General features: G+C 40.6%; 7 protein-coding genes and 3 long non-coding RNA genes across 30 annotated transcripts in view; 5 read left to right on the top strand and 5 right to left on the bottom strand.

Annotated features, from left to right (window-relative positions):
- Positions 1-38923: 38923 nt before the first annotated feature.
- On the top strand, positions 38924-133268 carry PDIA5 (protein disulfide isomerase family A member 5). Of its 2 annotated transcripts, XM_061469850.1 has the most exons (17): positions 38924-39049; positions 40677-40803; positions 43882-43969; positions 57553-57636; positions 58408-58453; positions 63432-63524; positions 65023-65083; positions 69682-69749; positions 74321-74412; positions 74517-74588; positions 78996-79132; positions 99691-99761; positions 100788-100951; positions 103450-103580; positions 119599-119669; positions 128862-128996; positions 132008-133268. In XM_061469850.1, exons 1-17 carry the CDS (start codon positions 38939-38941, stop codon positions 132086-132088), a joined length of 1632 nt encoding a protein of 543 aa, XP_061325834.1. In that variant the 5' UTR covers positions 38924-38938; the 3' UTR covers positions 132089-133268. The 2 variants fall into 2 exon arrangements, 1 of the variants encoding a protein (XP_061325834.1); XR_009746333.1 differs by lacking the exon at positions 119599-119669.
- Positions 133269-139145: 5877 nt separating this feature from the next.
- Positions 139146-144369, bottom strand: LOC133277958 (uncharacterized). The gene is made up of 2 exons (XR_009746413.1): positions 144256-144369; positions 139146-139577 (listed from the first exon to the last, which is right to left on the bottom strand). It is a non-coding gene; the product is annotated as an uncharacterized LOC133277958 (long non-coding RNA).
- Positions 139413-144641, top strand: LOC133277921 (uncharacterized). The gene is made up of 3 exons (XR_009746391.1): positions 139413-139529; positions 144240-144515; positions 144576-144641. It is a non-coding gene; the product is annotated as an uncharacterized LOC133277921 (long non-coding RNA).
- Positions 144642-146349: 1708 nt separating this feature from the next.
- SEC22A (SEC22 homolog A, vesicle trafficking protein) lies at positions 146350-175468 on the top strand. Of its 2 annotated transcripts, none has more exons than XM_061469536.1 (8): positions 146350-146373; positions 149789-150016; positions 153093-153296; positions 155100-155263; positions 156527-156721; positions 160988-161106; positions 163749-163814; positions 171989-175468. In XM_061469536.1, exons 3-8 carry the CDS (start codon positions 153115-153117, stop codon positions 172076-172078), a joined length of 816 nt encoding a protein of 271 aa, XP_061325520.1. In that variant the 5' UTR covers positions 146350-146373; positions 149789-150016; positions 153093-153114; the 3' UTR covers positions 172079-175468. The 2 variants fall into 2 exon arrangements, with proteins under 2 accessions (XP_061325520.1, XP_061325434.1); XM_061469450.1 differs by lacking the exon at positions 171989-175468 and adding an exon at positions 167395-168141 and having other exon boundaries at positions 146351-146373.
- Positions 174676-397273, bottom strand: ADCY5 (adenylate cyclase 5). Its single transcript, XM_061469330.1, has 21 exons — positions 396115-397273; positions 267485-267634; positions 261301-261422; positions 235646-235757; positions 235331-235458; positions 231590-231748; positions 230397-230538; positions 220655-220795; positions 207104-207126; positions 202244-202388; positions 200990-201087; positions 198155-198242; positions 191990-192106; positions 189812-189976; positions 187550-187725; positions 183051-183074; positions 182069-182201; positions 180261-180524; positions 179713-179917; positions 178772-178896; positions 174676-177262 (listed from the first exon to the last, which is right to left on the bottom strand). The coding sequence occupies exons 1-21, from the start codon at positions 397123-397125 to the stop codon at positions 177134-177136; spliced, it is 3657 nt and encodes a 1218-aa protein (XP_061325314.1). The 5' UTR covers positions 397126-397273; the 3' UTR covers positions 174676-177133.
- Positions 397274-407310: 10037 nt separating this feature from the next.
- Positions 407311-427948, bottom strand: HACD2 (3-hydroxyacyl-CoA dehydratase 2). 3 transcript variants are annotated; one of them, XR_009746382.1, is made up of 8 exons: positions 427771-427948; positions 421961-422078; positions 421618-421636; positions 417166-417254; positions 411149-411270; positions 410303-410481; positions 407925-408106; positions 407311-407649 (listed from the first exon to the last, which is right to left on the bottom strand). XR_009746382.1 is itself a non-coding variant. In XM_061470014.1 (7 exons), the coding sequence occupies exons 1-7, from the start codon at positions 427899-427901 to the stop codon at positions 408024-408026; spliced, it is 741 nt and encodes a 246-aa protein (XP_061325998.1). In that variant the 5' UTR covers positions 427902-427948; the 3' UTR covers positions 407311-408023. The 3 variants fall into 3 exon arrangements, 2 of the variants coding, with proteins under 2 accessions (XP_061325998.1, XP_061326117.1); XM_061470014.1 differs by having other exon boundaries at positions 407311-408106; XM_061470133.1 differs by lacking the exons at positions 421618-421636; positions 421961-422078 and having other exon boundaries at positions 407311-408106; positions 427771-427906.
- Positions 427949-430581: 2633 nt separating this feature from the next.
- On the bottom strand, positions 430582-655388 carry MYLK (myosin light chain kinase). Its single transcript, XM_061469756.1, is given in 33 exon segments — positions 430582-432561; positions 432564-432695; positions 434502-434621; positions 435515-435644; positions 436854-436977; positions 438751-438903; positions 446394-446517; positions 451093-451310; positions 456400-456603; positions 457615-457708; positions 457806-457841; positions 461903-462205; positions 476409-476562; positions 479894-480021; positions 481553-481603; positions 493772-493858; positions 496155-496271; positions 506975-507864; positions 508223-508303; positions 516895-517141; positions 518325-518522; positions 520553-520690; positions 535308-535460; positions 541126-541260; positions 542387-542590; positions 543552-544126; positions 547223-547259; positions 550051-550216; positions 554243-554408; positions 557333-557381; positions 559271-559478; positions 589920-590077; positions 655153-655388. Coding segments are annotated over 33 exon segments (5847 nt in total). The 5' UTR covers positions 655316-655388; the 3' UTR covers positions 430582-432457.
- On the top strand, positions 525200-531217 carry LOC133277622 (uncharacterized). Its single transcript, XR_009746271.1, has 3 exons — positions 525200-525548; positions 526549-527442; positions 530803-531217. It is a non-coding gene; the product is annotated as an uncharacterized LOC133277622 (long non-coding RNA).
- Positions 655389-681804: 26416 nt separating the features above from the next.
- Positions 681805-691247, bottom strand: CCDC14 (coiled-coil domain containing 14). 4 transcript variants are annotated; one of them, XM_061470591.1, is made up of 13 exons: positions 691099-691247; positions 690611-690666; positions 690074-690149; positions 689306-689378; positions 689079-689219; positions 687806-688045; positions 687621-687715; positions 686049-686625; positions 685425-685566; positions 684746-684825; positions 684114-684332; positions 683908-684040; positions 681805-683215 (listed from the first exon to the last, which is right to left on the bottom strand). In XM_061470591.1, the coding sequence occupies exons 3-13, from the start codon at positions 690116-690118 to the stop codon at positions 682231-682233; spliced, it is 2730 nt and encodes a 909-aa protein (XP_061326575.1). In that variant the 5' UTR covers positions 690119-690149; positions 690611-690666; positions 691099-691247; the 3' UTR covers positions 681805-682230. The 4 variants fall into 4 exon arrangements, with proteins under 4 accessions (XP_061326575.1, XP_061326495.1, XP_061326415.1 ...); XM_061470511.1 differs by lacking the exon at positions 691099-691247 and having other exon boundaries at positions 684114-684329; positions 690611-690908; XM_061470431.1 differs by lacking the exon at positions 691099-691247 and having other exon boundaries at positions 690611-690908.
- Positions 691248-736568: 45321 nt separating this feature from the next.
- The window catches only part of KALRN (kalirin RhoGEF kinase), a 514073-nt gene continuing 97208 nt past the window's right edge, over positions 736569-1153433 (top strand). For 7 of the 14 annotated variants that reach the window (XM_061471114.1, XM_061471453.1, XM_061471545.1 and 4 more), the window contains exons 1-35: positions 736577-736848; positions 899291-899365; positions 914722-914836; positions 940222-940414; positions 945184-945696; positions 967421-967543; positions 974692-974883; positions 982198-982329; positions 988319-988549; positions 1013559-1013681; positions 1035740-1035931; positions 1050008-1050177; positions 1057435-1057609; positions 1069104-1069299; positions 1074522-1074688; positions 1080235-1080354; positions 1083031-1083249; positions 1087764-1087913; positions 1088863-1088977; positions 1091413-1091528; positions 1092132-1092254; positions 1094883-1095065; positions 1095598-1095716; positions 1096950-1097016; positions 1097931-1098040; positions 1099472-1099541; positions 1101225-1101314; positions 1106202-1106294; positions 1107670-1107781; positions 1109541-1109731; positions 1110152-1110253; positions 1110921-1111063; positions 1112433-1112535; positions 1151029-1151058; positions 1152615-1152861. In XM_061471114.1, the coding sequence (XP_061327098.1) occupies positions 736776-736848; positions 899291-899365; positions 914722-914836; positions 940222-940414; positions 945184-945696; positions 967421-967543; positions 974692-974883; positions 982198-982329; positions 988319-988549; positions 1013559-1013681; positions 1035740-1035931; positions 1050008-1050177; positions 1057435-1057609; positions 1069104-1069299; positions 1074522-1074688; positions 1080235-1080354; positions 1083031-1083249; positions 1087764-1087913; positions 1088863-1088977; positions 1091413-1091528; positions 1092132-1092254; positions 1094883-1095065; positions 1095598-1095716; positions 1096950-1097016; positions 1097931-1098040; positions 1099472-1099541; positions 1101225-1101314; positions 1106202-1106294; positions 1107670-1107781; positions 1109541-1109731; positions 1110152-1110253; positions 1110921-1111063; positions 1112433-1112535; positions 1151029-1151058; positions 1152615-1152861 (5173 nt within the window). In that variant the 5' untranslated portion in view covers positions 736577-736775. Of the gene's footprint in view, positions 736849-899290; positions 899366-914721; positions 914837-940221; positions 940415-945183; positions 945697-967420; positions 967544-974691; positions 974884-982197; positions 982330-988318; positions 988550-1013558; positions 1013682-1035739; positions 1035932-1050007; positions 1050178-1057434; positions 1057610-1069103; positions 1069300-1074521; positions 1074689-1080234; positions 1080355-1083030; positions 1083250-1087763; positions 1087914-1088862; positions 1088978-1091412; positions 1091529-1092131; positions 1092255-1094882; positions 1095066-1095597; positions 1095717-1096949; positions 1097017-1097930; positions 1098041-1099471; positions 1099542-1101224; positions 1101315-1106201; positions 1106295-1107669; positions 1107782-1109540; positions 1109732-1110151; positions 1110254-1110920; positions 1111064-1112432; positions 1112536-1112680; positions 1113337-1138473; positions 1138552-1151028; positions 1151059-1152614; positions 1152862-1153433 lie in introns of those variants that run through there. The other 7 variants (XM_061471725.1, XM_061471773.1, XM_061472007.1 and 4 more) reach the window with 6 other exon arrangements.

Genomic DNA, 1153433 nt, shown 5'->3' on the forward strand with positions numbered 1-1153433 from the left:
CCAGGGCAGTGAAGCGGCAAAGTTTTCTCATGCCGAAGCGGAGACGGCGGCGGAAAATCCGCGGCGAGTCGGGTACGCGACGCTGAGCGCAAGGGAGAGGCAGCGCCGCTGTGCGCTGCCCGGCGGCACCGCCGCGCTTCCCACGTCCGCTCCGAGCCTGGGGCCGCCCGCGGGGAACCGTTGGGGATGTTGGGGAGGCTGCATCCAACGTGGTTTTGCAAGTGGCCGATGTGCCGAGATGTCCCCGAGGTGCTGCGCACCGTTACCGGCAACCTCCCGAAGCTGAGGGATGGGCTCTGCTGATGGACAAGCAGCAGGGCAGTGAGAGGATGAAACACGTCTGGGCTGGTTACGGACATTTACAGACCGCAAGATAAGAGCCCCACTTATTTATCAGCTGAATCCCCAGATAGAATGGCCTGCACTGATGCCACTGCATATATGTGTGTACATATATAATGATACTGGGATTTTTTCCATCTGTTAACTGATCCAGTTGTTCCTGTTGACAGTATGTGATGGCCATAAAGTGTAGTTGTATGATGGCTCATCAATGTTATGACAGCCAATTGTAGTGGCAGTGGGTGTTCTTCCAATTCTCATCTTGGAGCAGTAGCAGCACAGATCCACTAAGATGATCATTATAAAATAAATAATTATTCATAATTTTTCATTTTTTCTTAATCAAGTAATGATATCACTACATCTGTTCATGCAGTAACGCTCTTTTGGATACCGCTTGTACGAAACAGTCAATACATAATTTATATGTATAGCGTTTTCAATCTGCTTTCCACTTTAAAAATTGCCCTGGAAAGTGTAGGACAGGCAATGAGTACAAAATAATTGCAATGTGGCTATGTGTTCTGCTCAAAACTCAAAACTCTTGGCTAAGCCTTAAGTCAGGCATAGTCTGGAAAGTACTAAGAAAACTGCCCCATTCATACAGTGTCATCATATCTGTCCTTCTTTTTCCACCCTCATCATCCCAACAACAAACTGAAAAAAACTCCAGCTGATTTTTTGGTAATAGCATCTTCTTAGAGTACTGTCTTAATTTACATGTGAATAGTAAATACCTTTCAGAGTCCTCCATTTCCCTAGTATGCGGGATATCTTTCAGTTTAGTAAATTCAATCTTAAATAACAATGTACAGCAGCCTGGGTGATTGGAGCAGAACACAGCGTAGGGCTGTGCTCAGCTGGGACAGTGTTGACCTGCTTTTTCAGTTTTACTGTGGAGGGAGTGGTTTGGTTATCTAGCCTCAGGGATAAATCACCTCACCAAATGCCACAACTGCACATGTAATTTCCAGAAGACTCAGCTCAACCTTTCTGTCTCCTAAGACTTGATGAGGCACTGAGCATATAACAGTGGTAGCATGAGACCATAGAAACTTAGCTTATGTTTGTCATCATTTAAAGATCTGATGGATAGTACTTTCTATTAAAGAAAAGATTGTTTGCCCTAAAATCTTATATTAGCATTTTCCTGCTACTACTTTGCTCCCCCCCCCCCCCCCCCCCCCCAAGCTGGCAGTACTTCTGCTGGTCATGGGCATACATGCATTGCTTGGAGACCCACAAATAAAAGTGTGTATAAATTAAAAACCTGTAATCTTTCCTGGTAGACTCAGGTCCTGCCACCTTAATGCCATTACACAGCACGATGTCTGCAAAATCACTGTCTGGACAGGGACACTACTCAAATCTTTTCAGTAAAGGGCTTATGATGCAAAGCAGTACAGTTCAAATTCTTTAAAAAAGAGAGGAATGCCGTAGGAAAAGTCAGCGTATTGCACGTGAAGTGATCTATATAAAACAATTTGTTTTCAATTTCTAAATCCTAAACCTCGCCAGGGAGGGGATGGACCGGGTTCCTGTCTCCTCCCCGCGGAGCCCGTCCTGCCGCTGGGGACGAGTTTTACCACTAGGTGCTGCTAGTGCTTCCCGGTGCGCCGGAACGGCCGGACCGAGCGGAGACCAGGCGCACGGCGGCGAAGAGCTGCCCTGCCTGCGGGTTTACCCGTCTTGGGAAGATGGAGGCACCCCCTTAGCTGGGTTCCCGCACACTGTGTGGGTCTATGTAGCACACAGGGTGGGCAGGCTGCGAGACCAGCGGCGGCTAGGGCAGGCGGAGGTCTGGCTGGCACCGGGGGCTGGCTGGAGGAGTGAAGGCTGGAGTGAGTAGGTATAAACCCCACCCCTCCCTATACGAGTGGGAATGCAGCTGTCTGTAGAAAAAGAGACCACCTTTGCTGCCTTCAAACACAGCGGTGCAGAGCAGTGAGAGAAACAGGAGAGTAAAACAGGAGACACAAGCTGCAGGGAAGAGGAGTAAAACTTAGGGATGGAAGGACTTTGGGGTGTAGGCATAGGGTAGCAGGGTAATAGGTACTGTTGAGAACAAGAACCTGCAAGTGTAGAGCAGAGCTTTGTGGGGTCAGAAGAGATCTAACCCAAGCTTTCTGTGAGTCAGGTCATCTGAAGACAGCACCCAAACTACAGCTAGCATTGGATTTTGCAGCGTAACTCGAGCAGGCAGTGTTAGCCTGCATTTGCACACAGCAAACCGATGTGGTGATGGTTGAGCTGGCCATGCAGGTCTTCTCGAACTTCAGCTGCTGTGGGCATTTAGGTAAGCTTTACTGTAGATGCTTTAGGAGAAGATCTGGAGGAAAACCTTGACTGGCCTCATCGTCTGGAGGCCAGGTGACAAGGTGGACCCCCATGTGATCTCTGGAGCATGATTCCACAGTAGTAGCAGTCTCATTCAGAAAAGTAATTTTGCAGTAGATGTCCAGACCATTTCACATAGACTGAGGGAAGGGAAAAGTGCACATGGCAGTGGCAAAGATTTTAAATTATGCCTAAATTTAGAGCTGAGCACATAGGTTCAGCCAGTCACTACACTAACCTACCACAAGTTTTTATTTCTCTGTAGCACTGCAAGGGGAGAAGAAGTGTTGCCATGAGGAAAACAGCCAAAATATAAGCAGCAGAACATTTTCATCTGATGTAAGTGATGACCCAAGTGGAGCCCAAACTTCCTTCTAGATGGGACAACGTTTTCTCAAAAGGGGAAAAAATGCATTTCTAAATATGATGTCAGCAAATACTCAAAAGCAATGGCATCCAGCAATAATGATAGTAAGCATTATCCTGAATACCAAAATCTAGATCTGAAACCAAGTGGCAATTAGCCATGAAATATTTAGGTACATGGCATTTCACTTGAATTTAAAATAGGTTGCTAAATAGTCACAGTTGTGGTTTCTGGGCTCAGTCTGGTGGCAACAGTAATGTTTTAATTGATACTGAAGAGAAGGCGAAGTTAAATCCGTGACATGAACTAAGAGTCAAATTACCTGAAAGCAAGAGAATACAAATGAGCTCCCTGGAGAGAAGAGGCTGCAATGAAACAAATAGAATAATACAGAGGGATGACTTGACACTTACCACTGGAGTGACTGTATTTCACTTCTTTTGAAGGAAATGAAACTAGCTTAAACTGGGACAACTGCTTTATTTTCAGAGAATTACATCTGAAACCTCTGCTGCCTACAGACAAGTGATACACAGTTGTTTCCCCCCCCGAAGCCAGATACTATTAATTGCCAATTTTCATATGTCACTCGACATGACGGAATCAGCAAATGTCACCATGCTGAATAGAGGCAGGCCTGAGTATTCCCACCAAGTCTTATATAAGTAGAAAGTTCCCTGTTTGCAGACAAAGACTTATGAAGCATAAAAGTTGTATTAACTGTATGATACACAAGGAGGGAGGGAATGTTGAGACACTTGTCGTTGTTAGCCAGTAAGCATCTACACTGAAGTCATACAGCACCTAGCAGTCCCCTGTTTGTTGGCAAATAAAAGGAGCAGTGAAAAAAACAGTTTTTAACAACACCATTAGGAAGTTTGATACTAAATCAGAAACTGCTTTCCCCTCTCCTCTAACTCAAGTTCTGAGCCTAAAGGCTGTGTTTATTGGAAATTACTTCTGTCTTGAGACAGGAAGTATAAAACCTAGTGCTGAACACCTTTATAGTCCTCCTAGACACGTGTTACACAAGGGACTGAAAACTTGTTTGGTAAATACAAGTGGTATTCTTTTTCCTGAGGAGTACCTCTTACCTGTAGGTACCTCTACAATTAGACTAAAGCTTTAATTTAAAGACATGCTGTTTGGCACATCAGACGTCTCACTGAAGGCTCTGTGCAAGAACCAGATTTGAATGGAAGGTGACTTCAGTACTGGGTACAGCTTCTCTACTGAATTTATACACAACCTTAGGCAATTCAGCTGGAAGATGAGCTCAGTTCTGAAAGTTCTCATTACAACCTTTGGAGTACCCTGCCCTGTTCTAATTTTCCTTTAAACAGCTACATTAAAAAGCATTACAGGTATCCAATTATACAACAAACTGTTATGTTCAGTGAGCTGTCCTCTACTGAAAAGTCTGGGTCTAAATGTGAGCAGGTTTTGAACGTGTTAGCATTCCTTCCTCCACTGCTTAGGTGATGACTAGTGTCTTGATAAAGGAACTTGCTTTATTTGGTTTGGCAAATGCAAGCCTCAGTGTAGTGGGAATGTGAACATGCTGGTAAAACCGAGTATCTGTACACCAGTTGTAATTTTCCTATAGTATTTGAAACTCATGACGTTTAAAGCCATATTGAGGACTCAAGAGGTTCATAGCACTCAATTAATACAGTGTCCATTCCTACTTGTGTGTTTTTAATGAACTTAACTAAAACCCATACTGTAGCTATTCAGTGTGTGATATTCAGGTGCTTGAATTCAAATCAAAGCCAACTGACTTTCAAATCTTGTCCATTTTGGCTGCAGGGCTGTTTAAACTAAAAGGTCAGGAAAAAAAAATTAAATGAAACTTTTTTAGTCTTCTCAATCAAAATATGGACTGCTTTAAAAAGCATATCTTCATCTTTAAGCAGAGACCAATCAGTTTAAATTTCAACCCTCCCTTCTGCAGATTTTCAGACATGTATCGAAAACAAAGGCTTAGAAAAGAAACTGTTTTGTAGCTTCACCTATGATGGCTGTGACTGAATCACAAAGTTTTTCCTCTCTTAAGAAAGAGGCCCATTGGAACTGATGCAGACAGATCTGTGATCTTTAGGAAATCCTGGTTTCAAATTCCTGGGTAAGTACTGTTTCACAGGTTGAGACATTTCTCAACAACAAGCCTGAATTGTAACCCTAAACCCAACAGCTCTGCCTGCTACTTTAGGGACACATGCCTTAGATCTTTATATTATAGACATGTTCCCTCTTGAACTGTGATGTACCGGTTTGTGACTCAGAAATATAATGGAAGGCCCCACATCAGGGAAACCTCCTTGTGAAGTATAAAGAAATGGAGGTCTCCCACAGAGAACCCTCTCTGCCTTCTTCACTGCCAGATTCACTGAGGCAAGGTGGCTTCCTCTCTCATACACAAAGAGAAGGGTGGTGGAAGCAGTTCTGTGATGGAGAATCTTGGGCCTAGGCTGAGCTGTCCTAAGAGAGCTAGTAATATGTGGAATATGAATATTCATTGTTATTTTATCACTGGTAAAGCTAAACACCAGGAAAAGGTTGTGTTGGATGTTACTACAATGTATGGCCAGGTTTTGTTAAAGAAAAATTTGTGAAAGACCACCTTTTTTCTTGCAGTACCTCAGCAAAGAGGTCATGGGATACAGCAAACATTGCATTAACAGAAAGCTAAGAACACTGTCGCATTGTACACTGCACTGCTTCCTAAAAGAGACTGTCTGCTTCCCTTCACCAGCACAGCTGGGGATGTCAATAAAGAAAAATGATTGCAGCAGAGTGGGCTAGTGCACTGAGAGAGCAGCTTTCTGGTTTGCATTTTTAGCAATTAAAAACCCTATAACTTCTTCTCCAAAGCATCACATCCTTCCTTCAGTTTGGGCATCACAACATATAGTGGTGGCATGTCAAATATAAGGCACAACAGCAAAGCAAGCAAGAGTTTTATAGTGACTTCTGAAGGCATGCAGTGCAGCAGCACAGATCAGGGTGGTTGGAGTGGGCAGGGCCACGAATTGAGTCAGATATTGAATCACAGGTATTGAGCAGTGCACTGTTATAATAATTCTACTCAGATAATCCCAACCACTTCCTATATATGTATATAATTATATATTACTGATTATCTATTTTTTCTTTTCCATGTAAAGTTGTTCATCAGAAATCTTTACTAAATAAAAATGTTTCAATATGTATAATCAAAATACAATTACTACATATCTTTCTAATTAGCATAACATGTACTGCAAAGTATACTGTATATTCAGTCTAGTCTAGTGCTGAGACAAAACACCACCTCTTCAAGTGACACCCAAACTGGAGGAGTGGTTGATACACTGGAGAGTGGGGTTTCCATTCAGAAGGACCTCTACAAACTGGAGGAACAAGCCAGCAAGAACCTCATGAAGTTCTACAAAGACAAACAAAGTCATGCATCAGGGGCAAAAGTACCCTATGCACCAGGTCAGGCTGAGGGCTGAGTGAACAACCCTGCAGCTGGAGTTTGGGGCTCACAGAACGACAGCTGTTGAGAACCTGGAGAGACTCCAGAGAAGGGCTGCTAAGACACTTAGAAGAACAGAGCTCCTGAGGTATATGAGAGGCTGAGCCAAGTGGTTTGTTTAGCCTAGAGATAAGAAGGCCAAGAGGGGATATAATTGCAGTCTTCCACTACCTTAACCCATTGAACAAGACAGGCACAGACTTTTCTGAAATACACAGCAAAAGAACAAAAGACAACAGTCACAAACAAGAGAAATACTGACAGGAAACATAAAAAAAAAAATCTCGGTGGGACTAGTGCATCACTAAAAGTGCTGTTCGATCTCCACCTTCAGAGATTTTCAAAACTTTTCGAGGCTTGGAGCAATTTGATCTGATTTTGAAGCTAGTCCTGCTTTGAGCAGGAGGATGGACTACAGACCTCCAGATGTCTCTTCCAACCTAATTTTTTCTATGAACATACAACATAAAATCCAGTTTTGTAAGATAGTAAGTATCCCTTCCATCAGCTGTAAAGGTGCTTGAAGGTTTTTTGGGGGTCAACAGAATTGGCTCATTAGAGCAGTGACCTATCTAATTCTCAGGTATGATTTCATTCAGTAAGTAATCAGGTTAAGCATGATCAGTTATTTGATTGCCTATGTATTATATTCAGATTGTCATAACAGGTTGAGATACACAAGGCTTGATTCTCCTCTCCTTCAAGAACATGAGATTCAACAGTCATAGGGAAGGAAAAAAGTCAGAAAAAGTGAAACTGTTTTCCCCGAATGAGTGGAACTGCTACATTTCACGTAAATATTACCACAGGTCTATGATCCAATAATTTCTACAGTAGGCCCAACCTCACTAATATTCCTTCCTCGTCAAAACACATAGGGTTACTCATACAAGTAAAAGTTTGCATGCAAATTCACTTGTAGTAAGATGGTTACAGTTCTAAATCATGTATTAAATTGCTTCTATTGTACAAGTTTAACTCCATTTTCCAAGCTAGTCACATGCAACAGAGATGCAGTAATGTAGGTGTTCCAACTGCAGGAGTGATTAGCTGCCAGTGCCTTCTAAAACTAGATTTGTAAGTCAGATCATTGGAAAGATCAGTGGCTTGTATCCCAGATGTCATAGACCAGAAAGGTGGAATATTGGCAGAAGATTAGGTTTATTTTTGTGTATGTGTTAGAAATATTTAAACAGATTAGGACAGAAATCAACCTGCAGGTTTATAAACCCTGATCCAGCAAAGCAAAAAAGTCATGAGAAAGCCCATCTTGGGTGTTCAAGGAACACAAATATCAATTTATCCTTGAACAGTGACCCCGAGTGTCTTAAAAGTTCAAGGAAGGACAGTGATATTCAAACACTTGCTTAAAGGTAGGAATGTGCTTAAATGCAGTGATGAACTGGGATGTTTTTATTTGTATACCGCTATGTAACAAACAGGGAGCTACCACCAGGTTTGTTAATCCTTCAGGCATTTCTGAATCTCCTTGTTTTTACATTGAAGCATACTGCTGACAGTTTTGATTTTGCCACAGACGAAAATGAGCATTCCAATATGAATTGTCTGCCTGGGTCTGATTAAATCAAAGAAGCTAGCCACCAGTTTCCATGGGGTCAGATTGGGCTATAAACATGTATTCTCATGCATAAATTTATTTGGAGCCTTAAGAGGCTTGGGTTGAAATGTAAGAACGTGTGAACAACCTGATTGGCACCAATATATAAGCAGTCAGACTGAGGTACCACTCAGTACCTTTCCCTCACTCGGGAGCTTTATCCTTTATTGTTTGCAGGTTTACCTGTTAAAGCTCATCATGGTTATAGGTTCTGACTCAAGAGCTCTCATTAATCACCACCTAAGAACACTGTATCAGGTAAACAAACATATCAGATGCTGAACTGAAATAGCAGTACTCACTTCTAACTGTCATTTGCTCCTGACATAACAAGAGAGAAGCTTATGCGGCATAAGCTCCAATCATTTTTCACTGAACAATTCAAAACATGAGATTGGTGCCATGTTGCTACAAATGTTGGTACTGAGGGTTCACAAAATTCAGCGGTCAGCACTGAAACACATCTTCTATCTCACTGCACATCTTGCATTATACCCACTTCGATTTACTCAAAGGTATTCAGTTGATGAGCCTGAATAACAATATTAGAATTTGGATTCAACTCCCAAAATCTGTGAATATTTGAAAGCTAAGTCTGAATAATAACGTCTCTTGATAGAGCTATATGTGAAGAGCACTGAAGGTCATCATTTTATGAAATTTCAGGTTCACTTTAATCGAGACTTTCATCTGTAATCCAACCCTAACTCTTCCTCCAAGTAGCAGGAGGAAGCCAGGCAAGATCTTTGCATAGGCATCCAAGCATTTAGCAGTTTAGTTTCCAGGCAGTCAGTTTTGCAGATTCAGGAAATGCAGTAGTTGTCAAACTATAATCTACTAAAACTGCTGCTGTTACAGTGCTAAAGCATCTGGCAATCTCAGAGCTCTCATGTCTTGATGCTGCTTGGAGCTCAAGTCAAGATTCATTTAAGATTTCCAAATGCTTTTTCTATTTTTTTTTTTTTTTGAGCAGCTACACTCCAAAATAAGGATATTTCTTTGATGTTTTTCTATGTTCAGGTATCTGATGAAAATCCGACTAAGAGCAAACTTTTAGCCAAGGCTAAAAACAAGAGGGCAACAAACAAGTGAGAAGGGAGAACCAATAAAGAGTGACCTGGGGAGAAAATGAAATGTCTGCATTCAATAGAAAGAGTTCACAACAACAGCTGTAAAGTCCCAACACTTCTGTCAAGAGAATGTTGAATGGTGGGGTGCAGCAAAGCAGATACACACCTCCTGCTGAAGGAAGCTCAGTTTCACACTGTTTCCTCTAGTCACTATTTTTTCTCAACTGCTTTTATGGTATTCTCCAACGCATGTTGGAAAAACAGTAAAAAAAAAGGACTGGGACATTGTAAGGAAAAACAGAATCTGGGGAAGATCTGAGATACAGATTGTGGTGATACAGTATTTAAAAATCACCAGTTAACACATAACTGGTTATACTTGCCATGTGGTTTCAACAAGAGACAGTATTCTTCACACACAATGTTCAAAGAGTTCAATAGTGGATCATGCAGCAGCTTCTGATTTGCAGCCCAGAAATGACTGAACTTCAGTAGTAGGCGAAGGGATCCCAGTAGCTCCTGAAGTGCTTGGACATTTTAATAAGTAGAAGGAGTTAAAAGTATATAAAGAAATATGGTTCTAGTTTATTACCTTTCACACAAATGTGTACTTTATGGAAAAGGCATGATACAACTAATGCAACCTTCTCTTTAAGGCTCAAGCAGAAATTCTTTAAGGTCACAAATTGCAGTCTGTGTACTTTGAAGAACTGCTGTTCAAATTGGGAATGGCAGCGGGTCAGCTGGTACAAATAGCAGCTTTCTTTCAATGTTCACATACTGTAACTTTTGTATCAGTGTTGTCTAAACTCGTATCTAAGTTGCCATGGGATTTCGTGCCCTGCTTATTGTTGTGCTGATACACTGGCACATCTAGAGGTAATTTTCCACATGTCATCAGAAATGTAATAACACTCGATTGGTTTTGTAAGTACAAGTGACTACCTAAGGGATGGAGGATTCCTGTCTCCTATGCATGCAAGAATAAAAAGGGAGGGCAGGGGAGAGAGAGCACAAAAGACTATGTACCGGATAAAAGACCAGGCGACCTGAATTAATTTGTGGAAGCAGTAACATTTTTGTCAGTTATTCCTCTTTCCTGAAGGATGGAACCTCACTGATTGAAAGATGATCAGGTCAGATATGCTTTCATTTGTCAGCAGCTAAGTTGGTGTGGCACTTGCAAAATCTAGTATCACATGCGCTTCACAAACACTTTTTTTTCATGGCTGCACTCTATCTAGGGCATAGGAATTGTCATATTTTATCATCTTAGCAATCTCTTCAGATCACTATCTTCTTTAATAGTATATTAAAAGGCCAGTGTCATAATCATAGGATCATGGAATAGGGTTAGAAAGGATCTTAAGATCATCAAGTTCCAACCCCCCTGCCATGGGCAGGGACACCTCACACTAAACCATGCCACCCAAGGCTCTGTCCAACTTGGCCTTGAACACCGCCAGGGATGGAGCATTCACAACTTCCCTGGGCAACCCATTCCAGTGCTTCACCACCCTTACAGTAAAGAACTTCTTCCTTATATCCAATCTAAACTTCCCCTGTTTAAGTTTTAACCCATTACCCCTTGTCCTATCACTACAGTCTCTAATGAAGAGTACCTCTCCAGCATCCCTATAGCCCCCCCTTAAGATACCAGAAGGCTGCTATGAGGTCTCCATGCAGCCTTCTCTTCTCCAGGCTGAACAGCCCCACCTTTCTCAGCCTGTCTTCATACGGGAGGTGCTCCAGTCCCCTAATCATCCTCGTGGCCCTCCTCTGGACTTATTCCAACAGTTCCATGTTCTTTTATGTTGAGGACACCAGAACTGCACACAATACTCCAGGTGAGGTCTCACGAGAGCAGAGTAGAGGGACAGGATCACCTCCTTTGACCTGCTGGTCACGCTCCTTTTGATGCAGCCCAGGATACGGTTGGCTTTCTGGGCTTTGGGCACACACTGAAGCCGGCTCTTGTTCATTTTCTCATCGATCAACACCCCCAAGTCCTTCTCCGCAGGGCTGCTCTGAATCTCTTCTCTGCCCAACCTGTAGCTGTGCCTGGGATTGCTCCAACCCAGGGGTAGGACCTTGCATTTGGCATGGTTGAACTTCATAAGGTTAGCATCAGCCCACCTCACAAGTGTGTCAAGGTCCCTCTGGATGGCATTCCTTCCCTCCAGGGTATCAACCGAACCACACAGCTTGGTGTCATCGGCAAACTTGCTGAGGGCGCACTCAATCCCACTGTCCATGTCAGCAACAAAGATGTTAAACAAGACCAGTCCCAACACTGATCCCTGAGGGACACCACTCATTACTGGTCTCCAGCTGGACATTGAGCCATTGATGACAACTCTTTGCGTGCCGCCATCCAGCCAGTTCTTTACCCACTGAGTTGTCCATCCATCAAATTGATGTCTCTCCAATTTAGAGACAAGGATGTCATGTGGGACAGTGTCGAACGCTTTACACAAGTCCAGGTAGATGACATCAACTGCTCTACCCCTGTCCGTCAGCTCCATAGCCCCATTATAGAAGGCCACCAAATTGGTCAGGCAGGATTTCCCCTTAGTGAAGCCATGCTGGCTGTCACCAAGCACCTTGTTGATTTTCATGTGCCTTAGCATGCCTTCCAGGAGAATCTGCTCCAAGATTTTGCCAGGCCCAGAGGTGAGACTGACTGGTCTGTAATTCCCCAGGTCATCCATTTTCCCCTTCTTGAAAATGGGGGTTATATTTCCCTTTTTCCAGTCATCAGGAACTTCATCCGACTGCCATGATTTTTCAAATATGATGGCCAGTGGCATAGCAACTTCATTTGTCAGCTCCTTCAGGACCCGCGGATGGATTTTGTCAGGTCCCATGGACTTGTGTATATTCACGTTCTTAAGATGGTCTCAAACCAGATCCTTTCCTACAGTGGGCCCAAGGTCTTCATTCTCACAGTCCCTGCGTCCGCCTTCCAAGACTTGGGTGGTGTGGTTAGAGCATTTGCTGGTGAAGACTGAGGCAAAGAAGTCATTAAGAACCTCAGCCTTCTCCAAATCCAGGGTAGCCAGTTCTCCCGATAGCTTCTGTAGGGGGCCGACATTGTCCCTAGTCTGTCTTTTATTTGCAATGTACTTGTAGAATCCCTTCCTGTTCTCTTTCACATCCCTAGCCAAGTTTAATTCTAACTGGGCCTTAACTTTCCTAACCTGGTCCCTAGCTTCCTGGACAACATCCCTGTACTCTTCCCAGGCTGCCTGTCCTTGCTTCCACCTTTTATAACCCTCTTTTTTCCTTTGAATTTTCCTCAGCAGCTCCTTATCCATCCAAGGAGGTCTCCTGGCCCTCCTGCTGCACTTCCTTCTAGTTGGGTTGCAACACTCCTGATATGTATACTGTTTTCTCTGCTTTAAATCTCAAATTAATCCCTTGAGAGACTCAATTCTTCCTTGTAACACATGCTTTAAAATCTCTCTGAAATCTGGCATAAATTATGCCATATCTGGGCAATCTTGCTATGACATAACTGACCAAACCCTCTTCAATCTCTTTAAGGTCTTGGCTTCAGTGGTTTCCTCTGACAATATGTCCCATGGGTGAAGTACACCCTCAGTAAAAACACTTATTTTTATCAGATTTTCCTTTTTGTGGAATTCTCTGATACCTAACTTCATTTCTCATATGGTTACTGCAGTAGCTCTGTACTGCCAGGGCCCTGAGTGCACTTTTAGGCTTGAATACTCTGACCAGCCCTCAGAGCCTCCCCCACTTCCAGCCCAGCCCAAGGCCTCAGTTCCTGCCCCAGTGATGCTGCAGCATTGCCAGTCTCAAGTTCCCCACAGATCTACCCATGGGTCCCACCAAGCTGGATGCCTTTCCCCAGGGAGGTACCCAGTGCCTGGGGCTGGAGCCGCCCCCCTCTGTGTCCCATATTGTCCCTGCCCAGGTCCCTGGCAGGGAGGCTATGTCCTGCCACCCCAGACAGCCCTTGCTGCCCCCTGGAATCGAGGGAGCTGCTAGCTCTTATGGCTCCCTAGCACCCCTTCCTTCTGAAGCAGCACCACAATGTTTGCTTTTCTTTCCCTTCCCAAGTCTTTTTTATGAAACCCATACAGAAACCTCTTACAAATAACCACCCCTTGCCCTCTGCCAGCTGGCAGCTCCAGCAGTGCTGACTGCTGCCCCAAGTGGGACATTTCCAGTAGCCCCTCTGCTGAGCAAGAACCATTCCCTCAGGACCTCTGGACTCCAGGGGCTGTGTTCAGTGCTGTTCGCTTTGGACCTTTCAGCAGTGCCTGTACATCTTTCTGTCCCTTTGCAACTGATGAAACTGCCTCTGGGTCTGGTGAGCAGTGACAGGGACCCAGCACTCGCCCAGAGAGCTCCTGTCACCCTCAGAAGGGACAGTCTCAAGTTTGCAAAAAAAAAACAACCCAGGAAACGCTTTCATAGGTGCTCTGAATCAGTTATAAATGGACATGTTTGCACTGTAAACACCATGATCTCCCCATTAACCCGAAGATGACTGAAGCCTCCAGGCCTTACCTCCTCCAGGTGACAGCCACCAAAGAGCTCCTGACATGGCAGCAGGACCCAGCTTCATGGGGCCCTCTGATGGTCACACTCCCATCACCACCACCTGGTGCTGTAAGGGTGCCACACTGAGTCCTGAGGGAAAGGCGATGTGGGGCAGGCTGAGGGAAGCTACCCAACTCACAGTTTTCAGTGGAAAAGACATCCCATGTGCAGCCCACCAGGCTGAGGAGAGCCCTACCTCAGAGCAGGCACCCTGTGGCTTCTGCTGTCCAGCAGCTCCTCAGCAGGGCCAGGCAGCACTGGCAGCTCACATGAACACTTGTATGAGGCACCTACAACAAAGTCTGCTCATCCTTTTTGTCAGTCAGCACAGATAACAGTATCACTACATTCTTCCCTTCAAAATCTAGCCACGTTCTGGCTGAAATGGCCAGAGCTGTCACCCAGGTAAATGTGAATGGGCCTGGGTTCCACATGAGTTGTCCTTCAGGCAGGAAAGGTACATGGCTTTTGCTCTTCAAAGCCTAGGTTTCATCTCAAATGCCAGCACAGCATGTCTTCACCGAAGATTTTCACAATGCAGAATGGTGAAAATAAATTTATTTTACTCAGGGAATAGACCCACAAAGAGGGGATGATTTTCACAAAAGTGAATTCAGCTCTTCTCAGTCATTCACTAAAGCCGTAGCTACAACCTCATCTTTTCTCTTTGGTGGCTGCTATCTAACTAAATGTGTTTTCTCTAGTCTAATCCAGTACACTGTGCTCTGTGCTGAGGTTGTTAGCTCATTGCAGCTGCTCCAGAGTCAGATTTTGTTCTGGTTTTAAATAACAGTGAAACAAACTCATCTGTGAGCTATGGATTAATAGCCAGCATGGACTTGGGCCAATGTACTCGAATGCATTAATGAAATTTCACTTTATCTCTGGTGTCTTATCTTCAAGAATATTTTAAATTTACAATTATTTCTTTTTTTTTTTTTCTGTTGTGTTTCACTTGCTTGTAAATACACATAATACATCCTGATTTTGCATGTTGATTGTCATTCTCAGGAAAACAAATAAATAAATACTTAGTGAATAAGAGACGGATGGGTGTTGGAATTACACCAGAGCTAACCTTGAGTCTTCTCTATTCCTTTATCATCTTTGAGGGAAAGAGAAATGAAACAAAGAAACAAGAACATTTATAGCACACCATGAATTCTTCCTTGAAACAAAGAGCATTTAGAAAAGTTCCTTTCCAAGACCACCTTTGGGGTTTTTTTTAGACAGTATTGTTGTCAGGTGCATTGGGTCATCTTGAAAGGAAAATGATAAACCAGTGTGGTTTGTATGATAATTAAATATATCTGTCTACATCTGCCAGAATAAAGTTTGAAAATCTCAGCAGCAGAAGTACAAATTCCTGCCACCTAAACCAAAGGAGGAACTCCTTTACCCAGAAATGAGTAATAGGCTGTTACAGTCTCTGCAGCCAGCCATAAAAGGAAAACATTCAGTACACTGCAATTATGCCATGCATCATAACCTCTATGGTTATGTGCGGAGTAAATGTAGATTGATCATTATTAACTTCAATTTTTTCCTGAAGAATCAGCCTAAGTACCTCACATAATAGAAAATAAACTCATTAGAAGATGATGACATCTGAAAATTGGAAGTCTAGGTTTCTCCTTTTCCCTTAACTAGGTCTCTTTTATTTCCCCTATTGTCTCTTTGAGGATTCTTGGTTAGAGCTGCCTTGAAAATGGGCAGTTAGGGAGAATTATTTTAGCTAGAATAGCCTGAAATGGCAGTGAAAAAGGAAAATATTTTGATTCCTAAACATAGCCGTGTTGCCTCTTGGGAGCTGTAGTCCAGGTGTTGCAAAACAGTATTCTTCTTTGTAGGTTGGGTGCCCTGTTGTAAGTAAGGGGATCAACATGCCCTCCTCTTTCATTTTATTTTTACATGGAAATGGTGCATCGCAGCAGTCATATGGCCACAACACATCAAGGAGGTAATGCAGCCTAAAAAAAAAAAAAAAAAAAAAAAATAGCACAAGACATCCAAAGTAAGTACATGAAAGAATGTTACAAAATTCTAACAGCTATGCTTACAAGCACTGCTTCAGCTGCAGTTTATTTGAAGAAAAAAAGTACCATTGACCAAAAATACTTTTAATTAAAGTAGTTCTGTCAAAAGCTCAGCTCTCCACCAAAACCAGACTAGAACTGTATTTTTTTTGTCAGATTGCTGTTGATAAATTGAGCAGACACTGCTTCTACCTGCTTCTTTCTCAGCCCCCTGTGGATCAGACTAAATGACAGGGGCTGCTCCCTCTCATACATGAATTGCAGTGCTGAGATGCATTTATGATCATGATCACGCCTTCTAGCAGAGATTGCTACCCCAAAAGCTTAATGGAAAAGACCCTCTTAGAGAGAAAAGAAACTTTTTTTTCTCAGAAAAAGTCCAGAGGAGAAAAAAATCTTCTCTGGGTTCTGGCACAGTAGGTTAAGTATCATTTAGCAAGCATACAGAAAAAGGCATGCCTGACTGCTTTCCTGACATAAAAATCCATGCTTAAATAGGCACTCTGAGGGGAGTGGGGTTTTGTGGGAAGCTCTTCCTTCTGGAGGATTCAGAGGAACACAGTATATTGTGTCAGCTGCCCTGGAAACTGGCATAATACTGGAAATGAAACAATGATAATGAATCAAATCTGCTAGAAACAGCAATGTGCTGGGAGAAAGGTAATCTGGTAATTAGAATTCTAGCCTGAAGATTTACAGACTTCAGTATACTAATATGCCACACACTTCCTGCATCAGTCTCTTAAACCTCAATCTTCTAAGGGATCTAACACCTACTGATGCTGGTTTTATTAATAACAGAAACACATTCAAATAGTTCTGGGTCCAAAATTAGAATGGATACTAGTATTTTTGTTAATTTAGATTAGCATACTGCTTCTAGATTTTAAGCTCGCTGCATCACTGTTATATTAAATTTGAGGGGATGAGTGAATCAAGAGTGTTCATGACCAGTCTTAAGAAGTTAAATGGGGTTCAGGATTTTGAATGCCAGGGTCTCAGCCTATTTAATGTCATAGCAACAAGGCCTGTGACCTTGGCGAACTAAGAAAAATCCTTACTAAAAAAAAAAAAAGCTAAAAAGAGAAAGATATGTAAGAAATAGATAGGAAAGAAAAAAATACCCAGGAGAAAGAGCAGCAACAGGAAGTTCGTGTTTGGGTTTTAGCTAAAGCTGGCAAAAGTAATGAATCATCTAGATCTTCCCTTACAGCCTGGCCTGCTCAGACTTTGATGCTCCACTACTGCAGCAAAAAGTGATGTAGGAAGCAGCCATTAAAAAATGTCTCACTCCCTTTAGCATATTTCCTTTCACAACTCTCTTCACTCCTCACTGGTCTTCTTTTTAATGGCCCTTCTGAGGAGTTAAATAGCTGATCCCCCTATTAATTTAACAGCAAGCAGGTGTGAGGTTAATCTAGCACATTCTTTTCCAGTTTTGTTTCTTTCTTCGTTATCACAAATTATTTTAGTAGTACAATTAGGCTTTTTGTTTGGATTAATCCAGGCCCTTTTGCTGCTTTTTATGAACAAATCATTGTTACCTTGGGCAATTTAGCTTATTTGCCATAAGGAATAGTAACAATCATCTTTTTCATCAGCAGCTAATATAATAGAGCCATGCTCCATGATGATGTCTATGTAGAGCTATCACAATGTAAATAATTAATAACAACAGTTGTTTAACACTTGAACAGGACTCTGTTTTTTGAAAACACAGAACTTTTTTTTTCTCTGCATTGCTTATTGCACAAACCAAAATGACTCCAAAGGAAGGAAGCTGTGTATAAGTAAACTCAGAACTCAGCAACACATCAAAAGTGAAAAGTCAAATGGATTTTTAAATTATTTAAATATATTGCTAGCAATGTGGGTAAATAAATCTGATATTTATTTTAACAAATTTATCTGCCAAAATGCAATTATAAATCAAATAGACCTTGTGGTAGTATTGTCTCCATGATAAGAGAAAAACAATAAACAGCTTTAAAAAGAAAGAAATTTAAAAGAGCATTTTACTACAGTATGTAAATTGTACAATTGCAATAGAAAAACTTTATCAGAAGTCAGATGTGCTTTTTTCGCACAACATGCTTCAACCAAGCAATAGTAGTTGACACTGCAGAACAATGAACTTATTTTGCTAAGTCTCATTATGTAATCTTGCCTGCCTGTGTTGTAGTATTTAAGTATTAATACAGCATATAACCAACAGATTTTGACTAAAGTCATGGTTTTGTAATTCCAGCAGATTTGAGAGTCATGATTTTCCTTTGTGTAAGTCATAGCATCCCTCTTGTGGTACAGACAGCTGAGTGTTTTGATTTATGTAACCCAAATATATCCATGTTCATTATGAAGAAATTATGTCTATATGGCAATTAGAGAAAAGGTTCTTGCCCTTAAAACCTTCCTGTAAGTAGACAATATTAAAACAAATCCATTCCTACTTAAAAGTGGCATTTATGAATACATAACCAATTGGATATGAATGTGAAAGGGAAAAGTGCAAACCCAAGAGCTGTCTGGTAAGAAAGATCCCATAGATCACACACAGTTGAACATTTTCATTTCTAGCTTTTCTGACCATCTCAAAACTGATCAAAAAGAAATGGAAAATATGTATTACTATAACAACGTTGCAATACACTAGCATGAAGGGCTTCTAATCAGAGTAGAACACCATGTGCTGGATGCTATCTAATGAAAAGGGGGTTCCTCTTCCAAAGAGACGACAACAGAATGAAAGAACTCACAGCTTAGAGCTCTTGTCTTGGAAAGTTGCTAAGTTAGAAGAATATAAATAATTATTCAGAAAAAAAATCACTGAATCCAGGATTGCTCATGTTCCCCTCAGAGCACAGTTCAACATAAGCAACGCAAGAAAATATCTGGGGTCCTTTTACTTTTGAAGGCCCTGCACATGTCGTCTATCAAATCCCCAACTACACAGAGAAGCTGCAGCCCAGGTGTGGTAACTCCCTGGTACTTACCGCACTAAAACATATGTAGCCTTCTTCCACAGCATGGGGCTCAGATAAGCCATGTGTAAAGTGAGATAAAAGCTTACACATGGCAATTCACAGTGGAGCAGATCTTGTGCCTGTGGGAAGCAGAAGTTTTTGTATCCTTGGCCTGTTAAGGAGTATTTTGACAATGCTAGGAGCAGTGTGTCCAGCTGAAGAAATGGAGCAGGGCCTGGGAATTTGGCAACAAGAGACTAAAAATAATGAATCTGGTTATCTGTCTTTCACTATAAAATGCACTTACTACTGTAAGACTACATTTATAAATTATTCTTAGGACTTGCACTTTCTGTCTTTCCATAGTAACATCTCAGACATGTGCTGTACCCATTGCCTCCTATGCTAGCTGCCCAGATGTACTGCTTTCATAAACTCAGCTATGGTGCACTTCAAATCTGCAGCATTTTTCACTGCCAGCCTTTATTCTTAGGTCACATTTGCTGCACTGGCTTACACTTTTAGTGCTACCATTTGCTGCTTGTCATTGACAAGCGCCTTCAGCAGGTACTCAGTTCTTCTGCTGTGTAACTGACAGAAGGGAAAAAGAAAGCGGCTGTTTCAGCTATGTTCCTTTTGCAGCACACGGGGAAATGAGCTTTAGGTGACCCTGTCAACCTGAGCTAAGCATCATTCTATTGCTTTTTACTAGTTCAGCTGGACAATGCCTTATTAGTGTACCAGTGCTGTCCCCCTCTTACATTTCACAGACCACAGTAGCTATTTTATTACCATGCTATCCTTCCTCTTTTTTTTTTTTTTAATGTATATTGCTTTTTTCTGGGTTGCTGCCAAGACACAACTTGTTTAAAAAATCAACCAAACCCAGATCCTGGCTTATGTCACCCTAATAACCTCAACTCTGTGCTTTTGTCTCTGGGGTCTACAGCTCATGACAGCAAGTCACTTCATAAAATGAAACTGGGCTTGATGGCTCATGGATTTTTCTCCAAAAGCCCTGAAATTAACTAACTTCCCACTGACTGCAATTGTCTTCAGATCCATCCTTTGAGCTGTCCTGGAGTCACTCAGTAAGATCTTATAAATCCTGTGAAAATAAAAATGCATGAAGTCTTCTACCACATTTCACCAGCAGTTCTCAAAGCACTGAAAAGCAAGGAAAAGTATAATTATCTCCATTTTATAGGTCCTTAACACATTTTTGCATAGGCTTGACAGAACTTTTTTGAACACATTCTTGTCCTGTCACTGCTTGTTTCCTCCAGAACTGTTTTCTTAGCTAAACAGGCATATGTTAATATTTGACAATATGTTTTTTTACCACAATCCCCTTTCACTTTCAGTGCACAAGATAAATGGTGCTCAGTACTTGTGTAGCTCTTCCTATTTTGATTTAACCTCTGTGGTCCATATATGTTCTCTGCTTCTTTAATGCGTGTTACTCAGACTCTTCTTTGACGTTACATCCTTTATCACAGGGTCTTTTGCATGTTGTTTATCATTAAAGAGCCTGAATGCTTCATGCCTATTGAGAAGCTTGTCTTCCCAATACATAGTAGGATAAAAGAGGATGCCCTTCCACTTCATAGATAGGGAATATAATGTTGAGTTTCCTATTCTGAGTGTACAGCCTAACTGTCTAAGATCGCTTATTTCAGAACAGTCAGCTGTGCAATGTTAAGTATTCACTGCACTGCCCCTATTGAATTCAGTTTCTCTTCTGTGTGCTCAGCATTTCTGCAAATCTAATCAGATACCAAGTTGAACACTCAGAAACAGAGATATGAACACTTAGAGATAATGTGGAAAATTTTTCATTTAAGCAGGTTGCCCAATGTCATAGAGGTCACACTGCATTAATGATAAGATCATCTTTTTCCTTCCTGCTATCTCCTGCCTTTAATTCTACATCTCCCAGCTACTGCAACAAACAGGTTAGGTAATCTGTGGGGAAAAAATAATTATGTACTTAAAAACTGCATCTCACAAACTATGTTCATAGAGGCTAGTACAGTTTTTCAAGTGTTCTTAATCTAGCATCTCCTAACTTTTGAGCGAGTGACTTTGTTCCCTCTGAACAGAGTTTGTGTGCATGTGATTTCCTAGTTCTTTTAAAAAAGCAATCCAGACAAAGATTTCTGGTTTGTAGATTATATTATGACTTTGACATCAGTAAAATTCTACATTCTTATCCTGGTAGTTGAGGCACCAGAGTTAACTCATAGAAATAGCAAATTGCCATCTGTAGATCACAGTGTGTTGAGGCACATACTTCCTGAGAGAAGAAATCTGGGAATCTAATGGCTCTATGTGTATACAGATTTTTCTGTCCTGCTAGCTGCTGTCTTGTTATCTTAAGCTTCATCCACTAATTTTGAAAATTCAGTTGAGCTTTCCTCATTCAACTCATCATTCAGCTCCACACTCTTGTCCTCAGTGTCCTCATGAAGTTGCAGACTCCTCATCCACCCATGACTTTTACACACCATCCCTAGCAATATCCCTACACAGACTCTTTTAGATCTGCCCTTCACACTAGTTTGTTTCCTTGCTCAGCCAGCTGTCCCACAGATTCACTCTAGTTCTTATCTTATCCTGGCAGTAGTATATGCAATCCCCAAAACCCAAAACTAAAGTCAAAGCGAAGATGCTACTGTCCAAAATCCGTTATCTGCATGTGCACAGATCCTGGCTTCGCCTGCATCTTGCTGGAGTCTCAGGCTGGCTCTTTACTCAGTGGTTTGCAAAGGCACAGGGAGGCAAGGGGACGAGAGGTGTTTTCTGGAGCTCCTGATCACACTTCTGGATACTAAGGAACTGTGCTGTTTGGCTGACCCACGACAATAGTGCAATGCCAGAGACTTAGGTTGAAATCCGAGAGAAGTATTCTTCAACTTCAGCAAACATCTGTCTGAGAAAGTTTTTTGAGAAGGGAGGCATGAGGACACCCTTGATAACGAAGATACAGACGGGAATTCACCTGGCTGTCAGAGTTCTCTCCCAGTGTTGTTATAATGCTACAAGGATTTCACTATTGTGTTACTCACCTAGAGCCATGCAGAGGTATTGCGAAGTATCCTTAAAAAAAAAAAAAGAAAGTACTCTTAAAGGCAGATTGGGAGAACAACTGAATCTTACTGTGATGGTCCATTCTCAACACAGACCTTGCCAGAAGGTTTTACAGTGGAACCTGTTTGCAAATCTCACTGTTCCACAAGTAGCAGCTGAGTAGCCATGTGTCATATTTAAAGATGAAAAAGTGAGAAAAGTAGTACTTTATAGAGTTATTAAAAGTTGCCAGACCCTTGTGACAGGCCTTTGAAACAGCATTTTGGTCTCCTAACTCCTGCTCTTGGCCCAGAAAACAATCTTGTTCTTCTAAGACCCTATCCATTGCTATGGTGGAAGCAAGAGGCAAGACTGTATTTCTCTGACACTAAGCTCCTTGCATTCCTGTTGACTTCTGCAGGAGTTCATACTTTAGGTGAGACCCAGATGCACATCAGACTTCTCCTTGTATAGGAAACCTAAGCACATACAGCAGTTGGCAAAGTGTTTTCTAAAGAAGTGCTGGCCTGGCTGGTGGAAGAGCTGGGACACAGGGCATTCCATAAACCACATCAAAAGGAAAATGTAGTTGCAGCCTCAGTTATGGCAACATTGATGTTGTGCTATGTGGACAATGAGCTTAAAAACCAAGAGCAAATAGGCTTCCAGCACAATATTTCATGGATTGTTAGCTGTTGTTTTTTCTCACTCTTCTCTATGTTTTAGTGGTGTCTGCTACTCCTTTCCTCTGCCTTTCCTCCCTTGGCACTCTACCTTTTACCTTTTCTGATTTCTTTCTTTTATCTTTAGGTATTTTTGGTTATTTTTCCTGCCTCCTTTATTTCCCTATTGTTTTTCAGCTGTTCTTCCTTTCTTTACTGACTCTTCTCCCTGACAGCTAGGGGTCGAGCCAAAGCCCACTGAAGTCAATCCATAACCTTTGAAGAGTTTAGGATCAAGGTCTTATTCCTCCTTGCTTCTCTGCTTCTTCTATAATTTCTTTTCCCATGCAGCATTGTCTGTGGTGTTTCCCTACTAAAAGATGGGTTACTGCAATATGCAGGGAAGGAAGGAGGTTCAGAGAGAGAAAATCCTAAGGACCTACTGAATCGCTAAATTGCTACTCTGACAGCACAACTGCAGAAAGCCAAGGGATTTGGTCATAAGATTGGGGTTTTTTACACTAGCTTCATCACAGGGCAGCTTTTTTCATTTGGCTGTGAGTAGTGGTCCTTGAAAAGACAAGGTTTTTCAATAAGAAAATCCCTCTCATTAAACTTTGCCTTATTTCATGCAGGTAGCTAGTGACTGCATAGTCACACACTTAATTGTTGCTGCTGATCCTGAGCCCAAACAGGCAGTACTTGATCGGAGAAACAAATTCCAGTAAAGCTGAAAAGTGGGGAAAAAAAAACATATTGACTTGATATTTACTAATATTATATAAAATCATATAAAACCACACAAAGCATCTGTTTAATATATGTAATGCATATGTGTGCACATGCGCATGTACACACATGTAAAAAAAAGTAGATATAAAATTACCTATCTATATATGGAGAGGGAAAAGTACTGAATACGTATATATTGGATGTATTGGATATATTCTCAGAGATGTGCAAAAAATATTTTGGTAGAACATTGTCTGCAGCAAATATATGCCAATGGTTGAATGCTAATACATTTTTTGATGTAATATGGAGACAGATGCTCAGCTACTGTGCATGGATACAGCTCCATTGAAGATTGAGGCCAATAGCAAACACTGTTTTATACTGAATGATATTCTGATTGTGTATTTTTAGTCATGTCTTTATATTCAGCTCTTTGTATGGATGAATATTTTCCATACCCAGACCAGAGGCATAATAACTGCTCACAGGAGAAGCCCCATCTTCTCTGTTGCTAGCTGTTAGTGTGAGGCTACTCCAGAACAGCATGGCAGAATTAGTCTCAGTATGTGAACTTGCATGTTAAAGTTGAACATTTTGCCAGCAGAGGAGAGACCTATATTATCCTAAAATGACCAGCTGGACTCCTGTTACTAGAGTATGTAGGTGCCATCACAATCCAAGGGGTATTAGCTAAACTCCACTAATGCACCTATTTCTGATTTACAGGTAGAAATGTCATCCCCTGCTAGAGCATATGACATGTAAATCCTCATGCAGGAAACCTGTGTTTGGGTGATGCACTGAATTCAGATTCAGATCTCGGCCCTCTTCACAAGCTCATTGTTTAACACTCCTGATGATGCAGTAAAGGTAAAACAGCCTGCAAATATTTTATGAAGCTTCTGCAACTTGCCTGCAGTACTTCAGAAACACGCAGTAGTGCTGCAGTCAGTGCACAACAGCTAGACTCCAGTGGTTGTTTTAATCTTGTTTAAACTATTCTCTCAGCAGGTAACTGAGAGATATAAATTATCTACTACCTGCCAGCAAGGTGCCCGTACTGTAAAGGTTTTTATGTTACTCAGGAACACATTACATCCAGCTTTGGAGATTCAGTGAAAGAAACGACAGTGTTCTTAACAGTAGGGCCACTTCAATGTAAAGGGGCATGCAGACTTCAGACTTAAAGAAAGCAATAAATACTGTAATGGAAAACTTCTAGGAAGAAATTATTGGAAAATATCTATACCCAGCTTTTAAATGACTCCTGCAGTACCTACTGGAGTTTTTTCCTCTCATATATAAAGAGCATCTGTCTACCTGTGGCCCAAAAGTACTTTTATTCTAGAATGAAGGAAACAACAACAATAAAGTACTAAAGTAAAATTCCCATGAAAACACACAGCATGTTTGCATTTTTTCTTTGTGCTGTGCAAGGTCTGTAGAAAAAGTTCACAGACCTTCTAGACCTCAGAAATGTAAATGGTACGATGCAGAAAATGGAGGCACTGACTTACATGGCTGCACATAGCATTCTTGCAGAGCAATGAGGTAAAAGGATTCAGACTAAACTCCAACCCAACTTGCCTCCCTGCCATACCCATTGACCACAGTGAGTGAAGCAGGTAAAAAGTACAGACACGTCACAGCTGAATAACAGAGAGCAGTCCCTTGAGATTCATGATGTATTTCTGTCATTAACAAATAGTGTTTAAGAGTTCATGAAAAAATATGAAACTGGAATGTCTGACATAAGAAATTCCTTTATGTAATAGTTGCACCTTCATATCCCTGATTTTGGTGTGGTAATGATCTTCCATGGAACTTGTTAGCTGATGTGTATGGATGTGCGGCATCTGCAGCCCCTGCTGTCAGGTGCTGAGGAGGCTGCAGGAGTAGAAAGTTGCCTTCAGGCTCTCCTCTCTGTCAGATGTCAGCTGGAGAAAAGCAATGTACAGCTGTGCCTCTACTCTGAGGCCACTCCCATGTGAAGTCCTACAGGGGCTGGTCCTGTCTCTTTTACTTTTCCTCATGTGCTGAAGAGCTGTAGGAAAGGTCATGAGGAGCCGAGGGCTACAATACCATCAATCTGTTGATGGCAACCAGCTCGTATGTCTCTTTTCAGCTGATGCAATCAGTGCCATGACACAGATGTCACAAAACTTACAGGAGATAAGCCTGCAGATCAAAATCAGTTGGCTGAAGCTGAACTAAAGAAAGAAAAGATGTTGCTGGAAGGAAGGAGGAGAACTTGATGTAGTTAAGGCAGTTAAACGAATCCTGCTTTCATTTTGGGCAAATGCCATGTAGTTTGGGGTCCCAGTGTAGACCATATTGCCCCTGGATTCACTATGGCTTGCAGAGTGCTTGTATCTTTTTCTGTCTGCTCTGCTGTCATTTTCTGTGGTAAAGGTGACTGATTTCACCTTTTGTGAGAAGCCACCAGAGACTTGTTCAGGTTAAAAAGAGAACAAAGTATAAAGCTTGTCAAATAAAGCAGTGACACACAGGAAATGTGGAAGGTGTAATTCCTTACAGACATACTTACTGTCAGTCTGGTTTTGTACTTTATTCTTGGTAAAAGAGGGGTTTGAATATAGATAGATAAGTAAGGATTAGCAGACCCAGTGCAGACTTTGGAAACTAACATGATCTGAAACTGTCTGGTTTTATAGCCTTGGGCAAATCATATAATTTCTCTGCTACTGTTTTCTGATGTATAATCCAAACGCAGTAATTCTTTCTTGCTTCTCAGTGATGAATTAATGAATGCTCTTCCAGTATTTTGTGGTGCCATATACAAATACTACAATTACAGAAAAGCAAGGAGCATATGATATTAATGCCAAACAGATACAGGATAGAACTTGGGATGCTGGAAAGCAGCACACTCAGATACAGCTGTAATGAGTTCATTAGTAATGCACGACTGGATTGATTAAGTAGTTGCCACTGTGCAGAGCCTTGTCTAGAGCTGATATTGATATATTATTTTGACCCGAGACAGATGCTCAATGATCTTGTCTCTTAGTTTTGGCAATGCCTGTCATGTCAACACAAATTATTGAGCTGTAAGAAAGAAGCTGTAGTTGCCACACAGATACCCTTTTTATATTCTTCCATATATAAGAACAGCAGTTTCCCAAACTGGATTTTTTATATAACCTTTATGAAGCACAGTTTGAAATAGCTTGTCTTCTTTTTTAATTCCTTCCTGAGAATGTTTCCTCTAGCCATCATGATAAAAATGTACTGCTGTGACAAAACCACCATGTTCCAGGATTTTATCTTTACCACCACAATGGCAGCACATCCCGTATGGTGATGATACAGCACAGAAATTTTGCCACATTGAGGTTATTTTTTCATTGCCTGATACTGGTAACTGGGATGTGAAGCGTCAGAAGATATAACGGTTTCTACACGAAAGAGTCACAGGAGGATTCAAACATTCTGGATATCCAACTGAGATTAGGGGTCTGGATGAGTCAGGGTAGTTGTGTGCGGAAGCCTTTCAGCTTCCGCATACAACTATCTGAAGGTGAGCAGCATCTGGAAGAGGTTACTTATTCCTTCAGGTCTTGACACGTTATTTCAAATGGGCTTTGGCTGGGGATCTGTAGCCTTTTGCTAGCAGGCTGGTTTTTACCGATTGGGAAGCTGGCACCAAGGGTGGTTGTGACCAGTACAGTGCACCCCTCCATCTATTCCAGTGCAGGTGAGGAGAAGCAGTGCAGGTAGCATATACTTTAGGGGTACAGGTATTTGACACAGAGGATGTTTTGGTTTGGGTCCTTCCACTGAAGGGTGAAAAGATTTTTAATTTTCGCTTCCCTAAGTCTCTCTCTGGCTGTGAGTCCTTCCTCATCTCAAACTCCTTCTGATGGCTCCAGTGCTGCGCCTCATGTGGACATCCACTGGCAGTTTAGGATGAGCTAAGGATTGCTAACCCCATTTAAAGGCAGGCTAACTGAAGCTGCCTGCAAATGTGAAGTGAGGCATAGCACTGTGAAATGATTTGCTGAAGGTTATCCAGCTGTGACTGAGAAAAGTACACTCTGGTTCTGCTGCAAAAGATGCCACAAAAGTGTAAATGTTAATCGTAATAACTTTCTCTAGGAGCATTTCTGCTTTGCAAAATTACATCTCCACCAGGGGACTTGTTAATGTCAACGGCATTCAGTTTTCATGATCACTGCTTGAAATGATCAGTCAGCTGTATGGATCTACAAATTGCTCCCTTGCAGCCAGCCTCTTAGCCTAATGCTCAGGCGACAGTCAGACGTAAGGATCAGACTTGAAAAGACGCCTTTGATTTTCCTTTGATGTTTCTGAGCCAAGGAAGAATTTCACACGGCCACTGGGCAGTAGGTGAAGATTGCTTCTGTTTGTGGGAAGCCAATTATGACGCGGCTGACCTGCTTTGACCTTAAGATTAGTGTCAGGACATCTGGGCTGCCCTTGTGAGGCAAAGCTGGCTCACAGAATGGGCCTAACTAGAAGCTCAAACTGGTTTGTTAGTCTGGATGCAGCAATCATTCCAATAGTGTGATTATAATGGAGGCTGCACAAATTGATCCTGGGCAGACTCAGTCTATTTATTTGCTTGCTCTTTGGCACCATTGCCAACATGTGAGGATAAAGCAGGGTTCTCCTTTAGGATTTAATGATAACAAGCGGGAATAACTTACAAGGAGAACAGATCCTAGTTTCTAAGCCTCTCACCCAGTTAGCTTTCTCTCGCCTTTCCTTTTGTTCACTTATTCACCTCCCCCAGCATAAGAAGGATGTGGACCTGTTAGAGAGGGTTCAGAGGAGAACCATGAAGATAAGCAGGATGCGGGAGCACCTCTCCTATGAAGACAAGCTAAGAGAGTTAGGCCTGTTCAGCCTGGAAAAAGAGAAGGTTTCTGGGAGACCTTAGAGAAGCCTTCCAATACCTAAAGGGGGCCTATAAGAAATCTGGAGAGGGACTTTTTACAAGGGCATGCAGTGACAGGACAAGGGGAAATGGCTTTAAACTGAAAGAGGGTAGATTTAGGTTAGATATAAGCAATAAGTTCTTTACTGTGAGGATTGTGAGGCAGTGGCACAGGTTGCCCAGAAAAGGGGCAGCTGCTCCATCCCTGTAAGCATTGAAGGCCAAGTTGGACAGGGCTTTGAGCAATCTGGTCTAGTGGAAGGAGTCCCTGCCCACGGCAGGTGATTGGAACTAGATGATCTTAAAAGGTCCCTTCCAACCCAAACCATTCTATGATTCTTACTCCAGATCTAAAACCAACAGAAGCTTTAAAGACCCTGACAAACAAAGCATTGGGAAGGAGGCTATCTGCCAGAGGCTCTCTATAGAGTGAGGTACATATTGGGAAAGAGGTCGAGGCACAAAAACTAATCCCGGAGGAGAGGCCAGCGGGGCTCTGGGGAAGAGCCAGAACCTTTTACTTTCTACTGTCTGTTGAAGCAAATTGGAAGGAGATGGCTTTTCAACTGTGATTGCTGGCGGCAATCTGGGGGGAGAGGGATGCCGGGTGGGTTTGAGGTTGCTGCTGCCCGGCGCCGCACTGCACACAAGCTCGGGTGCGAATACTCATGCCCCTACCCCTGCCTCGCCTTGCCTTGGGGCGAACTACAAGCCCCGTCATGCCGTCGCGCAGGAGGGCGGTAGCGGCGGAGCGCGCCTGCGCTGCCAGACGTGGCAGCACCCGCAGCGGTGGTGGCGGGTCCGGCGCGGGTCCGGCGCGGCGGCGATGGCTGTGCCGGGGCAGGGCGCGGGGGCTGCGCGGCGCCGCGGGCGGCTCCTGCTGCCGCTGCTGCTGTTCGGCCTGGCGGTGAGTGGCGGGGGCGGCCGCGCCCCGGGGCGGCGGGGACGGGCGCGGGGTGTCCCTTTCCCGGGGCGGGGGAGCACGGCGCGGCCGGCGGAGTTGGGCGAAACTTGGGAGCGGGACGGGCCCTTCGGGCTGGGCGCGGCGGCTAGTCCCCGCCGTCCGCACCCACTGCCGCCCCGGGCGGGCTCGGCTCCGCACGGCACGGCATGGTTGGGCTCCGGCAGCACCCCTCTTGGGTGTTTCCCCAGCCATCAGCCCGTGTGCTGCTTTTCTGCCTCCTTCCCTCTGTCTGCTTCTCAAAATCACTCAGAGAAAACCCACTCCGGCGGGCGGCGTTGTCTCTTCGAATGGCTGCGAGCTGGAGCCCCCGCCTCGGCCCCGGGGGCTCCGACCGATGGACGCTTCGTTCCTAAGTTTCGTGTGAGATCGGGTTCCCCTCTGCGTGGCTCTGCTGAGCAGCGCTGCCCCGCTTGGCTTTGTGCACCTGTACGCGGGCACGGCCGCCCGTGGGCATCCGGCTGACCCGCAGCCTGTGGGCAGTGCCTACCGGGGCGTCCCTCCAGTTTGGGCAGTGTGGCGTGCTCTGTCTTTGTGCGTTCCGGAGGATCTGGGTATGTTTCATTGAAATTACACGAAGTGAAACGCTCCTCGCCTCAGGGAGGCTATGAAACTTACAGAAATATTTAAAAATCTTATTTTCCTTTTTTTTTTTTTTTTTTTAATCCACAGAATTTAGCATTAGAAGCTCAAAATATTGACCAAGACATGCTTTAAAGCATGCTTTATTTACTTAATGCCATGAACTACAATTCTTCCTTCTGCCTGGACAAATAGAATAAATAATTAACGAAAATCTATCTTAATGTTTTTGTGCACACGTGATGATCTGAAATGTATTGGAAATGCGTGATCTAAGTGTGCTCATCTAATTTGTACAAATCAAGTGTGGAATTCTTAATTGCCCTAATATGCTCCTGTACTAATATTAGAATTATCATTATGGGACAGACGGAAAGCATTGGCCCTGTCTGATGGAGCCCTTTGACCCTGACAGGGCCTAGCCGTTGCCTGGGAAAAAAAATTAAATGCTGTGCAGCCCTCATGATTTTTTAGTCCTAAGCTTGGCCTGAAGTGCAGACCTCTGCTATCTGCAATTTATTTATTGTTTTCTACTGAAACAAGTCAGGCTGAACTCTTCCTAAAAAGAAAAAAAAGAGGTCTTACTGTGGTTTTTGTTTTTATCCCTACGGCTCATCTTTAATGCATGCTGTACTTAGTGATACTTGTGGTAGTGTATTCTTGGGACTAAGTATACACTGTGGACTAAGTGTAGTTACAGTGGACTGAATTTTCACTTCATTTAAAATAACTAAACACATGAAGTTATTTGTGGTGTTTCCTTCTATATCCACTGTGACTGTCAGACCTTATCTCACTGTAACATTCATTTTATGTTAATGTCAGTATTTTGCTATGATTTCTTTTGGTAGACTGATTTTTTTTTTTTCTTTCAGCTTTCTTCATGTGAATTTCTTGTTTCCAGCTATTCTAGTTGCCCATCTTTGGACCTTTTGTGTTGCAGAGCTGGTATATTTGAGATGAGCAGAGTGGGCCTGCTGTTGTCAGTAAAATTACATGAAGCTATTATAATTTATTGACATTATTCTCTTACCGTTCTTAATTTGCCCCAGTATTTTATTTGCTCTGTGATGCTGCATGCTGAGCAGATGTCTTCATTGAGCTGTTGATTCAGCTAATTCTTTCCCCTTTTCTGTGTACAAGTAGTTTAAATTATTTCTTCCAATTTGCATTATCTTGCACTTGAAGGTGCAATTTTTCATCTTGAAATATGTAGCTCAAGTATGCCAGGATTCAAAAACTAGCCTACAGCTGTGACACTGCAAAACCTGCTTTTATTTTATTGAGTCAATGTTTGCAAAGTCGGCGAGCCTGTTAAATCAGGACATTCTCAGTTTGTAAAGTTAATGCTCAGTGTGTAAGGTAATGCCAGCTGCTTGCTAGGACAGAGGTTAATGAGAACATTGTCTTTCCTTCCCGCCTGTCCTTTTTTATGTACCCAAAAGAGACTTCTTTTTTTTTTTTCCTGTAGTGCTGAGTGCTGACAGTGCACCTGAGACAGCAGCTAGAGTTGTGCATGCTCGATGCTCCTGAAAAATAGGGCTTATTTTTAAAGTAGGACCCATTATTGGAGGTGGCTTCTGAGAAGGGAAATCCTTATCTCTGTAAGGCTTCCTGCATTTGTAAGAGGAAAACTTCAAAGCTGGATGAAGAAAACACTTCATTATCTTCTAATAGAAGATGTTATCTTCTGTATCACTATGAATGTTACATGCACGTGAGGAAGATGCTGCAGTGATCTCTGCTTGCTGTAAAGTTTCATTTCTTGAATGAGTTGAAGAGTCATAGGGAAGCTGTGGTTTAACTTCAGAGACACTTCCCTATTTGGTGTGTCAAGTGGTTGACTATATTTCACTTTTGAAGGACTGAATTTACTGTTAAAGGCAATGGGAAGGAGTTTCACACAGAGTTGGATTTGCATTTCTTCTGATGCTACTGCCCTTTTCCTAGCAGAGCCCAGCCACTGCTCCCAACAGGATTTCACATCTGGGATCTGTTTGCTTTGCAAACACTGATGAATGTTATCTCAGGCCAACATGGCAAAGGTCAGTTCATCTTTTGAGTGTTTGCTCAATGACAGAGAAAGTGAGTCAATAGAGTCTGACTGACATACAGCCACTGGGAAGCAGGCTTTTTGACCTGGTGCCATTCAGACCAGTGCCTTCAAAGAAAGGCTTGAAAGGAGCACTTGAGGCTTCCACCTCCTCAAGTCCCAGTAGTGTCACAGGAATGCACCAGTGAACACTGACACGGAGCTGTGAATCCAGGCCTGTGGGGAGAGCTTGGATGTGGCTCACTGTGTTGCAGGTAGCCCTGCAGTGGGCAGCAGTGGCTTTGGTGAGTTTGCAGGCAAGGTTCAAGCACTGCTCCTCCTCTGCAGTGCTGTTTCTTGTGGTGGCATTTGGGTTTGAATTTGGGAGTGCCTCTTCCCATTGAGCTGCGGTTTGTACTACAGGAGCTGCTTTGGGAGGTGTTTCACTGCAGTCAGAGGAAGGGTATTGCAGAGCCAAATCTCTTGCTGTCCTCCGCATGCCATTCCTACTTTGTCCATTTCCTCTTCAAAATATAGATTTGTAAAAATTGTGACGTGGGCTGTGCTCTGTCTCTTTGGATAACCTTTCCAAATTAAACCTTGGCTTTTAAGATGGTTTTGTTACTCAATACCTTATGGAGATGGAGTGATGTTTTGAATCCATTTGCTTTGGTGCCAAAGTGCCCATTTATTTCACAGGGCCTGGAATGTTGCCACAAGTGTGATGTGGTCATCAGAAGTGGTGTTTGTGTGTTCTGAGCAGTTGATGATGGTAGAGGTGCTTGTTCTGTTCTTGACCATTTCTTTTGCTTTTTGGTGACACAGTTCCTTAAGTTCCTTCATTTCAATAAAATGGAGATAATGAGACCCGCCTGTCTTCAGGGTTGTATTTGGAGGTCTATGAACAGAAAAAAACCAATCCAATTTACAACCAGAATCACAAAGTAGCATTGCCTTAAATTTCTTGATGTGGACAGGGTCACTTTAGAAGTAAGTTGTGGTTTACCTTGATCCTGCCACCATTTCAAGGATGTGAATGGCAAAAAATTGTGATAGTAAAGCAGGTCTTAAGTTTTGGCACTTTGCTAACTGAGAGTAGCTGGTAGCATTGATAGACAATGCTGTGATTTGTGCACCAGTAGAACACACAACAAAAGTAATCTCATCTGTGGCTGCCTTGATGATGTCCTGTCTGATGTCTTTGGGTTTGTAGTCCTGTACCATATATGCTGGGTGACTGCACATAGGCTCTTTCTTTCCCCCTCTTCTCTTTTCAGGAGATGGCACACCATGAATGTGTGGTGGTGTGCTGCCCTAGCATCAGCTGCATGCTGGCTTGCTCTGTTGCTGCCTCCCTTTTGCCTCTTCCAGGTTGCTTCCTTCCTGTGTGAATCTTACTCTAGCTATTTAAATTAAGCTTTGCCTCCTATCACCTGCAGAAAACTGTAAGGATTAATTAGTTAATATTTGTGCAATGCTTTGAAGATAACAAGTGCCATATAAAGTGCTAAGGATTTTCAGGTGTCATTTTTCACCCTTTCTTCTTTATAAGTCCCATTAATAGTTTTTTTTTTTTTGTCTTTTTATAGCATCTCCTGCGTGCTTCTTGAGTAGGTGATACTTCTTTAAACTTCTTCAAAACCCAGTTTTTACCAGGGGATTATGTGGTGTATGCTTTGCTTATGCTTTTGAAGTCATCCAAATATGTTGGTTCAGAAGTGATATCTGAAACGATTCATCAACAGCTTGTTTAATATATATTGCACCAATGCCTGGCTTGAAGAGAGAACAAGCTTAACATTCATAGTAAGGAGAAAGTTCTTTGTCAGCATTAGTAATTGACCCTATTACAGTCAGTTGTTAATTAGTAAATTGTTGCACAGGTTTTCTTTCACTAAGCATTTGAAAACCCAGTACAATTAATTGGCTACAGAGCCTTTAAGAACAACAGTTAGTATAGACTGTTATACCTGTAGCTTGTGTTCCTTAAAAACCAGTGTTTAAGAACAATATGAACAGTAGAGTCTAGTCAAATTTTGACGTCTCCATGGTATTTTTTGCTATCTTCTATATTTGGAAAGTGAGCATAGCAAGGACTGCGTTAAGTGGAATGCCTTATTTGTAGTGTTCTTCAGCCTAAGATAATACCAAGACACTGTGGCAGGATTTTAATTTGCCTTCCTTCATGAGCAAAAGAAGATATGACACTTAACCTCTTGCAGATATGACCCACCACAATAACATGTCAGCAGTACTTGCTTTTCTTTTTCCTCTCCTCTCCCCTCCCCTCCTCTCCTCTCCTCTCCTTTTGAATGGCTTGAGGTGAGAGTTAATTGATCTGAATTATATACAGTGTAAGAATGCAGTTCCATGGACCTCATGGGGAATGGAGAAAACTCAAGATGTGTCCAATGGAAGTGTCTGCAAATGTAAATCTGTAAGGCAAAGACATGATTTTCTACTGCTGTCAGTTTTCTGATGCAGTAGTTGTTGCTTTTCAGGCGTCTCTGCAGGAGCACTTCTCACCTGGCCATCCCATGCTGCTGTAAGCACAGGAGTCACCACTCCACAGTGACCCTGTAGATCCTTTCAAATCGATAATAGATAATGTGCTGCAGCCTCTGTGCTGGGGGCCCTGAGCAGGTTGCAGTTTGCGAACCCCTGCAGATGTGGTTGGGAGACGATGATTTTGTGGTCTCAGTGGGATTGCAGGAGCTACTTCAGTTGTAACTTGAAAGTTTGGGACCCAAGTGCTACCCTTTCTCTTCCTCTTCTCGTTGAAATAAATTCTTGGCAGGCTTCCTTGTGGTACATTTGGTAACAGAAGTAACCTGTCTCCCCTCATCTGATTTGATTAAAATGTTTCTACAGCTATTTTGGGTATTAATCATGAATGAAAACAGGGGACTGTCCTACTTATCACTATCCACCTTAGAAGGCATTTGTTACAAATGGCTCAGTGATCAAAGCAGCACAACCCTGAATGTAAATAGCAGCAGAGGGGAGGGCTTGTGAATGAAAAAGCAAGCAATTATTTCACAAGGTCAAGCGCGGTTTGTGTGATGAACAAGGAAGATAAAACATCTGCAGTCAAACTGTGATTCTTGTAAACAAGGGGGCTTTGGATTTGATCATACTGTATTTGTAAGTGAGGACAAATGGGGGAAAGGGATCTGCACATCTGTTCTGCTTGCCTGGAGATGACTTAGACCTGGCATTTTCAGTATGTGCACACTGTCTGCACCACAGGACCTGGCAGTGCCACTGGCTGATCTGCAGGTTTACAAACCTTCATCACCGCAGCAAAGAGATGTTCCTTCAAATCCACCTTCTGCAGTTAAGTGCATGCTCCACCACAGGGTTAATTTTGGGAACTTGAGGAGAAAAGGGAAGGTGAGATCTGGTCTTGTGCTTGGGGTTTCTTGCCTGTTCCCTCTCCCCTGCCCCCCCTTTTAATGTAACACAGGAGACCTCTTTTTAAAACGTGAACTACTCCCCTCCTGAAGAAATTAATAATGAGATTAAATGCAGTCATCTCCGTTACTGCTTGGTATTTTGAGGCAGGTTTGCTCTTCAGCTAGCTTCCCATAAAATGTCTTGTCAGACACAATCTGTTTCATATGTACAGGGTCGCTCATTGATCATATTTATAGTGGGTTGAATGCTGTTGTCCCCAAATGAGAATGACATCAGTGAGTGGTTAAGCTAGGACACAAATCAATGTCTTGCTGAAAAATGGGCTTTTGAAATTGTGGTCGGGTGTAAGACTGCATCCTTGCCAAGCAGCAGTTGTGCTAGAATTGGTTGTTCGCGTCAGCCCCAGCTATTCTTGAAGAAGTGTGCAAAATGTCTGCCTAATTATACATGTAAGTGTTAGTGTGTGCATAAAAAAATGTATGTTGACATATAGATTCAGGCACCTAAGCACTGTTTCAGCCATGTGTCCATTTCCATTTTTTTTAATGCATAACTTGTGTCCAGGGAAATACATTTTTTGTGCTCTTGAGCTGGAAATAAGAGAAATAGGAAATAGTTTTTCTGTCCAGTGTACTTTGATAGTTCCTCCTTATTTAATTTTGATTTGTATTTTCTTCTTTTAAAACCATGTGTTTTCATTGCCTTTGATTTCAAATAAATAAATAATTCTCCACACATGCTGCTTATCCTTAGCAAAAGACCATGCTGTCATGAAGCTTTTGTGGGGAGCAACTCATAAATTGAACTGGGTTCTGTGAGAACAGCAGTTGAGCATTTATCATGTTTAACTTGAATAATAAATGTAAAATATGAAAATACATGCATGTGGCTTCTTGAAAGATATTCCCGTTTTTCATTCTGAAATGAGATTCAGAAAACAGTAAAATCTTGAGAAATAAACTCTACTCTCTCAGATCCTTGATGATTTTGAGAAAACATGGCCTGCGGGGTGACCCCATTTTTCAATAATGTCAGTACTTGAAGTATAATTAGCAAATAGTTATTTGCCTTTAACTCTTTCCGTCTAGGGTCTAGGTTTCTGAAAGCTCAGATGTTTCTTGGGTACCAGTTCTAAGGGAGTGGGGTTCTGGAGTGTGTCACTGCTCTTTCACACTTTTGTATGTTAAAGATCCTTGGAGCTCTGCAAGGAATTGCTGGGAACTGGGGAAGAGAAAGGAAAATTAAACATTTCTGACTGATTGCATTTCTTCCACCTAGCTTGCAAGATTATATATTTAAATACATCCTTTGATTTAAAGAGCAGAAGCAGAGCTGAAGAACGTGTTTTTGTACCTTGTACTTGAGTAACAGTGACTGTCAGCAGTTTCGAATTGACTGTCTTGAGGGTTTGGGCTCACTTATGTTTTACTTGAGAATCCTTCATGCGTCTAGATCAGACACTATAGTCACGTGACTGATGTGCGACCTACACCATAAAAAATTCTGTGAAAATAAATTCAGATTGAGATCTTGAGCTGGGGGAAATCTGCAGACTGGAAGTGCTACCAGATTTGCATTTCGTAGTCTGCCGCTTGTAATCTGCCTTTTTCCGAAGGTCTTCACCAAAGTTTCCTGTGTCTGAGGGCACCGGGTGATTCTTACGTTGGTTCCAGCTCACTGAGCCAGCTATGGATGAAGACCCATTGTGCTAGGCACTGTGCATACACAGCCTACAATAAAATAGACCTTCCCTCAGTTTTACTGAACTTTCTGGTCGGAATAACTGTCCCATGGCAGGAGAGGCGCAGATGTTGCATGTGTTGGTCCTAATGCCTTCTAAGTTTAACAGGTACCAAGGTAGGCAGCTTCTTCAGAAAAATGTTTGCAGTATTTCTTGACTTTTCAGCAGTGGTTCTGAATAGTTTTTAAAGCTTCGGCATGCTCAAGTGACAAGAGAGTTTAGCTTGTTTCTTATTTATAGAGTTCCATATGTGTGAATGTAGCACTTCCTGATGCATATGAAAAGAGGCTTCGTGCCCAGGAGGGACTGTCACCTTTCTTGACCTCTTCCTTTTTTAATATGAGCTCATCTCCTCTTGTGCCCTGGATTTAAACAAGAAGCAGCCTGCTTGATTGGGCAGTGCCTGGCTGATGAGCTCTCCTGCAAAATGTCTGGAATAAATCTACCTGAGTCATATCTCACAATTAAAGTCATATAGCACAGTACATGCAAATGAGCCTCATCTTTGCTGCCGCTATGCCTGTGGGCTGTGTAGGAATATGAGCCTGGTTTTCCATGAAGAAGAGCGTGTAGCTGTTTTCATAGGATTCTCTTTCTCCATCCTCTTAATTTCATGCTGTTGCCAGAACTGTAGCTGCTGGCACGGTCATCATAGCGTTATCTCTGATGCAGGACAAAGCAGCCACATGGCTAAGACTGGCATTGGGTGAAAATGACTGCTTGCCATCACTTGCCTTCAGTGCAGCTGGTAGTAAAGGTGGAGGTTCTTCGGGAGGTTTAAGGGTAAACCGGCCTCTCATTTCTTCCTGGGTAGGGTCTTCGTTAATTTCAGCAGGAAAAAGCTGGAGAGAGTGAAATTATTTAGCTCTTACCAGTTTGCAAACATCATGTAGCGTAAATGCATGTTGGGAGGTGGTGAACATTTCTGCTCAGCTGATAATCTCCCAGTATTACTACGGCTGCCTTAGATGTGCAGGCAGGGTGTTTCTGTCCAGCTCAATGCTTTCGGCTTGGACCTTTAGGGTGTTACAACCAGAAAAGGCTGCAACATTAATCTTAATTAAAGGGAGGTGATGATTTATTCAGCAGGGCTGACTGGTACACTTGTATGCACAATACCTTTCCCTGTGGGTTTTGGTTTAAACCATAGGATCAAAGAGAGCTGCTGTAGTAAAACAGCAGGAAAATGAGTAACGTGTATTGATTTGATACCTGGAAAGGAATTGGACAAAGTAGCAGTGGTTATATGCAACGTATGTGCTTCTCCCTCCAAGCATCTGCTCGTTCACCAGCACAGTGAGTTTTCTTTAGTGTCAATACTGACAAGCCAGTAGTTAAAGCTGTCACCATTTCCAGAATCCAATTTTTCAAGAAGTTTATAGCTCTGCCATTATAAAGAGGAAAAAAAGGGCGGGGGGGGGAGAGGAGAGAGAGGAAAATTCACTGAAAATGGCTAAGCAGCCTTTCCACCTGGAAATGGCGTAAAGTACATGTACTTAAGAGCTATCAGTACTTTAAACAAAATTCATAATACCATTTGTTGTCAGGTTGAAAGTGGCCTTTGTGCCTTTTTTAGTCCAATTATTTATTTTTGCCAGTGATTTCGTGGACTGGAATATCTTTGATTGAGTCCAGTTTTCTAAACTAAAGAAGTAACCTGTAATTTCACTTTCCCCATCTGTGTTCAATCTTAGTTTCAGAATAGTTTTAGTTTTGTAATTTGAGACATAAATAAGCCTTTAAGACACTTGCAGGGTTACAAAAAGTTGAGGTGAGGGAAATGTTTTTGGAAAAAAAAAAAAAAGAACAAACCCCCAAAACCTAGGTTTAAAGAGATCTGCTCACAAGTTGGTGTTAGATTAATCCTTCCTCTGCCAGCTTCTGATTGCGTTGAGTTTTGAGCAGGAATTTGCATGTCTGTGTCACCTCACTTAGCACTACTGTATTCGTCTGCTTTGATTGGCAACACTGTGTATTCACCTCAGGAAATACATGAATGATTTACATACATCAGCCTGAGGTAGGAAGGCTGAGCTGTGGACACCTGGATTTAGAAGAATGCAAGTCTGTTGGTCGAATTAAAGCATCAAGGACATTTATGCTGAAGGTAGGGGCTGACTTGCAAATGTGCTTTTTCCCTTCTCACAGTTAGACCATCTGGTCAGTGGGGCTCAGTGGTGAGAATCCTGCCTGCAGAGTGGGATAATTTCTTCGTTCTGTGCCTGGGCAGCCTGTCATGCTTTTATATTTGATGTTATAGGTGTATCTTGTAGCAACTTTAAATTCCTGAACATGTCCTGGGGTTGTTTTGAGGATGACCTCCGTTTCAGCTCAGCTTCTTCCTCTACCTCATGTGTCCCAAAACTCCCTTTCCCTTTTCCACATGTAAAAACTCATAGCACTTACGAAGTGTATTTTGGAGGTGCAGGTTTTGTTTCTGTGTTTGCAAATAGCTGAATTTGTAATGACATGTAGTGCCTGGGGCTGCGTGTTCTGACATTGACTGACTTAGTGCCTTGTTTTGTATGCTGCAGTCTGTAATGCATGGGATGCAAGAACAACAGTCTCTTTTCACATTCACTCTGGACACATTTTCCAGCCCAGTTGGAGTGAGTCATGATCAAAATTAGTTCTGTAATTAAGAAAACATTGAATCTCTTGTGTGTGTTAGGCAAATGAGCTAAAGCTTTTAGCCAAGCAATTAAGTGTTAAGGTTTTACTGTAAGGTGAATGTAAACTAGATAATTTCTCCATCTAAGCTTCCCATAATTATTCCATTAGTATGAATTCAGTACAGTGCAGAAGGGAGACAGCATAGCTTGATGGTTAAGATTATTATTATTATTGAGGATTATTGCAGTACAAATTAGCAATAGAGGCTTCAGACAAGGTTATGGTCATATTTTGGTGGTTTTACTTCATGGTAGGATAAAAGACCGCTCTGGAGCGGTCATGATTTAAATAGACTAAAAGATGCAACAACAACAAAAATGTCTTTGTATAGGTACAGAACTGAGATGCAAAGAGATTAAATGCTGTGCCTTCTGTGTGGCCAGTGGAAGCCAAATTTGATCTTGCGGCAAAGGCACTTGTGCATATATGTGTAGTACAGTATCACCTCTGGGAAATGTAAGCCCTGTTCCACTTCAGAAAGGTGAGTGGGAGAGGGTTGTGGTTAGCGCTGTAGTATGGGTGCTAGATTACCTGCAAATTACGTTACCATTTCCTTCATCTGCTCTGTGTCAGTGTGGGTTAGTTATTTTAACTTCATGGCTCTTGCTGTCTTCTGTGGGATGTCAAAGTACTGGATTGAGTTTGCAGTGTATTCTGAGATCTAGGGATAAGAGTGCTCTCCAAGTGGCAATCTGCTGCTTCTTTTATTACAGTATATTAAATGTACATAAGAATTTTTGTCTGATTATCTGCCTAGGGAACAAATGTTTAAAGGGGGAGGCTTCTTAACTAAAACCATATTTCTTGATGTTGTGTTTATCTCATCTTTCCACTTAAGGATGCTTGCTGGGAGTGGTATTGTTCCAGTTTCAGTAAGTCATGTCTATAGCTTTTTTATTTCTTTGGGTTTTGCTGATGAAATTGATATGATAGTTTATTTAAGGCAGCGTGTCTCAAGATTATGGAAAAAGGTCAAGGCAATTTCAAAAGCAGTTTGTCTTTGTATTTTGTTTCTCAGCATGGAAGCTGTTATTGATGTTTCTGGCTTTGTGTTTCTGTAGGCATTTTTGCCAGCGTTTGTGTACTCGTTGAAGGTGTCTCCACTCATAGAAAAAATAAGTGACCACAAGGATTTTAAGAAGCTTCTCAGGACACGGAATAACATACTGGTGCTGTATTCCAAATCTGGTAAGTCCTCTTTTTGTGTTTCACAGCTCTGTGTGCCCAGCAGGGTGTGTGCATTTGAACATCTGTGTACATGCTCTAGATGACTAAGCTCTTTGCCCTTATTTGCTCTGTGTTCAGTATTGCCTTATGTGACTTCAGGGTGCTTCTGTGTGACTACAAGGGCTTCTTGAGGGCTGGTGTCTTTGTTCTAGCTTAGAGTCACTGGATGTTTCAAGGTTGGCCATGTCTTGATCTGGACTTCTTGATCTGGACTTGCTCTATCACATTGGCAAAAATATACTTTATTCTGGCTTTGTGTCCAAAACTGGCAGCTCATAACAGCTCTCAGTCAGAGTTTTCTGGTGTGTTTATCACAGGAGTTCACAAGTTTCAATTTCCTGGTGACACTGAAAGACTTAATGAAGAGTTATAGTACTGAAATCAATCCATCTTTGCTTCTGACAGCTTTGAGTGTCCCATGGTTGTATTTCAACTTTAATTAACAAAATATAAAAATAAAAAACGAGCTGCTTGTGTAGGAGGGAGAAATGGCTCATTTCATGTTATGCTACTGTCATGCTACAGTCCTCTCTCTTTCAGGATCTTTTCTGGCTGTTCACTCTTCCTTACCTGCCTGTTTGCTCTTCCTTTTGCTCTGTTCTGCTTTTGCTGTACCTTGTCTCCTTCGTTGCCTTGTTTGTTTTCATTTGTTATTTTGTGTGACACCATGTAAAATGAAGAAACAATCTGTAAGCTCCAAACGCAAGTGCAGAATGCTGTTGTGGATGTGGAAGTCATTGGAGAGCAAGAATTAAAATACATCACTAAGATGATTTTTTCCTTAGTGCTGCATTGTTTTTGTTGTTGCCTCTTTTTCGCTCCTCCAGGCAAGCAGTACAAGATAAGGCTTTGTTTGTGGGTTGTGTTCTCGTTTTCTGACCTGTTGCAAAGGTCGTATCTCAAACTTAGTGACACTGGTGATTGCTCTGGGTTTATAATGTGGCAAATCGGAGCAGTATGTGATGACTCAATATCCTCCCCCGCCCCCCAGTATCAGAGAACTAGGCAGACAAAAATGTGCAGATGCTGGGATAATTAACTTTTATTTCCTAAAGATATTCTGAAACAGTTAAAATGATACATGTGACTTAATTTTTGTTAAGACATTTGTGTTTTGCTGTAGTGAGAGATTGAGTGCGTAAACTTGGCCAAATGGTTTTGTAGTAACAGGTTCAAAGTAAAAGTCCTAAAAGAGTTTCTAATGCTTTTTGATTTTGAAAGGAACACTTCAGATAAAAAAGATATCTCTATTATTCAGCTTTTGAAAGGGAAAATTTTCTTTTTACACTTAATATTTTAAGCGGTGGTTGCTTTCATTTTTAGCAGCACAATCAAAACACTGCAGCTCTGACACTCATCAAATAAATGTTGCCCTATGGGCATTGTTCAAAAGCTGTGTTGTGGAGATTTCTTTTTTCTGTTTTTGTTACTTAATTGGTTAGTTTTAGCAGTCTAAAGCATTGCATACGGAGCTGACTGTGGGATTAATGTTTCTTCCTGAACAGTGATCCTTGCAAAATTAGAAGTCCCTTGGCTGTCACCCAGAAAAAGGGAAGGGGGAAAAAAGAGGTAGGAATTTTGAGGTGCAGTTCTAAACCAGGTACATACCCCCAGCTGTAATGAGATGTTGGTCAGCATCTGATCATGCTGCTGGAACAAAGGCTATGCTTCTCAGCTGAGCAGAACTAGATGAGCATTTCTGTCTCACGTAAAAATTCATTTGGTTTAGGAGATGTCCTCATTTGTAGGAGATGTTGAGTTCACCTTACCAGCGGGGTATCCTGCCAGGGCTGCTCAACTAGTGAGTCTTCTGGGACAAGTCTGTCCTATCCTGAATACTTATATTTTAAAAGGTGCTTGTCAAACTATCCCACTTTTTGTGAAGAATTCCCCCATATGTCTACATCCCTGTGTTACAGAGAGGTGGCAGTTGCATGTTATCAGTATTGGGGGTAGGATAGTTTCTTGAGAGCTAACATGTGTGGGCTGGCATCTCTGATGGCATCAGGCCCATGCAAAGGCTGTCAAAGAAAAAGAAGCTGTTTCTGACTCAAGAGATTGTTGAGACAAAAATTTTGGCAGTTTAGACACTGAGGAGGCTATCACTGCCCACTGTTTCTGCTTGCCTGCTCTGACCTATATAGGCCTTCACTTTCTCAAATGTTGGAGACAGATAGTGGTTTATTATAAGAGCATTTGGTTTGACCCAATATAGCTGTTCCTGTATTCACTTAGTTGAAGTAGTGTGGAGCAGCAGCAGTTTAAACAGATCTGGAAGAGGCTCTGTGTTTCTGTTTTCTGTTTATTGAGGCAGGAAGCAGTTTCTGTTAGATTAGGTTTTAATGTTAGATTCTTCTGTGTTTATTTTTAATGCCATTTATAAGACTTTTCTGGAATGGTGTGGATTTTGCAAAGCGCTTCATGTGGCATGGCATTATAAAAATCTCAGTTGGGTATTTCTAATACAGCCAGCTCTTGGAAGGACCTTTTGTAGGTGCTCTCTGCTAATAGTTTTGAGCTCCTCACAACTGTTAATTTGGGTATCTCCCAGAGTTATTATGAGAATAACTGTGTTATTTTCTGTGTATGACAGGGCAATTGAAGCAGGCAGAGATGCTGAATGGCTTGCCCTTGCAGCTGACGAAGGTCCTAAATGAAGTGGCTTTAATTAGCAGGCAGTGATACAAACTGGTTAGTGCCTAGCCACAGAAAAAAGGCAGTGTTGGGATGGAAGCCAGTTTGCAGGAGAGGACATAGTATAATTCCATAAATGTAGGTCAGGGATCATGCCTGGAGGTATGAATTTCATTGTGTTGTTTAAGGGGGATGGAGGGAAGAAGCCACCCAACTTTAGCTGCAGCCAGCATTCCTTCTAGTTTACAGAAGATTTTACTGATCCCTCACATACTGATTTCTTCAAATTAGACAAAATGTTCTTCCAGTGCTTCAGAACAAAGGAATGCACCATTGTGTTTTTCTGTGTGGAGTAATAATGCTGTTGTTGATTAATTTTTATTACTATTTTATTTTGTCTTCCAGCTGCTGCTGCGGAAAGCTCACTCAGGTTACTGTCCAGCGTAGCCCAGGAGGTGAAAGGACGAGGTACTATAAGCTGGATAGACTGTGGGTATGTGTCACACTTCTTTTTTTCCCTCTTCCCTTTTGGCTTTTGTTGCTGACTTGGCTTTTTTTAGCAGCTCTGAAACTTTTGTCCATAACTGAGCAAGCGTCGCTCTGTTCAGTGTCTTCATAGCTGTAGGGTGCCTGTATCTTACCATCCTCTCTTCCTTCAGACCAGTGGAGGGGAATAATTTTTTCCTTACGGCTGTTGTCACTTCTCTGACAGCATGCTTTTCAGCCTGAAGCTGGGGACCCCAGCTAGCATTGCCATTCGGGGGGGGCACGTAGCATGGAAATTCTGACTGCTCTGTTTTTTCCACAAGCAAGGGGAGGAGGAATTCCATCAGCTGGAGGTCAGTGCAGTTCTGCTCTGATAGCAAACGTTGCACAAGCAGTAGGGATGTTTGCCTGGCTTTGAAGTGTCCACCCATTTGTATTTCTCAATCAAATGAACTTCCTCTGTGCTTGTATAGGTTCATGGCAGTTTTTAATGTGAATGCAGGGGAACTTGTTTCTGTAAATGGTTGATTGTGTGCGGAGAAATGAAGAGGTGTGTAGTTTCTGGTTTGCAGATATCAAAGCCTCCACTGTGGTTCTGGTCAATAACACATTGCCTGTGGTTTTAGCTTGTGTATTGTACTGCCTCTCTGCCTCTGCAGCTTTCAGAGCTTTGCCTGCAGATGGCAAATTCCCCTTCCTGTGCTGTAGAGGAGCAGCTTGCTGTCTCTGTGTTTAGGTGGATTGCCATGGTATGAGCAAATTGTACACTGTGCACAAATCTAAGTCAGCTCTGAAAATCATGTGACTCTCTTAAAATTACACTTTTGAAATCAACCTCCATCCATCAAGCAGTGATCCAGAAGCTTTTGTTGCTGGTTAACCTATCTTATGCTCTCCCTGCCATCAAGCAGGTATCTCTCCCATGAAGTCCTCTGCTTCTGCCTTCTGTCTGCGTTCTGCTGGGCTCATCCAATACACAGACACTTTAAGTTCTGCCCAGCAGATAATGGGGTCTGGGTTCAAAGTCATCCGCTGGCAGAAAGCAGCTCCTTCCTCAGAGGTCAGTGAAGACTGTGCCACTTCCCGCCTGGTGAAAAGCCAGCAAATAAATAGTATTGACACTGAGGAGAAGGTTGCGTGGAGATCTGGCATACCTCTGATGTCCAGTCTCCTTTTCTAATGAAAGCACTGATAAACAATTTTTGGTTGTCAGTAATGAGGGCTAGCAAATAGGATACTGGGCCAACTTCTTGGCTTTAGTTTCTGATTGGCCCCCTTTGACACTATGGAGTGGTCACTGCCTTTTTGTGTCTTTGGTTTCCCTTTTGGTTCAGGCTACTTCTGTGTTGGGAGACATACTGCTTAACCGTGTATGTATGCATGTGGCACGTGCATATAACTTGATGAGGCTTTTCATCTGGCCCTTCAAAATGCTACTATAATACAACTAGGCAATAACCATCTATGGATTGAACAAGGAAAGATTCAATGTTCAGGACTTCAGTTTGAAATCCAGGGAAGTTTTGTCTCTTAGTTTAACAGGTCAGTCTCTGCTCCTGATGGTGATGGTGATGGGGAGGGAAATGTGTTGTTTGGTTTTGCTGCAAAGTGAACTTCAATTTGTCAGACCCTAGTATGCTCTCCCTTTCCAAATGTTGTCATCTAAAGCAAACTTTCATAACAAATTTACTTGCAAGATACGTATTTTAAAGTCTGCTGCAGGTAGTACTTTAATACATTTCATAGGAAGCTTGGTACTTGCAGAGTCTTTCCTCTGACCATGGTGGGGAAATACTTAAGCTTCCTATTTGTAATGAAAGGTGAGTTATTGCCAAAGAGTGAAGCAACCTGGTGAAGGTTATGCTCTAAGAGGTAGGGAGACCTGGGAATAGATTTGTAGGTTCCCAAAACTTGCTTTGATGCCAGTAATATCACAATAAAATTGCTATTTGCAGAGTGACAGGCAGTGGGAGTGTGCTGTAAGATAGCAATAGCTGTAATTCTGTCTTCAAGGGTTGAGCAGTGCTTCTTTTCAGATCACTTATTTGTGAAGAATCTGGAAAAAACCCACATGATCTGTCCAGCTGTAGCTGGCGATTTGTCAGAGATGTCTCTTCTGTCTCTTCCACCTGCAGAGGGATGTCATAACAGGGTTTGTGAACTTGCCTCATGGGGCAAGGAAAAAGGAAGACTGGCTTGTGTCAGAGAAGACCTTGATGCACGCAAAAAAACCCTCTACAAATAGGTTGAGCATGAGCCAAGTTTTGTGGTTACTTTGCTTGTTAAACCTTTAAGGCATTCTCAGTTTAATCTCGTAATGTTGAGATAACTTTTAAACAGTTTTTTTCCTCAAAAGATTTTTTTCTTTCATTTGCTTATTGCCACCTTTATTTTTTCTATTTATTTTTTTGTGTGTATTACTCACTGCAGTGATGAGAGATTTCAGTAGTGCTGTCACTGGTCACAAAGGGCCAGCTGTAAGGCCTGAACAGCTCACTCCTTCCAGAGTTGCTCAAGCCATTCTCCTACTGCAAGTATGCTGTGAGGCTTATTTGCAAGTCTTCATGCCGAAACAACAGCACACAGATGCAGGGATATTTACAGCACAGGCTCAATTTGTTTTACAAATACTGACAAGAAATGGCTTGTTTGGCAGCAATATTTAGCAGGGAATTTTGGCTTTGCTCTTCACATCCTGCTGTAACGGACTTCTTTGCTTTCAGATCCAAGCATTGGCACGGCTGGCATACATGCAGAGTTGTCGTTTGTGGCTCTGCTTCCCTGTGGTGATGACAGCAGTCGTCTTCTTGCCTTTTTCTTTATTGGTGATGTACTTTTTGTTTTTTTTTTTTTCTTGTCATTCTTCTCCTTCCCTTCATTTTCAGGAGAAAGCAAAAACGTACTGCTCCACTGATGGAAATCATTATGGATTGCTAAGTCTTGGCAGTATGGTTCCGTATTTTGTACAGCAGAAGAGACTCTGCAGGTGTGTGGCTGGAGGTGGGCAGCCTGACTTGCTTATGTGGAAACTGTGCTCTTTGGCCTCAGTTTTTGTTAGGTCTGTGGTATGGGGCAGAAGCTAGACTTGAGCTTTCAGTGCCAGGTTTAGTGCTCCTGGGGAGACCAGGGAGGTTTTTCAGCATAATGTGGCTAAATGCTTGGTTTCTTGCTGAGACTATTAGTGTGGAGTAGGGGAGGTTGCCATTTAGTTTGTCACTTTGCAGCAGAATAGCAGGCCTTTCCAAAGTGCCTGGGCTTACAAGATGTAGGGCTGGGAAGTGCCAGGTACCTGCCTTCCCTGTGCAATTAGGCTCACTGGAGTTGAGTGCCATCCTGAAGCAGGGCCATGCAACGCACCCAGGGATGCCTCTGTGTGCAGTATTGCAGATAAGGTCCTTGTTCTTGAGAGATTTCAGTCAATTTGAGCAGGCAAATAGATGCCTCCTTCTAGAGATGAAGGGGCAGCACAAGAATTGCATGTGGCATTGAAGTGATTACTGTTTGTTCCTGTGTGCTGAGATAGCATATGTGGCTCTGTACACAATTAAATGTGGAGCTGTTTAATTTGTGAATAGAAGATCCACAAACAGACAAAAATATGTTTTATTCTAGCCTTTCTGTGTTTTAATTAGGAATTTCTTGCTCAGGCATTTGATGTTGAATGAATGGTGGAATATTGGATTAATCATGCCTGGTAAGGTGCATGGTATCAGGAATAGAGCACAAAGTTGTAGACTGGTAAATCCTGAGTTTGGGACTAATGTCTGGGGACATACCGTGTTAATAAGAGCTGAGAGTCCCAGCTTATATTCCTGGCTCTGCAAGTGATTTGCTTCTTGTTAGTTTGGACTGTTAAAAAAGGTGTATCTGTTTTTCCAGGCAACTGGGTAAATATTGTGTGGTTCATTAATCAGTATTTGCAAAGAGTTTGGAGAACTTTAAAAAGAGAAATGCTACAGCAGCACAAGAGATGCTTTGAAGACTAATAATTTTAAAGTTATCCTCTAGCTGCCTTGAGTAGGTTTTGTGATAGATCATGGGGTGGCCAAAGACTGCCGTTATTAGGAAGAGTATGACTAACTTGGGTGAAGTGGAAAGAAAACAAAATGGAGGTAGAAGGCAGAAGAGTTTGAAAGTAGTTCTTTCTATCATGAGTGTGATTTAGTGAACCCTCCAAGGTTTTCCTATTGCCGAATTGTCCCGAGTTTTTTATTGACTGTAACTCCAGCCCAATTGTGGACTGGTATTTTCAAAATCTCACCCATTTCTTTGGCTGTGGGTAATTATTTTCTGTTCAAATTTGAATGGTTCCCTTTACTACTGTAGGTCCCAAACATAAACAAAGCTGTGTGATTTCCATCTGCTGTCATAGCGCATGTGCTTGGCTTTAACACATCAGACTGCTAGGAAGAGGAAATACCATCTGGTTAAAATGTCTCACTAATTTTTGGTTGGTTTTAATTCCACTTTTTCAGCTTTTGTGTGTCATTCTTGTAGTCCCTTTCATGTGTCCTGTGTGTCATTCTTGTCTTCATCCCCAGTAATTACTTGTTATTGTTGCAATCCCATGACACTTTGCATAAATGTAAGCCCATAATTTGGCTGATAAAGCAGTACTTTAGGGCTGTGTATCTAAACATATGCTGGTTCATGAGAGCCAAATCTAATGAGTAGTTGTATTTTCTGGGATTTCCCCCATTTTCCATGTTTATCTGCCTTTTAGATGAAATGTTCCTTCACAAATTTCTAATTTCCTAATGCCTTGATACAGAAAAGCTTTACACACAGTCATAAATTAATTTATTTAATGCTTTGAAATAGCAGGGAGGAATTTCAGAAATAAGGCTGCTGGCATTAAGTGTCATTTTGGTCTTTAGTTTTTACCTCACCTCCTATAAAGCCGATCAGAAGCAGGATTTTTTGAAAAGAATAAGTCTACTCATCTTCCTTCCTTACAGTGGAATTTTAAGGCTGATGAAAAGCTTTGAAATTGCAAATAAAAACAACCAGATCTAATGGAGAGAGAAAAAACGAAGGAAGGAGTGATGATCTTGCACTGATGTGACCACTTCCATCCAAGTAGATTTGCAGTGTCTGGATTTGCAGTGTCTGGATTTCTTCTTTTTTCTGCAGTTGCCTTGAAGGAAAAGGGCAGCGGCAGCTCAGGGGTGGATGGCACGCACATCACCTTAGGTACAGCCTGGAGAAGGTGGCAGGGTGCTGGTGGCTGGTCCAGGGAAAGTAACGTGTCCATCAGGAACAGTTTGCAGGTGTAGTTATACTGCCAACACGGTCCTTATGTGGCTGTAATTTGTATGGGCAATTTGTGCATTTGCAGCATAGATTTTTCAATGCCTTCCTCCTGTCTTTGTGATAACCTGTCTGTGTGGTTAATGCTAATTTGCATTAAAGCCCTTTTATATTCCTGTCTGAGTGACCATGCAGGAAGTGCTGTGTCAGTCTGAAAAAAAATTCCTTTTTAAAGTAAGCTCTCAGTTCTTAACATAAACCCATTTAGTCTGGTGTATTGCATTAATTCAGAAATGCAGAGCATTTAACTAAAATCCACTGTAGTGCCTGGGTCTATGAGCCTGGGTTCGTGTCTGTATATTCCATGTGTTTTGCCTAGAATCGCTCATTAGCTGTGAATCTTCAATGTTGCTGCTTTTCAGACTAAAATTAAGAGTAAGCAAGTTAAGAGTTAATGTAAAGTTACCTTTATTTACCTGAATTCAGTGCTTTATTTAAAACATCCTCTAGTTGGTCAGTGAGAAACTGAACATGAGCTGGCAGTGTGTGCTCGCAGACCAGAACGCCAGCCGTATCCTGGGCTGCATCAAAAGCAGCGTGACCAGCAGGTCGAAGGAGGTGATCCTGCCCCTCTACCCTGCTCCTGTGAGACCCCACTTCAAGTACTGTGTCCAGCTCTGGGGCTCTTCTGTGACATAATTACATGGACCTGATGGAGTAAGTCCAGAGGAGGACCACAAAGATGATCAGAGGGCTGGGGCACTTCCCCTGTGGAGACAGGCTGAGAGAGTTGGGCTTGTTCAGCCTGGGGAAAAGAAGGCTCTGGGAAGACCTTAGAGCAGCTTCCAATACCTACAAGGCAGCTACTTCCAGGGCCTACAGGAAATCTGGAGAGGGACTTTTTGTAGGGATAGCACAAGGGACAGTGGCTTTAAACTGAAAGCGGGCAGGTTTATATTAGGTATTAGGAAAAAAAATCACTGTGAGGGTCATGAGACACTGGCACAGGTTGCTCAGAGAAGTTGTGGCTGCCTTATCCCTGAAAGTGTTGAAGGCCAGGTTTAGCGGGGCTTTGAGCAACCTGGTCTAGTAGAAGGTATCCCTGCCCCATGGCAGGGAAATTGGAACTAGATGATCTTTAAGGTCCCTTCCAACTCAATCCGTTCTATGATTCTCTCTAGGCCCATAGTACATCTAGAGGTCAGAAAACAGGCTCCAAGAGAATGGTACAAAGTGCTGCAGCATCTGTGTGCTTGTGAGTGATACATTCAAAACCTGCTTTTGCAGGGATATTAGGTTAGAGTGAGCTCAAAGACAGAGTGGTAGTCTCCTTGTATCCCAGGTTAGTACAGTGTTCCCCCACACTAGGTTGTGTGAGTTGGGGGAGGTCCAGATGAGTCTAAGGAAAGCTGCAAAGAGAATTCTAGTGTTCAGCATTTCTAGGAGTTCCTGCAAAGCCTTTGGTAGCTCCTGTGGATGTATTCATCTTATTTCTGTGCAGGCATGTGGGCTGCCAAGTGCTTCTTACTAATTTATATTTCCATGGAAAGTACTGTTCATTATAACTTCTTGACTTTCTGCAGGGCTGGAGCTTACACTTTCTCCCTTAATTGTTTTTGCTTGACAATACCTGTTACCTTTTTGTTTTCGTTTCCTGTCTGCTCCTTGGCTTGCTCTTGATTGCAGTGAGGATTAATCTCATGGGTTTTAATTTTTGGAAAATACTTATTTTTAATCTCATTCCTATACATTCCTGGCCTTGCTAATTGCCTAATGGGCACAGGGAGTCATTTGTATTTTGTGACGAGTGGTGCTGGGTCCCTGCAGCACATGGGTTATTCTGTTTGCATTCCTGGCATGTTCCAGGGGAGCATTTGGAGCAGAAGGCTGTGGTTGCCTTGTGGGTCATAGGGAGGCTTTTTGCTGTGACCAAGGGAGGAAAATCAGGCCCTAAATTCAGATGAGACTCTGTCTTGTCAGCCTGCTAATCCTAATCTTTAATTATTTCCAGCAGCACATTTTCTGATGCTCCTCTATCCCTTAAAAGATTCAAGCTTTTAATCTGCTGCATTGTTAGAGCAGCTCATTTGTTCTCTGCTATGGAAACCTGTTGCTATTGTTGCTTCTTCTGTAATTTCCATCGGGAACCTAGAACAGTGGCAAAATGTTGCTTTGTTCTCAAAGGCAAATCTTGTGTTTTAAGCTTCCCATGCTGCATCTATCTCTTCTGGGTCCTGTTCTTATTTTGGTGTCTGCAGGTTCTTAAACCCCACTCAGGAGCATCGCATCAAATCGCCTTTCTACACAGAGAGTTGTGCATGGGCTTTCTGTTTGAGTAGATGTTAGATGTAAGCCATTACCATCCCGTGGCTGCTTAGCATAGCTCTTTAGAGAAGTGCTCTTGCAAGCTAGGCTGATGCTTTGAGAAGTGAATTTTATTTATTTATTTATTTATTTTAATTTGATTCCAGCTCTGTCTCTAGAGAGTGATAGTGAAATGCCTGTGATCATTAGAGAATATGGCGAGCCTTACAAATGTGACATACTGTCAGCAGCAGCAGTTGTGGCAGCTTCCACCCCAGACGGGGAGGGAGAACTGAGGACAATGGGGAGGTAATGCACTCTGTCTGCGAGGAGAGTTTTGCAGGAGTTGGTCTGGTTTTGTTTGGTCAGCAGAGCACACAAACTGCTGTAGCATAAATGGATCGCAGTCTGTGTTGGAAGGTGGAATTGATGGCTTCAAGGAGCGTAGTCAAAATCCCATGTTATCTCCAACAATGGCTAATGGATTGCATTTTTGATTTTTGAAACCTTGTTAGGAGCACATCTAACTACAGATGACTTCCTCTTTCAGATTAGTGCAAGTGTAGTTTTTATTTTTACATGGTTTTAGGAAATTTCTGTCATTGGCACCCTTTTTGCTGCTTTTTTGGGTCACGGGCAGTTGTTTGGCAGCATCTCAGCCCCTTGCTTTCTCAGGATGTTCATCAGTCTGTTTGGAGGGGGTATTCTGTGGAAGGTAGCCAGCGGGTATTGCAGAGGCTGCACATTGGGCTGGAAAACCCTGTTTGATAATCCACTTCTGAGGACTGGTCAGAAATTGCAGTTGTACTTCCCTGGTTATAACTGGAGTTGTTCTCTTGTACAATGGTTTTCATCATAACATAAAAGACCAGAAGCAATTAAACAACAGAGACGATGAGAAAACATGCTGGTAACAAGATGACAGTTTTGAGTGGTACCTTCTGAAGGGTTTTCCTGTGTTGGGGGCCTTGCTTTGTAGGCAGCCCTGTTTTCTCTCTACCATATCACCCTGCTTTCAGAGCCTGTTCCTCCTCCTTACCTTCATAGTCTTGTCTCTTCCACCTGTTGGGACAGTGACAGTGTTTGTACAGCCACTGATATAACAGAGTCTCCACTGTGTTGGGTCTACACGTGCAACTGTGATAAAAGGGACTGCTGAAATGTAATTCATGTGGGTTGTTCAGCCCTTTTTTGGGTGTACAGATAAAGACATAAAATCTGTTTACAGATTGTGAGGTCTGTGGTTCACATGTGGTTGCATGGTATGCCAGTGAGAGGAGTGAGATTGTTTCTGTGCAGGCAGATTTACTGACCTGGTTACTTGCATATTCCTAAACCAGCTGTCAGGTTTTTTATTAATTACTTCTCTTGTGCCTGGAAATACTATAGGTGTGGATGAAAAAGAAGGCTGGGCCCAGTCTGTATTAGAAAGTGTTAGTAGATGTGGCATTGAAGTGGTGTGACCACACAGCACATGCACATGCTGCTGTTATATTGGCAGCTGGAGGCATGAATTTTTTTTGGATGGCATTTTTGTCATTTCCTAAGAGGGGATTTGACAGTCATTCCAGGTCCTTCCTCCCCAGATGCCGATGTGGTTGTAAGGCTGTTTTCCCTTCTTGATGAGAAGCCAGTGGGCAGCATTATGTGAGAAAGATAAGAGAAATAATTAAGGAGCTGCAGAAGATTTTATTTGTGCTCATGAGAGAGGACGGTGCTGAGAATGTTTGGTCTTACTCTGCTGCCTTCAGGACCTGCCAGGACAATATTTGAAGTTGCCCCAAGGAGGCTGTTTTGCATTGCCACCTCCATTTCTTATTCAGGACCCATCCAGCTTGGACTTGTTTTTAGAAACCAGCTTAGACTTCCTGCAGCCAGACTCCTGTATCTTATTTTGTATTCCTCCTGTCTAGCTGGGTTGCTCCTGCCACTGGGGACTGCCATCAGTATCCCTCACTGCTTCTCCATCCTTATGACCTTGAGCTCCCAGGTCTGTGGGCAGCCCTGCAGAGCAGAGCACCCTGTACCGCTCCTGAGGAATGCTTGTGGCACATCCCCTTTAGGTGCTAGCTTCACTGGTGGTGAGCTAAAGGAGGTCAGGTCTCCTTCACAAGCCCCTCACCCTCCTCCTGCCCTGGTAGCAGCTGGCTGCCTGTGCAAAGTGATTATTCATGCATACTAATGCTGACAAAGGACCCCAGAGGTTTACAGGGAGTGCTCTAGTCAGGCTTACTGCCAGCTCTGTTGTAACCCCAAACAACAGAAGTGTCTCCCAGTAGAGGAGATGGGGATGTGAATGGAAAAGGGTGAAGTATTCCTGTGATGCACCCTGTCTATATTCTTATTTAGACTTCTTGCTTAGTTAGGGTAATTTGGATCTTTCATTTTATTGCTCCTTTTATCAAGCTGCCATATGTCTTTGCCTCTCCAGCAAAGAAGTGTTTTGGAGCCCCAGTTTGGTTTTGTGGGAAGGGGGAGGGAGCATGAGGGGAACACGCCATGCCATCATGCCTCTGCAGGTTTGACCTTATTTACCACATGGACAGCTGCCGGTTAGGTTGTTGGAGATGTTGCGTATAGGTTGATGTTTTGGATGATTTTCCACAGGGCTACATCTGGATGGTTTGTATGACTGCTTGCAGGTAAAGCAGGGGTCCCTTCAGCAGTAGCATAGCAGAGACCTGCAGGGGTTCAAATTGCTTTGGTCAGAAATGGCATGAGGCAACCAAGGACAGTTACTGAGGGACATTACTGACCTCATCCTCAGACCAGTATCTCCTGAGCCTGATGCCTTGTCTGGAGTGTCTTGGCCTGGGTGGTAGAGTGCTGATTCTGGGGGTGGGTTCTGGCTTTTTAGGTTTAGGGTTGGGCTTTTTTCCTCTTCCTCCTCTTAATCCTCCTCCCCTCCACCCTCCTTTTTTTCTGTTAGTTTTTATAATAACACACTGCCTCTTCAAGTGGTATAATCAAATTGCAAGAACTGGAGTCCTAATTACCCTCTCCCATGTGAGAGTTGAGGAGCTCATCTTCAGAGAGGCTATTGGCTGAGATCCAAAAGAGACAAATCTCAGCGCAGAGACTCCATCTGTGTTGATATTTGCTCTTATTAAGGATAATGGTCATTACCAAGTGGTATCAGAGCAGGTTGCTCTTTGCAGATTATTTTTTTCTGTCTGTAAGTGAAAGAAGAAGGAAAAGCAGAACAGGTCCATCTCTGCCGTTCCTGTACGTGTCCTTTTCTGCTTTTTCTAAAGAACTGTTAGTATAGCAACTGAGCTGGTGGGTCTGGCATGTGCAAAAATCTTCACTGATGCATGAAAAAATTACTGATACATATTTAGACACTTTTTATTCTGGGAATTTGCTCTTGTTCAATCCCTTGCATCAGTGCAGATAGCTTGCGTAAACAGACTAAACTCCCAATGCAGCGGTGCAGAGAATCTGCCCCCTAAATGGTAAGAGACATAGTGGAGCAAACCGCTGCTTTGTTTCCTGTGATAATGGATGTGCACTCAGGCAGCTACAAGGAGCAATCCTGAAAGCAGGGCAGGCTTAGATCCTGTTTCCTTCCAATGAAACAGATGTTCTTATTTTTCTGTTTTATTTTTTTAATAGAAACTCATGCAAACAGAAAATAAATTGGTAGGAATTGAAGTAGTAGGAATTGCTAGTTACTTGCTCACAAGTACATCTCATTAGTAATGTTTTGTAGCCTTTTTCCACTATAAACCTTGCGGAACTTTTCCAAGATGAGTATCTGGATCTCTAAATGACACATATGGGAAAATTGCACTTTTATTTCTCCTTACATGGTTTGAAGTTGTACCAAATTGATGGTAAAAGTGGCCACAGACCTGTCTTGGTACTCATTTTGGTCCTCTGCAGAACAATTGTCTGCATATCGTGGTGTTTCACAGACCCCTGTTGCTGGAGGTAGGTTTCAGCATTACACTTGATCATGTCGATCACCCAACATCTGTCTTGGCAAGGCTGAGATGGGCACAGATATACATGTATCCTGGAAACATTCTGGAATGCCTAGAAGAGCATTAACAAATACTGACCATGGTACAGCCTGACTTTAGTTAACTGTCTGACAGTCAGCTCCAGCAGGGCCCCAAGAGCTTCTCTGCACCTCTAGATCTGTCTGGGGTAAGATAGGAGGATGATCTGAAACTGGTACCTACCTTCTCCTGAGGTTTTCTGGCTTTCAAGTTGCTTAGGCACAGCCCACAGGACCATTGGAAGACTGCAGGTGAGAGAATACAGGATGCTTCTGGCCCGGGGGTTTGATGTTGCTGCAGGCTTTCTGTAGCAAGCTCTACTCCGCAAACCAGCTTTTCAGCAAAGCTCCAAATCCAGGCTATTTGTTTTGTAATCTAGTTTTGTTACAAGGAGATGTGTTCACGCTACTCAGTGAACAGATGACATCTTTTAGCTCCACCTTCCACTGCCATCTGGGGAAGACAAAGATGAAGCAGGCAACAGGGAACTGTCTTCTCAGGCTCAGATCTCCAGCCTTCTGGAGAAGCAGAAAAAGTGTTTGCAGGTTACAGTGTCTAGCTTTAGCTGTGAGCTGAGAATGCAGAACTGACATGAATTCAGTAAAACTGTGCAGATGAACATGCTTCTACACAACTGGGATTATAGGTGATCCTTCCTGGTGAGGGAGTTTCATGTGTTGTTAGTTCCTTAAAATGCTTCTTTCCATCTTCAGCATAATATACTGGTTTTGATGCATGTGTCGATAGCACACTTCTCCTCATTTCTGTCTACAGTGAGCATTTGGGAAGTTTCCAGAAAGGCATGCTCTCATCTGCAGCACACTGCAAATTTGCTGTTACTGTTCCTCACATTTGCAGAAAGGCAGCTGGAGACCATTGAGAGTATTAGCACAAGTGCTGGCAGCAGCACTTAATTTGGTGGGGCTCTTGTAACTCTTGCATCTTGGTTTTTCTGTGTCTCTAATCAGTTTAAACTTGATGGGTTTTCAGTGTTTTCATTTTCTAAATTGATTTATCTGTGTACAAGGTACAAGTTGTCCTCTGCTGGGAACAAGTTTTCAAGCTTTTTAATCTTGCTGTTTGTCAATGCAAAGAATAGTCTTGTCAATGTGAATCATCCTCTTTTCTTTGTAGTTGTACTGTTTCACTCATTTTTCCAGGTCTTTGACTGACTTCACATTTAGTTCAGCTTGAAGTGTCCTTATAGCATCATTTCTGCATTGTTTAGGACAGCAGTAAGGCCATGAAGACCTTTACATAAGCTAATGTTTATGCAGTTTTCTCCTGTGACCCTTCTCTCTTCTTCAACTCAGGCTAATCAGATGCTGGAAGCAATTCACTCTTGTTCCATTTAAAAACCACCCCTAGCAGGTCTGGCTGCTGTTATATGCCTTCTTCTTCAACAGCTGTGGCAGATAGTCTTTATGTCCCCTGGCCAGGTGTGGCTGCAGGACATACTTAGCATAAATGGGGTTGCTGGGCTTGGGGCTCCAAAATTCAAGTTGATGTTTGTGTTTTGCAGGAGGACCTTTTTAAGGCTAGCTGCTTGTTGTCTGGGCTTTGAGATACCATGAAGGTGTTTCTTTTTGTTTCCGAGTTCCTTTCTGCCAATGTAAAAGCTGACCTGCTCTTTCTCTTGGAATCTTTTCACAAGCAGTGTTCTTTGACCACCACCCTAACAGTAGCGGTGTCTTTTTAAAATTTTGACTTCCCAAATTTAATGTTAATCCCATGGACAGAAGGTCTGCTGAGGTACTCACACATGCTAGAATGGGCTACGTTTCTGCCGGTTGAGGCCTGGCTTTGAAATGTGATTTTAACACATTGTGTCCTGACCAAGCTAAAGGAGGAATTAAATTGGCTAATGCATCTTTCCACAGTGCTTGTCCCACAAACTTAGCTGAGCAGCTTCCAAATTACTGTTAGTTGCAACTAATTACTGATAAGGAAGCACAGCAATAAGTTTTCACAACTAAATGCATTTGATTTCCTTTCTTGTAACCATTTTTCTTCCAATATGTGTTTTTTGCAGTGATACTGAAAGCCGAAAATTATGCAAGAAGATGAAAGTAGATCCTAATTCAAAGGAGAAAGGAGTGGAATTACTCCATTATAAGTGAGTGCTGGGCTGGGATTTATAATTCCTAATTGCTAATGCCCCTGTTAGGACCATTCATTCTACTTGCAGCTCCATACTGCTGTAGCATGAAGACTTCTTATTTTTCATCCTTTGACATGAGAAATTGACTGCCATTTCTTCAGTTTGCAAGCATGTGTTGTGACAGAAGTTGAGATAAATTTATTCTGCTGTTGAACAGAGTACACTGAAAGCATAAGTGGGGCCTGGAAGATATGTCCAATGGACTAAAGCTGCCCAATGCACAAGGCTGATGCGTGAGATTTGAGCTGTCTTACCTTCTCTGTCACATGCCTGGTAGCATGTGCCTTGGGCAAGTTGCTCCACCTCTCTGTACTTGATTTTCTGACTTGAGATAGCAATTCATAAAGTAAGTGGAGAAAGGCAAGTGTAGTGCGACTGCAAGAGGTTTTCTTCCTGGAAGTAATAGGAATGGGAGTACTGCTAAGTGTAAGAGACACCAAGCGGCTGCATCTCCGTCTCCAAAGATCATGCTTTAGTAAATATTCATGTTAAAGTTTAAGGAAGGAAATTATTTCCTGGAAACCTGCTTGCTTCACACTCTGTTTTGCACCCTCCCTTTTTTCTTACTCTTTTTTTCCCCCCTGAGATTACTGTTCTGTACATTCTACTTAGTTTTTTGGCTTCAGCAAGAAAACATTATTCTGGTTAGTGAGGAGTGAGAGCACCTACATGATTTCTGGCAATGTTACTGGAAGTTAACACTATTCCCCACTGCTTGTTCAACAGGGACGGTGCATTTCATACTGAATATAACAGAGCGGTCACTCTGAAGGTAAATTTAAATATTTAATTATTTTTATTTCTTTTCTGCTAAATATGACGGATACATTTGTGGATTAAAACCAGGTGAAAGGTAGGGGTTAATCTTCATAAACAGCTGTCAGAATGACCTAAAGGTTTTTGTGTGTGTACGTGTCTGCCACCCACAGATTGGTTAGAAAGATTGAACCCGTGTTGAACAGTAATGTAAATTGTGAGTTAACGTACAGGCTGGTTTTCTTGCATTGTCTACAAGGTGCTATTAATGGCAATATAACTTAAAGTATTAGCTGATACTACATTTTTATAAGGAGTTCTGTGAGGTTTTTTTAAAGAGAGCTGGGTGGCCTTATCTCTTATCATATTATGGAACCACAGTTCCTGAGTGCAGCAGGGATAAAACAACCTTCCTTCTGCAAACCTTAACACACAGCAACAGAAAGCAATTTTGAAGATGTGAAACCTGCAATGAGTTTGTAATCTTGGTGACTGTAGAAAGGGTGAACTGAAAGCACAGTAAGCAGGCTGAAAGTGTGCAGCCTTCCTCTGCGAAGCTCTGGTGAAGCCCTGGGAATATTCTCACCTGAGGCTGCAGTCCTGTGATGGCTTGGCTTCCACAAATTACTCTGTCTGGCTCTGATGCAGAGTTCCCAGTTCTTTTGCTCCTCCAGCAAACCTGTGCCCTGCTTCATCATTGGTCTTGCAGAGGCTTGTTGACACTACTCCGGACTGACGTTATTACATTTACTTTCTGGCTTGTTCAGATGTGTGGTCTGGAATGGTGGAAAGCCTGTGTGAGATGCTGAGCTTCAGTCTGTCAGAGTGGCTGTTCATAAGCGCATGTGCTCCTTTTACAGCCAGAGTTCTGGGATACCTGAGTGGGGGAAGGGGCTGTCTTGGAAGCATGCCCTGGCTTGAATCATCCATTCAGCCTGCACTTGGGGTTGTCATACAGGATTTGCCTGTGGTGGGAGAGTAGGGCTGTGTGTCTTCCCATCTCCTGCGGTAGAAATCTTGCCTGCACGAGCAATGTTGGATACTCAGCCTAGCCAGCGGGTGCCTGAAGCTCCTTCGGTATTTAGTGAGGAAAGGTACCCAGTAAATTCTTTTCCTTCTTCGTGGATGGTGGAGTGAGGGAGACTTGTTGGTTGCCTAGATATGGGTGGTTTAAACAATGCATGACATGTCTTTCCTGCCTTCTATGAAGTGCTTCAACCAGGAGTTAGTGCTAGGACTCCTCGCTAACAGATGGGGTCAACAGGAAAGCACCTGCAGAGTCCTAGGGAGTGTTAACCTGAGAGGCAACCATAGCACAACAAGAACCATACCATTTATTCCTTCAGTTGCTGTTTTGTGATGAGCACTTCCCTTTTGCCTTGCCTGCTGGGGAGAAGGAAGCAGCATCCAGTGGAAGGGGCTGCAGGATTCCAGTGCAGGTGGAAGGAGAATTTTGAAGTTCCCTCACTCTAGGAGCTGTAGACTTTGTTACTATAACTGCCCCTGTGAAACCAGGTGCTAATGATTTATAGGTTGTACACTGCTGGGCAGTGGTCAAATAACTCAGTGGAGTGTTTACTTGTTCTGCTGCTCACAGCTGCCTGAATGTTTTCTGTATTTCTCCCTCTAACCTCTTCTCCCCGTTTTCTTCTGTTGAGGCAGTGACCTTTCTTTTTCTCTCTCAGCTGTGATTGTCAAGCATCCCCCAGTACATTACAAACAGCGAGCAGCAGAGCAACACAATTACTAGGATATCATTCATTTTACGGACAGGTGGACATACTGAAGAACAGGGAGATTAAAGGATTTGTTTCACATCATTCAGTAAGCTTGTAGCAATAAAACTTGGATCTTCTTTCCAGGCATCCAGTAGACATATTAATATATGTATGACATTTTGGAGGATGATGGACACAGGTCTGAAGAACTATAAAAGGATTCTTCTGAAGTAATCGGCAATTTCGTAGATGTTGCTGATCCAGCAGATAGTGTACTCGGGTTTTTATGGAAAGCTTTTCTTTTCTTACAGTAACTAAATCCTTATGTAATTAACAGAGGTGCCCTTGTGGGTTTACTGTGAGAAAAATGAGGAATAAAGAATGGCTTGGTGTGCAAGGTGGGGGGAAGTTAGCAGTCAGAACCTCTTGCTGCTGGGACCTGTGTTAGGATCAGAGCTGTTTGAGCTATCTGGTAAAGGGAGGTGGACTCCAAGGTAACAAAGTTTGGAGATGCAAAATGATTAGAATTAATTAAAAAAAATATTTCCAACTCTTTGCAGAAGGGTTTAGGTTCTCACAATGCCAAGTGGCTTGTCAGTATGAAAGGAGGAGCTTGTGGGGTAATGAGCATGAGAGGGAAGGGCACAGCTCCAGCTATGCTAGAGTAATGCAGAGTATTGTAATGGATTTCGAATTACCAGTCTACAGGGTTGGGTCTGTGCTTCAGTATTTCAAAGTCAGATTATTAGGGAAGGAACAGAGAATGGGAGAGGAAATGTTATTCCACCATCTGAGCCCACTGGGTTCCCTCATTTTGTGTCTTGTATGTAATTCTGATTGTGCCATCAAGTGAAGGGTGTAACAGTACTGCAGAAGGGCAGTGAGTACGATCAGAGGCATGGATGGCCTGAATATTTACATGAAGATTCTTGGGCTTGGAAAAAAATTGAGATTATAACTGTGTAGCTTGAAAAAGGGAATAATTACCTATTTTTTCTCCAAACTTGGGTGCAAACACTGGCATTTTGGGATGGCTGATTTGAAACAAGTAACTGTAGTGTTTAAAAAAAAAAAAAAAAAAGTTGTAAAACTCATAGCTACATGTTTTGAAAGCCAAGAATTTAGGAATCTTTAAAACAGTTTTATATAGTCGTAAAGGAGAGAACCATTGATAGTTAGCAAGTACAGAGGTCCAAATACAACAGCTGGTGCAGGGTCCATAAACTTAATTACTTTTTGCCAGAAATTGAGAGTGTATATCAGTGTATGTTATGTAAGAATTGTACTGTATAATTTTTCCATAACCGTTGAAGCTGCTGTTGAAGACTGAAGCTTAGATCAGTCTTTGATCTTAACTGATACGTCTGTTCATACGTTGCTTTAGCCACACCGTGTCCTAATCCTTGATAGTGCTATAAGGCCAGTATCCAGGCTGTGTTTATTACATCATGAAACCTTTTCTGGAGGGTAATACAGAGGGAGAGTTTTACTCTGCTTCTGAAATGGAGAAAACACTCATTAAAGTACAAATCTGCTCAGTGCTAGCAAGGGGAATAGACTAATCCAGTAAATTGGTACTGCTCTAAACACTGCATCCTTTTCAAGTTTGCTGTTGTAAGGAGCATGTGTGTGAAATGAAGGCAGATATTTTTACTAGCATCTCTACTACAGAGGAGTGAAAATTACAGGGAATATCTCTCTAAGTATACAGGGAATGCCTATATATGGAGAGAGATATGTTTATTTCCCCCCAGATTTAAACCTAGGTCCATGTGTTATAGCCAGCTATTATGCTGTTAAAACTAGCTTGCTTTTAGCAGCATAGGTTGAATGAAACCATGTCCTGTATTTTGCTGAGTCAATGTTTAAGGTTCAAAGCTCTTGAAGAGGTTTGGGCAGGAGGTTACAGCCCTTCATGGCTCTCTCAGTACCATTGAGTCAAAGCAGGTCCTGACCATGTCATAGCAAGACAGGAGCATATCTGATTCTTCATCCTGGGGGTTGCTGTGGCCTGGGCTTTGCTCTGCTCTATAACCCAGCCGCCTGGGGACCATTGCTTTTCTGTGACTGGGAAGTGCTGTGGTTTGTTGGTGCTGCGGGGAGCAGCTATTTAAAGGCACACAGGAAGTTCTCTTCACCGCATGGAGCAATGAATGCAAGGCAATGTACTGCCTGTTCTGTCAGAATACATTGCACTTCTAATTTTTTTCTGTCTTGGCTGAAGGGGAGAGGCTGGATGAATTAAATCTCTTTAATCCCCGTCCACTAACCACCTCTGTTTCTACATGACTGAACTTGGCATACAGGAGTTCTTGCAGTCATTAGCTGTTTAAAATGTTGACCCCTCTCTCGTCCCCTGCAGTGTATGTTTGCAGTCTGTGCAGACTGAGAATGAGCAGAACTTGATGTAGCTCTCCTAAATGTAAATCATCTCCGCTGGTTTATCCTCTTCTCTCCTTTCCCCATATATTATTTTCTTAATGCTTCTCATTTGAGAGCATTTTATAACTGTAACTCCATTGTAAATTACTTGATTTTTTTTTTTTTTTCCTAGCTAGCTCTTTTCTCTGCTAATGCCATGTTAAAACAGATTTCCTTTAAGTGTTTGTAATCCCAACACTACTACCTCACCCCTTAGGTTTTCTTACTGTGTACATATGTAATATATGCTACCTCTTGTGATAAATTTCTTCAATATTAGTTGTGAAAGCAGACAGGAGCATAAGTGCAATAAGTGGATCCTGCCATAAGCAGGAGCCTTGCGGTGCCACCTGAGATGCAGGAAAATGAGCTGAACTCCGCTGTCTGTTGATAAGCTGTTGGGATGTTGTACCAGAGCAGCCCTACCAAAGGCAGAGAGGTGGCAGAAGTGTCTCTGAGACTGTTTCAGTGGCATGTGTCACCAGATATGCTGCTAACCTGCTCTTGAGAAGGTGGAGCACAAGCCTTGGCATGTGGATGGGTATTCTTGGCATGTGGATGGGTATTCTTGGCATGTGTTAGTATATACTCTGCTCTATACTTTCACACTGTTTTCCCCAGTTTTATGGTGGACGTAGGAACTGGTAAGTTGGTATATCAGTTACCGGGAAGTTACATACCCATATATGACTTGGTGCTGCAACTGGAGATTTGTGTTTATTGGCATTAAAGCAGATGAGAATATGAGCAGAAAAGCAAAGGGACTAATGCATGACAGCCTGGATTTGAGATTGGATGTCTCATCGTTTCCATTCATCTTGCTTCAAAAGATCTTTTTTCCTCTGCTTCTTACAGTCTATAGTGGCCTTTCTGAAGGATCCAGAAGGTGCTCCGCTGTGGGAGGAGGATCCCGAAGCCAAAGATGTTGTACATGTTGACAGTGAAAAGGTACATTAGCTGGATAGATGTTCTATGCGTGTTATAAATATATGGGATAAAGGAAATGTGGGTTTTTTTGCGTTCACTCTTAATGAAGAACCATTATTTCCTTTCTTTGGAAGAGAAATTTAAAGCACCCAAACTATTTTAAGTGACTTTATTAACACTGTGGACTGCCGTAACTTTTCAGTAATCTGCTTCCTGCATTCCTCTTTCCTACACGTGGTTGTGATACTAGTCTGCCAGCTGCATGCCAAATATCAAAGCATTGTGTATGGTGTGGCAGAAGAGATGTGTTTGTCTCAGGCAAGTGTAGTAGCTTCCAGGATGCAGTCACTGCAGGATACGAGCAGGAGGTAAAATGCTGCTCTTACAACTGCAGGTTGCTGTTAAACCTTGGGTTCCCTCATGTGCCTGAGGTTATCTCAGGAAGTCTGGAGCAGGATCCAGATCTTGAGAGATTTAACCTTGTACAGTAACTGTCCTCTTGGTATTAAGTGGGAAAGCAGGAAATATGATGAAACTACTTTAAAAAGCCAGTGTCACCATAGAGCTACCCATTATATTCTCTCTAATATAATCAGCTTGGTCTTTTGTATTATTTTTCTAGTCTATAGATTTTTAAAGCTTTAATTGATTGGACTCTAGCTGTTATTTTGTAAAGGGCTTTTCAATTTTCCTGCTTTCATTTTTAATATTAGAAACAGTTATTTTGACATTCAGTTTTTGTAGGAAGATTAATTTTTAATGTTCACCCTCTGTACTCTATTATAAGCCTTCCAAGGGCTGCAATCAATTTGAAATTTTCATCTGGTTTCTCTATCATGCTGCTACTGAAGAGTCTTTTCTTATGGCTTCTCATAGCTTCAACAAGGATTCATAGTGTGAAAACTGAATTTGTTTTGCTTATTATTGAGTCTGACTTTTTGAATTAGAGTATAGCTTTTTGGATGCATCAAGGAAACAAAAGTTTCCAGTCAGAGTTTCTGCAGTGAGACTAAACCAAACCATGCAACTTCCACATCTCAGCAGTGAAGATACTGGTCTAGGATATTTAGCAGATACTCAAATCTATAATAACTTTTAACAGAATGATTGAGGCTGGAAGGGACCACTGGAGGTCATCTAGTCCAACCTCCTGCTCAAACAGGGTCACCTAGAACACATTACTCAGACTTGTGTCCAGATGGCTCCTGAATATCTCCATAGCAGGAGAATCCCCAGCCTCTCTGGGCAACCTATTGCAGTGCTCAGTCATCCTCACAGTAAAGTTCTTCCTCATGTTCAGGCAGAACTTCCTGTGCTTTAGTTTATGCCCGTTGCCTCTCATCCTATCACCTGGCACCACCGAGAAGAGCCTGGCCCATCCGTTTGACATCTACCCGTCAGATACTTACATACATTGATAATATCCCTCCGACCCTTCTCTAGCTCTTAAAGTTGTAACACAAATAAAAAGTGTGCTTGAGTACAGGTCTGGTTTTATATTCTTTGGTTCATTCACTAGGAATTGAGAAGGCTTCTGAAGAAGGAAGATAAACCTCTTCTAATGATGTTCTATGCCCCATGTAAGTAACCCAGCATGTCCTGTCATTTCTCCCTTTTCCACTGAGATGTCCAGTTCTGACTAGAAGTGTCACCTGTGCTTCACTAATACCATCTTGTCGATCTCATTCAGCTCATTGTGGTGTTCTGCCTGTTTGTCCTCAGTTTTCCCCTAGTTGTCGATTGCTTGTATCCTAGTCTTGCCTCTTTCTCTTGTCATCATAGAATCATAGAATATCATGACTCTTACTCCTTGTTCTTTTAAGCAGCTGCTTTTTCTTATTTCATCCAGAGGGACCTTGACATGCTTGTGAGGTGGGCTGATGCCAGCCTTATGAAGTTTAACCATGCCAAGTGTAAGGTCCTACACCTGGGTCAGAGCAATCCCAGGCACAGCTGCAGGTTGGGCAGAGAAGAGATGCAGAGTAGCCCTGTGGAGAAGGACTTGGGGGTGTTGGCTGATGAGAAAATGAACATGAGCCGGCTTCAGTGTGCGCTTGCAGCCCAGAAAGCCAACCGTATCCTGGGCTGCATCAAAAGGAGCGTGACCAGCAGGTCAAAGGAGGTGATCCTGCCCCTCTACTCTGCTCTCTTGAGACCTCACCTGGAGTATCATGTGCAGTTCTGGTGTCCTCAACATAAAAAGGACATGGAACTGTTGGAACAAGTCCAGAGAAGGGCCACGAGGATGATCAGGGGACTGGAGCACCTCCCGTATGAAGACAGGCTGAGGAAGTTGGGGCTGTTCAGCCTGGAGAAGGGAAGGCTGCGTGGAGACCTCATAGCAGCCTTCCAGTATCTGAAGGGGGCCTATAGGGATGCTGGGGAGGGACTCTTCATTAGGGACTGTAGTGATAGGACAAGGGGTAACGGGTTAAAACTTAACCAGGGGAAGTTTAGGTTGGATATAAGGAAGAAATTCTTTCCTGTTAGGGTGGTGAGGCACTGGAATGGGTTGCCCAGGGAAGTTGTGAATGCTCCATCCCTGGCGGTGTTGAAGGCCAGGTTGGACAGAGCCTTGGGTGATATGGTTTAGTGTGAGGTGTCCCTGCCCATGGCAGGGGGGTTGGAACCTGATGATCTTAAGGTCCTTTCCAACACTAACTATTCTATGATTCTGTGGTTTCCTTACCCTTTGTCCTTCATAGCTTTTCGTTGTATAAGACAGAAACACTGTATGCTGAGTGCATAAGTGTTCATACATCTGTCTGGGAGTGCCTAGTCCTCTGGCCTATATGAAGTTGTAAGTGCAAATGGGTATTGCACACAATTTTGACTTTTGCAGTTTGGTCCTTAGCATAAGACCATCTGTCTCCACACCAGAATATCTTTGGAGGAGACCGTGGAGTTGAAAAACCCAACCTTTCCTGGCTGCTATCAGATGGAACAGTGCAGTAGTCAGGAGCAGGAATATCTTTCCTGTTCCATCCAGGAGGCACCCTGTGTGTTCCTACGCACGCTGGCGGGAGTGTGAATGCAAGTGAGATTTTGCCTGCAGGGGCAGAGGAAGGAAAGAGAAGAGCACTTTGAAGTCATTGCATTTCTTTTGTGACTTTAGCCTTGTATTGCTGCTATCTTGTCATTGCATTGATTGCTTGTTTCTTAATTTTGCAGATTTACAACTGCTTTTTTGTGTTTCCTGGTGACTGTTACGTGAGAGACTTTTCAGCTTTTCAAAACGAGATAGTGTTGCACTGGAGTTGTTGCTCAGATTTAAAGCAGGGGAGCCATGAGAGGGGAATGAATCTGTGACCTAAGCTAGAAAAGCCTCCTAGGACTTGGTATGCCCTGAGAGGAAAATTGATGTTAGACACCACTAGCAATTTACTGGCTGATTATCTTTAAAACTGTGTGCCATGGCAGCATTTTCTGGTGTTTCTCAGAGTATTTTCTCTCATAATTACTGCCTGCAACACCATTCTATCTTTTTAGTCTCATCTCAGTACTGCCAAGATGGCCACAATTGCCCAAGACTTAGTTTGATGCTTAGAGAATGTTTTTTCCTTTGGTTAAATTATTTGCAGGTCTGTGCCCTCAGACTCTGCAGCAGGATGGTTCTGTGTGGCCTGGCCCGGGTCGTGGTTATTCCCAGTCACTGCTGCCACCTTAGCATCAGCGGGAGATGATACGCCTGCTCTGCCTTTAAATCATCCCTTCAGGGAGAGTTCAGCTGCAGAGTGCTTTTACCGTTTACCTGTATCATGAATGATGGTTTTCCACAACTGAGCCTCTTCCTGAAATGTGCCTTATCTGACCCTTCGTTTTCTTTGAACTGATCCCCCCCAGAAACCCTCCTCCTTCCTGTTTCTCTTCTTTTGAAGTGGCAAAACACCTGCTAGTTCTTGATGCTGTAATACTTCTGCTGTTTTCTAAACTGCTGTGAAGGAAGCCTGCTTGTAAAGGGCTTTTTTCCCCTCCCTTTTTATTTTGCAGTTCGTAACTCCCTCATCTTTTATTTAACACACAAGACCTTTTGACTAGGTTCTTGTCCAGTTTTTCTTTTCTTATCTAACAAGATAGAAACGAAATGCAGAATGCATCCAGCATTAAAGTACTGGCTTTGGGCAGCTGTTACTGGTTGCATACAGGTGTTACTTTCATAAATGAGAGCAGCAAATCAAGGCTGGTCACTAAAGGAAATTTTGCTTTTCTTGTAAGTGGTGACTCAGGGAGGACATCAGAGACTTTGGGAAGCTCTGGGGAAGATGGCTGCATTATTTCTCTGCTTTGTTGGAAGCAGGGATTTTAGATTCATTGTGGCAGATTCATAGGAAATGGGCTCTCTCATTATGTACCAGTGCAGAGGGAGATGAAAGCAATTGCAGGCTTAAATGTAGTTTCTTTAATATTTCAGGTATGCTAGGTCTGGGTAAAATGACTCAGAGCAAAGGCATGCTTTCCTTAGAAGATATTACCTGCCATTTGGAGACCATTCACTGTACTTTTGGACCTATATTTTAAAGCCAGACAGCACTAAATATGAAAAATTACATATACTTACAGGCACTCAAGATTTATTTGTAGTTAGCTCTGTCAGAGGAGACTCCTGCAGGAGACTATGTGGCACCAAAAAGGGGCTGTTCAGAACATCATTGAAAATAGGGCTTTAAAAATGGAGGTGTTAAGTAGCAGACAAACTAATATGTGCTTAAATGTGTTCCCCCCCCATCCCTGAGACAAAATACAAGAAGACAGAAGAAAATCAGTTTTTTGAGGTTACCGTTTTATGCCTGTATGGGGATATATGTGGCTTTACAGCATCCTGAACAATATAACTGAGAAATAATGTGGGCAGGAGAGGTGGTACTGAAGTGGGTTTGGAAGCAGCAAGTTTGAGGCAGCAGCAGAGCTTGGAACAGAAGGACAGTAGAAGTGATGGCTGGGTGGAAGAGGCTAGTATGTGTCTGCGCTCCACAAGAGAGTCCTGGAAACAGTAAGAGTTTGAAGAGGGGAAGAAAGGGAAATCAATAACAGGAGGAGTTTGAGGCCTGAGGCTGCTGAAAAGCAGTGAGCTTCCAGAAGATGCTGTTAACTTATAACTTTTGATGTCTGTCCAGTGGTTTGGATGAGGCTGCAAGACCTTTGTGGGCCTCAAGTGGGTGATCCGTGCCCACCAAGAAATTGTTGTTTTGATCAGCACTAATTTAAAAACCTCACTGGCAATTTGAGCAAAGAGATCAAAGGTGGAAAGACCACAGAAACAAGAGCTCTCTTTTGTCTGATTCAAGGATGTTCTTCCCAGGCATGCTGATGTGATCCTAAACCAGTGGCTACAAAATCTGTTCCTCCTTTCTGGAAGATATTTGCAAAACTTCTGTCTCTCCACTAGAATGGAAATGTTGACAATTGTCCCAAGGTGGACCCAACAGTTGCCACAATAAGCATCTGGAGTGCTTGGCCACAGCTTCCTTTCTTTCATGCTTCTACATTCCTGCCCCTTCCCATGTGCATGTACGTATTTATTTGGCGTGAAACCTGCAGCTTACAAGATGATTTAATGCTAATCTGTTTAGCACTCCAGAGCATCATCAGCTCTTAGCACACCCTGACTATACACTGGTGGTCTTCCTCACTTGCTGTTTGTCTTTTCCTCAGTACATTATTGTTTATTACAAGAATTGTTGCTTCTCCTGAGTTATGTCTTCTCAATTAATAGAGCAGTGTTTAACTTCTGATGTCTGTACAATGTGTTCAGGAAGTGCTTGTGAAATTAATTTCAAAGACTTGTTAAGATGGGATGAATTGAAGTAGTTCTCCCCATACCTTAAAGACCAGAAATGCACAAAGCTTTTTGTTTGAGTTCACAAGCATGACATCTTCCATTGACTTTTGACATGTAAGTTTCGTAGAGTCTGAGGAATACAGGATGGTGTTACTCTTTCCAAAACTGGGATAAGAAATCAGTCTGAAAACGAATAGCATGAAGAGCATGCAACATGTAACAAGAAGTAACATCCTTAGGAATTAATAATTATATAATGAAAAGGAGAATGAATTTTTGTGTTTTTTTGTTTGTTTGTTTTTTAATATAAAATGTGTTATTTCATATGCTCTGAACATAGATCCTGTAGAACAGGCTGAATTGTTGGCATATTACTTACACAATTTCTTTCTTTATCAGGGTGTGGTGTTTGTAAGAGAATGATGCCATCTTATCAGCAGGCAGCCACAGAACTGAAGGGTAAATATGTAAGTGAGAAGATAAGATGTACAAAAAATTAACAATAACTCCTTTCAACACTTTTTTTTTTGGAGGGGGGGCATATTTAAAACCACCAAGTGGGGAATTTTTACGCATGTCAAAACAAAACCAGAAATTAACGACCCTGTCCCAATCCCTTCAGGATTCTTTCTCTTGGTTTTTATTCTTTTTTAAACTTTGGAGAATGAGGTGTTAACTCACTTGCCCTTTAATCCAGTGTGGTTCTTGCCATGGAAAAATGGGCTCTGACACTATGCAAGTGTGTGGTTTAGCCACTGGTTTGTGAGTCTGTAGTCCTTCCGAGCTCATTCTGGTAAAGACAAAGAAATGTTTGATCAGCTTTTTGGCCTGATGTTTTACTACAGGGTCAAGGATGGATACCCTTACAGTAATAATTAATCCACTTTTCTTAGTGGAGAATCACAGTGTCACGGGAGGGGACTTTCCCTATGTAAGTTACTGATCGTCCTCCTAGCCACTAAGCATAAGCATTAATAAAATCTTACAGTTTTACTTTATCTCTGTCAACAAAGTTAACATTCATACTGCATTGAAACGAAAGTTTTGACTATAATAAAATCCATCAACAGCAGTCACAGTAATTTAGTTACCTGTTTGTACTAAGACTTAATTGATCTCCCTAAGCAAGTAAAAGGCATTTCTATAGTCAAGGTTTTATAATGTGCTTAATGTATATTTTATATGAGACCAGTAATACATGAGTGACATAGCGTTGTTTCATGGCTTTAGCTGGATTTGGTCTGATCCTACCTGTTGGATCATTCACTGTCAAGTTTACAGGTTTCCTTGGGAGAGGTGACATGTGATGAGGAAAAGATGAAGCACATTGCTAGGGCACCTCTGACCATTGCTTCTTATAAACACTGAATGTTGTCAGACTGCTTCACTTTCTCCCAACTAGTTGTTTTTCAGAAGTGTTTCCTCTAAATCTTTGTTTGCTTAAGGCTGAAATGAGTGGGAGTTGTTCAGATTTATTGAGGACACGGTGTAACCCTTTACGGTATTTTCAAGAACGTGTTTGTCTAGCTGGGCAGCACTCATGCCACCTCCCCTCGGTGGAGCATGCAGTGCAGTCTTGGGGAAAGCACTCCTGTCTTGGACAGCGGTACATTGTGAGGCGTGGGGTGGGTGGGAATTTGGAATTTAAAGAGTTGCCTACAGAGGTAGTGCTGGAGAGAAGGCGTGCTGCAGAGCGCTGTGTTCTGCAGTTACCTCTTCCTTGTCCATGTGCAGTTCGTTTTATTAAATTCAAACCAGAGAATTTAAGCTCCAGATCTATTCTAGTTTGATTATTTCTTTCCTCACTTGGAAATGGTTTCGGTAGATCCAGACTAATCCTTCACAGCTGAGCGACAGGGCTGTGACACCGCTCTGGGAGTAGCAGTGCCTGTGCTTGGTGCAGCTCAGGTCAGGGGTGCTTTTTGGACAGAAGTGTTTTTAGTGCAGAGTCGGTTCAGAGGGAAGTCCAGTTATGCCACTGCCAACCGTGTCTTTCACAAAACTCAGTCTCATTGTCTAAATTTGACCTAAAATTGGCTTCCTGAGTGCGATGTGTACACAGTTTCCCATTTCTGAAGCTAACTGTGCTGTACCTATGATAAATTAGAGCAATGTTGACCTCTAGATCAGACTTTGCTGGAAAGTTTATGATTGGTTTGGATGAGCTGAAGGTTTGGCCTTTTAATCTGACCTGTCATTAGCTGTCAGGATGTGCCAAGCTCAAAAGCTATTATTGCTATTATATATCAGGAAAATGAAGTATGGTGTTGGCTGTTTAATAGGTCATAAAACTGGAAAGGTGAACGGTACCTGTTGCTGGTTGCTGTGTTCTCTTGGGGCTAGTTGTTTCTTGTCCCGGAACTGTTACTGAGAGGAAGGCAGGGGGGCATTTTCAGTGTTATGTTCAGTTTAGATCTTGCAGTTCCATTACACCCACTGCAGAAGGAAAAAAGGGGCTCCAAAACAGAAGAAGGTGGTTTGTTTTATCCTTGACACAAGAGATTCCTGTGGTTTGTGGGTAGGGCGGGCTCTGGCAAGTGGCTGTCAGTGATGCACTCTGCCCCCAGCACAGGGAGAAAATGGTGGTCAGCAAAGCACTTCAGCATCTTTTTAATGCCCATGGACTTCATGGGTATGCCTGAATGCTTTGCTCAGTGAAGACTGGCTTGAGCACATGCTTAAGTGCTTTCCTCCTTTGGTACTTATCTTTTCTCTGGTAAAACCATGGGACTTCAGAAGCATAAAATTCCTACACTTAACTTCAGATGTCAAATAAAGAAAGACTTTGTTTAATCTGTTCATTAAGTTTGGCTCTAGGAAGGCTTCAAGTGGTTGTGTGAGGTACCAATTTTGGAACAATCCTGTCATGAAGACTCAGAAGGGAGTGATCATAGTAGAACAGGGATGGTGAGAAGCCCAGAGACATGGCCAGCTAGGAAAGGTACAGAGTTGATTCAGGTTATAGGTAGCTTGGGGGAGAGCAGGTAAGTGTTGAAATATGTCAGATGTTCCTACGGAGCTGAAAGGAATAAACTGTTCTTCGTGTCTGCTGTGGATATTACAAAAGGTAGTGGACTTAAACTGAAGTCAGAGTCATTCGTTCATTTGCTAAAAACACATTAGCTAAACATCTGGCAGGAGCAGCTTAGGTATAGAGGGAGGATCCTGGCTTTGGGTAGTAGGTGTATTTTGATGGTCCCAGGCAGCCTGATACTAGGTAATTTTATGATTATAGGCCAGCTAAAGCTGTTACTTTTGTCATTAAAAACAAATCCCAATCTAATAGCCTTTTTGCTAATTATGTTTCGTATGGTGTATGAACACCATTATGAATCCAAGTCACCAGCTTTATATCAATCACCACAAGCTGGGTGGACACAGTGAAATTGTAGCAGAGTATCTGAAATGCCTGGGAATGCCCATTTAGGATCTAGGAAGTCCTCTGAGAGATCGTGGCAAATGTGAAATCTGGGAGACTGGTGTTTATGAGGGAATTAATTAACAAACCTGGTTCGTTCCTTATAAAGCAACCACTGTGTCTTGATCCTGTTGAATTTACCTACCTGTAAGTGGTGACATAGAGGATAAGGGAAGGGGAGAATTGGGTCTACATAATTTCTTTATATGAATTAAGTCAATCTGGTTGTTGGAACTACAAGGAAAACTCAAAGTGAGAGACTTGGCCAGCCAGTATAAACCTTATTTCTGTAATTTTCTCAATTACCTTTCCTTTATCCTTTCTTAGGGTAGGGGAGAGAAAACAAAGTACCTTTTTGTGACTTTGCAGTACATTCTTAGAAAAGGTTGACCTTCGAATGAGGATTTTCTGCTTTAAGATTTATTTCATGCTGGCTCTGAGCACATTTGGTTGGCCTGTGCAGTTTGCTGCACTCAGGAATGTGGTATTAAATTCTGATGTAGTATTTCAGCTGGAAGGAGAAAATCCTGATTTTAGAGGGGGAAGGAGGACGGGTTTGGATTAAGACCCTGCTGCTGAAATGATTTAAGCTGTCAATGCCATTAAATTTAAGTTAATCATGAAGTGGTATCTCAGCAGCTCACTGGTTGCAGATTTGACACCAGAGTGACCTCTGAGTGAATCCCACACCCACAAAGATTCAGAATCAGTCCCATCTTCAACTTTTCGGTCAGAAATTTTTGGAAGACAATTGGAGAAAGCACAGGATAAGTCACAGGAGCCCTGGGCCTCAAGCTCAGGGTCATGGGCTCTTGTGGAGGATGATCTGTGATAGAGGTAAGAAAAGGGAAGGAGAGGCTTTTTGTTTTGCTTGCCTGTTTGAAAAGCTGCTATGCTTCTGTGCCCCTGTTTTGATATCTGTAGGATAAGGTTAATTCTTAACTCTCATTATATCATACCAGTCAGGTAAGTTAACATATTTAAAGCATATAAATGCCTTATTTCCTGGGCTCATGGAAATAAGTCATGTTTTACTTAATATCAAAGTAATGCTGATTTCCCCTTGCCATTCAGTAAGTGCATTTTTGAATTGGAGCAACACCAGTGCTTGGTTGGCTAGAGCTTCCGGACATTAGGTGGGATTGTAAATTCATTGCTGGAGTAGAAACCAGAGAGGTGAGGGTGGAACTTCTTGTGTCCTAGCTAATGTTTGGCTGCAAACTAAGCCATGTACTTGCAGAAGCGGAAAAGAAAAATCTAGTTAGGCTTGTAGCTTAACATCCAAATACACAAAAAAGAGCACAAATAGAAGGATTAAGAGAATTCCCTTAAGATATTTCTGTTAGTGAGTGAATTAAAAGAAACAGAGACACTTCCAGAGCAAGGAGGAGATCACAGTCTGATTGGTGTGTACTTTCTGTGGACTAGACTCAAATACTGTTCTGTTCCCCTTTGAACAAAACCAGAAAAACTTCACTGCCTTTTACAGAGATCCCTTTGCTTTACTGCTGTATGATTGAAATCAGAATCTGCTCAGAGCTTACTTGTTTTTACTTAACTTTTTCAGACGGTGGTCATGTTCCTGTTGTAAGACTCAATGTGATTGTGCTGTTTTTTCAGGTTCTTGCCGGGATGAATGTTTATTCTGCAGAATTTGAAAGGATAAAGGAAGAATACAATGTCCGGGGATATCCTACAATCTGCTATTTTGAGTCAGTTATGGTTTGCTACTACTTTAGAATTCATACACTCAACTATAATTGCACATTCTTATCTTCCAGGGCAAGGACTAAACCTTATTTTGTTGTTTTAACAGGAAAGGAAAGTTCCTGTTCCACTTCGAGAACTATGGTGCTACTGCAGCAGATATAGCAGAGTGGCTAAAAAAGTAAGGCATTGAACTTCATGCACTCCACCTTTTATGTACTTTTCATTATTTACAGAATGTAATGGTTTAGGAGCCCATCTCTCCCTCGTTCCCTCTGCTCAGAAGAGCAAACAAAACTGCCCCGCTGAGATTGGCTAAACTGGTACAGAGACATTGCCTAATGTTTGTTTTTTAGCATGCATACCTTGCATTTCACAATTGCATTTCTTCTGTAATAGGGGACTCTGGACCAAAATAAATGCAGATACACAGATCTCAGCTTCATCTAAAATGCCAGCTTAAATTTCCAGTGATCTTGAGTGTCTGAACTTGATAACCTGCAAAAGATCTGACTCTTGTTTTATTAAAAATGTGTATACTAAGTATGCAGTTCTCATTGGTTCTTAGCTGGAGCCTTTAAAGTGTCTTGCAGAGACAAACCACAGATCAAGACACCCTGGATTGCTAGTCATTTTTACCATGTCTCTGTTGCCTGTCATGACATGAAGTGGTGTTGAAAGCATCTTGTTCCACCTAAAGAGAGTATTTGCAGTCATAAATATTTTGGGGGCTGAATGATCTTATGGGGTTGGCAGTCGAGAGAGAGAAACAAAAAGTGTGTGCATGTATAGCTGTTCTTAAACTGGTGCAAATCAGCATAATGACAATGAAGCTGACAGAGCACCTGGAGAGAGCTAAGGTAGTCTGGTGGTGGAGAAGTACTGTTAGCAGTTAGCCCTGGCTCTTGGGCATTATCATCTTTGTAACCCTCCTTTGTTTGCCGCAGCCACGGAAATAATCTTGCTAGTAACTAATAAAAGGAAACAAATGCATGGAAAGGACAGTTACAAACTGTTGTCATAATGTGGCTTAGCAAAATTGGCTCTGAATAAATGTGTTTTACTGTACCAGTGGGGCTATGCTGTGGTCATACATATGGTTGCAGGTCGTGCAAGGTCTTCAGCAGTGGTAGGCTAGGTGCTTCAGGACTGGGAAACAGTGAGTGAAGCTGCATCAGTGTTCCTGTTAGCATCAGGAGATACAAGCACTGCAGGCAAGTACTGCCCAGTGGATCAAAGAGGAGGAATTTAGCTGTAGTCTTTAAGGCTTATTTAGTCCATTAAGCCTTCAGATATGGATTAATCAAGATGGTAACTCGAGCAGTGCTGCGATGATGATCAGCCCTTGGAGCAAGGATATGACTTCATCACCTGAACTTTATTATGCTTTTCAGTTTTGCAAGGATGTGATTATCTCTTGGCTACCATATGTGAAACATTAGATGTTTGGGGTGGGTTTTTTCCCCTCTTGTCTGCCCACATAATATCCTGATAATCCCTGTAACATGCAGTGCCTTTGTATCAGTGCTGTGACAGCAAGTGAGCACAGCTACTGGAGGCAAAGCAGAACAGCTGCAAGCTCTTTCCAATGATAATCTCTGCTAATAAGCCACTGTGGGCTTTGGTTGATATTTCAGTAGTCCAGAGCTAAAGACAGCTGTTTGTCTTCACTTAGTGTTTGTGCATGGTTATTAGTTTCCCAAAAGATGATCTAAGCAGTAGCCTTCTTGGCCCTGTTTTTTATAATGAATAGAACTTTTAAGAAAACCATGTTGAGAAATTATGCATACTTGAATTTTGCCAGTAATTTATGTTGCAATTAAAACCATATATGGGGGTAAATGTGCTACGTGCATAATACTATGTTACTCTGAGGAATCTACAGTACAAGTAGTCAAATGGTGTGGCAAGGGCTTTAGGGAAGTCAGAGTGTAATTAGATAGTTGTATTGGGGATAGGCTATATTTCAGAACAGTATAATATTAAAATTGTTTTAGGAAGTGACTCTGATGCAGGGCATTGCTCTGCAGAACAGGGGCATGGCAGTGCCAGAGTGTACATGGTGAGGTAAGCCAGTGCCTTTTTATACTCTGCATGCATGTGCTGTCATCATAGATTCTAGAAAGAGAATCCAGCAGACATTGAGCCTTACTAAATGATCTATTTTTTGTGGATACTAGATACACACTGCAGAAAAGTAGTTGTTTTCCCTCTCCCCCTTATCTGTTTTTTCTCCTTTAAATCTTACTGGTGAAGTGCTGAAAGTGTTTTTTTTTTTTTAGGGGAGGACATGATATAACTTAATAAAGGTTAGAATTATTTAAATTATTGAATGGATGTTTTTCATGATGTTCTCAGAACAAGAGCTGCTAGTGTGGAGGGCTCCAACACCTTTTCTTTTGCTACTTGCTGAATGTGCTTCTTACGCTGAAGTGTGCTAATGCATCAGCCTTACAGGTACTTAATCTCTCTTATCTTCCTAATAGGCACTGGCTATTATTTTACAGAGTTTCAGATGTTTTCATGAGTGATAGAGGGAAACAGCCTAACTCCAGAGCAGCATTAACATGAGAAATGCTATCTTGTACATATCTCAATTCTTTTTTTCTTTCTTCTTAAAAAATCTGATACACAGCTGTATCAATCTGCATGGTAGGCAAGCCAGACAGCTTCTTGCTGCCTTCAGTTAGCTGCTGAGTTTGTCTTATCTTACAGACTTCTCTCAGGCCCTTCCTTAGGACCAGCTACTCAGTTAAATCAAGAACTTGTTCTCTGTTCTTAATTGAATTAGCTCTTGATAACTCTTCCAGTCTTCTGTCATCCTGGTTTTGGTCTTTAGGCATTGGGTGTGCCTTGTCTCAGTTTCGAATGATGGTTTAGATTTTGCTTGTTGCTGCATCCAGGCCTTGAGGTGCTTCTTATCAACTCTTGTGCAGGCTTAATAGCATGCATAGCATTGTAAATTGGGCCATTTGAATAAATATCCTGTGCCGTGCTTTATTGATTCCTTACTGAAATAGGTCATGCCAGTGTTCCAGTGTTCTTCAAGTGCTTTGTAGCCACTGTGTCCATTTTCATCATGCTCTGCCTACTCAACTCAACTCCCCTTCCAGATTCATTAAATGTCATGGTGTTTTCTGGAAAGCCTTCACTCTGCCAGCATATCTGCAGGTTATTGCTCTCTTATAAGCTTGGCAACAAGCAAATTGATAATCTGCTGATCCTTTAGAAAATAAACTCTTGCGGATGGGGACTTGCCTCTTTTTCTTTCTCAGCTGCTTGGCTGAGTGCAGCTCTGATCTTCACTTTGATGTTTGTTTCTTGGTTCATTTATCAGCAGCGGAGGTGTTCATCATAGTTTTGCATGGATTGCTTAATATTCTTGGATCATACCCATTGCTTACATCAACAGAATTTGCTATCTGAATCTGTATATCTCTCTACTGCTTTTTTTGTCAAAGTAGGCTTTCAGCCTAGAAACGAGCAAGGCAGGATAAATGAGTTATCATCCATTTGTCATTCTTTGTTCCAGGCAGCTAACACAATAATACATTTTACACAAAAATAGTAAATGTACTTTCACCAGAGATGGGGTCACATCCAGATCTGTACTTTGCCAAAGAATTTAGAGAATTTTGGGAGGGTATTTGGAACTCATTTTATCCTTGCCAGTTGTAGTAATAGCTTCAAAGTCTGTCTCCAAATGTTTGCGTGTTTGGGTGTCCTTTACATGAACACTGCTTTAATAAATAAATGTCAGTTAGCATAGTTTAGTTCATGTCTGCCGAATTCTCTTTTTAATATACATTAATAAAAGCCAAGAGCAATTGTTTAGTGGGATGATGAGCACTGAACTGGCTCACAGGAGCTTAGATTCAGTTTCCGGATTTGCCACCATGTCTTTGAGCAGTCTCTCTGGCTCTAATCCATCGAAGATTGTTAAACTCATGTATAATCATAATGGAATTGGTAGAACATGTCACTTTTAGGTTAAGCATGCGTTTCAGTGGCTTTGCAGAATTAGGCCTACAAGCCTACTGCAGAGTGAGGGTATAATGATGCTTCCCCAGGTCACAGGGTTGTTTTAGGGTAAAACCATATACTCCTGGGCAAACAGTCTGTGTAGCTAGCTCATGGTCCCAGCACTGCAATTCCTTCTTTTCCCTGTTAGCTATAATCATGCTGTCTGTATTAAGGGTGACTGGTTAGATTGGCTGTTTCTGCTCACTACTTTTTTCTGTCACTGGCCATGATTCCTGTGAGCTACAAGGTGAGAAAGGGAGCATCCTGCTGAGGAGGGTGAAATAGTAACAGAAAATGCATTTGATTTCTATAATGTAATAACCAGGCAGTCTGGTTATCAGCTCGCTCCATCCCTTCCATTGCTGATCTGTCCTCTTGAGCTTCTTGTGGAATATTTTTATTCCTCTGGTTTTATCTGCATTTCAGCGCTTATGAGTACTGGGTGAGTAAAATTATGGAAGCTGTTCAGTAGGGTTAGTGGGTCATACATATCTGGACGTCTGACTTGCCAAAATGATTGCTTAGCACCAGAGCTGTTTTTAAGCTGTGTCTGTTTTTCTTGTAGCCCACAGGCACCTCAGCCACAGGCACCAGAGACTCCCTGGGCAGATGAAGAAAATGTAGTTTATCACCTGACTGATGAGGACTTCGACAAGTTTATAAAAGATCATTCATCTGTGCTAGTGATGTTCCATGCACCATGTGAGTTTGTTTTCTGCACCCTGAGTCAAATCCTTGCTAAAAAATCCAGTAATGATTTTCTGAGGTTTCACAGAACTCAAAGTCCAGGCTTCTTTTGTTTGTGATGATTGTTAAATACACAAAGCATGAAATGTTTGTGAAGTTGCTGACTTCAAGTTTAGGACAGAGATGTGCTGCTGGAAGTGATGCTTTGTAAGCTGAGTCAAAACGTAACTGAAGGATGTAATGATGCTTAAATAGTCTGAGGACTCATAATTTTACAGCATGATTTCCCATTTTCAGCTTGTCTTCTATGTTGTCTGCTTTCAAACCAGAGCTCTGATTGATTGAGCAACTCGATAACTGTGAGTGCCTGAGTCCTTGTTCATGGCTGCTGATGTGTCATTTTGAGTATTTTTCTCTCTTCTGCTGCATTTTGGTCTCTGGCAATGTAAGAAGGGGTGATAGAGGGGTGGTTGTCATTGCATATTGTGCTGAACTATGCCAAAACTGGGTCTAAGTTCAGAAAGTCCCCAGGGCTTTTGAAAACTAGTGCAGAGCTGAGCTGGTAGTGATGCTACTTACGGTTGGCTGAGAATGCATTGGACTGATTATTTTTATGACTTGCAATTTTAGTTTGAGCAATGAAATGGCAATGGGTTGCTTTCAGAAAGCTGTTCCAGCTATGCTGTCCTCCTGTACACTGTTGCATGGAAGAGTGTGCTTTGTCCACTTAGGGTGGAACTTGTTCCAGCTACGTAGCTGGCTCTACCTATTCTTTTTGTCTGTGATAGAAGGTTCAGGTTCAGATCTGCTATGCTGAGTGATACACAGCTTCTGTCTCCCCTTGCTGCTGCGTTGGCAGTTGCACTTGGGTGAGATGTTCGTTTTCATGGGCATAGATTTGAAGGCTATGGCTCTGGAGGCAGACTGTGTGCTCACAGCTGAACAACGAAGGGTCATGGCACAGAGGCTGAAATCCTGCTTCCTTTTATGCTGATAGGAGCTAGCTCCAAAATTCCCATTTTTTTTTTTTTTTTTCCTGGGTCAGCTCATAAGACTCATTTGAAAAACACACCATAATGAATTTGCTTTGCCTGATGAAATGTCTAGGGATTTGATCCGCTGAAGCACGTGACTTGACTGCTGTGTTGTCACTGTGTTCTCTGGATTATTTACACTAATGAAAGTGGGACTGGAGATTAATGCCTGGTCTGAAAACCAAAGCACAAGTAGCAGAACTGATGAAGCTTGGTTTGCTCAGGAATTATCCTTCGTTACCCAAATCCTTCCTTCCCTAGATTTCCATGCACCCCAGTGTGCAAGTGACAGCATGGGCTGCTGCTCCTCAGGAGCTGTATGCTTGCTGGTTTGGCTGAACAACTGCTGCCAACAAGAAATGTAACTGCTGAATTTCCCTTTTTTTCCCCTCTCTGTGCACAGTGGCCTGGGATGTGTTCTCTGTCTACCCCCAGATTTCAAGGTTTTACAGAGGTTTAGTTGCATTGAAAAGCTTTGCCATTTTCGGGGTTTGTGAACAGGCAATGGAGTCCAGTCATGTATTTGGGAGGAGGAAGAGGGGGAAGAAATCGACAGTTGGCCTTGCAAATGTTATTTCTTTCGGAAGTCAGATTAAAGATAGATGAATACACACAGCTACAATCAGATTTTGTAGTAAATTTAAGTCAGTTATAGATCTGAACAGTGCTTTCTTTAGTTTGGGGTTTTTATAAATATTTTCTAAAACGCAAATAATACAGTTTTAGGGGTAGTTATACTGCATGACCTGTTTGGAGAGGAGGAGCACTTCCAGGTAGGTATGTTTTGTATTAAGGGGCATTCTGTGCTATGGTACAGCAGTACTTTGGCAAATGCTTTAAAAGTAAATCAAATGCCTGAATCAGGCTGTTGCAATCTCCTGATAACATGTTCCACTGCTCAGAATTGGGATAAAGAATGTTCCTTGGCAGAGCAATTCAACTTTAAATGCAACTTGAATATTTGGGGCATTTTATTTACATTCAGGTGGTAGTGGTATGCCTGTGCAGAATCCAGCTTTTACATGTGTAAAAAGATCTGTGTTTGTAAGAATTCTCTCTGGGCATCGTCAGCAGAGAGTGTATGGCTTGCAAACTAATTAGCGACAGACAACTGTACTAAACAATTATCTCCATGATTAAAAGATTTTCTCTTAGCACTTCTTAAACGTGCTAATGGAATCACCTTATGAATATTAGGACATAAATTACTCCAGTAAAACAGGTGGTAAAAATAGAGGACATCTTACTTGTTTTAGCCTTGGTACCTTAGGATGAGAAAGTTTGGTTTTTTTCATAAAAATTATGTATTAATAAAAAAATGTTGACACAGATGTACAGAATAGGCCCAGAACGTAGGATATACGTCTGTGTAACTAAGAATAAGCAAGGGATTTTCAATGCTGGCCTGGAATTAGCAACTACTTAAAACCCTGTGTCACCATGCAGCATACATGTGACTTGGAGTTTTTCTAGGATAATATCAGTTTTGTGTTTGTGAGAAGTTCTTTTACTAGGGGGAGAATTATTTCAATGATTCTTTAATTGCACAGTCAGATGGCCAGTGCACTAATAGCATGTAGTATTAAAAGATGTGTGGGGAATTGGAAGCTTTTATTCCCCTCCAGCACCCCCCAATCTCCGACTGCTGAAGGTGCAGCTGAAACAAACTCATCCCTTGTAAATGGCTGTGAACTGCAGAATTAGGCACTGTGATGGATGTGACCAGTTGGATCTCCATGCCTGTGGCTACTAATGATCAGCCCTGGGGACCACCCTATAATTATTTACTATCAGTAGCACTTACTAGCCCAATTAATATCATGGCATTTTGGGTTAAGAGCAGCCTAGCATAACTAGGCTCAACTAGAGCAAGTACATGGGATTTAAACGCATCGAGGAGGTCTGCAGCATGCAACTTGAACCTCTTGCTATAAGAGATGCCAGACCTTTTCTGCAGTAATTTAGCACAACTGTTGAAGAGAGGATGTGCTGCTACTGCTGGCCCTGAGAAATGTGGGTAAGTGTGAGTGGGCAGGAGGTGTTCATCCTGCTTTCATTTTGTAGGTCAGTAGGGACACAAAGCAGGATTTTTAACCTTCTGAAACTCCTTTGAAAAGCCCTTAAGAGGATGTTCAATAAACCTGAATATTTAGCATAGGTAAACAACAACCCAACCAGCCAGCAGTCTGAAGGCACTCTACCTCCCCAGCCATCTGTGATGGGTGTGCAGTGTTGTGTTCCTTACCAAGCATTTTGCTGAAATGTCATAGTTGCTGGTGGCAAGAATAGTGTTATCCTGGATATATCCAGACTGGAGTCTTGCAGACATCCAAAGTGTTTATTCTGTGTGTTGCTGTTGAACTCAAATACTTTAGTTATGAACTAAGATCTTCTGCATTACACAGAAGAACAAATAAATGTTCCTTTCCCAGAAAAGACTTGGAGTTTTTGCTTGGATTAATCACATTTGCTAACATGAACAAGCACAGTTATGTTAGCGGGCCTATTTCTGAGTCTGTAACAGGAATTGTATTGCACCAACTAAAGCTAATTCTGTACCATAATGTAAATGCACCTTTGCTGCTTATGATAGTCTTCTGTTAGCAATGAGAATGGAGACTGTTGTGCATGTATGTGGTGCTTGATATCTGTGCCTACAGCTGATTAATTTATTTAGTTGCCCAAGATAACAGCTGGGTTCTGAATGTCTCTAAATATGGGTTATGCTGCCAGTCAAGTGTTGTTAAATGCTTTAGTGACATGGGGACTTGCTGGGATTGAAAATGCTCCTGAGTCACTTGAGCAGAAGAAAGTCCTGTTTGTGTTTTTGGTTTCCCCACCAAACTGCTGAGTGTAATGCAATTTTAGAAATAATTACGTCTAAAATATTTGCCAAATTAGTGCAGGTCACAGCATTTCTGACTTGGATCTTGTCAAAGGAATCAAAACCCCACAAACTTATCTTTCTACATCTTTGCAGCATTTTTCTCCAAAGCACATCTCAGAGTCTTGCACAAAATAAACCTAACCAGATTGCTGATAAGTCAATTCAAATGCTACTGAAGTGTTTGAAGTCTAGGATTGAAATTAAATTCAGAAATGGGTTCTAAAAGTGTCTGCTTTTCATGCACAGGAGTTACTTTTCATTATGTTCTGTTAACAAAAATGATATTGCTAACGTTTTAAAGTGTACCTGTTCTTGCAGCCTCATGCACGATAGTGCCCTGGTGCCACCAGGAGCTGTAGCCTCCTCGTGTATGTTCAGCAAGCACAGTTCTAAGTAGTCTCTGATTAGTGGTGGTCGTCAGTCACCTCAGTTGGTTGCTTGGGTTGCTTTTTCCCTCTGTCGTACCCTATCCGCCATAGCAAAGTCTGTGGTCTAGTACTGATGCCAGAGGTAACTGGGGGAAAAGGCGCTTTGGCTATCCTGTTAGTGTGAGCATGCATTTGCTTTTTAAAGGGTTAAACTAGTCAAGTGTTTTTCCTGCAGCACTTCTTCCTTGTACCTGATCTGTAGTTCACATTAAACCTGTTTTTCTCCCAGTCCTCTTCATAGGACTCTTCAGAGACTATGTAAGCTGCAATTGTAGGACTTCAGGTTAGAAAGTAGTACCTTTAGTGAGATCCTGGCCTTCCTCTCTTCAAAGGGAGGGATGGCTGGGAAAATGTGGCCTCTTTTCTTTTTTTCTTTTTTTTTCTTTTTTTCCCTTTCACTCCTTAATTTATTCTTGGAAACTGCTTTGGAAAGGCAGCCATGACACAGCTTTTCTCCTTCCCTCCTTCCCCCCCCCCTCCCAGAAATGAGCACAAAAATCAATCTGGAGACAATAAAATGCACTATAGTTTTGATGTTGTTGAAATGTCCATGAAATTCCTTTCCTGCCCTAAGATATTTTCTCTCCGTTTATAAATCAACCTGATAAATTACGCTGTTGGTGCTTTCCAAAGCCAGCTATTCAGCTGTGCAGGTTTTTAATTGCATAGGGAGCTGTTTTATCAATTTAGCTTTGAAAAACATCTTTTCACACCCTTCACTCTTTTCGTCCTCCCTCTGCTGTGTTAAAACCCAAGGTTTTAAGCCACTTTGTGGACTCATTAAGAATGCCAATCAATTAGCCCAGTACAAGATGAAGGCCTCCAGCTTCTAACCAAGCAGCAGACTTGGATCTCTCCCTCCCAGTGCACCATCATTGGTTTCAGTGGGCTTGTTTTTGTTATTGCTGCATGTGGTGAGATTAGAACGTAGGAATCCATTGCTTGCTGTCAGTATAAAGTAAAGCAAACCCAAAATGTGCACACAGAATCAAATCTGTTTTTTTCAAACTGTGTTTTACAATGATAAATAAATAAGTCTCCCCTTCAGACCCCCACTGGTTCCTTATGAAAGCTCCTTATGAAAGCAAGCTACCATTGCAGTGAGCACTAATTGGTATGTCTGCTGGCAGCCTCAACAGAAAGGCCAGAAGTTGAAAAGGCTGAGGAATTAATTTACTGTGCAGCCTGAAAAAATAGCCTTTCTAGCACAGGTCAGCAGCAGCCCAACACTGGCAGCCTGTGATAAATAAATAAATAAATGAAAACTTAAGTTTTTGCATTCTAATTCATGATTCAGTCAAGGGTACTTTTCTTCAAAATGTAAACCAGCACGAGTGGAGGTTAGAGGTTTGTGAGTTATCCAAACCACAAGCGACACCAAATGTGGAATGGATGGAGATAGCCCTTAATTTTTGTTTGTCCCTGTCATAGCTGACATCGATGATTTCTAAAATAAAATGTTGGCTATGTTCGGTGGCTACATAGACAGCTTTTGGCACCTGCTTCAGATGTACTTCCTCTAGGATAAAGACACATGGTAGGTAGCTGGGAAGCTGTTAGACCCGTGCTAGGAGCCCCCTTAATTGATATCATCTGGCAGCAGCTTTTCATTCTGCTTATCTCTATTAATGGTATCAGTTTAGTTTTGAAGAAAAGTACTGTTTCATCACCAAAGGTCTGCCTTTGGGCCTCTGCCTTAGCACCAGCCAAATCAGGTGTTTTAAAGAAAAGCTGTACATCTGCCTGGTGTCCTTGCTGAGGTAGCTTCCCAGGAGGAGCATCAGCAGCTTTTGGTATTCTTCCACATCTGCACTCTGCTGTTGCTTCCAGTTGTATAATGTTGATCAGTCCTTGGTCAAAGATGTGTGTGAGAATAGCTTATTGAACAGCAGAAGCTGAAAAGAGGAGCCATGTTTTCAAAATGCACTTTAGCACAGGGAGCTGGAAGCCAGAACTTTGGCAGGATGTAGCCCTCAGTCAAGGGTTTGCTTTAGAGTTTCCTGAAAGGCCTTTATGAGGTTTGACAATTCAGCCTCATGAATGAACTCTGCTTTTGAAATGGGACTTTCTGGGCAGTGCTTTAGAAACAATTGTGCTTGCCATTCAGTGGTGTGAAGGAGAAAAAGGCAAACAGTTCTGTGCACCTTGGCTGCAGTCTGAAAGGATTACTGGAATTTTGTAGTGTGTTGGGCAGGTCATGTATTTGTGTATTTGGAAGCTTGGCAGATGCTATATCCATGTGATGTAGCCGTGTGTGCTAATCCATGAGGTGATTGTTTCATTGTTTCATCTATTGTTTCATTTGAGGGAAAGGATAGTTGTTTAGACCCTGTCCTGCAGGGGAAAAAGGGTACCTGGGCAAGAGTTAGCAGAGCTCACTCACAGAGCTCTAGGTTAGATTCAAAGTGTGAGGGGGTTGTAGCTGGGTTTGAACTAGTTCTAGTATGAATGAAGACCAGAAGGCCTCCCACCTTCAAGGGTGCCACTAGTGTGCTCAGCTCGCTCCCCGAAATGCCTGTACACCAATGCACGCAGCATGGGGAATAAACAGGAGGAGTTAGAAGTCTGTGTGTGGTCTAAAGGTTATGATCTGGTGGCAATTACAGAGACATGGTGGGACAGCTCACATGACTGGAATGTGGTTATGGATGGCTATGTCCTTTTTAGGAAAGATAGATCAGCAAAGCAAGGTGGTGGAGTTGCTCTTTATGTGAAAGAGCGACTAGAATGTATTGAGTTCTGTCCAGGGATAGATGAGGAGCAAGTGGAAAGTCTGTGGGTGCGAATTAAGGGACAGGCTGGTATGGGTGGCACAGCTGTGGGGGTCTATTACAGACCTCCTGATCAGGACGAAGGAGTTGATGAGGCTTTCTACAGGCAATTGAAAGCAGCTTCACGACTACATGCCTTGGTCCTTATGGGGGATTTTAACTACCCCGATATTTGCTGGAAGACTTACACAGCCAGTCTCTCACAGTCTAGGAGGTTCCTCCAGTGCATTGATGATAACTTCTTAATGCAAATGGTGGACAAACCAACTAGGAGAGGAGCGCTGCTGGATCTAGTACTCACCAACAAGGAGGGTCTGGTTGAAGCAGTGATGGTCAATGGCAGCCTGGGCTGCAGTGACCATGAGATGGCGGAGTTTAGGATCCTGTGTGGGAGGAATAGAATACCTAGCAAGGCCACATTTCTGGATTTCCAAAGGGCCAACTTTGGCCTCTTCAATCAATTGCTAAGGGAAGTATCATGGCAAAGGGTACTAGGTGGTAAAGGGGCTCAAGATAGTTGGTCAGCATTCAAGGACCACTTCTTCCAAGCTCAGGATCAGAGTGTCCCAATGGGTAGGACGTCAAGTAGGGGAGCCAGGAGACCAGCATGGTTAAACAAGGAATTGCTGGGCAAACTCATACAGAAAAAGAGAATCTATGGATTATGGAAGGAGGGGCTGGCCACTTGGGAGGAATATAGGACAGTTGTTAGAGAATGTAGGGAGGCAATTAGGACAGCTAAGGCCTCCTTGGAACTTAATCTGGCAAGTCGGGTTAAGGACAATAGAAGGGGCTTCTTCAAATACATAGCGGATAAAACTAACACAAGAGGCAATATAGGCCCACTGCTGAACAAGGTGGGTGCCCTGGAGACAGAGGATATAAAGAAGGCAGAGGTGTTGAATGCCTTCTTTGCCTCTGTCTTTACTCCTGCAGACTCGCCCTGGGGGACCCAGATTCCTATAGTCCCGGAAGGAGTCAGGATAAAGGAGGAGTTTGCTTTGATGGATGAGGATTGGGTTAGGGATCAGTTAAGTAATCTGGACATCTATAAATCGATGGGTCTGGATGGAATACACCAGTGGGTGCTGGCAGAGGTCATTGCTGGGCCACTCTCCTCATCTTTGGTAAGTCGTGGGAAACAGGAGAGGTGCCTGAGGCTGGAGGATGGCAAATTCACACCAGTCTATAAGAAGGGCAAGAAGGAGGACCCGGGTAATTATAGACCGGTCAGCCTTACCTCCATCCCTGGAAAGGTGATGGAACAACTTATTCTTGACACCATCTCTAGACATATCAAAGATGAGGGTGTCATTAAGAGCAGCCAACATGGTTTTACCAAGGGGAAGTCATGTTTGACCAACCGTATAGCCTTCTATGAGGAAGTAACTAGGTGGATGGATGATGGTAGAGCCGTAGATGTGGTTTTTCCTGACTTTACCAGTACAGGTTGGGGGTTGACCTGCTGGACAGTAGTGAAGGGGAAAGGGACCTGGGGGTCTTGGTGGATAGGAGGATGACCATGAGCCAGCAATGTGCCCCTGTGGCCAAGAAGGCCAATGGCATCCTAGGGTGCATTAGAAAGGGTGTGGTTAGTAGGTCAAGAGAGGTTCTCCTCCCCCTCTACTCTGCCTTGGTGAGGCCGCATCTGGAATATTGTGTCCAGTTCTGGGCCCCACAGTTCAAGAAGGACAGGGAATTGCTTGAAAGAGTCCAGCGCAGAGCCACAAAGATGATTAAGGGAATGGAACATCTCCCTTATGAGGAGAGACTGAGGGAGCTGGGTCTCTTTAGCTTGGAGAAGAGGAGATTGAGGGGTGACCTCATCAATGTTTACAAATATGTAAAGGGTGAGTGTCAGGATGATGGAGCTAGGTTTTTTTCAGTGATGTCCAGTGATAGGACAAGGGGCAATGGGTGTAAACTGGAGCATAGGAGGTTCCATGTGAACATCAGGAAAAATTTCTTGACTGTGAGAGTGACAGAGCACTGGAACAGGTTGCCCAGGGGGGTTGTGGAGTCTCCTACGTTGGAGATATTCAAGGCCTGCCTGGACAAGTTCCTGTGTGATGTACTCTAGGTTACCCTGCTCTTGCAGGGGAGGTTGGACTAGATGATCTTTTGAGGTCCCTTCCAACCCTTGGGATTCTGTGATTCTGTGATACACATGGAGACATGCATGTGTGAAGCTGCTTGCTGTGGGCTTGATCCTGTTCCTGTCAGACCCTGCAAAAATGTTCTTGCTCTCAGAGTAATTAGAGGGTTTGAATGAAGCAGACTTCCTGGACTGTTATGTGGGTTGTAGGTAGTATTGAGCTCTGCGTTTCTTGGTGAAGTAGTGCAGGTATCAGGATGGGTTGTTACAATGCCCTGGTCACTGAAAGATTGAATTGTTGTGCAAGCGCACTCGGATGATGAATGTTGCTGTTTAAGAGTCTGGACAGGTAGGTGAAGAGAAGAAATCTTCAGTTTCAGCATTGTTCCTGGCTTTTTATATCCCTTAGGTTAGGTGCCTTACTTTAATATTGCTTTAGTGCATTTTTAATGGAATGTATAATAAAATACTTCCCTGGACATGTGTAAATTGCGCCAACTTTTTGTTTCTTGTATGTATGTACTTTTTAGCTGTATGTCACTGGCAGGCTACTAGAACAGATCTATTCTTCACATAAATCAGTTAGAAACAGGTAAACTTTTTAGGCTCCTGAATCTGCTTCCACTGAAGTGAGCAAGTTCTGACTGTTGATATCAGTGGGAGGGCGACTGGGACAACTCAGACTAGGTTCATCAATATTTAAAAGCATGTAAGTCTACAACAGGGTGTTGCTTAATATTACATATATTTGCATATCATCAGAAATATCAGGGACTGTAAGCAGTACAGTACAGTGACCTGCCAGTGCAATGATCTGCTTAATTAATTACAGCAATGGTTTCAGTGGAGATTTAATCACACATTAAAACAGGAGGAGCTCTTGAAAATGCAGCAAACCGGGAAAATGGAAGACCCTCACACGGATTTTTCCTTTAATGACAATCCCACTTACATTTCTTGAGGGTTTAAAAATAAAAAAATAGTAGGTTTTTTTTTAGTGGTACTTAATATAAATAGGAACATTGAGAATGTAAAAATCCTAATAACTAGCTTGTGCAGTAAAACTTAATTGGATACCTAATGAAAAAGGTGAAGACAGTAATGACTGAGTCCATTGTCTCTTTTATGTTGGTCTTTTGATTCTAGAACACACAGTTCATATAAGATTATTGTCTTTTTGAAGCACTTTGTGAAACAGATTGTGCTCTTTGAGCAGGGTAAAGTCATAAAAAAGGATGATCCAGTGATAAAAGTGATAGCCTTGGCCTGGAGGTGTAAAAGTTTAGTTCCTTGCCTTGCTTTGATTTAAACAGTAGTGACCCAAGTTGCTAAATATTTGTCTTTGTTTCCAGTCTGTGGAGATAACATTTCACTTTGCATAGGAGTTTTATCTAGCAAGCCTCTTCCAGACTGCAAGATGCTCCAGTATTGCAAGAATTGGGGTACAGAAGACATATGAACATGGCAAAGACTGGGTTAACACAATGAAAGTAGCATTCTACCTTCGGCATTTCCTGGCTTGTGGCAGACAGGTTTTTGGTCCCCAAGTTTAGGAAACCCCATCTGCCACTGGATGAGCACAGAGCTCAGACAAGATTATCACATTTATAGATATTGACTTGCAGCCTGCACCAGGACTTGAAGCGGGGAGCCTTGCCTTGCTCTTGTCCAGCTTTGTAACAGAGAGTGGCAAACCCAGACTTCTGCAGTGTTCATGGCTACTTTGCCTTCAGGCTGCTTCTCGACTTGCTCTGTACCGTGGTGCTGTTCTGGGGACTCAGCGTGTACTCCGGATAACTTACTTGCTAGCAGCTGTGGGTATTGAGAGCAACATACAGGACAGTAGTAAAGCAGGAAAGAAAGGAGCTGAACTGTAACTACTTGGGTTTTGTGAAATTTGTGGGATTTGTTAAAAATGCATCGCTGTGTGCTTACCTCCAATAGGGAGCAGTTAGCTTCTCTATTAAAGAAGACATTTGTGAAGGCTGTTCCAACCAGGAAAAAAAAATCTTTCCATGAATGTGTGGCAGGTGGTGTGAAGGGAACATCAGTTTCTTTGGGGATTTGCCTGCCTCATTTCTCACATTACTGTTGCCTTCCCTCTCCTCTAACAAGTCCTTACTGACTAAACAGACTATTGCAATGCATTAGCTACCGCTGCTGTGGGGGAAAGGGGCAGCTGAGAGGTGGCAGCTGAAGGGAGATGTACCCCATTCTCCCCTTCTCTCGGTCTGTTGTAGATTATTTAGCTATTCATAGTGGTCTTTTGAAGGACTTCTGAAATTTTAGCTGTGAAAGTCCACATTTGAGAGTGGCAATTGAGTGATTGTCCTGCAAGCTTGACCCTAGTGTATGTATAAACCCTTAATGCTCTTGTGGTTATGGGAGTGAAGCATAATTTATTTTTATAAGTTTACTTCACTTGTCTCTAATGATAGGTTAACAGTAGGAATTAGCTGTAAGAATTAATGCACCAGGTTTATTTCTTCTGAAATTAAGTTTCTTGCCTGGATAAGCTTAATATGCAGTGCAGGGCTCTCACTTGGAAAATGCTTTACAGTATCTCTGCTACTTGAATCATTACCAACAGAGTTTTCGTTATCAAGTTTATCTTCTTAAATATGCCTTCATTTTTTTATTATCCTGTAGAAGGTAGAGGACTTACTTAAAGGGCAAATAATGGACAGAGAAACTTACAGTGAAAGATTGCTTGCCTCCCTGTCTGCTCCTTGTGCCCTTTCAGATGGTGACTTTGCAAGTGATTGCTGTCTTTCAGAGTTACTAATAAATGAATCCATTGCTTTGATACTGAGGTATTGTGCTGATGATGGAGGTGTCTTCTGGGGTCCCGACTGCTTGTGATGGGTGAGCATCCCATCAAACTTCTAAGTGGCTGAATGCATCTCAGCTGCTAACCACTTCTGCTCTGATTTTGGACAAAAAGCTTGTGTTCTGTGTAGTATCCTTGCTGATACCTTTATAGGTATCTTCACAGTAATAGCCAATGTCACCATTGCTTCCAACACCCTTGCCCCATGAACTCAAGTGCTTTGCAATGTGCCGTTCTTAGGAAGATCTCTTTGCATAGCATCCATTTTTCTGATGTTTTGTACAGATTGCATCCTAGGAAATAATTTTCTTGCTATGCTGTTTTCCTGAGCTGAACATTCAAAGCTATCTTATCTAACCTCTGTTCTCTGTTTTTTTTATTGCTAAATCCAAAGTATATAGTCTAAAGTCTTCCAAAGGGGTAAGAGTGTGAGTGAAAGCCGTGCAACTCCTATTCCTTTCCCAAGGCAAAATTATGTTGATCATGTGGCAATGGAGGGGGTTGAGGGGAGAGAGAAGAGATCTTTTTGGATGTGGAATAATTATGGTTTAATTGAGAAGGAAACCTTCTGGAGGTACTTTTCATAAACTCTCAACAATTTCACCTTAAGGCAGTCATGCTGTTGTCTCTCTCACATTTCAATAGGGGAAGATTAATTTTAACACCTACTCAGGGCCCTGCTCCTCTAATCTGGTGTAGGAAGTGTAATTCATATCTCCTGATGCCAGCTGATCCACCTTTCTTCACTTTTTTCCCCACCCAAAAGGGATAGTAGGAGGCACCATCATCTCCAGCACTGATTTCTGCCAGTCACACCGTATAGTTTTGACCAAGAGGGTATATACATGCAGCATAATCTGCAGTAGTTGGAAGCTGAAGCTAGATTTGGAATGGAAATAAGGAACCATGTGATTTTTGTTGTTAGTTTCTTTTGAATAAAGAGGTGGCTAGCTTAAAGATCATTCCTAGATGCATGCTGCAGTCTCTGCCGTTGCAGATGGGGGTATATTTTTCAAAGTCTAATTTCAGGAGCCTGGCTCAGCCAGGGATCCCTGTGAGGTTAAAAGCAGAGAGAGCACCCTGAGGGCAAGATAGAGCAAAAATAACTCTCTCTGCTTATCTCTGGCATCCCTGGGAGGTAGCAGCCTGTGACTGAGGTTAGCCTTCGAGAATATTCACCCTTTCCCCTGAGCCTTTACATCAAAAGAAGATATGCTTCAGCGTGACCAGAAATGAAGGCAAAACCACGTGTTACGCAATTCTTCAAAGCTATTGTCTTAAATCCTGTGCAGGCAGCCAGCAGGACCTGCTCTGGGTTTCTTCCCCTGTGTGCTGAGCCTTCGCCTGCTGAGGTCTGTTGCTGGTTCAGGGTATCCCTTCTGCTGGAGCTGGCATGAATGCAGACAGGGTTCCCAGAGGATATGTTTGGTTAAGCTATCTTCTCAGTTTGATCTGATTTATGTAATGCAGTGATCTGACTATCTTTTAAAAAAAAAAAAATCTGAACTTGTACTGTAACTATAACATAAATCTGTTATAAATCTTCTGCTGAGCAGTTTCAGTGATGCTGGGGGGAAAACAGCTATGCCAGTGTGGGAAACACGATTAACAACTGGATTTCAGATGCTTTCACCTCTACAGCCAAGGTTATCAGGTAGGGGTGCGAGGCTTGGCTTGCTCAGTGTGCATCCTCATGTACCAGGCAGGTGTCAGGTAGTTCATGTGATGTTGGCCTGCTCCTGTGGCCTGATCAGGAATTTGTTGGTTTCTGAATCATTTGGTAGTGACCTATACTGTGCTATTCTGTTATTCTCAGTACCACAAGGCTTTCCCCAGAGACATCTGTGTCTGCCATGTGTGCTTTGCAGCACATGCACGAGGTGCTCCCAAGAGAGACGGTGGCTGGTGCGGGGTCACTACTGCCTCAGCAAGTGATACGGACAGGAGAAGGGGTGACCGATTTGTAGTCATTTCATGCCTTGACTTCCCACTGAGGAGCTGGTGGAAGCAGGCAGGGGCTTTCTTCTGTGTGCACAAGCTGGGATTGGATTTGCACAGATCACTGCGTGCGCAGATTGACTGCACTGTGAGTTTGTGGTAATGCCAATGAGGTGGTGATAATGGCAGGGACGAGGTGCTGTACTGCTCTCTTGTCACTTGGATGATCTGAGCAGCCCACACAGCTGAGGCGTTAGGCTGCAACCGCATAAATGTAGCATGACTGCAACAATCCAAACTGCTGAAGAATTTTCCTTCTAGTTCCTCAGTCTTTTCTATGATGACCTTTCACAGACTTTGTCCTTGGTGAAGCCACAAAGCTGTTTGCTTGCCACTGATCCCTAAGCAATGTCAGACTTGCTCAGATCAAACCTGCCTTTAAAAGTACAGTAGTGAGGTGTGGGGTCTGAATTTGTGTACATGTGGGCACATTTATAGCGGTTGAAAATCTGAATTCAGTATCATGTTAAGGAGGTTGAAGCTGCTCCTCCTGATCTTACAAGAAAGCATCAAGCCTTGAAACATCTTTGTCTTTAAGTATCTGGAATTTTACCTGGATGGACAGTGCTGCTTGTGAGAAGGAGATGGATGGTTTTGTGGGAGGAAGTACCCAGAAGGAAAAGAATGAATAACATTTCTTGAGCTCCTGATCCTTCATAAGGTGATTATTTCTTCAAAAAGCAGAAATCTGGGTATCAGGGAATGACCTGATAGCTATGACCTTTATGACTGTGAAGTGAACATGCAGCCAACACACTTGCAAATTCATACCTGTGATTATGGGGAGAAACATCTGCTTTTGTCATTCTTCCTTCATGCAAAATTTGCGATTTCCCATCAGATGTCTGCAATGCAGATGGCTAAATTATACAAGGGGATCTGCAGCTGTTGTAGTCTGTGCTCTCCTACACCGCTGAAAGAACTGTAAGCTGCCTTGTGTCAAACCTTAGAGTTACTCTTTTACATGATGGGTTTGAAGTCTTTGCGTATTAGACTTCCATGGCAGAAGAGGATACATTTGCGTACTCGCATGCATGATGAGGGATGAGACCTGTGTGTACCCTTGCTCCAGCTCCAAGGATTGTGTCTCCCTTCCGTGTACATACTCCTTTTTTTTTTTATATGCAGATATATGTTAGAACTTAACAACGGGGCACGCGTAAGGACTGGCTATTCTGCTGTGTTAAGAGGTCACTGCTCCTCTGGGATTAGGAATGGAGAAAGTAAAGGCGTATTCCCAGGTGTTAAATATTTAGAGAGCAAAGGTGCATCTGAACTTTTTGAGAGTTTTTTATTTGCCTTTTCTTGAAGTTGTCTGTAAATGTTCTGAGTGTAGTCTGAGCTGCCAGTTGCAGCTGCTGAAAGCAGGGCATGCTTTGTGCTCCAAATTTGTTTTCTCATCAGGCTAATGGAGATATTTTTGGTACACTGCTGTAGGTGGATGTAGGGATGGCATGATACAGAAAATACTGGTACATGATAATAGTACTGAAACAGAATGTCAATGGCAGAAATGTAATGATTCTTTAAAATCTTTATTTGCAATGTAATTTATCTCGAGGGTTCTCCATGTCAGAAATCCCTTGTCCACAAGTGCCTGGGTGTTGGCTTTTATCTCTTGCTTGTCATGTACACTTCAGATCCTCAATGTTGTCTTGAAATGAGCAGACATGACCAAAAGCACCGTGTTTATTTATATTGCTGTTAATAACCTGAAAGATGCAAACAGTGAATGACAGTGAGGAAGAGATTTATGTTCTGGGGACAGCACTTAGCATATACAGGAGCTTAGCTAGAGCTGCTTGTCTGGTTTTCTGCTTGTATTCTGCGGGCGAAACTTGGTTTTAAGAGTAGAAAGGTTTGCATTGAAAATGTTTGGAGCAACTGTGCTTTGTATTGTGAGCCTTTGCTATGGTGCCGAGCATAGATATTTACTTGTAAAAAAAAGTTGTTTGGTACATTTGTTAACCTTCTCTTTCTGCTCTCCCTTGCATGTTAGAATTGCTCTGTCTGTGCTTGGCCTTTGCCTCTGCACTTGCATATGGTCACACTCTGAGAACGGTGAACTACTAAGCAAGCGTTGTCCTCTGCCCTGTGGTGTATATTCTAGAGGGGAGTGACTTGTCTGCACTGGGGTGATGTGGAGACCTTTGATTACCATGGTTCTTGGGGTGCAGCTGAGTTAAGCTGTGAGACAGCAACTGCACTGACAGAAGGAGCTGTTTATCTGCCTGGCTGTGCAGTGCAAATGAGAAGATTGATTATAAATAAACTGTGAAAACAGAATACTTGCTTCATTTAGACATCTGTTTTAAAAATGGTTAGCAAGGGCCTGTCTTGTGCCAGATGTTATAGCACTGATTTTTCAAAGTTTTGACTTTTTTCTGGTCTTGTAACACTCCTTTCTATCTATTCTGTGTGCTGTTATCCATTCGAGCCTTGGCTCTTGCAGTTTGGGGCTTCTTTTGTGCAAGAGGAGCAAGGTAAGTCATTGAGAGGTCAAAGAAGTTGACCAGTTCAGAGCTGTTCAGCAAAGCCATGCATTGAACCCCAGCTGGTTTCTGCTGCTAGATGGAGGGTAACTGTGACTTGCACCTCCAGGGGAGCTACTTGTCTTGTGCGAGAAAAGACCAAGACTCCTGGAGTTCTCTTCTGTAGACACCTGTAAGTCCCTTGATGCTTCCACCTGCCATCACACAAAGAGGCTCAGAGGATGTCAGTGCTTGGAGTAGGCTGCAGGGCATCCTTGAGTTGACGCCGACCTTTCTCTTCTCACCTGGGATTGAACAAGTCACTTCACTTGCTTACTCTTCTGGTTTTAATGTCAGCGTACACTTGACATGACAGTGCATCTTCTAAGAGCCCATCTATCACAGGTGCTCACTAAAGACCTGCAGGCTCCCTTCCACTCTCCCAGAAGACCATATGCAGTACATTTGATCATCTGGGCTAAGGGCCTGTAAGGTTATTGGTATTTTCCCATTCATTTTATGAACAGAAAATGTCTAAAACTAGAGGAGCTCAGCACAGAGAGATACAGCTGCTGCTGCATGAGCTAATGTAACAGTCAAAGGAGAGGCAGTGACCTTGGAATTCATTTAAATGACTTTTTCATTGGTCTTGAGAGTCTAATGGCAATCCTCACAGGATTATTGAAAGGTAGGATAAATAATCATAGGAGAGATGAATTGGTTTGCAGTGTGTACGTCTGACTTCTAATTCATATCTCTCCTTTTCTGCAGTGGTAGGTAGAAGCAGGCTGTAGCATGCAATAGCAGAATTATTATAAAGATGGGCAGAGAAGAAGCTTCATTTAGAGTGGGAGAAGCTCTTAAGATTTGTTGTCCCTTTTTCAGATTCAGTTTAATGTGGTGGCTTTTTTTCCAGGCTGGCATATTGTGCTGTCCTCTGTCAGGGGTAGAACAAGCATTGCATAATAAAGATTTGAGGGCTTCACTTTGCATTTAAGTGCCTTTAAAGAGCTGATCCTAGTTCCTCTTTATTTTAAGCATGAGTGAGTTGGCTTTGTGGGGCAGTTGGTAGTGCTGTGTCTGTGTGGTGTTCATAAAAGAACCCAGAAGAGTCACATTTCGCAGTCTGGATGTCTTTCTCCAGAATATTACTTACATGAATTTCAGAGGCTTTGGATTATTTTTTATTTCCTGCACAAAGTATGCCTAACTTGTTTGATTTATGTTGGGCTTTTTTCTTTTCCCCTCTGCATAGTTTTGTGAAAACTCAGCTTGTTTGATGCTGTTGGCTGGTCAGATCTAGTATTAATGATTGTGGAATACAGTGTAGATTGTGTGGATACTCTATCTAGACTGCAGTATGAAGCTTGCTCTGGCTGTGTAAAGCCCACAGGGTGAAGCCACCCCTTCAGAAAATAACTTTTTGTACAAATTTGAGCTAGCTAATTCAGAGGTTTCCCAGGTATCCAGGTATCTGAACTGGGGACTCGAAATACCCTTTGTTTAGAACTGAGGAATAGCATGAAATGAATGTGAATAAAGTTCCCTGCTCCTAAAGAAGAAATAAATCAACTCAAGCAGATGTCAAAGGGAACTGTCAGCCCCTTCCACAAAGCCATATGCCTGTAAGTTTTCTGTGGGTGGCAAATAAATCATTTTGCCAGCCTCTTTTGTGCTCTTAACCAAGACAAACAGTGTTGAGAAAGTAGCTCTTTCTCAGCCTTTTCCAGTTTCTTCCTGAATTCACCTCTGAAGCTGTTGGATCCGGTTCTCAGCTTGGTGGCATGTGCTCTCACCACCATGTAAAACCAAAGCAAAGCTTCCTTTTCTAGCCGAGATCCTCTTGTTCTTCTGTGCCTACCATGTTAAAGCATTGGGGTTTTGCTCAGAAGGAGGACACGAGGCTTTTTAATACTGTGGTTGCTATCCTCAACATAAAAAGGACATGGAACTGTTGGAACAAGTCCAGAGGAGGGCCACGAGGATGATCAGGGGACTGGAGCACCTCCTGTATGAAGACAGGCTGAGAAAGTTGGGGCTGTTCAGCCTGGAGAAGAGAAGGCTGCGTGGAGACCTCATAGCAGCCTTCCAGTATCTGAAGGGGGCTATAAGGATGCTGGGGAGGGACTCTTGCTAGGGACTGTAGTGATAGAACAAGGGGTAATGGGTTAAAACTTCAACAGGGGAAGTTTAGATTGGCTATAAGAAGGAAATTCTTTCCTGTTAGGGTGGTGAGGCACTGGAATAGGTTGCCCAGGGAGGTTGTGAATGCTCCATCCCTGGCAGTGTTCAAGGCCAGGTTGGACGAGGCCTTGGGTGATAGGATTTAGCGTAAGGTGTCCCTGCCCATGGCAGGGGTGTTGAAACTAGATGATCTTAAGGTCCTTTCCAACCCTAACGATTCTATGATTCTATGACTAAATGCTGTGAACCTTAGCTGGTGTTGGAACTGGAGTTTGGTCTGCAATCAACCATTTGGGTATTTGCTGTAATTCTCAGGTGGGATTTGCAGTCTTTATTCAAACATATCCACCCTGTAGATAAACATGCCCTGAAAGTGTTTCGTGGTGTGCTGTTGTGCTTGGAGCTCTGCTGAAGTCCCTGTTTGCTGTGGTGAAGTTACACCTGGATGTCTTACAGCTTCTTGGCTGCAAATACTCTTTGACTTGTGCTGTATAAACCATGGTTGTCTGGTTCAGTTCAGGCTTAGGTTTGCATCTGCTGGCTTCAGCAGTCATCCCATTAGAGGAATCAAAGCAGCACTAAGAATCACAGTCCTTGGTTTATTTTCTTTTGGACAGTGTTGCAAAAATAGCCCCAGCCCTGTTACCCAAACGCCTCAGAAATGGCTTTTGCTGAAGCTGCAGTGAAACAGACTTCTAGCTGTATTTTCGGGTATGACTTTCGAAAGCTCAGCAAAGCCTGGGCTTTCAAGTGCCCCTTCCAACAATAGCAGCTGAAGAAAGAAAAGCTGGCTGCTGCTGCAAACAAGAGGAAAAAGGACAGCAGGGGATTGCACTGGATTACATTTCACTGGGGCAGGGGAGTGCAGCATGTCTGGGTCATGCCATGCACCTTATAACACCTCTGCACATCTCTGGTCTGCTCACAGGAACCATCCCTCACCCTGGCCACGTGCCAGTCTCAGCCGCTCCATCCCTTTGCGCTGACCCTTCAGGTCCTTAGGGGGCAATAGTGGGGGGGGAGGAAGGGGCTGTCCAGGAGGCCCAGCGTCACACTGGAGGTGCTGAAATGTAACTTCACATTGCAGCAGGAACCTCACCTGGTTCTGGAAGTTCAGCTTGCCTGGAAGCAATTGCACCAGCTGAAAGCAGTTTATTTTGCAGCCAAATAATTTATTTCAAATCTGCTTTTCTCGCTCATGCATGCATGTTACTTTATTGTAATGTCAACACTTAGCACTGAAGTAATGGCAGATCTCTGGAGAACTTCACACAAGCAAGAAAGCACCATTACCTTGGTTTTACAGGCTCTGCTTGTGTTGAGAGCCTATGTGGTGGTGTAATTACACTGATGTGATTAAATCAGTGCAAATCCTTGCTAGAGGGACATGCTGCACCACTGTAAAGCAGGGCTTATTATCAGTGCAGTTTAATTCAAATTATATTACTCGATTAAGCTGTGCTAGCATAAGCCTCTGTTTAAACTCGGGAGGTCACGTGAGGGCCTGTGTTTCTTTTTAAAGCAGATAAAGATTTGGAAACTAAAATGGGTGAGGTTGTACCTTGCCCGAGAACATGCATAGAAGTAATGCACTTGATGAGTGTTCATAGTGCTTTCTGGGAGGAAAGGTGTGTGGGTACAAATTCATGGGGTTTATTATTAATTTTTAATAGATTAAAATCTTTTTTAAACCATAGCGACTACTTTGGAAAGATCCTAAATCATACTAAAGCTTTACAAATAAATTAAGTAAAATCCACACTAAATTCTAGTAAACCTGTACCACATGGTCTTGGATTTTGATAATGGCTCAATGGGTCAGGGAATAGCCATAGCGTGTACAACTTAATTGGACCTTTTTTTCTTTTTTGGCAGGGTGTGGGCACTGTAAGAAAATGAAGCCAGAATATGAGAAGGCTGCAGAGTTTCTCCATGTAGCCAGTGATGTAAGCTAATTTCCTTTATTATATCCTTCAAATAATCAGTAATAAATAACTGGAGTAATAAAAGTGACTTTTCTCCCTACAACAAATTCAGCTGTTCTCATCCTCCCACAGGACCCTTCAAAATGTGCTTCCAAAGTACAGTCTCATCGCTAATGCATGAGCCCTGCCAAACTCTGAGAAAGAACATTCTGTCTTGAACGAAAACAAAATCGAAGAATTTACAGTATTCTGCTGTAGGCCTTATATATAATATGATCAAATCCAAAATGGACTTTTTTTTTTTCCCCTTTACTTAAAGATACTGAATGTGAAAAAATACAGGCTTTTATTTATGAATTAAATTTGGAAAAAAAACAAAAGGGGTTGATCCTTCTTTCAAATACTGTTTTATGGTTGCATCACTCCATTAGCTTCATCTTAAGTGCTCCATCGGCATGGCCAGAGACAAGAGATCCAGTAATATTAATGTTATTGATTCAGTCTGTCACTGTGTATGCCATGCAAGAGGAGAAGTAGTATTAGTCTCTCCCATACTTTAGGCATCTTCAGTGGAGACATAGCTGTTGGAGAAGGAGGAAAAACAAAGGTTAGATGAATCACACAAGCGCCTGCTCTCCTGTGACTCTAAAGGTGGTCCATGTAAAGATGCCTGCCAGTTAATGAAAGATGAATTTACCTTGAAGTAAACTTGTCTTTAACAATACTCATTTCTTCTGTGAGAAATTAGGATTTGTGGGAGAAAATGCCATTATGGGAACAGCTCGTGAGCACTGTAAAGTGAATTATGTAAAGGGAGTCTTGTCAGAAACGGGAGGAGAACACATAACACTCTGGTTACATTTAGCCCATAAGATGTCCCTGCCTGGTCATGCATCAGTCCTCTGTGTCTTTCTGTGTCTCTGTGCTGAGAACCGAGAAAGTGAGTTACTTACCTAGATCATGAGTCATCACCCCAAAGTCCACCATGTCCTGCTAGGGGAGTGTGTGTATGTTGCTGGGATTTACAGTTAGTGGTCTCTGTTCTAGAGCCCAGGTGTCCTTGCAGCAGTCGATGCTACCGTCAACAAGGCGCTGGCAGAAAGATATCATATCTCAGGGTTTCCTACTTTGAAGTATTTTAAAGATGGAGAGGAGAAATACACTCTGCCACACCTCAGAACAAAGAAGAAGATCATCGACTGGCTGCAAAAGTAAGTTTTGTGGATCTGAGAGAGTGTTCAGGTTCCTGGTTACTGGCTCCTGAAGACTGCTTTGGTGAGGAAGTAAACCTTAAACCTTGCCTTGCTAACAAAACCGAGCTGAATTCCAGTATTCAAAGCCATACAAACATGTATTTTAATTATGGTCTCTAATACACCAAATCCTTTATTTGCTGCAGGGTTTTTCATAGTTGTCACAGTACTTCTTTCCCAAAATAAATATTTTTTCAGATATACCCTAAGCCTCTCACCAGAGAAGGAATAACAATGTCTCTCAAAAATAAATAGAACATTTATTGTTCCCTCTTTATACTAAACAGCATATTTCACTGTTAATAACTGAATTTCTGCAGTTGTATTTTTCTACATGGGGCTGAAGGAAAGCCAGTGAGACCAACAAAACCAGCAACTTTGTCTGCACTAACCAACTTTTCTTGGGTGGCATGCTGAAAAAAATAGAATTAAGTTTGATACATGATGAAAAGAATTTAATTTCAAAGAAGTAAATTGCTGGTACAATTCTCTCTAAGTATTCTGGAATAAAATAGGCATTTCCTTTAGGCACTGGAAGCCTAATGTGTTTTCTGCATTATCAAATGGGAAAAAACAAATCCAGTGTTTTTTGTGAAGTTTTAAATCATTTAAGTGTTAAGTGCAGTTGGTGTGAGGAATGTGTTCTTAGTTCTTTCCCTCTTATATGGGAGGGGGAAGAGGGTTTAATGGTGGCTTTTTGGTTGTGTATTCTGTTTTTTTTCTCTTTTCTTTTAAAAACTACATTTCAGAGTGCTTCAAACCAGGTAATAGATATGATCTGGCAACATCTTTGTAGCATGTTGGGAAGTTTTATCCGTATTTCACATTTAGACACAGTACTCCCTTGGCTTCCCTATATATATATCTATCTATATATATCTATATATATATCTACTCAAGCTCCAGTCTGCTGTGTCAATACTGGATTAGTATTAGTCGCTGTCCTAGTTTCATCAGTTTGCTGGAGTATTTGGAGTGCTATGTAATTTGTATTGAGTTACAGTCGGGTTGATGCTGCCTGTACATATTGGCAGGTGAATAAGCAGTGAGGAAGAGGGAAGGGGTGTTAATCCTTTCTGGATCCTGCTTTCCCTCTGGAACACTTTTGTCTGCAGCTTCAGGTAGTCAGCAGCCTGGGAAATCCAGACAACTTGTCTTCTGCTCTTGACTGCTGGATGTTCTCCCAACTAGAGACACAATAGAGTACTTGAAAATCTTTGCTGACCAGGGATAAAATTATCATAGCTGCGCTGAAGTTGGTGGAAGTAGGGATGCATCTGGGGTACAGGCTGGAAGTAAAAGTACAGCTTGTGTAAACCTATCCCGAAGAGTGGTCTAGTCACAGCCATGCGGATTGCAGTTCATTCCCTCTGTGGTGACTGTAGTATGTACTGCTGCACTGGTTGTTACCCAGTCCCTGGGTAGCTTGTTTCAGATCAGCATGGGAGGGTCTGTGTGAGATGAAGTCACACCTCTGACTGTAACTGTAATCGATGGTAGCTCACACTGACTATGTTCATGTGAAAATTCAGACCAGCTGTCCTAATTCTTTTGCAAACAACAGGTAAATCAGTATTGATGGAAATACGATGGATATCCATGAGGTGACCTTGAGTAGGACTTTAAAAATCAAGTTTTTCTCCACCTGGTTTTTATGTACCTGATACATCTTAAAATAGTGTCATTCAAAGTGACAGGAAAGCCTGAAAAGCTAATTTATTACTAACGTGACATATGAAGGTCTTCATACAGTGGCACCATTCTGATGATTTTATATAAGTAGTCACTATTTAAGATACAGCAGGAATGAATTTAATGAGTCTGAGAGAAGTCTGGGAGCTAGTGAATAGCAGAAGTTTTGTTAGAGGTGCTCTAGATGTGTGGGATTGCTCTGATCTAGTCAGTACGTGCAGTCATAATTGAAACCTGACATTCTCATTATCAAGGTAAAATATTCCAGTTCAGTCCCCCCCGGTCTTCTGATTATTGCATCCTGGCTTTAATATCTGAATTCAAGAAGAGGTCATGAAATTCTTTATAGAAGTTTACATGATAGAGGTAAAGAGAACAAAAAGAATGAAGATGCTGTTCTGTATCAGTTGCCTTTTCATTCCATCTGCTTGCTGTTCTCAATTCATGACTATGAATTGAGTGATACAAGAGCAATGTTTTTTTCACCAAGATGTTGGATGCAATTTAGGAAATCTTTATTCTGCATTCATGTTCATATGCCTGAGTACAATCACTTAAATTATATTTTTATTGAGTTCCAGAAATTAACTTGCATCTTTTTTGTTGTTATCTGGTATTGGAAATATTAAGCACATTTTTCTACTGCACAGGCACCCTAAAGCATTGCTTGACCTCAGTTCCCTCATAGTAGTTATGAACAGGACATGATGCCCCTTTGCCTGATTCCAAAAACGTTTTCAAACCAATCTCATTTCCTTTTCTAGTCCTGAAGCACCACCTCCACCTGAGCCTGCATGGGAAGAAAAACAGACTAGCGTTATGCACCTTGCTGGCGAAGACTTCAGGGAGTCCTTGAAGAAGAAGAAGCACACCCTTGTCATGTTCTATGCACCTTGTAAGTAAATATACCTCTCTATGTGGAACGGTTTTCTAACCCTCCAGTTTATGGAATCCTGACTTAATTCCCTTGCGGTCCGCAGACTTTTAAAGGTTAAGAGCTGATTCTGAATACAACTGCATGGGACCATCATTGGCACCATCATTTGTATCTTTATAAATGGCAATAAAACAGTATACAGCGTTTATTTAAAGAGTTATTGCGTTAATGCAGACACAAAAGCAGGCAGAGGCACAAAACCAAACCAGATATTTTTCCTCTGCTGCATTTTATGGTCTATATAACAAAATGCGATCCTTTATAGTAGCACAATGGACATGGAGAACCTGAGTCGTTAGTGCTGCACTTCAGCAGTAAAATCGATATAGTGGTGAAGGAGGAATCAGTCCCTGGAGGCTGAGAACAGATTTTGATAGAACAAGTTTTGTCTGTAATAAATCTACATTTAAATCTCCACTGGAAATATGGGCACACCTTCCTCCTCCCAGATTGTTTTGCATGCATCACACGCACACTTTCTTTTGAAGCTCCTGAGAATATTTCTGGAGTTTTGAATGGGGCCTTTTCATAAATTAAGTGAATGGCAGGGATTTTTTCCCGTTTTCCCATGTTATCCCAGAGATAGGCAGTCTTGGTACAGGTTCTTAACATTTGAGGAGTCCACCAAAGGGAGAAGATAATCCTGGCACTTAATATTAGGTGGTATTAACTTGTTCTAATAGCAACATGACTCAGCCCCCTCAGATGCAGGAAAAATTCTTCCCTATCACATGGCCAGCCCTGCGGTTAATGGATAATCTTCAGATAAGCAGTTAGTAACCTTTTCCTATTAAACTGAAGGTATTTTCCAGAAAGGGAGAAAAAGCTCAGGTCCTTAATGTTATGTTTAATCAGGGAGCTCCTTATTTTGTTTTTCTGTTAGAGAATTAAACATGAAGGCTTTTGGGCTCCCATGAAGACCTTCTGGATGTGGGAGAAAAGAGGGGGTGCAATTCAGAAGGGAGATTTCTGGAAGGTTGTAAAAGGAAAGGGAAGGGGACTTAATCCCTTCTCAACTCCAGTTGCCACCACATATTGACTAAAAATTGCCCATGTGACAGGAATTTTTGATTCATGGACCGTAACTGATTAAGAGCAAGCTGTAACTTCAGAATCAAATGATTGAATACAAAATTATAAGACTTAGGAGTTCAGCACTTCTTGAGTTCTCTTTACTTGATGAGTGACCTTCTGTGGAAGAGAGATTTATTTCCCTCTCAGTTTTTAGCTGCATCTTTTTAAGACACTTAAATTCTTGCTTTTTTTAAAGGCCATGTTTAAAGCAAAGACACTATGTGCAGTGAGGACGTAGTTCTCAGGGTTGAAAGCAGGATGGGCTAATTGTGATGCCATTGTTTGCGGGTTGACTTCTGCCCTTACTCCAGGAAGGGTGAATAAACATCAGCCTGGCCCTGTTTGTACAAAAGGGCTCTAAAAGTAAGGCTTGCATGATGTAAGACTGTTGGGTGCTTTGAGACTGCCCTTCAGACGTGTTCTTCTTGCACAGTGCTGCATATGACTGCCTATTTACAGGACACAGAGGTGGAATCTCTTTTGGCTATCCTGTGACTCCTAAGACAGTCAGCATTGCTGTTGTGTTGTCAATATGTGGGTCATGCACAGTTTCTGATTTGTCAGATTTGTTCTCTCGAAGTGTGGAAGTGTCTGTTCGCAGAGCAGAAAGCAGGCACACAAAGCGAGTGCAATGAGCCTGCCCTTTGTTGGGTGTAGGGGAAAGTAGCAGATGAATATTTTAAATCTCTGGTTTCTGTGAAATGATCATTAATGCAATAGAATGGTAAAAATCATTCTATTTTTCAGCTCTTCTGCAGTGATAATGTGCCTCCTGCTAAATTTGATAGATTATCTCATTTACCATTTTGTCAATCTTGAAACCTTTTGGAGCTTATATTGCCAATTAGTCTTAACTTGCTTATCTTAGTGCAGAAGGAACACTGCTAAAATTGCCAGGCCCTATTATCTCAAATAATTTTCTTCTTCTATTCAGTTTCACATCTTAGGTCAGTACAGAATCACAGGATGTTGTTCCATTCACTTGTGACTCTTATGGCAATATTTGTTACACTTACACATATGCTGAGATATTTTAAGATTGGGCGTGTGTGTATACATGCATATGTAAAGTATGTTTATGTATAAATATTTATGCTAAGAAATGTATCTCTCATCTGTCATTAGAATTTAAAGCAGCAAGTTGAATATTCTGACCTTTGTAAAGCTTTCAACTAGAGTGACAAACCTTTAGGCAAAGGCCACGGATATATATCTCACATACAAATTAAAATGAGATCTGGCTTTTCGGTGGCAGTTTCTAGTCCAAATCACTTAATATGTATAGGAGAACCATCAATCTGCTGCTATGCTGATAACTCTGGACTGAGCTGAGCAGTGCTTTGATGGTACTGAACAGTGCTTCATGGTGATTTAGGTCTGGAAGAGAAGACTGCTATATCCACATGGAAAAGATGGGGAACTCATTACTCCATCACTTTGAATGTGGGTGAAGCATAAAGGTTATTCCTGGTGCCTGTGGAATATTTTAAGGTCAAAATCAACTCTTGAAATTACTGGGAAGAAAATTCCATTCCTGTGGACTTGACAACCACAGTGATACTCTTGATTTCAAATTCCCATTGCTTCCCGATGGCATCTCTGTGCACTGTAATGATTGATTTGGGGCAGGAGGCAGCAGTAGGGGCAGGTCCCCAGTACTGACTTGGGCAAAAGTGCCAGCTGCAGAACAGCTAATGCTGCTTGGGCCAATAACTGCGTTGGGCCCGATCTTCATCCAGATGTCCATTGGGCAAGTCTGTACACTCTGTGGCCACAATGCTGCACAGGCTTGTAGTGCAGGCTGGCGCTTGCCAGTGCTTCTTAGGGCTAGCATTTGGAGCAGGATGCTGGCATCCTGCACAGCACCTGCACAGCTCTTCTCTGGACCCTGTGGGACTCTTATGGTCTGAAGATGTAATTGTCATCCCACTTCCTTACCTCTCAGTTCAAAATGCCTACAGTAGGAGGAGTACAATGACAGAGTGTGCTGAAGTGTAGAATGATGCCACAGGTGTGTGTTGTATCCTGGGGCCTCCCAAGAAGGGGTTTGAGGAGCATTTGAAAGCAGTAGTCTTATTGCAGCACTGGAGAGGTGTTTTGGGAGGGTTTATGGGACCAGTGTCTGTATTATTTCCATAGGCCAGTCCTTTGAATACTGCTTCAAGTCTCCTTTCCTAACTGCTTGGCTTCATCCAGAAATGGGGAGAGGATACAACTAGTCTGAGTGTGTTTGGTGTACACACATAACCTGGTATGTGGGTGATCAGTGTTTGGGGGGCTGTGAACCAAATCGGGAAGTAAGCCAAATGGACAAGAATGGATCCAGCATAGCCCAGTTAGACAGCAGTGCTTAACCAGCTTTGGCCAGAAGTACACTAGCTGCACATCTGACATCTGCAGCCAGAGCTTGTTTCAAGACTTGCAGCATTAAATGCCTAGTTTGCATCAGTGCCATGTTTGGGATCAGCACACACTGACTTTTCTTCCTTCTTTCTCTTATGTCGTCACTGTTCGTATATAGCTTATCTGAATGTGTTTTATCTGCATTTTTACTTTTATGTGCTCTCTCCACTCTGTTATCACAGATAATTGAGATTTGACTTTGCAAGTGCATTAAATCTTAACCTCCTACTACTATAGCACTGAAAACTGGAAAATAGAAGCAATTGGTTGTGAATAGTTCTCTGAATCACAAAGGGTAACAGAGTTCCAGTAAATAACGTGTCTTCTCTGTTGGAGATGGTTTTGCTGCATTACTCGAACTGAAATAAGGGGAAAAAAACATGGTTGGAGCTGGGTGAGCATTTTTCAATGAAATAGGGAGATGCAAATAGTTCTTCAGGAGTGTACTGTGGTTTTAACCCAAACTTCTGCCTGGAGAAGCCCTTGGAATCCTACGTGAAATTTCTTGTTGAGCCAATGCAAAGACTGTTAGTCTTGAAATTAGTGACTGTCACATTCTTTAACTAAAACTCACATGGTTCCCTCTTCTGACTTGTTCATCCGTAGGATTTAATACGTCTTTCTGGTGTCAATTTGGTGTTGAGACTGTTAAGCTTTAGCTATTCTTAGGTGATGCTCCCTCAAACTTATGCTAGGTCTTTTCTGCTCTTACAGAAACAATTCAGAACAGGGGACGCAAGTTCCATAGATGGGCATCCTTAATTGCATTAGACAGAGCATCACCAGCCGGTCAAGGGAGCTGATCCCTCTACTCAGCAGTGATGAGACACAGCTGGATTGCTGTGTCCAGTCATGGGCTCCCCAGTACAGAAAGCACATTGACATACTCAAGTGAGTCCAGTGAAAGGCCATGATGATGGTTAAAGGTCTGGAGCATCTGATAAATGAGGAGAGACTGAGAGGGCTGGGACTATTCAGCCTAGAGGAGGCTCAGGAGGATCTTACAAGTATGTGTAAGTGCCTAATGTGGGAGTAAAGATTACGGAGCCAGACTGTTCTCTGCAGCACCCAGGACAAGACAAGAGGCAGTGGGCACAAATTGAAATGCAGGAAATTTTGCTTAAACATAAAGAGGAAGTGTTTTATTCTGTTTTGACTGTGGGGGTGGTTGAACACTGGAACAGGTTGACCAGAGGGGGCATGGAGTCTCCATCTTTGGATATATTCAAAACCCAACTGCACACAGTGCTGAGCAAGCTGTTCTAATTGGCCCAGTTTTGAGCAGCAAAGTTGAACTAGATGATCTCCAGAAGTGTCTTCCAACCACAGCCACAGCTGTGTTTCTAGGAACAGTAATACTGGAGTTTGAAATACACAGTGGTTTTGTTTTGGCATTTCTTTTTGTTTTGTTGGCTTTAGTTTGGGGTTTTTTACCTTTCCCATCAACTTCTGAATTTCTTTAAATAGGAAAGGCTTAATAATACCCCCTATGAAGAGACTACAAATGAATCAACTGTGTCAGGAACAGGAGTTATATATAATGGAACAGTCATTAGCAGGTCCAAATGGCGGGGAGGGGGCACTTACTTTTTAGATCACTCACTTGTGGTGGAAGGGCTCAGCCGTCAGTTCCTACTTTTGTAAAAACACAAGATAATAAGCGCTGTTAAAAATAGACTTTCAACAGCAATGAGAAATAATAGGGGCAAAATGCTCCTTTTTAATGGTTCATAAGGGTGGCATTTGACAATGTTATTAACTTGCCAAATGGCCTCAATTTGTGGAACTGAACAAGGTTTGCAGAATGGGTATTTTTAATAAATACTTTGCTGGGAGCTGATTTCCGGTTCTCTGTTCAGCAGTGGAACTTTCATGTCTCTGGAAATTATTTTTGTCAGCTGGAAAAGGTTATTTTCTGGTGAAGCCTGACCCACAGGGGTTACCCAAAAACAAACCATCCTGAGGATTATTTTAATGAGGTATTTTTGTATTGAGTAAGTGGCTGTACTGCAGAAAGAGGATGTGCAATTAGGAGACATCAGCCTCCTTGGCTCTTCGGGTTTTTTTGGTGAGTTTTTTCTTTCAGGTCTGCAAGAAGCGAATGAGTGTACTTGATCTGTGTTGCACCTGATAAAATCACAGAAGATTTTTGAGATGGTGTTTGAGCTGTTAAAAGGCTGTATGTTGTTCTAAGTTGTTAGTGGGACATGGTACCTGGGTATTGTTTTTGTGGAAAACAAAAAGTTCTTTGGCTTCCAAGTCCGTCAGGAATCTTGACATCATCACTGTCTGGTGGGTCCTCTCCTGGCCATCAGTGGGTAGTAAGAAAGAAATCAGATGGGGTTTTCTTCAGCAGTTCTGACTAAATCAGTCCTGCCCATCTGTCCTGGGTTCAGCAGTAGCAGTCATGTTTCTCCTCCTTGGTAGCTGGTGCAGTGCAGTGTTTTGACTTTCGGCCTGGGAACAGAGCTGATAGCAATGTTTTGGTTTGGCCAAGGACTTTGTGAGCCTCATGCTCTGCCAGGAAGGAGGGGAAGCCAGGAGGAAGCAGAGACAGGACACCTGACCCAAACTGACCAAAGAGGTATTCCATACCACAGCACGTCATGCCCAGGATGTAACTGGGAGTTAGCCGGAAGGGCTGGGAGGCTGCAGGGTTGGAGGAGGTATCGGTCGGTGCTTGGTCGGGCTGGGGTGTGAGTTATCTGCCAGCTGGTGGTGAGGTGTTGTATTCTCTTCCCTTATTATTTCCTTTATCATTGTTATCATTGGTGGCAGCAGTAGTGATTTGTGTTATACCTTAGTTACTAAACTGTTCTTATCTCAACCTGTGGGAGTTTCATTCTTTTTGACTCTCCTCTCCGTCCCTCCGGGAGCAGGGGGAGGGCAAGAAGGGGGGGAAGTGCCTGACTGGGTTTAAACCACGACACCATCCTTGTGTGTTGCATCAGCAGTGCATAAAATGCTGGGAGCTAAATTAAACCTGCATTAATTTTATCCACAGGCTTTGCTCAAAGTATTAATCATTCTGTATTCTGGTATACTCCTTCTGTCTTTTCACAATAAAAAAATGCTCAGTTTTTTCTCTCCAAGTTATGCATTGAGGAATATACAATGACAAAGAAGCACTTAGCTGAGTGTCCTTGTCAGAGTGGGTTTCACTGTGTGCACAGTGGGTGCAGATGGCATTTTGGCAATTAATGCTAAGAGCCAGAGGGGCCAGTGTGCTCCTCCAGCCCTGCTAGCTTACTTGTGGGACCCAAGCTGTCATCAAAAAGCTGTTCTTAAGAAAGGGGTAATGTTTCCTTTTCATGTTTCCTTTTCATGTCTCCCATTTTTGCGGGAGGCTGGGACAAAGCTGGTTGCACCATGTCTCAGCCTTTGCGCAGGAAGTTTTGGTCAGATAATGCTGTGTTCTGGCTAAGCCAGACTGCTGTAACAAAACACAGTGATTTTGGCTGACTGTGAGGCCTCAGGCCACAGCTGCTGGGTCTGCGATGACCAGTCTGGCTGTCAGTGCTGAACACACCTGGGTTGCATTGCTCTGTATGAAGGATGCACAAAGTGGGCTGAAACACTCTTCAGTTGATTTAATGGGTCCAGCTGCTCAGAGAAAGCAACAGCTCAGGTGAATTCAGTGTCCCGTGATGGCCTTGTACTGGCTTCCACCAAGAGGCTTTCCTGTTGCTTGCAAGTGCATCTTGTTAAGTTTTCATTAGGAGGCTGTATCATAGAGCCTGAACAAAATGTGTATGTTTGTAAATAAAGCTTAAGCTATCAAAAAATTATTAAAACCACGCTGAACAGAAAGAATGCATTTCAAGGCAGAAACCCTTGCAGGAAGGATTTTCTAGTTGTTGACTGAGGCAGAAGCGAGGTCTGGACCCTCTGATAATGAGGCTTTAAATCCTGCGTGGGCTGGCACTGCAGAATCTTGGTATGTTAGCCCTTCTGCTAACTGGTTTCTCTCCTGCATTAGTGATGCTGTTCCTACAGGCTTGTATTAGCAAGGTGCATTCCTGTTGCTGTAAATAGTGCTGATGCCACAGAGCCCCTTAACAGGCTGCGTATGACAAAGGATGAATTTCTAGAGTGGTCTCTGCAATCGGGCTGGCAGAACTGCTCTTAGCCCCAGTATTAGCGCCGAGAATATTAATTAGCACTGGGAGAGCAGTTAAAACTGCTCTCAGCTTGGAAGTTGAGGCACTTCAGAGGACTGCACGTAGCTGTGACAGAAGTGCTCGGAGGTGGCTGTCATGGAGCAGTGGCATTAAACTAAAATTTGTCAGGGTGATCCAGCCCCTCTTATTCAGATGACTTTGCGGCTGCTATAGCAGTTGTTTGCGTCTAAGCCTGTGGTTTCCAAAGGTTTGTTTTTTTGTATCCCTCATCTCCTCTGCCTATCCCCCAAGTACTGCACAAGAAAGAGTTCAGACAGCTTGGGAAAAACTGCAGCAAATGCCACCAGCAGGCTGTGAAATTGACAGTAGTTACAGCTTGCGAGGCAAGCCCTGGCTGACCTGATGCTTAACTGAAAACCTCATGACCTTTTTCAAATCAAAAGACAAATCCCCCTCCTTTCAATTACTAATATCTTGTGTCTTGGAATTATGATTACCCTGTGTGTCAGGTCATGTCATAAAATGAGCTTTGGTTCCAGATATTCAATTAAAAGGCCCTCCAATTCTCTACTGATAGAACAAAAGCAAATTAACCTTTCAGTAGCATCTCCGAATGCCTTTCTCAAATCTGCCTGTGGATTCAATAACTTCTGTAGCTACACAAGTTCTGATGGTTTAAGCAGTATACCCATTTTCAGCTCTGATCTGTGCAGTTACTGTTTGTGGCCTGTCTTTCCTTGATTGACCAAGTAATATTCGTGTTTTAATTCTAGTTAATCACTTGGAACTCTTGAAGTGGAAACAGGCTTTTCTTTACTCTGCAATCTACAAGCTCCTGGGTTTGCTTTGATAGCTGTGCAATGTACTGCTTTCACATGCTTAGAATTGCAGTCATTTAAAAACCAATAACGGAGGGCAGTATCTACCCCTGTTATTTAGATGGTGATGATTTCAAGCAGAGATGGGGAATCAGGATAGTCATTCCCTGCTCTGCACTTTGCACGCTGAAGGCTCCATCCTGCGATGTGCTGAGCCCTCTAGGGCCCTGATGGTTTTGCAGTAGAGTGAATGGAGTCAGCACCTTGCAGCCCTGCTCCTTGTCAAGCAGGATTGTGAGCCCTGAGAGTCACTTAACCTCTTCCTGGCTCCGTTTAACCTTGTGGGTAATGACAGAGGGGGATAATCACTTCTGTGTCTCTTAGGGGAAATTTGAAGCGTGATTAACTGGTATTAGTTAAAGCATTTGAGATCACCCGTTGAGAGGTACTAAAGGAAGCTGGGGGCTGAAGGGGGAGCAGAGCTCTTCCTCATGCTGACATAGACCACAGACAGCACAAATGCCACAGTCTCACAAATCACTGGGCTTTCAGATCTCCTTCACAGGGTTGGCTGGGACTTTGCTCTGAAAATAGTGACAGTTCAAGTTAGTGTATTTGGTGTGGAAACAGTTTGCAACATTAAAATATGCATGTTTAAGCATGTACACTGCTTTGTTACTTCACTTACCTGATTTTATTACGTACAAGATGCTAAAAGTACACACAGAAACAACATTGGTGGGGTTATACATCATTACATATTAATGATGGGCAGAAAGTATAAGGTAGTGATTTGTGAAGTCAAAATGCCTGATCTGAAATGTCTTAGAGCCATTTTAGTTGGAATGCTCTGGTTAGGGTCAGCAGGGGCTGTCGTCCTTGCTTGACCTGTGGGGCAGTGCTGGCATGCTGCAGCTCCCGGTTCCTCAGGAGATGGTGATACAATAACAGCAAACCATATCACCTCTGTAGCAGTTTCAGCTCAGCAATGTGAGTCAAGGACAGGTTGCTCGGATCAGGTGGAGAACCACTGCATAAAAGCACCTTTTTTAGAAAACCATTTCCTCTCAGACTAAAAATTCCTGGTGATGGGGAATTCGAATTTCCTGCCTGATTTGACTGGCTTCAGCATGCAAGTAGCTTCGGAGGTTACTTAGCCTTTGGCACCCAGCTTAAATAGCTTGTTTTAATAAAAGGTAGACTTTTCTCACTGTCACTTCCTAATCTTTGGATTTAAGCTACTGACACACTGAGCTTCCTGCATGAAACGCCCCTACCAGTCCTGTTACTTTTCTTAAAGGCCTTCTGAGCGCACTGCAGTTTGAACTTGATTTGTGGAACAAGAACTGCAGACAGCATTTGGAAGTGCTATGCATAGAGGCTCTCTCCACAGAATTGTAGAATCATAGAATAGTTAGGGTTGGAAAGGACCTTAAGATCATCTAGTTCCAACCCCCTTGCCACGGGCAGGGACACCTCGAACTAAACCATGTTATCCAAGGCTCTGTCCAGCATGGCCTTGAACACCACCAGGGATGGAGCATTCACAACTTCCTTGGGCAACCCATTCCAGTGCCTCACCACCCTTACAGTAAAGAACTTCTTCCTTATATCCAATCTAAACTTCCCCTGTTGAAGTTTTAACCTGTTACCCCTTGTCCTATCACTATAGTCCCTAACGAAGAGTCCCTCCCCAGCATCCCTATAGCCTATAGCCATACCTACCTCATCTTTTCATTTATATATTCAGTGAAGTTCCTTTTGACAACTCTATCATTTTCTTTGAAGGCTGTATTTCTAGTATTGTGTGGTTTTCTTTTGCTTCTAATACATTTAAAGCCCCTTATATACTTAAAACATCGTTATTACATCTGCTGACTGTAGGTACTGCTTTGATGCCCATTTTGCTTCCTTTATCTATTTTGTACAAGTGTTCGCTTTTGATTTGTATTCATTAAAAACAGCTTCACCTTTCTTCTATGTGCTATGCTAATAACAGCTTCAACTCTTCTAAGAAAACTGAATTAACCTTGTACTGTTCAGCTGTAGAGAGGTTATATTATATCATTGGACTTTGTAGTTTCAAATTAAACAAAGAAAGAAGTAACTTAAAGGACTTTTTTCATATGTAAGCAAGTAGAAACCTGTGTTTGTTGGAAAAAGAAGTTGATTCCTTTAGGCAATTCTGAAAATTTCATACAATTTTGTTTTAAATGTAATAAGGTGACTGTTGTCCAAACACGGTGCATCTCTTTCATGCACTGCTCTGGAGGCACCTTTATAATTGCCATCTGGTCCTAATACTTTTGTACACTGAAATTTTAAGAGTCTGTATGTTTTTGGTTTGACTCACTGTCATTGCTAAACAATTCACTTGGTTAAAAAAAAGAAACCCTGTCCAATCAAAATTTCTCCATTTGATTGTAAAAAGATATGTAGGTTATTTACTTGATTGTTCCATTGCTTTGAAATCCTCTTTGCATCCCTTTGGCATCCCATGGGACCCTGCAATTATGGGAAATGTTTACAATTCTGAATACAGGATATTATTTCTGTGGATTTATTGAATGGCTACCGCAGCATATACTTGATTACCCTTATGTTAGGGGCAATGTGCACTTGGTTTTTAATACCAGCTCCATGTCTGTCTTACCTTACCTGACAAATGGGTTTATTTTGTTTTTCCCTCAGTCTGTTTGGTTTTCATTTTTTTTCACTAGTTGAGGAGATGTGAGCACTTAAGTTTTTCTGTTTCCCCATGTGATGTCTCCGATTTCCATCATGTATACAAATGGTTTGTGGCATCATCTTGGAAACCACATCCAGCTCAGCCCTGCAGTTCTTTATTTCTTTACAGTTGTCAAAACAGTGTTTCCATGAGGATAAAGCCAATTTCTGTACTGCCCTCTCCAGCACCTTCCTGTGCCCAAACCAATGCTGGTCATTGGTTCTTTCCTCAAAGACACCCAGAGAAGATGCTGCATTGCGTGATTGCTCTTGCTATCAGTAAATTCAGTCCACAGAAAATAAGTGGGGCTACATATTTTCCATCAGTTCATCTCCCAAAAGACCCACTAGCTTTCCTTTAAATGCTTTTCTAATTAGAAGAGATTTAATCTGATTCCCTTCCCCTGTCAGTGATAACGGGTCTAAGTGAAGCCCGCTTTTTTGCTTTCTCTTACCTGCTGTTCAGCAGCCCTTCCTCTTGAATTTTTACCCACAGGAACCATATTTTTCATGTAGTGGGTCAGTCAAAACCTACTTGGTTTTCAGGGTGAGGAATGTGCTGGTACTGCAGTGTGCCTTCCCAGCCCTTACCAGCTTCACAGCATGAGTGGTGTAAAAAAGAAAATAAAAAAAAAAAGCCCTGTAGAAAATACTGGGTTCAAGTGAATTTTAAATTTGTAGTGCAAAGGCAAAGAGAACTTAGAATGCCTCTACTGCAGGTGTTCTCATATGTTTCCATGGACCTGTGGTTTAGGCAGGCAGATCTCGTCCTCCAGCAGGTTTCAGTGGTCAGGCGGAGCAGGTACCACCACGAGCTGCATGGGAGCACCTCTAGAGTGCAAGATTTTGAGTAGAGAGACAAGAATGTCTGGCCAGAGCTGTAATAAAGCTGTATCGTCTGCTGATTGGGAATGGAGAATGGCCTTAACACATGCTACTGCATGTGCATTATATGTCAAGCTCTCTTGATTTTCTGCTAGTTGATGCAAGAGTGTTTCTGCATTAGAAACTGAAGTTAGCTTGAAATTTGAGGAGGTGATTAGAGGTCTTAAATAACGGTGCTGGGTTGCTGTGGAAAGGCTGGATGTTCCAGGAGCAGGTTCTTTCAGATTTCTCAAGTCAGGCACAGGAAATTACTGTTAAGTTCACATCTGCTGCTAGCCCTGTTGAGATCAAATTTGACTATGATGTAAAAAAACGAAGAAAGAAAATGGGTAAAGCAAAGCCCTGCACCTACATTAGACGGCTCTGCTCCCAGATGTACTACTTCCATTGCTGCTCAATTGGAAGTCCACCTCTTGGCCCTGTTGGAGGCTTGCGTGCTACTATAGCACCCAAATTATTCAACTAAATTAAATGGGATATATCCTCTGCCTTTTTTAGTCCTTAGTGACATACTGCCCTATAAATACTAGTGAGAACAGGCAGGACCCTTGGATTCTTGACACCTTACCACACCTTCATGCCACCAGTTTAATCTCTCTCTGTTGCAGCCTATCTGGAAAACAGTTTATAAGGAGCCTGCACTCTTCCTATCCTCATGTACAGTGCTCGGTACATTTCCTTTCCTTGCACTTTCAAATCTGGAAGATAGTGTTAACACTTAAAATAAATGTGTGATAGTGGGTGAGAAGAGGGAATGGGGAGAACAAGTTTTCCGTCTGTCAAAATGAAGACATCAACCTCTGCTTTTAGTTTTTTTGGCATGAGCGCTTTAAATAGAATGACTGCGTTGGGTGACTTCCAAGTGTTTGCTGCATTTGGCAACCCTTCTAAGTTGTAACAGATGAAGTTCTGCTATTCCATACGATGTGCTTCTTCCCCCTTTCCCAGTGACTCCTTGAAACTCCTTGGGAATTCAAGCTTAGCGTCCACATCTGTTCCATAGATGGATGTCCAAGGCTAACAAAATGCCTACTGGACTTGGAGTCAGCTCTGCCAAAAGCCATATGGGTTGTGTTTTAGTTTTGCAAGCACGGTGCAGTAAAGAAAGGAGGTTGGGCCATGGGAGAAGTGAGGGGAGGAGGGATGAACCTCAGATCAGTAAATGAAGGTAACTTTTTGTCATTTTGATTTAGAGTAGGAAGATGAAAAGATCTCAGAGAAGAGGAAAAAAAAAGGTTTGAGCATAAGTTACTTTATCCATTGTTTTTGAACTACATGGTATTCCTCTCCTCTGTGTGGTGGTATTGACCACGACCTAAAAGCATGTTTGGTTTTGCCTACCTTTTCCAAAATGCATTAACAGTCTAGATATCTGGATGCTTCCTTTGGCCTTACAAGATGTGCGTCTTTGCTGAGGACCATGCTCAAAGCCCTTCTTGATGCCGCCTATTGAACAACATACAGCAATGTGCAGCGGTGACTCGCTAGGGTGGAAGTGATGTTGAGCAGCTGCTGATGCTTCTCTGTGCTGGTTTCTTACCAGTCATCTGCTGGCCCCTATAAAATGGCAGTTTGCATTTTTAATAGCCATTGGGCTTCTCTGTGTCTGAAAGAATATGCCTGCTGTTTGTCAAATCATGTTCTGATTTTCTTGAAGAGTGGTTCATGGAGAGATCTCACCTGCTGCAATGTTAGTGGGGGCTTGGAGAGAGGGTTTACTGAATTCCCCATCCTTGGCACATCCAGCACCCATAAGGTGGGAAATACATCAGCTGGTGTATCATGAAGGTATTAGGGAGGAATAAGAAGACTGAAGTCTCAAGTTTCTCTTGAAATGTCTTTTATTGAGGGTTCAAGAGTCACCATTTTGTAAAAATCTAAAATTCAAGCTCAAGATCATAAGCAGAAAGGGGATCCTGTAAGGTTTAAGTTTTTAGGAGCCTTTATGTTTTAGTGTCACAGTTGGAAGTGCTTTCCAGTAAACTACAGCATGTAGATTAGAACAAGTGTTCTTGTTTTAGGGGTGCCTGATTTTTTTTTTTTTGTGTGTGTGTGTGTGTCTTTGCAATTCTTTTTAGATGTTGTCACCAGTTCTGATTTATTTGCGTAGAGCAGTGTTAACAAATCAACCAAGGCAGTAACCCTGTGGTGTAGGAGATTATCCAAGTTGAGTCAAGAGGCAGGCTTGAAACCCGAAGGCTTTTCAGTATTAGGCAGATTGGACAGGCAAGTGGCAGGAGAGAAAAGGGGTCACTGAAATGGGCTGATGGATATGGCAGCAGCCTGGAATCCTAGCCATCTCTTCTTCCTCTTCCTCCTTTTCTTTCTTGACCATTTTCTCCCAGGCAAATGCTGAACAAATCAACCAAGTTAATGGTATGCAAGTTGTAGAGGACCTGCACTGTCTCCCACTGAAGCACAGCTGCCATCATGATAGACTGCCATTTTACGGTGTAGAGTTTAAAGCCGGTAAGATGGATTTGCAGAAGTGCCTCGGTTTCCCAGGAAATGTCTCTTTGACTTTCCGGTATTCTTAGTTACTGCGCAGATTCTCAGTGTATTTATATACATGTGTCATTGCAGTGCTTTCAAAATCCTATTCTGAAGAAAAGAATGCTCTCAAATTCAAAGCACTGCATGTAAGCAATGAAATAGCATTTTATTGAAGATGAAAGGGGTGTGCAATGTTTATGCACAGATATGTTTCCCTTGTTAGCTGAAAGAGTGAGAGCAGTTTATGAGAGTGTGGCTGTGAGCCTCTTAAGGGCATTTGTTCAATACTGACTCAAAAGTAACACAGCCACTTGTTCATCATTGTAAAATACTGGTAAACAACAGTAGCATGATCTGTAATTGGAGCAGCTCATCTGTGTTCTGTTTTGTTCCTATCCAGAAATAACAGAATGAGCTTTATTGCCTTTGCTAGTGTTATACAGGCTTGACTGAAGTGTGTCCATTCCTTTTTAACCTGGATGTCAGCAAAAAAATAGTGTACCGAGTTCCTACTTCAGAGCAACCTCCTTATGCTGTGTTTGGAAAAAGCAATTTGTTACGCATATGCAGGCACTTTCCTTTTCAAAGCCTTACTTAGTATAGATATTTTGAGAGTAGTTTAGATTAATCATGGACAGTAGACATTGCTAAGAGCACTCACATCTGAGTTCTGAATCAAGAAAGCATTTTGTTCCCCTTCACACACAAAGTTGTGGGGTTCTGGTGTACTGTGGGATTCTTGTGTACTGTAGGGTTCTTGTGTGCTGTGTCTTTAAAGCTTTTCTGGGGTTGCCCATTTGTGGTGAACAGGAGGAAGGTCTCCAGGAAGGCCAGCAGCATTCAGCCTAACCTTGGACTGGACCTCTGTTCTTTGCAGTGGAAAATGTATAGCTTGTTGGACTTGCTTCTCTTCCCCTCCCTTGATGGCTTGGCTCTAACACAGGCAATTCCCAATCACTTCTAAATGCTCCCAGCAACTTCCTTTCCAACTTCCAGCCTCCTCCTCTTCACAATTGTGCTGTCTTTATTCCTGTGTCCAAATGTAGCTCGTACCTGTGGCAATAGCAGTAATAACCTACGTGGTAATACCCATGAGGAGGTACAGCAACAGGGAAATAGTTTGTCCGTTTTTTGGTTAGCGATCTTAAAATGCTCTTAAGGGCCTGGCAATAGAGAAGAGCTCCCTGCGCTGTGGTCCATGTACGGTTTGTTGTGTAACTGTAAGTATATACTTAAACTGCTTGAAGTCAGAGGGATTTTAAACACGTGCTTAAATTCATGTGGCTGACACATGGTCTACAGATGCCTTGTCCCACTCTTCCCATAACTGGAGAACTTTTGTCTAGAATTATTCGTAATACAAATTCTCCACTAGTTCACCTTGTGTCTTGAGTTTGTCCCAGTATCTTATTCACAACTAATGTTTATGCTGTTTTTTCTTCCTGTGTCAAACAGGGTGTCCCCACTGTAAAAATGCCATTCCACATTTTACAACTGCTGCTGAAGTCTTTAAAGAAGATCGAAAGGTACTTGCTGTTAATTATTTCTGAGATACTTAAGAATGTTTTCCAGCATTTGTACTTCATAGGCTTTGCTTATTGATAAGGTGGTAGGTTTGCAGATAACATTGCTGTTACACTAATAGAAATGTATGTGCAGCTTAGGGATTGCTGGGTTACGCTTTTAACCTATTCTCCTTTCTTTAATTTATTGTCTTTTCTGTGTAATTCTTTGTATAAGAATCCTTTTCTATGAAGTGAAACACATTCTTTGTTATTGAAAGGTTAATAAAAGATAATTTACATCGTCTCCATTCCCCTTCAACTTTTGCCAGCTGTTGGGGTGCGTGTGGAGAAACCATAGGTTGTGTGACAGTCCTGAAGACCTCATATAATCATATAATTAATCTTTGCTTGCATAGCATAAATATGATATGTTTCTGTAAGTTGGCTGTCTTGAGTCCACGATGTTGGGCCCTTCTAGGACCCTTGTGCTTCTGTCTTGAAAATACATATGACGGCTGAAGCTCACCAGTTACTTTCCTTGCATCAGCTGAACTATTTTAACTGAATGCATGCGTATCTGGGGTTTAAAAATAAAAATCCAAACACCTCAGCCACTGGATTTAACCAGATAATGAACTACAGACCTTCTTATTGTCTTGGAGTGAACTGTATTTCATTCCAGTCTCCGAATTTGTTCCAGCTTCACGATTGGTTTGTGTTTGAATGTGGCATGGAAAAAATTTGGCAATTTAATAGGGAAATTGCTCTCTACAGCTTACTCAGCAGGGGAAGTGGAGAGGGAGGTGTTGAGCTCTTCTCTGCAACCCTGGTATCCAGTGGCAGGATGAGTGAGAAGGGTTTAAAGCTGCACCAGGGGAGGTTCAGGAAGCCTTTCTTTACTGAAAGGGTGGTCAAACGCTGGAACAGGCTTCCTGGAGAGGTGGTTGATGCCCCAAGGCCATCAGTGCTTAAGAGGCATTTGGACAATGCCATTAACAACATGCTTTAACTTTTGGTCAGCCCAGAATTAGTCAGGCAGCTGGACTAGATGATGGTTGTAGATTCCTTCCAACTGAAACAGTGTTCTATTCTACATTCTGTTCTAAAGGAAGAGATAATTCTGTAACAGTTACACCCCTATTAATCTGCCTGCTACCATAACAGAAGAATGTGTCATGTTTGTTTGTTTTTTTTCTTTTTCCTATTATCTTTTCTGTAACTCGTAGAAGATGCATCAGATTGTAAAGAAATAATTCTTTTATCATTGACTGCATAAAATTGGAAGTCCATCACTTATGCCCTCTGGCATATAAAAGGTTCAGAGGCATTCAGCTCTTGGTTTTCTTACTGCTATAAATTTGTGTGCTCAGATGCCTTTGAGTTACTTGTTTGTTTCCAAGATCTTTGAGAAAGTATCCTTGTTTTCCCACTTTTCTGGTCATTGCCAATGAAGCCTCTCTTTCCTAAACTCATTAATATTTCAGTCAGAGTCGGCAAAGCAAATGTACCAAACAGCGTGCAACTTGCTTATTAGAGCCCCAGGATGTATTAACAAGCAATCTGAATCATGGCACAGTTTATTGGACATGGTGGTGGTGGTAAACAAAGGCTTGTGAAGCTTTTAGTTCAGGTTATGAAGCGTTGTGAAGCTTTCAGTTCAGGTTATGAAGGGACTCCCAAGAGCAGAGCAGTGATTGACAGTTGCATCTCTTGACTTCAGTTTAAGGCTGAAGTAAGGAGATATAAAATGTAATGAGTTGGAACAGGAGGAGCCATCAGGGGATATTAAGGCTGGTACAGTTTTAAAGAGGTGTGTGCAGTTAGGGAAAACGGTGTTATTCCACCCCAGTGACTTATGAAAGTGCCAGGGATTGATTATCTGGGGAACACTATTTTAATTGTGTGCAGCTATAACCTGCCAAGATGCTTCTTGCTGCCAGTTTGTGCCATTGTGGAAAAGAAAATAAACCTGTTAAGACTGCAGAAGAGCACATGGCTGTTCTTGCAGGCAGCACGGGGCATATTCCCATGTTTCAAACTGGACTGACCCTTCAGACTAATTCATAGTTCTGTAGAGTTTCAAACTTCAATAAAATTACTGCTTAAGAGGAAAGAGATATTTCTTCTTCCAAAACCAGGGAAAGGTTACTAATTTTTATTTTTAGTCATGATGGTTTGGGTGGGTTTTGTTTTTTTGTTGTTTCCTCTGGAAGAAGGTTTGTTCACTTTAACAGAATATGGTAGCGTTTATACTGTATCTTCTTTTCAGTAGAGGTGGTCCTTTAATTAAGCATTCAATTCTGCAGAAGCCAAAGAACAAGCAAAAAGCATTCCAGCCTGGAACTGGTTATAAATGGTATCTTGAAAGGTATCCTTTAGGAGACTTCGAGTCTTTACATCGGAATTTTGAAGATGAGCAGAGCTTGAAGCTGTTAAATACATGTCTTTGACTCTATAGGTTCACTCCAAGGGGGTGGTTTTGGCACAGAAGCCCCCTCCCGCCTTGGGCTGTGTGTAATGCTGTGCACGTTTTCATCATCTGCACAGCTGGAGTTCAGAAACGCAGCGCTCAGAACATTGGTCCCAAATGTCAGTTCTTGTTGGCCGCATCACTGCTGGTTGTTTTAGCAGAAATCCCAAGCCTGCTTGCTTGCCTAGGGCAGTCGTGTGGCTGTAGCAAAACATGGCTCTGGGTGTAACCCAGAAACCAGAGCCCCTGTGTCTTTCCATGTGCCTGGAGAAATAAGTAAGACCAGATCATTGGAGAAGCTAGTCCAGTGAAGCAGTTAGGATATTGCTTTCAGTTATAAAAAGAAAAAAAGAACAAGGGAAGAAAGACCCATCTGGAACATCCTTGCTTTGGAGCACTATGGTCTTTGCACAGCTGCCAGCGGAATGGCTTTGGCCTGTGCTCCACAGCTTAAGTTTTGGCAATGACCAGTGTACGTCAGAAAACTCAAATGTGAGGATCGTCACTCCGCTGAACAGATTGAAGAGCAGGAAGGTAGGAAGGTATGTTCACTGACTGCTTCAGAGACTCTTGAAAGGGAACCAGCTAAATCTTAAAAAAAAAAAACCCTGCATTCTGCCTTTTGGCTGATCCTAAAGTTCAGCTTGAAAGAACCAATTTGTGATGCTCCAGCTTGGATTTGCTGAGGGAGAACTCTTGACTTCTCAAGGCCTCTCAGAAACAAATCTCTGGAACAGCCCCCAGAGGGGCTGCTGTTTGACCAATCTTCTCTATTTCCTCAGAAGACTGTTCCTGTACAAATGCACTGACCCAAATCAGAGCACTGCAGCTGGGTTCTAGTGAGTTTGTACAGAAACAGCTGTGGCAGAGATTGTTGGAAAGGGTGCAGCTGATGGGGTGAGTTGGGGAGCTGCAAGACAGCAGTGAAACTGGTGAGTCCTCAATGTGTATTGCAAAACACGGGTTGAACTGTGGTTGAAAATCGTCATACCAAGCAAATCAGTGTACACAGTTATCCAGATGAGTTAAAATTTTAGTTTGGCCAAAAATTTGATCCCTATTTGCTTAAAAAAAGCACGTGTTGAGTTTCTTTTAATTAGGGTCATTAAATATGGTGATGCTAGCACTGTACATTATGGTGCCTACTAATGAGTCTTCCCTTTGCAATAGGCCTGCTTTGAGAACAGTTGATGAATTGCAGCTATGATAATGCTGCTGTGGCACATCAGAGCAGCTAATAATGGATCTTCCATTTGCAAGGCCTTTCACATTGAGAACAGTAGCTGCATTGCAACAAGCTTTAGCAAGCCAGCTCATAAGTGCATTAGGGTCCAGAACAAGTAATATAAATAGAAACTCTATGGAGTAATCATGGAGAAGAATGTACATTTGTCTTATTCATAGTTACTTTTAAGACATTTGGCAACTATGTTTTTTGGGTTTTTTTTTGTAATAATCAGGTACTTGTCATCTGGAATTGACTGTACTGTAAAAATGTTGCTTGAAAGCATTCTTTTCTGTGCTGCGATTTTATTTTAACTTTTTTAAGCTGATCATGTATCATTCTTCTCAAATCAATATTCAGTTAGTTATTCATTTCCATTTTCATAACAAAAGTCAATGTTAGCTCCAGCAGAGATGTATTTCCTTGAATCAATAAACCAGCGTGTGCAGTACATATTTTAACAGGAGAGTAACTAGGATCACAGGGGGAATTTTTACTATATCATCATATGGTGACTGGGAGAGAAACTGTTAATATGAAGAAGGTTTAAGAATGGAAAGGAGGAGTTACCTTGGAAGGTCAAGGGATCCCACTTTCAATTTTCTGCACATCTATTTGAACCACTGGATGTAATTTTGTTTCTTACCTGCAAGATCCCTCCAGAACAAAAAGTTGTTTCGTAATTCTGCTGGAAGGTAACTGTGATTCCTGATGTATGATTAGACGACACTGCAAGTTGTTCTTTTTCCTTCTCACATTTTCGCAGCAAAAAAATTCAGGCATCATCTGTCTGTTACAGTTGAGGCACACAGAGATCAATGGTCATATTTTCCGCATAGCTCCACTTCTATTTAAGCATCTAAATGAAAAGTTCCAATTTTTGCAACAGCTTGGTGTTTTTAATCAGACTGCTTCATCTGAACAATATGCCATGTGCTGTTTCCTTTCTTAAGAGCTCTTCAGAGCTGGTCATGCATTGCTCATGTTCTAATGCATGCAGAGTGAAGTTTGCAACTCCATAGTTAAGCTCCCTCTTCTTTGGTTAAAACCATGAAATGTTGGTGTGAGACTTCCTTTTTCAGATAAAGGTATTTCCCTGTTCCAGATGTTGGTAGATGTGATAAACTATACCAACTATGGAGAAATGAGTACTAATCTGGTATTTTTTTTTAATTTTCATTATTCTGATGTATACTTGTTATGTATACTAACCTGGTATTATAATTATTATCAGCTGCATACCAGTTATGAAGAACTACCAATACAGTTAGAAAGCTGGGTGTACTCCAGGTAATTTTCTCTGGAGTCCACATTCTCTGATTGACTGTCTTTTCATTTGATAACTATTCTATTCCTGGTACAGCTACTGAACAGGATGGTGATAAACCTGAACAGCCTCTGGAGAGAGAACTTGTGTATAATGATGTATTGTCAATATCTAAGGGAGTGCTGATTTGTGTTATGGAGAATCCATAACCCCATGGAGTTTTCTGCATGTTGCAGATACAGCACTTACTTTTTTTTTTTCTTCCTGAATTGTTTTTTTCAGTGTTTTTTTTTTCCCTCTGGTTAGAGGAAAGTTTGGAAAACTGAAGAAATTACATTTTGGCCCTAACAATCAAAATCTCTATAAATCAATCTTGTCTTCCGAAAGCTGCCATGCTGAGGTTTTCCATAGTGGATATACACACACACATTTTAGCCCAGCCTTAGGAGAGTTTCTTGTTCTCACAGATTTTTAAAGGTGGTAATGGTTGGACTTGGTGATCTTAAAAGGTCTTTTCCAACCTAGTTGATTCTATGATTGTTTCCCTTTTGATGAGGGGAATTCATGAAGGTGATGCCGAGTGTCTTGGCTTCGGGATATATATCAGGGATGTTTTATATTTAATCTGTTTTATGTTTAATTCTGCTTGAATAAAGATAGTGTTTTTACAAGACAAAGCATATAGGTCTTGCTAACCTCTGCTTTCCCATGAACTTCCATGTAACTTGGAATACTGATAGTTGAATATGAATATAATTTCTGAGAGTAATATTCTCCACAAGTCTTTAACTACATTTTGGTAGAATTTTTTTTAGTTGTTATATTTTCTGACTTGATTTCCTTCTTTAGTGATGCAGAAAATGTGATCATTGCGAAGAAGATTGAGAATGAGAGGAAAACCTCCCTGCAATGTATCACTGCTCGCCTAAGCCAGGACTCGAGCGAAACCAGTCTTCTTGTGGGCTACATCTTTTTATGTGCATCCTTTCAGTATAGTCATGAATTAATTCACCCTAACTGAAAACTGCTGGAGGACACTCCTCTACCAGAAATTTATTTTAACATTTGTGGTCCATGAAAATGCAAACAGAATAAAGAAAAGGGCATTGGAGCTGTTTATTGAAATTCTGGTATTTCTTGGAGTTCGGCTATCTGAAGTTGATAGAATTGAGATTAGAATTGGTCCTCGGTCCAGAAGTGCATTTTGCTACAAGTGTTTTTCAGCATTACTTTTCTCATCTTGCAGTGCACTATGTTTGATCTTATGCTGTGAGACAGGCAAGACAATTAGGACCATGGTAATGAGTGCATAGAGATGGTAGCAACCTCTATATTTAGGCTGCCTTAACATTTCCACTCTAAAGTAATCACTCAAGCTCTCCTAAGTACTCTTACTCAGCTACTGTTGGCAGCAGGCATTTGAAATGCAGCTTCAGATACAGTCTTGGAAGTTAGATGTCTCTATGAAATTTTGCTCACGTCTGTATGAGTTACAAGGCTTTTGAAAACTGCTGTTCCTCTTCTCTTACTGGCTGTAAGAATCTACGTTCTGAAGAACTGGGCTCAAAAACGACATTTGCAGGAGCAGTGGGTGGCATGTCCATGGGGCTGTGTGGGAGCTTGCATCAGGAGCATTTCAGAGAATGACAAGACCACGGACACATCCTCCAAACACTACTCCAGTTGTACATGTCCCTCACCTATTAGACCTATTAGATTAGGAGTAGCATTAGGCTAATGTGACTGTTGTGGCCAGACTTAGACTGGGATCTTTGTGCATTACTTCAGTGTACAACAGATGCACAGATGGACCAGCTTAGATTTCCATGTGCTTTAGAGGAGAGCTGTATCTCAAGCAGACTACTGAGCATTTTTTTCAGAAGTACCTCCTTATAGTTCATCAGTCATCTGTTTTGAGTCAAGAAGTAAAGATGAGCTAAACAACGTTAACAGAGAGGCTTACGGCATTTCATTCCTCTGCTGCACCTTCTCCTTACTGGGGTCTATTCAAACAAAAGCCTTTTGTAAATGAAATAGGATTCTTTAGTCCAATCAAAGCCAGTCTAGATGTTTCCAGAGTGATACAGATAAGGAAGGCTTCTCTTCCTTCCAATGTTCTAATTTTCTTAATATCCAAGATGCTGTCTAAGAACAGATGGGTCATCAGCCACAACAGTTTCATGCCTCAGACCAGCTACTAATATCTGGATGAGTGCACATATACCTTCCCCTTTTTCTGGCTGTAATCTCTCCCTGTGTGATATTTAAAGCAGTGAGAAACAGTTTTATTTATTTTTCCTGTTTTCAGGGAACCAGGACTTCCAAGTATTCTTTCCATGTTAGTACTGTGACATGAAATAATTCTTCTCTCCATTGTAAACTTTCCTTTACACAGAAAGTAGACAACAGGGTTCTAAATTTTGACTGGCTGCTAAGGTCGGGAAGGCATAAATACTTAGATGAAACTCTTTTGCAGTGTATTATCCCTCACCTTTCGTTTTAACTGGCCCTGAATGAGTAGGAGTCTTTATGTTTACAGAAAGGAAAAAAACAATTGTGATCATGCATGTTTTCTGCAGCTCTTGAGAGTCCTGTTTCTGTAATAGCCTTATTAATGTTTAAAATGGGAAAAAGAGAAACCAAATGTTTCAGGTAAGAGCACTGCTTACTTTATATAGTGCTTTCCATCTGAAGATAGACCTAAGCAAGATCTTACTGAGTATTATCTCGTCAGACTTTCAAAGCCAAAACAAAGCAAGTAAATTAACTGAAGTTGGCTTTGCCAGTCTCTTTAATTACTGCTAGGATAATGTAATCAGGTTTTCTCATTTTGATAGTGTCACCATGAAACTGGAGGGCATTATGGAATATTAAGTGAACTTTTAATTATGGAAGAGCAGTTTAACTGCAACTCTAAAGTCATGCAAGCAAAAAGTATTTTGATCAGATTGTTTGAAGGAGGCTCCTGGAAGGGAAATTTCAAGTTAAGATGTGTCTGTTGCAAAATTAGCACTTGATACATTGTAACTCACAATTGCAAAAACAAAAAAATCGTTCCTCTAATTGGTTTGTGTTTTACATAGCTTGTACTTCAGCCTTCTTGCTCTGCAGTGTGAAGGCAAGCGTGCGTGAGCAGTGTACGTTCAGAGCCAGAACTGCCACTCGCAGGAACAGTCAGTGTGAAATCACATCAGAGGGCTGAGTTAGTTTAAGTAGAAGCTTATGAGTTGTATTTTGTTTCAACATCTGAAATGTTAAGTGGGGCTCCTCCTCAGTACTTCACAGATTCAAGTTTCAAATGTCAAATGTTCTAAACTAGGGTTAGCCTGAGCTGATGCTGTAGGGCTATGAGGTTGCGCTTCCTCACTCTGCCTATGCTGGGGCAAACAGAGACACAGAGGGTGTTGCTCTGTTGCTGAACAGGCTGAGAGCACAGCAGGCTGTTTCCTACTCAGGGTTTGTTTGTGAGACAGTAGCATCTCGAGGTTTTAAAAGGAATTAAAGCCCACTTTGCTAATGGCTGCATATAACATACATTCCCTACCTTAAAGGATAGACTGAAAAAAGGAAAGGAAACTGAAACTGCAAGCAAGCAGCTTTCTTTATTTGCATTACTTGATGGACAATGCTCTGGCCTCTCACCCATCCCCCTTTGACCTTGGGAGAACTGAATGGAGTTTACAGAAGCTATTTGGGTGGAAGTCAATAATCTGTTAATAGCTTGCATAAGTGACCAGCCACATTTGTCCAAGAACAGAAGAGGTAACTTTTCCAAGCATTAGTTATGCCACAGGAAGGAGGTTGGGTTAGGTGGGTCATTACCATTATCAAAGTCACCCTGACGCTGTTAATCACTTAAAACCAAAGTGCAGGAAAAATACTGCAGTACAACAGAGCTGTGACTGCTGTGCTTGGATTTGGTTTTACTAACAAAGCCTCTGGATTTCCCATTTGGAGTCAGCAGGGAGGCTGGGAAGGTGATTTTCTGCTCTGAGTTGAACACACCCTGCAGCCATGTAGACCAGGTGCTTTGCAAGTGGCACAGCATTTCTCTGGGAGGGAGCAGGTTCTGCTCTTCCATTTGTGTGGCTTGACCTGATGACCACGCTCTGACCTTCCTCCAGAGCTGAGCTGTTACAGAACAGCAGAAGACTTGGGTCTCTTGTAGTGTTAAGTCTGAGCTGCAGCAGCATAACCATGAAGTAGAATCTTGCTTTATCTTCTGCCTCATGCTGATTTCTTGCATTTCAGATCGCCTATGCTGCAGTGGACTGTGCCAAAGGACAGAATCACGACCTGTGTAAGCAGGAGGGGGTTGATGGCTATCCCACCTTCAACTACTACAACTATGGGAAATTTGTGGAAAAATATACTGGAGAAAGAGGGGTAAGTGAAAGCAAGAGTCATCAGCTGATACAGGGAAGAAGGTCTCCTCTGCCTGTACTCCCTTGCAAATGAAAACTGCAGAGTGACTTTTTACCATGCTGGAAGGATGTTTTAACTGCTCCTGTTGCAGTCTTACATGCATGAATCATTGTGCACCACACCCCTGTACATCTCTGCATTAGGAACATACTTCGTCTTTTTTAGGGATGTGAGAAGGGGAAGGAGGAATAAATTTGCTAATGCTTTGTTGTATATTTTATTCTTTAAGCTGAAGTCTGCAAGTGAATTTGGACCGAGTGAAAGTGAAGGGTTTATTGCATGGGCTGCTGCTAGGTACAGAAATGCCAGGAAATACAGAACTTTCTCCTGTCAGTGCTGGATCTGGATTGCACATATACTGCAGACGTGTTACAGATCCACCAGGCTGCCAAATGGTGACAGACCATTGGTTTTATAGCAGGAACAAAGCTGTCCTTTGGAGATTGAGGGAAACTAAATGTCTCATTTGCCCTGAATCAGATTTCACTCCTGGAGCTCAGGATGGCAAGAGAAATTGTGCCATCTAGCCCATGGGCTGGAGTTTCATTCTCTTCTCCTGCTGTGGCCAGCTGATTATATGTTCTGAGTACAAGGGACAGAAATGGCATAATGCCTTCCGTGGTTGTAAAGTGCCTGAAAGTAAGGGAGCAATCCAATTATTTGTGTGTGGTTTTTGTCATAACCTCCTAGAGGGAGGTTACTCCTCAGCAGTGATTGATTGCCTGGAGAATGTAGGATCTGCAAGAAAAACTTGGGTCTTCAAGCCATCCAGTCATTTTGATAAAAGAGCCTTGCCTGGAAGATATTGCTGCTATTACAGCTCACCAAATTATAGAGCAGCATGAAGAAAAAAAGCCAAATTCTGAGGTTCTTTGTCAGGCAGAGTCTTAGAGAAGTCTTAATGGAGTTTCATCTCCCAGTTTTCTCCAGCATTATGACCCCAGTAATTACCATTTTATGGTGCTGATCGAGGCATTGTTATGGACACTATGTTTAGTTCCAGTTGTGGATTTTTTTCTTAGAAGTAAAGATGGGTGCAGTAGTCAACAATTAAGTGAAAATTCAATGTCAGTTTTTGTATTTCTAACCCATACTTGTAGACATTAGTATGAGAGGAAGGAGCTGTGGTGGCTGATAAAAAGAATTTAGCAAGATCAGAGTGCTCTGAGGCCACAGCAGTTGGGAGATGATTACCTCTATGCTGGAAAGCAGACTGACTCATTCCCTATGTGTGGCCTTTCTTGGATAGAATTAAATTCCCCAACAGGAACATCACAGTCTCTCTGCTACTGGGAACTGTGTTCCCTCTTCACTTCTCCTGCGACTTAAGGTCTTCTGTTTGTGCAGCATCAAATTAGGTTTTATCTCATATCATGTTAATGCTGGAGGTGGTTCTTGGCACAATGCCTTCCATGGAGATTCCATGTCTGTTCACAAATCTGCTTCAGCAACAGGGGTCTGCACCACTAAAGGACTTCTCACAGCATGACAACACCTTTTGAATCACCATGGCCAACCACCTCCTGCGCTGCCAAAGAAATCTCAGGAGAGAGCAGTGAGAGCCAGGGGACCTGCTTTCTATTCCTGATTCTGACACCAATGAGCATTTAGTTCAGTGTGGTCCAGCTGGTGAATTGTCATTTCACAATGGGAGGGAAGAGAAGCAATGTCAGCTATCATAGGAGTAATATGACAGCAGGAACCATGGCCAGTAGAGCAGGATCTCTCAGCTCCTTGCCACCTCATGCTGGAGGACTGGCTGTGGGGAAGAGCGTGACCCCCACTGGTGGCCTGTAAGGGGTCTTCCACACCTCCAAGGGAATTGCAGTTCCAGAGTAGAGATTTTAGGGCATTTCACCCCAAGCAGTTCAAGCAAGGAAGAGTTAGGATATTCTCTGACTTGAATTGCCTTCCAGGCACACAGCTTTGGAAACTGCGGTCCTTTCATGGGCGCCATTGATTGCCAGATGTCTCCAAATGAAGTATAGCCCAAACTTGTCACTTCATTGTTTTTTTCTCAGTGAAAAAATTGTGAATAGTTCTAGAAGAGTGTTTTGTTGTTCAGCCTTCTCAAAAGCCTCCCGGCTTTGAGGTTTTATTTTGGTTTAGTTTTATTGTTCCCCAACTTAAACTTTTTCTGTTCAAATTATTCTGTACAAATACACTATTTGTATTTTTCCTTTTTATCACCAGTTTTGAGTGGTGTCTTTTGGGATGGCTTGAAAGTAAAAATGGTCAAGTGTTACTTGCCCAGGCAACTATAGTGTTGGTGTGCTAGTAGATAGTGTGTTCAAACAGGTGTTCACACCTCCACCTATCTGAGCCTTTTGAAATGCCTATGAGTTGTGTTTAGATGTTTTCCGTGAAAAAGGAAATTGCCATTACCTAACAGCCTTAGATAATAAGAAATTGTAAGTTGTTGAAATACAGAGGTTGGCATCTAGGCATCCAGGTTTGAAATTGCTTGGTGGTAATGCTGATAGTAACTTCAAAAAAGGCAATTCCCATCAGCTGAACATGTGGAAAAGGACAAAGATCGTAAGCAATACTTTTAAGGGATGAGGAACAGTGGCAAATGTGTGTGTATAGCCAACAAATGATCACCAGCTGCTTTCAGAATGATACATGTAGCATACAAATGCAGCTTGAAAACGTCTTTGAGTGTTTTCAAGAAAAAGGAATGAATTGCATTTCTAGGGACAGATTTTACCTTTTCCTGTGAGTTTTAGGGCCTTTTTGTTTGTGCACCATCTCTTCAAAGTTTGACATGTGGAATCTGCATGGATATTTTCCCCTTGCATTGCAGTGGAGCAGCACTGGACCAGAGCGCTGCATGATGAGGCAATGCAGAAGCAGTAACTGCTCCTTAGTTTATATTCTGTCATGGGATACAGAATCTAAAAGTGTTCTTGACATATTGTTTTGGTTCATTTGTAAAAATATGACCCCTGTTTTTCTTTCTTCAAAACCAGGAGTCTGGATTCACCACTTTCATGCGAACCCTGAGAGAAAGAGACCATGAAAGAGTAGGAAAGAAGAAGGATGAATTGTAGTTTCTGCCTCAAAAGAAGCTTTCCGCTGCACTGTGAATGGTTCCAGGTCTTTTGTTAATGCACCTGAGACTTCACATATTCTCAAGACAGAGACTTTTTTTTATAAACAGCCATGGCCATTTTGTACAATTTTGAAATAAAGTGAAACACTTGATTTTTGAAAGAAAAATAAATTAGAATGTTGCCATAATGTTTTAAAGAAAACTTGGCATTTTCTCTCATTTTTGGGAGACTATGCCCACTGACACTCCTATGCAATATTTTTGTAGTCTGTAGTGTGTCTGTAGGTGATGTTGTTTGATAAGGTGAATTTTTTTTTAAAGGTATTGCTGTACATGTGGAAAACAAAGGAAAGGGACATGGGTTTTTTTTGTTTGGGTTGTTCTTTGGGGTTTGGGGTGGGGGCCAGGTGTTTTTTAAACCAGTGAAGGAAAGTGGGACTTGTAAGAAACAGATTTATCCAAATGCAGTTTTACATTCTTCTGAAATAGTTACATGTTCTTCAGTGAGATTTGGGGAAACAATTTTAAGGTGCTCAGGGATAAATAAGGTATCTGAGTTAATGAAGACATTAACATGGACCAGTCCAGATCTGTTGATTTCATTTAAATCTCTCTGGTCGTTGAATCAGGACTGTTTACATACCTTTATCGAATGTATTGAGTAAATTAAGCCAAGTATCAAAAAACAGCAGAGCATGGGTAAAATTAAAGTAAACCCTCCTTTTTTTTTGGCATCAACATTGTCAAATGCATCTGTAAATTATGGCAGGAGTGATTATGTTACAGGGGTATACAGTTACCCTTATAGGGTATGCAGTCTTCTGTCACATTGGGCCATATAAAATACATGTTGGAGAGTGTTATGTTCAACTGTATTGATAAATGCATAATGCTTCTGATAATGCAGTAATGTATATTTTACGTGTTTACATTTCAAAGGTTTATCTGCAGTTGTATGTGGGATTTTTCCATTTTGCTCTTTAAGAAATTGCATAAACAATCTCTGACGAAATCATCGCTGTAAAAGCTGTATTAGCAGCAGCTGAAATCCGTTTCACTCCTGATGCTTTAAAAAAGAAAAGATTGATCTGGAGGTACTTATGTCTTCACAGGAGGGGAAAGGGAGGGCAGGAAGTTGTGACTCACTTTGAACTAAAAATAAATTTTAAAAAAGACAAGTATTTTTATCATTAATCAGCCTTGTTCAGCTTCTTCCCCACTGTGAACGACCGTAGCTGGTGGTGGTTTAGGAAAAGCCAGCACACATGCAGGATGGGCACCCAGCATCCCTTTGCTGGGGACAGCCAGTGACCAGGACTGTAGGGCACTATGGTAGGGTGCTTGGCAGTGCCTTGGAACTCAGCGGGCAGGCGGAACAGCTTTTTAGATTTACTGCGCCAGAGGTCTGAAATCTTCCTCTTCCTCCTCTGTCTGCCCATCTCATTTTGTTTTGCTAGTTTGAATCCTCAGTGAAGGCTGTGTTAAAGGAAACTCAGTGCTGTGCTGCTGAGGAGATGAATGGCATCTTACCTCCTTCCTGGATATTTTTCCCTCTTTTTCTCTCACCCAATTAATGGCACTGTATGTTTGGCACTTGTTAAGCTGCTGAAGCCATTAGTGTGTAATCTGGAATACTGGTAGCCTGATTGGCCTTGTATGGTAGCCAGCTTGTTAACCATGACATCAGTTTGAATGGTGATGGAGCTGTGCCAAGTATTTTCTCTTATTAGGCACCTGATGAGTCTCTTCACTCAAAAATCAGCTGCCTGGTAGTACATAATATCCTAGTGTGAAAGTGGCTTAATTTATTAAGTCTCTTACTGTGGGTTTGTTGTTTTTTTTTTCCTGTTGACATAGTTACTTCATGTTGTGTTTAGTACTTTTGCATAAGATCTCGGCAATTCTTTCTTTCAAGCCATCCTCACATTAGTGGCAAGCATTCTGCCCTGCATTTAGGAAATAATACATACTGATGCCATTTGGTTTCAAACAGGAATTCTTTTGCTTACCAACAATCAAGTATGATCACTCCAGAACTTACTGCCCTTTTTTTTTTCTTTTAATCTCAGAGTCAAAGCAGCTGGCATTAAAGAAGTACAGTCTCCAGTAACGCTTGAGCATTTTTGTGCATGGGCTGAGCCCATGGCTGTGCTAATTGCTGAGAAACGTAGACTTAAAAAAAAAAAGAAAAATCATAGCTTGCCAATGGTGACATCACTAGTCAGACTGATTCTGAATTATAGGCTTTAGTAAATGTTTAGGATAGGACAATTGCACACTGTGCTTCAGACCAGTAATTCCTTACAGCTGGTTACACCATAATAAAATTAAAATAAAGGATTCTAGCTTTCCCTTCAGTCTTTTGTCAGTTACTTCTTGGACTTGGGCATTCATTTTTTTCTTGGCTAATCATGTGTTAATGCACAAATATAAAATATTTTAGAATAATTTACCTTCTGTTACAGGGTCATTTGGTTTATGGTCTGAATGGTTTTTGAAAATACAGCTTTGAACACCATAAACGATTACATGAAATGGCTGACACAAGCCTTAGTTACTGTGAACTAGAGTGTACCATGAGCTTGGAGCTTTGCTTCCAAGCCCTTTTAATTAGTAGACCAGGTCTGGATTCCAATTACACTCTTGTAATTCTGTTGCTTCCAATAAAGCAAAATTTGTGCTTGTATTTGCTGTTGAAATCAGTTTAGGTTCATATCTGCATCAGTCAAATTGAAATTTAAATACATGCTTTTTTTTTTCCTACAAACTCTGAGTGAAAAGTATCCTATTGTAAGAGCTCTTATTTTGCGTAATTAAACAGTTGGTCATTTCACACATTCAGACTTTCCAGCATGTTGTGATAGATGCATAGTCCAGGTGTTCATAATCACATAGGAATTTCTGCCATGGTTAAAAGTGAGTAATCTGGCCTTTCAAATAATGAATCACTTATCAGCAAAAAACTTAATTGCTCATAAGAAGAGTTTTGCAGTGAATCAGAGACTCTGCTCGTGCAATTATGGGTTTGGTCTTTCAGCCATTTTAAGATGTGATCCAAAGGTCTTGGACATCTGCTACACAGTTAACCCTAAGAAGATTAAATCTTGTTGAGGAAGAGTAAAACGTGTACACAGCGGAGAGGCTGAGCAAGGATTGCATATCACTTTGCTCTTCAGTGTTGGCTTAAACAAGCTATAAATAGACTACAGGTCTATGTTAGCCCCATTGCATATCTGGACCAAGAGACAACGTGTAGCAGGATGAAGAATTTTGTGGAGACTGGGTAGGAAATGATTTTCCCATCTAATGAAAGAGCCTGAGATGTTGGATTTGTTTCACCCGCTAAAACAAGGGAAAGGGGAGCCTGGACAAGATCTCTGGGATATCAGAGACACAGGCTGGAGTCCCAAGATGAACATAAACTAGTATCTCAGGCTCCTGCAACCCAAGAAAACAATTTAGCTTTGTTGTAAAGGAATTACCCATTTGTGACCCAAAAACTATGTCCTTGTTTGTTCAAACTAGAGCAACTCCTGCAGGAGAGACTGGAAGAGATTTTTTTTCCAGTCTGAATCAGGAAGGGCAACCTTGCAAATCTGCATTCTCTCTTTCCTCCCCCTGTAAAATTGGATTCTGGATCTGATCTCTCCATTGGCCCCCAGGCCTCTCCTAACTGGTTGTTGTAGTTGGTGAAACAGCCTTGGGAATTTTTCTGATCTCCCACCCAGACCATATTAGCTCCCCAAATCTTGCTGACTTAAAATTCTCTCAGCAGTCATTCACAAAGATGGATTGATATTAATGGTGGAAAAAAAAAATAAGGTTTCTGTTCTTACAGCATTTAATTTCGGAGTATAAAAGCAGATGCAACTCTCATAATGAGTAAGCTTGAAGGGAATGTTTCAGTCAGAGTTCCATTTCAGATGGAATTGCTTCATGGGTGATTTTGATTTTAGATGCTAACTGCTTTTCAAAGAAAAAGTTAAGACCTGGTGACTTAGCCCACAGGTGTTTTCTCTTTTCCTTTTTTTTTTAAAAAAAAAAAAGCAAAATCCCTCTCCAGGTTCTTGATAGTGCTGTATTATGAGGAAAAAAAAAATGCTGCCTATATGAATTTCCTAGAATAATACTAAACCCCTGCCAGCTGCATTTTACAAAGTATGAAACAAGCCATTCACTCAAAACGACACTCGGGGGGGCACGGACTGTTGTCCACGTGCACTTCATTTTAATTTAATAGGCTTACTTTAGTGTGATTGGGTCTGTAATGCTATCCTAGGATTGCAGGAGTAAATTCTGAAAGCTGAGGCAGGGGGAAATCAGCTTTTATCAGCAGGTGCTGAGTGTCAGGGCCAAATACTGGCATTTCCTTTGCTCTTGGCAGGCCCAGCATCACTGAGCATTCCATGGCTCTGCTAGAACTGCGGGTGTGCAGCCCTTTGGCTAACCCGGTTATATACATAACTGCTTGTGCTGGAACTGATTGGAAACCAAATTTTCTCTCATTATTTTCTTTGGCTGCTCATGAGAAGATGTTCTGCTTTCTCTGTGCATCCTGCTTTTATTTAACAATTAAGGAAGGAGAGTAGCTGGGTGTTTCTACAAAGGTAATAACTCCAAATACCATTTTATCTGCTGTCAACCAGGACTCCTGGAACTGCCTGACTGAGCAGCGCTGCTGAAATACTCCTTGTGAAGCACCTTCAACTGGCTCAGCTTTTGCCGAGGTTTTGGCAGGCACTGCATGATGCAGTTGTAAAAAAAGTCTGAGTATCTAAGGCAGCGATTTTCAGACGGTGGTTTCTGAGGAGTTAAGCTGAACTGTAAACTGTGAGTTCATCAGCCCAGTGTAGCTGGTTTTGAGGTCAGAAAAAAGATGGTCTGTTAGCCCAAAATTTAGGGAATCTCAGCTCCGATGCTGGCCCATCGTTAACGGCAGGAGGACGTCTGCGTGTTCCCATCCCGCTGTCAGACCTGGTCCTTGGTTTGTAAGATTCCTGGCCCCAGAAATCCTGTGTCCTCCTGCCCAGAGCACTCACCGTTCTTGTGGGGAGATGGTGCTCCTTAAGGAACAGTTATTCTGTGTTTGCTTAGAAAGCATCATAGGGCTAATTATTCTCATTAGCTTTGAGCCACTAATAAATTATCTTTCCTATTGCTCTTCCATCACTCCGTAATGAGAGCCATTTAGTGAGATTTTGCAGATACTGCTTCCTCCCTCCTCTGCAACACCATCCCCTGCAAGCATTCATCATAGGAAAAAAGCTACATGAACAAAATCTTTTCAAATTAGTCTCTGGTGCCCCAGTTAAGTGGGTGGCTACATCACAGGCATGCAGAAGAGCCTTCTTCATTAATATGTGCAATTCTGCGTGAGCTGATTAGCTCTTGCAGTTCATTTGGTAGCAAATGTGTAAATCCGTCACACTCCAAATGCCAAATATGTGCACAGCTAAATTATGGAGAAGTAAGAAACTGCAAGAGTGGGAAGTCTTTTCTTGGAAGAAGAGGTCCTTACCCCATGCATTAAATTGGAGCCCTGGATTTATCTAGTGCATTTGTCACTCCTCTGCTTTGTCATTTTTATGCTTGCAAAACGAGTAATTCTTCCTGTCGTGTTGATGGCCCTTTCAGTATGTGTGGGTGTTCAATTTTGTGCCTAACATTTGTAACAGATGCCTGATATCTAGTCTCATTTCCCATAAAATAACAATAGCCACAACACAATGCAATCTTTCTTACACAGTAAGTGCTGAAAGCAAATTAACCAGTTACTAACTATGTATAATTAATAACCCAGCCACCATCACTCTTCTTGTTCTCTTTTTGCTTGTAAAAAACTTGAGAAAGAAGCGGGGAGAGTGAAATTAGGTTTTTAAATGTCTCTTTTTTTTTGCAGGGCAGTGCTGCATGGTTAAATGGAATAGTGTAGCTGCCAGCACAAGGTAAGCACTAAAAATGTCACCTGCCTATGGGGAGGGGCTGGTCTACTGCTGCAAGCATTAAGTGCCCTGAGTCAGCTACTCGGGGACCAAACAAGGAAATGGGCCTTTAGAGCTCCTGATTTATGCATGATTTTATTTCTTTTCATGCCAAGTAGCTGCAGAGCCAACTCAGCCTCAAGGCCTGGACTCACCAGCGCAGGCCAGCCCAGCACCCTCCATTTTGCTTTCTCTCAGTGTACAGGAAAATTGTAGCGCAGACCCAGCTTGATCTCGAACAAGAGCAATATTTTGGCATTATCTTCTGGCCATACGGGTTGTGGGAAAAGAGCTTTTTACTTCCCAAAAATTCTGCTGTGGGAAGCTGTCTTTTTCTAAGCTGAGCATAAACTCTCTAGACAACATTTCCTAGAAAACGTGCAGCATAATGACAAAAGTCCCATCGTGTAGCCTCCAGATTGCTGGTAATGGGACACTTATTCCTGTAGCCTGTCCTGTGAACATGGAACAGGGTGATCATGTCCAGTGTTTTCTGTTGCATCCCCAGCATGTACTGAAACCTCTCCAAGAGTGTAGGATTTGCTTACTGAGAGGGAAAGGACAGCTCTGTGCTCAGGCTGGCCTGCAGTGGATATGCAGTCCTCCCCAGGGACAATACAGAAAAGAAACTGTGGGTTGAGGCCTTTTTTTCCCCTCTCTTTTCAAAGAGAAACAGGCTGTCTTCAAGGCAGACCTTCCTCCATACAGTGGGAGGAGAACAGGCCCACAAGAAACCTACTACAGAAAGGCAAAGCCTCAGTGTGATGCTGCCCAGCTCCTTGCAGGTCCCTTAGGACTCTGGGGTGCACAACTCCTTCTACCTGCAGCAGACCCGAGAAGGATACCACAGGACTCCTAATTTTCCTAAAACCCACCTCTGTGCCCAAGCCTGACTTAGGCAAGAGAGCAGAACAAAGAAAGAGTTCACTTCGTAATAAAGTCATGTCTCCAGTGAAGTTCCACAGTATTAGGTGCATTAGGTATATTTTTGACTGATGTATAATCTTAATTGTTGTGTACTGTTTGTATTGTAGTCCCAAGATCCAGGTCCTCATTATGCTAGAGAGACTGTCATGCATGGAAAGGCTTTTATTATGTAAATAGGCTGTGAAAAAAGAAGTAGTGTTATCTCTGTTTTACAGATGAAGCAGTGAGAGGAAGAAAAAAAAAGGAGAAAGCATTTTGCCCAAGGACACGGGAAGTCTGTGGGTCAGTGGTGCACTTGAAAGTCAAATCTTGATTTAGTTTCTTACCAGCTTTTCTAATGTATAGTGCCCACAACATAATTAAAAATTAAGCACAACGAAGACAATACCATGTGTAATTTATCTCTATCATCTAGAACAATCACCCAGTATCTCTCAGCCAAATTCTCCCCAACTCTTCTGTTTCTTCAAAAGCTGTATTTTTATCATGTCCAATGCTCGTGCTCACCTTACAAGTCAAGTCACAGTACATGTCCTCTCATTTTCTGCAGGTAGGTCATGTTTGAGTAGGATTACAAACCTGTTTGGGAAAAGACCCAGTCTGGGGGTCTTTTCCCAAACATGGAGGGATCCTGTGTGGGGTCATGTCTCAAGTCACAGCAGCCTGCTGAATTTATATCAGAATCCTTTTAAAAAGTGGTATTATCAATATTTAGGATAAAAAAAGGATGCATATACATTTCTGACAGTGAATGTAGCAAGGCATCCAATATATTTATGACTGCTGCTCAACCCTGCCTGCTAGTCAAAAATACATATTGCTGTAACTACCTAATCTATACCAAAGACAAATAAAACACAGATTTCACTCAAGAGGCATAATATATTTTGCTTTGTGTACATCAAGGTTTTATGTCAGGCTTTAGGAAAGAATGTGGGAGGAGAAAATTATAGAAGTCATCACAGTCACTGGAAAACAGAGTAAAATTGAATTGGCATTTACTAAGGCTGACTAATACCAGACTAATTCAATAGCTTTCTTTGATACAGTAAGCAATTAGCTCAACAAAAAGGGAAATCTAACTGTCTGGACTTCAATAAAGTAGCTGATGAGAAGACGTGTATAAAATCGTGTCTCCTACGTGGAGAAGTCTGAGATTTATAGAGGAACTGCAAGGTGTTACAATGAGAGAAGTTAAGATGTGTTGAAAGGGAATTATTCAGAAGTCGTAAAAAGTAAGCCTCAATGTTGATTATTATTATTTTCATTAATGACCCATTTAGAAAACAGAAGTGCCTGATCATTAAAATGTATCAAAGTCACAAAATTAGGAGGTATTATCAGTGTAAAGAAAGTTCATAATATCCCACAGCAAGAACTGAATGTCCTTGAAGAGTAAGGCCACAGAAGTAGTGAGCTAGCAGCAGAAAAATATCTGCCAGAAACCAGCAACAACACTGAAAGGTTTTTAACCGTTTGCCCCAGTGCATGTGGACATGGCAAAAGCAACTGAAACTGTAAAATGCAGTAGCAGAGACATTTCCAGAAGAGCAAGGGAAGCATGAATGTCATAGAAGACCCCAACAAGGTTTTGTTTGGAATTAGATGCATTATTCTCATCAATAACTTTAAGGAAAGCCAAATTCTTAATGGAACAGGTAAAGAAAAGGGCTCCTCAGATGTGGAGGAGATTGGAGAGCCTTTCATAAAAGGAAAGTGTGTGTATGCAGCTCATTTAGCCTAGCAGCTGCAGACTGAGGTATGGTTTTATTATTCTTTGTAAATGCATCAGGTAGAGTAAATATGAAAGGCAGGCAATCTTGGCATATAATCAAACAGGTATAAATTGGGAATGAATAATTTTGATTCCCTACTAGGTGTTCTTTATCCACCTGCATAGTGAGGGTGTAAAAATTAGGGGGATAAAACCACACCTAGCTCCAACATGATGCTCATAGAATGTGTTAAATGCATTATGCAGTCCAGTTGCCTGCACTACCAGGGGGCTGGATTTGATAACCCAGAAAGTCCTGCCAGTCCTACATATTAGCATATCCCTATATCTTAGCAGGTTTCTATTGTACTGAGCTATCACCTCCATCTCATAATCTTATTAGATATTATAGTACCTAATAATCCCTTCAATCCTAAGAAACCTTTTTATCTTTCTAAATTAAATTTCAAGTAGAACATCCTAACTGTGGATTACAAAGCCATATGTGTTTTATTTTTCTTACTCAAGTAAGTTTGTTGTGGCTATTATCATAAACAAATTCCTTAAGGGACCAAGATCTGAATATACATTATAGTGTTTATGGCACAACTGTACCAACAAATAATGATTTCCTTATTTATTGTAATTGTTTAAATGGCTCCTGATGAAATTTTTGGCCTCATGAAGTGATCAGCTTGGAATGACTTTCCTTTCTATGAAAATATTTAAATACAAACAAAGTCTGCCAATGTGTTCAATTACAGTCATGTAGAGAACTAAAGGGATTATGCGTAGTAGGAATGTATTCATGTGGCTTTCCAGATCAGCTGCTTCTACCAGAGAGGGAATGAAGTAAGTGGAACAGCCCCAAAGAGAGACCGTTACTGTTGGGATGGCTTGGGACAGGATCATCAGAAAAGCTCACTTGTGTTATTTCCATAAGCCCACAAAGCTGATGGCCCTGTAAATAAAACTGCATTAACAACACGTTGCTTTTCAAACTAATTGAGATGCAGTGTGAAGATTACTTTTCAGAAATATGATGTTCTTTATGCAGGAGATCATGCTGGGCCCTGCTGCAACAAGAGCCATTGGGATAATGATGCTCTATTTTGTTCTAACATCTGCATTTATTACCAGTGAGATACTTTATGTGATATTATGAGGTGGCTTCAAACTCACAAAGCCCTTGAGAATTTAACACTATTGTTCCATGAAAGAAACGCTTCTGCCCATCACAGGCCCTAGCGCAGAGGGCTTTTGAAAGAGAAACAAGAAAATAAACTGGGTATTCTACTGGTGATTTTTATGACCTTGCTCACACTTCTGCTGATGCTGTGTTAGCAAGAACAGTTCATTCCAGTGAATATAATCTTAGCTCTTGTGATTACGGACACAGGCTTCTCTAAAACCTCTAAAACTAGATGCAATTTTTTTTTTTCAGAGTGCGGAATTGTCAGAACGTCACAAACAGCTGGGTTTTTAGCCAGCACCATGACTTCAGCAGCCTGGTTCAGAGTTTAAAGCATTTGTGATGATGCTGGGCAGCAGTCAACACATTCACGGATTCAGCATACCAGTATTTTCATGGGAATTGCCATTACCATCCAAGAAGCAGGAAGCACACTAATGGATTATTAGCCTGGTTTTCAGCTAAAGCTCCAGCTTGAATAATAACTCCAGCTTCAAGCACCACACTTTAAGAAAGCTATATTAAAAAAAAAAAAATCTAGAGAAAGGAGCAATAGAATTATAAAGATGTTCAGTAGACATAAGGGGTTTGTGGTGTTTTTGTTTGGTTGGTTGGTTTTTGTTTTTAATAAGATGAAAGGCTCTGGGTTTAGTTAGCCTAAATCAAAGAAGGCTTTTATTTTCCCCATAAAAATGGGTTACAAAGTGGATCAGCAATCTGATACATTCCACAGTTTAATTTGCTGTAGAGAAAACTGAAGTTGAATTTTCTGAATGACCTTCTGAGGGCCCGTTCAGACCTCTGTGCTTCTCCTGTGACTCCATCATCAACAAGCACAACTACTGCCAGCCTCTCAGGCTGGATAATTTTCCTTGGGGAAACCTGATTTAAAAGTCCTGTTTAAATCCAATGGACAAAGCCTAAAGGTCGTCTTCCCTGCTTTTAGTCATCTAAAAACAAGGTGTAGAAGTGCGGCTGGACATGTCTGCTCCCCCTGCAGTGACTGAGGAGAAATAGCGACAGAGAGCTTCACAGTGGGCTATTTCCAGATCCTTAAACTTTGGTGAGATAAATCCCATCCTAACTTGTCTCTGAGTGTTCACTGCTGGGTTTTGCTTTCAGCTGGCTCGTAACACATTAAGCAAGCATATGGCTTCATTGTTTTGTTGTACCAGGTAACATGCTGTCATCTCTGAGGGATCTGACACCACAGGGTCCTCCCTGTCCTCCTCTCTTGTCAATTTATGATGCTGTCCGTACCCTGTCTTTTACTGCTGTTCACCTCCTCCCCTCCTTTCAAAACACCTGCATTCCTCCCCACTCTTTGGTTTCCCTTTGCACTGGCTGGATTTACTTCTTACAAATCTCAGTTTTATCTCTGGCTGCAGCTTTTACTGATTTATTCAGTCCACAATGCCCCTCTAACGATGTTTTATGGCTTCCATGAATGTGGGGAGTCAATGGGACAAGACTATTTTAAGTGTAACTGGCTTGTTAGCCATGCAAATTCTTGAATAACAGGTATGATTTAGTGTTCACTGTGAGAGCTGGGAGTGCTGGAGCTTTAATCTGATTCTGCCACTATCTCTGTCAGTGACCTCATGCAATTTATGTAACCTCTTGGGGCCAGGTCTACCTGAAAATAAAGAATACTGTCTTCCCCTAGGAATGTGTAAGTCTTAACTAGTATATGTGTGTATAGTTTTTGAAGTCCTGTTTATGTAAATGCAAAACCCTTCAAAACATTTACAAAGGTCAAGAGAATTTTAGGGTTGAAACATAAACAGTTCAGAACGAGAAAAATTAAAATTACACATGTATGCACTTATCACAAACCTTTAGCAGCCTCTAATTAAGTAATCACTCCTCAGCATTACAGTAGATGCTGTCATATGCCGTTAAATTGTGTAGCAGCTTGTAATACTGTGCACTCTGTTTACACAGGATAAGGACTTTCTGGAAATCATTCAGAATAATGTATCATCTGAACGTATGCTGTAGTTGTGCCTACTAAGTCAGGATTAGAGATGTTCCCATGCTCAGCTCTACAAAAACCTGTCAGGGAACGCTGTTTCTTCCTGACAAGACACTAACTCAGAGACACAAAGTTGCTTATTCAAACAGGCAGACCCTCCATCCCTTGCCAGGCTGAAACAAGGCTTTTTGTGGTGCACATCTTTGGCAGTTTCCTCCCAGCGACCAGCTTTCGCTACAAGGATACCCAGAAAAGAGCCTTCTCCTGTGGTCTCCAGGATATCCTTTTTTTTTCCTTGAGCTTTTATGTTCAGAGAAAAACTACTCCACTAAGCACCTTCAGGTGACCTCTCTCCTGCAGTGGCCCCTCTGCTCACCTGTGCCTGCCTTCCTCTCCTACATCTCCATGCCACCTGCATCTCCTGACTCCCTGCCTCACCACTTCCCTGTCTCTTCCTCTGAAAACAATCTTTCTCTTATTTCCATCTTCCCTCCACCTCTGTTGCTCAACTCCAGAGCCATAGTCAACCTCATACCCCCTGCTGCAGCCTTCTTTGACACAGACAGTTTGACTCCTCAGCTTGGCGGAGCTTTGCTTGAAGCACAGAGGAGAAAGCCTGGAGGTTGACAGGGCGAAGTTAATTTCCAGCAACAGCAACTTAGTAAAGAGATCATTTTATCACACCTGGATCACCAGCATTCTCAGGGGCAGGGAGTGAGGTGATGTCTCACAGGTATCCAGGGTTGCCATAGGTGTCCACTTAAAAATAGTCTATGCTGCTTAGAGAAGGCAGACTTGAGGTTGGAGAGTGTTAATATGCATCAGTGCTATCCTCCTGCTTATGTTGCTCCTAAGTGAAGCTCGGTAGAGCCCATAAGTGCAGAGTGCAAGGTACATTATGATTCGGAGAAAACTCCAGGAACAAACTCGCCAACAAAGTTTTCAAGTTGACATGGAGGTATTCTTTATTGCGGTGCCGGGAGACATGGGCGATAGCTCCTCCTAACGTGTATCAGCATATTGCTACACAAGCCGTCCTTGTATAGTCACTGGGCATACATACCTATTCGTGAGGCTATGCGTGAATTACATCATTTTCCAGAAAGTTTCCTGCATGCGTACAAAAATGTGATGGTGGTCTTTGAGGGTCGTTTACTTCTCCCAACAATCTTCATAACTTCTGGCAGTCTTTGAAGCACCAGCTTAATTAACAGCACAGACATAGCAATCATCCTGTCCTTCTACCTATCAGTTTAACTGCTCCCACCCTGGACATCTGCTAGTCCCAGATACTCCCCATCCCCAGGTCCTGTTTTTTTTATTCTGTTTTTCTTACACTTTTTGTACTAAGGTCCTGAGGACCTAAACCGATGTCAACTACCTTCAAGCATGGCAGTTACTTTCCATTACAAAGCCATCAAACTTAATGTTACTTAGAACTGATTACATTTTGTGTATTTGTGCCTCCTTGCCTCAATTACCTCTACCCTGACGCTGTTTGCAATACTATAAGCACTTGGATAGTGAAGTAGTAACAGATGGAAGGAGAAATTAAAAGGCGTTAGCAAGGAAATAAGCTGCTTTCATTTCAGATTTGAGCCAATAGACTAAAATTGTATGATACAGAAGGAAAACAGTAATGTTGAAGAGCAATAGAGGGAGAAAAACATCCTTGTATCAGTAAAGAAACTAGTTGTAAAATAGGAATGTCACTTTGGGATTAGTAATGAGATTTGCAAATTTTTTTTTTTGTATCGCCTTTTATTGCCAGAACGTGCCCAGTTGGTTTGTCTGGCAGCTGGTGTCATCTCTGCGCAGTTCTTCTAGTGACAACTACGACAACATCAACCCTACCTCCTCCCCATCAGCAGCTGTATTTGCTGCCTCATCAGAAAACACCCAGTGTTCGTCTTGTGACTTACACAGCACATGCCGAGGTCTGTATGTGCCCATTGACCCTGGTGGAAATTAGGTAACTACAGTTGAACACTATTACACAGGAGAACCCAAGGAGCACAATTACTAAACCTCAGTTCTTTTGAAAATGAGGCTAATTAGAATCAGTCAGAGGTGTGAAGCAGAAAACCACCACTACCGTCCTGACACACTGGGGGCTCCTTGCAACACCAGTGGTGCCGGGACACTTCAAGTCGTTTGACCAACGGCCACCAACCCAGCGTCCCGGCCGGGCAGCCCTGTTCTGAGCGGCGGAAAGGCCTGCACCAAGTTCCGCCACCGGGAAAGACTGGTTCGCACCCCGTCCTCCTCACGAAGCCCACGCCGCAGGTCACTGCCCCGCAGCCACGCGAAACACCCCGCACGTCCTCCCTCAGCGCCGCCCCGCCCCGCCCGCGGAGCAATAGTGCGTCCGCTTCCGCGTCACGTGAGAGTCGTTCCCCCGCCGGCGGGGAGGGTGCGTGCGTGGCAGACGTAGACAGTACCCACAATGCCCGGCGCTCCCCGGTGCTGCTGCCGATCCGCTCCGGTGAGGCAAGTACCTCCAGCCCCTCCTCCGTGGGGCCGTTGCCAGGCGACACGGCGTGCCCGCCGGCGGCAGGGGAGGCGGGAGGAAAGGAGGGAGGCCGAGGGACGGGACGGGACGGTGCTGGAAGATGCTGCTACAGGGCCCTGTGTCTCCCCGCTCTATCCCGGGCCGCGGTCTCGGTTTCCGCCTGCGTTGTTCTTTCAGCTACAGTCCCGGGAGTGCCGGGGCACCGCGGGGCCGTCGATGTGACGGTGCGGGCGCAGGTCTGCTCCTGCGAGGCGAAGCGACTCGTCACCGGTTGTTCCGCCTTCCGGCCGCCCTCCTGCTCGGGTTACTGTGCCCTAGGGTGGCAGCCTGGCCGCTGGAGCTGCAGGATGAGGGAGGGGCCCGGCACCGGGGGCCTACAGCCGCGTGTCTCGCTGTTTGCTCCTGGCTGGGTGCAGCTGGCAGGACAGGTGCGGGAGGACACCGGAGGCACCTCAGGCCACTTCGTAAAGGCCGTTTCGTTTCGTGGTAGAAGCCCGTTGTAGCAGGGATCTGTTGCTGTCCCGGTTTGCGGGGTTAGGCAACAACGTTTTTGTATTAAGTTTTTCAGTCTAAGGCAGTATGAACCCATTTGAGTCAGTAACCACATTACTTCTTTCTGCTCTGCAGATAATAGTGTCAAAGCTACCGTATAAATAGGTGGTAGATGAAAGGGTCAAGTTCCCAAACTTGGGCATGTGGCTTGTTCTGTTCCCTTAGTTTTTCATAATCTGGACTCTTGAGTCCCTCTCTTTTTCCTATGCCTTATGGGAAGGATTATGTGGGCTAGTGGTTTAGGATTATTTCTTTGTCTGATCGTAGCTGATGATGTCAAAGTGGCTTTATTCGTTATGTCCTTCTGTAGCACTTCAGTTTGTAATATGGATTTCTGAAGTATGCTGTAGAGTGGATAATGCAGTTGTCACAACCCTCAAAAGTGGGACAGAAAATTATCCAATACTACTGTGTATGCTTGAAGTAAACACAGAAACTGTATTTTCGTTCCGTGTCAAGCAGGTGTGCGCCTTGCACCCACTTCCCAGTTTTATATTTTATGGAAGGTTGCCATAAGAGGCACATATCCTGACAAGAAGTGCCTTGATTAAGTTGGTGCTGAAGACTAGGCAGGTACACGAGGGTAGGCTTGCCATTGCACTAGATCTGTTTAGAATCTCAAATTTTGTAAGCTAGATTGTTTTTAAAAAATTGTAGTATCCTGAGCAAACCATGTTCACAGGTCATTTTCAAACACTTCCTTGTCAAAAAAGTGACAAGAAGATGTCAGAGAGGTATAAAACAATTACTGTAAGATCACAAGTTGGAAGACCAATTTATTACAAAGGAGTGGAACACATTCCACTTTCTAGGACTTTAGTAGATGCTGCCTCAGGATCAGATACCATCATAACATGAAAATAAACAAGCTGATAATTGAATATGTATTAAAAAAAAGTGCAGTAAACCAGATTCTGGTTTCCATCATCTGAGATTTCCCACTCATGGGAGGAAATTAAACTGAAGCCACATATGATAATTATTTGCAAAAGCAGGGGAGGTTGACATATATGGTAAGTTAACAGCTTCAGGGAGGGATGACCATTTTGGTTGACTGTTATCAAAGCTGTGGCCAGCTTTCCTCATGTTCCTCTTTTCCAGGAGCAATCCCAGCTCTTGTTTGCTGGGAGGGCTGTGAAATGTAGGTGTACGGGGAAATCAATAAAGATGAGTCAGAAGTAAGCACACACAGGGAAACTAAGAATAGCACAAGCATGGAGTGATGCTTCTGTGGTGTACTGTCCCTGTTAGTGACCCTTTGAGGGCAGAATCTTGCTGAGCAAATGGTAGTGTTTCAGTTTTAATCACCCCTGTAGTTTTTCTGTGAATTTTTCCAATTGCCTTTTCAATTCACTTAACATCTTAGCATGAACACATCCTGTGACAAGCAATTCCACTGTCATATTCACAAAATTGCATATTTTGTGAAGAACAATCTGTGGTAACCTTGAGCTGAACACCTGCTGATTGCATATGATGCTCCTCAGTTCTGTCATGGAATGAGATAGTGAACCCCAATCCCTGTTCATTTTTTGCACCCGTAATGGATTCATAGACCATTTTTTGGTGAAAGTGCAGTCTTTTGTCACCTTCAGGTGTTTGATGGATATAGATTTTTTTGGAGAAAGACCTATGAAATTTGTAATAGAGTGGTGAATTACTGTGTGCAACTCTGTATAGATGTATATAAGACATTTAATGACAGTTCTAAACCCACTACTGTATCTTTAATGGGCTTTCTTCAATTTCTACATGCATATGTCTATATCAAATTTATCACTTGGCTCCTTCTGTAGAGCTTTATTGTTTTGAGAGCCAAGTACAATAGTTCTTTCATTTTGAAGATTTAGTAAATTTTTCTCTATATTAATACATTTTCAAGTAAGGCTGAATGTTCTCTTGCAGTACGTGTATTACACATCTCTTTACATATGTGTGATCTTGCAGTCAAAGTGATTTTCTTTTATTAGCCGCATTTTTTAGATAGCATGCTGATTTCAGTGTTAGGAAGCTGAGGAAAAACTGCCCAGTTTCACTGGGTGGGTTTTTAAGGTGATGGTAATCAAGCCTGGCTGACTGGTGATCATAAGACTGTTCATCTAACCACCCTTTTTACCTAGTGTGATTTTATGGTACATTGAGAGAATTGGAAGGTTTTAATGGAGGCTTGTCTTCTGTTACAGAGACTAATTTCTCTACATATAAGTGGGAGTCTTGAAGCAAGTAACTCGTTTTTGTTCTGTATTTGTGTGAATATTTATTTACCTATAGACATAAAAATTGAAAGAATACCTCTGAAGAGGTCTTTATCCTTTGCTTTGTCTGTTGTCCATGCATACATGCTGTTATCAGTGATATTTGTATTCTTTGTCCTTAGTTGTAGGAGTAAAGCAACTATTGTTAGATTGACTGTTGAAAATCTTAATGCTTTGAAAATACAGTGGTAGTTGTATTCTGTTATGTTCCTGAAGTGTTCCAGTTTCTGATCAGAGGAGATTATAGATTAATTAGTGTATGAGGTAAATGATGACATTCAGAGTCAAAGGTTGCTTTACCCTGAGTTACTCATGACTGTGCAGACAGGTAACGTATTTTCCCATTTTAAATGGCAGAAATTATGGGACTTCTTCAAATTCACTTAAAGAATAGATATTAACTTAAAAAATAGAAAAAATTTAATACTTATTCTAGTTTTCTTTTTACTTGAATTCATCTTGAGTAATCTCCCTGGGATGTGTTCAGGCCTTTCCGATAAGCATGCTGTCACTAAAAGAGCTGAAGAATCTTGTTAGCCAGTAAATACATTTATTAACTTTTTTCTGTTTGTTCTTTTCTCACCAGATAGCTCAACATGAACGTTAACTGTCAAGATCATCTTAAAAGTGAAGAGAACAGTATTTTTCCTTCTGAGAGCTGGCTGCAGGATTCTGAGTTTCTCCTGCAGTACTGTCCTATTCACTACCATTTCCTAAAGCGGGTCATGGAGCTATGTTCCGTTCTTCATGTTAGGTACTAATGAAGTTACTTGCTTCGTCAGTGGAAATGCAGATCCATGAAATTACATTTTGTGCAAGTAAGTTAATGAGGGAAATGTTAAACTTTGCTATCACATCATTGTTGTTTCGTTTATGTTGATACAGCTCCCAAAAGTCCATTTTAGCCTTGAGTTCCAAATGGTAGAGGAGGCTATTGATGGAGAACCATTACGATGTAAAGCTTCTCTGCAATTTTGTTACGCTCTTGAGCTGCTGCTGTGGTTATGTGGTTAGCAGCATAGTTAAGAAGAGGGGTGCCAAGTGCATATATATGAATTGTCCTGCTGGCAGCACATGCACGAAGTCAAGATAGAAAAAAGTTTCTGGAACTAGTTTCTGTGTTTAATTTCTAGAATGCTTCCGTGCAGCAAGCTAATTTAGAGCAAGCCCTAAAGTTGTCTTGTTTTCTGATTTTCTGTCCAACTGATCAAGTCATTTTATACAATAGGGAATTCTATAGTGCTGAAATAATAAGTGTACCTGGTAAAAGCCCAAAGTTGTTCAGCAGAGTGCAGGCAACAGTGGCTTCTGCTGCAGTTATGACTGGTGAAAGTCTGATATGCCCTAGAAGTAATTACAAAGGTATTAATGTGGAATTTTTTCGCTCACGTCATGCATCTGAAAGCAAGTTGAAGTTCGACTTGAAGCAGTTTGCTGATATAGCTGAATTTCTTAAGTTGAAAATTACAAGACATTAGCAATATTTTCATTATTATATGCCTCTCTGAGGAGTAAATACCCTTATAAAAACTTAATATTGATTATTATTCAATAAGTACCCTGATGTATATGTAACCTTTGAGTAGTGTCAAATAGGGGAGGTGACATTTCAGGTTAAAAAAAATGGCTATTTCCTCTCTTTTATGGAGAGGCAGTTCTATTTTTGGAAAACTTGGATTCCTAACTTTTTAGAATACATGGTAAGTCCTTCAGTTGCCAAGGCTTGAAAGCACCTTAATGTCATAGCTTGAAAGGTGCTGTAAACATGTCACTATTGCACATGAAAACATATTTCAGCTGTATTCAGAAATCTGTTTTCCTTTGCAGTTTGTGACTCTATGGAACTTGAGTAGCATCATCCGAGGAAAGCGAAAATCTATTTATTTTTTTTTTTCATAATCTCTGAAGTGATAGGTGTACATGGCAGGAGTCTGCAGAGTAGTGTTAAGAGTTGAGGAAGTGTTTGCTTTTGGCTTCATATAAATTCTAGCAGCTCGCCCACTTGTAAGAGGACAAATTTGTATACTGAAACTTAGCGGATATATATTCCTTCTTTTAATGTTTGTCTTGCTAAACTTTTGGATGTTTTGATTCAATGTAAGATTTGAAGAAATTGAAGGTTTTAAAAATGTCTTCACTCTTGAAAGGCTGTCTGCAGGATATGTGTTTATACGGTTACATACCTGCTATAAATTTTCTCCTTGTGATCAAGAAATGCTTAAATATACAACTTTTTTAAGTGACTGTATTCCACAAAACTTTAATTACTATGCTTTGAAAATTAAATACTGTGAAAACAGGTAGACTTTGCGAGCACCATTTCAGCCTGCTCAGTGTTTGTGTGATACTGATAGATGCATTTGCAGATTTAAAGAAAGTGGAGACACATGTAAGGAAAAAAGGTATTTCATGTTAAAGAAATTCCATTATGGCTTGTGAGAGAAAGATTACATTCCTTGCTCTCCTCATCCTAGATTTCCTATTTGATAGTACGTAAGTTACTTAAGTCTCAGTCAGGGTACTTAAGCATGTACTCAGTTTCATGAAAGCACATTGATATTATTGCTTGATCAAGTCCTGGATCATTTTCCATCTGGCATATCCTTACAGTACAGTTTTCCTCTCCAGCTATTCTTCTTGTTTGTTTAAACTATAACAGGGAAGGAAATAAACTATAATAAGGGAAGGAATGCCATCCAGAGGGACCTTGACATGCTTATGAGGTGGGCTGATGCCAACCTCATGAAGTTTAACCATGCCAAGTGCACGGTCCTACACCTGGGTCAGAGCAGTCTCAGGCACAGCTACAGGTTGGGCAGAGAACAGATTCAGAGCAGCCCTGCGGAGAAGGACTTGGGGGTGTTGGTTGATGAGAAAATGAACGAGCCAGCTTCAGTGTGCGCTTGCAGTCCAGAAAGCCAACCGTATCCTGGGCTGCATCAAAAGGAGCGTGACCAGCAGGTCAAAGGAGGTGATCCTGCCCCTCTACTCTGCTCTTGTGAGACCTCACCTGGAGTATTGTGTGCAGTTCTGGTGTCCTCAACATAAAAAGGACATGGAACTGTTCGGAATAAGTGCAGAGGAGAGCCACAAGGCAGATCAGGGGACTGGAGCACCTCCTGTATGAAGACAGGCTGAGGAAGTTGGGGCTGTTCAGCCTGGAGAAGAGAAGGCTGTGTGGAGACCTCATAGCAGCCTTCCAGTATCTGAAGGGGGCCTATAGGGATGCTGGGGAGGGACTCTTTGCTAGGGACTGTAGTGATAGGACAAGGGGTAACGGGTTAAAACTTAACCAGGGGAAGTTTAGATTGGATATAAGGAGGAAATTCTTTCCTGTTAGGGTGGTGAGGCACTGGAATAGATTGCCCAGGGAGGTTGTGAATGCTCCATCCCTGGCAGTGTTCAAGACCAGGCTGGACGAGGCCTTGGGTGATATGGTTTAGTGTGAGGTGTCCCTGCCCACGGCAGAGGGGTTGGAACTAGATGATCTTAAGGTCCTTTCCAACCCTAATTATTCTATGATTCTGTGATTCTATAATCATCTCACTAAACAAAAAGACTCACAACTTCAGGGCTACAGGTGCTACAGTAGTACTAAAACTGAGTTATAATAGTGTTTCAATCTCCATAGGTATCTAGGTGAGCATTATGACAGTTCAGATAACAATATTTGAAAATGTGACATTAATGTCAGATGTGATACTGCTTTGTGGTTTGCATAGACTAATATGTTCTGTGCAGTTAGGACTGTAATCTGAGTTGCAGTTGAAAACCCTCCTTGTGCCCTATTTTAATTTTGAGCCCAGTATATAGCTTGGGATGTTTGAATAATCACAGTTGACTCCTTTGTTTTTGTTTTAATTCTGATTCCTCCTGATCTGTGTTTTGTTGTAGGTTGTTGTTAACTCTGTTGGCAATGTCTATGATTTTATCTGCCTCTGTGGTCCGTGTGAGGGATGGACTCCCACTGTCCGCATCTACTGATTATGAACAGAGCACGGGAATGCAGGAATGTAGAAAATACTTTAAAATGCTCTCAAAGAAACTTTCTCAGCTTCCTGATAGATGTACTCTGAAAACTGGGCAGTATAATATAAAGTAAGATTTTCCTTTTATGTATTTGCAACATTCCAGGTTGTGTCTGTCTAAGTTAAAAAGTCAACAGTTCGCATTAGAAGATTGATTCTTGGCTGTACTGATATATCAGAACTTGATTGAGAAATTATAGAAAGATCTGAAATCTACTCAAACTTTAGTGGAAATTCTAGTTTGAAATAGACAGTATGTTTATAAATATTTAAGCCCTTGACCTACTAGAAATTTCAAGGTTGTTTCTTACATGAAAGCGACCAGACTTGTACTTCATCATGCTAGTTCAACTAGTGTTCATTGCTTTTTCTCTTTTTAGTCTGCACACATTTTAGAAAGTATCCAGATACTTTCATAACCCAGCATGGAATTAGGCCCTTTTATTGTACTTTCAGGATTTTGGTTGTCTTGAGAGGAAAATGTGCCCTAAACCCCCAGCATAACTCAATAATTTTTTGAAATGGCACACAAGGGAGTGCGGGAGTGGGAAGGCAGTGTGTAGTCAAGTGGTGAATGGTAGAATGGAACCTACCAATCCTGTTGCTTCATTCAGCACTTTCACAGCAATGCTTTTTCTTTTCACATTCATGTTTTGACTTTTTTGTTCTAATAACTTCCTAATTTCTTTAGCATGTCAAGTCCATAGTGTACCTGCATAACAACACTGATTAAATACCAATTCAAAAGATGCTCTTTTTTTCCATTTCCAATGTGAGGTTTGGATTATTGTGAAATAACTCTTTGGTTTTGTTTGTGTGTGAACTTACTCCTTAGTATTGGTAACTAGGTGTTCCTGTGTGTAGTCAGTAATTCAGTTGCTTTTTAGCTGAGCTGAATTCTGATTCTAATTTAGATATGTTATTTTAAATGAGGTAATTTCATCCTAACCCCTAGCAGACATGTAGAAGTTACAGTGGTGAAAAGTATGCCACCTAAATGATCCTGTAAAACGCTCCACCTTCTTCATGTCCCATTGGTAGATGTGAGTTTCCAGCTTTTCTCAGGATCAGGTCCAGCACACTTAATTTTTTCTAGTTAATGTGTCTTTTAAAACCTCAGCTGTAGTTGGCTTGTAAACTGATCACTTTTAAAGAAACTTTTAAGACTGAGGCATAAGATTTAGTCAGGAAGTTTTTATATTAGTTTTGGCTTTGATTACTTTTAATAGTATAGATTACGAAGAAATTTGAATGTCTCATTAAAATCAAATTGTTTAATGAATTGCCTAAATGCAATAGATATATGTATATTGAAAACTGTCCCTTTCTAATTTCATATTTGTCATCTCTGGTCACCCTTCTGACTGTCTTTGGAGAATGATGAATCCTGTATTCTATAGAACAATTTTATTTGCTCACGTATTTTAGAAAGAAGCACCTGCCACACTTCCCTGCCCCAGCCCCAGTTTGAAGATAAGTTTTTGCATCTTTGGGATGTGCCAAATAACATATTCTGCATTTGAGATGAATGAAAAGCTATTATGGGACAAACCTACTGTTTTTATCCTGAAAGCTTTATGTTCTTTTCTTTTCCATATATGTAAGAGTGTGTACATATGCATACGCACACATATGCATATTCATACATAGATGTGTATAACATAGCTTCTCATATGACCATAGAAGGTGATGTTAAATTAAAACATTACCTAAAAGTAGATTGTTTTTCTTCTACAATAATGTTGCACTTCTCAGTAAACATTAGTTCCCTTAATACCCCAGATCAGTTTTTGCTTTTCTGCTTATAGAATATGAAATCAGAGTAGCGAAGCAGCAAATTACCTGAATTCAAATTTGAAATTTTCAATTTCAGCTTTATAAGTTCTCTGGGAGTAAGCTATATGATGTTGTGCACTGAAAATTATCCCAGTGTCCTGGCTTTCTGCTTCCTGGATGAGCTTCAGAAAGAATTCATCACTACCTACAATATGATGAAGACAAATACTGCTGTCAGACCATACTGTTTTATAGAGTTTGGTAAGGATCTGACTTCTTTTTTCCTTAATTCTCACACTAGGACAAATGAGTATTTAAATAGATGTGCAATTTAACATACACAAAACAGAAATGTCCAAGGCAGTTTATAGCTGTATTTCAGGTGGATTTAGAATCTGATTTAACTCCCCTTAGAATCAATAAAGGAATACTTCTGTGGTCATTAAATTAGGCTACTAGAGTTTTATCCAGACTTGTATTTAATCTTTCTGTTCTTTCCAGCAGGTTTTGGTTTAAGCCTTGTGTGACTAAATCTGGAGTTCATCTTCTAGTTAATTATACTAGGAGTTTTTTGGCTTCAGACCTGTTGAAATACTTAATGCCTGTAAAGGCATTTAGCTTAATAAATTTGTCAAGTAAAAGACTGCAATTTCATATTTGCTCTTAGCTGTGGTGTAATTTTTGTTCAGTACGTGAAAGGGACAGATTTTTATTTGTTTCATGATATAGTGAAGCATTAAATCTTGTCATGCAAGCTCCAAATACAACTAATTTCACGTATACCAGATAAGAGGTGTTAATGGATCCCGTTAATATCTGTAGCTTTAATGCTAAATGTTAGGCAGGTATTTTAAACATTCCTATAAAATACATTAGAGCCCAAAGAACTGCAATTTTAGAAATGTGGGGGAAGATATTCCAGTTGGTTAATTCCTGTCTATAATTCAGTCAGGCAATTTCTAACAATTTCTGTATAGTATTGTTGTCTTACTTAGGAAGATTTCTGTGAATACTTTCTATTTTCCCCAACGCCTTCTTTATTCTACTACTTGTTCAGTTAGAACGTAGATCTGTTACAGTCATTAGATGTGTATAATATAGTAATAATTTTCTCTGCCTGAATATTTTGCATGCATGTTTCATACTCAAGTAAATTTATACTTGAATGCAGGAGTTAATATTTTCCTGAAGAATATTTACCAAACTAACGGAAAAGCTAGAATTAGTGCACTAAAATCATTGTATTTGCAATGCATTTAGTCTCGTGCAGAGAAAAGTCATTAGTTTATTCACAGTTATTATGTAATTAGATTTCTAGAGCTCAGTTTATTTTTTTAGTGCAGAATTAAATAGCAGAATAATACAAACCAGAAATAGTATTAAAAAACCCAAAATAAACACAAGCATTTCAGACAACACATTTCAGTTTGTGAAGCGTGTTGTACATAAAGCTGCATGGTCTTGGATTATTTAATTAACAATAAGTCTATAAATATATACCTTTTTATTTAAAATTTTGCATAGATAATTTCATTCAGAGGACCAAACAGAGATATAACAACACGCGTTCTTTGTCAACAAAGATGAATCTTGCTGACATGCAGACAGAGATCAAACTGAGACCACCTTACCAAATTTCCTTGTCAGAACTTGGTTCAGCTAATGGATTTGCACATTTATCTGTGGCTGAATATAAGGGTACTGGTAAGATATCTGCAGGTAAGTTTCAGCCTTTTGGTTTTGTATCCTTAAGTGAGACAGGTGCAGGGTAGTAGAATTAATCTTTGATAATTTTTTCTTTACAAAAAACTTTTTCACCATGATGTTCTTAAAGCATAAAGCTGCCATGACCTTACATGTGTTTTACCTTAGATGTCTAAAGTTTTGTCCTCTGCTCGATGTGCATATATTTCCAAGGTATTCAGAGGGAGAAATGGGTCTATCCAATGGACTGTTCTATTGAAGGGAAACAAAAAGCCTACATGAAGATAAGCAAATGGGGATGAACGCTTAACAAGATGATTTTTCTTTTTCTGATCTTTTACGATTTATGTAAATGTTTGTTATTCTTGCCCAGTAAGACCCAGTGATTACGTAAGCAAGAGCATAGTTTCAGGACTTACAGCAACTGGAGGGAGAAGCAACACTTCAGGAAGTATCTGTGACTGTGAAAATCCCAAGAACTGTGCTGGCTAAAGGATATACACTCTAAAAATAAATGCCTTGTGTACAGTGTTAATAATAGCAATTTTGTATATACTTGCCACATGCATTTAAGTAGTCATTAATTTTTTTTAAACTTTAATTTATTTCACGTAGGAGGTAAATATGGCATTCTGTAGTTTGTGCTGTTAAGTGACTGCTCTGAATCTGTTTGAGGCCTGTCTTTAGACGTTTCCCAGCAGGAGAGATCTGTTAAAACTTACCAAGTCCTTGCAGTAATATGTGGAATCCACTTGTGAAACTCTGGAGTTTACTTCACATAATCTGATTTCAGCCTTCTAAGTTCAGTGAAGCAGAATAATAAATAGAATAAAATGAAGGGTTGATTTTAATTTGTTAATATCTTCCCTTTTTTTCCAAAGTACCTCTTGTCTATAAGGCTAGTTATCCTGGGCAGACATACATGGATGCTGTTCACTTTATAGTGTTGGGATGAAAATTGCAATCATAAATCTAAACACTTCCTACAGTTTTGTAATATAAGAGCTCAGTTTAATTTTGTGCAGTTTATATATGCATGTGTATGTGTATACATGTACATTAAAAATAGAATCACTTTGTCAGTGTATTATCCTATTTGCTTTACTTACTTATAAGGATTCCTCTAGAAAATTAAAAACTACTTGGTCCTAGTCTGCCTTATGTGTACTGCTGAGGCCTTGAGCCTGAGAATTCTAGGTGCTATAAGACAGTGTAGAGAAAGCCACATATAAGAACGTTTTTTACTGTGAAGTGAAATTAAACAATAATTACCAGATGATCTCCCAATTTTTTCCCCTGCCTCTCCACAACTTGACTTACAGAACCATTTCTGCTCTCCTCTTTTATTTCCATGTCAACTTTCTTCTGTTTCTCTTTCAGTTACTTGTAACTTCCCTCTTCCTCTGAATTCTGTAGATCTCTCTGATCAGTCACCCACTTCCTTCCTTGAATTGATGTAGAAACTCACCATCAAAGGACTGTACATTATGAGAGGTTTCCATTGTGCTCTTCCTTCAGCTTTTCAAATATTAGATGCTATTGAATATCAGAGTCTTTTCTAGCAAGTCTGCTAATAGTTTTGTAATTCTTTAAATTCATTGCTTCTCTCCACCACTGGAAATAACTTTCTCTGGTTGTTTCCTACCCCCAGTTGGCTAGACTTCAGAATTTTTCCTTTTTCTGTAAGGACAGTCCTCACAAAAAGATATGGTTTGCCTAGTGTAAATTCCTGAGTATGCCGTCCTGTTAAAAAATATGACTTGCTGCAACTGAGTTAAGTATGTTAAGTTGAGTAGCAGGCGGAGGGAGGAAGTTAGGTAGATGCAAATCTTGTTTAGCTATATGGAATAGCAGAATCTGATGTGTTAGTTTTGGCTATGCTGACAGGGCATTGTCTGTTACTTGCTTATACTTGTAATTGGATATGTATCCAAGTGCTAGTGTCTAGGCATCTTTGTTAAAGCAATTTTAAATAGCAGTTCTTTTCCCTTAGCAAAGTTGTGCTGTGTAGTGAGGAATAGGGGTAGTTATTAATGTGTGAAGCATAAGGTGTGCAGCTTATGGATACAATTTTGCTTCAAATGAATGTAGGTGTTGGCAGGCATTAGAAGTAGGGAGACAGCTGATGTGTGATGTTTTAAGTTAGGATAAATTTACTATTTTCTGAACTTTTTTTCAATGAAAAAACAGTTGTCAAATCAAGGTTACTTTTTGCCTGATGACACCATCATGTGTCACACAAGAACTTGATGCTGGTTTAGTGGTTTTTTTGCTGTTTGGTGGTTTTTGGTAGGTTCTTTTCGGTTGTTTTGGTTTTTTTTGTTTTGGTTTACATTTTGTTTTTAAATAAATGGCCTTACAAGTACTGCAATTTCACACTTTGAGTAAATGTCCTAAATTGTTATTTAAGCATCAACATTTTAATTCAGAATTTGTGCTTTGTTTGATCCTTGGCTTGCATTAGAGAAGTTTTTGATATGACAGTCATAATATTTCTAAAATTTCTGTATGTATTGACTGAAGGTCAGCTGTCCTTACCCTGCCCTCTCTGACACCTCCTTCGTTCTTCTCATTTTGACTTTTTTTTTTTTTTTATATATAGATGGCTCTTGTTGCTTTGATTGTAACACTGAAATTTTTTAAGCCCTGAAGAGCTTAATGCCATCGATAATGGTTTGCAGTGTCCTTAAAAGTTTTTGGATTTGTTTTCCTATTTTAACAAGAGAGAAAAGTTAGTATTTTGTGGTCCTTCATAGACTGTCTTGATTTGGCTGACAAGGCTCTTTTCCTCCCATGGTTCTCAAAGAGGTGTTTTAAATGCTGATTTAACTCATGATGTTTTAAAGTTACCCTGATAACGTGGGGAAAATGAGATTGTCTGGAGAGCTGTGAGTGAAGAGCAGCAAACTAATTTTACCCACCAGTTAATGAAATGCAATTACCTTTGGCTAAAAACAGTTACATGCACCTTCAGCTTTTTGCCACTCTCTAGATTTAAAAAACCCGAAACAAAACAACTGGCTCCGAGTCACTGAAAATGGATGGTTTGGTATTTGAATAGCATATCTACTTCAAGTGTGCAATTGCTGGTTGTATTCCTCTAATATGCACTACAGTTACAAAAGAAATAAGCTCTGAAAGTTAAACATGGGTTATGCTTTTGTTTAAAAAATCCCAATTACACTTAAATTCAGGACAAATGAGCTAACTGAATTAATTACATGTTTTATTTTTAATTTGTCACACACTTATAATTAGACAGCCCCGTCTGCTTATCAGTGTAAAATAGCTTTTGTCATTTTTTCTTTAGGTTCTGTAACTTCATAAACTGTTTGGAAAGCTTTTTTCCTGGATCTGTGCAATGCAAACAGCCAGAATTGACACCACTCTCCCTATTAATGTTACAGTTCATTAACCTCATTGTCACATCTTTACAGTTCATTGACTTGAACAGAAGGATTCAAGTACGGCTCAGTGGTCCTGTTGTTTTCCCAGTGTTGCCTAGACTGTTAAGAGATTGTTCATTGTTTTTTAATATTTGCGTTCTGTTATTAATTATGGAAGGGGACAGTAATGAGGAACATACACAACTGTTACGTACTTGTGACCCTATATGAGCCGGAAAGAGTGCGTGTGCATGGAGAGAAAGCGTGTTTTAATTTTGATGTGTTTTGTAAGAGTCTTCTAAGTACTGTCACTACCCAGAAGGTGTGTATTAGGTTGTAATATAGATACTAGTAGTTTCAGAACTGTCTTTTTATTTGTGTCTTGGGTACCTCTGCCTTTTAAGGGAGGGGACTGTAATAGTTTTGCCTCATAGTGTTCTGTTCAGCAAACAAAATGAATCAGTCTGGCTAGCTTTGCTAATGTGTAAGTGTTAAAGAAAAGTGGAGGCTGTTGAGGGGAGCTCTTACTTGACTGAAGAGCTGGATGCTAATTGTGGACAAAATGTCAGTAGCAAGTGCATCAGTTGCCATTGATTTCCTGGAGTGTTTGAGCAGCTTTCAGTGTCATACTGAGTAAACTGTATGTATTGAGTTAAAGACTAAATATAATAAGACAATTATATATGTGAATTGAAGGAAACTGTGTTTTGGTAAACCTTGTGTTGAATACTTAGAATGTTTCTTCTTTAAAAAAAAAAAGATTGACATTCTGTGGTTTGCTTCAGTTATCTCTTTTAGAACTAGAAACCACTGAATAGTGAGATTACTATTTTACTAAATTTCTCAAGATGTTACTTTGACCTTTGATACCTTGTTTTGATCTTCTGCTTTGCAGCTCTTCATCAGCGTCTGGAACCTGTGACTCTGCCAGGGATTGTCTCATTTGTGCTTAGCCTGTTATGCGGGGCTTTGAATTTAATTCGTGGCTTTCATGCCATAGAAAGTCTTCTCCAGGTATTGTACGTGTTTATGAATTTGAGTGTTATGCATCATAGCAATCATAATATCACCTTAGAAGATGCTTACTGTATGAACTAAATCTTGCCAGTTTTGTCTTCAGAAATACTGCTTGTGAGGTCAGACCTCTGTTAATGAAGCCTATGTTGATTGTGATCTGTGCATCCTTCTTGAGTGTGATGCATCATTCATTGAGGCTGTGAGTTTAAAAAGCAGTAGGAGGTGGGTGGCTGACCCCTTCTGTAGGAACCTCCGTAGCTGTGAGTATGAGAACATAATGTTCTGTTTTCTAGATCTATGGCGGGATATGAGGCATCTAATTTTCAGAGATGTTATTTAAAAACGCTTGAGAGAAATGGTGAACAGCTTTGAAAATCTGACCTGTTTTTGTTTTGGTTTTTTTTTTTTTTGAAAGGTCCCCAGGGCAGGGATCTTTAAACAGGTTTTGTAAAATCTCTTTAGGAACCTTTTTTTGTTTTTCTTTGTTTTGAATAAACCTTTTTTAAGTAGGATAGCATTTCTTTTTGTGTGCTGATCAACGTAAGGGAAAGTGTGATTTCTTCTAACTCCTATTCCCCCCAAACACCAACCCCCTCACCAGACAACCTTCTCCACAAACATTTGTTCATGTGAGCACTCTGCTCTGTCCCTCCCTATAGACTTTCAGTTTCTTTCTATTCAATTTTTAATCCAGTTTCTTGGGAGTTGTATTGTCATTGCTACAATGTCACTAAGAGTGGTTAATGATCTCAAGCAATTCAAGTGAATATGCTGGTAGTGCTGGCAAGCACCTGCAGAAAGTTCATGTGTGTTACCACAAAAAAAGACTGACTTAACATTAAGTGGTTCTGCTGTTATGGTGGTGGAAGTAGAAACTAAAATCCCTGTCGAACTTTTCTGAAAGAAAATGAGGATTCTCCTACTTGACTAATAGATAATATTTTTATTCAAACATATATCTGGACTTCGTAACTGCAGTGCTTTTGACACATAAAAGATTTTTTTTAGGGACGTAAGGTAAAGAAGATGTATTCCAGTTGTCTGATAGAATTACTGATAATGTAAAGATTTAATAAAGTGGTAATATTTGAGGCCTCAGCGTTTCCTGAAGACTAATGAACAGGGTTAATGAAAGTGTTTCGTACTAGGTCCTAATTTTGAGTTGTTTCTTAAAGAAGAACCAAGAATGAATTAATGAACATACAGCTCTACTTTATCGCTAATTAGATATTTCTGTTATGCACAATTCTCTCAGTTTATAAATAGAAATTAATTTAAAGTACACTGTAGTACAAATAGTACTGAACAGATTTCTACCACTTAGTTTAATATTTCTAGAACTTGTTTTGTTACCTTTCTGCGGCTGATTTTTTGAAAAGAAATGCCAATGTTAGATAAAGCTATTTAAGTGATACTAAGGCAGCTAATTAATGTTACTCTATATGTTTGTGCATCTGGAGGTAAAAGAAGGCAGTACACATGAAAGATGGTTTTTCAGTTTCTGAAAAACAAGGACACTAAAAATCCATTAAAATTTCTCTTTATTTTATTATGGAAAAACTCGCAAGGTTTAGTGAGAAATAATCCAAAATATGATTAATTGAACTTCTGAGGACTCATTCAAAAGCTTGTCTCCTTTGTAATCAGTGTTTTTATTTGGGTGTTAGTAAAACTGTTAAAATCTCTAGCTATACCCCAGCAAATGTATGGTGGCACCAAGGTAGGCTTGCGTACAGTTTAGGAGTGTACTGCATCATGTAGGTATGAAAAGTGCAGAAATGCAAACTTTTTCCTAGTCAACACTGGAGATGGCAATGCTTCACAATGAGCAGAAACATGTAGTTCTGAATGGACCATCATCTTCCCAAAATGATACTCGCCTTTCAAGGAAGAACATTTACATGAATACCCATTGTTTTTCTGCGAAAATTTCCTATTGTTGCAGATGTTTGTTTGAATTATGGTTAGAATAATCAGTGAGCATGCAAATTTATTCTGCTCAACTCCATAGAAACTATAACAACCCGTTTGAATAAATTAGAAGGAATTCTTTTTTGGTTTTTAAACACAGAGTAAAAAGCTCTTAAAGTAAAATTTTCCATCTTTTCCTTCAAGAAAACGTAATTTTCGAATAATCCTTCTGATAAATTCGTGTGCGTTTGTTAGCTCTCACTGCTGTGAACAGAGCTGCCTGCTCTACTCTCTGTGTAGAATTTTACCACACCCTAGTGGCCAGTTTGTTTTCTCCTTTTATCTCTTTTCCATCTTGTGAAGCTGGAAAGTTTTATTAAAGGTAGGTACAGTGTTCAGACTTGAATTTTCAAAGGCATCTAGAGAAGGTAAGTATCTGGTGCTAGATCTGGACTTCCTTTAAGGCTTTTGAAAATCTTAGCCTAAGTTGTTTGTTGTGAATAAGCATTCTGGTCAGATTGCAGATCGCTGTCTGTTTTTTTTCCAGACGTGAATGTAAACAGCAATTAGTGCTAACGCTTTTGGTTTAGTGTAATACAGGAATTATTATAAATCTTCATGTGAGACTGTTTTAAAGACAATAATTAATAACTTTCATACTGTAAATATCTGGTATTTCACTGAAACATTGTAAAGGCATGGCTTTTTATTCTATTTTATTTTCACAGAATGAAGGTGAAGATTTCAGCTATGTTATTGCATTTTTTCTTGGAACAGCAGCCTGTTTGTACCAGGTGTGTTCTTCTGCTTGCATAATTCACTGTAGAGTTTAGAAACATTACCCAGTCATGCATAAATGTCATCATGTTTTCTTAAATGTCACAGATACTTGAATAGGGTGATTATAAAAATAATTTCTGCTCTGTTTTTTTTTTTTTCATTAGTTTGATACAAAAAGCTTCTGTTTGCTGGATTTTTTTCTCCAGTTAGTTGATTAAGAGATTTGGTGTACTTTTCTGTCTGGAGCTTACAATTTATCTCTAAAGTCACAAGCAGTGGAGGTTGTATCATTTCCTTAGAGCAGTAGTTTCGTAGTTCAAATAAGCTTAACCATCTGAACAAATGGCATGCTACTTCTTTCCTTTGGGAAAATTTGAAATAAATACAGTAACACCTAGATACTACACTCCAGAATTTTCATCTCTTTGTACACTATAGTGCATCTCCTTCATTTTCAAAGCTTTCAGTCTCTTTCCACTATGTTTTCTTTCTTCTGTCTGATATTTCATGTTTCCATTTCTGCATTTAAATTTGACCTTCCTATCTAATTTGTAGCATGGTATTCTGGTGCCCATTGGCATTTGTCATTCAGTAACACTGCTGTTACGTTTAGCTACGACTGTAATGTCTGTCATGTTCAATTGCTGTTACTATAACTCTTCTGACTTTTAATCTCTTGCATTTGTGGAGTATGTGGTTTCTACTTGTTTCCTTGTGCCAATGTTTAATACAGTGTCAGATCATAGAATCATAGAATAGTTAGGGTTAGAAAGGACCTTAAGATCATCTAATTCCAACCCCCCTGCCACGGGCAGGGACACCTTACACTAAACCATGTCACCCAAGACTCTGTCCAACCTGGCCTTGAACGCTTCCAGGGATGGAGCATTCACAACTTCCCTGGGCAACCCATTCCAGTGCCTCACCACCCTTATAGTAAAGAACTTCCTCCTTATATCCAATCTAAACTTCCCCTGTTTAAGTTTTAACCTGTTACCCCTTGTCCTAAAGTAAAATGTCTCAGGATTTTCCTTTCACATCAGTGTTTCTATCAGTCAGCCTTTTATCCAGGTTACCTGTAATCTCCATTCTCTATTAGCAAAATGTACTCATAGAATCAGAATCACAGAATGGTTTGGGTTGGAAAGGACCTTTGAAGATCATCTAGTTCCAACCTCCCTGCCATGGGCAGAGACGGTTTTCGCTAGACGAGGTTGGTCAAAGCCCCATCCAACCTGGCCTTGAACACTTCCAGATATGGGGCAGCCACAGTATCTCTGGGCAACCTGTTCCCGTGTCTCACTACCCTCACAGTAAAGACGTTCTTCCTAATATCTAGTCTCAATCTGCCTTCTGTCAGTTGAAAGCCATCCCCCCTTGTTCTGTCACTATATGCCCTTGCAAAAAGTCCCTTTCCAGCTATTGAAAGGCTGCTCTTAGGTCTTCCTGGAGCCTTTTGTTTTCCAGGCTGAGCAACCCCAATTCTCTCAGCCTGTCTTCATAGGAGAAGTGCTCTAGTCCTCTGATAAAAATCTTCATGTCCCTCCTCTGGGCTTGCTCCAACAAGTCCACCTCCTTCTGGTGTTGTAGGTCCCACAACTGGATGCAGTACTACAGGTGGGCTGTCTCATGAGAGCAGAGTAGAGGGAGAGAATCACCTCCCTTGACCTGCTGGTCAAGCTCCTGATGCAGCCCAGGATGTAGTTGGCTTTCTGGGCTGAAGTTGAATATTGCCAGGTCACGTTTAGCTTCTAATCAGCTAACACTCTGAGTCCTTCTCCTCGGTGCTGCTCTTAATCCATTCTCTGCTCAGCCTGTATTTGTGCTTGGGATTGCCCTAACCCAGGTGCAGGACACAAGTACAACTTGTGTTCTTCACCACTTGTTGACTTTTCATCAGCTGCTGCCTTAAATAATTCTTCAAATTGGTGTTAATTTTTCCTGCCAACAATCTGCTCCATGTCATATGGAGGAGTTCCACCTTACTATTCTTTTGTGGGGAAAAATACATATTCTTCCTTCCCCTCCCAAAATAGAAACCTTATTCTTAATATAAGTATTCATGTCTGTACATTGAGAAAGAAGGACTTTCTCCACTGTCTGAATAGAGATGTTTTTAAGAAACAATTCATGCAGCTTGCAGTATAGGCTTTTTCTTAATACTCAGAATATATCTGTTGATACTCCTGTTCTGCACCCTGTGGTGTCATTCCTACCATATGTAATTGGTCAGTTTTCAGAACTAAGAGAGCTCTTAGTTCTCTGGCATATTCTGGTGTTGTTTTGCCACATTAAGAGTTTGGGAGATTAATTTCATGTGTTGTGTGACAGCACATTTTATTGTCATTCACCCATATGTCCATAATGCGGTATTGTCTTATTGAGTCAGTAACAACTTAGCAGCGTGTTACTCTTTATGGTTTCTGAGAAAACGTTTGTATCCTAGGTGTGCAGGCAAAAAATGGGACTTAAAGGGAGCGTGATGTTTTAGGCTTACTGTCATGTCTGGTGTTGCGCCATGGTTTCTGGTCTCTGAAGAAGAAGAAAATGGACAAAAGTAACAGCTATCTCAGTTGTACCTGAAGTGTGAAGTGTCAGGAGCTAAGCCTTCAGTCACTTCTTAACATTTATTAAAAAAACCACACCCCAAATAAACAACTTCCCCCTCCCCCAAATTAAGTTCTTCTCTGAAGTAGCACAGAGGAGTCTTCTACGTAAAAACATGCTCAGTAACTGCCGTACTAACACTTCCCTTTAATAGAAATAAACAGCCTCAGGAATTTCATAATAGCACTTGTTACAGTGAGGTGTTTTGGCCTTTTGAGTGGTGCTCTGTTCTGTAACTGGCAAATCTGGCATTTCAAACCTAGGCTAATGAAAAGCCACTGAATTCATTTAAAACAGATCTTCAATAAAATTCAGAGTCATTCAACATCATGTTGCAGTAACGTTTTTAAATGTCTGTAATATTTTTACCATTTAAAACTCTTCATATTTATTAATGATTTTAATTAAGCATATCCTGACTCTTATTTTAATCTTGGTATTAGCTACACTTTTTCATATGTTGTCAGTGGAGGTGACACTGCTAGAAGATTATCTGAACTCTTACTGCTGAGATACTATGCCAACTAATTGCTCTTTTATATATGATTTATAAAACTGTCAGCACAAGTAGGTTGCTGAGTATTCCCAGCTGCAGGGCTGGGAATATTTTCCCTGTCCTTCCCATTGTTTTGTCTGAAGAAGACTGAACCCTGGCTCCTGGTTCTTCTCCATTCCTTGAGTGGAACAGAGTGTATTTTGACCAGATTGCCAGGAACATCCACTTTCATTTGTCATGGGCCATTCATTATTGCAGGTTATAACAAATTGTTACGTTCTTAAAGAATGTTTAATGGAAATAAAATGTAACCTTGTATTGAGGTCAGGTACTTTTCACCCTTCCATGACTGCTACATTAATACTGTTCTTACATGTTTGATTTAGACTTTTACTTGGTTTGGGTTTGTAATTTCTCAATGACCAGATAGTGTTTCTCAGTGGAATTTACCTTACATGCGGTAATCAGATTTCTTTTTTATTTCCTGACAGTGTTACCTGTTTGTATACTACACAGGCTGGAGGAATGCCAAATCCTTCCTGACTTTTGGGTTAATTTGCCTGTGTAACATGTATCTGTACGAACTGCGCAACCTGTGGCAGCTCTTCTTTCATGTGACTGTGGGAGCATTTTCTACCTTACAAATTCGACTGCGACAGCCACAGGGAAAGTCCCCGGATTACAATGTCTGACAAGTCCTGGAACATTTAGAGGCAGTCTTGTTCCAACAGTTACTCACTCTCAGGAATGTAAAGCTGTTCTCCAAAAGAAGCTGTCTGGATGGGTTTTTCTTTATTATTATTATTTTTTTTTAATAAAGCAATGCAAGATGCCTGTGGACATTTTTCACTTGATGGTTAAACTTTTTCTTTTAATGAAGGACACAAAATAATATGGGACTAGAGGAGGAAAATAGGTTATATCCATACATTGAAATGTATGTAGGGATGCTAAGTTTGGTGAATTTGACTGGGGGCATAAAAAAGCTTAATTCACAAGTATGTTAATGGAGGGAATGTAGAGAGTACATGTTCTGCATATCATATAAGCTCTTTGCTTCCAAAATCAGTTTTGCCTTTGTGAGGCAGTAGGGGGTAGGCTAACTAAGTAATAACAATAATGCTATTGCATATTGGCAAACTAGGTTTGGAATATGTCAGATACTAAATTTCAGAATGTTTTGTTTCACATTGACATATATATGAATGTTTTCTTAATTAAAATGTAACCTGGAAACTGGTTCTGGGGTTCACCTGTATGGCACCTGTGGCCCTCTGTTTACTGTTATAAGTAGTTTAACATTTTTCCATTTATGATTTCCTTTTAATTATCTTTGAAAGTGGTCTCTGCGGACACAGTTTCTTTTTAGCAGTTATTCAGAAAGTTCTGCCACATAACTGAAGATTTTTGCACGCTTCCTGTGTTTGAAATCTGGGAAGGTTAAAAGGAAATGGACTGGTGAGTAAATGGAGTGACTGGTACTTGTTGGACTGTTGTTCTTCTTTTTATATATTTTTAGAACTGGATGAATAATTTGCTCAAATGTGAGATAAATAACTGCTGACAGGAACATAATAAATCAGTCTGATTAGCTTAAACAAGAAAAGACCAGGGGTTTAATTGTTCTTCTGGCTTTATGGGTCAGAGGATTTGTGCTGGGATAGAACCTCCTTGATCTGGAGTTGTGTTTGAGAGACCATTGTGTGCTTCTGAAGTTGGTGAATCAACCAGCAAACCCCAAATGCTTAGAAAATAGAATAGCAACCATACAGTACCACCATCAGTTAAATGTGGTTTTTATTGTTGTTTTTGCTGTTTTTACAATTATATGACAGTTATTTATGATGTTTCAAATTAGCAAATATATATAGGTAGATTTTTATATGTGGCCTGGAATAATAAAAGGGTGTGCTGAAACATTGGAGAAAAAAAAGCAAGCTTTGATATGCTGTTTGTGGTGTTTGATTTGGGGATTGACGTAGAAGAATGGAGCTAGATCTTTTATTCTGTTTTAAAATAAGTAGTATTAGTCAAGAAAATGATGCAGAATACCAACCAATAAGAATTAGAGAATGAAACTGTAATTCAAAGTGAAGAGGAGCAATATGTATTATATTCTTCATAATGTGTGTCTCTGATATCTGAGATCAAGACCTTGAAGATAACCTTGGTGTGCTGCCTCAAAGGTTGGTGTTGGGGGTGATGTGCTCTGCAGCTAATTCTCTTCCCTCCCCACGTTGAGACAGAAGAGAAGAAGAATATATTCATGAGCATGGTCTGCTTTTGTTTTGGGAATCAGAAGATGAGGAAATGATAAAATGGAGGACTGGATTGAAGCATACAAGAATTTTAGGAAATGTTTATACCATAAATGTTTCAAAAATCCAGAACAGCAGCCTGTTTTTTTAGCACACAGAGGTTTGCTTGTGTTGGCATTCAGTGCCTCCTTTTGAACTCTGGACATCAGAAAAGGTGAAAATCAGTCCTTTACCATTTTAAATCAACGATCGAATGTTTTAAGTATAAAACCAGGTTTTATCTTGCTCATGAAGTCTAGAAGAGTCCTTATACCTATCTTTTCACTTCAGCATTGCTGATTGGCAAGGAAGCTATTATGAATGCCTGAAGTCCTGCTTAGTTTTTAATTCAGGTTGTTGTGCACAAGGATCTTCTATCGCATCATTTCTTCAGTTTATATGTTGGCAGAGAATCTTGTTTTCTCTGAGATACCTTCCCTTCCTGCTGTTCCTAAAGATACATTTTTAAGGAATGAAAACTTTCGTTGTCATAGCATCTGGAACCATTATTCCATTCCAGTTATGCTGGTGTTAAACTAATTGCTGATTAGCACATATAATGAACAAATGCAACTGCCAGAGTAATGGAAGACAGTTGGGGCTTTGTCTGCTTGTTTTTACAGCACTGATAAAAATCCCATGTCAGGATGAAAAGTTAATGAGCATGACTGTTCTTCATTACCTGATATTACTAGGTGCTAAAAGCGTGGCTGTTGAACATAGTAGTTCAGTTTGACTGTAATATTAAACTTGCTGAAATTTTGTGTGAGATGAGAAACAAGATACATCAGGCCATTTTGGAGGTGAAAATTTACTGAAAATTTGCAGTATTATTTCTCATTTGCTTATACAAACTCAGCATTTGGAGAAATTGAGGTGCTTCCCTACTGATTTTACCAGAATCTTGAGTTACTAGACATAGGAAGATGAACTTGCACAAAATGACCGCTCTCTTGAGCAACATGCTTTATTTTCATTTGAATTGCACAAGGCCGTTCATACTTGCTCGATTTCTTTTCTGTGGGACTTAGTAGAAGCAGAGCTCCCTTCCTGCTGTATTTATAAAGTAAGCTCTCTTTGAAGTTGGAATGAGTCCACTCAACACCCACAATACCATATTTTTCTTTGAATGGTGTCACTATTTACAGTCACTGTCAGGAAGAGATAGCCAAAAGTTTGACTGACTTCCACAAGATACATGTAGTGCTGTCTGATGTTTGATTACTTCAGAGTCCCCTATTTGAGGTCCTAGAGACTTCATCACATTCTTCTTTGTGTGTTTTTGTTTAATATCTGAGATTTTTCTTAGTGGATTGCTCTTTTGTATTCAATGTCTGGGCTAATATCTAGGAAAAAGAACTAGTCTTGTTTGTGAATTGTCAGATTTTGCTAGGAAATAACTTTTCAGCCCCTGGAAAATGTATAGACCCCTCTCCTTTCACACTGCTTCATGGAATACTGACACGTGTATGAGAGAAAGAAAGGTGAGGAGTGAGGTGTAGAAAAGAATGCAGCCTTCTCCAAGGGAATGTATGTGTGTGTTACTTGGATTGATTTTTAGCTATATCAAAGCTAGCAGAGAACTAGGTGATGATGGTTTCCTTTACAGGCATTGTGATTACTTAACATTCACTGTGGGTTCTTTAAGATATTGATAGTCTCTTTATCAAAGGATTGAGGAACATCTGTTTAGGGAGATTGCCTTTCAGCCTCCTCCCTTTCATTCCCCATTTCCACTGCAGCTGCTATGGTATGACTGGTTTTTGCTTTCATGGTTTGTATTGAAAAAAAGCAGCCCATCAACATTTGCAAAGACTAAACACATGCTATTTTGAATCAGCTTCTTGTCAGAATAAGTAGCATTCTAGAGAAGTGTTACGGCTTCCAGAAATCCACACATTCTGAATGTTGTTAGTATAAAGGGATGTCTTACAGGAGGGCTTTTCCCAGATGGGTAAGTGGTGAGAAGGGTAGCAGCAGGGGGACTGCTTCAGTGGCAGTTGCATTCCTGTGTTGACGAGAGTCCCGCTGATCTCTCAACAGGGGTCAGAGGAACCCTGGAGAATTCGGCTACGTGTGCAGTTCTTGCCAAAGCTGGTCTGATATTCCAGGTACTGTTTAATTTAGTAAGGTTAAATTGTCTCTCAGTATCTATACCAGCTTCTTAACAAAATTGTGGTTCAACTGTATTGATCAAATTGGTTGCTAATAAATTTGATGGAGCACTTTTGGCAATTGCTACACCCACATTTGCTATCTTGACTTCACAGAGCTATCAAAAAGTTATTCTGACTTCTTAGAGCATTTACGGAGTCTTTGTTTTCCCAGATAACCTTTCTGACAAAGCCTCCTGAGACAGATAGATGACAGGTACCTGTTCAGAAGGTTTTAAGGTACGCTTAGCAGGGGTGGCATAGGTGCTGTGCAGCTACCTGCCTCTGATACAGCATGCAGAGCTCCAACCTGGGTGTCCTGCTCAGCTTGCATCAGGGACATGTGAGAGATGCTGTAGGATTATCCTGCTAACCTGTACACTGAGCAGAGTTTGAGAACATGCCCTAGTTACCAAGCATCACACAAAGCTTGAGAGCAAATGAGTATGTGCTCCATCCCTTGTACTGAAGCTGCTCTGGAAATACCATGAGAAGAGAGCAAGGGGGAAGGACATTATCAGCTGGGTGTTTCTGTGCTCACCTAGTCAGGGGTGTTGTGCCTGCTTTCCACATCAAACATGACATTAAATAATTCCAGACCCAGCTCTAATCTGTCTTCCTCTTGCCCTTTTCAGGACACAGACTGTATCTTTATAGTTCTACAGGCACCCTTAGGTGGTGAGCCCTGTTTCCTAGCAAGAAGGAGGTGTGTAGCAACAAGATGACGCTCCATAGCTCTCCTGGTGGTCTCTCCCTGTGCGCCAGGTATGGCTACACTGGAATGCTGTGCTGTGTCCCTTACTGAGCAGCTGAAAAGGAAAGGTAGGATGTCCATTAGCCTGTATTTCATTTCAGGCTGAATTGCAACAGTTACTTGAAGGACAGGAGAGGTCCAAGCATACCTGAGTGGTGAGAGCAGGAGACTCCTGCTCTTAGCCCTTCAGTAAAGGCAGGAGTGAAAACTATTGCTCTTGATGGCACAGCAGGGTTGCTGGTAATGGTTTTGTCTGGGCTTTGGTTGTTGTGAACTCAGGGTTGTGTGACCAGCCCAAGGTTGTTGTGAACTCAAGGTTCACAACGCCAGCTTTGGCCTTTATGGCTCCTGTTGGAACTTGGGCTGCAGCACGTAAGAAGGGATTTGCCATTAGGTGGGGAGGCCTTGTGTGGAGCCTTTTGAGGGCAGCACCCTTGTAGCTAGGAGCAGCAGCAGCATGTACAGTAGGGTTCTGTGGTGCACTATTAACTGCTGTGCTGCTGGGGAGGGTGGTGTCCGTTAGATGGTGGCACACACAGCCTGGGGTGGTTATTTTTTGCTTATCTGTAGTTGGATTTGATGGTTTGTGTATCATCAGTTACTTTGGAAGGAGTGGCTGCTCTTAGGGGGAGACATGCCCTCCCTTTCCCCTGTGATGGAAGGGGTCTTGTCTCAGCCTGAGCTTGTGGCACTGCTCAGCAATCATGGTAGTTGGGCTAAAACCGCACAAGTCTGTTCCAGTAGATGGCAATAGTTATTTGCAGGTGAAATTCTGTGTTTAAAGAAAAGATCTCTGAGCCCAGCTGCTTACAGGGGAAGCTCGCTTGCTCTGACTGTTCTCCTGTGGAGCTTTTTATTCAAATGGCACCTGTGCTGTGCCAGCATTGCCTCTGAGCTTGTCAACACTGGGTTCTCACCATGCTGTAATTCTCACCTGGCACCCACCACTTCCTTACCTGCTCTTCTTGGCACCGGCTTTCAGTGGGAGCTGTGAAGAATGGGGTTGGCACCAGCAGTGCAGCCTTGTTACCATTGCTGCAAGCCAAATGCCAGGGCAGAGCAGGCGAGTGGGGACTGTGGACTGCTCAGGGGCAGAAATTGGAAAATAAAACCTTGCGTTATAGACAAGCTGCCTGTCTGTCACATGGCAGAAAAACAGTGCTGCTGCTGTCTCCCATCCCATCAGAAGTCCAGTGTTCTCAGTCCTGCCCCAGCCTGCCCAGGTGCTCTGGCTTTGTCAATTGAAAATCCTGGGACCAAATGGATCAAGAGAGTGTAATCTGAGGGGTTTCATCTTAAAACAGCTGATCTGCACTTTTTCAGGCTGCATCCCAACCTTTCTCTCCCAAACTTCAAAGTTTGGGAGTGATGATGCGCTGAGGAGCAGTCAGAAAGGTTAACAGAATGAAAATACTTTCTCCATGGCATAGATTCTGGCCGGATGTTGGTGCCCACGTGTATTGTGTAAAGCACAGACAGCAAGGCCAGGGATACTGGCAGTGCAGGGAACGCGAGTAAGAAATCTGGTGCGTCCCAAATGTATCATTCTATTATGTGCAGGCAGATACTTGAAGCAGCCAGCTTTGTGTTGGAGAGAAGTGGCTGAACACCTTAAAATTCACCAGAATGCTTTCTGGACAGAAAAAAATGCATGTAGGGAAAATCGTTCAGCCTATCGGTGTGTGCAGCAACTTAAATGGGAGAGCAGAGCACTGGAGGCTACTGGCTTCCTTCCCTGGTAATACCCATCTCCAGATAGTTTCAAAAATTGCTTGTATGAGATGATGTCCTAAATTGCATGATTATATAAGATAATATATAAAGTATTAAATAGTTCTTCACCATCTTTCTTAGCCTGATACTTGAAGTATTTCATGGCTTTTTGTTAACACAACTACTTTCTCAGTATACTTACTTATAAAACCCCTCCTAGCACATAGGAGCTTGCAAGTAAGTAATTTGTTTCTTGGTTGCCTATGTAAAGTCTTCTCAACCAAATAAGTCAGTTGACAGCTGCAGCTTATTGTTTGTCAGTTATAATTCAGGCTTCTGTTAATAGATAGATAGCATTATGTGTAGCATTTACTTCTACCTGTAAAGACTGGAAATGTTGCATGGCAAGCAGAGCTGCCACCTTCCAGGTGTCCTTGAGAGGACAAGTACCGAGGTACCTGGGGAATTTTTTGGCGACGGTGGTGTACTTTATAAACTACACACTATTTTTAATTTTTTTTTTTTTTTTTTTTTTAATAGGACATAGACACAGAATAATTTAAGCTGTTCAGTTATACCAGTATATTTACCCACAGTGCCACGAGGCTTTGTCAGCTCTGTTGAGGCTACCCTTTCTGGGCAAGTGGGTGCACAAGAGGGACCCGGGGGATGTTCAGGGTGCAGGCAAGACCTTGCTGCTCTCTGTACTGGGTACAGCATAGCACCAGTGTGGTCAAGCAGCCGCCTGTTGATGCTGGTCAAGAAAGGGATGTTTTCCTTGCAGATTCAGTATCATCTCCTACACAGCTTACATATGATCACTAGCCAGGTGCAGCAAAAATAAAACAGAGACACTTTACCAGTGAAACAGTGTTTAATATAGTTAAATTACTTAAATAGATTTCAATTTCCATGGGAAATCATAACTGTATCCATTTTTGCAAGATCCAGAGTAAAGAGTGTGTGAATACCCCTTGAAATGATCATGACACACTGTCAACAATCACAGCTAGAGATACGGGGGACTTGAAATTTCATTGACAACACAACTTTATAAGATGAATCAAAAGTTAAGGAGACCGCAGACTTTCATAAAGCAGAAAGCAAACCTAAAACCGAGTTTATGGCATGAAGGTAATGAATCTGAGTGAGGGGGCAAAAAGGGATGGAAGGTGGAGAGGGGAAGAAAGGTGTAACAGCGTGATGCAACAGAAATATTTTGCAAACCAGGGAAGATGTAGAGGAGCAAAAGTATAGTACAAGGGCAGACTTGGCAGTTTTACAGAAGTCAATATACTATACTTTTCAGAGATGTTTCCTAGTGGAAGGGAGAAGGAAAGGGGCGATGCCATTTAAGCTCGTGTTTAAATGGCTTAATGCTTAGGTTATGCTTAGCAGTATAGCAAATTAATCAAGACAGGCCCATGGATTTTCACTTCTTCTTGTTGAGTAGGAAAAAATAAATCACCACCACCATAGTGCAATCAGTAAGCTGTTAGTACTACAGTAATTCTGCCCTGAGAAGAGTGGAAAAGAACTTTATTAAATGTCAAAAGATTGGAGTAATTTTTAGTGCTAGCCAAATTCAATATCAAAACTCTCCCATCATAGAATATAAAAAATATAGCATTTTTTAAAATTCTTTTTTTTTTAATAAAATATCAAGGGATTTTTCTTTAATAGTTAAAAAAGGTACATAAATGATAACAGTGAACTATTCATAAAGCCCCTACTAGTGATAAAGATGTCCAATACAATATCAATGGCACTGCATTTTAAGGTTGACCACCTCGTATATATACACTTGCCATCATAACCTTTTTTGAAGATCACCTAATTCCTGAAAGTTGAAAATCTGTGACTCAGTTTAAATAAGTGCCTACTACAAGAAAGTCAACTGGATGCTGCAGGACATAGTTCCTTGTAATGTCAAATGGCAGTTATAATATCAGACAACTCTCGTATCAGCAGGATTCTGTTAAGACCATCTATGAAAAATCATTTTTTAAAACAAAAAGTTCAAATGAGCTAATTTGTTTTTCTTCTTATGAGAGCTCGTGTTAGCATTAGTTAGGAGATTTGCTTAGAGCTCTTTCTGACATGTTTGACGTGATACCGCCTCGGTAGCTAAAACTCAAAGGTCCTGTTTCCATTTGTTAAGATGCCGCCTTCTGCTTGAACGCTGCATGGAACAACTGTGTGACTACCACATTTGGGTTTTTCCTCTTCTTTGGGGTTGTAGAATTTTCTGGATTTTCATTTTAAAATGCGTCTGATTCAGGCTGGAAACTCACCTGTTTGTTCTTGGTTGATTGTATAGTGATAATCTGAAAACTGCCAAGTCTGTGTTCAGAGTATTATGCAGAAAAAAATTACACAAGAGTCTACAGGTTATATACACCTCCCACCACACCTTGGTGTGGCCAGCCTGCCTGCTAATTTATATATAATTTACAAAATATAGAATTTGGTATATCTGTTAGAGCTCCATGTTTTCGATATTACAAAATAAAAAATACAAAAAAACCCACAACAAATTTCAGGGGAGTTCCCCCCCACAAAGTGTCTCTTGTTTACATCTAGTCTTTCCCATGTAAACTAATATATACCAAAGAAGAGCACAGAAGACTTTTTAATAAATATGGTTGTAGAGCCATCGTTCTTTATCTTGATCTTCCCCTTCATCGGATGTGCCAGGCTGACTCAGAAGAGCAGTCATTTAGCCATGTAAAAGAAGGGAAAAGAGGGGGCCAGGGCTAGGATATCTTTTCACACTAAACCATTACTGATGCCCTTTTAAAAGGCCTTTTTGTGTGCTGCAACAGTGGGTGTCAGTTTTGAAAGCCATTCGAAACAGCTAAGAAAAGCACAGTGGTACACTTCAAATAGCTGGCAGTATGGGATGGAAACATTATGGGAGTGCAAATCCATTCCAAAATAATGCTTTGTAGTGAATCATACATTCCTTCAACCAAGTAAATGTTGTGTTGCGTCAATAAATACTTAAATAGCTTCTTAGATCATTTTGTGGTAGCAGCCTTTTTAAAAAACTCCAAATTTATGTCTTATCTGTGAATTCTGTAGTACACATCTTTGGTCGACTTAGCACTGAGCCAGGAACAACTCCAAGGTGGTTTCTTTCAATTGCCTTTTGTGATGGGTTGCCAAAGAGTTTGCTGATATCAGCTCTAGAGTCATGGTGTGAAATTTCAACTGTGGTGCGTTTTCAGCTTCACTGCCAAAAAGTGATTCTTCTCCAATTCACAATCTCATGTAATGCAAATTCCATCTTTGAGTGATGCTTCAATCAGTGCTAACTAATTGGAGGCCCTTCGTTTAGAAAGTAGGTGGTCATTTCTCCTTTGCCTTTGACCTTAATGACCCCTCGATATTCCAGCTGATAGTTGTTGGCTACTAAAACCTGGTACATGTCTGTGGTTACCTGCAGAATAAACAAGAGTAAGCAGATGCTCGTCATGCCTTCCACACAGTGTTTTCATTTGCTTTTGGAGTAATCCATGCACAAAATTAAAGTAGGATCAACTAGTTTGTTTCTAAGTCAGTAGACTTTTCCTGATCAATCAGTAACTAAAAGGTTGGCACAAACTGCAGAACAAATGCAACCTTTGGAAACAGAAGCTACGTAAGTCACACTTGATACACAACTGGGGAGGTAAAAGGGGGAGGAATACATTTTTTGAGGCAGTCAAAGGATAAAAAGAAACAAATGAGTCACATTTTTAAAAACACAGCTGGCAGTTCAGTCTACTGAGATGCATTCATTATATCACTGGAGTGGTAGTAGGAAACCAGGTTAAGCTTATATTAAAAATCATCAAAAAAATACTTAGAAATTATACAGTGGATGTGCAGTTTAGAAGGGGTCATTCAGAGGGGTGGTTTTTGGTTTTTTATGAAGGAGAAGGTAGCAGGCAATGAGAAAGACTGAACAAATGAGATACAGATAACCTAGCCAGCATCCAAATTCTGTCTGCAGGCGCCACTCAAAAATAATCGCTTCTGCTGCAGCATAACAGAGGTTTGAAGACCAGATTGCCTAAGATTATTTATTTATTGCAGTGTATTTTCTCACCCCTTTTCAGGTGGCTTTAAGTATTTCCACTTCTGGCTTGCCGTGGCTGCAGCATTGCTGTGCTGATTTGCTTAATTGTTCACAGACCATCTCATAGGAAAGTTTAAAGAGTGTTGGATAAATATTGATCCAGTTAACTGACAGCTTAATTGAAAAGAAGCATGGCTTCCTCTCTTAGGTTTTACATCAGTTTAACTGTTTTTATATCCCTTCAGTACTTTCCCAACAAATGATAGTCTCTTACTGCGAACATTGGCTTAGCCAACTTGGAACAGTGGAATTGAATCTCTGGAAAGGTCTCTGTCAGAAGGCCAAGGAGATATTTGATTACAAGATAGCTTCCATTAATCCCTGAAACCATCCTCTTTCTCTGGTTACATATCCCCATCCCACTGATGCCTGGATCCTTGCTAGCCTCAGAACACATAGAGGATTATGAACAGAGAAGTGAATTACAGAAACACATATCTGAGTCAAGTCCTTGAAAAATAAAACAGCCTACAGCTGCATGCAGCTGAACAGCAAAAGCGGCAGCATGAGTGAGTAAGCATCACAGCAGGACTGTTCTCATAGGGCCAGTGAGGCATGTGGGGAAGGAAGGTCAGCTCAACACTTCCACCCCAAAACTGCAACTTTTTGACTAAAGGTTGCAAAGTTGGTCAAGATTAAAAGGCAAAACATGATGGTACCACTGGCATTCCTCAGCTAGCTTTTCCTTCAGTACTATGTATGTATATTAACTGTATGACATAAAGGAATAAAATGAAACCAAAATTCCAGTTCAGATCATGTTTCAAAACCCGTAAGTAAGTGACACAGGGCTGGCAATGTAAGTAAGTTATCCAGTGAATTTCTTACCTGAATCCTGTCAGGCACACCTGTACTGTCCATTCGGCTAGCTACATTCACTGTGTTGCCCCATATGTCATACTGGGGTTTGCGTGCTCCTATCACCCCAGCTACAACAGGACCAATATTGAGGCCTGGAAGGAGAGGAGAATCCCACAGCTCTGAGATCCACATGAAGCTTGAGGCAAGTTATTTTTCAGACAACAAAATAGCAACCTAAAGTTCATTTGTTCTAACTGTGCTTTACCTGGCATGTAAAGTTATAGCCAGAATGTGTGGAAAGAAACTTAATGTTTCTTTAAGAAGCTTCTTTGATCCACTATGCCTGTCTGACTGGCAGAATGGGCTGGATCTGCTCAATCCAAAGCTACTCTCCAGTACCAGATAACAGGATAAGGTTTATTTGCTGTCTGGCTGCCAAGCAAAGTGCAAACTTGGAAGTCAGCACACAGCTACTGCGATGCTGGGCACCTGTGACACAGCAGCCTAGCAGATTTCCAGAACAAATACCACACTCGACATCATCACATTTCTTCTCCTTCTCCTGTTCTGTCTCTTTTCATTCCCTGACTGGAAAGACAATTTAATGTCCAAGAATGGCAGAGCTGAGGACCACAGAGGGTGTGAGCAGGGAGCACATCACAGGTAAATGAGCCCAAGCTCAGCTACCATTTAAGACCATGCTGTGGTAAGAGCACAAGTCCAGATGCCATTTGAGACCATGCTGTGGGTTCATTCCCCAACTGCTCCTAACTCTCTAGGGAGCCTCAGTAATAACGCTGCTATCCTAACAAAGCTGCTCTGATGTTTCATAGAAGCCAAAGTGGTCACCAGACACAAGACAACATCACTGTACAGCTAAGGTAACATCTATGGTTTTTACCTCCCTAAAATCCCCAGCTCAGAATAACCGCTAGCTATACTTAATCCCTTAAACACAGTGACATTACCTATCTTCATCTGGAAGTTGTTGAATGAATGTTCATTAATGTATTTCATTTGGTCCATTAACCTCATGGCAAAATCAGCCAGAGCTTTGATATGTGTCTTCCCTTCCTTGTCGTATGTGGAATCGTTGAGGCCTGATGCAGCCATGTATGTACTGCCGATGGTCTTGATCTTTTCCAGCTGCCGGAATTGGTCTTCACTTATTATCTGTTTCACAAGAGCAAAAGAAGTGAATAAACCTTGACAAACACATACATGCTGCTAATGTCCTCGCCACGTGTCATTCCTTGGTACAAGTACTACAAAGTACTGCGCAGAGCCTCCACTACTCAAAATATAGGAAGAAAAAGACTTAGATATTCAAAGGAGCAACAAGGGAATGAAAGGGATTTTAATGTGAAAAAAGTAGAATTAAAAGACATCTAGAGTGAGGAGAAATGAACTGTGGCACAAGGATTTCAATAAGCCACCTTCCTCCAGGAGCTCAGCAAAGCCCAGCTAAACTCATTGATTTGGTTCACTCTGTCCACCCAGACTTTCTGTGACTTACTTCATCAAAATCAGCAATGATCTCGTTGAGCAGTCTCAGACACTCCACTCCTTCGTTATTGGCCTCCAGCTCCACGTAAAACTCTGAGAAGTTGCTTATGGAGGCAAACATGACAGCCACACACTCGCAGGACTGGTAGTACAGTTCATCATTTCGCCGCTCCTGAGCCAAGAAATGGGCTGCCACGTCCTTCGGCAAAATGTTGTGGAGGAGGCGTCTGTTATAGGCCTGCAGCTCCTCCATTTCTTCCTTCTCTTCAGTGGCCTAGTTTAGGAGGGAGAGACAGTGATGTGCTTACTCTTTTGGTAACTGCTCTGGGGAGGAAAAAGCTGAGAATGAATTTGCAGGGAGTGCAGAAGCAGAAGAAAGGGGGAAACTGCAAAGGAGGGCAGAACCAGAGATACACAGAAACTTGTGTTTTGCAGTGGAAGAGGGTCCATCTCTGTGTGCACACATGTATGTAAAAGCAGGCACAGAATAACACCAAAATCCAATGTTATTTTATTTCTGGGCTCTGATCTGGGTAACCTCTACAAGGTCTGTTCTTTTTGGGGAACTCCACTGCCATCCTGCCATTCAGAAAAACACACATTTGGCTTTCCCAGTCAAGCACAACAGGTTTCAGGAAGAAAAAGACCATTGCTAAAATCTGATTGCATGAGTGTCATTAAATTACAATCCTCTCCCTGCACCCCCTAAATGCTCATGTAGCTGTACTTTCCAAGCCTCACCTGATGAAGGGAGAAGGGATAAGCTCCCCACATCCCTTAACTACATGTTGGCATAAGCAATAATGACTTTGTGCTTGTGACTTTGCTTGTGGGTGCTGGTTTCTGAAACAGGACATCTGAAACTGGAAATAAAGTTAAGCAGGAAAGGACCCTTTAGAAAGTGGTATGTCTGGACAGAAGAAGGAAAATGTTTGGCTCTGCCTGGGGACACAAATGCTTTGGCCAACTGAGCCCAGACCTGGATCAGGCAAGTCGGCTCTTCCCTCCAATTGTAAATGAGGATAACAATGTTTATCTGCTTCCCAAGGAGCTTTAATTAATTGGTGTTTCCTCAGTGCCTCCTACTCAAACCACTGAGACCTGTTATTAGAATGATGTCCTGCCATCCAGACGGTAAAATAATCTATATAAAATATTCAGTCCTGCAGTCGCCCAGCTGTGAGTCCTGGACAAGGCTGAGACCTGTCCTGCTTGCTTGAGAATCACATACAATGCCCCAGTATCACTCGTGGACACAAGTAGCAAAAACATTAACACTGCACCCAGGAACAGGAGCACAGTGTGGCATTATCTGTAGTGTCCTGGTTATCCAGTGCTGCTGCCTAGGGGCTAATGAAGGCTGGATATCAGGCCAGTTCCCACTGCTTAACAAGAAAGTGAATGAAAATGCAAATGTGAATCTTTCACAGCCCTGAACACAGCAAACTAAAGCTCACTGAACTCTGGGAAACAATTCAGGAGTGAATACAAGCCTCTTACATTTACAGATTGTGTTATATTACAGGTTCTTGCAACAGTGACAGGCTCAGTTGCCCAAAGTAATTACCCTCGATCTTCAGATCTACAACCCATTACTGTGGGGACCATTGAAAGTACATTTACAACAAACAAGGGGTTAAAGTAAATAACCAGGATAAGAAGCAGTGAGTATGCAAAGGACCACAGAAGAGGAGAGCCCAGGTATATGTCAGGTCCAGATTAAATTCAGGCTCTTTATAATGCTCCTCAACTTGATAGAATAGCTCAGTAGCTTTATATTAACGCCAGTGTTCCTCCAACATGGCAAACACCACTAACCTGGAGTTTCCAGAGGAAATCAAGCCTTGCAGTGGATTCCACTTGCTGGGCATGCAGGTACAGTGCCAGGACAAAGACCGTAATGATGACAGGGGTTACAATCTTCAGCGCGACTCGTGTCACTGCTGGAGAGCTGCAGCCAACGGAACAGCAGAATCTCCCAGTTAGTGTCAGAGTGGAGGAGCACAGCTTAGGCACGCTCCGCAGTTCCCACTTCAAGGCTAACCAACCTCCGAAGAAATGTCTTTTCTCTTTCTCCTCCAAGCATGTGTTTGGTAAATGGACAAACAATACCTGCAGAAAGCTGAGGGCTTGGCTCATAGGTGCTGATTTCTAAAGGAGGTCTTCGAAACTAAATTTAATCCAACTTCTTTAGAAGGGTTAGCAGCAATATAAAAGCCATTTTTTAGAAAATGGCCATACATGCTCAGCCACCACCATGCTTGGCAAAACCAAAATGCTGCCAGCTCTTTGGACTAGTCAGTGTCTCCCGCACTGGCTGCCGCAGCCTCCTAAGTCTAGAACTGTTCTACACTTACTGTTTCTGTAATTAGTCACTTCTTAATGGCCTTTGTTTTGTAAGTATTCTGTAAGTAAGTTCAAAAACCCATTAAGACACATTTCCATTTCTTCTGACAAGCAGGCCAATAAAACCTGTTAAATCTGAATTATAGTTCTACGGGATGAAAATACTGTTTTGATAAAACCTTTGACTTGTAATTACAAGTAAGCTGTATGAGGTTGTCTATAAAGCAAGTTGACACTTGTCCCACAGGAAAGAGGAAGCTCTGAGAGTAACTATATGTGCAAAAGGGCAGTACACAGTCCACTCACGGCATTTGCACTGTTGCACCAGGTCACAGCCATGCATAGTCAAATACCAGACACTGCTGGTGAGCCAGCATGCTGATATTGCACCTTGTGAACAGAAAATGCCTACCAACAAAATCCCGTAAAAATATTTCATGCCAAAGTGACTCACCACAAAGTTCCATTTGCAGACACGCTGAAAAAAAACACAAACACAAGGTTAGAAGAGTGTTTGGCTCCCTCCAGCACTCGTCATGTAACAGCACCTTTGCAATGTGCCACCTCTAACACTACGTGGGGCTATAGCCCCTCAGAAGCAGAAAACTGCAAAGAGATGGGGTGGGGGAGAAAAAAGGTCTGAGCTACCCTCAAAAACCCACAGTGGCAGTGCAGCATGGTTAATGTGGCTAGAATATCTGAGAAGCATTAAGAGTCAGAAAATCATTTGGGATTTTAATGTCAGTGTAGGATGTAGTAGCGAATAGGAGGATGCTTGGGCACCTGTCACTACTTCATTAGGTCAAGCTGGAAAATTCGACCTAAAGAAGGAAGCTTTGGGCTAATACTTTATTGGGTGATAGCTCCTCTCTGCCCCGTTTATTGTAGCATGGAGATATGTTTAATTCCTTTAACTAGCACTACTGCCTTCTTCTGCAAGTTACTCATCTCCAGTTTTGTGCCTAGCTGTGGGTATCACACATGAGGGCACTGAAGAAAACCCTTATGTGGCTTGCTATTACTACTTACAATACTGTAAAGTACTTGTATGAAGCAGAGCTGCTGGAGAAGATGGAGGGTGTGCTTTTCTTACAGTGAGAGGATGGAAAAGAGCTTTCTGGTATGTAGTAGCTGTCTGAGTTCCTGACTGATTGCTTAGTGCTGCTGAGTTTCTTCTGAAGTGTGGGTGGCTGAGAACCATGTACATGGATCTCATAAAATACTAGTTAAGTGGAAAGAAAGAGATCAGTGGTAAAATTACTGTAGTGTCATTGATGCAATTACAGCTTTGCAGGCTACTAATGTGATACATCTTTAGCCCAAGAATCTCACAGCTGTCTCGAGAGCTTCAGGCCGTAGTTTTCTGGGGCTGAAGGAACCTCTCGCTATAGAATCAAAAATAGATACTATAAAATCATCAAAAGAGATACTATAGATCATCAAAATTGAAATAGCCGAGGGAGCCTAACTGGGCATAAAATTAAGAAGTAAAAGCACAGTTACTCTTTAACCTTGTTTGTTCCGAGACATTTTCTACAGCTCCAAGCACGGAATTTCTTCTGACATGGATTTTGCAACGCACCATTGTCTTGCATACAATCTCTTGCATACAATCTCTTGGCCAGCTCCAGCACAGAACATGTGAACTTGGACGTGGACCCAGTTTGGGAACCCTGGCGACAGTGACTCCCACCCTAAAGGTTGGATCTAGTTGGAGATGCTTCCCATGTGCAGCATGATCCCCCTGCTCCCTTGTATCACTACCTGGCCAAGAACAACTCACAGTGCCCCAAAATCACTCTGTCTTATGATGGGAGCCTGGCAGATCTCACCCTCTGCACTGGGGCTGCTGCTCACTGTGGGTGTTACGTGCTCTAAAATCTTCAATAGAGATTATGGAGTGCATCAAACCCAGTATTTACAGTAATGCTTTGGTAAGTGAAAATGCCCAATGCAAGCAGTAATGGTGTTACATTGGTTGCTCCCCCATGGGACAGACATTTCCAGCAGCAGATGGCTCTTTAATTACTGGAAGGCAACACAGAGACAAGCTCAGCAAATAACACTCCTGCTCATTAAGTGCACATTTTTAGCAGGAAAGGTGATTGATTTTGGGGACAGCTCCCATAGGACAGGGCATCTCCCTTCTTACAGCCACGATGCCAGGGGACAGCCCTCTAAATTACAAATTGCTGGGCAAAGCTCTTCGGGCTTTGCAGAAACTCAACTTGGAAGATCACATTGGTCCATCACATCTTTAAACCCAACTCATTAGTTCTATGTTCTGCATAGGGAAAAGGTAGTATGGTAGCTCTGTGCATCTAGTTATACTTTGTGTGTCACCACGCTGCTGTGTAGCTGCAGTGAAGTCTAGCAGCTCCCAACATACTATACTCAGCTTCTCAGTTGCTTGCATATTGGGCTGGTTTGTATACAGAAGTGTGAAGTCACATCTGCATTGCTTCTAATTAGTCAGGTGTACCATAATGGCTGCAGAACAGACAGTAATTATGTAGAGGCAACGGGCACCAAATTAAAGTAGTATGAGGATATGTTGGTTTGTTTGTTTGGGATTTTTTTAATATCAGCTGGACAATAAGGTACAACTTTGAACTATGTGCTACATGCTGAGCTCCCATTTCCCACAACACACAAATGGACTGCCAGACATCGGGACAATAAATAGCTGTCCAGACAAAACAAATTGTCCTGCTTTCAGACGGGATAAGGCTAACTTTCTTCCTAGTAGCTGGTAGAGTGCTGTGTTCAGGATTTAGTGTGGGAATAATGTTGATAACATGCTGATGTTTTTAGTTATCATTTGTTGCTAAGTAGCGTTTATACGAAGTCAAGCACTTTTCAGTTTCTTGTGCCCTGCCAGTGAGAAGGCTGGAGGGGCACAAGAAGCTGGGAGGGGACACAGCCAGGACAGCTGACCCCAACTGACCAAAGGGGTATTCCATGCCATATGATGTCATGCTGTGGGGAAACCTGGCTGGGAGACACTGCTCAGGGACTGGCTGGGCATTGGTTGATGAGCGGTGAGCAATTGCATTGTGCATCACTTGTTTTGTACGTTCTATTATTACTATTAACATTATAATTATTTTCTTCATTTTCTGCCCCATTACACTGTCTTTACCTCAATCCTGGAGTTTTCTCTCTTTTACTCTTCCAATTCTCTCCCTCATCCCACTGGGGCCAGGGGAGTGAGCGAGAAGCTGCGTGGGGCTTAGTTGTCGGCTGGGGTTAAACCATGACACAAATGTAATTTGTGAGAGATGATAATACAGTAACACATAAGGCTATTTCTGGGAAAACATGCTAACCTTCTGCACTTTATTACTGACATTTGGATTGTGCAGTGACGTAAATTATACTTCTAAGTGCTGTAATTTCGCTTAGTGCTTGACTTACAAGAATGAAATGATATTTGGGACATAAAATGCTTTTATTTCACTAATTGTGTTAGAATAGCTTCTGCTGTTGGAATACATAACATCTACAAATAAAAGTAAAGAAACCTCATTCTCCTCATACCTCTTCAGGAAGCTCCATGGGGTTTCCTACATAATTTAATTCACTTGAGTTAACAAAATGATTCAGGTGATTACTGCCAATAGCAATAAAAGCCACACCTCCATTAATTAGTAATGGGCACACAGGAATGCTAACATCATGGAATACTTATGTGAAGGACAGAAGTGACCAGGTACATCTGGCTTGAATGTGTTAATGGCCATCAAAAAATTTGAGCAACTATAAAAGCTATTTCATGACATACAAGATAGCACTGGGAAGAACCATGGGAATCTTCTCAGCCACCCTCCTGTCTAATATAGGAGCAACCACAGCCATCATCCTTGACAAATTATTTCATCTAAATTGGTGCTTTCTAGATCTCTGATGGTTCTTTTCTGCTCTGGACTCTCCATTATTGTGAACTGCCTTCTTGCTCTAAACTGGAAAACGTATTCCAGGTTAGGCCTTCCCACTCCCAAGTAAAACAACGGCCTACTTGTCCCTTACCAGCAACTCTCCTTATTATATATCTTAGCACTATGTTCATCTTTAGACAACACCATGATTCTACTGACTCACATTCAAGTACAATTGTTACCTACAAGAGGAAATCATCAAAACAAGTACTTCTTAGCACAACAATGCAACTCCCAGTGAGAAATGAAACTTGTGGAAGAGGGTGGGATTGTGGATGTGCCAACTTTCCCTCCCTGACGTGACCTTCAGGAGTGGGGTAATCATGTCAATGGAAGAAGGTTGCCAGCATGATTATTGTGTGATCTGGTGATGACAAACTACCTTTTGTAAGTAAAAGGGCAACTGTCAACTCCCGGTTAGCCCAGGCCCTTCTGTTGGGAATTGTGCTGAGACCAGCTATGATACTGACTTTTTCAAATGTGGACATGGGTCCAACAGCAAGTGTCAGGTGATCACTAGCCAAGCAACAAACACCACCATTCCACCACCCCATCTGGGTTTGCTATACCAGATGTCTGAACATCTCAGCGGTTCATTATCACATCCCTGAGCCAGCTCAGGTTTGCTAGAGGTTTGTTGGGTTTTGCCTTTTTTTTTTTTTAATTTTATGAGAAATGTCATTTCTATATTGGGAGTGTAATAGGGGGAGAATGACTAACAGCTCCCCATTTTTGGAAGAAAAAGAAATACAGATCCACTTGGATGCCAGTTATATTTTCTTAGTAGATAGCTCATTAGTCGAGTTCCACATTAAAGAGACCTTAAAGGGAATGGTGTTTTGCTACTCTTCAGAGGTGGAGAGCAGCACAAAGACTTTAGTTTACAGCCATGCCTTCTCTGGTATCATGCACTTCCCATTCTTGCACCGCTGCCTCAGCATTCGTATCCATCTAATGGCACACTGAAATCATTGGGTGAAAGAAATGATGTGAAGATTTTGGAAGTAGCACTTACTAGGTGTTAGCTGTAACCAGGAGATCTGCATTGTCAAAAAGGTTGACCCCTGGCACTTCCACAATGAGAACATATATAAATTCAATGATTAACATAAGGATCAGTTTTCCAATACAGCTGATCTGAAGGAACACAGAGCAGGCCAGGAGACTCAATAAGACACTGTAGGTAAAGTACTGCATAAAGACAAAAAGGAAAAAAAACAACCAGAGATGAGTGTCAACTGGATAAATCAAACTGAAAACAAAGGGAACTAAACAGAGGGATAGAAAGGGATTGGGATTTACGTAGTTGAGCTGACTGAACATGTAAACCTGGGGCTGCCTGTGGAATTCTCCCACATTACAAAACATTTAAGTGTTAAAACTGAACTTACGGAGAGGAAGACTCTTGCATTCTTCATCGGGTGTTATTTGCTTAAGAGGCATAGGGCTCACAACCCAAGGGTGTGATATAGGTTTGTCCTTGATGTAGATACTGAATTAGCAGAAAGCATCATCCAGTGATGCTGGAATAATTTGTCCAGTTCTAGACCTGAATTCAAATATCTGCACAATATATAGGACTATGGGTATTAGCAATTCACACCACCAGGACAGATACCCGCTTGAGGCCAATTGGAAAGTACTGACCCTGCTGGTGTGACATCAGCAATCCATCGGCAGGACACAAGCTGGACAAACTTTTACCGATGCCCAACACCACGACTGTTTTTCTGCCAGCAGGTGCACAAGTGGCAGCGGAGCTGTGGCAGCAGCTTCTGCCAATCTGAGAGCTGCATGCTTAGCATGACAGTGCTTTCAAATGAGACTGCATGTGCCATTTACGGCTCCTGTGAAACCTAGCATGGATGCAAAATGAGCAGAGGCATGTTATTCAGCTCATCACCTTCCTGCTGTCAAATCTGTGATGATTTAAGTTTCTACTCTGTCTGGACAGGCCTATTTCTGGCAAAAAAAAAGTGTATCAGGTGCCTGAGGCAATCCATCCTTTCAGTTAAAAGCAAACCCCAGCTGAAGTAGAAATACGATTATGTTCTGAGCTCATTTATTAATAGTTCATCGCAGATATATTAAACCAGAGAAAATAACTTATGCAGTTTGTAACTTGATTCTTCAGTTTCTAGAAAATGGGTGGATGTTCCCTGTGGCTGAGGGGTTGCATCCCACCATTTGGGAACAACAGACAATGCCTGTACCAGGTCCAATATCTGACCTGCAGAGCACAAGGGAGGGACTCCCCACTTAACCCACTGACCAGCAGGACCTGGTTCAAGGCTGCCATAGCACCCTCATCATGCAAAATGGTTGTTCCTTATTGCTTAAAATCCCTCTGCCCTGAACCAGCATTCCTGACAATCTCGTGATGGGCATAGACTGTTTCTAGTTCTCTGTTGTGCCAGTTTTTGGTCCTGGGTGTTTCTGCAGACATACTTTGTCTTTTGAAAGTCAAAGTAATGGTGTTCTCAGAAACCTCACTGAATCAGATAGGGATCATATTCCTGTTAGGTTAAATGGAAATGGGTTCAGTGGGATACCAGGACTTCCAGCAGCACCTTCAACATCTGGATAACAGATCAGCCATAAATCTGTCAGGTCCCCATAAACCCAGATGACCTTGACGTAAGTTCTGCTTCCAATCTAAACGGGCTTTTTAGCTTTTCAGTTTCCAGTAGATAACACATAGTGTCTACTCAGAGAAAAGTCTTGAATAGCTATGTAACAACTTGTTTTTATGAACAATTTGCTCTGAAGAGGCAAGATTTGTATTTGTGAATTGAAGCAGACCACTGTCAGGGCTGCTAGCCTGCCTGACAACTGAACCTACTATACCCATAGTAAGAACAAGTGAAGTTTTTAATCAGGATGTAAAACAATGGAGGGAAGGGTTAAATCTATGACTAGACACTGTTTTTTAGTGAAGTGATTTTCAAGTAACACTAAGCACCCACAAACTCCTTCGAAATGACTTGCAGTTCTGCATGCCATTAAGGACTTCATGGAGAAAAGCTATGTCTCCTGCTGCAGGCAGGATCCAGCAATTATAAAGCCTACTGATTATTCAGCCCTGAAGGAACTTAAACATTAATGCGGTCTCATGATAATAACTTCAGACACTTAAGTTTGTGCGCAGTAGCCTGTGTCATTCTGTAACATCAGTCAGGAGCAACCTTGCTTTCCTCTGACTCACTGAGATTTGTCACACAGGTTTTATAGCCCCTTCTCAGATCAAGCTTTACAATTCATTTTTTTCAAGCAGTACCTCTGGAAAGTTGCAGTTGGGCAAAGAACTGTCACAGAATCCCTGCAAGGTGCCCAGGCTGTAATTGGAAGTCAGGTTGCTGATAAGGCATATGTCCACCTGGTCCAGGGTGATGTTGTATTCTGCAGCCATGCAGCTGGCAAGATCCACAGTACTACACATGAACTGAAGAAAAAGATTGCATTAAACTCAAAGGCACAGACAAAGAGAAGAAAACAAAATAGCTCACATCAACTTAAAAACCCCTTGGAAAATGGCTGTAGCAAAGTGCAAAATATGCAAACTTTAATCACCAGCTTCTGTTTTACTGCATGTGCAATGGCAATAGATTTATACGCCAAAATATTAATTAATGAAATCCAGGCAGTGCGCTCTAGAAAGTTAGTTTTGAGCTCAACTTCACATACAGCTTCACAGGCAGAGGTGCTATAGATATTATACATACAAGTATATCCTGCTGTGTGTGATAGGGTCCTGGTGTTGCTCTGTTTCTGATAATGGGAATTTCTGAGCTGATAAGTTTCCCCTGCCATCACTGAAGCTTCTGCTGTGGGTCCTTCTACAGGGAAGACTTTTGCAGCAAGGCTGAAAGGCTGATGTGCTGTGTTATGCTGAGGAAGCAGCAGAGGCCCATTCTGATCTCCTCCACATGCTGCTCCATTTGTCCATTCTGCTAATTTTTACACTAAGTAGTTCATGACTGCAAAGAATCACACATTATGCAGAAAAACAAAGCTCTAATTTCTGCATGGTGCTCAGCAACCCACACCAGCTCTTTGCAGGTAACTAAGGGGGAAGGTGGTGGGGTGTCAATGCCATTGAGCTAGTGCCTCACATTCAAGTACTTCAATTGTTTCCTAAGTCTTCACTATGTGTACAGGGAAGCTGAGGCAAGAGCAAGTTGTAGTCTGATTTGGAGTACTGTGTGCAGTTCTGGTGTCCTCAACATAAAAAGGACATGTAACAAGTCCAGAGAAGGGCCATGAGGATGATCAGGGGACTGGAGCACCTCCCGTATGAAGACAGGCTGAGAAAGTTGGGGCTGTTCAGCCTGGAGAAGAGAAGGCTGTGTGGAGACCTCAAGTACCTGAAGGGGGGCTATAGGGATGCTGGAGAGGGACTCTTCATTAGGGACTGTAGTGATAGGACAAGGGGTAACGGGTTAAAACTTAACCAGGGGAAGTTTAGATTGGATATAAGGAAGAAGTTCTTTACTGTAAGGGTGGTGAGGCACTGGAATGGGTTGCCCAGGGAAGTTGTGAATGCTCCATCCCTGGCGGTGTTCAAGGCCTGGTTGGACAAAGCCTTGGGTGATATGGTTTAGTGTGAGGTGTCCCTGCCCATGGCAAGGGGGTTGGAACTTGATGATCTTAAGGTCCTTTCCAACCCTAACTATTCTATGATTCTATGATTTTTAGATGTTTAGGCCTCTCCGTGCTAGTTCAAGTCAGTGCTGCCTCAGCTGAGGCCACAGCTGAGGAGCAGAAGGCCATGTGAAGTCTGTAGTTAACTCCAAGCTCACGGCTTTAACCCCAGGCCCATCTCTCCCCCACTCCGCTTCCCTTAAAAGATCAAATAGATGTGTGCAAGGCAGAGAATATTGGTTTCTTTAAAAGACATTCCGCCTTCAAGCCATTGGTACAAGTCAGAAACCAGCAGCTGCAGGGTTTTAGAGAACAGCCGAAGTCTCTCCGAGTCTGAAATCATCAGCAGTGTTCAAATGCAAAGTCCTGAAAGTTCAACTCAAAACAAAGTCTTCCCAGTCCCTCTTAGGTGATTACTGTGCTCAGAGCAGGACACAGCACTCTGCAGAAGGCTGGCACAAAGCCTGTGCAACACTAAAGTGCCACTCAATACCGTGGGTGTTAAATGACACATCAGCCTCATGCTGGCCCTTCATGCAGGGGTACACTTCAGGCTTGGCTTATGTACTCAGAGCGAAAGGATTTAAAAAAAACAATATGGGCACAAGTTGGTGCCAGGCATATAATAAGCCACAGGGATGTGGCTTTTGGGCTCCGATTTCTTTTCTATGCCCAAATAGCAAAAGGCAACTGATCTCAGGACGCTGTAAGCATTAGGCAGGATTACATTAAACCCAAGGGCTGTAATAAGTAACCATGATGCTGAGCACCAATAAGAAAACCATGCAGAACCAAAATGAAATAATGCACATACCATGTTGACAAAGGCAGATAGAAAAACCAGGATAATGGCAAAGACTCCAACTAAGGTACTATTGGTCCTGGACTGTACAATCTTCTTAGAAAGAGTCTGGAGAGGAGCTGGGAAAAGCTGCACGTGAGGAAAAAAAGAAGATTAAATACACGTGAAGAATCATTGCTTGTTTTGTAGATTACAACCTGCATCTGAGCTGCCCACATCCTTCAGCGCGGTGTCTGAGTGGATGCTGCGCAGGGGTTAGAGAATGATGATGGGGGATAGCAGCTCCGGGACAAGGGTGAGCAGGAACATGACCGCCTCATGGCAGCAGGCCCAGCTGGCTCACCAAGTCTGCTCAGTCCTTCCTAATGGGAATGATGGCTCCTGAGCCGAGATAGCATGTCTCGCAGGGCTGTGCTCATCCTGTCGTGAGAAGCAAACCACAAGCCATCTGCAACTGAAACAGCCGGGAGCTTGAGCCTGTGAATTACTGGATTGAAAATTAAAAAAAGCAGCAATGAAAAAATCCATGTCATATCCTTTTGATCACAGGAGCGTATCATAGCACTTTCTGGTGCCATTGCAGAAGCAGGCTGCTAAAAAGCTAGGCTAGACCTGTGATCTGTCAGACCCTCAGTAAAGGCGCTGGAGAAATCAGCTGGCCTCGTCTGGTCTATGGCACTCAGCACCACAGACACATGAGACTAAAAATAACCACTGGTAAGGACAATCACTGAGCTCCCTAGACAGACGGTCCCAGTGATTCACTACTACCAGAGCTAGTAGCTTTCTAATTGCTTTCTGACTGCAGGCCACCAGTGTGCTTTGCTTTAGGTGCTGCATTGTATTCTAGGTAGAAACAGTCTCTGTGTTAAAGCAGAGACTAATCAGGCACCCCTTGTGGCAAGGGTCACCTCTCAGCACCACATGAGGCCTCTCTCCATTGCATTAGCTACAAGAGAAGTCCAGAAGACAATGAAACCAATGCTTCCTCTTCACACGTCACCGCCGCCCCAGCACAAGCTCAGAGCTGGAGCAACAGGGGAAGGAGGCCAGGCAGCTCCTGCGCACGGACACATTCCCTCTGGAGAGCACTGGCCCCAGGGCACCCCTTCCTTCCACACCATCATGCCTGGGCAGGGGGGCTCTGTTGAACACTGACAAAGTGTTTTTCAGAACCCAACTCCCCTTTCCCTCCCGCCATGTTGCACGAATAACTAAGCCACTAGAGGGTATTTTTAGACACAAAGAAGCTAGCAGTGCAGCGGCACAGCACTGCAATTTAACTATGACTAATGTTGCTATTAAAAGTCTTGCTTTTCCCTTTTATCCTTCACTCTTACATCTTCAGAGATGCAACATTTTGTCAGTGCATAGCTTCCCACACAGCAGTCCTACAATGTAATTACGAAGTGTTTGAGCGGCCAAAGCACTGATTAGCTGGTGACTTTTATAAAAGGGGGAGAGAGGTTGTGGCAAGAGGTTTTAAAGAGCTGCTTTCACCTGCTACCAGAACACACACAAAAACCAGCTCACTCCAGACGAGAGGAGAGGGCAAGGCTCTGTGGGGCATGGGAAGAAAGGAGAAATGTATGGCTTATTTGTACTGAGGATTGATTGAAATTCAGTGAAAACCCATGCTATCCTTCAGGCTCATGCAGCCACTGTAAAACAAATCAAAACACCTCTCAGAAACAAACCTTGCTAATGTAGGAATCTTTTGTTGATGAACCACTAACCAAGCTATCTCCTTGTCCTACCATGTCCAGCTACATCCACACAGACATAAGCTAGCAGATCCCTGCCAGCAAAGGGATGTGGGAAATGCCACTGGGCTTTCTTCCGCCCTAACCTTTACAGGATTTGGAGGGAGAAGGAAGATTTGTATTGCATTTAGTTTTCTCATTAGATTAAGAGCATGACAAGTTTTCCTGCCACCCCTTTGTTTAAGCCTCAAAGCCAAGCTCCACAACAGTATGCATGGACCTAACCTCTTTCTGTAATCTCTGGAAAATCAGGCACCTAAATAAAACTTGGGAGTGCTTAGTTGTGGATCTTGGCTCAAGCCCCTCCTGCCAATGATCCCAAAAAAGCCTGACTTTGCATCAAGCCTGAGATATCAAGCAAAGCTATCAGTGAAAGACACTTTAATTCTAAGAAAAACAGGATTTCTTCGCATTAATCTAGGTTCTCATTACTTTGCAAACTAGAGAAAATTTTAGGTCAGTAAACAAGTACAGCTGGAAAAAATCCTGAAGAGGAAACAAATGCAAAAAACCATAGGAGGTCAGGATCGCAATAGAGAGCACAACGGCACAGCCATGCTGCTCATCTGAGGTACCTCCCTTGTGAGCGACACTCATGGAGGCTCTGTGACATAAGTAATGCTCTCCCCTTAGGACAGGGCAGATAGGGGCCAGGAATACTTGCAGCTTGGAGGACTTTGACGCTAGAAATTGGGGACCTGTCTCAGCTGTGATAATTCAGCTCCACTCTAGCAATTTTCCCTCCATAAAAAAATATCCAGAAGTCAGGGATATAACAAAAAAGAAAGAAAAAGAAAAGCAGACAATTTCCCCTCCTATTCTCCAATAAAATAAAATCCCTTCAGTCCTAGGAAAAGGAGCAGAACACCAGGGTGTTATAGTACAGTGAAAAGCCATGCACTGTTGCCGGTTAGCCCATCGGTTTGTGCTGTCAAACACAATTTACCCCTCTTAATAGAACTAAAATCTTGCCTGAGTGAAGAACTGGACAAGGGAAGGTCTGATGAAATGGCAACTCTGAGCCTGCATATGCACTACTGAGAACAGGACCTGAAAGAAAGGATGTGATCCATTTGGGCAGCTGAGATTCAATTTTGGATTGCCACACAAGCTTGAGGTCACTCATATAAAGAGAAATAACCACAATAGGGGAAGGGAAATTGGATTGTACAGTCAATTCCAGCTCATTCTGCATTGAAATGTGAAAATGCTGCTGGAAGACATTATCTCTCAGAACAGAGAGACTCTGAAAGCATGCAGGTACTAATGAATATTGAAGAGGAAGGTAGGGCACTGCTGTACAGGTGAAAGTCCTAATTTAAAAAGTGATTCAACAAGTACTAATGGTACACTGAAAATAATGCACAACCTCCAGCCATTTGCATGACAAAAATACACTAAATAAAACCTCTACTTTGCAATAAGAGCTGATCACAAACAGAAGAGTAATATTTCTCCTTTTTTGGCTTCTTACCCTATATTATGGCCATGGAAATTTGCTTAGATAATTGCTGTTGTGTTGTGAGATGAAAAAGCCTATGAGGCCTTAAAGTTCTGATTTTTCAATTTGTAATAAAAGCCTTTGTATCATTTTGAAGTACATTAAGATGCTTCTGAAGTAAAAGACAACATCTTCAGGCAACTTTATGCTGTGAGCCCATTTATGTAACATTTCGGTGATTTATTAGTCTATTAAAAACGTACAGTTTCCAGAGGTAATTTTTCCCCTGCTTGAGAAAAAACCCAAACACTTAGGAGCATCTAGATCGGTTTTGAAGAAGGCTAAGAAACAGGTAAGCAAGCTGCACATATGTAGAGCTGCAGAAAATCTTCTTTTCTTCATAAGAATAACTCGAGATTTGTCTCATATGTTCTCTCAGGAACCTGCAAGAAGTTGAATTCCACACAGCAGTGTAGCTACCAGAAGTTAAGGATTTTAAGAAGAAACATAAACTTGATAAATTAGTAGCAAAACAGATGTCTGTCAGTAGAGTACTTGCGAAGGGACCCTGGTTCCCATGACCTTAGATTCTATTGGGAAGGAACACCATCTCGCACTGGCCAAGTCTTCATGGAGCATCAAAGTGAAGAATTGGAACTCTTGTTTATTACAGCTGAAGGAACTTGGAAAGCCAAGCTGGCTGCATTGGCAGTTCCAGGATCAACTTCTAGTCCATGGAGAATTTTACTGTGGAAGATAATAATGACAGCAAAAGAAAATAAAACACGATCAAGCTGCTCAGAAAGAGCCTGCTGGCCACTGTCAAAGCCAGAGATGGAGAGGCCAAAACAGGGAAGGAAAATCTCACATGAAAAGAGGAAGAAAAAAGAGTCACTTATCATGTAACAGTACAGCAAATGAGCAAAAGTCATGTTTATGCTGATATCCTGGGGTGAACACCTGCTTTCCAACTTTGTGTGTAATGAACCACTGGTATGTAAAACACGTGCTCTCCTAGCCCACATCCAAGTGGGAAACAAAACGAACAATGCTGACATCTTCTCTGTGTCTTAAAATATCATCTAAAGGATCTGCAAAAGTGCCTTGCTTGTGCATATGTGTAAAAGTGCTTCCTGGAGCGAAGTGTGTACAGAAATAAGGTAACAACCATTAACCACGGGCTGGGTAAACCCATTGCTTAAAAAACTCTGACTTGAAACACCAAAATCTTCAATGACAGAAGTAGGCTGCAGCTACTGGGAGCTGCTGGCATCAAACAGGTAGCTGACAAGAAAGAAGTACCTGTCCCCTAAACAGCCCATCTCATAATGAGATGTTGTCAGAAGGGGCTAATTCGGAACATTATAAAAGGGGTAATCAGAAAGGTACTGGAGCTGCTGTCAGTATGTGGAAGCAACCTAAGCCTGTAGAAGCCAGTGGGTGACAAACAGCTGTGTGCCTTGAAATCTGTCTGGTTGCAAGTCAGCCAGCTCAAATACTTCAGAGCTCTGGGTCTGCCACAGCTCTTGCTCAGTGTTTGCATAGCACCAGCAGAGCTGGTGTGTTGGTGGGACTCTGCACGGCTGGCAGTGCGCTGGGATGTTGTCGCTGGTGGCCAAGCAGCATAAACAGGCTCCAGGACAGCTCTTCACCACGTTTCCAAGTCCTTTATGGCTATGACCAAAAGCTTTCACCATTTGTTGTTAATTAACTGCCAATCACATTAACTGCTGATACCAATTTACAAACTAATGACACTCAGAAGCATTCTCACGTGCAATGGACAAACCAAGTATAACCAGGCATCTCTGAGTACCATTTTCCTGCTCAAGGAACCCAAGCCTACTGTTATTTCTGGCTTGTAATTCTCATTGCTGGTAATCAAGCCAGACCAACGGGATGCTGTGCTTATGAACTAAGCTCCCTCTGAAATTGTCATAAGCCCAAGGGAAGCCCTGTGATTGAGTTGTTCAAATATAACCTCAAGCTTCTTTCACTGGGAACAGTTTGTTACTCTTATTAAAGCTCAATTTTCCAAGCTTAACTTTCAAAACTCAAAAAGACATGAAAGGTGCAAGTCTTGTCAAGAGCACCCACATTCAACTGTTGAAAATGGTACAGAAAAGATAATTAAAGTGAGGCAAATCATCTGCCTGACATAATCCATTACCCCACTGTTTCTTCTGCAGGAAACATAATGCTACTGAGGTATTTCATTCCAGGCTCTGAGGAACAAAGCTGGGTTTGGGCTTAGGAGCCTGAATCTGAACGTATTCTACAATCAGACACTGCTAGACTGGAAGGATCCCCAAAACAATCCCCAAATACAATCCACTAGCATCAACATTTTAATAGGAATACCTGTGAGTGAAAAAGATGAGCACATCACCTTTCCCAAAGTGCTGACTGCCAATTTACTGCAGACTGTGAAGAATTAATGTCTTTGGGTTTCACACAATGTATTTCTTTGCCGACCAAAACCAGTTACAATAAAGAGCTCACCGAATATTGGAAGCTCTGTACACTCATCTGAGAAAGGCTGATAAAATTTATGGCTTTTACTTCCTCCCCAGGACATTTTGCCTCAATGATATTCTGCTTCTGATTATCTGCCTACCCAAACACGCATATGCAGCAGGGGCCAGTACAGAGGCAACTCCACAGGAAGCTCAAAGGGAAGAAATGAATGGTCAGTGTTTCATTCCACATTGGAAAATGTGTTCTTATTATATCAATATGAGAGTGCCTGCAGGGGACTTAATAGACATGCAGATCCACAGAATGATTACTTCTCACTGAGCTAAAGAGATGCCAACCCTAACATCTGTTTGCAGTTCATTCTGTCTTATCAAAGGCTTTTTCTGTAACCCTTATCACATAGTGTGGAAAGGATGGATAACAAAACATGCTCTGTTAGTTGAAAAAACACATTGCTGATCGAGTTATCTTAGGCAAAGAAGCCACAGTACTTACCTTTACACAGGAGTAAATGACTGAAACAAACACCACTGTGGTCAGGATCAGGAAACAGGTCAGGTAAAAACCCAGCATAAATGTGGAGCTGAAATCAGGAGATTATTATTATTATTATATTTTTTAATAAATGCACATCACATAGAATAGCTACAGCTCTGCTCTCCAGAACATGACATTTGTACAAGACATGACACACCATACAGGCTTTCCAATTAGGACAGCAGAAGGAGACGCGAGGTGCCTTGAATACCAACAGATACTCTGTCCTATTTAGAATTACTCATGCAGGCTGCAGAGCAGAGAATACTGCATCTTTTATAGCAATCAACTTCCTGCTGAGCTGACAGCAGAGGGACTGAGAAATATTTAATGTGCTCGAGGAGCTGATAGAACAACTTGTTATGACAGGTCAGCCACTGGCTGGCTGTGGGCAGGATATGGGCAGGAGACCCCTGGGAAGGAAAGTGTGCTGAGTGTTGCAGTGTAGCCAAGTGGGAATAGTCTGAATGGGAACAGCTACCTGTCCTTGCCATGCACAGGAAATGTCTGTGCTGCCCCATCCTCCGTTCTCTGTCTTGTACATGGGATAGGAGTAAGCATGGCATAAGGACAGTCAGGGAAAATAGCATGGCCAGCTTGAGAGGTTCCTGTTCCTCCCGACTTTGAAGTACAAACAGGACGCCAGGGCCAACTTTGTACTATGCATTTTCACCTGTTTTGATCATGAAGATACTCAACAACAATTTCCCAGTGACTGGTCTCAGTGTGACAGGACAGGCCCCCTCCCAGGAGTTAGCCTTGTCCATAATTTAAAGGAAGTATTCCTGCAAGATGACATTGAAGCCAATCACACCAAAGCCAGCTGGTCTCTGTGTTCTCTCATGACTACTAAGATAATTGTACTTTGCAATTCATTATTTGAGCCTTTGTGAAATTCATTGAAGCTATTCCTCTTTATCATCATAAATTATCACTGCCATTTTGTCTTTAGTTTCAGATTCAATTTCCACGGTGTGTTTTTCATGAAGCTGTGACGGTGACACATATTCACCTGTGGTTTCAGTTGCTGCTTTACTGATACCTTCAATAAAAGACCCAAATGATGCAACTGAAATATAATGAAAAACAAACCAAAAGGTGAAGGAAAGTATACCTGACCTGAAGTTAAAGCACAGAATTTTATTTACTCTTGAACCAAATCATCTTTCAGATAGGCTAGGCCGCCTAAGGACACTTCAGAAGTTACCAAAACCCCACCCTTACGGGTGGTGTGGAAAGAGACAGCAGCATGACATTTACACCACGCTGCCTTAAGTGATTGACTCCTGCGTAATACAAAGGAGTCAGCCATATGGTTGCCAGAGATCAGAAATCGTCAAGTTGTCATTTAAATGTTAAACTGGGTTTTAGACAGACAGCTTAGTGGCTGCTTAGGGAGTTTGATGAGCAACATAAAGGCTGGTAGAGGGCCTCTGTACATGCAAAGTCACAACAGCAGTATCCAGAGATACAAAGTACAAGCTCTTGCTAAATCAATTACTCTTGAAGAATATTTTTGGATGCAATTAATAATGCATTAATTGTTGTGACTGATCTAGTTTCAACTTTGAGCCTCTTTCAGCTTCGGTTAGTTTCCCAAAGTGGATCTGTCTGTTTATACAGTGCATTTGTACTAGTGTTATTTTGTTGATTCAATCTTTCTGCGAGCAGAAGTGAATGACCTCTTACCTAGGACAGTGAATAACCTCAAACATCAGACTATGAGTTGTTTCTGTGACCTTCTGAATATCTGATCTCAACAGTACAAATCAATCTCTATTCTGAAAAGATCTGTGGTGTGAACAGAAGTAGAAAGCAGTTGTAATGGCATAAAATAGTGTTGGAGCTCTCTTTAAACATTCTTTCTCTTCTTGTAATGAAGATGAATTTGGAGCATTTTCAGAGCTTCTGTGATCTTTTTCTCCAGATTTAAAATTACTAACTCCGTATTTATTTCCAGCACAGCAGTGCTTAGTGAATGATGTATTATTGCTACTGAAGCAGAGCACAGGAAATACCAACATGCTTTAATTTTAAGGGATTTTTTATAAACTTTTTGAGAAGAAATACTACGTCTGCAGGGCTCACTGCTGGAAAAGATCTAGTGGGTTACTCTCTGCCTTTCAAACAAAGGATTTCACTGGAGTGGTCCAAAAGCACTGTGCCCAACAGTCCTGAGGAGCTTACACTACTCTTGCCTGGGGAAAGAAATTATTGCAACCCTTAAACCTGGAGTGAGCTACTCGAAGCTTAGGCATGTGTAGCTTGACTCCCTCTCTACCTTTTTTCTTGCATTGCTGCTCTGAGTCCAGAAGAATGAATGTATGAATGGTTATGCCTCATTTGTTAAGCAGACTCTGAGACCTCAGTACTCTGAACTGTGATGGGTTTTACACCTCCCTGTCCCACTGCATACAGATAAGAGGGCAGTTTAGCCTCATGTTGTGAACACCTACTATGCCTTAGTAGGCAATCCTTCCTACTTAGGGATATTTGTTTTCCACAGGCTTATAAATGTGCTGAACTGAATTTCCTCAGATGGAGGTGAATGGTAAGAGAAATCACACTGGGAAAAGAGAAATCCTCACATGCTAGCGAAGAGGTTTTAATCTGCACTAGAAACAAGTGAAAACAATAAGCACCATGCATCACTTGACCATGAATTATTAAAGGATTTTTCTCTTCCCCTTGGTGCTCTAAATTATCAAGAAAAAAAAAAACAAACAACAAAGAAAAGTAGGCCAGAATAGAAGAGGAGAGCAGATGGGAGCAAAGGGATGAAAAGGTACTCACTGTGGCACAATTATGATTTGAACAAAGCAGATGAAGAGGAAGACTAGGGAGGCACAAGCCACGTAGGCTCCAAACCTGTCATCCACCTGCTTGGAGTACTGCAAAAGATGCAAACAGGGTTATGTTAATAGGAAATTTGGCTGGCTGCCTCTTCTTCACAAAAACTTCTTGCTCGTCTTCTGTTTAGGTCCTTGGAAAGCAGTGCTGGTAAGAAACAGCTAACATTACAAACTACCCTTCTCCCTGGGCAGGCTATAATGGCTTGAACAGACCCAAAGACCAGGGAAAAAACCCACACAGCTGGGTGGTGAGAGGAGTCAGTGTGTGCCCCTCGCACAAGAGGAACAGAAATGTATTAGCTGCCAACAGCATTCTAGGTCACCACTGTCAGACCTAAACTTCTTCCATGGGAAGTTTCCTCCAGCAGGAATGAATATTGCTAATGAGAAAACCTTGTATTTGTGCAGACAGCTTGGCTTGTTCTAATGATAGTGCGAGGATGCTGCGGTTTTCACACAGTTACTGCTTCCAACTACTTGTCAACATATTGGTCACATGGGAGCTGCATCCGATTCCCAAAGATGCTTTATTTAGCCTGAAGCATGGTTCTCAGTACAGATGGTCTCAATGTTTGAACCACAAAATAAAAGGTGATTAGAACAGGTGAACCACTAATTTCCCTAGCAGTTTTCAGCTATAAAATTGAAGGGAAGGAGTGGGGGGAAATTACATGCTTCAGCTTTTATCCAGACCCCTTATTGCTTAAAATGGTCTCCCAAAAATGACCAGATTGCATCCTAATTAGGTCACCCCTAATGAGCCCTGGGGGACAAAGGGCAGGGAAAAGCCCATCCAGAGGTGATTTGGAGCTCAGGCAAGCTGAGGCAGGTTTCTCCAGTGATTTGAGGGAAATAAGAGGTGACTGCAATCTCAATTTCAGATGCCTCAAAGTCAGAGAAACAAATCTGGCTTATTCTGGATTCTCTTTACAGCTCATCACTGCATATTCATGTGTGTCTGACAGAAATGGCTTGGGTTTCCTGCTCAGTGCTTCCTTCAGATGACTGTGACTTTCTAGGGACATGTACCTCAAGGTTCCCGTGAAGATGCATGGATTTTCTAAGACCACAAGCCCACCTCCAACACTTAAAACCTAACTTTACCTATAGATATATAAGCATGACCTTATGCAGGAGAATAAAAACTCCTAATAAGACTGAACGATGCACTGCAATGAGTTTTAGACAACATTACCTTTTTCTCCAAGTCAGGCTCCCTGAATGTTAAGAGGAACTTGCGCACATGCTCAGAGCGTAACCGATCAATACTTCTGGCATCGATGGCACGGCCCAGAAACTCATCCACTTCATCTTCTGGGTTCATACTTTCCTGCGTATTCCTGAAGATGTCACAAAAAGGGAGCATAAGAGGACAAGATAATTTCCCCCTCTTCACCATATGTTATCATTTCACTGTATAACAAGCTGGGGGTTAGTGGCATTTTGCTCATGACAGCTTCAAGTTAGAAAACAGATTATGAGCTAAGAGGAAAATTGTATCTGCTCTACGGCTCATTGCCAGTCCTGAGACCACTAGTGAAAGGATTTGATTTACTTGGCCTTCTTCTGTACTACATCCTTTTTTCTTGCCTTGCAGTCTCTTTACTGTCCATTCTCTAAAACCATAGTCTCCTTCTATGAGTCCTCTAACTTGTTTTTCTCCGCACCTGCTCTGCTGTTACAGCTGTTAGTACCTGAACTGGCAAAATGATTTACGCAACCAGTCATATTTCTTGCTTCCCAACAGCATTTTCTGTGAAAATTTCTGAACTTGAGCAACAATCCGCTTTTGAGAAAAAAATTTTACAGAACAAACCTGTAGGAAAAATATGTGGCCTGACTCCCCACTGCCTCCCTTTCATGCAGTTATGTCTGAGTATAAAGCATAAACCAGGCAAAATTTTCTGTTTACAAGATATTTATATTTACTTAACTCAAGGAAAGGTTGAAAAAGGTAGCAAAATGAAGAAAAAAACAAAAACCAAATTAGATTCTGCTTTCTAAAACTGTGGAACAAGATTTTGATATTGCTTAACACCTTTAGTATCAGTGCATTTCTGATGCTCAGCTACAACTTCAGGAAAATGAGGCTGATTTTCAAAAACTGTTGAAAAAAATGACACTGAAAACTTAATCACCCTGAGGTATTTTGCACTGAGGATGAGGAAACCTGAAGCACCTCCCCAAACTCTTTAGCTATTTTAAAATCTAACAGGGTTTTTGTGACTTGATGCTGTTACTTTAATGGCCTGCCTTACAACTAGCTATAGACAGAAATTAAAAGCTAATCTTGAAGTGCTGTTTTTCTGCTTTGCTTGCATGATTGCCAAGGTTATCCACAGGATATTGCCAATAGTTATCCACTGGAATACAGCCCTCACTTGCGGCATATGCCAGTGAATAACTATTTCTATGCGCTAACCTCATGACGGCAGAGCAACATATGGCTCATGCTGTGTGGCCTTCACCTTAGGCACTCTGGCGAAAAAATCCCAAGGTCTGACAAGTGGGATGAAAAGCTACACTGCTTTAGTTTCTCAGTTTTATCTGTACTGCGTAACAGTGCATAATGCACACTGTCTTGCAGCCAGCGGGCCCTTACAAGTATGACTGTGCTGCAAGCGGAGATTGCTCAATACAGCTTACAAACCAGAATGTGACTCTGTTTGAAAAGTTAAAGGTCCATTTCCAAAAGAAAGGCTCTTCCAAAGCTTTCTGCAAAACTGCACCAGATTTTCAGGAGCCCTCTGTACCCCAAAGCTACCATGCACCTCTTGCCAAAGGAAAAATAAATCAGGTCCACCTGCTCATTTCCATTCCACCTCCCTTTGTTTCAGCCAGTGAGCTGAAATGAATACCTCAACTGGGTCATGATGACACAACAGCAGTATCTATTTAGTGACCCTATGGCAATGGCAAACCTAGTTTGTCTCAAGTTCTCATCTATATTTTAGCCAATCTTAGTATTTCAGTGGGGTTGGGCAAAAGTTTTTTTTTATTTTGGGGCTCTAGAATTATTTAATTTCTTCATCTTCAGTATTCCACTTTGAAATTGAAAGTGGTTTTGTCCCTAAAAGGACAGGACATTCAATTTAGTTCTAGATGCTTCCTTAGAGGAAGCACATCTGCTTGAGCATTCAAGATGATGCTGCTTATTTTAATTCAGTCCTCATAATGTTTTCTGGACTGATAAAAATGAGCAAGGAAATCATTAGGCTTCCTATTTACAGAATGTCTTCCAAGATCCTGTGAGTTATTTACACATTTGGGTCATTCACATTTAGTCATTACATACCATGTACGAGAGATGCAATACGTTTTCCCGTAGAACTGAAGGAAGAGTTGGCCCAGCATCTTGGTGAACCTCAGTTAAATTTCAAGTAGCAGTCTAAAAGTGTCACCCAGGAAGACAGAGAGGAGACTGCCTGCTCAGGCTTTGGCCTTGGCTGTCTCCAGTTTTATAATAGGTCATTACATTGCTGAGGGTCTCTAATACTACAACTCCTGTGATTGCAGATTATGTAGAAATACCCCTGCAGGTTTTAAATTGCTTTGCTGGGTATTTGCAGTGAGGTGTCCACCTTCATGTAGACTGCAAGAAAGCTTAGTTGCCTTGCATATACCTAGCTGGTCAGGTGACTTTTGCAGTCAGCTGTACCCAATCTAAAGTACTGCAGTAATTTATTTTTGTAATTTGTAAGTTTAGGTACATCTGCATGATTTCAAACTGAAATACAAAATTTCCCCATGCCTGTAAGTCAGAGCAAGGATTTCAGGCCACCCTGAAATTCCAAAAACTCTTAAAAGCACTGCTGAGATTTCTCCAAATGCAGCCACACAAGATTGTTGTAAGGGACAGGAACATCGTGAAGAAAGCTTGCAGCAACTTTAGCGCTCTGCGTGCAAATGTGAAAGCTAGCAGTTAATCCAGCGATGCTGGCTTCAGAGTAATCCAAAAATGTTCTGCTGATTTAATTACTTTCTACAAATGAAGAGTGTGATCACTGCCAAAACTACATGTATGCCATAATTTTAAACGCTTTGTGCCTAGTTTCAATAGCTAAATCTGCATTTAGGCACCTAAATGTCAGGTCTTGTTTCCAGATGTGTGTGGTGCCTACGTCTTCCTTTGAAAGAAGTACTGATGCTCAGTGTTTCTGCATGTGAAGGCACTGGGTTGAGCACTTGACATGGTTTAGGTATCTGATTTTAACCAATATCAACATGAACATTTTCTGCCAGAGACGTCGTTGTATTTTTTTTGCCAAATCTTTGTTCTTAAGTTAAACAGATTTCTGGATCAAGGGAATCTGAGGCAAGTAGCAGCTTCTTTTGGTGCTGAACAGATATGCAAAAATTCTGCAAACTGTATAAGATAGCATCGCACTGAATCAGCACTGTAAATACACAGCTTTTAGCTATTGGACTTAACAACTCAAACTGCAGGACAGAGAAGAGACATTCAAACTTACACAGGTGAAGTTTAGATTGGATATAAGGAAGAAGTTCTTCACTGTGAGGGTGGTGAGGCACTGGAATGGGCTGCCCAGGGAAACTGTGAATGCTCCATCCTTGGCAGGGCTCAAGGCCAGGGTGGACAGAGCCTTGGGTGACATGGTTTAGTGTGAGGTGCCCTTGCTCACTGAAGGGGGGTTGGAACTGGATGATCTTAAGGTCCTTTCCAACCTAAACTATTCTATGATTCCAGTCCTTGGAGCAACAGTGAAGATGCAGTTCCTTGACAGCTGGGTAACTGTTATGGACCAGGACTAAGGCAGTTGAAATTATGTTTTCTTCCACAAACTATGAAGAGGGATGTTATTTCATGAGGGATATCTACGATTTATGTATTTCTAAGAATTATTTTGTTGTAATCTGTTATGTCTCTTCTGTTCAAAGTATAACCAACATCAACTGAGTTCCCAGCAGCCATGGATTCAACAGGAAACCCTGGTGATTCTCCCTAGACACCTTGCTGCTCACGAGAAACATCCCAGGGTGCACAGAGCTAAATGTTAACAAAATGGAGTTTGCATTAAAGGGCATGGGAAGAAGAGAAGGAGTCTTAATATTGCCATGTTCAAACTTATCATTTCCCTTTACTTTTAGGGAGTTGTTCTCAATGCTGAACCACCATAATGTGAATTTTCCCAAAGCTGGATACTTAGGGTTCACAGAAGCATTTAGCTGTCCCAGCTCACAGAAGTCCACTTTGTCCTGACCAACAGCCCAAGAAAGGAGCTGATAAGAAACAACAGCAACACAGTTTATGTATCAGTCTCCTCTACCATCACCTATCTTGTTCTAAGCAAGCTTACAATTAATGCCATTCAATAAGGCTGAATGTGAAATTATTCTAAACACCTTCAGCACAGGAAACGTTTTTGCTGCTTCCAGCAGTAGAAGTTAAAAAGTGAACATGGTTTGGGCTTTTCCTCCAAAAGCAATTTTTCAAAATATTACTCTTGTTAAATCATTATTTTAGACATTTTTTAAAGTGCTATATAAAAAAAATGAAAATGCTGCTTTAATGTGGCTGCATTTTAGAGCATGAAAGTTTGAACTGACATTTTCGAATAAGCTGTAATTTCTGAGTTCATTTTTATATATAGAAATAAGCAATATGTAACAATGATTAATATAAAATACATACAAATAAACTCAGAAACTCTCTATTTGAATACATACTTATCAGAGATATTCAAATCTTAGACATACTTTACGGGAAGATTTTGCTCTTGGGATATTTTTGAAGCAGCAAATAGCAAAGAATATTGGTGGCAAGGGGAAGAGCAGCAGAAGTAAGTTAATTATGAAAGCAAGTTAGAACCACACAAATACAAGTTTTGAGGGCAGTGGCAGTTCTGAGCACACATCACTCAATCCCGTGCCCTCAACTGGCTGTCCCTCCTGAAGACCTCCTGAAGAAACCTCTGGGGAGTCCAGGCATTATTCTTGGCTGCTGGGCATTAATTTTTGTCTTTTTTTAATATGAGAAAAAAAAAAAAACAAATGTGCAGACATAACAGTGTATGACAGAAGTAAATTTGCTTACTTGTCCTTGGGGTCCTCAAAGCCCTGAAAGAAAGGAGAAGGACACAAGGGTTAGGAAACAGGCTGACCTTGAGAACACAAGTATCCTGAGAATGGCATTTCACAGAGGACTTTTCAGGGCACTCGTCTGTTAGGTGTGGATGCATAGCCTTATCCACCCACAACAATGTTTTGTGCTGCCATGTCATCAGGCAGATGGAGCAGCTTTAGAAAAACACATGCTTTCAGATATAAATTTGTGGAAGTGAAGATAAGGGAAATGGTTCAACTGACTGCTGGCACACTGTATTTCAGGTGTCTCCTTTCTTGCAGTCTTCATTACAAACGATACAATAGAAATTATGATGATATAACTGAGGTTGTATTTTACTTGAAGTGAAACTCAGAATGAAAACATAGGTCAATTATTGTAGTCCCCAAGGTTGCACCTCTATGTCGGAACTTGGCTAAGGAAGCTGGATGTGTTTTGGTTTTCATCTTTTCAGGTGGAACCTCAAGGAGTCTCCTCTCTCCCTTCACCGCATGCACACACAAAACGTATTTCCTTGAATAAGATTTCAGAAATTATTTATAATATTTGTAATACCCAAAATGTTCACAATTCCTTCAGAGCCATTGAACTGAGTAAGTCGATGTATCTGTGGGTCATCCATAGTTTAAGTAGCTGGAAGGCCTCAGAGAAAAATAGGTACAGAGGCATATTTTATATGTTCAGCATTAACATACCTACTAGACCAAACTGCATCAAAATGGCCATTTTGCATGGGCTGAGACAAAATCTGCCCTCTGACGTCTTGGCTTAAATTTAACTGTCAGGAAAAGTTGTATGTTTGACAAGTAGGGTCAAATACTCAAGCGTGGAGTTTGTACCCTGTGTTCCAAAACATAAAACAAATGTAGCCGGGAGATAGGAAGAGTTCCTTTTGTTTTTCTCCCAGGGACCTCAGGCCAAAACTGCGAGAGCAGTTTGAGGATATTCCAGCTGCTGGATCTGCAGCTGCTACCAGGCTGGGGGCAGCAAACTGAGATCTATCCTGACTGCAAGAAAGCAAAAATCCTTGGGCAAATGTCTTCTACAGCTGCACTGTCCAACACCATCAGAAACAAGAATATTGACCAAATACTAAAGAACAGATTTTCCCCTTGCAACTAGTTAGCAATATGGTAATACGGTGAGAAGCAGAGGTAAAGCTAACAAAGTCTCCCTGAACAGCATCAGCTCTGCAAGAGGGAAAAAGCGGGTTTTGTTACTCAGGCCAACAGCCAGGGCTGTGACTCACTGACAGAGCGACTTCCATTCTTACATACTCTGTTTCAGACTAAAACCACAGTTCTAAATAGAAATTGTTAAGTCCAACTTTACCCACCAGAAATAAAGATAAAGGAAATCTCTCAGTCCCATGTAACAACCACCAGCACATCCAGGAAGAAGGAAATGGAATGTTGATTTCAAAGTTAGCATGCCCACTTATCCAAGCCAAGAAACCCCATGTACTTTTTGATTTCACATTAAGGAGTGGTGAAGTGATCATTCAACTGTTGTTGTGTGGCTTTGTTTTTTGTTTGTTTTTTTTTTACCTTTAATCATTTTACAGTTGTCAGGAATATCTGATTTATTGATTTATTTATTTATCCTCTAAGCAATCCTACAACACAGTGCCAAAACTGAGAGCTCACTGATTAATCATGGAGACAAAATGCTCACTAATTTGTCTGGTGTCATAGTCAGTTAGGCTGAGAAAAAAAAAGATAGTCAGATGAACATAAATAGGTACCAGCCAAAAAATAAGGGGAAGGAATGGATGAGAAAACAGCCAGTACTCGCTTATTAGACATCAAGTTCACATTTTCAAGCATAGCCACATGGGAACTGGATGACTGACTGCAGAGGGAAAATCCCCTAAAATAGTCTGGTTTTCATGGACAGCATTCATCCCACTGAAACCCTGAAACTAGACACAGATCTCATACTCCTGCCTTCCAGGTGCACGTTTGAAGATAGATATCAACCAGGTCAAGTTACCAAAACACCTTAGCAAGCATATCCTTAAACAAATTTCCCAATATTCAAGTGTGGAAAAATACATAGGCTGCATATTTCACTGGTCATTTATATAGGCATTCCTCGATTAACATGGAATTTGACTCTCCCCTGCTTCTCTCCCCCAGCAAAACTGTTATAAGGAAAGTTTCTAAAATAATACAGAATTAATTGACCTAGCTGTTCAATTTAAAATTCTAATTTGTGCTTGAAACCCTGGAAATAATTAATGCCTGTAGCTCGAATTGAATTGGTGTTTCAAAGCTAAAACACAAAAAGGGCACATTTCAGGTAAAGCAAAAAAGGAAAAGATGATTACATTTTCTTTCCTGGATCTTCACTTAACAAGGCTAAATATTTAAGAGTGACTTGAACTTTAATTAGAGAGAATCAGCTTAAAATTAAATGTAGTAGGAACCTGTTTAAGTTAAGCAAATTAAATGATTCACTTCAAACGCTCCTCTGTAAGATGAAAGGTTCTTCAAGCAGAATTGCCAAAAATGGAGTTGTTGCGGAGAAAGGTTGGCAAGATTATTTAAGGAAAAAAAAAGAAACAAACCTCAAACACAGCTTCTTAAATGCCGGTCATTTATTACAGGAGATCTTTCTTATTTGCACTATCTTTGCCAGGATACAGAGCAAATATACCTCTAGGATCTGACTGTGACCAGAGATTTTCTTCCCTATCTACTAAGTCATCCATGTTTCAATCACATACCAAGAAGACTTTTAAATGGAGGAGATGACCGCACACATAGGGCCATGCAGCCCACCCTATTTTGAGTTGGGAGGGAATTTTTCCCCTGGGTTTTAGTTAATGTGTTTTCACCTCCTCCTACTTTGTGGACACGCTTCGTCCACTGAAAAATCTGCACTTCAATGATTTCCTTCCCCTTGCATGAGGCTTGGGCACTAAAGACACGTTGGTCTTTTTTCTTCCTCGCAGCTAGCAAACAGTTAAGTTCCTTTAGGACTCAGATGCTTTGCTCCAATTCAAGCCTTTTGGGTCTTAAGGCTGCTCGCATGAATTGCTATGGTCTGTGTTCCACACAGGATAAACACTAAACACAATCAATCCTGCAGGAATGTGATCTACATGGATTTGCTTTCATTCCTAAAGGACTAACACACTCATGTTGTAACAGACATTCAAGCTCAAGCAGGAAAGTGAAATAACGGGGACTGGTGCTGCGAGTGTGTCTATAAAGCCACTCTCCAGCATCCCTGGGCAGCTGGGCTGGGGCTGTACCCAGCCTGTTCGGGTATAAAGAAGATTTAGAGCTGTACAAAGATATGTCAAGACTGGAATTTCTGCACACATGTCTAAAGAAATGTCAGAAAAAAACAGCTGATAAAAACGAGGTGACTGTTTTTTAGGAGAGGGGGATGAAGAGGGTAGGAAGAGAAAACAGCCAGTTCCTGGAGTTAAGCATATAAATCCCTTTTGTTTACTTATGGATTTGGGTCCAGCAGACTGAAGCAGTACCAATGGCTTTCTAGGGTGCTCGGGTGTTACGAAGAAAAGGCTAGGAATTGTCATCAGGGATGAAAATGGCAAAAGTGGTGATGGCTACCAGTATCATAGAGATTCACAGGAATTCAAGAATAGCTCCATAATCATGATGATGAAGTAGCTCTTGTTAAGGCCAAAATTCCTTTTCTGTAGAAGGGAATGTAAAGCATGAGATAGGTCTTATGGCAGTGCAGTTCTAATGGACTGCTGCATATACGACCTCCTACAATTTTTATTCAGTCTCATTTCAAATATCCCTGATACTGGAGTTTTTCCCCTTCCCTCAGAAGGCTGCATTATTCTGCCATCAGATTGCAAATGTAAAGGTAATAGCATTTAATAATTGCTCTGAGACTAAGACAGCTCCCTCTCTGATTTCAGGAATATTAACCCAAACTTAGCTGAATCAACTCCCTTAATGGCACAAATACCAAAGAACAGTCCTACTCTTTCTTCTTTTCTACATGAGATTCTTAAAACCCCATAATTTTTATGACAGGTCAGGTGGCTCTGAATTTACAAGCATTTACTTTTAATGACTATCCTCAGTGGGAGTAGACATGTGCAGGAGGAAAAAAGAGGGAATTTTATGTTACTGCATCTGTCCCTAAGGCTTACTATTTTATGGGGGATATTTTATGAATATCTATTGTGCTAAAAGCTCATATGACTGCCATCTCTCTGCTTGACTTCTAAATTAACTAAGCTCTTTTCTTTGAAGATTAAAACTGATTCCTTAAATAGAATGATAAAGTGTTTGTCAAAGCCATGACAAGCTGACTGTTATACCATAATGCTTCAAATCAAGAACCATTAGAAATAATAATTCTAACTTTGAGAACATTAGCTGCAATTATTAACATATTGTAAATATGCAAAGAAAAGTGGAATAGATTTTACATCCTTTTAACTTTTAATTTAGTTCCAAAAATAAGACAGGAGAGTAGCTGATGAGCTCTGTGACCTTCTTAATGGCAACATGGGTGGAAGCATGGATTCCACCTTAAAAACTTCACTGGTAACTCCAGCAAAGACTATAAGAGCAAAAATCATAGGGAAACTAATTTTTCTTGCCCTTTTTCCATCTCTAGAAGAAGGCTGAAATCAGACTTACATCGTGTTAAAGCAGAAATTGAAAGAACTTTAGAGTTAGGGAGAAAATGAGCTTTGTAAGAGGTCAGGCCAGCTTGAAAAGCAAAAGTGCTTCACAGAGACAGTGACCATGGGAAACAGAAAAGGAGAGTGACAGGCTGAGTGTGGATGTAGTTAAAAATTCTGGTTTGGCCCTACCACAAAACTAATTATTCACATCTGTTTTCAGCAGTGTTATACATTCTGCCTTTGTCCCTGTGGTCAATGAGACAAGGCTACAAAGACAGATACCGTCAGGTGTAAAAGCCGAAACAAAACTGCAGGACTTCAAAACACTCAAGCCAGAAATAACATTATTTTTATACCACTGTCCAGAAAGAACTGGCACAGAAAATACTAAGCCTGATAGGAAGGATATTTAACAAGCATCTAAGTCCAGAACAACAAACTGGCAGAAAAACACTTTATGAAACAGATTATATGATGAGTGTGCCTGCTATAGCTGGAGCACAGACTAATAAGCTCCAAAAAGGAAAGCTGAAGTGCTTCCTTTCTGCAGCCCACCCCACTTGATAAATACACTTTCATTCCTCTGCACTGCTCACAGATGGTGAAACCCGCTACTTCATTCTACTCAGAATGATTTCGTACACAGCCCCCAGCTGGTATACTGGACCTGGCCAAACACATTAGTTTATTTGGCCCATCAGATTTATATCTATGGAACATAAGTGGTTGATTTTGAAATAGGTTTTCCCGTTTACTTTCAATTAACTTCTGGCTCTGAACTCACACCTCTGAGAAGTGCAGGTTACTCACACATCCCTGTTTTCTGTTAACTCTGAATTTAAATTACTTCAGTTCAAATGTCATGTTTTCAAGTGAAATCATAGAATAGTTAGGGTTGGAAAGGACCTTAAGATCATCTAGTTCCAACCCCCCTGCCATGGGCAGGGACACATCACACTAAACTGTGTCATTCAAGGCTCTGTCCTTGGTACATGGTACATGGTTCTGCTTCTCATGCCTGAACAGTTACCAGAACATGCGAAACAGAAAAAGACATACAAATAAGTAGTTCTAGAAATACTGAGATTTGGTTCCTGGCTTCCTAATCTCTGTCCTTTCATCTCTACACTCTGAATGATGACATTCACAACAAACTTGTACAGAAACTACTGTCAAATAGCCTTCTAATCAGATGCAGGCCTAACCAGCCTTAACTGAAATCACCCACTGGTGCTGACCAGAGCTACTCACCCTCTCTGAAAACAAGGCCCAAACCTGCTGACTTCATCCTTTTGTCATTAAAGCTTCATGTCTGGTTTAGGAAGCTTTGGAAATCATTCCGGTCAGTGCCACAACTCCACCAGTGCAACACTGCCATGAACATGAAAGGAAATGTTTCTGTGAATAAAGGGGAGTTGATATCTTTATTTATCCATGCTTATCTTTTTTAAATTTTTTTTTGGTGGAAAAATGATCAGTGCAAGACTTCCAAGGAAATATTAAACTCCACTTTAGTTTCACAAAAGCATCTGCAGATTAGCTGTTGCATCTCGCTGGCTCTTATCCTTCTTTTAAAGAATTTAATCAAGAATGACTGCAAGCCCTGATCAACCAGAATTAAAGTTTGCACATGAGAATAAAAAGCTGTATGAAGCCTGTGACAATTTGAGCAATGCACAGTGTTTTATATGGCTCCCACACTCTTATATGAGATCACACGGAACATGTGAATCAGGCAAATCGTCTTTTCAGAAGCACCAAAGCAATTATATAGCATAACTGCAGGATAGGATTCCTCCCCTTGCTGTTTGTGAGCTATCTAAACCAAATTGGCTATATAAATCCCAGACTAGACTAACAATTTCCTCCCAGGTCTATAGCAATATGTGGAGATTACAGCAGAGAAGATTGCTCGAGGGTTTCTCCCTGCTTGATTATGAGTTCAGGACATTCTGCATACTACAATAGCAGCAAAAAATAGTGGGTTGAATTCTTCTCCATTGGGTGCCCCTGTCCAGCTCTGCTGACGTCAGTGTTGCCGTTACCAGATTTAGCAGATGATTGCTGGAAAAGAGGATAATGATGACCTTAAGTTAAATGAAACCTTTAGAAGGAAGGCAAACCCTTGGTGCCTCATCCAGGGCCTCAAATTCACTTCTCTCTGATAGGGCTGCACTATTGACTGACGAAAACCTGCTGTACTGAGTTTTACTTTTTAATCACTTCTAACGTTTAAGCAGCAGAGTTGGCACAGAACCAGCTATAGTGTGCATTCCTCTGTTGCACCTGTTCCCTGACACTGATTTTAGAGTAACAAGAACATCTATTGTAAGTGCAACTTGGAGACAAAGGGAGGAAGTGAGCTGTATTTGCGATGCAATATGAAGAGAATTGCTTGATTTAGGACAAGGTGAATAGGATAAAGAATTATATTCTATGGTTGAATGACCGGACTTGTAGATGACTGTTTTTTCATTAGAAAGCTAACACCAAGCAATAAATATTATGTAGAAGACTATGCAAAGCTCTGAGCAGCCCCACAAGGAATCAGGCAGTGCCTACCTGAAAGAAGAGCTTGTTCTTTACTGCAGTAGCCATATCCCAGATGCATTTTTTAAACCTTCTCTCACATTTTTAACATCTGCATGCAGTCATATTTTCTACACATGTATAATCCTATTTGATTTTATTTTGATTTTTTCTCTGTAAATAACATGGGCTTCATACACAATTTCTCTGCAAATTAAATGCTTCATTAGTTGTACTCAGACTCATGAGAGAAGGAAGCATGGTCAGACTGAAATCAGTATTACAGATCTTCAGGGTTTCCTCTTTCTGTTCCTAAGCTTCCTAATGTTAAACCTTTCCAGCAGCTGAAAAAATAAAAGGAAATATGCCAGGCATCTACAACCGGGCTCAGCAGTTCCGTTAGCCACTCTGCTCACATTTGATTGTAAAGACTCAGAAGTACCTGCTTCTGACCATCTAAACCTTCCCCCAAGTATGTATCTCTGTAACAAGCAAAGCAGCTCAGTCCCACTAGCCAGTGTAAAATAAATATGACAGTGTATGGCAGCCTTAAGATGCAACAGCAGGGCTTTCCACAGCTGAGCAGATCTCATGACACAACTAATGCTGGTTTTTTTTCCTGGGCAGCATTAGGCTGTGCCGACAAACATCTTTTGAGCAGCACTAATAAAGCCCCAGTAGGAGTTCTGGGTTTGGTGTGGGCACCGATGATGAAAGATAAGATTTCATCATCTTACTGATGAAATGGCAAGTGCTCAGAGGGGAAGAATAACCACTGGGCTTGAAAGCACCAACTAGGGAACAAACTTGATGAGGGAATCAGACCTTTGCAGAGACATGGTAATAGTCTTCAAATACAGAGAAGATAACTGTAAAGGAGAGAAAATTAAACTGTCCTCTATCTACTGTGAATAGCTCATGCATCACTGTGTTTTAAAGCTGAAGTGAGGGAATGTGAAGTGAAACATCAACGAAAATAAACTGCTGAAAAGGATGTCCAGCAAGACTGTGGGATTTCCAGCCTTTGAGTTTTTTAAACAAGGGTAAATGCAGGTATAACTGGCTCCCTTACAATGGGTGAGAACAATGCTTCAAAGTTCTGTGCAACCTATATTGGAAACTTCGTAAAATCTTTTCATCTATCTCATATTATTATATTCTTAATTTCCTATAAATTCTCCTAATACAGACTTTTTTTACATTACTGTTTTGATATTTGCAAAGGATTTCCTGATGCCTCTCCAGACTGTAAAGCTCTGAACAGAATAAATAAAATGTTTTCAAGAAAATAAGGAATTTCACAAGCTGCTTATACAGCCTATTCCTTGCATCTGAGCTTTTTCTTCACTTTAATCTTCCTTGCAGCAAATTAAGATGATTATTTTTAATCCTGCCATTTGCTGTCATGGAGGATGATTTATTACTATTTTCTGTCCCTACAAGGCTTCATGTATTTGAAGACTTTTGTTTCTAACCAGTCATCTCCCTTCTAGACTAAATAAACCAAATACTTCAACACTTCTTCACAGGTCACACTGCTGAAACTCTCCTAATTTGTAATTTTCTTCACTGGACTATGTTCAATTCATCCACATTCTCCTGAAGGATTGTATTCACAAACTGGATGTGGTTTTCCCACTACAACCTTAATGCTGAGCATGGTGAAAGATGCAAGAGAATCATTTGTCATCTAGAACAGACCTGTAATTTTCATAGAATCATAGAACAGTTAGGGTTGCAAAGGACCTTAAGATCATCCAGTTCCAACCCCCCTGCCATGGGCAGGGACACCTCACACTAAACCACCTCACCCAAGGCCTCCTCCAACCTGGCCTTGAACACTGCCAGGGATGGAGCATTCACAGCTTCCCTGGGCAGCCCATTCCAGTGCCTCACCACCCTTACAGTAAATAACTTCTTCCTTATATCCAATCTAAACTTCCCCTGTTGAAGTTTGAACCCATTACCCCTTGTCCTATCACTGCAGTCCCTAATGAAGAGTCCCTCCCCAGCATCCCTATAGTCCCCCTTCAGATACTGGAAGGCTGCTATGAGGTCTCCACGCAGCCTTCTCTTCTCCAGGCTGAACAACCCCAACTTTCTCAGCCTATCTTCATAGGGGAGGTGCTCCAATCCCCTAATCATATTTGTGGCCCTCCTCTGGACTTGTTCCAACAGTTCCATGTCCTTTTTATGTTGAGGACATCTGAACTGTACACAATACTCCAAGTGAGGTCGCATGAGAGCTTGGATGGTATCAACATTTGCCTTTTTATCGCTGTTTACAACAAACCTCTTTCAGTTTGCAGTCAACTACAAACCCCAAATTGTGTTTCTTAATAGTAGTTTTGTTTTGCAAATAAAAACTGGCACATGAGTATTATTTCCAGAAGTCTAAAATCCATCAATATTTATAAAAGCACTCTGAAATCTATACTGGGAAAAGCAAAGTATTTTTTAGTGGTGTATAAATATTTTTATAGCTATAAATATACCTGTACTCTCAAATGCTTTCAAGTCCATTTATTTTTGAATTCTTCAATTCTTATTGCAATTAAGAACTGGACCAGAGAGACAGTGGGGAAGACAAAGGTGGCATATGGAGACTTGGTGGATGCTACTCCTTGGCATACATCATTAGCAGTACAAAAGTCTGCATTTCCAAAGAGATATAGTTAATGGTCCTAGACTGACCACTTTTGTTCAAGAAACAAGAAAACCTGTTGTAAAAAATAGTGAAACCAGAAAGCAGCTGTGCTGCTGCTCTGCCGTTCTCTGGCTCTTTTCAGACTCTGTATACAGCCACAGACCTGATCCTGTCTAGGATTTGCTGCTTGCCTTGAGTAGGCAAGGCGACACTCCACCTGATTCCATGTTGGCAGCATCACCCAGTCCAACAAGGCTGGCTCCCAGGGCCAGGGCTCCAAGCAGAGCTGCCAGCTCACAACAAGGCGCTTTGCTCTCCCAGTCCACTTGTACCTGAAAAAATACCAGCTTTTCAGGGGCATCCACTAACGCAGCGGCCCAACTCAATACAGTCCCCGGGACTGGCTTTCTCTGGGCAGCAGCTCCACCAGCTAATGGAGTTCAGAGTCAGCAATGGGCAGCCTCAGTGTCTCCTGGTTGCTGCCTCCCTGTGGAGGCTGTGCATGGCAAGAGAGAGGAAAAAGAAGGATTTGGGATGGTCTGGAAGGCAAACTGGTGTATGAGGGAGATGGAGTGGCTGTTGGCAGGGTGGGATGAGCTGGCATAGTTGAAATCCCAGCTAGGGGACCCAGTTAGCTAGGGTAGGAGTAGGAAAATAACTCCAGTTTTCCAGGACATTTCAGATTACTGCTGCATGGACACACGTAAGTTTTGTCTTATTTACATGTAAGTGCAAGTGCCTGAAAAAAAAGCTGTGTGCCCAGGGGACCAACTTAGGCTAGTAGCATCATGGAAAGGTAGCTGGACCCATCAGAGGTTGAGCCCCAAGCCACAACGCAGAGAGAAAGAAGGACCAAAGATCTCTCTATGCTGCGTGCCAGGCTGCCCTCCTACACAAATGCTGCCGAACACCCTGCTGACGTGCTCAGATACAGCAGCATGTTGAAATGCCATTAGAAAAGAGGGGGATGTGGGAAAAGAGTTTATGTCTACTTTTGATATTAATCCATGTCATCCAGGACTACTGCTCATATATGTAAGAACAGAGACAGCTACAAGAACCAGCATTCAAAGGAAAGAGAAATGGCCAAAATTCTGTTTTCTATAACAGTTCCCTTCCAAAAATGCAATTCAAGGAACTTCAATATTCTCTTTGGGGGAATTTTAAGCAGCACTACAAAAAAAAGTCCTTCTTTTATTTTCTGGAAATATTGTCTTCATAATGTAAAATGTTCTAAGTTTATGACAAAAAACTGTGTCCTTTATAAACATCCATATCACTCCCTGCCCACAAATGTATTCGTATCTACATATCAATATAATGTAACTGCATATCACTGCAACATTATCTGGCTCCTGCATGAGGGCTATCTCACAATTACCCTTGTTAACACTTGCTTTGAAATTATAAGGTTAAGTTGCTTCAGGTTTTAACAGGAAAGGCAATGTTGCAATGCCTGCCTTTGGCATCCTCCTTTGATTAATCCAACCTTACATGTTCCTAGTTTCCAACAAAAAGGCTTCATATAATTACATGCAGGAGGTCTGGGGGAAAGGTGGGTGATGTGGAACAAAGAGTACATTTTCAGGAGCTGTGAAAGCTAGTGCAGCTTACCAAGATCAATGACATGTCATCCCAGAGGAGCACTGAAAAAACCCTTTGTAGTTCTGCTCCCCTTCTGTGTTCTGTATTTCTAAGCAGGCAGTCTGCAAACAGTGTGCATGTGCATGCAGCCAACACACACTGTGTGTGCATTTAAACACACACAGCATCCATATAACACAGTGTTAGCGATCACAGGCAAACAAAGTACTGTTCAAAGGCAGGTGAACAAAGAAATTAATATTTAAATTAGAAGTTAACACAGAGAGAAAGAGTTGAGACAGGAGATGAAGAAATTGTTCCTATGATCTAATCAATAAAATGTCCGTCTAGGAGACGGTAAAATGGAGACAGAGGTCACAGAGAGCAGAATGTTTTCATTTTGACTAATGCAGCGCAAACATAAACCAGTGGGAAATACTGTATGTATCAGATTTCAAACAACAGTCCCAAGAACAACAAAAAGTCTAGTTGAAAGTAGTACATCTGAATCAGGTTTGAATTGGCTTTCAAGGAAGAGCCTGATGCATGCAACATCAGCCTCTCAAAAAAGAGCTTAATACAAGAGGCACTACAGAAGCCTATTGAGTGGAAGATTTTTCTGAGCTGCTGGATTTATAAAAGATAAATTCCATTACAAGAAAAGGTTCAAGATAAGGAGAGGTAAAAAAACAACCAAAAAACCCAGGAGAGAAGCTTTTCCTCCTCCAAGTGAGGGGCAGTGAAGTTTTTAGGACTCAGCTTGGTATTTCAATAAATAATTATGTTTTTCCAACTGAACAACCAGCTAGACATGGCAAACTGTAATTAACACCAAGAAGCATAATATCATTTGGCATGCTTACACCTTGTTTCTGAACAGGAGGCTGCAAGAACCCCTTAAAAGCTATTCAAAGAAACTTATAATTATGTGCTAGTGTGATTAGGCTCTTCTAATAATGTCATGCCTATTGAGTGCACTCTATTGAAAAGCCTACATAAAAAATGCACAGTTCCACTGATCTGTACTCTTATGTCAGAAGCCCTCATTTGGAGATCTGAGAAATGCAAGAAACATTACTATGGAGATTAGGAAATTTGGTTTAGCACTGTGAAATAATATTATGATTGAATGATATTAGCACCAACTGTTAATAAATGTGCCGGCATTTCCCATTAGAAGGCACCATATGCAGTTGCTTATAGTTATGCCAAAATTTTTAAGCTGTGGGAGTGAATCTCATGTTAAAAAGTTCTTTGAATACTTTAAGGCTTTGGTGACCAGGAGCAGAGCTTTGACTATGGGCAACAAAGTGGGTAACAAATACACACTTTTGACTGTGCATGAAGGGCCAAAAGAGCATTAGTAAGGTCATAGAACAAACTGATTATGCATGCAGCTGTACAGGTGCTAAATACTTTTATTATTACAAATACCCACTATAATAAAAACTCTCTTTGCTGCTTCTTTATTGCAGGAAACAAAGATATCATCTACAACTTCATGTAAAATAAGCCTCTTGGTCCAATTGCATTAGTAACTAGCTTTTGTTCATTTTAATTTGGGACGACTGAAAGGTATAGCAAGAAATGAAGATGCCTGCTACCTTAGGCCAAGTAATCCATGTACTTGAAAATGTATTCTCAAGAATTAAACAAGTGATGTGATTCCTGGCAATCCATCAGTATGTACAGGCACGTAGCTCATAGAAGGTGAACAGCATCTGGCAAGCTGTTCTTGCAAGCAAGAAAACTTTGCAGGTGCTGAAATTTGTAATGATCTAGTACAAATGTATGTCAGCTGCTGTTTGAATGCTTGGGTTACTGAGCAATTTTTGCATCTAATCACGTTTTCTCACACAGCCTGGACAAGTTTTCAGAACGTGGGACAAATCAGACAAAAGAACCTTCTTTGTGCCGTTCAGCCTCCCTTCTCCTCTCAAACAACTCTGCACCTCATCTCATGATCACTCACCTCCAGATGTACCAATCGTTATTATTTCTGGAGTCAAAGTAGAATTTACCACCCACATTTGGAAAACGCCCTCAGGGCTGCAAAACCCATCAGACAAAGTAGGGAGAGATACATAATGATGTACCAAATAGAAAATAAATTAATGTCCATAAAGCAAGCCATTACCATTCTCTTCATCTCCTTGGAGACCTGGTGAGGTCCAAGGTGGTTATAAAAGGGCCGGTCAACACCCCAGTGTGGCGGGTTGTGGCTGATGGAATTAGCACGCTGACGGTTCATCTTGGCTATCGTGGCTTTCTCATCTTTCTGAAATACAAACAAGAGAGAAATGCAGAATAAATTTGGAAGTGTTTACATGGCAGTCATTCTCCAACCATCTCTCACCTCTGATCTCTCACTCCAGAAGTTGGCTCTGTGCCTTGAACTTTTTGAAGTGCCTGCTGATCAGAAGCAGTCCCTATCAACCACTTCTTTTTCTTCTAGTTTTTTAGAATACTTGCCCCTAAGTGGTGCCCACCATTTTACTTCTTTGCTTGTTCTGAATAACTACCATAAGCTGTGCAAACACAAGGAGCATTCCAAAATGGAGACATCTGTTTTCTTTTTTAGTAAACTGGATCAAACTGAATAATTTCAGATAGGAAACAGCAGTTCCAAGCTGAGGTACTAACTAGAGGGTCCTCAAAAAAAACCCAAACCCAGCAGGCTCGTGCGTCTGCAAGAGAAAAGTTGCACGGAGTGATCTGGTTGAAGAACAGGAGCCTTGTTGATCCTTGAAGCTATGCAAATGAAGGAAACCTTTCCCTGTGAGTACAGGCAAATGATTTTCAACACTTGCAAGAGCACCTTCCCAGGCATGCTAAGGAGAGCATGTAAATCTTGCAAACAACTTAACTGTGTATTTGTTAAGGGTAGTGGTGTTGCAGAGTGTGAGAAAATGGTCTCCTGTACCCTAATGCTAGCTGCAAATTTTCATTGCCCTTAACTTTCCTGAAGTTTGGACAAAGTCTTTGTAACGGGAGCTTACTGCAAAGTTTGCACAGGATCTGTTGGAAAGATTTAATTCAAACTCAATGCCAGTTACAAGAGCACAGAAATGTAGCATGCAGCTAGGTTAAACAACAGGCTGGTTAGTACCTTATTTTGAATATATCCTCTAGCTAAAAAGACAGGCAGGTTCCTATGTGGAATGTGTTCTATGGAAAGACAGGAGTTTATTGCACAAGATCAAACCCTTTAAAATCTTCTTCAGCAAGGACTGCAGTGGAGACATGCTCAGTGAGGACTGTGAGATTTATCTATCTGTACTGACTGGGAAGGCAGAGGGGTGGCAATGGTTACATCCTTGCTTGGAAGAGAAACTCTGGCGAGGCTGGAAATTCAGACAGTAGGAATAGCTACAATTCAGACAGTAGGAATAGCTACAACTTGGTTGTTTATTACTTAAGATTAATTTTTTTCAAGAAAGTTGCTGCTTACAGGAGATTACTAAAAAAAAATAGACGTAAGAGTTAATTCAATATTTCAGGAAGTATTCAGAGAACTGAATAATTTAAAAAGAAAGCACTGGTTGTTTTAAACTCCAGAACTTTGGTTCAAATCTTTCATGATTACACAGGTAGGTCCCCATCTTTTATTGCCTGGAGTTTGTTTTCCCTACCTATTTATTTTGATTCCTCACTATTCACTGTAAGTTGTGCCTGTCAGGGGTTTGCACAGTAGCTGGTGTTATTTCCATGGTAACCAGAGAGTTAAATGTCAAGTGCAATGTTGCCTTAAATTATTTTTTTTTAAAGAATTTTAAAAAAGCTCGCTAAGATTCAGGGCTGGGAAAGCTGCCTGATTGACAAGCATGGGAAATCATCATCTCTTGTCTTGCAAAAAAAGAGACAGCTATGATGACAACATTTCCCATGAGACCATGAGCTTACCACGCAGGCACCAAACATTGCTGGGAATGTAATGCTGCAGGCTACACGGCCACTTTTTGGGGACACTTGCAGTGCCACCTGCAACAGGAGCCCTGTGCTGGACACCTGCCTGGCCCTGTGACAGTAAGTAGCAGTGATCACCACAACTTTGGGCCACCAGCAAAGATCTTTCTCCACTCCACTGGGATGACAAGTGTAGGATCTCAAGGAAACTCAGCGAGAGCAAACCTAAGAGAGCTGTCAGCTCCCTGGGATGTTTGCTGGGGAGAACAGTGTGTGCTCCCACATTGCACTCCTCCAGGACCAGTAAATGCCTCCCACATTGCCTCTTCCCTGTACTGAACCCACCACCTTTCATCTGCAAGAGCTGAAAACTCTGCAACTTGGCACCAGTTGAATTTCACATGAGCAATCATGACAGAGCCCCTGGATAACCTCCAGGGGAGCTGTGTTTTAAACGTTTCTAAAAATATGCCAATGCGATGCAATCCTGATGTCCAGATTTGAGTTGGTTTGAGGTTTTGTTTTTTTAAGTCACTGCTCTTTATGTTCTCTACCATCACTTGTAGAAATTTCTTGTGTTTTCTGGGTGTTTTTTTTTTTTTTCAGTTATGCAATCTTTTTCATAGTTATGCTTCTTTCTTCTCTGATGCGATGCCAGAAAACTGGTAGGAAATACAGTTTCATCATCTCCAAGGAAATATACATTGTTTTCAATAATAGAAGTGACACTGTCAGTTCGTTTTATTACAACTTAGTGAAGGGTTTTCAAGCAAAAGCAAAAAAAACCCAGATGCTGAAGCTACTCTAGGGACCTATAAAGAAAAGCTATTTGATTACATTACAAATGCCTTTAACATTAACAGATGGCAAAAGATACATAGAACAGGTTTCCCACCATGAGTTGGTAAATTTGGTTAGAATTTGAGAAAAGCCTTAATACCAAAAATCCAAGCAGACATACTAACCCCTTTTGGCCAGTGAGTGAGTCTTCTACCTGCCGTTAGTGCTGGTGACTTTGAAGCATCACTTCATTAATTTCAAGGGAAGAAAAGACCTCATACGTGTTTACTGACACATCTGGTTTGAGGTAAGGGTGGGACAAATGTGTAAATAAGGGCATACTTCTGAGATCATTTCTAACCATGATGTCAGCCACCATAAATTCTCATGGCTACATGAATTCTGGCAGTATTTCCCCCCCACTCCCTGTAGAACTTTTCCACTGAATTGTGAGCAATGTCTCCTATCAGATTAAAACACATATACACAAAGCATAGTGGATTTTTGGTTTCCCACACTGCACTATATTATCTTGAACAATAGGGCTTTGTTGTTAACACCAATTCTTATTCAAAAACATTGTTTTAAACCTGATATTTTAAAAAGTTGAGCTAATTTATTTTCTGAAAAATCACATGTTCAGTAAGTAGGTAATAATAATAACAAACCCTAAAAATGAAGAATTAGAATGATCACAGCTCTTCTGTGGAAATTTATGAGCATCCCTCCTCTGTTTCTTCTTGACTAAATGACAACATGAAGAACACTTGCACACAGGGCTACCCAAGGCATAACAAAACTGGAAAGAAGACTGAAGAAAAGCAGATGATGGTACCTTTCAGCCCTACTCATTACAGATACTACCAACAACAGGAGCAGGTGCAAAAGGTTCTGACAGCACTGAGATTTTCAGATTTAAAGTGGTTAAACTCCAGAAAGCTGTTGTGGGAACTTTTCAAATCTGAACTCACAAAGAGACTGTAAATCTTATTCCCAGGGGTTTAATAAAACACAATAGTGTTCCCACCACCGGTTCCCACACACTGAGCTAAAGCCATGCTACAGTGAAACTGCAAAAATTGCTGGGGTTTTCTTGTACTTATCAATTGTATCAAGAATGCCTGGTTAGTGTGTGATAGAATTTTCCAACATATTGATCACTATCAGCGCAAGAAAGCAGGGAAATCTAGTATGGATCAGCCATTACAGTTTAGCTACATATTATTCTTTAAATAGTCTTCAAGTCCTATTGACATGTGAATAATGTTTCTTGCAGTGTTACTTGTTCCAAAACATTGCCTTCATAAATCTACGTAGTGGAACCCTGCTGAGCTGTTACTAAAGTTGTTAAATTGAGGAACTGTCACATCAGACTGATTGTGTTTTAGGGTGATCACATGCACAACATTTAAAGGACCATTATGTTTCTTCAGCTGGATGGAGTTCCAGGACACTATTTAGAAAAGAATGAGAATAGTTTTTCTAGGAGTTACAGCCAACGTTTCATTGAGCTGTTTTAAGGCCACTATCAACAGTCCTTTCTGAAACAGTTGTGTACCTGCTATTGTTAAAAGAAACACCCATGTTTATTGCAATTGAAAGGCATTAGAAAAAAATATTAACATTTGTTCAATTTACCAACTTTGTGCACTCTGCACTGTGTTCTGTCATCACTATTGCTCATCTGTTGACAGTCATATTTTATTTCTATTTGTGTTCAAAGCAAAGCATTTTCCCACACTTCTGACAATGTTGAGGACATTAAAATTAGCTGTAAACCTAATTCTTACAGGTTTATGGACATTTAGGTCTGTTTCCCACCCTTCCGAACACATACTTTTCTACCCTTCTCAATGTGAGGATTTTACCAATGATTAGAAGTGGTGAGAAGAGTAGCTGTGATGGTCCTGCAAATTAGTGCAGCACCTGATCTCAAAGAAGAGCAAAAAGTTGCCAATAACCACCAAATGATATGCTCCTGTACAAACTTCAGAAACCTGGGCAGCACAAGAACTGGGTCTACTGGATACTACAATAATTAAACTGAGTATTGTAAAAATAGCAGGGATGTGATAGGACAGCCGTAACAACCGGGACAGATGTTCTGAATAAAATGCAGGAGGACAGATATAAAAGCTGTGGAGGTACAGGGCTGTGTACAGACTGCAGGGTAAACTTAAAAAAAAGTATAACAAGAATAAAACAACACTACAGAAGGATAGAGACATTGTACTGACTACTGCTGGGTAGTTCACTACAATGCTTCAGAGTTAAGTTTGAGAATCAGTAAGGATTTGGGTAATAGTATTAGTAATTCTAGCTAATCACTGTTTGTCTGGAAATGCAGACTTTCAGATAATGAATGAAGATGCAGAACCACTAATGGAGGAAAGGCAAAGATCTTCTCAGAGAATTCCTGTATTTCACAGAATCACAGAATCATTAGGGTTGGAAGGGGTCTCTGGAGATCATCCAGTCCAACTCTGCAGCCAAGGCAGGGCCACCTACAGCAGGTTACCAGATGTTCAGGTGGGTTTTGAATGTCTCCAGAGACGGAGACTCCACAACCTCCCTGGCAGCCTGTTCCAGTGCTCTGCCACCCTCAATGTAAAGAAGTTCTTCTTCATGTTAAAGTGAAACTTCTTGTGTTTCAGTTTATGGCATTGCTCCCTGTCCTGTCACTGGGCACCACTGAAAAGAATCTGGCACCATCCTCCTGGCACCTGCCTTTGAGATATTTATATGCACTAACGAGATCCCCTCTCAGTCACCCGTTCTCTAGACTAATATAGATTCATTTCTCTACACTAATATAGATTAATTTCTTTCATGCTAAGGTATAAAGTCCATTAGAAATAACTGAATGCGAAAAATAGCCAATGAGCACAGAAGTCATCGAGTGTAAGTCACCCTGTGTCATACAGGGATAATAAAACCTTAAAAATCTATATTACTCTAGAGGGAACTAGAAGGAATAACTGAAAGAACAGATTACTTCCCTTCAGATAATCACTGCTGCCACAGTAGAGGCAAAAGGAAAGAGGGATCATAAGCATAGGTTTATAAATGGAAAAAATGACTAAGCTGGAAGCAAAAATTAAGTGCAATGTGCTGAAGTCAGAAGGACAACCTCTAACCCACATCGGTGCAAAACTGCCAACTGCAATTTCAGTTCTGGTAACAGATACTTTTAATAACTATTTAGTCAGGGATCATGACAGAACTTGTAGAGTAGCAAATGCTGGGCTTGGATTAAGAGCCTTGACAGTATCCAAGTTATTCTGAACAAAAATAAATACAGTAGCCTTCACTGCAGCTTGTTTTTTTCCCATAGAGCATTTGACAGAGTACTGTTCTGGAGATCAATGTCTAAAACAGATGAGGAATATGAAGCTGGGTAAGGAGCTGGTTTCCAGCAAAATGGCAAGAGATGGTTTTGAAAGAAGAGGTATTAGGCTGGATGGAAGTTATTAGTGGAGTTACTCAATGAATAGTCTTGGGGTTGACTTGATTTTATTTTTTCTCACAACTGGTACCAAGTTTAGCAATGACAGACTTTGCTAATGAGAGAAGCAGAGGTAGGATTTGATAGGTAATTAAAAAAGGAGCATTAGCACCCAGCGTTTGAGGGCTAACATAGTAGTAATGGGACCTGAGACATTCAAGTGTACAAAATGCATGATCATCCACTTAGAGATTAAAATCAGAAATATCACTTCATTATCAGGAATCACATTAGTTCATCACAGAATAAGTATCAAACACCAAGATAATGCAACTGTGCCAAAAGTAAATGTTTCCTTTGGTGATCACAAAAATTAAAAGCTTGCTGTAAGAGCTTATGCTTGTCTTTTCTTCATTGTGAGAAGACATAGGAAGAGTTTGTCTTAGGAGAAAAAAGGTTGAGAGGGAGAGAGGGGATACAATTGCTGACAGCAGACACCAGACATCCAGAGCAACCAGGCACCAGAGCAACCAAATTTTAGAGCAGCTCACTTAGCTCTAATGGGAGAAAACATACCACAGCAAAAGATTCAACAGACCTTTATGGTGGAGCATGGTAATTTTATGGCAAAGATTACTTTATATGTGCATATATACTTACATAAGTATATATGTGTGTATACATATATATATATACACACATCCACACTACAATGAAATGCATGGCACCCTTTGGATCTCACAGAGTTTAAACTGGTTTGTATTTTAATTATCAAAATCCTGGCTTAAGGAATTGAAAGCAAACACAAGAAAAACAAAATTGGAACTTTGGATCTATTCTTTAAAAAAAAAACACAAAAACTTTTATCTAGGGGAACACAACACAGTGATAATAAAATCACTCCTGTACTGCTCTGTGGGGTATCCAAGCACTGCCTTCTTCCCAAGCAAGTGCTCACCCACAAGAGCAGCAGCATCACAGGACAGAGCAAACAGAAAGGTGGAAGTGGATTTGGAGGTAAAGATGAGGAGAGAGAAAACTAAACAGACTGTATTTTAAAACCTCACAGTTTACTCTCTTTCAATAGAAAGCAACTCTTCTGTGTGCCAGATAGAAAACTGAACTACATTTGCAGCTCTAGTGAAGTTATTTAAAGGCTGACTGATCAGAATATAGCTTTTTTCCCCCTGAAACTCAACTAAATATATTCCAGTTAACAGCATCCTTAAGAAAGAAAAAAAAAACTATTTTCAAGGAAGAGCAAGTCGGAGTTCCTGGAACAAAACTACTATATAAATATTCCTCCCATTTACTCTGTGCCAAGAAATGACATGAATACGTTGAAAAAGTCAAATAAACAAAAAAAGACAGGAAATTCAAAGTTACAGCTCCCCATGGCAAGAGTAAGCAGAAAGAGTATGGAACAGATGCCATCACACTTCATGCATTCATCATAACTCCTGGTATTGTTTGATTTTGATGGCTATGGGACTAATGGACCAGGACCACAGTCTGCCTGCGTGAAACGAGGAATAGCTTAGGCAAGCAGCTACTTGGATCAACTACGCCTCTGCTCTCAGGTCAGTGCAAATCCTGTGCCTTGTGTGAGGACAGCAGGAACCCAGACACGACTCACAGGAACCCATTACTAAGTTAGGTGCACATTTTATGGCCTTTACTGGAACAGACAGAAGTGAAAACCTGGCTAAATACCTCACAGGAAGTAATTAAAATCAAGTAGAAATGGAAGGAAAAAGTGAAGTGCTAGAACTTTGCCTATCATCAGGCAAAATATTCAAGACTGACTGATCTGACTACGGCAGAAAGCTTTTCTCACTTCTGATCTTCATATTAAGTGAATATTATTTTTTAAAGAGGGACAGAACTTTATTCACAAAGGAATAGAAAGTGGCTATGGGAACAAGTAACTTACAGCAGTATGGGCAAAGCAGGAGCCCCTCAACTCTAAACACTAATATCCTTGACTTTGGCTAGCAGTTTCTTTACATTTCAATTTAGCACAATAATTACATAGAGCAGGTACATGTCCCAGTTGTTAGCTACTCTGGGATGCATCATGTCAGAGCAGCATTATAGTAGTGCCTAGAGACTTCAGCTAAGAGCTACACTGTGTAACAGAGCTGCAATAAATACATATAAAGCAGTGAAAGAATGAGGAGGAAAAACTCATTTTAGTTTACCATGGCAAATGAAAGCACAGAGATTCAAGTTCCTCAAAATCTATGTCTAGAATGGAATCCACATCTCTCCTGAGTCCATGTCCAGTCTCCTAGTCAAAAGACAGGCTTGTGCTCAAAAGTGAAATCAAGTCCCAAGTGCTCTGTGTCTCTCTTTTCAAGTTTCTGTCTAAAGCAAGGATCAGAACCCTGATCTTAGTTTTTCTTCTTCACTCCAGTGAAATCTTCAGCTCTCCATGCATACAGCTTGGTGAGTGCATGATTTAAGAAGTTGGTATAGCTTCTCTACCCCAGGAGATGGGGCCTGGCTGTAAGAGTATTTTGGTTTATGTTCTTAAATCTTCCCAGCAAAAAGTGGTTTAGGTATAAACATCAACTGGCCCACTGACAGGCAGTGATGCTTAGAAAACAATAAACTTGCACTGCAAGCTCCAATCCTCTTTTGAAGATTGACAATTGTTAATGATATTTATCTTAAGAGCAGATAGAAACCAAAACATCATCTTCTCTCTTTAGCAGATGATACAGGATTTTCTTAGAGATTTTTTACATAATATCCATTAAGGAGATTCAAGGCGTCCATTCTCTTAGGAAATGAGGCAACACTCGTCTGTATAAGTGTTAGTGTCATTTAAATCAACCATGCTACTGGAACATGTCACTAACACTAATTCATTTTATCTCATGGTAGTCATATTTACGGCTGTGGGAAGGTTTAGTTGGTCTTAGACTTAGAAATGAATTTCAATTAGATTTGAAATTATTTCCAATTCAGGCCCTAGCAAAGTAGTGTCTATAGTACAGAAATTACTTAGAGAAATATTATTGGCTAGGTTCAACTAGATGATCAAAAAAGATAATTTTCTAATATTACAGCCTACATTATTTAAAAGAATACAGACCAGTGATAATGCAAACCTATTTTATGTTATTGGCAGTATCACATAAAGAAGACATATTGGCTGAAGTCCACTTGAGTTTGATAGACTCATGTTCAAGTCAGTAATGCCCTGATAGCCTTATTTTGTGCAGCCTGACCTGTGTCATAGCAGTAAGTATGATATCATCCCACTGACACATCCACCATTACAGTGGGTCAGATTTTCCCATCTTCAGAAACAGAGGCTGAAAAGTAATGATAAGAACTACTCTAATCTTTATGGTCATGGCAATAATGGTGAGCAGGTGGACAAAAACACCTCTGACTGTAATCTGACAGAAATCTTTGTGGCTTTAATCTATTGCTTTAAGAACTTATACAAGTATCAAATTTAATTGAAAAAATACTCATTTATATTAAAAACATTCTTCAAAATGATTTGAAAACTCAGGAGAGTTTCTTTGATAAAATTAGAAAGTACTTATTGCAGAAACCTTATGCAGAAGTTGTCTACACTCCCTTCTATGCAATCAAAAGAGGAGAGAGAAACAGGAATTTCTGTCATGCAGTCAACCCACCCATCTCAAAAGGCTGGTGTTCACTCTGCTTTGGTGAGTTGAAGACTAGTTATTAAAAGTATCTAAAACTGCATTAGTCTGTTTGGTCTTACCCGTTTCTGGCTGCACCGTACAATCAAGAAGGTCTCAATACTGTGCTCTTTGAGATAAGCATTGCGTTCTCCTCCAAAGCCCAGCTCCACCTCATAGTCTCCATTGAGATAGTTCAGGGTTGCTTTTGTTATGTGGATGCGCCTTGAATGAGACAAGAGACAAGCCAGTTTTGTAGGCTCCAAAAAGTTATCACCGAAAAAGTCAGTTCCCCTCAGTGACAGGTTCAATGTACTGGAACAAATAAGCAATAAATCCCCATTTATTTAGCCATGCCACTTACAAATGTAGTATGGGAGTTTCATTTATTTCAAAGAAAGCAGGCCAGGAGCTATCTTCTTAGAGAGAGGTGTTCACATTAGGCATCTTACGCATAGATTTATAAGCACCTCCTTAGATATAAAGCACTCATTCATTTTGCTCTAACATACAGCAGATACATATTTTTGGTAAAGACAGGTCCTTCACAAGGACTTGTCAGCTCAGCGGACAAATGCATATATTGACGCATTTATCTTTTTTGTTGTATCACATTAATCACTGTGGCACAAGAGTACCTTGTAAAGGTATCCCATCAAGTACCATAGTTTTATGTTTTTTTCCAAAGCAGAGAAAAGATGGAAAGGCACATAGAAAAATTATCTCACGGAGTTAACTTGGCAGCAACTTAGATGGTCCATACAGGGGTGAAACAAGGACCAATTCTGCTCCCTCACAGGAATGATTCAAAACAAAAAGCTGGTCTGAAACAACACTTCAGACCATACATATTCATACATATGGATATTCATACAATATGAGTCTATTCTGTTCTATGTTTCTAATATCCATAGATAGCTGGGATGCTGTCCAGCAAACACTGCTAACATACAGTCACACCTCTTTGTAACCATGACCAGCTCTGCTAGTGTTTGCACAGAACTGCTGATTTCTGTTGCATCTATAAATTTTGTTTCCCAGAGAAGGAATTCAGTTCTTACCACAGAAGAATATGATCATTTGGGGATTTTGTACACTTTCTGTAACCAGTGACATGTACACATGGAACAGAATAACCTTGGTAACATTTGTACATGCTTAAAACACTACATCCGCAGTTCATTTTACCTCGTCTTCCATTTCAACTCTTCACTGTGACATGTCAGACACAAAACAACACGTGGATTAACAAGAAAGCTTTGATGAAGCAACTTACCCAGCTTTGCCCCCTGCTTCCATGTGGTTGGCTAGTGTAACGTCGTTGGACCACACATCAAACTGCCACTTCCTAAGGCCCAAGACCCCACAATGAACTCTCCCACTGTGGATTCCAACCCTCATGTTAACATTTACTCCTGTCACTTCCCGGACTAGTCTGAAAAGAAATATGTAAAAAAAGGACATCCCTAAGAACCATGGTTGTAGTTGGTGACACAAACTTGCATCCAGAACACCAAAATCCATAATAACCCGTAAATTATTCACGCATACGCATGGTCCTGCTGATCCACATCAAGAGGATAGCCAAACAAAAGCAGACCAGGTGTACTATTCTCGGTTGCCCTGGCTGGTCAAGAAGAGACCCAGTTAGAAAGGGGAGCCCTTGGAGTTAATCCATGTACTCTGAACTCACAGTCAAGTTAACTTATGAAAAAAAATCTTTCAGGCAGCAAAGGGAATAAAGTGCTGGCCTCTGATTTCCATACCAAAGCTGGACATAACCTGCCAGCATTTAGCCTCATTAGGAGGTGCATGTTGCAAAGCGAAAAAGGAAATGATTTCAGAGATCTTAATTTATGTGTATGGCACCAAGCATCAGCTCTTCCATGGATGAAATATGATATGTATGTGAAATACCCCACTGCAGCTGGAAAGCCTGAATAGGGCTTACAGCCGCAGTCAGAGCAGCAAAACCAGAGAACCACATCTATTAGAGTCACTCCAAACAGGCAGCTACAAATACTCCCAGCTCTGATTTTAATGAGGTTTTGGATGCTCTGCTTACTCCCAAAATGACTGCTGAATACTTTGTGGGTTTTGCCCTTTTAGGGCAAAAGTTAACTTCAAGAGCCGTTCACATGAAAAATATCTTTAGGAATGTGGGTAGGGGAAAGTCTTGATGAGGCCATTGGAACAACTCTGTTTCTTGTTACTGCTGATCACATCATTCCCAGAATGTCCATGTTTCACAGGCAAATCACCTACATCACGTAGTACAGTCCTCACCTTTATTAGTTCATTGCAGTATGAAGTTGTACTTTATATCTATCAGGTTTCAACCTCTTTGGTTTTCAGGTTCATCTGGTCTTTCTAGATAAGATCTTGTGGATGGGTAAGTCCTCCCAACTTCCTGACATGAACACAGATCTAATATTTATACTTTAGTTACTAATGAAAAAGAAAGATTAACGATAGACCAGTTCTGGACTCTAGTTCACTCTTCACAGTGTAATAGGCCCTTTAAAAGACTGTTCAAGATGACTCCTTCTGAAACAGCTTTTGCCCTCTTACAGTTCTTTTTCCTTACAATCCCTATCTTACGTTTTATTACCTACTCACTGAAATGACCTTCATCATTTTTATTAACAAGCAGCAGATTCTCTACCAGGGAAGGGAAGCTGCGTATGGGTAAGATGCCACAGGCTTGCAAACTGAAAGAGTTCTAATCATGACACTTAGGAAAGTAATAAGAACTGGGGTAATAAAAATGCAGCTGCAGCCATAAACCTTGCAAGGGCAACAGCAGCTGCAGTGTGGGTAAAACACTGGGGAGGAAGGAAAAACATGTTGCATGAGTGCTATAAACCCTACTGCATTTTCTGCCAAGCCACTGACAAGTTAGTGACACAAGACCAGGGAACTTCTCCCAGCGGAGTTGTTGATGAGGTGACTTCCCTTAGATTTTGCAGCAAACAAATGGGTTTGGTTATCCTTTATAGACAAATGAAATATCCCTTGTTCCCTTCCTGTTGTTTTTTTTTTTTTTTTGTTTATACCAGCAGTACAGTGAATATAATTCTATCTTTCTGATCTGGGGTGACACTCCCTGCTGTTATTGTACACAGATGAAATCAGGCTGCCGGGAGGACCCAGTGTTGGTGAAGCCTGCAATCAAATGTTCAGTAGCTATTGGTTACCTTAATTATGAAACCTCTTATCTTGATCCTTAGGGGAGGAGAAGGTAGGGGGGGAAGCAGAGGTAGTGAGAACAGAGTCACCTTCCAGACTTATTAAGAGATAAGACTGTCAAATGCATTCATCATTCATCAAGTGGGAAACAAGTTTTAAAGGCTGCTGAAGAGCTATTTGTAAACAAACACTGAGTGCACTTCAACTCCATGTGAATTTCAAGGAAAGGTGGGCTGCAGTTAATCAATGAAGTCTAGATTTCCTGGTGTTACTCAGCCTTGTGGGGTATTACACAGCAATGTGTCAAGGTCTCCATATTTCATCAGGCCAACTACCGCAGAAAGTGAAACTTTTCTGGGCAATGTACACAGTACATTTTTTGTAGGGCTGGTGGCTAAGATTTGCTGCTTCATGTGTTTGACAAGACACCTTGTCACCTGCCACTTAATAGCATCCTTTCAAGGGCTACTGAAAACAAGTTACTTGAAACTCCTTTTATTTTGCCTTTTGGGTACAACCCCCAAAAGGAGACTGTTGCAAAGTAACAGAGTTTAAAACCAGGAAAATAATGATAGGATGTCCTGATAGTGTACACTGTATACAAAGCAAGGGAATGCTGCTCAATGGGGTCTTCTGGGTGAAAATACTGGTTTTCAAACTATCTGTGTTATGAAAATAGGGCTGAAAAGTGTGGGTGTGTATTCATTTACAGGATATACTGTATCACTCTCAGCAAATAGGTAGCTCTAGTTTTTATCTCAATGAAGTAGAAACTCCATCAAGTTACTGAACAGAATGAGAGAACTGCATAGAGATCTTCTACTTCTTTGTTGATAACACTGACACTTTAGAAGATGCTTTCATAAAACAAAAAAATAGAAGGGAAAAAGAAGCAGAGTCTCCGTGCAGCAAGGATGATGTAGATATTAAGGTCAAGCCACTTACCATCCAAAACTGACTGAATTTTGTGCTTAAGTTTGCCTACACTCAAGATGACCAAATAATTCTTTCCTCCCTGAATTCTGACATAATTGGCCTGTGACAGCTCATGTTTGATGCAAATACTATTCATTATTGTCCACGATTCCCCAAGTAATATAACTAGATATGAGTCTCATATTTGCTACTCTGTAAAGACAGGTGTAGTCTGGACAAACACAGGACTGCTAACCTGACCTCAGGGGCAGGCAAAGCTTCAGATTAGATTTTTAAAAGAAAAAGATAAAGATGAGGAAGTAAGTGGAAATAAAGGAAAAAGCATCACGGATCTGTCCCAGTCTGGGCCAGACCAACTTTATGGGTTTATTCAATAATTAATTTAGCTAAAATAAGAAAGCCTTCAACCTGACCTTTTTGGCCTAGGGTCACATGGGGAAGGATGTGGCAGATGTGCCAGACAAGATTCTGAAACCAGACAAGACAGACCGTAGCAGAGGAATTACAGGGTTAGTAAAAAGCTGGTTTAAAGACAAGTAAGTGAAGAGTGACTGAAATTTAATGGAGTTATTATTAATCCTCTGATTTCATATTTCTGTAATTCACTGGAATCCTCATTTGGGAATGAGACTTCCAGTAATTACAATAACCTTTGCCTTTCTCATCAGGAGATTGAGCTTTTATATCCCTGTGGCTGTAATGGACCCAAATGTCTGTCTTTCTGCCATCAAACCTTTACTTATTTTGTTTTCTTATTCCAGATGTCTCCCTTTTTTGCTGGCATCAGTTCCCTGGTTTGGCTACCTTGCTAATGATGTAAAGAAGACCTAACGGGAAAGAGAATCTGGTTCTTATTTGTTCCAAAATTCTCCATGGGGAATATAGTACTTACGAGATAGCCTCTATCATATCCATTCCCATTTCAACACAGCAGTGTGCATGGTCAGCTCTTGCTTCTGGTAACCCGGACACACAGTAATAGCAATCACCCAGGATCTTGATACGTAAACAGTGGTTCTCCTAAAATATAAATAAATTAACAAAATAATCATAGTGAAGGAGAGAGAAGTATTCAGTCTATATTCATGCTTGCAATAGCTTGCCTTTTAGGGCAGTGAATATTTACAGAAACCCAGTGAACCAGCACAGTATGTCATTCTTGCAACAGGATAAGGAAAAAAAATCAGAATTACAGTAGAAAACTTACAGCTGCTAGTTTATCAAATCTGGCAAAGAGCTCATTCAGCGTCATGACCAGCTCCTGAGCAGTGCACTGGGAGGCCAGACTTGTGAAACCCTCTATGTCTGCAAAGAGGATGCTTGGGAAAAGAGAGGGAGAGAGAAAAAAAACAGAAGAAAGTGTCACAAAATTTGTTGCTGATATTTCTGCAAGTTCTGGGGTATGCGGAGGCATATAGGGGTGTCCCAGACCTAAAGAAGCAAGGAGAGTAGCACCCCTAATGCCACCTTATGATACAACCTCTATCACATGTAAAGCCCTGAGGGACACAACCTCATCTGCTCCAAAGATTAGAAAGGGCAAGAAAATCCCACAGTCCTTTCATCCTCCTATCCCTGCCCCATGTCCAAAAAAATTTACAGAACACTGGGAGCTGGTATAGCTCCCATGATAATGCTATCGGCCATCGTAAACAACAAAGCACTCCTACACGATGACTGGATTAGCCCAGCTATAAAATCAACACTTACCCACTTTGTTCACATTCCTCAGCCTCTCGGCTCAATAACATCACCTGTGTCTTAACTCTGCTGCAGAAAACCACACTCCTCTGTCTGCTTCCCCTGCTGTCAAAGTACAGCCACAAAATAAAGCTCCTCTCTAGTGAATATTCTGAACTTGCCTACCTTGGCTTTGGTGTTCAGCTTCCATGCACACAGCCCAACCCCATGACTGGCAGCACCCCGTCTGGTACCTTGTGCCTGCAATGTTATAAATGCTCAAAGCCAGGCACAATGGCACTGAGTGCTACCAGGGCGAAGGCTTGGGTGCAGCAGGGCTGGCTCGCCATGCCCTAACACACTCACTGTCCTGGGGAAGACTTACCATCAGACTTTCATTCTCTGGAGAAGGATATCTACTCTGAAGTACTCTACTCATGTACATGCTTCTCACTCATTGCTTATTTTTTTCTCCTTGGCTTCTAAAGGACTAGAGAAATTAAACCTTCCATTTGTACCACACCTTCCAGCTGGCTTAGCCCCTGAAACACTATAGAAATACACACCTATAGTGCTCAGGAGCTCCCCTCAGCAAATCTGCAAGCAGGCATAACCCAACCTTCTGCCAAACAACAAGTACAGTCCTTGCCAGAGGAGGCAAACCCCTGCTATTGCAACAGAGATATGGAATCACTCCCATCCATCCAGGATGGACTGGGAAAGCCCTCTGAAGGCAGCATGACTGTTTTGAAAGCACAATTATTTGAATCACAAGTATTAGCAATGATTCTTTGATTTTAATTAATCAATTTTAATGATGTTCTGCAAAGATTATTTTTTTTAAAAAACTGGAAAAAGATTCTGTCTCACTGATAACTAGAACACGGAAAAAATTGCTCTGAATTGCACACAGCCATTATGCTGAATTTAAAACTGTTCAGTAAAACAAGCACCAGACTATGTCTATGTAGATTTAAGATAAAGTGTACCTATGCACATACATTTATATAACTATAAAATTCATAAGCTATACTTGTATATTGGAATGTTTATCAAGCAGTTGATTTCTTCTTCGAAGTTGATTATTGCATCAAGATGTACTTGAATAGGAAGAGAAATTAGAAGTGTAAATAACAAGCACTTTGGATTAGTTTATTTATTTTTAAATAAAACTCCAACATATTTTAGGCAACTTGCAGAGACTGTTTCCAGTTGGAATCCCCCTCAATGTCTTCAGACAGAAAGCAAAGACAACAAAAATATTTTCACAAGCATTTTTTTTTTTTTTGCAAAAATCCTGAAACACATTTCAATTCTGGCATGCTTTTCTTATTTTCCTTCTGCATTTCAACTCCAATAAATCATCAACCAAACATATCACATTAACTGTTTCTTTGTAAGCAAGACAGAAGCTAAAATGTGCAAGAAAAAAAGCAAGATAGGAATACAGTGATGTCTGAATCAAAATATACTTCTCCATTTTTTAAACACTTGAGAAAATGCACAAAAATAAATCAAAATTTCACCTATTTACAAATAAAAGTAAACCTCCAAAAGAAATACACTTGAAACCAACTGAAATCTTAAGGGTTGTCTGTATTGCTTGCTAAGCAACTTAAGCATGTGCTAATATGTAATGTTCAAATAGGAAATGTCTCCAGTTCTTGTGGCAGTAACAAAATTCCTGTTGCAAGAATGTTCCTCTTCCAGCATGGGACAAATTGCAGATTCCCCATAGCCATATGTTCTAACAAGAGAAATAAAGAGCAATTACCCTGACATCCAGATAGTAACAGGTATATCTGAAAATACTACACAGGGATGCCCTAAACTTCCTCCTTATGCCTGAATCAGAAAAATTACTGTTAGCATAGCATCCTAATAAACATTCCCATTAATATCATGCTAGATAAATGGATCGTACATTCCTAGAAGTTAAATCATGGCAATATTTTCAACCAGGCAAATGAAATAATTAGCAAAGATCTATGGAGCTATCCTACTCACAGATTTATGCCTTTTCAAATTGGAACTACTTCATTAAACCATTTTCTCAAACTTGTAACTTTCGATGGGTGGCCAGCACATTGCTCTTTGTTCAAATTCAGCAGCTGTCTCCTTCGTCTTGATCCTTGTCTTGCACTTCCAAGGACTGCATGGTTGAAGCACCTCAGGTAGCTCTCTGGCTGATTTCTAGATAACTACAATTATAAGCACTTCAAAAGGGTTCATTATGAGAATAAAACTCGGAAAGGTTGCATAATGGGAATCTGAAATGCACTGCACATGAGCCAGTAGCAATACTGGGAAGTTAACACTGATGCCCCTATTAGGAAGCCAACATTTACTACATGATATGCTCTTCGGAATGAGCATTTTGTTTGAATAAAGAGGAATGCATGAACCAATTTCAGCAAAGCCAGTTTGATAACTTTTGAGAGTGAAGTCAAGGAAAAAAGAAGTTTGATTCTATCTAAACCAAAGGAATAAACTGCAAGTATTTTCTTAGATGCTGCAAGTCGTCTTACTTTTGAACGCAGACATAACACTTGGCAATAAGGGGAAGAGCTTCACCTGGCATGCCTTTTCCTCCTTATATGAAAATCTAGCTAGAATTGACCACATGTTAAGTCCTCTGCATGACTCAGTTTTTGCACACTTTGTGATTAACATGAAGGTATCTACCTGCATGGTCCATTCCCTCACCCTTCTTCCATGTCAACTAACCAAGTAATGCATGAACCCCTTGAAGCACCTGAGCATATTCCATTACAGGCTTCAGACAGCTGTGTGACCTGCTTTGCAACCAGAGAGCAACAGTATTAAATAAGCTATCAGAAGACACTGCCTGGGATACATGGGCTGCAGGGAATGGAAAACCTCATCAGGGTACAGAAAAGACCATATGGGAGATGGCAGAGGACAGAGCAGTGATTTGGGAACTGAAGACAGAGTTGAAAAGACACATGCATAGCGGGAGACTGGAGAAAGAATAGCACATGAATGTCAGAGAAAAGGGCTCTTGCAAACAGGGGCTCAGACTGAAGCTTCTGTCCTCTGCTCTGAGTAGAGAACTCTGAAGGCCACTAAATCATTTTACTCCTCCTGTCTAATCTGTTCCTTCCACACACTCCTGCTGGCACTACAGTTCCAGCAGCAGAGCCAACAACCAGGCTAATCATTCCCAACCCTGCTAATGATCCACAAAGGAGAAATGGGGACTCGTCTACATGGTGTTGTGCTATGCCACTTCTGTTCCTTTTGTTACTAGCCCTAGTAACCCTTAAATTCACCTTTCTCCCTATAAAATAACCAACACCTCAGAAGCAGCTAGGAAAAAGTAGATTTCTCATACAATACACATCAGGCAAGAGCACAAGATCCTCGTCTTGTGTTTAGTCAGAGTTTTTCTTCAAAAATAAAGCCCACTATAACTACTTACACACACAACATGCATACAGTGAGGTTGCAGAAGCATCTCCCAGTTCTGCCTGTGCATCTTGTCTACGCTGGGAGCCTTAGAGTTTAAACATACAGCTTCACCACTACCCTTAAGCCCTCACTCCACACTTCAGTCTTTCATGTCAGACTACCCTTAGCAATGAAAAAATTTCATTAAAGGATGATGGTGACAGATGATTGTGAAGAAAGGCACAACTCAAGCCAACTATCTGTCAGTCTTCAGAGGGCAAGGCATTTCCTTGCTGGTGGGAGCACAATACCAGCAATAGGCCTTCCTTGTGCCAAAATGTGCAGTAAAGGACAGTGGTCAACAAAAGGTCAAATGAAATAATTATTATAGCTATAAAATATCATGAGATAACTAAGGCAGTGGTTTAGAAGTACTATTAGCTGAAGCTGACTGCAAGGGATTGACCACACAATCTGCAGCCTGGGCATCATCAAATATTATCAGTCCTGGGTCCCAGTAACTTCATCTGGAAGGCTACTGCTTTGTGGAAAAAACAGTTTAGCATGTCATCAAAATGTTGTAATGGCTTCAGAGCTTTTGATATATTTTCCACTCTGTCACTGCCTTCAGATTTGCCATCTGATTGAGTTTTGTCCAGCAGTAACCAGGGTATGACCTCAAGAAAGACAAAAAAAAAAAAGTTTATTTCTGGGAAAGACAGACAAGAAAAGGAGAGTTATTAATTTTATATGGGTTTTATTTCTGTTTATTTTTGGTTGAAAAGTACCACCGATTGTATTGTACAGTAGAAGTGAATATTTTCTTAAGCTCCTGTTTCAACTCCTATTTCCAGTAAGGTCTGGCTCAAGATTTCATATCTGTACAAGGCAAGTTCAGTTTTATGGCTGTTGCCCTACATGGCTCATGACACTGACAGGGAAGAAAGATGAAAGAGAGCTTGAATAGCTTCCAGAATCTACTGTCCTCCCCTCTGCTTAGGACCAGTCTGATACCTGCCTGCTCTTGCCCAATCCCCACACAGGGGAGCGGGAAAGGTGAATACACAGACTGGAGTACCCCTATGCCACTGGCTCCTGCTGATTCCAAGACCCCGGGGCAGATGGGCAGCAGAGGGCATTCTGGACATGCAGCTCTAGCTGCTGCTACCACTGGGATGCCAGTTTCTGCCTGAGCTTGGCCCTTAGCATAGCCAGCACCATGACTGTAGACTGCGAGGCCTCCATGAGATGGATGTCTGGATTCTTTTTTTTTGCAGTGCTTCACAGAGCTGCAAAGGCAGAGTGAGGTGAAATGGAGAGAGGAGCAACTAAGATGCAGAGCCATGAAGCAGAAATTCCCAAAATGTTGAGCTCAGCCTTCCCATTTTTTTAGTCTGTAATGCATTCACAGAATAGTTAAGATATACATGGACAGGCACCTCAGGTACCAGTAGGAGCCTCAGTGCAACACCTCAGCTTTAGCCTGCCCAGCTTGGGCTTCCTTCACAGTCTCTGCTCAGGTCCATCCCACTGCGGGTTGCTTGAAACTAGCTCGTGTAATTCAGGTGATGTGACTACACCGCTAACATACCCTGGGGCAGAAGCATCACAGGATCTTTTGGACGGCAAAGGAGAAGGCTCTTAGCAAGAGTGCAGGAAGGGAAGAAATGTCGGCAGAAAGCAAAGAACAATGTAAGGAGTAGGAAGAGCTAAAAACCAGGAGGGAAGCAGGAAACCCACATGAGATATCTGAAACCACACACACTTACAAAGAATGATTTTGAAGTGCAGCCTTAAATGTCTGAAGCTAATAGAGTTATCAAAGGAGTGACATGACACAGCCAGGTTCCCCTGCAAATGCAGGTTTATACAAAATGCTAAATTAAATCATCAGTGCTTCTAATGTAAAAGCAAAAAACCAGTTGTGTTCTATTTTGAGACATGTGCGTGCCATGCACGCCAGCCACAACATAAATCAAGTAATTTCAAGAAACACAAACCCTATCACCATCACAACGGTAATGCCAGTCATGAATATAAACACCATGTGTTACTGGAAACTGAACACCACAGGCACTGCATGAGAAACAGAGCAAACCCCAGACTCGGTGAGCTTTTAATGACTCAGAAAAAACAGAAAGTGCATCTAACTGCATGTGAATCAAAGCATGGTATTTTACTGCAACGAATGCTATCTGTAAGAGAAGAAAAAGTTAATGTACTGTAATAAAATAATCATTGTTCACTAAATACAAGCATTCATGAGCAAAGCTGTAACAAGCAAAAGCCATTTGCTATAGACAGTTTACCTTTGTCAGGGATTTCACTAGGCTAATCAGTAAAGACAGTGTCTCAGGGTGCTACTGTTATTTTACAATAAAATACCAATACTGTTATTGGTGTCGCATATCATTAAGTCATGCTATGAACAAGGAAGAAGAAAAAGGATAGATTGGAATGAAGATGGCAAAATCCTCACTTGAAGAGCTGGGCTGAGCCCTTAACACCAAACTATGTTTTCACAGAATCGTACAATGGTTCAGGTTGGAAGGCACCTCTGGATGTCATCTTGTCCAACCCCCTGCTCAAACAGGACCACCCAGAGCTGGTTACCCAAACTATGTTCAGATGTTGTTTGAGTATATTTAGGGTGGAAGCTTCTCTCAAGCAGCTTGGTAGATTAACCAGTTTTTGCACTTGGACATCTGTTCAGAAGTCAGTTCCCTGACAGCACTGTGAGCTCAAAAGTTACTTTCCAGCTCCAGTGGCATAAACATAGTATTAAGTTCATCTAGAAGTTCTTAAAATAGACATGGCATCAAGATACACCCAGTCTCTCTTTCCCAGCTATAGCTACTTGGGGGTGGGATGACAAGAAGGTCCGCTATGTGCTTTCTCATCTACTTACCCTATATACACACAGGATTTCAGCTTCCAGAGGACATCTCACAATGCTCGTTTCCTCCTGAGTTTAATAGCAGCAACAACAAAAGGACAAACCAAAGCAAAGTGAGGACAAGTATGCAGCAGTGGCACAGTGACCACAGTCAGGCAGCATAAATGTGAGCAAGGGCAGCAAAGCCAACCTAAGGAGGGTGAAGTGACCCACACAGATCATTGTGTTGAGTGACAGCCCATCGACTGGTCCAGCAATGGCTGCAAGCTGCTTCCAGACTAATTCAGGTCTCAACATGACCTCACTCTTGCTCTCTGGGGATGACCATGGCAACAGGACTGAAGTCTTAGCCTTAGCGATGCAAAAAATGTTCTCCAGAACAGCAGGACATCAGACAGACTAGAGAATATTTTAATATTTTAATATTTCCTTTTCCTGCAGTCATGGGAAAAACCCAACCCCAACAGTTAAATGATACGCTCTTTCCTAAACTTATATAGTCTTTTCAGAGAAGATCCGTTTTATATTGGAAATCACCTATTGTTTCAAATGAGCCATGGCACTTCTGTGACACATCAGCTGGCACAGCTCTCCCGCTGGCACAGCTCTCCCTTGGGAAATGGGACTCCATTGTGCACCTTGATAGTGCTCCATCTTAAGATCAGTCATGCTGGCTCCCACTTGCTCAAGAAAGTGAGAAGTCATGTATGTACTTAAATGATGTGATAATAACAAAAAAAAAAAAAAAGCGCACAAAATCCCTACAAAACCAAAAGTCCAGAAAAAATGTGAGCCCTTTCACTTGTTTCTTTACAGCAAAAGGCAGAAAGACTTCTGTCCCTCTTCCAAAGTAACCAAAAAAAAGTAAACCAAACCTGCATCCATATTTGAGAAGTTCACTCTGCAAAACCATACCAAGTGAAACTGGTAACAGTTAAAACCGACAAAGAAGCAGGAGACCAGATGACTCACGGAGACACTGGTGTCAACCTGCAGACTGCCATCCGCAGAGCCACTGCATGATGACAGCAAGGCTCACTGCAAAGATATAAACTGCAGAACCCTGCCTTTACTTGATTTTCCCATGTTTGCTCTCAAATGAGTGTTACCAGAGGTTAGAACTGCCTGGGTGACTCAGCTGAGAGACGCACATCTCCATCACATACTCTCAACATTTGCGGCTGCAACTTTGTCTGTGTTAGCAATGTGCTCCTAGGAATGCCCCACTGAGAGTGTCTGACACTGCTGGCACTCAGGGTCTGCTGAGAAAAATGGCACCATACTTTCCATCATACTCAGTGAACTTCACATTGGTGCCTGCGGTCTCTTCTTCACTGTCAATGCAGGAAATGAGAAGAAATTAAGATCCTGAAATCACCAAGAGAAGTGGAAGACTGCACCAGTCATACAGGGAAAAGTTTTTTCCATGACCTTTCCTTTGTAGTTTACAAGCATGAGTGGCAACCCCAGTTATTGGAACTTAGCTGTAAGCTCATTTTTTTTATTTTAAACATGAAAAACTTGCTACCCTCTTCCTCTAAATATCTTGAGTTAAAAGATTTTCCTATTTCATCAGGCTGTATTTAACCAGATTAATTCTTCACTGGAAACAGGAGTAATAAATAGCTTTTTGGGAAGAAAAACTATTTGGGGAAAGCAAAACAAACATAGATATTCAGTGGCTACTAGCCAAACTATAGGTGGAACATTATAGATGTGGTGAACATATTATAGATGTCTTTCAGATAAGTGGAAGCAATTTTATTACTCCATCATCGCAAGCCAACTTAGATGCCTCTGGCTGTTGAGCATAAAAAAGAAACCCAAGTGGCCTAAATGAGATTTTGGGTTATTAAGGAGGAGGGACTTCAGATGTTTTTCATATGTCTAAGAAGGACTGGTGGGAATGTGAAATTTTTTCCAATCATTCTGGTCAGGGGGAAAACTATGTAAATGATAAATATGCCAAATCCATTCCAACTCCAAGGAAGTTTAGGAAGTCAAACTGAAGGACATACATGGCCTTTTGCAGAAAGGCACAAAGGAACCATGCATACTGCTGACCCTGACCATGTGTCTTTGCTTTGTCTCCAAGCAAGCCCAGACTCACCCTTGTCTGCCTGACCAATGCAAAAGAGTTGGCAGGTCTGCCCAAACTGGAGCTAGATCCAGTCCGCACCAAAATAAATCAAATTAATTTGTCCCACAAGACAGCCTGAAATCCAGGCTGTCTGGATTTAAAACTGCATATAAAACAAACAAAAAAACCCCCATATTATTTTCTGGCTTTCAAACTTCAAGCACGCATTTTTGCTGTGAGCATTCTTGCAGACTGTTTTCTGGCATTAGAGCAATCTCTGATGTCAAAATTCTGCCAAAAATGAAGAAGAAAAATACGGAGTTAAGAGAATTCTTGAAGAAGGGACTATCTATTACCACTACAGGTGTAGGAGTCTGGCACTATTCCTCCCTGCCCCTCTTCCAGAGAACAACTTGCAAAAGTGACTGAAGCCATAAAAGCAGCAAAATAGGAAAGAGAAACAACAAAAAAATTACATATTAAACCAAAAGACAACCTGCTGCATAGAGGCTGTGTGCCAGGAACCAATCAGTTATCAGCGAAGACAACAAGGTATATAAATTTTGGCATAGACATATAACAGTTTCACATGTATATCCTGGGAAAGGCACATGGGATAGATATTGAGTAAATTGCATCTAGCCAGGTTTGGAATGCTTTCTGTTAAATATTGCTCAGGAGTTTGTCTTTGATGATGAAACAATGAGCTCTACATAGCTGTGCAAATTGCATTCAGCCTGTTCTTTTCTGGTATCACGTACATTCAAACAACAATGCTTTTGTAATCCCTAACCCAAAAGCTGCAGTAATTCTGCATGCAGTGGTCATTTCCTAACCTTACTTCTTCCTCACTCTCTCAATTAGCTTATCCAGGGTCCTGTCCTTTTGTGATATATTTACTCTGCAATTTTGGTAAGCCAGGATCTTCCCTCTGGAAAGTCACTACAGAATGAAAACATTACATTAGTATATAAATGTCATATAAATAATTTAAAATATTAAGGAACAACTACATCTTTCCTACAGTTACCTCATTTTCCCAAGGAAAGTAGGTACCAAAATATATAGACTGTTTCATGGGTAAGCTGAGAATGGACAAGTGATGTCCATCCATATACACAATTACCATCCATGTTTGGGAGCTTACTAGATCAATAATACTTAAAGTGGCCATTTGCTGGGAAAACTGATTGCTGCAGACTAGGAATATGAGTCTTATCACCCTTTTTGGAACAGCCAATGTGAGCTGACTCACTGCCTTCTCATTTCTATACTTTCAAACGTAATCGAGCAATTGTGTTTTCAAAATTACACCGATGAAACTGTAAAGAGAAATGGACCAAAAGCATTCAGAGAAATGTAACTTTCAATGCTTACTTCATGATGGCCTCTTTGATGAGAAACACCAATGTGACATCAGTGAAAGACAACTTTAAAATGAAGACATAATCCTGTGTTAGCTATTCTGCAAGGTAAAGTGGTTGGTCAAAGAAAACAGAACAGCTCATTAACTGAGGGACCAACTTGTTATTAATTAATAAACCTGATAATAAATTTCATAAGAAAACACATGATGCTCTCAGTGAGAAGGGAGATTGGCTGTAAAGTCAGAATTAAATGAAAAGGAAAAAATCCTGCAAGAAATTGAACTCGTTATCTGGTTATTGTACACTACACTAATAATCCTTACCTGCCAAGAACCAGTAATTTATAGGTATCTTCAATTCATCAGTAAAATTCTCCCAGCTTCATGAGGGCTACAATTTAAGGGATTCGTTTCCTTTTTAAGATGTGATCTACCATCACATAGCAATTGATCAATTGCACTTGAACCTATCTTTGGTTTCCTTTGGTGACACAGAAAACTCCAGCTGCCATGGAGTAACAATGTAAATGTAATGAAATTCTGTACAATCAATACCAGCAGTAAAAACATTCCACCTTAGAATACAGTATAGGTGAGCTCCCTAAATGAGCAGTTCTATGCAAAGATCATCCTTGAACAGGAAATATTAAATTCTATGCACCTGAAGTATGTTAGGGACTGACATACCTCATACTCCAAATACTTTACATATGTCCATTATTTTACAGACAGTAAGCAGTGTTAAATCTACTTTATGGCATTCAGATTATATATTATAGGAAAACATTTACACCACTTTTGGTTTATTATGTTGGTCAAGATACTAGCTATCAAGACACCTCAAGTCTGATATTTGGAAGCCCATCATTTGATTCTGTGACCAGTTACATAGTTGGTTCTACCTCAAATTTATTTCTTTATAAAATAAAATGGACCATTATATCTCTTTGAATATGAAGTTTTCAAACTGGCATTCAGCAACTGTTGTAATGTTATAACTGGTGCTAGAAAAGCCATGCCATTTTGCAAAGACAGCAGTATAGTATAAAGAAAATACATAAAGGAGCTCAAGGTCATGGGGGAAAAACATGGCAAAGCAGGATTGTGAATCCTGGCCTTACGAGTCCAGGGAAGATGCACATAAAACCTATTCCTGAGATGCTGGAGCAGGAGCGTGGTGAGACAGGTCTGCTCACTGCACATCTTAAGACTTTTTAACTTTCCACTGAAACTCCAATCAATGGTTTCTTCTCATACTGAAGCAGGCATAACATTTTAACTTGACTTCAAGAGAATTACTGTAATTGCCGCCACCAGGATAATAGATCTGCATAGAAAGAAATGGCTTCTCTCTTGCATTTTCCATTGGAAAATTAAATTTCTGTGTTAATGCATTAAGATATTTCACTAAGCCATTTGTTTGCTACTCTCAATATTTGCAAAATATCATCTCCAAATGCAGTTCTTGTAAATAGTTATCAGTTTACCAATGAACTAACGCCAATAAAATCAATAGAGGTTGACCAGGTCTTTTCTATAGCATAGAAAGGCACCTTAGAGACCATCTAAAATATGTATTATGGTAATGTGTCTCAGACCATAAAAATAAGAGGAAGGTTACTCTGTCAGATCTTTCTACAGCTATGCAAAACCAGTCTAGCTAATTTCTGTTTACCTTCTATGCCACTACAGCAGCAGCAATTTTGGCTTGAAGACTAAAAACAAGAAAATGAAATAAAATGCCTAGCATTTGAAAGGATGAGTTCAGTTCAGCTCAGAACAGCGGGTGTCCCAGCTTCAAAACGTTTCTGCATATTTATCCATTATGTATACCATGAAACCACTACTTCCAGAAAGGATTGAAACCAGAGGCACAACTTGCCGGTGTCCCAACATTACGGTGGCCTGTCAGGAAGCCCCATGAAATGCAATTAAAGTGCCATGGAAGCCATGTGCCAATCTGAAGGCTAACACAGCTGGCAACAAAATTGTGGCTAATGAGTCACAGAACAAACAGTCTGGGACTTTCCCTGTAGGGGGTTCAGGAAAGCCAGAATTAAATTCACTTGCAGAGCTGGAAGAAGTTTGAAAAAAACTGTCTCATGTGAAATGTTTTACAGAGTATGTATGTTAACAGCAACACTGCTTCTGTCCCTAGAACAGATGCATTCAGGTTTCTAAACAGATACCTTGGATTATAATCATTTGCTCTTGCAGGTAGGAGTAGCCACGACTGTAGTAAAGTGTTTCTAAAATAACGTATCTGTGCTCTCCCTTAGGGGGCTGTACTGTAACTGTACGAATTAATGTGGTACAAGTTTCCAGCATGAGCAGGGCCCAGGGCTGTTAGGCAGACCCACAGCAATGGAGAGGGGAGCAACAAACAAAACACAAACCGTAAAGATCTTTGAAAAACTGGAATTTGCAAGATGAGCACTGAGGCAAATAGCAGCTGTGGTATTTAATGTTTGTATAGCTGGTTTTAATGCTCCTATAGCTCAGATATGAAGAGATGATTCTCTGTTCTTAAGTACCAAGTCACTCTCCAGAAGTCTGAAAATGCTTAGCAGAGCTACTCTGTTTCTTATATACCACAACAAACAAACTTGCAAAGGAGCTGGATTCTAAAAGCCAGCGCAAAGAAAGAAAGGAAGGGAAAAACAGCAGCAGCCCACACAGCATCAAATGCTGCTAGGCTCAGTGCTAAACAGCAGATGATTCTTACTGAATAACTGCCCCAGATTCTGCAAACAATACAGAGAACAAAAATAGAAACCCATTTACATATCGCTCTTAATAACTTTATTTATAGTGTCACAGCAAGAGCACAATAACTGCAGCCACGGCTTAACTTGAAAGCCATTCACTGGGAAAGAGTCAGACAGATACTGTTCTCTCAGTTCTCATGCAACTGAAAAAAATCCTGCTGACAACACTCAGTCACCAGAATCCTCACAAACAGAACCAGAAAAAAAGTTAACGGCAAACAAAGGAGAAAGTAAATCATCCTCAGGAACCCACTAGCCTCTGCCACTCTTGGTTGCTTCAGACATGCGGTGGTTAATCAAGGATCTGAGGCTAGAAAACTCGGCAGATAAATTTTCAATTCAGTTTGAGTCTCATGGTAGCATCTTACAGGAAAGTTTGACTGGGTTTTGGGGGGTTTGGTTTTAGTTTGTTCTGCTTGCCTCCTTTTCTTTTCCTTTTTTTTTTTTTAATTAAGAAATAAGGACAGGGCTCAGGCTAAGTCAACAGCTACAATAAGAAAGGATATGTGTCCAGCATTTAAGAATAGCCCTACCATATCCATGCTGCCTGCTTCATGACTGTAGCCAAATCTTTGCTGGGAGCCTATAGTCCTGCCAGATAAAATACCAATGGCCTGTCACAACAGACTGTCACATTGTTAAGGAACAGAAACCTACATAGAAATCTGTATCCTTGATTCCTTAGTGTTCTGCAAGTGCATGTTATAAAGTGAGAATGCAAGTGATGAAAACTCTCTTAAGACCCTTTGCCTGAGAAGTGAGAAAACATGGATCTGATTTTATCTCTGCCTGAATCCAGCCTGAAGTGGATGACAGGCTGTTTTGATTTGGGAACGGGGGTGCCCTCAGGACCTTGTGCTGCAGCTGCTCATTACATATAAAATACCCAGAAAAATTAGAAGCAGAGACAACAAGCACCCCTCTCTGCCCTGCTGATTGCAGAGTGTTTCATGACATAGGACACTGGGATTCAAGCTGCTGCTCCAGGGTTTTATTCTTTCATATAAAAAATGAAACAGAGTTAACAAAAGAGAATGAGGATGCCTTCTTTGGTTAGGGCCTCTCCTAAAAGATGTGGCCTCAAATGCCCTCTAGCACACAGGAAAAACAAATCTGGATAACCTCTACTGCATGTGGAGCCTCTATGCTCCCAGATGAGCACGGCATACTTCATCACTGTTGTCTTCTCAGATCTTCACTACCTCTCTGTTTTACTCTCTGCTACCTGGAATGTCAACTGAATTAATTAATTTCTCTGGGCTGTCATTTTAGTGAGGGACAGAAAGATGCCCATTTGGCATGTCAGCCCAGCTGAAATGTAGCACTAATTCCCCCTGCAGATACAGCCAGCATTCACGGGATGTCCCGAGCACAAAGAGCGCGTGTGTTTATGCACAATCTCTGCTTGCTCCTTCTTGATAATTCCTTTGCAGTGCAGGCAGGGAAAAGCCTTCAAAGTCTAGTCATTACAACATTTCTGTAACAGAAGCCAGGCATTTCTGAGCTCTAATCAGCCTCACTACCAAGTACAATTAAAGAAATTGCTTCCAATCTCAGCTTCTCCATTCCCCAGCTCATACCTTTGTTGTGAGGCCGACTGGTAGCAGGGGATACTTACACAAGAGTTTGAGTGTAAGGCACTAAAAATGCAAGGATGTGTTTCTAGGCAGCACCTGTTATCCAGCAAGATGACTTGTATTTGTTCAGTTATTAGTAATACAATAAATTCTGTATCTGATATATGTAATGTAAAAATAAAAAGCTGTGGGACATGACAGACCAACAAAATACAGCTTTTATGTCCTCCACTAGAAATCAATCGCAGGAAAAATAACCTAAAAAATACACAAAATGCATTTAAATAAGGCCGTATATGTACGTATTTAAGTGAAATACACTGATCTAATAAATGCTAATGAAGTCCATATTGGACTTCTGCATTACAAAAGTGTAGTCCTGGATGAATCTCAGTAGGCATGCCATTTTATACTGGATGAATACTCCTATGATGCTCTCAGAATCAGAAGTCCCCCAAAAGTCACGTTTCATCCTCTCTCCCCCTGCCACTCCCCTCTCAACCCACCCCCCCCCATCCTCCCCACCCTCCCAAGTTGTTTTTAAGCTTTCAGGAGACATCTTATTTTCAATTTACTCCTTCCAACTTTACATACTTCCAAGGAAAAGCTCAACAGGCAAGTCACATATGCAATTCCAAGGTTTCTGGGCTTTGCAAGAAATTTGTAGTCTCTTCTGATTTCAATTACAAAACTTTATTCAGTTTGCAGCTGACAATGGCAAAGAGTACTGGATCTTAAAAGCAGAGTATCACTTGCCATTTATATTCTGTAACGCAACTTTGTCTCTGCATTAGAGCTGTCATCCTAAACTGTGACCTGCTGGACACTATTCTGCAGATTCTTAAGGAAAAAGGCAAGGACGATGTAGGTATTTTCTCCTTTTTAATTGAAACAAAGTTGAACTATTAAATCAAAAGGTCTCTTTTTTTCTCTGCCCTGAAAAGAAAAAGAATCTCACGAAGGGGCTTATAGTAGTTCTGAATGCAATCCAGAACAAAAGGTTCCAAACGAAACAGAATAATACTATTTTTATGGATCAGCATTTGGCTTCTGTTGAAGCTTGATCTGTAACTACAATTGCTCGAGTTCCCCTGAGCAGAAGCCAAACTTTTGTTTGCTTTGTTCTACAAATTGATTCTTACTAGCTTATTCTTTGGAAACAGCCACAGCAAAAAGCAGCAGTGCATTGGTGTGCATGCTCCCAAGGTTGGAGGCTCTCTACCAGAACTACTATGGCACATAGCTGTTCGCTATCTAAAACTGCATGCATCTGTTTTCCATTCTCTCATCTCCTTTCTTCCAATCATTACTAGCAATTGCTAAATTTGCTCCTTACTTTTGAAGGTTTTTTGGTCCTTCCCGTCTTTTTCGCCTACCTGCCTACCTTACAAGTATCTCATCAGCTATGCAACTTAGGTCTCTTGTCTCATTCATGGTCCAGAATGTTATAAAGCATCTCTTCATATTGCTGCTGCATTCAGCACTGATGTATGGGTTTGACAGGCCTTGGAGATAACAGAAATGAAGTAGCTGTCAAAAGAAGAAGGGTTGTCCTAATAACCTCCTATTAGCAATACATTCCCCACAATGAGTAGGAAAATGCAGTATTATCAGACTCTGCAAAAATCACGCTTAAAGTTAAAAAACCCACCCAAACAACCACCACCACCACAACTATTCCAAACAAGTAAGCCAACATGGTAAATCAACAAACTGTCACTAGCATATCACTGCCTCACACATTCAACCTTCCTGTTCATATGAGAGGGCAAGTTGTGCTTCCAGATGCTCTGCACACTCCACAATGCTCTGCACTGATAGGGACAAACAGGCATTTACAGATGACCTCACAATTGAACAAATCTGTGAACATGCCTTCTGCATGCTACTTACTGGGAGATCTCTGCAATGGGAGGGTAGGAGACAATATTTTGCTTGTAGCCACACAGATTCAAGTTTCACAAGCAGTCACTACAGTAGGTTTTTGGGCTAGGGGATCAGCTTTGTAGAACTGGAGTTAAGGGAGCTGATTACAAATCCTGATGATCTTCCTATATATTTAAAGGATTCATTTAGGAGTTTTCCTCAAACAGGGACATTGTTACTGCTCAAAAACATCCTTAGAATTCTCAGTGCCTTTGAGAACCTCTGATATTTGCAAAACACACATATGGCAACCACAGACAAAGATCCCTGCTGGCTGTGGCATCAGGGAAGATATAGAAGATAATGTGTAAGCTCAACATGAGCTGGCAGTGTGCTCTTGCAGCCCAGAAAGCCAACCGTATCCTAGGCTGCATCAAAAAGAGTGTGACCTGCAGTTCAAGGAAGGTGATCCTGCCCCTCTACTCTGCTCTTATGAGATCCCACCTTCAGTACAACATTCTGGGGCCATCAATGTAAAAAGGACATGGAGCTGTTGGAGTAAGTCCAGAGGAGGGCCACAAAGATGATCAGGGGACTGGAGCACCTCTTCTATGGATACAGGCTATGAGAGCCAGGGTTGTTCATCCTGGAAAAGAAAAAGCTACAGGGAGACCTTAGAGCAGCTTCCAGTAGCTGGAAAGAGAATTTTTAGAAGGGCTTGTAGTGACAGAACAAGGGGGAACTGCTTCAAGCTGAGATAAGGTAGATTTAGGTCACATATTAGGAGGAAATTCTTCACTGTGAGTGTGGTGAGACAGTGAAACAGATTGCCCAGAAGTTTTGGATGCCCCATTCCTGGAAGTGTTTAAAGCCAGGCTGGATGGGGCTTTCAGCAACCTGGTCTAGTGGAAGGTGTCCCTGCCCATGGCAAGGGTTTGGAACTAGATGATCTTTAATGTTCCTTCCAACCCAAACAACCCTATGATTCTATGCTAATCCTGTATTTTGTTTGCTTTTTAAAGTGTATCACAGATACACTCTTTCCAGCTTCTGAAGACTATTTGCAAACTTCCAAGTCCTCAGAACCTACATGGTCTTACAAATTCTTATTCCCTCCATTTAAAAGTATGGGTATCTTTCTAGGACTGAGTAACAGAAACACAAATGGACATAGAAAAAGTTCCATTTTTTAAAAAGAGCACCTCTACCATTCCACAAGCCCAATGCCCTACCAATGGTGCATGTGTGCTGAAATTCATTTAACCTCTTTGGTCTTTTGCTTCCTTTACTGTTTTGTGCACTCTTCTATTGCTTCTCATTTCTGTTAGCTCTGTTTCTGAAACAATCTGTTTGTAGCCCATTTTCTTATAGAAACACCATTTAGGGAATTATGCGGTCCGCACAGCCAGTATCAGCCGCTTCCTAACTTTTTAACTACTTAGTTTCAAGGGAAATTAATAAAAAAAGAGTTTAAAAATATACTATGACTTTCAATTACTGGAGGACATAGACTCAAGTGCAATGCACCAACTTGATCCACAGGATATCAAACCACTTCAGAGTTCTTCTCCAATAATTGGTTTCAGCTTTTGTCTCCCCTTTCTCATTTAACCAGTGTCAAAATTATATATAAACCAGTGAGAACAGATGCACAAATTAGCAACAATTGTTGAGGGATATAAATATAGCATAAGACAAGAGAAGTTAATCCATAACATCCAATCCTGTGCTTGTTTTACAGCTTCTGTAAAAAAGCTTTAAATAGTTTCACAAAGTTCAGTGTGTTACAGAATAAAAAGTTTAATTGATTTTTGCTTTTCAGTCATTATAGTCTACGGAGGGAAAAAAAAGGTGGGATGATTTTAAGAAGAACCTCTTCAAATGTTATATAAACTCAATGTTCTTAAAACCACTTTTCACGTTAACTACATGACAAAGTAGTTCATTACCTGAAATTTAACCAAGTCTTTACAAGAAGAAAGCAAGTCTGTACAAGCAAGTCGTTACAAAAGTGAAGTTTTGGTCAGGGAAGACTTAATTTTTCTTGTCAAGGTTACTCCAGAACAGAGAAGACTGGAGGTGGATTAGTTTGCTAAACAGAATTTGATGTATTTTTTTTTTACTGTAAGTTTGATACAGTTGGTTTTACTATCAGACCAATCATCAGACTTACATTTATTAAAAAAATAATTTATTTTTAGTACTATTGAGAAAAAAAAGAGAATCCAAATCACCTTGATGTGTTAAAATACTGCTCTGTAAACTTCTGCAGGCACCTTCATTATTCTCTCCAAATTACTATTCACAGTATTTCATCATTAAAACATCTAACACTTCAATCCATCACCCTGTGAACTTCACAAACCCTTGTGTAAACTCAGAATAGCAGGGTGTGAATTATACATCACAGGCCTTTCCTAATTGCTGATGGCTTGCTGGTGGCTGCAGATCTGCTGTCACCTGGCATGCTGCACTTCTGGGATGTTATATTACAACACACATTTTAAGCAATGCATCCAGCAGGATGCCTTGCAGCCAGTTATTTAATATGTTTTGCTCTTCAGAGGGTACAAGACTCTCTTATGCCCCTGAAGACACCAGGAGTTCCCAGTAGGGACCAAAATCAAAACATACTCCCAGTTCAAAAAGAAAGATCTGCAGACAGATTAATATTGACACATGTTACGAGGTATTTGTTATTTTTAAAGGGTGCTGTGCACATGCATAGAGAGGTAGATTTGATAAAATGTATAAACCTGCTCTATTCTTTGGCTTAAAAGTTTTCAAGACTGAACCATTGACACAAATATATTGTAAAGAGGGAGTGCTCCTGGATTGAAACACCCCATTTAATATTAACGGCCAGTCTTACTGCACAGCTTTGATGTCAAGTTCAGGAGTAACCATGGCTGCAAAATAAGCAAATTTCTCTACATGCGGATTTTAGCTTGAACGCCTTTCTCCAAAAGACGCTGATTTTTCCTCTCAAAATGAACAAATTGGCTAAAAAGAGTCAAGTGATTAGTGGTAGTAAAGGCAGAGTATGGGTTTCACCCATAGGTGAAGCCTACTTCCACACTTCCTAAAAACTATCGCTAGCCTGAAAAAAAAAAAAAAAAATTACATTTTATGGAAAATTAAAAAGCTGAGATTCATGCCAGGAAGACATGGGTGAAGTTCCCAGGAGCTGGGTCTTCAGAGGGAAATAGAAAAGTTTCTATGTAGGTAAAATTCACTGCTGTCATTTGGGGAAAGGTGTAGGAGTGCTGATTATTTCCCTCCTACTCACTTTTCCCAGCCTAAAGCCTCAATCAAAAGTTATGGCAATCAAATGCAGGAGGTCCCTGCACCCACATGAAACCCACGGTTTTCCCCACCTGAAAGCAGAAAAAGTAGAAAGCAGAAAAAGTTACTTTCTACTGCTTTTGGACATGTGCCTCAAATAAATGAAAGTAGGTAGAGGTTTTGATAAAACTTGATGCTGAGAAACAACCAACCAATCACGCTCACATTTTGGGAAGAGATCTGACTTCATGGACAGGGAGGGAGAGCAGTACCAGGCAGCAAGACACAGATAAAACCTGCTCTTGGGAATGCTGCTTTTCCTCATATTCAAACATAACCCATTAATTTCCTTTCTGCCTCACCCCCAAAAGGGAATAAGTCAAGGAGGGAGATGAATTATACAGTAAATATTAAAAAAAAATTACTGCTCATGCCCTTTCCTGACAATGAGGCCGCCCATAGAAATGAAAGCTACATAAACTTTGGCTGAGAAATTCGGAGAATCTTTGAAAATGTCCATGGAAAAACTGTCAGAAATGTACACACGCCATAACATAGTTTAATTTATTAAAGATGGTAAAATTAAACTGGTTTCTTCTTCAATAATCTCTCATGAAAAAGCATGAAAATAGAATCAGGATGAGCTCCTGAACTAAACCATCTCAGTGGTGAAACTACCTCCAAATGCAAGCCGCTGTCTGACCTAGGCTTGGTAGGATACACCTTGTTATAAACCCATTTAGTATTTCAAAAGCACTGTTAACAAGCCCCAAAAAACCCAGCCTCATGCCTATACTCACCAACAAGAATATACGACTAAGAAGCACATCGCTTTTCAAGCCACAGCATTTATATGTTCAGTTACAGATGTATCCTGGGAACTCTCCTGCTAGCCATGATCAGAGCTCAGCTTTGTACTATATTTGTGTTGTTAAGTCCTCTAACACCAAGAAATATTAAGGCTAGATGTCCTGTGTACGAGGATGGCGGTAGGAGGGAGGAAAACAATGTTTGCTTAGCTGAAATGTTCACAAATTTCATAGAACAAAATTACATAGCACCTTGCAATCTAAGAATTTAAAACACTTCATAAGCAGCTAACGATAGATATCACAATGGCTATAGGACAAAGAAGTTAAGTTGACATGGCTGGTCTGAATATCCTGATGCTCAGACAAAATACAACAATTTGGTAATTTTTAAGGGGAAAAATTTTGGTGTTAGAACATCACTAAATGAGAAAACTAGTGGAAAATTGTTTTTGTTTACCAAGTTGATAGCAAATGGACTGTTTCACTTCTGCAAATGGTTTAGTTCAAGTTGTCAAGATGTTTAAAAAACTCTGACATCAGGTTAATGTTGTAGAGTACATGACTCATAAGAATTATGTGAAGGGGAGAAGAGAGGAAACTCACTTTCACCGCACTTGGATGCCAGCCCTAAAATAAGCTTCTTGAAACAGTTCATCAAAGGAATTTAAGTGACAAAGCCAACCTTTATCCCTTCAAGAGAACTTCAAACCTGTTTTATAGCACAGAGATTACTGTATCTGGCCAAACCTAGATAAAGCCACTATCACTGCAGTGAGATACTATAAATAGAAAGAGTAATGTGAAACATTTAAAACTCTGCCTGGAAAGCATGATAGATAAACAATATTATCTATGTGTATTTTAGGGTTTGTCTATCAGACATAATCTCATTCATGATAATATGAACTGATTCAGTTACATAATTCACCTTGTTTACCCAAAATTACTTGCATAGTCTTGGGAACTCCTTTCCTGATTGCCTTTGACAATAGGCTTTATATTTAACACACACATATGTGGGAAAGGTCAAATCATGCTCTGAGGTTCTGGATTTGTCAAAGTTAATTCTCATTCAGTAAATCAGGACGGGAAACAGTTTCATTCTCTGTTTGAAGGTTCTGTTCATTTGCATAAAAAAAGAGCGTGTTAACCCCAAACCTCTTCATCTTACTTTTGTCATCACCCTAAATTCTTCAGAAGAACATAATCCTGAAGCAAATTTTGCTTCCAAAAATGACAGGAAATTATATTTTCATTGTGGATAAATTAGTCTCTGAACTTTACTTTCCATAACAATAAGCAGGAGATTATGAACTCATTCACAGGAAGTCCTGATAAGACTCAAAACTGATTTGCTTTACCCATTCAGGTCAGAAAGACCACTGTATTTTGCGTAAAAATACCATTTTTCCCCAAAGAGAGAGATAGCCCACCCTCTAAGAGAAGTGTAACACAGTAGGCAATACCATGGTAGAGCTGCCCCTTATTAAAGGATCATGGGTGTGTTTTACGGACCTACTACCGGCACCTGAAGATGTTTTTTCTACATAGGTTTTGAATTGACTTCTTTTTTCTTAAATAAGAAGTGTGTGACCTTTTTAAAAAGAAAAAAAGCAGCCTGAAAACTACTGTCTGAACCTAAGCGTATCACAGAAGAACTGGTCATTCAAAGACTCCTCATTTTAAAATAGAAACAAAAAAACCAACCTCTCAGTAACTTCACATAATTTTAGGTTTACAATTTCTGCTGGCAGTGCGGTTTGGTTTGTTTTTTTTTAATTAAAACTAGAGGTGGCCCCAAAAGCCCAGACCAAATCATCCCTGAAAATGTGAATATTTAATCTTGTCTGGAACAGAATTTAGTAAGCCACTTCTCCCATACAAAACGTCAAACTAAGCTAAGTGCACGAGGCTGTGCTACTTCATCTTCCAAGTTCAAAGGGACAAAGTTAAACCCAGCTGGATGGAAACCTTCAGCTCATTATTTCCACGTTGACTGTGAAATCAGTAAGCAACCTCACTCTGAATATCCAGTAAAAATGAAGATCTCAGGTTGCAGTCATTACGATGGCAATCAAACTTTTAAATCAATAGCTAATTAAAATTCTCATCCATTACGCTTTTTTTAATAATCTACCTTTTCAACTAATCTGGGAAAGTGAGAAAAGAGAATGGCTGGATACAGCTGATGGAGAAGGGAAACCTGCACCACTGTGCAGACACACAGACCTTCCCACTTCTATGAACTGTGGAGGAAATGCTTCTGCTCATAAATCATCAACAGGAAATCAGACTCAATGGCTGTGTACAGCACCCTCGCACAGACTTCACGTACTTCTCAATTGCCTTGACACAATAACCTTTAGCTCATACAAACTTGGATCTTATGACATTTTTGAATAGTGACAAAACCAAATCAAAATTGCTTGGAGCGTTCTCATCTCAAAAGCCTCCCCCTGAGCATTTTCCCATGAAAAGTAAAGAGCATGCTTGCTTTTATTCAGTCAGTTCATTAGTCCACACCATTGAGATGCTAACCCTCCTCACCAGTGTGCTCCTGTGTGCATGCAAATGCTTCAAAATCATCTGCAGTCATTCCCACTAGAGGTGGTTTCAGTGCACCGAGGCAAGAGCAAAGGCTCCATGCTGAACTCCTAGTGTGAAATGAGTCATTTGTTCCAAATCATGTTTCCTTTTTTCAATATTCATACTTAGTTATTCATTTCCCTGAAGTACATGAAGATGAGATGTTCCTAACTTTCTGTTTGCTCTCAGTACATACACTATTTTATCCCTATTTCTTATCTCCCTTTTCCAGCCTTTTCCATGATCTCTGTGGGCTTTGATTTAGGAGCTCACAGGCACAGGCACAAAATCCATTATTTGAGGAAGATACCATTTAAGTTCTTCCCCCTTGCAAGATATTTTGAGACCTTGGCCTCGTTTGCACTGGAGACAGTCCGCATGTGCAAGGGATTCCTAAACACTCATTAGCACAAGGGACAAAGTTAAAATCACTTTTGGGCTGCAGAATATAATCTATTACGGAAAGGTTTGTATTATTTGATAAACACGCAAGATGTGAAAATTACATGTTGGCAAGCTACCTGCTAGCTACCCATCAAGACAGTCCAAGTAAATGATTGATGCATTTACCCATTTATGTACACACATTTAATCTTTCATTTTACTTAACAGCCATAACTGAAAGTCATAGCAAAGTTTTTTCCTATACTCTGGGTCATATGTTACTTTTTGTTGTATCTCTTGAGGTCACCATTTCTCCACACCAGCCATTATCTTTGGGCTATTTTCTCTGATCATAATAATTTCATCAGATTACCCTCTCCCTTTGAATTTAGTTTAGTATTGTTTATTTAGTTTTTGTTTATTTAGTGGTACACTTAAAATTTCAAGTAAGTATCATCCTAAAGTGATAATCACCTTTACTGAGATTTCATTGTACTAAACAACTTTCGAATCTGCAAGTAATGACACACGCAAATTGTTGTGAAAATCTATAATACTACACTGACTAGTCTCATGTCATATCTAACAAATTGCATTCAGTTTCAATGTCAGGCTGACCTTTGAGTAAATTAATTCACAAATGGCATCTATGACAAGAAATTTACACATCTTCTCAAACAAACTCAGTGCCATTAAGGAAAAAAATAATGTAAATACACAAAACTTAATCTAATCTACTGTGGCACATACTCTGCTGAGGGCACTCTGATAGCATCTTCCCCTGTCCATCACCATATATATATATATATATTCTTTATTTTTTATCACTGAACCATTTTTGTCTTTGATATCTGATAATATCTTTGTCTTCAGTATTGCTAGTGGATCTTTACCTATTTACTGAGTCAAAACCAAAAAAAATAAAAGCTGACTTGAAGTCCACCCATGCCAGCACATGGACTTGCCCTGGTATCAGTGAGTTTTATATAAGACTCTGCATTCAATAATGAGCAACCTGCTCCCAGTTTCTGCTTGTATATTACCTCTCCCCGCGACCTTTAATGCTAAGAAAAAGTCTTCAAGTGCTTCAGAATTTCATGTGAATTTCCCTCATCAACTATTGGCGATTATGCAGGCTGCAGTATATTAAAGAGATAAGAAATCCACTTCGTTTTGTTGAGCAGCAACTACCAGAAAATATAATTCCCCAACATACTTAAAGCTATATAAGGGAGAAGGCTACACAAGCAGTTTACAGAAAAACCTCTTGTTGAAGAGGGAATACAGAGGGGAAGAAGGGAAGCTGTCTGTCCCCAGTCCTTGTGTCTCAGTAGAAGTATTTATAGACTGACAGAGCTGTTAGATAGCTCCTGGACCTATCTTAGCAGAGACATAATTGATCCCCAAAGAGGTCAGGTACCACAGTAGAGGTAAAACACACTGAGATTAAGTTTAGATTAATTTTGTATATGTAGCCCATAAAGCTACCAAACAACAAATGCACTACTTTATTTTGCCTCTTCCCTGGGAAGTGGACAGTGGGAACCAGGTGATGTGCAGAATTTCATGGGGCTGGACTACGCCAGCAACACTGACTGCGTTTGATTTTGCATGACTTTCCAGAGATTGGCTATTAGTTTCTTCTGCTCATCTGGGAAGACCAAAGAGCAACACATTGCTGGGTGACTGAGCAGGTACCAAGGGCTGCCTGTAATTTTAGTGGACCCCCTGCTTATAATTCCAGGTGATCTTAATCTCAGCTGGGCTCTGCAATTCACCCCATGGAAAGTGCTCCCAGTCTTTAATTTGCTTAGCAGAAGGGTGCTTGTATATTGTCAAAAAATAACTGAGTCCAAATATACCACCTTACCAAAACCACTGAGACTCATTCCAAGAAAAGAAGGAAAAAACCAAAAAATCTAAGGAAAGAGATCAGTTAAAGCTGCTTCTCAAATGAAGATGTTGCAGGAATGTGGCAATCCTCCTCCTGTCCTATAAATCTACTTTCAAAAGTCAAATGGTGACGCTTTAGAGTCTTTACACTTACTTTGGATTATGTGTTGCTGTCATCTTTGTCCCTGGGTGTTAAGTACCAAGCACTGGGAGGGTCCCTCCTCCCCAGGCAGCTGGGAGACAGGCTGCTCTTCTTACCTGACATTGTCATGCTTCTGGATGTAGATCTTATGAAACATCATATCTTCCTGTTTGGCATTAATGTCAGCTTTCATCTCCATGGCAACATGTCGAGGAAGTACAGAGAGCAGGAGACGCTCCTGTGGAGTCAGACAGATGAACCAATTAAAACACCTGCTGCCCAGTTAACAAACACACTTTGTTCCTTACTGGGGAAAAATAAGTCATCAGTTTGGTGAGAGATGAGTACCACCAAGCAAAATGGTCTCCAGAAAGCCAGAAGTTGATCTCCTAACAAGTTATATGCAACTCTGTTCCAACCCTACAATAAGAATTCAATGTTTTTGGAGGAAAAAATACTATTTTCATCCTATCTGCACTGGGCTTGTGATTCATGGTTGTCAGTTCTTGCAAATAAAGAAGACATGCAACACAAAAAGTGCCCGTGCACCATTATTGGAAGTACTCTGATAAATTACACTGCCTGACCTCCCACACAGCTTCTCCTCACCACCATGAAGTCCTCTTTCACATAACACCAGAGGTCTGATACCCCAATGCCCTTGGGCACCATTTAAAATTCCTTCCTCTCCTATCTAATCATCTGAGCACATTCCCCCAGCAGGCACAAACCTGTTCATAGCACCTAAAAAGTCAATAGGAATGACCCAATAAAACTAGAATGAAAATTTAGCCCAACTATACAATGCAGTATTATGCTTCTACACTTAAAATCACTATTAGGGCCCAACTGCATTAAGACCTGTAAACCCACCCACTCAACTACAGGAGTATTTTCAAGAGCCATCTCTGCCATCAACAACACACAGCTCTCCACCTTCATTTGGCACTTCTATTTACTGATAATAGCTTAGTATGACTTTCCTAACATTATTTTGGAAGCTGTTCCACATATAGTTCTGCATGCTAGGCAAAATGTATTTACATGGCAAAATGATGGCTTTCTGGTAATTTTCCTAAAACCTCACACAAAAGCCTATGCTTGCTATTATTCTAAACTTGGTGGTAATTTCATGCAGAAGGTATAGAATTGAAATCTGCAGGTAATATGTGCCCTAGGTATGCATTCATGTATTTCAGGAATCAGACATGAGAAATCCTGCCTAGACCTCCTTTTTATTCCCAGTCATGCCCCTCACAGTTCAAAAGAAGTTTTTGCTGTGGCTGAAGAAGGTGGGGAGCATCTCCTTTGGGAGCAGCTCCACTGTGGTTCACACTGCAGGCAATGATCTGAAATAGTTGAAGAATCCCAACACCTTATGCTGCTCTTGTCGTTACTTTTCTTTAGCTACAGTGAGCAGAAGGAAGAAAAGGGCCTTCCTTCCTGACAACACAGACACACGGTAGCGTAAAGTAAGGTCCCTAACCTTATCTAACAGCTCAGTACTTCTCAACAAAACAAGGAACAGTGGGGCTCAGGCAGAGTCCTGACTCAGAGGGATCAGCAACCCTGTACTAGTCACTCATGTGACCAAACCTATCGCCTATACTACAGTTACAGACACATTTCTGGTTTCTAATTTCTACTTTTAACTTAAAGTTCACCATTTCTTTCTTTAAGGAGACAGAGGAACTTTGGGGGAACCAGTGGAAGATGTATTCACTGGAAATGTGCTTACTATGCACTGAGACCTTTTATAGTCTGACACTGCACAGTATTTCATTCCCCCCCCCCCCCCCCCCCCTTTAATGTGTACTTTAAAGAGATCCTTGCCACTAGTCACTGAAGAGGTAGTAGTAACACAGAATATGATGTGTTGGAGGGATTTACATCTTTTCTGCTCAAAACTACAGCAGACCTGACAAGATTGTTTTTGTTTTTTAAAGTACTCTCACCTTCACTACCGTACTGTAGGTGCTAGCAGTTACATATCCACATTAAAAAAAACCCTATGAATCACGTACGTGTCCTCAGGCTTCTGTCATCTATTAGTACACTCCCTGAGTGCAAAAGCACAACACATTTGTATGCTTTTCAGAGTAACTGCTGTATATGCTGTTGTCATTTGCATATTATAATAGGCATCCTCAAATGTGTGAAAGCTGCTATTTTATGTGTGATTTTACACATCCTCTAAATAACTTGGAGCTTTATGGGAGGTTCAGGGGCACCCACAGGTTTGGAACATTCCCTGTGGGCGCTTGAGTATGGAGGGAGGCTTTTTTTACTTGCTTGCAAAATAAGGACACATTCAGGGGACTGAGTTTTTCTTAGTAGTACTCACAAGAGATTTTCACATACATTTCTGGGTGACATTTTCTTGAGAGGCCACCACCCCTACCCTTCCTGGCTCCATAGGCACTTGCCAGATGAAATCACCAATATTTTCAAGACACTTGAGATCTCCAGGACATGAACTAACACTGCTCTGAACTTTCACCAATCAGGGAATAAGATGGGCTTATTAAGCCAACCTTACCTCTAAATTCACAGACGGACCACTCGGTGGGTAAGGAATTGGCCTGATGGTCACACTCAGAGCTGCGGCCAATAGCTTGATGTTCAAGTAAAGATCAGTGACAAGTGGCATTCCTCAGGAGTCAATATTGAGACCGGTCATGTTCAACATCTTTGTTGGTGACATGGACAGTGAGACTGAGTACTCTCTCAGCAAGTTTGCTGATGACACCAAGCTGTGTGATTTGGTGAGCATCCTGGAGGGAAGGGATGCCATCCAGAGGGACCTTGACACATTTGAGGTGTGGGCCTGTGAGAAACTCATGAAGTTCAACAAGGCCAAGTGCAAGGTCTTGCACCTGGGTCGGGGCAATCCCAAGCACAAATACAGGCTGGGCAGAGAATGGATTAAGAGCAGCACTGAGAAGGATTTGGGCGTGTTGATTGATGAGAAGCTCAATGTGACCGGGGAATGTGCACTCACAGTCCAGAAAGCCAATCATATCCTGGGCTGCATCAAAAGAAGCATGGCCAGCAGGTCAAGGGAGGTGGCTCTCACCCTCTACTCTGCTCTCATGAGATGCCACTTGCAGTACTGCATTCAGCTCTGGATCCCCAACATAAAAAGCATGTGGACCTGCTGGAGAGAGTCCAGAGCAGGCCACGAAGATGATCAGAGGCCTGGAGCACCTCTCCCATGGATACAGGTTACGAAAGTTGGGGTTGTTCAGCCTGGAGAAGAGACAATTTAGGAAAGACCTTAGAGCAGTCTTCCAGTACCTAATGGTGGCTTATAAGAAAACTGGAGAGCAACTTTTTACAATGGCCTGTAGTGACAGGACAAGAGGGAATGGCTTTGAATTGAAAGAGAGTAGATTTAGATTGGACATTAGGAAGAAATACTTTACTATGAGTTTGGTGTGAAACTGGCACAAGTTGCCCAGAGAAGTTCGTAGATGACCCAACTCTGGAAATGTTTAAGGCCAGCTTGAGCAACCTGGTCTAGTGGAAGGTGCTCTTGACCATGGCAGGGATGTTGGAACTAGATGATCTTTAAGGTCCTTTCCAACCCAAATCATTCTATGATTCTATGAAGTGAAACAAATGCATATAGCACATCCCTTCATGCAGCAACTATTTGGGAAGTTGAGCCATGTTACAATTGGACATTATCTTTATTCTGTTGGGATCATCACAATCACTGAAAATAATCTCTAAGCTAACAGGAGGAGCCTGTAGCAAGGGCCTTTGTAAAGCACAAGCCATGTTAAAAGACCTCCAAACTAACAAAATTCTTATTTTTTATTTCAAATGAAACACATAAATGAAAGTCTGCACTAGAGTACAATTTTCATTTTGTCGAAATGACTAGAAAGTACTAGAGCCCCCATTATAAAATCATTTACTATGCACTAGTGAGGTGACTAGAACTGCTGTTTTTACAAGTATAACAAGGCAGCATTCTGACCTGATAAAAAAAGCAAGAACAAATTCATATATAATTCTCACTTCAAAATAAGATGCAAATATAGTTCCACTGAATTATACATCAAAAAATGCATCCCGGGGAGCACTAGCCTCTAGAATAGCACAGATGAAAGAGTACAATACAGATTTACTCTGTTTACATATATACACAGATACATGTATACGTGGGCACACTCATCCCTATGATGACTCTGTACTAGATAGTAATTTCAATAATTTACGTCATAACCTACCAAGATGATCTCAAAGCACCATAAATATTTAACATCTTATGACTGTCTATTTGTCCTCAGGTTTAATAACACTTATTTTTCATAAGAAGTTATGTGATGTAGACATCAAAAAGAGAAGGAGAGAACAACTTTTCAGAGACAAAAGACAAGCAATGCTAGAAGTAAAACTGCAGAACCTATTACCCATCTCTTCATAGAATCATACTAAAATCTTAAGTATTTCCACACTACAGATTGTGGAGACCTTCAGGCAACACTGATTCCTGTTATGGCTGTGGCACAGGCTATCTTGAATAATGAAATCACAAAAAAAACTCTCTTCTGCATTGGACATTCTGGAGTTTTATTAACTTTCATGCTAATTTTGGGTGCTGATAGATGCTTAATAAAGGAAACTACACATTCCTTTGCCTGAGAGAATCTGCCTGTCATTAACAGAGAACAGCACACAGCAGCACCATCAGATCTCCAGGCACCCAGCAATAACACTGTTGGGCTATGCAGTTGTGTTTCCCTCCACCCCTGTTTGAAGACTGGCTCTCCCAGATGTGGGCTGAGCTGCCCTTATTTGTGTCTGCTGTCACCTCCAGATTTTCTCAATACATTATGCATAAGGATACAACTGAACTGAACCTGGAGATCGAGGTCAGTGCAAGTTGTAGCAGCAAATCATCTTATTAGGAGTCCTCCTGCTGTGAGGATCCATTGTTACTGCTGGAAGTACTGGAGGGTATGTTAAGCAACTGGCTTTGACCCTTGTTTTTCTGATGTCCTGGTTTTCTTCTGTATGGTATAGTACTTTCTGGAGAGGGGGAGAAGAAAAAGGCATAAAGCTAGGGCATTTGTCAGGGCTTTTTTCATTAACTACTTCTAATACAGAAGCACCTAAACCCAGAACAGCACAAGCATTTGAGCCTTGCTGCTAAGGCAGTCTCTCAGCAGGGAGGACAGAGCTGTAATCAGTGAGTAAAATGGGGTATTCTCTTGGCTCAATCCTTTCCTCCATTTCAAGGTGTGGAAAGAGGAGAAAGCTGCTCATTTCACCTTTCTGAGACTACACTTGTTTTCAAGGAAAAAGGAGCCTTGAGCATGAATCTTTACATACCAGATACTACATACTACACATACTAGCAAAATAAAACATGTACAAGTTATTTCATAGTAAGGGTTGAATAGCAAGTATGCCAACCAGAACTACCTCATGAAACACTGCCAAAAGACAAATCCGTAGACGCAGATGGGCTGAGACATGAGGAAAATTAAGCTGTGTTGCCACAGAGATGCAAAGACACTACAGCTGATTCATTCTCCTGACCTCTTCTCCAAAGCCACAACAAGCTATGAAATATCTCCCAAGGGAAGAGTGGAAGCCCCATTTTATGATTAATTTCAAATTGGACTAGACAAACCACCATGAATTGTGCTGCAGGGCAGAAATGTGTGTTAGCAAGGGAATAGTCAAGCTGCCCCTAAAGGTCTTTTGTATCTAATTCTGAGGACACAAGAGATTCATTGCAAGAGAACCCACAAATAAATTAGGGGAGTTGATATGCTTGGTACCCTTGATAACTAGTCTGTATGCTTGCACCGACAGGTCTTTTTTCAGCAAAAATTATTGATGTTGGTAATGAATCTTACTTTTTTTACAAATATAATTCTCTTGAGGTTTATGAGGTACACAGAAGTGTGTAAGCAGGTAGGAACCTTTGGGAAAGGCAGGAAGAGGACCTTTTTGGAAGCATCAAGAGACAGAATGTCCTGTCAATGATTTTTTTCCCTCTCACTTCTGAAACTTGTCTTACAGCTACTTGCATTCTGTGCAATTTTAGTCTGCAGAGCATAGATCACAGGATTTGTTGATGTCTGTGGAGAAGTCCATCAGGGTATTGGGGAAGAAATACTCCCCTGAGCAATCTTTTAAACCTTTAAAAATCCTACCCTCTACCATCAGCATATTCTTACTTGAATTAGTCAAGAAATAAGAGGCCTGCAAATCCCATCCAATTTACATGCTATTTTTGCTGCAACAACTTCATTTCTTATTTCTCACTGTTGCTCTTACCTGCTGCTGGTTTTCCCTTTGAGAATGCAGCCTCGCCTGTATGCATTCCCTGGTCTCCTGGAAAGCCTGTCTTTGGGACACCTCTGCTGGGTAGTGAGTACACACGCCTACAATGTTTGTACAGGAGAAGATGAGAACATTGGAGACCAGCTGAAACAAAAGAAAGAAACAAAAAAGAAAAATGCTTGGTTACACTTTGGAAACCTGCCATCAGTAACAAAGCACCAGCCAGAACCCAGCCCCTTCCATGATTCCCTAATCCAAGCCATGTTTAAACCTCATGTTCTTAATTCCAGTGTATTTTACCTCTCTGGTCTTTAAAATACAAAATTTCCATATTTGGTCTCAAATATATGTTCTTAATATTGCATATTACTTCATTGGTAAAAATACAATTTCACTGGTAATTCTGTAATCTTGCTTTTGGTAATCCAGTATCTTGGAACTATTGTGACAAATAGTTATCTAAAAATGCATCACTGCTCTGTCAGCTAAAAGTCAGCAAAAACTTGTGCAGACAGATCTGGCAGAAGAACACAAATATTTCCATGTTTGTGTACCTATATATCTGGCTTGAAAACATATCAAAGACACATTAAACCATCACTTTGATACGTCTGAAGCATATTTATACTGGACAAACACGAAGGAAAAGCTGCATCACTCTTCTGCTCTCACTTGGGTTATATTTTGTAATGAATCAATCACATAACTTCTGCTGAAAACTAATGTCACAATCTTCTGTTTCACAACTATTTTTTTTATTAAAAAGGAATAAAACATATCCATGCCCACTGGTGGCATTTGGTTCATGCAAAATGTTCAAAACTGATTCTGACAGTATCATGTAAACATTTCCCTTGATAGAGGTTAGTCACAGTATAAGTTTTCGAGAGTTGCACAATCTGTGCTGGACTTCCCTTGAGGACAGACTTATTTGAAACCCCTCTCATCTGGAGGAAAAGACTGTCAGACCTAAAAGATTTTAAAAATAGGGATCCTTGGTGTATTCCCGATGAGTCCAGACATACCCTATGCCTTTATTACATTTTACTGCAGAATAAAAAAAAAAAAAAACCAAAAGATTTCCAGACCAATCCATTCTCTGAAAAGAAGGGCCAGGCTCTGAAGGGCAGGAGGGGTACAGGGCACCCCTCAACCCCTGAGCTCACCAGGGATGCTCAGGACTCCCCTAGACAAACTTGGTCACTATGCAGAAGAGAGAAGCTACTCCCTCTTCCCTGTGCCCTCCCTCCCCCCGCGAAAGTAAGAGCCTCTCTGAGAAACCCCACTAGGATTACTCTTAACTCTTTGGTTATATCCACATGCTAAGGACAGCAACAATTATTTTATTAACAACTCTGCCTTGAAACAGGATTTAGGCAGAAAAACCTCATCTTTCAGCTCAAAATAAGCAACACCTTAAGCTACAGCCAGCTGCCGGACTTCTCTCTGTGGACAGCTGCCAGTAGATGGCAACGCTCCAATTTCCCAAGCTCCTGCACCGAAGTGCTGCATTTTGGGCTGTGTCCCTGCAGTGAGTTCCCACACTTAGATATCACGCTACAGTACACTAACCTGCAGGTTACAGTTATCTACTGGTGATCATCATCACTGCCAGCTATCTGCATTTGTAGATAACTGGTTTCTAATGAGGAAATGGTTCTCATCCCCTACAGATTGCTCCCTCCTTCCAAAGTGTCCACCCTTCACACAAGAGAGGGTTATTGAAAGTGCAGGTTCATGCCTTCACATTAATTTCACATGAATATGAAATAAGCCCTAATCCTAAGATTACACATTCCCTTCACAATTATAGTCCCTCTCAGCTCTTTCTAAAGCTGGCTGGATTCTGCCAGATTTGAGGTCCTCCATCTTTCCCCCGACCTGATCATACACCAGCCAACTTCCATTCAGATCCTTCCCAGTTACCCTAACCCAGGGCTTCATCCAATAGGCATTCAATGATATTTTTTGCTGATAATGATAATTTTTAAGGGTGAAAAATGTATCCGTTATATCGAAACTATTAGTTCTTCTTATACTGAAGAAACAGCTGAGGAAGGGAGCTGCAATAGGTTTTTCTTTGGAGTTACTCTGATTTCTGCTCTACAGATGCACTGATTGAAACTCAGCTTGTAAATAACACATCTACAAGTTAAACATGGATATTATAGGCTCAAAGGAGTTAACACTAAACAGCATCTTTTGCACGGCTGGATTAAAGCAAGACTCACAGATCCTCTCTATTGGAGCTACTCAGTTGCACAGAAAGTGGAAAGTTTGTCTGAGCATGCAAAACAGCACAAGCACACATCGTGTATCTGGAGTGGATAAAACTGAGGGCACAGAAGATTGGAAGAAAATATGCAGCTTTACGATTTAATCACAAGACTCTGAGACCTAATTTCACTTTCCATCAATAGCACAAACCCAAAACAAACTCCCCAAAACAGCAACTGAACTCTTGCACCAAGAACAGGAGACAGCATGGGGTTTAGATAGCAGACCAACTTGACCAAGCAGAGAAGAGGAACACCTCAGTCCTGAAACCAACCTCCTTTTGGGTATACCTTGGTGCCAACAAAAGGTCCCCCACAGTGGGGCCCACCCACGAAGATACTGTTGTCACGATGATGCCTTAAATAGCCAAGCTGCACAGTTCCAGGCACACAATTCATATGGTGCACAGAGACCGACATTGTCAAAGGGGAGTACAAAAAAACACAATCAGACTTGACATTACTGGTAACATTTGTGGAATGCAAAGCAATTCAACTTTTTGGCACTCACTGACGTCACTTGACATAAGCCAAAGGAACTTTGCAGACTGATTTACAAGGTGGACTCACATGACCATGCTTCATCAAGTAGGAACGAAAACTATATTGCTATGTAATCTCTAAGTAGCAGGGGAAAGACAACCATACTCATTCTGTAAAGCAGAAGCTCATTTAATTCACAGTATGGCATCTTTGCAATACCCAGAAACATAAGGGAAGAAATTACAGTGTAATATTGAAAATATCAAAGATTTGCAGAGATTTAAAACTGAAGCTCCTATTATTTGCAATAACACTTATTATGTGAGCATGTGAGCAAGAGCATTTTGTTCAATATCTCTTCACATGTACTAAAAAAAGTAATTAAGAAAAAAAAATCATTGTAATCTCAATTTTTTTCACAGTCCTCTGTCTTAATAAAACAAAATTTCTATCCTATTTGCCAAAAGGTACTCCTTGCTTATCAGCTTCCTTGCCATTTTGCTATGGTAACCAGCCTCAGTCCCATGAGGAAAGAGATGATGTACGTATTAAAAACTGATTCCTTAAGCTCCATGGCCCGAAAGGTAAAAACATATTATGGCAACTATTTCAGACAATCTATGCTTGAGGAACTGTTAATGGCAATGGGAAAATATAGTTGTTTATTTTGTAGCTGATTTCCTTCCCCTGTCTAGCTAGAGACTTAGCTAGGAAGACCCCTACCCTTCTGATTTTGGAAAACAATAACTTACAGAAAACTATTTCATTTACAGGTAACTCTTAGATGTGCTATTAAACCTGCCTGCAGTATTGCCATGTGTATTTCATAAACTAACACATTTATTTTTACAGCATCTGCATTTGGCAGAGAACTACTATTATCCTGGTGTTACAAGGCAGAACTCTTTAAAGGTGATTCAGTACCTAAGGAAAGCTACACACCATGAGCAGTTTTCAAAAACCACTTCATAGTCCTACCGAAATAGTAGATCACTTAATCTCACACAACAAAACAGACAAGATGGTTTTTAGTCACTTTGATTTCATCGCACAAACAGAGCACTGCAATATTTCTGTTGAATCTCCTGCAGGAAACTGTTTTCAGTAGGGAATAAAGAGAGATATGGAGATAATTCCACATGTTCTAGGAGTTATGAAAACCTGGTATTACAAAATCAAAATTGAGAGCTAAATTTCCTATTGTTACAAAATTGATGTTTTGGGCATTTCAGGCCAGGCCTAGGAAGAACTGGAATGGTTCAGTGACCAGGGGCGAGCCTCCAGACCACCACAAGCAGAAGTCTTAGCTTGCACCAATATTGCCAAGCTTCTCTCTACTGTGTTTCTATTCAGTTATTCTTCAAACAGCAGATACTATTCAAAATGCAATTAAGAGACAACAACATGCTTAAGAGGGATAGTGCTGTGGTAAATTGTTAGCTCCTTACCTCTGCCAGAGCAAACAAGGCTGCCTACTGACATGGAAGGTAGGCCATATTCCTCAGAATATCACGTATAAAAGTCAAATCTTCTGTTTTCTGCCAAGTTACTCTGCTTTGGTCCACTTTGCTTGCAGAGGCTCAGGATAATTTCTGTTTTGAGATCACAGCACTAGGCTATTGCATGTTAGATTCCAACACCACTAATCAGTATTTTGTTTTTCTATTTAGTTTTTATTTAAATCAAAATAATGTTTTGATATTTTCAGAAAGTCCTGTTTTTGAAAAACATTACGTTTTAAGCTTCTACTGCGGGGCAGTAAAACTGTCACAAGGAGAACGAAAACATGTACATGGAGATTAAAAAGTCATACAAAACAATCTACAGCAAACAACAAACTATGTATCCCTTCTTTCCAGAGTGTGACACTGCTCTTCCTCTGCTTTCCAGCTCTCATGATTCAGTAGTAATTTTTTGTTAAAGCGATTATCCATGCAACAGCGAGGTTATAAAGCAAGTAACAACTGAGACTACATTTGATAGTGGTTGTATACCGAATTGACAGATTGCTCCAATTATTAATTGCAACGACAAACACTGAAATTAGCTTTACTTTTGAGAGTTCCTTTTTTATCTGTGAAAAATAATGATAAGATCTTCAATACTTATCTGCAACGATGTAAGAACAAAAATGTGACTGACTACCAAGATATTTCTACAGCACCTATTCATGCAATCCTGAATTGCAAGTACAGACGTATTCTAAAGATAAAATCACAAATATTATGAAAATAAAATAAAATAAAATATTGTTGCTATAAGGCACAGCTGGTGATGTTTTTTAAACACCTTCCCTGAATAGCCCTTAACCCTCTATTGACTCTTTATATACTATCTAATAAAAAAACTGGAGCAGTTACAGAGCCAAAGGCAAAATGAAAATTAAAACAAAAGACATCAACTGGCTCCAAGATGAAATTACTCATGTATTTGTGCTGTATATACAACAACATCTTTCATTTCCCACAGCGACAACTAGCAGAGTACTAAAATAGAGAAAACTTCTGGATTATGCGAGAAAAATAATTGAACAGTTAGAGTCATACGGTCTTCTCCCAGTATTTGGCCAGTAAAGAATAGAGTAAGTACTAGTGTAGAAATTAGAAGGTATATTTTATTTTAAATGTGACAAGTACTTTTACCAAGTATTGAGAAATAACTGCAGCAACAGAAGATTACATCAATACACCAGAGTCTAAGAACAAATTTTTGGAAGTTGCTACACGGTGCCTTTCCTCTCTATCTGCTACTTCTGTGCAGCAACCGTTTACTTGGTTCTTGAACAGAACAGGAAACTGGTTACAGCCACTATCTGCCAGAGAATTCTAAAGAATTCCCTAACTGCACACAAGCAGTGCTACAGAAGCCAGCTCTGAAAGTTTAAATGCTTCCCTAAGGCACAGTACAATTTAACTATCCCAAAGTAGCAGAATTTATTAGAGAGCAACGCTCTAGATATGCAGTAGATCTCTTTCGCTGATGTTGAGAACAAAAGATTTCTTTGCAAAAATACTTCTGAAACTTTTTTGCATATTCCTTCTATTTGGGACACCTACAAGGAGAAAAAGCCATCTACTTTAATCTTTCAGCTAGATTCTGTATTTGGCATAAAGTTACCTGCTGAGAGTGAAGCAGTGGTGTTTTTGCTGAAAACACTAAAAACCCCTTATATCACTTGTGAATGTCTCTGTTCAAGAATTACAGTCAATAAAAACATCACACTGAAGCTATCCATTCTGTGTATCTCAGTGACTATCCCATCTTTCCAGTACTGGAATGCATTGATCTCATAGACGTGATGCTCTGTTCCCTCAGGGGAAAGCCAAACAAGTATTTTGCCCACTTAAGTTTGCCACAGCTCTCAAGAGCAATACTGCACAGCGGGTTAGTCAGGGCTCACTTACACTGACCCTAGTAAAAATCCATTTGTATCATGACAGAATTCCCCCCCCTGGAAGTATGTTTATTTCTGATCTGTAGAGGTACCTCTGTGTCAAAGACTTTAGCAACCAAATACAATCTTACTGAAATAAAAGCTCTTCACACGGGACTTCAAGCATTAGGTATATCTCTCTGAGGTCATGAAAGTGGATGAAAGCTCCTAGACTTTCAGTGCATGACTCACAGCTGCTGATGGGTAAGCATATTCACACATAAAGTACGTAAAGATAATTTTGAAAACTACAAAATTTGCCCAGTTCATGATAGCTTAGACAATTTAGACAATGACTTTAGTGAAGAAAACTAAGTACAGCTCTGATATCCCAACAAAATCAGTTATTCTACAAGCTACTGTAAGCACATTTGAGTTTGAGTTTTCTTCATGCCAGTCCCACCTGCCCATGTACTCACAAGACGGGAAGAGCTGTTCAGATAAGACACAATAGGTTTTCATTTAAAAGGTGTTAGTAGAAACCACTGTAATTGAATGGAAGTTGGATTAAGAAGCCTGGTTATGTTTTCCAGATATTCCACAATGCCTCTGAAACTAAAGGAAGCTGTAATCAATGAGGAGAAAAGTTGAGAAATGAGCTTAATTAATCTTTCTTATTCTGTTTCCTTCCCTGTCTGGTGGAAGGGATGTGATGGAAGGAAGCCAAATGCTTAGCTTTTCTATCATGCCATTTTAAAATTAGTCCACTACATTGAAACACACATGAAATTTGATTTAATATATGCTGACTAACTCAACAAGCAGATACATATGCTGATTTGACTCATGATGGGAGCAGGATTTTTTTTACTTTGCTTTTCTGCATACTTTTTGCTTGTTTGGATCCCATTGTGCCTAGCAGCCATACATGATCTAAGCAGAAGAGACCACTGTAGCCCATCCTGCAGGATCCCAGTTCTTCACAGTTACCTCTACAGTTGCTACTACCTGTTGCCTCCATCCTCCTTGTCAGGGGGTCCTCTGCCTTTCCGAACAGCCTACATGCTGCCAGCAAACACACTTCACAGAGCAGTACATTGTGGTTGCTTTCAATGGCTATGAGAAAAAATACCCATACCAAATAAGCAGAACTATGAAGATCAATGCCCCTCTGTCTCCCCCCACCCCATCACAGCACACCCTAGTCCTTAGTGTTCCTGGGAATATTTCTGGGAGCCTTGGACTCAGATATTGGCAGTGCATCACCCCTTATCTCTCATAGTCATTTAAGCACAGGCTTAAATGACCTCCAGGTCACTGGGAAAACAAAAATATTTATCTAGTTACATGAAAGTCCTATTTATCTGGGAAAAAAAGAATGTTCTCCAATTGCTCAGCAGGCAGACATGAGTGCCCTTAATATGGTCTGTGAGATATAAAAATCATTATTTCCCAAGCAGTTAGAATGTGTGTTTTTGGGGGGTGGTGATTTAGGCTGGGTATGTTTGCTTGTGTGGGAAGAAATGTAAAATTGAAGAATGGAATACATATGGATATTTTGGTTTTGATTTAAAGACCTTCTTTTTTTCTTTTTCATTGCTGGATTTCAAATAAAGCCGGGCAGCTTACCCACAAACTATTCTCCTTCCTGTTAACATCCCTGTCCCAACATATATTTTTAATAAACAAAACTTGCCAAGCACCACCAGCGAAGTCTGAACTCTTGAATTAAAGCAGTGGCTTGTACCAGATGAGGTGAAGGAGCAGTATTTGTAGCTGATAGCAAAGATTAGTTCAGTGTGAGGTGTCCCCTGCCCATGGCAGGGGAGTTGGAACTAGATGATCTTAAGGTCCTTTCCAACACTAAATATTCTGTGATTCTATGATTGCACACAGCCACCACTAATGCACAAGTCAATCTATGAGGGATCTGTCTGGATCACAACTGAATACTCTCCCTTAAAAGCTGATGTGCAGTTTTGCCAGCTGTTACAGTGAACTAAGGTTACTTGTGAATGAGAAATGTTGCTGAGAAATTCATGTTTTTGTATCTTATGGTCTGGCTGCTTGAGCAGTTAAGCATACTGATCTCTGAACAGATTTGGTTTCAACAACACAAAAACCATGAGAAGGCAAATTCCCAACCAAATTTTAACTGAGCATAACGGACAGCTTGAAGGCACATTCCTTGGCCTTCATCTTCGTCATACTAAATTTCAGAGCTCTACAGCAATAGAATCAAGATTTTATGGAGAAGCTCTAAAAGACTCTTCAGAATTGTTTACAAAAGCAAGTGTAAGACAACCTAACAACAATGGTTACAACTGCCTTTGTTTATAATACAAATTACAAAACACAATTTAGCCTGCCTTTATTTCATTATACACAACCCATCTTTTCTCTGCCTTTGAAGCTGCACTACTTCAGTCTTCATATGTCTTTCATTCTGCCTTCTTTATACTCTTATTTTTACCCACCCTGGACTTTCTTATCAGCTTCCCAGTCCTGTCTTTCACCCTAACGCACACACACACAGCCTCACGACTCCAGGATCAAACCAAATTATTATTTTTAAATTCGCCAAGATGAACCTCACTCTTTTCCTATAGCTCCAACAATTTGATTACACTGCTATTACATGAGCTTTTCACAGGGCACAGTAACTGAAGATGCTGTATTTGAAGAAAAACAATTCAAGGTATACTTTTGAGGCCTATGTATTGAAAACATTATCCAAGTCCTGCATCATTAATTTCTGTAAGCATTATGAAATGGCAGGAAGCTGGATTCCTGAATCAAGTTATGCTACAGCTTAAGGTTATTTTTGCTAGGATCTGAAACCTGCTTTTTCTCGCTGTCAAATGTGTAAGATGAATATACTGAAAATATTTGTGTTATGATACTGTAAAAATTCAAATGTTTAACAGAAACAATCAAATCAACCTCACTTTGCTGGAAATGCACAGTTTGGAAGAGTGTTTTATTTCTGACAATTGAAATAAGCTGTTTCTGCTGAGAATTGGGCAGCATATAAAGAAAATAAATTCAAATTTCTGTAGTTAGTGGAAAAATTTGAGCCTGTAATTGAGCATGTACACTTATTCTCCCAAAGATTGTTACCAGAGATTATGCAGCTCAGTAGGTTTTCTGAGGTGAACTTAAAATAGACCTAATATCATACTAACCTCCCCAAGAGAATAGTGTACACCACAGAACTGGACATTGAAAAACAGTGAATTACAAATATTTAAAGTAACCTAATCTGAAAAAGACAGAAGAAAATAGGGAGTACTTATTTTCAGAACTTTTTGTAATATGACAAGAAGACAGTAAAGGACCTAGGAGACCTCATGGACTATGCAGTTCATTGCCCACTTGCCTCTTAAAAAAACTGTTACATCCAAAAATTTATATGACAATTCTATTGATGTTTAAAAGGCATCGAATAGCAGTACTTGCTTTTGTTATATTTTATACAGTATTTCTCTTAACATATCCCAAAGAGACACGTTTCCTGGAGTGGACAATATTGATTATGAGCAAATTAGCAATCTACTATAACTACCATCATCACCTGTTGCATCACTGCTAAATATTTAGTCGTGGCATTAGATTTTTCGTTTCCAAGAACACATACCTGTGCACTTGGACTTGGCTGGTAAGTCCTTCACAAATCAGCACTTGTATTATATGGAGATTTATTAGTATACTTCTAAACAAAATGCATTCATGAAAAATACTTCAAATGTGGAAGATGGCTGGATAAATAATTTCTTAAAAAGGAAAAAAAAATAGCTGAGAGAGTTTTTGCTATCTACTGAAAACTAGGTAGCATTACTGCCCTTTTGTCTGGGAAATGAGAGCCACATAAAAACAAATAAAGAATTTATCAAGGGATAATAATAATAAAAAATGGTACAAAGTGGTTTAAGATCTTTCAGAATGTGATCAGATCCACAACTGTGTTTTGAAGTCATAGACTGGTTCTTTGCCACACTACTGTAATGTGATAGCATTTGTTGGTCTAAATCCAATGGGGAGCTCCTAAGCCACTTTTGATATGATAAAGATATTAAATCCAGTTCTCTATTCTTATCAGTTTAACTATATCAACTTATGACAGATAGAACTAGAAAAAACAATTAAGTATATCTCTAAGATCTTATCAAACATTTCTTAGTGCTTTCTGATAAACAGTCATAAGCAAATATGAGATACCCCTTCAAAGGCAAAGCAGGTGGTCCTTGGCAGATAGCAGTGATAACTGATATATCATCTGGTACACTGAAGGCCCAAGTGCTCTAATACACATCCTGCTTCAGAGCTGGTAAAAGAGCAGTAAACAGAAGTAGAAGGGAAAGGATGGTAAAAGTTTAATTCCAGATATGCAATGCAAAGCCAGGGGAATACAGAAACAGAAGAGACTAGAATGAAAGACTTAAATGGGTATTATCTGCCATTGAATTCCTTCATCCATTGAGATCACCAAGACAGTCTTTAAAAGTAACCAGCTTTTTTTGAGAATGTCAAATACCTTTCCTACACAAAAAATAGAAAAGTTTCTGAAAATGGTTCAGTTAGAACTTCCAGAAAATAGCCAAACTACAGAATACACTGGCTCAGATATATCTTGTTTGCTTATGAATAAAACCCCTCCAAACCCGTGCCCTTTTTAAGAAACTGTTTCAGAAATTCATAGCAGAAATCAACTGATAAAACTAACTCTTTCAACAACCTGATGCTAAGCCACTGACATAATGCCAGGAATCACATAGGCATCACCAAGAGTACCAAACACAGCTAGGTTTGCCTAGCAATTCTGTTATGACCAGAACCTGGGCAGAATTTTCTCATGTGGTTATCTCTCAGTTTGTTTGCAACATTCATGTTTAACTAAAAAGTTCAAAATGTCTATGTAAGTTTTGAAAAACATCAAAAAATAAAAAAAAAGGCAGGAGGGGGAGAGAGAAGGGCGAGTGTGGTGGAACCGCAGAAGAGGCAGGCTCCAAACCAAAAGGGACAGAAGAGCAAAATGGAGACGGAGAAGCAGAGATCAGAACAGAGGGTCAGGACTGGTAAGTTACGGACAGAGAAGCAGAAACATCTTCACTTTTCCTGGAATTATTACACATTTCTTTCTTACAGAACCTGAAATCAAACCACATTTTTTTTTCCCTCCATTGTTTTCTTTTGCCTTCAAAAATATTCTGCTCAATAACAAACTACATGTACAGTCCCTTTACCTGGCAGGTCTGCAAAGAAACCAATGGTCCCTGTTGCTACACCTTGCTGTAAGTATTAAACACTGTGTTTGTCCTGGGACTACCTTAAACATAGAAAGTGAATTGAGGTTGCAGAAGCCACCTAAATGCTGAATAGTGCTCATCAGCTCACAAGCAAGTTTTTATCAGTGTCAAACAAGGCTCAGTAGGCAATGTGTCACATTTCCTAACATGAGTTCCCAAATTCACAGATTCAATTTGCCTTTAAAATACCACTTTCACAGTATAATATTGCTATATCTGATTATCAGCACTGAACAGATCAGGAAGAACTGTCTTAAAAATGGTTGTTCAATTAGTTCGGCGCAAGCTGTGCTCCTTTCAAAGAGAAACAATTTAGGAAATCAACACCAAGCTTATTGGACTTTCAACAAGTATTTGATATAAGCGAATATCCAGGACTCTGACTCCATGAAGCACATTTAGCTTCCTCACCATTTCCTACCACTGCAGACGAGTCAGATGATAGAATCTATTCAAGATTTCAACACAGCTATGTACACATCAGGTCTAAACAACAGGAATTAAAGTAGTAGAAGTTATCTATCTACAATAATTAAGGGAGAAAATTAGAGATCAAAAACAACAGAATCAAGAAAAAAAGGTTGGGTTTCTTCCCATGCCTTTGTTAGTTCAAGCAATGTGAGCAGGGTGATTTTTGAGGGGAAGTGTAAAGAAATAAAGACCTAAAGAGTACCTTGTCCTAAGTCTACCATCCTGCATACTATCATAAAAGCCAGCAGTAGTGGAAGTCAGTGTAGCTGACACTGAATAATAAAGAAACTTGGTTGATCATGAGGAGCCTCTTTGCAAGAATGCCTTCTCGGCTCTGCTCCTGCTCCTCAATTTGAATGCCTAACATCAGCTCCAGCATCAAAGGAACAAAAAAGGCACTTGGCAATAACAGCTTCCACTTCAGGGAGAAAAAGGTCAGCCCTTGATCTGAATGCAGATAGAAATGTGCTCAAGTACACTGACTCCTGAAGTGTCTGGAAGCAGTCAAAGATCCCCGACATCGAAAATTGTCTTATTAACAGCAGGTGCGATTCCCTCAGGGGAGGTGAATAACCCTATGCCATAGCATCTCAATTTTTCTCCAGCTCTGCAGAACTGCCTCAGTCCAACTACAGTTAAATTTCACCCAGCAGGTGTTCGATCAAGCCTCTATTTAGCTACTCGGGCTGTTACAGTTGTATCAAAGAGAAAACACATATTTCTTCAAGCTATCTTATGATTAAAGACAGGTAGTCTACATCTCTGCTCATCTAAGTATGAAAGGTTTCTATTTCTGCGCTCCAGTGTTCTTTGACATAGCTTAAATAGTAATCCATCACCAGCAGGCACTAGGCAATTAAATACCTTTGGTCCTTCTAAACTATTTCCAGTTTCATCATGTCAAACTTCTGAAGACTTGATAGAGAACACAGCACAGGAAGCAGAGCAAGAAGAACAAGATGGGAAGTTGCTCTGTTCATGAGAAAGGTTTTAGGTGAGTGGACAGTGGTCGCAGACCTTCACCTCTGTCCTTAATACATACCATGGGCATGTCCATAGTATTTTTAAACAACCACACTTGACACCTGCAGAGTGTCACCAACTGATCAAGGAACTAATACTGTTTCTATACTGTGCTGTCACTTGAAGCCAGGCTGGTCTGAGAGGATCCCAAGGATGCAAGGTATTGACAGAGCTCCTCTGTTACCAGAAGGGGCAGACTGAAGAATTTACAGGAAAGTCCTTTCTTCTCCTTCAAGGAAGGAGGTTGAATTCTCCAGCTCTAAGGCTGAACCCTTGCAACTGCCTACCCAAGGGAAGCTGGATGCCCATCGTCCCATGCAGAGTAGCTCTGATTTCCAGAGACAGAACAGTCTTGTTTCAACTCATGAATTATATCCTAAAACTATACCAGCTTTTAAAAAAGGCAAAATTCTGCTGCTGCTGAGTCTGCACAACTCAAGTAAGTACAGTAAGGGAGCATACTCCATTACTTAAGGGAGACACTGTCCCTTGCTGTTCTTATTTGAGACACTGGTGAGGTCCACAAGACTATTATGTTCTCGAAACAGGGCAAAAGACTGTCATTGAGTAGCTTATAATTAACAGATGTGTTGCCAGTACATGCTGGTTAAGGTATTAAGGAGTCAAAACCACAAATGGATGCAAGCTTGTTACTTAAGATGGCTGTCTTAAAGATTTTAATGACTATTCACTTTTGTACTCTTCTGTGAAGTTCACAGAATCACAGACTAGTTGAGATTGGAAGTGAACTGTGAAGGGGTGCCTAGTCCAACCTCCTCTCAAGCATGTTAGAGCAGGTTGTCCAGGACCTTGTCCAGTTGGATTTTGAGTATCTCCAGGGATGGAGAGTCTAGAACCTGTCTGGGCAATTTAATCCACTGTTCAGCCACCTTACAGTAAAAATGTGCTCTCTTATGCTCAGAAATTGCTATTATTTATTGCAAGAATGCCTTTCTAAGTGATTGTCAGATACATATTCTCAGTATAGTATTCTTTCAGGATTTTTAAAACTTCGTCTCTAATACTTTCTTTAACCTGGAAATGATCTTAATATCTTTAATTTCCCTCCTCCAGAGTCCCATACTTCTGGGACAGAGGCTTCTTTATTGCCTCAATATCAAAAGGTGGAGACCTCATAGCAGCCTTCCAGTACCTGAAGGGGGCCTATAAGGACACTGGGGAGGGACTCTTCATTAGGGATTGTAGTGATAGGACAATGGGTAACAGGTTAAAACTGAAACAGGGGAAGTTTAGACTGGATATAAGGAAGAAGTTCTTTACTGTAAGGGTGGTGAGGCACTGGAGTGGGTTGCCCAGGGAAGTTGTAAATGCTCCATCCCTGGTGGTGTTCAAGGCCAGGTTGTACAAAGCCTTGGGTGATATGGTTTAGTGTGAGGTGTCCCTGCCCATGGCAGGGGGGTTGGAACTGAATGATCTTAAGGTCCTTTGCAACCCTAACTATTCTATGATCCTATGATTTTCCCCTCAGTATGATTGCTATGCGGGTCTTTAGAGAAATAACAAATATTTGATTAAGTCTCTCTCTACCTTTTACCTCATGTAGTCAAGAAGTTTGTGGTAAGATTCATAAAATATTGACACCATCACAAGCACTTTATTCACACAGAACAGAATTTATTTAATCATTGAAGCTATCCCCACTAATTTTTACAACTATCATTGTTCCTTTTTGGTTTTTTTGTGTTTTTTTTTTTCAGAAAACAGTATGTTTCTGAAAAGAACTTTTTTTTCATACACCACAGCCTGCTCTAATCTGTAGGCCCAAACTACACATTTTTTCTGCCCACTTGAGTATAATTCTAGTCCTTATCTATTTGGACAAGGCATACAGAAAACGGAGTTACAGTCCAGACCTCTAGGATTAAGATCAACCATGATTTTAGCACTACTAGGATACCTTATATTCACCAGATACTATTAGACAAGGTCCTCTTTCATTTATATTTTGGTAAATCAGTCCTTCCTGTCTGTCATTTGGCTGTTATCTCCCTTTCTCACCGTGGTAACAAAACCTACTTTTAATTACTCTACAGCACTTGATTTAAAACCATTTTGTGCATTTTCAAGGTATGCACATTGGAAATACTCTCCAGATCCTGTGCTGCAGGACTCAGTCATTAATCCATTTAAGCAGCATGAAGTGATAGAGAAGTCAAATTCAAATTCAAGCAGGAGCTAAAAAAAAGGTTGCTTTTTTCTCCTGGCCCCAGAGGGAAATAGATTTTTGGCATCTGTGCCCACACACTCAAAGATTTTCAGGCGTATAACTGTCACCAGTTTATTCAGATGCTTAGATGAGGTGGTTTTAGGAGCTGAAATTCTGTATCTGTATAAAAAGTTAAATTTCTCCAAGCACTTTAAACAAATGAGCTGCTCCTACAGTAAAGCTTAGTCTTTGGGCATCCAAAATCAAATGTAATTCGTGTACTTTTTTAAATCGCAGAAAAACTTACTTCTTGTTCCCCTGCATGTTCTGGCCAAGCAATTATAACCCGAGTTTTGGTGGAGACAGACATAGAGAGGTATTAGCAAACACAGTGAGGGTCACTGTTCAGAAGTGAAGAGGCTGTTGATTTTATTTCCCAGTGGAATCTACTGGGAATAAACGAACTACAGGATTCCAGAAGAACAGCTTGTTCTCCAGGTTTTGCTCTGTTCAAACAGGAAAAACAGAAGTTATTAAAATACATACACAGCACGAGGACTGAAAACAGGCTGTGAGGTGTTCTCAAAACCACAAGCATAATTCTAGACCAGCGCAGGCCAAAGCAAATGTCTTTACTCTTCTTACTGCTTTACAGCTCCTTGATATTATTCTTATTATTAGCAGTGGTGTGTCAGTATTGCTGGCCATGCTGCTTCCCTCATCATGCTATCACAGACTGCCCATATCTCAGATGTTTCCACTCAAACTAAACCTTCATAGTGGTTCCAACAAGGAAGCTAATGACTGAGTAAATAAAGGGTGGCAGTCCACTTTAAACTGGGTCAGTCTTTCAAACCAGCACAGAAACCACCATGTATTGCTACCTCTGCTAAACAGGCAAAACTCCAATCCTTAGACTTCAGAGAAAGATACTTTAAAAATTCCTGCATTAGGCCAATCTATAACTAGAATAACACAACATACCTCAGAAATCACACTACTTTGGTACTGATTCTTCAGTATGATGGTTAATATTAATTAACTATCCTTTGCTGTAATAAATGCAACATGTAAGCAGGGGAGGAGGGAGCACTGATCTTAGGCAGTCTTCCTGGTACTCATTTGTTACAATCTTTTCCTTAGCTCCAAACTCTAGATTTAGTTTCTGCTTCTAGCTGTAGAAAGGATGGAGTTAATTTTGTGTCATGAGAAACTGCACTAACAAGAGTTACATGATTTCCTACTTGATCATTAACATGTCAAATTCAGCATAATAAACCCTTCACCAGTTTAAGAAAATACAAAAGACTTGTCACAGTGATAATTTTAAGAACACGACAATCACGTATAAATTGAGAAAAAAGTAGTGATGCTACTTTCTACAGCTGGATCTACAAGAAATAATTTTCCACCTTCACGCAGTAGAAGCAACTGCTTCTTCAAGAAGTTTTTCTTTTTTTTTTCTTTTTTAATTTCTTGAAACTTTCTGAGCTTTCAGTCTTGCAAAGAACTCAGCTGAATCATAGAGTCACTCAAAGTGACAATTCGATGCTTTTCAGGAACCAGGCAATGGTCTGGTACACATTAAGTTATGACCTATATTTCTTTGGTTATCACAACCTAATAAAACTATATCAAAAAGTGGTAAGGAGGCAGAACTAACACAGTCATTTTCCATCCACATTATTCCATCTCTTAAATGCCAAGCTTCTACTACCAGTGTATCTGCAGAGCCTGAGTATATTCAGTATATTGCAGTCTGAACTGTAAGCAAGTTACTGCTGGCCAATTTTCCAATAGAGCATTCAAATGCAAGAGACAATGCCAGGATCTCTACAAGTGGTAGGAGGACAGTATTCCAGGTGCAGTTTGCACTCCTGAGTTTGGAAACATCTGCACAATCAGATAAAGAGCCTTTTATAAGCAGTACCAAGTTAATGAATTTCTCCAAAGTGTAAAGAGAGCCACAGAGCAGAGATCCTTAAGAGGCAGCACACTGACAAGTGAGGGCTATAATTTTGTGGGAGGAATTTCACTGTAACTGTTTTTTCTTCACCCATTGTTTCTTCTTGTGGATAGCTCCACTAGCTATAGCTTTCCTAGAAAGAGGGCCAGGAGACCAGCCAGGGTTTGCAGGCTTCAGGGTTTACTTGGCCCTGCATCCAAACCAGGCAATCAGTGCATGTTCAATATAATCTTTCTCAAGAGAAAGACATCGATTACAAAAAAAAGGTCAGGACTTAAGAAGAGAGAGTTTTCAAATATATCTCAGAAGGCTTCCTCTTTTCCTCATTCTGAAAAAAAAGGATAAACTAAGCCCTTTGGGTATTCAGAGAAAGGAGGTGTTTTGGCAATGGACTGGGTATCCCCACTAAATACATGTTTATACAGCCAACGATTTCACTAGTGAAGTGAGCAGACAATACTTAGGTGGCCTTGTCTGATAGTGATGGACAAGACTGTCCTATCTTGTTCACTCACTTCTTCGCTTGTACACTACTTGATTTATTTGTAGTAGCAATACGTTAACATCATCTGACAGCTACTGTTAAAGTGTCACAGGCATGTGTATGCAACAGCACAGACGCTCCAGGGAATCTGCTGCAGGCCACTATCTTCTCAGAGACAGAAACAAGAGGAGGGATGGGAAGTATCTTACAAAACAGAAATCTTCTACTACCCCCTACTACTCTTAACAGAAAACTGACAAACAGGAAAAAATACTAATACGGCCAAACACATGCAGAAGGCATGGCAACATTCAGACAAAATGAACACTGCAAGTTTTCCCACCTGTATACTGGCAATTGAAACAACCCAGCAAAACCAAAATTAAACCCAGCCATCAAAAGAGCACCATTCTACCCAGGTACCCAGTACAAGAAGCTGGGCAGACAAATAGTGTAGCTGCATTTAGTAGATGGGTGATAATGGGCTTTCAGAATTCTGTAAGACATTAAAAAAAACAATATTTTCTCTTTACTTTCTTTACAGCAGTCAACAAGTGTAGTGATTAAATGGCATATGTTTGGTTGATGACATTTCCTGCCTCCATGACTCAAGTACTTACAGGTCTATTCTTACACCACCCGCAAAAATGAGATATGTTACCCTCATGTCTCATATATACAGAGCAAGCAAAGAACTTGTCCAAGGTCACAGAAGAAAACAGAGGCAAACCCAAGATTTGCATACAGATTTCCCAAGCACCAGATTGCCCAACACTTTAACAAAAGCATTCACCAGCTTCTTCTCTGTCTCAGTCTCTGTGAGAACAGTTATACAGGAAGAATCACGCAAAATATTCTTGCTACATCACGTGAAGTCAGTAGTGTATGAACTCTGAGAAGGGAAAGTGATTCCGGGTCCATAACTCACAATGGGATGGAAACACTTGCCATCTGTGAAAATCTCAGAGAATGTGAAACAAAGCCATTGTGATCTAAAGAAAAACAGCTTCATGAAAAGAACCAGAGAATTATTTCTGTTCTGCATGAGACAGAGCTTTCATCTGCAAGTATGAGGAGGACATGCAGGAACCTCACTGGCCCTGTTTCAGTCTCAGTGCAACCATAAAGCAGTTTTTCCTTAGTATCCAAAGGGCTATGGGTCAGAATGATAGCCACTATATCCACTGGAATTCAGTGCACCATGTAACACTATAATACTGTTAATTTTTCAAGGAGAGCTGAAAATAGCCTCCAGAAAGCGAATCTGAGCGGGGATGTTTATCAGCTGATCTGCCAAACAAGTCAAACCTCTGAAGACATCTGTTCTAGTAATAAAATTTTGCCCCTTTTTTCCCTACTTTAAAAAGTTCGTACTGGAAAACATTACTTTCGATCATATAAATAAAGAAATAAAATTTAATCTAACATTTTTGTCGCTTGAGTGAATTGACTTAAGTTGGCCGGTGTGGTCTGCTAATCACAAAACGTAGCAACACTGATAATCAGGCAGGGAGTACAAAACAAGGGCAAAATAAGGTGCTGCTCAGTATTTATTGGTACCTGTGCCACCAGTGTGATGTGGTTTGCTATAGATTCCACCACACAGGGCCAATCAAATGTACAACTGGAAAGGCTACTACATTTTCTAACATCAAAGTACTCTTAAGCCCATCCTAACAGGGCACAGGTGCAACAGTTTTCCACAACAGTAAAGCCAAGGCAAAAGGCTGATTCGAAACATTTACCCAGGAGACTTGTACCTGTGGCAGCAGTAGTTTCTGCAGAAACACAGCAGGACAGGGACTAAATCCTCCTGGAAAAACCTGCAGCACAGTGCACTTTGCTTAGCCACTGCCATCACTGTCCTCCAAGCACCTTTTCCTCTGCCTGGCACCATCAGCAGAACAGCTGATACTGCCAGGATTAACAGGGAAACAAGCTGTAACCTATTAACTGCATAATCTACCTTCTCTCCCTTCAATGCCAATCTGGTTAAAAAAAAGTATGGGTCAGATTTGCACAAGTATTTAGGCCAGATGTGCAGATAAGCAGCTAAACTATTTAGACATACATTAAATCACATTAAGTGCCTATCTGCACCTTTTTAAACTGAACTTCTTTCCCTTTATCAGATTCATAGTAATTTAATAGAAGCTGATTAGAAACGAAGGTCTGCAGGGCCAACACACAAAGTTTACTTCAGTTCACTCGAAGCCACAAAGCCAGCCATAAGCTACTTGCTGGTGCGTGAGCGGAGACCCAGTGCATGCATAGAGATGCAGGCAAGTAAACCAGGAAGGTCGGGACATTTGTGTCATGGGGGACACAAATTGTGAGTGTGAGCTCCACAGAGAAACAGGCAATGAGGCTGATGATGGCTATGTTAGCATGCTGCAGCCCGCTACATTTCAAGCTGTGTCTTGGCTTTGAGTCCTGCTAAGGGGTAAAAGTGTACTAAAAACAAAGGCCAAATAAAACATGCTTTAATTCACAGCCATTAAAACCCCAGCTGTAAATATAACCGAAACATGTTTCTTTTTAAAGAAGCAACACAAGGCTTTCCCCCTCCAGCCCTGTTCACTTCAAAGGCTTCAAAAGTAACTTGATGCCAGGATGAGAGGCAAAGCTGCCATTAAGTGCAGACTCCTGCAGTCACAGAGCTTTTAAGGTCCCAATTTCTGTTTTGATTCTTTACCTTCAAATGAATTAAAACAATACAAAGAAATAAGAAAAATAAGATGGGATGTAGTTTCCAACATGGCTGGCTGAATGCCTGCAGGTATGACAAGAGCTGCTGCTTACAGGACATGATCTTACAAATACTTCTGATACCCTCCTGTGAGGACCATCACTCCTCACCACTGCAAGGCTTATCACACGCTATTTCTAAGTCCCTGTACCCTCTTTTATTGGTTTATGCTACCAGTCTTGATCAAATTCAGAACCCACAGAAACCCCTTTTATAGTAGCTCCTTCAACACGCACATCACAGCCTAGTGAGCTTTGCACATCAACAGAAACTGAGTTTCTGCATCCACATCACACACACAGACTTGGGGACTTTCTGAATTCAGCTACAGACACTTGCCCTTATCCCTAATTTAGCCTCATGAAACCCCTTCTGTCCAGGTAAGCTGGTAAGTTTAGGTGATTAAAGGCAATGGAGGAAAAGGGCACCCACCACATTGCACTGTAATGTGTCAATACTGCCAGCTCTTTTACCTTCGAAAATCAGCCAGAGTACAAGTCCCTGCATTGTCAGTACTGCACTCAGCCTAGCCTAAGAGCTATTGCCACATCCACGTTCTCAGCTACAGAAAACTAATAGCTAGAGGGAACAGGGAGGGAAGGAAAAAAATAGCACCAGAAAAGGGACTGAGCCCCATGACTATCATGTACTTGGATGAAAGATTGATTCCTTCCTTATGCTGATGATGTTTTGGTACAGACTGCACACGAACAAGGCATTCCAAGCTTTTAATTTATTGTGGTGTTCCTAAAAAGCACAAATATAAAGTTACTTTTCAAGCTTTCTTGTCTCTGTGCATTTGAAAACAAAGAAGCCACACCAAACCTCCTTGGCCATGGCTGGGTCTGTGGAGAGAAGGATCAGCCCAGACACCAGCCTCTCCTTCCTTTCCAATTCTCTATCAAACAAATAGGAATGTAGGGACATGAAAGATTCTAAGGACCAAACAGCTGAGCATACTCATGCCTTCAAAGTGAACGTTTAAAATGACCAAGTAACTATTCTTTAGATCAAACCAGACCAAATGCAAGTCTGCATATAAAAGTAACTCTTGTAAAGGTGGATGCTAATCACAAAAGCTTAACTTCAAAAGAATCACTCAAGGATGCTTCCCAATCCTGTCAGTGCAATACTCAGACATCTTGCAATCTTTCAGTGATGGCAATTGGGACAGTAGAGGACAGAGAGCAGACACTCTTGAGGAACAAGGCTGTAATCCAGCCACACTTGCACATGCATCTACACCATTCTCTGACCAAGAGCTGATGGAATATATTGAGCAGTTAAGTGAGAATAAAAATCATAAGATTTATTTATTTTTTTTTTTAGCAGATAATGACTGCACAGAATACTTCAGCCCAGTTTACAGTTTGTTACTATGTTACTATATCACAACATCCAGCACAATGTAGCTCCAGTCTTAGTCTTAGGCACAGCAGCTTAACAATTCATTACAAGCAGCATGGCACACCAGTGGTAGCGCAGAAAGGCTGGTGGAAGGCAGAGTATACATAGTGCAATTACTCTTCATGATTTAACTCTGTGGTCCTTTTCCTTGGGCAAGGGCTGTCTTGGTGCCTTCAGTGGGAGTTCAGTCAGAGTAAACCCTTAATTTCTAAGAAAAAAAATCAATGCAATTGCAGCAGCATAAAGAAAGCTGTTTCCTGTCATCTACCCCTAAGATTTCAAGCTGTTGAATCCACTCTACCACACCAAACTCCAACCAAGTTGCTAAGTTGCAATATGCAGCCATGAAGACTACCTTCAAATAGCAACCTCAAATATTACTTCTTTCTTCCAGGCCAGCATTGTCTTCCCCAGAGACGTATTTTCCTATGACAATGAATAAACCTAGTTTGTGTTTTGTTTTAAAGAAATCTGTAAAATAGAAACAGTGAAAATAAGTAACAAACAGACAATGGCTTTTCCCTTAAATCTTTCCAACATAAAATAGGAAAGCATGCGTTTCCAGGCCAGCAGAATTTTCTTGGTTTATTTGTTTATTTTAACAAAAGTCATTCAGAAAGCATGAGAGCAGGACGTACTGGTACCAACTATGTTATTACAGCAGTGCTGCAATTTCCCATAGCCTACACTATCTGCATGGCCTCTGTTTCTTTCTGGTCATGAATTCAGAAACAATGAAAAAGCTGAATAAAATCAGGTGCCTTGACGAAGAGCAGAATGTAGAAATCCTGTATTTGATCGGGGCTTCCTGGCTGGTGCCTATACAGAAAAAGCTTGGTGTGGGAGATGCCTTAAAAACGTTAAGTACTTACAATTCAGAAGTCACACAAAAATTGTCATGCCCTGAACCCAACCTTATCACCAGTCTCAAATTTTCCTTACTCCCCTTCATCTGCAAAGGATGTGGAGTGTGTTGAGTATGTCTAGAGGGTATTAACAGGCAGAACAAGTGAGCACCATGGATGATGCAGACAGGCAGAAAGCCAAGCAGGTGCCCCAATGACAATAGTGACCCTCCTAAATGGAGCTCAGGACCATGCAGCCACATGAATGCTAGCTGGCCTGGACAGGCTCACATCTGCCTGCAAAACATCTTTCAGATGTAGCCTAGTTCTCTCTGCTGAGGTCAGAGAGCTCTTCCGCTGCTGTCTGTTAACAGCTGGCCCTGAGCAGGGCACCCTAAACAGCAGGAACAAGAAATGTCAGGGTCTGACCAGCTGAGCCTCGCCTTCTTTGAAAGTCAGTGCAATTTCACATTGACTAGCAGCCCTGGATGATGAGCAAATGGCACACGTGAGAACATGCCAGGTTGGACAGAGCTTTGGGTGGCATGGTTTAGTGGGAAGGTGTCCCTGCCCATGGCAGGGGGGCTGGAACCAGATGATCTTAAGGTCCTTCCCAACCCTAACTATTCTATGATTCTATGGTGGGGAAAACCCCAGAAGAGTTCATTTAGTTTAGAGCTATAATAGGGAAATCTGCATTTCCCTAGATCAGGGAAGGGAAAAACCTACCGTACTCTATCATTGCCCAAGTCTAGAAGACAGCAAGTTAGCAGCAGCACAGTAAAGAGTTCACAGTGTAGTTTCCCTCCAGACGACTCTAAACTTGGAATGTTTTTTTTTTCCAGATTTATTGCTTCTCTGATTTCATAACAAATTAGCTCCATGTACCACTACAAGAACTGCTTTGCTGTCAGCCCTGAAGGCTTAATTTGGGGTCTGGGAAGCAGAGGGCTCTTCCCTTCTCACACATTGTCAACAGCCATACAAGGTTTTGAACACCGAGTTCCACCCGTGTCTGTCCTTGTACAACCCCCGTGAAGCCTTTCAAAAGGTTGGACAGGTGTAAAATGACAGGAATTGACCTAAAACAGCACTTAAAAGACAAAGCTGGGAAAAAAAAAAAAAGAAAAAGCTGTTGCTCTGACAGTACATATCAGACTTGACCTGACTGAGAGATCTTGGGTTTTGTTTTTTTTAAAAAGAACATCAACGTATCAAATCAGAATGAATATAACTGAAGGAAAGGGGTAGGAGGAAAAAGAATTGCTGCCAACACTCAACGCAATACTACTGTTTTTATGGAGCATGTGTTCCCTTTAAAAGTGGCCAGATAAGCTAGTGCGACAGCCACCCTGCTACTCAAAAGCACTGAGAATGTAAAATAGATGGTTAGAAACTGGGACCCTGGTATCGCAGGCAGTCTTTCACTGATTTATGTAGGTGACTCTTGAATCTAATTATCTTTTCTCATCTGTACTACACAGATCTCTCACTGATCGTAAATACTATGCATCAAACTAGCACAGAAACAGCTCCTCTTGGGTGTCTGTTCTAGCTGTTGTAATGCTCATATCGGCAGGCAAACAGGAGTAAAGGCTTTACATTAAAATAATCCAAGTTAGACTTGGATTTAGTTGCATGCGCTAACTGAAAAGATTGTTCCAAAACTGCAGGAGCCCTAAATATGCTGGGTACGTGTGCAAGCAAGCATACTGTCATGATGCTGACAGATGATGCATTTGTGCAGTGAATACATGCAAGCAAGAAGTAGCTGGAAAAGTACTGTAGCATGTGCTCTACACAAATCTAATCTCCACTAATATTCCTAGAATTCTAGCTGCAGGCTAGCTGGGTGCCACTGAGTGACAACTTTGGTATAAATTTTTGTTTGTGACTAAAGGGCAGATATTTGAGGAGGGGCCAGCATAGGCTACCTTAAAATAACATCATTGTTCTGAAGAGGTAGAAACAATACTCAAATCTTCACCTCAAAATTACTCACAGCCAGGGTCTTTTTATTTTGTTTGAACACTGTCCTCTGGTTTAACTTTGTCTTCTCCCTTTCTCAGCTGTCTCATTTATATATAAAACAGGGTATACAAATGTCTTTTAAAATATTCAGCATTAGGTTTTTTGTAAATAAGGAGAAAATACTTTCTTTTAACTTCCCTTTGTGAGAGAAACACTCCATTCCTCTACTAACCCCTTCTTCTTATACATCCAGTTTGAGTTAATTCCCAAGAGTGGCTAACCAGACCTATATGCAGTATTCCCATCACTGCAAAGTCTTGCTTGCTGTCTGACAGAGCTGCTAATCTCCTCTTGTATTGGGAGCACTTCACTGAATGCATCCCAGGGTCATACTTGTCTTTCACAGCTGCATCACTATAGCAGCTTAGTCATTCTTGGTCTGACTCATGCACTGTGGTCTTTCTCCTCTTCTGTCATTTCCAACTGATGAAGGCTGAGTGCAGAGCTGAAATGAAATCTAACATGATTGAACAACTATCAACTTGTAAGACCCTACTTCCAAGAAGAAAGAGTGCACAACCATAAAACAAGATTTAAGCCCAAGGTTTCTATCTGTCAACTGACATCACAACTAAAAATCACCCAGAAAAGCATCCTGACAGTTCACTTAGATGAATTTTTCTCAAATATCCATCTATATTTCAATATCCTTCAGACCTATGGCATCCTCTCCAATATGATGCATTCATTAAAACTCCTTGCAGTTCAATGTACCACTGTTTGCCTGGTTTACGATTTCTTTACCCATTTTCACTCCTCCCTCTATTTGAACATGCTTAAACCGTACATTTAGACGTGACAATTGAACCATCACTTCTCCATATCTCTTAGCAGTGCTCCTTTCACCTTTTCTCTCCCTCTCCCATGCTGATCTGCAGTACCGTCCCCAGGCAAAACAATTATTCACCTTTAATCCATTCCTAGGTGGTCTTTAACTTCAATCCAACTTGGCAGCTGCTGCTGTTTCCTTGCTCTATTTTTATCTCTGTAAATATGTTCAGGCAGGCAAAATAAGAAGAAGTGTTGCAATTAGGTGCGTAGTTAAATGGCATGGTGTGATGAAGAAAGTCAAAGTTTGTAACACTTGAGAGTCTCATGTAAGCCAGCATAAAACTGAACAAGGGGCAGAAATGCTGAGCCAATGACAGGTGAGGTATTGCTCACAGTTCTGCACAAGTGTGGTATCATTCCTAGGAAATAATGAGACACAGGTAGTGTCCTTGTATCATGTGCAGTTAGAAATAACCAGCTTTCAGTTCACCTCATGGTTTTCATTATTGCTCAGATCCATTTTTTTTTTCTTTTTTTTTGCTTCAGTAAGGTCAGTTCTAAGAAATAATGAAAACTGATTCACACTAATGAACCGCGAAGCAATCACAGAGCACGGAATCTATTGGCAGCGTCTTTGGAATTAAATATTTACTGGACACATTTCTATTCCAGGGACTTCGCCAGAAGGAGACAGAAGGCATGTAAAGCCAGCCTTTTCCAAAGCAAGCATAAAACCTCACACATATAATGCCACACATCCCCCACTGAGAGATCACAGGAACCTGGCTGCCTCAGAGATTGTTCATCTGAAAGGAAAAACAAGAGTGGACTGGCAGGCTGGGAGACACATCATACAGCCATCTCAGCTGTGGTGTGCCAAGGAATAGCTGATTTGACCCTGCCCCTTGCTCCTTTTTCTCAAGCAAACACTGCTTGCTCTGCTGAGGCAGAACTCCAGCAAATGTTTACATTACTGCATGATTAAGGTAAGGTTTAAAACTACCTTGTTGAGGATTTTACTCTACATGTGATGAGAGTTTGTGATTGCCACCATGCTCTGAAACCAGCTGCTTGCTTTTGTTATCACCTTCCTTCTCCGATAGCAACCCTTTCCAATCAAGTAATGCTAACTGATCTTGGAAATCAATCAAACCCCCATTATGTTTACACACAATAGACCACCATGACTCACTTTCAGTTACAGCCCTTGAGCTCCAAACAGTTGTTTAAAACAGGCCACAGATTATTATAATCATGATTACACATGAAATATAATATGTCAACACGTCAAAATATTGTCAATATTTATTTGACATAAATCCACCCCAAAAACTGAAGCAAAAACTTAATGAAATATTAGAACTGAGGCAGGCTGGGAAAACAAGTAAAAATGAATATTTGAATTAAACACAAATAATTAATGGATGAAGATTAAAAAAGCTTAGTATCAAAGAGAGAGAGTTGTCCCAGATAAATTGGGTTGCTTCACAAAAAAACAGTAAGGCACATGAAGTGAAAATTTTCATGGGCCACAGAAGACATCAAGACCAAAGAGAAAGGATGGCAGACTGCCCTTAGAGTCAGGAGAGCGTAGTGCAGTGCACTATGTAGTCTAGATACATAGAAAACCAGCCAGTGAGTAATGTGCCTTGCTTTCAAAGGATAACAAGTTAAAACTAGATGGCCAAGCACCGTGGCAAGATGAAGTATATATCTATGTAAGTGGAAAATGGACATGCCGTTTAACTACCATTCTTCAAGGAAAAAGTGTATGTATGTAGAAAGGGGTTACTTTATGTTGAAGGGCAGGAAAGAATCTTCACAAACAGACTAAGCTTATTAAGAAACTCCATGTTTCATCTGTCACTGAGGAATTATTTTTTTTTTCTAATAGAGATGGGGGGAAATTGAGCCAATTTCTGCATCATTTAGTACCTTTTCTGAGAGATTCTGCTCTGTCCTATGCAATGCAAGCTTGGATGGATTTCAGTGGGAGTTAGCAAGTGAGGCTTGCAAACAAATGTCAGGAAGAAACTCCATTTTATTTTTACTTAATCTTATTTTTCCATGTGAAGTCATCTGGGGCAGTTTTGTTCCTGCTGGAGCCCTTCAGTCCATGGGAGTTTCAGGTAAACTGTATCTCAAATTAAGCACTGCACAAACAAAGGAGCTGACATACTTGAAAGTTAAAAGCCCTTACCTCCATGCCTAAGTTCCAATCTGTATAACATGGGATGCTACAAAATGAGCCTGAAGTGTTCAGGAGCCAGTTCCTATTTCTATAGCGAACTTTAAATGGTAATAATTTGTACTTTCAGTTTTGAAGCACTTCTCTCAGTTCTGTGAGCTCCCACTAAAACCCACTAAATGTGAAAAATCTAACACTAAGATGAATTCAGTAGCTCTCAAGGGCATGTTCAGAATGTGAGAACAAATAGATCATTAACATTACTTACTAGTTATCTCTTCTCTTCCTATGGGCTAGATAACATCTTTTGTTAGGAGTTTGCACAGCACTCACTACATTAAGATCCTGATCCCTAACTGCATAGTTATAGTGTAATGGAAAAATAAGGACTGTAGAGAACTAATTAGTAGTTATCTATCTCAGTCCCCACCTAACACACACCTAACCTTATATTTTGTGGGCATAAGATTGTTTCACAACATCAGTTATTCTTACAGTCAATCTCTGGTGTTACCTTTACAATTTACCTATAGAAATCATCTAAAAAATTATCTTTTAATTACTAAGTTATTTTAATTGACTTTTGATCTTGTTCCCAGTTTCTCTTTCTAAAATTGTTAGGGTCTTCAATATTCTCACAGATGTAAGAATGCCTTTTATTGCCAAAAGAATTTGCAGCACTTAATAGTTTTTTACTCTTGCTTAAAGAATACATGCAAAATAGCATCCATTTTTAATTGTTTCTTGTTTAGTTTCCTTCTTATTATTCAAGTTTGTCCAAGTTGACAGTTAAAGCCTATACAGAACTGATTACCAATGAAAGGCAGCTTGATTTTGTGTTTTATCAGATATGAAAATTCTTGTAATAGAAGCATACGTAATCAAGACAAAAATCAATGCAAGTCTGATCAGTATTCAGTAATTTATCATGGATAGTAACAGATACAATAAAAGGTGCAAGAAACTCTTAAAAGCAAAATTAGGTGATAAACTGCACACAGAAGGAAGCTTCTTCCTAACCTCCACCACCCACCATAATTTATGGTCTAAAGCATAGAAGGTTTTCTCTATAAAGAAAAAAAGTGGGAACCTACCAGTGGACATGTTCCAAACCTTAGGTAGGCAGTATTTTGTTCAGTTCTCATCACTTGTCTAAAAAGGAACGCAGCTGAAGTAAAACAGAATCTGTGACAGAGCATGCCTGCTAATAATAATGAGAAGTATTATTTGCTATACTTTTCCTTGTAATTCTGACATATGTTCTATTAGATCACCATGACATACTGAGCAGACATGTGCATTCAGCTTCCCACAGTGGAAGCTGTGGGAATAAATATTTTTGTTCCCCAAAATATTTTTCCACCCACAAACAATGGTTGCTGATTTAAAATCCTGAAACACACACCAATCAGTCTTGTTACTCTTTTTTCTATGCCTAGCTTGTGACAAAGACACATTTCATGTGCCATCATGCTCATTCGCCTCATTTTGCCATAGTCTTCCTTAATCTTCATTGACCTCTACAATTCTCTGTGATATTCAACTACTACCTCTCCTTCATCACATTTTCCCAATTACATTCATAGTACCCATGGATCACAACATGAAACACTGTACTGAAATCCCAACAATTGACTTTGTACGAAAGTGAGTATTCCTAAACCTTTGTTTCTTGTTACTTGGCAGGATGGTTGCCCAGAGAAATTGCAGATGTCCCATCCCTGGGAGTGTTCAAGGCCAGGTTGGGCAGGGATTTAAGCAACCTGGTCTAGCAGAAGGTGTCCCTGCTCATGGCAGGGGTGTTGGAACCATGTGATCTTTCAGGTCCCTTCCAACTCAAACCATTCTATGATTCTATGGTCAAATTAATCCCATCATTTGGAACAGCAGCAACTCAGAGGATAATGTTAGTGAGTAATTTCACAAGCTTATTCTGGCCTTTTATCCTTTTTATTCCCAAGTGCTGGCTTTGGGTAAGCCAGCACTATGTGTGCCCAGTCACCTCCTGGTCATTTCATCAGCAAATACCACTAAATAGCAGCAGGGATGAAAGTGAACATATCCTTAAAATTCTCATTGCAATACAAATGACAGCTGTTATTCCTCCCTAGGATGAGACAAAGTTTTTAGCCATGCTATTTCTCTCATCTCTTTTAAACTCACACACCAGTACAATTTTTTCCCCCGTAAATCTTCAGTTATACTTCGAAGCTTTTTATTTCAGAGCTGGATTCAACAATAAGGACAGCGGGTGCCTGTCTGCTTTTGCTTTGCTGCTGAAATGGTAACACATTTCAAATTACACTGGATTGATGGGCTTTAAAGCCTTTTCCTTACAAACTGAAGGTACGTTACATTACTTTGGCTTCTGAGCCTGGTTCTTAATCACAGTGTGTTCTGCACACATCCCAGAGCTTTACATCTCTTAGGAAACCATGACAGCCTTCAGTCCTGGATCTGTGCTTTGTGAGGGTCAGATCTTGGTTAAGTGTTTTGGTCTCAGATGAAAGATGATCTGAACACCCTTTTCTTTGACTTTTTTTACCAGTATCCAGTAAAGATCATAATTTGGAAATAACTCTGAAACTAAGCAATTCTATGAAGTTTTAACATATGTCCAACTCTGTTAAAATTCTGGGTTTAATCTATAATTAATAATTAATCTATAATCAATACTCTTCCTGTTGCCTGTGGTCCAAGATGCACTATGAACTAGAGAAGAGAAAACCTTTTTCAGTTGCTTTCAGTTTAGATCATGAGATCTACATGCTTATTAATGCATACTTCAATTTGCAGACTTTTTCATTGGGAAAAGAATATTAAATTAGATGTGCCAAAGTAGTTTTATTCAGAGGGATTTTGTATAGGAAAATGAGTTAATAAAAATTTAAAGGAATACCTTAATAGGAAATGTGAAGTTTGCTCTATTTTTAAAAGACTATCTATAGCTACCTATGTTTTCTTTCTCTTGCATTTTTGAGAATTGAGGGGCATTTGCATTATGGTAATTTTTCAGTGAAAGCTAACATAGAAGCATGGTTTGCGAATATTAGTAAGATAACATGCAAGAACTTCATTAATCTGAACTTTTAAATTTGTTTCTCTGTTTTATTATTAATCTATTTTTCTATGCAATTTTTCTACCTGAAACTGAAGCTGACAGACAGGATGTCTGGAATGTTATAGTTCAAAGCTATGTAAGTCTTAATAACTCTTGTTTAAGGTACAGTAGGTAAGTGACATTCAACCTGACTGCAACGAGCTGTGTCAAGTGTCAACAGAGGTCAAACAGATGTCAACAGAGACAAAGTATGCTTGGGTGAGTTTGCAAATGCTGCTATTTAGAGTTTCATCTATGTAGCTAGACTGCCTGCTGGGATCTTCAGCTTCATCTCCATGTCAGGCTTAACAACTGTAATTCGGGCTCCCTGATGGCCAAAGAGCTACTAGAGGTTATCACTAGTAACGGAGCAAAATGGTCACATTCACTACACAGCACACAAAAAACATCAGCTTTGCTTCCATGTCAGGCTTCTCCTGTTCCATCTGCACAAGCATCTCCTCGAGGTTACAATGCTCTTCAATGCCTTAGTAAGGATTAAAAATCATCTGTTGATGACCAGTTCAACTGTTCTACCAGAACAACACTTTTCAGCTCTTCCACACTGACACCCTTTGGGCAGGAATAATGAGAGGCATGAGGGAAATAAAGCTATGTGAGACTCTCCCTTCAGCTTTCACAGAAAGATGAGTACTGTATCCCTTAAATTCTAGGCCTCTGACTCCCTGACACCTATCATCACTTTAAAAAATGTAAAGACACATACACAGCTTACTAGGTGAGTGTGCAATAGCTATTCATTAAACTTCTGTATTTTTCAGCTTTTTATGTCCACAACATGCAATACTTTGTTGGCGTCACACACAGAGAAGATACCAGCTCTAGTTCTGTTTTCTGCACAAACGGTGCAATTTCCTTATGCATCACCTAGAATTAACTAATCTCATCACGACAACAGTGACACTCAGGAATTATCTTCAGCATCTTAAGTCATAAATCCATAAAAAGATCAGGATTAAAACTGACATTCATATTTCTTAGTCATGTTATAAAAATAACTTACCTAAGACATTTCAGTTACTCTGAACAGATGGCTGATGGGTAATTAACTATTCCTTTCTGAAGTCTGGATCTTTGAACATCAGCTGAACTTAACTGTGTAACTCCCAAGACTAAACAAAGGAATAAAACACCTGCCTATATGACAGTTTGTCCAACTGGCAACACCCTGGTGTTCAGCAGAAGCAAACTGTAAAGTCTTCTACATAGCCTGCTTGGACAGTGGTGTATGAACAGAGCATCCAACAGTTTGCAAATTTCTGTAAAATTATATTAGTAGCTGAAATTAAGCCATGGAGTAGAATATGCTATATGTTAGAAGCTGGCCACAAACAGAGAGATGCAGGTTGCTGGAAGGGTGGAAATAACATTTCCTCATGTCTTCAGTGGCAGCAGTGATAGGCAGTTGCTCTCTCTTCAGACTAGGTTTTAATCTTAGGTTTTTTCATTCAATGAAGTCAATCAACTGAGGCTGCGGTGCCTGTGGTGGGTTTATATATTCCAGTTTAACACATCTCAAGAACATGAGAAACACTGAGATAGAATCATAGAATCGTTAGGGTTGGAAAGGACCTTAAGATCATCAAGTTCCAACACCCCTGCCATGGGCAGGGACACCTCACACTAAACCATATCACCCAAGGCTCTGTACAACCCGGCCTTCAACACTGCCAGGGATGGGGCATTCACAACCTCCCTGGGCAACCCATTCCAGTGCCTCACCACCCATGTCCAATCTAAACTTTCCCTGTTTAAGTTTGAACCCGTTACCCCTTGTCCTACCACTACAGTCCCTAATGAAGAGTCCATCCCCAGCATCCTTATACCCCCCCTTCAGATACTGGAAGGCTGCTATGAGGTCTCCACACACACTCTTCTCTTCTCCAGGCTGAACAGCCCCAACTTCCTCAGCCTGTCTTCATACAGGAGGTGCTCCAGTCCCCTGATCATCCTCATGGCCCTCCTCTGGACTTGTTCCAACAGTTCCATGTCCTTTCTATGTTGAGGACACCAGAACTGCACACGATACTCCAAGTGAGGTCTCACAAGAGCAGAGTAGAGGGCAGGATCACCTCCTTTGACCTGCTGGTCACGCTCCTTTTGATGCAGCCCAGGACACAGTTGGCTTTCTGGGCTGTGAGCACACACTGCCAGCTTATGTTAAGTTTCTCATTGACCAACACCCCCAAGTCCTTCTCCGCAGGGCTGCTGTGAATAATACTAAATTACATTGCAAAAATGTTCAGATTTTCAACATAATCAGGGTCCAGATTTTTAGGCCAAGATTAAAAATGTGATGAAATTAATTCAGAGACCACTGTTGAAAGAATCACTTCACCTCATTAAGAAAACCACAATACTATAAGACCTTGTGAGACAGTCATTTATAATCAGTAATAAATTCAGAACTAATAAAGCACAGCATAAATGGTAAACAACACAGTTGCTACAGTTTTTACTAGCTTTCTTCTACTCCAGCTTTGTATTGCTTCATTGTTCCAAGTCTACTTCCACCGTCATCTACTTTGAATGAGACTGGCTAAGCCTTGTATTAAAGACTTTTTCCTGAAGACAAGATAAATCAACCATTTGCAAAGTTACGAGCAGTTTCTTTGATTTACCTCAGTGGCCACAAGCAACTATGACTTAAAGAAGAGAAGGCCAAAATGTTAAAAATGTATTTACTAATGTTCCCTATAAGAACTACAGTAAAATTGTAATGTTAGAAATAGCATTTAAGCCAAAATAATATTCATTATCCCTTTACATACCCAAGCCAAATATTTCCACCTCTTTGTTTAAGCACAATATAATGTAGTTGATGTGTGTTTCATCATATTAAAGGAGATTAAATGAAGTCAAATATTAATAAAACCACAAAAAATCTGGCACTGGTATATAAAAAGGAATACGGTCTGCATAACACATACAGCAGTGCTTTATTCTACCCAGCATTTGTTGTCCACTGCTCCAACAGGAGAACAACAAGGATGATTACAGGGATAGAAAAAACATCCTGTAAGAAGTACTACAGTTGCCTGACTTAGGAAAGGGAAGCAAGACTGACATGAAAATATATCCTTCAGTATGTGAAATGCTACTGTAAAAAGTTCAGGTAAATCATATGTTCTTCATGTCACTGTTAGCCAGGACAAGAAGTTTATTGCAAAAAAAATACCCCAAGTAGATCATCATTCTTTTCTTTTTTCTTTTCTCTTTTCTCTTTTCTCTTTTTTTTCTTTTCTTTTCTTTTCTTTTCTTTTCTTTTCTTTTCTTTTCTTTTCTTTTCTTTTCTTTTCTTTTCTTTTCTTTTCTTTTCTTTTCTTTTTTCTTTTCTTTTCTTTTTTCTTTTCTTTTCTTTTCTTTTCTTTTCTTTTCTTTTCTTTTCTTTTCTTTTCTTTTCTTTTCTTTTCTTTTCTTTTCTTTTCTTTTCTCTTTTCTCTTTCCTTTCCTTTCCTTTCCTTTCCTTTCCTTTCCTTTCCTTTCCTTTCCTTTCCTTTTCTTTTTTCTTTTCTTTTCTTTTCTTTTCTTTTCTTTTCTTTTCTTTTCTTTTCTTTTCCTTTTCTCTTTCCTGCTTTTTTTTTCTTTAAAGAACAAACACAACTTTCTAAAGGTGAAAATAATTAAACAATGAAATAGATTGCACAGGGAAGCTGGGAAATCTCAAGCTCCAGAGATGTTACATAATCATTTAGGCAGGTCAAAAATTACATGAGCAGATACTTAATCCTTCCATCTTGCTTTTTTAATTATTATCATATAAGCGTGACTTTCAAGATGGCAGTTTCTTAATAATATGGTGCAGCGATTAACATGTCTCAGAATTGTACATTTCAGTTGGCTTATGCTGGGAGAAAGAAACATATGGAATAAATGCCCAAATTATTTATTAGAAACACTTATTTCCTAATTAAGAGGAAAATGCACTCTTGCTTGCATAACTACAGGATTCAGCAGTGTTCCAAAAGCGGCCAAAACTCTCACCAATTTGAATGAGATAGCAGTAATTACAAACATCACCATCTCTATAAGGCTTTCTAAAACAAAATCAAAAGAAAAAAACAAGCAGAACAATCTCTTGCTTAGGAAGAGAAAAAGCACCCTCATGCTTTGCCAGCAGAGGCTGGCATAGATGATGAGTTCCTGCTCTGAGAGAGAGCAACGTTCTAGCTTCTTCCTACAATGTGCTTATTTTCCTATTACATTATTCAAAAGGAGTTTCATTCCATCTGCTTTATTGGTGAAAATTCGCTTGTATTATGGATTTTCCACAAAAGTCAATTACACAAACATAACAGATGTGAAACAGTAAGACATACATGCAAAGAAGCACTCTATTAGTTTAAATGTTCAGGCTGTTTTCCATGCGCTAGTTTCACATTATAGCAAAAAACATGCTCATCTTCCTAACCACATAACTTATAACACTGGCTTTGTTCACTGCTAAAATGTAACCTCTTCAGACACCAAAGCCTTGATAGGTCAGAAGTCATTTATCTGCTTAAAGCAATCTCAGTTTTGCCATTTGGGTTCTGACCAGACTTTGCTTCATTGGGATCTTTGTATTTAATCACAAAACATCTAAAATGAGAATTTTATAGCAGCAGGGTTTAAGGGCTGCTACAGGGATAGGGATAGGGAATGGATATCCCTCTATGGATAGGGAAACCCATTCACCTTCCAACTGATAAATACTCCTTTTCCATAAAGTTATAGCAAAGACTTCTATAAATCTGTGTTTCGCTCTCTTCAAGAAGACTACATGCCAAAGTATTCCCTCCATTAAAAGACACCGAGGAACTGGAAAGAATTCAGAAACAGATGATAAATTATCAAAGGCATGGAAGAAGGGCTTCTCACACAATGACATGGAAAGTCTGGAACTGCTTACCTGAAATAAAAAAACTACTGTAGTTATAGTACCATCACAAATAACCAGCCTACTGGATATTAGAATCCCCTGTTCTCTCTCATAAATCAAATTCAATGGGTTATTCAAAAGTTAACCAAGTCCTTGGTAAAGCTTAAATAATTGTGAAATTTTAATGATGCTACTTATACCAAAGGCTGATCAAGGTCCAAGGAAAAACTGTACCAATCTTTGGACATTAGTCCAGAGAGATGCCTAGAAACAGAGTTCAGTCAGGGTGAGTGGTGGAGGAGTTACACATTTAACACGTCAGAGTTTATGTTAACCTTCAAGATACTGGCTTTAAGAGAAGCAACTTCCTTGGGCAGATTAATGGCTTTCTTCTGGGTTCTGTAAATTAACCTCTGAAGTACCTGGGACTGGTTACTGTCAAACCATCTGCAGATGTAATAACATATGCTTCGTCCTATGCATTGTTTCCACAAACAGTGCCTTGGAGGTGCCCTGAAAATGCCCACTTACTTGTATTTTTCCTCAAAGAAGAAAGTTTTTATGCTAAGTTTCCTCAAAAAGAAAGCTGAATCATTACTATTTGAGTAAGCCTGTGGTTAAAAATCAATGCAACCTTACAATAATCAAATGTTACTCATATTATTGAACCATTAAACAGAAAGCTAAAAAGCTGAAGTTGTAATAACATCTGCATTGTAAGCAGAGTTCATGTGTCAAATGACTTCGTCCATTCTACTCTGTGACTGCATTCTAAGTGGTGTTACAACATTTGGCCACCAACCTCAAAATTATTAAAACCTCACCACTTATTTCAATGTGGATACTCAGCTGCATTCAAAACACACTCTTCCCATGAATTTCAAATGGACTAGTCCTGTATAATGCAAGTAAACTGCAGAAAGTTTTTACATTTTCAATTGGTAAGGAGAAAAAGCTTTTTCCCTTCCTTGCTATCATACAGCACATTCCTACACTTTGTGATAGAAAGAGTCTTTGAAAGGCAAGCCTTCTGCTTCCATGTAAGAAGAAAACGTTACTTTGCTGGAATCTGCAGTGAGCCCTTGTTGATACCTAAGGCTATGTATGGGTGAATATTATTTTAACAGCCCTCATTAATTTAAAGGAGTTTTTCCATCCTGTGGAAATGAACAATGATAAATTGCCTTCTGGGTTGAGTGCTTAAAACCTTACTGGAATAGGTTTTTCTGGCTGTCCTTCAATAGAAATTTTAGTTCTGCCTCACAACCACCTGTTCATCAAAAAGAGATGCTGCTTCCTTGCTTTAAAGAGAAAGGGAAGAATAGTCTTAATTTGTAATACTCCTAACACATGAAATGTTTTGCCCTCTTGGGTGCAATACTGCCACCAAAAAAGCAGTGCAAGACGTTAGCACTGCAGTAATAAAACCAAGCAAGCATTTCACAACAGCAGAGTGCCTTTATGGCAAAGGATTTGCAGAGAAAGCAGTACAAGAATCGCTGCTCTCTGAAATGCAGTACACATACACTCAACCTCATGCTATTAGATGAACCTGTTGTAAAAGACTAAGGCAGCTCAACCACACATGGGACAGCAGAGAGGAGGAGTTGAAAAGTATCATCTAAGAGGGAAATTCCAGTGGAAATTAAAGTAGGTTGAATGCAAGCTGGTACTTAACGAGATCTAACATCTGACATTATATAATTTGATGAATAAATAGACCTTTGCCTATTTCACATGCACCAGAAATCCAGTTTTCCAATGTTATGGAATATATTGGTCTCAACTCCCATTTTTCAATCTGTTATGGAATATATTGCACTCATGTTTAAATGGACTCAAAGAAGAAGGAACCCTACCCACTTTCAAGATTGGAAAATAGTTACTTGGTACCAAAAAACCCACACCAAACAAACTTCTGTAAATGGCCTTTCAAAAGTACTGGTATGACTGACAAGCTTTCAAACAGAAAAATGCTAGATGGAAAACTATCCAAGCATCAATATTTCAAAGGCTATAAAACACTCTCTTCAGCTGTAAAATACATCCATCTAAAGCTTCTGTGTATGAATCATGGCTTTTTTGTTTGGTTTACTCGTATTGTGATGATGAGCTGGAAGACAGAGGGAGGAGACAGAAAAGCACAAGGGGCTCCTGTCTTACCAGCAGGCCCCTAAAAGAGCTCTTGGATCATTAGAAAAGCCCAGGAGAGTCCCTTTCCCTCAAGGCTTGTTTCTCTGCAGCCTGTCAGTCCAAGACCAACTGAATGATATTTACTATGTGATCCTTTAATCTGTGCAGGCTAAATTGAACCACTGGGGGCTGGCTGAATCATTAGATTAATGAATCATTAAAGTTTGTGTTTTTGTGAGAAGCAAGTGTCTGAGCAGAAAAATAACTAAGAAAGGTAAGAGCTCTGAAGCATAGTGATCTCATGCTGGCTGCACAATATCCATCATCGCAGGACTTAGAAATCAAATGCAGGTCTTCACGTAATGTTTCATACCACTCTGCGTAAGGCAGCGGATAGGTCCCACCTCTCAAAGTCACGTAGGTCAAACTGTATTTATTACTAATTCAGGCTGAGCAGTGCAACAGTATTAACTTCAGCATGAAATACCACAAGCAGATGTCCAGCAACAACTGTTTTCCTACAAATAAACAAACTGGTGTGTTGAATTCTTGAGCAGCATCTAAAGGATACTAAATTTCACCCAGAGACCCAGCAGAGATCTAAAACAAAGCAAAGCATACTGCTGTGAGATGCTGAACTTCCTTATAGGGGCAAAAAATGTCTAAGAAAGTCAAGTGAAATCAAGTTTATGTCCTAGAAAGGAGGAGAAGGAGGAGGAAGAAGAAAATATCAATAGATTGAAGTAGATTATTTTATTGAACTCTGTGCAAACAAAGATAAGCTTACATAAGTACATCATTGCTCACAAAATGTTCTCAGAGTTGGTTAAGTAAAAACACTTCCATTACTGCTTTGAGTAGACGCTCTTTACATATATTTGTTTCAAGCACTATTCCCTAAAATCAGAGGTATCAGCTTTACAAAAGGTGGGGACTAAAAGACTGAAGAATCAAATTATTCGCTTTGTTTAGAGCAGTGTGCTGAACTTTCATCTTCCTTACCTGCCATACATAGCTTTCCCATAAAAGGAAACCACTTTGGCTAACTTGAGGTCAGAAGTAAAAAAAATCTTGTCGACCCTGACCCTAGCAGTACCTGCAGCAAAACTCTGAAAGAGTGGAAGATGCTGTACAAATTTCAGGATGAGGCCTAAACTCTCCCAGTGATGGGACACTGGTACGATGAGCTGAGCTGCAAAGGAGGAGTTTTCAACCAACAGCACTCGAGTGAAAGCACGGCTCTTGCAAAACTGCTCTGGGATTAACACCACCCACACAGAGCCTTATTGAATCCAAGAGGCTCCAAGCCACAGAGCAGTGGGATTCACTGCAGCTTTAGCACCTCTCACAGGGTCAGGATTGATTAACCCTACTGGTATTCTGTACCCACGTGCCAGACGAGATCAGGTTTCTACATTGTGCCAGCTTAACCAGTTTGAAACAACATGAGCAGAAAGTTATTAGTGCTGAGCTACCATGCAAGACACTAAAGTGCTCCTTGATTTATGCTTGGAGGTGCAGGGGATGAAGGTTGAGTTACTTCTTGTGTTCTTACCAATTTTGCTATATGCTCAGTTTGGACACTTCACTGTGCTAGAGTTTGTCACGATAATCAACAGAATAATCTTCACCTTCCATTGAGTAGGACACATGCTTTGAGATGGTGAGAAGCACAGCACATACTAAGTGCTATTGGCAAAGCTCTCTACAATCACTCCCTGCTGATACAGCATTTGGTACATTCATTGCTCAGTACTGAAATGCAGTACTATGATTAGTTACCATGTGCAGTCTAATGCCACTGGTTAACTATCTTCATGTTTGTGCCTTCACAAAAGCAAATATTTCCTCAAATACAATTCCTGTGTGTTCCACAGCTGTCTTGTGACCAAAGAAAACAATTGACAGCTCCGGAGTCCTTTGCTTTGTCAGCGAAATGATACAGACTGCTATTGCTGCTACAAACACATCACACACTAATCACATACTTTTCCCCTTTCCTGCAAAAAACGGGGTGCTGCTCAAAGCATTAGCTGAACAAGCCAGATGCTCCTCATGTTTCACTGCCACACACTAGCCACAAACTTTATGGTTTGCCTACAAATGGAACCTATATCCAGCCACCAATTATCTCAGAAACTGCATTGCAATATTTTAACTCAGGTTTAGAGGTCACACACAAAAGGAGCGTGTTCTGTATCAGTGGTACCAGTATCTCATTTAATACATGGGACTGCTGTTGAGTTAGACTTTTCCCTTGACAACACTCACAACAGCTGCTTGATTTCCTGACGCTCCTCTTTGAGGACTATGCCAAAGGCAAACTAGTTTGAAAAATAGCATGTATTGTATGTGTAATATGTCCAGGAAGAGAAAGAAAGAAACTAAGAGAGAATATCCTCAAGCTAAATGGTAAAGAAAAAAAAATCCTATGCTTATTTATTTACAATGAAACCACCCAATTCAGAAAAGATAGATACCATCCACATTTACAGCCTTAAATATATATATATATATATATATAAAAATAAACAGTGCACCTGGCAGCTAAAGTTATTGAGTTTCTAATTCCTGTGGGACAATAAATGATAATAAATTGAATAAGGTAATTTAAAAATAAAGCACAGGGAATAGAAATACAAGCTTCTGAGTTCAATTTAATGTTGGTACAAATAGAAGACAGATTTTATATCAAAAAGTATGAGAGATGTGTGTGCTGGAAAGCACTCCTAAAGGAAGAGATAGATCATCTTAATCAAGGTTGTGTTGTATGTGTCTTCCTAAAACAGACATGATCAATAGGCACAGAATAAAATTGATTGCTGCAGCTCATTTCATTAGGTGAAGCAAATGTCTCCATAGAGATTAAGCATGTTTTTAATATCTCAAGGTGGTAACATCTGTCTGGTTGAAACTGTGAGCTCTTTGAAGCAAGGCTGAAAAAAGTCAACAAACCAAACTCAACCAGATTAGTAGTAGCTGCATAATTCTTACTGCTGTCTCCCCACTCGAAATCACCAAACCCCGTATTACAGAAATTATCCTTAGGGCTCTTATCTAATTGGCCCTCTGTACTAGCACTAAATGTCACATCCTTCCCTAGCAACAGCAGCTAGGCTGAGCAAGGTCTTGTGTCATGCATATTTCTGCATAGCAGTCATTCAGGAGCTCCAGTAAGAAAGCAGCTGGAAGGACAGGAAAAATGGTGCTCCTATGAAACCAAGACAGGAAGGCAAGCAGGGGAGCTGCAAGCTGGAGGAGTGCTGGGAGGAGCATCTGCAGAGCAGTATTTGGTTGTGAAGGAACCCTGCCAGAGCAAGACAAACAGTGAGGAAAGTTATCAAGTAAAAGGCTGAGCACAGATCTACCGCAATCCCTGCTATGTGTGTGCCCTCTCTGCTCTTCCTCTTGCCTTAGTTTTTTCCACATTGCCAAGCCCCATTTTAAAAATAATGCAGCCAAATTGTGAGTAACCAACCAGTGAGAGGGGATGAGGAAGGCAGGCAGGAATGGATGGATGAATGGAGAGAACACAGCCCAACACAGTTCCCACATTTCATCACATTTGGGAATCTGACTTGATGAGCTTTGCTGCTGGCTCCAAAAGTGGTTCTTGGTTACTCTTTCGTTTTCACCAATCACCTCCCCTGTGCAACCAGAAATGTAGAAGGCAGAAAACACGTCTGCAGTGTGGGAAGTGTTTTGCAGCAGTGTAGATAACTAAATCCGAAGCCCTGAGAAACCAATCCCACCATTGTTTCATGTTTTTGTTTGGGGAAGAGTAAATAAAAATGCTTCTTGGAAGTAAAACAATAGTAAGGGATTAGAATGAAAAGCAGTCAATCCAGCATTACCCCTTCATCCTGCAGCTCCGCTGAGGTGAGAAACATAATAGGATTCAAGCTACCTGGAATGGCATAATGCAATTTTCTGCCAGCAAGAGCTCTCACCTGAGGGATTTATTCTGAATCCAGGCACAGATCCTTCTAGGGCTTTCGCATAAACAGAGAGACATAAAACTTCCCCCCACCCATGTTGAAGGAATTGTTTTCATTGTAACTACACTCGCACCATCTGTCTGAGTTGCCTAAACAGTACCATGTGTGCAGTTTGTGCTGCCCTCTCTGTACAGATATTTACATACTCTTGCACAATACATTTGCTAAAAGATGGATGAAAAGAAAGCATAATCCCACTATGGCAGCTGCAGGGAAAGATTCGAGGGAGGCATTCAGACTTGGCATGGTTTGGGATGTTCAGCAAACCATTACAACATTCTCATCAGTGACACACAAACACATCCACGTACACTGGGAAGGTAGGGGTCTGGGAAACAACATTCCCACTTCACCTGCTCCTCCTAAAATTTGTATCTGTTGCTGTCAACTAAAAGTTTAGGTCCTGTAAATGATAGCTGAAAGGTGGTAGGCTCTTCACTACATGCAGACTTTGAACTGAAAAAAATTCAGTCAATTTTCTCATATTGAAAGAAACACCACTGTAAAGAACCAATTTCTTTATATGGTGCCATTCCAAAGTAAGGCTTGTGAGCAACTTATCCTGCATAAAGCTCCCCTTTCCACATCATTTTGGGCCAGTATCAGGAAATAGAGTTGCTTGCAGTGATGCAGCAGGCCATCAGCAAAACCAGAAACAAACCCCAGGTAAGCTGCATCACAATCTAGTCCTCTGCTCATCAGGACACAATATAAGCAATACTTTACAGTTTCAACAGAATTTCGTCTTAGGGTTTCAGGTTTACTTCAAATGAAAATCTTCAGCAACAAGCCGCAGGGAGGGATCCTCCACTCACCCAGCCTGCTCTCTCTGGTAACATGCAACTCTGTCCAACACTCAACAAATGTTTAGCCAAAGTCCTGGAATATGATACATTTTACAAAACAGGACAGTTTTATAGAAGATATGATGAGATTAAAAAAAAAAAGCCAATACCAAAACTTCACTAACGACATATGACATAAAGTGATTGTATACTTTGAGGAGGAAAGTCTTGAGTCAGCAGCCAAGGCTGTGCTGTCAATTTTTCAGAGTTAAAGGGTAAATTATTGCTTTCTAAAAAAAAGTATGTTTGTTTTTGTATGAAACTTTGGAAAAGCAGGTAACTAGATAATTAGGTTGGTGGCAAAGTGGATTGAGAATAAGACAATTCCTTGTACAAAACTCTCACAGCAAAAAAGGTGGTAACCTTATAAAAGTAATCAGGACATATTACAAAATCAGCAGTCTCCACATTCCTGGCTGGTTTTAAGACAGTTTTCTTTCTTTGCTTTCAAGTCAGGAAAAAAAAAAAAAAAAATTAATCCCATGAACAATTCTGGAAAACTCCAAACTTTTAGCTGAGCATTTGAATGTGTAGTTCTGGGCCAGGTCTTTATGCATGCATATGTGGGCTGCCCATGTTCTCAGTGTTTCAACATGACACATCCCATTTTTCCTGTGCTCCAGTCTATGAAGTTATATAAACTTAAACAAAACAACCAACCTTTCAGCAAACAGTAAACTCTCTCTAAGTTATGCAGGTGATAAGCAGAAGCTGGTTTGTCTTAACGTTTTCTGAGCCTGCTGTCAGATGTTGAAACATTTAAGTTCCCTCTGAGAATGTTCTTTAACAGGTCAAATCATAGTGAGTGTCCCTGAGGCATGATCTAGGTTCAGGCAGACCAGCAATGAAAAACCACAATTTGCACTTAAGCAAACCCCACACAGCTGGCATGGAAAGGCCAAGAGGGAAACTCTGAGCACCAGCCACTGCTCCTGGGGCTGAGGTTTGTGTCTCCACAACTTTTAGACCTAAGAGAAATTCATGACAAACCTTTTCCTGGGTTGTGACTAATAATTTCCAAAGAAAGGAGATATTGGCCAGTCTTGTCTAAACAAACCAGATGAGGCATGTTTAGGAAAGGTGTTAGCTAACGTTTTAAACACCACTTAGCACCTACTTTAGGTAAATTTAGTGAAAGCAGTTGGTAAACACTGTTCACTTTCCTAGTGGGACACTGGCAGAAGCAGCTGATTTGTGCAGATTTTTACTCTGGCAGTTTATGCTAACAGCTGTTTTTCTTTAAATAATTCCTCAAATTCAACAGGCATGTGCATGAAGAATTTTCTCCTCAGGTGTTGCAGGGCTACACTACAGCATCAGTGGGCACATCTCTGCCATCCCCCTTCCCACATTCTATCCAGAAGCAACACTATAGGTTGCTACAGAGGCGGGATAAAATAAATCCAGCCTCTAAGACAAAGCAAGGCTTGTAACTGAGGTAATATGTTTCATTAAACTGACAGCAGGCAAAGCAGCTTTCAGACACTCAAACAGTTCGAAAGCCCTTGTGTCTGCCCGTGGGCCATCCCACCTCCAGCAAAATTGCTTCCTCTAATGAGAGGAGATGAATTGTCCTTTTGGTACCTCTCTTTTACTGTTGTCCAGATGACCATCCAGAACCACTGCCAAGACTGAACAAGCCTCTAGGTATCTACTTTTCAGTATGTACATTAAAATAAAATGAATCTCAAACTCTTGATAATTTATTCAAAGGAGACTCACAATGGGACTTTGGTATCAAAAGAGCAGGAAATTACAATAGAAGTGGTTGTTTTAGATGTAATTCTGATTTAGAGAGAAGAATCCTCTGAGGATTCAGAAGGGGAAGGTGACTGATGTTATCCTCTGAGTGGGGGGGGAAACAATAACAGTAACAGAATGAGGATGATGGACTTAAAAAGGCTTCAGTAAATTCAGAGAACCAGCTGGCTGGGATCCTGGAACAGAAACTTCATCGGGAAAACACTGAAAAGCTGCAAGAGAGAAAGGCTGGAAGCAGGACAGTAGACAAGAAGGCATCAGCTGTTTAAAAATCAGAAGTTTTGAAAATCCAACATAGAAGAAACTACTACTTTGCTAAGAATAAATGTAAAACAACAGCAAAGCTCTCCTGTGACAAAATCGGAACCTACGTCACAAGAGCAGCATCACAAATACCGAGGGAAAGATAAAAAGAGAATATTCTATAAACATGTCAGAAAAAAGTTACAGCCCTATTGCTTAATAAGAAAGGAGAGAAAATAATTAACAACTTAGACTAAAGTAATCCATGCTTTCACTGTTCCATGTCTTCACAAAAAAAGGTTAGCCGTGACCAGAAAGGTCACACTATTCTAAATCAAAACCACACAAACCTTTGAACCACTGCCAATCATCTTCAAGAATCTTTCCTGAACATTAAAGACTCAGCAAAGTGGGAAAGTAAAATGCTGCAATTCTCTCTAGAAAATGAACGCATTGGGGAATAACTGCTAGAAGTAGAGAGAGAAAGACCTGGTTAGGAGAAAGGAAAATAGTGTAGTGCAGTTACTTAACATATGTTAAAGATATATAAAGAAGACAGCAATTAACTGTTCATCACATTTACAGAGTGAAAGACAAGTAGCCGGCTCCATTTGCACAACAGAACATTTATTAGGACAGACCCTAGGGAATTTTTCCCTACGAATGGGCAGTTAAGGATGGAAACGTCCCAGGAATACTTGTGGAACTGCCTTCACTGAAGATGCTCACTAATAAGAAAATACCTATAAGGAATGTTTTGGGATACTCAGTTGTGCCACGGAAAAAGCAAAGGAGTAATGAAAAATCAAGCTACATAGTTTCTTGAAGTCCCTTCCAGGAGTACATTGCATTTCTGTGATTCCGTAGGGCTTCAGGAACAAACTTGAGGTGACATTGGGAGGCAAGGGATAAATAAAAGAACAAACCTCCAAAACACAAAGAACACCACCAAGTTGCTGCTACTCTCTCAACTTCTATTCTTTTAGAAAAGCTGAAATTATTTTGCAAAAGGATTCTGAAGAATATGCTTTTTTTGGACAATGATTCAAACCTGAAGCTGTGCTGTAGGTGCTCTGAATTGCCCCCAGAAAAACCTCCTACTTGGCTCATTAAACTGAGAAAACAGCCTTCACAGTTAACTTAACCCTCCTGAATACTACTGTCTCAGCTCCTGATGACAGCTAGACATCTTAGAACAATATTAACTACTTCACTTGAAAAACAAGCAAAATCCTGCTTGCAATGCAGGATAATACATGCACCCATGTTAGACGTGGACTGCATAAATGAAACTAAAGTTCTCTTTCTCTAAGTTGTCAGCAGCTTACAGACCCTTACATTTAATCACCTACTGGAGCTGGGGAAAGGTTTCCTTTGCTTGCACATTGTTTGAGTAACATGCGCTGGAGTGAAGAAGGAAATTTGCACAGTGATTGCTACCAGCAGTTTCTGTGCCATGGCTGGGGTGGCCTTTAGAATAACAGAACAGAAACTCATTTTGCCATGGAGAGGAATGACTTGCAAAATATGCTTCAAGATAGCTTTTGATCATTCACTGCGAGCCTTTCCTCACAGGGATTTTCATAGTCTGTCCTCCACTTGCAGAACAGCTGTTGTAGTTGATAACCATGGAAGCAAGGACTGCCTTTTATTTTTGCACACTAGGGGCAGAGACAGGTAAAATTAACTGTGCAGCTTGTAAGGTGCAGTGCTAAAACATGGTGATTTACCAGAGAATAAATCAACTGATAGAGATATTTTTAAAAAGGGGAGAGAGAGGAACATGGATGCTTTGTTTGTTTGGATATAAGTAGGGACAAATGGGACAGAAATCAAGGCAAACAGCTACCGGGTCTAGATGCAACAACTTGACCTTCAGGAATAAAGTACTATATATCAGATAACCATGAGTTTGCTTGTCACATTTTATTTGAAGTTTCTGCAGGCCTCTCAGTATATCCTTGCCCTGAGGTAAACTTGCACCTGCCTACAGAAATACAAGCTAGGAAACAGGGAAAGTCTATACCTAAATTCAGCTTTTAAAATTTAGAAGGCATGCTGTTGAGAAGCTAATGTCCTTTTAGCTTTTAACAGTATGACATTCCCAGAGGAGGCAGATGATGCAATGAAACAGGAAAGGCTATCTGGACAGAGATGTGCTGTTTATTATTATCAGCCAGACAACAAAATTTATTGACGTACTCCTTGGTGGATGGACTCTAAAGTGAAACTTATTTTTCCTTTCCCAAAATAATATTGTCACCACAGTGAAGTTTGGTTTTTTTTTTTTTCTCTTGGTTTCTGTGTAATAAAGACAAATGTTTTTGCAAGGGGCAGGTTCCTGTAACAGGAGGAAGTGCATCTATGAGAGACAATGTACCTTATACTATTACAGTAAAATTACCTGCAACAAGCAAAGCTTCTTGTATATGAGTAAAGAAAACACTGCTAGTACCACCATCTGCTGCCTGCATTACTTGTAGAAACCAGGGATCATCTTTGCTCTGCTCAGGAGTAGTAAATGTTTCTAATAATAGCTAAAAAAAAAATCCCTAGTACGGGGGGAAGTCTTCATCTGCTCTAACATTTATACTAGCTATACACATTAAAATGTTGGAGAAACATGACTCAGCAACATGGTGAAACTGGCTCAGCAAGAACTGTTGCAGCAAGATTGTGAGTCTGATACAAAGGTATTTTTGAGTGAGCAATTGAAACCAGTCCTCCAATAGCTAGTTTGCTGCTCATGAAATTAATAAGGCATAGAAACAAAAATCTTTTGGGAAATTTAACTTCAGGATTGCTAATGTGGAAAGAAGAACACATTCCAGATGACTGAGGCTTTGGTAAATTTAATGTTACCCATGTATTGTAAATACTCTTTTATGAAGCCACACAGCTGCAACACAGTGTAGCGAATACAGACTGTGTGCCAAGTTTAACATGTTTGGTTTGTATGCAGATAGAACATCAAGCTACAAGTAAATCTTCTTAGTGTTCCCTTTCTTCTGACTGTTCTTATTGTGAAACACAATGAACTGAAAGCAAAATTGAATTACAGGCTGACTTGAGATCTGTATCTCATTTTGGATCACTTAAGCTGCTCTACAGCTATCACAAATATAACAGTTCAAACTATGGTTTCTTGAGCTAACAAATTTTCACAATTCTTACACAATGTACAAAACCCAACTGCAGATATTCTGGAAGAGGAACATGGGGGCACACACTAGGCATTAAAGAAAGAAGCCCTACTCGTAAAATGCAGTTCAATGCAATGAGAAATGACAACCTACAATTAACACACCTTCAGGCTGTTTCATATTTTAAAACCTGTGCTAAAAATCCCTTGGGAGGATATGATGATAGATGTTTTCTTACACCTCAGGCTGGGACTCCAAAACCATCATTGTGGGATCTACTGAAGCCATCCCTCAGTAGTTAATCTAGAAAGTTTGCCACTGCAAAATTAGTCCCTGTCACCTTTCCTTCAACAAGCAGCACACAGTTCATGCATCATATCAGCATCACGATGGTGGCTTTGATACCAGAGTAGTACAAGACTTAAAGCCAGATTTACTCAACTGTCAATCACTATCTCTGAAAAAGTTGAATTTATAACAAAAGTTTAATAAATGCTTTCTGTCATCACATGACTTCCAAATAGTTTACACATGTCTAATCTCAGAGAAGTCCTAAAAACTTTAGGTCAATATAATTCCTATTTTACAACTGCATATCAAAAAGCATAACCGAGTGAAGAATTCAACACAATTTCCCCAAATCTGTCAGCTTTGAGCAGTGTAACTCAACCTTTGAGTCACACCATTGGGAGATGCAGAAGCGAATTAGTTGTGAAGGTTCAGTGGTAACAATTATTTTTCTTTGTGTTTGCAGAATAAATTCTTGTTTATGAAAGCTTCCAGTGCATTCCCCAAGATCAGGAAAAAAATTAGAACTGAAGCTACAAAACAAATCTAGAGGAAGATGTTTTCAGTTATGCACCTCATGCACAAGACATTGCTTATTTTTGAAAAAAAAAACACAACACTTCAGATGAAGAAGAGACATTCCTCTCTGGCTAATAGAGTACACAGCATAGTATTAGTGGACTATCATCTTCCCTTAAGTTTGAAAAACTTGATTTTATTAGCAGCACTGCTCACGGATGGCCCCCCATCGCTTTGTTCTCAAACAATTGCCAGGTCTTTGCAATTTGGAGAGAATTTGGTGGAAAACAGCTGCTAAAAGTTTCTGAAACTGGCAGTTAAAAAGCACGTCCTACAAACTTGGCTTCATCCTACTGCACCCTTTCTTGGAGGCCATGCCACTCATCCTCAGGCTAGCAGGGGGCTTCCCCATGGTGACAGTTGGCTGAGAAGTCCCATGGCCCTGGGACAGGGCTGGTGAGATTGACAGAGCAAGGGAGCGTTACTTCTGGAGAAACAGCTGCAACAAAACAGTTTTGCAATGCTTAGAGCAAGCCACTGAGATCCTAAAGAGAAAACTGCAGTCCCAGCTCATAACATTACCCAGCATTTTCAGGACACATCCTTTTCCCAGAGGTTGCATCTGCATGTAGCCCAACAGGGACAAACTCTCACAGTACCAAGGGAGCCACAGGCAACACAACAAATGACAACTTTGCTTTCAGCTTTCCAGGAATGTGTGAGGAAGGTTTATGCTTGCTCTGCTCAAGTCGTGCTGCAAACAGGACTTTCACATGACTGTCTCATGTCTCAGGGAAAAACACTTTACCTTCTAGTGGATGTCATGGGAACAGGTCAAGAGCAAGGATACCACTGTGTTCCTGCAATGCTCAGCAGAAGTTAGCTGCAAAGAAGCCTCATGTACCTGTGTTATTGCAATACTCTTACCTACTGCCAGAGGGTAACTGGGTAGTGAGGTGACACAGGGACCTCATTACACAAGCTAGGTTTTTTATCTTGTTAACATGGGTTGCTTAGAGGCTGTCTGATATCATCACTCTAACATATTTGCCCCCTCAAACCTCTTGGTACATGAATTAAACTGTGACTGGAGAGGTATGCACTGGGAGGTCCTGAAGTGGCTGAGCAGCACCCCAAATCCCATTTCTTACTATCTCCTTCCCCCATAAGGCCAAGCTTCCTGTGAGGCAGGAGCAAAAGCCTGATTTTCAGTAAACTCAGCTCCTTATAAGCTCTGTATAAAAGCAAAGCACAGACACTTATAATGTCAGCTGAAGAAAGGAGATAGCCAAACTTCAGCACCCAAGTAAGGGTTCATTTACACACACATAAACCCCTGTCTCCTTCTCTTACTGTGGCACCCCCACTGCCCTGTCAAAGAAGGACCTGCTGGAGTTAGTTCACAGCAATGGTCACCACCCACCTTCAGTCAACTGCTGCTTCTGGTCCTGAGTTTTGCCTGCCTTACCCTCAGCAGGACATGAATTTGGATCACCTTCCTCTACCCAGATGCTGCTTTATGCAACTTCTGGGAGCCTTGCAACCTTTGTGACTTCTTCTGTGATGTCAAATGCAGTTGAAAACCAGTGAGACAGTTTAAATCTGTTCTGGTGAGGGAGCAGAGTGAATTCACAGACAGTGTGATCACACAGCCTCATTTCCTTGGAAAACCAGGCTGAAATTCCCAAATATAAACAGAAGAGCTTGTCAAAGTTTTTCTGGTTTTCTAAGATCTACTTCAAGGAGAGTAGTGGGTGTGAAGAGGAGCTCCAGGAGCTGGCCTGGCTCCTTTCCCCATCCCACACGCAAGGCTACAGCTGAAGGTAAATGCATCTCCTCCTGTCACCAGCAGTACAGAGGCTGTGTCCCCCTTGGCCTGGCCCAGAACAGAGAGTTCTGTGACCCAGAGGAGACTCTTCGTGTTAGAAAATGAGCAGACACAGGAAGGGAGAGCTGACCGGGCTCCTCCTGAAGTACAAACCCATGTTCCTTCAGACACAAAACCCCCAGTGCTCTATGAGTTTTTTGTTGTTTTCTTTGTTTGTTTGCTTGGGGATTTTGTTTTGTTTTGTTTTCCCGCTCCCCACCCCTCCCCATATATAAATAATGCACTTTCCCTTTTGAAAAGTGAAATTCGGACTGAAACCCAGCAGTACCTCATAATCCAGCAGACACAGAGGGACTTTCCAGTTTTGCTTTCCCCAGCCCTCCAAGGCCACCCCCTGCAAAGCTGCATCCTCCTCACATGTGCCCGCTCTTGGCAGAAAAAGTGAAGAAGAAACCCCCAGAGCCCAGGTGAACCCCACCACCAGCATTGCTGGACCCACACTCCAGATGGGACTACACACGAGGCACAACGCTGATTTGTTTCTAGTAGCACACAAATGTATCAGAAAATAATCAATGTAACACAGGGTGAAGCTTCAGGGGTTCACAGACTATTGACTGAAATACAGCCACACTAAAAGGGTTTCACTTGCTGTTTAAGCATATTCAATCTCCGATTCCCAAACTCCATGTGATTTACTGGCATACAACTGACAAAACCACTCAGCTGCTTTTGCAAAAATTTCCAGTCCTCCTATGATGTTCCAGTTAGGTCTGCTACTAATAACTGTCAGCTTTGTGAATCTCACAGAATTCACTTGGGCAGAAATCTTCCCTACAAATCTGCAGCTCAAAGTAACCGACCATTACTTACTTTCGCACTGTACTACAGTCACATTTAATCCCATTAATTTACACCTTCAGTGCCCAACAGTAACACTTTTCTGTCACCAGCTGCCCTGGTGACACTTTCCTGTGTTGAATTACAAAAACACACAGGAATGTAAGTAGGTGGACTCAGGGCAGCAACTAATCATCTTTGGATACAATGCAACCTCTTTTGCAGCTGAAGGATTTTCTGAAGCCTCTCCTAAGGACCCTCTCCCATACTGTATTCAAGAGAGCATATCCACTCCTTAACTCTGATGTTATCAGCGCCTTTCTGCATTCTAATATGGGGAAAATGATGAAGAGTTGTCAATCTTGCCTAGACCAAAAAAAATTAAAGCATGTTCAGTGCTTCCATAAGCATGACCAGGAGCATATTTAATCTTACTTTTTGCAAGAGTAGCATTTTTCTCTACTTTCTAATTTACTTTGACTCAGAGGAAATACGTGACGGTCAGCGCAGCATGCAACATTAAATGTTGGCCTAGCAATCAGAGACAAAGCACTCAACAAAAGGTGAAGAATCCCTTTCATCTTTCGGGTTTTAAGAAATGCATATCTACTCTGACTTTTAGATTGGAAAGCTTTTGATCTTGCAGGGCAATGGAAAGGAAACCTCAACTTGAAGTGTGCAGCTAATGCTCTGTTTGCAGAGAGCAAACTTTCCTTAACAGAGCAGGTGCAATACAGGAGGATCAATCTTGGCAGTGATTTGTAGCTGTAGCCTGACATGTATACATATAAATATATATATCGTTACCTGCCCTGAACTGTCTCACAGTGGTGAAATATGCTTCTAGTAAGTGGCCACACTCCTTTTCAGAGGTGGGTGAAATGATTCATCTTCTAAATATAGACCTGTTGAAGTACAAAATTATGCTGATTTTTTCCTTACAGTTGTTCTCAACATACTCTTCCATTTCGCATTATTAGGATTCTGAAAGGCTATGTTCAATATTTATCAGACTGAAATACAAGTTTGCTGTGCCATCCCTCATAAATGAAGATTTTAAAAGTTTCTTATCTTTACTGTAAAAATTTGATGATTCAAAACAAGAACTAGTCTAACAAGAACCAAACAAATTCCTGCACAAATAATTTCTTCTGTTTGTCAAGTGCAGTTTAGTTGTTCAAGGGGTACATGATTTTTTAAAAAAATTAATCCATCTATGTTTATATATAGTAATACATTAGAATATAATGGAACATAGTCAACAAGGTCAATCTCTTTTGTGTATTCTCCACTTGTCTGTAAGCCATCTGCAGCTGGGAAACCTCATTGTTAGAGGTCCATTAATGAGATCAATACAAGTTATAGCCACAAGAGATTAGGCAGCTCATATACTACTGAAAGACTCTTGGGTTCAGCAAACTGCTCTGGTTTTCATGTGCAGTTATGCCTAACCATGCTCCTCCTTTCCTTCTTTAGCAACCCAAAAACCTGGAAATAAAAGCATTCCCATTTTTCCCCAATATCTTAGAATCATAGAACAGTTAGGGTTGGAAAGGACCATAAGATCATCTAGTTCCAACCCCCCTGCCATGGGCAGGGACGCCTCACACTAAACCATCTCACCCAAGGCTTCGTCCAACCTGGTCTTGAACACTGCCAGGGATGGAGCATTCACAACCTCCCTGGGCAACCCATTCCAGTGCCTCACCACCCTTACAGAGAAGAACTTTTTCCTTATATCCAATCTAAACTTCCCCTGTTTAAGTCTGAACCCGTTACCCCTTGTCCTATCACTACAGTCCCTAATGAAGAGTCCCTCCCCAGCATCCCTATAGGCCCCCTTCAGATACTGGAAGGCTGCTATGAGGTCTCCACACAGCCTTCTCTTCTCCAGGCTGAACAGCCCCAACTTCCTCAGCCTGTCTTCATACGGGAGGTGCTCCAGTCCCCTGATCATCCTCATGGCCCTCCTCTGGACTTGTTCCAACAGTTCCATGTCCTTTTTATGTTGAGGACACCAGAACTGCACACAATACTCCAAGTGAGGTCTCAAGAGAGCAGAGCAGAGGGGCAGAATCACCTCCTTTGACCTGCTGGTCATGCTCCTTTTGATGCAGCCCAGGATACGGTTGGCTTTCTGGGCTGTGAGCACACACTGAAGCCGGCCCATGTTCATTTTCTCATTGACCAGCACCCCCAAGTCCTTCTCCACAGGGCTGCTCTGAATCACTTCTCTGCCCAACCTGTAGCAGTGCCTGGGATTGCTCCGACCCAGGTGTAGGACCTTGCACTTGGCATGGTTAAACTTCATGAGGTTGGCATCAGCCCACCTCACAAGCGTATCAAGGTCTCTCTGGATGGCATTCCTTCCCTTCAGTGTACCAACTGAACCACACAGCTTGGTGTCATCGGCAAACTTGCTGAGGGCGCACTCAATCCCCCTGTCCATGTCAGCAACAAAGATGTTGAACGAGACTGGTCCCAACACCGATCCCTGAGGGACACCACTCATTACTGGTCGCCAGCCGGACATTGAGCCATTTCCACAACTCTTTGTGTGCGGCCATCCAGCCAGTTCTTTATCCACTGAGTTGTCCATCCATCAAAATGATGTCTCTCCAATTTAGAGACAAGCCCAAGTTGTGTGGGACAGTGTTGAACACTTTGCACAAGTCCAGGTGGATGACCCCAGCTACTCTGCCCCTGTCCATCAGTTCCATAGCCCCATCATAGAAGGCCACCAAATTGGTCAGGCAGGATTTCCCCTTAGTGAAGCCATGCTGGCTGTCACCAAGCACCTTGTTGTTTTTCATGTGCCTTAGCATGCCTTCCAGGAGAATCTGCTCCAAGATTTTGCCAGGCACAGAGGTGAGACTGACTGCTCTGTAGCTCCCTGGGTCATCCATTTTCCCCTCCTTGAAAATGAGGGTTATATTTCCCTTTTTCCAGTCATCGGGAACTTCACCTGACTGCCATGATTTCTCAAATATGATGGCCAGCGTCTTCTCAACTTCATTCGCCAGCTCCTTCAGGACCCTCGGATGGATTTCATCAGGTCCCACGGACTTGTGCATGTTCAGATTTTTAAGATGGTCTCGAACCAATTCCTACAGTGGGCGCAAGGTCTTCATTCTCACAGTCCCTGCATCTGCCTTCCAAGACTTGGGTGGTTTGGTCAGAGCCTTTGGCAGTGAAGACCAAGGCAAAGAAGTCATTCAGAACCTCAGCCTTCTCCAAATCCTGTGTAGCCACTTCTCCCGAGAGCTTCCTGAGGGGGCCTACATTCTCCCTAGTCTGTTTTTTATTTGCCATGTACCTATAGAATCCCTTCCTGTTATCCTTAACATCCCTAGCCAAGTTTAATTCTAACTGGGCTTTAGCTTTCCTAACCTGGTCTCTAGCTTCCCGGACAACATCCCTGTACTCTTCCCATGCCACCTGTCCTTGCTTCCACTTATTATAAGCCTCTTTTTTCATTTGAATTTTCCTCAGCAGCTCCTTATCCATCCAAGGAGGTCTCCTGGCCCTCCTGCTGCACTTCCTTCTGGTTGGGATGCAACACTCCTGAGCTTGTAGCAGGTGATCCTTGAATATCAACCAACAGTCTTGGGCCCCCCTGCCCTCTAGGGCTGTATCCCATGGAACCTTCCGAAGCAGGTTCCTGAAGAGGCCAAATTCTGCTCTTTTGAAGTCCAGGGCAGTGAGCTTGCTGCACGGTCTTCTCACTGTCCTGAGGATCTCAAATATCAACTTTCACATTAAAAAAAAATCATACAATAAATAGATTCAGAGATTCTAAATTTATCTTCAGTGGATGCTCTGGGAACGACAAGGGGTAGGTAAAAGGGAAGGCTCTCTGCCAGATATTTAATCTCCTGTATTTATTAACTGACTTTTTCTCTGCTTTCCTTTGTGCCTTGTCTTCGATTTAGTTAAGCTTTCACGAGTTCTAAGTTTGGCTCCTGAGCATGCCCAGCTGCAGTCACTGTCACATTTTATCAACAGCATTTAATGACTCTCTTGGACTCTCTACTCCAACCCAAGAAGTCATAACTTTTATTTCTGGATCATAATGGGGCAGGTGAAAAAAAAGAATTAATAGAAAAGGACAATAATTTTAAAGGCATTCTTTCCGTTTTCATCCCCTGATATAAAAAAGCAGAAGGACAAAAACCACAGAGCTGTGGAGCACAGGAGTCTGCTTGTTTTTCTGGGGAAAAAAAGGCCCATCAAAACCATGTGCATTTGCCATGGAAGAAGGACTGCCTTTCTGGTTGTGTCTGACCTCACATGACAGATGCAACTTCATATAAATCTGCAGTTATTTATCACACAGATGTTTAAAGATAAAAAATTATAATCAACACAGTACCACAAATCCACTAGACCGTGAAAACTAGTATTTACTCAATACTGAATACCTAATGGCCATGCAAGCCTCTGAGGAACCAGATTTGGTTACTGCTTCACTACTTGGAAAACCAGGGCTTCAGAGAAAATATGTGACTTGGATTTTTCACCAAGCTTTCCAGCCTTTACATTTTCCATCAAACAGTGACAGCACATAAGTTTTCCATTTCCAGATATACTGCATTTTCAGCACTTCAAATGCCAGCAAAATGGATTTTCACCTTTGCATTTAGTTTTGCATTGTTTTAGCACTGATACAGAGACTGGAGAGAGAAAGGGAGTGAAGAACAATGCAAATCTTGGAGCAGACTCTCATCTGCACACCAGGAGGCAAGGAAGGAGCTCAAGGAAAGAAGGGCTCCTTGTTGCACCTTTGTCCTGCTTACAGCTTTCTTTTCCTGCCCTGGTGGCATTTCCTGCCTTGCCTTTGTGAGGGACAGCATGAAGAAGCCTCCACTGACTTTTCATCTGTTTAAGGAATTTACACGGCCATAAGCTTTAGCCATTATTATTTTTAATCTATTGTTAAATAATTTTTATCACTGAGATAGGGAGGCATTACTGAGAGACAGCTTTCCTCTCTGACCTGTTTCTGTCCAGGTACAGACACGCTAGCAGAGTGCAGGGCTATGTAAGATGTTCCAAGCTATCTTAGGTACCAGGGAAAGTACAAACAGATCAGTGCCATTCTTTGCTTCATCAAATGTCTCATTTTCCATTTACCAGTTGGCACTACTTTGTATAGCAGTAGCAAAACCTGAATTTGGAGAATTTGCAATTTTTTGAAGCAGGCAAAAACTGAGGCCAAACTCTTCTTATATGTTACTTGCTCAATTTCACCCATTATGCAAGGATAAATGCTATAAACAGCAGAAAGGAAGAAAGCTGCTTTGGGATGCTGGGAAATACTGTGTCAATAAACACAACAGGCTGTGTACATGGATAAAACCGGCAGAGTTTGTGCATACACAGTTATGTGATCTAAATTACCTATTATTACTTGGGAAAGAGATCTTGAAATCATAACACGGTGTTCTCTGAAAGCATTAAATTGAATACTCAGGAATGGTAGAAGGGAAAAAGAATGTCATGGATGAATACAAAAGAAACAGAGAACATCTCTCTGCATATAAAGTGACGTTTTGCCCACATCTTCAACACTACGCAGTTCTAAAATGGATTTAAATAATTAGAATAAGACAAGTAGAAGGAAAACATAAATTGAAAAGGTACAAACCAGCTTCTTTACAAGAGGACATTATCCAGAAGAGAACTTTTCAACATGCACGAGAGATCACTGTGGAGAAGAATATGATTATGGTTTAGTATCATGAATAGCATAGTGATAGTGAGTGGGAACAACTGTTCTCATGATGCTAGAAACAGGGGTCACCAAATGAAATGATCAGACAGTTATCTTAAAACAAGAGGGAACAATTTACTTTTTTTTTTTTTATTATTATACTCTATATAATTAAGTTGTGGAACTTATTGCCACAGGATGTTTTGAAAGCCAAAAGTATAAATGGATTAAAAGAAAAGCAATTAGACAAATTCATGGAAGAAAGGTCCATCATGGGCTGTTAAATACAATGATGCAAACACAACTTCTGGTTCAAATAGTACCCAAAAGACTGACTGCCAGAAGCTGGGAAGGAATATTGCTGCTGTTCTGATGCTTATTAATCTCCAAATTTAATATCTTCCCTAAAATATGAGGGGGTAACCAGAAATTACCAGAAAGCTTACAAACAACAATTTAAGAAAGGTAATTACCCATGCTTCACACTTTTGGATTGTTTTTATCTGGAAATTACTTCATGACTTAAAAGGCAGTCAAGCTAAACTTACTGCCACTTGAAAGCTTGCGTGCAGGACAAAAGATTTACACAACACTACAATAATGCTTCTTTCTTTACATGTTCAAGATAAATATCTAGTTAAATGCACAACAGTTATTGTTTGGGGGGAGAGAGATCTATAAAAGCAATGAAGGGCCCCATCTTCTCTCAAATATATATATATATATATATATATATAAAAAAAAATCAACTGCACTGAATTTCTACAGATCAGCAGTGCCATGAAGGGCAGGATCACCACATAAAAGCCATTGAAGACATACTAGATTGTTTCAACAATACAAATTAACGTTTTTATTCCTGCAGGTTTCTCTAAGGGCAATGTCAAGTTGCAGAGAAATCAGTTATTGAAATAATACCTAATCAATAATTCAAGGTTATGCAGAAATTCATATGCACAGGGCTATAAAAATCACTGTCAACTTCTGGAATTCTTCTGTTTCTGCTTTAATACTTTCCTAGCATAGTTTTAGCATACTGAGCTATTCAGCTGGTTAAGGAAGAAGATGAAGCAATTTCATTAAAGTGAGACTTGTTCCTCCTCTGCTTTTTCAAAGAACAGGAGAGATGAGATTCAGGTAGGTGGACAGATTTGAAGTGAAAGCATTTTGCACTAAACGTTGTACAACTCTGTAAGAGTTTTCAGTTTGTAAAAAGAGTCCACTCAACTTCTTTCAGACGCTCCTCCCAAAACAGGTTGGAGAGGGCCCAGTTCTGATGTATTCCACAAAACATTTGTGGGGGAAAAATACATGCAAAAAAAGCAAAATGTAACATCACCATGAAAACATAGCTCTTAAATTCAAGATTCACACTCAAAAGAATTAGCATGGCTGGTGTCCTGGGTTCAGCAGTAGCAGTCATGTTTCTCCTCCTTGGTAGCTGGTGCTGGGTAGCTGGGTTTAAACCACGACAGCTGGTTTTAAAAGCAAGTCCCTAAAATAAACCGTAATACACGAGACAGCTGAATTTATAATTGATCTTGACCAGTGTAATACTGAAACTTCTCACTATATAAACATGTTCTCAGCAAAGCGACTGAGGGAAATGAAGGTAGGAGGGAAATGGACACTACAATGAACACACCCAAGAGGGTAACATCTTCATTGTAAAGATTCCAAAGGAGTCCTTATAAACCTGACCAAGGCTGCATTCCAGGTGTCTTCTTCTCACTGACGTCATCCCACTGGCCTACAGCTTTGACGGGGGAGGGTATTCAGCTTTACTCCCACATGCTAAATCACTGCACAGCAAACTGCAGCTCAGTACTCCTAAGTGACTGTCAGATCCCACCACACAAAGCATAGTGTTTTGTTGGTGGAAAAGGAATGATTTTGGGGTGTGTAATCAGCATGTTGCTTCCAATGAGAGGGAAAATGACAAGAAAATGCTAGAAATGAACAACCATTTTAACTGAAAATATATAAGCCTGACAAAAGAAGTAAAAATCCTATGTTTCCCTGGGTTAAGTAAGTCCTCTCAACATGGTGCGACAGAATAACTCTCTTTTGGCCATTCTACATATTTTTCTCTTTTCTGTGAAGTGACATGCTCCAGCAGAAAGATGGAAATGTTTCCTACCAGCTTGTTTTATACTTAGAGATTATTGCAACTCTACTGTTGCTGAGAAAGCCACTGCATGTAAAAGGGGCAGCTTAACCCCAACTCCACCTTTTTCGTTTTTTTTCACCTGCAGTGTAGGGCCTGCAAAGGGAGGTTGCACACACCACTCCTACACAGCCCTTGAGAGGGCTTCAAGCTGAAGACCTTGGATGAAAAGAAGAGTGTTTGGGCAGCCAGCTCCCAGCCTCCAGAGGGAGGATGACGCTCAGACATAACACTACCCATAGCTTTTCCTACAGGTAGGAGGTGGATGTCCCATACTCAGCATGACAATGATGCAGAGCTCATTCTCAGAAGCCTTACCTCATAAAGTGATGTGCAAGGGAGACTAGGAGCCCAGTACCTAAGTCTTAATTCCTCTGTGGGCTGAGGTTATGAAACATTAGGTGCATAGTGCAAAATATCTTATGGGACCTGTAAGCTAGTGTCACGATTATTTTACTCATGAAAATATTGAAAGCACAGTACTAAAGTAGATAAAGGTCATGATGTAATGTTCCCAAGCTTAAACGAGACATTGGTTGAGTTGTTGCTTCATAGTCTGAGCAAACGATCAGAAACACATAAGCTGCGTGCCCTGCAGCTGCAAGGTAGATGTGGTTCTATTGCTAAAATCCCCACTGCCCACATAGCATCATGTGGTTTCCTGCAGCACCTTCCCAGCTAAGAGAGACCAGATTATTTTTTCCCCTTTACTCCATGATGAAAAATCCTTGCATCCATATCAATATGATTCAAACATAATGAACCCTTAACGTCGGATTAAAAAGTTGTAGTTAGGGACCATAGGAAAGGCACATCTCCAGCTTCCACTCTGGCTCTGGGTGAAATAGCTTTCAGTTACTGTGGGAACATATCTACCATGGTAAATGTAATCCAGCATCCATAAACAACTCCAGATTTGAACAGTTCACTCTCTCCTCTTGCAAGGGCACACAGAAGCCTGCATGAACATGCAGGCAGAGACTGACAACAAATTGACTCTCCCTCTTTTGTCCAGGGTCAGATATGAGCAACATAGGCTGCCTTCTTCAACTTTCCCAGGCTTGAATCTTTTTCAGACTTGGGACAAATGAAGATAGATAAATCAGTCTGATCTCTGGAGTAGCTGGGGCTGACTCCTTGCTTTGTCTGGTATTTCCCTTCAGGTGAGTTATTTCAGGCTCTCTGTGCCTCAGATGTGCAGCACACAAACCCAGTGCTTTTCCCTTCAAATGACATGGAGGGAAACATAGCATATCCTAGCCACAGATGGAAGTTGCCAAAGCCCATAATCCTGTTCCATAAACTACTGCAGTATTTGGGGGTTGTGGGTTCCAGGGACTTTGTTTGTTTTGGCACCATTGACATACATCTGCCTTCCAGTTCTGAGCCCCTGGCCATCCCCTGAAACAGCATATCCAGGGAGCTGGGAAAAATGCACGTAGAGACCTGACAGAGCTGATGAAGATAGCCTTGGAAAATAAGCAGCACTTTGAATTATTGGATCTTTGCTGCTGCTGTCTGGAATGCACAAGTACAGTAGGACCAGAGCTACACACAAAGTGAGGGAAAATCTCAGGGAAAATGGTTTATATTTTAACCATCTAACTTTAGTTTAAGGACACCACAAACACAGATTCTCCAAAGGAAATCAAGAGGATTAAGTGCTAGCTAAGATAGGCTCTTTTGTACACTCCAATCTTGTTCTTGCAAAGGAGCCTGTAACTTCCCCAACTGATCATCATCATAAGAATATGAATGACTTTTTTTAAAATCTCTAGACAACTAGGGCAAATGTATGGCATTTAGGAGTAGCAATCATCCTCTGACCATCACATATTACAGCAAGAATCAGTGAAGTATTTAAATCCATACAACCTTCTGCTTTAAACATACATCTTATTTGGAAACAAGTATGGTTCCCCTGGAAGCTTGGAAATGTGTGTTGCAGGTGGGGAGGACAGGTTAGCCATAGCACACTGTATCCAGTTCATTTAGGACTGTACATCACACATTTGACTAAGGCAATTGGTGAGGGACAAGAGATGGCACAGGCTTCCAGTTGTTAATCATAATGAAACTTCTTCATCACGCCAAATTGCAATTAAGAGTATGGACAATTCAAACTGAAAAAGAAGCAATTTCAGGGAATCCTTGCAGAAAAATAATATTCACTATCACTAATTGTAGTGATTTATAGCTAATGAGCTACCTATCTCCAGACCTACAAGCACACAGATTATTAAGGAAGAAACGGTCTGATCCTAGACAGTGAGACAGGAGTACAATGACTGAGGGAAGTTACTTTATCAATAAACAGATGTCACTATTTAGCACCAATTATCTACAATCCCTTTTATCTCTGTGCCTCATAGCACTTTACCAACATTAATTAGCTTTGTGAGATAGTTCTGATAGCCATTTTATGGGCACAAAGCAATTATGCCTACTTTATGGGTATACAGCAGTTAAATGGCACTCACAAGTTCAAAGAAGAGTTCCGGTACCCAGCCACCAAATTTGCCCAGCAACTGACTCCACAAGTAATATATTTAATCCTTATTTATTAGATTAGTTCCCATGCTTGGGTGGACCATCTGACTGAAGTTTAGGGGACCTGGTATTTCCCACAGGTAGATAGCTAAGAACTGCAAAGCATTCCCCATAGTGTAAATCTAAACCAATATCCCACTGAATGGCAAGTCTCAGAACTAGCCTCAGAAGCCTTAGAAATCTGATTTTTCTTGTAATTGCAGTCAACACCAGCATTTAATGGAGAACACCTAACACCATAGCGTATTCTTCCTGTTCCTAACCTTCAGCCACTAAATAACATTGACAGATTATAACCAGCCAACAACACTACAAAACTCAGTTTTGCATAAATGGTTGCAATACACTGTGGCTGAGAGGAGGTCAGAGAGTTATGATGGCATGAGAAACTAGTCTCACTACAACACTTCTGCTAAATCATGGCATAGGCACGAAGACAAGCTCTGCTCACTCTATCATCTACGGACAGGTGTTTACTGCAGAGACGCGAGAGAGCAGTGATCCAGAGACACCAATGCATGACATTTTCATTTCTGTCAACAACTTGTGGTGTGACTTTTCATGTGCTGCTTTGCCTCTGTTTGCTCCTTCTTTAATAAAAACTGAGAGAACGGCTCTTTTTCCAAATTCAGCCTTCTCTGCATTTCAGTTTGGGAGATAAGCTCACTGGACATTTAGCCACTCAATTATGCATTATGCATGAATCTAACAGTTGTCTTTTTTTTTTCTTTTAAAAAAAAGCTATAATCACATAATAAAAACTTACCCAAAGATATTATTTTTCTCTTTTTGTTGAGGTGCACAAAGTGACTGCTTTATTATTATCTTCAGATTTCCAGATCCCTTTTTAAGACTCAGTTTGATTTAAAGACACCACTTAAAAAGAAAACAGAGAATGCAATTTACATCTCCTCTCATGCCGTTTTTCTCCTTAGACAAATATGAACAAATTGTGGATGAGTCCAACAGCTCCTACTCAAAAGCTGCATTTTCATAATCCTTTTGAGCTTGAGAAGTTCACTAACAGTTTCCACCCAATTTTGTGTCTACTTACATAAAAAGCAGAGCAGCAGTTAATTAGGCACATGTGATGTAAGAGCTACTATGTAGTTGCACCATGTGGAGGTTAAGAGTATCTTAATGCATCACAGATACCCAAACGTTTTTCAGAAAGCTTTAGCTCTAACATTCTGTAGTTGTAAATACATGATAGGCCACAAAACCTCTTCCATCAACCTGCAAGCACTAGCTAAACACAGGATCTCGGGCACATTTGCAGGTATGCCAAGCATGCAAAGTGCTCTTTAACTGACACATTGGAGGGAGGACTGGATACTATTATAAGAACAGAATATCTTTTTTTTTTTTTTTTCCCCTTGCAATTGCATCCCAGGTTGCTTAAACCAACAAGGCCATGGGAAGATAATCTGTTTATTTAAACTGCTTAAATTCTGCAAGTGAATATGTATTCACTTCTTGTCTCCTCAATAACTGCATAAAAGTATGGTCTAAGTACCAGCCAGGTTCTCCCACAGAGGAAAATCTCAGAAAGGAGCAAGGCTTGAACACAATGTTTATAGACATATGACAGCCCCTCTTGATGAAGAGAACAAGCTCAGGAGCCCCTGGAAGCCATTCATCTTACCAACACCCAAGGGAGAGCAGCTCTGAGACCAAAGAGATGAGGAAAGAAAGGTGAGAGAAAAACACACGACAATAAACAGATACCAGTTCCCTTGGGGATGTTCCACTCTGTCCTACCCTTTCTCACTCTCTTTTCATTCTATGATCAGCAGTTACAGTTCAGCTGAGCTGGACAGGACAGCCTGATGACACCATGCCATGAAGTTCAAATGTCTTCCCACTGGGGCAAGACACCAAACTTGGGCTGCCATTTGCCTCATATTAGAGAAAGGCAGGTCAGGGAGCCACTAGGTGGTGGGTGCTTCCAGGATCTTCCCGTAATCTGGTGGGTGCAGGGATTTTAGCAGATGAAAGCCATTCCCTGCTCTGCACTGTCATCTTCTACACAGATCATGCACAAACAAGGGAACAAAAGAGATGTGTTTGGTCCAGTTCTATTAGAAACACAAAGGCATTGTTTTGATGGCTAATTTGTTTGCTCAGGAAAGCTCATCTCAGTTGCAGAAGTAGCAACTGCTGTGAGGTTCTACAATTGATTTAAACAGATAAAGTTAAAAATCCCACACTGAAAGACACAAAGATCATAAGCCTTATTTATAACATCACAGAGAAGTGACCCTAGTTTGCATGTGCAACTACTTGACTTTCCCATGTAAGATAATAGAAATTAAAATGTAATGCTTCCCCTTAGATTAATTTGCACAGTCACTATGTTCATAAGCAGCTGCACGCACAATGGATACTCACCGTGCTTGGAAATGGGACCTGCACTAATTCTCCCAAAGTTTTGCTTGTGTACGAACAACATCCACTCTTTCTGCATTGCCTATCATGTGACTTGATCCTTAGACACACTATGTACGCATGTCTTACACTGTTTATTTATTTATATTCCAGACTTTCCAGATAAAAATGCATAAAATCTAGAAAAACAAGCACAAGCAAAATTTCAAAAATTGTTAGAGCTGCTATTCAGTTATGGAGAAAAAGCAGTCACATCTGCACTACACAAGATGTGTTGGTAGACCAAGACACAATTATCTCATTGGTGGTTTAAACATAGCTTTCACCAGAGAGAGTTCATCTTCAGCCATGCTGTAAATTGGGTTAATTTTTCAGTATGCCAAGTGGCAATTTGTTTTCTGAACATGAATGGCTTTTGTAATATCAGCTGCAGCCTCACAATATTAACATCTACCCTTTAGAAGAACTCCGAAAATGAATTATTCACCCTAACTTGAACAACTGCTTCTGTCTCAAATCAAGCAAGCGATATTAACCCTAAATTATTCTGCATTGCAGTAAACAAGAGCTGTCTGAAACAGGGATTAAGTTAGTATTTACTCCACTGAAAAATTAATCATCTGTTTAGACATACAAGTCTATGACAGGCGTTACCTACGAGAGTGAGAAGTGCTGAGCTGTGAATGTGCAAAATTTTGCAAAGGGACTGCTCAGCTAAAAAAGCATTGGCTCAGCCCACATACGATACAGCAAAGTATGCATTTATTTAAATGAGTTGCAAAACTAGTGGGGAGTAGTTGGCAGTTATGTCCACATACATAGCAGAAACTGTATGGAGAGACTCCAGCCTGTATCACTTCGCAGGACAATGGTTAAGTAGTTTACACAGAAAAGATCTTTCACACCAACACATCCCACTCGCTCCATTAATACTGCCAGATGCTTCATAGTCAGTAGACTGACCGCAAAGAAAAATACACCAGACCTCTCCAAATTTTACATTTCTTTGCGGGAGACATGAGGGAAGGAAGTGGCAGAAACTGGTGAAAGGAGCTAGTCTGCATTTCTGACAAGGCAACTTGAAAACTAATTGATTTCAGTGAAAGTTTCTGCTTTCTAATTCCACACACACCCCCCCCCCCCCTTCCCCTTTTCCCTTCCTCTCCCCTGTGGCAATCCAGATTCCAGAACATAATTTTCTAATAGAAAAATATTTTCTTCATGTTTTCCTTGTAGTTGCCTTATTCCATTCTCTGGTATTTTACCTTGCTTTTTTAGAGTGTGGTCATATTTGAGCACTAGGCTATTTTTATGTGCAATGAGCTGAGACCCCTTAACTCTACACAAACCAGATAATATCCTCCAAATACATGATGCCTTCAAAATATGTTTGTAAATATTTAAGGACAACCTTTTCCTTCTCAGCACCTCTAATGAAACTACAGGTTGTTCTGGAGGCATTATTTGGCACCTAAGGAGCCTGAAAGCTGCCAGGTCCTCTTCCTCACATTTGCACCTCCAGACTTATACACAGACTTGTGCACCTGCATGGGTCTGTACAAGCACAGAGAGGCAGATCAAGTACACTTGCTCCTCAGAAATCAAAGTTGCAAAAGGTGCAATACACTATTGCACAAAGGCTTTCCCTTCCTGACCCCACTTGATACTTTGCATGTGATACAACTGAAAAAAATTCCACATCCCACAAATTCTTACATTTCATCCTCCCTATGGAGCAGGGAAGAAATCAAGATCATCTCCAAAGGGTCTCCGAAGCATGCACTTAGACTTCTTTCCAATTCAAGTATTTCTGATCTCTGAGAGAGGAAGACTCTTCCTCCGCAGGAGACAATGGAGGTACTCTAAGCCACCTGTACATTTTACATTTTGTCCCGCCTTTCCCATTTAACAATCCCATATTTTCAGTATGACCAAGATCTACACAAATTGCAGAGAGCAGCGGTACTACCGTCTCTCTGATAGAAAGACTGTCCTTCAAGACAGAAGCAGATGCAAACCTGGTGCCAGTACACTGTGGCTGCCAGACTGGTTTGGAAAAATTAGGATTATCTGAGCTATTCTATTTACAAAGCCACCTTCATCTGGGAAGAAGGGAAATTAATTATGCCAAAAGCTGACTAATGATGCGAGGTCAACTCAGCGCAAAGTACCAAGTCAAACAACCTTCAAGGATTACTATTATTGAAGTGAAACTCTTCTCTTTCAGAAGAGTTCCCTATAAGCCGTACCTCCTTAGACACAACACCTCACCCTTGTTTTGTTCTCTCCTGCCCATCTTGCTTTGATTATAGGTAAGTATACGTTTACACAAAGACTAGTGACAACAGGCCCTCACTATAATTCAATAAAAGGTTTCTAATCTTTAGAGTCTGAGTAATTTCCAGAAACAAAATCTGGTTTAAGTACTATGGTTTAATCAACATTTTGCTTATTCAAAATGTAGAGCTCTATTTACAAGCTAATTAGAAGGCTTTATAGTGTTTAAAAAAAGTCTATTCACACTAGCAAACCATCAACAAACAAGTCTTGTGCAGATCTCTAAGACATCCAACAGAAGTTGGCAGTGTCAATCACCTGTCTTCATTGTCAGTATAGATAGTTTATTATTACTAAATTACAGTACTCAAGCACAGAAAAAAACAGGTTTAACCTAGGAAAAAAATTGAAACAAGCCATTTGAATCAACAGCAATCATTCCCAGATCCCGGAATATGCATATATTTAACAAAAATCTCAAAGTTCTACTTTTTAATCTTTTGTTGGTTTTGTTTGTGATAGAACAAGTTAGTGTAATATATTGACAGCTCTACAAAATAAAGCCCTCTTGTCCACCACAAGCAGTGTCAGTTTTAAAGTCTCTCCTAGGCTAGCTCAACCTTGCAACTGACAGTGAACATATTTTAAATATGCAATTCCTTCTAGGTCTTGGGGAAACAAGTTAAAGTATTGACCTTGGAAACCCACCAGGAACCTGAAACATACATGTGAGTGGCAAGCCCAATCTCTAACTTCCCTGTAATGCAACTTCAGGTGTGATCCTCCCACCTGCAACCATTTGAGCATATCAAACATAAAACCAGATTGGCTGCTGTGCATTCTCCAGCCTATTTCTTAGCATTCTTGGCTCTTCGCTGAGGGTAAGATGCCATGGTTGCAGAGTCTGACAATGGAGTTCTTACTATACAAGGTGAGTTACACTAATGTAGGTGCAGCTGCTTGGGTACCATTCTGCCCTCTCACACTCTGGCTATGATGTTAAGAGTGTATCAGAGCAGGCACCAGGTGTACCCTTCCTTTGGGTTACATGGCTCAGCGTGCACAGAGTCCCCACTGGCAGCAGAGGTGAGTCTAACTGCTCCTTAATTAAAATCCCCTCTGGCAACACACACAGTAACTTGAAATGATAGACCACTGCACTGTAGCTGCAAATCATCTGCATTGTCCTGAACTGTAATTTTAGCCTATCTGTTCGCAATGCAATCTGGGTCTGTGTAACAGAACCATTTTGAATCTATGATTGCATGTGGGAGGAGGCGTGGGCAGAGGGATGACAGGTGCAGTAAAATAAAGCCACAAACTAAGCACTGATGAGGCTGCCCATAAATAAAAAAGGTCTTCAGGTAGCTATATTTCTCAAGGGCGGTGGAAATCAACCAGCCGTAAACAGATGACCTACATTCCACTTCACGTACACTTCTCCCCGTATTTTTCTTACCCCATATTCAGAAAAAGAAAAGTTTAAATCCTCTATCCCAAGAAAATGAAGCTATTCAGTGAGCAAATAGAGTGCAAATTCAAGAGACAGCATAATTAATGTGCCCACAGGGCCCCCAGCTAGTGAGATCTGTGAGTACACCTGAACACAAAGATGAAATTGCAGAGTTTCCTATCACAGGCTGAGACACAACCACACTATTGATTTTTATGGTTCTCCCTCATCATTGTATTACAGGATGCTTGAAAGACTTTGTAGTGCAAACCAGCATGAGCATGGACAGTGGAACATAGTCCACAGAGCATTGCATTAGGCTTTTCATGCCAGGGACTGTTGTCTCAGTCTGTTTCCTTTGCTTTCCCAGCTTTCCTCTCAGTCTTTTGGTTATTCCAATTTCAGTATTTCTAGGGTTATTCTCCCTCAGAAGGTTTATCTATAGAAAACCTTTCTTTTGGAATGAGGCATACTTTTAAAGTGCAATACCTATTTCAGAATATGAAATAAAAAAGTATTAGTGCAAAGTAGTTTATTTTGCAATAACTACTTTGGTCATCTTCTCCTTGCAGGAAAACTTACTCTGGTTATATAGGAAAGAACAAGATGAAGGAAAGCATCTACCCCCTTCCCATGCTAGAAGAGATTTCTTTGAAACTTAGTTCAAATTTAACTGCCTCAAAACCTTGGCTGTGGAGAAACACTAACTCTTAGAATTTGCTTGTTGCAATGAAACTATCACAATCTACAGCCACTTGTCACCGGGCCCTTCCTAGGTAACTCAGAAGAAGATCCTGTGGGAGCAGTAGGACAGCAGTGGCAGTGGGTATCCTTATCTTCCCTCCATCTGTGGGGAGCCTATACAGATGTTCTCCATACCCTCTGTGGCAAAGGTGGCATGGCATGGCATGCATATGGGAAAAAGGCATGTTGCCTTTATCTAACTTGCATCCTGCTAGCAGCATACATAGCTCAGCTTGAGGACTCCTAACTTGCAGTCTTAGAGAGCTTCAGGGAGCACTGCTGTGTCTTCACTGAGGATGTAGTCCCTAGTCCCAAGGCAGATGAACTGCTTGGGCATGGCAGTGCTGTCCTCAAACTCCAGCCCTTTCTTCCCAACCTGCTGCAGCACTACAGGTCCAGGCATTGCCATCAGGTATTACCCCAAGGCACTTTTCACCCACGGAGCATACTGGATACATCCTGTCCTACAAAGCAGCATGAGAAAGCCTGCCTAGGATATCAAGTCAGGGGATGGAAGGAACAAAGACAACCCATGACTGAGTTTTTCTGTTTCTCAAATGCTTCTCCACGGGACATTAAGTCACGCTGTCTCCTTTATAAATCAATTTAGCTTTCCTGCCATAACACACGGCTGTTCGTTCCACCTTCATGGTAGTATTTTGCCTTTTTTATTTCCCTCCAAACATTTACCGGAGCCTGATAAAATCCCACCCTTCCAATCACCCCCTCAGCAGAGAGACTAGGATGTCTCTCATGCTTGACCTTGGCCCTACACAAATATGCAGCTCTGTTTCATTTCCCTTTTATGGTCTCTGGGCTTATTGCTGATGATGGTAATTTTAGTGTGTATCAAATCACAACTAGATTGGTATCCAGTACTGTTTACAGTCTTCTATAATGTATATTTTGGAAATGGTAATAAAAACAATTTTTGAAGAGGAGAAAGGAACAGCATTCAAATTGCTCACAGAGCGTGAAGAAAAGAAATACCATCTTGTCAAGATTAGCTGCAGGTCTCTAACATTATCCTTTAATTGCTATTGAACAGCATTGTCGCAGGCTCTCACGGTGGAAAACCTTTCTGAGCCTTCTAAAATTAACAACCCACTGTTCAGATTTGAAGTTTAGATTTGTGGGCTTTGAACCTGTCCCTGATACCCAGTGTGAACACTGGTTGTACATGAAAAGATTGTTTTCATCAAAAACTGAAACGGTCTTTTTGAGAAGCAACACGCTGCACATTCAGCATGTGCACTGAATACAGAGGCATTTCAGGGGATGTAACTGACACCTGAGAGGAAGGAAAAATACAGCTATGGACACAGAATAGCTGGATCCTATGCTCTGCTGCCTTTGAAAGGAATCCCCTGCACAGAGGCACAAGATCGATTACATTGTTGTTCTCTGTACAGAGCTCAAGGCTCATTTTTCAGTCTAAATTAACAAACAGCTACAGAATCAGTGCTCCTAAAGGAAACTTATGAACTGTTCAATATTCATCTTTCTCATTACAGATTTGTTACAGCTTATCACATAAATAATATTCCAGCTCTTAAGAGGAAAGAAAACACCATGTGTCAGAGAAAAATACCTTATTTTTTCACATACACTTAAACACTAATTTATTTAAATAGTAGGAAGTCGTACAAGTCACTTTAAAGCTGCTAACACAAGATGAACTCCTGCCTTTTTTGTGCACAGGATTAACTTTTTAGGTTATGTACTGTCTAGCCCCTATCACAGTAAGGCTTTTGCAACAGTTTTGGCAAGAAATTGATGTAATTTTGTAGCATTACGCATTATTCAGGGAATGAAATAAGGGCAAGATTTCACTCTACATCCAGGAAGAGGAATGGTTCAGAATTCAGGGCCTAGAAGACAGGACAAACTAAAGGGACTTTGTGTCACTTGTTGGCACCTCTGCCTGTGCTTTCTTTTGGATATTTTGACCTTTGGGCCTTTCCATATTATGGTTATCTTGCAGAAAGTCCTATGGGCCACAGAGCCATTTGGAGTCTGTACTGCATTATAGATTACAAATGTGTTTAATCACATCAGCCCTGCCTATAAAATCACTGCTCTCTGAAGCCATTATACTGGAGGTATCCTGCTGCAGCCAACAAAAGGAATTAGGGCATTTACAGCTCTTGGTAGCAGCTTGAGATTGGAGGAGTGTCAAAGAGCAAGGATTTCATCCAGAAGAGCTAACAAAATGGCACTTTCAAACATAATGCAAAGTGCTCAGATTGCCACTCAAGGAACAAAATGATGCTACAATTAAAAACTTATAACTTTGCATCAGCAAATACAGTCACACCTGTCCATGGAAATCTGACAACATATATGCAAACTGCATATACAAAAGCATAGCCTTTCTGAGCTATGTACTTAGCAAAATTGATTGTTAATGTGGTTAAAAATAAGAACAGTCACAGAAAATCCTGTCACCTGAGTTAGGCAGATGTTCTGTTCTTGTTCTGATTCAATACAGAATTTAGGCACCCTGAAATCAGCAGGTTTCCAAGTCCACCAAGCCAAAACTGGCTATCACCAGAACATGGAAGTTGCACCTTCAGCAAATAAGAAAAGACCAAAACCATTATGGCTAAATGGAGACAGACATCCAGAACTAGCACACCTGGAGGCATATCACTGTTACTGGGGTTTTTGTTATAACACTGGCTGCCATCTGTCTTCTGGAGAGAAACAAAAGCAAAACCTTCAAACAGCCCTACTCTCCTGTGTCAGCAATAAGCTGTTCTGATAAAGGAGGAATGGACGATAAAAATAGCTTTCAGAGGTCTTCTAGGATTGAGGTGACTCTGGACCTTACAAGCACTACTGGATTAAAAAAAATCCCCTTACAAAGAAGGCACTGGACACCTAATATTAAAATTAACTTTGGTTGCACAATCACTTCACTCTCTGCCCATTATGCTCTCCTCTTTAAGTGTAAATGTGACAGAACATACACAGCTTCTCTCTATGATATTGCTGACAGTGAAGACACAAAACTCAGATTTCAGGATCTTGTGGCTCTCAAGTGACAACAGCATGATGTTTAGAAATCATCCTTTAAACACAACAGTGATAGTTTCTACCCTAGGGAGCCCATAAATAGGCTTTCTTATGCCCAAAGTTTACCTGTCCAAAGTTGCTACCATCCCCAAGTAATTTTACATTCATAGACAGTTCACTATGAATCTTTGCTACCTTAATCAGCTGAAAGTTTTGATCTTAAAGAAATTGGTATTAAGGATTTAACTGGAATTAGAAATTGATCTCAGTAAGTCTACTCCAAATACTGTTGAATCTTTTCTAAATAAAATCAATTAACACTATTTTTTTCTTATCTAGAGGTCATCTATTAAAACAAATAATTATTCATTAAAACTTCAAATATAGGTGATCCTTGATTATCAAACAATTTAAATTCCCTAGTTAAAGGATAAACATACATTTACATGCAACATAAATCACTGGGGTTTGCCTGCTCTGGTATAAATATGCTTAACTAGATTACTAGAGCAGCAACTTTTTGAAAGTTAAATGAATTTCTCAAAGATATCAAACAGCATTTTCTAAACAATAAAAAGACCACAGCTTTCATCTCCAAAAGTCACAAACATCACTGGAAAGAGAAACTGACATTTATGAGATAAAGGGGTTTGTTAAGTGTTCAATAGTTGATGATGTTTGACCTTAGCTGTGTGGATCAATCAAAAAATGAAGACATTTTAAAGGATTCTTTTAAAACCATAGGCTCATGAGAAACCATAAGAAATTTCAGCTGTAGGATGTTTCTGTTTTGATGTCCAGAATGTGGTTAAGTTTGCATGCTCAAAGTGACAAGCAGCTAAAACATTCCTAATATCTGAATACATTAAGTCATAAGTATAAAGATAAGATATATAAAACTGACCAAGGTGCAAAAGGAATGAGGTTCCAATATATTTTTCTGAACAGCATTTATTTTTGAGAATTTAAAGTTTTTAGAACTTGTGACTTCCAGGTTATTTCAGTGTCTAAAACATTCACTCCCAAAAAATCATTGTACGTATATGAATACAGCTCAGTTCAGCAAGCAATTAATCCCTTAAATATATTCATTCCTCTAGAGGCCCCATTCAAATTTTAGAAGTTCCAGCCAAACCTGTAGGCCACCAAACTAATACTGGTACTGTTTTTGCAGAAGTAAAAATTGCTTCAAGGTATTAGAGATCAAAATGAAGATTAATCTGTGCTGAAATACATGGTAGGCTTACTAAAGGCATATGAAATCTTGATTGGACTGTTAATTTTCATGCAGGATTTATCTTCTGTTAAAACAGGATCTTCAGTGTTAAATTCCTGTTTGCTGGTTTGAGGTTTTAAAGGAGATATGTCAATTATTCTTTTATTTATTTAGGAAACACACCTCTGAATGTACTTAAGAGCTTGAAAGGTGCTACTCTGTTTTATGAACTTGAATGAAGAACACCACAATACAAGACTTATGCTAGCTACACTCAGGTGTGAGATTCTTCTCTTCACCTGGAGCTCTGATTACTCTCTCCCCTCTTCATGTTTTTTCCTAGCTTTCCTGTATCTGTGCACTAAGTTTAGTTTTAGCTTACCCCATCTTCAAACTTTTTCTTACTTTTGCCACCTTCCTGAGCCAGCAGTACCAGTCCATAACACCTTTTCATGGCTTGAGGAGCACAGCTGACTGAAAACCTGCAAGAACCTGAGAACCTCACAGGAGCTGAAAACCACAATATCATTATGTTTCTATACAGATAGTGTTTTGGACAATAGGCAGAGCAAAATGCTGGTTGTAGATTCTAATACACTATCTTTCCCTTGGAAAGGATGGAATAATAATGATGGAGCATTAATCCATCATTAACCTTTGTCCTCCATTTTCATCCTTCTTTAAAATCACCGTAGTCACAACTACCATTGAGCACTGCTTTCAAATGCAGCTATGAACAGGGCTGCTTTAAGATAGTATCCTTCTTTGAGGCTAAACACTCTATTCTGGGCTCCTTAAGTTTGACAACGTTCATTTCTTCCTAAGCATTTTCTGGAACTCATCATTTGGTAAAAATAGTAAAGCATTATTCTGAGGAGCATTTTCTCTTGTCTGTTAATGTATTTTCTGATAGCTCTGTCTTGTGAAGTTAAACATGTGCTTAGAAAGGAGTCTCTGCTAAAAAAGCTTCCAATAGCTCATCAGTTTGAAGCAGACCTCGTATTCATTCCTTCTGACAAAGTATAATCGCTGCCTGGAGCAGTTAGGCAGTTTCTTTATCACATGGCATATTGCACAGCAAGGCCAAACTGCTCTTGCTGGGTTCATTATTTTGACAGCTTCCCAGGCAAAATTAACTGCTTTGTCACCATATTCATTTTGACCTCCTCACAGCTTCCAACCAGCAGTAATTACTTCCCACCTGTCCAGGGCTTCCATGGCAGTGGACTGTTTGTTCCCACACCTTCTGAGGTGCTGTTATGCTACTGCTGATGCAAACAGCTGGTCAGTTTTTACAATGGGTGAATTATCATCTGCTCTTACTGCACAATCTGTAACGTAATACATTTGACTGCCTTCTCTCCTGCCATCAGCAGAGATCTACCCATCACACTGCCCACACAAACTTTCAATTAGAAACACTTCTGCAATAAGATGATAAAGCATCATGACATAAGACAGATTAAGTGGCACGTCTTGTAACATGCAAAACCATATCCGAATAATGCATTTAGCCAGTTGTTATATGGCCCAATTTTAGGGATCCTTAATACCACCCACAAACGATATGCGGATCGGTGTTTTGCAGACAAGCCATTAGCCAGGCCAGGATCTCACTATATGCCACAGGATAATAAAATAACAAGTGTCTCAATGAAGTTAGTTATAGTTTAATATATATGGTTACACAAGTAATAGAGAAGAGGTATATGCGCAACAGGGATCAAAGTAATGACAGGAAGCTTCAGTACTTAGTAAGCTAAAGTTAAAGCTTGCTAAATTGTTTTTCACTTCAAATGACTGCACTATTTTGCAGTCACTCATGGCAAAGCACAGAGAGCTTGCTCACATTGGATGACGGTCCTGGGAGCTGGCTCCACTTCCCATTTGCAGTCACTACCCTGCACTATCCTAATACTGTACAGGAATGAGATTCAGGTGAAGCATTTGCCAAGTACAGTAAACTGAAGGCAGCGGAATGTGGGGAAGTAAGGAATGAACTGTGCAGAGACCAGTCTCACTGTGTGGTGCATAGCTCATCAGGGCAGCCTAAAAGCTTTACTCAAAATCAAGCTGGGTACCTTTTGCGCCATGGGAAGATTTGAACCAGCATTTCTGAGTCTACCCTGGGCTTCTCATGTTCTTAACGCTGGGTCACCAGTTCGCATTATGGTGGCTGAGTCAACAAGCTGAGGACAATTACACCACATAACACCATTTTGTGGATCAATAACTCATTCTAGTAGTGGATGAAATAGCACAGCAGGACACAGAGCAGGCCACAGAAAAGGATGCTTTTAGCACGGATTAACTAAACACATACGAAGGATGTGTTTGGCTGAACTCCACGGGCATGAGCAGAGCTCTATTAAATGGGAATCTGGGTTGAATATAGTGAACAGCTATTCACAGTGCACACTCGCAAATTAACAACCCAGGGAGCTTCAGAAGCTCCAATAAGCCCCATTTTTAACTTTCCCCTCTTTTTCCAATCTTGAAATTTCATAGGCAAAGATCATAAAAATACCTTTTTAAATAGCAAATGTCTCTTGCATTTTGATATTTCCATTGAAATCTGTAATATGCTGTGAAGCACCATGTTCTTTAAATGCCCTAAACTCATGAGAGACTGCACTTTGTCAAGAGACAGGCTTGTATTACTGCTGGCAACACACTTAATATAAACAAGGTCTTGCACTTTCCTTCAAGTATGTTTATCCTATGCTTTCCTCTGGAAGAAAATGACCCTACAACATGGAAAAAGGTTACCAAATCCCAGCAAGTGGTTTACGGCTGCCTCATGCAGCAGAATTGCCCAGTGCAATTCCCCTATGCAGACAAGCTGTACTACAACTCTGACAGCTGATCTCTGACATTGATCTGCTGGCCTAATTTCTCCCTGCAATTTGTCCATAAAAAAAAAACCCTGGCATTCTAATTAGCAAAGCTGGCCAAGGCTTGAGTGGGTGTGGTAACTGAAGTTGCAGGGCTCATCGTTCCAGGTCAAGGCAAGCGCATGTCATGTCACGGACATCTGAGATGGTCTCCTCTCTGTGCCATTTGTGCTGTGTCAATACAGTTAAACTTGACTTGCCAGGGAGCCTGGTCCAACACATGCCACAAACATTAAGAAAAAGTCATTAATATAAATTACAATCACAGCTGCCAAGTACTGGAAAAAGCTTTGTGGAGCTGTAACTGGTAATTGCATAATGCTATCAAAACAGTATCAGAAACTAGATTGCCACACACACCCAAAAAGGTACCCTGTTCCACCTCATTTTTGTGTTACATGGTGTGAAGAAATTGCGGTTTCCAAAGAAACATGTACTTCTTCCTGGTAATCTCTGTTGTGTTTAAACACACATACACACATCCAGGAATACCCAGGATTGTTTGTTTTCGTATCATACCCACCAGACAGAAGATGCATGCTGTACTTATCTACAGTAAGCAGAAGTACCAGCTTGCAACATAAAAGATCAATAAAGGTTATAACTAGATCTTGCAACCAACTGAATACATTTAAGCAGCCTATTGTTTGCCACTGGTAGAAGAACATTCAAAACTGACAGGAAAAATGGTTTTCATAGAAGTTATATTCTTAATGCAACTACTATTTGGGGAGGGGTGTAATTAACATTTTAATAAAAGCATTAGCATTACTTCTTTAAAACCTTATTTTTAGTAAGCTAGTGAATATTTCTCTGAGTTCTAGTTAGACAGATGGGGGAAAGAAACAGACATAAATTAAGGGGGAATATAAAGGATGCCATCACATCAGTAGATCAATACCGAGGTGTTTTCTAGGCATAAGGTGAACCATCAGGACTCTTCCTATCTTGAAGAAAGGTGACATTTTTAAATTCGCTCCCCTTAAGCCTAATTCTGTTCATATTTAGGCAAAAGAGAAAGCTCCCATTGATTTCAAGTGAGAGTAGATTAGGGACAAAACCTAGTGTTTCTGAAAAATATTTCCATGTTCGCAAATCTGGCCTTGTTAATATCACTCTCCTGCAGTCACTTGTGGATCATCATGAAATATCAATATTATATTTGCACCAAGAGACAGAACCAACATCAGGAACTTATCTAACATACCATCACGATTAGCTCATTCCTGGCCTGGGGAATTCACTATCTAAATAAGCAAAAGCTAAAAAGGTGAAGATTTTCAAGCAAATTATCCAAACTGGCAGGAGTCCGTGGCAGAACTACCACCACAGATTCATCCAGCCCTGGAGAGCCATGCTCAGTCCTCCTGTGTTCCACTTCCATCAATATTTTTTAAAATTACATTTCTACAATGCTTTTTTTTTTTTTTGTGGCAGCCTTACATCTCTCCTTCATCTCGTTTTATTTCACAAAGCCAAATTATGATTTTAAAAGTAACAGGACTATGTTGCTTAAAGTCTGAGCTGACATCAATGCAGAGCTACAATCCTGTGGATGCAAGATCCCTTATTTTCAGTCTTCTAAGCCAATTAGCCCCCCCGAAAAAAATTAGGAAATATGATGTTCATACGCCTTTTGCCAATTTTACACATTGTGTATGAAAAAACCTAGCATATCTCTAACACTATCTTAAACACTGACTGGTGTCTCAGACAGGCAGGAAGAATTGCCCTTTAGCAGTACCTCTTTCTCTCTGCACACTACTACAGAGAACCACAACTGAGCACTTCAATAGCTGACCTACTAGAGAGCAGTTCAACTGAGAAGGACCTGGGAGCATTGGTGGATGAGAAGTTGACTATAAGCCGGTAGTGTGCTCTTGCAGCCAGGGGGGGCCAATAGCATCTTGAGGTGCATCGGAAGGAGGGTGGCCAGCAGGTCGGGGGGGGAGGGGGGTCATCCTCCCCCTCTACTCCACCCTGCTAAGGCCGCATCTGGAGTACTGTGTCCAGTTCTGGGCTCCTCAGTACAAGAAATACAATGAGCTACTGGAGAGAGTCCAATGGAGGCCCACAAAGATGTTTACAATCTGGAGCATCTCTCTTATGAGGAGAGATTGCAGTAGCAGGGCCTGTTTAGTCTGGAGAAGACTGAGAGGGGATATCATTAATGCATTTAACACCACAAAGGCAGGTGCCAAGAGAATGATGCCAGACTCTTTTTAGTGGTGCCCACCAACAGGATGAGGAGCAACAGCTATAAACTGAAACACAAGAAATTTCACTTTAACATGAGAAAGAACTTCTTTACATTCAGGGTGGCAGAGCACTGGAACAGGCTGCACAAGGAGATTGTAGAGTCTCCCTCTCTGGAGACATTCAAAACCCACCTGGATACGTTCCTGTGTAACCTGCTTTAGGTGGCCCTGCCTTGGCAGAGGGGTTGAACTGGATGATCTCCAGAGGCCCCTTCCAACCCTAATGATTCTGTGATTCTGTAATATCTTCATGCTCTCAGCATTGATAATAATTTCAACAAAAAGTCACACTTTTTCCCTGTAAAAACCAGGAAAGCTCCTTTCAGAAAGGAGTTTTAGCACCAAAGCAGAAAAGTGATCTGATAGAAGCTTGAGGAGCCCTCTCTTCTCTACACAGACACACTCCATAAGCTATAAAGACTTCAAGTTGGGACAGTCAGGACTGTCAGGTTGTATTGGATTACGTCATGCTCTGTCTCACCCATGCAGGCTCAAGTAGCTGGGCTACATTCCCAAAACTACAGGCATAGATAATACCACACAAGGAAGTAATCAAGAAAAATAAAAATCCACTTAGCTTCTTTGGAGGTAAAAACAAGAGGCTCCTAATGAAAAAGTGGCAGCTGCAAAGGAAGTTTATATTTTTTTCCCATCCAAAATCTTCAAAGGATAACGTTGCAAGAGAGGACAGAGTTTAATCATCAAGTCCAGTACTGCAGTTTGGAACATAAACCTACTGACTTTATACCCGAAAGACTTTGTGTCTTCCAATGCAATGATGTGCCAGTCCACTCCTTGGAAGCTTTCTCCTGTTCAGGGTTCTTCTCTCTTAAGCAGACTCTCAGGTTTAGCACATTTCCAGGTACAGCTGTGTTTCTGGCTTGTTTTCCTGCTGCCAACATTCTTGTGCTTCCAAGGGAGCCTTTGTAAACATGATGTTAGAAATGGTTTGTGAGACCATTTCCCCAGGTAAAAAGTGGCAGATATAAACCCAGCAAGATGCTGGCAAAAAACCCACTAAGACAAAACAAGGACAAAAAAAATATTGCTGCACTGATTAAATTGTCAAGCAACAGTGGAGTCCATTATAAGACTTTCTCCGTATTATTACATTACTCTCAGATTTCTCTAGATAAGGTGAATTTTACATTGAAAGAAATACCAGTGGAGAAAGCTGAATATTTATTTTTGATCTTCTGAATCTTACATCTTATGTAGTTAAGTGGAATAAGATGCAAATATCTATTTCTCTTATCATGCAGATACAAGGCATGTATCTCTATCATAGCAACATAAAAGCTATCAAGTACAATGTCTTGCGGAATAGAGTATTCCTTTGCATTTTCACCTACCAAAGTATAATCACTGAATGTTCTGATCTCTCTGAAAACAAGTTCCCTGTCTCAATTTGATAAAAATAGTCCAACACACCTTTACACACTGGCATGTGTTTACACACCATGACCAACTGGTCCAAGGAGGCTCCCAGGACTTATTCAGTCCTTTCAGATTCTCCATCAGTGCTTGGAAGGCACATTCAGCTTACAGCTGTATGTACATAGGAGAGGTTAATGGGAAACGCAATGCCTCCAGCTTTATTGAAGTACGGTTGTAGGAGTTAGTTGTCTGATTCTTGGGGTAAAAGAGGACATTCACACAAAAATGACTGCCTTCTACTTTTCATCATTTCAGTTCCTTCCATCCTACTGCCTGATTTTGTTCCTGAAAGAAGTTACCAGCCAAGACTGACCGTGCATGGAAGACAGTACATTTACTGAAAAACGACAAAAAATGTGCATTCTACCTTCCCTCTCTAGAAATAGCCTTCAATTCTAACCCTGATAAAGACAGGAAAATAAATGGAAAACTTACAAAACATACAGCAGAATGAAACAGAGATCACTGCAGATTGTATTTGACAGTTTTCTGCATCACATATTTTGTCACCGTACTGCTTGCTGCCTGCATGTGTGCTCCCAATAGTTTACAGCTACAGTTTACTAAACTAAAAAATAGATATATTATCCACAGCATTGGCTCAATGACCAGAATTGCTGGCATTCTGAGGCTGTTGATGTTTGTACAATAGTAACTGAATCTTAAGTCATTTCCAAGAAAATCCATTTGACTTCAACATCATTGGTAAGAGGAGCACTCAGACACACTCTCAGTCACAGTAGTTAAAAGTCTGATCTTGCAAACTTCTTTCCTGAGAAGTAAAACCTCCAGCAGAATATGCTGCTGATGAGCTCAGGGAAGTCTGCAGTACTTCTGAGCTGAGACTCATCCTGTGGAAATAACTCCTCTACTGTATGCCAGAAATTCCATTTCACAGCATTCGATCACAACCAACGCAGTACCATCTAGGCTTTCTTGCAAAACCACTCAGTATTTCCAAGCTTTTGAAGAGAAATAACAGGAGCTTACAGCACCTTAGAAGATTCTTTACAAGCTACTCTCCTTAAGGCCACTCTGCAGAAAATTTCAAAGAGCAGCACATGATGGGACAACATAAATCTTAAACAAGATATACTTGTGGCAAAACCTATAGAATCAGACATATAATTCCATATTCTTTGATAACAGAGGGTGTTTTTCTTCCTACCCATCCTTCTCTATATTTGGAATTACAGTGAAACATATGTTCCCAGTACCAAAACCACCACTGGATAGCTTTAAAACTTTAACATATAAAAAGCCTGAAATACACCAGCTACTTTCAAAATGACTGCACCGAATTATTCCCCAAACAAGACCAGTCCTGTTTCATGGCTTATGAGCAAGTATAAGGATAACCTGTTCACAAAAACATGAAACCTATTAAGATATGTTCACAGTTTTTCATACCATAATTTTGACCTTTTCTTTTTCTTTTTTTTTGACCTTTTCTTTTTCCAGTTATTTCTCTCAGTAACTGAAAAGATTTTTTTTATGATACTCATAATTTAGGGGGCCTTGGCAAGTGTGTACAGTACCTTTCAGCATTGTTAGCTAACAACCCGAGTTAAAGAATTAAATCAAGTCATGACTGTCCTCTGCTGATAAGCATAATTACAAGCAACACATGCTTTATAGCTTAAGGATACTAGTTATTTGTGTAATTTAAGTTCTACTGTCATCTGAGAGAAATGCACACAAAATATAATCACAAAGCAGCAGTGATGTGTTGCACAAACATGGCTAATAATTTTAACTTTATCGCAGTGCTTCCCATTGTGATTTTGAAGAACTTTGCTAGTTAACAATTGCAAGCAGCGGCATACATCATTCAAAGAAAAATGAGGTAGAAGAACTGTTTTATTATTCATCAGGATACAGCCTACTCCTGTCATACAATTTATCTTCATTTCAGCTGCCTGAACTTTGGAAAAGCAAATACTTTAATAAATTGACACAAGGGCATTGTATGTCCTTGACACCTCTGTAAGCCTCATGTTAAGGTCCAATCCTTCCCTTGCTCTTCTCCCATACAGCTGCATGCACTTCAAGTCATCAGCCCCTTTTTCAGTGTCACATTTTCATCTGAACAGACAGCAAAAAGGATGGGGGAGAAATGCATCAGCAGCTATCTGTATACTACCATGACTGGATTTATTCTGTGTGCAGCCAGCATGCAAGGATTGGCATTGATTTGTACAGTATCATAGAATGGTAAGGCATGAAACAATATGCAGTATTGTGCAAATCCTTTTACCTGTGCTGAGGCAAGCACAGCCAATCTGGAAGGGGCTGCTTTAGAAAAGCTTTACAAAAAGAAAGGTAGCACTTGTCTTCAGTGCCTCAGCAGCCTGACTTGCTGCATTCCTCTGGCTAACTTGTTTCTGTGTTGCTGAGTTCCCTGGTCAAGAAACAGTTCCTCACCCAACTGGGACTGGCTCTCCCTAAGAGATTTCCTCTTCAGCTTTAACTATGTGGATTTGGTGACTTCTTGTGCCAGCCAGAAGACCCATGCAATGCAAATGGGAACAAAGAAGTGCTAGGTTGCATTTGCCCTGGCAGAGATGGACAGCATGGGCTAACATCAGGTAGAAAAGCAGCCTGTCCAGCATCCTGTCTCCCATTTCTATCTCAGAAGGTACAGGCTGGAGGCAGAGAATGGCAGTCTACCCATGTCATGGCCTCAGAGGAATCTGTTTGCCAGTAGAATAGCTGCAACAAGGCACGCAGTGTAGCATAGGGACAGTGCTATGACCTGCCAGGGAAGGCCAGCATGTCTCTCCTACGAGAGGTTTCAGCTGAATTCTCCAGTCCTGTTGACTGACTTTCTCTACTGTCTGGCCTCCTCACACACCTATATGTCAACCATGGCTCCAAGGGGCAGTCACATCCCCTATAACTTGTCTTCTCTCTTTGTTACAAGGGTGCAGCATCAAGTGGGAAACTCAACAGATGGCAAGAGCTGGCCAACCCTCGTCAAAGCTGAGAGCTGTAAGGTCACATCTGGAAAGGTTTACGTGTTTTGTTACAAGATGAATAGAGACATTACCATAAAAGGAGTACTTTTATATTTAAAAAATGTTGCAAGAAGGGATCAGATTTTTATTTGCCAATTATGAAGACATTTATTTCAATCTCTAAATTCAGAGCAGAAAGATTCTGCAGCAAAAGGCATGCTGTTTCAGTGCCAGGAAGTTCATTTTTCTTCTTCCCAATGGAACATATTTTTTGTCCTGACACTTTCTGAATACAGAAATACGGATTAGAGAAAGCCTGGAGATCTAGCAAAATTCCATAGGACTGAAAAAGCCACAGCCTCCACCTGCTGTGAGGCTGCCCCATGAACTGGGGTACTCTTATCCAACTTCCCTGGAGCTTTCTCCCATATTTTGCCACCATAAAACCCCAACCATTGTAATAAATTGATTTATAAGCAGCTCTTTATCTGGAGAGAAGGGGAAAAGATTAACCTATTCATAGAAAGACTTGGGTTGAAAGAGTAGAAGCCAGGAAGTCCAACAGCAGAGGACAGATCCAGAATCTCAAACATAACCTTGATTTGCTGCAGGGCTTCATTTGTCCATGTCTCTGTCAACCCTCACCCATAAAACCAGGATTAAATCTTCTTTTGTAGAGCTGTTAAAAATGTATTGCCATTGACCATCCGTTCAACATCCTACTTGCCCAGTCTTGACACAAAAAAACCTTTCTCCTGGTTCTCAGAATAAGCAAAAGGGTTGCAAGAGTTTTTAAAGATTCTTCTTGAACATTACCATCCTCAAAAATTATATTAGCTCTTCAGAAAATTAACGACAATTAGTTGGAATGGAGTATAAACTTAGTTTAGGAGAAATACAGGCATCAGGGAGGAAGGTGATATTTTGCTTTTAAAAAATACATCTCCATTGAAATCAGGGCAAGAAAGTATTTGTCTGGCACTTTCTTGCTGACTCGACCACAATTTCGTTGACTCAACTCTGAATTCTGACATCACCTTGTTACAAAAGAAGCATTTACAGCCACATGCTATTTTTCTACAGGGATTTGACTCATTCTTCCAAACTTTAATTTAGAATCAATTGTTTGCTGTGTTATTTTCACACATAAAAGGCAGCACTGGCGCTTATTACCCCACAGAGATTTTTAAAAGCCTAAAATATAGCTGTGGAATAAGTAGCTCCTTTATTTAGGGAGAGGAGAAACATAAAAGCACCTTCAATTGCTCTAATCACTTACTTAGCCAAACATCCTAAAGCCTTTCTTTTTGTTTCAAAGACCAATTCCCTTAGCCACTAAGGATTGCAAGTTCATGCAACTCAAACGCTACTAGAACCATTTGACTGTCATTTCTGAGTGGGTAGAAGCTTTCTTCTGAATCCATTTGGAAATTAAGTCACCCACATGTTTCCATACTTGATAGAGACCATAGGGCAAATGACCACCTGCCAGTGAGAGTGGTGAAAGGAGGTGGTAAGGGGGGAAAGAATAGAAAAGAACAAATCTAATACAAAGTTTCCCAAGCTGTATAATCCTGACAATATGCTAGAAGCCAACATTAAACTGCTTTTTGTTCCTCAGTAAACCTACTGAGCTATGAACAAGTACATTTTTCATAAGGATTTTTCTCCATCTCTCAGATAGGGCTCACAGCTACAGGAAGACTTACTATAAAACAGTTCCAGAAACTCACCAAGGTCAGTACTGTGCCTTTAAGAGGTGTCTCAAGCATGGTTTTGATCTGGGAATCAGAACCTTACATGAAAAGGGCCTGGAGATAATGCTGCTTAGCAAATCAAACATCTTCTCCAAGTTGCAACAGTGCACACTGGTCAACTTTTTATCATGATGAGAAACGTACTGTCTGGAAACTCACAGTGAGATGAAGTGGCAAGATTACACACATTTGTATGTTGAACTGATAAGGCAGGGGACATCTTCCACAAGTGGGGTGCAGAAGATGCAATGAAATTCACTTAAAAAAAAAAAACAAACAAAGCAGACCAGTACAAAAATGCATATAAACTTTCCTGGAAATGTAGTATTCTCCAGTCTGCGCTGAGGATCTCAGCAGTGACAAGTGTCCTGTGCATATCAATGCAGTGAATGGCCAATGCAGGCAAAATCTGTGAGAAGAGCTGTGTCCTGGGTTCAGCAGTAGCAGTCATGTTTTTTCCTTTGTGTTAACTGGTGCAGTGCTGTGTTTTGACTTCTAGCTTGAGAACAGTGTTGGTGAAGCCGATGTTTTCGGTTGTTGCTAAGTGATGTTTACCCTGACCAAGGACTCTGTGAGGCTCATGCTCTGCCAGGGAGGAGGGGAAGCTGTGAGGAAGCAGAGACGGGGCGCCTGACCCGGGCTAGCCGGGGAGGTATTCCATACCACAGCACGTCATGCCCGGGGTGGGGGGTAACTGGGAGTTACCCGGAAGGACAGGGGCTTCCGGGTGGAACTCGCTTTCTTGGCCGGTGGTATCGTATTCTCTTCCCTTGTTATTTTCCCTTATCATTGTTTTAGCTGATAGTAGCGGTGGTGATTTGTTGCTGGACTGTTCTTGTCTCAACCCGTAGGAGTTGCACTCTCTCGATCCTCCTCCCCGTTCCTCCGGGAGCAGGGAAGGGGAGAGCCCCGGTGGGGGGGGGGGGGGAGGGGAGACGGACACGGACCTCGATTGTTGTCAGCTCGGCACCACTCACTGGAAGTGAGCGAACGAGTTACCTGACTGGGTTTAAACCACGACAAGCTGGTGGAACTGGATGCACAGTTCCTCTTGCATGGAGTTCTTGCTGCTCCTCCACTGCTATCCCCAGAATAACACTCAGTTCTCTTTCCCTGCAGTGGTACCTATAATCACTCAATTTGATTTTATCAACACAAACTGATACAGGTTTCTAGACATTTCCCATTTTATACATTAACATACCTTTTTTCTCTTTTCCACAGTCACTTATTAAGCATGGCCAAGGCACCTAGCAGAAGGTCAAAGGGAGAGGTCTCTTGCTTCTGAAGGTGAAGATTATGACCTCTATACTATCAACTAAAATTTACATCAGGGTGCAAAACAGAAAATGCCAATTTTATATGAACAGAAATCCCAGATTTGAAGACTTTGGGCTTTAGAACAAGGTTGGGGTTTCGCTTATGTTGTGCAGCTGATTTCTTATAGTAACAAGATAGAACTAGGGCAACCTAGCTTGCTCAAGAAGTAATAATATCAAAAGCTGAAGCATCACTAAATTATGCTCATTTCTAAATACTGGATAAACTGTACATATATCCATGCTATAAGCTAAACATGCCATAGTGGGGTGCATATTCTTTTTATTAGCAGTTATTTAGAATATGCCACACTGAAGTTACTTTGCTGCTGGCAAATAATTCAGTTCTCTTAAACTTTCTGCAATAAAAGCTTTATGCCACATTGTTATTAATTTATGTAAAAAATTTTATTATCTTCAGGATGCTCTTCTTAATAACTCCTTTGAAACTGCAAAAGATGGCTGAGAGCCAGCCATAGCAACACTGAAATTAAAAGAAAAGATCCCTGAAAGCTGAAACACAGAGCAATAATCATCAAAAGCTAATGTAAAATGCCAATGTTTTTTAGATGTTGACATTTTAAGTAAACCATGACGTTCTCCCTCTGAAAACGTCAATGTAATAGTTATATAGAACCAGTTCCCCATTAAAACTTCAAGAGACATAGTCATTAAAAACTCTAGAGAAAAAAACAGCCAGCTCATTCAGCATCAGAACACTGCATCTGAAAATTTCTCATGCCTAAATAATATTATTTGGTGACACCCACCCCCCCACCCCCCCCAGTAGACTACACACTGTTTTCTGAGGCATATGCTCGTAACAGCTGGAGAATGATGCAAAGCCACAGGGAAAATAAATGCCTTCATGTGAAATAGAAGACAGCAGTTACAAAGAAGTGACTAGGCAGTCAACAAGGTGAGACAAAGACCACATTGCACATAGGTCCTAATGTTAGGCTGTTCTCTAGGTATTATTACAAAAATGAAACTGCAAGTAAAAGCATGCAACTTGACAACATGTAGCAGAGCTCATCGCTAAACAAACAAGTGGAGAGAAATTCAGAAGACTTGGCCTTTCTTTCTCCTGCTTCTTCTTCTGTCACAGAAACAGAAGTCACAGATCTCTCCAAGTCCCAGCTTCTTGCTAATGGAAGTTAGAGAAAAAGCATCTCAAGAATGACTTTTTCTTTTGTGGGACAGAAACGACTCATGCTTATACCAGTGATGCAAGGCCGAGCAACATACACAGCTTGCTGAGCATGTGCAAGCACAGTTACATGTGCTTGGGCAGAAAGAGTAGTTCTTTCACTCTTGTTTCAGGACCTCTCTGCTTAGTTATGGTGAAGCACACAGAATAAGAATATAATCTGGGGACAGAGAGAAAGTGAGACTGAGTTTTGTTAGGGAGCTCAAAGGGAGAAATCCACTTGTCCTCCTCTTAGGACTAAGAGCAGAAACACTGTGATTCTCAATCAGCAGAGATCAGCATAGTCTTACAAAACAGGATGTGGATAAGGCTGTGTAAGGTTGGCGTTGTCCAAGCAGAGAGAAGAGGGAAGGCTATTTAAAATATACAGAATCTGGTCTCCCATCCACTGCTATGCAGGGTTGACTTTTTAAAAGGTGAGGCTGAAGGAACTTCATCTATCTTGAGCTCAGTAACAGAATGATGTCTCACCCCCAATTAAATAATGGGGGATTGAGAAATTTTCCTCTCTTCCATTCAATTATCAACTGGGAGGAGTGGAGACATGAATCATCCAAAACAAAGCACTTAACCAGTTGTCACTGATATTCTGAGTGCTTTCCTTCTCTTGATGGGAAAGGTAAAAATTAAGAGTGTCTTTTAACAACAGCACAATAGGCTATGAAGAATCTCCCCGCTGGTAAACACCAGCCTTTTGCTAACCTCAAATTTAAGACAACTCTGATATCCCAATTTTGTCTTTCAAAATTCACATTCCTACTACAGAGCTTGCGTTCTTACAGAACCTGTTAATCAAGTCACAGCTAGAGCTGTGTCAGTCACATAACTGGTACATATGGAAACTGCAGTCAGAATGCAAAAATGGCTGAAAATGAATTTCATCAATGTGAACTAGGAGTGAGGATGAAGTAAGTGTAAGCAGAGATCCTAATCAAGTAAAGAGGAGAACTGCGATATCATGAACTGAAGGAAGACGCTGTTTTCTCCTTACCAGTCCAGAAGGCAAGACTCTTCTCAGGCTGTCTGGGATCCACTCCAGGATGGGCTTAGATCTGCATGATTTTCAGGTGTCACAGTGGTGACAGTGAAACAAACAAAAGGAAGGAAGGCTAAAGAAATAAATAGTCATAGTAAATATGAACAGCATCTCTAGTTAAAGCCCCGTATGTACTGTACACTAAACACTGCCTTACAGAGCTGTCCACACCAGCATTGTGAACTACCAGTGCCATTAAAATGGAAACCTTACCAGACACTGATTGAAACCAGCTTTTTCCTCACAAAGTCCTGTTTTACATAGCATTTTAGACCTGAAGCACAATATAGTGAAAATGTTTCTGCAAGTACATATAATTCAGTAGATAGAAACTAGGGGGGGAAACTGGAGAAAATATCTCACAGCTTTTTTTCTATCTTTGCTGTGAGGTTTGCTTTTTCAGGCACATGCCTGAAACTTGAAGACAGTGAGGCTGGATGAAAACCTGCAGATCACAGGAATTATTCAAAATACAAAAAAAGGGGAGGGGGAAAAACAGGCCAAACCCCATCTTTTGAAGGCTATGCGTCATGGAGATGAGTCTGTAAAGCCCAGGAGTATCACTAGGATTGCTTCTGCCTTGAAAAATCGTCAGTTGTATTTCTCTTTTCCAAAGAATAAAGATGTCATAACAAGAATTAGTGATTGTAAACAGTAAGAACAACTGAAGGAGGATTTATCTGTTTGTTTATTTGAATGAGAGAGACAGCACAAACAGACCCAGGAGGCCCTTCTGAGATCCCAGTCTTGGGGTTAACTGGTTTCCTGTCTAGCCGTCAACAGGAGTTCCTCACCCTACAGAGTATTGCATATAAATGTAATTCCAATGTGAGGCACAGCTATGAACACAGATATTGCTGCCTGTTGGTATAAAACTTGTAATTCCCCAAGTACTGGAATTAAGGAAGTAGTTTATTGCAAATCTTCATTTCGGGGCTCAGTTATGTCTCACACCACAAGCTTTGAGTAAAGCTCTTCCCACAGCTGGAACCATGTTACGGGGCTCTGCCTTGAGCAGATTCTCTATTGTCCATAGGAAGAAGCTCATCTGTAGTAGCAGTTGAGACTTCTATCAGTCTGTAAAAATTGGCTGCGATTGGCCAATAGGTTAAAAAAGGGAGGGGAAAAATGAAGGAAGGAAAATGCATGCAGAACCCGCTTCATCTTGTATGCTTGTTTCCTATGGAAACAAAGCTAAACCCAACACATTATAAAATGAACACTCAGTTTAGAGCCAGTTCTGTTTCAGAGCTTAAGATGACAGAGAAACCTCAAGCAGTAAAAAGTATTTGTCCTTCACTGTCTCAAGCAGGAATCTCTGTAATAATTGCACTCATCCCTTTTCACATTGTATTGTATTATGGTAGTGCGATGGGGAAGGGAGAAAGGTGAGAGAGCAGATGTCACTGGATTTTGAACACACCATTAGCAGAGATACCCCATCACTGAAGTACTGCTAAAGAGCCAGACAAGTTAATGATGTCTGACTGGATGGCCTAGATTTTTTTTCTTATCTCCTGTGCAGAAGTCATACAGCTTGCTCTTCACTGATGTGGTTACCATATATAAATAATGCATAGTACACAAAAGGAGAGAGTAAAAAGAAAATGTATGAAGATCTGTATTTTTAAACTTGCCAAGTGTTGCCATTTGCTACATGTACTTGGAGCTAGAAAAGCACATGAAAAGCTCAAAATGCCCTTGCATTTCCAAGCATCCACCCTATTCTATGTAGGGTGACTCCTCTTTTAATCTCAAAATGAACCAGCATCTCTTTAAGTCAGCTGGACACATTCTATGTGAGAAGAAAGAGATTACTTTCCAAGCCTCTCCTAAGTCACTCGCTCTTAGAGTCATGTTAAGCTCTGATTCATTCAATACATGTAACTAACTTTTAGGGAGACAGATTTGCACAATAATTTAATTTCTGTTCTTCAGAATCAGCAAGAAGACATCTAAATTACCCATATACAGAAATATGGTAACTTCAACAGGCAGATAACCATCAAGGACTTAAGGACCTTATACAAGAGCTTAAAGAGAAGTCTTTTAGGCAAAATTAACAGCAGATGACAGAAGGTATTTAAGAGACCCTTGGTCTGCTTCTAGTCAAGTCACCAGCTTAGCAACTGCCTTTTGCAGACATACGACTTAGCTGCTCATCTGCTCAGGATAGAGACCAGAATCTACTGCCCATTTTCCTGGGGCCCAACACAAGGCAGCTTTGTTGGTGGCTTCCTTACACTACCAGAGAGGAGATTCTGGGATCTGCCACTAAATAGATAAAAACACCTTCAGGCTGCATGGAATTGCTTTGTTGCAAAGGAAATTTTGTCCAAGAACAGTAGCCCTTCAGTGCTCTAACAGGGTTACAAAATCCTCTGAAAGAGGAACACACTGTTACCAGCACACAGAAAGAAAGGATGCTCACTGCTCTCCACACCATGACTTTCCTTCAGCAAGCTACTAGGCACTGCCACATCATCCTCCTATATTCCCGCCTTCACCAAATACCTTTCAGTTACAAGCATAATTATTTCCACTGGAAAACACTGATGCCTCCCTACATTCAAGTCTGGCACCACATTGCTGGAAGTACTCCTACTTCCTTATTAAGGGCTTCATGGACAGGAGATGATCAATATTTGGTCATTGGTAAAAAAAAAAAAAAAATCTTGATTTGTTTGGTTTTTTTTTTTTCCATAATTTCAGTTTCCTTTTCATTAGAGATTATGTTGTATTTCAAAGAGAGATGCACTCTACCTACCCACCAATCAACAATCATCCAAGATACTGTCTTAATCTTCCCTTTGGAAAGTTAAAGGACACCATTCTGACATACAAACACTGCCAAGAAACTACACAGGGTCTTATTTTCCAATAGAAATAGTAATTCACATGTTCACCCAGCTATCCCTAAAGATTAAACTTTTTTACAAGCAGCCACATTGTCAAATTGTAGAGACATTTGGCTATTTCCAATTTATTCTAGAATTTTACCAAGGAACTAAGTTGTGGTTTTAGTCAATAAGTTTTCACCTAGTCAGACAAAACAACGATCTGCAAAAACCTTACTTCTTTGCCCAGCAAAACACAGTTTTTAACAGCAATCCATCAAGTCATCCAGTAACAGGAAAGTCATCTGTAAGCCAAGGCCATTCTCTCCATTGCAACCACTAAGAACTGATAATACAAAGTAAGGACAGTCTAGGAGACGAGTAGGACAGTTGTCCACTTAAAACATCTGGATGTAGAAGGCAAGCAAGTGCTGATTCTAGAGTGCATTTATCATAACAAAAGTAAACTCCTTTTCTCCAGGGTGATTTTGAGACAAACAAGTCCCTAGCTGCAGCCCGTTCTGAGAGACAAAGCCTTGGCTTCCACGTCATCTAACAGGAAGGTGTTGTCTTTTTATGGTGACACTTACTCACTAGCTCTCACCACCCACATCACTGCTTCAGAGGACTCTCAGCTCTGCAACAGAGCAGGTTTTCCCCCAAGCATGGATGCAAACAAGCCAAGGTGCTAAAACATTCAGAAGGAGAGAACTGACAAAACCTCCATTCAGGCTGCATACTGCCAGTTGGGTCTGGAGTGCTCAAAGCCCACTTGCTCTCACTCATGTGGACACTCATATCTGGAAGCCTGAATATCCCCAAATGCCACGCCAGCCCCTGCCACTTCTGATCCTCCCCTCCTAATGCTGAGTTTTACATTATTTCAGACCACTTCCAATTCCCTCAGGATTCTGTCTATGAAGCAGTTAAGTCAGTCACTAGCTGGGATCTCCTTTATCTGTCCTCTTTGACAGTAAAGGAGACCTGTGTGTTTGATAAGCCCTTAGCTTCAACTCAGCCAATTTAGGAAACAGAAACATATGTCTGGCTCCTGGCACTGTCACTTAGGGGAACCACGTATCTCAGAAAGGTGGCACTCCAAATCCTCATGCCATAACAGGGATTCCCCTATATCCCACTAAGAGGAGGTGTTTTGTTCAGGAATGTCTCTATGTCCCCATTTCTCACTAGCACACAGATGTTGAATGAGCACTGGATGTCTTCATGCAGCTGGACATGGAACCCAAGGCCCTTGCCAAAGAGATGCCTGACCGAGTAGGGTTCACTCTCAAGATTTTTTTGGCATGTCTGTTGAGTGAGAAGGAGGTCATGCTGTCCCTGCGCAGCTTTAATTAACAGTTTACAGTATTCAGCCAGGAAAATTAAAGATGCCCTACTCAGTTACAGAACATTTAAATTTATTGTACCCACCTATCTGCACTATCAGGCTGATCTGGACAAAGGCACTCCCTAAGTGCAGCTGGAAAGCAGACACCATGGGAGCAGGAGAACACCACAGCCCCATGGTAAAAATGCTGTCATGAAGTGGGAAAGCCAAGTGCAAAGTTTCATTCCTAGAAACATAAAGCATTTGAACTACATCAAGGTTCACCCAGCTCTCCTCTCTCTGGCGATGTGGTTATTGCAGTAGCACAGGCTGTTAACAAATCAGGACGGAAGCATGCAATTTTGATGAATGGAGGCAATAAACTAGCATGTGATGAATCTTCATCTTTTAAAGGCTCTCTCCATTCTTCTGTAGTGCTACAGATCTTTACATTAATGAGATGCCAAGATAAAAAACACTCCAAAAGCACTACTGAATACTATTTTCTCCTCTCTCCACAGCTTCAATTTATATTTCTCTCATTTTGCCAGTGCAAATCTTCTTATTTGATAATCTCTCTAAAATATTCTGAAACTATTTTAGAAACCTGAGTCAACTGGATGTTGAATTTTGACAAGCTTTTGAGACAAAGAGTTATCCTTAAGAAGTGATCCAAAATTTGGTTGTCTCATATATTTTGATTTTGAAAAGACTTGGCCTGTAAAAAACAGCCTAGATTTTCTTCAGACTTTTTAGCACATCAGTCTTACCCCAGAGACAGCTGCTCTCTTGTTAATAGCAGCAGAAGCAAAGAGACAAATAAGGCTTGGTGTAAGTCTTATGACTGATGATTTGCAATGCATCTTGCCACAGTTGCTCAGTGAAATGAGTTTCTAAGACCAAGCGTGTCATTAAAATCACCTTATAGCTCTGAGATTAGCACCTTTACATAAGGAGAAAGCATGGCTAAGAGAATAAGAAAGCATAAAATCACTGAGAGCATCTGGTAGAGCATCAGTAGTGCTGTGTGGCTATTTAGCATGGAGGCAGCATCTCAGTTGTGTTGCCCTGGTTGAGAGACACAGGGAACTTTAGGAAACGCCGTTTTCACTGAACATTAAGTTAACCAAAGCCAAACAGACAAATCCCAGGATCCATATGTAAGTAAAATCAATATATTTTATTAATGTATGTGCATGAAGAAATGAAACTGCAAAGAATATCATGACTTCACCAAATGATAACCTACACATGCAGTGTGCCTTTCGATGGACTGCTGGGAGTCGTCAGAGCATAGGAACTGCAGGCAGACTGATAAGAGCATCAAAGTAGTTTCTTAACATTTGCATTAATGTAACTGGCTGTAGCACAGGGTTGTTGGCAGAAGATAACAATGACCGTAGTTATATTCATTCATTGCTCTTCCTTCTCCTCCGACAATTAGAGCAACTCTATATACCTAATACAGTGCAAAACTATAATCGACTGAATTTAGTTTACTAGCCCCAGCAGACTGTGTCTGTTTAGTATGTTGTCTTTCAACATGCAGCACAATACAATATCAGAGGCTTAAGACAGATAGCAATAAACAGCATGGACTCATTACAAAGATTCATTACCATCAATGCTATTCCTCAATGGAATTATTCAATGCCATCATCATTGTGCTCTGTTTTTTCCAAAATGAAACATTTCTTTTCTAGCAAGGGAAGCATAGCTATTTTTGTGGCAGGGTCCTATTGAAGTATCCTGCTTGCAAACAGCTCCAGAACATGCCAGGTCTCTTTAAATCCAGGGTTGGATAAAGTCACTCAGGTTCAGCTGGAAGGACTCATGATCCTGTTATCTGGGACAGCTCCTGCATTCTGTCAAGATGCAGGAGTGATGACAAAGTGGCTTGGCAACCATCTTGTCAGAAGCAAAACAACAAGGAAATAATAGCATAGCTTAGAAATAACAGAACAAACACACACCATTTCCACCAATGTGACCTTTTCCTCACAAAGGCAGAGAAAGTGCTGTTATCAGGAAGATATTACAAGGGACCTTGGCAAAAGAGTGCTGCTTAGCTGACTGGTGGAGATTGTTCTGTCCTCATTTGAAGTGTTCAGAAAACTCTTAATTCTGAGAGTACAGCAAGGAATTCCTAAAAAAAAAGAAAAAAGCATAATATCTGATAATCCCACAAGAGAATGAGGAAGGGTCTTTAGCTGAAGTCTTGCTTTACAAATCTAATTCTAGAATTTTAAACAAAGCAAGTACAAAATATGCCTTTGTCTGCAACAGAACAAAGCAACAAACCCTATATAGAGTTGAGTGGTTTATAACTTGGGGACTGCCACTAGCTCTCCATATGAGTGCCAGACATGTCCTTCATCTGCTTATATAACAAAAGAGTCATTATATAGACAGTTTGCTGAAGCTACCATCAAAGTTAAATAACAAATGGAAAAGCTGAGTGCACTTAAGTATAACAACATACATCCCGTATGCTTTCATTGACCTTGCAGCAAAGACTAGAGCTGGTGCTTTTTCTGGATTTCAAAGGAAACTGTAAGTACCTGTGCATGTAAAAGCTATCTCACTTCATCGCAGCACAGGAAAAGGGCCTCTGTCTGACAATGCTGGCAGCTCAGATGTTCCATTTAGTGCATTCCTTACCCTTACAAAATGACAGATTATTAGGAAATAAAATCCAATCATATACTGGAATTAAGAAAGCCAAAGAAATGACCTGCCCTAATTAAATCTTATGATCGGATCTGTTTCAAAAATGAAAGTTGTTTTTTTTCCCCAACTTGCCTAACTCATGCATTCTTCACCAGCCTCTTTTTTGTGAGGCAAAACTCCTTGGATAAGATTTAGATAGAATCAATGCTATTTAGCATGGTGATGTTCAACAGTTATTCTTCCCGTGATCTGTGAGAAGATACAGGTCCTCAATAAGGTGCTTTCAGTCACTTTGTTTCCCCCTTCATATTACTTAATTCTGGATGCAAGACAGGTAGAAACAATGAATTTCCCAGTAACTGAATCCTCAAAAGCTAAATACATGTGTGCCTTAAAGACAAGGGGCTCACTGACCCCATCTAAATCAGTTATCAACCAAGAAATATCCCTCTCCACCTGGTGCAGTTTACACTCCAGCTTGAAAACCAGCTGTTTCTGCTTCAGAAAGGTTTTATATGGAGTTGAACCTTAATGATCAAAAATGTAAAGGCTCAATTCTTATTTCTGTCAAAGCTGTTTAAAGGATCCCTATAAGAAGGTCCCGGCATTCCTTATCTAGAGAAAAACAAGACTTAAATGAAAATGCAGCATCCTGGAAAAAGCAGCATTTGCTAACTAAATTTATTTCCAAAGTAAAATTCTAAGAGATGGGAAGCTTTGTCCATGTGTGAGAAATCTGAATGCCTTGGTGATGGTAGTGGAAAACAGGTTCATCCTCTATTAAAGCTTTGATGTTTGTCTAGCGGACACACCTTGCACTCTCTCCAAATAGCCTGAATCCCCCTGAAAAAAAGGGAGTCTGGGGACTTGAGGTGAAGAGGTAGACATTCAGGAAAACATATTAAAGTAAACATATAAAAGCTCTAGCTTGACTGGTGTAGCTGGAACTCAGGGATGCTTTATCCAGACACCACTAACACAACAGATATAGAAATCTTAATAAGGGGAGCTAGCAGCCATTAATAGCTGCAGTACACAACTGAATCCAGAAATTATGGACTATTTCCAGCTCTGCCACTGACTGGAAGCATGTAAAAGTCTGAGTGTGAAGGCAGCATCACTAAGACAGCATCAGTGTGTTACCCATTTTTGTTGCTTTTATACATAGGAAAGATCTCTTTGTGGATTAATATGAACAATGCTAGCTTGTGTTCCTGATGGTCCTTTCTGGTCCCCAGAAAGTGGCACCTGGTTTTCCATACTTCATATACAGAGCTTAAATTTTGCAATATGCATCCTTTCTGTATTACCAAGCAGATGCATGAATACACCACATTCAGGATTAAGAGAATGACGTATTCCAGCCCCACCAAATACCTGGTTTTGTTCAAATGAAACATACCCCCAACTTTAATAGCTAGGGAGGCAATGTAGCAAAATTTGGGGGAAATAGGGATAAAATTAATTTTCTTCACTATCTCAGTCACCACCTTGTTCATATGTAAATACAGGTTTGTTTTAAACTCAGCTCTGGTTCAGTCACCATCCTAGTAAGTTCTTCCCTATACTTCACCAATGCTCTGCTTTCTCCCTCTATCATTTAAAATCATGGTCCACAGTTCTTAGGACCTTAATATGAGCAATTTAGTTACATTATTGCCATCAGTCTTCAGTTTGAATTGTTACCTGCTATAAAGCTGTCTAAACCCACAGGTGGCCATCAGAGGAAAAGAAACTCTCCTCTTTTTCAGATGCAGCAAATCTAGTCTGAACAACTACAGATAACAAAGTTGAAAGCTAATTTTTTTCTAGGTAATTCCAAAACATTCAACTGTCTAAAATTGCATGAAGAAAGAGGAGGCATCCTAAAGCTAGTTCCTTTCCTCCTTTGCATGGTTCGCCCCAGCTTTTCTCTAGGAGAAGGGAAGGCATCTTATAATTACATTGCACAAGCAAAATAAATTGTAAAAGTTCCTTGGATAGGCCAATGGGAACATAAGAGACACACTGCACACCCACTGTGTCCTTCTGCCCCTTTCTAGCAGTGCCTATTCCAGAGGCAAAACATGGCAAAATCTTTCAGCTAAAGCAGGAAAGTTTTGTGAGTTTGAGGACAGAGAACCTCAGCACAGAAAACCTAACAAACTTGTGCTCCAAGACCTGACCTGTGCCAGAATCTGACCTCAGAATCTGACACAGAGCCAAAGTTCTCAGCTTTGTTAGCAACTGCTAGATGTCCCTAAGCTGCAGAGAGCCATGTTAAGCTCAGTGATGGTCAGAAGCAGCAAAGGTGCATTACATCATGTTTAATTGCTAACAGCTGTAGCCTACTTCTGCTAAGCTGAAATAGTTTACACTGCAACTCCGTACTGATTAGCAGTGTCCTGATTGAACATATTACAGATTTTTCAGATATAAGTGATTTTTGAGGTGCAAACAAAGCTATAGGACAAAAGGAATACCACTTTCCCCTTCATACAAAAAAAGAAATAGAAACAATTATAACCGCAATAGTATAGTATTGTACATTAAGGGCTCAGAGAAATACCTGTAAATTACCTACAGCAGCTGGTCCTCAAATTTTTATAGTCTGGGTAAAAAAAAAAAATAAAATCTAGATACAAGCACTGAAGAAACAAGTGGTCCAAGCAGAAATCCCTTCAATATCTTCAGAGCCGCTTCTTCAAAGGTAATTTTATCACTGAAACACAGACATTATTAACAGACAATGTTTCTAGTGATCCCACTCAGAGCTGACAGCAAGACTGGGAGCCTACTCACTGTTTATGGAGTCACTGTACTGGACACTGAAGGAAACATAAAGAAATGAGCCTACATATAATTTCTAACACAGGAATTGAGCTGCTCATGACCTACTGAAATTTCACCACTGAATTCAAGAGGAAAAACACAGCATAATTAAAACCACTGAGAAATACAGCTACTGCTTAAGAATTCTTCAGTGATGTCAACGCACAGGAGTGTGGTTAAAAACATCTAAACACATAGATCAGCATCACAAATGGGGTTTGCACTTCCTGCTCTTTTCTTCCAAATGGCTGAAGAGGAGGAATGCTGGGTGATAAATGTGTTTCAGACACTGGTTCTATGCAAATCCGCTGGAGCCAGGAAACTACATGCCAGGAGCTCAATCGCGTTTGCCATCAGTTTCTGTTTCGTGGGTACCCACCTGCTCTATAGAAATTAATCAGCAGTTACACTAACAGGGGAAGTAAACATGTTTTCCTATAGATTTACAGTTTGATTCTTTGAGATTTAATGATGTTGTTAAGTTTTTCTTGCAGTTCTCTTTCTTCTGTGAGGATTCTTCTGAAATCACAAAGGTCAATCTTTCAGTGTTATAGAATCACAGAATCATAGAATAGTTAGGGTTGGAAAGGACCTTAAGACCATCCAGTTCCAACTCCCCTGCCATGGGCAGGGACACCTCACACTAAACCATCTCACCCAAGGCTCTGTCCAACCTGGCCTTCAACACTGTCAGGGAGGAAGCATTCACAACTTCCCTGAGCAACCCATTCCAGTGCCTCACCACCCTAACAGGAAAGAATTTCTTCCTTATATCCAACCTAAATTTCCCCTGTTTAAGTCTGAACCCATTACCCCTTGTCCTATCACTACAGTCCCTGATGAAGAGTCCCTCCCCAGCATCCCTATAGCCCCTTTCAGATACTGGAAGGCTGCTATGAGGTCTCCACGCAGCCTTCTCTTCTCCAGGCTGAACAGCCCCAACCTTCTCAGCCTGTCTTCATACGGGAGGTGCTCCAGTCCCCTGATCATCCTCGTGGCCCTCCTCTGGACTTGTTCCAACAGTTCCATGTCCTTTCTATGTTGAGGACACCAGAACTGCACACAATACTCCAAGTGAGGTCTCACGAGAGCAGAGTAGAGGGGCAGGATCACCTCCTTGGACCTGCTGGTCACACTCCTTTTGATGCAGCCCAGGATACAGTTGGCTTTCTGGGCTGCAAGTGCACACTGAAGCTGGCTCATGTTCATTTTCTCATCAACCAACATGCCCAGGTCCTTCTCCGCAGGGCTGCTCTGAATCTCTTCTCTGCCCAACCTGTAGCTGTGCCTGGGATTGCTCCAACTCAGGTGTAGGACCTTGCACTTGGCATGGTTTTCATTTGTCTCAAAAGGGAACAAAGCATGGGATGTCTTGTCCTCCACCTGCCTAAATTCATGAGACTTTGCCTGAAATTGCTACTTTATCTTTGTCCTACTTGGTTGAAAATAATCCACAAGTTATGATGAGGAAGGATGGAAGTGGAAAAGATCATTTAAGCCTAATTTTCTTTGGAAGCCAGGCCCAAAATAGCACAAAACTATTCATATTAACATTTTATACTTCAGAACCCCTCCAGCTCTGTAAGCTGGTTCTCTGAATTCCAAGAGCATCCTTTAAGAATGCCCTAGAAATACAAGGCTTTTTTCAGCATCTTGTTTCAAATATGTTAATTAGAGTGGAAGCAATTAGAACAAAATTAATTTACCCATTTATATTTGTTGTTCAAGCCTTCCCCAAATGCCAAAAGAAAAAATTGACAAAGTCAGCAGGCCAAGGAGCTATTCCTTGCCTGTCATACAAGGTGTGAAGAAATACATGGCATTTGCCTGGTTTCTCCTTTCTCTACTGAATTTGTCTGTAAGGATCAACCTATCAGAAAGGGTGAATGTCCCTGACTGTAAACATTAATTGTTTCTGATAGCTCATGCAGTGGTGCTCATATCACTTTAACTAAGGCATGTTGTCCAGACCAGCTGCAGACTAAAACTCCAACTGTTTAACAAAACGAAACAACTTGGAACTTAAAACCAAAAAATATCAAAATTTAAGGACCAAATCTATGCCTGAAGTGTTTATAATGACTCTATTTCTGTGTCTACTAGGGTGGTTTGTTTGATGTGTCCTTTCTTATGAGATGGGATGTCTGCTTGGTCAGCCAGACACTAGCTTGGTGGGGAGACATGGGGAAAGATCAGGGTGACCAAAGAGCTCTGTAACCTCCAGGCCACCTCAATTCCTGACAGAAAGCAGGCCTGGTTAACCTAATCTTCAAATCTCTAATTCTCTCCTGGGACAAGATCAACAGATATTCGTCAGTAACTACAACCAGTTAGGATTTTATTTCTAGCCTTACGGATAGAAGCCAGAGGAAGTGTTCATCCCTGCAACAGCTCAGGTTCAAGGACAGGCTTGCTGTCTCACTGCTGTATCATAGCTAGTACTGATGGGTTTACATTTCTTTCCAGGGATTTGTCATCACACATTTGATAGGTCTCTCTCCTCTGTTAAATGCTGAGCAGAAGCAGACACGGGGGGGGGGGGACGGGGACGACACACATATATATATATATAGCTATAAAATATTTCTCAATGTGTTCTTTCATTTGACAGTGAATCCTTTAGAACTACACTAGGATGTACAACCATATCACTCCATCCTGCTTGACCCCATATTGGGAAAACACACTTTGGATGCTGTTTGCTTCTGAGATTGTTGTATGAGAGGGAGTCAAAAGCCAACCTTCAAGACGCAGGACATTATTATTATTACTGTTATTATCATATCTCTTACTGTGGTTGCAGAGGAAATGTAACTGGTTGGATGCCATTTGTTTTCAGCAAAGCCACTTTGGGTATTACTCATCTCTGTGTTACATCTCAGATGCTTGCACACTGTGCTATTATTTCTTTCATATTTTTCCAGGAACTGAAGTGAAGTTTGATGGATCTACAATTCCCTAATACTTCTCCCTGCCTCCACTTTTCTAAAAGGTAGGCATTATGTTAGATACTTTCAGTTCTTCCACTACCTCAATAACCTTTCAAATATAACCAGTACATTAAAAAGTGGGTTTCAGCCACTTCTTTAAGTGTTCTAGCAAGCCTACTCCTGACAGCAAATTGAGCTTTTAAGAAAATGACTCCTACCAACACTGAGAGAATCTCCAATGCTCCAATGCCTGGTGCACAGATTGTCAACTTGAGGGTATGTCAAACAGTTTTCTGGTAGTTTCGTCAAGCTCTTCTGCCATCATATGAGAGGGTCACCAAAGGTTTGAATGTAACACAGGGTCACATGGTTGCTCTTGGAGCAACAACTCTGAAAATCCAATAGCCTGGAGCAAAAGCCTTGTTAACATCCTCATGCAGTATATATAGCTCTACCACTCTCATGCAAGGCAGTGCAACCTCCCTAGCATGGATGAAACTATGTTACTATGAGTATACTTCAAGAATTCTATTTATGTACAAAACCACAAGCCTCTCTGTAAAAGGTCCTGCATACTGTCACACAACTGAATACAACCTAGAGCCATGTTGATATAAACCATCATCATACTTCAAAATAAACACTCAGCTGCTAGAAACCCAGGTATAAGCCAAGACTATCAAAGCCTCACAGCCAACAGCAACATTTAAATTATTTGTTTAGGTGGATTACTTTTTCTTTTAACTGTGACCATAGACTCCCACAATTTTCTTAACACTTCCATTTAAAATAGATATACACATTCTGTGTCCAACTTCTTATCTGTAAAAGAACAAAATAAAACTTCTCAAACTGATCACAGCAAGGTACCTGTAGAAAATTCACACCTAATCTTGATTTTCGAAGAACAGCAATTTGCCAACTATAATATTTAGGAAATCCTCCTCCTTCAGCAAAGGAAGTTTAAAAATATTTATCTCATAGGGTTCATGACGTTCTGTACATCCATTTGTGAGTTATTCCTAGGGGGTAGAATTAGGAGAAGACGAAAATATGAATTGTTTTGTACACACGTTATCCTGGGCTCATATAGAAACACTAAGGAAACCTGGCTGGTTTTCCTGGTAACTAGAAATACCTAAACACAACCACAGCTGAGGGACAGTGCCTTGTACAAAACCATTTGCACAAACACGAAGCTATTTTGAAAGACTTGTAAGAAGTCATTGAAAGGAGATTTTGTTATTTTAAGAAATCTGACATTGCTCTAGCTCTTAGCAGTTTTACCTTTATGGAAAAGACATCTAGGAAATGCAAGCCTGCTGTTAGTAAGTTTAAAATCCCTCCACAGTTCCCTTGGAAGCAGGAAACTTTCTCAAAGCCCTGAGAAAAATGGACGACCACTGCCTCAAACTATTACCTTCTCCTTGACTACACTTTAAAGACTACATATAGGTGCCCGTTCAGGAATATTTCTGTGCTCTGGGGCAAATGCATCCCCTAAATTAGGAATTTAAACATAGAAAACTATGCAAGCTTCTTTTCAGCTTGTTATTTCTTGTTTGCATCTTCCTGCAACTTTCCTTGTACAAGGAGTCCATGACACCTACATCTGGGCTTCTGACTGCATTCTGGGGAGCAAATATGTAAGTACCCAAGACTTTCCTCCCCTTGAATCTTGAGGCATTGGACCAGCTTTCACTTTTGCATTTTTTTTTTCCTGAAAAAAAATGCAACTTTATTAAAATACTCTGCTATTAGGTCAGATGCTGCTACTTAAGGAATTAACATAAAGAGTATTTCTGTTATTCCAGTATTTCCTCATTTATTTTACAGACTTTGGGTTTATAATATTCCTATTCATGGTCTTAAGAACCATAGTAATTAAAATGTCACAATTCACAACAGAAGCATTTGTCAGTTATACCACAAAAGCAATAAAATACACTAGACCCTATCCAAAGCCTGTTAATTCAGTTGTATAGACAGTCCTTTGCTCCTGATAGAAGATGCTCTGTTCTTCTGAAAAAGCCCTTATTATATAGGTAGTTTTAGGTGAAGGTCCCAAAGCTCAAACTACTTTGGCAGAGATTATTATAGAGGAACAATTAAGGTAGACTTACACCCATGTGCAACCATTAAGAGAGAGTGCCAAACCCATGAGCTCTAAATTGGGAAATGGAACCTATGCTATTCAGCTCAGTTCCAAATTTCCATCTCCGTTCCAGCATACTGCTCCTTAGAGTAAACTAATGAACCTCAGAAATAGTAAAGGGGAGGAACTGTCAACGGGAACTATTCTGCTTTGCAGGCTAGACCAAATTCCAACAAAGGCAATGGAAAGATTCCTAATGGTTTCAAAAGGGAACTAGATCACACTTGCATGAAGCATCTGTACAAATCTGAAATAACTTCATGGATGTTTACTTCCTCAGCCTATGCAAGATGCACAGTGGCTTAGGAGAAGTTGCACAGCATCTTCAAATGCCCTTTCTGTGTAAGGCTTTCTGCAAGTTTATCAGTTTCAGTTAACTATAACAAAGTTCACTGAGCCACACAACAATGCTGATAAAGATAAATTTCATTTTTTGACACAGGAAATAGGGAATGTTAAAAAAGAGACTCTGACTACTACAGCCTTTACTAATTAGCTTGTTATTGTCTTTTGCCTACAAAAGCTAAGAGTGAACAAGCCATTCTATAAACCAGAAGCAATCACAGGTACTTCCCTATGTCTCCACTGACAGCAGTGAAGTGCTGCCAGCCAAAATTTAGTTCTCAGTTAGGCCTTTGGAACACTATTACCTCCTGATCATTAAATGCAATGATGCTGTTGGTGGTGATACACAAACAGCTGACAGCAGAATGGTAACGTAACCAGGTATAGAAGCCACCAACGGTAAAGAAATTAAATGGAAATGACATTCAGAAATTCTAGAGAAACCTGCCACTCCACCTCTTACCAAAGGATCTGAGAATACTTTTCAATTAATTTATACATTGAGATAAATTAACAGTGCCTCAGTCAATATTGTTCTTTGATTACAAACATAGAAAAAAACTGGAAAATAAAGTGGACTTAGCAACTTGGAGCATGGACTTAGCAACTTCTTCCACAGTGGGAAGATTAATTGAAGAAGGAAATGTTTAACAGAGAAAAAATAAGGGGGGGGACAAGAATTTTGGAGTAAAAGCAGCCAAGTCTAATACAAAACAAAGGCAAATCTGACACACAGAGAAAGCAGCAACAGATGACAAGAACATTTTTTGTTTACCTCAACATAAATATTTTTAAAAGCTACTTTATTTTTTAAACACTCAAATATTACCCCATATCTAAAAGTATTGCTCTCCAGCCAGTTTCATGTTTCACGTGACTTATAAAAGCTAAACAAGTTAATGAAAGGTAAACACTTTCAATTGCAGCTTTCAAACACATGTTCAGAGACTCTCATTGACTCCCTTATATTTCATTAGTACAACGCCATTAACTGAAGAATCCAGTGCTAGTATCTAGCATCAGCTGCTGCAGCAGTCTAGCTGCATTCCACACAAAATCAAAGTTTTATGTTCTTCAAAATTCATACTTTTCTAAGTTCACCAGGACCATTACCACCACTACCAGTGTCCGGTAAGATAAAATAGACTCTTTTCCCAAATCTAGTAGGCCTCAGTAGGGAAAAAGTGTTTGCAATTTTCCTCATTTTACAGATCAGGCAATGAGCAATGATACACCCAATCTAAATCAGTGGGTTAGTGACAGCCAGCACAAGAACCATGGTCTTGTCCCACATCCCTGTCCACTGTAAACCACAATTCCTCCCTCCAGGTCTGTAAACCACAACTATTTAAATAAAACTTCCAGAATCTCCCCTACTCCTATGGACTCTACCTACCTTCTAATTGTCAAGAGAGGTGAATCCATTAACACAAAAAGAGATGGTGGCTAGAGGTATCAGGAAGACGCAATAGGGCAGGAATGACAGAACCAGGGAAAAAATGACAATAGAAACGGTGATCACTACTAAATAAAAACATCTAGTTACAGGGAATGAGTCAGAGCTACTGGAAGCAACAACAACAAGAAGTAATAGCCACGGGACACAGCAATGATACTCCCTCCTCCTGTATGCAGCAACAGCTTGGTGAAGAGACAGAAACCGAAAGAGCAGACCAGTCTCTTGGATGGAGGGGCGGTTAAAACAGCAGAGAAATAAGGCAAAACTTAACTGAATCAACAGAGAAAGTGGCTGCAACTCTGTCAAGAAAACAACGTGGGATTTGTCAGCAGAAATGTAGACAGTTGCTGTCGGTTGCAGTTGAAACGCTTTTGCCAAAGGCTATGAAGTTTATTTCTCTGCTGTGATGACCCAGCTTGGTGAAGATGGCAGCTCAAGAGGCTGACCACCATTGTTCTTTAAACAGCAAGGGACTCCAGAATGTGACATTGGTTTGGATGGGGTTATCCCAGGGGTTAACTGGCCCTCTGTCATTGCTGTGAGCTGCAGGCTGTGCCTCCCTGAGCTGGTCAGAACAAGCTGTTCTGGTTTTGTCTACTTGCAAATGTCTCCTGGTAAAGAGATAAGTGGGGGCTGCACTGTAGGAAGATCCATCCTAGAGGGCTGGGATACATGGCACGGGGAAGGGTGTTCAGCCAGCTAAGCAATAGCCTTTCTTTCCTAATTACACTTTTTTGCCAAGATGTAATTTGTTTGCCTGCTTCAGCTTCTGCTTGACAGCCTGCTGACCTCACAGTTACCACCCTGCATGCTGACCTGGCAGGAGCTCCTCTCTGTCCCTGGCATAGGGGTATTTTTATTTAAAGCCCTCATAGACTAGATATGGGTAGCTTTGCTGATTCAGTGAAGTCTATGATTCCTTCTTCTATAACTACCTTATATTTGGATATAAAATCCACTCAGCCCTTCTTCCCACACCTACACAAAGGATTTTGTTCCAGCTATGCAGGGAATAGAAACTGTAAGTACATATTATCAGCATTATCCCAGACCCTCAGAAGTCAAAGAACTATTAAAGTTAAGCAGTCACTGCAGCAGTACCCAAGTACTTAACTATTAACTAACTGAAATGCACCAACTCTTTTAATGCATGGCTGCCCTGTGTCCGTGTTAATACCAGGGGAGCTGCTGCAGCTCATAGAGTAAGAGTTCCTTACACAAAATACTTTAGTCTTCTGAGAATTTGCGTTTAACTATTTCCTCTACGATAGCTGCTGAACCAAAGGAAATCCATTACCTTCCAGGTTATGCAGGGTCATAACTAGAATTGTCCAACTTAATGTATTTCCACAGTAGGTCAGATAAATCAGTCCAATAATGCTGCAGGCCAAGGAGGAACTTTTACTGTGGACAAAGACTCCCTGAGATGAGACCCACTCAAAGCTCTGTGCGAAATGGATTTGTTCCAGCTAGAAAGCAGCCCTTGCAATTTACTCACCCCCATCATTACCCCACTGAAGATCTGAAAGAAGTCTCACTTTTCCACTGATGTAGTATGTGCATCTGGTGCCAAGGGAAAAGAGTGTATTGCCCTGCCACTTCAGCTTTGTAATAGAAACTAAGGACTCTCCCACTAGAAGAACATTTACAAAGTGCTCAAAATTAACACTTGTTTTTTTGTCACCCTGAAAAGGCTACGGAGTTCCCAAGTACCAAGAGGCTCCAGGGATGCAGCTAAGGCCATTGATTTTCCTTCTGCATCAGCCCTTCACAGGAGTGGTGCTAGTTTGCTCCTGCCAGAATAAATTCCCTCCCTAAATTTGGTAGCTGAGACCCCAGATTCCCTTATTGACTTCCCCCACACATCTGAGATGGCTGATTCTTTACGGCTGCTTTAGGCTGATTCACTTGCCTCAGAAAGATTAAGCACTAAAGTTTCACCCAGAGTTCACTTTAGCCTCATCCATGGATTGTGAGGCTTTTATACGAACAGTGTACAAACAGGACATGGTGGCTTCTAAATGCATGGTTAAAACAGATTAAAAAAAAAACAAACATAACCCCAAACAGATAAAGAGAACTGTAATTCTAGCCTGTGCCAAATCACAGATCTTCCTTGGATGTTCTCAGCAGCCTTCCTCTAAAGGTCCTTTGGCCTATTGTAGGCAGTGGAAGCTCACATCCTGCATTCCTGCAGCCAGAGTGTGTTGGTGTTAGGGTGTAGCTCCCCAGTTCACTACCCTGCCTCCTTCAGAAAATGTACATTCCCAGATGGCATGAAGTGGGCAGACATCTTGGACATTCAAGGGGATTTCCTCTCCCTCATTATCCTGTATCACCTGGAGTTGGTCCCTGGAGTTGGGGACATAAGTATTTTAGGTACCTCCTCTTCATTAGCTTGCCAGCTAACTGCCCCCCAGCTGTGAACAGCTTGTTTTACATTCTCAGCACCAGGTGAGACTACTGACAGACACAGCCCCAGGGTCTGGAAATCTGAAAAGTGCATTTATCTTTGTTACCTTGCCAGTTCTCTAGGCCATGCACTACTAACACAGACGATAAAACTAAATGGGGGGAAAAGAGATACCATGCCCAGCCTTGCCAGTGAAACAAAGGTACCATGCCCCAAACCAGCCTTTGCTGGAATTTCCATGCCTGCACCAGGTGTGTACCTAATCTGGGAATGTTTGATTATCCCATGCTAAAGATTTTTAAAGCCTGTGGGAGCTAGAGTTAAACCCAGTCACCACTAGCTCCTATGTGAGCACCCTTTTAGGAACATACCTACAGAAAAGCAAATCTGACCCTTTTGGTGGGTTTAAAATAGCTATCGACCAACTTGAGCAAAGCAGGGCTTGTTTGTGGAGTGTTCCTGGCAGGGCTGGGTGAGAAAGTACGGGTCTCCATTTGTACTTCTGACTTCTCAGCAGGCATCTCGCTGATTTTTGTGTGTGGGTAAGTCCAGACAGCTTCGCTCTTATGGGCCCCTTTGATTCTCCAAAAAGGAGAAATCTCAATTCTTTTACTCTAAACCTTCCCACCTGCTGGCAGGCTGTTTCTACCAGAGGGCATGCGTTTTCTTGGATACGTAAATTTCCAGATATTCTTGATAGTGGTAGCTGCCTGCCTAGGATTCAGATGGATTTCTTTCAGCTCCTAGAACCATATGCTGTAAATACATGGCATGACAGGAAATGGGAATACGAAGGCATAGAATCGTAGAATGTGGTGTGTCAGCTCCTACCCAGAGATATAACTTGGGAGAGTGGGATGGGACATCACACAACGAGCAAGTCATCCCAGGGATAAAACTGCAACCCATGTAGCACTGGCAGAAAAATCGGATAGAACAGACCATGTAGTTAGCGCTGCAAATGCCAGGACTCACTGGTTTCCTCCACCCTTGAATCTCGTGGCCAGCCCACTTGCTCCAGCTGTGGCTTTTCTGTGGTTTTGGCACTTCCAGAGTTTTTTGCTTGAGCTGATGCCCCCACCTTCACTGAGGGGTCATTGACACTGCAGCCTTTTGCTTCTGACTGGGTGCTCCCCCACAGTGCTGGGCTGAGAGTCCCATGTTCCCACGGTAGCCCTGGAACACACACCAGAAGGTGGCAGGCAAAGGGCACCCTCTGAGGTGGGGAAGGGAAAGGCGCTTTTCAAAGAAATAATCTGAACAGGACGACATGAGCACCATAGGCTGAGTTAACTTTAGATTTCAAGTGGAAGAGCTGCTGGCTACTTGCCCAGATTCCCTGGCCTGATGCCTGCCAAGTCCTCGGAGACTATTTTTATCATTATTTATTTATTAAAATTAACTGTCTTGGGGCTGGACCGCAGACAGACAGAATCTAAAAATGCAGACACTCAACGGAAAGCTTGCTGGGAGGTAGGGGGAGAGGTTAATTATAATATCTGGTCCTGTCCCACTGAAGAGCAAAAAAAACCCCAACTTCTAAGAGAGTTTGTGGCTTAACAGGCTTAAATTCTTGCAATTCTTCTAGGCACCACATTGCCTAGAAAGGTGCTGGCTCACCTGGCAGGTACGCGTGCCATTCCCTTACAGACTGGCAGACCGGGCAACAGCTTCTGAATTCGGAGAAAGGTCATGGAGTAGCAAGAGCAAGCAAACAATGCCATGAAAGTTGACAATCCACTGTACCAATACCGAGCAGGAGAGACCACTTCTAAGGAGCACCCTCAACCAGTAACTGATTTTCCACAATAAATCAGCTTTATCTGTTGTGATCCTCTACAAGAAAAAGGTACTCTGCATTTTTATTTTTTTTTTTTGCTGCTTTAGACCACTAAATTATACCACACAGGTGGCTGGTAACTAATTATTCAGTGTAGCTTCTGCTGCTAGGTATGTACTATTTTGCTAGTGCCTTACAGATCCAGAGAATTCCTTCCAGCCCTTCCCAAACTGTGCTGGAACCAAGGCAAAGAGGTCATACATCCCATATTAAGCCCAAACCACACTCTGCTACTTGGAGAATGTAAATCCAGCCAAAGCCACAAACAAAACTGATTGTTCCAAAATGCATTTCCAGATGGATCACGATGAATGAAATACAGAACACCTACAAAGAGATTTCCATCTTCAAAAGGAACCAGTGCATCTGATCTCCCTGAAAACCAGGTCTGGGAATGGGAAACTATGGCAAGTGAAACTAATCCTTTCTACAGCAGAAATACTTCACACTCAGATGAATGCTTTCCACCCCCAGACTGTAAAACACTTTTTCTAAAAGCAAGCACTATTCTGGTTTAACTCAGAATAGCAGGAGCAAGGCATGTAAACCACTTGCTCAGGGTCACGCAATACAATATGCTATTGTCAGCTCTTTGACCTTGCTTTTCCAGTGCTTACCTTGCCCTATTGTGCTGCCTGGACAATGTGTTGATAGACAACAGGCTTTCCAACAAAGCCCTGTAAATCACAGCTACCAGTCTGCCCACATCATGCCTGGGTTAAACTGAATCAGGAGCTGGTGGCTGTTGCTAGCACAACACCGATGCAGGAAACCTCAACGTATTCGCACATTAACAGCATGAGCCCTGCAAGCATGACACAGCACACTGCTGCGAGTGCCACACAGAAATCAGAGATTCGCATTTGATGCTACTGGACAGCCAATGTTCCACAGGACTAGAGCATGGGTCTCAATAGTCCAAATGGCTCACGCAACTCTGTATAACCCCTTGGTTTCAGTGGGATTTCTGGATGCAAAAAGATTAATAGGTATAATGATGCTTCAGCATACTCGGGAAAAGCCAGGATGTGTGTGGATTATCTGTCAAATTTGAGGTCTCTCCTTTTTGCACCAGGCCTGGAATTTAGGTGCTCTTGTTAGGCAGGTTGAAATCACAGACCAAACCTCCGTGATGCTATCTATCAGTACAAGATTTAACAACACCTTAAAGACTATATACAAGTATCGCACTGAAGAAAGCTTCATTTGTAGTTCAAGCTTCACAGCCTATCAAACATAAATCACAAAATCTTCCCTTCTCCCATATAGAAGAACACTTTAGCTAGGAAGACCATTGCCATGAGATATGCACATGTTTCAAAATGTAAATATAGCAGGGCAGGAAAAGAAAAAGGACTGTTTGACTGCTAATGAATCAGCCTTGTTGAACGTTTCCTTAGGGCATTCTGCCATCTGAGTCACTTTGCTCTGTGTGCGTTTTAGCTTGGCTTTCTCCTGTCTTCATTCACCTGACATGCATCTCTCTTTAGCTTGTAGGGATATACACCTCTGCTTTTGCAGTTCTGTATGTTAGCTGGACAATGGGTCAATATAAGGCTACATTTTAATCATAGCTCTTGCTGTAAGCTTAAGTGGAGAAAAGCATTCTTTAAAATAGCATTTTTCTTTCAAGAGTAATCTTGATACAGTCAGAACAGCATTTGTATACCACTCCTCATCTTCAGGATAACTTTGCTAAACATTAACTAGTTGCTCCTCGTATCACTTGTGGCGTGGTCTCTATAAACATTCATTAATTTCCTCCTCAGTTTATCAAAGATGAGACTGATAAATTAAAACGAGTTGCTAGAGACCAAAGATTAAATTAAAGACATGCTTCAGGACTTGGGGCCTCCCGAGCCCTATGATCTGGCCTGTCTGTTAACAGTGGAAGTGTTAACTGCTCTGTCTTTCAATTAGCTGATGCAGTTCAGGTCAGACCCCATGAGTTAGATGTATTAAACCAGAAATAACTACCTCAAGAACCGTATTCTGGCCAGTTTCACTCATACTGAACCCATTCACAATTTCACCTATACAAGCACTAGCAAGTATGTTGTATGTCCTGCCTTCCCTGTACCATCCACAACTGTCCTCCTCTATGTTCCCCATGTAATTTCAAATCCAGACAGTTCCCAGATTGGATCTCCGCATGCCACAAAAATACTTGTGCTGCCACAGCAAACACTTCTTTTGGTGGCTGTGTCAGGCTATGCAGGTTCATTGTGAGCATTAAGCCAAGCCAGATTTCTCTTTTGCTAAGGAGAAATCACACCTGTACATCTCCTGTCAGTGCTTCCTCCAACAAACCCCCTCAGAGTTCCCCATCTTAATGAACTAAGTTGTCACTCTTTCATTCTCAGCATCTCTCTCTCCTTCCTTCCACCTAACCCTGGCAGCTTCCACCTTCCTTCTGGAAGAAGCCTCAATAGGTAAAACACAACTTCAACAAAAGCATGAGAAGAAAGATGTGTGAAACATGCCCTATGCAAAGTCACAAGACCCCACAATCTCATAGCACAAGACCCCAATCCCTCCAAGTAACAGTTCTTCACTTAACTGCTGACCTATGCCACCAGACAAGGCACGCAGCAGCAAAAAGGATTCTGCAGAGTGCTTTCTCTGCTTTGCTGCCGAAGGTTTCCTGACAGGACTAGACATTGCAAAGCATTCTGCAAAGAGAAACCAAAATGCACCTGGTCAGCTGTTGAGCCTGGCTCACACACAGAGCCACACTAACATCCAACGTGGCTGTGGCTGAAGCGATACGCCAGCTTTGTATATTCATGGTCTGCCTGCTCCTGGCAATTTTGCATAGACAAGAGGGCGCACCTTCACTACACTGTGGTTAGCTTGGGATCTGCAAATTTAACTTTGCCCAATTCCACAGGATCACAGCCTGGAAGAAGAGGTGATGACAGCAACACAAACACAGGGCACAGAAGCCTGCCAGCAGTTTGCATTAGATGGAAACTGATCCTGGGATGATAAACCTTGCTAGCGGTCTGCTGTGTTTACAGTTATACAGCAGATGGTTCCTTTAAAACAGAAAAGCTCAAGAGCAAAACAGGAGGTAGCACTACCACCGACTTGTTTGGTGAAAGTTTCCTACAATTTTTCCATTGTCAGTCCCAGCTGAGGGATGTTTGTTATGGAGAAGTCACACGACAAAAAGAGGACAAGCACATGCATGCCAGGAAACTTCAATAAGTGCTATTCCCAGCATAAGATCCATGGTGAGACACCTTGGGTATCATTTTCAGAGTACCAATCTGTCTTTGTTTCTTCCATTCAGCCCCCTGTTTTCTCCTCCCTTCACCTTCTTCTTTGAAGCCTCCTTCAGACAATTTTGAGCAGTCTTTACCTGCTAGCCTGTTACTATATACCCACTGCCCCCTTCCAAGCCAGCTGCAGGGCTTTGGGCATAGTTGGCCCATTTTGGTGCCCCATCCCTTTGCCACAACCAAAGCTCTGTGCTTAACTGCATCCTACACAGCATGCTAGTAAACTGCTAAATCAGCCAGCTCATGAGAATTTTCTCATCAGGAGCTAAGAAAAACTTCACAATTCATTTTATTTGCAACCGATTTGTAATGTTTTTTTCTGTTTGAGGGAGAGAAGAAAATTGAAGAATTGGTTGTTCTGGTCTATTATAATACTGCTGCAGAGCTAAAGCAACCCTTGCTTTCAAAAGAACAGAAACAAGTTTACTCTGAAAAATAACAACCCCAAGTGATGTCTCACAACTGCTTTTCCTCAGCTCCATACACCATCCTAACTCACCTTCCTCATTTTTCTTCCAGCCTGCTGCCCTTACTGTCTCCTCGCACACATGCTGTCCTTCACAGCCCATTTCCAGTTTGAACCTCACCGGGCTCCCCAGCCATTAGGAATCTTAAATGCTTGCCCTTCATCTGCATCTGCGAGCAGCAGCATGGTTCTGAGTTACCAGCTGGGCTTAAACCACGACAACAGCACAGAACCTGACCTTCCTCTTCAGGCCAACACACAAAGTATTTTCCATAGTAACTTATCCTCTTTTGCTCTCCCAGCATCCAAATTCAAGACTGTATTTCCACTGAAAATGTTTCTGTGCTTTAACAAGACCCAACAGACAGGCTCACCTCTGAGTCTGGTCAGAGTTTAGTCAAAGGCATTGTGAGACTCCTTTCTGATCTACCACACCAATTTCCACTGCCAATGACATAAGTAATCAAGGTGCTGTAGCATGCACCTCATGCCTATTCAAGGGCAGCTACATCCAAAAGCTTGACTGAACAGCAGGAAATACAAAAGCCCACAAGCTTATTATTTATTCTGTAGAAGTGACTAGAGGCAAGAGGAGGCAGTCACACTGTTTAGTTAATGAAATATGCACTTTAGGAAGATATTAGATGCTAAAATTCAGAAGACCCACTTGGGACCTTTCAAAAGCCTGAGGTGTCCAATGTTGAATGCCTAGACATTACAGGTAAAGGTGGCTTTGGAAACTGTTTCACAGGTTAACCAAAGCAAGATGATGCAAGAAGAAGGTCTTACTCCTTCAGACTTCTCCCCCCTTCCCTCATTACTGAGGCTGAAAAGCCAAGGACCTCAGGAATCCATAACCATTCCGCTTGTCTTGTGAGGCAGATGGGTCAAACCATTTATTCCATAAGTTCACTGTGACAAATGCAGGATAGAATCACAGAATCGTTTAGGTTGGAAGAGACATTGAAGATTAGCGAGTCTACCCATTAACCTAGCACTGCCAAGTCCACCACTAAACCATGTCCCTGACATACCTGCAAGTGTTTTAAACAACTCCAAGGATGGTAACTCAGCCACATCCCTGGCAGCCTGTTCCAATGCCTGACAACCCTTTAGCTGAAGAAATATCTCCTAATATCCGGTCTAAACCTCCCCGGATGCTGCACAGCATACCAAAACTCACTTTCATCTGGCACTGTCTCTCCTACATGATCAAGACAGACATGCTCTGTGCATGCTCTTCCAGTAGGATCAGATCACTCCTCAAACACCTCAGTACAGAGAGGGACTCCATCATCTTAATGGACAGATTAAATGAACAAAACCTGGGATCAGACACATGATCACTGCAGTGGGCTAAAATACAGTCTCCCAGACTCAAAGCAAGGGAATGCTCATGAACACAGCTGTTGAGGGAAAAACATATCTCACTGTTCCATATGCTTTTACATTTGGACAACTTATTCTAGTTGGGGGTGTGAGGAAGAGAAGAAAAAATAATATTAAAAATGTTGGATTTTGAAAAAGTCCAAACAAAGCACAGCCACTGCTTTCTATACCACAGTTTCATAAAAGCCTTTAAGGCAGATGCTAACATACAGCTGTGCATTCAATAGCCACAGAAATGCTGCAAACAAGAACCAGTTAGTTCAGAGCACGGTTATGGCAAAAGGTGCTGGCGCAGCTTCCTCAGCCGCTGCTGACAATGCTGTTTTGTTCTTCCATAAAGCTGTTTTGTTTAGGGCCCTCTTTGAAAATTCCATGACGACACACGTGCGAAGTGCCAGCATAGACACATGCACTCCTGCAGGATTGTTTTCACCGCAGTTAATATTCCACCCCTCAAGACCTCCTCAACCACAGTCTGTTCCATATGCTCATTACTTCATGAGCAGGGATATACAGTCCTGTCCACACACAGTTTCTGTCTGCCTGTCCCCACTCCTCCCAAGTCATGAAGTGCTTCTGTGGCAGCTGCTTTTCATGAATTTTGGAGCTGGCTTTGAAGGCAGCTGCAATGATGGGGCTCGCACAACCCTTGTAACCTCTATCCACCTCTCTAAATCAAACAAGCTAGTGGTCCTGATGACACAAAATCACAGCTCAACGCACACTACTATTACAAAAGCATTTAGCGGCATAATAATGCAGAACCTCAGCACACAAAAAAGAAGGAACACTTGAGTATTAATGACAGCTAAGTAAAAACCTCTCCTTTTCCTCAGTAAAACAGCACTCAACCCACATTATCTAGAAACCAACAGCTTGCTTGAACCTCTGTCAAACCCTACTTAGTAAGAAAAAATGACCCACATCTGAACTGTCTCAATAATCAGCGGTGCATAAGAAAAAGGTTTGCAAAGTAACACCATTAACCCAATGTATCATCTTCTGTGGAGGGGTTCTCTTAAGGCAATTTTTGTTTTTCAGGGGCTAATGCTAAACTTTTTCTTCTTGCCTACTGCATCCACTCAGAGTAAAGCTGGTTACTCAATTCTCCCATACAGAGCAATCCTCCCCCATGAAAAAAAAAAACAAAACCCCACAGCTTCCAGCTCAAAAATGCGTATCATAAACTATCAGTTTCCTATTGAGAAACATATTAGGAGACACTGTAAAGATATTACTTGTCAGGCATTCAAAAACCAAACCTAGATGGGTGGTCCACGGTGCAAGGTGCTCTGCTGCAATAAGGAAAGCCATACAAGGAAGCCTGCACCAAAACTTCATGACCAAATCAACATACTCCACCTACACATCCATGTCCCCCTCCTACTGTCAGTGACTTAAAAGGTCTCTTCTAGTATTTTAACCCCTTACTTTTACTACAATCACTGAGTATTCAACTGCAGTTTTGTTTTGCTATCCAGTCTCATTTAAAAAAATCTTCCAGAACAGTTAACAGTCTGGTTAAGAATCACATCATGTAACTCCATATAGATGGAGCTTATACACACACCGTACCTATACCAGCACACATATATCTATACCACCAGAGAGTCATCATTGGTCACAAATTAGCACTGGCTACCACAGATATTTTAAGGCCCCCATCACCACGGTACCTAAATCAAAAAGACAGCAGGAGACTTGCTCTGCAATTTCCCACAAGCATATTTCTTTATCTGGCAATGCCAACTGCAGCACATTTCATCAGAAACCAGCCCAGTGTTCTACTGAAAAGAGGTCAGAAACTAAGTGACAAAGTGTGTCAGGGAGAGATGGTGCTGGAGGTCTGCAAGGCCAAACTGTGGCATGTTGGGCAAGTAATGACCTGATTTGTTAGAACTGGGTATAGTTTCCTCTGCAGCACTAGTAGCAGGAACAGGCAGGTGGGCCAGGCTAGGCAGAAGAAGAAAGAGGCAGAAAACCAAGGTAAGCCTGAAGCAAATTAAATATCAGAAGGCAGCAGGTTCCTTTGAGACTGTTTGGTTGCTCTTTTGGCAGAGGAGGAAAGCAAGCCATTAAAGAGGCAGAGTACACCCGTGTCGACTTCATTTGCAGCACTAATTGCCATGCACGTGCACTAATTGCCCTCACATGAAGTGCAAGGGAGCAGGCACTACTTGAATCCCATGCAGCAGGTGAGGCTTCCAAAGTAATGCTTGTTGGATCATGCTCTCATCACAACCTCCACTTGTACCAAAGCAAAATGCAGAGAATTGGGACAGTGTCCTTTATTAAAAAAGTTATCAATCACAGTTTATTTAGAGACCAAAGAAGAAAGTTTCAACCAGACTGCTAGAGACATTCCATGCATTAACAAAGTTTGGAGCCTCTTACCAAGCTAAGAGGAGGCAACAGCCACTAAAACAAACTGTTCTCTGGCGTCACTTTGGAGCAATGGAGATCTCTGCAGCTGCAGGTAACTTATGCACTATCTCTCCTTTTGTCAGTAAGCACACCAGAAAAATAAGCACCAGCAGGCAGTAGAAACACAGAGGTGCACTGCCTGGAGCCTTCTCCTGTGGCTGTTCATATCATTGAGGAGGTGGAAACAAGGAAACAAGAGAGGAAAGGTGGGCTGCAGCAGGTGGAAAGACTTGGCCATCTTCTCTCCTGTTATACTAGGAGTTTCCTGGAAAAACAGCTTTATGCCCTTGCCTCCCGTGAAGTCTGAAAGCAGCATATGCTGCTATCAGGATGGTGTCCTTAACCTCCTTCAGCTGAATCTGTGTTTGCCCCTAGCTCCTTGACATCTGCTTGGATGATACCCACCCCTCAGATCTGCCAGCTCAGGTGCATATGTGCACCTCCCAGACTATTTTGGTCCACACAAATGGACTAACTTTGCTGGAACTGAGCAAAATAAATTTCAGTTACTGAGTTTGACAGTCTCTTTGGCAGGTATTGCTGCTAGAGAACACAACCAAAACTCTGGAAAACCAAAGCCTTAATAATCCATTATCACACGAGTAAGAGGAGGAAAATACACCTCTTACTAATCATTTTTTGCAGTATTTCTTCTCAAGGGTTTGTTTTTTTTTTTTTCCCCCAGGACTACAAAGGAGTCAGGCTGGGCAGAGAGACAGGAGACACTGCAGACATCTTCCACCAGCATCTCTGAAAAATGTGCACTGCAGGGTGCCTAGTACAAGACAGATGCCTTTCAGTAAAGTGAGGATTGATCAGTGTAAATAAGTCACTATTGTTCTACATCAGCTGTCCCTTCATACAGAAAAGCCCTGAGGGAAGTTAAAGGCACCTTGCAAGCAGCCATAGGGAAAAAGGTATTTTTGGTGATAGGCAGAACGCATTTAGATTCCAACTCACTTGTTGTGGTGCCAAATAAAAACTAGACGAGGCAGGATTTAGGGTAAGGTTTGAACAGAGGTAAGATTCCTGTTAGATCTGGATAGGACAAGGAATAGCAGAGGGAGAAGGAGGCATCCTGGCCACTAGGTGTCAAAAGTTAACTCAGTCCATGAAATTGCAGTTCTGCTTAAGGCGGCTGTTAGTGCAGAAGGCACCTTTCAGGTTTTTTAACTCCTTACTTAGAGGAAGTCAACTCTTTCACCCACTCTGCCCAGTCAGAAGCACTAAGTTTCTACCAGCAAACCAATGCTACAATGCCACCCATTTGAATGGAGCACAATATTTCTCCAATAATCTTCAGCAGGAGGTTTGGTGAGTGGGAAGCTGTGAGCACCTTTCCCCATTAAGTTTTACATAGAGTGTATATACTTCTGTTGCAGAAATGCACTGGCTAAATAGCACACACAGCATTGCAAATGACTTAAACAGAACAAGAGCTGACAGAAACCAAAGGAGCTTCTCCCAAAGAAAACACAGAAGACAATCACCTGCCACTTCTGCATTTAACAATCTGGGATCCAAGATTGGGATCTACATCTTACAGTATATTGTCCCAGTCACAGCTGCTAAGGAATTGACAATGAAAAAAATTACTCTCAGGTCCAAACTAGAGGCCAGGCTCTGAAAGCATATAATTTATCTGCAAAGGATGAGTCGTGAGCCATTGCAGCAGTCCCTAGCACAGAAGCAGTGCTTCTTTGTACGAGGAGACACTTGTGACCAGGCTTCAGAGAAAGAGCTTTGGTAACAGTGCCAAGGGCTGGTTGAAAGTGACAGATAAGCTCCTCTCTTGACTCTGTCCCTACCACAAGCAGCCCAAGCCCTTGCTAAGGGGGTAAACACATAGCAGACGGTGACACTACCTCTTCTAATAGAAAATGGCATATATATGCAATGCACTAATAATATAAAGTACTCCTAACTTACACAAGCTACAGTCTTACCCTGGAGATATTACACTAAAGATTCGTTTGCTCAGAAAAGTTAATAAAAATAAATTGAAGTAAATTATTTAGTTTTTTCAATTGTGTGAACTTGAAGTGTGTGAACACTCCTTTTAACAAGCATGACTTTATTTAGTTTGCATTCCCTCTGGAAGTGAATTAAATTAACCATGTCCATTTGTATCTAAAATAAAAGAGTAAGGTGATTTCAGCAGTGGACTACAGTCTTCACTTAGTGGGCTGTATATTGTAGTTTGACTAATCAACCCAGGGTTACCTTTCTTAGGTAACATTACTTGGACAAATCTTTATAGTAATGACTACAGCCAGATACTCATTATCTACATTATGGAAGAAGGAAAACAAACAAAAAAAAAAGTTCAGTCTCCTAACTTTCTCTAATGAGAGATGAAAATATTTTCAGGAAATACTTCCTCAGGTATTTGTTCACAGTCATTTGGACCACAGCTGCAAAAAACATACACTTTAAAGAGCATCCAGAGCAGCTCTGGAGTGCTAGCAAGTTCACTCAGTACACCTATCCTAACGGCTGAGAAAGACTAGGCACTGAAAAGGAAGTCACCTGAGAAAGGACACAATCTCCAAGTCTATTGCTTGTACTGCAGCGCTTTCAAGAAGGCCTCATTCAGGTCTGAGACCCAGCTGTCACACAAATGTACTCTTTGTGACAAATAGAGAACTGCAGGCCTTGGGTGAGAATGAGAGATAGGTGAGAGAAGGAAACTAGGAGCCAGTTTCAGCTAAGACAGCTGTAGTCATGAACATCACATTTTTACTATCTTATGTACACCTAGGGCTCTACTTGCTTGTTTGGTTAAAAAACAAACAAACAAACAACTAAACAAGAAAGCACATCAGTATCTTTGTGACCCCAAAGAGCACATATACAAAGGAGGGTGTATTTCAGGTGGATCTGTGATTAGTACCTGTCACAAATTGTTTAGGCTGACATGGTCTTGTCTTGCTTCAGTGGGATGGTATAGCTGACCTCTGGAAGTATCCTTTATCTGTACCATCTCTGGTTGTGTAGCTTTCAAATGTTATCAGTGAATCTATTATATCAAAGGTGTGATGCTTGCTTCAGCACACCAACACAACTAAGAAGGTAGAAGCCTGAGCTGTATTCCCTCATTCTTCTGGCTTGTCAACAGCCTTGCAAATCTCTCAGATATGATAGTAAACCCCATGTATACACAGCAGTTATTTGGTGGTGTATTGCTAAAAAGTCCAAAATAGAAATGGAGCAAAGAAAAATGCCATATCCAACATCAGTTTTAAAGGAAAAAACATAATTACCCAGTCAGAAATCTGGGCATGATGTCAGAGCCCCTTCACAAACTAACAAGACCATTTGTGTTATGTTTTAAGTAGATGTGGCCATCTTGAGCAGGAAATGCTCCTGACATCTTCCATCACAGGGTGTTACAATCCTGTCTTACTAAGAGGGGAAACGAAAAAAGTACTGGTTCAGTCCACCTTCAGTTCAGAAATCACTGCAGATTGCTTTTTCAACCGACAAATACTGTACAATTCAGCATTTAAACTTTTTTTTTCCTCCATACCCTGAGAACAGAAGAAATCAAGAGAAGAATTGTTGAACGAGTAGTGCTAAACAAGCTCAATCATCCTTCCTGGCCTCAAGACCCAGAGTTCACCACACAACAGCAGTTCCCACACTAGTAACCTACTTCATGTTTAATGGTTTGAAAGCCTACAGTTAGCTTTTAGCATGAGTGAGACTGACATTTTAATTACACAGTCACCCTCCACACTGTAGAGTACCTTCCTTTCTTAGTACCACAGAGCATTTCTTCCTGTCTTCCTTTAGATTACTAGTAACGACCTGCCCAAGAAAAAAAAAAATCCCATTCAGTTGGAAACATCTTCATTAATAACATATCCCATGGCCACCCATTTGTACAATTCTGTGCATAAATGCCCACACATTAAGCAAGAATACACACAAAGCTGCCGTTGGGTACGTCCCAGCAAACGGAAAGAGTTCATCACTCAGCAAGCATGTCTAAGTAGCTTTGTCATCTGTGGGCTGACCAGCAAATTACTGTTTTTAGAAATACTGATTTGAGTAGTCCCTTACCATATCGCTAGCTCTAAGAATTCAGTTTTCAGAGTTTGAAGGACACAGAGATCAGTGTTTGTAGCGTTTAGTCTAGAGCAGGGAATAAAGGGAAGAAGTCATGGCTTTTTCTGGAAGGGAAAATACAGCTAGGGACCTGTCTGCATTAGCAATGTTTTGTGACAGATTCTTGCAAGCAATGCCATAGCCTTTTCTTTTGACTGTGAAATGAAACAGTGTTTTACACAAGCTGCAAACACACTTAAGGAATAAACAGTTTGCACAAATTGATGCTTTGAGAGATCAATTTCTAACTGGGGGTGGGGGGACAAGGAGAGAAAAAAAGAAACACAAACCTTTCTTCATTTATATTCCTCCTCTGTTGCATCAGCACAGTCCTTTTTTTACAGTCTGCAAAGATGTACTCTGATAGTAGTGGAATGCGTATGTAAAATTTGCAGAGCAGCTTTAGTCCTCAACTCAACCTCCCAAAAGCAAAGTTTCCCAGGAAAAGGGAAGATGATAGCCAAGCACAGCAGTACCACAAAGGCCAAATTCACACTAAAAATTTTTATGGGTCTTGCATGGATGTGTAAAACTCTTCCTGAAAAGTAAAGGAAGTTTAATATTTAATTTGAAAACTCAACACTCAAACTGCAGAAGAAACAGTTTAGCTAGGGGAGTTAAAAACAAAATCAGGGTAAGATTGAAGGTGCTTTGAAATACACTTCTCTTCTGATATTTGTGCTGCTATGAAGAAGGAGAAGCCACAAATGATGACCATGCAGTGCACACTGGATTTGCTCAACACTGTTCTGTTACTACAGACAGTCTGGATAACATCTTAAACACATAAACATTATTTGTGTTGATGATATCTGGAGAAGAGAGTAAGGATACATCATAATTGCATTAGTGACTTACAAATATGAAGAAAAAAGTACATAAAGATATTTTATTTGCAGAACAAAGCCTGACAATACAATGAAACTTTTTATAATGCATGCTGTAACAAAAATCCTGCTCGGTATCAGTGAGGCCAGCCTGGCACTAGAAGCAATACTATTGGCAACGCCAACTCTGTCCATGAATTCTTAAACTGTGGGGTTTGTTACCACATGTAAATTCATCATCACTGTGGTGCAAAAAAGACCATCTCTGGCTGAACCATTTCACAAGCTTGTCTAACTATCAGGCTTCTGCTGGGATAAGGACTTTCTGCATGTTTAAATGCAAGGTTGAAAGCAAAAGGCAAGAGCTTTAAATTGTGCTCAGTCCATTTCTCCAAGTGTCAGAAGATGACCATTGCATGCTAAATTCTCCTGCAGCTCTGTTAAACGATGCCATTCCTGTACCTCCCAGCAATGAACCTGGAAGACTTTTCACCATCATAAACTATCAAGTTTACCTTAGTTGCAAGTCCTAAAAAGCATTTTGACTCTTGCCTCGGCCTAACAGCCATTTTATGTGTAATCTTATTAAGTACTAGAAGCTTCAAATTTTCCTATGACAAGGTGAGAACACTTCGGAGCTCAGGAGACAAACATTAAAATTCTTGTCTTTTTCTCACACCCCCTCATAGCTAAATTATCCTTTTTAATGTCTTTGGGGTTGTGTTTTTTCATTCACATGAGATTTCCCCTTGGGTTTTTTATGTAGCCTGAGGACTCCATAATAATGAATCAAATTAAGTTTCTGGCAGCAGCAGAACACATCTCAGGTAAAGACAAAAACTTTTTTTAAGTATCATCACTGTCAAAACAAAAAGAAGAAAGAGCATCCTTTGGATGCAAGATATCACAAATTCAGATCACCAGGCTAGACTTCACAAGGAGGGAAGGAGCTAACACCAAGTATATCCCACATCAAAACACAGGACTCACAGGAGATGAAAAAGTCACACAGCAGTTACACAAGAGCCCACTCACTTCCCAGAAGCCATTCCCTGCACACACTTTCCCAGGGTCCTACCCTCTGGGCTGCATAAAAAAAAAAAAAAAAAAAAAGTAACACATTTTGAAATCATGTAGCAGCTGGAAGGCTCGGGAGAGACTCCGGTGCATTCCAGCTCCCTCTGCGCTGCGTTTTCCGGGTACCTGAGCAAGGTGCCACGTAAATCCTACAGCATAAGACAGATGGGAAGATAAAGCTTGCCCAAGGCTAGTGAAACCTGGAGCCCTGTATTCTACCTCCCCAAACAAAAGTGGGTATTTTCTCTGAACCGCACCCACCTGCGAAGGAAAGAAAAAAGAAAATAAAAAATTAAAATAAATAAAATAAATAAATAATAATTAAAAAGACATGAACTTTTCAAAGCACAGGTTCTCAGAAGCTACCACCAGTTACAGGGTGAACCACTTTACCACACACATGGAAGCTGCTGTCAAAATCATTTCAATTTTTACCTCTCAGTGTTTCAGCTGCTGCTGGAGATTTTTCATTACCACTTCTATCAAGACAGAAGAAAAGTTCTTTTAGTTCGGTTAGAAAAGGAGAGTAATATCCACTAAGTACTAAAATATGAAGACAAAACCAGCTATTCCCAGAACACTGTAACTATTCCAACTACCGCAATGGCTAAAAAGTTAGCAATTGTTCCAATTGTCTTAAAAGACAGCGAGGGGAGTATGGTGCATGACTGAAAGATTAGCCAATCAAACACAAACTGAATGCATTTGGAGAACAGTCTGGTGCCCAAAGTTCACATTCCAGCTGGGCAGAGTCCCAGTCCTCTTCCACCCTGGACCTTGGCAGCACTGTCCAAGCAACAGCAAACTTGGAGCAGAAGGGCATTTAGGGAGTGCTGAGCCAGTCAGGCTCTGAGAGGGCACGACCAGTTCCACTGAGCCCTTAGCTCTAGGATAATCAACATTTTGTTTTCAGTGCCATTCAGGTTTATAAATCATCTCAATGCTGTTAGTCATAGAAGACATATATGTAATATGCCCTGCCTTGGACAGGTCTCTGACAGAGGAGCGGGGTCACAATATCAAACCAAGTAATTTAGCCCAGGACATTGAAGGACAAGTCACAAGTGCTTTGTCAGATTAGGGCATGGATAGCTATCCTTCTGCCTCATGCATCTCAATGAATCCCAACTTTTGCTGAAATACCTGCCCCTCTCCAGAAATAAGCAGAATTAACAACCCTGCCTTTTCAAGTGTGCCATAAAACATGCATAGAAGGACAAGCCTTTTGCTAGAATTAGTGCATCTGGCAGAGCAATGCACCTATATTATCCCCATTAGGTTTCATCTTAAATTCACTGATTTCCAAGCCAGCTATATGACTTCAATTGCCTCCACAAGGCTGAGAGAAATTAGTCAAATGGGTCAGTTTACTGAGACAATGAACCTATTAAGAATCCAGGAATGCGAGGAAATCAGATGCACAGCACTTAAACACTATTACACTAACCTTTTTTTATACCAGGAAATATTACAGTGAAATATCAAACTAATGCAGGGTGGTGGGAAGGAGGATAAAGCAAGTGAAGGAGATCAGAAGGTGGCCAGATCATAGAATAATTTAGGAGATAAGAAAAACAGATGCACCTTCCTAAACCCCAAGCAACACATGCATTCCCAAGAGATACAAACAATATTCCTACCAAGGACTAATTGATAGACAATACCTCAGGGATTTAATTAATTATCTCTTTTACAGAATTACACTAGGGAGGCAACTATCAACGGAACAGTTACTGAATATTTCAGGTTGGCATTTGCCCCCATTCCCCAGACACAAGACTGCAAATCATCAATTTTTACTAACTTCAGTCAAACTGCTACTCGGGCAGATTCCTCAGTTGTTAGCAGTGCTGGAGCACATATTACTATACAAGAGCTCTACTGATATCAATGTTTATGCAGAACAGAACATTAAGTGCTGTTTGAGGCACACGGTATCTGGTCCTATGTGGCTGAGTGCCCCAAAATCACATCCTAAATGAACATTACTTAAATATGTTTTCCAGGTGGACAAAAGTAAGATAGGCAACAAACAACCCTGAAAAAAGTGACACAGATCTACCTGCATTTCAGGTAAAATCTTCCTTATTTCTAACATCATCTTTATTTTGTTATGAATAAAGACCATTTGAAGACAATGAAAGCGCAATACAGTGACTTGAATAACGCACCTCTGAAAACGTGCTAGTCTCAAAATCAGTTCATCACCTACGTATCTTAAGCAGTGAGGCTGAGATGGAACGTACAGTACTACTCCTGCTATATGACTAGCTTCTCATTGAATGCCATTTAAATTGCATCTAAAAAGCATCTTTAAAAGCTGCTAAATGATATTCGCAAGATTCAAGTTGACATCCTATTGCAGTAATAAGTTGGTTTTAGGCCTGCTAAAGTGACAGCTTATTTAGGGAAAGCAAAAAGAGACTACCCAGGTTTTCGTACCAACATCTTCCAAGAAATAGTTAAACTGAAATGCTAGACTTTTGGGAGTGCTACCGTGCGGCTGCAGATCAATCATGTACCATTAATGTGGACTGCCAGGGAGAAAAGCCAATCTTCACACAGTTCTCAGATGTGAAGGATGAAGAGTACTAATGTAATGTTATGATGGAGCCATATAGAAAGGGAGCAAGAAAGGAGCTCAACATCAGGAGCCTTGAGTCATAAAAAAGAGCCATGTGCTGGGCTAGCTGTTCAGAACTGTGCTATCAGAGATCCTTTGCAGAAGGTTTGCAGCAGTATTTGGGGAGGAAAGAGATCACAGCATTTCAGTTTCCCTTTCGATAAGGTTATTAACACAAGGCAAAAAAATAAGTATTTATTTTCCCAAATTTTCTGTTTTCATGGTACCTTAACAGTCACCCACTCACACCAAGTTAATAAACTACAAAGGCTTAACTGTATCCTTGAACAAGGAACCTCAGAAAATTAGAATAAAACAGGTTTGGATGGGAAGCCAGGAGTAAATCTAACCTCAGTCCAGGGTTTTGTTTGATGTTTGTATATGGCATTCTTATCCCTTACCCCTGGTCCTCCACCCACTCCCGCACACAATCCCCATCCCTTTTAAAGGCTGATTCAGAGCCCAGTAACTCTGTTGTGAAACTCCCTGTCCCTTAGCCCCTAGTCTTACAAAAATGCCAGTGCTTACTCAAGACCATCTGCACTGAGGGCAGCTAGTCTACTCACATGACTTCAGTTAAGCATCTGCAACCCACTGGAAGTTCTTGCCATGTGTCTGTACAAGTTAGTGGGTTAGCTAGGTAGTTTGTTTCATCTTAGTAACATCTTTATTGTGAATGCAAGACAGTTTATTGATAAATGGTATATGTCTTTCTCAGCTAAGTATTAAGATAGTCTAACTCACGCATAAAAAGCTTCTTATACGCATCCTGGAGCTGAATGTATTTTCAGAGCCAGAAAGTATAGCAAAACCAACACGTGGAAAAGGCTGGCCTAAAAAGAGACATACACACAAAGAGAGAAAGACATAGACTTGTGTGCATTGAAACATAATGGCAATCCAAACTGCTCCAGAATAACACAAAGACACAAACCTGAAGACAAATGCAGCCATCTTCTCCCCAGTAAACCCAAAATCAGTCCCTCTAGGATTAACACATAGGTACACAAAACAACCCTTCAAGAAATCAAGATTTGTAGCTGGTAGAGTGTCATACATTAAATGTGTTCTGTTTCCAACAGCAAGCTTTGGATGTGAGGCAATTCTCAAACACGTGATTTCTTTTTCTTCCCTCCCTTATCACTGGATAACTTGCGACTATAATGCAGTGATTTGTATTAATTAGCATTTTTGTTTTAATCAAAAATCAATTCAAGAAGCCAAGGTCATTGCCTCTACCTGATCAGATTTGTAGAAGTACCAAATATACCTGCTGCTTTTGCTAGGGGTGCTCAGGGCACTCTTTCAAAAGACAGACTCCAGAATGGTCCAGGTAGCAAACACCTAGCTAAGACTGAAAATCACAGCTACCTTTACTTATGTCACCTTACTGATTCAGAAATATTGGACTGCCTTAATCCTTTCATGAAGCCTTTCTCCCCAAAGGGACATACAACTAAGAATTTCAGCCTCTTGAGAAAGAGAAGCAGGAAAGTTTTTAACAGGCTTGTGAGCCTCATAAAAGTACTCAGAAGTCTACGCAAGAGTCAGCCAGCTTTGAATGTTAGTGCATCATAACAAGAGTATATGATTTTTCCTGACTTAGAAACTACTGGGTGAAGATTAAAAGAAGAAAGCCTGCACAAAGAACTACCTGTGTAAGTATTATGTTTAAAATATCATTAAAATTGAGAAAAGGGTATACACATCCTAACTAGCCTTTCTTCTGCGACTGCCGTGGATAACGAACCATCTGGTCACATAGTCACAAATACATTCACATCCACTCCTGCTCCACAAAACCCAGGCTAATGTGACTGCCAGTGTGAAGTCACTGAAAACAACTTAACCCCTTCTTCTCAATTGATCTGGTTTCCGTCTGCCTTTACCCTTAGTAGTTTAAGGGGGGAAAACGGGGCTTGATTGCATCAGTGGGATAGAGCTGAACGCAACAGATTTCCACGGCAACGAGATACAGCCTCAGTGAGGAAGGCCTGTGAATAGCTGTGAGGTGATGTGCTCGGCAGACATAGATTTTTCTATCAGGCAGCCAGAGATAGCAGCTCATGTTCATACGCAAATGTGCAAGGAATCTCATTCTTGGCCTTGTACAACCCCACTGAATTCAGCAAGAGCTATGCCAATGTAGACCACAGCAAGATAGAGATCAGCATTTGGTGTTAGTAGGAAAAATAAATGGCAATATGGAGAGACACTCAGCCTTTGAAAAAATAGGAGAGAATACTCTAAAGATATTCCTCATTAACTGAGCATATATTGTCAAATTACAGCAAAACCCAGTGCTACTATGAAAGGGAAAGCAACCATATAATGCACAGATTTGTGCATACTGTGCCATCACCTACTGCCCGTGCTTTTACCTTTGACAAGTGCACATTTATACACAAGTCCAACCTCTTACAAATAACCCTGCTGCATTTGGAAAGAGAGGGAACTGTAACTACCCCAAATTCTTTACCGAGTCAATCATTTGGCCTTTGGGATTTAGGTTCCTTCCCATTACAATACAGTTACCATACTTTCCAGCATAACAATATTTTATGCACTTGCTAGCATCCTCCAACTTTGCTTGTAACAGATTGATGTCTTCTGGGCACAATCATGATGAACTTTGCTTTCATACACAAGAAAACACCCTCAAACACACTGAATTCAGTAGGACAAGTCACAGTTTGTAAAGTTAAGAGCACGCACAAGGCTTTGCAGGACAAGGAGGAGCTAAGGCCCTTAGCAAACTTTTCCAAGTCAGGCAGAAAAATAGCAACTGTCCTGCTCACAGCGTATGCTTGGCTGGAAGTGCACAAAAAGCCATTTATATCAAGCCTAAGAAAAATATGCCATGTACTGTTTATAAAAATATCTGTAACAAACGAAGAACAAAGCCAGAAACTATCCAAGCAGGCTTAACTGGGCAGGGGCGAGAAAAAAGTAATTTCATGAGCTATTTTGTAGAGCAGAGCAGTGACAGCCGCATCCCACTGAAGTTTTATTTAAGCCCTGCAACTTTTCCTGATCCTGCATTAGGTAAAGCTTAAACCAACTCGGAAGACTCACAGCAGGCACTGTAAGCACAAGACTTTATTTTCTATTAGTGATAGGACTGATTTTAATAAACCATCCCAGTTACAGACAAGCATCAGGGCTGACTTTGGAGCAGGCTCATAATTGTTCCAAGTCCTGTTCAACAGAAGGATGATGATTAACACATAGCTGCAACATTTTAAGTCAATGGTTTCCTGATTCCCAAGGTGTCTGGTAAGCTTAAAGCACATGAGCCCCAAGGCTGCTTGCTTCGCTTGACGAGTGGCGCCTTGTATTGCTGCTGTTTATACAGATATGGTAATTAAAAATTGCACTGTAATGCACTCAATAATAGTCTTATTGTTCCTGTGAACTGAACTGCTCCAGTTAAATATGATATCACAGCTAAACAATAATCTGCATTAATACTTTTTTTTTTAAGCTTTTCTTTTTTTTTTTTTGGCTGTATATGAGCTCTGGGTTTCTTCACTGTAGATATTTCCAGCAAAACACCTTCCTGCTAAACCAAAAGCTTACTGCACATTCCCATGGAGTATACTCTCTGACACCTAAGCAAGCACTGTGCTGACAGCAAACCCAGACTCAGAAGCAGCACACAAGGATAACCTCTAGCTAATAAAAATAGCAAGACTTTCCTCACATTTCTCAGTAACAGGGCAGCACACAAGGATACCATTCCACAGGTGTGCTTAGTGTAGAGCTGTTTATATTAAATACAACTGAAGGGTATTAGCAGGGCTAGCTGACAGCGCTGGAGCAGTGGTCACAGGAAACCAGTGAGGCACATTTCTTAAACATGTAGAGCCTTAATGGAAAGCAGCAATGACGAAACAACACAGCTGTTTAAAAAAAGCAAGATTACAGGCTAGCCACCACTTTGTACAACATCCCAACAACATCCAGTAGCAGGTAACCTAGGGGTTCAACTGAAAGCTCCGTCAGCCTTCCACCATAAGGCAGGCCTGTGGAAGCCAAGACAGCCACACTTTCCTCATCCTTTAACGTGGCAGGCAGGTGGGGGCTGCTAAGTGAACACCCGGATCGGTTGGGTTTCACATACCTGCTTCAGGAGGAACTTATCCTCTGCGTTGACCTTGAGGGAAATGGCCAGGTGGATGGCAGAGAGAACCACTCCACTGATGACTGCGGCCCTCATCCGCACCGGCAGCAGTGTGTAGATGCTGTAGATAAAGAAGACAGTCCACCAGATGCCCTCTGAGGCACTCCTGGGCCACACCAGCAGAACCCCTACCACTTGCACTGCCAGGATCACCAGGATGACAGAGTAGCACGCCAACCACATATGGTCCTGGTGGAAGTTGTTGCGGTTGCACACCATGCACAGCACCACCATCAGCAGGATGGCCAGAGAGAGCACCACGACGTAGGATACCTCATAATGGCCGCGTGCTGCATGAAAGATCAGCATGACCATACAGACCAGCACTAGCACGGCCATGAGCATGGTGAGGCTGCTCTGGTTCAGTCGGAAGAAGTAGCGCTGATAGAGACGTTCCAGCTTCTCCGACTGGAACTTCTTAGACCTGAAGATTTCCAACAGGATGCTGCAACAACTGCCCATGGAGAAGGCCGCCTCGGAGTCCCCCTCGTCTCCGTCCTCCTCCTCCAACTCTTCAATCTTGGCCTTGATGCGTCTCTCCTCCAGCCCCAGCTCCACAGATCGGGGCCGTACCTCCCCTTGCTCCCCCAGCTGTCGGGGGCTGGCATTGTTGGGGGCAGAGGGGGAATCACCACCAGGCGTGTGGCGGGAACGGTGACGTCGGCTGTCGTCACCATGCTCCTGCCAGGCAGATTTGGACCTAAAGCTCATCATCCTGCAGCCGCTCTCCCCGCGGCTCCGGCTTGCCTGGGGCTCGTAGTCTTCCTCGCTCCTCCACCTGCCCGACATGCGAGAGGCCTTCTTGCCCGAGGACCTGTTGGGAGCCGGAGGGTAGGAGTAGCCATTGGCTCGGGCGTCTGCTTCGCCCCAGGCTGACCGGTGCTGCTCGGTGCCTGCCCAGGGCGCGGGGCCGCCGAAGCCCGGGGGGCTGATGCTGTTCGACCGGGACATGCCCTGAGGGAAGGGGCAGCAAGAGAGAGGACAACCGCCGGGCAGACACAAGGGACTAGCAGCTGGGAAAAAAAACCCCAAGAGACAGCAAGGAGAGAAGAGAGAAAAGGGAAAAAAATATAAAGAAAATAAGACAAAACCCGCAAACGCCCCCAAAGCCTCCGGAGCGGCGGCGCCCCAAGGAGCCGGGGTCTCCCCGGAGGGACCCTCAGGGCAGCGCTTTGGTGGCAGACGCCATCGTCGGCCCCGGGTGCTTCGACACCCCCGAGCGAGCTCGGCACCGCCGGGACCGGGACGCTCCCACCTCACGGCAGCTCGTCCTCAGCCGAGCCGCGGCGGCCCCGAGTGCCGCGGGGGAGCCGCATCGCAGCGCGCCGCGCCGGCCCGGCACCCGCCGCTCGGGGCCGGGCGCAGGGCGGGCGGGCGGCTTCACCGTGGGCCGGTCGGGTACAGAGGATCAGGCTCGCAGGGCCACGGCAACCAGAGGCAGCGGCAGGAGCATCCCCTGCGGGGGGGGGGCCTAGGCGCGGCGGGGGGGTTGCACGAAGCGGGGTGGGCTGCGGCAACCGGAGGAGCCCCTGCCTCGCCTCCCAGCGGCAGAGCCCCAGCGACAAGACAGGGCCGGCGGCAGCTGCGATGCTCATGCACACGGCCGCCGCCGCTCCAGCTATCGTTCCCGCTACGCCGCAGTGCCTTCGGGTGGCGGGAGCGCCTCTTCCGCGGGTGCCGGGGTACGAGAGAAATGAGCAAATCTGACAGGAAAGGACAGAAAAACGGGAAAAAAAAAAAAAAAAAAAAGCGATAGAAAGGCGGGGCTCGGTGCTCCCTCCCTCTCGCTGTCTGAGGAACGGGGCGATAGCGGCGCCGGCGCTGGGCTACAGGCAGCAGCGGCCCCGAGCGCACCTCTCGGAGGGACGGCGGCAGCAGCCCATCCCGGCCCCGCGCCTCTTTGTACTCCCCATTCAACCGGGCGCCGGCCGCGCCAGCCCCCGCCCCGCCCCCCGCCAGCCCCATTGGCGGGACCCTGCCGCCGCCCCTCGCCATTGGTGAGCTCTGCCAGGCGGCTCGCCAATGCGCGCGGCCGAGGGGCGGGCAGCCTCCGAGCGGCCATTAACTCCTTCAGCGCCAGCGTCAGATGCTGGCGCCTCCTAAGGGCGCTCTCTGAAGCGCTTTCCGAGAGGTCATCCCCGCTGCCCGTCCCACCCGCCCAAAAGCGGCTGGGTTTTGGCCGTGCCCGCCTTAAGGGGTTATCTCCACATTCTGCCTCATTTTCAAGGCCGTTGTGGGCTCTTGTGTGGCAGCTTTCCCTGGAGGAAGGTGGGGAAGGGTAACCGCCTCCTCCTCAGGATGACAGGAACGACCATATCAAGCGGCAGATGTCAAAACATCGGTGAGCACAGAAAAGTAAAGCCCCAAAGAAACGTCTCCCACCCTTGGTACCTATTATTAGAGCTACTACTAACACAGCAATTAAGGCTAAAATACAAATACAGGGTTTTGGATGTTGGAGTTTTTTTTCTACCACTTAAAAACTACAGCTCATGCCTGCAGCTGACACTGTTGCGAGATGGCCTTGCTGGAGGGTAGGTTCTGTAACTTGGTTAGCTAGGCTGGTCGGGGGGCTTGGGAGGATACCCTAGCAGCTCCCAACACGTTTAAAGCAACAGACTATTCACATAGTGTTCTTTCAGATCATCCATTCTTTCTGAAAAAAGGAGCTTGCCAATTAACAATTTACAATGTTTTAAAGGTAAGCATCATGTGTACTATTACCGCGTGATACTCTTTATCCTTAAATTATAGATAGTAGTTACCTTTTCCTTTCATAACTTAGTTTCTGAAGAGTGACTGTAAAAGCGAGAAGCTTCTATATTTATACTCTAACCTTAGTAAACACAAGTGTTCTTTACATTTTCATATGCAAAATGTGAATACCTAATTGTTCTGTTCAAGAGATCAAACACAAAACCACAAGACTACCTAGTGTCAAACAGAAACTTACAGTTCTTTTCCAGAAATGCGAGTGTTCCACCTTCTGTTCTAGCCTGGCCTTCCCAAAGTCCATTCACCCAATCATAAAAGCTTTTTTTTTTTTTCTTCTGGGGGTGCGGGGGGAGCAGGCAGGGGGAGGAAGGGTAACAAAATTCCATTAGATACCTTCAATCATAATCAAATTCTGTATCAGAAAATTGAACCCTGCCTCTTTAGGCTTCTCTTTTTCAAAAAGTATTTCTCTGGTTAAAATAATACCTAAATGGAAGTAGATTCATGGAAAAATTAGATAATGCTAGCACAAAATCACTGGAGTATCAACTCCACCAGATACTTCAGGAAGCTGTGAGAGTCAGAGAGCCAAATGAAGCACAAATCTGAAGTTCTCCAATGCACAAATTCACACAAATTCTGATTTCCGATCTAGCCTCATAAATCTGAATCAAAACATTTTTTACTTTATTATTATTACAACAGGTGCAGTAGACAAACATTAACATTCTTCACATTATTTACTTAAAACAGGGAATAACATCAGAACACACATCACAAATTTCACTTTTCATGGCCTTCGTGCACTACAAGATTCATGCAAGTATTTAATTCAGAACTCTAAATTATCTATACTCCCTAAATTGGTGAAGGTTTTATAAACAGGCTCTTGGTCCTTCCACTGGCTATTTTCGCATAGTCCAAAGCAGCCCTCTGAAACCCAGAGCTAATAAAAGAATCCCAACTAGGAGGCATCAAATAATGAAACCGAAGAAGGTGCTATTACAAATTTTCTACCCCTCTCATCTGATGATTCACAAGGAACACAACCAAACATGATCAGAAACCTGTGAAAACACAAAACCTCAGCCATTTTAAAAATAAAGCCCAAACCAAACCAGCTTGACTCATCACAATGACTTTCAGGATTTTTAGGGGTGCACAGAAGCCTATCAAGACAAGGTGCTTACTGAATCAGGTTTATCATTTTTTTCACAACAATTCACTCCAAATACAGAACTAAAAATATTTGCATTCTGATGCTGTTTAGGACAAGCTAGAGCTGGAATGCAGATCTGCAACACAATCATATGCACACATGCCATACAGAAGGATTGCATTATGAAATTCACCGTTAACACAAATAATTCACCTGGTCATTCACAGGACTTCACATAATCCTGTCACAATAAGAAAAAAGTAGCCAAGGATTCCAGTTCCTTACAAAGACTGTGAATGCAGCAGCTCATCTGTTAACTGTAGCCCATATATACTGTATTCAGCCTTGCCAGCTGACCTGCAGATAACAAAGCAATGTTAGCATGACTGAAATATTTGTCCGAAGTGGACTCCTGCAGCCTGTATGAAGCTCAAAGCAGAACAACTATGCTTTTGGCACATATACAGTTTTAAGCTAGTTTATCGAACACTTTACAGAAGCTGTAGTGAGGCTTAGGCTTAAATTCCACTTACAAAATTACTAATCTTCAGTACAAGCACAAACAGTTAAAGGGCACCAACATTTAAGGTCAGACATACCTAAAATGGAAGTGTCTAGTAGGCACCAAGCATACCAGCAACCCATCAGCATCCACTACCAGGAAGCCTAACTTCAGGACAGCTGAAGACAGGGCCCAGAGTCAGGTGGCTTTGACCATCAAATTTAGACTGAAAAAAAACGGACTGACACTGTCCTAATTATGTACGGAACCACAAGAGGAAGCACAGAAAAGTGCTATTCTGTGCAGGAAAACCTAGTCTCAAATGTTTTCATCGTATTTTCTGTATCTAACCTCTTTCCATATTCACTGACATGAGACTAGCAGATGCTGTAGATGGTCTGAAGCTAAGCACAGACACAAGTTGTTGGAATTTCTCTGACACTTCCACCCTTCTTTCAAATCTGATTAGTACCTTTTAGTGAACATAGTCCCAGTCAAGAACACCTATATGGGTGAGAAAAAAAAAAACAAAACCAAAAAAAAAACCAAAACAAAAAAACACAGAAAAGCAAAAAACAAACAAACAAAAACCCACCACAGACCCCCCAGCCAACCAACCAAACAAAAAAAATACTGTCTACCCTCTTTTCATGAGAAAGCCAGGCTTTAATACAGAAAACCAGACATTTTTATTGAAAAGTTATTGAGTTACACAACTTCAACAGCAATATATTGTATATTCATTATCAAGAATTCATATAATAGGACTCCAGTGAGAGTTTCTTATGCGAACAAGTATCAGTTTGAAACGTAAGAATAATCATGATTTTTAACCAGTGGTATACAGTAGTTTTACGTATTTCCATCAGCAATTACTTTTTCAAAATCTGGCAAGTTATGGCCCAATCACATTGTCAACAGGAACCTGGAGCACAGTGGCTCACAAATGCTTACAACTGGCCCATGTTTGTATGCACCCGTATGCTTCCACATATTTGATTTGACAATATTTTTTAAAGAATAATTCAATACCTTCAGATAGCACAGCTTACTTCTGGTAGGGCTTGGACAGCATCAACTGTTATTTTTCCAGTCTCACCAAGTGAACCAGCTAGCAATGTTTTATTTTGATTTTCACATCCATTTTCTTCCTGATGTAAGAAAGCTTTTTCCACGGTTCCAGTTTGCTAACTTCACAACAGTTAAAGTACTTTGTTTACTTAAATTGCACCAAAAAGCTGAGTAAGGAAATACATTTAATACTCAAACCAGTAACTTTCCCAGGAGTAGTTTATGCACAGGAACAGAGAGCTAAAACACAGCAGCTAAGCCAGTGCATCCAGTTCTCCAAACACCTGGTAGAGAGTAAGAGGGACTTCATGTCATTAGCACACCAGACAAACACTGTAGCATTTCCATTAAGCACTGTTATTCTGCCTTAAAGAAAACAAAATAAAAAACAAACAAAAAAAAACAACTAACCACCACACATACACATACAAATCCCAAAACAAAGCCACAAAAAAAACAAACCCAACCACCACCCTCCCCCCTCCAAAAACACTCAACTACTGGATACCAAAGGAAGAAAGGAAGTTGTTAACCTCCAAATATTCTTTGGGAAACACAATGGTAGCTCTGTATCATCCAGTACCTCTCCTCTTCTTAAAACACATCTTTTTCTTGACTGTCATTTAGTACAGAAGACCAGCAGTCAGCATCTTTTTCTTACCCAGGAAGTGAAGATGCTGTATTTTACTTGAAGAAACCTTTGACTAGAAGGCAAACTGACTTCCTAAAAGCAATCTAGTGTTAGGCTGACTGGAAGGCCCTCCCACTTCGACATATCCTCCTCACGAAATTTTTTGTAGGCATGCTAGATACATGAGTAACAAAGGCCTGACTTTTAAATTGACATCAACTTAAAACTAATTTTAGAAAAGGTACCTGGAATGCCTATACATATACATATTCTTCAGAATATCACTCACTGTTTCTAGAGTGAACTCTAGAAACCCACGCTAGTGCCCCAGATGACACGGCAAATATGACTGTGTGAGTTCAAGTGTTCAAACTAGAAAATGTCACTATTAAAGTTTTTAACATAGACTTGTAAGTACTAACAGTCTGCATAATCTTCCGCAAACCATCTGAAGCAGGAGCCAAAAAGCCAAGACAAAATGCAATTCAGTGTTCACAATTCAGCTGAATCTCTGCAAAAACTTTCACTAATGAATTTCCCGATAACAACATCCTTATGTAGTACCAGGTAATACAAAGTTTCTATATACAAACTATACAAAATTCATTCAATCTACAGAGAGGCAGCTTGTTGTGACAGAGTTTGTGGAAGTATAACTAGACATGGAAATGTTTCTAAATATTGTTAATTATGCTTTTATCATGTGTTGTGTCCTGAACCCAGGACATCATGGAATATGCATTTAGGTATTAAACCCCTAGAAAAATTAAGGTAGAATATTGACAGTTGCATCTCTTTCCCTAATAGTAGCACATTATCAATATCAGCATACCAAAGAGAAAAATACATCTCTGACAGTACAAGCTCCAACTAATTTCTGAAGACAAAAAAAGGGCTTTATAATCTATCTGTAAAAGAAGGCATTATTCTGGAAATCAGTGACCAACAGTATTAAATGAGTTGGAATTTTCCACTCACATTTTTAATTCCAACTGTTTCAAGGTAGTATGAGAAGTCTTCTGACACATGTGGAAAAGTATTTCCACAGGAGACAGGAAGCAGAATGTAAAAGCCACTTAATACTGACTGGAAGTTCCAGACAGTTGCGTGGCTTGAATCAACCAACCAACTCTAGAAATGCCCAGTCCATATCAAACAGAACTGAACCACAGATATTCACATAATTTTATTTTTAACTCGGAACACCAGCACAGACCCTTCCTGAAGTCTTACATCAAGAACTGCCAGTGCTTTAAGATAAGCCTTAAGTACTACTGTGAGATTAATTTGCTTACAAACACAGAATCCTTATGCTTTTCAGACTTTTAAATGTTACCCTAGGTAACTAAAATTGTTTCCACACATACTGTTTTCAAAATGCAAAGAGGAAACAGAAATAATCATCAACAGTTATTCTAAGGCACATATGCAGCTCAGCACCACTCTTCACAGCATAACATTTCAAAGAGAAGTTTTTAATTACACAGTAGTGCTAAGTCACAGTTGTCATGCATTGGACATGTGCAGATAACTGGGCATGACAACGTTATTTCATCCTGTCTGCAATCAAACAAACAAAAAAAAAAATCACTGTAGTTGTTCAATCTTATGACAAGCATATGCCTAGAGTAATAGAACCCACTCTGCAATTACTACTCAGTTCCAATTAGAGGATTATTATTTGTTATTTATGAGCATTAATGGCATCTAGACACAGTATTTAAATCTCTCTAAGGAAGTGTTAATGCTAAGAATGTTGCTGTGGTAGCAGACATATTATATTTAGTAAATGAACTCTGAAGTATCTGTTGCATTAGTTAAACATTCCACTATATAATACTCAAATGATTTTGGTTTTGTAGAAAACCATCACTATCTACAGTTCAGATAACCTCAAAAGAATAAAAAGCTTGCATTCTATAGAGGATCCTTCAGGAAGTTTTAAGTTTGAATGTTGACACAGTCAGTTAACATGCTGTTATGAATGCCTCTTTTAAAAGTGAAAAGCACAGCATTCATAACAGCTTAGAAGTTACATATGCCAAAAAAATCTTGCAAATTGCAAGGTACACATTATATACAAATGAATAAAACCACATCCCTAATTGGCATTCATGAAGTATCTGCTTTTGTTCTTTAAACAGTAACAATACAACATCTTTTGTTCAGAATTATTTTATTTGGATTATAGCAATTAGTATCACTGATCAGTAGGCCAAATCCAGGCAGAGAGCACAGAATCCATTTCACAAGGCAACAACATGGACAAGTATTTTAGCATACAAACCATTTCACTGAATTATCAAGTAGAAATATCTTCCAACCATGCATAAAAAGTCTATGCTTAATCTTTCAGAGCTCCAGGTAATACTAGATTCCTAAATATACAAAAAATACATTTAACTTATAATAATCTTAGTGAATCAGACTTATAAAATTACAATTTTATTCTTCACAACATAGAAAAAATACAAAAATGGCTGTATATAGTTTTCACCCAAATTTCACTGACAAATATACATCAAAATGTATGATTTGATGTATACTTATGACATTTTTAAGCTGAAGTTTTAAAATGACACTGCAGATTGGTCCACACAAATGCCAACCTTTATACTGATAAATAAACAACAACCCAACCTTTGATAGAAACATCACATTGTGAAAAATTACAATTTACCTGCACTGTAGCCTGCATCTTACTGTAATTTACAATATGAACATCTCTGTAATTCCAGTTGTAAACTATACAGTGATATACATCTTGGTCTTTTAGAGGGTAATGACTAACTCAGAGCCAGCATGGTAGAACAGAAAGTACTGTCGACTGCATCAGTGCACACAACACAGTACTTAAAGCAGAAGACACGGCTGCAGCAGAAGTTTGGTGATGCTGATAGAAAACATGCAAGCCAAGTAAATAGTCTGTGGGTAAAGAAAAACAACTCTAGATTTGTGACAGAGTACTAATCAAAGCTTCTATTATAAAGTTCACACAAACCACATTAGAATTTCAGTGACAGGTGAGGGAAAATTTGTTCTTACTTTATGAGAAGGAAAAAACCCCACATGTGACCAAAGTTGGTGTTAGGGAAAAATTCAAACAGTATTATGGCATCGCACTACAGTTCTCAAGATCACCTTCCAGTGATTTCCATGGAAGCCAAACTTGAAAAAGCACTGCAAGCTGAAGTGAGGGAATTCTTGTACATACTAACTGCATGTTCATACTTGAGAATATAATTTTTAAATCAACTTGGCTTACAGGATTTCTTATTATCAAAGCATTTTATTTTTCTTCTTAAAAGGAAAAGTAGCTCCATTTTCTTTTAAAAGGCTGTAGTCCATTTGCATTTGTGTGGCAAATTAATACTTTCAATAAAGTAAATATTCTCTAACAAAGCTTATTCAGTAAAGATGCGGGTTGTATAAGCTCTCTCCCTGCTGGCAGCTCTGTTTGTCCATAGTGCCAATGCTATCTAATACAGATCTGTACTGTATCTTTCTCATCAACAGAGCTATGAATGTTACACAGCCATTTTTCTCCAAACTGGATTAACACATCCGAAACCTTATCTTTTATTTGGGCGCAGAAATCAAATCCAGAAAAGTTCATGAGCTGAGCATATCCTCTATGAATATGCTCCTGATAGCACTCCTGATAGCAAGTATAAGTAAAAGGAGATGTTTTGTTCTGAGGTGGAAGCTTACACTGTTGAACAGTGTGATGTAACATTTCTCAGATCACAACAACAAACCACCACATAACCTAACGGAGAAATGAAATTGTTGCATCTTTGAAAGCAAACCCATTTTAGGATGTATATAGCCATAGAGTCTTTGAATACAGCCAATAACTGTCTCTAAAAGGTTTAAAATAGAAGCAAAGATCATTACTGTCTCTTTTCCCTCTCCCTGCTTATAGTAGTCTTGTTTGTGCTGAGCATTAAAGGTGCTACATATGTTACTGAGTGCTAGGGAAATTCACTCAGACTTTTTGATGGAGCCAAAAAAAAATTACTGAAAAATGCAAAGGCTGTTGGGTTTTTTTTTTTTTTTTTTGTTGGGCATTCTTAAATATAGCTTTGTCAAACATAAACCAAAATAACTGTAGATCCAGCTCTCCCTAAGTGCTAGAACAGAGAGCCTGTGCCCTTAGTACTTATTGGCTATGTTCAGGGAGAGCAAATAAATAACTGGGACACAGCTATGGGCCATATCCAGGGGGAGGTGCTGGCATGCACAGTACTAGGCTAGTACTGCAAGTACCATAGTACTGGTCATACCTCATTTATGCACTAAATCATGATGTTACAAGAGGGAAGCCAGAGAAGCCTGTGTATTGTTGTCTAGTGGCTCTGACTGCTTTAAGATAGGACTATTTGATAGAGCGAAAGCCATAACCTACATTTCCTTTCACCTTCATTAAGCTGCTCCCTCCCTTAATCCTTCCCATTTCCCACCCTCCACTCCCTGTCAACAGTTCATTTGTAACTCTGGGCAATGCTTGCCTAGCATTAGTGCTTTCTGCCTCGCTACAAGGTTTTCTCAGGTCTTTCATTTTGTGTTTTACCTTCCCAAAAGAAGGCTTAGCCTGAGAACCCAGAGAAAGCACCTATGAAAATTTAACTTTCTATGGCCTTCTGCTCTTCCAAAAGAGCAGATGAGGGAAGGTTTGCCTGATCTGCAAATGCAGCACGTAACACATGAGATGATCCGCTTTCAAAGAAGGAGCTTACATGTTTGCAACATTTCAGAAGCCGAGTGCCTGGAACTGCCTGCTTGGATGTGCCAGTGATACACTTCAGTCACTTGAGAAAAGTAAGGTTGAGGACCAAGGCCCTCACATGATTCCACGGTAGACCAAATAGTCCTCAACACTGAAAGCTGAGTACCACTGAGTGGACAGTGATTAGAGATGATAACTTCAAGTAAAAAAAGGGGAGAACTGCACCTGTTTCTGGGTGACTTGCCTCCTAATATTGTTTAGATTCATTACTGATATCACTAGAAATATTACAGTTAGGTTTTTTTTTAATTAAAAAAATTATCCAGGGATGCAGCACTTAGAGGAGTTTTAATGTTTCAGATAAGCATTACAACCTCTGAATTAACATTAGCATTTAAGTAATCAACTTAAATGAGATCTTCAGAGAACACACTCTGGTCAGATACCCTACTGTTTAAATTCCTAAAGAACCACATTCCCCTCATTTCCCGTAAATGTTTTCCTGTTCTTGTTCCCATCACCCTTTAAATACACAACCTACCTTTAATTCAGACACTTTGCCCAGATTACATTCTTCACTGGAGTCTCTGACAGAAATCATAAAGTATTCCAGAGCATATTGTTTGCTTTCACAGCAATACGTACAGTTTCTGGCATGCAGTCAAGCACTTAAAGAAAAAGAGGTATCAGTAATATAATCCCAATTCAAGCATTTAGTGGGTATAACTTCATCACTCATACTGCAACCTTCAGGCATTTAGTAATAAATGAAACCCTTTAGCAGATCATTTAAAAAAAAAAAGGAAAAGGCTAATTGCCAAGCCACAAAGTTTAAAAGTTTTCTGAAGCACTGCAAGCTGAAAATTATTTAAATGTTTTACATTGTGGAATTTCAGTGAAATCAGATTTATTGGTTATTCTTGTTAAATTATTGGTCTTTTACCTCTGACTTATATTATCTTGGTATATTCTTTATAAATGTGCTGGGTATTGAAAATCTGCAGCATTTTGATGTTTGAAAAGTTCTGAAAAAGACTTGAAATTACTCCGACTTCTTGTGTTCTTCAGCATGAGAGAGTACCTTTCGCCTCTGATGTAGCATATGAAAATACAGCTGAGGAAAGACTGAAGAGAAAACAGACTTAAGTAAATAAAGTATGAAGTGAGGCTTACATATCAGTGTAAGATGTGCAGTCACATGCAGAAGGTCATCAATTCTCTATTAAAAGAAAACATGCTTATCTGCTTTTTGCTCAAGTTGTCTATTGCCTTTTATTCTTTAAAGAGAATAAGTAATACTGTCCTTAGGCTTCAGGTACTATTTAACTTTTGCTAGAGGAACAGCATTTTGAATTAAATGCAAAATGCCTTATTTAACTGTGCACATACAAGCAGGATGACAAAAGTTTCCTGAACTGCACACACACAACAGAAAGAAAATACTTTCCAAAAGAATGGAATTTCCAGATTTGCTACATTTCTTTCAATTCTGATGACACTTTTTCAGGACTTAAGGAACTTTATACAAACCAGTGCCTCGTGCATCTCTTCTCTCCTTACCCTCCACACAAAGCTTTTTCCCCTCCTATTTCTAAGACTACATTACACAGTATGTTTGCAGAATACGGTATGGAAAAGTTACATTTATAAACAGCAAAAGCTAAAATTGCCGTGAGACACTAAACTTTTGTGAACCACATAAAAATAAAGCAAGGTCAGCGTTAGCCTAAATTTTATGTTACACATGCAAAATGTTAATCATAACATAAGTCAAATTCTATTTAATTTGTGTTTTGGTTTTTTTCAGGTCAACATTTTTTTCTTTTGGCTTTCTTTACCCTGTATTTGATTTCGTGATTGTTTTGTCCTTATCCTGATTCACGCCACTCATTTAATAAGCAAATACAGCTATCCAGAGACATAACAGAATACACAGCCACATGGTTTCTCCACTAGAAGTCTAAGTAATGGGGATGCATTATAGGCAAATAATTTAATGACATCTTTTCTAGAAAAATATCAATTTTGACAGACACTAAATAAGTACTAATTCAGAGATATAAAGTGAGGTAAATGGTAAGATGCAAATATCTAGAACGTAAAAACCCCTCCACTTTAACAACAGTTACCAAGATCTTCAGTAGGGTCACAGGGCATAACTCTTGTACAGGTAGCTTTTATGACTGAATAACTGAACTACAGTGTAATCAATGACTGCAATGAACACTTGCTTTTCGTGTATCTCAGGAATACCTTCAGATGAGAAGGCACCTAAGATCACTTAATTCCAAGCAGCTGGTTCTTGGAGTTCAGATACCAATTCACAATAATTAAAAAATAATAAAAACAAAATAAATACTTCATTCAATGAACATTACATATCCAGCAAATTATAAAGGATCACAGAAAAGACCTCATTTAAGACATAGCAACTGTAATGGAGAAAGCAGGATGAAACTTACTTGGGTTCAAGGTGGGCTCCCCCCCAAATGGCCTGTGATCTAACTATCACACGAGTAATTTATACTCATGGTTATTTTGACTAAAACAAAGTTCTGGCTGCCTGGTTAAGAACATCACCATCACGGGGACAAGGAGAAACAAAGGCATGAAAAGTGCTTTTTCAAGAACAGCTGGAAAAACTTAGGAACCTTGATGTCAGAATTACAATATGGTTCACTGAAAGTGTGAGTGCTTGTTATAGAGACAGACACCCTACTCAAATTTTTATCTTTGAATGTGATTTATCATTCTTCACAGTGTTCATATGAAGACAGCTACAGATACAGCTAACAGCAGCAACATCATAACTACGTTATTCTACACGTTAGACTTTATTTGCACATTTAAATTTGCTAAAGACTTCCATGTTCCTATTCTCCATTTCAAAGCAGCAAAGCCAAATCTTCATCCAATCTATAGAAACATCAACCAGGGATCATGTCAATTCAAGTTAATTCAACAGAAACAGTTCCCCGCCCACTAATATGAAAAACAATGCTCCTATTCCTGAAAAAGGACTGAATTTTAAGAAGCTGGTTTGAACTTTGTCCTCCTAAAAGTCTGGGGGGCAAATGATGTCAACATCTGCCAAAAAAGTACCACAGTAATTTTATATTCCAATTGTAAGAGTGAAAACATGTATTACTGTTTTGCAGGTGTTGGTAGAAAAAATCCTTGCGGTTTTAACTTTCTCTTTTTCCTTTAGATATCTTTCAGAATTAATTTTGAGAAATTAGTTACATGCATGTTAATCCCATAACTATTATTTTTTCCTGTTACAGCTCTTAATATTAAAAACCCTAACAAACTCATACTTACTTGGAATGTAGGAGATCATAACCAGGATCAGGAATGTATAGTAGTCAAAAGAAAAATTGTACTTGTTAGGTAAACTAATGGAATACAAGCCAGACTGCCTGACGAAGGGTAATGCAGCATATATTGTGAGTAACTCGCCTGAGACTCCCATTGGATACAATACGATAAACAAAGTGTACCTAGAACAAAACATTTATGAAAATGATTAAAAGTTATGACAACTTCTAACAAAGCACTTGCTAAATATTATGGATATTAAAATTTTAGATTCTCAACTCCCTTAGCTTTTATTTGACTGAAGTATGGCAAGGCATGAATGTTGTTGCAAGACAAGTATTCAAATCAGCAACTAGTTTCAATTACTTAAAGATCACCTTTGTGGATCTAAAAACTCCTCAAAACTACTGTCACCTACCCTCTCCTCCTCCCTCCTTACCCCCTCCCCTTGTTACTCTGAATTTTAAACTCTTTGGTAGAGGTCATTATATTGCTTAAAATGAGGCCAAACACAGTTGATACTAATCGATGAGCTTACAGATTGTTTCAAGTACAACCCTTGAATTCAAGGGTTACTGCTAAATGTCAATTTACTTACTGTTACCCCTAACTGTTAAATATCAGTTTTGACAATCACTTTGTAAATAGGGCAGAGTTCTGACAGTATATTCTTTCAGTTTACAGTGCAATACATTTTTTTTTGTGCTGGAAAGAAGCTAGGAAGTCACATTCACAAACAAGGCAACTACCTCAAGGCAGAATCTAATTTTTATACTGCAACTATTTTACAAGACAAATATCCCTCTCAAATCAGTGCTTTAAGACTATGATTTCTATTATGCCACCTACCTGGCCCATTTGATGAGATAAGGGAGATGGTTTAATAAGCTAAACGTATAAAAAGAGTAACGGATTATCTCAGTGATTGTCCAGGCCACTACAAACAACAGGACACTATCTTCAGTTTGTACCTGTAAAAAAGGAAAAAAGCTCAGTACGAATTAAAGTATTACTAATTACTCACCAGACCCAAGAAAACCTCAAAGAAATCAATTCCCATGGGTTGCTTTACGGCATCATTTTAGAGAACAGACTCCAAGAATGAGCTTAAAAGCAACATTAGTAACAGCAGTTAAAAACCCTTATCATGCTCCATCTTCTTCTAGTTGCTTAAAAATAGCTCTGCCTGGTGATCAGATAACTTAAGATCTCCCATTCTGTGCAAGTTAAGTCAGTATAAGAAAACCCTGAAATGCTGAGAACAACTCAAACCTCTTCTTATTACTATGTAGTACCAACTTCTACTTCAGTCCCTTCTTAACGCAGCAAGAAGAAAGGATGCTAACACATTACTCTAACACTTGATACCTATATTCTGATCCTAGTCCATGCTACTTCTGAGCAAAAGCATTCTACAGATGAGAAACTGGTCCTAATTTTGAGCAGCAGCAGAACACCACCAGGACACAGGCTAGGAAGAGAGAAAAAGCAGAAGTTCAGACTGTCACACCTTGGATAAGCTTTGCAACCACCTGCTTCACTATCCCTTGCTCCTTTTCTGCATATTATATCCAGCCTAATTCCTCTAATGTTACACTCAAGGTGTTACTACGTTTCATTGCTTTACACCTCTTAGAGCTTTTATTTCAGACACACATCACTGAACTAGCTTTTACTCCCTTCATATTTTGAAGGGTAACCTTCAAAAGATGTATTCTGAAATTTATTATTAGATTTATTAGACTTGGGAGCATAATTACGAGTTTAAGTTTCAGACGGAATAGCAGTGATGAAGTAGTCTATAGGGTCACATACACGCACTACAAATTATTAAGAGTAAACATGATTTTTATGCAGCCTTTTGCTTCCTTCCCTCCTTTTCAACAGTATTCTTAACTGTGCAAATACTTCGTGCCCAAATTCAGAGGACCGTGGGAAAAAAAGAGCTCAGCCACAGGGCCCACTTTTTTTTTTTCCCTCCAACTCTTGAAAAAAGGAAAAAGGAAGTCAGTAGGTGTGGGTGGTACACTCTATTCATCTTGGGAAAAGTACACGTACAAACCAAAAAAGGAGCAAATATAAGGGCAATCAGAAATCAATCAGAAATCTTTTAATAGGAAGGAACTGACCATGTATTTGTGTGTAAATACACTCATGAGAATTACCCATAAAAATGTTTCTGTTACAAACTACAAAATCCAGAAATATTTATAAATCTTGGGATATCCTGGACTGTACAGCTGTTGTAAATCTACATTCTGCTGCGTATAGCATTTCAAGTCACTTTCACTGCGCTTCACAGCAAATGCACCTTGTTCTTTTTCCACAGGAAACTCTGATAGTTTGCTTATATATTGATCTCCCTTGTGTCATCATAACAGAACAAAATCCAAAACTTACTTGAACACTTTCAAAAAAGAAACCAAATCTATTTTTACACTGCTACAGGATCCTAATCCTGTTTGGGGTCTGCTTCATAAGCAAGACTTAGTTCTCAACCTGGAAAAGTTAACAGCACTTCACAGATGTTTCTGATCTCAAGGAGTGCTTCACAAGCACTCCAGAGCTGCATCTTCTGGTCAAATCAGGAGTAGCAGCTTAGTCAGTTCATCTAAATGTATGAGCCACAAACTTCACTGTACTTCGAAACCACACTTTCCCTATCTACAGAAGTCAGTAAAACCAACAACCAAAAATTTGTAGCTTCAAGTAGCACCCGAGGATATAAGCAAGGACAAGAAACTGTGAAGGTAACAGTGAATGATACCCATAGAAATAGAAAATCTGGCAGTTAGAATCCAGCTCTATCACAGGGCTTCTGTAACACTGCCTTCACAAGTTTAGAAGTTATTAAAACAGTTCACACCATTATAAAACATCTACAACTCTGTTAAAGTCCCTTAAAGAATCATTGATTGTGCTTTTATAGCTTGTGTCCCTATTTAAAGGAAGAAAGGATACTGGAAAACAGCAGTAGTTTTCATTCCTATACAATTTTCAAATAGTTCCATTCTGTGCAGTAAGGAACAGAAGACTACTGTGCATTTTATCACCACATTTTACCTATATTCTACAGCTCATCATTAAAAAGAACGATTCTTACGAACTAACAGACCTGTCAGAAGTCTGTCACTATTAGAACACCTCTCTGAAGACTGAAAATTTTTCAATACATCAAATAAAGATGTCCAAGATGCACATTATCAAACCCCTGGGAACTCATACACAAAGCAGTCTCTCAAGAGTCTTATTCATTTAGGCACTACCAATGCTGCATTTGTATTGTTCTTGTGAGCTGAGGATAAGGGGACAGTAGAGCTCAGAAACAGCTAAGTACAGCTTAATAAATCACTAAGGCCACTTCTGCCCTCAGAACTCAATTTCTCTTCCTCTACTTTTTCATGCTAGTCTTTGAAGGAGGTGTTGGACAAAGTCAAAACATATTTTATGCTTTATCTGCAATTTATTTGTCCAACTGTCTTAATATGCCAGTCATACAATGAGCATATTTTTTGGCCTATGTTTCAAACCAGTTTATCATCAAGGAGGGTTCTAAATATAGCTTAGCTTATCTTCAGTATTATGAATAGCACAAAATGTTTGTTAAAACACAAGAGAACCCACAGCCTTTTAAGATGCAAAGATGACAATTGGGAATTGATGAAATAAAACCCAGGAGGTTTTTACTGTTCTCCTTATGCACAGAAAGGGAAATTCTACAGATTTCTCCACATTAAGAGTAACAGTTTGACAAATTATTTGCAAAAAAATTTCAGCTAAACAAATAACTAAGCAATCCAGTGCAGAAGAGTAAAACCAGCAACACTATGCAACTATAATGATGAAACAGAATGTCCAGAGAGAAAGCTTCACAGAAGGCACAAAGGCCCTGACAGACATTTGTGTTACACAGAATTACTAAAATTTTACATAGATGTAAAGCAGTGATGAATCAGGCTTTTCAACTGCACTCGCCCATTTAGAGTTCTGAACTTTGCAGCTTGGGCTTCTCTTACTACAACTTAAGTCTTAGCTATCATAATTTAAGATGTTCTTCCCCTTTTAACATGCTTTGTTACTGATTGAAGATGTCAGTTCACAACTGCAGATACCAGAGTCTTAATTACCAGCTCAATATACTATATATGTCATCTTCACACCACTCTCTCTGCATGTTCTAGAAAGGTTCCTCTAAATACATACTATACTTATCTGCAATATATCTATAACTGAACCCAAGTGGACAAGCAGTAAATCACTGCTGACATAATTTTTAATTACCCACCAGAACTGGGTGCAGAATTATCTATCAGAATGGAACTCTAGGAAGGCCTGATGATCTCATTGTTCACCCAAATTCAGAAAGACAACTTCAAACTGAAGGGCACCTCGTGTTGTCCTATGCCTACTTTCTTCTAGCCCTTCACACCAAACTGCTCATTCTCTTTCCTCCTTTGTAGGAGAAACAGCAAAACTCAAACTGACTCCTTTCTGATGTAATGACAAAACAAATGCAAGTACTGTATTACATGCCAGGCCAGGCCCTCCTCCACTAAGCTAACAGCTACTCATGATGGAGTTAAGGGGAATCTCGTTGCTACTCAAAGTGTGCAGTGCTTTAACATTTGCCATGCTTTAACATTTATTATAAATACTTTCGTATTGAATTTAACAACACATCAGCACTAAATTCAACAAAACGCACAAACATGTTAGTAGCAAGAAGCATGCTTCAAATCACATCACATATCCAGAAGTGTATTCTGACAGAAAGGAGAGATGCAATACACGTTTCTTCTTTTAACTGTATTATATATGAAAACAGTCTGGAAAAGCAAGATACTGAACAAGTCTCACTCAAAAAGTTAAAGAGGATAACTGAGTTTTATTTTACAAGAACCTCATCATGCAACTGCATAGCTTACAAGTTCCATAAAGCTGTGTGAGAATTTAATCCTGGACTTCACCATGGAGCTCACTTGTGCAGACAGCCCTTTAGAAAAAGTAGAACACTTGTGACACTTTCAATACAACTCTACAGGTGAGACTGTGTGCTCTCTGGCTGGGGGGGAAGGGGAGAGGTTAGAATACAACCTCTTAATTTGATTTATTTTCTAAGTCACAGGTGAAAAACTCATCACAGGATTCCTCATCCTTACCATTCTTACGGCTACTTTCTAAGACATTAATAAAAATAAGACATAATCACAAGACTTCAGCTACAAGACCACACAGACACGAGAAAAAAAAACCCACCCTATGTGTAATATTGTTGAAAGAATCCTTGTTAAAAAAGTCCTTGCTTGCTAAACACTGAATATTGGGCTGAACTTGTTGCTCACATTTTCTCCCATTTTGCTGGTTTTCTCCAGTGAGAGTGTGGGCATGAAGTTTCAAAAAACCCTAATCAACAATAATTTTACAGACTTGCCTTTGATGCCTAACAGACAACACAGGGAATAATCCTAATCCATGCAATCCAACCTTGAACACTTGGGTTACTTCAAAAGCAGGAGGCAATTCATAAGAAACAGATTACCACTGTTCATTACGAAGCACCAAGTACCCCAGCTTCATACAGGTAACAAGCAAAATGACAGGCATAGCTCTTTAAAAATATTTTATGCATGTATCTTAAAATCTGTTTTGGGATTACATGGTGGGTTTTTTTTGGTCAAAATCTAATATTTATCTCTAGTAAATTAACAGAGGCTGGAGTACATTTATTTGCAGCAAAAGTGAAATCCATCAGAAGGTATTTCCAAGATTTTGGTGTGGGGTTTTTTGTTGTTGGGTTTTTTTTGTTGTTTTTTTTTTTAATAACATTCCTCCACTTTAAATAGTATTAAACTATGGCTCCACAAGAACAAGCATCATAATATCAGAATGGGCTGTCAATTACTAGGAGCTACAGTGATTTATGTTACTGTACATGTGGATGGAAACTCTGATAACAGAGGAAGGAGTAAGGAAAAGAGAGCAGCTTCCCTGAAGACTTGGTAATAAGACAAGCTCCTTAAGACATTCTTCATGTCAAGTCACAAAAGATCTCATGCATGTGACACTAGAAGACCATCTTTTACTTCAGGCAGATATGCCAACACTGGCATCAAGACTGACTTCCCTCTTTAATAAGAGGAAAACCAGTAAAATTGGTTGGCTAAAGTAACACCACACATGCAGCATATCTGGGCTACTACAAGGTATTCAGATGACATGAAAGACCCAGCATCAGTTGTATCAATTAAAGCATGTTCAGATTTTAAAACAGCTGTCACGAACACTTTCCAAATAAGACAGCTTCCAAAAGATTCTGCAAAGGTTTGTATAAAATAGAGCAATGAGAAAAAATTCACAGGCCCAAAACCCCACCTGTGCTTGAATGCAAGAAAAACGAATGAAGGACAAGGGGAAGATTTTCCTGGAGAGTGGTAACAGAGAACATCCAGGCATTGCTGTGCACAAACAGCTGAGGAAGAGCTCCCATGTGCCATGGTAAAGAAAGCAAATTGTGCATGAAAGAGAGGGGCAATGAGGAGATTTTACTAATTATGGCACTGGTGAGATCAATACTAGAACACTGTCCTCAGTTCTGGGGTATGTATTACACACTGCAACCTCTCTAACTTTCAGTAAGCACTGCAAAACCTATTCAGGAGCTAGATGTCTTATGGTGAGCACATCAGACCTCAATCTATTTGACTGTCAATAAAAGATTATGGCAGATCTATTTCTTTTCATCCTCAAAAAGTCACATAAATTTCACATGTTGGGATACAAACATGTCATTTTAAAGAAAAAGAGAGCAACACTTGCTTTTTAGAATGGGTTATTAGTTTTTCTACCTATTTTGTAGCTTAACTTACCTCTTTCACACTATGTGTTACTGCCCACGTCAGGAAAACTCTTGACATCACTTGGAAAGCAGTCAGAACAACAGAAGAGGGAACAATGCCTGGAAGATATTTTGCAATTAGTAAATATTTCTGACTACTGGGGTGGGGAAATAAACCACAGCTAAGCCAAAGTCCAGTTATTTTAATTTCTTTGGAAGGAAAGCATTCATTTTTTCCAATTTGAGAGTATGAAGTCTGTCCTGTTACACTACATTAGCCTGTAAAAACATGTAACTGACAAGACTTTGTGCATCAAAATGCAAATAAAACTAAGCAGCCTTCAATCACAGCACATTCCTTAATACACAAAACAGCTGAATGAGATAACCTCAACCAAACAGCCTTGCTGTACAGTCTTTCAAATAAACCCTTTTTCACTGAACTATCCAAGATATTTTTTATTATTATGATTTAAAGAATAAAAATAATAAAGATATTCTGCACAATACAACCCTCAAAACAGCAAGCAAAAGTTAGAACTATTTTGAAGGAACACTGATGCAGCTCATAGCCTGATAAAGTTCACAATTCCTTCTTAGGAGTATAACTTAAGAAAAAAATAATCAACAAACAAACAAACAAAACCAAACCCAAACCAAACCCCAAGGAATAGCTGATGTGTTGTAGACACAGAAGAAATTTTAAGATTTTCTCAAGGAAGCAGATTTCACTGGTTCTTCTAAGTTCTGAGGTGCTGATTAAACTGATACTAAAAGGATCCTATACGTCCAGGTCTTCTAACATTCACAGCATAAAGTTTTATTTTCTTGTAATAGCATGTAATAGCATGTAAAACACAAAAGCAGATGCAGCTCCCAAAATACAGTAAAAGTGCTTCTATAATGCAAATCACAGCAAGCAACACAACAACCTCAGGAAGAAGACAAGACAAAATTGGAAAGTAGAAGAGGAAGAAAGAAGAAGAAAAGCTAAAAGCAAGTTTTATTATTGTTAGTCACACAGTCATTATGTTAATCTTTTAGAATAAAAGGTAGAGCAGCATTAAAAGTTGCTGAGGGCTACTCTGCAGGAAAAATCCTACACACAGTTCTCTGGTTTCATCACGAATTGTTCATAATCTAATTTCTGTTGTAAAACCTCAGGGCAGAACTGTTGTCTGTTACTCGGACAACGCAAAAAGGGGTGCTATTAAAACCTCACAATCTGTACACAAAGGCTCACTCCTATGATAAAACAGACCTTTCCTTTTATACAATTTAGATCATTCCTCCCTATGCAAGATAACCTAATGTTCTTGCAAAGGAATCTACAAATAAGCCAGAAAGACTGTGTATGAACCATCTAAGATTATCTCACAAGTTAGACACACAGGGGTTTTCATTATAGCCAAGACAATGCTCATCTATGCCAAAACCAGGAGATCAAAATAAGTGACTCATCAGCTGCAATTTAAATAAACATTACTTGCCTCTAATTATTTATTTACTGAAGTGAAAAGCTACCTGACAGTCAATTTTAAGCTTGGCATTTTAAAAACGCCTGTCACCACTTACACAACACTTCACATGCTAGAGCAGTACTTGACAGAGGGTTCAGGTCCGGAACCAAGCACCAGGTAAGCCATACCCAGACCTCTCCCAGACCCTGGACTACACCGTCCAGAGGAGATCCTTCCAACTCCCACCAAGTGCTTCCTCTCTTCCATGGAGTTCTCGCTGAGAATAGGCTGTATGCATAGCTTACAGGTGAGAAGCCTGGTATCCTCCTAACTGAGCGGACTAACATAAAGTCCACTAGTGCTGACTTTGGCTTACCAGAAGGTTACTGGTGAGCACTGCTATGGGAGGAACGCTGGTACTGTAGCAGTTCAGTAGGCTGGGCCTGTACTCACCAAAGCCTTCCTGCTTTTCTTTATTACTTTTGCAAAATCCCTGTGCTACTACTATTGCTTCCACATTCTGGCAGCTCCTACCACCTTTATTTCCAAATCAAGCTCCTTCAGGGAGAAGCTCTTCCATGCTGTCAATGCCATGCATACTCTTGGGTTCTGCCTGCTACACAAGTCAAGGAATTGCACAGTCACTTTCCATTTGCTTGTTTTTCAGTGCCTCCTCTTGGTCTCTGGGCTACATGTTACCTGCTCTCTTACTGTAGAGCTCTCCATTTTTTAAATCTTTGCCACATGCCAAAGTTCTGTTCTCAATTGTGCTTGATAGATACATTCCCCTATCAATCTTTGTATTTTGAAGAACTTGCCTCACAGATGCTAACATTTCAGATTCCACTCAAAAGATGTGGAGAGAAAAGTTATGCTGATACACATAGCCATCTGTCACATATAAGCTCCTCTACTCGCAGAGAATTACAGCTCTAGTTACAGCAATTAGTGTAGTGGGGGCAAAAGAATCTGCAAATTTCCTGTTTCTCCTTGCACAGAAACTTTTACCAGAGTCAGTAGAACTACAGCAGACAGTGGCAGCATATCCAGCTGTGCAAAAACCCCCTCACTTTATTTAGCTGACAAATACTTCCATTAACAGAAAAAAAATAAATCTATGGGCAATTATAACAAGTGGGGATTTTGTAAAAAACTTTGTTAGGGAAAGCAAAAAGATAGAATTATAATGGTATGAAATGCCTCAACATTCCACTAATGGCTCTCTTCACCAGTACTAAATTGTGCAACTGAGGATAACAGGGCTAAATGGATCCACAGCTCAAATCAAGTGAGCCAGAATTATTGGCTTTGCACACAGCCAGGCTGCTACAGTCATCTTGTCTGCTGTTCTGCCCCTGCCTGGAAGGTGAAACACAGGATTCTCCCTGACTGGTGTGGACATATATTCTAATGTGTGAGAAAAAGATAATTCAACCACATTTTTACACTCTTAGATTTCATTGAAAAATTAGCAAACACTGGCATGTGCAGACAAGTTTAGCTTAAGAAAACAGTGGAATATTATAGATTTAGGATGGTAAAATAGCATTTTATCTGAAAGTGATAAATTGTCCTTCTTGTCACTTGTTTAAATAAGATTTCTAAGCTTTCACGTTATTATTGATTTTTGAGAATTTTTTAATATAATTATGGTTTATTCTGGTAAAAAAAGTGATTAACATTCAGCAAAATAAACTGGTATAGAAAGGACTGCCCTGGCAGCACAGGCAACATATAGTGTACTCAGAAGCCTTTACATCAGTTTGAAGAGTCATTCATTGATCATTCATTTCTTGAGATGATCTGTGAACAGTCTACTGGCTGCCCTTTATAAGATAACATTTTCAGAATAACTTAATTATTCAGGAAGGTCAGCACTACTCTATCAAATAAAGAATTACACTGCCCTCTGCTGACAAAGGTATGTATATAAACTTAAGTTTTCCAGCTAACACATTTGGTTATTCAACAACAACAAAATCTTTTGCACAGAAATTCAATATGAACCAGCAATCTATTACACCCTCCAGTATGTAAATTATCTGCACAACACAGCAAGTTTATAGCTGCAGCTTTAGGAACCTTAATGCCATCTTACTCTTTAAACGGTGGCTAGCAAGCATTCAGGTAGGAGCTCAAACACACTTAAAATCACAATACCAACTACTTAAACATAAGACTGTCTCTTTGTGAAGACTGAATTGTTTACAAAAATCAGAGTTAAGCAAAGGTAAGCAGACAGGCAGTGCTCCCTTTCATAGCACACTGGCTTTGATCTTGCAGAAACTGCGACACATCATCTGTTCTGTGAATAAAACATGCAAATGCTGTGGCCAAACTGTTCACTACTCACAACAACTAACCAGACAGTCCTGTCACTCAGACATCAGAGGCTCTTCAGGATGACTGAACCATAACACCATGGCTACACACACACGACTGAGTTCCTACTACCAAGCTGTCAAAGAAGTCTCACAGTACAGGCTATCAAGAAATGTCTAGTCAAGCCTTAAGTTCTCCCAAACAGTTCCATTAAAGCACAGCCAAATCCAGGATAAAGAGTGGTTACCCCTTTCTAATTTTACAACTTACATCTATGCTCTAGAGATGCGAGCAAAGTTACATGCTTGAAGTGTTATTTTTATCAGATTTTAAATTAGTTCCAGCTAGAAATATTTCTTGGAGGAAAGACAGCTCGGTACAGAAGATTATAGGATGTAGAGACTGAGAGTAATGATCTACTATAAAACATTTATAAACTGCTCTAAGATTTGTAGCATTGGAAGGATCTAGATAAAAATAGAATATCAAGTAATTGAAAACCTGCTACACTATTTTCCTTCTTCTGATGTAACTTGTCAAATTATTTAGGAAAAAATTGGAATGTACTTCAAGCAAAAAATTAGTAAGTTATGCAAGAATGAAATCTGGCAATTCATAGATCATAACATTTTTTGTGCTAATACACTGCTAAAACTGCAGTCTTCTATAAAAACAATAAAACTGAAAATTTATAAGCTTACCAAACGCACAGTGCAGAATCTAGAACAAAAAGAAAAAAACCAAATCACTAACATTTCAAATGAAGCAATTCAGAAACATACGTAGTTCTACCACAAGAGCTTAAGATTCAATATTTGTATTTCAAAGATTGAAAATATCTAGCTCTGCTGCTCAAGCTAAATAGCAGGCAGCAAGTTCCCCGATTGTTAAAAGGAAAAACTCAGCACTTGTGTGAAGGCATTCTTCTTACATTTACCTTCAGAACACTCTATAAACATGCTGTTCAACAAAGACTACCTTATTTCTACAAAACAAAACACTCATGCAAGTATCAGTAATGCTAGGGAAGAAGACTACACCTACCTCAAGCAAAGCTCCAGTTTGGAAGAATTTCAGGGGCTTTTCTATTGAATAGTAAAGGCTATGGTAGCTACCCTTAGCCAGGTATGCTCGAACTAGACCAACTGCAATAACAAGCCATCTGAAAGAGAGGAAGAAGCTTAAGATAAGGAGACATTAAGCAAGAGCATAAATACAAAGAAAGCTTTAACCCCTCTTTTGATATGGAAGCAACAGGCACAGAAAGATACTTTCTGCCGACCCGTGCAACATAGAAAACATTAAATATTTGGATTCTCTGCAGATTTATCAAAGTTAAAGATTACACATTTTTTAAGCATTGTTCAGCACCAACACGATACCATTATCTTTAATGTCTAAGTTCATTTTTTATAAGCTGCATTTAATTTAGTTATGGAAGTTTAAATAAGATAGGCATCATATTTTGTTTAGTTTAGAGTTGAAAATCATTTGCTGCTAGTCAAAGATCTCTTACCATACCATATGTTAAAAAAGTATGACATAAACAGTTAAGATCCAGAAGGCAATAATTTTAATGTTTCAGTTCAAAATAAACCCTCAGACTTTATGGTAGACCATCCAGCTTAATTGCTAGCATATATTTTATGAGAAACAGTTATGGGTAAGTAACTGAGAAAACTGAGCCTGCTAAAGCCTTGAAGGCAGCAATGACCATTCCTGTCCCAGCTCTCCTGTTAAGCAACAAATATACCTCGGCCTGCAGAAGTAGTGCCTATAAAACCACAGCTATACCATAAACCTGTGACCTGCTAACCCTGATGATTCTCCCCTCAGGCACTTTAGGAAGCAATCCTAAAAATTCTTCCTCCAGTCTTGGCAATACAGTAACATCTTTCACTACCGCAGCTGTCCACAGCCTCAGGAATTCTTCAGTGAAGTCTAGGACAAACTACAAAACTAAGGTGAGCACACCCTGGTCAAACACTTTTTCACTTGAACGTAGCATCTACAGTCAACTTTAGTTTCCAATTGCCTGTGGCAATGGAAATATGGGGAGAAGGATTTGGTCAGCAAGTAGGAATCCTTACCAGCAGCTCCCAGGCTTTTCACTGACAGGCTCATCCTGGCTGTCCTCCCTTCAGATACTCTTAATGCCACCCTACTTTACCACCACCTCCCTCCAAACCCAGAAGTGTTGTTACAAAGCTTGTGGTAACAGTCACCAAGCATCTCTGCTAATAACAGTGCAGCTCAGTGGAAGTGTGTGTATACAGGTAGAAAGTCCATAACTATGCAATACCTTTTTACGCTTCGGAAAAAAAAATCCGCAGCTGTGGTTTTGCAACAGGGAAGATGAAGAAACTCCCTTAATTTATGGCATGTTAGATGCTTACATGTACCACGTTAGCTTAGGTATTATGAAGTATATACCAACACTGTCCCAAGTGTAGTAATTGTTTGAAATACCCTGTGAAATTCAGCTTTTTCAGTAGTAAATAACTCTGGCATCCAAACCTGTGTTTGTAACATTTGTTAGTACAACTGAAAAAATGTCATTTCATTTTTACCTGGACTTCTCAGAAGAAAAGCACCAAACAAAAGCAGCAGGACTGGCAAAGAGAAATACGGAACAAGAAAGAAGCCCCCCATTTTTTCAGAAGTGACAAGTTATTGCAGTTAAAGCTGCCTTGTGAAACCCAAAGACAAACATCTGCCAAGTAACTGCTGTTTACAAAGAAAGAATGAGATTAATTTTGTATTTGGACTTCAGCATAGAATAAACCAGTAAGGTTGCCACTGTCCTGTTCGTAGCTGTCTGTTTTGACTAACCTTCCATGTTTGTTGAGAAACTTTGCTGAATTAAGCAACTTCTCAGATTCCACAAGATACCAGTTCTCGGTTGTGCCTGCAAACGGTTCTCACCTTAACCAAAGGACTGGTAAAGTAAGTGGCTCCAGGAGGACCTACAGCCCCTTGCTCAACTCCACTCCCCCTGATGGGTCACTGACTTCACAAAGACTGTACATTCCATTCCATTTACTGTCCTTCAAAAAGGATTTAATACAGGTCAAAGTATTAATGTGCACAAAATGAAAAGATGTGCCTAGTTTTTGTTGAATCTTTTAGCACCTCTGTCCTGCTTTGGTGATTCTTAAATAGTTCTTCACCCTCTACAACTAGAGAGAATGGAATAGGAGTAGGTGAAAGCAAGGAAGATCAACTGAAAAAGAAACTTGGTGAGAAGTTTAAAAGGGCAGGAAAAGGCACTACTGTCAAGTGGAAGTTTAGCAGTAAGTTAGGTTTTCCAGTTTTCTCTGTCCCACAACTAAAGTCTACCCGATACACCAGCTGGAGTTGCATTTCATTAAATTACCATTGCCATGTAAACTTTAAGCTAGACTCTTACACTCTTACTCAATGAATCAAAACAAAGAAAAATTATTATTTTTTTTTTTCTTCATTGCTCAGTCTTGATAGAAAAACTTCATGCTCGGGTCCTTAGTTTAATTCCTTTTATTTCTCTTACAAGTGATTTTTTATGTAAAGTTTACCGAGGTTCTGCATCATTTATGCAAGAAAATACAATAAAGCTATGAACTGAACACACCTGAAAAGGGAAAAATGTACTGTGACTTTCAACAAGCAGTCACTGAAGACTTAGACAGTGAAACCCAGAACACTCTTTGCCCAACACTTGTACCACAAACCCTTGCAGATTCAAAGGCTATTACATTAAGATCCATCTTGTTAAGAGAAACACTTCTGAAATTCATTCTTTGTACCACCATTAGCTACTTCCACCCATATGTACTAGTCAGTTACAGCCCTTGACTAAAACTAAGAAACACAACTGCATTTTAAAGCAGATTACCAAAACATTTACACTCAGCTAACAGCATGTGTCCCCCTCTCTGCCTTCTCCATTATTCACTGATTTTGGTCAACCATGGTTTTTAGGTAATAATTTCTATGCTGCAGATATGCCTCCAGAATGAGCTTCCTATGCCAGGGCAGGCATGACTACATGATTTCATGCTGTCACAGGAAAATAACAGTCTGAATGCAAGGGAAGAAAGCTGCAATGCTTCCTCCAGCTTAACGCTCGGAGCCATGGTTGAAAAAACGTGAGCGAGTACAGCTGAGAACTAACAGAAGGACTGGTCACTCCCATTGTATCACAGTGGTCCCTCTTCTGAAAGAAAACACCTACACCATGCAAACAAAACAGTAAGTGCATGCCGCCTCATTTAGGCATCCACAGGTATATATGCTTTTCCCAGTGTTTTACTCTTTCAAAAGCCATTGTATTACTAGGAATCCATATACTACCTCCACTGCAGTATAAAATTAGGAATAAGATCTAGTATTTTTAGAATCAGTATGTTTTCTTTAGCTAAGTCAAGATAAATGCCAGGTAAATACAATAATTATGCTGAGATTTTTCAATTGTTACTTGATCCATTTTAAATAAATAACAGATAAGGCAACTATGATTCTAAAGCATTTACTTTAATACCTATTTATTGCATGACAAAGTTGTGAGTTTCAGTTTAAAAACCACCTTTTCGTAAAAGAATATGAAACAAACCCACTTTAAAAGAAGGAAAACCCCATGTGCTTTTAAAGCTTCACTTCACCATTTGGGCACCTTCAATTTTCTTTCCAAGGCAGCGCTATCTGAGAAACCAAGTCAGCACTCTGATTGACTCAGGGAAAGTCATCACTGCCACCAGCTGTGTATCAAGTCTTTTCATATGGACAACGGAGCTTCAGAACTCCTGAAAAACTACCTTATGAAGTCTTTTACAAAAGAACTAAGTTCAGTGTTGTGTATTGTTGAATTTCAGTAGTGTGCAGGGGAAGCACAAAATCCTCATCCATTTGAAGATAAATTATCAGTGACCTACCCTAAATGCCCAGAAAAAAACAGCAACTCACATTAAAGCACCATAAGCCACATCCCACTCAAGACTGGAATTTTCTAGGAGATTCGATATAAATCAGAAAAACAGGTAACATTATGATCAAGTTTTACATGACAAGAAGCTAAGTACAGATTTACGCTATTTATTTCTGAGTTTCTAATACTTGAATTGGCTTTTTTTCAAACTGGTGGGTAATTATCATTCCCCTCCGCATGAAATACCCTGCAAACATCACACAAAGCCTGAAGGCTGCTTAGCAGTTCCATTGCGCAGGAATATACCTATTGGCCAATAGTATAATGAGCACATTACCAAAACCCAGCTGTCCCCTCCCAGCTACCCTTTGTTCTACTTGAGCGTAACTATCCTGTAAACTGACATAGTACCAGCTGTCACCAGCAAAGATATCATGGCAAATTACCTTATTAAAATAAATTTTATCTATATTAATTCTTTACTACTCTTCCCCCAAAATAGTGAGCCTCTTCTGTTCACCTGACTCCTTGCCTGCCAGGATTTATCTAGTGGAAAACAGGTTTATTCGTGATCCACTTTAAAGCCTCTTTTCTCAAATATCCTCAATCTTTCAAAGGATGGTTTTATTTTTATCTGGATTCCAATACAGCCTCAAAAAAAAAAAAAAAGAAAAAAGTCTCCTAAGTTTCCTTTATCTTGAGAGTCCCCACTTGATGCTATTTTTTATTTTTGTGCCTAAGAACAGACAAGAGCACACACCAATGGCCCCAAGTCTCCATTTTACCATGGGGCAAGAGCAAAGCATCAGGCAGGCCTCGGAGTTCACATGTCACGGGCAGTAGCTTTCACCTTCAACCTAAGTATGTGGCAGATGAAGGGTTCATGGGGCAATCTCACAGGGCTCTAAAGGATAACTGCTCTGCTTTCTGAACTACCACGGTGGATAAATCCCTGCGTTTAGGCCCACCTCTGTACTGAAAAGTGCTGGAATCCACACCACTGGCGTGGTGAGGCCAGAACAGCGATCTACACAATCACCTAGATGAGCAAACTGTTGCAGAGGAAATTAAGGTGTCAATTATAAAACGCAGCAGTTCCCAGAGAACACGCACTTGCTCTGCTTCACTTAAGGCGTCCTGGAAGGGGCGCGAGAAGGATATGCCGCAGACGGACTCGGCCAGCGCGGAGTGGGCTCACACCCAGCACGGGCAGGGCAGGGGCAGCACCAGGGCCATGCTCCGGGGTAACTCACCGACACCCCCGGGGTATCGTTATAGTGTGTGACAGAGAGAAACGCGAAAGCAAGCACAGCAGCCTTACATACCGGAGGAGACCAGGCACCCCCCTACAACATGAGAAGGGGGGAGAGAGATCCTTAGTCGTGCTCTTTCAGAATTATAGACAGCTTAAGGTGTGACGGGTAACAGCACGAGGGAGCACTCGGGCTGCGCACCGTATGGGAGAACGGGGCAGACAAGAGAGGCAAAGCCACAGAGAAACCGATCAGTTCGGCTAGTCCTGCTCCTCGAGCAGCAGCGGGGCTCCTTTCCCAGCCAGCCCCGGCCGCCAGCCCGACCCGCACCACGGCGGGCACGCACACGCGTCCATGAACGCACACGCGTCCATGCACACACAGACGCGTACACGCATACACAGCCGCAGCCCGTCTGAGCCGAGATCCCCGAGCCGCAGGCTCCCTCCGGCAGCCGTCCGGGCACAGCGCGGAGAGCCGCCCTCGGGGGTCGCCGCTTCCGACGGGACGGGCCCCGCCGAGCCCCGGCCTGCCGCCTCCCTGCCGCGTGAGGCAGGAAAAGTTTCCCCCATGGAAGGGAAGGCGGCGGCCTCAGGAGACAGACGGGGCGCGGAGAAGGGCGCAGGCGGCTGGAGCGCCCCTGCCAGAGAGACCCCCCGCCATCGGCCTCACCGGGCGGCCCCTGCACACGTCCTTACCCCGCCGTCATCACCACGTTGTAGATAACGAGGTAGGCCGTGGCCAGGGCACCCGGACCCTTCCTCCGCCGCGGCTGCTGGCTGCTGTAGCCGTTATCCACCCGGCTGCCACCACTGCCAGACGCCGCCATGTTACAGTGCTCCTGCGGCCTCCGCCCGCTCTCAGCGTACGGCAGCGCCGCCGGGCGGGGCGGGGCTTCCCCGGTTTCTGCCGCAGCCACCATCTTGGAGGCGGGCAGGACGCTCCGGGCTTCTGTTAGACTCCGCCCCCGGCATCGGGAAGGGAGCTCTGGGGGGGGCAGGTAAGGCGGCCGCCCTCAGCGCGATTGGGATCGGATTAGGAGGAAGTGTCGCATTCTCACAGCGGGCCCGGGGGCTCTCTGGGCCGCAGCCGGGTCTTCTGGTTCCCGCAGAATGGAGCTCGGTGTCGCTCGTCGTGCCCGCCCGGTAGGGCTCTGTGGTGAGGCCGGCGATAAACGGCCTTTGCGGTCGCGTTTTAGAGCAGGTTGAAAGTGCCCCTCGGCGGGCTGACTGCTGCAGGCATATGGCTGTCACGTCCTTAGAGAACTGAGTAGCGTTAGCTGTCTAAGGTTACTTTAGGAATGCTCGCTAGGTTTTCATCACTTCCACAGTTGAGTAAACTGCTGAAGCCGAGTGCAGCTGGGGCTGTAACGTGCGTTCTGCTGAAGTTCCATGTAATGGCAAAAGCCTGGGTAGAGTTACTTGCACAGCAGCACAAATTCAAGCAACCCCTTCAAGGGAGATAGAACTAGAACTCCCTTCCCAAAGAGCCACCATGCTTATTTAACTTTCCTCTTCCCTCCTCCGCCCCCCGAAATTGTAAGTACTTTGTGGAGTTAACTTCTCAACGTCCAGAAACAATTCTCAATATACTTTGTGTGCTGGTTACAGTGCAGTTCATTTATGAGCAGTGCAGAGTAACAAGCCTCCCCCCCTGTCCGGCAGGTTCTGCCTTCACAGAAGTATTTATGTGGCCTAATAGATCCATGGCGTTCATGGACATCTCTTGCAGTCAGAAGGGTTCAAAAGTCAAAGATGATTTACAAGAATTTCATTTTCAAACAGCAGTGTTTTGGTGCGAAGTTTCAATAAATATGCCAAGAAATTTCAAGAGAAACATGCAATAGAGAAAATGCACAAAATACATGTATGAAATGGAAAAATTTTAGAGAGCATACATTATTCATGTATGCAACTAAAAGTACTTTCTACAGTTTAAAAGCCTGACACTACAGAGGCAAGAGCCATGAAGCGCTGTGCTGTCTTCCTTGTGAGCAGAGAGAAACAGTGACACTAAAGTCCCCATGTACCACACGTACAATTAACAAAGGCCTCTCCATCAACCAGAAATATGCCGAAATAGGGTTGGGCAGTTGGACAGGCCTGTGATTAAGCAAATTAAATTTCTGCAACTCCAGAAACCTGAGTACAGAAAAGCAGCAACCAGGCCCAAATTTTCCATGTCTCTTGAGAACTTGAATTTTGTACAGAAGAGATACAAGAAGAATGAAGCGGCCCATGTCACGCAGTACCAGTGTCTTGCATGACCTCTGCTACTGGGGAGTGTTTCAACCCAACTGCACCCCAGATGTGGCTTTCTGCAAGCATTATGTGAGCACAACCAGGTTTGTAGGAAGAACAAATACCTTTTGTTTGACCAATAAGGGTGGCTGGCAAAATGAAGCAGGATTTCAAGTGTATAGGAGACCCTTCTTCAGTGGAAGTAGAATCCTATTTTTCAAACAGAAAATTCAAGGTCAGATACAGGTTGGAGTCAGTTGCTCAGTGAATTAGATATGTATCACATTTTTCAAGTATAGGTCATAGTTTCCTGCAGATTAGAAACATGTAAATAGGAGGCAACAGGTAATTATATCCTTGGGGACAAAATAAAATCAGGAGTTATAGCCAGTGGGACGTGGAAGGACTAGTAAATGAAGGAAGGGAAGGGAAAACCTGTGCAGAAACATCAATACTGAGTCTGTGGGGTATGATACCCAGAACATGCGCCCACAGACCAGGTCCTTAGAGCTGCATCCTTTGCCACATTATGCATATCTCTACCTGCCCAGAAACCAGCAATCAGTGGGTAAGGGTAGGTACATTGACAGGACAGGCACATCTTGCAAGAATGACTGTCTCAAGGGCTGACATTTTGCTCAAGAAACATGTTCCTACATGCAGAGTATTTCACAGGCTTAGCTTTAGGGAGTTTCTATGTGGTCCTGCATGGTCCATGGTGTCTTGGACTGTGCAGTAGAAGTCCACATAAATGCAGCACAAGTGTATTTCTATAAAGTATCTTCATTTCTATGGTCTTTTGGAGCATTGGTATAAGTATGCATCTACATTAAGGCTTCCCTGATTTTTTTCCTTTTGCTCTTAACAGGCTTTTCGAACTATACCTTTCCCCACCTTAAGAGAATTCTTAGCTGTCAAAGAAGACTACAGCTGTCGTGATGCTCCATCCACATTTACACTTCTGTCCATTGCAAAGAATGTGATGAGGCTGGAGCTGTGTGGCAGTGCACATGGCTACAACCAGTGCCAGCATCTACAGCCAGGTTGGACCTCATGGCACTTGGGCCAAGCAGCCTCTGCACATAGCTTGCCTGCGCCATCAGGGTAGGGAAAGCACAGCAGCACCACCAAGATCAAGAAGGTTTCCCTGTTACCACCAGGTCCATTTGTGAACCAGGGTGCTCTCAGGACAGAACAGAAGACCAAGGGTACTGATAGGCTTAGCTAGCATGAACACAGTGACGTCTGCAATAGAGTATACAAGGAGCATGCTTTGTGGTATTATTTATTTAGGAACTGTGTGTAACTACAGCCGTAGCATTCTCATCTTTGCAATTCTGATGGTTTAACAAACTGGGAGAACATTAGCATATTTTTATTAAGGTACAAAATACAGCCCATTTTTGCGTAAAACATAAAAAAAGTGTGAAAAGCTCTGTATGCTCTAAATCAGATTCAAAACCTTTTTGTATAAGGAGTTGTGGCAATACTGTGTTTAGTATGAGGGTTTCATCAGTCGAAAAGAAAAGACATGCTAGCAATCTGAATTTAGCAACAAAGATTAAAGCAGTTAAAACCCACCGTGTCATCCACATTAGTTGAGCTTTGAATGTAGAAGAGCAAATCATATGAAACATACACAACTAGGTAATATCAAACAAGCTAAGGTTGATATTGTACACACCTGTATGAAAGTACACTGACTACTTACTGGTGAGGAGTTAAGGTAATGGTTCTTTTAGAAGAGGTAACCTTGGAAATGCAAATGGTTGCACTTTGCACACAAAAAGTGGAAAAGAAAATCATTTTGGGACTGATACATAGATATAAGACACGCTGGTTTGGATTATGCATATCACTTTGCAGGCTCTGATATTACCTCTGAACAACAACAACAAAAATTAAAAAGTGCCAATACTGTGAAAGGAAAGCAAAGTTACTAAATCTGAGTGCATTAACCATTGCTGAGAAAAACCCTGGGGTTTGGGTGTCTCCATTTGGTTTTGGTTTTCTGCATTTTCAAAAAATGCAGCAGCCTTACTGGTGCAGGTTCAAGACAAAAACAAGACAGTCAAGCTCATAAAGTAGGAATAGGTCCTATATAGGTTAAGATTCTTTGGAAACTGCTAAGTATAAAGGAGTTTGTAATCCAGGCTACTAACTTTTTGGCTACTCCAAAAATCTGTGGGAGTTTCCAGCTTATCATCAGTTGAAATCTGTTTTGCAATCACCAAATAAATGCAAGTAAAACTATAACCTGGTATTCCATTCGCACATATGCACATCGAAGTCACATATTGTGCAATAACCTGTTTTTTCACAGCAGCATACGTATGAATCATAAGTCATGATTAGACTGACCAGAACAACAGGAAATATTTGCAGTCTTTGTGTTTTCAGTCTGTTCCTTCAGTAGGCAGCTGTAACTGCACTGAAGTGACAGGTTCTGTGAGGGAAAGGCAACAAGGTGGGATCAGCTGGTTTGGTTACAAGCAGGATCAACAGTGTCTCAGGAGACCACCTGGATGTTTAACTTCAACCAGTGTTACAGCGGCACCAACAGCACACTGAGAAAGGGCAGTAAATGTGGTTGAAGTTCTGTTTGAAACAAATGAGAAATGAACCCTACCAATGTAGAAATGGCTGTGCAGGTTGTGCCAGACCTTCCCTTACAGAAGACACTGCTCAGGGAGCAACCTGTTTCCTAGGACTGGTTAGATTCCCTGTGTGTCTGGCAGATGATTCCTTGTAAAGTAGATCTTGGGGAGCCAACTTAGCTGCAGTTTTGGCTGAGGAAAGTGATGGCGTAGAGCAGTGAGCTCAGTAAATAGGCTGTTTCTCTGTAAGATGTTCAGAATATAATTGTAGACTTATTTTCCATAAATTTGATTTAAAAATCAACTGGGCAACTTCGCTGATGACTTGCTTAACGTAAATGCAATCATGCTAGCAACTTCAAATCACCTGCTGATTTGAATTAATGCCCATAGAGAAAGCACACAGGTATCAACTGATCATGCTGAAAAAACACCCCCCAAAGACCTATGTATCACACAAGGTGCTTTTGATAACTTTTTTTTTCTGAGCCTTATAAGGATAGTCTTTAAATATAATTTTATTCTTTTTTTTTTCTTTGAGCCTTGTTTCATTCTTCCTCCTCTTCATCTTCATCTTCTCCTTCTTTTGCCATTGTTTCCACAAGGAGTTCTGCGGTGCATGTGGCTTCCCCAAGGCTGTTGACAGCTTTTTGGCATCATCGTCCCCACATACTTCAGAAATAGTCAAAGAACAGTTCCCATCCTCATCATAATCTATCTGGAAGTGACGGGATTCCTTGACAGGCTGGTCATCTTTGTACCACATTACCTCAGGGTCAGGGTAGCCTGTAGCAGTGCAGAGAGAGAACAGCAATTACAATGAGTGAGATGTAATTGGTTGTTACTTTCAGTTCTGTGTATGGACATGCCAACATGCTTATATGCAAATATTTCATTGAATTCTATTTAAGATAAATGTAAATGATGTGAGGTGTTCTTACTTCACAGTTACTTGAAACAACTTTATTATGAAAAGCAAAAAATGGAAAGCTAGCACTGAGGTACTCACTGAATTCATCTTTCCACTACTTTAGCAGTGGCTGCAGACAGCTTTTTGTGTGTCTGGGACTGCTGCCGGTGAGGGACTCCTGACAACATATTTGAGGCTTACCTGACATTGCAGCTTTTGTGTAAACCACAGTTCCCAACACCAAGGTCTAGAATTTCAACGGTAAGATGTTTCAGACAACAAATTAATATCCTTCTCAGGTTGCTTTATTGTGGCTATTCTGAATCTTCCTCCTCCTAAAGTGCTGTACAGTGACCATGGTGCTCCCATTTCTGTCTGTGTTTGTTGGGATAAGCAAGGCAGTCTAAGAAAAGCATTTTGATTATGCATCTCAACAGGAGTTTTGGAACCTTTTGTGAAGCAAATGGTTTGCTGTACTCAAAGCCTCCAGAGCAGGGCTGTACAATACGTGCTGGAGAACAATCCCTTATACAGTACTCTTGGCTGCTGTAACGAATTGAAGGCTTGTTGCCTCCGCCAGGTTCTAGTCTGTGATGGGAGGATGACTTCCCACAGAGCAGAAATAATCCCTAATACACCATGAAGATTACATCAATACACTGAAAAGTCTGGAACATCAGCATGGTGCATCTATGTATTTTATTCCATGCAGTACTTAGGCACATACCCCTCACGCTGAGCATCCATCAGCAACAATAATCCATCCTCACATCTCCGCTGTGAGGTGGCAAACACAGGCAGTGAAAGACATTAGGGGCACAGAAACAAACAAGCAGAAGGCCAGTGAGGCAGTTTCTGAACCTCATTTTGGGAGTAGAAATTGTCTAAAACATGCAGAATGGTCCTGACCATTTTGTTTTAACAGCTCTTCTCTTCCTAATTGCTAGTTTCCATCCATACAGCATCCATACAGCAGCTTCAATTGAATTGCAAGAGAAGTGCTAGCAGTCTTGGCCTTCAAACTACTCAGCTGACCAAGCCCAAGCTCCTTAACTGCCTTCTCATAAGCTTACTCTTCCTATCTGCATATTCCAGTCTGAGTTTTCTTTCTTGAATTTGTAAGTTAAAACCCCAAACAACAGTGCAGTATTTTCTAGATATTATTTTTGTAACTAGCACAACGATGCTGTCGTTCCTTCTCATGCAAATACACTGTTAGGGAGCTCTTTGCCTGTACTACAAAGTCTGTATGGCTTACAATTATCTTGAGGTCACCTGAAAGTTGCCTGTCATTTCAGACAAGTGACTTCCTGCTTATTCTTGGTTTCTGGTTAGCATTCTCTAAGAGTATACTTTTGCAATTTTATGGTACTACATTGCATCTTGTTTTATTGTTTCTGCCCTCAAAAATCATCTTACTGTTCCTACTTGCTATGCTGAATTTGTGATTCACACATTGACTTTTGGAGTCCGCTGTTCTGTGGCAAGCACAGAACAAGCCCTTGCAGCTCTGAATAATTTCTGTTACTGTACCACATTCATGCTGTGACATGCAGATAAAAGCGAAATGGCACCAGCTCAACAATAATACAGAAAAAAAACCCTGATAAAGTTAAACAGCAGCACAATGCAGAGAGCTGGCAAGGAAGGACAAAAAGAAAGAGATACGCTAATCAAAGTACCTTCAATTTTGCAGTCAAATCTAGCAGCACTTCCTTCCACAACCTCCATGTCAAGGATTGTTTTAGTAAAATATGGCTTTACATGGGGCTTTTCTTCAGCCACTTCTTCAAGGAAAGCATCTGGAGAAGAGGGAAGAGATAGTTAATGATTTTACAGGGCATGTTCTCAAAAAGATGCATTTTCATTTTTAATTACCAGCTGGTAATGAAAGCATCTTCTATTTTACTTAATTCTGTAAGGCTAATGGGATAGTGAGGGCAGTAGCTGCTTAGTTCTGTGCCAATCTTTCGCAGCCGGAGGAAGATCCAGGCCATAAATAGAAGGAAATTGAAATGCAGGCCACCACGCTACAAATCATCTTTATTTTTTCCTTGAATTTGTTTGTAACCAAATCTGGACTTTTGCTAGTCAGAGGGGCAATGAGTTCAGCTTGTGTCAGGCCCGCAGTCTATGTGGATATGTCAAAGCGACCTTCTTGATTTTCAGAAGTGTCACACATTTGCACCTCTGACTAGTGCACACCACCAATCCACATTTCAAATGGAGACCTAAGGGAATAATGCAGACCCATTGGGACTTTTTCTTAAAATGTCCCTGTGTGAGGAGCATGGTTAATGCAAAGTACATGTCTTGGTTACAGCAAGTGTTAATACTTCATTGCTTGCTCCCTTGCATGAGAAGGCAATACATCACTGTAATCTTTATATAAACATGCATTCCCAAACTGACAGAATGTGCAGCTGACAAATCTGCCTTAATTCTTTGGCTTTAAAAAGGCAAGAGTTTACTGCCTGTATTTATACAGGGGCATTTTCAGTAGCAGAACAATATGAAAACGATTTTTTTTTAATAATTTCTTAAAAATAAAAAGGGGGGGGGGGAAGAAAGAAAAAGAGCGAGAGAGAGCATGCACGAATAACTAACTTGCTGATTGGTCTCTAGTACTTTACTAGAAGTTTTAGTAAGACTGATTCAGAGAGAGGTAAAAATAGGGTGCAGCAAAATTCCTTACCTTCATTCTCTACTTTGTCTGCATTTATAGGGCTGGTGGGCGAGCTCCCAGAGGCCTTCCTCCCACTCATACCAGAAATCATTGCCATGGATGAAAGTCTTCCTATTGCTCGGACAGCATGGCCTGTTTTCTAAGACATAACATAAAAGGCTTCTATCAATACAGTCCAACAGGCATGTGATTTTCTGTAACAATCGTGCTTCGGACAAATTATCTGGGATCTCTGCAAACCTCGCTGGAATTGTTGGACAAACTGCTTATATATAGCTGTGTTGTTTTAGGAGAGACAGAGCAGGCTGGTCTGAATTACCAAATTTAGTTGCAGATATAAACTTCCTCTGATGAACTCATACCTAAATGAATGTCTCTTTTAGCTGTGGATAAAACGTACTGTGCGAGAGGAGGGCCAGCAAAAAAGCTATGTCCTGTTTAACTGGAACTTCACTCTGGTGGCGGACAGCTCTCTCGACAGCCATATGGGCTGGACTGAGTTTCATCAAGGATGAATAACCAGCTAATATGAAATGAATGAGAAAGTACCATCTGCATGATGGAAGCAGACCTCTGACAGGCTCGAGAATCAACCACGAGGATACTAAAATATATTTGCACTACCTTGACTCTAGTACAGACATGTATATTTTTGGACAGCTTGCATGAGCTCCTAAGAAACATGTACAGTAGAATGTAAGAGGAAATGTAAGGTAGATTTACATAATTTAATGTTTTGTAGGCTACTCAAAAGGCTGGATCCAGGATTTTATGTCAACTCCCCTAGCTATCAGAATGGCACAGATGAGCCTGCTACAACAGTTTCAGCATTAAGAAAAAAGAAGATATGAAGACCAAATACATCAATGAAAATTATAAAACCATTTGACCAAATCCATGAGAAACTTGCTGCTCCAACAGGACATAACTACTGGCTTAGGAGAATGAGACTACCACAAAATGAGGTGGCTTTAAAAGAGGCCAGGTGGGTAAGCTTTTCCCTAGCTGTTCAGGTTTGTTAAGGATAATTTAATCCCCCAGCCCTCAGTGGCATGGAGAGGGCAGGAAGAAGAGATGGCCAGACCCCCAGAAGAACAGGTAAAACTGTACTTCAACTCAGATGCCTTTAGTAGCCCAAAATGGAATCATCAGGTGTCATATATATATACAGCCATGCACCCTCCTACTGCTCGCCTGTAGAAACCAAACCTGCTTTACTGCATTCATACTCTCGAGTTTTCACCACCAACAGAAACCACCTGGCATGACATGTTTCTCAGAATTATAAACATTAGAAATAAAGAGACTTATTAGGATAACTAGCCCAATTCTATGTCTTCTTCATTACCTGCCATTTTCTTCTGGCCATATATTTCTTCATCCTATCTTTGGAAAGTTTTTTGGCTTCCATGGTTTTGGTGTCTTTTTGCAGCCAAGGGTGCTGAAGACATTGAGTACAATTTAACCGACTCCTGTTTTTATATAGAAAGACTGGTCAGTATTGCCATTAACCACAGCTGAAACTAGCCGCTGTAACTTTATTTTGCTCTCTCTTTTACAAAACCTGATTTTTTCTGTTTCCTAAATTTAGCAACATAGATCACATGGCACTGCTTTCCCAGCCATGCTTATTTCTTAAACTCATTTCCACAATTTCTGTACATTTTTCTGAGAGAAAACTGTGCATTTTTAAGTGTTAATAAAACATTATAAAACAAAGCACGAAAAGCCATATGTTTTAGGCGTGGAACACATTCAGCAGAGCCACAGTGGTAATGATTCAGCTGCCTGATGCTGGCAGAACCCTGTCCCAGATTTCCTCTCTGTTACTTACAGAGATTTCGCCTTTCCCTTCACTTGATACCCTCCTTCCTTGCAGCCTTGAACATTTAACAAAACAGTAATGTCCAAATCTCTACTCAAGCCACACCTATTCTTCACTTTGTTCATGGTACACAGATATATAATCCTCTGTTCTCCAGCCATCTGACTGCAAACTTGTTGGAAGAAGTATGTTTGTCAGAGCAATCCCAGGCACAGCTACAGGTTGGGCAAAGAAGAGATTCAGAGCAGCCCCGCGGAGAAGGACTTGAGGGTGTTGGTTGATGAGAAAATGAACATGAGCCGGCTTCAGTGTGCGCTTGCAGTCCAGAAAGCCAACCGTATCCTGGGCTGCATCAAAAGGAGTGTGACCAGCAGGTCGAAGGAGGTGATCCTGCCCCTCTACTCTGCTCTTGTGAGACCTCACTTGGAGTATCATGTGCAGTTCTGGTGTCCTCAACATAAAAAGGACACGGAACTGTTGGAACAAGTCCAGAGGAGGGTCACGAGGATGATCAGGGGACTGGAGCACCTCCCGTATGAAGACAGGCTGAGAAGGTTGGGGCTGCTCAGCCTGGAGAAGAGAAGGCTGCATGGAGACCTCATAGCAGCCTTCCAGTAACTGAAGGGGGCCTATAGGGATGCTGGGGAGGGACTCTTCATCAGGGACTGTAGTGATAGGACAAGGGGTAATGGGTTCAAACTTAAACAGGGGAAGTTTAGATTGGATATAAGGAAGAAGTTCTTTACTGTGAGGGTGGTGAGGCACTGGAATAGGTTGCCCAAGGAAGTTGTGAATGCTCCATCCCTGGCAGTGTTCAAGGCCAGGCTGGACAGAGCCTTGGGTGACATGTTTTAGTGTGAGGTGTCCCTGCCCATGGCAGGGGGGTTGGAACCGAATGATCTTAAGGTCCTTTCCAACCCTAACTATTCTATGATTTTATGTATTCTTCCCTTCTTTGTTCAGTCTGCTGTAAAGAGGGTTTGCCACTCTGATTTTTTTTTCTTGCCCAATTACTAGATTTGTAGGAAAGCTGCCTACTCACAGGGACAGCACTTAAAAGCAACACATGGAAATAAATCTGGTAAAATTGCAACCCATTCAGATCAAGATGTGTCATGCTGGAATCTGTCACACAACTGTGAAGATCACAGTAGCCACACAAAACCTCCGTGTGCATCTTGCTCAAGGGAAAGGAAAAGCAGAATGAGCAGGCGGTTAAAAGAAAGTGTTACATTCAGATCCTGCGCCCCGCATGTAACGTAAATGAGAGCTGCACACAGAGACAGACGGGCACACAGAGCTCCTTATAAAGTATTGCCAGAGGTGCCTGTGTCAACATGGAGATTCACAGTGGGGAAACAAGAATGGCAAGTTCCACTAAATGCAAACATAGAAAGTGTATCAAGTCTGACAGCTTTACTTCATATCTTTCTTTAGTAGATTGCTGATAAAGTCCTTGGCATCATCAGAAATTTCATCAAAAGCCTCATCATCAAAATCCCACGTTGCTGAAGTAACATTGGCTAGGGTTTCGTTGTCGTTGTCTCCCATGAAAGGAGAAAGTCCACTGACCCTGGGGACAGAATAGATAGACAGACACAAAACAAACAATGTAAATTTGCAAGTTATCAGAGGAGCAAATTAAGATTGTGTGTGACATCTCTGCTGCTCTGCAGATCTTTATCAGTGAAAGCTTCCTTTAAAAAAAAAAACAACAAAAAGGACTCAAAGCTAACTCCAAATGGTTTTATAGGAAGGAAAACAGAGTTTTGACTGCAAAACTGAAAGGAAATTTTTGCTTTTTCTTTCTTTTATAGGAAGACATTTTTTAGGTGAGAGCTAGAATTATGTGGAAGTTGAGCCTACTAATTTGTTAAATGATTTGTCTAGTTCTGCATAGCTAATACTTCAATTTTCACACCAAATTCAGCTGAATAGCTCTTTTTTTCTGTTTTTGTTTTTGTTTTTTTTTTTCCTGGTGCTTTCAGAATTACTTTGCTGCCTTTACTGTCAAACCCAGTTCTTTTGTACATTTTATTCCATTTACTCCTGCCGAGAGAGCCCAAGATGAAAGATGCGTAATGAAATCATGAAATCCATGGATATTTTGTAAACAAAACCACCTTGAATTATCTAGGCAGATAAAACAGTGCTACATCACTGCAGGCTGTAGAGTTATGCAAATGCATCAAAAAGTAATTTGATCTTTATGTTCTCAATCTGTCATGATGATGCAAGAAATGGAAATAATACTCTATTACCTAAGTTGAGCTTCCAAGGCTTTTTACTCAACATAACTGATAAATTGCCACTGAAAGGCAATTTCAGAACATCATTTGGTGTCATTTTTGGAGAGTATCTTTCTCCAGTCACGCTCTGTCCTTTATGACACTGTGTCTTTCTGCATCCAGATACTTTTGATTTCTTTATATATCATCCTGTCAGTAAAAACTTTAAAGTGACAGATTGCTTATTCCTTAGAACTACAAATTACTTAGGTTTTCAGGTCTTCTTCCTGACATGCAATTTCCATAATAACCTATTCTTTGTGAAATTTTACGAAGTTTAGTTGCTTTCTCTGTACAATCATATTAACCAGTTAAAACAACCAGTTACAGTTCAAAAGTAGTACATTAAAAAAAAAAAACAGAAAAGTAAGTGGAACTTATTAGGGTTCTGTAAATAGTATATGGACAAAATAATATATGAGTATCATGATGCTACTGAATATCACAGAACAAACTGGTAGAAAAAGATATTAATATCAAAGTGGGCTACTAGATTAATAATATAATCTCCTCCCCAAAAATTATTTTGCTACCCTTTTGTTACGAATTACATTCAAAATCTGATTTGGAATTTGTTCCTAAGGATTTTCTTCCTATAAGCAAAGCAGAAACAGACACTGTTTGAAGCCTCAGACAAAGCAGATACTAAATCTTTTACCATTTCTGGAAGTTGTGTGCAGTACAGCAGTCTAGAAACTTAGTGTCTACTTCAGATACTTGATGGTAATAATACATGAGATGATGATAAAAAGTTTGTTTCTTCTCAGCCAGAAAAAGGTAAATCAGAACAGAAGGTATTTTCTGTCTTCCTATTATATGGGCTGAATTCAAATGCAACAGGAAAACACGACTTTATAAATGTATAAGGTGGCATTTATGAACATGTATTAGGTGCGAATTACAGAAAGCTGAAAGATTAAGGTACCAAAAAATGTGCACAGAAACCAACTTTATCACAATTGTTCTCTTTGACACTTACTTTACTGGAAGAGACAAGGTTTATGCCTGATAGTGCTGGAAAGCTGGCATAGCTGCAGAACAGGGAGACTCTGCTCTGCTCTCATGCATATCAGCTGTCATGGCCAGGTGAATCATTAAAGTGAAATATCTGTTCTGGAATCTGCAAAGTACTCCTTCAGGGCCTTAAACCTAGCTCTACTCCAATATTTAAGATTTTCCTATTTATGACAATGTCATCATTCTCTATAATGTTTTAGAAAGTGAAAAAGAAATCTCATCCACACTGCAGTGTGAAGTTTTAAGAGTTCTGTCTGAGTACCAAATACTGATTGCTAAGTGTCTCATTTATGACTATCTAAGTAAGTATGATAATCTCAGGCAGTTCAGCAGCTGCTTTTAGCATATACAATGAAGGGTATGTGAAAGTATTTCTTTAGTTCACTGTCAATATAGGAGATGCACGTCTTTGCTTCATCCAGTTGAGCTTCCAGAGAACACACACTTTGGTAGCCAGAACAAAACCAATCCCATTTCCCTCCAGTACTTGATTGAAGTATGTCAAGGGCAACCTCTGCATAGTATTACCACAAATAGCATTGTGCAGCTCATGTGCTACATTAGATACATTTTGGCCTATTTTCAGAGATTGAAGCTGCAGTGTTGAGAGACCATTTCCATGCTAAAAAGACTGCTACAGGTAGAGAGGCATTGCTTCTTGTGGAAATACCACTGCTCCACACTGCCAGAAGAGGCAGTGCTTAAAAAGGCATCCAGCTTCCTGGGCAAAGAGATACTGCATGTCACACACAGCTTTTGAGGGATGAGGGTAAATAAAAAGAGATTAGAGAGGAAAACAAACAAATAACTGTGGCTGTTTTAGCTGCCTTAAAAAAAATAAATTGCATGACAGAATTCTTTGCTAAAATCTGAAATACTATAGTAGGATTGACCCATCCCATGCATTTGGTAAATTACCACGTGAGTATAGGTTAAGCCTCCACTCACTTCGTTGCAAACACTGGTGTAACTGTACCCATTCAAATGTTTCAATGAACCTATTTTCATATTTCTGAATGTGCTGTTGCAAATGTATAAGGCTGAAATAATTTTTTCTCTTTACCACAGTTCCACACTGTGAATCAGTTGCCTTGTCATGGAAATACTTGAATGGAGAACTAGATCTTTGTCTGTAGTGAAAAAATAAAATCCAGCAACTATTGTGGATTATAAGCATAAATTTGTATCTTTAGAGTAAATTTTACAGACTCGAGTCTTTTTGTTCATTTCTTACTAGCCATTTAAAGTAATAATGGCCCAGAAACTCTTTTGACAGATTGTGGAAACAATTTCTTTTTGGAATGCTGAAGCTAAGTGATAAAGATGAGCTACTGCTACAGAAAATTAATATTGAGCTTACACTGCAAAGTTACTCCTAGACAAGCAGCAAGTTGTTGACTGAAAACATTTTTCCAGCTACTTAAGCAAGCATCTTCCTGGCATGTTAAGAACCATTTGTTTAGAAAATCTTACACAGTTTCCACTTCTAAATAAAGAAGCTACTTTACCCTGCAGAAGTTCCTAGACCATTTATTGGTCTGTTTTAACAAAGCTCTGAGTACAGATTTAGAAATGTTAAGATCAAAACGGTTCAGTGCGGTTGCTGGTGTCATTGCCTATGTAACAAGCACTTGGAAATCTTTGTATTAAGACAAGTTTGCTGCATAGCCAAAAAAGTCAGACTCTGAGCATTTCTCGCAAACAGTGCTTGCAGCACCAACTGATTTGGGTTGATGACAATTTGCATTGCATTAGCAGTGAAAAAAAGTAACAGATCTTAGTATGAAGAGTACTACCTGCTTCTGATAAATCTGTGCAGGTCATGTCAAATAAGCACGTGATAATGCCTGCACCCTGGAGATTATGTAGTAATTGCAGTACTTTACAAGGGAAAAAACACAAATAAATAGTCTCAGGGTACTTTGTGGGGGATGCGCATCCACTGGACAAAACCACCTTTTCCTTAGCTGAGGGCTGGCTGACTCCCACACTGGTTGTCTCATGGAAGAATCAGGCCACTGAACCCAGGTAAAAGAAGACAGCTCATTGCTGGAGGAAGGGATGCAACTCTGTTCTCATCCTTTTTTTATGTGCCCAGCGGATTAATGAGAAATCACAATTTGCCAGTGCCGGTGAACAAATAATTCATTTTCTGTTGAGCAGCATAGTCATGACATTAAAGCCCTCCTAACTTGCTTTATTGAAAGAACAAGGAGTGCTCTCTCATCTTTATATTAATGAGGCTTAAATTTTTAATGTGACATTGACCCAAATGTAAGCCAGCAGCATGGGTGTCTTGCCTTACCAAAGTCCCAAGTCAGCACACACAAAAGATGAATGATGCCTGAAGATCTTTTAACCAACGCAAACTACCAAACAAAGGAGGAATAACAGCCCTGATGAATAACCCAATAGATAAAAAGGAAAGGGAATGTTTGAAGAATCAGGGTGTGTGTTATTAGGAAGGAGTTGAAGGAAAAGAGTACACAGCAAGATCAAATGTGATATTAAAACCCAGCCTAAGATACAGCACAGTAATAAAATATTAATCAACAGAGATCAACTACTCTGAAAAGATATACACTGCCTGGCACTGATAAAACAAGAAGAACTAGTAGAAATCAGGCAGAGGTTTGAATCAGCCACAGTCAAATCCTCACAGAAACAAGTCAGATTCTCCTGTGACAGAAGTGTTATCCACTTTCAATGTACATACATGCAAGGCTGAAATCATAGACTGAAAATTGGCGTGCATTAAAAATAGAACTTAGAAATTGTTTCAGATTACTAAATATTTGAAACACTGGCTATCCAAATGGATCATCAGAAAAGAACTAGAAACAGAAGGAAAAAAACCCAACCCCAAACCCAAATTCAGCAATGGCCAGATGAATAAATTGGACAGAAAGAGCTGGAAAGAATTCAGGACTTTTAAGCTTCATTAGATAAAGATTACTGTGAATGCAAAAAGAAGCACTGAAATAGACATAGATAGAGATGATATATACAAGATATAGTATTTGTGGCCTGTTACTTCAAAGGCAAAAGATCAACTTAAGTATTTAGGACAGTACTGTGATGCAGAACAGGACAGAGAAGAAGATAAAAGTGGAAAAAACATGGAGTGGAGAATACAAATAGAGAAGTTTAAGGAAGAACAAAGACTGATGAAGAGACAGGACTGAATCAGTTGTCCACAAAGATGAAGAGGATTTAACGTGTAGCTTAGAAATGTGGAAAGGGAACCCATGAGCCGTAGTGTGGAATTAAGTCAGTCATGCCATAAGGGAGACAGATGCAACATCTTAACAGCGCAATATCTGTACTTGTGCCTACACACCAGAAAGCTGTTTTGCTGCAGGGTTTTGGAGGAGTGCTGTCACCCTCTTTCCTACTTGAGATTACATCCCACCCATCTATTCTTCTACAGGGAAAACCCTTCAAACACAGAGATCTCTTCAGCAGCTCCTTCCTAAACCTGGTTTGTATTCATTGTTTTACAGCACATAATGGAAACACACTGTCTTTCTAGGCAGGTTACAGGTCTCTCAGCACTCTAGAATCATACCTTGAAAGAGGTGTTATGTCAAGCCATGCAAAGCATGCTTCCTGCTGCTTCTCTTAGGACATGTGATGGACACAGCAGCTTTTGGCCATCAGCTGCATGCAGCAGACCTGCATTTAAGCGCAGTGCTGCTGCAGTGCTTGCCTCTTCCTTCATGGCCTCACCATGTCAGGGGAGAGGGGGTGCAAATGCTGTTACAAGCACTGTGATGGTATGTGAGACAGACGCCAAATAAGTGACTCTTGCACTTTGTGCATGACATTTGGCAGTTCTGAGCATATACTCAGAACAGAGAAGCAGAGCTACAGCTAGAAAGAGATGCAGTTCTCAATGACTTTTATTTGCATTCTGTAAGGATGATGTGATGGTCCATTTTGGATAATGGCTCATAGTTGTGAATCCACAAAAACAGCTGGGCTTTAAAGAAGTGTAGACAGATTGGGAGCCTGTCACTCTGGGGTGGAGAGGGAAATTCCAAGTGATGACTCACGGGTCTTTCCTAACTTCTATTACTTTATTCTTGTGGCAAGAAAGACAAAAGCTGATTACTACTAATAATTACTGTGGCAACAGCTATGCATAAAAGGTGCATAAAAATAAACTTTCAATTGCATTTGGGTAACGTAGCTTTCCAATCTTGAGATGTAAAATGAGCTTAAAGACACTTTAGCAAACAAACACATAATTTCATAATATGCTTCACAGGCATATTGGGTCATCTGAATCAAAGGTAACAACACCCCAGCCCCATCAGCTGAACATTACAGCATCCAAATATCTTACTTCTGGTGACATAGAGAAGCTGGGTAGAAGCAGTTCTGCCACCACTGGCAGACTGGTCTTTGGCAAGACATTTCACCTTTTCTCCATCTGTTTTGCCTGCTCCCTTTGCCTTGTCTACTGAGATGATGTCAAATGTTCTCCAGCACGTATCGTAATGGAGCAGCAACCCTGGTCGCATACCCTAGAAGCATACACAACTGCTATCACCGATTATTTGCCTCGGTTGTCTGGCATGTCACTGTTTATACTGTGAACGCACAAAAACTGTCATATACTTTGATAACAAATGACAGCAAAAGACGTTAAACTCCCAAATGTGCGCCTAACACTCGTTCATGTTTTATTCCTTAGCGTCTGAGGGGCCTCTAGGGGGCAATGCAGCACTGATGTAACTGTTGGGTTTTCCGTTGCTGTGCAGGCGGTCTGGGATCTCCATGCTCCTCTTCAGTGCTCCGTAACTCAGGAGGCCTCAAAAACTAGAGAAATAAATGAATTCGCCATCTGAGCACTGCCTGTGTGGTCTACATTATTCAGACTACAGAGTGACCCAAACGAGGTTTCAAGATCTAGGAAAAAATGCTGGAAGTGAATAGAAAATAAAGGTCCTGTAAATAAACTGGCAGAGTGAAGTGACCTTGAAGAGCGTAGCACACTTCACATAAGAAACAGAAGATAACAGAAACATTCAAAGTCTTTGCTGGGAATAAGAGAGTTGATGTAGTAGCTTTTGCACAGGACAAGAAGGAAAATTATGTTGCTTAGTTTGGAAATGAGAAGAGTATGAGAACTGACAAGGCAAGCAGAATTATGGAAGAACTGGGTAAAGATGAGGCAAACAACTGTGCACTGCCAGGTGCAAGAGCTGCAACTAACCATCCTCTAAAATATTTCCATGCTCTTGATCCATGCTGCTTATAAATTGTATTAATCCTGTGGTTTGTTTTTAGTAATAAATTAAAATGCACTGTGAACAGAGAAGGTAATGCTGGGATACTTCAGTCTGTCTCACAAGGAATACAATCTGAATAAGACAACCCCAACATTTCACCAAAAATTTCACACTGGGAATAAAAGAATGGAAATTATCATGCCCAAACATTTATTTTTAGCATCTGTGAAGGAAAAATAGTTTAAAATTAATCATAAAATACTCTCACATTGTCTTTTTAAATGAGATGAAGCATTGCTCTTCATGATGTAAGATGTACAACACTAAATGACTGGATTTCCAGAACTGCTGGTTCTGCAGTTTGCCAGTTGCACCCTTCAGAGAACAGAGAATTTTTATTAAACATGCTGGAGCATGTTTATAATACAAAAGGTTGAAAATTGGAGAAGAATTCAGAAGTTGATGGAAATTTTGTATGTTCAGCAACTGTCAGGATTTGTGTTTATAGCAAAGATACTCACAAGATGTAGCAGATAACTCCTATACTCCACATATCCGTTTCGTATCCAATAGGTTCATAGTTTATAACTTCTGGAGCCACAAACTCAGGTGTCCCAAAGAGAACTTTTAGAGAACCTGCATTTTCTGTGAAGAATGCAAGAGAAAACATTAACTGCTACATACAGTTTTTCTTTAAATAGAAAACCCCCACAATTATTCCACAGTGACATGAAAACCAGTTTGGTTTCATATTTGTGACTTTGTGGATGCTTCTAAAAGGGTCTACAATAAAGCTAATGCTAGTAATATGAGCTGAAAGAATGAGGTCATGGGACACATGAGCTCACTCTTTCTTGTGTTGACCCACCAGTATTGCTCTACTGGAAAATACAGTGATGAAGGTGGAATAACCTCTTTATAACCTAGTATTGCCAGTTTATGCTGCCAGTGTGCAACTGTGAATGATATGTCTAACTTGTAGTCGTAGTGCGAAACACAAGTCATTTAGATAGAAATTATTTAGATAATGCAATTAGCAATTGCATTATGTTTATCTTTTGTGCAAGAGTTGCATCCAGATTAGGCACAGTAGAATCACATTATGAGAACTCATGCCTTCCCCTAAGAGATTATAACTTTACCAAACCAGATCTGAATGGGAAGAATTACAGATGTAACAGATTCCAATCCTGCTCTTGTTAAGGTTACCACAAGTGTAGAAATTTGAAGCACTATAATCAAAAGAAAAGCTTAAAAAGACCTCAAAACCCAGCAGGTCAAAGTTTTGAGAAGCCTACAGTAGAAGCTACTTGTCCACAACACTGGAGCTTTGCAGAATATTTTTATTTACCAGCTCTTGCTCTCCCAAGTTTTGCAACATAAATGCTGATCCCAGTACTGACTCCACACCTACAGTTACCTCCACTAAAACATTGAAAGCTGTTCAGCCATTTCATAAGATGCAACCATATGCCCAAGTTAGTACTCTTTCAAGGTATGCAAATCTCCAGTTTACCAGATGAAAATTGAAGGTTATGTGAGATTAATAACTTGCCTAATAATTGAAGAGCATGCTTGAGACAACTTTCAAGCACTACAATGGTAATTCACTCACAATCATGCCAGTTTCGCATTTTAAATGCTGTGAAATCCTTGCTCTTCTCAGGTATGGTGATAGTAAATTAAATACAGGAACCTCATTTTCACACGTTATCCCTGCTTTCAGAGACCCCTCCATGCAGAAAGTACCCATTTCTAGAGACACAGACAGAAGAAAGCCAGGGATCAGCCCTAGGAAACCCCCTGGGCCATCCCGTGCAAGTTCACCAACATCAAGTCCTTCCTGCCAGATGTCTGTCTAGCCTTTAAAAAGCACATTCAAGAGCTGTTCCTCAATACCCTTACACTCACATAACTAGAATTTTCTTACCCCCCCCCAACCAAAAATAAGATTCTTTCCCTAATATCCAGTCTAAACTGAGAGCCTAAAACAAGAGCAATGTCTTCCCCACAGTGTGTAAGTAAGGAGTGAGAGATCATCCTTCATTTTCTAAGCACAGACGGGAAGCCTCAGATCCCATCTTCCCATTTGCCTTCTCTTTTCTCTTTAGGTCAACACCTACATTTTTTCCCAACTGTCCTTATGAAAAATTATTGAAATTTGTCACAAAGTATCTATTTTCTGAAAGCTTCGTCATGATCATCCAAATCTCAGGCTCAGATTTTTACATCCAAGTTTGGAAGCTTTTCTGTGCACTGTGTAAACTACCATGAGCCACTGTGTATGCAAAAGGCTGGTGTATGAAATGTGCTGCCCATAGGTCAGAGAAATGTTTTTTTGAAAACATGGCATTTGAGTGCAAGCATACAACGTGAAACAACTGATAGTGTTTCTGTTTATAAATGAAAAAAATAAAGGAATAGACCTTTTCAGTGCAATAATATGTCAAATCTTTACCCAGCCGTTTAGAAGCTTGGTATACAAGTAAGATCTCTGTTTGGATATTCCTTAGTTCAGATAGAAAGCTGACAAGCTAGCTGGAAAGGGTTGCTGAAACTGTGTATAATCAACTGATTAAAAAAACCCTTTACAGTACTCAAAACCCATTCCCTTTTCTCCTCAAGAAGTTTATCTTAAACAATTTTCTGCATGTGTTCCTCAGCACACCAAAAAAGGTCAGGAAAATATCCCTCTGCAGCTTTGGTATTTCCTGACAGTGCAAGAGAACTAATTAGCTGCAGGAGATGACTGCAGAAGGAGCTGATTCTAATTCCTTTAAAACTGATCAAAACACTAAATATTTAGAGGCATTAATTTGCATGAGTTACAAAAAAGTAAATCTCAGAAGTGCAAAATCAGACACTGTTCCCTTCAGCAGTCCATTGGTTGAGCAGTTTCTGCTCAGTCAGGGTCAGCTCCATACTCTGAGGGACTGAAACCAAAGCCAAAGTGAATTTAAGTGCTAATTTCAATATCAGAAAGCTTGACGGAACACAAGTGGCAGAATGTGCCCTCAGCGCACTACATAAGACAATTGGAAAGAAGAGGGTACTTTCTGAGAAGTGTTTTGTCAATTTTTGTAAGTAAATGAAAGAGTAAAAATTGTTTTCTACTTTTGGAAAAAATCTGCTCTGAAATGTTACAAACATCTTCATGATTAACACAGTGCTTTTGCTTTATGGGCATGGCATGGGAGGATGCTTTCTCTTGCTATGGAAATGCCACATGCGCCAAGTTATCCAGAATGGCAGGCTGATGAAAGAAACAGCAAATGCCTATAATTTAACTTTGCAAGAATTATCAACTTATTAAGCCAAATGAATGTAAATTATTGTAAGATCAAAATCAGTGGCAGTGCCCATAGCTCTCATCCTTCTACATCAAGAAAAGCTATTTATAGGTTAGAGATTTAGTACATGTCATGACTGCAGCAGCTCAGCAGCTAGTGTCAGCCATGCAATACACAGCGATGCCACAAGATTAACAGAAAAATCTAAAGGGTGATGGCAATGAGCAGGCTACTGAAAATAGGATCTTCCTTTTGCTAAATGTGTGTTGAACTGTGAAGTTGAAACAATAGTTGAATAAATTCCTATAAAAAGGCCATTCTGTGGTTACATTGTATGTCTTGTTGAAATCCACTAAGTTCAGCAGTAAATACATAGTTTTCAGGCTGACAGCTGGGACATCATGGGATGGTTTTTCACACATCTCTGATAAAAAAAGTGCAGCACTGGAACTTACTTACCAGTTCATCTATTTCCTCAAAAAGAACAAAATCCAGTTCATGCTCCCAGAAAACTGTTGGTTCCATGCTGGTGAAGGAACATAAATGGCAACAATCTCTTTGTTTTGTTGGTTTTGTTTTTTTAATGAATGAAATAAACACCTTATCTCAGAGCTCGCAGCGTCCCTGAGACCAAGATTCATGCAACTTCTGGAGTTGAACATCATCTAAAAATCCCCTATTCATTCATCATACCATTTTTGGTTTGTTTTAGTAAAATAATATTCTTGGGTATGCAGTAGTCTGTTACTAAGTGTGAAAAGAAGTAGGATGAACAGCATGCAGGCAAGTAACAAAATCCAGAAGGCTGTAATTCCAAACTGCACTCTTACAGAAAACATTCATTGTTCTACTTTTTAATAAGCATTATTTTGTTTAAAGAGGGATGGCAAAACACAACTAAGAATTTAGCTGTGGGCCCCTTTATGTAGAGAGCAGCAATTCATGAATTGTTCCAATCAATTTAATGGGAGAAGAGCCACAAATCTTGGCTCTCGCAGTGTGACAGGTTCATGAAGTATTTTAGTTCCTCTGAATTCGTGGAATGATTTTTTTCTCTTGTGAAAATACAAGATTTAAAAAAAATCAGTGTGTGATGTTGGTAATGTTTAACAGTAATAAGCACAACTGGAGGGCTGCTTTTTAGAGCTGAATTAATGCTGAGCAATACGAAGAAAAGAACCCTCCAGGGTGTTTGGATTTCAAATTGCAGAGCATGGTGAAAGTCCAAAATGGATGATAGGAAGCAGCTAAAAACAGCTTGGGAAGGAGAGGAGCTTGTCAAGTGGAACTTCCCCCCCTCAATCCATTGCATTATTTTTAAGTAGCACTATTTTATTTAAAAATTTTGAGCATGAACAAAACACATCTCTTTATACAATTCCTCCCTTGTTTAACATCTCAGGTAATAGGTTTCTATTTAGGATAAGAAATGATAAAACTAATGGGGAAATGTAAATTAAATGTAATTATTCGTATCTGAAAGGCTTCTAGAACATCACCTTAACTCTTATTGATACAAAATTTCAAGGATTTGTAGTATTAATGAAGATCAAGGTTTTGTTCTGTTTTTTTACAGTTAGAGAGTTAGTGGTTTATGGTTTCGTGTAGCAGCTATAAATATTTGTTAACATTACTACTACTGTATATTTCACCTTGTAATGTACAGGGATACCCTAGCCATAGAAACAAATGAGTAGACTGTATATTCTTCACTGCAAACTCCTCTTGCAGATGAGGTGCCCTACCCTCATTCTTAAATATCTTCTTTTTCCCTTTTCTATTTTTTTCCTAAACCTGTAACTCTTTATGGGAAACATACTATTTACTCTTTATATATAAAATATACAAAATAATATAATAGGAAGTATTAATTACTGTTTGTCCTACCCTTTTCCCCATGTCATATTGAAATAGGCAGAAAAGTCATTACCTAATCTTCTTGCAAGTCCAAAGTCAATGAGTTTGATACTTGTACCAGTCTTGTTGACACACATAATGTTTTCTGGCTTCAAATCCAAGTGGACAATACCCTGCTTATGGATGTACTGAACTCCTTCTGAAATCTGCTTCATATATTTAATGCACTCTCTCTCTGTCAGTTCAAAGTCTTCATCAATGATTCGTTCAAAGAGTTCTCCTCCAGAAACCCTATGAAAGGAAGAATAAAAAGAGGACTTCTGTAGCATTTTTATTTTGGGAGTAATCAAACTATTTCCTTTACAGAAATACAGATAATTCAAGCTTGCATTAGTCACTTGAGGACATAATCTGTGTTTTGCAATGGCATTTTCCATACACACAAGGATCACATATGAAGAATCACCTCCTTTGTGCAGTCTAAATCAATAGATTTTCTCCATTCTGAATTTCTTTCCCAGATTAGGACTATGAAACACACACTGGTATCCCAGGCAGGGATGTAGATTTACATCTGGCCTTTAGGATTCAGTCACCTGGAGCTGGGAGTAAAGTGTGTGCCATGTGATTGTCACCTTGCTGACATGTGTTTAGACACTGCTTGACTCACTGCTTCCTTTCTCCCGATGTTCTATCACTGCAAAGTGCTGAACCCAGGACAGCAAGTAACATAATTAAAAAAAACCCCTAAGATACATGGGATGGGTCCCAGGGAAAGAGGACAAAACTTCTATTAGAGGAGCAAAAATTTGGGAAGAAGGGAGATTGGGAATGACAAAGAAGGGCTGAAGAAGGAAATATTCAAAAATACGGTTAATTGGAATGCAAAGCTTAAAGGGTAAATTATTGACCCAAGTGAGCTCAGAGGGAATTTCCTCTTTAGCTATGACAGGGCAAGGATATAACCCACAGCTCTTTCAGTGCTGGTATTTTTAGCTGAGCCATCATTACACTCTTTATAGATCAAATCCATTTTTATGCTTATTTAAGATGTGAAATAATTGGTCTTTCCAGGGTAGAAGCTCCTGGATTAAACTGTTTGTGGAACTTAAGTGGGACATTTTTAACCTAGACATAGTCAAGCAAAATTTAAATCATGAGGGGTTTGTTTGTGTGTTTCTTTTTGTTTGGTTGGTTGCTTTTGGTTTGGTTTGGTTTTCTTTTAATTCTGAGTAATCACTCAACTGATTTATCTGATTATGTCCAAAGATGGGAAATATTTTTTGTATGCAGCAGGTGAATGACCCATACAAAAAGGAGCAAATGGTGAAGAGCAGCTTTGCTTTTAGAAGTCTGTTCTAAATTTAAATGCTTCATGGTCTTTATATGGCTTAATATTTTGCAGCATTCATGCTTATTGCCAAATGTAATTGCACATTTCAGTTACAGAAAAAAACCACACAACTGCAAACTGGGCTTGCAATGTTTGCAGGTTGGCAGGTATATGATTATATCCTTCATGTGCTAAACTGAAATTGAAACATCTGGAGTTCTGGACACATATCTTGCTTTGGTTATAAGATTTCAGAAAATATATAATTAGAAATGGTACTGCAGTTTCCTATTGACATGAAAATAGGAAGAAGAGCATATGCTTGACAAACTGAGAGGCTACATTGAATTATAGCATATATGTAACATAAAGTCATTAATATGGTTAAAGCTGTTGAATAAACAATTCTAGTAAGTTGGAGATCTAGTATTTTGTTACTCCAGTAAGATATTAACAGTAAGGAGGTGTTTATGAAAGCATCTGCATGCAAAATGGTTACATATCTGGAGCACTCTGATTTCAAATGATAACCATAATAATACTAAGAAGTACCAGCTGTTTTTTGACTACTTAACACAGAGAATGATGGCTTTTTTTTACTGTAAAAAGTGCCATACTTTTCAGATCCATAAAGCAAAAAAATTTCAGAAGTTGTACCATTGTTTCAAGCACCACTTTTTAGCATACTATTTGGACATTAACTACTGTTAATAAATATGCATTTTTTTATCCTTGGATCATTAGATCCTCTGGTAGCATCATAGATTAAATTGCAATTGCATTTTTAGAATACACATTTTGTATTCATATTCTGAGCCAAATCCAGTTTCATTTTTGCCAGGTTAGGAAGCTGAAATGAACCAATGCAGATTAGGTTCTATGTGTATACAGAAGTCAGCTTGCTTCCGACAGTCACAACTAGTTCAGAATCTAAATCTCTCATTCTTTACTGAATTCTCCTCTTTTCAGTTTTCTCTAGATGAGGAAAATATTCCTGTCTATAGAGTCACAGAATGCACAGTTTAAAAATACTTTATTAGAAGTTTTGGTCATGAAGGAGCAGTGGGAAGAATCTACCTTGGAGTTACCCAGGGCAAATACTCAACTGCATTTTAGTAAATCTCACTTCAAAAAAAGAGAAAACTCTTAGTGACTTGTGCCAGCTTAAATCACACCAGAGGAATGGAGTTTACTACTGATTTTTTTTCTTTAATAATCTTCATTTGCAATACAATAAACTTTTAATCTATGTCAAATTAAACTAACTTTCTGAAGTATGTAAAAACTCTGAGGCACTTAGCTCCTGCTGCTGAATGCCATTCACAACATGCTGCTATTTTTCAGATGTTCTTTTTCCACTGAGATGCTTGTTGTGGAGCCAGTATATTGCTATATTTGAAAAGGAAATGCCTGAGATGTGTCCCCAGTTTCCAGCAAAAGGCAGATGGGGTGGTTTCCAAGGAAAAGCACATCAAGAATTTGAATCTTTCTAGTGTTTGATTTTAAATGAATGATAAAAAATAGTGCATTTATTATAAATATGAAATCAAACAGTATAAAATAGTGGCATGAAAAATATTAAGAGAGGCTGAAGTTCAAAAAGTTTTGAGAAATATATGGGCATAAAATTAAAATCTTAGGATAAGTATCAGTTAGAAAAATCCAAAGGTGCTTTTCATTAATAGTGGAGGGGGAGCTGCTACATTCCAGTCACTGCTAAAATCTGGTTTCAAAGGAGGCTGATGGCAATTGAGCTTGATTTATGTGAAATCCGTGCATTTAGACTCTAATGGGAATAAGGAAAACAGCTTGGAGACTAAAAATTTTTGAAGGTATTTTCCACAACTTCTTTGATATTCAAAGAATTATTAGCTTAATAGCAAAACCAGAAATGATCCACCTGTGGCTGTCTAATAATACGGGTTCAGTGGCTGTGCTGGGACTGTGTCAAACAGGTATAGAGGCTGCCAAGAGTCATCTGACGCAAAGATGCCACACAAGCAACTGACTGCCCAGACCTGCTCCAGAGCAGGGACAGACTGCTACTACCTGCCCGCTGCTTGAAGAACCATTTCTCCTCCTGTCTTTGTATGGGGGTCAAAAGCCAGAAAAGTTGGTTACCCCAAACTAAAATCATACCCTAGTTAGACTGGTTAACAAAATCACTTTAGATTGCATTTTTCTATATTTTTAAAAGTAAAACCTCTTTGTTGGCAGGGGGTAACTAATGGAGTGTAAAGCCATATGCTATTCAAAGCTCTTTATACATTTCCTTGTTTTCCATTAGGTCTGCCAGATCCTAATTCCAGGCTAAGTAGGGCTCCCTTCCCTTACCATCAGCAGCTTGCTCAACTTCTGAACCTAAAAATAAAACCACTTTCTTGCACACAAGTTCCAAGGTTGTATAATGGCGATCCAGTCTCTGAAATGTGCTATAGGAGTTTGCACATAATCTAGGCAACTGCCAAGCGAGCAAAACAGACATATAGACTTTTGCTTCTAACAATTTATATCTTATTTAGCATTTCCAGCCAGCAAAACACCTGCTGCTGCTGCTTGCAGCAGACAGCACTTGAAGTAGATGTGGCAACAGAACAGTGACTGATGTAACTTTTTGGATAAAAAGCATCAGCACGGATCAGGATTTCATTTTCTTTCCAGCTGCTACTGCCACAAGTACTGGAGTCATACCAAGCAGGTGCATTATGGATGATGTAAACATTGGTCATGTTGGTCATTATTGTTTATGAAGTCTGACCATTACTTTCCATCCCATGCTGTGCTTTTCTTATAGTGAATTCTGGTGCATGAACATGTTCTGAACCTTCTTTTTGTTTTGATAAGTAAGTAACTGCTATTTTTAAATACAAAGATACCCGTCACAGGCCTGTGAGGTGCTTGACAGAACTGCTTTAGTGGTGCTTTTCTGCTACTTCCCACAGTGGTGTGGAATAAGTAGGTCAAGGCAAATGATTTCTGGGAGGTAAAAAATAAGTGTTGCTCTCTTACTCAGCAAGAGCAAGGCAGCAACACAGGCTGTCTTCAAATGCAGCTTTACATAATTGTATAGCTTTGGATGAAGAGTGCAATAACTTTCAACTAAAGGAGAAATTCCCTTCTACAACTGCTACACCTGGACCAGCATAGAGAATCTGTGTATTGACATTAGGGGCAAATCAATTCATGTTTAATTAGGGGTCTTTTGGTGGGAAACAGTCAGTGTAATCAGTCTTCCTGCATCTACTGGTATAGATGTAGAACATTCACTGCATTCATCTGAGGAGATTTTTTAGACAGCACTCCTTTATTATAAATGGTTTGCAATTGGAGTATTTATGTTGTTGCAGAAAAACCACATCAGACTAATCCTTCAAGTCTCTTAAGAATATAAAAACTGGATATAGAACTTGATGAAAACTAAAATGTTCCTAACACCTCTTGGGCATTATAAATTTGCCTGGCTGAATTTTTCATGGAAATTCAAATATATTGTTAGAACGTAGCTTAAATGTTTGCATTCCCAAGCATATCTTTCTTACTAGCTCTTGCACACCAACATTCAGTTCTCTGCACAAGACAACTTACCAGTGTTTAAGTGAAATTTGACATGAGCTTTTACAATACATGTTCAGAACTGCCTAAAGAAAGAAAGATTTTTTTCCTTAAACATATATTTGGTTCTAAATGAAAGCCTAAATTGCAGCTAACTTTTTTTGTCTCCCCTCCCAAGTTGGCAACAAAAGAATGAGCAGCAGAAAAACACCACAGGTACTTTAAAAACCAAACAAACTAGACAATAAAAACCAAACAAACTAGACAATAAAGGCTGTAACACATCTCTCTTATTTTTAAGAGATACAACACAGATTCACTTACACAGTTTAAACAAGTTGGATACGTAACTGGAGAAACTTACAAGATGTGAAAACCATCCAGGCCCTGACGATCCTGAAACCTTTGACAGTCCCATATCTGGGTAAGTTGCTACATTTGCACAATTATTTTCAACATCATTTGCTTTGTTAATGAGATCTACTTTATACTTACATTTCCAAGACCATAACGATGTTGGCTTTTTCTTCAAAGGCATCTACACATTGGACAAGTTTTGGATGATGTAGACAGTTCATGATGCTGATTTCATCCCTTATGTTTTCTTTTTCCTTAGCAGAATATGCTTTGAAAAATTTTCCTGCCCAAACTTTTCCAGTCTTCTTTTCAACAAGCCTAAAGACTTGTCCAAATTTCCCCCTGAAAATATACAACTATTTCCAGTAAAAGTTTTTGCAATGTATGGGCCACCATAAATAGCAATATTTTACTAAATATTCAGTACAACCACTCCATTCTGAAATAAAAATGTCTTCATATCAAATACTGTTCTGTACTGATTTTGTGCAGAGTAATCTGCAAGAATTTTTGAATGAATGCCACATTTATAGACGCCCCACTATACCAATTAGCAAGTTTTATATAAGAAGGTTCTACCAGGCTTTAATTCATGTCACCCAAGTCTTTCTGCACAGTTTTCTATAGATCATACACTCTGAAGGGGCAGCAGATAGGAGACAACTCAGGGGCAGGATATTGGATATAGGTGAAATCAGAATCGGAATGCTAGAGGCTTCAATACTATTATTTCACATGCTGCATATGTACAATTCTACTCTTACGATACATTTATCAAGATTTATTAATGGCAGCATAGAAGATCTTTTGGCCTTCAGCACCACCAGCAGCGCAAATTACTGAAAGATTATTGTGGCATGCAGTTCACATAACCATGAGTTTGAGCACTGAGAAACACAGCCAGGCTAATCACTGACCTTCACTGAGCAACACTGTTAATGCTCTTGGGATTATGACCGCTGTCAAAAGAGATTCTAGCCCATGGGCAGGATAATCTTATTACCACTAATGGATATAATGGAAATTCAAGTGCACAATGTGTACCTTTTTTTTTCAGCTAGCTTTTAGAGCATTGAAAAACGAATGAATCATCTAGCATTATTCATTTGTGGGCTCCATTCGCCTTGCCAGAGATGTGCATGGTGTCTATTTAAAATTATCAATTAATAGGAATAAAGAATGTTTATGGAGTTGGGGCCAACATATGTTAAAACCTATTTTTACTGCAACAGAGGAGCCCTGTTGGAATGTTGAAAGTGCAAGACACTGTCAAAGAATGAGTGCACATGATCTTTATAATTGACTGGTAGCCTTGGAAACTCCATGTCTTTAAAAGCACAACACAGTACTTACGATCCCAGCCTTTCTTCAATATTATAGACATCTGAAACTTTTTGTTCAGTGTTGATAGTAACCGTCCGATACTCGACCTCAGTTTCTTTCCCTTCTATAAATAAATATTAAGGACCATGATTAAAACCTCCATAAAACATGAATGAAAACACAGATTTTCATTTGTCCTGATTAAAATATGAATTTCTTACCATCATCAGATAACTCCACTTCATCCTCTTTAAGTTCTATGATGAAAATAAAAAGACATGAATAACTTATTATGTAGGCTATGGTATGTACATAACACAGTCAAGTTATTCAGGATGACATGGGCATTAACTTCATAATTAAAATCTCTTCAACACTTCTATTTGGTCATTGACTACACAGTCACAGTCTGGTCACCATTTCTTGATAAATCAAGTTAATGTGTTTCGCAGTACTTGTCTATTATACTTGCCTACTAGAAACAGCAGCGTACTCAACCAGTTCAAGGTCATTTAATAAGTAGCTTTAGGAATGCTTTAGTGAAATAGAAAATAAATTCAAAATATTAAAATCAATAACAACACTTCTGGTTCAATGGCACATCCTTTTCTAGCTTTTCTATGCATTTTTTTGGTGTTGCAAAGCTGAAAATAAAGCGAGTTTTTACATGAAAAGCTTTCCTGCAAAGCATCCAGACAAAGTTTTCAGGCTCAAGATAGCTACAAACGTTGGACAGCATGCGCTTTCCTGAGCATGGCTGAATTTTGAAATCCCTGATGTCCAAATGGAGCCTCAGTTCTGCAGACATACTCAAAGACAGGCAGAAACGTTGGCAAGCCCAGTGGCATGAGGCAGAGTAAAAGCTGGCCTGAGTGTCTTGATTTTAATTTTTAATTTTCGTGTGCATGAACTGTCAGTAGCACTGGTTTGTGTGTTGTTCCCTATGTTGCCTGCAGTATGAGGGGAAACGGGTTGCAGCTGGAATGGTGTTACATATTGCTTGCACCTCTCAGGCTTGCTCCTAAGAGCTGTGGCTATAACCAGTCATTTGAAAAGCTGCAAAGGCAGTTGTACAGTGACCTGTAAAATCCTCACTTTAGATGCTGAAGGTGCACTTTGCCACGGTAGAGTGCAAGCCTAACGAAGTGATTTATCCCCACTGTGTCAACAGATTTATGTTTTGAAACATTAATGCAGTACTCTGGATGCTGTTAACTATATTAGAGTATAGAGCTATATGCAGCAGCTGAGAAGAAAACAGCAGAAAAAAAGGGCGCAGGGTGAGCAGACAGCTGATCTGATGCATGGGCATCGCTTTTTCACATCCAACACATAATGCTGCATCTGTCTTCTGGTAGCAAAGAAAATCAAGTAGGTATAATCTGTTACTAAAGCCTGTCTCTCTTTTTTTCTGCATTTGCAACCCTTGTATGTCCCAGCACAGACGAGCTGGTGTGCAGCAATTTACCAGAAGAGCAGGGAAGGAAGCAAGCCTTCCCCCCTCAAGCGTAACTGTCCTCAGATCTTCCTCAGCTGGAAACCACACTTGCATAGAGCACATCACATTTTCCTCCCCTTTTAAGGGCTGCATAAAGGAGCTGATCCCAACCACACTGCCAGTAGTTAATGTCTGCCAAATACTGATCAGACAAAGAAGTCAGTTCGCTGTTCTGCAGCAACACTGTATTGAAGCAATGAACTAGAAACATTTTGCTCCACCAGTGGAAGCCTAAATTAGATAATTGGAACATATCTGATCTTGGTAAGTGCTGAGTAGCTGTGTTAAAACCTTTCTCAGAAGTGAGTCAAAGGTACTGAATATTCCTCAAACATGGCAATACCTATAATCTGTTGTGATTTACAGCCTTATGTGAGGAGCTGTTTTCATTAAAAGTTAATCATACCTTTCTTCACCAAGGTTATACTGAGATTGCTAATATGCACTGGTTACCTGAGTATGAAAATCAGTAATCAGTCTTTCTGGCAGCAACAGAAAATCCCTAGTTACTCAGATAAGTATTTACATAGATGGCAGCTTAAAGTCCTGACTTTGACAGGTGCTGGACACATGCATTTTCCACTGCCTTTAATTAAAGCACCAGTTCACACGCTTAAAAAATCATGTTTTATATGACTTGCCCTTTCTCAATGCTAGCTGCAGTATCAAGAATTGAAGTCAAGAAGCGCTGGCATTGAGAGCTCCAAGACAACCCACCCTCCTATGGAAAGAATACATTTTCTTTTCACTCAAAACAATATTTCCTTTGGTTGTTTTTTTGTTTATTTGTTTGGGTTTTTTGTATGTATCACAATGATTCACACACTTTCTAGCCCTTTTCTATTAAATCTATATCTCAGTCTTAAACTCTCAGTCTTAAAAATGGCTTGTTTGTTTGATCCAGTACAATTAGTGCTTGTTCTAGGAAAAAACAAATGTAGGGAAGAGTCAGGTCCCTAACTCTAGAAGGTGTTTGTCCTCCATCCAAAGAAAGAGGCTAATGAAACACAGGTAATTTTATTATGAAGATCCTATACCATCTAGCTCCCTTTCAATTTTATTGTTGCTCTTAATGTAATTTTCCTCCCTTTGAAGAGAAGTTTCATCTTGATTTAGATCACATTTAAAATCTTTAAAATACAGGGAAGTGATTTCTCAGAATTTAGCTCTTGAAGAGAAATACGGTTTGCTTTTGTTTGGAAATGTCTCTTGAAAGGCTTACGCAGTTGTGTGATGCTGCATCACTTTGCTATCATTTTTGTTTTGCTGTGGCAATAAAAGATAACATCAAAAGGGCTATGTGAGACAATTAAACTCCAAAGCCCTGCATACATAGGTAAGGAGAGAGATACACAACATACAGTCCACTCCTCGAAGACAAATGGCAAAATACATTATTCCTGGCCTGGGCTTTTTGGTATGGTATGACTATCAAAGTGATCCTTGCACAGTAGGTAGATGTGGGTGTGCAAAAAAATATTCATTCAATATCTGGGTTTAAAAAACAATATTGATTTTTGTGTGTGTTTAAAATTTTAGTACCAGGTTCCAAATAATTTCTAAAATGCTCCAGCTCTTCCCATTAGTCCTTTGGGAGATCTTAAGCAAAAAATAAGAGGCAAAAGCTACTGAAAATATTTTTACAGGTATGTGCAACTGTAATTAAAAACCCTAAAAAATATTTTTAGCACCCATCATGCTGCAAAACCAACATGCCTTGATCTCACAAGATTAGTCTACTAGGGGCAAAAAGACTGAGGAGCTCTATCATGCTGGGATTTGAAGCATGGGAACTACAACTAGGTGTGAGAGACTAATCCAGTTTCTGCTGCGTATTCAGTGTTTGCCTGACAGCAAGCGTATTTACTATTTCACAGCTACAGGTTGGGCAGAGAAGAGATTCAGAGCAGCCCTGTGGAGAAATACTTGGGGGTGTTGTTCGATGAGAAACTGAACATGAGCCGGCTTCAGTGTGCGCTCACAGCCCAGAAAGCCAACCGTATCCTGGGCTGCATCAAAAGGAGCGTGACCAGCAGGTCGAAGGAGGTGATCCTGCCCCTCTACTCTGCTCTTGTGAGACCTCACTTGGAGTATTGTGTACAGTTCTGGTGTCCTCAACATAAAAAGGACGTGGAACTGTTGGAACAAGTCCAGAGGAGGGCCATGAGGATGATCAGGGGACTGGAGCACCTCCCGTATGAAGACAGGCTGAGGAAGTTGGGGCTGGGCGAGATGGTTTAGTGTGAGGTGTCCCTGCCCATGGCAGGGGGGTTTGAACTTGATGATCTCAAGGTCCTTTCCAACCCTAACTATCCTATGATTCTATGATTTTATTTCCAAAGACAAATTTGGGGTAGTCTTTATGGCTTGTTTTTCCATGGTGTGCCCAGTATAAACTGTAATGAATCTATGAGTAAGATTCAGGTAAACCACCAAACATTTTCCAACTGGGCACAGTCTGAATGTGTAACATATCTGTGAAAGGTTTCATCTCCCATTACTTCTGCACTGAACTACAGAAGTTTGTCAGCCAGCACTCACACAGCAAGCCAGTAGTTGAATTATTGACTGCTTTCACCAGGGGATCAGGCAGAGGTTTTGGATCCCTGAAGCCAAGTTTCCACACTGGATGCATGCAAAACTTAATGCTCAGACACGCACACTAAGTCTGCAAGGGGGCTTTCAACATACTTAAAGTCGGCATGAGCATTCATTTCACAGAGGCATACATGGAGTGTGTACAGCCTGACTCCACTGGGGAACTGTTAAGACTGAGCTTAATTGAATTTAGATCTATTTCTTTCCCTCTTAAAAACTAACCTTCTTGTTTCTCTCCAACTTTTACCAGTTCAGATTCTTGACTGGGCTCGCTGATGCCATACACGTTAGCAGCTCGCACACGGAATTTGTACTCTCGGTCAGCCTGCAGGTCCTGCACGTTGAAAGAGGTGCTGCGGCAGGTGGTGAGATCTGTCCATTTGTTATCCATTGAGTTCCAGATCTCCACAGTGTAGGACTGCACTGCACTTCCACCATCATAAGAGGAGCCGTACCATGAGAGAGTGAGGGAGGAACTCCGTATGTCTGATGCGCAAGGTGTTCCAGCAGGTGGATCTGGTTTATCTGGAAAAACATATCAAAGCAGATTGGATGAAGTCATGAGGGGAAGAGGCAGGACTTCCATTAGGGTATTACTGGCCCTAAGTAACAGCCTTTTTCTTTCCATGCCACTGCTCTGCTTCAGAGGTTTGTACTACAGGAAGAAGGAACAACTGCAATGCAGATGGACATACCTGAATTAGCTGACATAGACACCCATCCTATATGGACCTCAGCATGGGTTGTTCAGTTCCCTGGGCATCTTGGTCAGCCATACTGAAGCCTAATGCCCTTCACAGCTACCATTACAGAAACTATAGATCTCCCACAGTGGTGCAAACCACTCCTTGGTGAAATTCCTTAGAGGTTTACCCCTGTAACAATCACCATAGCTGTGACGCTCTTTCTCCAGTTACCTTCATCTGCTTCCATACTTCAGAGCCGCTACTAATTATTCACAGCCTCAGAATGTGCTTCTCATCCAAATATACCTGGGTAGCAGAGATACTAATACCAGTTTGTTGACACAGAAACACAGATCTTGAAAGGTGACAACTTTGTCTGCTAACAATTTAGTGAACAACTTCACCTATGTGAAGTTTTTCAAAGGCTAGTGCAGTCCATGCAGCCGTCTCTGGAGAAGAGAAGGCTGCATGGAGACCTCATAGCAGCCTTCCAGTATCTGAAGGGGGCCTATAGGGATGCTGGGGAGGGACTCTTCATTAGGGACTGCAGTGATAGGACAAGGGGTAACGGGTTAAAACTTAAACAGGAGAAGTTTAGATTGGATATAAGGAGGAAATTCTTCACTGTGAGGGTGGTGAGGCACTGGAATGGGTTGCCCAGGGAGGTTGTGAATGCTCCATCCCTGGTGGTGTTCAAGGCCAGGCTGGACAGAGCCTTGGGTGGCATGATTTAGTGTGAGGTGTCCCTGCCCATGGCAGGGGTTTGGAACTAGATGATCTTAAGGTCCTTTCCAACCCTAACTATTCTATGATTCTATGATTTTACATAATTTAAATACTGAGATTTTTTAAATCTCATATACATCTTGGAAATTGCTGGGGAGGTGGAAGATCAAAGCTTCTGTTTATCCCCAGTTAGAGGCTTGTTCCTGCAGTCCTTATTTGCATGAATAGATCCAATATCACCAGAACCTGGTGTGCAGATAAGCAGCCAACCATGCAAACATCGAAGCAATACAAACCCCATGCAGGTATATGAATTTTTCAAAATCAAGTTTAATGATTACACTAACTGAAATGAATGTTTTTCTAGGGCAGAAGAATGTGACTTTTTAAAAAAAGCTACTGATTAAGAAACTCTTTATGGATGTTAAGTACTTCAAAAGACTTTAAAGGGAAGAAATATCTTCCTTGGGAATAATCCTCTCAGAAGTAATCTAGCAAAACCTACAAAATAATGATGATGTTGATTTGGATGAACTAGTGGCCAAAGGTTGAATGAGAAATCAAAGGATAAAATGACAGAAGATGAAAAGAAAAAGATTGATAAGAGTAAGAGGCTACAAACAGTGGTTACACTGGACATGGACTGATAAAATCCTTTCCCATTTTGATGGCTAAAACTGCTAATGGACATTATCACTTTCTCCTTAAGAAGGGCAGAACTGGCAAACCAGCCAAAAATACAGCCGCTTTTTTAACAACAAAAACATCCAAATGCTGGGGAAAACTGCTGTGGACTTTGATCAAGCCTTACTCTGGTGGACTATATGCTCACTGGTAATTCTCATATGACCATACTCAAATTATCATCCCTGGGAAAATGACTGAGCAGACAGAAATAGCCACAGTTTGCCACAAACGTGCCTTTAGTCCTTGGACAGAAGGGCTTCTCCTCTGACTGCTGTGGTTTTACTCATAGAGAGGGAAAATGGGGTAGTCTAATCTGATCAAGATGGTTAAATATCAGTTCATTATTTGGAAGTGTGCAAGTTCTGCTGACCAATTATTTTCCTGAAAAAAAGCTTTTGTAATTCCTTTTAGCTCAGTTGTGATGGAAAATCCATCTTCCTCCATAACTTAAATGTAGTAGAAGATAATTTGCTAACTATGAGGGAAAAGGCTGGGAGGGAAGGAGGTGGACACCAAGGGTTTGCCACTGCATTCTGTATGAGAATGCCCAGGCAGAAGAAAAAGAGCCTGCTAGAACATTGGTTATCTGTATTCATTTTGGCAACACTTAAAAAGCCATTCCACTAGGATTCATCATTATACAGTACCTCTCTTGTTAAACACAGATATCAGAGAACAAGATGTCCTTAACCTCGGTAATGGCTTATTGCCGTGCTTAGCTGTCACATTTTACTCACCTCATTTTCTAGTAGAATAAAAGGGACTTCTAACAAGCATGAATTTGTAGTGTAGATATCATGAACTGAGTCAGAGCAGTTAAGTGATTTGCCTAAGAATAGAAGGAGAGACTGTAACAAAGATGAGAATTGAATCTTGATCTCCTGGTGCCTTCCCTGTACTATCCTGTCCTAGCTGCCTTGGAGTTGCAAGAAGTGAGAATTTAATGCTTACACCATTCACAATATCAGAACCCTTTTACAATGCTACAGCAGCCACCAGAGAACTGGTTGTATAGCACACATGGATTGTGTATGATTTTAGTCTAACAGCAGTGATAGCAATCTCCTTTTCACTGCAAGTTGCTATCCATGCAGACCTTGTAGGGAATGATGTTACCTCTGTCCCCTTAAAAATCTGTACATAAAAAGAATATTTAGCTCTGTGTCTTGTTTTCTTCCTATATAATCATTCTTGCATCATGTCAAGATGCAGATAGAAGAACTTGGATAAGTAAACAGCTGATTTGCCCTAACTCCAAACAGAACAGAGCAGTTGCTTACAGCAAGAGTAAAATAGCTTTTGAATAAAAAGTTAAGCCAGTAGTCTGTCACTTTACAGAGGCATCTGTTCAGGTTTGTCAAAACAGTACAGATTCTCTGACATCTGCTCTGCACACAGCTAAATCTGGACTGTATGCATTAGAGGGGTTTCTGTTTGAAAAAAAAATAAAGTGTTAGCTTGCTCTAGTGCACTGAATGTTACATTGAAGGAAGAAAGAACTCATATGCTTCTGTCTTTTCAGAGCACTGTCCTCTCGTGCAGGACATGAAAATACAGTCTCTGCTGACTTTCATGCCCAGAGTTTCATTTGGAAACAGCTTCATAATTTATCAGTTGCCTAAGCCACAGTTACCTTAGTGACCTCTCTTTCCATGACTCCCCTAGATAGCTGCAATCCATTTGGCCAGCATAGTTTACAGAAGCAAGGCTTAAGTATGTGAGCACTGGAGAGAAAACAGTCATAGCCAAGGGGACATCAGTGCTGAAGAAAATCCTACATGGCTTCAATCTAATATATGCCAGCCAGGGGAATATTTCTCCTTTCCTAAGAAATTTTTCCCAGTAGGCAAAGACAAAAACCTGCAACCCTGGCTGGACTCTCTTGAGCCACAAAGATGCATATTTTTGTTTGAAGTCTACCACATGCTGCTGCTTGCAGATCTGCTCAATGTATAAATACTGGGGTAGTAGCTGCTATGGGAGATCATAAACAAGAATGAAAGCTTGATCTTCGCTCTTTCTTAGTATGACAGATGTACCATTTTACCATGCTTTAAAATTGTTTGATATCAGACTGGATGGTATCCTACAGCTGTGCACATTCAGAGAATTTGCAGATGGTCTCTCCATGTGTCTGTTTTGTTTCTCAAGTTTATTCCATGAGGATTTTAAAGGTTACCCTTTATTCATCTGCCTGTATTGAAAGCTAGGATATTTTGCCAAACTACATTCCCTTCTGGAATATGAAATCTCTATCAGCACAATTAACTGCTTCCAATAAAAATATCCAGTGGGTCAAGGAGGAGCATGGAAGTCAAGCGCAATTCTCTATTTTGTCCTGTTTTAGTATTTAGTATACCGTTAATGTCCTTGAGCTGCTCATTTTCAGTATTTCATTTGCATGTCATGTGCAGTCTCTTACACACATAAACATACTTCATACTTAGGCTTATATTGTGAGGGCTTTACATAGGCTTTTTGGACCACAGTTTTGTTCTTCCTGTTCTGGACCAAACCATAGCCACAAGCCAACATATTAACTAGAAGGAAGAGAGTGCATCCAGACATGCACTGCTGCTTGTGAACATTTCTATAGGGGAAGCGATTAATTTGAATAGCAAGCTGTAACTTCAGTTTTACTGTTACATGCGACAAAAGAAAACACATAAATGTTCTCCACCATAAAATGTCTTAACTGTATGAAACTAACAATATTCCAGTCTTGGCTAACTTACAACATGCATGTAACACCAAAATGAAGACTTAGCTACACTTTATGATAGTCTAGATTGTCCCAGTCAAATTGGCTGTTTCTACACAGTCCTGTTGAACTTGGTCAAAATCCTATAAACTCCAGTGCCTTTGTAGCAGATAGATAGTACTTACACCTCTTTTACTAGGATGCATGATCACCCCGTTTGCCTAACAGTATGAATGTAGAGGCTAACAAGAAAGTTGGAGGTTGGACAGTTAAATGCTAATGGGGTATCAAGCACAAAGCTTCCTATGTAATATCATTAGGAATATCAGTAAGAATTGCCCTGAGCTGGCTCCCAAAGCCTAGGCAAGAAAAAGAGAAGGACAAGTAGCTAATTTGGCCTTAAGCCTCACTCAGGGACTGTTCTACACAGCAGCACAGAGACTGCATAAAGTGACTAACACTTGTGGCACTGAGGAAATATCAGTAGCAACTCATATGTGTTATGCACCATACATAGGGGAGAGGGGAGTGGAGGTGATGTGAAGGAGTGCTCTACTGCTTTCCTCCCTTTGCGCTCCAGCAAACTAAGCTCAGATTAAAAAACCCTGCTTCCCAACAAAGGGAGGTGTAAATTACCACTACCTCAGACCAAAGAGGTCAGATTCAAGTTTGTTCTTTGTTGCATGTGCTCCGTAGGGCAAATGGTAATGTCACAAGCTGGCCTCATATGAAATGTATAAACCACATTTAAGACCATAGCAGGACTGAAACATGCACTTATTAGTTACTTCCAAATTGAATTCAGCTGCATCCCTTCCTTAGACAAATTTTCAGAAATATTTTGGTAAACAGGTTTTGACATACAGCCTGGAGTAACCTCTAATTAAGTTGTAAACTCGAGAAACATAAAGCATAAGCATGCTCAGCTTTTAATTAATTGCTGTTTATGAGACAAATTTGACTTGAGGTCCTTGTCTTGTTTTTCAGTGGTGTGTAACCCAAAATTCCTCTTGATACAGAAAGGGACTTTCTCTCTTTCTGCATATGTGGCAAACCCACAACTCATACAGGACACCCATATAATATGAAGCTGCTAGCCAGATCTCACTGTCTTCTCCACATTGATCAGTTTACAGAGTGCACAGAACACAAGCACCATTCCATGAGACCAAAAAAGGCAGAAATCTCCTTATCTGACTCAGAGTGCAGGGAAATGGAAATTGCTCTGCTACTTGATGTAAGGGTCAGGCTGAGCAAAAGCAAGACAATAGGGCTTGCTGCACGTTCAGAGCTTGCGGGGCCCTGGTGGCTCTTAAGCAGCAATGTTATTCCAGTAGAAAGCCTCTGAAAACTGAGAACAGCACAAGTACAGCATCTGAAAAAAAAGTTATTTTTCTTTTATGAACAGAGACAGCACTGAAGCAACATCTCTGAAGTAGCTTCATCTGTTCTCAAAACTGGTTTGGTTTCTTTCTAAATCCCGTTATCATATTTCTGTATAATACTATTATTAGCTATCGTGATATTTGTCTGCCAGATAAAGAACAGACAGAACAAAACAATTTAATTCCATTCCACAAGCTGTTTAGCCAGAGAAGGCATTTAATGCGCTGCAAAAGCCAGTTGAACACTGTCCATGCCGACAGCACTGGCAAAGCCTTCATTTGAAATCCATCAGCAGGAGAAAAGCGAAACCATAAAAGGTCATAACTGAAGTCGGCATTATTGCTGACAGGGCTTGGGGTCATGGCAGACATCTCTGCTTTGCTTGGAAAACTATGCCCTGCAACTTTTTTCTCAAGGGAGAGAAGTCCTGAAAGTAGAGATATTATTACCCCTGAACACCCTGTAACAACCATTAACGCTCTGCTGGATGTTAGTATACTAGAGGTACTAAAGTATTCTAACTTTAGTACATATGCAACTTCTATGTCTTATTTTGCTGCAAAACAACATAGGAGTTGAAAATTTCTCCTAAAGAAGCAGCCTCCCCAGCACAGCTGAGGACCACATGGACAAGGCTAGTTAGCTCAGGGGTCCAGAGTCTGAAATTCACACCTTCCCTGTAATACATAATGCAGACTGGTGCTAACCTCCTTGAAGTGTGAACCATCACCATATTGCCCTTCCTGACAACTCTGACATAAAACTAGGTTGTGTAAAAACTGCCCTTTTCCTGCAGATAAAGTGTCTCATAAACACTGGAGGCCCAAAGCACTGCTTCATGCCATTGTTCCTACTCTGCCACTTGGGGTAACTGAGGCATAAAAGAGTAAAATGACCTTGCTCAAGGACATGCGGGAGAATGGAGCTGGGAACGAAACCAGAACTCACCACTCCCACACAAATGCCCTCAGCACAAGAACATCTTCTGCCACAGGCCTAATGGAACAAACAAATACATAATGCATTCTCAGGAGCCCTTTTTCTAAACTATCTGCTCCTGTGCCTGAATCAACAAGCTATTTGGACTACTCATGTGCTACATGTTATGCATCTGGTTTGATAACTGACTGAATCAGAGCTCCAATACCTGTCCGCTGAAAGACAGAATGAATTTTAGGACTTTCCCCTTAAGACTATCAACAGATTCCAAGTCTTTGCTGAGGTGAGTTTGGGTCCTTGGAACCCCATGTTTATGAGCTGGAGTCATGATGAATCATTTTTAATAACCAAGCCATTCATAGCATTTAACAGCAGGTGAAATACAGGAATTCTGAGGTAAAAAAAATACTGCCATGATATTTCCTTTTCTTTATCAGGGGAAAGGTGAAGGTAAGTATCAGGAAAAATAACTAAGCAGGGAGTTCTGCTGGAATTTCTTCTAACAGAAATGACACTGAAACTAGATGGCTCTTCAAGGAATAATATCTGTATACAAGCACTGACGCATAGGGCAACATAAACCGTTTTTCCTCTATACATTGTTATCTCGCTGTGTAAATTTAGTTCTGATACTGCTTCAGAGTTTTGCCACCAAGCATTAGTAAGGAGGCTGACCGTGGAGAGTACAACACTGCTGAACTACAGCAGCAGCAGCAACAGCAGTATAAGACATCTCTTCCTTAACCACCAGTCTGGTTGCCCTTTAACTATAAAAAGTCCTCCAGCAATCCAGAGGAATTTTAAAGGCTAAAGGTTAGAGACAGTCCACCCGCATATTCTTAGAGGATTCACTGCATTCTTGACCCTAACTGTAAACAGGGAATCACATGGATCCTGCAAGATACAATCTGATGCTTCTCGGAAGATGAAGTCTCGGAAGCATTCATGTTAATATTTCCAAGCTGCAGTTTTCTCTGTAGAAGTGCCTATGGTTGTTCCACTTTGCTATCTGCCTCACAGATGGCTGCACGCACTTTTCCAGAGAGGGAACACACAATTTCTGACCACCTCTGGATCCACGCAGTCTGAGCAGCTAGCACTGAGCCAGACTTCCCAGGCAGTCACAAAAAACACTGATATTTCCACTGTGAACTGTTGGCTATGCGTCCACATTTCCTTATAACAGTTTCAGAGCAAAGAACTAATACTAATATAGCATGCATATATGTTGAACCAGGAGCAAGCACTTCATAAAAGCAATGAATAATTCTACCATTATATTGAATGACTATTGGAGTTAGTGATGATCTGTATCATACAGATCCTGCTAAAGGCATAGAAGTAATAGTTTCCTCACAGGAAGTAACTTCTCCATCCTAACTCAAATATGGACTAGTAACCTCATGCAGAGGAGCAGGCATTACTTAGTGAATTCACGTTCTATGACTTGCATGACGGTATATATGCAATGTGCTTATACATGTGTCTTTAAGTACGTGGTTTATCAGTTTCCAATAGTGCATGAGGATGCAGCACACAGTATGTGCACAAATGCTTAGAGTAATAAAAACACTGTAACAATTATCTTTAGGCCTCTCAGGATACAATGACATCACTGTCATTCTTCTGCATGTAACTGCCAAAGAGCTCACTAATTGCCATGATTTTTTTTTTAATACATTACCACACCAAGAACAATACAGATCTAAAGGATTTAGAAGTGACAAACAGTCTGGGTCAAAATAAGCCCCCGGGTAGGTGGTACATGTGGTTTTGCTCCTTTATTTAAAAAAGTAAAAGATATCAGTAATATGCAAAGTACTCACCAAACACTGATCATCAGAAACCCACTGTATACTAGGCATGGAAACATGAAGCAGTTTGCCCAAAATCATGAAGGAAGCTCGTGGCATAGCTGCAGAACAGACTAATTCTCTAGTGCCAAATTCTTGTTGAATACTCCATTATTCTTTTGACTCTTTGTCATAGTACCCAGCTTTAGACAGCATGAAAACCAAGTTCCTTTTTCTAAGTGGTTACAGATTGGGCTAATCCTGTTACTACAGAGCTAATATGTTCAGAACTGTAAGTTTGATAATAAAAAATATTTGAGAAATCATGGCAGTCAGGTGAAGTTCCCGACGACTGGAAAAAGGGAAATATAACCCCCATTTTCAAGAAGGGGAAAATGGATGACCTGGGGAATTACAGAGCAGTCAGTCTCACCTCTGTGCCTGGCAAAATCCTGGAGCAGATTCTCCTGGAAGGCATGCTAAGGCACATGAAAATCAACAAGGTGCTTGGTGACAGCCAGCATGGCTTCACTAAGGGGAAATCCTGCCTGACCAATTTGGTGGCCTTCTATGATGAGGCTACAGAACTGATGGACAGGGGCAGAGCAGTTGATGTCATCTACCTGGACTTGGGCAAAGTATTCCACACTGTCCCACATGACATCCTTGTCTCTAAATTGGAGAGACATCAATTTGATGGATGGACCACTGGGTGGATAAACAACTGGTTGGATGGCCGCACGCAAAGAGTTGTGGTCAATGGCTCAGTGTCCAGCTGGAGATCAGTAACGAGTGGTGTCCCTCAGGGATCGGTGTTGGGACCGGTCTTGTTTAACATCTTTGTTGGTGACATGGACAGTGGGATTGAGTGCGCCCTCAGCAAGTTTGCCGATGACACCAAGCTGTGTGGTTCGGTTGATACCCTGGAGGGAAAGAATGCCGTCCAGAGGGACCCTGACACACTTGTGAGGCGGGCTGATGCCAACCTCATGGAGTTTAACCATGCCAAGTGCAAGGTCCTACACCTGGGTCGGAGCAATCCCAGGCACAGCTACAGGTTGGGCAGAGAACAGATTCAGAGCAGCCCTGCGGAGAAAGGACTTGGGGGTGTTGGTTGATGAGAAAATGAACATGAGCCAGCTTCAGTGTGTGCTCACAGTCCAGAAAGCCAACCGTATCCTGGGCTGCATCAAAAGGAGCGTGACCAGCAGGTCGAAGGAGGTGATCCTGCCCCTCTACTCTGCTCTCATGAGACTTCACTTGGAGTATTGTGTGCAGTTCTGGTGTCCTCAACATAAAAAGGACATGAAACTGTTGGAACAAGTCCAGAGAAGGGCCATGAGGATGATCAGGGGACTGGAGCACCTCCTGTATGAAAATAGGCTGAGAAAGTTGGGGCTGTTCAGCCTGGAGAAGAGAAGGCTGTGTGGAGACCTCATAGAAGCCTTCCAGTATCTGAAGGGGGCCTATAGGGATGCTGGGGAGGGACTCTTCATTAGAGACTGTAGTGACAGGACAAGGGGTAATGGGTTAAAACTTACACAGGGGAAGTTTAGATTGGATATAAGGAGGAAATTCTTCACTGTGAGGGTGGTGAGGCACTGGAATGGGTTGCCCAGGGAGGTTGCGAATGCTCCATCCCTGGCAGTGTTCAAGGCCAGATTGGATAGAGCCTTGGGTGAGATGGTTTAGTGTGAGGTGTCCCTGCCCATGGGAGGGGGGTTGGAACTAGATGATCTTAAGGTCCTTTCCAACCCTAACTATTCTATGACTCTATGATATTCATCCAATAAATGGCATGAAAATAATGCTATCACTGTAGAGTGAAGGAACTACCTTGCCTAAATCAGTCCCATCTTACCCTATGCTTATCACTGGCTCATTTAATGTAGCTTTGGCAAGAGAAGTCCACTTTAATCTGACAAAGTGTCTGCTGTAAATCATTAGCTCAGTCTCACATCAAGCCATTTTGGTTTTGGAGGAGAAACATGTTGCAAAATCTCCCTAGAGAGATCACTAATGAAACTGTTTTTTTAAGAGATCTGATTGTAACACAATAGAGGAGAGCTCAACATGGACATTTTGGGATCTGTCAACCCTTTAAAAGATGACATTGCTTAATTTGGATGTCTTGCTTCTATGCAGGTCTCCTAGTATTAATTAGTGCTTGCACAGACAAAGGTACACAATAAATCAATGCTAAACTCAAGACTTGGTCCTTGTGGCTCAGTGCTGTGTATTCATTATCACACTGCACTGCCTATCAATTAACAAGTCTCCTCTAACCTGACTATGTCTGTACTGGTGTATCCAGTGTGTGCACTGCAAACAGCTCCCACTGGAGGCTGTGTGTAATGGACATTTTTTTCATCGATATTCATTAAAATTGCAAAAGAAAAAAAAGTACTTAGGACAAAGTTGAGTTTCCTTCAAGAGCATCTTGTCCCATGGCCCAAACTGCATCAAATCATATCATATGCAAACTCTTTGTCAGAACCCCTGCTCAGTTCAGTTAGGTTTGCAGTTGAAGTCTGACAGTGTGAGAAGTTAAATGTAAGACTTTAGGAACTAAATTCGCAGGATTTTTTAGGTAGCTTTTTTCCCCCAGCTACAGATTACAGTCTAAGACTCAGGGTTTAAATCACAGCAGGATCATTTCTGATTTAACTCCTGGCTGATAAGCTCAGTCCTTTGTCCTCTGGTTGGAGGTTAAGTCAATAATGTCATTTTTTTATGAAGAAAGATCTTTGACAACCATAAATATAAAAGCAAAATGGATGGTCTTGAATCTCCTCAGGAAGGTCTTCAGACCTTCTGCCAGAAGCATGATCAGCTATAAGGTCGGACTGTTCAGATGTTTATCCAGCGTGAACCTGAATACCTCCAAGGATGGAGACTTCACAGCTTTTCTGGGCAACCTGCTCCCTGGCATGTGTTACTGTTAAAATTTATTTTGGGAAATCCTTATTGGAGTTTTTCACGTGAGAAGCTTGCGCATCAACATGAAGACTTTGTAACCCACGTGGTTGTAAAAGGTAACAATAAAAGAAATATTTCTTTATTTCCATATTGTTTTAACAAATGTTTTTGACTTGCTAAAATTCAAAGCAGACAGCTCCATTAGCTAGCCCTTTGAGAAACATAGCTCCAGGTCAGCTCAGACACACTCCTTCAGAAAGCAGATGTTCTGTATTCGTAGTTTCCCTCAGGGCATTCAAGACTTAGTTGTGGACTGTGGTCAGCAGAGTTTTGAGCACACAGCATACACGTAGATGCCTTTTATAGGTAACTTACAGGGAGGCAGCCCACGGAGAGTTTAGAGCCTTATTGTAAATAGCTGAGGCAAACAGAGCTGATCTGTAGCACCAGGGCTTTCTCCACAAATGCTTGTTATGAATGTGGGGTCAGAGCAGGCAGGGCAAATTTCTTCCCAGTACTTTGAACGGAGCAGAGAGGATGGACAGGTGAGAATTCAGGACTAAGGACGAGCTTTGGTAGACTAAGAAGTGTCACATTTTGCGGATTCAGAGTAGCATAGCTTCCCTATTTTACTGGAGCAGGCTTTGGAGAAAAGTAATTTCCAACACTCATGAACATTTGACACCTTTAAAGGATTTTTACCTCAGTGGTGCAGTTCTAACCCACTCCCTAGAAGGAAGACATTTTTCTCCCTTTTCCCATATTTTTGAGTACCCAGATGGAAGGATCTGGCCTTAACATGCATCTGTAGCAAACTAGGAGTCTTGAGGCTTTGTCATGTGTTTGGCAGTGCTGACGTCAGCGAGATCTGAAGATCTTGGCAATTTTACAAGAGGGGATTTATTCTTTTTTATTGGAAACAGACAGCTTGTCATCAGCCAAAACACATGGCAAATTCCAGTACATTGTAAGGATTCTTCACCCAACTCTCCCAAAAGCATCTCTGGGAATCCCACTGTTCTCTGGCACATTTCTTATGGAAGAGCAAAGGAGGAGGCTGAGATGTAGCTTTATAAGGTTATAGAATTCAAAGACTTTCAAACCAATTAACTCCAAAGGATATAAAGCAATGACTTATATAATAATGAGTCAAGGTTCACACAGCGACAAGATAATAGGAATTGTTGGCCTAGTTCAGCCTAAAACCATCCATTTTGCCCAACAACCTGCTACAGTTAGAAGCCTGAAGCAGTTGCCTAGGAAAAAGGGAAAAAAAGGAAATGTAAGGAGTGATTAATCTCCTGCCATTCCTGTAGCTGCTAATAAGCAGTGTCGGGGCTTTGAAGTCAGAAGCTGTATCCAAAATGATGTATATGATGAGTATTCAAGGCCCAATTTTTCATGGTGTTCATTTTTAACCTAGCTATACTTCTGACCTGCACAGTCACTGTTGGAAGGGTTAGTAAAATTTATCAATGCATCATGAAAAATACCCATTCTATTTTCTTCTATTCTTGAATTTCTGGCACATTGCTGTAATCTCTTTGATATTTATGCAGTTATTTTTAAGTGCAACAAAAGCCACAGGTTAGGTGAAGAGATTTCTTTAAATAATGAGGAAGCCTCTATCAACAATATGTACAGCAGTATGCAACTGAGTGATATTTACTCTTTAGCAGTACTTGAAAGTGTGATTCTGCTCATTAAACTTTGTAAGTTATTCTCAGGATTGCTGGAATGAATTTCCAGTCCAACTTGGGTTAATGGTACTTTGCCATTGATTTCTTTGGAGTCAGGAATAATAAATGCAATTATTCCTGCATTTTTTTACTTGCTCACTAGCCCACCTACCTGTTAGGACAGCAGAGCCAGTACAGTTTTGAGTGAGTGTTTAGGATACAGCTTTGCTAGTTGAACTAGAATTCATCCAAATGTTTGGGCAAGCTCTGCCCTCCCCTGCCTTGTGTCAATACTCTCTGCAGGCTGCAGATAACAGAGCCTAAAAATAGACCCATCCAGCAGACTAATGTTTTAACCAAGTTACTCCCTTTGCTTGTGAACTTCCCTAGGTTTCCCTGGAAATGATTTGCTGTGTATCCGCACCAAGGTGGGTTCATTATCCCTTTCAGAGCTAAATGTCACAGCTCTAGAGTTTGTCTGATACTCAAGCTAGCAGGTCTACATCGAGGCTGCAGTTTTATCTGCAAACATGCTGCAACCTTCTACCAGTCTACAGCTACCTGCAGCTGTCCATAGCCTGCTACAATAAACTTGGTGACTTGAATGTATCATCTGACAAGGCTGTTTGAAGCTTTGAAATACATTTGTGTAAAGGCCCATATACAAAGAGCTTCATATTTTAAATAGAGTGCCTTTATTCACTGTTTTCTGTCACTATAGAACGGTAGACAATGGTAGGAATTTCAATTAAAAGGATAAAATCTCCCTCTCCCAAGCAACAGGATGTTTTCAAATTTATAGTCTAATAGAAACCACCTCAATCCTCCCTGAAATAACAGTTTTAAAATTTGCAGTCTAGCAAACATCTGGATGCTGCAAAGATTAAACAGGAGAAAGAAGTCCTACCTAACAAAAACAACCCCAAGAGACAGGAGTTATTGTTTGGTTTTTTTTAAGTCTGAGTTATTTTGTTCCTCCATCTGTAATGAATAATTTTTCAAAATAAAGCACAGAATGGCCCTACTGAACTTCCCTGTAGTCCTTATTACAATGTCCAGTCCAGATATTTTTTAAAGTACTCATTTTTCATTTCAGTCTTCTTTAGTTATCTGATTATTTTATTTAATTTTTTGTATATCATCATACATAAAGCAAATGTAGAGTGATGTCTGAAGAATAAGTGTATATCTAAAAGATTATTATGGACTCACCAACAACTGTAAGGTTGACTTGTGCTTGTCTGCTGCCAAGTTTGTTCTCTACAACTAGGGTGTAACATCCACAGTGTTCCTGCTTTGTTGATGATATTGTTAGCTTGCTGGTATTTTCAGCATTCTCAATTTTGATATATTCATTTTCTTCAATCTGCCAAATTTAAAAAAAAAAAAAAAAGAAAGGTTTATGGGACAAATTTCTTCATATCTGGAAGAGTTCAAATTCCAATACAAGGTTATTATACTGGGTGTTATCTGCAGATAAGTCTATTACGGCAGTGAATATGTGCAGCTGGTAATGAACACAGAACATCAAAAAATGGAATGGAAAATTTTGATGGCTCCATTCCTGCAAAGGCAACATGGAGTACTGGTGTTATTGGGACGCCACTAAGGAACAGGAGTTTCACTTTCTAACTCCTCTTTGACAGGCTGAAAGTGAAAACTGTAATTGGCAAAAGAACAGAGTTTGTTCTCACATACATATCTACAGAGACCACAGCAGAACAAAAGTTTAGCTCTAAATACCCTAATTCATTTGCCATTCCCTTTTAGAGGCCCAATGTGCAAAACTTCTGTAGCTGAGACTTTAATCCTCTTGTCTTAACCAGCCTTATTCTGTATTTCCACAGAAACCAGGGTAACAGTTTCTTGGGTTTGAACGAGTGAAGATGATGTTGACTGAAATGGAGCTGTAATGCTATAACTGTGCAGAGAGACATACAAAGAGCAAATTTAGCTCTCCTAAAGCATTTTTATTTTCTGGAGAGGCAAAAATCAAAATCTCAGCTGAATACCACAGGCATATTATGAACTAGTTTTTAATTAAAACAAAGCTATCTTAGCGTAAATGGCTAAGGAGACTTAGATTTTAATCAGTATTAACTTGAGACATGACAGATTATTGAACAGCCTCATAATGCTACACTGCAATTACAGAAGCTGTACACTGTGTTCTTATGAAACAGACAACATAATGTCAATGCCCTTCTTCCTCCCACCACTTCCTTGTAAGATAAGTGACTCTTCCAACTCATTCTCAGAATTTCATTAAAATTGAAGGCTGTTTGCCTTATCTTGTCTCATATATTCAGAGAATAAGAAATTATAAGGCTAAAAGCAGGACTTTCCCTGCTTTCTTCTCAACTTAGATAGAACACATGCACTGCTATATGCCCAAAAGTAACCCGAGAAAGATGCTCCTACAGTAACTCGAATAGAAAGCTAGTAAATGGGATTATATAGGATTTCAGTTTAAATTATACTGAAAATTGTTCCCCCCGCCTCATATTTTGTTCTTCTGAGAGTCTACACTGGCTTAATATTTTGCTTTATTAGAATTAGTCAAAGGTAATAGTAAAAAAAAGCCCAAACCAGTCTAGCAGACCTAGATCCAAATTACGCAGAGAAAGCCCTGGAAAGGTACTCAGTGGCTTGCAGTGGTTGTGGGGAACAGGAATTTGGATCGCTGTGTTCCCAAAAGAAAATCACTGATCATAGTTAGGAAGCTCTGATAATTGGCAGTGTTAAACAATGGACTTTGTTGCTCAACTAACTCAGAGATTTTTCGAAGGTTTTCCCCTTTTTAGCTGAGGACAGTTCCAGCATCCCTCTACTAGACTGCCATCAAGTACAACAGTATGGGTCACAACTCTGAAACATTCCCTTCTTCAAGCAAAATATATTTATCCAGAATACACCTGTGAGAGGCCCTGGTGGCTCTTTTGAACCTAAGAGAATGTGAGGAAGGAACATGGAGAGGACGAGTTTCTCGTGCATGCTGCAGAATACAGTGGCAGGGCTTAAATCACAACTCACCACTTTATGGATCTGATCAAATAACAACTACAAATGAACGCCAGGAAAGTTGTAAAAACACTTGGGTAATTTTCATTTTTAGGACTGGGAGCGGAACAAAGTTGAAATCAACCACATTTATGGAAGAGAAAAATCCAAGAATAAAACAGTATGTTGTCCAAAAAAAAAAAAAAAAGCAAAGTAATGATGCAGCACAGTACATAGTAACTGGTTCCCCATTTAATTTAATAAAGGAAAGACCGCTGCTCTCACTCGTCCTCGGACAGTGTTTATGAGCCCTCCTGAAGTTTTTTCTTTTCTATCTGATTCACCTGCAATAATGAACCATTTAAAAATTGTCATTTAATGCAAACCTTTATATTGTCTCACAGTGAATAACTAAAGAAGAAAGTATAAAGATCGTAAAAAATAATATTTTACAAAGGAAAAAAGGTGTAGTAGAATCAGAGACTGTGGATCTGATATGGGTATTATGAGGTACTGGTTTCTGTTATCACATAGATTCTGTATATTAAAATGGCCTTGAAATCTATGTAAATAAGATCGTTTTATTCACCAATGCCCCCAGAATTCTGCATAAACCAGAAACTCACTTTTGAGGGGTTAATTTTTACCCACATATTACTACAGAGCTCAGCAAAACAGGCTCTGAATGTTTCTGAAGCTTCTGAGATGGATTTTGGTAGAAATGACTTGACCACTTTTTAACTCCAGTCTTGAAACTTCAGAATTTTAAGAAAATTTAGGAGTTCAAAAAAAAGTAATTCTTTCCCCTAGAGTAAGGGGTTATTGGGAGTTAGCAAAGATGGACTCCGGAATACCCTTTGCACTAGCAAACTGTTTTGAATTCTTTCAATGAAATGCTGATGCATCTGGATTTAGAGTCTAAACTTGTAGGAGGAGATGTTTTTATTTATGCTCTATGGAGTGCATAATGAGTTCAGAATGAAATAAACAGAATAGCAGCTACAGTACATAATTATATCTGCTTTATCCTAACATGGCACTTCATCTTCTAGTTTGTACTTGCATACTGGGCTATTTGATTTAAAGTGGTTTCATTATTTACTAAAGCAACTCTCTTTAGAAGCTGCCCTTCCAGACACATATAACACAGTTCAAGGAAATTAGTTCAAGTATAAGGAACTCTAAACTTAGGGGGTGAGGGCACCCACAGCTACACAATTGTTGTTGTGCTTTGCACGGTGACATTTGTGTTGTAAGACATTTCATTCAAACTTCTTATATGGCATTTTTCCCCTCTGACATAACTTTAGAACAGACAACAATGAAGAAAAGGTTATTTTTCAAGGAGAGAAATGTTTCATGTGACAGATACTTTTCAGAAATCCACTATCTTTCACATAATCTATTGTTTAATTACATGGTCTAAGGCTTTTCTCAAAGGAAGAGTCATTTGTCATAAGGGGGGACAAGCAGCAGCGGGTTTAAACTGTAGCAAGAAGATTTGTGTTTGGCATTAGGAAAACAGTTCTAACACTACGGATATTTAAGCACTGCAATAGGTTGCTAATGGAGGTTGTGAAACTTTTATCACTGGAATGTTGCAAATTCCCAGGGAAGGGAAATGGACAAGATGGGCTGTTGTTCCTTTCCAGCTCTACTTTCTCAGTGATTGTTAAAACAGGCAGAAAACAATTTACCTGCTTCCGGAATTTCATCCAGGTGCAAGTTATTGGTGCTGTTCCTACCACCTTGGCAAACAATTCCACTGATTCACCTGCACGGACTTTTCTGTCTTCTGGGAACTGAGTAATCTGAGGAGGAGCAGCTGATGGGGAAAACAAATAAACAAACAAAAAACCCAAATCTCTCTTTAAGTGACTGTATTTTTTATTTTTCATTAAATTCAAAACACGTGCATAGATCAGCGGTTTCAGAGGAGCACTTGAAATCCAGATTAGCAGTTATCTGTTGCTTGCAATAAAACAATTCTGTGGACATTGTTAGTTCTACTGTAGTAAAGCAAATAACAAGCTACCTGACATAAGTTTACTCATGCCAGACCAAAGTATAGAGATCCAAAAGCCGAAAGTGTTATGCCCTACTCTACCACTAATTCCAAATGTACAGCTTGTGAAATTTTGTGTTGGGTTTTTCAGGAAAACCTTTTTCTTTTGTATTTTGTATTGCTCCAGCCAATATGTGTGTGCTGAGGCAGTCTGCAAACGTGCTCCTTAATGTCATCAACGGTATTCAGAGAATTTAAGACTCAACACCTGCCTATGAAGACTGTAGCTTCAGTAGCCAGATAAACATCATGTGGGACATACAGCAGAGAGATGAAGACGGAAACTGATGTCTTTTTCCATCACACTCAATTTCCCCATGAGCAGTGACAGATCCTTTTGTCTGTGTATTACAGTGCTTCTTTTAAATCTTTCAATACCATACTCCTCCGTTTCTGTATCAGGTATTTCTCTTCCCTCTCATTGCCTAAGAATCAATAGATGGCAGAACATCTATTTTGCTGATAGTGCTTCTTCCTGCCTCTTGGCTGTGATGCCAAATGTGCCAGACCCTTGGTAGCTGCTAGGGCCAGATGCCAGAAATATTGCAGCCCAGACAACTCCAGAGTGAAACCTGTTCTGTTGCTTAATAAGAGCAGCATGATAAAAAATATTGGTGCAGATCTGAGGACATATTGACAGAAATGGTAAAACATATCCCTTAATATTAGAATGACCTCATTGAAAAATGTAACATTTCTCTCCAAGGCACAGGGCTACTAGGTGAGAAAAAAAGTGCTTTCTTTTTCTGTTCAATGCAACTAAAGCAGCTTTAAAAGTCTGACAAAGTTTTAAGATATTAAAAGCAGGTTCCCATAGAGGAACATTCTGGTTAACTTTAAATACAGACAGCTTTGCCTAGGAGAGTGCAAACACGTGAACAGGTTACCATAATGCCAGTTACGCCGAAAAGCAGAATCTATCAACTTCTCTGTGGTAGCTACTCATGCAGAGGTGGCATTCTGTGATATGTAGAAAAATCTCTTTCACAAAAGGCTAAGGTGTCTTGTGGATATAGAAAAGGGCATGAGTCATAACACTACTGCTGACATTTGGTAGGATCTTGCTATAGTTTATTTGATGGTAACTTTCTTGCATGCTCATAATTTAATTCTTAGCACAGTGTAACCTTATGAACAAGTTTGAAAAAGGGGCTTTCTGTATCCACCGTTTAATCACTTATGCAAACAAATCTAGTAGCCAAACAGCTGTACTTAGAAATGTGGAGTCTGTTCTTTAGAACTGTATTGGTTTATTACTTTTTCCCATAGGATGACACATGCAACAAATTACCTGCTTTTGGAGGAGTCTTTGGAGCTGGTTTCTTCTTCACTGTTGCTTCACCTAGTTAAAAAATAAATAAATAAATAAAAGAAGTTAATTCAAAGGTGAGTTTTGGAAGGTACCAGATGAACTGCAAAGCTTACATCCATAGCGATGCTTTGTTGGTACCTGAAAATATAATATGTTCTTTCAGCATATTAAACTCAAGGATTAAAAATACTTTTAAAAAACACTTTTATTATCCTGAATGATCCTCATAATATTCATAGTTGAAGCTGGAGTTTTTAAAAGAACCAAAGAATTCTGCTACCCATCTCCTATAATCTGTCATACTCCATTTCTTACAGCAGTTTAACTGGGGTGAAAACACTAGGCCAAGATCCATCTCATACTGAATTTCTGCTCAGATTTCCAGCATAAACAGTGGTGAATGAGCTCAGCTAAATCTAGGCTAGTTAATGCCACACACTGTTTCTTACACCACTTGTGAGCTAGCAAAGAAACAGTGATACACAGGCAGTAAATACTCTCCTCTGCCTCACCTGCTTTTTTCTTCACAAAAGAAAGGGTCATGGCACCAAAGAATATGGCCCAGAATTTGAAATCTGAGCACATAAATTTTTGGAAGACAATGTTCTACAAATTGCAAATGGTAAGTAGAAAGAGAGTGGAGAAGACAGGTAGGTAGAAAATGGCTACTAACTATTTTTCACAAAACAAGAACTAGAGGCCACCCAATTAAATTGCCAGGCAGTAGGCATAAAAGAAACAAAAGAAGTGTTTTTTAAAATACCATACATAATCTACATTCACAGAGAACTGATATTTTGCAAGACAGAAACATAAACAGGTTCAAAAGAAGAAAGTCATAGGAGTTAGGTGTAGTGGTAGCCATTAAAAGTAACAGTCTGGATGCCTTCAAACCATTGAATTCCAGAAGTGGAGGGGCTCATTTAATTTAGAGCAGTCTCTTTTTGTCTGCTATCCTGAGCATCCTTGTCAGAGGACGGCCTCTGCTGTGAAAGGACATTTGTTATTTTCTTATGCTCAAGTAGGCAGCTTGACTGAAGTAGTCTGGCTTTTAAGATGTTATTGCTTCCAGCAGAAGCAGTATCTGCTAAGCGCTTTTGAATATCCAAGGACATAGGTGCTTAGTGTTAGCCACAACAGTCTCAAAAGGTAGGAATTTTTTGGTTGTTTACTTAAATTATTTCAAAGTAGGAAGACACTGAGCAAGGAAAAATCCTTCCCAAATCTACCAAACCAATAAAATGAGTCTTTTATTTTAACCCCCTTTGCTATAGCAAAGTACAAGCTGCGTGTGATACCCAGGGAACACATCAGCTGATATCGCATGAATAAAGAGCCATGAATTGTGAAGCCACCATGGGAGTCTCATGTTACAGCTCAAGCAACAAACAGATGTGAAGACTGATTTTAAGTTTTAGAGTAATTGGAGATAGTAAGCAATGTGCTTATGGGTTGTTAAAAGACCAAATGCTTCAAGAAATATGTAATGGTTTAGGTGTCAACACCAGTGTTTATTCAGTTCGTTCCAGAGAATGTTTCACTATGCAGTGAATATAGAAAAAAATTTGCCACTTTCTTTTTTATACACTTCCATTTCATAGTAACTGTTTCTCAAAGTATGGTTGATTTTTATATGCTCAGCCTTCATTGATTTTGTAGGCACCAGAATCATGATAATGGAGAGGTAGGATAGTCTTGCAGTACTTACAGATAAGTCATAGAATCATAGAATCATAGAATAGTTAGGGTTGGAAAGGACCTTAAGATCATCTAGTTCCAACCCCCCTGCCGTGGGCAGGGACACCTCACACTAAACCATGTCACCCAAGGCTCTGTCCAACCTGGCCTTGAACACTGCCAGGGATGGAGCATTCACAGCTTCCTTGGGCAACCCATTCCAGTGCCTCACCACCCTAACAGTGAAGGACTTCTTATACCTAACCTGAAATTTCCCTGTTCAAATTTGAACCCATTCCCCCTTGTCCTATCACTGCAGTCTCTAATGAAGAGTCCCTCCCCAGCATCCCTATAGGCCTCCTTCAGATACTGGAAGGCTGCTATGAGGTCTCCACGCAGCCTTCTCTTCTCCAGGCTGAACAGCTGCACCTTTCTCAGCCTGTCTTCATACAGGAGGTGCTCCAGCCCCTGATCATCCTCATGGCCCTCCTCTGGACTTGTTCCAAAGTTCCATGTCCTTTTTATGTTGAGGACACCAGAACTGCACACAATGCTCCAAGTGAGGTCTCATGAGAGCAGAGTAGAGGGGCAGGATCACTTCAAAAAAGAGCAGTTGTATATCTCTCAAAGAAGCCTTTCTTCGATGACTGTCAGTGTAACAAAATTAATTGTTTAGATCTGTACTTGTGAGGTGTTTATCCTAGTATAACTGGACCACCAGGACATGAACTATGTCCTGCCACATTTTCCATGTGAGCTTAACCCTGTTTAAATGAAGGTCTTCAATGAACACTACTGCTCATTAAAGGAACCTATTACTTTTCAGGTCACCAACAGACTGACGTGTACCCTAGATATTTGTAGTTAGTGACTACAAATATACTTCCAGATCCTCTTTCCTTCACAATGTGTGTGAGCAAAAGCAATAAGTAGTGTTTTTAAAGCAGCTTTCCTCTTTGTCATTGTATGGTTATGCCTTGAGCAGAAACTCTTATTTCAAGCTGTAGTCCCAGTTACGTGGATGAAACTACTTATCAGATGCCAGCTGGAAGCTCTGTAGAGTTTGGCCTATCATCTGCTGTTAAATATCCCTATTAACGGAAATCATCCATTAGTTGCTCATTAGATGCAAACTAACTCAGTTATATGATTAAAAACCACGTAAACATTTTTGTGTGTGTGCCTGCTGTGTATGACATCAGATTCTGTGCTCTTCTCTAAACTGAGAACAAAATAGCTGCTGGGTATCTCCTCAGAGCTATAATGGCTTTTAATACAAGCTAAAGCAATTATATAAATTTGATTACTTCCACACTCAAGTAAGCCTGATATGAACAAAGAACACCAACAATGGGGAAAACCCACCATCTGTCAACTGCCATCTTGGGTTGCAGATACTATTGCTATTTTTCAGAAATACTCATGTTTCCCTGTGACTATAAATATCCCAAATTTATTTTTTTTCTTTATTGCTGGCTGACAATGTCATTTTCTGCCTTTGCACAACACATGCACAGAATGGATATCTGTATGCTCAGATACCTCTCTCACTTTTCTCTGCCTACAATCAGCCACTCTCAGTTCATTGCAGAAGGGACCCCAAGAAAATAGTTTGTTCATTCGCAACTACAATTAGTGATGTTCAATTCATCACTGTTAAAGAACAATGTTTCTATACAGACTAGGATGTATAGTGAACCACCAGGTTATTACATTTACCTTCCTAGCCCTAAGGGCTATGCTTAAGATAGTTAAGGCTTTCACTTCAATAAAGATCACCATAGCAGAAAGCAAAGAACCATCACCTCATTCAGCAAGGGTACTACTTTTTACATGTAAATACAAAATTTTTATTAATTTTTAGTTTTTACCCAGCAGGACATTACATTCACTTAACTGAGTATATCCAGACTGCCACTGGACTTCATCAAACCATGCAGGTTTTAAAGGGTTGCTGGAAGGTCTGGCTGAATATCCTGCCTTGCAGACACAAATAGCCCTGAGCAGAAATGAAAGGCAGGGGCAGTGTGGAAGGGGATGAGGACAAGGTCTATGAATCTAACTTCTTTGGCTAACAGCGTACACTGCTCTTACCTCTTCCTTAAGAATACCAGCTCATCTCATGCATCTTTTTGAAATACAACTTTTGTTTCAAAATCTGCTGGAGACAGCTAGTGAAAAAACAGAGTCTAATAAGATTACCCAAAGTTGACAAGGTCAAATGATTGTTTTCATTAAAATATTTGAGCCTCATGGAAATGCTGGTTCAAGTCTGCCTCTGCTGCTTTTCTTTTCTTTTTTTTTTTTTTTAAAAAAAAAGACTGTTTGTCTCTCTTTTGATATTTACAGTGAAACGGGGTGAAGCTGAAAACCAGCCTGGAAGAAAAAGGACATAATATTCTCTCCTTAAATGAATCTGCCTTCTAGAAACAACCTAATGTAAACACTATGAGGCTGGTATTTACATGACTTTATAGGCAGGTTTGCCTCTTAGAGAGCTTATGTCTGGATGGGGCATAAAAGCTAAAAAAGGGAAAGATCCCATACAGGCTGATAGCTGGGGGACATTTGGTTGTGCTGTTCTTCGCCCTGATGGTGAATTTGTGAGAGCAGATATGTTCAGAAACCTCAGTCTTTCTTTTTTGCTTCCCTTTTTTGGAATTTTGCTAAAAATAGGCATAGCCCTCCCCTGAAATTGCTGTCTGCACAACTTGCTTTCATAAAGCATGAAGTAAAACTCTTACAGTCTGAAAAAAAACCATCGTGTACTCAAGATAACATTGCCAAACGGTCCATAATTCCTACTGTCTTCTTTGCTAAAAATTATGCATGTGTGTTCTTTAGTGATAGATTTTAGCACCTGTTTATTTACTTTAATAAGTACAAGCAAATAGTCTGCTTGTGGAACAACCTCATTTTAGCTCAGGATAGGACAAGGGCTAATGACATACTCTAAGACTATGGTCACATAGGAAACTGTTTTCCCATCTTTTCAAGATTTCATCTTCTGAGAGAAACTAAATTGTTGGAGTTTTGTGGGGTTTTTTTGGTTGTTTTTTTTCTTTTTTCAGTTTCCTTGAAGAAAAACTGAAAAAAAAAAAGAAAAAAGAAATCGTGTCTGTATTGTGTCAGATATCATGGTAACTAGGCTATTTATACAGGAGATGGAAAACCCAGGTTCAAGCCTCTGCTCCTTCTTCCACATCCCACTTGAATGCTTCAGAAGTGTGGGATGTGGCATTATGGGGTCTCTTTCTCCCACATCACAGTGTAACCTCCTTCAGACCCTTCTGGGGATAAATATCAGGGTCTGAATCAAAGGTGACTGTTGTCTGTAAAGCTTCACTACTCACTGCTATGCTAGGAAGCATGGAATGGCTGACACCTTGAAGTACAGAAGAAATAAAACACTTGGCCTTGTGGACAAGGCGACAAATTATTCAGTTGTATCTTCCTTCTGTTGCAAACTTTCTTGATGATACAAAAACTTACTACAAGTATTACTCAGCACAGACAAGATGAAGTAGGAGAAAGATGATGGCTACAACTGTAGTAGAAAAAGACAACACATCATTACTTACTAATACATTCATACATTTGTGAACCTATGCTAATTGCTACAGAGAAAAATGACAGCCACAATGAACTCACACCAGTAGCCTGAAAACTTCATCAAGGTTTGACAGGTTAAACAGATTCTAAAATAGCAAATTCCTCTTACAGTTTCCAAATAACTGTTTATTATTTAAATACAAGAAACTAGAAAGCAACTCTGGTTTAAATTTGATGCCATGCAGAAATTAGAAAACTAAATGCCATACAAGTCAGTTATTTGAGTTTGCGTGTTTCAGAACAGTTTTTAATAGCTTTTATTTTTTCACTAGAAACAACTGTTATTTTGTTGCAACATCCCATATTTAGTTTCTAAATCATGCAGAGATTGTCCTCTAATTGAAAATAAAAATCAAAAAAATCCATCTACCTCCTTCTCAAAATAAATACAAAAATCCAGGAAATGCTCACTCTAGCATTCCAGTCAAGAGAGAGCTAGCATATACTGGCACACTCAGAGCTTCACTAATGCAGTATAGTACCCTGAAAGTAATTCAGTATTTGAAAACAGCTCAGCTGGAGGAAGAAACAATTCCACAGCAGTATAGAAGCACAATGCTTGAGCAATTCCTGCAATTAAAGGAAAATTTGAGCAGTGCAGAAGAGATCTGGTATCAAATAGAGCTTACAAACAACCCAGGTCACATGAATTCCACTAAAAGCTCTGGTGGGAGCAAGACAACAATGCTAGTTTCTTAAATATATATTTAATTTTAATGTTTCTCATGCCCTGCGAGAATATCTACAATTAGATGCCAAAATGCTGCACCTGGGTGTGTAGGAACAGGAATCTAAACTAGGTTACTAGCCTGTTGCCCTGTCTGTTTTGCAGGATAATACTGTCAGGTCATTTGGACATTCAGGAGCTCCAAATGATTTCAGTGAAAAAAAACTAGGTGTCATGTGCTTTTGCACATTAATTAAGCTAATGGATTTAGGACCCTAATTTATACAGAAGAAACTTTGGTCAATGCTTCTATTACATGCCTCCCATCTGCAATTTCTAGTCAATAGCTTACCTAGGAATTAATAGTACATTGCACTTCTTCAGTTCAAGGTCATGTTGGAAAACCCGAGTTCATTTTTCACTGCATGAGACAATCAATAAATATTTCTGTCTTCTTCTGTCAACATAGAGATATGTAGGATGGACTGTATGAAAAACACATGGAAAATACTGTTCTGTGCCAGCAGTATCTCAGAAAATGCCAGTATGGTATGAGCTGTAAAGTAACTTGGCAGAGATTCAGAATGCATACCCAGCATGAGCTAAACAGCGCTGAACTGGGCATCAGGGAGAGGTGATTTACACAACAAATTAGTGTTTCTCCATTGCTCTTTTTATATGTACAGTAACTGAACCTGTGGAGGCAACCAGCCTTCAGAGTCACCAAGTTAAACCTTATATTGCCTTTTTACTTTAGCATAACTTGGTTGTTAAGCATTGTGCCGCACTTATTTACCCTTGGACTCCAATCCTGAGGAATTAAGTCAGCACCTTTCATTATTCAGTTACAGAGAAATCATCTATAGGTCTTAAAAATAGCCTGTGGCAATTTTATTTCTATATACTAAGATACGACTGTTCAGTTTCTATTAGAAAAGATTTTTCTAGAAAAAGTTTGATCAGGGGCTTCCCTGACAATGTAATTCATATTGTTCTAACACACTAAGTACTTGCACTCACTGTGCAGAAGATGTCTTGGTTCTTCTTGCAACAGTCCGTACAGCAGCATGGATCTTCTGGGAAACGAATGGGACTAAGAAAACTGGTTTGAATTGGCTCATTGACCCTCAAAAGCATCTCAGAGTGTCCCAGGGACCAAAGAGTCCCAGGGACAACAACAGTCACCAGCTCACAGTTGCTACACAGTGCTCTTATTTCTGCAATTAAAAGTACATCTCTGACTTGATCAATTGCTTCCTTACTAACTGAGTTCTTCCTGTAGAAAGTGGCAAGTTTTATACTGAGGACAAAACTATCTGACATGAAATGAAGATTTTGAAACATTGTATATTAATCAGTGCCATGTTTGGTATTATATTGGTAGAATGGAAAACAAAATACTTTAAGTGTTTACTAATTTAGTTATATATTATCTAAACTAGATACATCAAGTTTAATGTTTTAATGACATTTTCTTAAAATGGTGGTTGCAGACTTGGATCCTCTGACAAGATTGTTTATTCAAGAGTAAATAACAGAACTGCATGCTAATCATTTGGCCACTGCCTCACAATTTTTCCATGGTAATTAAAATGCTTGGAGTTTTCCCGCTTCCTCCCCCATGGAAAAGAATATATAACATGATAAGGAGTTCTGTCTGACATATTTACTTTTATGACACACTGTTCAAAGATGCCACTGCTTAGTCCTGCATTCAAGTACCAATAATGTTGAGAAATCAGATCTGGGAAGATAACAGAGCAGCCTTCCAGAGGATTTGATCTGGAAAGTGTCAGTTGTGACATTTTATTAATACTGTCAGCAAAAGAACGCATTGTTACTAACTTGATGTGTTTGATATGAAATAAAACATTTTATATAGTAGCAGATATAGAAGATTTATATCAGCAAGCTACCAAATACTGCTAATAATGCACTCTAGGCTTCTTTGCTTGAAGATGCGTGGAAGAAGTTGTTTTCTTTGATGTAACTGAATTTTAACAGAGCAGAAGAACTTCTATTTGAGCAAACAAATTCTGTGCTGTGTCATCCCCTCAATGTATGTGATCTGGGTATGAGAACAGCGGGTTTAACAAGTGTTACTCAGACGAGGGAATCCAGGATATCCTGTTAGGTTTTCATACCACTTATGATAGTTGTTGTTTCTTAATATTTACTGGAAGTAGCGCAGTGAATTAGCCCTACAAAAAGCAGTGGCATTTCTTTCCAAACCCTTTAAAACAATGCTTATATTTAGGAGGGTTATTTTCTAAAGCCTTAAAGCAAATTCTTGTCTCAGTAGCAATGAAGAGGATACAGTTTCTTCCTACTGTAGTAAAGTTACGTTGCACAGCTCAACTGTGGTGAAGTTTAAAAAATAGCATCTAATTGTTGTAATATGCCTTTTTCCTCTGCAAATCTTGAAAAAAAAAAAAACCAAACCAAAACTTTGAAAAAAATTTCTTTTGGAAAACTCATGTTTTATGCAAAGTTTTGGGATGTCAGTTAAAAAAAAAAGCTATAGTATTTGGGGTATTGCATAAAAACTAGTAGTGAAGCTGAAGATCAAGAAAGTTGGGTTCTAGATCTGCAAATGAAAGTGCCTCATCTTGGGCTAATTACTCCAGCTATGAATAACTGCTGTTTTGGTCCTCAGATTAAGACACATTAATGAGAACAAAATATTAGGGATTGTGGAGTAGTAATATATGTTTTGAAAAAGAGATTTTAAAATTATAAACCTACAAATCATTGCGCTTAAAAATCTCAAGCAGCACTTTGATTTTTCCTCATTCTGTTTTAACAGAAAGATTTTTTAATAGGCACTGAAGATTTTGCAGCTTAGGTAATTGAAATAAGCAATTTCCTTTAAGCCTAATTTGAAGTAACTTCTAATATTAATGGGTATTGGGTGCCCAAATTCCTTTGCAGCAGATGTTTTCAAAGCTCTCTAGAGAAATGTTAAAGTGGTGAGAATTTTTGGCTTAGTACTTCTGCTGCAGGGTTATATCAAACTAGAAGAGCCTGATATTATACACTGGTTGTTCTAGCATAGCATGGAGTATGCGGTATGGTAAATAATGGAAGGTTCTAATTGTCCATTGCCTCTGCTAATCTCTTATATCTGTGAAGAAGAAACATAACATTTTACTATTCTAGCTCAGTATCATTTCATACCCGCCTAGCAAAGAAACATGTGACAAAGCTTAAGTCAGTACAGTCAGTGAAGAATGGACCAATTCTAACATTTAATGAGGAGATGTCCCTCCTCCATGCTCCCTTAGGATTGATTTCAATCATCTGATTGAAAGATAGATGTTTGTTATTCTTAGAAACTTTATTATTTATTCTGTTTATTATTACAGAGCTGTAATTATTACTAAATTCTGGTGACACAATATTAATTGTAAGCAAAAACAAGTATAATTTTCCTAATTTGTTACCATGGGAACAATCTTTCTGCATGCAAACACTGAACACATGCATTCAGAGATATTGTTAATCCTTGAATGCTACAAAGCTGTCTTTATAGATGTTTTTCTGAGAATAACTGCTTATTCTAAACCAGGGTCTAGAACATAATTTATTTCAAAAGAGGTAATGCCCAAAATTTTACTTACTGTTGTATTTCTGCAGCTTAAAACCCCAAGCTTCCAGTAGTAAAATAATGTTAAAATGAGCAGTTAAATGATCTGGGTCAGCAACTGTTCTCACAGCGAGACAAATTCTATAGATTAACATAGTGACAACATTCATTCCCTTTCACAAAGAGAAATGTATCGATCCTTGCTTTCAGGAAGTAAAAGTTAATTACTTTCCTGAAGGTTTCTACTAGAGAAAAAAAAACAAGTATCACTTATAATTTATTTGAGGGGAAGACAAGGTTGACATAGCTGCTAACCATGAAATCTGACTTGTACTTTCTTACACAAAATGAAAAATATGATTTTTTTTTCCCTGAGAAGTATTTCTTAAAATGACAGAGAATATGTAGCTTCAGTACCCCATACAGTACAGTGCCTTCTGTTGTAACTGAATTCACTGTACAAAATTCAGACTCTATTCAGTGGGAATAATTGATTTTTTTGTCATCTATTTCTTCAGCATCATTCCTCACACTCTACTTGCCACTAAGACTGTTAGTTAGTTAATGTGGCAACAAAGACTGGAAGAGATCAAAGTAAAAATTCATCTCCTTATTAGACTGAGACATCTTAATCCGTAGTTATTCTTTATTAACCTTCTTTTCGAGAGAAACACAGTAAGATGCACAAATCTATGTCTTGTTAAGCCTGTTCCCTTTCAGGAAAGGAACTTAAAAATCTCTACATCCAGAAGGGATTTTATTTTAAATTGAAACTATGAAGTTGATCAGTTTTTTATATTTTGCCCTTGACAAACATACAAATATAACACTCATTTCAGGCAGACAAATACCTACAGCCCTCAGAGACTGAGACTGAGATGTTAAAAACCGCCTGTGGAATCTCTGAGCCAAATCCTTTTAAAGTTAAATATGTATTTTCCAAATTTTCAAAAAACTATTCCAAAGCCCAGATTCCTAACATTCTCTCTGTTTACCTTGATGTTTTCAGCGCAAAATGGAAGAGGTTTCAAAGGTATTTTGAAAACAAAACTTATGAGAAGTTGAAGGACTTTAAACACTGATATAATATGCAATGAGGCAACCTTAGGAAAACCATTCACCATTATGTTAATGTTCTTTCTCCAATCATTTCTGAAGCCAGAGCTGCTAGCTTCTGTTTTGCTACCAATAGCGGATTTTCACTAAAATCAACAGCAAGCAGTAATTACAGCAGGATGTGGATCAGGTAATATATCTGCATGTTTAGACTTAGGTCCCCACTCACAGTTTCTCCTGGGATTGATAATACTGCTGGGAGAATCAGAGGAAATATATGCATTTATCTGCATAGAAAACACTATTCAAAACGCTATCCAGCAGAGCTTTAAATGGCTTTATAACATTCTGTTGAGGTTCAAGAACAAAATGATTGTTCTTAATGGCTATTATTTACAGCATTTGAAGCTCAGGTGCAAAGGTGGAGTATGATGATCTGACCCTCCACACCCCCAAATGATTGGCTGGAGGGAAAATTACAATATTCAGCCAGCAACTCAGAAATAGCTGTAGTCCAGGGCATAGCTCTATGTAAGTCAACAGTTCCAGATTCATTAGCTGTGCTCATCAATCAGTACAGAACTGCACTGGGTCCTGCTGAAAGTAGGTGAAAATATTCCATGCTGGAAAATCAGATTATAGGTTGTGTTGGGGATTTTTTTGGTTGTTTGTTTGTTGTTTTTTTTTTTTTTTGGGTGGGGGGGTGGGTGGGATGGTTGGGTTTGTCTTTTGTTTGGTTGGTTTTGGGTTCTGGTGTTTTTTTGTTTGTGGTTTTGTTTTGTTTGGTTTTGTTGTTTTTTGGTGTTTTTTTTCCAAGAGAACTGGATAAAATATTTCTTGATTTCATCAGAATTGCCTTTCATGTCTTCACATCTTTTTTAGGAACTTACATAATACACATCTTAGACAGAAAATGTCAAATTCCAGTGTTTGATTTAAAAGATATTTGTATCCCATGGACACTTAATTTCAAAAGTGGTATTAGGAATTTCTAAACCGACATTATGTAATATTGCCGACACATGGAATAATGCTGACTTTACCATTTAAAGATTCCTCTTAATCAAATGCATGCATGCAGAGTAGCAAACATGGAAATTTATAGCTGATTTGTTATTTCAGAAAGCATTAAAAGCAAAACAAGTAAAGCATTTAAAAGAAGGAATGTAAAATTCACTAAACCACCCCTCTTGGTCATGTTAAAAAAGACAGATTAAGCTACTGGACATTTCAGTCCAGATATCTTTCCTACCAGTGGTAAAACCGTATCTTATCTACAGGTAACACAACATGACTTGAAGAAAACTACTCAAGAATTTCTATGCTCTTTGGGAGGCATCCAAAAATAAATCTGTGTCATGAGTTTATTGCACCATTATGGAAAACTGAGAATAGAACAGGCTAGGTGTGAACTCAGTTTCAGCACTCACTTCTAATCCCCACAAGGCAAAGACTCATTTCACATGACTTATGTCAAGGATCAAAGAAACAGCACAAGCTTCTGATACTATGCCTGTAAACAGAAGGGAATGACCACAGAATCCCAGAGCACTCTTCTGTTACCACTGAAAAGGAAGCAGTCAAAATCACTGTTACTTACTCTCTGTGGGCAGCACAGGAGGAAGTGTGGTCTTCGGCTTCTTGGTCTTCTTCTCAATAGGCTTTGAGGTCTTTGTGGATGAGGCATCTGCAATCAAAACAAATAACAATGCAAATCTTATTTAAAAATCAATAACAAAAAAAACCCCTGTCTATTAACATTAGATTGTTTGGGGTCTTTCTGCAAAGTTAGGGGAAATTGTTGTCCTTTGTCTTTTAAGACAGATTTTGTGCAAAGATTTGCTGGAGAATGTCACATTCTGAAAGGAAGAGGGAGAAGAGAGGGAGAAGTCCTCTATGAAAGCAGGAGAACTGAGAACCTGAGAAAGCAACTAGACAAGGCAACAACTAAGGTGATAGGTATATTTTAACTGAACATAACAAAGTAAAACGTGCACAAAGCTGCTTTAGGCAGTGTATGGAAAAGGGAAACAAAGGCATATTTGAAGCATCATTTCATCCAAAAGAATCTGTTGCCATGTCATGCTTCTGTTCCATTGTCTGTATGATCTATATAGATGAACAAATTTTGAAAAGTAGCATTTCCTTTGTATGTTTAAATCTTTCCAAGAAGATTTCATTATACATTGGTTCATTCAAAATAAAAATGGCACAAAAGACACCACAGAACTCAAGTTTAATGGATTTCATTATTCTCAAGATTGCACAGCTCATACCCAGAAACTACACAGTACTGCAGGCACCCTGACATCTATGAGACAATACAAGCTCTCTTCCATCTGTATCCCATATGACATAGACACATACAACTAGAAGGTACTACTTTTTCTACAGTAAGGTTTTCTCAGGTTGAGCATGTCATATAATGCAAGTCCTAATGAGCTCCACTTGTTAGATTATTTGATCCTGATATTTATCGTTGGAAGAAAGTTCCCAGATTTGGATTATGATCTCAGCAATAGCTGTATTAATTTATAGCTTTCAAATATTCAGCTTTCAGAGAAAAGATAATATAAATGTCATGTAACCACATATTTCAGTCACCTACTTCTAGTTTCCCGAGTGTGAAAGTTCATCTAAGTTTCCTGAAAAGTTAACAAGGAAAGACAGAATCTTCTAGATTCTGAAGTAATTCAGAGCAAAGGCTGTGCTAGATCTGAGTTCAGACACTCAGATTCTACAGATTTGTCCCTGAACTAATTTGACAATGGAAGTCAAATATTAATCTGATTTGAGTCTATGGGACCAAAGGGAATATAGTATTTATGGTTACTTGTTGAGTATGAAAATCAGGTTCTAAGGTGCTGACATCACACTGTGTAGAAGGAGCAATTTTATTTGTTGTTTTAGATCACAATTCTGACTTAAAAATAACAGTCATCCCCTCTGCCAGTCACAGACATGGGATATCAAATGTCATCTCTCCTGAATAGCTGGAGTTTGCTGTGGTGCCACTCTTCTCAGCTGTACAAAGCAGCATGCCAGTAAGAATTGGAAAAGACTGGTGAGGTAGTCAATATCAAAGTAAGGAATGTGGTCATTCTGGTGTCCAGCATTACACGAGCAACAATTATATGTATAATTAATTCCTTTTCCAGCTACATGAAGACTGACTCTTACTGATGGATTTACAGGATTATACTCTTACCTTGTGTCATTCTACATTAGGAAAACTACGGTTTTCTTTTTTAGACTTCCTACCAAGTCTGTAACACAGTTGTGAAGGCTTAGTATCCAAGATCTATGTTATTGGACTCGTTGTTTACTTTTATGTTCTTTTCAGTCACAATGGAAAGTATCAGAGTATTTATGGATGAGCTCTCCAGAAGGTGAGCTGATAAAAAGCTCATTTGGTTACTTAAAGACTAAAGTCCATGTCAGTTTTAAGTCTGTGCTCTCACCCTAATGACAAAATATTTGCCCAAGGCCAAGAAAACGACAGTGTCATCAGCATGACTGAAGCTGAAAATGGGTACCTCAGTAAGCAAATTATCCGTGTTTAAGACTATGACATACAAGGGTGGTTGACTTGCTAATTTGTTTATTTTTTGCGCTGTGCCATACATAGTCCTGAGGCAGACTGGTACCCAGGCTCACACACTGAATTCTTACATGCTCTTAAAGAATGAATACAGATCAGAAACAAATTTTCATGGGTTCAACTTGCTGCTCTACTAACCTTGTACAGTGGGTAGCAGGAGAACATACATTATTCCACAAAGCAGCCAGAGCCCTTGGCTCTGTACTGTCTCTCTGCTCATGCCCCTTTACAACAGACATCAAATTATGTATTGATGAAAAGTACAGAAAGGAAGGGGCAGAGTTCTTTTTTTGTGTATGTGGTTCATAAAGGCTGGTATTAGGAGAAGGGGGGAGAAGGAAGTTTTAAGGAATGGCTTTCCCGTATCCAGCAAAGTACTTACCTTCTACCAGCACTTTGCAAGCACATTCAGCTTTTCCTGCTACATTCTCAGCTATGCATTTGTATTCGCCCCCATCTTCAGGCATAGCCTTCTCAATGGTAAGTGAACAGAGTGTCCCTAATGCAAAGAAAAGAGAGATCAAAAGGATGTTATGTTGCAGTTCACAAAAACCTTAGTGCTACTAAGGAGCAAAATGCATCAAATGATCCAATCCTTTACTACAGGTGATATTCACTGCTAGAATTTTATTTTATTTTTCTTTAAAAACTCAGCATCAGAACTGGAACCCTATTAATGCTAAAAAACATAAAACCACATTGAAAGATAAATGGAATCTTATTGCTGTTCCCTAGGATACTTAAAGCTGTCCCCTTGGCTCTAAAGTGGTTAATGGATGGGGACAGAGAAGACCCAGAGTAGAATCTCTGCTGCTGCTCGTCTTATAGCAGGGATAAGATGTCCTCACTCAGATGATTTTTTTAATCAAAAGTGCTAGTAGTGTAGGACTACTGGGGCTTCTTTCAAGGGGCCATCTGCAGTATTTTGAGTCAGCCTTATCTCTAACACTCCTGTGAGCATCTACATGTGAAAGCAGACTTCACATGCTCAGTGCACAAGTTTAAAAGTGGCACTGAGAGACATTTTCTTCTTGTTTGAAATACTTAAAGAAACAAGTGTCTGGTATTGTAAAACATCCATTAGAAAGTTCAATATATCAGTGACAATCAAATTTGTCACTGCAACAAATCAGGTATCCCTGCCCACGGCAGGGGGGGTGGAACTAGATGATCTTAAGGTCCTTTCCAACCCTAATGATTCTATGATTCTAATTTCTTTTCTAACAGAACAGCAAAATTTGACTTAATTGGGTTTGCAGAAACAGGATGTGACATAAGCTCTGTAGTTACCAAGGGAAGCTTGGTATGACCCAAGGGAAATACATTTCCTCTTAAAAACTATAACTCTGTGAACCAAAACAGAAGCTGTTCCCAGTAGCTAGGGGATGAGGAAGCAAAATCTAATCCCTTAGGTTTACTTGCATTGCTTGGAACAACAAAGTACTTCGCTCCCCAGGGAGAACCCCAATTAAAATACTCAGGACTTTTCCCTTCAAAAATATCCCTCACCCACAGTGAGGGTGAAGTGTGGGGTTGCTTTTTCCTCATTGGAAAGCCTCACCTGTCCCACAAACAGTCTCAGAAACTGTGCACTTCCACCCAGTGCTGTTAGATTGTCCAGAAGTTTTCCATCCTTTACTTGTTTCTGCCACAGTAATACACTCTACACCCTTCCTCCATTTACTTTTCTCACAGTTTCTCCTAATTAATGACAAGATTGGATAGATGATCTTTTTTTTTATACATTTCCCCCATGTCCTGAGACATAAGAAAGTTTCCCAGCATCTCTTGCTATTTCCCACATTTCTCTTTATGGTAACTAGAGGCTGCCTTCTGTCTTCCAGAGTGCCTGATCCCAGGCTCCTCATCAAATAAGTCCCTTGTGACACTGGTCCTTGAAAAGGACATTGAAAGATCCTTGAAGAGAACAGAACTTCAGGAATTCACTTGCTCTCTTTTTCTCATTGTAAACCTGAGCGTTTATTATCCGAGACAAATCTTATAAAAACCATTCCAGAGGTTCCCAAAAAGTTTGGTTTGGCAGACACACACACAGGTTAGAAGAAAATGATTTTTTCTCTCCTCCTTGTCCTCCACAAATTCAAGAAGCTCTACATAATGACTGTTTTCCTCCTGAGAAATTATGTGAAAACTATCTCAGAAGAGGAGCACTGACCCCTCACTCACATGTGCTGTGCTCAGCCAACCACACGGTGAAAAGAAAAGCCACACGCCTTTCCTGAGGCAACTCTTCTCCCTGAGTCAGGCTAGAGCCAAAAAAGTCACAAGCTGCTATTCCATTCCAAATGGAGGAGGGACACTAGAAAAGTATTCTTGCGGGCATCTAGCAAATATAAATTCAAATGTCTCTGCTGTTTAGAGAGACAAATGGAGAGCAAGCCAAAGATAACTTTCAGTCGAAGAGTTTGGATAAAGCTATGTAAGATGGTTAGGAAAGATCACACATTAGAATCTAAAAATACTATTGCAAAGGAATATAAACTATGGAACAAAGACACATACATATGAAGAAGATCGCTGGCCACCTCACTGCAGGAAGGAGTCTGGCTTGTAAGGACAAATGGATTGTTAAAGGACTGGAACAAAGCATTTACTTTAGTTTCTGCTGGAGTTGTCTACCTGCTCAAAAACTCTTCCTCAGCTCATTAAAGACTAAGGTGACATAAGGCCATTCGTCACCACTCACTGTTCCAGTGTTGCCTATACAGCATACTGCTGCAATGTAAGTGAACACCTTATCAGAAACACTTTGTATATACAGACAGAAACATCCGCCCCAGTGGTAAGTCATTCCCCACAGTTATACTACAATCTAGAAGCAAATGCTAGGGTTTTCTCATGATGATCCTTGACTTGCTATATGCATTCAGTGCTCTGTTAGTTTTGCTTTTCGTATCTCCACTTACTCACACTCCCCAGCAACTACATTGGAGCAGCAGAGAAAAGTAAATGGGGATTGCTGGGCTTGTTGCTACTACCCAGTTCAATGGTGGTATTCTCAGTGGAGTGAAGGGGAAATGAGGTAACTTGGGTCATTCTCCTTTATTTAGCTACTAGTTTTCATGCAACTGTTGACTGCGAGGACTTACCATGAAGTTGGACAATGGCTTAAAAAGTATGAACCGGGCTGGGCCAGAAGTATGATGGCAGAATGAGGGACTACATGTCTGTAGAAACCTCATTTTCTTAGAAAGCCAGAAAAAAAACCCAAACCAAACAGGCAAAATGTAACGAGATTTCATAAGGACAGGAAACTCCCCAGTAGGCCTATGTTCTGTGATCTAGACCTACAGTCAATTCCCGGGGCTTGAAGGCCAAATGTCTTTCAATGAAGTATTTGGTATTTCCTTTGAAGAACCCCTTCATGACCTGAAAAATCTTATTTTCTCACAATTACAAGAAAGCCCAGACTGGTTACTCAAGTTGGATATTCTGAATCCTGCCCCTTCACAAAAACAAGTCAGCTAAAAGAATCTGTTATCCACTTTTCCCCCCATCCCTCTAACATTTTTTTTAGGAACCAGTCCGCAGAGAGCCTTTAAAACACTGTCACAAATTGCAGAATTGGAGTAAAAATGAATACTGGGATCTTCCACTTAGACATTTGAACTGCTGCAGCTCTAGAAAAGACCTTAACAGCCACAGAAACTGACAGATTACTGAAGGCTCTGGTTTAGATACACAAAACCTTTCCCTTGAATTTTAAGCTATTAAAGGATTTTCTGACTTAGTCAAAAATAGTGCAAGCCAGTTTAAAATATCTCTGGGCTTCTGCATTCTTTCCATGAAACTCTACAGAAAGTCAACTTCAGATATAAAACTAATACACAAACCAACAAAAAGCAGCTCCTAAGTGTAATTCTCTGCACTGTCATCTAGCTGGCCAACCTCCTGACTCGTATCTATGGTACAGACTGACATTCATGTCTTTCTCATCTTTATCCCATGGGATAAAGAAGTAGTATGCAGTGTTTAGACAATATTAATGAATACTAGGCTGTGAGGAATTGTGCCTAGGAGCCATAATGAATTTGTTAAGGAACTTGTTGGCCCACAGTATTAATTTTCTAAGAAATCACAAATAGTCTGGGGAAGTGTGAGTATGTTCTAGTGTTACAGACTTATTTAAAAATGGTAAGTGGACTGACCTGGAAAATACTGGCTATAGTTACAACAACAACAGGCAAAGCAGTGAAAAAACTCAGGTGAGTTTCAGAGAAGAAAAAATGTCAAATCCAATTCTTGGCAAGGGTTTTAAGATTTAAGGAAAACAATTTAAGAAACTTACTTTCATTATTCATGAAATTACAGATTTAATTGGCAAATGTATCTGTGTAAATTGTCTTTACTGAAGTCTTTGTGTTATCTCACATTATTATGCTTGTAATTAATGCTCTATCAGTATATTAATTACATTTATTTAGGAAGACTTCAAGCTGCCAAAATAAAGATCTCATGAAGAATCTCACAATAGGAAATCATCACTTGGTATGTTGCTGGTGGACTTCCTCTGTGATCAGACTAGGACCAAAGTTATTTATCATTTTAATCTGTGATGTAGAGGTATTCATAAATTAATTTTTAGAAACTTACAGATGATAGAAACAGTGTTGGAAAAGTTAAAAGACAGAAAGAGAAAGAAAAGAGGGCAGTCCTCATAAACCATCTCATTTACTTGTTAAGCTGAGTCCTATTCACTCAATGACAAGCATCCATGGGCAGCAAAGGGATGGTCTGTTTTCAGAAGCTTTAAGGGTTTAATACAGAAGTAACAAACGTGAGCTTCACTGTCGTGAGGTTGAAGGAGGACCAATATCCTCTAGTAAGCACACCGATAGGAAGGTGACCTCTGTCTCACTGATGGTGATACCAACATATGTTTCTGCTGCCTGTTTTCTAAGTAAGATAATAAAACAACAAATGGCAGCTGAAGAAGAGGTATTAAAAAGAAAAGAAAACAAAACAAAACAAGCCCAAGCCTTCAAGGGCTGAGTAAAGTGCATTACAGACAGAGAGTTAGTGACAGTTTTACTCGTCAAGTTTTGGACTCTTTAGTTTACCACAGAAAGGTAACAAGTGTATGGAAGAAGAAAATCAATAATTGACATTAGAATTAGACACTGTTTTTTTTCGTGATTTAAAACGAGAACACTTATAAGAACAATTAGACACTACAAGAAATTACTAGTGATAATAATAAATGTCTCTTTTTTTCTACCTTTAAACGTTTACCACATGCATTTCTGGAAGAAGGATGATTTAGACAAAAAATGGCAGTACAGAGGGAAATTTTGTGGCACGTGACGAACATGGAGTTGTGTCAGAACTGATGGTCAAACAATCTCTCTAGCCTTAAACTTTCTGAAGAAGCTTTTTGAAGCTGCAGAATCCACCTGCTTTCAGCAGTTACGTAATTAAACACCAAACTCTTGCTCAAAGTCAATTAGAAGGAAATGGAAAGAGTTCCAGATCCTCATTAGACTGACAGACGACACAGACTTGAAGAACTGACAGGAAGATTTAGGAGTTATGTTAAATCACAAGAAAGTTGTTAAGGCATTATTGCTAACAAGATTACCAACTCTTTTTGCTGCCAAGATACTTAGGAAATTAAAAAATGCTGTCTTACACAAAGCAATGCAAACTTTGGGCATTTTCTAAGCTATACCACCACTGCTACCTGAACCTATAGTAAGAAGTTCTTCTAAAACCTATATAGTCACATGGTATTAAGTCTACTCCCCAGAAACCCAGCAAGCTGACTTAAAAAATGGGAGGTTTGCAGTTTCTGGTTTCTATTCATTGTCAGTTCTCCTCAATTCTCCAGTCTAGTAAAGATGCCAGCTTCTGAACCCCTTTCACTGTCATCTTCTAGAACAAATTTTGAAACCATGCAAAAATTTTCTATCAATTTTCTATTCAAGAGTGTGTCACATAAGAGGGCACTAGCAAAATGCACTGCTATGCTGAGTTCTATATAATATTAAAACAAAATGGTTCCTGCTCTCAAAAAGTTCATTGTGTGAGAAAGCTTGCTCTACTCAATGCTTATATGTCTAACTCCACTGTAATGTCTGCTAGAGCCTTCTTAAAAACCCCCAGTACTCTCTCATACTAAAATTAACTGCTTCTTGACCATACACCATCTAACCTGCCTGTATAAACGCATAATGCTCTACTTTGTGAGTACCTTCTTTTGTCTTTTTCTGTTACAGTTAATGTATATTTTGAGATTTCACAGGCAAAATCCACATTAATATCAATCTGAGGAATGTAGATAACCATGCTCTGACAAGTGCTTAAAAGAAGAAAAATACAAAATCAAAACATTAATAAACACCTACGAGATCAGACATGTTCATAAAAGAAAAATGGTGTTAGAGATCACTTTGTCATAAAAATGATACTTTAAGAACAAATCACTCATGCCATCAACTGACAGGATACTACTTGGGGAATTATTAAAAGACTGATATTTCAAGGGGAAACAAACCTGTATTAATAGTTGAAATGTAAAATGGAAGGAATGAGATTGATCTTAGCTATGTTGTGATTGTTGCATTCAGTATAATGCTGCCCAGATTCTGCCTTCTAATTGCTAATTTAAACTTAACCCTGGAATAAAATAGTATGTTGCAAGCTCTAGATTAAGTACTAGAATACAGCACAAATACTGCATGAATATGCCTGAAGATTAAGGTCTTTTTTGGAGCAGGAATTAATTTTCCATTTGCCAAAGACCACACCAATCAGTAGTTATTCTGATCCTGGTGTTTGAATTCAGGCTTCTCTGATGGTACCAAAGTGGAGCTAACAGCCGTCCTTCTGTTGCACACTAATGTAGTGTTAGCTCCTTCAGAAACAGAGGAGACACGTGCATAGAGTTGTTTCTAACAGGTAAAGGGCCTTACTATAAGCTAGGACAAATATGCCAGGGAAAGTTACTTTCAGTGGGTGACTACATAAAAGCACTAGTCATTTTGCCTACCCTGTGAACTTCTTACACACAAGTATCCTTTTAAGCCTGCCCTTCTTGGTGAAATATGCCACTTGTTTTATCAGGTGGGCATGTTCCCAAACCAGATTTTATGTATTTACCTTCACAATACATGTGGCACCAGGAGATCAGCAAACTATCTCCTTTTGCTTTCTGGCAATGACAGAGAGGTTGAATTAAATTTCCAAAAGACAGGTACCCGGCATTCTGCAGATTCATGTATTACTTTCATTGAACAGTTTGTGGGCCAGTAGCCCACATTGAGATGGGCTTGTAGTATATGAAGCAGATAGACATGATTCACCCTAGATAGAGGATTTCCTAGTATCCAGCTCACTAAGAACAAGTAAGTCATTGTTCTGTGAGATACATCTGGAAAATTTTCCTTAAGTGAGAATTAGTGGTCACCACCGAACATCACGGTGGCACAAAAACAGTTGGTGAAATAGCTACAAACAGACCCAGTCTATACACTTCCATAGTGGATTTTGCTGTTGAACACAAGAGGAGCAAGGTCATACTAAAGAAATAAAAGGTAACTTTGCAAGATCTAAACCTGTAACTGTGAGCTCAGTCCCTTTGCTCTGAATTCCCTTCCTTCCCCACAGAATCAACCTTCTTTTAGCTGAGGATGACTCTAGGGGATTATCTGCAGAGCCCATTAAATACTGCTCTAAGGTTGGACAAAAGCACTGCTACTGAAGGATGTGACACCTGTGGCATGATGAACCTGTCTTTTCAGCATTTGGTGCAAAAGATAGAATCTGGGATTTTGGCATTGGGCTGCTGAGTACTGCATCTAGTTTTAATGTTGTTCTCTATGTTTAAAGCTCCTCCAAATAATTTCTATGAGACTAATCCATACAGTTTCTCTACTGAACAGCATTTCCTGATATTCATCCTGAATTTGTTATTTCTCAGTTCTAGTCTGTAGCTGTAATTATTCCTTTTCCTCCCTTGGTTACTTCAACTTGAGAGGTGGACCCATGTGAACCTGATGTTCAATGGGGCCAAGTGCAGGGTCCTGCACCTGGGTAGGGGCAATCCCCAGTATCAGTAAAGGCTGGGTGATGAAGGGATTGAGACTACCAGAGGAGAAAGACTTGGGAGTACTGGTGGATAAGCAGACAATGTGTGTTTGCATCCCAGAAAGTCAGTTGTATCATTGCTGCATCCAAAGAAACATGGCCAGCAGTTCAAGATAGGCTGATTCTGCCCCTCTACTCTGCTCTGATGAGATCCCACCTAGAGTACTGTGTCCACCTTTGGAGTCCTCAGTACATCACAGATACGGACCTGCTGGAGAGGGCCCAGAGAAGGGCCACAGAAATGATCAGAGGGCTGGACCATCTCCCCTGTGAGGAAAGGCTGAGAGAGTTGGGGATTTTCAGCCTTGAGAAGACTCTGGGGAGACCTTATTGTGACCTTTCAGTTCTCAGAAAGGGCCTATAAGAAAGATGGGAAAAGACTTTTTAGCAGGGCCTGTTGTGACAGGGCAAGGGTAATGGTTTCAACCCAGAAGGACAGTTTTAAACTAAAAGAGGGAAGACTCAGGCTGGACATGAGGAAAAAAGGCTTTTATAATGAGGGTGTTGAAACACTGGAACAGGTTGCTCAAAGAGGTAGTGGCTGCCTCATCCCTGGAGACATTCAAGGCCAGGCTGGACGTGGTTCTGGGCAACCTGATCTGGTTGAAGATGTCCCTGATCATTTTAGGGGAGCTGGACTAGATGACCTTTGAAAGTCCTTTCAAACCCGAACTATTTTATGATTCTATGAACTATTCATGTATTCCTAATTAAGGAAAAAGAGAAAAATCAATCTCTAAGAAAACTAGAACCTTAGTTAAACCAAGTATAATGCATATCTAGTTAATTACTTAACAGTTGGCATGAAAGCATCTCTCAGTGGGAGAGCAACAACACATTGTTCTTCAAGTGCCAAGGCTAGCAGGTATTGTTAGGAAAACTTTATGTTGACCATCATGCAATGCATCCCCTCAGTGTACCAGAGGGTATGTAGTAAGGTTTAACAAAAAAAAAAAAAAAGGTCTAATCTTCATTCCATTTCTTTCCATTAAAGGAGAAAAATGTAGTGTTTACTTCCCTGTGTAGTATTTCTTTCTAAGATCCTCTGCAAATACTTGCTAAAGAAACCTTAACTTTGAAGCACTGGTAATACTGACTACCTAAGCATGATGCCTAGTGCAATAATGCAGGTACAACTCAAACATAAAGACTAGTGCAATAATGCAGGTACAACTCAAACATAAAGACAGCCTCTTTCCTCCTTGCACAAGCTTTCCTGAAACAGTGGATTCCTTATCCCTTGGTGACTTTCATTCTTTACCTTAGTGGAAAGCACTGCTAAAGTGTGACATCCTGACAAAATGCCAGCTCTGTGTGTTGACTGTCACCTAGCCCAGACAAACTGGATGGGGTAAGTCACATCCCCGACTCAGGTAGGTGGTAGAGCATTTATGTACATGAGGATCACTTCACTGTAAACAGAAATACAATGGATTTTTACCTCCAAGTACCATTTTATAAAGGGAATGTAAGTTGGGTGATTGTAACAGTCAATTATTCAGATTATTTCCATCAAGAAGACAACTTTCTGCAGCACCACAAAACTAAAGCTTCAGGAATTTAGGAGGCTCCACTATAGCTGAGAAGCTTTCATAGAGTGATGCTATCTATTTGATGTACTTTGATTGGAGACATGAAACTTGGAGATGCACAATTTCTTTTTAATCTGAGCAGCTCCAAGAAAACCCTTGACATTATGCTTCCAGTTATAAGGCTGATAAAATTGCAGTCTCCCACCTTCCTGATCCTATCAGTCCTTTTTACAAGGATGGCATTTCCACTGGTCAATCTCTTCTCATATACATGACAGTTATTACCCCTATTCTATAAAGTCCCCACTGGTGAAAATCATCATATATGCATAAATATATTTTTTACGCTACTTCAGACTCATGCCAGACACAATACACCTGCTACCAGTTCCTTCTCTCCATTTACTTCCTTTGACAACCCCTTAATGTAGTTCTCAGGTACCTTTTTTTTCCACACCCTATCTGAAGGCATGTTGTTTCTGACTACATTCACTTTAAAAGAATACTCATGTTTCAATGCCTGGAACACTGCACAAAGATTCACTGGTTGTAGTGAACCATTGTGTGCATTCATTTGGTTCTCATTTAATAACACTGAAAATAGTCTGGATTAAATGAAAAAATATTCAAAATTAACAGTTCAGACCCCTTTCTCAAGCTAGAATTCTTACTGTGAACGTTAACTTCTGTAGAAGGACAACATGCAAGACAGTGTCCTTCTACATATAATGCCCTCAGTGTTTTATGAAACAGATATGAAGCAAAGAAGTTTTTCTGTATTATTAGTTACCCTCCCTATTTTTGTCCCAAGGAAAATATGTTTTGTTTTAGATACAAAGGTAACTTTCATACAAAACTGGTATAGTAGGGTTTGGTTATCCAGAATGTTGAACATGAGGAAATCATTCAATTTGACAACAGTAAGTATTCTTTCTGAGGACTTTTACTAAACTCTGTACTGTTTTGAAATTAGTTAACAGTCATCAGGCCAATGGAGGTCAAATATTTCAGTGTCTGTAAAGGCAGCAAAAGCAGCTGTGGTGGGAGCATTAAATACACTGTAACTCAATTCCCAACTTTGATCTTAATTGTACAAATTGAAGTTGTAGTAGTTTCTTTCTGTAACTCAACCCCTCTTTGCCTCTGTGTTCGTTATTGCAATAAAAAGCCTGAAATATTAAACATACAGAAGAATTAAATTAGGATATGTAAACCAGCAGTAACATTATTCTGTTTTCAATGTTCTAAATCCTTGAAGTTCAGCTTAAATAAACGTCATGTACCAGCTCCTTAAACAACATTAGCTATGTAAACAGCATTTAAAAATGCAAGAAGTTCAACTTTATAAAAATTACATCTGCAGGCTGTTAAAGGAGAATCTGCAAGAAATGTCAAACAATACTGTACCTTGTGTACTCCACTGAAATAACAAGAAAGATGCATCTGGAAACAGTTACTGGCAGGAGACTTAAAGTATTGCATTACCTTTAATGAACCAAATATTATTAATCAAGAGCTGGATATAAGTGTGCCAGCCAGCTGGCTTGTAATTTGATTAATTTACCTTCTTGGGAGATGACAATGGACTTCGACGATTTGATGGTTTTGCTGTCGACAGTCCAGGTGACAGCTGCAGGGGGATCAGAGGAAATCCGACATTGTAAGACCAATTTTTCACCATCTACTACTTGAGCATCCTGAAGCTTCTCTGTAAAGGAGGGTGCTGTTCCTTTGCTTGCTGGTGGTTTGCTTGCTGGTGCTTTATTTTCAGCTTTTTGCCCAATTATTCTGCCATCCACTACTGAGCACCCATGTTCACAGTTTCTGTCATTCTTCTCTTCTTTTTTCACTGCTGGTTTGGCAACAGGGGCTTGAGAATTAGGAGTCATATTCTGGGCTTCAGAGTTGGTGCGGGCATTTGGTGCTGGGGTGTTAGCACTACCATTCTCTGCAGGTGGCTTTTTCTTTGAGCCCAGCACTGATCTGAAATCTGTAACTGCTGGCTTAGGAGGTGGTGCCTTCTCTGGCAATGGGGTTTTTGGGGTGCCTTTCTTGGCCAGCACAGAGCGAAAGTCTACCTGCTGAGGAGCATGAACCTTCCTTTCCTCCTCTGACAAGGTCTTGGGTTTGACCTGCCGCTGCAGGTTTGCTCGGAAGTCCATTTGCTCGGCTGGGATTTCTTTCAGTTCCTCCTCAGAAAAACTTTTGGTGCTGACTTTATTGCCTAGAATGTCACGGAAATCAAGTTGCTCAGCTTCCTGCTGCCTCAGGCTCTCCTCTGTGTGTTCCCGAGTTTCCACTCGCCTCTTCAGCACACCTCGGACGTCTTCCTGCTCTTCCTCAGCTGCTCTGGTTTCACTGCTGATCTTTTTGAAGCCACTTGTTCTACCAAATGTTAGTTTACCATGATCTCCACCATCTCTTCGCTCTCCAGAGCTGGCTGATTCCCTCCCACTATGATCCAAAAAAGAAAAGAAAGAGAGAGCCAGGAAAGGGGCTGGTTTAAAAATGTCAGAGAAGTATCTCAGAGCAGGAACAAAATGTGTTTATAGAAGGGGAGGTTGATTAGAGGAGCATGCTCCATTAGTTTATTGCATCAATGATGACTTCAGGAGCCATATAAGGGCACAAAGAAAAAAGATCTCTCTACTCTGGCTTGGTACAACGTGCTTAGCCTGTATGATGAAAACAATTTGTTGGGTCACATTTGGGGATTTGGTTGAACAGCAGCCAGCCTGGGTCTGTAAGGGCAGGGAATTAACGGAGAAAAAAATAGAACCCACCCATGCAAGTCCCTGGGAAAAATACTCACTCTCTGAGCATTTCTGCTGCGGAAGCTGAAGTCTCCCGCAGCATCAGAGACACCTGGCAGCTGCATTCTCCAACTTGGTTCCTGAAACATTTAAGTAAAATCAGAAAAGCAGAGGTTTCTCCCTCCAAAGTTGTAACTTTCCTGAGATAAGTGTTTGTGTTTTGCACTAAAGCAGTTCAAACCCAGTGTGGCATCTTCCTTTCCTATGCCCAGCATCGTGGTGGTTGACTGAACGGATTGGTTCTCTTATGTTTGGTGCCAAGCTATCTCAATTAGCTTTTACTGTTCTGCTGCTATCTACACTAGGATGAATATACTCCCTGAACAAAAATCAAAGCAATTTACAGAATGAAACAGCTGCAAACAAACAAACTAAAGGAAAACAAATAAAAAAGCTGGAAAATCAAGGCAGAGGAAGGGGCTATTTTGCGAAGTTGAATATCTTTCCAGCTCTGCCTACTGTTTATTTATTCAAACCCAAGCTCATAAGTTTTCTACTGTTAAGATATTAAAAGCAGGGTCTCATTTCCTTCCCTCCCCCCTGGCCCAGCCAATCAGCAAAACCCATCTCATGGATTGCTCCAGCCTGTACATGTTTATATTAAAAAACATAAAAGTGTCACCATATATGGTGCTGAGTACTTATTCTTCCTTTTGCAGAGGAATACCATGGATGCCTTCTGGAAAGGGCTCCCATTAAAGAATTCATTTAAAGTGTTCCCCTCACCCCTTCCACTCCCTCCCTCCTGCAGATATATATCATTCTTCTAGCCCCAAATGTCTTTTCTCCACTTAACACAGGAGATGCCAAAAGCAAAATTTAACTCCCCCAGGGCAGCAGTTGTGTAACTCTTGCGACCGCTCGCTTGACTGCTGTTAAAAAAAACAGACTTGAACTGATAGGGACTAGAGATATCTTTTATTAGTGAAAACTTTCATCCTTCCTAGTTTAAGTATAAACTTGTAAATGGACTAGAAACTCCTGAATGATTTTTGTTTTTCAAACAAAAATAGTTTTTGCTACTGAAAACATTTCCTGGACATGAACAAAACACATATGCATTGCAGGGAGGAAGAAAAGAGAGGCTGTTTTTTCTAGCTGTGTTTTGCTTTCAAAAGACTTGCTAGGTAAGAGCACCTTCAAGTACCCCTTTTCCTGAAATTTAAAACAGACTCAGGAGTTCCTTTCTGTTAGATTGCCATAAACGTATTTTCTGGCCTTTTTTTTTTAAATAGTGTTTGGAAATACATTCCTAGATACGATCTTGTTTGGGTGAATAAACTATAATTTTACCCATTTGCAACTGGCAATGAAGTCACAGCAGGCAAGATCATAATCGCAGATATATCCCTAAGTTATGTCTTTATAAAAGAAACTAGTGCCTTCACCTTTTCATATAAATTCCCATTGCTTTTTTTTGCCTTAGAAAATGTACAAAAATCAAGCCTTTCATGCCAAGAAGGAATTGGTGGGGTTAACCGAAGTAACTGAATTGCAAAGTAAAGGCCCTGCTGGTAGAAGACCTCTTATTTGACCTTAAGATGATTAACAAGAAGCCAGAGAAATGCGTTCAACACACTATATCCAACAAATCTGAATATGTACACTAGAAACTGCCACTGAAAGCAATCCAAGCAGTGAAATCCAAGCACTGAAAGCCACAATCAGACTCACTATCAAACAGATCAAGCACTTTCTCATTCACCAGGGCTACAGCGCTATCAGCAGGCTCTTGGTTTACCAGAAGATCTTAAAACCAATCCAGAGCTGACAAAGTAGAAGCCATGCATGTTAAAGTATAGACAGTTTAGAGCACACGTCAAATTAGAAGGCACCACTGCTCAGCATCTGTCATGACCATATGGCAAAAATATTTGCCGACAAGAACTGTGTCACCAGTGGGAGAGGTTAAAGTAACAGAGACAGCACTCTCCCAGGAGAGGGATGTAGAGGTACTGAATGTGGTCCTGACCACTGTGAAGAATAATAGCATTTCTTCAGGACCCATTTCTGCAATGTATCTTTCCCTCTGCAAATTCTTCACATATGCAAAGAGCAAATAAGGAAAGCAAAGTAAACCTCCCTAAACTAAGCTATTTTTCACAGGGTTTGGAAAGTAAAGGAGGGGTAAGAAAACAGGAGAGCATTTTGTTCTTTCTATTTTTAAAACCTTGGGAAGCACTTACAAATTATGGCAACAGTGGGACATAGAAGTACCTAAATGGAAAAATGATTCAGAAGTTAGTTTTTTGATCTTAATTATGATTTCTGCTTCAAGTGAACACTGGATACAAACCTTGAGTCTGTGTCTAATTCATTATATCCCTGTTCAAAAGCATAGCCTTCTCAGGGCAAGTCCTGCTCGCAGTGAAATCAAGGCAAGTTACTGATTTGAGGAGCAGGGAGAGCATAATTTTGTCTCCGGATGCAGTTGCAGAGACTAAAAAGGTAAAGTTAATAGCACTGACCCACCTTGGAGTTCACTAGATGGAAAAAGAGAAACAAGCCAAGAAAAATTAAGAAGGACTGGATGGTTTAGATGCTAAATTCAATCAAGATTAATACTGGGAACTTTGTAAATATTTTTACATTTGCGCAACTTCAGAACCTAGACAAGATACATAAGAGCAGTTAGGAAAAATAGAGCTTTGTAATACCCAAGCACCACTTCAAGTCTTTCATATCTCTGCTGTTTTGAATCTTAGCAATAAAAATATTACTTTTGAAACTTGAGGTTCTCCATGTTGGCATTTTATCAACAAAACCACAGACAAAGACAGGTCTTAGTGGCTCTGTTATTGTAGAATAATGATAGAAATGGATAACACCTACGCTTAGTAGCTATGCCATAAAGTAGTGTCTGGAATTGTTGACTTTTGCAGGATTGTTCTGTAGAATGCCCATACACCAGACTTATCTCTAAAATGTTAAGGAATAATAATACCCCCACAGATACTAAAACCAAATAAAACCCCAGCTGCAAAGCCTGAAGCAATTTTAAAAATAGCTCTCTGTCCTATTGTGGGATCAGTTTTCCCTGGAATGGCTTTTATGTTCAAAATATCTTGAAATACTAGTTTCTTGGCAGAATCTCCTCAAATACTTTCACTGAACCTTAGATGAGACTTACTGTCTTCATGTCCCTAGGAAGCACCCTCTGGAGGAAGAGATAAAAAAGCGCTGTTAATTATAGTGTGGGGCATACGAAAAACTCCTACTGGCCTACAAAGTGTGAAACAAGTATTGCAGAGTAAATTACATTTTTTTTTAAGAATGAACTGAAAGGGGCAAAGCAGTTGATCCTTAGCTATAGTTGGTGCTTCAGGGCACGTAACTGGAAAGACTCAGAACGAGGTTTTGCAACTCTTTTGTGTGTTAGTTAAGAGAACGTAGAGTCCATGAAGCTTTAACCCCAAAGAATGCAACTAATCTGCTGGATCACAGCTTTAGCTGACACAAAGCAGAGCAGCCCCACTGGCTTCAAAAAGGATGCACTGATCTACCTCACTTAAGGGTTTGGCCCAAAAGTTTTTATACCTGAAAAGCCAAACATTTTCATTTTACAGCACTAAGTGGGAGAATGAAACAGGAAGGAGTCATGGCTATCTTTCCTACAAATAGACAATGTGTTCATAGCAGAAAACAAGGTTTGCAAACTGTATTTTGCAGAAAGATGGAACCTTATTTACTTTTCAGTGTAATGCAATGTAAACTTACAACTGCTTTTTATATAACCTGAATTACAGAGTATTCAAGGTACCACTGATTTATAAGATGTTTACCTCAGATTTTGATCAGATTATAAAAGTCTTTAAAGAAGAATAATTAACACTAACTAGACTTTTATGGAAGATGGAGTGGGGGGGAAGAGAAATACTCAGCATCTGAGAAGACAAAGGTTAGCAAAACAGATGATTGTTTCATGGAGATTCTGACTGATTTGTTACCCCTCAACTGCATGGGCTGGAATTTTGCAGGCTGCAAATTGTTCAAATTTCAATAGATGAACTACAGTAATGGGTGAATCTGTTGTTCTTTTTATATTTATGCAGCACCATTCCTTGAGGACTGAGCAATAACAGCCTCAATGAAGCATTATCAAGATAATTAAAATGAAGAATGCAAATGTGGAGGAATCAGAGTTCTGTGTCTGAAACAAAGACCAGAGAAGGCTACAGTGATCATCTTTGTATAATTCACTCTTAGTATTCTATGTAGTAAAAGGCAAAGCAAACACATATTCTAAATAATGCTGAGGGACGGTAAGACAGAAAGCCAACCAGCAGCCATTGATGGATCACACTAGGATCACCCTAGGCTACACAGAGTTGTCAGCTTACTCTGATGAAAGGAGACAGAACTAAGAAGAGACAAGTAGATCTTTTGTTAAACCCAATTTTTTAAGATCAGAGTTTTAAATTGTGAGCAGCCAACACAAAGGAAAATTGTGGTGGCAGTAGGATAGAATTTAGAGCTCAAGAATAATGCAGAAGAAAATTGGAAAGTATTTAACACTGGTAGGAAACCATGGCCAAACTAAATTAAAGGAGTTGGAGAAAGAATGACTCCCTAAAGGCAGCTATGCAGCATGCTTCTAAAATTAACACATGAAAAGGAGTTGCACATTTATTTCAAAATAAAATGATAATGTTTAAAAATAGCCCACTGTCAACTTTTCTATAAACTTCAGTGAATTGACTCGTGGTTTTTCAGTTATTCCTTATTTTAAATGGACTTTGTAGGAGTTTTTGACAGAAAGACACTAAACACAGCTCTCCTCCTCTAAGGTACTGTTAAATTTGTTTCTAAATATATAAACAATTTTATATCAAGTATTCAAGACAACTACAGGCAGTTCAACACCTATTTAGACAAGACTAGTTGCTGCTGAAAATTATCTAAGGTCTATTGCAAGCTTGAAGTTATACAGCTAACATTTGATTCCTTGGGTATTCCTGAGGCAGTTACTTCTCTGTCATACAACAGTATACAAACAATTGTTTAAAAGCATATGGCTTTCTTTTCCCCAAAAAGTACCTGTAATTTTACAAATGACAGCAGGGTAAAAAGAGGAATCAGTATTCTCCTTGCTCAGAGCGCAGCATAGTATCTTTACTTATTATGGATTAGAAAAAAGCCAACATGATCCCTGGCTGTTTCTCCAGTAAAAGGATTAGGGAATAACTGAAACAAGCATGCTGCTCTCTAGCTACAACTTTACTTCTTCTTACCACCTCCCCCCCCGCCCCAGATTGTTCTCTGCTAATTTTCTGAAATGATTTATTTTCCAAGTGTACATTCTGTATGTTCTAGAGTCATGATACTGTCAGACACTGACAAATGTCTTCAATGATGAATTTGGCCTGGGTAATCACCAGCTACACCTGATCATTAAGGTTGACTTGCTTAAGTCAGCCACAACGAAGTCCTCCAACAAAGTCTTCCACAAAACCTTCTTGGCTCTCCTTTGTTCTTCCTCTTTCCTACTTCTACCCCTGAAGTTTTGCTGAAATATCTCATTCTCTTTCAGTTCAAGTGACACCATCAGGATGTCCAGGCACACAAACCGAAGTGTGGAAACATGCTATCAAAAGGTAGGAATTCTCCCAGTTTGGCCTCCTCTGTTATGTAGAGGATAGGGACCTTAATGAAATTGAACTGGTGTTTCTAATCCTGCCAGAAGTCGAGTGTCAGACATGCCACTGATCCCCAAAAATGCTTTTCTTAGATGCAAGGACATGTAGACATGACTAGCACAGATCAGCATTATGAATGTTGTAGATGACCTAGGCGATTGCAAACAAGCCAATTGTTCTGAAAGAAGTCATCTCACAATTTCATGAGGTTCTGAATGACTTCTTTGATTCGGTCTTCACTGCCAAAGGCTCTGACCAAACCACCCAAGTCTTGGAAGGCAGATGCAGGGACTGTGAGAATGAAGACCTTGTGGCCACTGTAGGAGAGGAACTGGTTCGAGACCATCTTAAAAATCTGAATGTGCACAAGTCCATGGGTCCTGATGAGATCCATCCAAGGGTCCTGAAGGAGCTGGCGAATGAAGTTGCGAAGCCGCTGGCCATCATATTTGAGAAATCATGGCAGTCAGGTGAAGTTCCCGACGACTGGAAAAAGGGAAATATAACCCCCATTTCCAAGAAGGGGAAAATGGATGACCCGGGGAACTACAGACCAGTCAGTCTCACCTCTGTGCCTGGCAAAATCTTGGAGCAGGTTCTCCTGGAAGGCATGCTAAGGCACATGAAAAACAACAAGGTGCTGGAAATTTTTTCCTGTTAGGGTGGTGAGGCACTGGAATGGGTTGCCCAGGGAGGCTGTGAATGCTCCATCCCTGGCAGTGTTCAAGACCAGGTTGGACAAGGCCTTGGGTGATATGATTTAGCGTAAGGTGTCCCTGCCCACGGCAGGGGGGCTGGAACTAGATGATCTTAAGGTCCTTTCCAACCCTAACGATTCTATGATTCTATGATTCTAATTTATTGCAGAGCACAAAGGGTCTAAATCTACTGAGGAGCTTATTTGCAAAAAGGTTATGGTACATATAGCTCTACTTACATAGATGTTAGTAATAAGACCTGAAATTCAGTGCAGAAAAACTTCATTATAGGAAACCTTGCTATAAGCAGTTACATTTTCCTGAAGCACCATTTTCTAGTGAAAAGTGAATGCCTCGTCTGATTTTAAATACTAAAATACACTGATGCTAGTTTCTGGCTGCCTGTGGTAGTCTATGGAAACATACCTTAGAGCTAGGCATCTACATAGTGACATGTCCATCATTCAGGCAATACTGACTGGAAAATAAAGTGTAACTATAAAAATAAACTCACTGTTTAGAGGTTAAATGGGTAAAATTTACTAAAATATGCCCTCCTTCCTTGGATTAGGAAGACATGAGTAATTTGTTTGCAGTCAAGCAAAGGAGAATTCAGTTCTAATTTTTGTCCTAGACTGAAGTATATGAAATTAAACTAACTTGTTTATAGCATGAAAAAGACAAAACCCACCATAAACCAGGCAAGTGCAAGCAGTGCAGAACTGCAGTGCTAACACTACTCGGCAGTATCTGTCTAAATTGCCTGCCAGACTAGTCCATCTGGACTAAAAAAACTAGCATGTGGAGCAGAACAGATAATTTTCTTCCAGTGTAATGGATTCAAATGCCCATGATGGTTAAATAAATTCTAAGAAAGTTACAAATATTAGCCAAGTAAGGCAATAAATCTACATGTACATTTACATGCACAGTAAATAGCATAGAACAAATGATAACATCGATTTAAAGCTGTACACTAAGTTTTCTATAACCACATAGGGAATATGTAATTAAGGCTGGAGGTGGAGAATGTTGTGGTACTTTCTACAAGGTAAAGAACCAGCAAATCTGATTCCTCAGTGTCCTGGGCTCAGCTGTAACAGTTCTTTTTCTCCTTCTTAGCAGCTGGTGCAGTGCTGTGTTTTCCACTTTAGTCTGAGAACAATACGGATAAAACACCAATGCTTTTAGGTTTTGTTAAGTAATGCTTATTCCGGATCAAGGACTTTTTCAGTCTCATGCTCTGCTAGTGAGGAAGGGCACAAGAAGCTGTGAGGAAGCAGAGACAGGACACCTGACCCAAACTAGCCAAAGGGGTATTCCATACAATAGCACACCATGCCAAGTATATAAACTGGGGGCAGTTACCTGGAAGTCCCAGATCACTGCTTGGGTCAGGCTGGGTGTCAGTCGGTGGGTGGTGAGCGGTTGTATTGTGCATCACTTGTGTTCATTTTTTTTCTTTTCCTCTTTTAGTTTTATGTTGTCTCCCCTTGTTATTTCCCTTATCATTATTATTATTGGTGGTAGCAGTAGTGATTTGTGTTATACCTTAGTTACTAAACTGTTCTTATCTCAACCTGTGGGAGTTGCATTCTTTTGATTCTCCTCCCCATCCCTCCAGAAGTGGGGGTGGGGGAAATGGGGAGTGAGCAAGTGGCTGCGTGGTTCTGAGTTACCAGGCTGGACTTAAACCATGACAATCATTTAAAGAACAGTTATTTTACCAGAAAATAAATAGACAAAATAAATTAAACAAAATTCAAAATAGCTCTTCCAAATTCTGCAGGAATGATGACAGGTTTAAGGCATAAGCGTACCTCATTTCATCAGAAAAAGACAACTACAACTTCCACATAAAATTCAAACACGACCAGGAAATCCTTTCTTTCCTCAGTGGTATGGTTTATAATCTTGTGGAACAGCCCTTCCTGGTCAGGTTGTTCCCATGGAAAGCATGGATCCTTTAAAATATCTGGAGAGATGTCAAACTCGATAAAAAATAGCTCCAAAATCACGACACTGATTGTGGTTTCCCTTGCTTGGAATCTCCCCCCCCCCCCCCCCCCCCTTTTTTTTTTCCCATATTGCTGCCACTTTGTTCCTCAGGATCCCAAAAGGAAACTGTACTGCTTTGTCCTTCTTTCTGACTTTTCTTGTGTTTCTTCTCTCCTCTTTATTGGTTCTTTATATCCCTCAGAAATATTTTGCTCCTTTAATACTCTACTGATTTATGGGAATGGGATGGAACTCATCTTCTTCAGGTGGGAATTTCAACTTGAGGGTAAATATAACTAATTGTTCCAGGGGAACAAGCTGTTTTCATAGCAAACATACCTGAGCTGAATTTCATATTGCCCTGCATGGCGAGACTGCACATTCCTCAAAACCAGTGTGAAGATGTCTTCATTTTGCAGGATTTCACATGCTGTTCCCGGCATTATTTCTTGTCCATCTTTAAACCAGTGAACAGTGGGGAAAGGATCTCCAGCAATGGCACAGGATATAAGGACATTTTGCCCAGGAGCTGCTGTCACTGATCGTGGTTTGCTAATGAACCAGGGCTGAATACCATCCTGAGGTTCTGTAGTTTACAAACACAGTTTGCAAATCAGGAGAAAAGGCAAGCTTGAATGTAACTGGTAAGCTAACTAATTTCAGGGAAAACGATCACAGACAAGCAAAGTTATTTTGAACATGCAGGGTATAAGTTTATAATTGAAAATAAGTCAGGCTTTAATTTTGGGAGTAACTTGTGTTGGTACTAAAATTAATCATTTATTTGGCAGTTTACTGGCTCTAGCCAGGCTTATATTAAGAGAAAAACAAAGGGACTTTAAAGCTCCCCTAAAAGGAATCTTGAAGATTTGTCCTTATATAGAATACAGAGAATATGCATATGAATAGCCTTAAGGACAAGTGATGGTACTACAACAGCTGCGCAGCTGAGAACTCATGTAATAAATCATCATTAACAATTTATACAATTGCATTTAATATAGAAGATTGACACTGAGACTAGATTTCGGGGGAACAGACAGTGATAACAGACTACAGACCCACCCCCCAGGGCACAGCTCTCTGAAATCCTGGGGTTAAGATCCTTAACATGAAAAATACTACAAGTCTCCCACTGATTTATGAGAATCCTCGGTAATGGTGATGGGAAAATGTTGGCATACAGTAAGATTAGATGAAGTCCCCTGTTACGTATGTAGTGAATGCCCAATAGCTGGAAGCTTGTAGGCAATTCAGCGTTTATGGCGGGATTTACATTATATGTGGAGATTCAAAACCAGGTTTTTTTGCAGACAGTTCTCAAATTGCAGAAATCATGTGTTCCTCACTTGCTACCACTACAATGCTAATATTGAAGCAAGAATACCTGGCTCCTAGACAGCTTTTCCAAAACCTCGGGGCTTTAATTAGAAAGAAGAACATAACTAAATTGTTCATATTAAATCCACAACTAAGCAAGCTTTATAGTTATAATCTGAAGCTGCATTTAGCAGAAGTTTTGCACTGTCCCTCAGAACTGGATTCACGAATGCATTTTTGAAATAGTAACAGAATGTTCCACAGTAAAACCATTTTTTTTTAAAGTTGCTTTTGCTCAATATCCTTTTTAATTCAGGTGCAGAGAATGAGTACTCCTAGCATTCTTCACAACAGACCTTACAAACACTCATGTACTTAAGTAGATACATCTTCTGCACATTTGAATAATTTTCCTTTAGCATTTCCTAAGGTGGAGAAGAACTTTATACCTTGTACTGTTAATGTAGCCTGTGTCTGAGTTTCTCCTAATTCATTCCAGGCTTCACAGGTGTATTTGCCAGTGTCTTCAGGAAATACTTCCTGGATGTACAGACTGTACTCATTGCCTTTCTTCTCAAAGTGGAAATCTTCTGTCTCTTGGATTTCTTTCCCATTGTGCAGCCAGATGATTTCAGGAGGGGGATTAGCTGAAAAAAAAAGAAACAATGAAAATCAGACACTCACAAAACACCACCATATATTGATTTACCAAATGAACAAGTTTGGCTGCTTTCTGCCATTGATTTTGCAATTCCATTCAAAATATTCAGGAATGTCATTAACTGCTGATGATGTATAATGTGGAATAGTTATAAGTCTGTCTTATTACAGCTAAAATACGCATGAGTAAGGGAAGCATTTGTACAACAGAAAGGGAGAATGAGTTCTAGATCCCATAAAGGATCTAGAAACCTAGGGTTTCTATTAACAACATTCATACCAGGACTGCTCTTTCCTGCATCGCTAATCTTACAGAGTCACAGAATAACAGGTTGGAGGTGATTCAAGGATCATCTGGTCCAACCTTTCTAGGGAAAGCATGACCTAGACTAGATGCCCCAGCACCCTGCCCAGCCGAATCTTAAAAGTGTTCAGTGTTGGGGAATCTACCACTCTCCTGGGGAGATTATTGCAATGGCTCACTGTTCTCTTTGTGAAAAATGTCCTTCTTGTGACCAGTCAGAATCTCCTCTGGATTAATTTGTGCACATTACCCCCCATCTTTTCCACGTGTCTCCTTGCAAAAAGGGAGTTTCCATCTTCCTTGTAGCCACCCTTTAAATACTGCAATATGGGGATAAGCTCTCCCCTGAGCCATCTTTTTTCTAGGCTGAGCAAGCCCACCTCTCTCAGCCTGTGTCCTGGGTTCAGCAGTAGCAGTCATTTTTCTCCTCCTTGGTAGCTGGTGCAGTGCAGTGTTTTGACTTTCGGCTTGGGAACAGAGCTGATAGCGATGTTTTGGTTTGGCCAAGGACTTTGTGAGGCTCATGCTCTGCCAGGGAGAAGGGGAAGCTGGGAGGAAGCAGAGACAGGACGCCTGACCTGGGCTAGCCAAAGAGGTATTCCATACCACAGCACGTCATGCCTGGGGTGGGGGGTAACTGGGAGTTACCCGGAAGGACAGGGGCTTCTGGGTGGGACTCGTTTCTTGGCCGGTGGTATCGTATTCTCTTCCCTTGTTATTTTCCCTTATCATTGTTGTAGTTGATAGTAGCGGTGGTGATTTGTGTTGTACATTGGTTGCTGGACTGTTCTGGTCTCAACCCGTAGGAGTTGCACTCTCTCGATCCTCCTCCCCGTTTCTCCGGGAGCAGGGAAGAGGAGAGCCCCGGTTGGGAGGGGGGGGGGGGGGGCCTTGATTGTTGTCAGCTCGGCACCACTCACTGGGAGTGAGTGAACAAGTTGCCTGACTGGGTTTAAACCACAACAGCCTGTCCTCATTCAGCAGGCTTTCCAGTACTTTGGTCATTTTTGTGGCCCTTCTCTGCATCCTCTCCAGCCTATTCACATCTCTTTTTTTTACAAGAGGGACTAAAACTGAATACTGTTTAGTTCCAGGCTTGGTCTGACAAGCAGTGAGTGGGACAGCGACATCTTGATTTCTGCTAGTGATGCCCTTGCTCATGTAACCCACCATCCTGATGGCTTTCTTTGACACAGCTGCACACTGTTTACTCACATTAAGTTTGCTGTCCACCAGGACACTCGGGTCCCTTTCCAGAGAGCTGCTTCCCAGCCAAGTAGATCCCAGCCTGTGCTACACACTTGGATTGTGCTTGCTTAGGTGCAAGACCTTAAACTTGTCCTTGTTGATCTTCATAAAGTATCTTATCCTTGCTGACATGAATTCAGTCGTTTGGTTCACAACAAAAGCTCTTACGAATCCACTGAGACTTAGTTTCAGTTCAACAGCAGGACCCAATAATAGCATTATTTTTTGTTGCTGTTATGATAAAGAAACAACTATACTGGTCTGAACACATTAACACTGGACAATGTTCATCCACTCTGAAGATCACATTAGACAAACCTAGCTTTTAGTTTCAAAATACTGGTTCCTGGAAGTATTATTTCAAAATGCTAGGGCACCTGCTAAAAGAAAAAGACAGTGGGAAAAACCAAATACTTTGCAACAGGACTTAAAATTTTTAAATAATACTGTTCTGTACCTACGCACCTGATACCTCTACAGTCATTATCACTTGACTTCCATCCATTACTTTGAGGTCAGTCAGGCCTTTATGGAAGATGGGTGCAAAATTCTTGTTTAACTTGACAGCCTGTGAACTTTCTGTATTCTTGCTGCTCTTCTTTTCTGTGAAGTCAAGAAGAGAACAAAAGGGGTCTTGTACAGGAATTCCCATGACAAAATTTAACTGACCTAAGCTTCAAACCAATTTTGAGTCAGTGGGTTTGTTTCAGCTCTCAGAAGGCAAAAATCACTGAAACCACCCAATATATCTGGTTTGCATTGCCAGTAGTCCAAGCAGAAATGCAAGAAATGGGAATGGAACTATTCTTCCTCCAGGGATTCTCTTATATCATGGTTAAGAGATATCTTAGAGTATCACACAGAAATTTACACTAATTTTCCCCAAGTACACATGCTTAGGTGCAAAAAAATCCCCAACAACTTGTTACCAACAATTCAATGCCTTTAATAACTTCTAAATTCACATAAAAATCTTTAAGATGTCTTATAAATTGCTATTCTCATGATTGATTAATTAAAAATGTAAACTCACAATAATACAAGATTTGCCACCATATGGAACTACAAACCATTTAGATTATTAGATGCTCAATATCAAATGGATTTGAGTTCATCATACTCCTCTCTTGTATTACTGATTGATGATGGGAAAGATCGAAACCTGAGGATATCAACATGTATCACAAAACAAACTGTTGGTTTGGAGCCTTTTTTATTTTTTATTTTTCATTGTTTTGAGGCTCTACAATCAAATTATGAGCGTTGGAGTTAAACTGATCACTTTTAAAAAGCAAATCTATCTGCAATAGGTATGTAACTTCCAGTATCAGCAGTGGTCTCCTCCATCTTGGATTCAGAAGCTATGAAGCAACATCATTGATCTGTGACCTAAACAGTACAGTAGAGCGGGAAAGACATTTCTGCTCTAAAGGCCTAAGCAAAGACACTTCTGAAGACAAAGTGGTGATCATGACCAAATGTAAGAAGTCATAAATATTTATCAGTCACTTGGATACACTTCTTGTTTTGCTTAGCTTGAGTTCAGACCTCTTACGTCTTGCCTTTAAAATGCCACCCAACTTTCTGTCCGTACATGAAAATAGCTTCATTTTACTTATTCCCACCTTCAAAAATTTCAAAGATATACCAAGATCATCCAAAATAGTATTACATCAACACAAAGTGCCAGGCTGGAACAAAACCACCATTCATAAAAGGACAGTGATTAGAAAAACTGTAAGCATCTCACTAAGCAGATCTACTGAACCCCTGGGATGCAAGAAGCTAAGCTTGTCCCAGGGTTATTTGAGCTCAATGTAAATTTGGAAGCTGCCTGGAGAGGAAGTTTTCCCTCTTCTCTAGCAAAGTTTTTTCTAGCCAAAATCTTGTCTTGCTGGCTTATATCGTAGGTCTTTTCTTGGCACTGAGCAGCAAGATATTGATGAATGTGAGAATGGAAATATGGGATCTGACTGAGACCGATTCAGTTTGATGTTATGGACTTAATACTCTGAAATGCCTGATTTACCATCAGGCCACACTGATCAGTCTCAGGGCTTCCTATAGCACCTGTTCCTAAGCAACTAATACTGCATAGAAAATACTCAACGATAGAGCTTCAAACAGCCACTGTACTAAGCAATATCAGTACATGCTCCTTCTCTACTCTAATGCCTTGCAGAAAATCCCTTTGTTCCTCAAATTGAAACGGACTCAGGAAAGAAAGCAGAAATCTATATAATGTCAAAAAGGAGGAAAAGAAGAAGAAAAGAAGAAAAGGAAAAAAAAAACCAAACAAGACAGGAAGGAAGCATAGGAAAAAAAAATAAAGGAAAAGACAAATAATACGTTTTTTTCTGATCCCTTTTATTGAAATAATTCATATAACTGCAAAACAAGAAGGCAGCTATGCAATAAAAGGGGAGAAGGGAAAGGAAAATAAAAGCAGAACTGTGGTTTTAGACCAACAGAGGAACAGATTTGGGGTATGACTGGAGAAGTACAAGCCTTCAGAGAGGACAGATAACAGAAAAATAAACTGAAACAGCTCCCATGAGAGAGTTAATGATGACCAGGAAACAAATTCACTAGTAGCTGCTCTAACAGCAGTTCTCCCAGAACAGACTGAGCTGCCTCCAGCAGAGCCCTGGTACAAACAGCATTAAGTACTCTACATCCCTTGCAGCTGACTTTTTGCTTTATTAAACTGGTGTGCCTGTTCCACGTAGTCTAAATAAACGGATTTCTGTAATCAAGGAAGACAACATGGTATAACAGCCTCAGCTTATTAAAAAGAAATGGGTGAGCAGCTACAGAGGAAATAGAGCAAAATAATTTTCCCAAAGAGATTTTTCAGCAATGCTAACTCCTCTGAAATATGTGCTGAAGAAATAAGTTTCATATACTGGAATAAAACCAACTTTTTGCGCAGAGCTGCATAAACATTAAAAGGGAGCAAGCATATAATTCACAGTAATTGCATGTATGAATTATAAACCCAACAAGATTACAGGAAAGTTAGGCCTCAGTTTCTGAAGCTATCTCAGACAGATATACCCTGTGCTGGTGAGATATACTAATATGAGTGACATTGAGAAGATGTAGTGGGGGTGCAGGCCCCTATCCCAAAAGATTATCCCAAAACCTGCAGGATTAAAGAATGAAGAAAAACTTGTTACTGATCATTACTCATTATTTGTGAGTGAAAATGTCAAATTAAAATGAAGGGGTGGGGGCAGAAGCTACCTCACCATCACACAAATCTTCAAAACAGAGTTTACCCTGAATTTAAGCACTACATAGGTTTATGCTGACTTCTTGTATGAAGAGACTTAAGTAGAATATCACAAAAATTTTCTGATGTTTCCTGACTTTGCAGCAACAAGTAAAAATCTTGGGTTCTAATCCATAAATGCTATTTGTTCATTAAGAAACCGTAGAGGCTTATTTCATATAATATTTCTTCCTTTACTTAAAATTTTATATTGTGGACTTCTAGACTTAGAAAAAAAATAAACTGACCTACTGACAACTTCAGTTTCTTACAGATATTTTACACAAGACAACATAGCCAGTTTTAGATATGTTACTTCGTTTTATTTAGTCTTACTCTAAAATCACTGCATTTTCTCAGAAGGGACTGATAGAATCATTCAGAGGCTAAATTACAATGACTGAATGTTAACCATTTTCAAATTCTTCTGAAGCTTGCAAATGTTTTTAGTTGTTTATTTATTGCACAGCACCATGTAATGACTCAGTGTTCCTCTGGTGAAGGCTTTAATATTTCACAAATTTACTTTCAGACAGCTGCACTGTACATTTTCACAGTTTATTTTAAGGTATCTAAGCGCTTCTTCAATTTTAGCCTTTACAGCTCTTGTTTGGAAACATAGCAATCAATTTGATTTTGGAGGGTACTTGGGAAAAGAAGAAACTCTGCTCATTCAAGATTAAGCAAATAATTCCATGATTCCCATTTATGGCGAAAAGATACTGTGTGAATTTATTTCCTTTTGAAAACAGTTGGATGATTATTTTGCCAGGAAAGTAGTAAAGGGAATCCATACACAACAAAAAACCCAAACCCAGGCACTTTTTGCAAAAGGGTAGCTTCAGAAAGCGTAACAATAATAAAAGTTCACGTTCCCTGGCTACAGCTAGGTGCTGGCTAGTTTCACACATCTGGAACAAAATCTGTGACTTAAACCAAGAACATGAAGGGCAAGGAGACAAATAAAACAGGACACAAATAAGGAAGCTGCACACAACAAAAAGCCAGTGTAAGAGCTTGCTCTTCATTCATTCCTCCAAAGCCCCTTTCATCACACAATCTCCTCTAGGGTTCAAAATTAGTGTGCTTTTCACTGACAGCTGGCTTCATAGCCCAAAGCAGGAGGAAGGAAGAGAAAGAAGAAAGCACTGGTACAGCTCCCAGGTCAGACACAGCAATTCACTATGCTTCTGGCTGAAACAATCTCTTTCATAACACTGCAGGGTATTTTTGCTGCCAAAACTTCAGATGATAAAAATATGGCACATCTGTCACCAGAAAGGAAATCTGGGACCTAAAGAAAATTTTGTCTGACATCAGCATAAGGGCATTACTGTTACATATCTATGTATCCCCAAGCTTAATCAATTGGATGTGAAAAAGAGGAGATCTGATCTCTTCCTATTATGGTAATGCGCTCTAATCACCTATAGCCATTTAACCTCTGCCTCACCACTTACTACTTATTACTACTTGTTACTTTCAAGTAGGAGTTGGTTCACCTCTAAGAATGAAAAAGAATGTAAGGGTTAACACACAGCCATAGTGACTAAAAAAACCTGCACCCCAGGCAGTTCATTTTCTCCCTCCCTTTCCTTTTCCCAGTCAACTTCTGCTACTGCAGTGAGTTCCACACAGGTGGATCACATTAAAGCAATTCATGAGTAACATCAGAAAACGCTACATAGGGTGGCTTGATAAAACACAGGTACCTAACAATAACTTGTTTGCAGACTATGCAACTAGTGTATTTTACAGTAGCCTATAAAAGCTGCCAGAATTTTTTAAACCACAGTTGTTGGTTTCATGCAGGTTAAATCATGCAAGATAATACAGAAGATACCATGGTTTTCTCAAAGGCTGCTTACAGAGCACTGAATTCTCAAAGGCTCTTGTACAATGATGAGATCAAGAAGTTTAACAATTTTTGCAGAGATCTGTGGCCTGGCATAATACATAAGCCCAGCTGGGCATTATCTTGTAGCTGGTGGTCTCTGTCATTTCAACAGGCTTTCGATAAGGTGTTACACAGGGTGATGGATTTAAAAGTCCACCACAATGATCCCACTTACATAGTTCCTATGACTTTTTGCCTTTCCTCAGGCTTTAATATGCATGAATGTTGGGAAACAGCAAGTAATAATATGCACAGCTCAGTGGGAAACACAGTCCGGGACACCAGAAATAGTAAACAAAGCATTTGAAGGGTACCTTATATACCCACATATAGTTTCTACAAAGCAAAAGGAATGTAGACTTTTCCCACAGCATTGCCTTACCCCTAAGGGTTCATTTTTTTTGTTAGAAAGATACTCTAATAAGTATCCATATCTATGTTTTAAAAAGCCACTTAGTGCATTAAATCCACAGAGATTAAGGAGAATTTAAACTCTTCCAGTTTCTTACAAAAATACAGATTTTCAGCATATTTGGATGGCAATGTGAAAAGAGATATATTGCCTCTGATAGACAACTATTTCTATTAATCTTCTATTCTGTCTTCCTGCATTTGTGTAACCAACAGAAAGTTAATCTATCTACAGTGACCATATCACACATCTGTTTTTTCTAATAACCTGTATTAATAGAAATCTAAGGTGATAAAAATTACTTAATCAAGGATTTATAGAGTCCTTACTTAAATTTAACCACCACATATCTGAAGACTGGAAATTATTGCAAGAGGAGTCTTAATGTTAGCTGTCGGCCTAAGCCAAAATACACTTGAATTTTGTCAAACCTAGATGTGGATTGGAACACAGTGCTTGAACACAATTGTAAACGTCTTTATATTGATAAGCAAGGGATTGTGTTGAGGGTGAATATGTAAAGGAAAAAGTGGAAAATTCATGCTGAATAGTTAACCTACTACAAATCAATTGTGCAATACACATGTAACAGCTTAACTGCAAGTGTACAACCAACCATTTACTTTCTAAGGTGGAAGATGTAAGGTAAACCTACACACTCGGACAGAAGGAAAAAAAGGATCGATAACCTCACTGTGGCGTTTCCATTTCCAGATATGATGTTAAATTTAGAGTGAAGAAGAACATCCAGATCAGGATGCAACTTTAAGAAGGTTTCCAAAGACTAACCTGGGTTTTACCTGGCCTGCAGTCAAAGAGTAGACATTTTACGGATATTATATATTCCAGTAAATTTTCTTGTTCATTTGCCTACCCAGATGAACTGAAGGCTTTTTAATGTGAGCTGCAGAATGCTGACATCTGTTGAAATATCATGACTTCAGATGCTCAAAACTGCACAGAATCAATCAATAACTGAGTTCAGAAGGGACCTCTGGAGATATCTAGTCCAGCCCCTGGCTCAAGAAGGGTCAGCTGCAGCACTGCATATGTACACGCTTTCAATGCAATAACTCAGCTGCACAAGATCAGAGTTACAAGTGGTTACAAGCCAAGAATATGCAAAGAATAGAAAATCTGCTGCCTTATGTTCAGAACTCTGCAAACAACTTGCAGTGTTTAGTCTTATAAGATATTTAATTATACTCGAGGAATCTTTGCCAGAATCATGTGGTTAACTGCCAAATAATGCCTACTCTGAGTAGTGCGAAAGGGCTGCCTCAGCAACATTTACCATTTATGGTATTTAAATATCATTTTGGCTCAGAGGCTAATAAGTCAAGTGAGCTGAGGAGAATGCTTAACTAAAAAGCTGTCTGAGCAAGCCCAGAGAGAGAAGCAGCAGATTCCACTAAAATTTCTCCAAGCAAGACTCAGGTTCACACACAATTCTTGAGCCTGAAAAGAGTTTCACATCTCCATGTATTTTCATTGTAAATAAATCCAGCTTTTACCAGATCTCATGTTAACAATGGTACCAACTCAAAAAATAACAGATTTTATAGAGCAGAAAATTGGTATTAGGGCACTTGTCTCATCTTTCTTTCTTCCTGTAAAGTATTTTTCTGTCTCAGGCCTGAAGTAGTACGGTCAAAATATTTTCTACAAGTTTTCCAAGAATTACAAACTTGATTTATGCTGGCATAAAAAAATATGAGACCTGTATGCTCTTAAGACATGTAGGGATATTTCTGCTTTATTAAAGACCTCAGGTTGGTATGCCATTTTGCAAACTTAGGTCATGAGAACTGGATGCTTAATAGCTTATCAGTGTTTTTTATACATCTACCTCCCATCATTTATTTCTGCAGTTATAACCTGTATTTTGTAAATGGAAGGCATGTTTTAATTATCCTGAGGAGATGCTGTCACTGAAAAGCAGGGAGAAGTCTGGATGCAGTACCTCCATTACATGCCTTGCATTACACAGAAAAACTGTTAACGTAAGACTGACAATCATTTAAGCCTATTCTAGTCAGGATGGTTAGGGATATACAAAGGAGGCTGAGTTCTACTTTACCCAATCTGGCATTCTATTTATTTTACTGCAGGGTAGTCTTCCAGCCCTATCGTGCAGCTCCATGTAGGCTCCTTCTTTCCCGAGTCTTTCCCTCTGTATGGGGTATCACTAGGTCATCAGCATTTTAACCTGTTTTGTCTGCTCTAGTTTGTTCTTCAACCCGCAGCATTTGAAAGAGATGCCACCCCAGAAATCCCACTATCAAAAGGCTGGCTACACCAGTTAGAATCATGATTTGGGAGAAACAGGCAGAATAGAACAGGCTGTTTCAGCTGGCAGGGACTTACAGTGATCATCTAATCCAGCTGCCTGACCAGTTCAGGACTGACCAGAAGTTAAAGCATGCTCTTAAGAGCATTGTCCAAATGCCTCTTAAACACTGACAGGCTTGGGGCATCAACTACCTCTAGGAAACTTATTCCAGTGTTTAACCACCCTCTTGGTAAAGAAATTCTTCCTAATGTCCGGTCTAAACCTCCACTGGGCACAGCTCTGAACCATTCCCAGGTATCCTAGCAGCGGATACCAGGAAGACGGGATCAGCACCCTCCCCTGCACGCACTTGTAAAAAATCTCCATGCAGAGAGCAGGGGACAGAGATACGAAGTAGCCAGCTGAGTTCACAGCGGATCATTCTGCAGTCGGCTGGCCAAACAGTGACAGCCTTACTGCGATTTTTTGCAGCAGAAGTGGTGCTTGCATTTGCCTTCAGAACTGTCTGACTTATTAATGACTACCTCTGTTATTTGCATCAAGTAACTGCTCTTTTGTCACTATCACTAACAGCAACTACATGGAAGGTCTGAGCACATACACCTGCTAAATCCATTTTTAAGGCAGCTCAGTTGGCCCACAGCTAACGCATTCACCAACCAGCATTAGATACTGACTAGTATCTGGTCTGACATGGAGAACTGCAAAAAAGGTGCTTCATTTTATGATAGATCAAGCCAGGTTAGCTCTGCAGTGAAAATGTGCATAGTGCTGAAGCAGAATTTCACCTTCACATGTACATTCTCAATGTTTTGTGCAGCTGCCCAGGCATAATTTGACTTAATTGCAGTGCATCATGATGTATAGAGATACCACTTCCATTAGGAAAAAACTGGGCTGTGCATGAGCTGCAGAAGCACAATAGGAATGGGCAATCACATAAAGTGCAAGTGTTTGCTGAGGTTGCCACTGATATAAAAAGTTACATCTCCAACAGTCCTTCCTTTCTTCCTCTGGCAAATCCACATTGGCAACAGAATAGTTACCTGTGGTAGTATTTAAATAGTTCTGCTCACTCTGTTGAGTGAGTTAGGAAAAGGATGCTGTACTAAGCATGCTGTTAAGGAACCCCTCAAATCAGATAAATAAGACTCAGTTTGAGAGCAAGGATACATTTGAAGTTAGACTAGTATAAAGAAAAAAAAGAAAAAAATACAGCAATATTATGAAGTTGGTGTCAAACTGGAATTGTAAAGCAAGACGTGTTTGGCATTGATGTCCAGAAAAGATACGGTACTTCTAGTACGGCATTGTTTGTGGTTAATTGTCTCTTCTTGATGAATTTATATTAAAAATACCTCAAAATAAGACATTATCCTGAAACCACTCCTCCCCCCCCCAAAAAAAAGCCCCACCCCAAAAGACCTTCCCAAACCCCCCCAAAACTGGTAAATTCCAGCATGGGGACCCTGGGCTTTTCTTATCAGCTTTGTTTTCAGTTTGGTTGGCCATACTAGCTTCAGCACTCTACGCTGCAACCCAGTTAGATGCTTGATCAACACTCTGAAGTTTTTAAGACTAATCTGAAGAAACCAAAAACACTGTCCGCATGTTTGCTCCTAAATCCAAGAGAAATTAATAGAAAGAAACAAAACTCGCACTAACAGAAGTGCGAAATTACCTTTTTAAAAAAGCAAAAAAAGTAGACACAGCTATATCCTTAGAGTCTGTCTTATGGCCTCTATAATTTTAATTCTAACATTGAGAAACAACTTGCTTAAAAATGTATGTCACCCTTTGATTTGTAGCTTGAAGTCAAACATCAATCCTACAGGTACTTTACCATTTGTGACTCTTGCTTTGCCTAAGTATGAGGCACTAGAGACAAAAAGCTTAGATGTTAAAACAGGACACTTCTAGTACTTAGCCATTTTACCTGTGACATGGGTTTTTAATTGTTGCATAATCACTCTACTGACTAAACTTTTCTTTTCTGGTAAATACATCTGATGTATCATTAGACTGATGTATCATCATAACTGATGGTACATAAATGACTAAAACGTGCATTTGCCCTTTATCGTTTGTTTCACAATATTTGCACACCAGCGCTGGGCTTTGATACATTCAAGTTAACGTAGTAATCATGGGAAAGAACATCAGTGAAGCTGGCTTGGAAGTCAATTCACAGAAGTCACATAAGCTGGAAGAATTCATAGCTACATGAGAAAATGAATGCAGACAGAAATGATATTCAGTGTCAGAAACCAAGTCAATTTTCCTCCAGGAAAACAAATGCTACATCTGACTCTCAGATGCTTTGGGACCAATTTTCAGTGATCAATTCTAACTAGGGCTTCCTCCCATCCTCCAGCTTGCCTACCTCAAACCCACCTGCTCAACAGTCATTTCTGGAGAGTTTTATAAATTTAGCTAATCCTATGAGATAGCTTGATGGCTGACGGTTTGAGTTCCCATTAGCTAATCCACATCAGCTGCTCTTGGAAACATTCTGTGGGGTAACATCATGCCCATGCTTTCAGAATTACTCAGGCATATATTAAGTTACCAGTTTTTATATATATTTTGATGACTTCCACTTTACATCTGAAACTTAAGAGCATTATAGAATTCGGCAATCCAAGCTCGGATAGTTTGCCCCTTGGCCAATGCAGGGCCATTCTGAAGGCTGTTACAATAACCATCTGGTTTCTGTCATTCTGGTACATCTGTTCATGGCCCTTGATTGCGTCACAGTTGAGAAGACCATAAGATGTAAGGTGGAGGGGTTTTCTTCTTTCTTTTCTTTTTAAAATAAACATTTTTTTTTTTCTGTCAGCATCTCATTTAACTTCTGCGTCATTCTGCAAGCACTCATCTCTCATTTGCACCCAAAATTTGTTCCCCTTTTACTGGAAATGATTTATATCGAGAAGATGTCTTTAGAGAACATAATTTATATTGATGGCACAAATCCTATATTATTAAAAGGTCCCATGCATGTTTTGCTTTTGCTCTTCATTTTGGGTCTGTAGTGGCATTGTGGCTCATGTTTGGTGCTGAGGTGCTGAAAGAAGACAAATAAAAAAAAAAAAAAAGAACTTTAATCTTACAAGCTGTTAGCGACCCATAGGGAGTGCTCTGAACTAAGAACTTGGGAACATTATGGAAAGCACTGGAACAGAGTTTCTTTGATGCTCATGACAGCTTACCTCTGACCTTTCAATACCATAATGAAAAACCCCTCCCTTTCACTTAATCCTCTGAGGCTAATTCTTACATAGCCAAGAGGTTCCACCAGGTTACTGGTTCAAAATGCCACTTGGACATTTGAAAAGGATAGACTTGTATATTTTGGAAAGTCTTCTATAGTCCTTTCCATTTATGTAATGCTTGAAATACAGCAAAATGCTTTCACATGAATAGTGACTTTTAAAAGCTGTTGCAAATATTTAATGGCTGTAGGCAAGTAAGATGTCATACTTCATTTACCTTAGGCAGAAATATATATATCAGAGAAACAAAGCTGTAGCCTCTTAATTAAGTCTTGAAAGAGAGGTTGCTTATTGGAGAGATAACCTTCTTTGAAAGATTAATGTCTAAGGGAGGTCATTCTGAGATAGAAAGAAAAACAACACATAACCTAAAGACAGCATCTCTTATGACTAGAACAAAAGACTCCTACCTGAAAGCCTTTCTTCCACCTGGTTATATTTTATGGTCCCACACACACCAGAAGGAAGAGTGACAGGAGCAAAATTAACTGGTTTCCCAGAAAGCATCTTCCTTCACTGCTCTGATAAACTGGTTACAGCAGGGACTCTGACAGGCTTTCAGGTGACTCTAATCTGCTCGTCCAATGATCAATGAGTGCCTACAGTAATCGGATTGGAAGGAATACAGGCTTCCCAACATAGACACTTATGCTGGGGAGGCTGCACTAAAACAAACAAACAAAAAAAAAAGTGTGAACAGAAAGCAGGGGATGGGAAAAAGGGGAACAGATGTGAAGTCAGGAAAGTGCACTGCTGCCAGGGAGGGAGAAACAAGGTCAAAAGACAATGAACCAGAGTAGCAGTATTTGTTGAATAGTATTTGCTCACCAAGAGAGGCAGTATTAGGCCTCTATTCAAAAAAGCAGTGAAGGCATTTGTTAAGCTGGATTTTCAAAGAAGTACTGCTCATTCTCTGTAGTTCATCTCTACCTGTATATCATCTGTAAGAAACTGCTGTCACAGGAAGGTAGCTGTGAGGATTCAATTTAGTCTACTTAGTCTTTTACAAGCCAAATTTAGCTTCACCTTGATTAACTTAAGATTCTCCATCGACTACCTAAAGGATCCATCCCAATTTACGCAGCTATCAGATCATTTAAGTGACCTGAAGATATTATTTTCTTGTCTCAAAAAAACAGAAGACTGTTTATTTTGATTTTTTTTTTAATACCATTGCATTTCTTATGCCCCATCCCATATGAAGTGTAGGACTTTTTTTGACACAGTGCCAAAAACCTCCTACAAACAGCTAAGTACCTTCAGTGTTTTTCATGCAAACCAAAGGAAGGACTGAGGTTGCTCAGTACTAGGCAGAATTAATAACAAGGAAGCAAGAGACAACCACAAATTAATCTGAGACTGATGGGTTAGAAGGAATGCTATGCCCCAGTAAGCCTAGCTAGTACGCAGAGCCCAATGCAAAGAGTACTGAAAGTACTTGAAAAAATCCCCCTCCTTGTGTTTAGCAGGACTTGGAACAGTAGTTCTTTATGGGGCAAAGAGCCTTTAAAATGTTGTTTCCTACAATAATCCCACAAAAGGAAATTCCCCTTGACAAAAACAAAGCAATAGATCTTCTAAAGGGCAAAGAATGTACAAAAGATGATCAGAAAACATAACATGTGGGCAGATAGCACCTGTAATCTACTAGCAGGTTTAAGTATCATCTTGTACTACAATTCATAACATCTGGCTTATGTTATGGCCGTGTTTTTTTTCTTTGAACAGTTTCTCACTGTCTTGCTGCCAGGATGTATTGGACTTTTCTGAGTTATCTGTGAGCTTGATTTAATTCAGAAGGTGGAGCTTTTTGCCTTTAAAAATAAAACTGAGTTTTGCTGCTAAGACAGACAATTTACTTCACGTAAAGTTTCCCCAACAATCACAGCAGAGATGCTCCTCCATGAGACACTTTCTGTGTTAGGACAGCAAAGCCAAAAATGACAATATGAAGTGAAATGTTGACCCAGACAGACTAAGAGATGTGTCCAAGGACCACAGTAACAAGTTAAGGAAAAGCTGGCACTAGTCTGATACTGATGATGCGCCAAGAACATCCATTCCTTCTTAAATACAAATGACTTTTCACATAAAAAAGGAAAATATTTCTCTAGCAATGAATGAACAAACTGAGCACTGCATGGAACCTGAAAACCTTAAATAATTTTGGAGACAAAAAGGAACTGCAGAGAGATGGGTTACAATTCAGAATCAGATTTTACAAACTTTATTCCAAACATCAATGTCTGGTTAAGAGAGGATTTTTGAAGCTTTCTCTTATTTCTGCACATATACTGATTTCCTGCTGTAATCTGTGTTCAGAAGCTGATCATTTAGAGAAGCCTTAGCAGCATCATTCAGAGACTCAGAAAACTTTAATGCAATATTATTGCATTATTGGTCTGATGGAAAAGATGTATGAATAGAGAAGAAATTTGGAAATCATGAAGGCAAATCCATATTGATCTGAGTATTGGAGCAAGTTACTGCAATCCTCATGGCAGCAGGGATATAATGAGTTTTAGGGAGGAAGTGGAGGGGACAGCTAAAGCTGTAAAAATGAACACATGCTTTTACAGCCGGTCACGCATGCTTTTAATTCTGTTTTTGTTCTTCCCTGCACACTCCGTAACTCCCAGAAAATAGAATGAGATGCAAAATAAAGGCACTAACTCTGCATAATAGTGGCAATGCAGCTTCCTAGCCCCAGACTAGCTAAAGTACAGGAGGAATCCAACTCACAACAGCCACTACATAGCCTTAAATAGCTCAGCAGAGTACACAAGCCCCGGGAAAGACGAGGTCACCATTGCTCCCACGTTAACATTGTGTGTCAAGCCTAAAATAACTCAGAAATTGTTAGCAAGACAGGGGCTGTCTTTTTGGTTTCTGTGTCCCAGTGAAGAATCAGCAGGTCCCATGTCAAAGACAGCTCCCTTGAGGTGGAGTGCTCTCAATTGGCCCTGAGCTAATTCAGATGAAATGCTTCAGCGAAATTATAAATGACAGCTTTGAGAACAGATTAGTTTCAGGCTTATTTTAAATCAATGTTTTCCTACTTTATGCCTTTTTTTTTTTTTTTTCAGAGGGGGAAGAGGAGAGCAATGAAGGTATGACTTCATTTCCAATTTGGTAATCAAGAATTAACTCATAGGTCTACCAGAACTGGTTTGTTTTCACTTTAAGCTTGTCTAGCGTTTCAAGTGGATCCATACAGACAGAATAAGGGCAGGCATATCACTCAAGTGATGTAGACAAATAGCACAGAACATTGGCAAATGAAGACAGTCTTGGGATCCAAGGCATCAGGGTGTGTTTCTCATGAAGCTGCATGTGTAAATTTGGGGCAGATATTATTTGGTCATAGAAAAATGGAACAGTTCCCTTGGCAGCTGTCACTCAGCAGTCTGTTGGACAGGCAGTGCCAAACTATTATAACTCCAGGAAAAAAATCATTTGCAGATGTCAAATACCAAATACAGGCTGCATTGCAGAGAGAGGGGGAGTCTGAGGGAGAAGGACTGTAGAAGGAGGGAACTGATCATCTCCAGGCTATAATGAAATGCCTGTATAAGCTGATGCCAGGTGAGATTTTTAAGAATGAAGACCATAATACCGATTGATACTACCTCACTCTTCAATTTATCCGTGGGATTCTGCCATCTCTTGTCTGCACTGTGATCTCTGGTCTTCTAGACTGTGTTTGTACAGATCCCAGTGCAGAATTATGGCTTTCATGGACTTGCTTTTCTTGAAGCAGCGACATCCTTTCCTACAATGGAACGCCTCTTCCAAAACTTAACCTTATTGCATTGTACCACACTAAGCCCTTCTTGGTAACATCCAAGCATTAACACCATTTCCTGAAAGATGCATATCACTTCTCATTTCACAGTACTAAAACATTTAAGTTGCAGACACCTCCAAGGGAAGAAAAGGTACCCAGCTGACAACAGAAAAAACTTAGAATCCTCTTATAATCACCTTTGTTAAGGATCCAAGACTAAAAAAAAATATAAGAAATACTGTGGCTATCTTTGCAGTAATAACAACAGGCTGAGATATTTACCTTTGACTGTGACCTGAGCACTGCAAGATGCCTGTCCTGTGCTGTTTTCAGCCAGACAGGTATAAATGCCATCATCTTCTGGTAGGGCATCTTGGACAGTCAATTTTGCAAGTCCATCTTCAAAAGTGGAATGGGCATACTGAATTGGCTGATCTGAAGACAGAAAGGAAGAGAATTGTCTTAATACATTAGACTTAAATTTCAAAAGCACTTCAGTGAAATCTGGGTGTCTAACCCCAGCTAGTATATTGAAGTGCAGAGCCAAATCCCACTCTCTGGTGCACAGTCACTGCTCTCTAGTGACTACAAACTGCAGCATTCCAAGCACAAAGCAGGAAACGATTGTCAGAAAGACTTTGCCATTAGGTTCACTGGGTGCTAGCTTGAGTAGCAGCAAGAGGAGAAAATTTTAGCTTTGTATTTTGAATAGATTCCCTTTCAGGTGGATAAGAAATGTCTAGTGTATTTGTTTCAGAAATTGTATCCATCTTGTACTTGGCCTGAAACTAGATATTAGGATTATTGTCTAGATGTGCAAAACCTGTTGGGCATGGAGAAGCACTTGAATTTGTCCATTAAATAGTTCTTAGTGGAATACATTCCAAGAGAGACAGTAAAATCCACAATGGAGTCAAAAGGCTGACAGGCTGATTTACACAAGCAGTCAATCTACACTACAGTACTTACAGTCTGGTAACAGACAGATACAATCTGATCAATGGTGACATGACTATTAAAGAAGTTCATTTTAAGAAACTGGTTCCTTGAACTGCTTTGGAACAGGCTTAAAGGCTAGTGTAGATGATTAAAGTTGCCTTGCTGTTCTTTCAGGAACTGTTTTCAATCTCAACCTTGCTTTCTGAAATGCTTCTTCAATCTGTTTTCCCAATATTAAATAGTTTCCACTACTGACTCATCACTGGTTGCTCTCCCAGTGTATGCAATGCTTAAGAAGGCCTGCTATCTGTGTATAAACACCATGCTGGAAAAAAGAAATTAAGGTCATCTAAAAGAAGAAGGTGAAACTGCAGAGAAATTGTGTAGGACTGAATCAAAGACCTCTGCCACTTGTGAAATCTTGGTCAAAGAAAAGATCAAAATTTTGTTTCATTTACAAAATCATTTTAAAGGATTAGGACAAAAGCTCTATGGTTTCTAAGAACCAGCTTTGCACTATGACTAGGATAAATTAAATGATGGGACCAATTTTTCTCATATCCCAGATTTTCAACACTGGGAAACTCAGAAGGCAGTCATTATCTATGCACTATCTATCTGCATACAAAGTTTCATTCTGAAATACAAATGTGACAAAATCAGCATTATCCAATACATTAAAAAATACAATAGCTGTTATTTTTCCTTTATTTAAAGTTCATCTGTTTTTTTAAAATAGCAAATTTTCTACCACATGAAAAACTGGACTGACTAATTGAGTGTTTGGAAGACTCCAATTTCATGATAAACTCTCTCCACCTTCTTCACAGGTCACATATTCTTATTACTGGTTCCTTTGAGCTCCCTTTCACTCAGTTACACACAGACTGTTGTAACTATTAGGTCTAAAGTTGTGGGAATTACATTACATTCAAATGTATACATGTAGAGCTAAAGCAGGCAAAGTTTTCTGTAAGAGGACATGGGGCAATGGACTGCTTTCCTGGTCTGACTGTAGAGTATAGAACATGAGAGGGATCCTATATGGGATTCTGACATTGAATCTACTGATGGTGTCTAATGATGCTGTGATGATAACCATATCAGAAATATACTCAGAATAAACACCATAACATCAAAACCAGAATGATGCCTTTTAATTTCTGTTTTAAATAAGAAAATGATTAGGCTAAGTGTTCTGTGTGGAAAAAGAAAATGTGATCTCCTTCACTGTGTCTGCAAATTTTGTCAGGGCATCCTATTTTTCCCTCCAGCTCCCAATAAAACTCTGACTATTTTTTTAGCACTACTAACAAAATAGTGAATTCAAAGAAGAGCCTTTTCATAAGACCTCAGAAAACAAATATAAATATATCAGCCCTGAGGAATAACCTGCAGCAAGATTCTAAGTTATGACCATTATACCTTTATTTTGATCTAATAAAAACAACTCTCACGGTAGTGAAATGTTCCCTTCTCCAGAGGCAAAACAGTCAAATGCCCATGACAGCTTGGCAACAGGAACAATAACAAAAAATACCTTTCTGCTGCTATGTTATACCAGAAGAAAGAAAACTTTCCCCTGGCCCATTTATTAAAAGCTCTCTGGGCAGATCAGAAAGCTCTCCTAAAACCAAACACAATTCAGAGAATTGTTATGTTAAAGTCCCGGTCATACTCTCTTTAAAAGAAACTCAGCAGAAAGAGGTTCAATTCATCTCAGGAAAAAAAAAACAACACACACAAAGAAAGCAATATGAAAAGAAAGATATCTAAAATACAGTCATATAGGCCTTTTTCCTGCAATTTAAAAAGAAGTTACCAAAAAAGCAATTAAAGAAGCTAAAGTAAGTCGGAGTTAAATGTTGAAGTATTGCCACAGAGAGCATGTATAACTTGTTGATAAGGCTTTGGCGAGGTCACAACTAAAATACAAGAAGTTTACTTTCAAGGAATTTGCTGGTAAATCCGTGAAAATTCAGAAAGGAAGTTAAAATAAAAGGCTGATTGAGAGCAACAGGACAAACAAACCATCTTGGAAAAGTTGGAAAAAAACTTTAAATTATTAAAATAGACAAAAAAGTATAAGAAAGAAACTGAAGATGGTAGAGCTGCAAAGAAGAGCAAGAGTTCAAGTGCTCTTATTTGTGCAGTGTCTTTGAATATGAATAAAACTACTCATCATGGATGCTATTTTCTGCCTTGGTTGACCTGAAAGAGAGGTCAATCTATATAATGGCTTGGAAGATGTTTTAAATTTACATGCAGTCAGAGCTGGTAAAAATGCTCGGCACTTAAAGTAGTACTTGTTTGTAACATTGTGCAAGAAGTTACTGCAAGTCTTTTAGTTTTCAGACAGTATGGATCCTCAGAGACTGTGGGAAGGCAGACTGGACAACATACTGTTTGGTAGCAAGCGCTGTTTCTCAAAACAGCCTTCTGTTCATGTCTCATGTGATCTGATAACTTGGTCTTTACATTTGTTATTTCACTGGAAAATAGATACTTTTCTGACTATTCCTTAAAAAAAAAACAATTCTAACTTGTTATCATTGTCATGCTTGGAAGAAAATTTGCATTTGACATTCTCTTTTGAACTTTACATATCTGGTCCAATATAATTTTTATTTCAGTGGAGTTTTGCAAAACTGCTATATTTTGAACAGTAGTGTGATTGCTCTCAGCAAATTATTTTTTTCTATGCCATACCTTATCAGTTGTGAACGTAAAAAGCTTTGTGTTCCAAAATGGACTGCAGATTGTGACGCACCTTTTTAAAACAAAATTTCTCTGCCTGCCTCAAATTATATACTGTGAATATACTGCTTTCTTCATATGGCCAGTTGATGAAAAACTCACTCCATCATGTAATTTTGCCAAAAGCATTGTTATGCCTAGCTGGAGTAATATTTCAGGACCAGAAACACAACTTTCTCTTCTATTTGGTAATGGATATAAATATGAGAAGTTTGTAGTATTTACCTAGCTAGTAGACAGGAAGGAAATGTTTGCATTCAAAAGAGTATTACAATAGCCAGTTTGATCCTTAGGTAAAATAATAACCCTAGGAGTGTACTTGGAATTATCAGCATTAAATAACTGTTTATAATCCATTCAAGTTTGTATCAGAATAGTATATAAGCAGTTATGTATCACAATCAGATGCAAGACAGAAAAGCATTAAATTAAAGTGGTATGTTTTAGGATTTTGAAATAAAAGCAGTGTGTTTATTTCTGTAGAGTAGTATATGATGTCCCTAATCTTTATTACAGTTTCTTATGCTTCTGTTAAACTCATCACTGCCTTTTGATTTAAGAGCAGAGTTAATGCACTGCCTTTCACATACAGAACCCTAATAGTTGGAAATCCAGCTTATCTGAAAAAAAAAAAAAACAACCAAAAAAACCCAACCAAAACCAATCCAACAAACAAATCACCCACTTTTACCTCCTTGTGATATTGATCCAACTACAATTAGAAGCTTAGATACAGTATAAACATGGCTATACCTGAATAGGGGCAGACTTATTTGAGAATAATGAGAAGAAAGGTCAATGCAGAACAAACATGCTGGAAAAAGGCAGGGGGCACAGTGCTTACTCAAGGACTACATGCTGCTTATTGATCTGTAAGGTGACACTGTATCTATGCCTGATGAACTGTAATACAGTCATTTGAGACAGACAACTGAGTATACTACATCATTCAATAACTAAGGGAACCCTCTTCCAGGGTATCCTCTGTGAGCAGGGGATACCCTTGGAACATGCAGATTAAATGACTGACCCTGTGGGTCAGACTTGCTCCTTCTGGGTGGCAAGACACAATTCTTGCATAGCAAAACAGTGATTCTACTCATGTCTGCAAAGGAGAAACTGCAGAGTAGCCTTCAGAGGGAAAAACAAATTACTTCCAATGGGACAGTGTCAGAGCCTTTACTCACATGTTTCATGTTGTAAATAAATCAGTGGTCTTTCTATTCTAGACATGGGACTACTGGGAAGGGGAACAGAGCAGGCTGTGGGAACATACCAATCTCAAGGTTACAGTTCATTTAGCCAGGCACCTTTTTCAATTACTCCATTTACTCTGAGTAGGTAAAGAAAATCTAAGATCATGCACAAACACTTAATTTCAAAGCAATCCTGAAAGAAACATCTTTATGGCAAAGCATGTTATTCTTTGTCTTCAAATCATACAGACACACAAAGACAGATAGCCTGAGAGAGTCCATGAAAAAATCAATTGCACTTCAGGAGTAACAGAGGTGATCACAGGTTAAGCTGAATAAATCTGTCTAGTGTTTAAGATATATGGCTTTAAACAGATAAAGTCCTCAGTCAAAGGGTGTAGTCCATGGATCTCTGAAATAATTTGGAATCTTAGCAGAAGGCTGATAATTGGTCCAGCTCTGATACTGAGGAGGGACTGTTAAGGAAACCTGCATGTTCAGTTGTGTAAAATAGGACAGGGTAGGACATTACGCACCTTGATAAAAGTAAAACAGACTTTACTTATCTTTTTTTCTTTTCTTTTTGTAAGCTTTGAGCAAGTTTTAGAATCTTAAGAAACATATTTCTAGTAGATAAACAGCCAGAAAAGCTGTGATTTAAAGATCTTGGGGACATAGCTGCTAATACCAATGACCTGCCCAGCTAATGGAAGGATGGAATCACTATGAATTTCCTTCCTGCCATAAAGAGTGATATACTGCACCTATTTTGCTTAGAACCTTTTATCCCTACAGGATCATTATGCCAACCCGTTCCTCTTAAAGCCGAAGCTAGTGCCAAAGGAGTGGGGGTAGCACAGGATTCAGCATACAGTAGCAGCACAGGCGTTGCTGCAGCGGCGTGGAGAGCTGCGTTCCACAAAACCCAGGAGACCCAGCCTCGTACAATCTTGTCACCAGAGTCCCCTGCTGGACCTCCTGGAAAACTGCAGCAAGACAGAAAACTGCTCAAGAAAACCACTTTTCGTTCATATTATTTGCATATAAACTGAGTTTCTTCCAATATTCTCGTGCATTATACTACGGTGATTTAGAGTGCTTTTTGCAGTATCCACAGCCTTGCTATGTGCCGATGAGAGTGACATTTCAGACTCTGGGTGTACGTTAAGTGCTTGCATGCAAGTATTGCAGACCAGGAGATTCCTTACCATTGAGAAGCCATGTGATCTGAGGCACAGGTACGCCTCCTACACAGCACTGCAGCACAAAGTCTTGCCCTTCACTCACAGTGCATCCTTTCAAGACACTGGAAAAGCATGGAGCAAACTCTTGAACTTTAGGACCTTTAAAACCAAAATGAAAACAGTTCCTTTAACCCAAATTGACAAAATTATCTTTTCCACTTAGTGACTATTTCTAGGTATGCTTAGGTGACTTGACTGGGCTAACCATGGTGAAGTGCTTTGTGGGGGAACAGAAATCATTCTAAGCAATAGACTGGGTTAGCAAACTAAAAATCTTTCTAAGCAATGGAAGGGGTTCTTCTATAATCTACAAGGAAGGCATTGACAGCCATCAGCATGTATCTTAAGCAGTCATTTTCTATGCCAGATTCCACCATTTGCAGCCAATCACTAGGAGTGCATGCAACATATTACCAGAGAGCTCAGTGCAAAGAACAGAAAGGATAATTCCTCTCTTCCCTTGTCTGTCTTCTCACAGTCCCTCTCCCAAAATTCCCTTGTCTGGCAGTGAAAGAGGGTGGCTTGAGGACACAGTTTACAGGTCTCTCATGAGACAGAGAGAAAATATCTTGGTTTAACCTCAGGCACAGCATATAGAAAAACACTGCAAAACCATGATCATAGCTCCAGGACAAAATGTAAAGCCAGGTGTAAAGATTAGAATTGAAGATAAGATTTGCTAAGAGGCAAACAAATCCTTTAGCCAGACCAATAAGACAGTGTCTTCAAGCTCAAAATAATTTGTCTCTGGGAGGTGTGTTAAATTTAGCAGAATGCAATTCTCATTCCTTCACTTTTCTTCTTTCCCTCTTTACTGCAAGGATTGGTTTGTGCTTACAAAACGCTTCAGATACACAGTGTCCTATAGAAATGCTAAGCAACTCCAAAAGAACTAAATGCAGAAAACTAACAAAACTTTGGCAACCTGTATTAAATACAAGCATTAATAGAAAACCTCAGTGGAGAACAAGCCTCCCTGTGTACAAAGCATTCCATGAGATGGTTTTATCTATAAAACCAACAAAACTAAAAGGTCAGAAGGGAAACTGATGCAGAAAATGTCTTGCCAGCTATTACATACCACATTATTCACAGAGCTAAGAATCAGAATTAACCTGCATTGAGAAGTCGTAATAGAAATGATGTAGTCATCACCACCTGACAGCTTAGAAAAGCCCAGCCACAGTTTCCAAAGTGCAGATGGGGTTACAGAGAGTTTACTTACTTCTGACAGTTAACAACCAGCTGGTGGAAGTCTGGCCTGTGGGGCTGAAAGCTGTACAACTGTATGATCCACTGTCCCCCAAACAGGCTTTCTTTAGCCATAGGCAGTGAATTCCATCTTCTTCATATATTTGGACATTTTGTCCAGCTTTAATAGTTTCACCCTCTTTGAACCACTCCACGTCTGGTTTTGGTTTCCCTGAAACTAGACAATCAGGTATTTGAATTTTTAGGAACAGGTATTCCCCTTAGTGTAATTCCATTGTTTGCTTTAGTATAAATTAGGTATGATTTACACATACAGAATTATATAACCTTAATGAGCAAATGATACAGAGAACTTTCTTTTAAAAAATGGTTTGATATTTCTAATTTTCCAAAACATCTAGGCCGGTCCATCTTCTTCTAAAATAACAAGTAATTAATAACTTGAAAAAACCCAAGCACTTCTATCTGAAAGTAGTTCCTCTGAAAGTCACAGACAAATAGATGTGATGAAATATTACAGCAGAAAGAAATTTCTCCCCATTCCTTCCTACCCTGCTAAACCAGTTTCTCTCACCACCTAGCAGAACTTCACAATCCATCGTACCTGCCACTGAGGCTGTTTATTGTGACTATTCAGCCTGGAGAAGAGAAAGCTGAAGGGGGATCTCATCAGTGTATATAAATATCTGAAGGCAGGGTGTAAAGAAGATGAAGCCAGGCTCTTTTCAGTGGTGTCTACTAATAGGATTATAGTCACTGAATACAAACTGAAGACAGGAGATTCTGTCTAAACATAAACACTTTCTTACTGTGAAGGTTATTAAGCAGTGGCACAGGCTGCCCAGAGAGGCTGTGGAGTCTCCCTCCCTTGAGATATCAAAAACCACCTTGACATAAACATACTTTAGGTGATGTTGCCCTAAAACTACCTCCTAGAAAGACTGGCATTGATTACATGTGGGGAAATGCCAGACAAAAGAAGGGATGGACACTATGGCATGAAACAATTTGAAAATTTCATTGTGAAGAGTATTGTGGAATTAGCACAAGGCTCTGATTTTATTTCCAAAATGCTTTAAGAGGACAACTTGCAATTAATGAGGAATTGCTTCCCCACCTCCACATAGAGAATAGGAACCTGACTAACCCCACAGCTCTGATAACTTTCACCCCTTTACCTCTGCTCTTGAATTTAATCTCCTGGCCTTCTGATGCTTCCAGGCTTTGTGGACAGCTCACAAACTGAGGGGGTATTCCCAGAGGCTCCCTCTTCTCCTCCATTACAGCTTTCCATGCTCCAGATCTGTTTTCTGCTTCTCTACTCCTTGAACTGACTTGCCCTGTCAGAGACGGAGTTTGTTGAGCTGACATCAGGGGCTGCATAGCCCTTTTCCTATCTTCACCCTGTCTGATGAAAGTGGCCTGGGGTTCTGCCTTTGGTTCTGGTTGCAGTTTGACAGCCTGTAGTGTGATGGTGCTTGAAGTTTTCTGCAAGACCTGAGATCCATTTCTTCCTTCTTTAGGTTCTTGAGTAGATACTGCATTGGCTTCTTGGTGCTGTCCCTGCCTACTGTCTTTGGCTTCTCTAGCAATGTAAAAGGTCTCTTTCTTTGCTTCCACCCTGTCTTTGGTTTCAATCATGAGTTCAGTGCTGCTGGATTTCAGCTCTTTAGCAATCCCATTGCTAGTTGCCTGTTTGAATTCTGAATTTTCAACAGCTTTAACAGCAAGTGTGGTTGGTTTTGATGGCATGCTGGAGGAAAATAATAAGTATATAGCTATGACACTGTATAAAGACTAATTATTATTATCAGCAATAATATGATAAGTTTACAGATATAACACTGTATAAAGACGAATTAAAATATCAGCAATGACATAAATGCACAAGCCCTTAGCAAGAAGGTGAATTAATTAGCCTTTAGTTTCCTTTGCAGAGATTAAGAACATGGGTGAAAGAGGTGAAGTGAAAAGCTTCATAAAATGTGATCAGCACTTAGATACTGTCTCAGCTGAGGAGTTTCTGGATATAAATCCACTGCTCAGGTTTGAACATGTTTTGTGAGTCAGACACTAACCTTGCATACACTGCTTTACATAGGTAGTAACAAATTGAGATCCTGGAATAACTATGATGTAACACTACTTCATGCTTTAATAAATTGAGGCCATGTATAATTATAGCTCAAAATGCCACAAAAAAAAGTTCCCTACAGGGAAATTAAAATGTAAATTGTGCTGTTGTCCTGGGTTCAGCAGTAGCAGCCATTTTTCTCCTTCTTAGTAGCTGGTGCAGTGCTGTGTTTTTGACTTTCAGCCTGGGAACAGCCATGATAACACCAATGGTTTTAGTTGTTGCTCAGTAATGTTTACTCTGACCAAGGACTTTGTGAGCCTCATGCTCTGCCAGGGAGGCGGGGAAGCCGGGAGGAAGCAGAGACAGTACACCTGACCCAAACTGACCAAAGAGGTATTCCATACCACAGCACATCATGCCCACTATATAAACTGGGGTGAGCTACCCGGAAGTGCTAGATTGCTGCTCAGGTCAGGCTGGGTATCGGTTGGCAGGTGGTGAGCAGTTGTATTCTCTTCCCTTGTTATTTCCCTTATCATTATTATCATTGGTGGTAGCAGTAGTGATTTGTGTTATACCTTAGTTACTGGACTGTTCTTATCTCAACCTGTGGGAGTTACATTCTTTTGATTCTCCTCCCCATCCCTCTGGGAGCAGGGGGAAGAAGGTGGGGGGAGTGAGCGAGCAGCTGCGTGGTTCTGAGTTACCATCTGGACTTAAACCATGACAGTTCTTTGTGGCGCCCAGCGTGGGGCACGAAGGGTTGAGATAACAACAGATCTGACTGGAGTGTGTCTAATCATATTTGTCACAAGCATTCATTATTTCAGATTAATAGTCACTCGTCACAATGCTGATTTATTGGCTTTCAAAGTTGTTGCTCTTGATCTCAGAGTTCCAGTATGTTGTCCCTTACTTATATCTGGTATTTGATGTTTTAGTGTTTATTGGCTGGAGGGCCTGAGCTAAGGTTCTTGTTTCGCTGTACTTTATGGTAATTACTTGTAATACAATAGACTCATTGATCATGAAACTGGCCTGACTTGTGTTCTCAGCGTGGTCATCACCGCTATACTTTGGGAGGTATATAATAGAAATGTTTAACAATTACACATCTTTTTTTCCCTCCTTGGGTGGTCAACCTATGACAAAGACATTCACTTACCTTCCCAGCCCCCCCACCAGACTATTTACAGAGAGTTCTGAAGGTTTTGAATGGCCTTTGAATACCCTTGAGACCTGCCTGCTGATTGTGATGGGGATCACCATGCTGGCACACGTACAGAGTGTGTTTTACTCATGATCATTTCGTCTAATCTCAAAAGAGTCAGGTTTGGGTCTTGTCAAGGGTTAGAGGATGATACAGGAGGACCTAGAGATTTTCCCCGAGGCTGGACAGTCATGAGTGGCAGGGTGTGTGGGATAGTGTGGGCAAGTATCTAGGCCAGTGGGCCTCTCTAGTGCTTTAGAACTTCACCACTGAACGAGTGCAAAATCCAGAAAAATTAGTAAAACACTTCAATGAGGTGCGTTGTCATCCTGGTCATACCAGAGAGGGACAAATCATGGCAATGTGCTGGGGCTTGGCCTGTGCTTGCAGAGATCTGTTCAACATCATCCAGCACCTTCAAAGGGAAAAAGATGTCTCTGGATCTGATGGCAAAGCAACTGACAATGCAGCTACTCCAACTTCAAGTACAGCAGCTACACCAACCCCAGTGACAAGTACAGCAGCTAAACCACGACAGCAGTGAATTTACTCTTTTTAATTATGGCGTCTTATAATTTAGGTGATTTCAGAAGAGGGCTGATCAGGAAACTTGACTGAAAAGCAGAGGAGGAAGAGGGTGTGTTGTCAAAAAAAAAAAAAAAGAAAAATTCAATTCACTGGACATAACATCAGCTGTGGTTTTATTAGAAAGAGTTTCTTGGAATTATGATGGATCTGCTGCTCTGTACTTTAGAGGGACAGGAATAAATGATTAATTGTGGATTTTAATCTAAGTTTCCCTCACTGAAGTTGACTACCCTGACCATTAAGCTATTACCTGTAGAGCACTGTGTCTGTCTCACATTTCCAAAGTATTACTGCAAGGTAGAACTGGAATGTATTTGAAAAATGGGAAATAATTTCTAGCCCAGCTCTGTTTTGCAATATTTAGTCCCATTAACTTATTCTCTCAGGAGATTCAGGGCATTTCTTCAGACCCTGTTAAATGCACTAGAGAAATAATGCCTGTGGGATTTGAAGCTACAACTGTAAGATTTTTATATTTTACAAAATACATCATTTTTTATAAATTTTGTTTGTATATTCAGACACTAACAAAGACCATGGCCACACCACGTGTTGCTTAAGATAGCAAGAACAATCAGCTCACTACTGACAAAGTGCTTGCCATTTTTTTACTCCAAAAATGAACTTTGACCAATTTGTGCAGAATATGATTTTTCCTCACATAGTTTTCATTCAGATTGTCTAACTGTTTGGCTACGTGGGAGCAGAGAACATAAGCCATCTAAATTTTGCTTTCCTGAAGCAGACCAGAATTCTATGTTGTCACCAGTTCTACCAGCTAATTTTGTAGGAGTCTCTCAGGACAGCTGGATTTGGCAGTAAGAAAGAGTCTCATTCCAAGTAAACATTTTATAACTTCCAAATACAGACTGACCCCAAAATATTTATCACTGTGAGGGAGGCTCATGCAGTAAATGTCAAAATTAGTGCACTGCAATTAAATATTCTGAGAAAGTATTCCTGTTAAAACATACCACGGTGGCTGAGCATATGTGTCAGTCTTATCTGGACCTGAAATAAAAAAAGAAACAAAACCAGGTAACTTATATATACAATACTGTAGAGAATTCCTGAATCTGAAAGATTTTAAGCAAAGAATACACTTAAGAACGTTCACTCTTCATATCCTCAATACACTGAATTTGTAATTGACTACCACATCTGAAATTTGGTATGGACAACAGCAAGCTGCTCAGCTGAAGCCCAAAGAGGTCTTGGTCCATTTTGAGACTTGAGTTCACAAGTCCTTTGAGAACTAAAGGTTCTGCGAGCCTCAGAGGCTCCTTGTTGGGGAAGAGAAGTAAGGAAGAGATTCCAACTTGGAGGCAGCTCATCAAATCTTATGAGAACGCCACTGAACTTGTAGAAGTGGAGAAAAACAAACCATTAGTACTACACCTGAGCATGCCCACAGTGAAACAGCAGCTGTCCTCTGACTAAAACACAAAATCAAATTAACAGCAGTAAAACTTCCCCAAACCAGAGCTCACCTGTAAACTCTTACCAATTCATTTGCTACATACAAAATACTGTCATCTTTAACATGAATAACACAAAAGCTAATGTATCATATTTCTTCACTTTGAAACACCACTAGGGAAGATGGCCCAGCTATACTGATTTGCCAAAGTACATCATCAGCTGCATCAATATAACTTGGCGTATATTTGCCCACAGTCAGTCATTTAGTTCATATGTCTGTAATTCTCCATGCATTCTCCCAAAGCTTGACAGTATTTGTTTCTCTTGGGGACATCATGAAATAAATAGTTGAGAGGAGAAAAATACCACTCCAGATCAAGTATCAACTGCATCTCTCCATTTTTCCCTAGTTAACACTACAGAACGCATCTTGTCTCCTCCTGGTCAGATCAAAGTTGCATCTAAAATGTTGTTGAAACTAGAAACTGCAGTAGAAAGACATGTAATAATGAATTTGCAAGATAAGGAATCTTGCAAGTCATCAAGAAATACTCCATAAAAACACTTTCATAGTCTTTGCCTTCAGGAAAAGACAAAAACATGTGATGGATGATACCCTGATTTCCACTGTGTTTTGCAAGCAAAAATCCACGTCTAAATGCTGGGACTTGCCACGCCATCCAGAGTGACCAAAAGAATCTATTTACACACACACAAAAGTTGCCATGAGAGAGGGAAATGACTCACTGACCTCACTTCAATAAAGTTGTCAATAAAGAGTAACAGAAACTCTTTATGTAAAAAATAAAGCTGAGAAGAGACTGAATAAACGCAAAAAGAGGAAACTGAACAACTACTGCTTGCAGACAAGACAATACCATGCTACCTTGTCAATTAAAAGAATAGTTACCTCCTCCCTTTCCACTTTCCACTATGGGAACTTGGGGAAAAAATGTAGCTTTTGGAACACAAGTACCTATATATGAGATTTCATGGATTTTAAATAAAAGGGAGTAATTCTGAGCCACTTGATTGTCTGCTAGCATCTTGCAGCAACTCCTATGACCTCATTAATAGATAATGAAAGAATTAGGTATTATACATTGTGGCTAGGTAAGTGGAATCATCCGATTAGTCAAGTACATTGCAAGAGAGTGCCCTTTTTACTGACCTGTACTAATCTAAGAAAGAATGCCTGCATTATTCAGAGATGTGGTCAGCATCTGAAGCAAACATATACCGCAACTGACTTTGTGACCCCAGTTGTGCACCATGTCTCCAGGCAGATGTACCCATTGAACAACAGAAAGCTCACCATTTCAGAGAGAGCAAGTAAGGATCAAGTTTCATGTAAAAAAAAAAAGGCTTATTGAACAAAATGGCCCTTTCTATAAAACATGAGTTGAACAGGCAACCTGTAGAAGCTCCTTTTAAAATGGCTTCATCAGATTGGAATTTACAAATAAGAAGTACAGCTTTAAGTGGTAAAGGCTAGTTGCGGTTCTGAAGATCCCAAATATAAATTCTCTTTTTATTTATATTCTTGGTATCTTACAGAGTGACAACATTGATGTGAACCTAGAAATCTTGCATCAAAAAATTCCCTGCTGGGTGCCCATGTAAACCCCTAATCTTATGACTGCAGCTGAAGCCAGCAGCTGTTGGTTTAATCATTTAATTGGGTCCAGTGACTGCTTACCCACTGAGTGATGAAATTCTTTTTCAGGGTGGTTGCTGAAGGCTGTGTGGTTTTGAGTCTGACGCAAAGGGCACCCTAAGAAGCACCAAACTGCAAAATGAACTGTATATGGTAATGTGTATATGGAATAGAACATCCTAAATTATTTATGCAGACATTTATTTCCTTTAAGAGCAGTGAAATAAGTTGGGAGTTGAGGAGCCTGAATTTTAATCTTATTTAACTGTTTTTCCTCTCTTACAGTTTAGAATTATGTTCCTTTGCTTTACTGGTTCTACAAAAACAGATACAATTTTGTTGGCCAAAAGGGAGCTGGTACAAATGTGCATCTGGTGTTGGTACTCAGCAAACACAAAATAAATTACTGATTATAACGACAAGTGCAAGGTTTCCATGCACTGAAATTAAAATCTATGTTAAAAACATATTAAGGTCAAAATCACAGTAAAAGTGAAAAGCTGATTTTAAAGAGAGTTGTTTCAAAGCATTTGGATAGCATATTCCCCACTGAACCAACACAATGTTTTCAGCAGTAGCACACTCCAAGCTGTCACAGTATCATTTAATGGAGACAGAGATAACAGGAAAAAGTGAAAGCTTACACTGAGAACACAGCCAAAGATATTTTAAAGGAATGTCTGTGATTTACTTGTTTTCTTTCCTGTAAACTCTTTGTTGTACCTTGAACAGTGAGCTCTGCAGACACAGATGCCTTCCCAGCGCTGTTTACCACTGTGCACGTGTAAATTCCTGAATCACTAAGCTGAGCATTTTGAATTTCCAGGAACTGGATGCCTGTTTTTTCAAACATGTTGAAACGCTCATTTTGCTGCAACTGAAGATCACCCTGCAAATATCACAAGACACCATGAGACAGCTAGCTATTGTAAGAGAAAGGGAGCAAGAATTTGTTTGGTAAAACATCAGGTCAAAATACCTTTCTTCTACCTTTTAGCCAAATCCTTTCTATGAATAATACTCAGATGGTGCAAACAAAAAACTGTGTCCAAAATTTCTGTAATTCGTCTGTAGAAGGTTGTTTTTTAGTGCATTTTGCCACCCAATGATTTCAGTTTCATTTTGGCTTTTTCACTATCTACTATATCCATATTCCTAGAAAAAATTATTTTCACCATATATGGGCTCAAACCAGTTTTTCATGTTTGGTCCAGGAAATCAAACCACGCTTTTAGCAAAAACTCCCAAGCTGGGGAATAGTTCTCTATCCCTCTGTAGCTCTTTTATGCTATAACACTTCAGGAACTCAAAAGAATTCTGCACCAGAATTCTGCATAAAGGCCCTCTTCAGTGGCCAGGTGAGGGTGGCAGAAGGCACTAGGCATAGAGAGTCATCGATGTTCTTTTGCATTGCCACACAGGGGTTAAACGAAAAGGTATGGGTTTGAGGCAAGAAGAAATGCTTATAGTGTGTGCTCACAGCCCAGAAAGCCAACCGTATCCTGGGCTGCATCAAAAGGAGCGTGACCAGCAGGTCCAAGGAGGTGATCCTGCCCCTCTGCTCTGCTCTCATGAGACCTCACCTGGAGTATTGTGTGCAGTTGTGGTGTCCTCAACATAAAAAGGACATGGAACTGTTGGAACAAGTCCAGAGGAGGGCCACGAGGATGATCAGGGGACTGGAGCACCTCCCGTATGAAGACAGGCTGAGAAAGTTGGGGCTGTTCAGCCTGGAGAAGAGAAGGCTGCATGGAGACTTCATAGCATCCTTCCAGTATCTGAAGGGGGCCTATAGGGATGCTGGGAAGGGACTCTCCATTAGGGACTGTAGTGATAGGACAGGGGGTAATGAGTTAAAACTTAAACAGGGGAAGTTTAGATTGGATATAAGGAAGCAGTTCTTTACTGTAAGGATGGTGAGGCACTGGAATGGGTTGCCCAAGGAGGTTGTGAATGCTCCATCCCTTTCGGTGTTGAAGGCCAGGCTGGATAAAGCCTTGGTTGGTATGGTTTAGTGTGAGGCGTCCCTGCCCATGGCTGGGGGGTTGGAACTAGATGATCTTAAGGTCCTTTCCAACCCTAACTATTCTATGATTCTATGATAGTTCTATGCTCTCTGTTACATACAATTGTTACAACAATTTTTGCCTTTAAATTCTACAAAATAATTGACTATTTGCTCATTTGTGAGCAAATCAGTGATTCTGCTTCAGCACCAGCCACTAAGGAGGAGTTTCTTGCTCTCAGACACGACAGCTTTTCTTATCCTAAATTTAGGAAGGGAAAGCATACAAATCTATGATTTGTTGAGATATGGTCAGTAAACATTTGGGAAACATGGCAGTGTTTTCAGAGACTGTAACTCCTGAAGTCTATCTGCTTATTGCTATTAGGGTGCTAGGAGTCCTATTTGAATTTAAAAAGCTAGTTCATATCATGGTTTGTGTTTTGTTGTTTTTTTTTTCTGTTCTTTGCAACTTAAAGGGGAAAGTAAACAAGAATCAGAGTAAGACATTTACACAAAAGCTTATCGATTAGTTCTGAAAAGTTCAAACTTAATTGTTTACAAAGCTTCCATTCTGTATGGAAGGTGGTCATGTGTTGGCACTAGCCAGATGTGGTCCAGCAGCCATGTAAGTTCATTTCCACAATGCTGGGGCAGAGCTGAAATACTCAGCACCCTGCAGTGCCATCCTGACATGGCCAGAAGACCTGGGGGCCTCACCTTGTTTGCAGCTAGCCAAAGCACATGAATGATTAACTGTTAATCACTGCCTTATGACCTGGGATGCAAACAACAGCCTGCCAATAAAACTCTGATAAAGAGCATAAAGAGCAACAGTATTTCACTTTACAGAGCATGTGAATTATGGAAAGACAGCTTCATGGTCCTCAAAATACGTGCTAAAATAATACTGTAAGAGGCTAGAGAAGACCAATTTAACCAAAAGTGATGGATTGAGGATAGGTTGAAGAGCACAGACTGGGTGTCTGCAGGCCAGCAATCAACTACTGAACCTCTGAACAACCCACCTGTGGTATTTTACAGAATAATAAATGCAGACCTGAAAGTGTTGAAATATGGTCTTTAAGGACATAAACATGAAGAGAACTCAAGGAGCTCCTAATAACAAGAACTTTGCATACTTCACTCATTTGACCAGGTAGTGATTGACATAGACTGACATCATATAAAGCTGACAATCAATAGCAAAATATATAACATAACCTTTAACAAACTGCAAAAACATGTACGAAGAATTATCAAATGTAGGTGTATTATCAAAATGTAGATCCAAGCTGATAGGTTGCTAGCCTCTACTTGCTGTCTACGGCACAGCCCTGCTCAAAGAGAACTGATCGATAAAACTTTTTTTTGCACTGAGTTGCATGGCTGGAAAACCTCAGCCTGTCTAGTGGGACCAGAAGTCCGCCCTTGGGGAGCAGCTGCGCTACAGATTGATGAAGGGAGAAGCAGACTCTAGGTGGAGCCACCAACTGCAGGAGGTATCTAGTAAGTGCTTACACAGCAAGAAGCTGCTTGTTTTCTGAGATGTACCCTGGCATCTTTGTATTACAGACAACAAGGATAAGTCTAAAATAAACCAGAAAATGACTTGAAAGCATTTCCCTGCTCTAGGAGCAGATTTAAGGTTTTTTTTTTTGGTTTGGTTTTGGGGGTGTAGGTTGGTGGTGGGGGTTCTTTGTTTGTTTGTTTATTGTTATTATTGTTATTATTATTTCTTCCCCCCTGCCCTCATAAAAACTGGAGGCACCAGAAGAAAACAGAAGCTCTGAGAAGCTTTATTTTTTTAACTGTACATAAGGCTATTGTCTGTTGAATGCTGAAAGGGAGAATGATGCCAACAGAGCAATCATATGCTTACTCTTCCAAATTAAAGGAAGCAACTGTAATTCTCTAAAGCACTAACAGTTTCAGTAAAGATGGCCTAATAAGTGTAATATTTAATTATCACCTGAAAATTCCTTACTAACAGCAACAACAAAAAAGTGGTTGGAGTTCTTGTGTATGCCCAAAGGTTCTACTAAGGCTTTTTCAATAGCCTAATTAATAATAAATATTGCTTATTATAAAGCCTTTTTGTAAATGAGAGATGCTCACAATTCCCAATTTTAATGCAGATCTGAAGCTGACAGCTCAGGTCTCCTTTATTTTATGCCAAATGCTTTTCTACTCTCACTGTTTTAGCAGAAGTCAGACTAAAATAGTTGAACTGTTCATTTGCTTTTTTGTTGTTTTGTTGTTTGCTTTCTTTACTTTGCAAAAAAAAAAACAAACAAAAAAACATGCATGCCAAAATCTGTTAATTTTTAATGATTCTCTTTTATTTAAATTTAACTTCTTTGCAAACATCATCTTCATTCTAATGTAGAGGTAAAACACAATCTGAATAATACTGGAAAAGCAGTTTATGATGGGACACTGACATGGATCTTGGGAAATACAGCTGTAACTTTCATAGCTGTCAGATACCCCTCTGTAACCACAGTCAAAGTATTAAATTCCCACAGACCTCCATAAAACAGAGAGGATGATAATATTCACATTTCCCATCCTTTGCCTATTCCTCTTATCTGGTTAGTAAAATCTTTGGGCAGGTATGTCCCATACCTGCTATTTCTTATAATGGAACCTGGATTTTGTTTGATGCTTTCAGATGATTTTTTTTTTTTTTTTGTACAAATATGTTCAGCAGTGATACAGACAAGGGAGAAGTTTATACTGAAAAGGAACACTGTTACTTTTATGTGTTTATTCAGCATAAAAATTAGGGAGAATATGGCTCTCCTTGCGTATAAATTCTCACCATAAGTTGCAGTGGCAAGTGCATTTCATCCTTTCAAGTCACATTTCAAATGAGAAAGAAAACATTATTTTGGGGGGAAATCATACCTTAAACCAAGTTACTTGAGGCTGAGGTCGTCCTGTTATTTTACATGAGAATTTGCCAGTTTGGCCTTCACGCACAACAACTCTATTGGGTTTTGTAGCAAACTTGGGTGGACTCTCTCCCCAGATGCTTGGCCTATGCTCCACAGATGAAACAGTAAGTCTTGCCCTAGAAAGGCAATTGACATCCTGGTTTTACAGAAGAACTGGAAGATGTTGTGGTTAGAGCACACTTCAAGAAGCATTTCAGACCAGTCAGTCTGCCAATAAGGGTATATAATTGGTGGTAATCAAGATTGTAGTTATACAGTATGTTTTTTGGCCACTGGAAGAAATGGAAATGCTGGTGATGACTGATCTTGATTCCTCATGCAACCAAATAGTATGATGCTTCACACCCTCATCCAGCATACACATGACTCACATAACAATCTTGGGGATACTTTCAGCTGCTTATAAGCAGAGCTGGGCAAACCAAATGATAGTAAACACTGAAGCACTGTATTTCTGTTTTTTCCTGTTTCTTAGTTACATCCTACTAGATTATTTGTGCATATTTGTTCACTGTTGACTGTTCTTTGTCATGTAATTTCTTTTGACCTAGAGTGCAATGACATCGTAATTTCTGATTTATGAATCAGCAACTTGTTTTTGCAACATTTCTGACATGTTCTGGTAAAGATTTTTATTTTGGAGGAGGCTTCTCTTTGGAATCTCATTCACTGCACTTTTTACAAAGCAAATATGAAAAAAGCACAAGACCAAAGTACACCCATCCCAGGTGAATGTCTGTTAAGTCTAAATGCCCAGCTCTATTTACATGGATGGCACAGCTGAGAAACGACATGGGGAATGAAACCAGAGTGACATCGGTGACTGCAGTCCAAACCTCTCAGTTAAAAAGCCATAAAACATATAACATCAAGCAGCATTATAACAAGAAAAAAAAAGAGGTGCAACTTCAGGTATGTAATGTCAAAGAAAACGCTCTTTGCTCTGAAGCTCTACTACAACGACACACACGTTAGCAGATGGCAGATGGTGATTTCTTTCTTTCTTCTTTTTTACTTTTAATTTCAAGCAAACTGAACCATTTTCAAGACTTTCTTTTCCAGATGGCCTTTTACCACATGCAAGTAAGATGTGCCAGTACCTCACCATTTCTACCAGGTGTCAGGTACTAACAGACCGCCTTGCCATAGTCCAAGGTGCTGCCAAGAAACGATGGTTGCCATAGAGGCAGCTCGAGGTTTCTAAGTAAGAGACGATACGATAATGAAAGCATTTACATGGACAAGAGGACCAGCAGAAAGTCTTCAAAGGGAAGGATGACTGTAATACACTAAAATGGAAAATACTTCGTAATATAATTAAATACCTGATAGTTTTTAATGTCATCTTCCTCATGTTAACATTAAGAAGAGCATAAAAGTGTATTAAAGAAGTCTTTTAGTGACCACCTTTAGGTGATGTTTCCATGTTTATATATCTATACGCATATACTAACACATTAAAAGAACATCAACTACTAGCTAGCCTGCAGCTTTATGGCTATTTCCTAAAAATACAAAAAATTAAATGTGTATTTTTTGTTTTTCTTTTTCCTCCTCCCTGTTTAGGTAAGACATAAACTTCCATGCCATAATATTATTAATACTGAATAGGAGTAAGCTGCATAAGAATGAAAAATGAGGACAATCCCTCTAAATTAATTAATGCAATGGGATTGATTAGGATAGTGCTTCAAAAAGTTTGACGGTGTAACAAAACCTAACAGCAACCTCAACTGTCCTTTCTTGCTTTGATTATTTAGCATGTGTGTATTTCTGTAGCACATTTGCAATACAGACTATCATGTAAAAGCCTTCCTGATGAATCCATTTCACTTACTATTTTCACTGCTTTAATCTCAATTAATTTTAAAATTCAAACCATACATAAACAATATCCATATCAATGACAAAATCTTGAGTTGTAACTACCTGCATGCTATCACTGACATAATCAGAAACATGTATTTTTGTCTGCATCCAGCGTAACTCTGTTCCAGGGATATAAATCAGAAATAATTCTGCTTAAATTCAAGATACTTATAAAGAAATTAATTCAGCTGTTGGAAGAATTAGGCCGGGGGCTTCTAAAACAGTGCCATTTACTTAATTGCAAATGCTTACTGAAGTGCAGAATGTACATGGCAGCAAGAAGGTTCTTCTGTGTGCCAGCGCAGAGCTCCCCATCAACTCATTCTTGCTAACAGTTACTCCAAACTGGAACAATTCTTTCTTCCAGACTGCAGTTTACCCACTGTATTGCCAGAAATACTTCAGCTATATGTGAGAGAATGCTAATTTCAGTTGCTTTTATTTTTTACTGATGACTTTTGAAACAGTATTTGCTCTGGCTTTGTAAGGAGACCATCAGGTCATGGAAGATGTGCAGAAGGATTTCTGAATATCAGGAAGCAGAAAAAAGTGGTTGCAATGTTGCAGCAGGGGAGGGTGTAACACTGAAGATACCATCAGAATGTTCTGTTTTCAGCCAGATTAATTCCTGTCAGTATGAAGGAGCAATAGCTGTACCAAACTGCTCCATTTTACTGCAGTAGCTCTCATAGCAGATATTCTTCTTGGGATAAAAGTGAAGTTGGAAAGCATTTGAGTTCACAAATATCAAAATATTTGTTTTCAGATGGTGCTGTAGCTGGAACTGCCCTGCCTCTGAGAGGCCAGCCATTCTTGCTATCCCCATTTCACACATGTGAGAAATCACGCCAAGCAGTTACTCTATTTCAATGCAATGCTGTGCAGAACTGAGTCATCAACCACCAGGCTTTGCTTTCCTCCATTGCCTCAGATTTTTGCATAGGTAGGGAGCCTTGGGGATACATTTCCAGTGAGAAATTACTGAGAACTGGAGAAGAATTCAACCCTTTTTGACAGGCCTTCAAATTCAATGAGAGCTAAAGACAAATGCAAGAGGCACTTAAAATGCGGAAAAGTGGTTATTCTCTATAAAGAGTCATTTTACTTGTTTTCCTACCAAAAAATATTTAGATGCCTGTTAAACAAGATCAAAAAACAGCGGACTTCTTACCCTGGGGTTTTGGCACTGGATGGCAGGCTGTATTTCTTCATGGGATTTCCTGTAAACATAGGACAAAAAGACAAGGAAGTCAGAAATCTTCTCAAGACCACTGGGAATTACAGATAGTAAAAAACTGTGTAAAATATGCTTTTCTCCAGGTTTTAAACATAAAGGAAGAATGCAACACCTGCAGTATCAGGTTATGTCATCTGTAATCCAAAATTAGGCTCTCCAACTTCAAAAACAAGTTTTAGCAGATTTACCATCTAACCCTTGGCCTCAGCAGTAACAACACTGCAGATTAGTCATGCAAAAGCATTTTTAAACAAGTGAAACACTGTGTCTGGTTTGCACAGAGCAGTACTAAGTCAGATTAAGATGGCAAAAATTAAAAAAAATAAAAAAAAATAAAAAAGGCTTTTGGACTTTGAAAGAGCTCTTACTTTATTTGTTTTTGAGTCCTGTACTAGCCCAGACTACCTTTTCTGTAAAATGATTCTTTCTGAAGCGTAGCAGTTCATCATGCTTGCTAATGTGAGCAACAAGTTGATGCTTACGAAGTCGTGTAGGCTCAGCGCCATCTACTGAACACAGAATTCATAATAGCTTTGGCACGTTAAAAACGGGTTGTGACCTGGGAGAGATTTAGAGTGGCAGCATGAAACAACCAGCTCTGATGGCTGTGAAAAGAAAAAGCCCTGTTTGAGAGCCTTATAAAAATCCGCATTGCTGTCAGCTAGGACAGCCATGAAGGATGGAAAGACCAGACTGTGTTTCCGTCACTCATTTTTTCCAGTAGCTGTCAGCCCCACATAGCTAGCTTTGCTGAGAATAGAAAAAAAATCCGTGCTTTACTATCTTGAGACATAAAGGGATTTTTAGAATAAAGACAATGTAATTCTTAAACTCTAAGAAATTTGGTCATTGGTTACTGCCATGAAATTGCTTAGAAACTGCAGCAAAGCCCCGGTTAGAAAAACTGGTATAAAAACAGCTTTAAAAAATCTGCCACCTCCATGCTAGTTGTCACTCATGAAAGCTACCGCAACTGAAAATGAGGGGGAAAAAGGATTTTGCATAATTTTTACAACAGGAGACAGTAACAATCATACCAGATCTATTGCATATTTCAGTATGTACTTCGATGGTATCTGTTAGAGATTTTGACTCTGAACAAATCCAAATGCTGATTGTTTCAGGACCACTGTGGATTTTTACTTTGCTTCAAAAATTCAACACAACGTTGTGACTTGAGGAACTTTGATACTCAGCAGACCTCTGACACGATCAAATTGCATAGGGAGAAGATGTACAACTTATTTCCATCCGTCTCTGCCTTTGTGTCACTCTGTAAATTTCAGATTCGGCAGTTTGCAATTATCTAATATGCAGATGTTCTCTTAAAAATTCCTGGGTTTGATCTTGGCTGTTTCCTGTGTGACATTAAGCATGCAATTACAACCAGGCTTTCAGCTTAGCAAATACAAGTATGCACGGAGAACTCCAAAAACCTATTGCTTCAGTGTGCTTATCTGATAGGCTGTGAAACAACCAAGATCACCACAGCTTTTAATGCCTGAGAGAAAATCCTAACTTTCCAGGCTTTTGTTTCTGTGCTTAGTGGTGGTTTTCATGAAAATCACCAGGTTTGTAGCAGTCTTTAAAACGATCTCTTTTGTTACCTGGCCATCACTATACACATCTGAAACCTAACACACACCTTATCTAGCTATAGATATGTAGTATCTATACTACATGTATATATGTAGGGGACATGCAGTTGCCTGCACAGTTCCTTAAACTGTGAAATTCAACTAATGAATCTTACTCTTGTACTAGTGAGAAAGCCTGCGTGTACAGTTGTGATTTTAACCAGACAGTTTAATACTGCTTGTTCATTAATTAAACTCTGTAATCATCCCAACTACAGTGTAAGTATCCTCTTACCTTCCACTGTCAGTTCCACAGTTACTTGACGAACGCCACCATCATTTGCAGCCTCACAGGTGTATTTACCACCATCACCTTCCTGTACTCCTTTAATTATCAAGCTGAATATCCCTCGAATGCTGTGGTCCACAGCGTAACGGTCTCCCTCTGCGACAGGATGCCCATTTCTGTACCACGTGATCTGAGGCTCAGGGTAGCCTCTGACCTGGAAAGATGTGAGAGAGAGTGGAGAAAGAAGAAAGATATAACAGATGATGGTATTAGGAAGAAATGTTGGACGTTTAGCAAGGCAGTGGAAAGTTCCTGACACAGGAGCTGTTAAATACATATGCTCTGCAAGCCAAATGGCAAAAGATAATGAAATGAAAAAACTCTTGGATAAATCATAAACTCTTGTTAAAATCATAAGAATAGGGACAGTCTTATGATTATTATTATCTATCAGGCAGATAGATACCTACAGGCATCTGCAGAAGCACCGTGACAGTGCCAATGAAGAATCACCGTTGTTCTGCAACTCAAGGGCAGTAGTGCTACTGTACCTCAAAGTATGCAAGATTGCAAGGTGTCTAGACCAAAAATTTCAAGTACTGTTGCCAAGGACTAGGCTTATATTGTCTATTTGTATGGAGCCATCTAATTTTCATATGTGCTGAGATACAGTAACTCCTGACAATATACAGGTAAGAAGTGCAGACACATACCAAATTTTGTCTTGATATTTAAAAGCAGAAGACAAGGATTTGCAATTTGAGAAAGTGTCATTAGTGGTCATTCTCATGTTATGGTGGTAGAGGGACTATAAAGACCTGGATGTAGTCACACAAACACACTCCTGAAAGAGCTTTGTGGTCTACTGGTAGCCCAAAGAAAAGTCTTCAACAAAACGAACCAGTCCTGTGCTCATTAAATATCAATCATATTAATATATCCTTGCTTGCTATGACATTAATGATACCTTTAGATTTGCATGCGGGTTCTCAGTTGGTATTTCAGAGGAGCTGTTGAAACCTGATGAGGATATGTGTGTTTCTTTCACAAAAAAATGGGGAAAACAGACACACACCAGTTTCTACCTAAGAAACAACTCCTCAGACACAGGTTCTTCCTCTTTTTTTATGAGATGAGATGCCATCCTCTTTGAGGATCGCTTTAGTATGTGTGAACTGTTAGCACACTTCCCCAGTCATAACAATTCCTGGTTACAGTGCTTCCCCCTTTTTTTCTATTCTCCCCTTCTGATATGTTAGCTTTCCACCTTCTGACTCTTTGATCCTTTGCCTACACATCATGAAGTAACTGAGTGGATCAAGATGATCTAGGATGAGTAATAGTTGTGGCTGTGTTTGCTCACTGGGAAAGGAGCAATGTTGCATTTTGAAATACGTTATCAAAACAGCAAGTGCCTTCAACCTCCAGGTGTGCAAAATATTGATGATCTGTCCTGATTTGAGGCAAGCCTGGTTGTGGCTTGTGCAAATTCCTCCCACCATTCTCATCTCAGTTTCCAATCCACATTTCAGCTCTGCTTTCTCCGGACTGCACAGCACTTACTTTCCAAATTACAATCTTTAAGCCAAACAACCTTACCCATTCTTAGGTTCTCTTATTTCAAATCCTTTCATTTTTAATCCAGCCCTACCTCACTCCAGCTGGGTTTTTCATCTGTTTGTTAGAACTTAACCTACAGCTGTCAGATATTTTTATCTTTCTTTTAACTCCTTGGGTATCAGTCCAAACAAATTAATTTCATCAGTGATGTGGCAACCCCTTCAAAAGAGCAGACTTTGGCCTCTTCAGGAACCTGCTTCGGAAGGTTCCATGGGATACAGCCCTAGGGGGCAGGGGGACCCAAGACTTTTGGTTGATATTTAAGGATCACCTGCTACAAGCTCAGGAGTGTTGCATCCCAACCAGAAGGAAGTGCAGCAGGAGGGCCAGGAGACCTCCTTGGATGGATAAGGAGCTCCTGAGGAAAATTCAAATGAAAAAAGAGGCTTATAATAAGTGGAAGCAAGGACAGGTGGCATGGGAAGAGTACAGGGATGTTGTCTGGGAAGCTAGGGACCAGGTTAGGAAAGCTGAGGCCCAGTTAGAATTAAACTTAGCTAGAGGTATTAAAGATAACAGGAAGGGATTCTACAGGTACATAGCAAATAAAAAACAGACTAGGGAGAATGTAGGCCCCCTAAGGAAGCTCCCAGGAGAGCTGGCTACACAGGATTTGGAGAAGGCTGAGGTTCTGAATGACTTCTTTGCCTCAGTCTTCACTGCCAAAGGCTCTGACCAAACCACCCAAGTCTTGGAAGGCAGATGCAGGGACTGTGAGAATGAAGACCTTGGGCCCACTGTAGGAAAGGAACTGGTTCGAGAACATCTTAAAAATCTGAACGTGCACAAGTCCATGGGTCCTGATGAGATCCATGAGGGTCCTGAAGGAGCTGGCGAATGAAGTTGCTAAGCCACTGGCCATCATATTTGAGAAATCATGGCAGTCAGGTGAAGTTCCCGATGACTGGAAAAAGGGAAATATAACCCCCATTTTCAAGAAGGGGAAAATGGATGACCCGGGGAATTACAGACCAGTCAGTCTCACCTCTGGGCCTGGCAAAATCTTGGAGCAGATTCTCCTGGAAGGCATGCTAAGGCACATGAAAATCAACAAGGTGCTTGGTGACAGCCAGCATGGCTTCAGTAAGGGGAAATCCTGCCTGAGCAATTTGGTGGCCTTCTATGATGGGGCTGCAGAACTGACTGACAGAGGTAGAGCAGTTGATGTCATCTACCTGCACTTGGGCAAAGCGTTCGACACTGTCCCACAGGACATCCTTGTCTCTAAATTGGAGAGACATCAATTTGATGGATGGACCACTCAGGGGATAAAGAACTGGCTGGATGGCCGCACACAAAGAGTTGTGGTCAATGGCTCAATGTCCAGCTGGAGACCAGTAACGAGTGGTGTCCCTCAGGGATCGGTGTTGGGACCGGTCTTGTTTAACATCTTCGTCGCTGACATGGACAGTGGGATTGAGTGCGCCCTCAGCAAGTTTGCTGATGATACCAAGCTGTGTGGTTTGGTTGATACCCTGGAGGGAAGGAATGCCATCCAGAGGGACCTTGACACACTTGTGAGGTGGGCTGATGCCAACCTCATGAAGTTTAACCATGACAAGTGCAAGGTCCTACCCCTGGGTCGGAGCAACCCCAGGTACAGCCACAGGTTGGGCAGGGAAGAGATTCAGAGCAGCCCTGTGGAGAAGGACTTGGGGGTGTTGGTTGATGAGAAAATGGACATGAGCTGGCTGCAGTGTGCGCTGGCAGCCCAGAAAGCCAACCGTATCCTGGGCTGCATCAAAAGGAGCGTGACCAGCAGGTCCAAGGAGGTGATCCTGCCCCTCTACTCTGCTCTCTTGAGACCTCACCTGGAGTATTGTGTGCAGTTCTGGTGTCCTCAACATAAAAAGGACATGGAACTGTTGGAACAAGTCCAGAGGAGGGCCACAAGGATGATCAGGGGACTGGAACACCTCCCGTATGAAGACAGGCTGAGGAAGTTGGGGCTGTTCAGCCTGGAGAAGGGAAGGCTGCGTGGAGACCTCATAGCAGCCTTCCAGTATCTGAAGGGGGCTATAGGGATGCTGGGGAGGGACTCTTCATTAGAGACTGTAGGGATAGGACAAGGGGTAACGGGTTAAAACTTAAACAGGGGAAGTTTAGTTTGGATATATGGAGGAAATTCTTTCCTGTTAGGGTGGTGAGGCACTGGAATGGGTTGCCCAGGGAGGTTGTGAACACTCCATCCCTGGCAGTGTTCAAGGCCAGGTTGGACGAGGCCTTGGGTGACATGGTTTAGTGTGAGGCGTCCCTGCCCACGGCAGGGGGTTGGAAGTAGATGATCTTAAGGTCCTTTCCAACCGTAATTATTCTATGATTCTATGATTCTTCCTGGCACTACTTACTCAATATATATATATAAAGGACATTAATATTTGCCAAGAGCGTTAATATGCTGAATAAGCTGGAGAAACTTTCTCTTTCTGGTACAAACTTTGCAAGCTCTTTCTGAGTCTATCTTTACCTAAGTAAGAACCATGTTCTATGAAGAATACATTGTGGGATCTTTTACAATGGGGAGTTAACTGCTATTTTAAAAGACCACAGCATCATTCTAAAGCTCTTTGTGGCCATGCCTTTTCTTTCCTGTGCTTTCTGAAAAACTGCAGCTCCCACTCAACCATGCCCCCTAACATTATTCCAGCATATTGGTCTAATTCTTAGTCAGAGGTCAGGTGCCCAGGAATATCTCTCTGAGCACACCTCATACTCAGAAAAAGGGATTGTGTAGCATCAGTATGAGATTTTTATGGCAGTGTAACTGTGTAGCATCAGTATGAGATTTTTATGGCAGTGTAACTGTTTAATTGATAATGTTCTCACTGGTACAGAAAGTGACTTGTAACAAAGAACCTTTTTGTACTATTAATTTGTCAATGCGCTCCTACCTATCCGTTCATTTTAGATTAAGAAATCAATGGAGAGATTAAGTGATTTACCCAAAGCCAGACAGTGTATTTGAATGGAGTTTCTAACTCTCATTTACTTCACTGGATATTAATATTTCCTTGAATTTGAAATATTTGTGGGAAAATGGCTTTGAAATTAGTATTTCAAGTAATAAAATGCACTAAAATGACAGAGTAGGAGAACTGGTGTGAAGAAAGAACCACCTTTTCAGTGCATTACATCACAACCTTTTTACTATCATTAGTCTGGCTATTATCTGTTTACAGCTGTTTAAATTCTGGCCTGTGAATTCAAGTAATCAATCAAACGCCACCTAATATTTTTACTATTTTTTCCAGCTCACAATCATTCCTTCTGATGTTTACTTCTATGTATTGCTTAATCCAGCTTCAAAGCTCCCAAACATAAACCTTCCATCACTTATCCCAGGGAACAATTGAGCTTGAAGCAGTGGGAAACACCTTCCTCCCACTTTTCACTTTATCATATTCTTATGTCCCTCTTGGACCACACAAAACCATTTTTGCTCACCTTTTAAGCTCTGGTAGACCATTATACATGCCCTTCCAGTATCACATGCTGAGCCTGCATTAAGTATTTCACCGCTTCTTCCATGCGTGTTTATTTTATGTTTGCTATGTCTGTATTGTTTCCTTCATCCACACCTCTATACCAAGGAAATGCCACACAGAAAACTACAAACACAGGTGATCAGCATGCCATTTCCTTTCAAAAGGTTGTTTTGTTTCCTTCTTGTCTGTATATTTTTCCTTATTTTTTTGTCAAAAATTATATGATGAGAAAGCAGAAGTTTACAGAATTGGTCTGTTGCAAGGATTAATTTCAGGTTTAGGTTTGGAATGTGTTTCAAACTGAGCCAGCTCTCTCTGAAATACTTGGGCTTGCCATAAAAGTGTCAGGGACCCTTAAACGAATCACTGGTTAGTAGGTTTTGATCCTGATGGATCAATTCCAGAACTGCAGCAGGTTTTACATTCCTCCCTAACCTTCCCAGAGTTCACTTAAAAACATCTGCCTTGAATAAATCCACAGCAAAAGGAAATTTATCTGCTTATTTAATGCCCAGCAGCAGAAGGCTATAACCTTTATTTACAGCTTGGCCTGTGTGAGTATTGCCAGTCCCAGTGAGGCTGCAGCTTTTCTTTACTTGCTCTACAACACTAACAAGTGGAAAATTGACAGCAAGCAGCAAATAACCATTGCATTACCACAAACATGACTTCTGAGTTTTTGTCTGGATTCGTCAACTGCTTAGAGCCTTCCTGGAAAAGTCTGCTAAAGTAAAACAGGCCTTCGGTTCCATGTATGAACAGAACAAGTGGAAAGAGCTGAGAGAGAACATTTTGCCTGTGAAACTTCCAGAGTTAGGATTCAGTTCTGCATCTATGTCTATGTGAATGCTATGGAAAAGGACTATGGACTTTTCCATAGTATTTACTTCCCTCCCACCACCAAAAAAACAAACCAAAATATCAAAACAAAACAAAAATCCCCATCCAAAACAAAATCTATTGCCCATATTTATTGAAACTGTGCAATAAAGCATATTCTTATTAAAAAATGTGCTGCTACAAACTATTGTCACAAACCAAAAAGCATTCAGTGACCATCAATGCCAAGTATATTCTGTGGCCCTTTTTTTTTTCTTCAAAAGCACAGGAAAGATTTTTCTAAAACTTGGCATATATCTGTGCTCCAGGAAAGTGCTATTTATGTACTGCCATATATGTCCCAGCAGACAGCTAAGTACCACACAGCTACTTGCTTACTCCCCTCTCCCAAGTGAGATGAGGATAACAATCGGAAAAAGGTAAAACCTATGGGCTGAGATAAGAATGGTTTAATAATTAAAATTAAGTAATAATAACAATAGTAAAAACAACAATAATAACATAAAATATTATAATAATATGAGGGGGAAAAGCGCGAGAGGCAAAGACATAAAACCCAAGAGAGATAAGTGCTGCACAATACAATTGCTCACCACCTGCTGACCAATGCCCAGCCTGTCTTTGAGCATTGCACTTCCCAGACAACTCCACCTAGTTTATATACCAGGCATCCCCTTGGCTAGTTTGCATCAGATGTCCTGTCTCTGCTTCCTTCTGGCTTCTTCTACTCCTCCTCACTGGCAAAGCACAAGAGACTGAAAAGTTCTTGATCAGTGTAAGCACTACTGAGCACCAACTAAAACATCAGTGTGATATCAGCGTTATTCTCAGACTAAAGCCAAAACACAGCACTGCAGCAGCTACTGGGAAGAAAATTAGCTCTATCCCAGCCTAAATCAGGACATACACCAATTAAAAAAAAAACCCAACAAACAAACAAACAAACAAACAACAAAAAGAAAAAAACAAAACAAAAAAATTTTTGCCTATTTATGTGCATCAGAGTTGCAGTAGCAGTTTAGGGCAATGAGATGCACTGCTCCGGTTCATGCTTTCAACTTCAAAGTCATATCCTGCTTTGTAATAACTACTCCTGGCTCCAGTGAGGTTAACAATGAATGCAAACCCACGGCACCCAAAAAGAGTCAGCCAGAAGTGACAATAAACCAAAGGGTAAGTAACTGTGAAACACTGATGGGGTGTGTTCGATTACTGAGTGTTACTTAGACAGTAACACCTGAAGACTATTAGAAATGATGGCAAACATTACGTAGTCTAGCATTACCTTCATTATGCTGGCTGAGGTGTTCAGTGCTTGACGTTAAGGACTAGGTAAGTGTCCCATGTTGCCACTTAAGGTAACATCACCACACAAGCAATGAGATCAGGAAGAAAACAGCTCTTAAAAACATCTCTTGGTTTGCAAAATCCCCCCCATTTCCAACATACATAGGCACATCAAAAGTCATCCTAAGGCTGGCAACTATTATGAAGCTGCTATTCAAAACAACTCCCCTCAGAGAGATGATTTTATGTGCTGCAATATGAATGCCACTAATGACTAAAACTTTTCTCAAAAGACAATCCTCCCCCCATGAAGTCAGAATTTTAAAACATCCAGATTCTGTCAGCACATAGTGCTCAATTGTGCAGATATTTCTGTAGACTACCTTTGCCTTAATTCCACTAAATCATAGAATCATAGAATCATAGAATAATTAGGGTTGGAAAGGACCTTAAGATCATCTAGTTCCATGGGCAGGGACACCTCACACTAAACCATATCACACAAGGCCTCATCCAACCTGGTCTTGAACACTGCCAGGGATGGAGCATTCACAACCTCCCTGGGCAACCTATTCCAGTGCCTCACCACCCTAACAGGAAAGAATTTCCTTCTTATATCCAATCTAAACTTCCCCTGTTTAAGTTTTAACCCGTTACCCCTTGTCCTGTCACTACAGTCCCTAATGAAGAGGCCCTCCCCAGCATCCCTATAGCCCCCCTTCAGATACCAGAAGGCTGCTATGAGGTCTCCACACAGCCTTCTCTTCTTCAGGCTGAACAGCCCCAACTTCCTCAGCCTCTCTTCATACAGGAGGTGCTCCAGTCCCCTGATCATCCCTGTGGTCCTCCTCTGGACTTGTTCCAAGAGTTCCATGTCCAGAATTCAGACCTATTAAGACCCGTCTATGTAAAGTATACAACCACTGAATAGATTAATCAGATGTATTTGGGTGGTTCAACTCATTTAAAGAAAACTTAGGTTTTGAATTTACTTTTGAAAGACAGAAATATTCCCTATTCAAATTTTTATATTTCACATGCTATTTAAAATGTAGCTTTCAACCCAATTTGCACATATCTTGCTGCTTTTTGGGGAAGGTTTTCCTCTTTGTGGGATGTTAAATAATAACAGGGTATAGCAAGTAGCATTTAACACACTAAAATAAGATGGTTTGCTGGTCCTGCAGCAAAGTGACAATGCCTTTCGACACCTGATTCTCAGTGGGAACTTCATACCATAACTGGCCATTTATATTTGAGATGGAAAAATACAGAAAAATACACTTATTAGAGAAAATGTATGGAATTTTTGTTGCTTTAATTAACATGTACACTAATAAAGGGTTATGTAAAAATTGACTTTTCCACTTGTCCTGAGACTTTTAGGGATATGTGGCCCTATTAAAAGTGATGCTTTTAGCCTGTATCTAATTCACTGCAACACAGAGAAACAATGCATTAAACCCCTGATGGTTAGTAGTGTAGCTAGCGTATTTCTAGACTGCAGTGTCTGGAAGCATTACAACAACATGAAAACAAATTTGGCTGAGCTGAATGGCAGTAACAAGAAATGTTTCCTAATGCATAAAGGTAGCTGCAAAGCAGAAAAGAATAAACTCCCACACCCACAGTGGATAAGACAAGAAATGCACTTGTAAAAGAAATTGGCCAGTGGCTTTGTAGATGATGTCTTACAGCAGTGACTTACTTTAGAAGAACAGTGGGTGTTTTGCTTGTTTTACTGCCTGCCTATCTTAACATTAAAGAACGCCAGAGAGCAGGGTAACTTTCTGAGAAGGGTTTGTAGCCTCTTCTCTGTTCCATACTTGAAGTTAAGACTCAGAAAAGAACAGCATATTGCACTTACACTTGAAATGTGGTGGAGACTTCATAGCATACCTCTTTTTCCTACATCTAGGTATCAGCAAAAATGGAATATTACTTTATTGCAAGTTATGTATTAGATGGGCTTATCTGCAGGTCATAGAGTTGAAGGCTTTCATGCATCCCCAAGAGATTCAATTCAAACAGTAACAGCTGTAGGTGTGGGTCATCTTAGGTCCTGAAAAAAAAGTGGTGTCTCCCGTAGTCGTCAGATTCTAGTCAGTGTCCTCTGTCTTTCTTGAATCAAGACCCAATAGTTTTTGGATCTGGACTGGTGAGAAGAATGAAGTACCTGAGAGCGACATTAGCAAATGATGCTAAGAACCAGAAACACCGTAATACGTGCTCTGTCTATGGGGATGGAGCTTTCCTAACCAGAAAAAAAACTACTTCCTGTTGTAATAGTTCATACTGATGTGAAGTCTTAATGTCAGTCTCAGGAAAAAGGTACTACAAAAATGTGGAGACTACAACATGAACATTGTGAATACAGCCCCACTTCATAGGTAGGATATTTCTATTTTAGTTTAATTTTTTTTTGTTAGCGCAGGTAGGAAACATGATTCTGGCCAGTACAGCTCTTTCATAAGTCTTGTAACAAAGCTTCTGTTAGGATCAAGCTGCAGTTTGCTTTAATAAATGAACAGCAGATGTCCTTGATAAAGGAAAGTGGACATGATACATCGTTAAACCCCTTCTGAGACACACAAACCACATCTCAAGAATAGTTTATCCATTTTAAAACTTTGCTCCTAAAACAGAGAATGTGGCTGGCAAGGTTAAACATGAAAATGTTAAATATTTGGCGACTGAGCTATGACTTTGCAAACTAAGCAAATAACCTACCTCTTCCATAGAGCAGTCTAGAATCTACAGTTACATCATTTAAAGCAAAAACAAAATATATAGTAGGGCTAAACATAGCTCACTTCAAAGCATTACCTATTGCACTTACAAGACCAAATAATAGTCTTTCTGTAAACCTTGGGCTTTATTGCTTTTGTTTAAGTGCTGAACTCTGGTACACTACATCAGGTGTTTAGGTTTCTTGTTCCACAGGCACACAGTCCTCATAAATTAGTTCTTTGGGTGTAACCATAACTGGAACGCAACTCTGAAGACATACGTCTTCACAACTGGTGTGTACAATTATCTGTTTCTTCTCCCAAATGGTGGGAAGAAGGGAGAAAAAAATGTCAACACAGGCCTTCAAACAGACCATTGTCTTACAAAAAAAACAAAACAAAACCAAAAAGACCCCAACCAAAACCAGCGGCAATAAAAAGAAGAATCAAAAGCAGAAAGTAGAATCAAACATCTGCAAAGCACCACCAAATACTACAACTCATCCTTTAGGCACCCAACAGTGGAAATCACTGCATTCTGTTCTTAGGCAACCTCAAAACATGCATAATTACGTTGAGTGTCTTCACAAGTTTTCACCGATAAACATTTCAAACCAAATATATTTTGCTTGATTCTCATTTGAGGCGTTGAAAAGAAAAATTTTCTAAATTGAACTTCTTGATACTGCTAATGTTAACATCATGAGCGATGGAAATCTCTTATTCTTTTAGTCTCAAGTAGAAAGATCATATGCCACAGCACCAACATAGAATGGCTGAAAGATTTTTAATTGTTCTGTTTGCCCTGATGAGAGAGATGGAACAATTACCCTGAGGTGTAATTAACAGAACTCAGTGCAAGTGTAAGGAGACCCAGAAGGTAAAAAGACTTAGCCCTTTTTACTTATTAACAGCCATTCCTTTAAAATTTACCTCTTCCTAGTCCCATGGAAAAGCCTATGACATAATTTCAGAAGAAGTTCAATAGGATGTAGTTTTCACCAACTTAAACTATAACGGAGTGCTGCACACTTCTGGCTCACTTTGCCTGCTGTACCCAACTAGCAGGATATGAATGAAAAACAGTATCATTCAGTTTATTTTTAAAAGTCCACTAAACCCCCCCCAGTATCATAAACCTACATGGATTGAGTTCACATTATGCATCCTGGATCTAATCTGTAGATCATAGATTAAAATTACAGAATTCAGGTGAGCAGAAGCTAGGGAAAAGTAAAGAGTTAAAGGGTTCTCAAAATTTTCACATGAGGGACCCTTTCATAAAGTCTCACTTTGCTGTCTGGAAATATACAAGGGTTTCTGCAGGAGCTTGGCAAAAAAGTCCATTTATGCTAGAAAGTGTGGAATTATTTGATCCCATGGAAGAATAAATTTCTGCTATGCTTCTGTGCTTATTCCGTTCCTGACACCAGTACTGACAATCTAGAATTCTGCAGCAAAAAGGTGCAAGTTTATCTTATACAAAATGTTTTGACTCTGATTAAAACCCATTAGATCCCGCTTCATTAAATCTACAATGTTCCATTTGGCTGGAAACATGCTTTCAATTCATAAGATGATAAACCAATGCTGGCATTATATGCACACTACTTAGGTAATCTAGAAGAAACATACGTAACTGGGTCCAGTGAACTACTAGCACACTTAACAATTTCTAATTGCCTAAGTAGGGAGTCAGGTACCCAAGGACAAAACTTCCATCTTAAAATGCATAAAGAAACACACACAGAGAAAATGCATACATAAACACAGTCCTTATAGTGGTCATGAGCAAAAGATACTACAAGAAAGGAAAGGTGCCCAAAATGGTAATGTACTGGAGAATTCATGAAAAACAGCAAGCTTCTTTGTAAGAACACTTTGAACCCTACATTTGTTTGAAGCTTTACAGGAATGATACAAATAAAGCTGGTTTGTACATTCCATCTGAAAATGTCAAGTTCCAAGATGGTCACAAAACCAGATTTACTTCATGCACAAAGTGGAAATTCAGGGAACAGCCAGGAGTCACACTCAAGCATACAAGCCTTAGCAAGTGCAGTATCTTAATACAACCTTAGGGCAGGTTTAGGAAGGCCTCCCAGACTGCAAGCAAGGCACTGTTTTAACCCTGATGTTTGACATTTTACTGTGCTTTCCTATTTTTTTATATTTTGGAAAAGAGCAAATAAACAGTCTTTATTCACTTTCATGTTACCCACTATTGTATAAACCTGTTTCAAATCCTTGCCTGCTTGTATGCTTCAAACTGAAGAGCCGTTGTTTTTTAATCTGTGCTTGTATCAGAAGCCAGGAAATAAATACCTCCAATGATCCTTGTCAAATTTTCTGTCTTTTTTCTAGTCTGAGATAAAGACAGAGCAGAACTGCATGTAGCGTCCAAAATGTGGGAACCCATAGATTTCTAGATAGAGACAACAGACTCATTTTTTGTTTGTTTGGTTTTTTTTTTTTGTGTGTGTGCTCTTTTTGGGTTTTTTGTTTGTTTGTTTTGTGGGCTTTTTTTTTGTTGTTTTTTATTATTATTATTATTTGGGTTTTTTTTTTTATTTTTGTTTTGTTTGTGGTGTTTTTTTTGTTCCAAATGTTTTGTAACACTTTTTGCTATTTTTCCCACCTTGAGCTGATTAAGCAGAGAGCTGTTCCAGGCAAGATCCCTCTCTTGAATAGTAATAGCTAATAAAAATTGAACTAAGTATTTGCTGTGGTTTAAACCCAGTCAGGCAACTTGCTCACTCACTTCCCCCCCCTTCTTGCCCTCCCCCTGCTCCCGGAGGGACGGAGGGGAGAGTCAAAAAGAATGCAACTCCCACGGGTTGAGATAAGAACAGTTCAGTAACTAAGGTATAACACAAATCACTGCTGCTACCACCAATAATAATAATGATAAAAGAAATAACAAGGGAAGAGAATACAACACCTCACCACCAGCCAACCGATAACTCACCCCCCAGGCCCGACCAAGCACCGACCGATACCTCCTCCAACCCTGCAGTCTCTCAGCCCTTCCGGCTAACTCCCAGTTACATCCTGGGCATGACGTGCTGTGGTATGGAATACCTCTTTGGTCAGTTTGGGTAAGGTGTCCTGTCTCTGCTTCCTCCCGGCTTCCCCTCCTCCCTGGCAGAGCATGAGGCTCACAAAGTCCTTGGCCAAACCAAAACATCGCTATCAGCTCTGTTCCCGAGCCGAAAGTCAAAACACTGCACTGCACCAGCTACCAAGGAGGAGAAACATGACTGCTACTGCTGAACCCAGGACAGTATTTTTTATGTTTCTACTTTGTACTCGTCAATGTCAAATGGCATTTGATGTTTTATAGTCCACACACTAAACAGAATGCAATCCTTTTGCAGTTGGCACCCCACCAGTTTTAGTTTTGATTCTTTAAAGTATTTCTGCACTTTCTGCAAAATTTTGTTATCTCACTATTCAATCCTTTTTTGTAGATTGCAAAGTTCCTGAACAGTACACGTACTACCACAGTTCTTCAGGGGTATCAGCATTTATGGTACTTGCAGCAGGGAAGAATTTATGACCTACCTATGAAAGATATGGTCTGCTAACTGAAAAGCAGACAGCAGCTGTAGATCATTTCTTCTTCAGTCTTCTACATTTAGTCATATCTTCTTGTAAAACTTGGTGTGAAGAGCTCCCAGAGGTGCATGGAGTATTGGTTTTGTGCGCAGTCATGAGGGTATAGCTGTTTGAATGACATATTGCTTTCCCAGATACCATAACATGTACAAGTCCGTTTGTCCTAAATTATTCCTGAAGTACTCAAGTGAAAGTTTAGAGCAGCACTGGGTGTCAAGCTGCTTTGAGTTTATTTCATTTCTAAGCTCAAACACCAGCCTCAATTAATGCACCTCTTCAGAGAATGCTTAAGTCCTACATACACCTTTTGGAATTAATCATATGCATAGGGGCTTTTCTTAAATTAGATTTTTTCTTAAATTAGATTTTATTTAAAGTTTCAATTTATTGTATTTAAAGCAATATTGTTATAGGAGTTTTCAGACAGCCCCAAAATAACCTAAAACATCACTCAGATGAAATACAGACTACTGCCAAGGTGGACTCTACTCTTCCCAGTGTAGCAGACACGAGGGGAACACACTGTATAGAGTTTTCTGTGTAGCTATAATATCAATCAGCAAGTAAATCTGAGATTGCAAACCTCTTTTACACTAATGGGGGCATTTTCACACAGGTGTTGGAGTCTCAGAGTGGCAGTGTCTTTTTGATGAAACCTAATAAATCAGTCTACTAACAGCAACATCTGCCTCTTTACTTTCCCCACATTGCAGCCAGCTGACCTGTAGCCATTAAATGCATGAGGAAGTTTTATTTAAACCACCCATACAGCTCACCTGGACTTTTTTTTTTTTTGGTTTTCTGAATTTAAGATGGGATTATAAACTAAGGGAATCTCTGTCTATCTTTAGATCTATATTTATACTTAGTCATTGTCTGATTTTTCCCCTTTTTAAAGAAGTTTGTCTGGGCTGATGGTTCAAAAGCCATAAACTTTGGATAAAGTCTAGGAAAACGCCAAAGTTATTTCCCCCATTGCCACACAGACGCCATCCTATCTCCCTCCTACTCCTTTGAAGTTCTGACACATTTTTATGAGATGCTCTGTCACATAAAGTTGACAAGGTCTCTCCAAATTGGAGAAATTATGACACTTTGTCAAAGGAGGATTGGTCAGGATGTTGAGGTATGTACAAAACTGAGGACAATTTCAGTTTTAAAATAGGTAGCTCTCATGTGGGAAAGTGTCACTCTGTCCTCATAGCTGAGGATCTGAGACATGGAGACACTCAGACACTTTGCCAAACTCACACTAAAAGGAAATTAGCTATCCTTATTTAGGAATGTTAGATCAAATAATCTGACTGCATTTCATCCTTGCCAATAAATCCACTATTGCAGCAATCCATGCAAAGACTGAAATGAAGCTGCAGCATGGGAGGGCAGCTGTTTTTCTTACCCTGAATAACGACCAAAACCATCAGCCTGTTTGTATACAGGTATCAAAGGGCACGTTATCAAGTAGCAGTAAAGAGGGTTCAGACAGAATGGGTCTAGAGTCTTAGCAGCAAAAATGAGAAGCATGTAAATCAGTGTGACAAATAAGACGTTAACTCACCATCATAGGAGAATGTAAGCAACATAATAAAATACGACTCTGTCAGCTCTCTGCAACTTCAATACTGTCATAGTGTTCTACAGAATAGAAGAGTCTGAGGAAGGGGCCAAAAAGATTTCAAAGGCAAGGACAAGCACAAGAGCTCTCAACAAAACAGGGAAGGTAAACTTTTTTAGCCCTCTCTTGGATGAAACTCTCATCAGTTTTAATGAGAATTTTCTCAGCTTCTGAGTCTCTCCTTAAAGAAAAAGAAAATAGCAAACAGCAAGGAAAAGGCTTTCTTCCCTTGGACCAACTGATGTTAAGGCCTTTTAAGATGTGCTATAAATAGCTTAAAAAAGAAGAAAAAATTGCAAAAAAACAGCTGATTTATGTGCGTGTTATGGGTCATTTAAGATTTACAGTAAGAATGTAAATGAGTTCAAATGGAAACAACTGTGACTGCTGAATAGAAATAAGGCTCTTGCTAATTGTTTCACATAGCCCATAAGCCCCTAAAATGTGCTCTTTCCCTATCCTTCTCTTCCTCCCAATCTTTAATGATTCTGAATCAATATGTCTATCAAATGTTACTAAATGAAGCAGCTGTTTTAAGTCAGTAGCAATGACTTTAGGAGCATGCTAGAAGTTTCCTGATAGGACCAGTGCTCAGAGCAGCAGTAATCTTTGCTACAGAAAACAAGACTTTGAAAAATCAGACCAGGCTTTCACTGTGTTGTGCTGTCAGAACAGGAGCATTTCATTTACTGTGTTTGATGCTACTTTTTTCATAAATTATATTTGGCTATATTGGAAGAAAGGCTGGAACTTGAAAGTTTAATGCAATCAAAACAAATCTTTGGGAAACAGTCACCTCTCTTCACACCACAAAAAGCTTAGTTTTTAACACCTGAGAAAGAGTTTTACTTTCAGATGTGAATCCTTCATTCAGTAACAATTCAGAAAGGTGGATAAAGATTGTTTAGAGCAAGCACAAGCACTAGGAAGCCCCCTGGCAAGTACGGGATGAAATTAAGACCAACGTTTTGCTCTGACATTAGCAAAATGTGTATATATCCCCATTTAGAAAGAAAAACATAAACATTTAGCTGTCTCACAGAACTGATCATAGAATCCAGACACTCTAAGCCACAGCTTGAGACTGCGACATCATCAGGCCAAAACCCTCTGCTAATAACATATAAAAAAAAGAAAAAATGCACAGCATCCATTATTTTCAGAGCACCAATCTCTTCATCACAATAATATTTATGGTTTGAATTAGCAGTCACTTTTTAAAGATGACAATCCACTCTGTTTCTTTCCTTTCTCAAGAAAATGATAATGCAAAAAAATGATTTCTCCATTGCATATTGTTCCTGGATGACAGAAAGTTGGTTTGTTGAGTCTTTTTCCTTACTGATGTGAAGCTTCTGTCTTAATAGGATGTGAATTTATTTTAAACGTCATTGAATACTAGTGGCCTTATCTCCTTGTAGGATTTGTGCCACTGACCAAGAGCTTTATAATTTCCAAGCTTGGGGATGCTGTTTCTAGGACTTTAATATCAATGCATGCTATCAACAGGTAAGGAATCTCTAAAAATTTACATGAGCAGAGAGTACGGATGACCTACTGTGAAAAATTAATAAAAAAAGAAAATACATACTTTGTATCTGTGCTCAAAACACATACCTACTGGAAAATAGGTTTGGAGCTATGAAGTTCATAATTAAGGGCAGCAATCCACATCTGGAATGTAAGGTGGTAAAGAAAAACACTGCTCTGGATGAACATGCCTGTACTTTATCAGTTTCCAGCCAGACAAGATTTATTTCCTGCAATTTAGGAGTCTGGCAGTGGCCACAGAAAATGGTAAAACTGGAATTTGTTGCTGAGTTGACTGCAAAATTGTATGTTCATTTAAAGACTGCTGATAGTGAAGAATGCTGCTGGCAAAGGCAGTGCTCTGGATTGGTTATAAGAATTCTCAGCTACGTGTATCACTTCCATGTTAATGCTACTTGGTAGGGCTAGCAAGCACACTGGGCATGAAATTTAATGTTTTGCATTTTGTTAAATAGTAGAACTGATGTGATTACAAAGAGGTATAAAATGTAAAGGTGGGTTGATATAGAAGATATGAATACATTAAACGGCCTAAATATCTAGCTTTTCTCATTGCATTGTTTGTTCTGCTATGTGCAACTTGCTTCTATGCATTAAATAATGAAGACTTCCATACATAAGGCTACTGCAAAACTTCAAGTGTTCATTAGCAGCTGTCAGTGATGTTTGTATCATGTAATAATCTTTAAAATCTATCAACTTTCCAGTCTTCACACATATACTTTTTACTAACAGCTGTGCAGAGATAACTCATACAGTACAATATGAAAACTGCTGTGTTTAAAATAAAAATTAAAATCAGGGACTGAGCAACAACTGTTTAAAAGAAAAAGCCCTCAAAACACTAACTGAAATACTAAGTATAAATTCATGTGGTTATAAATTTCTAGTTCAACAGTTCAGAATAAATATTTATAGACATGCTGGGTTCAAGAGAAATTTTGTGGGCTCACCTCTTCTTTCTAATGCTTTCTCTCAAAACTAAAATTGCTCTGATCTTGGTAAGAACAACACACATGCACCCTCAAAAGTAGCTACATTTGTTTAGATTGTGGAAAAAGTGCTTACTCTGCATATGCTTTCAATAGAGCTCCACTTAGCTGTAGCTGCTGGCATTCCTATAGAGAGATCTGAACAAATCCAACATAATGTTTTCCATTAAACCCATAAGCATGTAATAGTCTCTTGAGCAGAAAAAATCTCTGTCTACACTTCTGTCCATTAGCATATCCTAACAGGCCAACAAACTAGCAGTTGCATCAAGGCACTGAGGAACTAATTCTGGCATTGTGTTTTTAGTGAGTGATGCTCTTAATCCAACAGCAGCCACCTAGATTTTGCTGGTATTTGCACCCATTGCAAATATTAACTTTCCCTTCCAAAATCCAAAGCTATGTATCTCCAATAAGGATTGGTCCATGTCTAAGGTGATGGATGAGAATTGAACTTGTGGAAGACAACAGTTCAGTTCTGAAACCAGACATGTATTTCTGTGTGATCTTGTACAAACCAATAAATCTCATTGTGTCTCAGTACTCCACATGAATGTAGAGGGGTGTCAAAATGATATTTCCTCTGTTGTTTTAGCTAGAAACGTCATTAGAGAAGGACCAACTCTTGTCCAGCCTGTGAATATGTTAAATACTATCAGCAAACATACACTAGGACTTCAGTTGAATTAGGCTGTTTAAGGGGCACCATGAAATAAGCAAAAAGCAATACCACTTACCATAGCTCTTCCATCTGCTTTTGCAAGATTTTATCATAATTTTTCTACTAGTGCCCTGGCCTTTAACATAACTTCATTTTGAAATGTATTTATTTGCCTCTCTGTAGAGATGAACTACCGAGTTATTCTTTTATAAATAATTTATATAGACAAAAGAATCAAGCTGACATATATTGAACTCTTGCTCCAGGGTGTTCACAGAACAGAAAAATTCTTTGATGAGTATGGGAATGTGACCTAAATGAGCTAGATTTCAGATATGAGATACTAGACACTACCATGTGTGTGTGGGTGCTTTTATAAAATAGTGTGCATTACACTAATATTTCAAGCTTTGCAAAAACAATGTAAATAATACATGCACCATAACTATAGGCTTGCTTGTGTATTATGAGGCACATGGAAAGAATGGCAACCTCTCAAGCCACACAGCTACAATTTGATTCTACTGTGCAGCTAGAGGAAAATTACCATTCTGATTAACATGACTCAAGTACAGGGATGGATGAAATAAACTCCACAGTCCATCACCAAAGGCAAATTAACCATGAACAGAATTATCTCATTTGTCAGTCTCTTCTTTTGCATTTTCTTTGGGCTACATGATCAGATTGCTGTCATATTTAAATGAAGAGTTCTTGCGTACATGACACATTGGCATACTATATGACTTTTAGTTAGTATTTTAGTAAGATCAGCTGTTGCATTTATAAAAAAAAAAGTATATTCCATAGAGTAACATTTACTTTAGTATTTTGAAAAGGTGCAGAAAAGCAAGGAAAATTTAGAAAGGAAATAATTTATTTCTCTGTTTTACCTCATTCCGTATATGAATTACAAAGGTATGTAAGCAACAAGAACATGCAAAATTAACTCAGAATTTGTACCAGTTTTAGCCACAGTATTTTCAGAAGACAAGGATTGCTTTGTTCTGGCTGGCTGCAGGTTACAGCAATGCACTGATTTATGAGAATAAAGTTATCTTTATCATCAGAAAGCTTAGGAAAGAAAATATTTTTTTTTTTAATGTAACATTTCCAGGTTTTCATTCTCTCATGCAGAATGATGCATATTCTTAAAACTCGTCTCAAGAAGAATGCCATCAGAGCTTAAATTATCTTCAGAATCTCACTTCAATATATTTTTAATGTGGGAAGACTAGCCCAGATGTTAGGTTACTAACTTGTGAGTCAACAAATATGATTTATTTCTCAACCAATAACCTGGTTGTCAAGTTTCCTAGAAGAATAAATTCAACATATTTAGGTAGGGAATTCAAGACCCTTACACTAGACTTGTTATCTCAGGGGTGACCCATTAGTGGGTACCTTGATTTTCTGGCTCCTGCTAGTGCAGAGGGCTTTGAGACAGACATTCTGACAGCAATAGGAGTAGCAGTGTCTCCCTCATCAAGGACTACCTCAACACATCAATGTCTCTCCTCTTCCAAAGGTTATTTCCCCCACGTAAGAGAGATGTATTCTTGTGATGCTGAGCTATGAACTTGGATGACTTGCCTTTAAAATCACAATGAAGGCAGGTTTATTCCAAAACACTAAACAGTGAACTCTGGCAGCTTAGGCACAGAAATACATATTGTTTTAGGCACCTGCTAGCGATTCAGTAACCACAAGTTACTTAGTGATAATGTCTTACAGACTGAGCATTAGAAGATGAATATAGGGAAGGACAATCTGCCCTTGCCTGCTTTTGCTCCTGGCTGTACCTTCTGGTTGGATCCTTAACCTGTTTTATTGCACGCCATGTTTGCAACCATCAGTAGACCCTGTCAGAACACATAGCACTTCCTGCTGTGTTAAGAGCTTGTGGGACTGCAGCCCAATGGTGATGGCACAACCCATGCACAGCTCACACCCAGCTCCTGGCTTGCTTTCCATTGAGGAGCAGCCAGCCCTTGCTGCTCCCCATCAGACAGACTGGTTTCTCTCCTTTGTGAGTGGGTTGAATTGTACATGATTCACAGCAATGTTATTTTCTGTTCAGCATGCGTGTATATGCTGGGGAGTCCAGAAGTTGCATACGCAAAAAAAATATGTTGCCTGGTTTTGCCCAGTAGGTTTCCAGACTTCATACCATATCCACAATTGAACAGCACCAAGTAACATGTCAAAAGCAGAAATTTTTAGCTTTGGACTTTAGGTGCTACAGTGAGTGTGGACTGAGTAAAACCTCAATGAGTAATGATGTGTTTTGATTATAAACCTTTTCTGCATGTGGCCTTCTGCAAAGATTCTGAATGCATCATGCTTGCTGTCTGTTAATGACTACTTTCTTTTCCTACAAGGGAAAAGCAGAATTATACCAAAAAGTATGATTTGGTGTCATTTAGTGTAATTTAGGTCAAACACTCAGGGTTATATTGATAAACAGTCAAATGCATATGTCAGTATCTTACATGCTTTCATACTTACATCTGGCATTGAACCCCTCCCTAACCTTTGTGATTTCATCAGCTAGATGAAGGCATGGTGCTGCAGTAAAGTTTAAGCCTTGTTTATGATGGAAAAAGGCAAATATATTATTACCAGTTAGCTGAATGCATGTTTGATGCTAAGTATTCTACCTTTTGATTCAGCTAAAAAAAAGGAAATTTGAAGTTTTTTCAGCTAGGGACATACTTCCTAAAAAAAAACCAAAAACAAAACAACCCACAACTCAAACCAATAAATAACAAATAGATCTTCCCCCTTTTCATCCCTCTCACACCACTATAGACTATTGCAGCACAAGGAAAATAAAGTTAATGGCACACACGGTTGCAGTTACTAGGTCTTCTTTAACTTCTAAACCTGTTACGACTGTGAAGGGAGCCAAATGCACAATTTCCCAAAAAAGCAAATTTAGAACATCATAATGATAAATTGGAGTCATGTTTCATGCAGTAATAGGAACATTTAATAAATAATAAATAATGCTACACATTGAGTTTTATTGCCAGTTGAATTGACCACAACAAAGACTTACGCACTGGCCCAGAGAGCAAAGGAGATTAGCCTGGAAAGGATGATGATATTTTTCAAATTAAAAGCAGAACTGAAGAATCTAATAAGACTTTGTTGAAATTTGAGAGATTCATGATTAACCATCATGGGACAAAAACAAACAAACAAAAAACCAAACAAAAAAAACATAAAAAGAATTAGACTGACCGCTTCAATCCTGACTTACACAATAGCTGGTTTTCTCTTGGGAAATAGCTAGATTTTCTTTTATTCCTTTTCCAGACATTTTTATCTTATCATCCCTAAATGGTGGACTTTATGATTAGTCATGGAATTTATTCTATCATTACTTTAGTGAAAGACTTACTCTCCTTTACACCACAATGTATTTTATATCTCCTTTTCTTCTGCAAATTTGTCAACGCATAATGTAAGAATTTTTTTCTCTGTTTTCTATTAAGGACTATAGAAAAATAGCAAGCTCAGAACTACTTATGAGGTAAATTTTCTTCGAAATCAACCCCTATGGATAAATCCTTAAACAAACACACTTGACTCCTTTAGCTAACACAAAACCATGCTTTATAGTGATACATCACAGCAACGGATGATTACAAACAGATAACTACAGTAAACTTTTCAGAGTCAACAGTTTCTTGGCTTCCCTAACTCAACCTAGGAGCAGGTAGATGCAATTAAATCATACAATTTTATGGTCAGGTTCCTCATGTTATTTTAATTGTTTCCACCTCAAAATCCAAAATAATTGGAAACATGCTGAAGAAAAAGTAAAGAAAAAAATAAAAATGGTGACCAAGATCAGCACAAAGGCATGGTCTGGCTCCAGCTATAACAATGCTGGTTTGAGTATATACTATACATACAATAATACACGATTCTCTTTAGCTCAGTATGTACGTTAGTTGAAGTGTTCTAAAAATTGTCTCTCATTATTATTATTATCACCATTATTATCAAAAAAAGAAATAGTTTGATGTTTTCATTTTATTGCAGTAGTTAGTACCAAAACAATGAAGAATAGGGAGCCAATCTTTCTGCCACTGTACAGAGGAGCAGAGAACTCCTGACCCCAACTGGCTATAGATAAGCCATTAAGATAAGAAAGGAGATAGAAAGCAAAAAGAATATTAAATGTGATAGTAGCAAATAGCACATTTCTTCCACAGTTTGGGATAAGTGGGTTACTGAAAACAGGCTTAATTATACAAAAAAAATCAACACTGTTAAATGGCAACTGAGAATAGAGATACTGTATGTCCAGTCTTCCCCAGTCATGGCCTCTTTCCTGCTTAGAAATTTTGTCTGGGTGGAATTTAAGGATATTCAGCCTTGTCTAGGATTTCTGAGTGTCTGGCAGATCAGAGCAACTCTGCAAAAGGTCAGACCAAACTTTGCTGCCAAACATCCAAAAATCTTGGCTGTTGCCTCCACGGATGCACAGATCAGTTGCATGTGACAGTGTTCTAAGTCCAGCAGTTTTGAGAATCATTACACACACTGCACACAGGATACACAAGGAATGCTTAAATACTTCTACCTGGAAAGTCACAAGTACATCTATGATGGGCATAGGTGAAAGAGAGAGATACAAAGTGAATGTATGAATTAAAGAGACCCAGACAGGAGCTCACAGACCACCACTCCTGTCTAAAACCTACAAATTTCTTGAGCAGCAACTTGCACCCCTGCAGTTTTTCCTAAATGACATATCATATGCGAGACAGGGTAAATGGGTGTCAACACGTTGTAGCAGTTAATGAAGGAAGTGTCTTTGAATAATTCTGGGTGTAGATGACACTGTGTGGGGAAGCAATTTTGACTGAATCCTACCTTAGCCCCTTCGCAGCAGATCAGGCACTCCCCATGTTGCCCTTGTCTAAAACTGAATCTCTTTTGAGCCACTGTAACAGCAAACATCTCATACCAATAACAAAGGATTTTGCGCCATGTCATCATCCTCTGTCATTATATGAGTTTCTCTTATTTCATATCCTGCCATCTTAAATCTAGACATACAATATAGTTAAGGCATACTTGTGGAGTGCCTGCTGACTAAAGCTTGGAAATGGCTGCTTCAAGTGCAAATCAAAGGGAAGATAACAAAGATTTTGCCACACAAAGCTGGTACAGCAGCCACACTAAGACAAATTGGTTAGATCTCAGGTTTTTTCATTAATAGGTAGTTGAAAGGATTTACAAATGCTGTAGGAGTGTTTCCCTCCAATGCTTCTTTTAATACTTCCCTACTCTATCTCTTAACGTATCACGTAAATGGGTCTCCCCCCTGTTTCAGAACAGATGGTAGAATCACCATCAATCTTCCCATTGCCTGTTGTTTCTCATTGCCTGATCTCAGTTTATTTTCTCAGGCACAATGTTTCAAAGGGTACCTGTGCAACCAGCAGCAGCAAAAGCGGCCCTGAAGTTGGCAAACTAATGCACCTCATTGGACTTAACTGACTTGAACAAATACAGATATGGTATTATAATAACAAGATGGTAGAAAGACAACCAGAAAGCACATTAAAAAGGGGCAGGATTTGACATTGACCTGGCTTGCCTTAAAATTTACCACCCATATCACTTACCTAGAGGGAGATGGAAAGAGAAGAGCAGAACCATACCTACTTAACGGGCAGCAGACTGAACTAAGTACCCCAACATCTACTAAAACTGTGAACTACATATCAATAACTGAAATCTATCTCCCTGGGATTAGAATACCAGGCTAGATTTAATAGTTTGATATCTTGGTTCTGGCAACGGACCATATATGATGGTTCACATGAAGCAGAAAAACAACCCATACTGCACTGTTGCCAACTGTGCAAAAGCTTTATCCAAGGAGAAAAATTCTTTCCTGACCCTTAGGCAATCAGTCTGTGGTCTGTAACATGAAATTTGGCTGTTCCTTTCAAACAGAGCTATAGCACAAGTATTCTTTAGGTTCATAAAATTAATGACTGTCAATATTACCCTTAAAAATTATGTATGTGCTGCCAAAGCAAGCTGACTCCTTGCCACAGTAAAATGCAGAGGTTAATATCACTCTGGACAGGGAAGGATTTGTTGGAAACCAATAATTCTTTAACTTGACATTTTTTACTGCTTGACACTCAGTGACATTACAATAAAGAACCACAAGTGTTCGTGTTATATTTTTGATGCAGTGAGTCTATTGTTATTTAAGTTCAACAAAGTCATGTGTGGGCAGCTAATCACATAATTATCAATTAAAAATGCTTGTTTGGGGCTTTTTTTTTTTTTATAAGCAACAACCCTGCTGAAGACTATTTTATTGGTCTCAGAACCCAAAGCTTAAATCAGGGAGGGAAAGATCAAGAGAATGCAGTTCAGTGGCTATAGAACAGAAAAAAATCTTTAAATTTTTGTTCTAAGCTTCACCATCAACTTGCTGCAGAAATCTAACTAAATCTCTCCATGCCTGGAAGTACAGAAGTTAACATGGACTAGGGAAACCTGGGTGACAACATTGACATTCACTGAGTCGTTATGTGGACAGTCACAGCAAGAGCTCTCCCGCGGCAGTCCATCCTGCTGCTTTATTCACCAGCACACACCACCAGCATCCTGGTATTTTTTTTTTTCTGCCACAGAAAACTAATCTCCTTTCTAAGACTTCCTCAAACAGTCATGAAATCTTTTCAGTGCTTCTAAACACAAAAAGGAAACCAGAGGCTTATCTTGCCATCTTAATACACACATGGCAATGATCACAAACCCCCGCAAAAGCTGAACCTGGGCCTTAACAGTAGGATGGGGCAATTCAGGCTGGGCGCAGTACTAAGCTGTGGGCATAGGTAGCTGTGAAATGGAGTCAGGTCAACATTTAAAATGTTAAATTTAAATGTTAAAATTACTGCTAGGTTCTACAGTGGAGACCTGTCTTCCCCTTGAGACAGTTGAAGTAGAAACTCAGAGCTGGATAAAGTTGTCAAATTTCTAAATGCAAAGGAGGAGGTCTTCTCAAAAAGGATGGAGACTGAGACAAATATAGGCTTCAGTCTCAATTCATTGAGCCTGTAGTCTCTGAAAGACCAGTAAGCAGGATACTTAGAAATCAGATAGGCACAAAACCACTCAAAGTTGTTGAAATCTGTGGCCATCCTCTGCCCATCACAAGAAAAAAAAAACTCGTGCAGATTTGCAAATTCCACTGAAAAATCATGCCATCCTCAGGAAAGGTACAAAAGCTAGCAAAATACTTGGAAATATTGGAAAGCTTTATTTCATTTGCTTGTACGGAAAATCACAATATTTGCATTCATACTTGCCTACCGTAATGTTTTGAACTTTTGCAGCTGAGTTTTGGAGAGTGAGTGAGACTGAATAAACTTACATTTTAAACCAGATATATGGCTAATGATCTTGTACTTATTGGTCAGTATGCAATATGCTCCACGTTGTAATTAAAGTATACTGCAGTTTCAGAAAGTGAAATTTAGGAATAGCCAAAGTCTGAAAAAAACTGATAGGATACAATTCTTGGATTATGTATTGATCAAATGTTATCAGCAACAAAATACTACCTGCCTGATAATTTACAGATGCTTACTCAGGTGCTAGAGCTGAAAAGGATTTCCCTTCCTCTCATGCGACACTTGCCACAGAAATCCCCATGATATTTGCTACAAAGAAAGGAATCTCCTTGATTAGCATGCCATTCAGCATTATAACACCCAGTGATGTTCAGATAATGATATGAAAACAAAATTTCATGTTGCAAAGCCCTGATAAATATTCCAGTGATTAATATAACAGAAAGAAATAGCTTAAAACGAAGCCTGGTAATATTTTGGCTTGCTCTTGTTTTCCAAGAGTATGTTAAAGGCTGTGATGGACAAGCTACAATGCCTTAGCACAAGGCAGCAGATTATTACCCTGAGCTGTTCACGTCACACTTGATGTGCAATTGAAGGACAGTTTATCAGTCAATTCCTCCAAGCTGGGAACCTGCAATGCAATTTCATAAAAATCTGGGATGGTTTCCTGAAGAATCACATCAGCAACTGATAGATGAACAGCTCACACATCCATGCAGGAGATGTTTGGGGAGCATGTAGGGAAAGTAACCTAGCCTTTGCCTTACTAAGTGCTTCCACTCCTCAGTCAGTGTTCCAGGCCAAAATCGTGCTCATACACCTGAAAGATAATGAGCTAACCTTTTATTCTGAGGTCACATTGGAAAACTGGATCTGCAGTCAGATATAGGTAAACTTGCTGAGATTTTAGTAAGAAAACCAGGGCGGCAGTAGGAGCAACAGAAAAAAATAAACTCACTCGTGTTAATGGCAACTCCAGTTCCTTTCTCTAGTTTTTAATGTTTATGGGCTGTTTCTCAATTTCTGCACTCTCCTTGATCTTGAACTGCTATTTCACACACGTTATCTTATGTGCCACTGGAAAGAAAAGCAACAAGTTTGACCCTGGGGCCCTCTCTTCCTTGGTCACTTAATGAGTGTACAGGATCATCAAAATATCAGCTTTATATCCTGTCTTAGTTTCTCAAAATATTTGTTCTTTCTGATAAGATAAATTCCACTGCAGAGGAACTCTTTGAAGAAAATCTCCTGTCTAGCCATTTTAAAAACTTTTTCCTTTTCTTTAGCCCAAGTCTAGTTTAATATTTGTACTATGTGATGAAGCAGAGTATCAGCGACAACCCATCATAACATCTGTAGCCTCTCTTCCAGGATAGAAAATCCCAAGTATGTTCAGCAGCTACTCTTATTACTAAGTCTTAATGATTTTTTTTTCATTAAGATTGTCCTTCTGAACAGATATATTATCCTTCTGAGACTCTGGATCATTAAAGCAACACAAGAAGCAACATTGCACTAACCAGCTGAAGATGGACGCAGATGACATAAGCTGTGCAGGCTGCTGCAGCTTTAAGTGACAGTATCCTTGCAAATCGTACTGTTGTGCTCCCCCTCATCCTGCCCACACTGTTAGACTAAGAGCACAAACAAAATACTAATTTGAACCTACCAGTTAAAAACAACAGAACCAAACACAATCTCACCCACCGTCTTACATTATAAACAGATCATACCCTCAATTTTAATAGTTTGTATTGTGATTACTAACCTAGTATTTCCTGCATAAGACAATGAGAACACGATGTGCTCTATTACTCTCTATGTCCAATTATTTCAATGTAGCTTGTTCCCTCCAAAAGAAAAAAAAACTAAAATAATTGCAAGTTTTTATCTGGGCCTCCAGCTAGGATGGATTCCAGGAACTTTGGAACTAATTCACAACAATGAAGATTCTCTGTTTATCTCTTCAGCTGTTACATATTTCTTCATACCCCTGTTACCTGAGAGAGGTAAAACAAAACTCCTCCAGGGCAGCAAACTGGACTGAGCAAAACACAGGCAATGCTCCATGCATAGCAAGAGGCTGAAGTGCCAAAGGCAACGTCTGTAATTGCATCATCTTGGTTTGCCAAACTGTTAAGGCAGGCTACTTGCTACAAAGTAATTGCAGATCTCACATGTATTTCAGCAGTTGTGCTCTAATATTTGGCATTTGCGAAACCACTTTGAGCATTAAAAGTTTAGTTCAGCTATATGACATGCATGCAACTAGTATATTATCATCCATATTTTGGGATGGAAAATGAAAGACTTCAATCATGCTCATATACCAGAACTAGAATTTAGATTTTCATCAAGTAGGTTCAACCCAGGACTTCAATCAAAGCTTTGTTCCTCCAATGAACTTAAGCCTGTCAGTTTACTTAGTACTGAATTTGCTTATTTTTTCCAAGCTACTAAAAAGACCGCAAACCTCAGACTTTACCCTTGCAGCCTCCAAACCAACCAGAAAAAGGGGAGAGGTATCCCTGAAAAATTAAAACCAAATCTTGAAAAAATGCAAAGCACTGATGGCACTCTAGCTTGTTGGTCATTACAGTTGCTTCCATTTGACTAATAAAGGTCTGCAGAAGGCACTTAAAATGGGAAATACCCCACTTGAGCTTTGAATTAGGAAACATGAGAAATGCAAAAACAAATCATAGCAACATCACATGCTTCAACTTTGATCTCTCTGTATTTTTACTGCCAGTTGCAGTGGTGTCTGGAGGAACCAGAGTTCCTTAGAACAGTATTGTACATAAGCGTCACGTGCCTCAAGCAGCAACATGTTGCCATTTTTCACTGTGTCTGAAAAAAAGCAGGGCGAAATAAAGAGAATGGGGGGAAAGGATAAAAACAGTATGAGAGGGAATGCTCACTGAGCCTGGCCAGTGTCATACAGATGGAGGGTTTCAGACTGGTGCCTTAAAATCACACTGGCTGTGTGGTTTGGTTGATAATGCTGGAGGGAAGGAATGCCATCCAGAGGGACCTTGACATGCTTGAGAGGTGGGCCAATGCCAGCCTCATGAAGTTCAACCAAGCCAAGTGCAAGGTCCTATACCTGGGTCAGGGCAAAGAAGAGATTCAGAGCAGCCCTGCGGAGAAGGACTTGGGGGTGTTGGTTGATGAGAAAATGAACATGAGCCGGCTTCAGTGTGCACTCGCAGTCCAGAAAGCAAACTGTATCCTGGGCTGCATCAAAAGGAGCGTGACCAGCAGGTCCAAGGAGGTGATCCTGCCCCTCTGCTCTGCTCTCGTGAGACCTCACATGGAGTATTGTGTGCAGTTCTGGTGTCCTCAACATAAAAAGGACGTGGAACTGTTCGAACAAGTCCAGAGGAGGGCCACGAGGATGATCAGGGGACTGGAGCACCTCCCGTATTAAGACAGGCTGAGGAAGTTGGGGCTGTTGAGCCTGGAGAAAAAAAAGGCTGTGTGGTGACCTGACATCTGGTATCTGAAGGGTGCCTACAAGGATGCTGGAGAGGGACTCTTCATTAGGGACTGTAGCAATAGGACATGGAGTAATGGGATAAAACTTGAATAGAGGAAGTTCAGGTTAGATATAAGGAAGAAGTTTTCTACTGTGAGGGTGGTGAGGCTCTGCAACAGGTTGCCCAAGGAAGATGTAAATGCCTCATTCCTGGCAGTGTTCAAGCCCAGGTTGGACAGAGTCTTGGGCGACATGGTCGAGTGCGAGACATCCCTGCCCATGGCAGGGGAGTTGGAACTAGATTATCTTCAGGTTCTTTCCAACCCTGTCCTTTCTATGATTCTAACTGCTATTTATGAAAAATGCCAAGTTTTCTTCAAAAAAAGTCAAATCCAGGAACTACTTCCAAGTTTACCCTTAAAAATGTATATACTCTAAAAATTGGTTGTCTGAGCAGCTCCTGGCCTGCTCTTGTGTAAACAAATATTACAAATATCAGATGCCCTCTACGAACCCTCTGTTTGAGTTTCAGAAGTTATGAATTTCCCAAATTCCTTCTAGCCCTTACTATTGTTACAGTAAATTTGCAGCTTCCTGCCTCTGTCAGACAAGTCCCACCACTTCAAAAGATTAAAAGTGCAGTCAGTTTGGTGATATAACTGTCAGCATACAGCGAGAGCATTACGTGGACAGGAAGAAGCTGAAAGGGCTGAGAAAGAAAACCAGCAGCTCCAGGAAAAAGACTTGGGTCAAGGGTGGAGAAAGGAAGATAGCTAGAACAAGGAAGGGATCATACCAAAATTGAAGCATGAAAGAAATATGGATGCCAGTAAACACAATTCAGTGTCTCAAGTATGATTGGGAGAACCTGGAATCCACAATACACTACATTACATACCCTTTAAAATCCTTTGGGTTAACAAGTTTCCTTGAACAGATCAATCTTTCCTCTGAAAATTCTCTACAGATTCCCAGCTTGACTACAAGGAAGAACATGCCATAGCTGGGTTAGATTTGTGTTACACAGGAAGATTCCTGAGCAGGTAGATCTGAGATGCAGGCAGGTGAATATGCAGGGAGAATAGGTACTCTCTGATTAGAGACAGCTCTTGAAGCAGTTTTTCACTGATACTAAGCTCAGTGCCTGGCATACTCAATTAGGTTACACTTAGCACATGCTCAGGTTTTGCAGCACTCTTCTTTCAGAAACAGTCCTGTAATGCTCCTGCCTCCTCAGAAGGGTAATGACTGGTGCATTCTGTTTGAATAAAGGTTCTGTATTGCAGAGGTAACTTCATTAACTTTGCAGCCTACGAGGCACCTTTAAGAAATAGCAAAAATAAATGGAGAAGTGCTCCATCATCTCTGTTTCTTACCTTCCCCTCAAATCTTGCAGTGGCTCCCAGCTGCACTCGGATATTCCGAGGAGGAAGAGTAAATGCAGGTGCTTCAACAGGAACAGGGGGACTGAGTGTCAGAGAGGTTTTGGAGACTCTAGTAGATGTCACCAGTTTCACATCCCCCATCATGTGGACTGTAAAAGAGAAAAAAAGAGGTAATATAGAAGTTATGAGGAATAGTTACTTACATTACAGTAACAGCTAAGAAACAGATCAGGAGCAGATTGTTCTGTATGTTCACTATATTTGTACACATAATATGAGCCTTTGGCATAAGGTGACAAGTGCTATCTTCTGGGTGGAGAACTAAGACCAAGGAAGAATGCCTGGTGTGCCTGCAGCTGCCATCAGGGTCACAGCCTTCAGCTGAACTCAGTTCGAACTTTCAAGTCCCGGACCAGAGCCTTAACCATAAAGTCATCCTTTACAATTGTACTGAAAGGTAATAACATATTTCAGGAGGATATTTTCACAATGTGACTTTGATTTTCCTGGCTTCAAATACACCAAAATCAGTAAGTCGCAAAAGCAGAGCCAGCATTACACAAGTACTTATGAAATAAAGAGACCTCTGTTTGCACTGGATTTAAGTTGCAAGTGGGAATGTGGAAAATCTTATTTTTCATGCCATGCTTTCAAGATCTTAAGAAATATCTGGATCTCTCACTCCAAAGCACTTCTAGTACATAACAAATACTTTTGCAGAAATTTCAAGTCTCTACTGCAAATCCTTTTACAGCACATAGACCCGTAAAATAGCACAGAGACCTAATTACACATATCTCCCCTTCAGAGGTGATTCTTCCGCTACACGTTTTATGTTTCCCCAGGAAAACATTATTGTATTTTCAAAAAGCAAAATCTCAGATTTTCTGGTGAAGAAAGTAGTAGCTGACCCTAACACTAATTCCTTAAATCATCTACATATATTAGAAGACCCACTGTAAAATGTCTATTTAATAGACAAGTCTGACAAAGAAAAGAACCTAAGAAATGGCTTCAACCATCACTAAGTCATGTTGTACCAATGAAGAACACTGAGTTTTCAGTCATAACCCTCTGCCATACACACCAATCCATGGTAGACTCTGTATTTATTCATCTGGTTAAAATAAATAATACTTGAGTAAACAGTGAAACTTCAATTTGTACAAGAAAAAAAAAATCAATTAAACTATGGTTTAGAAGGCAAATCCTTCCAAGATACCAGTTACATTCTGTATGCACACAGCTATCGTCACTGCAAATAACAACTGTTAACTGTCAATTAACTGTTTGCTCATTAAGGAAGCCTCCAAATTCAGTTCTCCACTCAGCTAAAACTGTAGTTTATCCCAGCAGAACTTAAATCAATGACATAGCTGTAAGCTGATGCTTACTGAGTCTGTATTTCCTAGCATAGTTCTAAACTTAATTTTTCTTTGCACATCAACAACAAACATTTTTCAAATCTCAAACTGGCATAAATATCGTGTGATCTTTTGTCACTTTTAGCATGTAACATTGATAATTTTGTATCTGTTTGCCAATTCTAAATTAGCCTAAATCCCATTTTAGGGTTAATTTCTAATTTTCTTTTTTTCTGTCCTCATTCTTAAAGTGCTTCCTTGAATTTTTGTTTTTCACAGATCATCTTCACTTTTTGACATGCTTAACTAGCTACTCAATTGACAGTTTTATTTCTGTCCTGGGTTCAGCAGTAGCAGCCATTTTTCTCCTTCTTAGTAGCCAGTGCAGTGCTGTGTTTTTGACTTTCAGCCTGGGAACAGCCATGATAACACCAATGGTTTTAGTTGTTGCTCAGTAATGTTTACTCTGACCAAGGACTTTGTGAGCCTCATGCTCTGCCAGGGAGGAGGGGAAGCCGGGAGGAAGCAGAGACAGGACACCTGACCCAAACTGACCAAGGAGGTATTCCATACCACAGCACATCATGCCCACTATATGAACTGGAGGGCTAGATCACAGCTTGGGTCGGGCTGGGTATCAATCGGCAAGTGGTGAGCAGTTGTATTCTCTCCCCTTGTTATTTCCCTTATCATTATTATTATTGGTGGTAGCAGTAGTGATTTGTGTTATACCTTAGTTACTGGACTGTTCTTTTCTCAACCTGTGGGAGTTGCATTCTTTCGATTCTTCTCCTCATTCCTCTGGGAGCGGGGGAAGAGAGGTAGGGGAGAGTGAGCGAGCAGCTGCGTGGTTCTGGGTTGCTGGCTGGGCTTAAACCATGACAGTTCTTTTTGGCACCCAGCGTGGGTCATGAAGGGTTGAGATAACGACGGATTACCCACACAATGCTCTCCTGTACTAAGGTACATGTTTCCATAGCCTATAAATGCCAAAATCTGCAATGTCTCTCTAGCTATGAAACTTTTAACTAACAATTCAGTCTGCCAATACAAACCAACAATAAATTCTTCAGACCAACAGTAGTGACAATAATACACCAGGTATAAGTACAGGTACTAAGAAAATTTTCTTCAGTCTGAAGACATTGTAATGCATTTGATTCCATAAGAAGCCAGTGACAAAACCTGTCCTTCCACATACATCAGTATCAACTTTACAAAGAATTTACAAAACCAAAACAACATCAAAAAAAGTACATACCACCTAAATTTTGTTTTAAAAAGAATACTGTAAGAGTAGTAAAATTATAAACAAAACAACTGACATCCAGAATCCAATTCAAACTTGATATTCACCCATGCAAATGGAACTCAGTTTTGGTCACTGCCATTACAGTGGCTGAAACAACAAGAGAAAACTAAATATAACTCTACAGATGCTCACAGGAATATTCTGTAGGGACAAAATCCTCAAGCGTCTGTGCTTAGGGACAATGCACTGCTTCTGCACGGTGACTTTAAGGAACATACTTGGCATAACACCTGCTTACCCACAGAAATCTCCACACTCAGGATGCTACAAGACCAAATTCACCAATTACCTGAAACAGAGCCACCGGCACATGCCTAGAGAAGACACTGCTCAACATACACTCATCCTCCAAGAATCACTAGGCTCAGGTATATCTAGAGAGCATTGAATGAAAAGTCCTGTGGCTGTGGAGGGAAGAGGGGAAATGGGAGGGGAGAAGAAAGACAAAGAAAAGAGAGGAGGGAGAAGGGGGAAGAAAGATAAATGGAAAAAAGAAAAGAAAGAAAAGATTAAAGGAAAAAAGGGAGAAAAAAAATGGGAAAAGGAAAAGAGAAAAAAGAAAAATGGGAAACAGGAAACAAGAAACAAGAAAAAAATGGGGAAGAGGAAGAATAAGAGGAAAAAAGAAAAAATAATATAAATTTTGTAAAAATTAAAAAAAAAGAAAAAGGGAATGGGGAGATAGAAAAACATATTCGTAATGACCAAGCCCCTCTTACAGGTCAGGTTCCACTTCTGTTTCATGTTGGTAAAATGCCAAAACCTGTCAACAAATTGATGGTTGAGACACTAAAGTACAAACCAAATAGCTAGTCTGTTCCATAGGTACATCTTTCACAGAGTTGTTTTTCTAAATAGAATGTCTAAATGGGATTGAATTTACAAATTAATATTAGTTCAAATCAGCACAAGCAGTTTTCTAGCAACACAAGCTCCCCCATTTAGTAATCTGACTTTAATTAGCTATGTGTGCTGAAGATGATTCTAGTAAATAATTAGGAAGTATATTTTTCAGCCTAGAGGATGTTTATCAGTTATGTTCCTAAACAAATAAATAATTCCATGTTGTGCAGTCTGAAGTTACTCTGGAAGCACCACATCCAAATATTTTAAAGAAATAATTGTCCCAGAGAACAAATCTTGTCCAAGCTTAACATTTGGTAAAAAAGGAGAAAGCAGACACTTAAAAGTAATGGAATGTACCTGAATTGTTTTGTTTTGTTTTATTTAAGCAACTTTTTAGAATGAGCCTATCCCTAAAATCTTTTTCTTAGGTATGTCAGACTTGCTGCTGAGTAAGATTTCAAGAATGCTACATGAACTCATACCATTCAATTTCACACGCTGTGTGCACCTAGACCCATGGTCCTTAAACAAAACCAACAGTAACTGAAGTTGTAATACAAACACTGTGGCATTAAACATAAAAGCAAACCACCATGCAAATGTTGGCATGCAGGGTAGTGATGTGGTTAGACAGCATTTCTAATCTGGACTTTTTTTATTCTTAATCCTTTCTAAAAAGCACATAAATCCTTACAAATTCTCACAGTGTGCCCTCTAATCTTTCTAATACCAAAGCAGACTAATGCTTCTCAAGCATTTTCTACTGAGAACAAATCTCTGTCACTCAATACTCTCCTCACAAAAATAAACCTAAAAAGCAAAGACTAAGAAATCCACCTCACAGTTTTTTCTCCTCCACTTATTTTATGTAAGTAAATACTTACCACCAGCTTCCTACATAACCATTTAATTATACTAATTTCCTATTAACAAGTCCTTCCTCCGAGGCAGAATTGAGTTGCAGAGAGAGCATGTGTCTCCGTATGTGAGAGCAAGCTCACACAATTGAGAGGAAACCAGAGCTGCCAGCTGAAAAAACCTTTGCTTGACTCAGTAATACTGCAACTCTGCACCTAAGTGGCACATTTTTACCTAGTCCAGCTATTCTGTCATTTTAAGCAGACTGCTTTCAATAACCTCTGAACCATCTCTGGATTCTGGATAGAACCTTTTGAGCTCTTTTAAACATAGGAGAAACAGGACAGACAGCCCAGGGGCTGGAGCATTTGCCTGCTGTTTAGAAGTCCTGGTTGAATTCCTTGCTCCTTAACTGGGCTGCCTTCATGACTTCAGGCAAGGTACTAAGCCTCTCTTTGCCATGGCTCCCCATTTGTAAATGGGGATTATTATTCTTCCTTACCACAAAAAAGTGCAGTGGGGATAAACTACATTAGACGGTGGAAGTCAGGCTACAGTAATAGGACCACACAAACAGAACAACTAACAAAAAGCACAAAATCATCATGAGCTTACAGGAAGCTGCATCTCATTATAGCTTTCATTTTTAATAAAACATCCGGGGGAGAGAAGGGGGTGTTTTCAAAGAGCACACATTTTAAAGCATTAGGTAAAATTTATTCTCTTACAGAGATCCCTGAATTCATCACAGTTTCCCTAGGCACTAAATATTATCCATTTTGCTTCAAAACCTTCAGTACTTAAAAAGTTTCTTTGATTGCTAAACCTGCTTGACAGCTTCCCTTTTTCACATGCCTTATTTTCTTTCCTACAGCTTCTTTCTTTACCACAAGCACTCACAAGCAGTTAACATACTTCTATACAAATTTGTAGCTGAACACATTCTCCACAGAGCTACAGAAATGGATTTTTGCAGCCCTAATGACTCGTGGCCATCTTTTCAATCTTGCCCTACAAGATCAAACAAGTAAGTATCTTGCCTCCTGTCAGCTACTGTTATCCAAGAAGCAGCATGTGGGGAGAACAATAAAGGATCAGCAGAGGTGATGAAGTCATCTGTAGATTTAGCAGACAAGAAGAGAACAGGAAGCGAGGGACTACTAACCCCACCAATCATAGTCACATTATTCCAGGTAGTTTATCCTTCAGACTCAGAAATTATAAGAGATATTGGCTTCTGGTAAAGGAATAGCAACAAGATTATACTGTTGCAAGTAGGACAAATTTGAACTGGACATGCTATTAATACAAGAGAAATAGCTCTTTAATTTTTCTAACGAAACAATGGGGTACTGTCCACAAATCATTTTTTCATGATGTTCAGATCTTCTTGTGCCCGTACTCTGCTATATATAGGTCTTGCTAAGTGTTGTGGTCAAGCAGAGCCCCCAGATGTGTCCTGACACTATGGGACAAAGTGAGATTTTGTATCAGTCCTGACTCAACTAAGGTTTCTTCCTCTGACATCTCATCCATAAATGACCATCAGCCTCTCACTTGTTCTCTGCATACCTGGTTTCTAGAAAAGCCCTTTCATTATAGGAGTTTTCAAGACGTTTTCACTCCAGACCCCTAAATGTCCAATTCCCAGTAAAATTTGATAGTGACTATTACACATGGCAGTAGGAACAGGATCAGATGCCAAATCTTCACACACAAGTCCATGATCCAGAAATTTTGCAAGCTTAAATTTTGGCAACACCATGCATGTAAAATCCCTGGATAAGTTCCACAATATGCATTTGCAGAACTGTCCCACGCAGATGGGAATTACAGGTCAACTTGCAATTTGTGCTAAAGCTTAGGATCACTAAAGTGACAGCAAAACACGTTCCAAACTAAATTACAATTTCATCTGGGACCATCACATCAGAGATTTTCCCAGAAGTAAGCAAGTTCTTCAAATCCCATAGTTTCAGTGCTTTGGATTTTACACTCAGCAAGTCAAACACGAGGCTTTGCATTAGCAGGAATCTTGCTTGTACACAGAAAAAGGAAAGAACAGGTTCAAACTCTCTCAAGGAGCTCATTTTAACAAAATACCATTGCAGCCTCTAAATTTTAATCTGATACAGTTATGTTCTTCAGGCTGTTTTCAAAACTGAAATAGCATCAAACTCCTAAGGAGATACACACGAGACTGTGATATTGATTTTTGAGTTACAACGTTAAGTAGGAGATTTCTGAAACGAAGCTAGGTAATTTTCTTATGTAGCACTGTGCAATATCTTCTGTGAGTTTGGGTTACTCTGTTTGAGATAAGAGGAGAATGGAAGTGTTTTGTGGCAGACTTCCTTTAGCATCCTTGCAACAAAAAGGACCCTTTCTACATATTCTGTCAGGGATTCTGTGATGCTGAGTTCATATGTGTTGAATATGCAAATTGTGACGGTGGATACTGTTCATAAGTAGAAGTGGCTAATCTAATGTGACTAAGAACAAACTTTACAATTAATATTCAGCTGACAAAAAAAGACAAAAAGATATTATCATAAAGCTTGTGTGACACACACCTTAATTCTTTTTAGCATGTCAGAGAGAGAGGTAAGAAGACAATCTATTTGTCCAATCAATACATTTGGTGCTTTTATTATATTTCATAGAATCATAGAATCGTTAGGGTTGGAAAGGACCTTAAGATCATCTAGTTCCAACCCCCTGCCGTGGGCAGGGACACCTCACACTAAATCATATCACCCAAGGCCTCATCCAACCTGGCCTTGAACACTGCCAGGGATGGAGCATTCACAACCTCCCTGGGCAACCCATTCCAGTGCCTCACCACCCTAACAGGAAAGAATTTCCTCCTTATATCCAATCTAAACTTCCCCTGTTTAAGTTTTAACCCCTTACCCCTTGTCCTCTCACTACAGTCCCTAATGAAGAGTCCCTCTCCAGCATCCCTATATCCCCCCCTTCAGATACCAGAAGGCTGCTATGAGGTCTCCACACAGCCTTCTCTTCTCCAGGCTGAACAGCCCCGCTTTCTCAGCCTGTCTTCATACAGGAGGTGCTCCAGTCCCCCCTGATCATCCTCATGGCCCTCCTCTGGACTTGTTCCAACAGTTCCATGTCCTTTTTATGTTGAGGACACCAGAACTGCACACAATACTCCAGGTGAGGTCTCAAGAGAGCAGAGTAGAGGGGCAGGATCACCTCCTTGGACCTGCTGGTCACGCTCCTTTTAATGCAGCCCAGGATACGGTTGGCTTTCTGGGCTGCAAGCGCACTCTGAAGCCGGCTCATGTTCATTTTCTCATCAACCAACACCCCCAAGTCCTTCTCCACAGGGCTGCTCCGAATCTCTTCTCTGCCCAACCTGCAGCAGTGCCTAGGATTGCCCCAACCCAGGTGTAGGACCTTGCACTTGGCAGGGTTGAACCTCATGGGGTCGGCATCAGCCCACCTCACAAGCGTGTCAAGGTCCCTCTGGATGGCATTCCTTCCCTCCAGGGTATCAACCAAACCACACAGCTTGGTGTCATTGGCAGACTTGCTGAGGGTGCACTCAATCCCACTGTCCATGTCAGCGACGAAGATGCTAAACAAGACCGGTCCCAACACTGATCCCTGAAGGACACCACTCATTACTGGTCTCTAGCTGGACACTGAGCCATTGACCACAACTCTTTGCGTGCGGCCATCCAACCAGTTCTTTATCCACCGAGTGGTCCATCCATCAAATTGATGTCTCTCCAATTTAGAGACAAGGATGTCATGTGGGACAGTGTCGAATGCTTTGCCCAAATCCAGGTAGATGACATCAACTGCTCTACCCCTGTCCATCAGTTCTGCAGCCCCATCATAGAAGGCCACCAAATTGCTCAGGCAGGATTTCCCCTCAGTGAAGCCATGCTGGCTGTCACCAAGCACCTTGATTTTCATGTGCCTTAGCATGCCTTCCAGGAGAATCTGCTCCAAGATTCTGCCAGGCCCAGAGGTGAGACTGACTGCTCTGTAATCCCCCGGGTCATCCATTTTCCCCTTCTTGAAAATGGGGGTTATATTTCCCTTTTTCCAGTCATCAGGAACTTCATCTGACTGCTATGATTTCTCAAATATGATGGCCAGCGGCTTCCCAACTTCATTCGCCAGCTCCTTCAGGACCCTCGGATGGATCTCATCAGGTCCCACGGACTTGTGCACGTTCAGATTTTTAAGATGTTCTCGAACCAGTTCCTCTCCTACAGTGGGCCCAAGGTCTTCATTCTCACAGTCCCTGCATCTGCCTTCCAAGACTTGGGTGGTTTGGTCAGAGCCTTTGGCAGTGAAGACCGAGGCAAAGAAGTCATTCAGAACCTCAGCCTTCTCCAAATCCTGTGTAGAAAGTTCTCCCGAGAGCTTCCTGAGGGGGCCTACATTCTCCCTAGTCTGTTTTTTATTTGCTATGTACCTGTAGAATCCCTTCCTGTTATCTTTAATACCTCTAGCTAAGTTTAATTCTAACTGGGCCTTAGCTTTCCTAACCTGGTCCCTAGCTTCCCAGACAACATCCCTGTACTCTTCCCATGCCACCTGTCCTTGCTTCCACTTATTATAAGCCTCTTTTTTCAATTGGATTTTCCTCAGGAGCTCCTTATCCATCCAAGGAGGTCTCCTGGCCCTCCTGCTGCACTTGCTTCTGGTTGGGATGCAACACTTCTGAGCTTGCAGCAGGTGATCCTTGAATATCAACCAAGAGTCTTGGGCCCCCCTGCCCCCTAGGGCTGTATCCCATGGAACCTTCCGAAGCAGGTTCCTGAAGAGGCCAAAGTCTGCTCTTTTGAAGTCCAGGGCAGTGAGCTTGCTGCACGCTCTTCTCACTGTCCTGAGGATCAATGCAGCATGGGCGATAACCTGAAATGGTTTCCTTTGTACAATCACATAGCTGGGTGAAGAATTTCATCCTGATCTTCTACAGAAGAATAACTCAAGATGATCTTAAGTGACCTACATTTAAAGATAGTGTGGGCTCTGATAAAGAAGAAACCCCTTTATTTTTATAAATTACATAAGACAACAATTCCCAAATGTTGTTATGAAGGTAAAAGAAAATTATGCCCTCCCTAGCCCTCTGTGCTGCCTACCAAATAATTCACTAGCAAGGATGTGACTTGCTTGCAGATACAGACAGTTGTAAACATCCTCTAATTTTCTTATGTTTAATAGCGCTGTTTAGGGTACTGAAGATACCAGGCCCATTTGATTCATATAGATGCCTTAACTTCACCTACTCTCAGTAGTCATTTTGCTGCAACAGAACACCTGTAGCATGAGTCCTGACATGTGTCCTTGCACAGTTGCACCTTCAAGGTTTATTGATATATTAAATTAGCTGAAAAGGGTATATCAGTTACAAGAAAGAATGTGGAAAAACATACAAAAAGAGAGAACTGGATGTATACCTTATAACATATACTCATCTTGATTATAAGCAGACATGCTACATTGTTCAATTATTCCATAATCACAGAGTGTTAAACTTTGAGAAAAAGCATGCCCATTACAAAGCACCAGGACATATATCTTAAAAGAATGCAATGACATTTTAAGGCTCAAAACCATGCATGTTTAATTTGAAACATCAGATTAAGCAGCAGTAAATCAGAAGAGACCACAAGAAACACAGCTTCTTTGCAGCTGTTATCTTAGAAGAAATACGAGTAACTAAATGTGACATGCATTGGGCAGGTTCAGTACAGCCTCTATACCTAAGAATTATGTTATAGCGGCAAATTGAAACCAGAGGGAAACCCAGATGGCAAATAGGATGCAAGCTGGAGTTGTTCCTGCTGATTCCAAAGTGGTTTCCTTTTAGAAGCACGCTGGGGAGGGTAATTCAATCTGACTTCAAAACCTGCTACAATTCTAGTTTACAAGCAACATTACACCCCCACCCCCAAAAAGACACCCCCCCCCCAAAAAAATAACACCAAAAAAACCCAACAAAACAAAAACCCAAAAAAAAACACCAAACAAAAAAACCAAACCAAACCAAACAAATCCCTGAGACCTACAGAAAGCCTCTCAGTGTCCAAAGCAGCAGGTCCTGGCAATAATATTCTACTGATTTTTCTTTAAAGGACCATTTCTAATGCTCAATATAAACCAAAATCCAAACACCTTATTCTTGGGAAGGTTTTGACTAAAATCAAATTTCTGAATTTCACCTTTGATAGCTGGCCTCATAAAAGAGCAAACTTCTAACAATACATTTTCTAGTCCTTAAAGAAGGATTTTCAGGACATGTAGACCATGTTCTTATAATATCTGAAGAGACATCCCATTTGCCAAAAAACACGTGTACTTAATTTACACCTTATATGTTATCCTTTACAAGTATGGAAAATAACTGGGAGAAGTTGCTGTTTATAATAAACATGCACGTGTCTAAGTTTAGGGAGATTTCTGGGTGTGGGATGACATTTATCACTGAATAGCAGGACCTGGGCTCCTATTTTTACAGGAAGAAAAATGATTTTCCCAGTCGTGTGCTGCTTTCAGGACATACACTGATGCCAGTACCAGAAAAAGGCATTTGTTTCAGGTCATCTTCATACAGCAGATGAGAATTTCCACCCTATTTCCTCCCTCCAACTCATAAGCACGTGGCACCAGTGACTGAACACCATAGAATACCTGAGGTTTAACTGGGAATATCAGTTGCCCATGTGTCCTGGGTTCAGCAGTAGCAGTCAATTTTTCTCCTTCTTAGTAGCTGGTGCAGTGCTGTGTTTTTGACTTTCAGCCTGGGAACTGTGCTGGTAACACCAATGTTTTTAGTTACTGCTCAAATGTTTAGACTGACCAAAGACTTTGTGAGCCTCATGCTCTGCCAGGGAGGAGGGAAAGCTGGGAGGAAGCAGAGACAGGACACCTAACCCAAACTGACCAAAGAGGTATTCCATACCACAGCACGTCTTGTCCAGTATATAAACTGGAGGCAGCTACCCGTAAGGGCTGGGAGACTGCAGGGTTGGAGGAGGTATCGGTTGGTGCTTGGTCAGGCTGGGGGGGGGGTGAGTTATCTGTCGGTGGGTGGTGAGGTGTTGTATTCTCTTCCCTTGTTATTTCCTTTATCATTGTTATTATTGATGGTAGCAGTAGTGATTTGTGTTATACCTTAGTTACTAAACTGTTATTATCTCAACCCGTGGGAGTTGCATTCTTTTGATTCTCCTCCCCATCCCTCTGGGAGTGGGGGAAGGGCAAGGGGGGGGGAGAGAGAGACTGCGTGGCTGACTTGCCGACAGGTTTTAAACCACAACATCACAGATTTTAGAGAACTTGGGAGAAACATTAGGAATAGACTCTTGAAACCTTCTTGAAATGTAACTTGCAACTCTAGAATAACTTTCAGTGCCAGTGGCAACCATGTGTAGGTGAAGCATGTCAGTATAAGCTGACAGTAGCATGAAGTTTCTAGTATTCAAGCACAAATTTGCAGCTGCACTTTGGCTTCAGACCTTAATAGTCAACATACACAAGCCCAATAATAATGCTTTGATAACAGCCACACTTAGCACTTACACACTATCTTCCATCCAAGCATATTAAAGGCTGTTTGTATGTATTTACTCGCCCACTATTGAGGAGGAAGAATGATTCAGTGCTTCAGTGATGTAGTATAAGACTATAGATCTAGGAGACAATTAAAAAAAAAAACAAACCAAAAAAAAAGTAAAATCAAGATGTCAGAGATCCCATGACAGAAAAAAAATAAAGTTCAAAAAAAAAATCTTATTTCCTATTTATTTTGTAAGGGAATTCCTTTTATCTGAGTACAGCTTTCAGCAAGGCTTCTAGCAGAGCTAACAAGTTTACTTCTGCAGAAAGATAGCATAGGGCAAGTTTTGAACGTCTGCCTGCTATCATTTGATTTAAGTAAAAACTTTTATGGAAAAGTCCTATTTTTACAATGTCTCAGTGGCGGTAGAACATTATGCTAAATCAGCAGTTTATAGTGAAGTTGTCTGTTGGGGCTTTGGTTGTTTTTGTTTGGTTTTTTTTTCCCTCTTCTTTTTGGGTTCCACATTTCAGAGACTAACCACAACATTAACTTTTCCTCATGTTGCAGGTGGCCAATTGGTATTGCCCATTTCCAAGCCAGTAGGGCCATAAAATTGCATGAAAGGTGAGTCATGGAAGATTTGTGGTTCATAAACCACAGAACCTTTAGCCTCTAAATTTTGCTTTGTGCTTTAGTTTCAAATACAGCCAGAATTCAAAAAACAAAGACAGACCCAAGTCTGCCAAGTTCTATGCCATTTGGGAAAATGAACACATGCACTCCGCTGGCTGAGGTGTGTGAACCCTGGGGTAAGGTTGGAAAGAGACCTGTCGACTTCAGCCAGAGATAGACTGGGCCATGGATAAACATCACTAAGTTTCAAATTATACTGCAAATACTTAATACTAAAGGAATTAGGTTCTTTGTTTGAAAGAGCCACTGGTTCTTCATCCTGAGGTACTCTGCACATGGCCAAATTCTGCGCTGCCTTCCATTCTAAAAAGTCCTATTAACTGTCAGCAGAAAACGTAGCCCATAAGTTCTCCTACAAGTTTATTTTTTCTGGAAACAGCAGTCTGTTCATGTATGCAAGCCAGAAAACTCCAAGAATCATTGATTATACATCAGTCCTTAACACTGTATTTGGCACTGTAAAGCAAACAGAAACACCACCTTGCTGAGAAAGTTATAACCTAGATCCAAGATGATGAAATACAATGACAATACCTTTTTTCTTCATTAACAAAGAGTTGGTTGTTTTTCATAAGAGCACTAGATTGCATGCAAAACTTACTGCTGCAAGACGCTCCAGTTAGGCAGTTACAGCATTGACAAGAACATCTACAATTAGATTGGAGAAGAAATTTTTCTACAGCTCTCAAAACTTCAGGATAAAGCAACGTCTGCTAGAGAGAATGAGCTTAGGGTTGGTCCACAGCACCCTCAACACCACATTATCTATCTAACACAGGGCAGCTTCCTGTGACCTTCTTCCTGTCTTCATGCATAGAAAGAAAGAAGTGAAAGTTTTAACAGTGCCATCCAGCCAGAAGAACCATACCAGAGATCTTCAAGAAGTTAAAATAGCCTTCAGAAGATGAGCTGGAGACATCTTTTCTACTTTACATCTACTGTACCGGTTTTGGCAATGATGTAACCAAACAAGACCAACTCCTAACACTGAAGCCATCTGTCTACTTTTCTCACAGCTAGTAAGGTTTCACATCCAGTGCTGTATGCTGCACTCCAAGCCTGAACCAGCTGCAGACTTTGAAAATAAACAAACAAAAAGTGGTAGCATTTTTATAAATTCTTGAACTGAGTAATACCCCAAATGGGCCCCACTAGGTGGAGAAGTTAAGGTGGTAACTATATTCAAACACTTAACAGCTTGCAAAGAAAATGAAGGCAAATTTATTTTCAATATACATGGAAAATGAGATGTGAAGTTATAAGCTTTTAATTGTACCATGGACAATTTAGATATTAGAGGAGAAGTTTCATAAATAAGAATTGAAGTAGTCCTGGAAGAGATTCCCCCAAGTTTGTGGGGTCTTGAGTGCTGGAAGCCATACAAATGTATGTCAGGAATGACATGTACAGTTGATTTAGCCTTGGACATGGGAAAGACTGGATTGCCTTCTGAAGTCCCTTCCAACACAAGGCTGTATGATTCGTCTGACAATTGATGTCAAATTTGGACCTCAATATAGGACTTTCACATGCTGGATATGGGCCAGCAAGACAACTCTTACTCTGTAGAGAACACTAAATCTGAAAAGAAACAACTGTTATAAGGCGAAAAAACATCAGCCTATGAAAACGACAACAATATTGATATATAAATCATTAATGTTACAGAGTTAGTGAGGAGGCAGCAGACAGAAGGAATCTGGTTTAATCTTACTTAAGCACCAGTTTGCAAATCTCAGCCAAATGTCCATTTCTGATAACAAGTGAACACTACCTTCATTTGAGACTGTAGACAGTAGGTCATACAGGCAAAGAAATCAATACCTTTAAAGACATTTCCATTTTCCAACATAAACTGGCCTGTTACAGTCAATACCTTACTATATAAAAAAGTTTTTACATACTTTTTCTGGGTTTGTAAATTCAAGTTGCAGCAAGTTACTTAGATCACATCACATTTGTTCAGATATGTTCTACAAAAGCACACAATGCACATTCTCCAAGCCTTGAAATGTGTGTAAAAAGATCCAAATATGAAATTGTTTTGGAGCCTCTTCCCATTTCAGTGGGGCTAGCATGAACAGAAGAATGGTTGGACTCAGTCTGAGATCCAAGTCTGTCTTGACTGCCCTGTTTCCAGCTGGGAGACAAACCCAAGAAGGACCCATTTTACTTCTTCTACATGGAAATTTGTTAGACTGGCTCTTCTCATGGAATTTGGGCCTCATCCAATCCTCATCCCCTATTTACACAGTATATATGTTCAATGAACATATCAGTATTTACTTTATCAGGAGGGAAAAAGTGGTAGGAATAATAAAACCTTGCCACCATGTCCACAAAGCAAAAGTTTTCCTATCCTCTTCTAAAAAGCCAGAATTGTACAAGGCATAGCAAGACACCTTGTGAAGATGTTCTCTAAGGGATTGATCCTGTCAGTCACATCAACTTGTCTATCACAATGAGAGCAACTGGCCTAGGGTTACTCACAGGCAGTGAAAGATGGAAGGTGAATACCATTTCATGCCACTTCTAGGCAGAGATGATCCCTGACAATGGAAGAACAGAGTAAAAAAAAAAAAAAAAAAAGGAATTGAGATTAAAAATTAATAAAAAAGAATAAGAAGGAAAGAGAAACAACAGGAGAATAAAAAGACAACTCTGAAGTGCAGGAAGGCACTGAGAAACAAGGCAGAGTATGGTCACACAGGCATAGAGAATATAATGGTCATCATATGATGAAGGCTGTCAAAGGCCAACCAATATTCAGCTGTACTGGCAGTATGGTTGAGAATCGTGATGGCTCCGTCATTGAATTTTACAGCTTTAACTGAATGAACTTCAGGATATTTTCTTTGACACCCTACCTCCTCCACCCCATATAAGAACAGACAAATAACGCAAGAATGGCTGACCACTTTCAACTGACTTGCACCCACAAAGTTGAATGTTGAAGACTCATTCTCCCCTGCAGTGCCGTTTCCATTTTTTAAGCTTTGTTTGCAAAGTGTTTTATATTTTTCCCCACACAAGTGCCTCAACCTGTCTAGTTGCCAGTCTAGGGCAATTCTCCTTTACATGGGATCACAGCAACTGCTCTGTATGCCAATACTGAAAGTGAGTAGGTCAGAAAGAAGCCAGTTATTCAAGTGTTTACACAGATGTGAATAAAAATGTGTGACGCTGATATTAGAAACAGAGACATGCATTCTCTGCCTTTTTTTCTCCCCACTACTTTAAGATAAAGCATTGAAGATTTAAAAAAACACATATGATAAAAGCTCCTTCTACAAATGCTGCTCACATTTCACACCCCATTACCTCTACTTTTATATTTCTAGAATATACAAAAATTGTTCATGCTGTCTCTATTCTCTTTTCAGTTCCTTTTTCATGCAGTTCCTAACAGATTTCTTCTTTAATGATAGGTTAAACAAATGATCCTTCTCCTCCCCTTCAAATAGCTCCCACTACCACAAAGATACCTCTTAAGGGGCCAGCATATCAAAATCATGATTGAGATTAAAATTTGATTTCTCTGTCAAATTCATTCTGACAAGCGATTTCAGCCATGGAGGACAGAAGGCAGAACCCAGACACTTTCTGTGGTTTGTTTCCAGTCACACATTCCATTCCACAAGTAGTATCTCTGAGGTGGGTGACAGACAAAATTATGTTGCCTCACTTCAATTTTGCTGAAGTAGTAGGAAGACTGCCAGTCTGTTTAGTGAGACTTGAATGGCGAACCAGGTCCAAGGCAAGCTCTTCATTTATAAGCAATTGCCAGAAGGCTTCTGTGTAGTCAATATAGAGCTCCACAGGCTCTGAAAACCAGTTTAGAACTGGGTGCACTTTTAAACCCTGTGGAGAAGCTCTAAACCAAATGTGCGTTGGGATGTTACCTGTCAATTAAAAAAGCAACAATATGCCTCAGTCCTAGGAAGTGTTCATGAATCAAAGGTTCATAATTAACTTTGAAATAACAAGAGAAATGGGAAACCTGGTATTTGATTAGTATAAATGAGATTTAAAAGTTCAAAGACTTGCATAAAGCTTAGGGAAGGGGTTTGATAAAATATCAATAAAATCCATACCATTTTCCACTTAAGCAGAGTCCTTTTTCCTGTACAAGGAACAACCAGAAAGTTACCATATGAAATCATCACAGGAAGTGTCAAATTGGAAAGAGAGTTCTAAAAACCACAAAAATCTCCTTTTAGACAAAATATCTTCACATCATGAAGTTAGAAGCCAGCACTGAGGGGGTAAGAGAGAAGGACAGAAAACTGCTTTTCCCAGGGGACCAACAGATGTAGCATAAACACAACTCTAGCAAAGGGCAATTTGGCCACTTGCATAAGATTTTATTTTCCCATGGGGATTATTAAAATGGTGTTTTTACAGTAAAAGACAATTATAAGAATAATCTATATCCACAACTAATAAATAGGGAATAGAAATCATTGCACTGAAAATTGAAAAGGTACACAAACAAAGTTCATCAGTCTTCCTGAGGAAATTCCTGGAATATTTGCACCTCATGTGATACATTTCCAGGTCTGCTGATCAGGAAATGCTTAGGCTTCAATTTTAAAAGACGCCTCGAAAATCACATGCAAAATAATTGATCATTGGAAAAGTTTTTTGAGCATAAGCACTCATGAAGAGAAACCAAGCAGGTAAGTACCCAACTATTTCAGCAAGAACAAAATGACATCTAAAGGCATCACAATGAGGATTTGTAAATACCTCTAGCACAGGAAGCTAAGATAGCAGTAAAAGCACAAAGATCTTAGCAAGCGTAGCAAGTGAGAGCTCTGTAGGGGAACTCCTACTGTGCCACAGCATCATAGTTCATATCACCCAGGCCCAGCAGTGCTGTACAACAGCATAATAGCATAAGGATGTTGCATGTTAGAGGTTACAACACTGAAAGACTTCCCCTACTTCTCAAGTACCGTTCCTACTTTTCAAGTAACCACAGTCATTTTGCTAGTATTTCCACTGGCCATGGATCGCTTCCCTGTCAACATGTCTCCACATTTCCCAGCTAAAACGAATGCTGCAAAGTATTTACTTCTTAATTGAATCACACATGTCCATATGCTGCTGCTTAGGCAGTTTTTCACAGTATTATGCTGCTGGCTACTATAATGAAGCCACAGTTCTGTTAAAGCCACAGTTTGTTTTGGGGATTTTGTGTGGGTTGTGGGTTTTTTTGTAGTTTGTTTATTTCATCAGCTATATCTCTCCCATGCATCTTTACCAAGCCAGCTTCAAACCTGAACTCTGAATGACTTTAGTGAAGACATACACCAACTCCATGTAAGAAGCAGGACCCAGTTCTATTGCTGCCCTTGGTCTCTATGAAATTATGTCTTTCCTCAGTTCTTAAGCAGCAGATTGTGAAGTGATTTGGGAAGTTCCGAGTCTCCATGTTTATTATCTTCTTTCCAAGCACATCTTCATGGCAGCATTCAATCTATTGGACTCTGTTGAAAGGGTTATCTCTGCTTCCTGAGGCTCTGGTTTGGTTTGCTTATGGGTTTTTTTTGAGGATGCAAATATTCATTTTCAGCTTAGAGGATTTTTTCATAGTTATCATAGAATGGTTTGGGTTGGAAAGGACATAAACATTATCTAGTTCAAGCCCCTCTGCTGTGGGCAGGGACACCTTCCACTAGACCAGGTTGCTCAAAGCCCCATCCAGTCTGGCCTTGAACATTTCCAGGGATGGGGCAGCCGCAAATTCTTGGAGCAACCTCTTCCAGTTCCTCATCACCCTTGCATTAAATAACTTCTTCTTTATACATATTCTAAATCTCCCCTCTGTCAGTTTAAACCCATTCTCCCTTGTCCTGTCAGTACATGTCCTTCTAGAAAGTCCCTCTCCAGCTTTCTTGCAGGCCCCTGTAGATACTGGAAGGCCACTATAAGGTATCTTCAGAGCCTTCTCTTCTCTAGGCTGAACAACCCCAACTTTCTGACCCAGTCTCCATAGGAGAGGTGCTCCAGTCCTCATCATCTTCATGACCCTCCTCTGGACTTGCTCCAACAGGTCCACATCTTTCTTATGTTGGGGTCCCTCAATTTTTTTAATATGCTCAATACTTTCTTGATCTCCCACATCACTGCTGAGATTATTTACTACTTCATGCCTCCTTTGTCCCACTGCATCAGTGACACAATGTTCCAATTACATCACTGTTAGGTGCATTTTAGCTGCTTGGAAGTACAGTGATGTATTCTATGGGCACTTATAATGATGACTGAAATGATAAATACGATGGATTTTGATGCCCTAGACTCCTTAAAATCAAAGGTAAAGCCTAGAGGCCAGACAAGCACAGGTAAATAATGCTGTTGTGATTACTAATATCATGCTTTCAGAGGAATGTCTTCAGATAAAGAAGCTAAGTTTTAAGCTGGTATAAATCAGTCTATTTTCACAGGGTCAGAAAAGTGAACCAGTTTACACTGACTGGCTAGAAATCTGGTAGCACATCTTTCTGTAAATGCTTTGGCAGCTCAATGTAAAGCCATTAACCATGAACTACAGTGCTACAGCTCTGTGAGATCTGTAATCACTGTGACCCTGCATTATTTATGCTATTTCTTATCTGGCAAGAAAAACTAAACTCCAGGAATCCGTCTGGTGAGGTACAGGACAATAGATGGTTTCTGCCTCTGAGGCAACAACCTCATATTTGGAATGAGTAGGTTATCTGAAACCAGAGGTACTACAGCTAGCAAGAGTTTTCTTCTTTAATTAAATAGCATGTTCCTGTTTTCAAATAGTGAAGATATTTCAAAGCATCTTTTTCATTGCTTTAATAAAGAACCTTTAGCAGAGTAATCCAGGCAAATTCCACATGAGATCTAGTAATTTAAAGAGATGACAGGGAACCTAGATTCCAGATGCTGTTTCTGATCTTGATTCCCTCTCAGTTTGTGATCTTTTCCTGCCTCCATTCCCTCAATACATCTCCTCGTTGGTACAAGAATGCTACTAATCTCAGAAAAGGCTGAGAATAGTTTTTTTTTTTTTAAAGTGCATGTGAAAACTCTGGATGAAAACCCTGCTGCAAGAAATCGGGAGGGCCTGAGTCTCTGGGTTTTAATAATCTTTACTATTTGCACAGTAAGTACCATTCATGTCAACTTTGCATGAACACTAATGACAGCCAAACAATTTCTACATAAAAAGCCCTTAGGAAGCAGCTGTTTAGGCATTTGGTTTGCTGTAAAATTGATTACAGAAATTGCACAAGTTGTCATAAGGTGTCTACTGAAGCTTGGTCATTAAAGCAGACACCACATCCACTTTAAAGTGCATGGCCCGATGCAGCTTTGTTGTGAGGACATTTCAGTCCAAGCGATCAGAGGCAGCAGTGTTGCTCATGTGTGGTTCTACAGCACAGTTGAATGATTCATCCAGTAAGTGACAAAGAAAACAGCTTTTCTAGGATCGTAGATGATGACATTACACAGTATGTTCAGTTATTTCTAACACACAGAGTCAGAAACACAAAGAGGAAAAATAATCCCCTTCTTTAGGAGTTAAAAAAAGAAAGAAAGAAAAGTAAGGGCAGTTCCTACAGTCCGGACAAACACATGATTCCTACAGCTTGGCAGATATAGTCAGGCAGTAGACTTGCTAGTGCCCTATTTCCTATTTTTAAATTTCTGATGTAGAATAACAGCAAGGACAAATAACAGGATGCAGCAGAATTCCAAATAAGAATTGATTTATTGGTTTAACTGACAAGAGAAACTTTTCCCAGCACAACTATCTAAGCCTATGAGATAGCTGAAACAATTTTTAACAGCTTACTACAAGGAGTGGTGGAAAAGACAGACTCTCTCTGCATGTATTGGTGCTATGCATGAAGAGAGATCTGGGAGAAAACATGAAGTAAACCAAGTTTTACATGTTTTTGATATCACAATTGGAAATCCTTAGAACAAAACTTGAATAAAGAAGAAAATTGCCCAATTTGAAATGGTTTCTTCTATGTGTAGCGCTTAGGCCAATTTCCTGAGGTTGGCAAACATTAGGTTATCATTGCCATCCCTAATCACACAAGTCTTTCCTTCCACTACTGGCTTGTCTCTGAATTTGAAACCCAAGCTTAATGCAAACCCACATCAAGCAGAAATGGGACAAAACAGATCCATGCTGAGTCTGTATGGATAAAGCTGCAGAGTTTCTTGCTGCTCTAGTCACAATAATAATTTTTCAGCCTGAAAACTACTGGTCCAGTACAGCAAGTGATTGCTTTGCTCCTGCACCACACATAGCCACAGAAAAGTAAAGTTTGCCTTCTGTTAGCTTTTTTTTAATATATGTTAGCGAGGACACAGCAGCACAGAATCTTAGAAGCTTGTAAAATGAATTAAGCAGACAACTACAATGTATTTGTTTTCAGTTCAATAGGAGGTTCTAATATTGAATACATATGAAGGAAGAGACATGCTAAATTGAATGAACTTGCAGGCTTAAAGTGGTATTAATTCCACTTGCATTCAACCATGTGGATCCAATGATCAAAGGGATTTAGAAGCAAGAAGGGAATAATGGAAATATCAACACCCGGCAATATTCTGCTGCCTCAGGGCATCACAGTACAGTAACAGATGTCAGGAGAGCAGTAGGGCTATCTCCTCTTAGATTGAAAGGAGACAGGAACTATAGTCACACTGGATTTTCATGCAACAACCTCAAATCTTCAAGATGCTGTTATGAAAAGGTGGCAATTGCTCTTCTACCCTTCTGCTTTATAAACTTATAAGCTTTCTATATAAAGCACTACTAGTGATGGCTAATTTCTTTTAACATGACTTTGAAGAAATGAAAGAACATGAAAACACCATGGTAGTGACTGAAAATTACCAGACAAGCCTTTGAAGAGATCAGAAACAAACTTGTTGAGTGAGCAAGAGCTTATTTGAGAAAGAACACTTTGCCACAGGACAGGAAATCTTTAAGCTGTTTAAAAAAAGCTTTCCCAGATCCAGTATATGTATTTCATATTATCCAGAAGCAATAATAACCTAAACAAGAAATGCTAGCTGATTTAAACAAAAAGGCAAACTACCAATAATGATAAAAATATAAAGATTCAGAGAAACTTTTTCCAGAAAGTTCCTCCACTAGCTCACAAGAAATCTTCGGTTATTCTTATTGCATGTTACTCTGCTAGCTGTTTTCCCAAGAGAAAGTGAAGTAACTCCACTGGTATTGATAGAGTTAAGCTAGATTTATAACACCATAACCAAATCATAACTAATCAGGATTATACGTCTGTTATTGCTTTCTTCCTGACCTATGTTTCTGCTACATATACGGGGGGTAGGAAGATCACAGGAAAACATTCTAGGAAAGAACATAAATTCCTTGTAAATAGAAGGTGCTACCTACAGGGATTAAATTAATACAGGTAAGTGACTACACAGTTGGAAGACTAAGGGGATTTAGGACAGCTATAATAGCCCATTTTATTTATTTTTATACAAAGTAGATGCTGAGACTGCTAGTCTTGAAGTGACTTGCTGGCAAACGATTGAAGATTGTCACAGATTTTATTCCTTGCTTTGCTTGCCACTGACATAAGATCTAACATAGACTTGCTGACAAATGATCTTGGAGTGTTTGCTCCTCAGAATGTTAGAGGACACAGGTTTTCTATACAGTTGTATAAAATATGAGGGTTTATAGTAGCTGTCTTGCAGGAGATAGTCTTCACCAAAAGGCTAGCCAGGCATTGGAAAAGGCTTCCCAGGGAAGTGGTGGAATTGATGTCCCTGGAAGTGTTCAAAAACTGTGTAGATGAGACTCTTAGTGACATGCTTAGCGGTGGACTTGGAAGTCCTGGGGTAACACTTGGACTTGGTGACCTTACAGGTCTTTTCCAACATAGCTAATTCTATGATTCTGTATGCTTCAGTGTTTTCTACTTGCTGCAGGGATATAAGTGCTGATGGCTTCATGTAGGAATATGATATAGTTGGGCAAGACAGACAACAAACCTAAAGTGGAGATTTTGGACCTCTAAACATCTCTTCCAAAGGGCTGACCAGCTTTCTGACAGAGCAGAGCTGCACAATGGTGGTTCCTTAAAGGTCAAAAGGCAAACAAATATATTTGAGGAGGAAGCAAATCGCTTCATAGATAGAAGGAAGCAAAGTAAAAATCTCATCTACAGGCCACTTCTCTGCCAGTCCTGATCATCATGTGCTCAGGTTGCTAGGGTTTGCTGGAAATTCTCCTGTACGCCTTTGTGCATAACAGTAAACAATAACAAAGCTTACACAGGAACAGTTTCAGCCAAGTTCAATATGATTGCACTTCTGAATCAAACTAATCACGAAAGTAGGTTTTCACAGTCTCCTTTCACAGGGCCTAAATTGTTCTCTACATTCTTGTAGAAAGACAGATCAGCTGAAGGCTGGTATATTACTATTTTAATAATTGTATGCCAGGGCTTAATTCTGTCAAGGAACAAACCCGATATCGTTATGTGCTGCAAGTTCAACACTAATAGACAAAACTAGCCATGTAATGAATAACTTCATACTTAGCTTTAGTATTTAACCTGCCTCAATTTAAAATTGGTATAATAATTTGCATTCAAGTCTTCTTAAACTGAATGGCAAGGTTCCCCCAACTTAACAGACTTTTGATCATGCCTTTTGGCAAACTTCATCAGCTACACTCTCTCAGATTTTTGTGTGCAAGACATCCATCCAGAGAAGCAGAAAATATTCTTGCAGTAACTGGAGTTTGTTGGAAGAGTATTTAATGAAACACTCCTCCCAAAACTGTTCATTTTGTTTTATAGTAGCAACTGTTTTGGAGCACTAGAGGATTTAGGTTTTGTTGGTTTTAAATGTTTAAATTCTTTGCCTTTATGCCCTAAGTTTTCAAAAAGTGGTACTGATAATTTTTCTGATGTCTTGCTGCATTTTTTAAATATTTTAAATTTACTTTGGGAAGGTCCTGTGGTACCTTATAAATCTCCCAGAAAGTAGAAAAGGATTTCTGTGGGCTTTCTTTTAGCCAGATTTCTCCATGCTATGTGTATTTTAACTGCTACTTTCTTTAGACTGAATTGCCGCCTGTGTTTTAACCCCTCTTATTCAGAGCTGCTGTATCTTCTGCATGGAATGTTGGGATCACCAGAGCCCAAAATGCTGTTAGAGGCAAATCCCTTACATGTCATTTAAATAACTGTTAGATATCCTTATTGTTCCAACAATATAAGGATTTTAATTGTGCAAAATACACTAACAACAAGCTCCTCAAAGGCAGGTAGCTTCAGGAAAATAGGTGAATGATAAAAAAAAAAAAGAAAAATGACCTCTAGCTTCTTCAAGATGTCTATGCTGTTAAAAAGTTATTTCTTTCCCCATTCTTTGGAGACCACCAAGCTGATTTTGAAGTGTGATCTATGGTAGGTTTTTTTAAAATAATTTTAAATCATGGAAAAAATCAGTGAGAGATTTTTATTGTTAAATAAATGGAACAGATAAATGCAAACCACATAAAGCATACCAGCATGCCTTCTGGTCTGAAAATAACCAGCCACTTTTCCATAGTGGAATGAACCTCTAATCCAAACAACAACAACAAAAATTATCTTTTTCTGCTCTTGTGAATTTTGGCTGTTCTCTCTGTATTCATATTCTTTCTTTATGCCTGCAAAGACATCACCCAGTAATAGGGAAAATGGAAATTCATTGCAAGCTTAATTCACAGTCCTTTAAAGGACACAAGATCGAAATTGCACTGAATTAATAAATTTACAGGAATGGGGCTGTTATCTTCATGAGTTTTATACACGTTATTTACAGGTCCAGACACACATGAACAGTGGAAAACACAGTAACTGAAAACAGAATCATTTACATACCTTTAACCAAAAGAAGGCTATACCAGATTAAACTTTTAACCTTAAAAGGAAGAAAAAGATCCTCAGATCTTTCAGTAGTTTAAAAACTGATAAGACCTTAATTTGCAAAAATGTTTTAATCTAGAATTTTTATGTTTATTGCACATAGTAGTTTATTGTTTTTCCTTTTATTGACTACATAAAATAATCCTGTTCATCTAACAGTCTTTGAGGATTTCTGAATCCATTTGAACAGCAGCTATTCATGAGGGGGGGCTGGAAGGATTACAATGACTTGCATCAGATTTTTGGAGAGGTACAGTTCCTTTAATATAGCCTCTTAAAGGGAGTCTGTATTCTTTTTATTCCTCTGTAGGGATTTTTGATGGGGGAGGGGACAGGGAAGGGAAGTCAAATCACAAAACATAGCACTTTCCTTTAATCAGGATTTAAATTAATCAGAGCTGAGCCATGTCTGGTAAAAATAAATGCCACTCCCTGTATAGAAACAAACCTGAACCACTGCTTGGCCGTATGAGATTTTTAATAACTAGAAATAAAAAGCCTTTTACAGTGAGTTCCCCAAACAACTATTTTATTTCTTCCCTGAAGAACAGTGAGGAAAATTGTTTCCCACTTCTAACAGCAAGCCTGCCCACAGGAGAGTCTTTCCTCCCTCTCCATTGTCTCGAAATTCGGAGACATGCAAGTATACAGTGCATTTTCATATCCACAGATAATGTGCCACTGCTTTATTTTAGTTCTTCAGCCATTCTCTTTACCTCTAGCTCAGATCTAGACTTGTTTTGGTGCCTTGCTAATGAGTTGAGACTTGGGATTAGTCTAGTGCAGTATCATGCCCCATTCAGAGCTAACAGGTACAGAAAAAAAGGTAGAATCCAGCTTCCTCTTTTTCTTTGTAAGAGCTAACACGGTTTAAGATGCAAAAATGGCTGCTACACATAGAACTTAAGAAAATATACAGAAAGTGTCATGAGACAACATGCTTGGTAAAAAAGTAAGCATGTTGGCCAGAAGCAGACTGTCCTGTATAGATTACCAAGGAATCTGCAAATAGAGAAGGTAGGAATGTTAGACAACAGATTCATGTGTAAAGAAATCACTACAGATTAGTCACTGTTTCAGTCAAGCTTGGTGGTGTTAGGTTTATGATGCCCTCCAATAATGAATACAATTCACCCTAAGATGCATTGAGCACAGAACTTTAATTATGGGTACCCATCTCTTAAATTGGAACTCAGCAAATTTTCGGGGTTACTGCTTGTATGTCTGAGCTTTGTGAACACAGATGAAGCAAAAAACTGTTTGAAAACATGTTGACCATCCCCTTCTCTCTGGATATTTCCAAGAGACATGCTAAAAGTCTGAAAGAAGAGGTATAGAGACTGACAGCATAAATAGAAAAGAATTTGCCACCTCCCTGAAGATTATTTGCTCCTTAGAATGCCCAAGAAAGCATGAAGCCTTCTTCTACAAATATTGCTAACTGCAATTTATAAGCCTAAATTCTTCTCCACTGTGATAGTCATACTATTCAATTCCTATGGATCTGAGAGAGACCAAGGCCATTTGCAAACAAAGCAAATAAGGTAAAGTTCATAGCTTTCACCCAGGATGATTTGCATATTTTGAAATAAACACAGTCTTCTGAAATACGGTTACTTGAAAAAAAAAAAAGAATGTGTTCACATGAAAAGCACTACACAGGCCAAGTTTTCACTCAGTGGTGGAAATACTGTACTGTTACTCTTGAAAATTTTGCATAATAAAGCCTGATTGCTTTTCAGCCTTTTTTCCCCTTCAAATTTGGATTAATATATTCTTAACTAGATAGGCTTACCTGCAGCTGATAAGGGGCAACTCTCTTTAAAAGACTGAAAATTACTCCTAAGTCCTTTTTGCAGAATACCATACATGTTTTCATTATCAGTAGCTGACTCCTGAAACAGACTGAGGATAAAGAGAGCTTATTCTTTTGTGTTTCAATTTGAGTATGAGCTGAGGAGTAAGGCATTTTAAAACATTACCAGTTTTCCCATAGCCCTGACAGAAAGAGACTGCAGGCCTTCCTGTGGCTGACACACCTAACAGTAATACTACCCAGCTGCTCTTTGTGGCTCTCTTCAGTCAAATTACTATTACTCTTTTTAAAGGTCGTGGCTACAATGGACAAAAAAAACCAAAAAAACAAAAATAACCCCACCAAATCACCCTCATGAAGCTTGAGTTTTCCCTAAGTTTCTGTTTCACTCAAAAAAGGAACCCCAAACTAACACAAACATCCCTTGCTGCTTCTACACAAATCTCATACTTCAGCATATTCATTCTAGGCAGACACGCTTGTGCTTACTCACTGGTAATATTTTTGACCAAAGTCAGTTCACAAATACTGCTGAAGTGGGATTAAAGCTCAAAAGTTTGCTCTGCCCTGTGCTCTAAGGCTGGCTGTACACTCCCATTCTCCCCTGGGTTACTTGTGCTACAGTACAGAGATTCTAGTCTTCATTTGGTCCATGAGTCCTTCAACATGATTTACAGGAAGACAGCCTGCTGTAACTCCAGAGTTAAAGCAATATGGTAACAATAGAGAAGTTAACTATCAAAGTCACACAGCCTCTTAATGAGGTTTTGCCTTGGCACCAGTTAGGATGCTTTATAACTTACCTGTCCTCCAAAAATCAGACCACACTAATTAGCTTCTTCATAGGTCTTCAGATAGACTATAACCGGACTATGAACTGGAAGTTTGAAGTTAATTCAAACTGGGAACTGAGAACTTGTATGAAGTTCAGAGTTAGAAGAGATTATTCCAATCATTTGGTCTGAGTTTGGTGAGACAGCCCAAAGAAATCACTCAAGAATTCCCCCACTTATTTAAGATCCTTTAGAGAAGACATCCAGACACCCTAAAATGTCTCTAAAGCCATATTTATCTTTTTGTTTTTAAGATCATTAAACATTTTGCCATCTCAGTTCTAGTGAGAATAAAACTCTCCTTCAGATTCCAGCCTTTGGGTCTATTTATACCATCAGTAACCTCCTGTCCAGGTAGGTACAATTATGATCAGAGTCACATTTTTAACAGACAGGTTTTTTTAATCTTTGGCTTCAAGGCATTTTTACAGACAACTGATCGCTCATTTCTTTGCTGAATCTTTTCCGATTTCAGCCTCTTTCATGAAGTGTGGCTACCAGAACTGGATGTGGTAAGTGTGTAACTGTTTCTGCAGTGTTACCACGAAGTAACATCCCCGCCTCTCTTCCCCTTGATGTTGCTTTCCCTTCTCTGTGTTTCGGTAAGGGCTTAATCAGATCTCTAGCCTACAGCATCCCAATAACAATCCTCATTTCTTTGCTTTTCTAGTACTAGCCCAAAATGCTTCCAAAGCTGCTTTCTCAGATGCAGCATCCCATTTTCTGTGACTCACATTCTGCTCCCATACACATGATCTAACACATGACTGTTAAACATGAGTTCACCTTGCAATAAGATCCAAATTAGCACACGTAATATGTTCTCCTTACAATATTGGTTAAAAAAACAAATACAAAACCAAACAAGGAAAAACCAACCAACCAACCAACCAACCAACCCAGTCTGGCCCACTAAGGCTTGCATGGTGTCAATAAATACTTAGAATTAACCACTCAGCGTAGAAGCAGAACATCATGCGCTGCAGTCAGAGCACTTTTGATACGAGGGAGTTTCCCCTCAGATTTTAGTAGAAGCAAAGGTCAGGAGACATTAATGGATTTGTACATGCTGTAGAGAAACATTAATTTGAAACACAGTGTGGATAAAAATAAATATTGAATTTGATCCATTTCCACTGACTCTTGGAAATGGATGCTGTGTTTTTACTGATGTATTAATAAATGAAGAAAATCCAGCTCTGATGCAGTTGATGCCAGTGATGGATTTATTTGGAGCATTTAGCCTGCTAAACACATCAGGCCCAGCTGATATAAAAACCATCCCTAGAGATGTCACTACTTTCCCTTCCAGAAATCCTAAGCTAGTGAATGATTTAGGGATTTTCCATACACATAATTTATACAAATCTCCTATTGCTCCATCCTAATGACAGTCAGACAGGTAGCAAATATCACAAACTGGGAAAGCCAATTTCAGCAGGAAAAAAGAGCAGGGATTTTGCTAAAGCTGTTTTCTACTGAAAGGCTCATAAATGGAAAATTATTTGGCACCTTTGTTGGAGCTGAATTGGCAGAGTAGGATGGAAAGCAGCTCTGTATCTCATTACTACCTCTACTATCACTAACTGGAAACTCTGGAAAAAACAGGCCCCTTTCTGTTTAGATACAGCCATGCTGTTGCTGTACAATGTGTCTGGCTTTCTCTTTCCTTCTTCTTAATACGGATGACATCTGCATAGAAAGGCTCTTTGTATTTTTAAGGCTTTACCTACTGCTGCTTATTTGCTATCTGACATCTATTTGTGATATCCTAGGCATTTTCTAAGTAATGATTATAATGTCTGCAAAGGATGGATCAAATGCCACTATACAGATACATATAAATAAGTGTTCCTGACTTAATTTCAGTTTAACTTGGTACAGTATATATTTCCATTATGGTTAAATGCAGATAAATCTAGCTTTCTAGAAGAGGACTGCAAAATAATACCTATTACAAGCAATATCAATAGCTACTCAACTTTAATTGAGCCAAAACAAGACCTGGATTTAAGATGAGCAGTAAAGGTTGGGAAGAAGCAAGATGAATAAAAAACCCTCTGCTTGCATGTTAGGATTCCCCAGAAATAAAGGGTGACAGGAAAAGAAATCAAAAGCCGTCATATGTGCTTGACTCCAGTAAGAGAATTATTTCTAAATATCTGTGCTGATAAAGGAAACATAACAGCTACTTTAATAGAACAGGAAAAGCGTTCTTACATCTCATGTAAGCTTAATCAGGGCAGTACAGTATTCTACAGACATATCCAGGCCAGTTCCAAGGCTAAAATAGCAGCACAAGCATGCTAATCCACTGGACTAATTATCACTCTTGAGACCTAAGCCAATTTTTTCAGGTGTTTCTTGTATAAGATGTATCAGGACAGAAAGCAAAACCGTGGACTTCTTTTTTTTTTTTTTTCCTTACTTTTCTAGGTTGGGAAATGCAGTTTCTATCCAGGAGTGGCAGGAATCTGAATTCCATCATTATACTATTTAGAGCCTGACACTGGAACAACAATATGGCCTAGCAGGCAGAACAATCAAGTAGTAGGAATTCAAACTGACACTATATCTGTATAAAACCATTTTGTTTTTCTTTATTATTTTCTTCTTTTTATCTTTGGCTTATATATTGAAATTCAGTGCAAAGAATCTGCGTGCTTGTACAGAGCCCAGCACAATAGCATCACAAGCAGTCTTTTTTCAGTGCAACAAAAAAATACTACATCTTTTGTTTCCAGGTTCTCACAGTGGGGTAGGGCTCTGTCTCACATGTAAAGATGTCTGGAAAATGGAATATTATATCCAGATTAACAGAGAAAAAAACAAAAGCTTAAGTCAGCCACATAGCACAAAAGAGCCATAGTGTCTTCACACACCCAGCCTTTACCTAATTATTTCACAGCTAACACTGGAAATGAGCCCCCCACCATATCTTCTCTCATTATTAAATTGACTGATTTCTCTTAAGTCACACACATTCAAAGGGCACATTTGTTACAACTGTGCTGTGTGCGTTCAGACAAAACTATCTCCAGTCAGATTGGGCTCTTTAGACACAGGGAGATCAAACAGCTTGCAAAATCCTTTGATGGAAATTTAATTCTTTAAAAATATGCACGAGGTAATTGAAAACACATTTTATGATATTTCAGATTATAAACAGTAGATCTCTGGCTGGGTTGAACAAATAACATTAAGCCTTTTTCTTCCTTCTGAGAAACCACAGTGCTTGGTAGCATGAGGCAATGATGTGTCTCCTGTACCAGCACAGGGAAACCAGTGTCTATAATGAAGAGCTTGTGCTAGGATGCAGATTGCACCCAAACAGAGGAAACTATCTATAAATATCTGTTATTGTTCATTCAAAGCCTTTTTGTGATATTGGCATGTTTTTCCGAGATCTAAACACAAGGTCTGGATTTACTACATTCCCCCTCATCCTTAGCACAAGTCTTCAGGAAAAGGCAAAAACAAGCCTCCTTTTCTCAAAATCTCCAGTCTTATAATCAGTTTTACGTACCCTGGAAAGCAGAGATATTAAAAATTGTGAGATAAAAGTTCGAAGTATAAAATCCAATTCAAGTTTTGCTCACTTGATATTTAAATCTCTTTGTCTTTGCTAGTACTGCAAAACAAATCTGTAGGCATGCTTTATAAAACAACAGCTACAGAGGCAGTCATGCTGCTTTATCAATTAACTATCACACCAAGATCTGTTTGGCTCCAATGCTAGTATTTTGTGCATTTGCTACATGAACAAGGAATCTCTGAACAGCATATGCTATGGATAGTCCAAAACTTTAGCACTTCATGCTTCTAGACTACTCTAACTTTGCTTCTATTTGTGCAACAAGGCAGAGCCTTGTGTTAGGTGTCAGAGATGCCACATGTAAGAACTGGACAACAGAATTCTCTTTTAAGTTCCTCTGAAATAGACAGGACATTAAGGGGATGGGGTAGGATGAACAAGGACTTTTCTGGCAAAACTATTTAAGAAAATGATACCTTTGTCACAGCTAAAGCATTTCACGGAAAGATAAAGGCTAGTCTGAAAGAGGTAATTTCTCAAAGAAAAAAAGTGCAAAACCAGATGTAATTTACTCCGAAGGAATCAGGACCCAGGTGTCCACAGGTATTCAAAGCCTGTGGGAAACTCTGCTTCAGACACTGCCAGAATCACACACCAGCTATGAACTTCATGTCTTCAACATGACTTAACGTATGAGAAGTGCATGGGAAGTGTCTCAATGCATTTAAAAGGTCTTTAAATTGTAAGACTGTAATGAGTCTATCTTTCTCCTGCCCTTGAGGGTAATAGAGGTAGGGGAGATCCAGAACTATCTGGGGTTCCTTCTGTGCAGAACCACAGAAAAATCTGCATGCTCAACACACTAGGAGTCAGGCTTGATTTGAGCGCACATTGCTCTTCACTACCTATTTCATTTTTGACAGGCTTTGTGAATAACTCAGTCCCTACACTTTCTCCTCCAAGTAGAGATTAAATTACTTCTTAAAAAGAAACAGCTATGACTTTTATTGAGAGTTGATGTTTTATTGACAGTTTATGATTCATTTCATCTTCAAATCAGTGGCCCTTGAAAAATATGGAAGTTTTACTCCTGAGCTGGTTTGAAAACTCCTGAGTGAGAAGGTTTGAAAAGTGGGCCAAGACTGATGCAGCCTTTCACTAAGGTAAAGCGCACCTCGTTGCTTGCTGAAGCTTCCTTGCCACTTGAGCCACAAATGAGAGAGCCAATTCAAACATTTGGTGAAACAATGGTACTCACCCACTCTCTCTCTGCTTCCCCTTCTGCCTACTTATGCAGAAAATAGTCTATTCATTGTGTGTGGGTTAAAGAAAGCCCTTTATTTTATGGAAAATGCTTCTGCAGCTCAGAAGCAGCAGTTGGTGTTTAAACTAAGGCTTCCTGGTTTGTCAGTTTCACTAGAACACATACAGTGGATGAGAAATCTATGAATTTGAAATGGTAGGGTATCATCTGTGCCTTAAATCAATGTTTTGTTTTGCTTTGGTCACTGAAACAATGTGCTGTCCTTTGTACAGCAGGAATAAGAAATTAACACGCGAAGTCCAAAAGGCTCCAAGCTTCCATAAACTCTTTTTAAGGGATTCATTGTCATAACTGAATTTCTGAAAATTGAAACAATCTAAAAGTACATTGCGATGTAACAATAAATCGAGCTTTAAAAGGAGAGCACTCAAACTGTGCAGGAATTGCAATTCATTATGTAGGGAGGCATCTGCACCTAGGTAAAACCTAGCAAACCAGTAGTAAGGCAAAACTGAATAGGCTGCTTATTGTTCTACACCACTACCCTTTGGTGAAGTGAAAGTACAGGAAAATGAAGTCTTTCCTCCTCACAACTAAAGATAGAACAATACAAATCCCAGGACAGCATTGACTTGTTAAACAGTTTCTGCTGGATCTATTTTAAAGCTCTAAAGACTTTGAAGTGGAATTGTAAACTCAATTGATTTCAAACAAAAGGCTAATGTAATCCACTTTCAGCACCAGTACCATGCTGGCAGTGAATACATCCTTCTCAGTAACAGAAATTACTTATTAGGGTTTAAGGCAATTCATTTCAGTTTTTTCAAGTCACTTAAGAAGTTGGGTAGGAATGGATCTTGGCTGAATTCAGCCATAGGGAAACAAAGACAATCTCTGGTCCTGTTTTACTGGGGAGACAGTAAGGCCTCCAGGAACACTAGCATTAATAACTGACACAGTCATGTCAACTGCTTTCCAGGTATTATAGTTTTATATGCTGTGAAAGTTCAGAAGGTCAGCAAGATCAGTTAGGGCAGTAGTAGACACAGCATCAGCTTAAAAGGACTGAGAGGCTGTCAGCTTCAGACACTGGAAAATGAATGGAGAGTTGGGAGATACTGGCTACCATTGAAAAATTTTGTAACAGTTACAAGTCATGAAAATGAGCCAGTTTAGGAGTTTATGGCAACAAGATCAGAAAAATGGAAAAATATCTAGGAGGGAGAAACCGGCTCATGGCCTGGATAGGTCTACAGTGGGTAAAGAACTGGCTGGATGGCAGAGCTCAAAGAGTGGTGGTAAATGGTGTCACATCTAGTTGGTGATAGGTCCCTAGTGGTGCCCCTCAGGGCTTAGTGTTAGGGCATGGTTTAGTGGTGAACTTGGCAGTCCTGGGGTAAAGGCTGGACTTGATGATCTTACGGGTCTTTTCCAAACTAGTTGATTCTATAATTAGAAGAACATGGGACAGACAATGGAATTACCAATTGTGGAGAGTTTGAGAAAAACGGGACAAGTGGAACAGAGAACAAGTCAAGATTTTAAACCTTTCCAACAAGTTTCACAGCATTTGGCCCCTTCTTTAGGAAAGTAGGTGATGCATCAGGGAAAGTAATAACTCAAGGCAGAGTGTTAAACTAAGCAGACTTAAAGCTGGCCCTGACACAGTTTTGCATGCACATATGAAAGCCCTACTGCCCACTTCACTGTGGTTTTGAATTTCTAAACAAAAGGTAGGGTATGTGTTAAGAAACCCATGGATCTGGAATGGAAAAACCTAAAGCATCATTTTTGAAGGTCAGTGCTTATCAATGGGCACCCAGAACAACTCAAAAACCAAAAGTGATTCATACTTCCTGGGGGAACTTCCTATTCAAGGCGTAATGAATAGAATTAAGACAATTTTGTCCAGAAACATATTCTGGACTAAATCTGCTATTTGACCTTCCAGGCCTATCGGCAAAAAACTGCAACGGCATTAATGTCCATATGGATTTGGACAAGGAGAATCTGCAAAGGGAGAGGACAGTCTAAGAAGATCTTGCTATAACTAATTATAAATATTCGTACTAATATTCCCATATTATGTACAGTTTCCAATGTCTATGTGCTTTTGACTTTTGGAGAATTGACTTCCATGTGAATCTAAGAGTTCTACTTGCTGGATAATGTATCTACACAGAAAATCTTGGAAAGCTTTACTACTTTCCTTTTCTACTTTCATACCACTTGACTTCTTTCCAGACTTTGAAGTCATTCCAGCTAGCAGTCTTTTCTCCAAATCATGATACCAAATTCCTTTAGCATAAGAGAAATTTGAAAAATATCAATAACTACCTGTAATTAGAGCAATTAAGTCAATGAGTGTGATACAGAGAAAGGAGATTTTTAGACGCGTCTCAGCCCTTTAGAATGGTTATTTAGCAGCTGGAACTGCCTTAATATAAAAGCTCATATAGTAAATTTCTTCCATGTTCTCTAAGTCAGGCACAAGCCCATTTTTAAAGGGCACACCAACTCCTCCTGAGCAAGACTACATAGCAACAGTACTCTCCCCTCTCAAACAAACCATTTTGTTCTAAATGAAAAGTGGAAATTATTCTTTTGTCAGCAACAAAACACAGCATGCAATTCCATATCTCATAACCTTCTACTTATCAGGTAGGAAGCATACTTAGTCTTTCCTCCTTCAGGATAGATAGGTAACAAACCAAATCCAGGAAGTAAGCAAACCTTTTTACATGTCAAGGGTGTCAAAGAATTCAGTGAGCATGAGATTGTCAGCAGACTAACTCCAGTTGAAATGTTATGACAAAGTTCTATTTTTCCTTTCTCTTTCTTTACTTCATACTTTCCATTGTTCACTGCTGCTTATCTATAGCTAATATTTCTTGGGCTGCACAGACGCTCAGAAGCCAAGTGTTTTGCTCACCTTGTGCTAAGACTGCCCAACACAATACTACTCACCTTCATTACATTCCCTCCCATTTTCCTTGCTGCTTTGATGCACAATGAAACAGTTAATGTTCACCTTTAAAGCTGTATCAATGCCACTAGAATTAGCCATCCATTGAATGAATGAGAGGAATTTGGACCTCAAGGCTTACTGTTTCAGGCTGCCAGCCAACTCAGGTGACTATTGCTGCAGCAGTTACTGCTGTCTTTGAACAGTTTCTTCACAACTATAAAACCCACAAAGTTAGCTTGAAAACTTCATAATAGTAGAATATAACCGGTATCTGTCTAGCTCCCAGACTTTAGTCTAGTCGTTTTTAAGAAATCCTGTCTCACTCGCTTAGAAGTCCTGTGTTTAATCCACAGTTCTTTCATTTTCTGAGGGCAGCATTTTTCAATGTGACATCCTTTTTTGGAAGGCACAACAATTTCCTCAGCTCCCTGAAGATGGCTTGCCTAGAGTTGCATACATTCACAATGTATGCAGGCTGTATTTTAAAATGCATGGCCAGGGAAGAAAGCAGTTACCTCTGCACCCCCAGAGGAGTGTGAAAGCTGGAATATTACATAGACCACAAAAATGTGCAGTGAGCCAGAAAGGAATGAGAATTCTTTTCTTTCTGGCAAGAACTTTCTGATTTCCTATTGATTGTAGTGGGAGATTTCCAAGTTCCTACTCCCAGTCTCTGGGACAACAGCAAAAATACAAACACTTTCTGAGCACACCACTACAGAGGTCAACAAACCAGTGCACCCCTGCAGCTTTGCTGCACTGGCTAACAGTGAATGTGACATTGGCATTGACCTGGAATTCACTCATGGCCGTTACAGGATTCAACAACCAAAATCCAGAGCAACAAATTCTCACTTCCGTTTTGCCCGTGTGAAATACAATTGTCTGTCACTTGTCAAAGGAGCCTTACAGCACTAAAAGTTTACAGTATTGCTTCCTTCAAATTCACAAACATGAAGGAGAGCCCCACACTTCCACCTTTTCCATGACAAAAGCAGGAAATTCCCCCCACACATTATTTCAAGGTAGAAATACTTAAAACTTTAAGTGGACAAACAGAAAGGTTAGTGGCTGGAAAGAAGCATGGGTCCTAAGAAAGCAATAGCTACATTACCTAGATAACAACAGTAAATAACTTCAATAAGCAGAAGTGGAGAAACCTTCCAAGATGATTAAAGTGACAGCAAGTGAAGCTGGAGTGTAATAGATGCTGCAAGAGAGACAGTACAGAATTAGAATCAGGACCTCACAAAGCAATAATTCAGAAAATGCATGGAACCACAATGAATAGGTAACAGAGAAGTTCCTGGATGATGCTCTGGCAGACAGAGCTACTGTATACCTTGACGTACAAAGAGAGGAGTACACAATAAATATAAGGTTGTAGTTTGATCATTAAATGGAACATTACTGGAGTATCATGTCTGTAAATGGAGTCAGACAGACAGAGATGTTGGAAAGCAAGCCATAAAAGTGACCCACTGTCCCATTCTCATGCATATCCTATCTCCAGTGACCATCAGTAGTGCTTGCCTTGAGAAAGAAAACAAGGCCAGGGTAAGCTTACAGCAATTCTTTCCCAGATACACCATCCTGACTTCTGGCAATCAGTATTTTAAGGACTTAAGAAGCCAGACCATTGGTGTTTCATAGTCCTCAAGTTTAACCTCTATGAATTTAACCTCTTCCTGAACCCATTTTGGCCTTTGTGACACTTTATTGCAGTGAGTTCCACAATCAACTTCACATGCCTCATATTGAAACAAACAGAAAATGAATTGTTTTAAGCTCATTGTCTTAGTTTTACTGAGTTCTCCCTTTATGCAAAGGAAGCTATGACCAATTATTCCTTGGTACCTTGTCCACACCGTTTTTAGTTTTACAACACCCTCAGCCATCAACCAAGATTTTTTCGAAGCTAAAGAGCCTTACTTTACTCTCTGGATCTATGGATATCGTTCTCTACCTTTGATCTTTCTGCCTATCTCTGAAACCTTCTCAGTTGTATCGACCCTTTCTAAGTTATACCCAGGGCTGTAGGTATAATGTTTGAAAATGCTAGAATAAATGTTTCTGGTTTATTCTTGTATTATAATTCCTTTGTTATTTTCCTCCCCCAGAACTGACAACTTGAAATAATTACTATCATAGTAATGCCAAAACCACTTGTTCTACATAAGAATTTAAATTACATTCTCCATTAATATATTGCATGGGGATTCTCAAATCCTCAGTTGTATTTATTAACATAATACATTTCTGATAGTTAATCTAGAATTTACACAGACACTATGCTTCACACCACAATGTCTCCCTAATGCTGTAAACATCAGAAAATGCGCATTCCACTTCAATAAAGTTTTCAAATGGAAGGTTGTTTTGGGAATAAAACATACTATGAATTAGTCTCATATCATCCCTAGCATTTACAATGTTTGACAAAGAGCAGAGACAAAAAGATTTAAAAAAAACAAAAACCAACACCCAAAAAACATTCACTCTGTTTCTTGAAAGTCAATCTATAATGAATAGAAGCCTGAAGAAATGCTGTGTGCTTGATTCTCACCCTCAGCACTCTTGCTTTCTCCCCTCCTCCAAGAGCATGATATGGGTACATAAATCAGTGGCCTCAATTCTTCACACACCCACCTCCCAAGTTAACAGAAAAGATGAAAACCAGCTGCCTTCTAATTTGCCTCTGTTTTAAGAAAGGGATTCCCACATTTATCAATATTTCATCTAGCTATTTTTTGGCACCCACATTTTCCACATCACTCAAAAGAAGAGGGGTGACTAAGGATGGGAGGGACGAACATAAATATAACCCCCACAAAAAAAAAAGAGAAAAACCCCAAACCACTGGTGTCAGGTTTCTCAGTGGGGCACTTCCTTTGAAAGATTGTTCATTGTCTTTAATGATTTTTTTTTCCCTTGCAACATGACTAAGTCATTTTCTCATTTTGAACAACCAGAACAAGAAAAATTAATACAGATTCTGTTAGAAGTAGAAGAAAGCTCCTAATTTACTAGTTCTTTAAAGTTAACTAAGACAAAGATTGACCAATATTAATAAACTCTTAAGAAACAAATAATCAGTCAGTATATACCTCAAAAGATACTTGGTAAAGGTTGCTTTTTTCTCACCCACTGAGAGCTTCCGGGTTCTGTGCATGCAACACTGGCTTCCAAAACCACAACTAGTTCAGGACACTTCTAAGATACCAAATCCACAGGTAGAATACTGCTTGCCTGCAAGTGAGAGAAAATTATTACCAAAGGCCCTTAGAAGGCAGAACTGTAGTTTTATGCTGGGCATAGAATATGCACACATACTCCTTCCACAGCCCAGGTAAGGTCTCTGCCAGCTCCTTGGTAACTGACTCTGTTTTGTTGACTAGCCTGCTAGAAAACATTAGGGAAAGAAAAGCTTGGCTTGGTAGTAATGCCCTGAACTCAGAAAGCATTGGTGAGCCACTGTCTGTTTCTGTGAGAAGGTGTAACTACAGTGACCTTTGTCAAGGTACTTCATCTTTCCAGGACAGAGTTGCTTGTATAAGGATGGCACCTTTGCATTTTTAAGTGGAAACTCCTTAGCCCAGGAGCTGTGTCTGTTACTGCTTGTACAGCAACATGAAAAGGTTTCTAATCTTCAGTCTAGAGAGAAGTTGGACCAGCACTTGAAGTATCAACTGCTACCAACAACCACATTCGCCTCCTCTTTCCCATTCCCCTACTCCCGGTTCTCATATTCTTACCCTTCCCTTTCTAACTCTAGCCTTCACCCAAGCACAGTGGGAACTGGATCAGGACTGAAAATAAAAATCACATTACACTGAAAAGGACCAGAATTTGGAGTTTGAGTAGCTTATTCTATTCCAAGATGCAACATTTCAAAGGTCCCTTCTTACTTAGATACACATTCTAGGTTAAATTCACCATATTTCTTCTTTATTTAAGAAGATGACAGTGTGGACAGTGTGGAAATGGGTCCACTATGTCAAATTAATGTCTAATCTCAACTAAAAGCTGGTAGCATGCTTCACTAACTAATCCAAGCCTATCTTTGTGTGCAGTTCAGCAGTCGGTTAATGTGCTAGTAAGAGTGATGTTTTCTGCAATATCAGGATAAATAGAACATCCTAACACACAATGAGGTAATAATTTGGTCAAAGAATGGTAAAATTTAGACGGCTGCACCTTTCCTACCGAAGTGACAACAGGACATACAAAGAGGCAGGAAATGCCCATGTACAAGCAAGGAGAGGCAAAATTACCTCCTTCTGGACTGTCAGGCAACCTTCCATTCTCAAAGAAACCCCAGACATGACAGATAAAACTCACAAGCTACAGCAATCCAAGTTTCTTCATACATTAGACAACTGGATTGTCAGAATTAGAGTGTAACATTCACTTCCTGTTAGAGAAGATTTAATCTGACAGGTGAGTATGATTTTTCTCAGCTTTTTCACCCGTGTCTTTATAAAAATCTTTCTAATAGTATTACCTATTATGGATTTTAAAAATCAATATTTGTATTCCCTGAAACTGAATTTAAAGTAGCAAGTATTAAAGGTAAAAGGCACCACATTCTTATGGAAGCAGTAATCGGCCTTAAAACAAGCATGAGCATGACAATGCACTTGTCATCCTCAGCTTTCTAATACATTTCTCCAATATCCAAAAGATACAAGAGACACCTTTAGTGAGTTGCACTGATAATGGAGACGTCCACACATACCTAAGTAAAGTATCAAAACAAGAGTCATGTCAGAGAGCTTTCCTGTTGTGGAGGACAGTAAAGCCCAGCTATAGAGATTATGACAGTAAGTCTGCTCAGACTCGGAAATTCTGTGATTCTAACTATACAGGAAGCTAACCCAAACCAGCATGTGGATTATTTCTGTCATTACCCATTCAGTAACAGACTTTCATAGACTACAGGTGCAATTAGATGATTTAACACGTACCTTCTTCACAGGCAAGCATTTGGGTTCAAAGAGCCAAACTGACATAAACAAAACACAAATGCAAGCTCCAGAGCAAAAACTAGAGCTATACTACTTTTGACTCCAGCCAAACATGTAATGCTCCTTTCATATTCAAACAGAAATTACCCAGATATTATAGACGCAAACGGCTGCAGAAGCTGTACAAGGCATGCAGAAATTTCAAATGCAACTATATTCCTTCTACTATAGGACTTTCAAGAAAAATATATGCCACAATGAGGAACACAACACTGAATGATATTACTACTTTTAAAAATATATGTTATTTCACAGTCTTTAAAGTTGGGAGCACTGGTCTTTTATACTCCAAACAATTAGGAAAATACTCTATAGATATCATGTGGAGTTTTCAGAACATGCATCTTTAGGCCCACAGAGATGTAGGACATTTTGAATTCCAGGAAAGATCAATAAACAGAGATTTTCACACCAGAAAAAAAACACCCACACAAATGAAAATGTGATAAAAATGTAGCATTGCTTGCTGAGAACTTGGGAAGTTCAGAATCAGGATGACAGAGACAGCTTCGTAAACTTTAAGTTTGAATGCACCATCTAAATGTATAAGCTATGAACCAGTACCACAGGCAGACTGAGAGGTCACCGGTTTTGGAAGAGGCTGCGAGGTCTTCATTTTACTAAGGGATGAGGGTAAAAGACTGAAAGCTAATAAACCGATAACATTGTGGCAGAGTCCCAGAAATGTTAGCCGGAATGGATCTTTCCACATCAGTAACCCAATATCCCACTTGAAGCAGAACTGCTATCAACCACCAATCAGATCAGCTGTGATTTTGTTCAGACAAGCCTTAAATACCTCCATAAACTGAGGTGTCACAATATTTCTGAGTAACCAACCCAAGTACTACATTACCATCCTAAGATTCAATGTGAACCACTCAAGCTACAACTTGTGGACACCGCCCTTCATTTTTCCATCTGCCACTATTAAGAAAAGCTAGTCTGCTTCATCGTTGTAACTCCCCTTCACTTAACTGTAGGCTGATATTTGATTGACAGCTCAATAGCAAGACTATATATGAAATCTCTGAAAAATCTGCCACTGAAGTAGGAGATTCCAGAGAAATCTCTTTGGAAAGGAAAGTGAGACTGGATCTTCAGTGTCCCACTAATTTACAGAATTTAATATAAAATAAAATAGTACAGTATAGAACAGCATCTTTCATTAAAAGCAGAGTTTAGTTAAAAGTGACATTTTTCTTCCATCCTACTTAGAGAGAAATCTTTTGCCCTAGTGTCTGCAATTCCTGGACCATCCCAACTTATCCCAAGAAGTAACATAAGAAATTTCAATGTAAACTTCTTTTTGTCCTTAAGATAGGGGTGGGAAAGGGGAAGAATTTAATGAGTATTATCTGCTCTGTTGGCACTCAGAAGGGTTCAGACTGAGAAGAAAAAAAAACAAACCAAAAACCAAACCAACAAAAAACAAAAAAACAAAGCCATGGAATATGGAAAAACTGATTTAAACACAAAATACAGTTTCTGCAGAAACATCCATTTTAAAATGTATTCTCTTCCACATTTGTTGCCATCATCGTGGTCTAAGTTAGATACCCAAATTTATGCTATTACAGGACATTTGTAGTAGCCTGTTTCCTTAACCAAAACAAACACACAGTCTAACTAGAATAGTATGCTAAAAGTTAGCATGGTCATGCCAAGACACTGCACTTTCGCAGTTATTTGCCTTTTTTCCCCTCTGCTTCTGAGCACCTTTGGCACATGTCTTCATAAAACAGCTATTGAATTAACACACAGAAAATGCCATATGCATTCAAATTACTTTAAATTACTGTAAAGGTAAAATTTAGGCCAACTAATCAATTTAGGGGGAAAAAATAATCCATTTACTGTACTGAAGCCAAAACTCTCCCCTAGGCAATTCTCCCTAACTCCAAAGGTCAATGGATTCAATGCTTACATAATATTTCAATTCAAACTGCTTGTATTCTTAGAGGGTAACAGGCTAATGATCAGATCCAGACTGGGTGCAATTCCAATGACTCTATATGGTCTCAAACATCTTGAGAAGAATAGTCATGGTAATGGTAAGTGCCAGCTAATCCATCTATAACATGAAAATGGTCATGTCTGAGAGTTGTCTAAAAGTGGCCATTCTCAGAAAAATCAGCATTTCTATACTGCCTCGGTCTTCTATGTATTGAACTTCAGCTGCTAAAGAAACACGAAGAACTTTTCTACTGTCTTTCTGTGTAATTTTTTATTATTAGGTTGTTTATTCAGCTTGCACTAAAAAATTCAAGTTCAAGAACTGCTGCAGTTTTATTTAAATAAAGATTACTTTTTAAAAAAAGAAAATTTACCATAATTTAGGCAGACACATGACTGGTATGCTTTTCATCTTAGAATATGTTCTATACAGCTATAACTTAAGGGGATTGGTCTTATTTTCAGAGTACACTTAGCTAAGAAAAATCTGCAGAATGGCAATTTTGAAGAGAAAAATGGAAGAACTCCAACACCACAGTATTTGTAACATGAAACAGGCTTTTTTCTAACCAGGGCTTGACCCTGCTTTTCAAAGGGAAAAGCATCAGTTATGAAAAAGGTGATGCTTACTGAATTTCCCAATGGATATAGGATGATTAGGACAGCGGGCAACATGAAATACCTAATATATGATGCTACACTCACACTGAGCTCACGTTCAAGTAAATGGTTCAGTTGCACAGACATGAAAACACGCATACTTAAACCCCACACTGGTATAACGTTGTGTTTGCTTCAGTATAGGCAAGCAAGGGGTGCCTATTTCTTCTTCTAAAAAGACCTGAATGCAGATTTTAACAATTGCAACAGTCAAAGTGAAAGTGAGTGGAGAGGGCATGTAAAACCCAGAAAGCAGGAGCTGGAAGGAAGCAGAAGTCTGTCAAGCCAATTATTTGTGTAAGCCCTTGCTTTTCTCCTTGCCACCAATTTCACAAATCCAACTAATAGGCAAAAACATCAAACAATCAACAGCCAGTATCACCACTGGAAGACTGGTATCTTCTATAGAGTTCAGCTGCAATAGTATTCATGTTCCTTTAAGCCTCTGTTTGAGCAGTATCACTATGGAAACAGATCGGTGATGCCCTGCACCTTATCAGCCCTTCTCTATTTAAATCCTTTTTTTGTGTTTTCAACAAAGCCATTCACTGAACCTCAACTAATGCAAGATTCTGTCAGGGGTGAGGTTTACGTTTGGCTGTGGGTTTGGTTTTTTTCTTTCGTTACCCTGTCTCTTCCAGAAGGTTCTTTCCCCCACTAATACAATCTGACAAGTTTTGTTTGACTTGCATCTCCTCAGTCCCTAGCTCAAAACATTATGGCTGTATTTGTTGCCAAAGAGATTCTATAGTCTTTGTACAGCCCTCCTCAAGTGACATAGTTTTCAATGAAAATTCCACTCATTCAACAGCAACTTTTTCATTTCGGTTTTAGCTGCAAAGAATCTGCCTGCATCTACATCAGACATGCCTGTAAGTTCTCACTAGAGAATTCCTAGGTTAGAGGTGTAAAGGGTTACATCTTTGTAATGCCAATGGTTTATCAGTTCCAGATGCACATGGAATCCCAAATCCTGTGTTTACAAATTCCAAATATTAGAATACTTTTGGGGAACACAGAACAGGAGGGGAGCTGGGTAGCTTCAACATTGTTTTATGCAAATGAAAGAGGGCAAATCTGGGTTTGCCCTTACTGCATCGGAAGCTGGAGCACAGGCAAGAACCATAGCAGTGCTTTTGCAGATGAAGCAAACACTACAGGCTCTGCAGAAGTAAGTGAAATACACATTATAATCCTCCACCTAAGTAGATAACAAGCCAAACATTCTTTAACCTTTGAGTTTTTGTAATAATGCCCATAACTGTAATTTAAAGCAAGGCTACGAGACATCTGTAAGGGAGTTTTCTGGTACTTTCCAGTGTGGGGGGAGGTGGAGTCTTATCAGTTCACAAGAGAGTTTTGTGAAGAGGAGGATGCAAGTTATAAAACAATTTTATTGTATTTGCCTACTACCTTCAATATTATGGGTCGGCTGAAGAAGCAGAAAATATGGCAACACAGTAGCCTAAGACAGGCTGTTGCTCTGAGTTCCCAAGGTGGACTGATATAAATTGCAATTAACTATTCAAATGTGCTTCACAATGAAGAGCTATATCAAAACCTTATGACTGTCACTGGGACAAAGCAACTGTATGCATGTTAATGCTTTAAGCAAAGGTGAAATTGGAAGAAAGCCTACAATTCAAACATTCCTCTCAAACCTTCATACAAGTCAAACTTTGTATGTTTAACTGCACTATTTCAAGGCTTTTACCAAGCAAGCGGTCAGAGTCAGGAGCAATGCAATCTGCAAGCAGTACTCTCTGGGGTTCACCTACTATTCCAAATAAAAATAAAGACTCTTAGTAACTTCACCGCAAACCAGCTTTTCATGTCGTCGCTACTGCAAATTTTTATTTTCTTTACTCCTATCATAATATACAACCTACCAGCTTTTCCTGATGCATAAACTCCATTAGTAAAATGTACCATGTTTCAAGTTGTATTTTCCCTGATCCTTGCATATCTTATTTTGGTTTCCTGAGGAACAAGTTTGAGATAGGCAAAGGAGATAGCCAGGCAGATGACCTGCATACCTAAACAAACCTTGTGTTAAGTCCTTCAACCCAAAAAAGGTAACCACTCACATTTTTTCCATGCATCTAACCATGGAACAACCATCTTGTTTCGTATTTCCACACAGATCAGGAACTTGCCATTCTATTTCAGCCCATACCCAAGAGAACCATGGCAAAGCAGGTAATGTCCCTGCTCCAAAAATATCGGTGTTGCCTCCCTAGAGAGTTGTGACAGAAGCAGCATAGCTCATAGAGAGCTTATTTTTCAGAAGGTTACTCAGATACCCTGTGCTAAATTCCACTGATGTTCAATGGAATATAGATACTTCTGAAAAATGCTACTAACAAAAAGCAAACAAGTTAGAGAACAAATAACACCCATTCCAGCTTCATCCCTAGTGCACTGATGGAAAAAAAAAAAATCATCTTTTTTTATTTATTTATTTTTAGGAACCACTAGAATTAGCACAAAATGAAGTGTTATTTTGTGTTACCCCTCATATTCTCAGACTAATCAAACTTCGTAAGTCAACTCGGGCAGCTAACACTCTGCACCATCATATTTTGCCATTGAAAGACTAAACACACTGTTGATTTTCAGTGACTTAAGTTGTGATATAAAATGAGGAACTGGGAAATACCATGTCAATTTCTTGCCACCTTTCTCTGTGTAATATCAGGGCATTTCTAGGGACTGTGAGCATAAGACCACCAGTGCCCTCCAACCTCCTCTTGCAACAGATGGCAAAGGAGCACAGCAAGAGGTCAGCTGCAACTTTGGAGAGCAATAACTCTATACCCAAAGCTAGAGTTTTGCAACATAACTGGGTTAACTTCCGCATCTACATACCCTCTTGGCTCATTTGCTCACTATAAACACCCATCTGCTAGGTTTTATCCCCACTCAATAGCATATTGCTAACAGATAAGCTAACAAAATCAAACAAAAAAATACATAAATAAAACAATTCTGACTCACAAGGGGCTGGAATAACCAGAGATATAGAAGTCAGAGGTGAAAAATGAACAGTGACTATATTTAGATTAGAAATCAGAAAATGCTTCAAAAAATGGCAGAGGAGCAGCTTCCCGCTAACTAAAGAAGCAAACCTAATTTTCACTTAAAGGTCAGAGTATTAAAGAGGTTGTATGGCACAGCTCCTGTAAATAAGGCTGGACAAGCCCACGTGGACCACTGGGTCTCATTTCCTGCAAGGACAGTACTCGCGCTGTATTCTTCTGTGTACCACATTATCCTTTCATTATGTCATGCAGCTCCTTCTGAAATTAAGTTGTGCTTAAAATTCTGAAGGCAGATCTGGGCAATTTGCCTCTAGCCTCATACCACTGAATACACTTCCCTTCCTCCCTCCCTGCCCACAACTTAAAGAATTAAGCTGGGAACATAAACCTCTGTGCCGTATTTCTTTGATTTAGACAGACTAAGTCAAGGCACTCCCTGCCCCAGTCGAACATCTATAGCAATGAACCCATTTTGGAGTAATTTCGTCTTCAATGGAAGACACTAGTCAATGACATTGATATGTATTCTCACATTAATTTTGTAATACAAGCTAGCAAAAGACTTTGGTTGTTTCTGTATTCTTCAGGCTGCTGTGGGTCCTCAGAAGACAACAGAAGTGGTGAAATGATTTTGGAACACTGGTTTTCCTCAAAAGTTTTCTCACAGAAAGCTTTAGTGATCCTTGCACTAGAGATTGCTCACCAGACAGTTGCCATTAATTACTGCATGGGAACATTTGGCCAGATACAGACAAGACAAATTATGCATTAGGGATTTATTTGGTTTAGAACTATGGCAGAAGTTGGCTTTCTCCCATTATGTGTTGCATGCATCATTTCAAATCCCTATGGCATTTTTACTGGCCTGGCTGTAGACAGAAACAGGGAGGACTCGGTACTGAAGCTAATAGAGGACAGGCCACAGACTGAATTTAAGTGAGGGAGATAAGCAGAGCTTTGCCAAAAACACGAACCTTGCTCTGCTATACCACACGTTACCAACCTAGAGGTCGTAGCAAGTTTAAAACCACCTTAAACTTGTATCTAAAAGGAAGAATCTGTTTCCTGTTCTAGAAGAAAATTAATTTGGTGATTAAGAGAAAAAACAGAATTACGGCCTTGTTGGCATAAACAGTAGCAGAACCAGCTGCCAGTCCTCTTGGAATGAGGAGGCATATTGCAATAAAAACCACATTTTCAGTAAGAAATCTCAGAGAACATTACTAGCAAATTGTCTGTAATGTCTCAGATTTATAGCATGGCCTGGCTCAGAACCACTGCAATTTCAGGGCTTCCTCACAACAAAAGCTGTTATTAAAGTTTGAAATTCTGTCTGGGACTTTTATTCCTATAGCAGTTTATTATATCCTTCTCTTCGAGTGCCAAAAGTCCAACATTACAATGGTATCCCTGAGTTATATGTTAAAACATGTGCATCCACCTTCCAATAAAGTACTTTCTGCACAGGCCAGAGGGGGCATGTGAGGTCCCAAGGTCAGCAAAACACATCACCTCATTCCATCTTGGTACCTTCTGACACTGAAAGAGATCAACAGATAAGAAAAGCGTGTCCATAGGTAGAAAAACACATTTGTGTGGATGTGGTATTAAATATCAACACAGTGAAGGTGGAAGAAATCCAGGCAATTTTCCATCTCATTCCTTCTAAGTTATGATGCACAAAATGTTTGTACGCTACTGCTTGCACAGATAACAGCTCATCTAGATACAGTTGAACTGGTTTTAAAATGAGTTAGTGACAGTGGAACAGCATAGGTTGCAAATTCTGCCAAGAAAGTGAGCTACTTTTCAGTTTATTAGGATAGGGACTTCCCACTGAATCCAGACCCTTTCCCTTCAGAGAAATGAAACATTTTTCTAGGAGCAAAAAACCTCAGATCCAAAAGAAGAACTGCAGATGATTCTTCTGCCCTAAAAGTCTTTACTTCATATATTGAAGAAATATAGTGAAGAAATCCCCTTGTAAAGAAAAAGAGGTTAGAGATTAATCTTTGCTTTAACAATAAAAATAAGAAGCCACTTCACAAACCATTTCAGTCTCATGGGTTAAATGAAACCAGCTGTATATGTGGCCATTGTGCAAACAAGACAGTGTGTCAATTAAAAAGAGCTATTTCTTGGCAGCACAGAAAAGTGGATAGGACACTACAGTGTTGCCACAAAGGGGCAGGGAGGAGTATTAGAAGAGTCAGTTCAGTCATTTATTCTGACCCACAGGATACTGTCAGCAATTCAGTTTAACCCTTTCACACCCATATCAAGACTGCCTGGGAAAAGCACAAAATAGAATCATAGAATAGTTAGGGTTGGAAAGGAACCCAAGATCATCTAGTTCCACCCCCCTTGCCATATGCAGAGGGATACATCAAACTAAAACAGGAAGACAATTCTTAAACAGTGGTATCTCAAGAACTTCTAACAGCTGCTGCCTGCTGCACTGACTGAACTTAAGTCTCTGAATTATGTCCTGTAAAATACAGTATTTGTCCCAAGAAACATGTCTGGGATTATCCCATGGATTCCACATGCACAGGATACATGCACCTTCAAAATACAGCTCCCTGCTGGCTGAAGGAGGAGCAGGTATTACAGGGCTTCTATATCTCTGCAAGCAATATAGATATCATATCCTTTTACTGTATTGCTCTATAGATGGCAATAAATGTACAGAAGACTACTGTTTTTCAGAGCGACTGACCCAGTGACTGGTATTTATTTGCTGAGACAAGCTCTGTAAAAAAAAAAAAAAGGGGGGGGTGGGGGAGTGGGTATGGGGTGAAAGTCACACTATTTCCCCTCAAAGATGACATCTTGTTGCCAACTGGCCTGCCAGAAAACCATTTGGAAACAATATCAATACCACAGTCTATAGGCATCCCTCCAATAGATTAGTCAGGTCAGAGTTCAATAACTGGCAGCACCTTTAAAAACTGGAAAGGATAAAGCTGTGGTAATAAGGCACAGCCAAGATCATTCCCCAGGGCCTAGCTAGTTCTTCCTCTCCTTTGTTTTTTTTCCTGTTTTCTTTAAAGGACATACACCATTAGCATTTTTTTCCCCAACATTGTTTGGATTTAGATTTACTATTTCAGAGAACTTCAAAGTGTAAGGAAGGCCTCTCAGTTTGACACACATACACACACGAGATGAAAAAATGTTTACTGTCTCGCCAAATCAAATGCAAGTCCTCTAATACACAAGCCAGGAAGAGTCACAGGCTTCTGCCTTGACAGTATAGATATTAATATAAACCCTTAAAAGGGCATTGAATAATTCTAGAGAGAATAAAATGGGGTATGACAATGATTTGGAGACTGGAAAAAATATGTGAACATAATATATATTAAATATATAGACATATATGTTAATTACAGAAAAAAAAAAGTACAAAGTTCAGTTAAAGATGATTACAATGTTTCTTAGCATGCAGAGCAGGTTTTATCTCAGAGAAGGACATACCAAAACCCAGTGGCTGGAAGCTGAAGCTGCCGAAATCTAAATTTGAGAGTACATTTCTTCTAAAGCATGAGAAAAGGTTGCAAACCAGGAAGAAGGTTTTGGCCTCCTATCTTTTTCTCAAATGATAAAACAAGTAGTTTTCTAGGACATATATTCAATAACTTGTGTTGTTAAACCATAAGACCAATGAAGGACACACACTTCTGGAAAAACAAGGGGGAAAAGCAGAAGCACAGCAAATCCCCCAAGATTAAAGAAACAAACAAATCAAACCTATTCAGTTCTATCGGTTCAGTAAAGCTCTCCAGAAAAGAAAAATTATATAAATCACTGCACTGGAAGCAGCTGTTCATTACCTTGGACAAACCCTTTGGGGGCAGTGACAAGTGTTTGCACAGCAGCTGGCATAACACAACTCCAAGTTAATTGTTGTACCACGTAACTGTATAATACAAAAGGGAACCATCAGCCCTTGTTTTGAATTTAAGTTAACCAGAACTGTTCTAAATATCAGCATCAAGTCCTGATACCAAACTTAAACTGGGGTTTTGTTTTCACTAGTTCAGCTTCAATATCTGTCAAACAGTTCAAAGCTTTTTATTTTTCTGGAGGAAAAAATAAAAAATAAAAAAAAAAAAGAGGGAGAGTAAGTGAATAACTTTATGATCTGGAATGGGGAAGGTACTGGTGAACCCTGGAATAAGTTTAAGGGTGATTAAAAATCTTATTTTTTAGGCTACATATTTCCAAAAGGAAGCAGTTAATAGCTTCATGTCCAGTTTATAAGCATTTAAAAATCTTCTTTGTCTGCAGATAGGGTGGAATAGCTATGGAGAATAAGAAGTCAGAATTAACCTCTGAAAACTTTACAGTTCTCTCATGGTGCAAGAAATTAATATTTTTGGCTTGCCACTACATTAATTAAATATGTTGAGGTAATTAATACATCTGAGCCATCGGATCTAATATTAATGCAAGTACAGGGCAAAAATCTTACACAAGCCTCCCAGAGAACTGAACTAAGACAATTCACCTAAAAATAATTCTCCAATGAGCTCCAGTAATCCTGCATATAAAGCATGCAATTTAAAGTTGACAACTTAAACATCTGATAACACCTAGAAACTCTTGTGGGTTCACTTGCATTTTTAAGTGACTTTCCTGTTTGCTTTTTATTTTTCCCCAGCACATTAAGCGAAATCAAGACTAAGCCTACAGTATAGGTAATGCAAGTGTATACAGTAAAGCTTTATTGTGTGAATTCCTAAACTGATTTTAGTTAGGATAAGACAACTTTGCATTCAGACATAGAAGACTCATCTTGCTTACTTCTTTTCAGGCTTTAGAGAAGTCCTTTCAAATGCTTTTCCCTTTGATACTTCCTTATAAAGTGTTTTGAAACGTAGTGATGAAAGTAGTAAGAATTATATATTTGGCCATACCATTTGAAAAATGAACATTCTAGTAGAAATCCCGAAAATTATTTATATTAATGCATGTATTTTACAGTTAGAGAAAAATTAATATGCTGTTGAAATTATTGATACCTAAATATCAAACAAGTGAAGCCTGGCTGAAGTAGTTACAGAACCCAGCAGTCTAACTGTAAAGTAGAAAATTATACCTAGATATAATGAGCAAAATCTTTCTGAAGCCTGGCACTGAGAACAATTCTGCAGTTACATACCTCCACAGAAGCCAATGATTACAAAAAATCCTGACATCCACTGAAGTTTCAAATGATAAGCAATCACTTAAGAGAATGGATTAGTCAGACACAGGACTGTAAGAAGTTTTCTATACCATGAAGTTCAGTTCTTCTTTATGACACACAATCGTTTCACTTAAGATAGTTTCCCTTGCACATATTACAACAAAGTGATGAGGTGTGGGTTTTCAGCACAGATGTTATCCCTGTTATCTTTGATGAAGAAATTGCTCTGGACAATTTAGCTTTTTTTTTTTTTTTCCTTTAGTTACTATTAAAGCATATAACTCTACTTCATTATTTAGCTCCTCATTTGGTGGGGAACTCTTGCAAATGTTCAACAAAATCATCACACAGAGACAGCATATACGTTTCCAACAGCTCTCTGGTCTAGACAGGTATGTAGAAGGCTTGAATCCAAGACCTTCAACAACAAAGCATATACACATAGCTAGATTTGAAGCAAGATTGGTCCAGCACTTTCAGGGTGAGTAAAGGCTCAAACAGGAAAATTCTGCATATTTAGGTGTTTCTATTTATAGAGTGCAATGTGACTTCTATTACAGGGGATTTGATGTGGTCCGGCAAACAACAAAACACAAACCAAACCAAATACTCCAGTCCTGTGCTCCTAATAAAAAGAACATATGTGACTTTACTGATACTGTGCAAAGAGAACAGTACTAGGTTTATGCAGCTATCTAGGTGTTATTGGTTAATATAAGCTTTGACTAACTAAGCAATATTAATTAATAATGACTTCTTTATATATCTAGTTTCAATGCTGGATTGCATCTATGAAAGCAGCCCTTCAAAGTGCATTTCTAGAGAATAAAATTCTGTACTGCTTCTTCAAATGCATGTACATGCCTTATGGAAGGAGGACAATATTCCAGTAACTTCACAGAAATTAATATAAATACACTTCAGCTCTTGTAAACATGTCCACAGGGACCTCTCATACAACCGCAGAGTATTCTTCAGGTTTTTTCCATGTCTGCAAAACTGGAAAAGTGAGGCCATCTTCTTCCTGGGTGCTTTAAGTGCAGAGGTTTTGAATTTTATGAAGTTAAATATGTATAAGTGCAAAGTTTTAATCATCATTACATATACTGTATGCATGCAAAAGGTGATACACGTAGCTCCATTAGAACCCAGAACAGCTTCACATCCAGCTTGCGCCTCTCAATTTTATCAAATGGCTTCCAGAGTATTACAACATTAATAGCTGCCATGTATCAACAACACACAAGGACATTCAGAAATACTCAGAATTTGCCCATGTGGAAAGAAAGGCACGGTATAGTGTCAGTCATTATTCTAGATCTGTATACAGTTCTCCAGTGGAAAAGAGACTTCTAAGTATAGAGTACAATCCAAAACTGAGAAATCTATAAAGGTAACACAAAGAATGGCACTAAGGGCCACCAACTGTAGAGATATTCAATTTTAAGAACGGGACTTATACAAGGATATGGCAAGAAACAAACAGGATACTAAAAAGGAGCAGTTAAAAAAGCAAGAAGCCTTAGGGAGAGTTAAGAGAGTACTGCAGGGCATAGGTCAGCTCTTCAAAAATGAATTGCTTAAGCAAAGACAAGGGAAGCCTATTGTCATGGTTTAAGCCCAGCTGTAACTCCGAACCACGCAGCCTCTCTCTCACTCCCCCGACCACTACCCCCCCACCCCCACCCCCTCCCCTCCCCACCTCCTGGAGGGATGGGGAGGAGAATCAAAAGAATGTAACTCCCACGGGCTGAGATAAGAACAGTCCAGTAACTAAGGTGTAACACAAATCACTGCTGCTACCACCAATAATAATGATAAGGGAAATAACAAGGGAAGAGAATACAACTGCTCACCATTTGCCAACCAATACCCAGCCCGACCCAAGCTGTGATCTAGCCCTTCCGGGTAACTGCCTCCAGTTTATATACTGGGCATGACGTGCTGTGGTATGGAATACCTCTTTGGTCAGTTTGGGTCAGGTGTCCTGTCTCTGCTTCCTCCTGGCTTCCCCTCCTCCCTGGCAGAGCATAAGACTCAGAAAGTCCTTGGTCAGAATAAACATTACTGAGGAACAACTAAAAACATCGGTGTTACCAGCATTGTTCTCAGGCCGAAAGTCAAAAACACAGCACTGCACCAGCTACTAAGAAGGAGAAAAATGACTGCTACTGCTGAACCCAGGACACCCATAAGACATGGCAAGTCAAATGTAAGCATGAAATTCAGAGGGCTAAAAGACAATTCAAAAAGTGCCTGCAAATGAAGATCACTGTGCTATAACAGGAAGCCAGTTAGGAAAGCAGTCAAACTGCTACATGTCAAAGGTGTAAAAGAGACAGATGGGGACGATGATAAAGCTGTAGAGAAGCTCAGTGAATTCTTTACATCAGACTTTACTGCTGAAATCTTTAGAGAGATTTCCACATCTATTGCACTTTCTTGAAAATCTGGCAGAAAAGCCAGGTCAATCTGAAGTAAATTCAGGAAATACTAGACCAAACAAGGAAGTTAGATGTTAATAAATCACTGGGGAGAACAATGGTCACACAAGTTCTGAAGAAACTCAAAATATGAATTTGAAGAAACACTAAGCAAGGTGTGAAGCCATCATTACAGAGAGCCTCTGTACTGAAGGACTCGTAGATCCTGCTTGCATAACTCTCAGCTACAGAAAGGGCTGTACAGGGGGACCTGGGAACCACATTATGGCAAGTCTGACTTGATTCCCAGAATGAGTGAGCACATGAGAAAAAATAAGAAAAAGGATAGAGATTAACAGACACTTTTTAAGATGGAGAGGAATCAGCAGTGCAGTACTTAGGATTAGTGCTGTGACTGGTGTTACACAGCATGCTCATCAATGACACTAACAGGGAAAAAAGTTGGCTGGTAGGCTTTAGTATAGATAAATTTCAAGTAATTCATCCAGGCAATACCAGCTGTAACCATTCCTACTGAGAAGATGGAGCCATTCTTGACAGTTCTCTAAAGTCACCGGTTCAGTGTTCGATAGCAGTCAAAAAAAACAGCAAAATATGGGGCATCATCAGAAAGAAAGCAAGACAGATCATTTCCGCCACAACTTGAGTGCTGTGACCTGCTTTCTACATACCACGAGAGACATAATAATGGTAGAGGGATGCAGAAAAAGGCAACGAAATGGAAATGGAACAGATACTTTACACAGAGAGACTAAAAAGGCTGGGACACCTCAGCTTGGAGAGAAGGCAGCTGAGGGTGCATATGGCCAGGTATAACACAAAAGCTACCAACTACTCAATGCAGAACTATTATTTGCCAAATCCTACAACACTTACAGCAAGGCAGTACTTGCTGAAATGAGCAATAAAGCCATTTATATAGAAAATATTTGTTTACCCAGCAGGTTCCAAGCTTCTGGAACTTGCTGTCACGCAAGGCTGTAAAGGCAAAGGGTGTCCATAGGTTCAACACAGTATTAAACTCCTGGACAACAGGTCTATAAATAGACACTTAGAGTACTAAACGGGTATGTATCCTTTAATATCTTAACAGAGGGCTGTGGAAACTGGAGAGGTAGGGAGGGCAGTAGATCTCAAAACCAGCTGTTGAAGAATCTTCTGTTGACTTGTCAGACACAATGCTGGGCTAACTGGAACAGTGAGGCAGTTTAGATGCTATTCATTTTTTAGATAGACTCAGCATTCCCACATGCTGCACCACTTCCTGAGGATAAGCAATGACCAAGATCCATCACTCCTTCAGAAAAAGACCTCCTGCCACTGTGACAGCCAGTCTAGAATTCATTGCATGTTTTAATACAGGAATATTGTCTTAGACATCTGCTTTCTCCCAGTATGCTGACCACTGTCTGCTAGTATTGAATGATAACAGCAAGCTGTGTGGTTCATTTGATACCCTGGAGGGAAGGAATGCCATCCAGAGGGACCTTGACATGCTTGTGAGGTGGGCTGATGCCAACCTCATGAAGTTTAACCATGCCAAGTGCAACGTCCTACACCTGTGTCAGAGCAATTCCAGGCACAGCTACAGGTTGGGCAGAGAAGAGATTCAGAGCAGCCCTGCAGAGGACTTGGGGGTGTTGGTTGATGAGAAAATGAACATGAGCCAGCTTCAGTGTGCGCTCACAGCCCAGAAAGCCAACTGTATCCTGGGCTGCATCAAAAGGAGCATGACCAGCAGGTCCAAGGAGGTGATCCTGCCCCTCTACTCTGCTCTCGTGAGACCCCATCTGGAGTATTGTGTGCAGTTCTGGTGTCCTCAACATAAAAAAAGGACATGGAACTGTTGGAACAAGTCCAGAGGAGGGCCACGAGGATGATCAGGGGACTGGAGCACCTCCCGTATGAAGACAGGCTGAGAAAGTTGGGGCTGTTGAGCCTGGAGAAGAGAAGGCTGTGTGGAGACCTCATAGCAGCCTTCTGGTATCTTAAGGGGGCCTATAGGGGTGCTGGGGAGGGACTCTTCATTAGGGACTGTAGTGATAGGCCAAGGGGTAACAGGTTCAAACTTAAACAGGGGAAGTTTAGATTGGCTATAAAGAAGGAATTCTTTCCTGTTAGGGTGGTGAGGCACTGGAATGGGTTGCCCAGGGAAGATGTGAATGCTCCATCCCTGGCAGTGTTCAAGGCTGGGTTGGATGAAGCCTTGGTTGGTATGGTTTAGTGTGAGGTGTCCCTGCCCATGGCAGGGGGGTTGGAACTAGATGACCTTCAGGTCCTTTCCAACCCTAACGATTCTATGATTCTATAAATGATGCAGTAAAATAAAATATACATATGGCTGGTATTCTTTCTCCTGTACAGCTTCTGGATTTGCTGATGTTAGAATACAGAAATAAAGAAGCTAAGGAGCAAGTTGATAGAAAACAAACATATTCATTATCTCTCATAGCAGTGGTGGGAGTGGGACAGGAACAGATATGAACAGCAAAGAAAAGGACATAAATCAATTTAGTTACAGGTGTCAGAACTCTTTTTACACTTCTTCCCCTGAAAGAACCTTTTATGTCTCTAGGTATGGCACAGACATCCATAAGTAATTATTTTATCAATCCAGGTAAACCAAGATTTTAATTTATTTTTTAATTCATCACAAAGTTTCATTTTCTAACACCATCTTTGAAGACAGTAAGGTGTTTATACCTCAAAAAAAATTTAATCAGCAATGTCGTATTTCCTGTCTTGTAAGTGATATGTAAACTTGGAGAGAATTATAAAAAAACTCACAAGAAATGTAGTGAGCTTGTCTTCCAGACAATAAATCCTTTGTTTGGAGGCTCAGTTTCATTCATTACCTTATAACTCTTACAGCTTTAAAAGAAAATACTTTTGTTTGGTTCCTGGGGAAAAAAAAAAAAAATCAAAATCTATTACACAGAATAAAAACTAACAAAGTTCAACAAAGTTAACTCTCATGCCTGCTCTTGACAGCCTGCCTCATAAGCTATGCTTGTAATAAAACAAGCTAGAAAGGAACTAGCACTGGAAAGCTATATAATGAATTCCATTCACCACAGAACAGATAACAGGCATGAACACACACGAAATACCACACATTTTTCTCCTTAATTTGGTGAAAAGCAGGCTATGTTACTACAGTTCCATACTCCACTGCTAATAATGGTACATTGCGCTAAAATAGTATACAGGTACCTGTCACACATACAGGATGCTGCACAGTGCTCACGCACTGAGGAGCAGTCACAGCAAGTTCAAAGCAGGTTACGTTAGTTGTCAAACAAAGTACAAATTATCTAAGAAAACCCCCCAAAACAATATGACATCAAGTACTAAAATATATTTACACATTTATGTTTACTTTTACCATCTTAGACAAAGCAAAAAGGATAAAGTGCTAGAGAGTTTGCAGTTAGAGGATACTACAGTAAGTCTAAGGTCAAGAGCATGCAGGTAGAGAAAGGAGTAAGGTCTGCACTATTATACCTGGAAAATGATTTGAACATCTCTGACTTTGTCCTTGCTGTTGAGACGCCATGTGAGTTTGAAACCTTTGCAACCTCATTTTCTGGGTGTCATCACAGGCCAGTCAGGAATCGAAACCCTATTTCTGCTCATGCTAACCAGGACTACCAATTTAGCCTCCACACCTCAACATTCAGAGCTACAGAATGAAAATAGCTTGGAGAAGGAATGTAACTTCAAATATAACTCGAATATAACTTTGAGTTTCCTATCAGATAAGAGCTAAATAGACTGAATGAGACCTAAATACTTAGTCACCTCAGACAAACTAGATAACGGCACAATTTCAGGTAAAAGGAAGGACCAATACTCCTGCTAGCTTTGGAAGCATTTCAAGAATACCAATATAAAACAGCCTTTTAAACAGCCACAGTGATTTTTACTCTTTTTGAGATGTCCTTAATTGATCAGTAAGTAGCCCAGTACCTATGTTCAGCTTGACTTAAACATGTAACTTGAGCAAAATTCCCCATCAGTTACAATAATGCTTCGGTCGCACAGGTCAGGGCTGAGGCAAAAGTGGAGGGAGTGCTGTTGAGCCTGCCTGGGAGGCATTCAGGCCAGCCATGCCTGCAGACACAGCACAGCTCCTGCCTCTCACCTGCACCTCAGTGTGAGAGGATTCCCGCACGGATACTCACTACCATCCCACAGCCACACCTTTATTCACAGCCCACAAAACGACACTGCAACTGGTGTGAGCGACGGGTTGCACGGTGGCACAGCCTGTCAGGCGGCCGTGAGCCATCCCGAGCTGGTCTCATCTGGCTCCCACCAGCTCTGGCACTGAGGGGGGCCCCCATGCACTAGAGCCTGGTCATGGCACCAAAACATCAGTCAGCCAGAGAAGTACCTGGATACAAGAATATGGTGCTGCTGAGGGCTGGAGACGCTCTGTGGGGTCCTCCATGGCAAAGGGGCAGGGACACCCCCCAAGGGACAGTCTACGTTAGCACTGCTGTGATTATATAACCTGTAGTGTTGACGATGGGGGAAAGGGATGAATAATTATTTATGTAAGTTACTTTGTTAATCATTTGTGGTGGTCTTGCTCCTCAGTATCTGAGTTAGTGATCAGAAGTATGTACTGACTGCCAAGAATAAAAAATTAAATCATCTGACTCAAGCCTGTTTTGCCAGCAACACAGAGGTAGCTTGCCACAAGCTTTCCTGCATCAGCACTACATGCTGTTAAGGCACATGCCTGAGAAGGGCTGAAGGAAGCACAGAATGCAAACTCTGCAACTCCCGTGGGAATGCTGACTTAATTCAGACTTAAAAACCAGACAGCCTCTTCCATTCAAATATGTTCACTCACAAGCACAGACATTTTCACAGCAATATGAAAAACTGCTGTACTGTAAAGAACAGGAAAGTGAGTAGGAAGAAGAAAGGGAAATAAGAAAATAAAGCAAATGTTCTTTCACCACTCCCCTCTCTGTGAGAAAGATGCATCCAAACATGCATAGACACACAAGCCAGGATCTCTTCCTCAAAAAAAACTGCTCAGGTATCTGCTTGCCTTTTACTGATAGGAGTTCAGTCAGTGTGAAATACCTCCAGATGGTTTCAAGTTACAGCCAGGGGAAGTAGCACCGTAACATTCCTCACAGCCACCCAAACCATTACTCTTCTATTTGATTCCATGTGGGGTCATCACACCCCCTCTGGAAAGCTTAGAGGTGTGATACCACCACAGGCATCTTCAGAGAGATCCTAACAATGGTGTATTATGAGGCTTGTTGTAACATCCTTTCAATATTCTTAAGGTCCAGTGATTTAGAGAAGAGGGTCTTTTGTGTCTCCTGTCAGTTCCAGGAAGCTCCTGTCACTGGCATGGAGACTGCATATGGAAAAGAGCTGCTAAATAGACCGGTTAAAAGAATATAGGCCCAGTTTCGCTCCCACATTACTGAAAACCATGAATGCTGCAACTCTGTTGAGGTCAGAGGAATTGCACTGCTCTGATGCTGGGGGTGAGACACCCATGCACCAGCTGTTACATTTCAAAGCCAGGGCTCCCTCTGCTACGGTCTCATAGGCTCTGCCTGAAATGCACCCCCTGAGGCCACCAATACCCGAACGTCCGTGCTTAAACAGCAGCAGCATGTGCACAGGCAGATCCCACCAATGTAACCCACAACAGCACTGGAGGAAACTTGCACTGCACAAAATAGTAAAGGTTTCTTGCCTCCAAAACTAGGCTGGGCTTGAATGAGTGATCGGGAGTGCTAGTAACAGATTCAGACATGAAGTGTTGACTTAATACCTTCCTCTTCTTCCACAGAAGGAAAGGGATGCTTATGATCATAAAAGATCCAAGGTAAATAATCTGAGTAAATCAGGCCATTTTTAATAAATTTCTCTCTCCAGTGTATTTTAAATGCAGCCTGCTTACTGTTTCTGTTTTGTAACTTTCCTTTTGATATAAGCAACACTATAAGGTTATACAGATAGTCGTTCCCTTAGAACATGCCCTCACACTTTTTTATCCAGTCAGACTGTTAAACCTTGTTCAGGAAGCATCATCAGTGATTTCTTTTATTGTTTTTAAATAACTGTGCTTCCAAATACATGGCATAAGATAGAAGATGTGAATGAAAAAGCCTTTACTTCAAGTTTTAACAAACTGCTTGCGCCATAAGGAAATAATAGAATGATATATTTATTCTCTTAAGAGACATAGTCATAAGAGTTAATGCAGAAACTATGATTACATAACTATGTACATTTTATAATTGAGTATTAAAGCAGGCATCCTTATTATTTGCACTGCACATTTATATAGTAAATGAAAGTGTGACTGTCACTAAGTAGATGTGGAAAAATCTCACATCCCCATCTTACCTTGTTTATCTACTGTTTTACCCCATGAGTATTGATAAGTTTATAGCACATATGAAAACCACACCACCTTGAAACCAAGTGCAACATCCTAAGCAGAACTAAAAGCTGCTAGTTGTAGCTCCTTTAACTCATACTGTCTGCAAAACACAATTCTCACAAGCCATAAAAGCAAACAGGAAACTTGCCATACTTCCAGGCAGATAAGAACAGCTAACTCACAAAACCAGGGATCCTTTCATTATTGGAACAGCTCAGAACATGTTTATGCCAGACCAGGCACCACTGTGTCCCTCCAGCCATTCAAATCCTGATCCTCTTTGTAAGAGTATTTGCAACTCAGTCCTTGGTCTCCCCATTACCCACTCACCCCTTAATATTTTACTGGGTTTAACAATCAGGGTAGTGATTTTTTTGTTACTTAGCAGCATTTCCCACTGAAAGCTGGATTACACTGGTTTAAACAGTTTATAAAAGGTCTTGGAATGAAACTACAGGCTTGGCAGTCAGATTATCCTTCAGTACACAGTTCCAGTATCATTTTAGGCACATCTTTCTGTACAGACATTGTCCTGTCATTCTGCAAATACTCCAGATCACAAGACAGCTGAAAAATAGCAGAAGCAGCAGTACAAGGCAACTCAGAAAAATAGTATTAACCTGCTGTACAGCAATTAAAAATAAACTGCAGTAGGCATGTAAAATGGCACATGCCATCACTCACTTTCCTCAGCCAGGAAGTCTGCAGCTTAAAACCACCTGTGGACTCTCAGCAATTATCACATTTCTCAAGGAGAAGCAGCAAGTGATGCACATCGGGCAACTAGACCATCTCTTCCTTCTCCCACAGGTTGTATCTTCTACTTTCAAACAGAATGTGCAGTGTGCTTTCAGTCTTTCTTGACTAAGAATACAATTGAAAACATCCCTTGGTGACAATTCCATATTTTATGGCACATCTGCTGCATCACAAACCCTACAAATACTTTTGGCACCAAGAATCCTGTGCATACAAAACAGTCCTTCAGTCTGACTATTTAATATGCCATCAGCTGGCCATGCAAACTAATTTAATCCAATTACAGTAGAGGTGATGAAGTCAAGCTGACTCTTAACTGAAGAATCATCAGCAAGAATTTCCTCAAAACATATGACACTGCAGCTTGCTAGACTTATTTGGAGAGCCGATACACCATAGTGAAGTTTGCAATGCTCAGACTTGTTGTAACAAAGGTAAGTGCAAAAAAACTGCTTTGCACCAGCAAGTAGAAGAGGAAAGGGATTCAACAAGAACACACTTTGTAAAGAACTGTAATCCTAATAACTTAATTGCCTTTGGGAAGTGCTGCATCCCATTGCCTTCTCAAAAGTAATTTTATCTGCAACTTGATGCTCAGCACTACAGCAATGAATGGAGTGGGGGAGGTAAAGAAACTGGGGGAACTAGTGAGAGAACTAAAGCTATCACTCTGTCTGATATATAACGTATTGGTACATGCAACGCTTGATCTACACATCCGATGACTCTGGAAAACTCCCATAGAAGCAAATGGAGACTGACTCACATCCAGGCTCTTTAAGCACCTACAGAGGCAGGGAAATTTGTTTTTGAATTACACAGCTGTATTTATACTTCAGTATTTATGTAGGAGTGGCCTCCTACATTGAGTGAGGCCCTATAGATCAGTATAAATTTGAAGGTACAGCCAGAGTTTTTTTCCTTTCCCTGTCTGCTTATAATGCAGTATTCCCAAATATTTTACAATATGTTAACCCCAGCTCATTGTTCCCACATGAATGGAAAACTCAAAGGTAAATAATGCACCAAGCCTCTTTAATTAAATAAGGAGTCTGGGGGAGGAGTTTCTGCAGACCCTTTTAAATCTTAAAACCTGCCAACTGGATGAACAAAAGGTAGATTAGGCTCACATGATAAATCCCAGTAAATCTAAAAAGCCTTTGTTAATAAGTCACTAAGAGATTTCTTCCACACCCCCCCCTAGAATTTCTCTTCACCAGAAGTGAGAGTTAAGATTATTTTAGCAGGTTTGGTTTCCAGCAGCATTAAATGGGTATATGCCTCATGGAGCTCTAATCTCCTCTTTTCTATAGAGCTCAATTCTCCTTTCATTCCTACTAAAGGAGAACAAGTTATTTCTAGCTTTTATGTAGGGAGCAGCTGCTGAAAATTCAGAGGTGAAAAAAGTTTATGAAATTGGTCAAGATCACAGGAAAATTAAACTGAAATTCTATATTGCTTTAATAGCAATGGCAACAACAGAGGTACAAAAGTATTTTCATTTCATTTTGGTATTTCTTTCATGTAGCAGGTTGCAAATGAGCCTTTAAAGTTTTCATTCATAAGTTAGTGTTCAGTAGCTTGTTCACAGAGGCAAATGACCTGTTAGTCTGGCAATTAGCATACTCTTCTGTTTGCAGTGAGACTTAATGAAGACATTATTAGAGACAGACCTTACTGAAGCACATTCAACAGACCTTTTACAATTGCACAGCAAAGACCCAGATTTTAGCAAAACCAATACAATAACCACAGACAACATAGGTGACATTTAAAGCTGTGATAAATTTTTAAGAAGTTTAGATCCTACGTGGAACCATCTGGCTTCACTAATGAATTCTTTCCAACATTATAGATTAATCATATCTTCTCTGTGTGCAGTGCTGAAATCCAAACAACATATGTAATCCTAATATACATCGTGGAAGCATTTCCATCAGTTAAGGGAATGAAAGCAGCTGTACAAGACTTAAGATTCTTTCTGGAACAGTGGAAGCCACTGTCGTCATTCAGGCTCAGAAAAAGTTTTAAAAGTCCATTGCAACAGATAAGCAACGTGTTTTTAGAGCAATGAGAGAAAGGATATCCAACCTTCCAATGGAGGGTTAAAAATGGTCAATTTCACATCAAAGAGGGTATTAACCAGTCAAGGAAAAACAAACAAAAACCACAAATAAACAAACAGAAAAACAACCAGAAACTACCTTTGTTACCCCCTAATTCATACCTGTGGAATAAAGTTTGGAAGAGCTTTTGAGCACAGTTCTAAACACAGCAAAAGCAAACAACTGCAGTATGTTTGACAAGTTTATGAAGGAGAGGAGATGAGCCTTTCTGCAAATGCAGGATGAAGCAGTCCAGGATACCTTCCAGCCCAACCTCAGGCCTGAACCCAAACTACCTAGAAGACTCTAACAACCATAGACTGTGGTTCCCAGTTCTCCAGAGTCTAACCAAAAACATTAAACCTCTCCCTACATGGCTCTCAAATAAAGCTTCTGAGCACACTTTCTGGATTTATACATCCACAATTTTAAGACGCAGCATTTGGAGCAGTTCTGAACTCTATTTACATCTGCATTTTGTTTTAGGAGTGCTCTGAAAACAATTTGTAGCTGTTGGTTTATAGCTTTTCTAATACAGTGTGTTTGGCCTGCGTAAGGATATTGGTATGGATTTTGATTGACTGTAAAAATCGGATCATCGCCCAGAGGAAGTCCTAATGATCTTAAAGGAGGAGTCAGGGAGAACTCAAACCAGACCAAAAACTGGTGAAAAATCATGCGTCTGATAGATTTAACTTAAGCCAATAACAATATGTAATCACTGCTTATTTCAGACTTTATAAATTTTTTTTCAGCGTTATACAAGTGAACCAAAAGAACTCCACTGATTTATTTCCTTCATCCTCCTTTGCACCGTGTAGCAAGGCAAACTAGAGCTATGAAGAGATGCTTGCAACACTGAAGTATCAGATTTCTAACTTTCTTTGCAGCAGACCTTGTAAGATTTCCCTACAAGAGCAATAAAAATTGGGTCAGTGATGTTAACAAACTGTGAGACTCCCACATTCATACAAAATCCTAGCTGTGATACATATTAAACCAGGCATTTTCTTTCTGCTTATGTCTCTCTAAAAAGGTTAAACACCATTAATATAACACACACCAGCACAGGACCTGCTGCCTCCACTTCTAATGGATGGTACTCTGGTAGCAAGCATTCACCTACTACAACCAACAGAGTCCAGTTGCTGCTGAAGTTAGAACACTTTTCTTGTAGTGTTAGAATGCAAAATGCTAAGGACAAGTGCATCCTGGAAACATTTTATATGAGCACTATGCTAGCAACTACATCATATAGTGATTAGCTACAGATGAGCACTATCATTTGAGGAAACAGAAAATATTGTGGGCATGTGCCAGATGAAAATTAACTATTTGTGCCATTTGACAGTTATTAGTAAATTTAATTCTGGTTTAAAAACAGAAGGCTCCTAAAATGCGCTCTTATAGCCTAGTTCCAGGAACATCTCAACAAATATAAAGTTGCACAGGCAGACACATCCCATATTTGGCAAGTAATAATGCAAGTCATTAGGAAAAAAAATAAAGACGTGTAGGAAGTAGGGGGAGGGAGACAGTCATTCTGTTTGGGATTTGAAATGCGAGAGGAATTAATCCTCCCCTTACAGCTTCACTGACAGAAATGGCATTTCCAGCACTTCACTAAGAGGTGGCATCATTTTGGAGAGTCTTAGTGAGGAGCACACCTTGTAAATCCATGCTCCCCCTTCATAGAGTTCAGGGCTCAGAAACCCTCAGAAGCAGGATGTGTGGAAGCAGATATTTGCATTTACTCTCTCAGCTGTCCCTTTGTAGAGAGCGTAATCTAGGCTTCAAAACACTTTAAATTTTATTTCTGACTCGGGATGAAGTATCCCTATGGATTTACTCTGCAGAAGAAAAGACTGGGGTTACAACATATCTATAAACTGTAAGACAAAGAATCTTTCCCATCACTTCTCATTCTTGGTCTCCAGCCCCTGCTCATCTGCTATGCCACTCCTTCCAGCTTGAGCACAGGGAGTGGTGCCAGGCCAGAGTTCCAGATGTGCACATATAGGAAAGAGGATTATATGGCAAAGAATCCCCAAAAGCATACTGCTCCATAGCCTGAAAGCAGCATGCAGAGAAGTGATTTCACATTCTCTCCCACTCCCACAAGTTAATGATTTTAAGCGGTCACCTCCTTTCTCCATCCTTATGTAGGATGTTGAAGTGGTGTCACCAGGATTTATTCTTCTTTGAGACCCTAAACACGTTGTGCAATGCAGTACAAATTACTTTAAGAACCGCAGAATTAAAAAAAAAAAAAACAAACACCCCCCCCTCCCAAAACAAACCCAACAAACAAGGAAAAAAGAAGGAAAAAAAACCAAACCAAACCCAAACCAAACCAAAAAACAAACAAAACCCCCAAATCAACAAACAACACCTACATTTTGTCTGAAGCATGAGAGATGTAGACATGCAGCTACAGAACATTTCTACATGTGCCTCCACATACACAACCTTATGTTTGAAAGTCCAAGGGAGAGCTAAAGAGACAATCATTTCAGCCTAACTTACAAGTGCTCGTTCTTAACTAACCTGAGCTACCTGCCAACAGAGAACAATAAGACTCTAACAAATTACACATAAAAGATGGCAAATACTTACTAGGAGGTTTACTTGCTCTCGGGCTGACGCGCTCTGGGAGGGGAGCAGGAGATGAGCTCTTCTCCCCACAGAAACCCAGCAGCCGCTCTTGCTGGGGACTGGGTGAGAGTTGGGCTGAGACACCCTCTGGAAACCCGTGGCTCCGATGCTCCAAGCCCGGCATATGCCCTCAGCCCGCTCCGCTGGGCTGGCCCACTGCAGGCGGCTACCTCGTCCCTCCGGAGGAGCAGGTTTCCCTCCTCCTTCCCCGCCTACTCCACCTCCCCGTGCAGAGGATGCCCCCTTGCCCGCCCCCGGGCTTCCCGCCGCGTCCCGGAGCGTATCCGCCACAGAGAGTCCCGCCGGGGTGGGCAGTGCTGCCGGAGCTCCCCCGGCCTCAGCCCACCTGCCGCTCAGCTCGGCTCGTAGCCGCTGCTCCGGGAGCCGGCGACGCGCGAAGCTGCGGGGGAAGTGGTGCCCGGCAGCGATACGTGCTGCGGCCAGCGCGACTCCCTTTAACTCCTTCTGCCCCGCCAGCGCGGGCTGCCGGCCGCCTCGGAGCCTTATGCGGCAGCGGCAGCGGCCGCGGGGCTGGGGGAGCCTCGGACTAGCCACCGCCAGCGGCTGGGCTAGCACCTGTGGAGTCCGGCTCGCACAGGTGGGGCCGCTGCTATGGGGACCTGCCTGAGCGGTATAGACCCGTGTACAGGATGGGGGGGAAAGGAGTGTATAGGGGTGCACATCGGTGCTATCCGGAGCCGGGCTGGATGGCGCTTTGAGAAACCTGGTCTAGTGGAAGATGTCCCTGCCCATGGCAGAGGATTGGAACTGCTTGACTTTAAAGGTCCCTTCCAACCCAAACTATGCTGTGATTCTATGATAGAAACGTATACAGAAGAGCACATAGGGATGTGGTGGCTGTGTAAGGTGTGTTTGGGGGTGTAGACAGTGTGTGTAGGGACTATATGTGGTGCCTGAGTGGGGAAGCATAGCAGGCGTGTGTTTATAGGTTTGCATGGGATGTCTGAAGTGTGTGTGGGATGTATATATATTTTCTGGGCTCAGTGTATGGCTTGCATATAGGGGGAGTACATAGAGGATGAATGTAAAGGTCTGTATGGGACTTGGATAGGATGATTATGAGGGGAGGGGGATATTTATAGGGGTTTGCATAGGAGTATGTATAGAGTGTGTAGGGATCTATACGGAGTTGTAGGTCTGCTACACACTTCCTCGATTCTGGGGCACTCTCTGGGACACATGGGAGCTCGGGACAGCCCTTTGTCTCCCCCAGAACCCTTTAACCTGCCTAAGTCTGGTGCTGTGCTGCATCTGCCCAGGGACGACCAAATCTGGGGCAAGGGATTTAGTTTAATAAACCATTTACAGCTAATTGTGTTAAGTGCTAAAGTAGTGTAAAAGGAGGAGCAAAAGATAGATGGAGACAAACTGAATCCTCTTCAATACTGTGACCCTTGAACTGCTATTTTATAATACAGAACTAGAGACCCTGAAGGGGAAGGCTAGGGAAATCCTGGTAAATTGTAGGCTTAGAGCTTTTTCATTCTAGTACTTAAAAAAGCTTTTGTTTGCACATTTGAAAACAAGCAACAAAAAAAACCCCAACACAACAGACTTTTTATCTTAGATGGATTTATAGCACACATGGGAACAGACGCACCAAAAACCCATGTTCTATAAATAAAGCCTTTCCTTTCTGCCGTCTTGCTTTTTCTGTGCTCTAATCAAATTACTGCTAGGTATCTTAAAATGTGATACTGAATGGGTATGAAAAAGTGAACGCTGCGGAGAACTTGAGAGCTTGCCTCCTCAACAGGCTCTAAAATGCCTCTAGGGGTGATGGAGCAAACCACAGTCTGGGCTCTAATTCTTTCTCTCCTTCACTCTGTTTCCACTCAACAGCAGTCAACTCAGACAAAAGTGGCCAAGATAAGCTAAGTCACAGCAAAGCTGTACTTTGCTGCGGCAATGTCAGGAGTTTTATATTTGCAGAGACCTCAGTGTTTTTCAGTTTGATTCCGAGGTGAATTTTTCAGCCATTTGATAGAGAATGTGTCCTGCAACCTGAGGAGGCTTTACAAGGGCCTTTACAGTGCAAGATGCTGCCTTTTCCTGATACAACATTTGTCTTACTGAGCACAAGCCTCCACAAAGGGTGGGAGCAGTATGAGTTCATGAAAAGTTATAGCCATCCGTTTTCACTCTTTCTCTTCCGGGTGCAGTACAAAGTGAGTGAAATAGGAGGAACTGCTGCTGTCTCTTCAAGGGGAAGTTTTCTGCTGGCAATGATACTTTACATACTTCTAATTCCCTTAGATAGACTATCTGCTAGAAGCACAAGACACTTTTCCTGTTTTTAAGGCTCTGTGACTTCGAAAGAAAAGATAGAGACTTTATGAATATATTTAAGACTGAATCATTGAAATGGGAATCCTAAAGAAAATTTACTTTATTTTCAGAGGTTTGAATACCTCAATTCTCACTGACTCTGTTGGAGATCTCTCTGCAGGTTTTCTTTTCTGTGAAGTCACAGTGGAATTTCAAGGAAATTTTAAGAATATCTGTAAAGTAAAGTAAACCTATGAGTTAGTACAAATACATTTTCAAGACAGCTATTACCTAGTATACTTCACAGGTAATCTGGTAATTCATAGCATTAGCAATCAACTGTACATACATGCTATGCTCATTACACGTAGCTGGGTTGTTACTATAACACATGGCACATGAGCTGTTAAAAGAAAGGTGCTTGTTATATGAACATTTTCTTTCTGAGATAAATCTTTATTTGGCATCAGAATACAGAGAGAAAATGAAATCTTAAGATAGCCACACAGAACCCAGCACAAAGTTGCTTTGACTTTCTCAATGCCACAGCTGACTGAAGTCTTGTAATGGCAACACCTTTTTGGAAAGAGTTTTCTTCTCAACATTTGGAAGCATTCATTCCAAGATGCTGCTCTGCATCACACTTGTGCTTTTCTTTGCTGATTTCTAGCCTCGACTTCATGAAACTCCTTTCTTGTAAATGCTCTTATGTCTTACCACTTGGGAATTGCTGCTCTAGACAATCTTCTAATAGCATCACTGCCTCTGCTTTCAATTTAAAATGATTGCTCAGGCCTTGAACACTCACAAAGAACAAGGCCCAGTGTTGCCAGTGAACCCGCATCTGCCTTCAGCTGAGAGGGAGGAGTAGGAGACACTTGGATTGGGCTGAAAGCCACTGAGCTCCATAAGGAGAGCAGACGGTGCCCCTGCTGGGCTTCAAGAGATTGACGCATTCTCGGCAGAGCTCACATTATTTCTCTCTCTTTTTTCCTGGGTTTTTGGGTTGGTGTTTTGGTTTTGGTTTTTGTTTTTTTTTTTGCTTGCAAAAGTCATATCAAGAAGGGCTCTCCCATCCTATCCCAGTAGAAGCCAGTATGACATAACACCCCATGTCCAGTCACAGTTTCTCCCCAGAGTCCTTGCTAAGACTGTTTATCTTCTAGTTGGGCCCTTATCCTGGTAGCGCTCTAGGGTGCAGGAAGTCAACAGTGCCTCTTCTTTAGATGCTGATTCTAAATCAGATCAAGCTCAAGATAACAAATGTTCAGATATGAGATAATGACATTTAATGAATGCTGTTGGCTAGAATAATTCTGTATATTCTTAACTGGTTGCTTGAGGGGGATTTTTAATTGTAAACATCCTTCATGCAGCTGCTCCAGGGATATGTTTAGGAAACAGCGGCTGGCTGTGTTTAAAAGATTTCAACTCATCTTGACCTACATTTAGAGTTTTGTAGCTTACAAGCCGTGGACTGTAACCAGCAAAACCCTCAGAGAGTTTATATAGCTTCTGTACAGCAAGGCACAGGAAACAAATGAAGGATGAAGTTACGCAGCTGAAGTGTCTGGAAATGTGAGTTACTGAAGTTAAACTATAGGGTTCAGATGATTATCAGGTTATTAGGAATAAAAGAAGCAGATTTGTATAAATGGTGTAAAGATAACCTCTCCTTTTGCCTTGTTCTTTCTTTCTGATTTGTTCTCTCACTGGAAAGCTTCTGTAAAATCTTTTAGGATCCTTTCAGGATAAAGTTCAGAAGCTGCCTAACCACAATTGTATTTTTATATGTGTTACCTTCTCACTTAAACTTCTGCTCCAGAAATTGCTTAAGTATAGGGTTTGTTCCCTATTATGACCCCTTATTAAGTGGGGAAACTGGTAGAATCAGATGCTTAGGAAGTAAATTTGTTGGCAAGGAACACATTAATCTGTTTGCCAAAGCTTTATTTTTCTGGCATGCTAGTGCCTGTTTCTGCAGAATATAAGCATTCATTTTAAAAAGCAAAGCAGTTTCGAGCCTCTTGAGATTAGAAGATAATCTTCTAAAAGTGAGCCACTGTAATATCTTCCCAAATCTGCAGGCAGGCTAAATTATCATCCCCAATCCTGCTTGAGTCTTTGCTACCCATGAACATAGAAAGCATTGAGAAGCCTGTGAGTTTCATACTGGAAATAGAGATTAAGTACTTGAGGAGGGAGGGAGCCAAGAGGTCAGACACTGTGTGGTACTAACATCGACAACAGTAGTTCACTCAGCTCAGGAGCAAGAAAAATGTGTTAGGTGTGTCTGCAAAAGACCACATAAGCAGTCTATGCATATCTGGTAAGACATGCAGGTATCTGAGTCTTTACACTTTGAGGTTTATTGGAAAAGAGGAGCAGGACTATAAGCATTTGGTCGTTGAGGAAATAACAGCTTTGGAAACTCAGCTGTTTTATCCTCTTGTATTTAGAGGTTGGAATAATGTATAAGCTAGTGGCAAAACCAAGAAAAAGCTAGCAGTCATGATACCAGTAAAAAATGGACAGCTTCTGTTTCAAACAGACAAACAGTTCAGATTAGCAGATAAAGTATTTGGTTGGACTGCAAAAATTCTGCATCATCATGCTTCTAGAGCCACTGGCAATGGCAGAGAACCTCCATTTTCATACATTAAAGCATTAAAAATGTTAATTATTTGTATCTTTGTTGAATGAAATCAATCAGCAGAATACTATTGGTTTTCATGCAAGTAATGGATAAAGGGAGTGGTTACTTCACATTATGCAAAAAGGCATTGAGAAACAGGTACCTACTATGGCAGGATTGAGCCTACAAATGAGTGGATCACTATAAAGACGAAGACAATATTGCCACCCTGTATCGCATAGTTAGCTTTATCTTTTTCTTCATGAAATGGAAACAGTGCCTGCACACATGGGGAAGACATAGCTTTTTGTCCTAATGTTTCACTTCAGCAGAACTAAGTCCCAGTTGACGTGGGGAGGGGATGGAGGGTGAGATGAATTAGAGGCTGGAAAATTTCAGCAAATATGCTTATTAACCATTTCTACCAAAGCATAGCTATAATCTGCTCAAATAATAGTTGAGAACTAGACAGCTTCCATTATATATGCCATTAGTGCCTGTTCCTGTTCTGTCCAAAGACAGCCAAGTAAGCTACAGAGTATAATTTACTTTTTTTACAACCTTCAGTCTCTAATCTCAATTTTTAGCCTAAAGAAAGAAGTACTGGTAATGGCTATATGGCTACAGCATGATTACAGAGACACAAAATATGCTTGCTTTTTTTCCCTTTCTTTTTTCTTTTTTCCTTAAAATAAACCTAACAAAAACCAAACAAACAAAAAAAAAACCAAAGCTTTAGAATGCCATGCAAATAGTCTAACCTTTGTGAATGAAAGGTAAGAGCAGTGCGATGGAAACAATTTCTGTAAGTCTTATATAATACAGATTTGTTACCCTGAAGAAGCGAACATGATAAATTGAGAAGGTATATTTATGGCAATAAAGTTGTCATTAGATGAAGGTCAGATTATGTAAATTCAACAGTTATAGAGAGTAACATAGCATTTGTAAGTAAATGTTTTTGCCAGGAAATTCTGTTGCAATTATCAATCAGTACTCAAACAGTGGAAAAGTAAGTAGATATTATAGTTACCTGGAAATGCAACACATGCCTGACCATGCTCCAGTGTACATCTGGGATTTCCAACCACCCACAGCAGGAGTTCCACACAAATAGTTCACCATCTATATTTTGGAAGCTAACCCCAATTACACTGTAGATACATATATATAGGCTTCTGGTTTTGGAGTCAGACCTCTGTTGCAGAGCAGGGGAAAACATGCAACTTGTGGAGGGGGAAAGCTTTACACAGTAGTTCCCAGATAGTTCCAAAATACTATATTTGCACATCATTCATATATGGCACAATGTTTGAAGATACCATTAGATGTAGCTGGCACAGTTTACAGATCTAGGGAGAGAAAAAATGAGTTCTTTATTTGTCCCCTACCTTTTTTTTTTTCTCCTCAGAGATAGAAATAGTTTTTCTTACCAAACATAATAAGAGAAACTAATCCTGCTATAGCAGTGCCCTAGTTGAAAGTATTGTCAGCAAATTCCATCTAGACTAAAAACTTTAAGTCCCTGAGGTGTGTCAAATTTCTAAGAGTTTAAGTTAAAAATGAGTTTGAACAGATTAACTAGCTGGGACTTGAAGGTAAAGCTGGCTTCTCTGAAAGAAATGTGTTTTACACAGTGTTACGTGTGCTTGGTTCCTCTTTTATTCAAAGTAAGAAAAGGAGTTTTGTGAGAAGAGTCTTGAATAGGGTCTTTTCCTTATAAAACTGTGGAAGGGTTCCAGGCAGTCTGTAGCATTGGCTTGAACTTTGTTTTTCTCCAAAGCAAGAACCCTTCAGTTTTCAGTGGCTTCTACATTTTTTCCTCCTACTTTTGTAAAATGTGCCAGTGAAGTCAAGTGGGTTGCATTAACTTAACATTTTTCCAAACATTCACACTTACAACCAAAAAAGGGAATATTTAATAAACATAACCAGGAATATGTTGGAATGTTGCTCTACTGATGATCAGAAGAATTTTCAGTCATAAGGTCTAATTAAACATCCCGAGTTGGAAATCCTTCCAGTGACTGTTACCTCTCCTGGTTATCTGGTCAAATATTTTTAAGTCAGCCCAAGCAGCTTCTGTGCCAAAGTGATATTTTTAATGTGAATAACACACATGCACAGAAGACCACATTAAAATTCACCTAGGTTAGTGACATTTTGGCATCTCAGATTAAATCTGAAAACATCAACCTATCTTTATGCACAGGGGGCTAACTGGCAATGAGACAGGTCTGCAGTAGTAATCATATGTGTTTGTTTATAACAAAACTTGTTATTCTATGAAAAAAAATGTGTCTGCATGGTCTAGTATGGGAATTTGGACTACCATTGCTGACATTCTTAAAGTTTGATGGTGTGGGATTAAAGACAAGTAAAGACATCATGTGAGACATTTTTCCAAAAGTACCATGCAATTTTATTATCCAAGAATAAAGCATTTTTGCCAAGATTAAATAAGGAAAACAAAACTGAAACTCACCGATAACAAATGACTAATTAACCACTTCTTCTGATTAGGAGCAATAGAATTCCAGTAGCACTCAGAGCTGCTTTGTATTAACTGATAGAACAAAAAGCATTTGAAGAGACATCTCATCTAAGTAGAAAAGCCAGACAAAGGAATATCATTATTTTAGAATTAGGGAACTGAGGAACAGAATAATTGTCCTGTCTGCAGCCAGTCTGTGGTAGGATAGTAATTGAATGCAGATCTCCTTACCACATGCACATTCTCTATCTATATTCCAACTGGTCAGCTGAAACAGCCTTTCATTACTGCTCTGTCAACATACCAAGAATTACACAAGACCATGAACATTTCACATGTTTGCTTCAAATCCACTTCTCCCACCACATCATTTAAAACTTTGTAGTCAGTGAGCAAATACATACCATAGACACAGTAAGTTCTCAAGCCTAGAAAGCAGGCTGGAACTTTACAGTCCACAGGGAGACACACCTCCCTGCAAAATTCCCAATGCCTTTCTATTTTGGACTCCAGCTTCCTTTTGCAGGAACAAGTTTTTCTTTAAAAGATCTTTAAAAACATTTTCAGGTTTTCTTTCTATAGCTAGAAGAGGAAGCTTCCCTTATTTTAAACCAAGATCTACCTTCTTACAGTATTCTTACCGTACCATTCCTCCTACAGGGAAGGGCACTTACCTGTCCTAACACAATAACAGTATTGTTCATAGAAATAGTAAGACCATCACCTAAAAGTGACCTAAAGGTGGTATATACAATTCTCACCTCTACCAGCAACCAGCAGAAGTCAGGAATTAATCCTATTTGTAAGTGTCAATATAGTCTTTGGAGAAATTAAGTAAGGAAATAACTACAGGAAAGTTTTGGGAAAATTGCAGTCTGGCCACTTATTTGAGTTCATTGACTTCAGATAAAAGAGGCAATTCACAGTCAAACTCCATTTCTAGGCTGTAACACAAGGACACAAGGTGTTCCCCATCTTCTGCCAAAGCAGTCTTTTATTTTATAGACCTATGAAAATACCACACCCAGTGGGGATTCACAATACAGATAAGAGATTGCCCAAAGTCAAGCCATTTGTCTTGCTAAACACAACCTTCTCCAGAGCATTTTTGTGTTACATATTTGTGTATTTTATTCATACACATCTTAACCTACCGGGAATGAGGGAGGAGAAAACACTTGAGAACTAAGCGTGAAGGCTTCCATTTACTCACAAGACAAAGAAGCAGCTATTTAAGACCTTTGGCACATGAGCAGTGATATAAATGGCATTTCAGATGCTTAAAATGAGGAGCAGTAGTAATAAGAAGTAAAAGCAACAGAGAACATTCTGGTCCCTGCTTCTTTTTGCTTGAAATCTAGAACTCGCTTGAGCTTACATTGCATAACAAGAAGCTTAGTCAGCCCAAGGGAAATTTTATCAATTAGGAAATATATCTATTACTTCTTAGATACCTGAGCGTGCCAAATCAGTGTTTGATAGCCTCAGAGCCTTTGGGGTAATGGTCCAGGTACAAGCTTTAACAGAGGGCTATTATAGGGTTTGCCTATGCCACACTGTGAAGAAAGAGCTTGACAGAGAGACTGCCAGGGGAGATACGCACTGATGATGGTGCAGCCATGTTAGCACAGAGCTGTGCTGCCTACCTGGTACTTCCCATGGATACATTCAGATTCTTTCAAGTCATGGTAATTCTTTGATCCCAACTTTTCCCATGGCAGGGAGTTCCATAATCTAGCCTTGTGCTGAGAAAATGTATTTTAAATAAATATTGGCTACTGCCTGTCTAATACAGCTTATAAGAAAAATGAAACAGAAGAGCAAATTATACTAGCTTAAATTTTGTTCTTTACAAAACCACTCTACACCCTTCTTGCATCCCCTCCCTGGGGAAGGTAAGGGATGCCTGCAATCTGGGTGCAGGGCTGAGAACTACTGGAGTCAAGTTCTAACGCATTTTTTTTGTCATGGCAAAGCAATGAGTAAATTACAGTCATCATGTTCCTTATTAGTACATACACGATTAATACATCCTTCTGCTATCAGCATCTTACACCGCCTACGAAGGCAGGTCTAAAGGATAACTTTAAAAAGTGTAATTGTTTGCCATAGCTCCAAGGCATTAAGATACTACAACTCCTCGTGTAGAGGGAGACCATGTTTAACAGTGCCCTCTCGTGACTGATGGAATAAAAAACCCAGTTACAAACCAGGCGGTCTGTGAGATCTGGTGGGCTGCGTCGGCAGAGAAGATGTAGGGCAGTAGGCAGGTGAGCTAGTTTTCATTATGGATAGAAAATGAATTAACTATACTATAAATAAAGTCATTCCCTGCTTAGACAACTTCCAAAGCAGCAACTGGCTGACAGAATATATCAGTGCACTCCATTTACCAGAAAATAACAATGATCACTGCTTGCTACACGACAATTTTTATTATACTGTTTTCAGTTGTAAAGGACAGTTGTATTTTTAATGAGACAACTAGGAAACATTTTCGGGGTTAATGATCTACTTTGCATGCCTGCAAGTCTGCAAGTCTGACACACTACTATCAGCATATGCACAGCTGAATTTTCATTCCTAGAGTTAGATCTTCTCCTCCATCTTCAGAGGAAGGACTCCCTTTTCTGCTAGAAGTGGAACAGGGCTCTCCAAGGAGAAGGAAAGTAGATGAAAAGCAGCTAACTCTGCCCCGTGTTCACCCTTAAGCTCAGTGCAGAATGACTTCAAGAGTGTCTCAGAATTTGGGGCTGAAAATGTGGAGAGATTGAGCACAAAATGAGTAACAGCCCAGAGATATTCCTAGTAGCAAAAAGAAATACAACTACTTTTGTCTAAGATCTTTCTTCATTCATCTTCCTGGTCCCATCCCACATGCTTTGTATAAAATATACCATTTCTGCTTGCACTCGCTCTCAGCACTGCTCTTCTAGTACAGTGCCACTGTGAATTACAGTTCCAGGGGCAGCTTCTTGATATCAGTTATGCTTTTCCTTTCACCCATGTTAGGAGAAGAGTATTTTAAAAATAGCTTAACTGTCTTCCTTGCAGTAGAGAACCTGCTGCAGACTTCAAAGTTGGCATCTCTTTTCTCTGCAGTCTGCAGTGAAACATGGGGTATTCAAGTCACCTCTGATCAAAAGAACTACTTTTGTCATGAGCTGCTTTATGCCCTTGCAGTTCCTAAATTTTTGGCAGCCAAATCCAAGTGAGTACACTTATAGTAAACATTGTTTTCACATAGCATTTCTGCAGCTTACTGTCTGTTCCAAGCTGTGCCAGCTCTGCAGGCTGCCAACCCCAGCTGCTGGCAGCCCAGCATCAGGACAATCTGATCCCTGTCACACTGTGGTGTTCCACCTGTGCATCACAGGATGCACTGCTGGTTTTCAGTAGATAAGCAGATTAATTCCCTGGGCATTAGATTAATAATGTTTAGGTTGCTGTCTATCTTCATTTCTTGACCAACTGCAATTTCAGATTCTAGGGTTTGGTTGTTTTGTTTTGGTCTGCTTCCTGCAGAGGGGAAATTTTTAAGGGATCTTTACTGTGTGGATTCTTTAATCTCAGACTACGTTATTGCATCAGGCTTTCAGGGCTATCCAACTCCTAATTTTCACAAAACTTGTAGTAGCTCAATGATCTTCTTGTTCTCCCACTTCTGTCACATTAGCTTGAAATCAGACGACAAGTTCAAAAGTCATTAAGGGGACACAGACAGATACCAGGATCATCTAAGCCTCATTTCCTTAGTAAACTAAATTAACGTTTCAGATGGTGTCTGGTTCTCATTGCTCGCAGTCTAGACAAAACAGGCATCCACAAAGCAAGCATTGTATTAGAGCTGAAATTCATTTTTATCTTTACTCCATTTTCACAGAAAAGAAATTGTAACTTCACAATAAAAATAATTTTAAATGGTTTTGGAGACAGCTGAGGAGAATGGTTACAGAAGTAGCAGCTTTTCATTTCTGTGTTTCCAGATTTATTCCAGCATAGGACAATACTGATTAAAAGCCAGGAGTGTCTAAATGTAGGTCTCATTAGATGGATTCCCACTGCAGACAACACTGCAAAGCCATTTTGATTCTTAGAAGCTATCTCGAAATTGTCTTTTGGGGCTAACCAACCTTCCCAATGGTTACAGATGATGAGGAAGAAACCTGTATTAAGACATTAAAAAGTAAATATTATATAAAAGTTGCAAATCAGCCTATAGGTGTATGTGTGGTGGCAGGAGGACATGAGCATCAACCTGCAAACTAAGTTTGAAATGGGGAGGGCAGGGGGAGGAGGGAAGCAGGAGAAATGCAGACAAAGGAGTAGCTTTGAAGTACTCTCCAGTGTCACAGCTGAAGGATGCAATCAACAGAAATCAAAAAGGAACATGGATGAATATTGCTTTATAAGTGCTCATAAAAAATGGATGTGCATTGAGACAGCTATAACAAGCTGAATGCTGTGAGTTAATCCATACTTTTTTCACAAGAGCACTGAAGCTAATACATACTGGCATTAGCTTCAGTAATTACTCTATGCAGGTGCACACATTTGCTATGCCTGTAGCGAGCTTTGATGCTGCTCCAATAGAAGTTGTTAGCTGGGGAAGAAAAGCAGCTGTGGATAGGTATTTTGTACCTGGCATTCATTAAGACATTTAGTATATATCCCAGCTGGAGAACCTAGAATTCAACTCTGGTAAAAGTATGTACTCTGTGGCTTTTGTTTCTGGAAGTGCTTCTGATACAGAAGACTATTATTCCACCATCAGGATGACCAAAATATTAGTCTTTTTAAAACAATGTTGTGGCTGTAGGATTTTTTTTTGCCTTTAGATGTGCATGTAAATATACATATGTTTTTCTGTGTGGTTGTATTTAGCACTAAGGCAGTATTTAGTTGTTAAGAAGAAGGCTGAGATCTTTCCAAGCCTTAATCTGGAAAAAGACTGCTAGTTTGCCTCTCTGACCTCCAAAACAGACTAAAATGTCACTGCAATGCAGACGTCAACTATGATTATTATTTTCAAAACCAATTCCTTTGAATGAGCTTGAAGTATTTGAAGATTGAGGACTGGGACAGCTCAAAGGGCTAAATATGTTTTTGGTGAACTACAGAAATAAAAGAGTGGAGCAGAAATATCAGAACCAGCAAATTCTTCTATTTTCAAGCTTTTTGCAAATTTTCAGATATGTATTAACCACAACTTACTTACAGCCCAGACCTCTGGTGTCATTTCATCAGGATGGATGTTTATACTGGAGTGTTTCAGAATGTCTACCATAAAGATAAAGAAATAAAACCAGGCCCCCCAAAAGACAATAGGAAAGATGTGAGATACAGGTGAATTACGGCAATCTATGGCTGTTTATCAGTATGCTTGCTAGAACAAATGAGATTCAGTGTTTTTCCCATACTCAGAAACTTACTTCTACACAGAAAGTGTCTCATTAAAGATACCTTGATAGTTTTATGAAGTAGGGTGTGGGTTTTTTAAGATCTAGAAGTATTTCTGGTACATGCTAATAATTCCTAAAGCAGATTATTGCTCAGACTACTACTCTCACTGGTAGTACTGATTTAGCACCCTCATGGTCCGCCTTCTCAGAAATGATGAGTGTTTCAATAGAGGGAACAACCTTGCCAACTTACTATAGTTTCTAGGTAGGGGTGAGAGGCATGGAAAAAGAATGAACATTCCTATATGTCAACAGAAAGCGTTGAGCTCCAGGTTTGCCAATTCCCAATCCTTTCATAGACATTAAACAAAACTAGTTATAATTTTACCTCTGAATGAAAGAGGTTTTCTACCAGCTGTCTTTCTCTGAATACAGATAAATTGGAAAACATGCTCTCTTCAGTTGACACACTGCATTCATTTCATTCTGAAGCATCCAAAAGGCTGATCTTAGAAACAATCCAAAAAAAGACTCCAAAATCAACCCCTCCAAAAAACTGCTGGAAAAAACCCTCTTGGCATATATGTTTTGCTGCTAGAGTTTCATTTTTGAACTGGAACTGTTTGACGTGTTTATCTGTTGTACATATTGTTTTATCCTGGAGTACGTGTTCATTAGCGACATAAATGTGTCTCTCGTGTTAGCTGAAAAATTGGAAATTAGAGGTAGCCTAGTCACATCAACGTGAAATATTTTGACCAGATCTATGCAACTCAAGAAACATTTAAATTTCTTTACTGCAGACTTTTACAATATAATTTGATTTGGGCTGCTTTCTATATCTCAGCTTCCTTGCTTTTAAGTGGAGGTTCTAACAAGAATTAATTACATATGTTGTTTGCCCATTTGTACTAGACTTTCAGGATTACAAGATTTACACTGTCTTTTCCTTTACTCATATCCCTCATCTTCTAAACCAAAGAATCTAGTTTGCAGTCTTTCAGCCTCATCACAATACATGTAATTATGTTGACCAGAGTCACACTGGACTCCTATTCATCAGTAGAGTCATTCAAGTGCTAAGTGATTTGTAACAAATCTTGTATTTAAAGCTTTAACGGTTTCTCTTGTGCAATAGATTTCTTTTTCTTTGAGAACATTTCAAGGTAATTTATTATATGTCTAAAGAACTGAGCATGTGAGTGACTTTGTGCAGGGAACTATGGCTTTTAATAAGTTAATCGCATTAAGGCAAATGTAATGATAGGCTGAAAGCAGAAAGTAGTCAAATAGATCCAAAACCACATGCTAAGCAAAAAACCTACATGCTGTCATTATATATTGAAAATCACCTAAGTACTAACAGATCGACTGTTGTTAATACATCTCTACCTGAAGCTTTAGGCTCTAAAGCAGCTATTGGAAAGCCTATTTCCTCTTTACACACAATCTTTACCCCAGTCATAAGCTTTGTCCAGAGCTCATTTGGCTTCAATAAAGCTGAATAACAAATGTTAGTATTTTTACGCAAGTAACATAATCTGCTTTCAATGTGGCTATGCATGTGTGCAGTCTAAGATCATTAAGAAGGGACAGTAGAATTGTGAAATTGCATATGGTACTAAAGAAAGCATGTCAAGCTCTCCCATTATCTTGCCTACCAATAAAAGACTATGGAATATCAACTGAAACTTCAAGGCAATATATTTACAATTCAACAAGATACCACTTATTATGTCAGAATACAAATAGCATCCAAAGTGCTCTGTCTCATTTCATTGAAGCCAAAAGGCTAAAAGTATAAAAAAAACCAAAACCCACAATTAGCTACCTGTTTGGGTGTTAAGAATTTCTTTAGTTTTGTTACAGATTGTGTGTGAGTGCTCACAGGATATAAACTCACAGTTCAGGATTTACCACTAATTGCATCGGAGCACTATAGTCAGACTGAAAGCTCTTTAAAAGTCAGGAAACAAAGATGCTGTGATGCAGAGTCAAGCTAAACTTTAAAAAAATATATAGAGGGAGAGAAAACAGAAAAATAATTAAGCTCACATTGATGGTACGTAGGGAATTGTTGCAAAGCAACTAGAAACAGGCCTAAAAAAAAAAAGAAAGAAGGAAAACTTAGTTTTGGAAGATATAAATTGATAGGTCTAAGAGAAAATAATGTTGTCAAGAGGCAGGAAGGACCTTGGGAAGCTTCACTAGTAAAAAAAACAGCAAACCAAACTTAAAAGTTTTGTTAAACTTAAATAAAAATGAGAAAATAAAATGCAAAATAAAATGAGTAGTCTGGAAAGGATGGGGGAGAGAACTGCAAGGGTAAAAGTGAGAGAATTTGTGAGCTGAGATAAAGACAGTTTAACAGGTAAAGCAAGGCACACAAGCAAAGAAAACAAGGCATTCATTCACTGCTTCTTATCATCAGGCAGGTAATCAGCCATCTCCAGGAAAGCAGGGCTCCATCAAGAATAACAGTGACTTGGGAAGACAAAGCCCCATCACTCGAAATGTGCCCCCTTCTTCTTCCCTCAGCTTTATATGCTGAGCATGACGTTATATAGTATGGGGTATCCCTTTGGTCAGCTGTCCTGGATGTGTCCCCTCCCAACTCCTTGCATATCCCCCAACCTATCGCTGGTTGGGTGAGGAGCAGAAAAGACCTTGGATCTCTGTAAGCACTGCTCAGCAATAACAGAAACATCCCTGTATTAATCAACACTGTTTGCAGCACAAATCCAAAACACATCCCTCTACTAGCTGCTAGGAAGGAAATTAACCCAGCCAAAATTAGCACATGTGGGTAGAGTGTCACTGCCAAGGGAGGCCTGGTTCCCTAGATGCCTTGGGGATGGCTGTCTCTGGAGTTCTGCATTCAGGTCTGGGCACTTTGATCACTGCTACAGAGCTGAAATCTTGAAAGTGTATCAGAGAAGATTGTGTAGGAGCTGGAACCTGACTCATGAGCAAAGGTAGTAAGTTACTCAACAGTCTGGGTAAATTATGCCTACTGGAGCAGTCAAACAGTCACTAGCCACATTTAAATAGTCTTAGAAGATGACAGCCTAGGGCTTCCTCATGTCACTGGTTCTCTTTTCACTTTCTGACCCTTGCCTGAGGGCATTATTAACATCTGGCTTCTCTGTGTCTTGGAAGGTGATGCCACTAGTCTCCAAAGTGACCTTCACAGACTGATGAGAAATTATCCCATCTCCTAGCATCCCACATACATCTTAGATTGCAGGCACCCAAGGGCATTATATCTGCACTACTGTTTTAATTAGATTTGACGTTTCCAAAGAAACAGCATACCTCTTGCCTGCTAGAGCTAACCGGAATCCTTTGTAGGGCCAGTCATGCTTAAACAACAACAAAAAAAAGGCATTCTAGCAACAGTTCTTTGAAAATACAATTGCAGATGAGAAGCCTAAAAGTAATAGAATATAAATTGTGATGACACCTAACTGTGAAGTTGTCCCTCAGGTGTTTCAATGACTCAGACATCCTGGAAATGGAAAGACAGACAATCTAACCAGACACTTGTTTGCTGCTGTGGGTTGTGCAGAATGTTTTTTCCCCCTTTATCTAAGAATGAAATTTTCTCTCTATTTCACCTCTCACTCTCTCTTATCTGTTTCTAATCCCAGCCTGACTTTCACTTCCATTCACTGTGACTATAATAAGTTGGGCCCATGCCCTTTACTTGAGCAAAGAGGGAAGAGATGGTATTCCTAGATATGTATCTCTCTAATAAAACAGGCAGTACTATCTTACTTTGCAATCTTTAGAGCATTCATTCATGCTTATATGAGTTTTCAGATGATCAGAATAATACCAGGAAAGCAACAAAGCTTCAAAAGTCCTAGAAAAAAAAAAGTCAAAGCACGTAAAGTCACATAACATAGCAAGGTTTTACTGTATGTATGTCTTACAAAATGTACAGTCTGCACTTTGTTTTGAGCTTTTCAGGAAAATTGCATATCAGACGTAATGATGCAGGCAACAGGTCCAGCATCAGAGCTCAGCAGTGCAGGAGGAAGACCTTTCCCAGGCATCTCCAGCTCTACGTGGGAATTTCTCTTGAGAGACCAGGACCATCACAGTCACCAACTCGCACCTTCTCCAGAAGTCTAGAGCATCTTTTTAAGCTTATCTTTCACCAAAACATATTTATTAGTGTTAAAGACAATAAATAGGACAAAAGCATGATTTCCTACAAATGTGTTTGGTATATCCAATGCTCAGGTAGAAGACTGCTGCCAGAGTCCCACTATCAGACAAACAATACAATCACATGAAGAAAAATGCTTATTAAAATTACTGCTGAAAACGAGTTTAGCAGGATGCTTAACCATAATTCCTTGCTCGGCCTAATTAAAAAAAGTGAGAATGTTCAAGGAACTCCTTAGAACAAGTAATCTAAAGCTACCAGGAGCTGTTCCTGAATGCTAACGCCTGGGAACCTGTAGCTGTGTTGCCATCTGCCAGTCAAAATAGAATGTGGTGGAGTGAAAGTGTTCTGATTTATACCTGTCTCAACAAATAAACCTAGGCTTTATTTTATGTATTAGTTTGTAGGTGTGGTTTAATGGTTAGCAAAAAGATGAAGGTTGCTGCAGTTAAAGCTTGCTTATGATTTTCTGACTTGTTTTATGGGTACAATTTTAGAATTCTTTCAATTACTATTCTGTATTCCTTAGGTCTTTGTCTAATCTCCAAAGACTTTACTTCATTGAAAATATATAATGTAATGATAACTCTAGTGAAAAGTTGTCTATAGTCTTACATTATATATGAAGCCTTTTTAGAGATATAGTGATAAATTGCAATGGCTTCATTTTGAAATGCGTAAGAGGAAACTGTTCATTTTGCTCTCACTGTTAAGTATATTCAGCTTTATATAGAGCTTATGTCTGTGATCAGGGCTAAGCTAGTGATTTGTGTTTCTCTTTACGTAGTGACAGAAAAAGTGGCCAGGAAAGCAAAGCTTTCATCTTCAAAAAATCCAAAGCAAGTTCTATAGCTTGTAGGATTGATGCCACATTGCTGGGATGATTTTTACAGCATTTCTTTAAAACTGATTTCCTGTTACTGGACACAGGTTGTAGCTGGTGCATAACTGAAAAGGGGGAGAACGGGTTGTTTTTTTTTTAAAATTTAAAAATCATGCCTCAGTTTCATATCTTTTTGGATTGTGAGTAGCTTCACTAAAAGTATCAGTCCTTGATCTGACTGGAAGCAGATTCAGAATATTTGTGCAAAGGCAGCCCTTCAGTGTTATAATAAATGACTGATCAGAGTATGTGTCTGACTGGCAAACTGCTTTCTTTGTTCCAGAAGCACTACACACAAACCTGCATTTATCACAAAGTCTCAAACCTTTGTTCATTTTTGTTAACCGTTTCTGTACATAGGAAAGCTCTTGTAAGAAATGGACCAGGACACATCATCCTGGTACTGATCCCTCGGAGGAAAGAATATGATGATAAAAGAGTAACACAGTGATTCTGAATTAACACACAGGTCACACATCTAATGGCTGCACAGATTTCAGTGTGGCGATTATTGCTAGTTGTGCTCTATCTGTAGATAAAATACCTGCTGCTCTCAGCAAAGGAGGCTAAGGACTATGAAGTTAAATCTTTCTCCTTATCTATTTTGGGAGGACCCTTTAAGTCCCCATGCCTCTGGAAAAAAAAAAAAAACACTTTTCAATAATATCTGGTTACCCCTCTAGTCATAGGACTAATACTATCTAGATTAATGAAAGCCTTCAGTGAACACATTGGGACTGAAGCATGAAAATATTGCAATTATCAACTATGGGCAGAGTAGGAAGAACAGAAAAACTGCAAATTTAGTTAAAGCATCCCTTGAGCTATTAGTTTCTCTATTAAATAGTGTAAGCACTGAATAATCTAATAAATACATGTTCTGATGCTAAAACTGAGATGCAGAGTTGCCTTTGCATGCTTGGAACCAGAACACACTGATTTCAAGCACAGAAACCTCTATGAGCATTCTTTGGGGAACTTGGCTTGGAAATAGAGTGACCCTGGAAGTTAGAATGTGATTTATAATGAACTACCCACAGACATTCAGATGCCATTACAGTAAGAGTTTGTTTCCTTTGATGCATAACTGAGGAAGACTTTTATCCCAGTAAGGGTTTCATTGGAAGAAAGGTGGAAGCAGAACCATGTACAACATGGTATTTTCAAAGGAAGAAGTTCAGCAGGAAGGAAAGGGAGAGGCTTTAACATATAAGCATAAAGCCACAAAGATTAGACCAAGAAATGCACAGCTGTTCCAGAAAAAAAAGTGCAGTCTTCTCAGTGTTAACAGAATGATGTTTCCCAGTTTCATCAAACCTAACTGCAATAATGCATAGAAGGTGTGCACGAATTGTAATCTTCATTTGTCAGTTTTTGCAAAAGGTGGATGGGAACAAGACTAGTTAATGTCCCCTTAAACTGTCAGAATAACTTCTTTAAAATCTTGCAAAACCACAGTCATTAAATCTTTAATGACTAGGCATACTACACAGCCAGACTGTCTAGCGCATAGGCTGAGAATGATCAACTTCAAACCCTGTGACCCAAGTAATGAATCTTCTTGCAAGCCTGTAAAGTAATCTTCAAAAAGAAAAGGGTGGTTTTTTTTCTGTTTTTTTGGAACCCTGACTGATTTTTGAACAAAACCCAGGCACTGTAAAATGACTTCCATTTGCTGTCCTCCCAGGTCTCTGTACAAGGAAAACCAGTCTTTCAGTAAATTTAGGCTAGGTACGTTCCTATTTAAAAGGTAAAGAAGCTGCTGCTCAGTTACTTCAGCAGAGAAGATCAGCCAAAGAAGCCAACTGGGGGGAAATTTCCAGACTTTTAGAAGTGGTCTCTGGATTTTAGAAGCAAAATGTTTCTCATTGTGGCTTCTGTGGGATGAAATGACTGATGAAACAGTGTATTTGGAAGATGTGGCCAAATCCAAAGTAACCATTTTCTGCAGCATGGCTGGATGACAACAGCTTTTGTTGTAGCTGGGTAAAACTGTGTTTAGAAATGCCCAGAGCTGTTTACAAAGGAATAAAATTAAATCAGCATCAGATAACTTTTAGAAATGGCCCCTTTTGTATTGTCACAAAATGTAGAAGTCATGCAAGATCATACTTGAACACCCTTAAGTAAGAAGGGGCTAGTACTGCAAGGACTATGTCCTGTCGCTTTTGGAACCTTTGGTGGAAGTTTCTGAGAAGACCAACAGAATAGACTTAACAAACATCTCAGTAATTTGAAATATTAATGGTGAACATGTGGTGTAACTGCAGTTAATTAAGCGCTGATAAAAGAATCTGAGCGTAAACAATTACACACTCCCCAGAATATTTCCTGAGTGGCACTAACAATAGCAGCTCTTCCATACATGGCCTGAGACAGTCTGCATGAACGGTGTCAGTGGGTTTGTGGTGATGATTCCTGCTCATTTCCACAGCCAGCTGCTAGGAGAGAGGCTCTGCTGTAGCAAATGTGCTGTGAGCCTGGCACTTGAAGTGGTGCTTTCTCAGGGGATGATCTTAACCCTTTGGTGTTGGGTACGCTATCAGATGGCAGGGACAGAAGTGAAGACAGTGCTAGCCTGCAAGGGGGTGTTCTGTGTGCATTCATCAAACACAGTAAATGAATGGAGCTGGGCCATTCCTCAGTCCATACACATGCTGCTGGCTATTGTTTCAGCTGGCATTGCTGTTGGCATTGCTGCCTATGCTTGCAGAGGAAAGGTAGGTATCTGTGACTCCTTGAGGTGGGACATCTCAGAGGCTTCTCAACAGCACAGCAGTTGTTGCAGGACCCTGTTCAGGAATGCTCCTGCGAAGAACTAGGGAGCTTGAACAGGCAAATGCCTACATTTGCTCAGTATATGTTACACTGGGCAAATGGGATTGTTGATGAACAAGTTTTTTAAAAAAATAGTGCTTTTGAAAGAACTCACTTCAAAATCTGATACGAGCTTGTCATTCCTTAGTCAATGGCTGCTATGAAAGTAATCACTTAGACTCTAGCTTCATTACCTACAGGGAGACTCCATGGCTCTCACACACAGGTCATGGTTTAAAAGCTGGACGGGGAACATTCCTATGTGCTTTGTGTTACAGAGGGAATGTGAAAATCAGTAGCTTTTAAATTTCAAGCCCTGGCCCAGGGACCAGTGTGGGAGATAAAAATGCCATGGTGAAAAATTCCTTGAACAGAAATGCAGACTTTGGTTGAAGACAAAGTGCTGGAGAGAGCTCAACATCATGTTGAACTGCTGCATCCCTGCAGATCGGGAGGGAAAGGGGATGAAGGCTGAGGAAATGTACGGGAACATCTGCACAGAGCAATAATTCTGTGTTGCCTCTGTGAAGTCTTGGGGTGAGCAGAGCAGAGTTCCTGGCCCTGCTTTGCCTGTGTTTCTTGGAAAGGGGGCATTAGGACAAGGGTGATGTTGGGATGATCTTAGTTCTGAGACTAACTATGAATGAGAACTGGCATTCCCTAGAGGAATAAAGAGAACCTGAAACTGATGATAAAGCTATTTATATTCTAGATTATGCCAAGAAAAATATTTTACACTTCGCTTAATAACGTAATTGCAAGTCCAAAACCATCGCTACAAGTTTCTAAATACAGAACAGAATCTGGGAGGAGGCAGTAAGAAAATATATGTTTTGGCTGTTTGATTGCAGCAGACAAGTGGCCAGAATTCATCATGGGCTTGGACAAAATCCGGAGTCTTAAAAGAAGCAATACTTCTAAGTAGTCTTTAGACATGCAAATGCATAAAGAGCCTATAAACACCATAATATCAACTGTAGCACAGAAGGTCACTACAATTTAACTAGTTTAAGCTGCTCTTTTTCCAGTCAGTAAAGCAATGTTTTAACACTGTCTTTGGAGAACAGTGTAAAAACTTCAGTAATGGATGCTCACATGCATGCAAAAGGAGATTTTCAGCACGTGTCGTTGCTGGTGAACTTGCAGTACTATTGGTGTCATTTCATGACTAGAGGTTATTCTACGGCTGTGCACCATGACAAGTCTTGTGTGTGGCCAGGGAAAGCATTTAAGAGTACAGCTGGAGAACTTATGGAATATTCTCTCCACTCTGTGTCCTGATAAACATAATACATTTGCAAAAGTATTTGGTTTTCCATTCAGTTTGGTGTTTGGTCTTCCAACTGCATAGAACCATTTAGTTGGAAAAGACCTTTAAGATCAAGTCCAATCATTACACCAGGACCACCAAGTCCACCACTAAACCATGTCACTAAGGGCTTCATCTATAGTTTCTGAACACTTCCAAGAACAGCAATTCCACCATTGCCCTGAGCAGTCTGTTCCGATGACCGACCATTCTCTCAGTGAAAAAATCTTTCCCAACATTCAGCCTAAACCTCCCCTGGTACAGCCTGAGGCTGTTACCTCTTGTCCTATCACTCGGTGCTTGGGAGAAGAGACTGGTCACCTCCTCTCTCCATCCTCCTTTCAGAGCTGTAGAGAGCAATAAGGTCCCCCCCCGGGCCTTTTCTTTTCAAGTCTAAACAACCCCAGTTCCCTCAGCCATTCCCATAAAACTTGTGCTCCAGACCCTTCACCAGCTCTGTTGCCCTTCTCTGGACCTGCACCAGCAATTCAACCCTTGCTAAGGATGCTGGCATAAGTCGATGACTTAAGAAAGGTACTTGAGGCATCAGTAGCAATTACTGTTAATTCCATAAAATGCAGCATGAGCTGTCAAACCTTCCTTCTATACAGAGGTAAATGTTGCCATTTGTCAACATATGGTGTCCCAGGTAGCTGATTTACACACACAGTTGCAGCACTGGCTTCACTTCAGCAAGTAAGGCTTCTTTGTTCCTTATGATGTCTTTGATTGACTTGGACACAGTTGTAAAGCAGCAATCCTTTGTATAAATATTCCCCAATTCTTTGAATGAGACACTGGACTATAGACAATCATTGCTCAAGAAGTCAAAGCAAGGAATTACATGGGTTAAACTCAGGTACCCTGGATTCTGGAGTAATGCCAAACTTTTCCCTATTCCATAAGGAAAAGGGTTCACAAAAGGAAAATGACTGTTAAGAGCTTGATGAAATGTGTTTTAAGAGTTGCTTTCCATATGTCCTGGGTTCAGCAGTAGCAGTCATGTTTCTCCTCCTTGGTAGCTGGTGCAGTGCAGTGTTTTGACTTTCGGCTCGGGAACAGAGCTGATAGCGATGTTTTGGTTTGGCCAAGGACTTTGTGAGCCTCATGCTCTGCCAGGGGGGAGGGGAAGCCAGGAGGAAGCAGAGACAGGACACCTGACCCAAACTGACCAAAGAGCTATTCCATACCACAGCACGTCATGCCCAGGATGTAACTGGGAGTTAGCCGGAAGGGCTGGTGCACTGCAGGGTTGGAGGAGGTATCGGTCGGCGCTTGGTCGGGCTGGGGGGGGCGAGTTATCAGTCGGCTAGTGGTGAGGTGTTGCATTCTGTTCCCTTGTTATTTCCTTTATCATTATTATCATTGGTGGTAGCAGTAGTGATTTGTGTTATACCTTAGTTACTAAACTGTTCTTATCTCAACCCGTGGGAGTTGCATTCTTTTCGATTCTCCTCTCCGTCCCTCCGAGAGCAGGGGGAGGGAAAGAAGGGGGGGAAGTGAGCGAACGAATTACCTGACTGGGTTTAAACCACGACACCATATCACTGGAAAGTGCAGATGTCGGCTTCACAGAATATGCTTTGTAAAAATGAAACTCCTGTATCTTCTCTCTTGTGGCTAAAAGAAAAACCTAGAAAAGGCTACATGAGAACTCAAGTTACAGCTGCTGGGCTGTTCCTTGCAAGTTAATCCTTGGAACAGGAGAGAGGTTTCACAGCAGCCATTACTGAGCATAGAACCATGATTTTATATTGAATATACAAATTTCCTATAGCCTTCATATTTGGAGACTGATACAGAGACGAACAGAACCAGACACCAGTTTTGCTGGCCAAGCTGGAAAGTTCTTCTGAACAATTGTCTGTATGAGCAATTAGCTTCCTGTAATAAGAACTCCACAGCCCAACTAGTTGTGCTTTTTCAGCTTGGCCTCGTCAAGTTCAATTTGTAAATACTGAAAATACACTATAACTTATAATTACTTACAATAGAACTGTATTAAAGACTCCCTTTTCCTGTTTCCTTTTTTACTTCTCCTCCCAAGAGAAGGATACATATTACAAACCTCCTCATATCCCATTACCCCAGAAAGATTTTCCAGTAGTCATCTCACTCTTTGAACGATGAATAGGACACAAATAAGATGGTGTAACATCTTCCCCCATTGAGATAAAAGTGAATGCAAATGCTCTCAATGAGAATATGCTTGGACATCTTGACACCACAGCTGCTTTAAACAGATTGCAACTAGCTTTGGCCATCACAAATACCCTCATTCAAATGGAGTCCTAACTGCAAGAAGAAAACTGAATTAGTGTATCGACTAATGGCTATCCTTCCAATCTTTTCTCAGCCTTCTTGTGAGTTTTAAAGACTAGGATTTATTGTAGCTTATCTTTAAGCCATACCAGAATCATAAATTCTTTTCTTCTACACTGAAACTGCTTGTAAGTAATTAAAACCTGTTCACTTTCATACCATCAACCTTATTTTGAATTTGAGCATGAGTAGTGGAAGAGTACTATGAAATCCAGGCCAAGCCTTAAAAGCATTCTAAATCACTGAAGTCAGTATTTAGTCTAACTTTCCTTTTTCGAAGCAGGAGTGCCAGTTGGCATCTTCTGCAATATGTGTTGTCTTCATACCTTTTTATTGCTCACTTACCAGTAACTAAAATAATCACAGAACTGCTTCACAGCACAATGCATGGACAGTGCCCTAACTTTAAAATGTGCTAATTCAAGCAAGTAACCGTGGAAGAAAATAAAATTCTTCAAAGTAGTAAAACTTGGGACTTTTGTCTTGCATGGAAACCTAAAAGAAAAGGCCAGCACCAGGAAGCACACTGTTTTCAAGGAAAACAAATAAGCAACGCCGCTGAAAAAGCTGTCTTAAATTCAGGTCCTTATACTGATGTTTACCCTGAAAAAACATGAGACACAAAAACCAGCTTTTAAGTGATGCAAGGGTGCAAGAGGAAAGAATGATAGCAGTGACACCACCCTCCCACACCTCTAACTTAAAAGCTTGCAAGACACATATTCTTGACACCAAGATATGGAAAGCCCTGTCACAAACAACAGACTGCATTAATTCCCCCCTCACCTCCTGTTTCTGCGGGAGCCAGTTTGGGTGGCTTAGTCCAGACTTTCTGTATTTATGCCTAACAAATGTCTGACACCTCAAGAACTGTGGAATTTCCATGACTTCCTCACACTGTATATTCTAACGCTTTGCTAACTGTACTGGTTTGCCAGCTTTCACTAATGCCTAATTTTTCTCTTTTGTGTCAGCTGACGCCTTTACTGCTTCTGTTTCTCAGCATCAGTCTGTTCTGTGCTCATCCACGGGCACCATGTTCTCTTAATTTAGATAAAATCAAACATTTGTAAAATCTATGACCTAAACCAGAACTGTAGAAAGGAACAGATCATTAATTGTTCCTTCCCCTCATCTGGACTCTCCATTTAATCAACTTCTTTCTTCAAGAACAATGCTCAAAACTGAAATCTAAGTTTCACCAGGGATAAGTGAAAAAGGATTACTTCATGTATGTTATGGGATCTACCATATACTGCAAATCCTGTATGGTGGCTGCATTTTTCTGGTGGAACAGCATGGTCTTGACTTAGCACCTGTAGCTCCCAATGCTCCTGCAGAGGTACTCTGTAGCTAGCTCTTCCCTGTCCTCCACCTGTGGAACCTCTTGCCCATGTATGGTACCTTCCAATTGTTCTTTGGGGAAAAGACAAGAAAAAATAAAGAACTAAACCAGTAACTAAGGACATTCAATTTAACCTTCTGCACCCACGTTCCTCTTTAAAAAAAGACAAAGAACTCTGAGAGACCCATCTTGTCAAGGCAGGACACTTACGTTCAAGACATTGACTCACACTGATCTACCTTAAAACCACAGATTGCTGTGAGGTGAAAGCTGTGTAAAAATCCTACCTGTGCTGAACCAGTACTCCTGCAACCCTTCACATATATACTGCTGTTCAAGTCTGAGACCAAGACTAGACCCAGCAGCACCTAGGCTCCACTCAGGAGTTTAGAAATTCAGGGGATCTACTCCAAACCTCATGACTCAATGGGTGGGTCTCCCTTACCCTTTTGTGCCTTTGGTTTCTGTATGAATTGTTTTAGCTTGATTTTACCTCCATTTTCCTTTGTATGCTTCATCCATGCAGTAAGTAATAGAGTGAACCTTGCCACCAAACATTAAGTCATGCTTTTACAAATTCATATTAAACCTACTCTATTATAACTACTGTAAAATTATTCACCTTTGATGGTGATTCTTCGGGCAATCCTAAACCACTCAATTTTGTGTCAAAAATATTTTTTGTGATAAAACCCAATTTGGCAGCTGAATAAAACAGTCATATTCACCTGTTTCTTTGATGTAGACACTACTGTTCATTGTGAACCAGAGGAAGGAGCTAGTTTCTTGAAACACAGAGTCATAGCCATGGAAAATAAGTACGTTTCCAATTTTGTAACAGTCAAATGATAATGAAATTAAGATTTGTCTTTATCACAACTGAGTTCAAATCTCTAATGCTGTTCTTATTACTTTGAAAAAGCACATGGAAAAAGCACACAGGTGTACTTTATCATTTAACAGAAAAACTGTACTGCCAACAGTACACTGGTTTCTTAAACAGCTATAAAGTGCTATGCTAAGAATTAATTTTGCAATTAAGGAGTATAAACCTAAGTCATCATTTACAAAAAGGCATTTTTCTACATACTCAGACCAGTGTGTAGGTCTAAGAATTAATTTTGCAATGAAAGAGTATAAAACCAAGTCATAATTTAGTTATTATATCTAGTTATCTCAAGATGTACACATCAAAAGAAGCAGCACCACAGCTTAATGAGGAACAAATCCCATCCATAATTTAAACAGCTAGAAGCCAGTCATTTAATATCAAAAATACAAATATTTGTAAGCAGTTCCATGCTTATTAATACACTTCAGAAAAAACTAAATAATCCAATCAAGTGCACCCCATTTTATTTCCTCATACTTATTGCCTGATCATGCTATTTTGCAGAGTTCTTTGTAACTTAGCTATGTTGGCATCCAAAGCTGCCAAGCTGTTCTTGAAGTCCTCTTCATCTCGAGAAGTAAAAGTTGAGTAAGAGGATGCACTCCTTTCAGACTTCCCAGATATATCATCAAATGAAATGGAACTGAAATCAGCTATTTCACTGCCTTTTTTCTGAGAAATTTCTTTCAGAAATAGCATTGGCATGCAAGGGTATCTACCAGGCTGAGGTTGGTCTGCTTTATCTGTGAAGTCTTTCATAGCTCCATTTGGAATGCCTGTTGGCCTCATCTGGACTTTTTCTCCTTCTGGCTTCACTTTATCCCCTGTAACTTCAAACGAGTTTTCCATAGTCTTTTTCACGTTGTACCCCGTACTTAATTTATGCAGAAGAGTTGGACCCTTTGAGATCTCATATCCATCCTGCGGCACAGAGTTAGAAACCTCACAGTGGTAGTCCAACATCTTAGAAGACCCTCTACTCCAGGGTTGCACACCAGTTCTTTCAGAGGTTGGCTGCTCTTTTATAGAAGCACCACTAGTCAATGCAATATAAACAGTCTCATCCAACTTGTTTTGGTCATCTAGTAAAGTCCCAGAATCACTGGCTGTTTCTGCATCTTGCTTCAGTGAGGTTTGTTGTGTTCTGGGAGTTGATGCTCTTTCTTCTGAGAATGCACCGTTTATTTTACTTCCTTCTACAGCAAACTTTTCACAGGCTAAATTTTGGATTTGTAATTCTCCAATTTTATTTGACAACTGAGGTTCTGTATCTGGCAAAATACGATCCATTTCTAATTTTTTAAGAAAAGTGATTACTGAAGTACTTCCAGGAAATGGATCAGGTTGCATCTGCTTTTCGTAGTCTTCCAAAAGGGACTGTGAGAGACCTTTTTCAGATTTGGGTCTAATGTTGTCTGCTGTAAGGTCAGAGAGAAGTTTGGCCATACTGCCCTGCAAGGTTCTGTTAAGATCAATTAATCAAATTTAAAGATAGTTACTAAAAGAATAAAAAATTAAAAGCTTTTATATAACACCGAAAGTTTAGATTTATCAGACTGCAGCAAAGCTAAAATTCTGTTGCTACACATTGTAAAATGAAGCATAAATGCAGTGCATGACCAAATTCAGTTTAATTTTTTTTCTGCAGCTCAGCTCAATGTGCCTATAAAGTAACCAAAAACAGCACAACCCAATGATGCTCTTGGTTTACCTGCTGTGAGTACTACAAAATGAAACAAACTGGTATCAATAAACTGTTACAAAGCGTATACAGTTATCAAAATCAGTAAGAATGTTTTTCTGAATTATTCTTCCCACTACACCTAAATTAATAAATAAATTCTTCTAATTTTCTGCTTCGTACATCAAAATAAATGAATGCTTAAATGCTTATGTATATAGTATATACATATACGCATAGTAAGACATCACTATACTACCATCTGGTGGTCAGTGTAGTAATCACAGAACTGTGTGATGTGTCTGAAGTTCTACTACAGGATCTCAAGTGTTGATTTAAAAACATTCTGCCATTCCAAACGGTATCAACAATAAAAAAGACAGAGAAACAGTTTCACTTCCTGTGCACATCAGGTCCAAACACGATGTGTGTGGGGGAAAGAAAGGGAAACAAAACACATGACATGTCAATACCTGGTTAATTCACGCAGTCTGTCAACTTCTGCATCACGCTGACGTAACGTTATACCCAAAATCTTATTTTCTTTCTCTGAAGCTTCTAGCTTAAACTGAAAGCTCTTCACGTTTGCTAGTGCCTCTTCCAGTTCTAAAATACCAAGAAGAATTTTCCTTAAGTTTTAAAACATTAAATGAAGAATAAACAAATTCAAAACACATACCAATCTTGAGCCTGGTAGAATGAATGTCATAATGTTGTTTGTTTTCAAGCAATTCTACTTCTTTATCTTGAATATTTTTTGCAAGACGTTTATTTTCCTCTTTCTGACTTTCTATTATTTTAAATAGTTCTTCATTTTTTGCTTGCAGTGACTCAAGGCCTTTCAGTGATTCTTTCAATTGACTCTGGAGCATCATATTCAAGGACTGCAAAGAAACTACTACCAAAAATAAAACAAAGTTTGTTTTGTGCAGTACAGTTTGAATTTCTAAATCTGAGTTTTAAAATAATTTTGGTAATATGAATTTTGCTTATAGATAGAAGGGGTTTTTGAGGCAACAGGATAAAAGTAAAGCTTCCTTCTTAATTATCTGTTATCTTCATTTTAAGAGGAACAAAAGGAAAGATAATCTGCTCAGCAGCTGAAGAGCTGAGTCTCACTATGTGGAGTCTAAAGAGGCACAACAATAACATGCAAGTGCAGTCACCTGATTAGAACCACAACACTTAGTTCAGTTACCACTAAAGGGCACAATACATACTGTTATTTTTTTTTTTTTATATATATATATATATAAACAAAGCTTTAACAAAAATGCTCCTAACAAGCATCATCTTCTATTAGTACCTTACATTCATAGTTGCAGCTCTGTCCAGATATCTTTTCACTTCTTTCTCGTTCCCCAAGTTGCTGGTTTAATATTCTGAGTCTCCTATATATGAATTGTGAAAAAGCACAAATGTAGAGAGTTCAGAATAAGTTCAAAACTGCTGCATTTTAAATCAGTTTGGTAAGAAGTTGCTATTGAGAATTAAATGTCACAATGTTTGAGAAATATAAAAGTTTTAATAATGCATTTTTCTTACATTCCTATATTTCTTCAACAAAAAAGATCCTTTAAAAATTCTGGTAAATGTCTTTCTGTTCTTAAACAAAATGCTACCCAGTTATGCATTTGAGAGCTCCCCTGAGAGATATTTTTGCCTTTGAGAATCCACTACAAAAAGAATATAAGCAGGCTATCTTGCTACTGCAGTTTTCAGAGAGAATGATACACTGATCCCACCCAGACAAAGGCCCAATAACAATGTAACTGATGCTACTAAAACATCAGTATTAACCAAAGTCTTGATATGTGTGAATTATTTAAACAATACAAGCTTACCAACACACGTTCTAATATATAAATACTGAACAGACAAGAATGAAAGCGCTGTAACACACGTAACAATAAAACATTCAATTTAGAATACCAGTGAGACACTTCAGGTGCATTTGGAGTGAATACAGAATCCTTGACAAGTTACTAACCTACGCAGCTGCGCATTTTCACTCCTGAGAGGCTGTAAAGTTAGGGCTATTTCAGCTTGCACATTTGTACTTCCCACTACAGCTGGGAGCAGTGATACAGAGTCTTCAATTTCACTCATCAACCTTAACATTTCCGAATCATCTGCAAGAGGTGAGGGGAAATAAAAGACATATAAACCTGTAATATGACAGTAATATTTTATATAAGACTAAGCAGTTTACAAAGTGATCAACTTTTTTTCCATGAATACCTCCTCTTTATTTTAACTGTATTTGTTTATGTACAATTGTTAAGCCTGACTACGAAAACAGCCCACCATCTCTCTGACCAACTTGGTGGGACGGCTGCTGCAATCTGTCTACACTGCTCCCATTCTCAGGCGAAAACAGTGTATATGAAATAAAAACATTCTTTACTCTAGATGTTATGAAAACATTAAAATACTCCAAAAATGATTTCATACTTATCCAGAGTGAAATACAAAGCTATAGCAGTTGTGGAAAACCACTGTAAGATGTCACATACCAGACACGTACCATTTCCAAAAACTGAAGGGCTCATTCAACACAGCTCTTGTGTTATTTGTATGTAATCAACCTACTACGTAATGACAGTGTCCTCACCTTGATCTGTTACCAGCGCTCTGAGCTCTCCCAGGAGATACTTTACAGTCTTAACTTGATGGGCTGTTTCTTCTGGACTTTCTTCTCTACATTTTGGAACTTCATTCACAGAACTTGCCTTGCAGCTTGCATCTCTCACTGGGGCTACATCAAGTACGTTCAACTCATCTTCTTTTTTGACCATATCCTCATGGTGTTCTTCAGAAGTATCCTCCTCCTCGTTACTTGAGGCGTTATGTTTTGCTGGACAGCGACAATGGCACTTCTGTTCAGTCCTGCCGTTCATCACCTCATGTGATTGTAACAGGGCCAGGTGAGCTTGTATGCATCGGATCAAATCTACTTCTTTTATCTGTTGTTTGTGGTTTGGGATCACCTCTCCATCAGAAGATGATGGGATCAGTGCAGGCACTGTAGAGTTACTTGATACACCTGATGCTATACAAGGGATCACACTAGGATGAGCAGTAGCAGACTGTATTTGCACAGCAGTAGTAGAAGCAGCAGAAACTACAGGGCAAACCACAGGTCCTCCCATCTTTGGAATACATTCATTGCCACTGTCTATAGGAACATCCTACATAAAGAATATTTCTATTAAAAAAATTAACAGGATTCTTTTTTAAAACTTAAAAATAAAAACCAAACAAAACACTACCTTTGACTCTACATAGTCTTGATCAATACTTTGCAAATTGTAAAAGCAACTACAACTCATTCATTGCATAATTTCCCAGTATATTAAGGAGTAATTAAATTGTAAATCTAGTTTAATAAACTTTATCTTAAATATTATTGGCAACATTAAAGCACAATTCTTTTACAGCTGTTCTGTAAAGACAAAGCCTCAGCAGTGTTTTGTTGATTTTTTTTTTCATTATGAACACTCATTTCTTGAATCAAAGCAGAACATGGAAGAAATAAAAGACAACACTGTTACCTTTCAGTATTTTAATTAGATGAACTTCTTAAAAGTCAAGAACAGCACTAGCTATACATGGACTGCCTACAGATGGAAGTCTACAGTCTTACAGTTTCAAAGTGCAAGCCCTTTACCACATTTCCCAAGGTGGTTGCTGGTACTCTCCATTAGTTCTATGCTATACCCTGAAACGTACAAGTATTTTAAAATGATACTCTAAGATATTACAGTGTCTGAAGAAATAATCAACTTGATTATTGGCAGGAAAAAGCTACACATGAAACATGACTTATCAGGATTTGGTTAATACTAATAAACGTGCATTACTGAGAATTATTAACAGTAATGAATTATTTCCTACACCTTTCATGTTTGCTGTCCCTTACAGAATTCACCACAAAGAAACAATCAGCCACTTGAAATGCCTCTACTTTCATTTTTTGGCATCTATACAAAATAACTTTAAATAGCAGTATTTTCTCTCATTACTTATTCAGTTCAGCACTAGAGGTTGAAATATGCAAATATTTTCTTTAAGGAAAATTATTACATACACCCTAGAAAACCCATGCACTTCATTGCATGCATAAATAACTAGGCAGTGCTAATTTTAAATGCTTATTAGTAGTCAGAATCAAGCTTTTACTTACTGACTGAGTAGATAAGGGATGAGCTGAATGCTGAAGGGTCAGGGTTGATGTGCAAGTAGGTAACTGATAATTAAAAGCTGTAGCATTTTGACATCCTAAAAGAAAATGACACTCATCTATCAGGGCAATTTTGGGCAAAATTTATACAGTAAAACAGAGGGCTCTGCATTCGTACTTCTACTAACCGTGATTTGAGGTAAGAAAAGGAGTTACAGGAGGAGTTTTGTTACTGTTGTGTGGTGGTTGGCCAGTTATCAGAGACATCTGAGTTTGCACATGCTCGCACGGTTTCTGACGCAACACAGGAGAGTACTGACTGCAAGGCGAGTGAATTGGTTGAATCATCTGGTTCTTTGCTGCACTGGGAAGTTCTCTCTCAGTAAAAGGTGTAGTGGATGAGGCAAGTTTTCTATTTGATACTGGCACTATAGAGAAAGAAAGAACAAAAAACCCAGCTGAAGCTGGCCATCTTCTTGATCTATATAAACCCACTGTGTTGGCAGGCAGACTCTGGCAGGTTCTTTTGAAAAAGTAAAGCAAAAGATTCTACAGCCTAAGATTCCAGTCAGATTTTTACTCACCAGCAAATTAACCCATCATTTCTTATTTCCAGACAGAACAACCTAAGCCAGTTGGACAAACAGCTGTCTTTGAAGGAAGCAGAGAGACCTAATCCTACAAAAAGTTGGTTCCAAAACGCAGTTTTTAAAATCTCTGCTTAGCTGCATCCTAGCTTTTAAACAATTTGGAATAGCCCATGCCAAAGCACTTTCCAAAAGTAATTTTTTTTATGTTGGGTATAACTATTTTTATAGTGCTGGAAAGATACCAGCTATGCACTCACCTTCCACAATTCACAAAATGGACATTCTGCTACACATGTAGTCTACACACCCCTCCTGTCTACTGGAATAGATATTACACAAAAGAAATGGGGTGGAGAGACAAACGCTAAGAAAAATTGAAATACTTCAATTGAGAGCAACCTGACCTGCAGCACTCCATCTACCTTTCTATTTAAACACTCTGGCCACTAAACCATTTGAGTTTACTATTTATTGCAACACTTCCCTGCTTCCAGAAACTGATCTTTGAGAAAAGCCTGCTGGACACCTAACTCCAGGACAGTTTATAGCTGTGTATCCCAAACAGAGACTAAGCACTCTAATGCTTCACTGTCCAAAAGAAAAAGGACATGGGTATTATCATTCTCCTCTACACTTCTACCAGCTAAACTTGATGATGTTGGTATTTGTATACACACTCAATTTTCTTCCCTGTATATGAAGATCAAACATTTTTGAGTTTTAGTAAACATTTAAGGTTTCCTTTTGTAGGTTCAACCATGGATTATTCTATAACAAATGACAATTATCTGAAGCCTTGTTCTTGACATGTAAGTTGAGAAGTCTCTCAACGTTGTTTGAGAAAAAAACAAGCCCAAGAAAGCCCACTTACCAACATCTTTTCGGATGTGTGAAGAAGTAATGGGTTTTTTCAACCCTTTCTTCTTGGAAGCATTTCCTTTAGTTAGCATAGGCTTGGAAGTAATTTTCATGGAAGTTCTTTTCCCAGCTTGTTTATGCATAGCCTCCCTTCCTAGTATTAGTTGAAAGAAAACTAGTCAACAAATCAAAACAGTCTTACAAACAATAAAAACGTAACAAATTTTCAATAGGTACAACCTGTAGCCTCGCTTTGCAAGATATTCTTCAGTAAGGCTGCACAATGATCCAGTCCATTATGAATAGTATCAACCTGCACAAAGAATACCGCGGTCAGAAAAGAAGTACCACTGTTTTCTTTCAGTAAACTAAGATACTATTTTAGAGGGGAGTGCTCCCCACACTGTCACCTGAAAAAGAACAACTAAGAACCAGCAAAACCCTGTCATGTTCCATGGGTTATTTTTTAATTACAAGCAAGTTTATAAACACGCAAATTTTGAAAATAACTGAATTGTGTTGCTGCACACATGACTATTTGCTGGATTTCATGCTTTGGTAATTGATTGTATATGGTTTTATTCTAATTTCCATGTACAGTTAAGCTATTATCTACAGCCTATTTCTATTTGGGAGATAACTGACTTATCACTACATGAAAAACAGTACTGCAGCACTTACTCTATACAACTCACTCTTTTCAGCACAAAACCTAAGAAATATGGTTATATTTCTGCCAGGGTCAGCCCTTGCCTGTAAAGAGTATGTTTGCAAAATATATCCTGTGCCTTAATGAGATTTGTCAGAGCCAAACTCACTGCGCACAAAGCTAACTTGCTTGTATCTGCAAGATGCAGCGTAGGGATGCTCTTGCTTAGCACTGCAGGAACTATTTCTAGTACAGATGCAGCAGTATCTAAATTAACCCATTTTCTATTATTCAAAATATTCTGATTTCTCTTCTCTTCAAATAACAGAGATGACTGTATTAAAAAGTCATCTAATTACCTGATTGCCAAAACCAGTGGAATAGACAGAGTTTCCAGAATTCATATCAGAATAACTTCCTTTTTTTAAGCCACACCTGAAAAAGTCAAATCCACTGTTTATATCACCTCCTTAATACACAGCAAAGTAAAAAGTTTACTTTATTCAATAATACAAGCTAAAGTAATTTTATCTAGAAACACAGCTTTCTTTTTCTGAACACTCTGCATTGCTGCAACAAATACTTAGCAGATATTAACAGCTTATGTCAAATGGGAATTCAGCCTTTACTCAACAGTCTAACGCATGGCTAATAAGTATAAATATTCAATGTTTTATACATAAAACATGCAGAGAAAGTCAACCCTGTGTTTCTACAGAAAAAATTTCTACTCAGTTTCTCTTCTCATGAGCTGCTTAGAACCCGGCCGCACTGCCTTGCCACTGAAAACATATTCTGAAATATACAAAGAATTTCTGGCTAGTTGTGAGCTGTAAGTATAAGGTTCCCAAACACCAAAATGTATGCTGTCTTAGCACTCATGATTAAGTTCTTACTGTTTTCTTCCATTTGCTAATTTAGCTGCTCCTGTTAGCCTTCCAGAAGACGGTACCTGTTGATTATAGAAACATACTCTGATTTTCATAAAGTACTTTCACAGAATAACTGAAGACTACCACTACCCACCAATTCCAAGAACTTTTGCCAAGGTAGAACAGTTAAAGACAACTTACTCCTCTCAGACCAAAGAGGGAGCCCACTGATGGAGTTACAGACTGAATCTTGTAGTTTTCTTTTCACAAAACATACATTTACAGCATGAAGATTTAATAATTGCCACAGCATTCTACAGATATGCTAATCACTTAACTACAAGGCCAAGGGCTGACATAACAAACATACATTCCAGACTGAAACTGAGCTCGGTAAATATACACCTGAGCTCTGGGGAATTTAAGCATGAACTACGGTCCCAGCACAAACCTCGCGCACACCCAAGTCCGAAGAACCCCAGAACAGTGAGCTCGCTGCGACACACACAGACCCTCTGAGCTCTGAGGAAAGGCTGCTGGGCTCAGCCCAGGAAGCAAAGCCAGTGCCGGAGGCCCCACTGCCCCCTCAGCAGTCTTTAAACCGATTGCGAGCCCCGCAGTCGGCGGGAACACCTCTCTCCCCGCTCCGAGAGAACCAGGAGCGTAACGCGGCCGAGCCCGCAGACTGACCCCAACCCAGCCACACGCACACACCTCACAAAACCGCAGCTCCCCCGCCATAATCTGAGCAGTGGCCGATGCAGGGGCGGGACCACTCACCGGCCGTCTCACGCCGGCCAATCCCGAGCCTGCCTGGCTGACGGACAGGACGGGTGTTACAGAGGGGCGGGGCTAACACCTCCCAGGCTTGTCCCGCTCGGCGGCTCCTCCCTGCGCGCTGGCGGCCGCTGGCGCGGGAAAGGGAAGGAGCTGCGTTAAGGAGTGCGGTCGGGGATTGGTGAAGAATGAGCGTCGAGGAGCCAATCGTAGGAGAGAATAAAGAGCGGGCTGGGGTAAGGCGCGCTGTGTGGATGTCAGTCACTGTGGTGGTGTGCTCGGGGCAGACGGTTCGTCTCACAGGATCAGAGAATAACCCAGGTTGGAAAAGACATTTAAGAGCAAGTCCAACCCTTTACCCCAGGACAACTAAACCATATCACTGAGGGCCTCATCTACACGGTGTTTGAACACTTCCAGGGATGGTGATTCTGCCACTGCTCTGGGGAGCCTGTTCCAATACCTGATTATGCTTTCTGTGAAGAAGTATTTCCTAATATCCAATCTAAAACTCCCCTGGTGCAGATTGAGGCTGTTACCTCTTGTGCTATGATTTGACACGTGGGAGAAGAGACCAACCCCACCTCACTACATCCTCCTTTCAGGTAGCTGTAGAGAGCAATAAGGTCCCCCCTGAGCCTTCTCTTTTCCAGACTGAACACCATAAAGTCCCTCAGCTGTCCCTCATAAGATTTACTCTCCAGACCCTTCACTGGTTTCATTGACCTTTTCTGGACCTGCTCCAGCACCTCAGTGTCTCTCTTGTAGTGAGGGGCCCAGAACAGAACACAGGATTCTAGGTATGGCCCAAGTGCCAGGTACAGTGGGATTCAGGACTTGGCTTTCCTGCCTTGTCCCCACTGAGCAGCCCCTCACCTGCCCCTCCATAAGGGAAAAAGTCACCTCCCATAGCTGGATCTTCCCCTTCCAGCGCTGTCCTCCCAAGGCATGCTCTCTGGTGCATTATGGATCTTTTGTGAACAACAGGGCCTGTGGGGCAGAGATTCTGTGCACTCATAAAATACATGGAAAAGTGGACAGTGCAGATGGGTGGGCTGCCCTGAAGGAAAAGTAGGGCATCACAAGGGATACTGCTGATAAAAATACCTCAGGGCCTCTGCTTGCTTGTACAGTCCCTGTCCTGCAAGTCTTCAGGGGCACAAAAGCTAAAAGCAGGCTGGTAGCAAGTCCAAGGGAACTGTTGATGCTTTGTGTATAGGCTAAACCTGGCAGTCCTTTATTCTCCACTCTGGCTTTCAGCGAGTGTTAAATGTCCTCTGGCAATCCCTCAAAACACCAGTGTACAGGGATCATAAAGGATGGTGCCTCAGGTTTCACACACACACAGAGTGGCATATTAGTATTCTGTGTACTTTAATTTTTATTAGCTGAATAAACAGACCTTCTGAAAACATATCACTGAAAGCAATTACATTTACTCAGGCTGAAATTGTTACATTACTATGTTATTAAGAGTGCTATAGCAGAAGTGCCTACAAATATTCAACATCTGTGCTCTCCCAATGTGTAAATTGTATTGTTATTAGGTATTACTGTGTTAATATTTGCATTAAAACTATGCTCAGCTTGAATTTAAATTATATTATGAAGATATTTGGGGAAAAAAAACCCCACAACTAACCAAACCAAGCCAAGAACAACAAAAAGCCTCAAACAACAGAAGGGTTTTCTGGCAAGAATTTGGAGACTGCTTCATTTTTTCTCTTTGAAAAATTTTAAATAAGATCGCTATAATAGAGGAACAGCTGAATTCTGTTCCTTAAAGAACATCTAGTTTTTTAGAATTACCTTAAAGATCATCTACTTCCAACACCTCTGCCATGAGCAGGGACACCTTCCACTAGACCAGATTGCTCAAGGTCTTGTCTAGCCTGGCCTTGAACACTGCCTGGGATGGAGCATTCACAGCTTCTGTGGGCAACCTGCTCCAGTGTCTCACCACTCTCACAGTAAATAACTTCTTCTTTATATATAACCTAAATCTGCCCTGTTTAAGTTTGAACCCTTCCTGAAGGATGGAATATAAACTAGAAAAATTGAACAAGATGAAAAGAGCTCAGAAAGATGTGTGGCAACTATCAAACCAGTGTCAGAACCATTGATAGACTTTTTCCTGAAGGGGTTTTATGGAAGTTTATGGGTAAATTGAACTCATAGATGTAAGTGAAATAGATGTAAGTGCAGTAATTTAAATAGTTAAGGAAGAATTATGCCAAGTTGTTTAGCAACAAGTGACAGATATAAAAAACACAGTCCCTCCCAAAACACAACCCCATCCTTTCATTTAACATATTTGAGGACACAATAGCACAACGCTTCATTTTTTCATCAGAAGGAAAATTAATAGAGAAGGCCATCAAGTTCCATTCTTGTCAACAGAACCATATTGAAACTATAAATGAAATAGCAAGATTGCCTTATAAATAAATCAAGAAAATGCAACTATAAAGACAAAAGAAAAGCATAAATAATTGAAATTCTCATGAGGTCACTGACCTTCAAATGGTCAATCTTTCAAGAAAAGTACAAGCTGTCAAGAGATTAAACAGAGTTAGTTATCAGAAGAGCTAGACATTTTTTCTGACACTGGCATTCTTCATTGAAACAGTGTGGGGAGCTATTGATTATCTCTGAAACTGTCTTGTTATGGTAAAATTGTGATTAAAAAAAAAGCTTATTCTTTGTCTTACAAACTGAAATGCTTCAATGCCATGTGCTGTATTCATACATATTATTACATTGTTATTCATATTCATGATCAAGCTTTTTTTCAGAGGGAAAATTAAATTCCATTTCATTCCATTTTGTTAAAATAATTTCATCTTTTCTTTCTGTTTGACAGACAACTAACATTCCCCAAACATTTCCAGGGACATGGTTTTGGATGTGTCTGAGGCCAGGTTTGCTCTGCCTTTGGGAAAGCAAATTACGGGTTCCAACACTATTTGGTGTAGAAATAATGCTAAAGGCAAAAGGAATCCAAAACAAGCCAACCAACCAACCAACCAACCAAAAAGCCTGGCAAATGCAACATAAATAGAAGTTTCATGATAAGCAGAATTGTACTGAATATATGACGGGAAGTTATTGTATTTCCATGATTTATGTCAACTTTGATGTTGTGCCATATCTAAAGAATTAGTTTATGTAAAGAAATAAGGATTACACTGTTGTTAGTGATGAAGAATAATAAATTGTTTTTACAACTACCATACAATGATGTCCAAGTAGTGGAACAGAACAAAGTGTGAAGTGGGATATGATACCTTAACACAAGTCGTCATGCATTGGACCATCTATGCAGAAAAAACATATTACAAGCTAACTGAATATTAACTAACTGTGACAGAACATGCTCTCCCTACCAGAAAGTGGTTAAAAAATTGGACATAATTTAGACAATAAAGACAGGACCAGTGCAATGCAGGACAAAAAACACATGTGGAGGAAAAGGCTCAAATCAATAACCAGGAAAAAATTGCCTGAATGATGAATAATTAAAACATATATGTAGTTGTATTTGCAGTCTTAGTGCTTGAGGATCTGTTTGTGTTGCATGAAGCGTCACTGAAAATAACGAAAAGCTTATTCTTACGCTTGGTAATTTCCAATTTAAGTTAAAATACCAGGGTGATACAGCAAACTTTATACAAGACTGATATGCTTAATAATGACAAAGAAATAAATATACTTGGAACATAGCTTTCGAGGACCAAAGATTTTTGTGGGGATGATTCTCAGATGAAGTAGAAAAAGGTCTTTTGTTTCAGGAAGGAGAGAAAACAAACAAAAGGAGACTAATAAACGCAAGACAAGACATTTGCCAAACAATCCAGTTTCATCAGAAAATGGGGCTTTTTCAGGGCCTACTTAGGAAAACCAAGTCGTGTTCTCATTCAGCGTAAGTTCTGAAAGTCTTCTGCTACCAGTACTGAAAGGTCCACTGTTTTAAGCAAGTACTAACTAAGCATGATCAAGCACTAGCATAAAATAATGTTAAGCTTTCCTCTGAATGAGTTATAACCAAAAATTTGTGTTGTCTTAACAAGGGAGTATTTCACAAAATAAGGCTTTTTTTGTGAGACAAGTAGGCCAAGAATATCAATGATAACTGACTCTTTTGGTAGATGCCCAGACCCCCATAAATGTATAGTTAAGGAATAAAGCTACAACTTAGCTGATGGAAAGGGAATGAACAGCTTTTTTATCTACCCACCTATCCTTCCGTCTATGTATAACAAACAGAAAGGGGAGAAGAATAGCACTCATTATGCACTTAAGAATACAACCTACAGAAACCAAGTACTTCATTTGTCAAAGACAGGCTTAAGGGATGTCTTGATCACAGTAAAAATACTATTAGAGGAAGCAGAAATTTAGTAGAGAACTTTTCAGTTTGATAAGCAAAGATATAATGAGGAGATTAAGCTGGATACTATGGACCCTAGAACTCTGCTGCAATTCTAAAATATATTTGAAAATAATGTACAGAGTGTTCTACTAGATTTTCAATGTCTCAGTCATAGACAGGCTTTAGTTCATATGTATTGAAAGCTACAGCAGGACTCGCTGCATGGAAGACCTGTGTTCTGTGTGGTTCAGAAGGCTTGCCATCAAATTTTGATTTTTTGATGTATTCGGAATGAATAGGTGTATAAGCCATGAATTTCTTATTCCTAATACATAAATATAATGGGAAAAGTCAAAACCACTTAGCTATGTTTTGTCTGTCCACATTTAAGTGAAGAATTTATGCAGAGCACATTAAATGCTCTTTACCTTGAGAAGCTCTCACAAGGACGAGATTGTAAGGGTATTGAAGGGTACTTGTAGGAAACATCACTACGATTCAAGTTGTTGTGACCTTTCTGAGCTGATGACAGTTTAAATAGCAATCCAGAGTTTTCAGAAAGCTGGCGATATTACGCTGCGCAACGTACTTGCGCCTGAGCCTTGACCTCCCACATGATGGCGCCACATGAACGTAAAATAGTAAGCACTGCCTTTAAACCAAAAAGTGGCTCGTTATATCCGTAAGGAAAATCGATGAGTATATTTGCTGAAGTAACATTAGGACAATGCCGTTGCTATTTTAGAGTCTTTCAAACAATCCTACTGATGCAATTAATGTTTTATTGGTGAAAGTGTGTGAAAATAGTAATTTTTGGCTAAATCTTCATGACACTTATTTGTTTATTGCTCTACTAAGTATAAACTCTACTGTAATATTAAAATGACCTTTAAAACACAAATACTATTTTCATAGTATACAAGCTTAATAGCAGATCTAGAATCTGATGGCTTTAGGGGAAGAGCAAACTCTTAACAACAGATGAATTTCTCAAAACATTTCTCATTTTTATTCCAAGTTAGAAAAAGAAATTAATCATGAGAATAACAGCAAATAACATATTTAAGATAATTGTCTCAAATTAGAGTGTTTGTCCAGATTTCTCATGAGGCAGGCTTTCCAATTAGTACTAGCGGTGAGGGTATTGAAGGCAAGGGTTCAATGAAGTTTGTCCCACCAAGGTTAAATCATGTATCTCTTGTTGTTTTAGGAGTAGATTCATAGATAAGCAAGTTATAACATCTGCAAACAGCCAATAGAGCTTTATCCACAAATTTCTGCTTGAAGTTTCATTTGAGCTGTGCCAGATCAGATGATCCCAGAGGGTCCCTTTAAAGCTAAGTGGTTATGTGATTGTGATTTGGAACTTTTTTTTTTACTTCTTTTTTCTTTCAGTCCATTCTTGATTACTGCAGTGTAATCTATTGCCTCACTCACATCCATGGCCTAATCACATCTGCATTAAAGCTTTCAGCTAGAAAATACAGTTGATTATGCCAATATAATAACAGTGTTATAACCAGCCAGTGCTCTGGTAACCCTCCAGACAGCCCCAGATATGAATTGTGGAACTATGCAGTCTTCAGTATGTAAACGTTTGCCCAGCACTGGTATTTAGGATGAGAGAAAGAAGTCCTCTCCTAAGATCTGCAAGTGAATCAATCATACCTACACATCTAACTAGTCACATCAGCTCAGTAACCTGGTTGTCATCCACTGACTATAGAAAATCACAAATCCATTTTCCTTTCTCTATTAAATGGCTAAAACAATTGAAGAAACAACACATTTAAGTGCTGTGAGAAGTGTCTAGGTAATTTTCTGATTCCATGGTGAAATCTGTGACTTTATTTGCTGTGTTCTGAGCATTAACTGATGGGCTTTTACATTCCAGTTTCTTGAGGTTATGTGAGAAGACTGCAATCTATCAGTTGCCATTAGGTCCAAAACCACTACCTGCCATTTGGTTTGCTTTGTATCTGAAAACACATGTTACAGTACAAGGTTTCCCTCGTATTCTTGGGTTTCTTTGACAGAGATTGTCTGAATATTATGTAGTGTGAAAAGATGCTGATCTGTTTCCTCTGACACAAGAAATTTGATCCAGTCTTCTACATTAACTGTACAAAATCAGCATAAGTGAGGAATAGCAAGACAGAACCAGGATACCTTTAATCAGTCATATCTGCTGAGTGATGCTGAAAACAAAGGAAATTTTCAGGGCTTATTCTCACAGCTACAGCATAGCGCTGTAGAAACAGCTTTAGCAAATTGTGAGATTAATTTTACAACCTTTCTTTGTCCTTGTCTCTCCAGCTGTCTGTCCCAGGACTTAGTCTGTTGTGAATTGTGTGGAAAGGAAGAAGCTGGAAAACAGCCTACTGCAAATATTCTTGCTCCATTGATCCCTGAAAGAATATAGTTAAAGTAATTCCCTTATTCTTAGAAAAGATTTCCTCCTGACTTTAAAAACAACAGCTGGGTGAGTGGTTAGCTGGTTAAAATGTGATTACTTGGTCTCCTTTTTCAACATAAACATAAACTCAAAATCAGAATATACAGCATATTTGTCCAGGACAACATGAAACTGTGAATAAACTTACAACTCCAATCAGTTTACATGCCAGAGCTAAAAACTTCAGCCACTCAGTTTCTCAGTAAAACGTCCAACATTCATTACACTTGCAAATAAGTCTTGTGGGAGATTCAGTGCCTCTCACATGTGAGCCAGTCCACCTACATGCATTATAGTTCCCCTTCCACCTGGAGACAAGCGCATTACAAATGCGTCGCAGAACAGTGCATACTATTTTGCTTTCATTCAAAGAAAGACAAAGGTTTCTGTAACCCAGTATCACACCCAAAACACTTGAATTGGGCTTGATCTAGGCTTTTCTTTTTGAAGCATGCTGTGGTGATGAGGGGCTAGTTAAATAGGGAGCATCAGTGATACTAGACTAACTGAATGCCCGAAGCACAAGTTTTGTGGGTGCAGTTAAGAAAGATTATAGCAAAAACACTTCATAAGTAAAATGGAAGGAGAAAGTGGGAGCATGTAATAACTACAAGTTACAAAAATACAGGTAAAATTAACAGTATGACTACAGGAAAGAACTACTTCTGTAACATCTGGAAGGATGTTAATTTTACAAAAGTGTAACCTGACTACAGTTTTTAATTTGTTAGTGGATGTTTGTGCATGCATATTCTTTCTTTGGCAACAGTGGTATGACTTGGGTGAGCAAGTGATCTGAGTATGAAAACCATAAACTTCTAGGGCCAAAGGAAGCACAGCTGAAGAAATAATGTACTTTCTAGTATATAGAAACAGCTAATACATTAGTATTCTCCATCCAGTATATTTATATTAACCATATAGAATATTTATGGACATAGGGGTGAAAGCAGGATATCCAAACTGAAAATGTAGTCAGTGTAACAATATTATTGGATATTAGATATAATAAAAATCTATGGATGTATATTATCAATGTTTTATATATTTGTCCGGAAGCAGGGAAGATATTTCTTGCTCTTTGATTCAGGACCTTTAAGAGCTCTGGTGTGATACCTCTCCATTCTGCCCTAGGCACCCTTCCTGATGTCTGGGGGACCATTGTCACAGCAGATGTACAGTAAGATGCACAGATCTATGGCATCGAACTTAAGATGTCTAAAGAAGCCAAGCTTAGACGTCATCTGGTCTTTCCTTCTGCCCCAAGGCTGGATCAGAGATGTCTGTGCCCATCCTGCAAGGAATTTATCTAGCTTGCTTTTGAAGACCTTCAGCCTTTCCAGTGGGACAGGCCCCGGATGGCAGGGCTGTGTGCATTGCGCGTGGGTCTTGGATTCCCACCCCTGAGGGAGCAGCTGGCCCCCACTGCACTCTGAGGTACCATCCCCCTGAACAATCTGTTGCAGTACTTCACTGCAAAAAACAGTGTCTTGCTGACAGCTTAAATCTTCCCTGCTGCATTTTAACCTACTGTTATATTTTGTGTTCTTGAACTTGTGGGAGCTTCAATTCCCTTACTTTGCAGCAGTGTTTTAAAGATTTGAAGACAATTACTATGTCACCTTTGATATTCTGTTTCCTATGGTAAACAACTTGAAATTGCTAAATCCTGCCTGCGCATTTTGTTTCATAAAATTTTATTTACGCTCATCTGGAGTCTTCAGCTGATACACATCTTTCTTGAAATATGATGCCCAAAACTGGACAAAACACTCCAGCTGAGACTCTACCAGTGCTAAGAATAACAGAAGGATTACATCATCTGTCTATAAATTATACCCTGTTTATATTTCTCAGTACAATATTTTTCTCTTTTGAAGGAGCACAGTATTGTTAACTGATGTTGAACTTGAATTTCACAATAGTCCTCAAAACTTTCTGCAACAGTATGAGGTATCCAGTTATTCCATATGTTGTGTATATTGTTGCTGAATCCTGATTTACTGTAGAATTTTGCATATTATTGAATCACAGAATAGTTAGGGTTGGAAAGGACCTTAAGATCATCTAGTTCCAACCCCCCTGAAATGGGCAGCTATCTATTTGGCACAAGGCTTCTCTAATTTGTTAAAATATGTTAAAGGATTTTTTAATCTAGGTTCCATCCCCTACATCCTTGAGATTACAGTCTGCTCCCTTTAATCTACCCATATGTAGCTGCCTCTCCACACTTCTTGTATCAAATATTTCCCCTTCCTCTCAGAGAAATAATTAATAACACATGCATTCAATTATCGTTTTGATTCAGTGTTAACAAACAGCATAGTATGATGAATAAACTTTGTCAGAAGACTTTGTCATGAAACTTCAGGGTATTATTGCATCGTCTGGTCTTCTCTTTGATTATTCAGTTTAGGGTGGCTGCTGCAGTGGCTTGGCTTCAGAACTTGGCAGTGGGGTAAGGGAGAAACAGGTTCACAACAAACCTTGTACATACCATGTTTCTGTAACTTTTACTTATATTATTATCGAATATTATTTTGGCAATTTGTGGAATTAACTGATATTTTAAAAAATGCCAATCTTCTGCCTGTGAAAATGATGAGCTTTAGTTATCTTTCTGATGAATCAGGTAAACATGGGCCTGATGCTTCAGTCCATTTAAAATGGTATCTCAGCTCAGCCAGATACGCGATTGACGTGTATCAGTACAAATCCATTTAGCCTAGAGAGGAAGCTGACCTGTCTTCTCTGTTTAGCCACTGGGAACCTTCTGAATCTGATTTTATCAGAGGTCTAAGTATTTTTCGCTCTTTTTAAACCTTAACCTACAGCATTTGAAATAATTAGGAAACTTGTTGCTTATTTAATAGCAGTCTTGGGATGATTCCCTTTAAAAAAAAAAAAATAGTGTTGAAAATGTATCATTATCTGCTTCCTGAATACAGGAAATGACTGAAAATAAGTATGTCTAGATCTGTCACTTCAGGCATGGAATACATCAAAGGATGTAAGTAACAGCTTTAAGGGAAAATGTTGTCTCAAATTATTCAGTAGAAGTAAAGAGTATTAAATCATCAGTATTGTCATCATGGCCTTAATTATCTTACCTGAAAAAAAAATAAAAAAAAAAAAGATGTAAAGTAGACCTAAGTCACAGAAAAGCATCTATCGTCTAAACCAGGGTTTTCCTAACCTGTTTTATAGAATAGTAAATATGCTTCACTTTTTCTCATCTAGCTCTAACAGTCTTTACTTGTAAAGTCTGCTTTTGATCTTCCATTCAATTTCAATATTTCTCAGCTAAAGTTCTCAAGCAGTCATTTTTGCTTACACTTATGGAGCATATAAATCCTTCAGTGACATTCTCTTCATTATACTGTTTAGAAGTTTGGGCAAATACTTAACAAAACCTTTCTGAGGATCTGTATTATATCTCTGTATGGAAAAAAACCCAAGCAAATCACCTAAAAATCACTAAGTTCAGTTTTGCCCAGCCTGATACCAAAAGTGATTGGAGATCTTTTTCATGACTATTTGACTATTTATTGTCTTACGAGAAATGAATTTAGTGATCTCACTTTGCTTTCTAGTGAATATGTTAGCATAATTTATGACTCCCACAGTAGAGAAGGCTGAAAATATGAAGACTTGAGAACAGATTTTTCTTTTACTAATATAAGTCATCTCATATTTCTGCTGAGTGACATCGCCTGGTTTAGGCCAGGGAAGATTGAACTCTTGGTGTCAGTGATTCTCCATATGAAGACCCATAAAGGAGCTATATAGAAGAATTTCTCTAGCGCATGCTTAGTCCTTCTGCAACAGTTTAGTTGCCAATATCAACTTTAAACTCAGATATGCTATAACACTTGCTATATCATAGAACTGGCTGTGTTATGAGCTCTGTGAGTCCTGCCTCAGGGGAACAAGGATTTCCTTTTTAATTAGGCAAAGGTGACCTGCTGTCTTGGTCAGACAGAGGATGACTGGATTTTGAGTAAAATCTACTGCATTTTTTTTGTTACCCCTACTGGCTTCTGTCAAGATGTTGATTTTCTCCTTTCCTTCTCTTTTTATTGAATTCCAAGGCTATAACTTATTCACAGCTTCAATTGCAGTTTCATTCTTAGAGATGGAAGTGGTGCCCTCAGTCTTATCACCTGTGTCAGGACATATGAAAGATGCTTGCTGACTTAGAATAAGCTGTTTCTGTGGTCAGTGTCTCCTGGTGAATCCCTCATTTTCACTCACAATACTAACCCCAGTCTGAATTCAGAAGTTGTCACCTCAGTGTATTTCTTGGTTGGTTTGTTTCCTTTTTCTTGCACTAAAAGTGTCAGCCCTTTTGTTACAGTGGACCTACCTTTACAAGCTTCAAGGCTGTCCTGGCTTTACAAAGGCTGTCTTGGCTTTACAAGGCTGTCTTCTTGCTTCCTGTCCCATTTGTTCTCCTCCAGAGATGAGTGTGACCTACACTGTCATGCTGTACACCTAGCAGTGCAGTATGTATAGGGATAGACCTTTAAAAACATCTGGCTTCTTAATGTGCTTCAATTCATATTCATTACCTTAGGCTCAAAATGTAGGATTTCCAGAGCCTGATATTAAAGATACATTTTCCTTAAGAACAAAGTCAAGAAGGTAGAACTTTTTTAGGTATTTGATTTAGCATATGGATTATATTTCTGCATGAAAACCAGAGGATGAAACTGAAAACAACTGTTTACAGTCTTGGAACATCCTCATCTACTTTTGCTGTTCAATGTGATAAAAACTGAAATGAATGAAAAATAAAATGTTATGATAATCTCCCAACTGGTTACTAACAGACAAAATTGGGAAGTGTTAGCTCAAAAAAAGAAAGGATGAGGAGCAATGGCCATAAACTGAAACACAAGAAATTTCACCTCAACGAGGAAGAGCTTATTTATGTTGAGGGTGGCAGAGCACTGGAACAAGCTGCCTAGGGAGGTTGTGGAGTCTCCCTCTCTGGAGGCATTCAAAACCTGCCTGTATGCGTTCCTGTATAATCTGCTGTAGGTGGCCCTGCCTTGGCAGGGAGGCTGGAATGCATGATGTCCAGAGGTCCCTTCCAACACTAATGATTCTGTGATTCTTCCAACTCTAGCCATTCTGTGAAAAAAAAACACTTCTGAAGTTGAATTCTTACTGTGCAGAATGCTAATGAAACTGGTGGGTCAAGAAATCATGCCAAGAAAATGGTATTAATTTCATGACGATTTGTAAGCCACACTCAAAAATTACAAAAGATGATATCCCAAAAGCTTGAGCTTCTCCAGGCCCTGAACATCTATATTTCTGCACTTGAAAAATTACCACCCGATATTGACTTTACTACCTGTATTCTTTGCTCTTCTTAGTGGAAGCTCCTGAGTATGAGTGATGATTCCCACCTTGCTGTTCTCAAGTCAATTAGCTCCTTTTCCTACTCCACCCCTTGTTCTTGTTTCACTTCCCAGTCCTTTGCAAGTCTTCATCCTGAAATACCTTTCTGAACTCTTAAGCATACACACAAAACTGTTCTGTAGCAGATAATTTCCTTCCATTTCATGATCAATGTCCATGCAGATATCCTACCTTTTCATAATTTTCCCACCTTAACCACCCTCTCTGCCACTGTCCTCTGCATATTAAGTTGTTCCTGCACCATGGTCATCCTTACTCCAGTCATCTTCCACCCCACCTGCCTGCCCATCCACTGGCCCTCTCTTCCCATATCCAAGCTCTTCCCATTTTCCATCATTAACAGAGCTGAGGTTTTTCTCCATGGAGCTTGGCAGGTCTTAAGGAGAGGAAACATTGGACCTTGTTCTAGAAGCATCTCTGTGCTGTAGTCTACTGGCAGGACTGAGGCTTCTCTTTCCCTGCATCCCTGTGTGAATCACAAACACCCTGATCCCATCAGCTGTGTGTTGCCCAAGGAAGGGTGAAGCTGGGGATCTTGGACAGGTCACTGGGGCTCCAGAAAGAAGCTGTTTGTAATCATGCTAGGCATCAGCAGAGAAGAGAGTGTTTGAATGCTTCAGGGTGGTCACCTCGAAACACTGTGACTCTGGGGACAGACAAGGTGCTGGTTATGCATAGTCTTCACTGCAGAATGCCTATAAGTACATGAGGTGTGTAAAAGTAGTGGGGTGGCAGGACACCACGTACAGTTTTTCAGGGAACTTAGAAACGCATTCATGCAAATAGTGGCTCGTTCGTGGAGCTCTGTGCCCAGGAGACCAGGGCTCCACTGGGACCAAGAGGGATGGGAAAAAAGTGAGAACAGACTGCAGATGTATTTCTCGACAAGGATATGAACCTATGTGTGACTTTCTGAGGGGACAGTAGCACAACATGATTCAAATGTCTGACTGGGTTGTCAGCTTTTAGAATTGTATATTTAAATTAGGGCCTGGTTTATGTTAGGATATATATATTCCCAGGGTTTGTGTATCCCCCAAATCCCCTGTTTAAAATCATGATTCAAGTGGAATGATTTTAGGCAGACAGCCTAAAAGCAGTAACTCCAGGAGGTCATCTGACCTCTGAAATGTAAAAGCTTTCCAAGGAAAGGTAGGGTCTTGGTAAAGGCCTGGTTCCTATCTGTTTACCCTGAAATTATTTATAGTATTAGTTTGAAACCAACAAACAAGTATACAAGTAGCTCCCATGAATTGCATATTGCATTTGTAAATTGTTTGGATGCTTCAGTCAAAACCCTTCAATTGCAAAACATCTTAAAGAATAAAGAGTTAGAGTCAAGAAGCACAGCACATACCTTCTGAATTATGCACTATCAGCATATAACATAATAGATACAAATATAACAATGTAGATACAAACTAGATGTCTGGCAAAAAAAGATCTGTAAAAAACATTACTATGAAAAGGGATCATTTTGTAATTAGAGAAGAACAATCATAGAAATTGTACATTTTTGTAATTATTGCAGTAGAAAAACTAGAAGGCTTTTCTATCAGAATATTATCATTCCTGCAATCTTCCTTCAAGTTTATGGAAGGCTGGAACCTGTGTTCAGGTGACAGGAGCTGTGAGGTACGTAGACTACAAAGAGATTTATCCACAGGTGAATCCTATATAACTTCCAGTGGAAACTGGTAATACTTCTTTATGTGGCTTTAGTCTGCAAATGAAATAGAAATGGTTATTTTATTTCTATATACAATGTTTTTTCTCCCTTCCCGATGCTTTTGTCTAAAATTACATCTTGGCATATCTTTGAAGGTCAGGAAGTGCAGGGGAGATAGCCTGCTGCTTATGGAAATGAAACAATGTGAATGTACAGCTCTCTTTTTTCCAGCAGGGTGTTTTTTTTTCACAGATATAAGAACCTAAATAACGTTGCTAAATTGTCATTCACTGAAGCGTACTGCTGGGTTTAGCTAGCTGAAGTCTGTGCTGAGCAGGTTGCCAGCTCAGTGAGGATACTTGATGGAGTTCTTATGCTCAGATATATGTTCCCCGTGTAACTGTTTCAACTTGTGAATAGGTTTTATATGTCCCAGAGAGATGTGTTGCTAACCAATTAGCACCAATAATATTACTTTCTCTTTCCTATTGATGTCAAAGTAGGCTTTTGTACTGAAATGTCGTGGGAAGAGGATGGGCATCTTAATTACTGAGGGCTGGATCTTGCTGCCTTGAAGGAAACTGTGGGAGGAATACAAAAGTGAGTGAGATTCCTTGATCAGAAAAGAAATAGTAGAAGGGCAGTTTCTTCTTCCCTCTGCACAGGAGGTGCTGGGAACCCCATCTCTAACAATTGTAAACAAGTCTGCAAGAGACGCAGGCCTCAGCAGCAGTTGGACTTTGTTGTCTTCAGGTTGGCGAAGCACTGCTTAAATAAAACGTCATAGGACCTCGGTAGAAATTAAAACCAGAAGACTGTTTTTATCTTCTCTGTAGACTTCCCATAGTACCTGGGAAATGAACAGCTGTCTCTGGGCTTCCACACCTTCAGGATTCTCAGAAACCATTTGAGTCATCTGAAGATATTCACCCTGACTGCCTGTACATACTTATTTTCATCTAGGTATACATATTTATTTTTAAACTTACTGTTATTTAAGCTAGTTTTAACAGGCAGGTAATTTTAAATCATGTTTTATGTGCTGTAATAAAGCAGAATATAATGACAAAGACGTTTCATTCTGTTTTCCCTTTAAGACATTTTGTGATACAGCATAGCCCCAGGGTTGACAAAAACCACAGCAATAATCTGTAAGTATTGGACATACTGTTGAGAAGCTTAAAGCTTAACAGCATTTATATTACTGATGAGAGAGTAAAACTGCAATAGAACATAGGCACAGTAACTTTTTTTCTGTGAGCTGGTAAGAGCAGAAACTTACCGAGAATGAATTAAATCAGTCTGAGAAACTGCAAATATAGATACTTATTTCTTGGAAAAAAAAACAAACAAGTTTTCTTGGGGTTTGATTAAATAATCCACGTGATATTTGTTATGATTCATATCTTTATTATTCTTTGCCATCATTTCTTACTATGCAGAATAGTTAATAAACCTTGTTTAATAGGAATGTATTCAGTCTACAGAAAAACAAATTACATCTTGATTTAGCGTAGCACAGTAATATTATGATTACAAAAAGCTTAATAATGGTAAGTGGATCAAGGTGTGCAAAGGAAGTGTCTCTCAGAAAGCTGCTGTGAGGTAACCACATTACCACTAATGGAGGTAAGTCAGTCAGCAGGAAGTTACTATGGACATACATGCTGCTAGCATTAGGAAAACTCTGCCTATGCCTCTTCCTCCCCCAGTTTTTTCCTCATGGTTCACCCTTCTTTAATGCATGTTTTTATAAGAAGGTGAGCAGAGAAGAGAGGCTAATAACTTCTTCAGGGTTTGGAACACTGGGATCATGTGACTGAAACAAAACCAAACTGCGTGGGCAACGGAGACATGCTGTGCTGGTATCCTGTCTTTCAGATAGAGCACACAGTCTGTGAGAAATACAGGAGAAAGACAATGCAGAGGAGCTTGCTGGTTTTGTATCACCATATCCTTAAAATAGAGAGGGGAGACTTGAATGCTTATTATTATTTGGCCATAGCCAAAGGAAACAATAGTCTTGCAGATACAGCCTTGCATATATTGTCTGCTCTTGGACCTTATTAGGGTGCAATATGCATGTAGGTGAATACATTTTTGAAACTCAAATATTACCATTTTCATTCTGAGGATACATCTTTCAGCAAGCCTGTGAGATCTAAATCAATTAGTTACTATAAGTTCCCTCCTTGATCTTGTATTTTTGCCATCCAATCTGACAACCCAAGCACAGCAAAATTCACTAGGGCATCTCCCTCAGGCTGTGCATTTTTCATTCCCTAATTCTCTGGTGCAGGTGGGATGACACAGGGATGGCACATGGCCATGGATAGAGCCAAAAGTGCTCTCACTCCACCTGAATGACCCCTGAGCCTTTGTAGCCACCTACTGCAACACTGGCTGCTCTGACACTTGGCAGGAAAACTAAAAAATTACAGTTATGGCCTGGTTGCTGGGTTTTCTTATTTCATGGCTCCTAGGCTTACCTGGGTGGTGGGAGGGAGACTGTTTATTACAGCTCATTTGGATCCTGTCAGTCCTTCCCACCCTCCTGAAAACTCCATGCTTTAAAGAGAAACAGGTAATAAAGCAGACAGAATAAGTAGTTTCTTCCCTGTCCATGACCCAGGCAGCATCCAGTAGAGAAGCTGCTATTCACCTGCAGAGGGAAGGGATGCTGGCTCTGACATCCTCAGGTATACCCTACAGCTCCTTCCCAGCTTAGCTGGGGAGTAGGCAAAAGAGGTATTGTGTGACAGGTTGCCAGCTACAGTGATAACAACTGATCCTATCAAAAGTTTCCATATTTTCAACTCCTCATCAAATAATCATTTTTCTTGAGTCAAATCAGCACCACAGGAACTGTAAGTCCACAGCAAGGTGAAGGCACAGCACCTCTGACATGCTGGTGTGCAGACACATTTCCTTTCTGGCCTTGGCTTCAGAAATTGGAAAGCAAAGAATGGAGGTCAACACGAGATGGAGGAAGGAGATTCAGTGGATAAACTGTGGATAAAAGATGGCATTTGGGATCTTCACATGAGTTCTGTACACCCACTTCACACTCACAACTGTTCCCTGCCTTTCAGTCTCTCCTTTCTTCTCCCCACTGTGGAGTCTTCGCTCCCCTTATCCGTACCTCTCTTTTTCAAGGCAGAGACTGCAATGTCCTACTGCACCTCCCCAGGTGTTCCTGGGCACAAGAAAAAACAAAACAGCCCACTGGAAATTTTTTCCATAGAAGCATCTGTGTGTGACGGTGATGGTGATTGCAGAGTTAAAAGGTTATATGGCAGCTTGGGAGAGCACATTCCTGGGAGGAGATTTACTTTGAAGACATCTGTGAGCCATATATCACCCCATCAAAGAATCCACAGAGACTTCGCCACCAAGGTCTCTGCTGTAATTTCTTCTTGGGCTACTTGGCACATGATCAGGAGGTGGAAGAGCCTCTATATCTACTGATATGACTGGTAAGAGTACTGCCATGCCCTGAGCCACAGCAGGTGAAAACAGGTTGGCTTTCAAAATTCAGCTGTGTGCCCATGTGGTATCTGTCTGGATGCATTTGTTCAGGTTGCCCCCCCCCCCAGTCCTCTTCCCTCATCACAGCTCATATTAAAAGATTATTTACTGACAGTATTACAGTAGTGCCAAGAAATTGTTGATTCTTTGGTGTCAGAAGTTCAGCAAGTACAACATAAGAGGCCTCAACATTTTAAGTAGAACTCAGATATCCATCTGTGTTTTCTCTTCACAGAGGTTTAAGCTAACATGATTTCTCTCATGGTTTTCACAGGTTATGTGCAAACATGAAGAATTGCTTTGGTGTGGTTGTTACGCTACAACTTACTAAACCAGAGCAATCTGGTCACAAATCTTAAGGCAGATGGTGATGTACATCCAGGTGGTGTTGACAGTAGGTTTTAGAGCAACCAGTCGTATCCATGGTCAATAATCTAATAACAAAAAGAAATTGCCAGCAGAATTGCCACTCCATTACAAAAAAGAAAAAGAGGCTGTTTTAAGTGTTGCTGAGCACACAACCTTTCTGAGACTGGTATCTTGACTTTAGACACACAGTATGAGCCAGGAAACCTGTGCTCAGAGACTGGCTCAGACAGGAAGAAATGGGGAGCATGTGAATTCATTGAGGCTGTGCCTTGACACAGGTCAGCAACAGAGCTTCTATGAAACATCTCCACCATCTTAGGCTTGCTGCTACAATTACCTTGGAGGGCTTTCTGCTTTTTGGAAACCTAAAAACATTTTTTTACATGTATCTAAGCCTTTGTGTAAGCCATGTAAGGTCCAAGCATGCAGCTGGTGCTCTGACATTGGGTTGGACCTTGGCTTGTGATGAGGCATGTCTGAGCACTGGCTTGTGCAGAGACCTCGCTGCAAAGTGCACCTTGAAACTGGCCCAGCAAAGTATTTGTGCTGTGCCAGGAATCACACACAGGCAGATGTCTTCATGCAACTGAAGTCAGCAAAGGGAGGTTAAACAGGGGTAAAAACAAGGCAGGGAGGATGGGAGCACAGCTACATTTTCTTTGCCCGAATTTTTGAGTCCTTTTTTCTCCCTTGCTGTGGCTTTGGTAAAGCTAATTTACCTGTTCTAGCCATGATTTCTTCTTGAGTTTTAACTGGAACTTGCTGGCTGGTGGAATCCTTAAGGCTAACAGGATAGTTTTGTTAGTCCTTGTTACCAGTAGGAGAACTCAGTCTGCTTTCCTTCTTTAGTAGGAAAAGCTTTCAGCTTACCCTACTCAAATTTGAAAGAAACATGAGGATGAGGTAAATTCCTCTTCTGCCTTTGTAGATCCTCTGTGGGATTGCACTGAGTGGTTTAGGCAGCCCACACTGATGAACTAAATGCAGCATCTGCCCCTCATGTGCTGCATGATGAAGGCCATTGGCAAATGTTACATTCCCGACACTTACTCTCCCATTGTGCAGGTTGGTCAGTCCACTGCCCACCGACAGAGATCTGCCAGTTTGGATAACCATCTCCTAGTTACTAATATAAAGAAACCAGAGAGTTACAAAGAACAGTACATAATGGCAGATTATGTATCTGTGTGCACCCTTGTGTACATCTACACCTGTACATAATTTTAGCTAATATCAAATTTTCAAAATTTATAAAGGATTTAAAATTGCTCTGGCTTTTAATTCCTTTCAATTCCTTCAATCCTTTACCATGTAACTCAAGCTTTGATATTGCTGCATCAGTATACAGTGAAGTGGAAAATCCCAACTGCATTTCAATAGAATCCATACTGAAAATTGGAAAATAAGATTAAAGATGACATTTTTGAGTTCTGAGATTTATCAAGCTCTAGGAAAAAAATCACATTTTCAGCTGAAGAGAAACTGGGAATCCAGAGCACAAAGATGAAGAAAGATTAAAGCAGTTGAGAAAGAGAGGAGGAGGTGAATGAAGGAAAAAGAGATGGAGAAAGTATGAAAAGGTCAGGTGGTTTACTAGGAAGGCAAGAAAAAGAATCAAAGGGTGGGAAACTAAAAAGGAAGAAGGAGCAATTATAGTTTTGAGCAGCTGGGGAGAAGACTTGAATAGAGCAGCCTTTATGGTGCACAGTTGGAAAAGGAACCTGAAAGGTACTAAATCAAAAAATGAAGGTAAAACAGAACTTCTTCAAGAAACAGCAGAGAGGAGGAGAGAAAAGTGGTTGCTAAATGGGGAGGCATGCTGTCATTTGTATCGAGGGATGGTGGCATAAAAACAGTCATAGCTTCAACTTCAGCTGTTCTGTGAGAGGTGTTGGAGATCCTGTTGCAGCAGTGCAAATTAAAATATACTATCAATATTATGTTCAGCTGAGCGTCTTCAGCAAACTGGTGGGAGCAATTAGCACAGCTGATCAGTTTATCCTTTGAATACTGGTCTGCTGGACCTATTGTTGCTAACATATGATATTTACAATTATTTCTTTCAAGCCATTAAGGTATAAATTGAGAAATTAATGAGAAACTCCTGGTAAATATGACTCTGCTTTTAAGCAGACTTGAGGTTGGTGGCAAGGGCTGAATTATGATCTTCAGGTGAGAACCTGTTGATCTTCAGGAAAGTCATCAGTGGGAATGGGAGAGAGTGTAATTTTTCTTGTTTTCTGACTGGCTTTTTCTGTATCAGGTTTTATTGCAGTCTTTTTCTGCAGATATTAGATTTGGGCTCCTTATGATGGGATCCTGCAGCAGAATCCATAATATCCTTAGATTCCGTGCATAATTAAGCTGAAAGTGAGAAGCAAATCCACTTTCTATGAATAAGTTTTCTTTTGCTTACAAGTATTTTTCCTACTGTATTTTGCAGTTATTTCTTCATTCTCTACTACGTGACAATCTTTCATGAGGGTTTTATCCCCATATTGTTTCAACTAATGATCAAGATATTTAGCATCTATTCTAGATTTATTCTAAAGTAAGAACATGGCAGAGCAAAATAGGGTTGTCCTACCTCTAATTTCTATGATGAAAGTAAAAAAATATTCCAGAAAAATTAGGCATAGACATAGTGTTTTCTCTGGAGAAAGGAAAGAGGATGGCAAGAGAGAAAATATATGGTTTTAAAATAGGCTCTGTTCACTAAATGATAATTACTGATGAGATTCCAGCCTGTTTTCAATGAACTGAATAACAGTATTAATATTTGCAGTTTTAGTGCTACTAATGTAAATGACTGAAGACCTCCAGTTCACACTGCCTCTGCACAGTGTTTTGTCCCCTGGCAAGGCAAATATGTAAGGGATGATACATCATCAGAGAAATACAATAATCAACCTCAGTCACAAAATATTGAAAATTTGATGGAATAAATTATCTGGCATGCAGGCTGCGGAAAGGCCTCAGAGGCAGTACAAAAAGTCAGTAGTATTGTTCAATTCTGAACTAGATCCTCTAGCATCTCCACAGGACTTTCTTCTAAGGGTGTGACTCAGTTTTGACCATAATCCAAAGTAATGAAATGTCAGCAGAGTGCACTTTGTGGGAAAACTTTGTTGCTTCAGATACTTAAAAGAAAATTGATTGAAGCAGAAAAAAAACTGGTGGAGAACCATGCATCCTAAAAATGAGATAGAAATAGTATTCTTAGTCCTTGTGCTTCTAAAAACCCTCATACTATTCTGATGGTAAATATGGGCGATAAAATGGGAGAAATTTATGTGCATGTACAGGAGGTGTTGTTCCCTTATTTATCTGGTGGACATCTTGGGAATTTGTAGATGTGTGTGCATATAACACAAAGGAAGAGAACAGTTTCACAAAACTCAAGATCAGAACTGCTTATTTGCTGTCACAGAAAGAATAAGTAGACAAAATATTTAATGGATATTCAGTGGCAGGCTGAAAAAGAAAAGACCATTGCCTTGGAAAGAGCCTGCTAATTTTCTCCTTTTGACCTCTTTTTGTGTTCACCTCCAGCTGTGTGCCTGTCCCAGATCATGAGGTCTCCTGTGCAGATACATGAATATACAAGAACTCTTAAACAGGTCTTGCTTAAACAGCATTAAGAAAAAGTACACAGAAACTTGTCACATGTTCTAGTGAGCTATTGCATGCTGTAGCAAGTTTCTATAACATGCTGAGATGGGCATGTGGCAACTGAGGCTGAGAATGAAAAACCCAAGGCTTCCAGCCACCTTCTGCTCAAGAGGAAGCAGCACATGGAGAGTTTTAGCAAGGGCTTCCCAAATAAAAGTGCTCTGTAAGAGTAATCTGGGGTTCAATCCTGCCTCTGTAGCCAGCAATGACCCCTTTGGTGCTGCCATCTTCTTGTGATCAGGGCTTAAACTTGGGAACGTATCCATGGGTTTTGTAACCTGTTCATGACAACCTGTAAGTAGGATATTGTGTTTTCAACACCCTGCTCTACAACATGTTTTTCTGAAGTTCAGGTGTCCCTACTGTCCTACATTTTGCCCAGTATGACTCTTTGTTGCCCAGTTTCAAAACTCTTAGATTTATGCAGCCAAGGCTAAGGCCCAGTTAGAATTAAACTTAGCTAGAGGTATTAAAGATAACAGGAAGGGATTCTACAAGTACATAGCAAATAAAAAGCAGACTAGGGAGAATGTAGGCCCCCTCTGGAAGCTCTCAGGAGAACTTTCTACACAGGATTTGGAGAAGGCTGAGGTTCTGAATGACTTCTTTGCCTCGGTCTTCACTGCCAAAGGCTCTGACCAAACCACCCAAGTCTTGGAAGGCAGATGCAGGGACTGTGAGAATGAAGACCTTGCGCCCACTGTAGGAGAGGAACTGGTTCGAGACCATCTTAAAAAATTGAACGTGCACAAGTCCATGGGTCCTGATGAGATCCATCCAAGGGTCCTGAAGGAGCTGGCGAATGAAGTTGCTAAGCCACTGGCCATCATATTTGAGAAATCATGGCAGTCAGATGAAGTTCCCGATGACTGGAAAAAGGGAAATATAACCCCCATTTTCAAGAAGGGGAAAATGGATGACCCGGGGAACTACAGACCAGTCAGTCTCACCTCTGTGCCTGGCAAAATCTTGGAGCAGATTCTCCTGGAAGGCATGCTAAGGCACATGAAAATCAACAAGGTGCTTGGTGACAGCCAGCATGGCTTCACTAAGGGGAAATCCTGCCTGAGCAATTTGGTGGCCTTCTATGATGGGGCTACAGAACTGATGGACAGGGGTAGAGCAGTTGATGTCATCTACCTGCACTTGGGCAAAGCATTCCACACTGTCCCACATGACATCCTTGTCTCTAAATTGGAGAGACATCAATTTGATGGATGGACCACTCGGTGGATAAAGAACTGGTTGGATGGCCGCACACAAAGAGTTGTGGTCAATGGCTCAATGTCTGGCTGGAGACCAGTAACAAGTGGTGTCCCTCAGGGATCGGTGTTGGGACCGGTCTTGTTTAACATCTTTATCGGTGACATGGACAGTGGGATTGAGTGCACCCTCAGCAAGTTTGCCGATGACACCAAGCTGTGTGGTTCAGTTGATACGCTGGAGGGAAGGAATGCCATCCAGAGGGACCTTGACACGCTTGTGAGGTGGGCTGATGCCAACCTCATGGAGTTTAACCATGCCAAGTGCAAGGTCCTACATCTGGGTCGGAGCAATCCCAGGCACAGCTACAGGTTGGGCAGAGAAGAGATTCAGAGCAGCCCTGCGGAGAAGGACTTGGGGGTGTTGGTTGATGAGAAAATGGACATGGGCCAGCTTCAGAGTGCGCTTACAGCCCAGAAAGCCAACCGTATCCTGGGCTGCATCAAAAGGAGCATGACCAGCAGGTCCAAGGAGGTGATCCTGCCCCTCTACTCTGCTCTCCAGAGACCTCACCTGGAGTATTGTGTGCACTTCTGGTGTCCTCAACATAAAAAGGACATGGAACTGTTGGAATAAGTCCAGAGAAGGGCCACGAGGATGATCAGGGGACTGGAGCACCTCCCGTATGAAGACAGGCTGAGAAAGTTGGGGCTGTTGAGCCTGGAGAAGAGAAGGCTGCGTGGAGACCTCATAGCAGCCTTCCAGTATCTGAAGGGGGCCTATAGGGATGCTGGGGAGGGACTCTTCATTAGGGACTGTAGTGAGAGGACAAGGGGTAAGGGGTTAAAACTTAAACAGGGGAAGTTTAGATTGGATATAAGGAGGAAATTCTTTCCTGTTAGGGTGGTGAGGCACTGTGAATGCTCCATCCCTGGCAGTGTTCGAGACCAGGTTGGACGAGGCCTTGGGTGATATGATTTAGCGTAAGGTGTCCCTGCCCATGGCAGGGGGGTTGGAACTAGATGATCTTAAGGTCCTTTCCAACCCTAACTGTTCTATGATTCTAAGACAGGAGTTTCTTGCTCTGTCATGCTGGGGGAGGAAAGATGTTCTGGAACAGTGGAGAAGACAACTGAGGGTAAAGGGCTGCTTTGTTTCCCAAGTTAGGCACAGGGCTCATTTCAGTAAGTGGCATTTTAAATGATCAAATTAGAATTACTTCATTCTTACCATGTTTTTTAATGTGATTAAGGTTCAGAAAGACCCTGGAGCTTCTCTTTGATAAGCAAGAATAAATGCAAGATGACTGCAAACTTTTAGTGAACATAAAATAAAACCTTGCCTCTTCATGCCCTTGAAGAGTATTGTAATGAAATTTCTTACCAACTCAGGTACTTACCATAATAAATCCTATAAATTCAGAATGTTTGTCTCCTACCTTTGCCTAAACAAGATGAAATCAAATAAAGCTCTTTTTAAAATTTTGCATTAAGCCTAAATTATAATTGCCTTGAATAAAGATTAGGTTTTGAAATGGGGCACAGAGCTAGAAGTAGACCAGGGTGGTGCCTAGGGTGCAGCAGGTTGCTACAGGGCCAGCAGGAGGTGGGGACAGCACTGGGAGAGGAACCCTGAGGTGCCTTGGTACAGAGCCATGTGGCAGGGGAGAGAAAGACCACCCCAGTGGGGCACGTCCTTCACTTCAAAGATGAGGTGGTCAAAAGGGCACAGCTGCAGTCCTGCCTTTTGTGATGTCTACTGGTAGAGAAGCATCGCAAAACCAACTTCTGCTTAAAAGCAAGGACCCAGAAGTTTTAGCTATTGCCTTCCATTGCTAACAAGAGAAAAGGATAGAGTTTAATATGGGTAAATAACAGACAAATCCTTCTGTACAGAAATTGTTTGCTAGTCAGTAAGGCTTTAATTTAGAAAAAGAGCTGATATATTTGAACACACAGTGAAACTAGAGAATCATGTAATCATGTCATTACAGATCTCAGCCCTTCTTTTGTCTGCTGGTTTTATCTATCACTTTTCTCTTTTGGTTCACTTGAAAATGAGAGCCTGATTTCTTTTCTGGCACTGGAAAGCCCCTTCATGTGAGTCCATCTTCACAGGTCTGAGGTGTGGTCCTCCCATTGTCTGTTGACACTGGTGGAAGGAGCAGTGTCTTCTACTTCTCCTGTAAAGCAGCTATCACTGTACAAATAGCATAATGACCACAGGATGAAATGACGTGGCAGTTAAAATTGAAAGGAAACTACCTTTAATTGAACTAAAAAAAAACAACCAAAAGGCCACTGTTCTTTGGAGTATTTAGCCTACATTCAGCCAAAGTCTGGTTTTTTCCACCTTTTCCTTTGCAAAAATAGCTTGGATTTCTTACAGCAAATAGAGGCATTTGTTGTAAAGACAAGTTTTTAGAAGCATAGCTCTGCCCATACCTTGCAAGCACCATCTATTATGTATCTAGGGGAAAGCTATAGAAGCATAAGGAATCTGCATCTCCATGGTTTACGTACTGTGACTTCAGTCCTCATCAAGCATTTAAAGAAGCATCTCCTCAGAGAAAAGCAAATGATGCTAGTTGTGCTATGCCAATGAAAGCAAAATTCCTTATTGACTGAATCCGATTAGTTAATTTAGTTGTACCCGACTAGAGAGCTGTCAGAGTCCCTGAGAAGCATGTGAAAAGGCAAGCTTTGGATCAGGCTAAGAGAAGGTGTATGAAGCCATGAAAAGGCATCACCTTGATAAGTCATAGCACCTCTGAATTAGAACAGCAGTCATAACGACTAAATCAGAGTCCTGAGCTTTGGACATACACCTGACAAGGAGGCTTCTTTTCTTATAACCAAAAGCTTCTTCGTGTCTGGAAATCTTTTAAGATCATTTACTTGAGAACTATTTCTGAGTGATGAAAGAATGCCATTGCCTGCCTAAGCAAAGACCAAATAAGGAATTCAATCTTCCATAGCATTACAGTGTTGTAGCTGTGATGATCCAACCTAAATGTGTAAACAAGGCAAATGGTATAGCAAAAAAGTGCTACATTTTATCAAATCAGATGGCATTACTGGATAAACCTCTTTTTAGGAATAAGTATTGCAAAAGCCTGAAGAAAGACTTCTGCACCCAAAAGCATACCTGGTGTTTCCCAGTTATACCTGCTGAACTAATAAAAAATATTCAGTGGAAGCTCACTGTTTTCTAGCTGTTCTGTCCCCCCAGCAAGGGCTGGTATAGTTGTGAGGTTTTGGTAAAAGCCTAAAGCAAGAGGAGCTTTAAGGTAGTAAAAGCCACTTTGGCATTGCATCTCACTTTCTTTTTTTCTTGGAAAGAAAGTGGAAAGGATGTGCATGTAAAGAAGGAATTCTATATTGCCTCTCTGTGTTTTAATATGTATTTTCTCTTTGCTTGAAATAAATGGCTTTTCAGTGGTTAAATAACGAAAACTTTCAAGGCTAATTTTAGACAATAATCCTTGTGTCTAAAGAGAAGCACACCTGCATCCCAAATCTTTCTGGCCATGTCACAAAGACAGTTTAGAAGTAAAAGTTTTGGAAATAATTCCAAACATTGCCTAGTCTTACTTTCACACCAAAATCCTCATTGGTCTCTGCGGATGCTTTTCATTTTAGTGTGGTTTGAAATACATGATTTTTCCTTTTATTTTTTACTTTCTTCCTCAATGACTTATTTCCTTCCCCCGTAAAATTAAAAACCTGGGTGGAGAAAAAGTATGAGTAATTGTATGTGCTCATTAATCCCTGTGATTCTAATTATACACAGGGCAGGATAATTGTAGTTTGAAGTCAAAGCTGGCTGTACAGGTCTCACTGAGTTTTAAAATACCTTTCTAATAAACGGTTTTGATTAGATTCAAGTGATGGTGCTGCTATTTTGGGTATGTAATTTTCACAAGCTATTTGTGCAGTTTCAAAAGAAATAAAAAAAGTTTTTTAACTTTAAAAGAGGTTTCTGTCCCTAGGAAAAGCTGTCCTAAGAGTGGATGGTGACACACTTTAAATATGCAGTTATGGTGTTTCCTATTCTCAGTCATGATACTGTCAAATTCAGTAATGCTTAAACTGATATTGAACTTGTGTTCTCTTTTACTATCTCTGAAATCTTAGGCTAATGATTCACATTCATATATTTTAAACTAATGCAGATTTATGGGTCTTCAAACACAAGGAGCCATATGCTTCCTCAAGCAGCAGAGCACGGAGTGAATGAGATGCTTGAAACACACCCCCTAAAGTGCCTGATGACATGCTTTCTTTCACAAAGGAAAAGAAATCTATATGTTAAAATAAACAGTTGCTATTTCAGATCCTTGAAGGCTGCAGAGTGCAAAGATCTGGTCTATAGCTCAGTTAAATTAATAAGGATTTTTCTGTTTATTTCAATCGGTGGTAAAACAAGAAGAGGAGCTTTGTCCAAACTGAAGAGTAGAGAATGTGTTAAAACAAATTGGCTGAGGAACTTTATCCTGCAAAATTAAAATTGGCAGAAAATGAAAGTTATCTCATTCCTTCCTGTAAAGAAATATTTTAGAGAAAGGGTAAAAGGGCAATTAACTTTCAAATTACTCTCTAAATAGTTGGGAAATTTAGAGGTGTATGAATCTTCTCTGTTCTGTGGCTCTTGGAGATCTCTGTCAAAGAGGGTGCTGCCTGTGCAAATGCCAGCCAGGTCCAGGGAGGATGTTCTTGCGCATGCCAGCCCTTGGCCCCTCCTTCTCTGGACTACCCTTGCTGCTTATTGCCTTGAACCATAGCAGGGACAACAAAAGAGGGAAGACAATTTTAAATTGCCTCCCAGCAGGTATTTTGTACAAGAATCTAGCAGCTACATTGTCATTCTCCATTACTGTAATACTGCAGAAAAGATGGAAGAGACTTTTAAATCACAAATCTGTAGTTGTAATGGAATAAAGCCCCTGAAGAGTGCAATTTCGTGCTGAGGCAACTTTTTTCTGTCCTCTGCCCAATAGCGATTTAATTTTAGGGGTTTTGGATAAAATTACATTCCTCTTTGGTCTTTGACAGAGGATCAGAGCTTGTTTGAAGACTTTCTGTGTAAGCCCAGCACCTCAGCAATGAGCGCATTTGGTTGATGAACTGAGAAATCAGACAGTTCTGGTAATGAAAGGCTGTGTGTTCTTCAATAATCTGCTTTCCCATGTGCATAGAGTTCAGCCCTGTAAATCTCCTCATGAATCACCTTCTTGTTTATTTCCACTCTCCCTGATTAATTCTGTGAATTCCTCACTGCCAATGTTCGTAATGGGAGGCTGTTCAGAAGGTCAAAATACCTCTCACTAGGCCCTTATTATTTCTGTTTTCCCTTTGCCTCTAGGAAGCAAGAGTGTCAGCAGCAGCAGAGGTTTGCTTATGTGTTTATTTTATTAAGGTGATGGATGCAACTATCTATTTAATGTTTACCTATGACTACAGCTAGAATTAAATCAATGGATACCTTGTCAGTGTTTTATAAATTTAAAAAAGGCATCTTATTTCACTGGATATTCTTTCAACTACATTACTAGGGAATTTAATAATTTGGTTATGCCATTCTGAAAACATGATTTTTTTTTGTTGCTGTTTATTGATTAGTTGAATCATTTTAAATTACTTGTATTGTTTCACCTGTAATAACAAATGATAAATATTTACAGTAGAGGGAGCAATAGCACCATCACTGCTCTGTTTGTCTTTGGCTATCTATCAGTTGTGTTATAGCTTTATACAGCAGATATACAGAAAAACAACAATTATCTACATGAAATGATGTGGCATTTTCTGTGGTGAAGTTTCCCTCATGATTCATAGTAACTACTGAAAGACTACTTTATTTTATTAAAAACCAGAAAATTTTGCTTAGGGAGTTGTTTGACAATACAGCTGGGTGAGCTGAACAGCAATACTCTTTCCACCTGAGAGAGATTTCTTTTTTCAATTGATACCTTAAAATTATGCTTTTATCAGGAATTTTAAATTATGATCAGTGTATTTGGCACCTTCCTTTTGAAGCTTGCAGAATGGTTTAAAACCCTTGTGAGTGTTGTGCTACCTGTGGTTAACAAGACCCTTGTGGTGTTGCTATGGAAATTGTGAGGTTACAGTACGCAACACTGGATCCTCTGCATGCTCAGTGGGAGTGGGAGAGGTGATGGTGGTTCAGCATCTCTTTGTTCAACCACATGTCCCTTAAGCAGGAGGCAGTCAGAAAAAAATAGGAAATTATATGGGAAAAGACATCTTAACACAGGATGTGTCTTAAGACTTCTATTCAATGCAATGTGCCTTACAGGCTATTTGTAATATATACATCAACTTCCCAGATTGGACTTTAACTGCAGGTCAAATAAAAATCAATGCCATTACTGGCCAACCCATTTCACTAATCCTTTGGGTGGTCACTTGAGACAGATTTCTGGAGAGTACAATATGTTTCCTTACATGAAAGAGCCTCTTGAAAAGGAAGAGGAAGATGGTTTTGGCACTGAAATGTCAGCTGAAGTTTTTGTGAGAGGCTGCAGTGGCTGAACACCAGCGTAAGATTCAAGCTGGTGCCTCTCCAAATGAATAGGTCTGGACAATACAGCTGAGAACAGAAATGTGCCTAACGCTGGTTTGAACTGCAGCTTCTGCAGCATCTTCACTTCAGTGAAATTACAGGAAGGATGTTTCTTTTATATGGATTGGGATTTCTGAACAGATTGGCTCCTGCAACATATGATGGCTTATTTAGGTAAGAGGTGTGACACATCATGGGAAAGAGTTCAGGCCAGAGGACTAGTCATAGGTGAAAATGAAGCAGAAAGGAATTTGACCTGAAAGAAAAAAAGAAACAAAATTATATTTTTCATAAAATGGAAGAAAAACCAAAAGTAGCAAATCCAGAATTTTCCTGTGGGGAAATTTTGAATTTTGGAAGACTGTTTTTCCTTAAAATGTAATATTATACTGAAACTGTCCCATGAGTTCTGTTCTTCAAGCTGCACACTATTCTAAACCAGGAACTGTCTGGACATACAGTCAAGATAGTACATGGCAAGATACAACTCTGATCTTAGCTCAGTCTCTAGATATTACAGTGAAAATAAGACATTATAGGCAAAAAAATGTAGGCATAGAATTTTTCTCTGGTGGTCACTTATAATGAATAAATATAGATCTCCAGAGTGCTGTCTTTATGAAACCACTCTTCTTACAGGAAACTGGAAGTTGATTAGAGGAAAAAAACAAACAAAAAAAAAAACCTCATGGTTCAGATGATCTTCTTGCCATTCAAGATGAACTGTCACAACCCTGTCATTTATAGAATCATAGAATAGTTAGGGTTGGAAAAGACCTTAAGATCATCTAGTTCCAACCCCCCTGCCATGGGCAGGGACACCTCACACTAAACCATACCAACCAAGGCTTCATCCAAGCTGGTCTTGAACACTGCCAGGGATGGAGCATTCACAGCTTCCCTGGGCAACCCATTCTAGTGCCTCACCACCCTTACAGTAAAGAACTTCTTCCTTATATCCAATCTAAACTTCCTCAGTTTAAGTTTTAACCCATTACCCCTTGTCCTATCACTACAGTCCCTAATGAAGAGTCCCTCTCCAGCATCCCTATAGGCCCCCTTCAGATACCAGAAGGCTGCTATGAGGTCTCCACGCAGCCTTCTCTTCTCCAGGCTCAACAGCCCCAACTTCCTCAGCCTGTCTTCATACAGGAGGTTCTCCAGTCCCCTGATCATCCTCGTGGCCCTCCTCTGGACTTGTTCCAACAGTTCCATGTCCTTTTTATGCTGAGAACACCAGAACTGCACACAATACTCCAGGTGAGGTCTCTGGAGAGCAGAGTAGAGGGGCAGGATCACCTCCTTCGACCTGCTGGTCACGCTCCTTTTGATGCAGCCCAGGATACGGTTGGCTTTCTGGGCTGCAAGCGCACACTGAAGCCGGCTCATGTCCATTTTCTCATCAACCAACACCCCCAAGTCCTTCTCTGCAGGGCTGCTCTGAATCTGTTCTCTGCCCAACCTGTAGCTGCGCCTGGGATTGCTCCAACCCAGATGTAGGACCTTGCACTTGTCATGGTTAAACTTCATGAGGTTGGCATCAGCCCACCTCACAAGCGTGTCAAGGTCCCTCTGGATGGCATTCCTTCCCTCCAGCGTATCAACTGAACCACACAGCTTGGTGTCATCGGCAAACTTGCTGAGGGCGCACTCAATCCCACTGTCCATGTCAGCGACAAAGATGTTAAACAAGACCGGTCCCAACACTGATCTCTGAGGGACACCACTCGTTACTGGTCTCCAGCCAGACATTGAGCCATTGACCACAACTCTTTGTGTGCAGCCATCCAACCAGTTCTTTATCCACCGAGTGGTCCATCCATCAAATTGATGTCTCTCCAATTTAGAGACAAGGATGTCGTGTGGGACAGTGTGGAATGCTTTGCCCAAGTGCAGGTAGATGACATCAGCTGCTCTACCCCTGTCCATCAGTTCTGTAGCCCCATCATAGAAGGCCACCAAATTGCTCAGGCAGGATTTCCCCTTAGTGAAGCCATGCTGGCTGTCACCAAGCACCTTGTTGATTTTCATGTGCCTTAGCATGCCTTCCAGGAGAATCTGCTCCAAGATTTTGCCAGGCCCAGAGGTAAGACTGACTGGTCTGTAATTCCCCGGGTCATCCATTTTCCCCTTCTTGAAAATGGGGGTTATATTTCCCTTTTTCCAGTCATCGGGAACTTCACCTGACTGCCATGATTTCTCAAATATGATGGCCAGCGGCTTAGCAACTTCATTCGCCAGCTCCTTCAGGACCCTCGGATGGATCTCATCAGGTCCCATGGACTTGTGCGCGTTCAGGTTCTTAAGATGGTCTCAAACCAGATCCACTCCTACAGTGGGTGCAAGGTCTTCATTCTCACAGTCCCTGCGTCTCCCTTCCAAGACTTGGGTGGTTTGGTCAGAGCCTTTGGCAGTGAAGACTGAGGCAAAGAAGTCATTCAGAACCTCAGCCTTTTCCAAATTCAGGGTAGCCAGTTCTCCTGATAGCTTCCAGAGAGGGCCCACGTTGTCCCTAGTCTGACTTTTATTTGCAGTGTACCTATAGAGTCCCTTCCTGTTCTCGTTCACATCCCTAGCCAAGTTTAATTCTAACTGGTCCTTAGCTTTCCTAACCTGGTCCCTAGCTTCCTGGACAACATCCCTGTAGTCTTTCCAGGCCACCTGTACTTGCTTCCACCTTTTAAAAGCCTCTTTTTTCATTTGAATTTTCCTCAGGAACTCCTTATCCATCCAAGCAGGTCTCCTGGCCCTCCTACTGCACTTCTAGTTGCGAAGCAACGCTCCTGAGCTTGTAGCAGGTGATCCTTGAATATCAACCAACAGCCCTGGGCCCCCCTGCCCTCTAGGGCTGTATCCCATGGAACCTTACTAAGCAGGTTCCTGAAGAGGCCAAAGTCTGCTCTTTTGAAGTCCAGGGCAGTGAGCTTGCTGCACACTCTTCTCACTGTCCTGAGGATCTCAAATTCGAGCATCTCATGGTCGCTGCAACCAAGGCTGCCCTGGAGCGTCACATTTCCAACGAGCCCTTCCCTGTTGGTGAGCACAAGGTCAAGCATGGCACCTCTCCTTGTCGGCTCTTCTGTTACTTGCAGACGGAAATTATCTTCCACCCAATTGAGGAACCTCCTGGATTGCTTGTGCCGGGCCGTACCGTTCCCTATTGTAACTGACTCATTGAAAAAGTCAAATCACAAATGCATAAATGGCTTTCGTTCATAACATGGATTAAATGGAATGTCTCTGATATTTTTTTAATTTGGACATCATGCCATCTTTGTAGAATTGTCTTGTTGGGACTTCCATTTTCTTGTTAAAGTTTGCTTATTAATGATTCACAGCATTGTCCTTTCATTTCACTTTGACAATCCAGCATTGCCTCCATATGTGCATATTGACATTGTTTCATTCTGGTATCATAACATCATCTTGTTAGAACCATGGAAACATTGTTTTGTCTCCATAACTGTGTTATAATTACATCATAATGTCTTGAAGCAATTAGCATTACAATATGTTACAAAAAGTATACATGATGCGTGCATAGTAGTCTGTGCTCTAGCATTTGTTAGGATTGTATGAAGTTTGTTTGCAGGCCTCCAAAGAGTGGTAGTTTGTAATAAATGTTTACACACTAATTAGTGTTTGGGTATATTTCTGAAAATAAAACAAAACAAAACAAAAAAAAACCCCAAACCACCAACAAAAACCTTCCTACCTTGTCAGAAGTAATTGCCTTTTTCTGTGTTAACTCAAAAAGAACTGACTTATTAAAGCTATTTTTAACCTAGAGGATGACCGCAAGGTTGACAATTTATGAACCAATTAACTCACCACTTTTCTTTAGCACTCCTTGAGCACCTCGGAACACTATAAACTGGAATGTGGGCTCCTTGCCACTCCAGTTAGGTAAGTAAGTATCATTATAGCCAGTTTACAGAAGTATAAGAGAGGCACAGAACTGTGAATTGCTTGAGGTCATTTTGCAAATCCATAGCAGGATTTTTACAAGATGCAGATTCCTATGAGTGTATAAGAATCTGTGTGCGTGTGTGCACACACACAGTCACTCATACATGTGCAAATCACCCAGAGGCTTTATGTAGGAAAATATGGTAGTATTTTAAATCTTATAAATAGCATAATGCCTTTAAGGCAAAAAAAAAAAAAGAAAAAAAATCCAAATCTTTGTGCTCATGTTCCTCCTGCCCACACCTACTTTGTTTCTCCCCTTTGGTCAGTGTAACTGGAAGGCAGAGAAAGCGCACAGTTGTTGAGTTTTACTGATAACCCCCAATTCCATTTTTTGTTTAGATACTTTGTCTATCACTAAGATAGTAGAAAAGAAGACAGGAAAATGAGAATTCTAAAAACATGGGTAGAAAACTGCCAGCTGCCCTAATGAATCGGAAACTACAAATACTAGTCAAACCCTGCAGTTCTTCTCTGTTTGAAATCTGGAAGAAGGCCAATGGCAATTTTGTTTTAACTGAGAGTATTTCCAAAATTAATAAGGAAGTGACAGCCCTGGAGCTTTCTGTTGACTTCTATGAAAATTATACTTGGCTCTGGAGAAGAGTGTGCCTTTGGCTAGGGGGTGGACAGAAGGTGAGGTCTGTTGTGTAGGTTCAACTGGAGGTTTCTGAAACATTTTCACGGATCAATTTCTCAGAAGCCACAGAAAACTCTTTTCCAGAGGGTGACTTTGGAGTTGACTCCTGTCAGTTGGAAGTTCACAGCAGATTCTGAGTCAGTAGCTCCTCTGCCTGATGTTACTGTCTAAAAATGTCCACCCACACTGTTATGGACAAAACTATAACATAGCAAGAAGGCAGCTCCACGCCTTGGCAAAGTGTGGCAGATACAGTCATTTCTCTAGGGATTTTTAGAATTATTTTCATGGTCTTTGGCACTTAACTTCTACATAACTGTAATGGGAGTGGAGTGCCTAAGTCTGCCAGGCTCTTGGCATAATCCTATGGTGGTGATGCTTTCCTTCCCTCCTCTTTTCCTTCTCACTTATCTCTCTCCCCACCTGGGTCTGCAGAAGAAAGGTGGCAAGAGCTCCTTGGAGGAAGGAGAACATGTCAGCAAGCAGTGTCGGGCTTACAGTGCTCTTCCCAGGTACAAGGAAGACTAAGGCAAATGCAGGCACCACTGATGGCAGCAGTGACACTTAACTACTTTGCATGGGAGGGTTTGGATGCATCAAGCTCTATTTTAAGTGCGTGCTGTTTGTTAGTGTGCTATAAACCACATGAAATATTATTGGGACTGGAATAACAAACCAGCACACCCCTGGTGAGGATGGGAATTCCATCTCGCTTTCATTTTCTTTTGGGACATATGTTGGAGTATTTTTCTAATGCTTTCATGGTTGTGTTTCTTGCACTCCTAAATGTATCACAACAAAATCCAATTCAATCTTAAGAATAATCACTTTGTAGTGTAACAAATATACTTTTCAATACAATTTATAATGAACTAGAAGATTAATTGAATAATGAGGTGGTGAAAATAAGCAAGAAAGTATGGAGTACTGGGAGGATGCCCAGAAGGATTTAATAAAACTGGGCAATATGGTAGCAAATAAAATTCAGTGAAGATAAACACATGATAATGCATTGAGGGAAATAATTTAAGTGCTCATGTGCACTGATGAATTCTGAATTACCTGCAACTTCCCAAGTGAAAGAATTTGGTGTTATTGTGGGTAGTGCAGGGTCTGATAACTGATGCAGAAGAAAGTAGTGGGGGAGATCCTGGAGCACATTAGTACAGGGTGGAAGGATAATTTTCTGAACAATACTGTTTACTGAAAACATAGAGAATGAAACAAATGTTGAATTTAATTCAAGTAAGAAAAATTGCTCCTGACTAAACTTCCTAAGATTAGTTCCAGTTTCACCATCTAAATGGATAATGAGCTGTGTTGATAATGGTATTTGAACCTGGGATTTTCAGCAATAAAAACATCTTATGCTGATCAGACTGAAAAGCATTTGGATAAAATCTGGTCTCCTTGAAGTTAGAGGGACTTTTGCTTTTCATTTCAATGGGCCTGAGATTTTACTCCAGTTCCATAGTTGAATTCAACAGCAGATTTATGACTTTTATGTACACTACTGGCTAAAATTAAATGCTGTTGTGCCAGTGTTGCACATACAAGGCATAGAAAACCTTTATAGTCTGAAAGGTTAGATAATAGCCATTGGTAAATAAGGAAAAACATTTAGTAGAGAATTTTTATCTTCATTGCAAAATTGTTTTTTAATTGGTTCCGCACACTTCTTTAAAATATATATATATATATATATAAAAGAAATGTGTGTGAAACTCTTTATTATTGGTGGGGGAGAATAGGCCCAAATATACATGTTATGTAACATACGTAACATGTATATAAAGGGAGCAGGAAAGATGGCCTTGGCAAGAGATTAAAATTAAATGAATAAAATGCCATTACATATAAACAAATATGAATTCATGGATTTCAAATTATATTTGACTGGGTGAATGATAATAGTGACTGCAGTGTTTACTTCTGTTGCCTAGGAAAGCTGCATATGTTTACAATATTGACATTTGAATCTTAAATTCATTTGTCATGTTGTGCTGTTCCATTTTATAACTGGTAAGAGACTTATCTTTGAGATAAAAGCTTCCCCTGGCAGAATTTCCAGTCAGATATTATTTAGTGCTTGCAGAACATCAGACTTGGAGTGGGGGTGGGGGTGTTTTGGGTGCTTCTGTGAGCAAATGGGGATCAGCATGGTTCTGGCCCAGACTGTGCCTGTAGTGCCGGCTGGGAGGAGTAAACGGAAGCTGGGAGGGGAATGTGTGTCTTTTGGGTACCAGAATATACTGCTGTAGCTCTATACCACCCACTGTAAAGGGGAACGTGGAATTCATCTCTGTGAAAAGGATCCACCAAGACTTCTCATAGGAGTAAAATCCACCCTGAAGTAGTGTGTCATTCAGCTGTAGATCTATGAATATTTCACTGAACCATAATGAATTTAGCCTTTCCCTGAAGATAAGAATACACTATAGTCCTGTTGCAGATAGGTTAATTATTATTTAGAGGGATAATCATTCTCTGGAACGTCACAGTTCACAGAACAAAGAAACCTTGGATTTGAATCTAGGAGTCCTTACTCTCAGTATTTGTTTCCACCTAATATATATTTGTTGTTCTGGAATAAAAGTATTTTTATTTTGGCTACTTACCACACTGAGTATTGCTGAGCATGTACTACATATACACAGCTTCAGAGTTTTTCCAGTAGCCATAACTGCTTGAAGGTGGACTGACACTATGTATTTGTTTCACTTTCAGGATACTAGGTTTGTCTTTAACCACCAACCATTTTAAACAAAAGTCTTTGAAACAAAAAACCCCAAACATTTTCAGAATCTAAGAGTCAAAATGTCAAATTTTGTAAGAAAAGCTTTCTGAATTCTTTCTTGCTATTTTTAGCGGAATTGTTTCAGTCAGTTTTACCAAAGCTATGTGTTACAGAAAATTTATTAGCTGTTAAAAACAGATATTATCCCAACTCTGCCTTGCACTAAAAGAAGAAATGTTGCCTAGCCTTCTTTTTCTGATTATTTGCTTGGTATCTGGAGCTCCCTGTTGCTGCCCCAAAGAGCTGTACCCAAGAAATGAAGTACTGATGAAATGAGTTATGCTTTCTCTAATCACTAACTACTGTATGAATGCCTTTGTAGACTTCTGTCTATGTTATACACAGGGCTGCTGGTAAACCCCCCTGTTCTACCTCAAAGAGGCTTGGTCCAAAGATGCTGGATCTTGATAGCCAGAACCTGTGGCTCAGACTTCTCACAGCTCTGGAGCATGAGCTGTGTAGTGCTGTCTATGAAATAAAGTGTGCTAACATAACGAGCATGGGTTTGGTCTCTTCCGGATGTTCACCAGAGTACAGCGGATGGCTGACATGACATAGTCAAAGAAAGGAAGATGGCTGGTACTTGTGTACAGTTTCTAGATTATTGTATCAGACACAAGGATACAGAGAGCTTGCTTTTAGCAGATATCAGTGTTTCTAAATAAATCCAGATGACCACTGAAGGTTCGTGCTTTGAAGTAAGGGAGCTCCAGCAGCTGTGAGGCATTATGTTTTCAAAGATCCTCAGAATCATGTGTGGTCCTTAAGAATTTATAGCACAACTTCTCTTAATGGCAATTTTGACACCAGCCTCTATCAGACTGACAGATGGGGCTGTAGAAATACCTGCCTTGAAGACAGCCCTTCTACTGCATCAAGTATGTCAGCCTTACCTGAGTCATATAAATAACCTCCATCTTAGAGCAAGTATCACACTGGAACAATATTGTTTTGAAAACAGTATCTTCAGACACTCTTTTCCCCCTTCTGCAGAACAGTATCATCCCATCTGGTTCCTAATTTTATCTCTTTCTAAGCTCTGACACATCAGATCTGCACATCTGCATGAATCTTGGTCCCATCAGCACTGAAACTAAAAATACAAATATCAAAGTAGCAATTTTTACTGAAAACCAAAATTATACAGAGGCTTTTGGGCCTCTCTGTGGTACTGAGGTTCTTCCTTCGATGTTCTGCCACTGAAGCATCTCTGGCAGAGTCAAACCTGCTCGTATCTGCAGTCATCAGAGCTGGCACAAACCTCATCAGGAATCTCCAGTGTATTATATGCACATTATCATCCCTATCTGTCTGTCTAAGTCTCCTTGTGGACCGTGGGATCTGTCCCTGACCTTTTAATGCATGGAAAGTGTAAGATACTTCGAGCAGGGTGTGGTGGCAGTAGAGACCTACTTTTAAAGTTCAGAGCTAAGCTGGGCTTTGAGCTGTGCGAGATATAAAGTACCACTGCAAGCAGCTAAGCACTAGGCCTGTAATTGTTGTGGAGTGGGGTGGTGGGCTCCCCTTCAGCCCAGGGGGACAGGAAGCACAAGGATGTGACCAGCTGAACTCATCTTCCTCCTTGCCTAGTTACTAGTATTTGGTTGCAGTCACATGTGCTTCTCTTACACTCCAAAGTATCCTAGTACCTTCACTCCTTCACATTTGCCTTTAGCAAGCAATACTGGGAGGAAGCTGGAGCTGCTCCCTGTTCTTGGGAGCCTGCTATTAGATGGAAAAGAGAAAGCCAAAAGGACAATAAATGAAGAAGGATCTCTGAAAACTCTCCAGCCATAGCTGTAAGCCAGGCTGAAAAGATATCTGGGGAAGGTGGCAGAAGACTGTATCTGCTCAGCAAGACTCTTAAAGCCCTGTGGAGAAAAGTAGTTACAGGAGAGCAGGGAGATGCTGACTGACCCACCTGTGCTCCTGGTGTCAGGAAGAGTTATGACTACCCCTATGATCTAGTGGAAAGAACAGCTGTGCGTGGTTGCAGGAGTGCAAGTGAAAACTCTGAGTCACTGAATGACCCTGGTGCATCAGCTTTGGCCTCAGGAGATTACTGATTGCTGCCTTCAGTAGCAGTTAATTCTATTTTCAAAAAAGGACAAGATCCAAATGCCTCAAAAACACAACTGAGGGGCATCTTGTGCCACTTCCTCATGTGAGGCTCTGCAGATAAGCTTATCCAAATTTCCTACGAGTGATACTGTGATGTTCACTTAAAAACAAAACAAAATTTATTTGTTCAACCTTATTCACCTGGGTAATTTGGGAAAGCATTCCAGTTACTGGGTGGAGTCTGGTGTGAACATTACAATGTACATTTTCAGCGTTACAGATATTGTAAAGCACTAAGCAGGGTAAACAGCTGACAGGTACAGGGTCTCTAAAGATTGCTGGCAGGTTTTATGAGAACAGTATAGAGGAGTAAGGAGGTCTAGGGGATTTTGAAAGGTTGTCAAAGATGACACCATCTGATCCAATCAGAATACAGGAATCATTTGATGTCCTAAGTATTCTTTCAATGTGTTAGCTGATTAATTTTAGGTTTACTAAGATTAGGAGAATCAAAAAAAACCCCAACATTTTAACAGATGTAGAGATTCAATCATTTAGTTTCCTGACTTTTTATTAAACAAAAAACCAACCAACCAAACCCTATTAAACCACCTGAGCTCACACTGGTCTTGTTTTTTGCATACAACATTGCTACTTTTCTTTTATCCCAGGAATAAACTTCTTTCTACTTCATACTGGTGAAATACTTCTCACTAATTCATACTGGTTAAATGGAAAACAGGTTAGCATTTATGTCCAACCATGTGTGAAATTAGTATCCTACAAGGGCACTGAAATGAATGCTTGTGGTAATAAAGTAGTAGTCACTGTTTAATTTTAATGCATGCTTCATCTTAAAATTGGTTTTCTGAATAGCTACTATGTACATCTGCATTCTTAACCAAAACACTTCAATATTCAATACTTCCTTTTTTTCTGGTCTACTTCTGTAACTCTTTCTGCACTGGGCAGAACTTGCCTGCGAGGTTGCATGTCGTTTAGGAGCTTGCGGTAAATAAGTACTGCTCAGTATTGCTAAGAATCTGGCAAAATTGCAGAATCAGGATTAAATGTTTGCAGGAAACTTAGAATAAAATGTTCCAGCTTAACAAGTGCTTAAGACTGATGTTCTTCATGTATGTAAAAGCACAGCACAGACTTGGCCAGCATAAGCTTCTGTTTTCTACCCTGCTGTAGCAAACAGACCCTGGCTGAGGGATACCACCTCTGTGATTAGATTTTTTTTGATTTTTTTATTTTTTATTTTCATTAGTTATCAGTATCTGTGATTCATTAGCACTAGCAACGTCTTTAAAACATGTATCCAAATAGTTACTTGAGAGAAAAGGGTTTTCAGTCACTATCAACATTTTCAGATTCATATCTGTGAACTTGGAGAAAGACCTGTATCTTGGATGCATCAGCTGGTCTGCTTGCTGCTAATTCAGTTTAAGCTTCTGTGGCCAGAGTGGCAAATGCTGTTCTGTATCTTATGGAAGAGGCACATTTGCCTGTTTGCTGATGCTGGCAAACCTGTGCCACAGTGATGAAACTACTCTAGATTTTTTCGATTATCTTGCTAATTGATATCACTTTCTTCTGTGTGGGGTGGTGTTTCTGGAGAGGGCTGATTATTGCTCAGCTTCCTGTCCAAGTCTGGAGAAATTTGAACTAATGTAAAGTATGGAAACAAGTGACTAGATGGCAGCTGAGTAGACATTCCCACTTCAGCTTTGATCCAGATGGGGAGAATAACAATAGCAGGGGTGATGCTGGGACAAGGACTTTGGCATGGGATTAGAATTTGCTCTATGCCTACCCATACAGCTGTTCCACATCTGAGCAAAGGGTAGAGCTAACATACATGTGTAAACATTTATGTAGGTGCTGCAAAGCCAACCTTGATATGCATGTGCTGTCTAAAGTGCGCAGGAATCATCTTTGGCATATATGTGAGCATTTGTGTCTAAGCATATGAAACATGCCTTCTGCCTTCTCCATCCTGCCCTAGAGGCTTCTCTGCACACAGTGTTTCTGAGAACTTGCAGATTTTCCCTCCCAGCAATCCCAATTTTCTAACATTTGGTTGGAAACTTCTACCCCCTGTGCCTAGTCCCTTTTAAAAGCATAATAATTTCAACTCTAATACCTAGACATAGGGCTGAACAGGTCTCTTCTCACATACACCAGAATGTAGTGGCAAATAACTTATTAACAAGGTGGCCTTAGGTGATTTTAAGACTTATGTTTTTCTGCTCTGTTATTGAGGTTTTCTGTTTGATCCTACCTATTAACACTCTGTATTTAGACATTGCTGTGACATTGAAAGGGACTTTCTGCAGAAATAATGGTCCCTGAAGCACCTTGCTGAGGCTGGCAGGATGGTTTTCTCACCGCCCTTTCTGTCTTTTGCAGCACTTGACTCCTGATCCTTTGTGCAGGACACTCACATTGCATGTGCTTTCTTGGAGGGCTGTACTGTTTCCAGCACTGCAACTATCCTACAGCTTTCAAATACATTTCTCCTGTCTTGGAAAGATGAATTTCACTGATTTCTTGTTCAAATTCTTCTCACTCCTCCCATCCCATAGTTTGCAAGCTTGTGAGAGTTAGCTAGAAAATGTTTCAACTCAGATGCCACCTATTCCATCCCATTGGAAAACCTGACTGTAGCAGAAGCCTTAAATCAAAAGTCTGTGTGGCAGTTTCTGATCTTTGAGGAACTTTAGGAGCCGTCACAAAGAAAAATTCTTGTTCTTAGTTAAACCAAGTTGCTTGGTATGGATTGAGGCATTTGTCAAGTAGAGCCATACAAAAGATGAAAGCAGTGTCTGTCAGTGAAACTACTGTATTTTGGCTTATGTAATTCTACGGGGGTTTTCTGTGTTTTGTTTTTCAAGGAAACGGTAGGTGCCTTCAGCATTTTATCTAAAAAGTGAATTATACATTGCAGAAAACATTTCATTCTAAATTTAACAGCTCTTCTTTGAACAACAGAAAATGTAAACTTGTTGCTGATACTTGAACTGAAGTCATGGTGGTTCCTAGTTGTTACTGATATTTTACAGTGACAGCCCTGTTCTGCTTACAAGGTTAATAAAAATAGTAGCTCACTTAACATCTGATGTTGCACTAAAATTTACTGATATGTGAATGTGCTGCTCCCCATCCTGCATTGCCATGGTGTGTGCATATGAGAGGTGTGTGTAAAATGGAATAGCAAGACTGTTACTGCAATGATAATGCCATGCAAACAGTGAATTTATTGTGCAGGGCTTCCCTGGCCAGTGGAGCTGCAAGCACAGAAGAACAAACTTGCTGTGCCTTGCACAGCACAGATGGGGAACAGAAATGCATGGCTAAGTCTTGATACACTTTAATGAAAGTGGATTAAAAAAATCCAAACACTTAAAAAAGTGGAAGTTCCCATTTGTTTCAAAGTATGAGAGACCTGGGACCATTCTTGTTCTAATTAAGTTGTTCTGAAAAAAAAAAAAAAAGAAAGAAAAAAACCACCTCAAAAACCCTCACACATTTGTTTTCAGAAGATATCAGTGTTTTATATGGTTAAATGTAAGTGTCTTAACTGGTTTAATCATTAACCAGGATTCCATGTTGGTATCAGGACAGCAGGTCAGCTACATGAATGTCTTTCCTTCAGCATTTTCTAACGTGTTTGATCATGTGTTATACAGACAAAAATGTTTTCTGTAGCCTATATGATTTCTACAAGTGCTGCTGTAGGCCATGCCAGCACTGTTCGTAGTGAAAGGGGAATATAAATTTATCTGTCACTGACAACACTGATTTCCTTTGGATTATACTAAACCTTCCCGGCTTATGGGTAACTCCTGTCTGGCTTGTAAGGATGCTCCTGAAGGAGGAATTCTTTAAGAACCACCAGATTATACCAAATCCTGGGTGGATTCAAAGTGCTTCATGAGGAAGCCACAGTCTCCCCATCTACCAAGACTTTAGCCCACACTCACAAATCAACCTGTGTGTAACAGTCTGGGGTTAATGAGGGTTAAGGAGGGAATATGGATTGTGGGTGGTGAGTGTTCAGAGATGATCTTGAGACAGAATCTGAAATGTTGCAGCTTGCTTAAGTCTGTAAGATGGAAGGCTTTTCTACATTGTGGTGTGATGTGGAAGAAGGGATGAATGGTCACTGAAGAAAGTCTGGCGCTTGAAAGACTGTTATCAGGTGCTTGTACTGTGGTAATGCCCCACTCCTGGCTTTCCTGTGGTGATCCTGGCATACTGGTTGTCCTAAGGAGCTAGGCTCAAAGGCAACACAGAGGTCTGCAATGAGCTTCAGCAGCCTGCACCTGGCTTTTGTGTTGGTATTTTCTGCAGACAGTTGTGAAATGACCCTTTTTACCCATAAATATAACAAGCTAAATGGCTTCAGTTAAAGCTGGCATCAGGCTTGGGAAATGGGCATTAGATTGGAGATCAGAAGAGAGAGAATAAGGCAATCAGAGGGAACCTAATGCTAGATAGAGCTCGATTAGATATTTGCCCTTATTTCTGCAGTCCCCAGGCATGACATACGATTTGCTTCTCAATTCTGTTTCAATTCCAGTAGCAAATAGCAAGGTCAGAGAAGATGTGACTGGGATCTCTGTGCTCATCCTGTCTGGTCAATGCCAATTTGACAGTTAAGTTTCTGCAGGGAAATTTTCAGCCTTTTTATCAAGTGCAATATATCTAGTCAGTGAGCACACCTCCAAATCCAGACTTCCTCTATGAACTCTTGAGAAGAGATCAGATGGAAGAAATCCATGTTCTTCTGTTGTCTAAAATATTCGGGGCTGAAACAGGAAAGGTTCTGCCAGCCTCAGCTGCCAACCTACCCGACAGATTGAGATCTGATCCAAACAGCATCACTTACTACCAGCTGGCTTGTAGATTCCTGCTATTCAGAGTATTTTCTTTCTGGAGATGCACTGGGACTAATACTTAGCTGTTATGAAGTGCTCCAGTCCCTCTGTGGTGACCAGGTTCCCAGAGATGTTTTGCCCTCATCTTCTATAGCTGATTTCCACCTGTGCATCTATGCGGTCCCTTGAGCATCATAGTTTTTCAGCGGCTAAGGACTGGTGATTGGGCATTACCCCTACAGGGTAATGGCCCTGAGGGCACAGCAACAAGGTGGCTGAAAGACTTTTCTTCTTGAGAGTGGGAGATATGATTCTGAATCAAGGATGGATTATCCAACTGAGCTATCCAACCAGTCAGTGTTATCCAACTGACTGGTAATACAGCAGAGGGGTGATAATTCCAAGAGTTGTTTTTTCTTTCTTACAGTAAAGGTAGCAAGGACGAACAACTGTGAGGTGTGAGAGTAACACTCCTGTTTTACAGCAGTGTTTTGAATAGGTGGTACAGCAACATTTCTCCTTAAGGAGGCTGCTAGTTTTAGAGCTGTTACGCGATTACGGAAGAATGAGGAGCTGGTAAGACTTCAAATAGGTGAACAGAAGAAAATAAAGTGCCCAAATGGCAAACGTCTGCCTTTCTGCCTATCTTTGCTTGTCTGTACTTGAAATCCTGATAGCTGGGCTCACAGAGTAGTATTTGACTAAGCTGCTAAAAAACGACAAACAAGTATTCCTCACAGGACTCCTTTTGAGACACCAATTATTGTCCCAAATCACAAATATTGCAGCTACAGCAAAGGAATCCAAATCACTGAGCTAGCTGAATCAGCGTCTGAGCTGGGACCAGTGTCTTGGCTTTTCAAACTCCTTTTTGGCTCCCCAGTCGCCTAGGACTGTAGAGAATAAAACATGAAGGAATACCTGCAACAACATGCAGTTTCACTGATCGTTTCCAAAACAATCGTGCCCCACAGCCCATGAATAAACAAAACCAATCCCCAAAGCAGGCCCCCACAGCCCGAACCCATGACCAAACCCCGGAACAAAGCAAAGATTTATTTTTTTTTTCCCGTGTAACACACCAGCGTTCAATCTGGGCACCGAGTACCTGCCCAGCTGACAGCCGAGCGCTGCGCCGTGCCCCCGCGGCTCTTCATCAGAGGGGAGACGTTGGCAGCGGTGCAGGCGGGTGATGCACAACGATACGGCTGCGGACCGCCCAGGGGTAGGAAATAACACCCCCGCGCCGGGGCGCCCGTGCTCGCACCTGTGCCCGGCCCGCCCCGCCGGCAGCGCTGGACCCGGCCCTCGCCCTGCCGAGCGCCTGCCCCAGCGGCGGGGGGCGCGCAGCCGGCTCGGCCCGGCCCGCCTCAGGAAGTGCCGGTAGGGAGGCGGCGGGGGCCGGGCCGGGTTGGGCTGTCAGCGCGGCAAGGGGCAGCGGCAGCGGCGGGCGGGCGGGGAGCGGAGCAGGTCGGAACAATAGCGGGTGGAGGGGAGGGGGCTGGCGGCGGCTGGGCTCGGCACCGGCACCCCGCCCCAGGCCGTGCCGCCCAGCGCAGCCCAGGGTCAGCGCAGCCCAGCCCCGGGGCAGCCGCCCCGCAGACACCGCGGAAGGGATGATCCTGGCGGCGCTCTGTTGGGCTCGCTGCTAAACGCGCCTCCATCCCTCCCTCTCCTCCTCTTCTCCCTCCCTCTTTTTCTCTCTCTCGGCTTTCCTCCTCCCTAACTCACTGGATATTGCCAGCCGCCGGGCTCGCCGCTACCTCTCCCCCAGCCATGAATCCCGCCGAAGGAGCGGCAGAAGAAGGCGCTGTCCCCGACTCCGAGGTGGATGCTTTCTTCCGAACAGGTAGGGTAGCTGCAGGGGAAGGGGTCGGGGAGCGCCGGGCCCTACCTCCACCGTGGGATGCGGGGCTTGCGGCGGCGCGAGCACTGCCGGCAGTGGAGCTGCGAGAAGGGGAGAGGAGAAGGGCATGGCATGGAGGGGTCCCCAGCCTGCCTCCTTGCTTTGTCCGCCGCAGACCCTCGGCTCGTCCGTGCCCCGCTCCCCCTCCCGCCTCCGGGAGGATGCTACCGCGGGGTTACGCGCCCGCCGCCGACCTCCTCGGGAGGGGAGTCGCCCCGGGCATGCACAAAAGCCTCGCGGGGATGCTCGGGGAAAGCAGCTGCGTTGCCGCTCCCGCGGGAGGCTGCACCGGCTGGGCCCTGCCTGGCCCCCTCCCCGGGCGGCGGCGGTGGCCGCCCGGCTACCGGCCGATATTTGGAAGCGCAGCCGGCGAAGCGCTGGGCGCTATTGCTGCCGCTCTCGGGTGGGTAGCGAGGGCAGAGGCACTCAAGGCACCGGTTGCCTGCAGCCCCGCTGCCGGCTGGGGACGCTGACCTCTCGGGGACGGGCTAGCAGAGTGTTTCAGGGCTGCATGAGGAGAGCTCTGTGTTTCGCTCTCCCGTTTCAGAGGATGCTGAAGTGGAGCAGAAGTGTAGCTGGGCTACAGCAGAGTGTGGTGGGGGGCCTTCGCTAATGATACAGTGGTTAATTAAATTCTGTGGGCAGTGGGTACGTGCTGGGGTCCTCACTGCACCACCTGTTTGTGGTGTTTGTGTGGGAACCCCCAGTTCTGAAACGTGGCTTTGCACCGTATCAGCATCTCAACTGAAGCAACTCGTGGTCTGTGTTGTGTCCGTGTGTCATCGTTGTCTCTTCTCCCTCTCCTCCCCCAACAAGATCTTGAGGAAGTATTATAGGTTTCTTGGTAGATTTTTAGTTTAAAAATGTAAAGGATTAAATGTTTATTTCATAAGGGGATTGACCCTTTTAGGCTAGACTGACACTTATTGCCACAGCTGCTTGTCAACACTTTGCTTTTCAGCTGTTTTCCTCCTTCTACCTGCTCATTAGCTACACACAGTGCTTTGAGCCCCAGCTGCAAGAAACCAATTATGTAATCACCAAAACTTTAAAGAAGTAAAATCCTGAAGGCCTGCAGCAGCTCCCTGCTATGGTAGACTGCACCCCACTTATGTGAAAACCCTTTGATCTAGAGGATAACTATAATAAGGTCTGGCTGTGCATATCTTGTGATCCAGAAGCCATTAAGCCATAGGATATTTGCTTGTTGATAGCCTACCTGGTAACAAGCTATTTTCCAAACTCTCAACAATGACAGATGTGTTTAAAAACTAGGAAAAAACCCAAAACAAAACCAAACAGAACCACAAAAAACCAACAATCCCAAAACCCAAGGAAAAATAGTAACTCACCAATTTTCCTTTTAAAAGGAACCAGTTAATTAATGTTCTCTCCATTTTTCTCTTTCTCCCTCTCTCCCCTCCTTCATCCAAAGCTGTATCATTTCTCTGTGACACTGCCTCCTCAACATAAGCACGTTTGCAGAATTGAATTTGGACAGTCAAGTCTGTCTAGCTTATATGGAAAAAGTATTCCTAAATGAGGCAAAAAGCATAGGAACCATGTGACTGGACATTTCTCCCAGTCTGCCTCCTTCACCTGAAATTTCACCTGTAGGTCCATGAATATATTTGTCACCTAGAGAGCTCTGGAAGTCTTTTAAAATCTCTGCATGTGGAGGAAACAAATTCACAGGAACCTGGGCTTGAAGGAGGTGCCTAGGCCATGTCCTGCCACTGAAGCATAGGCCATCACTGAAGGTTGTCTCATCTACCTTAAGCTTCATGGAAGGAGATGTCAAAATTCTTCTTTCTGTGCTGTTATGGAGCATCCTGTGCCTGAAAAGATGACATGAAGAAAAACCCCAACCTAACCCTATTAGTAATTAATTTTGGTTGTCAGCTGTCACACTGGCCAGGCAACATCACTGGGAAATGGGGAAAAGCTTGAGAGCAGGCATGACTCGCATGAAATTGCACTGCTGGTTTCCTGCTTGTTTGTGCACTGTTCACTTCTGGGGTGTGTACTGCTGATGTGCCTGACTGAAGTTGGTTTTAACGGGTGGCAGAGAGAACAGCTGGTGTGGGACATTGGGAAACAACTGCAGGTAGAACACAACTGACTCTTCCACTTCTGTTTTTGGCTGTCAGTGGTAATCTTGCTTGAGTAAGGACTGTGAGATAGGGTCTGATTTATAAATAGCTGCAGAGGCCTGCATTGACTTAGCATCATTTTCCCCTTGATGTTAGCTTTTTTTTACTATTCTTTCTGTCCTGACTTGTATTCTGAATTTGTAAAGCATAACCATTGTGGCTTAAAAGCCCTCATATATTCACATCAAATAAAAAAATGAATCTATCTATCTGGTTTATTAGCTGCTCCAATAGCACAATTGTACACTAAACTGCCTAAACTCTTCCCAAATTCACAGCTACTACATGGAAAAGCATGAACTTGTTATTCTTGGGGGGGGAAAAAAAAAAAAAGAAATTGAACAACTAGTGTCTTCCTCTGAGGCTTTTAGCACCTGGCTGGGCTTTGCACTGTGCTGGGAGGATGCCTAGGCTGCTCCCTGGTATCAGCAGAAGAGCCTGATGCTGTGAATGGCGCCATGTGCAGTGTTTCCCCCCGCAGCACCCAAACACTTAGGGGTAGTAGTCCCTCATCAGCCATGACAACTGAGATAGTAGCTCTCTGAGCTGGATCTGGAAAGTTAAACTGAAGGAATTAACACAAGGTAATAAAGAAGGGTCTGTTCTGGTGCTTACTGTGATGAAAACTAGGAATGACTTTTTTAAAAAGGCTGGATTTAACACCTGTGTGCTTGATGCTGGCAGTCAGTCAAACCTCCCTGGAGACAGGCAGGGCTGGGACTGTTCTGATTTTCACCATCAGATATATGCAGCGAGTAATTCAGTCTTTTAGAGAATCACTCCCATGCAAGTGGGCTAAAAATTAACAGGGAGAAGGACCTTAAGGGCAGAAACGACTATTGCAGTCCCCAGCTCTGATTTCTGGGATAACAGTGGCTGCTGAATTGAGGCAGTAATTTCTGCACGATGTCTATCACTTCTGTTTGAACTTATATTTGAGTAAGAAACCAAATCTATGCCTAGGTATGCCTTATTAAGTTTCTAACATTTATTTTGGTGACAGATAAAATATGAGCAAGTTCTCTGGAACTCTCAGTCTATATTAAATGTGTACTGAGACTTTTATATTGCATGGAATTGAATCCAACTACTTGTTGTTTCAAATATAAAGTAAGTCACTTTATAAAGCATACAAATGACAGATATCCTTTGGATACAGATACAGAAGAAAAGCTTTACCTTCATGCCTAACCTGCAGGAACTTCTGCAGTGTGTTTTCGAGGCAGAAGCGAAACATACAAGGAAGTCCTTTACAAAAAAATATTTATAGAGGTCAGTGAGAACAATTTAGCAAACTACCAATTACTGGCAAGGGTAATCATCAATAAGAAATATCCACTAGAAAGCACAGTTTTATTTTCCAATTTATTTTTCTGGCACTTAAGTTAACATTGATTATATCTGATACAAAAATGCTGACTCTGTCATCAATACTTCCTGTGAGTTGAAAATTGATATTGTTCCATCTCCTTTGACTGTGATGAATTATTCCGTTTGCTTTCTGCTTTCCACTAGCTGGTTATACTTCCAGTGTTCATTTGTGCATGAGTGACTGGCAGTTCCGCTATTAAATAACTTTACAATGACTGGCAGTGGCCAGGCTGTTTGATCAATAGATATGCTTGAAATGATGTCTGCAGAGAAGTGCTCCTTGAGGTTGATGGAATCAAGTGTCTTCTAAAGCACATAAATTGATTCAGTTGAGTTGCTACTGGGGGTGAGGTGTTCGCATGACTCCTGGCTTCCTTACCTTGAGGCTTTATAATTTATAAGGCCTGGTCTAGTAATATGTCCTGTAAAGGAGACTGTTGTAGAAAAGACTGTCAGGTTGTGCCTACCAATTGGAAAGCTCCTGTGTTCTTTAAGGTGATGCTGCTAATTAAAACCTGTACTGCTCTCTGGAGCCTTTGACATCTGGCCCTGTCAGGAATATGAGTCCTGTTCCTTTCTTTACTTACTGTCTAATATAGTTTTTTTTTCATATGATTGATGTTGGGAGGACAGTTATGTCACTACATGTGGCGACCCAGCTCGTCCCAAGCCTCTGTCACTGGGTGCCCATTGCGTAGGGAAGGCTGCATGGCTCTGCCCTGCTGTTATCCCATCACTGCCTCCTCCTCAGGACTCTTGGAGGAAGCTTTGCTAGTCTGGAAATTGGCATGTAGACACGGCAAAGGACATAGGTGATTTGAGAGGTCTTGGTAGGTATGTGACTAAAGGGAAGGATCGCTTTCTGTCTTTTCCTAGAAGGAAGCAATTTTAATTGGTGATTTATGTTTAGAAAGGCATTTCTTTCCTGTACCTCTTCCTTCCTCCACACTCAGAAGTACATACAGGGCAACGGAGGTGACATCTGATAGTCATCTACAATGTCTTTCTTCTGGATGAGATTGCATTGTGTTATAGACCAGTAGGAAGACATTTATTCTATTTGATATTAATTCAATTTATATTGAGCAGAATTACTTCCAGAGGAAGCAGCCCTTCACACCTAGCTTATGTTTAGAGCTTGTACATACTGAACTTCACAATCCTTGATGTTCAAGACAGGGTGCAATCAGGTATAATATGTATAAGGTTATAGCACAGACATTAGTAAACTGTGCATGCAATACAGTAAGCTTTATATGGCACCTACAGAAGTCATTGGGGGGAAACATGTAGCCTACACTGCATTTTGGGGTTGAAACTCTGAAAGAAGAAATGTGTTATCCCAAAGTCATCAAGGAGGAGTCCTGTATAACACTCTTAGTACCTGTATAGACCATTTTGCATGTGGCCTTAGGTGGCTGTGTGTGTCTTGAGATAATGAGCTGCATGGATACAAGAGAGCATCCGACTTGGCTAGGCAAATATAACTATTGCTGTTTCCTACCACCTGCCTCCAATAGTGTAATTTATCAAGTCCCATAATAATAGCCTGCTGGGAAAAAAAAATAGGGTTTAAAAATGGGAGCAACTTTGATAGGTTTGGTAGGGGTTTCTTTTTGTTTTTTATTTTCAAGCACACCCTCGTGTTAAGATCCCACTAGGGAGTCTTCTGGCTGGACAGGTGCTCTGGGCCTCTTGAAGGTTGGGGGATGAAGTATTCTGTTGTTTCAGCTGCTGTGACCTTGTGGTCCCTAGGAAGGTTGATTATGGATGTATAGCAACTTTACTGCTCCATGGCGACATGTACCATACAGTACCCAGTGGTATTTAAGTACTTCATAGTTATATCAAAGAAAATACTTATGGAGATTTAGGCCTTACAAACCCATAGCACTGTGCATTTTATGGCTGGAACTTAGAGTAAGCCATGAAAAAACTTAGAGGTATTTGTGCTTTTGTTTGATTTGGACTGGTGTCGTGCTTTTAATATTTCTTTGGATAAACAACTCCTGTTTTACAGCCTTGCATGGCACATGCACCCTGTGTTTAACAGAAAGAACTTTGCCACTTGAGGTATTTTGCCTAGTGAGTCTAGCAAGGATAAGAACAAGTATTACAGTATATGTGTTGCAAAAGAAAGCTGGATCCAAAAAAAGAAGTCAAATATGATTGTCTGGATAGAGAATCCTGAAGTGTGGAGTGCTGTAAAAGAAAAGTCACAATATTTTGCATTTTTTTCAATCAGTTATGGGACAGATTGGGTTACTGTCATGCAGATCCAGAGCACTTTGGATGAATTGCCTGGGAGTCTTCATGGATATAACTAAAAATAGACCTTGGCCCAGGCACTGCAATGGCAATCATAAATCTAGTCACCTGAGTGATACGAGGACTGCAGTGTGTTGAAATGGGATTTACGGCGTTTTGTGCTAAGAATAGAGTAATATTTCAGCAAAATATTTAAGTTTTCATGTTGTAATTCATATTTGGTTCAGAATGAGTCCACTATTTGAATCTACGGCAGATTTTATTGTAAGTTGTTGTGAAAGTTGTTACTTATGGGGTTACTGTGGAATAACATCAGTTTCAGTTGCCTTTTATTTACTTTAGTTTGAACTATTCAGTGAAGATTCAAAGTGGTATATTAAAATTATGTATGTTCAGTGCTGGAGTGTAAAACATTTATTGAAGTTTAAGTAATTCCTGTATCCTAATCAAGGGCTTAGGAAATAATTCTGTTTTGACTTTAAACTATAAATATTCTTTTTATTTCTTTTTTGCTCATTTTTTATTAACTAGTGCCTAGAACAAATTGTGGTTTATCAGGGTTCTTTCTCTCTTATCAACATGTGTGGCTTTGTTATTAAAATCTAGGGTTGTTTTCTGTTTCTTCTAAATTACACAGTATAATGACTGGGAACATTCAGGTACATGGGCCTAATTTGTCACATTCCCACTTCAAGGCAACAAATTGCCTTTAAAACTAAAAACAAAATTCCTTTTTTTTTTGTAACCTTAATTGCATGAACCAGCATTTCAGCTTCACTGATGAAACAAAACTACCATAATTAGGCAGACTGTAGTTTTTAGCGTAAGGTCACATCATGCCTTGCTGAGAATAATAAGAGGAAATGATCCTCAATTTAACATCCTGGTGACTGGCAGACCAGCTGCTGTGGTCATTTCTTGTAGTGAAGTGGCCTTGGGAAAAAGTGTGTGTCGTTTGTGAGAGAAATTAAATTTACCTTGTTGCATAATTGGTATCCGTATAGACTTAGTGGAGTTGACAGGCTTTTTTAAACTGTTTCGGTATGTGTGTGTGGAGTAAGCTCTGCTGAAGTGGCAGAAGACATGCCTTACCTTTAAGTAATAACAAAAAATGGTTACAAGGAAAGATTTGACTCCTGGGGATTGTGAGCCTTTCTTTGCAAGGTGAGTGCTTGGTAAAGCACAGTAAAGGCATAGGTCAGGCATGCTGCAACACAGCCAGGTTATCAACAGTGGTAGTTGGCCCAGGTTGGTTAATTACCTGAAATTAGATTATATATAGTGAAAAGAGCTTTATATAGGCTCCCTGGTAATACTGGCACTGCTGGCGTGGTTCCTGACTCCTGGAGTGTACCCTCATGCTCCCTCTGTTTTAATGGCAACTGGCAGCCTACACTGGGAGCAGCATCGTCAGCTGTAAACAATAGTGTCTGATTCTTGTTTGTCAGCTGGGACAATAGCCCTGCTGATGGGCTGTGGTGGAGGAGAGGGGGCTTCCTTTGTATGGCAGTGCAGGCATGGCAGATGGCTAATTGGACATGATAAACCACGGGGGCAATGGGGGAGAAAAAGATCTGCAGGGATTATCAGCTTCTATCCCCCATGTTAGGGGGTGGGAAAAAAAATAGTATTTTAAAGATGTTGTCAACTTTAGTTCTTTGCCATGAATATATTATTTAATAACAAAGAGGGGGATACCCTGACTAAATACTTTCCTTAGCTGATGTGAAGTCCATTTTATTAGCTGATAGCAAATCACATTACTGTATGGGAAGGTAGGTGAATGCATGGCCCCCAGAGATGCTGGCATAGCACTTAGAAAATTAGCAGTGCATCTTTTTCATCAGTCTTGTAAGTGAATGTCAAACTGTTGTGCCGAACAGGATCCAAGCTGAAAACAAAGAGCTTTGGAGCAGTGATTTTTCAGGAGTGGAAAGTTACACTCTGCCATAGTTTGTTTTGTTACAGATAGACATTCACAGGTGTTGGAGCACTAAAAAGCTAAGCTGATTGACAAAGAATTTATTTATTTAAATGTATTTTATTAGACTTAATAGAGTATACATTATGAAGCTGAAACCTGAGGCCCTTGTACAAACTCTTGCTTATTTAAAACAGGTTAGTGAAAAATGGAATGAGAGCTTCAAGTTTAGGACCACAAAAGTAATCAGAGGGATGGAATGAACACCTTTCCTATGAGGAAAGGCTGAGAGACTTGGGGTTGTTCAGCCTGGAAAAGAGAAGGCTGTGGGGAAAACTTTCAGTACTTAAAGGGGGATTATAGGAAAGTTCGGTAGGGTCTGTAGCAATAGGACAAAGGGTAATGGTTTTAAACTAAAAGAGGTTAGATTCAGCTAAAGACAAGGAAGAAGCTTTTTACAATGAGGGTGCTGAAATGCTGGAACAGGTTGCCCAGAGAGGTGGTGGATGCCTCATCACTGGAAGCATTCAAGGTCAGGGTGGATGGGGCTCTGAGAACTTGTTCTATTTGAAGATGTCCCTGCATGGGGTTGAAAGGTCCTTTTCAACCCAAATAATTACATGATTCTGAGGTATGTGTCAATCCTAGGTAGTTTTCAGTACGAGATGTGCAGGCTTAGCTGGGGGATTTGGTGATTGCAGGATGTGGGCCCAAGGCTGTGCAGCTGCTGGTAGCAGCAGGCAGAAGTTTGTTCCACTGGATGCATTTTAATCCCAACCCTGTCCCCCCATTTGTGAAATTGAGTAATTACACAATTTTTGTTCATCATCCCTCTGTCCACAGAGGATGTATAAGGAGTAAGCTGAAAGGGGGTTATGTATTAGTGGCTGCTGCAGTGATTCTGCAGTCATCACTAGCTTTAATTCCCTGTTCTGTAAAATAGTACCAAGTGCCTAGAATACTTTGCTATTTTAGTGTGTCTCATAATAATAATGTTATGGCATATAACAGATACGTTTAAATTGTAGTAAAAATAAATCTGCAAGAGGTTAAAAATAATAGCTAGAAAGAAATATGCAGTACTCTGTAGAAGCAGATTTACTTTCTGTGGAAATGTCTGGACTGTGTTTGACTTCCACTGTTTACTACTGTCTTTTCCCATGGGACAAGTTTAGTGGAAACTCCAGCTGAAAAGTTTCAGCAGATTGCCTTTGGTTTCAGCAGGCCCTTCAAGTGCTGTACCTGTCATTCTGTGTAGCTTTTAAAGCTATAGGTGCAGGAGACCATTCCAGGGACTGTGAGGAGATGCAGTATAACTTCCAGCAGGGCTATGCTCCTATAGGGCCTGCAATATTCTCTTTATGTTACAGTGGTTCTCTACCAGAGCTTATTATTTGCATTACTGTCTCAGTCACGGATTAGTTCCTTCTGAAGCAGACGCTGCATGAACACTGAACAGAAAGATGATTCTCTGCCATCAGATGCTTATGATAACAACCATCAAGTGGATTATGAATTCACTTAACCAAAGGCTTGTTTTCTCCTTTGGTTTGACTGTCCTGAAGGACAAGGCAGAGGAGTTAGAGAGTCTAGCACTGGGTGTGGAGCAGAGGGTATGGCTGAGAATAAGGTACAAGCAGAAGAATAGGGAAGAAATGAGAAAATTGTAGGGAAACCTAAAAAAAACACCTATGGAACAAAGCTATCTAGCAGAGCACTTTAGCGCTGGAGGGCAGTTGGCTGAGAAAGGGATTGCAGCCTGCATGCCTGCATCCTTTGTGGAAGGGAAATGGGTGATGTCAGAAGCCTAATGAAATGGGAAGGTCAGAAGGCAAATGAAGTCACAGAAACAAGACAAAGAGGTTTGATTAGAGTTGGGATGGAAACCCAAAGGTAGGTTTTCTGACATATGAGAGAAAAAAATTGGCAGACTTTGGCTGGGTACATAGTGAAAGGAGGGAAGAGGCAAAGACTATGCACGTACCATGCTCAGAATGAAGAAGGCAGCCATAGGAGGTACTGCAAAGCACAGGAAAAATAGCAAGGTTTCCTCTTCTATAGGAGATGCTCCTCATCATCCAAGACCATTATTATCACACTGCAGTCTTTTAATGGTGACTGTACCAAATGCCTGTCTTGCTTTCATACTGTGGAGAGAAGGCATTTCTCTACGAAATGAAGACACAGAGCTAAAACTGCTGGGTGTTCTGCTTTACATTTAATGCCTCTTGTTCACAGAAATATGTCGTGAAGAGCCAGCCTCCTTGCATTTGACTGCCACTGTGTTCGCAGCAATTTAACTTCCCTTGCTCTGCTTTTCTGTACTAAGGCAAAGAGTTCAGGAGTGGTGCTAATAGAGTATGTCTGAAGCATTCAGATAAATTGAGTCTGAAGGTGCAAGTCAGGCCTACCAGGTAGATAGTAATGATCTTGTGAGCTTCAACGACTTACATCTACAGTGTGCGAATCTCCTGTTAGCAGCTTCCTCCTGTTCAACTCAATTCTGCTCAAAAGTTAGCTGGAGTGTTAAATAGGTCAGCTATCTATTACAGATCCCTGTTAGTCTGTAATCTGTCTGCTGCTTCAGGTTATTTATCAAATTCCTAATGAGATGGTCTTGAACTCTTTGAGGCCAGGAGAAAGTTGTTAACACTGCATTGGCTTAAAACACCTCTGCTGATAAAATTGAACTCATCTAACCTTGTTGGTTAGATGAGTTCAGATCAATTAAAACTGATCTGTATTGTCATGGGAATTTGTAAAAATGACATGTCCCAGAATGTAAGCCCTTATCATGGGGAAAGATTTATTTATTTCTTATTTAAAGAGCTGCTTGTCTTCATTGAGTTGTGCGACAAGCTGTAACTGGCAGCTTGGGCCTGTTTGCTGTGAGAGAGCTTGATTGCAGTGCTTGATCCAGCTTCAGCTGTCATGATGTTTGTGCTTAGGAGCCTTAGGATGCTTATGTGCAATAGCTCAAAATCAATAGCTGTTAGGTTTTTACTTGGGTAGTCAAAGGACAGGTTTCTACAACATCCACCTCTGAAGTCAAGCAGTGCTCAAGATGTGCAGGATGAATGCTAGTTGCTTTGCCTGGCTCAGCCATCGTCATCCTTGGTGTGCAGTAGTAATGGAGATAATAGTAATTAGAAATAATACACAGAATTAGTACAGCATTTCAGAACACTTATATAGTCACAGTCTTTGTGTAGAATAGGGAAGTCTCATCAAACCCATCTATAAGAAAAAGGGGATAATCAGGCACAAAGCTGTAGTAAGTGGTTTTATTGAGGTTTTATGGACCTTGTGCATGTGTATCTCAAAAACCTGTGTCATGGTGGAGGATCAAACCCTGGCAAAGTGCTGCATGGCTTTACCTTTTGTCAGCAGGGCATGGGCCAGGAAAAGCACACCAATCCTTTTTTTACTATAGGATTGTCAAAAGTCACAGCTGAGGTGACAGATGAAATCAGAGAGATGTGCAAACACTTGGCTCTTCTTAAACCACTTGGTAGGTGTGCCTATATATGGATGCAGGTGACCTACTTCAGACAGGTTGTATGCCTTGGCCTTAGTCCTGGAAATGGGATTAACACACCTTGCCTATGTCCACACCAACCAGTCAAACGGTTTTAAGATTTTATTACACTGACCCTATTTTTAAATATACGTAGGTCAGAGCCACATTTGGTATGAAAAATGGCCCAATGCCAGTGACAGCAGAGGAGCTACAGTAATTTACACAGGCAGAAATTTTTGCCTCTGTTCAGCTGACAGACTTGTGTGGGGATGTGGCCAAAGAGGACTGGTAGCAGAATAAAAGATACTTCTAATTTAATGTGTTAAGACACCCAGATAATTTTGCTCGTCACTGTGGTACCTGAATGCTGACAAAATGAGGCACTTGGGCTCTGAGTCTGTTATGCTCGCTATTTGGTCTGGTCCCCTGTGCCTTTTTGTAATGAGTGTGCTGCTGTGAAAGTTATATCTATTAAACATTAAATGTAAGAGAGATTTAATGACATGCTATTAAAAAGTTCCACCTACCTAAAAATGCTTCGCTTTCCAGCCCAGGTTTGCTAATATATTCCATATTTCACAGAGAACTCCTCATGAAAAGAATGCTGTCAGGAGCCATTTACAGCTCTGATCCTGCTTTTGTTGTCTTTTGTAAGTGCCAGATTCCCTTTCACTGCAAAGCCAACCACTGCCACAAAGTTTGTGCTGTGGATGTCTCCCGTGGGCACGTTAGTTACTTGGGGCATGAGAAGAAACCTCCTGACTGGTTCCATACAGCAGATTTTAACAGAGCTATAACTGTAGTATATGATTTCCTTTTCTTGGTTTCATTTTTTCCCTAAACTTTTTCCTCTTGGAAATATATCTAGCAACTGTAAAACCTGTGTGTCACTACTTCAAATTCATCTGTTTGCTTAATGTGTCTTTGTCCAGGGTAGAATAAATACCCATGGCCTTCTGAAGAGCACTGAATTGATTGCACATACCACCTCTATTTACCAGTAACATTCCCCATGTATCCTGTAAATGAGAGAACTGCAGAGAGTTGTAATTAAGTGCTTCTCCAAAGAGTAATACTCACACTGAAATGAAATAGAAAGTCTGTTGCATCTACCTGTGTGAATATATAGACAAAGGAAAGCTTCCTCTTTGGAAGCTTGTCTTTGTGTTTCTTGTCTTTAAAGACAGAAGCTGTGGGAGGTATATCAAAGGCAGTGGTCAGTGGTCTGTAGACTGCAGAGACTGGTATGGGAACCCTGAACCCTCTCCCCCTGTAAATGCCTATGGTGGGTTGACCTTGGCTGGACATGAGGTACCCACCAGGCTGCTCTATTGCTCCCCTCCTCAGCAGGTTTGAGGAGAGGGGCTGGAGGGAGGCAGAAAATAAGACAGAAAAAACCCTTGTTGGTCAAGATAAAGGCAGTTTAATAAAGTAAAAGCAAAGGTCATGTACAGAAGAAAGGAAAACAAAGGATTTTATTCTCTACTTCCCATCAGCAGGGGATGTCCAGCCACTTCCCGTGAAGCAGGGCTTCAGTTTGTGTAGGTGTTGCTTTGGAAGACAAATGTCATAAATAATGAATGCCTCCCCTTCCTCCTCCTTTCTCTTAGCTTTTATTGCTGAGCAGATGCCACATGGTATGAGATATCCCTTTGGTCAGTTTGGGTCAGCTGTCCCGGCTGTGTCTCCTACCAGGATCTTGCCCACCCCCAGCCTACTGGTGAGGGGGAATGTTGGAGAAACAGAGTTGATGCTGTGCAAGTACAGCTCACCAGTAGCCAAGCACTGATGTGTTATCGCCACCTTTCTAGCCACTAATGCAAAGCACAGCACTATGAGGGCTGCTATAGGGAAAATTAGCTCCATCTCAGCCAGACCCAATACAATGTCACTGCTCCTTCATTGCTCCCCAGTCCAGTGCACAGCCTTTTTTTGCTGGCTACAGCTTCCGAGCAATGGCTTCCTTTGGCGCATGTATACCTGTAAGACTTAAGGAGGAGCAAACCTGCTCTCGGCTCTGTTATCCACATGGCCCCAATCCAAACAGGCCTCTGTCATGTTGAACTGAGCAAGGGAGTTCTGTGGGGGGAGTCCGTGACTCCTTTTCCTCTTGTCCTGCTCCTGGGGTGTGCAGTGACCTCTGTCTGCATGCCAAAAACCTGAATGTCAAATGGGTAAGACAGATAATTTATGCAAGTTAAAGTGAAAATCTTGAAACGAGTAGGTGGGTGCAGAAGGCAGACTTCAAGGTGCCTAACAGGCATGCAAAATGCATGGACAAACAAATCAGGACTATGCTCCCATCTCCCCCTTTTTTTTCCTTTACTGTTTTTTTCTTTTTCTGACATGTAGCTACATTAACAGCTGCAGCTAATGACTTCTGAAGGGATCTCCTCTCCTGGCTCACTCTTTGCTCTTTCAATCTATGTATGTATTTTCTTGAGCTGTTCCAGGAACTGAACTAAAACCTCCCTAGTCATTACTTCTCCTTTTGTGTGTGGACACCCTGCAAACTGTAGCTGGAGCAGCAGCCTGAAGCAGTTCAGAGGAAGCCAACTATAGCAATCTATTTTTAAAAGGTTATTTTCATGAATTGGATGTTATGACCTGATTTGAACTGGTCTTGGGCACCCATGTTTTGCATTGGTGCAGCCTGAGCTCACAGGAGTGTCACCATTCGCTGTTTTGCCATTGCAATCCTAGTCTGTATCAGACAGCAACATGTTATTCTCTCCATCCTCAATCCTTCTTGTCCAGTGTGTTGATAGTGCAGAGCCGCAGGTCTTCTGCTGGGCAAAACAAAGCTATGCTGCTCATACTGCAGTTTCTTGAGTGTTCTGTTTCCCTTCAAGTGGTGAGAGTCTGGATTTGGAGCTCTCGTCTTCTGTGAAACACTATTACACACGTATTTTGACTATGTAAAAAGTTATGTTAAAATTCTCCATAACCAGTGACTTTAAGCAGGAGTTGGCACAAGTTTCATCCTTAGCTTTGCTGCAGAGTTACAGATACAGGTGCATGAAAGACCTTAAAACACTGGAGTTAAAAATACCCACACCTCTTGGCTACAGTAAAATAAACTTGAACAACCTTGATTGAGAAAGCCACAGGCTATTGCAGTATCAGTCCCCGATGTCTTGTCTGGACACATCCTTGCACAGTTCCTGTTAACATCAGTGGGACAGGAGCTTTACAGTGTGTCGTGGTTTAACTTTTGGCAATCACTGGCCTGGGCTTGTACCTCCTCATAGGAGGCATTCAGCATGTAAAAGTGAATATAAATCTTCTATTCAGTCTCTTGAAACTGTTTCAATATTTCTATTGTGTAATTCTGCACAATGTTTCTGTTGTGCTGAATTAACTGGAGTTTATTCTCCCTCCAGAAACAAATGGGAAAGCTGTAATAGATGGCTTTGAATTATGTACTGATGCTCTAGAAGGCTGTCTTGAGTGTCACACTTTTACACATGGATAAATAAATGAATGTATTAGTTTGGAAGCTTAGAAATTGCCATGGAGGTGTCCATCATACTGTAGTCCTGCTGGGACTTTGCAGATAAATGGGATTTTTAGATAGAAAGCTTCCATGCATGAGTAGGTGCTGAAGGCTCTGTTGTTGGCACCCATCCATTTGAGCCCCTAAATATTAAAACTGCACCTTTTTTTTTGAAGTTAAGACTTGAGCACCATGGTTTTGAAGCTATTGGTGCAACTGAGGAGCCCCCTGAACAATTTCTGGAAAAGAAGGCTGCATTCCTAATGTCCTGGCCAGATTCCTCCTGGGATAGTTGTATTCTCCTCTTGCTTTTCTGCGTTTCTACTCTGAGGGTATGCTTTGCAGTGTTGGTGTGCATGAACAGTTGCTGAATTTGATTCTATCAGTTGCTGCATTTTAGTGTTGAAAGGTAATTTGTATCTGTGACTCTTCCATAGGGCTTCAGGGTAAAGGTCCTGTTATTCTTAGCACCTCCACTGTCTTTGCATAACCTCTCTTGCTGTAGGCAAGGTAAAACTGTAAACAGAGTCCCTGGCAGCTGTGTCAGGAACAGCACGTGCAGACACCACGTCCAGACACCCCATCCTTCCCGGCTGCTACCAAAGCCGTCCGGGAACACACGGGCTTCCCCTGCGTCACACCCCAGCCTGCGTGCCTGAAGTAAACCATCTCGTATCTTCAGCTCTTCCTGTCTGGCTGCATGTGGGTCCAGCACATCACAGCTCATTGTTTAAGATGGCAAAGTGTATTGCAGTCCTGCAGCATGAGAAGGGATGTAAAATGTGAAGTGATGTTATTGTTAAAGAAATTTATAAGCTGTTAAAGACCATGTGCTGGTCAGGCAGAGCTTTCCTATTTCTGCTGCTTGATAAGAGGCTTGTTGAGCCAGCACCTGTTGTATGCACAGAAGGGGAAAGGCAGGTTCTGATTGTCTCCAGTGTCTGAGATCAATGGGTGCTCTTTCTGGTGCTGTCTGGAGCCAAGTTCCCAACATCCCGTCCCTCTGCTGCTTTTTGGTGTGTAACGTTCATATAGTGTCACATGAAGAAGCTGAATTGCAAGCTTTTCTGACAGGAGCTCTTGAGCTTCTGCATCCATAATTTACCTGAGGCTCCCATAGGTAAAGCCTGGCATGCTTTATCTCAGACAGCTCAAATAAGATTTCTAATGGCTTACTCTGCTGGTGTTCGTGCATCTAGGTGCATCTGGAAACTTTCATTCCAAAGTTTTAGGTATCCCCAAGTTATATTTACAGGTGGCAATGTTGCAATGTTGCTGCCTCGGCAGCAAAGCTGTATGATACAGGAAGAAGTGTTGCATCCCCATATGATGAAGCAGTTATGCCTTTTTGGGTAGGAGCAATAATTTGGATACAGAAATCTTATGTGCTAATATGGTAACTTTTACTGGGCTTTTAATTTTATGCCTCTCATCTTTTCTGCTCTGTGTCAGACCAGAAGGTTCTTTAGTTATTTCTGTTCATCTTAAATACCAATTATCCCCTTGAGTGAAAACTGATCCAGGGCAGAGCAAGAATTTGGTGGTGTGGTTTGGTTATTTTTTTTTGCATTGGAGTAATCCTAAGAGGGAAGGTTGCTGCTGTGAAAAGCAAAGCCCTTAGTCTGGTTCTGTGCACCTCTTGTTCATCATTATAGCTTCTCATGTAGGACTGTGAGCAGCCCACATCATTACCAGCTTTTGCTGCTGCTGGAGCCTGCAGTAAGTCCATAATCCTGTGTTTACCATCACAGTGTCTTCCCATACAGTTTGATTCTACAAATCTAATATCGTGCTTTCTCTGCAGGAACAAGAGCAAGAGGAAGATGGGCTGCAAATAGCAGTATTAGCACAAGTAAGCAGATATCCCATTTTTTTGACAGTGCTGGACAAACAGCAAGCAGATTTTCACCTTGTATTGCCAAGGTTTTAGGTACGTTTAGCGGACAGTGTACAATTCTGGAGATGCAGATCCTGCTGCTGTGGCCTAATGGATGATGTTACGCAATTAGCGTTGCTTTGTACCTCAGTTTCCCTCTAAGAATTGGGTTATTGGCTACAGATGAAAAGACCTATAAAATAATAACACTTAAAGCAGTGCATATAACAGTTACTAACACGGAATGCCGTCATCATCTCCACTTTATAAATGTGAGGATCTGAGGCAGAAAATGGTTTGCCAAAAGCTATTGATGTAGTCGGGGCAAGAGTCCTCATTAGACCTCTGGAGCTGGCGGCTGCTTGACCAGCCTGCAAGCTTCATGCTGCTCATCACCATCCCGCCCCTGGCTTTGAGTACCACAGCACTGGTTAAATGCAGAGGACTTTGGTGTGGGGAACCGATTTAGGCTCATTCCTTTCACTGTTCCTGTTGAGTGAATTGGAAAAGTAATAAATAAAATGTTTTTTATCTAGGAAAGAGGTTTTAGAGCCCTCGGTTATTAACAAGCATACGTTAATAGTACAAAGTATATGGGACAGCATTGTCCTAATTAGTTTTCTGTTGAAATTAACAGCCCTTGTGTTCAATAGGAACAGATTTAGGCCAACACAGTGTCTTTGAAAAATTCACAGGACTTTTTGTCCTGTGGTTTTGAGTGTGAGCTGAAGCTTCAACATCATGGAACCTCCTCTGACCCAGAGCCTTACTCTTCATTTAAAATGTTCTCCCTCTTTAAAAGCCAGCTTCTTAGTGTAATTTGAATCCATCTTATTTTAGGGTATATATTTAGTATCCAGCTGATTCTTTCCCCCTAAAGTTCTTGGATAGCAAGCCCATTAAGGAATCTCAGGGTTGCCAAACCAGTTTAAGACATTTGGAACTTCAATTAGCTGCTGAACTCTTAAAATGTAATTTGGTAATGAAAGCAGTGAATGCATTCTGCAGTGTTTAAGGATTGCTTACAGAGATAAAATGGTTTTGGCTACATATCAGATAAATACTTCTATGCTGAAGCATATGTGCAACCAGTTTTTCTACTTTTTTTTTTTTTTAAATGCATCTGAAGAGTCTTAATTCTTCAGATTCATTCAAATCTCCCCCAGAATTCTGGTTACTAGATCCCGTGTTCTTAAATGAAGATGACTAGTTAGGGTTTTGCACCTAAGGAACATCTTTCATCGCTGGATCTTGATGTATTTTACTAAACCGGATATGATCAGTCTAACCAAACTTCTGTGAAACAAGAAAATACCATTTCCCACTTTACAGCTATGTTAGTCTGCAGGAGGACATGACCTGGCTCTCATGTTAGGCTGGTAGCAGAGATTGCTTGAATGAGATATGGTATGGCATGTCTAGGTAAGAAACTTGGGGGGGCAGATTCTTGGAGTATTGCTATTTTTGACACTGACTTGAATGTGATCTTGGGCACGGATCTGATGCCTCTTTGCAGGTGAAAAAAAGAAGGGTGGAAAAAACTGTTTCCCTCTCCCTCTGAATTGCAGATCATGTTTGCATGGGTCCCTTGGTGAGCTCTGCTCATGGCTGGGAAGCCAAGCAAGGGCTCTGGTGTGCAAGACAGTGGCTAGCATAGGGGGAGAGAAAGAGCTGAACTGTGCAGGTAACAGATGTCATACTGCTTATGGGAGAGAAGCTTCTCAGCTCTTCCAGTGTGATTCTATTTTAAAATTAATCTTGCTTGAGTTGGGTTGGCTAAAACAAATACAAACTTAACTCCAGTTCAGGAGGTGACTGAAGCCATGCCCTGTACTGTGAGGTGTATATATCTCTGTGTGTGGCTATGTAGTATTAAGAAGCCAATCCTAGTCACCCTAAAATAAAGAATTTAGTTGAAAATGAAAACCATTAGTACCACCATTGTTTGGTTGTTGTTTTTTTTTTAATTGCAGTAATGGAATATTTCAGTAATCTGAAGCTGAGTGTTGTTTCCTGTTAATCATACCCTAACATTTTACATGCCATAGTTTGTCTATGACACTGAATGAAACTTCATATGCCATTTTTTTTCTGAACAGTATCTGCAGCTGTGGCCAGATGTGCTGTTTGGCTTGCAGCTGAGCTGGGTTCAAAGGCTTTAACCTGAGGCAGGCTCAGAGTGGCTGGGCACTGTCCCCAGTGCTGCAGGACTGATATCTGCAGGCATAGCTGCACGTGCAGTCCTTCTCTAACCCAAATCAGTCAATATTATCTGGGTTAAAGAAAACCCTTCATGCTTTTAAATAGTAAGCCAACCTGGATCATTTTGACACAACCGGGTTAGGGAGTGACTGTGTACAGATACAGCGACAGATTGGAGAGGGTGGTAACCCAGCTCTGCAGCAGCCGAGCTGTGAGTTGGACCACAGGCTGAGTAGTGCTAATTGTGGTGATGAGTTCACTAAGCTGCCCAACTTTTGCTCTATACAATAGCTTTGTTTTATAGAAAGTAATGAAATAGTTTAAGGGCTAGGCTAGAGATGCAGCTGGTGATTTCCAAGTTTGACCTCTGATTATCTGTTTATAGTCTGATGCCTTCTATAGTAGATGTACATTCCTGTCCAGAGGCCTGGTAGTGGCTGGTTTTTTCCCCACTTACAGGCAACTGAGAACAACTTCAACGTTGCTTTGCTTTAAACTGCACTTGCTTTCGTGGGCTGTAAGGAAGCTGCTACCCTGGCAATATTTTCTGGATAACAGCAGTGATTTTCAGATGTTTATGCACATGACTGACACACATGTAGTGTTGACATGAAAGGTCCTCTGTGGGTTTTCGCAGCCTTTTAACATGCTGATGAGGGGCAGATCTAGCAAGACTTTCTGCAAAAACTGAGTGGAAACATTCAAGATTTTAGTTCACAGAAGATGGTATAAAAATCCCTGTAATGCTTTCTTGGGCAAGTTTGTAAGTATGCGTGTTTGACACTGGACTTGACAGTGATCTCATTGATTTCTCAGTGTGCTGAAACTCAGTTACCCTGGTTCAGCATTAGTGTGCGTGAGAGCAGAGTTAGGCCTGCTGAAAGGATGGATACTCTTTCTTTTCCCTTGGGGAACCTGTTAGAAGTGGTTGTGCAAGTCATGTCTACATGCTATGACCTGTCTGCACAAAAAGCCATGACTGTGCCACCTGCCAGCAGATATTTCCAAGATATCCTCACCTACAAAAGAGCATCTTCTCACCCCATCTCCCCTCCTCAAGAGATATGATCCTCTTATTCCACTAGCATACACACTGGATGCTGTAATTCAGCACCTCAAAATGTTCTTGCCAACATGGGACCTGTTTCAGTTTCTGGTGGAGGCAGTGGTAAGGGAATCCTATTTTGGTGTATATGCTCATTCAGAATAGTTGAGCATCCATATGGAGGAAGCCCTGCTGCGGTGAGGTGTATGTTGTGTGGTCATGAGGCAAGGTGCCTGGGCCATTGGACAGTGTGCCCCCTGAACACTGGGGCCCATCTCATTGCCTTCAGGAGTCCCATCTAGTGCATGTTGCAGGTGTGTTGATGATGACGTAACAGCTTCATGCCTTCTAGCCTTCAAGCTGATGACAACCAAAGAGAAATGACTTTCCCTTGTTGGTGTTTATTTCCAAATACATCACCGTGCAACTCGGTGATTCTTCTGGCTGTCTGAGGTGAAGACTTGACCTCTCCTTCTTTCAGTTCTCTTGACATTTACTTGTAACGAACAGACCAAGATGTTGGATTATGTTTTTCTGGGTCATCGAATGCATTATATGTTTGTCCTTCACAGAAGGAATACAGTATCTTTCATCTCAGCCCATCAGCTTCTTTTCGTTGGTTTTAATTTTGTTGTAGTCATTTACACCCAGTCATTTTGTCAATAAGCATTACTCACATGGGGAGCAATGCATTGATTCCCATATGCCCTCCCTTATGCGCACACTCACACAGGGCTGTAACACCAGGCAACAGCCACAGGTCCAACTCAGAGGGCTGACTCTGCTGCTGGGGAATCTGGGGGGTTATTTACACATGTGGGGCCAGGATGCAGAATCCTATGGCAGTACTCAGACACCAGTGGGGCTGAGCAATCCCAGAGCAGAGTCTGCCCTCAGCTGGTTGCATTTGTCAAATTTACAATTTCTCCTGTGTTACAAGCATGTGCTTCCAGTCCAGGTCCTCCTGCTTGCTGAACTATATGCAGAGACAAGTCTATACTAAGCCTAGAGGCTGTCCTCAACATTTTGGAAACTTCTGTGGATGAATGGTTTATCTGCATTTCTGGAGATGAGCATGATTGACACAAAACCACAGGAAAAGCTGCGTCCCAGATGGCTTTGGTATGGTTTCATTGTGTTTTCTGTGAATACTTGGCATTTATAGTGCTGCCTGGTCTCCTTCAAATCATATACCTGCCTGGAGGCCAGTACTCTCTGAGCTTGTGGCTTGAGCTGGAATTGCTACCTTTAACCTTAAACACCACTTTTCTGCAACAACTGTCTCTTATTTGTAGAATTTCAGTCCAATTTCATGGTATTCAGGCCGTTCACTTACCATTTCTCATGCTTTTTTCATGCTATCTCTGCATCTCAGTAGTGCGATGGTCCCCACATCATGTCATCTTGAAAATTTTGGTGGTAGCAGTAAAAATGTCCATGTTTATTGATAGTTCCAGGAGAAACCTCTTGAGCTTTCAAATGAAAAGGAAAACAGGTAATTTGATATATTTGGACAAAAGCACTAATAACTGAAAAAATTTGTTTGAAAACTTCCCAGAAAAATAGAATAGAAATTGTTAGTTTGTGAGCAGTTTACATTTTCCAACAAAAATATATTTCAGAGTGAAAAGAAAGTTTTGCTGGAAACTCCTTTTTCAGCCCTGTTCTTCCAACTAGTTGATCGGCATCTCCTAAAAAAACATTCTTCTTGTGTCACCAGTAATCACCAGGCTTTCATATTTATGTTCAAAATGAGACTGTGAATTAATAAAACACTAAAAAACAAAGAAGCAACCAAGTCTGTAACCTGCATGTGCTAGGAGTAAATGTCAGTAAATGGAACTCTCAGCAATGTTTGTGCCATAGTGATTGATGGGTGCTCTGATGGAGTGGCCTCTTCTCTCCCTCTCTCTGTCTTGTCTGCATGTTAATGCCTCCACTCATTGAATAATGATGCACTTTAGTACAGATTTGTCTTATTTTTGTTTCTGATTGCTGGCAGGGCTGGGTCATGTCTGTGTTTCTCTGAAGCACCCAGTGTGCTTCTGGTCAGTTGGAATAATTCAGCAGGAAGAATTTTATCTGGAGATGAATATGGCCTTGCCTTACGGGAGCACCAACCAGTGACACTAGTTGCCATGTTGTATTTCAGTGAATCTCCAGATTCGGTACTTGGGGTAGATGAGGTCCGTATCTCAGAGCACATGATTGCATGGATGTGTGTGGGTATGCCTGGCATTTTGGCATGGTTTCAGTGTGATGAAGGTGTAGGTTAGAGGGTATGAGGAGCACACAATGGGCTGTTGGTGTGCTTCTTGTGGGAGTTTCCCGAGACAGCTCTCGGGGAGCACCATGTAGACAGCAAACACAGAGCTATGTCTCTGTTGTACTTGTGTCTGTTTTTGAGTGAACTTCTGAGTACTGATGTGAGCGCAACCGGTGGAGTTGTACGTGATTCCCTTGTAGATATGCTGGCTGCGTTATGCCTTACATGTTGTATGCACTTGGGTCTTACGCTTTATGTACCGGCATCTCAAGCTCATGTGACCATTCAGAAGCAAAAGTTTCTCCCTACGGACATGATTCCTTGTGGAAAGATGTTCATAATGTCTTCAAAAGAACCCAGAGCTTTTCCTTGACACAGCGATGCCCCAGATGACTACTAATTCACTTACCTGTGGGATGAGGGAAGATGGTTTCCCTGATGCAATGTGTCTCTAGTTTGTCTTTCTTGATCTGACTGTTTTTAATAGAGTTCTTGATGGTAGGGCCAGCTCAGCATGTTATTAAATTTACCAGCCCTTGGTAACATCGTTAGTAAGAATAGTATTTTAAAAGGCAGGAGCAGTTTGCAGCTCCTGGGTTAGGTGTAGTAATTTAATCAGCGAAGGCAACTGGTACTCTGGATAGCAAATACAAAGACTAGAGATGGAACAATGTGGAAAGGCGACTTCAAAGACCTGTGCTACCACTCTGTACAGGATAGTTTCAGAGACTTCAGAAGGGCTAAGATATTTAGATCAACCATTGCCTCTATGATTACAATGTATGAGGAAGGTGTATGAGAAGTAGAAGGAAAAGCAAGATTCTCACTAACAAAACATAGTTAGTTCCCTGCATTTTTATTATATTTATTATATAAAACTATTTATATAATTTTATTTTGGGAATCTAGAGATCCTGGGGCTGCTGTCTGTGTAGGATACTTGCAAATGAGTAGACCTGAGGATAAGTAATTCTTTCAAGATGGCAATCCCCTCTCACCCCCAACTTGTTTACTTCAAAGATAAAGTCTTGAAATGAAAGAAAATCTGCTCCCATTGATGAATATTGTAGAATAGAGCATGAATATAAAATGTGTGTGAGTGCGAAAGTGCAATTTACCACGTAGCTGCAGTCAATTTTCTTGCTATTTGGAAGTTGTAAAGTATCATGATTCCAGGACAACAGAGACTGCAGTTTGCAACTCTGCTTCCTCCTGCTCTCCTGCAGTATTTATTCACTGGACTGTGCCAAGTTAGCCATCAAGGCAGTTTGGGATTTACCTCCCTTGCTTGCTTTGTTTCACTAAGGGGTATAGAGCTTTTATCCCTTCATCAACCTACTCTGGAGAGGTTTAGTGTTGCAAATATGCCAGTGCATGGTACAGCTGTCATATTCCTGCTGCTCAAGCAGAAATTTATGGCAAGGAAAGACAGATACATGTGGTGTTGGGTTATGAGACTGACAGAATTGCTGTCATGTCTCATAGCAGTTTAGGTATGATAAAGCTGGTTTTTATTTGTTTTATTTTGTTGTGGAGTGCAGAACTTGAGCAGAAATAAAGGATGTTTAACAAGTAAATGGAGCCTAATTTTCCTACTTATTGCAGTAAATTTGGAATTTCTGCACTGACTACAGATGATTAAAAAATTAAAGCTCGCCTAAGTAACTCAGAGTAAGGGGCACGAGGTACTAGGCTGTGATAACCACAACCTCCAGCATGCAGCAGATGACATTCCAACCCTCACCTGGGATGTGAGCAGCACCAATCTGCAGTGGGGCTATCACAACTTTATTGAAATTGTTTTCACGTGTGAATTGTTGTCTTTCTTCCAGTAGCTGTGGAAATCCTGCCTTGGGTAACAGCTCAGAGCAGTCTGATACTGCTGCAGGAGGCCACCTGAGCCTGGTTCCCCTGAGAGCGTGTTGCACACGGCTGACTGCATGAAAAGGTGTGCTATGCCACATTGAAATGAAGCAGTTAGGGAAAAACCTGGAAATTGTTTTTTAAGCCAAGATTTTGAACAGTTGGTACCAACTTCTTAAATTTTTTCAGGCCCACTGATGGTTCGCAGAAGGGCATTTAGAAGCTGGTGTTAGTCCGTGCTGTAGGACCATACCATCTTTTATGGTGATTTTTGGTTAGAATTCATGTTCTGAAGCCTTATATGTGACTGTTAATGTCAGAAGCTCTTGTCTTAAGCAGACCAAATAGTGAAATAAAGGTCAGAACTTCCTTCTCCTCATCTGTACTTTCACAGTAGATTCATATGCCCATAGTCTGTCTACTGAATATGATTTAGGATGTCTAAGAGGAAGAGGATATTTTTCCTGTATATATGAGTGATTTTTTTTTTTCTATGAAGTAAAATGTGAAGAATTAAAAGGAAAAAAAAACACATTCATTATGCAATTTCCTCTCCCACTTACTGTATTTGCTTTGAAAAATGTAATCCCTATGGCACTTGGATATTACAGTGAATTTGTTTTAAAAATCTTATGAGTGATTCCAAATACTTACTACTTCCTTAGTGGAAAATCAGTTTCTAGAGACTTCTTGGCAAATGTTGTTTGGTTTTTGGTTTTTTGTCTTCTGTTGTTTTATTTTTCCCCTTTATTCTACATTATGGTCATACTTTCTTGTCTAATTCATTGTCCAGCTCTTCAGAAATATAAATGAGTCTAGAAGCGCTGGGTTTATTTGCTCTGCACCTGGTTTGGGTATCATTCAGCCTTGCTCCTCTTTGGATAGTTCCAGCTTTTTAACTTGTCTTCGTGTCCTGTTTGTTTCTAGGGGTGGATTGTGTTATTCTCCTCAGTGCTGCTTCATGTGTTTCAGTGTTCACACAGGAGGGCTAGTCTGGACAGCACAGCATAAAAGGGTGGACAGTTGTTGCCCTTGTCCTGGGAGGGTGAACAGAAAGAATGAAGAGAAATACCAGAAATTGTGCTCTGGAAAAGCAACAGTCTGGAGTAAGAGAACAGTGACATCTACATTTGTATGGCTTGCAGAAGATGCGGAATAGAAATCTGATTTATTCTAGGAGGTTTAGTTTTGCAGGATTTTTTGGCTTGTCACACTGGCGTGACCAGAGCCATAGAGAGAACACTGAAGTCGTTGTGGCTTAAAGCATCAGAAAATGTTCTCCAGCCTTCAGGCTGGGATGATTCCTTTGAGATTGCTTAGAAGAGCTGGCCATAGTTGTAGCCCCTTATACTCTGGACGTGACTTAGATGTGCACATTGGAGTGCCTTGGCATGAGTGGAGGTTCTGCATTTACCACACTGCCAGGGTGACACGATGTATTGCTATGAGCTGTGTTTTGTAACACTTCACTCTGTAGGACTTCTGCTGAAAGTACTTTTTTTTTTTTTTTGCTTTTGTCTTATATGTGTCTCTGTATCCTAATGGGAAAGCTGTTCTGTGGCTAGATCTTAAATAATAGTGCTTTTCTGATACAGATACTCAGCCCTCTGAAGAGGACATCACTCTCTTTTGGTCCAAGATGATGTCCTAAAGAGGGAAAAATATAACCTTCATGATTGCTTTGAAAATCGTGACATTCACTGCCATTTTTTAGTGAGAGACTTTTTTTTCCTTCTCACCTCTGAAGTTGTCAAGCTTTGTTTAAAACCTGATATCAGAATATGTTGAAATTTCCTGTGCCTTTGGTTGTGATTTGGCAACAAGTCTTACTGTGCCTTGTGTGCAGCATTTTGTTCTTACCTTTCTGAAGGTTAATTTCTGCTTTACCTGGAGTATTCCCTCAGCTATTGTAGCAATTTATGGTTGTCTGTCCTTTTTCCTTTAGACCAAAAGGAATTGTTAGACATCTGAACACCTTTGAGTAAAATATTAAACCTCATTGCTTCATTCACTAGGCTGCTGACATGTACATATGCTGGCAAATTACTGTATTGGTGGGAGCCTTTACTAATATAGTGTGTATCACCACGTCATTGAACAAAACCACAAACAAGCAAACAAAAACCCCAGACTAGCCCTACTGAGTACCTGAAGTAACCCAGTTGTTATAAGTACCAAATACTGCAATTTGTAAGCAACACATAAAGGTCTTCTCCATCACTGTGAAAATGACTTTTGATACATGAGTTGAGCCTTATGGGTGTTTGGGCTAAAATATTTGAATTGCAGTTCCTAGTATTAGCCATATAAGTACATTTTGGACTCGTACATGAGGTGAGACTGCGTTTTGGAAAGGAACAATAACCCAGCTCTCTCTGACTTCTGCAGATGAAGTCACTTGTTCAAGAATGGTGTCCAACGTTAAGTAGCCAAGATATTGGTTGTAGCTTTCAGGATGTATGAGATGCGGAGTAATGTGTATTGTTGGTTAGGTGAAGCATCCCTTCGCCCAGTGTGGAGGCAGGACTTGTGAAGAACAGTGTGTGGTGTGGGACTGAGTGCTCATGCAGCACAAATGATGGGGTAGTTTTGTCTGTTCAGAGCAGGCTGAGAAACAGAAATACTTCTGGTCTGATTCATTAATAGTGGCATGTTTGAGCTTCCACACCAAATAAGGCTGTAGTAGCAACAAAAGGTCAGTTTTCTGTGACTTTTGCTATGCATGGTTGCTGTTACTGCTTAGTCTGGTGATCAGGTGCTGTGATAGCGGGGTTCACTTAATGTCTTAGACATGCAGCCTAGAGCCTAGTGCAGATAAAATGTGAGAAGGAAAAATACATTTTCTCTAAACAGTGCAATTAGGACCTTTGAATGACAAATACAGCTCTGGCAAGTATTAAACAGTGTGTCTCAGACACTTTTCTGTCCCAGTTTCCTCTTCATGGGGTGATTTCATAACCAGCTAAAATGTCAGTGTTGTAGAAGGTTAATATCCTTTAAAGAAGCAGGAATCAAGGCCTTTGTAGGTTATTAAGTGTTAGAATCTGGGTTCCTAACACATCTAGTGTAGCTGTTTTCAATAATCCTCCTTTCAGTGAAGTCAATGAGAGCTTTGCCGCTGCCTTCAGGTTAGTTTATTCTACAGCAGAGAGGAACAGAAAGAGCAGTAGCTTATTCTACAGCAGAGAGGAACAGAAAGAGCAGTAATTTACTGAGCCAGCCAAGTTTGCTTCAAACACCAAAAATTCTGTTTCCTGTAATTGCCCCATCCTTTCTTTCATTGCTCTTCTAGCAGAGATTAAAAGCAGTAGAGTAGCAGTGATATTGGAGGCTTGCTCAAATTCACATATGTCTGCTGATGTATCAAAGACTGTCTGCCTTGGTATCTGCAAGCTTTCCCCAAATTATAAAGTGTGCACATACAGAGAGGTTTCCCTTCGTCTCTCCCCAGTGCCATCTGGGCTTTGTTTATCTGTATGTGAAGTGGGGTTTTTATGTGACCTCCCTGTGGGTAGCCTAGTGAAAGAAGTTGCTTTTTCATTCTGCGCTGGAGGTGCTAGAGATCGTGATCTTTTGCCTTTATTATTATTATTATTGTTTGGTTTTCATTTTTTTACTTTATTTTTCCCCCTGAGTTTCCTTTGACTGTGACCCAAGGTAGCATTGCCTCCTGGGGAAGCAAGGCCTTCATTTGCAGTGGATCAGAGTGCCCAGGCTCGGTGTTCCTTGTTGCTGGGCCATCCTAGTGCATGTGGACTTGGCTCACTGACACATGAAGTAACCTTGGTGTTGTGATCATGTCACAACCCTTCAGCACTGCGGCTTTCACCAGGAAAGTGAAGGCTTAGCATGTGCCTGCTGGGTTTGGCTCTGTCCAGCACCAGTACCAGCCTCAGCTGGCACTGAGCCCCCCTTCAGACCCGGATCTTTCCAATCTTGAAGATGCACTATGGATAGTTTGGGGACTGTTGGGAAGGCAGCTGAAATGTTTGAGCCTTTGTCTGGCATTTTGTTTTCTGGTGAGCCTAGATATATTCAGCCTTTTTTCCAGTTCTATCCATTGCAGTTTATTCAAGTAGTTGTCCCCCTACAAAATAGCCTATGACAGATTACACAAGCTGAAGAATTGCTCCTGTCTGTAATTTTGACTTTGCACCATGTCACACAGTGCTTTTTAGACCAGTTGAGGACCAAAAAATAGAACAGAATGTTACAAAAGGCCATTCTCTGTGTGAAACAAGGGGCTGCCTGTCTAGCCCTCTCATTGTGTCTGTAGTGTTGCCCACCCTTTTGAGTGCCAGGGCTGAAAAAGTGTGTTCTTGCTCTGCAGTGGTTCCTCTCTCTGTGGCTCCGTGCTGCAATGGGAAGCTGCAGTAGGAAAGTTGGAATTGAAACCTTAAATCACATTTCTACAAGGTGATGATACGGAAATATGGAAAGTGAATTACATTTATGCAGTGGTTGTTATTTGTTGACTGTGTCTCTTCTATGGTTTTTGTTCATTTGTTTACAATAAATCCAACTGCAGTTTTTTCCAAATTCTTGACTCTCCAGTCACAATTTCTGTGAAGCAGCATATTACCCAAACTTGACTGCAAAGTCTGTTCTAGCAAAAGCTGCAAGGAAACTATGTGTGGTCACAAACCCGATCTTACTTGAGATCATTTGAGATCTCGCTTTACCCCACTATTCAGTCTGTCAGACTTCCATTACAGATGATAAGAGAAATTAATTTCACTTGATTTCCTGCTTTGAAAGGAGCTATATGTTCTGGTGACATTGTTTGATTTTGTTGAAATGGTGACAGGCGCTGGACATTTCCCAGGGTCCCCAGTGTGGAGCCAGCAAGCTCTGCGAGCCACTGTGGAATATGCAGTTCCCTCTTGGAGGGTGTGTGGTGCCAGGGCAGCCAGGCACGCAAACTGCTGTGGGCCTGAGGATCCTGGCATCACAGGATCTGTGGCTCAGGAGCAGGCTGCCAAAGCCACTAAGGCCCCATTTTTCTTCTGGAAGAAACCCAGGATTTTACATACTCAAATTCTGCATTAAGCAGCAGCCTTTCTCTTCCCAGCTCTACTTATTCCTGACCCAGACAAAAGAGGACCATCCAAATCCCCTTCTCTAAAGCATTAACTATTCCTTTGTTGTTTCCCATTTATGTATTTGTTTAATGTACTCCTTTAAATCCCAACAGAAGGAGATACAGCCCAGACAGTGTGAGAGAAGTCCATTTAGTCTGAGACAAATTGTATGAAAACTTCTCTTGGTTATTCCATTAAAAAATTCTGTGAAAGTACTGCTACTGTTTCTTATTTTTAGAATACGCTATGGTTATAAAACTGTTGCTGTCTTCTGTCTAGGAAGCTGGGTGAAATATGTAATATAAACTTTCAGTTTATGTGTGCATGCTTATCTGGTACAACTGAAGGATGAAGGCTTTGGGCTGGCATAATCAAGACTGTTCAGTACCAGTCCAACAGGAGACATAACTGGAATCAGCAGTAGGTAGCAATACAGCAACACTCATTAAAACAGGGTGCAAATTATATATTGATTAGAAGTTTTGTCATATCCAAGAATGTGGCAGATGGTTGATTTATAAGTCGGGAAAGGTTATTTGCTTTATTTATTTCAGCCATTAAAGCACACTCAGTTGCAAGACCTGGAGAATATGTGTGGTAATTAATAAGCTGACAAAGAAAAGTGGTGATGTTGTGTATGTCCACTTAGCTCCTGTCACCAGTAGCAAAACACTGCTGAGCCCTGGTGAGTTAATTCATAGGACAGCTGTGAGATGTGGGGGATTATTAGCATCTCTGGTTTACAGATGGCACTGAAGCATAGAGAGGTGGATGAAATGCTGGGATTTGACAGTGGTGGGGCAACAGAAATGGATCCAGTTTTCTCATGCTTAACTGCAGGACCTCTTTTCTCTCACCACAGCCTCTTGTAATAAAAATTAGAGCCTGGTTCTGACATGATCCAAATTTTGCTTGAGCATTTTATCTGATGCTGTGAGTTAGTAGTAAAGGAGGACAGGGAGAGGCTTTCACAGAGCTGGAGCTCAAGTTTGAGAGGGACTACTAGCTTGTTAATGGGTTGGATTACAACCAAGAAACCAGTGAGAGACTGGTTGACCTGCCCCCATTAAGCTTCCTCCTCCTGTTGCCCCAAGCAAGCAGAAAGCTGCTGGCTGTGTTAGGTGAAATAACCCCACAGTCACCTATGACAGGCTCTGGGAGAGTAATGGTCAGAGAATCTATATGCATTTGATGAAAGTGAGAACTGAAGGGAATGTATATGCCTATTTTGGCAGCCTTACATGCACATTTCCAACAGAATGAGGATTTCTCCTATGTGATACACTTATGCAGGTCGTAACATCCTGAGCCTGTTTTGTTGGATTTCAAGGAGAGGAACAGAAACGCTACAGTAATAATAGTTACCTTTATGAGCATCTGCCAGGCTGTCAAGAAAGCCAGCACCAAGCCTTCACACTTCTTCATTACTCTGTGTGCACTGCCTAGACTCCTCCATGAGCTTACTTGCCTCTTTTTCTCTAAAAGAAGGCAGAAGTCCTTGAGAGCCTCACTGATGGTGAAATCATTATGCTTGTAGTTTAATGGCAAGCAACTTGATTTATATATTTATGGCACATAATTTGGGGTCCCAGTCGCCTGTCTATGTTGATCATTCAGGTGATACGTGACAGTCTGTGCCAGCAAGTGTTGAGCTCACCAAATGCGTGAGATGGGAGAGATGAAGGTGAGCTATTCAGATGAGTATGGAGGGATCCATGAAATGGTGTACATACTGGTTGTCTAAATGAATGACAACTTGTAGATAACAGTGATTTAAAAATCTCATCATCTCTGGGAATGCATGGTTTATTCCACAAGCTTACGTGACTGCCTGGCATAACTGTGATAAGCTATGCTCTGTGGTTTTGTCTTTTTTTTTTTGTCATCACTCTTTGGATGGTGTCCGTGTTTCCTTAGTGCTGGCATAGCAAAGCGTGAACAGTCATTGTATAAATAGGAGGCAGTGATCTCCAGAGATACTTGCCTTAAGAAATAATAACTTTTATGGAATGACATATTGGATGTCCCTCTAAGCTTGTCTGACTGGAGCATTTGGCATGTATGAGTGGAGTTCTGAGATTCCGCTTAAGGCCATTTCCTTCACCCATTCCTCAGCATTGGGACCCCTGGGGATTCCCCTCTCTTTCCTTTTCTTTGTTGTTGTGTAGTGAGTTTCTTTGTATACTGTGCGTATCTGGCCTTTATACCACTGACAGTTTTGGAAGGTGACTTTTGACAGCTAAGGATCATCTTCATGTCTGAAGAGCTGGTAGATTAAGAGCTTTTGACAATCTTTTAAAAGGGCTGTGATTCCCCAACTCTAGTTTCAGATTTCTCTTTTAGACAGTGATGGATGAGATTTCTTGTTCACCGTGTGCTGGTGCATAATTCTAAAACCAAGGTGATGGAGGTACCCACTTTGCTGATTTTCTGTGTGTATGATAAATTTAATCCCCAATTTGTGAGCTCCCAGCTTCAATGTTACAACTTGAAAATAGTTGCAGTATAGTTTGTTCAGCACCCTCATTAGGTATTTACAGTTATAACTGCTGATTTAAACAGATTCAGCTTGCAAAGGGCCTCAGAAATCTTCAAAGAGTATTTACCAAAGGTCCAAGACAACAAAGTTGTTCTGATTGTATCCTAAATTCAGTAGGGATATTATGCTACTGGTTTAATGCTGAAAATATTATTTGTATTCAGCAAGAGAGACACTTCCAATTTGCACATATATTGTTTCTTACAGTGCACAGTTGTTTTCTCAGGGTATTTCTTACCTTCACACTAATAAATAAATAAATAAACGAACAAACATATCTTGTAAAATGGGCTGAGAAATAAAATTTCTCTAAAAAATACAGGGAATGCCAAGCCAGCTTGTGTGTGGGCTAGATGCCAATAGTGGGTGGTGTAGAGGACTAAATGGTAGTGTAACAGATCCTTTAAAACAAAACTACTCTTCTGATCATAATTTTGGAGAGATTGTACTGCCCGGAGTGTAAATTCTATAGCACTGCTTTAGTGATTGCTTTTGTCTGTCCTTGAATTCATATAAAACAGCTTAGTCACCTTGAGGCATTGCTACAAGAAGTACAAAGGCAATTTCGAATGCACATCTTCATTTGCTTTGTTGGAAAGTATAAAGGTCAAGTTAACCAAATGATGTCATAAGATGATACAGAAAAGATACAGTAAGAGAAGAATTGAAAGCAAGTACACAATTACTTGTTCCCATCCACTTTGTAAGTGGTAAGAGAGGGATGAAGTAATGTTGTTAGTGCACAGTCACTGTAGCTGTGAATGAGATACTTCCCTATGCTGTCATGTTGAAGCATGTAGGTTAAAAACCAAACCAACAGAAACCCACAAAACACCAACTTTGCAACTAGGTAAAGCAGATTAATTTGTATTAAGTGTTTGGGAATTACAGGTTTTAGCAACTGAAAGTCCTTACTGTGCTGCCTTTTCCTTATTTTGGTGTTACAAGTGAAAATAGATGTTACGTAGCTCACAAGAAAGACATGATAGAATCCTCAGGCTGATTTGCAAATGTAGAGCTGCTTATCAACTCTTGCATCTTCTGAGCTGAGTATGAAGGTCTTTCTTATGTCCCAGTGAACATCTCAGAGATGCTGGCTTCACCCAGCAGTGATTTAAACCAGAGAGTGGATACTGTGAGGAATTACCTTGAACATGAGAATTTTCCCTCCTTTTACTGGGAAAGCTCAGCAAGCATTTGCTGACTCTCTAGTGCCATTGGAAGGCAACCATCAGGGTGATATCTGCTCTAGAAAAAAACAAGGGGAGTTTCAGGGGGTGGCATCTGTCTTAGGGAAAACAGAGCAGCATCTGAAGTGCATTGCTTGACAAGGTCTTTGGCATGCTGCATGCTTGACAGATCCCAATAGACATCTTCTGAAAATTGGTCCTTTCAGTAGTTATTTTGTGAAAAGGTATAAACAAGGCTTGCTTGTCAGGATTTTACATGTGTTTCTCATAAACTCTGTGTCCAGGTATCTAAGGAACAGTTTACAACTTAGCAATATGTGAGAATGGAAAATATTATTTTTGTTGTAAGTATTATTGGCTGCGTGAGTGAAGTTTCTCATAAAGCATCCAGTGCTTCTGAGGTGCCTGTGTCCCTAAGGAGCCTCCATGCTCGGAAATGGATGTAACTTGTGACTAAGGACTGATGGCATCACACATTCGGTAGGAATTTGAAATTTCTGTAGGAACTGAAAGACTTTGTCATTCAAGCTAGACATTTTTTGGCCTTTTGAAAGTTTTCAGTGCACACAAGCTGGGTCTGATCCTGCTCTCATTAAGGCTAATGGGAGCTTTGCCATCAACTTAATAGGAGTAGGAAAGAATCTGTCACAAGCTCTGCCTGTCCAAGCCATGGATTATTCTGTACAAGCCAAGATATTTGCTTTAGTTGCTCTTTTTCATTGCTAGTTTTATCATTAGTATTTGTATTCGAAGTGTACCTAGAGACCCTGACTGAGCTTTGCTATGCTGTGCACTGTACAAACAGGTACTTGGAGGAGAAACTGCCCCTAAGAGCTTGTAATGTAAATAGGAAGATAAGGGAAAGCTGGGAGGCAGAGGAAGAGGGGGATATGTTTTGCAGAAGGGACATAGCTCGCTCTGAGTGAGAAGCAAGAATGAGCACTGCAGCCAAGTGTCTTCAGACTAGGTTCAGTGCTCCCAAGTGCGCTGCTCTGTTCTGTGCTGGGCTAGTTTTGGATCTATTTTGATGGAATTGAGGAAGTTTTCAAACTGATTTCATCTGGAGCACTTTCTGCCTTTTACTGTCTGAGGGCAGCAGGAGAAGGGGCAGACTCTTGTCGAATGGAGTATTACAGTGCATGTAATCACGAGGAACAGAATCCACTTAGATCTTTTGTCTTTGGTATATCTGGTCCTGTGAGTAACCATTTGCCTTCTCAGGCAAGTTGTCCTGATGCTAAATGGTTCAATGTGATGTGGGATAGAGTGCCAGTAAGATAAACGTAAACTGAAGTTTCTCCTATTGGCTTTTCAGAAATGCCAAATATCCTTGTTACAAGAGGAGGGCAGTAGGGCTCCTGGAAACAAAACACATCATTAACATTAGTCTTAAATGTTTTGAAGGTGGCTGTGGTTTAGGTTTCTTTATTCTTTACCTTTTGATGGAGAGAAGGAAATACATATTTTAATTTGGTTAGTTATTAGTGAAAGTTCGTAAACTTCATCAACTGCTGTGAAGTTTATTAGTTTCATTCCTGTACTTGCTTTTTGTTTTCTGTTGTTTCACAGGGGCTGGTTTATTCTCTGGACTGGTCTTCACTTGTGGGAGAAATGTTAGGAAAGTTTAACAAGTTCTGGGCTTGCCTCAACTAATTCATTTAGTCTCTTCAGGGCAACATCTCAGGTGTTTTCTGGCTATACGGCAAACCTGGTATCTGTTTAGCACAGGAGAATACAAATTCCAACTGTGAGCATGACTGCATTGCCTGCGCAGGTATATTTATTTTAGATATGTTGGTACTGGACTTTATGCTGGGATGAAAATCACTTCCTGCTTTCGAAAGTTTAGAAACTGCTGAAAATTCACTGCTAAAGTTGGTGTTGGGGGACATTTTTGGGCTAAATTTTAAATTCATTCTTGCGATAAGAAAGATTACAAACCAGTCTGCTACCTCCCTGTATGTAGCAGAAGTCGCCAACATGTACAACATGACAAGTTGGTTATTGCTGTTAGGAGCTTTCTTCTGTATGTGATACTATTTGAGAAATTGAATGCTATGGTGTATTTAAAGGCTGTGTTGTAAAATGCATATGCACAGGGGGTAAAATTAAGGTTGCCTGGGCAACCTTAATTCTGGCATTTCCTGATTTTTTGAATGCTATTTTGTGCAACCTTCTCGTTGCCTCAGAGTGGTGCTTGCACTGTGTTCTATTTATATGCACATGGTATAAACTAAAATAAGTATTTGTAACGTTAGTGTTGGATTTCAGCTAGTTAATTGTTCTTCATTTCATGCTGGAATTGTTTTGTCTTTTGGGTTTGGTTTGAACATTTTAAACAGTTAATATTCAAAGGGAAGTGTTATCGATTTTGTCCTTCCTGTACTGAAGATACCTCTTTTCAGTTGAACCTGGCTGCGCAGGGTAAATCAGGAAAGAATTTCGCTCAAGCGATTTCTGTTTCCTTTGGTATTTTTCTGCCTGTTTTGCAGTAGTTCTGTATGCAGCAGTATGAGCAGTATGTTTCTCCTACAGTTTCACTTTACTAGAGAGATCAGGATGGAAAACATAACATCCAATCAGTGATGTAATCTCCTAGGGAAAAGTTTCTTCAGCCTGCTATAAGTAGAAATTACATCTCCTTTTAGCAGGTCTCCTGGATCAGTCTGTTTAGGGCTTCTACAAGGGAGACAGTGCATCCAAATGGATTTTGTCCAAAGTAAAATGTTCCTTTTTTTTTTCTTTTTTTTTCTTTTGGCTGTGCTTTTAATAGAAAAAGTTATTTTAGCCCTCATTAATTTCTAATAAGTCAGAACAGTGAAGTTCACTGAATCATCTGCAAATGTAGCTGGTAAGTAGTCTCGAAAGTCAAATAGAGGAAACGGGCTGCTGCGTAACCTGTGATGTATGGGGAACTCTCATGGAAGCAAAGATGAATGAAATGAATTTTATTGGAGGTGGGAGCAGGAAGGAAGCAGGTGGGTACAGCTAGCTCTAAATCAGATAGTTGTAAATATGGTCCAGCATATTTTTAATGCTATGCCACTGTTTCTTCTAATGTTGGGGAAAATATTTTGACTTCCTGAGCCCCATTGACTGAGCAATGAAACAAATGTTGTTTGTAGCCCTGACTGATGGTGAAGTCAGACTTGCTAGATAACTAAGGGAAGAATCCATCTTGACTACCAAGTTCAGCAAATCTCATTGCCCTCTTGAACATAAGGAGTGAGGGTGGGTAAAAACCTTCCCAACGGTGTAGAGGGGTGCAGTGCGAGGGTAGCACCACCATCCATGAGTTCATGGCTTTCAGCAGCCCTGTATCCAACCCACTAGACATGACCTCTTTCTAAAAAAGTTTGCTTGTACTGTGATTTAAAATTAACATTACACCCCAGCACATCATATGATTTTCTAGCAGGGGTAGAGTGAATAAGAGTGTTCAGGACACTCCTAGTATCAGCTGTTTTAATCTAAGTATAACTAAGGAGGGGTTCGATGTTCTTCAGACCTGCTTTCTAGGCTGGAACATTCTGTTCCTTTCTCCCATCCTGAGCTTTACAATATACTTTGGGCCAAATTGTCTGCTGAGGTAAACAGCCAGAGTACCATTTGAGTTTACACAATCCCAGACAGGTCTTCCTCCCCATGGGGGCTGGGGGAGGGTAGGGAGTATTGTACCGTAACTTCCCCAATTCTAAGCACTGCAAGCACAGGGAGTGTGGAATTAAGGAGACATTTAAAATATATCACTATGGTATTACAAAAAAAAAGCACAATTAAGTCAGTCAAATAATCTACTTTATACTAACGCCCTGCCATAATGCTAAATATGTGATTAAGGCATTTTAGTGGTTGTGGTTCTAGAATAGATGCAACTGATTATAAGGCACATTTGAGTTATTTCTTCTTCTCCTTGTGGTGTCTCGTAAGGCAGAAACATTTCCTGCAAGACAGAGGAACTGAACCCTTGATTTAATTTGCAAAATGAAATTCAGCCTAAATACTGATTTTCTTGGAGTACTGTCATAGTAAGATGGCGCAGTGACTTGTAGCATTTTGTGCCAGCTTCTGTTTCCATCAGGATCACTGTGAACTTTGTCACTGGCTTTACTGGGAGCTGCTCTGGGCTGTCTGTGCGTACTTGCAGTGCTAGCATTCCTACTTACCACAGCCTGAAGACAAGCTGGTCTTGGAGGTGACAGTTCATTGCTCAGAAAGCAAGCGGGAGAGATGCAGATTTTTTGGCATGAGGTTTTCTATCACATCTTGGACCAGTTGTAACCTCAATGCTGTGTGGTTGTCACCACTGAGTGAGCCTGTGCCCATCACAGCTCTTCTGCCTAAACCTCCTTGCGCAGATGCACCTCCAGCAGCACTGGAGCAGCAGCTGCCCTCATCCTGCCCTGAAAAAGATTAGAATAAATGTGACAAGCGTTTTTTTTACTTATAAATGCTTTTTTACTTATAAACGCTGCCTCCACAGGAACATCAGCACAGTTTTCCTGGTTTAATTGCATTGACTTAAAACTTTTGCACTGGCACAGCTCTGTGACCTGGAGCAAAGACCTTGACGCATTCCTGACGACACAATGTGCAGGCAAAAATATGTGGGCATTTTGACGACTCCTTTGTGCTGCTCTGCCTGCTCTTTCCTGTTTCATTTTCTCCAGACCATGATATCCTCAGTGATTAAAATACAATTCTTTGTGAAGAAATGGCATAAGCTGGTCCTGCTCTGAAGATTTGCTTACTGTATACAGTGGAACTCAAATCTTTGTTACTCTGCTCTGCAGACTGACTAGAACTCTGACCTAAAACCCTGAAACTTTTCCTAGTTTATACATTACCAGAACTAGTTATCTGCATTTATATTGCAAAGCCACCTTTATAAACTCATTGTCTTCAAATTTACAAACTCATTGTCCTCAAATAATGCTCCCAGTGACACGTGTGCAACCCCAAAGAAGGAAATAGAGTTGGCCAGATGACACAGGAGGCATAATTCACGAGTAATGGATTTATGCAGCACTGGACCTGAAAGGATTTGTATGATTACCAATGATGCATGAGCCAGAAAAAATTTAACCTGACTTCCAACTCAGGGTGAAGTTTTCAGCAGTGTTGTTTTACTTTCAATCTCAGCGTCTTGCTGTGGTGGTTCTTAATAGCTGTGAAGCTGCGTAGACCCATTGTACAGAGTCCCAGCACGGGGCTGAATGGCACCGCACAGGAAGACAGCAACTCTGAGCAAAAGGAAAGCTCTTCCTAAAGATACAACAGTCCTCTGATGAGGAAAACAAAACTTTTTTCCTTTTTTTTCCCCACTCCATGGAAATATGTGGTGGAATCTGAAAGTCAGGAATTCTTTCCATCTCCTAATTCACAACTTTCAGATCAACATCAGGGAATGTCATTGTTTGGAAAATTAATAGCTTCAAGCTGAGTTTTGTCACAACATCCACAAATTCTCTTTTGCAAAAGCACACAGTGCTGGTTAAGTTGCTCTCTTAGTCAAGTCTTCTGGTTTATTTACTTCAGCATTGTTTAGTTACTAAATGTAATTTGGGGCCTAAATTTTCACTGTTAACGCTTGGGTTTACTCTGTTACAATTCATTTGAAGCCAGTGATGTTGTATAGTCATAAGGATGAATTAAAAGAAATCTCTCACTTCAATCTGAAGTTATTGGGTGCTAACAGTTAAGAGGAGAAAGGGCCAATATTTTCAAGGCAGCATCCTAAAAACTGTAGACATTTAAATCCATACAGGGACATCCCATTAACACGTCTGCTTTTAGGCATACGGAATCTCTGCAGCCCTTGTTGACATAAATGGAAATCAAGAGTTTTGTTGCTTATGCTCATGTAAGGCTTTGGGTCTGCTTTACACATGTGCATGTCTGGTACTTGAGCATCCAGGACTTTGAGCCAGATGTTGAGCTCCCAGCTGTCTGGGCTGGGTGGGCTTGCCATGCTGTCTTCCTTTTTGATGGAATTCCTATACCAGCCCTCAAAATCTGTGAGCAAGTAAACCAGCTTGAAAGCACAGAAGTCCATGACAAGGCTTTCTTCAAATCTCATCAGCGCTTTTCCTTCTCATCTAGTTTCTAGCTCCCAGGCCATAAGACTGGGGCCAAAGTAGGCTATTGCTGAACAAGATGAGATGTATCCTTTTGTGTAATAAGCTGCTTCTATTGCCTTTTGATTGCTCTCAGCCTTGGGAGCAGCACTCAAAGGACCATTATTTAGATGTGGCTTGGCACAGGGTTGTGGTCACAAAGCTTCCAGGCTGGCTGCAAGTTGGTTTAGTTAAGCAATATTATACAATGCTAATGCAGTTACTCCTTCTCTTCTTTTGCTTGTAAGAGAAGAAGGAAATCAGGTTCTTTGAGCTTGATTGGAAGAAAAATGAACCTCTACTACTGGATTTACCAAACTGCCATGTAGTCCAAATAAGTCTAGATGTGACTGAATTCCTGTAAGAGGTTTAGTGATATCTGAGCCATTGCTTTAACTTAATGCTGTCTGATGGGTTGATTATCCCTAGTGCTGCAATGCTCAGAGGTTTGTTTTGTTTGTTAAATTGTGGATGATGAAGTTCATTTGAAGATGAGGTCCCTATCATCTCTTTTAGAATAGAACAATTCCAGTAATTGTTCATTTAAGGAGTAACAGCTCACTACATGGGCTTTTCAGGTTGCTTTCCAAATTTGCAAATTTGTGTGTAAGGCATGATGGTCTTTTGATGTTTCAGTTCTTTGTTGCAAATGCCTCTCTCAATGGACGTCAAATTCCTCACTTCCACTGCTGCAAACTTACTATAAAAATTACCCAGTATAAAAACTTCCTTACTTTCTAATTGTAATGGGTGAGGTTCACTGGCATAATGCTCCTTGTTTGTTCTTGGCTAGTGCTATGATTTGCTGAATAATTACCTATAGCTACCAGATCTGAATTATGTCTTCTTACACCTTGTGAGGATAAAAACATGACAAAATATTAATCAGAATTTTGACTCTGAAGCTGTTGTTAGCAAACTGAAACTGTAACTCTGTGTAGATCTTCTATCTTACAGTAAAGAAATTTTCCCAAAGAGCTTTGCCATCAGCTATTGGCAGGTATCGGGAGAGTATTATAAATTGGCATCTTTATAGCTGCAGTGCTGAAATCGTGCTCCCACTCATGTTTGATGTAAACAACCAGAGCAAATTCACAGCAGAGTGACAGAATTATTAAACACTGAACCAGATTGTGTCCTAGTTATTGCCATCGTGAACGTCTTTTTATTAAGTGGGTATTCTGGACACGCATCCTTCTGGTCTTGTGGCAGGAAAGGCATGTACTTCATGCCTGTGCTGGGCTCCCAGCATCCTGTCCCAATGCCAGGTTTGTCCTTGAAGCGTTGGATGGGAAAGAGAGAATTTTGCATTGTGAAGGCTCTGAAATCACAGGGTGTTTAATTATAACGTCACCTGGCCAATAGAGAGTTGATACCAGTGTGATGCATGCAACTGAAAACCAGATTGAGTCTGAAGAACAAGGCAAATTATTCCCCTTCTTGTGCAGGTACCTTGTCTGATATTTCAGTGACATTTACAGAGATTAAATACATACAGAGGATCTGCAAACCTGTGATTTAAGGCTTTTAAAAAAATGTTTTTAAAAAAGGTCATTGGGGATTTGGAAGAAAGTCTTTATGATCTCTTTAGTTATCAGAAGGAGAAGACTTCGTATTACACCAGCTTATGAGAGACTGGCCTCATGGCATCTCTTCCTGAAGAAATAACTGTTAGCTATCTCAGACATAGTTTGAACTAACCAAAAAAGAATTGCACATTGGGGAACTGCTCTTTCGAGTCTTGCTTCTTTCTATCATTTGCATGAATAATGCTGTATTATGTGTTAGCATGATATACTCCCCATGTTCTTGCCATATTTTGAAGCATCAACTTGATCTTTCTTTCCCCTCTCTTACACCGTTTCAGTGCTGTTGCATTCCTGGTGTTTCAGATAGATCCCATATGAGCTAGTGACAGCAGACAAAGTTGTAATTCTTGTAATTCTGGTAATTTTATTTATTTATCATTTGTTGAAACCAAAAGCCTCAGGGAGGGTCTGAGGTCTTTCCCAGGTCCCATACAGGTGCCTGCTGCCTGGCTTCCAGATTTGAAAATGTGTTGAAGCACCTTTTTTCTTTAGGCTCCTAGGTCCCTATAGAAATGAGTAAGAATTTAGGGTCCATATTCATTAGACTATGTAGACTTTTATTTTAAACTGATTTCAGCAATTTGAGTCTTTATATGTAAATGCTTACTAAATCAGGCTGTGACTATGAAGTAAGTTGTATGGATGCAGGTTATGGAGTGAGCGCTGTAGCCTCATAAGTATTTTGATCAACAGTCCATAAATAAAATCTTAATTAAGGAGTCACATGTCAAAATACCTTTTGAAATCTGTGCTTTGCTGCATTAACTGCTTCAGCTGAGGCACATGATCCTCTCCATGTGGCCTGGAAGCACAGGGGACAGCATGCTGAGTTGATTAGTTACCTCCAGAAGTGGCAGGTCTTTCCTTGCCGTAACCTCTACACCTGGACACTAGTGCTGTTATAACTCCAACAGAAACATATGGAGCTAGTTTTCCAATTGGCAACAGCAGCTTATTTTTTATTTGATGGTACTTGAGTCCTAAGTGGGGAATATGCTATTATTAATAACTTACTGAAAATATTTTTTAGCAAATTTATCATTAATGCAAAATGGACTTTTTTTTTTTGGAGTAGTTTCTCTGATTGCTTGCTGCATACTGATGAATATGAGGCAATGGCCTATGTAGAAACTTGGATTCATGTTACCAATTTCTTCTCTGTGATTACACTGGAAATGTATTGCTTTCATTTTGTCATTATTATTAATGTAAATCTCATCTGTAGCTTCTAGTTATTCACCAAATGTTTTCATAGGTACTGTAGCCAATATCTAAATTTGGTAGGGAGAGGGTCCTATCCAAGTCCCACAGACAACAGTGAGGTAAAGATATTGTTGTCACACCCACGTAGGTTGCTGGTATTATGATATATATGAGCAGCCACATTCAGAGCCCTGTTACATTAGCGGCTGCTCGTTCATGCCTGGCACAAGAGGTGTAACCCTCACCTACTGGGAGGAACTTTATGTCTTAATACACAAGGCATACAAAGTGTAGGGAAGGGGGATTGTATTATAAAGCCCTAAAAACTGTCAGGTGACACTCCCACTGTCTGTACCTCTCTGAAGTATTTTGTTTAAGACTCAAGTGTGATTTCAGGGTAGGATCAGGAGATTTTGGTTACCAGCTAACCTTTGAGGGGCAAAAATAACCTTCGAAGGATAAAGTGCTTATTTCCCATGTGCTGTGCATCTACATGCTGCTTCTCAGCAAGTTTTTAAGAGGGGAACATATGGTATCTCTCTGCCCCTGCCTGAATTGATTACTTTAAATTTGTCTTGCCACAGTCTTGGAGTTGCTGCCCCAATTTCTGTGACACCAGAGTCAGGGCAGCATAGCATATTGTGCGGATGGGTAACCATGCCTCACCAGCTGTGGCTGCCCTCAGATGGGCTTCATGAAGGCCCTGTGACCCATGTTACATGGCACAGATGCTCACCAGGATTTCGAAGACATTTGTTATCCATTTCCCTTTATTTCCAGGAAGCTCTCAATGCTGTTTTACCTTCCCTTGCTCACTTAGCAATTTCACCAAGTCCTTTCTAAGCTGGGTAGAGGAGCTGTGCCATGCAGACAAAACCAATGTTTCATATTGTCAAGCCCAGTATTGTTCATATTGGGCTGAGGTGCAGACTGAGTTAAGAAAACGTAACAAAACTCCATTGATATGTTTTAGTCCTAATAAGCACTTTTAATGTAATCTCTCAGGCTGCTGGAGGAAGGCACTGAGATAAAGCTAGTGTACAGTCTTACACCTTTGAAAGGAAATAAGTAACTGTGCCCAGTGAAGTAGACTGATACCCAAATGCAGTCAGTTCAGTGGTTGAGAAGTGGTGTTTTGTTACATATTGAATCTCTTCTGTGCTCTGAGGTGCAAATTCATCAGCTCTTAGTTAGGTTCCTGTGCCATCAGGTGCCTCTCAAAGCCTAGTGCTAGTTTTGATGTCATCACAGCAGAGCAGTGGTACCCACACCAACAGTGGATATCTGGGGCAGCCTCTTCAAACACAGCCTCAAAACATGCAACCCTTTCATGCTGGCAGGAGAAAAAAGGACCTTGTAAGGTCCTCCATCACTCCTGCAAGCAATAAAATTAGAGGGTCCCTGTGTCATTACAAATAGGTTTGTTGTTTCAGGCAAAAGACGTCATTCTGGAGACCTCCCCTTTCCACAGACATTAGTTTTTCATTAATATCAAAGAGACTGTGCTTCTCAACCCGAACATGGGGCCAAAGTGATAACTGCTCTTATGCTTACAAAATACTTCAACCAGAAAGAGGAAATGTCTGAATTTGTATAGACCTGCTTTGAAAAAAAAAAAAAACATTTTCATTTATAAGAAGAAAGATTTTGTGTCAAAGGAGAAATGAAAACCATTCACAGGCCTGGGTAAGGCTCTTACATAAGCCATTCTTTCTTTTCAGATGCCCAGCAGTAAATGATGCAAATGAAAAAGATACAGTGTGGGGAGTACTATTTCAGTGTAATCTTCCACCTCGCAACTGATGCCTGAATGATTTTATTATAAGAACAACATGGTTTGGGGCACAGTGTCAGAAAGTCAGCACTTGCCTGGAGCACACATTTGAATGTGTGTAACCCCTCTTTTGCCAGTTGTCCAGAGAAATCCCCTTTCTTTATCTTTTAAAACTTTCTATCTCTCTTTTCTGTGCTGAGATGTACCACTGGATTTCAAACACAAACCCCCTGAAAAGGGAAATGCCCTCCTGTGGACTGGCTTTAAGTGGCATTACTAAACAGGTTGTAACATATGTGGATTACTTCTTGTTAATGTACAATAGTACTACGTGTCAGTGTTTGCAGTGTGACTGCGTCTTACCAGGTTGTGACCAGAAGGCTTTGCCATTGCCACTAGCTTCATAAAAAGCCTGCAGGTTCTCTTTGGGAGGTTGCTGTGTTAGGGAGAAGTGCATAAGGTGGGCTAGAACCATGGTCTGTGGCACTGCAGGAGTGGGGTGGTGAAAAGGTACTGCAAAGGTGGCTGGGATTCAGCCTTACCCTAAGAAGGGTTTTTACTTCAGAGGAGTGTGTGCTGTGTTGGTGCTGCAGGAACAGTTTACCCACTTCAGGGAGAAAATACAATCCCTGAGATCATGTGGTGGGATGAATGAGAAGGTAAACCTCAGTGAGATTTACCTTATCTAAGCATACACAAGGCAGACTGTCATTGTTCTCTAGTTTGTGCTGTCCTACAGCACAAAGCCTTTGTCCTATGCCAAAGCCTATTTATTCTGGGATAAGGACTTCCTATCTTGACCCACATGTGCTGGCCATATTGAGGTATATAATTAATTTTTAGTATGTGGTCAGTCCGTAACATATCTTACCTTGAGGCCAGTACAGAAGTGCTGTGCTTGAGTTAGAGCCTCCCACAGGGAGTTCCAAATGGGTGTAACTCATAGAAATAACAACTTTCCCAGGACAACAAGGGCCTGTTCACCTGCAGCAACTTGGGTTAGCCCATAATGCTCCCTGTTCAGGACATGGAGATGCTGACCTGAATTCTCTGTCATTGTTTGTTGTCTTACTTCAGATGTTAAGCTCTCTGGAGTAGAAACTGTCTTTACTGCTTGTATGGTGGCCAGCTCAGTTTTGGTGTTCCTGCTCTTTGTGCATATTGTACAAATTGAGCTTTAAAGACAACACAGAAACATTTTTTTCTTAACTCATTATATGGGTATTATTTGGCAAATTATTTTAGGCAGCAGAACATTTGAGAAAATTGGCAAGGTTTTGTTTGAGTAATCTGTAAACATAATTAGAGGTTTAACTTGGGAAGCAAATTAGTTATTCGGTTGCTTTTGCTGATCTCTGATTTTAGGCCAGGTAGTACTATTTTTGTAGCTGATATTGCTAATGTACCTTTTTAAATGTCATCATGCCTTACTGAACCTTGTATGTCACCTGTACTAATGTAATAAGTCAGTGTGTTTGGTTTTTTTTTACCAAGCATGGGAAAATACTGATGTATAAACATCTTGCAATCTTGATTTCCTTTACAGCTTCTTTAAGTGCTTAACAACTGTAAAAACCCAACTTCAAACACTTCCTGCAACTACTTAGGGATTAATTTGAATTAAGATAATTCAAGTGTTGGCATATAAATATGAGTCAGGCTTAAAAAAAAAGATCTTTGCAAAATGAAAGGATTCAATTTTTTTTCCTAATAAAAACAAACAGCTGTGTCTCCCATATGGTATTCTCTTGTAAAATATTTACATTTGAAAGGCGCCCAGGCTCCTTGCAGTAGAATACAATTTAAACAATGAGTAAGTGAAAAAAAATCTATTGTGGTCAGCTCTGATCACAGAGGTTTTTAGCATGCACCTTCCCCCTTCTGACCCGTCTGCCCTCAGCATTAGGCTATTTGCCTTACTGTTGGAAGATTTTCCTTGTTGAGTAACTCAGTATTTTTCTTTCTGAAGAAATAATAATTTTCATCAAGTCTTAACCTGGTGTAGGTCAAATAGTGTGTGTGAGAAGAAGGATATTACAAAAGAAGTGTGTGTGGGGGGAGGAACATGACCAAATAAAAACAATAAAAGATGAGAATGAGCTATTAGTACATCAAGTTTAGTAATGGTTCCCTACTCTGAACTGCAGAAAAGTTGGCTGTAGGAGTGTCTCTCTGGAAGCACCATCGCCCCTTGGTTAGTGGAAGCAGTTTCCTTGGTTGCATGGCTGCCAGAGTCTCTTTTTTTGCCTACTGCAAGGATGAATGTTAACTTTCCAGCTGGAATTGCTCTGTTTGCTTTCACAGTGAAAACAGAACTAACAATTCTGGTAATGTTATTAAAAAATATTTGTCATGTCAAAAAGTCTTGCTGCCTGTAATTATGTTTAAACATCCCAAACTGAATAGCAACATTCAAACTCAGCTACAGTATTTGATTAGACTCGGTTAATAGTTACTAATGGGTGTGCAGCTTTTATAATTTGAGGGAGAGAATGGGGAAGTCAATGGCAAGCTTATTTGGAAGGCTGTGAATGACTGAAGGGCTACAGGGTCTTGAACCTGGTACTATCCTGTGCTTGGGGGGTGGGGGGAGATTAGTGCCAGGCCTCATTCGTAAAGAAAAGGGTCTGATTTTTCCAGATTAAGTCAAGATCTGAGTAGAAAACAAAACAGTTTTCACATGTGATGAACGTGAGGGTGATGGGAGCTTGCTTTCTTTTTTTCTTTTTTTCTTTTTTTTTAATTTCAAAAGTTTCTGTTTTATCTCAAGCCCACAGCAGTCTCTTTGCTGGCTATGTTTGCTGTTGACGTTATCCTCTGCAGAGCAATGGGGACCTCAGTCTGTAGTATTTCAGCAACAAACTATGATTACAAGCTCTTTCATGGTGTGGGACACATCATCTCCTGAGTTTGCCAGATACCCACAGTGGTTTACTAAAGCCTTGTTTCTTGGGGAACTGTATCACTATTAATACCACCAGTGCTACTAAACTAATACATTTTTAGGTAATCTAACCACTTTTGGATAGTTAAAGGTGCTTTTCACAAAAAGGGCTGTTCCCCAGGACAAGTTCTACTTACATGAACAGAGGTGAGCACTGCACTCATCCAGTGATGCCCGCATCAGAGCTTACACTGGGGCAATGTATTTATATCTATTGGTATAAAATCACATCTCTGGCCAGCAGTCACACATGGAAGAAAACTGTGTGCAGACCTGGCTTTGGTAATTGGAGAAAACTGTGTAGTTTCACTTTTCATTTCATGCCATTCTTGTTCACTAAGGCCCCTTGGCGTAAGCCTCACTAAGCTTCTCTGCAGTCCATGAAGATGTATAAGTGTATTATGGAGAAAGCTTTTTACCCTACGCAATGTCATCATGACATCCCAGAGAACTAGTTTCAAGCACAGCTTTGTCCTTTCCCCTATTTTTCCTGTTCTTCCCATTCTGAGTGAATGCTTTCCTAGTCATAGTAAAAGAGTATATCCCTTTTGAATTATTTATTGGCTCCATCCGGGGTATGTTATTCTTCAGGAATAAATACGAACTCCTGATAGAAAGATAGTTATGCTTTTTGGCAATAAGCCACAAGATGGTCCAAAAAAGCTGCATCTTTTTATTATGCGCAATGTTTGGACTTTGGGAATAGTTTATATTCAGAAATAATATATTGCTAGTGCTTGGAGAAAAGCCATGAGACTAAAGAATGCTTGGGGTTTTTTGCTCAAAAAAGATTGTAAGGGTAATGTTTATAACACATCTGATGTTTGAGATACATTTGTTATTGGGGTGTGAAGCAGCATGCTGGTTTACTTGCTGTTTTGAATGGAGGAATTCAAAGTTCTGGGTTTATAAATGCTTTTTTTTTTTTTTTTTTCCTTAAATGAAAAAGAGAATATCAAGAAGACAGAATACACGAGCGGGTAATCTGTGTGCTAAACTGATGGTGTCTGAATAAGTCTGGAATGATGTGTTTCTGACACGAGTGCTAGAAACTAGTGACCATTTGAAAAGAAACACAGGAAAGGCACAGTTATTTTATGCTGGAAAGGAAAGCACCTGGCATGTTCACTTTGATTTCAGAGGCCTATGTCACCCTCTGTTTTTTTGGACAGGTCTGGAGGAGATGGTAGGGAGATAATAGCAAGCTCAAGGGGTGCTGCTTACAGCAAAAAATCCCAAAGCAGCTTTTTTAACCCCTTGCTGGCTGCTGCTTTTCTCTTTTGCCAGTATTGCCCTGGAACAGCTGTCAGCAGCTCTGAGCACACCAGGCTTAATGCACACAAAGGCTCAACCACACGGAGGTTATGACCTAATGTTAATAGTGCTGCCATTTATTGTGTGGCAGCCATGGGACTTCCCCTGCTTTGTCTAATATCCTGCCTAACCTAATTCCCTTTAAAAGGCTTCCTTGCACAAGGAAGAATTATGAAATCAAACTTTCACTTTTATTATAGCAGCTTGTGTTTACTCTTGATGTGCTTGCTCAGAAAAGGTATTTTTGGCACCGCTGGGGAAAGGAGAGTAGGTTCCTGGGCATCCTGTTTAAGCAGAGTTTCAAATGGTTGTTTTCTGGGGGACCAAAAAAAGGAAAAAGGAAGATCAGCAGTCAAGGGATCTTTTTATGTGGCTGTTGATGGTTTTTATTCTGCAGGAGTCATAATCCAGATGAGAGGCAGAAATACTTGGGGAAGGATCTCTGGCTCTGTAGAGTAAAAATGTTAAGTGTTGTTGCAAGGCTGAAAGTCTTTTTCACTTGAGGGCTTCAATGTATTGTAGTGGTGTAATTTTTCACCATAGATTTTTGCCTTCAAAGTTGCCTGTTAGAATTAGTGTGTAAAGTCTACTTTAGAGCTGGTTGGTTGTTGCTTCCTACCAATCAGATGGTGGGAATCATGTATTTGTTGCATGCTTGGGAGGTGTGTCTTATATTCCTGCAACAATAATGTGAATAAATACAGCAGATCAGCTATGATTAATGGTGAAGATGATATATAAATATTAAAAAAAGGTCCTTACATATCTAGAAGATATCTAACTTCTATGTAGATAAGCCTAATTCCAAAAGACCACAAGGATGGAGCATTGTTCTGTGGTCCCAAAAGCACAAGCTCTTTGCTAGTAACATCTGCTCAGATTTGTCTGCAATTATTAATTTATAGCTGACCTGTAATACATGTTTGGCAGTCCTTTTTGATATAGTGAAGGGCAGTAGTGCATATACATGCTGTCCAATTCATTATAATTAGTTTTTCAAACTGGGAAATCCAGAAGAGCAAAGGTTGATTAAGCACAGGATAATTGGAGCCGCAGAATTTGGTAAAATACTATTAGGTTTTTATTGTGCCCAAGGGATACCTAGGGAAGCAGATTATAGATACATCATGGTAGACACAATGGGATACAGACCTGTCCAGAATTATTCCCAATGTTTTTATTCTGCTGTGTAGTTAAACTTGGCCTCCTATTAGATTTAATTTGAGATAGAAGTGCTAGAATGAGTAATGTGTATTTCAGGTTCTTGTACCTGTTGTCTCTAGCTGGTGCCTAAAACTGAGGCTCCTGAAGTAACTATGTACTTGTTAAAATCTTTGTCAGTGTTTCATTAAGAAAATAAATGGATGGACTGGAACAGGAAACGTTTAAGTCCTATGAACATGAAAGCCTCATGTGGCAGTAGAAATAGAATAATGGCTTTTTGCCAGATGCTGAGGACAGATGCAGGCCCTACGCACCCCCACAAACTTGTGATGCCAGTGCTCAGCCACATGGTGAAATTCTAGCTCACCAACTTTGTTTCATTACTTGGAGAATATGTTTCAACTTTACTTAAAAAAAACAACCCCAAGCCCCAACATATTAAATATGGCTCATTACCAAGCTTAAAGGGTATCTGTAATGGATATTTCTCAGACTTTCAGGTAATGGAGGCTACCCTTTGGAGAGTTACCTAAAATGACCCTTTGCATGTTTAAACCATTTGCTTACCATCACTGCAAAATGAATTATAAGGGTATTAAAGGAAACATATATTTATTAAAAGACTTCTGGGATCCTTTAGCTGTGGTTCAGATTTGTCACAATGATGATGCTGTCAAATGTCTGATGTTTCTTAATTGAATGTAGCAGAGGGAGACACTCATGTTTTATGCCACCAGAGGTATATGCAAGCCATGGGTGTGGCCTACTGTTCAGCATGAACATACCACCTTTTGAAATAAGAAAACCAAGGATGCTGTGAATGACTGAAGAGCTACAAAGGTCTTGAACCTTGTCCTGACCTATGTATGGGGGGTGTGTGTGTGTGTGTAATGCAAAAAATATGGACCTCAAATGATTGTCCAGTCTATTCCCTACTTGATGGTGGGGACAGTGACTCATGTGGCAGCTTCAGCAATGAGATGGCCACAGTCCATGCGGTGGTGTCTGTTTCAGTACTTCACTATGCTCTGTGTTTTCAAATGTTTTCCTAAAACTTTGTCGTTTGCAGAAATCTAAACAGGATTTGAAAGTTTGAAGCTGTCCTTTCATGAATTTGTTTGAAAACCCTTAGTGTGTCTTTTGTAGTCCTCTGTGATGAAGCTCTTTCAGTTTTTCCCAGGAGTTTGTGTGCTTTAGACCATTGCACGTATGCACTCTTTTCTTCTGGCCTCTCTCCAATACATCCATACCTCTGTGTGGGGTTTTTTGTTTGTTTTTGGGTTTGGTTGTTTTTGTGAGTGGGGAAGATACAGATTGTTTGCAAACAGTTGACTGGATAAAATAGAAGGCAAAAACTGAAGAATTAACATTTCATTATTCAGCAAATTCAGCTTGTTCCAAGTGGCCCAGTGCCAATTTAATGAATTTCTTGTAATTCTGAAGCAAGTGATTGGGAATCCCTTCATTTCCTAAATATTGTAATTAATTCTTTTTATTCTCTCCTGCTTCATTGTGTAGTATTTACTTGCTGCTAGTTTTCAGATGGGATTTTTGAGTAACTGAGAATGGAACAAAGAAATCCAGCAGAAGAAAGTGGAAATTTGCTGACTGCTGTGTTCCATCCCATCCGCATGTGATTTATCTCTATCTTAATCTGCAAACCAGCTGCCCTCTCTTCTTTCTAACTTTGATTCAGTCGTCCTTGCTATTGTTGCAGTAGTCTGGGACATAAGAAAACTTCTCATGTGTTTCCTTGCTGTCCTAAGACTGTTGAGGTTATATCATATCTTTTTCTTTGCTTCCAAGAACAAAAATTTTAGCCACAGAAATAATGTGAACTTCATTTTCCTGTGTTTTGTGAATGTAAATCTTGAATAGCTGTTTGCTGAGACCAACTATCCTTTTGGCTACAAATGAGAACAGAATATGGTCCTACTTGTTTATAGAAAAAAAGAAAACCCGCATGGTTTGGGCTTTCAGTGATGTTATCTTTTGGTTGCTGATCTGTCCAATGGTTTTCAAATTATAATTTCTGAAAAGTTACTCGTAAGGCATCTGCTGAAGGATTTTTGGCCTAAGCAGTCTCGTAAAGTGCTGATTTTATGGGATCCGTGTCTAGGTTGTTTACTGTTACTGCTTCTACTAGCTTATCATTTCTGTGCTGATTTGCAGCTCTGAGTTGTGGTTACCTGTGGTAATAACTTTGGCCCTTTCCACTGAGCAGATAGACTGGATTCAGAAGTAATGTTTCAGAGAGGCTGCAAATCAGGGCCACATGTATAGACTTAATATTTGCAGGAGTATGGATTATAGGTGCATTTATGTCAGGGGAAACATGCCAAATGGGACAGAATCTCATGGAGGCCAAAAGCTTGGTTCTGCTGTGAAAATGCTTCAGTTGCAGTGATGCTGAGATGACTTGGAAGAATAGCTCTTACATATGTTGGCAACAAGATCATGTTAAAAACATCTCAAAGAGCATAGCCCTTTAGGAGAGAAAGGCAGCAGCTCTTATAGTTGTGCAGGCCTTTGAAACAAGTTCCTGTGATGGCTTCATGTCTTCATCAGGTATTCTTGCTTTTGTAAGAAAATGTGAGAGAAGTTCTCATTAGTACTCTAGAATAAATTGCTGTCATATCTGTGTGCAGAAAAGAAGAAAGAATCAAAAGCACTGAACTTCCCCAAACCTCAGTGTCTTGGAATGATGAAACGGATGATGGAAACCTGTGCAGGACTGTTTCTTCTTCTGCAAGTTTAGTAGCCACAGGGTGCAATGTGGTGGTGACAGACATTTCCTGACTGGAACTGTAATTCTTGGTGTATTTTCTATGCCTAGAATAAGATAAGATTTGAATGTCCTCCTTTTATAGCTGAAGAAAACCATCTATCTGACCAGTCATTTTGTTCACTTACTAGTGCTCAGCACTTTCCAATCCACTGTCAACTAAATGATACAGAATAGATAGATCAGACTTAGTCTTGAAAAAGGCAATTTGTGGAAGTGACCAGATGCTGTTTCTGCTTGTGTTGCTTAGGACACTCAGAAATGGTGAGGAATCCCCAACTGGTACATGCTGCTACATGTATGGCAGCAAATAGTATGAAAAGGAGTGAATCTGCACTGCGAAGGTTAGTGTGGAGGAGCCAGTGTTTGCACATTGTGGATTTCAGCTCTTGCTTTGGACTGGCTGTCTGGTTGCTTAGACCACCTGTTTGTGGTCTATGTGCATCAGCCACTTGAGTGTCACCCAAGAGGATGCATTTTGCGTGCCCATAAGACCCCTTGGCAGCACAAATCAAAAGCACAGTAAGAGGGAGCGGTTGGGAATTTTCTTCAAAAGTGCATTTCGGTCCTGCACTGTGATGCTAAAGCAGCTGAACCTACTCTCACCCTTATGAAATGAAGGACCACTGCCTGCATGGTGAGTTTACCACTTCTGTTCCTCTAGCCATCAATAATTATTATTGTGGCTTTGAGGGGTGAATGTACTTCCAAAACTCTCTTCATGTTCCTCTTCCTCAGTGTAACATGTTTACCTCTGGCATCACCTGTAAAGCCCTACCTTGCAGTGCAGCCCCTACCATCCGCCACATAGGCTGAGCTCTGCCCACTCAGACAAGCAAAGAGCGGTCATCCAGCTTCCCTTGCCCAGTCCCTACACCTCCATCTCTCCCAGGGACATCCATGCACACATCAGCACAGCTCCCACTCAAGTGGTTGCTATTTTGGAAAAGAGCAGAGAGGATATCAGCCCCTGTGTAGAGCGTTTACTGGAAGTGCCTCACTGACTCACAGCAATTACTGGGGTATCTGAGGTTAAGGAAGTGATGAGTAATTGAGGTATTTTTCACTTCAGGGATGCCAGATCTTGTCTCCTCCTGCATCCTATGGACAGATGTAATTTTGAAAGCCTTAAGTAAAGAATTTATAATAGGTGAATGTCCTCTCTTCTCTCCTCACCCTCTCCTCCCCAAGACTAGCAGTGTCTTTAAAATGTCCCTTTGCATTGGCTGGAGGTGTTAGCAAGGGCAGGGAGGGTTACACATTGATTGCATCTTCCAGTAGAGGAGTGCAGGGCTGTGGTCTTTACCAGACCTGGAAAAATTGTCCTGAAACCTGACCTTTTCCTGTGTAACCCCTAGGAAAGGTAATTTTTGAATCACATACAACACAGCGTCATGCCCAGAATTTACCTCTAGATCTGCATCTATGGAGCAAGAGCCCAGTGAAACTAGGGAGGATCAGATTCTTGCTGCTCATCTTCCAAGAGTGCCGTGTGCCTCTTTATCAACTGGTGTGCCACATCCTCAGCAGACTAACAACTGATGCCTGATAGCAGACGTTCCTGGGAATACAAATCCCCATGCTGCTGTGTTATGCATTCATAAGGCAATTATCAAAATGGAGGTGATCTTGCTGAGCGTATGATTTGGATGCTGAATAATCTCACTCAAATGTAGTATCGGTGCAGGGTGAGGGAAGTGTTTTTCATGCCTGAATTTGTATATCTTAAAAAATAAAGAGAATGCAGCCTGGCAGATCTGGTAGCTAAAGCTTGTTGGTACTGTGCACCCACAGTCGGAATCTGTTTACTGCAATTGCCTCACCCATTCTTCCTGAAGCAGATTATGTTGTAGTAATGCTTATGAACTTATTTGACACTATATATTCCTATGGATTATTGACTCCTGTATGCAGTTTCATCAGACGTACCAGATGATTGCTTCTCCTTTCCTTTTTAGACTCAACATGGTTTTACTTTGGGCTTTTCTGCGTGTCTAAAATTCAGAGCAAGTTTGGTTGCCATTAGTCTCTTGTCTGCCTTCCATCACCAGCTTGCCTTCCCTTTGTCGTGATGCCTGCTGTGCCATCTCCTCCTGGAGGATGCCTGCCACGAGGGACTGGAGCTGCAGCCCATACACATTTAATTCTTGAACTAAAAATACATAGATGTCATTCTAGTCACTTTTACCCTGAGGGCAGACAGGCTTGTGGGGATTTTTATCATGTAATGAAATGCTTCCAGTGACACAGTCTAAATGAAGAATAATATCTTATGCATCTTGCAGAAATAAATTCAAAACTGAAATGTAATAAAAATTGCTTTTAAAGGAGGACAAATCATGCTGAACAAAAAATATGGAAAACTTCTTTTTAAACACACCCTTTTCTGAAGAATGTTGAGTTTTGGTCTGATTCATTGGCGTAATGAGAGGCTTTCAGTGATCAATGTTTGTCTAAAAAATACTGGCTTCCAGTTACATAGACCACATGCAACTGAGTGGATGAAACCTTTCACTGGAGAACAAGTCTTGGTATCACTGTTTAAAAGGAAGTCAGGCAAAGAAAGCTTTGGTTGAATATATCCTTCATCCTAAACTCCAGGCAGAGTAGATCTAGGACTGAACAGTGGCTTGTAGGGCTGCAGGTTCATCCTTTCTTCTTCCTGGGTTCAAGACCCAGTGTGCTGTGGCATCACACTTTCCAAAAGTTTCTGAACTTGGAGAATCACACTTATAAAATTTGAGATCTAAACCCAGAAATGAGCCAAATCAAAGTATTCTAGTTTTTCTTGGTGCTGCTAAGACCTGGTTTTACAGGGTTTTCTGTCTCTAATTTTGCGGGCTTAAACCAGGGGCCCACCACGGCCCTTGGGCTTCCACCATACTGAGCAGGGAGCAGGGGCACTGACCCTGGGCAGACCCAGCTTTCTGCACCACTGCCCATTCAGCTGCAGCCTGGTAATTGTGAAGCCAATTAGTCTTTGTTATGAGCATCTGTGACAAAATACACTTTGTTTTAATAACAATCATTATTTGAAAGCCACTAAAAATTAAACCAGATGCAGCCATTATGTAGCTGCTTACATTTGCGTGGCTCTACCCGCTTTCTTCAGTCATGAGTGAAATTGTAGCTTGTTCAGGAATATGACAGACCCTTAAATATGGTGATCAGGCAAAATATTTTCACCCGGCTGCCTTCACACAGAGGAGCTCACACACGCCTGTGCTCCCAGTGGCTCAGGGTGAGACAGTGAGTTGACAGATTTCTGAATTCAAAATAAATTCAAGTCAGCCTCAAAGGCAGCGACGGGAGGGAAGCCTGCCTCTCTCTCTCCCCCTCTTCCTTTGTGTGAGTGTTAGGTCTTGGTAAAGCTCCAAATTAAAATATGCATGTTATATTTGTGTGAGTATTTTTGTTCTTTTCAAAAATATCCTCTCAGGAGCACAATTAAAATAAAAGATAATCTTACCTCCACCTGTAATCGTGGGAATGTGCTTTCTGGTAATAACAGCACCAGCATTTACCATTATTACACTGTTCAGAGACCATCTGTTATTTTCAAGGGAAGAATGAGTAAGAAAAAATGCATCAGCTGAACTCTTATAAAGCAGTATGAGAAATACTGTTTGAAAATGTCTAAGTCATGATTAAAAAGAGAGCAGGGTCACCTCAAAGCCAGTGATTATACTCTCTCTTAACGTGCTCATTATCAGATAATGCTGCTGTACATCATATAAGGAGCACTTCTATCTGCTATGAGAAGCAATGGGGACTTGTTGACTGCTTTCAGTATATCGTTGTCTGGAGAATATGGGACCAGGAGAGGACTTACATTAGGGAGTTTGTCTTGCTTTTAGTATGACCCACGCTTGCTTTTTCCATGTTGGCCATTATTTTCCCAAAGTTCTCTTCCTTTTGGCATGCAGTCCATGCTGTGAGCTCCTACGAACAGCAAGGTACAGAGACCTTCATTTGCTAAGCAGAAAAATAATGGTATTCTTTTTCTAACCTTCATCGTTCCTGTCAGATCCTGCTTCAGAAATCGCTCTTCCTTATCTGTTTTTGTTGCCTCTCTTTTCCTGACTGTTCCCTGAAGTTACAATTCTCATTAACAACCATTAGTTACAGACAAACTGCATGACAGGGAACACCAGGATAGGTAAAGAGAAGCACATATCATGGTCTTTAGTTGTTCCCCTTCATAATCCTTTTCTTGTTATTTCCTGCTGTGCTGTGTGCCCAATAGTGTCCAGTTAAACCAGTACATGAGCATTACTGTTAAAATCAGTGAGATGGGTGGTATCAGCAAGAACTAGTCACCTAAAGGAGATCTAAAGTATTACACTGGAATTGCAAGTTACATCTCCTTAGGACCTATTGTCTTTTATTTCTGTTTCCTTAAATTTGTAAGGTATAATAAATGCTGGTGATATCAGGGAGATGAATTGAGGAGATAACAGTCCTGAGCAAATGTGAGCACAGAATCTGTGATGTCTGACATCAGAACACAGAGGTGATATGATGGAGTTGGTACTGGGTCTGTGCCACATCTGCCTGGAAGGGCTGTCAGCCGCAAGCCTGTATCTCCTAACAGTGCTGCTCCTGTTCAGGGTGTTGCCAATCTTTTGTGCAGAATCTTTGCAGTGGGAAAGAAGCTTCTTCAGTGTTGTTCATCCAGATCATAGAATCACAAAATGGTCAGGTTTAGAGGGGGCCTTAGAGATCATCTAGTTCAAGACCTTCTACTGTGGGCAGGGACACCTTCCACTAGACCAGGTTGCTCAAAGTCCTGTCCAACCTGTCCTTGAATGCTTCCAGGTATGGGGCAGCCACAGCTTCTCTGGGCAACCTGTTCCAGTGTCTCACCACCCTTGTACTAAATAATTTCTTACCAATATCTAATCTAAATCTACTCTCATGTCAGCGCTTAAAAGATCTTTATTTTTATTTAACAAAAATCCAATAGAGGAAGAAATGGATACACAGAGAGCATAACTTTGGAAAGTTGATTAGGGACAGTAGAAAATCTGTTATATTAGGAGACCTTAAATCACAAGGACCTTTAAATAAATAAGTGGTCTTAACCTTAGTTTTGTAGAGGAAGTTGCTGAGTAGAAACTTTTTTCACATTTGTCATGTGATAATCTGGGATGCAGTCATGTTAATGGACTCGTCCAAAACGCAGCCAGACAGTTTCAGAAGGAGATTAACAGAGCAGGAATTCCTGGCTCTTGGCCCTATGTTCAGACCGCTTGCCCTAACGGAGAAGAGGAAACCACAACACACCAGGCATGGAGTATGCTCCATTAAAGTGAATATGAGACTTTAAAATTAGGCCCTATTTCAGCAAGGTGCTTTCAACGTGCACTTAATGTGTGATTTATGCAATGACTTCAAATGTTTTCCATGGGGTTACTTACACTTAATGTTGTTTGCTAAATCAGGGCCTAAATCAGATCTTTTTTTAAAGCTTCCTAGTTAATTAGTGATCTCATATTATCTTGTGCCCAGAGCAGTTTCCAAATTGGCATTTCAGAGCCTGTGGGTAAAGTTAGCTTAACGTAATCAAGATAAATGTTAGATTTGGAATGCTAGTCCTATCCATTTTGCATCTTAACTGTAAAATACTGTTTGGATAAGCCCTGTTGAATGCAAATAATATTAAAGAACTGAACTGGCCCATGAGTACAATTCAAGAGACGTTAAAAATCAGGAAGAAGAGGGAATAAACAAGAGAGCTATTGACATATTAAAGAATAAACCACTTATTTCTGTCAGATTTTTGACACAAGGTTTTCTAGTAACTAGGGACCAGTTCTCCAACTGTTGTAACTTGGCTTAAGCTTAAGGTTAATTTGTCAGTTAAAGTAAAGGTGTAAGATGGTGAAGAAAGTGGTAATGTGTTTGTACTACGTGACAGGAAGTCTGGGTTCAGTTGTTCTCCTTGTCATAAAAGTCCTGTTGGACCATGCACAAATCTCTTAAGCTTTATGGGCCTCAGCTCTCTGACTCCTGCTTCATTTTTTATTTATCCTGTGGTTGTATATCCAGAGTTTGGGCTTTCCAGAAGAGAGCTCAGCGTGTGTATACAATTTTAGCATAATGGGCACTATATCAGGTTAATATATGTAGGTGTTTCTGAAGTAGAAATAATAACATGCAATTTACAGTAGCCAGACCCTAAAATGATATAAACTACAATGTTCTGCCATTTTTGTTTGGAAAAAGTAAACGTTACTCTCTCAGCCTCATTGCTTCTGTGATAGTGTTATTCTACAAGAAACAGTGTTGTTTCCCTAAGAGATATGTTGAAGTTCTCCCAGCCCATCCCTGTTACTACTAAGATGACCTGCTCTATTCAGGGCTGCAATCTCAGACACTATGCTCCATTGTTTTACTTCAACGTGAGCCTAGATCACAGCCCAAACTGTATGTTTTGTTTAAAAGTATGTGGTGTGATCAGTACATAATTTTGTCTTGTTCAAAATGCTTTTAAGCATTAAGCGCCACTTTTATTTAAGGTGAATATTACATTGTAGAAGTAATTACTATTGTGTGTGGAGCTGTGAAACAGATGATTTTTCCTTTGTGTACGCTTTGGACAGCATCTTAACGTTCCTAAAAGTTCTGCCTTTAGGGAAGATTTGTTCTTAGGACTCATTGTTATCCATTGCCATAGTTCTTTATGTATAAAAGATGGAAAATAAGTGTTTAGATCTTGGGATATAGAAATAACAAGCAGTGTTAAAACTTTGTCAGCTTCAAGAAAACCTACACCTGCAAGAACCAATAGGGCTGATTTTCTGTAGGACATTTGACTTAATTCCTCCCAGTCCCTGTATAGCAGGATTGAACCAGTGTACAGTTGTTTGGTCTTACCTTGAAATGGAGAGAAGAATGTCCCCTTGTCATTTGTAAGATTGCCCACCTCTATTTTCTTTCAAATTGGTTGCTTGAAGGAGACCTATCCTTTGAAACTATATAATCCCAATTGCACTTTAGAAGTACCACAGAGTAAGTTCAGGTGAAATGGTAAAATGATGAATGCTATCTCATCATTTTAATATTTTTGATATAATAATGTATTTGTTGCTTGGCATTGGTGCAGACAATACTGTTATGCATTAACTCTAAAAGCATGAGGATGCATTTAAAGTTCATCTTTATTGCACAGGGTTTCAATTTCAGTGTGATATAGCTTCCAAATCAATTAGGAAGTATGGAAAAATTTACTCACCGAGTTGGATTTGTCTATTAATTTGAACTGCAACAGAAGTCTGTGTAGTTGCTTTTAATCTTTATGTTACCAGTGGAGTAAGATGGTGTTTTATGATCTGCCAGAGTTGTTTGCATTTTTGACACAGACATGTAGCATCGCTAAGGTTAAGTGAAATGAACCTGAGGGACTGAAATCCAGAAAAAAAAAAATACGTAAGGCAGAGAGAAAAAACATTCTTAGTATATGTAAAATGACAGCCACCCATCACTGATAGTCAGAAACGGCAATAGATGGACTTCTTTTCTCCTAGAGTTCTTGCAAAGCAGCCTTGGAACTTTCCCAGCCTATTCAGGAAATCTCTCTATGGCAAGAAGTACCAAATGTATTTCTAATCTTGCACCGCTTTTCAAGCTGTCATATTAAGAATTTCAAAGCTATAGAGAAGGAATTTCCAAATATCCTCATTGTCAGCCTACCTCAGCCTCTCTGACTGTTGGAAGTTTTACCAATGATATCTGTAGGGAAGCCTGACCAACAAAGAACTTAGAATGCATACTTTTCATTTTATATGTTCAATTTGTAGATAATCCCAGTGCTATTGGGTCATGAATATATATTCAGACATGGCAATACACACCAAAAAGCATTGCATAATGCATAAGGCTCCACTTCAGTAGAACTCTTGAATGCCAGCACAACATTTTTTTATTTCTATTTTTTGGGGGTATATGAATATACATTTACAGGGGTTGCAATATTTGGGCTGTAGTTATTTGGCCAGCAGTTACTAAAGCAGACCTGCTCTAATGCAGAGCCTAAAGCGTGATTTGCAGAATTGGAAAAATGAATCTGTGGCTTTTATATCTGTATATTAATCTGAGACATGTAAATACCTCATTTGTAGGTTTGTTAAGATCCAAAGACAGCTAAATAATTTTTGCAGGTATAAAAAGGTACTTAACAATATTCCAGGAAAATACAGAAATAGACCAGATGCCTAACTAATACAGCTTGAAATCGTAAGTCTTCAAGGTTTACTTGACAGTCCATTGAACTTAATGGAGGGATTCTCATTGCATTATCCAAGTCTTGCATTTAAATGCGAGTGTATGCCAATATTTTAAAAGTGTAAAATACAAATAATTGTCAAAGGAGCATGACAATGAAAATACAGCAAACAGTATAAAAAGCTGGTGAACAAATAATGATAAGGGGATCCTCTAAAGATTCTCTGTTTTGTGTTACAGTGTTGGGAGTTTGGAGATAATAGTAGGTTAGGTATAATTAAAAGGCTTTTCAATTTAATGCTTCAGAGTTTGAGGTCTGCATGGTAGGTTATCAGTCACTTAGCCCAAATTTTACTACATGCCTTATATAGCTTAGCAGCTTCTGAAGAATACTAATTTAAATGCTTTAGGGTGTAACAATGCAGTATTGATTTAATGTATAACATATCCAGTTTGAAGATAGAGAGCAACCTTAGCCTCTGGTCTTTTTCCTGGACTCCTGTTGCCAGCACATGAAGCAGTCATTGAAATCAGCGAAGTTTCATGGGCAGATCAAGTGCAGGGTCCACAGTGCTGCTCCCCAAGGGTCTTTCTGGTTTTCAGGAGACTGATGCTCTGTTCTGCCATTTCATAGAATCATAGAATAGATAGGATTGGAAAGGACCTTAAGATCATCTAGTTCCAACCCCCCTGCCATGGGCAGGGAAACCTCATACCAAACCATCTCACCCAAGGCTCTATGCAGCCTGGCCATGAACACGACCAGGGATGGAGCATTCACAACTTCCCTGAGCAACCCATTCCAGTGCCTCACCACCCTTACAGTAAAGAACTTCTTCCTTATATCCAATCTAAACTTCCCCTGTTTAAGTTTGAACCCGTTACTCCTTGTCCTGTCACTACAGTCCCTAATGAAGAGTCCCTCCCCAGCATCCCTATAGCCCTCCTTCAGATACCAGAAGGCTGCTATGTGGTCTCCACGCAGCCTTCTCTTCTCCAGGCTCAACAGCCCCAACTTCCTCAGCCTGTCTTCATACGGGAGGTGCTCCAGTCCCCTGATCATCCTTGTGGCCCTCCTCTGGACTTGTTCCAACAGTTCCATATCCTTTTTATGTTGAGGACACCAGAACTGCACACAATACTCCAAGTGAGGTCTCACAAGAGCAGAGTAGAGGGGCAGGATCACCTCCTTGGACCTGCTGGTCACGCTCCTTTTGATGCAGCCCAGGATATGGTTGGCTTTCTGGGCTGCAAGCGCACACTGAAGCCGGCTCATGTCCATTTTCTCATCAACCAACACCCCCAAGTCCTTCTCCACAGGGCTGCTCTGAATCTCTACTTTGCCCAACCTGTAGCTGTGCCTGGGATTGCTCCGACCCAGGTGTAGGACCTTGCACTTGGCATGATTAAACTTCATGAGGTTGGCATCAGCCCACCTCACAAGTGTGTCAAGGTCCCTCTGGATGGCATTCCTTCCCTCCAGGATATCAACCGAACCACACAGCTTGGTGTCATCGGCAAACTTGCTGAGGGCGCACTCAATCCCACTGTCCATGTCAGTGACAAAGATGTTAAACAAGACCGGTCCCAACACCGATCCCTGAGGGACACCACTCGTTACTGGTCTCCAGCCGGACCTTGAGCCATTGACCACAACTCTTTGTGTGCAGCCATCCAGCCAGCTCTTTATCCACCGAGTGGTCCATCCATCAAATTGATGTCTCTCCAATTTAGAGACAAGGATGTCATGTGGGACAGTGTGGAATGCTTTGCCCAAGTGCAGGTAGATGACATCAACTGCTCTACCCCTTGTCCATCAGTTCTGTAGCCCCATCATAGAAGGCCACCAAATTGGTCAGGCAGGATTTCCCCTTAGTGAAGCCATGCTGGCTGTCACCAAGCACCTTGTTGTTTTTCATGTGCCTTAGCATGCCTTCCAGGAGAATCTGCTCCCAGATTTTGCCAGGCACAGAGGTGAGACTGACTGGTCTGTAATTCCCCGGTCATCCATTTTCCCCTTCTTGAAAATGGGGGTTATATTTCCCTTTTTCCAGTCATCGGGAACTTCATCTGACTGCCATGATTTCTCAAATATGATGGCCAGTGTCTTCGCAACTTCATTTGCCAGCTCCTTCAGGACCTGCGGATGGATTTCATCAGGTCCCATGGATTTCTGTATGTTCGGGTTTTTAAGATGGTCTGAAACCAGATGCTCTTCTGCAGTGAGCCTAGGGTCTTCATTCTCACAGTCCCTGTGAATAGTCCGTTGAATAAAGGCATTACCAATGGGGAGAAAACTCTTCTCAGTTTAACCTGTGTAAACTAGTTGACATCAGTCAGGCTAAGTGAGATTTAACTGCAGGTAGCACTTGTCAACAATGGGAAAATTACATGGGAAATAGTAAGTTTTGAGCTTGGGATTAACTGATCAGGCCTTGTGAGTTTTGACTGGTAATTTTCATTAATCAGTCTCCTTTTTCTGCCTTCGAAAGATTGGTTATGATGACTTGTACATTTTTTCTTATTTTGTTTGGTGCAAAAGATTTCTTCCCTCAACTGTGGGGTTTTTTGTTTGTTTGTTTTGATTTTGTTTTTTCTTGTTGGTAGTTTTTTGTGTTTGTTGTTTTCTTTTTTTTTTTTAAACCATGTTGCAAACGTTCCCTGCAGGGGGAAGTGGTAGTGTCCAAATACACTCAGGATAGGCTTTTTGAGCAGTCATTGACCTGTGTGTAGTGGGGATGCTCCGTTGTGCAGAGAATGTTCAGATGCCGGTGCAGTTGTGCAGGTGTGAAAAATGTATCTGTGATGTGTAAGTGGCTCAAAACAGCCATTCTTTGATAAAATATTTACGGATCCTTCTTTTGCATTTAGTGCTATATCTTATCACTAAGGAGATGCAAAAGGTTGTTGCCTGCAGTTACAAGGGCACTAATGCTCATGGGACTGAGGTGGTAAGTGTTGACTTAAGTGAGTGAATGGACCAGATAGTGAAGGGCTTCTCTGTATTTCTGTGTGAGGGCTACAGTAATAATTTGCATTTTATTTTTACTTTGAGAGAAACCTCCAGTTCTGAGAAAGTGGGGTTACTGGCACCGGTCTTACGACAAGAGTGCGATTTTCAGCATTCCCCTTAAAGAAGGAGGGGTTCGAAAAACTCTAGGTCTTTGTAAGCAGCATTTCATGCTGCCTTGCAGCTTGCATATGAGCACTCAAGGTAGACTATGGCAAATCAACAGGCTTAATGTGAAATATTGTGTAATTTGCTTGAAATCAGGTACGGGAGGCCTTGAGCAAAGGGTTAGTGTTGAATAACAGAAAAGTCTGTGGGAAATGCAGCCAAACAGCTTTAAGGTGTTTTAGGGGAAATGAAGGAGGTTGTCAGTAATTGAAGAAGTTGGGAGGTTTTAATAATTTAGAAATGTGGGTGGGACTGTCATCACCAGCCACCACTGACCATAAAAGCTCATTCCTTCAGCCCTTAGGCGAGGCTTTCCTTGCCTGAAACAGTTGTATAATCACACCTAAAAGGTCCCATCAGTGTTAATGTCTGGCAGGTCTTTTCACAAAGTAGCTTTTGGTTATAACTACGTAAGCATCTTTGAGCTCCAATAGCTAAACATTATTATTAGCTGGTGGTTAGGAGCTTATATCTTGTGTTGCCTGTCCACAGACCAGACTGAATGTATTTACATTTCATCACAGAGGCAGATTATATTGGGGCGCTTTGGTAAGCATTTATAGATAGGCTAGCAGCTCCCATACCATCAAGAACCACATAAAAAGGCTGGTTTTGACATGGCCCACACAGTTACGTCTGTACGTCTGTTACGATGGACTCAAAAATTTTTTGCATGGAGAGACCTTGCAATGTTTTGTCTAATTGTCACAAAATACTGATGATATATCCAAATTGCTGATGTTTTACAAAATACAGCAGTAATAACGAAGAAGGAATCAAATCATTCTAGAATCTTGTAGAATGATGTAATATGTTTAAATATGTAAACTGTGTAAGTGGCTCTCTGAATGATTTGAAGCAGGCCTATAAAAAGAAATCTAATGTTACCCTTGTTTTCCATGCAGCAAGGGTCCTGCTCAGCATTTTGGTATGCTTGGGGTGGTCACCTGTACCTGTGGGATCTCTCTGGCTGGTGTGTAGTGCTCTGCTCTCTGTCTCAGAGGTTACATTGATGTGGAGACCATGCCAGCTGATGTCTTTTGAGTGTCCATCATCCACAGGCTGGCTGAGATGGTGATCTGTGTTGTTAAATATTAGTGCTGGTGAAAGCTGTGGAGGCTGAAGTCATTTATTTGTTCACGAAGCCATCCTACACATAGTAGTGCTGTGTCTGGCCCCCTGTGAGGAAGCACCCAAGGTGGCCTGCGTGGGACACAGCAGTCCTCGGTGTCCCGATGACTTTCTGACGTGGACATGTGCCCAGAGAATCTGGCCAAAGGCTGCTGGCACTTCTGCCATCCACCTGCGGTTCCCAGGCCAAGCTGGGAGGGTGCTTGCTGGTGGTCCCTTGGGATGGGTGATGCACAGCCTGGAGCCACGAGCATACTTCCAGCTGCCAAAGGGCCTTGTAGGGTGGCTGCAGAAACACTGGAGTTTTCCAGTGGCTGGAGTGGTCATGTACATGGATGGCATGGGAGGTGTCCCCAAATGACAGCAAAAAGTATGGGAATTTGGGAAAGTCTGGAAAACATGGATGTTATAGTACAACCTTAAGGCAGCATAGGGATTTTGCTCCTGGAAGACCTGAGACAGACTTGAACCAGTAGCCTGGAAGTGACTGCTCACTGCTCCCAATGCCCTGAATTGTCCACTCCACCTGAGAAATTGCTGTAATATATATTGGTATTTGTCATAATGCTAGTAAACATTTTCCAAGGTCAGGGACAGACAGGAAGTATAGTTAATTCATGGGTTGCTTTTTTAGTTTGTCTACTCCATATTCCACTTCTCACTGGAAACAAAGATGTTTACAGTCAGGCTGGATTACCAAACTGCCACTGATGTTATCAGGAGTGATGACTTAGCATTACGAAGAGAGATGGACAGTGATGCTTCTGGCAATCTGCACCCACTATTATTTAAAGGAGCCAGTCACAGTTTCATGCAATCGTGGCTTCTTGTTATTGTCTCAAAAAGCAATTAAAGGTTTAATTAAAATCAGCACTGACTTTATTGGCTACAACTGTAAATATCCTAAAATGATCAGACATGTGTCTGCAGCCTTTGGAATTGTGAATAGTGAACAGTTGCCAGACGCTGAAATGAAGGAAAGTGTTGGCATGCATTTAAAACCCATATAAATGCTAAATTAAATCTTTTCGATTGGATAATAATCTCCATATTTTTCAAAAACTATTTTAAGTATATCTGTCTCAAAATAAAGCAAGGAGGCAAAGGGAACAACATATACTTTAGACAGAACATTACTCATCAGACTTTTAACTTTAATGATCGCAAGGCTTTTAAAAGAGTCTCTGTGCAATAGTGTAATGTAGACCATATTTTCAGCTGAATATTTAGCACAAACAGAGTCAGTTGCTACAAGACAGAATTAAGCCTCTGAGAATAAGCTTTTGAGAGGCCCTGGGACAGCACCACGGTGGGGAGAAGCTGGTTACTTCTCATGTAAGTTATCTTCTCCACCCCATTACACTGGAGCCCTGACTTTGAGTTCAGTAGATTACAAAGACAATTTCTTTTTAAAACTGTTAATAGATCTTGTTGAATTCATATTTCTTCTATTTTAATTTATGTCTTTAACTTATGGAGGTTTTGGCATATATTATAGACAAAGTCTTACTCAGGAGAAACATTGGTTTGAGAAGGAAAACTCTACCAGCTTGGCCTGGGTCTAAGTGAATCCAGATGTAAGATTTAAACTAATGTGGATATACACCAGAAAACATCCCCTGTCTTGCTCATTCAAGCTTAAATCACAGGCTCAGTAGCTAACCTCTCCTTGATTTGCATTCATGAGGTGCCAGGCTGTTAGCAAAGTGGAGGAAAGAATCAAAACAGTATCAAAACAAAAATTATTTTCTTAATGTCTCTTCTGTTTTGCATCCTTGAGTCTGACAGTGTCACCAGGCCTGCAGGAGAGGAGTCTCCTCCACTTCAAAACAGCATCTCAGTGTTACACAACAGATCTCATCCGGGATGTTGTAAAAGCCGTTATGGTCCATGTTGTGGGATTTAAAGCTGCAAGATGCTTGAGTGTTTGCCTTGCTTGTTGTGGGTTGTTTTTCTTGGGTTTTTCTTTTTCTTTCATGCAAAATGGAAACCTCAGAAGTGTGCATAATTACTAATATTAAACAGTCCGTGTGTGGTAAAAATAACATTAGAACTTGGTGGAGTTACAGCCACAGAGCTATACTTGCTGGTAACAGCCACATGCTCCGCCGCTCCACCAGATTATGTCTGCCAAGAGCCCAACTATTCTGCAGTCTGTATGTACATAGAGACTGTTGCTGTGGACATAGCTGTTATTAAAAAGGCACAGAAATCATACTTTCTGTTTTTTTTCTATCCTATCTTGAAACTGCCCTCCCGAGTGCCCACTGCAGGAATTGGTTGGTTGAGAAGTCAGAGGCACAGAGAGGAAAGAGTCTGCATTTTCTTTTCTGTACGTAGGTGCCCTGCTCAGGCTACTGGTTGATTGCAGCAAGATAGTGCTGTTTTGTCTATGTTAGAAAGTGGTGGGTGGTTGTTTTTTTTCCATTAAATACATGACTTGCTAACAGAGAAGTTGCCGTTGCTGAGGCAGACACTCTTCAAGTATTAGCCCCATTCTACTGGCCTGATTTTGTTAATCATTGTCATAAAAATTCCTAAATGGGCCCAAAACCTTATCTTTCAGAAATGAGAAATTAGCAAGTTCTTATGGTCAGTGATGCATAGGAAGAAACGTGAACAAAAATCTTGAAATTTGGGAAATGTAGAGGTGTGTGTTTTGAAACATGCATACTATATATGCAGAGAGCAAAAGAAAAACTGAATTTGAAAGGAATTCAAAATCTAAATACTAGTTTTGCAGTTTGGGCTCTGAGCTAGCAAAGTTTGCTCCCAGAGTGGGCTTCAGGCAATAAGTTTGGTTTAGCATAAACTTGATAAGCATCAGTAGTGTCTTGGTACCAGGATAAAAGCAGTAATAGTAACAGAATAGGATGTCCAATAAAGGAAACACTTAAAAAATATCTTTAGAGTTCCATGCTCATAGTTATAAACATATCTAAATTGAACCTCTATTTCTTATCCTCTTATCAGTAAAAAGATATCGGAATGCTGTTTAGATGTGTAACATTTCATCTAACTTTCTGGCACATGATAGGGATCATTTAATAAATGTAGTTAGCTGGAAGCCTTATCCAGTATTGTGAACTTCAGGCTTTCAAAAGTGTGGGTTGGGTTCCCCAATGCCTCAAAAATGAGATTTGCACACAGTATATGTTTTGCCTGATTTTTGTATATGTATTCTGGACTTTAAAGCCTCTAGGATCTTCTTTTTAAAGCTTCCACAGATAACCACGTTTCCAGGAACGTTTCAGGAGGCTTGTGGTAAAATCAGGAGCAATTAAATCTCTGTTTTATGGTATGGTAACTCCAGTATGGATAGTAATACAGAACTAAAGTTTTACATAATTTTCTCTTTTAAGTAATATATGTACTTCCAGATGAAACACAAGTGGGACTTGTTGGTATTCATCCAACACAATGCACTGATCATAATTTAAACATATGCAGTAATATTCCACAGATTTTATTGAGATAGAATTTTGGAGTTTGGAAACAAATTAGTCTGGCTTATTTGAACACATTCAGATAGACACTTTGGGAACCTGCAGAGCTCCGGGTGGTTTCCATTTCTTGTATAATCTCCAAGGCAAATTAGAGCAGAATGCATCATTAGAAGAGCATACAACTGCCCCAACTGTCTCTCACCAACTTGTAATTACAAATAGTTTCCACTGATATACCCCACTGACCACCAGTGAAGACAAATGAGCATTTATTTGGCACTGGGATGCAAATTGTCCTGTGTGGTTCCTGCTGTACATTTAACTTTTTATTTTTTCTGCTTGTTTTATTGTGTTTTTTTTGTGTGTTTTTTTTTTTGAGTGGGTGGGATTTTCGTGTTGTGTTTGTCTAAAAGTTTTAAAACCAGAAGAAAGAAAAATACCAAACTGAAGAGGGAATGTGTTGGCAGAAAAAATCCATTTGAAGCCACTGGGGATTCCTACTGTCACTTGAAATGGCTGCTGTGGGGAGGATAATACAAGGGCCTGGGTTTTTAACTGTGATTAAGATAAACATGCAGTGTTTCTTATCCTTGAGCTGGTTACAGGCTAAGCCAAGCAGATCAGTGAAAAAGTGTATTTTTGGCCTTAATTGATATTTTTAATAATAATGCACAGTCTGGAGCGTTCACATTTTGCTTTGACAGCATGAAGCATTGCGTGAGTTTTCATCCGTACCACTGAACTATAAACATTGCCTTAGCAACCCACCGGAGCTTGAACATTTGAACTGGGAGCCGGCTTGCCATGAGAGCGGGAAGGAGCTATTTTTCTTGCCGAGAGCAGAGTTGTCAATGGTGGTTTGAGGGGACATCAGCAGGGGCTGCTTGCAAGAGTTTTAGATTATATAGGTTTGATTCCGTAAACTGCCAGGCTCTGAACATCCAGGGGAGCAGAATTTAGTTGTGTCTGTGCGAAAGCCAGGTAGGCCTAGGCCCTGAGATAGTTTTTGTGGTGCAATTTCAGTATTAGCTGTGAAGCAATTCTTTAAGTACCGATGGGTGGTAAAGCTCCTGCACAATGCCTATCACAGTATATCCTCCCTGGTTATTCGCTTTAAAAGTCTCAAGTCCATCTTAATTCTTTTCAAGTCTGAGGCTGAGGTTTTGTTGGAATCCCTGTATAAGACCCTTGCCTCCACTACTGGGGTTTTATTCCTCCTGTCTCTGGGGCATGTTCATCTCCAGCCAAACAGGACTTTTGCCAGAGGGTGTTCTTACTCAGAGCCACCCTACTCTTTTTTTTTCTGCAAATGCTGCAAAACAAGGTTTTATCTGCTTGCTGCTGTCCCCAGGGTGTAGGGAGCAGAATGCAACAACATTAAAAAAACCCAACAAATCATGAAGGGAAGATAAGGTAATTTTCTGTTTGTTTTTGAATTTAAAAAAAATATCAAAATTTCATAATGCTGTAAAACCATGTCAGTTTTATCTTATTTAACCCAGTTTGTTTATTTTTGGTAGAAAAAGCTTTCCCTTGTATTCACTTAAACTAACTTTTTTTAATTATTATTATTTTGGTGTACTTAGTGTTTTTATGGGGCTACAGGATAATGGTGGTGACAGCCAAGCACCATATGCAAACACTGAAGGCTCCCGCACCAGCATTCAGTCAGGGCTGGGCTCTAACCAATTTAGGACAATTATAACTCCCACTGAAGTAATTTATGCCATCCAGTACCTTCCACTTATACTGTTTTACCTTTAAATCTATTTGCAGCATGCCTGAATTTGTCCTTTTAAAACGAATTTCTTAGTACTTCTCTTTGTTTTCAGAAGCATGAGATCATTGTATTTGATCATTAAGAGTTTCAAAAGAAACAAAGCATGCTAATTTGCTTCATGTAGTTTGTTTAAAGAACTGCTTCATCTGAAATCCGTGTATCTTTTACAGACTTGGGTGGCCTAAAATTATAAATAACAATTTGAAGTTATTCTGCCTGTGGGAAAAGAATACTTGGGATGAGCTGGGAAGAGCTGGCTGTGCAATCTTCAAGCCAAACCTACAGCATCAAATGACAGGTCTTTGAGCAAACACTGATGAGCAGAAAGGGCACATAAGCCACCATTGGGGTGGAAAGGCATGAAGTAGGTTAATCTTTAAAGCTGCTGTTCATGAGAGTAAATGGGAAATAGATGTGGAAGTGCCATACCTCTGTGTCTGTATGAATGTAAAAGCAGTTTGTCTCAATCCTAACATCTCACGTTGACTTAACAGCACATCCACACGCATCCAAGGCTGGTCTGTGCAGGGGAGAGCACTGGTCCATTACCAGCTTTTTTCCTTGCATCCTTTGCTGCTTCCGTGAGAGGAGGGAGGCTGTGTTCCTGGTTAGTCCCATCACAAGAAAACTTGTCTAAGTAGTGCTGAGCTAGCTATGGTCTTAAGAAAAGGAATAGCTTAGATACATGTATTTGCATCAAAGCGCTCATACTGTGCATGTTCTCCTTTTGCCTTCCTCTATAAAGCACAGAGTGTCTCTGTGCTTCTTCTTGGTTCATCACTCCCAGTGTACAAGTGTTTCGATTCATTCAAAATAAAAAGTCAGAAATCCCCCTGGACGAGTTCTTACTTGCTCAGTTACGTATATAGTAAAACAAAGGAAAAATGGTACTATCATGTGAAATGCTGTGCTCACTGTCTCTGTGCTGACTCTGCATCACAGCCAGCTGGCTACTCAAGAATAATTTTAGTCCCCTTTGAAACCTGTGAAACACTTCACAAGTTCACACAGTCTCAGTACCCAGATCTTGCCAAGGTTGGCTGGGATCCACACCACCTTGCACGCGTGTAGTTCAGCATGCCATACTCCTGAACTGTGTATTTGGAGCTGGTCAGTGATTGTGTATTTACCAAACAAGCCTTGTCTGATTATAGTAATCCACATCCTCTTTGTATGTCACTATCAAATGTCAAATTAACTGCTCCTTAGTTTCCATGACAGCAGTCTGCTCTGGGATGGGGAGCACAGACATCTGTACACAAACTCAAGGTCTGCTGTCCAGCGAAAAACTGTCTCTTTACAAAATCTTCCAATGTCTGTCTGAATTCCATGCCAATGAAAATCCCTTTCTACTGTCTGGTAAAGTCCGTACTGATCCAGGGGTCACTGGGAATATGACCATAATTTTGACTGCAAAAGACACTTAATGCATTGTACCAGATCCTGGTTTATTTCTTTGAAATATTCTGATCATCAGTGAGGATTGGTTCCCTGCATATACCCTTTATGACATGGCTTTCCAGAGGGCAAAACAACCTGGCCAGTCATCTGAGCAGAAGCTACCCCTGTATTCCCCCTACCTCCTGCTATCAAGACATTGCTGAGCAAATGCAATACACTACTTTAGACCTGTGTACTAGCGAGGAAATAAAAAATACTATTACTTCTCTTCTGGGATAGCCAGGGACAATTTGGGACTCCAGGCTCACCTATGCACAGTATCCCAGCCCAGGGATCTTCAAGAAAATAAGAAAGCTCTAACCAAAATGGAATTCACAGCCCTGACACAGTTAAGACTATTGGCTATTCAACCTCTGGTATTTGCACTCTGCAGTTTCTTACAGTCATTCTCTTAACCTGGATTTAATCTCTCAGAGGCAGGGCCAGGCTCTGCACCCTTCATCTCACCAAATGGATATTGAATGGTTTTTTTGGAAGTAGGAAATCACATAAATATTCAAGACATCCTCACTGGCAGCAGAAAAAGCTCAGTTATATATGCTTACCTGGCAAGGTAGGAAGGGATTTCAGTTTGGCTCACTAACATCTTCTGTCTCCGAAGCACAGAGGCAAGGTGTTCTGAATCTGCCAGCATTTAAGAAGTCAGGCCCCCCAACAAGATCACCAGAAGTTCTATTTTAGAAATGGTCTGGTTTTGACTTCTGCAAAGATAAGAGTTTGAAATCATTCAGAAAGAAACATGCATCTTCTTGGGCCCATAACTTAAACTTGATGAGACTTTCGAGACAGATTTTGCAACTGGTGTCGTTCTTTCCATTCCACTTACAGGTGAATGGGAGCGCTACGAGGTATTAATAGCAGGGCTCCTTTCCAGTCTTTTAAAAACATATATTGCACAGAGGCCTCCCAGCTATCTATCAAAAATGAAGTTAGAACTCCATCCAAACTGGCCAATATATCCCTCAGTATTCCTTCCAGAAACTGAACATGGAAAAACTAAGCTTAAGAGACATTTGGGTACAGTGGACTTTCTACAGATAGATATTTTAGATCCACTTGGCTTTTTGCACCTTCTGCAAAAATAATAATAATTGAAAAGTGCCTATCTATGTCAGCATAACGTAAACTAAGACCAGCTCAACTTGCATTTTGGAGAAATCCTCTTCACCAGGCAGCTTGTGACACATGCAGAGCTCTGCACAGGTTGCTTAGAGGACCAACACTTCCCAGGGTGTCTTCTACTCCAAGGGTGCTCATGATTGGGAAGCCCTTGGTCTGTCTGCAGGGGGTTGTTAGAAATCCCTGAGCTAATGTGGATACCAAAACAGTTATCACTGCAGCAGGCTGGAGTTGCCAACAGGCTCATTTCTCAGAGTGAATTCTGAGTAGTCTCAGCTTTAGTGGTTCTGATACTCATACTATCTCATTTGCACTGCAGAAATGTTCTGAGACTTCTTTAGGCTGGATACAAGTTTGTAAGAATCAGACACAGCAGCAAATGCAATCCATGAACCATAGTGAGTGTGTGGGTAAATATGTGTTTAGATTTACTTCGGTAAATTATCAGTTTAGTCATTTTCTGTTTGTGGAGAGCATGAGTCATAACTGAGCTGATCTAAACTATTCATTGCTATGTTGAAATGTCTTTCCTCTGATCTACATACAGATCATGGTATCGAAATTGTCCCAGAATAAAATTTATTTCAAGTTGTTCATTCCTCAGTTGTCCTCTTTTGCTGGCAGCTGCACAGAAAAGAAGACAAGAATTGGTAGAAGTTAAAATACATACTTGTGATGGTTGAAATTAACCCTTAGTTATGAGTTTGTGGGTGGTTTGGGGTAGGTATTTTCCCCACCTTTTTTTTCTTTCTTTTTACTCAAGCAATCTATCATAAAAGCATGCTTGCTTAGTGCATTTCAACTATAATCTGTGATAAAAATGAAAGTTGTTTTCTTGACTCAGGATCAGCTGTGGTAAACTTCAGCAGTATGTGCATATGTGCATGAGAAAGCTAAAGAAAGAGGAAATTTTGAGAGAAAGACTTAATGAGTGGAGAGCTGTGAGCTGTGTTGGTTTCAATACAGTAGCCCTTTCAATTCAGACAGAAGTGATAGAGACTGGTGAAGGGTAGTTGGTTGAAGAAAAAGACCCTGAAGTTATTGAAGACATCCAGCAAGTGGGTAACATCTTTGTTCATGGGGTTGCATTTCCCTAAACCAGTTTGCTTAGTTGTCTGCTAACAACTTTCTTTGTTTGAATGAGAAATGGGAATATTTAATTTGTGTCATCAGAGGTTAGATAATGCTAAATCAAGGCAACTGTACTGACAGATGGGATGCTTAGTCACAACCAGCTGCTCCTGGAGGCTCTAAGTCTGTGATCTATCAGTACAAGTACATTTGTTTTCTTACAAATGATAAGGGAACAAGAGACCTCTACAGAAGCATTGATTAGATATTATTTTCTCTCCTAGTGCCTTAAAGTTCATCTGATCCTTTATAAGTATGTGTGTCTACTTATCCTATTTAATTCAATTTAAGCCATTCAAGTTATCCACAGGTAGTGCAGAAGGACTGATAAAGAGCTGATATAAGTGTCTTTCAGCAGCAGAATTTTTCTGTTTTACTGAGGCTTGGAAGAGAAATAGCTGCTGACACTGAGAGGAAAACCCGCTGGTATGTTGCATGCATTCATGGCAATTAGTCAAGGAGCTATCAGCAGGAATTCTTACATTTCTTTTGTCTGTGGCATCTTGAGAATATCCTTTCTCAAAGTACAACAGAATCTAGGAGGGAAAGAATGCTACAAGGAAATTCTAGATATGAAATACAGTGTTCCTTCAGTGCTATGATTTGGGCTTCTGAGAACATGGAGACTGCAATGCTAGATCAGACCAATAATCCCTTTAGTGCAAATTTCTGTTTTTTTGTTTTTTTTTTTCCTGTGCCTTTATTCTTTTGTTTTTTCTGGGTCTTTATTTATTTCATCCCTGCTTATTAAGAAGGAAGTGCATATAAAACATGTTACTAAAGCAGTGGTGCTGTTCTATTTCAGGGTGCTTAAATCTGTCATATAATTATCAATACATTTGCTGAAACTGCTTCATAGCATGTTTTGTTTGCAGCAGCTATTGAGAAATTGAGTTTTCTATCAGCTTATATGTCTACTTCTTTTCCTTAGTGATTGCAGTCTTCTGCCATTGAAATTCATTGTAAAGCTAAGTTAATCTTCGTGGAAGCAGGATTTCACCTAATATGTGTATGCAGAAAGATCTAATCATCTGGCCTGATAAGACACACAATGAATACATTGACACAAGGTTAGGATTCATAAGGAAAGTCTCATAAAGGCATTGTCAACTTGGGTCAGAATTTGAACAATTTGAACTTTTTTGAACTGACATCCTCCCTCCCAAAAGCCACAAGAAAGTTTTCAAGGTCAAATGATTTGTCATGAAAAACTGCATCTGACTGCAGTCTGGGCTTCCCTGAGCCAGGACTGCTTAGATGGCCACAGAAGCAAAAAGATGACCTCCTCCATTGTTGGACATTTTCAGAGGAGCAGGAGTGGAAGGGAATTTGTCTCTGAAGAGGAAGAATTTTCTGGAAAAGAGAGAAAGGGAACAAATGAATTAATTACCAGAGGAAAGAAGGGTTAACCTGTGGGCCTTGTGGTCTCCTTTGTTGATGCATTTAGGGGTTTGCTACTGTAAAAGCTGTGATGGGTACCTGAGCGTCCTTTAGCATATATACAGATTGTGGTGTAGCACTGTATCCAGATGCTCCAAGAGCAAAGAACTTCCTTCATTATTGTCCTCTGAAGGCTTTGCTGCTGACTGAAATGGAATTTGGGTTCATTCCTTAGCGTACTCTTTTGTGACCTCAATTAAGAAAAAATTCAAGCAAAAGCTGTGTACACAACCGCATGAAAAAGCCACTGTGGCCTTGAATCTTCCTTCCCTCTTCAGATGTTGCTAGGGATGCATTCTTTCAAACACTGATATTGTGTTGCTTCCAGACTGAGCCATTTTAGGATTGTGGTTAAATGCCATATTGTTGAAATTACTGCTGTTGATATTAAATTGGCTGAATGGTGACTCTTGCTTGGGGTTAGCACAAGAATAAATTCCTTCTCTAACGATTGCTTTCAGGTTCAGCGCCACTAACATTGTGCAGCAAATCTGTTCTGAATGTGCTTAACTAAACCTCTTGGCATTAACAGATGTGTTGCTTCCACTGGTGTACACAAAACAGATCTTGCAGAATTTCTTTGTTTTGGGAAATCTGGGGTCTTGAAATCAGAGGGCTGAACTGAATGTTTAAAATAGATTCATGTATGTTTTAATTCTTGCCCTGTGGAAATACTGTCTCTTAGATGAGATACTTTTAGATTTACATCCAGTAGCGTTGACAAGATGTCTCTTAAAATTTGACATCTCACTACAGTGCCACATACTATTTCAATGTGAAATATTTTTCACTCATTTTATATTCATTTAAAACCTGCTAGTGCCAGCAAAGAACCCCTAAAAAGAAGCACTCTGCCAAAGTAAGTTTGGAGATACACAGGGGATACAGCATGAGAAGTGCAGTGCTCTGCTCTACCATTTCTCATTTGCTTATTAGAAACATTTCTATCTTCGTTCTTCTGTTTGGGTTGCTGATGGATGTGGATGTTGCTGTGTATTTATTAAGCACTTATAATTTCAGAACACTGTATGAGATGCAAATATCTGAATAATCCCCTCCTCAGGGATTTCACAGCCTAGAAAACAGAAAAACAACATAAGCACCCAAGTCAGTTCATATATAAGTTGCCCAATCTAACTCAAGGGGAGAGAGCAGTCCTATAGAAAACTTATATGTATAGGTCAAATGTATGTTCTGATCTTGGAAAAGAAATAAGCCTTTTGGAGAGGTCAGTATAAATGGGGAACATGAACTGTCTGTACCAGAGTTTGGGTGAGGGGGGAACTTGATTTTTTTCTTGGTAGTAGCAGAGCATGAGGCAGGGATGCAGACTGGGATAGGAGAGGTGGACCCTGTATGTGCTTCAGTTTCTCAAGCACATGAAGTGAAAGCAAAGATGGTAGGTAGGCAGGCAACTCATGGTAGGTGGGCTGTGGGGTAGCCTCTTGTGGTGCACAAGGGTGAGCTGTCCTTGATATGATGGGTAGTGGGGAGGCCGTGACTCAACATGAGGGCAGGATAACCATGGTCAGGATTGGATGTCTGCTCTAGGCAGCATTTTAGACATTGTTTAGCTCAAAGTTCCCTTGAGGTAATTTGCAACCTTGTACCTTCTAGCAAGGCTCTGTCTTCTGAGCAGAGAAGGGCTGGATAGGAGAGGACCGTAAAGCAGACAGTGATTTGTTTTGATGATGACTTTGTTGCTTACACAGTCATAAACTGTGATACATAAACTCTTTCCTATCTTCTCTCTTTTGTACCATCTGTAATATGCAGCATCCAAGTGGCACTGGTTACGGCTGTTTAAACAAACTCTTATATTCTGCCCCTCTTACAGCTTGTTTCAAGTCTCTGTTTTCTTATGTGAGATAGTACTAGTCTGACCCCAAAGGGGAAATAATCTCTAGAATTATTCTTGGTGTCTATAGGGGCAATGTTGGAGTCACCGTCTTAAAAGACCCTTCTGGAGACTTAAAGCAGTTGCTTAACTAAGAGGGAATCAACATGTATGCTATGCACAGAGAGTGATTTTTGCGGTGTTCTCCTAGTAGGAGAGATTGCTTCATGACAAAGGCAGGCTCTGCTATATGAGTTCAGTGTGCATTAAAAAGCATCAGATTTTTATTTATAATGTGAAACTGAGTAATTTGCTTCTTTTATTTAACCTGTAAAAGTGCAGTTGCCAGAGGTCTAACAAAATCAGCACAGCTGAGGCCTCCCTAATAATTATAATCAGTTTAAAGCTTTAACTTATGAATAAGAAATGTGATAGTATTATGTGTAAATCCATTATTAACTGCAAAAGTCTTTGTAATTAATTTTCTGCCTTCTCCTAACACTCTTTTTGCCTTGGTCATTTGCATGATAAATCTTTCCTGCAATGCCATGGGTTTAAATCTTTAAAATTGAATGTAATTAATGTATACATACGTCCCTTTGTGTTGTACACAACACTAGGAATCCTGACTGAATAACTAAACAGATCTTTTAATTCCTCTGTTGTTACTGGACTACCAAACACTGTCAAGAATTTTAACACCATCATCCCTAGAGATGGAACTGATGTAAGTTGCTAGACAAAAGTCTTCTTAAAGCCTAAGTTTTCAGTTGTGTATATAGTCCTAGTTAGCTATTCACAAAACCTTAATCAGTTCAGATTAACGTTTGGCATGTTTAGAAGTACCTTGGATGTGCAAACTCTGACATCTCTATAGAGAGCAGGAGAAGATGCAGAAAAGGCTATGCAAAATATGTTGATAAGCAACTGAACAAATCCAGTTTCTTTCTTAGCCCAGTTTCTGAAAGACCAATGCCATTGTGGTGGTTAAGAGATACTGCCAGTTCTCTGAATAAAAAATTTTGGGCCCAGTGGGAAAAGGCTGGGTATGAATTGAGTTATATTGTTATTAGACTGTGGAGAAGCCCTATTGTAAATGGTGGTTCTGAAAGCCTGAGCTGTAGAGAAGGCATTGGATCAAAATGTGTTTTACACCCCAGGGAGCCCCTCCGCAAGACAGCAACCCATAAGAAATGGGGATTGTTAATACTAGTGTTGATTGTATTTAATTAGAGCATGAGGCTGGGAAGCAGTATGTCTGTTTGTTGGTTTTGTTTTTTCCCTAACTCTGACCTTGACTTGCTTCAACTCCTTCAGAAATTTCTTTTTACCCATTTGGATAATCTGTAAAAGGATTAAAAAGTTTCGCTGTCTGTCCTACTTGTAATAACATCATGCTTTACACAGGGAAATGGCATTTAGCCTTTGTGTCATCCAGACCCCCTTTTCAGTACTATGACTCTCATAAATGAGGATGTTCCTGGATGCTGCCTTATTTAGCCAAATGAGAAGGGCAGCATTGCTGAACTTGGGTACTTACAACTTATTTCACCCTCCAGAAAGCTTGATCTAGCATTAGGCCCTTTCAGAGGTTGGAAGGGCCACAAAATGCTCTTTTGTAATGTCATATTATTTCTAGGGAAGCACAAACACTAAGCTACTGTTAAGGTTAGGGTGAAACTTCTGAGACAATGGAAGCTTTGCCAATTGCTTTGGTAAACCCAGTCTTTTAAGATACTGATTAATTAATGAGACAAAATCCTCACAAGGAAACTCAAGAAGCACATTTGGTACCTTGAAAGATCAAACTCAGTTTACACTTTGATGAAAACCAGAGAATGTTAAAAGAAGTTTGGAAAAACCCACTAGAAATCAACAACCATAAGCTTCTTGCTGATTGTGCTTTTCATCTACACTTAAGGCTGTTAACCTAATAGGAACTCATTGATAAGAGCATTAAAAACCTATTGATAAATTGATGAGAGAAGTTGTAAAAACCAGACAGGCCTGGGAAGACTCTCTTCCCAGCTGCATATCAATCTGAAGATAGTTTCCAGCCTTCCGAGCAGCCAATTTGGAAATCCATTTACTTTCAGACATTTCAGGATGAGTTCTAGCAGCTGGAGCTGAGTGAATAATTACTTCAATTAAAATACATTCAGCAAGAGATCAGTGAGTATTTGGTGTAACAACATATAAAGTACTTAGCAGCGCAAATGTGTGCAGATTTTTCAGCTATGTATATATACAAAGTGTCACTTTGGGCCAGTTGTGAGAAGCTCAGGGTAGCGGCCAGGAGGTCTGGTTTTTATGGCTGTGCTGGTGGTTGTGACAGGGGCCAGCAGCCACAGGTGAGGCGCTGCCCTCCCTGGGACAGGGCTAAGAGAAAACTCAATTGCGTGTCTTGGGGTTAGACTGCAGACTCAGTGACACACGAGACATTCTATATGTATACAGAGCACGCAGCTGGGTTGTCCTCTGTTATTATTATGCAGTAACTGCACAAAAATGCTATTAAGCTACACATGAAATTAATTGAAGATAATATGGAACAGACGCATGAACTGTCTCCATAGTCTGTCTGAGACACCATGGTCTGGTATCCACAAATACGGATTTATTTCTAGGTCTTATAACCCATTTTAGTTGTTCCAGGTAGTTAAGGCACCTGACAGGGTGCTCAGGGGATAGCATGTCCTGTCCTTGGTCACCCGCTTGTCCTATTTGTGAAGCGGAGATATTAATAAAGACCATGAATACTTTATTTAGATGGAAAAGTATTTTTAATTTGAAGCATTTTCCTTTCCTCTTTTTTTAGCCTTTCACTATGAGTATCCCTGTCCCTCTTTCTGTCTTTCAAATTGAATGGTTCAAATTCAGTGAGTCTACAGCAACTGAAGGGCAGCAGGGTGGTGCCTAGGTAAGGGGCCCAGACCTGAACTGCAGCAAGTGCACCCAGTTCCCATTAAGTCATTGAGCAGTCAGTCTCTTGTGTGATGAATTGAGGATCCCACCATTATGTGCTGGATTAAGTAGGAGACTGTTGGTCAGAATGTGTCTCTTGACTTTCATGCTGATTGAACAACTTTTTAAAGGAACATATTTTGTTCCTAATGGCCCCTCAGCCAGGATCATTAAAGATCAGAGCCTTAGCAATTCACGTGGATTTTTTTTTTTTTTTTTTTTTTTTCCTGGAACAGAATCCTATTTAATATAAAGATAGTGACAACTCACTCTGAAGAATTGACTTAGGTCTTCCTATAGTCAATCCTATGGCAAATCATGCTCCTTCTAATCAGAATTTTTCTTCTAAGGGTGATATTAGACCCTGTAATGCAGTCAGATGTTTTGTTGCTGGTAAAGTGTAAACTAAGCTTTTCAAAGTCCCAATTTAAGATTTTTTTTTTATATATATGTATATACCTTCTTTTTTTTTTTTTTTATGGCAGTTTTCTGCATCTGCTCCAAAACTGTAATCTCAGTTATCACTGTATCAATCCTGATTATAATCTGCAGTAGTTTTCCAGTTCTTCTTCCAGTTCTCCTTTTGAAGTCCTGTTTGCAGATCCCTTTTGTAACATCACTGAACAAAGGACTTGGGTGCAGCTGCTGTAGCACGTTAACCTAAATTCCTTCAGAGCTGCTGCCTTCCAGAGACAAGTCTCACTTTCCTGCACACATTGTTTCTTGATTAACTTTTCACCTTGCTTTGTAAAAATACATGGGTTTGGAATGGATTCCCAGAACTCAGATAGCTGCTGTTGGATTATTAGACTGTGCTTCTTTCATCACCACTTGCTGCTTTACCAGGCTCTGTATCAATCAGGCATTAAATCAGCAGCAGAGTTACTTTTACTTCCTGAACACTGATGAAGATGTTCAGTGGCTTTGACAATAATCATAATTCCTTAGAAACTTCAGCAAACACCCATCCCTCGTTTGATTCCCCACTGATAAATATTTTTGAGATCTGTCAGTTAGCAAGGTCTGAATTCATTTAATGCACACTTTACTCTTACTCTGTCATGCGGATTTTTAATACAAGTGTTGCACCACACTGAATCAAACAGTTAATAAAAAGGTAAGTGCACTCTATCAATACAACCAGACTAGGGCAACCAAACCTGCAACCTCATTAAAGAATGAAGTCAGGTTTGTTTGACAAGGTATTTTGGTGATTGAACTATGCTCTGAGGTATTGACCATATTCATCTTTATCAGTTGCATTTTGTATTAACTTGTACATTCATCTGCCTGAGGTTGATGCCAGATTCTGTAACTTATAGTTGTCCTAATTGTCTGCTTGTACTTTTTCAAAGCTGGCACAGCATTAATTCTTCGCTAAAGAGTTTTCCCTAGAGTAATTTGCAAAGAGGGCCTACATAGTTGCTAGGATTTTGGTTGTGAGGGTTTCTTTTCCTATAGAAATTTATATCGAAATTTAAAGTACAGAAATACAGCTGAGGAAGAATAATTTACCATAGGAAATAGATGAACACTCCATTATTACAGAGTACTCATATCTAAAATGAAAGTTCAACTTGGCTTTTGGAGCAGCATGCTGAGTAGTTTTTCCTTTAAAGACTTTTCCTTCTTTTGCAGGGAAACCTCTTCATGTAGGGATTTGCTTCCTTGAGAAGGCTCATGCTGCTTAATGTCAGTAGATACACCCACGACTAGTCAGGAGGTAGATGTCAGAAAGGCATCCTGCCAGGTCTGGATTCCCAAGGCAAGCCTGGTGCCCTGCTCAAGGAAAGGAAAGAAGCTGAATGCTGCCTTATGCATCAGCCAGTAATTTTCTCTGGTTAAAATGAAGCTTAATGCCTTAACCCTAAGCCTGCTTGAAATACTACTTTTGTTTAAAAGACATCTATCACTATTGTTTCAACTGCTTGTGCATGGCATAAACCAAAGCAATGCATTTATTTATTATAAAGACCTGCATTATTGTGACTTGTATTTGTGTTTTGCTGTTTGAACTTTTAGTCTTTGATGTTATTACAGTTTGTAACAGCATAGCCAGTAATTCATGTTTCCTTCTATCCTATCCAACATTTGTATACTGTGCTCATCATATCCAGAGTTAACTGTCTTCCAGTGGCGCGTTAGGCAATCTGAAGAAGAGCTGAAACACGTGAAAGCATTTCTACAGCTTAAGGAATTGCTATGATTTAATGAATAACTGACTACCACAAATAAGCAGTACTTCCAACCTCAATATAAGATGCTGTCAACAAAATATGTGCAGAAGCCTGGGCATTTCTATTCAAGAAAGGTGCTAAGAAGGGCTTCTAGGATGATCAGAAAACTGGAGAAGATATATATGAGAATCTCACTGAAAACATACTAACACTGTGGCTTGTTTGTTTATGTAAAAGATTGAAGACTGAGGGTAGATAAGGTTTGTTTTCCTGTAAATACAGGAGGAGATAATCTATTATTCCACCACTAAAAGAAATTGAGCTCCATATTCTTGTCTAATCCAGATTTTCCCAGGATATTAGGTCAAGTTAGATTGGGTTAGTAGCTGGTCTTTGAACTTTGCTATGAGTTTTCTAGGAAACAGGAAGCTTGAGCTTGGTCATTATTTGTAGGAATGTTGTGAAGCTTTTCAAAGGTCCAGATACATCCTTTCAGATCATGTCCAGTGTCTAGTGGGCTCTAATCAGGTATCTTGGGGTAACTTCATTTCCTGTGGCTTGCAAGCATTCTTTAAGTACTTTTAAAGATAGACAAAAGCAGATGATGGAGGGTCCTGTGACCTACTAGGTACAGGTACTGCATGGCTTAAATGGTGCATGGACGTGACTCGTTTCAATCGGCATGTACAGAAAGTGGAAGACTATGGAAACCATAGGTGGTTATTGCCTAAGAGAGAAACAAATCTTGGGCTTTGGCCTAGTAACCCTAGACCCAGGAGCTCTGCCTTCAGAGAGTGTGGCTGGTGTTGCTTGGCAAAGGTTGCAGTTATGGTTGATCCTCCTGTACTCCCTACAGCTCTTAGCACTGCTGGGAGCACAGAAAAAACAGCCACAATAGTTTCAGTGAGAGCAGCTTTACAGTCGTCATCCAGTTGGTCATCTGCCTTCCCTGTCAATGTTTTCTGACTGATCAGTAATTTGATAGATTCAGGATGATCCTGGAAATACACTTGGAAGACTTTTCTGCCTTTTGTTCAAAGAGAAATAATTAATTTCCCTCCTGCTGAATTAAATTCTGTTGCAACTTAGTTTTTATGCCTCATCTTACCACTTGACAGGCAAATATGTTTGTGTAAGAACTAGCTTATTAAAGTGGGATAGCTCAATAAACCAGAAGTAAAGCCATTGAATCCCAGTAATATCCTTGCCTAACAAAAGCCAAATCCCATGCAAGTGCCCTTGTCTTTTGTTCCAGATTACATAAATTTGTGCCAGCCAGTGATGTGAAATAAACTCGTATTTTTCTTCTGATATTTGAGTTTGTGGGTAAAGGAAAAGAGGAAATATTCAGCTCTTTGAACAGGAATGCCATCTAACCCCAACCCTGAGGTAGAAACCAGATGTCTGGATGCTGTCTGTGTGCCTATCCTGGAGGTCCCTGGGAATGTGATTTCAGGGCAGAGATGATCGAAACTGTTGGACGCCACATAGCTGGTTACTGGCCACAAATATTCAGTCACATTTGGATGACCGATGTTTGTATTATTCTGGAGGTAGGTGTTTCTTTTTGTCTTTTCCTACTGCCAGCACTTTGCCTTCTTATGAACATTCCCCTATGGTGAGGGGGAGGCAGAGTTGTTGGGTGCAGCAGGCCAGCAGCAATGCCATCATTTGGAGTAGTCTCAAGCTGTTTGGAGAGAATAACCTTCCTTTCTCCTTATTAAATGCTAATACTACATTGGCTTTTGAAAACCTTGCTTTGCTTGGGTATTTGGCTGGCATCTGCGAATCCTGGTATTGTATGGAGGCGGGCTGAATATTTCAGTAGCTGCAGAGTACTGTGTTCCCATAGCAATGAGAAAACCTTATTACCTTGCACAGACACTTGGATGATTCATAGTAAGGAAAAGCAACTGAGGGAAAACAGTGGTAAATCCTTCACAGCCCTAGTTATTTGGGCCTGTTCATGTATCTGTTCCTTGGTGAGGGGGAAATGCTGACGTGGTACTTGATGAGTTGATCAAGCTGAAAAGAAAGACGGCCGATATGATTTTACATACTGGGGTGACAGTGGTCACCTGGATACATATTTAGTATCCTGGCTGTTCTATCGACAGGTGACAAAAAGGCAGGGTTGTCCCATTTGTACCTGATCCCCACACCTTGACTGAGAAGGAATCAGCATTTTCTCCATAGTGCCATTCTCCATTCAACCTTCCTTTGAATCAATGTAGAATAAATAAACTATGCGTTGCAAATACTTGTGCACTGAGCTGTTAAGCAAGAAGCTGCACAATTATGGTTTTGCCAATTTACAGCAGCAGCCAAATTTGGGAGAGGGTCTGACAAAATGAATTGAGACAGAGAAGTGGCCAAGTATATTTTCTGTAAAATAATCTGTTATTTTTATATTTTTTTTTCTTGATAAAACACAGAATCAGAGAAGTAGGGAGAAAGGGAATCTGGATTGTATAGCCAGATCATCTTCTGAAAAGTGGATCTTAACCCTGTGCAGGCTGGAGAGCCACCAAGACTTCTCCCTTAGTAGACTCTCTCTCTCCTTGGGAAATGAAGTTACAGCTGCATCACCTAGGTTTGGTAGCCGAAAGGGTTGCTCAAACAAGGACATCAAGGAGTGGACGCCATCCAGTACTTGAAAGCAGGTTAGGGCAATTTGTGCCCTAAAAGGAATGCAGTGGGGTTGTGCCAGGATGCGTTCCTCAGCTTGCCAGACAAAAGCAGCCAAGTCTTTGCACGTGTGATTGTGCAAGAAGGAACTTCAAGGACGTCTAGAAGACACGACCCTTGAGACCACTGCTATAGTGACTTTCAAGATCTGTGAAAAGAAGACTCTGAAATGACCCATGAATACTTAAATTATATGATACTGAAGAGTTATTTGATTAGTAGGAATGGGCATATTGAGATCCCGTCTCTGGAAGCAGAAGCCAGATAAACTGAAACAGGAAAGATGGGTGACACTTCAGGAAACAGGGTTATAGTGTCTGCAGTAGCTCATCAGCAGATGTAGGAAGTTCTTAATTACCTGGAATATTTCAATAAAGATTAAATATCTTTCTGAAGTAAATAATCTAATGTGACCACAGCATGTAGCTTCATTTCTCAAGAACTGCTAGAAAGTTTCTGCAACTTTTTTGAAATGGCAGATCTAAATTCCTGTGCTTGTGATAGTCTCTTCTTGCTTCAGGACATAGGTATCTGTGCTTTGATTATTTCTGCAGATATCCAAGTAATAAAATTAAAGGGGTTGATAAGGCAATTGATAGACACCATTTTCTGGACTTTGTACTTTCAGACCTAAAGAATTCTCAGGATGAGTTTCAAAACATTTTTTGACTCAGGCATATTTATTATGTGTGCCTTACTGATGAAAAGAAAACATGCTGAAATAAGGTGCCTTGCTTAAGGTAACACAAGATCTGTGACATGACCGAGACTGGAAACCTACCTTGATTTTTTGTAGATATTTTTTTTAGCACTGAGGAATGGCTATAGCACTGTACTGCTACATTCTGTCCAGTTAAATTAGTTCAGTAATACTTGATGTGGTGGTCGAGAGATTGAGGGTTCTCTGCCTACTGCAAAGAAATAATGGAGAAAAAAATCAAGACACATTTCATTTTGCATCCTATTCCTGAGCTTAAAGAAGGGTTTAGGTTGTGAAATTAAATCATTATGACCAATACTCTTAGCTGGCTGGCTCAATGTACCTTAACAGAAGTTGTAGCAAAAGCAGATGAGAGATGTTGAATGTTTTTTTTCTACATATAACTGTTGACCATCTGTGCAGGTTTACTGATAGATTCTGTCAAAGGCAAACCAACAGAATCATCATGTGCTTGACATTTTTTGTATTTAATAATACGCTATTTTCTCTATCAAATCACCAGAGGTGAAGTTTGAAGCTCTTTCACAGGCTGCCGATTGTGTTGCTAAACAAAAATGCACAATCATTGCTTTTTGCTACGTTAATAAACAGCAACACAATGGGAATACATATAGTGCCTTTTTGACTTTCAACTTTACAATACTTAAAAAAAGGTAGATAACCTTCTAAATTCATTCAGAGGGAGAAAAATAAAGGTGAGAGCCACGAAACTCAGTGAATCAAATACTGCTGGAGATGACAACAAAGTTCTTCAAGTTACAAGTCATTGTCAGCTACCAGTAATCAAACCATTCAGTCATTACTTGTAGCTTTTGTTTTATGATGTGACTAATGACAACAGAATGCATGACTTGAGCTTATTTTCAGAGTCTGAGCAATAAACAATTTTAAAAGCAAGTCTTCTTAAATGTCTCTCAACATCACCTCCCATTTTAAAATATTCAGGCCTGTTTTCATCTAAGTGTTGTTGATCTCTTTGCCTTCTCAGGAAAATAACATGTACTTTGGGGATGATTTCATTCTGAGAAAAGCCAAGCTATCATAATCGTTCTCTCTAGGTGAAAGAACATGTTGTTAACTGAGCTATCATAGGGATGAGGTTTAGGTTTTTGAAGAACTTAATATAAATCTTGAAACATATCAGAATCAGCAGAACTTACCTACAGCCTTCTCAAAGTTCCCCTTTAGTGTTCACTCTACTGAACCTCTGCTTCTGAAGGTATTTGAGTAGTCTGAGAAATCACATTCTCTTTTTACCGAAACCTCCCTGATTTAGCCCATGAGCAACAGCTGTGAAGATCAATAGTCTGCTGGTGTCAAGGAATAAATTACATTGGCAGGCTTTTTTTAGCAAGAAGGGGAAAAAAATGGTTTTAGAGTAAAACTAGAAGGTTGATAATGCATTTCTGGTGCACTAACAAGATTTCCTAAGAGCTTCTGCATATATATGTACAGACAGATTGGTGTAATTCTTAGCCCAAGTGAATATTAGAATAAATATTTAATCAAACCACTTATAATATGAATCATAGCGTGAAACATAAATCTCATGTACAAACTTTCTATTTCTTGCTCTGAATTTTGATGCAATATTTATTGACTAGGATCAAGTTAAATCATTTTGGCTAGCATGGCTGGATTTCCAAGACTTACGTGTACTCCGCTTATCATTTACCCAGCAATCCGCATATGGACATACCTTGTTTAGTGTTTTTCCTTCAGGAACAAATGAAACAATAAATCTCCCAGTATTTTTTATTTCTGCATCATGAACTTAACAATGAGTAAAACTAAAAGTAGAGGCAGTGTTAATAGGTTGCTCAGTAACAAAAGGAGAAGAAATGAAACCCAGCTGTAATTAATTGACATAATATTTGTCTCAAGTATCTCTTCAACAGGTGGATTCTAATTTTATAGGCTGGTTGTGCTACCTGCATTGTTACTAGACCAAAGGGACTTTTAAAATGAGTGTTTCAGGAGACTGGGCTCTCCCTAAGTTGTCTGTTAGAGAAGGTAGGACATTTTGAGCATCTGTTGATGTGGTCCACTTGAAACTCTTGGTTTCATAAATCTATAGGCAAGTGCCTTTTCTTCCTTCTCACTCTTTGATACCTGAAGATGTTTCTGTGGCCTGGTGCCTTAGGTCTCTTTTTGGGCATATAAAGTTCCCAGTTGTCTGCTGGCTTTCTGGCAGTATAGCACCATGGGCATTTGTGTTTGGGTTTGGGGTGGGTGGGTGGGGTTGGTGTTGTTTTTTGTTTGTTTGTTTGTATTATTAATGTCTGTAATTTGAGATTTAAGCAATTGTCTGTAGTCAGTTTCTTCTAGAGATGTTCTCATCTATGTCCAAAGTACTTCTGGTTTGGTCCCTCACTCGTAACAAGGCAGATGATCCAACTACTGCGAGGATACAGTCACTTTCCTGATGTGCTGCTATAAATATATAAACAATAAACATTTTTTGCTACTTCTAAATGGAACCCTGAGACTACCCTTCACTTCCTGTAGTGCTGTCACCCTACTGCTATAGGAGAAAGGTTGAAACTGGATTTTTGGTGTGAGGAACTGAACCTGTGTGGAAGGCTCCTGAGTGAGCTGGTGAGTGTGTTTGAGTGTGTTTTTGGCTGTAAGCTGTCCTGGCTCCTTTGCTGTCCAATACTTTATTGATAAGCATAGCATAAGCATTAGGATCAAGAAGTTAGACAGTCAGAAAAGAAAAAGAAGCTGAAGAAAGAATTTTGGGCACTGTGGATAAAGAAAGAGCTTTTAAGTGATTAAAAAATAATTGTTTCTGAGCAGAGGGATCTGTACTGGGTTTGAGTTGCAAGGTTTTGGTAACAGGGAAGGGACCAATACTGGAAGAGTTCATGAAGAACTGCAGCCTGTGGGAAGGACCCATGTTGGAGATGTTCATGGAGGACTGTATTCTGTGGGAGGGACCCCCCACTGGAGCAGGGGAAGAGTGTGAGGAGTTGTCCTCCAAGGAGGAAGGAGCAGCAGAGGCAGCATGTGATGAACTGATCCCAACCCAATTCCCTGTTCCCCTGCACCACTGTGGGGGAGAAGGTAGAGAAAATGGGGAGCAAAGTTAAGCCTGGGAAGAAAGGAGGGGTAGGAGGAAAGTGGTTTAAGACTTGGACTTTTCTCATCATCCTACTCTGATTTTGATTGGTAGTAAATTGAGTTCATTTTGCCCAGGATGGTGATTAGTGAGTGATCTCTCCTTGTCTTTTTACTGATCTCCAAGCCTTTTGTTGTATTTGCTCTCCCCCCGGCCCTGTCCAATTGAGGAGGGGAGTGATAGAATGGTTTGGTGGGTTCCTGGTGTCCATCCAGGGTCAACCCACCACAGGATCTTAGATACCAGATTTTGATTGTCAAATCTGTGCTTTATGCAGCACAAACATACAAAGCAGCAGTGACCAAATGAAAATGAAATCTCTCTTGTCATCAAATCATAAATAATCTAACATGTGCATGTAACCACAACCAGGATTACATATATACAGCAAGCCAAGGGAGAGCTGTAACATCTATGCTTTAAAGAACCAGCAAGATCTTCTCTGTTCTGTAGGGATGACATAACAGCATGCTCATTTTATAAATATGTTTGTGGTCTTAATATGGCAGTTTCTGTTCCTGTTGATTTACTATTGTCTTACCTCTCTTCTTGACAGATGTTTGACCTGGAGATCCTTAGTTACATTGTCTGCAGGACCTGGAAAACTCAGGATATAGATGAAAGGCTAACATTCAAAGCTAGGTTGCCCTCAAATGTCATGTGTGTACTGCTGAATTAAATACTGACTGTGGCAAGGACTGAGCAAGTGAAAAATTAGGAGAGAAGGAAACTTGTTGACAATGTAACCAAAATGGTAGCAAATCTGTGATTAGTTTTGTAAGTGCTTTCTTCACTTGTGACCAAATTGCTGCATAGTTCACACAATCATAGGATGGCTTAGGTTGGAAGACCATCTAATTCCAACACCCCAGCCATTGGCAGGAGCACCTTCCATTAGACTAGGTTGCTCAAAGCTCCATCCAACCCATCCTGTTCACTGTTATTAAAATGGTAACAAGGGTACCACTCTTACATCTCTACTACTAGCTGCCCAATGGAGAGACAAGGAATGTCTCGTTTAACAGCAACTGAGCTTCTCATTGCACATATTATTACGACACTTATCCCTTAAAAGCCACATATGTATTGTTTAAGCATGCAGGGAAAGTCCACTGGTTTTCTTTGCTGCCTCTTGGAATAGAAGAATTAATTTAGCACTTAGCTGCTATTAGCAGAGGTGGCCAGCTTGAAACTCTTCCTTATACAAAGGTCCCTCCCTGGACAACCTCATGAGTTCAAATACATCCTGCTGGAGAAATACCTTGTTCTTCCTGTTGTCCTGCACCACTTGGCAATGCCCTTGGTGTGAGCTGCTGGTCAAGGACCACAACAGCAGCACAAAGGAGCATGAGAAAGGATGGAGCCTCCTATTCCCATTGATTTAGAACACTGCTCAGAAACTTGCATACTTTAACTCCTGAGTATTTTTGCACCAAACCCACTAATGTTTGCAGTTGTAATTTTTGAAAATCAGGTACTTGTTTGCATTTCTGGTCATGATCATGCAAAACGGGGAAAAAATAACAATTTACCTTAGTTTTCCTACCAGGATAAGGTAGGCAATTTTCCCCTGCAGCTTAGCTGTAACTCCTTAGGGACTAATAAAAATTATAATACTGTATCTTGTTTAAATCATTAAGTAACTTTATCCAGTTTTGTAGCAGAATATATTGTCAGATTATCTGTCTGCTTTGATGTAGAAACTTTTCCTTGGGTAAAGCTTTTTCCATTGAAATCTTATTCATGTCACTTTTATTATTTTATTGTTTTCACATGTGGACCCTATTATCAGCTTAGGGATGAAATGGTGCTTCTATATTCCTTTAAATAGAGAGTTCAATGAAAATATTATTAATCTTTCTGAGATATTTACCCAGCATTATGAGTAGCATATCTGTGGCGTCAGTATTAATGATTTTATGTAGGAAGGAATGACATCTCTCTGTTGACCCTAAGGCACTGTGGGTTTGCCAAGTACTGTTTTGCAGTGCAGACATCTACTACTGATTACTGTGGTCCCGTGAAAGGGTGTATGAGCATTGATTTTTCTTGTGCTTTTACCAGATAGAAAAAAAACGTGTTTGCTACAATTAATTTGAAGGATTATCAAGTTATTTGCATTCCTCTATACTCAAATGTCTTGCCTTCCTAGGTGATACAAAGGTGGTAGCACAAGAAAAGATAGATTTTTCAATCATGAGCACTGAGTGAAACTTACTAAGCCTGCGCTGCCTCATTCTATGGGAACTGGGGTGGAAAAGAAAAAGTTGGCCTTCCCCAAGAAAAAGTAAAAGCCAGGATCTGAAATGGAGGGGAGATAGTGTGAGCTGATGTGGCCGCCTGGCCAAGACCTGATCACTGTCCAGAGTGTAGGATGCCAGAGAAATGCTTACAGGTATGCGTGTCCTCTGAGCAGATCAATTCTTGAAGCTGTAGGAGGCATGATGGGCCCCCAGTGCCACAGTTTGACTCTTGTCATGCCATCAGGCCTGGATCCGTCTCCCAACTTTATTTTTGGAAGTGATTTGACAGAGAAGTGCCGAGACTTGCCCTTTCCCTGTGGAGTGGATCTCTGATTATCCCTTTAGCTGTGGCATTCTTGTTTGGCTGTCTCTAACCTATCTCTGGAGGCATTTCTATACTGCGCTCATTATGGTGGTATGTGAGCACTTTGTGCAGTGAGTTGAAGAGCCAAGTAAAAACCAGAAATCCCCTGGGCAGGATGCTGCACTGTGTTCTGTTTCTCTGTTTTTCAGGAGGTAGTGTGTTTGGGACTGTTAAGTTTGCCATACACTTTCTGTACCTTCTGTATCTGGCCCCAGGGTGGTTATTGCTTGATGTGTTTCCTGTCCCACCACCATGTGCTAGAGGACTTATATGGGGCTTTCCACCAGGACCTATAGGTCTACCATGCCATAATGACATTGACTGTGATGGGGCTACCACAGCTCTGTCCAAATAGTACCCTTGAGTTGCAAACCAACAGTATTTCCCATTAGCAGCAGCATGTTTACTCCTTTGGACCTTTTCAGAGTGATGTGATTTTTAGATTCTTTATTTCCTGTGCTTTGAACTGCTGATTCACCCTCTTTCTCCAGCTTGGACAGCAGCATAGCTTCTCATGACTCGTGACATTTCCCTTACAGTCAGGCCTGTATCTTTTCCGTCTAGTGAGCCTGTATGATCCTTTAATTATAATGCAGTCTGCCCATGCTAGGGTTTAGTCATGAGACTGTGTGTTTGCTTTGTATGCTTAATACCTGGAGGAGAGTGGGTTTTGTGCTATTCCTTGGAGCAGAGGTGAAATGCTGCCAGGTATGAGGCGTGGAGAAGAGTCATGCATAGAAAAGTAGAACACTTGGTGGCAGCTTGACATGTTATGAAGGGGAGGCTGAATAGTGCTGGTTTGGCTTGGAGCCTAGGTCTCCATAAAATGAAGTTCACTATGATGACTATCCACCCCTGTTCTTGGTGCAGCTGAGGTACCTGTTGTCTTCCCAGCTACACTTCCTCGTGCAAAGAAACATACTTGTCTGTGATGGTTCAAACGCTCTAGTAACTGCTGAGGTGTTTATTTTTTATTCCTTTTGGCACGGGATCCCTTTGAGGTGGAATACTTCTGTTTTCAGCAGTGATGGAGAGAGTAAGAGGTACTCGTTCTCCATCTGCTGAGCTCCACTTAAATTGTTACTCCTTCATGCTTTCTCCACACTTCAAAACATAAAATTGGCAGAAACAAATGAAGCTGTAAAAGAACATCTTTGAATTAATAAAGCTTAATTATGCCAAGTGCTGTTAAAAAGAGCATTGCCCTCAGTATGCTCCTAGCACTTCAGCTGTTACAGCTGCTGGGAAGAGAGGAAAGTTGTTCATTTTTACTTGCCAGGATACTGTGGGGTTAATAAAACCCCATGCTATGTCTGCCAGTGTTAAAGTTGTTGTCTGGAACAAGTGGAAATCCTGTGGAAGCAGCTATGAATACAGTTGAGCAGCACCAGCTAGTAGCCTGGCTGTTAATACCTGGATCTGTGCGACTGCCAGTGGAAATACCCAGAAATGGGTGGGACTGCCTAGATGAAAAACCTAGTAGGAGCATGCACAGTGCTGCTGGGAAAGGGATGGGATTTTTGTTTGAGTCATCAAAGGCTGATGTGTGTGCCATGTCTTTTGGGCGAGACTAACTGAGCAGTGTAATGCTGATCTATCATAAACATTTGTTTTAAAGTCTTCCAGGAGACTAACCCAAGCCCAGGCAGGGGTCCCAGTGCTTTAGCAGACTTTCACGTAAAATTGCTTTGTATTATGAGGCAGGTAGCAGTGTGTCTGAAAATCTGCCAGATTTTCTATTTAATTATCAATGAGGGCTGTTTCCCCATTAGGGCTGTTTCCTATTTTGCATTCTCTGAGGAAGCACAAGAACAGGCAGTGACAGCAATGCCCATGAAAAGTGGCTTTGCTTGAGCTGCAACTGTTAGGAATAGTCAGAAAAACTGACAGAGCCCACGTGCTGTGGATTGAAGCTGAAATGTTTTGTGGTAACATACTGATCTCAGGGATGTTTTTTAATGGAAGGGTTTGGGAAACAATGTAGACCTTGATTGCTTCTGTAAAGGAGAAAGAAGGTCTCCATCAAACCTCTCACCTTTTCTACCTTGAAATAGGTATTTTGACTGTACTGGTTTTCCTGTAAAATTTAAAAAGGTTTTCAGTCCTGTGATGAGCTCAAACAAAAGGAAAGAAATTATCCCTTGTTTGTCTCTAGGTTGTGTTAGGGCAAGGAGATTCACAGGCCAGCACATCTGAGAAGCAAAAGCCCATCTTTGTTTTTCATCAGGAAGAGAACGCATAGGCTGTGAAGTACAGGCTGAAAAATCTCTTTAAAGACCCATGCTGATTTTCACTGAGGCTAATGTGGGGTTTTTTTTTTTGTTTTCCTTTGCTTATTAATCATTGGTTTTCTCTGAGGTAGGGGAAACTGGTAAGGGAAACACAGAGCCATAATCTCAAGCCTGTGCCTGTCAGATAAAGTTATGTGATTAATTGGCTGGAACAAGAAGGGTGTCTCATTTAGATTATTAATTTGGTGGTACTGTCATGGGGCTACAGGTGAGATAGCTGACCAGCTAAATATAGCCACCTAAAGATCCTGTAGCAAGACTCTGTTGCTTATAGGTAGCAACAGGTCTTAGAGCTGCACTGCGCTTCTATTTGCCAGTCAGGTCTGTGCACTAACATGATTTATTTGGAACCTCATGGAAATATTAGACAATAGAATAAAATGAACAGATCTATTTGCCAATGTTCTGAGTTATTTAAAAATTCAAATTAGAAGTCTTTAGAGTGCAATGCTCCCAAGAAGCAGTAGCATACAGGGGAATAAATCAAAAAGAGCTGAGCTCAGATTCCTGCTCTACCACTTACAGTGGATAGTGCTGGGAAAACTATTTTCCTTAAAATTTTTCAAAGGTGGATGCTTGCATTGGGTGCAGAAGCTGATGTGCTGTGTGCTTGGTTTTCAGTTCCAGAGCCAGAAACTGACGGAGGCAGGAACCAGTGCAAATGCTTGGCTCTCCAATTGTTAGAATTTGCCATGGCCATTCTCATATTTGATGAGAGGACGTTAGATCGCTCAGAGTCATGGATACCTTTTGAAAACTCTGGTGATGGGCATGTGTAGAACTTGGGTAGCAGCACATGCTTCAGTGTCTTTCAATCCCTTATACAAGTACTGAGGAAAATGGCAGATTAAATGGAGAAAATGGCAGAAAGGTTTTTGGTGCTGTAAAGCAAGTAGAAAGATGAAATTTGTAGAATTTACAGTGGTTAAGCCTTGAAAGCCTTTGGAAGCAAATAGGAAATGCAAGATCTAGTCACTTATTCAGGCAAACCAAGTTGCCTACTCTTTCCTTCAATAAGGGTGTTAGTCAGTGAGCCTTGGTTCAAGAAATATATCTTAGGAATGAATTTTTCAAGTCAGAAAGGAAAAAAATAAAAGAGGTTTATGGACATGCATGGAAACTTAGGCTGAGATCAGGTCAAGATACAGCGGAGTCACTACTCTTTCCCTGCAACTTCATACTAATTGTTGGAAAAATACATTAGCAGATGCTGCACTTTTCTAAGGAGAGTGAAAGATTCAATAATTAAGAGAGGGCTGATGTATTATTTAAGAGTAATTTGCAATTAGTGTTCGTAAGTGCTGTGCTATATTATTAGTTACTTCTCTCTGTCTTGATCAAATGCAGTTGGATAATCTGTGAATTAAAAGTGATGGAAAAATCACTATGAGTACAGCTCTGGTCCTCTGGACTGAAAATTGCTCAAAGAGAAATTGGCAGTTTGCTGCTCTGGTTGTAGGGTGGCAGGGCAGTGGTGGTGAGACACTGGGGCACCATCAGCGTGGGCACTCTTAAAGGAACTTGATGTCTGGGACTTTTCAGCCAGTCCAAAGTTGTGATGGCAGGACTGTGAGGGAGGGGATTTGTGCAAAGTTCCTGTGGGACTGCATTTCTGCAAACACTTCCTAAGGGTGTAATCCCTGCACAGCAAGAGCAGCAGAGCTTTGCTGCCAGATCTTCTGGGTTTTTTTCTGGAAGAGAAACTCGGCTGTCCCCAGGTCTCTCATCCTTGCCTGTGCATTGGGCTTCTCTCCCGCACCTGACTATCCCTGTGAATTCATTGGAAAAGGTCATGATTATGCTTCAAATGCCCAGTGATTATTAGGCAAATGACAATGTCTTACTTATTTTCCTTAAGGTTATTGGTGTTAAAAAAAAAATAAATATCTCTTCCAGTGCCCATGCCTCTCCACTTACATGCTTTAAGACCACAGAAAAGTTTTCTAAAGTCTGTTGGAAGCTCTTTCTCTATATAGACAGGAGGCAGCAGCACATGTTGCCACTGTCACATAATGACAAATAAACAAGTCTCTTAAGCTCTTTGTTACTTTCTTGCACTGTCACATTTTCTTTTCCTTTGGCAGATTTATCCTTGCAGTAGCTGTGGCTGAGAGTGATCAAATATAATTGATTATTTCAGTCTGTTCCCCACTGTTCGTGGCTTTAATAATGTGATAGGAATATAAAGTGTTCAACCTGGAATGTCAGCGCAACAAATTAAATATTTATTGTATGTATGGTATTCCAGGTAGTGATTTAGAAATTATTAACATGTAGATTTTCATATAGGAGCATTAAGAAACCCCACAAAGTGGACCATTAATTTCTAAAAAATATATACAAACACTTGTTTTATTTCCAAATTTTCAGATATTTGTGTTTAAAAGACACCTAAAGAATTGCGATTGACACGATCCTATAATTCTGCTGTCTTCAATATACAATTATGCTGTATATCCCCTGGGGCAGTTTGGGTGTATCTATGACTGTCAGTCTCAACCATTTCTTTCTGAGTTATCGGAAGGTTTAGTTTGAACTGGTGCCACTGTGAGCACATAGTCTTTCAGCTAACGGAGTGTCCTGGGTTCAGCAGTAGCAGTCATGTTTCTCCTCCTTGGTAGCTGGTGCAGTGCAGTGTTTTGACTTTCGGCTCGGGAACAGAGCTGATAGAGATGTTTTGGTTTGGCCAAGGACTTTGTGAGCCTCATGCTCTGCCAGGGAGGAGGGGAAGCTGGGAGGAAGCAGAGACAGGACACCTGACCCAAACTGACCAAAGAGCTATTCCATACCACAGCACGTCATGCCCAGGATGTAACTGGGAGTTAGCCGGAAGGGCTGGGAGACGGCAGGGTTGGAGGAGGTATCGGTCGGAGCTTGGTCGGGCTTGGGGGGCGAGTTATCGGTCAGCTGGTGCTGAGGTGTTGTATTCTCTTCCCTTGTTATTTCCTTTATCATTATTATCATTGGTGGTAGCAGTAGTGATTTGTGTTATACCTTAGTTACTAAACTGTTCTTATCTCAACCTGTGGGAGTTGCATTCTTTTCGATTCTCCTCTCCATCCCTCCGAGAGCAGGGGGAGGGCAAGAAAGGGGGGGAAGTGAGCGAACGAATTACCTGACTGGGTTTAAACCACGACACGGAGAAATAGTTAATTTGCATGGCTGGAAGCAGTCAAGTAGCTGTGGCTTAACAAATTCTAGTTTATCGGTCAAAACATGCTAATCTACTGTTAGTGTGCTCTTAGCTAGCTCCAGTCACTAATGTGGTGGGTTTAAACCTCCATGAAACAGCTGCAGATATCCCCTGAAGCACGTTTTCAGCAAATGTATTTTATTTCAATACTGAAGTGGGCTTAAAGTGCACACATAGTTACTGCAACTCAGTGGATGGGCAGTAAATTGCTGATCTGTAACAGCTCAATCATTTTTGGTTATGGGAATGTACCTACACTTTTTAGTTTTATTAAGAGTTTGATTTTTTGTTATAGGCCAAATTTGACTTGGCAATGGCAAGCTGGAAATGCTTCTGATTCTTTTTCAAAATCAAGCAGAACTTCACTAGCAATATTTTAAAGTGTTTTATATTCGTTGTCACTAGTGCTACCTGGCTCTGTAAGTGGAGCCTTCTAGGAGCTCATTTCTTCCATCCGAGCAAATGAGCTTACTACCCAAAATAGAAAACCAGGAGGATTTTAAACCCCTCTTCACTCAAAGGATATTTCAGTCTCACTTGTGTTTAGGCTGGCAGTCAGTGAGATACAGACCTGAGAGCTAAAGACCCGTTTTTTTTTTTGTTCTCTAAGCTGGGTCTGTTAGTGCATTTGATACTGGTCTTGTAGAGCTTGCACTGAATCCTGCTGTGAACCTGGCAGTTCTTTTGCAGAGACCACGTCCCACTGTCCTGTTGGAGGTTACAGCCCATGAAAGTTGTGTCAGTTCCGTAGCTCTCAATTATCTGTCCCTCTCTGGAAAGATAGGAAGAGCTGTCTTTCATCCCACAAAGCCCTACAGATATTACAGGGAAATACAGAATAGAAATAACTTACAGATATTGCAGTATCTACCTTGCCATCAAATTTGAAGAGAAAACTGTGGCTTTGAAAAAGCCTTTTGCATTTAATGGAAATAAAGAACTGCTACTGGAGTCCCACCATTATAGCTTTAATCCTAATAATAACAATTTTTTTTCATGTTTGGAACAGTCAGTGTGGTTTGAGATGTTTAAGAATCACAACTAGCCAAATTTCCATAATCTCTTTTACCTAGAATTCCCTCCATTTCAAGTTTCTCATCGGGGAAGAGTGAATACCTACCAGTGACCAGAGGCCCAGAGATGCACCTCGTATTACCTTATTTCCTGTCTTATGAGCAGTATTGATTCTACACAGTGGCTTCTTTCTTTCTGAAATCCAATTCCCCAACAGTTATGAGGTTTATGCATTGCAATATGACAATACATACATGTTTCTGCTTTCTTTTGTCTTCTAAGTGTTCAGAGCACTAAAGTGATACGATTCTGAGAGTTTGGTTATTAATGATACAGTGATGCTAATCTGAGGATTAAATTAGATTCAAGGTAGAGTCAACAATGCCCATTCAGTTTCTGACTTCCTTACAAAAATTCAGACTACTGAGGAATGAACCTGATAAAGAATTATCATCTGTATGTCTTACTTTGAGCATGATGGGGTAGCTTGTTGCTGAATCATCTATTTTTAGAGCTGAAATTCTGTTAAAGAAAAAATAAAAGAAATGGAAAAGAATAAAAACATGAACTGAGAGTTGAAATGTTTTATGAAACACATGCTAAATCTCCCTCCTTTAGGACCAGTGGCCTACAATGGAGCAGAGCACTGGGCCAAAAAGAATAAATCTTACTGTAAATGATGGAGAAAATTTTACTCACAGCATGAATTTAGAGAGGGGAAGAAGGGAGGAGGCCACAAGACCAAGACAAAACTTACTAGGAACAGAAAGAGGTAGAATATGTCTGCTAGAGAATTTAGTCATAAAAGGAAAGAGAAATTGACACAATATGAACAAAATAAGATGAACTCACTTTTTTGTTCTACAGCACTTTGTCTTCCATGTCAAAGCCTATTATACCATTACATCATTCATATGCTGAGTACTAAGCTGTGATTTCATTGGGTCATATGTTGTTCCCAGGAACTTTACTACCAATTCAGATCACCTCGAGGCTTGATTTTGTATTATGTTGATGACACTGGGGTTAGTCTTGATTTATATTGCTCTAATCATTAAAAACCCACACTTTATTGGTAACATTTAGCATTTCTTTAGAGGTTATCATTCATTGATCTCAGAGCACTCTGTGGCAGTAAATAATGATCATTTCCAGCATGTGGCAGATGATTAAAGAGAAAAAGGAAAGCACAGAGCACTTGCATGTTTTGCCTGTGATCACATAGCATGGCGGGGAACACAACACAGATCTCCTGATGCCTTGCCTATGAGATCATGCTGCCTCCCTAAATAAAATTAAAATGGAGTTCTGCAGTAAAAAGGAATGGCTCTGCTCTGATACCAGTCTTAGTGAGATCAGCAGTGGGCCTCTACTTAATAACAGCACATTTCTGCTGGGTTCACTGGGAACATTATATTAGACTCCCTCAGTAACTGGAGAAGAAAGTGCCTGAGCGTTGGTTATCATCTGTACACAAAATGCTGTAACACGCTGCAGGAGGAGCAGTTCAGCGGGTGAAAAAACGTTGGTCACCTCACAGTTTACATAGCAAAGCAAGTATTTGGTATATTAATTCAATTTATATCATAGCCCCCGCCCCCCCCAAAAATAAATCTACTGATTTTTGGTTTTTTTTGTTTGTTTGTGTTTTTTTTGTTTGTTTGGTTTTTTTGTTTGGTTTTTTTTGTTTGTTTGCTTGGTTGTTTTGTTTTTTTTTCATTAAGGTGGCAGTGCCCCCATATTTACCTGTGACTTTCTAAGGCTCAGCTGTCTCTAACGGGATGCGTGTGTATCCCACTACCTCTGTCCCTCTCTTTCTACCCCATTCTGATTGGAAAATGTGTTTTTAATATCGTGAAACAGAGGTTGTGCTTCCATGCTACCAGTACCACAGCAAATTTAGCCCTTACTGTTAATAGAAAAAGTGATTTCACATGGAAGGAAGTGCAGCGTGCACAGGAGCTGGTGTGGTATCCCACTGTGGGGATGCGAGGATGTGGGAGTTGGGCAGCAACGGCCATTGGCAAAAGCTTTAGCCATATGGAAAATACACTGCAATAGGGAAAAGAAAAAGCAAGAATCATATAATACTAGGTTGGAAGGGACCTCAAGGATCATCTGGTCCAACCTTTATTGGCAAAGCATGATCTAGATTAGATATCTCAGCACCCTGTCCAGCTGGATCTTAAAGGTGTCCAGTGTTGGGGACTCCACCACTCCCCTGGGGAGATTATTCCAACGGTTCACTGTTCTCATTGTGAAAAATTTTCCTCTTGTGTCTAGTCAGAATCTCCCTGGGAATAACTTGTGCCCCTTACCCCTCCGCTTTTCCATGTGACTCCTTGTAAAAAGGAGTCTCTGCCTTCTTTGTAGCCACCCTTTAAATTCTGGAGCATGGTGATAAGAATAGAGATCAGGATGGACGTAGAATCATAGAATAGTTAGGGTTGGAAAGGACCTTAAGATCATCTAGTTCCAACCCCCCTGCCATGGGCAGGGACACCTCACACTAAACCATGTCACCCAAGGGTCTGTCCAACCTGGCTTTGAGCACTACCAGGGATGGAGCGTTTACCACATCTTTGGGCAACCTGTTCCAGTGCCTCACCACCCTCACAGTAAAGAGCTTCTTCCTTAGATCTAACCTGAATCTTCCCTGTTTAAGTTTTAACCTGTTATCCCTTGTCCTATTATGAGCATCACAGTTCTCATGAAGCAGTTGGGATGGCTGCTTACGCCAGTCCTAGTCAGTCTGCTCAGTTGGCACAATGTTGCTGCTGTATGGTAATGCTTCATGGACAAACAGAGGTGCCAGGGTCATGTTGCGGAAGGACACTGAGTTTGTAAATTGGTTCTTGACACTCCAAGGTGTGAATGATGCATCCGGTAGCCAAGGCTATTTATGACAGTGTTTCCCATAGAGAAAAAGAGATTTCCTAGAGAGAAAAAGAGGTTACTGTTTTGCTACTTGTAGGTCTACCATTTCTCTGGTTTTCCCTGCAAATATTCTCTTTTTCTGTCTTTTTTTTTTTTTTGTGGTTTTTGTTTGTTTGTTGGTTGGTTGTTTTTTTTGTTTTGGTTTGGTTTTTTGTGGTGGTGTTTTTGTTGTTTTTTTTTTTTTGTGGATTTTTTTTGTTTTGGTTTTTTTTTTTTTTTCTTCCCCTCACAAATACATTATCTCAAAAGGTCTGGACAAATGGTCCTAGCAGATGTTTAGGCCATCTTGGTGCACATCTGTTTATTTGTGTTGCACCTGTTGAGCTCTCTGTGGTGTGTGAGACCATGGATCCTCCTCACCCTAAGCAGAAGAGTTTTACTTACAGAGAACAGTCTCTGCTCCACGATGCAGGCAGGACTCTGGTTCTGCTCACCTTTTCCCTGTATGTAATCTGTGGCTAATTGTAGAGGCATGAAAGGGCTCGAGGTTTGTGTCAAGCAGCCTGACCCCCAGTTATCTGCTGATGACTTCTGCGGTAAAGCTGCCTGGTGTCAACGCAAATGGGAGGGTACCCTGAATTAAGATGTAATTTTCTGGGAAATAATAAACTTAGGGGCAGTGGAGCCTATGTACATGAACTTAAAGTAGCCTGTGACAAAAGGCAGGGCAAAGGCATAGTGCTGGTCACTGAAATGGACTGTCTCTTTTTTTATACCTTTAGAAAATACAACTGATTCATCCTTGTGGGTTAAGGTTTGTGATCCAGAGAGGAACATGTAGGAGTCTGACCATGAAGTATCTTAATATTGCAAAATTGACCTGTAATACTGAATTCCTGTGATGGCATGAAGTGATCTTTTGCACTTGCACATGCTTCCTCATGTGCATATTTGGGTCTCTCCTGAGATACCACTTTTGTGATGACCTGTTCAATGTGTGGCAAACTGCATCTGCAGTGGTGCTTTGCAGTGACTGACCATGAGGGCTGTGTTTACTTAAAGGGTTGTAAAAAACACATTTAATATGTTTTCTTGATGGCAGTAAAATATTTTAATTGCTTTAAAACATTGTAATAGGTACACAAAGCAACTTTGAAGTTGTTTCCTCCGCTTCAATACTTCAAGTTTATACAGAAAAGAAATACTGGTTGCCCTGGTAACTGCTTTTTCACAGGTTTGTCCTGTGTAACATGCTGTAGATCTTATGTGTTAGATGGACAAAGAAAAGATGAGGTAAAAATCTATATTCAGAGTGCAATGTATGGAAAGGTAAGTATCAAGTGTGGGCACCTTGAAGTAATTCAAGCAGTGCAGAGTACACAAACTGGCAATCTATGTGTGTACCTCTTTCTCTAATGTAATTACTATTCCCCTCTTGGGAATACCTGCTTCATCAGGTCGCCTTTATTCGTAGGCCATCCAGTAGAACTGAAATTGTGACGTTATGGCTCTGTCATGTGGCTCATGGTTTTCTTAATAAGCATTGCATCCATCTATTAGTGGGATTTGCACAAAGCAGAGTGATAAACAGTGTTTGTGATGACCTCTGTGGGAAATCATTACTGCCTTGCAAGGCAGTTAGTGTCCCATAAATCAGTAAGATTATAACTCCTGTGCTGTCCACAAAATGCAGCTCCTGCTTCCTCTGTTGCCCTGCTGGGCAAAGTAAGAGGCTTCTGAGTGAAAAAATATGAACTGGTTTATTAGCATTTGTCCCAGATTTTGATGACATCCTGGGAGCTTACAGAGGAGTATGGAAAAAAGCAGTCCTTGGTCACACACTGTTGTGGTGCTTTTGCAGGCATTTCAGTACCTGACATTCATGAGTTTCTCTAGCTCACCTCATCTTTTTGCTGTTTTTCCTTTGTGAGAAGTGTATTCATGGTGAAATACAGCATGGGAGACAGTACACTAAAACATGAATAACTGGGAACATAGTGCACTTCTCTGCAACAGGTAGATCAAAGTAACCCAGGACCTCCAATAAAAGCCTGGCTTTCTGCTTCTTTTCTATTTTTACTGGTGGCATGAAAGCCTAATGGGTGCCTTGATAGAAAGCAAACACATGTAGCTGTTCAGTTTTGTCTCTTATTTAATAGATACTAAAGGCACTTTTGCTAGAACTCTGAATTCTTGATCTGTGCTTCAGTGGTTTCGTGTAAAGAGATCTGACAGCTGAAATACTGGTTTCAAAGGGTGTCCCATGTTCCTCTGATGGTCTGCACCACTACAGGACCACAGTAGTTGTTACTAGTGAGATCTTTTTGCCAGGCAATAAACTGAGCGGAGGAAATTACCCACATATTATAATTAGAAGTGTTGTGGTGGATAGTAAATATCTATATTGTTTTCACTTATTCTGGACCTAGGGAGCACCTTGGAAGAAAACTTAAGTTTCATACTCTACTCATTGAAGGAAAAAAGTTGGACAGTGTCTGATTTTGTTTACATTGATTTCTTTATCCATTAAGCTTACATACAGGAAAGCTTTTATGAATGATTATCAGGCTGTAGGTAAGCAGCACGAAATCTGCTAGCAGGATGCTTTCATTGTTACCAGACATGCTATGGATGGCGGCATCAATTGCCAGGAAAGTATTGAACAGTGAGACAAATGGCTGGCCTTGTAATGGGCAGTGTTAGGGACTTGTTATGGACCATTTCCTCCATGAGTCAGGCACTTTGGCACCAGTCTGATCCCCCATTGACACTGAAACAAAAGTGCCTGAGAACCAGAGCTGACCTTGCTGCTGGGCTGTTCCTGGCATAGGGCAGGGTCACTTGCTGAGATTGCTTGGAAGCTTCTGTGTGTACAAAGCAGGTGCTGTAGCCTACACCAGATCCCAAAAGTTTGATCCTTAAATAAGGGTGATGAATATTAATAATTAAAAAGTAATCATAATGTGCATTATAAAGAATAAGGTTGCCAAATGGTAGAGCAGCGGTGGTTGTGTCATTGAAGACCTTTAAAAACTTCCTGGGTGCTTAGTTTTTTCAAGTTTCTAAGAGTCTGGAGTCCCAAATTATTTAATTGGCACTGAAGCATGCAGGGTGTGCTGCAGTCCTGGTCATTCAGTGTGCTGGAGCATAACTTGGGTTTCCTGAGTTACCAAGGTTTTTCCTCCAGTTGAAAATGGGACCTGGAGAGGAGACAGTGGGACTTAGCACTTGCCCTGACATTAAGTTGGGATGTGGCCAGAGTATACATCCAGAGGAGCTGGGAAAATTTCCCAGACACCATAGTTTAGAATTGCCCATGTAAACACTGTCTGCTTTTCCTGATTTATTTGACGGTGTCACCTGGATAAACTTCTACAATGCTAGGCAGTACCTCTGAAACTCAATCTCAAATAGGGAATACTTACATCCCAGTTGTAGGCATTTGATTTGAGTACTTCAATCATCAACTTAGGTGATCTGTATAAACTCACTGAAGTCTACAGAGGCAGTTCTGAACCTCTGAGCATCAAAATAGAAACCACTTCTAAAGGGCAGCGGTTTTGTATGTGCTTTTTGCTAAATCTGAAACAGTGTAATAATGCTCTTTAGCTGCATTGTAGGATTCTTATAAGAACTCACTCAGTGACAGCTATGAGAGACCTGGGACAAAAATATAAAAACCCATCTTCTCTCCTACCACAGCTGACTGTATTGCAGCCAGATGGAGGATAATTCCAGTTAACTATGTCCCAAGAAGAAGAGCATTAAGTTCCTAGGTGGTTTGATGTTAGAAGGAGCAAAGCACAAGGTGAAATTAGTATCAGAGATGATGAGGATGTTGACTTTGAACATGTGCAGCAGAATAGAGATGGTAATTTTCTTGTGGTTGCATAAAGCCTTGTTAGAAGTGAGACCTTCTGTCTAGTTGACATCACTCAGTTTCTGTGTTAAGAGATGAAATCTTATGCAACTTCTGACCAGCTTGAAAGGTTTCTTGAAGCATTGAATATCTTTTCAATCTGGGTCTCATATGGGGCATGGCTCAGTGAAACCTTCATCTAGAAAGGGATCTTGGGTTGTCACTGCATGCAGTTCATGCACTTCTTGACTAAAATGTCCTGAGTTTGTTCGCATTTGATTGAACTTCATGTAGAAGTTCCAGATGCATCCATGATTTTGTTAGTAAGAGAACTAAAACCAGTTTATGAACAGAAGGCATCCTCTCCTCCTGTCATGATTATTTTTAATACATCAATAAAAGACAATAGAAAGTTTTTCTAGAAAACATGTTTTTCATTCACTGAAGCTCACTCTAACAGTCATTTCTTCAAAAGAAAAAAAATACTTTGGTTTTGCTGGGTGCAATCATCAAATCATTACCATAAAAAAAGGATAAAGCAGCAGTGAAATGGAAATCATTTAAATGAAACATTTAAAGATTTATCTTGTGTCTGACTTATTACTGTTTATCTGCCTCTTTTCTAACTCAAATCTATTGCAGATTGCAAAAAATTGAAAGCTATTCTTCTTCTTCACTTTCTAGACGTCTGTATGGCTGGCAAAACTTAGAGGTGGTACATGCACAAATTGTTAATAATTTAGCATCCTATTTGATTTTAAAGACTCCATCAGGAAACAAACCAGAAATAGTCAATCATAATCATGGTTTTATATGTAAATTACCTGCCAGATTCCCTCAAAATAAGGCTTAGTCCCAATGAAAATTACATGCCCATATCCTCATATATCCAAAGCCCATAACAAAACCTTTCCTTTAAACCTTTATAGTGGTTGAATATAAGGTCATTGTATTTTTTTGAAGCATCTTTAATTGATTGAAATTACAGAAGTGCGACAGTGATTCCTCTTTTAGGAAAATGTGTTGCTTTGTGTTAATCATACTTGGTTGCAGGGAGAAGAGTGGGTGTGACTTTTCAAATTAAGCAGCCACAGAGAAAAACACTTAGTGATTTTCTTCAAGTGAGTTAATGTTTTGAGAATTCTTTTCATTTGAAAGCAAACAATTTTGAGATCTGGGTTGGAGAAGGAGGAGTGATGTTTTATTTTTATTCTCATTTAGTGTTCCAGCATCTTCTTTGCCATTTTTGTTTCACTGAAAAAATTAATTAACTTAATTGAGTTCTTTTGGAAATAGTAACAGAAGGATGACAGACACGTTTGTTGCCCCTCTCCCTAATGAGGGAACATTGTCTCATTCAATAGCTGCCCAGTGCCGTGCATGAATGGAAGAAGTACAGTGGTGGTCCCACTCCCTCTGCCTTTTAATGAACAGAAAACATCCCCCCTCTTCATCAACAGTCTATAAATAAAAGCTGCAAAGATGGTCCTGCTGGTTCCCCACTGGGGGTGCAAGGACTGTCTCTCTTGTGCCTGTTCTCTACCCGTCCAGACTGAACAACTTTTAATAGGACAACATTCACTGGGAAAAATAACTGAGATGAAGAAATGAAAAGGGGCGAGGGGGATGTTTCCATCTGGAAGCAGGAGGCGGATGCCTCAATCCTCCTGTGCCCCCACCATCTTTGAGCAGCAGGCAGTTGGCGTCACTGCTGCAGGCCCCCTCCAGTCGTGCCTTTTTTAGCTGTGTGTATTTACAGTTGCAAGCTCTTTGTTGGGCTTTTACTGTGTCTTTACACAGTAACATGCATGCTGGCTCCTGGTTTGTATGGGCCTTCATGTGCAGCTGGTCTGTGAGTAGTAATTCTGTACACCTGAGTAAAAAGGATCACTTGGAACAGGCGGTTCACTTGGAAGGATCCATCCAGTGAGCTTTTACTTTGTGCTGGGACCCCAGACAGAAGACTGAATCTGTCAGGCATTTGGTCTTTTTACTTACATGGAGCATCCTTTTAAAAAAGTAAATAATTTTTCAGTTAATCTCAAAGCTGAAACTGAGGTCACTTTTTTTACTCTCCCTGTCTAATCACAGACATTCAAGAAGACAATCCAGAACTCAGGAATTGATGCAGGGGAGTCCTTTGTGGCACGTCACCACCCAGGGATTAAGGCATACCCCTTCTCATCCTCCTTATTCTCCTCCTCCTCCTCCTGATTGCAGTTGAATAGCTCAGTTGCCTACGTTGGGGCAGCAGTCCAGGCTTGGGCAAAGGAAACTCCTCCATCAAGCCTCACGTGAACCTCCACAGGTTCAAGTTTGTCTCATCATTTATACTTTCAGCCTGGATGTTGTAAACATCTGTTGACCTGTCCACAGGCATGAAAAAAAACCCAGAAGGATTTATGTATTTTAGTCAACTTGATTTAAAGGAGTAAGAGTTATTGTGAGACAAGGAGGTATCAGCTGTTCTTCCTTGTAGAGGGAGAACCACCACATGGCCACAGTAGACTGTTTTTGGCAAGCACTGCTGAAGTGAAGTAATGTGCGTGTTTCCTATGAAACATGGGGGAATCAGCTGTGAAAAATGCCAAGCAGCTCTGCAAGGGCAAGATACACTTGACTTTCCTCACTGCTGAGCCCTATATCCCCAGGGTGCTTCAGCTTCTGAGACTTTGGTTTACCGCACCAACCCTGTGCAGCAAAGCACAGACACACATGCTTGATGTTAAACCTACTCCTAAGTCTTATATAACTCATTAAATACAAGCATATGCGTTTAAATGCTCTCCTGAGTGACACCCTCACAGCACATGCCAGCAAGCACGTATTTAATTACATGCATTTGACGAAATGTTGATTTTGTTTTATTTATTTTTGTGCCTGGTGAGAAGGAAAAGGGGTGGTTTTTTATTCACATTTTCTGCAACTTTCTGTGTAGGGAGTGTTGAAAAAGGGACTCTGCACCATCAGTTAGAAGCTTTGCTACTTACTAAATTTAATTACTTCCCTCTGTGGTTTTTAAATATCAGTGGTGATTTCTAAATGAGCATAGTATGTAATAAATTAGGTTATTTTCATGACAGCTTGTATCTTTAATATCTGGCTACAAAATAAGAGGTGTTAATGATTGGGCATGATATGTAAAAGAAGATGCATCGTTCCCAGTGCCCAGTATACCTTTGGCAATGAGTTACATTTATGCATTAGAGAAGGAACATGTATTCTTGCAAACGAGATGCTACCATATAGTCCCAGCTCAGCAGGAAACATCCTGGCTTTGCTCAAGTGTTGCATGAGCATGGTTTTATTGGAGCAGGGGAGGATTTTCAGATTTCTCACATGCTTTTCTTCCCAGTTAACACCAGCTTCCCCCTTGCACGAGGTGTGTAGCTTCCTTATTTAGATTGGATTGATCATTACAGACTTAGTTCAGCAAAGCTTTTAAGCACATTTTTAACTTCAGTGTGAATATGCTTTGATGCTTGTGGATTCATTGCTGTCCTACCTGCCCCTCTAATTTGAAGCAAGATAAAACTGTTGCTGAAGCAGGACAACTACCATGCTTCAGATGCGTCTGGGTCTGACATTCCAGGGATTGTGTGTGGACCTGCTCAGCATCTGCTGCCTCGTTGTGCTGCATGTGAGTGGTAAATTTGGTATGTTCAAAACACCTCCTGGTAGTCTGTCCTGGAAATCCCATGCAGGAGTGCTAGATGCATGAAACTCAGCTGTTGACATTTCTGATCTGCAAATGAATGGCAGTAGGTGCTGTAAGAGTTGAGTGGAAAGCGTGGTGTGTTAGATCTCACTGCTGGTAGGTCCTCTTTCATATTTATATCAGCGGCAGAGGAAGGAAACTTTGGCCTAATTGCTGGATGCTAGGTATGAGCTGGCAGCATGCCTGTCACTGGGAGTAAATGTGTTAAATTTACGTCATGAACTGTTACAGTTTTAAGAAGAATCACAGTGTTAGTCATCAGGCAGCTGAAAAAGGCCACTAACCAAAGTCCGTATAGCCTTTAACAAATGTTAGAAACATCACTGTAAAGCATCCAACCTTTCTACTGGGAATCTTGCCTGCAGAGCTGATGATATTTTATAAAGGGTGTCAGTGTGATATGTGAATGTGTCAGGTCTGGTCCTTTAAATATTCTCTGTAACATACATCTGAAATAGCTTCAAAACAAGTCAGTGCACGTGAAACTTGTGTGAGGGAAAGATTGGGCCACCAGGGAAGGATTGAGAGGAGCCTGCAAGGGCTTGAGTATATGTGGTTTGGGACCTGTGGTACTTCAGTATGCAAGATCACATGAGAGGGTGCCCATTTATCTGGGACACTCAGGGAGCGGTTTGGGTTTATCATGTATCTGAAAATTCTGGGTTTGAGGTCTCTGCAAAAGCTTTGGTGTTAATCTAACATAAAATATTTTCCTTAAAATAACATACTGATATCTAGAAAAGATAGGAAGAACAACAAAGGAAAAGTGAGATTTTTTTTTTTTGACAGTATCACAATGATAAGAGATCTTAAATTAATACAAATGGGCCAGTTTGTATCAGCAGTGGTTTTGGCCTTGGGTCTCCATGGGAAAAGATGAAATGCTTCTACTTCCTAGAAGTTACATTACTGGATTAGTGAGATTGTTGCCTTTATCTTTTTAAATCATGTCTGCCAGGTCTGGAAAGGACCCCCCCTTTCATCGTTTGGTATGAACGTGCAAGGTGGTTGGTGAACCATGATGGGACCTGATTGAAAGTGCTCTTTCTTTAGAAAGGTTTCTGAGGACTGTGAAGTACCAGACAACATAATTGTTACTAATTTTTAAATGGTTAATAGATGAACTGGAAAACTGTAAGCTAGTTTACTTAACATCTGCTGTTAGGACAGGAAGCTTCTTGAAAGCTTTCTCAAGTGATGTGGTAAGAAAACACCTGGAAAAGTATAGTTTCACTGTGGACAAGCAAGATGAGTGCTGGCTAGGGGAGGTCAGGCTGAGCCAGCTTTCTTGAAACACTAAGATATTAGTGGCTGTGGCAGAGGAGACAACATTTTGTAGAAGAACTGCACATAGGCCTAATGGTGGTGGGGGAAGGAAGAAGGCAGGTTTTGGAAAAAGGTCTGCATGGATGAACAGTAGCAGAGGAACAACTGCTGGAAACTGGCCTCACGCCAGTAAAAGATCATTGTAGATGGAAAATTCAAATTTGAGAGGCGTCAATGGCATGGAGCCCTATGGAACATCTCTGCTCATCCTCATCAGCTGGTGAGGCAGCAGGATGTGGTAGGATGTGTAGCAGGGCTACCAGCCCCCCAGACCTCCAGCAGCTATGCTTCTGATGGTCCTACAGCTGGGAGTCCATCATGCACATGGGACTGGCCATGCCTCCCCCGGGCTGTGTGATCGGTACTGAAAAGTACACTCAATGGTAGTAGGAGTGAGAAATTCTCTCCAGGTGTCATTGCCTTTATTAAAATAGTGTAAATAGTCAAGATTCTGTTTATTTATTTAGTTAGTTTGTTTTAGGGGCAGGGGGTGCAAAGCTTCAAATTGAAGCAGCCTTAAAACTCTCCTATTTTTGCCATTCCGCAATGAGAAAGATAAGGTGGCTGTGATTTCTTACACTCAAAACCTATACTGGTATAAATGCATGCAATTGCAGATATTCATCTCTTTTGGACACAGGGGGAAACGTGTCTTGCTAATCTTTAAAGGTCATTCTCCATACTCTGACTAATAACAAAATATTAATTAGGGTAACTCGTATAATCCTCTTTTATCCCTGAGAGTCTTCTCAAGCTTGCAGAACCTTGCAGACTTCCTGCCAAATTCTAGTGAGCGCAAAAGATGCCTTGGATTTGTGGTCGTGATCATTTCTTGTGCTCTAAGAGAATGAAATTATCAAAATGCACAAGCAGCATCTGACACTAATTGCCTGAAATACAGTTCTATTGAGAATTAAACAGAAGAGAAATTCACTGCTGGAGACTCCTCGTCTTTAAGATTGATGGTACGTGGGACAACAGTCTTAAAGTTCATTATTTAAAGTTCACTGGAGGCTGCTGACAGGGGAGGCCATCTCGATGAAATGTACTCTTCACGTGGGATTTCCAGGTTTCCCAAATGGGGCTTGGGCTTTAGAGAAGAGTGTGTTAATAGAAGATAGTTCTTTTGGGTTTCCTGTATGTTCTCTGTAAAGCCTAGCAAATCTGTGCTGCTGTCTCATGTTCTCAGTTTCAGAAATCAGGTCATGCAGGTATAGACAGGTGCTTAATGCACTCTATTTAAAAGATGACATTTCCATTCCTGTTTGGAAGCAAAACCACTGTGAAGCTTATTAGTGCTCAATTAACATAATATATTGCAGTTGTTATGCTCAGAATGACACCAGACGTCCCCCCTTGGAGGGGGTAAATTGGATCCTGGTAACTGGCATTTAAACAAAACTGGAAACCAGCATCTAATAATGGGCAGTAAAAATACAGAATATCATTGTTCCTCTTCTGATTTCAGTCAAGTCTGGTTGCAAGTGAAGAATAAACCTCAGACTTCCATCTTTTCTTAAGAAAGAGTAAAAAACCAAGAAAACCTTAGGATGAAATAATCATTATACTTTTTAATGTGGTTTGCTGTCAGTACAGAGTTTAGAGAGAAGGGGGAAGGTTTTATAGTCCTCAACTTAGCACTTGATGGACATTTATGGACTTTATCAAGCATTACTTCCCAGGCCCTGCTCTCATTTTCTTATAAGACAGGGATAATCATTTTTCAGTCTGCTACAGTCTCCTAGACCTCTTAATATGATCCTTTACTGCTAACACAGGAAAAAAAAGGTGTTTCAGCTAAAGCTTAAGGCAGAATCCTCTGCGTCCTCTGCAGCATGATGAGGGAAAAGTCCAGTGTTATATTAGTGCCTCAGAATGAAAAATCTAATGGCTGCTATATTGTCCACAAGTCATTATGATTTTCAGGCTTCTGGACAGAGCTTGGAAATACTTTGGTGTTGTAATGAACAGTTGACGTGAAAATCTTTATGTATTTTTTTTTTTTAACATTATCCCCAAATCACATTCTTTTAAACCAAATCATTTTTACAAATACAGGAAATTTTAAGATATTAAAGTGAATTGCATTTAACTGGTTCTTCCTTATACCTAAAAGAGAGGTTCCCATGGCAAGATGCCAAAGCTGTATATGTAGAATGGTGTGCGCTGTAGGCCTAGCTTACTGCAGCAAAACCTCAGGTTGAGAATGACCTGTTGCTTCCACTAGAGAACAGTTGGGTGAGAGGTTTTCTTCTTGCTTCAGCAGTGCCTCGCAACTAAGAACATTAGACATAGAAAATTTTGGAGAACTATCCTAGATTTAAAATTTAGTCCTTTCTAGAAAATGTCAGCTGGAAAAATTGTCAGTTGGAAAACTGGAAGCTATACAGGGAAAGAAAGCTGAGTTGCAAGACCTGTTAAAGACGTGGGGATTTATGAAGCAGGAAAAATGGTAATGGGTCTGAGCGTGTTTAGTTATTTTCATCACACATAAAACTCAACTAAAATAACTTTTATTAGGTTATTTCATGTCTAACCTGAAGTAATTATGACAAATAGGGGGCAGGGAGGAGCTGCCTTCACGGGCCAGTAATGACCACACTCTCCTGTGTACCACACTTTTCGCACATCCTTGCCCACCACACATTCACATTCAGCAAGATGCTTGAGGCCATGCTTATGCCCATTAAATCCCACTTAAGCATATAATTCAGTGTTTTATTTAATAGAACCTTTTGCTGTATTGAGGCAGTTGGTACCACTCAGCCTTTAGTCTGATTTGCTGCCGTCCATCCCATCCTCAAGGCTGTGTGCCCGCAGCGGAGCTGATCCTCTTTGCTGTGCAGAAGCATCACAGGGTGTTGAAGGCTTGATTAGTGTTTGTGAAATGGTCTGAAATCTGTGGAAGGAAGTTGTTGCAGGAAGGCAAAATGTTACGGAATACGTCTGTTCTGGTGTACTTGTTAATAGGTTCTGGGATCCCCTGGAGATGGAAAGTGTTACATAAATGTGAAATTTTAATTATTTCATGTAGCATTACTCATGCAAAGGTGCTGCAGACCTACTTCTATCCGATTAACATCTGTGCTGTTTAATTTCAAATATGTTTAAATATTGTTATTGGACAAATTGAAACTACAGACAAATCCTAATTTGTTGGTTTATATTGGTGAAGAAAACACCGGTTTTATTTTTATGTAACTTAAAGATTATGTGCATGTATTAATTATAAATAAAACTGTACAATAGAACGGGTCGTAAGTGTCCAGTATTTCAGCAATTAAAATAACAAAGCACAGTGGAAAGAAACATAAATAAATTGAGACCCATTTTAATTAATATCAGCCTCTTTTGAAACATGTCATGCAGGTCTAAGAGTGGTGCTGCTGATGTCCATTGCAGTTTAATAGCCTCCTTTGTTTGTGGTTCCAATTTGCATGAGATTTACTTGGGAATTGATTCTTCTCCAGCCCTGCTAGCTGCTATTTTGGGAAGACAAAAGGGACCAAGTATGGTGCTGTAGCTCAAGCAAAGGGCAGGATTTCAAGAGCTGAACCCCAACAGGCTTTGTATGGCTGTCAGGCCTTGTTTTCCTGAGCTGCTCTGGTCCGAATGCTGAGTTTGTGAGCTTTCTGTCTTACAGAATAGAAATAATAATATTTCAATTATTATTTCTAAAAAGAGAAGTGAGAGAAAGTCCAATTTTCATTGGATCCCAAGCATTTAATAATCTTTTAATGCTTTCTGCAAGTTCTGAAGGTGGAGAATTGCAGCTTCTTTAGAGCATGTAAAGCACAAATAGGTGTCTCTATAAGCTCTTTACTCCTGCCCTAGCAGCTCTGTTCCCAGTGCAAGGAAACGGGCAGTGGCTGAACCCTGCTGGGGTGGTTCTTTCCCTACTTGGGAACCCAACTGCCTCCCCAGGGTTCTGCAGAAAGGGTTGAAGTGTGTTGGATAGGAAGCAAGGGCATATAAGGGATATGAATTTAGTAAGGAAGGTGTGACTGTGTATTTGGCATGCTGCAGTGTGACCATAGCCCACAGGGAAGGCTAGAGGAAAGGCTGTAACACTGAGAAATCGACACTGAATTACACTCCTGGCCTTTCCAGCTCCATGGTTTTGTGATCTGGAGTGCGCAAAGAGGGCATTGAGCCACCCAAGGCTCCTCTGCCCCATTCATTGGCTGTTTGCTTTGTGCTGCAGGTCCTAGCATCACCTTATTGAAGTGGTTCTTCATGGGCTGCTCAATGAATTTTATTTCCATGGGAACTGCAGTTTTCTGTTTAGCATTATCACTGGCTGAAGCTAACCTCTTATGTAGGTGTGAACATGGCTGTGTGTGCATGTAATACCAACATAACAAGCTTGCGAAGGGGTGCAGGTACAGTACCAGTAACGTCAAGGGCACCATTGAACAAAAGATCAAAGGTAGGAAATGTAGTTTACACCGTAGCTCTTGGCATCTCTGTTGAGATCGCAAAGGTGCCAAGCAGTTTTGATGGTAAAGTGATTTTTGTGATAAAAAAATCTGTTTAGCAGCATCAGCACAAAAAAGATTGCATATTTGAAGTGACTGAAGAGGTAAAATCTAAATAAACACAAAGAGTACTCAGCTGAAAAATTGAGGGTGCTGTGATAGGGTCTCTCTGCAGTCTTCAAATTAGAAACATAACTGGCATCATCTGAGTCTGTAGGAGAGGCCAATCCTGCATGGTCCAGATTCCTGTAGGAAGCAGAGCGTTGGTGGGAACTGAGATGACAGAGCTTCTGGCAGGATGAGACCAGGAGCTTGCATGTTTCACAAGTGGCTCTTTTTGCTGTTAGCAACCAGCTCTTCCTTGATGAGTAGCAAAATGAAATGAGTGATGTGCTTTTTTGGTTCAAGGAAGAGTTTTAAAATGTAATGGAGGGCTGCCAGGATAGGAGCAGCACTCCTCCCTTGCTTTGCTTTTGATGTACAGTGAAGATGAAGGCATTGCCTTCAAATAGTCTCCTGCACTGGGCAAACAGGAGATGAAAGGGAAAAAAAGTGGGAAAACAGTCCTGGTTTATACCATGGCGAAAGCAGTGTACAGAATAGCCTCTGTAAAATGTGTCATGATAGGAAATCAATTTTGAATTACGCTATGTGATGCATACTGTATTTTCCATCCTTCAGTATGAGCAAGAACGCCCTTACATAATGATGGCTTTTTAAGAGATTGCCTTTGGCTAAATTTATTGCCAGACTGATCTATCCCATGGCATTTAAACTTCATAATGCTACAAAATGTGCAAGCTGGCTGAAGCGGTGGGAGGATGCTTGTAAAACTTCATGCCAGTGAGGGCCATCTTTCTTTTGCTCTTATGACTTATTGATCTCTTGCAATGGGTGAAAGCCAACACAAATTGATGCCACAGATCTCTTGTAGGAGTTGTTTCACCTCTCTGTTGTACTGCAGCAGCAGCTATGCTGCTGTAGCAGGAAAACGGGCTTGAAGTCCAATGTCCACGTAGCATGTCCTGCATGTCTGTAGCAGTGAAGGCTGAATAGCTTGCATGGCTGAGCATGCAAAGATGGTGACAACTGTTAAAATAAGTCTTTGCACAACAGTGGTAGCTCATGCTATCTGTGTGAAAATCCTGAATGATTTAGAAATGCCTTACTGAAAGTTGTTGGCATCCAACGCCCGCAATTCTACATTCCTCCTCAAGACATTTGGGCACATCTTCCAGTGTTAACCCTATTTTGAGGCTCAATAGGGGCTGAGCTGGGAACAAACAGAGGGGGAGACATGCTCATCTGCCAGGTATATATGCTTCCTCAGCTGAGGATTCTAGGGAAGAATCAGGTTGTAATAATGGCTTTTATCATGTGGACATCTGTCCCTTCCAAAGACTGTGCATGGATGCATGGACAGAAGAATGAATAGATGGATATAATTTTATGGAAGCCAGATATTGCATGTGGATACTAACTTTCACAGGCTGGATTTGAACTAGACCACTGAGGAGTGACACAGTGGAGGTGGTTGGTTGCTACCTTCCAGCAGCCAAGCAAATGTACTTTTAGCTGAAATTGCACTGAATTGTCCTCATTGTTTTAACGTGTATTCATAATGGACAAGACAGAGGAGATTGTCACATTTTCCTTGGTTTTTTTTTTACCAACTTTCTTTCTCAAATACTGTAGTGAAATCCCTTCTCTCTTCTTTTCTTTCTAGAAACTGAAGTAATATTTAATGAATATGAACTCCCATTCAGCTTGAGTGACATTTTCAGCAATGCCCAAAATGAAGCTCAGTGATTTATTTACTTCTGGAAATTTTAGCTGGGAATTGCTAGCCATCCAGAATTCACCCTGGAATGTCAGAATACTTCTGAGTTGTTATATAACCCCATTTGGCTGCATGAGATGCTGGTTTCCTAAAAAGAGAAAAACTGAGGACCCAAATCCTGGTTTTATACAGTGAGTTGAAAAGATAAACTAGAAATAGTTTTCAGTTTCCATATTGGAATCTAACCTGGACTGGGATTATTCACTGTTTTTGCAAATTCGTTGACAAATGCTGGTATTTGTTCTGCTCTTGTTCATTGAAATGAGGAGGATCTCCTGAGTCTGAGATGGAGGAGAGCTCCCTAATGTGGAGCCTTGTCCTGACAGGCATGCAGGAGACCTTCGAGGTAAATATCCTCTGCAGTCCTTCCTTACTGGCTCTTTAAGGGTTACTTCCCTCATGTTGAGAAGGTCAAAACGCCAGAAGGAAATTAAACATAACTTCTTGACATTTGAGATCGTGAATTTTCCTTGTGAATAAGAGCAGTAAATTTGCAAGTTAGTAAGAATAAAACTCCTAAACCCTTCAGATGTTCAGACGGTTTGGGGGGGAGGCTCTAATTAAATCCTCCAGGTTGAACAGTCCTTGCTCATCTGGTTTGATTTTGGTGAGCTGCTTGAGCTGCTGTTTACAGAAGTGTGCCACTGTTTGTTTTGTTTCCCAAAGCACAACTGTTACGAATCCCCCAGCGACAATAGCGGACTTGGACATGCTCAGCTGTGGCAGATTGATCATCTCAGCTTGCCCATGTGCTACCCTCTGAGTCACTGGCTGTTTGCTTAGCACGTAGGGATGGATATGCATCACTCTATCCTTTAGAACTGTGATGAGCTGGAGCTCAGCAGCAGTAGACTCGGGGATGCTGAAGTGCAGATTTGGTTTGTACCTGAACCTTTCCTTTTCATGTCATCCTCCCTGTCCTCTCTGTACCTTTGCCTTGTCTCAGCTGGTCCAGATGGCTGTGCAGTTTGTGTTTTTGTTAAGTGATGGGGGCAGGACTGTGGCTTACTCAGCAAAATGTTGTGCAGTCTGTGCAAGGCTGCTCTCTCCATCCTAATGTAGACAGGTTTATATGCCTGAACTCTCGATGAGGAAGGAGAGCCACCACCAGAAACCAGTGTCCCTCTGTGCATGCTTACATGAGGTGAGGCGGGCAGGGTGACCAGAGATGTCTGAAGAGAAGCATGAGACCAGGGCTTTCACCAGTCTGACTGGGATCAGAAAGTGCTGTGCCAATGCCGAATAGCGTGGCTATTTTATTAGAATTTTCCCAGGGAAACATGGAACAATCAGTGAGGGTGTCTGGAGGCAGAAATAGGCTCTGTTTGATCCGCTTGTATAAACAAGTGGTAAATCTAAAGCCAAATTCAGATCTGGTTTGCAACATATAATCCCCTTTGGCTTAACTAGTGCTAATGAGGTCTAAGCCTGGCCTGGTAAGGGTCTTTGAGAGGTTCCTTCTTGTGTCTGTAACAGACCTCAGATTCTGCCTTGCTCCCTGATAATTATTTTAACGACAGTGCTGGGTCCAGAGCTAGGATATCTATTTCTTCTACATAATAGAACAACTTCCCAATTTATGTATGTTACTTTTGTTAATACTGGACTTATCCAATCAGTCTCTTACAGTTCCAATTTCTATAGGTATTTGCTGTACAACTGTATTGCAGATACAAATATGGCAACATTTCTCATACCTGTACTGCCTCCTATATGGGGTTTCCTCAGTCTTTTGTGTGAGTTTTGTTATCCCTTCCTACACAGGGTATGTTCTAGCTGACAGTCTTCACTTAATCTCCTTAGCTCTTAAAGGATCTTTGGTCTGTATCTAAGCAAAGCAGAGTGTCTTCTTGGCTCATGGTCCAATGTGGGAGCCTAGGAATATTAGGCACCTAAATGGGACAAATATTAAGTTATCTATTTTTGAAGAAGTAGTTCTGTCTACTTTCCTTTATAGTGTCACATCTTCCAAGATTTTAACAACTTTTTGTTGTTTTTTTTTTTTCAAAGACAAATGTTTCCTTTCATTTTACATACTTCATGAAGCTTTTTAGAAACACACAGGTGAGTTTGAGACACCAGCTGTTTCTTTTCAAAATCTATTTGAAGGTCCCTGGGCTATGTACTCCTTACTCAGCTCCCGGATAGCTGCAGGGTCCATGCTTCATGGCGACTGCAAGGGAACAGTTTTCAGACTCTGCCTCACCCAAGGGTACCTGCGGCTGCCTTGTCTCTGGCTTGTGACAATTTAGTCATCCTGGTTCCACCGTGGTGGAAGCAATTAATGTGTATATGACTGTCATTGATAAAAATTCCTGTTTCTCCTGCCTTGTTAGATGTGTCTTCATGTTTGAGAGCAGCAAGACAAAACATTTATTGACAGTGAGAAAATGCATTCCCATGCAATTTGCAGTCAGAATTTGGATAAAAATTGTATAGGAAAACTGGATATTATCATGACTGGCCTGTCCTAAAGAATGAAGGGCTACAGCAGATAAAATGTGCTTAGCCTTCAGAAAGTCTAAAGACACCTGCTGAGAGCAGCCATTGAGGAACTACACTGAGGAACTATAGATTTGGTAACACCAGACTTGCTCCTGGAAACATCCTTTCACATGGGAAGACTATAAATGGTTGTCAAGATAATGTCCTGACTGGCCTCTGGCATATTTCTGGGCATGCCCTGCATTTGGGGTCATTACTGGGATGCTGGAGTTTCCCCCCATGAGAAGTACTCCCACTCCCGTGACAAAGATGTGGCTGATGTCCCCATTGCATTGGCACTGCCTTTTTGCCTGGACACAGCCCACCATCCTGGGGTGATTGTTGCTGTGGAGGTGACCATCTGTCCCTACCAGCTCAGTATCAAAATCTTCTTACAGACAAAAGTCTTGAGATGTCTTTGAAGCTGAGAAAAGGCAGACTGCAACTTAGTCTTTTCATGAAGGGGTGGCATTGCATGGGCAGGTCATGGCGTCCCTGGCTATGCTGTGAATATTGGCCTCCACAGTTCCACCTAATTCCTCCCTTTGTCACACAGAGAAGATTTGAGGTGCTCTGGCTACCTCTGTCCAGATGCAGCTCTGCAACTCATCCACTAAGGCTGTCCTGGCACCTGACCTCTCTCTGAAGTTTGCAGCCACCACAGGGGCATGGGTTGGCTGTGTCCTTGATGGTATACCTGTCACCATGCAGTGCAGGGAGCTTTCCCCTGAATAATGATCCATTATTAAGAATATTAGCACCAGGTGTAACTATTAAAGCATAGTTATGAAATAGTTGTTCTAATGATGAATTCATAGCATTGCTTTTTCTGCTCTCAACAGTGGTAATCGCTTGGGTTTCTGGAAAGCCCTGCAGCTAAGAGATAACCATGGCCTTTCCACTGCAGATATGCCTATGGGTAACTTTTTATGCATATGCAGCCTCATTAAGCCATCTGTAGAAAATTAGACTGCTTACTGCATAATTGTTTGCAGGAATAGGAACTGGGTTCATCGCCTTTCTAACAAAAAATGTCTATCTGTCTAGAGACTGATGACTTTATTTTAATTTGCATCAAGGCCATGGTAATGAAGTAGGCTTGATGAAAATGAAAAGCAGACTATGAGAACCTGGCATCAGTAGTGAGCTACTGATAACATGGTCACATTTTCTGTTCATCTGAGCCTGGGCTGTGCTAGCGGTGGGAAAATGTCAGCTCCTTCCTTGTATCCCAAGAACATTAGTCTTTTAAAGATCTGTATACCAATACTGATGCTGTGTTCTCACTCCTTACACTCTTTATAGAAGTACTTCCTTTTTACATAAAACATTTATTAGAATGTTAGGGTTGTTTTTGTTTTTTTTTTTCTTTTGGAAAGATAGTACTTTACTTGAATAGTTGACTATCTTGCATCGAGATGGTTTAATTCCAAGCTTTTAACCTGTCTGATATTGCAGTTTGCTCATGGCATAAATAGGATTGTGCTTCTTCCATTCTCCTACTCTGTGTGTATTTTCTTTAGAGATTGTCTTGTCCTTGGGAAGTGTTAACTCCTCAGGTTCCCAGCTGACGCAAGCAGGGGGTGCTATGACGCAAGCAGGGGATGCTAAAGGATGGCCAGACCCCCATTTGGCTTTTCTCACCTGTGGACAAACCTCTAGATGTGAGGCTGCTGGAAAGCAGAGCTCGTTGGCGACCACACTGTTCGGCAGTGTGCAGCACGCTTGAGTGTCTACTGTGTGTTAGACACCCAAAGTTTTCCAGCTTAGGTTAGCCAGAGGAAAGGTTTCAAATATATGGACAGTTGTTACACCATCAGCTTTTGCCTAAACTGTTGAAAAATTTTCCTTCACGCCATAAAAACCTGTGCTGTTTTCCAGTCTTCACCCTCTAAATCAACATGTGTTGTGCTATTTGGCCTAAATATGTTGGTTTGCTACTAATAGCCAAACTTTAGGCAGAGGAAACTCAAAAGACACCCAGACAGCTCAGCTCTGAAGGTGCTGTGGGTGGGATTGATGGATCCTACTTCAGAAGTTTAGGGCATTTACACCTGCATCTGGGCTAATCAGGAATCTCTTTGTTGTTAATTACGAGATGTAGTCACTCTTAGAGAGTGATGCATCCAATTTTTTTTTGACGACATCTTCAAATAAGATGAATTGCCCCCTGTATCACCGTGTTTCTCTGTTGTCTCTTCTGATTCTGTTCTAAGCCATTGGCAGCTGATGAAGGAAAACCACCCAGTGCTGGCCTTTCCAGTTGTCTTTCAGCACCCTGCTGCGAAGGAAGAGCTTACACCTGCCAGGGCCTTATGCAAAGTGAAGACTCAGCAGGAGCCCAGTTAGGAGCACTCCAGAGTGTTCTTAACTGAAAAAAACAGTGATTGAAACCCATAACTCAAAGCATTCCCGAGCCTGTGCAGTATCGTAGGGCTTTACTACTTCTGTGCAGTGCATCTTTGCAACCTACTGTGTTTCCCTCACTTACTTTTCTCCTGATTTACTTGATCAAGGAGCATCTTTAATTTGGAAGGAAGCAGTGAGAGGCCACAGTCTTCCACTCTATGTGCTATTTGCAGCTGCAAGGGAAAAGAAAGCTTCTTGAGGTGGAAACTTCCTAGCTTGCATTTTGCCACAGCACATAGCCATATATTACAGTCAGGAAAGCAGATACTGCAGATGTGGCGCTGATTTATTTTACACCATGCTCTTGTGAGGCAACTGTGGACTGAAGTGGAAGCACACAAATAGACCAGCGCCATTAGAGTGCCTTAATAAATATTAATACAAGCACATACTTTCCTGCTAAGAAAGTGACTGGTGAGCGCAGTGCACACTGGCAGCTGTGCACAAATTAAGCTTGAGCTTAATTTGCTAATTTGCTGAGCTCATGCATAGCCATAGAATTACACAGGGAGAGGACATGCACCAAAGTGGGCAGAGGAACTCTTAACATCGTGACTGGGGGGTGCATCTAGTCTCTGTAATTAACACAAGAAGTAACTGTGTTTTTCATTTTTACTTTTTGATCCTTTTATGAGTGAGGCTTGGTTTGATATTATTTAGTAAACTTTAGAACATGATGATTTGCCCAAGTACAGAGTTTATACCAAATCTGGCAGGTTTTTCCAGCCAAGAGAACAAATTATACACAAATGTAAGTAATTCTACAGCTTCAAATTTCTTTTTAATATTTTCAATTTTGAAGCTTTAATTGCTTAGAAAATAATGAGAAACTTTATTTTTGTTTATCAACTTTTCATTCATGATTTATAACAAACTTGCTAAGGATGCAAACTGGATTTCAGTTAAAATGCAGAAAGCCTGCACTGTAAAACTGCTGTAGTATTAGCTAAGTAAAGCTACTTTACTTGTGCTGGATGAAAGAGTTTGGGTTGTTTTGGTTTTGTTTTCTGTTGGTTTATATTTTTTTACTAATCTAAGTATACTTGTATTTTAAAACATTTACAAATATTGTTTGCAAGTAATAAACTAGAGTGCTTATTTTTGGTCAGCTCTCCTTCTGAATTATTAGATCCCGGTTTTCCAACCTCCCCTTTTTTTTTCATGTATCAGATGGAGAAAACCCATCTTCCTGTTGTTTCTAGTACTCAGTCCTTGCGTAATCTGGGTGAACTGGTTATACTGACTTTATTGAACTAAAATAACCTAAACTAAATGGATCATTTGATTGAGACAGTAAATTTTTGCAAGGGTGGCAGAATCTGGCCGTAGTGATAGATAAAGCATTATCAAAAGGAAACAGATTTTAACATTTCGAGCACTTGATGATTATTTTCCAAACCTTGAAATGTTACAGTTTTCTGTAAAACTATTTGACTGAATGCATAACTCAGTCATTCCTGGGTCCCTAATAATCAGTTGGTGTTATTTGTTATTGATTCCCAGTGCTACTTTGATCTAAAACGGAGAAGAATTCATTTCAGAATGATATGCAGCACTTTTAAATTATGTGAAAGTTTTGTTATGTACAGAAACACTCGGAGATCCAGCCTAAGTGAATAACCATCATATGATTTCAGACTTGGATAGAAGTATAAACTGAGAGACTTCTTATTGCTAGCAAAGATAACAGTTGATTTTTAAACAGAATTCCAATTATTTACCTTTAAGGTTTGTAAAGCTATGAAGTGTTTATACATTGAAAGTCAAATATGAGATAAGTGTTTTGTATGCAAAAGTAAAGAATACATGTAAATATATTGGGTTGGATTTAGTTCAGAGAGGTTATTAGAATTATTCAGTTTTTCTTGTGATACTTACATAAATAAAGTCTCATTTTCCAGTATGCAGCTGATCTCATTAAAGGGGGGAAAAATGTCTTTAATGTTTAAACCATCCACTAATTCTGAGCAAATCCCGAAGAATGTTCTAAGGAGAGAGAATTCTTAAATCTCTGGATTTTGTATCCTAATTAAATCTCTTGACAACTCTCTGCATTATGTGGCTCAGTGCAATACAAGAGGTGGAGTTCAGCTTTTCATAATTCTCCTTTTTTACAAAATAAGGCTTATATTTCCTTCTTATTCTCTGTACTGAGGAGCCCCATTTCTGGGTGATCCAAATGCAGTTACTCCTTGGAGGTGTATGTTTGCTGATTTTTTTTCTTGGATGGGAAAGGGGGACTGTTCAAAGGAGGGGTGGATGTTGCAAGTAGTGCAACAAATTAGGAGGAGGAGTGGATCCATTTTTGAAGTTGTCTTAAGAATGAAGTATGGGATTTGACTGATAGATTTTTAACTATAAATGGATTAATCGGAGTGTGACTAAGGTCATGTATGAAAAAGGAGCGAGCTAATTAAGTCTGAGCAGTACTCCAAATGCCTTTTGTACTGATGACTGGAGATCAAAGCCTAGAGCAAGTTTTTAAAGATTATATTTCTTTAAATGAATAAATGAGCCTTACTAAGAATGGACAAGGCATTCTTTTCAGAGAAGAACAGACAATCCAGGCATGTTTCCTGCCTGGTTGATATGCTTAAAAGTGTCTGGTTTTTAATTGATGCTTGGTTATTCAGGTATGTTATGCTCCCATGTATTGCAGCAGAAGAGATTAATATTTTTGCATTTTCATACTCAGTTGTCAGAGATTCTGGAAATTGTGTTTATAATGGTTAGGCTGTGTTTATTATGGTTAGATTCTAGCTGCACCAGACCAGGAGTTGCATATGCCTGCAAGACTCATTCATCCTACCTGCTTTCAAAAGATGCAGTTAGTTATTCTCCTCTACTCTGTCCCACTTCTCTGCTGTGTGTTCTTTCTGCTGCTATGTGGAAAATGGCTATAGAGACAAACCCAGATTTGAGGTTTGTAGAAGTTTACCCCGGCCAAGTTATAGTCAACTTGTATCTCTTTGTGATGTCATTTAGGAAAAAACTACACCCATGCCTTTTTGGTTTGCACTGGGCCTTTGAAGGCTCACAGATTCAAGGCAATAGTAATGCACAGTAAAATGTATCTCCTGTTAGGTGCGGAATGCCTGTAATCAGTACTGAAGTCAAGGGAAACTAAAGACACTCAGCTCAATACAGAGGAGCACTGAATGTTGGTCAGGATTAGGAACCTAAGTGCCACATTTGGTTTTTTTTTTAAATTCCATTACTGCAGTTTAAATAGAAATGATGATTTCCTTGAGCAGAACAAGCCAAAGCCAGATATAATCTTGCGGAAGTCAAGAGCTGGTAGCAAGGCGAGTTTGGGCAGAGGGCTACTTGTATACCTCCCTGAAAACTGCTTCCCTCAGTCAACAGTCACAACAAGCCCACTTATTATAGTTTTCATACGTTGTGTTTGGAGATGTTTTTGCACAGTTATTTCTCATATTTTGACCTGATATAGCATGGTACTTACATGTTAACTTTGGCATTTGCGCGCACACACATGATGCAACTTTTCTGTGAAGTTGAGGGTATTTTTTTCTTCTAGACAAGGAAAAGGCAAGGAGCAGGCTGCAAATTTTTGACAACTCCATTCTGAAATGAGATTTGGATTTTTAAGTGAAAAGAGTAGGGGTTTTGCCACTTGTGGGGATGGCATAGACCAAATGATGTCTTGAGGTTTGATTTTGCTATGTCTTATAAGTGACCTCACCATTCACACTATTGAATTCATGAGGTTTATCCTTTTTCTGTCCTGTTGCTCAACTGCCAAAATTTAAAGGATCATTTAGGACAGTGAGAGTCACTGGCTGATGCCCAGGTGGAAGTGCAGTCTCCTGCTGAGGGTGTTGAAAAGCTGGACAGCAGATGAGGTTATAAGATATTGCTCCTGGCAGTCTCATCGGTCAGGTTTAGTCTGACGCGAATGGGATTGGAGGAGGATTTATTGTCCTCCTGCCCTGGATGGCCTGAGGTGGAGTGCTGTTCTCCAGTCTACAGATAGTTCGCAACAACCCTGTTGCTTCCCATGCATCAGAGCACAAACTGCATCGGTCTCTAATGCTCTTAGAGAAATATAACCTTTTGATGACAGTAAACATTACTTGATGGATACTCCAGAAGAGATTTTATTGACCTTTGTGTCTTTTTATATTTTCTGATTTGTTTCTTTTTTGGAAAGTCGTGGCTGGGAAAATCCATTGTAGAACTATATAGTTTCAGAAATGAAAATAGCTGCTAGCTGGAGGCTTGAAAGCATCTCTGTCCTGGGTTCAGCAGTAGCAGTCATGTTTCTCCTCCTTGGTAGCTGGTGCAGTGCAGCTCTCCGGGAGCGGGGAAGGGGAGAGCCCCGGTGCGGGGGGGGGGGGAACGGACACGGACCTCGATTGTTGTCAGCTCGGCACCACTCGCTGGGAGTGAGTGAACAAGTCACCTGACTGGGTTTAAACCACGACAGTTCTTCTATTGCCAGATTTGACCAGCTACACAGGAAAACAGGAAATAGCTGGTTCCTCAGCTTTTTCTTCCTGTGTGCAGAATGAGTTGATGTTTGATGTCTTTCAGTTCTCAGCACTGGTTTAAGCCGAGAAGAGCCTCCATCTCAGTGGAATTTGGACACTGGTGAGCCCATAGCAGAGCCTTTGGGATGGTGTTTTTAAACATGCTCAATAGCAGAGGGGCCCTTTGAGTATTCACATCAATAGCCGAAATCCTAGACATGAAAAAAATCCTAAATACATCTAAGGACTGATCTGAGTACATTGAAGTGTAAGCATTACCTCGTGTGTCTCGCCAAAGCCACTTAAACAGCTTTCCTATATCTGGAAGCAGTTTCTCTTTGGAAGACAGATGAGTATCAGCCAGTGCTCAAGCCATATCTGCCTTTCTCAGGGCCTAATCAAATAAGATGATGCCTCACAAGCATTTTTATTTCCAAATAAAAACTGCTAGAAAGCATATTATGGACAAAGGAAGAATTCTTTGGAGAGGCAGAAGGGGTATTATGCCTGTTCATAGAAATTTAAACTCAATATTCAGAGGGCCACAGCATGCATACAACTGCCTGTATTATAGAACATTATTACTGTGTATAATAGAAACAAATTCAAGTGCTATTAGGTAAAAACATGATCATATCTGTTATTCTAAGACCAATGGCTATTTTTCCCAGTTCAGGTGCTCTGAAACAGTGCTGGAGCCACTCCAAGCGTATGAACACATTGAAGTGGCAAAAAGCTGTTGCTCAACTGCTTGTCACATACTGAGGAGCAAGTCTACAGTAAGGTCTTATGTTCAGGTGTGTACATACTGTGAGCAAATCTGTTATAAAATTGGGATAGTATTTCCACTCTTTGCAGAGACATTAAGTGAAAGTGCATTAGGGACTTTGAAGTCATCAGGAGTTGCAGTGGAAAGGACAAATAATTTCTATGGAAGAATACACTATTACTCAGCCCTTGGAATGAACCATGTCCCTCACGAAATCTTAATCAGCTGGCAGCTGAAGAGTCATGCCCTGGATGCAGCCTGCTGCTGGACATATGGCACATGCATCTGGGGAGCCAGAGCAGCTCACAGTGAGTCTATGTCCTGTGGAAAACCAGATAACTCACAGAGATGGATGGCAAAGCAAAAGGGGCAGGAGCATATCCAAAACTTGTTGCAAACAACTCCTAGCAGAGTTGCACTTCTTTTATATAGGCTGGTAATCTGACATTTTTATACCATGGATATTTATACCTATGTGTGTGTACATATATACACTTACATAGAGTTATTCATATTCATGGTTTAAACACACATATATACACAGTTTTCTCTGGCTGCCTTTTACAACTCTTGACTTTTGCAAGTGCACTGTTCACTACATTTACAATTCAAGTTACGTTCTTTCATATTTTTTTCTTGTTATCTAGGTGAGTTTCTGAGCTGTGCTTTCACTGACTTCTCTGAGCTGTGCTGGTGACTAGGAGTTTGCTTTAACAAGATATGGGCAGAAACTTGAGTTTGATCTATGTAGCAAATAGTCAAAGCAATTTGAAATTATTGCACGGAAGAGGTGATGTTTAATGGGGAGCACTTTTGAAGCCCTGACCTTTTTTTGTGATTCTGAACCTCCTAAATGAATTTAGGGTACAGAATATTCTCTAGGTCTTTGATTTGCAGCCACACAGAAGCAGAAAGAAACACAAGTATTCAGCCTGGCTCTTCTCAAATGCTGGCATACATATGGGGCTGCCCTAATTATGCAGGAAGCAGTGATACACCTGCAAAAGGCAATCCTCATTTGAAATCTAGCCCTGTATGAAATGCAAGATGGAAAGGAAATCTGTTTTTTTTTCAGTGAACTGGGACAATGTAGAACTTAAGTCGGAGCAACTGCTGCTGCTGTTTGTCTTTCACAGGAATAAAATTTAATATGAATATGTTTATTACTACCTCATAAAGCCAAGCAGCATTTTAGAGTGGAGTGAGTATCTTTGATGGATTGCTTTCCCCCATTGGAATGAAATCCCAGTGAAAACAATAACATGTTTAAGGAGTCCTTTGGGAGGCAGAGGATGACAGGGCTGGAAAGCATTCTGCTGTTTCACACCAGCCTGTAAAAAGGGGAAGTTTTCCAGCTAGGAGCTGGAAGCATAGGAAGGTGGATCTTGCTCTCAAGGCATGCAGGCGGCAGGGAATCTCTCTTTGATCACTTTTGAATGGTAACTTCACTGACTTCTAATGGACACTAGCTCTTCACCGTTCTTGTTCTCTTCAAAACATTTTGATATCTTCAAATGGAAAGTGCTAAAAAGGTGAACAGAATTTTCCCTTCTGTGCCTACGAGAATGAACTTGTTTTTGTTTGTGATTTGAAGAGTCGTTTCTGTACCGTTTGGTAGATTCATCATCACAATCTCTTCCTATCTATACAGAAATATAGGTAATTTGATTAAACCCCCCCAACAAACAAAAATAACCTTCACTGGTAGTCATCAAAGGTGTTAACAAATAGAGCATATAAATATTGCAGTAACTGTCTCAAATATTACAACTCCCACAAGATAAGCTTCATTATAAGAATTGACCTTTCTGGCTGTGTGTTGAAATTTTTATGGAATTATAGCAATGTCCTGATCAAGGATTACATAGGGAAAACAGCTTAAATTACCTGGAGCTTTAAAGATCTGCCCCCTTCCCCCCCCCCCCAAAAAAAAAAAAACAAACCAAAAACAAAACACAAAAAAACCTCAACACCCAAACCTCCAAAGCAAAACCAATAAAACAACTCAACCCAAAACTCAACCAAAAAAAAAAACAACAACCAACCCCCCAAATCTATTGCTGCAAGATTTATGGTGTTGATAACTTTATAACAGGAGAAAATTTAATTAAAAGATTGGGCTTGGAGGCAGCAGCTGAATCTGATTTGTAGTCTGAAGATCTAGGGCACCCCCGCATCTCTTCAGTCTGGATCTCTTACCTGTTACGTGTTAGGAAAGGGATCTTTGTGCACCAAACAACAATAAACACCAAAGAAATACCCCAAAACCAGTGTAGAGCAGTGAGCTATCTTGCCCTGGCCCTTGCTGAAGGTCAGCTTTGGTTGTGATGTTTTCATTCGTATCTCCTGCACTCTCGCATGCGATCACTTTTCTGTTCAGCCTCTCAGAGCTGTATCTTTCTTCAGCAAACCCCTGTAGTGTAGAAGTTAAAAATGAGAATCTAGGTGGTCCTGTCCTCCGTCTGTTCCTTGCAGAGGTATAGCTGTAATTTGCTGCTTCATTATGTTAAAACTGCAGAAGTGGACGCACTGCTGGAGATGAAAGTAATTTGAAAGTGCTGTCATTCAAGGTGTTGAGTCCTTATGTCCGTTAAAGTCAGTGGGAGTTGATAGCACTTAGCACCTCATAGGAGGAATTTAACATCCCTGAGGGTTTGAGTTGTTCATTACAAAGCCCCTCAGGGAGGGATTCTGTCATGATCTATTTATCTTTGAATCTCCCAAGTCCCCCATGGTGCTATATAAATAACAACATGCTTTTGGAAATGCCATTCACAGCCTTGCTTAGCTGACCCACTTGTCTTAAACGTCTTAAACTTATTTGCTGCTGTTAGGCTTAAGGGTGCAGTGTTTGTGCTCTCAGGATGCTGAGCGGGGTGATGCTGCTGGAGATCTGAGGCACCCAGCCCAGCAGCCACACCTTTAGCATCACCCTACAAAGTAGGTATATGTCGCAGAGCATACAAGTGCCTCACTCATCGTTAAAAGTTTAGCTGGAAACTAGTTTATCAAAGAGGTGACCTGCAAACACTGAAGAACAAAGGATTTAGGACAGTGTTTCTCCCGCTTGCAGCCTATGGTGGGTTGTCACTGTCACTGATTATGTGGGCTTTGCCCTGAGAGGTTGGGTCGCCTCTGGTGATCCGCACAAGGTGCATCACTGCTCATTTCTGCGAGCCTGAACAAGCAGACATGTCCCCAGGTGGGAGCGTGTGAGACCCACTGTCTAGACTTGGAGGAGGAAAAAAAAAAAGATGAATCTGGCATCTGTTCTGTGTCAGATGTCCCCCTTATCCTGCAGCTCAGCACGTTGACTGAACTGCAGATCTACTGCAGAGAATGCAGGTTCCCCTTTTAACACAGCCCAACTGAGGCAGATTTAGAGGGCTAATTTGCTAGCTCCTCCAGGCAGAAAGGTCAAATATTCCTGTGTTCATAGCAATTGAGTCCTCAGTGAGCACAGAAACCCTCAGAGCAGCGCTGGTATCACGCAGGGTGGTGAGGCAGGACAGTGGCCCTGTAGGAACTGGTGTGTGTCTGTGGAATTGCATGTGATGCATTTTTGGGTTTATGCATTTTTGTATTGGCTGCAGTTTGTACTGACTGCAGGGGCAGGATTTCAGGCTCAGGTCTCTGCAGGTTGTGGTGACTAAGCTCTCAGTTAAGCATGGTAGTTTATATTACAACCCAGGCGGATTTAGTGATGTCAGAGTAAACTTGGTTGCTGCTCGCTCACTCTCAGCTCAAGACGGGGCTACCTCGTGGCTTGCAGCACAGCAGTGAACGCAGCCTCTCAGGAAGCACTTGTTTTGCACTTTTTTTTTTTTTTGACATTTTTCATTCCCCAATTTGAGATTTCCTGGCCCTTTGTTAATTCAATTTTTTTATTTTATACGCTGCTCGTTTGTCCTCCAGGGCTGTGTGGGGGCTGAGCAGAAGTGCTGTTTTCTCCCAGCCATAGCAGCTCCTCCGTTTCAGCAATGGTAGGAACTCCATAAAAGCTTTTACGCAGATATTACGGGAGGATTGCTCCATACTAAAGTGCTTTCTGATCAATGACTATCAAGGTCAGCTATTGCTGCATAGAAGCTTCAAATCTACGTGTTAAATGAGAAAATATTTTAGGCGTGCAACTGTGGAAGTGCTGTGGATCGGGTGTGTACAGTCCTCTGGTGGAAAACTCTTCCAGTCTAATTCAGAAATACTTACATCTGGTTTTCAGTTGTTTTGCAGCTTTCTTTTTCTTTTTTCCTCTTTTTTTTTTTGCATGTTCATCACCATGAGAATCTAAAATCCAAAGGTCACTTCTGTGTTCAGATGATTTTTTTGTCTCATGTGAAACAGTTTTGCTGCTAAATGCGTTATCTGCTGTGGGAGACAGAGCTGACAGGCTCTGGGCTGGGAGTTTGACTGTTAAATCCCACCGACAAGGTTGTTGATGACTTTGACAGATAGCATGGCTTTTATGTTATGGCTCAGCTTCACGTTCAGATTTTCTTAACCTCATAATATTGAAATCTTCTCACAAGGAGATGCTTTGACAAACTGAAATATTATTTCAGTGATTGTCTGCCACACACACCTGCTTATTGAAAATAAATCCTTTTGGCTTTCTCTCTAATTATGCAGTTGGACAGGAAGGCCCCAAAGCTGCATGGGACATCAGAAGTTGATGAGCAAGCCTCTTGATGAGGGTTTTTTTTGAGGCTTGACTTTGACGTTATTCTGGGAGGGAAGTCAGGGCCACACAGATCCTGTGGGTGATGTGATACCCAATGTGTAAGTGCAGAAAAAGGGCCTGGGGTTCACCCATTATGGGTTGTATACCTTCTTCTCCATGCTGAAGAGCCCTGAATAGCAAGAGCTTTTCTTCATTATGCAAAGGGATGGGTTCATCCATGGATTTTGGAGACACTTATCCCCCCAGAGCCTGGCAGCCATCCCTTGCACAACCCTTCTTCTCCAATGGCCATTTCAGTTCCATGGCTGGTGGCTCTCACCCTCAGCCCTGAGCATCCTGCAAATGCCCTGTTTGCTGCAGCATCTGCACTGCCACACACAGGGGTAGGTGGTCTTCCAAGGGTCTGAATGGTACATATTGGAAAAGCAACACGATGAGACCCAGGTAAAACCGCCAAAGTGTGGGGACTGGTCCATGAAAATATCTGAGAGAGGTGTCATGATGGCTGTCCAGGCCAGTATTGCACAAAGTACCTTGAAGTTCATCTCTGCCTGTGCCATTACTTCCCAAGTAGCTCACAGCCTCCTCTGGTTATTACTTTGTGTTGGATTTTGGCGAAAAGTTAAAAGGCTGCTTTTTCTGTTCTTTTTTCTTTGTAGGGGATTCAAGTCTGTAAAACGCTGAGTTTTATTTAGGACTCACTTGTGCCAGTGAATGAATTAGAGTGGTGGTAATGCAGTTGATTTATATGCATTGGATGCTGTAATGTAGAAAAATGCATAATATTATTCAGAGCAAAACCTGGTGCTTCAAAGTCTGAAAGGATCCCATGTAGGGGTTTATGTCCCCACCCAAATGCAGTGCAGGGTTGCACAGCCAGGTATCAGCTCAGTGGTCTTTCCTTCCTTTCCTCCCTCTAAAGTGTCAGCCCCTTGTGCTGCAAAGCCAGATGGCAGACTCTGTGGCTCCACAGCCTTGCTCCCCAGTGAAGCTGTTTCCCTTCTGATGTGATCTCTCTTGTACTATGGGCCAGATCCTCAGCTGGGACAAATCATAACAGCTCCCTGGATTTCACTGGAGTGATGTGAAATTGCAGCTGCTGACTCCAGCTGCTAAGGATCCAGCCGGTACCAAACAAAGAGACCAGTGAAAACCTTAGCTCATGGAGATGGCTACAGAAATTCTGATAAATCACAGTAGATCCAAAAGCAAATCTGGCTGTGATATTGCTCACCATCGTACCAGCGCTTTGAAACCTGATGTTGCGATAAATGCAGTGGAAATGCTGGCTATGCCTGCGCAAAAGCCTGTCCAAACCCAGGGCCTCACAAGTCTGCGCCAGACATACCTGGACTCAAAATCTAGCATTTGGCTTTTCACCTCATGCCTTTGCTGGTTATCGCTGGCTTCCTTTGGCAGGCACCAGCTGGCACTTTGCCTTTTCCCTGAGCTGGTTTTGGTGAGCAACACTTTACCTCCATGCTGTAGGTGGACAGCTGGTTATGATGCATTTATTCCTGTTGAACTGGTGAAACACTCAATTGGGAGAAAAGTCTGCCAGTTAGTTTGGTTTCTCATGTTGTGCCATTCCTGATGTAAAATCCACAAGTACCCTCACACCTGCAGGAGAGACCCTAGGAAACAGCTTTGTGCAGGGTTTTGAAAGATGCCCACCGAGCTGCAAATGAAGGGCTCCAGTGGATTTTAGCATGACTTTGGGCCCAAAGCATCCAGGGTTTCTGGCAGCAGGCTTCTTCCAGCATCACACTTTATATATATGCATAAATATATATATTGGATCTTACTTAGTCGTGTTTTTCTTTTACAGGAAGGAGGAGGTGCACAGAAAGGAAATGTAATGGCTGCACATAGCAAAAATGTTACTTTCTTTGGCTTTAAGAGTTTAGTTCGTACTAACCTCAGGAATATTCATCCTCCCACAGGGAGAGTCAGGTTTTGTCTGGGTATCATGTCGTCTGTCCACATTTATTTTGGATCCAGAAGAAATTATTAAAAGTGATTGAAAAATCAGGCTTTGAAACGGTATAGAAGTGTAAGGCCTGTCTATCACCTTCCATCAAGGAAGTCCTGGCATCTCTCTCTCCATCTGACAGTTCCCCTCATCCCGCTTCTGTGAAACAGACATGCTGGCTGCTTTGGTTGGGGAGCACAACCCTAGTTGATACTGGCAGACATGCTGTGCTCGCCATGTGACCTGTTGGCAAGTACCCTCGTTAGAAAGTTAATCCTTTTAAAAGAGAATTACAGAGGCTGGAGGCTACCACTGTGCCCTGCAAAACATATTTGTCTCTGTGTTGTCTGTTCTTCATCACTGGCCTGTTTTTTGGTTGTGTTTCTGTTTTTTGGTTTGGTTTGGTTTTATTCTTGTTGGGGTTTTTTCTGTTGTTGTTTTGGTTTGGTTGGTTTTGGTGTTTTTTCTGTCACCAGTAAGGCTTCCTTGGTCAGCATCCTGCACTGTCATCAAGGGATCTGGGTTTAGCTCTTTCAGCTATTTGTTTTCTGGCATTAACCCCCCCCACAATTCTGTTCTTAGAAGTGAGCGACTCACCTATTTTCTTGTTGCTTCATGTCTCTGCATCCGGTCTTCCCCTGTGTTGTTATTAGCATGCTGAAGTGTCACTTGCTAATCTAGGAAAGCAGCCCTGTCCCAGAGAGGCATAGCCATATGTCTGAGTGTCATTTTGAGTTTAGACCTGAATCCATGGCCTTCTCCTGTTGTCCCTTGCCAAGAGAGAGCTGTTTCCAAACTAGGACTCCAGTCACAAACCCAGGGCCACTGCAGGATGAGTATGCAGCGAGTTTGGCAGCCCCAGGCTGTGATTAGGTTAGAGACTGGGATTCAGAGGTGGTAACTATGCTGCTAAACAGCTCATAGGCAGCTGAAATGCTGCAACATGGGAGCAAGCAAACTTGGGCTTGATGCTGACACAGCCTTTTAATAACCAGATGTCCTGGGCACAGAACACCTCTGTATACAAGAATACGTATACAGCTTCATATACAGTGAGGAAAATTAGACCACATAAGTTACTTTCCCCCTACCTGATAAGTTAACCATATATCTACACTGTCTTCTCCACTTGCTGTCATTGATTATAAAGATGCCTGCCGAAAACTAAGTCAGCGTGATCGGTTTGTTCATCCTGGGTCTGTATTTGTTGTCACCTCCCTATAGGATAAAAAGTCTGTCCACCTTGTTATCCTTCCTGTGCATGTGTGGCACTCTTTATTCAAGATAATGCTGGTAACTTTTCCCAGAGCTAAGGCCAGGCTCAGGGATCCTGTTGTTTCCCACTCTGTCTTAAGCCTGACCTTGCCTAATCTCTTGTCTGTTCCTCATGGGGAGTTAAAGGGCTTCCACCATACAAGTCTCCCTCAGACTATTGCTCCTGCCTTGCTGATCCTCCTGACCCTTCCAGAGCATCGTCTGATTTTAATTGTTCAGATTCCTTTTTTTGTTCACTTGACATACTTGAGTGTTGCCTAGCATTTCCTTAATTTTTCATTTTCTGCCCCCGGGAAATTTCTCTCAATTTTTGGCATGTTTCCCTCATTCTCCCTGCAGAACACTGAGTCAAAGAAATCATTTAGTTTCCTAGCAATATCTGCCTCATCTGTCATCGAGAGATAAAATTACTAAAACAATGAACAAAAGGTTAAAAAAAACCTTGGATGTCTCCAACTGCCAGATTGTAGGTCCCTGCAGTCAAATACTGGCTCAGTGTTTTCCCTGTATACCTTCACATTTGCCTCCTGCCCGCTCCCTCTCCTGTGCTGAAACAGCTTGGTTTGATCCAGTCCATCTTTCTTGTCTAGAGAACAGGGTGGAAACCTTGCCTGAAAGCATCATTTAGCTGATGGGACAGCTGGGGGATTTTGGGAGGATGTCTCTTTGTTGACTGTCATTAAGAGGAAGTGTGGAGGGTTTTGTAGCACTAGAAGTTTTATTAGGATGCTTTTGAGTAGGAATGGGCAGCCCCTTTGCCTTCTCTAATCATGCAGGTAATGCTGAAAACATTGGGCACAGACAAAGTCAAAAGTAAGGAGCAACAAGAACTGGGTCTGCTTAGTAGAAAAAGAAGAAATTCTTACTTTGCTCATATTCATACTGTAAAGGAAGGTGTTTTTCCTGGCCAGCAGATTATACGCAACATAGTTATTATTAGTGCTGAGTACAAGGATTTGCAAATGTATATGCCTGCTGTGTATGGGTACAGAAACTCCTTTGGATGGCAGTGATTTACACAGGCTTGATGTATGTAGTGAATGATTGATGGCTTCCTCTGGTTTACGTTCTGAATCTTGGGGAAGTAGTTGTTAAATGTGGTGTGGTGCAGGTCCTTGTGGAACTGGGCATGGGATAAGAGTGCCAGGTCTGGGCTCTGTCCTCTGTTAGGTAGGTGCAAACCCGCAGGTCTTGGGGCAGTTACACTGTATTGCAGAAGATGTGCTTTTGTCTAACTGGGAATCTTTCAATCTTCAGAGATCTTCAGGTCTCTGGAAATTAACTTGCATGTTTTTCACAAGCAGATGTTGTGTCTTAAATTAGTAAATTTGAACAAAAACTTGTGTGAGTCATCTAAAATCTGTGCTGGGGAGAACTTGTTCGAGAGAATGACACTATCCAGTATGTTTCAAACTGCTGCCAAGCCAAGGCTTGCTTTTATCCCAGAAGCGGGAATTTCCAGCAGTGTTTTAAACTGGATTGTTCATTTTCAGAGCTGTATGAAATTCTTTCCTGCTATTGCCATTGAAGGAAACAAATAAAGATAAGGCTCGGGGTTGTGTGTGTGTGTTTGCAGGTCATCTGCTTCCCTAGAGTGATTGTAGACTAAAGCTTCTGACAAACAGACTCTGTGCAATTCAGATGATTTTTTTGACCCTGTGCAGTCAGATTTCCTTTATTGTTGCATATGATAAAAGAAATAAAGGGGAAACCCCTCTAATTTTGTGTCAGTTTTGAGACTTCTGCTTTGAGCTTCTGGTAGTTTTGGTGGTTACTTTAAAGTCTGAATCGAAAAACTGTAGAAGTATGTGATGGCTTTGTGGCATGTTAGTGCCAGCCAAAGCCACCAACTCACCCTAGCAAACGGAGAAAGTGTATTTCTCAGGGCTTGACATCAAATGTCTTTGTGGTTTGTGTTTGAGCTGTGTTTCAGTTTGCATTCTTTGGAGATCTTCTCCTCTGTGCTCCTCTGGGTATGGATTTTCTCTTTTTATGTTACCAGGAACTTTTCTTGATTGAGAAAAGGTCACGATGGTATCATTACAGTCCATTGCTTTCTGTATTGTTTAAGCACATGCTTAAATAACCCCATGATTACTAAATCATGACCTTAATTTACAGACTAAGTAAACATTGGTATCTTGAAGTCAGAGGAAAGACTTCCGTCCAGTCACTGATTGTCCAGAAAGCATGTGTGTGGTCTAGCCTTTACACCTCATGGCTGTACTCTTGTTATGAATTTGCCAGAAGAATCAGTCTTTTTAAGAAAGCATATTTTTCCAAACTGCTATGGGAGCAGTCCTAGACCACTTTCTATCCCATAACTCAGATTAGTAAAACATTGTGAGTTTGCTTTTCTCATTTTTAGCTTGATGACCTGCGATGAACAAAAACTGAGCAAGATATTCCAGTTTATTTCTGATGTGCATTTTAATTCTGCATCTAATGCAGGTTACTCCATCAAATTATATTTTTCTTAAAACAAGAGTTGCTACTTAATTTTTCCAGGTATTTCAGCTGTTTCAAGTTTGTTCTTTCAAATGCCCACTAAAGCATTAGAGTCAACATTTAGAAGTCTGTCTTATGGAAAATTCTGATATTACCAAATTTATTTTCTTTCAAAATTAGAATAAAACAAACCTTGTTTGAATTTCCCTTTGGAACAGAATTTGTAAAGCTAGAGGTGAAATACCACTCCTTCCACCAGAATTAAAACTGGCAGAAGGCTACAAAGGCTATGGGAATCAAAACCCATCTATTGGCAGCACAGAGGGTACTTCACTGGTTTCTAGAACGTGAGGGAAGCAGAGGGATTGACCAAGAGGCTTGAATTTTAAATCCATCTCCATGGTGTGTGGTCATTATTGCTATTGCTTTGTTGCATTTAGCTTCAGTGTCCATCAAAGCCCACTCCCTGTCCCCACAATCATGGCAGATGGAGACAGGGACCTCTTTCTCTCCCCCTCTTTTTCTCTTTTTTTAAAGAGACAACTCCAGTGAACTGTAGTATGCATCACCAGATAAAAAATATATGACTCCTTTTACGTTTTTATTCAAAGGAACTGAGATTCTAAGGTGACATTTCTGGCAGTCTCTAATGAGCAGGTTTGTAACATGCAATAGCATATGTATCCTCTAGTATAAAACCTCTACGTCATGCTGGGCTCCACATGACTTCACACTGTAAATGTCATTAGTGCTTTGTATGTTAACAACTGTAATTGTTTTCAGTGATCCGTTGTGAATTGTTAACTGAGGACACTAGCTCTTAACAGGAGAAGTTGCACTAATTACCCAGTTTTCTCAGATTGGCTAAAATCTGTTGGTCTTTTGAAGTTTTTTTGTGTGTATATAATCTTTTGTTAATGGTGTGTAGATCAATAATAGGGCATCCAGCTGTGCTAGCATCCTCTAACAGGGACTACAGACCTTAGTGGTTACTACCAGTGAGTTCCTGGGAAGAGATAGCCAGATGATAATGTGACTCTGGCTACACTCTTATGTTCAGAAGCTCCAGTAAAAAGATGACACTACAATATCTCACAGCATTTGTGTGAACCCTTGTTAGCTTTGTATTATTTGGGATCTGGTTTCTTGGAATCTAGGATCCCAGTATACAAACGCACTTCAGCTGTATATAATTTTTGCAGATTTGTAGAAGTGGTTACAAAAACCAGTGCTGTGAAGTGGTGAAAGTCCTTCTTTGGTCCTTTAAATGATGTCTCAGTTATTTGCAGCTAGTGAAATCCAGCTATAAAAATCCTTCTCTTAAGAAAAGCAAATTCTGTTGTAAACAATTTTGACATCTGTAAAGCAGTCTAGAATAACAGACATCTTTAAAGGAATGTGACTTACAAATTTCTGGTTACTTGGAGCTCTTTCTTCTTTTCTTCTCAGAGATATGGTATGTAGAAAGCCAAAATAACTTGCTGCTGATCTGACCCTGCAAGATATATTTTTGCAGTTTCAGGATGAGGGTCATGACAAAAATAGCTATTTCAGCATGACTCTGAGCTTCACCTCCAGTGTTTGCTGGCTGTGGTGGCTTCAAGTTGATGTCATAGTTGGGTGCTATTGTATGTGCGTGTTTGTTTTCACTTATGTCATTGCTCAGGTTATCGCTGTTGGCTTTCACATATTTTTTTAAGGGGGACAAATTGCATGCTCTGGGGTCTCATGTAGCAGAATATGTTGATCCCTCTAAAGAGCACGCACTACTATCAAACAGTTTCTGAGAGCTGGTGGTAATTAACCAAGCCTCTATCTATTCATATCAGTTCTTTGAAGTTATTACTGCGGGTTTTAGGTAGGTAGGATCAAAAACCAGATGGAAATGTTTGTGAGATGCACTGATGAAGTGTGAACATTTGTCCTTGTATCACAGAATTTCTGCCTAGGAAGATGATCCAGGATGGTAGAGCCATTAACAGGTAAAACATGATGACCGGTTCTCATTTCTCGAATACAACTGGGAAGGGATTGTCTAATCTTGGCTCCATAGGTTGTTCCATTACTCTAGACATGTCAGTGTAAGGTTGCCATGAGAGTAAGGGGATTTTGGCCAGAAGAGCAGGAAAAACAACTTAGGGGACAGTACATATTTCTCTTGTTGAGCACCTGCTCGGGGGAATGCCTCTACTGCCAGGTTCAGCATTTTCCCACCATATGGTAATTTTGTCCTGCCATATTTAACCTGGCCATAAGATCCCCTGAGCTGACCTTGTAATGGTGATTTCACTGCTGTTCTCAGTGTCACTCCATGCTGCTCTGTGGTGACAAATAGCAAAGCTGGCAGGAGATGCCTGTACCCAGGGAGAGCCCTTCTCAAGCAGCCATCCTGGGCTGCTGGAGGCTGGGGCAGGATCACAGAGAGAACATGCTTGTGTGCTGGGCATCAGTCTTCAAACAGCAGCCTGGTGGTTGCAGGCAGAAAACAAGCCAAGGTTCAGGGGACTCTTCTGTTTTTAAAGTAATAGGGGAAAAAAAAAGTTATTTTTTTTTGGCAGAAATTTGGGTTATACTCAATTTCCATCAGCCTGTGTTAAAAGAGCAATTGTGACTCCCTCGTACATGTTGCACAGATTTTTTTTCTTTTTTTTTCCACAGAAACCAAAAAGTGATGGATTCAGAAAGTGTAAAGACTTTGCACTGCTTATGTTTTGATTTATGGCTTCTCATGGTGAAGGAAGCAATACTGCATGTATAGACTTTTTGGAGATCAGAAAAAGTTGTAGGGAAGGGGAAAGTGGGGGAACAGGAGGCCACTAAAGAAATTTGCCTAAAGAGGCACCTGAAATGATTCCTGTTTCCCTGTGGAGGGCTGGGATAAAGTGTGCGGTACTGAAATGCAACAACGCAGGTCCCAGATGTGTGTTCAGCAGCGCAGAAAGAGGAGGTAGAAATGGAGAGCATAAATGTTGTTAAAGAGGGGGAAAAGGAATATGTTTGGGTTTTCTATGGAGAGAGGATTTTTTTTGGGTGTGTGTTATGTTCTGGTGCTCTTTCAGAGGTGGGAATTATGAGGCTGCCTGGTACCACAGCAAGTCTATTGAGGACTCCAGTCTGAACCAGTACTTTAGCTTTCATGATACATAGACAGAACTGCTGACAGTCCATTCAGGAGGGCAAGTGAAAAGGACAAAACTGCCCTGTGTTCTGCTCAGCTGCACTGCTCCCTGTTTTGGACTAACAGAAAAATTCCGCTCCAACAATAAAAGGAAACTAACATCACAGTGTAAAGCCTCATTCTCACTAGCAGTGGTCTCAGCGAGCCTCTGATATTCCAGCTGCTGAAGTGTGGGATAGGATGCCAGAATGTTATGCTTTCAGAATTGCAGGTTGAAAGAGTTTGTCATTCTGTAATAAAATCTATATGATAGTCTTTAATCTCTTTTCCTAGTGGAGTCATTAATACACAGGAATGTTTGGCAGAGAAATGATGGAGTATGATATATCTTATTTTGGGAACTGACTTTCCTCTTTAATAACAATTTCCACCCATCACTTTTGTGACTGACACAGAAGATGTAGTAAAACTCCTGTTCAGAAGTGTTAGGTCAATCTGCAGCATTTCGTATGTACACAAACAGCTAACATTGCTGTCTGGATAAACTCCTCAGATTTACCACCAAGTGCTTGTCCGAACTTCCCAAGCATACCAAAAGATTGGTTTTAGTGGGAACAGGACCTGCTTGCAGCACAAAAAAATACCTATTTGCTTTAGTGGGAGCTGGAAGAGGATGCAAAGGGGGTCAGATACAGAAGGCTGTGACTGATGCAACACTGGGAATGAGATTTTACCAGTGGAAGCAGACGTTTTGAGGGTTTATATTTTTAAATTACCCTACTGGAGCCTCCTAACAAGAGGCTAGGTTTAGAGCATGCTTATTGCTTTTCTTCTTGAAATCTGTTACTCTTTAAGAGGTTTCTTACAGTTGCTAAGAAACTAGGTTCCCCAAATGGACATCCTTTTGAAAATCTTGGTCTATTACCAGAAGCATTCACAGTATTTCAAAACAGCCACAAAATGCTCGGCAGTGCTTTTTGTTATTTTTGGTTTGCTGCTATAGGCAAGAACAAAGAAAGAACCATCATTTCTCATAGAGATACCTGACAGATGAGAAAATTGGCAGAGGAAAGGATGCCGAGCTTAGGAGGATGTTGTTTCATAATACAAGTAAATCAGTTCAGGTACACAGAGCCAACATAACACAGTCCCTCACTCAGACCTCTTTTCCAAGCCTACATGGTTAATACAGCTGAGGTGGAAGTATGGGGACAGAACAAGGAGCATCTTCATCCTGAAGCTATATCCAGCCATTGCTGCTCGATCTCTGCTTTTTCACTGCCCTGAGTATCTGTTCCAGACCCAAACTCCTCCAGCGAGCAGGCTCAAGGAATTATTTCTGGATGGTAGAACTGTTCTTGTGGCTACAGTGGCAAAATGAACTAGAGATTGGCTCAAATGGGGTTAACTCGAGCACTAGTGATACAGCAGGCTTTGTCAGTCATTCCCTTTGCCTAGAAGATGGGAAACGGGTCTGCCAAGCTTTTTAATGTGGTAGTCTCTCAAGTGCACTTATAGCTGCTTGATTACCTGCTTGCTGTTTGATGTGAAGACATCCTTATGTGAAGTGTCCCCAAAATTCTTCTCTGCTTCTTCACTCTGCACTCACTGAAGTGGAAAGGCATCACTACCCTTTGCACTGATGTAGTTTTGTGTTCTTCCCTGAGAAAACAGCCATTGTTCGAGCTTGTCACCAGTCTCTAGCTTGCTCCATTTTATTTTAAAGCCATGTTATGCTCAAAGCTACAAATGAAGGGACAACTTCTCTGATTATACATGCTACCACCTCGTCCTGAATCTATAATCACTCCATGTCAAGACTTCCCATCTCCTTCAGAGGGTGTTTCATGCATGGATTGTATGTATTGAGTTTCCCTTGTAATTATATGTTTGCTTGCAGTATGTTATTTAGCTGCTAGTTATCTTTGCATATTGTAGAGAAATTCAGACAAGATTTGCTACTTGGTAAACAAGAAGGCAGGGTAGGAACCAAAGCCTTTTTATTAATGTCAAATCCTGTAGGTTTTTTCTTCAATACCTTCTGTTTCAGAAAACAGTGTGTGACAGGAGTAAACTGGGAACAAAGCGATCATGAATTTTCAGATCGGGCAAAAAATTGCATACTGCTTTTATTCCAGAATCTGGATTTGAATGGTATCTTGTCTGGAAAAGTTTGGTGAGGTTTTACTGCCTAATATCAGCACGTTCTTATCAACCCCATACCCTGTCTTCTGATCACCATGGAAAAATGGATCAGTCAGGCCTGTTTTGTATCCAAAAAGGCAGTTTATAACTTGAGCAAGTTAGCCTGGAATAAAGAATTGTGGTTTGGATGTATGGCTTCCTCATCTGCATGAATTTACAACTTCCGTTTGAAGTGGCACTGATTTATAGTCTTTAAAATTGCACAGGGCATTTAACTGAAGAGGACTGACAATATGCAAAGAATAATAGGCTGTGAAAGGAATAATCAGTTATGAGGTTACATTTCTAGAGGTTTTCTTTTTACTTGTAATTTGCCTTTGAGCCTAAGTTAAATTTCCTTTTCTGTTCATATAAGATAAGCAGTAATTACTGGTCTTATTTGAAATGATTTCTTGATTTCATTAAGGATATAAATCATCATTCCAGAAAAAGAGAGGCACAGGCACTTTGCACAAGTCACACTGTGCCAAGACTGTTGAACTGTAACAGTCCTTCAGCCTCAGACTTGTGGATTCATTCCTTGGTTTTCAGATTTCCTTGCTATACTGGTTCCTTCTCTTAAATTCCCACCCATCCCATCCCTCCCCCAAAGAATAATTTCCACTGTAGTATCATCCTAGGATGTCCACTGGCTGTTGGGTGTCTCTCATACAAGTATGTCATAGGTCCTATCCATGCATCTTAAGAAAGTGAGGTGTGAATAGTTTTCAGTGAGTTGGATACTGGGGCAGAGCTGTAGATGGTGACCCAAGTAACCAAGAAATAAGTTACTAGTTGCTCTGTAAACAGAGAGAAAGGGGCAGTTGTGTTTAACAAATTATTCTGAAGTTTTTCTGCATCATCTTAATTGTTGATTCCTTCCAATTTCCTTCCATAAGTAATTATGAAGGAGAAAAGTCATAAATTATAACTTAATTTGCCCCAATTAATGTTGAATGATCTGTGAAGTTTGCAGAATTGAGTGATTCAGCTGCACTAATAGATTGTGGCTCAAATGGGTTTCTGTCACATTATATAATGCCCTGTTATTGTCTTTAACTCAGCTCATGAGATGCTAGAAAATCTCTTGTTTGTGCTTGCTTGGAAGCTAGAGTCTCTCTAAGTTTGCCAAACAAATTATGTGGGTTTTCTCCTCAATGCTGTTACCAGGAATCCTGACAAAGTCCAAACCAGGAAATGGCTGGATTTCTTATTCAAGGGTTATCTTTATGACAAAAAACCAGTATGAACTCATTATACAGATAAGTGCATTTGCCATATCCTTCTGTAAGATCATGTTCTTACATATTAATTTCCAGGACTCCCAGTTTCCCGACTGTTTGACTGAGATCTGCAAAAGCCATTGATAAGAGTTTATTTCCTGTTATGGGACTAGACTCTGTTTCCAATTATCGTCCTACAGTTTTAAGTGCAGCAGATCACTGACTATTTAGAAGGCAGGATAATAAAAAATCTGTATAAAAATGTAATTCTTTTAACTTGTGCCACATTCACATTTTCTTCTTTTGATTTTTAATTGTGCAATTATCAGGCTAATATTTTTGTAAAAAAGCATGATAGTCTTCTTTTCTCACTTTCTCTTTTTTTGACTCCTTGTCCTTATTTTCACTGATGAACTGTGTGTTTTCACCACATTGCACTTTCAGCTGGAAAGGCCTGGCAGTTCTGAGCTATTACACAATCTTGTTCTTATAGGAAAGTTCTATATATTCCATTAAATTCCTGTAAATTCCAATTGGGTTAAAGGAAGAACATGGGGTAGTTGGATTACTCTGTTTCCAAGCAATAATGTGTATCTGTGGCTTGAATAAAAAAGTATGCAGCCTGAATAAATGATAAGCATTGTCTCCCAGATGACACAAGTTCTCTAACAGGAGTCTCCTATGAGCAGACACGGCTACAGCCTGAAGAGTTTGGAGATGAGCATGTCTCTTTATGACTTGCTGACTGGCTTTCAGTACAAGTCCCCTCACAATAAAATCCAGGTCTTGGCCTAGAAAGGCCTTGGAATGGCCTTGGAATTTGGCCTTCTCTGCCAGAAGAGGATGTTGCTGGGACTCGTTGTGGTGGAGATGCATCTGAGATTTCGGATACTTCTGTCTGGAAAAACAGATTTGACTCTCAGCTCCAAATCCTGTATGAGACCTGGTTTCCCTCACGGGAAAGACAAAGGTCTAGTATCCTTACATAAAATTTCTCTGCTGCCCATTGCCGTTTTCCCCCCACTTTTGGTATAAATTTCTTTTGAATTTCTTCAGTCACATTATGGGTTAGCTGACCCAATTTAAAATCACAGACTCCATCAAGCCCAGTAATTCCGGAGTAGGAAGCTATTGTGCTTGTGATGAGTCTCCTCTTCAGCAATCCTGGTTTTGGTCTAGACGTGAAACTCTCTGACTGGAAGAAAAGGAGCAGGGTGAGTATTTCTTTTCTGAAGCCATCTTTGGGTTTTAGCCAGATGCCAAGCATTGCTGACTTCCAGCTTCCTCTCCATGCCCTGCTTAGCATCTCATATGCAGCCATATGGGATAAGCACTTTCAATGTGAGGTAATTTGGTGTCAGTTTTGTCTCACCTAAGTGGAGATCAGCAGCTGATGACTCCAGATATCACTGTGTAGGTTTTCCTATTGACCAAATCTTCATCCTCATTCCACTGAAAATCCCACATAGAGTTGTGGCATATGTCTTGAAATATGTCTTGAAATTTATAGTTTTGGTGACTAACTACTCTTGCTTCTGTAAAAAAGTTTTTGCAAAAGACTTCTGCTTGTTGCCCCACACTGCATCTCTTTTCTGCAACTGTGGTGGCAGCTTTCAGGCTTGTAGGTAAAGAAATTATATGCTCCAGTACTGAGGCGATTAAATATGTGGTTTTATATTTTCAAATCTGCCAGCTTTTGGAACTATTACTGCTCAGAAATTTGGTGCAGTCATTATCAGATGTAAGGAAGGCTTCAGGAAGAAGAGATCTGGGCTAACACACACTGCACTTAAATGCTTTTTCCACCACCCAGACTCCATAACTTCTGAAGATCTCTACTTGCTGTGGTGGGAATTTCAGATTTAATGAAATGTTTGAAAGCTCAGAAGATAGAGAATGTGTAAACAGACTCCTGAGACAAGCACCTCTTTAAAGTGTTTAGTAAAAACACCAGTAAACATCTGCAGTGTGAAGGATAAGCAAGTGACTGATTCAGTCCTGGTCTTTGTCAGGGGCAGCAGTGTGGTGCATGGCACAGGACTCTGTGCAAGGGGTGAGGGGCTTATCTTGATAACCCTATGCATGACCTCTGTGAGGGACTTGACTTTTCCATGCTGCTGTACCTTCACCCACACAATAGATGCACTTTGTCTCCAAGCACACCCTTCTTCATGGTGGCTGCTCTGGGATACAAGTGAACCTGCTTAAAGATACGCATGTCGGAAGCTCAGAGATGACTCAGACAAGCTGATTTTCTTTCTGAATGCAGTATTCTCTGATTTTATTTCTCATTTACTCCACCAAAATTTGGTAGGTTGCACCTGAAGGTCTTCACTGGGTCAAAACAGTCCAGTGAGGGAGCTGAGAATAGCTCTCTGTGCTGGAAAACGTCCTGTGGCGTGGACTGATGGTAAGTCAGATTACACTCAGTATAGTTCAAGCAATCATCAGACTAATTGCTTAAGGCTCTACTTGGCAGCGGTGCTAAATGTGTAGCACTTGAATATTTTCTCAGTTTTCTATAGATGGGCATGTTTTCTTTCAAGAATAGTATTACATCTTTTCTTTCTGCTTCTTAATTTCCCTTTGAGCAAACCGTACAAAGAAAACACCCACTTATCACTGATGGTAAGAAATTTTCTTGGCCAGTGAAAAGAGAAGATGCAGCTTCCAAGCTCTGTGGCTGCTGTCAGGAGGCAAGGAAACGCACTGTCCCCAGCAGATGGATGAACCGAGATGCAGGAAGAGTGAACGATTTGCGTGCAATCGCACATTATGTCTATGGATAGGATTCAAAACCAAATGTTTCAGGCTAACCCCAGTAACCATTATTCTTCCTGATCTTGGGTCCATCAAGGAAAATGTCAGAACTTCCTGGAGACCAGAGCTGGCACAGGAAGACCCAAGGCAGAGCCACATGGAGCTGTGGAAGGATCTCACATATTGGGCCACCTGCAGCTTGTATTATCTTTGCTATGACATGGGTTGCTTCCTTCACAGACATTCAGGGAGGGTACACCAAGGAAGAGAGGGCTGTTCCCTTTCAAGGAATAAAAAGCAAGTGTGAGTTCAGTGTAAATTTCTGGAGAGCTCTCTTAAGCCACAAAAAGGGGTTGGGACCTTCACTGCTGTCTGGGTTTTTTCACCGTCTCCTATTTTTGCAGGAAAATAGGTAAATGAAAGGTTAAAAACATCCCATGTTTATGAGGCAGTAACTGCTTCCTGGGCTAAATTAATTTATAAGCAACTTTTGAGTAAGATATACAGCCTGAGGCTTTAAACCAAGAGGTTGTCCATGATGGCTTTATTGCCAGATTAATGTGGTATAACTCCATGTTACTCTTAGCAAACAGATATGTGGTCTCCTTTTTCTCATCCTAAAATAATTTAATGAGAGAAAGGTAAAAAATGAAATGGGCTTTCAGTGTCAATTTTATCTGCAGCTATCAGTAGTACTGCATACTAGCCATAACTTTGCACTTGTTCCCTGGCTCTCTGCAATGTTCTTGGTATGCTTTAACACTAATTTCCATACCTTAGCCATCTTGGTTTGCTTTTAGATTTAACTCAGCTCTGAATTCTCCCACAAAAGGCTACTTTTGCTTTCAGATATCTGAATTTACTCAACCTAAATTCCAATTTAATTTTATTTTTCTTGGGAATCCAAGCAGTGAGCTTTCAGGGCTGAATCAGTAGCAGTGCAATGTCCTGTGCTGTAAATGGCAAGGCAAATCTGTTTCTTCTTTTAAGGAATTAAAATAATTCACAGAGAGGAAAGTCATACAAAAGTGTGGAACTGAAGGATGGTTTCAGCAGTGTAAATCTACAGTTCTCTGAAAACTGGGTAGAGCTGCTCCTCTCTGCATTGGCATGGCTAAGGAGAGGGTTTATTCCAAAGTCTAAAGCTATTAGTATTGATAGGACTATATTTTCCCTGCAGCACAAAGCATTTAATTACTACAATCCCACCCATACAAGGCCCCTTCCCCCCAACATCGGACAGCCCCTGGCTCCCCAGGACTCTGCTCCGCTTGAAGCATCGTGAGGGAAGCAGAGTTCTAAGCCTGCAAGCAGAAATCCTATACTACAGGTTGGGAACTATTTGCATTCTCAGATGAGCATGACTGTGACTACACGATCTGTGACTACATGTGAGTAAAACATCATCCGGAGGACGGAGTGAGCCACAAGTACGCCCATGCCTTCTCACAGTGCTTGTTTCAGAGTCTCCCTGACATCTTACAAAGTCAAGTCAGCAGTGGCTTGTTTGCAGGAGCAGCAACCTTGTGTTGCATGACTAAAATCTCCAGGCAGATTTTGTAATCATGGGCAAGACCTTGACTGGGGCTGGAGTGGGAAAGAATTGGCAATTGCCTGGCACTAAATATCTGTATGATTGTAAGGGGCCCTGGAAGGAGCTCCTTGGGACTGAATATGTCCTAAGCACAGTGATTAGCATTTGAGGCTGCACTTTCCTTCACTTTACACCTGAATACATAAAGAGAGACAGAGAGCAGAAATGCATCTCTCAGCACCATAACTGCTGTAATTGGCCGACATTACATTGATCACAGTGCTCCTTAATGATGAAAGCAAGGCAAAGTGCCTTCCAAATCAACATTTTTACACTTAGCTAAAAATGCTAACATTTGTATTTAATTAAGCATCCTTGCTAGTCCTTGCTGGAGGGGAATAGAAAAGGGAAGAGAGACACAGCAAAGCTACAAGTATGGCCTGGCAGAACTGACTCTGCAAGCAGGCACTTCCAGCTTGGGAAACCGGTGTGAAAAGGCTGGCTGTGTAAAACTGGCTAATATTTTGGAAAGTTCCTTCAAACTTGTTAACTCAGTACATCTGTAAATGCTGGCTATATTCCCAGCCTGTATTTTCAGCCCGCTTATCCTGTAAGCATTAATGTAGTATCTCTTTGGTTGTTATCAGACTTTGTCATTAACTCCCGAAGGTGTAAGGCAGGAGGAGGCAAAGCCCAGATCCAGATGGAGTGGTCAGCATTAATATGGCTGTACCATGGGGCATAGAGGAATGCTTTGTGATAATTGGTTAATGGCGCAAGCATTCCCTTAGATTACCCTCAATAATCTGTGTTTCTCATACAGCTGTTACCTAAGGGTCCTTCAAATCCTTTGCAAGGCTCAAGACAACCATCATACCGGGGTCCAAAGAGCAGCACTGGTGATATATGTTTGACCAGTGGCATCCAAAACCATTTGGCACAGGAGCACAGAAGGAAAGAGCGGGACATGTTGGGGGTGGGTGGTGAAATGGGGGGAAGCAAAGGTGTGGCTGAATAGTGGAGGTTTTGCTGTAGGGAACTCATATGGGGCATGACAAAGGGTCGGAGAATCTGTGTGCCAACATGGTAGGAAGCTAATCCATAGTAAAAAACAGGTTTCAGGGGTTTCTCTGCCCCTAGAAGAGTTCTGTTTCTTTCATGTACATGATAGTGGGGTTCAGAATCTTGATTATGACCTGTAGGAGCGGACATGAGGGAAACCTGCTATCCCCTACAGCGCTGAGGTTTTACAGGCAGACAGCTGGGGAGTGCTCAGGTCACACGTATGCACATGTGTCTGTGTAAGCAAGTTGGTGATGCCTGTAATGCAATAATTTGCAACTGTCTAAGAGTTAACATAGCTTGTGGACTCATAAATTTTACTTTAACATGCAATTCTGCTCCAATAAGTGTCTATATAAAAATAGCACCTTCCTACTGAAGTGATCTGCTATCTGTGTGTGATCACATGCAAATCTGATTAATTTGCTGACTAAATTAGGGGGAATGGTTTTGAAAAATGGGTGCCTAAAGTTAGGTACTTATTAGTTAGGTACCTAAATATTCAGTAAGACTTTAAGTGGTACTTAAGTCTTGTCACTTCGAGTTGCCCTTGGAGTAGCTTTTAAAATTAGATTACCTTTCTGGAGCCCTGAAGCACAGAATTAGATAAGTGGGACTGAAAATATTGTCTTCACTTTTATTGCTTATTATCTCTGTTGAAGCTGGAAATACGCAGCCACTCCGGGAGTGGGCGAGCAGAATTCTTTTTCGTTCCTTTTGCAATCATACAAGCCAAAAAGATGACAAATTAACTTCCAGATCACAGCATGAGTTTGTAGACCTGGTAGCTGGAAAAACAAACCAAACATCATTTTTACTTGTAAACTGACTGCGTTTGATCTGGAAATCATTGAGATGCAATAAACATGAACTCCATGATCCTGTTTTTATGGAGTCAGTTTTCCGAGTAGAACCACACTTAACAAAACAATCATTATAATTGAGTAGCAGTGCTTGAGAAAAGGGCTGGATTGAAAATACTGTCGACAGGAGCCTTCTGTTTATCCCTGGAAGAGCAGAGACAGTGGTAGTGTAAGCTACAACACACTATTCTGCAAACAGTTGACACCCAAGGGACTAATTGGTTACAGCTTCAAGTGCACTCTTTTCACAGGTACCTGTTTTCTAGCAGTGGTGGGAGCACCTGAGTTAACAGTAGTGAGTGGTAGCATAGCCATATTGCTGAGCAGGTAGCAGTGACTTAGGGCACTTCACATTATTGGCACTTATGTAGCTCCACGATTGCTAAATAGTGTCTGGAAGCAAAGGGGTGAGGAGGTAGCTCAGTTGCTATTTCTTATGTGGTCTCCACACACAGGCTTACTACTGTCCTGTCAATTACTGCTGGCTGTGCAGAGCTTGGGCTTTTTTTTCCTCCTTGATCTTTTTATGCTGACATCTGTCTGTTGGACATCAAAGTGCAATCTTTCAAAGCCACAAAGTCATATGACTTACCGAACACTTAAGTGATCTATACAAATGCAGACAAGCTTGCTCCTGGAGGAGGCATTCTTCTGTCTTGATGTGTTAAAACAGCTCTTTGTATTGGGGCAATAACAAAGATTCATTTGAACGTATTAGCTACCATCAGGGCTTGACCTCTTCAGAAAGTATTCTTTAGTGAAGGTTTTACAGTGGATTTGGAAAGACAATTATTCTTGTCCTTGAGTAGAATCTGGGCAATTTATGTGCTCAGCTGACCTGCCATTTTGGCTTCAATAGATATTTATTCCCGTAATGTAGGATTTCTGTGCATGGTTGTGTTGCATTGGCTGAGGATGATGGTAATGGGCAGATTAAATGCGTGCAGAGAGAGATGCTGCTCAGGGTGACACATCCTTAATTGTCAGTAGCCTTACAGCAGGCAGTGTGCTCTGTACTGTAGCTCTTCAGTGCAGGGGAAGAAGAGAGTATTTACCTCTTCGTTTTTCTCTCTGTGTGTAAGTTCACAGAACATTTCCAAAGAAGCATCTCATGGCCATGAAAAGGTTGGTTGTATCATTTAGGCCAGTATACCACTTGGAAAATTTAATTTTGTACCTCTCCTGCATGGTAACTTTCTTCTGTTGTGGTTTAAACCCAGTCAGGTAATTCGTTCGCTCACTTCCCCCCCTTTCTTGCCCTCCCCCTGCTCCCGGAGGGACAGAGAGGAGAATCGAAAAGAATGCAACTCCCACGGGTTGAGATAAGAACAGTTTAGTAACTAAGGTATAACACAAATCACTACTGCTACCACCAATGATAATAATAATAAAGGAAATAACAAGGGAAGAGAATACAACACCTCAGCACCAGCCGACTGATAACTTGCCCCCCTCAGCCCAACCAAGCACCGACCGATACCTCCTCCAACCCTGCAGTCTCTCAGCCCTTCCGGCTAACTCCCAGTTACATCCTGGGCATGACGTGCTGTGGTATGGAATACCTCTTTGGTCAGTTTGGGTCAGGTGTCCTGTCTCTGCTTCCTCCCGGCTTCCCCTCCTCCCTGGCAGAGCATGAGGCTCACAAAGTCCTTGGCCAAACCAAAACATCGCTATCAGCTCTGTTCCCGAGCTGAAAGTCAAAACACTGCACTACACCAGCTACCAAGGAGGAGAAAAATGACTGCTACTGCTGAACCCAGGACACCATAATATTTCAGTATGCATTTTTTTTATTCACAAGCATGTCATTATCGCTTTATCCTGCATTAGTAGTCAGTGTCATGTATCTTGACTTTCTGGAGTTAATGTACACCTTGCTATAAATGGATATTGCAACATTTTATAGGGCTTCCCAGGAAATTGGTAGAGAGGGTAGCTGTATTTCCGCAGACTGCTTTTTTATCAGATCACAAAATTTAAGCAGGAATACCAAGGGGATATTTTTCTGGCACTCTCAGTCCCATGTAATTCCCTGAACACTGCTGGTGGTCACTGGGCCAGATCCTGCAGTGGGATCCATTGGATGGGGTATAAAACAGAGATCAGTGGACTGATGAACATTTCCATGATATACTCCCCCCTCCCCCCCAATATTGGAACTAGACAATCTTTAAGGTCCCTTCCATCCCAAACCATTCTATGAGTCTATGTTTGACAGGAACAAGACTTCTGGCTAGAAAGTCATAGCTGCTTTTTCAGTGTAAGTTTGTAAATGGCAGGTTTATAAATGTTCTGCCTGGCCTTGACACCTGAGCTCCACCATCACTCAGTTGCCATGAAATACAGGAAATGCCACTGTGTGTTTGATTGCCTCCAAACCATAGCTGGCTCTGGCTATTTTAGACACTTTAGAAAATGCTCTCCCTGATGTGTTTGTGCAGTCCTGTACCAGTGATGCTGACTGGACCCCACAACAAAGCAGGCTGGAGGCAGGCCTGGATGCAGATGGAAGATGGATGGTGAGGGGCATCAGCACAACTACTATTTGTGATGACTGACACACGCATGTTGCACCAGCTGGTAGTGGCAGAGGGGTGGAAACAGATCTTCTTAATGTGCACCTGCTAATATAAATTAATTATTGTAATAATGGAACCAAAGTGTGATGAATCTGTTCTTTCCAGCCTGCCTTTCATTCTGCCTTTGCTTTGGAAGCAGGCAGAAAAATATCACTGCATTTCTTTCTTTTCCTTTGTGCAGTTGATTTGCCATTTTTGTTTTGTCATCGCTCCTAATGGTTCATCGACTTCTGGCTGTGACTTGTCATTTATTCAAAGATGTATTAGCGTGGTAGTGCCTAAGAGTTATTGAACAACATAATGGACAAGTCATTCCAGCAGCAGAGCTGGAGTTTTCAGAAAAAGGTCATGGAAGCCCTGGGCTGAGTTGTAGACTGGAAACATGGACACATTTTTGTCCTTTCGTCATCAAAGCTAGAACCAGAATACAAGAAGGTGCATGTGGCTGCACATTTGTGTTGGAGAGCAGGGATGCCTTGCGTAAGATGTGTGTGCAGGATAGATTCGTGACTGGAGAAAAAGATTTAAATGGATTATTACAACTGTTGCAGCCAGAAGAGTGAAAGTAGGAGATGTGGAAGAAAGGAGAAGCTATTTTTTCCCCTCATCTCTAATTTACAGAAGCTAATAAATGTGGTTTTTTTTGTCTACTTAGCTTGGTTTAGATTAGGGTCTGCTTCTCAGTATTATATTAAAATGAGGTTCTGCGCTGCCTGTGGCAGCATCCTGGTAAGGCACAACAGGCTGCAGTAGGGCACCTGTGATCAAGGTGTAATTTCATTATCTTTCAGAGACCTTTCTAATGAACTTTTGGACTGTTACTGGCTCTTTGCATGTGGCAGTTCCCTTATGCCTGGAGCTGCTGGTTTTTGCAGAGTGTGCGGTCAGTGAAACTGAAATGAGGGAAACCACCAATCAGTAAAATCCCTTCAGAAGAAGGGAAGGTATGATGGGAAAAGGATTTTATAATGCAAGCTGCAAAATTAAAAAAAATATTGCCAATATATTGTACTTCTGCCACCTTTGTTGAAATTAAAAAATAAGGAGACAAGGTCAGGTCTGTGGCTTCTGCATTTGCAACCTGGCAGTGGGCTAGAAAAAGGGGCCCCAAACTACATCCCTGTGTTTTAAGGATGAGTTGGATTGTCATTTCACTCCAGCTGTCAGGGGTCTATAGAGCAGCAGCTTGCACCCTCTGGAGATCAGTCAGATCTCATTAACCTGTAGCCAGTGACTTGTGCAGCTCTGACCTCCCCCTTAGTAAAAAAGAAGGCAATTCACTGCATTTAGGTGATAATCTTGTTAGACCTATTTTAGCCCCTTCCATAAAGAAAGGTATGTTTGGGATGAAGAACATATTTCTGGTAAGTCTGGTGTCCAGTCTCAGTCTAACGGGGTATGCAAAATGGAATTAAATGTGTATCATTTGTATTTGAAGGCTGCCCAGTGACTTTGTGTAACTGCCTTCTGGTGGCTGTCATTTCAGCAAATTTAAGGATTGCTTGTCCAGGAAGAGATCCAGATAGTTAGTGAGGCTTTAATCCTAGTTATCTCTTTATATGTGTCCTTAGCTGGAGCAAACTAAAGGAAAGCTGCATTTTCAGCCCACTGGTGATCCTTTTCTATTCAACATTGCAATAATATTGCAGGGTGTTTACCACAAAAATGTCAAGCTTCTTACAGCAGTAAGTCTTAGGGCTATAAGCATTTATACTAGCATGCTAAAGAGATTTGGGCATAGGGCCTGTACTGGCATTAGGGAGCAGCTGAAAATACATGTAGGCTAACATTAGATTAAACAGAGGCAATTTAATTGGCATTTATACATTGAGAGAAGGAAAAAATAGCAAATGTGCCTAGGAAGCTTTTAGAAATCAGGGACGTAATTTGCTTTCCAAAATGATTCTCAGCATCTCATGTTAGCAGGTTTCTGCATTTAACAGCAGCAGGGTTAGGACTCGGTGGGGTAGGTTCTCATCGATGTTTTTGTTGTTAGGGTCTGTTCAGCCCCCTCAGTGCTTTTGGTCTGCTCTTTGGCATCAGAGTTACAAGTGGCTGCACTCCGCAATAGGACCCAGATGAGGGTGAAAGTGGCAGGTGGAGAGGCAGGAGATTATGCATTGACTGGCATGATTCAGTCATCCATAAAATGATTTTCGTTAATGTTTAATGTGTGTCAAGAATGTCAGCATACGTACGAGAGGCAGATAAATTATTTAGTCCTATGAGTGTCTTGTCTCCCCCCTCCTGCTGATGTATGTAAAATGTTTGCCCTGGTTTTGTTTAGATTTAGGATGTTGTTGCAGAAGTTAAACCAACCACTGTTACACCCAGAGCATTCCTTTGTGAGACTCTTGGAGGAGCTACTGCTGCTGCTTTCCAGGTCGGTGCTTCGTTAGAGAGGTCTGGACAATCTGAAGTCAGCTGCAAGTGGGTTTTTAGATTGGTTTGCAGAGGAGTAGACCCTGGGAAACTGAAATAAGGACAGAAGAGTAGGGTGTGAAAGGAGGCCCTGCTCTCCTGTGGGGATCTGCTGTCAGAGCAGCCCAGCATCCCAGTGTAGGCCATGAGCCTTTCCTGCACCCCTGCAGGGCTGTGCTGCACCTGATGTTAACTGGCATGCTTTCTTCTGCCATTCTTGCTACCTTGGTGTTGCTAGTTTTGTCTGAAGGTGCATCACTTAGAGACCTGCGGCCACCTCATTTGGATGAACTGTGTCATCATCCTCAGCGGTGGGCACTGCCTCTGTGATCTCAGCAGGACTTCGTACCCCTCTGCAGGGCTGGTTTCTACTTGCGGGCCCAGTTCCAAGAGTTTAGGACATGGACCTTGCTTTATCCCTAAGTGGAGAATTTGTGCTTAGGAAGGGAAAACCCCCTTTGAGTTGCAGGTTTGGGGTTTCACTTTGTTGAATTTTTTAAATTAGCTTCACAGGATGACACAGTAGTTGCAAGCTGAAATCACAAGTCCTAGCAGAAAGAGGGACCAAAGGGGATGAGCAAAGGAAGAAATGAATCTGATCAGAGGGGTTTTGAGGGGAGGTGAGATATGGAAATGTAAGCCTAATTAATAGTGAGGCTGTAGTTTCTGAATATTGGATGAACCCCAATCAAAAATTACTAATTTAAAACCCACTCTGACACTCACACTAGACACAACCATCCTTCCTGTGCAGGGATTTTTCTGAAGGCAGTGGGCACTTTTTCAGCCTGTGTGTCTGCTCGGCTGAGGCATGTTGAACCCTGTCAAAAATGAAAAAGAGAACTCTGCATTAAAGCGAAAACGTATGGATTGTTTTTTAAACACGGGGGAAATGGTATTGCTTTGTTTGGGATTTTTGTTTTTCTTTTAGGGAAGTCACAGGCCTTGGGACAAGGATCTCAATGGGCCTCTAATTAAAGTTGCTTTCTTACTGTCTGGCATGAAATCCCCCTGAGAGGCAGATGTTTGCAAAGCACACTTGAGGCACTGGCATATGGTTCCTTTGTAAGGCTGGCGTTTCAGCAAAGTGCCTCCTGAATGTTGTACATAGTTAGATATTTTATTTTATTTCTTTGTCCTGGAGAAGTTACTGGCGGCTGGGGACCTCCAGGGTCCAGGAGGGAGGCTTTTTGAGAGACACATGGGAAACCCTAAGCACATCACTGATACGTGACAGATGCAGGCAGGTGCCCTGGTGCAGCTCTGTGGGAAAAGCCTATTGACTAAACCATTGCCAGTTAAAGGGAATTATTCTAACCTACAGAATTTAATAAAGGATGAAGACCCTGGGTACCCAACCTCTGGAATCTGACAGAAGACTTGCATCCTTCTTACAGGAACCCATTAACAGGTCTAAACATTTTACAGGATTACAAGCTTCTGAGGAATGTTTCCATAAGGAGTCCAGTTGTAATTAGGAGGGGACTGAAATTAATAGAAAATATTCTTGCACGCTGGGCTTGGGTAGAAACCATGGCCGTACTTAGAAAGTGGCCTGTAGCTCTTCATTAACACCATAAAAGACTGTTGCATCTGGACTGTCAGTGATGTGTAGTGCAATCTACAAGACACTTAATGACTAAAAGCTCAAGGTGCTGAATACACTCACCTCCCTCTGGGGCAGCACATCCGTGCCTTGCACACTTAAGAAATAAACCACCAGATTTTGTCTCAGATGACCTAATTTTTTCCAATTCTTTTACCATCTCCCTTTCCTTCCCCAAAAATTCTGTGATCACCAGAGCAAGTCTTTTCTACTGTCGATGCCTCATTTTTGGCTATGTATAAAAGCACACTGCAACAGTTCCCTGCCTCAGAAAGGCTTTTTGAGACAAAATTAATTCATGTACGTAAGGTGCTTTTGAGGTCTGTGGAGCTGACTGTGCTTTACTAATGTGGACAGTCATTATTTTCATTCTCTAGAGAAGAAAACCAAGATCTAGCACAGTTAAAACAGCTTGTTCAGGATCACAAGGCAATTTAGGAGCTGAACCACAAATAGAGCCAAGTCTTTCGACTGGCAATCAGATGTTCAATCCACAGGGCTACCTATAATGTCTAATTATTTTTCTAAGGGTAAGAACTGAAAGATCTCAGCCTGATTCCAAAGTCCTGATGGAAATAGAAAGCAAATGCATAAAAGATTGACTCACAGTTGTTGCATTCTCTTAGCATCTCTATTAGTGTATGTTTAAAATGGAACAAATAAAATTCCCTGTGGATAGAGATGAGGCAGAGCCTTTGCCGCAGATTGTGCATTAATTCGGTATCCTTCTGACCCTTTGAATGGTTTTATGGCATGTATGAAAAGGCAAAGCCTGGCTGCTGGCTTAGGTAGGATGGACAGGATGCAGTGTTTTAGGCTTCAGGTGCTGAACACAGCTTATTTGAGGCCACGTGTGCACAGCGGCTAATGAATTCTCATGCTTGCTGCAAGCGGCTGTATCTTTCTTGAAGCCTTTCCTATTTTTTTGGCATGCGTTCAAGCTGAGGCTACTGTTTAAATGTGTGGACATTCAAAGGCTGTGCTGGGAGGCTCGATGCTGCCAAGTACCTCGTGGAAGGAATAACAATCTCATCAATTAGCAAGCTCCCCCAAAACCCAGCCCTGCCTTTCTGTATTACAGGCAGGGGAGGGAAGTGGGCTGTGCAGGGATTCAAGAAGTGGGAAATCAGAGGGACCAACCTGTCCATGTAAAAGGCAGTTGAAAAGCAGTTGGACCTCTGACAAGCACTGGCAAAACTTGGAAGTGGAGGTAGCCTGTAGTATTGCCACCCAATAGCTGTGGCCAGAAAGATGTTGCAGCAAGCAGTAGTGGTGTATAATGAATAAAAGGAAGGACAGAATAAGGAAACACAGAGAAAATATTAGTCTTGGACTGACCCCAAGTAGTACACATATAATATTACACATATAATACAACAACATTCATCTTTTCATTGTAGAATAAATGCAGCAATGTAATGAATATAACTTTTGTTTCAGCTGGGATAAAGTGCTAGGCATGTGGCGCTGTGCAGACCATCTATTCAGTGTCCATGATTCTTGCAACTTTTGAAGCCATGGCATGGGTCTGTAATTCACATTAAGAAGAATAATAACCTTTGTTAGTTAAGCATATAGCTCTGGGTTAATCTTCAGTAATAGCTGGTAATGAAACTTACAGATTAATTTTCTATTTTTTTCTGGCAGGTGCTGCCTTTAGATTCAGTTCAATGCAATCCTTCTATCGTCTGCGAAGTCAAAACTGGCTCTTCTGTTGCCTGCAGCGGGGAAGTGTGACAGGAGAGCCTTACAGGCTCCTGGGAGGCTCAGGGCATTAAAGTCTTCTTTCTTTGTATCAGGGATCACGCTGTTGTCCACAGAGGAGCGATCGGCAGATGCAGAGTGTCCAGCCCCATTTATCTCTGCCAGATGGTGCTAAAATACTAGTCCGGAACACATGTTACTTCTGTTCTACCAAATGCTCATGCCATGCTGTGGCCTCTCTGCCTCTGAATCAATGAGCCTCAGCCAGCAAAATCCCAGCAGCAAAGGCCCCGGCAGCCCTTGGCTAAGCCCCTCTCTATTGCTTGTCTAAAATCAGAGAAATCTGTCTAGGAAATCTCACAGCCCTGCAGGGACAGACAGTAGTGTGCAGGAGAGGGAGGAAGGGGTTAAAGAGGGTTTAGCGCACACACAAGGTAAATATTTGAGGCAGAAATGCACAAAGAAAGAATAATGGGGAGAGAAGGGCAGGCGGAGGAAGCAAAAAGTGAAAAGAGAAGAAAACAGAGGATTATATTCTGCCAGAAGACAAAGGGATGGTTGTATGTGAGAAGCATTGGGAAAGCATTGGGGAAATGAGGGTCCAGCTCTGCACAAACTTTCTGTCTGACACTGGACAAGTCAATCTTTCTGTGACTCAGTTTGCAAAGGCTACAATGGGAATAATAAAGTTTCCTTTGTTCTGCCTTTCTCTGCTCACATCAGATGTCCCTTCTGTTTGTATTTTGTAGAAAGCCAAGATGCACTTGGCTTTCACTGCAAACACAAAATCCATTGAGAATTTGAGAGGAAAAAGAAGAGGTAGGAAGCCAAGAAGGCGATGATAAACCTAGAAGATAACTGCTCCAAAAACTGGGGAGGCAGAGGAGTACAAGAGAGACCTTTACTGAGGGAGGAAGAAAGAATATGGACCGGATTAATGCTACTGTTGCCTCCTGGACTCCAGTACAGTTCCTTGAGGTGTGGGTTTAGCCCAAGGTGTTCAGTTTTGCTTGGTTAAAGAAACTTCATGCTGACGTTTTTAAATAGTCAAAGCTGTTCTGAGAGCTGAGAGAATGTGGGCTGCCTTTCCTGAAACATTGCATGGGACTTGGGATGAACAAATCCTGCTGAAGGCATCAAGAGCCAAGTGATTAAGCCCCATGCAGTGCTCTGACAGGCGGCCTTCTTCTTGCCTACGCATACTTTTTTAAGTATAGAAAGTATTTCCATATTTCCAGCAGCTGATCTTTATTCGAAGCCAAGAGCTGCATTTTTCATATTAGAGCTGAAGCTTTTCTAGGAAAAGCCACTCTGGAGGAGACCATTGGTTCATGTAGCCTAAGACAGTGTCTCCGACAGAGGCCCTGCTCCCTGCTTAGTGAAAGAAATCCTAAAGCCCACAGGACTCTCTCCAGGGATAATTTCTGTTTCACTCCAAGAGTTAGAGTTTGGCTTTCAGTTCAAACTCTGTAGGCTGATATTCTTTCCGAAACTCTTGCTTATTTTATTAATCTTTAAAGTTCCCTGGAGCTGTTTGCTGTTCACAGGTCTGTAACCTGCTCGGGAAGCCCCTTGAGCTGCTGACCTCCACATCAGCAGCAGTTAGCTCCCTAGGCTACCTGGGACATTTGTGTGGGGAAAAAGGAATTTTCTCAGCTCCAGGTTTGCTGCATTTAACATGGACACATGCCTTAAGCTTCCCTTTATCACCCAGCTGGCTTCTCATTATAGCATCTCACCTAAAACTGTGAGTTGTTTTTGCCATGCAGGGAATCCCTGCTGGGAGACAGGCTGTGCATGTGTGACACTGCTCTGCCCTGAAACGTGACTCAGCCATGCTGAAGATCCACTGTTTTAATATTTCAGTGCTTCCGAGTTAACAGGAGTACGTTATTCTGTCATCTGCTCCAGCAGGCATGGTGTATTTTTCTTGTGTCACTGGAGTAATAAGTTTGTGGATAGTCATAGCATCCTGATAGGTGGATAGCACATTAAGCCAAGGCATGATAGAGGTGTGAGGGGCTGCAGGGTAACTGAGACATGGAACCATGTCAGCAATTACAATGCTCAAGCTTCTTTGAAGACCGTGGTGAGACTTGCAGGTAGAAGGGCAAGAGGGGCACTGTTGGGTAGTCCCATGCTTATGATGATGGTGAGGCAGAAATCAAGTGCATGGACAGTGCGCAGCATGGCTCAGTGTCCATTCCACCCTTCCTTCATCCACCTTTTCTGTGTACTCCTGCTGCAGAAGGGCTTGTGTCTTACAGGAGTAAGAGAGGTGTAGGGCAGAATACAAAGCACAGCCTTTGTCATCATCTAGTAGCAAACTGTCTAGGTGGTTGTATACCCAGGGCTCTGCAGCAAAAATTACATGGTGGTATGCAGACATGGTTTTGGGTCCAGCACACAAACAAGCAAAACAAATGTATTAGAAACAGCTGGGGAATAGGATGAAAATGAGCATTATTGAGGTATGCTTATAATAACTTATGAACTGGGAAATGCATCATTGCTGCTCTGGGCCCTCCTGGAGACAGATTTGATGTTGCTTTTGGAGCCCTCATTAAAGCCATTGCTTTTCCATTTACGCATCCCTTCCCTGAGCCTTTGCTGGAAAACCTGAGAGCATGCTCTGAGATGTAGCTGCTAGCTTGAAGATTTTATCAGAAGCTGGAGTGACCTCTGAAAGCAGTGGTCATGGCCTCAGCTCTGGGTCATAAGCTGCTACTTGCATGAGCACATACATCACCCACGGCAGGGGCGTTGCTTTAAGCACTGACCTACCTTCAGGAGTTTCCTCCCTCATCCTGAGGGACATTTTGCATCTCGTCAATTTTTGTTGATTTCCTGGCCCTAGGATGGCCTCATAGCTTTCTGATTTGTTCATCATTTTGCAGTGTGTCTGGCCTGTCCTGGAGGACACTGAGGAAGGCAAAAAAATCTGCTGGCAGCACTGCCCCCATTTGTATCTTCCCTTGCCTTTCCTGTCAAGCCCTTTGCCTGCATCCTGTCCTGCTGCAGCTCAGGAGGTGACCTTCTTTAAAAGTCATACATTTTTCTCCTGGTCTCCGTGCATATTACCTGATGCAGTTCTTCCTTGTGGGGGAGCATCTGAAATTGTCTTTCAGCCCTCAGTATAGTGCTTCTTGCTAAGAAGTCCTTACTGTGTGGTTTGCATATACGTATACCAAAACCACTAATTTTTTTGGTTTTGTTGACTAGACTTCAGTTGTACAATGTCTGCTGCGTAGTTAAGTGCCTAAGAATTGATTTTGCTGTTTCCCTGACAAATTTAACAAATATTGGCCAAAACTCAGCTTGCACTGACACTGCCAATCCTGCAGCTGGAGAAATTTGGCCCAGTGCTCCTCTTCAGTGTCTTGGAGCCATTGTGATGTGTCTAGCATGCTGGCTGTTCTTGTTTGCTTCATGGTCGGATGAGATGCTTATATACAAAGCTTCTTAAATTCCAAACGTTCCCTGTGGCTGAACGGTTCCTCCATTTGATGTGAAAGCTAGCCACAGCCTGGGATCTGAGACGTTATTCTTGTTAAGAGGTTAGGTTAATAGCAAAGTCTCGTATATTTAATACAGAGTGCCAGAAGTCCTGGTTACTTTAATGCAGAAGGAGTTCAGCAACCAGGACTAGTTTCCCTGGTCCTCAAACACTTTACTGACCCAAAGCACTCTTTAGGGGTCTCTCAGGACTGTGCTGCAATGCCTGTTTAAATATTAGTGACATTGGTCTTGGCTTTAAACTGAATTACATCACTCCTTTCTATGCTGATTTTAGTGAGTGTAGACTTAGCTGATGAGTTTGCTCATCTTCTGGAGCTGAGTGTTACAGAGGTGACACAGGCTCAGCTGCAGGTGAAAATGGCTGTTATGGTCTTCATCCCATCTGCTTCATATGTGTGCATGCATCATAGAATCATAGAATGGTTTGGAGTGGAAGGGACTTTAAAGTTCCAACCCCCCTGCCGTAGGCAGGGACACCTTCCACTAGACCAGATTGCTCAAAGCCCTGTCCAGCCTGGCTTGAGCAATTCCAGGGATGGGACATCCAAGCTTCTCTGAGCAAACTGTTCCAGAATCTCACAACCCTAATAGTAAAGAATTCCTTCCTAATGTCTATCTAAATCTACCCTTTTTCAGTATAAAGCCATTCTCCCTTGTCCTATTACTACGTGCCTTTGTGAAAAGTTCTCCAGCAATCAAATCACTGTACCCTTAAAGGCTGCATGAGGCAAGAAATATATGACGATATATAGGGAGGGCTTTTATTTCCATTCCCGTTTTCAGACCCAGATGTTCATGTGTCATCTGCTGTGTTCAGCAAGAAAGACCTGGTGGCCAGAACAACATTGCCATATTTCTAGCCAGTCAAGAAAGCTGCTTAGTGAGCAGACTCTCTTGCCCTGGTACCATCCTTGAAGAATGGTGGTTACTGCCTTCCTGTGAAAGGTAGAAAGTAAAAACACGGGGTTTCAAATACGTTCGACTCTTTGATAAGCTGGAATAGATTTAAGGCCATATTGAAGATCACTTGTCATGATGGGTATTCACTACCCAGTGATGGATGAGTTATTTTTCAGGCAATTCAAGTATGTTCTTCAAATCCACCTTTTGTTTTGTAATAGTGCTGATGGAATAGCAGTGTCTGGCTTGTTGAGGAGTGATCCATTACTGCTGGTCTTTTGCAAAGCAGAAAGATGCTGCTGGTGGCTGTGGCTGAGAGCACTGGCAGTTCTTTTCCTAAGGCTTCTAGAGGAGTAAAAGTCTGGGATTTCTTTGGTGAACTTTCAGGAAACATGAAATAATGTGGCACTGCAGGGAAGGCAGATGGCCTGTGCAGGTATATTTAACATGTGATCAAACAGCATGTATTACATAAGGGTGTGCTGTGGCTTCAAAACACCCCTTACCCAGAGGAGACTTTGACTGGCTTGTAAGCGTGTCCTTCCTTTGAGTGTGGTCCCCACCTTGAGGCCTTCCATTTCCAGCTGTGCTGTGTACAAGAGGAGAGGAAGGGGAAAAGCTTTTGTTAAGCCAGCCCCTGTGCAAATCTGCCTCGAGGGGGCTGATGCTAAATGGGTATGCATGTGCTGTAACATTCCCTGCAATTTTGCCTGGGCTGTGTTCAAAACTATGAAGGGAGAAGGCTCTTGGCTGAGTCTGCAGGCTGGGCATCTCCCAGGCTTGGTAGTGTGGTCTGTGAAACAGGCAGTGGGGCTAAACCTGCTTACTTGGTGGGAAATTTGTTAACCTTTCAGAAGTTCTGAAAGATAAAGTGATGAGCTGATTCTCTGTATTTTCTTTCTACAAACATCAATATTTATGCTACTTGTGAATCGGACATTGGAGTCTGTTTCTTGGTGCTTTTATGTGATTTATAGACTTCCTTCAGCCTGATTTTGAGAAACATGGAGTGTCCATGAAGCTGGGAACAAGGATATGCTCTCACCTAATGTAGCTTTCCTGTTTTCTTTTTTTGTAGGTTCTTTTCGAAATGATGGTTTAAAAGCTGCCGATGTTCTTCCTATACTGAAGGAGAAAGTGGCCTTTGTGTCAGGTGAGCACATCTTTGCTGGATCCCTGCAGCCTAACATGAGCACCATCTGCCATGTCCTGGTTTTTATGGTGCTTCAGAGTCACAAGGGAACAGTTTTGTGTTTGGACTTGATATACTTAAATTAGCTGTTCTGCTAAGAAAAGGGCTGTATGTGGAACAGGGCTGTCCACTAAGACTGACAGTGTTGGAAACCAGCCCATGTTGATTTTCTTCAGATTCTGAGAAACAGGTAAATGGGCAGCATGAGTGGGATGAAATGCAGCTTCTTAGCTCCCGCCCAGACCTATGCTGCCTCAGCTTTCAGAACAGTTCAGGGATGCTGCTTTGGGTTCAAGGCCAGTGAATATCAATAATTCCTGTTTGTAGGAAGTGCTCAGACCTGTAAAACCCTGGTGTTTCAGTTGCAATCCCAATCAACTTGCAGTTAAAAGTACCATTCAGTTGCATTTGCATAATAACTCAGATGCTCAAAGATCTCCTGCCATCCCGTACAAAGATTTACAGCCTTCATTTAGGAGACAAATCTCAAGGACCTGGGGGTGGATGAGGACTAGACGATATGGAAATGTCTTTGAGAATGGTTTGGATGATATTGTTTCTGGTGTGAATTACAACTTGTCAGGGAGAGGGGGAAGAGAAAGTCTGAACCGATCCTAATCTTCAGTGAAGTCACTCAAATGACAGCATAAAACCAGGGTATTATCAAACCAGGGCAGCATAAAACTGGGGTATTATAAAACCACAGACACACAGGGCCAGTGTTTCTGATGATTGCAAACCATTAAGGCTGCTTTTGGTGATCTTCTCTGTTGCAAAGAGAAAATCTGAATCAGTAATAGCTGCCCTTCTTGTTTGCAGTCTGCTTTTGTTTCCTTCATCTTCTCAGTAATGCTGACTGCATAGGGAAGTAGCAGCGAGGCTGTTAGGTGCTTGGACTCTTCCTCCCAGCTGCTGGAGCCAGGCTTGTGAGGATGATGCTTGTCACCCTCCTGAGCCATGGAGATGTCTTGCCAGGCAGGAAAAGCTTTTGCCTTCACTACTGATTGGTGTGTGATGTCTTCCTGTGTAGCAACAGTTAAATGGTCCAGGGATCACGAGTCCTGCAGTGACTTGAGCAAACTATTTGTGGCTCTAATAAACCCTATACTTTCTGACTCATGATGTGATGATCCAGGACTTTGAGGGAAGTTTGTAAGAGACCAAAAGCCTAATGTGAAAACCCAAGACTATCCCAACTGTACTTGCATGCAGGCCTACTTTATCTCACACTGATTTTTCATTCTGAATGCCCTGAAATGTTTTACATGGTTTTTGGCTTTCACTGCTCCAAAGATGGGAATGTATTCATAAAAATACAGTGTACCTGCAGAGCAGTTTGCAACACAGAGACTCTGCTGAAATTTGGTTCTTGGCTCTTGCTGTCTCTTCCCGTGGAAATGACTGCAGGATCATTTGGTAGTTCATGGAATATTTAATAATGACAACCTGTCTGGATCGTTTACATAGCCCCTTCCACTGATGGTGCCTGCATTCAGCTCTGAGCCAGAGAGTCTCACACCAAATCATCAGCTCATTAGATGCTGTCCTGGGCCAAGCTTGTCTTGCAGCAGGGGGCCAGGGTGGTGTTGGTGGTGGTGGTGTGTGTGGGGGGGGGGTAGGTGGCATTAAACAGGAAACACCAACATGATCCCCTGGGGTTTCACACCATGAACAAGGGACAGCTCGCTCCATGTAGACTCACCAGCCTCCAGCCTTGTAGCTGCTCAAATGTGCCTGTTATTGACATAGCTAGCTAGCTAGAGATCCTAGAATTTACACCTGCTCTCCACTGTTGCAACACCTATGGGCAGCAATTGTCAGGAGCCTTTGCAGATAAAATGCTCTGAGCTGCTAGTGTCTTACTGCAATAGTCCCAGCATCACCCTCCAGCCCAGAGTTTTACGTACTGCTCAGTCTTCCCCTGGCATGTAGTAAAGCAGACTAAGAAAGGGATTTGAGCACTTCAGCTGATGGCTAGCTTCTTTTTCATTAAAATGGAATAACTTCCTGGAGTATGCTTTGAGCCCAGAAGACAAAAATTTTTGCCAAAATAGAAAAATCAAATAGCTGGACTTTGCAAGATGAAAAACCCCTGTTCTGTAGCTAGCACAGGCTGTGGGAGCACATTGTGTTTGTAATTGGGCTCTTGAAGAAAGGGAGAGTTTTATTGAGTCCTCTTCAGAGTTTAATACTACAGTTAATTTTAACAATAACAGCACAGTAATGTTGTCAAGGGGGGTTCTCCACACACCAGCAGAATTTATCAGCATGCACAAAATCTCAGCTGAACATCTCTGTTGTAGAGTTTGTTTCTTTTCTCATCTGTTGTGGCTCACCAGCTTGATTTTTAGTCCGTGATTCAAGAGGAAGGCTGCAGAGAACAAACAAGCTTCTTCAAGCAGGGACTATACTATACCGTGTGTTGTGTTTCAGTGTTGTGGATGCTCCACACCTGGACCCTGTGGAAGAGCAGGGCAGAACAGGCAGGGAAGTGACACTGCTGCCTGCTCCAGAGCAGGCACAACAGGACCTGCCTGCAGAGCTGTGTGATCTCAGAGGAGCACTCAAGCTTTCAGAAGTGCACTTAATTTCAGAGTTGAAATACAGCTCTAACTAGCTGGGCATGGATTCATCCAGCCTAAATACCGTCTGGGGCTCTGTGCCTGGCGCTTCCCCTTGGCTGGCTCAGCTGGCAAGCGAGCAGCAGGCGCAGGGCTCTGCATCCGCATTGCTGCGCTGCAGGGGAGTTGAGGAATGGATAATGTTGAGATTTTTTCCTGGAACTGGTTCTTGATTTCTTCCAGTGATGTCATGTACAAGCTAGACTGAACCCGAGCAAAGTTCATGCGTATGTGTGTCTTAAACAGCACCTGAAAATCCCATTCCAGCACTCATAGGCAGAGAGATGGCCTGAGCAGTTGTGTGCGTGGTGCATCCTGGCCATCGCCATGATATGCTTCCATTGCTGACCTGGTGGAGTCAGATTAAGCAGGGAGTTGGCAGGGGGGAGGTTTTGGCCACCTGCTTGTTGCCTAAATCCTAATAAAATCTTGGCTTTGCCTGGGTGGTTCACTGTGTTGCTTCCAGCAATGGAATGGCTTTGGGAACCATTAGGTGTGAGCTACAGGCCAGAGGCTGATTTTTTTATATTCTGAGAAGGATATGAGTGCAGAATAGAGAAAATAAAACAGGTTGTAGATTATTTTAGGTGGAGTTTTTTTCAGTGAGAGGTGATGAAATATTTTGGAAGCTGGCTTATAGTCTTTCCTAGGAAATACAGATGCTGTTTTAGAAGAGTGGTTTAACTTGGGATGCTGTTCAGCTGCTTGATTATTTTTATAAAGATTTCCTACTGATCTGTGTAATATGGGAGAAAGTATATGAGACTCTCAGGAGAGAGAGAGGATGGTCCCTTGGTCCCTTCCCATGCATGGACCTTTTCATTCAGTTAGGCTATGAAAAGCTTGTTAGTTGACTAATGCAGTGGGTCTCACTGAGAGCATTTCCGCTTTCCCTGCGTCCCACCCAGAAGAGTTTCCCAGGATCCTTCCCAGTAATTCCCAGTCCCTGGTGGGGTCAGACGAGCAGCAGCACATGGGCTCCTGTGCTTCTGCCTGTCACCCAGGTGGTGTCTGCTGTCTGCCGAGGCAGGAGTACAAAGGAGGAGGCTGGCCTGGTTTTTAAGAGAGTGGTTGAGCATGGAGGAATCTACAGCAAAAGGTTAAGGATAATAAGCCAGTGAGCTGCTGCAGCAGGAGAGCTCCCAACACACATTCAGCAAAGTGGGAGTTTTTTCTGTGGACTTCGGCCAAAAAAAAAACATGGGGCAGAGAAGTGGATGTGGTAACAGTCTGGCCATCTCCATCCTTCAAAAGCCCACCATCCCCAACCTCCTGTGTCTCAGGAGCAGCCTTGTGAGCTGGGTCACAGCGACATCTGAGCCTGGTTGAGAACCTGAAGGGAAAAACAGACATTTCCTGAAAGGTCTTTTAGAGGGGGTATTTCAGTGTAAGTAGATCAGAAGAAAGGACAACTTTGCAATTAGATTTCATTGCATTTAGAACAGCAGGGTGAATCAAAGATGAATGCTCAGAGGGGGAGACAATGACCTTCCCAAAGGTCACAGGTCACTTACTGCCACAGGTACATGGGACCACATGTGCAGGGGCATTTTTTATATATTTTTAGTGATGGATGCCCTTCACTCTTCAGTGAAGGGGTTGAAATGAAACACCAGGACCCTCTGGGCACTGGAAGAGTTCAGATCCAGGTTACAGGGAGTCTTAAACACTGATTTGTAGACACTGGAATTTGTATTGAGTTGGGAATAGAAATAATAAAAATACTTAATTTTTGAATGATGTAAACATTTTGTATTTGCACAAAAAGTTTTGATTTAAATTAAAATTTTCCATTCTCTCTTTCCTCTGGAATGAAAATTTGAAATGAAGCATCAACAATTCTTCTGTATTTTGTTACAGAAAAATGTCTTTCATTTTATACTATTCCCTGATGTAGTTTGAAATCAATGGAAATTCCCAAAAGAGGAAATAGGCTATTAGAAAAAACACAGCATTGCTTGACTATTGAATTTTCCTAGTGCTTTTGAGCCATCATGCTTTCATCTAAAATTTGCTGCTGCATTGATTCAGTTTTTTCTTTGAAGAAGAAAATTAGGAAGTTTAGACTGTGACGTTTCCAGGTCTTTTGATGGCATCTGGGCCTGCTGAGTTTGTTTTTAATTTCTTTTTTTTTTCCTAATTTTTTTTTTCCTTTTGTTTTACTAAGGTGTTCTATTTTTGAGGCCAGTGAAGAGCCTTTACCTATGGGGGTGTTTAGATATCCTCACTGGGACTCTAAAGTTAAAGCAGAAATCAAAATGTTTCCTGGGATTTCTGATTTAATCTACTGTAACGTGCAGAATCAGTTGCTGTATTTCTTTCCATATGTTCTACTGTAGCCATGGACTAAATTAAACAATTTCAGTGTAGAGTGTCTAGTCACTGCCAGCACTTACTGTCCTGGCACTTGGACACAGCAGCTTGCCAAAATCCACCAATATCTCCTTAGAGCAGGGAGATTTCTCCTTTATGTACTTCCTTAATCAGTGTGTGTGAGTAGTAATGCAACCTGTGCTGCGTTGTAGAAAGGCAGAATGGTTCTAGTGCCTAACAAAACTGGGGAAAAAAATCAGCCCAATCAAAATTTCTGTCTAAGAAAACTCCACAAAACTTGTGGGATCACAAGTCATTGTGTTTTGTCCAAACACACTGCACTCTGACCACCTTCTGGTTGATGGGTCCCTACATCCTGTCACATAGGTATAGCTTCTCAATTAATGATAGGGACTTCCAAGATAACAATAAGAGGAAGGAACTGTGCCTGTGAAGCAAGAAGGTCTGCATACATCCTGTCCTGTTCCAGCTGACAGGGTTTTCTCCTCCTTAAAGACACAGTGAGATCCGTATGTATCTCAGCAAGTCTTGTCTTCATTTATTCAGACAGTAGAAAGTTGTCCATATATAGAAATCAAGTCTGGGAGCTTATAAATGAAGACAAGGACCCAGGTAGGTGATGGTAGCATCTGAGATAATTAATCTGATAAAATCAACCATTTTGGTCATTGTGCAGTAAGGTGCGCTCTTTTGTCCCAGTAATGAATCTCATCACCTCTGAAAGCTTCTTCATTTCTGTGAAAGCACTTTGGTTCTTTGGCTTATGTTTTTTTTTTTCTAAGGAATTAATTTTAAGTGACAAGAAGCACAGAAATTCACAGCTGGACATCCTCTGCATAAGCAATGGTTGGGGTCTTTTAATCCTTTTTTTGGGGGGGGGGGGGAAGTATAGGCTATTTGAAATGGAAATACTTTGATGGAATGTGCAATTTCAGAGACATTTTCATCTGTGTTTTCAGTCAGCTGAATTTATTCTTAAAACCAGAGGGGGAAAAGACTTCCTAATAGCAATTATGTAAGTCCAATAGCTTGAACTCTTCTCTGAACTTTCATTAGTTTGAAAGATCATAGAATCATAGAATGGCTTGAGTTGGAAAGGACCTTTAGATCATCTGGTTTCCAACCCCCCTGCCATGGGAAGGGATGCTTCACACTACACCATGTGGTCCAAGGCTCTGTCCAGTCTGGCCTTAAATGCTGCCAGGGATGACGCATTTGCCACTTATTTGGGCAACCTGTTCCAGTGCCTCACTATCTTCTACTTGGCTGTAGCTGTCAAGCTCTACTTAGCTCATCTGTAAGTCTACTTGACTTACCTGCTGGGAATGTGGCAAACCTGAACAGCCATATTAAGTCAGTTTAGAAATATTAAAAGAAATATTAAGAAATATTAAAAGAAATATTAAAAGAAATATTAAGTCAGTTTATCACATATTTCACTTGGCTGATGAACATCAGAAACTCTGATGTTGCCATTTTCTCTGTGTTTATCCCAAATGAGGAAGACAAATAATATGCGATCAGGATGAATATGGCCTCTCTTTGTTTCTCCTTCTTCTGTACAGCTTCTAACATTATGCCCAGTGGTATGAATTTGGAATGCTTGTCAGTGCTGCCATCAGCAGCGTGACTGGCATCTCCACGTGCTGTTTTGATCCCTTCCCTTCACCAGGGGTGTCCTGGTTGCAGAGTGAGCAAGTGCTGCGTGGTACTTAGTTGCCAACTGGGGTTAAACCATGACAAGGAGCAAAAAGGCTTGCAGTGGGGTGTTTTGTTTTAGAAGATTTGGGGTTTATTTTGTTCTGTCTATTGTTTTATAAATATATACAGCTATTCCCATACTTCTGCAATGGAGGAGGTGAGATCAAATCTAAGCCAGCAGGGTTTGCATAGGTGTGCATAAGGGTCAGCGTTAACGAGAGGAGGGTATTGGTGCTTCCTTGGTATTTCACAGCAAACCGGCTTCTTCCAGAGGAAGAAACAGGCAAATGTGGACTCTTGTCTGGAAGTCTTGCTTTCCACACAAGTAAGCTCTCCCTTCATTTTAATGAGTTTCCCTTGTCCTTGGTTTTGCTTTGCTGGGGCAGCGGCAAGTAAACATTTAAAATCAAAGAAGTACCCCAAAATACTTACATAAATCCATGAAGATGTATTGCAAGCCACAACAAGTTGTCTCTTCAAATCCATGCAGTGGCTCTGGGTGATTGCAGAACAAATCTACCTGGTGGGAAATGGGATCCTTAGTAACTACGTTGAGCATCCCCTCTGCAGCCTCTGATCTGCTCTGCCAAGGGATCTTCTGATGGGAGCATACAGCCTTGGTTTTGGAGTCATTAACCATAAGTGTAACACTGCAAATATTGGCCATTTAGATTTGACTCAAGCAGTTGACTATGGGATGCTGCAAAGAGCTACACTGGGGGATCAGACCCTGGTGCCCACATTGCAACTCTATAATTTGCAGGTGGACTTGTGGGAGCTTAAATTTCTATCACTGTTGCACTGGACTCACCTGCTTTGGAACCAGTTGAATTTGAAGGTGGACGCACAGATAGTCCTATATATGACCCTTGCAACATATTATTCCCTCTTGAAGCCGAAGGATTTTTAGTATAGAGGTCTGTTCACAAGAGGTCTGGTAGCCAGCAGACTCTCACACTTCAGCTATGGAAGAGAAAGGAAGATAATTTTAAGACTCTGGGTACCAATTCCTTGATACTTTGCTTTCCTAGGAAGTCTGTCAATTAGATCCATAGCATATTGTTCATCAATTTATTGAGGTGCCTGACATCATCTGAGCTCATTCTGTCTCCTAGTTCTCCTCATTATCATTCATTTTTTCACTGTATTTTGGACTGAAATACCTTTTGAGAAGTATTTCGGTTCCTCTGGAAACTCACTTACGGTCTCAGCACAGTCTGCAACATCAAGATTGATCAGCTTACGATCTGCTGGGGTCAGATGAAGCAGCATATTCATTTGAACTGCAGTAGACAATCTGAATGGAGACCAGAGACACTACTACTCCTGTCTCCACTGCTGATGTGTTGCAGGACCTTAGGCAAGGTATTTGAGGGCCTTTACATGTGTGGATATTTGCCTGTGTCTATGGTTAGTCCTTGTGAATTTATGCTTATAGCATGCTGCAGGAAGCAGAGGGCTTGAATCCCTTAAAAGTAGATATATGTAAGCAGGTAACTATTATGGTAGAATGGCTGATAGAACTGGAGAGATGCTGCTTGAAAACAGAGCTCAATAAAATCATTGTTGTATACAAGAAGTATGCTTTAAAGGAAACTCATAATTTCCTGTCCTAAACAGGATTACACTGGAATTTCAGCTTTTTGCTCACATTAATACTACTCTGGGTTGGCCAACATCTTAATTTACTTGTGGACAGTCGGAGCAATCATTTGCACCCACCACTAGGAGGATTAAGATGCCAGTTCAGGCATCAGATCCCTGTCCCTGCCAGGACAGGGATCTTGTGGCTAGAATCTCTTTCCTCTTCATTTGAAGCTTGAACAGAAAAGTGGTCATCAGAAGGTCATTGCTCCCTGCTTCCATGCATGTTTCCTGAGGGTTTCTTTAATGCTTTCTTTTAATGTGGTATCTGTCATAATGCCTTGTACCATCACTGCAGTACCCCCTATATGATTAGTGGAAGGAAAATCATAGAATCGTAGAATCATAGAATAGTTAGGGTTGGAAAGGAACTTAAGATCATCTAGTTCCACCCCCCTGCCATAGACAGGGACACCTCACACTAAACCATGTCACCCAAGGCTCTCTGCAACCTGGCCTTGAACACCACCAGGGATGGAGCATTCACAACTTCTCTGGGCAACCCATTCCAGTGCCTCACCACCCTTACAGTAAAGAACTTCTTCCTTATATCCAATCTAAACTTCCCCTGTTTAAGTTTGAACCCATTACCCCTTGTCCTATCACTACAGTCTCTAATGAAGAGTCCCTCCCCAGCATCCTTATAGGCCCCCTTCAGATACTGGAAGGCTGCTATGAGGTCTCCACTCAGCCTTCTCTTCTCCAAGCTGAACAGCCCCAACTTTCTCAGCCTGTCTTCATAGGGGAGGTGCTCCAGGCCCCTGATCATCCTTGTGGCCCTCCTCTGGACTTGTTCCAACAGTTCCATGTCCTTTTTATGTTGAGGACACCAGAACTGCACACAATGCTCCAAGTGAGGTCTCACAAGAGCAGAGTAGAGGGGCAGGATCACCTCCTTGGACCTGCTGGTCACGCTCCTTTTGATGCAGCCCAGGATACGGTTGGCTTTCTGGGCTGCGAGCACACACTGAAGCCAGCTCATGTTCGATCTCTCATCAACTAACACCCCCAAGTCCTTCTCCACAGGGCTGCTCTGAATCTCTTCTTTGCCCAACCTGTAGCTGTGCCTGGGATTGCTCTGACCCAGGTGTAGGACCTTGCACTTGGCATGGTTAAACTTCAGGAGGTTGGCATCAGCCCACCTCACAAGTGTGTCAGGGTCCCTCTGGATGGCATTCCTTCCCTCCAGCCTATCAACCAAACCACACAGCTTGATGTCATTGGCAAACTTGCTGAGGGTGCACTCAATCCCACTGTCCATGTCACCAACAAAGATGTTGAACAAGACCGATCCCAACACCGATCCCTGAGGGACACCACTCATTACTGGTCTCCAGCCGGACATTGAACCATTGACCACAACTCTTTGTGTGTGGCCATCCAGCCAGTTCTTTATCCACCGAGTGGTCCATCCATCAAATTGATGTCTCTCCAATTTGGAGACAAGGATGTCGTGTGGGACACTGTCGAACGCTTTACACTAGTCCAGGTAGATGACATCAACTGCTCTACCTCTGACCATCAGTTTCGTAGCCCCATCATCGAAGGCCACCAAATTGGTCAGGCAGGATTTCCCCTTAGTGAAGCCATGCTGGCTGTCACCAAACACCTTGTTGTTTTTCATGTGCCTTAGCATGGTTTTCAGGAGAATCTGCTCCAGGATTTTGCCAGGCACAGAGGTGAGACTGACTGCTCTGTAGTTCAAATAAAATAATGTAATCCGATTTCTGGGAACAAATGCTGAATTTAGCAATGGTTTCTGTACAGACTAGAATTAAAGGAGATGGGAAGAACCAGCAAGCAAGCCACTGATAGGCAAGACCATCAACAAAGGATTTTTGAAGGAGGAATGCAAGACGTATATGTCTAAATATTTGTTCTATGTATACTCTGTGCCCTGAAGAACACGTGTTTTTCTGACTCCTTTTTCCAGAGCTCTAATAACTAGACCATCTGCTTGCCAAATCAGAGCAAAGCCTATGAAAACCCACCTTGAAAAACAATTAGAAATTATCAGCTGTTTGTTTTAACATTTAATAACTGTAATTAACAAACATAATGACATGTTTGATTATTGCATCCCATGTCTGTGAGCTCAGTGGGAGGCAAGAGATGGGACCTATTGATTAGAGCAATTGAGACTCTTCCATTTTTTTATTTTCTTTCAAAACAATATGCTGGATAGTTCTCTAAAGACACTGCATGTAAAATTGATGTTGAGATCGTGGCTGACTTGGGGCTAAATTAGCCTCCTTGGGTGAATTACTAACAACTAGAGGCAGAGTTTCTGTAATGTTTTCAGTTGCTAACTTTTAGCACAGTGAAGCTCTAACACAGTGGACTAACAGAAAACCTCATTTCTGTTCCTGGGTCTTAAGTGACTTTCTGTGGGATCTGGGCTGAATTTCTTCCCCTCTCTGTACCTCTCTATTCTTCTCAGTAAAAAAGGAGATAATAATAAAGAGGGGGAATGGCATAGACTCCCTATACAGCCAATGCCAAAAGATTTTCTTCTTTTTTAGTGGATATTTCTACCTGTCTGAAGTCTACATTAGAAGGGATGAAAGTCCAAATATAGGCATATTAAGTGTCTAAAATCCAGTGGTGATATTATCTCATTTGGTCTGCCTAGAAAAGCTGAGATTTGTGGTTAGAAAGTGCAGTGGAAAAGGTACATATTATTAGTATTTAGTTACTGAACTCTGGAAAAGTCTTACGGTGAATTAAACATACCATGGTTTGTTCTGGACGAAATTTGATGTTACTCCATATAGGCTCTTCATAAAACTGTAAATTATGCAGGCATTCATAAAAAATAGGGATTGCTCAATAATTTGGATTGAATTGAATTGAATAGTTTGGAAACAAGCGAAGGATTTTAATTTGTATGATGCACTTGTAATAATAATTTCACCCTATTGCTCACAGCATAGAGCAGTACTTTTATCACAAATGAGAAACGTTTGTTAGTAAACCTCATATTTCTTGAGATTTGCCCCCTGTCTCCTTGTTCTTCCGTGCAATAGGACTAGAAGGAGTCAGTCCAGTTATTTATTTATCATTCCATCATCCAGAAACCTCCAACTGGGTCATCCTGTAACCTTTCTCCTTAAACAAGAATTAACCCATTTTCTCCAGTCCGTCCTGGTGACTTCTGACTCTGCAGTACAGCCTCATTTATTCTGCTTCCCTGTGGACATTTTAGGTGAATTAGTGAGGGATAATTTTTATCCTGAAGCAGAGACAGGACAGGAATGTTCTGGACCCTGTTTCCTTTCCTGTAGCTGAAATCCTTGTGCCATTGTTAGTAATAGGGTCAAGAAATTTCTGATTTAACTTTTTCAGCCTACCAGAATTTAGTTTGTTTGCAGGGAGTATGGGGGAGGTTGGAGCATTTTGGTGGTGGTGGTGATTTGGGTTGTTTTTTTTTGGGGGGTGGTGAGAGGGGGTCCAGGGCTCACTGTGGAACTGTGGGTGGGAAAGGGGTCCCTAGCCAGAAACACAGGTTTTGGTTTACTGAGCTGAGGCAGATGGGCAGCATGAGAGTGATCAGGGCTGTGTGAAACTCATGGCCCTTCCCAGGTGTTTCATATACTGGCAGAGGATTTTAACTCTGGGCTTGGATGTCTCCTGATCTCATCTCTTAGTGCTTTTCCACCTTGTAGAGATACTTAAATACTTGGGAACAGAGGAGGAGAGAAAGCCCGACTGAATAGTGGGTAGCATGTTCTTCTGGGATGCAATTCAAGTTCAGGTCTCTGCTTCAGTGAATATTTGGAAGCTTTTGAAAGCCTTGGTTACATCGTGATACGATGGGAGATTTTTCAAAACCTTGAAAAGCTTCCTGTGTTGAAAAAATATTTCTCTCCAGCTTCAGTTGCTACATCGGTTTGCTGCATCGGTTTGCCATTCTATAGGCTGGCTTGCTTTTCTGTTGGACACATCACACATCATATAATGGTTTTGGCATTGTTATGGTGCATGAAATAATCTCAACAAAGGGAGAATGTGCTTAAAATGAGGACTTTTTTTATAGGTCTGAAAATAAAAATTAGCCTACTTCCTTGTGAATTGAATCCTTGTTAAATTACCCTCCCTTCCCCCATTCTCATGCTTTGGTAGAGGAATGGATCAGCCAAGGTGACACTGGACATTCTCACCTTCAAGGTGTGAAGGCAAAGGCAAATACCAGGCACAGAGATCTGGGTGGAGATTAGGCAGGACAGGTTTTGTATTCCATGTGTACCCCTGGCTGTATGAGGGCTCAGAATGAAGATGACATCTCTTGTTTGCCTCTCTGTTTTTACCCCTGGACAAATCAGACATGACTTGGCTCCAATGAATAGTTGCATAGTGTTGCCCTTAAGGTATACAGCATCCATTGTAAACTATGGGAATTTCAGTGTTGATGTACTGTAATGCAGGGTAACACTGGCAGCTCTATCCATATAGATGAAGTTTATGTAATGGACTTTGATTTGTACAGTCTCCAGTGCTGTAGAAAGCTCTATAGAATCATAGAGCAGTTAGGGTTGGAAAGGACCTTAAGATCATCTAGTTCCACCCCCCTGCCATAGACAGGGACACCTCACACTAAACCATGTCACCCAAGGCTCTCTGCAACCTGGCCTTGAACACCACCAGGGATGGAGCATTCACAGCTTCTCTGGGCAACCCATTCCAGTGCCTCACCACCCTTACAGTAAAGAACTTCTTCCTTATATCCAATCTAAACTTCCCCTGTTTAAGTTTGAACCCATTACCCCTTGTCCTATCACTACAGTCTCTAATGAAGAGTCCCTCCCCAGCATCCCTATAGCCCCCCTTCAGATACTGGAAGGCTGCTATGAGGTCTCCACGCAGCGTTCTCTTCTCCAAGCTGAACAGCCTCAACTTTCTCAGCCTGTCTTCATAGGGGAGGTGTTTCAGTCCCCTGATCATCCTTGTGGCCCTCCTCTGGACTTGTTCCAACAGTTCCATGGTTCCATGTCCTTTTTATGTTGAGGACACCAGAACTGCACACAATACTCCAGGTGAGGCCTCACAAGAGCAGAGTAGAGGGGCAGGATCACCTCCTTGGACCTGCTGGTCACGCTCCTTTTGATGCAGCCCAGGATACGGTTGGCTTTCTGGGCTGCAAGCTCACACTGAAGCTGGCTCATGTTCATTTTCTCATCAACCAGCACCCCCAAGTCCTTCTCCGCAGGGCTGCTCTGAATCTCTTCTCTGCCCAACCTGTAGCTGTGCCTGGATGTAGACAGGATGTAGAAAAAAAAAATAGTATCAGGTAAAACTTTGCTACTTTTAGCTGCTTCTCTGTAACTCTGGTCATGCGGAGACACAGACGGTTTGTGCTAGAAGGTAAGCTTCTACCTATCGTGGCATCAACTGAATGGACAGTTTCAGAATAAAATGGACAAAGGGGTATGTTGTCAGATGAGAGCTGAATCTACAAGTGGTGTCTTTGTTCTGCAAGCAGGGCCAGCTGGAAAACCTGTGCCTTGGGGTTCATGCTTGTATCTCTTCACTTTGGTTTCTGGCTTGTCCACCTGCAGGAACTCCTGCCATATGAAGCAGTTCCTTGATTCCTGATGTAAATTCTGCCTAGAGCAATTCTTTGTCCTGTGGTGATCCAGGATACTGTGCTCTCACATTGATCCAGCTGTTACAGCAGAGTCTCTTTGACTCTTCCTACTGAATTAGGCTTTTGCTTTTTAGGACCCATACAAAAGTCATGCCCCACATAGCATGGGCATCCTGTGTTCTGCATGATGAAGTGCACTGTGGATCACCAGGTTGGACAAGGCCTTGGGTGATATGGTTTGGTGTGAGGTGTCCCTGCCCATGACAGGGGGGTTAGAACTTGATGATCTTAAGGTCCTTTCCGACCCTAACTGTTCTATGATTCTATGATTCTATCTGTATGTCCTTGTGTAGCTTTTTCTTCTTGTTGGCCAGGTTAATTAGTTCAGCGAAGCACACTGTTTTCCATTCTCAGAAGTGATATTTCTGTTAAAGGGATTATGCTTTCCATTGAAAAACACAAACTCATCTGCATTTTTACAGTTGATTTGCAAGGACCTTGCAGTTCTGTGCTAGCTTTTTGAACTGTAGTTTTGCTGTGACTTTTTCCTAGATAACAATACAAATGTGTATCTAACAACACACAGTTCCTGAAAAAATCCTGTGCTAGTATGAGAAGAAAGAACTAAATGTTAAGTGAGGCACTGGATTCCCGTTTCAAGCTTGTTAAACTTTGTTCACAGCCGAGAATAAAATAAAGTGCTGTAGAATAGATTGTATTCATGCCTGTATTTGTGATTGTATAATTGAGGATAGAGTCATTTGTTTATGGTTGAGCCTTTTGCTGTAAAAGATGAAGTGCTAGACACTGGCAGTTTAAAAGGAGTGAATTTTAAGACAGGAAAGCTACAGGGAAAAAAGAACAACAAACCCAAACAAACCAAAAGCCATTCTAATTGCCAACAACACTCTAAATAGAAAGCACAGGAGGCATGAACTCCTAATCAAATTTTCAATTCCTAATGAATTGCCAGATAGATTAGGACATATGACTGCTAACTGGCAGGACATCGTAAATTATCTGTCAATGAGCGATGCAATAGGCTGAGTAACAGTGAAAATACTTTCACTTTCTTGGTGTTGACTAGTTTCAAACTATCCCCACAGTAGGATTTCATTAACATTGCGTGCTTGGATTGGCAGTTGTACTAGATTTGATGGGATTAGACAAAAGTCAGAAGAAATGCTGCTAGCAATTCTCCTTGTTTGTTCTTGGGGCTTTTTTGTTTGTTTTGGTTTTTAAGCTTTTCATTTTCCCCCCTTCTGAGCTCCAGCAAAGGCAAGCATGTCTTCCTCAATGAGGCAAGCCTGAAAGCTGCAGAGAGTGCATGGGCTCTTGATTGTGCTGCAATCTATGTTTATCAATTCAGCGCACATAGTTTTTTTGACATGTGCTTCCCGCCTGATTTTCTAACAATCCTTTATTTTCCGCAGGTGGCCGTGATAAACGAGGTGGTCCTGTCTTGACCTTCCCAGCCCGCAGCAATCACGACAGAATAAGGCAGGAAGACCTTCGGAAACTTGTGACTTATTTGGCCAGCGTGCCAAGGTAAAGCTAGAAAGAAAACACTTCAAAGCTTAGGGTGGATGGGTGGGTGGGGAACTTGTTCTTGGCAATTGCTGATTTCCAAGTATTAACATTTAGTACCTTCAGTTCTTGTGACGGCGGAACAAAAGTGTTCCCTTCCTCCTCCTGTGTATGCTCTCATGCAGCAAGGCAGGAGCCCCAGAGCGGAGGCAGTGTGAGCAAACCCAGGCTTGAGGCTCATGACAGAAAGGAGGAGCAGCTTTCATTCCCCATGTGGCTCTTCTAAAGGAGTGGAAAGGGAGGAGAGTGCTTAGAGGCCTGCAGTTAAATATAGCTGGAGCTATATTTAAGATGGAGAAATATTAAGCTATATATTAAGCTGGAGAAAGCGTGCTGTGTGCTGTTGCCTTTTAATGCCTTGTGGGAGGTTCTGGAGAGCTGGGGTAGGGGGCTGTAGTGGCTGGCAAGGAGAGCTTGCCCCATGTGAAGAGGATGATCTTCCTGCTCCAGCACTTCCCAGAGCTCTCTCAAGGCTCGGGAAGGAATATGAGAGCAAGGGGCAAACACAGCTGCATGTGCCAGATCTGCCAGTGCTTCTTTCCTGTATGTCACAAGTCCTCTGGCAATGCATTTTTTGCTGTGTTAGACTTCTGCTCATCAAGGTTTTACTAATAAGCTGTATTGGTTTGGTTTTCCCATCACTCCCCTTTTTTCCCCTCTAGCCACCTCTATTTTCAGCCATATTGTGAGAGAGACTACAGGCGTGCTGTGGGGCTGAGAGAGCAGTAGGTCACTCCCTGGGAGTGCATGTCCCAGGGCTTTACAGTCCCCATCAGGCTGCTGCAGTAATGAAACTGCTTCCTTCTATCTTATCTTTATTTTGCATGGTCACAAATACAAAAAGATACCATTGGTTGGGGTTGCAAGCAGTTGCAAAAATTACCTTCTAACATGTCAGCCTTTTCTATTAATTTTTCTTCCCTCATGGAGGTGGCAGCAATTGCAAGAAAAAGCCCTTCTGTTCCCCACCTTCACACAAATAAATCGATTAGCTCAATCTTTGATGCTGCTTTTAGTTGCCTCACTCTGAATCAATCCAGCAATGATTTTCTTTGATGATGCAGAAGCTGGGGGACAGAGGAGCATGCTGAAGGAGCTAATGCAAGACCCAGTTGCTTTTCTCTCTAGAAACACTAGAAAAAATTTCCCCCTTCTGGTCCCCACTGCAAAGCCTTGTTCTGTCCTGATGTTTGAAGCTTTTGATGGGCATCTCTGGTTATATCAGAGAACATTCCTTCCTCTACAGCACAACCTCCCATCATAAAAATATGCCAAACACTGTGAGACTGGCTACTCATGAAGCACTTCCACCAGTTTCTCAAGGCTCCTTGCAGACTGGTTCTGTGGAGACATTAACCAGAGTACTGTCTCCTGATTGGGATACTACACATGGAGGTGTGTGGAGCAGAAATCAGCAAGAGTGAACAGAAGTCTAGAAAAAGCACCCTATAAAGGAATGATTAAAAGAGTAGAGGTGGCTCAGCCTAGAGAAGAGAGTGACAAAGGTCCTTGAAAGCATTTTGTGATGCTGCAAAAAGATTCATAGAGCTGGGACAAGAAATAAAAATGTTACACCAAAGCAAGGGAAGCTTAGGCTGGACATGAGGAAAATATTTCTAATGGACTCACAGTAGTCCTATAGTAAGTAATCCGATTTCTTCTTAAATTCCTCCATAGCTCTATAGGCAAACCTCTGGCACAGGTATAAATATTAGTGAGAGGGGATAATGAATTACGAGGTGACTTATTTTGGTTCCTCCAAGTCCTGCTTTGTGTGGTGCCACAGCTGTGAACTCAGTGCTGTAGGAGGGAAGCATGACCACAGACTTTGTGGGTTTGGCATGCGGGATTGTGTGACCTGTGCAGTGTGAGAAAACACTGAGAACTCATTTTCCCTAAACATTTTGTTCGCTTCAACAAGGGCAACTGGCAGTGCTTTCAAACCCATTTACTTTTTGGAAACAAATATATGGAAGGAAAGGTTTGAATTCCCCAGCTGGCTCCTTGTTCATGCTTGTTCCAAGATGAGTGCTGTAGTGAGTAACTACATCAGCCATCCACCCAAATAAACAGTTTCATTAGCAGAGACTCTGAATAAGATGTTAGAAGAAACTGCTCTGATGTTCAGAGTGTTGAAAGGGGGAGAGTTTTCTGTGCTAGTTAAAAAACTGGAAGTTCTTCCTTAGGAAAAAAGAGACTGTAATTTATCATATTGACACCAGTATAGTAATTCTCTTTTTATTCCCAGTGCAGTGGTTCCTGAGTGAGACATACTGCTATCCACACTGATACTATCTATCACTTAACCCTTGTTTTATATCTTAATGGAAGTGGCAGAGGTGGTGTATCGGTGGGGCGCTTTGGGCAGGTATGAGATTGGTGATGAAATATGATGATAGATTAGTGTGAGTGAAACCAGGGCCTTGCTAGCAGTTTTCAAAGATTCTGATCTGACTTCCCGCAATTTCTTTTCCAAAACTTGAATAATAATGTGGGTTTTCTGAAAGCAGCAATGTGTGTTTGAGTTAGAGCAGAACAGTGAGTGCTTTCATGCAGCTGAGAGTCACGGTCAGGCAGGTGCCTGCAGTCAGTGGGGTTTCCTATATGGCTGAGGATTCGCACCTGGTGGTTAAGATATCAGACCTAGGAATGTGGTTTATTCATATCCCAAAATGGTAACCTTGCAGTACATGCTACCTGGGGTGATGTAAGGCTCCTGGAAGATTAAAAAGCCCAGTCCTGCAGTCCTGGGTTCTAGGAGAAGGTTGCAAGTGGGTGTCTGACAGCGTGGACAAATGTGGTCCTGGGTCGGTGCTGTGCACTGATTCTTCCAGGCATATCACAAGGTCCTTTTCTTCAAACAGTTCCACTGTAATTAGTTACTAAGAAATGGAGATGCTGTTCATTAGATTTAAAGATAATTGCCACAGAGGCCAGGTTCCTACCACTTTGTCATTTTCTGCTTGTTTTACGTTTACGTTAATGCTTTCTGGATAGGTGAAGCTGTATTTCTTGTAAATCAGGATAGCTCCTATTTACATGCAAATTTAAATAGGCAGTGATGTTTAGAAATTTGGAGGGCGTGACTGAATCTAGGATAACATGGTGTTTATCATCAGGGAAGCTGAGGGGGAATTTTCTGGCCTCACTAAGGATGTTATTTTTTAACACCAGTGCAGTACCATCTATTCCAATAGACTTGAGTTTTGATTTATATGTGTGTAAATGAAACTAACACCAGGCCAATCTCCTCTGTGAGCCCTTTGCAATTAAGAATTAAGTTATGCATAGGCTATATGAGGATAAAAAGCAGACAGAATATTATTAGCCTGAGTTATCTCCTTGCATGGTGAAGCAATACAATGAAGGAAATGTTCTCTGTCAGCTATAGTGAGTCTTTCGGCCGAATACATCCATCTGTTTTGCAGCCAAGATAAGCAGTCTTCTGTGCTCGCTCCAGAGGGGGAAACCTGAGATGCCTCGGAGGCCTGTATTTCTAAAGACATCTACTTTTTATTTGTCCTCTGTTTAAAAACCTGCCCAAATAATTCCCTGTTCTGGGGAACATCCAGGGCCCATAACAGCAGTAAAATGTTTCCAAGGGACAGCCCTGTTTGTTTGAACAGCTATTCAGAGCTGCCTGAGTTCGATGAAAGGTGTGAGGATTGGTAAAACAACTCCAGTGTCTCTAATAATTACTTCAGTAATTGGAGCTTTATAAAAATAGAAGAACAATACAGGGGATGGCAAAATGTAGCAATACTCACCCACTCCTGGATTTATTTTAAGCTCCTCTCTGATGACCTGTGGTGTTGTGTATGTTAGCTTCTCTGGACAGGAGTAGTGTGAAACTCATTTTGTTGATTGATAGGAATTAAACCCTAGGGCTCCACTTTCTCTTACATGATCCTAGCACAAAAAAAAAAAAAGCTTTTGAGGATCTTTTTTTTTTTCCAGAGGCTATTGTAGATCTACAAAAATAACTATGCATTTTAAAAATAACGCCAGGGATTTCATACTGTTTTTAATAACTAAATATCTAGTGCCATCTATAAGATAATTATTCCACCATACACTTGTATCAAAATGCCACAGTTAAAATGAAGCGAAGCTGGTGAGGCTAATGGGGATTTAGGTTTTTTTCAGATATTTCTTTTTTTTTTAAATGAAAAGCGCCTTTTGGAGAAAACAGCTCATTAGGAGTATATAACTCACATGAATGCTAGTGAATTTAAGAGCCCTTTACCACTCAATAGACAGTTCAGATCCAGCCACCATTTTACGTGCTATTATACATGATGTTATTATCGACATCTGTTAAGGATTGGGGGAGTTATGTAGAAATAGTTGGTGGTTTCACCTTGTCCTGTAAAAAGGTGTCTGACCACATCACATGCTTACTGTGTCCCTTTACTGAACACCTCAGGACCAAGTTATGTGTTTACCTCTTGTGGAGATCAGCTCTTCAAAAGAGGGTCTCTGATTTTCCTCCAGCTGTGGTAACAATCTGGTAACAATCTGTTGAGACATTTCATTCCTAGATAAGTGGACAGTGGCTGTAATTGACTTTGAAATTCTGCAGGAAGTGTCTACAGCTGCCAACCCAACAAGCTCCCATTTACCAGAAGCTGCTAGAAAATGTGGACTTCCTAGAAGTACAGAGGGAGCAGAGAGAACCATCAGAGCCTTGGGAGCAGGAGTCATGAGCAAAGATTGATGGTGTTGGGGATGCTTATGTTAAGATAGGAAAAGAAAAAGTTACATGATCACAATCCACTATGCAAGACTGAGCTGAAGGAAGCAATTCAGTCTCAGTGTACATGGCAAATGGGACAAAAAGAAAAGGCTTGAAATCATAAAGTGAAAAAATGAAGCAGGTTTCTGTAGCATTTTCATCTTGGAGATGCTCTTAGGAGGTGTATCAGGAATGAGTCAGGTATTGTCGCATTTGTCTTGCATCAGAGGGCTAAAAACAAGCGTCTCCATCTCTTGCAGCACAGTTTTGTATAATTCTGTGTTTGGTTTGTTTGGGTCTTTTTTTCAATAGGTGCAAGATTTTCATTTCTCGTGTTTGTTTATTTTTAATTCCTGGGTTTTATTTTTGTTTTCTTTAAATTAGCCCAAACCTAAGGTAAATAGGGGCTTTCCAGTTTCCCAAGTACTTCCTGCTTTCATTCTCTGTTGCTCTTTTCCTGGATAGTGTATGGACCAATCTTACACAGCTCTGGACCTAAAGCAAATGTCCTCTAGTCCCCTCCACAGGAGTTGTGAGCTCTCTCAGACTGGTTCCAGCTGAGTTGGCTCCTGTTCTGCCTTCCAGCTGGATAACAGTACAAGTGTTTTCAGACTGGTTTTGTGATGAACAACACAAATAGCATGATACAGCCTTGTAGTTAACGGACTGTGAATTGTACAGCTCATGTAGCCTTTTTCTTTTAAAGACTAATAAAAGGCAGGGTAAGCTGGGCTCTGCACATCAACTCTACGAGTGATCATCAGTATATTTTACTTGGTCTAGCAGAAGTATTTCTCATCTCTCTATTGTAAAATGGAGGCAAATGAGAGTAATGTAATGCCAATATCGAGACAAACTCATATGCATATTTGATTGTCTTGTTTCAGAACCTGAGTTCAGGGACTCAAACAGATGAAATGAAGGTTGATGTTATTTCAAGACTGAATTCTTTATTTGAAAGAAATTCCTTAAAGGATATAAAATACTTTGTAAATCTCTTTGTAGGTTGTCTGTCTTGTATCCAAAAATATCTGCACCATTTTTGGAAGACCTGAAAATCTGTTACTGTTTTTTTTCACACTGACTTCTTCAATATTTCTATAATCTTAAGTAGCAGCTTGCTTCATTTTATTATCTATTAATTGTATTGCAATAAATAATTGAAATTACTGATTGCCTCATGCAGAGAAACTGATTTCAACTTGCCATTGTGTTTTTAAGCATTCTATTCAACACTCAATATCTGCTTAATTTTAGAATATAACTCTGCAGTTGAAAATGGTTAATATGAAGGAATCCCTCATTTATTGTGTCTGAATCGTTTCCAAGGCAATTGTACTTTTCTACAGGGAAGAGGAGGCAGTCCAGTTTTCTCTTATTGCCAACCATGCAGACTCATGCTGAGATTTCAAAGTCATATTGGGCTCTTTCTGGTTCATCTAACATGACTAATATAAAGATTCTAAAGTGGGTTACTCATTTCAAGATTTAGGATTGCAGAGGTAGCCCTACAGGCCAAGTTTTATGCACAAAGAAAATGCACAGGTCTGGAAGAGAAGCTCCTTTTTCCAGTACCGTGCTGCTTTTCCAGCCCAGTGAGAGCTCAGTCATGCCTTCTTCGGTGGAGTCAGCGGAAAGGGCTCAACAGGGAGGACAGATGCTGTGAAATAAAAGGTCACTGTTTTATTTTGTGTTCTTCCCAGCCAGCAAATCAAGTGTCTGTACCCAGTTCATGTCCAGTGCTTTCCTGTTCTATTGGTTTGGCCTTTCTTGCTCCAGCCCTGCCCTACCCTACCAGCTGCAGGCTGTTCTTCCTCATCACAGGGAGTGCAGTCAGGCTGCAAGTTCAGAGCAGCCAGAAGGACAACAGCAAGTGGAGTCTCTCTCCACAGCCCCTATTTTCTCAGGTACACTACACAGAAAATAGACAACAGGCTACTGCTGTTGGGCCATAGTTTCACAGCATCACTGCACTTGACTTCTCTCTTTCTCAGTAAGACAGGAGGGACTGGAGGGCTCCTAAAACCCTCTGAGCAGAGGTAGAGATGCCTGTGTCAGTGCTTCCCAGCAAAGGCATGGTCAAGGGGGCTGACCTGGAATCAGCAACCTCCTTTAGGTATGGTGACCCCATGCAGCAGCATCACCTGAGCCTCCTCAAAGTGTCCTGTGGTGTTGGTGGCGCAGGGGTCTGAGCTTTGCTGAGTCACTGAAAAACCCCAGCTGTCTTCATGGGGGAACCTCCACTGCTGCTCGGCTCCCTGGGAAAGTTAGGTGATGCTGATCTCTGGCTTTCCCACATAGGATGAGTGCTCCCTGTGTCATTGTATTTCTGTTGGCAATGTTGTGGGTAGTGTCTGTCTGCATTTCCAACAGAGAGCTCGGGCTTGGAGAGATTCTGCTCAGATTTCTCCAAATCTGGAGCAAACAGCAAAACATGCCCCTTCCCCATGCACATCACCACTGTGAGAATGCAGGAGTCACCGGGACCAAGTGACACCCTATGGCGCCAGCAGGGTCTGGAGCCTGATCCCATCCCCTGACCTGCCTCACGTAGAGCTGCACTGCTGCATTCTGCTTTTTGAGCTCTGTCCAAACCCTCAGTCTGGGGATTAGATCAGCATTGTTCCTCCTTGCTAAATAGCTTTTGCATGTTGATTGTACCAGCATCTGCTGCCTGGGAGAAGGAGGTGAGGTGATGGAGAAAAGGCAAAAACTTGTAAACTATATTCTGTACCCGTTCAGTGCTGAGGGAGCTAGCAGGCACCACAGTCTGATGTAAATTTTATGCAGAGCATCATTTTCTCCATCCTCTTCCTCAGTGGCTCTCTGACAAGTGGTTTGTGAGTCTCTGCAGCACACTTTGCTGTTCTTCTCTCTCAGGCCTTTTCTATGCTTGTGCTGATTCAAGCTGCTGCATGCTCCTCATGGGCTTTTTAACCATCAGATCTGCCGCTCCACAGTACTCCAAGAGGTTCAGCAGTGACTGGAGACTTCTATGGAGAAGGCAGGTTTGCACTAATGTCAGTGGTAATTCAGAAGAGCTAAAATTAGCAAACAGAGACCTTTTGTGGGAGCAGCACACTGGCAGTAGAGCTGGCACCAGCCACGTGCGGTTCCCTCCTGAAGCTGTCAGCAGCTGTCAGCAGAATATGCAGTGGTTCAGCCAATCCTAACTTTTATTTTTGGTGCTCTCTTTCCTACAGTTTTTACAGAGGCTGTAAAATGTTTTTTGTCTCATTCCAGCAAGGATGCTTGTGTTCCTCATCAGTAACTCCAGTACATGCTACATCCTTTTCACTCTTAGATATTATAATTTGGAAACGAATTATGCCACCCTCTTCATGGATGTCATTAGAAGCAGGAAAACAACTGCTGTGCTTTGCAGTCTGCTTTGTAATGGGAATATTGTCAAAGGTATCTTAATGGCAGTGGAAAGCTATTTTAAGCTCCTGTGGAGAATGGATGAGACTTTTACTGTGTGCCAGTATAGAGCAAATAATGGGAGACACAGAAGTGGAGTCATCTCAGTCTAGACTGCTTGGTTCCTATCCTCACTAGATGGATGCAGGTGCTGTAGATGTTGCTTCAAAGTCTGGATTTGTCAATGCACAGCTTGGTAAGACTGAAGATGTGTTTTCAGGAATATAGCTCTAGCCTTGTCTCCAAATAATAACTTGTTCTGTCAGTCACTGTTTAAACCAAATCTGTCAGAGAAGACTCTCAAGAATATTAAATTTCTACAAATTTAATGAGAATAGACAGCTGTGTCAAGGTGTGTCCGCAGAGAGGGAAAGGTGGTCTGAACTCATCCCCTCTTAGAGACTGGAGGTAGAGGTGGTATCTCCAGAGCATATAAGAGGCAATTTCTTTATTAGAGAATCAATGTGCAAACCACTACCAGGGGTTCGGCAGTTCCCATGCTCATAAAAATGCATGATAGTTTATGGTATTAGGGAATTGGATCATACTAAAATAGAACAATGACCAATTCATGGTAACATATGGTATTGAGCAAGCTGATGCTCTCATAGTATGGAAAGTATGGGTTGAGACTGGCAAGATTTGTCTTAGAGGTCGGGATGCTCAATTCCCTGCTGTTTGCGAAAGGGAATTGGTATCCAAGTTTGGTAAGCAGTTGTAAATCTCATCAATGGTTTCTCCTCATTTTCCACAAGGTGATCCTAACCAAGTCAGTCTGTGGTATTTTATGTTTTCCTTGTGGATCCTGGCACTGCTGCAGAGCTCCCTGTGGATCCTGTAACACTGTGCAGCAAAATATAATTTTAACTATGAGGCTGTTGGGCTACTTAGAGTACGGGAGAGAAAGAGAGAGAGAGATACCTTAACACAAAATAAAATCATAAATAAGAAAAATATTTCTCGAATCTCTCCTTATCCCCCCCCCCCGCCCCATCCCCAAGAAAAGGCAGAAGAGTGTAACTCAAGTATGGTTTTGGCTCAGCAGATACTGTCTGGTCTGCAACGTGTGTCACAGTATACTTTTCTACTATTAACAAGAGAGCATTTATTTCCATGCCTGTGTACACAGGACTTTAAGTTTGAAGAGAAACCTTTGTCTCTGAAGAACTTTCCAGTGATGTAATATTTGAGAAAATTCCTTTGTGGTACTTCACCAAAAAAAGCCAAAGCCTGAAAAGCTTTCCCTCGCCTTGTAACTGCATTCAGAGAAATATCCTGCACCTCTTCCACATAGCCCTGCCACAGTGCAAACAAGAGAAAGTAGGAACTTGCTGCAGGCTCAGTGCAGTATTTACAATGGACATCTTTGCCGAATGGTCCTTTTTGTTAAAGTCATTGAATAGAAATTGTAGTAAAGCATTGGCTTTGTAAACTAATTGCCCCTCTCTCTAAAAACTGTACCAGCAGCAGCAGTTCAGTCAAATTCAGACTGGTTTCATATGCCGTTTCTGTGCACTACTCAGTGGGTATGTAATGTTCATACGATGTAGCTCTCCTCTATCACCCTGTTTCCCATGGAAAAACAAGAAGAAATGACAATCTCTAATATCTATGCAGTGATATTAGCACTTAGTCTTTCACTGGAAGTATGAGTTAAGTTTGGTTGCTTCTTTATTTGAGTATCTGGAAAGCCAGGTGCTTCTGCTATTGATGTTGTCATTGAGGATCCAATAAATATCACTTTTTGAAATTTAGTTTGAAAGAATTATTCATTAAAAAATTTTGGTTGGTAAAATTCAACACTTCTTCCTCCCTCAGTCCTAAACCAGCATCCAAGCAATTATTAAATGTATCTTCTGGGACTCAGCAGTTGACCACCCTCAGCAGCTCGGCTTAGACCACCAAATAAGGACTACGTTTATTAGCAGCTCTCTTTGTGTCTTTTCTGATCTTTGTAGATGGAACCTAAAGTTTAATTTAGGTCACATTTGCATTAAGGTAGGTGCCATTCTGGAACATCAGGGAAGACACACAGTCAGAGATTCCTGAATTTTAGTTCTAGACACAACACTGAGTTCTCTTCTCTCTTGGTTTAACTGTATAACCTGAATTTGCCAGTCCATACAGAAGACACCTCACAAAGTTTTGAGAAACCAAATTAGCTGATCTTTTTCATTTTGAAGATAGAATACCCTAACTGGTTTTAGTATAGTTATGCTGCGTGAAGCTGAAATACAGGCTCCTTTACTTAGGGATTAGATTAGATTAGACCTCTTATTTCAGGGAAACAAGGTCCTTAAAGTTGCATTTCCCAATACTGAATTGGGAGCACTGGGTAAGAAATTGGCCATGTGCCACCATGACACCTTCTGTCACCTCTTTAGAAAATGCACTTTACAAAAGTATCTCACCATTTTGCAATGCAGTAAATCTAGGAATTAGAAGAATTTATAGAATCGTAATTCCAAAACACAATCTAAATAAAAAGCTGGTACCTGTTAAAATAGTGGGTGATCTTACGCATAGGAAGAATGATTGAAAATGCTGCCTTGTTACTAAACTTAATCTAAGAATCAGATAGACGATATGTTTGTTTTCCCTTAGACCTCTTTTTCCTCCATTCTCAGGACAGAACTAAACTCTTACAATACTGATTAATCACATCCAGTCTTGTGATTATGTCCCCTTATTTCTCCATTCTTCTGTTCCTACAACATTTGTAATTTAGTTCAGAAGCTGCATCTGCAGAAGCAAACATCTCTGGGATCATGAGATTAATTTAGATTTTGCCTCCCACTGGAGATTTGTGGGTAGGAGCTGTGATTCCATTCCAAGATCTAATTAAAAAGCAGGTACATAGCAAAGTAGCGGACAATCTTACCCATAGGAAGAATGTCTGGAAGCTCTGCTTCGTTAATGAACTGTTAGACTAGGAATCAAATATGCAAGCAATATGTGTGGGATTTTTAAGGTTTCTTTCTTCTCCATTAACAAAGCAGAGCTCAACTATTATATCATTCCACACTTACCAGACTTACTGGAAATCTCCATTTCTCCTTAATTTCCAGAACAGCCACCCCAGTAATTTTGCGGTGTCAGATGGTATATGGTAGGTGACAGGAAAATAGGGTCAACTTAAAAGCCTAAACCTTTCTAGGTTTCCTGGGATTTTCATTTAGGAATGAATTCTGTAGGACACTTCATCTCTGTAGTTTTACGGACTGTTAAATCACATCTGTGGTATATTAGCATCGGCAGCATTTTCCTGGTGACTTGTGGGGCACTATTATTAATTCTATGAAAAAGGCATACAATTTTGTTAGGTAAAATCAGTTCAGTGCCTTTGAGAAAGAAGCCACTTGAGGGTCTGCCTGCTCTAACTTTGACACTAGGTTTACAATTTTTTGCCTTAGTGGATAAGATGCTAATCGTCCTCATGTTAAAATACATATTTCATACATTCCCAGTGGCACTTGGGAAACTGAAGTAGACATGTTCGAATAAAGCACAGAAAGTGGAGCAGTATAAATCAAATAAATGTATCAGATACAGTACTAGTGCAAAGATATTTTGATCTCCACTTCTGAGCTTTCAGAATTGGTGAAAAGTCAGTATTTCCAGAAGCTGAAGTCCATCTTGCCAATATTGTGCCCACTTTACCCCCTTAGAAGTAATTGACTTATAATTGTTTTTACAAATGAAAACACATTTTTGCCTTTTTTTTGTGGGAGGACCCAAATGCATAGAACTTTAACTGTGTTCATGCTGCCTTGAAAAGATGCCAAAAATTAGATGTGTAATTAGGGATTCTGTTAAAAGTTTAATTCCTGCACCTGTGAACATTTTTTGGCATGCAGCTTTTTAAGTCCTTGCTTTTCTTCTCATATTTCTCATTTTCTTGGCCAAGAATTAAGTTCCTTTTCAAAGGAAATTGTCAGAGATCTTCTGGGGTGTATTTTGTTCTTTGTCTAAGTCCTATACAAAAAGGCAGATCCCTCTGCTTTTGTTGTTGAGTGAAATTCTCTAAAGCATAATATTAAACCTTGTTTTATATAACACCTGGTTATTCATGGCAATGCTCTTTAAGATCCTTCAGGATGAAAGATGATACAACACGTTATGACAGCATTCTTACGATGTAGGTTTGTTCTTCCAATGCTAAAATTAATGTAAGACACTCTTTATGTTTTGCAGCATATAGGTTCAAATATTGGTCAAATTCTAATAAAGCTGATGATAAGCTATTTTAGTTACATGGGCAGAGAGAAAAGCAAAGAAGTCATTATCTCCAGATAATGTAACAGAAATCTGTTTGTTGGATTGTAAAGTAGTTGTAAACAAATGAGTATATCTGGTAATTTTATGAGTGGGTCTGGATCAATTTATCAAACCATTGATTCTTCCTACCTTTGATAGCACCTCCTGTGAAAATCACAGGATTCATCTGTTGGTTCTTCCAGGCTACAGCTGGCTTCAACAGAGTCTGAACATACTGGAAATACATACCTGCTCTGCAAACAGAATCAAGCAAGAAATGTATCTCAAATTAACAGGCTACAGAGGATCTGTCTCGGCAGCCGTTCACCAAGCCTAGGACTTTTCCACAGCTCTCTTACATCTTAAGGCACACCGAAGATATTTCATTGTGTGAATTGGCAGGGACGTAATGAGGAAATCATGAAGGTTGAAACATGCATTCACTAATTATCTGCTCTTATTCATAAATCAAAGGAGGATATCAATACTTTTTTAGGCTAACACATTAATTTGCTAAAATAAACATGGAAATTCATGTAAGAAGGCAACTGAAGTAGTAAAAGGCCTGCCTGGCCTGCAGGCTTCTACTTCCCGTGTCCTTTTCTTAATTCTTGTTTAAGTACCGTTATTCTCCTCCAGTAAAGCAGTCAAGTGCATACATAAGTTCATCTATGTCCAGCAAGTGTAAACACGCGCCATCATAATTGCTTAATCAAGTTCCCTATTTTGTGAGGCACAAATGGAAGATATTTTTAGCAGACAGACACTAGAATTAAAGAAGCATAGTCACTGAACATCACTGTTCTTTAAAAACCCATCAGGATATGACCGCGTCTGTGAAGCATCCCCACAGTGTGATAATTTGGGCAGCAACTGGTGTCATAAACTCGGACTCAGTCTTACCTCTATTTTCAGATATCAATAACCTGTGATATTGTTAATGATTTTAGGAGAACTTATATCCAAGAGGGTTGAAACAGTTTTTCATGTTTGGAATCAGTAATCACAAAAAATGCAGGAATAGTCAGTTCTTTTTAGCCACTAGTTTTGTGGGTGATTTTAGCATTGAAGTACTATGGATTGATAGGTACAGCATCACTCTTTTAAGAGACCAGTGTAGTACTTTTATTATTTTCAAGCAGTAGGAAACAGTCAAAGACTTATTTAAGCTATGTTTTCTGTGCTGTTTATGAAGCATGTCATAGCAACAGAGTTTTTAATCTATTTTCCTTAGTTTTATATTATAAAGCACATAAAATTATGGATTAGGCTAGTGCTCCTGTGGGTTCTACATCTAATCCGAAATGATTGTGGTTTTACAATCTATTCCACTATAAGTTTCTAGTACTAGTTGTCTGATTATACTTTTATCAATGCTTTTACTCCACACATCAAAAAAAAGGAGCAAAAGCCATGCTTATAATCAAAGGCTTATGTATTTGGCCTGGTACTTGCCTGGTCCCGACTGCCTGAATTGTACAGCATGATCACCAAAATGGGAAGAGCTTATGTGAATAATTCAGGGCATTGACAACCATCTTATCTGCAGGTTTGTTGGCAAAATTAACAGCAATGAAACAGTTAAGAATCATGGTCTTTAAGCAGTCAGAATTGGCTTTTTAGTTAACACCCCCATAAGATGAAGGGTGCAAGTTCACCATTCTACTACTCTCATTGTTTCCTTCCACTGGCTGCAGACCCAGCAAGACAAATGTGCATTAGTTTATATTGTCAAGGCTATCTTTGCAAGCAGATGGGCTGGAAATCTAATTAAAAAAACCAAAAGCTTTGATTCTGGGAAAAAATAGTAAAATCTGTGGGACAACCCTAAATCCTCTGAATGAAGTGGATGTTCTATGTCAATGTGGTTCTATTGTTCCACTTTATAAATAAAATATGAAGGGCTCTACATTCACATAGACCCATAAATGTGCTCATTTATGAGTTTAATAAAGCATGTGTCTTCAGTACAATTAGATAAGCATATGTATAGAGCTATAAATGCTCCCTATATAAAATCAGCACACGTGTAACAGAGAATATAGCCTAGCATTGGTAAATAAGCACATGCTTAGATTGTTAAGTGTTCTCTCTTAAACTTTTGTGAATTAGCCATGAAGCAGCTGTGACAATTTGCAGTTTGTAGTTTTCCCACAACTATGTATCCTACCTGTGTCTGAAAATAAGGTAAATATATTTATTGGAGGAATACATTAGCCTCAATAGGAAAAGTACAGTAACACTCATTTTAAACATGTTAGAAAATGGAGCTGGAGTTGAACTGTAACACAGAAACACAAGAATAAAACATGTGACCCAACTAGGTTCACCTGACTTTCAGTCTCATCCCCTGGACTGCAGTGCTCCAGTCAGGTGTACAAAAGGAATAAATTATGGAACTATAATTGAAAGGAAGACAAATTTATTTGTGTTATCTCAGTGTCAGGGAGATATACTTAGTAGGCTTTTCTTATACTGGGTGATGTGTCTTGTGTGAGGCTAGAAGTTTACAGAGCGGCTGTGAAATGCTTTCTGTTTCTCACCAGTCGTTGTCTTGGGGGGGTTGACTGTGGTGGTTCAACTCCTGACAGAAGCCCACTGCTTTAGGCCCGTTTCTACACAGGATGTGATACTACATTAGTTTAACTCACTCCATGAATCTGCTCTGTGATTTTTATTACCATGGGCTGGTTGATATCTACAATAAATTTTAAGAGTTTTCTGACTAGCAGATTCCTGTCACTCCTGTCATATGTTAATTTATCAATATAATTTTCAGGCTTAGCAGCAGGAAAAGCACCGCCTGGGGTATGCGGTCCCTGAGATGAATAGCATGATGCATGTTCAGATGTCCACTTGTAGATGAACTTGCCAGTGAAGTCTTACTGTGCTTTTGATAGACAAGCAATATAGCTAATAGGGGAAAGATATTGAAATGAGGAAATTATTTTTCAGAGCATTTATCTGAACCTGCTTTAGTTGATGAAACAATTGCTCTGGGTTTTTCCTATTAGTGGTGACTGATGGGAAGAGGTACTGATGGAGAGCTAAAATTACTGGTGGTGAATGAACTGTGATGAAAATTCAGGGTCATAAGAAACCTTAAAACTGTGTTGGCATGACAGCAATATATGAGTTCCTATCAGTATGGCAAAGTGCCTTGGTATGATGGACTTTAAAACTGAGGGGATGGCACATGGGCATGTAACATTCTGACTCCTACAAAGGTGAAAGCATCTGAGGCTGGAGAAGTACCTCAAGTGCTTTCAGGAAGACAGACAGCTTGTTAGCTCAAGAGACTCAGTCAAGGTCTGGATGGTTATTGCCAGGTTTTGGTTGCATTATTTGACTGTTGTATTCATCTTTGTTTTCCAGAAGCTTTTTTGGATCCAGCTTTCTCACTCTGGGCATCAACAGTGTCTTTTGGGTCTTCTATTCCATTTGAAATACCAAGTTATTGTCTTGTTTGTGCTCTGTCAGCATCAGTGATTTTGATCTATACAGCTTTATGTCTCCATACAGATAAAAGGGATACCTTGCATGCAGCAGCTTCATTGACAAGGCTAAGTCCCTCTTGCTAGAGAGAGTGATAGAATCTGTACACAGGAGACAGACTGAAAGAAAATCGCACATGATCTAGGTGCTTTGAATATGGATTTTGAATAGCACATCAGTATCCACTGTTTCTTGAGGACTCAGTAAAAAGGACTTTTTCTCCCCTCAGTGGCATCAGGGTAGTTATTTGAAAGAATTAGTAAAGTCTGCTGCATAAAGGAATAGAGAAAATTGATTTTAAGATTGTATCTTACAACATAGGTTGATTCTGTAGCTTCAGAGCAATCCCTTCTGGATGTAGTGCCATAAGCAGTCTTCACCCATCCTGGCATAAGTATCTATCTGATAAGTGAACTATTTTGGGTAGATCACTGTGCCCGAAAACCCCACTTTGTTTATATATGGGTGGAGCTCAAAAAAAACCAAGTGCCAGTGATTTATTAGTCATGGTCAGCCCTCATTGTCCAACCTGGGGAATACTAAGGTGTCAGCTTTTAAATTGTATACTCCTAAAGAGAGCTCAAATTCTCAATAAAGTCTCCTTCTTAGCAAAACAGACTCATTGAAGGGACCACAGAGTGTTTCTGGGATGTAGCACTCAGCCTCTCCTCCTAAACAGATGCACGTAAACCCAATGTGTGCCCTTACATAGAATCATAGAATCACAGAATAGTTAGGGTTGGAAGGACCTTAAGATCACCTAGTTCCAACCCCCCTGCCATGGGCAGGGACACCTCACACTAAACCGTGTGTGGACTCTGTCCAAAACCTTGTAAGCCTCAAAGAGTGGTTATGTCACTTCTGCTTAGGAGATAAAAAGTGCAAAGCAAATCTGATGTTGAGCTCTGCACTGCAGTTGGGCAGAAGCTAAGTTACTTATTTGTGGAAGAATCTGCTATTTTGAAGTGCAGATTTTTAAACGAGAAAAAAATCCAAAAGCATTAGGAATTTCTCACAAAAAATACCTCTAAAATATTAGGTCAATCAATAGATTTTGTTTTGATGAAATTCAAAGTTTTGGGTTTTTTAATGTTGCCTGGTTAAAAAAAAAAAGAAAAGAACAAAAAACCTAAGAAACAAACAAACAAACCAACAAAAACAAACATACAAACAAAACACCCCAAAACAAAAACAAAAAAACCCCAAGAAATTAAAAAAGACATTTCCTCTGAAAAGGCTTAAACAGAATATTTTGCTGCTATAAAAGCCTTTTTTTAGTTTTTAATTCAGTACACACTCTCATGAGAACCTGCACTTATTATGAAACATCTTAGTTTGAATTAATACGTAATTTCTCATCTTCTCTCCTTAGTTCCTTGTTTTAATTACAGCTTCTCTGTAAATGTATGTACCTTGCTCTCCCCTGCTGCCAGTGCTTACTGCAAGCAATGTCAGTACTACTTTGAAAAAGTGATTTTAGCATCTTTGGAGAGTGTTTTTTCCTATGCTCATCTCTGAGCCAAACAGCCCTGCATCAGATGTGCTAGTCCCAGAGTGCTTAGGCCTGCTTGCATCAGGACTGGATTTGGCATGGTGTCTGCCTCTGGACATATATTGAATTTCACCAGGTGCTGCTTATCTTAATCATTCTTTGCATGAGCTGAACATGTTTGCAGGTTTATTTATGCTATAAAATGTCTTTTCACTACGGGTAACTCTGCCTCTCACAACGCATTTCAATGAAATGTATGTGTTTGCAATCTGGAAACTTTCCGTTCTGGGGTGGCACTGTTTTACTGTGATGACTGGAATTCCAGGAGCTGTTCACTCTGCTCCAGTCTCTCACTTGTTAAGTCACTGATGCCTGGAACTGATAAATCAGGATTCCCGGTCTAAGAGCCCCAGGCAGTCATTGCCCAGATGAAGTATTCTTTTCCTTATGTGAAAATCTGTCAGTGTTGACTGTAGACTAAACTTTGTAGTGACTGAATGTGAAATGGACTTCATGGTCTCCCTGCTTGAACTACCAAAAAATGCTTAACGTGCAGGCAAAAAGATACATTTATTTTTTTAAATCCTACTAGTTTGACTGTGCTAAGCACAACAGTATATATTTATTTCTCACCTGGAATCCAATGGATTTGAATTTCCGAAGAAATGCTCAATAACCTCTGCTCATCCCAACTTTTTTTCCAGAATGGTGTGTTTATATTTCAGCACAACTCTAATATTTATTTTTTCCAACAAATGTCAATAACATATAATTTTCATTTAGTAAAGCTTTTTTGGTTTTGTTTTTGCTAAATCATCTCAAATAGAAGACTTTAAATGCTCAAGAGAGAGTTGAATGGTACTTACTGTTCAAATGTTTCTTTGTTGTAGTAACAAATCTTTAAATGTAGCCCTGCTCCCACAAAAACAAAGCCCTGATTAATTTCATATTTATCTCAACAGCTGTGTGAAGAAAGACCTGCCAGATATTGATCCAGATATAGTATATGTGCAACAATAAAAGGGGAAGAGGGCAAATGGGTTTATATGAAGACATCATTTACCAGCAGAAACTTAATAGGAATGTGAAAAATTATAATATTCACTCTCCAGATTTGGCTTTAACAGCTGCAATCATGCATTCTTGGACACAGCTGTGTTTTATATCTTTGCTATTTGAATGAAGACAGGAAACTTCTCAAATAGTGTTTATTTGCTCAATTAAATAGGAGAGTGAATGCCTGCAGAGCTTTGGGTCCCATTTCTGGCCTGGAATGTAATGATGTCGATCAGGATTTTTACCTAGGTACAAGACAGCGCAACACAACTCTGTTCTATCCTGACAGTGATACCATATGGGACTTACACCTCTCACAACTCTCAGGAGTTCACAGGATCACAGTTACATATTGGGAAAAGGTTCTTACACATAGCTGATGTCCGAGTTCTTCCTAACTTACATCACTTTACAGCAGAATTGCTTTTACTTTAGAGCCATTTTTCTTAGGAGTAAAAATTGAATACCAAAATAAGTTACTTGCTGGAGAACAGCAGAAGCACCAATTTTGGCACCAATTAGATTCTGTGAAGATGTCTGTTTTTTTTTCTCTCTTTCTGTTCCCTCCTGTTGACATGGGGCCAGGGGCGGGGGTTGAATGTGGACATTATGCAGCCCACACATCTGCATTCTTGTGCCATTCGCAATCACACCTCTTGTCCCCTAAGAGCAGTGGCTGGAAACCAGAGACAGGAGGTTTGTCTCTGTCCAGAACTCACTGGCTCCAACTCTTTTTATAATGTCACTGAATTTTCTCTATTGCTGCTTTATGTCCAGATCCAGCCAATGTGAAACTGGCTTTGATTTCTTTCTTCCTCTTTCTTACAAAGAGAAGTGAGAATGAGTGATTCATTTTCATTGCTGAAAGGGAAGAAACAAATTTAGGTCACAGTAAGGAAGAAAGGATTAATTAGAAATGGAGGCTGGATGACTGTTTCTCCGCTAATTATGAAAAAGCATTGTGAAACCAAGTTTTAAAATGTAAGAAGGAAAATTCAGGATGAAGTCTGTCTACTTACAGTCTTTAAGTAGCTGATGCTTTTTGGTGGGAACTTTCTGTTAATTGCTATTCCAGAGTAATGGTGCTCTCGGGATGTGAATCACTAACTTTGTTCGCTGGTCACTGATATACCAGCACCTAAGGGAGATGTGAGGATGAGCAGTGACAAGTGTCCTAGGATCTTCGAGAAGACAAACTGCCTCCTCATGCTTAACGGTCACAGTTGCTAGTGAACATGGGTAACAACTCAGACTGACGGTGTCAAAGCTGAGGGACACACCTGGTAATTGATAATAAGCAAAGTACATATTGCTGAGAAATATTAAATGGAGTAAAATATTTTATCAAATAATGCTGATTGAGGAGGGCTTGACAAGCATGCTAGAATGGACTTTATCTGGTCCTCTAAATGCATTGGAATGTATATTAGGAATGTAGATGGCTATTTCTATTGACAAGGTGATCTTGAAGCTCAACATGGGAACCAAAAAAAGTCAGTCGGTAAATGCTGATTATAAACCTCCATGTCTAGCTTCATTTTCAAGCTGAGTAAACAAACCACAGACAAGATAAATAAAAAATTTGCAACTGATCAAAATATTAACACGTAAGTTTCTGAAGTGATCCTTAGCACACCTTGATATGGAAACTAGGCAGCTGAGTTAGTTTAGTCTCAGTATGAAATGAAGCCTTTGAGATAAGAGTCTGCGCTTGGAGGCTTTCACATACCCACTTTTCTCCTCTCCCTTTTCCACAATCAGCTTGTGAATCAGCGGACTGACTCCAGCCACATTTGTCAAAGGAATGGTGATCTCAAAAATAATTGAGTTCCTGCAGATTTTGTGTTTACAAACTGATGCTCATAGAGCTACTTGTTATGCTGAGTGTGTCTCCCGGCAAGGTGATGCTGACCCACCATAAAGGAGATCTTGCTCTCACTGTTAATAAATCGTATTTTAAATGAGATGCTGTACATATCAGACCTGTGCTTTTAGTAGTCCAACAGGTATGCTAAATGTGCTTCTTTGTCATTAAGTCATGAATGCGAAATGGAAGTGGAAATGTGTTATTTCAGCTAATCAAGTGTTAAAGCTTCTAAATGCCAGAAGCTTTGGCCAAACCATAAGGAAGAAAAAACACATAATCAATGATAGGTATTTGAAAGATTAATCAGAAAGCATGAAGTCCTTAAACTCATTTGGTACCCAGCAAGCCAGCCTTTGCCAAAGAAAATACAATTTAGAATGTGCCTGAATTAAAGAGGAAATTTGAGAAAATAAGGCTATGAAAGTATCCTAGAAACCAAAATAAAGGCATTTATTTTGATAAAATTATCACATCTGTTTCTGAGTTTTGATTTTATGCTTCTTTAAAAAAATCCACATTGTAAATATTGTTTTCACAAATATTCTAGGTTTTTTTTATCGAAGTTAGAAGCTGGTCTTTGTCTTTGCTCAAAAGCAATATAGCAAGTGAAATGACATACCACCTAAGAAGTATTTTGTGCTCACCATTGCAAATTTAGTCCAGATGAGCACAGCCAAAAGGCTGATGGATTGTCTAAATACCTTGCTCTGAGTGTTTTCTCCAATTTCTGATCAAATATCAATACCGGAAAAAACTTAGTACCGCAATCATCATTAATTGCCATTCTAAATGATTGCTTTTGTGTAATAGGTGGATTGATGTAGCATCTGGGGAGCCAGGGACAAGGCAAGTCTTGCCTGGAAAGTGTGGAGGAAGCTTGATTGCTACTGATGCTTTTCCTGATTAATTGCTAAACTGGGAAGGGTTTGAGTTGTTGCGTTTAAACAGTACATTTAATAAGCATGGCTCGATTATTCAAAAGGAACCTAGGGTCATTCCTCAGTACATGTTGAGGTAACTGAAGAACAGTGACTGTCAAAGATGACAAATCTTCACAGATTGCTCTGACTCCCCAGAGTTTAAGGGTTCCTCATTATGTGTACACACAGCCAACTTTTTTAGGACCCTATCAATAGCTGTAACATTTAGATATTACAACTTAAACTTGCAGCTTTTTTAGTTGTATTTTTGTTTTGTTTGGGTTTTGTTTTGTTTTTTTTTTTAACTAAATTGCCTGTGAGTTGTCCCCACATTTTTGTAAGCTTTTAATGCTTCCATAGATGTGTTCAGCTTTTTTCACCTATAATTTCCTGAAGAGTATTTTGTGTGTGTGTGTGTGTGTTTGTTCTAAAGAGCTGAATACTGTAGTGTGAATGTAGGTACCTGGAGACCTCCACCAAGGCAGGCTCCTTAGACAAATGCAGCATGGCAGATGGTCCCTGCCCTGAAGAGCTTAAACTCTAAATAATTGTCTTCTCCCTATCTTCTTTCTCTGAGGTATTAGTACCTGATTAGTATCCAGCTGCCTGCTTGTACAGTATAAGTGCTCTCAAAGTCACTCCTCTCCACAGCATACTCAGCAACTGAAAGCAGAAATAATGAGTAGACAGCTTTCTGGCTTGCCACAGTTTAAACACTGTTAAATAGTAGGTTTTTTTCAGCAAGCAGGTTTAGAAATCAGGTGTTAATTTTCTGCAAAGAGTCAGAGAAAGATGTGTGGCATTATCATTATGACAGCAAGATCATATTCTGTAGGTGAGACTGCAGACCCACAGGTCTTGTTACAGGTTAGTACCATTCATCTCATTAAAGAAAAATTGCAAGCAGAGCCATTTCTGCAAGATTGTGAGCAGGGTTCTTGAAACAGAGCTAGAGTTGCTCAAAATGATAAATACCATCCATTTTTACCTTACCGTCGCTATAATTGAAAAGGGGTACCCATCTTTTCACTTATTTCATACAGAAATTTACATGCCTATGTGACCGATCAAGTAGGGAAAACTCTGTAATTAAGAGCATTGTACTGAGTTTTGTATTATTAGTGAAATAGTTGTTACTTGTTGATGTGTTTTGAGCCTAAGAAATCTATGATTATTCTCCTTTCTTTTCTCCTCCTCCATCCCTGCGTCCTATCAGTTTCATACTTGAAAGTAATAAATTTTTTGAAAATTTGGTCTGGTTACAGGGACGGTGGATAGTTCTGGTAGGGAATGACTGCTTATCGCCTCTTCCAGGACAAGAATCAGGAAGCATCTTGACCCCTACCCAGGGGCTGATGTCCCAGCCTGGCCTGCAGGTTCAGTGGCTGTTCTGTGTCCTCAGAAAAAGCTGAGGAGTCATTACGCTTGCTTCTTCCACTGAAAATGCACTGTGAAGTCTCCAAACACCTGAAAGCAGGGTTTAGGGTGTTGTAGAACATTTTTTTGCACAGGCATGTTTAGGCTTGGTGTGCTGGTGGGAACAGGCGGCAGTACTGTCTGCTCCCTCCAGTGCTTCTCTGCATCTCCAGGGTCCAGAGAGGCAGATCGGTCCAGTCATGGTGGTATGTAATTATGGGTATCAAAATGGTATCACACTGTCTATTCTCCAAAGCTGGGGCTGCGGCAGGATCTGATTTTGAGACTGTCTGGGTCTAGGACTTTAGTTCAGGTTCATGAATAGAAGACTTTAGTCCATCAGGACATACCTGTTCTGCTTACCTAAGGAGGTTTTTCTGCTATTCATCAGTAACTATTAAACCAATCTGTTGCTTTATATCAGATTCGGTAAGTTGGCAGGTTGGCAGCAGCTGGGGGGAGTTGGAATAACAGTGATTGGTGACTTGGCAGAAGTTACTGAAGACCCTATACAGTTTTCAAAAAAAAAACAAAAACAAACCAAAACACAAATCCCCTTCTATTTATCCCTTTCTGATTTGATTCTTTGTCTCAGCTCTTATTCCAAATAGCAAGAGGCAGTAGCACCACCAACAAAGTTGTTTTTACAGCCTTTTTTGGCATTAGTTATGGAAGGATCAGATGTCTGACCTTTCAGCAGTAGGTAAAAATTGAATAAAAAGATCTATGTTCCTGACAGTGTCTGGAAGTGCTTGGTCTCCTTAGTTTTGTTTTGCACTGACTGTTGTATGTAGTGTGCTAATGTTAAGGCATAAGACCAAGGTTGTTGGCTTTAACTGCTTCTTCCTGGCACTAAGTTGAGACTGTTCAAGTTAGTGAACTGTCTTCATGTGGAAAAAAATGCATTGCTATGGGGTAGTCTATCCGTGCACAGATCTTTCTAGATACTGCTAAGGTCACCAAGGACTTTAATTTTTAAGTTATATATGTTAATCCAGTGTGCCTTCTATGAAGGATATTCCTGTCTGTGTTCTAGCCCAGAAGCCTACTTGTGAGCTTTATAGAGTTGTTTTCAGTGAGAGATGTAGGAGCTGAATCTTATTAGCAAAGTGCTTCAAGAATTTAGAGAAGTAGAGTACAGTGAAAATCATCTTGTCTTTTTGTATACTGAGAGTATGTGTGTGGAGGCTGAACAGACTCTTACAATCTCTGCATTATACCCATACATAATTATGTCTGTCCTCAGCATATTTCAGATTCATTCCAGTGATATCAACACTTGATATTTTAAATTACACTACATATGAGTTTATGTACACATTATTGATCCTATTTATGTGTTGATATGTTGGTCAGTTTTCAGAAAAGTTGAAGGTACTATATTCATGTATAAGAGGTTTTCTTGTTCCATACCTCACTGTTATATCTGTTATATTCATTATGCAAATACTCATTCTGCTATGTTTCTCCTCTTTCTCAACTGTTCTGTTTTCATCTTTACTCCTTCTTTCCACAATTCCTTTCTTCCAGTAGCTTCTCCTTCTGTGAAAAAGGCTGTGGCCTCCATTCCACCTTAAAAAAGAATAAAATAAAATAGATCAGTAGGTGGACCATTCTGGCATTTTTTGTGCATCACTAAAGAATTTTACTTATTTACCATGCCAATAATATTACTGGTGATGGCAAATTTCACATTTTGTGCAAGTGCTTGAGGCCTAAGCAGGCGCCATAGCTCTCAAGACTTCAACGTAGTGCATGGGAGATATATTAGCTGCTCAGTCAGAAGAGCAGACACTTCCTAAATCTCATCTAATGTTGGATGCTGCAAATGGAGGATGACAGTTCTGAACCATACCTCTTTTTCTGAGGAGCAATACTATGTCCCTGTAAAAGCAGTGATGAAAGCTGCCCAGATTTGACTTGTATCAACATGTCATTATGTTCTTTCTTTTCTCTTCCCCTGAAGAAAAAGGGAAGATGGGTTTGCAAGACAAATGCTCTGGTGTTTTGGGGCCATGCTTTGGCAATGACCAAGCCAGATAACTTTCTTGACCTTTAGAGAAGGGAAGAGCACAGGGTAGCAGAAAAGTATGACTGTGGATTGAAAAAGATCCTGCAAAATTTGGAAGATCAGACAGGAGGGAAAAGAGCCCCGAATTTAACAGTCCACATACTGAGTCACAAGAACCTTCCTTGCAGGGAATAATTGCCAGGCACTTTTCTGAAAATTACAGTTTTTAAAAAGCCCTTAAAGGCGCCTCTAAAATGAAGACACGCAAACTTACAAGTGCCCAACAATATTAAGGTACAGGACCCTTCTTGCTGGCTTGAATTCAATACAGTGAAAGCAGGACCTGCTGCCTGTACACATAAATAGCTTTTATCCAGGTATATTTGATTCTGTTTTCAATTGTGTGAAATTATGTATGTTTTCAGTGAAAATTTGAATTACATGTATCTGGTAAATTAGAGCTTAAACTGTAATATATACACTTAAATTTCATGTAAATTAGATTATGGTAAAATTAAAATAGCCTTTCAGATAGCCTTTATGCTGTATCATCTTTCAGGTATTATTTTGAAGTATATCCTTGCTTTGCTCTGAAGCCCTGCAGACTAGCAATAAAGTTAAATTTCAGAGTGACTGTCCACAACATTAATTATCTCAATATGCTTTTATTCTTACAGTGAAGATGTTTGTAAGCGAGGATTCACTGTTATTATTGATATGCGGGGATCCAAATGGGATTTGATCAAGCCTCTCCTAAAGACCCTTCAAGAAGCCTTTCCTGCTGAGATTCATGTCGCCCTGATTATAAAACCTGATAATTTCTGGCAGAAGCAGAAAACGAACTTCGGCAGTTCCAAGTTCATCTTTGAGGTGAGAGCCACATGAGAGATGTGTGATAAGGCATTAGCTCTGTTGAGACTTTCTTCAGGTAAAACAAAAAAATTCCCAAGCCCTGTGACTAAGGGAAAAAAAAAGACATTTGAGGCCTGTTTGAAGGAGTAGGCTGATGCCCTGGCATCAGGTTGCCTCCTGAGGACACTGGTGGAACAGGATGCATGTTTCATTCCAGAGGTTTACATACAGCAAACTTTGGTGACGTTTTTTTTTGTGCCATTTATTTCTGGTAGTGTTGCATTCAGTCTTTCCTTTGTTTCTCTTAGCAAAAAAGCCCCACCGAATCAGTCAATACACTAAAGATGATGTTCTCTAGATGTTACAGTGTGTGTTGATTAGTTGACCTCTACCCACTTTGGGAAGTGGCTTTTTTTATAAAAGACATTTATACTAAACTCAACTGTGTATTGTCACCACTTTAATTGAGATTTACAGTTCAGGGGTAACATTAACAACTTCGGTTAGTGATAAGGTGCCTCAAGCAGGTTCTTTGAGAAGTAACCAATATACAACTGTGTAATTAAAGAGAATTTTACTACCTTTGTCATTGGTGAGGACAACCTGGCTGTGTTCTCTTAGTGCACATTAGTTTTCTGTAAATTTCATATTCTTACCCAAAGAGAAGCAAAGCTCAGGAGCGTGAAGTGCTCATACATCAATCATGCCCGGCCATGAGTTAGTCATTTGCTGTTTTTTCTTAATTTGCTGGGAAACAATTCTATCATTGACTGTCTTACTTACCAATCCGTTCATTCAGAGATTTTACATCCCTGGAACTCAGAAGAGAATTTGGCTATAGTTCTTATTGTTGACTGCAGTGAAAGACTATATTTAATTATACATTTAAGATATGTTGCAGTCAGTGTGTGATATAAATATGTTATTATTTTCAATTTCTTCTTAAAAGCACTCCTGAATTGCAATGGACAACTAGATTGGTGTTAAGCGTTAACAGACTTTTACTTATCACAATTTAAGTATTTGTGCATTTTTTTCCCCTCTGTCTCACAATAAAACCAATGAATTCATAAATGTTGGTATTTAATAGGGTCTTTAGCTTCCTTGGCTACCTATGAGGGCTTAGGCATTAAAATAGCCCCACTTGCTATCCCCTATGTGCCTTTAAAAGCAAGGCTGCCTTCAGTATAGCTTTATGTCACCTCCAGAGATTTCTCACACTTACTAAAATCTCTGGCCCTGGCAGAAGTGGCTGCCATTACAGTGCAATGAGATTGGCAGTGCTGCCTGTTTGGAATGAGTGGGATCAGGGCAGTGGGAAGGAGAAAGGAAATGCACAGGTACAAAACAGAAGAACATGGCAGGGGGGTTGGAACTAGATGATCTTAAGGTCCTTTCCAACCCTATTTTATGATTCTATTGTAAGGGTGGTGAGGCACTGGAATGGGTTGCCCAAGGAAGTTGTGAATGCTCCATCCCTGGCAGTGTTCAAGACCAGGTTGGACAGAGCCTTGGGTAACATGGTTTAGTGTGAAGTGTCCCTGCCCATTGCAGGGGGGTTGGAACTAGATGATCTTAAGGTCCTTTTGAACCCTAACTATTCTATGATTCTATGATTCTATGAAGCAGGAGAGGGCCTGTGCATAGACCAGAATAGCATACGAGGATGTGGAGCTTCTATTTAAAATACATAGGGGCACTAAATGGTAGTACCAGGGAAGCCCAAGAAAAGACAGATTATGCTGTCCATCCAACACTGGATTTCAGTCCTTCAGAGCTTTAGTAAACATAAGTAATGTCTTCCTAAAGCTTCAAGACCCAGAAGTAAAGTAACAGAGCTTAAATATATATTTTTAGAACATCTGCTTGTTTTTAAAATTAAATTTTCTGGAGTTGGTTTATATCTTTTTATTGTGTGGAGTTGGTGTCATGACAGTGAAGAGTAAACTGTGATCATAGTTACTGCTCTGAGTCTGTATTGTGTTAAAAATTCTGGACTCATTTGTTGTACATGCTGGCAGATACTAAGGGTATTTTCAATTTTGTGTGTGCACCTTTGTTCCTTGGTCTGTATTCTGGGCTGTTCACATGGGTGTTTGTGATGGTTCACGAATGTTTGGGCCACAGAAAGAGGGTCAGTGCTTTTGCTGTCTATTTGGCCACTTGCAGACAGCCAGAACTGACGAGTCTTTCAATTCTATGATTTAATGGGATTTATTAAGCTGTGGTCCACTTTACAGTAGACGACCTGCAATATAGACACCACAATCCAGGAACTTCTCTTTTAAAGGTTTCTTGTGGATGCTGCTACATATCTGCTAAGTAGGCTGAGGCTCTGGGGCAGCTCATGTTCTCTCATAAGAACTCTGAATATCAAATAAGCATTGCAGGTCAATATGACTCACATTGATTTGATTTATGTAGGGCAGCACACAGCTACCCTCTCTGCACTGAACTATCACAGTGATTTCCCACAGTTGTGAACAAACACAAGGTTCTTGGCAGGAACGGACTGCAGTGGAAGACAATGGAAGTCTGTTGAATTACTCCATCTACAAACTCAGCACTAACCAGCATCAGTTTTAAAGCCAGATTCTGCTTTTAAGCTTAATGGAAGCATTATGCATGTGCCAGGATAGTGTAGGACCCTTAGTGGAGGCTAATGATCTGGGTTTTGTGTTGTGAGACTCTGGCAGAATGATTCTGTGTCACAGTCCAGGGTGAAGCATGCCCTCAGATCATCACACAAAGAAAAGAGAAAAAAAAACGGTTTAGTTGACATATGTGGACTCCAAAACTTCCTGTCATTTTGAGGAATGGACCAGGCAGCTTAGTTAGCATTAATTCAGAGGTGCCTTCAAGATTATTTTCTTGTTTCTGCCAAAAATGTTTAAATAGTGCTTGCTTTTCAAAGTGATTTCTAAAAGAAAGACGGGTGATGCCTGACAGGCAGTTACTCTGTTTTACCACCTACCTGCCTAACTATGGTTGTTTTCATGAGAGTTTCAAGAACTTTGAGAAGGCTGCATAGAGACCTCATAGCAGCCTTCCAGTATCTGAAGGGGGCCTACAAGAGTGCTGGGGAGGGATTCTTCATTAAGGACTGTAGTGACAGGACAAGGGGTAACAGGTTAAAACTTAAACCGAGGAAGTTTAGATTGGATATAAGGAAGAAGTTCTTTACTGTGAGGGTGGTGAGGCACTGGAATGGGTTGCCCAGGGAAGTTGTGAATGCCCCATCCCTGGCAGTGTTCAAGGCCGGGTTGCAGAGAGCCTTGGGTGACACGGTTTAGTGTGAAGTGTCCCTGCCCATGGCAGGGGGGTTGGAACTAGATGATCTTAAGGTCCTTTTGAACCCTAACTATTCTATGATTCTATGATTCTAACTCCTTAAAGAAATAAATCTGAATAAATAAATGTGCTGCAGAATTCATGAAATTAAAAGCCTTTCTGCTCTACCACATCAAATTCTGTTCATGATAAGAGGAGTGCTTGCATTAGCTTGACACACTGCAGCGGGCATGCCCAGGTACTAGCTATGAAGAGAAGTCTTTTCCTGTTAGGCAGTTTAACTCTAAATTGGATTATCTTCAAGGGGTTAATATCCAAGTCAAGAGGTTTAGAAATTTGAAATTACTTTCCCATTTATTTGTTGTCTCTGTCCTTCCCCAAATCATTGAATGTTCCAAGAAAGTTTTAAAATAATCTTCCCACTGATCATTAATTCAATCCAATGCCAATTTTCATATGTTGCAGAATTCCTGATATTTTTAGATGGATGCAATTGGAAGAAAAGCCTATTATTAACTTTAAACCAGTGGACAGCCTGCTATTTGGGGCAAAATTCAGGATAATGGACAGTACTTGAGGTTTCTTTGTAATGACTTTTAAAAGATTGCTGTGATTATTGGGTGTCTCCACTTTTGAAGAGCACAATCTGACATTCTTTAGAGGCCTGATCTTTAGGGTATAGATGTGCAGTCGCTAATGAACATCACAAGCCTCTAAGGGCTGCCAACTTGGGTGTTAACGTGACAACACTGAAAATCTCTAGTAACTTTATAAATATGAAACCCTATGCTCATATTTCAGGGAAAACTATTTTTACTAAAATAAATGGGAACAGCCATCAGTCGTTGCATCCTTAAGCTATAATCTGCTTTCCGGGCACCCAATGCATTTCTTGATCACTGATTACTGAGTCTGAATGAATTAAAACCATCTCTCATTGATTGTGTATGATTCATGAGCAGTACTTCCTATTAGCAATAAATTCTAATTGTTAATATTCCAATGACATTTCACATTTACATTGATTTTGGCTTAATTACATTAGAAATTACTAATGTGAAAGAGGTCTGCCTGTGGCAAAAGCCAGCTAGAATAATCTGGAAGAAAAAAACAGCATATTCTGTGTTTTGGTAGGTCAGAATACCTGCTTCGGTTCATATGCCTATAACTTCTGCTGCTCTTTAGCCACTAGCCTGAGTGTAACACAAATAGTAGGATCCCTGTAATACCACATACATGTTTATTGAACAGTCATGTCCAAATATCCAAGAGGTGCATTAAGAAGTCTTCAGTGTCCAACTGCCTTAAAGTAATATACGACAGAAACATTCTCATAATATGATTTTGGTAGTCAGGTCAGTCCTCAGCATCTTTTACAGAATTCATTCAATTATGTATTGATGAGGAAAATGGTCTCTTCATGCTATTTATGGATTGCACTGTTGTTTCTGATTAGAGAGTCACTGATTCAAATTCTGTTATTTTCCCTTCCTTAGACAAGTATGGTATCAGTGGAAGGCCTGGCAAAACTCGTAGATCCTTCTCAACTGACGGATGAATTTGAAGGATCCTTGGATTACAACCACGATGAATGGATAGAGTTGCGCGTCTCCTTGGAAGAGTTTTTCAACAGTGCTGTCCATTTATTATCAAGGCTGGAGGATCTCCAGGAAATGTTGGCTAGGAAGGAGTTTCCAGTTGATGTTGAGGGCTCGAGAAGGCTGATTGATGAGCACACACAGCTTAAGAAAAAAGTGATTAAAGCTCCTGTAGAAGAACTGGATCGTGAGGGTCAGAGGTTATTACAATGCATAAGATGCAGTGATGGTTTTTCTGGTAGGAACTGCATTCCTGGAAGTGCAGATTTTCAAAGTCTTGTGCCAAAGATCACCAGCCTTTTAGACAAACTACATTCTACCCGGCAACACTTACATCAGATGTGGCATGTCCGCAAGTTGAAACTGGACCAGTGCTTTCAACTTCGACTTTTTGAGCAAGATGCTGAGAAGGTAGGGAATAATCTGTTGCTTTCATACTTTAAGCAAGACTTTATCAAAAGGACACTGTGACCGATTAGCACTATGAGTTATTCATCACAGGTGTAAATCTCATGTTGCTAGCAGATGGACTTATGTGACTCTCAAACCAAATTCACTGAACTAAAATTGTTGGATGTAGCAGGCATAATGATATCCAAGAATAACTTGTCTGTGTCATTTTTGATGAAAGTTAATTTGCATTTTTGTGTCACAATGGGTACGTTTGGTAGACATTAGCACGAGAATCAGCCTTTTTTTTTTTTCAAGTTTCTTTTACTAAGCTTATGAATATGTTTGTCTACATATCACAGCACCTAAAGAAGAATGATTTTAGGGTTTGATTCACTATGATTATTGTTTTCACTTGTGATTATATGGGAAATTTGTAGTTTAAGTCCTATAAATTGTTATCTCAAACAACATTTTCAGTTTCCCTTTTGTAGGAAATTGGAACAGGATTTGCAGCTGGTAAAATCTTTGGTAATGGCTTTGTACAAGGACATGGCCGCTTAGTTCCCACAGTGTGAGATCTGAGACTGTGTTTAGGTTAAACATATAAATAGACCAAGAGAAAGTATTCTAAAATGGCAGCAGCATGTAAAACTCAGTGTGGCTGGTCTGCATTAAACAGCACTTAAGGATGGCAGTTGAATTCATACCTGACACTGAGAGAGCAGCCAAGATTCCTGTTCACCAGCAAAGACCTTATTTGAGAAATATTTAACATGAAGTTATTCCATAGAGATTGCATTGCAACTTCTTATTTCTTAGATATTTGTAAGGTAGTGTATCAGCCTGAAAAGCAGATAGGGTTTCTCAAAATGAAATACAATGTAAAAAAATACTTAACAGTGGTTGAAGCAGGGGTATGTAACAGCTTTAGGAAACTGCAGTTTCAAAGGTATGCAGTATCATTGAAGTGTTACATTGCCATACCCTCCCTCTTCAGAAGATATTCATTCCTGAGCATGTTGATAGGGAAGTCCCCTGCAAGCAAAACATAGCAGTTTGTCCTATTTGTTGAAAAGACTGGCTAAAAACCCACCTGAGTTCCCTAACCAGGTCTCATACACACCACCACCTACAAATTTCAGTCATACACCATAAAGCAGGCTTTTTACTACTTCTAGTATTCATCCGCTGTTTGCCTCTGGAAGTGTATGAAGGCACTGATTTTGGTGAATTTATTTTAGAAAACTGTGTTGAGCTAGAGTCTTGGCAGTCTCACTTCCTTAACACAGATGTACTTGACATCTTGTTACGTGGTTTTGTGAGAAGTCATTGCTGCGAATTTTAAATTCTAGGCCACAGAAGTAGGGTATTCTCAGTGGAAGGTATTGAGCTCTCAAACCCATGTTTATCTAGTCTGTGTATCTGTCAGAAGTACCAATCTCTGAATCTTCTTCACTTAATGTATGATCCAGTTGTTTCACTAATGTGTCTGACTGGACCCAGGAGAATAGTAGAAGAAATGCAGGTGTCATCTGCAGGGGAATCTCACTGAAGATGACTATTTTTAATTATTGCATATTAATATTATTATTAAAACATCAGGGAGAAGCACTTTACTGAAAGAAATATAATTCTCAGTAGCACAGAGCAAGACACAAGACATTGGTTTTCAATACATGTACTAAATATCTCTAAGGGATGCAATGACTAAAAAGGCTTGAAAATTGTATACTCAAGCCTCCTGTTGGAAGAACCTTGAATTCAGATGAGTCTCTCTAAAATGAGAGTCACTGCAGTATCACTCTAGATTGCGTAAGAGCAGAGTGTGTCTTCAAAATGCTACAATTTCTTATTCTTCTTCTCCCTTTCCTTTGTGTGTCACATGCTATAACGAGGTCACTTACTGCTGTCCTGCCCATCAGTGGCTGTATTTCAGTCAGTGCTTTGCTCTGGATCTTCATTTTCTTTAGGATTGTTCAGATGACCAATGTTTACAAACATAAATTTTCCTTTCCTTGACTACTACATTTTCATAAAGAATAGAAAATATTTGGTTGTTTTATACTCTCAAATTAGTGGTTTTAATCTTTTCAGTTTGAGAGTCCCTATAATTCTTCCAGGGAAGGTTGCAGACCCTTTTACTACACTTTTCACACATGTAGAGTGATGTAAAAGATTGATGTTCTTATTCTCCTTAGCTGCCTTTTGCAGATCTCTTTGAAGTAGTCTGACTACTTCAGTACTGCAGTACTCAGAGTGGAAAGTACTTGTCTCATAAAACGTTCAGAGCTAAATCCAGTCAGAACACTGTCTCCGCTGTGTAAATAGCCACCACAGTGTGTCTGTGTATTGAATTTTAAAGTTTCCTGGTACCTCCATTTGCTCAGTTGCACTCTACCCTCTACAATTAGTTATGGTAGCAGAGCCAAAATAGTCTTCATCTCTTGGGGAAAGGCACAACTCTTTCCATATAACCTGGATATGTCATTTAGTGCTAATCAAATGTCAACTCTAATACCCTGTGAAAGCTCAAACTGTAACACAAAATTCTGAATATAAATAAGGTTTTGGGGCCTTTTAAAATATCTCTGTATACTCATTGGGTGATATTTTAGGAAACATGTTCTAATAAGGAGAAAATGGTCAAGGACGTATATTTTCTGGACATCTCTGATTTAAAAAAGTTCACGTGTCCTTATTGCATGAAAAGTTCTTAAAGATGGGATAAAAAGAAGAAAAGGGGCACAAGAAGGAAAACATCATAGTATTTTAAAGTAGGTTAATTTTTAAATCCTTGGTATTAAAATACCCTAGATGTTCAAAGCAAATCAATTTACTTTTTTCCCTCCTGTAGATCCCCTCTATCAGAACATTTATAAACTACAGTCACTACCTGGACACAGGAATTATTCTTATTTCAGGTATTACAACTTACAGAAGGTCTCTGTAGTTGTTGCTGAGCAACTCATATTATTGGCAAAATAAAAGGAGGGGGAGGGCTTCTCCCACTCAAATCAGTGGGAGAGAGCAGAGCTGTCTGTGGAGAAACTTTGTCTGCAAGTCAGGCCTTTAGGGTTTTATTTTCCTGTGCGGAGCCGAGGGAGATGAAAAGTTGGGCTACCACATGGGCACAAGCAGTGCAGTGAGATTGAATCCCCAGATGGAGACTGGAAGCTCCTTGAAGCTCAAGTCAGCAGGCAGGTCAGCCATGTGGGGAGCTTTGGCAGAGTGGTGTGAGGAAGTTCACATGCTGTGCAGTGCTGACTGTAATGATCTGCTGATAAATAACACATTTCAGCTGCTGGTGTAGCCCTGACCCTCACTGTTCAACAAATTTATTTCTTACCGAGTAATATATACGTATGTATGTACATCTATATACATAATTTTGAAACTAGAACTGAGGCTTCACTGTGTTTTTACTGAGTAACAGGGAAGATATTTTTAGCCATCAGTAACATGAAAAAAATGCAGTCTAGTCTAAACTGAATATTGTTTAAAACAAAACCCCCACAATCAGCATCGATCCAAATATTAGAACTATCTGAGAAATGTTAATTGGTTGGTTGAAATCTGGATAGGGAGAAGAATTCAGGCAAGAGTCCACATGTGTTGCACTTGAATAAATCCCAAAAAAGACAAAAAAAATATCCTGATACTCTGCACTTTCCAGCTCTTCTGGAAATAATTTGTAACTGGCACCCAACTTGACTTTTGTAGGAATTTCCCCATCATTTTGGGCTTGTTACATATCAATTTTACTACCCTGGCATGTGCGTGAATGAAAAACAGCTATCATGATGTAATCAGTGTTGTCCATGTTGTGTATAAACAATGTAGTCATCAGCTGGACTGAACTAAGTATCTCAACTGTTAACTTGTAAAAACAGAGCAAAGAAAAGGGCTGGCTGCTGTAATATCATAGGGGTCAGCCTCTAATGGGAAGCAAAGTAGACTTTGCATGTTCTCTTTGTCCTCACTTCCCCTTTTCCTTCCTGACTTTTCTGGAGTCCACCACACAAAGGCAAACTCCAAAAGATGGCAATGGTAGATAGAAAATGCCATGAGTGAATTTCACTGGAAGCTGGTGGTGGGAGAAGCATTTTATTTGGATAGGTCCAGCTTTGTAGAAAGTCTAGTGGCAAGCCACAGACCACATCTAGTCTTTAAGGACCAGTGAAGTAGCGGGCTTGCAGTCAAAACCATCTGCTTCATCCATACAAAAGCTTCCCTTTGAAAAACACAGCTCTGCCTGTGATTTTTCCCTGTGGAGCAGGCTATGGGAAGCTGTGCTGGCTGCTGAAGGCTGCCATGGTAGTGCTGTTCTGCAGGGGGCTGCAGCTCCTACCACACAGCAGCTGTTGCTCCTTTTTCTCAGGTGATGTGACCAGCCTGGAATGATAGAAGGATTTCAGTGAGTCCAAGAGTGATTAGAATGTGATAATAATGCAAAATTCATATTATAGAAGATGAGTTTGGAGAGGGGGGAGTAAGCAGAATGGTTGAGAGGGAATAGGGTGGAATAACAGTTGCTGCAGCTCTTCTGTATCCCACTTCCTATGCAAGTGTGGGCAGTGAGACTGTGGTACCAAGAGCACACACTGCATCCCTCCCTCCTCTCACACAGCACTGCTTTAGGCCTGTTTCTTGGTCTCCTTAAATAAAGGAACTGATAAGGCTTCTGAAGAGGGAAAATCACAGATACACCAGCTGTACTAGCCTCCTGTCCTATAAGCCTCCAGTGTCCTATTCCCATTTCTAATGTAAGTATTGGGAAGACTCCTAATGATTTTCAGCAGAAGCACAATATACATTAGTGCTTATTCTGAAGTGCCAGATTAAATTTAGGAGTTCCTGGTTTAGAATCTACCTTAACACCAGACAGAGTTAGTCTAGAAAAATACAGAGAAGCTCTAGCTCCACAGCAAAGTCAGTGGGAGACAAGATTATCCAAGAAGTACACAATCTGAGTATCTGAACCATGCTCATGCCATCACTGGAGTATACCTGCTAAAGGTTTATGTTCCTCAAATGCAAGGAATGCTCTGCGAGCTATTTTTTGTCTAAAAAGATGCAGGATTACTTTGATGGGCTAATAGAATGCAAAATGTGGAAATTTACCTGTGGTTTAGTGGGGGGGGTGTGTGTGGAAGATGGCTTTAAGAAGCATTGATGTCTTGATGTTTAAGAAAGGGGAAAATATCAGTGCGTTTGAGATTGTATGATGCATATCCACTTTAACGGTTTCAAAATTTACTTCCCCTTGCACTGCACTTAAAAATTCTGATGCTATATGCTCTGTAATAAAATGCATTACAAATCTGATGATATGCCTCTTGTGCTAATAGGAGGTAGTTTATTTTATTACAGTCCATTAGGTAGAGCAATTGTAGTTGCTTCTTTAGTCAAGTGATGCTGTGTGGGGAAGCATTTCCTAGAAACAGGTCTTAGCTGACTTTCTCAAAAAGCAGCTTAAAAAAGATTAGAAAGATCAGCAACATCTTCAGTTTCTTCTTTGTTTCCCATCACTTCTACATTTTCTTCTAGTAGTGGCAAAAGACCCTGGAAGTTTTACATAAGCAGGTGATAGTTTGCCTATTTAAAACACGTCACATTAACCCTTAAGTTTTTGTGTAATGCCAGAAGACATGGCATCTGGGACAGACAACTGACTGAGATAAAATCCACTTCGTGAAGGACCATTTTCCATCTTCTATTTCATTTGTGGAAGCGCTCAGTTTCTTTGATCTGTTCTGTGTGCCATATATACAATTACCTCCAAGATTTTGTGTAAAATGTAATTTCTAGTTTTGGCTTAGAAATTACTGTAAAGAGGATGTGACCCAGGGAATGAGACTGGGAAATGAATGAGGACAATACTGAGAAGCTGATGGAGGGACTTGTGAAATAAATACAAAGCAAATGAGTTCTGAGGAGGTGGATAATTAGAACTGGGGAGGAGGCAGGAAGCATATTAAGAAGGGAAAGAACCAGAATCAGGATTAATAAAGAAAGCACATCCTTAGTGTTTTGAACCAATGAGAAATATGTATGCCTTCTATGCTCTTCCACTGCAAAAGGATTTGTTACTGAATGAATGGTATTTAACAGTTAACAGTAATAATCATACAGGCATAATAAGCATGGATTAGACATGGATTTTTGCATAGGATTTAGATTTCATTTAAGTTACATGGACCCTGCAGTGGCGTACAGAACTCAGCATGCCCTGAATTTTCCATCTAAGTATTTACACTATGGATATCACAACAGCACAGTAAGTGAGCATCACAGTAAGGAGCTTTCCTGGAGATTTTGAACATAGGGAGTGTTGTTAGACCTGAGGTAAGCTCCATAAGACTTCCACAATAAAAGGAGTCAATGAGCTTAGTGTCTTCTGCAGAGGCATTTGACCTAGTGTCTAAGGGAGGCTTATTTAAGCATGTTGCTTTCATCCTTAGCCTATTCCAAATGTCTGTGCAGATAAAGGACAGATGCCTTGGGGTACAGATACTGACTGGGAAAGGCACTGAACTGGGGGCTGTGTTTGTGAACATGCATACGTTTGCAGAGAGCTTTATAAGAAGAGTGATCAAGAATTTACTGCTAAGTACAAATGAAATCCCTTATCCATAGTCCTAGAAAAAGAGTTCTCAGAGGTCACAAGGGCTCAATTTGCTTTTGGTACCTACCCATTTCAGCCCAAAACTACTTCTGTCTTCATTGAGTGAAACAACTGAATTTCAGGCTAGTTTTTGCTGCATCCCCTGACCTGATGGAATTTTGGTGCTTGTGGTCCCCTTGAATTTTCTACTAAAAAGACAGAGGCCTGGTCCTGTAAAGCAGGGAGGGTCTCAGCTTCTACTCACAACAGTGGAAGACTCATGCCCATTGTAAGAGTTCCCACTGAAAATACTCAGTGAGCCATAGCTGTTAGAGCCCTACATGCAGAAGCTGTGCATCTACCCTCTCTAGCTGCTGTCTCTGGCTCCAGCCTTACTGATGGCAGGGTTAGCAACTTTTCCACCCACTTACAGAAATGGGACTTTATTTCCAGCTGTTTGTGCTGGTGTCTCCCCACAGTATTACAATTATGTCAGTACACATTTGCAACATTATGGGCAGTCTGATTTGCCAGGGCTTTCAATAGTCCTAATATAACAAAAACAAGCTTTGAAAAAGTTCCTGACACAATTGGTCCTTATTTTTAAGCTATAGAAGAAATAGACATATCTCTGTATTTATAGATCTGGGATAGACATTGCTCAAGAGCAAAAAGAGTATTTTAAGTTGCTTTAGCATATTTTTCTCTGTCTTTTCTCATGCATAAAGACTCTTGCACAGAGCAAAGAGTGTCTGTTCTCTCCTGAAACTTTTTTCCATATCTGGTGTCTACTCTCTCATACTGCCAGTGAAAAAAATGCTTTCTTTTATCATCTGAAGTTACCCTTAACATATGGTGCCTTCTTTGGTACAGAGATTCTCACTAGATGTCTGTTCTTCCATATTGATAAAATAAGACTTGGGAAGCCAGTGCTGGGAAGGAAAGTCAGCTACCAGTCCAGATAAGCTGCCATGTGAATAGGAGATCATCCGCTTATACCATCCTTTCTACCCACTCTGAAACTAAAACAACAGAGAGAACAAGCCCTGTGTTCAACATGAAGTTTTTGCTCTGACACAGAATTTCTAATACCAGTCCAAACACAGAGAATAGGTCCCTAATTGTTGAATTGACAGGAAATATCTTACAAAATTAGATAAACAGTAGTTAAGTGCATGTTCATATGGCAGCTAGCACATTAGGGTACTGAATCTGGATTCGGTATTGACTATTTCCAGCAAAGAAATGCAGATTTGCAGTTGAAAATCCCCGTGGAGATGTAAGGGTTTGGAAACATTCCTACTGCATACTGTGTATACTCACAGGATTTGGGTCGCTTTAGTATAGTACTGGGAATATTCTGCTTCGCCTAGGATGTTTTGTGGAAGACCTTTCTAATAGCATCAATTAAGGACAAAGGATCAACACTGGAAATTCATATCAAAGGGAGAAACTATATATCCATTTCTTAAAAATCTGTGTATTTCCCCCAGTGAACCTGTGCAAGCTCTAATCACATTTATTTAATTACTTGACACATCTTAGAACAAAAGAGGCTCTAATAAAGCAGGTGAGAATTGAAAGCATGTAGCAATAACTATTGTAACAGTAGTTTTCAATTAATTTTCAGTGTTTATTCAAATGTGTTCTCTATCATGTTTCTTTTTTTTTTTTCATTAAAAGAAAATAATTGAACTCTTGATGCTGAGTACAGCTCCTGCCTTGTCTTGAAGCACAATAGTGCTCTCTGTCATGGATAAACCACTGTGAGGTGTTCTAATGCAGCTGAATAAACAGTGTGATGCTCTGAATGCATCTTTACTGATTTTTTTTCTGAAGCTCGGTGGTAGCAGACCAGGGATTAGGCTCATAGGTTCTCCAAACCACTGGGCTTACCTGATCTCAGACTAATTTCTTTTTCTTTTTTTTTTTCTTTCTTTCTCTCTCTCTCTTTTTTTAACAAATAGAAGAGCAAATTTTGCCAAGAAGCAGAAAAGATAGAACAAGGGCAGAGGGTAGTTGTGCATACAGTGTGAGTTGACAGTTCCTTGTGGTGCTGTAAGCATAGATGTCATGCTAAAGAGACTTCAGAGTGGGATTAGCACCTTCCACTTTGGAAGGCTCTGAGAGTGGCAGCTCAACCGAGTCAGATCTGCAATCCCCCTCACCTAGTCATGGACACAAAAGAATTCTTGGTAAACAGTGGGATAAATCCTCTTCAGCATCTGTAAGGGTAAAGGGCGTACAAAACCCTTCATCTTTAGCAGGAAGGTGAATCATGCATTAGCCTGTATCTCTCCCTGCATACTGGGACTGACAGTCTTTGCAATAGCTTTTAATTAAAGATGTAGCTATCTGACATACACTCTGTTTAATATGAAGTAGGCTTCTGACAGTTGCTAATGCTGTCCACAACTTGTTGTCCCCCAATCTAAAGTGAAGAGTTGTCAGAGAGGGAAGAAATCATGGGGTGCTCTGGGAGAACTGTTCATTACTTTGACCACTGCTAGTCACACTTAGTAAGAACCTCTTCTTGTTATCTATAGGAAAGAACAGATTTTTGCAAGACCAGGAGATCATTATAAAGTTTTTTAACTCAAAGCACAAACAGAGCTCATTTCTACTAATTGGATTGTAAAATCGAAAATATCTTCATTATTACTGATAATATGATTATTATTTTCCAAAGGAGCTTGCAGCTTTTAGTGTCAAGCTCGTATCCTGCTACTTTCTTACCTAAGGCCACAGGGAGTCTTCCCCTGTGTACCAATAGCTTCATGAACATTCACTTTTCTGCCTTTCCATCTACCAGTAGAAAGCTTGGGGACAAATCTAGTAACAACAGGACAAATTAACAAGTACACACCAACTGCTTTATGCTGCCCCTACAACTGAAAGCAGCTACAAACCCAGTTTTGCCATCTGGTTTGAGGAACTGTGGGATTGCCTTGCCTGCTGAGCAGAGCAGTACAGGGAACTGGATAAATATATATCAGAATCTTCTCCCTGGTGGATGATACTCTAGCAGTGAATGTCACTTACCTTAATGTAAACATCGTTTCTTTCCCTGTGGAGGACGGGGCAGGACTCCTTTGGAAGCCTACCATTGACATTTCTGTTTCCACTGTAATGAATCTGTTGCTGGTTTGACAGCTCTGAGGGTACAAACTTCCTCCTGTTACTCTTCTATGACAGGAGTTCAGACTCCACAAGCAAAACACAAGACTCTTTCGAAGGCATTTGTGATGCTGATTTTTCAGATGTGGACAGCTGTCCCTCAGGAAGGACATTTATCTGCCAAAGGTAATTGCTGTTGAGCTGGATTTGCTTTGGAGCAGTAAAACAAGAGTACAACGGATTCAAAGTTCAAAGCTAAAAATTGGGAATTAAAAACCACAGGGGTTAATTTCTCTGCCTTCTGTCACACAGGAAGCCTGTCCTGCAGTGGGAGTCCTGATCTGATGTGTTAAATAGGTATCTCAGTGGTTTCCATCTTTCTTTATCATACATTCTGCCCTGTGCTGCCAATCTGCTTTTTTTTTTTTTCTTTATTTAGGCAGTTAAATATATTGCCTCCACAGCCCTTGGAATTGAACCTGATCTGTTTGATGGGAATGTAAAAAACAATAACAATGCCTCACTCCGCTGCTACAGCTAGGGATGAGGAAGACTTGCGCATTTCCTTTGTGCTAAGTGTGCCCTATAGCATAGTTACAGCGGTCTGGGGCACTTTCTGTCCTGTTTGCATGGGATCATGCAACACGCTTGTGACCTTTCAGTGCAAGAGGGCAGAACATTATGTGAGTGATGGCGTGGTTCCTGCTTTATGTTTCCAGACTCTGGCAGCAGTTGGCTTACAGTCCGTCCACTCCTGACTGTAAGGAAACTGCTCTGAAGCCTGTTACTGCTGAAACTGGAACATGGTGTGCTGTGCTATTTGTAGTTTCCTGCTGCTGACACTGGATACGCAGTTACTATTCCTCTTGCTTCCTCCATGAACATTAGAATGGGTCCAAAAATAATTGAAGGCAGTATGTTCTGATGAAATATTTTTGCATTTGCACAAATTTCCTCCTCATTTTGCTTGCCAATTTTGATAGGGAGCATTTTGAGGCTGTTTCAGCTTCTTCAACTTGGCACCGCAGGGAGGCAGAAGAATGCTCCCCTGATCAGCAAGGCAAAAGAAGGTGTTCTGACATCTGAATACAGGCTTAAAATGCATTTTTAAGAATTAATATAGCATATGATAAATGGGAAGTTCTGCTTTAACTAATGAAGACAAGAAGATCTAAAGGCTCTAATGGACAACAAAACCCACACATCTAGAAAAAGAGAAGAAAGAGGCCCACACATACAGAAAAAGAAAAGAAAGCTGCTTTTTTTAAAAAAAAATATTTATTTCTTTGATCCTCAAGAAGGTTAGGTGATAAGAGCCTAGCTGTCAGGAAATAAAGTAATTAAACTGTGCATGAGGTTCACAGACTTACTGTGCAGCATGTTTCAGATGTAGCTATGTGATTATTTCTAAATGAATGTCTTCCCGGCCTGGCTGAAATGCTTTAAATGGCCTACACTTGTCTTAGGGTCTTAAAAGTATATCTTAAATTAACCTTCATATCTATTTATAGGGAACACGTAAGGGTGGGTGTGCAGTTAAGAGGTTGCCTCCTCAGGAGCTGGTGATGGTTTAAGAGGTAAAACAGGGAGCATGGTCTGTGGATCATTTCCAAGAGTATCAGTGTCATTGTAAACTGGGTCACTCTGTCTTTTCTTTTTACATATCATGAACATTCTATAAACTAATTAAACGTTTTCCTCAACCTTCCTGTGTTGCAAAATCCTTCCATATTACTTGGCATTGAAATCCTGGATGCCTTACATCCTACACAGAGCTGAAAAGGGTCACAAAAAAAATTCAATCTCAAGCTGAGGAATTTTGCTCAATTTATTGCTAATCAACACAAATTTCTGATCTCAATTTGGGTGTTGAGAGGGAAAAGTAGGACACATGGCCCTAAACAACTATTCTTCCCAGGATGTGTTTCCCTGATTTTTGTCATGGTTTATATCCAGTCTATCAAAACTCATCTGGTGGGGTGAAAGGCAGTGGGGGGTGTCAAGGATAAGGAGTCTCTACTGCTGTTCCAGCTGTTCCAGCATGAGCCACTTTTCGTCTCTTGTGGGGGTGTCCCTGCCCCTTTGCCATGGAGGACCCCACAGAGTGTCTCCAGCCCTCAGCAGCACCATATTCTTTCCCCAGCACCTTGTATCCAGTCACTTCTCTGGCTGACTGATGTTTTGGTGCCATGACCAGGCTCCAGTGTGTGGGGCCCCCTCAGTGCCTGAGCTGGTAGGAACTGGCTGGGACCAGCTTGGGATGGCTGCCCCACTTCTGCACAACCCATCAGTTGTGCCTGTTGCACAGGGGAATGCACAATCACCCCTACACCCAGCCAAATCAGCTCTTAAAACCCTTTAAGCCCTGGGGAACCAGAAGGCCCTGTGAGGGGTGAGTTGGATGCTGAGGTTTTTACCAACAAGCCTGTTCACTGAGGGGGGCCTTAAGGCAGTGCCACGGAAAGCAGGGGTGCTGCCAAGGAAACGGTGAAGTCCAGTGCCACCTGTGGAGTGTGTGTCCCCAGGTGGAGACAGGAGACCCTGTCCGCTCTCCTAGCTTCCCAGATTGCCAGCATTAAGGGAAAACATTGAACATGTTGATTCATGGGATGAGTAAAGAACTAGGACACAGGGGTATGGCATGTTGGACACCCCAAAATCCAGCAGAAAGCTGATATCCTCTGTTTTGCATCTGTGCAGAGATCCCAGCTTGGGCACCAAAGTGTGATGACATATCAGAAGTTTAAAGCTGTAATTACAACAGAGCTGTATCTCTGCACCTCAGACATGGGTGATTTTGGTAGGGGAAACGCCACGCTTCTGATACAAAGCAGAAAACATCTGTCTGTCTGTTTTGTTTTTAATGGCAGCTATTTGGAGTCACAGGAATGTCACACATTAGGCTAGGAATAGAACCAGGGTCTGTAATAATCACCAAACTCATACAGCATTTTCAACTGACTGAAGTTGTATCTCTCTCAGATTCTGCACACTGAAAGGAAGACCCCTCATCTGGGAACCCACTCTGATCTTTTCATAATTTACACTGTTTTTTCTATTTGTGCGACTGTTGTCTATTTATCTCTTTTAGTATTACCTTCCCTATCCAGCCAATTAATTTATTTGCACTTGGACAGCAAGCAGTTCTCTGTAGATGATCTGTGCCCAGGAAAGGCCATTTCCATTTTAAGGAACAGAAAATCCTTTCCATGAATGCCTGAGTGTTTGGTGTCACTACATTTGGTGGAAAAGTACAATATTTCAAAAAGCAAGCAAAAAATGCAGATGCATAAAATACGCCCAGGTATCATTAGTCATATTTATGTGTTCAGGATCTGTAATTTTCTCCCACTTTCAACAATAAAATTATTGCTTCTCTGTTCAGCATTATAGAAATCACATGCCTTACTTTGTGCGTGGCTGTGGCTTGATATCTGTCAGGAAGAAAACCACAGATCTCTTACTCTGGCATTTAGTAGGAACATTCAGCGTGAGGATGTTGGAAAGGGTGCTCTGATATTAATACAAAGCCATTTGTCACATCACACATCTAGCTAATTTTCTAGTGGGTTGACAGTTGGGCCCATTGTCTGGAATAATTTAATGTACTGTATCTTAAACTTACTGTACTCTATGAATCATATACACAGATATTTATAATGGAAAATCTGTGTTCATGCAGCATTGAGGTTACACAAATACAGCTGTGGGTCTGAACCTTCAGCTGGTGTAAATTGGCCTCATTGGAACAACACCAGTATATCCTGGCTGTAGACCGTGCTGAACACATGTGAAAGGGAAAGATCTGGCAGAAGTATCGCCTTGTCCGTCGCTGTCTGTAAACAAGAGACAAACACAAAACCAAACACAACTTCGTGTTTAGGCTCTGGCTTAGCAAAGCATTTAAATGTACACTGAGTTCTATTTTAAACCTACAAGTACTTTGATTTAATTAAGGCTGTATTTATAGAGCGGTGTAGAGTGGTGATAGGAATTACAGCCAATTGGGATTTTTTTCTGTTGAAGCAGTTTTCATCAAATTTTATGATTCATGACAAAAACGAAATCTGCTATCAAAGTTTTCTTTAAGTCCAAAATTTATCTTGGGGCCAGTATACTCCTGTCAAGAACAGCCTTTTTCTTAGTGACCCTTCATGTAGCTAGCCCAGTGTCGGGCCCTGATGGATTCTCATGGCCCTGACCAGCTTCACCTGCAGCTTCCCCATTTCCGCCCATGGGCCAGGACCCCCACTGCAGCTGAGCTATATATGTCAGCCTCCAGCCTTCCTACAGTGCTGCCCTGGCTATGGCCTCTGATGAGTGGGATACTGATCCATCGACTGATTTTCATGCATTACCTGGGACCTGCCCTGGACCTGTGCTGTGATCATGGGATTATGCCTGAGCCTAGTTATGTGTACTGGACCTGATGCTGACCAGCTGATTGACTTCATAGCATAATCTTGGACATGTCTTGTCACCCACAACTTGCTGATGGTCTCTTGATTAAGCCTGTGTGCTGTCAGACCTCGGGGGCTGTGGTACAGGCTCTGACTAATGAGGCCCCTGTCTTGCCTGTTGGGCCTTTGTTTCTGGCTCTTTATTCCATAGGGAGCAGCTAGCCTGAACAGCCAGCTCCAGCCCTCTCACAAGCTTGAGTGGAGGGATTTTTCCGTATTCCAGGTAAATGAGTCTTCAGATTGCTGGCTCTTTTCATGTATAGCTTTGTGGAGATGTTGCTCTTCTGTTGGCCTTTTCCAGATGCACAGGTGACTTAGATATGCCTGGTTCCAACTAAACTGTAGTTATGACTCTCATCTAGAGGTATGAGGGGATGTTCTTGATTGATTGCCTTTCATAAATGTAGCTCACATGCAAATCTTTCCAGGATCAGGCCCTTGCATATCAGTTAATATTGTGTATGTACCACAAGTCTGTTGCATAGTGTTCTTTTGTTTTTTTTTTGGGTTTTTTTTTGTTTGTTTTGTTGTTGGGGATTTTTTGTTGTTTTTTGTTCAAATACTGGTAAGTTCAACTGCAAGAGATTTAAGGAACATGGCTTAATTTATCTTTGAGTTGTATTGAATAGTTGTGCTCAATGAGATAGGTACAGACCTTGCAGCTGGAAACTTCGTAAACCTCAAGAGAGGGACTCTAGCAGGTACTATACTGAGTGTATTACAGTAGAATCATAGAATAGTTAGGGTTGGAAAGGACCTTAAGATTATCAGGTTCCAAACCCCCTGCCATGGGCAGGGACACCTCACACTAAACCATCTCACCCAAGGCTCTGTCCAATCTGGCCTTGAACACTGCCAGGGATGGAGCATTCACAACCTCACTGGGCAACCCATTCCAGTGCTTCACCACCCTAACAAGAAAGAATTTCCTCCTTATATCCAATCTAAAGCTGTTTAAGCTTGAACCTGTTATCCCTTGTCCTGTCACTACAGTCCCTAATGAAGAGTCCCTCCCCAGCATCCCTATAGGTCCCCTTCAGATACTGGAAGGCTGCTATGAGGTCTCCACGCAGCCTTCTCTTCTCCAGGCTTTCTCAGCCTATCCTCATATGGGAGGTGCTCCAGTCCCCTGATCATCCTTGTGGCCTCCTCTGGACTTGTTCCAGCAGTTCCATGTCCTTTTTACGTTGAGGACATCAGAACTGCACTCAGTCCTCCAACTGAGGTCTCACGAGAGCAGAGGGGCAGGATCACCTCCTTCGACCTGCTGGTCACACTCCTTTTGATGCAGCCCAGGATACGGTTGGCTTTCTGGGCTGCAAGTGCACACTGAAGCCAGCTCATGTTCAGTTTCTCATCAACCAACACCCCCAAGTCCTTCTCCTCACAGCTGCTCTGAATCTCTTCTCTGCCCAACCTGTAGCTGTGCCTGGGATTGCTCTGACCCAGGTGTAGGACCTTGCACTTGGCATGGTTAAACCTCATAAGGTTGGCATCAGCCCACCTCACAAGCGTGTCAAGGTCCCTCTGGATGGCATTCGTTCCCTCCAGGGTATCAGCTCAACCACACAGCTTGGTGTCATTGGCAAACTTGCTGAGGGCGCACTCAATCCCACTGTCCATGTCAGTGACAAAAATGTCGAACAAGACTGGTCCCAACAGCAGTCCCTGAGAGGCACCACTCGTCACTGGTCTCCAAGTGGACACTGAGCCATTAAGCACAGCTCTTTGCGTGCGGCCATCCAGCCAGTTCTTTATCCACCAAGTGGTCCGTCTATCAAATTGATGTCTCTCTAATTTAGGGAGACAATAAACCCTCCCTGACCACAGTCGAAAGGTTTAAATACCTGGGAGGAAAACTTTTTCAACTTAAGGGACAGTGTTGACTTAAAAGCAAATGTGTATAAACTGGCTATGAATCTGGTTTAGGTCAGAGAGTATATGAAGTTTTCCTTAACAGGAGTAGAAAGTTTCTGGAACTGCTTCTCATAGGAAGAACTGAGTTGTGGTACTTGTTTTCAGGTGGAGCTTCGTCCCTTTATTGAAGGAAATTATATACTGTGGTTAGCTGCCAAAAGCAGTGATTGGACTTGACCTGAATGCCTCTTTGGGACCGTTTTCTTGATATGTGTTCTATGTTGTTCTTCAAGATTGTGTGGTTATAATGGTTATCATTCTGACCTTACCCATATGAGTTTGATATTTATGGCTCAGAACATACAGAAAAGATGATTTGCTACAAGCAGGTTCATAATTAATTTCAGTCCTAATATAGTATTAGCTGGATTTGGGTTTTATTATTTTTAGCATGTATAAACAATTTCATTAATGAATATATTCAGTTCACTAGCTGCCAAACCCATAAAGGCTGAAATCTTCTCATCAGTATTGCTTGGTATAGGGTGTACTGCCAGCTGTGTGATGGGAACATCATCCTGTGCTGCTCTCCAGCACTGTTTCAGAATCCAGTGCTAATGCTCCTCTCACTGAGCTCTGATAAAAGCTGGAGAGCAGAGGTTATTTGAAATGATGTTATAAATCTCATTTTACCTGAGGTGGGGCTAGACAGCACACAGCCTGCATACATGCTGTTCCATATCTGTGCATTTCTTCTCTGTTGTCAAACAGATGTTCTCTCCTTGTACTCACTAGCCTGCCAGATGTTACAAATCCAGGGGAAGTATGGACTCACATTCTTCCTCCTTAGGACTTACTCATGACCAGCTTGAGACCTGCTGTATGGTCTAACACTTAACCTGGATTTTCTAGTAACTCATCATCTATGCTGACAATGCAAGAGATTAAGAACTCATTGTTACCAGCACAGCTGGTATTTGGGATATGATCTGATGCTCTCTCAAGTAAAGTGGCCTCAAGGCAATGTGTAATAATTACTGGCACATGCATGACCATTAATGTTGTTAGGTTAGATGCTTTAGCGAAGTGTTGGGCAGAGACTCTTTAGATCATTCTCAGTTCTTCCAACTCTTTCATAAGAGACTAATTTTCATAATTAAATGTAGTGCTTAACATTTTTCAGGATATGCATTCACTGTCCTTTATGTTTTCTTAGAAAAGGGGACTACAAGAGATAATAGCATTAAAAGTTTATCTTCTGGTTTAAGTATGTTTGACCCCTTTCCCCAGCTACTCAGCCACTGGAAAACTGTTAAACTACTTAACTGGTCTCCAGTTTGTCTACAGCAATGTGGAGAAATGCCAGTCTGGGAGACACTGAGGACAGTCAGTTCATGTGTTTTAAGTACTGCAATATCCAATCTTAGTTATTCTGCACTCCAGTTTAGTGTGAATTCGTGGCTGCAGGAATGATTTGCAGACTTAAGAGAATTAACTCCCTGGCAGTCAGCATGACTCCAGCAAAGAAATAAGTCAAAGGAACAATTAAAGCTCGGTTAATTTTATGGTAATCACTAGGCTGGGTCTGGTAGAGCAGTCTTTTTCATGAATGGTGTGAGGTCAATTCATACAGTGCTATATAGCAATGACACGGAAAATCTCAGCTGAGACACTGTGTATCTGGTTTAAGCTGATCTCATAGTGCACATTCTCCAGAGTCTGATATTTACTGTATTAAAAACTCATTCCCTTTGATAAGTTAGTTTCCCTGTCAATGATGTTGAGCATTTTTTCCAGGAGCCCAACTTAGCTCCTTGAAACTGGGGAGGCCCTCACAGGATTGAGTAAAATAGCAATTGTTTTGGGGTTATTGCCATGCTCACATCCTTAATGGTGTGCTTTAATTAAGCCAACTGGGCAGCACACTCACTCCAGGAACACAGGAAGCATCAGCATTTCTCATGTGGAAAACAAACTTGAAAGCTTTCAGGAAATATTACTAGTAGTATGGGTCAGGCCAGACAATGTTCACAGACCTTCATATTGAAACCTCTGGCCACACAGTGCAGACTCACAGCCTCATCCACCATCTGTTATTTTCAGAGCCTCAACTTCCAGTCATCTTATTATGAGAAAATTGTGTCAGTCCACTTTAGACTTTGTGGTCAAAGGAAAAAGTTTGAAAACACAATCCATTAGCTCTCAAAAGCAAATAAGAACTTGCTTGTATGTATTTATTTAAATCCCATGACTGTTGAGCAAATCTCATGATCTGTGGGACTGTGAGATACTTTTTTCGTGCATCCTTGATTAGGAGGGTGAAAATACAAGGTTTTCCATGATTCCAGATCTGTGCAGTAGAGAAAACCCAATACTCTCTTCTGAGTGCGTGGGGAAAATGTCTACAGTTAAGTAAGCATTAAACAGAAATGCTTAAGCAGTTTCTGAAGGAACCAGCTGTGGAAACGAGCCATGTAGACAAATCCAAGCGGTACTGTGCTGTTTTGAGGGTCAGTTAGTATTCCACACAGCACTGGACTGCACCATGCAGAGGTACCAGTTCATCTGGAAGTTATTTGAGTATGCCCCGTCCCTGGCAGTGTTCAAGACCAGGTTGGATTTCAACCTCATCTATTTGAAATTGTCCCTGCCTGTGGCAGGGCTGCTGGAACTAGGTGATCTTTAGGGACCTTTTCAGTTTGGAAATCACTCTATGATTCTGTGTTCTCAGATACGGTAATGCATTGCATAAAGTAGATGTGTCTGTGGTCTTGCCGAGCCCTGGTCACTGTGTAAAATGCGCGATTATAAATACTTTTTATTATTCATTAAGATGAGAGCAGTGAAAGTTTTTATAGAGTAAAGTGCATCATTAACCCTACTTCAGACCATAGAGAATCTGCATCTTTTGACTGCACTCATTCCTAGGCATCTTGCTTTATTTTCTCCCTACTACAAACCACATGAAACTCAAACGTCTTCATTCTCTGTGCATTCAAGTGAGACTTCAGAGCATCAGGGAGAGACTTCAGACCATAATGATAATTTGCTACAGGTATAGGCCAGCTGAAACCAACATATTTTTTTATGAACAGTTATCATAGAGAGATTTAAAGACTAAACTGAAATTGAATCTCTTCTAAAATCTGCCATTGTCTATTAATAGAAGTTTTAAAAACGTTGTTTTGGAAGGTGGTACAGATCTCATCATTAAGGTCTGTTCAGTATTCTTCATAATTCTTGAAGGTTATTCCTTCAACTGCTATTGTGTATTTCAATTTATTAAAGAAGACAAAAAAGGCTAATCATCTCTTAAATGTCCTTTTTTCTTTCTTTCTTTGATAGTTTATTATTATATTTTAAAAGGCAGAAGCATGGTTTAACTTAAGCTAGGTTCTCATCCAATCGTATATGTATAGATTAGATGGAGGAAATGTTCCCTATCCACAGAATAATAGATTACTTCTTAAATTACTTGTCTTAAAAAGATCCTGATTTGGCTTTGCTGAGCATAAAATATTAGATTTACTGTTTATTTTTAGTGGATTGCTGCCAGTTTTCTTCTCCCTGAATGTCTTTACATTGTTTAAAACATTAAAAAATGTTCACAACATATATCTACTTACAAGAAATCTGTGTTGCCTTCTCAGCAGAGATGTAAAAGCTTGTTGTTGGGATATGAACTTTGCTGTCATGGAATTTTTCTTTCCTTATTGGCTTTATAGCTTTTTTGGTTTTTAAGCCCACAACTGCGGCAAGTTATTTTGTGCTAATGCTGCTTATTAAAGCTTAATAAAGTGAGAAAAGGAAATCCAGTGAGAAAGCTTTAGGTGTCTCTTCAGATTATAGTATGTTGTTTCATTCTGCTTAATTGTCAGTAATATTTGAAACCTCCTATCCTTGTAAAATCTTTTTATTTGTACTTTTGGAAGAAATGGTGATGGGCCTGATCTTGGTCACCTCTATGAGTACAAATAGAAAGTCACTGTGTCAATGATATTACTTTGGACTTGCACCTTTGTAACTTGAACCAAATTTGGCCTTTAAGACTATTCATCAATACAAAATACAAGCTACTGTAGGCTCTGTAGTTGTAAGTGTATTTTCATAAACAAAAGATTAAGAAGTCAGGTGTAAGTGACAGATTTTTTAGGGACTAGGTCAGTGTAGTGTGTCTGGTGACATTGGAGCACTTGCAGGGTTTATTTGCTTCTCAATGAACAGGATACTCAGTGCTATTTCTGCAAATCCCCTGCACAAAGCAGTGCATTCCCATGCTGAATTGAGTGCTTAGCATGAAATGCTGAGTTTATGGAAGGATTCCTAGGTGACCTACACAGGGCCTTTACTCTAAGAGTACTGTCTCTACCGGGAGCAGGTAACTGACCCTGAGAAACTATAGCAACATGCAGTGCCTGAGCAGTGAATTCTGAGGTTTCTTAAGCTGTCACAAGTCAAAAATTATCACTCATTGCTAAACAACAAAACAGCTCTTGACTGGAGAACATGTAAATGTTAAAACAAAGATCTTGACTGATCCTTTGACTGTAAGGTAGTTGGTTAGAAGCTGCATTTTCACCCTTTCTCTAACACCAGGAGCTAACCTGACCTGACCTCCACTGCCCCTCTAGTTAGTTTTTTGGTTTGTTTTGGTTTTGTTGTTTTTTTTTTTCTTATAATGAATTAAGTTGGGCTTGATTTTTTTATCCTGAAAGAGTCCCTATTAATATACCCAGCTTGCTGGGATGGAGATGAGGGAACATAGTTGGAAGGGACTTAGTAACAGAAATGTCAGTAGAAAAGAAGAAATTGGAGAATGTAATGCCCACAGAGCCATAGGCAGGAGCAAAGAACGAAAGTTTCTCACTTTGAATGCATTTAGTCTCTAACATAACATGGAACAAGCCAAAACATAAACACACTATCTTCTAACTGAGTTGTGACTGCTTATAATGACTGAATGTGCTGCAGATTGAAATATCACATTAACGTGCTGCAAAATAAAGAATGGGTTTCATCAACTTTATTGAATGTATTCCCTTCTGTATCTGAAGCACTCTACTACACCTTTTGCTTGGAAGAAGTTGTAATGTGTACTCTTTATGGATATTAATAATAGTTTTTTATTTTTTTTTCTCCATCCCCAAAATAAGTGAAAGATAGACTGGGTTCTGGCTTTGGAATTACAAATATCTAGTAAATATAAGTGTAGGAAGTCAACTGGCTACTTGAATGAAACATTTGAAAACTTAACATATAAATGAAAAAGAAAGGGGGGGGGGCGAGAAAATAGCATCAGTAATATTTACAGAGGTTTGGGTCCATTTCTGGAAAAGGGCACGTTATGAACTGCTAGGTTTTCAGTCAGTGAAGCAACCCTTGATTTTTAAGTCCTTTCGCTGCTATCTTTCTATGCACGTAATTCCCATTACTTATAGGAAAAGACTATGGGATCAGCTTACTGAGGAGCATGCTTTATGAATTATGTTTCCTGACCTATCATTCTGTTAATAATGAAATATAGTGATAACTTCAATGCTTCCTTTGCTCAACAACATCTTATTTTTATGAGAAACATAGAGGAGGGTTTTTTTTGGTTCATGTTGCATATACATCTGCCTTGAAACTCTTGAGTTTTTGCACTGTCTCTTGTTTTTTCTCATCCCTAACACTTTTTTCCTCTGTCCTGTACAAATACTTCTAGATGTTCGACTGGATCAGCCACAACAAAGAATTGTTCCTGCAGAGTCACACGGAGATTGGTGTGAGCTACCAACATGCCCTTGACCTACAGACGCAGCACAATCACTTTGCCATGAATTCCATGGTGAGTTGAAAGCACAATGTGTCTGTGCGCATGAGTGAGGAAAGGGCTGGCACATGCGGCCGCCTCCAATTCAGAGATCACTATGGATCTGTGGGAGGTGAAGTGAGAAGAGTCAGGCTGGGCTATAACAGCAGCCCTCTCTCCGGAAAAGTGTTGCTCTGTTCACCCAGGCACTGCTATGTGAATATTTCCTTGACTTAACAGTAGAGCAGTCCTGTGGAGCTTGTTTACACTTGGAGAGCAAATATAGTATTTTTAAAAGTTTTTGACATTTCTTTGACTAGGAATTAATGAGAGCTGTAGGTGGTACCTTAATAATTCCTGCTTCTCCCCCCCCCCCGCTAAGGTACTTTTCAAAATCTTGAAAAAGAGACAGTTCTCAAGCTGTCAGTTGTGGCCACAGTGGGATTTTGGCTTTTTCAGCAGTGAATTGGTCAGTCTTTTTGAATGCAACTCATTTACCTTAGGGTTTTTAAAGAGAAAAAAAAAAAAGTGTCATTATAATTTATAAGTCCTTTGCTCACTTATTCTTTCCAGGTATAAGGTGTTAGTTCTGGAAACTGCTCTGCTTTCAGCACAGAAATGAGGACAGAATGTATTGATGTTTTAATTATTTCACTGGGTTAGAAAGATGCGTGCATACCCCTGCTGCAACTGCACAGTATAGAGATGACCCCTCTCTGAATGCTCTCTGTCAACTACACAAAAGCTTCCTCTGAGTAAACCAACTCCTACAGGTGTACCTTGTCATGCTGTGCATGGTCAGACTAAAGTTGCACTGGGGCTGAGACCTCAAAAGTGGTGGTTGATGTTTAAGTTGGCAATGTAAGTCACTAGACCCTCACCATACTATGACACCAAAGGGCAAGGTAAAAAAGAAGCCTTGACTACCTGAGGTCGTTAAAGACTGCACACTGCTTTCATAAGTTTACAGGTGTTAACCCTGGTAGTCTGGCACAGTTCCAGACCAAGTAATTAACTTCTGTGACCTAAATTCCACACACTATTGCCACCTACCTAGTTATTCCTCACTTAAGCACTGTGGTTCACTAGGACATTGCTTAACAGTGGAACATGAGAAATGTTTATAATGTCTATTAATGTATCCATTGTGATCATAATTGAGAGGAGTACTGAAAAACAGGCTGTAGGCACCTGAATCTTTAAGCTTACCATCGCAATGCCACCCAACAAAATACAGCTTAGCACTGCCTCCATATAACACTGCTACTCGGAGGAGCAAATAAGCATATCCTGGAGGTTAGTGCATTAAAGTCATCTGGCTTATGAAAGATGCAAAGTTGGTCATAATTCTTCAGAAAACACTATTAGAAGAGCCAGCCTGGAGGACCTCCCCTTATCTTTTTTCCATTGCTGTCTGGTATTATTTTCTTAAAATAACTGGGAGCTAAACTTGGAGAGAGAGAATTGTTGTTAATAGAAAATTAAGGAGTGACAGGGAGGGTCTAACTAATGGAAAAATTATTTTCCTCCATTATTCTTCCCTCTGTCCCCAAGTGAACTTTTTGGGGGGAATTGGAGGAATCCATGGAGGTGAGACATTTCCAAAGATCTTGGAAGAAGTTCTTGTGACAGAGACCTCTCGGTGGCTGCACTGTGGCTTGTAGCTGTGCCGTCTCACCATCTCAGTGGTGTCAAACTCCTCTCTAATACAGCTGTCCAGCAGAGAGACCTTTTTGGCTGAGGGGAAAGCGCAGCAGATGATGAGCCTCCCTTTTTGTGCTGTCTCCAGTATAACCCACGCATATAGAAGCCCATACAGTCAGCATGAATCAATCTGCAAAGAAGATTGGCTCCTCCATCTCTTTAGGAATATAACTCAAAGAGAGTAGTACATCTGCGTGTTATTTTTCATATCGTACTTTTCTTTAGGCTTTAGTTGAATTTTAGACCTAGAATCCCCTCTGATGATGGGGTGATGTCCTCTTGTTTTGGATCAACATTGATTCATGCAGCAAGCAGGCAAAGTTAATTCAGCTTGGGTTTCTATTTTAAACAATTCTTGTGGTATGCTCTCTCAGTAGGAGCTTTTTAAAAAAATTCTTCAACAGATTTTGGTTGTCAAAGGTTGTGTAAGGAACTGTGGTATTGCTGTCAACAGTAGGGCAAAGTCAGGCTAAAAAAGACTGGCTTTTGGGGCTTGTTTTGTTTTGTTAATACATTAAAATCAATATTGAGAGAAGTTACAGAGAAGGGCAATGTAGCTGAGGATGGCTGCATGTTTTACAGAGAAAACCCTTACAAACTTCAATGGAAACTGGGTCGGATCTTGCATCTCTAAGGTGTTTTGCTTTGATTGTTTCTATTTCTTTGCCTATTTTTTTTTTTTTTTACCTTTAAGCCAGGCATAACTAATAATAATTAAAATATTTCCTTCAGTTCCTCTAGAAAATGCACTCTCCAAATGTTTATTGGGTCATGCCTTTTGCACGTGCCCTTCCTATACTTCTCTATAGGCATGCTGTGACCGCAGCTTCTTGGGAGAACAATTTATTACTCTGTTTTTTTACAATAATAATTCTTTTTTTTAAATGAACAGTGTGGGAAGTGGAGAAGTTGTGTATTTGAGGTAGTAAACTGTAGTAGGCTTTTTTTTTGTTTTTTTTTTCCTGTGACTCAAGGCAGTGCCTGTTTTCACTTCAGTTTCAAAATAAATTATGTTAGTCTTTATCACAGCTGTACAGTGTTTATATTGAAACAATAATACTTTGCACAAAGACAAATCTTCAGCTCCAGTGCTTCAAGTAATCTTAATCTAATAAATTCACTAGAGAAAATAAAACCCTGTTTCAATATGACACAAAGCATACTGGTTGTAGTTCTGCACTTGGATACTTGGTATATGTTTCATTTGGTCTGAGTGAAATTATTTGTATTTTCTTTCTTGGAATTGTTTATGCCTGGATCCATTAACCTCCTTAAAGAATGAGTTATTACTTTCCGTGGGATGTGTGTAAAAATGGGAGTGTTCAGTGGTGGCATTGCCGCCTATCCTGCTGTCCCAGAGTTAGCTATCTGACACTAGATGGAGGTGCATGTTGTCCTAAGGAAAGTCCTAATAAATTTCAAGGACATTACAATTATCGTGTAAAGGCTAATGACGTCTATTGAAAAGTCCCAACATTTGTCTTGTATGAACAGTATTTTTCTGAATGTAGGCTGTGTTAAAATGCCATCCAATATTATTCTGCAACAGGCTACATATAATTGGTCTTCTTAAAAATACTTAAAGGTCTTAAAGATATCTCAGGAGTTTATTTTGTCACTTAAAACCTTCTGCTTTGGATTTACGCATTAGGTTCATTTCACAGATGGTTTCTAAACTCACAGTAACAGAGTTCAAGCTGGTTATTTTTTATTTTATTTCAAAGAACAACTCTTCAACAATCAAATTTCACCTTCAATTAATCTGCAAATCCCTTCCTTTGCAGCCCACCTTCACTGATTGCCATCACAGTATCACAACTAGTTCTGTAGGAAATGAGATGAACACAAGCAAATTCCTTGTAGATTTAATGCTTCTCACTGTTCGTTTTTCTTTTGTGAGTGTAAGGTATTCTTTTTATGCATGTATCAGAAGGAAGTATTGTGCCAGCTACAGTTGGAGAGTTTAATTAAGATGGAAGGTCTCGCAGCATGCCCTCTAGATGATCAGGACTGAATTAGTGTATTTTCCTGTGGGAAATCGTTCCGCAATTGGAACTCCACAGCGGTCAATGCATATTCCTGAGACTGAGGACTGTTATCCTACCAAGTGTTAGGAACCTTGGCAGTGATTGCTTACAATAGAAGGAACGCCTGTGTTATAGACATTGATGATCAGAATCAAGGCCTTGTTTAGGTGACAGAGATGGACAAAGAGGGGTATGTGCACTTGCAAGGCATTACACACCCTTCCTAAACTGTAAAAGAAACTCTTGTGATGCTGACCTACGTGTTGGGAAATTTTTCCTTTTTTTTTTCTAGTCAAATGATTTTTACAAGGCAAAGATCCTGGGTTATGACTCAAGTTTCAAAATTTAAATAAAGTCAGTGAAAAATTACCTCTAACATGGAACGTAATTTTCAAAAGTCTGCTAATACATGTAAATGAAAGGTTTATCAATGATAAAGAATATATATTAGCCAAAAATTGGTTGTATCCTAGTGTCACAACAACAGAATGTCAACTGAAACACTTTTAACTTTACTTCTAGACATTAATATATTGTTTTCTCATTGTTTGACCTATTGTAGTCCTATACAGCCATAGATCAGTACTTTTTGGGGATGCCTCTCAGTTTTGAGAAAAAAAGATGAGGCCTTAGGTTATACTTAAAGTGAGACTTTCTATGTACCTGCTTGTCTTTTCCATGTGGCTCAATGTAAAAAAGGGAGTCTCCATCTTCTTTGTAGCCACCCTTTAAATACTGGAACATGTTGATAAGGTCTCCCCTGAGATGCCTTTGCTCAAGGCTGAACAAGCCCAGCTTTCTCAGCCTTTCCTCATACAGTAGGCTTCCCAGTCCTTTGATCATCTTTGTGTCCCTTCTCTGGAGCCCCTCCAGCCTGTCTACATCTTTTTGGTATAGCAGGAACCAAAACTGAACACAGTATTTGAGGTGTGGCCTGACTCACAGCCCTGAGTGGGATAATGACTTCATTATTTCTGCTGGTGATGCCCTTGTTGATGCAACCCAGAGACACTGGACAGTCTTATGTGCAGTGTTTCTGCTTCACTGAGGTGGGACAGATAAAGCAGATGTACAGAGTGCATATATTGGAAGTAGGAAGTATGTCCACTGCACTACCTGATGGAGTTATACAGAAGAGCACATCACATGTGATAGTGCACTTGAATCCATTTTTTCCTCAGAAGACAACAGGGGAAGCTCAGGAATCTCTGTTTCCTGAGCCAGTTTCACTAGATGCTATAAGAATGGATGTGTGAACAGGTAACTCCCAAGCCGATCCTTGCTTTCTGCTGGAAAAGCTATGGAGTTAGTGGGATGGCTGCAGTGGGTTGGTACTCTTCCATGAGAAATTCTCATCTACAGAGGTGAAATTTCATCCATAAAAATTCTCATCTCTGTATAAGAATATAACAGACAGAACAACATATAAATCTCCTTAGCTTAAGCCCCAGAACATCTGCTGCATTTCAATTATTCTTACTTTTACCTTTCTGCTAGTTAACACATCTATATACTGTAGCTGTAGGGAACTAAGTTGTTTTTCTCCATGCTCATTGTGTTGCAATGGCTGAGATAATTTGGGGGGGGGGGAATAAATAAATAAAAGCAAGCTGAAAGCAACAAATTTTTACATGAAATTAAAACTTCTCCAGCACCTTTTCCTTCAAACACAGCAAAGTTTCAGGCCTACATTTGGCGCAGCTCATCCAAGCTTTAACAACTGTAGAGATGCTGCAAGACTGCTTTCAGGTTAGAAGACTGGACCTGAAATGTTGCACATGATCTTGGCTGAGGCTCAGTCATAAAGATTTTCTGGGAGAAAGGCTTAAATATTTAGTCTAAGTTCTAGTTTCTGATCTAGAGGGACACAAAGAAATGTTTGACTGTGGATTGTGGTCAAATTTCCAAACTTTAAACTCCACAACAATTTTGATCACTTTCTCTAATTGTACTGGAAAAAAGAAATTATTTAAAATAAATCTGACAATTTTGAGCCGAATCCATTTTTAAGAAAAGGATATGTAATAAGGGGGGGAGTGGGGAAACAAGCCCAAAACTAAAGACTGGGTATTGCTATAGGTCTGTGTTATTTATGTGACAGCTGTTGCAGTCACGGTTCTATCGGGGGAGCAGAGTGGCTCTAAAAGCTGTGGCCCCATCTTGTTTTCCTTTAGTATGTACAGATATGATGAGTGTACTTCGTAGTTATCCCCCACACTTTGCCTGACACACTTGCCCGACATACTTAGTTTGAACCTGTGCTTGCCTTGGCAGTTCTCTGTTGTGTTTCATGTTTGGATTGGCAGATACTTTTCCACATTGTGCTCCCACTCACTATGATGAGATCCTGCTCCAACGAACATTTCCACCTGTGATTTATTATTTGCCCGTGAGTAATACTGTTAAAATCATCAGGGCTGTGTCTGTCCTTGTTCATCAGCATCTTACAGATTCTACTCTCTGAAATTCCTAAAGCCCTTTTGAAATACTTTCGTGAGACAAGAAAGTGGTGAGTCAACATTAATAAAACATCTCAAATTCTGGGATGCTCCTTTCCTCTGGTAAGGAGGAAAGAGAAGTGTTTGCATCAAATGATGTTCCAGATATCTGCAAGACAGCCGTCATCTGTCTTTGATGCTGCATCTTTGTAAGACATTGTCATGATGGCTATTTACGTTTAGGTTTATGTTCCAGTGTGGAATGGGGATGTTGTAATACAATTACATTGCTGTCCACAATTCAGTTTGAAGAGAAAACCCTATCTTTCCACTACTTCAAGGCTGAATAAAAACCGTTGTGGAAAATTCTTATGAAAGAAACTTTTTTCAAAATGTAGATTTTTTGAATCCTTCTAAATTCAGAATGTAGTTAAATGATATCTCTGCTGGAGAACAGCTTAAAATAACCTGCAAAAAAGATAACATTTTAACTGAAGAATATAATTTAATAGACATTTCTGTGGAAAATCTTATGTTTCTATAGAGTATCCTTATGAGCTCTTTTAAATTCTATAAGACTTTTTCATTTGTTGGCACTACATGGCTATAAGGGGTTGTCAGGTTCTCAAAGGACAGAAAGCAAACATTTCACTTACAAATATGTGGATCTAGCATCCAGAAATATGAAGAAATGAAAGAGAAATATCAAGAATAAGATATAAGCAAGGAGTAGACCTTAACAGGTGAGTAAATAGCTAAAGTATGACAAATTAGTTTTCCATAAATAAATTAAAGGGGAGAGGGGGAGATAACAGTGGTAGATAATGGCATAGATGTGCAAAAAGATTCCCCAGGGATGTGTCATGCCTGCTATTCACGCATATTTAAGCAGGTAGTTGATTGCTCTTGTTGAACTGCTAGGCTTCGCTCCAGCTGAAGGTGTTTGGAATGTGTAATGAAGGCACAGGGTGGTCACAATTCTTTCTTCTCTTTATGTGTGCTTTTTAATTTTCAGAATGCCTATGTCAACATCAATAGGATCATGTCTGTTGCAACAAGGCTTTCCGAGGCAGGCCATTATGCTTCCCAGCAAATCAAACAAATATCTAGCCAGCTGGATCAAGAGTGGAAGAGTTTTGCTGCAGCTCTGGATGAACGCAGCACCATCTTAGCCATGTCTGCTGTCTTTCACCAGAAAGCTGAACAGGTGAGCTGCTTTCGTGAGTGATGAAATGATCCTCTGCTACTTAATAATGATGATGCTTCAATTAAAACCTAATGGCTTTTGGCATATATGCAATGAGGTTAAGAGCCTTGTTACTAGTGGATCAGTGTCTCAAAACCAAATAGTAATGCTTGCCCTTCTCTCCAAAAAATGGGTAAGAAAATATGTTTATGCCATAATGATGAGAGAGGATAACTGACTGAAGTGCACTAGTACAGTAACATGCTGCTTTATTTCTGTTGCCTAATATTTCATCAATGCTGTGGTTAAATTCAGGATTACTGTGGTCAGAGAAACAGTGTGCATCTGCACTTACACGTATATGTGGTATGTGCACAGGAATATTCACACATATGACATAGACCCATACAGGCAGACAATTTCTAGGAGTCAAAGCACATTATTGTCAACGAAACTTACAGAATTCATTCCACTATCTACTCCTGCAGTGCCTTCCATAGGCCCAAACTTTGTTAGACCTCACAAAGTATATATTTCAGAGACAGCTAAATCCACGAAAATTTTCCTTGTCCCAGAACTCTGGTTTGTGTCTTTAACAACTACCAGAATGGTTCCATAATTTCATAGCTACAAAAGATTTAAAGTATGTCAATTAATAAAACTTCTGCATTTTTTACACCTAATGGTGATTGTTCAACTTTGACTATATGTTGATTAGATTCGTTTTCCAGTGACAAACACTGCTTTGAGGCTCTCTTCCGTATTGTTGTGTTGTTTTTCCAAGTAGTTAATATCAAAGCTACTAAGTGTGCTTGATGTTTATAAAATGACCCATACTTCAGGTGACTGAAGAAGTAGTTATAACTAATAAGCCAGAAATTGTGCCTCACAATTCAGAATAGATGTATGGAAAAGTTTAGCTCAAAGAGTAAAGATTTGCATTATTGTTTGTTTCTGACTGTAGAATTGTAGTGAATTTTTCCCTATTTTGTGTTTCCTATTGACAACAGGCCATAGCATAGAGCGATCACTCACCCTACTGGGCGCTTACTCATGTAAGCACACTCAGTGGCTTTGATGGGACTGGTACACTAGGATGATGCCCAGTACAAGAACTTTCACTGAGTATGATGGGCACTGTAGTGTTTAGGTATTGTCTTAATGTTAATAATTGTCAGTCATCATATGTTTGTAAAGAAAAATGAAAAAAAAACTTCTATACAGTCTGTAGTCACAATCAGAATGTTTAAAGTTTATTAATTAATCAATTCTTGTTTGTTTGGGATTTGGGTTTTGGGGTGTTTTGCCATTTTTTTTTAATGAGCAATCCCCTGTTTTTCTGAAGTGTCAGTCTTGTTTGCAATTTATGAGTAGTTGCTGAGGTATTGTATAGCATCAAAGTCAATGAAACAGAAAGCTGTATTGAACTGACTGTGAAGCTAGAAGTGAGTATTTTTTTTCCACTGCCTTCTGAACTGTCAAAGTGGATATTTTGCCTCAGCCATAACTTCAAAAAAAAAAGTTACACTAATGTCACTTTCAGCTTTTGGTCTTTTTTACTTCACAGTTGTATGGATGGGTCTGAAAAACCCAGTCATGTTTGGCATAAGGACTCCTCTTCATAAGGAACTTAAGAAATTCGTACTGTGTGACAGAAGACAGTCTTACATTACTAACAGGAGAATTTGCTAATTACGAACAGCAATTAATCCTCACTTGCAATAAGAGAAAATTCAGTGGAAAAGTGCTAATGTGAAAGCTGTAAACTTTGGTGAAAAAAAAAAAAAAAAAGTAAAAATATGGGAGCCAGTGTGTATCCAGTAGCCAGAACTAAAATTTCAGCTTTGATTTAGTAACTCTGGTAGATAAACCAATGACTTGAATGCTAATAATTTGGTCATTTGACCTCTGTATGGTATAAAGTGACATATTTGGGATTAGGTCTGTAACTTACTCTGTTGCCTATCAAGCATTCATTCTAAATGTGGCTATTTGGTATCACCCAGGCTTTTTTTTAAGTCAAATCAGGGCTTCATTATTTTGTAATAAATAAGGTTTAAATCTCTGAAGCAAAGATGTAGATAAACTCACTATTTCCTCTGTCACAGATCAAATCTCTTTTCACTCCCTTTGTTCTGTCAGTAAAGGTAATCTTGATGTGGATTCAACCATATTTCCCACACTGTACCCCTGCTTCCCTCATACGGATCAGATACACAGATTTTCTTTCCTTCTCCAGAGTGATAAGCTGCTACAGTCTCTTTGTTCATTCCTTCCTATTGATTGAAGCTCTCTGTGATGCCAACAGGAAGCAAGTCTTTTAGGACCGTAATCTTTCAGCCTTTGGCACACCCCAGACTGCAAGGAAGTTGTTGGCTTGGGTCAGAGATTTATGAAAAGCTCTATGATCTCTATAATGCGCAAGCTGAGCAGGAAGCAACTTGTTTTTCAAGGTCTCTTCCTAAAGACCCCACACAGAAAATTGCACAGAATACAATTTGTCTGGCTTGGAAGGATAAAAGGCTGAGTCAACCCTGCTGAGAATTGAACCTCACATCTGTCTTCATGTGCCTCAGAATCACGTTGCTTTCCTGGCTCTTATTGCAGATACATGTGGCATGTTGAATGGGACTTAGCTGAATGAGTTCCTGGATCAAAGCGCTTTTGGTTTGCTTTTTTTCTTCTTTCTTTCTTTTTTCATTTTTTTTCTTTGTGTGTGTGCACATGTGTGTCTTCCTTGAATTTTTTAAACACAATTTGTATGTACTAAACCATCATCAAGAAGAGAAAAAAAGGACAAATCTTGCTAACTTAGCTTAAAGCCAGGCTTCCTTCAGCACATGTGTTTGATCAGAAGCCAGTAAACTAAACCCAAAACAGTGACTATGTCCAGATCAAGGTGCAACTCAGGATATTCAATGGAGGTGCTTTCCAAATATCCCTCAGTTCCACCTGCTACAAATCTATTGGTTGGTTGGTTGTTTTGGGTTTTTTTTTTTACTTCTTTTTACTCTTCACTCCCTTACCCACATGCTCACATGGAGATATCCTAGTGCAAAAGACAATCTGCTTCTGTATCTTTAGGTATGTCTGAGGCTATTCAAAGTTGCAAGAGAACGTAGGAGAGCATGCCTTATCTCATTGTGATTTCAAGAGAACTGTGCTTATTTACTCCAGATGAGATTCCAGCCCACTAACTGCCAGATGGGGAAAGCAGACATACCAGGTGTCCTCCCTTTCTTGGATGTAATCTCTGAAAGTGTGCTAAAGTGTTCATAAGATGCTCACTCTACAGATTCTGTCAGAATGAACAAATTAATATCTTCAAGCAGCCAAGAGACCTCAACCAATTAATTCTGGGTCAGGGTCTACTCTCAGACATGCAAGAGCAGTAATACCATTTAAAGTAGTAGGTGATAGGTGCACAGGCTAGACATTTATGCTGATTCTCTGAAAAATGACCCCTGACCATTTGTTTCATATTACCGTACTCCTCAACCAGGAAGACTACTGGTTCTCTCATCTCTGCCTAGATTTCTCTAAGCACATCCTGAACTCTCGTATTTGAGGAAAGGAAATGTGAAAGTCGGGGGGGGGGGGAGAGGGCAAAAGAAGAGGAAGAATGTGAGGAATGGGAGAAAAGGAAAAGCCAGTTGATATCTGGAAGATGCAGGGATAAGGCCACAATAACTTCTGCATTAAATGGGAAAACTCCAGAAACAGCAATAGGAAACATACAAGTGGCCTCATACAAAATATTCAGGGCACAAGAGATATAGTTCACTGAGGGAAGTGGTATCATGGCCTTCCTTCCATATTTCTCCACAGGCATTCTGGAGCATGAAAGTTTGGTTTTAATTTGTCTGTGGCCTATACTACCCTGCTTATCCTGCAGCTTCCCCACAGAGGCCTAGCAAGCAGTAAGCAAAGACTGCAAAAAATGTGGAGAAATGTGGACTATAAAATGTCTGAGCTGTGTTTTGGAGTAACCACGTGAGACAGCATAGCAGTCCCTGAATAAAGTTACTAAGAAGTGCTCTTGAGAATATACTATTACCTGGCCTAATACAGAACTTGCGACTTAGTGAATAGGTTGTGACTCAGGAGTAAGCATAGGTTGTTTCTTTAAAGTTACTTTTGGGTTGAATCAGAGGCACAAAGGTACCTTAGGGACTTTTTTATTTTTTAGGGGAATTTTTTCTTAATCTCTCCTGAAGTCTTGAAAAGCATGGGCAATTATTGGAGCCTGTCATTTCAAATCATATTTAAGCAGCTTTTATGTTCCCAGCAGGAACTATTCTAGTCTATGGGCTAACAAGAAATTTAAGCAATTAATTCAAATGGTATTTAGTATCCGGTGGACAGTAACAGCTCCTATTTCGACCCAACAGTTAGCAATTTAGAATTTTTAATGTATCTTTTTCAACTCTGTCAAATAGTGATTTTGTGATATGAATATGTTTCTAGCATGAATGCTTACATTTAGTCTTTCTCTGTGTTTGCTGCAGTGTGTGACAACTAAAATTAACACAGAATCAGAATAGTTCAGGTTAGAAGGGACCTTAAAGATCACCCAGTTCCAGCTCCTTGCCATGGGCAGGGACACCTCCCACTAGATCAGGTTGCTCAAAGCCCCATCCAGCCCTGCTCTGAAGACTGCCAGGGGTAGGGCAGGCAAAACATCTTGGGGTAACATGTTCCAGTACCTCATCATCCTCACAGTAAAGAACTTCTTATATCTAATCTACCCTCTTTCAGTTTAAAGCCATTCCCCCTTGTCCTGTTACTACATGCCCTTGTAAAAAGTCCCTCCATATTTCTTGTAGGCACCCTTTAGGTACTGGAAGACTGCACTAAGGTCTCCCAGGAGCCTTCTCATCTCTAGGCTGAACAAGTCCAACTTTGTTGGCCTGTCTTCATGGGAGAGGTGCTCCAGCCCCCTGATCATCTTTGTGGCCCTCCTCTGGACTTGCTCCAACCGGTCCATGTCCTTCTTATGTTGGGGACCCCAGAGCTGAACACAGTACTGCAAGTGGGGTCTCACAGGAGTGGACTAGGAGAGAAACACCTCCCTTGACTGCTGATCACATTTCTTTTTATGCAGCCCTGAATAGGATTGGTTTTCTGGGACGTGTAGCTGCTTTTTTCAAAATGCCCTAATCAATAGTCCTATGGTATCAACTAAGACTTTACAAAAGTCTTTAAAAAAACCTGTTTGGTCTCCCTGTGTGAATCTATACACACACCACAGACCACTATACGCTATTTTAGGATATTAAGTAAAATACTGACAGCTTGCATTTCTTAAAACCTTTTAAAACAGATGATGCCAACTGCTCCTGCTAGTGGCAGAAGTGAAATTACTGATGTAATTGTTGATGTGGCGTTGTCTATATACAATAGATACACAAAAGAAAGATGTCAGACAACAAGGTGGAAATGTGGTTATGTGCATAGGATCTTCTTGAGACTTCTCTCACCTACTGAGCAAATCAAAGTCTGGGGATATGGCAGTATATAAGTGAGAAGACTATAAGAGCTTGTACTAAAATTGGTAGAATTCAGCAGTTTTGATAAGAGCAGTAACAGTGTGATTCCAGCAGCAGGAAAAGTGGTCTATGATGTGTAAAGGTCTTTTGTTCACTCTTTTGACCAAGAGGTTCATATAACAGTGAGAGAAGGGATTGATCTCAGCTCTGTGCTCTTAAAACTGTGTAGGTAATGATGTGAATTCCACTACCTTGGCACAAAAGATGATGATTTCAGCTTTATGCAAGGTGTTTGCAGATCTCATCTGAAGACATTCAACAGATCAGGAGTCAAACCAGTGCAAGAGAGCTTGCCATCCTTGCCTCTGGTGTTCTAGAAATCAGTTTTCACTGTTAGATTTGTACTTTGTAGATGTGAAAATTTAGGAATTCATCTTTGTCACTGAATCTTTGTGCACTGAAAAGCATTTACAATGCAAACACTTTATAGGCTTGATTACACAGCAGCATAGTGAATAGCTTTAAACTGCTAATAAAAAAGGATGCTGATGGCAGAGTCAGAGCTGAATTGAAATTCTTTGCTTTGAATCTCCCAGCCCCTCATGCTGTGAGTGCTTTACTAACAAGCCACAGGTGAACACTTCATGAGTGCATAAAGCTGTGATCCTGGGGGTGGGTTTGTGGCATTCTGTGTTCACCCTGCAGGGTACTGCATCTGTTGTATAATTGGCTGTTCTTTTTTTATAAATAGCCACGAAGTACAGCAGGCTGGTTTAACAGAAATGTGGAGGAAGAGAAAATATTAATGAGAAGTAATGAGGTGGCATTAGGCAGTTAGTATGGTCAAAATATGAACATATGAGCTGTGTCATTGAACTAAGTCCTGCTTAAAAGAAAAGCAGGATGGGAACCTTAGAGACTAAATTCCTCTTTTCTTTTACAGAACAAGCAGCACCCAAGAGAGCTTCCCTAATTTGTTCTGCCAAAGTGCATCAGCACTGCCCTGGAGGCCTTTAAGAGTGGAAAAATATTTTTTTCCGTCCCCCTTCTCCCCAAAGCTGTTCAGTTTCTGGCTGTTTGTTAAGGCTTTCAACCAAGGTGCTAACCCATATCAATTGCAATGGCAATGAATTTTTTCTCACTGTTCATGGATGTCTGCCCACCAGGAACTGGACTGAGATCAGCAGCTCATTTGGCATTGGCTGCTTAGCGGCCATCAGATGGTAACGGTATCTGATCACTGCTGACCTGGGCCAGAATCAAATGTGTGAGCGAGGGCTTTAAAGCCTTGGTATCCTATTAGCAATCCCACTGAGCTGGCCCTGGGTTGGAAACTGCTCAAATACAGACTGTCTGCCTTTCACTGAAATGAATGGTAACATTGATTTTAATGGGAGTTTTTGTTTGCTTAAATTAATAGTGTAAAGGACAGGTAAGCAACTGAAAGAAGATTGACAGCTGGAGGCAATGCCAAATACAGCTGTAACCATGTCTTCTGTGTTTCATGATGGTCTTTTTTTTTTTTTTTTTATAAATATGTTGCAGCCTCCCTTTTAGGAATGCAATGTTGTAGCCTCCTTGTGCGGTAGGCAGAGATTCCTAGAATGAGTGTTTTCTGAGCCTGGAGCATTTGTTTTTAATCCACAGGAAACAGAAAACATTCCTTTGGATCTTGGTGTTCTTCAGGTACTTCAGGTACTGAGGAATACACTGTTCTAGGGTACCCAAAAGGACTCTTTTATAACTTCTTTTCCTTAGCCCTTGTGGCAGTCATACGTGGCACTGTATAAACCAATTTTTTCTAATGTTGATGAGATGTTGCTCATTGTTCCTGGAATTTTTCCAGTTCCTTTCAGGTGTGGATGCCTGGTGCAAAATGTGCAGTGAAGGAGGCCTCCCCTCAGAAATGCAAGACCTGGAGCTGGCCATCCATCATCATCAGACCCTGTATGAACAAGTAACACAGGCCTACACAGAGGTATGTGCTTCCCAGAGAAGAATGTGAGTATCTGTTAAGTGATAACAGATATTTGACTGCATTTTGGAGCTTAGCTTTTCTAAATGGGATAGGTTCTGCTTTCCATTTCTGTGATTGTTTCAAGGGAGTCAGATCTAATTCCAGGCTGTAGGAGGTGATTCCCAGCAATGTGCTTGTAAGGGCATGATGGGACAAATCTGAGGGACAAATCACATACAGAATTAAAATCTAGAGCTAGTGTTGGCACTCCAAAGAAGAGCTGCTTTTGCTGAGCAGGGAATCTCTAAGCCACCAATAGCTTTAGCCCTTTTACTTCTGTGAATGAGTCCTGGCTCTAACACAGGTATGCTAATGGGAACAGAGGGTGCCAAAAGCTTTTTTCTTCAATATACAAAACCACAGAGATGTCAGGTCCTCATTTACAATAAATGCTGAAAAAAAACCTGTGCTTTAGAATCAGTTAGGTTGGAAAAGATGATTGAGTCCAGCTGTTAACCTGACACTACCAAATCCACAACTAAACCATGTCCCTAAGCAGCATCAGCTATATTTGTGTATACTGTTGTCAAATATCTCAGGCCTAAATAGGGTATGTGGTTTTTGTTTTCCTTTGAAATAGGGTGCCAAGGATGCTAAGACTAAACCATATTCTCTGGCATTTCGTCAAAAACCCCATAAAATTCTTAACTTGCTTTTTCCCCTATTAAGGCTTTAGCATGCAATAAAAGCTACTGAAAAACAGCCAACGTTCAGTACATCTGACTGTACAGACCAAGGTCTGTGTTTAGTCCACTTTATTTTGCAAAGGGGCTGCAGGACCTCTCTGGCATCTGGGAGTACTCTTCTAGGAATAAGGCTAGTCTACCTGTTTACCCTAGGCATGGGCCAACCTGCAAATAACCCTGGATTGGGAAGACATGTCTATTATCTGTTCTATACTGTTATCTGTATCTCCAGGACTCAAGCTTGTGGGAAAGTAACCCACAGATCACCTGAATGCTTGGGTTTAGTTGTATTTTTCATTTCCCTGCACTATGATGTGTTTTGACTGTTTTTCTGCATACCAAGCAATTTTGCTCCTTCCAGGATTTTCCAGGCTGGACTGTAGTGCTTGCTGCACTTAGTAAATTACCAAGTGAAGGGTCCAGAACACAATATAACAACCTCCTCCATGCTCAGCTCTTACTGTAGTCAAGACGTTCTTGGAAAAATCTGTAGTATAAATATAAGAGAAAAGAATTTGCTAATCTAGGCTTAGTGGTAGGCACTCATACATGTTCAGTGAAATTGTGCAGATATCCTGATGATGAATGTAAGGTGTCTCAGATAGAAATCTCTATTTTCCAAACATCTGCAAGAATTTGGGATTTAGTCAATTAGAATGAGCAGGTCCAGGCTGCAGTCACAAAGAGCAATTCCTTATTTGATACTGAGATTTCTCAGGAACAGATTGTGTGAGCAAATACAGAACAGTCCTGTTGACCTCCAGTTGCAACTGTGAATTTTATTCACATGCCTAGTCAGGTGAATATAAGTTTTTTGATTGTATTTAAAAATTATTTCTGAAAATTAATTGAATTATGACTAAATAAATAAAGTTTGAAACTGACATTTTATCAGTCTTAGTTTTTGTGAAACGAAAATTCTTTTAAACTCATAACTAAAAGCAGACTTTAACATAGATATTGCTTTTGCTGATGCTTTGTCAGAAAACTATAACTCATCGCAAACACATCTGCTTAAAACATTTCTATATTATTTTACGAATAAGTACATTTTTAAATAGTATGTAGAAATGCCAGAAAGGTTATAGTCTGTTATTTTGGAAAGGTTCATCCCTTTTCCCACAGCTACGTGGTGAGCTGAAAAGCCTTAGGAGTCCTGCCTCCTATCCACATGCCTGTTTCTTCAATCTAGATAATGCCCCTTGCCCATAGAAAATAATGTTCCTTCCCTCAGAGGTCTCTATGGTGGAATGAAAATTGTAGCTTTTTCTTTCCTTTCTTGTCCTTCTGAGTCTTTGAAAATCTGTTTCTATTTGTATAATTCTAAGAAATTTGCAATAAATGGATAACTATTTCATATGGATGTTTAATAGGATATTAATTAACTTTACTAGGATATATGGGCCTATTGTCTTCAGTCACAGAGTATAACAAAGCACTTCAGAGTCACTGCAGGAACCTAAGAGATGCCCAAAGAAACTTAGGGAGACTCTCTTTTTCCACCTTGTCATGGCTGTAGCCATAATTATCTTGTTTCCTTTATTGCACTTGAGTGAATCTCAGAAATAGCAGAGACAGAGACCACAGACCTGATATGCAATGCACAGCTAAGTAATCCTTTTCTGCAATAAGCCAAGCTGCTGGCAGAGCAGGCATTCTTTCTTCTGAGAATCAAGTGGTGCTCTTGTTTTCACTTTGGGTGGAACAATGCTGGAGGGAGGAGATGCACATGAGACGTGTATCTTTAGCAAATTCCCCTCTTGCAAGAAGAGTTCTTCTAGATGACTCCATCCAGAGTGTGCTTATGGTGCTCCACCAGTGTTTCTAGTGGATTAACAGCAAGAGACAAACTTGGGACACCCTTACTGAGAACTGTACTGATTTGATAAAGATAAGGAGGGAGGAAGAGAGAGAAAGGTTTTCTCCAGTCAGGCTTGATCCTGGCTGATTATAAGAGCGTCCTGTTCACTGCAGTATGATTAACTGTACTTTATTGTCTGTTCCTAGAGGCATGATATATTTGCTCTAAAGACCAATTTTTTTTCCCTAGCGCAAATTGTAACTGTTTCACAGATGGCACTATTAGTCCAGTCACTTGCAAAGGCTCTGGAGGTCTTTCTGACCCAGTATATAGGAGATCTGCAGATTTTAACTGCGAGTCATGCTGGGTGCAGGTCTGTTAAATTTAAGAATTTTGCAACACTTCTTAAAAACACAATGTGAGATGTAAGTGAAGTGATGCAGCTAAAGCAGGTTGGTGATGCTTGCCCGGTCTTTGAGAAATTCAAAAGATTCACATGAAGAGATTTGGTGATTTATTTTTGCAGTTATAAGGAGAACAGGGGTATTACTGAAAGAGCAAAGTAGGTAGGTTCTCAATTTATGAAGCTGTTGCCTTCCTTTCTGAAATCTGTTCATCTGTGAACTCTGACAGCGCAAACCTTCTGTGCCCATTGACTGGGAATGCAGTAATGTTCACTACAAAAATACTTTCAGAAAAGAAAACTTTTAAGCCAAAGAACTTCAGAACTGCAGAGGATACAAAATCCTGGAATATATATGTATGTAATCCTTGCAAATACTGAGTACCGCTGGTTACTCGTTTGCCACTGTGTTCTTTGCCAGAGTTACTCCAGCATGATGGGACGAACATGTAATTTGGAAAGCGGGAGAACACTTCTAACAGCCTCTGATTTGCGTTAATTATTATTAGCAGGACAACACAAGCACTTCAGGTCTGGCGTTTACCTCTGGCTGTGCAGAGAATAACTAGAAGGCTACGCCCATCAGGGAAAAATCATAGCTTCTAATCTCTGAGGCTTTTTAGACAACAGGAACAAATTATCATGCAATAGATGAAAACCTAAAGCCTGTAGAAGAAAAAGGAGTAAGAGAGAGAGCAGAAATATACTCACTCTTTCCCTTACACTGCAAATATGGGAGAACATTGTCCAGTTTCAGCTTTGGATGAAGTAGGGGCATACAAGCTGTTGCCTTTGAAACAACTGTTTTCTTCTGCAAACTCTCCTACCACTGAGAGTTTTCATTATAAAGGCCTTGCGGTCATATTCACCCACTAGGCAGCTCTGGAAAAGCACTTTTACGTAAGATGAATTTTGTCTGGTGTTTTGATCTGTTATGATTAGTATACCAAAGGATCTGAGCCTTTGAAATGGAAGAATTTCAGGTTTATACCTCCAGGAGGCAAAAAACTGACATGCAGGATCTGCACTTGGGAGATGGTGTAGGTATGAGTAGGTCTATGTTATGGCACAAAGTTTCCAGGAAACTAGTCCTGAGTAAAGAATGTCTGTCATATTGTCTGTGCAGTCATGTGTCTTTTACTGATAAACTTTTAAACCTTTATTGTTAGTTGTGATTCTATCAGTGTAAATCAGCAGTGACTATACTAAAGCATTGTAACACAATCCATGGACAGATTCCGACCAACTGGCCCAAAGGCCAGTAACAAGAACATACTGAATTCACACAGTGAATTAGGCCAGCGCAATGAGTGAGTTTCTGCTTCCAAGTGTGTGCATAGCCTTGGTTTTCTGTTTCCCTGGTTAAATTGCGGTTGATTATCTTCCCACAGATAAAATAGAATATAGCATGCCTTGTCTCCTTTCCTGTCTAGAAGCTGCTGTTTCCTGCCCAGCAGCTACTGCCACCTCCATAATGTTGCCAAGTTAACACCTGTGCTTCAGAGTTTCTGCCTAAATCCTCCCTCGTATCACCACCATCCACTGCTGTTGGTGAGTGCAATCATTCCCTCTGTGACCCCAGAAGGCTCCAGCATGTGCAAATTGTTCCAGCTGGTCTTCAGCTGCAACTGAATTTGAGTACGGAAAGACACTCCCTATGGATTCTCCAGTTATTTCCTGACCTAATTCCAAACTGCCCTGAATATTTAAGAAATCTCCAAGGATCTGCCTAAGCCCACCTAATAGTCATTAATGTGATGAGATTTGACTCCTACTTTTTCCAGTATAAATCTCAAAGGCTCTCTTGATTTCTCTGAAAAGGCACCATATATATACTGCTACAAAAGACTTGGACATAGCATGGCTTGGCAAAGGACACAGGTTTGGGTATTAAAGGATTGAACATGCTACATTTGAACGTGCAACTTACAATACGGAATGAAATGAGACTTGCACATCCTTGAGATGTGTTTTAACTTTGACTGATAAAGTTAAAAATTAAAACTGGATGAAAAACATTCATTAAGCCGTTCTCTGGCAAGACTGGGAATTGTGATTGCATAGAAATAAAAACACTTTTCAGGAAATCTTGTCATTTTCACTGCAGTTTGTTTCAGAGGGAAAAGCAGGTTGGGAAAAGGAGAGGGATTCCAATCATGTTCTCATTTACCATTTCTATTGGAAAAAAAATTTTAACTTTGCAATCTGCAACTGAAAAATAATTCAGAAAGCCATTTTCAGAGAACCAGCGTATGTGCACACACTTGTTAATAGCAGCTTGGGGTTTATGGTTCCATTTTTCATTTTCCCCTGCAATATGAAAATGCTCCAGGAATATTCCAGGAAAAAATCTGGCATTAAAAAATCTGGTGTTCTGTGTTTTTTTTAATGCCCAAATGCCTTTGCATCTGCAAGTGTGTTTCAGTATGCTCAGAAAAGATTGCACATGTGCAGAGGGCTTTGCATCTGTCAGCAAACTTTGTAGCCCATTGCATATGGAGACTGTAGGTCCCTCTGAGCTGTTCCTGGGGAAAAAAAGAATCGCTATCATATATTAATTTATTTTTCACTGCCACTGAATGAAATACAGAATTGGAATGTCACAGGTCCCAATGTACATATATACTTAGTAATCCGATGATGAAAGGACTCTCCCTTATCATACAGAATATGAATGACTCTGCCATCTGTGGTTTTCTAAAAATGCCACCTCCTCAGAAAAATAGGCACGCTATTGCAAATGCTACCTGTCATCAACTAGTGTATGTTAAGAATTTTCAGTGCCCAAATGTCAGATTGTAATATAGTCTTGGGTTCTCTGTATTCAGTCTGAGCAGTACAGTGTATGTGCTCCTGCTGAGTTACACAGCAGGCCCACTAGGAAGTGAAGGCAAGTGCTGAATGTGTAAGTACAAGTCAAAAAGAGATACTATGAGGTCTTTCTTCTTTTTTGACTAAAAGAAGGAAAACACAAGGGAAAAAAGTCAGCTAGACTGTTCTCTGGTAGCTATTCGATGTTTAAGTACCAGTGCAATGAAGTAGACCTATTTCTTCCTTCAGGTGAGCCAGGATGGAAAAGCCTTGCTGGATGTCCTGCAGCGTCCCTTGAGCCCTGGAAATTCTGAATCCCTCACTGCTACTGCAAACTACTCAAAGGCTGTTCACCAGGTGTTGGATGTGGTACATGAGGTCCTGCATCACCAGCGGCGCCTAGAGAGCATCTGGCAACACAGAAAGGTCCGGCTACACCAAAGGCTGCAGCTCTGTGTTTTCCAGCAGGATGTTCAACAGGTAATATCATTACTGAAGGAGATAAAGAATGGTCCTTTCCTTGCAGCCATAAAGATTGTTTGCTGACTTATCTAGAGGATATTGCCATAAGCAAGATTTCATGTGCAGCTGTATCTATGCTGAAATCCTAATGCACATTTTGGTACCTCTTGTTTTCATGTTGGAAATCATCAGTAAGTCTGTTAATTATTGATCAGTCCATTCCCCCTGAGAATATTGACACTATTTTCAGTGGTTAATTCTTCACAAGTGAGCAATTAGCAGTAGGTACTCTACTGTTCTTGAGAAAGTGATGTTGAATAGAAAAAAATTTCAAGTGTAAAAAGCAATCAAACTGTGGTATATTTCACCTTCCTAAGTAGAAGCAGTACAGATACAGACCTTTTAGTGGTGGTGTTTAGATGATCTTTGCATTATTACCGCTTATGGAGTCTATGTACCTGTGCAATGAATGTGCTGGCTCACATGTATCACACACTCCAAAGTGCAGAGCCCACTTCACAGAAATACAGTTTATACAGTACAGGCTCATCTCTGAGAGCTTAGGCTCCAGGTGAATAACTGTTCTCTCCCAAAGGAATCCATCTGAATACCAGCACAACAGTGTAACTGACAGTAACGTATGAGATGCCACATTAGTAGCTGCCAAATAATGCAAGCACAATCAACAGATGTTATGGAACTCTGCTCATTCAGGATGGTGTGGTTTGTTTAAGGGCCCCATTATGGCCTGAAGCAGATGTTGTTAGCAATATAGTACTTGCTTTAAATGAAGAGGCTGAATGCTCTAATCATGTTTATGGAGCATTCTAATATCCCTGGGGTTCTCTATGCCATTGCCTTCCTCCAAGTGAAAAATGAGGTGGAGATGGAATGACAAAGCTGTCACATGCAAAATAGACATGAACTAGCAAGGACAGGAGACAGGCAACTTTTATTCAACATGAAAATTTTTGGACCTATTAGTGCCATAGTTGAAGTACACCAGCAGAACTACAGTTGTAGATATCCTTTACAAATATGTATGACCATTTCTTTGTCAGTCTTGAAAAGTTTGCCAGAATTTCTAGCTGCTCAATTTTTCCTGCAAAACCACACAAACATTTATGCCATATATATAACTAAAACTGGGACTTAATGTAACAGATCCTTAATTTAAGCAATTTCACTTTTGTTATGTGTCAGCAATCATACTGCATGGTAATGAAATTCATAAGCTATATATCAAATAGAGCATGTACTTGGAATTCAGTTAGAATACTCCCTGCAAACTGTATGCAGTTCATACAATTCCAGGATTAAAATCTCAAAAATCAAGGATTGTAAATTGTGATGATGTTGTCCTTTTTCCAGTGGTGGAATATAATGTCAATAGGAATCCATGTTATGCTAGGTATTCTTCAATCTTTCCAACCCAAAACTTTCTCTCTTACATCTTCTGAATTCAGCAGAAGTGTATATGAATTTTCTTTATGAAAACCATTCAGACTTTTACTTCCCACACATAAAGGCAATGAGGCTGTGTCACTGGTTTTCAAAAGGAACAGGTCTTTTGCACATACTGTGACTTTTAGTGAGAGAAAAAGAAACAAGCAATAATAGTTATGGAGTACAGTCACTTTAGAGAGCATTACTCTGTGTGAGTTCTGTTGGCCGCAATCTTCCAAATTTTTTCTCTTAATGGGTAGTTATTATCTGAGAAGCAACAACTTAATGACAGGCATGATTCCGTCCTAGCACACACTGGAGGCATCTCTTTGTCTTACTTAGCAAGCAGAGAGGAAGAGATGAATCATTCTGTTCACTAAACATCTGTACTATTCAAGATAAATGCTTTGTAAGTCATAAATGAAATTATCAGCTACATAGAAATATGAAGTGTAGATTCCATGAGGAGGAGGAGGATATCCAAGTATGTTGATGTTGGTTTGATTTTGTTTTTGTTTTTTTTTTTTTTAGATAACCACCTCCTATATATCTGTCATGCAATTCCTATTATACTTATTTTGTTAAATGCCCATCAGTTGGCAGGTGAAGCTGTCTACCTGTATGTTGTCACTAATCATAAATAACATTTATCTTTAACAATTTGTTGTCTTGTCAAAACTTAATAACCTTTACTGAGTTCTTCCTGGTTTAAGTCTAGAAAATAAAGATGTGGAAGAACAAATCTTGACAGGAGAGCCTTAAGTTTATTAGACTTTGCTGTCTTCTAAGTAATAATAAGTTACTAATAAGTAATGATACAGTGTAGTTTCAGTAAGGAAGATGCTCCTTTTCCCTTTTCACCAGCTCAAAATTAAGGGTGTTCTCACAGATGCAGTTTTCTTGGTCAGGATGTCCTGTGGCTCACCCTCTGCAGCCAGTGTAGTAGAAATGCTGGTGAAACATGATCCCCATGTCAGAATTTATACTCTCTCACTTGTTTATCTATACCTTTCTTTTCATGTCAGCTGTTCTGCATCAATCTTGTCTTAAAAGCAGAAGTGCATAGGGACAGGTTTTGTTATGCTGCATGTTCTTAATACAGTCTCCAGAAGTACTCTGCATCCTCTCCACCTGCCATTAACGGCATTAATAGCTGCTTGTAAAGACACATCTCCAAGAAGAGATTCTTATGAATCTTGATAGATCAACAATTCCTCACCTAACTAGTCTAGTTACTCTTGCCAGGGGGATCAAGTATTTAGGCATAGAATATCAAGTGTTCATAAAGAGCTCTTGAAAAACTGGCTAGCTGGATGAGGGCTCTTCAGTAGGCCAGTTGTATGCCTTATGAATGGATTTTAAGGGTTAAACTGTATTGAACAGGGCTAATTCATATAATTCCTGATGTATTTTGCACCATTTGCAAGGTGTGACTACATTCTGTATTCATTACTTGCAGGTCAGGGCTATGTTCTCATATAGTTTCACACTGTCAAGGAAATAATTTCTATTCTAGCTGGGTCTGAACCGCACAAAACCTGAAAACATTAAAAATGATGGATTAAAAGAAATAAAAGTATTTTTTATTCTAAGACAGAAAGTCAGGCATCCTTCGTCATGTCAGGCACTGGAATAGGTTACCCAGGGAGGTTGTGAATGCTCCATCCCTGGCAGTGTTCAAGACCAGGTTGGACGAGGCCTTGGATGACATGGTTTAGTGGGAGGTGTCCCTGCCCATGGCAGGGGGGTTGGAACTAGATGATCTTAAGGTCCTTTCCAACCCTAACTGTTCTATGATTCTATGATTCTATAACCAAAATGCAAGTTGTGCAGTAGGAAAAAAAAAAACCCACCAAGTTTAAACACTGTGGATTGCTAAGTTACAATGTCCGTGTAAGAAATGTTCTACTATAAAACATCATTAAAAGTAATCGCTACCTCACATCATTAGACATTTTACAAGACTATTTGCTGTTACATCTATGTATTAATACAATTATATCAATTTGCACATGTGAACCAAGGTAAATAATGATGTGCTAAGGAAAATGAGTTATGAATATGTAGCCTTTTAAAGAACGAAGGAAAATAAATTGTGTGAAAAGGCATTTGCAGCCTTCACAGGAAATGGAGCACCACTCACACAAAAGGGATAGTAGTTAAGACAATTTGTGAGCTGTTACAAGGCTCTATGCAGGCAGGAGCTGATAAGGAACTCTTAACACCAGAAATATTTAGGATCATTATTAAAATGTTGGGTTACCAAGTGTGTACAATACTTCATTGCTTCATTTAGTTTTTAGAAGCTTTCTGTCATTCCAGATAGGGAAGAGGTGCATTGTTAAATCGTTTTAGAATACAGCTGAGGGAGGAGATACTGAGATTCTGTCCTGCAGGAGAGGAGAAAACATCCCTTTGACATTCAAACTGATACTCTGTCATTGCCGCAGATGCTTCAGCCCATTTTTGGTAGTTTTTCCTTTTTGCCCCTCTCTGCTCTGGGTCTTCACTTCTGCAGTCTATTTAGCAGCAAAATTATACCATTTCCATTTCTGGGGAGATTTGAAATTGTTCTCATGTTGTCTCGAATTTCCACTGCTTTCCACTGTTGCATTCTGCTTTACCATGGCCTTACTCATGCCTCTGTATGCATCTCTCTGCCCTCATATGTTTTTTTTGCCCCCTTGAACAGCAACACTGTGAAACAGGAAGGGTAGCATAAGGGTTGTACCATGCACAGATGTTACCAAGCAGCCTTAGAAATAGCTGAAGTAATTTTATAATGCCGTTCTTAACCCCACTGCCTCCCCCATCTCCTTTGTTTCATATAGGCCGGAATTTTGTCTGAATTCTTTCACTTCATAAACGTGTTCAAGTAAAGCTGTAAAGGCCTGAAGTGTACCTATTAAAGCAGAAGGAAAATAGAGACCCATCGATTCATTATTGAAATGGTCTGTACAAGCGCTGAACTTCGTATTCTAAAGCACTTTCATGGCAGAACAGTCAAACAGTCAAACTGCTATTCTTATTCTGCAGGCTTCATTCCTTCCCATGGGAATTCTCAGTCGTCTCCATACATACACACAAACACTTAGGAGACACAGACAGCCATTTTCTCCACAGATGCCTATGATTCTTTCGAGGTCACTGCTGGTGCTGCTTCCTTCTCTCTTGACTTTGGTTGTGATGGTCGCCTCTAAAGGGAAAGCTTGAAAATAGGTGAATATGATGGAAGTTTCTTGACTACATACAAAGTCTTGAGTTAGCTGTGATGATTCTGCATGGCAAAATGGAACAGGCCCATCATGTCAGATGAAGACCAGTTGTAAACAGCTAGATGACACTAAAAAACGCTTACTGGCAAGAGGGTAAGTATGTACTAAGAAGGCTGGGACTGTTGCCATACCAGCTGTAATGATGCATCAAATCCTCTTGGTACTGAAAAGGTCAAGCTAGAGCAGTGTCAGATTCACCTGGATTTTTCTGAAGTTGTGGATTGTGTTCTGTTGGCTTCATGCCCAGGTACATTAATGGACATAGCTCTGGTTTCCTTGTGCAGTTATCTGCTTCTGGTGATATATAAGAAGGCCATGCAGGCATACTGATATCATTACATTTACCAGCTGCCATTGTTGTGGGAAACTGCAAAGTATTGCAGAGGAAAGGCTGTCTCTCTTCATAACCAAACACTTTAAATTGTAATGTGTCTGGCTTTTACTGGCCGAAAAAACAGATCAGGGCATGATCCTGACATCGCTTATATGGAAAAATGTCCTGCCAACATCTGTCTGTCTCCATACACTCTCTGAGAATGCTGAACACTTTGTGTGATGCATGTGATCTACGTAAGTCCGTTTGTAGAAAAATAATAGGATATTTGAGGCAGTTCATGATTCATTTAGCTCTCACACAAGAGGATTAGGTCTGTACACACACCCCCATATGTATGCATACACTCAGTTCTTTTGATCACTTCAAGCAATGAAGAGTTCTTCAACATTCTGTAGTTCTCCAACTTATCATAGTTTGTTTCAAAGACAGAAGAAACAAGGCTATATATCACTTTTTATGCTTTGTTTGCAATGATACCTTCACTGGGTCTTGTAAAACAAGATATTTATTTGTAAACAATTGCTAAGAAAAAAGAACATCATAATCAAGTCAAGATTATATTTACTACCATATGACTTCAGCCACAGCACCCTGCAAAAGTACGCCACATGGTCTGTGTTGCATCTAAGCAGATTTAGCCTGTAATTACCTACCACTGACAAACCATTAATCAAAACATTACAGTTCAAAGCATCCTAGAGAATTGTCACAGCCCCTTTGGTAAATTTACCAAGTAATGAGATGCACTTAATGTTTGTCACTTATATGTTTACATTTTCAAAATATTACTGCTGTACTTTTTCTGAGCTTAGAAGATATATGTGACCTTAAGCCATATGATTGAAATATTACTAGACAGCGGGTAGAGGTTCTAAATATGTTTGCCTTGTCCCTAAATATAATGAAAAAGGAATTCAGGAATCAATACTGGTAACACTACTCCCAGTAGGATATAAAAGGAGAGAAAACAATCTCTTGTTATCTGTGATTGAAAGATAAATACCTCTATTTTCACTAGCCCTGCCCTTGCAGTAACTGTTGAGGCCAGTGTCCCCACCTGGTTTATTATCTGTTATAAATATCTCACCACACAATTCTGATAGATCACAGTACAACTTTTACCTACCTAGCTCTAAAGGACTAATTTAATAATATGTACATGTCCGTACTCACGTTATGTCTCTAATAGCCTCTTATTTAGTGCTTGTTTGCTCTATTATTTATGCAGTAAAGGATCATATGTTTGGAGTAAAAAAAAAAAAAAAAAAAATTGTTTGTTTCCATCCACTCCTCATCACAGACCATGCAATAAAACATCTTGGCAACTGCTTCCTTAGAGCAATTTTCATTCCATTCCTTTTGGTCCTGCCAAAGGAACTGGCATGTTTTCAGGCAACGTGAGTGCAAGTCTAAGCAATGAAGAGATTTGTATCCCCACTCATATTCTGAAGTGGACTAAGAAGTAACCAGCACTGAACACTGGTTTGAAAGTAAAGTGGTGGTATATATAGGCTGATTAGTATCCTGCAGGTATTATGAAATAAGTTAATAATGACATGGCCTTTTAAATAACACAGGAGTTGCTGAGCAAGTTAGTTGCTTATTTTGAACTGTTAAAAAATGACTGCCATTCCTTAATTTGAATCCACAGTGGCATGGGATTGTGCAGGAGTTGCAGGTGATTTCTTCTTTCTACATATGTATCTCTAAGCGCTGGTGGTAGCAGAGAGGGCAGTACAATAAGAAATAAGAGCATTCTGCACAGCTCTACAATTCGTATTACTCAATGACCAGATTGTGTTAATTTGCTGCACAAGGCAGCCATACTAGGAAGGAGAATATAGCCCACATATTTTTTCAGTTTCTGGTGATTTCATACGGATGTTTCTGTAGTTTCTTTAGCTTGCAAAGACATGGGGCTTTTACAGATAGTGTGCTCAGGGTTGTCCAACCCAAACACGACAGGGTTCTTGGAAAAAAATGGAAGAAGTAACATTCATTTTTCCTCTTTACCAGTGATTCCAGCATAGAAATCTGCCCTTCAAAGGGCTACATGAAGGTATGCTTACCAAGTGAGGAATGCTAACACTGATATTTGAGCATGTTCAGACAATTGCTGTTGGTGTAGAGCTAGGCTCTGTGTTTCCGTCCAGGCAGTCACATTTGCACCCTGTAACCAGTGATCACTGTATGGTATGAGAACACCTCAGAGATATCTCAGGCTATCAGCCTAAGAAGCTAATTGCTTGTCAGAGAGAGGGAGCTGTGTTCTGAGCTTCTGACAATTCTCTTTAAATATAGTTCAATATTAGCTCGTAATTTTTGTGCCAAAACTCTTCACAAAGAACTATAGGTTTAAATTACTACATTTTCATTTAATGATATTTATTCTGGAAATTCCTTAAGGGTTGCTGATAAACAATGCTCTATCCTCATCATAATTTGATTGAAAGTGTAAACTGAAATTATCTGCAAACCTTTGTGTCTTTCTTCCTTCATATAATTATTAAACCAAGCAGACAATTGTTCTTTGTGCTTTTAACATCACTGATTAAAAAATAATAATGATCATGTTTTAATTTAGACACGGATCAGTAGTGCTAGGGATATCAAACTTCAGGGGCCAGCTTCAGTTACCAACTAAAGTTTACTTAGCATTGATGTACAAGCAGTGTGAGAACACTTTGATGACCTCCACAGCTGTCTTGGGAAATAGGATCTGAAGAAATCTGAACCAGCCAGCTTGATCTCTGAACCTACTGAAGGGAGAAGAGGAACTGAAAAAAAAAACCAAAATCCTTTGTGCCCCACAAAGTGTTTTTCTTGTTTAGAGCACTGTCCGTCCTTCAAGGTTCAAGGCCTGGTCCTTTCAGATGGTCTGTTTTGCTATGTCTTGAACTGCAAATGTTTGGATTCTTACTGAGAGTTTAGGAATCTCTAAGAAGGTCTTCTGAAAACTTCCTGAGATCCTACTGACTTGATGAGGTTTTGAATCTGCCTCATAGTGGATAAAGAAGACATAATTCAAAGTATGAAGAAATTAAAAAAGTGATATAGAGATGGTTCTCTGTAGGTAGATGCAACTGTCCATGGTCTGGATTTATCCTGCCTGTCTTTAGGAGTGTAACTGAATCATCCAAGTCAGAAGCCTAATGCATAGATTCCTTTTATAGTCAATGAAAAGACATTGGCATCTTCAGAGAATGACTGTCTAGGATCAAAACTGTACCCTGGATACTTCCCACTCTTACTGTTGACTATCAGGGAAATAAAAAGGTAGGCTCTTCAGACAAGACCTTCATTTTATTACGTAATTTTGGGTGAGATGTATTAAGATGCAAGAATCCAATCCTGTGTGGTTCAGAGCACTTCTAGCCGTCATACAGGGCCCCTCAGTGCCTTTCTGATCCAGGATTTGCTTTGCAGCAAACTACAAGTCAGTCCTAGGGGGACTGCTAAAATTTGCTGTTACACTGAGGCAGCATCATCCTCCTTGTATATCATATCCTCATTGTCTATTGCAATCCCAGGATTGTCTGCATGTCAATGTCCCTGAAAATATGATGTGTAGTTTATTGTTTCTGAAAACGCATCGTTGGCTCTCATTGTCATAGGAAAGGAGAATAAAGAATCAGACTTGTCTGTTACTGATTACCCCTACAAAAATAGTAGGGCTGCAGTGGTGCAGGAAGAGAAATAAAGTAGTTTTCTCCAGAAATACGTATACTTTTTGAAAGCAATTACTAGATTGGGTAGTCATCACCAAGGACATGGAGAAAAATAAGGTCTTTGAATAAATGGACTAGACTGCCAGAAGACTTTCTCCCCTGTATCTTCCAGAAGCAACAATAATAAGTAGTACCTCTTACTTATTATGGTTACTTTCATCTCAAGATTATGGGTTTTTCTAAAAGGCTGATTTTGAGTGAATTGCAAAAGGTCACTGAAAGCTTCTTGACTAGAACTCTTCATGTCAGGATGTCTGATTCACAAACTCCTGCTTAGTCATTGGTACTCCAGTTTTACCCCTTATGAAAAAGTGTTACGGGATTTATTGGGACTATCTAAAAAGGAAATAAGTCTGTTATGCTGAGAAATAAATATGCTATTTAGGCATTGCTTTAGGAGTCCAAAATAGTCATTCTTTTCTAATCCATTTGTTTCTCTTGATTTTTCCTGCTAATTATCTTCTCACATGGCCTCCCAGCTTTTTCATGATCCTGCCTGTCACTTGGAGTGCTCAATCCATATTGTGTTTGAATGATGGCAAACAAAAGGTATTTTCATTGAAGTGAGAAAAAAACCTAAGCAGACAACAAAGAGGATAATGATAGCTAGCTCCTATAGCATAACTATAGGAATTTCACTGTGTTTTCCTCCACAGAGCAGCTGCTCAGCCAGCTGGTTACATTCCCCCTCTGGTAATGAACTGTAGTCATGATTTGAGATTATTGTGTCCTGCTGGGTAGCAAGGCCCAAGTTATGTTGAGCTGATCTGGCATCATGACCTGTTTCTGGTAGCTGCTACTCTCCATGCTAGTCATCTCCACTAACAGTTTTTCCTCCTTCTAGCAGCTCTACCTTACTCCATGCCACAAACTACTTTTTCTGGCTTTGCCCTGTATGCCTGTGCTCTGCAGCAGTTCTTTGCTCTTTTAGCTTCTCCTGTTGGCTGTGTGTTGTTTCAGTAGTTGCCTTACCTAACCAACTTGACTGAAGAGTTCTAGGATTTCTGTCCTTGGAAGAGAAGTTGCACATTATTTGGGACGAAAGACAGTGGTTTAGCTCACAGGAGACTTTTAAGGAACTTCTTTTGTTTCATATTCCTCATAGGGAACTCTTACACAAAGTTTCTTGCTTGCTTTTTAAAGTTGTAATCTTTGGATTGTACTTCTGGAAGCTATTGCCTAGGCTGGGGTGACCCTTCAGGCACATTTAGACAGAGCTGGTTGGCTCAAACTCATGTATACTATTACAGCCATAAACTTTCTTTTATGTTACACTATGGTTCATTTTAACAAAAATGTCTTTTGAATGTGGAAACATGCAAAACAAACATATTTAAAGCCTGCTCATTGGTCTTTTACCTTTCTCCTCCCTTTGTTTTGATAGTTCTTTACTTGTTTCTTTCCTGCCTTTTAGATTTTTTTTTTTTTGCATGAGACATGTGTTGAGAGATGGAGAAAATGACTTTTATTTTTGGCTTCAGCAATGTACCAAACGCTCTGACCTTGAGACAGTTCCCTTCCCAAATAAGGAGGAAAAGTTGGAGGGGAACAACAAAATAATTTTTTTTCTCTCCCCTCCAGCAAAAAGTAACTTTAAACAATCAGAATGTATTTGGGGGTATTGTTTCTGCTTGCTTACCTCCTCAGGTTTTCAATGTGTGTGTGGTGTCAGGAAAGCAGAAGAGAAGAAAGATCAGGAAGAGGGATGCCATATTCTGGGAGCCACCAAGCTAGGAAAAAACGTAAGAAAGAAAGCAGTTTTTCACAGAAAACTTGAGGTTTTGGGAAATGGAAGGTGCTCTTAGGAGAAGTCCAAAATCACTTTTGCCCCTTATTCTGACCATGTCTCTCACACCTGGAGTGTTTTAGGTACCTCTTCTCTCTTGAACAGCTCGAAGTTCTTCCTTTCTGAAAGGGCTTTTCATGAGTCTTGTCCTTCTTGCTTGCACATCTGTCCTAGTTTATCACTGCATTACCAGCCTCCCAGGGGACTCGGCATCTGTTTGTTTGCTTCCCCACAAACAGGTTCCCACTGCCATTATCCGTTGACCTCCTTTGGTATCTCTGTGAGGCCATTGGCCTTTCACCCTTGAAAACCCTCACAGGATCCATTTCTGCTACAACATGCAGAAGAAATCAGCCACACAGATATGGGTAGAGTACAGAGTGATGCAAACATCCTGGGCTTTTTATTTCGGCTTGGCTGCATCTCACATACTGAGTGCCTAGCTTAGCATGGGGTCTGTGTGCAATATGTGAAGCTTCTCACACACCGCAGTAACTTAGCCCTTTCCTCATTTGCAGTCCTGAGATATGACTTCTCTGCCCTGGGACACCATGTGTCAAACGTGCTGGTTTACCTGAGCAGTGACTGACAGACAGGCAGTGGAAGCAGAAGAGATGTTGCAGTGGCCCTACAGCAGGAGAAATGCTGTGGTGCAGGTCTGAATACCTGAGCTGTAACCAGTGGCAGAGGAGCCCTGCCAGGAGGTCAAACACAGCTTTGCACCTGCATTCCTTTCTCCCTGTTCACAGCCTGACACAGAAGAATATCTTAAACTGGGAGAGAAAATATTGGAGACATCAGGCTATTTATTTAAAGACAAAGAAGAGATCCTAGAAAAGTCCCTGATGGAGAATAGCCACTCTTGGCATTCAGGGCATTTGTTTCATCCTTGTTTTCCTACTTCTCCTTCCCCATATGGTTTACACTTTCATGTCTTGCCTCTAGTCTCAAATTAGATCAGAGCCCCAGGTGTGAGAAAACTTGTTTTCCCAGCTAAGAAAGTTGGGGCTGTTCAGCCTGGAGAAGAGAAGGCTGCGTGGAGACCTCATAGCAGCCTTCCAGTATCTGAAGGGGGCCTATAGGGATGCTGGAGAGGGACTCTTTGTCAGGACTGTAGTGATGGGACAAGGGGTAACGGGTTCAGACTTGAAAAGGGGAAGCTTAGGGTTAGATAAAAGGAAGAAGTTCTTTACTGTGAGGGGGGTGAGGCACTGGAACAGGCTGCCCAAAGAAGTAGTAAATGCTCCATCTCTTGTACTGTTCACAGCCAGGTTGGACAGAGTATTGGGTGACATGGTGCCAGGCATCCCTGCTCGTGGCAGGGGGGGTTGGAACTAGATGATCTTAAGGTCCCTTCCAGCCCTATATTCTGCGATTCTGTAGCTCTATGTTGGCATAATGCTCAGCCCCAAAAGGTTCTGACCTGGCAGGGGTGGTTAAGACTACTGCAGCATTGTGCCATCCTGGTAAGTTTCCATATTACTGAAATGAGATTATATACCAAACCCCATTTTTCCCAGATGGAATTTTTTCTCTTATTAAACCTGTCTTTGCTATGTGCTGTGATTTTAAGCCTTGTTAAACCAAGATGACTAAATCACTGCTCCCACCAGTAACCTAAAGCAGTGCTTTATTTTATATCCTGGTCAATCAGCAGTTTTCTCTGTGGTGGAGAACTTGAGCTCAGTTGGGAGTGTCTATAGGGGCCTGGAGCATTGTGCTTGTATTAGAGTACTCCATTGTAAACCTCATCCTTGCTTTATCAGTCTTTTCTAACTGTTAATTGCCTTGTTTGAACTAGTTGTTTAAACAAGTACCAGTTTAGGTAGGTTGATACTATCAAATTGTAGACAGTAATGTCTAAATTATGAGTGCAATCCTGTGTTAGTACAGTGGCAGCAGTTCCAGACAGTGACCCAGAGCACTGAAATTAGGAGCCAGTCAGGTAGGTTGCTCTTTTCCTACTGAGTAGACAAGAAGTGTATTTCCCAAGGTAGGTGCCTACCTAACTTGCCATTGCACTATTATATTGGTGCCTACACTAACACAATTATGCACTAGTTACAGCTGGAGCTGAAAAAAAACAAACATATAGTAAACGTTTTTAGGGTTTTAATTTGTGGTTATTTGTGGGTTTGTTTTTTTTTTTTCCCTTCAGAGTGTTTAGTGGCTACAACTGAACATTTAATAGTAGCAGAAATTATATCATTATTTTAGTCTAACATTACTCTATCAGTGGATTTCTTTCTTTGTTTTACAGACAGGGAAGCTGAGGCACTGAAAGGGGCCATAAAGCAGATCAGGGTTGGAATTAAGAAGCGTCGTTTTTTTTTCTGAATCTTTATCCACTCTGCATTAGTTTTCTTTTGTTTCTTGAAGCCTGTAGGCACATCTGTCACTTGCAGAGTTAAATCTGATTGCTGTATTTACATATTTGAGGATAATGTACTTTTCTAAAGAGTTCACATAGCTCCTTCTTTTCCTCCTGTGTACTCACTGTATTTCTTGGGGACTTTTTACATTTTGAGCAGTCCCACTGAGGAAAAGAAATGAAGCAAACATATTCAAGGAAAATACTTTGCAAGTCACAAAAGGGCTCTATAAGATCAGAATACTTTTCCTCACAAACATGAAAATCAGGACTGTAGTGGTGTGTTCACGAACATGAAAATTAGCTGTGATGATAGCTATCATTAGTAACAACCACTTGGAGATCAACACCTTGGAAGTCTAAATCAGAGCTTTCAATCAGAAATCTAAATCAGCTGGGTCCTGCAGTTGTCTCTACTTACTATCAGGTCTGCAAATGCTGCTGTTCTGCTGTTGGTGTGATGCCAGAGAAGAAAAACAGTTACTAGAGGTAGGAAGAAACATAAGATATTAAATAATTATTAGAATTTAGGAATTAAAAAAAAACCAAACAACCAACTAGTACACATGGTCATGGCATAGTCTGAGCATTGTTAACTCAGCACGCAAGAGGTTTCTAATAATTAGGATATTGTTTCACCTGTCGGTACTGAAGAGATACAGAGAACCTCTGCTTCAATGCACAAGAGGAAGAAGCTGTGCTAGACAATGAGTATGTTCAGGCATTTCTTTTCCTAGGAGCTCAAGACCATGAACGGCATGGTGGAAATAGCCATAAAGGAAAATGAAAGGGAGGTTTGCTTGAGCAAAATATCAAGAGTGTTTCAGGTTGCCTTTGGTTCAGTGCCCACTCTGCCTGGAACAGATATTTTCTCCCATTCCCTGGAGCTGTGAGAGACCTGGGATATTCCTCCAGAAAGCTCTGATTATGTCCCAGCAAACCACGCAGATTGTGGGGGACAGTCCTAAGACTAGAACCAGCCTTAGCCCTGACCAGTCCAGCAGTTGTGCCATGTAAAGCTGATCTGGAAGGATGAACATCCGACAAGATTAGAGACCTGGGGAAGGCATTTTAGCCTCAGAAGGAGCAATATCACTATTCAAATTAGTGCTTTGGACAGCAACAACCAGAATTTTCTATATGGCCTAGGTATTAAAATATTTCTGTATTTATGAATATTACTTTTGGTAAGGGACTGACAGATCTGATTAGTTGTATTGCTAATTCATCACATTACAGTTAGTTGTCAGGTATGATTCCTTAGCATTGGACAACAGACACAAACAGCAACACCAGCAGCATAACTGCAAAAGAAATAATTACCTGCCAGCATTGAAAAGCCTCATGCAGAGCACAGCAGCATCTTTCTATGCTGATGCAGAGCACATTTTCTGTGTCTTGTACAGAAGGAACATGCACGAATATGGTTATTTATAGCTTCTCCACCCACACAGGGCTTTGAAATTTGGCTCTAAAAGAAGTTCAGCATTTAAAGAATACAACAAGGGTTTAACCTGAAGATGTATTTTTTTCATTATTTCCTTAAAAACAATATTCTGGGAACATTAGTAATGATCCAGGCATTAAGGAAGAAATATTAGTTCTTCATTTGTCTGTCTATTGTTCTCTTACTTGGAATGTTATTGGAGAGTCAGTTGCCAAATTTTATCAAGTAAAATATTTAATCAAGAAAATGAAAGATAAGTGGGACGCATTTGATGAATGGGAACTTTACCAAAGGAAAGCAATGTTTAGTTGAAAGAAGTCCTTTCTCAGGCTAAGAGAGGCATGTGTTTTCCTACTCCTTTTGGTGAGCTTGCACCCTAGATGACAACATTTAGTGAAGGAGCAGGCTGGGGCTGTGTGACCTCAGCCAATGCTCAGAGGAAATGGGCAAGTACTGCTCTCAAAATGCCCGACCTACACCCAGTCAGCTCTGCCAGAGCCCTGAATTGAACGTGCTGTTCCCAAGAGAGACATGACTAAATCTTGCATCTCACGAATTACTAGGACTGGGATCAGATTTTTACATAGAGTGAAGGTGGATGGGGCCAGAACACACCATATTCTCCATTGTAAAATGTTTATAGACATGAAGAACTGTATAAGTACATAATAGTCATCTGCAGAAAGCAGACTCGGGGTTATTTTTGCCATACAAGCCTGTGAAAAGGTAAGCAGTTAAGCTGGAGCAGCTGTGTGGTAGACCGTGCACACATCATTGCATGACGTAAGCAGCCAGTCTACAGTAATGTGAAAGCTCTTGGAGTGGGGTGAGGAATGGAAGAGCAAAGCTACTTCAAGTTAAGGCCTGAATCAGCAAGTCATCATGAACTTCTGAGATGGTGCTGGAGAAGTTGAGAATAATCTTGTTGGTGCTCAGGCCATTGCTATGGAAGGTATTTAGGATATCTTTGCTTAGTCATACCATTCACTTTAGAGACCTTTCACAGCTGTTTTTGAATACTTCAGCAAAAGAAGCTGCTAAGAATGGGTTAGCCAGGAGGATCTTTTACTCCGTTGTGATTTTTACTGCAGAAGCTGTTGATGAGCAAGAATCCTATTGCAGGGACTGTCTTGTCTGGATGAACTGCTACAGTCCTGTTTCCAGGTGGGCTTGTAGGATATCTATGGGCGCTAGAAGCAGGGAGGAGTCTTGAGAAGCTATGTGCTTACATTTCTCCACATTCAGCACTTTTCTGACACACTTCTAAATTGATAGACCCACATATCTCAGCAGTTGTGTAATTTACTCGGATGCATTCACTATTATCAGCTGTGTTTTGCAAGGCTGTCCCCACTGAAAAGAACAGAACATGGATGTTCTGCTTTTGGCAAACTAGCAGTATTTTTAACAACAGAGGTTAGATTTTTGTTGTTAAAATGAGAAATTGTGCAGAGGTGAAGCTTTCACATAATGTGCAGGAAGCTTATAAAAACACCTAGAATCTGATTTCATGGAGTCTTTTTTTGGTTGAATGTAGACAAGGGACTAAAGAAAGTTTTTTAAATGTTGTAATTGGCTCTGCATTTAATTCCCCTCGTTAATTTAGTTGCACTACACAGCAAAATACTGATAGGTCTGAAAGGTTACTTTTCCCTCCAAGGGCAAACAGGACTGTGTGCTTTTTTCTTTTGAAAAGACCTCTTTAATTATTTGCTGGTATTTGGAATAACTATAATTAGAAAGGAAAAGCAAGGAGTGATTAAAAAAATCATATTTAATAGCAGTTGCATTAGTTCTCTGGCTTTTGAAAGAGACCCAGGCATAGTTGAGTACATACATACCACACAAAGGAATTGTGGTGAAAAGGAAAGGCAAAATGGAGGTGATAAATTTCTGACTGATGGCAGGAAAGGTCTTCTGTTGTAGCATTTTAAGGAAGATCTTCCTTGAGAAAGGATTGGAGTATGAAAACCCACTTTTGTCATCCAGTCCTCAGACTGTTAATGAGTGTAGCTCTGTTCGCTCAATTCCACCTGTTCTTTAAAAAAAAACCAAACAACCAAAAACCCCCCACAAATCCCTGAAACCTCAGATTGCTTGCCTGGTGATAGTGGGATACACTGATTAGGTCTCAAACCAATTTGAAAGTGACTGTTTGAGCTGAATTAAATACAGAAGAATCCAGTTGGCTAGCTATATTATTTTCTAAATATTAATTAGTCTTTGCCACACAGACAGGTCAAGCTGTGGAATTTCAGGATTTATAGCTACATCCTCAAAAGTTAGGCATTTTTACCCTGTGAATTTAGAGCAGCTTCCACCTAATTTTAAAGCGCCACCTTTGAATGGATTGCCTGCTCACTTTTGTACAGCTGCCATGATGTTTATTATATTAGTATGTGTCTGTATGGGAAAAGATTCCTAGAATCCCCAAATTTGGAGCCACATACTGGTAGAAGCTGCAAAAACTTGAAGGCAGCTTTCACTCCAAACACTTTATCAGCCTTGCTTGTTTTGACTGCAAGTGTGGTTGATGTCATTTTAGAAATGAGAATGGAGGCAGGGAAGTTGAGTCATTTGCTGAACTGCAGTGCTGGGCATTGAACCAAATCACTTAAGTTGCCATCTACTTTTGATATGAAAGCCTCCTTGCGTTTTGCTTATTTTTTAGAATGCCTGTATAATTTGACATGCTTAACCAAAGAGAGTGAACAGTGAGGCACAGTTCCCTGACACTGCTACTGCACTGCATTAACAGAGCTGTATCTGTACGAGTGCACTTATCTGCATGTACCTACGCAGCTTGTAACATGCTATCATATGAACTACATTTGTTCAGAAGTTGCTAAATGAGAACTAGAACATGGTGTTCAGGCATGTGTCTGGAGGCTCGGATTCTGCTGGATACGTAACTAGTCTGCTTATTACCTTTATATGCACAGGGGCTTTGATCTACGTTTACTGAAGTCAGTTGAAACTTTGCTGTGGATTTTGATGAGAACAAGATGTGTTTTAGAATCAGTCATAGATGTCTCTGAAATTAAAAGTAATGTCATGGGAGCCAAAGATGATGTTTGTGCTTTAAACATGAGGTGTGATCCCCTTCTTAAAAAAATGTTTGTTGTTTTTAAATACTGTGCCACCAACTTTTAATTTTCATGAAGAAAGAAGTGAAAAGGGGAGCTCAGTTTTTATTAGGAGTTAAAAACCACAACTAAGAATGGTTGAGTTTTGTTTTGGTTTCTATTATAAACCATTAATAATACCAGGAAAAGCCAGAGGATAAGTTCCTTTGTATTTTGGTGTATTTTCTCAGCTAGACCTTTATTTGACATTACCCTGCTGTGACAGGACCAGGATAGGAGGGAAAAGAAATCTATTTTCAGCAATGATTTGGAATGCAACAAAGAACTACATTTTAATTTAAGTCAGACTTGGTGTGCATTTTATTCGTTAGGATTAGGATTTAGTAAGTCTCCTTGACTTGTTGTGCATTTGGGGGGCTCTTTAGTTTTGTTTTTATTCTGATTCTCGGTGTTTGTTTTGTGTTCCTTGGTACTGTTGCTGACATCAAATTCTCCTGAAGGGCCTGGTAGGTGGCCAGGGCTGAGGCTGGCAGTGGCAGCCCACACAGAACAACGTGCCCCAGCAGAGGTAATTCCAATGGAGAGGAGTTGACAATCCCCAACTGTCTGCTGCCTCCGCTCAGAGATTGTCGCCTCTCTGGCAAATGTGCTCTCTTTATGGCATAGAGGCCCTTTTACCTCTCAAGAAGGGAGTGCCTACTTTGAGTTATGTTGCTCATAAATGCATATATGATGTGTAGCTTCTAGTTAATCTATTGTAAGGGAATGAATTATCTTCTGCTAAAAATTGTGTGTCTTGTACTTGCAAATTCTAGTTCAGCCAGCGTTACTAACTAGGCTTGTACAATTTTGAAGGGCTTTGACAGAAAAGATGGGATTTTGTTGCTGTGCAGTATAACAAAACATTTAAAACAAGTTTTGGATGTGAAGTACCTGTGAAAGCATGATCTGAAACATGAACCTTTTAACTACATTTCTTGGTTACAAAAAACATGGTTGGCAAACGCAGAGTTTGTGGAATAAAGTTTCAGACGTGCAAGGCCTTGGAAATAATGGACATCTATAATAACAGCTACAGAAAAGGTAGAGATACAGTTTGATTCTTGTGAAAATGGTGATGAGACTGCAAACCCGCAAGTTTTAAAGTGTCACATGAATTCCTGGTATCCCACCAGAATTCTAGTTAGCCCATAGCATCTCAAGAGCAAGCCATAAAGTGCATATAGTGGCAACTTGATACTGTTTGGCTTCCTTTCCCTGGCATAAACCTAACGGACTTTGGAGGCTGTATCCATGTGTTTGAAGTTAGGCAATGCTTATGCACCTATTTGAAATGGGGCCTCATTTAAAACAGCATAAATTGGGTGTGCTTCAATGGAGTTGCTCTGGAATTTATTACAACTCTGCTGGAGTCACCAAAGAGTTAATCTAACCCCTTTGAGTTATGCCAGATTTGTACTAGTTTGCGATCAAGATCTGACTCTTAACTGCTTAAAGTGTAAAACAGTATAATTTATTTTCAGTTTTCAGAGGAACCTAGTTTTAAGAGTCACTATGGCAACAACAGTGGGTCTTAGAGTAACAAAGATTAATGATTCCCTCAGCCAAGGCTCTTCAGTGGGTCATCTCGCTCAGGAGCAATGAAACTGTTCAACACGGGCCTGGGCCAAATGCAAAAGTCAGAGTGCCCTGTCACTGCTAGCACAATATGCTTCATCATAGTAATGATGGTTTAATCACCAGCTTACAGTTCTCATCTCTTTCATGTAGGATTCAGTGATTGGTATATTTAGGCAAGCCTTTGTGTTCAGATTGTCCAGGGAAGTGGTGGAGTCACCATACCTGGAGATATTTAAAAGACCTGTAGATGGGCTTAGTGACCTGATTTAGTGGTAGACTTAGCAGTCTTGGGTTTATGGTTGCACTAGGTGATATTAAGGGTCTTCCAACCCAAATAATTTTATGATTCTTATCCAGGTCATTCTCATTTCATCTTCATTCACTGCTGCTATAAGAAATACAATTTAAAAGATGTGAAAATGCAGTTTTTCAAGTAGTGTCAACAATGGCTATAGTTCCTTAAAGTAATGCATTTACTACTACTTTCATGTTTTGTATTCATGTAAAATGGGACCAGAGCTTGGGGACTTGGTGAGAAAGAGTTGTTTTCCAAGGAGATTTTATTTTAAAGTCAGATAAACTTATGAGGTGCTTCCTAGTTTTCACATTTGCTGATTAGGAAAGGTACTTACAGAAAGAAGCTACATTTTCAAAGACCCACGTTGAAAAAATCTGCCCTTTTAAAATAGTGTCCATTGCTTTTTTTTTTCCCCCTCTCCCTAATTTAAAAATCAAATTAACTTTCTAAGCTATTAAAAAATTTGACCTTAACTGCACTAATGTAATCATCTTGCCATATTGCCATCATACAAATTAGCCTAGAGGAAGAGCAATTATCAACCCAGAACTTTGCTTAATTATTGTGTGATTGCTTCTTCAACATTTTTCCTTTAAAACTGTTCTTCCACTTCTTTCTTCCTGTGTTTTCCTACCCTGTCCCATACAAACTATCACCATTCCCTGCAAATGGAGTACATTTTTCTCCGACCTTACCTGGGCGGTATTTATTTTGCCAATTTAGGTGTGCCACCATAGGTCTTAGGGTTCCCATAGGCAAGAGTTCAATCATCAAGAAGATGGAGTGTGGAGTGGCCTTTGGAAGCACCTGTTTCCTGATGCTGTACTCAGATGAAACCTGACTGAATTGCCACTATTATTATTTTTTGCAGTTGCACAGATCATTCAACAGGGACAGCTATGGCTATTCTTCCAGGTAGCATTTTGAATCTTGTGGTTATCCAGCCATATAATAACTGTAATAGCTAGCACAGTCAGCCTGCTGTAATTTTACTGGAGTTTTATTTAATTTTCCTGGTGACCTTGGTTTGATACTTATTTTGCTGGGTGTGTAATTGTGCCCCTGAGGAGATAAGGAGACAGGACATGCACATCATGATAGAAAGAAGATAATGCTTCTACCACTTTTGATCTTAAACTAGATGAAATAAAAACAAGAGATACTAACATCTTCTTTTTAACACTTACATGTAACCTGTAGCATTCCCACCAACAAATGTTGCTGACATCAAATTTGTTTCTTGAGCATTTGGTTTGTTATCCCACTGTTAACAGGTTACTGGCAAACATTTAATGCCTTTGAGCCTGATGCTGTATAAACTTCTAGTAGCTGGGAATTAAACACGGAGTCATGGATATCCATCCAGAAAAGAAAGGGAGCAGCCTTCTCACCTCCTAGGCTCACGTGCACACTATCTGGAGTCCCATGCAAGCTACTGTTAAAGTGAACAGAGCAGCTCATTTATTCCTTCCCATGGACTTCTTATGGGACTGTGAAAAGAAACAGCAGAAATCTACCCAAATCAACTCACCAGTAGTGGCTGGGTCAGTGAGGTGTGGGATGGGAATTTGCTGCAGGTAAAGGTGAAATACCAAGACTATTATCCCCCAGCCCTTTCAGAAGCTGTGAGTTAGAGAATTTCCTAGGTGACTCCAGGGCAGCTTCACCCGTGCTTGGAGGTGTACCTTGAAGTTCAAACTCTAGCTATGGTTTTATTATTGTAGTTTTATCTAATGGACAGCAGCCTGCTTTGGCAAATGCTGCCTGCATGAACAGCGGCTGGCCTGTTTTTAAATTGCTGTCAGGAAGGATCAGGCTTTACTTTACAGGAGCTATAGAACAGGAGGGAGGTCCTGGCCCCTCTCCTGAGCAGCTTTCAAACGAGTGAGCTGCAGTAGTAAATGAGTACTAGGATGAGATTTGTCATATACTGGAGCTGCAAAATATATTTTATGTTTCAAGAAACACCTCAGATGATGGATCTATCTGTAACATAGTATTTTCATTCCAAAGAATTCATGACTTACAGTCTTTTTCTAGCTGTTTTAAGAAAACAATAGCTTGGCAATAAAGGACATTTAGGAAATTTGAAGATGTAATTTGGAAAACACTCTTAACTGCATTTTAAACAGCATCTTCAAGCTGGTTACGTTTTTAAGGATTAATTAAATTATTTGAACTATGGCACTGTAACTTCAATGGCTAACTCTATCTCAGGATGTTAATTTTCAGCAGTAGAGTAAGTTATACAGTCTGTGCTCTCAATTAAAATGTTAAGTGTTTATCTTGAATTATTACACAGTTACACTAGTTCTAAAGACATTTCCTTTCTTCAGTGTAAGGGAGAATATTTCCAGACATGCTGACAGGTAGATGTTTACAAGTGCTGGTGATTTCAGGTTTAATTGTGACCTTTCAGAGTTGCTCCTGCATTTGCCACAGGCTAATTGCTTTACATTTTGCCTTGTTTTCGCTGGGGAGTAAGTGCTTTGAATCCAGCTATATTTATGTTCTTGCTGTTGCTTTGATCACTCAGTTATTCCCATACCTCTTTTCATTTAGTGCAAACTTTCTGTGCCTTGTATGATAGAAACAAAGATGTGATATTTCTTTGTGTTTTCAAATTATTAGATGGCATATTAGCTGCTCATATAAATGCCAAGGATTCCTTTGATAGTTAGGACTATTGGATTATCAGTGCCTCATACTAACATTATTTCTTCTGCCTACTTCCTGGGACACCTCAGCAGTTCACTTAGTCTCTTAATGTGCATATACACACATAGTATTTCCCCCCTCTCCCTTCCACGCATAATTAAAATTTAGCACAGTATTTTCAGTCCAACATTTATGGATTTCATAAAATGGTTGCTAAAAGAAATGCATTGAACACTGCAGTGGTCAAATATGTTAACGTGGTTTTCAGAGCCACAAAAATTCTGTTAAGGAACTTAGTCTTTAAAAAGTCATGGTTGTTTCTTGTGGGAATCATGGCAGAAATAGAGCTTATGGAACAGTTTGAACTGGAACGTTTTAAAGATTAGGTAGGGTCTATGAAATCTTACATGTGGCACTCTAAGCATAGAAATGACATAGGAAAGCACTCAAAAAGGGTGTTATAGCCAGTGTCATTAGTGGATGGTTTATAGATTTATTTTTTTTAATCTTGTCATGTAGTGTTGATTTATTAAGTGGATGTACAAATTTGTCACCTCAAGGGGTATTTTATATTTAATCTTATAAATGAAAGGATATGGTAATCTAATCAATACTTGCATAGATTACTTCAGAGGGAAGCTTTCATGTTATAAGAAGGATTTGATGAATCACCACGTAGCGCCCTTCTGCGTCAGGCACTATGGAATAACTGCTTGAATGCAACATGAGACTTTGCTTCAAGAGTTGCAAGCTTTTGGATCAGTCCTGAACAAAGGTTTATTCCCAATGGATTAATGTTCCAACTCTGGGTGGGGTTTTTTTGGTGTGTTAGGATTTCTAAAATGCAAGAGGCAATCTCTGTCATCACTCATCTAACAGTGACTAAAGCAGCCCGATATAACATTGGTTGGGATAAAATTTTTATTTTTATGTGATTACTACTTGAAAAAGCATGAAAAAGTTACTAGAGTATTTTGCTGTAGCATTACAGTGAGTGGCTATCAAATATTAATAAATAGAAAGTACATACTGCATACTAACTTCGTATGAAACACTGCTCAAATTAAAGTTGTTTGCATTAAAAAATATTTTAAAAATGAGACCTCATTAAATGAGATGTTTTCAAAATTGAATTTTAATCTGGTTCCATTTTTAATAGATAAATTGAAAACTCCTGACAAGAGTAAAGAGGCTGTTAATGGAATTATTAACAGACTGTTAATAACACAAATTCTAGAAGGCATTTACCAAAGCAGATGGAAGGCAAGCTGATCAGAGAAAGGGAAATGGGAAGTGATGACTGAACTGCCAACACACCTGGTCTTGCTTCTTCATCCCCACAGTGACACTTGAGCCTAACGTCTGTTGGCCCTGCAGACCATAAAGTGTGTTGATAGCCTATTTTGTGAAATTATTTGTATTCTGTGACTGAAAAATACTTGTAAGCACAAAATATTACTTAAAAAAATGCTTTTTTTCCTGCAAAATAATAGGATTGGGAAATAAGTGTATGTATAGAAAACTTTGTTTGTACTTGGAGCTTCCTACAAAAATATGCTTGGGATCCAACAGTACAGAAAAGACTTAAACACCAGGTGGTTTAGATTCTGTGCAATCAAGCCATGAAATAGCTTTACTTGCCGGGGGGGGGGGGGGGAAGGAAGGGGGAAAAAAAAACCCTACACACACATCTTTAATTTCTCCAGTCTTAGATTTCTGGGCTTAGTCAATGATATCTGCTTATTTATCAGTTGCACACAAGACAAGTGGCTGCTTGCACAACAGCTATCTTTTGCCTTGGTTCTATGTCCTGCTATCAGAGCCCCTTTCAGACGAAGCTGCCACAAGGTGTCCTGCAGCCCCTGCCCAGCATCCCTGGGGCCCATGCTTGCTGCTTGCACCCCAGTGCTGCGCAGAGACGATGCAGCTCTGAGGCTGTTTGCAGGTGCAGCGCTCTAGTAGTATTGCTGTCCTGGGGACTCTTGTGGTGTTTACTCCCTTCAGTGTGACAGAAATACCAGCTGTTGTTTGCTAGTCCATGAGTATCGGTAGCAGTGAGGATCAACAGCTCCTTGTGAGCCCAGGGCTTCTTGTGGAGTGGAGTCCTAGCTACTTACACAAATACCAGTATTGATCTAGTACTGTTTATTCTCTTAGCCTCTGTGTATTAGCAGAGTTGCAGAAAGGGTAGAGATCGCATTCTGAAATTTCCCAAGCTTGTAAAGTTAATTTTTTTTTCTTCAGCTTATGGTAGACCTTGAACAGAACTAAATTTTAGTGCCGGTGTTGTTGTGAGAAGGAGCTCCAAGTGGATGGTGATCATACAGTTTAATTTTTAAAAGAAAATCCTCTTTAACTCTCAAAATACCAGACTTGCCACTTTACCCTTCCATAAGGATCAGTTACATTTGGGACTGAAAACCTTAAAGACTTGGAGGGTGCACACTGTCAACATTTTACAGCCTGCAGTGAAGGCTTCTTAACCTTTTCATTCTAGGTACTCTGATAATGCTTTCTCCCCACATCAAAATAAACTTTAATTGATCCTTCATCATGCTTTTGGATTCATTTAAGATGCTTTGCATTAAGATCTGCTGTTTATGCAAAATCAGTTTTCACTGTTTCCAGTGTACACAAGGAGCTCTCAAGAGGGAAGGGTACTTGCTGCGAAAGACACCAGATTTCTGATTCCTTTCCTCAAAATTCTTTAAGTCAATGTTTGCTATCTGGCAGGCTCAAATAACTAAGCTACACTTCAAAATAAATTGAATAGTAAAAATCCAATAATTCTAATTTACCAGTAACATCTAGAAATACTTATCTTCTATCCAGATGGAATGGACTTTGACAGATCTGCATATGTTTAGCTGTAGCAAGCAAAAGCAATACCTCTGCAGCTGTTTTATCCTCGTCCTGAGAATTTCTCTGTGCCACTGAGACAGTAGAGGTAATTGGATGTTCTTCTCTTCTGGCAGGTACTGGACTGGATTGAAAATCATGGGGAAGCCTTTCTGAGTAAACATACAGGAGTGGGGAAATCTCTTCACAGAGCACGCGCACTGCAGAAAAGACATGATGATTTTGAAGAGGTAGCACAGGTAAGAGCCTGAATCAGACACTTCTGTTTTCTATCCTGATTTTTGTTACTCCTCTTGTATATTGAGAAAAAAAGTATTGCTCTTTTGGGTCACACTGCTGTCTTCAAGTATTTGGAGATGTCTCCCAGGTTTGAAAGTTGGCATGCACGCTGCAGAACATGGTAGCAGCAGGACTTACAACCAGAAAAATCACGAGATTGCGTTGGTGGGAGATGTCAAAACCTGGGGGAAACTGCAAGCAGTTCACAGGACAATAATGCAAAATGTTGGGAAATAGAAGAGGATGGTTATGAGCAAGGATGATAGAAAAAAATCAGTTTTAATTCCTAGAGTGGAAACTGAGGGCCTTGAGAATGTAGTGGAAAGCAGCAGCTAGTAAAGCAGTAGGGAAAACACTGGAGTATGTTTACAGTAAGGGCAACTACTCTTCCACTCTTTCCAAGAATACAGTGTATTATGTGGAATGAGTCTTTGTTTCTTGTGGAATAAGGGGCAATCATTTTTTGGTTTTAGACTTTAGTACTCTTTTTCTGTAGTACCTTTCACATGTGCTGGCCTAGTTTAGTTGAAGATGTTTCCAGAAACAGACACATACCTCTTTCACTGTGCCCTCAGGGAAACAATTTCACTGCCTAATGGCAGCTACTGGCTAGATACTTTTTTCCTTTCCCTGGTATTCAGTTTATATTTCTCTTAATCTCTCTTCCGCTGCCCCCACCCTGTTTATGTCACTTTAGCCTTACTTATCTCTCTTAAGGAGATAAATTCCCGGAAAAGAGATTAATTAACAACCCTGAACAATTTGTAGAATGTCTTCTTCTATGTGCTATATTTAATGCTGCTAGCATGTTCTTATCAATCCCTTAAATAACTTCTATTACCTACTACTTTGGATCCATTCAGTTGGCCAACATCCTATTAATTAGATGTTCAGCTCTTGATGAAATACTCTATAGCTTGGCTTGCTAGTGAGCTTCAGTGTTACCTTTCAGCTGTGACTGGATATCTTTGCATACCATTGACAAATCACACAGCCTGAAAGTAGCAGTTCTAGATTGGTGGGTCTCTAAAATTTCCAGGGACTTTGTATGGATTTGAGCCTTCTGGTAATAGGCTTGAATTTCTAGAATTACCTGTTGCAAATATATTAAAATGAGTTTAGGCTGAAGATTACAAACCACAGTTCTACAAACCGTTATCCAAAAGCACAAGTTAGTGTGAGGATTCATGCTGAAATCAACATTAGGTGCCATTCCAGAAGATGTGCTCGAGTCACCTGTTATTGGATGCAATACTGGAGTAAGGAGTGAAAATGAAAACCATGTAATATACGGGAGCTGAAACTAAGTGATTTAATGTCCTTTGTGGCATTAATATTTTGTAAATCTCCCTTCTCTATGATACATTAGCTTCATAACTCCGCTTACATCTAGCATTTTGGATCACAGTTAGCTTTTTATTTTTCTTTTTTACCTCCTCTTTGAGTAGTACTCCAGTGGAGATCTAGGAAACAAATTAAGAACAGGTGAGAAGACAGAAAAATAACATGGTCTTGACAATAGAGATTGAAGCAAGCTGTGTAATTGTCTGCACATGGAAACAACAGCTCACTTAAGGCTTGCTCCACTGGATGATGTAATTTGGAGATAGATCCCTTCACTAGGGTTTGGGAACCTTTACAAATGTGCAGCTTGCACGGGTTAAGTCAGAATGGAATTATTTCACTTAAGGCTTTTCAAACCCCTCTGTTAGTCCTCCTTCTGTATTATTTCAGCATGTCTGTCTGTGTATAACTTCAGACGAATTTCGTTTCACAAGGCCAAATTTAGAGCAAAGATTGTTCACTGGATGATGACGTGTTCTAATGAACGTGGGTGTCTGGGAGGAGGATGGAGAGGAAAGGGAAAAGTATAGTTTGCGTGGGTGCAGAATCTTGTACGTTTCTCTGAATCAGATTCTTTTACATCTCATGGCATCGATAAGTGTCTCATTGCTCTGCCCAGACAACTGAGAACAGTCACAAACAGTCCTGCATTCTGAGTATGAAGTTTATGGTGCCTCCAAATTAGTAATCACTGACACGAGTCAAACTTGGTTACTTTCCCCTGGCTTTGACAGAAATAGTTTCCTCTGGTGCATTCACACCAGAATATCGTTGCTAATTTATGAGGCCTGTCTGCAGTGTGACACTGGAATGTGATGCTGGCAAATGGACATGGGGACATGCACTGAGGGGAAGTGAAAGGAAGCTCAGGCTTTATCTGAGGTCAAGGACTTAAGAATATAATACTCTGCTTTGGAAAGAGTAATGGCAAGGGTAGGAGGGGAGGCCATAAATTTATCACACCTGGAGTTCTCCTGCAGAAGCTTCTAGTGAGGTCGATTTTGTGGTTGGAGAATAAATCTCCCTGCTCTAATTATGACCAGTTTTTATTCTTCTTAGCTCCCTTCTTGATGCTTAACTCTTTAGAAGCATTTTTCTCCACTTAATATCTCTGCCATGGCGAGGGTGGGTAACTAGCATTGCTTATTCCCAGTATATCCATATAATAAAGCACATGTGCTAAGATCCTGAAACAAACTGGTCAGTTTACCATTCCCCTCGTCGGGATGTTGATTACTGGCATTAACAATAGAGTTGTGTTTGTTTTTCTTAATAAAATAAAAAGTGTAGTACTAATATAACTGGTAAGATTGACAGTATAAGCAATAGTATTTACTATTGGCAGTTCTCTGAAAAAAAAACAACACTTAGCCCGCCATGCATTATAAATTTAATCTCTAAAATCTACTTTCTTTTGGCTCTGATATATTTGCTTTTATCTCCTACTGATTCAGGAAGGCATTTGCAAAGGTCAGACTAGGAGCAATTTTCATAACTTTTCTTGATATTTTCAACATTGGGCAAAACATTCATGTCTTCGAATGCTGCTTAACTGCATGTAAAGAGTAGTAGTGTTTCTGGGATTGCTGTGCTGAGAAATGCTCTGATTGACTGACCTGCCAAGGCACTAGATTGAGAGGCTGAACATGCTCCCTCAGTGTCTGATTAGAAACTCCACAGATTTATAAATCTAGATGTAATGATTCAATCAGGCATGTGCAAAATAGATCACATTCCTGCATACAGCTATGCTTGGAAAATATCAGTGATTTTAAAGTGCTGCATTGTGGGCAATAGGAAATATAGTTCGGGGTCCCTTTCTCTCATAACTGCTGCTTAGACAATGCTCTAGCAGTTTTTCTGACTGTATTTATTCTATATGGAATGCACAGATGGCAAATGCTTGAATTTGGATTAAAAAGCCTGAGCTCCTGGGAGGGAGGCTGGTATCTTGTACATACCTAAAGATGTTTCTCAACCAGTGCTGATGCTGTTCACAGGCTGGCACCCTGAAAATGACAACCTAAGGCCCAGTGCCTGCCACACAGTGAAATTTAGCAGTCGGGCATTGTCAAGGTATCACCAAAGAAATACTGCTGTTTATGTAGCTGCAACATTCCTGCAATGACAGCCTCTTTGCATGGCTGGAATTATTTTGTGCAAATCAGATAACCATAGTTCAGCCAGTTATGACTGTAAAGCCAAAGATATTTTCAAATTTTCCTTAGAAAAGGGCTTTTATCCTGGAAACCAGTGTGCCTTTCAATTGGAAAAGTCTCCCCAGTGCTTCAGTGCAATAGAGTTGAGTGGCATGTGTTGAAAATCCTTCTTCTGTTCTCTGTATATGAAGAGAGGGGCCTTAGACCATTCTCCTCCCTTCTGTCATTCTTGGCAATCGGAGGTTAAGGTGGCTATCTCGACATTCTCCTCTGCTTACAAAGAGCATCACTGCATTTGTGCTGGTGCAGAATTAGGAAAGAAACTGGGGAAACTGCTCTGTTACTCCCTTGAGCTCTGCTGGTGGAGGACTTAGTGGTTTTGTGTTTGAATGACCCGGAAGAAGCATTTCTGTAGTCTTTCTGCATTTATGAGTTTTTCCATCAGATGTGCTGTTAAGATTACCCGCCGTGCAGGCTCACCCACATTTTTGACACCAGTACGTGTTTCCACCTGCAGATGGCACTCGCAACGCGCTGTACAAGCCTCCAGTTCTGCTAAGGGTCAACAGAGCTGCTGGTTGTAATCCAAACTAACCAGTGTCTAGAAGTGAAATGAAGCAGAAGTGGAAGTTGTTTCACACAGTGTCCCCGTGGTGTTCTCCCACCCCTGCCAAAACCCACGTTGTTCAAGGTCACCCAGAAAAACAACCCTCCTGTTTTTATTTTGTTTTTATACACAAAGCTGGGCGGTCCATGCTTTAATGCAAGGCGGTGCTTGTCATCTGTATTTGTGGGATAAGCTGCTCTTGGATCCGTGGAGCTGCTTTCAAGGCTCTTTGGCTACAACTCAATATGCTTGCAGCTACAACTGAGTTTTGTATTTAGTAACTGTGTGTGTATTTGCATGCAGTAGTTGGTATATTTTTCATAGTAACCCAAAAGCACTGATGTTTACAAGGTGAACTGTCACAATTCAAGCATGCAACAAAGCACACATTCTGAACAGCCTTGATTAAAAATGTGTGGAATTGTCCCTCATTATCAGACACAATAAGAAAGTTGACTGGCATCTGAGCTGTGGCCATTGAAGTTCAGGGGGTCTGTCTGTATGCCCAGTGCAGCAGCTCTTGGTTCAGGCTGGTAAGTACAAGTTTTGATTTAGGTATGTGTCTAGATCTTGTTTTCCTGACTCTGAAAGCTTTACAGGATCCATTTTGCCAGGGTACACATGCAATGCAGTAGACTATTCTTGAATTATTACAAAGAAGGAGTGCCAGACAAAATGCAAGTAAAAATGCTGACCTTCACAGTACACCATTTGGGAAACTCTTCAGTTTTCCTATTTGGGGGTATCTATGTTTGCTTTCCTCCAAGGCAACTTTTAGAAGATGATGGTTAAACACCTGAACACTGGCTTTGAACCATTAAAGTTAACCTAATATGTATCTATATAGTTCTTTAAGGTTCAGCTCTTCCGTTTATTCTTCTCAGTGAAATAAATGCATTTTCTGCAAGGGAAGGCTTTCAGAGGAGACATTGGAAGCCAAGAACCTGTATCATCATCTAGAAATCGAAGAACAGGTGATATTCTTCATCTGAGAATCAATTTGTGTTCCAGTGTTCCTGTCTAGTGAATTCCCTTCCTCCATTTTACTGTTACTAAAATGCTGTCAGTTCAGAGTTTTCAAAAAAAATTCTTATTTAGAGATAAAAAGAACTTTAAATGTAAATATGTTGAAAAATGTGAAATATCCAGGGGACTAAGTAATGGAATCCTGCAGGTGAAAATGGTATTTTGTGATCTCTCAGTCCCACATAATTTCACTTGAACTTCTCTAGAACTAATGACGTAATGGAACAGTCAGGCCAAAGCTGAATTGCACACAGCTACTTGTTTGGCCTTCAAGATAAAAACCTAGTCCTTTCCCATACAAATTCCAGCACTGTTGGATGTCATTGTTCTAGAGTTTGGCATGGAGTTCGGTAGGGATGTAAAATAGCTAGGCATAAATTAGGAACCAGTGTTGATAATGATCACTTAGGGAGCATTGTCCCAGGGTGATTTTTTTAATTTTTGACTCTTATTACTTTTTAAAATGTTGTGACTTACCTGGCTGTTGAAAGGAATAGCTCGCTGGATTTCCCTTTTCAGTTGAGTGATTAAAATCCTATGTAAGATGAAATACTGGGCCTAAATAGGGAGAAAGCAGATAATTAAACCCAGTAAGTGCTGTGCTCAAAGTTAGCAATAACAACTGTGGTTTCAGTAATGGCAAATGTTTTTTAAAATAACAAAAACATGAGACAGGCAACCAAAAATCAGCCCTACTCTTGTCATCATCATCCTTCGGATGGTCATTAGCAAGTTCTGAAGCTATAATCTGCAGTTTCTTGTTCACTTCGTTTATGTAAATGTATTCACTTCTACACAAAGAGGACAAAGTGACCACTGGCAGAAGATTCCACAGGCCTTTGTACTGTGGTGCAGGAGCTCTAGGCTCCAGAACTCTTGGTTTCTTCTCTCTGGCAGCAGGCTGCATCTGGAAATCACAGGCAGCAGAGAAAAATGAAACTGCCTGTATATGGGTTGTCTGTGAAGATTATCTTGGGACTTCTGGATCTCAAAACTTCTGACAGCATAGCTGAAGAACCAGATAGTTTATCATGGAAGCAGTAGTATAACTTTGTGCATGAAGTCTAGCAGCTTCTGGGTGATTCAGGACATACCTGCATTGCAAATGCAGAGATACTGAAATTGTTATGCACAGCCTAAGCCAGGACCCAGGAAATCTGGGAAGGGCTGAGCAGTATAACAGTGTTAGATGTAATGCCATGGGGAATTACATCAGCTGCCAGACCTAAGTCAGATGTAGGTCACGTAAGACATGTTTTACCTGAGAGTGTGGTACTCTGAATTCTGAGTACACTGTGGGTATCAGTACTGAGCTCCATTGCATGATCTGGACATGCCCATGGAGACTTCATTAGCAGGAGCTGCAAAAAGACCATCTTGGCTAATGTTCTGGAAGCAATGTAATTCAGTTGCTGGCTGTTGGTACTCCATGATCTAACAGTAATGGGGGACCTATTTTTAGAGAGGCCCTATAGTGGCACAGGAATCTTCCTGGCAGTGGTGCGAAGAGCTGTGCCTATTGCACCATGTTTCTGAGTTTGCATTTCTCCTCAAGCTAGAGGTGATTTTCTTTCCTATTTCTGCTCTTCCAAAATCACATGACAGCTGGATCTTTTCATTAAGCCGCCTGCAGCATGATTCACAATCTAAATGCTCCCTATAAAATCTCAAGGCTTGGCAGCACAATACATTTTTGACAATTGCCAGAAGTTAGCTTCCTATCACTGGTTTTATTTGGGTAGGTTTATTTTTGAGCCTTTAAAATACGTTCCTTTAATTTGCCTATAAATGCATAATGTTGATTCCATGGCAGACTGCGAGACAATGAAGCTATTCAAGAAATACATATTTTTCATTCTAGAGGTTCTGTAAAATGGAATTTCTATTGTGTGTGGAATTCTGAGTTTTTGAATTGATTTCTTTTCGAAAAAAAAAAAAAATAAAATAACCCACCAAAATTTCCTAAAAAAAGTAGAATCCAGGAATTTGGGTTTTTTTCCAAGCCCATAAATTTCTTAAAGGGAACATTAGAAAATTATAACATTGAAGCATTATATAACATGCATACTAAATATATTCAGTATGGTACTGTTGTCTCAGTGACATGAATAAACATGTAGTTGAAACAGAATATATTTGCCATTGATGGTTTCTGTGAAACACACCCACTTAGATGACCCATTGCTGTTTTGACTGACCTATGTTTGTTGGTAAAACCCATTGTCATATAAAGGATTTTGATCCCCTCTGATCATTTTTCTTTGTGCTCTTCTCATTGGCAGGTCAATGGGTTATCAACCGTACCTATTGATTCAAGAAGATTAATTGCAGCAATGTCCAAGTCAAGTCAATTTCTTGTACCTATTGATAGCAGGCAGGCTTGGGGGGGGGGGGGGGGGAAGTGACACTGTGAATCTGGTCTGTGTTTTTACTTTCTGATTTTGTCACAGGGCAGTAGAAGGGGCTGCACATGGCTGCGCTGCTCCTCTAGGGCAGTCAGTAGTGTCTTTAGTAGAATGGTGTAACATTAGCCACAGCAACTGTATTATGGAATTGCTGCAAATCACAAATATACTGCTTTGCAGACATTTCTTAAAGGAAATTTCATGTAGATTAAGCCAATACGAAAGAGAATTATATTCAGTAACAGAGCAAAATGATTTTCAAGGATAGGTTTCATTGTCGTTGTGCACATATCCTGGGAATAGACTAACTGGGTCCAGTTGATCACTCCACTGCACAAGAGTTACAACAAAATCACGCTTTCAGTTTCAGAGAAATTACTTACAATGTTTTAAGGAGTGGAGAATCCCGTTCAATGGCTGTATTTATATAGCAGGGAAGCTGCTTGGAAGTCTGGTTGTCTCTCTCTTTTTTCCTATTACAAGACCACCATTGGCCAGGATGTTCTCTTTATTTCCACATCAGGCAATTGTCTAAAAACTACACTTGCATTATGAGACTATTGCAAATGTTTTATACTGATTATATGTAAATAGAAAGTATTCAACCAACATTTTATTGCATAGAAACTTATTTTTAAAATTTATTTCCCTGGGGTAGAATTCAGATCTGTTTCCCCTGTATAGAAATAGGGCAACGTCAGTGGATTTATAGAGGTCTTTTGGAATTAGATGTGTGAAAACAGGAACAAAAATCCTAATCTGTATATAAATGATTCACTTGTTGATTTGGTGCATGTAATCCAGCCATTAATATTGCCCTCCATAACTGTAGTCTGTGAGGTCTGGTTCTGTATAACCAAGCCCCAAGTAAGCACTGGTTTGTGTCACTGTGGAACTGGCACATGGTTTGAGGCATTCAGGCATCTTTGTTTAGTGTCTGTTTCAGAGCACTACCACATGCAGAAGTGCAGGTTCCTCTCCTTTTCTGAGCTAAGGAGAGAAATTCTAAGATTGACATGAGAAAAGCAGGCAGAATCAGCCTTCTCCTGTGACTACACTTAAAAAAAAACTCATCTGGGGAGAAAGGAATTGAAGAATTTGCAAGAAGTCAGGAACTGAGACAGGAGGTGTTTCTGAACTGTCAGTGAGTATGTGCGCATGTATTTCCTAGCATGACTGCCTATATTAGTATGCAGCTAATACAATAGAAACCAATATGTGCTCCAAAACAGTGTGACACCGTATCCTTTTAAAGTGCAGCCCTCATTGTTATTAGAGTGTGTTGTTCAGTGCATAAAGGTTGTTTTTTCTGTGCCATGTAGGTAACCCCTCATGACATGAGTGAGATCCACAGCTATGCAGCAGAGAGCAGAGACTGCTTTTGCCTCCCCTGGAGTAACATTAGGACTCAAAGCAAAAGTGCACAGCATAAAGTAATGTTTGTGACCCATTAATATTGGGGAATGGGAAGTGCAGACTTCACATTAAATCTGTCAACCTGAGAGTTGAAGCGAATGCATGGAGTGTTCAATGAAATGTAGTATGTTTCTCCACAGAGAGGAGAGATGGTTGGTGACTGGGTCCTGGTTGTTTTGTCTTTGGCCGGGATTTGTATTGACAACCAGAACTTGGGTTTGTCAATACCCACACATCAAAGTTGAGTGCAGGAAGGACTTGAAACCTGCAGTGCTCCACGGCTGAGAAAGAGAGAGGTCTAGAATGATTTCATTGTTACCTTCTGTGGTCTTCTAGGGTTTGTTTTAAGTTCTAAATGGACCTGGTTGAATCCTTTTTAAAATCTGAATTAGGTGTTTGTTCCCACCACAGAAGTGGCTCAAACAAGTAATGCCCAGCCCACACAATTCCTCCTCTGTAAAAAATAAACCTCGCTTTTTTTGGGTGGCAAGCTGTCCCTCCCAGTTCCAGACCCTGTCCCAAAGGATTCATAGTTATATCTGTGCTAAAGCATGGTTCCTCCATGCATAACAAGTGATGGGCTCCATTCCTGCCTTGCTCCTCTGTCATGCATTGAAAACCAAGTGGGAGAGAAGCAGCCCTACAGTACAGCCAGGACTGCTCAGCCATGCTGAAATATCAGTTGACTCACCAGTGTGTGTACTCCCCCTTGGGATTGGTAATTGGGTCACTAGGGCATTTAACTATTGTAAATTTAGTTTTCAGTATAGGCACATGTAAATGTGGGACATAAAAAAAAAAAGATACTTCAGAGCATAGAGCAGAATCCGTTTTGTGTGCTAAAATAGGAACACAAAATAAGGAGATTATTTGGGGATGAGAATGATGAGGGGAGTGTGGATTGCTGCCTGGACCTGCTGGCCATGCCTTCAGGGATGGGGGCAGGTGCCCAGATCCTACTGCTTGGGGTTTGGCACAAAACTGGGGCTCTGGGATAGCAGGCAGAGAGAGAGATCAAAAGAAAAGTCAGAGAGAATTTCTCTGATCTTTGTTTTTATCTCTTACTATGTCCAGTCTTATCCTTTGGGGCCTGATTTGAGATTTTTGGAGGGAGAAGGACTGGAAAGGATTTGGCAACATGAAAGAATACATAGAAATAGAAAGATCTCAGGATTTTTTTATAGTAAAAAATTGGCAGACATTGACTAGAGAGGCAGTATCTAATATGCCTGCAGTGTTCTTGGAGATCTACTACATGCCAAAAATCAACACATCATATAGTATGAAGATTTCTGGTGAGAATACTGTTCTGTACCAGATCTCTCATGTAAGTCATTATTAACATTTATCTCAGATCATGTGTGGCTGCCTAATAAAAGCCAGAAATAATAAAAACAAAACATCAACCTGTTACCTTTCTAAATCTTTGTCGTGATTATGCATAACCTGAATTGAATTTCACACAGCAGAACACATTTTTAAAATGAGCCCCATATGAATGCTTCCTGACCAACATGAAAAATATTGGTTCCTGTCTGGAACTTTTCTAAAGATTTTGAATACATCTGGTGTTAAATGAATACATAAGTAAAATGGTTTATTACCTCCAGGGTAGTGAAACCCCTTTTATTTTCCCTCATTATAAATATGCAGTACTTCTCACTAGCTGTTACAGAAGTTCTTTATATTTTTAAGTTTTAGGGAAGACAAAGCCCTTAGTGCATTTTGCTCTGGTGGCACCTGTGAAGAATTAATTTGATGGGTAAGCCATACAGACAGTTCACATGTCAGGGAAATAACAGTGGTGAAAAACTGGTTTATAAATCTAACAAGACTCAGAGAATGATTCCTGCTCATTTGAAACAAATTCCAGCGTGTAATCCATGGTGGAGAGCTGAAATAATGTTGACAGTGAAGAGATTCTGAATCCAAAGGGACCATCCTGCTGACCTGGTCCTAAGGATGCTGAGCTGGAACAAGGAGATGAAGTAAAAAGTTACTTCAAGTTTAACTGAAGCTGAGGAGGCTGCTTAATTCTTGTTGGGGGCAGAGAACCATCTGCCACCAAATTAGGTGAGGTCTAGAGGGGAAGGGGGTGGGGGCAGAGTTATCTGACTGGTGGGCAGGTGATCATTCTTGGTGGCAAGATATATTGAGAAACCTCCTTCTGATGAATGGAAACATCCGAATTGTCAATAAAACAGAGATGTTGGTAGGTTTATTTTTTATCATGTGTTTTGTCTCTGGCAGGCAGTGTACCGAAGTGTAAGGTTTGCTTTGGATGAAAAGACCAATTTTTCAGTGCATTTTTGTCACATATTACTAGGCAGAAAGAAACTGGAATTGTTATGGGATGTATACATATGGAGTACTGTGTTATGCTCCAGACTGCCTAGGCTTTACACTTGGCTATATAGGGGTTCTTAAGCTGAAAGCTCTGAAGAACTTAGGTCAGAGTTTTGCTGAATTTATTTCTGCTAAACATCTAATTCTATACACAGTCCCTGTGCTTCAGGAAAGGTGTTATAACCTGTCTCAATTGAAATAAACACATGGCTGAGGCAGGGTAGTGATTACTGGGGAAAAAGGGAGAGGAAGTGTTTTGCTATCTTATTTAAAGCTGGTTTCTAGACACTAGAAACAAAGCCAGGCAGTTTATAGAATCCACATCCACACAGGTTTATTTCTGCCTCTTTTCAAGGCAGCAGGGCTGCCAGTTGCATTTGGTACTGACTTTTCCAAGTGATGTTGACAGTCCAAAGCCTTTTAATACTGTCATCACTGTGTCTTTGAAATCTCCAAGCTGTGAGCATGATATTAAACCCAGAATGCCTGAAGTTACTTCATTTCAGGAGACCAGCAAGACTTGATAAACCTGTCATGATTGCACTCATGTCTGCAGGGCTCAGAAAAGATGTGAGCTGAGCCTTTGGGATAGAAAACAATACTGTCCCCTCCCAGACTGCTGTTCACCTCGGAGCTGCCACATGTTTCTTTGTTTCTCCAGTCTTCACCTTTCCTTTTCCCCCTATCACAGAGAAGTTGTGGAGCTTTGCTGTGAATTATCTGGGCTTTTTGATGATATTTATCATTTGAGAAGCTTTCAAAATGCTGCATTTCATTCCTGGCAATTTGCTGTCTTGTGCTCCCTTGTCACTTCCACAAAAGAGAATGCTTTAGAATCACAGAATCATAGAATCGTTAGGGTTGGAAAGGACCTTAAGATCATCTAGTTCCAACCCCCCTGCCATGGGCAGGGACACCTCACACTAAACCATGCCACCCAAGGCTTTGTCCAACCTGGCCTTGAACACCGCCAGGGATGGAGCATTCACAACCTCCCTGGGCAGCCCATTCCAGTGCCTCACCACCCTTACAGTAAAGAACTTCTTCCTTATATCCAATCTAAACTTCCCCTGTTTAAGTTTTAATCCGTTACCCCTTGTCCTGTCACTACAGTCCCTAATGAAGAGTCCCTCCCCAGCATCCCTATAGCCCCCCTTCAGATACTGGAATGCTGCTATGAGGGCTTTCCTCACCTTTGCTGAGTTTCAAAGGCTCAGTTATCTTGCAATTGCTTGAGCAATTCTCATTCATACACTGCTAATTACCCAGTTATGAAATCATTGCACAGTGATAATACTGTTTTTCTGATACACTTACTGTATAACACTAACCAGTATCAGGTTTTTTTTTGCCATAAAACCAGTCTGGTTTCATGTTTGCTACCAGAACTAATGTATAATGGCATCTCAGTCTGCTGTCTTCATTGTTCTGTTCTTGCTGTTGCTTGCTTTCATATGCCTGTTATTGTGCAAAGATCTCAAAAAAAAGGATCAAAGTCTTTTCATGGATATTACCAAAGATTGAATACTCGGATAAAATCTGGCCAATAATCATCTGTTTGAGATATTTTGCCTAATTCTTGTACGTCCTTGTACAATCCATAAAATATTGAAAATATTGAAATGGCAAGAGGAGTATTTAATCATCTCATTTCAATGTGCTGCTTAGGTATGCTTCTCCCAGAAGAGCATTAGGGTGACAGTTAAAAAAAAAAACCAAAAACCTGTAAGCACAAAATGAGCTTAGAAGGGCCGTGTGACCACCTCAGTTAAAACTGCCAAGTTTTTCAATGCAGATTTTTTCCGCTGATGGCTTTTAGTTTGTGAACACAGTTGTTTGTTTATTAGACCCAATACATGAGCCTTCCTGGGCAATGCTGCTTTCTCAGCCAGCAACCTCTCTTGGTCTCAGAAAAGATGCCAAAGACAGACTTTGTGGGACTAAAACTTCATTATTATGCCCAAGGGGTGTTATTTGAGTTCCTGTTTGGAGCTCTGCTCTAGATCAAAACTTCTTAAATCACATCTTACAAAGTATAAAGGTTCTGATATTTTTCAGCAGTTTAAACTGCAGCTTCTTCAAGGCTGTGTATCTGACTCCAGTGTAATCCTGCAATGATATGCCCTCCTTATAACATGAAGTATGCACATTCCTTCCCTGAAAAGGGTGGGATTTACTTACCTCATATTAAGCAAGTCTTTAGTGGTTTATTTCATAGAGGAGATTGAACATATATGCTAATTAAATTATGGAGGAAAGGAGAGGTTTTTCAGGCTTTAGGTGAAACCTGTGGTGGGTGCAAACTTTCTGCCTACAAAAAGAAATAAATCCCTTGTCTTCCCTCTTGCAATCAAAATAAATTAATCTTGCAACTTAAAAAAAATATAATAAAATAAAAAACCCAAACAGAGCTTTGAAAAGTCTAGATCTTTGCCAAACATGCTTTTGAGCATCCTGATTTAGAAGAAGTAAATAGCTCTGGCAGCATTTAAAGTGAAGTCCTTACATAAATAGTACCCTTTAGTAGTCATAGTGACTACAATTCAGTGATAGTTAAGGTGACCACACTGAGCTAAAAAATTATCTTGTTCTTTGTATGTATGTGGTATGTGCACACCTATATGCATCTATGTATCTTTGCATACTTATTAGTATTAGATGTGATGTGTGATATTAGATGGCACTTAAAACATTTCGCTATATGTTTTACTGGCATTTCAATGAATAACGGTTATGATCACACAGAAGTTAATTTGCATGTTTATACTTGTATGAGTATTCTCTGCTTGATATATGATTGCACTCCTGATTGAGCTGAACAGTTGTTGTGATAAAATATATTATAGGCATCATTTTTTTAACTTAAGGTAAGCATTCAGTATGAAGTAGCACAGAGAAGAATTCTTTTAGCTAATGTATTTCTAGCTATTCATTCTAATCTTGCTTATTTATTAGTTTGAAGGTCTAAGGTAGCTTTTAAACAGTTTATCTGGGGTTTCAGCATTTGATGTAATGTGTAAGTGTCACTCTTTTAAATTCGATAATAAATTCACCTCGATTTGTATGTGAACCATGAGGGAAAATCATAAATAAAAGATAACGCTATATGGAAAAATACATGGTTCTTGGCAATGGTTCAGGGGGATGCTGTGTCATATCCACCTTGGTATTCCTGGAAACTGTTTATTTCTCATTGATGCTGAAAAATCCCTTATGTTAATATACTTCACTGAAAAAACAGAATTACTGGAGGTTTAAAATAGTAATTGGTATCAGCATGGTATCATATATGGCCTTTTGGACATCTGAAATGGGAGCAAACTTCACATTCTCCAAATCTGTGGATGTTTTTGAACTGAGCTAAGTTTCAGTCCATAGAATAGTTTGGATTGGAAGGCACCTTTAAAGCTCGTCATCAGGGACATCTTCAACTAGGTGAGGTTGCTCAGAGCCCTTGTCCAGCCTGAACTTGAATGTTTCCAGTGGTCATCCACCACCTCTCTGGGCAACCTGTTCCAGTGGTTTACCACTCTCACGATAATGAATTTCTTCCTTAACTCTAGTCTGAATCTATGCTTTTTTAGTTTCAAACTATTACCCTTTGTCCTATTGCTACAGGTCCTACTGTCCAATCTTTCTTCTAAAACCCCTTAAAGTATTGAAAGGCTGCAATAAGGTCAAAAATGTCAGTAAAGAAAGTAGCAATACATCAGTAAATACAGATGTTGAGTTAGAAAATGTCTGAAGAAAAATAATTTCAAACATTGTGAATGAGCCATGGTCTCGCTATAGTAGATGAGAGGCATAAGGACCTTTCAACCCCATGTACCAGCTGCAAAGTTAACTTTTCCAGAAGCTGGAAGAAAGCTTGTCTATGCAGTGCTTGTCTGCTAAAGCATAGGTGACATTCCGGACACTCTGGTTCCTAGACTGTGTTTGCAAATAGGTGCAGTTCTGATAATAGTAGCAGTTTTGTTGAAATTGTCGAGTGGCCCATACTTGGACACATACTCACATGTACTTGCACTCACAAACTTGTGACCCTCATTTGTTAAACTACTTAAACAGATGTAATTCATTCATTTAAAGGTAGGCATTCTCTTAAGTGTTCATCAAAAGTTAAATATAACAGGCTGTAGTATTTGAAGACCTCAAACTTCAGTAAGGACAGTGCAAGGAGAATTAGAGCAAGTTTATGACTAGAAAAAGTTAAGATGAATTGCCATGTTTAAGGGAAGAACTGTCTGCAGAAGAAGGTGTTGGAAATGTGATTAACGTGGATATTTAAAAGGTCTGAAGAAGTTTCCATTCTATTGTACAGTAGGGAACAATACTGATAGACTGAGTGGCTGTGTGACCTTAGAGAGGTGTTCTGCCTTTTACTTCTGTAACTGTAATTCCTGGTAAGCCTGTTTCGAATTAGAGTAATAGAGCACAAGTAAGAATATAAGTCTTGATTTGATTATGTGAAATTCAAACTGATTAAAATCACATCTTACATTAGATCATCATATGTATTTAGCCCTTGCCCTGCTTAAGGGAGGAAGAATTTTGACAATGATGGATGCTTCCTTAAAGTGCAGATTTGTTTATCATAGAAATGCCTCATTGTCACTTATTTTAGCTTTAGAATATCAAGTTACTAAAGATATAGTTCTTCACAAACGCCTGTGAGATCACTTAACCTAAACAAAAAACTGGAGCTAATTTTAACAAAGTGGCTTGAGCAAAGAATCTGATAGCAGTAACTGAGCTTAAAAATTAAGGGTAATAGTTGTTTATAAGGATTGAGAAGAAATGTAGAATCAGCTTCATAATTATAATTTTGCAAATGTGAATCTTGCTGTAGTTTTTGTGAGGACAAATGCTACCCCCTCTCTATGTGCAGAACAAGGGTACAGGGCCTCTGGAGTTTTATTTTTATCCCTTTGTCATTTTTTGTCTCCTCCTGATATCTGGAGTAAATGTCTAGGGGGCTGAGCCAGTTCTCACTGAAGTCAGTAAGATTGTTTTTTACTGTTTTCAGTGAGAGATGGATCAGGCTTTGAACTTTGTCTCGACATCCTATCTCCACCGCAGGAGTAGTAATACTGAGGTTTCATCTTTGATATTGAAGAGTCAGGTCACGGCTCTAAAGAATGTAAAGGAGATATCACATCAGAGAAAGCCTAACAAGTCTCCTAAGCTTCAGCCTGCAGGCATAAGATGGGATTCACATGACTAGTCTTTCGTCAGGAAAATCAGATCTAATCTAGTCATCTAAGCTCTCTCTCTAGTCAGTACTTAATGGCCTCTGGAGATGCCATCTCTTCCATGACTTTTACATGGTAAAACCAAGGTGGCAAAGTTCTCTGAATCAATACAAGGAGCCTTTGCCTGGAACTGCCTTTCACAGCCCCAGAACTTGATTGATACAGAATAAGGCAGATGAGTGCTGCCTTATTCTCATTCACCATATATGAACATCTACTTAGAAAGTGCACTGTCTAGGGTATGTAGTGTTTAATGTGATAATGTATCTGATCACCTGCTCTGTTCCCCTACCTCATGCTTCTCCTGAGGTACACAACTAAACATTTTTCTGGCATTTTTCTTGAACAATCTGGCATTTTCTCAAACATTTTTCTTGAACAATCAGCATTGTTCAGAACACACTGGAGATCTCAGTTACAATGAAAAACTCTCAAATATAATAAACAGCTGTCAAGTTCTGTGCAAGGAGAGATATTTCTGGGGAAAAAAAAGCCCAGATTTAGGGCATGAATTCTGCCCCGGTATACCATTGGACACAGCTATTTTCAATGTACTCTATCAACAAACATGCAGCAACAAACTAGTTACAAGTGTAGTTGCTAGGAGTAGAGGGAAGACTACATGGAATCGTTTGCTGAAAATGTACTTGGTGGTTCAAAATCAAAATGTAGCACTGCATCGATTGATGCCTTTCACTGATGTCAATGAAAACACAAATATATATGATTGGCATGTTTGTCTAGTTTAGCGAAAAGAAGGCTGAAGTGTGACCTCATTGCTCTCTACAGCTTCCTCAGGAGGGGAAACGGATCAGGAGGTGCTGCTCTCTTACCCCTGGTATCCACTGATAGGATGCATGGGAATGGTTTAAAGCTGTGCCAGGGGAGGTGTAAACTGGACATTAGAAAGCATTTATTTACTGAGAGGATGGTCAGACTCTGGAACAGGCTTCCTGGAGAGGTGTTTGATACCCCAAGCCTGTCAGTGTTTAAGATGCATTCGGGAAATATCCTTAAAAACATACTTTAACTTTAGGTCAGCTCTGAATTGGTCAGGCAGCTGGACTATATAATGCTTGTAGGTCCCTTCAAACTGGAATAGTCTATTGCATGCCATTCTAATTTGTTTCTAAGTGACTAATATGTTGGACTTCTTTAGGTTGCAATATATATCATAAATAACAAAGGCAAAATATTTCTGTTCTGCTCCCTCCAAGCTTACAACAGTCCAAGAATTAACTGATGCATTATTTGGTATTTTTCATTTAAATAATTTAGTTTCAATTAGAAAAAAAAAAAAAGCCAAATACTTACAAACCAGAATTGGGACCCTTTGATTTGTACTGACTGCAGTGCTATTTTCTATGTAATAGATGAGGCCAAGCACAAACTGCACTCAGCCAGTGGTCACTGATGTTTAGAATCCATATAACTCCAGGGTTAAAAAGATTTAGAGAGAACAGTTGATGAAACTTTTCTCCGGCACAAAGATTATGAACAAAATAATGTTTGTTCTGACTTCAAGGAAATCTCTTAAGCAGTTTGCCCAAAGAGCTGTGTTTGGATAGTGAATTTCCAATGCAGCGATGGCTTCATATGTGTTAACCTGGAGGCACAGTGGAATCTCAGCTGAGATCTCCTACCTGAGTCAAAGACAGAAATGGATCCTGATGTTTTGGGCATTTTTTGGTACAAAATGGAAAGGAAAGTGTAATAAATATAACAAGCAGATTTTTCATAACCTCCCTTTTTTTAACTTGCTCAAATGGTTAACAGCTGAGGAACCAAAGTTACAGGGAATCCTGGTAGTATATTCTTCCATGGGATAAGACGACAGTCACTTTCAATTCTGAATTGTGATAGGGATGTTGTATAGGTTTGTTAGTCTGGTTCTTTCCATAATTGTGGGAGGTTGTTTTGGGGTTTTTATTATTTGCAAAAACAAAAGAGAGCTGAAAACCTTCTGGTTCTGTCTAAAATAAACTCCAAAAGCATATATATAGCCATTTCCACTCTGAAGGGTGCAGTTTCATTTTCTTATGTTTGCAGATTCTATGATTGAAATAGGTGATTATGTGAAGATTAGTATGGAAAGATTATTAAGAGATTTGAGCAGGAATTTGGTTTTGTGCTTGAAATGGTGCACAAGTATTTAATGCCAGTTAGCAGATCACTGGGAAGTTCAAGTTCACATGACAGTTCTCTCAGGGGTTAATACAACAACAGGAAAAAAATGCTATAGAACCCTACAATTTCTGAAAGCATGTAATTTTGTAACTCATAGCTTATTTTTTCTGTGAATCTTGTGTTATCATTGTTTAATAGGAACTAATTTCTACAGATGCAGAAGAGCAATTCTTCATGGGATATCTCCTCTGGAGGAATTAACCATTTTTGGTGTTGGATTCCTCAGGATGGCACAGAAAACCTTCCATGGATCTGCAGTTTGCAGTAAAGTGGGCAACCATGATTATCCTACTAGTAGCAAAAATTTCCTTCCATGGTTGCAATTAGCGCTTACCTTCTTCCAAAGTTTTTAGTCTTGATGCCAGTTTGGAGTTGTACCTAGACTTTGTGCTCCTGGTAGATCCTGCCAGATCTCAGAAAGGCTGGGAATCTCAGGTAACCTCTTCTGGCTGAGGGCAGCAGGACAAGGAGACATCGTATACTTTTCTTCATCATGAGACTTAACGTTATTGGATTCCCACCCTGCCTGATCCAAGGTTAGGTCACACCAAAACAGTGTGAAGTGTTTCAAAGAAATGAAATAAGGGTCTATACTTTAAACTGCTTACTAACAAGAGAGCAAGCTCAGGATGAAACTGTTCAGAGCAAGCAAGCAGTACAGCATTATGGTACCAACCAGAATGAAGCTCTCAGGTTCAACATAGCTTCTGATATTATTTATGTGCACTTTAGGCAAATGAACAGAAGAAAAGTAGAGCAGGCCTTCACCCTATAAATAACCTCTACCTTATTTGGCTTGTACGTGTTTATATCTCATCTGACAGTAGGCGACAATCCTTTCATGAATAAGTCAAACTCTGGAGTTCAAGGCAAGTGTGGTTAACTCCCAAATGTGGTTGCTTATCTGAAATGTATCTAAAACTCTTAAATCTGCAGCAGTGAGCTGGAAATCTCTCAGCACCAAGCCTTCTAGAATGGCAGGGGTAAAGATGCTAGTGTTTTTCCTAGCATGAACTGCACCTGACTGAACTTAGTGGGTAAAGACAGAAAAAGAGGTGAACAAAAATTTCACCATACTTGAAATACCCCCAAATCTAGGGCCTAGCCTACACCCTTCTCACCATGCAGTGGTTTTATATCTGATGGTGAACTCACCTCATCTATACGTCATCAGGTACATCATGTGTTAGAATCAGTAAACTTGTAGTGGTTTTCAGCGGAGATGTACAGAAGTATGTTAGGTACAAAGGCAGCAAAGCTGTAGTCATACTGTATTTCAGCAAAGGTATTTGTGTCCCAGATGTGTGCCATAAGCAGAGAGTGAATGCATTTAAAGGTATTCTAAATGTTACAAATTAAGTCAGGAATAGCCTTCTCCGCAGGGAGCTGGACTGGCGTTCGAGCTGTTGTAGTGGTAATGTGTGAAAAACCCTCGAGTGGAGTAGACTTTGAAAAATAGTGCTAGCTTTGGCATTTGTTCCAAATACTATTGGAAGTGGATCATTCAGAAAGGATGCTGTTAAGTGAAACTGGACCCTAATTCAGGTCATATTAAATGGAACATTTTTTACAAATTCTCAGCTGAAGAGGTTTCCAAAAAATGATTTTTAAAACATAACATTTTGCTGCTGTTAACAACCTAACCATTATAGCAGTGGCCTGAAAGTGAGGGAATAAAATTTACTATTGGTAACAAAACTGTCTAGAATATGTTCTTCACAGTCCAAAAAGAGAAATGCAAATACCGTATATTTATAGTCAGCCCTCAGAAACTGGGAAAATGAACCATGAATGAGCTGTTTTCTTTCAGCTTTTTATAACTGGAAATACTTTCTCTCATTAAACACTTGGAGGTCAGTCTTCTGTCTCTGTATTGAATATTTTCTCAAGCAACAACTATTGATTACAGCAGGATATTATCTAAGTAAGAACAACATGACTTGATTCATGGCTTTTATGTTTGACAGTGTTACTTTAATACTCAGAAGTACGTGTGTGTGTGCAGTGTTCAAATGTATTTTGTGTATAAGCATCAAGTTAATGCATTTTTTAAACTGCAGAGGATTCTCAGTAGGATTTTTGAAAAGGAAAGTGCTACAATTCTGCTTCTGTTAATGGGGAGGTTAAAATCCTCAGTGGAAGCAGTCTTAGGCTGACACTGAGCATTTCTGAAGATCTCACCTGGGACTGACAACGCCCTTAAGCTGGTATCTTTGTCCTTATTTTTGTGTTAAACACCACAGAGCATTGGCCGCAAGTGAAGAAAGCTTTTCTATTGCAGCAAAGCCTGGCTATGTTTAGTCAGCTAAACATAGATGACTAAACATAGCTCCATGGCTATGGAGATGATTGCAGTCCCTTTCCATTTTTGCTGTTATTTATGAGACTCTGATGTATTAGTTTAGTGGTGTTTTCCAGAAACATGAAAAAGGGAGAGAAAGGATGGGCAGGTAGTTGGAAAGCTGAGGTAAGTTTGAGGGAATTCACCTCTGTTCCTCCACAGTCTGGCACAGTCTTGGGTACATTGCTTCACTTCTGTGCTCTTCTGTTCCTTCTCTGTAAAGTGGGGATAAAACATCACATATTGCAAAAGCCATTTCTGTGGGGTAAATCTATTCAGGATGGTGAAGTGTTCAAATTCTTATGTAATGGAGGGCAGGCACGTGCCCCCGTGCAACTGGAAATGTTACCCCTCCAAAGCAATCTCAGCAATACCTACTGGAATCTGCAAGCTAATCAGATAGACTACTCCATTTAGAAATATGATGCAGAACAGTAGATGAGAGGAAAAAATGTAGAAGGAACTTGAAAACACAGTCTTTTTAAGTTATCTCACAAAAGCCAATGAAAGGCAAATGTTTCTTGAGGCTAAGACGTATCTGGCTAACATGATTACATGCTGTAATGTGATAGCCATTGTGAGTCCTTTGCAATGAGCTTGTAGCCGAGTATCACGTGGTTAGTCTCACTTGCTTCATTACATTATCTCTGAGAAATTCCAGGGAACTTGGAAATAAACAAGTGGACAGTCCTGTTACTATGCCCAGCAGAATTGGGATGGGGTGGTGTGTTTCAAATAAGAAATTATTTAATATATGTGGCTTTATACATTCCCTTTCCACAGAAGGCAGTGCCAGTAGGAATTACTACTATTGTTTTAAAACTCTGGTAATCACTTGCCTTTCATGCCTTTGAAGGTATAAACAGCCTGTCTCAAGGGTTTACTTACCATAGTTGTATTGCTCATACTCTGTTTCTTGCTTTGTTTGCTGGTAGAATACATACACCAATGCAGACAAGCTTTTGGAGGCTGCAGAGCAGTTGGCTCAGACTGGAGAATGTGACCCTGAAGAGATCTATAAAGCAGCCCGGCATCTGGAAGTACGAATTCAGGATTTTGTCAGGAGGGTGGAACAGCGGAAACTTCTCTTGGACATGTCAGTCTCCTTCCATACCCACACCAAAGAGGTAAGATGTGCATGAGCAAATTTTTCTGTGTATTGCAAGTGCTGCAGGAGTCTGACTCTGAAAACTCAGATGACAGAGAAAAGGCATCTTGTCTGCACAGGGCTGATATCCAGTTCATTTGATGCGTATGACTGTTCTAAAGAGGAAATAAAATATGAATGAAATGAATTATATAGTACACTAAAATACAGGGACAGCATATCTAACATATCAAGCAGTGCTTAATTCTCAACTAACATGTATTGTTATAAAGCAAGAATTATTTTGTAAAAGCAAGAGTTGATATTACCACATTGGGTATAAACATGCTAGCAGTGTGATACGTATCCTCAGAGGGCTTCCATTTGAATGTAATGTTAATTAATGTAGCCATTATTACTAAGTGTTACTGGAAAGCTTACATTTTTTAATTAGGTAGACTTCACTTTTTGAAATTATGGTTAAAGAGCAAATAGCCACATACTGATACAGTGAATCAGTGAGGACCTGAATAAATGCTGCTTAGTGTAATTGAAAAATATCCAGAGATAAGGCTGTCTTGCCAGAGATACAGTGGACAGGACATCAAATGGGAGGCCACTGGGGATGTAATTAAAGCATACTTCACATTTTTCTGTGGACTAAAGGCCATTCAGTGATGAGTGACTTTTAAAGACAGGGTTTCTGCTAGGAGAGATGGAATTAGAACAGCTGTTTTCATGCTCTGCAGTATCTATTAGCAAAAAGCACACTTGATCAGAAAGATTCTCTTAGAAGCTGAAAGCTTTGCCTGTGTTAGTTGATTTGCATGTTACAAACAAGTTGTGTAGAAACAGGCTTCAGCATGTTGGGAAGCCTCCTTAAGTAGAAGGTGTAAGAACACATACATGTGTGTGTATATATATATATATATGGAAGATGGAAATACATTGTGTCTGTTATAGTTATTGATACATAAAAGTTTTCCTTTTACATCCTGCTTTTGCAATATACTAAAATGTAGTTACTAAGTTACTGTGAATAGTACTGTTGTTTCCAGAGTAGCTCAAATGCCTGCCGCTATGCTGGTTATCCACATGGGAAACTTGATTGGTTATTTCCTCAGTCAAAATTATTTCATAACAGTTTCCTACTGTGATTAACCTCATTTCACCTATGCAGGTGGTGACTAGTAACACAAAGATATGCATGACTTCAGGAAGTTATCAGTATGAAATATTTTCTATAATCTAAATTTCTCCTGATGATTACTGGTACTGTGTAGGCTAATTTGGGTTTGGGAACTAGAGCTTCCCTGCTTGAACAGGTTTGGTTTGCAGTGCACTATACCTGCTTCTACCTTTCTTCAACATGAAGGGAATTTGCCTACTCCACTCACCTGGTTTTAATGAGCCCTCTTTCTGTGTGTAGAAATGCAGATGTTTATAAATGCACTTTTTAGTTTTTAAATTATTACAGAAACAGTCTTTTGTGACAGGAGCAATGCTGTTTATTAGATACTGAGACTAAACCCTAAATCTCTGCCTCATTGGTGTTTATACATGGGACAGATTGGTGCAGTGATGCCTTTTTGGAAAGCTCAGTAAGTACTTGCTGTCAATTTTAGGGAGCCTGAGAGTGGACAGACTCCGGTTGTCCCTCTCTGCAGAGGGACATTCAAGGGAGCTGTGGCATAAAACTGAGCTATCAGCAAAGTCAGGGTGGACACAGGAATCCCCTTTCATCAGAAAGAATGACAACTGTTCAGTTGGGTATAAAGAGGCTGCTAAAGTTATTGCAGTCTCTGGCAGTTCCCCAAGATCAGAGGATGCACAGGTGCTCTCTAAGAGAAAGGAAGTTTTCACTTACCCCCACGGTAACTCACTCCTGTGGGGTCAAACACTCTGATTTCCTGCAGGTTCACTGAATTTCATTGTGTGTCACTACCTGCCTCCTTCAGTGACACTGAAGGAGAGTCACACAGCCCAATACCTGATTTTTTTTTGCCACAAATAATAAGTGAGGAAATTGTTGCAGTTTTAGTACTTGTCTCCCAGCTGTGGGGATCCACACAGACACAGTGAAGTAACCGAAGTCTGCCAGGCGGGAACGAGTGTAAGGAGCAAAGCGTTAAAACAAGAGAGCCTTAGCAGGTGTTTGGATCTCTATTTACCTTTTTATGCTATAAATAGATTGGCTCAAGTAGAAATGACTCATTGCTTGGCCTTGCTTGGCCCTTCATGTGTATTGTAAAATGGCAAGTTAACCACTATAATTGTCATTCTTCAGTATGAATATTGAAACAGATAGCTGGATTCCTCAAAAATCAAGTAATACATTTTTGCCTTTTTTTTGCCACCATACCTGTGACAGTATTATGTCCTTTCCCTGTTTCATACCAACGGATCTCAGTTGGTTCCTCCCTGGGCCCTGACTAGAAAATGTGCTCAGGCCCAGTGTGGCTTCCCAGTCTACAGGGCTTGGCTTGACCAAATGCAGGGTCTTCCCCACTTACCCGCTTGTCCGGGTCAGATCTTCACCATCCAAGCTCATTTGATGAAACTGCTTCAAAATAAATTCACTGTATTTACAGGGATTTCAGTCCCAAACAACAAATGTAACATTAGATTGCAATTTTAAAGTCAGGATTTATCAAGAAAAAATCCCTTTGAGTCAGTAGCAGTTTTAATTGAGTTAAAGAGTCCAGTCAGATTTAAATTATAGAAGGTAGCAAGGAAAAAAATCCTTTTGCTGCAGCAGTAAAATATAGGGGGGCTGGAGATCCATTGCTGCTGCTTTAGCAGGAAGCATTCCAGTTATAATGCTGACACATGCCTTTCTGATGAACTTTGCCCCTCCTACTTTCTTGGTGCTGGACTGTACCGTGCCCATCCAAACCCATCACCTTGGAGTGTCTTGGGATGAGGAGAAAGCAGTTTAGCTGGCATGTTAATGGGTTTAACACCTAACATATGTTACATGATTCTAGAAGGCATTATTAGTTGATAATAACCATCATTATTTACTTCATCCTTTGTAGTTCCTAAAACCATTTCTTAAACTATTAACAACTGTTTCTCTTATGTCCTTGAAAATGAATAAACAGTTCCCTTCATGTTTTCTTGGCAATAATGGGGGAAACTTTGGCCTAGATATATTTTTCATCTAAGTTTCCAAAATTCTCATTATTTCTTGATATATTAATCTATTGAGACAGAGCTGGTGAAAGGGAGAATTAAGTAAATTAAGTACAAAGAATTGGTCTTACTGACGTGGTCTGTATGGAAACATTCTAAATGCCTTCCTGCATATGTTGCTTCTGACAGTCTTCCTAGCACAGATGAATAGCATTTGTGATGTCATAATTCCCAGGCATGGATGAGTACATTGATTGTAGACGCACTGCTTCACCTGTGCTCTGCTCTGCCCACCTCTTCATCTCCACATGTGACTGCTCAGATTCCCAGCACCTGAGAGGCTTTTAACAGCTCCCATTTTTAAAAAGTGATCTTGTCAAGGAATGTTTCCTTTTGTAATCTGCCTTGCTAGAATTTCTTGAGGACAATGTATAGTGTTGAATTAGAGAGTTATTTAAATCCAGATATCCCATGAGCAATGAAAGTTAAGAGTGGCTTTTTAATAGTACTTGCATCATTGCCCATTCAATGTGAATGCATTATGAAAGGATTATAATGTGTTCACAATTCAATAATGGGTCAAGCTGAACAATGACTTACATAGTTGAAGGAATGTGAAAAAGACTGCCAATTAAGCATAACAATAATTTTTATTATTTATTTTAAGTGGCCTTCCTTACTTAATGCATGCAATGGTCTGAAATGATGACTTTCTGGTATGGTAAAAACATTCTAGAGGCATAGATTTAGAGCAGTTCCTTAAGTGATTGTTAGTGTCAGAATTTGTGAGTAATGTCTATGCCTACAAAAGAGATGTTGTGTTCCCCACTGTCCTACAGTAGTCATGACACCCTCTTAGTTTATAGTCAATGCCTTCACCTTCGTGCCCTTTCAGGCCAAGGCATTCCTGATTGTGTGAACAGAAACCTAGTACACTGGAAATCAATTCCAGTTATCTGTATGGCAGGGTAAAATTATAAATTATTATCAGTGGGATAAATGTATTCAGCAGACTTGTACCTGAGTAATTTCTCTCAGGATTAAGTGTGATTCAATTCAGGTTCTTACTCCAGATCTGAATCAGTTACTGGCAAGATTGTCAGACCACAGTCTCATCATAGTTGATGATTTTCTGTGAGCTTTCAGCTGCAAGGATCAAATGATGACACCAGATTCTTGGCTGTCATTTCATTCTGTTTAAAAGACAATAGTATTTGAGCCTCCTACAGAAGAGGTTGTAGATGTGATATAATCACACCCTGAAGACTCAAAAAACTCAAGGCAAATAGAAGGATTTTTTAATTCATTGTCTGGATCTTAGTATTTTACATTGGTCTCAGTTTTAAACTTAGGGTTCTGAAGTGTGCTTTACTTTTCTAGATATAAAAATATAGACACAAAAGAGCACTGTCACCATTTCAATATAATTAAAAACATTAAATCCTCTTGCATAATTAAAAGATGACTTAGCATCTCGTAAATGTCTTTATTTTCCATACAGATTTTCTTTTCTGTTTAGCAGTCATAGTTTTGTTTTACCTGGCTTAAAGTGGCAGGAAACACAGCAGTTTCTGATACAGCTTCAGTGCTGGGGGTTTAATCAACAGTATAGAAATGCCTGGGAATTACTTCTTTCAAGTAAATGTTGAGGTGAGGCTACAAATATATAGCTCATGTAATATCTACATGCAAATAAATACTTGGCTTCATCAGCAGGATTTTATGCTTTTGGGATTAATGTAGGTGTTTAAGAGCAAGTATACATACCTTAATGTATTCTCTATATTACTGAAGTAAAGATTTGTTGTGTTATTTCTTGTATTGGCAGATAATGTAGTTGCTAAATTAAGAAGAAGCTTCACTGAAATTTACAGTATATGGGTCTTTACTGAAATATGAAGGAGTTCTGCAATTGTTTCATAGCTCTTTGGGGCATGAAAAGCATGTTTTACCACCCCGGGGTTTCTCATTTCTCATCTGAGCCCAACAGGACAGCAGCAAAAAGCAGAAGCAGTCCTGTGGTTTCAGGTCATATGCCTTGTGCTTTGTTGGCCCTTTGTAGGTCAGAAGAGCAATAGAAGAGGTATTCAGTGCGGTATTCAGTGCTTCAGTTCCATGTGGAGCCTGCAGGTCTACCTGGACCAGAGAACGGGGATTATGCTCAGGAAATATTTAATGTCGAGAAAAATGAACTGCCATACTCTTTAACAGGTTCTTGCTGACCATGTGAACTTGGCAGACATGATCTGAGTGACCAAATTTGGGCTAATTTTCACAGGGATGGATGACATAATGTATATTCTCGACATCAAGGCTAAATGCTGCAAAATTTCAAACCCTTGCTTAAAATTGTGGACTGTCTGGAGCATCTCATGTGAGCAGAAATAAAACTCCTTTTCTAACACAGGCAAAGTAACTCCTTTTTCCCCTTCCTCTCATTCTGAACCTTTTGTCTCAAAATTTGTCAAGTAAAGGCTTAGGCAGATACCTGGTATGGAAAGTTTCACCCTAAACAGCTTGTCTGATAAGGCCATGAGAAACTGAGAGCAAAGTTCTGGACCATTAAGTGTCAGGCAACTTACACAACCTAAATTATTTGTGGTCAGCAGGTCACCTTGGTCACTCCATAGATATCAGTGGGATTACTCAAGTGAGTAATGAGAGAGAATTTACTCTGTCAGTCAGGGACAGTACCAGTGTTTTACTGCAGGCATTACTAACTTCATTTTACTTGATAACCAAAACCTGTGAAATTAAATTCTTCCTGCTTCAATTGAATATTGTGATTAGAAGATTATTTCAGTGTAGGTCACTAATTTTGACAGAGCTTGGCCCTCACTTTGTGGCAGAGTTGCTGGGAAGAGGGTAGCAGAAAGCTCATGGAGCTAAAGTCAGCTACTGTTGACTCTCATCAGAAGACCTGACAGAATGTCTCAAAGTTAATCATGAAGCAAACATGACAGTGGTACTGGGATATGCTATATAACCCTGTCATTCATTGTAAACTGACCCAGGATTCAAAGTTAATGTTACTGAACTTAATAATTTGTTGTTTGACTTTAACTGTTAATATTGACATCTCAGAGCAATCACCCCTTAGATAATAAAGACTTGTGGTGAAGGGGATAATCACTTTAGTAATTTCACTTGCTGAAAACTTTTAAAAGTCCTGAAAAGGTCTTGTTCTCTGAGCACGTCTACCGCAAAGTATTTGTCTTACACACTTACACACTACTTATACACTGTCCTAGACAGTGTTTTTGTTTGTTTTCTCATATTACGGTCAGATTTAAAAAAATAGCAAAGCATAAAACACTAAAATAACCCAAACTTGCTCTCTGCACATAATATATTCACTGACTGGCCTTGTCACATCCTGGCACTTTCTTTAGGGTTAGAATGAAGCACCCTGTGCCTTGTTCAAAAACTAGAAAATATTTTTCCTTCAATGGGATAAAATTGACAGCTGAGATAAGTACAGAGCAGCATACAAAGTTGAACTTTGAAAATATCTGCCCTTCCTCTCACTGCAGGGCTGTGAAACATCAAACCTTAAGTTTATACCTCTTACAAGTATGAACACTGGTTTTGGTGGGAGCTGAATCAGCGTAGTTTAGGGGAAGTATTACGAGCAGAAAAATCTCAAGACAAAAGGGTGGAAAAAGCAAATGCTTTTATAGGGGATTAAGGAAATGCTGATGTAAAAAAGAAAAGGAAAGAAGAAAGTGCTCAGTTCCTAAACATTCTGATATTCCCATCAGAGTGGGATTTGCAGACAGAGAGCAGAGGATATGGGAAAAGTAAACTACCAGAGCTGCACATATAGGTAATGTGTGAAGAGCTTTGCCTGAATGGCAGATTCTTTGGAGAAGGCAGATACTTGCCAGTGTACTGCTATCATTCTGATAACTGGGACTGTAGAGAGGGTTCTGCTGTTATAACAAGTGTTACTCTTCTGTGACGTGAAAGTTCACTCTCAGTTATCAGTAACTACCATGAAGCAGCAAGAAAAGAACAAATCCCCCTCCAGCTCAGGACACAGACTGTGGCTTTGACCAAAATGCAAACATTCATGAGTCATTAACATTGGTGGTTTCTTTGCAGAGTTAAATCTTGACTGTAAAGCTACCAAGGATCTGGGATGGAGGAACCAAGACAGCTGGGGTGGTGCAGCGTGCCCCTCTGTCCTGTCTATTTGTTGTCTAGAACCAAGGTTTTTTCATGAAGGATTAAGAAGCTGGGAATGAAGAGAGCTGTGGTATCCTGGCAGCACATCCTGCTCTTGAGCAGGGGAGTTTGAAGCACAGCCAGGCTGCTAGTGAATAAAATTCTGCCATCTGTGATGGCAAAAAATTGTGAGACAGAATCAAGGTAATAAGAATTAAATGCTTTTAAATGCAGCTGCATAAACCAAATGTCAGGAAGTCAAACCTACAGCAGAGCAAGGGCAGGCACACATAAGAGAAGTGCTTCCCATTATTCTGCCAAGAATTCCTACAGACTACATTTGAGTTAACACTTGTCTATCCATATTTTATCCATCCAAGCCTATTATCCATATTTTTCAGGCCATTCACTGGGATTTTGACTGACTGCTTGGTTTCACTCAAATATTGTCATTTGCTTTTCAGGGACCTGGCATGTAGTTCGTGTGTTACAGAGATGGGTTTCCAGCCTGTATGCCTTGGTCTCCATATAACAGAGGTTCATTCTGCAGCTAGAAGGCTATTTTATGAGCACCTTTAAATAGGATGTGCCAACTCACATAAAGTACCCTTTTATTAGTCATATTACAGCCCATTTTCCTGATTTCCTGAAGCTGAGGAAGATGAGCTTCTTCCAGTACCAGTGTGTGGGCTTGCAGCTTTTACTGCTGTGTACAAAGGCAACAGATTGGGCAGCCCATGATGATTTGCATACTGAGTAAATCCTCATCAAGGCTATACAGGGACACTTCTATGATTCTTGCCTCACTCAAAAGACACATGCTGTTGCACCTTAAATACATATATGCAACAGAGTCTACACAACTAGTTTCAAATGGTTAGCGTCAATGTAGTGGTTCAAATTGATGAATCCAGTAAGACACTTTGATTAGAGAAAGGTCTCACAGTCTGTTTAATGTTTAGCAAGTTTCAGAATGATTCAGAATTGTCACAAGTGATTAATTTCTGCAATTCCTGGGACATAGTGCACAAAGTTGCAGAAACAGCTCAAAGCGGCAAATCAGGGTAAGTCTCTAATAATATGACCAGTCACTGGAAAAAGCACAGAGGGAAGAAGCAGTGCAACTCCCATTTTAGAAGTAATGAAATGTTTAGAACCAGTGAACAACTCAGATTAAAATGGAATGGTACCTGCATTTATTTAAGTAAATTGCTGAATTTGTACTGTATATATATACTATAGAAAACTCCTCCTACACTGTGTACTGTGTTATGCTGGTGTAAATCTGAGTGAATTTTCTGATGTAGGAAGAACTTCTCCAAGCCTATTATCAGTATGATCAAGTGCAGAACTTGATTTGCTTAGTACAATTACTGCAGTTAGTTACATCCAGATTCATGATTACAAATAACTCATATTAAAATTACATTAGAAGAGGAACATGTTTTTGCAATTCATGATGGTAAGAAGAATAGAACATCTGATTCTTCAGTTACAAGCCAACTTTTTCTCCTCCAGCAAATAGTCCCTGAACTACATTTACATGACCTTGGGCTGGGGATCTGCACACTCCCTCATGTAAGCCCAGCTACCCAAATCGTGTTTCCCTTGAGAGGAGATTATTTTGTGCTATATCAATCTGGTCCATGCAGGTCTTGGAAAAAGCATCAGATGTTTAGGCATTGCAAATCCTTTTGCCATAAGCAAGGTTAATAATTAAAAAACGTCAGCATACAGAAGCACCAGATGCAGCCCAACGAAGGATGAATGTCAAGAAATTGGCGAGGAACAGGGAAAAAGCAAGAAAGAGGTTAGGAAAAGATCAGATGGGTTTTTTTTACAGAATGTTCCCTTTTTTTCCACTCGTCATTTCTTCCCAATCAGTTTGGTGGTATCCGACAACATTTTTTCTTGCAGCAGGCTGTCTCATTGTCTGTACCTTACGGTGGAAGTCACATATTGTGGCATTTCATATTCCGTGTCTGGTCATAACCCATCTTGTCACATTTTATTAGGTATGCTGTCATTGTGTGGCACTTCATTGGTGGCATGTGGTCACATTGCAGCTCATCATTACATACATTGTTTTCTAAGGTTCTGTTGACATTTACACGAGACCTTGAATGTGACTTTGGAAAATGTTGTGAAACATGCTTCCAATTTATAACAACCATCAGCTCTTTCAACTGAAACAGCAATAGATGCATTCTAAGTGCAAATAAACATCAGCTGATGAAGGTTGATTGTGCCAAAAAGTTTTATTTTCTGCACCATGTTGGTGTGGGAAATCAAGGTAGAAAAGGCAATTTCCTAAAGGGTTGGCAGTGAAGCCAGATTCACAGCAGCACTTGAACAGGCACTTAAAGATAGGCATGGGCTGAAGTCCTGCCATAAATTAACCTCAGCTTGGGGCTATGCGACTTACTAATGCATATTATGAAAAAGGTAGGTGTTACAGTTCAGAGTAGGTTGGTGTAAGCCTGGCATAATAGCAGAGGAAGACAGGGTTAATGGACATCTGTCTCTGGAGCAGTTCTGTTTGTGATGATCTTTTATTATTTTTTTTCTCAACCTGACCTTGATTCTCTGCACACTTATGTTACAACTCACGGAGTGGGAGCAGTGCTAACTAAGTGGGAAAAGAAGGTCCCCATATTTCACTGAATTCTTCTGCATTCTGCTCTGGCCTTCGTCGCTGTGATGGATGTTCACTTTACTGAGTTGGCATGAGCTTCCTTTTAGGACTGGCTCTGCAACACATGATGCTTCTCTGACATAGTAAAGGGGTAGAACATATACCCTGGAAAGTTGCTTGTTTCCATTGACATCCATGTTTTGAACAAGAAGCAAAAATGTTGTACAATGGCAATTCTCATGGATTGAACTGACTGCTTCTTTACTTTTCATTGATTTCATTACTCTGTGTTTTTAAACTGGTTTTGAGGGGATTAAAACTAATTTCTGGCATTTGCAAACAGCAGCATATAAACATTGGATGTTCAATAGTTATTCCAAACACGCAGGCATGATTTTCTTAGCAATCTCTTTAGGTTTTAGATTTTGTTTAAAGTGGTCCCTTATTCTAAGTCAGAAGCATTAATTTCTAGGTAACAGGCACAGATGTCCTTCAAACCACCAGTAAGTGGTCCCATTAAGTACTTGAGTAAAATGAAGGGTATTGCATCAGATAAAATAGCTGGGGAAAAGAGCTGTATTGTCTCTTGGATGGAGGGAAACTGCCTGTGTTTTATATCCAAGAAAGATATGGAAGTTGTTACAATGCATGAGAGGTGCCAGAAGCCCCCCCAAAAGAAGAGGGGGTGAAGTGGTGTCATTCTTCTTTTCCTCTGGTCTAGTAAATCAGAAAAGAATTTTTTTTCTTGTTTAAAGCCATGGTTACCTTGACAAATAAAACCTCAATTCTGGAGCTTCCAGGGACCTTCAGTGTGGATGTTTTAAGGCTCAGTATTTGCTTCAGACTTCTGTGTAGCTGACAACTATAACATTTTTGGACGTAGTTTGCATGAGTCAGCTGTGCGGTTAGGTCTCTTTGGTGGACTTAAATCAGGTTTTACCACTAATGCCTTAGTATTTCCTTCTCCAGTTAATCATACCAAGGCACAGATCAATTTGAAGGAAGCACAAAAATTATGTTTGTGTTACTTCTTCATTGTTTTCAAGGTTTAGTACATATTAAATAATACAATGCAGACATTATCTCCTTTTCTGGACATGTACATGGCAAGCTTAATAAAAGTCACCACAGCTGGATGTGGAAATACTGCATTAGTATTTGAAATGTCTGTGTACATCTGCATATGTGCATATGCACAAGTTGTGTGGTGATATGGGGCTTTAATAGTCAGGATTTTTTAAAATCAGTTGAATAGTTGCATAGGAGTTAAACATCCAGCCCTAAGAGGGACTGATTTTCCTGAGCTGTGACAAAAAGGATGTGGTTTCTATTTTATGATTAACAGTTCTTCTGACTGTGGTGTTACAGTGACACGGAGTTCATCTTTTCATTGCTGTGGCATTCACAAGTGGGGCTTAGTAGTGATTTATTTCAGGTGCTGTTAGTTGTACCATATAACCCAGAAGGTTTTTGAATTGGGTTCCTATTGTAAATAGTTCCTGAAAGGTCTTCCTAATCTTACTAATATTGACTGATTCTTTGTATTAGGATTCCCAGGGATTGGTGGAGTATAAAGGATTAAAAAGGATGACCTAGATTCTGATAGTTTGTTTTTTTTTATGCAAATCCTTACAATCAGAGGTCATTAATGGAAACAGCTGAAGTTAATGTGAGTTACTATATTTGAGTGCTCTCTAAAATTAATGAGTGTTTTGGTTCCAGGTGAGTACAATACAGTTTGTTTAAGTATTTCAAAACTGCTTTGATTTATACATGTACACAGAAAATTACTTAGGGTCTTAAATGTCAAAATCCTTTTAGCTGCTGAAAGTTGTGTTCTGGAGACACTTTTGAAAATAGGGTTTCCTCTGAAGTCACAATGGGGAGGATCAGAAACTTTCTTCTCTGCCCTTTCTAGGATGATAATTTCAAGAAAACAGCAGACTCCTAATAACGAAGCAAGCTCTCGATTTGATTTTCATTTTTATAAAGGAAATTCTCCGAGCTATTTTGTTATCTTCAGTGGAAAACTGAAGTATGACAAAGGACATTGAGAAATTAAAATACTACTGGCTTTCCTAGCTCAAAACAGAAGGCTGATTTATGCACATGGCCATTTTTCTCTTCTGTGTTTACAATGTGCTCTATTACTTGAAGATCTGATAAGCAGAGAAAGTAATTCTGGCCAAATCAGTCCTGCCTGTTATAATCCAGCTGTCCCTGCTGTTTGAGTGCGTGCAGGGACCAGATCAAAACCAGAAAGATTCCGAGTGTAATTCATACATAAAGGCATTAATTCATTTTCCTTTATGGTGCCTTCCCAAAGTTTAGCATGTAGACCTCAGGCCACATATGAAAAAGCTCTCTATTTAATTCTTTAAATATGTTGTTATTCTTTCATCTATGTCTCAAGCCTGACTATTTAATTATATTTGTTTCTTTTATTAATAGTTGCAGTTTTAGTCATGCCTTTCTCCTGAGAATATGGAAATATATAAATAACCTGAGCAAAGACATTCCACTTGAGGCCAGTAGCAGGATAGACCCTTATGATGATGCTATTTATGAATAAACAGAGGTGTTTACCCAAAATATTCAAAGCTGACTCTAATTGAAAAACCTTCAAATTAAGCGTATGTTTTAAAACTTGTTTGTGTAAGTCTGTTAAACAAGAAGTCAGTGGCAGAGGTGGAAGCAGAGCACAGGGAGCTGCGTTCTCCCTGTTCTGATACCATGAGCAGTGCTGGGAATAAGTTCTGATGTTTGTTTATTTCAGTTTAGATCAGGGTGATACCCTTGAAGTCAGCAGCATGTGTGTAGTGTAACATTCAGTGACCCGCCTTAGGTTTGGAATCTTTGAGAAGGTTTGTCAGCTGGTGCTCTAAAATGTCACTCTCCTCCTCTCATTTTACGTGGACATTCAGAATTTGCAGCCTCAAAACAAATGTTATAAGATGGGGACCCAGTGCACCTCATTTTGAACAGGAGTGTTTTTAACAGCTCTTTTGCCACCCCACACAGCATCTGTCATCTCCTTCATGTGTACCTCTAGGTCCCTTTCAGACAAGCTGCTCTGCAGCTCCCTGAGACAGCAGGCAGAAGTGCAGCCCTGCTGCCAGCATCCTTTTAACGTTTCCCAGTGCAACGGGTTGTTTCCCACTCCTGTACTTCTCTGCAACCTCGCAGAGTTTACCAGCAGAATGTGGGTTAATGGGGCAGGCATGGCACAGAAAATAGTCTCTCTGGTGGAGCTGTTAGGATTTGCTGGCACACTGCCAGCTCGGTGCAATTACACACTCACTTTTCAGAGCAACCTTAAAGGGGAAACCGCTGTTTGCTCTAAGCCTTTACTGCCAACGGGAGGCTGCTGGGGCTTGCCTGCCACTGTCCAGATCTCTGATGAACAGCTGGCTGGAGATTCTCGTCTAAGCGCCTACTCAAATGATTTGTTGTTGTCTGGAAATTGGTAGTCAAGACTATTTAAAATTTATGGGATTGATTGGTGATATTGCTGTCTCCTGTGTTTGGATTTTCCCAGAGTTGAAAAGCAGGGTCTGAGGTGTACTTGAGGAGGGGATTAAGTGGCAGAAACACACAAAAAGCTCAAACCAAAAAAAAAAAACCACCCAAAACAAAACGTCTTCAAACCAAAATGAAAACCCTTCAAAAACAAACCCTAAACCCTCCACAAAACCTTCTGCCTGGGAAAGCATAGCTGAGCAGACACAGCTAGAGTTCAGCCAATGCCATACATACATACATACCAAAGATTTTTAGGTCTATTCTGCAACAGGCTTCAGCTGCATGTGAAATTAATAGCAGCTGATAGCACACAGCTCCGGAAAGGGTTAGCTTATCACAGCTGTAGGGCATTGTAATTTGTTACTTGTGTAAAGAGTTAATCAGAATAATATAATTTCTTATTGTTACATAATAAACTGAAATGCAGATTAATTTGGGGGAAAAAATTGATACTAAATTTATTTTACTTTGCTGCTTAAGATGGAATTGCATCAACCAGAATTAATAACCAATGTATCTTTTTTGGTTTTAGAAATTTTAAGTCAGTTTTCATGTGAAACATGCAGCCCCAGTTAATGCTTACTGATGAGGAATTAGAGAGCAAAAGGGTTAAATCTCAATCCTCTCTGATTTATATTTCCCTCCCCTCCTTCCCAGCTGTGGACATGGATGGAAGATCTGCAGAAGGAGCTCTTAGAGGATGTCTGTGCTGACTCTGTGGATGCGGTTCAGGAGCTTATCAAGCAGTTTCAGCAGCAACAAACAGCTACCTTGGATGCTACACTCAATGTTATTAAAGAAGGGGAAGATCTAATCCAACAGCTCAGGTAAGCATCCACCTGGAGGACAGGTGTTAAGAAATCTGATGTGTGCTGTGGTTTAGGCATGAATAAATAGGCAACTGTGAGTTAGGATTAATTGGGAGAGTTATCAGTCCTTTGCTTATTTATGATTCTTCAAATTCTTTGAGTATTTTATTGAAATTGCAGGGAGTGATTTGTGTGGAGTGATTAGACTAGTCTGTGGATCAGCACTAGTTCCTGTTTGACAGAGAGATTATTTATAAGCACAGTGAAGTGAATTGAAACAAATGTATTTCAGGTGAATTTTTTTGTTGGTGTTTACAGAAGACTGTTAAATGGTTGTAGCTGAGGCCTTGTGATTTATATGGTTACTCCTGATGTAGGAGAAATGTATTCCTCTTAATAAAATATACATGTGTTTAACAATCTTCACTCTTTCATTTTGCATGCAGCACGCTTCTATTTATCTTTGTCCATGTGGGGTTTATTCATAGTATCAAAGAGGGTCCTATATTGCCAGTTCTACTCACATTACAAATTAAAAAGCTCATTCTACCCAATTTAAAATACTTGAAGAGACTGGCTGTGCAAAGTTGGGGGGTGGTTTTCTTTTTCTTTCTCAATCTGTAAGCATAGTAAGCTAATGTTTGCAGAGTAAGCTTACACAAAACTTGTAGTTGTGAGATCTCTCTTGTTTGTTCTTATTTTTCTGTGGTTTTCTGTGGCTTTAGCTTGACAGCAGTGGAGTTTTCCTGCCTTTTAGTGATGTTACTGAGCTCAAAACCAAGTCCAATACATCTTTAGATGTTTGTGTCATTACAGATTTCCCTTACCTACACGTACATAGTGTATATGTTCTGCATACATATGTAACATGTAAATCTGCCAGGTGTTATGTGGTTTAATAGAGATTGTACCAGACAGTTCTGTTATCTTCCTCACCCTAAGATTTCCTAATCTGATGCCTTCAGTTGTCACATGCAGAAAACCATGAGCTATGGTAGGGAAAGCCTAAGGTGCTATAGAGCACAGCTGGAACTAGATTATCTTTAAGGTCCCTTCCAACCCTAACTATTCTATGATTCTATGAAGGGCCATGGTGGAGCTCTGCCCTTAAAGGCCCTCCTGGAGTCCCTGAGGCTTCTACTACAGCCATGTGCTGAGTTTTTCTCTATACTTTTTCCTATCACCCTGGATGCAGAGTCTTCTCACTTACTTGGGGGCAGGGAGAGAAAAAAAAAAGGGGGGGATTAGAAAGGGCTTCTCTAGGTTCTGATTGTCACTGAGCCCTAGGCCCTAAGCAGCCGCTGAAGGGAGCCTGTGTAAATTCCTGGTTTTGCTGTATGTGGCTTGCCTGTATCACAGAGGGGGAGAGCAACGGACTTGAGCTGTGGTATTGCTTGCTGAGGTCAGAGTTGGAAAGGCAGGATTAGGAGCTATGCTTCATCCATCCATTCATTCATCTTTGCTGATGAGATAAGTAGGAAGGAAACCTTCTGTGTTTGGGAAGTGAGCTGGCAGAAGGACCAGGGTTTAGATAAGAAAAGTATGTATGACAGATCGGTCAGAGGTCTGCATGGTCTTTTCCCTTTATGCAGAAAAACTTTTTGCAAAGTTTAGGGCATTTCTATGAGATAACAAAAATGGCAGTGAAATTCTGGACTAACAATTTCTTTGTTGTTCATCCCTCCTATTGGCATAACATTTCAGTGTGAACGCCCATGGAGAAGAGCCTAAAAGGGATTCTGTATAAGCCCCTTAGGTGGAGCGTGGGGTGGTTTGTGGAGCTGCAGAGTGTCTGTATTGAAGGAATCCTGATGCTGGCTGTGGGATTGGCCTAAAGGTTTTTTGCCTGCACCCGAGTCACTTGGAAAGCATCACACAGAGTTAGAGTGGCCAGGGCAATATTAGGAGCATCAGTATGAATAGCAGTTCTTGGAGAAAGGCTGGTGTAGTGCCTGCAAGATCGTGAAGAAGAAGAGGTGAACTGGGAAAGAGCTTGGGGGACTTCACCTTTTTTTTAATGTACACTTAGTCAATTCTTAGTTTCAGTCTTTGAAAAGAAAGGGTGGTCTCAGGTTTGAGACCTTTTTTGGATTTTTTTTAGAACAGTTTTGGAACTTTACTGAAATGTCAAGACAGATTTTGTGGAAGCTGTTTAACAAAGAAGTGTTGCTTTTGGGGTCTGGCTTGCATTCTGGAAAGTGAGCAAGATGAATCAGGGTAAACATATTTGTGCAAAGTGATCCCCTGCTTCTGATAAAGCTAAAATCAAACACAGAGAGAAGAGTCATCTGAAGGACAGAAGCCCTGAACACACGCAAAGATTTGTAGAGCTGAACTGTCAAGACAATCTCTGATTCAAGTGTTGGTTTTGACCACTCTTAAGTGCAAAGCCTGTAATGTGATTCTGGACTCTCAAAAAATGAAGCAAAACTGTGTAAGCAAACCATAAAACACCTTTGTGTGTGCCCACTCCAACAGGTTTTGTGGCTGCTGGCAAAAGTAAAGAACACACAGATAAAGTAAAGGAGGAAAAATAAGAACTGCTGCAATCTTTCCTTAACACAACATTGCATTTCACGGTGTAGATCATTTTGTACCTGCCATGAAGAACAGCTGAAGACTGCAAACACTACAACAATGAAGAAAATGAAATACAACTGCTCTTATCAAGTGTATCATAGCACACATTAAAACAAATGAAACGAATGGGGCTTTGAAATATTTTGTGTTTCTTTATCTTTGAGAGAAGAGATACTGGTTTAGGGAAGATCATTTGTGTAATAGCACTTTGTGTCTCCTCCAGATCACTTAGGAGAAGCTCAGCTCCCTGAACTAGTTAAATGTAATACCTGGGACTGCTTTTCATAGAAGGTCTTCAAGGCCTTCAGTGACTCTTCATCAGGAGACCATACCTGCCAGGAATAAAACAGGCCTGGCTAGCCACACTTTACATGTCACAGTTAGCATTGGAAACACTTTCTTCACTCTTCCTTACCAGTGTTTTACTGAGGTGATCATCGTTCTCTGCAGTCAACTTGAAGCAAATTTTTTGAACTTCATTTCTGGGAGTGCTACTGGGGAAATCTTTCTGCACATCTGTAAAAGGCAAAACAATGACTTGCTCTAGTGAGGTATGAAAGAACAGGGATGTTATGGGCAAAAAAAAGTACAGTGAAGAGTTATGTATCTTGCCTTCTTTACAGTAGCTCAGTATATGAGCTGTTGGTAATGAGTATGTTTCACCAAGCTTTCTCCCAATTAGTTCATTGAAAGTGGTTTCAGGAGCACTGTGTTACTTCGGACCAAACTCAACAGCGGTGCACTAAGACCAATTTTATGTTTCCCAAAGTTTATTATGTATTTGTTTTGCCAATAATTTCCCTGCATTTTATAACTCTAATCCATAACCAGAGGCATAAAAGGCTAATAAGGATCTTTTATGAATTCTTTCTCAGAATTTCTCATCACCAGACAGAGCAAGAAATCTTGTGGAAAAAAAAAAACAAACTCAGAAGTGTCTTGTTCTGGAAGAGGATCTTTCTCAAGCCAGACTATGTAGGGATTGTCAAAGCCTTATGTGAGGAGACTGTGGAAAAAATACCAGATTATTACACTTGAATTCTTGTATTGCATCAGCCACTGAAATACACGTGTGGCTTGATTTGAAGAGTGAAATGTTTAATGAAAAAGTATTTCTAAACCCAAGTGTGTCTCTAGATCCCATGAGAGATTATTCAACATCAATCTTGAATAATTCATTGCATCATTTCGATAATATATGAATAGTAATAATCCTGCATTTGAATGAAGACATATTTCATGTCATAGAATCATAGAATAGTTATGGTTGGAGAGGACCTTAAGATCATCTAGTTCCAATGCCCCTGCCAGGGGCAGGGACACCTCCCACTAAACCATGTCACCCAAGGCTCTGTCCAACCCAGCCTTGAACACTGCCAGGGATGAAGCATTCACAACCTCCCTGGGCAACCCATTCCAGTGCCTCAACACCCTCACAGTAAAGAACTTCTTCCTTATATCCAATCTAAACTTCCCCTGTTTAAGTTTGAACCCGTTACCCCTTGTCCTGTCACTACAGTCCCTAAGGAAGAGTCCCTCCCCAGCATCCCTATACCCCCCCCCTTCAGATACCAGAAGGCTGCTATGAGGTCTCCATGCAGCCCTTCTCTTCTCCAGGCTGAACAGCCCCAACTTTCTCAGCCTGTCTTCATACGGGAGGTGCTCCAGTCCCCTGATCATCCTTGTGGCCCTCCTCTGGACTTATTCCAACAGTTCCATGTCCTTTTTATGTTGAGAACACCAGAACTGCACGCAGTCCTCCATGTGAGGTCTCACGAGAGCAGAGTAGAGGGGCAAGATCACCTCCTTCGACCTGCTGGTCACACTCCTTTTGATGCAGCCCAGGATACGGTTGGCTTTCTGGGCTGCAAGCGCACACTGAAGCCAGCTCATGTTCATTTTCTCATCAACCAACACCCCCAAGTCCTTCTCCACAGGGCTGCTCTGAATCTCTTCCCTGCCCAACCTGTAGCTGTGCCTGGGATTGCTCCGACCCAGGTGTAGGACCTTGCACTTGTCATGGTTAAACTTCAGGAGGTTGGCATCAGCCCACCTCACAAGCATGTCAAAGTCCCTCTGGATGGCATTCCTTCCCTCCAGGGTATCAACCAAACCACACAGCTTGGTATCATCAGCAAACTTGCTGAGGGTGCACTCAATCCCACTGTCCATGTCAGCGACAAAGATGTTAAACAAGACCGGTCCCAACACCGATCCCTGAGGGACACCACTCGTTACTGGTCTCCAGCCAGACATTGAGCCATTGACCACAACTCTTTGCGTGCGGCCATCCAGCCAGTTCTTTATCTACCGAGTGGTCCATCCATCAAATTGATGTCTCTCCAATTTAGAGACAAGGATGTCATGTGGGACAGTGTCGAACGCTTTGCACAAGTCCAGGTAGATGACATCAACTGCTCTACCCCTGTCCATCAGTTCTGTAGCCCCATCATAGAAGGCCACCAAATTCCTCAGGCAGGATTTCCCCTTAGTGAAGCCATGCTGGCTGTCACCAAGCACCTTGTTGTTTTTCATGTGCCTTAGCATGCCTTCCAGGAGAATCTGCTCCAAGATTTTGCCAGGCACAGAGGTGAGACTGACTGCTCTGTAATTCCCCGTGTCATCCATTTTCCCCTTCTTGAAAATGGGGGTTATATTTCCCTTTTTCCAGGCATTGGGAACTTCATCTGACTGCCAAGATTTTTCAGATATGATGGACAGTGGCTTAGCAACTTCATTCGCCAGCAAATGTCCTTTTAAGAAGACAGGTGCTGACTGAAGGAAACAGAACTTGATTTAATGTGGCCTCAGATTAAACTGCAGTCTCATTATCTCACCTTATTATCTACATTCATCCTTCCTCTGTACAGATCCAGTGTGGAGGCAGAGACAGAACTTGTGGTCACCAAGAAGGTGAAAACACAATACTGACAGAGTGGGGCAGAAACAACACCACCTGAGAGAGTAATATTGATGTAATATTCCGTAATAAACAAGGGAAGTTGCTAGTACTTGCTTTCAGAATAATGTTGGACCATCTGAAATTCAGTGTATCAAACATAAAGCGTTTGAGGAAAAAGAGGGGTCCAAAGAGCAAACTACTATGTGGTTAATAGTATTCTGTACTTTTAATTTTATTCTTAGGCTTCAGCTGTTCAGGCAAATGCTTGTTCTGTTCCTTCAAGACACATAATGAAAATGGAATAATAGATGTGTTTTGTTGCCTTAGAAGCAAAAAGGTGTGTTTTAAACTATCCAAAATGACTCTGTATGTCAGTGCCTAGTTTCAGTTTAAGGCATTTGCAGAAGGTTATACTTTTTTCTCAATTATGCTCACTGACAGTGTTCAATTAACATTTAAGTTGACAGTACGTTGTTTTGATATGACCATACGTGACGATAATTTGCAAAGAGCAAAGCACGAGCATTTCAGTCAAGTTCTGTAGAAAATAAGAATGCTTTGCCAGATGTTTATGGAGAGAAAATTCAACTCAGGAAAGGGAAATAAAAACATAAAAATTTGGAACATCGTAGCATTTTTCCACAGTGGGGTGACTCTGTGAGCACCTGCATGCAGCAGCCCAGGTTAGCTGGCCAGAAGAATGGCTCCCAGCCACATTTGGTCCCTGTGGGACAGTGCAGTGACCTGGTAGCATTACCTGACATTTCACTTGTCTTTCAATATTGTCAGGTTATTCACTGAACACGTGGGAGTTTGTTGGTGTGCCAGTAGTCCAGTATGTACTTTTGGATTTGTATTTCAACCCCCTACTTTCTCCAACACAGAACTGGAGGCTGACATGATGATGTTAAGACCTGCCGGTTTACTCACTTCATCCTCTTATCCTATCAGTGCACAGCTCTCTCCAAAGTATATTTCACAGGGTTTTCAGTTGGTGTGGTTTAAGTATGTCAAATAATGCAGCTGCTATCACACACCTTTGAGAAGGACAGACAGGAAAACCATTGCATCTAAATCTTGTTTTAGCTGAAGTACCAATGCCAAGATTAAATAACAGTTTCAGAAACTGCTTTCTGCTGCCCCTATATGGAAGGTGTATATGGATCAGTATTTGACCTGTCACAGTCATGTCTCATTTCACTTACCCTAGTGAAAAGACAAGTCAGACTGTCTTACAGTGATTGAAAGGTGTTTTTCTTCAGTGGAATTTTTTGCGCTATATGTTGCATCTATTGCTGTACTAAGTAATCAAGAGGAAATCAATGCATCCCTACCCCTTGGTCTAAAATGATGGTAATTCTGACTTCCATTAGCCTGTCAGTAATAAAGCAAATGCACAAAATTAACTTGTAAAGGTTCACATGGCTAAATAGCATCTCTGAGCTTGTTGAGTGTAGGCTGTAGCAGGTCACTCTGTAGGATTAAAGGAGATTGCCAGCCAGTCTCCTCAAAAGAGCCATTGAGATTGATGTGTCGTTCTCCTCCTCTGCCCCTTCCAAGTGTGTAAAGTCTTAGAATCACAGCACAAGAAGGGATGATCTCCTTGTTCAAACTTTGTGGAGAGCTCAGGAGCTGCAAGATTTCAGCGAGTAGAAGAGTGTTGCACACACCTTCCCTCAACCCTTTGTGCTTGGGTTTGCTTCTCAGCAGCATGCAGAATCACAAATGTGTAGTTCTTGCTCTTTTGCCTGCCCTAAAGCTCAGCTTTAACCATGCTCTCTGCCTTGCTACAGGGACTCTGCTGTTTCCAACAATAAGACTCCACATAATAGCTCCATCAGCCACATTGAATCTGTCCTTCAGCAGCTCGACGAGGCCCAGGTACAGATGGAAGAGCTCTTCCACGAGAGGAAGATTAAGCTAGACATTTTCCTTCAGCTCCGGATTTTTGAACAGTACACCATTGAGGTAAGAGCTGGATGCATGATCTGAGAAAGTTAGACCTTTGGAGAAGGAGTATGTGTAAACATACTCCATTAGGACACATCTGGAGCTGTTAGGTTGTGCTCAGCTGTCCAGTGAGGAAGAGAGTTACAACCAGTTTTAAATTTGCCATGTTAAAGATAAAAATATGCTTTAGAAGCTAAAAATATGCTAAAAATACTGCTAGAATGCACTGAAATAGACCTGTGTCTGCTTAGCTGGCTGTACTGAGAATCTGCCTATTTTGCAGAGAAGCTGTATAAGATGCTCCTGTTATAACTCTTTATTGATAGTAGTCACTCAGGGATTTGAAAGTTCTGTGTCATTTATTAGTGAGATTTGTCTCTTCAGAAACAAACATAGAAGCATGAAAACAAATACATGCTTGGTTTTAAACTACTGAGTGAAAAAAAATTTGTTATGCATGAAAGTAAAGTATATTTAAAATATGGGCTTTTTAAGCATCAGAGTGGATTTATTTAGAAGGGAAAGGAAAAAATAAACAAGGGAAAGTTAAAGTATATTTTTATGTCCTCATGCAAAGTCAGTCAGTTCTGTTTTGTACTTCTGTTTTGAAATCAAAAGCACTGGATGGAAAAATCATCAAAACATTATTAATTGAAGTATTATTCGACAAAGAAATTTTAAAGAGACTCCAGCCAGTCTCATTAAATACTTGCTGTAATTCTGATAGCACTTGATGCAAAAAGAACAGAGTGTAACTTGTGCACAATATCCATGAAAGCCATGTGTCCCTTCTTATGTGCCTTCTGGGGTGTGTTCCTCCTACTGCATCCCATTGGTGCTTTTTCAGTTCATGGAGCACCCTCAAGTGTTTTATGATGATATATTCCTGAAGGTATTGTTTGTAAATCAATACAAAGTGTTTTATGATGATACATTCCTGAAGGTATTGTTTGTATTGTAGGTAATCTCAAGGTGAGTAGTGGTAATTAATGGGAGCATTAGAATGCTGTGTTATATTTTGTGTTTATTTTAAGACATGGCATGATGAATTGTAGTGGAATAAAAGGCTGGAAACAGAGGGTTTTAGGTGTCTTGATCTATAACTGGATACAGAGATAGAAATCAGTGAGGAGTATCTGATCTTTCCTGTTGTGACTGCATAGCTGGGTATTGTACTGTAGTCTGTCCTACAGTGCTTGATATTTATGTAAATTAGAGTAGTTTCATTTTCCAGTTATATACAGCCTCCTTGATATTGGAAGACAGTATTTTTTGTGAGTGTAGGTATAAATGTATGTATGTATTTCATGTCAGATAACATACTTTGCCCTAAGAATGCTACCTTCAAAATTCAGAAGCCTGCAGTAGCTGTGGTATCTCCTGTATTTAAAAAGAAGATATTTCGATGCATATACTTTTACATACCTATAAATGGCACCTGTGTTTTCAAAAAAGAAGAAAAAAACCCACAACACCCAACACCCACCCCCCAGTCTTTGCTTCTGGAGCACCCAGGCATGTCTGTGGGCAGAATATGGTGAACCCATGTGAGTCATTCATCAAGATCGCATCCTGTTCCTAGGTCTGAACCTAGAATTATGACGATTTAAGTACAGATCTGAAGGAAAAAACAAAACAAACAAACCAACCAATACTGTTTTCAAATTCTTTTTCTTTCTACATCGTCTTTCAATCAAAGATCTCAAAGGCTGTTACCACCATGGATTGCTTTACTGATGTGGCAACCAAGGCATCACAACATAATGTGACTTACGCAGTCCCCTCCATATGTGGTGCCAGAGATGGGAATACTATGTGGTTCCCTCTGTTTTGTTTCTGCATGAATCCTCCTGTGTATTCACAGATGCATTTGGAGTGGCTGTGATACATTAAGATATTTAAAATTGGAAATGTGCTTCAGAGTTTTCTAAAATCAGATTAGCTAGAAGGGATTTTAAAGAAAATCACTACTTAGTTGTCACTGTAGATTTGCTATTTTTTATCATAAGAACTTCTGAATTCCCTTTGCAAGATTAATATTAAAAGGAAATCTGAGAACATGTTTCACAGGGAGTCTGTGGGCAGATGATTTTATTTAGAAAGCTTCTTGTTGAAAAACATTTTTATTTAAAGTAATTATGATATTTAATTTATAACTGAACACAATGAAAAATATATCCAGGTCATTGTCTTAAATTGTCTAAGTATGTTTAGTGCTTAAACAAGAAAAAACAGTTTTATGGTTAATAAAAAGAAAAGCAGGTTGAAATAAATATTAAATGACACATGTATACTATGCATTTCAAACAACAGCTGAATTAGCTCAAATTGACACAATAATGATCTTAAGAAAGTAGATTGCAGTCAGTTGCTTCAGCTGTATAATAAATATTCCAAGTCAGTAGGAAACTATTATCAGAATTAGCAGAATTACCTCATGCCATGTTGAAAAGCAAGATTTTTTTATCACTATGAAGCATTTGGTGTTTCTGAAGGTTGACTATTCCAACCTTTTAAGGGAAAAAGACAATGAGATGTAAAACACAAAATTAAGTTGATTTTGGGTTGCTTTTTTTTTTTTTTTTTCTACCAAAGGCAAGTAGCTTCAGCTATGACTGGAAATGTTTTAGGTTTTAATTTGCCATAATATCCTAGATCCTGCATAGATTAAGAATAGTGAAATAATGTGTTTCGGTGTGATTGTCAAATGAATTTCTCCTTTTCTATGCTAGATAAGCCCCCTTCCATCTGTCCAAAGTGCAGTGCCATATTGAACACATCCCTAATGAAACCACTCTACCTGCTGTAGCCATGTTAATCTCTCTCCTTCCCACACTCACACAAACCATCTGTAAAAAGTGGGCCCTCCACCTCCCAAATTTGAACACCTTTGTCCTCTTTGCTGCTTCTGTCTTGTCAAGCATTGAGTTTTGCGTTTTTTCCCCTCAGGTCTGTATTCTCACCCTTGGTTCACAGGTTCTTGTGCTCCAGGGGATCCCATATGATGAGAACCATTCCCTGGGAACTCTGGTGAGAATAAAAACTTGCATCTCTCTAGTGAAAGCAAGGAGGATGCAGCTGTGAGAGCCCACCTGCTTCCAATAGCTTTAGGGAAGGCTGTGCATTAGAGCTCGATCTAGGGAATAGTTACATCTTGTGTTGTCCCTCTCCACCCAGTTTTGATACTAAACATATTTGGTTCTGTTAATTTTCCCTACTACCTTCTCTCTCTCCCATTTCTAATTAATAATGCAAACAAAAAGTATAAGGAATTTTTCAAACTCACAAATGGCAATGGGGTGATTGGCCTCTAGTTTATTTAGAAAGTGTCTAACTGCCATTTGTTTCTTGGAAACTTTCCAGCTTTTACTGTTCTCCCCAGATGTTGAAATCCATGCTATAGATCACATAACCCTTTCCTTTGGCACTCCTTCCTAAATTTGCACTGTACTCATCTGCTTGGTAGCCCTCCTGGTTTTTGAGCTTTTGTATAATCTTCTCGACAGAGCTCTGGAGTCCAGACGAACTTCTGAATTAATGATTACTGCACGAGCAACACTTCCATCTATTTAGGCATCATTGGACCTTTTGTTGTACTTCAGTGAAATCAGCCAACTATTGTTGCATTTTGTCTTCAGGAAAAGTATTTTACATAAAGAGAAGCCACCTGCCTATTTCTTTCACAGGACAGACCAGCTGCATTCATTTAGGTCTTCTAAGGACTTCTAAATTGCACAGGCAGCTTTTGTGTTGTGCTTGAGTAAAGGCAGGTTTGGCAGATACGAATCCACAGGCATGTAGCATGTGCCGCCTGTTCTTTCTTGCCTTAATCTCATTATATTGACTGATATTTACACTTTGGGTTTTTCGAGTAAATTACGAAATCCAAACTATGACAACACCTGGAAACAGACATAACAGAAACATGATAGCGCCTAGCTATCCCCATGGGAGGCTATTCTGTGTTAGGCTGTAACACTGTAAAATGACAACCATTTTTTATTTAGGAAACATGTCTAGCTTTGATGGCTGATATGTTTTATTCTTTTACCAAGTCATTGTGGATTTCAAGGCAAGATGGGATCATTAGTATTATATGGTTGGGCTTTCTATATGATACAGACTTCAGCTGAGTTTGTGCAGCCAACCAGATAACTCCCGAGATGTCATGCAATGTGAATGTGGTAGCTGATCCACTACAAGGAAATAGGGAATAAGACTCAAGAGACGATAGCTGGCAGACAATAATGGCCGTGCTGGCACCACACTGAGCACATTAAACATATGAAGCACAGCCTTATTCTAGTTACATCCTCAGTAAAATCAGTCAAGTAGATGTTGTCCCTTGCTTCAGAAATAGTCATTTAAAGGCTTATTAACCATGATTTAGAATAGTTGGTAAAAATGATGAGTAAATGTGTATGAAACGAGAGGTAAAATGTACTTTGTTTGCAACCCCTAACAAAATTAGGGCCATCTTGAGTCTTTCTGCATGTTTTTTCTTTATACCTTTTGTAGAGAGATGACCAGATTCACCTGTAGGACTCTCTGAAACCCTGTGACTGAGAAGAGGAATGATCTTGGCCAATACCTGTCTGGCAACAGTTGTTGGTTACCTCCAAAGAAACTTCCCTTTCCCAGAGCTGCCCAGCTCCTTCGCTTCTGTGTGTTGTTTTGTTTTCTGCCATGAGTATGGATCTGTGCAATGCTGGATTGAGCCTGTGCACTGATGTGTTAGGGCAATGTGGTTCATAGGCCAAGATATAGTCAAGGAAGGGTATAGGGGTGTTCCTACTGTAAAATATAAATTTGATCTTGTATGCTGTTTGTTATCTTTTATAAAGCTCCATGATCACTAAAATCTTCACCTGCTGGATATCTGTTTTCCACCATTCAGTCTTGTTGACTCCATCTCACGTGCTAATTTAATTTTTCAGCCTTGGTTTCACTTGCTGGCTCTTCTGGCTGCTCTCATCCATCCCTGAGCACAAGTTTAGAAAGGAACAGGAGCCAGCTTTCAAAGTAGTTTACTTCACTGTTATTTACAACTCACTTGAGCTTCCCATTCCAGGTTTATAACATTAGCAAAATCTTTCAAGTGAATTAGCTGCCGGAGTGATGGTACAAGATGTTTTATAGCCTCTCACTGACTTACAGCTGGCGCTCAGATATGAGCTTCTTCATTAGAAATAAGAGTTACAGAGAGTTTGAGATACATTTTTAAAGAAAGGGAACGGTAAGAAAAATCACAGCTTCTTCTGTTCATAAACTGGAATACTATCATGTCTCATGCTTTGTGAGCTTTTCTGTTTCTTATATACCTAGTTTTCAAACTACACATAATTTTAAGAAAACGCAAGGACTAAGCTGTCCTGGTCAGCCTGTCTTTTGGAGCTGATTTTCCATTGTTTCTCTTGATATTTTGGAGATTCAGGAGCCAAAAGCACTGGAGCAGAATCATCACTGTGACAGCATTTTCACACTTCAGTGGCCCAGGTCCCCACTAAGCAGTGTGGCATCTCTGCCTGTTGTCAAAAGATGGGTGACAGTATTGTCATACTGCACAGCATCAGCCCAAACTGAGGCCTGAAAAGGAGGAACAGCAAACTTTCTGCTTATGTGATCTGTAGAAGTGACAGTTTCATTCACCCTTTCCTACCTACACCTCCTCTACCATATACCTTCAGTATTAGTCTTCTCGTAGATCCACTTATACTGTCACATCCAGTCCTCTGTTCTTCCAGCTTGCTCTGAATGCCAAACCAGAACCAGGTGCTGTTGCCCCTGGCATCCCCGATGCCCAGTGTCTAGTGTGTGACTTAAAGATCTAGTCTCCCTTGCTCCATTATCCCTTTCTTTCTGCACTCACAGACTCTTCCCTCAGCATCCAGGAGCCAGAATTATTTTTTTTTAATTTCCTTCCTGGGACATAGCTGACCTCTTACCCATTCTCACTCTCTGTTCATCTCAGCTATATGGTTGCCACTTTCTTTTCTCTTGAACTGAGGCAGATGTTCTCTTTTCTTGATTCTGAGCTCTGTACTGATCTCCCTCGTGCCTATTTGACTGTTCTTCCTGTCCTGCCTCATCCCCATTCTCTACCCACTCTTCTCGCCTTTGCTCCTCCTCCTACTTGCACCATCATTTCTCTTGCAACCTGCTTCTTACATTTGCTTGTTCCTCCCAAAAGCCTTTACTCTTTTTTCAGATCTCTCTATGAGCCCACTCTCTTTGTGTTGATAGCTTCTTCTCCCAGGATAGAACTTTCTTTCCCTCCTCCTCATATGCCCTTCCTCAGCCCATACTTCAAAATATCATCTCCTGTGTGATTCATTCACCGTATAACATTTCTTTTCTTTTGCTTGATTCCTCATTTTTCCTCTCCATCTCCTTTAATTGGCAAACAAAATTTTCTGGTTGGCATTAAACAAGATGACTTGAGGTATCAAACACAGAATTAAGGCCAAGCAAGCAGCATTCAAGGCTCAGAAGCACCATTTTGTAGAAAATCTCAGCAGCATCAAAAAAGGGTACTTAGGATTTTGATGTGAAATTATTGCAGATGTACCGTTGCCTGCACGATAGCTGCTACGGCTCAGGTAGGCACTTTGGGCTAAATCACAAGCAGGCTGCAATGTAAGCATGAGATGGCTGGACTGCTACAGTTGTTATTCTTACTGCTATTACTTTTCACCTTTGTACATCTTCTGTATACATCCCCTCTTTCTCAAGGATTGAAGATGATCGTGTCTCTCTCCCTTTGGTCATGTTATCTGCTGATGTTGCAACATGATAAATCCAGGAAGCAGCACGTGCAGCAGCTTTGCAGCAGTGGGAATTTGGGTATATTAAGTTGCTGCTTTAGGAGGATTCCTGCCCAAAGAATATGTGGTCTAGACTGTGGTTGCTGTGTCTGCATGGAAAAACAGACCTGGCTGACATAGTCTGTATATCTATTACAGCCTTGTGATAGTAGCATGGAGCTCAGCACAAACTCAGTATTTATACCTACATGTTCTTGCTGAAGTTAACCCTTACATTGCCTTAACTGCTCTGGTGATGATATCTCAGGTATCTCATTTAATACTAGATTGGGTTCACTACTAGCATTAGTCCTCTTCTGTTACGATGGTAGTAGGAGCATCTCTTTCAGATAGAGTGGGGAAATGTGCTTTCTAGGCTCACTGTCAATCAGTAGCTTTCTCATCTTTCTCTTTCATTAGCACTTTGGGTCACTTGGCCTTCCTTTAGTAATAGGGACCTGTTTCTGGGCCACCAGCCTTATATGACCTGCAAGGAAGGAGCATGGCTCTTTCTAAGGAGTCACTTGGCATGTGGCTAACAATGAGGTATGTGTGTAGCTTTCCTTGGAACAGTGTGGGCACCTGGGGATAAGTCTGCTGTTTTTGCTAATGTAGACCTGTGCACTGCTGCTGTTGCTGCTCTCATGATGCTTCTGCTTTGGTACAGTTTCTCTCTCATGCCACAGCAGAGCAGAACAAAGCTCAGGGCTTTTCCTGCAGCATTTCTCTCAGGGCATGTGAGGGATGCTAAGATCTCTTTAGAATCACAAAGCAAATAAACATAAGAAAAGCTGTCAGTTCTTCCCACCAAAAATCTAGCAGATGAACTGGGTAAACTCTAATCAGTCATTTTTCTGAGTCAAAAGGGAATTAACCAAGTTCATGGCCAAGTGATCCTCATTTATGAGGCAATTCCTGACATGGGCCCAGTGAAACTGACTCTCACCACAGCTTAGGAGACAGGGCACTTTTGTCTGATGTAGTCCAAGCTTCACCATAAATGTCAATGCCTGACCAATCTGTGAAACCACCCAAAGTTCTTTTTTAGACTGGAAACATATACCTCTGTAGTTAACAGATCTGCCTAATTACAGCTTTTTCCTGAAGAAAAATAAATCATTTTCCCTATACCCAAGTCAAACCAGTTAGGGACTCAAATTCAGACTCTAGGACCATTTCCAAATGGTCCAGTTTGAAGTACAGAAGATGCTGGGATTTTGAGGCATTGGCTGTACAGACAGTAAAGGAAATGTCTTAATGAGATGTGCAAAGCGGCATTGTCGCTGGGATAGGGCACCAGATTGGGATTCAGGAAACCTGGGGGTTTATCACAGCTCTGCTATTGCTTTTTTGCCTTAGTGTGCTTTGGAGTCTCTTCTAGCCATCTGTTTGCCTGTTACTCAGAGCAATGTACCCAGCCTTCCTGCACACACTTTGCCTGAGAGATTTGGTGATGTTCCACCTCTCGCCGTGCCTGACACCTCTTCCCCTAACCCAGCACATGAAATGATTGTTACATCTTCATCAGCCCTCACTCAGAGGCAACTTCCTTTCTTCCTTCTCCCTTCTGCTGATGGCTGTGCTTGTGGCCCCATCAGGGGTGGCACTGCACTAACAAGCTCCACTGGACCTGTTCAACCATCCAAAACCACTTGGGTGCAGTCTTAGCCCCTGTTCTCAGTCCTGGCAATGTGATGTGGAGCACCATGGGCTGGCCTTGCTTCCTGTGTTGTTTATCAGCTCCTGTCCCATCTGCCTGTACTGTCCTTTCCTCTTTAACTGGAACTACTGCTTTCAACTAGTGAGTGTCGATAATGGAGCATAAACCCGTCAGGTCCTTGCAGTGGGCTAATAGGACAGGTAGATATTAAGGTGTAGCTCATCCTGTGTGGCGATCCTGGTGGAAGTTGGTTGCTAACACAAGCATGAGGAGCACTGGTTGCCTGGGAGGCAGTCCTTCTCTTTAGTGTTTGTAGATGCCTCTCTGCTTACAGACTTGTCTTGGACAGCCAGGCCTAAGGAGCAAAAAGCAGCACAGTCAAGAACAACCATTTCTCTGTGCTCAAATGGAAATAGACGTAGATTTAACTATAAAAACAATGCTGATCAGTGTCCTTTCCAAAGCCAAGTGGAAAATTTACTGAGAGAAACAGCACCACAGCTGAGAGATTTATGCACACATTTTGTAGAAGTGCTAGATCTCAGCACACCTCTGAGAACATTTGTTGATTCCTTCATATGTCCGTTGACTCCCCTGAAAGTTCAACACTCCAAAAGACTTGTGTTTTCCTGTCCTGGTGTTGATGTCCATAGATGCAAACAGGATGAAGAGTTTTTGTTTTGATCAGAAACCTCCAATTGTAGCATCATGGCTGTCAGAGCAAACTAATGGAGCACATTCTTTAATTGTTTTAATATTTTCTATTTGTGTCACTTACAAATGCTTTTAGACATCTTCCTGAATGCACATGCATGGAAATGTTCACAGGAAATTTAGAAGTTCTTTCTGAACCCTTGCAAAATTTCAAATATGTTTAGCAGGCTTACAATCACTGCAATGAAATCAAACAGGCAGTATTCTTAATAACTCATAAGAATTAAAATTTTCTGGTTCAGTTATATCACATGCCTTCCCAAGAGCAGAAAGTGCTTTGCATTGAACTTTAAGTATTATTGTCATGCCTGCAGGAACCTGCACTTACTCTAAAATCATTCCGTTGTTTGTAGTTTGATACAAGGTCAAGATTACCTCAGTTCTGATTCCTGTTAGCTGAGGATCTGTCTGTAAATGTAAATGTGTCTAGTAAAACCCTTCTCCAGCATCTACTTTGACCATTTCTCCATAACTGTTAAATCTGTCAGTAAGTCTCCACAGTCCAGGGACTCCAGCTATAATGTGTGAATGAATCAGAGGCTGCTGGAATCAGGAATGGGGCCAAAAAGGCTGTAGAGATAGCTGTTATTTAAAGGTAATTGAGTGGAATGGGCAATGGAACAAGCTGAAGAAAAATAGAAGCCCCTCAGGATATCCACGCTCTGGCTTTCACCTTGCAGCTGAGGTCCCAGGCTCTTGGTCAAGTAAATCTGCTTTTCTGTTTTTCTCTCAATAAAGATACTAGAAACTGGTGTGTTTTTTCCCCTTCTAATGAAAAACTGCACATTACCATCTATTCTAATGTCAAGCCAGGGCAGAAGGGCTTAGAGCCAGTCCATTTGAGTTGCTTTCCTGTGCCTGCATTGGATATAATGTATGTTTTCTGGAAAGCAAAACTGAACTGAAAATTTTGAATCTTGGCTGCTTCAGAAGTTAAGAATCTCACTGCGCACAGGCCCTGAAGAACACTTTTAGTGAGAAACAGAACTTTTCACTAATTTATAGCATGCACAAGTGGGAATTTAGGTACCTAATTTTAGCTCTCCTGAATCTAGCTATGAGGAATTGACCTATAAATCAGAATTAAGGCATTTATTTAATAATTTTTAAATACTTAAGAAAAATATGTTCTCCACAGTACTCATCCCCCCTCACCCTCATCCACTGTCACTAGCGCATTCCCATTTTATTGTCTGCGGTAGCAGAATCTAGATTCAGGTGAGACTGTGCTGTTTGGGTGGAGGCTAGGTCTTGCTTTAATCAAACAAGCAAAACCAGAGAAAGACTTTGATACGTGTTGGCTACTTGTGGGCTAAAATGTAAAGTACAGAAAGTAGCATGAATAGGCTGCTGAAATCATCAGACTATGCGTTAGTTAATTAATTAAGGAAGTAGAGAAAGCAACAGAAGATTTTGCCTGTTTCCAGGGATTATTGGCAGGTTATATCGGTCTTTGGTTAGAACCAGGTACCTTTTGTGATTCTGCTGGTGATTCACCTAGCCGTTGACTATGATGTTTCTGTGCTGTAGAAGTCAATTATTTATATTCATTGCCCAGTGTAAAAGCTTTCAGGTCCACAGGAGAAAAAGGTTATACAGGGCCTGTTCTCAAGTCCACTGAAAATAACAGAAAGACCCTTATAAAAGACAGTAAGTCCCAGAAGTATGGCATAGCACTCATTGTACAACTGCAGTCAAGGCGTGGGGATTAACTCACAAATGCAAAAAGAAATATTTAGCCTCATGATGCATTCTCTGAGAACAGTGGGTAGATACTGTTCACAATGCATTATATCAATAATGATTTTGAAAATGTATTAACTTATCTTTGGCTTAGGGTTTACTGGAAGCACCTTATCATTTCAGTTCTATGAAGCTAGAATAAATAGTATTTCCATCTTTAATATGTAATGTACAGTGTGTTGCAAAATGTTTTTGGAAGCAGGGTCATTTGGGGCTTATGTGGTCACAGGTGATACAAATTGTTTTACAATTCTGTAAGCATTACTTCATTTAAATATGAATTTATTCAGAAACACTATCTCTACCATCCATGTAAATATAGTGGGTCTTCTCTTTTAGTGCCTTTTGGAATATGTAAGGGAAAAAGAAGCTGTCAGATTTTTGTTGTAAAGCTTTTCATGGATTATTTTTCAAGCAATATCTTAAGCATGACCATTAAATGAGCAGGATCGAGAGAATAGTGAGACTGTGGTTTGGATGTTTCTGGATCAGAGTCAAAATGTGAAGTACTTTTGTGATCCAAACACAGTTTGAAAGTAAGATTTTTTCATTAATCTTGAATAAATATAGTGTCTGTCTTCTGCCTGTAAAGGTTACAGCAGAGTTAGATGCCTGGAATGAAGATCTGCTGAGACAAATGAATGATTTCAATACCGAAGACCTCACTCTGGCTGAGCAGCGTTTGCAGCGTCACACTGAGCGGAAGCTGGCCATGAACAACATGACCTTTGAAGTCATTCAACAAGGGCAAGATTTACACCAGTACATCATGGAGGTCCAGGCTTCAGGTGAGCAGAACAATTTGATCTCTATTTTACATAAGAAAAAACACAAAACCCAAGAAAAGCACAAAACTCATGTCAAGTGTTCCAGTATATACCAAATACATTGGCTTTTAACATAAGTACCAGTAATACCTGTCTCTCCACTCCCAACTCCCAGAATTTTTCCACAAGTTTTGGAATTCTTTGATCCACGATTATATGCCAAAAGTTGCTGTTTCTTTGACACTGAAACTCACTGAGGAAATAAAACTGACTTTCAAGTGTCATTCACAAAGTTTCACAAGAGCAAGATGGAGTTTGTGATCGTTTCTACAGTGCATGGAGAGGGGAGGGCAAGACAAGTTACACTGGTAGGTCCTTGTCCTTGCGCAGCTCAGAAACAAGCACTGCAGAAAATCATGAGTTAGAGGTACATGAGCTGGCAAGTTAGACCTCTGGTCTGGATAAAGTCTAGTCATTCTAGGCTCTTAAGCTTGTTAACCTTTATGCAAATAGATACTGCCAAGAGGCAAATGGACCAGATGTCCTGGGTTCATTCTTCACAGACTTGAATACCTTTTCCCTTGGCCACATTTCAGGGTGCAGACATGCCGAAGGGGAAGAGAGGGGAGAAAGAAGCTAGTTATCCAAGAGCCCTTTGGGGAAGAATCCAAATATGAGAGCTTTGAAACCAGTCATGAAATGGAATTCTTGTTTCCAGCCAGGTCTAATTGGAATTATTTTATATAAAGAGGCAATATGATAAACTATAGTGTGCACTTTCTGCGAAAATTGAAGGTAGCAATTTGGATGTAAAAAAACCTTTGGCATGTGCTCTTAAATGACAGACTCGATTCATGTTGATAAGGAGTCTGATACTTTTACTCTGCTTCTCAGCAGTAGGATCCTATTTCTAAGACATCCTGTGAATCAGGATTTTTGTATCCTTGCATTTTGCATTTGGAAAAGGAATATCATAATTCAGTTTAATCACTGCATAAAGTCCAGAAGTGACTGTTACTTGTGTTTTAACCTTCTTAAATGTCTGGAAAGAGAGCAAAGTGAGAGCAATTCCTGTTCTTTCCCTCCCAATTTTTACTTTCAAAATAAAAGAGGAATTTTATGGTTTTATTTTTTGGCAAATATTTTACCTCCAGGGCACCCACCTTTAAAAAAAAAAGTCTGGCAGTATTCAGTCTATTTGGCAAGCTGAACTCAACAGAGTCTTAAGGACTGCTACAAGAGTATGCCGTGAACTAGACAATCTGGTGCACTGTGTGAACCATGTGTGCAAGGTTCTCTGAAATCTCCCCCACTACGCCTGGTCCTATGCTTCTGATCCCTTGTTTTCTGGGATAGAAAAATTGTCCTAATATGTCAGATAAGATTCTTCCTGGTTTTTCTTCCCCCACCCTCCATCCTGAAAGAATCTTAATATCAGTAGGAATTCATGGCAGATAAAGAATGTGATCCAGAGCAGAGCACAGCCAGGAGTCTCAGTGACTGATTTTTAGGGCAGGGAGGGGAGCGGGGGGAAATCTGTGTTTGTCAGGAAGTTAAAAACAACAACTTTTGGATTGCAGACAAAAAATTAACAACTAAATGAAATTCCATTTAAAATGTTTTTATAAGATTATCTAAGATCACTTTCTATGAAGCCTACCCAATAAAAACCTATTGTTCCCAAAGGAAAGGAAGCAGAAGCCTCATGGGGATGTAGAGTAGCTGCAGTTAATCAAAGGTAATGGTCATGTCTGCCATGCATGGAATGCTAAATGCTGGGAAAATGGCAAAATAAGGGAGAGAGATTGCTCTTGGGAGCCTACTGTTTCTTATTTCAATAAAGGACAGCTATACTTCATAAAAAATTCATTTAATTTTATTCCCTCTTCCTGAATCCTATATCATAGTTGTTCAGTGCATAAGTTAAGGAATGATTGTTCTTGCTGCCGGAGCTGCAAGCTTGCAGAGATACTGGGAAATCAGCTGCTATTGCTGCTTCTATTGTACAATGGCACCACTGCTGCAATCAGAACTCAGCTGTAGTCACAGAAGGAAAAATGTGTTTTTTCAGGGACATTCTACCTAAACAGCCACTCTTAATTGACCAAGTTTTTTCCCTTCTCTGTAATTCCCTTTGAGCTTTATTCCTTTCATCATGTCGTACAGGAAGTTGGTTTGATTTGATCACTCTTGCATTTGGCTTGGAGATCTTTAAGCTAGTTAAGTCTGTCAGAGAAAATTATGTCCAGGTTTTTCCATGCATGATACCTTTTTCACTTGGAAATTTTGTGCAGGTAGAAAAATTCACCCATGATTTTTGCATGTCCCATGCAGATTTGGAGCAGTGATTCTTACCAGGCTGGAAATCCCTGTGAATATTGTCATGTTGGTATAATAAATCCACGGGTCCTGCGATGCACCATATCAGACTCTGTGCCACTATCTGGGGCATCTGTGCAAGTCCAGTATTTCCAAAGCTCCATACAGCTCAGAGTTACATCCCTATGATTCCTTCCACTACTCTTAGCACATGTGGTTGAACCTGCTTTGGATTAGCCTGATTTCACCATCAGAATAATTTTTCTTTAAAGAAATACTTGGTTTTAGTAGGAGATATGTAAGATCTGGAGGTCAGGGTTTTTTTAAAAAAAAGTATTTTCAATTCATTATCCTTCACTTGGTATTTGCTGCTCTGGTTGAGACATTAGAATAAAATGGCAACCAAGTTCAGTTTATCAGAAAATCGATCAGCTGCACTTTTCTGTCTATAAAAACACAATGATTATATGTGTGAAATTATTCTGAAAACAAGGCTTTCTACTTTGCAAACCAGTCTTTGAGAAGAATAAGTGCTCTCGCCACATGCACTGGCACTGCAGAATAAATCTGTGTGACATATGACAAGCAAGAAAGGGCAGCTCATTCATCATAGGGAGCGCAGGCTGCCCTTGGATAGCATCCCAGGCAGTTCACTGGTTGCTGCTGATGAGCTAGCGCAATCAAAACCATACCAGCTGAGTGTGCATGAAGGAAAACTGTGCATTTAATATCAAATAGGTGTGGTGAAGTCAAGCATACAAAAAGCCATCATGTCCTGAGGATACAGAACCATATGCAGACTAATTGTAGCAACAAGGCCTGGTGTCTGGCAATTGAAAGGAACTTCACTCCCAAGAATATAAATGTATATTAAATTTCCAGTTATAAATGGGAAGCCAGGGGGCATTCCACTTTATTTGGTAATGAAGAAACTGTTTTGTTTTGGCTGGGAAAGGAAATAAGTCAGTCACCTGCATTCACGTGTTTTTTTCTGATAAAACCAGAAACGAGGAAAAAGGGGATAGGATTGGTCATAAAGTCATATGTATTTTGTGTACTGTCCTCTGTGTAGAATCATAGAACAGTTAGGGTTGGAAAAGACCTTAAGATCATCTAGTTCCAGCCCCCCTGCCACGGGCAGGGACACCTCACACTAAACCATGTCATCCAAGGCTCTGTCCAACCTGGCCTTGAACACCGCCAGGGATGGAGCATTCACAACTTCCTTGGGCAACCCATTCCAGTGCCTCACCACCCTTACAGTAAAGAACTTCTTCCTTATATCCAATCTAAACTTCCCCTGTTTAAGTTTGAACCCGTTACCCCTTGTCCTATCCCTACAGTCCCTAATGAAGAGTCCCTCCCCAGCATCCTTATAGGCCCCCTTCAGATACTGGAAGGCTGCTATGAGGTCTCCACGCAGCCTTCTCTTCTCCAGGCTGAACAGCCCCGACTTCCTCAGCCTGTCTTCATATGGGAGGTGCTCCAGTCCCCTGATCATCCTTGTGGCCCTCCTCTGGACTTGCTCCAACAGTTCCATGTCCTTCATATGTTGAGGACACCAGAACTGTACACAATACTCCAAGTGAGGTCTCACGAGAGCAGATGATAGATATCACTGTGAGAGAGAATGGAAGTCACAAGTCTCTAAGGAGGATAAAGGGGGATGAAAAGACATCTTTCTAAATGAGTTTTAAAAGCAGTGTCCAAACCTTTTGTACAGTAGCCTCTAGTTAACACATTCTTTTTTTAACGTCCTTTTATTCCATTAAATCAAATGGCTTTGGAGAAAAGTTTAGTGTTTTCTCAGCACTACTGCAATCTGATTATATTAGGTTCCTGATCCTTCCTGTATTAAGGCCAATGGCAAAATTCCAGTAGACGTCCATAAGGGAGGAGACAGGTCTTTATTAGTTTATAATCACAGGGATTATAGGAACATGGGATGACATCATATTTCCTCCAGGCCAAAGTTTCACAATTACATGGTAATGTACTAGCAATGCTATCATACCAATGTAATAAAGAAGGAAGATCATGGGTGACATGGTTTAGTGTGAGGTTTCCCTGCCCGTGACAGGGGGGTTGGAACTATGTGATCTTAAGGTCCTTTCCAACCCTAACTATTCTATGATTCTATGTGAAGCTCAGCATTGTATTTCATGTAACCACTACACACAAGGCTTGTAGGGTCATAGGAACATTCAGGAGCTAGGAGGTGGCTCGACACATCTCTATTTCAACCTCCTGATCAAGTCAGGATCTGCTACAAAATCAGGCCAGGTTATTCAGGAATTTAGCAGTTTTGTGCAGAATACAAAGACGGGAGTGTGGTACTATGCCACTTTTTCTCTCTGGTATGTGAGGATTGAGTGAAAGTCAGTCTGTGTAGTAATTCTGAAAGAACTAGAGGCTGGTTTTAAACTAGATTGTTGTTAGTGATCCTTTAAAGTGCACACATGGAAAAAAGTTTGCACTGTGGAGCTCCATGCACTTGTATCACTCTGGTCACTGGAGTTTACTTCCTATATTTCACTTTTCTATTTTCTTCCTCATCTTTTTTCTCTTATAAGTTCTTTTCACCATGCCTTTCTGAAGTATAAGTTAATTACTGTAAGAAGGTGAGGTTTTTCTGTCCCTTTTTTTTTTTAATTCAATGTTCTTACAAAGTCAAATCATGTCCTACTAGCAAGGTGCTGATGGGTGAGCAGTGAGCACCAGAGAAACACCACCTTGTAGAGAAATGTAGTGATGCAGAACAGTAAACTGGGAAAGCCAGATATTGCATGTGAGAAAGTTTAGTGAGGAAGTTCTCAGAGAGTTGCAAATCACTGCGTTAGGTGGCAAAAATCTTTGAAGCTTACATTTGTGCGACAATTGGAATTTCAAATAAGTGCAATGATCTCTTTCTCTGCATGTTGCAGGCATCGAGCTGATCTGTGAAAAAGACATTGATCTTGCAACTCAAGTTCAAGAGCTGCTGGAATTCCTTCATGAGAAACAACATGAGCTGGAGCTTAATGCTGACCAAACTCACAAGAGGTTAGAACAGTGCCTACAGCTCCGGCACTTACAAGCTGAAGTCAAGCAGGTGAGAGTTTTTAAACACACATAAGGGTCTGAAATGTGTTTTCAGCCATTACATACATGCAAGCTGTTAAACCAGCTTCTGCCAAATCACATACATTTAGGTGAACAATCTGAATCCCCCTTTCCTTAACGGTACTTGATTTCCTGACAGATTGCAGCATGACCCTTTACAAATAATGAAGAGCTCTGTTCCCTCTAGTGTGCATATATTTGTCTTCATGAATAGTTATGAGAAGTTTGCAGAGAACTGACCCCATAATTTCTCAACTGGAGAAGCTGCCTCAAACCCCATGTGTTCTGGGAATATAATGATTTGATTTGGAATACTGTTATAATACTGTTTGGAATACTGTTTTAAGATGTGAAGAACTGGCCCAAAGCAAAGGATAACTGAGCTGTGAGGTCTGATATTACAGTAGTTTCACCTTTTCATTTATCGCTGTACATCTCTTGACCTGCAGAAATCTGTAACATCTGGGTGAGATGATAAGTTCTGTCTGTGGTCTCTAGATGCTAGGGCTTGTTTAGCCATCTTTGTATTGTTACATTTCTTCCAGATTTCATCCTAGCATAGGCATTCGTGTTCTGCTTCCCTAAGTTTCCCCTGATACTTAATTTGGATGCCTCAGATTTCTTTGGTTTCCCTTGCTACACAGGATAATCCTATGCTTCCAGCTTCCTAATCCATAGGTGGCTTCACACTTCAATGTATGTCTGGATTTCAATGGAATTGGCTTAATTTCATTAGAAAAACCGGAAACACTTTTCCAGACACCAGGTTTCCATTTTACCAGTACTGGGGCAAGGGGGTAGTTCACTCCAAGGTGTTCATGAAAGAGATTTGTTTCTTTGTTTATATATATATATATATATATATATATGTGTATGTATAAATATATAATATTCTGAGTGTTCAGTACACATGATCATAGTTATTCTGTCTTCAAAAGTGAATATTTGAGTGACAATTTGAATTTTTTTATCATTGCTGGGAGAAAATCATTCATTCTCAGACAACTCTCAACCTAGAAACTGGCAGCACCAACACCACTGCATACATTTTCTTTCAAAGTCCACTTTGATGTAAAAATTTTGCAACCCTAAATGAAAGTACTCACCTAAATTTTTATTTTGAAAATGTAGTCATTTTGCATTTCTGATATTTGAAAGCCAACTGCTCATGAAGCTCCACAGCTCTGTAGTCTGGTTTGCCTGTAAGTATCACAGACTCTGTGATATAGTCACTACCTTACTATGATTATGACGTATATTCTTTTCCCCCTAGGTTCATAAAGTTACTCACACACAGCTAAACTTGGAGTTTTGTGTTAGAGATTTATGATGAAGTGGAGGCATTTTAACTTACGATAGAAAATAGGAGTAATATGTGTAGCAGAAATGATAGAAATGCAGGTTACTGCTATCTGACCAAGTGTCACTAGTCCACTCGACCAGGATGCCAGTTGGTCAGCCTGTGGCTGCTTTTGGAGCCATCCAGTGGCAGTGCAGCACTCTCTGTAGGTACCTGATGTTACTTGCTTCATTATCAAGTATCAGCTGGGCCTTAATTATTTTACAAACCAAAATCTAACCAAAAGAAATAGTTACTATGTACTGAGCTATATAATACTGTGGGAGAAGAAGGGTGCCTTGAAGTAGTATTTCCTTAATGGAGCTTAGGACCATCAGAGCTTTCATTACTATGTGACCCCTCAGCAAACCAGTAGTGAAGACTAATTTTATTTGTTCAGGGGAATACTAAAGACTCCTTTGCTTATTAACATATAAATTACCAGAGCTAGAGTTTCCCTTAGAAAGAGGCAAATTCAAATGTATCTGTGCCCTATCTATTTGGTTTCCTTTAGATGAGTCATATTCCCAACCATTTAGTGAATTTGGGAAGTATATTGATTTTGGCTTTTAGTTCATCTCCAGTCCGATCCAGATTTCCTTCACTTTGATTTCAGTGCATCTGAGACGATGGATGATCTCATTACCAAATTGCTCTCACTCTTGTGAATCAGATGATATGTGGTTGCCGTAAGACACCTACTGTAGTTCTGCTGACATAGTAAAATTTGTCAAGGCTGCTACGTGTACATATGTTTGCATTTTGATATAATGGCTCATGGAAATACAAAGTCTTTTAACTGTCTCTATCTATTTAAGTCTCATTTACCAGAGATTTCTGCTTTATGTCATATGCACCAAAGCTTTGAATGCCAAGACAATGAATGTAAGTTTGCAGCCATTATAGCAGAACAATTCCAAATGAGATGATCTGTGAACTGCTTTAGAGTGGAAAGAGTATAGATCAGTGATTCACATACACTTTGTTATTAAGAAAGATCCTGGCCAAGACTGATTTCCCCTCATTTGGACCCCGTTCATTTTTGACAGAAACTACAGAGCTTGGGTTGCTTACATAAAAGTAATAGGAGAACAGATTTGAGGAGGTCAGTTTAAAAAACAAACTCTCTAATGCTGTGTTTGCAGCTGTTTGGCTTTCCTATCCCCTTATTGTACCTTTGTATGTTTTATTTCTGGTAGTAAGAGCCTCTCAAAGAAGCTTCTAAGGGTCCAGAGATACAAAAGATTCACTAACGTCATTTTGCCTTTAAAACTTAAGAATCTTTTACCATCGTAAAGGGTGCCTTTTTATTTTTCCTGTAGCATCTGATTCTATGCTCGGTGAAGATAGAAAAGTTTCAGGGTATGAATTTTAAAAGAATTTGATACTATTATTTAATTACAGAGAAGCAGTATACAAAATTGTAGCCTGATTTAAGCAAATTGGAGTCAAAGGTAGGAGTTGTCTCAGATCTGACAACCCATGCCTTGAAGTGAAATTGCTCTCCAGCGTCAAGTGACTTTTATCTAAGATGCTGTCAGTGTGTTTCTGCTTCTCCATTATTAAAAAAAAAAAATAGTTACGCTTTTTATAAGTTTTATAAGATTTATTTATCTCCAGAATTTTTTAATCACCGCTTCTACAAAGTTGATAAAATCTGTAATTTGAAGTAAATGACTGTTTAAAGACATCTTTTGCTGTTGGCCTGTATGCACATTGCCAGATAATGGTGAATATATTAATACAGGAAATTATTGGAGAAGTGTCTTGGTGCTTAATTAGCTCCTATGCATATTTCAATGAAAAGTTATTAAGCGCCATGTAAGTAGGAGTCAGTTTATGTGCAGGTCTTGTAAACCAGATACAAGTGTGTAAATGCTCTCTTCCAACCATTTCCCAATCTCCTTCCAAGCCAGTGACACAATGAAAGGCTCTGTAGGTGACTGGTTTTTGCACTTAGACTTAAGAAGCTCTGGGTATGCAACTGAATTTTTCTCATTCTGAAAGACATGCACAAAAGAAGAGGAGGAAAACAAGCTAAGAGAAGAACATGACTATGGAAAAAGCTGGTGCAATCCCTGATGAGGTTCTGACATTTAAGCATTAGACTTTTGGAAGTGGAATGGGGTAATTACTTAAGTTCTTCCAAACAAAATTTGCTAGTGCTTGGGTGCTCACGGGGCCTGGAAGGGGAGTGTAGGAGCTCCACAGTGAGCATCTGAACCCGCATTTTGGGGAAAGGAGAGAGGGGAACAACTCAGTAATGGCAGCAGCCTTAGTCAAGACTTGAGTGCTGTAACCTTTGCTGACAAGATGTAGCCCATAAAAGCCTGACTTGAACTGCTTTACCCTGGATATTTTTGGAGTCAACAAAACAGCTGTACAGAGGGATTAACACTAGAGGAAACCTAGCTGTTTGGTTTCCAACCATAATCAGTTGTGTGGTCTCTTCCTCCTTGTTCGAACTTGTTACTATTGGCTTTTTACTTATCAAGTTGCTTTAAGACTTGAGTTTTCGGGTGTGTTTCTTTTTGTTGTTGTTTTAGTATTTAGAGACTCAGATATTTGTGTGAAATCTGTGTTAAAACCTCTGTGGCAGCTTTTGAAAATTTCAGCTCAGAAAAGAAAAAAAAAAAAAAGAAAAGAAGAAGAGAAAATAAAAAGCTGCTGCATTTTTAGCTTACCTACTCAGTGTTTTCTGTCACTCTAAATAGCCCAAGGCAGGGTATACCATGGTATATAAAAAATGAAAGCATGTCTTGCTTTATCATGTCCTCACTTCAAGTCTTTCCCAAACACTGTGATCCTTTGGTTAACTTCAGATTTTGGTACCACGTAGTTGGCAACAATGTATTTTTCTTGTCTGATGGATTATAGAAGATGCCAGCCAAAAAGATTGCCATATGATAACCTGATTTCTTTTCCTTTAAATCTTCGTCGCGTTTCCCACAGGAACAATAACACCTGCTGATGAAAGAGAGAAAGCTGACAAATGAAATCTTCCACACTGTTGTACTGAGCAGAATGTAATTTTCAGCAAATTAGGGTCAGCTATGTGTATAGATGGCTTCCCTTTCTTCCTCCTAGGGAAAACTCATTTTCCTACCCTACAGGGAACTGAATGGCTATAATGAGGGTGATACATGATGGAGGGATAAAATCCAAAACAACAAAAAATCCCGATTTATTTCAGGCAATTTAATGTATCACTTGGTGAAAATGATGTACAAAAGGGAAATTATTATGTAGAATATTTCATCAAAGTCAATTGGGAGCCTTGTAAGTCACAAGCTATATTTAGGGCAGTGATTGGGCAGCCAGGATTTCCTGTGCATCTGTGAATTGAATTCAGCAACTTACTGCTTTATTGGAATAATTTCACACCTACACAGGTAGAAAATAGGCTTTGAAACAACACAGCAAAGAACTTGCATGTGTTTTCTGGTTGCTAATTTTCCAAACGTGTCTTAAAATAGCAGAAAATGTTACTTCTTAAATGAATAAGTACAAGCTTGATAGATTAATTATGCACATTTAGGATTTGACTCTGTAGTCATTACAGCATTTTTGGCATGTCTACAAATAATCTGAATATTCCTGAAGTAAAGCCTCTTGACTAAATATTAAATTCAAGACCTGGGATTTCTTCCTAGCTGTATGTGCAGGTGGAAGCTCCAACTGCATCTTAACTCTGTGTTAGCTGAAACCAACTCTGTCTTCTCCCTCCTTAAGGCTAAGCTCTGACTTTTGTGTGGAACAAAGTCAGGGACATGGTGCAGAAAGGAGTTGCATGGTCCATGATGCAATTTGGAAATTTGAAAGAAAGAGAGATCTTTATGTTTAATTTCAAATCTCCCTTATTGTACTTTCTGCTTTTGCCCTGGGTGTTTGTGTAGGGAAACATTCCTTTTTGTAATCAAAACTTGGAAATGAAAGCTCTTTTCTTTTTGAATGTCCATGTAAATGCTTTCGGAGTTTAATTCTTAAAGCAATAACTTCTTTAAAGCATCTTTGCCATCTAAAAATGTATGTTATCAAGTCCTTACCTAGGCTTTCTTTCTGCTCACTGATTCAGCCTGAGACGACACTGAGCAAAGCACCTTTTCGTTAGCCAGATCCAAAGCTTTTTCTGATCAGTGACTACATAAACCTTTGTACTGAAGCAACCTTTCCATAAGCACATCCTTTCTTTACAGGTGCTTGGCTGGATCAGGAATGGTGAATCGATGCTGAATGCAAGCCTCGTCAATGCGAGCTCCCTCTCTGAAGCTGAGCAGCTCCAGCGAGAGCATGAGCAGTTTCAGCTGGCCATAGAGGTAACATGAATAAGTTAACTTAGTTTCTCCTTCCCAGGTGAATACCATACAAAAGGTTACCTATTGAGCACCAATTGTTGCTTGCTTGGAGGAAGGGAAGGAATAAAAACTTTAGAAAATCTCATTAAACTTGTAATGCTGCTGGAAGTTAATAGTTAAATAAATAACTTTATCATTTGCAGCTAATTCTTCCCTGTCAGATATCAGCCTTTCCATTCATAAAAATGGCACTCATGCATCTTCTGATAATTTCTTTGGTTAAAAAAAAAAAAAAAAAAAAAAATTAAACGTCACAGAGTGTTCTGAAAATAAGAAAACTTTGTTAAGTCAGTTTCTTTCCATATCCATGATCCACAGATTATTTCTAAGTGTTTATATATGAATATCTTTGTTACTGGATAATGCTGGCACATGAAATCTTTGTTTCATTCAGCTGTCCTTTTGTGGACAGCAGAAGAGACATTCAAACCCACGTAATGTTGAAGAAGAGGCAAGAGGGTCAATTTTTAAAAATTGCCTGCTAAACTGAGCTTTTGCCCTTGCTTGCCCTGAAGTAACACATCTTCGACAAGGCCCTCAAAAACTAGCTGTGAGCCAACACATTTGCCTCACTCACAGGGCCAGGACATGGCAGGAGGAGTGGCACCTGCTTCAGGCTGCTTTGCTTTGAATGAGAAAGTAGTGGAGGGCTCTGGACTCCCCTGATTAGAGCACAGGAAGATTTGTAATTAGGCTCATTTTTTTATATATCTTTGTCATTATGAACAAACCCTACGCTCACAGGTTATGCTCACTCCAGTTGCTAGAAAGGGGATTCATTGCTTTCTCCTGTTCCTGCTCAAGAGGGTGTACATGCTTCCCAGATTATGTTAATTGTTAGCTTTTTACAGACCAGACAAGTTGGAAAATCCCTTTCTGTGGTTTATATATATTTGAAAATAACCAAAACTAACCCAAACTTTAAACTTTGAAAATAATCATTCCATAATGGAGGTTTTGGGGGATGGGGTGTCTTTATGTCTCTGCTGAACTTTACGTAAGGCAATATGTATTATAGTGTTCCTAGTAAGTGCAGCGTTTAAATCTCAGCTGTTGGCCTGTTTTGGTCCAGCTCCACTCACACTAAGGAAAGAGCAGCTATTGCAGCTCCTAAGGGAAAGGAAGAAGTGTTCTATCAATTCTGAATGAGTTGACTGGTACCAAGCTGTGCTGACCACATCTTGGCAGCCATCACCAGACGACAGTGGGGAATAAGACACCCACTGGCTGTGTTATTGCAGCTTGCTGCCATTGGGGAAGTGCTTGTATTTGGTGGTAAATGCAAATCACAGATAGAGAAGAGGGTTATGCCACAGTAAGGGAAAAATAAGTTTTCAAAGGAAGAAATCACGAGATTAAATATTTAAATTGTTTAAAGCTCAATATGGGAAAGAGATCAGTAAAGCACACAAGGCAGACCATTCTCTAAAGGCATTCTAGATGTGGGATTGATTTTCAGTTGAAATCCTTTAAAGTCTATTTAAAACAAGTATTACAATTGTAACATCAGTAAAGCAGCTGGATATTAAATTTAACCAGTTGTTCTTGAGCATCTTCCTAGATGTTTCTGCCAAGTATTAATCCTTTCTTTACTAATAGCTTTCTCTGCATTACATTATTCATCAGTGTATTACCAGATGATTTCAAGCTTCTTTCCAGGTTCAAGGATTAGATCATAAAAGTATCACATGAGAATTTGTCAGCAGCAGTTACAAATGGGATGCTGAACAGAGGAGTCTTTGGGAGATTTTAGGGCTTCTGTTCAGAAGATTAAAATCAAATATTGGACTAAACCATGCCTCAGCACAGTTACTCAGGAGGCTGTGAAGGGCCAGGGGCTATTTTCCTCTCAGCAGCTCAAAAAGGAAGCTGTAACCATCAGGAGCTGGTGTAGGCTGGGGAATGAAGCGAATAATTCAGTCCTGTCTGTAAAGTGGCTACTGAGTAAACTGGGGAACAGTGGAGAAAAAACAGTTTGACTCCCCACAGATCTGCCCTTAAAGGTAGCATGGAGTAGCTCCAGTATGAGTGACCTGACTTTCAGAAATGTATCTTGTAGGGGCTGATATTTGCAATATAGTTTGTGCCTTTTATCAAGGCATCTTCATATCTTTTGGGGTTGATGTTTCGTGTCCTGCAGACAGGACAATTCATGCTTAAGTGAAGCTGCTGATGGCATCAAACTGCCTGGCAAGAGTCGAATTAGGGTGATTAGGCCCATAGTTTGCACACCCTTTAGTGTCTGCTTTTGTATCTGCAGCTTGTGTGGGATGCAGTGAGCACTGAGTACAGGCTGGGTGGGAGCTCAGCACAACAGCTCCCTGCATTGGGGTTGTCCAAATGGATCCAGCAGAAACCCCACCCCAGGCTGTTGCGCAAGGGGCAGTAGCTGATCAGTGAAGCTAACCCATTTAAGACTGTAGTGTTAAGTGTTTGCTTGTCCCAAGCTTTAATAACATGTTGCAAATGTGTGTGAATAATTGAAACTAAAATGCTTTGCAGAAAGTAACTGCTAATTGAAGATAACTCTCTGAAAATCTTTCACTCTCTCACATCTCCATGCTCACACCTCGCTTCACCTTTCTACCATACATCTGGCACATCTATACAACCCCTCTTTCCTCCCCTCATACACAGTCCCTCTTTCATGCCACTTCCTTACAGAAGACACACCAGAGTGCCCTGCAAGTCCAGCAGAAAGCTGAAGTGTTGCTACAGGCTGGGCATTATGATGCTGATGCTATCAGAGAATGTGCCGAAAAGGTGGCCCTGCACTGGCAGCAGCTGATGCTGAAGATGGAAGACAGGCTCAAACTTGTCAATGCCTCGGTGGCCTTCTATAAAACATCTGAACAGGTGAGCTGAACAGTGTCATATCTGTGCCATAGCATATCACAACAGCCTGGGATTTAACTCCCCGTACATGGTGAGAAGGTATTGCCTCTCACCAAGATCAGCACAGTGTTAAACTGTTCCAAATACCTCCTCTGATAATACCACTAAGGAGCAGTACTTATTCTTCTCCATTTTCCATGAGTAATCCTAAAAGTAGGAAGAGTGTGGCTTCAGTCAGCCCTGCTTACCCCTAAAAGCTGCAGTTTGTATTTTCACATATGTTCACATGTCTTCATCCACATATTAGTGGATACAAACCTTTCTGTCACCTGAACAGGGCCAGTGTTGAGCCCTCAGGGATTCCCAGCTCGTCAACACTAATGTGAGTGCACTCCAGTGCACAGTGTAGCAGTGCTGGTAGGTGTGGGTTTTCTACTGACCTGAGCACAGGGGGTCTTCTGCCAGTAAGCGATCTCACAGCATTGGCAAAATTAAGTGACAGGACATTTGTTCCACTGGCATAGCAATGGTGAGCCACATATGGAAAATAGTTTGAACTAGTCAAAACTGTTTCTTTGACAAGTATTGTAACAAAAAGGAAAATGCAAAACCTACCAAACAAAAGAGAGCAGCAATTTGCAGTGACTTTCATCTTAAAGATTTCCGTGAAAAAATCTAAGTCCTTAAGTTATTTTAATTGTCCCCTTTCCAAAGAGGCAACATTTCTGAAATGCCACCCTTTTTTTAGGATATCAGAGTTAATTTTGAGGAATATAAATCTGCTTTTTCTTGAGAACTGCGTGCAATTACTTACTTGTTACTTTGTGAGCAGTACTAGACAGAGTTTTCACTAGTTTTTCACCACGGTGCCAAAAAAGATGCCAAGATATGAAGGGATCTTTCTTAAATCTGTCTGCAACACAATTACAGCAGTATCCATTATATGTTGACACAACTTTACTTCATTCCAGGTGTCTATGAATTGCAAAACGCATTCCAGTTGATTGCTGGTACAGTTCAACTATTCATCCCTTGTGCAGACAGGTGCCATTTATACTGTAGTCAGTGAAAATTACTGTCACAGTGTGGGTACTCAAACACTAAATATATATTAGGGTGAGAGATTATTTTTTCCTTAGCATCAAGGCTGTAGATGACCTTTGGGCCACTTTTTGGTGTCATTTGTTTAATTTATTTTTAAGATTGTTTAAGATTAATGTCTTTCACTGTGAAGAGTTTCAAATAGATTTACGTTCCCTGATGCATTCAAGATTGAAATGAATTACTGCTAGTGGAGGATTGCGAGAAATGAAAACCATTAACAGATTCATTAGTGCTTTATAGACAGTCAAATGTGCTGATCAGAATATGCATAGCCAGCAATTTATTAATACAGTCTCTCTTCATGTTTCCAAGTCCTAGACAAGCATCCTGCAGTGCCCACCAGTTCATTTATTAGTTGTGTCTATTTGGCAAATGTTTAGGGCAAAGATTATTCAGTCTTCAAATGCTTGTAAACTCACTGCTGCAAGTAGTCTGTCATCTTCTCTTGAGCTGCACAGCTGATCTGTGGTCCTTAATGGTCTGCTCCCTGATGGGATGACAGTGGATTGAGTAATTTACTAGATCCTGAATTCTCTGAGAGTCTACAAAAAACATCTAAAAGGGTGGAGAGACTGACACAACCAGCCAAACTTTTTCATGCCTGTCTTCCTCAAGTATGCTACAGTTTTGATATAACTGGTGGAGCCCTGGCTTTCAAATAGCCCAGTTTCGCTTTGACTTCAATGACAGCCTACTTTATATTAGTTTCTCTCATCATCTTAACAGAGAAATGGTACTTGCATGTTCAGGGACCATCCTTTCCAGAAAGATGTGGATCACAGGCAGTCCATATACTTCCATATTTTATGTCACTAAAGCCCAATAGAGTGCCAAAGTTTTTAAGAAGTAAAATTGAAATCCTTTTTTGTGCCTAAATAAGATATGGGGCACTTGCTCTCCCTTATTGTATGAGGGTGAATGCTGGATTGCATTAAAACAAGATGACACAGGGAATTACAGAGCAGTCAGTCTCACCTCTGTGCCTGGCAAAATCTTGGAGCAGATTCTCCTGGAAGGCATGCTAAGGCACATGAAAAACAACAAGGTGCTTGGTGACAGCCAGCATGGCTTCACTAAGGGGAAATCCTGCCTGACCAATTTGGTGGCCTTCTATGATGGGGCTACAGAACTGATGGACAGGGGTAGAGCAGTTGATGTCATCTACCTGGACTTGTGCAAAGCATTCCACACTGTCCCACACGACATCCTTGTCTCTAAATTGGAGAGACATCAATTTGATGGATGGACCACTCGGTGGATAAAGAACTGGCTGGATGGCCACACACAAAGACTTGTGGTCAATGGCTCAATGTCTGGCTGGAGACCAGTAACGAGTGGTGTCCCTCAGGGATCAGTGTTGGGACCGGTCTTGTTTAACATCTTTGTCGCTGACATGGACAGTGGGATTGAGTGCACCCTCAGCAAGTTTGCCAATGACACCAAGCTGTGTGGTTCGGTTGATACCCTGGAGGGAAGGAATGCCATCCAGAGGGACCTTGACACGCTTGTGAGGTGGGCTGATGCCAACCTCATGAGGTTTAACCATGCCAAGTGCAAGGTCCTACACCTGGGTCGGAGCAATCCCAGGCACAGCTACAGGTTGGGCAGAGAAGAGATTCAGAGCAGCCCTGTGGAGAAGGACTTGGGGTGTTGGTTGATGAGAAAATGAACACGAGCCAGCTTCAGTGTGCACCTGCAGCCCAGAAAGCCAACCGTATCCTGGGCTGCATCAAAAGGAGCGTGACCAGCAGGTCAAAGGAGGTGATCCTGCCCCTCTACTCTGCTCTCTTGAGACCTCACTTGGAGGACTGAGTGCAGTTCTGGTGTTCTCAACATAAAACGGACATGGAACTGTTGGAACAAGTCCAGAGGAGGGCCACGAGGATGATCAGGGGACTGGAGCACCTCCCATATGAAGACAGGCTGAGGAACTTGGGGCTGTTCAGCCTGGAGAAGGCTGAATAGAGACCTCATAGCAGCCTTCCAGTATCTGAAGGGGGCCTATAGGGGTGCTGGGGAGGGACTCTTCATTAGAGACTGTAGTGATAGGACAAGGGGTAACGGGTTCAAACTTAAACAGGGGAAGTTTAGATGGATATAAGGAGGAAATTCTTTCCTGTTAGGGTGGTGAGGCACTGGAATGGGTTGCCCGGGAGGTTGTGAATGCTCCATCCCTGGCAGTGTTCAAGACCAGGTTGGACGAGGCCTTGGGTGGCATGGTTTAGTGTGAGGTGTCCCTGCCCATGGCAGGGGGGTTGGAACTATGTGATCTTAAGGTCCTTTCCAACCCTAACGATTCTATGATTCTATGATTCTATGATTTCAGATGGTTAAATGCATAAGGTTCTGTTAAATTCATAAGGTTCTTGAACAGCCTGGCAACAGGGTAAGTTGATCAGTTCACCTCAGCTCACTGGTTTAAAACCAGAATTTGATATGTTAATGAATGGAGTTATATGAAAATGTGTCTGCAATAGGGGGGTGGATGATGCTGGAGTCTCTTCCAGGCTATGCTCTTATTCATGTGGGAACCTCTGAGTTATAACTGTGTTCATATAAAAGTTGCAGGAGTGAGCAAGGAAAGGGTGAACATGGTTAGCTGGCCTCCTAGCAAAAACTGACTGGATCTTGAGTAATCTCAACATTGGAGTGTGTAGGGAGAGCTAACTGGGAAAGAAGAGGAAAGTTCCAGTTGCAGTTTTTTCAGTGTCTCCACAGGCTGCTGCTGTTCTCAGGATCTGTAATGTATAAAACGCAGCTTTGTCTGAGGCCAGTGCACACACAATTTTCAGACTGTGTTGGTTTATTTATGTCATACCCATTTTTCTACCAAGATAGAAGATATGTGTGTAAGCCCTGTACAGTGGAACACCTGCATCCACCTAGGTTGTGACACTGATTTAATGTCTATTGGTTTCCATCAGTCTTTAGAAAAGCTGTATGGGGAGCAACTAACATGCAGCTGAAAAGAATTAGTTCCAGCTTCAGACTTTGTTTCAGGAACCTATTTAAGCATGTGTTTTTCTTTAAGTATGTGCTAAGTTCCTTGACTTCAGTAGGATTTAAACACATCTAAAGCACCCTTCCAGAATGGGTATTGTTTCCTGAATGATCCACTGGGGCCAGACTGACCTCTGCCTTAATTTGGAGTTTTGAGTTTCTTCCCCCTCATTATCCATTGGAAGAGAAGAAGAATTCACCACCCTTAAACCAGATAAGTTATATCCCAAAGAGCAGAGATCCCTATGGGTAAGAAAAACTGCTAGATCACTCTGTCCAGGGCCTGTTTCATACCCAGTTATCCCCATGCCATGGCCCACAGTCCAAAACATTTAGATTTAAAATGTCATTGGTCATAGACTTTTACTGAATATGTTTCTCCTGATTACGACTGTAGATAACTGAATTATTGTGCTATGGGCATGTTTCAGGTGTGCAGTGTATTAGAGAGTCTGGAACAAGAATACAGACGGGATGAAGACTGGTGTGGAGGTCGAGATAAACTTGGACCAGCATCTGAGATAGACCACGTCATCCCTCTGATCAGCAAACACCTGGAACAGAAGGAAGCTTTTCTCAAGGTCTCATTTTAGTTCTTTAGTAAATCAGAATAGTTCCTCATTAAGTACTCAATTTAGAGCAGTGTTAGTGAGTTTGAGAGGAGGCCCTGAGGTATACTTTTACTTCAGCTACTGGCTGGCTGTATAAATCCTAAACCAGCTTTGCATTTTTATAGTAGGGGTAATAAGCATTATCTTTAATGCATATCTCAGATGTCATCAGGGCTAATTAGGTGGCATTTGCATTGCAGTTGGAGGATGTTAGTTGTTGTGCTGGTTCAAAGTTCAAATACTCAAAATTGCATATGATGAGCATGATAAATGACAGGTATTACACGTCTTTTTGGTGGTGGCTTATACAAACCATCCAGCATTTCAAATTTTGTCTTTGAAGCCAATAACTGAATAACTACTAACAACTGAAGCAATTGTGTGTCTGCAGGGCAGGACCAGGGTAGAGACAGATTTCCTACTGCCTTCCAGGTGCTGCTTTGTAAGAGCTGTGGAGCTGACAGGCTGACAAGTCGACTGATAATCAGCCTCCCACCTTCCACTGAAATTGATACACAACATGAAACTCTGCTTGCAAGCCCAGCTTAAGAAACTATGCCTTTGGATTGTACATTTTATTGAAACAATGAGTACTTTTCCTGAGAGATGGGGTTAGCTTTGATTAGATTGAAAATGTTTTGTACTAGCTCTTTATGACCAGTTGGTTTGTTATTGCCATTAATTTCCCTAATAAAACCATCAGCCATTATATTCAAAATTACTCATGTTTCAATACATATATGAGTCTGTTCATTTATTGGCTGAGTTTATTGACTATTAGCCTCTTAGCTGAAGCTCTCATGTTCCCAGACAAAAGAGAACTTCTCCCTGCAAAATGATCAGAGAACTCCCTTGGGTCCCCTTTGCTTTCTTTGCTCATCTTCACTGATTCTTTTTGGTTGGGGGCTGTTTTTCTTAGGCCTGTACACTGGCACGAAGGAATGCAGAAGTATTCCTCAAGTACATCCACAGGAATAATGTCAGCATGCCTGGAGTAGCAAGCCATACAAGGGGGCCTGAGCAGCAAGTGAAAGGTTAGTGCACCGATCCAGTGACAGCATTGAAGGTTTTTGTTGCTTCTCCTTCTGTTGTGAGGTCATCCTAAAGTTTGTGAGCATGCTGAGAAGGCACCTTAAGTTTTTCTATCCATTGTGACTGAAATGATACATATGCCTGACACATTTAGCAATGGTAATGAGGCATCTCAGAAAGTGATCCTTCTCTGCTAGGCATGAGTTCTTATACAGAACTCTGCTGCTGCAAGTGGTAGTGGACTGGAGAAGAAAAAGAATTTGAAACATGGGTGCTTTCTGGCTTCTCTTGTCAGAAGAGTCCCAAAGTTGTTTGCCCGTAGGATGGATCTGCTATTTTTTTGTCCCTGGAATTCTGTTGAATGTCATACCACATCAAACAATCACCAGCAAAAGTATTTGACTGTAGTTACTTTCCTTTAGACAGAAGAGAACTGTTTACAATCAGGAGATACATCTGAGATGTTTAAAAATGTTTTCACTTCTCTGCTTAATTAAAAATTAACCTCTGCCTAGAAATGCTTCAAATGAGCTGAGTGATTCTGCAAAAATAAAACATTTTTGTTATTATTGCATTCTTACAAGCTGCAGAAAGATACAGGTTAAAAGCAGTGTGATCATTATATATGGGAGGGATGGGAGCTTGGGTTTTACCCAAAAGATGAAAAAGGTGCTACTGAAGAGATTATTTTCCTTCTTTTCAATGCCAGCTCTTCAGTGTTAACATGACTTTGCTCAAATTTCCCACGCTACTATGTCAAATGCTTGTTGTTGTGAACTGTTCCCTATAGTTGAAAATCATGGGAAAGTTAGTTAACCCCTGAATCAGTAAGCCCTTAAATGTGCACCTGATAAAAGCTTGTGAGTGTTCCTCACTGAGCTTATTTGAAGTTACTCACTTAAATAAAAATCAACTTCTATATTAATCTTTTCCTAAGCCAAATATGTAATTCTTGTGATTGGTGACTCTCTCCAAAGAAAATCTTTGAGTGTGCACTTTAGTTTTGTAATAAACCAACCATATAGTAGGATACTTACTATGCTTCCAAGCAAAGTCATTAATGCAGAACAAAATTAGTTTTTTTTTGGCATAGACTGGACTGTTTATGCAGAGACCTGATCTAGAGCACCCATGACAAAGTTTGAGTTTCTTTTGTCATTCAAAGTTCCTGTTGTCCTCAGCAGCGACTAGGCTATGTTTTGCAATTAACTTAAGTATTACAGATTTTTTGACCTAAATCAGTGTTACACTTGTAAATAAGGAGGGATACATCCAAATCTGTTTGCTACCACCAGTGTTGGTAACATAAGCAATGAATATCAGTATATTCGAGAACCGCTTAGGATGAGAAAGATTGTTAACAGGTGCTGTAAATGATCGTAAGTCACTGTAAGTGGTTGAGAAACTACGCTCAGTGTTCTAATAGAAGAGCGCAGCTGCTGCCCCTGCTGCTTGTGCCTAAGCCCCCTCTAGTGGACGCTGTCTTGGCTGTTAGGGCAGGAGGGCTGCCATGCCTTACCTGCCAAGGGGGACCTGAGCTCCATACCCAAACAGAGCTGGGTGAACCGCACTGCACATGGCTTACCTCAGTTTAAATAGAAAAAGTCAGGTTTAACTAAGGTGTATGTTAGTAACATACTGTAAATCTCTTGCACTCTCTCTGCATGTCATCTTTTAAGTTAAACACATGGTACTTTTTAAAGAGTCAAATCACACCCTTTTATCAAGTTGATAAAGTCTGACTGAGCATTTGGGTTTTGAAGGAGAACATGTATGTCGTAGACTCCAGGGAGTAGCAGGTCTCCTGACAGTCCCTTCCTGAATCTGGGTGTCTGTCACATCCCCCTCACACAGAAAACAGTTTAGAGGACCAGTAGCAGACCTCAACTTAAAATCCTAGCCCAGCAGTAACTTCATAGGGAGCACATAATGGGCCATCAGTCAGAGCAGCTGTACAAGAAACCTTATCAGGTATTTCAAACTGAGAGGTCAGGTCTGAATTAAATTCAGTCATGACCAGAGCTCTGCATGGGACACTAGGCTTTGGTGCCAAGTACTACCTGTGGGCAGAGCAACAGACAAGGCAGTAAAAAGACAATTTTTCCTATGTCAACCAGTACCAGGAAGGACTAGAAATTATGTACCCCAGTGCAGCTACTGGCGTAAATCTCAAACACTGTTCTAGCATCTTCTCCTTTACCAGATAACCACACAACTGCACTTTTTTGTGTGTTGGGGTTTAGTTTGGTTTGGTTTTTTAAGCTGCCCCTTTGTAATTCTGAATTCTGAAAAAAAAAAAAGGCATGGATTCAACCTCAGGGGCTCTGCTCTTGGGAATGTGTTCCAGGCAGAGTGAGTAAATTCAGCTTTTTATGGCTTATTTCTGTAAGCACTCAGAGAATAACTAATCATGAAGACATTTTCTTTTGCCCTACAGCCATTCTGAGTGAGCTGCTGCAGAGGGAGAACCGGGTCCTTCACTTCTGGACCCTGAAAAAACGAAGATTAGATCAGTGCCAGCAATATGTTGTCTTTGAGCGCAGTGCCAAGCAGGTAGTGTAAAAACTCTACTTTGTCTTTCTGTCCTGACAGCGTGTAAGTATTTCCTGTATCTGCTTAATTAATGCCTCTGTGCGAGGTTCCTGCTGCAGCCTCAAGCTATATTTAAAAACTGTAACTTTGGAAAACATGACAAAGCTTTTTAGAACAATTCAAGAAAATTCCAAAATCCAACAACAAAACTCAGTATTTTTGCCAGGCCAGATTATTTTCTGTGGGTTTTTTTTTTTCATTTGCTCGAAAATAAATATAAGAGCAAACTTGTTTTATTGAGCTACTACTGAATGAGAAAACTGCTTTCTCTGCATGCATATTTATCTGTATATAAGTAGAATTCCCTACACTCCTTTTTCTTCTAGGAAACATACACTACCTTTTGTATCCTCTCCTACCTGCTTTGATTACTATATTCTTCTTGTGTGTTCCAGAAGTTGTTCTAGTATACACAGTATTAAGTCCCAATAGATTTACTATCCTCTCTTTGGCAGATTTGCTTTTGTCAGAGGATTAGTTCGTGAAAGACAAAGACCGTTTGTTTCGGTTTTCCTTTGTTTTTGCCTTTTCTTTTTCTTTTTCTTTTTTTTTTAACATTCACAGGCCTTAGACTGGATCCAAGAAACAGGCGAGTATTACCTCTCTACTCACAACTCCACAGGGGAATCAGCAGAAGAAACTCAGGAACTCATGAAGGAATATGGGGAATTCAGAGTACCCGCCAAGGTAAACAGTGACTTTAATCTAATTACAGCATCTGTCTTAGTCTATGTTTATGATCCTATTTCAATGCCTTAAATCTCTGTAATAATATTGTCTTGATTTTGTTCTTTACTCCTGACATTTCTAGCCCAGAAGATAAATGTCTTTTGAGAGCTGTGATCTTTCATTTTTAGCAAGGCATAGGCACAAAAAGATTTTCTGCCCTTGGTCTGCACGGATCATAAAGCATTTTTGTTCTGATCAGAAGGAAGAACTCCTTTGCATACAGAATTCACAGTGATCTACTGAGACATGCCCTAATTCCATCCTCAATCAATCATATAAGAACAGAATAAAGTAACTAATAAATCTGAACATATCCATGTTCATCTTGGATTCCTTCTTTCTTCTGTCATTACAACCACAATTTGTTTCATTAATTCCAGCTGGGTTGATCACAGATGATAATTTATTTCATTACAAATAGTCTGCTGATCCCAATGAAATACTTCAAATAAATGGGTGTGTTAACTCTGGGGTGAACTGGTTTTAATAAAAAACTGCATTACCAAGGATCTATTAATTTCTATGGAGCAATTCTGAGAAATCTGGTGGCGTTTACAGAGGAATGGTGATTGGATCTGCTTCAGACAAATTAATTCAAACCATAGGTAATTCACAGACAGTAAATCCACAGTGGTATTAAAAGTCACTGATAAGGATCTAAATTGCAGCGTCAGACTACAGCAAGACTGTGGCCTTGTTACTATGTAGCCTCGTTTCACTGTGTCCTGAAATTGATCTTCTATAATCCTTATATTCTTCATTAGGTTATCCATACTTGCATGGGTTTGATTCACAGGCTTTGTGGTGTTCTTGTCCGCTTCCTTTTTGCTTAGCTTGCATGTTTGTGAAAATGGGAGATAATTAGCAATGTATGGAAATTAATTTCATCAGACAGGACCTGTGCAAAATTCCTTTAATGGTACTTCTGGACTCTAAACATCCATAGTCAGTCCTCCTGAAATTATGTTTCAGTTTATAAATCAGAATCGTAGAATAGTTAGGGTTGGAAAGGACCTTAAGATCATCTAATTCCACTCCCCCTGCCATGGGCAGGGACACCTCACACTAAACCATGTCACCCAAAATTTAATAATCCCAATTCATCATGAAGTTTCCAAAGTACTTCTCACCCTTAGCCTAGGACTGAGTTTTATACCTTGTTCCTTATTGACTGTTACTGACTTTTTGTTACACTGACACATCTAGTCTTGCTCCCTAGGGCTCTAGTAAATCACTTTCCTACTGCTGACCTAGAATGTTTTCACTACCATGTGCAATCTGGTAAATGCATGTCACTTCCAGACTGATGTTATTCTCAAATTAAGCTGTAACTGAAAGCCTTCCTGATCCCAATAACTTTCTGACTTAAACAACTGTTTGGAAAGCAAAAAAGCCAGTAGCTTTTGGGAATGAAATGCCCTTTAAATATTAGAGGAAGTATGATTTTTACTTCTACATATCTAGCCTTGCTTACATACTCAAATACTTTGCTAAGATGACCTCTGATTCAGCTGTTAATTTATTTTGCTGGTGAAATTTTTAAAATTCAGTTCTGTGTTTGAAATCTGATGGATGTTTTCTGGTCTGACATCGTTTGTCCATTTGTGCCAAATTGCTGATAATGTCAAGTACCTGACAGCATGTCTTGCTTCAGGCAGCATGGAAAGTTCTCCCCATCTCTGAAGAGCACCTTGCCGGTAACTCTGGGGATACAACTGATTCCCCTTTTGCTTTTGAGGATTAACATGTGCATTACAGTTGGATGCAGTCTATACAGTTGCTATCTAAGGGTTTTATAACATTTTGTACTAAAGCTGGCTTAAACATATTGTCCAGGCACCTTCAGTTCCTGGGATAGATTTGGAATCTAAGATAAAACTTATAACTAGCTCCTTTGTGCCAGATTTGCACGAAGTTCTTCAACATGGAAAACCACAGTGACTAAGGGGCAGTAAGACTACAAGTGGAAAAGACTTCTGGAAGGTTTGGGGGCTCAGTAGATGTTTTGGAGTTCAGGCATCTTATAATTTGTAATGCTCTAACTGGAACTAAAATACCAATGAAGAATTTTATAATAGACCTGGAATTCAGATTTAAATTCTGTTTGTTTCTGAAACAGAGTAGTAGTGACTCAAACTCACTTCCGGGACTGATATGTGGTGTATTAATGACCTGCCTACGTAGGTCTGCAGAATCACCTATGTGTAGATTCAGAGTAACTTCATCTATTTTAGGAGCTGTGATTTTTAAATCCTGTCTTCTACTCCAAGGCTCACAACAAATAAGGTTTTGGTTGTGGGAAGGAGGCATGTCTAACTTCCACCATGTTTTCCTTGTGTGTTTGTGTGTGTGGTTTGAAAATTTGACTTTTTGAATCTCATGCAGCTTCATAAGTGTCCTTACAAAAATGTAATTCTTTTCATGTTTTCCTGGGCAAAGCTTAAAGCGTTTGATTCTGTATAAGATGAAGTACAGACACTCTTTAATGATGTATGAAAAATTGTGAGCTGCTTCTGACTGCTGTGTGAATTACAAGCAAAGGAAATAATAATAATGCAACATAACAGATGACCATATTTTGGGCAGCAAACAAAGGAGAAAGTGAAGCTCCTCATCCAGCTGGCCGACAGCTTTGTAGAAAAAGGACATATACACGCCACTGAAATTAGGAAGTGGGTCACCACCGTTGACAAACGCTACCGCGACTTCTCTCTCAGGATGGGGAAATACCGCTACTCCCTGGAAAAAGCCCTTGGAATCAATACAGAGGTACCGTAAGTCCATGTCCTGCTGGGGTTTCATAACAAAGCTGAAGATCACAGAGGGAAGTGATGGATATGGTATGAATGCTGCAGGTTATTGTGTGTCCACTAGAAATTCTTAAAATCCAACCAACTCAGAACTCAGCTTCAATCCAAGCTCAGAACTGTTTCTGTAGAGAAAAAGTTCTTTTCTGGCAGATCAGTGATATGAGAAGGAGACAGATGAAGATCAAAAGGATTTTCTAAACAAATGTTTGCACCATTCTCCATATGATCATACAGCTACTGGGAAGGAGGGGGAAACACATTATTTGAATAAAAGTCTGCATAATTTTAGCATAAACCATAAATACTGTTGCCATGCTGTTACCTTGACTCAAACTCGGGCTTTGGCTGAAAGTTTCCATTCTCTGGTCCTTTAGCTAAACAAAAAAGTGATCCCCGACCTCATCTCTCAGCTCTTTTAGGTCGAATAAAAAATTTTGTACAACAGTAGGATTACAATGAATTTAAAATCTGTACTGTCACTTTTTTTGTAGGATAACAAGGACCTAGAACTAGATATTATTCCAGCAAGTCTTTCTGACCGGGAAGTAAAGCTGCGAGATGCAGGTCATGAAGTCAATGAAGAAAAAAGAAAGTCGGCCAGAAAGAAAGAGTATGTCCCCAGACCCTCACAGTCTGCCATGATGCATTATCTAAGAATGATGCTATGATATTTGTGTGACCAGAACTAACTGACAGCCCTATAATTCCTTCCAGTTGTGAAGTTATTGAGATAAGTCTACATGTGTAGGGCAGACTTTGTAGGCTAGAGAAATTCAGAACATACAGGTTGAATTTATTTTGGTTTTAAGCAGAAGTTAACTTTTGGAAATGGAAAGGAATAAGTCAAGCATTTCAATTAGAGGCTGATGTAATGGAGATACTCACTGTCATTGTTTCTTTTTGGCTGTATGTCAAAAGTAAAATGAACAGGAAAAACATTGAAGGCATCTTTATACATCTAGGTATTATCTAAACTTCAGTGATGTCCTGAGGAATGAACTGGCTTTCAGTGACACACAAGTTCACTTGAAGTTAAGGTTCAAATTTTGGTGGGTGGAGAACTGGAAATATTTCATACTAGAGGAAATATTTTGAGAATGCTTGTTGCACATAAATCTAGAAAGAGTCTAATTTCACAGTATTTTGTCTTAAATTTTTTGTGGGAATATTCTGTAAATCATTTGTGCGTACAATCCTTCTCAGTTCTCTGAAATTGTTACCAAGGGCATAACCTTGATAAGAAACTGTTTCTGCTTTAGGAAACAGCGGGTTTACTTGATCTGCCTGTAGCACAGGCACAAAACATTAGGCATTTCAGCTTTGAGATGCCCAGCCTCAGACAGTACGGATGTAGTTCTTGGGCTTCCCGGTAGTCTAGATTCTTTCATTGGATACCAAGCTGTTGAAGCCTCTTCAAAGTCATGGTGTCTCCCAATCTCTCTGTATTGCCACTGAAGGTCAAGTTGCAGGGTCCCTTACCACTGACTTAGGGAAGATGCACGTTTGTTGGTGAATCTCAAGTCTTTACTCCTGGGGAAAAAAATTCTGAGAATCAGTTGACTGTTAAGGATAGGCATGTAGATAGTAAATCACAGCTCAGGACTGCAAAAATACAACTTAATAGGCTTTCATTCAAAACAGATATTTAGAAAATAACCCTAAAATGGACTAGAGTGTGTAGTGGCTTTTCATTCATAGACCTGAAAGGTGCCAAGTAAGGTAGCTGAAAGTTTAGAGTGCAAATGCTTTAATTAAGACAACAGAAGGATATTTTGGTTTCTGTTCATTGGACGTTATAGGCATTTGTACAAAACACCTGAAATACTGTTTTCCCCCCCCACAGATTTATTATGGCTGAGCTGCTTCAGACAGAAAAAGCTTATGTCAGGGACTTACATGAATGCTTAGAGGTAAGTTACAGTTTAGTAAGTCTCCAGCATTTTCAGGAAAGACACGGTATCCTTTGTGGATATTCACTGTACTGACTCTTGACAAGAGTGTGTGAAGGTACCTCCACTGATGACTAGCCTCAGAGCTGTGTCCTGATGGTGGAGGGAGCTGGGTGGCCAGCAGAGGAAGTTTGTCTCCCACTGGCTTGAGCCATGCCCTGTGTTCCCCATGCTTGACCGAAAATGTCTGCACCTCCAGGGACACCTGAGTGTGCCTTTATTTACAAAGCTGCACTCACCCCTCAGAGTCAGAGCAATGTCCTAGGGCTCAGTAAAAAGCAATATATTTGGATGTTGACTCAAAATTTGTTGGTTTATATGTTGGTTTTGGGTTGTTTTTTTTAATCATGGAGCATTTTCTTAAGAATTCAAATCTATTCCTTTGGATCATTTAATTTCATTTGGATCAATTTCAAAGACCTGAATTTGCACAGTCACGTACATTATCTAGCTCTACAGCAGGGTATTCCTGAAGGAGACTGTAATATTCAAGGCAAAGAACAGTGAAACCTGTCAGCTTTCACATTCCTAAAGTCTGAAAGATTTTCATGTGTCTAATGCTACTGAAGTGGCAAGTACAGCTTATCTTGCCACTGTTTCTGCCTGCAGTTTTTGGATACCATCAGTTGGACAGCAAAGACAGGTGTTGTTGGCATGTTTTTCCTTAGACAGCTTCTAAGTGTCATCGCTTTGGATTTCTCTGGAGAGCTTTCTGCGACACTGGAACATTTAATTATTTTTTTTTTTTGGCTTGTTTGTTTAATCTCAAAGTACGTATTTCCCTTGTCAGCCTGTGCCTTTAGCAATAGAACAGGGAGATCTATTCTTTTTCATTGCATTTATTCACAAAGTTAAGAATTGCTGGTGTCTTCCAGACTTACCTCTGGGAAATGACAAGTGGAGTGGAAGAAATACCTGCTGGGATCCTTAATAAAGAACACATCATCTTTGGCAATATTCAGGAGATATATGACTTTCATAACAAGTAGGTTTTCCTGACAGTTCTGTTAATGTTTACTGACTAAGGAAACCAAAGGCATGTGTATACCTGTACAACCATATGGTGTCTGCGGTGAACATCTACAGAACAATGCACACAAGAGTGTAAAGTAATTGATCTAGATTTGCAAAATAACGTTTCATTTTCTTTTACAAAAATGAATTGCAACTTATTTAAAAAGTTTTCTACAGCTGATTAACAATATTAAAGTCCTGTTATACCTATGTTTTGTAGTCCTATACATGCTTTCCATCTCACAGCACAAAATCTAGTCTGGAAGCTTGCCTGTGAAAAATATGAACTCTTGAAAAACATGGGGCAGGAGTGATGGTTGACATGAGCTGGGTTAATAAGTAGCTTTTCTGCAACCTGGAGACTCTATGTATTTAATCTGTAACTAACCGCACTCCATTTTATGAAGATAAGACAATCGGATCAGCTTAGAGGGCATTTTTTCCCTGCTATAATGTGAATGCAATAGCCATTATAAACTTAACATTTAGGGGCGATGAATCCCACAAGTTCAGTCTGAATTTCAGTCTGTCTTCAAGTTACACGTCAAAACCAAAGCAGTTTGAAAAAACAAACTAGAAAACCCTTCCTTGTTGAAGTTCTGGGAGACTTTGAGTGTTTTAGCCAGATAAATGCACCATCCAAAACACTGTCCAGGAGAGGCTGCCATATGCATGCTTTTGTGCAAGCAGCTTCAAAGAGTATCAGGATAATATGTTCAAATTGCATACTACATTAAAAAGGCCTTTAAGTAACAGATGAATGAACTTCCAGACCGCAAGAATTGCCCTCTCTTCACTTCCACCAGCATCCTCCACAATCTTCTTTGGCTGGTGATGTTAACCCATACCCCAGCCTGATTTGGGGCTGGAGCATGCAGTTGCTTTTCCTTCAGCAACTTCTGTTTCACGCTCCTTTTTCCACCCAGGCATTGTATAGGGCTTCTGCTGCAAACAGAGATGTCACTCATTGTACAAGGTGTTAGGAGAGAGTTGATTACAAAATCTGTATTTTGGGAGTATACTACTCACCTATGAAGTATCAGTCTTGTTTGTTATCCTTTGTCCAGTGTGCCAAGTTTGGTGGTGAAAAGCTGACACCTTTGGGCTTTAATTTTTGCTCTTCCTCTGAACCACTGAACAACATCTTTTTAAAGATTCGTGATCTGGTCACTGACCTGCTATTAGGGATTGTTACCTTTTTCTTTCTGGTGGAGTTGGGCTGACTGCGCTCAAAAATCAAAGCATACCTTGGCAAGGAGACACTTTTTCCACAGGCAGGACACTTGATTAGTCTTGTAATCAAGATACAAGTATTGATCATTAGCACTGGTTAACTCATTGGTCATTCTGCTTCTCCTGGGTATTTGCTGTAACTAATTATTTTGGTGTCTTCTTTTTTCAGCATTTTTCTAAAAGAACTAGAAAAATACGAACAACTGCCTGAGGATGTGGGCCACTGCTTCGTCACCTGGGTAATGAGGCTTCTTTTCATTATTTATGCAAATTAATTCCTCCATCACAGAGGGAAACAAGCTAGGAATTGGAGCAAGGGTTATATCCTTAGTGATAAGTGAGGTTAGGAGCTAATCTGGAATGACTGCTTTGTCCCTCACCTCTCACCATGAAAGGTCCCCTCCCTTAACTCTGTTCCTAAGCAGTGGAGTGAATGCTTTCTAAAGCCTCTCTCCTTGTCCTGCACTGACTAGCACAGCTTTTACCTCTGCTGGTTCCTGTTTAATAGTATATTGTTAAACCAAACCTGTATTTAGGTATGATCTTCTTTGTGAAGGGTCCTGGGGGAACAGACCTTTCAAATTTTAATATGCCTTCCTTACAGAATTATAGTTGTGCCATGAGGACTCTACAAAGACGTGAACAACATATTTTATCAACATTTTCCATCATAAATTACTGTCAAATGCTGAGCCACTGTGCTCTCTCATTCTATTACCCAATGCCAGAGTAATTTCCAACTGGACTTTGAAATGTTGATGCTAAGAGTCTTCATGGGTGTAGGAGGCTCCGGGAATTTGCTACAGTAATTTATCTGTATGAAAGCTGGTCTCTTTTGAAAATATTTACCAAGCAAATCAGCCATCTTCATGTTTTCTCCTCTGGTTTTATTCGTATTTCAAAGCCGGGAATTAGTATTTTAAAAGTCATTACAGAAATTGTCACTTATAAAAAAAAATGAGCATGTTTGGGTGATTTCAAAATGGGCTTTTAATTTAAAAACATGACACAAATATTGGTGAAACGGATTCAGAAGTGTTTTTTACAAAGAAGACATTAAATATTTATGAAAGAGGAACACATTTTATGTATCATTCTGTGTAAAATCTTCATGGTACTTTTAAGACACTACCACAACATCTCACTAATAGTTCATGTCCAGACCTGTGTGCATGGTTACAGATATACATAAAAAGCTGCCTGCCCAATTGTCCTGTTATTTAGATACCTGGTATAAAAAATGCAATAGTCATAAAAGAAAGCTATCCTCCTCTTCTGTTTCCCTGTGTCTTTTGAGACCAAAGTTCAAAAATGCAAAACTGCAGTAAGGCAGGAGTGCACAGATGCTCTTAATTTCCCTTTAAAAATAAATAAATTAGGAAATTAAATGCAAAACACTCCTAGCACAACATAAAGTTTGTGCCATTAAAGTCTGAACCAAGATAGGGAAGGCAAGTCTGGCCCAGGCATCACAAATCTGAGCCAGTCTTAAGCCAAAAATGTTGACTCAGTCCAATTTAAGATTATCGAGTCTCTTGCCCAGTTTTTATACTGGCTTTATTGTCAAGCAAGTGATAGAGCCAACACTCATGACTGGATTTTGAGACCTGCAAACTTCTGGATACAGTCCATGTAATTAGAGCTCTTAGAAATTATTTTATATCTGGTTTAACTTTTTTTGACCTTCCCTTTGTATCATTTGTAAAGAAAGCCTCCCATAGGTGTTACATGGTGCACCTCTCTTCAGAACTGCTCAGGTAAGGTAAGAACTGGCTGTAAGTCATCTGTTCTTAATTTACAAATCTTATGTCTCTTTGAGGGTAAGGTTTATCACCTGTATTTGTCCTGGTGAGCCTTAATGAAAGACTGTGGGAGCAGAAAAATAGCTTATCTTGCTTTTCCCTTGATGTTTGTTTTCACAGGCAGATAAATTTCAGATGTATGTCACCTACTGCAAAAACAAGCCTGACTCCAACCAGCTCATCCTGGAACATGCAGGGACTTTCTTTGATGTAAGCAGCCACTGCCATTTTCATTCAGTGTGCACAGGGCAGCTGAAATACTTCCTCTTTACATCTGAGCAACGGATTCTTTTTTTTGCTTTGGGGTTTGGGTATTTCATTCCACTGCAGATTTTGCATGCTGTGAAAACTGGTAGGCTGTGGTATGATGTGTGATCTTCATCAGCGTGGCAAGTCATTTTTAATAGAGAGATACACATTCTTATGGGAACCTTTGTGCATTTTTTAGACCAAATCCTTTCTAAAAATCTGGTTTAGATGTACCCTCTGCTTCGGAGTTTAGTGGTGGAATGAAAAGCAGATCCTATTATATTTTCTCACTTCAAATCCCTTAGCCCAAAACAAGATCCTTCCCTCCTGTTCTGCAGATTTTACCCACCCCGTTTACTTCGTCATGCTAGTAAGGAGCTTCACTGACTGCAGTTAGACTATTTCCCTTACAAGCACTACATCAGGTGATAAACATTTGCAGGCTCCAACCCCAGTTTTGTAGGCTGAGAAAAATCTTTAAAGTTTTTGAGTACTTTTAAACTAAGCTTTCCCTCTGATTTTTGGAACTTTATCCATTTTCCCGTGCTTGACTGCTACTGTATAGCTTTAATTGGTTGCCTTTCTGAAAAAAAAGTAAAAAAAAAAAAAAAAAGTAAAAAAAAAAAGCCAAGACCTCTTTTCCAAAGCGCTGAAAATCACCTTACGAATGTAACCACTCGGCAGGATTCAACCTGTGATGTGGTTGGCAGCTGACGTGAATCAGCTCCTCTGGGTTTCCTATGTGGCAATAGTTATGGCATTTCAGTTAAACTCAACACTGAAAGATCTCGCATGAGCCAGATGAAAAACGATGAACTTTTCTTTTGCTTTGTTACTATATGGTCTGCAAGTGGAATTGAATTGAATTGAATTGAATTGAATTGAATTGAATTGAATTGAATTGAATTGAATTGAATGGATTTTCCAGGAGGTGGCGCTTGAGCCTGTTGATTGGTTTATCCTGGCTAGTGACGCCTGGAGGGTGTGAGCCTCCTTAGGTGTCTATCAGTGTTGTTTGCAAAGGTTAAAAGTGTTTCCTCTGCTAAGCTTTTCCACTCCAGGTCTATATATGGGATGGAAACCTGTTGCTTAATAGTGAATATTCAAGTTTTAGTATCTGACATCTGTTTTGCAAGAGGAGATGTTTTCCTTCCATTAGTAGGAATTCTGCTGTGCTATCCAGTGATGCCTGTGCAAAAAGAAAGCTGCGTATCCTCCCCCCAGAAAAATCTTCTAAGGTAGTGCAAAGTACCTGTAGATCCTTCTCACCTTGGTCTTGGACTGGCAGTGGTTCAGTGGCAGGACAGGAAACAGTCTGGCCTAAGGAACACAGAGAAATAGCTGGTTCTTTCCTTCCAGGCAGAACATGGAATTTCGCAAAACACCCTACTGGTGAGAGTGAGTTATCTAGAATAACACCCCTTGATAAGAAGCCTGCCTGAAGATCAGAAGTTTACAACTCCTCAAATTGGATAAACCATAGAAAGCCATCTTTGGGATGAAAACAAGAAGTCCCAAGTCCCAGTAATCTGTTTGAACCCTTCAAACCCATGGAGAGTTTGCAGCTTCAGGGCTCATTGAAAGGGTTAGCTGATTAGGAGGAGCAAAGATAAGTGACATGTTGTACGAAACTATGAAAAGAATTAGTAACAGCGCTGTCATTGCTGGGATGTTCTAAGAGCAGAAGTGAAGCCATATATGTAGGGAAAAGCAGTTTCTCTTCTTAGACCAGTTAATACAGATGGAAAATTATGCACAAACTCTCAATTATGAAAACTGTCTGGTTTATCCTATAGCATTAGTCTAATGAAGGATAAAGAGTATCATCTTCCCTCCCTACAGATCATGCTTTGTTTATAAAATTCATCAGTTATGGGTATGGTTATATTAGCTGGAATTTGCATAGGGAATGAAACTACTATGCTTACTCTTAACTGACTGCAGTAGACTTACAAATCAAGTTCTTTTATATCTTTCTTGTTCAGCATCTGAGAGTATTACTATGTTTCAAAGATAAATGATGCCTACCATATTTAGCAATCTTTAATATTTGTAATATCATATACTTCAGGCTAGTAAGATGTATTTTTGATTGCCAACATGTGTTGGCCCTCAGCTTCAGCTGGTGGAAATCAAAATATTATTGAGGTGATCATGTTGATTTTATTGTCTGTTATTTAAATGAGCTTTTGTCCTAAGGACAAAGGCAAGGTTTGTTTCAGTTATCTACATGCTGCTTCTATTGTGAATATTTATTTTCTTTAAATCAGTTGTTATATTCAGGAAGCCTCAGGGCACCTTTAACTTGCACGCCAGCATGGGACATGGTAAAAGCTCATTGACTTTTGTAGCATTGCAGATTATTGTCTTTCTGCATGGATGATGTTTCTTAGACATTTTCTCCGCTGAGCTGGAGTGTCCCTTAGGAAATGGGGAGAGGCACAAGCAGAAATATTTTTTTCTGAAATTGCTCACCAACCATTCGTGTCATGCATTACAAAACCTAAATGTTTTGTGAGAGCTTTAGTGCTGAATCAGACTACTCAGCAAGCCATTGGTCTGTATACACAGTTCAGGATGCAGTTTGTTCTCCAACTAAACAATTGTACACTATTAGATGACTTACCTTAATTTGTGAATCTCTTTAGACATTTAATACAAAATCTGGGCACTTTATCATTGTTTCATGGCAAACTCAGCAGTTCTTATGGTACGAAATTGTATTTAAGTGTTCCTGTCTCCATGTTGTCCATTCAAGGTCCTCTGAGGGTCCTGTGCTGCCCTGTGCAGAGGACATTCTTGGTGTTTGGGATTCTGTCACTGAATGTAAGATTACACATTGATCCTGTTCTGCAGCTCACCTAGTTTGCAATACACAACTGCAGCACATGTTGCCTTGTCAGATACCTTCATGTCTTCTAGGCCTTGGAACACTTTTCCACCCAAGAAATAACTTGGGTCTAATAATGCGCCATGGTGCAACTATAATGTGAATGAAGCTTGCTTTAAACAAGAAGCTGGGCAAAGCAGAAAGCACAGAGCCCTGTGGCTAGCCTGCTTCTGAAATCTGCAAGCTGCTTCAAAGATAGCTCAGAGATATCTGTGCTTCATGTTACTTAGAGGTGTGTGAGAAATGCCTGCACTACTGAGCTCTGCCCTGCACAGACCTCTCCATTTTCCATCTCCACCCGCATTACATCCAGACATCTCCAGATGTTACAAATTCAACCCAACACATGCTCCAGCAGTCTGCCATCTTACTCCAACACTTGAGGGACCAGAGGGAAAAGCTGCAGGGAGAATGTCGCTTGCCAGCAATGTACTTATTGCCTTCCTGCTGCAGGTCACTCCGCCAACACTCTGTCTCTGCACAGTATGACCAGGGAGCATCCTGGCAGAGCAAGGAATGCCTGAAGGGGTGGTATTTTGCTGGGAGCATGTCTTGCTATTGAGAGAGCCGAGAGGAAGGAAGAGAGCTAAATTCATTATTTGGATCCTGCAAAAACAATTGTACTTAGCTCCAGGAAGTTCACAGACATGGCCGAGGGCTTGCTGGCTCCTGCAGTTACTAATAGAGTCCCAAGCCGTGCTCTGCAGGCAGTGTCCCTGTTTGGTGCCAGCCATGACTCAGCTTCATGCAAATTCCATTAACCCACACATGGAGCCACTTCTCTTTTGGGTCTTTTTTGTGGCACCAGTGTTATCTTTTTTTCTAAGACAAACTTACCTAGTACAAAAAAGTATGTATTTGTTGGCACACTGTGTGAAAAGTGGCTATTTTTATATCCAACCATAAACACTGGAGCTAAAAAAACCCAGTAACCTCCCCAGTACTCAGCAGAAAATCAGACTGTATACAAAAAGAGAATCTCTATTCTTGGCAGCTCCTCGACCTTCGTCTTCTGTGACTTCTTTACAGCTCCAAATTTACCCTCCAGTAGCTGGAGATAAGTGCCGTTGCTCTTCCCCATCTGCTCCGGTAGGAACCAAGGATTTTTTGAGGTCCAGGAGCAAGGGTAGGCATGCCCTGGTGAAGACAGAAGGAATTACAACCTCTTCTATTTCAGCAGAGAATCTGCCCCTGTAGGGCTTAAGTTTGAAGCCTTCTAGAAGGCTAAATATTCAGTTTAGGGTCCTGTAGGATTTTCAGGAGCTCCTGACTCCCACTGGAACCAGCAGGAGGGAGGCAGCAGGGCCCTTTGCAGACCTCACCAGATGCCTATTTGCACTGTCTCCAGAAGTTCACGAACACACCACACTGATCAGCACAGACATTTTGGTTGAGATTCAGGTGACAAAACAGAAGCATTCAGTGCTGTAAAAGGTGTCAGAAGGGTATCTCTCCTGGGCCCCAGGTGCCACCTCAGAATACCATAGATCTGTCATCACTGTGTCAGACCTGTTACTTGCATGTGGATATTTCAGCTACCCCAGGGTTCTCAAATGGTATTAGACACTGTTTAGACAGCTAAATTGCACCCTACGCATGCAATTTAATTTAATGTCACTCCATTTTAATTGGATGTTAAGACTCTGCTTTCAGCCTTCATAGCTAAGAGAAACCAGTTGACATGAAAGATAAGTCATATTTAAATTGAAGCCTGTGTAGTTTACTCAACATAGCCTTAGCTTGACTTGCACAAGGCCCCTGCAGTTTAAGCAGCCTTAGGAGGACTCTGCAGTTTATTGCCAGCCTCTTTGAAACCACAGTTATTTGCATCTGAGCTTAAAGAGAGTTAAAAAACTAAACAAAGCCAGAGATCCAGAGCTAAAATTAGTTATGGGTGGGTCTGTCTGGCAGCAATTTAATAGTTTTCCATGACTGACTGCTGTTTTTATCTCTTCTAGGAAATTCAGCAAAGACATGGTCTGGCCAACTCTATCTCCTCTTACTTAATCAAACCTGTCCAGAGGATCACAAAATATCAACTCCTACTGAAGGTACCATAGTGAGCTGCCCAAATCAGTTCATGCTCTGCATGAACATGCGCAGCAGTTCATGGGTGTAATGAATTAACCTATTCTTAAGGGAGCTGTTTCATCACCTGTTCATGACCTGTTAGCAGCTGCTGCTGAGCTGCTGCTCCTACTTTCCACACCTGAGCATAGCAACAAAGTGTGAAATCAGACTGGGTATTTGGGTATTTTAAAGGAAAAGACTCACAGAAAGAAAAAAGCAAACAGTAAAAAACTGATCACCTGTTTCAAGTGTTTATTTGGAGGAGGGTTGTGTTCAGGATGTTTTTGGTTTGGTTTGGTTTGTTTTTTTTTATCCAAGTGTACTTAAACCTAAAAAGTGGGAACCGAGAAAGGGAAATTTGAAAGGAAGACAGGACTGTTTACTTTCCTTCTTGCTAAAGTTTATGATATGTAATGTTTTGATTAAACACTTCAGTGATAGAACTTTGGGAAATTTCACTGAAATGTGACCGAGACTCCTTCGTTTGCATTAGATTCTATTTGGGAGCTAAAATGTTTGCCTTTGAAAAACAGGGAAAAGCTTCATATACAAAGCAAGGACTTCTAAGTGAAACATTAACATTTCACATCTTTGTTGGTTTGTCGTAAGTTGGTTAAAGGTTTCTGCAGTGTTTGTGAGTAGGTGAACTTTAGATCTAACTTAGAAGAAAAAGCATCTGGGAGGTAAGGGAAGAGACAGAATCTGACTTTGAAAAGCTAGGACGAGATAGGATGCTTGCATCTTTTTAAATCTGCCTGTGTATACACCAAAGGACTGATGTATTGTACTAGGAAGGTACTTTACTGAGTACATTTAATATGTTCACAAATTTGTGCTTTGTACCAGTTTACTGAAGCAGCACACAGGTATATTATAGTCTAGTGAGCACTGTGGAACAGCAAGCCTGCAACTGCACAAACCATCTGCTAATGGGAAGGCTAAACCACCCATTCAGTCATCACCCCTTTGGTTTCATCCTCAGGTGAATCTTTCCTGAAGGGATCTCCCTGCCCTGAGCACAGCACACTGCCAGCCTTGCAGTACTCATGAGAACTGCAGGATCAGGCAGGGGTCCTGCAAGCTGCCTGACACAGCTGTACTGACTGATGACTGCAGCATAGACATAAGTCCCCAGGAATCTGAGTGCACAGTCTCACTTGAGAGCACCTTGTTTTGTCATATTTTATAGTCATTCCCATTTAATCCCCACTATCTGTGAGTATCCACAGTGGATTTTGATGCAGTTCAGCTTTCTCCTGTCACTGTTAGCAAAGCAGTTGCATGTACCAAGTAACACATTCAGATATCAAGCCGGTATGTTGAACAGTTTGTTCATAGGTGTTCATTGCTTCTTAGGAACTGCTGACCTGCTGCGAGGAGGGCAAAGGGGAACTCAAAGATGGTCTGGAGGTGATGCTCAGTGTCCCAAAGAAGGCCAACGACGCAATGCACGTCAGCATGCTGGAAGGTAGCAGATGGGCAGGTGGCCAGGGCAGGGGAGGGACCGCCAATAAATGAAGCCTCTTGTGTAGAAAGTTAGTACAGGCTGACTGTAGCAATACTGTTGTTTGATCATAATTCTCAGGTTCTTCCTAGCTCATTTCTGATATTTCTCCAAAAGTCTGGGAAGAATAAAGCTGGCTAGGAAATCTTGGGTATTTATTTATATCTTGTGTGCATGTATGTATGTATTTATATTTGTGTATGTATATGTGCATTCACGTGAGTATGTCTACATATACAGTGTATGTATATATTTGGTTAAGACATTCTTACTTAATGAAACAAAAAACCCCCTCATGAAACAGTATCAGTTTAGCTGCTGGCATCTGTAATGATTATTGGATGAAAACACTTCTAAATACTGTCTCAATATTTCAAAGGGAAAAGTTCTGATTTTCTGAGTCAAAACAACTTGTGTTTGAAAATGTTAGTATAATTATTCCCAAGAGTAAAAAAAAAGAAAGGCAAAAAGTATTATTAAAAAGTATTTCCAAATGATAGAAAATATTTTGATTGCCTCAAAATTAAGTCTTTGGTGGATTTTAGACGTGTGGAGTATTTCTAAAATTTAAAAATTTTATTACAGGCAGAGATGCTTTATTGCCTCGCAAGCATTTTCTTGGCCTGGGAAAATCATTTCCATCCTGGCTTGAGTCAGAACCAGGAAACAAGCAGAATATTAAAACAGTCAAGAAAAAAGAAATGGTGCCAGTAGCTAAGCAGCATTTTAAGACCAAGTGGTTAAAATTTCAGGGGCAAACTGACCCAGCATAGGCAGGAACGCTATAAAGATGTTTTTAACTGTGGTGTCTGGTGAAGAGCCAGGTTTCCTAAAGTAATGCCTAGATAATCTGTCCCCATGAGAAGAACAGCACCATGGAATAAGAAGAAGCAGGGACGACTTTGTTAGGGTAGGCAGACAGTTGTCTTCTGAATAAAACATAATTCCTGAATATTTGGAGCAGGGACCAGGGCTCTTTGCTGATCTCTCAGGGCTATTTGGCATGAGCAACGGTGGGCTGTGCTGGTGAAGGAGCAGTGCCCACCTCTGAAGGGAAGTGTGACCCCACAAGCAGCTGAGACAGTAGCTTGGAGGGCACTTTGCACTAGGGACTTCCTTTTCCCTCAAGCATTCCAGTTATGTGGAGGTAGTCCTGTGATCCTCAGCCATGTGAAGGTTTTCGACATGCAGCTTGGAAAATGAGTAACTCCTGGAAAGCTTGTTTCAGACACCATACCAATTTGCTCTCAGATGTAGCTCCCCCATGGCACTGCTGTGGACTCACAGCCCCCTGAAGTTTGGGTTAGCATGCTTGAAGGCATCATGGTATGAGGGGGCACTTCCAGCCACTGCATGTTGCATTTATCTGAATTTGTATTAACATGCAGAAGATCTTTTGCATTGCAGTTCTGTGTACAGTAACCAGCACTGAAATCCTTAGAATGTTTATCTTTAAGTAATTACTACTACACTTTAGCTGCAGTCTCATTTAGCACATATGATTTATTTGCCTTTAGTGAAATAAATACATCATTGCAGCAGGAAAAAGAAGAAAAATATTTTCATTGGGGTAATGGTTGCCCATTAGTATCCTTTCAGAATATGCATTAAAAAAAAAAAAAAAAGGGAAAGACCCTTTTATTTCAAGTCCTTACTGCTCTGATGTTTCTGGGCATTACTGGTCCCAAGAACAAATACAAGCTAATGTGTTTTATGTTTTCAGGGTTTGATGAGAACCTGGATGTCCAGGGAGAGCTGATTCTTCAGGATTCCTTCCAAGTGTGGGATCCCAAGTCTCTCATTCGGAAGGGCCGTGAGAGGCATTTGTTTCTCTTTGAAATCTCTTTGGTGTTTAGCAAAGAGATCAAAGATTCTTCAGGACACACAAAATATGTTTACAAGAACAAGTTACTGGTAGGTGTGGCTGCAAAGAAAATGTTCTGGGTGTTGTGTTTCTTGTAGGTAGAGGCTGAGTTTGGGGGATGGCTCATATGTCCCCATGCTGGGTTGGGGATACCCATACCACCTGGAAGGACTGGCTCTGGACCCTGTGGGGCTCACCTGGAAGCTAAGCTTGTAGTGAGTCTGGAGAGATTTAAGACAGTGAGATGTAAAGGGTCAGTGGGAAATACAAGGACAGTCACTCAACCCATTCATTTCCCTGCCATCCCCTGGTGGTTTTCTGGTTCTTTTTTCTGTGTGTAGCAAATCAGAGACAAGATCTAACTTCCCTGTCCACCTCTGCCTCTCCACTTCTCACTACAAATGTAAACTTTTCTAGACTCATGAGATTTCATATACAGGTAATCTCTCATCATCTCTCCTCCATACTAGACCTCAGAACTGGGAGTGACTGAACATGTTGAAGGAGATCCCTGTAAATTTGCTTTGTGGTCTGGACGAACACCATCCTCAGACAATAAAACAGTGCTGAAAGTAAGTCTTTTCTCCTTGTTTTCTTTGACTGTAGAGCTTCTAGTTGAGACCCTGGGAGCACTAAATTAAATGTCAGTTTCTTCCCTCGCAGTATTCATATAGCTTCCATGTCTGTCAGTAGGGTCATGCCTGCATCAAGAGCAATTCAGCTCTAAGGCCTCAATATGAATCAGGATAGTACAGTTGTGCAGCCTTGCTGAAATTAGTTTCTTCTTGCAGCCTGGGTTGAGCAGCTGCACACTGACACAGGGCATGTCTCAGGGTGTCTGGAAGGTGTAATACTCTTAGTCCTTTGCTACTAGGCTTATCGATGGTCAAACCTCCAGAGCTGACAGCCATTTCTGTCAAGTGAGTTTCTAACGAAGAATTTGTGTTACAGTTATGTTGTCTGATAACCTATTTCCCCTCTACAGAGTGTGCTGTATTGCTGGTATTAAAGGTATTTATCCAGAGCTTAGCTGCTTTGCTGCTGCCTGCCAAGTAGGTCTGGTAAAAATACCCTCAATTCTCAAGGGGTTACCAGGTACTTCAGCAGCTAAAACTGTGCAGCAGAGAGGAGAAACAGTTAATTGTGCATTTTCAACAGCCAGCCATGATTCTTCTACATAGGAGGTGACATCCTGGGAATATTATAAAGTCTCCATCTTTCTGCCTTGTGGAATTTTAGGCATCCAGTATTGAAACAAAACAGGAATGGATCAAAAACATACGGGAAGTCATTCAAGAAAGGATTATCCATCTGAAAGGAGCTCTGAAAGAGCCAATTCAGCTCCCCAAGACACCAGCAAAGCAGCGGAACAACAGTAGAAGGTAATCTCAGTCATTCTGTACCACATGAAATCACAAGGTTTTTCTCAACCAACAGCAGTGTAGTGTCTGTGGGCTTTTTACTGGATTCACTTACTATTGTCAAAAGCAGTTTTCATCGTGTTTGCTTTTTACATGTTGTCTTGGCAAAAGTAGCTAGAAAGATTTTCTATGATATACATACAATGGTGTTTTATTTTAGTAATTCAAAGTGTTAGAGAGACATGAATGATAAAAATTCCTCAGACTCCAAGGTTATGTTTCTTTCCCGAAGTAAAATTTAATTCTTCGTCCTTGAGTGTTAGGGGATTTTTTTTTTATTTTTTTTTCCCCTTGTTTGGCATTTTGAATTGTTTGACAGTGAAAATCGCAGCTGGTCATAACAATATATCACTGCAGTGGAGAATTGATGTTTCATCATCAAATGCAAATTCATTTCAGCCTGCGAGGTAATATTAATTTTTTTGCCAACTCTTTTGAATCCTGAATTAAATAAGAATTGTAGAAAATTAATTGTTCTTTTGCTGTTATGCTGGTATTCCCAAAAGCCACCTACAATTTGAACATCTCCATTTCCTCATCAAGTTTTATTACTCTTGCTTCAGGCTGTATTATAGAGGCATCCAAAGCATGAGTCACCAAGGTCACCCAGGAGACTTGTAGCAAGGCAGAGATCCAAACATTTCTTCCTGGAGACATGCACCAATACAAGAGTTTTCTAGTAGAGAATGGAGATCTTACTTATCTTTTTCTTTTCCTTAAATATGTATTTTATATTATTTAAAAGTTTCTTTTGAAAGATCAGTAAAAATTTAGGAGGATTGTATCTATACAGCAAAAAGGAAGAAAATACGCTCTGTTAGCAGACTCATGGAGTTAGGGTTCTGAGCTCTATACTGTCTTTATTTATGTTTGTTTGGATATAATTTTTATGGCTCAGTATTAAATTCCTGAAGATGTTCCTGTGAGACAAGAGAAATATCCCTTTCTTCAGTGCCATATGTAGCCTGGGCTGAATAGTTTAGGTTAAGGCAGAAATCTAACTGAAGGAAAATTTTTGCCTGACACCCTCATTAGAGAGCTATTTATGAACACCACAGTTGTCTTTGCTGTAAACATGCAGGCAATGGCCATCCTGTTTTCAGCAGCAAACATTGTTATTATGTGCTAATCCAAACCCTATAGCTGAGGTTGACATCATTTTAAATTGCAAGCTACATAGCAGCATGGGCTGCATCAGTGAGGTAATTTTAGAACAAAGCCAGCTCTGGCACACTGACTCAGCACTTCTCAAATCCACTTATAAAGTTGTGCATATTCCAAGGTGGTATGTTAACTAAGCATCGTTGTTTCCCTATTATGTCTTGTGCAGAGATGGAGTAGATGATGCAGATAGCCAAGGAGATGGCAGCAGTCAACCTGACACCATTTCCATTGCATCCAGGACATCACAGAACACAGTGGATAGTGATAAGGTAGGACTAAAATGTGAAAATAGACTGCAACTAATCACCCCGAGAAAAATGTAAGTGAAGAGCAGAACAGAAGGCAAAATAAAGCCACCTGTCTAGGTGCTCATTAGCATTGCTGTTTTACATGGTAACATCTTTGTTGCTGCAGCTTCTTTGTGGTTAATGCTCAGAGGTTGAATTGACTCTGAAGAAATGCAGCCCAGAGCAGCCTTTTCTTCCCTAGTAGAACTTGCCCTATGGGAGTCAGGTTCTGAATCAGCAAAGGGTTATGTTCCATGTTTTCCCTCTGAGCTAAAATCAGTAGTCTGTTGGAGGGAATACAGGTGCTTACACACCAATTAATAAAGCAAAATTGGGATCCTGGCTGGTATCTTGAGAGCCAGCCCTTTTCAGAGAGTGATTCTGGACCTCTCTTCTCATGGACATATGGTGGAGCATATGGATGGCCCCAAGATGCACTAGATTCTGTTGGAATGCTGCGCACTGTTGGCACATATGTACTTGCTGTTTTACTTATCAGATGATTTGAGCCCAGATTCCCAGCTCCACTAAAATGTCTGACTTGAATTTGTCACCCTGGTACCTCCAACTGTGGTCTTCAGCTGAATTAGCAGTTGGTGGCTGTTAGTAATAATTTGCCTTAGCTACACTGATGGGGTTTGTCATATCCGCTGAATGTCTATAGTCTCTTCATGTGTTGTTTTGAAATCATTTGTATCTTACTGCAGAATTCATCCTTTTTCACCATCATGGGTTTATGTGTTTGTCAGGGCTTTAATTATGCTGCCACTTACACAAGGTAGAAGGGTGTCTTCACAAATCAGAGTTCTGATTTCAGACACCTGTCTTTTCTGTTGTAAAGTTTGTAAGTAGGGTTCAGCGCAGACATTATTTTGAAAGTTGGACTCAGAAATAGGATTTAATTGCAAATAAGTTAACCTTTGTAAGACCACATGTTGTATTTATCTTAAAGGCATGTTCCTATGCATTTCCTTTATGACCACTAATGTGCATTAGAAAAGTATTAATCTTCACAATGCAAAGGCCACTGTAACGTATGCAAATACTTTGCCCGAAGTTCAAGAAGTGTTTTCTTATGTCTTCAATCCACAAGGAGTTGCTTCCTTTTCCTTGTTTTTCACATTTATCATTCCTGAAAAAGTCCCTGACTTAGTAGAGTACTTGAGCTCATGCTTTATTTTAAGTATTTGCATAAGCTTTGCTTGTTTGCTCCAAGCTCATGGACTCAGTTGCATGAATTATGCTAGACAGGCAAGGTATAGGTAAGATGCTCCATATTGCATGCTGTAGCTGCATATAAGGTATATAGTGCCAACAGCATAGGAAACTGTGTCTAATCTGAAAAACGGCCCATCATAGCAACAGTTGGTTTAAGGATGCAAAACCTGAAAAGGTTATAGGAATTTCTATGCAAAACCTTGTTTGAACTTAATACTGAATGTGTGTGAGATAAATTAAGCATCAGATCATATAGGGAAAAAAATCTTGCCACTGGGGAAAAGCCAAATTAGTTCTAGGACTCTGTTATGTTTTTTACTTTTTAGGTGGGGGGGTTCACTTGCTGATTTAAGGCTATCTGTGTGTTCTTTTGTCCTTATATACATTTAATGAATAGAAACAAATTCCAGTGTACAGCTAAGTTTAAATATACTTGCATGTGCTTTGTGAAATCTGAGCAACTATCATCACTGGATAGAGAGCAAGTTCTTGCTGAACAGTTTCAATGCGTTGAGCTTATCTTCTAGGATGGTCTGAGTGAATCTTGTTGGACTGGGAAGATTTACCTTCTCACATAGACTGGTACTGAGTTACTGACTGGCACTGGAAGACTGTACCAGATCATGCTCTCTAGTTAAGGTTTCTTGGCTGAGTTGGTAGTGCTTGGTAAACACAGTAAGCTATGTGCTATAGTTAACTCACATGGTACTGATAACAGCGCTGACAGGTATTCAGCAAACAGTGGTTCCCCTGCTTATTTAACTCCAGCGTAGTCAGCAGTTATTCCCAGGAGTTCAGAATCAGGCACTGATTTTTTTTGAAGTTGTAGCCTCTGTGTGTGCCCAGCAAGATCTCCATCCACGGAAGCCAGGAGAAAGAGCTCCTGCTTTTAAAAACTCCTGCTGCTCACAACAGCTTCATTTAGAGACACACCCAAATAGCTTTGAAGTGCTAGCAGTGTGCCAGGATAGCAGCAGATTAATCCTGAACTGTGACCACCTTTGTCAGTACCAGAAGCAATTCTCAAATAATATTTAAGGGTTGATACTACTCTCTGAAGGCAAAAGAATTCAAAGATTTAGTCAACATACTTTGTCCTTTCCCTAAATCTTGCTATTACACTCAAGGATTACCTAACACAATAGCTGAATCTTCAGACAAGAATGCCAAACAACATTTTAGACAAAGCAGACCACAACCTCTCTAAAATTCACAGCTTCAGATAGCACTGCTGCTTAATAACATTCCTTGTGCCTCAAGTCATATGTATTTCTTTCGACCTATTTGTGAGCCATCTCCTTCTGGGTTCCAAGTTGTGATTTCTGTCTCCTCTTTCATCATGTTGTAGCCCTAGAGCAAAGCTTTACCTTTGCATTTGAAACTTCTAAAAAAACAGAAGGGTTTTGTTGTTAGGTGGGAATGGGATAACATTACTGTAAATGCACCAATGATTTTGCTTTCTCTCAAGACAGCTGAACCTAGCCATAGCATTTATCATTCGAGGGATCATTTGGTGCAGAGGATAGAGCACTTGATGGGGGCGGAAGAGCTGATTCCTAGTTCCAGTCTGCCACTCACATATTGGATACCATCACAAATTGCATCTGATGGCACATCACACTTGTCTTTATTTTTGTTTGTTTGGATTAGGAATATGGGGGAGAGGAAGGAACTCTTGCAAATGTATTTGTACATTAATTAGAGCATTATCCTGTGTTGTCCCAACACAGGGTACAGACCCAAATTCAGAGCCATTTTTATATATTGAAGGAAATTCACTGCAATCTTTATGGTAGCAGGCTCTGCTTTGAAAATATTCTGAATTATATGCCTGACTCAGAGGTGTTCCTAAGTCTTTAAATATTCAGGCTGCCCTGGCTGCAGACCATGCTCAGGTGATTGTATGAGACTCTTCAGATTGGAAAAAAGAAAAAAAAGGTCCAAATATGTTAAGGAAGAAAAAAAAAAGAGAGAGAGAGAAAAAAGAGAGAGGATTACTCCTGCCTTTTACATTAAATACCTGTTTAAGTAGCTTCTTAAACTCAGTCTTAGCCCTTAACATCTTAAATTTTCTTGGCTTTTTCTCTCTCAAAAATACATAAAGCAATTATCCCTGGGCTCAAAAATCTCATTTTCATTAAATAATATATAGTAGAAATGCAGACTTTGAGCAAGGTCTGTAGATCTGCTCCTTTGTAAAAAGAAAGACAAAGAGAACATACAAAATGGTTCTTTTTCCATTTGCAATGTATGGCTTTTTCATATGCAAGCTGTAATCTAAAAGATTTCATAAACAGAAAAAGGATTATTTGGATTGTCTTTTGGTATTATATAGAGGGGGGAAAAGTGGGTTCATGAACTGAACTCAGTGCTGAAGAATCAATAGATAATGAATGCAATTACAGTAAATGTAATTCCCATTGAACATCCAAGTCAGGTCCTAGGTAGCCTACTATGCAAAATTTCTTCATCCTTCTCCAAAAGGCAAAATATACAGCTTTTGTTCTGTACAGTAAGCCCTCTTCGGCATGCTATCTAAAAACCTCTCCTTAGGGACAAATCCTTGTGCTATTCAGTTCACCACAGACAGGATTTCAGTCTTTATATTTGAATTCAAAGCAGTGGGGAATTGCATAAAGAAAATGCCAGCATGCAGGGCATTCTCATTTGTTAAGCCCATTGATCTTTTGGCTTGCAAAACAGCTGTTTCTGGCGATACTGGTCCATCTTCTAATGGCTGTTATTTTGTTGGCTTTTGCAGAATGCTGAGGAGAGCAGTTCTCATTTCCTCCTGTTGTTTTGGATGAGGAAAAAAGCTCTGAAATGTGAACTGAAAAGTTTTTACTCTCTAAAAATAAATATACATGGTATACTTTTATTTTTTCCATTAGATACTGAGCTCAGCTCATCTTTCTGAAGTCATGAGATCGAGATCTTGACCTTTTCCGTATAGGTGGTATCGTATAAAATCTGAAAATAATTATTTTTCTAATTGAAGGTAATTGGTATTAGAAGGGAAATTTTAGAATTAGGGCTTGTTGGGACAAGTCAGGGGTAAATTCTCTTTTCATGAAAGGCTTCTAATCAAAGTGAATTATTATGATATTGTTACTGAAGCAGAAAATAGGATCTGAAGCAGGAAGTACTGCTTCAGATTCTTTCTTAGGAAGTATTCTCAGTTCTTTGGAAGTATCTTCTCCAAGTAACGCAGATATGAAATGTGCCTTGATCCCCCGCTTTTTACGCCCCACTTTTTACCTAGTGACTACTAATCATTTTGAGTTTGAACTCCAGAAAGTTGTGCTCCAACATGCTAAATGTTTTTCTAAATAGGTCATATTTCTATGAACTATTGTCTAGTGTTCACATGTGCTGATTTAAATAACCAAAATCACCAAATGGAAATGCCCACTAATTCAGTAGTAAAGGAACTTGTTCTCTTACATACCTCACAAGGAGGACATAAGGAAAATTACTATGTTTATTAGTTGCCACTATCAGCATATACAGTTCAAAGTGGTCGGTCATTGCTTCACAACATAAATTAATCTGGAGATTAATTACTGAAATTTAAGTGCCTAAAACCAAAATTGAAAAGCCAAAGATCCCACTCTGACTGGACAGATTACAAAGAAAGGCAGATTACAAAGAAATGGAGTACGTTAAGGTGAGCAGGAAGTTTATAATTACTTCCTTCTCTGAAACTGTTGATCCCAACAGCTGGAGTTGAGCCACTTGCTTCCAGCAGTGGGAGTTGGACGGCTGACTACAGCAAGTACAGAGCTCCTGGTTGCTGAGGGCTGGCATCATTCCCTAAATGTTACTGAGGGAAGTCTCCTCCCTCACTCTAGCATGAAGCTGACCTAACAGCCCAGCACAGTGCGTACCCTGCTCTCCCCTTAACAACACATGAATCCTGCAAGTAAGAGGTGGATTCCCATGTGGTTTATATTGACATGAAGGCACAGGCAATTCTATTTGCAAATTTGTATTTACATGCAAGCTCAGCTGCCTAGCCACTTGAAAGGGGAACTAGCCCCTTGGAACACACTAGCACTGCTGCTATTAACCTTGCCACTACCAGAACTGCCCATGAGGTCTGCCTGGATCATAAAGCTGATCTCACCAGAGATTTCTCTGGTTCTGCTACTAATAACGCTCTTCTGTGTTCTCAGACCGGCCTGGAATCAGCAACAAGCCTAAGGCTTCTCTCAAAGGTGGAATGACTTGGAAAAGCTCAGTTAAAGAAATGAGAACATTTGATATAAAATAATAATAATCGTTCAATGAAAATACCCTTGAAATAAGAAAATCAACATAAGGAAAAAAAATGTAAAATTTTGATGTCAATATAGAATCATAGAATCAAAGAATAGTTAGATATAGAACAGTGAGGTATCTCCCTTTTCAGAGAGGGAACTAGAGGCATAGAGAAAATAAAACAATACCATAAGGCAAATGTATGCGTTAATTTTGTTAACAAGAGCACTCTTGCTGACTGAGCTGACAGCTTAATTTCTACTTAGTTTCTCAGCAAGGGAAATCATATACCAAGCAGAACTAAACTATAGAGCAGGTATCTGTCCCTCTCAAATGCTTTCGTCTCTCTTCAGTGTTACTAAAGTATTTGGTAGCTTTCAGTTATATGCTTTATTTTCCTGAAACATTTTTTTTTTTTCCTTTGGACCACTGATACTAGGCTTTCTAAAATAATCTCTAGGCTCTTATGAAGTATTTACACAGTTAGTGATCCAAACCCCCTATCCCTCTGTCATTAATGTGGCACAGTGTGTGCATCTCATGGTCTGAGTTCTGCCCATCTTTGACAGTGTGTTGCGTCATACACAAGAGACACATTTCTACTGCAGCAGTAGAGGAATTTTGAGGGACAAGAGCTGTTGAGCCCCAGCAGTGGTTGTGTGTGGTCAAAACATGTATCACTATGGTGTGAAGTCTATGCAGTACTTGAGCAGTGGGACTGAACTGAACAGAAAACACATCAGTGGGAAATAACTCTGTTAATGGCAGCTATAGATTGTAGCTGATGTGAAAAAATTTGTAAAGGTATGACATAAATGTTGACTATGGTAGAACTAAAGGAGAGCATGATGATGGAACTGTGGAGCGGGTGGTAAAGCAGGTAGTCACTTAAATACAGAATCTGGAGTATTTCTTTAGAAATCTTCCTGTTTCCTGGAGCCCTGTGAAAGATGATACACATACAGTTAATTGTCTGTCTGATGAGGCTATGCATTGACTAGAAGATATTTCTTCCTCAAACCTGTATATTTTACTCTCAATAAATTAGATTATATTTAACCACCATGAGTTTCTGAAGGGCAAAGGAAGGGATTGACTTGGTCTCATTTACGTAAGTATTGCTGTGGTTATTCTGCACTGATCCTGTGTCAGGCAAGCAATGTGCCAGAATTCAGTAGTGTACTGTCTAGAGTGCTGCTCCCTTATAGTAACTGATGATGAATTATAGTACCACAAGTAAAATTAAATTTATAAAGTAGAAAATGGTTGCTGACTATTAAATGATTTTTTTTTCTTGTAAAAATATGCTAAAGAGGAGTGAATTATGACTCCAGAGGATGTATTTCTATTACTTGGACACTGCCTAGCATTAGTGCAGTTGTCGCACTGAGTTTTACTGCCCTCACCTGTAGAAAAGGGAGAACATGATATCTATCAAAAGAAAACCTGACATAAAACAATTTGGCACTTTAATTAGCCTTCTTGAGTGCTCACACAGGTTGTTAACTCTTTTTGAGATACTGTTATGTAGTAGCAAAATGCTTGGCTTATCAAGGAAATCAGTTGTTCAGCCAGGAGCTGACATCTCTCTCTCTAATCTTAGTTTCTCAAAATTTCCTTAGGCTTTGAGAGACCTCTCTATTCTTGCTCTGAATCTTGGCTAGGACCCCTGCAAGTTCAGCTCTTCCCTGGATAAAATATACAAATATATGTGTATCTTTTTTCTGTGAATGGTTCCCTGAAACAGAGGTCTTTGAAGTGACAGAGCTGATAAAACTGCTTTATCTCTGCTGGCAATGCCTTCTTAGAAGTAAAGCTGCCTTTCTAATCATTCAAGCTCAGTAATATTACTACGGATTTTGGTTTTTTTGTTGTTGTTGTGCCCTCTCTTTCCTGAGTATTTCCCTTTGCTTCCTGTATTTCTTATAAGGAATGCAGCACTGCCAGCATCATGAAATGTTCCAGCTTTTGAGTTGCAGGGCTGTCTCCATTTGAGATATTTCAGTCTTTTAAAAAAGTATCTTGATGCTTCTGGAATGAATGGTATCACACTGAGACTTCCAAATGAGGTCCACCCAGGACTGATGTGCTATACACACCTTGTTTCACTCACTGTGCAAAGTTGCATAGACACCCACAGAAAACTGAACCCCAGAGGTGATCCAAATAGTTTAAAGTGTCACTAGCTCAAAGAGTCAGTGATAAGCCTATGCTCTGCCTTGGCCTAACTTAATCTCTTGTTTCAGGGACTTGGACGATAGGTCTTACATTGCCTTTTTTTTTCTTTTCTGTACACTGGTCACTATGACTTGTAGCTTTACAGGAACTTACCCACCTGTCATCTACAAGTGGAGTCAGTCAGCAGCTCTCTTTTTGCATGTATAATGCACGTTACACATGATCTCCAGCTCCTCAGCACAGGTATTAATACTGGCACTGCGTACAACATCAACCTCCCAGAACAATTCTGGGGCCTTTGGCTCTTTTTCTCTCTGAGAACTTTAAAAAAATGGACTTTGGACTTCACTGGATTGTAACCAGATTTCAAAATGAGGGAAAAGCTAATTATTACCAGCCTTGGTTTTCAGCCAGGTTTAATCCTGTCTTCAATTACATGTTCTCTGTCTTTTCCAGGACCCATTTCTAAATGTAACGAATAGATGATCAGTTTACCTCTGAGAAGTGACCTGTCAAGGGTGCAAGTGCTGCTGAGAGTAGGGACATTTGCTTTCGTTTGTTGCCAGCAAGCATTTGTTGCAGCTGTGGGTTGGAGATACTGCTGAAGACAGGCTGTCTCATTTCAAAGAGCTTTCTCAGAAAAGGTGTATGTGTTCTTTTGAAAAACAAAACAGGAGCAGCTGCTTTTAAAACATGACATTTGTTGGAAGCACTTGCAAACTTTGTAGTAATTGCTTAGGGAACTTTCTCTAAAGTCCTAACCATGTAGTGGAGCCTTATCTATTTCTTACTGTACTGCATGGCTGGACAACTTCTCCCACAGCTACCTAAGAGATGATGACAATGGTTGAATCTCACTAAAAACTCCCTTTCTTTATCTGGTTTTGAATTTTAGCAAGAAATTTCCAGGTGATTTGAGTGTTTTCCATAACCTGGCTTACTCACTGTGAAAATACAGCAAAGCCAAAACAAAGGAAAGACGGTAGTACAAGATTTGCAAGATGTTCTTTCTTTTTCACCTCAAAGGACATTTAAAGTAATATGAACAGTGTCAGATTTCTAATTATATGATATGAAAAAAGTTTTAATTGTTTCAAATTTCCCTAATTTACTCTGAAAGAGGAAAATAAAAACCAACACAAACAAACACCAAAACCAGGCTGCCTGTGGGGAGTTCCTGCCTACAGGGTTTGCTGACTGTGGAGCAGCCTGTAGTTTCATTTCATGGATGAAAATAAATGACTATCTGAAAACACGGAACAACTGTAACGTCCATGAATGTAGAAATCATATTGATCAGTGGGTAATATTCTTGGGAAATTACATCAGACACCATGAAATTTGCCATGCATCTTAAATACCTCAGCTGGGAATTCTGAAAGCAGTTTGGAACTTCAGTGGGACCTCTGCTCTTGGACTGCTCGAACACAATTCTGTTCCCAAAAGAAAAGCCATTCCTGTGAGCGTCTGTGAAGGGTAACTGGTCAGCAATCACAGGTTTATTTCCAGACCAGTGCAGAAGCAGCAGGTATTTCCTTAGCACATCTCCCAGTTTTTTATTTGCAGCTATAATTAACTGCAGATATGAATCTAGATTCACCTGGGTGATCAGAAGCTGAAAACAGATCCAACTAAAAGTCCCCAAAAGTGCAGTCCTGGGGAAAGAGAAGTATGGTCCACTTTATGAAGTGCATTCTTTTGTAAATTTCCATTTCTATTGCTGTCCATTTCATGAAGAACATTTTTTTTTTCATAGATTTTCTTTTTTCAATTAGGAAATAAGGATCAGTGTTCGTTATACTTTCAGTCTTATATCAGTTCAATCTTATGTGTCTTTTGGTGAAAAAAAAGTAAATCAGTAACATTTGAAAGTATAAGTCAAGTCTCTCTATGATAAAACAAGTGTATGGAACTTTTTCAGGCTGAAACTCTCCTAAGAACATTGTAGAAGGGCCAACACATTCATGTGAGGGTATTTATATATAATGATATATGACTGGCAGCCCAGTCAATATCTCCTTTCTGTTCCTGCAAGCAGTGTGAAAATCAGATTTTGTACTAAGGTGCTGTTGGACACAATCTCTGTACAGGTTCAAGGCATGCAGCTAGGGGTTGTCTTAGTTGATATGAGTATCCCAAATTCAATGCAAACGTGGTATCTCTCAATCACAAGACGTTTCTGAAGAACATGTGATCCTGCTTACATGGGGTGGCTGGAATTTTAAAGCGTACAGCAAAAAGGTGCAGAATTGTAAATATTAGTGAAACTCTACTGTGGGCTTCACGATAGTGTTAAATGACAGGAAATCAATCCTGCTCAGTATCAGTAAATCTGTATTACCAAACAAACAACAAAAAAAGATGTTCTGATGCCTGCTGTGAAGAAAGAGAATGTTTAAGTTATGGGGATGTCTAAGTGAATCAGTTTGATGCAATCAAAGCAGAATAAGAAGGAAGGAAGTGCAGTAAAATCCCTATCTTTCTTTCAAAGACATCACCAACCCGACTGATTTTAAAATAGAAGGGTTCAAATAAATTACTGATTTGCACAGAAGAATTAAAGGATGTTCTGTTTTTCAGCTCCCAAGAGAGACCAGCTGTTGCTTGACTTTTATAAATGTGCTATGATTTTCAAAGAATCAGATGTTAAAGATTTATTGCCATTTATGTTACATCAGAAACTGAGTTGGACTTCAGATGGCAGAGGAGCTTCTAAACCTGAACTGATCTTTGCCTGAGTGGGAAACATTTAAAATTGATTCATGTTAGTCAAAAATAGTATTTTTTTCCAGTAGGATTCCATCTGTAATGGTTAAACAAATATACATATATTAAGAGTTGAAGTGGCTGAATTCCTTTTTCCTCCTAGTATGAGGAAAATGAGAGAGCCAGCTACATTGGAAGCCATTAAAGGCCATTTCCTCAGTAGTGCTTATCAAAATTAGCATTCAGTGATGTATAAATTATTCACTAATTCCTATTCTTTCTTCTCATGAACAGCTCCTTTTCGCTTCTGTTCTTGCACTTACTGCACAGCATAGAATGACAGTCCTGGGCTATGATACAAGTGAGGTGATTCCTCAGGCTGCCCTCAGACTTGTTTGCTTTGCAACATCTGATGAGAGTACACTGCCAGAGTACCCTGCCAAGTCCTGTGGTCTGAAGGGTTTGAGACCCGCTTTGTAAACAAGACTGCTCAAGACATGAAATAGATACTTCTGGCTCAACATCAGACTGTTTTTCAAATTTTTCTGTTCATGGACGGGACAGAAGGGTTAATTAAAAGTGGATATATTATATGTTCCCCCACAAAAATGAGGACATAAATAGAACAGGAAGTGTCCGTCAGTATTCTGAGGTTGCCTTTTTAGCATTCTTTGGGCCAGGCACTAAATCATCTGAAGCGCTAAGCTTAGAAAGGAGCAAGCAGGATTCAGAACTTGTTTTAAAGAAGAGTATATTTTTTCTTATTATTTCCTCTCAAGTTCTTCCTTCCATGTTGTCATTAAGCAAGAAGCTGTTCCTCACCTAAACTTGACCATTCTCCTCTTGTTCTTCAAAGAACTTGAGTTCATATTTATTTATTCTCTGCTATTGTTTTGAGCTGTTTCTGAGGTTTCGTTCTGGTGATTACAGCATGTTTGTTTGATTTGGCTGTACAATATTAAATATATCCCTCTGGAGGAACAATATGTTTTCTTGTTGGCATAGATTTTTTTTTCCTTTTAGAATTCATCAGTTTTGTGTGGTTAGCGTTTATTAGCTGAAAAGTGCCAGGTTTGTTCAAGAAACTTAGAAAACCTTAGAACGGCATGGTTCCAGCTAGAAAGGGCAAATAGGGATAACACACAATAATTGTCTAGAAATGAAGAAAGGTTCAAGTGAGATCAGAAATTAGTGTTAAGAATGGGTCTTTGAGCAGCACCGTTAAGTTCATTGATCAAGGACAAAAGAGGACATTGGAGATCATCCAAGTTCAAGCAAAGAGGTTTGATATTGGAAACAAAACTGTGTGAAGGAAGGGGTCAAAGGGAAACAGTTTCAAATGCCTTTTTTCTTCATAAAGGGGATCAAGTCAGAAAAATACATATCACAAACAGTATTTATAAGAACACCTTTAATTCAGAAGCGGAGAGTTGTACTGGTGTGCAGTAGCTCTTAGGTAGATTCAGAAATTCTGTTGAAGGGTTCTTTCTTTAATCATGTGTATATGTATATTTGCGTGCAGCAGTCACTGCGTTCTTGGGTCTAGTTTGAGTTAGACAACGAGTTGTTGATGCTAGTGTGTACTGGTGGCCTTGTCCGGATCTGGCTGACTCTTGGTGTGCTGTATTTGTCAGTTCCTGGGAATTAAGCAAGATTGCTTGTCTCTGGAGCTGATCAGTTCTTGGGAAAATTTCACCACCTACAGTCTCAGATCATACTTTTCTTCCCTTCAGCTTCCTGTCTGCTGGTAACTGTTTCTCCATCCAAACCTTTGTGTATAAATATACAAAACTTATATAATACTCATTCACACATTCTCATGTGGAAGAGGCCTTTAAGACGTGGCCTCATAAAAAGTGCAATGCCTGATTATGGGCAATAGGGAGCAGATCGACAGTGAATTAAGTGATCTTAACTCTCTGAGCAAGTCCACATCTACTTCAGTCTTGTGTGTTGCCTGGTCAAGTACAGCTGTGAGCATGGAGGACCACAGAGCATCACAAGAGCATAGATACTGGAATGGGAGGCAATAGAAGGATGCAGTGTATCATTTTGTATTCTTTCCCGTTAGATCCCAGTAAGGGTTACCTCTTCTCACCCTTAGGTTTAGTAGGGAAGTAAAGGCTTTAAGTTATGGGAAGGGCTATTTTGGTTGCTTCTGCTAATCCACATACAGTCTTTTCAGTGATCTGAGGCAGTATTTATTCTGGAGCCAAGTATGGTTGCTCCAGGATGCCCCAGGAGGCACTTCCCTGCCTTGAAGTCAGCATTCTCCCCACCTTGTAAACCACATGCATGCCTTTCTACTGGCAACTTACAGCTGAGAGACATCCAAAGCTTCCCGCAAGCCTCGGTTTCCAGAACCACAGTGCTGCTTCTGTCCAGACCAACTTTATTTTTCTGTTTGGAACTTGAATTAATTCAAAATCCATCAACAATCAAAATCAAACTCACCCTCCTTAAATGTGTGTGGGCGAGAAACAGAGGGGTGTGAAACATATGGCGCAACTCCACAACCCCTTTTCTCCCTGGGTTCATTTTCCTGACACTACAGCATCACTTCCTGACCGTACTTGCAAATAAACAATTATTGAAAGAATATGGCTGGACCACACATGCTTATTTTCCACTCTCGTGGAGAAGAGCTCTGTGTCGGCTTGTGGTTATTTATTTTCACAGGAGGCAGTGGGTTTGTTGTCGTGTCTTTAGGGCACCATCTCTAGAGGTGCTGAGCCTTCTCAGCTTGCAGAGACTGCAGGAAGAATTGAGGGTGGGCACCAGCTGTGCCCCACAGGTCTCAGGCCTTGATGGATGTATTACTTCTAAAAGTTTCCCAGTGTTGATATTTACAGCATGATCTTGAGGAGTCAGTAGAAAAGGATGGCAGGAGGTCTACCAGGGAAAGGAACACTTTCCTTAACCAAAGCATGTGATGTTCCTTTAAAATTGGAGATGGCGTTTTTAAACCATCAGTTAGAAGCGTGACATTTATATAGAGAGAAGAAAGTAAATTGAAAAACACACAAAGAAACTTCAGCTTTCTGGCTTGCTACAGATAATGCAGCAAGAGCTGTTTTTTCATTTGAATTTAACTGATTCTCCTTAGAAATGTAAAAGACCTCATTCTGTATCTGTTGCTACATAGAAGATGTGAAAAGGGGCATTCAGCAGGCTGGTCTTTGCCTTCACAGCTAGGCAGTGAGCATCATGAAGCATCCACTTCCACTGTGCAGCCTGCCAATGTGTCTGGGGCAGTTGAAAGGGTGACAACACCCCGTCTCTGCTGTCCCCATGTGACCCCAGCAGCAGACCAAGACAGGTTCACAACCTTTCCCCAGCTTTGTACTGGCTTAAACAGCTGCTGACTTCAGGGTACATCTTAGAGTCTGAGGGCTCCGGGTCATGAATCACCTTCTGAGTTTTGTTGCCCTGGCTCAACAGACTGCAGCTGCATTCCCCCTCCATCTGCATCTGAAATTTAACAGAGGTGTAAACCAAGTCTTCAGGGGTTGTTTTTAGGAGTTGCCTTTTGAAATCTCAGAGGTTTCACATTCTGTCAGAGGTTCTGGTCTCAGTGCTACATGCAGTTACTTTCCAGAAACTCTCTTCCAACCCTGAAGTTCTGCTGCCCCCCCCTTTGGTACCCTTTGCCTCTATGAAACCTCTGCCCTTCAAGCTTGCTCGGAGAGAAATTTGAGGACTGAGAAAGGACTTTAAAAATCAGCCCTTTCCCAAGCTTATCGAGTTGCTCCTTTATGACCTTCTTGTGTGATGCCTATGTGTTATTTATGAGCACTTGGCTGCTCATTAACACGTAAAAGATAATGTTGTTGAAGCTGAAATGCAATTAGTTATGAGGTACTGCAAAGAGGGAGAAAGGGGAGGAAAAGAGCTATTGCACTGGGTTAGACAGCTGCTAGGGGTCAGAGGTGCAAGGCAGAAAAGATTAGTCACTTGAAGAAATGGAAAAACAGGACGAAATGTAAGTCAGTTTTGTTTCCTGAGGTCAAGGAAACCATCTTACTGTGTGCTAGGTGAATATCTGTCACCGAGCGTCTCGTAGCTCCACACCACATCCAGCCCTTCAGGAATCCATTGTCTGCTCAGAGTTTTGTTTCAGCAGTAGCAAGATTTGCCTCCAGCCTTTGAACAAAACACTCTCCCTGCAAGGGGGAACAGAAATGAATAAAAATAGTTCAGTATGAGCTGGGCTAAAACAGATGTCTTCTAAGCAAATATACAACTTACTTTCCATCTGCTGACTCCCAGTCCTTGGTTGCTGTGAAAGACCAGCACTGCTGCATTTCAGGAGAACCAGGATGTGCCTCCCAGGGTGCAGATCTGAATGGTTGCCACTTGCATCCGTGAACCTGGTATTTTTGTTGATAGGAGTAATACAGTACTGCTAAAATTGATCCCAATAAACGAGAGCTTTCCGTTGCATTTCTTAATGTTAGAACTGATAAATTCCCCAAAGAATTCCTCTGGGCATCCCATCCCTATCTAAAGACTACAGCCAAGTGGCTTAATAGGATAAGTGCTTTATAAAGCAGCTGTCTAATATTTCAGTTGTCTTATTTCATTTCAGTAGCAAGCATAAGGGAAGCTAATGTCCCATTACACAGGGATTTGCAGTCACCATTAATGGAGATAATTCCCCTCATGGGAAACAATATAAAATACCATTGCAAGAGCTAGAACACTTTTCTAGCTCTTCTTTTTAATCACAACAGATTTGGTCTCTCTTGCTAGATCTCTTTGTGCTGCAGAGGAAAAAGTAAATCTAGCAAAGAAAAGTTATTTTAAATCCTTAAGTTAAACTCTTGATGGGGGACAATAAATGAGAGATTTTGAGTGTCCCAAGACAGCATATATATGATTGAGGAAAATTAAATACAGTCATGGCAGTTATTAGCAGTTTAGTGAGTTTTAAATTAGTCCTGAATGATGGCAGAATTAGGAAGAATTTCTACCTTTTCAGAAGCATTGCTACGTTTTCCACATTATCATCACTAACAGAAGAGGTCTCACTTGCGCTTTGTTCTATTTTGCTGGTAAGTCCTGTTTTGATACATATGCAGGCAAGCTGCTAAACGGCAACTGACTTCAATTGCATGCATGCCTATCTTACACTTTCAAATATATTCATAGATCTCAGTCTACTGCAAAGCAGTCAGAGTCATTTTATGGCTGAGAAAACCAGGTCACAGTGCAGTGATGTGGTTTGCCAGAGCTCATGCTGCTGCCCCAGCATAAAGAAAAGTTCTGTTTCAGTCCCACTTCATGGGCACCCATTCTTATGGGAGATCAATGGGCAGTACTTGGTCAGAGATTTTCCTGACATCTTTATGGTGGTACAATTCAAAATGTCATTTGTAGGCATCTTGTCTTCCCTGCCCTTAAGCTTGGTCTGAAGGCAGGGAAGACAAGTCTGAATTGGCCCGTTTTCTTCATTCAAGTTCTAGTTAGGTTTTGCGTTTCTGTTTTGAGAGAGAAATTTGGCTCATTTCAGGAAGGAATAGATATTTGCCCCATTTGGAACCAAATTATCTGCACAAGGATTGTTAGGGTCTGTGTACTTAGGATCCATTAAAAGCTAAAGATAAGCCATGAAATTATTTCTGGATCCAAGTGCTTATTTTCCCAAGATCCTAGTCATTCTAGGCTGGAATTTCAACTCAGCAAATAAGATAAATTTAGTTTAAAGCCTAACTTTACTAAGGAGTGATAAGGAGTGATTCAACTTCCTGTAACTGGGCCCGAGCAGCTACGGGAGCAGCTAACAGCAAGGTTTACAAGCTAGGAGAAGGGTGTTCTCCTTGAATCCTAAGCAACTGATGACAGCCTTGGTATCCCATGCCATTGACACCACATGTGACCCATACAGCAAAAATTAGAAATAGATTTCCTATTTTACTCTGTTGGAGGAAGGGCAGTGAAAAGTGAATCAGACAGTTGCTTTTTTTGTTTAAATCCACATTGAAGTTTTTCACCGAGATAGAATTTCATGTGAAATTCCTTGCGTTATGCTTAAGACAGAGCTGAAGCTGTGCTCTTACCTGCATTTACCTGTATGAAGGGCAAATCACTTCAGCCATCAGGTTTGTAGAGGTTATTGGCCGCCATCACTCCACCATGGGGTCTGAGGGAGAATCACTGGCATGTCCTACTTTTTCTTTTTTCCAGGTACTTTATGTTTTTTAAAAAGTTCTGTGCAAGTCTTGGTTTGACACTTTACATTTAACCGGAAGTCTCTAAGTATAGTAAGAATCTTGTTCCTGAAAGCATTTTTGAGCTGGGGGAAAAAAACGTCTTGGGGGCTGAACACCAGGTTATAAGTGACATGTATGTAAGAATGAGAACATACAAAGGAAGGAGAAGCCTTTAAAAAGCTGACTTAATGTTATTTCTTCTTTCTTTTCAAAATGCGGAAGCAGCTTGCGGTGCTCAGAAGCTCACAGAATCTCTTTTTCATGTCTAAAAAATACAGCAGTAGAGATTAATACATTGATTTGTTTTTAATGAAGTGAATCGTGGTACTGGATTTGAACATTTGCTGCAAACTCTTTCATTTAAATGCTTTCTTATTTATGGTGCAACGCTTGGACTGCTATACGTAGCATCTGACTATTAACTCTTACAGCAAGATGGATTTCAGGATTAAATGCCTTGTGAGCATTCCACATTCCTTTTAAGTTGCTGGACCCCAAAAGGGTAGGAGTGTTAGATTATCCAGCTGCAGCCATTCCTTCTGCAGAGACCAGTGGCACGTTACAGGGGCTGTGGTGACTGAGCAGGAGAGAAGTCATCACTGGAAGCAGCAACTGAATGTGGAGCTTGAATTGCACATCCTCTACTCACCACATAGGGTAGGTGACCAAACTGTTTCACATGCAGAGAGGAAATGGTGGCCTTGATTCAGCACAGTGTAAGTAAGGTCCCTGCTGGGCATATATTTTTCATCCTTTGAAGTCAGTCAGATTTGAAAGTTTTGTTTTGTTTGCTAGGTTATGGTCAGTATGCCCAATTACGTTTCTGCATTGCCAGCTTAGAGACAGCATTATGAGCTGTTGTAATGTTCAGGTGATTATTCCACCAGTAGTTTCCATTACGTGACTGATCATGATTGTCTTTTTGGTGCAGAAAAATAAATGTTTCTTCTCATTGACTGCAATATGGCAAATACAGAACTCACTCACGTAAAAGCGTTGTGTAAAAGTGCATGTCTGAGCTGCTCATCACACATGTGTGTTCCTGCCCCCACTTTTGGAAACCAGTTATGTATCCAGGCCAAACCCTGCTCTTTTATGTGTGTGGGGACTGACATTAGTGGGATCTGAATTTGTCTCCCCTCTCAACCAGATTATTGTTTTGAACCTTTGTGCTTGAAACTGGAGAGTCTTGTGAGACTGATACTGGCTTTGAGCCAACACTGACCTTTAGTCAAGCAAAGAAGAATCATGTTTTTAGAACATTTCTTTCCTTCTGTCATACCTATTTCCATTGAAGAGTGTTAATTGCATGAAGAGGTTCTGCCATTTAAAGTCAGCTGATCCTTAGAATAACTCATCTTCTGTACACTGCTCTCCAGCTTCTTCTGAAGTGTGTTCTTGGGTGAATAAGTGTATGGAAACAAACTCCTAACTGGGTGATAATTTCCTTACCTGATCTCCAATATTCATGTATTATCAATGTCCGGCTGGAGACCAGTAACGAGTGGTGTCCCTCAGGGATCGGTGTTGGGGACCGGTCTTGTTCGACATTTTTGTCACTGACATGGACAGTGGGATTGAGTGCGCCCTCAGCAAGTTTGCCGATGACACCAAGCTGTGTGGTTCAGTTAATACACTGGAGGGAAGGAATGCCATCCAGAGGGACCTTGACACACTTGTGAGGTGGGCTGACGCCAACCTCATGAAGTTTAACCATGACAAGTGCAAGGTCCTACACCTGGGTCGGAGCAATCCCAGGCACAGCTACAGGCTGGGCAGAGAAGAGATTCAGAGCAGCCCTGTGGAGAAGGACTTGGGGGTGTTGGTTGATGAGAAACTGAACATGGGCCAGCTTCAGTGTGGGCTTGCAGCCCAGAAAGCCAACCGTATCCTGGGCTGCATCAAAAGGAGTGTGACCAGCAGGTCGAAGGAGGTGATCCTGCCCCTCTACTCTGCTCTTGTGAGACCTCACCTGGAGTATTGTGTGCAGTTCTGGTGTCCTCAACATAAAAAGGACATGGAACTGTTGGAACAAGTCCAGAGGAGGGCCACGAGGATGATCAGGGGACTGGAGCACCTCCCATATGAAGACAGGCTGAGGAACTTGGGGCTGTTCAGCCTGGAGAAGAGAAGGCTGCGTGGAGACCTCATAGCAGCCTTCCAGTATCTGAAGGGGGCCTATAGGGATGCTGGGGAGGGACTCTTCATTAGGGGCGGTAGTGATAGGACAAGGGGTAATGGGTTCAAACTTGAACAGGGGAAGTTTAGATTGGATATAAGGAGGAAATTCTTTCCTGTTAGGGTGGTGAGGCACTGGCATGGGTTGCCCAGGGAGGTTGTGAATGCTCCATCCCTGGCAGTGTTCAAGACCAGGTTGGACGAGGCCTTGGGTGATATGATTTAGCGTAAGGTGTCCCTGCCCATGGGAGGGGGGTTGGAACTAGATGATCTTAAGGTCCTTTCCAACCCTAACTATTCTATGATTCTGTGATTCTGTTCTCCTGTCTACTGCATAGTGTGCAGTGGTTTACTCCATCTTCATTTTTGCTAAGAAAAAAATGTAATTTCCCATCTTTCATTTCTCCATACATCTAGAATGTAAGATACAACATCTTTGTTGCCTAGGAACTTAGATCACTGATGCTGATTAGTCAATGAAGTGCTTTAGTCACATCATCAAGTTTTAATTGCACCAGTGATTTGGCTGGATGAAATGACTGGCACAGTTACTCAGGTCAGTACGGCTCTATTGCACCTGGAGGCAGGTTGTTTTTATTTTTGTCACAAAGTGTAATCAGGAAAAAATATATGGTTTATCTTATTTTATTACTTCAAATACAGCAGAAATCAGCATCAAGTTAAATGTCATTGTTGAGTAAGGCTTTTGTATTAATGGGAAAGGAAAAAGAACAGGAAGAAGGAGGACAGTAAATAATGAGTTGCTCAGTTACACAGAAATGACAAGATGTGAATTTAAGTAAGGGAGAACTAGCAGAAGGAGGAGAAGGTATCAGGTCAGTCTCTTATATTAGTGGATAAATTCGGCATGTTTCAGAAAAATGGGCAATGGGAAGAAGTAATACTGTGACTTTCTGGTCGGTTCTGTAGACTTGAACAGTAATATGCCTGTTTCATCTGAGATTACCTGTAAAATGGAAAGCGCAGGTTATTTTTGACAGCCCTTTGGGCTGACCACCATGGTTGGTATTTTGCAGAGATCAGAAATACTCTCAGGCAGTGTGACTGATTATCAAGAGGTGTAAATGAGGAATCATGCCTAGACAACAAAAGGTGAGGAAAAGGATAATGGGAATAAAGCCTAGAGATGGGGAAAAGAGCAGGGAGTGGAACAGCCCCAAGCAGTGTATGGGAGTCCTTCAGAAAACAGAGGAGTGGGCAAAGCCCCACCATGTCCACAGTCCTCTGAGAACTGGCTGTGCCAGGGTGGCCAAATGGGTCTTGTTTGTCTGAGGGGAGCCCAGTGAGAGCAACCCATGGCATGGGATCCATTGTGACTTGATTGGCTGGCTGCAGCTGAAAAGGAATTTGACACCATCCAAAGGTGCTGGGAAGCCTGTTGGCTGTTTCTTTCTCTAGAAACGAGATGGTATCACTTAAAGATACCTTTAGTGCTGTTGTGCTAATGTATCTCACAGAAGAGTAGGAGAAATGCTGGAATAGTGTCTTTTGGAGTAGGCTTGTTGCAAGTAAATTACAGACCAGGACTAATGAATGCATTTGATAGCAGAGCTTTTGATTTTACAACACATTCATAACACCTTGGAGCACTTAGTACCTTGTTAACCCAATTAGCATATGCTAAAACTGCCAAAGCAATCTGAACAGCTATTAATCACATGCCAAACTGTCCAAGATCATGCTTTGTTATTACTGCAGAGGCAGCTAAGAGTAGATTGGGAAAGAAGCATCTTTAAATGTCTAAATGCACAGACAAGTGATTACAGTAAAGCCAAAGAATACTAAATCAGAAACTGATACAATAAAGCAAACCATCATACCATAGACTGTCTTGCCTCATAGGCAGTAGAAGAGCTATAGTAGTGTGGAAGTACCTTATCCTGAAGCTGTAAGAGTCCTACACGATTTGTGCTGAGCAATCACTGATAGTACTGTTCCATCCTGAGAGCTGTGCAGGTTGTTTCTAGCATGTTGCAGAAAAAGGAAGCATTAGCGAAACATGACTGCAATGTGCAAGCAAACAGACGTGGACTTAAGTGATTGTATTGAGCAACTTCAGACTGTACACATGGTGAGTCATTTTCAGTCTCTAGGGTTCAGGGCTAACATTGAAGTACAGTTCAGCTGTCAGGCACAGGTGATCCTTTACCTCTGTTGCAAAACAGCTTTTAAAGGTGGTAGTGTGGTGGGACCATTTGCTCCTGTTCAGAAGGAATGGGACAAGGGATCTGTGTCACAAATATGCTGCATTAGCATGTCCATTAGGGAGTTGCTTTCCAGTTTCTGTTCCAGTTCCCATAGCAGAGTCTCATCTGCTAGACGAGTTGTCTCACCTGCAGTTGTCAGAACTGCTGTGGTTTCTAGTGACATAGTAATGGGTATCTGTGTTCCTGCATGAGATATAAATAATACAAAGAATCCTGAGAAACCTTCAGAAATTGCATTTGACCTAAAAACTGAAAAACAGCAAGAGGATTCGTAAATGTCAGATCATTCTGTTTTGTCTGTGAACTGATGGAGAGATTACTGTTCTCAAAATCTGCTATGTCTCATTTTTAGTTACAACTGGATTGCAAACCTGGTATATATAATGGAATAACAATGAAACTACAAATAAAGAGCATGAGTTAACGATGGATTAAATCCAGCTCATGTAAGCAATGCCAGTTAGCACCTGTTTATAGATAATAAAATTAAACTAGCTTGGTACTTTTTAATGAGGTTATAATTCAGCTAATAGAGGAAATAGTGTCTCAGGGATAGACTTTTGTGGGCAGTTGATTTGGACCGCATGATATTTTTACTAACAAAGGAGAACAATAGAAAATAAACATGGCATGTATTAAATGAATCAAAACCAGGCTAGTTGACAGGTATAGATATAAATAGAATTATTATAGGGCAGGCAGGTTTGTAGAGAAATCCTGAAGGGATTTGTCCTTACCCATGTGATAGGAGAAAGTTTTAAACTTAATTTTCTAAGGAAATCAGGTTTTCTTTCATGGTTTCCACATCTGTTTGTGCTTTGCTCTCTAATAACTTTTGTACCCATTGGACAAATTTCCAGCAAATTGACAGAAGCTTCTGATCTTAAAAATAATTTCTATGGAGATCAGCATAAAGGTAAGGAGAGAGACCCAGAAGCTGATCTAATTAAGAGAAATGCAGTATGAGCACATGTATTTATGGAAGCACACATTACTAGAGAATCCACATGCATAGATGCTTGACCCTCAGGAAAAGCTGAGAGACTGACCACACAGCCCAGATCTGTGGGGAGCTAGCCTACACTGGTTCTGCTGCATGAGGACTCCTAGTTATCTGTGAGAAGCTGGAAAAGATGAAAATGTGCCAGTAATGTCTGCAGCTGGGTGAGCGGTCAGGAGCAAAACAAACAGCCTGCTAATCCAGATAGTTTGGTAAGCTTGCTGTAGGCAAACCAGACCAGCCCTAATACGTGAAGATCTATAGAGGGAAGAGTATCAGCCACTCTGTTAAGCACAGGGGGTAACAATGGAAGACTTGTGATTTTACAAAGCTGTGGTGGTGTTTGCCACGCTAGAAATGTGCTAACCCAAGCTGCATGTTTCTTGCAAAAAAAAAAAAAAAATTAAAAAAACCCACAAAAAACATTAGTTCAAATGCAAGCCTGTACTCTATCTCATGAAAAGATGACTGACACTATCCCTGTTTTGTAGACACAGAATGGAAATAAGAGAGTGAAGGGGTCCAAGGTAAACACAGGACAAGAAGCAGAGTTGGAGTTAAAACCAAGAACATCTAGGTCCCAAGCAGTGGCCTTCTGTTAGGTTATTTTAGCTTCCGTATCTGTATATTCCCGTCTTTAACCAGCAAAACAAACCATGTGAGCATAAAACAAAGCACCTTCCTTATATGAAAGTTCATAACAGTTTTGGGGCACTCAGCACTCTTGAGACACAATTATGCACTGCTCTGTTGCTAACTCTTTAAGATTTTAATCATTTTGGGAGCACATATTTAAGAGCATATACAAGAGCAACAGGATAACAATAACAATAAAGTTGTGTTGTATTCTTGGTATAAACTTTTTGGTTTGGGGTTTACAATTTATGTGCTCTGGAACTGGATTATTGCCTCATAAAACAATGCAGCAGCTTTTTCTCATTTAGTTAGCCATCCATTTTTATTAGGGTGCTCTATAGAATGCCTGCAATAATATTGTAAAGGTGCAGAAGTCTCATTATTTCACAACAAGCAGCTAGCCAAGACCATTATTATTTTTACAACTGGGCTTGCTATTGAAATACAGTTTTGATTATAACTTTTTTTTCCCTCCTCCCTCTTTCTCTTTACCAAAAGCAGAGATGTGCAGTTGTTGCTTTTCAGACTGCTTTTCTACTGCCCCACAAACGTCATTTTCAGTGAAATGGATGGATTATAATGGGGGGGTATAATGGGAACAGATCAGTGATAATGCATTACAGGAATACAGCCATCCTTGAGAGATCTTATAAAAACGTCCAGTCTTCCTAAGCTTTAAAATCTGCAGTTTGGACAGCCTATAGCTCCACTATGGAATCTAGTTCTGAATTTTTCCCTCACAGTTCTTTGATGCTCAATTATTGTTTGGGTTCTGCCCTCCCTGTCACGTTGCCATGACAACTCCTTGCATAAAATGCAGGATTCAGGCAATAACAGCCGCTGCTTTGGAGCAGGCTCCAGGCTCGTAAAACTTGAAATTGTTGCTCAGAGAGATTACTGAAGATTAATGACTGTGCTCCGAACACCAGGGAGCACATTTCTGAAAATCATGGTAATTAAATAAAAAATACATGCAGGCGATGTGTTCTCTGAGTCAGGAGTGTTAACAACACCTGCTGGGAGTGTTGGAGTTGCTGTAACTCAGTAGTAAAACATTGGTGAGTATTATATAGTTTCTTTATGCTAAATAGCTACAGTGTTTAATTGGCTGTGGTGGTTTCCCTTTGCCTGTTCTCTGGTTCTAAATGGAACATACTGACCTGGGTTTGCCCCTGGGGCTGGAGCAGGTTGTCTTCTGGGCTGGTGCTGTGGGCCGTGCTCGTTCAGCCTAACGGCCCCGCTGATGAGACCAGTGCTCTGTTTCCTGCCACCAGCCTCTCATGATTTCATGGGTGCATTACTGGTCATAAGGAAGATGAATACAGAGCTGCAAATTGCTTGAGCTGAATCATAAAACAGGACTTGTTTCATGAGCCCATTAAGCACATGCCCCTGATGTTAAGCATATGCTGTGCCCTACTCAACAGGAATAGAGTTAGCACTGCCTTGAGGTTAAGTCTATGTCTTTAAGTCCTGCAGTAGTTTGAAGGTCTTCAAAGTTGTGAACCTCACTGGGACAATGAATTAAATACACTGATTATATTTGCAAAAGTGTTAGCTATTTTCATATTCAGTAATAGCATCTTTACTATTACATGCCACATTAGGTGTAACCAGCTGTCACACAGCAGGATTTAAAATGATCTTAACAGGAGTCAAAGGCGTTTTGTCTTCCCCAAAGACAGCAGTACGCAGTTGGTTTGGAGTTTGCCTCTCTGAAGGTGAGCAGCATTCCTCAGGATAGGTTCCAAAATTACATCTGTTCAAGAGCAGTATGTTAAAATGTTATGTTACTAAAATCAGAAGAAACGTGTACTAGGAAAAGCCTAGCTTAGCAAAAAAAATCTCCTGTATTCTAAGGGGATAAAAATATTAACTCAAACCAGATGCATAAAGGCTAGGGGCATCTTTGTTCACTACAGCAGACCTTTCAAAATGTGCTTCGAATCAGGGCTGTCTGCTGCATCAGAACTCTGCTTGTGCCCATCGAGAAACCTGTAAGTACGAAGAATTCTCAAAAAATTCAGAAAGTGTCCATGATGCCAAGCAAAGAAGAAATATGTGTCATCTGAAAGGGAACAGTAATTCATTTTGAGATCTAAACCTATTTTTAAGCTAGCTATTTGTATGTTAACTTCCTCAAATAGAAGCTTAGCCATCTGTTTCAGTTAATTGGTTAGCCTTTGGCTGAAGTTTAATCATTGTAGGAGCAAGAGGTAGTGGAATCAATAGTCCTGAAGGGTTCTCAGGAACTAATCCCATGAGACTGAATTTAGTGTCAAGCCTCAGTCCTTAAATAAAGGGTGAATTTGCATTACTGAACAGGGTAAAATCCCTGCCAGGACCAGCATGGCAGTAAGTCTGTAGGAAAACATACTTTGTTGCTCCTTGAAGACTCTTTGGTTTTGTTTCCATATCCAGGACATAATCCTCTTTGAGGACTGCTAGGTTCCAGTGAGAATAGTAATGATAATAATAACTAAATTTGGACCTGCAAATTTGCCAGCCTGGTGTTCATGGCTGACCTAGTCTGGCCACCTCCTGCTTCTGGTGGGCTGTAGACCTGGGTTAAATTGTAATGAAAACCTAAGCAGCGTTCGAGCAGCTGGGTCAGCCTTTTCCTTTGGGGTTATTTCATGTCAGTTGCTGCAGATTAGTTTTGTAGTGTGTGGGTGCATGCGCACAAAAATTTAGCTTCCTCAATATTTATAGAATATAAAGCAGTCCTCCCAGTTTAAGGCTAGGATGAATGTTTCTGTCACATTAGGAAGGCAACCCTATTTTATTCTGCAGCTGCTATTTAAACATGACGAGATCTCTTTCTAATCTTAGGCAAAGTTCAAAATGAGATGTTTCAAACATCTGCAAACTATTACTGGCCATGCCTGCTAGTGGAGGTAGTAAATCATAGCCAAGTAGAGAATCAAATGTCTCAATAGTGTTTTTGTTCATTGCGTCAAAGTTTGTCCTCTTTCAGTGTTATCTGTTCTCTTTTTTAGTGCGGTAGTCATCGCCCCTGCAAAGAAGAATGTGTTGTGGGTGAGGTGGGTGGGATCGCAGTGGGATGAAGGTGACACCCTTTATTTTAAGTTAGGGGAAAACCAGCAAACACCGTGGCTTCTCTTTTCCAGAGCAGGGGGAAATCTAAATCAATCACAAAAGCACACCCTCTGTGCTTTGTGCCAAAAACAAGATGGGTGGTTCTACCAGAATATGGGCGAGAGGGCATTTCATTTTCCTCCAAAGGGGAGATAACAGATCAGCTTTCTCGTTTGTCATGGAAACCTTTTGTCAACCCAGTAACAATGACGTCAAGGTGGCAGCGGCACAGTGACAGGGTTAGTTAATGTAGCACACACCTGTTGAACTGCCAGAGGGGAAGGTACGTTGGCTTTTACATTTTCCATCCCTGATTCTCAACAGCTTTGGGTGAAGGTTTAGAAAGTGTAATTCAAGTCCCAGGGCAGTTTTCCTGAGCTGTAGCAGATTCATACTGTGAGCAGGTGGTGCTGGAGCTTTCACTTGCAAAGAAATCCAGCTAAGCAGCATTAGCTCATGAAATGCCATTCTATAAACCATCCTATTTGGGGTATTCTTTTGGAGGGTGGTGAAAGCAGACTTGTGCCTCAAAAGAAGGGTGCCAAATTCCTTCAGTGTATTTGCTTTGCTTGAGATTAAAGGTTTTGCTAGGGATTACCAAAGGGACTTTTTAGAAACACTTCTGTAAAAAGGGAAAATCAAACCTATATTCCTTACACCGCTTCTGTAGCTGTAGATATGCAGCAGTAAGCTGTAGCCCATTTTGGGAATGACTATTTTCCCACCATTTTTTTACTGTTACGCTTTTGTGTTTAGTGTTGTTGACTGGCTACTTTTTATTTTTGCAAAATTACATTAGATCACCCTTTCACTTCATTCAGTGTTGTTTTTGTGACTGCCTTCCCATTTTTAGTAATTAAAAAATACTTTAAGAATTCCTTTAAAAATAAGCTTACTTTTTTTCACAAGAAAAAATGTGTTAGCAGGGGAAGCAGTTAATTTTTGTTGGAATGTTCATGTTTACTAGCAAAATCATAGATGATGTGTTTGCGGAAGACTGAATCATTTAAAAAATTGCACTGTGTCAACAGCTGATTCAGTTTTTGTTACCATGGCTAAACCATGAATTTACATTAGTTGTATTTCTTGTCTATGATAATTCATTAATTCAAATAAATTAAAGTGATCCCTTGTTACTGCTAAACGATATGCATGAAACTTAATATTTCCTATCATATAGTTTATAAAAGCAGAAGAAAAGCCCATGATGTGGATTATGATGCCAATTATATTGGGTTGCAAAGTGGAATTAAAGCTGAGAAAAGAATGGCATAAAATGACATATGGTGATCTAAAAAGGAAAATGGAGTCAGCCTATGTAAATGACATTACTACACAAACACCCACCAAATGTGTGTAGTGGAGCAAGTGAGTTGTAGAAATCTTTGCAAGAGAGAACTATCTGGGAATGTAATTTTCCAAATAGCCAATGAATTAAGATAACTGGTCAGCTCATAATCCAGGGCATCCTAATAGGGACAGATGATGTTAAATGGCTGCCAGGTTTCAAGGAGGTAGAAAAAGTAAAATTAGGTGATAAACATTTTGTATTCCATAGAAGATGAAATTGTCCTTAATGCGGAAGAAATAAGATTTAGCTACATTAGTACTGTTGCCATTGTGGAGAGTATGTGTAAATAATCTGGAAGTATCTATGAGGAACTATAATTCTCTTCAGCTTCAGCTTCGAAAACACTGTAAACTCCTCTACATTACTTTTAAACCCATTACTGGTAATTTCAGACTGACAGAAAGATCTTTCATGTGATCTAAAGTCACCATAGCATAATATAATTTTATTTGGGACTTTGAGGCTGGAGGACAAGAAAAAGACTTTATAGACAGTCTTGAAATACGACTCAAAGTTCTTACTACCACTGGTAGGGAAGCTGAGACATGGCAAAATCTGAGGTCTAGTTTGGAAGGTGTTCCTTTTCTCTTCATCACCCCATATCCATGAGATGTGACCGTGGTCTCCATAATGAAGTTTCCATGTGCTTGGTGTAACACAGAGAAAATAAATAGAGACAGGGAAGTGGAGCTACGTCACTTATTTCTCAGTGACCCACATCCCCCTTTCTAGAAATAAAATAGCATCCCACCATGTAAGATACTGCAGAATCATGTGATCAAATGATTTCACTGAATACTTAAATGCTTCTTCATTTTTATGGACTACTTCTTGTTTTGTCCTGATTGCAAGTATTCACATCAGTCCTGACTCACAAAAGAACACAATTTACAATTTAAGTCCTATTGATTTTTACTGAGCTTGTGCATACGTGTGGGTGTTCTCCTGAATTAGACCTGTAGTTTGTGCCTCTTGCATCAAATTCTTTGAATTCAGGGAGGAGCATGAAAGAGACATTTGTCAGAATAATGAAAGCTCCATTTGCCCCTCTAATTTTCTTTAAAGCTTTTTGTGCCAAACTATCTCTTTAAATTCTTCATTCTGGGGATTTTTCTGAAAAGAAGAAAAACTTTGGCAAAAAAAAGCATCCCATATTTTCCTGATTTTTTTTCTCAGTCACTGCCTTTTCTTTAAAGCCCTTCTAGCTAGAAAGTGGATAGAAAAGTTGAATTAGTGCAACAGAATTTATTAAGGGAGCATAATCTGACTGGAAGAGGCAATATTCAGCCAAAAGAAGTGCTCCTTTTGGATATTCAGTTTAAGTAGGTGTGATAATATGATGTTAATAGCATGCAAACACAAGGATGGCAGGCAGGCTGTGGATGTTGCAAGTAATAATAAATGGAGTTTAAGGAAGTGCAGCAAAGTTTAATAATTTCCACTTTCATTTTAGATTTCTCAGTTATGCAGTTTGAGAAATTAATTTACTCAAAATGAATTAGGTTTTTTATTGGAATTGTTCTGTTTTGTTACAAGTGCTGATCAACAGTAAGGGCTGTTTGTTGACATAGCTAGTTGCCACTGCTGGTATACACCATCTTATTTTGTTCAACCCCAGGCCCCTGTTTTGTCATCTGTCCTGCCCCAGTTCTGACAAAGCCCTATACTTTTCCAGTGCCTCTGTCCCTCCATGCATGGGCTCCCATTGTCCCTCATCTACAGTTAGGATGGCACAAAATTCTTTGCTATTCCGGCTGAAACAAAGCAAGTCAGATTAATTGTCAGATCCACTGGATTCACTGTCCTTCTGCAAAAGAATTTCTTACACAGTTTATTTCCCAGTTACTAGCAAAAGAAGCAGATGTAACTCCCCTGAGCACAGAGCTTTGTATTTACCAATTAAGCATAAGATAGAGATTTCGCCTAGGATTTTCAAAAGAAACCCAAAGGAAGTAAATGCTTAATTCACACTGAACTTTACTGTCTTCAGGCTCTATCCCTTCTCTGTGACTCTGAAATCCAGCAATAGCTCTCTAATTGAGCTGCCCTGAACATGATCTCCATGTGGCTATAGAGACACATTGGATATGGTAATGTCAAACATTAAGTATACTTGGAGTTCATGCTGAAAATTTTACACTCAGCTACCAAAATATATTGTTTATCCTGGACACTGTTGCGTTTCATGTTGTCAAATACCCCGAGGATGTCTTAAGCTTAGTTCATATCTCCCTTGTCTGCATGTGTTGTGTGTAAAAGAGAAATGTGGTTTTGGGGTACAAAAGGACACACGCATAAGTGTTGTGGATAAACATAGGCATCTATGAAAATTGAGGCCTCTATTAAATGAACTGAGTCTAGCAAGAACAAAAATGGGCATATTTGTTCAGGATCTTTTTACATGTAATAGTGATTGCATAGGCCAGAGTGTTTTATCTCAAGCGCCTGCAGTAAAAATAACTAAGCAGGAGCTGGGAATGTGCTTATCAATAGACCTTATTATTCTGCCCGTCCTTTGATAAATGAACACAGAAAGTTCTTTCAGGCTTCTCTCAATCTTCTATTTGTTTCTGCTGGACTTCATTGGTCCGTATTTAGCCATATCTGATAATGTGACGTGACAGCAAATGTAAATGGTAAAGTCAATGAGCATTGAAACAAAGCAAGTCAGATTAACTATCAGACTCTTTGGATTTATATTCTTGTTTGAAATAGAATTTATTACCTCGTTAGAAACTAAACCAAAACACACACACACAAAGCGCGTGCAACCCTTTTTTGTTATAGTAGTTAAAGAAGTAAATTTTATGGGAGGAGGGTCCTCTGGACATGCTCCAGCCAACTCTATCAAACAGAGAGGCCAAGAATGATAAAATCCAAAATGTGCAGCTGCTGGTTCCTTTGGGAGTCACATTACAGTAGTACAAGCAACAGTCTTTCATTTTAAAAAGGGAAGCATGCAACTGCAGCCAAAGGCCTTTCAATGCTATTTTAGGTAAGCTGATCTGCGTAAAGGCCATTGTAATCTCTTGTGCAGCTCAGGTTTTAGGCGATGTTTTCATTTCATAATGCCGTTTCTGTGAAAACATCTGCTTAGACGTGCCAGGCTCGATCGGGCACCCTGTTACATCACTTGGCAAATGAGGTCACGTCAAGTAAATAGCGGTATTATGGAGAGGAGAAAGAAAGCCCCAGGATTTAACTGCTAGGACTCAAGCTGTGACCCATCGTGATGGCTGAAGATCATGCAGCAATGCTGAAAAGGATCAGTGGGTGCAGTGGACAAGGCGAGCTATAGGGAGGACTCATAAGTAATCATCTCCCTCGAGTTCCCTTTTCCACAGGGCCACACTAACAGAGGGTATGGGCATGCAACAGTTTTGCAGACTCTCCTTCACAAGGTGGGCATTGCTTCAAGTAGAGTTTACCCATGCAGCCTATCTGCAGCGATGGATGGGTTTTATATGGTGATTAACGGGAACACTGAGTAAGAGACTTATATATAACAGCCAGTAAACTGCAGGCCTTAGAGAAAGCAGCTTGAGGGAGAGAGAGACCGGTCTGTGGGGTTGCCTGGCTTCTTCCAACTGCTGTCATGCTAACTGCAATCACCTCGTCCAAACAGCATCTGGAGTTTATGTTGCAGCCCAAGCCTCTTAAAGTGTGCTCTAAATTTACCAGAAACATTATCACTCTCAGCTGGTGAAAAATCATGGACAATGCTGGGTGCAATAGAAATAGGCACTAGACACCCAGGCTGTGCTGAGCCCAGCCATGTGCCCAGTGCAGTGCTGGTGCAGGGCAGTGCCCTCAACCATTACACGTTCTTTCAGCCTGAAGCCTGCCTGGCACGCAGTGCTGTCTAACAGTCATGTCAGTAACGTGTCTGGGTTTTTCTAGTATGCCCTAAATCCCCCTGAAAATTCCCACTCTGCATTATGACACATACAAGAGGAAAGTTAGCAGGAAAAGTGCCAGCTGGTACCAGGTCTTCCTTCAAGTGAGTAGTGTTGAAGATGAACACTACTCACTGTCATCATTACTCCTAATGAGTTTTCTGTCATCTCAAACCTGCATTTCCCTTAATGTTCTGTTAGACCAACCTACTACTGAAAATCATTAAAAGTAACTTATCCAAATCCACCTTTGAGTTAATTTTGCGCCTAAGGCTCTGATTTATAGTAATGGGACCTAGGGACCACCAATAAAAAGAAAAATAGCAGCTATTATATCTGTAAAAAGGAAATTACTTGGAAAAGGAGAGGGATGCCAAGCTAGCCTCTCCAGCAATGGCAAAGGGGAATGAGACTTACAGGACCATATGGCTTAGACATTGTTTGAATAATCTCTCCCAATTAAGAACAAAGCCAGTTTTATATAAAACATCTGTTCTGTGAATTCAACAATTTGGGCAAAAACATCAGGGGATACTCTAAATCCTTCATCGTGTTTTTGGTTTCTCTGTTCTGATTCTTAGCCATTTGAGGAGCTAATACCCCTGAAGGAGGAGTGTTGTGGTTTCCTATGATGCTACCAAACATCAGTGCAGGCTTTTCCATTTCTGTATGCTGGGCTCCTCGTCCACAATGCCTTCATAGGTACAGCCTTCACTTCTAAGGTCTGTACATATTAGGAAAGTCCAGAGTACCTGAGGCAGGTCTGTGAAGATCAGCAGAGGATCTGCAATGAATGGGCATCACTGGAGCTGGGCTGCGCTGAGGCACGGGAATGTGGATCCTCCCATCAGCTCTGTCTGCTGCTCATAACAGTGCTGGGAGCTGAGCATGGCTGTCCACTGGGGAGGGTATCTGTCTAATGTAATCAGGCTTAGGCATATCTAAAACACAGCGGTAGTTAGCCACTAAATTCTGGTTGCTGCATACTTGCAGAGGTGAAGTAGAGAGTATAAGATTATCCCTTCTCTGCCTTCAAGAACTCACTTCTTCCAACAGTACTGCAGCAAGATAACATAGCTTCAAAGCAATCTGCAACTGCTTGTCTTGAAAATTTTTGCTTTCTGTTTGACAAAGGGGGGGAAATCTGTTGCTGGTATTGTTTCAAATTATATAACTTCTCATAACTGCATTAGAAATGTAACTGTGCAGACAGCAAAATACCAGTCTATAATAATTATCTAGATCTATCTAGATCTAAAAGGAAATACAATCTGAGAATATCTGTATTGAGCAAATCTGATCCAGTTTACAAACTAAGATCTCCTTAGTTCTAAAGCATCTGCAGGGTGATCTTATTGTGCTTTTCCTCTGAGTATCATGTGCTTCCTTCCCAAGAGGGCATCAGTCTGAGGTCTCTCCTCTGGTTATTTTGAGCTGTTGTTCTTCAGCTAATTGTTTTTATTTTGGTGTAATTTAAAAGCAGGGGTGGCTAATCAGGGGCCTGTAGATCCTCATCATTCCCTGATGTCGATATCAGAAAGCTGTAGGTTCTGTGACAGCAACCAAATAGTGGAGGTCGTACTCATCTGGGAACACTGTCTGAGGAGGGAACAAGGCTGCAGGAAGATTTTTGATTCTTCCTTTCTCAAAACTCTGGCCACACAGAATGCCCTGGTTAGATAAAGACAGATGTGCACATCGCCCACACTTTGCAAGGGCTCATGTGCTTGTCCTTTTTCTTTCTAAAGCTTCTGTTGGACTTGAATTCTCCTTCTTCAGTGGTACCAGGTATGTGATGCAGACAGATGAGTTTCTATTTTTACTTCTGTTTAGAACTCATCAGCTGTGTAGACCTTTGTGCACACTTCACCTGTGCTGTTTGTACCTGAAGATCTTCCACAAAGTTCCTGGCCAGAATACATGATTCTGTGTACTTGCTAGCAATGTCTTGGGAGTTAATGTTTGATGGATCATCTGTTGACTGAAACCCTCGACCTCCCAGGTCAAGACTGTCTGCTTTGCTCAGACCATGCTGGACATACGAAAGAAAGCAACTAGTCAGTACTCCCCGATTCCAACCTATTCTTGTGCTTTTATTAACCCTGGGTAAGTTTAGAACACCTTGTGGCTGTGAAAGGCAGCAGGCAGAGGTTTACATTGGAGGGTTTCATCTGTGTGCCTTTCTCACCCTCTGCAACAGTGTCAGGAAAGGGTTTTGGAGCCAGTTGTGCTGGCTCTGTGTCGCTGAGGAAACACAGATGATATCTGCTCCATTTTGTGGTTCTCCAGGGAAGGGAAAGGAGTGGAATTTGGGTAGCAGCTCTCTGACACAAATGCCATGAGGAAACCTTCAATCTTACAGGATCAGAAACCAACTGCTGCTGTGATTCAATTTGTTGGGTGAAACAAAGTGAGTCTGGTCATCTTTATCTTCGAAAGCATTTTTTATACTTGGGTGTGCTGTTTAATTTGGGTCGATTTTAGTCTTACTTTCTGGATAAAAGGCTCCAGAAATATTCAGACAGCTCTGTTCAAGCTGTTCTGCAGATGTCAGCAGATGCCAGAGTCCAAAATCCAGCAGAGTTGGGATGTGGTTGTGTAGCAGGGACTCCAGCAAGAGATGCTGGATGGGAAAGGTATGTGCTATTTGAGACCGTAATACCAGATTTCCTTTCCATTAGCATATTTCTACGTCCAACGTGCCATCTCTGCCTCTACTTCCTGCTGTGGAATAACTTACTGTGTCTTGATTTATAGAATGCTGCACCTCCAGATGCCTCTCTTATCTCCTTGCTGAGAAGAGCAAAGACGGTACATTTGGGCTACACCATGTCACCATTATCCTAGCCATGTGTCTGACTAATTGCTTAAATACAAAGAGACCTTCCAGTGAAGCTCAAGCAGTGATCCCCTCTGGTCTGTCAGACAAAACAGAAAGAGTGGGAAGCACCAGTTCCATCTTAATGGAAGATGGGTAGAGGGATCTGAGGACTAAAAAAGGCTCAGAGATGAGTCAGGTATTTACCAAATTTCTGATTCTGAACTCAGTTTGGAGTAATTCTGCTGACCATAATAGGATATTAATGGTTTACCTTATAGCTCCTGAAATAGTCTGTCCCCATACAAACACCTCCATACAGATGCAATGAAGCATCCACCAGAATTGCCAGAGCTCTCAGCTCAGCATCCTTTAGAGCTGCAGAGGCATTAGAGGGAAAAACATGAGTGACTCAGTGTTTGCACTCCAAACAGAGCCTGTTGCAAAGTAAGAAGACTAAAGCAATTCTCTAGTACTGAAATTCCTCAAAGGCTTCTTCTGAATTTGATACCTCTCTCAAAACTCCCAGTAAAAAAAAAAAATCTCTACGAAATTACAGGAATTTTCAGAAAGAACTCTGCAGGAGATGAGATTTCTCATGCCTGTCCCCCAGCTAGAGTGACAGCTCCTGGATCTACTTCAGCACAGACAAAAATCAACATCTAAGCAGTTTTATTCACTTTGTTGAATATCTTGATAAGAATGCAAATCCCATTCTCGCTCCTGCTGCCTCTCTCACCCACTTGAAATAGGCTGTTTATGGTGACTAAATGCTTCTGTCCAAAACTGGCTGTCGTCCAAAACCAGATGGGCAGAAAGCCTAAGAGCAACAGAAAACTAGCAATTTATATTAGGGACACAGTGCCACACCACACAGAATGCTTTGTTTAAACTAGCAGAGCTCTGTGTCCTAATGAATATATGTAAATAAGCAGCTAGTGTGGATTTCTACAACAGTGATGGCGTATTTCAGAATACTTAAATACACTGAGAAGTTCTTTTGACCCTGATAGATTCATTTTCCATTGCTGATTCTTTGACTGCAAATCATACGTTGTCTTGAGATTTGTACTGCAGAATAAACGACTTCTTACCTTTCTGAAATATATTGGTTTCTACCTACATCTGCAGATGCTGTGCACTGCTGGTTCTGCTTCTGAACATGATTTTATGATTGAAAAATAGAATGAAGCGGAAATTGGAAGCAGGCTTAAGACCTTAATTATGAAAGGACTAAAACCTTAATTATGGTGCTGTGCCACAGGAGGGAAGACCAAGCACACTGATATTTTGCATCCTTGTAAAAACAGAAAATTGAAATGCCTGCTACATTTGCCAGGGCAGCTGGCATTTATTCACTTATGCTGACACAACCACCACAGTATCACTATTATCAGTTCTTTGCCTCTCAGATCTTGGGTTTATGATTTAGAACCACTGTGAAAGCCATTGTGATTTGCAGTATATACCATTTAGTTACCCATTTAAGAAGTGGCAGAGGAGTCTTTCTTCAGACACCCATCACCCAAATCCCTGCTCACCCTGTTAGAGAACTATTCATTCCCCCTTTCCTTTCAACTAGAGTAGATTTAGTACTACTGAAGATCTATTTTAGAGGAAAGGAAGGCCAGCCTGCGACCTGATAGGTGTTTTTCATCTGCACTGTAATGATCAATATGCCTCTGGTGTTCAGCCTTGCTTCCTCTGGCTGCTGCTTTCTGGCTGAAAACTAAACCAACGCAGCAGTGGCCATGCACGCATACTGTGATATAGGAAAGAACATCTCATCGTAATCCTGCACTAACCAGTATCTGCTGGTTCCTGGAGCTGAGCTGGCTCCTGCACTTGGAGCAGCCTGGGTGCCCGTGCAGCAGGATGTGACCATGCCTGGGATCATTTTGGCTGCTTGCACTTCACCTTCCCACAGCTGACAGGCACTCGGTTGAGTGTTCCCAGAAGCAAAAAGGCTCATGTAAGTCATGACAAAACTCATGCACCAGAGTCCATGGCATAACTGACATGAACTGCTCTGATCAATGCTCAGAGGTTTGTGAGCAATGTCCTGTGTTAGAGAGGGGTTTTCAATGGCTGCACCGTTGGGTCCCTGCCTGCACTGGTGGCATAGGGCAGGGCTCCGTTCTAGCTCAGATTTGATATGTTTAGAACATCCTGATGAAAACACATACACACTGAATGCACAGTGATGCTTTCTAGCCCAGGAACAAGTGAACGCAGATGATGGGAGATGGTTTGCTGAAGGCAGGCACTGTGGAGACAGGCTGGAGCTCCTGCTAGCTTCTCTCAGGACATATGGCACATTCATCCCAGATTGTTTGGGGCCTTCCTGCTTCCTCATTACATTTTGCTATTTGCTTCTATTTCCTTTTGTTCCTGATTTGAAGGCTGTTGTTTGCTGTGTAATTCATTAGACTTGTCCCTGTGTCAGGTCTTTCAGTTATGCCTTGTGCTCTGCAGAGGCATGTTGCATTGTTACTTTTATTTTTATGTCTCTCCATGATCTTCTTGTGCCATACACAAGAAGGGTTTTAAGTGTATCCAGTCAGTGGCTTTAACAGTGGGTTTTATCACAGGAATAATAAAAGTGAACATTACATGTTAAAACATGAAGCCATTTACCTGTGAAGTTCAACTTTAAGGGCATTCTCTATTTTCTTTCTCTTTCCAAACCAAATGCAGTATGTGTGAGAAATCAGCAGCCCATCTGTGTTCCAATTTGCATGCTCCAATGTAGAGAGAAGCATAATGCACTTCTCTGTGACTGGAGGATTACTCTTTAAGAAGAAATGAAGTACTAATAGCTTGAGGGATCACTTCATAGGTGAAAGGATTTCTGTCATCAGGAATCAGATGTATTTGCATTATTCTTCAGTGGCTTACAAATTGTATATGTATTAGTATTATATACCTTTCTAGAGGGTTTATTTTGCTGTGGGTTAATTTATTAAGTAAATGTTCTTTGTGGTGTGGTGATATGTAAGACACAGAAGAGGCATGGCAAATACTTGGAAGTTCTTGGGCAAAAGGAAAGAACTCCTTTTCTGTTCTTTGTGGCTGGCACCTAAAAATGATCTGTGGCCCCCCACCTGAGCTATCAGCTTGCACCTACTACCTGCACCTGTAAAAGGGAACCTGCTTAATTCCTCCTGCCAAAGAGGGGTTCTTTCCCTGAAAATGCATGATTTTAGCACTGCCTCCAAACAGCAAGTTGGAGCCTGGGGAAGCCCCGATCCATGTTTCCATCCCGAGAATGCTGGAGGAGCAGGTGGTAGAAATTCATGCGGCTTCTAGGAGGCTGAGGGAGGTTATCTCCCTCCCTCACACATCAAAGTTAGGCTTCTAAAGTGTGTGCGCATCTCTCCTGCTGAGGAAGAGCTTGATCACACTGGGTGCCAAGCAGTTCCTAGAGGGGATGATTGCTTCCAGTTCTCATTATATTAAATCACTGTTTTCAATGAATCGGAGAAAATATGAGCTCAGGGATAGATGGTACCTGAGGGTCACGGAGCACACCTGCTTCCTCTGGGATAACGCTTATAGGTGTTGCCCCAATCGAAGCATCTGTTTGTACCACAGATGTTGAGTTATTTGAGAGGGGATTGACAAAGGTCTGTGATGAACCAATTTGAGGTCAGCTGCGCCTCAGCCCACAGTGAGGAGGGCAACATTGCAGGCAGGGAGCAGGGCTCCTAGGCTGATGCTCCCTGGGAAGTGCCTTGTTAGTTTGAAATTGAAAAGCTGCCTTCACTAGGCCTTTTTTCCTGGAATATTTCAGGGCTCTTTCACCTTTCCTCCTTACGCAATAAAAATCAGTTATTTTTCAAAAATCAACACAAACCATCTGAAGACTTTTATTTTTTTTTTATGTTCCCGAACATCCTCTGCCTATATCATTGGAGGTGGTGGGTCTTGGAATCCTGTCTGAACCAGCTTCTTCATGCCCACACACCGCACGTCACACTTAGTTAAGCACTTCGAAGGCAAGAGAGTTAATTCTGCATTGCAAATTAGCTTGCTGTGTGATGGCAAACACGGACACCTAGTGGTACTGGAGTGCAGGACACGTAGGTGCTTGAAATACACCTCTGGGAGAGTAGGTACAGAGGGTATTTGTTCACGTTTTCTCCTAAAAGAACAAGAGATAATTATTTTCAGAGAAAATATATATAGCATAATGTGGTGGATAGAAATATTACCTAGCATGGACTAGAAGAAGAATTAGGGGAAATTCATTACATTTGGTAAGATTTGTCAGTGTATTTACCAAGAAGCAATCAGTTTTATTCCTGTGTCTTAAATATCTCATACCACAGTAAATCAGATACCATATTGGATCAGAAAGATTTTCTACTCCTCAAATCAGTCCACAGCAAAAAACCCTCAGCAAATATCATAGAAATAACTTATTCTTAGCATACATGTGAATGCTTGTATTCCAGTTATGGGGAGAGTATGTCAGTGTGATGAATGGTGGGTTTGCTGATAAACTGCATAGTAGGTGATAAACTGATCTCTTGTGCACTTTCATCAATGCACTGAGCTCTTTCTGCCAGGATTAATGCCAGCACTTTGTCTGAATGACCTGGAACAGCTGCCATGGTTTGTTTTGTTTGTGTTTTCTATTTATTTACAAATAATCTTTCAGAGAAATATTTCCTTCTTCTTCCCCAAATCTAGCATTTCGTCTACGGCAGAGACACAGGACAGGTGAGAACCAGTCCTTGTCCACTGACCCCTTTCTGTAATTGTAAATGTCACCCCTGTGAATGGAATTTCTTTCACCTGCACTGGACACACAAACCCCTATGCCACTGAGTGGGGAGGCAGGCTGTTTCCACAGGAGTGTGCATTCAGGGCTGTTTGGGCTCAGATGAGGGATTTTGTGATTGTACCAGTCGAAGAGTGAAGTCTGTAGAGATGAGAGTGCTGTCCTCAAGGTTTCCCCCATTCAAGCTGATAAATTCATCCCAGTTTCCACAGAGATGCTCGGCATCTTACAAAAGTTTTCCCAATTCAGTTGGATTTACAAGTTGTTCCTTTAAAAACATTTTATAATATGCTTGCGTTTAGCCTCATATCCTAAGAAAATGAGATGTATGCTATTACACTGTTTTGAAGCAGCTTATTTACTATTCTTATATTAATAACTTTTGCATCAGTAAAATAACATCTATCAAACTTGACACTGGAATAAGAACCTCAAAGATTCCTGCATGCTTCAGGGAAGCAAGCAGCACATACAGGAGAAATACTGAAAGGAGGGTCCCTAGTGACAGGCAGACACCAAAAATCCACATTGCAGTGGAACATTAAGAAAGATTCCACACACCAGAAAAAACTTAGATTTGTGCTCACATCTTTTTAGACACCCAAGAATCCAACTCTGAGATCCAAAGCCTGTGAAAAACTAAGCTTTGTTACCTCTGCTGCTTATGCAATCACTGCTTCTGTTTTGTTCTGCTATATGCCCAAGTGCTTATATATCTAGTCTCTGGTTATATAGAGGCTATATTAAACAGAGACCAGAATTGTTCATCAAGAGGCAGAGCAGGGTGTGGGCTGAAGAAAAGCAGCAGGTTGCCAGCGCTCAGTACGGAAGTAAGATGATACATTTATTCTTAGATACAAATCCTGAGAGTCAGCACGTAATCAGTCACTCTGCGTTTATGTATTTACACCTCTGCTTTCCATCAGAGAGAAGCTTTTCTGATCTGCCCCTTCAGGATTCTCTAGTCTCCCAAGAGGTCCCTAAAGCAAGTTTGTGAAGATGAGAGCATGTTTCTTGCCTTGCAAAAGAAAAAACTAAAGTGTAGCTGTTCCCTCACTACTGTGGTAGCATGGGGGAATGAGTCTAACTCATGCTGTAGAGGGGTGAGCTGGGATTTGTCCTGCCACGAGGGACAGCATAGAGGCAGCCTGGGCTATTGCCAGTCTAAGAAGTCACCCCAGAAACTAAAGCAATAAAAAAAAGCAAGGTTTCTGATGGGCAGTCACAGCTAGAAAACTGACCCGCAGCTAGCATTCAGTACGTTACTGGGTGGGTGGCTTTGATATCTCACTTCAGCCCAGCAGAATCAATAAGAAGTAAAGGAAACCAGTGCCACAACATGTTGAACTTTGACAAAAGAAATGATTAACTTGGCTTCTAAGGAACACAAATCCTGTCTTTGCCAGTGTAAATATGATGCAAAGATGATTGCCTTCATCCTACCCTCCCTAACTTCTATTCCTGTTCTTTTTTTTTCCCTGTTGAACCTGGGCAGTTGTCTGGAGGGTGTGAACTAACGGTGGTGCTTCAGGACTTCACCGCAGGCCACAGCAGTGAGCTCAGCATTCAGGTGGGGCAGACGGTGGAGCTTCTGGAGAGGCCAAGCGAACGGCCAGGCTGGTGTTTGGTCCGGACCACGGAGAGGAGCCCGCCTCAGGAGGGTCTGGTCCCCAGCAGTGCTCTCTGCATTTCCCATTCCCGCAGCAGTGTGGAGATGGATTGCTTCTTCCCATCAGGAAAAGGTAGGACCCAGTCTGGAGGGTTTAAAACCGTTTTGGATTTCCCCTTTTGTATCATGTAAGTGCAAAGCTGCTTGGGCTGCTCTTGCAGTCGGTGTGGGTAAAAAGCTGTTTAGTCATTAGTGAGTTTTGTTACCGGATCTCTGTGAATGGGCACAGTGCTAGCCTAACTCCATTTCCATGAATTAATGTTTGTACATGTGCGTCTTTTGCTGTGTGGTGGTCATTATTGTCTGGAGATTCTGGATAAAAATAAGACCTTTAAACAACAAAGGGACTGTTTTCAGAGCCTAAAAATCTACAGGGAGGGAAAGTCATGTTGTATACACCCCAAATTGTGGATATGCTATTTTACGAGTGCCACAATGCACACTAGTGCATGGTCTTTTAGTATATCCCTGTTGCCTGTCTATTATTGCAAAGGAGTGCAAAGAAGCACCAGTGAGTACTGGTACACTATTGACATGTGAACTGAAGACATTGTGTGTAATGGCACAGTACAATGGGGAAAGACTCCTTTACAACTAGCAACAAAACATATCCCTGCTATTATCCGGAGAGCGTGGGCTTCACCC

The sequence above is a fragment of the Pezoporus flaviventris genome, unplaced genomic scaffold (assembly GCF_033815535.1).
Source record: "Pezoporus flaviventris isolate CSIRO_AGI_PZ_B2104156 unplaced genomic scaffold, CSIRO_AGI_Pfla_v1 ptg000001l, whole genome shotgun sequence".
Lineage (NCBI taxonomy): Eukaryota > Metazoa > Chordata > Aves > Psittaciformes > Psittacidae > Pezoporus > Pezoporus flaviventris.

What these genes read in the sequence shown, in the direction of transcription:
- PDIA5 (XM_061469850.1), top strand. Translation starts at nt 38,939, where the DNA reads ATGATTTACATACATCAGCCTGAGGTAGGAAGGCTGAGCTGTGGACAC. An exon ending in AGTGATGTTCCATGCACCAT is followed by an intron (nt 79,133 to 99,690) that starts GTGAGTTTGTTT and finishes CTTTTTTGGCAG; the next exon opens with GGTGTGGGCACTGTAAGAAA. An exon ending in ATCATCGACTGGCTGCAAAA is followed by an intron (nt 100,952 to 103,449) that starts GTAAGTTTTGTG and finishes TTCCTTTTCTAG; the next exon opens with TCCTGAAGCACCACCTCCAC.
- SEC22A (XM_061469450.1), top strand. Translation starts at nt 153,115, where the DNA reads ATGTCTATGATTTTATCTGCCTCTGTGGTCCGTGTGAGGGATGGACTC. An exon ending in ATACTGTTTTATAGAGTTTG is followed by an intron (nt 155,264 to 156,526) that starts GTAAGGATCTGA and finishes AATTTTGCATAG; the next exon opens with ATAATTTCATTCAGAGGACC. An exon ending in CAGCAGCCTGTTTGTACCAG is followed by an intron (nt 163,815 to 167,394) that starts GTGTGTTCTTCT and finishes ATTTCCTGACAG; the next exon opens with TGTTACCTGTTTGTATACTA.
- ADCY5 (XM_061469330.1), bottom strand. Translation starts at nt 397,125, where the DNA reads ATGTCCCGGTCGAACAGCATCAGCCCCCCGGGCTTCGGCGGCCCCGCG. An exon ending in TACGGTGCAGCCAGAAACGG is followed by an intron (nt 220,796 to 230,396) that starts GTAAGACCAAAC and finishes TTTGTATTTCAG; the next exon opens with AAAGATGAGAAAGCCACGAT. An exon ending in CAAATCATAATTGTGCCACA is followed by an intron (nt 198,243 to 200,989) that starts GTGAGTACCTTT and finishes TCCTGATTTCAG; the next exon opens with CTCCACATTTATGCTGGGTT.
- CCDC14 (XM_061470431.1), bottom strand. Translation starts at nt 690,699, where the DNA reads ATGAAAATCAGAGTATGTTTCTATAATCAACAGGTACCGTCTTCTGGA. An exon ending in CCACTGGTTTTGGCAATCAG is followed by an intron (nt 689,379 to 690,073) that starts GTAATTAGATGA and finishes TTCTTTGTGCAG; the next exon opens with GTTGATACTATTCATAATGG. An exon ending in CTTGCAAAGCGAGGCTACAG is followed by an intron (nt 689,220 to 689,305) that starts GTTGTACCTATT and finishes AACTAATACTAG; the next exon opens with GAAGGGAGGCTATGCATAAA.
- HACD2 (XM_061470014.1), bottom strand. Translation starts at nt 427,901, where the DNA reads ATGGCGGCGTCTGGCAGTGGTGGCAGCCGGGTGGATAACGGCTACAGC. An exon ending in AACGTGGTGATGACGGCGGG is followed by an intron (nt 422,079 to 427,770) that starts GTAAGGACGTGT and finishes CCTCTCTTTCAG; the next exon opens with ATGGCTTGTTATTGCAGTTG. An exon ending in TATGATCTCCTACATTCCAA is followed by an intron (nt 408,107 to 410,302) that starts GTAAGTATGAGT and finishes TTTTCTCTTCAG; the next exon opens with TCTTTCCTCAGCTGTATTTT.